A 1,153,433-nucleotide genomic window follows, 5' to 3' on the forward strand; every position below is an offset into this window, starting at 1 on the left:
TCACCACCTGAGCACTTTCTGCAACTCCACATAGTTAAAGGATGCCCTTCCTTAAGGGAAGCCAGGCACTGCTTCCTCAAAAAAGACTCCCCTCTTAGCCCCTCCAGGTCCTCCCTCTGTTACACACTGTGAGCCCCGTGGACTTCTCCTTTGTGCATTTAAGTGAACTGTATTAATAATTTGTGGTTCATTTCTGGAACTCTGCTTCGTGTCTATTTCCTCCATCAGACTTAGGTGGTGAGGTCTGGAACCATTTTAGGGGGATGACAGGGCACCATTCTCTTGCCGCTGAACATAAATAACTCCAGGTCCACCCCATGAAGTGCTTGCTCAGCAATTTACATGCTTCCCATACGTGCATTATGGGGTTGATTAATTTTTAAAATAACCCAGCAGAGTGTGGAAAGTCCAGGACAGCAGAATTCTGTTTCTATTGCTTAGACGCTTTAGAATTGACAGAGTGTTAAGCGTCTTTTGGGCTTTGAGGAAGTGACTCAACAGAGAAAATGTAGGTGATGTTGACTCCATTTTTTGGAGACTCATTCTTTGTGGCTGTTAACTCTTTGTCTGTATTTCTACAGCAAGAGGGGGAAAGGAATAATGCCAGGGTGTGTCAGTATCAGGCAACCATTGTGGGAACTCAGCCATGAGGCTGCTCCCGAAGGGAAGGGAGAGAAGGAGAAGGCATTGGAGCAAGAAGGGTGGTCTGGGCGTGCGGAGGTTCATGGTGGAAGTGGATGGGGGGAGACTCAGAGGTCATGGGTCCTACCTGTGATTCTCTCCAGCTTTGTCTAAGCCCCAGATTTTAAAAAAAATTTTGGCCACACCACGCGGCACACAGCACTTTAGTTCCCCACTGCAGTGGAAACATGGAGTGTTAGCTGCTGGCCTGACAGGGAAATCCCTAAGCACCAGCTATGTTGATCTACTTAGGACTGGTCCAGGGAAGTGGGCTGTTTGTACCCTTCAGCCTCTTCTCCTGTATCATTGCTGTATTGCTTGAATCCTACCCTCTTTTCTGTACTTCTTAGCTTTTGAAATCCTGTTCAAAGTTTTATTGTCTTTTCAGGCAAATAAACCCCTTCCTTCCTTCCTTTTTTTCTCCTCCTTCTTCTTTTGATGCCTAGGTTATGCCCACACATTTTCCTATTTCCCTAGTTATGCCTATTATGACTTGTCATGCTTGTTCATTTTCATGTCTGTTTCCTTGGACGTCAGCTCTTCAGGACAGAGTCAGGTCTTATTCCTCTTCTGACCCAGTACAAGATCAGTGACAAGCACACTGTGTTGCAGCAATGGCTGTGTTTGGAACCAGGGAATAAATGATGACAGGTGTTCTGGGTGGCCTGGGGGTTTGGGACACCACCTTTGATATACAGGTGGTGGACAAGCCTGTGTGCATATTGGGGTGGGGATGACAAAGGCAACATGTGGATAATCAAAGCCAGTTGAGTGGATGTGGTTGGGGAAGCAGGAAGAAAAGGCTTTGAAGCTCTCTGTGACCAGGCTGCTGATGAAATTGGGAAAGACAGGATGAAATTTGCTGGCAGTTAAATCACTACCTGTGATTATTAGTACGTGGTGTGATCAAGTTACCTTTCAGTTAAAAGTGATGGCTGGATAAAGACAACAGAAACTTGCTTGTCCTACTGATAAATTTGGTCCCTTTACTTTGGACAACAGTTTGGTAGGACCTACTCAAATGAACACACATATGCTTTATACCTCAACAATTTCACTCCCCAACGGTAACGCGGACATGTGTGCACCAAAAGTTGTGTGTGAGAATGTTCCCAGTGTCATTGGTCATAATGGTTCTAGACAAGAAGCAGCCTCAATGTCCGTTAATGGTAGAAAGGATAGATTTTGGAAAATTCAGTGATGCAATAAACTCTATATAGCCTTGAAAATCAGTGACATACTGCAGAGTGAAGCAGCATGGATAAATTTCACAAAGATAGGGCAAAAAAAGAAGGCAGACAGAAAAGATACTAGATTGTGAGATTCACCATTTTATAAGCCTTAAGAAAAGGAAAACTTCTGTTAAGGCCAGGTAAGTGCTACATTTGGGGGAAAATTGGGAGGTAGGAATTGAATGAAGGCTTGAAGTGACTTCTGGGTGTGGAAATATTCTGTTTCTTGAACTAAGTAATGGTTGTGTGTGTGTGTGCTCAGTTGTGTCTGTCTCTTTGCGACCCCATGGACTGTAGCCTGCCAGGCTCCTCTGTCCGTGGAATTTCCTAGGCAGGAAAACTGGAATGGGTTGCCATTTCCTATTTCAGGGGGTCTTCCCCACCCAGGGAATGAACTTGAGTCCCTTGGTCTCCTGCATTGGCAATTGGATTCTTTACCATGCACCACACAGAGTCCCACGTGATGGTTATGGGATGTTTTACTTCTTGGTAATTCACTGAAATGCACACACAGGCCTTGCAGTGCCTCCCTCTCCATGTTTAACTGCAAATAAGGAACTTGCTTCAAAAATATAAATAATGTTACATATTTTAAGCTAGGAAAAAGATATATGCCATCCTCAGTTTTCTTAAAATCATTTCTCTGAGAAACCAGTCTTTTGATACTGCTCATAATTTTATTGATGTTTTTTCCCCAAAGTTTTCTTCCTTATTTATTTGCAAATAGATTTTCAAATGACCACTTCACTAGTTTTGTTAAAAAGAGTTCTAATCTGTGTTTCATATTTCATATGTATTTATTACACTGATGCTTCCCTTCTTTCTATGGTTAATTTGGTGCCAAGTCATCCTTCCCCCTACCCCAGCTTTTCTGACTCAATGACATGTGTTCTCCCACATAAATTTTCAGTTGATCAAATCAGTATTTTTCTCTTAAAGGATAAATTTAAATTTTAACTGGAGACTGCATAGAACTATTGATGAAATTGTACCTTCTCATACTTGAGCTCCTCTTCCCCTGACTTATACCATTTCTGGTTCAATTTCTTAAAACATCCAAACTTAACAGCAGCACATACTGAAAAATGTTTGATCAGAGTCAATTAGAGCAGTGTTGCAGAAACAAAGTTATGGTATATTATAGCAAGAGATTGGATCCTATTACACTAAATAATTTGTGTTTTGCCTACAGTGATATCTGCATAAAGCAAATGAGAGGAATTAATGTGGTCTCTAGTTAGCCAAGTCAGCAGTCTTTGAATTTCAAAGTGATTGCAAATCTTGTATTTTAACCAAATGGCTGCATGTATATTGAACTTTCTTTCAAAAAAAAAGAAATTTTAACTTCATAATGATTATCAAAACATCAAAATTTCATTGAATATAATTTATTCAACACTAGAGAGGCAGCATTAGAGGGGCTTCCCTGGTGGCTCAGACGATAGAGTCTGCCTATAATGCAGGACACCTGGGTTCACTCCCTGGGTCAGGAAGATCCCTGGAGGAGGGCATGGCAACCACTCCCGTATTCTTGCCTGGAGAACCCCATGGACAATGCGGCCTGGCAGGCTACAGTCCACAGGGTCGCAAAGAGTTGGACATGACAGAGTGACTAACACTTTCACTTTCAGAGAGGCAGTAGCACAGATAGATGGAAACAGGGGCTCAGGGTCAGACTGCTGGGGTTTGGATACTGGCCCCTGTACCAGCCGAGCGACCACTGGGGAGTCATTTATCCTTTTGGCATATTGAAAAGCAGAGACGTTACTTTGCCAACAAAGGTCCGTCTAGTGAAGGCTATGGTTTTTCCTGTGGTCATGTATGGATGTGAGAGTTGGACTGTGAAGAAGGCTAAGCGCCGAAGAATTGATGCTTTTGAACTGGGGTGTTGGAGAAGATTCTTGAGAGTCCCTTGGACTGCAAGGAGATCCAACCAGTCCATTCTGAAGGAGATCAGCCCTGGGATTTCTTTGGAAGGAATGATGCTAAAGCTGAAACTCCAGTACTTTGGCCACCTCATGCGAAGAGTTGCCTCATTGGAAAAGACTGTGATGCTGCGAGGGATTAGGGGCAGGAGGAGAAGGGGATGACAGAGGGTGAGATGGCTGGATGGCATCACCGACTTTACGGACGTGGGCCTGAGTGAACTCCGGGAGTTGGTGATGGACAGGGAGGCCTGGCGTGCTGTGATTCATGGGGTCGCAAAGAGCCAGACATGACTGAGCAACTGAACTGAACTGAACTGAACTTATCCTTTTGGTAGCTTAGTTTCTTTGTAAAAAAGTAAAGTCATTGTGAAGATACAGAGTTATCCATGTATAGCCTCTATGTCAGGTACACAGTAGGTGCTCAATACATGGTAATTGTTTTGTTGGTTTTCTTGCCGTTGCCACATTTGTGTCGGAGCTGGTGAACTATTATTTAAGACTGAGAGCGACTCAGTTTAAAAATTAATGCAAATATATGGAATCCAGAAAAATGATACTGATGAATTTATTTGCAAAGCAGAAATAAAGATGCAGACACAGAGAACAGATTTGTGGACACAGGGGTGGGAGAGGAGGAGGGTGGGACAAATTGAGAGAAAAGTATTAACATATATACACTATCATGTGAAAAATAGGTAATCAGTGAGAAGTTACTGTACAGCAAAGGGAACTCAGCTCCAGGCTCTGTGATGACCTAGAGGGGTGGGACTGTTGGTGGGGAGATCCAAGAGGGAGGGGATATATGTATACATATAGCTGATTCTCTCTGCTGTACAGCAGAAACTAACACAACATTGTAACACAATTATATTCCAGTTTAAAAAAAATGTAAAGCCATTTGTGTGTGTGTGTGTGCATATGCGCATGCATAGCAAGGGCCCACATGACAACAAAATTCAACTTGAGTGATAGGGAACGTAGAAAAAGAAATGAGTTTCTTTTTGACATATAGCTACTTCCTAGAAAAAGGTCAAATTATTTGGAGCTAATGTTTAAATAAGGGTTTTTAGCCAAAAGAGAGAAATTAGTGTTGGCAAAAGTGACTGCTATTAACTGCTAGGCTGACAGCGTAATAATAGTTGGGGTGACAGGCCCGGCAGAACTAACCCTTACGATTCCCATGGAATGATACCTCGGTAATCAATAATAGTGATTTATCTTTCACCAATTTAGATGAAAAGGTATCACATTAGATATTCCGTTGTGTTTACTCTAGGTACGTGTGAAAGCCTAAGTGCCTCAGAACAGGCCAGCCAGGACTAGAAGAATACCCAGCCAAGCCATAGCCTCAGGAGAAATAGAAGTGTCATTTATGCCACTGAGTTTTTAGTGCCGCTTGTTACAAAGCAGTAGCTGGCTGACACAATCGACTTATCTAAAAAGGCTGAGAAGCTCTGTCTTTAATATTAGGGACAGATTCTCAAGGCCCTTAGTCTTTCCAGTCCCCATTACTAAATGCATGATAACAACCACATCCATGCAAAGCATGTCTTCAGACTCCCCAGGTCGGTCTTCTAGTTGGTCCCTCACTTGAGCCTGATTGGAATTTTATCTGGAGTATGGTATCTCTTGTGGCTCAGCTGGTAAAGAAACCGCCTACAATGCAGGAGACCTGGGTTCAGTCCCTGAGTTGGGAAGATCCCCTGGAGAAGGGAATGGCTACCCACTCCAGTATTCTGGCCTAGAGAATTCCATGGACTGTGTAGTCCATGGGGTCACAAACAGCTGGACACGACTGAGTGACTTTCACTCACTCACATGATGTCTTGGTGATTGACTAGGTATTAGCCTCTCCTGGTATACAATCTGCCTTTACTTTGTAGGCTGACTTCGGTCCTTTCTGCCTCTGAACTCTCAATGTCTGACCTTGTTTTGCCACCCACTTCTGGCTTTTTTAACCCCAGTATCAGTCCTGGAGGCTAAAAGGAGACTGTGCTGTCATCTACACCAGTGGTTCTTATCCGCCGGCACTGTCGTCACCCAGCAGATGTTTGACAACGCCTGGAGATGTCTTTGGTTGTCATCACTGGGGGAGGAGGTTCTACTGACATCTAGTGGACAGACATTATGAGTGCTGTTCAACATTCTGCAGCGTATAGGAGAGCCCCCTGCAACACAGAATTAGCTCATGAAGATACAATGGTGCTGAGATAAAAAACTCTGGTCTAGATCTGTCACAGAGAATCGGTCCCTCAACAGCGAAGTCCCCAACAGCTGCCCTTGGGTGCTCACCTTTCTGTGTCTTCTCATAGCAAGTCTCAGGAGTAAAGGTGCTCACTCTCTGATAAACTATGGTTTATCCAACTGATCCCAAATTCCTCAGAAAGCAGGCGTCTTCCTCAGAGATTATGTGAGAGTCTTTTCATGTTCACAACCCCAGTCTCTGCCTTAATTAGCTCTAGGACATATAACAATACCATGGTTACTCAAGACCAATCTATAGTTTCACAGCCTGGGACCTTCACAAAAATCTTTAAAGAAGTGAAACATTGTTGCTGAACCATGAAAAGACGCTGGGATTCTTGGCCTCTGGAGGAGAAGAATTCAATCCTGGGCCAGAGAGGAGGCTTAATCACTCAGAGCTTTGGTGTAATAAAGTTTTATTAAAGTATAAAGGAGATAGAGGACCCTTCTGACATAGACATCAGAAGGGGGCAAAAAGAGTACCCCCTTGCTAGTGTTAGCAGTGGAGTTATATACTCTCCAATGAATCAAAAGAATGTCTGGAGGTTGTAAAGACCTTACCAGACCTGCTCCCATAATTTACATTTTAAGATAACAGGATTAGCCAGAAGGTTTAATCCAGAGACTGTCCTCAGGCAGGATACATTATTGTTATATAATCCTAAGGAATGTAGAGAAAAGAAAAAAAAAGTTTGTCCTTTCTTCCTCCTTGAGAATTCCAGACCCCTCTCTCCTTGGGGACCTCTAGACTTCTTATCAACCTGCCTGGGAAATGACTCTCTCAGAATATAAACGGCTTTTCCCTTTTGACTATATTTTAAGTGTGACTAAACTTTGCAGCTTGGGCTTGCAAACACAATAGTAGCTTCCTCCAGTGGAGTTCCGGAGCAGGCAATGGCACCCACTCCAGTACTCCTGCCTGGAAAATCCCATGGGTGGAGGAGCCTGGTGGGCTGCCACCCATGTGGTCGCTGAGGGTCGGACACGACTGAGCGACTTCACTTTCACTTTTCACCTTCATGCATTGGAGAAGGAAATGGCAACCCACTCCAGTGTTCTTGCCTGGAGAATCCCAGGGACGGGGGAGCCTGGTGGGCTGCCATCTATGGGGTCGCACAGAGTTGGACACGCCTGAAGTGACTTAGCAGCAGCAGCAGCCAGTGAATTTCAGGTTTGTGGAATCTGAGTTTATTCAGCATGCTTTATGGATTCTTCAGGGGACTAAGGCTTTATCTTCATTGCTGATAAAGAAAAAATGAAACCAAACCTGAAGAGGAGTATCCCTGTCTTGGAAGAAACACATGGACATTCTGGCTATCTGTTTTCCCTCAGGCATAAACAGTAGGCTCCACTGATATGAAGCCTCTGGTCATTTAGCAAAAGAATGCACCAGGCAACATCTTGACCACGTCAAAGAGATGACTCACACAGACAGAGAGAAAGTTGTGGACATTTCTCTGTTCCATTTGACCTTACCACCCCCGGAACTTGTGTTCCTAGTTGACACAATCTAGTTTATATACAGCAATCACATCCTGATCAATCAGAGCAGTTGAACCACAACAGTAGGGGGAGGGTGGGGCTGCTGCTGGAGCCTTATGTGTTGCTTGTTGCCATGGTATCCAGTTTCTGCTCTGAGCATTGAGCACAAAGTTGCTATAGGTCCACCCCAATGACAGCTGGAAAAACAGCCGTAGAAGGGCAGAGAATGAGATGGTTGGATGGCATCACTGACTCGATGGACATGAGTTTGAGTAGGCTCTGGGAGTTGGTGATGGACAGGGAGGCCTGGCATGCTGTGGTCCATGGGATAGCAAAGAGTCGGACACGACTGAGCAACTGAACTGACTGACCAACTGTAGAAGGGCATAGTGAAGACTGGAGCTCCTGAGAATGAACAGCTGGACCCTGAGAGGCAAAATGAAACTTTCAGATGTCACTCGCTATCTCCGTTAACCCCATGGATGGACACGCCCTCTGCTACAGAGTTGCGTGTGTGTCTACTCCAGGCTTTGGACAGGCTGGAGACCTCACGACCTGTGAGGTCAGTCTTACTGATTTTTCTTTTGGTCTCAGACTGCAGTGTGGCTCGTTCCCACACTGTGATTCCTCCAGTCTATTCAACCTTGGGATAATCTGTTCACTATGTGTTTTACTGCATTCATTAAAAAAATCACAAGATTACATTATCCGTCTTGATTTTTGAGGGTTTAAAAAAAATTTTTTTTTGATGCCCTTTAAACTGTGTGCCCCAAGGCCAGAGCCTCACTCACTTTACCCAAGTCTCTCCCTGCTGGTGGAAACCGGAGCACTGCCGCACACTGCCAGGTGAGCCAGCAGGTCAGTGACAATGTGTACAAGCTGCTGTCATGCCTGGAGCCCCACGAGGACTTCAGAGCACAAAAAGATATAGCTGTTACTTCCCTTCTGCATTCCAAATCTCTTGCAAAACGTTCCCTGTGTCCAGCACTAACCCAGGACCACACAGGGACAGGAATCCGGGAAATGTACTTTTAGCTTAGTTTAGTTGACACAGGGCAAAGGCACTGGAACATTCCAACGTGTTGTGTGATTTCATTCCTCTTTGTGAAGGGTGTTGATGAGTACCTCTAGGTTCCAAAAGTTTAGAAGTGCAGTCACAGGATTCTCAGAGGTTTTATGTGTCCTACCCTAACGCAGATGGTGACTGCAGCCATGAAATTAAAAGACGCTTACTCCTTGGAAGAAAAGTTATGACCAACCTAGATAGCATATTCAAAAGCAGAGACATTACTTTGCCAACAAAGGTCTGTCTAGTCAAGGCTATGGGTTTTTCCAGTGGTTATGTATGGATGTGAAAGTTGGACTGTGAAGAAAGCTGAGCATTGAATAATTGAGGATTTTGAACTGTGGTGTTGGAGAAGACTCTTGAGAGTCCCTCTGACTGCAAGAAGATCCAACCAGTCCATTCTAAAGGAGATCAGCCCTGAGATTTCTTTGGAAGGAATGATGCTAAAGCTGAAACTCCAGTACTTTGGCCACCTCATGCGAAGAGTTGACTCATTGGAAAAGACTGTGATGCTGGGAGGGATTGGGGGCAGGAGGAGAAGGGGACGACAGAGGATGAGATGGCTGGATGGCATCACTGACTCGATGGACGTGCTATGCTATGCTAAGTCACTTCAGTCGTGTCTGACTCTGTGCGACCCCATAGATGGCAGCCCACCAGGCTCCCCCGTCCCTGGGATTCTCCAGGCAAGAACACTGGAGTGGGCTGCCATTTCCTTCTCCAGTGCATGAAAGTGAAAAGTGAAAGTGAAGTCGCTCAGTCATGTCTGACTCTTAGCGACCCCATGGATTGCAGCCTAACAGGCTCCTCCATCCATGGGATTTTCCAAGCAAGAGTACTGGAGTGGGATGCCAGAGTGAACTACGGGAGTTGGTGATGGACAGGGAGGCCTGGCATGCTGCAATTCATGGGGTCACAAAAAGTCGAACACGACTGAGTGACTGAACTAAACTGAACTGAACCCTAACGCAGTTACTGCCTTTGAAACCTGTTATGACTAATACTCTTATGGCTATAAACCAAGAAAGATGATGCAGCCACATGACCGAAGTAAAAGTGACCCCAAATTAAAGACAGACAGATAGCTTTGAAAGGCTTGTATTGCCCAAGTGATCAGACAACATAGCTTCTTTGCAAGCATTCTTGGTTCATGTCCAGATGCTGTCAGATTCTATCTAGATGGCCAGTTCTGTTTGATGCCCATGCATGTCAAGTCTCATTAAATAGCTCAAGGCTCTAATGAGCAAAAGCCTTCTGAGGAGAATGGTCAGTTCTCCTGCAACCACACTCCATGGCAGGGTCCCGTGGGCAGGGGGTGCTAGGTGTGGGGTAGAATATCTGATAGGAAATCCTCCACCAAAGTGGAGAAGCATTGAGGAAAGTCAACACCCTGGACTTAACGCCCTGGATGCAGTTCAAGATGAAGCATTTTGTATTGCATCCTACTCTCTGCTGAGTGGCCACAATGCTGCCATGACCGTATTTGTTTTCCGAACCTACAAGTTGGCTGTGAGCCCCCCCAGTGGCTTGTGTTCCCCACACATAGCCATCAACATGATTCCCATACTGGCTTCTGGTTTTCATGGATTGTGCCTCATTCTGAGGGAGGGAAAAAGCAGCCGTGAGTTATAACGTGTCCTCCTCCACTGGTTTCTTCCCCAGTGAGATGTGGATCCATTTTTTCATTAGGAGACAAATGACAGCTAAGTTTAGATTCCATTTCTTTTCTCTAACCTGTGACAAGAAGAACTTGAAAGACATGATATTCTATTGATGTTCTGTTTAGTGGGAGGAAGGAGATACCTTACAGAAAAAAAAAAAAAAAAGAAGAAAAAGAAAGAACAACTTTTATACTTTTATCTCAGTGGGAAATTCATGGTGAGTTCCGATACATTAAGTGGTCCCCAGACAGAAATTTGAAAATACTTCCAGCTGTTTAATTTCAAGCAGCTCTACCGAGAAAGCAAATGCATGTCAGCCATTCACCAGGAGGAGAGCAGTTGATACTCTGACAGAGGCCAGACAGCCCTGAGCTGTCAGAGGGTGACACCAATGATGGGATCAGTTTCTGGATGGACTTCTTAATGGATTTGTCGGGAGACTGCTTATGTGTGCATGTGTGTGTTTTAATATCTGTGGTGACTTGCTATTCAAAAACCACAAAGCATGGGAGTTTGAGATTGGCATATACACACTGGTGAAGTGAAAGTCACTCAGTTGAGTCCAGCTCTTTGCAACCCCGTGGACTGTGGCCCACCAGGCTCCTGTGTCCATGGAATCCTAAGGCAAGAATACTGGAGTGGGTTGCCATTTCCTTCTCCAGGGGATCTTCCCGTCCCAGGGATCAAACCTGGGTCTCTTACATTATAGGCAGATTCTTTACCATCTGAGCCACCAGGGAAGCCCATATACGCTGCTGGTGGTGGTTTCGTTGCTAAGTCATGTCCGCCTCTTTTGCAACCTCATGAACTGTAGCCCACCAGGCTTCTCTAACCATAGGATTTCCCAGGCAAGGATACTGGAGTGGGCTCCCATTTCCTTCTCCAGGGGATTCTTTCCGACCCAGGCACATACACACTGCTGCTGCTGCTGCTGCTAAGTCGCTTCAGTCGTGTCCGTCTCTGTGCGACCCCATAGACAGCAGCCCACCAGGCTCCCCCGTCCCTGGGATTCTCCAGGCAAGAACACTGGAGTGGGTTGCCATTTCCTTCTCCAATGCATGAAAGTGAAAAGTGAAAGGGAAGTCGCTCAGTCATGTCTGACTCTTAGCGACCCCATGGACTATAGCCCACCAGGTTCCTCCGTCCATGGGATCTTCCAGGCAAGAGTACTAGAGTGGGGTGCCATTGCCTTCTCCACATACACACTACTATATGTAGAATAAATAACCAACAAGGACCTACTGTATAGCACAGGGAACTCTGCTCAGTGTTCTGTAATAACCAAACGGGAAAAGAATTTGAGGAAGAATGGATAACACATTACGTATGACTGAACCACTTTGCTGTACACCTGAAACCAACACAACATTGTTAACCAATTTTATTCCAATATAAAATAAAAACTAAAAAACCCCACAAAAGTACGAAGAATTGAAAAGGCGAAAGAGGTTTATTTTGCATATATATTGAATTTTCTTCACAAGGGTAATATTAAGATTTTCTAGTAAGTTGAAACTATTTCTAAAATCTCTTCTATATCAGGAAAGTATCAGTAAAGAGGAGAGGGAAGCCGTCAGTTTACAGTAGGGAACAGTTTGGGGAGGAAACCCAACTGCTTTCCACAAAAATAAGAATGTGCTTCAGAGTTCCACCCTTCTTGAACAGTGGGTTTCAAGACAGTCTAGTTATGAAAACATAAAGAAACCTCGGTGTTCAATACTCGTTTCAGGTGGAGTTTCACATCTGAGTAAATATATTAGAGTCAGGGGCATTTGTGAACTGTGGTTTCATATTCCTGTCTGAGGAGCTGAGCAGAGAGTTGGAGGAAGGATATTAAATGTGTGTTTCTGAAACTCTCTATTCCTTGTGGCACGTGTGGACACATTTGGGAGTAATCTGCATCCTGAAGATTGGTGGTATCTTTGTTCTTTTCTTTACCTGAATAAACACTCTGGGATTGAACACATGTGAGTGCTCAGCCTGCCACGTCTCAGGACAAGGAATATTCTTTATGATCTTTGCAGCTCTACAACCTCCCTCTGTTTTCCCCTCACCTCCTCCTCCTGATGTTTCTTCTGCAGCTGTTGTCACCATCTCTCCCAGTCCCTCCTGGGAAGTTGGATCCGTAACTTTTAAAATTAAGAAAGGTTGTTATAATGTTATGATTTGCATTTTTAGGTTAGCTTTTCCCATCTGCTTTCCATGAAAGATACTTCTGCAAAGCAAATTTGGCCAGGTTTTATCTAATAATATTTTACAAAACCCACCAGGAAAGGCAGTGCTCATTACACATAGAATGGGACAAAGACTGTGCTGGGATGTGATGGATTTCACTTTAGGACTAGCTGGAATGTTCCACATGGCTCCTGTGAAGGCTGGATTTCCTAGCCAAATGTGTAAGAGAACAGCTATGGACTTCAACAGTTATAAGTACAGGAAAAGGAGATGGACAGATCTGGAGTTTTCATTGCAACAGTAGTGATGGTGGTGGTTTAGTTGCTAAGTCATGTCCGATTCTTGCGACCCCATGGTCTGTAGCCTGCCAGGCTCTTCTGTCCATGGAATTTTCCATGGCAAGGATACTTGAATGGGTTGCCATTTCCTCTTAAATTTAACAATAATATAAAGATGCAAATGCAGGAATAATCTCATTACTCTAAACTATACCTTACCATTGCTTCTCAACTTAGCAACGCCAGTGGCTCACCCTTTCAGGACATTGAGTGCATATTTCAGACCCTTGCACACCTTTGGGTTGCCATCCCTTCCCCCCTACTCTCCTCAGAGGTGCGCTTTCTCCAGCAGGTAGCTGGCTGCAGGACTCCCAGGTCCTTTCTCACGAGTGTCTGCTTTTCCCTGGATGCTCAGTCCTTGTAGATGCAGTTGCTTTCTCTACAGGGCCCAGCAGACAGCTGAAGGTGGGGTAATGAGCATTTCTTTTTTTAACTTTTATGATTTCTGTTTTACTTTTTAATTGGATTATAATTGCTTTACAATGTTGTGTTAGTTTCTGTTGCAAGCTGGCAGCACAGGGACTGAATTCAGGTGACAGTCTTACTCAGTGTGCCTGGCACAGAATTGTAAACATATTAATATCTGAACTTGAATGCCTGTCAGTAGGATATCCCCTTTTCGAGTCACCACGTCTTCATTGCTCCTCATTGGCTTCTGCCCCTGCCTCTTGATTTGACCTGCCTGACTCCTAAAGTCATCTGAATTTTGTAATCAAATGGAGAAGGGAAAGGGTGCCTCAGTTCAGTTCAGTTCAGTCCCTCAGTCGTGTCCAACTCTTTACGACCCCATTAATCGCAGCATGCCAGGACTCCCTGTCCATCACCAACTCCCGGAGTTCACTCAGACTCACGTCCATAAAGTCGGTGATGCCATCCACCCATCTCATCCTCTGTCGTCCCCTTCTCCTCCTGCCCCCAATCCCTCCCAGCATCAGAGTCTTCCAATGAGTCAACTCTTAGCATGAGGTGGCCAAAGTACTGGAGTTTCAGCTTTAGCATCATTCCCTCCAAAGAAATCCCAGGGCTGATCTCCTTCAGAATGGACTGGTTGGATCTCCTTGCAGTCCAAGGGACTCTCAAGAGTCTTCTCCAACACCACAGTTCAAAAGCATCAATTCTTCGACGCTCAGCTTTCTTCACAGTCCAACTCTCACATCCATACATGACCACTGGAAAAACTATAGCCTTGACTAGATGGACCTTTGTTGGCAAAGTAATGTCTCTGTTTTACTGCTGCCTAAATTTCAAAATGTGTCCCCCTCCATGAAACCTGTGAAAGCATTGCTGCACATAGTAGGTCTCCTTGCCTTTTGGACTTCACAGCATCAGAGAAGAGCCACTTTCCCCTTAATAGTGCTTCCCTTAGCATGGGAGGAGATGTTTCACAATCATTACTGTACAAATGACAATAAACTCAGGTCTGAAGAACAAGGTTCTTCTGCCTTGAAATTGACTGATTTGTCTTGAAGATGGGAAGCTGATGAAATCACGTCAAATGTAAGATCAATGCATCACCTTTAGAAATCCTACCCTTGACTTGTGCTTAGCTGTTCAGTCATGTCTGACTCTTTGTGACCCCATGGATTGTAGCCCACCAAGCTCATCTGTCCATGGGGATTCTCCAGGCAAGAATACTGGAGTGGGTAGTCTCTCCCTTCTCCAGGGGATCATCCCAACCCAGGAATTGAATGGGGGTCTCCTGCATTGCAGGCAGATTCTTTACCACCTGAGCTTACAGAGACTTAGAAATGGAAGAAAAGAAGTTGAGGGAGAGTGGAGATGGCATCTATGCCCAGGTCTTGACTCCAAGTCTGGGACTTTCACTTCTGTATCAAGAAAGTCCTCTAGTGATGTTGAGCTATGTGCCATGGCTTTCCATGTGCTATGGCTTTTCATGTGCCATGTTGCTCCTTTGTATGGCATTTTTGGAAAAATTTCCATTGGGTCTTCTGCCCATTTTTTAATTGGATTGTTTGTTTTTTGATGTTGAACTGTAGGGAGTGTTTATGTATTTTGACTATTAAACCCTTATTGGTCATATTTGCAAATGCTTTCTCCCATTCTGTAGGCTGTTTTTCATTTTGATGATGGTTCCATTTATTCATTTTTGCTTTTATTTCTTTTGCCTTAAGAGATTAAAAAATATTGCTATGATGAGATATTGCCTCACATTTGTCAAAATGGCTAGCATCAAAAAGACCACAAGTGAGAAATGTTGCCAAGGATGTGAAGGAATGTTGGTGGAAATGAAGTTTTGTGTACAACCTATGTGGAAACAGAATGGAGATTCCTCAAAAACTAAAAGTAGAGCTAACATATGACCCAGTAATTTCACTCATGGGTGCATATCTGAAGAAAACAAAAACACTGATTAGAAAAGATACATGCACTCCAGTGTTCACAGCAATGTTATTTACAATTGCCAAGGTATGGAAGCAACTCATGTTCATTAACATGTGAATGGATATATGTACATCTCTACACACACACACATTGGAATATTACTCAATCATAAACAAGAAAACAAATTCTTCAATTTGCAAAGACCTAGAAAATATTATGCTAGTGAAATAAGTCAGACAGGGAAAAACAAATACTCTATGCTATCACTTATGTGCGGAACCTAAAAAATTTTTTAAAAATGAATGTATATAACAATACAAAAACAGACTCACAGATAAAGAGAACAGCCTAAGGAGGTGCAAGATAGGGGTATGGGATTAAGAAATACAAACTACTGTGTACAAAATAGATAACTTCAACAATATATTGTGAAGTGAAGTGAAAGTTGCTTAGTCAAGTCCGACTCTTCATGACCCCATGGACTACAGCCCACCAGGTTCCTCTGTCCGTGGAATTCTCCAGCCAAGAATAGTGGGCTGGGTTGCCATTTCTCCAGGGAATCTTTCCAATCCAGGGATTGGACCCAGGTCACCCGCATTGCAGGGATTCTTTACCACCTGAGCCACTAGGAATATTGCACAGTGCAGCAAACTATAGCTGCTTTTTGGTAATAAAGCCCACTTTTGGGGCTTCCCTTGTGGCTCAGCTGCTAAAGAATCTGCCTGCAATGTGGGAGACCCTGGATCAATTCCTGGGTCAGGAAGATCCCCTGGAGAAGGGAAAGGCTACCCATTCCAGTATTATGGCCTAGAGAATTCCATGGACTGTATAGTCCATGGGGTCGCAAAGAGTGGGACACAACTGAGTGACTTTCACTTTCACTTTTGGTAATAACTTTAAATGGTGTATAATCTATAAAATTATTGAATCATTATGTTGTAAACCTGAAAGTAATATAATATTGTAAATCAAAATATATACTTCAATTAAACAAAGAGAATTTTCTAGTGTGAGTTCTTGGGAAAATCCAGCTTAACTTTGGACCAAGAAGGAAAATAATTTAAAAAAAGAAAAGAAAAAATAAAATTGTACTGTTGTTATGTCTTGCAGCTTGAAGAAGGTAGCAGAAATGAGATCTCAGTAGGACTTTGAGATTCCACTCTGACCTTGAGGTTCTGACCCAGAGCCTGAAATGGGACCCCAGAGTCTCCCCATGAGAGATGGAGGCTAGGGAGTCAGCAAAGAGAAATAAGTCTAGACTTTTTAGACTTTTATCTAGACTTCTAGATCTTGCAAATTTGTTTAAAGACAACCCCAATGATAGTTTTTCCTGATCAGCCTTATGTTGCCAACATCTTACTTTGCCATATAAAATATTGAAAGCAAAATAAAATAAAACCAGTACCTACTATCTACTAGTTAGTGATAGTATCTAAATGCAAGCTAATACTACTGTCTACTCTCTCTATAATGTTATAAATTAAAGGCCATTTTTTAAGCCAAAAGAAGTAGAATGGGCATAATCTCAAAGTGGGAGCAGTTCCTCTAAAGAAAAATAGTTGACAAATTGATGTTAACAAGATAAGAAAAATAAAGGATATTGTTTAAAATGCTAAATGCAGAGAAACTTTATACAACTTTATGTGGTATATTTTGCCTTTACAACAATTTTTTCAGTTTAGGAAGATATATTTGATGCTGTGAAATAAAGTGACCTTTAATTATCCACCATGTCCCATATGATGCTTTCTGTTTATCACAGTCGATGTTGAAAATTGGATTGGGATGGGGTTTTGATAACATTTCACATATTTGGAATATTTTGTACAATCTGAGAGGAAGATAAAAACAGTCTCTTTTTCCAGTGGCTTCTTTCACTATCCCTGTGCAGTGCGGATAGGAAGCAGGTCAGATGTAAGGTTTGTGTGGGCTCTAAGGAGGTTTTTTGGATTGCCAGTCTGCGGTCCCCTGGGTCCGTCACAAAGAATATACCAGACAAGAACTCCAGCACCCTAGGAAGGATGGTCAGTGGGGGCACAAGTCTGGTACAGTGGGTGATTCCTGGGGGGTTCAGATGTGGGCACCCAGGTTGATGCCAGGATCTCTAGTGGTTAGTTTCAAACTCAGGACAGGTTGCATAACCTCTTGAATTCTTTATTTCCTTTAATGTAAAGTGAAAATCAGAATAGTTCTCCCTTATGGGGCTGCTGTGATGTCTTTGAAGTTCTCAGGACCACCCTTGACATGCCATAAACCTTCAAAAGACGGCTGCAATTATTACTAGATCAGAATGTTATCTCATAAATCCATGATTAATGGAATTAATGGATGATGTAAGGATAACATTATTTTTCATACAAAGTTAAAAGCACATTGTATCTCCTTCCTGACCATTTGCCCAGTCCCCATCTCTTTGAGCGAGAAAAGCTTCATCTAAGTTATTTCATCTGATTGATGACTGTAATTTTTAACTTTATTGCTACTTCTGTCTTGGGTATTCCTTTGGAAAAGGTGTATGGGTTCATTATATATTGCAATTTATTGTCTATAGATTATAAGATAAAGTCAAGCATGTATCTGCTGATACTTTTTAAGTTGACCTGTCTTTATACTTAGAAATGTCTCTTAATAGTAGGCTTCCCTGGTGGCTCAGATGGTAAAGACTCTCTTGCAATGAAGGATCCCTGGGTTGGGAAGATCCCCTGGAGAAGGAAATGGAAACCCATACCAGTAATCTTGCCTGGAGAATTCCATGGACAGAAGTCTGGAAGGCTACAGTCCATGGGTTTGCAAAGAGTCAGGCATGACTGAGCAACTAACACTCACTCAAGGATAACAGGGCACCAGTGAATTTTAGGACTAGGCTTGCTATTTCTTCAAGTCAGTATGTCTGTGTCTGACAGAGAGGGTGAATATCATCTGTTGCCTGCATATATTATTTCCCCCAGCTTAGTTAACAAATAATTTCTTCATGTGCTAAAATTAACTATTTAATTAATCTACCTTAAAAATCTTTGCTGAGTGGCCTGGGGTGGGTGGGATAAATTTGCAGGTTAAATATAGTTTCTAGACATATTGATATTTATTTCCATTTATGTATCATATTTCAATTTTCCATAGAAAATTCCAAAGTTGTCATAAGGGCTTTGGAAAATAAAAAGTGTGAGGGCTACTTGGAAATACTTAATTGAGTATCTAATTACACCTTACTCTTTCTTCTACCCAGAGTGATGGATGGATAGAGATTATAAGAAGGGTTTTGATTTTTGAGTTATTATTATTATTTTTGTGCTGTCTTGAGCAACAGGCTTTCTCAAAGGGGGAAATTACGAGTAGAACTTGTCATAGATGTGATTCTTTCTGTTACTGTGAACTACTTTGGAAAGTCATCCTCCAGTCCAGCTAGTGGTGACAGTCTAGAAAATAAAGTGTTAAAGTGCTGGGTGTGAACTACATTACTATGTCTATTTGCCTATTGCTATTGTTGAGCTCCCTGAATCACACAGAATCTTTTGAGAAAATTGTAGAAAATATTTTCTTTCTTGTTTTTTAAGGCCAAACAACAAGAGGGAGCACAACACCACCCATCAACAGAAAATTGGATTAAAGATTTATTGAGTATGGCCCCACCCATCAGAACAAGACCTAGATTCCCCCACAGCCAGTCCTTACCATCACGAAGCTTCTACAAGCCTCTTATCCTTACCCATCAGAGGGCAGACAGAATGAAAACCACAATCACAGAAAACTAACCAAACTGATCACATGGACCACAACCTTGTATAACAATGAAGCTATGAGCCATGCTGTGTAGGGCCACCTAAGACGGATGGGTCATAGTGGAGAGTTCAGACAAAACATGATCCACTGGAGAAGGGAATGGCAGACCACTTCAGTATTTTTGCCTTGAGAACCCCATGAACAGTATGAAAATGCAAAAGATGTGACACTGAAAGATGAATTGCTCAAGTCAGTAGGTGCCCAATATGCTACTGGAGAAGAGTGGAGAAATAACTCCAGAAGGAATGGAGAGGTTGAGCCAAAGTGAAAACAACGCCCAGTTGTGGATGTGACTGCTGATGGAAGTAAAGTACAATTCTGTAAAGAACAGTATTGTAAAGGAACCTGGAATGTTAGGTCCATGAATCAAGGTAAACTGGAAATGGTCAAACAGGAGATGGCAAGAGTGAACGTTAACATTTTAGGAATCAGTAAACTCAAATGGACTGGAATGGATGAATTTAACTCAGATGACCACTATGTCTACTACTGTGGGCAAGAATCCCTTAGAAGAAATGGAGTAGCCATCGTAGTCAACAAAAGAGTCTGAAATGCAGTGCTTGGGTGAAATCTCAAAAATGACAGAATGGTCTCTGTTAATTTCCAAGGCAAACCATTCAATATCACAGTAATCCAAGTCTGTGCCCCAACCAGTAATGCTGAAAAAGCTGAAGTTGAATAATTCTATGATGACCTATAAGACCTTCTAGAACGAACACCACAAAAAGATGTGTTTTTCATCATAGGTGACTGGAATGCAAAAGTAGAAAGTCAAGAGATACCTGAAATAACAGGCAAATTTGGCCTTGGAATACAAAATGAAGCAGGGCAAAGGCTAACAGAGCTTTGCCAAGAGAATGCACTGGTCATAGCAACACCCTCTTCCAACAACACAAGAGATAACTCTACACATAGATTTCACAAGACAGTCAATACCAAAATCCGATTATATTTTTTGCAGCTGAAAATGGAGAAGCTTTATACAGTCAGCAAAAAAAAAAAAAAAAAAAAAGGACTGGGAGCTGACTGTGGCTCAGATCATGAACTCCTTACTGCAAAATTCAGGCTTAAATTGAAGAAAGTAAGGAAAGCCATTAGACTACTCAGGTGTGACCTAAATCAAATCCCTTATGATTATACAGTGAAAGTGACACATAGATTCAAGGGATTAGATGTGATAGACAGAGTGCCTGAAGAACTATGGATGGAGCTTCATGACAATGTACAGCAGGCAGTGATCAAAACCATCCCCCCAAAAAGAAATGCAAAAAGGCAAAATGGTTGTCTAAGGATGTCTTACAAATAGCTGAGCAAAGAGAAGTGAAGGACAAAGAGGAAAGGAAAGATATACCCATTTGAATTCAGAGTTCCAAAGAATAGCAAGGAGAGATAAGAAAGACTTCCTAAGTGACCAGTGCAAAGAATGGAGAAAAACAATAGAATGGGAAAGACTAGAGATCTGTTCAAGAAAATTAGAGATATCAAGTGAACATTTCACGCAAAGATGGGCTCAATAAAGGACAGAAATGGTATGGACCTAACAGAAGCAGAAAATATTAAGAAGAAGTGGCAAGAATACAAAGAAGAACTGTACAAAAAAGATCTTCACAACCCAGATAATCACGATGGTGTGATCATTCACCTAGAGCCAGACATCCTGGAATGCAAAGTCAAGTGGGCCTTAGGAAGAATCACTACAAACAAAGCTAGTGGAGGTGATGGAATTCCAGTTGAGCTATTTCAAATCCTGAAAGATGAGGCTGTGAAAGTGCTGCACTCAATATGCCAGCAAATTTGGAAAAGCCAGCAGTGGCCACAGAACTGGACAAGGTCAGTTTTCAACCAATCCCAAAGAAAGGCAATATCAAAGAATGTTCAAACTACCACACAATTGCACTCATCTCACATTCTAGCAATGTAATACTCAAAATTCTTCAGCTAGGCTTCAACAGTATGTGAACCGAGAACTTCCAGATACAGCTTGAAGCTGTATTTAGAAAAGGCAGAGGAACCAGAGATCAAGTTTCCAACATAAGTTGGAGTATAAAAAAGGCAAGAGAATGCCAGAAAATCATCTACTTCTGCTTCATTGACTACGCTAAAGCTTTTGTGTGACTCACAACCAACTGTAGAAAATTCTTAAAGAAATGGGAATACCAGACCACCTGACCTGCCTCCTGAGAAATCTGCATGCAGGTCAAGAAGCAACAGTTAAACATGAACATGGAACAGTGGACTGGTTCGAAATCAGGAAAGGTGTACATCAAGGCTGTATATCGTCACCCTGCTATTTAACTTATATACAGAGTACATCATGTGAAATACCAGGCTGGATGAAGGACAAACTGGAATCAAGATTGCCAGGAGATATATCAATAACCTCAGATATGCAGATGACACCACCCTTATGGCAGAAAGTGAAGAGAACCTGAAGAGCCTCTTGATGAAAGTGAAAGAAGAGAGTGAAAAAGCTGGCTTAAAATTCAACATTCAGGAAACAAAGGTCATGGCATCCGGTTCCATCACATCATGGCAAATAGATGGAGAAACAGTGAAAACAGTGAGAGACTTTATTTTTTGGGACTCCAAAATCACTGCAGATGGTGACTGCAGTGACAAAATTAAAAGATGCTTGCTCCTTAGAAGAAATGCTATGATAAACCTCAGTTCAGTTCAGTCACTCAGTTGTGTCTGACTCTTTGCGACCCCATGAATCGCAGCATGCCAGGCCTCCCTGTCCATCACCAACTCCCAGAGTTCACTCAGACTCATGTCCATCGAGTCAGTGATGCCATCCAGCCATCTCATCCTCTGTCGTCCCCTTCTCCTCCTGCCCCCAATCCCTCCCAGCATCACAGTCTTTTCCAATGAGTCAACACTTTGCATGAGGTGGCCAAAGTACTGGAGTTTCAGCTTTAGCATCATTCCCTCCAAAGAACACCCAGGGCTGATCTCCTTCAGAATGGACTGGTTGGATCTCCTTGCAGTCTAAGGGACTCTCAAGAGCCTTCTCCAACACCACAGTCCAAAAGCATCAATTCTTCAATGCTCAGCCTTCTTCACAGTCCAACTCTCACATCCATACATGACCACAGGAAAAACCATAGCCTTCACTAGACGGACCTTTGTTGGCAAAGTAATGTCTCTGCCTTTGAATATGCTATCTAGGTTGGTCATAACTTTCCTTTCAAGGAATAAGCGTCTTTTAATTTCATGGCTGCAGTCACCATCTGAAGTGATTTTGGAGCCCAGAAAAATAAAGTCTGACACTGTTTCCACTGTTTACCCATCTATTTCCCATGAAGTGATGGGACCAGATGCCATGATCTTCGTTTTCTGAATGTTGAGCTTTAAACCAACTTTTTCACTCTCCACTTTCACTTTCATCAAGAGGCTTTTTAGTTCCTCTTCACTTTCTGCCATAAGGGTGGTGTCATCTGCATATGTGAGGTTATTGATATTTCTCCCGACAATCTTGATTCCAGCTTGTGTTTCTTCCAGTTCAGCGTTTCTCATGATGTACTCTGCATATAAGTTAAATAAGAAGGGTGACAATATACAGCCTTGACGTACTCCTTTTCCTATTTGGAACCAGTCTGTTGTTCCATGTCCAGGTCTAACTGTTGCTTCCTGACCTGCATACAGATTTCTCAAGAGGCAGATCAGGTGGTCTGGTATTCCCATCTCTTTCAGAATTTTCCACATTTATTGTGATCCACACAGTCAAAGGCTTTGGCATAGTCAGTAAAGCAGAAATAGATGTTTTTCTGGAACTCTCTTGCTTTTTCCATGATCCAGCAGATGTTGGCAATTTGATCTCTGGTTCCTCTGCCTTTTCTAAAACCAGCTCGAACATCAGGAAGTTCACGGTTCACATATTGCTGAAGCCTGGCTTGGAGAATTTTGAGCATTACTTTACTAGCATGTGAGATGAGTGCAATTGTGTGGTCGTTTGAGCATTCTTTGGCATTGCCTTTCTTTGGGATTGGAATGAAAACTGACTTTTACAGTCCTGTGGCCACTGCTGAGTTTTCCAAATTTGCTGGCATATTGAGTGCAGCACTTTCACAGCATCATCTTTCAGGATTTGAAATAGCTCAACTAGAATTCCATCACCTCCACTAGCTTTGTTCGTAGTGATGCTTTCTAAGGCCCACTTGACTTCACATTCATGATAAACCTAGGCAAAGTATTAAAAAGCATAGACATTACTTTGCTGACAGCATTCTGTTTAGTCAAAGCTATGGTTTTCCCGTTAATCATGTATGGATGTGAGAGCTGGACCATAAAAAAGGCTGAGTCCTGAAGAATTGATGCTTTTGAACTGTGGTGTTGGATAGGACTCTTGAGAGTCCCTTGGATTACAAGGAGATCCAACCAGTCAATCCTAAAGGAAATCAGTCCTGAGTATTCAATGGAAGGACTGATGCTGAAGCTGAAGTTCCAGGACTTTGGCCTCCTGATGCAAAGAACTGACTCATTAGAAAAGACCCTATTGCTGGGAAAGATTGAAGCCAGGAGGAGAAAGACATGACAGAGGATGAGGTGTTTGGATGGCATCACCAACTCGATGGAAATGAGTTTGAGCAAGCTCTAGGAGTTGGTGATGGACAGGGAAGCCTGGCGTGCTGCAGTCCACAGGGTCGCAAAGAGTTGGACATGACTGTGTGACTGAACTGAACTGATAGATATACATATATATAGAAAACTTTATTTGGCTTCCTTGGTTGCACTAGATATAAAGAACCCACCTTCCAACACAGGAGACATAAGTGACATGGATTTGATCTCTGGATTGGGATAATCCCCTGGATGAGGGCATGGCAACCCACTCCAGTATTCTTGCCTGGAGAATCCCAAGGACAGAGGAGCCTGGTAGGTACAGTCCATGGGATCACAAATAGTCAGACACAGCTGAAGGGACTTAGGATGCATGCACATATAACTTGATTATATAATAAAATCTACACTTTTGAAGTCAGCAATGAGTTGAGATTATTTGCAATAACTTTATTCTTATTGATTTTCTATTTCTGCCCTGAGCATCTATCCATATTAGAGATTTACTTTTTGATCATTGTGTTTGTCTAACAGTAGACAAATTACAAGGCTTCACTTGAATTTCCCATTTCCCAGGATGTATTTATTCTATAGTGGGCAGAGAGCATGTCTTGTGTATGTTAAAAAGCCAGGTAACTCGTGCAGCCACTTATCAATAGAATATGCTTGACAGTATTTAAACTGAACAATGGTTATCCTTGGACCGTCCTCCTTTGGGTACGTTTTGAGGCAGAGGAAGAATTTCAGGGGGTACCTTTTCACATGAACAGAGGAAAGTCTGGGGGCAAAACTCCTCCTGTGGACACTATGGGTCTCAGTGAACACGGTTCCCAAGGCATGTCTGAGCAGGTGAAGGAGGACTTGTCTGTAATCGCTCTGGTGAGCTGGGCTGGAGTCTTGTGTCAGTGTTCAGGGATGCAATTGCACCAGGCAGAATGGATACTATGGCATGATTTGAGAGGTGCCAGAAAGTCATTCTCCACACAAACCTGTGACATTGACGATAGGAAGACTTGAGGTTGATATGAGTGTGGTCAGCTTCTGAAATGGCAGTGGTTCACAATTTTATTGACCACCTAGGAAAGGACATGGTCAAGAGATGCTGCCAGAGTGCCTCTCCTCCATCCCCCACTGTAATCATTAAGAATTAATCTGGGGAGGAGCTTTTGCCCTATTGACATCTTTAATTGCTTTCCTGATCGTAATTACCTCCTTTTTAACATTTCTTCTGATCATGCTTTTTCCTCTCATTCCCCTGACGTCTCCTGAAACTTGAATCTGGCTCATGTCACTTGCTCTCATGAAAGGAAGGCCACCTACCAGCATCTCTCCTGAAAGCTAAGAGCAACAGACTTGTCCAGAGCTTTCATCATTCAAACCCATTATCATTCAGCAAAGCTCTAGGAATGCTAGTTATTTTATTTCATTAGATTCTCATGGTAGTTAGGTTTTTGAATGAACTCTATTTAAAGAAAATTAATGCCCTGCATTTTAATTCAGCTTAGTTCCCATGACATTTTATGTTGTGGTTTTCCACAGGCATAGTGACTTTGACACATCTCTCTCTCCCTGCAGGGTGCATTTAATTTTTGCATCCATTCTGTCTTTATGGAGAACACCCCCTGAGCTTTCAAAATGCAGTTTAAGCATCCTCTCCTCCATTTTCTTGGAGATCTGATCACTTCCCCTTTTGAGGGCTCATCCTATGTCTTGATTTTGGTCTGTGTTCACATTTATCATTCTTTATGGTACTTATTTATTTCTTTGTCTGCCATTCTTTACTACTTTACTAGCCTGTAAAGCCCTTGATGATTAGTTCCATGTGTCAACTATCTTCATATCCCTAGTGTCTAGCAGAGTGTATATAGTAGATGCTCAATAAAGACTTGCTGTCTGAATCCAGAAATTGCAAGGATTGTGGGCAGAGAGGAGAAACACTATTTGAAGTAAGGATTAAAAAGATTGAGGGTGTGAACCTGTTCATGGGAGGCAGGGAAAAAGTGAAAAGTGTAGGTGAAGAGGAGGTGCTGTGAGGCAAAGCATTTGGTTTGTTTTTATTAGGAAATGTTGGAATCACCCAGCATTTGTGATAACTCTGATTTATCTGAGAGATAAGTAGGCTATTTAACATCCAGTTTTAGAGCCTAAAAGGAAGATCAAAGACAAAGTTATAAATGTGTGAGGCCTCTGTACATAGGAGGTATTTGAAGCTGTAGGTATGGATAAGAGTGTCCAGCTAGAGAAGATATCTTGAGAAAAGAAGAGGGCCCAGGAATCTAAAGGCATGTGCTTGCAAGATTGTCAAAGGAAAAGAGTAAGAAGTAAGCCCAGTGACAAATGAGCAATAAAATACAAGGTGCAGTCATGTTTCCAGAAAGACGGATGGTCAATAGTGTTAGTGCTACTGAACTATCAAGTGAGAACCCAAGAAATATCTGGTAGAACAATGAATAAATGGCAGGTTGGGTAAAATAAAGAGTACCTCAAGCTTAATCTATCTGAATCTGGATGATTTTTGTTTCTAACTCAATTGGTCTGTGAAGAGGTCTGAGACAAGTGTCAGGGTTTGATGATTCCCTAGAAGGATGTAGGCACATAGTCATACTCATGGTTATGATTAATCATGGAGAAAAAGGATCCTGGTTACAAGTAGAAAAGGAAAAGGCAAATGTGGTGAAATCTGAGGGAAATTAGGTGCAAGCTTTCACGAGTCCTCTCCCTATGTTCTCCTCTAAGAGTTTTATAGTTTCTGGTCTTATGTTTAGATCTTTAACCCATTTTGAGTTTATTTTTGTGTATGGTGTTAGAAAGTGTTCTAGTTTCATTCTTTTACAAGTGGTTGACCAGTTTTTCCAGCACTACTTGTTAAAGAGATTGTCTTTTCTCCATTGTATATTCTTGCCTCCTTTGTCAAAGATAAGGTGTCCATAGATGCGTGGGTTTATCTCTGGGCTTTCTATTTTGTTCCATTGATCTATATTTCTGTCTTTGTGCCAGTACCATACTGTCTTGATCACTGTGGCATTGTAGTAGAGCCTGAGGTCAGGCAGGTTTATTCCTCCAGTTTCATTCTTCTTTCTCAAGATTGCTTTGTCTATTCAAGGTTTTTTGTATTTTTATACAAAGTGTGAAATTATTTGTTCTAGCTCTGTGAAAAATACCGTTGGTAGCTTGATAGGGATTGCATTGAATCTGTAGATTGCTTTGAGTAGTATACTCATTTTCACTATATTGATTCTTCTGATCCATGAACACAGTATATTTCTCCATCTATTAGTGTCCTCTTTTATTTCTTTCACCAGTGTTGTATAGTTTTCTATATATAGGTCTTTTGTTTCTTTAGGTAGATACATTCCTAAGTATTTTATTTTTTTCATTGCAATGGTGAATAGGATTGTTTCCTTAATTTCTCTTTCTTTTTTCTCATTATTAGTGTACAGGAATGCAAGGGATTTCTGTGTGTTGATTTTATATCCTTCAACTTTACTATATTCATTGATTAGCTCTAGTAATTTTCTGGTGGAGTCTTTAGAGGAGAACATAGGCAAAACACTCTCCGACATAAATCACAGCAGGATCCTCTATGACCCACCTCCCAGAATATTGGAAATAAAAGCAAAAATAAACAAATTGGATCTAATTAAAATTAAAAGCTTCTGCACAACAAAGGAAACTCTAAGCAAGGTGAAAAGACAGCTTTCAGAATAGGAGAAAATAATAGCAAATGAAGCAACTGACAAACAATTAATCTCAAAAATACACAAGCAACTCCTACAGCTCAATTCCAGAAAAATAAATGACCCAATCAAAAAATGGGCCAAAAAACTAAATAGACATTTCTCCAAAGAAGACATACAGATGGCTAACAAACACATGAAAAGATGCTCAACATCACTCATTATCAGAGAAATGCAAATCAAAACCACAATGAGGTACCATTTCACGCCAGTCAGAATGGCTGCGATCCAAAAGTCTACAAGCAATAAATGCTGGAGAATGTGTGGAGAAAAGGGAACCCTCTTACAATGTTGGTGGGAATGCAAACTAGTACAGCCACTATGGAGAACAGTGTGGAGATTCCTTAAAAACTGGAAATAGAACTGCCATATGACCCAGCAATCCCACTGCTGGGCATACACACCGAGGAAACCAGAATTGAAAGAAACACATGTACCCCAGTGTTCATTGCAGCACTGTTTGTAATAGCCAGGACATGGAAGCAACCTAGATGTCCATCAGCAGATGAATGGATAAGAAAGCTGTGGTACATATACACAATGGAGTATTACTCAGAATATATTTGAATCAGTTCTAATGAGGTGGATGAAACTGGAGCCTATTATACAGAGTGAAGTAAGCCAGAAAGAAAAACACTAATACAGTATACTAATGCATATATATGGAATTTAGAAAGATGGTAACGATAACCTTGTATGCGAGACAGCAAAAGAGACAGAGATGTATAGAACAGTCTTTTGGACTCTGTGGTGGGTGGGATGATTTGGGAGAATGGCATTGAAACATGTATAATATCATATAAGAAATGAATCGCCAGTCCAGGTTTGATGCAGGATACAGGATGCTTGGGGCTGGTGCACTGGGATGACCCAGAGGGATGGTATGGGGAGGAAGGTGGGAGGGGGGTTCAGGATTGGGAACATGTGTACACCCATGGTAGATTCATGTTGATGTATGGCAAAACCAATACAATATTGTAAAGTAATTAACCTCTAATTAAAATAAATAAATTTAAATAAAAAACCTAAAATTGGAAAATAACTACAGAAATAAATGATATTTATAAATCAATGAAAATAATAAGAAAAATATGTTAAGAAATTCAAAACAATAAATGAAATGAAGAAATTCTCAGAAACATGTACCATTTCAGATCTGGTTCAAGAAATAGACACCCTGGATATTCAAATAAGTTTTAAAGAAATTGAAATAGTTAAAGACCTTCTCTTTCTATATTCATTAACCCCAGTGGGTTTATAAGTGAATGCTCATAAATTTTTGAAGAACAGTTGATGAATACTTTATATATAATCTTCAAAATATAAATAAATAACAGAAAAATAGTTGAAATCTACCATGCTCGTTTCATTATGTTAATGTAATCTTGATTCTAAAACCAGGTCAGAATGTTTATAATTATGGACTCACTTTACCTATTTATGTAGATTTGAAAATCCAGTATATGATATTACCAAGTCAAATGAAATAGTGTAATAAAAATCATATAGTATGAAAAAAAATTAAAAATGAGAAAAAAAACAGTTTAAATGGTAAATTTTATGTTATGTTAAAAAAAAAAAAAGAGTCCTCTCCCAATGTATTCACACAAGATGCACTTAATCCCTGCTAGAAACAGGTTATAGCAACACATGTGAAATGTTGGGAACCAAGGAAGCTCTGGTTTATTAATACCCTGGATTTTTGTTTGGGGCTGATCACATTGGTATCCCCTGTCTGACCCATACTCAAATTCCAGACTCCCAGAAAGAAAGCAGATGTTCAGCATAAACCAATAGTTATTACAAAATGTTTAGACACAGTGAGACATTCTTATCAGTTAATGGAAGGAACCCTCCAGAAATCAAGTTCTCAGACTCCAGCCAAGGGCTAACCTTGAATAACTGTCAGACCTCCTATGTTAACTATTTTCCGCACAGAGTCCTTGTCTAGAATCCCTTGTCTTGGCGAATTACATTATCACCAATTCTCTTTAGCAAGTCAGAAACGTAAGCATTTCCCAAGCCACTTTCCGAGAGATAAGTAGGCTATTCAACATCAACAGCTTTTGACTGACCAAGTGGTTTTGGATACACGGGGAATAGTGAGAAAAGCTGTTACACACATGTGTGCACATATACAAATATATGTTTGAAGGCTTCAAAGAACTACAAAGACTGTAAGAATTTCTGGGTCTAAGATATAGAAAAAATAAGAAATAAAGAGAGGTGTCTGGCATCTAAGGTTGCTTTTGCTCACAAAGCAAATGCAAAATCAGAAAACAAGTGCGGCATCTGAGAAATTAAGATTAGGAGCAAAGCTTTTGGTAGTGTCATCAGGCTGAAAAGTCAAAAATTATAGTGAAGGATCTTTTAAGAAGAAGCTTTATAATTGCTCCAGGTTTTTGGTTATTATACTAAAGGCCTACACCCTCAGAGTAAGGTGAAAGTGAAAACATCCTATTTTCACAAAGACTGAAAACCAAATCCCAACAAGCTCAATCTTAGACAAGAATAAGATGAAATGCCAGGGGAAACATTCAATACACTTGGGAAGTGATAACCTTATTCAAATCTTTCAGTTGTCTATACAATTTTTCATACAGAGTATTTGGTACCCAATTTTTTAAAAAGCCAGGTATACACAAAAGGAAAGACTTGACCCCAAACTAGAGAAAAAAACAGGTAATTTAAGCATACTTTTCGGAGAAGGCAATGGCACCCCACTCCAGTGCTCTTGCCTGGAAAATCCCATGGATGGAGGAGCCTGGTGGGCTGCAGTCCATCGGGTTGCTAAGAGTCAGACACGACTGAGCGACTTCATTTTCACTTCTCACTTTCATGCACTGGAGAAGGAAATGGCAACCCACTCCAGTGTTCTTGCCTGGAGAATCCCAGGGATAGGGGAGCCTGGCGGGCTACCATCTATGGGGTCGCACAGAGTCGGACACGACTGAAGTGACTTAGCAGCAGCAGCAGCAGCATAAGCAACAAGAAATTGGAGTTATTGTACATGAACACTAAATGTCTATAATTAATATTTCAGTAGAGAATTAGAAGCCATAAGATTCAAATTGAAGTCTTGTAATGGAAAAATAAAAATAAATAAAATCGAAATCTCAATTGAGGAGCATACATCAAATTTGAGTGAACTGTAAATTATCTGTAGAAAATATCCAGACTAAAGCACAGAAGGAGGAAAGATGATAAAGAAGAGACATATGAGACACAATGAAAAATAATTGTAGTTCCAGAAAAAGATAAGAAAGAAAATGGACGGAAGCAATATTTGAAGAAATAGTGGTCAAGAATTTTTCAAACTTTGGAAGGACAACACTTCAAAATCTGGGTCTATGAGCCCCAGTGGAATTAATGCAAAGAAAACCAAGCTTTAGACACATCCCTGCACTTTCTGGATACTGAAGACAAAGAGAAATCTTAAAAGCATTCAGAGGTGTTGAAAGGCAGAGGACTTTGAGAAAGCAAAACCAACTACTGACTTCTGAAGGGAAACAATAAGAGTCACAAGACAATTGAGCAGTTTCCCCAAAGTGATGAAAGAAAATAACCTGGTGAACCTAGAATTCTTTACTCAGCAAAATATCCTTTAAGAAATTAAGGTGCAATAAAAACACTTTCAAAGAAGCAAAAATTAAGAATACATTCCAGAAACACATGAAAGGAGTTCTTCAGTCAGGAGGAAAATGATCCCCGATGCAGATACAAAATAGTGAAAGGAAGCCTATCAGAAAATGGAAATGGAGTTGACTATAAAAGCAACAAAAGTAATATATCAAGGTGTTTAACGATATGTGTTAATTACAACCAGGAGAAGAAAAGCACAAGTTCTGGGAGCTGAGTAAATGGAGTTGAAGGGCAGTCATACACAGGTGGAAGCAGTGATAGATTTCTTCTTCCTGGGCTCAGAAATCATTGTGGTTGGTGACTGAAACCATGAAATAAGAGAATGATTGCTTCTTGCCAGGAAAGCTATGACAAACCTAGACAGTGTTTTAACAAGCAAAGACTTCACTTTGCTGACAAGGGCCCATACAGTCAGGGCTATGGTCTTTCTGGTAGTCATGTACAAATGTGAGAGCTGGACAATAAAGAAGGCGGAGCACTGAAGAACTGATGCTTTTGAACTGTGGTCCTAGAGAAGACTCCCTTGCACAGAAGATCAAACTAGTCCATCTTAAAGGAAATCAACCTTGAATACTCTTTGGAAGGACTGATGCTAAAGCTGAAGCTCCAATACTTTGGCCACCTGACGTGAACAGCTGACTCATTGGAAAAAACCCTGTTGCTGGGAAAGATTGAGGGCAGGAGGAGAAGGGATGACGGAGGATGAGATGGTTGGATGGCATCACTGACTCAATGGACATGAACTTGAGCAAACTCTGGGAGATGGTGAAGGACAGGGAAGCCTGTCGTACTGCAGTCCATGGGGTCCAAAGAGTCAGACATGACTTGGTGACTGAACAGCAACTCTGCTGACGTGTCACAGCACGTCCCTGGCTGGTGCCCTTGTGGTCACAGCCCAAACTGGCTCCTTGGTAACAGGCAGTTTGTCATCCTTCTCTTCGTATGTAGCAGGGCCCTCCTGGGGGCCTGAGACCGAAGGTTCCTTCTTCTATGTGTGCCCTGTCACTTCCCATCTTTCTTGAATTGCTCGGTTTCTGGTTCAACAAGGAATGCCTTTCTTATTTACCATTATGTTAGTGGGTTAAATCTTTTAAATGTACTGTAAGTAGGTGATGATGTGAAGGCTATAAGGTAAGCATCTTAACCTTCCATAAAGGGAAAGGGAATTTCTGCTGAAGATTTTCATGAGGTGGGGAAAATAAGCTCCATACTGTTTTCCACAGTGGCCACACCAACTTACATTCTCACCAACAGTATGTGAGGGTTCCTTTTCTTGACACTTTTTATTTTTTTGTCTTTTTGGTCATAGCCATTCTAACAGGTGTGAGGTGATACTGTGTTTTTGATTTTCATTGAGCATATTTTCTAGTACCTATTGGCCATCTGCATGTCATCTTTAGAAAAATGTCTACTCAAATCCTCTGCCCAATTTTTAATTGGATTTTGCTGTCATTGAGTTGGATGAGTTCTTTACAAATTTTGGATATTTACCCGTTGTTGAATATAGGGTTTGCAAATATTTTCTCCCATTCAGTAGGTTTCTTTTGAGATCTTTTTATAATTTTTATTTATTTATACAATTTTTATTTTCTCTAGTTGTGGGGAGCACAGGCTACTCTCTAGCTGCAGTGTGTGGGCTTTTTATTGCAGTATCTTGGCTTCTCTTGTTGCAGAGCACAGGCTCTTAGAGTGTGTAGGTTGAGTAGTTGTGGCATGTGGGTTGAGTAGTTGTGGCTCACGGGTTCTAGAGCACAGGCTCAATAGTTGCAGCACACAGGCTTAGTTGCTCCAAGGCATGTGGAATCTTCCTAGATCAGGGATTAAACTCATGTTTCCTGCATTAGTAGGCAGATTCTTTACCACTGAGCCACCAGGGAAGCCCTCTTTTTTTTGAGATCTTGATTTCAATTAATTTGCATCAATGTTCAGCAGTGGATTGCTGGATTATTTATTTGGTAGTCCTACTTTTAATTTTTAGAGGAACCTCAGTACTGTTTTCCATAGCGGCTGCCCAATTTTGCTTTTAGTGCAATTTTTATAAGCCTCCTTATCCCTTGGAACAGGGAATTCAGTGACAAAATATATGCAAAGAACTTTTCAGTCTGACACCTTGAAGTGCTCTGTAAGAGTTAACTCTCTTCCTCCCTGTTTTTCTACCGATGAAGCTGACAGAGCAAGTTGCCCACAGACTGAAGGTTCTAGCTCTCTGCTTGTGTCAGGCCCGGATCCAACTTAGAGTTTTAATAGCAGCAAAGTTTGGTCTCAACATGCAAACTTTCTCTACTCTTTTAGCTGGGGATGAATGCAGCAAATATAAGACAGTGAGAAATGAGATGAAAAATGGACTCATTTTTTAAACTTAACGTTACTTGTTTTTAGCAAGTAAAATGGACTTGAAGGAGGCCTATTTGCTCCTAATGGATTTGCCAGTCCCTCCTGGTAATCAGATTGCACGCCGCCTGCTCTCCTTTATCATCTGGTAGTCATTTTCGGAGCTAGTGAGACACCACGGGGGACTTGCCTCTGGCAGGCAGTTCTCTGTTTGATTTGCACCATTTGTCCATGTGCATTTTTATGTATTTGAGGAATGCATGTCACATCATCACTGAGCTTGATTCTTTCCATTATGCCTAAGTGTGTGCTAGCTCTGGGGTGAGGACCCCTCATGCCTGGCTGCCCTGGAACGTGGCCCAGCAAGGATGTTGTAGCAAAGCTTCAGACTGCACGAGGGCCAGTGAAGGAGCTGAGATAAGCAGTATTTCCCTGTGCAAGCCCACTGCCTCCCTTTAAGTTCAAGAGGGGAAGAAGGAACCCCTACGTGAGAGTGTAAGATGTGCAACGGTAGCCTGTCTCTTGCCAGATGCATAGTCTTTCTGCTCTGTTCTGAAGCTACACTGGTCCCATCCATTACTGAGAACAAAAGCTTCCTACTGCTACATCTGCAGTCTCATTTTCTTTGTTTGGTGCCAATTGCTTCTGTCTGAGTTGAACTAGGTTAGCCCCAGGCAAAACTTTGGAACAAGTTCATATTCTTCACCACCACAAACCCAAATCATATCTTCCAGCCCTCTGTGAGGATAGCACACCACTTCAGTGGCCAAATACTTCTTTAGCATCTACTCTGTGCCTGTGTTCCAGACCACTGATTGATGTCAGTGATCCAAAGGGAAAAAATCACTACCCTCAGAGAGCTTGGGCTTCCCTGGTGGCTCAGATGGTAAAGTATCTGCCTACAATACAGGAGACCCAGGGTCAATCACTAGATCGGGAAGATCCCCTGGAGGAAGAAATGGCAACCCACTCTAGTATTCTTGCCTGGAGAATTCCATGGACAGAGGAGCCTGGTGGGCTACAGTTCCTGGGGTGGCAAAGACTCAGACATGACTAACACTTTTCAGAGAGTTTATATTCTGACAGTGACCAGGCCCAAATGGAGGCAAACCAAAAGTTCAAATGAGCAGAGCGGGCAGTCAGGGGGGTACGGGTGGTGTGGGCTGGTGTAAGTCTAAAGGGAGAGTGGGATGTGGCTACTTGGAGAAGAACAAACTCCTGCTTTTCTGCCAACATGCCGGAATGTAAACCCTTTGCATCTCAAGAAAAGCTGTAAATCAGAACTTTTAACATGTAAAATCTCTGGTTTCTTAAATATCTGGTTTCTTAAATATTGGTAACTAGCTCAAAATTTTTCAAAATATTATTCTAAATCCCAAACCAGGCAAACAACAAAAAATTCTCAAACAACCAGTTTCTATTGATCACAGTCAGTTTGTGACTTCTGCACAAAAGGTTAAGCAATTAAAATGGGTTTCCCTTGTGGCTCAGCTGGTAAAGAATCTGCCTGCAATGTGGGAGACCTGGGTTCGATCCCTGGGTTGGAAAGATCCCCTAGAGAAGGATAAGGCTACCCACTGCAGTATTCTGGCCTGGAGAATTCCATAGACTATACAGTCCATGGGGTTGCAAAGAATCAGACATGAGTGAACGACTTTCACTTCACTTCGCTTCACTTTTAATTTTATGTGACCAATAGATAAGGGAACATAGTGTTAAGAAGCAGCTGCACAGGTCTCCCTCCTGCTGTAGGAGACATAAGTGACCAATGGCCTGCTTTGTTCACTCCCCTTATTATTCACTCATCATTACACCAAGGCCATCGTTTCTGCAGGTTGCAGCCAGCAGATGACTGGGCACGGCTGGACACCAAAGCACAAGGCAGACTCCTCCAATGGGCAACTTTGGCTCAGGGTTGCCCATGGACTTGGCCAAACTGTTCTTCCTGCAGCTGAGGTTCATGCTCCCCAGTCTTTTTTCCTTCCCTCTCTCATCCCAGAGTAGCAGACCTGCATTGTGATCTCAATTTCTCACTGCCTTCTCCTGCTCCCTCTCCCAATACATCCTTTGCACACCAACCCTTCAGCAGACCCAAAGTAACACAGGGACCAGAAGTTCTGATTGAATAGGAGTATCCTTCCTAATCCTGGTTTCTTAGCTTGTTATTTCCTATTGATGTTTTCCTGGCTTGTCATTCGATGTCTCAAAGGTGCCAAGAGCCCGAGAAGATCAACTTGAGGACAAGGGGATCAGCTGGAATTCCAGTAGGCGGGGAGGAGAGTGGACACACAATGATAAGGTTCTGATGGTGGAGGCAACACAGGCTAAGAGGTTAGCGGAGGCAGGTCTGGACAGCGGGCTGCGGTGATGGGTGGTGTCTTTCCTAGCAGAGGGTGGTGAAAGCCTTTCACAGTAACCATCTTTGGAGCTGGATTTCTCAAAAATTCAACTGAGTGTTTGCTTATTTAGTTAAAGAGCAGATAGTTGCGGCATGTGGGATCTAGTTCCTAAACCAGGAATAAAACCCCAGCCCCTACACCGCCAGCCAGATTTAAAAAAAGCACTTAAACCATGGTTTCTTCTTTTTGCATTTCTTCCTTGGATTTCTTTCCTGTCTGGGGGTGTTACACAATGGGATTGCTGAATTAATATTTTATAACAATGCACATGGTACTTTTAGCTCCTTTATATTGACGTTTTCAATCCATTTCTATTTGTTCTGTTTTTCACTGAATCCTGTGAGAGGTAAGTATCATTGTCCTTGCAGAATCATGACTCAGACTTGGATCCATTCACTCTGGTACTCAAGGGCCGTTGTCCAGACGGTGCAAAGACTGTCGTCGATGCATGTTTGCTGACAGTGACTGGAGTAATGTATATTCAATTCTGTGGGAGAAATAACCAGCTACTGAAGTTTCCAATAGGCAGCTTTCATCCAGTTCCTCAGCACTGCTTTGCCTGTAAGTATGTGACTCAGGACAGAATTGTTTTGAAACCAAAACAATGGGCTCTCCCTAGTCAGTTTCTAACAGATCTGTGACTTGCAGGGAGCAGAATGAAGTAATCAATGGGACACTCTGAGCAAAACCATCTGGGGTCTTATATCAATTTGAAAAAAATGAGCCTTAGAAAGAGTGCTGAATTTTCAGTTCTTAAATGAGGATGAACCCATTCTAAAAGAAAGAAAATGCGATTTGTAAATGAAATACATCCACTGGCGGGCAGAAAGTTCTTGTGGCCTTTTTAATCATGGGGTCGCAAAGAGTCAGACACGACTGAGCGACTGAACTGAACTGAACTTTACTGAAGCTTTTTCTTTCTACAGACTAACATCTCCCACCATTCTGTATCTTTGCTTTTATTTGATCTCTGTCACAGCTTTCTTTCTCGTCTACCTTGTCTAGGTGGTGAATCTGGCTCAGGTTAGAGAGGATTGGAGGTATGTTTTGGGGGCCAAAAGTGGCTTGCCTAAGATTCAGGGTGCTGCTAAGTAGGAGTTTAATAGTCCCTGACAGACAGGAAAAGACCATTATAATGAAAAGGTTCTTGAACTGGTAGGGAATAAGTAAAAAAAAACAAACAAATCATTTAAGAAAAGACTGCTATTGTTCTTGCATCTGACACTTTAAATGCAGCTATTAAACTTGCCTCCTTCTTGGTGACTGGGCCAGGAAAACTAGCAGCTGACACCACTCTGTAAACCCAACTGTGCGAGATATTCTATGGCTTGCGTGCTACCTACTGATTCTTGCTTTCGTTTTTGAAGTCTGAGACTTCCTAGAGACATTTTCTTTCCTCAGTTATGTTTCTTTGTTTTATTGTGAAATACAACGCCTACAGAAAGTGCTTTCAATTTATATGAACTGCTGTTTGACGAACGCTTATAAAGCTAATAACCCTATAACGGCTACCTTGTCGAAGACATAAAGACATACCAGGCTCTAAATTTCTTTCTCAAATCTATTGCTCTCCCAGAGGCTAAACTTTGTCCTGGTAATTTTGATAATAATATCCTTGCTTTTTAAAAGTATTTTTGTCTCTTATAAATGCATCGCTAAACAATAATTATATGCACTATTTTATCCAGAATTTTTAGTTGCTTTCATCTGAAGGTTTATTTCTAATAAACCACATTGGAAATGAAAGTCATTGCTTTCTTTGTTAAGAATAAGATACAGGGACATCCCTGGTGGTCCGTTGGTTAAGCATCTGCCTGCCAAGGCAGGGGACACACGTTTGATCCCTGATCCAAGAAGATCCCACATGTTGCTCAGCAACTAAGCCTGCAAGCTACAACTACTGAGCCTTAGTGCAGCAGCTCCTGAAACCCTGACTCCTAGAGCCTGTGCTCAGCGACAAGAGAAGCCACTGCAATGAGAAGCCCGCACACTGCAGTGAAGAGTAGCCCCCATCACCGCAACCAGAGAAAGCCTGAGCACACCAAGAAGTCAGAGCGGCCCAAAATATAAAATAAATAAAAATTTAAAAACATATAAATCCAACTCTTTCTATTAAAATGAGCACACAGAAAACCAGAAAACAGGTATTTTTTAAAAAAGGAAAAGTTGCCTTGATACTAGTTAGAATACAGGTCTATTAATATCCTTCAGTACTTCTTAGCCAGGGTTCTGGTAGTCAGGCCCTAACATCTGAAAGCATCCTTTGGATGGAATGTAATAACTTCTGTCTCATGCATCCCGTGTGGTACAGCCAGACTCATTATGAAGAGACAATGTGTGAGGATTTGAAAACAAGCCTCTCAACTCCTTTTATATGGGACTGTCACCCCCGGTTGAGTTGGGCTGGATATTTTTCCATAAAGGCGTGAATAGCTCTTTGGAGTAACAAAATCTTACTAAAACTTCAGTTTTGATCATTGAAATTGAACCTCATTTATTTACCTTTCCCTGCTTTTTGTATTTTTATGTTGAATCTAATTTTACAACTTTCCCTATTTGTATCTTAAACTTTGATACTTCCTTTTGGTCCTTTTATTTGGCAATTAATCAGACTTTCTTTTTTATTTTTTAGATAACTGGTTTCTGATTTTCTTTTTATGTCTGCAGTTCAAGTGTGCCCCTAATTCTGTGTCCCTACCTCAAACAGCCTCTATCCCTTATCATAATTCTGGTTGGTGAGCCCCTGATCTCTCTGCTTGAAGAGGAGGATACAGACTGTAATCGGAATGTTGTTTAGTGGGTGTTATAAGTCGGATAGTGCCCTCATCACATTTATATGTTGAAGGCGTCCCTCCCAGTATCTCAGAAGGTGACCTTATTTGGAAACAGGGTTGTTGCAGATGTAACTACTTAAGATGAGATCATACTGAAGCAGGGTGGGTCACTAAGCCAAAATGAGTGCTATCCTTACTGAAAGGGGGCAATTTATGTGCAAAGATGGGCATAAGTGAAGAATGACACATGAACATGAAGACAGAGATCAGGGTGATGTTTCTTTGGCCAAAGAACTCCAGAGATTCCAGCCAGTAGACTTCCAAAAGCCGTAAGAGTGGCACAGTCAGAAGGAGCCAACCCCTCTGACCCCTTGATCGTCAACTTCTAGCCTCCAGAGCTGTGAGACAACAAAGTTCTGTTGTTTAAGTCATTCAATCTATGTTACTTGGTTACAGCAGCTGTAGGAGACTAAAATGGGAGGTTATGAGTTAGATGAAAATGAAGGATGATTAAAAATAGGGAGCATCCTTTTAATTTAGATCGATAGGAATCATGCCCTGCCCTCCTCCAGGGGATTGCCCCAACCCAAGGATTGAACCCAGGTCTCCTGTATTGCAGGCAGATTCTTTTCCAGCTGAGCCAGCAGGGAAGCCCTTAGGAATCAACAGGACCTGGATTTGAAGTTGTTAGAACCTTAGACCTTGTCATCACTCTCATACATGCTTTTTCCTATTGAGACCCTCCATCCTGGATCACTCTGCCTCAATTCTTCTGCCTCAGATACTCTTACATGCCCTTTCCCACTTTGCCAGGAACCACTGTTATCCAAACAAAGTTGCATTCCTACAGAGGGACCTCTAGTTAGAGGACCTAGGAATCTTCAATGATTTCATGTGTATCTAGGGATAAAACCAATTTTCCATTCTGTGATACCAAAGAATACATGAAATGGGAGAGGCAAAGACAGAACTGCTTTGTCCTAACTGCCCTACCATCCCAGGTGCAAAGTGAAAGGATGATTTTTATCCCATATGTTCCAATATCCAAACATTTCTACATTAACTAGCTCAGCTAAAAAAAACTTTGAGACGGTTACCTGGGAGAAGTGTCACGCTCATTCATTGACTGGGAATGATGCCAAGGGGATGAATGAGATATTTCTTTTTCCCATAAGAGGGAAGCCAGAGATAGAAGTGACCAGTTCAAGTCAAGCCAAAGCTGAAAATCGGCATCATTTGTCACCACCGGAGGCTGTACAGGGGTATCAGTGTTGTGGATGGACCTACCAGTCCTCATGGGCTATTTCCTAGCTGTCTCGTTTTAAAGAGGATTTATATTTTGGAGTCTTGCTATAGATTACTTCTGAGACAGATGAAAGGAAACAATTTATAATTGTTTAACATGTGTGCACAGGTCAACTTATCCCACCTCCAAATTATCTGCCTTCTTAGGAATCACAGTTCTTTGGAGATTTATAGAAGGCACTGGGTTTCAATCACAGTATTAAATTCAGTGACCTTCAAGGGAAACAGGGAGCAAATTACAGCTTCCTCAACTTGTACATGCCAGGAGTTGGCCATTCATCCTGCCACCAGACAAATGAACATTGTGCTGCCAGAGAGAGTAGAGAATGAAAAAAAAAAAAAAAAGACGGTGGGCAGAGAAGACGAGTTTGGACACACTTATGATTTACAATTAAGTCATCCAGAGATGCTAAAGTCAAACTCCCGGACTAATTCCGTCTGAGAAACCTGTGGGTTCTGAATACTTTTGAAGCTTTTGAAATGCAAGTAAATAAAATTAGTGGTTAATTTCTTCAAAACTTGTAAACTCTTCCAGAGTCCAGGACTGGACTCAGTATTAAAAATGAACTTGCTTTTTCCTTGCAGAAAAATATTTCGAGCACAACGGTGGTGTGTAGTAGAGATCTATGCTTCCCTCCGTTGTTTAACAAACACAGCATTCCAAGCTGTCACAGCGATACAACCCTTCCACACCAGGTATTTAAACTTCTCACTCGTATTCTTTGTCAATGTCTCTGAGCCACGTTCACGATGGATGCTTAATCCCTAGTAAAGTCTCTGTCCGGAGCTGTCTGGAAACAAGGAATGACTTAAAAGGCAGACAGAAGGTAGACCAGAGGAATTTTATCTACAGAGAAGCACCTGACACACCTAGTGTGACCAGCAAAGCTTGGGATCTTTAAGGCTCCCAGCTTCCACATGTCACAGCACTGAACCAACATTTATAGCCCATTTCTGAGACTGGGCATTGTCCAGGACTTGGACAGCATCGGGGTCCAGCAACCGGGTCACCTGCTGGCTGTTGGACAGTTTTGCCAGATGATCTGCTGTCCATTATGTGACTTCCCCATGCTTCTCTAGCTGTTTGGCACATTTTGCCAATGACTGACTGTGAAGTTCAAGCTGCGCTTCTTGTATCCAAATGAGTCATGGGTACATTAGAGTTTGGAAAGTAAGAGCAAAACCACAAATCCCGGTGGAAGAAATTACTTGTGAGATCTACCGTGCAAGATCAATGCAGTTCCTATTTGTCTTCAGCATCTCAAAAAAGAGATCAGAATTAAAGTGCTTCAGAGTTGCATGTAGTGTTATTTGTCAGTTGCAGGCTTTTAAAATGGTAATGTATGCCAAAGGCCACACTGGCTGCTCCCGCCACTGACTGTGTTGTCTAGCCAGCTCAGGCCATCAGACAATTAAGATAACCCCTGAGTCAATACAGGTTTTCAGCCCGGGTTGGGACATAATTGCCACTAGGTTATCAATAAGGTGGGCATTGAGTGTTTTATTCTTCGCTTGGATCCTATGCTGTTGGAACATGGCTTACAGATATTGGCTCTGATGGGAGGGGTTTAAGCTTTTATTCACCCTTGTGTGTGGAAGCACAGCAAGCCCCAGAGGGGTGTCTGTCATACTGCTGCCTTGCTGGAAGCCCTAGAAGATTGCTCATGGATTTAGCTGCTGCCTAAAACATGTCTTGAATCTGAACTCCACCTGGAACAAGTGACTCTCTCCCTCCCTGTGGGAGTCAGAAGGAAGTCAGTCAAAGGGAGACAGAATGTTTTCTTTCATCTCTTTCTCACCCTCACTTCCTCCTCCAGGTCTGGGCCCCTTGAATTAATGGTTTCTCAAATTAGAATATGAGGGTAATTCCTTTGCAACATCTCAGGCAACCCAGCAATGGGCGTTCGCTGTTTGGATGGGGTGACACTGCGCAGGAGAGACAAATATTGTATCGGGAGCTCCAAGCCGATGTGCACGCTTGTTTTCCCACACACTTATGTTTGTGCCCATCTGTTTGGGAGGCAGGCCTGCGAGGGTGGCACAAGCCAGTTCCAAGAAGGCTCATTTGCCAATGGAGGAGCTGGTTCAGGCGCGCAGCCGGCAGAACGCAGTGTGCACCAACACTTCTGCCAAGAGTACCTTCTGTTTGGCAACACCGCCCGAACAGGGCAGCGTGCTGCTCTGCAATGGGCAACATCTGCCGACGGGAAGCTGGGGGGCGGGGGTGTGCCCCGAATGATCGACCCCGCTGCAGCCTGGCACTCGGCCCCCTCCAGAACAAGCTCACAGCGAAAACCTCATGCAAGCAAGCCAGGTCGAACATCGCTTATTCATTGCGGAAATAGGTATTAAATTCCTGGCGGTGGCTCAGTTGTGTCCGACTTGTGTGACCATGTGGACTGTAGCCCGCGAGGCTACTCTGTCCATGGGATTCTCCGGGCAAGAATACTGCAGTGGGTTGCCACTTCCTTCTCCAATTAAATGCCTACTGTTTGCAAGTCACTGTGCTAGGCGCTCATGGGTCACATAGATGAATTTGACATGGACCCCAGTTTTCAGAGGCAGACACACATGTCAAGAGCTGGTTGACTTAAGAGGAATGCTATAAACACAGAGACATGTGTACCAAAACCACAGAGATCCACCACTAGAGTCCAGAGAGGGGAAGAGGATGCTTAGCTATGGGGCTGGGACACTGGTGTGTGGACTGGGACATGCGGTGGGGGAGGATTTGCACCTGTGGTTGGAGTGGGAAGGACTTCTTGAGGAGGAGCGAACTCTAAGTTCAGGCAGGAGTGAGGGAGTGTAGCGCCCAGCTGGAGTGTGGAGTGAAAAGAGGAGATATGAAAGAGGAGGTGGAAAGATACTCTGAGGACATGACATGGGAGACCAAGACACCAGCTTGAGAGTCTGGCCTTGAAAAGCTGGTCAAGACAGACTATACTGCCTGTGGGTGCAGAGAGAGGGGTCAGGGGAGGTGGGAGCTTGGTTAACTAAGAGACCACAGCAAATATGACTCAGGGAGCTCAAGCTGGGGCTCTGTGACAACCTTAAGGGGTAGGAATGAGGTGGGAGATGGGAGGGGGGTTCAAGAGGGAGGGAACATATGTATACCAATGGCTGATTCATGCTGATATATGGCAGAAACCAACACAACACTGTAAAGCAATTATTCTTCAATTAAAAATAAATAAGAAAAAGAGAGACCACAGCAAGAGTGCTGATCCTCAGTCCCTCAGTGATGAGAGCTATGGTAGGGCTTCATCATTTATCACTTAGCCAGCACTTCTTGGACTTCTTGCTACAAGCTCCTTATGTGGACCATGTCATTTTTGGCCTCTCCACATAGGTGGGGAGATAAATCAAGAGACACTTGAAACGAAATTCAATGAAATAAGGGCAAAGCTACAGGAATTCATGTGAAAATCTGGGAATCCAGAGATGGGGGACACAGAAGCAGCCACATGCCTAAAATGTCACCCGTGAAGCAGGAGACAGCATGACCTTCATGGTGTCTCACGTGTGTCCCAGCAGTGTGACTTCAAATTGCATCACTCTTTTGCCTCTGCTTTTTCATTTGTTGTTGTTGTTCAGTCACTCAGTCCTGTCTGACTCCTTGGGACCCCATGGACTGCAGCACGCCAGGATCCTCTGTCCTTCACTATCTCAAGGACAGAGTTTGTTCAAACTCATAATCGGCCTGCAGTGCAGGAGACTTGGGTTCAATTCCTGGGTCAGGAAGATCCCCTGGGGAAGGAAATGGCAACCCACTGTAGTATTCTTGCCTGGAGAATTCCATGGACAGAGGAGTTTGGCAGGTTACAGTCCATTGGGTCGCAAGAGTCAGACACGACTTAGTGACTAAACCACCACCACTATATTCAATGAGTAGGTGATGCCATCCAACCATCTCATCCTCTGTCATCCCTTTCAGTCCTTTTTCCCTCACTATTTCTCAGCATCATAGTCTTCTCCACTGAGTCGGCTCTTCGCATCAGGTGGCCAAAGGATTGGAGCTTCAGCTTCAGCACCAGCTTCAGTCTTTCCAATGAATACTCAGATTGATTTCCCTTAGGATTGACTGGGTTGATCTCCTTGAAGTTCAAGGGACTCTCATGAGTCTTCTTCAACACCACAATTCAAAAGTATCAATCCTTTGGAACTCAGCCTTCTTTATGGTCCAACTCTCACATCCATACATGACTACTGGAAAGACTATAGCTTTCACTGCATGAAATTTTGTCAGCCATGTGATGTCTCTGCTTGTTAATACATTGTCTAGGTTTCTCATAGCTTTTCTTCTAAGGAGGAAGGATCTTAATTTAATAGGTGCCATCACCATTTGCTGTGATTTTGAAGCCCAAGAATCCTCATTTGTAAAATAGCTCCTCTTTTGTATGATTGTTGTAAAAAATAATTGAGCTAGGGTATGTATAGGGTATAGAAATGTGATTGTCCTCCAGGTTCTGATGAGTAAGTGGTTGTTGTCATTGTGTTATTGTCATTGTGTTGTTGTGGTGGTGGTTGGGGTAGTGATGCAACACACAAACAGGATGGTGTTTCAGTAAGTACTCATTTCTTTCTCTTGGGTCTGAGGGCTGGGGGTGGTTCTGCTGGGATTGACTTGCTTGACTCCAGCTGAGGGTCTGGTTTAAGTCTGATGCCTGCATTTCTGAGGTCCAGACCCCAGGAACACCTCTCATCTGAGACATTACTGCAGAGAGCAGGAACCCTGAGGGCCAGGCCAACCAATGTATGTCACACCCCCTCACATTCCACAACCAAGAGTAACCTCAGTGGGGGAGGGAAAGGCATTCTTTCCATGGAGGTGAAGAGGTGTGTGCATATCTGTGTGTGCATCCTCTGTCACTCAGTTGTGTACACCTCTTTGCACCCTCGTGGACTATAGCATACAAGGCTCCTCTGTCCATGGAATTCTTCAGGCAAGAATACTGAAATGGGTAGTGATTTTCTTCTCCAGGGGATCTTCCTGACCCAGGGATCAAAACTGGGTCTACTGCATTGCATATTCTTTACTTCTGAGATATCACTTGAAGGAATAGAAGATGTCTAGTTTGGAGGAAATAACTTATTATGTTGAGTATTCAAGGCTGTATATTGTCACCGTGCTTATTTAACTTCTATGCAGAGTACATCATGTGAAATGCCGGGCTGGATGAAGCACAAGCTAGAATCAAGATTGCCAGGAGAAATATCAATAATTTCAGATATTCAGAGGACATCACCCTTATGGCAGAAAGTGAAGAGGATCTAAAGAGCCTCTTGATGAAGGTGAAATAGGAGAGTGAAAAAGCTGGCTTAAAACTCAACACTCAAAAAACTAAAATCATGGCATCTGGTCCTCATCACTTCGTGGCAAAATGATGGGGAAACAATGGAAACAGTGAGAGACTTTATTTCCTTGGGCTCCAAAATCAGTGTAGATGGTGACTGCAGCCATGAAATTAAAAGATGTTTGCTCCTTGGAAGAAAAGCTACGACAAACCTAAACAGTGTATTAAAAAGCAGAGGCATTACTTTGCTGGCAAAGATCTGACTAGTCAAAGCTATTGTTTTTCCAGTAGTCATGTGTGGATGTGGAAGTTGGACCATAAAGAAGGCTGAATGCCAAAAAACTATGCTTTTTAGCTGTGGTGTGGAGAAGACTCTTGAGAGTCCCTTAGACTGTAAGGAGATCAAACCAGTCAATCCTAAAGGAAATCAGTCTTGAATATTCATTGAAAGCACTGATGCTGAAGCTGAAACACCAATACTTTGGTCAACTGATGTGAAGAACTGACTCTTTGGAAAAGATCCTGATGCTGGGAAAAATTGAAGGCAGGAGGAGAAGGAGACAACAGAGGATGAAATGATTGGATGGCATCACTGACTCAATGGACATGAGTTTGAGCAAGCTCCGGGAGTTGGTGAAGAACAGGGAAGCCTGGCATGCTGCAGTCCACAGGGTCACAGTGTCAGACATGACTGAGCGACTGTACAACAACAACAAATATATTGCTAACTTTGGGAGTTCATTTTTGACTAAGAGTTACTATAATCTTTTAATTAGTGGAGGAATATTCATATAGAGGGTTTCCCAGGTGGCTCAGTGGTAGAGTCTGCCTGCAAATGCAAGAGATACAAATTTGATCCCTGGGCTGGGCAGATCCTCTGGAGAAGGTAATGGCTACTCCAGCATTCTTGCCTGGAGAATCCCATGGATGGAGGAGGTTGGCCAGCTACAGTCCATGGGGTTGCAAAGAGTCAGACATGACTTAGTGACTGAGCATGCACACATTCATAAGGGACTTAGAAGTGTTCATAAGCTCTTCGTTGAATTATGCAAAATTTATTGTGTTCCAGAATCACCCGGAGGGCTGGTTAAAACGGATTGTTTTGTCCTGCCCCAGAGCTTCTGATTCTGTAGGTCTTGAGTTGGTGCTCAGGGAAGTGGCACATCAAACAGGTTCCTGGGTGATGCTGCTGTTTCTGGTCCAGGAGCCACACATGGAGAACCACTGGTGTGGAGGATGCTGCTGGTGCCCTGCCCAGATGCCCTCCACCCATCCCCATGTGCTCTGAGCAGAATCACACCACATGGCTGTCTCATCTCTAGGGAGCTCCCCTTGGCTAACTGAGCCCTCTGGAAGGTAAAGCACCCCACCCAACAGGAACCCTGACCACCAAAGCCTTACAAATGGCTGATCCTCCTGTCTCAAGATGGAGCCAACTCTTTCTTGTCACTGATTCTCCAAAAACTTCCCTGTGACATTGACTCAAGCTCACTTCTGACTGACAGCACATAATTGTTAGCATTTTCCCCTTGCTGTCCCCTTTTGTCCCCACTCCCTTTCAGGTGATCTCCCTGAAATCACCCCTTTGGTCAATCACAGGGTCAAGAACTTGTATCTCAGTTCTGCTTCTAGTGAAACTGACGTAAGTCCGACGGTCCAGAGCTGGAGGGCCCCATATAAGGAAATCTGTTTGTATCTTGTTCAGGGATTTAGACATTAGGGGTTGAGGACACAGTTTTATGGAAAAGGAAGTAGACAATCCAAAGAATTTTTGTTGAAAAAGAAGAGCTAACATAGATCTACTTGCCATGTGTAACATTTTATATAAGGTTACACGTGGGGCACAGGAGATATACAGGGGCTTCAGTGGTGGGTCAGGAGTAAAGAATCCTACTTACAACTCATGAGACATGGGTTCGCTCCTTAGGTCAGGAAGATCCCCTAGAGGAGGAAATGTCAACCCATTCCAGTATTCTTGCCTGGGAAATCCCATGGACAGAGGATCCTGGTGGGCTACAACCCAAGGGGTTGCAAAAGAGCTGGACATGACTTAATGACTAAAACTACAAAGGAGATGTACAGATATTTCCTGACAGTTGAAATCAAAAGTCTGAATATGACAAAGCTCCTGGTAATAATGGACAATTTGAGAAGATTGCTGTGAGATAAGATCAACTTGGATTTCAGGTTGAGATTTCTGTGTGTTCTGGGGATGTCTGTTAAGGATTTCCTGTAGATATCTGCAGGAAAGAGGGTGAGCTCTCAGCCTAGGCTACAGCTCTGGGAAATATTTTCATACTTTGTAGTAGATCATGGGAGTTAATGAGGTCACTGAGACTTTGAGTAGCAAAGAACAGATGGCCTGGGGCAGAAATTTCGAGGCTGCCTATGGTTATACCCAAGGGAAAAGCGGACTTCAAAGAAAGTGCAGAGAGAGAATCTTAATGGAATTATAGAAAGGATCAGTGGGGCTGGAAAATGGGAGCTCAATTTTGTTTTCAATGTTAACTTTATTTGACGTATGTTGTAATATTGATATGAATTTCTGAGCCCTAGTGTTCATTTCTGTCTTTGTGTGTGTGTGTGTGTGTGTATGTGTGTGTTTAGTGATTGGTTTGTGTGTGAGCTAAGTCACTTCAATCGTGTATGACCCTTTGTGACCCTCTGGACTGTAGCCCACCAGGCTCCTCTGTCCATGGGATTCTCCAGGCAAGAATAGTGGAGTGGGTTGCCATGTCCTCCTCCAGGGGATCGTCCCAACCTGTGTCTGAATTGGTTGGGATCGAACCTGCGTTTCCTACATTGGCAGGTGGGTTCTTTACTACTAGCGCCACCTGGGAAGCCCCAGTGATTGGTTTAGACAAGAGCAAGCATTTTCACCCCCATGCGGCTTCTCACAATGCTAAATAAATATATTCAGAGAAGGTGAGCATTGGACATTTGAGAGAAGATAGGCATGCAGTGATGGGCAGCTGGGGGAAGATTATTTCAAATGGTCTTTATTCTGGCCATTTTATCTTATTCCAAGAGTGGGGAGTGGTGTGTGCCAAAGCAAATCCATAGAAGCAATCCACTGACACTCCAGTGTCAGAGAGGCACCACGACTCTCTGGTGCCTGACTCCGTGACTCAGCAACATGACTCAAGTTTATCTGACATGCATTGTGTGTGCCTTCCAGACTTGTTTGCTTGTCCCCAAGAGACAGGGTCCTATTGATGGAAATAACGTACAGGTATTGATCAATAGGTGCTCAAAGTTTCAGAACCTTGTGAACTTTTGCATACTGTTACTTTCCCCTCGAAGTTTCCATTTTCTTCATTCAAAGCCCTTTTTTGTTCTCTTCACTGGAAGTCTTCGTGGTTCATATAAATTTCATTTAATTGTATTTATATCTCTCCTCCTTTTTTTTTTTTTTTCGCTCTTTTAAAGTATAGTTGATTGCTCCCATTTTCTAGCTCCTTCCTTGCAGTAATTGGTCCCAGAGTGAAACATTACCTTTAAGCTCATGCTAATATATGAATAACATTTTTTCACTTCTTCTTTCAGATTTTATTTAGCATTTGACATTGCCTCTCTTGTTTTTGTTTGGGTTATTTTTGTTTTTGTTCTTGTTTTTGACTGTTTCCCCAGATTATGCCTCTTTTGTTTCTAGGTTATTTATGACTATGTTATCAACAGTCATTAACTCTGTCAGTAAACCAAATTAAAAAACATTAGAGATTACTGTGTATTTTGGGGATGTCTGTGAAGGCATTACCATAATAACCCATAGCTCTTGGAGGGCACTTTACAAGTGTCTTCTCATTTCATCCCTTACTTTTGTCTTTAGTTTAAGCTGCTTTTGCAAACAGCCTTATTTTGCCTGGGCTTCCCAGATGGCGCTAGTGGTAAAGAATCTACCTGCCAATGTAGGAGACACAAGAGACCTGGGGTCTGATTCTTGGGTCAGGAAGACCCCTTAGAGAAGGAAATGGCACCGAACTCCAGTATCCTTGCCTGGGAAATTCCATGGACAGAGGAGCCTGGCGGGCTATTCCATGGGCTTGCAAGAGTCAGACATGACTGAGCACATGCATCTCATCTCTCAATTTTACTTTGGTTTCAGCTTCTATGCTCCCCTTTCTTCTTTTACTCTCCTTATATAATGCTTCACTCTTGTCTGTCACATTTCTGAAGTACTTAAGGCTCAATTTAATTTGAATTAATGCACCATACTTGGTGCCTTACATCTTTTTTGAACTTGACAACTGAGCCACGCTATCTTATCCCTGGAGAGCACTAACATTTCTTCTGCCTTCAATTAGGAGCTTATGCAGAAACTGATTGCACTTGCAACTCATTTATTCAACAAATATTATTAAATCTTTACTACATACAAAGCACAAGGCCAGGTTCTATGGGGGAGATAAAGCAGAATGAACTGAGATTTTTATTTATTAGCACGTATGAATCTGTCAACAAACCTAGTCCCATAATATCCAGTACAAGCCAAATATGGGATCAAGACTTTATGAAGGGTACAAACTCAATGACAATGGAGTGCTGATAAGAAAAAATTGAATAAAATTCATTGAAGGTAATTACTTTTTAGCAATTGATGGAGGAGAAATTTATTCTGCTGATCACTCAAGTCAGCTGAGCCAGATGCACTTACATTTCAACACTGACAGTGATAAGCTGGTAAATGTCCATCAGTGAGTTCTCTGAGGTGGGGGTGGGGGGTAAGCAATTTGTGCCTGTTGTGTGTATACATGGTGTAAATACTTCCAATACAGCTGATTTTAAGCTATCAACCTGATGTTACTGGATGTGAAACTGGAAAAGCATGCACAGAATTGACTCTCCTGAGGCAGTATGAACTGGTTCGATTGCACCAGAATGTAGCCTGGAAATAATTATTAATAGAATATTTTGAATTGTCTTAAAACTTTCCAATAAGAGTTGACTTATTGGAAAAGATCCTGATGCTGGGAAAGATTGAAGACAAAAGGAGAAGAGGGCAGCAGAGGATGAGATGGTTGGATGGCATCACTGACTCAATGGACATGAGTTTGAGCAAACTCTTGGGGACAGTGATAAACAGGGAAACCTGGTGTGCTCTGGTTCATGGGGTCCCAAAGAGTCAGACATGACTTAAGGACTGGACAATGACAACAAAAACTTTCTAAATTCACCATTGGTTCCCTGTAAGGAACATTAGTAAATAGTTGAAAAAAGAAAAAGAATTGCATGTTTTTATGAATTAGAGTCATGAAGAAAGACATATTTCTACAATATTTGATTTATCACTTTACATCCTCAGAAATATGTGTGCTTAGTTGCTCAGTTGTGTCCGACTCTTTGCAATCCCATGAACTGTAGCCTGTCAGGCTCCTCTGTTCATGGGATTCTCCAGATTAGAGTACTAGAGTGGGTAGCCATTCCCTTCTCCAGGGGGTCTTCCAGACCCAGGGGTCAAACCAGGATGTCCTGCATTGCAGGTGGATTCTTTACCATCTAAGCCACCAGTGAAGTATACTGGGCGGAAATAGGGAAAAGAATGAGGCCAGTGGACTTACTATAGGGGCCTTGGGCTTCCAGAAAAATTGATTCAATACTATAATTGCTGATGGCAGGAGTGGGCACTAGGGTTAATTGTTCCCTATGTATCATTAGATAGTGGTGGTTTAATTGCTAAGTCATGTCTGACTCTTGCAACCCCATGGACTGTAACCCACCAGGATCCTCTGTTCATGGGATTTGCCAGACAAGAATACTGGACTGGGTGGCCATTTCCTTCTCCAGGGGATCTTCCTGACCCAGGGATCAAACCTGGGTCCTCTGCACTGCAGGCAGATTCTTTACCAACTGAGCTATGATTGGCCACTAAAAATGAGTATAATTTATTATTGTGAATTCTAAACATTTTACTATATGTTTAACAGTGGAAACAAGCCAGGGTTTCATGTAAAATGTAAAAGCTGTACTATGAATATCTAATGGCAGTTTATTTTGACTTGTATTTCTATATCATATACTTTAATGTGATGGCATTCATGGAGAATATAATATTTATGTGCTCATATTTTTTCAGTTGCTGTTACTTCACTTTTACATTTCCAAGCATCCTCACATACTTCAGTTTTTAAGGATTGATGTAGGTCTGTATGAGTTTAATAATGATAAAGAATCTCAGACATAGAGACAAGCTGACAATGAAGTCCAGTTTGTGTGTGAGGAACAACAAAAAGCCCAGGAAAGCCTGGGATTTAGGAAAGCCTGTTAGCCAGCTGGGGCTGCTATAACAAGATATCATAGGTTGGGTATTTTTGAACAGCAGAAATGTGTTTCTTGCACTTCTGGACACTGGAAAGTCCAAGGTCAAGGTGCCAGCAGATTCAGGTCCTGGTGAGGGCCCTCTTCCTTGTTTGCAAACAGCCACCTCCTTACTGAGTCCCCACAAGGCCTTTCTTTGGTGCATGGATGTGCACAGAGAGACAGATCTCCCTTCATCTTCTTACAAGGGCATTGTATAGTTCTATCATGGGAGCCTGAGCCTTATGACTTAATTTAAAATTAATTGCCTTGAGGTAGAAGATAGAATCCTAGGGACCGGGGAGCCTGGTGGGCTGCTGTCTATGGGGTCGCACAGAGTCAGACACGACTGAAGCAAGATAACAGCAGCAGCAGCAGATAGAATGGTAGAAATAAATGAATCAGAGAGGAAAAAAGAAAAACGAATTAAAATAAATAAGGACAATCTCAGAGACCTCTGGGACAATGTTAAATGCCCAATGTTCGAATCATAGGAGTCCCAGAAGAAGACAAAAAAAAAGACCATGAGAAAATACTTGAGGAGATAATAGTTAAAAACTTCCTAAAATGGGGAAGGAAATAATCACCCAAGTCCAAGAAACCCAGAGAGTCCCAAATAGGATAAACCTAAGGCAAAACACCCCAAGACACATAATAATCAAATTAACAAAGATCAAACACAAAGAACAAATATTAAAAGCAGCAAGGGAAAAACAGCGAATAACACATAAGGGAATTCCCATAAGGATAACAGCTGATCTTTCAATAGAAACTCTTCAGGCCAGGAGGGAATGGCAAGACATACTTAAAGTGATGAAAGAAAATAACCTACATCCCAGATTACTGTACCCAGCAAGGATCTCATTTAAATATGAAGGAGAAATCAAAAGCTTTACAGACAAGCAAAAGCCGAGAGAATTCAGGACCACCAAACCAGCTCTCCAACAAATGCTAAAGGATATTCTCTAGACAGGAAACAAAAAAAGGGTGTATAAACTCGAACCCAAAACAATAAAGTAAATGGCAACTGGATCATACTTATCAATAATTACCTTAAATGTAAATGGGTTGAATGCCCCAACCAAAAGACAAAGACTGGCTGAATGGATACAAAAACAAGACCCCTATATATATTGTCTACAAGAGACCCACCTCAAAAAAGGGGACACATACAGACTGAAAGTGAAGGGCTGGAAAAAGATATTCCATGCAAATAGAGACCAAAAGAAAGCAGGAGTAGCAATACTCATATCAGATAAAATAGACTTCAAAACAAAGACTGTGAAAAGAAACAAAGAAGAACACTACATAATGATCAAAGGATCAATCCAAGAAGATATAACAATTATAAATATATATGCACCCAACATAGAAGCAATACAATATGTAAGACAAATGCTAACAAGTATGAAAGGGGAAATTAACAATAACACAATAATAGTGGGAGACTTTAATACCCCACTCACACCTATGGATAGATCAACTAAACAGAAAATTAACAAGGAAACACAAACTTTAAATGATACAATAGACCAGTTAGACCTAATTGATATCTATAGGACATTTCACCCCAAAACAATGAATTTCACCTTTTTCTCAAGTGCACACGGAACCTTCTTCAGGATAGATCACATCCTGGGCCATAAATCTAGACTTGGTAAATTCAAAAAATTGAAATCATTCCAAGCATCTTTTCTGACCACAATGCAGTAAGATTAGATCTCAATTACAGGAGAAAAACTATTAAAAATTCCAATATATGGAGGCTGAACAACACGCTGCTGAATAACCAACAAATCACAGAAGAAATCAAAAAAGAAATCAAAATATGATAGAAACGAATGAAAATGAAAACACAACAACCCAAAACCTGTGGGACACAGTAAAAACAGTGCTAAGGGGAAAGTTCATAGCAATACAGGCATACCTCAAGAAACAAGAAAAAAGTCAAATAAATAACCTAACTCTACACCTAAAGCAACTAGAAAAGGAAGAAATGAAGAACCCCAGGGTTAGTAGAAGGAAAGAAATCTTAAAAATTAGGGCAGAAATAAATGCAAAAGAAACAAAAGGGACCATAGCAAAAATCAACAAAGCCAAAAGTTGGTTTTTTGAAAGGATAAATAAAATTGACAAACCATTAGCCAGACTCATCAAGAAACAAAGGGAGAAAAATCAAATCAATAAAATTAGACATGAAAATGGAGAGATCACAACAGACAACACAGAAATACAAAGGATCATAAGAGACTACTATCAACAATTATATGCCAATAAAATGGACAACGTGGAAGAAATGGACAAATTCTTAGAAAAGTACAACTTTCCAAAACTGAACCAGGAAGAAATAGAAAATGTTAACAGACCCATCACAAGCACGGAAATTGAAACTGTAATCAGAAATCTTCCAGCAAACAAAAGCCCAGGTCCAGACGGCTTCACAGCTGAATTCTAGCAAAAATTTAGAGAAGAGCTAACACCTACCCTACTCAAACTTCCAGAAAATTGCAGAGGAAGGTAAACTTCCAAACTCATTCTATGAGGCCACTATCACCCTAATACCAAAACCTGACAAAGATGCCACAAAAAAAGAAAACTACAGGCCAATATCACTGATGAACATAGATGCAAAAATCCTTAACAAAATTCTAGCAATCAGAATCCAGCAACACATTAAAAAGATCAAACATTGTGACCAAGTGGGCTTTATTCCAGGTATGCAAGGATTCTTCAATATCTGCAAGTCAATCAACGTAATACACCACATTAACAAATTGAAAAATAAAAGCCATATGATTATCTCAATAGATGCAGAGAAAGCCTTTGACAAAATTCAACATCCATTTATGATAAAAACTCTCCAGAAAGTAGGAATAGAAGGAACATACTTCAACATAATAAAAGCTATATATGATAAACCCACAGCAAACATTATCCTCAATGGTGAGAAATTGAAAGCATTTCCCCTAAAGTCAGGAACAAGACAAGGGTGCCCACTTTCACCACTACTATTCAACATAGTTTTGGAAGTTTTGGTCACGGCAATCAGAGCAGAAAAAGAAATGAAAGGAATCCAAACTGGAAAAGAAGAAGTAAAACTCTCACTGTTTGCAGTTGACATGGTCCTCTACATAGAAAACCCTAAAGACTCCACCAGAAAATTACTAGAGCTAATCAATGAATATAGTAAAGTTGCAGGATATAAAATCAACACACAGAAATCCCTTGCATTCCTATACACTAATTATTAGAAAATAGAAAGAGAAATTAAGGAGACAATTCCATTCACCATTGCAATGAAAAGAATAAAATACTTAGGAATATATCTACCTAAAGAAACAAAAGACCTATATATAGAAAACTATACAACACTGGTGAAAGAAATAAAAGAGGACACTAATAGGTGGAGAAATATACCATGTTCATGGATCGGAAGAATCAATATAGTGAAAATGAGTATACTACCCAAAGCAATTTATAGATTCAGTGCAATCCCTATCAAGCTACCAACAGTATTATTCACAGAGCTAGAACAAATAATTTCACAATTTGTATGGACATACAAAAAAAAACTTGAATAGCCAAAGCAATCTTGAGAAGGAAGAATGGAACTGGAGGAATCAACCTGCCTGACCTCAGGCTCTACTACAATGCCACAGTCATCAAGACAGTATGGTACTGGCACAAAGACAGAAATATCAGAAATATAGATCAATGGAACAAAATAGAAAGCCCAGAGATAAACCCATGCACCTATGGACACCTTATCTTTGACAAAGGAGGTAAGAATATACAATGGAGAAAAGACAATCTCTTTAACAAGTGGTGCTGGGAAAACTGGTCAACCACTTGTAAAAGAATGAAACTAGAACACTTACTAATACTGTACACAAAAATAAACTCAAAATGGATTAACAATCTAAACATAAGACCAGAAACTATAAAACTCCTAGAGGAGACATAGGCAAAACACTCTCCGACATAAATCACAGCAGGATCCTCTATGACCCACCTCCCAGGATATTGGAAATAAAAACAAAAATAAAAAAATGGGACCTAATTAAAATTAAAAGCTTCTGCACAACAAAGGAAACTCTAAGCAAGGTGAAAAGACAGCTTTCAGAATGTGAGAAAATAATAGCAAATGAAGCAACTGACAAAGAACTAATCTCAAAAATATACAAGCAACTCCTACAGCTCAATTTCAGAAAAATAAACGACCCAATCAAAAAATGGGCCAAAGAACTAAATAGACATTTCTCCAAAGAAGACATACAGATGGCTAACAAACACATGAAAAGATGCTCAACATCACTCATTATCAGAGAAATGCAAATCAAAACCACAATGAGGTACCATTTCACGCCAGTCAGAATGGCTGCGATCCAAAAGTCTACAAGCAATAAATGCTGGAGAGGGTGTGGAGAAAAGGGAACCCTCTTACAATGTTGGTGGGAATGCAAACTAGTACAGCCACTATGGAGAACAGTGTGGAGATTCCTTAAAAAACTGGAAATAGAACTGCCATATGACCCAGCAATCCCACTGCTGGGCATACACACTGAGGAAACCAGAATTAAAAGAGACATGTGTACCCTAATGTTCATCGCAGCACTGTTTATAATAGCCAGGACATGGAAGCAACCTAGATGTCCATCAGCAGATGAATGGATAAGAAAGCTGTGGTCCATATACATAATGGAGTATTACTCAGCTGTAAAAAAGAATACATCTGAATCAGTTCTAATGAGGTGGATGAAACTGGAGCCTACTATACAGAGTGAAGTAAACCAGAAAGAAAAACACCAATACAGTATACTAAAGCATATACATGGAATTTAGAAAGATGGTAACAATAACCCTGTATGCGAGACAGCAAAAGAGACACAGATGTATAGAACAGTCTTTTGGACTCTGTGGGAGATGGCGAGGGTGGGATGATTTGGGAGAATGGCATTGAAACATGTATAATATCACATGTGAAACGAATTGCCAGTCCAGGTTTGATGCAGGATACAGGATGCTTGGGGCTGGTGCACTGGGATGACCCAGAGGGATGGTATGGGAAGGGAGGAGGGAGGGGGGTTCAGGATTGGGAACACGTGTACACCCATGGCAGATTCATGTTGATGTATGGCAAAACCAATACAATATTGCAAACTAATTAGCCTCCAATTAAAATAAATAAATTTATATTAAAAAATAAAATTAATTGCCTTCCAAAGACCCCACTTCCAAATGCTATCACATTGGAAAATTATGGCTTCAATATATGAATTATTGGGATTGGAAAGGGAAAGAAAGTGAAAATGTTAGTCACTCAGTGGTGTCCAACTCTTTGTGACCCCATGGACTGCAGCATACCAGGCTTCTCTGTCCTTTACCATCTCCCTGAGTTTTTTTTTAACTCATGTCCATTGAGTCAGTGGTGCTATCCAACAATCTTATCCTCTGTCACCCCTTTCTCCTCCTGCTCTCAATCTTTCTCAGCATCAGGATCTTTTCCAGTGAATCAGCTCTTTGGCATCAGTGGCCAAAGTATGGCCTTCAGCTTCAGCATCAGTCCTTCCAATGAATATTCAGGGTTGAATTTCTTTAAGATTGACTGGTTTGATCTCCTTGCAGTCCAAGGGACTCTCAAGAGTCTTCTCCAACACCACAGTTCAAAGCATCAATTCTTTAGCACTCAGCCTTCCTTATGGTCCAACTCTCACATCTGTACATGACTGCTGGAAAAAACATAGCTTTTGACTACATGGACCTTTGTCAGCAAAGTGATGTCTCTGCTTTTTAGTAAGCTGTCTAGGTTGGTCATAGCTTTTCTTCCAAGGAGCAAATGTCTTTTAATTTCATGGCTGCAGTCATAGACTGCAATTATTTTGGAGCCCAAGAAAATTAAATCTGCCACTGTTTCCATTTTCCCCCATCTATTTGCCATGATATGATGGGACCAGATGCTGTGATCTTAGTTTTCTGAATGCTGAGTTTTAAGCCAGCTTTTTCACTCTCCTATTTCACCTTCATCAAGAGGCTCTTTAGTTCCTCTTTGCTTTCTGCCATTAGGGTGGTATCATCTTATATCTGAAGTTGATATTTCTCCTGGCAATCTGCTTAGTCATCTCATTTGCTGGTAATCACCATTCATCCACAGTCATCACCCTAAGCGATTGGATTTAGAACCCTTCTTGGAAGACAGAAGCTTTGAAATGGTGAGAAGAATTGCTTCTGGTATGATAAGGAGGTGAAAGTTCCTTTTCCCCTAGAAATGTTGTAACAATTAGTACATCTTACTAAATAATCTATATTAAAATAGCCAGTAATTAAGTACTTAATTGTTAAATATTAGAAAGCAAGAGTAATGCTTATAATTTTAGGTTTATAATTTCTGTAACAGACTTTTTTTTTTTTTAACATAAATGTGTTTATCTTTACAACCTCTGATGAAACTGTCCATTAAACCATCTGCTTTTGAATCTTGTGAAACTCTCAATACCTCTGGTGTGAAGCTTGTGAAGAATTTTGTTCATTCATTCTTTATTGACAGTGCAATCGAGCTTTGAGTCAGTTTGCACTTACGGGGTTCTTCAAACACAATTTCTCATGTTTCAGTATAGAAAAACATCTTCCCCATGTTGAAACTGTCCAGGGTGTTCTGATTACAATTTCAAGGAGCTTCATCATTTCACTGAAAGCTTCTCTTCTTTATTTTGTCTCCAGGAAACAAAAAGAGAAACAGACTGGATTTTTATTCATTTATGAGATACGCTTGCTTTTATAAAAGACTAAGGTTTGTCTTTAGTGTGCTTCATTGTTTTATAAAACAGGATTTGTTTTATAGCTGATACTATGTATGAATTATTACCTCTTGCTTTTCACCGGGCAGATTGAGTGTCAGAAATCTGGGGAGCTCAGCCTAAATTACTTTCCTTTTTGCCTGTGAGCACTGAGTTCCCATCATCCTTTCTCACCTCAATTCCCTCCCCCTCTGCTGCTGTAACAAGACCTTTTTACCTGGCGTGTCTCTCTCCTTTGATTTCCATAGGCAAGCACAGTGCCCTGGTTCCCCTGGTGCCTATACAACTCAGATGTCATCACAGCAATGATGACACAGGCCTGTCTGATGCTGACTACATCATGGTCCTGAGTTAAGAATTTGAATTTTAAAGCATTATGTCTGCCAACAACAAATTGTCACTTGCCATCTACTGCTGCAAGAATTAAATCATGGGTTGCTGTAGTTTCAACACCTCCTGAAAAGAGTTCAGGGTGGAGATCAGGAAGAGGCACTCTGTGCTTGGCAGGAAAAACTGGCAGGACAGGACTTCAGACAGTTAGATATTTTCAGGAAAAGATTGTATGAGCCCAATTCTTGAATCTCCTTGTATCTAGAAAGCACTAAAAATTTTCATGGTGACATCTGCTCTTTGTGACTAGCAGTAACCCTCATGAGACTAGCAGCAACCTTCTGCAAAAAAGATGTGCCTGATTGCATGTACTCCCCCTTCACCAAAGTCACATATATACTGATCATCCCCTCCCCTCCCCACACCCCACCCTCCCTGACCTCTTTGGAGCAGTTTCTCAGAGCTATCTAAGATGCTGTCTCCCAGACTAAAGTCCTCATTTTGCCCATAAATAAAACTTAACTCATGACTCTCATATTATCTATTTCTTTTTCATAGGCTTCTATAATAAGCACTCCAACCTTAATGTACATATCCAGTTAATCTGAAACCCAAGTCTTCCAACCTTCCCACTCTCATGGCATTTCAGATTGCTGGTTTAGCCCACTGTTGCTGTTTAAATACCTAGCAAAGAAGACGCTGAAGGTCAGTTTTCTCAACACGGATCATTTCCAGCTCTGAAGATGACCTTAAAGGACTGAGCTTCCTTCACAATGAGATCATCACACCTTACTCCCTTCCTAAAACATTCATATCAAAGAATTCTTTTCCCTGGACTTGCTCTGGGGTGATGCCGGGAAGAGCTGCTCTTTCAGAATGAACTTGTTCAGTATTTAATGCTTTCAGAACTTCTGACTGATTTCATCTTGAGAACTGGGGACATTAAAATCAGAGGCAAATGTCAGTGATGACCCCAAGTTGCTGAAGAACAGAAATCTCTGCTTCTCGAGGTGTCACTTCACATTATTTATGCATAACTGACATACCACAAGTTCTGTTTGCAGCTTTTTCTTTGCATACTTGGGGCTAAAAAATATGGCTGGGAGATGCCTCAGCTGTCACGATTGGTGAGTATCTTTCACTCACCTATAAATACAGTGTTTAGATGAAGCATCTGCATTCCAAAGGACTATTCCAGCCCCCATCTCTAATCTCCCATGCCCTCACATTCTTGTTCCTACACTGGGGATGCTTGCTCCTACTCTGAGTTCTCAGATTTGGTTTCTGGGGAAGAAGCAGGAGCCCACCGACATTTCTGAAGAAAGACAAGGATGGAGCAGGGATGCAGAATGTGAGTGGGACCAAGCAGGGTACCCCAAACTGTCTGGACACTTTTACAGATTCCCAGCCCCCAGCCCCGCACTAGAGAACCAGAATTTTTTACACTGTGCCCAAGTGTCTGTGCTCTTTGAAAGCTCCCTAAACTGATCCTTATCCTCATCCTGATTTTATGCTCCTTTCCTAGGACAAATGTCCTGCATATCACTGATGGACTTGATGGAGATGCTCTCTGATGTAATCAGAAGGAGGAAGCAAGCCTGAGACTTGAAGATATTAGAGAAAAGCGGAAGCCATTAGAGAGACAAACATTGTTTTGCTCAACAGTAAGCAGATGGTCTTGTCCTTCTTTCAATACCTATTTATTGTGCACCTACTTTGTGTTGGGTACTTTTCTTGATGCTGGGGACATTGCAATGAAGAGACAAAATCCCTTCTCTTAAGGAGCTTACAAGCAGCCAATCAACTAATCAACCAACCAACCAAGTAGATTGTTAGTGCCACTTTTATCACATAGAATAACAAATCTAGAAACATTCATCCATACATTCTGATTGATAAATTAGGACCAACTCAGCATTGAACTTTATGCTGCATAGTCTAACACCATTAGAATCCATTGTCATGTACATTCCCCAGGTTTCTGCCAATATAAAAGGGCAACATTTGAAATTCTTCATGAGTACAAGTCATTTTCCTCCTGGTCAGACTTTATACCTTTGGAGCATGCTGTGGTCTAACTCCAGCTATGGGTCCAAGGGCACAAGGGGTATCTGGTAAATGTATTTTATGGAAAGGTTATCACTGACTATCAAGAAAAGACAATTTCCTGATTCGACTACTGACTGTTATCTACGTATGTTCAATATGCAGCCAAAGGGCAGCAAAGAATAATTTTTGCAGTTAGAGGCCCTAGCATTGCTGATGATATACAAAGGATTCTCAACTGGGAATAATTTTGTCCCTTCCCCCCACTGGGGGAGGTGGACATAGGGCGATGCCTGGAGATTTTTCTGGTTGTTCCAGCTGAGTGGGGAGATGCTATTGGTGTCTAGTGGATAGAAGCCAGGGATGCTGGTCAACACTCTACAATGCATACAACCACCCTTCACAATACAGAATTACCCAGGTCAAGCCAGTCAATCTTAAAGGAATTCAACCCTGAATATTTATTGGAAGGACTGATGCTGTAGTTGAAGCTCCAATACTTTGTCTACCTGATGCAAGGAGCTGACTCATTGGAAAAGCCCTTGATGCTGGGAAAGATTGAGGGCAAGAGGAGAAGGGGACAATAGAGGATGAGATGGTTAGATAGCATCAGTGACTCAATGGATAGGAATTTGAGCAAACTCCAGGAGATAGTGAAGGACAGGGAAGCCTGGTGTGCTGCAGTCCATGGGGTCGCAAAGAGTTGGACACAACTTAGTGACTGAATAACAACAAGTTATCCTGAGATCATGACAGTATTTATTGGAAGGACTGATGGTGAAGCTGAATCTCTAATACTTTTGCCAACTGGTACAAAGAGTCGACTCATTGGGAAAGACCCTGATGCTAGGAAATATTGAAGGCAAAAGAATGCAGTGGCAGAGGATGAGATGGTTAGATAGCATCACCAACTCAATGGACATGAATTTGAGCAAACCTTGGGAGATAACGAAGGACAGGGGAGCCTGGAAGGCTGCAGTCCATGGGATCACAAAGAGTCGGACAGGACTTATCGACTGAACAACAACAACAACAACAAATGGCAATAGTGCTAAGGTTGGGAAACTCAAATATAAAGGGATTGAAAGATGATAGAGTTTATTTAATGCTGAAACTTCAAATAACATGCAAAAACCTGATTTCACTGGGGCTCTGATGATGAATTTATTACAGATTCAGTGTCAACTAACATTTATTGGGTTTCTCCTGGATGACTTCCTGTACAATTATCCCAGATGCCTTGGGCTCTAGGCATCACAAGCCTTTTTTTTTTTTTTTTTTAATAAGGAGGGAACAGGCTCTGAGAGGTTCTTGCCTGATGTCAGAGCATCCCTGAGTGGCAGAGCAGGCATTTGAACTCCAGATCTCTGCTTCAGAGGACTGACTCAGCAGGAAACGGCTGTCCTGGTGGCATCATGGGGTCTTTACTTGGCAGGGCTCCTCTTTCATACAGCCCATTGGTCACTTGAGGTCTGGCTGGGTGATGTCATTCATGGCATCAATAGCCTGCTGACAAGTGGCACTGAATTGTTTCCTTTCAAAATTGGTTCTGTTGGTGAATGAATGGGTGACAGCAAGCAATTATTCCTTTCTGTCTTTTGCTTGTGTTCTCTGGTCTTACTCAGAGACACAAAAGAACAGGGTTTCTATAAGCATAAGTGCCAGCGGATGGCTGTGAATGGGTTTGAGCCATGTGACTCGGAGCAAATGCTGAGCAGACCACGTCCAGGTGTTTCTCACAAGAAGCTGTGCCTGCTTGTTTCAATTTATGAATGTGGTGACCACGGGGCTCCTCCTGGCCACAGTGGAACAAGGTTCTGGGAGACCATGGGCTTGGGGTGCAGTCTTGGGGCCCCAAACATCACAAATTCCTTCTGCACACGCTTCCCCTTCACTGGCCTGAATACTGCCCACTGCGGCCCTGTACTGGTTCCTCGAAACCTGCAACTGCCCAGGAAAAGGAAACTTTTCATTTCCTTTGCCATTTAAGAGCCTTGCAAAGCTGGGGTAGGTGTTTCCCTGAGCCGCGGGAGCGTCCCTGGAGCAGACAGGCAATCCATTTCCAACCTATTGCAGGGCAGCTCAGGCATCATAAGAGAGACTTAATCTCTACCGATTAAACATTAAGTGCTTTCTAACATTTAAACGTTAGGCTCATTTTATGATTGTGAAAGCAGCAGTAAAGCAAGAGGGAGAGAAGTTTACTGCATCTTAACGTGTGTGGCAAATTGAATTTCTATCGACAAGAAGAGCTTCTACCCCAGAAGAGCCCTCCAAGTGCCTGGATGGAGAAAGATGGCCAGAGGTTTGTGAGTTAAAAAAAAAAAAAAATCCAGCAATAACATTTATAGAGATGAGGCTGTCAACACTGCCCTTAATACTGCAGGTTAGTTTTGACTGCCATCTTTAGGGTACAGAGGGGAGGGATCACCTTCATCCCTGGGGAGTGTCCAAACAGATGAAACTAGACCAATGTCAATATTTGCAGTGGTTGTATTCACTGTGTTTGGTGTTTTTTTTTTTTTTCCCCTTCACACTATGAGTGTGGAAAATCCCATGGGTGGAGGAGCTTGGTGGGCTGCAGTCCATGGGGTCGCTAGGAGTCAGACACGACTGAGCAACTTCCCTTTCACTTTTCACTTTCATGCATTGGAGAAGGAAATGGCAACCCACTCCAGTGTTCTTGCCTGGAGAATCCCAGGGATGGGGGAGCCTGGTGGGCTGATGTCTATGGGGTCGCACAGAGTTGGACACGACTGAAGTGACTTAGCAGTAGCAGCGTGAATTTTTTTATCCATGTGTTAATTAGCATAAAGGACTAGCATATTCTTTAGCATAAAGAATTCTGTACTCTGGGAATGTTTTTGTATCTTTTTGTGTGTATGTGCAGATTTCTTTTCTGGAATTGCACCTGTCTGCCCAAATATGGGGCTTCCCTGGTGGCTCAGTGGTAACGAATCCACCTGCCAAAGCAGGAGACATGAGTTCAATCCCTGGGTTGGGAAGTTCCCCTGGAGAAGGGCATAGCAACCAACTTCAGTAGTCTTGCCTGGGAAATCCCATGGACAGGGGAGCCTGGCGGGCTACAGTCCATGGGGTTGCAAAGAGTCAGACACAACTGAGTGACTGAGCATATACACACACCAAAAGATGGGACTCACAACATTAGCTGATATTTACTGAAGTTTCTTCGTGGGCAGGGCACTTCTGGTCTGATCACTGTACTCGTGCTAACTCAGGGCTCTCATTCCTCCAAGATGGGTGTTCTGTGCCTCTTTTTTCCAGGAAGAAGGTGGAAAAAAGGGTGTTGAGGATGTGCTGCAAAGTTGGGACTTGATTCAGGACAGTCTGACTGCCGAGTCTACACTCTGAGCACCTGAAATGAGGTCATAAGCTGCTTGATTTTCTTGATTCTTTTCACACATGTGAAGGGACATTGGGTTGCTATGTAATTTGTGAGCTACAGAGCATGGGACCCAAAAAGTGAAAATGGAGATTAGGGTAGAGGTGGGGAGCCAACTAATCTCCATACCAAGCCAAGGACTCACTAACCAGTGTCCTGCTCCCAGCATCACTCACTTTAAGATGTTCTCCTCTCCTGGTTTACTTGTTTGGGGAGTAAAGGTCTTGCCTGATGCCTCAAAGTCTTCTTTAAAAGGAGTCTAGAGCTTTAAGAACAGGATTGGCTTGAAGGAGCTCAATTATCACTCTCAACGGAAGTGTATGCATCTTATATATTAATTCATTTGCTTAAGCCATTTCAAGCTGTGTATTAAACTTTTCCTCACCTGTCAAAACAGCAATTTCATATGAAGCAACCCTATAGATGGGGCTTCCCAGGTGGCACTAGTGGTAACCCACCTGCCAAACCAGGAGATATGAGAGACAAGGGTTCAGTCCCTGAGTTGGGAAGATCCCTTGGAAGAAGGCATGGCAACCCACTCCAGTGTTCTTGTTTGGAGAATCCCCATGGATGAAGGAGCCTGGTAGGCTACAGTCCATGGTGTTACACACAGGTAGACACGACTGAAGTGACTTAGCACAGCACATCACAGCAAACCTATGTATGCTTATCTTTGTATTTATAAATTTGTGTGTGCAAATGCAAAGAAAACATCCTTTAATCACATTTGGTGATTTAGTACAATGATTTTTCTTTTGTGACATCCAGATATTTTTCTTCTTTTATAGATGTTTATTCTCAGTCCTCTTCCCCTCTTTTAGGATAGTGATATTCCTTTTTAGCTGATGTTCACTGTCATCCAGGTCTTTTGTAGGTGTACTTATCCATAGACGTTAGGTCATCCTTCTATTTTTAATCCTTCTTTGTCATTTTACCTTAAGTTAGCCTTTCTCACAACTTACCAAGAATAGTCTTTTATAGTAGATAATACTCTTAGCAATAGTGTTGAAAATTCAAAAGAAGTTACATAACATAGGAAAATATTTTTAGAGCCCTTCAATTATTATATTATCAACACTTTGGCTTATATATCTTTTCGTTTGTTTTTGAAAGGTTGTTGTTGAATCACGCGAATACACCGGGATTCTTGGCCCCCGGAGGAGAAGAATTCAATCCAGGGCCAGAGACGAGGCTTGATCGCTCAGAGCTTTTGTGTAATAAAGTTTTATTAAAGTATAAAGGAGATAGAGAAAGCTTCTGACATAGGCATCAGAAGGGGGTAGAAAGAGTACCCGCTTGCTAGTGTTAACAATGAAGTTATATAATCCAAAGAATATCTGGAGGTTGTAAAGACCTCATCAGACCTATTCCCATAATTTACATTTTAAGATAACACTGTCCTCAGGCAAGATACATCCTTGTAAAGACCAGGTCTACTCCCATAATTAACATTTTAAGATAACAGAAGGTTGAATCCAAAGACTGTCCTTAGGCAGGATACATTATTGGTACATAATCCTAAGGAATGTGGAGAAAGAAAAAAAGTTTGTCCTTTTTCCTCCTTGAGAATTCCAGACCCTTCTCTCCTTGGGGACCCCTAGACTCCCTATCAACCTGCCTAGGAAATGACTCTCTCATTCCCCCCCTTTTCTTTTAGGAGAATTATGTTGCCTAGGGAAAAGGGGCGTTGTTCTCGTTCCATAACTGCTTCGGAGCTGACAAGGGGCGTTGTCCCTAAATTGGTGAGGCAACATATTCTCTTAATCCTCATATTGAGGATATCTGATCCAGGAGCCCCAAATAGTAGTTGGAGGAAGCTACAGCAGTAGCAGGAGTTTGAGCAACCATTTGTAACTTAAAAGCTTTCATGCGGCTAGAAACAATTCCAGTTATACAATTACAGATGCAGGGAGCAAACAGCAAGAACAAAACAACCAGAATTATTGTAATTAAGATAGTTGTCCACCATGGGGAACTAGTTAACGTCTCCCAAAGTGAGGCAATTGAGGCTTCAGGAGTATCCATGGCCCTAATCATCTTGTTCATGTGGTTAGTAAAATGGGTAACATTCGTGCTCATATCAGGTATATATGTACAGCATTGGGTATGAATAATGGCACAAGTTCCTCCTTGTGCAGCTGTCAGAATATCTAGAGCCAATCTGTCTTGTAAAACCACCTTTCTAATTTGTGCTTGTTCAGCATTAAGAGCTGAAATAGCCTTTTGAGAATCTTGTAATGCCTGTTGAGTAAAAGTAGTCAAAGCGTCCACTCGTAACATAACATCTGTAGTTCCCAAAGAGGGAACAAACGCTGCAGCCAAATAATCATACCAATGAAATACAGACCTTGCCCACCGAGTTTTAAGGTGGGGTAAATTAGCAGGCTTTTCTGGAAGCTCTGACAATATAAAGCCGTGAGTAAAGGCTAGACCCAGGGTGCATCTCCCTATCCAACCAGGGGGAAGCCATGCCCATAGGGAAGAGCACATATCCAATAAGTCCCGTTTGGAGCAAGCCAGTGCGACTGAGATATCCAGTCCCAATTCATGCCTGGCCAGACAAAGGGAGAAGCTGAACTGGGATTGGAAAACACGGGAATGATTACATTGCATGTTTCCTGAGACAAATAGCCCAATTGTTTCCAATCATTGTAATTAAGTTGTTGGCTAACTTTTGGGGACAGCTCTGTTTGTTCCCAGCATATAGAGGCAGTAGATATTAAACGTCCTTTTTCAGGAGTTAGCCATATAACCTCTTCCCATGTTTGATAAATGTCAGGTAAAAAACCATTAGATCTAGACCTATTTACCTTATATGTAGCAAAATAGTCATTGAACCGAGACAATGTATAATCAAAATTAAAAGTCATATTATGTCCATAGTTAGAGTACAAAGTGTTGCACCAGTCCATTTTAGGGTTGGTAGATGTCATCAGATGAAGAAGAGGCATCACATGTGATTGTTGTCGAAGGTATTCACAGACTTGGAGAAAGTCTTTTCCTTGAAGTGGGGATGTCCACCACGGGAAGCCTTCCACTGACGAAGAGGGGAGCGCTCCGCAGACCCAGCAGTTAGACTGATTGTGGAATGCAGAATAGGAGTGAGCCCAGAACAGGAAGGCATTGTCTTGAGGATCAAACGGCAGACTCAGGATTTTTGGAGTCAGCAGTAGACTCACATAGATTATCAGGCCCATCTGCTGCCCTTAACTCTAGAGCTCAGGTCAGGGCCACAAGCTCCGCTAACTGAGCACTGGTTCCCTGGGGGAGAGATTTTGCTTCCAAAACCTGTTCAGCAGTCACCACGGCGTAACCTGCTTTACACTTTCCATCCGGAACAAAAGAACTGCCATCTTTAAATATTTCCATGTCAGGATTGTCTAATGGGGTATCCTTTATATCCTCCCGAGCTGCATAGTTTAAAGTTAGGAATTGAGAACAATTGTGATCAGGTGTTTCATTTTCCTTCTCAGGAAGGAAAGTGGCAGGATTTAAATTTCCACAAACTTTAAGCTTAGTTACTGGTCCTTCTAACAACAATGACTGATACTTAAGAAGCCTACTGTCTGTCATCCAAATATTAACCTTAGGATTTAAGATTCCACTCACATCATGAGAAGTCAGTACAGTAAGGTTTAGTCCATTAATTATTTTTAAAGCTTCAGGTGCTAATAAAGCCGCTGCCCCAATTACTCTTAGGCAGTGGGGCCACCCACGTGAAACTACATCTAATTCTCTGCTTAGATAAGCAATAGGTTGCTGGTGAGGCCCTCGGGGTTGTGCCAAAACTCCCAATGCCACACCTTTTCTTTCAGTGACAAACAAATTAAATTCTGACCCTGTGGGCAAGCTCAGAGCTGGAGCTTGCAGGAGAGCAGTCTGAAGAACCTTAAAAGCCTTTTGAGTTTCTGGAGACCAAACCAGTTTGTTGGTTTGGGCCTGCTGAGTTTCAGCTATAAGTTTATATAAAGGCCGGGCAAGTTCCCCGTAACCCAGAATCCAAATGCAACAGTAACCTGTGATTCCCAAAAATCCTCTCAATTGTCTTAAAGTCATAGGTAGGGGATGATTTAGTATAGGTTTAATTCTCTCAGGGCCTATGGCCCTAGTCCCTTCTGATTTGATTAGGCCCAGATATCTAACCGATTGTTGTCAAAGCTGAGCCTTTTCTCTTGATGCCTTGTAACCACAGTCTGCCAGAAAGTTTAAGAAATCTTCTGAGGCTCGCGAACAAGCTTCCTCTGTCTCAGCACAGAGCAAAATATCATCTACATATTGTAACACCACTGCTTCAGAGCTATTAAAGTTTTGTAGATTCCGTGACAAACTTTGTCCGAATAAGTGAGGACTGTCACGAAATCCCTGGGACAAAACTGTCCAGGTTAACTGAGAAGCTGGCTGCGTAGGGTCTTCAAAGGCAAATAGAAATTGGCTTTCTTCCGCCAAAGGCACTGAATAGAAAGCATCCTTTAAATCAATTACTGAGAAATATTTGGCCCATTCAGGAATTTCAGACAATAGGGTATAAGGATTAGGCACCACGGGGTGTAAAGGAACTACAGCCTCATTTATTATTCGTAAATCTTGAACTAGTCTCCATTTACCATTCGATTTCTTTATACCCAAAATAGGAGTGTTGCAAGGACTGTTACAGGGAATTAATAGTCCCTGCTGCTTTAAATTTTCGATGATGGGTTTTAACCCTTCCTTAACTTCAGGTTTCAGTGGATACTGCTTCTTATGTGGAAATACATGTGGGTCTTTGAGCTTAACAACTACAGGAATAGCATTCTGTGCTCGACCCACAGATTTTCCATCAACCCATACTCTAGGACTTACATTTTGTTCAACTAAAGGGAGAGAAAGGGAGGGCTCCATATTCATGAAAACAGAGGCATGGACCTTGCTCAGTATATCCCTTCCCAAAAGGTGTGAGGGAGATTCTGGCACGATCAGAAACTCGTGTGAACACAGCACAGAATCCCAGTTGCAAGATAAAGAATAACTGAAATAATACCTTTTGGCTCATCCAGACAGTCCCATTACGGAAGTGGATCGGGAAGAAAGTGGGCCAGGGGCTTCAGTAAGCACAGAATAAGTTGCCCCAGTATCTAAAAGGAAATCGAGGGATTGGCCCCCCACAACTATTAATATCTGGGGTTCCTCAGGTGTAATTAGGACGGGAGCTTGTGTGGGGACCCCAGGGCACCTTCAGTCCTGATTGTCTTGAGAGTCTGACCCCGGAGACCTATGCCTCTGGGGGCAGTCTCTCTTCCAGTGTGGTCCTTTGCAGACCGGACATGGAGCGTGGGGGTGGGGGGTGGGGGTTGGGGGGGAGAGGCGGCTTAGATGCCTGAGGGCAATCCCGCTTGAGGTGCCCCTCCTTTCCACAGTAATAGCAAGCCCATCCGTTTTCACCTGGGCCCCTGTGGGCATTTTTCTCAGGCCGTTTAAGAACGTTTTTCATAGCCATGGCGAAGGCTTCCGCCTTTTCCTTTGTCTTTTTTTGCCTTTCTTTCTTTTCCTCATATTCCCTACCATAATAGGCTGTCTGAGCCAGTTGTAACAGAGTATCTAAAGACTGATTTCGTCCATACGCCTGTTTTAATAGCTTACGGCGGATATCTGGAGCCGACTGAGTGAGAAATCTATCCTTTAAGATCACTTTTCCCTCTTCACTTTCAGGATCAATCTCAGTGAATCTGCGAAGGCCTTCTCTCAGTCTGTCTAGGAATTTACCAGGAGCTTCTTTCTCCTGTTCTATATCTGCCAATTTGCCATAGTTTAAAGGCTTAGAACGCGCCTGCCTAAGTCCTTCAAGGATACATCTAACAAAATGACTCTGATCCCATCTTCCTTCAGCTGTGTTGTAGTCCCAGTCTGGTTCTATAGTTGGGGCCGCCTGATTCCCAGTGGGGAGGGCCGCTATCTCGTTCTCCCTCTTCCCTACTGATTCATTACCAAGCCACTCATCTCCATAAGCAACCGCTTTTCCCAAAACTCGAGTCTTTGACTCGGGAGTCAGCGTTTATCCCAAGATATACATCACATCCTTCCAAGTGAGGTCATAAAGCAGAGTAACACCTTTAAAAGCTCTAATATATTTTTCTGGGTCCTCTAAATAGTATCTCCCAGATCCTCCTTGATTCTTTGTATTTCTTAATAAGAGAAAGGCTTATTAACTCTCACAGACTGATTATTTCTCCCAGTGGGTGTTTCATAAAGAGGCAACAGCTTGTATGGCTGTTCCTCAGTCTCTCTGGCTGCTCTGCGCATATGATCCCAGGGATAGATTGGAGAAACCTGTTTTTCCTCTTCTCTTTGTCTCCTGTCCTCCATCTCATCTCTTACTTCGATGGTCTGAGTTTCTACTGAAATCAGAGAAGTCTGAGGTCGTACTGAGACAGGAGTTGTTTGGACCTCCATGTGGGCAGTTTGAATCCCAGTTTGGAGTCCCCGGTATGGGGGCGAAGTAAGAGGACAGGAGGGAGCTGAAGGTTTCATGCCCAAATCTATACCCTTAGGACATAAGTCTGGCATATTTCGCAGAGAGAAAAAGGGCAACACATATGCTACTTCTACCCATTTCCCTTGTTCCTTACAGAACCGGTCTAATTGTAGAACAGTATTATATTTAAGAGACCCTCCAACTGGCCACCGTTCGCCATCCTCCAATGGATACCGTGGCCATGCAGTATCACATAGGAAGACCAGGTGTGTCTTCTTTAAGCCCTGGGGATCAAATCTATCCCAGTTTTTCAGGATACAGTTCAAAGGAATGAGGCTGGAGTTGTTAGCTCCCATCTGTAAGAGAGAAAAAAGCGACCAGCGCCATTTTTTCCACCGGAGGCGTCCCTCCCTGCTCTAGATGGGGGTGTAGACAGACGTTACACCAAAAGCTTTTCCTTCCTGGTCGGACTTAGTCTGTCCCTTACTGACGCAGGGGCCGTACTCGTCCCTCCCGGTTCTACCACCGAGATGGGGTGGGGATGTACCGGGGTAGACTTGATAGCATCCCTACTTGACATCCAGCTCTTCACCTTTAACCTTGCTTGCCTCTGATGTCACCCGGGGTGAATCAGAGTAACCTTCCGGAATGCCTCCCAAGCTAAGACTACTAGGGGAAACAGTCACCTGAGTGCCTGTGCACAACCCTGAGTATTTCCTGACCACAATAAGACCGACACGAACATAAAACTGACATGTTCTTTCCAAGCATCACCACACCAGTATAACAGCCTCCTCTGATCCACTAAGACCGGCGTTACCAAAGAAAAAAAACCCATTGCAGTCCCAATCTGAGTAACCTTTAACCTCAGAGATGCTCTGGGAGCTAGAGCTCCATCTAGCTTCTGAACTTTCGATTCCTAGTGAGGCTAGGCGCTTTCTTGACTACCAATCCAAGTTTGGGACCTAAGCCACAGTACACAGTAAGTATAGATCACAAGTCCCTTGAAAGTCTATGATCCAATAGATTAGGTTAGTACTTCTAATTCCCAACGAGTTATGAAATGGTCGAAGAGACCAAAAAGTTTGACCGAGAAAGGAGAGTTCGGTCCACACACTTTGCCCATTTCTGGTCTGTTCCCAAAGGAGACATTGGGTGCCTCTTGGCATTGGCAGGTCGGTGTAACGCCCCGACAGGTTTCTGCCATAAGCCATATGAGATCACCGTGGAACCACAGAGCAGGGCTCCTTACTTGCTTCACGCAGGGCATGCCATTCATTCACACAAGCACATGGTAGAGTTAGTAAAGCACAGCAGAAAACGTATTCGCTAAGAAAACAAAGAACTAAAGCTCCAAGCATCCTTACCTTGTCCTGAAGGATCCCGGACGAGCCCCCAAGATGAAAGGTTGTTGTTGAATCACGCGAATACACCGGGATTCTTGGCCCCCGGAGGAGAAGAATTCAATCCAGGGCCAGAGACGAGGCTTGATCACTCAGAGCTTTTGTGTAATAAAGTTTTATTAAAGTATAAAGGAGATAGAGAAAGCTTCTGACATAGGCATCAGAAGGGGGTAGAAAGAGTACCTGCTTGCTAGTGTTAACAATGAAGTTATATAATCCAAAGAATATCTGGAGGTTGTAAAGACCTCATCAGACCTATTCCCATAATTTACATTTTAAGATAACACTGTCCTCAGGCAAGATACATCCTTGTAAAGACCAGGTCTACTCCCATAATTAACATTTTAAGACAACAGAAGGTTGAATCCAAAGACTGTCCTTAGGCAGGATACATTATTGGTATATAATCCTAAGGAATGTGGAGAAAGAAAAAAAGTTTGTCCTTTCTTCCTCCTTGAGAATTCCAGACCCCTCTCTCCTTGGGGACCCCTAGACTCCCTATCAACCTGCCTAGGAAATGACTCTCTCATTTTCAGTTCAGTTCAGTTGCTCAGTCAAGTCCGACTCTTTGTGACCCCATGGACTGTAGCACGCCAGGCCTCCCTGTCCATCACCAACTCCCAGAGTTTACTGAAACTCATGTCTGCCGAGGACCAGCCCCGGCTGATCCAGGGTATTCGAAGGGGAGACGGCATCGGCGACCTATTCAAATGGTAATTAGAGATATAAAGAGTAATAGAATGAGGATAGCTCAGTAGGAAAATTCAGTGGAGAAAAGAGGCTGAGTAGCTTGGTTTACGCGGAAAATCAATATAACCCGTGACACCAGGTTAGCTCTGACCACGGAGGCCGCAGGCGCCCTCTCGAATAGCGGAAGGTGCCCCACCTTAGACACCTTCTCGAGTGGGTCTTAGAAGCCCAGGCAAATAAGTGGTCACAGAGGATATCCACGCTCCAGATGGAGACTTCAGCCGGAAGTTAAAGGAAAGAATGACATGGGGAGACCAAGCATTGGTGAGCAAGGCTCGTAGCTTTATTTTTAACAGGGGTTTATATACCCTAAGTTACACATAGAGGATAATAGGGGATGCAAAGTCAGCAGTTTTTGATCCTTATCAAAAATCAGGGTTTCTTTCCTGCAAATTTATCGTATACAAATGGTTTAGGTGATTTACATCATCTTCTGGCCAGAAGGCCTACTAACATTTTATGACTCTTGACAAGGACTTATCAACAAAGACTTATTTTCTCTAAGAGTAATTATTTTAAGGTTTGGCGCCATCTTCCAAAGATAAAATTGCATTCCTATAGGGCGGATGTGTAATGGGTTTACAACAAAGGAAAGAATTTATTACCTTAAGGGTCTAAAGTTACTAACACCAAGGCCACTACTTATTTTTTCTACATACCAACTATATTAATTAATACACATTCAAGGATACAATTCAGGGGATGTGAAAACTTGGCAACAAACATTGACTCATCAATGAAATCCTTTACTAGTTTTATTCTGACAGTTTCTAATTCTCTGAGAGGCTCTAAGCTATTTGAATATCTTAAGCTTCCCGTGCCTCTTGAGGCTGGGAGACTGTAAACAATTGTATGCATAGCTGTAGGAGTCCGGGTAAACTTGTCAGGCGAGTTAGAGAGCCATCTGAGGGGTTTGGATTTAAACACTCCTAATTGCCCAGGAACTTTATTAATTGGAGCTGTAAGTTAACTCTTTGACAGAGAGAGCGAGATGGTGGTAGGGGACAGCCCCCAGTAAAGTCAGAGGTGAGAGCACAAAGCAATAAAGTAGGTAGACTCTGGTTTTTTGGGGGGAAAATACTCGAGAATATCCGGGCAGACTCCTGAGGCTCGATCCCGCCTTTGCATATGCTGAGCCTCCTTCCTCATGACCTTCGTCACGAGTGGAATGCCTCACCAGCTCCCTGCACATGTCCATCGAGTCAGTGATGTCATTCAACTATCTCATCCTCTGTCATCCCCTTCTTCTCATGCCTTCAATCTTTCCCAGCATCAGGGTCTTTTCTAATGAGTCAGTTCTTCACATCAGGTGGCCAAAGGGTTGGAGCTTTGCATCAGTCCTTCCAATGAATATTCAGGACTGATTTCCTTTAGGATGGACTGGTTGGATCTCCTTGCAGTCCAAGGGACTCTCAAGAGTCTTCTCCAACACCACAGTTCAAAAGCATCAGTTCTTTGGCACTCAACTTTCTTTATACTCCAACTCTCACATCCATACATGACTACTGGAAAAACCATAGCTTTGACTAGTCAGACCTTTGTTGGCAAAGTAATATCTCTGCTTTTTAATATGCTGTCTAGGTTGGTCATAGCTTTTCTTCCAAGGAGCAAGCAACTCAGTTTTAATTTCATGGCTGCAGTCACCATCTGCACTGATTTTGGAGTCCAAAAAAATAAAGTCAGCCACTGTTTCCCCTGTTTCCCCTGTTTCCCCATCTATTTCCCATGAAGTGATGGGACCAGATGCCATGATCTTCGTTTTCTGAATGTTGAGCTTTAAGCCAACTTTTTCACTCTCCACTTTCACTTTCATCAAGAGGCTCTTTAGTTCCTCTTCACTTTCTGCCATAAGTGTGGTGTCATCTGCATATCTGAGGTTATTGATATTTCTCCTGGCAATCTTGATTCCAGCTTGTGCTTCTTCCAGCCCAGCGTTTCTCATGATGTACTCTGCATAGAAGTTAAATAAACAGGGTGACAATATACAGCCTTGAAGTACTCCTTTCCCAATTTGGAACCAGTCTGTTGTTCCATGTCCAGTTCTAACTGTTGCTTCATGACCTGCATACAGATTTCTCAAGAGGCAGGTCAGGTGGTTTGGCATTCCCACCTCTTTAAGAATTTTCCACAGTTTGTTGTGATCCACACAGCCAAAGGATTTGGCATAGTCAATAAAGCAGAAATAGATATTTTTCTGGAACTTTCTTGCTTTTTCAGTGATCCAGCGGATATTGGCAATTTGATCTCTGGTTCCTCTGCGTTTTCTAAATCCAGGTTGAACATCTGGAAGTTCACGGTTCATGTACTGTTGAAGTCTGGCTTGGAGAATTTTGAGCATCACTTTACTAGAGTGTGAGATGACTGCAATTGTGTGGTAGTTTGAGCATTCTTTGGCATTCCCTTTCTTTGGGATTGGTTGAAAACTGACCTTTTCCAGTCCTGTGGCCACTGCTGTGTTTTCCAAATTTGCTGGCATATTGAGTGCAGCACACTCACAGCATACTCTTTTAGGATTTGAAATAGCTCAACTGGAATTCCATCACCTCTACTAGCTTTGTTTGTAGTGATGGTTCCTATGGCCCACTACACTTTGCATTCAGGATGTCTGGCTCTAGGTGAGTGATCATACCATCGTGATTATCTGGGTCTTGAAGATCTCTTGTATGGTTCTTCTGTGTATTCTTGCCACCTCTTCTTAATATCTTCTGCTTCTGTTAGGTCCATACCATTTCTGTCCTTTATCAAGCCCATCTTTGCATGAAATGTTCCCTTGGTATCTCTAATTTTCTTGAAGAGATCTCTAGTCTTTCCCATTCTGTTGTTTTCCTCTATTTCTTTGCTTTGATCGATGAGGAAGGCTTTCTTATCTGTCCTTGCTATTCTTTGGAGCTCTGCATTCAAATGGGTATTTCTTTCCTTCTCTCCTTTGCCTTTCACTTCTCACCTTTTCATAGCTATTTGTAAGGTCTCCTCAGACAACCATTTTGCATTTTTGCATTTCTTTTTCTTGGGGATGGTCTTGATCCTGGCCTCCTGCACAATGTCACGAACCTCCGTCCAAAGTTCTTCAGGCACTGTGTCTATCGGATCTGATCCCTTTAATCTGTTTCTCACTTCCACTGTATAATCAAAAGGGATTTGATTTAGGTCATACCTGAATGGTCTAGTGGTTTTCCATACTTTCTTCAATTTAAGTCTGAATTTGGAAATAAGGAGTTCATGATCTGAACCACAGTCAGCTCCCGGTTTGTTTTAGCTGACTGTATAGAGCTTCTCTATCTTTGGCTGCAAAGAATATAATCAATCTGATTTTGGTATTGACCATCTGGTGATGTCCATGTGTAGAGTCTTCTCTTGTGTTGTTGGAAGAGGGTGTTTGCTATGACCAGTGCATTCTCTTGGAAAAACTTTATTAGCCTTTGCCCTGCTTCATTCTGTACTCCAAGGCCAAATTTGCCTGTTACTCCAGGTGTTTCTTGACTTCCTACTTTTGCATTCCAGTCCCTTATAATGAAAAGGACACCTTTTTTGGGTGTTAGTTCTAGAAGGTCTTGTAGGTCTTCCTAGAACCATTCAACTTCAGCTTCTTCAGCATTACTGGTCAGGGCATAGACTTGGATTACTGCAATATTGAATGGTTTTCCTTGGAAACAAACAGAGATCATTCTGTCATTTTTGAGATTGCTTCCAAGTACTGCATTTTGGACTCTTCTGTTGACTATGATGGCTACTCCATATCTTCTAAGGGATTCTTGCCCACAGTGGTAGACATAATGGTCATGTGAATTAAATTCACCCATTTCAGTCCATCTTAGTTCGCTGATTCCTAAAATGTTGATGTTCACTCTTGCCATCTCCTGTTTGACCACTTTCAGTTTGCCTTGGTTCATGGACCTAACATTCCAGGTTCCTATGCAATACTGCTCTTTACAGCATCGGACCTTGCTTCTATCACCAGTTACATCCACAACTGAGTGTTGTTTTTGCTTTGGCTCCATCCCTTCATTCTTTTTGGAGTTATTTCTCCACTGACCTCCAGTAGCATATTGGGCACCTACCGACCTGGGGAGTTCCTCTTTCAGTGTCCTATCTTTTTGCCTTTTCATACTGTTCATGGGGTTCTCAAGGCAAGAATACAGAAGTGGTTTGCCTTTCCCCTCTCCAGTGGACCACGGTTTGTCAGAACTCTCCACCATGACATGTTGATCTTGGGTGGCCCTACTCTGCCTGGTTCATAGTTTCATTGAGTTAGACAAGGCTGTGGTCCATGTGATCAGATTGGTTCAGTTCAGTTCAGTTTCTCAGTTGTGTCCGACTCTTTGCGACCCCATGAATTGCAGCACGCCAGGCCTCCCTGTCCATCACCAACTCCCGGAGTTCACTCAGACTCACGTCCATCGAGTCAGTGATGCCATCCAGCCATCTCATCCTCTGTCGTCCCCTTCTCCTCCTGCCCCCAATCCCTCCCAGCATCAGAGTCTTTTCCAGGGAGTCAACTCTTTGCATGAGGTGGCCAAAGTACTGGAGTTACAGCTTTAGTATCATTCCTTCCAAAGAACACTCAGGGCTGATCTCCTTCAGAATGGGCTGGTTGGATCTCCTTGTAGTCCAAGGGACTTTCAAGAGTCTTCTCCAACACCACAGTTCAAAAGCATCAATTCTTCGGTGCTCAGCCTTCTTCACAGTCCAACTCTCACAACCATACATGACTATTGGAAAAACCATAGCCTTGACTAGACAGACCTTTGTTGGCAAAGTAATGTCTCTGCTTTTGAATATGCTGTCTAGGTTGGTCATAACTTTCCTTCCAAGGAATAAGCGTCTTTTAATTTCATGGCTGCAGTCACCATCTGCACTGATTTTGGAGCCCAGAAAAATAAAGTCTGACGCTGTTTCCACTGTTTCCCCATCTATTTCCCATGAAGTGATGGGACCAGATGCCATGATCTTCGTTTTCTGAATGTTGAGCTTTAAGCCAACTTTTTCACTCTCCACTTTCACTTTCATCAAGAGGCTTTTTAGTTCCTCTTCACTTTCTGCCATAAGTGTGGTGTCATCTGCATATCTGAGGTTATTGATATTTCTCCTGGCAATCTTGATTCCAGCTTGTGCTTCTTCCAGCCCAGCGTTTCTCATGATGTACTCTGCATAGAAGTTAAATAAACAGGGTGACAATATACAGCCTTGATGTACTCCTTTTCCTATTTGGAACCAGTCTGTTGTTCCATGTCCACTTCTAACTGTTGCTTCCTGACCTGCATAGAAATTTCTCAAGAGGCAGGTCAGGTGGTCTGGTATTCCAATCTCTTCCAGAATTTTCCACAGTTTGTTGTGATCCACACAGTCAAAGGCATTGGCATAGTCAATAAAGCAGAAATAGATGTTTTTCAGGAACTCTCTTGCTTTTTCTATGATCCAGTGGATGTTGGCAATTTGATCTCTGGTTCCTCTGCCTTTTCTAAAACCAGCTTGAACATCAGGAAGTTCACAGTTCACGTATTGCTGAAGCCTGGCTTGGAGAATTTTGAGCATTACTTTACTAGCGTGTGAGATCAGTGCAATTGTATGGTAGTTTGAGCATTCTTTGGCATTGCCTTTCTTTGGGATTGGAATGAAAACTAAACTTTTCCAGTCCTGTGGCCACTGCTGAGTTTTCCAAATTTGCTTGCATATTGAGTGCAGCACATTCACAGCATCATCTTTCAGGATTTCAAATAGCTCAACTGGAATTCCATCACCTCCACTAGCTTTGTTCGTAGTGAAGCTTTCTAAGGCCCACTTGACTTCACATTCCAGGATGTCTGGCTCTAGGTGAGTGATCATACCATCGTGATTTTCTTGGTCATGAAGATATTTTTTGTACAGTTCTTCTGTGTATTCTTGCCACCTCTTCTTAATATCTTCTGCTTCTGTTAGGTCCATACCATTTCTGTCCTTTATTGAGCCCATATTTGCATGAAATGTTCCCTTGATATCTCTAATTTTCTTGAAGAGATCTCTAGTCTTTCCCATTCTGTTGTTTTCCTCTATTTCTTTGCACTGATCGCTGAAGAAGGCTTTCTTATCTCTTCTTGCTATTCTTTGGAACTCTGCATTCAGATGCTTATATCTTTCCTTTTCTCTTTTGCTTTTCACTTCTCTTCTTTTCACAGCTATTTGTAAGGCCTCCCCAGACAGCCATTTTGCTTTTTTGCATTTCTTTTCCATGGGGATGGTCTTGATCCCTGTCTCCTGTACAATGTCACGAACCTCATTCCATGGTTCATCAGGCACTCTATCTATCAGATCTAATCCCTTAAATCTATTTCTCACTTCCACTGTATAATCATAAGGGATTTGATTTAGGTCATACTTGAATGGTCTAGTGGTTTTCCATACTTTCTTCAATTTAAGTTTGAATTTGGCAATAAGGAGCTCACGATCAATGCAACAGTCAACTCCCAGTCTTGTTTTTCTGACTGTATAGAGCTTCTCCATCTTTGGCTGCTAAGAATATAATCAGTCTGATTTCGGTGTTGACCATCTGGTGATGTCCATGTGTAGAGTTTTTTGTGTTGTTGGAAGAGGGTGTTTGCTATAACCAGTGCATTTTCTTGGGAAAATTCTATTAGTCTTTGCCGTGCTTTATTCTGTATTCCAAGGCCAAATTTGCCTGTTACTCCAGGTGTTTCTTGACTTCTTACTTTTGCATTCCAGTCCCCTATAATGAAAAGGACATCTTTTTTGGGTGTTAGTTCTAAAAGGTCTTGTAGGTCTTCATAGAACCGTTCAACTTCAGCTTCTTCAGCGTTACTGGTTGGGGCATAGACTTGGATTACTGTGATATTGAATGGTTTGCCTTGGAAGTGAACAGAGATCATTCTGTCATTTTTGAGATTGCATCCTAGTACTGCATTTTGGACTCTTTTGTTGGCCATGATGGCTACTCCATTTCTTTTAAGGGATTCCTGCCCACAGTAGTAGATATAATGGTCATCTGAGTTAAATTCACCCATTTCAGTCCATTTGAGTTCGCTGATTCCTAGAATGTTGACGTTCACTCTTGCCATCTCCTGTTTGACCACTTCCAATTTGCCTTGATATATGGACCTCACATTCCAGGTTCCTATGCTATATTGCTCTTTACAGCATCGGACCTTGCTTCTATCACCAGTCACATCCACAACTGTGTATTGTTTTTGCTTTGGCTCCATCCCTTCATTCTTTTTGGAGTTATTTCTCCACTGACCTCCAGTAGCATATTGGGCACCTACTGACCTGGGGAGTTCCTCTTTCAGTATCCTATCATTTTGCCTATTCATACTGTTCATGGGGTTCTCAAGGCAAGAATACTGAAGTGGTTTGCCATTCCCTTCTCCAGTGGACCATATTCTGTCAGACATCCCCACCATGACCCGCCCATCTTGGGTGGCCCCACAGGATATGGCCTAGTTTCATTGAGTTAGACAAGGCTGTGGTCCTGGTGTGATTAGATTGATCAGTTTCCTGTGATTGTGGTTTCAGTGTGTTTGCGCTCTGATGCCCTCTTGCAACACCTACCGTCTTACTTGGGTTTCTCTTACCTTGCAGCCGCTACTCCTTACCTTGGACGAGGGGTATCTCCTCACCGCCACCCCTCCTGACCTTGAATGTGGAGTAGCTCCTCTAGGCCCTCCTGTGCCTGCGCAGCCATGGCTTCTTGGACGTGGAGTTGCTTCTCTCGGCCGCCGCCCCTGATCTCGGACACGGGGTAGCTCCTCTTGGCCGCCGCCCCTCGGGCATGGGGTCCTCCTGGCTTCTGCCCCTGACCTCAGACGTGGGGTAGCTCCTCTCAGCTGCGCTTGTGTGCCGTCGCACCTGCCCGCGCTTGTGCATCGTCACAGTTAGTTTTCTGTGATTGTGGTTTTCAGTCTGTTTGCCCTTTGATGGAGAAGGATGAGAGGCTTATGGAAGGAGAGACTGACTGAGGGGGAAACTGGGTCTTGTTCTGATGGGCAGGTCCATGCTCAGTAAATCTTTAATCCAATTTTCTGTTGATGGGTGGAGCTGTGTTCTCTCCCTGTTATTTACCTGGGACCAAACTACGGTGGAGGTAATGGCGACCTCCTTCGAAAGGTCCCAGGCATGCACTGCCACACTCAATGCCCCTGACCCTGCAGCAGGCCACTGCCGGCCCACGCCTCTGCCAGAGACTCCTGGACACTCACGGGCAAGTCTGGGTCAGTTTCTTGTGAGGTCACTGCTCCTTTCTCCTGGGTCCTGGTGTGCATAAAGTTCTGTTTGTGCCCTCCAAGAGTCTATTTCCCAGTCGTGTGTAAGTTTTGGCAGCTCTATGGTGGGATTAATGGCGACCTCCTCCAAGAGGGCTTATACCATACCCAAGTCTGCTGCGCCCAGAGTCCCTGGCCCTGTGGCAGTCCACTGCTCACCTGTACCTCCATAAGAGACACTCAAGCACGTTCTGTCTCAGTCTCTGTGGAGTTTCTGGGTCCTGGTGCATACAAGGTTTGTTGGAGTCCATTGAGCGTCTCTGGCAGGCATGAGGTTTGATTCTAAAGGTGATTTCACCCCTCCTACCATTTTTCTAGGGCTTCTCCTTTGTCCTTGGATGTGGGGTAACTCCTCAAGTCACTCCAGGTTATTTTAATTCATCTTATTTCAAATTTGCCAGCTTGCATAGAGTCACTTGCTTTGTTGACATGTGATGATCTTGTTGGCTCACTTTACTCTGTTCTCATGTAAGTGATGTGTCCCAGAGCGAAAACCTTTGAATTTCGATGATTAACTTTCTCTTCTGCTTCAAGGAATGCATAATCACCATACATACTAGGGTGAGAGAAAAACTACTCTTCCAGAGTGAAACAGCTGTAGGGACAACCTTGGTCAGGAGCAGATGTTGGCAGAATGGTCAGCCTACTGCTTCCTCAAAAGTCTTGGGTTTTGCTTTAATTAAATCCCTTTTAATAAAGTTTCCAAACATTAGTCTATACCTATTTTCAATCATGAGTCTTAGATTATATTTCAGGACAAGCACAGTTGTCTTTTAAAAATGAGTCACCTCCTAGATTGGGCTCAAACTCATCTCTACTCCTTTCCAGTATGTGCATAAGTACAACATGAGAAAGTCTGGAAGTAAAGGAAGGAAAATGATTTCCATTTATCTTACAGAGAACTGGTACGATGCAAAGAGGTCGATATATGCATAGTTTGGGGCTTCCCTGATGACTCAGTTGCTAAAGAATCTGCCTGCAATGCAGGAGTTGCAAGTTTGATTTCTGGGTTGGGAAGATCCACTGGAGAAGGGAAAGGCTACCCACTCCAGTATTCTGGCCTGGATAGGCCATGGGGTCGCAAAGAGTCTGACTGAGTGATTTTCACTTTCATTTATCCTTATGTTTAACCAACCACAGGGCTATGAGAGTGAGACCCAGAGTAGGTTGTAGATCAGGGGATGAGAACCCAGCTTGAAGATGAACTAGACTTGCTAACAGGTCGAGCTATTATTATCATGTACATAAAAGAATAAATGAAAAAGCTGGTCATGGTGCTGATTGGCTATGTGAAACCATGAAGGGCACGTCAGTTCTCTCAGTCTTATTTTCCATTAAAAATGCATCAGAGTTAAACTAAAATAACTCTAACAGTCTCTTAACAACTTAGTGATCCTATGAGCTCTCTAATATGTCAGAATTTTCTTTGGAAAGTTCTTGAAGAAGGACCTTGAGACCTTTTAAGGAAAGAGTAACAAGTATAATTAAAGAGTTGGTAGGTAAGAGCTGTGAATAAAATGTTTAAAAGGTAAAAATTATTTTGTCTTGGCAGAGAGAAGACAAGAGGTTGATAATAATTTTAAGATAACACAGTAATCTTAGAAAAAAGAAGACTGGCTTGTTTTTCAACCTAGTATGTTATGATTTGAAAAAAATGCAATGTGCTCATTAGAGAGAATTATAAACTCACAAAAGAAGTCACATACACAAAAGCAAAAACATAATTGCATTCTTCAAACTCACCTTTAATCTTTCATTGGATTTTCTTTTAGCATTTTCCTCTGGTTAAAAACATCTAAATAATGTTGCATGTATTCAATTCAGTATCTTGTTATTTTATATTTATATTAAAATGACCTTTTCTAAACATTATTTTTTGTAAACATTTGCATGGCTTCATATTATTCTTTTGTGAGATTATGATACTATTTTTATAGTCATATGATTTTTTTGCTTCTTGTGATAACCCTGTAGGAAACATCTTGCTTAACGTTTAATTCTAGGTTCTCAGTATTTCTCCATAACAAGATATACTCCTGAGCTTCCTGGATCAATGGAAAAGAACAAGTTTGAGGTTGTGGAGAATATTGTTAAACTGCCTTTCAGAAAACTTCTATCAAGTTGCATTCCCCAAAGCTGTGGGTTTTCCATCTCACCAATGTACTCTCCAGCAGTTATAGTTATGTAATTTTATATCATATTTTAATTATATAATTATGTTATAATTAGAGGCTAATTTGATAGAGAAAACTATTACTTGCTTCAATTTTCTCTCTCTCTCTCCCATACACATACATACACACACGAATACTTTTCCATATACTTATTAACAAGGTTCGTTTCTTCTTTTTGTAAATGTCTCTTTATGACCTCTGTCCATTTATTTGTTGATGTCTTAGTGCTTTGGACCAATCACCAGAAACTTAGATTTTCCCAGGGACATGCAAGCATGAGATGATTTTTAAACATCCACCCACGTGCATGGGAATTTATGGAGAAGACTAAAACCTCTGAGTGAATGCAGCCTCAGGAAAAATGCCGCAGCTTAAGCAAGTCACTTGGCTTCTCTATTATCTGTATTCAACTCTGTAAAAGAGGCACCAAATGAGATCATCTCAGTGACCACTAAAATATACTCTTGGGGTAGATGGAGTGAAGAGACCTCGGAGTTGGTGCCTTATTGGTTGGAAATATCAGTGCAAGGTCTCTTTAGCATCACATAGACAGCTCAAGGTCCATTCCAACAAGATTCCAGCAAAGGAATCTTTCAAGAAAGATTCAATAATTTGATACCCAGATGTCTGTTTTTATCTATCTACCTATCCATCATCTATCCATCTTTTTGCCTACCTTTTCTCTCTCTTTATTCAGGACTCTTTGAGCAAGCCTCATCCTCTTAACACCCACTGCTCGCCCCGGCACAGACAAAGCTGTAGGTGTTCTACACCAGCCCTCGTGGCCTCAGCATTTCTGTCACCATCTCTTCTGAAGCTCCTGCTTCTGCTGGTGTACTGCCACTGGTTTCAACTTAGACTTCAACTATACCTCTCTGTCATGATCTCTGAAAGGTCTTCTGATCTGGGTCTTTCTGGAGGGAAGAGATAGTTCCTGCCACTCCAGCATCTGGTGCCTTGGCTAGGGGTTAGCAGCTCAGGTTTCTGCCTTGCCAACAGGGAGCCTAGGCAGAAATTAGTGGGAGGGGTCACTGTTCTTTCTTGCAACTGAAAGCAGAAAAGGAGATATACCTGGATTCTAATTTCAAAAATTACAGTTAATTGGTCACCAAGAGGAGATTTTTATTTTGAATTGCATAAATGATTTTGGAGGATGAGAAACATTTCTGTCTACAACTGTAGAGATAAGATAAAGCCTCAATATCCTGAGACATTCTCAGAAGAATGACTTGGTTGTGTCTGGATCCCTCCATTCTTGTCTTTTTATGTTACCCACTTGCGATGGCATGGCATTTTTTTGTTTGTTTTTAGTAAGAATTATCAGACTTCTAGTTTAATACAGTGACAGCCATTAATGTCTTTGATTATTCAACATTTTTATTTAAGAGCTTTTGCAGAAATTTTAGCCTCGAATTAAACAGTCATTGCTTTGCAGTAATTTTATTTCCCTAGCAGTATGAAACTTTACATTTGCTAGCTTCTCTTTTGACATAAATCCATGTATTTCAAGTTCTCAACACACTTGAGGTTCTTTCTCAATGACTAATTATCACTCCCACTATGCAGAAACACATTTCCTCTGTTTTCGTGACATAGCACTTCTATAATCTTAGCCTCACAGTGAATGTTCCCACAGAGAAGGGTCCATATACCAAATAGATGTAATAAAACTATGCTCTACTAACCTGAAATAATACTAGAGGCTATGTCTTATTTTTGGAGTGTTGTTATTAAGTGTGATGTTTCAAGGTTAATATATCATCTTTCTGATTTACAGCGGTTTGGGAATATGAATATATGATAAAGCATAATTTACTGCATTTAATTAAGAATGGACAGCTGTTTACAATGGTCTGGAATCCAACTGTTATCATTTAGAATGACTTATCTCCCAACCATCTCTACATGACTCTACAAGTTAGACACACGCTTTTTTTTTTTTAGCTTCAAGCATAGAATAATGAGGATATGAATCAAATCAGAAAGTTCCAAAGAACACTAACATTTAAGGGATAATGAGAAGAGGAGACTTCAAAGGCCTTGAGAACTTGGTGGCAGGAAAATCAAGGGGTGTGTTCCATGGAAATGAAAAGGAGAATGTGTCCAAAGGAGGCTGAAGCCAAATGCTGCCTAGAGAACAAGCAAGGTTAAGGCTGAAATGTGTTTCTTAATTAAAAAAAGAGTCAAACTGAGTTTTTAGGTCAAAAGTAGTACATGATCACTGAAAAAATATACAAAATGATGTGTAGCTATAAAAAAATCTTGTGCAGGTTTTTAAAAGATGCTAACTTATGTGTTATACATATTAAATGAAAGCTCTGCTAATTAGTAAAGTTAATTTCACAAGGGTAAGAGATAGTCTTACTTCTTATGTTGTTGTTTAATCACTCAGTAGTGTCCAACTCCTTACGACCTCATGGACTACAGCACAACAGGCTTCTCTGTCCTTCACCATCTCCCAGAGAGGTATTTATGTACACATTTGTAAAAACAGTGGAAGAATAAACAAGAAACCGATGAAATAGTTACCTGTTGAGACATTTCAGTGTCTTCCTTCTTGTATTAACTTTTGAATCATACAAGTATTAGTAATTTTTAAAGCAAATTGAAATAGATATACTTGTATATCAAGTTGGTAACATAACAGAAATAATTTATTTTAATGACAATATATGGTACTAAATGTAAAATTTTAATATCATGAATCTAAAGATAAAAGAGTTATAAAAATTGTAAACTTCATTTCAGTGGTTATATTGAAAGTAAAAGTGAAAGTTGCTCAGTTGTGTCTGACTTTTTGTGACCCTGTAGTCCATGGAATTCTCCAGGCCAGCATACTGAAGTGGGTAGCCTTTCCCATCTCCAGGGGATCTTCCCAACCAGGGATCAAACCGAGGTCTCCCACATCATAGGTGGATATTTTACTGTCTGAGCCACCAGGGAAGCCCAAGAATACTGGAGTGGGTAGCCTATCCCTTCTTCAGCACATCTTCCCTATCCAGGAATCGAATTGGGATCTCCTGCATTGTAGGCAGATTCTTTACCAGCTGAGCTACCAGTAATAATATTAGTATCATCATTTAAAAATTGTCTTGTAACATAAACAGAATTACAGATGTAGAAAACAATCTTATGATTACCAGGGGTAGTGCGGGGGGAGGGATAAATTGGGATTGGGATTGCAATTCACACACTATTATATATAAAATAAATAACTAATAAGAACCTACTGTGCAGCACAGGAAACTCTGTTCAATACTCCTTAATGATCTATATGGGAAAAGAATCTAAACAAGAGTGGCTGTATGTATATGTATAACTGATTTACTGTGCTGTACAGCAGAAGGTAACGCAGCTTTGTAAATCAACTATACTCCAATAAAAATTTTTAAAATAAAATTTATTTTATATATGTTATAAGATAAAGCTGAGAACACAGTAATGGTAAAATTAAATTGAAAATATGTTATTTATTCATAAATTTAAAATTACTTTTTCTATTTCTGACCACAGATATGACCTAGAAACAATATCACCTCATTTGTAAGGAGCATCCCTAAAATCAGATCTTGGCCTTTAATACTATTTGCCCCAGAGGGAATCATGGTGTCTTAGATAAATGACTTATTTCAGGCTGGGAAAGGCACATATTAAGACTGAAACAGCTTTTTATGCCAGAAGTCAAGGAAGATTTTTCAGATTAATTGACAAAAAGACATAGGATTAAGTTAGGAAGTGCTCCCATTGACCAGGCATAATAGTTTGAGCATGAAAGTGATTTTGGTTGATTTCCATAGTTTGTATGTGAAACTGTGTGGGTTTACAATAATAATTTTTTGGAAAGGGTGGAAAAAATTTGCTTCTTCTATGTAAAGAGCACAGTTACACATATAGAGTACATAAACAGATATTCAGAAAACTTACAGTGCTCAAATTTCAGGGTGGGGGCAACTTGGGAAAATTTCTAATATGTCTAAAGAGAGAATGATGATGATAAATGAAAAAAAGTTGGAAGCACTGTGATATACTTCCAAAGTGCCTCCTCTCAAGAAATGTCAAAGTGTTTTATATTTCTACCAACAGAGGGAGACTTGTTTCCTTTCTATTTTTAAGTCCTCTAATTAAAAAAAAAGAAAAGAAAAGAAGCCAAAAACAAAGAAAAACCCCCAAAACCAAAAACTGGGAAATCCATCTTTGTTCAAGTCTTTTCTCTTTTTGTAGTGATGTTTTGCAGTTATTTTTTGAAAAATATAAGTTCCATATCTTTCTTGTTCTATTTTTCCAAGTTCAGATATGTTTTGGGGGTGGTAAAGATGCTTTCATTTTGAGAGAGAAGTCCAGTTTTAGCCTACTCATCTCTGTCTATTTCCTACAGCACCAAAAGCATTTATCCCTCCTTGCAATTGTAATGTTGTCATGGTACCTTTTTTTTGTTGTTGTTGTTGTGGTATCTTGAATCTCTTTGCAACCCTACTCAACCATCTCCCATGTATTATCATGTTATCATGCTCTCGTTTTTTCATCCCAGTTCATTTTTGCCTTATGGATATTGTATGTTGCTGTTGCTGCTAAGTCGCGTCAGTTGTGTCCGACTCTGTGCGACCCCATAGACGGCAGCCCACTAGGCTCCGCCGTCCCTGGGATACTCCAGGCAAGAACACTGTAGTGGGTTGTCATTTCCTTCTCCAATGCATGAAAGTGAAAAGTGAAAGGGAAGTCGCTCAGTCGTGTTTGACTCTTAGCGAGCCCATGGACTGCAGCCCACCAGGCTCCTCCGCCCATGGGATTTTCCAGGCAAGAGTACTGGAGTGGGGTGCCATTGCCTTCTCTGATAGATATTCTATAGATGTTTCCAAATAGCTCGACCTTTCATTCCTTTAAAGTTGTCAAGTCATGGCTGCAAAATTTATCTGTCCAATGCAAAAGGTTCATCTGAGATCTGTGCCTCCATTGATCTTTCAGGTTGAAGTAGTGTTTCCATCGACACTCATCATCACACAACAAAACATCTGTTCCAATAGAGTGCTTGTGAAGAAAGAAGGCAAGTGAGGGTGTTCTTGAATCTTCTCTCTGCCCACTTGTCTGATGAATGGATCGCTCCTTGAATCTACTGTTGGAAGGGGCTGGGGGTGCTGTTGATGTGCAGAGTTCCTGATTGGATTCCCAGTCTCTAAGTCTTTCCCCATGTGTATCTGTTCTCCCTAGAGAGACCCTATCTTATATTCAGAGTCAGTGAAGTATACAGAAAGCTATAATTCTTGACTTGCACTGCTATGAAGACTCTCTCTACATCTGCCCTCATCTGTAAAGCTTTACCCTTGAGATATCACCAACCAGAAAGCACCAAGATTCTGCTAGCATCTTCCTCCTTACTTCCTGCCAAGTTGTTCCCTGGGATTTGTATTTATGTGTAGATATAGGTTCACAGTGGCAGGAGAGCACAGGAATGTTTATGGGAAGTAAAGCCCACTGACTTGCTAGTGTTTCAAGCTTTTCCTGGGATTATGGGCTAAATCATAAGTGTCTTATTTTTGCATTTTACTTATTTTTTTAATTTGTAATTTGTATTGGCATATAGCCAATTACCAGTGTTGTGATAGTTTCAGGTGAACAGTGAAGGGATTCAGCCGTACATATACATGTATCCATTCTTTCTCAAACTTCCTTCTAATCCAGGCTGCCACATAACATTGAGCAGAGTTCCTGTGCTATACAGTAGGTCCTTGCTGGTTATTCATTTTAAATACAACAGTGTATACATGTCTATCCAAACTTCCTAACTATCCCTTCCTCCCATTCTTTCCCCCAGAAACCATAAGTTCATTCTCACAGATTTAGGGAACAGATATTGGTGTCTTGAACACTGTTTATGGGATGAAAAATGTCTTCTTTTAGTCCTCTTATTTTCAGTTTTAGGATGAATTTGTTTTACAAAGTAGAACTTGAGGTTGCCATGAACTGAAATTATCTGAATCAAATTCTTTGTGCTACCTCTGGTTATTTCCTTGTTTTCAGGGCTGTGAGTTTTTGTGCTTCAAGGATATCTAAGAGAGGAGCTGGAATAAGGCAGACACTATTTCAAGCTGCAAATGATATGTGATCTTGGTAACCACCATATGTGGTGGTTCCTTATTACTTTATTAAACTGGTGCACTATAGTTGACTGAACGATTTCCTGCTGCTGACCATGTAACATCTTTGCCAATATCTGCTATCATTATGAACAGTCCTACAACAAGTACCTTTGTTCACAAAACTTTTGATAGGCTGTGAACATAGATAGATGTTTCTGATATAGCAGGGATTTCTTCTTGTCCTGTGGTTTCAGTTTCTCCATCTTCTATTGGATTTCAGCTCCCATCTTTCAGTGTAGAATAGAGATTCTATCTTCCAGTCTTCCTTTCTAGTGATTTCCTTGCCATGCAATTAAGTCTTAATGCATGGGATATGAGTGGAAGTGAAATGTGCAAACTCCAAAAAGTTTCTTTTTTTTTTTTTTATTTTAAATTTTTAAAAGAAAATCCATCCTGAACCCTCATCCCTCCTCCCTCCCCATACCATCCCTCTGGGTCGTCCCAGTGCACCAGTCCCAAGCATCCAGCATCATGCATTGAACCTGGACTGGCATCTCGTTTCATACATGACATTTCACATGTTTCAATGCCATTCTCCCAAATCTTACCACCCTCTCCCTCTCCCACAGAGTCCATAAGCCTGTTCTATACATCAGTGTCTCTTTTGCTGTCTCGTATACAGGGTTATCGTTACCATCTTTCTAAATTCCATATATATGCGTTAGTATACTGTATTGGTGTTTGTCCTTCTGGCTTACTTCACTCTGTATAACAGGCTCCAGTTTCATCCACCTCATTAGAACTGATTCAAATGTATTCTTTTTAATGGCTGAGTAATACTCCATTGTCCAGGCAATACTGGAGTGGGTCGCCATATTCTCCTGCAGGGAATCTTCCCAACCAAGGGATCGAACCTGCATCTCTTGCACTGCAGGCAGATTCTTTACCTGCTGAGCCGTCGGAAAAGCCCTTTCTCCTCCCAGTAGTCCACGCCTTACAAGATGACTCCACGGTTCCTCCCATTGAGAGGTGGAGACTATTTTTCCAGTGCTGAGCTCTGGGCTGGGCTCGTGATTCATTGATTATAAGAATGTGGACGAAGTAGCCTCTGCTTGTTCAGAGGCTCAGCTCAAGAGGCCTTGTAAGCTTTGCTTGTTCACTTGGAAGCCTGTGTAAACACCCCAAGGCTAGCATGCCAGATGAAGAGGGAGATGTAGACGTCATTCCAATACCTCAGCTCACAGGCAGCCAAACTACCTGACCTGTGGCTGAACGTGGGGCAGAGTGAGACCCACTGAGCCTCAGCCCAAATGACTAACCTGCAAGAATCATGAGCTACATAAATGGCTGTCGTTTCAAGCCACTGAATTTGGAGATGGTTAATTTTTCAGCAAAAGCCAGCTGATAGAGGCATCAACATAGGGACAGAATGTGATAAAAGGCTCAGGGTGACTACCAAAGGCACTTCACTGACAGTCTCTTCTTGACATAGCCAGGGTATCTACCTGTACAGTGCAATTTGATTTTAAAAAGTTCTTTGGTGTGGGTAAGAAGGTTGTGGGTAAGATGGTTGTAGAATTCTACAGCCTCTGCTGGTCGTCTTGAGTAACCTGTGTCTATTTCTCACCATCTACTTTTTTTGGCTGGAAGGAGACACAGTGATTATTGGGGAATGTTCCCAAGTAATTCAATCTCCTCCCCTTCCCCTCCCCTCTTTCTCCTCCTCCTTCTTCCTCTTCTTTTCTTTCTTTTTCTCTTCCTCCTCCTTTTTCAGATGCAATTCACATACAATAAAGTTCATTATTTTACATTGCAATGTTCTGTAGTATATTCACAAGGCTGTGTGCTGTATGTGTTCAGTTGCTAAGTTGTGTCTGACTCTTTGTGACCCCATGGACTGCAGCACACCAGGTTTCCCTGTCCTTCACTATACCCCGGAGCTTGCTCAAACTCATGTCCATCGAGTCGGTGATGCCATCCAACCATCTCATCCTCTGTCATCCCCTTCTCCTCCCGCCCTCAGTCTTTCCCAGCATCAGGGTCTTTTCCAATGAGTCAGTTCTTCACATCAGGTGGCCAAAGTATTGGAGCTTCAGCTTTAGCATCAGTCCTTCCAGTGAATATTCAGGGTTGATTTACTTTAGGATGGACTGGTTTGATCTCCTGCTGTCCAAGGGACTCTCAAGAGTCTCAAGTCCAGCACCACAGTTCAAAAGCACTAATTCTTTGATGCCAGCCTTCTTTATCCATATCAGCCTATCTCACATCCACACATGAACGCTTGCAAAACCATAGCTTTGACTACATGGATCTTTGTCAGCAAAGTGATGTCTTTACTTTTTTAATACTCTGTCTGGGTTTGTCGCAAGGTTGTACAGCTATCTAATTCTATAGCATGTCCATGATTTTCAAAAGAAACCCCATGCTCATTACTTCAGTGACTTCTTAAACTTTTCAGTTTGCAGAATTTCCAAGATTATTTTTTTTCTACATTTATTCCTATTGTGCAATCAGGAAATATGTATGTTTGTGAGTCATATAGGGCTTTCAAAAACAGTCAAACTTTTTCAAGAAAAATAGCTGTTTTTTTTTTTTTCAAATAGAAGAAATGTAAAAATAAAAGCAACACAAAAATTCAAAATAGGCAAATGTGAAATAGAACGTAAAATCTACTCTCACTCCCATCTCCGTGGAGACAACTACTGTTTTCAGTTTAAGGTTTAGGTTTCCAGGAGAAGAGGATGTTTTTATAGATATTAATGTTCATCCACACATTCCTTCAACTTGTGATACATGAATTTGAAAGTAATTTTCATCATATTCAACTTAGTTTTGTAGACCTCAGAATCTTATTAAAGACTTTGACTCATATAAAGTGCCATATATAGGGAGATATTTTGTAAGTAATGACATTATTAGTAGCTTTGGAAAAATTAAATATAATATTGAAATGTTTTATTATAAAATATTAACTGTACTTTGCAGAAAATTTAGAGACTACAGTAAATAAAATAAAATGACTTTTAATCAGTTTCACCCTAAATTGCATGCGTGCTCAGTCATTTCAGTTGTGTCCAACTCTTTGCAACCCCATGAACTGCAGCCTGCCAGACTCCTCTGTCCATAGGATTCTCCAGGCAAGAATACTGGAGTGGGTGGCCATGCCCTTCTCCAGGGGATCTTCCTGACTCAGGGAGGGATCCTGCATCTCCTGTGTTGCAGGCAATTTCTTTACTGCTGAGCCACCAGGGAAACCCTTCATCAACTTGGAGTATTTCATCTAAACATTTATTTTGCACATTTTAATTTCAACTGTAAGAATTGTGATAAGCTTGGTAGAAAGCTATATTTAAAATATATAAATTATCAACTATATTATTATTAAAGTCAGGAACTGCTTTGATGTTTCATGGTTCTCATGTTATGTGTGCATGTACCTCTTACCAAAAGCTTGAACAGGCTGAGAGAACTTGATGATTAGAATGCCTCTATAATAATATTGCTTTTTATCACAACTAATAATGAAATGTTTCTCCCTGAGGTAAATTATTTCTGATAAGTATCTCTGATGAATGGTAGCATAGCAGTACCCAGAAGAATGTCTACAGAAAAAAAGCAATAGATTTTTCAATTTATGCTCATCCATGATTCAAAGGCTGCTGTTATTACAGGGATTTTATATTATGCTTTAATTTTGCTTCATTTCTGATCATTGTTTCATATTTATTCCAGTTTTTAAAACCATATTTTAACCAGAGAATGTGTCACATCTTCATTGTCTTTGTTTGAAAGACGAATCAAAAAATCAATTGTAATTGATTATCCAGCATAGTAGTATGTTATTTTATAGGCAGATTCACATTGAATATTATTTAAAAAAAGAATGTTCCAGATGGAGTCAGTCTTAATAACATAGCCATAATTGATCATGTTGAAAAGGGGAAATAATCAAAACAGAGTGTCTGTGACTGCTGATAAATGATAGATCACAAAGTAATCACTCTTTAATGTAAACTCTTAATTTTGTCTTACAATAAAGACATAATCCTTGAGAGAGGAAACTTACATCTTGATAAATTTATCTGTTTTGGCACATAACAGTTAATTCCACAATCACTTCAAAGTGGGTTCCTCTATGTGTTCAGGCTGTTGATAAGCTGAAGCATGCACATATATTTTAAAAAGGATTAAAATGCCCATTTCTGTGATGGTTACATTTCAGGAAAATTAATGGCCTTGAAGAGGGTGACCACTTCTCATATGTGTAATTTCAAAGGAAGAAGAATTACGGAGCCTTGAGGGGAAAAAAAAAAAAAAAAATATATATATATATATAGCTTTGCTTCAGCTTGAGTTTCCTGAAGGGTGAACAATTTTGCAACAAATATAAACCACATTCATTTTGTAGAGTTTACTAGCTAGTTTGCAAATGTAACCTGAAGAGAAGCTAAAAATATATGTGGGCTGTTGAGTATATGTATACTTATACTCATTTTTGCTAAAGTTCTGTTTTTGACAGGGACCAGAATTCAATCAGTGAACAGCATGGACCCCTCGAGTAGTATTTTTGGTAGCTTGCATATGTACAAAAGGAAATCTCTCTTTAAGGATCTGCAGATCTGTAGAGCTTTCTTTCTCCTTTTTGTGAGACATCTTGGCTTTTCACCATTAATAAAAAATATAGGTTGCATATATATATTTAATTGTACATGGATAAGAAAGAGAGATTGGAGGAGGGTGTGGCAACCCACTCCAGTATTCTTGCCTGGAGAATCCCATGGACAGAGGTGCCTGGCAGGTTACAGTCCACAGGGTCGCACAAAGTCAGACAGGACTGAAGCAACTTAATACACACACAAGAAAGAGAGAAGAGAGAAGGAAAAAGATGAAGAGAAAGAGAAGAGAGAGAGTTCACATACATCAGTTATTAATTTGAGCTCCAGATTTCAGACATGGAGATATTTCTCCCTGCTGACATGTTTCTGATCCATACTCTTCTGGTGCATGTGTGCTAAGAAGCTTCAGTTGTGTCTGACTCTTTGCAACCCAGTGGACTGTAGCCCACCAGGCTCCTGTGTTCAGGAGATTCTCCTAGCAAGAATACTTGAGTGGGTTGCCATGCCCTCCTCCAAGGGATCTTTTTGACCTAGGGATCTAACCCGCAGCTCTTATAGCTCCTGCATTGGCAGGCAGATTCTTTACCCACTGCGCACCTGGGAACTTCTGATACTTCCCCTATGTCCTGTAAAGTCTTTGGGTTACACTGTGCAGATTCTCTGGTTGTTACCCCAATCTGCCTTTCGTCTCTCATGTCAAGGAATCTGATGCATGACTTTGATCAGTTATGACCTTCTTTTCCATTCCTTCTTTAAGGGAAGTTTATTTGGAAGGCTTTTAGGAGGCTTAATTACACTTCCTTTTATCCATCTCAAGATAAATAGCATTTCATTTACATCGCCCATGTGTTCACCATTCTGCCGACACGCCAAGCGAGAGGGAGGAGAAACAACTGCATTAAGTTGTATATTTCATGCAAAAATTTCAAAACGTCTTGACAGATTGCAGAAATAAATGCTAAACAATAACAGTGTTTACACTCAGTAATGAGATAATTTATTAGTAAATTAGTGGAACTTTGCTTTCTCTGTTTTGCAAATGAGGAAGCAAAGTCATAGAAAGGGTATTTTCTTTTCCCAAGGTCACACAGTGAGGGCCAAGGAAAGAATTTTTCCATATTTTATCTTCTGCTTAGGGCATGGAGCCACTGAAATTTTGTAAGCAACAATGGATCATAGAGAAGGTAAGTGACATCACTGTTGGATAATTCAAGTATATCCATGTTGCCCTTCATTCTAGAATAAAAATGAGTGTAGGACTGAGTCATTAGTTTCCATTTGTAGACAAATGCTTCAGTGATTTTTAATTTTTATCTAGAATATAAAATGGATTTCTTATTTGAACTGTCAGCTTCAAATTGGCACTTGCCATCTTACTTCTACAAGGATTAAATCACATGCTGTTGTAGTTGCTGATTTTCAACAGCCCCTAAAAGGAATACAGGATTGGGAGCAGAAATGAGGCACTCTGTGCTCTGGGAAAAACCGGCAGGACCGTAGCTAGGTATTTTCAGAGGCCAATTTTATGGCCCCAATACTTGTATCTCGTCATATCTAGAAAAGCGCTAAAGTCCTTTATGGTCCTTAATCTGCTCCTTGTGACTAGCAGAAAGCTTCATGAGACTGCAGGAAACCTCTGGAAAAATCTGTGCTTGATTGCATATAGTCCTTCACCAAAATCACACATATACTGATCTTCCCCTGCCTCTCTGGAGCTGTTTCTCAGCTGTTTCTGTTTCTTGGAGCTATCTGAGGTGCTGTTTCCTGGGCTGCAGTCCTCATTTTGCCCCAAATAAAACCTAACTCACAGCTCTCCTGTCGTGAAATTTTTTCCAAATTCGACCGAACTTTAATAGGATGTCTACATGAAAAAAAGTCTCAGGAACAATGGAATGCACCGTAGGGAAAACTCTGAAACAACCAGTGTTTGATGTTCAAAATTTTTACTCCAGATATTCCAGCTTAGATAAAAGAACATTCTTGCTATGGAGTTTCCTTAAAGTAAGACAAAGTTGAATTAGCGTCTTGTGCTAGTTTGTTTGTTTGTTTGTTTTTTTCTGGCCTTTTCTCTTTTACATCTATTGATTAAGAAAAATCAGGCATCTAGGTATCAATTAACATCAAATCTGCATTTTAATGTCGACATTTTCAAAAGGCCAAAAGTGTCCAGCCAAATCCCATTGTCACTGGATTCTATTTTGAGAAGTCCCTTTAATTTCAAAAGGGATTTTACTTCAAAGCAAAATAGGAGAGAAAGGGTGGGTGACTATTTTGGGAAAGTGCTGTACCTGTAATGATGATGGCTGAGTCACATTCGACTGTACCTGGGTTGAAAAGAAAAGAAGCAGCACACAGTGGCAAGCTTGTCTCCCGGAAAGCGCTTTGTACTTGAAAATCAGATCAGAGTGAAGTAAAGGGAATATTGTGGTTGAGGATATAAAAAGAAAAAATCTTGGGAGACATGTTTTGAGTGAATTGCAAATGGAAAGAGAAGAGAGGTTGGCAATGAAAACCAAGTTTGTTGAAGACATCAGTGAGATCGGAAGTTTAGGAGGCAAGGATGATAAGTCGTGTCCGACTCTTGCGATCCCATGGATTACAGCCTGCCAGGCTCCTCTGTCCATGGGACTCCCCAGGCAAGAATACTGGAGTGGGTTGCCATTTCCTTCTCCAGGGGATCTTCCCAACCCAGGAATCGAACCTGGGTCTCCTGCATTTCAGGTAGATGATATACCAACTGAGCTATGAGGGAAGACCAAGGATGATATGATGTATGTTAAATTCTATAAATACAAAGGATACTGTATAACAATGATGAGATGCCAAGTGTAATTCGTTGGAAGTCACATGTGAATCCGTTTACAGCTAGCCATGGCCCAAATGCAAGATGTATCCCTTAGCATATAGGTTAAGGCGCTGTAACCAACTTTGTGTGTGAAGGCATTATCTTTGCAGTCTCTGTGTGTGCTCAGCTGCTTCAGTCATGTCCAACTCTGTGAGACCCTACGGCCTGTTGCCTGGCAGGCTCTTCTTTCCATGGGATTCTCCAGGCAAGAATACTGGAGTGGATTGCCATGCCTTCCTCGGGGGAACCTTCCCAACCCAGAGATCTATCCTGTGTCTCCTGCGTCTCTTGCATTTGGCAGGTGGGTTCCTTACCACTAGAGCCACCTGGGAAGTCCTATCTTTCCCCTAAGTTGCTAAATCTCGTCTGCAGTTTTGCACTGGCCAATGTGTATTCAAAAAAAATTTTTTTTAAATAACAAAATAATTCTTTAAAAAAAGTTTCCGCCAAAATACTGTGTGAGTTTGTACTACCCTCAAAATGCCATTAAGAGGAAAATGCACTTGAGAACAAACATCTGTTAGCGCGTTTGAAGCTGTGACAGCTCTCAGGATTTAGTACTCACTCTTTGGCAAGAACAAGTCTTCAGTTTCTTTAAAGTTGAGCACAAAATGCAGTGAGATGTTTCTCTCTTTCTTTCTCCTCTTCGTTTTTGACTTAAATGCTTAATTGGGAGAATTATGCCCCTTAACTTAGTAATGCATTGACAGAGTTGCAAATTATTTCAGGAGATTTGTAAAGTTAACATGGTGTAAGAAGACACAGCTGGATTGTTCTAGTAAAAGAAATAATTAGTTCTTTCTGGACTGCCGTACATCTCTCCTTATTGATCTCATTGAAGCAAGGTGCTCTGTGGTGTCAGCCACCAGCTGGTATAAAGAGTGGACCCTCTGTCTGATGATGCCTTCAGTTTTGGCTTTCTTAGCAAATCTTTCTGATTCCATGAATGCCTGGCTGGGTCTTCTCTACTTGCTAAGTGAACTCTCCTTGGAAAATTATCATATCAGATGACTGGACAGAAGTGGTTATCATCTCTATGTATGACATGAATGGGAGTCCAGGAAGGGAAGCGACTGCATTTTGGAAAATTGAGTTACAGTGGTCTCCCATTTTTTTTTAAAGATCTGGAAAAAATATGAGGTAAGACCAATGGTTTTCCGCCTTTATAGCAAGAAGGTGTTTTTCTGTTTTTGCAAAATTCACCATTACATAACTTTCTAGCCTACTTATACTTAGGGGACAGGAAAATAAAATTGGGTTTCCCAATATGTCTCATGAAGGGACTTCATCTTTGGCATTTAAAATTATTTCATTTTTTAATTTCATTTTGATTTTATACTGGAGTATAGTTAATTTACAATGTTGAGTTAGTTCAGGTATATAGAAAAGTGATTCAGTTATACATGTACATTCTCCCCACCTTTCCCCTCTGGTAACAATAAGTTTGGTTTTTGTTGTTGTTGTTTTAATTTTTTTACATTTTAAAGATGCATATTGAAAAGTAATCAGAGTACAGTCTCTAACGGGGATGAAATATATGATGAAAGGGCAGTGCAAAAGCAGCTTAGTATGAGAGGCCCTCTTCACATGATTTTGTTGCATAAGTCATCATGGGTAAGCCATCATCTGAGCGGTTCTCAGCAGGAATGGTGTTTTGGTGGGTTTGGAAAGACAAAAGGGAGTGGAAAGCTAATTCTAGAGAGTCTATTAGGGAATCAAAGAGACCTGGAGATGTGGAGTTGGCTAGACCTGCCGCTGCCCTGGGTTCTGTGGTTTTAGCGAGTTGTTTGACTTTTGCATGCTCAGTTTTCTCATCTGTGAAATGGGAGTTGTTTGACTTTTGCATGCTCAGTTTTCTCATCTGTGAAATGGGAGATGTCCTGTCAGATCCTTGAGATCCTGGCATAGCACCTGTGCCCAGCCAGTCCCTGTGTCGGATCACAAGGGCTGTTGTCTTAAGTCCCCTCTGTGCCCTGGAGAGCTCTCAGTTGCAACTTAGATGCAGTGGTTTATTTGCAAACATTTACATGAGGGTTTTTCTATTTGACTGAAAGAGAAGGAGGGTAGTTGGGGCCATTAGTGTATGGAGGGGTGGGAGGGATGGAGATTAGGATGGAAATTGGGACAGCCAGGAAGCATCTGGGTCCTACTCGGCCAACATTGTGTTGGTCAGAGAGGAAGATGTGGGCAGAGGGCAGGAGCAGCCCTTCCTGAGAGTCCAGGAGATCCTGAGCAGGGAGGATCCGATGCCCCGTGGGCATAGCACAGAAATGTGCAGGGTTGCCTCTGACCCATACAGTGTTTTTGTTCAACTTAGGTGCCTTGATTCTGATTAGGAGAAGGTGCTCCTCCCCTGAGTAGCTATCATTCTACATGGGGCACTGAGCTTAGCATGCAGAGAAGGAATAGGTTTTTACTTATTATCCCTGACCCCTTGTGCAGTCAACAACCTGTGCAACTGCACATGGAGTTTCTAACATCCTAGGCCACTTGGTGGGGCTACCGTTCTACCTGAGGATTCTCCCCAGTAGGTGGGGTGGACTTTCCTAGTTCTTCACTGAGTATATGGGCACAGGACAATGGTGAGGAGCTTGCAGTCCCTGACCCTTTGAAGAGGCGAGAGCTACCCCAAGGGTAATCTGGCTTGCTCACCTTCATCTGTTATCCCCCAGGCAGGGGGCACCTGGTGAAGGTGAGGCAGCTGTTTTGCCTCAGGCAATGAGGTCTGAGTTGGTGCTGTATGCCCCAGGCTGTTGTCCAAAGTGGGTGATGTGGCAACATGGCCCAACTTGGGAGAGGAAGAGGAACCCCCTTGGGTATGAGTGTACCTGCCTAAGAAGACCCCACACTGGCCCTTGGGTTCGACAGCAGACATCCTCATCTGTGAGCTTCCTTGGTGGCTCAGATGGTAAAGAATCTACCTGAAATACAGGAGACTTGAATTCAATCCCTGGGTCGGGAAGATCCCCTGGAGGAGGAAATGGCAACCCACTCCAGCGTTCTTGCTTGGGAAATCCCATGGACAGAGGAGCTTGATGGGCTACAGTCCATGGGGTCACAAAGAGTTGGTCAGGACTGAGCGAATGACACTCACTTTTTCATCTTCATCTGTGGGACACTAGTGAGAAGGAGGGTCTCTCTTGACTGCTAACAGGGTGAGACTGGAGGAGAGGTTCCCTCAGCCATTCATGTGGTCCTGGGCTTGACTTATATCTGCACAGTCCCCTACTGTATAATCTGAAGTGGGCTTCAAACGTGAGTTGATTATTATGAAGTAAGGACCTAGGCTCTTGAGCTGTAGTGGCTGCTCTTCCTGTTGAAATGTGAGTCATTGGTTAACTAGATCTTAACAGCATGAGAGACAGTCAGTACCTCACAGGCTACTGCCCACTTTACAGTTTGGGAACCTGAGTCCCAGAGCAAATCAGTGCCTTGCTTTCAGTAATGCAGCTAATTGTTGCTAGAATCAAGACTAGGACATAGATGTCTTGCCCACCCCCACCCCCCAATTAAGTGTTCCTTCTATAACTTCTTTACAAACATTAGAAAAGAAAAATCCTTCCAAGTCTGGTAGAATTTTTTGTAAGAGCCTTATTGAGGTAGCTTCTTCCTTGGTGACTCAGACAGTAAAGAATCTGTCTGCAATGTGGGAGACCTGGGTTCAGTCCCTGGGTCAGGAAGATCTCCTGGAGAAGGGAATGGAAACCCACTCCAGTATTCTTGCTTGGAGAATCCCATGGACAGAGGAGGCCGACAGGCTGCAGTCTGTGCGGTTGCAAAGAGTTGGACACAACTAAGGAACTTTCACTTTATTGAGGTATCATTTATGCACCATAAAATGCACCTGCTTTAAGTGTGCAATTTTGATTTTTAGTAAATTTACAGACTTGCACAATTGTCCCCACGTCATTTGCCAGTTGACGGACATTTGAATTGCTTTCAGTTTTGCCTATTATTAATGCTGCTGCTATGAACATCCATACACAACTCTTTGTGTGGACATATCAATACAATCTTAAAGTGAATTTGCAGTGTTTCAAAGAGAGTTCATTTTAATTAATTCTGAAAACAGCAGCCTAACAGCATCTCTCCCCTCCCACTCCTGCTCCTAGTCACAGGGTATTAACACAACTGTAACAGGGAGAAGAGCCAGAAACCCATCCGTGACATCACCAACATCATTAGATCATTGCCAACAACCTTTAATAGGCTCTAATTCTTCCTAATACTTGGGATGGGTAGGAGATACATTTTTTTTTTCTATAAAGTAGAATTTTCTGCTATTAATTCATACTTTCTTTTTTTTCCATTCTAAAATGTTTCCCTCCTTCTCAGGAACAGTGAGAATCTTCATCAGAGAAGGCAATCAGTGTGCAAGCTTTGGGCTGTGTTCTCTTCAAAATCCCCTAAGTGTCACAGGACTAACATCTGAGACGTACACCCTTCCTTTACCCTCGGTGCTACTGACATTGAATTCTTTGTGGTGAGGGGGTGTCCTGGGTCTTGTTGGGTGTGTTAGCAGTATTGCAGCCCATTACTCATTGCATGCCAGAAGTAAACCTCCCAGGGGTGACAGCAAAGACTCCAACATCCGCTGTGGGGTGGGGTATAATGATTCCACTGGAAGGGGAGGTTAGGGGAGAGCTCGAGACCACCTCCTTCTCTTTCCCTGGAAGGGCTGAGGGTGGGTGAGCCAGCCAAGCCTCTCCCAGCCCCTGGAGGACCCTGGGGGGCGCTGATGGCTCCAAGACAAGGCAGTCTGTAACTGGATCCATGTTACCCCAGGACTTTCGGAACAACACTAGCTTCATTGTGAAGGGAAGCGGTTTGGGCTGGGAGGAGGATGTTGTGGGAAGCAAGTAGATGAGAGCATGACAGTCTGGAGGGGAAACAGCGTTTCCTTTGACTCTGATGTGAAGTCAAGTGCTGCTTGAGTCAAAACGGCTGCCCACCAGATGGCCACGTCTGTCACTTAGCAAGGAACTTGTGTTCCGTGTCCCTGCAGAAAGGGCAGAGGGACACTTTGATCTTTTGCAGGAAAAAAAAAAAAGAGCAGTTTTCCACATGAAAGGTTTGCCTTTGCACCTTCAAATGATCCTGCCGACTATGAGGTTAGCTTTTAGGACTTCCCTGATAGCTCAGTTGGTAAAGAATCTGCCCACCATGGGGGAGACTCTGGTTCAGTTCCTGGGTTGGAAAGATTCACTGGAGAAGGGATAGGCTACCCACTCCTGTATTCTTGGGCTTCCCTTATGGCTCAGCTGGTAAAGAATCTGCCCGCAATGCGGGAGACCTGGGTTTGATCCCTGGGTCAGGAAGACCCCCTGGCGAAGGGAAAGGCTACCCACTCCAGTATTCTGGCCTGGAGAATTCCCTGGACTGTATAGTTCATGGGGTCCCAAAGAGTGGGACACGAGTGAGTGACTTTCACTTTCAAATGAGACTTTTAAAAGACTTCCGGGCCACTCCCTTGTTTTGGCTTAGAATGGAGCTGTGAATACTTCCTTAGAAGAGGGGGATTTAGTGTTTTTATTTGTAGGACAAGCTATCATCCCAATTTTCAGGGACTGAGAGGTTTCCCAGGGCGCAGGACTTTCAGGATTGACCCCAGGACAGTTGGTCACCTTGCTTGGAAGAGGCGGAAGACCCTGGCTGGCCCTGTCACCTTAAAGAGCCCTCCCCACCCTGAAGCTGCAGATTCTTCTCATGGAGTATGGGTGTGATTCTTGTGTTCCTGCTGGAGCCCCAGGCAGATGAGTAATGGCTCCGAGCAATGAGTCAGTGTGAAGGGCTTCATCCAGAGTGGAGGGTGATGGACGGCTAGCATCCAGGCGCCTACTGCCTGGTCTTGTCCAAGTCAAGTATTATCTTGTATGCTCAGTCCCTTAGTTATGTGTGACTCTGTGTGCCAGGCTCCTCTGTCCAGGGGATTCTCCAGGCAAGACTACTGGAGTGGGTTGCCATGCCTTGCTCCAGGGGGATCCTCCCAACCCCGGGATTAGCCTGTGCCTCTTGCGTCTCCTGCATTGGTAGGCAGATTCTTTACAAATTATCCTACTGTGTTTGGATACTTAACCCATCCTCTTAAACCATCTTCGATGTCTCCATCAGACACACCCCTCGGTTGACTCTCTTGCTGTCAAGTTGATGCTGAGTCTTGAAGAGCAATCTTGAGGTCCTTGGAAGCCCCTGACATCTCTTTTGGGGCTGATATATCCACCTGCCTACAGAGCCAGCTCACTGGGGTCCCACGAGATGGACGGAGGGCAAGGTGTTTGGCAGCGGGTGGAGCTGGGACGTGTCTGGAGTGGTGACCTTCACCTTTCTGACTGGGGGGCCCTTAGAGAGCAGGATGGAAGCTATGGATCCTCTCCGTGTAAGTATTCACATATACATACCGTGGAGAAGGGGATGGTGATCCGCTCCAGTATTCTTGCCTGGAGAATTCCATGGACGGAGAAACTGGTGGGCTGTGGTCCATGGAGTTGCAAAGAGTCAGACAGGACTGGGTGACTAACACACACACACACCACAGGTTCAAGGACTCTCCCGACAGCCAGCCATAGCCCCTTGGGTTCAAGGGTCAGGATAAGGAGACCCTGACCCAGAGCTTGGGTTCTGTGAGCTGGGAAGGGTCCCCACGTGAGGGGGGAAGGGTCCCCACATGAGGGACCCCCAAGAGCATGGGGAAAACCAGAAGGGGAGAAACTTGAAGAGATGCCCTGTTCTGCAAGAAAGTGCTTCTGCGTGGCCCAATGTGCATCCTCTGTGGGGTGGGGGTGACTGGTTAAGCATGAAGGCCTGAAGCGCATATCTACTGAGTCCTGGAGACACTTGCTGAAACACTGTAAGGGATAAGGCAACGAAGGCTTGATGTCAGGGAGCTGAGAATAGGGGGACCCCAGCGTGCTGAGCAGCTGCTCCCTGCCAGATGAGGTGCTGAGCCCTTTCAGTGTTAAAGTGCTTTTATTTTTTGAAGCCATCACTTTTCTTTCCAGCCCTAAGGGGGACAAAATAGTTTTAGCTGTAAAGTTCGAGGACACTTGACAATGATGCTGGTATGGAGTGTATGTGCCTCCAGTTCTCAAGCGGACATAAATAAGAGCCAGATTATACATTACTTCTGGTTGCTGTGTAGAAAACACTGACTGAACAGACAGTGGGCATGCTTTGAGAACCAAAATGCTAGAAATATCATTATTACATTATTATTGAGTGGAAGGTGAAAGGTGGCAACGTAGATACTACTAAGAAATATCATCTTCAATACAGTAGGGGCTTTAACATTTGCTGAATGTTAGGATCACTCTTCAAATGACTATTTAAAAAAAAACAAAACAACTCTACTGATATTTCAAAGCACACTGTGACCCAATTCTGACTCTATTTGAGGTATACAGTAGTTTAGATTTTTTTAAAGGGCATTTTTGTAACCATTTTATCTCAGAAAAAACTACTTAGAATAACTTTGCTTAAATCAGTGCTCATTTTTTAAAGTTGAAAATTAATTTTTTCTCAAGCTCCTATGTTAAAATGATAACTTTTTAAACTAATAAATTTAATAATTTTGGTATAAAATAAAGATGACTGCTCATGCTTATGAAGATTTGTTTAAACAAACGGGATTAAACAAATAGGATTCACCTAAACAACCAATCAAACTTAGAAACTTAATTAAGTTTCCTTAAATATTTTAAAACTCTGCTCTTGATATTTAATATATCTGAAATATTTCATATATTCCACAGGACAGACTTACAACCCAACAAGTAAATTCCTTCTAAGCACTTATCTCATGTTAATATAACAAGTGAATAAATCAAGTTCTATTAAACTATCAAACACTCTTAACAAACATAATCAAATTCTCTTCCTTTCACACTAAAACCACAATTCTATAATCAACTGAAAATTTCAAATCAACCCTCTGGGCCAATATGTCATATGCTGTAATATGCTGAACTCTCATAGATTTTTTTCAACTGATTTAAATGACATGCATTTTTCAAAAATGATGGTAACATAATTCATTCCTAAATTCAATATGCATTCATGCTTGCCTGCTAAGTCGCTTCAGTCGTATCCAACTCTTTGTGACCCTATGGACTATAACCCATCAGGCTCCTCAGTCCATGGGATTCTCCAGGCAAGAATACTTGAGTGGGTTGCCATTTCCTTCTCCAGTGGGTCTTCCCAACCCAAGGATCGAATCCACGTTTCTTATGTCTTCTGTATTAGCAGGTGGGTTCTTTACCATATATGTGGGTTAGATTAACCTCACGATCTTTTAATTTTTTTTCTTCACCTTTCTGTTTACAAAGTTGCTTAACTGTCCCAAGGGAGCTTACCTATCACTAAGGCTCAGTTCTGGAAAGTGGTTCGGGATCCAGGTTATGTTTGTGGAGTCTGGAGCCAGACGGAGGCTCTGGCACTGTGGCCAGAACCATGGGCTCGTAGGTGATAGGAATTCTCAGAGCATCACTTTTCCTGCCTCATGAGATGGTTCATGCTGTCTCTCTCCCGACTTTTGAAAACTTAGCAACCTAATAATTCACAACTCACAATGCCTTGAGTTAAATGGATAAGACTCTGCACCCTTTAAGGGTTGCATTTGATTTCTTTCTTTCTTTTTTTTTTAACAATATACTTAATTTCCCCCCCCCCCATTAGTTTATTTATTTTTGACTGCACTGGATCTTTGTTGCTGTGCAGGCTTTCTTCAGTTGCAGCGAGCAGGGCTGCTCTCTAGCTGTGGAGTGCAGGGGCTCACTGCAGCAGCTTCTCTTGTTGCAGAGCACTCACGCCAGGGCAAGTGGTCTTCAGTTGTTGCACACAGCCGTAAGCTTCCCCCGGCAGGTGGAATCTTCCTGGACCAGGGGTTGAACCTGTGTCCCCTGCATTGATAGGCAGATTCCCAACCGTCAGAGAAGTCCTGCATCCGGTTTCTCTTCTGTTTGGACCACATTCTGCATCCAAAGCCAAAGGGTTCATCACCTCCAGACTGAGGGCTTGGTGCTGTTCTTAACACAGAGCTGCAGCTAATGCCTACCCCATGGAGGCAGGTAGGGTCCTGGGGCTCATTTTATTGTGTCTCCCAAGGGCTGCTTTCTTCTTACGCCCTCTCAAGATAGCACTCCCCTTTTCCATCTGTCCGTAAGGTTTCCCTCTTTGTGGTATTTGGTTTCCTTTGAAGTGATCAAAGCATAGTTTTCTCTTTGTTACTTGAGTTGAAAGAACTACCTCTTTACTGATTATCCCTTAACACCATGGGTAGCATGGAGTTGTTTTGAAAACAAAAATTTCCCAACATGAGTGTTTTATCCCCTTTTATCTTCACTTACTTTATGTAACTCTTAATTTCTAGAATATACCTCAACACATACCCTATTTCCCTTGATCCCCTACCATGCCTCCATAAAACCTACAAAGGAAAAAAAAAAGTGCCTCCATTATTCTGATTAGTGCTTCTTTTTGGGACTTGAGTTGGTTGAATGTGGTCCTTTGCAGCCTCTTAGTTGCCTTCATCCTCAATTTGTAGATGAGCCCAAGGACATTCTCTTTCATGAAGGTGTTCTCTTTTATGTTATGTTATCCCTACCAGCATAGAGAAGAGATCTGAGCTTCTTGCTCTTAAATATTTTTTTTTTTTCTTAACAATTAGACTTTGGATTTTATTTATTTTTGGCTGTGCCACACAGCATCTGAGATCTTAGTTCCCTGACCAGGAACCAGAGGATCCATGGACTCTCTGCCCATGCACTGGGAGCATGGTGTCTTAACTACTGGACAGCCATGAAACTCCCTGGGCTTCTTGCTTTTAACTTTGAGATTGTCTTCATCTTCAAGAGCATGCACTTGGATTTGAGGAAAAATGAACATTTCGATCAGAATTTCACCAATTTAAAGATGAAAAGTGGAAAGGATTACATAGGGGCCTTCATCTTCTTCCTCCCAATGAGACCTATTTTTATCTCCCCAAGTAAAGGTTTGTATATAGATCTTTTTCTTGTTACACACACTGCTTTCCCCACGAGATTAATGATCACTGCCACATTTCCTCCTAAGTTGTCAAGCGGGAGTAGTCATTTGGGAGCTTTCCAAAGATGTAGTATTGACACCTGAGCAGAGAATTATGGGATTGCCAACATTCATACTTACTTTTGAATTTTTTATCCTTTTGGAATAAAAAGTCTGTTGTCAGAAGCTTAGGTGCAAATAATTTTTCCTCTTCAAAAGTCTGCTTGGTTGTTGGGAACATTTGTAACCCAACTAAAGATGGTTAGACATTTCAAAGTTAGGATATATGAAGAAAGTCTTCTTGTTCCAGTAATAATGTCATCCACCCAGGTCTTTATATTTAGAGGCTACCAGCTGGAACAGCAAAGAAGGCAAAGAGTACTACTCCAGTACTCTTGCCAGGAAAATCCCATGGATGGAGGAGCCTGGTAGGCTGCAGTCCATGGGGTAGCAAAGAGTCGGACACGACTGAGCGACTTCACTTTCACTTTTCATTTTCATGCATTGGAGAAGGAAATGGCAACCCACTCCAGTGTTCTTGCCTGGAGAATCCCGGGGATAGGGGAGCCTGGTGGGCTGCCCTCTATGGGGTCGCACAGAGTCGGACACGACTGAAGCGACTTAGCAGCAGCAGCAGCAGCAGCTGGAAAGGATGAGTTCATTATGTATCTATGACCTTGACAACCTAAGAGATTTTAAAATATTGGAAGTTCACCTCTTCCAATATTGAAGAAATATTGAAGTTCATCTCTTCAAAATTATGGTAATATGAATGTCCATGAAGGTATATACGTATATATGTGCATACATATACATGTACGAGCTTTTCTTACATTACACTGCTTTAATCACATGTGAAAGCAAATACTATCAATTTAATATGTATGCACTCACACATATAGTAAAAAACAAGCTTAGATTAACTCAGAAAATATCATAATAACACCAAAATAGTTAAATGTTATTCCAAATATTCTTCCCATTAGTGTTTATTTTCTGATGTAATTTTAGATTTCCTTTACACAGAACCAAATGATGCCATCATAATATGGAAACATAATTTGGGAGTAGAAGAAGAAAAACTAAATTCAGACAAAATGTCCTCTCACAAATGTAAAGTGTGGAGATGAAAATCACCAAAAAGTCCTAGCTGTACTTGAAACCAAATCCCAGTGCCTCAAGGAAGTCAGTTTGAAAACTCTTGATTTTAGGTTGTTTACACGACTGAGCGACTTCACTTCACTTCACTTCACTTCACCCGCATTCAAATGATGCAAGGCAGGAGGCAATCTCTCTTAACTGTAAATAATCAATAACTCTTTAGAGAGGTAAAATACTCCAAGAATAAGTCTTAAAATGTATACAAAAATAACACACTTTTGTTTCTGTGAAAGTGTTAGTTGCTCAGTCATGTCTGACTCTTTGAGACCCCATGGACTGTAGCCCACCAGCCTCCTCTGTCCATAGGATTCTCTGGCCAAGAATACTGGAGTGGGTTGCCATTCTCTTCTCCAGGGGATCTTCCCGACCAAGGAATCAAACCTGGGTCTCCTGAATTGCAGACAAATTCTTTACCATCTGAGCCACCAGGGAAGCAGCACCTTAATAAGTTTCATCCCATAAAAAGCATCTTTGTAAACTCAGAACCCCAGGAAATGTGGACAGAGGCTGGCAAGTGGCAGTTATCATTTTTAAGCCCATTTAACAGCAGAACAGAGGCTCCAGGAGTCAGCAAATCAAACCTAGGGTGCTGGGTGTGCTACTCAGATCCTAACTCCTGTTGGCTCTCAGCACTATACAACATCTTTCTCTTTCCTGCCCCCTAAATTAGAACATATTTATGCAGCGGACCTGAGAGTGATGGTGAGGATTCCTGTGCTCACAGGAGAGCTAGATGGCTCTGCTCATAGTCCACAAACATCTCCCTACAAAAGTAGACCTTCCATTCCCCACTGCATCAGAAACCCCCACCCTTAGTCACCTAGGAGGTATTTAAAAACTCGGATGCCCCAAACCAAGTGAACCTCTGAGGGTGGAGGCTAGGCATTAGTATTTTTTTTTAAAAAAAAAAACATCTCTAGGTGATGTTAATGTGCAGCCGGGGTTGAGATGGGGTTGAGATACCCAATCTGCCCTTGTTATCACACTTCCTCTGATGAATGGAATAACCCTGGGATGTTTCTTCCTCTTATCCCATGTATTGGGGCCCCAGGATGCAGAGAGGAATGGGGAGGGCAGTCCTACTGACCCCATGATCCATGCACATGTGTGTGTGTATGTTCACTCTAGCATAACACACTTCACAACTCTGAGGCCACTGCCACTTATAATGTTACTAGTCACACTTTGTTGAGCACAGGATCACCTGCAGATCCTGTTAATGTTCTGAGGCAGTGGGTCTAGGTTGGGATCCAGCAGTTTTGCATTTCTAGTAACAACCAGCTCCCAGGGGACATCCATTGCTCTTCCCCACAGCTGTACTTTGAGGAGCAAGGCTGCAGAGTATTTAAAGACTGATCAGCAAATCTTATTTTACACACACACACAAATACTATATTTCATCTATCATGAGATTTCAATTTTTCCCACAGTTCAATAAAGGTGCAACAGAAATGAATCTTCCAAACGATGATGTCTTGTGCTTGCTGTGGACCAGGAAACCACAGCTGACATTGCCCTGTGTGGGTCCTGGCTTGGTTCTGGTTGTCACGCTGATGGTGCTTCAGGGAGTCAGGAGTGTGGCTAATAACTACATAGTTGAGTTTATCTGATGATTAAAATATCTCTGAAAATTACCTATTATTTGATATTCAAAGGAAAATGTATCAAAGACATAAAAAGGCATGAAAATAGAGTAGCAGAGTATAAATATGTTAGCAGAGCAAATATGGCTTTATAGTAGAATGGCCAGTCTCTTATCTCTTGCAAAGTGACTGCCAAAAGCTTAAGGGCAGATTATAATATTGGGTCAAGATATTCAGTGCCCCTCATGTGTCCCTCCTTCCTGCATCTGCTGGTGGGAGGAGCTGACTTCATACCCAGTCATGTCACACTTGACTATCTGACTACTTTTAGTCAGTGGCATGTGAGCAGGCTCATGGGTGTATTTCTGAACAGAAGACTCAGGAGCCATAACACCATTCTTCTGCTCCTCTTTCGCTCTGGCATGAGAATGGCATGTCCCTGGGAGGGCCATTCCCTCAGCCTGAGAACCTGTGGAGGTAAGCCACAGCCAACCTGAAAGCATACTGCACCTAGTGAGAACTGAACTTGTGTTGTTGTAAGCCCCTGGGATTTTGGTGGTGGTTGTTACCACAACATTACTTATCCAAAGCTGAATAATAGACAGGGTTAAGAAAAGAAGTTGTTGTTATTCAGTTGCTAAGTCATGTCCAGCTCTTTGTCACCCCATGGACTGCAGCACACCAGGCTCACCTGTGCTCCACTATCTCCTGGATTTTGTTATTCATGTCCATTGAGTTGGTGATGCTATCTAACCAACTCATCCTCTGCTGCCCGCTTCCCCTTTTGCCTTCAATCTTTCCCAGCATCAGGGTCTTTTCCAGTGAGTCAGGTCTTCACTTTAGATGGCCAAAGTACTGGAGCTTCATCTTCAGCATCAGTTCTTCCAAAGAATATTCAGGGTTGATTTTATTTAGACTTGATTGGTTTGATCTCCTTGCTGTCCAAGGGACTCTCAAGAGTCTTCTCCAGCACCACAATTTGAAAGCATCAATTCTAGAAGTAGGTGAAAATCAATTATTACTAAATCTAGACTTTATTTTTTTGGACTCCAAAATCACTGCAGATGGTGATTGCAGCCATGAAATTAAAAGACACTTACTCCTTGGAAGGAAAGTTATGACCAACCTAGATAGCATATTGAAAAGCAGAGACATTACTTTGCCAACAAAGGTCTGTCTAGTCAAGGCTATGGTTTTTCCAGTAGTCATGTATGGATGTGAGAGTTGGACTGTGAAGAAAGCTGAACATTTAAGAATTGATGATTTGAACTGTGGTGTTGGAGAAGACTCTTGAGAGTCTGCAAGGAGATCCAACCAGTCCATTCTGAAGGAGATCAGCCCTGGGATTTCTTTGGAAGGAATGATGCTAAGGCTGAAACTCCAGTACTTTGGCCACCTCATGCGAAGAGTTGACTCATTGGAAAAGACTCTGATGCTGGAAGGGATTGGGGGCAGGAGGAGAAGGGGACGACAGAGGATGAGATGGCTGGATGGCATCACCAACTCGATGGACATGAGTTTGAGTGAATTTCAGGAGTTGGTGATGGACAGGGAGGCCTGGTGTGCTGCAATTCATGGGGTCGCAAAGAGTCGGACATGACTGAGCAACTGAAATGAACTGATGCGGAAGGATTGCATCATGCAGGGCAACCAAAGCAACTGAATGCAGGAGAACTCACCAGATCCCCAAGAATGGAACAAAGGCATTCCAGGTAAGGAGAGAATGGTGTGATCAATTCACGCATCTTATTCACAGAATGTCATTTAGGCATCCTTCTGTAGCTTAATGTACAATTTACTTTTCTCAATCTTTTCAAAATTAAAAGTGTCTTACAATCATGCTGGGGTGCCATGTTTTGTTTGGAAATCTCATCCCATTCACATGCCGAATCACTTGTGTCCATTTCTCAAGCATTTTGAATTGAAAATCTGTGAAAGGATTTGTTCATATCAAGGCAGTTTAAAGAAGAAAAGGACTATGTGTGTGTATATCCCTCGAATAAGAAATGCCTGGTGCCATTTTTTTTAAAGCAAATGTCAAACTGTCCCTAGAGGGAAGACCTAAGGCCTCTCCTGGTTGTCTTGCTTTTGAAGTCAGTACTTTGTATCCAATGCCCTAGAGGAAGCCCTCCCCACTCACCACGTGGTTGATACTCTTTTCTTATTTAGATGAAAGTTCTTCTAAAACAATGGATAAGTTGTCTAGGGGTAAGGGAGGAATCTGGCAAGAGGGTACTGCCTACCAGCTCATTTTCATTGCATTTGCTTCTGAACAGGAAGGGACATTTATCATTATGCAATCATGATACACATAAGAAAACAGATACTCAGGATACACAGATGCCTGCATCAGTATAAGCTCATGAGTTGTTCGTGCATAGCCCTTACTTATGAGTTGGGGGAAATAATTAATCTGAGAGCACACTTCTATTTTTTTCTCTTAATTCTGTCTCTATATTTTGAAGAAAATCTATTTCTCGTTTTGGAACACAAAACATTTTTACTTTTCACTCACAATCTCCACTCTGTATTCTTTTCCAAAATACCCTAATAGCTTCTAATGAGTTAAATTGTGGTTTAGCTGAAATCAACCCACAGGCTACATAAGACCACATTTCTCTTTGAGATAAACAAAAGGTGAGGGGAACTATAATTATATTTCCTTTTGGCTTCCTATCTCTTCCTTTATTCCTTTTTTTTTTTTTTAAAGAGACAAACATCTTAATAGAAGTGCTTCTACTATCATCTACCTGTTGGAAACTCTTTAAATTCCAAGAAATAACTTTTGAGGATTTTCAGGTCAGAGATAAGGGTCAGCCATGCTTGGTGACTGAGAGCAAAGTAACCGGATGCCGGCGGGGATTAATTGAGCCGTATTAGGGACGCACAGCAGAAGTGATGGGATATAGTCCATTTGTATAGCCCCAACTTGACTTGCCCAAGGTGATACAGTCCGTCATCCTTAAGCTGCCTACAGGGTGAGGAGTCAGTTGAAGCTCTGAAAACCCGCTGCTGCATTTGGACGTTGCAAACAGACAATCAGAGCATTCAGGCAGAGAACTCCGGCTTAAGCCTGCAAATTTGGATGGGGCACATGTATACCTACTTATCTGTGTGATCCTTCAGCAAGAAACCAGAAAGTCTCTAGTCTCTGCCAGTTCATCAGCAATATGAAGGGGCTGATAGAGATGATCTCTTGACCCCCAGTGAATGCTGACCACCCCATGGTTCTGCTCCATCCTCACCCTGTGAGGCTGTTGACAGCTCTTAGCAAGCTCGCCTTGTGCCCAGCTCTGCAGAATAGCCTGGAGCCTGCCATGGTAAGCTTGATATGCCTAAAGCATCCACTAGCCAAGTGCTGCTGGTCCAATTGCTGTGATTCTGCAAAGTCTGATCCAGAATGCCTCACGACTGCGAGAAACCCTGGGCAAGAACTTCATCTTTAACAGCACGCGCTGCACTTGGCAGGAGATGTTTGCCCTTGCTTCAGCTCCAGCAGCCTTTGCTCAAGTGCACACAATCTCCAGGGACCTCTCTTTCAGACTTGATGGCTGGTAAGAATTTCTGACAGTGTTTCTTGCGAAGTTGCTGGAAAGGAATAGCCCCGGGGTTGCTTAGCACACAGGAGATGTTCGGTTCTTAATTGTCTGGGAAGATAGTCAAGGAATAAATTACCTGGTTCTGATACTTCTGAAGTGTCACTGCCATTGGGCTACTTCGCTTGGGATAGATGATTGGCAGGTCAGCAAATGTTTGCAGCCGTGTTTCAGGGCATTGCAATCTCCCCAAGGGAAGGCCTTTCATCTGCAGAACCACTTGTAGAAATTGAGTATCTTATATTTCCATCAGGCTGGAAAAAATATCCTGGCTACTAGGATGCTTTTATGTCTCTTGACTTTTTAAAATTTCAGTTTTATTGATGTATAATTGACATATAAAATTGTATTTAAGTATTTAGCTTGTACATCATGATTTGATACATACATACATATATATATATATATATATATGTAGTGAAAAGATTCTGCCCTATAATGTTACTTGGCTTTTTATAATAACGAAAAGAGGGAAATGAAGACTTATTTATAAACACCATATAAAATATAAAACACAACTAATTCTTCTATATTACCCTCCTTTTGCATAATGTTCTTTTTTAAGCTTTTGGGTGTGAACATCTACAAAGCAAATTTTCTCTTAAATGTGTATTACCTGTCAAGACTATACATTTCCCAGTATTATACTTGATAAGTACCGGATACATGCTTCCTAATGCCCTCCTATTTCCTGACTTCATCTCATAATCATTCCTTGTTGGGCCATTTACTGGCCTAGGTGATGGGAACCTAGGGGAGAATCTCTGCTTTTAGGATGTTCATGAGTGTCAGGGGCAGAACCTGCATGAAAACAGATCATTAATGCAACACAGTGCGTTCACACCTTGGGGAACCATAGGGAAGTTACACTGATATAGACCAAGGGTTGAATTGTCAGCAATGATTTAAGGAAAGATTCCTGGAACACTGTGAACACTTGTGAAGCACAGAGGAGAGAAATGATGTGGTTTATGTGGAGAAAGTTCAGCTGCAGCAAGAAAGTGTAGGAAGTAATCGGTGAGGCTAAAGAGCAAAGTGTGGGTCAGATCATAGAAGGCTGCATTGGCACGTGAAGGAGGTTATTTCTCATTCTTCATGTTATCTTATTTCACAAACAGCCCTTCTAGTTTTTTAGCAGTTTTAATCCTTTCCATTTCTTAAACTAAAGATTTAATCCCTTAATCTTCTAGGGAGGCAGGTGTCAACTTCTGCTGCACATTAGAGTCACTTGAAGAGCCTTTCTAGAAACTCAGTGCTTAACTTCTTCCAATACCAATTAAGCGGGATGCAGGCATCAGTACTTTTAAAGCCTTATAGGTGGTTACAGTGTTCAGCCTGAGTTGAGAACCACATTACTATCATCTGTTCAAGGAAGGTCAGAAAGGCAGATTCTAAGCAACACTTACTCACCTTTGAAATTCACATCCCTTCCTAATAGCAATGGTATTTCATCATTTTGTGCTTCAAGGTTTACAGCATCTGTCAAAGTCACAGATAATCTTACAGGTAATTAAAGGAATGGAAATTTCAATAGCATCTTCATCAAAAGCTCTCAAATATCTTCTTAGGAAATATACTCCCAGAAATGGCAGACATACACAGCAACTTTAGATCTGGTAAAGTTTCACAGGTCACCACTCTACTCCCCCAATTCAGTGCCTGAAACCCCAGGTTTCTGCCTCTTGTACCACTTTCTAATGACCTACTGGCCCATGGTGCATGAGCTAATGTTTCTGTTCTGCCTTTGAAACTAGACCCTTGAAGTGTAAACACATCTGGCTCCAAAGTCAAGTCATTGATTCTAAATAAGCAAAGGAGAAATGAAACGGTTCTCTGCAGAGCAGCTGTGTCTCGGATTCCCCAAAATTTCAAAACCTTTTGGCCTGCTTTGTTTCTTTGTATACTTTCAATGGTCACAAAACTTTGGAGGGAGGGTTTGGGAACAACCAAATCTAGATTTTTCTGAGCAAATGAGATCTTCCTGACTCAGAGATCGAACCTGAGTATTCTGCATTGCAGGCAGATTATTTACCATCTGAGCTACCAGGGAAGCCCAAGAATTAGAGAAGGTACATCAAATTTTCTATTTTTTACATAAACAAGACCCTCTCCCGAAGATGCAAATTTACATCATGAGTACCTGTCTTTAAAGGTATGAGCAGAAACCTAGGGGTAAATAGAGGCATATGGAAAGATCCAGGTGTCAACATAGCTCTCCTGGTAGGGGAGTGGGGTGATCGGGGGGAGCTGGGAGGAGAGGGTGGCAGTGGTAAGATCTCATTCAGGTATTGGTATGTGAGCATGGCTTCAAAATGGGATGCATCCATTTTTGTTTCTGTTGAAAAAGATGTAGGTTCTTTAATATGGGAGACTGTTATGGGCTGAACTGTGTCTCCCAGAAAAAAAAAGATATGCATTAGATTATGACCTTATTTGGAAACAGGGTCATTGCAGATATAATCGATTAAATTGAGATGATGTCATCTGAAGTAGAGAGCCTCCCAGGTGGTATTGGTGGTAAAAAACCCACTTGTCAATGCAGGAGACGTTAAGAGACATGGGCTTGATCCCTGGGTCGGGAAGATCTGGTGGAGGGCATGGCTGACTCTAGTATTCTTGCCTGGAGAATCCCATGGATGGAGGAGCTTGGTGGACTATAGTCCATGGGGTCACAAAGAGTTGGACATGACTGAAGTGACTACGTATGCACACCCATGCATGAACACATCTGGTGTAGAAAGTGAAAGTGTAGTCGCTCAGTCGTGTCCGACTCTTTGCGGCCCCATGGACTGTATCCCACCAGGCTCCTCCATCCATGGGATTTTCCAGGCAAGAGTACTGGAGTGGGTTGCCATTTCCTTCTCCAGGAGATCTTCCCAACCCAGGGGTCAAACCTGGGTCTACCGCATTGTAGGCAGACGCTTTACCATCTGAGCCACCAGGGAAGTCTGGTGTAGAGTGGGTCCCTAATCCAGTGCGTCCTTATCTGAAGATGGCCATGTGAAGGCAGACCCACAGAGGGAGCACCACATGAATGATGCTGGCAGGACAAAAGAACACTGAGGACCAGCAACCGTCAGAAGCTGGAGGAGGTGAGGAAGGGTTCCCCCCCATCTTGTTAGAGACTTCGGAGGGTGAACAGCTCTGCCCACACCTTGATTTTGGACTTCTGCCCTCCAGAACTGTGAGAGAATAGATCTCTCTTGTTTATAGTCACAGAGTTTGTGGCACTTTGTTAGAGCAACCCTGGAAAATTCATAGAGACACCATTCTTGATTCTGTTTTATAACCTGACCTTTTTCATTTAACAGAATACAGTGAACATCTTTCCGTGTCATTAAAGTTTCTGCTACAATGTCCAAGATGAAATTTTATTTCTAGTCTGGAGGTATGGCCGAATTTTGTGTCCTGTGAATTGACCTCATAAAGTGAACTGTGGGCCTTTCTACTCCAGTTGAACCTACTCTCAAGGGCAGGTTGGGGTTGGGGGAGGGGGTCTTTTCACCGATGCTTACATAGCAGCCAGGCACCCTGCCTTATTCCAACTGCCTGACTGTTGTCATTTCTTCTTTGCCTGTGCTCTGCGCAGGGCACACTCTAGGCCTTGTACCCGGTGCTGGGAATACCTGCATGTGAGGTGTGTCCTGACTTGTGGACTCTTGGGAGACCTGGGCAGAGTGCCAAGGTCCAGGCCTGGCTCAGGAATGCCAGACCTGCTGGAGACCGCAGGGCCTGGCAGGGGTCTGTGTGCACAGACCTGGGGCTACTCATATCCCCTGGCTCGGGATCTCTCCCTTTCCCAGAGGAACCCCTGAACACCAGAAGTAAGTTTCCTGCTGGTCTGGTTAGATAGATGTTCAGAGTCAAAATTATGTTTATTTATAGAAAATTAGGGCTTCCCAGGTGGCTTGGTGGTAAAGAATCTGCCTTGCCAATGCAGGAGACGTAGGAGATGAAGGTTTGATCCCTGCGTCAGGAAGACCCCCTGGAAGAGGAAATGGCAATGCACTGTTGTATTCTTGCCTGAGAATCCCATGGACAGAGGAGCCTGGGAGGTTACAGTCCATGGGGTTGCAAAGAGTTGGACATGACTAAGCACACACGCATACATAGAGAATTAAGAGTGAATGATGGTAGTAGGCTTCTCTATGGTACGAAATGTTGAGTGTTATTGTTCAGTTGCTCAGTTGTGTCCTGTTCTTTGTGACCGCAGGACTGCAGCCAGGCTTCCCTGCCCTTCACTGTCTCCTGGAATCTGCTCAAACTCATGTCCATTGAGTTGGTAATGCCGTTTCGCCGTCTCATCTTCAGTTGCCCTCTTCTCCTTTTGTCCTCAACCTTTCCCAGCATCAAGGTCTTTTCCAATGAGTTGGCTCTTTGCACCAGGTGGCCAAAGGACTGGAGCTTCAGCTTCAGCATCAGTCCTTCCAATGAATATTCAGGGTTGATTTCCTTTAGGATCAACTAGTTTGGTCTCCTTGCTGCCTGAGGGACTCTCAAGTGTCTTCTCCAGCACCACAGTTTGAAAGCATCAGTTCTTGGGCACTCAGCCTTTTTTATGGTTCAACTCTCACATCTGTACATGACTACTAGAAAAACCATAGCTTTGACTACAAAGCTTCCCTGGTGGCTCAAACAATAAGGAGTCTGCCTGCAGTGCAGGAGACCTGGGTTCGATTCCTGAGTTGGGAAGATCCCCTGGAGGAGGAAATGGCAACCCACTCCAGTATCCTTGCCTGGAGAATTCCATGGACAGAGGAGCCTGGTAGGCTCCAGTCCATGGGATTGCAAAGAGTTGGACACAACTGAGAAACTACCACTTCACTTCACTTTGACTGCAGAATGTTCAGTATCATCGTTTATGCTTATTAACTTATTTAAACCTCACCACCTCCTAATGCCCTTGATACTGTTGTTATTCTCATTTTACTGATGTAAAACTGAAGCACAGAGAGGTAAGGCCACCAGCCTGAGGTCACAGAGCTAACAAGAGGAGAAGCTGGGATTTGAAGGCAGACGGCTTGGCTCCCAGAGACTGGACTGTGACCACCAGATGATACACCCAGAGACCCCCGGAACCTCGGGTGCTCAGCAGGTGCCCTTTCTAAACGTGTCGTGTTCGTCAACTCCTTAACTGCTCACGATTGCTTCTGACATACGAGCTTGTGAACTGAGACGCATCTTGGCTACTGTATATTTCAAAACATTCTGGCCTTTCTCAGAAGATAATATATCGTTTTGGTGTCCATATTTTAAAGCTCTACAAATAGCCAAGAGGGGGAGAAAAAAAAAAAACGAAATAGAACAGTCTTATTTCTTTAAAAATGTATAAAAGACTTTTATTCTGGAGGGAATCAGACCCAGAAAATTATTCAGGAGTTTGAAGTGTGGTCACTCAAATAGGAGGATTGAGAGGTTCAGGTCAGACACGAGGAAGGATTTCCCATGTGGCAGGGCAAGCCCAAAGGTGATTAAGTAGCACCCGACCCCCAGCCCCAGTGGAGTTCAGGTGGACACAGTCTCAGGCCATCTGGTTCCCCAAGGATGGCTCTGGCTGGGGCGTTCCCCAGGACAGGCAGGCCTTGGCATCAGCTAAGCTGACCACATGCTCTAGGAGTAGCTTCTGTTTCCAGGGTCAGTTGAGCCTGCTGATGTTATTTCCTTTCTTAACAGCTAAGGAGTTACAGGCTTCCCTGGTGTCTTGGTGGTAAAGAATCTGCCTGCAATGCAGGAGACTCAGGTTCCATCCCTGGGTTGGAAAGATCCCCTGGAGAAGGGAATGGCAACCCACTCCAGTATTCTTGCCTGGAGAGTTCCTTGGACAGAGGAGCCTGGTGGGCTAAAGCCTGGCACTGGGTCACAAAGAGTTGAACACGACTGAGGGACTAACACACACAAGGAGCTAAAGCAGAATCATTGAGATGATCTTTCCAGTTGCCTGGATGAGACGATTCAAGTGTGAGAGGAGAGACACAGGTCGTAATCACTAGATTCTTTTAGGTGAAGGGGAGCCAGTCTAGGCAGGCCTTTACAGGCCAGATTTGAAAGTTAATGGAGTTCTCAGAAGCCAGTTGAGGGAGGAGAGGGGAAGGCAGTGGGGCTGCAGCGATCTGATGGAGGCGGGAGGCAAGTCCCCTTGCCACAGGAGCTGAAGGCAAACCATGCAAGCACCGGCTGTTTGTCAGCTCCAGCCACACCCACCCAAGAGCCATGATTCTCTCCTCTTGTTCAGAAGTGTCTCTCCTTCCCAGGTGTCCTCACTCAGAGGAGTTCTCCTGGTTCTGATCGCAGTCTGTCAAATGTTACCGAGGTGGCGCTAGTGGCAAAGAACCTGCCTGCCAGTGCAGGAGACAGAAGAGACGCGGATTCCATCCCTGGGTTGGGAAAATCCCCTGGAGAAGAAAATGGTAACCCACTCCAATATTCTTGCCTAGAGAATCCCACAGACAGAGAAGCGTGGTGGGCTGCAGTCTGTAGGGTCTCAAAGAGTCGGACGTGACTGAAGCGACATAACACATTGTAAAATGTTTGCCCTTTTGCCCCATCTGTTTCCAGAGAACCACCACTCTCCCTTCCCCCAAAAGATGTTTTTTATAAGTAGGAATCCTTTTCCTTGACAATGCAACATTTAGTGCCAGCATTAGAAAGCAAAGGAAATGCTATTGCCTTTAAAAGTGTTTTGAAGTCACTGGTGAGACAGATGCAAATTCTAACACATACACCTTTTAGTCTCTGGTTAACATGCTCATGAGTGATGGAAGATAGGTCCCCGATGGCTGGAGGGGGAGCAGCTGGTAGACTTGGGACTCTAAAGGGATGCCTGGCTGGGTTTGGGAAGCCTCTGTTTGACCTGCTCTGAGTCTCAAATTTTCAGATCAGTTTCAGCAAGATCAGGACTTACTGTGCGGGTGAGACCTCCCCCTCAAGATGTCAACCTGGGAGAAATCAGCTTAATATGAACATCTGTTCATTTTTTTTTTTCTTAATTGAAGTATAGTTGCTTTACAATGTTGTATTAATTTCTGCTGTACAATGGACTGAATCAGTTGTACATGTACATTTATCCCCTCTGTTTTGGATTTCCTTCCCATTTAGGTTACCACAGAGCACTGAGAAGACTTCCCTGGGCTGCACAGTAGGTTCTCATCAGTTATCTATTTTATACATCTATTTTATACATAGTAGTGTATACATGTCAACCCCAATCTTCCAATTCATCCCACCCTCCTTCCTCCCCTGGTAACTGCAAAGTTTGCTCTTTCACATCTGTGCTTCTATTTCTGCTTTGCAAATAAGTTCCTCTGTACAGATGGGTCAGTAGGTAAAGAATCCACCTGCCAATGCAGGAGCCACAGGACACGCAGGTTTGATCCCTGGGTTGGGAAGATCCCCTGAAGGAGGGCATAGAAACCCACTCCAGTATTCTTGCCATGGACAGAGGAGCCTGGTGGGCCATAGTCCATGGAGTTGCAAAGAGTTGGACATGACTGAACATGCTGCAGTGTGCAATATACGATGTTGAACATCTGGTTCTGAAGGGGAGAGAGCAGAGTGGGGGCACCTGGAAATAGTACTGTGTTGTAAAAGCAGTGCTCATTTCCAGACCTTCCAGAAACAAGCAAAGTCAGGCCCGCTGCACCTGGGCAAGAAGATAATGAGTTTGTGCCCCTCACAGGAACTGGCCTCCCTTTCATCTCTGAAGACCCTCATTAGACGGAGGAGCTCTGCTGTGGTCTGATTGTCTCCCCCTCAAATTCATACATTGAAATCCTACCCCCCAAGTGGTGCTATTAGGAGATGGGCACTTTGGGAGGTGCTCAAGTCATGAGACTGGAGCCTACAGGAATGGAATTAATGCCGCCTAAAAGTGGGGCACACTTTCCGCCACATGAAGACACAAGGAAAAGTCTTCAACCCGAAAGAGGACCACCCCCCCCCTCCCACCCAACCACACTGGTGCCCTCATCTCAGACATCCAACCTCCAGAACTGTGAGAAGTATATTTTGTGACTTATAGTTTTTGTTGTTTGTTGTTCAGTCTCTCAATCGTCTACAACTCTTTGCGACCCTATGGACTGCAGAGCATCAGTCTTCCCTATCCTTCACTATCTTCTGGAGTTTTCTCAAATTCATGTCCATTGAGTCAGTGATGCTATCCAACCATCTCATCCTCTGTCACCCCTTCTCCTCCTGTTTATAGTGTGGTTGGTAGTGTATTTTGCTTTACCATCCTCAAGGACTAAGACAAGCTCCCAGCGCCCTCCTAAAAACCCATGTCTACCCTGTTCTGGGGACTGTTTAAGGTGCTTGAATGAGAGGTAAGTCCTGGTCCTCACAGAGCTTTTACTCTAATGCAGGAGAGAGATGAGGCCTGATCACACTAAGATATATTCACAAAATGGCTCGTTCCTTCTGCACATGCTGGGCTTCCTGTGTGCATGTGGGAGGCTTTGTGCAAGGAATAGAAAGGCTACATTCTAGGGGAAAGCTAGACCATACAGGTGAAGCGTAAGCCAGACATAGTGAGGAGGCTGTGAACCCAAGGTAGCATCAGAGCAGGATGAGGACAGTCGGAGCCCTGGGGTGGACAGGTGTGCAAGTGGGAACAATGGGCTCAGGAGGCCATGATGAAAATTGAGATGCAAGTAAAGACTTGAAGGAGGTGGGAGTGAGCATGTGGGTATCTGAGGAAGAGAATCCCAAGCAGAGAGAATGTTCTGGAGTCCAGGTCCTGGTATATGCCTGCTATATTTAAGGGCTTTCCTAATAGCTCTTTCCTAATAGCTTTTCCATGGGCTTTCTAGTCCATGGGGTCACAAAGAGACAGACCCAACTGAACGACTTTCACTTTCAGGGGCTGTGTGGTCAGAATGGCCCACACAAAGGGCAGAGCAAAGGGTCTGGTCAGTGAGTGAAAGGGGCAGATCCTGTAGGGCTGGTGGACCATGGTGAGAACTTGGCTTTTGTTCTGAGAGCAAGGTGGAGGTGCAGCGTGGTCCAGAGCAAAGAAATGCAGTGTTCCAGGTTACATAGGAAGAGGCTCACTCGGGTTGCTGTTGAGATTAGGGAACAAGGGCAGAAGCATTTCAGAGGTGATAACAGCATCCAGATCAAAGGTGACAGCTCTGGGGGCCACGGTGGTCACAGACGAGGCTGTAAGAAAGGGAGAGCCAACAAGGTTCGTTTGGCTTGAGGGGTGTGAACGGGAGGATGACTCAGCGGTTTAAGAATGGTGGGCTGGTAAGATGAAGTTACTACCAACTGAAATGGAGAATTTGGCATTAATGCTCGACTTTGAAGTCTGTGTTGGGTCTCCAAGTGGAGATATTGAGCCAGCAAACAGATACACAAGTCTGGGGTTTAGAAAATGGCCTGGCCTAAAAATATGGATTTGGGGTATCATGGCACATGGATGGTTAGTTTTATGTATTCACGTGGTTAAGCTATAGTACCCTGTTTTTTAATCAAACACTAATGTAGGTATAACTATGGAGGTATAGACGAGGTTAGATGTAGATTTGGTCAAATCTATTAACCTTATGGAGATTATGCTCAATAGTGCTAAAGGACTTAAGAGCAAAAACTGAAGTTTGCTACAGGAAAAGATATTCTGCCTCAAAACTGCAGCATCAGCTTCTGTACGAGGGTCAAGTAATTTATTTATTTAGTTTTTTGGTAAGATGAGATGATTGATAGCAGGTTTCTATGGTGATGGGGATGACCTCATAGAAAGAAGGGGAGATTGATAATACAGGAGAGCAGGGGGCCTTGCTAGAGCAATGCCTTTATGTAGGACAGAGGGAATGGGATACACAAGGGGTTGAGCCTGGTTGGAATCATGGGTTTCTCTTGAGCAGTGTTTGTCAAACTTGCACCCACAGTGGAATTCCTCAAGGGCTGGTTCAGACGCAGAGTTCTGTGATGTGGCTTGTGAATCTGCATTTCTCACAAGTTCCCAGAGCCCCTGATGCTGCTGGTCTGGGACAATGCTCTGAGAATCACGGACTTCGGTGAGCAGATGCAGGCAGAATATGTGAACACAGATGCTTAGAAGAAGAGAAACTGGTGGAGAGGATCTGAACATCCTCCTAGGATTTCTTTCAATTTCCTAGTGAAGTAGAAGGCCAAGATACTAGCTGAAAGTGAGGGGTAGAGAGAAGGTTTGCAGAAAAACTGGTGAAACGGTCATTCAGGAGAAAAGGGAAAGTGAGTAAAGCAGGGTTGATAGATCATATGCTTGACGTCACTAAGGGTCCACCTTAGTCACTTCATCATGAATTTCAAGTGAGATTGGTCAGCATGTGCTTTTTTCCAGCTACATCCAATTAATAGAAATGGATTTCAGGGTAGTGGTTTTGCCAAGCAATAATGAAAATGCATGAGAGCGAGACAGTCGAAGATGTTGGCAAAGAAAAACTGCAATGATCCAAGGAATGGGAGCCAAGACAGGAGGGGAAGGAAGGAGGAAAAGTGGACGGGCTGAGGCCACATGGAGAAGAAGAATTCAAGGAACTAAACAAGAGTCCAAAGGCTGGAAGTGTTATCTATGTTGTTCAGTTGCTCAGTTGTGTCCGACTCTTTGTGACCCCATGGACTGGAGCATGCCAGTCTTCCCTGTCCTTCACTATCTCCCAGAGCTTGCTCAAATTCATGTCTATTGAGCCAGTGATGCCATCCAACTATCTCATCCTGTATTGAAATTTCCAAGAATAAAACAGAAGTGAAGTTGGAAGAGTGACATTGACTTAGGAAATCATATCTGCTAGAAATGAGAGGCCGAGTTGGTAGCCTCATGAGGAGGTCATATAATCTGGGGACATGAGATTCCAAGCTGGGAGCTTTCGGGAAGAGAGAGAAGGATGGTGAGTGCCATGAATACAACACAGCATAGCAATGGCATGGTGGGGAGTGGCCAGGACTAAAGCAGAATAGGACAGTCAAGGCAGGTCCCTCTGAGCAGGGGACATCTGGGCTGGGTCTTGTAGAAGCCAGCCCTGTGGGCTGCAGGTAGACCATTCCAGACAGAGAGAGAGCACAGGCTCCTAGTAAGAATGTAATCAGAGTGTGCAGGAAACACAAGGATGAATAGATGGCATGTTAGATGGGACTGAGCCAGGAGCATCCTGGTCTGGCAGCAGATGCAGTCAGAGATGGTGCAGGAGAGAGACCATGCTTGTGGGCCCTGGGAAAGAATGTGGACTTGATTCTAATAAAATGTGGAAACCAGTGCAGGGTGATGTGGGAGCAGGGGAGGGATGCAATCTGTTTATCTCCTGGCTGCTGCCAAGGAAATGGACTGTGAGAGGATGAGAATGGAAGGAGAGAGACCAGTCAGGAGGCCTGGTGAAGACCAGGACTCTGGACGATGGTGCTTCTATGTGTCCCTCAATAATCCCTGGAGGTGGGAAATATTACTTCTCCCATTTTACAACTATGGAATTGGAGGCACAGACTTAACCCAGCTAATGAGGGGCAGAGGAAGGATTCCAACCCTGGTAGTCTGGGTCACCTGAGATTCAGAGGCAGGTGCAATGCTACATCTCTTGAGCAAGAGATTTATGGCTCAGACGTAAGATGAAGTAGGAGAGTTGGTGAGAATAGGCAAGGTCAGGATATATTTTTGAGATGGAACAGGCAGGTACGGATTATACTTGAACTTCAGGGTAAAGAGAGACATGCAGAATGGCTCTGGATTGAGGTCCAGGCGACTGTGTAGGTAAGTGCTTCCACTGGCCGAGATGGGAAGACATATGAATGGAACAAGTTTGGATCAAATAACAAGTTTTGAATATGATAAGGGATGGGTGCCTTATATAAATTTTTATGGATCTATGGAGTAGGGAGGTGGATACACTCACTGAAGCTGTGGAGAGGTTGGGGCCAGAGAGATGGGTTTGGGTGTCACACATGTGTGGGTGGTGTTGAGATCCACGGAAAGGAAGAAACTGCGGGTAGAAGAGAAGGAAGGTGAGGATTGAGTTTGAGGCTCACCAACCTTAGTGTCAATGGAGGATCACAACAAACTGTGTGTGTGGATCACCACAAATTGTAGAAAATTCTTCGAGAGATGGGAATACCAGACCACCTTACCTGACTCCTGAGAAATCTGTACACAGGTCAAGAAGCACCAATTTGAACAGGATGTGGAACAACAGACTGGTTCCAAATTGGTAAAAGAGTACCTCAAGGTTGTATATTGTCACCCTGTCTATTTGATTCCTATGCAGAGTACATCATACAAAATGCCAGGCTGGATGAAGCACAAGCTGGAATCAAGATTGCAGGAGAAATGCCAATAAACTCAGATATGCAGAGGACACCACCCTTATGGCAGAAAGCAAAGAACTAGAGGGCTTCCTGATGAAAGTGAAAGAGGAGAGTGAAAAAGTTGGCTTAAAACATTCAGAAAACTAAGATCAAGGCATCTGGTCTCATCACTTCATAGCAAATATATGGGGAAATAATGGAAACAGTGAGACTTTATTTTTTTGAGCTCCAACATCACTACAAATGGTGACTGCAGTCACGAAATTAAAAGAAGCTTGCTGCCTGGAAGAAAAGCTATGACCAACCTAGACAGCATATTAAAAAGCAGAGACGTTACTTTGCCAACAAAGGTCCGTCTAGTCAAAGCTATGGTTTTTCTAGTAGTCATGTATGAATGTGATAGTTGGACTGTAAAGAAAGCTGAGTGCTGAAGACTTGATGCTTTTGAAATCTGGTGTTGGAGAAGACTCTTGAAAGTCCCTTGGACAGCAAGGAGATCCAACCAGTCCATCCTAAAGGAAATCAGTCCTGAATATTCAATGGAAGGACTGATGCTGAAGTTGAAACTCCAATACTTTGGCCACCTGATTCAAAGAACTGACTCATTGGAAAAGACCCTGATGCTGGGAGGGATTGGGGACAGGAGGAGAAGGGGATGACAGAGGATGAGATGGTTGGATGGCATCACTGACTCAATGGACATGAGTTTGAGTAAACTCCGGGAGTTGGTGATGGACAGGGAAGCCTGCAATCCATGGGGTTGCAAAGAGTCAGACACGACTGAGCGGCTGAACTGAACTGAACCTTAGTATCAGTGGAGGAGATTTTAGTAAGAGACTAGGGACCAGCAGCCAGGGAGGTGGGAGGAAACCAAGTGAGGATTCTATGGGCTCCTGGCTCTGACCACATGGTAAGTAATCACCCCACCCAGGGACTTGCTAACCTTCCCCCCAACCTCCAGCCCCTCCTCCCCCATGCACTTTAACCTCTGCTGGTATTGCATGCTTGTTCAGCTCAGCTCAACTGGTTCTCCGGCTATTGCCTGAATTTGGGAACAGACAAGGAGAGACCCTTGATCTGAATCAGCCCTCCAGGATAGGATTTTCTGGGACAGAAGAGAAACCCAGGCTTGCCCTACCTTGGGAACACCAGTCTGATTTTGTGTTGGGTTGATGGTCGTGTATGGGGCCATGACAGGCTGAAGGATGGATTTGGATCTGTGATCACAGTCTTATCAGGGGTTATGAAACCCATCCAACCAAGGTGGTTCCCAGGATCCTTTAGGGGATTCAGAACCAGCCCGGGTAGGTGTGCAATGTGGGAAATCCTACATCATGGACTGTTTCCTGTTAATCGTTTCACCCCCTGGTGGAAGTTGCTCAGTTGTGTCCGACTCTTTGATACCCCATGGACTGTAGCCCACTTGGGTCCTCTGTCCATGGGATTTTCCAGGCAAGAATACTGGAGTGGGTTGTCATTCCCTTCTCCAGGGAATCTTCCCAACCCAGGGATCAAATCCATGTCTCCTGCATTGCAGGCAGATTCTTTACCATCTGAGCCACCAGGGAAGCCCAATGATCAATAGATGGAGAAAAATGTTCTGACAAAATTCAGTACCCACTTATGATTAAAAAAAAAAAAAAACTCTTCAAAAAGTGGATATAGAAGGAACATACCTCAACGTAATAATGGCCATATTCAACAAACCTTCAGCTAACATTATACTCGATGGTGAAATGCTGAAAGCATTTTATCTAAGGCCAGAATGAGACAAGGGTGTCCACTCTCGCCACTTTTATTCACCATAGTTTTGAAAGTCCTAGCTACAGAAATCAGAGAAGAAAAAGAAATAAGAGGAATCCAAATTGGAAAAGAAGTTAAACTGTCACTGCTTGCAGATGACATGATCCCATACATAGAAAATCCTAAAGACGCTACCAGAAAACTACTAGAACTCATCAATGAATCTGGTAAAGTTGCAGGTTTCAAAATTAATACACAGAAACCTTTTGCATTTCTATACACTAACACCATAATATTAGTAAGAGATTCAAGAAACAATTCCACTTACCACTGCATCAAAAAGAATAAAATATCTTAGGAATAAACCTACCTAAGGAAACAAAAGACCTGTACTTTGAAAACTATAAGATGCTGATGAAAGAAGTCAAAGATGTTCCTCCAGCATCTCTGTTTTGTTTCCTAAGGGAATCCTTAAGAAGGAGGCCTGAAGTCTGTCTTAGTCTTGATCATCAGCCAGCTTCAAATGTAAAATAAAAGTGGTAAAATTAAAGAGTAGAACATTTTTGATGACTCTTCTACAGTTTATACAGAAACTGATTTTAAATCTAAAGTAAGCATGCATAAACATTTATTTAACATTGCCTGGTGGATCAAATGGTAAAGAATCTGCCTGCAATGCAGGAAACCCCAGTTCAGTCCCTGGGTTGGGAGGATCCCCTGGAGAAGGGAATAGCAATTCACTTCAGTATTCTTGTCTGAAGAATTCCATGGACGGAGGAGCCTGGTGAGATACAGTCCATGGGGTCACAAAGAGTCAGACACAGCTGAGCAACTAACACTTATATTAAAAATATCAAACACCTACATAGTCAGGATTATGTACGTTTGTTGAAGGTTTTCCACCAGCAAAATAGAAATATTCCATTAGGTTGCTTTTCTAGATGGATGATAAGGATTTGCTCTAAGAAATGCATTACAAGGTCTGTGACTGTTGCTCTATTCCTTTATAAAGCTTGACTATGTTATTTGGAGATGATGAAGAATAAATCTGAAAGGCCAAGTAGCACTCTGGCTATGAATAACTCAGCCATGTGTGATCACAGAGCACCAGACAACAAGAAATGCAACTCAGATAAAATACTTATAGAATGAAATGGAAAGGTGCTTCTCATTGTCTTAGGCCACCTTTCTGGTGCATGTGACGCGTTGATGCTTTTGTCTTAGGGTAATCTAGTCTCTGTCCTTCTGGGACATGAAAATATAGTTTTAATGATGTGCTGTCAATGTATTCCGGGGGCACTTTGTGAGAACTTGCTGTAGAATCAGGTACTGGCTCGTTTACTCTTGTATTAGGTGTTCCGTTATTTTCATCTCCGTATGTCTGGCTGTGGGGTTTCTTGCTGTCATATGAAGGGGCTCTTCAAAGCTTTCCAGACCATCTGGCATCCAGCGAAGGAAGGGTTGTTTCCTACCAGGCTCGCTGTCCATGGGATTCTCCAGGGAAGAATACTGGAGTGGGCCACCATTTCCTTCTCCAGGGGATCTTCCTGGCCCAGGAATCGAACCCGAGTACCCTGTATCTGCTGCACTGCAGGTGGATTCTTTACTACTAAGCCCCCAGGGAAGCCCTCTACATTTGGAAGCATCTCCCAAATGGTTGTTGTTCAGTGGTTAAGTCGTGTCTGACTTTGTAACTCCATGGACTGCAGCACGCCAGGCTCCCCTGTCCTTAACTATCTCCTGGAGTTTGCTCAAATTCATGTCCATTTAGTCAGTGATGCCATCAGCCCTAAAAACCAACAATGTGGGTGTGATATTCCCATGCTTGTGGAGAAGTAGCAATTGAAATCTGATCTGGAATGGCCTCTTTTTTTTTGATATTTCACTGACTATCTGTATTGTATTTGTGAAGGTTTGACTGGCATTTATTCATACTTGGTACTAGAGTTGTACCTGGCTCTTAACATATATTATTTTAGTTTGATTATTCCAGTCAACTCCATCTCAACTTGGGGACATATATAATTATCTGAGATTCATAAAAAAAATAAATTTGTCTGTGTTGATATAAGAATAAGAGATAGTCAAAGTTCAATGCTATTTTAAACCTCGCAATCAGTACTTAATATATTTTTATTTCAATTAATAACTAATAACTTTTTATTAGTATAAATCTACATGTGCTTACTATTCCCAATTAGTGCTAGTGGTAAAGAACCTGCCTGTTGATGAAGGAGACGCAAGAATGTGGGTTCAATCCCTGGATTAGGAAGATGCCCAGGAGTAGGAAATGGCAACCCAGTCTAGTATTCTTGCCTGGAAAATTCCACGGGCAGAGGAGCCTGGTGGGCTACAGTTCACGGGGCCACAAAGAGTCAGACACAACTGAACACATGCTCATTATAGAGAAAATTTAGTGGTATGAATGACAAAATTAATATAATTTTCTGCCATCCAGAAACAACAACTCCATTTACATGTTAACTTTTAGGTTTTTTTCTAGATGTATATTTGTGTATGTGTGTTATTTTAACATATATGTCTTCATACTATAAATAAAGGTCTTTACATCTACTTTTCATCACTTGATCTTATATTGTGAGCATGTTCCCTATTATTATTTTTTCCCCAGACATGGTTTTTATAAGTAATCTCATGGCTATATCATGATTCATTTATTCTTTCCCTTGCTAGTGGCTGTTCAGGGGGTTGCCCATTTCTTAACTGGATTTTTAAAAGGTGCCATAAACAATTTTATGCATAAATCTTGGTTGAAATCTCTGGCTCTTTTTTTTAAGGTTGGCTTCTAAAACTGAGATCACTGGGTCCTGTGCCATCTGCTCTTGTTTGATACATTGGGAGAAACTGTTTCCCAACAGACCCTTCTCTGAGTTAGGAGGAAGAGGGTGTGAATGACCTGGAGGAAAAAAGTGAAAGTGAAAGTTGCTCTCAGTCGTGTCCAACTCTCTGTGACCCGATGGACAGTCCATGGAATTCTCCAGGCCGGAATACTGGAGTGAGTAGCGTTTCGCTTCTCCAGAGGATCTTCCCAACCTAGGGATCAAACCCAGGTCTCCTGCACTGCAGGCGGATTCTTTACCAACTGAGTCACAAGGGAAGCCCAACAATACTGGAGTGGGTCACCCATCCCTTCTCCAGTGGATCTTCCAAACCCAGGACTTGAACTGGGGTCTCCTGCATTGCAAGCGGATTCTTTACTGACTGAGCCACCAAGGAAGTCTAATTCTTAAATTTGCCTTTTCCCTATAAAAAAATTCTTCCTGGTCCCAATTGATAAGCTAATTGACTCTGAGTCTTAGTTTTGTTGAAGGTGTGAATTTTGTCTCTATAGGTAATATATATTTTATTAATATATCTGTATCTAATACCCATATTTAAATAAGATGTTGGGAGCAGCTCAGTAAGCCTAGTCAGAAATTATTTTAATCTTAAAAACCCCAATCCTACCAGGACCCTTTAATCTGAAGGATATTTTCCAAAGTGAGTTTTGATATTTCTATAGAACTAAATGTTTTCCTAAAAAGCAACAAAGAATGTGGGACAAATATGAGAAGTTCTACCAGGGGAGGAAAAGTAATTGCCATACTTTTAGGAAGATTTCAGATGCATAAATGATTTATAAGCCTTTTCAGAATTAAAGTAAAAAAAATGATGAATTTTGCACTTAAGTTTTCAAAACCTAGCCTTGCTTCTCACAGACTGTCCATCACCCCTTTGCTCCCAGGGCCCCTTCTTATCCTTCTGCATTCTGACTGTTAAAGACATGACCTTTTAATTTATTTTTGAGTAGCATCCCTGTGGAAATCTAGGGAAGATAAAGGCTAGGAGGTCATTTCGATTTTCCTTCCCATCTTTTGTATCTTCTTTTATCCTCCCTAAATTGTCAAGTAATTAGATTCTTGCATTATTTTCCTTTTTGAACTTTCTATGAACATTCACTTTTATTTTCCATATTGTTTTACTAGCTAAACAATGCGCCTCTGGATTGGTGAGCAGCACACAACAGTTCATTTGAAATCGTCTGTTTCGTGTTTATTTCCTACTCCTTTGTTCCTGGCGGAGTCCAATGCGCCATCACTGTGGTTCTGATGGCTCTAATTCTTTGTTGTACCCGGGGCTCCTGGTACTATCCCTCTTCCTGTGATTCCCTTTGTTCTCTGGATTCTCTTTCCTCCCTGCTGCAGAGCAGGGTTTCAGATGTTGTTGCACAGCTGGTGCGTTTATAGACAATCCTTTCTGATTGTTTCCTTTTCTAGATTTTCACTGGGATTCATGGAGTCATAGAATGAATGCTGGCATTGCTGTTTTCTCTCAACATAATATTTCTAACACCCCTTTTTTGTAACTTTCTCAATTCTGCTTCTTCAGTTTATTTCAAATCGTACAAAACTAATTCTCCAAAAGGTTCAGCTTAAACAAGGTTTTGATATGGGCCTTTTTGAGGAAGAGCAAAAGTGAATTTATACTTGTGCCTCAGCAGCTACCTTCTATTATCACAAATCCACAGATATTTTTCTCTGGAGTGGCCATGTATAAAGAGGCTTTCTGGAATATTATCTTTTGTTATCTTGGCGTGTGTTTGTAGAAGAGAATTCCACTGAGAAATGGCAATGGACATGTTTTTTCTTTCTTTTTGAGAGGAATTCCCCGAAGAGAATTCTTTCTGTTTCCAATTTAGGTGAAGCTTCTCATCGCAGAGGAAATATTTCCGGCCTAAGGTTAGAGACAAGGAACTCTTACAAATTGCAAATCATTCCCCATTGCCAGGAGGGTGTTTTTGAAAGAAATACTCTCCCCAAGTGATGCGGTTTGTCACCCTTTCCTTTCTGAACTCTAGCAAGTAGGTGTCAAGTCTAAATTTGCTAGCAGCTTTTGTGCTATCTGTTAAAAATGGGGAATGAAAGGGAAAGATTCAGATCATTGCAAACTTTCACATAGAAACCTAATTTGGAAAAGGGAAAGTTCTCCGGACAGTGTACCAGCTCTTTGTGGTGACATACTTACACACTTATGAGTATATTAACACAAATAGGCTTTGTTGTGGGTAGGGAAAGATGCATCCCTAATTAAATAATTTAGTTTGAAATGCCGTGAAACTTAATGTATTTTTTTTATCCTCTGTGAAACTGATGATACAAACTAGGTTTTAGTTATCATGATAATCCAAGATTGGGGTCCTTTGGCCTTCCTGAAAGATATAAAAGATATCTCGTCTTGTGGCTTTATGTGTAGAAATTCCTTTGAATAGATGTTTTCCTTTTTAGGGTTCCTTTATCTTGTGGGCTATGTAGGTGGGCGTGGGAGCAGTGAGAGTGCTGTATAGGCTGGAGACCCAACCTTGGCTGCTTCAGCTTGCTCAGTAAGGATGTGTTGACTGAAAAAAATACACGCAACCTAAAAGTTGAGAGTTATGCTTTATTTGGCAGAAACTTTTAGGACTTCAAGCTAGGCAGGCAGCATCTCAAGTAATCCTAAGAGAACTGTTTTCACTCATACATAAAATAGTCTCCTTCAGACTCTGAGGAGATGAGGGGGAGGAGACAAGTTAAACAAAAAGATTTGCAACAAAGGGCAGGTAGTCCAAACATCAAAAGATCATCGTTAATTAAAGAAAACTTGGTATTTCAAGTTAAGGAGTTTGTGCTTTTCTGTGTATGGAAAGATGCATGAGTCCGGGCTCGCTGAAATATTCTTTTGATATGCACCTCAGCGGTCCTGGACCAGTATCCTGATTTCTCCTCCTGAGTTTCCTCAGGGCAGCTGGTTGTGGTCGATGGCTGCTGCTGCTGCTGCTGCTGCTAAGTCACTTCAGTCGTGTCCGACTCTGTGCGACCCCGATGGCTGCTAGGTGGTAGGTATTCTATCCTTTCTTGAGCTTCCTCAGGGCTCACTGGCTTATGCTGGAGAGCTGTAATCATCGATGAGTATGACATTCTTGTTCACTGATGTGGTGGGAAATATTCCATTTCTCAGGTGGCAGGAATTTAGACAGGCTATTCTACAATTAGCAAGGTGAGGTTTAAGAAAGGGTACCCACATTTTCATCATGGAAGAGGAGGGTGTGGTGCTTTGGAGAAGCCCTCTGGCTCTTCGAGGGCTCTGAGCATTCAGGAAAATGATCGTGGATTGTGCAAGGCTCATGAAGACCTATATGCACCAAAGACAGTGCCCCTTAAAGTTCTCCAGGCTCCTACCGCTCCTTCTAGCTCCTCCTCTCCAGGGCAGGTAGCTTCAGGATTTGGAAATTTTGTTAGATTTCAGGATTCTGGAAAACCGTTCAGTGGAGCTCCATAAAAAGCTGGGTAAAGTAGGCTTCATGAACAAAAACTATCTGGAGCCAAACTAAATGTCCAGATGTGATCTGAACATTTATGCCTCATTTTATTGCAGTGATTACTGAACTGTTTAGTAACAGGCTAATAATTACTATTACAGTTCTCGTGTTTGATGACACACGTGCACCATCAGAGAGCAGGCGCAGAGACTCATAACTCGCTGAATAACTGAGCCAAGGTGCTAAACATCTATACAAAAGTATTTCAAAAGGCAGATGGAAATTAGAGAAAATGATACATAGCTCTTGTTTAAACTGAATGCATAAGAAAGAAGAAAACTATCAAAATTATTTTGCAAAGGTATTAGCACAATTGCCTCTATCCTTCTGAACCTTTGAAGTAGCATAAAGATTAAATCTTCCATTTTATCATTTGTATAAAGGAAGGATAAATCCCCATTTTCCTTCATTAAGCCATAGAGTTTTGTTTTGTTTTTTTTCTTTCTGTTACTAAATTATAGCCGTCAAGACCATCTTCTTGATTTAGGTCACTTTCTAGTTAATACCTGACTCTTAACTAGAATCCTTACTCTCATCAAACTCCAAGGAAAATTTGAAATGAATATAAAGTAGTTTTAAAAAAGCTCCAGAAGCTATTCTGTAGATTCTATGGAATCTTTTGCATAGACAATCATGTTATCTACAAATAAAGGTTTTCTTTTTCTTCTTCTTTTCCAACCTGTATAACGTTTATTTATTTTTCTTATTGCACTAGTTAGAATTTCTAGTATGGTGTCTAACAGGACTGGTAAAAGAAGATATCTTTCCCCAGCTTATGAGGAAAGCATCTAACTAAAACCCTTCAAGGTCAACAGAGGCAGAACACTCTTAGACATAAACTGCAGCAAGATTCCGGAGAAGGCGATGGCACCCAACTCCAGTACTCTTGCCTGGAAAATCCCATGGACGGAGGAGCCTGGTAGGCTGCAGTCCATGGGCTCTCGAAGAGTCGGACACGACTGAGCCACTTCACTTTCACTTTTCACTTTCATGCATTGGAGGAGGAAATGGCAACCCACTCCAGTGTTCTTGCCTGGAGAATCCCAGGGATGGAGGAGCCTGGTGGGCTGCCGCCTATGGGGTCGCACAGAGTCAGACACGACTGAAGTGACTTAGCAGCAGCAGCAGCAGCAAGATTCTTTTTGACCCACATCCCAGAGTAATGAAAATAAAAACAGAAATAAATAAATGAGTGCTTCCCTCGTGGCTTAGTGGTAAAGAATCTACCTGCCAATGCAGGAGATGAGAGTTTGATCCTTGGGCTGGGAAGATCCCCCAGAGAAGGAAGTGGTAACCCACTTCAGTATTCTTGCCTGGAGAATCCCATGGACAGAGGAGCCTGGGGTTGCAAAGAGTCAGACACAACTTAGTGACTAAACAACACTTTATATTTATAGAAAGAAACTTTCAACGTTTTGTTAATGCTTATATACTATTATTCCTCATCAAAATCTTCATAATATATAAAAGGTGGGGGTTAAAGTAGTTAATTTTCTTCTTGAATATTCTAAAATGTGCCAATTTAGATTAGCCTTCAGATTTTAAGGGCTTGTAGAATATGCACAAAGTGCATACATGCATGCATGCGTGCTAAGCTGTGTCCAACTTTTTGCAACCCTGTGGACTGTAGCCCACCAGGCTCCTCTGTCCATGGGGATTCTCCAGGCAAGAATACTTGAGTGGGTTGCCATGCCCTCCTCCAGGGGATCTTCCCAACCCACGGATTTAATCCACATCTCTTATGTCTCTTGCGTTGGCAGATACGTTCTTTATCACTAGGGCTGCCTGGGAAGCCCATACAAAATGTACTCAAGAATATTTCAATATATTTATAATCAGTTTGTTTACATTATGACAGCAATACTTTGGACTTGCAGATATTGAAAAAATTATTCTAAGTACACAGAAAAGGCATTTTAGACCAAATTGCTGCTGCTGCTGCTAAGTTGCTTCAGTCGTGTTCGACTCTGTGCATCCCCATAGATAGCAGCCCACCAGGCTCCCCCGTCCCACTGGAGAGGGTTGCCATTTCCTTCTCCAATGCATGAAAGTGAAAAGTGAAAGCGAAGTTGCTGTCGTGTCCGACTCTTAGCCACCCCATGGTCTGCAGCCTACCAGGCTTCTCCGTCCATGGGATTCTCCAGGCAAGAGTACTGGAGTGGGTTGCCATTGCCTTATCCTTAGACCAAGTTACTTATTAGTAAAAACAGCACATCAGAAGATTATTAGTTGTGCAAGCACCCCAGGTGAATACAATGCAGTACCCTGCTGACTGTTTACTGAGAACACTACCATTGGCTTTGTACTGGAAAGGCCTTCAGAGGGCATTCATCTTGACCTTTCACTTAATGAATGAGATCCTGGACCTCTAGAGGGGGCAGTGCAGTTAGTCATGGTCTGTGCTGGAAATGGCCCATGATTTCAGCTTCCTTGTATTATACAATGATGTGCTACTCAGGACACTGGTGATCAATGTCCAGCTTGATTATCCAACTAAACTTTGAATGTATTTTAACAATCATAAGTAATGAATAGAAATATACTTACTTTAGAAATTACGAAGAGCATGAGACAGATGTGTTTCATCCACAAGATTAGAAAGTGTCACCACTGTCTGCTTTGATGTCAACAAGGTCAGCACCTACTTGGGAAAGCAGTGCAAAATGATGTGGTCCACCAAGCCAGCTGAATATTCTAGACACAGATGCTTACATATCAGACTTCACTCATTAATTGAAATTCAGAGCAGTCGCTCAGTCCTGTCTGACTCTGCGACCCCATGGATTGCAGCATGCCAGGCTTCCCTGTCCATCACCAACTCCCGGAGTTTGCTCAAATTCATGTCCATCCAGGATGGCAGTGATGCCATCCAACCATCTCATCCTTTGTCATCCCCTTCTCCTCCTCCCTTCAGTCTTTCTGAGCTTCAGGGTCTTTTCCAGTGAGTCAGTTCTTGGCATCAGGTGGACAAACTATTGGAGCTTCAGCTTCAGCATCAGTCCTTGCAATGAATATTCAGGGTTAATTTCGTTTAGAATGGACTGGTTGGATCTCCTTGCAGTCTAAGGGACTCTCAAGGGTCTTCTCCAACACCATAGTTCAACAGCATCAATTCTTTGGCACTCAGCTTTCTTTATGGTCCAACTCTTACATCCATACATGACTACTGGAAAAACCATAGCTTTGACTAGATGGACCTTTGTTGGCAAAGTACTGTCTCTGCTTTTTGATATGCTGTCCTAGGTTGGTCATAGCTTTTCTTCCAAGGCTTTTAATTTCATGGCTGCAGTCACCATCTGCAGTGATTTTAGAGCCCAAGAAAAAAATCTCTCACTGTTTCCCCATCTATTTGCCTTGAAGTAATGGGACCGGATGCCATGATCTTCGGTTTTTTGAATACTGAGTTTTAAGCCAACTTTTCCACTCTCCTCTTTTACTTTCATCAAGAGGCTCTTCAGTTCCTCTTCATTTTCTGCCTTCACAGTGCTGTCATCTTCATACCTGAGGTTATTGATACTTCTCCTGGCAATCTTGATTCCAGCTTGTGCTTCATCCAACCTGACATTTCACATGATGTACTCTGCATAGGAATTAAATAAGCAGGGTGACAAAATATAGCCTTGACGTACTCCTTTCCCAATTTGGAACCAGTTCCTTGTTTCATGTCCGATTCTAACTGTTGCTTCTTGACCTACATGCGGATTTCTCATGAGGCAGGTAAGGTTGTCTGGTATTCCCATCTCTTTAAGAATTTTCTACAGTCTGTTGTGATCCACACGGTCAAAGACTTTGGCATAGTTAATAGAGGAAAATACAGTCTTTCACATGTGCTTATGTTTTTAGGAGAGTTGTGGTTTTATACTTGAAAACTATTATTTACTGACTTGGAGTTCCTACTGAGATGTTAGGACTCATCTGACAGGTTGTCTTGCTGGAGCAGCTCACCTCTTGGGCTCAGCCTGTGTGTTTTTTGTTTTTCTTGGTTTCCGGTCTGAGTTCCAAATGACTGTGGAACTTTAATATTGTTGATGCTCTATTTCATTTTCTTCTTTTCCCCTAATTTTGTGTTTTGTCTTTGTTTCTGGTTCACACAGGTGGTTCACATAGAACCCAATTTACTTCTCATTGGGGTCAGCAATGATTGAAATCTTGGTTCTATCCCCGATGGCTTATTAATTCCTGTAGATGGAAGATAGTGATCTGCTCTCTCTTGGATGACAGACAATGGAGAATTCATATTCTCAGTCTTTTTGTTTGTCTATTTTGAACTCTAATCAACTAAGAATTTCTGGGACAGGCAAAAGCTCTTTGAGATGTAGGCCACAGAGTTTTTGTGGGTCTGTGTTTACTTTTGACCTGAGGCTGATATTGTAGAACTGAAGCTGTAGGTTCTCTACATGTCTTCATGAGTATGTGTCTGTGTGTGTGATTGAGAAAGGCATTTCTCAGGAATTTCCCCTATCACCAGAGGATATTAATGAATTAAGTTGTTATGTCACTTAGAGAAGCTCTCTTTTGATTGTTTATAGAGGTAAATATACACTTATATAAATAAAATATTCCTAATGTTTCCCCAGAGTAATGAAATTGTATTTCTAATAATTAACAGAGTTGCCCTTAAAAATATGTTGCTAGATCAGAAACATTTTAAGGATTCGAGATTGCATAATTATGATAGAATTTTGGCAAATTGGACTAGAGTAATTATTACAGTTTTCAAAAGAATCTATGTTTTTGTCTGATTTATCAGTATTAACTATATATAAGCATGCATGTTATTTTTTAGTTGATTGATTCATGAAGAGAATAGACTGAATTTCCTAAAATTATTCCAGTCTCACGATCAAGTAAGCTAATAATATTCCCACACAAAGTTAAAGATTATGAAAAGTAATTTGCACTCAACTAAATTGAATCATTATTCCAGCAAACTTTTTATATCAGTAGTAATTATGTTTGGTAGTGTGTCAGCTTAAATATAATTTCTAAACTCTTTAGGTAATTTAAAACCTTAAACTAATATTAAATTCAGCTAATTAATGTATAATTCTTGGATGGCTAGATATTTTCTAAGTGATATGGAATCCTGAGATACTAATGTCCAAGTATAATTTGATGCTTCATATTCCTATGCCCTATATCTTTGGGTCATGTTACTGAATGTGTTTGTTTTTGCTACTTAAGGCACAAAAGCAATGAGTGTGGCTGTAGAAAGCTGTCTTAAGTATATTCACAAGCTATGTCATTCTGCTAAAAAGCTGCAGAATGACAGACTGTTTTCAATAATATACTCTCTAGTTTTCTCTGTGAAATAGAAAATTTTCACCTTAGTCAGAATTTATAATTAACATTCGTGGTTGAGACTATGCTACAAGCAATGAGAATGGAGAAATGCAAATAAGTGTGTGCCTTTATTTTCTGAGGAAAAAGGTAGTTTTGTTCTCATATGAGTAAGTTCCTTCCAGAATATGAAAGAGCTTGAAAAAGACAATACCGAAAAATAAATTTTATTAGATTTGGTTTATCATAACTGAATCTGAAAAGAAGGCATAAGTTAAAATTTTAGCTAAGTTGGCTCATTTTTGATGGGTTGGTTGGTTTCATTGGTTCACTGACTAATGCCTTTGTTTACAAGATGAAAGGATATTTTTCTAGCTTTTGCAAAATCTGTATACATAGCAGAGAACCTGTGTCTGCCAGAACAATTTTTTTTTCCGTGCTTCATGTTAACTTTACTATGTCCTTGATTGTTAAAAAGAAAAACCCCAAAGAACAAAGTTTTCTCACTTGTGCAAGAGTTCATGCTCTTTACGAGTTTATTACCCTTTATGTGTAATTCAAAACACTTTGTTGTCAATTTGATTAAATAGGTCACCATGCAGTTGGTTCTCAGACACCAATATGCAGTCAAGATCAAGTGCCCAAAATCTCCTCTGACAGCTGGTTTGATTTTTACCTTACCAAGATCGGATCCTCTATTTAGAAAAAACAAAATAAAAACTTTAGGATATCTTTAATACCTAAAAGGATGTTTGAGATTTCACAAAGGCCCCAGAGCAATCTCCAAGATTTATTTTTTACCTTGTAAAATGAGAAACACTAGAAATAATTAAGTTAGTTTAACGTGCTATATATCTCTTAAATTAGCTCAGTGCTATCGCAAGAGCTACATGGGAAAAGTCATCAAATTAGATGAGACATTTAGCCTTCTCTTGAGTTTGTTGAGGACAAATCTATTAATATAAATATTCCAGACAGTATGTGCCTTCTGAGAAGACTCTGGAGGTTTGTCTTACTCTCAGGGACACGTTGATACAATCCTTATGAAACATTTAGGTATTATCCTCTAGTAGGGAGTTTATTCTCTTGCATAACGATTTTATTGATGATAGTAATTGGGGCTTCCCAGTTGGTGCCCTGGCAAAGAATCCATCTGCCAATGCAGGAGACACAAGGGACCCAGGTTTGATTCCTGGATCAGGAATATCCCCAGGAGGAGGAAATGACAACCCACTCCAGTATTCTTGCCTGGAGAATCCCATGGACAATCTATGGGGTCGTAAATAGTCAGACGTGAATGAATGACTGAGCACGATGACAGTAATCACTAAGTGTTTGTCTTCTAAGGTAATCATTGTCTTATTCTGAGGCTGAAGGCTCTACTATAAGGTACAAGTAGTCATTTTTGCCTTCAGACTTAAATACTGATGGAAAGAATGATAGCAGCTACTTTGATCTATTGACTCTTTCAAGTCAAGGCTCTTGGGTACAGGCTTCTGAACTGACATCACTTAAAGGCTGTCAAATTTTACCACTGGCCTGAGATAGGAGCCCAGGACTCTTAGTCTGAAAGCAGATGGCTTCACGGAACAGGTTGACAACCCACGGTTCAGCAGAAGAGACCAAATAAACAGAGGACAGAGATTCTGTTGTGATTAGTTCCTTGGAATTTTTAAAATATGTGGTTCATGTTCTATTTTTTCATGTTTATGTTTAGAAGTCCTTTTTCTTTCTGAGTCATCACTAACTGTTCGGTAAACTCTGCTTTTGTAAAGTGAAATAAAATATTTTGAAATGATATCTGATTCTCACTCATCCCTCAGAAGTCCCCAATTCTTAATGAGTCTTTTCATGGCATTATAGTTATTTATGTAGATTTTGTGCAAACCTGGGGCTTCCCTGGTAGCTCAGGTGGTAAAGAATCTGCCTGCAACGCTGGAGACTAGGGTTTGATCCCTGGGTCAGGAAGATCTCCTGGAGAAGGGAATGGCAACCCACTCCAGTACTCTTGCCTAGAAAATCCAATGGACAGAGGAGCCTGCTGGGCTACGGTCTATAGGATTGAAAAGAGATGGATGTGACTAAGCGACTAAGCACTGTACCATAGACTTTGGAATTAACCCACCTGACCAATCTTGTGTCTCATCAACAAAAATTCAAAACCTAAAGTGGAAATTATAGGAAGACAGCACTGGACAAGAATTTAACACTGACATCCTAGCTAAGAATCCCTAAATGAAAGTTGTGTCTTCAAGCACTAAAACAGTGTGTGTTAAATGGGAGGCCAGGGGGCTTCCTTTGTGGCTCAGCTGGTAAAGAATCCGCTTGCAATGCAGGAGACCTGGGTTCAATCCCTGGGTTGGGAAGATCCCCTGGAGAAGTGAAAGGCTACCCACTCCAGTATTCTGGCCTGGAGAATCCCACGGTCAGTCCATGGGGTTGCAAATAGTCGGAAACGACTGAACGACTTTCACTTCGCAGAGGCTGTAATACTGAGGACAGAGGCCCTTCGACTGTTTCTTGCCATTGCCAAAAGTTAACCTTGTCTGTCATGACACTAAATATCAAGACACAAGCTCACCTGTCCTAGTGAGACATAGTTCCTCTTTCATGACTGAAGATGTATTCAGCTCCATCCTATATACACTCTGAAAATGCCAAGATGGAAAGTGTTCCTAACTGAATGCAAAGCGTTGTTTTTTTTTTTTTAAAAAGATTGCCAGTTTTTGCTGTATGCCTGTGGGTACTGATCATGCTTTTGAGCCATATTAAGTCTTTTCTGGTTTCATTCGTTTCCTTGGGAAACTACCAACCATAATACTCTGATATCCTAGAATTTCCCAGATTGGTTTCTATGTGCAAATTAAAGTTCGGAGAAATGAAGACTTTGTAAGATTACCTGTAATGTACTGCCAAGTGTTTAATGCACAATTAGTCAAGGACCCAATTAGAATGCAAGTAAAACTGAACCTATGGTTAATTAAAACAACTGGACAGTGAAGCTGAGAGCTGGTGGTTTAGGTACCTTAGGACATTAGGTTAGAAAACTTGGTCCATTAAGAATGGCTCATAATCATTTTAAAGTTTGTTCTTTGGGTAAGAGTTTGTGCAGAACACTTCAGTTCAGTTCAGTTGCTCAGTCATGTCCGACTCTTTACGACCCCATGGACTGCAGCACGCCAGGCCTCCCTGTCCATCAGCCAACTCCCAGAGTTTACTCAAACTCTTGTCCATTGAATTGGTAATGCCATCCAACCATCTCATCCTCTGCTGTCCCCTTCTCCTCCCACCTTCAATCTTTCCCAGTATCAGGGTCTTTTCTAATGAGTCAGTTCTTAGAATCAGGTGGCCAAAGTATTGGAGTTTCAGCTTCAGCATCAGTCCTTCCAATGAATATTCAGGACTGATCTCCTTTAGGATGGGCTGGTTAGATCTCCTGGCAGTCCAAGGGACTCTCAAGGGTCTTCTCCAACACCACAGTTCAAAAGCATCAATTCTTCGGTGCTCAGTTTTCTTTATAGTCCAACTCTCATGTCCATACAAGACTACTAGAAAAACCATAGCTTTGACTAGACGGACCTTTGTTGGCAAAGTAATGTATAAGCTTTTTAATATGCTGTTTAGATTGGTCATAGCTTTTCCTCCAGGGAGCAAACATCTTTTAATTTTGTGGCTTCAGTCACCATCTGCAGTGATTTTGGAGCCCCCCAAAATAAAGTCTGTCACTGTTTTCATTGTTTCTCCACCTATTTGTCATAAAGTGATGGGACTGGATGCCATGATCTTAGTTTTTTGAATGTTGAGTTTTAAGCCAGCTTTTTCACTCTCTTCTTTCACCTTCATCAAGAAGCTCATAAGTTCTTCTTCCCTTTTTGCTATAAGGGTGTTGTCATCTGCATATCTGAGGTTACTGATATTTCTCCTGGCAGTCTTGATTCCAGCTTGTGCTTCATCCAGCCTGGCATTTCACATGATATACTCTGCATATAAGTAAAATAAGCAGGGTGACAATGTAGCCTTGATCCCCAATTTGTAACCAGTCTACTGTTCCATGTCCAGTTCTAAGTGTTGCTTCTTGAACTGCATACAGATTTCTCAGGAGGCAAGTAAGGTGGTCTGGTATTCACATCTCTTTCAGAATTTTCTACAGTTTGTTGTGAAAGGCTTTAATGTAGTCAGTGAAGCTGAAGTAGATGTTTTTCTGGAATTCTTTTACTTTTTCTATGCTCCAACAGATGTTGGCAATTTGATCTCTAGTTCCTCTGCCTTTTCTAAATTCAACTTGAACATCTGGAAGTTCTTTGTTCATGTACTATTGAAGCCTGGCTGGAGAATTTTGAGTATTACTTTGCTAGTGTGTGAGATGAGTGCAATTGTGCAGCAGTGTAAACATTCTTTGGTATTGCCCTTCTTTGGGATTGGAACAAAAGTTAACCTTTTCCAGTCCTAAAGCCACTGCTGAGTTTTCCAACTTTGCTGGCATATTGAGTGCAGCACTTTCACAGCATCATCTTTTAGAATCTGAAATAGCTCAACTGAAATTCCATCACCTCCACTACCTTTGTTAGTAGTGATGCTTCCTAAGGCCCACTTGACTTCACATTCCAGGATGTCTGGCTCTAGGTGAGTGATCACACCATTGTGGTTGTCTGGGTCATTAAGATCTTTTTTGTATAGTTCTTTTCTGTGTTCTTGCCATCTTTTCTTAATTCCTTCTGCTTTTGTTAGGTCCATACTGTTTCTGTCCTTTATTGTGTCCATTTTTGCATGAACTGTGGTGTTGGAGGAGACTCTTGAGAGTCTCTTGAACTGCAAGGAGATCAAACCAGTCAATCCTAAAGGAAATCAGTCCTGAATATTCACTGGAAGGACTGATGCTGAAGCTGAAACTCCAATACTTTGGCCACCTGATGCCAAGAACTGATTCCTTGGAAAAGACCCTGATGCTGGGAAAGATTGAAGGCAGGAGGAGAAGGGGATGACAGAAGATGAGATGGTTGGAAGGCATCACCAACTCAATGCACATGAGTTTGAGCAAGCTCCTGGAGTTGATGATGGACGGGGAAGCCTGGTGTGCTGCAGTCCATGGGATTGCAAATAGTTGGACACGACTGAGTGACTGAACTGACTGAACTGACTTGCATGAAGTGTTCCCTTGGTATCTCTAATTTTCTTGAGGAGATCTCTACTCTTTCCATTCTATTGTTTTCCTCTTTTTCTTTGCATTGATCACTTAGGAAGGCTTTCTTATTTCTCCTTGCTATTGTTTGGAACTGGTCCTAAACTTTTTCTTGAGGGGAGAGGATAAAGGACATTTTGTTGTCTTATGGAACCTGTGAATCCATTCTATAAAAGTAAAATCACACCTCAAATATATTCCAAAATCTGCACAGTTTTAGGAGCTCTCATGATATATCCATCTGCATGCATGCATGTTAAGTTGCTTCAGTTGTGTCCAACTCTTTGTGACCCTGTGGACTGTAGCCCACTGGGCTCCTCTGTCCATGGGATTCTCTAAGCCAGAATACTGCTGTGGCTTGCCATGTCCTTCTCCAGGGGATCTTCCCAACCCAGGGATCGAATCCGAGTCTTTTATGCCTCTTGCATTGGCAGGTGGGTTCTTTATGAGTAGCACTATCTAGGAAGCCCAATATATCCATCTACCCCAAGTTAAAAGGCTCTTGATGTAGTTGTCTCCATTTACATATAAGAAACCAGACCAGAAGTGCTTAAGGACAACCAACCAGTTACTGGGAGAGCAGGATCTGGGGGCCCCTGACTTACACTTCTCTTGTCATCCTGCATGCCGTGGGCACATCTGTTCAGGACTGGGTACTATGCTTACCTCTGTCTAATAGTGTTAATCAATCAGCAGGCAAAGGATTTCAAATATAGCATTGTATTTCTGCACCTTCTGTGGCAGCTGTATAATAGATCTTTTGAAAGCTACTCCACAACATTTTGTATCTGAGGGCACATCCAGTTGATCCTGCAAAAGTCCTGTAATTTGCCTTGCTTGTTCTAAAGAGCTAATGGTTAATCTTCTCTAACCTGGGAGGACACAGCTATCTCCATTTGATTGCCAACTGGGGTTAATTTGGTGATTTGTATTTGATCACTGCTTTTGAAAGTGCTCCAACTGTCTGCAATCACACACAAAAGGAATTGTGATGACATATGTGCTGTTTCTAATGCTGAAAGTGGCAAAGTGACCATTTTTTCTCTAATTAGCAGATAAATCATGTTGAATCGATTGCTGGGCCTCTGTGATAGAGACTTCTGGTCTTTACGAAAATTGGGTTCTCCTTTCTCTGGAGTAATTGAGGAGTTAGACTTATAGTTAAGCAAGGATATAACTAATTCTGGTCAATGATTTCAAGTGGACGTGATGTGGGCCATTTTCAGACCAAACCATGCAGAATCTGAGTAATTGAAGAAAGTTTACTAAAGGAGTGAGTTGGATTTCTCAAGTTTACATAAATATTTTCAAAGGGGGTCGGCTAGGCTTTAAGAAAACAGCAAGGAATTGTGGTACAGTCTGGTCTAGTAACAGTAAGGTGGCATTACCTGGGTTTGGAAAGAGAAGAGGACAGCTATCAGAATGCAGAGAGACAGAGAGAGATAGAAAAGTCCTCAGGAGAGAGATGCAGCCAGGCCAGCATGATCCCACAGAGTGTGAGTGGAGGAATAACGCCTGGAACTCACTTAGCTTCTGCTTCTGTGGTCCACCCCATTGTTCAAATGCAATGAGAACCAGAGGGCAAGATCACACAGATCAGATTCTTGTGATTGAATAGCTGGAGAATGCTGGCGAGGGTTTCTGGATGGGCAAAGGGAGCTGTCCAGCACAGAACTGCTCATTCACTCCCATCCCTGCAGTGGGCACAATGGAGGAGACACAGTTTCACAGCAGCCTGAAAGGCTAAGCCCTGTATGTGGAGGACAGCAGTCCCGGAGGTTTGCTGGCTCCATCAGTAGCTTTGCATGAGCCAGAAATGATCTTGTGTTAAGCCACTGAGATTTCTTTGTTGTACTTGATGAAGACAACTGCTCTGAATAGGCCCTTTGCAGGGGAGGAGATTGGATTTTCTTCTCGTTCATGTGCAAAGATAATAATACCTTCAAAGCCTGGATGGAGGAGTGAAATGCATCTCCGTGTTTCCTTGTGGACTCACTAAGCTTCCTTATCCTATTCAAGATACCAGAAGGGGATTTTGTTACTAGCTCAATCTAACCTCAAGTCTCCCATGAGTCATGTGGTTTAACATTCCTGGTCATTACTTTTGGTCATTTCAGTATCTGGAATATTATGCTTAAAATATGTACATGTCATACATGATCAGTAATTCAAATTTTTTCCAGGGTCAGCCACAGCACTGTGCCAGGGTCAGTTTTTCAGAGTTATCAGTCACCCTTTTGTCCACTTAAACCTTGTAATTTTTTTGAAAACAGACTTCAGTGCTTGGGTCTATACTCCCAGGTGATGGTCAGGCAGAATCATTCCTCAGTGTTGACACTACATTCTACAAAAGCCTCTCTTGTTGTATTGAGATGGCTGTCTCAACTTAATAATGTGTGAACTCATTCTCCTGTTACTTTTTAAAAAGTATTGTCATCCCAGTCTTCCAAGAAAAATGCCAGAGATTAGACTGTGGAAATCTTTAAGGGCCATTTGTTGTTGTTCAGTTGCTCAGTCCTGACTGACTCTTTGCAATCCCATGGACTTCAGCATGCGAGGCTTTCCTGTCCTTCACTATCTCCTGGAGTTTGCTCAAACTCATGGCCATTGAGTTGGTGATGACATCCAACCATCTCGTCCTCTGTCATCCTCTGTCGTCTACTTCTCCTCCTGCCTTCTATCTTTCCCAGCATCAGGATCTATTATAATGAGTTGGCTCTTTGCATCAGGTGGCCAAAGTATTGGAGCTTCAGTTTCAGCATCAGTCTTTTCAATGAATGTCAGGGTTGATTTGCTTTAGGATAGACTGGTTTGATCTCCTTGCAATCCAAGGGACTCTCAAGAGTCTTCTCCAAAACCACAGTTCAAAAGCATCAGTTCTTCAGTGCTCAGTCTTCTCTATGGTCCAACTCTCACATCCATACATGACTACTGGAAAAACCATAGCTTTGACTAGAGGAACCTTTGTTGGTAAAGTAATGTCTCCGTTTTTGAATATGCTGTCTGGGTTTGTCATAGCTTTTCTTCCAAGGAGCAAGCATCTTTTAATTTCATGGCTGCAGTCACCACCTGCAGTGATTTTGGAGCCCAAGAAAATAACGTCTGCCATCGTTTCCATTGTTTCCCCATCTATTTGCCTTGAAGTGATGGGACCAGAAGCCATGATCTTGGTTTTTTGAATGTTGAGTTTTAAGCCAGCATTTTCCACTCTCCTCTTTCACCTTCATCAAGAGGCTATTCAGTCCCTCTTTGCTTTCTGCCATAAGGGTGGTCATCTGAATATCTGAGGCTATTGATATTTCTCCCAGCAATCTCAATTCCAGCTTGTGCTTCATCCAGCCTGGTGTTTTGCATAATGTACTCTGCAAGGGCCATTATTCTGCCTGCAAGTGTCAAAGTGTTAGTATCTCAGTCATGTACAGCTCTTTGCTATTCCATGAACTGGGCCCACCAGGCTTTTCTGTCCATGGGGTTCTCCAAGCAAGAATACTGGAGTGGGTTGCCATTCCCCTCTCCAGGAGATCTTCTGGACCCAGGGATCCAACCTGGGTCTCCTGCATCATAGACAGGCTATTTACCATCTGAGCCACCAGGAAAGCGCATTATTCTGCCTCCCATAGACAAAACTTTCTTTCCTCATGGAGCTCATAACTCAGTGACACCATAAGAGACTCAGCAATTTCTTCATATACATTCACACTTGTAATAAGTAATCCTGATTAAGAAGGTTCATTAACAAGGTTTAATGAACACACTACGTTTTGTTTATGAATTTATGGTTCCCAAAGTTGTGCTCTCATTCAACTAAAAAGAGTAGTCAGGCTTCCTCTCTTGTTTCCCATTCCTATCTCATTTTCTATAGAAACTAAAGAGTATGCCTTTTAATTTCATACCTTCCACATATTTAGGGAATGTTGATGACTTCTGAGCCCAGTATAGGACACTGAGAAGGGAGGACTCTGCAAGAGTATGGAAATTCCAAAGATGTAATTAACACAAACTAAAACAGTTTGACAGTCATATCTTACAGAATCTAAGAAAAGTCAAAGGATGTACTTTCAAGGATCCAGGCTTAATAAGTTCAAAGATGGGAAAAAGAAAGCATGTCATGAGCTGGTCTTGGGCAGAGGGGATGGGAAGAAGGCGTAGGAATTTACAGGCAATTTGGATGAAAATGGTCTGGTATAACATTTTTGTCAAAATATCCAAACAAGAATGATCCAGAATAGTAGGTGATACCAAATTAGATGTATCTTGCTTTAAACTCTGTTATTTAAAAATTGTTTGGGGAAATTATATTCCATTTAGAAAAATATAAAAATGAAAGCACATGTCCTAAACATAAAAATGTGCTAACAAGTTTATGTATTTTTAGATCAGTTCCAAACAGAATATTTTCCCCTCCTCTCCTCCTCATCTCTTGCCCTCAGGAATAATTCACCCGGAAACATCTTTCTAAAGTTCTGTCATGAGAGGGTTTACTTGGTCTAGGGGAGAGAACTTAAGATCCTCTGGAAGCAATGCCAGTTGCATGTCGTGTACAATTTGTGACTGCCTGGGTTCTGTAAGAGATTCATATTATGCAATTTTGTGTTGTATAACCCACATTCATTTATATTTCCAAGACTTACTGGTAATGGCACTAATTATGCAGTTGGCAGACAGGAGTGAAGTGACAGTTATGACGATTTTGTCAACAGTAGGGTGTTTGATTGTAAACTGTTTCCATCGAGAAATCCTCCAACTTAATTTATTTTTTCCATATTGCCAGCAGAAAAGAGTAGCACTGCTTGACTCAGACTGTGAAACTTAGAACTCTCCCGACTTTATTAGCATCCAGAAGGGAGTCCTGGGAGAGAGAAGAGCCAAAGGGAGTTGCTTCTGGCACTACTTAACAGTAAAGACAAACGTCATAGTTAGTAAAGATAATCTGGAACTTTTCCCAAGTACAGTCTCCTTTATGAGCTGTCTGGTTGGAGCAAATGGAAAAGAAATGAGCACTGGCATTCTCTGCATCACTTATTGCTTTCCACATGTCAGCAAATTCGAGTTTGCCCTTCTGAATTGTTCCAGACTGAATCATTTTTGTTGTTGTTGTTTAGTCACTAAGTCATATATGTCTCTTGCTGACCCCATGGACTGACACATAAAAGGCTTCCCTTCACCTTTCCTTTCCCCTCACCCAGAGTTTGTTCAGGTTCATGTCCGTTGAGTTGGTGATGCTATCTACCCATCTCATCCTCTGTCATGCCCTTCTTCTTCTGCCCTCAGTCTTTCCCCGCAGCAGGGTCTTTTCCAGATGAGTCATCTCTTTACATCAGGTGGCCAAAGTATTGGAGCTTCAGCATGAGTCCTTCCAATGAATGTTCAGGGTTGATTTCCTTTAGGAGTGGCTGGTTTAATCTGCTTGCTGTCCAAGGGACTCTCAAGAGTCTTCTCCAGCACCACAATTTGTAAGCATCAATTCTTGTTTATGCTCATAATGTTGCCTAGTCACTCCTCAAATTTGAATTTACCACTCTCTGCTCTGCCCGTTTATGTCACCAACTTCTCCTTTTCAATTCTAATCTAGACATGCATCTCATATTATCTTTTGGGTTTTCTCTTCCCTTGCTAAATAGGGCTTCAGGCTGGTAAAGATTTTCGGCCTTTCTTGTGAATGACGCTAAATTAGTTTCAGCTGAGCCTCACCAAACTGATAACACTACCCAACTCAAATCTTCTCAGCACATGAGGTTGCTAATGCTGTGCATGATGACAGCAGGAAATGGAGTTAAAGTAAGTTTCAGGTATGGAAAAAAAGGGTCCCTGTAGTCAAAGCTATGGTTTTTCCAGTAGTCATGTATGGATGTAAGAGTTGGACCATAAAGAAGTCTGAGTGCCTAAGAATTGATGCTTTCAAACTGTGGTGCTGGAGAAGACTCTTGAGAGACCCTTGGACTGCAAGGAGATCAAACCAGTCAATCCTAAAGGAAATCAACCCTGAATATTCATTGAAAGGACTGATGCTGAAGCTGAAGCCCCAATACTTTGGCCACCTGATGCGAAGAGCCAACTCATTCGAAAAGCCCCTGATGCCAGGAAAGATTGAGGGCAGGAGGAGAAGGGGGCACCAGAGATGAAGACAGTTGGATGGCATCACTGACTCAATGGACATGGGTTTGAGCAAACCCTGGGAGACAGGGAAGGACAGGGAAGCCTGGCATGCTGCAGTCCATGGGGTTGCAAAGAGTCAGACATGACTTAGCAGCTGAGAAACAAATGGGAAAAAAGAACCAAGAATTTTCTTTTGTTAAGAAAACCAGTAGTAAACCTTACCTTGTTTTTCCAGATCTTAGCTGTAGAAGTGAGGAGAACTAAGAAGTTAGGGACAAATTCAAAGATATTTTTTTCCCACCTGAAATATTTGCCCCTCTAAACTTGGATTTTCCTGTATTTGCATGTAGAAAATATTATGTTAGAGAGATAAAATGACTAAATACTTTGTGGGGAGTCCAGTTGTTTTGCTAAAAACTCAGTATGGGTTTTGCATGATGCTTTGGGAGCAGGTATGCAGACGGAAGTTTACCTCTATGGCAGCCAGCTAATGTTTTCAGGAGGGTGACACCCAGCAAATGAGGGAGACATGTGGATGCTCTGTTTCTATGCCTATTCCTTGGAGCTCATGTGTTAACAAACACTGCGAGATTAACAGCTCTCTTATTTGAAATCTTGTTTGTGCTGTTGTCTGTTACATGACAGGAGAGTGAAAGCCTCATTAACAGTGACATTTCCAGTGTAGAGCAGCCTCACCCACAGGAAGGAAGACATCTGAAAAAAAGAGGAGCTCCTGGAGCCAGAAGCTGCCTTCAAGGGTCAGCTGGCTCGTTTCCCTCCCTCCCGCAGTGTGTTCAAGTCCAGTTCGGGCCAGCCTGTTGCCTGGATGTGGGGCAGAGACCTGCCAGATCCAACGTTTCCTGGATATCTCTGAGCTGGTTAAGAACAGATGAGACACAGCAGGTCCCCCGTCTGCTACACCTGCCAATCGACTCGCAGTTCTGCTTTCCAATATACACAAAATAAAGTCCCTCTTTCTTTATGTAAATCTTTCCTTTGGTAATTTTAACGCATTTCATGTCAACGTCCAACATGAATAACACCCGTCATTCTGGGGAGAATGTGGTGTTTTGCTACAGATCAGGAACTTAGTGGGAATCTGCTGGTGACTTTCAGGCACTGGCCTCCATGGGATGCTTTGGAGAGTTATGGACTGGAAATTCACTGGGACAGGAGATAGGGGATGGGTCACATTTGCCGGCTTCCCATGGGCCTTTGGGGAATCTCAGTTTACCTGGATCTCTATCTCTGGTGGGTCAAATGAGGGGTGTAAGGTAGAGTGAAAGTGAAAGTGTTGAGTCACTCAGTTGTATCCGACTCTTTGTGACCATATGGACTGCAGCCTGCCAGGTCCCTCTGTCCATGGGATTCTCCAGGCAAGAATACTGGAGTGGGTTGCCATTCCCTTCTCCAAGGGACCTTCCCAACCCAGGAATCAAACCTAGGTCTCCTGCATTGCAGGCAGAGTCTTTACCATCTGAGCCACTGGGGAAGCCCTGTGTAAGGTAGACGATCTCTGTAACTCCCTTCTGATGGCAAAGTTGTTTGCATCTGTGGATGCTGAGGGACAGGATGATTGTATTCTCTGTGTCCTCTGGGACACCATGTTAGCAGTGGTTTGTAGAATTTTAGTGAAGGGAAAGATAAAATGATCCTACTCAAGTGGCGGAGGCTGGTTGATGAAGAATGGCATGGAAGAGGAAAAATACCTAATTTCCGTTCAGGATTTAATGAGAGGTTGCTCTGGGGCTAAGCTCTGTTTATAAAAAGGCCCACCTGAGACAGATCGTATTGTTAATAAACGTCTTTGAGTTTCTCGGCTGCCACCAGGAAGCATCAAAAGAACTAATTACTCAGATACTTGTTCAATGGTGCTTATCTAAATAACTTAGGAGCTTTTGAGTGAAAACAATAAAAATGCAAATGATTATGGTGCAGTGTAGCATAATAAAGATATTTTTATAATCAGAAACGAAGGAGTCACAAAGCCAAGAGTGTGGACCCGCTAGTGAGGGTTACCTGCTCGAGTTCTGTCAGATTCAAGGCTTGGGGACCTGTAGTAATGGAGGTATCTTTACTTGTTTCTTAGCTTCCGTCTCTTAATCTGTGTGTGTGTGTGTGTGTGCGCGCGCGCTCAGTCTCCAAGTCATGTCCAATGCTTTGTGACCCCATAAACTATAGTCCATCAGGCTCCTCTGTCCACAGAATTTTCCAGGCAAGAATATTGGAGTGGGTTGCCATTTCCTTCTCCAGGGGATCTTCCTGACCCAGGGATCAGACCTGTGTCTCCTGCATTAGCAGGTGGATTCTTTACCACTGAGCCACCTGAGAAGCCCATGGCTCTTAACCTGTACCTGCTGTGAAATAATACTCCAAAAGCTGCCCTTGGGTCTTGGAAGGCAACTGCATGACAAATTCCGATGGACATCACAGGGTGCTAAGAAATTCCACAACTGAGGTGGCTGTCATTCTCCAGTGTAAATTTGTCTAACTATATCCCATTAACTTAATAGTTTTGAAATTCTTAGGGTAGTACTTTAGACAGGAAATAATTGTATCATGGGGCTTCCCTGGTGGCTAAATGCTAAATAATCCATCTGCCAAGGCAGGAGACCTGGGTTCGATCTCTCGGTTGGGAAGATCCCCTGGAGAAGAAAATGGCAACTCACTCCAGTCTTCTTGCCTGGAGAATCCCATGGACAGAGGAGTCTGGTGGGCTACAGTCCATGGGGTTGCAAAGATTTGGACACAACTTAGCAACTAAACAACTGTACCATGGTGCCTCACTAGATTCGCTGAAAAATGATGCATAAAACAGTGCTGTGTAGTAAAGCCCTGAAACTAGAATTGGAAGCTCCAGACTATTTCTGCCTCTGTTACTTATTGACTGGGTCTTTAGCACAAACTGTATAATCTCTTGGGGCTTCATTTTCCCAGCATTTCTATTCACCTACAAATCAGTCCTAAGAAAAAAGTTTGTTGTTGTTGTTCAGTTGCTAAGTTGTGTCCGACCCCTTGTGACCCCAGGGACTGCAGCACTCCGGGCTTCCTGTCCTTCACTGTCTCCCACAGTTTGCTCAAACTCATGTCCATTGAGTCAGTGATGCCATCCAACCATCTCATCCTCTGTCGTCCCCTTCTCCTCCTGCCTTCAATCTTTCCCAGCATCAGGGTCTTTTCCAATGAGTCAGCTCTTCACATCAGGAGCTTCAGCTTCAGCATCAGTGCTTCCAATGAATATTCAGGGTTGATTTCCTTTAGGATGGACTGGCTTGATCTCCTTGCTGTAAAGGGACTTTCAAACTCATTAGATAAGTGAGGAAAATCTTGCATACTAGAACACTCATAATTTATATTAGTGTACTAAAGAACCTGAGTAAATTTGACACAACATTTCCTGAACTTGCTAAACAACGGAACATTTTTGGGTTAAAGTCTATCACTAACGAATGTCCCTGAGGAACATGGGACCAGATGACCTCTGTAATCCTTCCCCACTCCATGAGGAGGTATGTAAGTTGCAATTTCTGCAAATTTGATAAAAGTTACTGAGATATGAATTAAATCCAATAACAAAGTTAACCTGCTTTAAAAAAGACCTTGAATTCTAGAAGGACTCATTTAGTTGCTGTATTTCATGGAATCTAAAATGCCACTGGTTATAAAATGCACCATTATTTTATGTACTTCTAAGGAAAAAAATGCTGCTAGTTAAACTATGACATGGCTTCAGTTATAAGACTCATCCTGATTTAGAGATATCTTAAATTCCCTAAATTCAAGTAGTACTCGTGTATTTAGAATTAGGAGTGCTTTGGCTACTAGGCCTTGAAAGGAGGAGAATGAGAAGGGCATTAGAAAGAGATTTGAAGCATTAAAAGATCTTTATGCTTGAATCTCTCAAATATAATTTTTGCATGAATTACTTTTACCATAACTCTAAGGAATTGTTGGGAAGCATACTTGCCTTTTACGGACTTAAAACAGCTAAGATGTAACAAGACTGGATGTCACCAAGGATGAGAGTGTGAATCCCAGCACTTTTTTCTGGATGCTATTAATAGTATGGGTTTACTTGACTCACCTTTTTATTGTGACTACTTCAAGAATATCATTATTTATTAATCCTTAGTTTTACTAATTCCATTTTCAAGTGAGTGAATCTGGAATCTAGTTTGGGTTTCCCCTGCCCAATAAACAGACCCTCCTGTGGTTGGTGAGGCAAAGTCTCTCCCCTTCTGAGGACTGTGGACACACCCGACCTGCAGGGGGCAGAGGAGACCTTGAGGAGTGAACTGGACCAGGGGATAGGTCTGACCTCTGTTTACTCTGAGAGCATCCACTTCACCAGACAAAGTGACAGAGGGGAAGGACAACTGGATTTGAATGCCTGGGAGTCAGGGGCTTGTGTTGTGTGTCTGTCTGTGTGAGAGAGAGAGTGTGTGTGTGTGTGTGTGTGTGTGTGTGTGTGTGCGCTCAGTCATGTCCAGCTCTTTACGACCTCATGGTCTGTAGCCTGCCAGGCTCCTCTGCACATGGAATTTTCCAGGCAAGAACACTGGACTGGGTTGCTATTTCCTCCTCCAGGGGATCTTCCTGACCCAGGGATTGAACCCACATCTCCTGCCTGTGTCTCCTGCATTGGCATGTGGATTCTTCACCACTTGAGCCACCTGCTCTATAAATAAGCAAACACTGACTAGTGTCCTGGAAGAGGAAGTGCTTGGAAGCAAAGGGACCAGGTTCCATTACTGAGAAAAGTAAAGGCGGTCTTCTGTGTTTCTAATTTCCAGTGAACTTTTTCTGGAACCAGGCAGGCACTGAAGAAAATTTGGGGTTTTTTTCAAAACTGAGTTAAAGCAGAAAAATATGAAGATGTGAGACTGGCTTTTCCAGCAGCTTGTCATGGGAATTACTGGCAGGGCTTATCTCTCTAGTGTAAAAAGAAAAAAATTAAACTCAAACCTTAGCATATGTGCACCCAGGGAGAGAGACACCCAGTGGAATATTTGAGGGCTGTCTGAAGGCCCATCTGCACTGAAGCTCATCCTCTGAGCTTCTCCTGCAGCTGACATTTGGTTTATTAATCATTACCTCGAGTCTGGAAGAGGGCATGGCAACCCACTCCAGTGTTTTTGCCTGGAGAATCCCATGGACAGAGGATCCTGGCAGACTATAGTCTATAGGGTCACGAAGAGTTGGACACAGCTGGGTATGAGCACACATGCACTTTGACACAAGACAAAGACAGTAAACATTAGATTTCAAGGCAAAGTATCAGAAAAGGTATGACTATTATTCCCTGTCACCCCCTTAGCATAAATTGGCTCATCTACCAGGGGGTTGGTCATCCCTTGGGTGCATACCTGCTAAGTTGCTTCAGTCATGCCTTACTCTTTATGACCCCACAGACTGTAGCCCACCAGGCTCCTCTGTCCTTGGGATTCTCCAGGCAAGAATACTGGAGTGGGTTGCCATGCCCTCCTCCGGGGAATCTTCCTGATACAGGGATCGAACCTGTATCTCTTATGTCTTGCCTTCTTCATTGGCAGGCAAGTTCTTTACCACTAATGCCATCTGGGAAGCCCTGGTCATCCATTAGTGCCTTGCAGAAACAGAAATGGAGTCAGTTTAAATAACATAACAATCATTGCAGGATTGGCTAGTGACAGAAACCGTCCACGACTTAGACTAAATAAAAGTGATGCTGTTAGAATAACACTGGTTGGCATTTGGGGACCCAAAGTAAGGAATGTGCTTGGGCCTCAGAAAAGTTTAGAGTCAGGAACTTGAACCCTAGGAGACACCCTCTTCTCTGGTCTCCTCTCTCCCTGTCTGCTTGCCCCACTTCCCTGGTTCATTTATTAGAAAACAGGACCACTACCCGGGTGTCACCTCCCCCAGCCCCCGGTTCCCAGAGACTGGCTTCTTATTTCCAACAGGAGCTCCAGCTCTGGTTGGATCATGTCTCAGCCATGGGCTTAGTAATTCTGAGAATGGAATGGTAATAACTCCCTCCAAAATAGTAAGTTTCTACAAAGTAAAATAATATACTACTAAGTCAGACTCTAAAGAGGAAAAAAAATCCAATCTTGCCCAGAAGGCAGGGGAGAGACAGAGAGAGGGAGAGAGAGAAGGCAGAATATTGAAATGACTTATCTTCTTTTAATAAGCATGAGGGCGGCTGGAGGGTTGTGGGTCTCCCACCAGGTGAGAAAATCTGGATGAGGTAGACGGCCATATGCATGTTCTTGTATGGGTCGTCCCAGGCATGCAAACATCAGGACAAAACAGCTAAGGACTCAGTCATGAGGAGGCAGCCCCACTGCAGAGGGTCTTCTCCACCTTGGAGATGGTCTGAGAGGGGATTGGGAGACTTTGGCTCATAAAGAATGAAGTCAGGAAGGGGAGCAATTGGACTCAAGCAGAGAAAGGCTAATTGAGCCTCTGTCCTTCATAGTTTGGTGTTGCTGTGCTGTGCTCAGCTGTGTCTGACTCCTTGCTAACTTACCCCAGCTAAGTCAACATGGATAACTAATCATTCAGCTGCATGTCCACAGTGTCCTGCCTGTTCAGTTTGTCCATACTGCCATCTGGATGGAACCAGGAAAGGGAATGGCTGCACCTCAACTTCCTGTGCCTATCGTCTTGGGCTGACGACCGGCTCTCTCTCCTACCCTCACCATCACCTCCAGAGGCTGGGTTGCCTGGGGTAAACCAGGGCCCCTGCTTGCTCTCAAGATCATAGGGATAGTGGCTTCTCCAGTTCAACCATTTGCCTATTTGTCAACCATTTGTACGACCCAATCAAAACTTTAGGTCAAAGAAAAAGGTAGAGTTGATGAAACCAACCAGGGTCTGAAAACATATAATGCAAAGAGAGTTCCCCTTCCAACCAGGCCCTCTTGGGACAAGACTTGACAGGAAAGAACTCAAGGCTGAAATAAGAGACTGTTCAAGAGAAGTGTACTGTGGGTTTAGTTACGGATCAGGCTGACTTGGTTTGGATTCCCAGGAGATCCTGAGACAAGGGTTTCCACACAAGTACTTTGACAGCTACTCCAAGTAACAGCATGAAGTGGATTTTACTAGGCACACATGGGAGAAAGGCTGCATCTCCAAGCAAGTTCCCTCTGTGGCCACGTGGAGACAAGCCCACTGGGGGACGGTTTAGAGGGTGCACCTTAAAGTTTCCCACAAGAGGACCAAGGGTACTGGGGTATTTACCCACCACTCCCAATCCAAGGGACACAAATCCTGGATACTCTGGGTCTGCCCCACAGGAGAGCAGATGGGGCTTCTGGTTGACCCTGGAGCAAGATGTGAGCACAGGGGGTATTGACATGGTATTGACATGGGTGTTGATGCATGTGCAATTGTGTCTTTCTGTGGCTTCACCCAGGGATGCTACAGGCAAGTCTTTCCAAGATTTGATTCCACTCATACAAGGTACCAACAGTCAAATTTGTACAGTCAGAAGGTAGGCTGGAGTTGCCAGGGGTCAGGGAGTGGGGAGTGGAGATGGGGTATAGAGAGTTAGCACTCAATGGGGACAGAGTTTCAGCTTAAGAAGGTGAAAAGTTTGGGAGGTGGATGATGGTGAGAGTTGCACGACAATGTGAATGTACTTAGTGCCTCTGGACTGAACAGTTAAATATGGTGAAAATAGGATGTTTTTATATTATGTGACCTTTACCACAATAAAGACATTAGAAATTAATAAAATAAAGTAAACTTAAATTAAAAAGAAGATTGAGGCCTCTCAAGGATGAATTCCAACTTTGCTGTGAGGTGAGGATGAGAAAGAGGGGTGGTAGACAAGGGCACCCCATCAACAGCATCCTATGACTCCTTGGGACAAGGGGTGGGCCATCGGTGATGCTTTAATATGGACTGTGCATTGAGAACAAGGTGAAGCTAGTTAAGATGCAAACATAAAGTGTTATGAAATAACAGAATTAATTTCTCGCTAGCCTAAATAAAAATCTCCAGCCACAGTACTTAGTTTCTGCAAAAATCCCCTGATCATTAAGGAGTTAAGTTAGGGAAACACTTCCTCAGTGGTTGGGGTGTGGGTTGTGGAAGAGGAGGGTCAGGCTTTCAGCTCAGGTTAGTGTCTCATCTATAAACACCAGATAAAGATATGTCATAAAGATATGTGTATCTTTATGACATGTACATCTCCCAGGATTGCTATAGGAATTACAGGGGATTTTACATGCAAAATACACAGTATGGGACTAGGTAAAGAGTACCATGTGTTATCCCTACAGTAAATGATAGATAATAATTAATTGTATTAATGATTATGATTAATGATAGATAATCATTAATTTCATTTGTTCAAGCATCGTGGGATTTTTTGTCTTTTGTAAAAATTAACTTTATTGTATCATGTGTCTATATTGCTATGTATTTTTCTCACACCTTGACAATAAAAAAATCTAAAAATTTTCTGCCCAGTTAATAATCTCAGCAAGCATTATTTTGGTTCAGACACAGGGTAATGAATCGAGATAATAGAATCAGTTTGTTTCAGCAAAATTTATTCCAAAAAAAAGCAATGAAGGGTGGTGGGTGGGGGGGAGCTTCCACTGCTAACATAAAATATCGTAAGATATCAAGTGGTAGATGAAACTTTTGAATAATTTTGTGAGAAAATGATTTCATTAAAATTTAAAATGTCATAATATGCTTTTAACAGGAAAAAAAAAAGCATTACAAGTTTTTGTAGGTTATTTTTTCCCCTTTGCAAGGTGATGATAAGCTGCTTAAACTTTAGATGAAAACCTGAGCTAATTGCTACTTGCAAAATCAAGCAAGCTGGCCTGGGTTTGCCCTGCAGGTGCTATTTCCTGAGTGTAATTCCCTCCTGGTCAGCCTTCCATCCACAAGCCCCAAGTCTCCAATTTTGAGTGGTGAGGTAAGAGCTGCCCTCTGCCAGATTACGAGCTGCGGTGAAATTAAAGGAAAATACTATGGGTTTCTTTCTCCAAAGTCATGTTTGACTATTCTTTAAAGACTTCCCCAGGCCTTCTGTGGGTTCAGATCTGACGACTTAACTGAATCCTGAGTCTTTTCCATTGAGCAGAACCATTGCCTTGCTTGAGTAACTTCACAAATGTTTTCTCTAAAGGGCCAGATAGTAAATGTTTTTGCTCTCTGGGTCATTTGGTCTCTGTCACAAATAGTCAACTCTGCAGTAGTCACACAAAAGCAGCCGAAGACAAAGCCCAAATGAATGGGTGTGATCGAGTTCCAAAAAGCGTTACTCAACCACAGTGGAGATGGGCAGGATTTGGTCTCCTGACTGTAGTGTGCTGACCTTTGAATTATACCATTCATGAAGTCTAGATGCTTCTATCGAGCCATTATTTGGATCTGCGATGGTTATTTCTATCAACCTGGCTGGGCTAGAGCACCCAGTTATTTAATCACACATTAATCTAAGTGCTGCTGTGAAAGGTATTTGGTATGTTTGATATGACATGGCATCTATAGTCCACTGACTGTAAGGAAAGGAGATTATCTCAGTAATGTGGGTGGGCTTCATCCCATCCATTGAAAGCTTTAAAAGGGAAAAACAAAACAAATTATAAGCCTGAGGGCTCCTCTAGGAGAAAAAATTTTGCCTCAATACTGTGATACCAATCTCTGCCTAAATTTCTAAGCGTTTTTTTTTTTTCACCCTGAAGATTCATTCTCCTTTACTGTATTGTTTTCTTTACCTATTTATTGGTTTACTCAACTATCTACCCATCCATCCACCTAGCTATTCATCCAGCCATTCACCTATCCCTTCTTCCAACAATCTTGTCCATCTCAGTAAGCCAGTCCACGGTTATTAAAACCAGAATCCTTGAAGGCAGGCCAGCCTCCTGTTTTTGCCTCTGAAACATATTTCCTTCCCATTGTTCACCTTATTTCCAGGCTCCATCCTGCTTCAAGCCCCTCTGTGGTCGGCACCTCATCAGCTTACCTGCACAGGTGCAGCACACCTGTGGGTGAAGCACATTAGCTAGCACACCTTTATTGATTTTATGAACCTTATTTACTTTTTTGAATTGAACTGCAGTTGATTTACAGTTTTGTGACGATCTCTGCCGTTCAGCACCTTATTTACTTTGTTTACTTTAGTTCCAAAAGATAATCTCATGAAGATGAGACATTGCCTCAATTCCCTCTTATACACAGCCAAGATACACATTTCTTCCCTCAGCCTCCTTGCCAGACTCACTGTGAGACTCAAAGAGAAAGCAGTGGTGGAGAACCCAACTTTGTATGAAACAGCCCAAAGTATAATTTTTCTCTTGGGTCTGTCTGAACCTGCTTTTCATGTCACAGTGAGATTTGGAATCCATGTGACCCCAAATCATATTTTTGTCTTTTGAAAAAGTTCATATCTAAAGATAAAGAAGAATAGCAATCACTACCACTATATCCTATAATTTTTATATTCATATATTATGCAGAACACCTTTAAAAAATAAAGATGAGCTGGTATTTATATGTTTGTGTGTGTGTGTGTGTGTATGTGTGTGTGCGTGCGTGTGTGTGTGTGTGTGTGTGTGCTTAGTTGCTCAGTCATGTCTGACTTTTTGCAACCCTTTGGACTGTAGATTGCCAGCTCTTATGTTCATGGGATTCTCCAGGCAAGAATACCGGAGCAGGTTGCCATTTCCTTTTCCAGAGGGTCTTCCTGACCCAAGGATCAAACCTACATCTCCTGCATTGGCAGACCGATTTTTTACCCACTGATCCATCAGGGAAGCCCATTTATGTTTATGAACTCTTAAATTTCCTCTCCTAGAATTTCCTCTTCTGAATTCTTGCCTCCTTTATCTACGTGTCCACCATTGATATATATTCAGCACGGTTTCGTTGCTCAAAATTGAAGGAAAATGTCCATGGGTATCACCATGAAAAGTGAGAAAAAGAAAAAAAAAACATTATCCCCCTCCTCTTTCAGCAGAGGGGTCACGGATCAGCTCACGTATTGGCAGATAACCTTGTTCTTTCAAGCGACTGGTGGAAGATGGTAGTGTTGTCGTTCCTCAGGATAATAAGGAACTGATCATTAATCACTAACCTTTTAAAATAATTTCTTTAAAAGAACTTTTAATGGTAGATTTTAAAACAACATTCCAAGAAATATGTGTACCTACTCGCTTAGTACTCTCGTTAAACTCACTCACTCAACTCTAGATGTCACCAATCTGGTTCAGAAAGGGCCTTTCATGGGCTTTTGGTTTCTTGAAGCTTCTTCATAACTTCCCAGACATTCTCGACAGGGAGAGAAGGGTGATGGTACATCAATAGGGAATGTTCCTGAGAGTAAGAGATGCCCTTGTTAGGAGCAAAGTGACAACCCAGCTGATCAAGAAGGCGAAAATCAAGACCACTGGAGCATCACCTTCTCCAGGCCGTGGCAGGACCAGGAGGCCAGGCCATTGGGACAGACCCTTACTCTTCAACCACCACCTTGTGATGTCAGAGATGGGGACCTCTTCCTGAGAGCTCTGCCCCTTGAGGACAGAGGGTGAGTCCTTCTTTATTAGACCTCCTTTCCTGCAGTCTGACAGCCACCCACCAAACACACACACACACCCCTGGCAAGTCAGGCCTGTGGGTCCCTCAGACCTACCCTCCGCCCCCCCCAGCTTTATCCCGGAGTGTGGGTTATTGAGGGATTCCTTGGTGGATAAGTGGGTAGAGAATCTGACTCCCAAGAAGGAGACCTGGGTTCAATCCCTGGAAGATCCCCTGGAGAGGAAAATGACAACCTGCTTCAGTATTCCTGCCTGGGAAATCCCAATGGACAGAGGAGCCTGGTGGGCTACAGTCCATGGAGTTGCAAAGGACACAGCTTAGCCATATAAGGCAGGGTGTGAAGGCCAAGCCTGAGGGATAAGGGAGGTGGGTGCCTGTGTGGCACAGTGATGCTCAGCTATCCTTCTCCCTGAACCAAGGGGAGTCTGGCCTGGTCTGTGCCCTGCCTTCTGCTTGGATGAAGGGTCCTCTCCTTGTCCTTAACACCAGGTTACAAACCCCCACTGGGCCTCAATTTCTCTTCAGGAACCTTCCTTTTCATTGTCTCAGGAAGCTTCTGGTTTCCTTCAAGAAGCAAGAGTGTTGAGTCTTTCAAACTCCTAGCCCCCAGATCTTGCTACTCAGGCCCGGGAAAGGATGGAAGTTGGCATAAGCTTTACCTTCAGATGCGCCAGCTCCCCTCCGCTTCCAGCCTTCTGGCCGGGGGTCACCTGGGAATGGCCTTCTCTGTTCCTTAGGCTCCTGGGTCCTGGCAGCTCCCAGTTTGTGTTCACTACTTACCTCCACACAGAAAAGGCCACGCTAGCAGGGCAAGCTACCAAAATTTGGAGTAAATTGGTTTTGCGCAAAACAGACTCCTTAGTTGCTGTTGTTCAGTTGCTAAGCTGTATCCAACTCTTTGCGACCCCATGGACAGCAGCACACCAGTTTTCCCTGTCTTTCAGCATCTCCCCAAGTTTGCTCAAACTCACGTCCATTGAGTTGGTGATGCCATCCAACCATCCCATCCTGTGTCACCCTCTTCTCCTCCTGCCTTCAATCTTTCCCAGAATCAGGGTCTTTCCTTCACAAGACTCCTTAGAGTCCTGCTCTACTTTCTCCCTTGAATATTTGGAAACACAGCACTCAATGGCATTTTTCAGCAGTAACAGTGTCGGGAAAGATGGCCTATTTTGTCTACAAGAACTTGGATTTCAGGTAGTGAAAATTCCATGTAAACAGAATGTTGTATTGGAATTTTGTTCATTTTCTACATAAAAAATAATTGAATTTTTATTAGAGTATAGTTTTTTTATATTCTTTGCAGCCAAAGATGGAGAAGCTCTATACAGTCAGCAAAAACAAGACCGGACGCTGACTGTGGCTCAGACCACAAACTCCTTATTGCCAAATTCAGACTTAAATTGAAGAAAGTAGGGAAAACCACTAGACCATTAAGGTATGACCTAAAGCAAATCCCTTATGATTATACAGTGAAAGTGAGAAATAGATTTAAGGGACTAGATCTGATAGATAGAATGCCTGATTAACTATGGATGGAGGTTCATGACATTGTACAGGAGACAGGGATCAAGATCATCCCCATGGAAAAGAAATGCAAAAAAGCAAAATGGCTGTCTGGGGAGGCCTTACAAATAGCTGTGAATAGAAGAGAAGTGAAAAGCAAAGGAGAAAAGGAAAGATGTAAGCATCTGAATGCAGAGTTCCAAAGCATAGCAAGGAGAGATAAGAAAGCCTTCCTCAGCAATCAATGCAAAGAAATAGAGGAAAACAACAGAATGGGAAAGACTAGAGATCTCTTCAAGAAAATTAGAGATACCAAGGGAACATTTCATGCAAAGATGGGCTCGATAAAGGACAGAAATGGTATGGACCTAACAGAAGCAGAAGATACTAAGAAGAGATGGCAAGAATACACAGAAGACCTGTACAAAAAAGATCTTCACGACCCAGATAATCACGATGGTGTGATCACTCACCTAGAGCCAGACGTCCTGGAATGTGAAGTCAAGTGGGCCTTAGAAAGCATCACTATGAACAAAGCTAGTGGAGGTGATGGAATTCCAGTTGAGTTATTTCAAATCGTGAAAGATGATGCTGTGAAAGTGTTGCACTCAATATGCCAGCAAATTTGGAAAACTCAGCAGTGGCCCCAGGACCGGAAAAGGTCAGTTTTCATTCCAATCCCAAAGAAAGGCAATGCCAAAGAATGCGCAAACTACTGCACAATTGCACTCATCTCACACACTAGCAAAGTAATGCTCAAAATTCTCCAAGCCAGGCTTCAGCAATATGTGAACCGTGAACTTCCTGATGTTCAAGCTGGTTTTAGAAAAGGCAGAGGAACCAGAGATCAAATTGCCAACATCCTCTGGATCATCAAAAAAGCAAGAGAGTTCCAGAAAAACATCTATTTCTGCTTTATTGACTATGCCAAAGCCTTTGACTGTGTGGATCACAATAAACTGTGGGAAATTCCGAAAGAGATGGGAATACCAGACCACCTGACCTGTCTTTTGAGAACCTATATGCAGTTCAGGAAGCAACAGTGAGAACTGGACATGGAACAACAGACTGGTTCCAAATAGGAAATGGAGTACGTCAAGGCTGTATATTGTCACCCTGCTTATTTAACTTCTATGCAGAGTGCATCATGAGAAACACTGGACTGGAAGAAGCACAAGCTGGAATCAAGATGGCCGGGAGAAATATAAATAACCTCAGATATGCAGATGACACCACCCTTATGGCAGAAAGTGAAGAGGAGCTAAAAAGCCTCTTGATGAAAGTGAAAGAGGAGAGTGAAAAAGTTGGCTTAAAGCTCAACATTCAGAAAACTAAGATCATGGCATCTAGTCCCATCACTTCATGGGAAATAGATGGGAAAACAGTGGAAGCAGTGACAGACTTTATTTTTTTGGGCTCCAAAATCACTGCAGATGGTGACTGCAGCCATGAAATTAAAAGATGCTTATTCCTTGGAAGGAAAGTTATGACCAACCTAGATAGCATATTCAAACGCAGAGACATTACTTTGCCAACAAAGGTCCATCTAGTCAAGGCTATGGTTTTTCCAATAGTTATGTATGGATGTGAGAGTTGGACTGTGAAGAAAGCTGAGTGCTGAGGAATTGATGCTTTTGAACTGTGGTGTTGGAGAAGACTCTTGAGAGTCCCTTGGACTGCAAGGAGATCCAACCAGTCCATTCTAAAGGAGATCAGTCCTGGGTGTTCATTGGAAGTACTGATGGTAAAACTGAAACTCCAATACTTTGGACACCTCATGCGAAGAGTTGACTCATTGGAAAAGACTCTGTTGCTGAGAGGGATTGGGGGCAGGAGGAGAAGTGGACGACAGAGGATGAGATGACTGGATGGCATCACTGACTCGATGGAGGTGAGTTTGAGTGAACTCCGGGAGTTGGTGATGGACAGGGAGGCCTGGCGTGCTGGAATTCATGGGGTCGTAAAGAGTCGGACATGACTGAGTGACTGAACTGAACTGAACTGATAGTTTCTTTACAATGTTGTTAGTTTCTGCTGTGCAGTAAATTGAATCAGCCGTACGTACAAACATACCCCCTCTTCCTTGGATTTCCTTCCCATTCAGGTCACACAGGGCATTGAGTAGAGTTCCCTGTGCTATACAGTAGGTTCTTATTAGTTATCTGTTTATATATAACAGTGTATATATGTCAATCCCAATATCCCAATTCTTCCCACCCCTCCCTTTCCCTCTTAGTATCCAATGTTTGTTCTATGCAAATCAATCAATGTGATACACCATTTTAATAAATTGAAGAATAAAAACCATATGATCATCTCAATAGATGCATAAAAAGCTTTTGACAAAATTCAACATCTATTTATGATTAAGAACTCTCCAGAAAGTGGGCATAGAGGGAATCTTCCTTATTTTTTAGATGTTTCATTTATGATATCAAGGAAAGCTGTGCCAAAATCAGATCTGATGTAACTTCATGTGTATATTTCAGGTGACACAGCTGTTCATAGCATGGGGGTAGATTTCAATCTGCACTGTCCTGGTGTGCAAAGATGATATTTTTTGTTTTTCTGTAATTTAACATTTGTGACTCCATTGCATTGGGGTGGTGAAAATGTTTGCCAGCTTGGCTTATCTCAACATGTCTGGGGTTGTATTTAAATTCTAGGAGGATTGTAAGAGGAGATAAGAGAGAGCTTATAACACCCAACACTTGAACGTCTAGAGTCCTCAGCATCTCCTCTAATATCTCTGCATCATCCCCCATCTCTGTACTTCTGGTGACCATGTTACATCTGGACCCAGGATTCGTTCAGCCTCTTCCATGCACCCTGGACCAGAGCAACCCCGTGAGGCTGGGTGGGTGACTTCCAGCATCTGCTGTCCTGCATCTCACTGGGGTCTTACAGCAAGGCACCCTGTACGGGGACTTCTACTCTGGGTCCTTGTCGCTGTTGCTATTTAGTCATTCAGTCCTGTCTGACTCTTTGCCTCCCCATAGACTGTGGCTCGCCAGGCTCCTCTGTCCATGGGGTTTCCCAGGCAAGAATGCTGGAGTGAGTTGCCGTTTCCTTCTCCAGGGGATCTTCCTGACCCAGGGATCGAACCTGTATCGAACCTGGGTCTCCTGCCTTGGCAGGCAGAGTCGTTACCATTGAAACACTGGGCTGCTTGCTTATCCTCTACATGGAGCCAGAAGCAAACCCTCAGCCACTCTGGAATCCTTGTCCTCATGCCTGAGGCTTGGACCAGGGGACGAAGAGGTGCCCCGCTTTGCTCAGAGCCTTCCCAGCATCTTAGCTCTCGTTGCTTTTATGATGATTGTTCTCGCTCCAGTCTGGGGATGTTTATTGTTCCCAGGCAGCAAGTTTGGACAAGCTTTTTAACTTGGAACCTAGGTTTGTAAATCCCAAAGCCTTTAGAGGATTTCTGCTATGACCTTACTTCCCTGAGCTCCTGAATTCTGCTCTTTTTGGTTTCCCTAAGGGTAAAAAGTCCAAGCAAATACAGTAGAGTCATGTCAGTTAATACTGAAATGTTTTATCTGAGACCAAGACTTTCTCTTTTTCATCAGCTCTATTTATTAAATGACCATTTATCGAATGTCTGCTTTCTGATAGAAATGTACTTAGGTCTTATGAGGCATAAGAGTACCTATCTCTTTAAGGTCTAATGATTCAGGAAGGTGACGGAAAAAATGAGCTGCCTCAGGGTGAAAAGCTTGATAATAGGGTGTAGATAAAGCACTTTGGTAGCGCTGGTGAGGTCACCAGAGGCTACTGGAGCACCTGCGCTGTTTCTCGGGTGTCATTTGGAGCTCAGGAATCGCTGTGTCCAGAATGTGAAATGACTGCTTCGCCACTGATGTGAAGCAATTGGGTCATCCTTTCCGAAACGATGGAGCAAGACGATTTGTAGATCCTATTTTAAACATTGAAAATGTGTCCCTCAGCTGCTCACCGTTGACAAGAAAAGCTTCATCCATAGTTGGTACATGAGTGTGGAGACAGGTCTTCTATGGGGAATGGATCACACTGATGAACACTCTCTTATCAAAAGAAAAATTGCTAAATTTTTTTGCTGACCAATTAAGTAAGATACCTTACTGCTTAGCCCCTCTGTTTAGAAGTTCCACTTTTAGATTTGGAAAATCTACAAGAGAGGTCTTACCCAGTGGGCTGTAGGATTCTTTTAACAGGTTGACCCCCTTCTCTCGAGTCCCCCCTCCATCCCTATGAACACCACACGATCAGGTGACTCAGCGACCCACGAGTCCATGTGGTCCTGGATTGGGTAAAATTAATACTATTAGGATGTCTGTACTACACAAAGTCATCAACAGATTCAATGCAATTCCTATCAAAATTCCAGTGGCACTTTTCACAGAAATACAGTCCTAAATTTTATCAATACTAAATCACACCAGCATATCCAAAATGGATCACCCCCACACAATGCCTCCCTGACTCCAGGGCTTAAGGCGTATCTTCTGGGGATTCTGTAAGTCTGAATTTATTGATCTTATCACTGCTCTGGAAGAATTACATTTCAAACAGTAATTTTCTCCCTAAATCTTTAAGTCTTCCGAGAGAAGTTTCTCCAAACCATATACAATTCTTTGCCCAGCGACTAGCCAGGTGGCTGTGCGTGGTACGCACTGAGGATATGGTGGCCCCAAAGCCATCAGAGAACAAGTGCCTGTAAAACTCCCTCAAGGAAGTGTTGGAGAAATGTGGTCATTCTCATACTCCGCCTGGCTTCATGGTATCAGGAACTTGCCAGGTACTACCTGTGTTCTACACAAAGATATAATTTGTATGTATGGTTTACCAGAACTTGCTGAGTCTTGTCAGGAGAGCTGTTTAAGAACAACACAGAGACTACATTTATAGTCCATCCATGATGTGGCAGAATTTAAATATATATATTTTTTCCTTTAGAAATAAATTTGGGAAAAAATTTCTTTTTGCATATAATTTATTTATATTCTATTTTTTTGGCAAGGAAGATAGAAAATGGCTTAAGAAGATACAATATTTCAACATAAAAAAATTTAGAAATATCTAAGAGAAGCATTTTTCAAAAGCCAAATAAAGGAGAAGGTTCTGAAGCTAAAACAGAGCCAGAAGGAGGGTCTCCTAGCAGGTCAGACAGCCTTAGCCGTAGTAGGGAGTGAGCTGCAGGTTTAGTTCTGGCCCCGATGGGGCTAAAAAGAAGACACAAATGAAATCAGATTCAGAGCTGAATTTCAAAGAGGCATAGACTGGTCAAGAAAGTATCTGCTCTCCTGACACTGAGGGAAGAGCTATTTCTCCCTGAAGTCTTCACAGAGAAGGCTTTCTGCAAAAGGAGGAATGTGATTCTCAGTCACAGGCCTGCCAGAGACAGTCTGAGATGTGCCCCAAGTCCACAGGTCAGAGGTCATGAGGTCATCCCAAAGGGACGAAGGAAAACAGAGGTGGATGCTCTGCCCTATTTCAGGGGCACTCTTCTCAGGGTTACTCTCTTGGGTCACTACGCTTTCTTTCTTTATCTCTGAATCCAATATAAAATCTTTTCAGAGCCTTACTTTTCCCCCCAAATGTGTTTTATTTTTCAAATACAATTGCAAGTGATAACGTTTGCATATAAGCAGGGACTGGGGAATTCCGTCTTTCTCATATGTTCTGTTAAAAAGAGTCACGTGGTCGACGTGCACTTGTTGATGTCCAATGGCTAAGTGGTGTACGACTCTTTGCGACCCCATGGACTGCAGCACTCCAGGCTTCCCTGTCCACTATCTCCCAGAGTTTGCTCAAATTCATGTCCAGTGAGTCGGTGATTTCATCCAATCATCTCATCCTCTGCCGCTCCTTCTCCTCCTGCCCTCAATCTTTCTCTGCATCAGGGTCTTTTCCAATGATTTGGATCTTTGCATTAGATGGCCAAAGTATTGGAGCTTCAAGTTCAAGACCAACGAATATTCAGGTCGATTTCCTTTAGGATTGAATGGTTAGATCTCCTCGCAGTCCAAGAGACTCTCAAGAGTCTTCTCCAGCACCACAGTTCGAAAGCATCAATTCTTTGGCACTCAGCCTTCTTTACGGTCCAACTATGTGCACTGCATGTATGTAAAGTAGATAGCTAGTGGGAAGCCGCTGTGTAACACAGGGAGCTCAGCTCAGGGCTCTGTGATGATCTGGGTGGGATGGGGGTTGGGAGGGAGGTACAGGAGAGAGGGGATATATGAACACTTACAGCCAATTCACTTTGCTGTGTAGCAGACACGAACATTGTAAAGCAACTATGTATGCACGCTAAGTTGATTCAGTTGTGTCTGACTCTTTGTGATCCTATGGCTCCTCTGTCCGTGGGATTCTCCAGGCAGGAAAACTGGAATGGGTTGCCATGCCCTCCTCCAGGGGATCTTCCCAACCCAGGGATCAAACCCACATATCATTATGCTTCCTACACCTCCTCCCAAAAAAGTCAGGTGAAGTGAGGATCCCAGGGCACTGACTTGTAGATGTCTCCATGGAGCTCTAGCCCTGACCTATCTGAGGCCAAGGTGCCTACAGAAGATGAAGAAGGTGGCCGATTTTTGACCCCTGGTCTCCTTCAGTTGTCCTGAAGCCACCTGACACTGATCGTACTGAGGGCTGGAATCAGCATGTGTTCCCTGCGGGTGGTCAGGGCATCCCACGCACACATGGATGTCTCTTCACCCTGAGACAGGGAGGGAGAGTCTCTGTCCTGCAGATGCCTGCATTTCTTTTCTTTATAAATTGTCTTTCTTTTTAATGACATAAACCCCAAGGATTTCCCTGGGTGTGGCCCTGCTGGAGAACCCTGGGCAGGTTGGTTGGGCTCCACCCCTGGGAGCCCATCAGGTATGATGGATGGGGTCATCCCTGACAAGTGGGGTCATCCCTGACTTGGGGACCAACAGCTGTGAGAGCAGGCAGAGGTCTCCCCAATGTTCTTAGTGAGGCAGCAGAACTTGTTGGGGCACCCCTAGGGGTTGAGAAACCTAGGCCAGGAGAAGGCAAGGGGATGAGGCAGCAGAACTTGGTGGGGCATCCCTAGGGGTCGAGAAACCTAGGCCAGGAGAAAGCAAGGGGCTGAGACAACAGCACATGCTCTGGGACAAAGCCCAGCTCTAAAACAGTGCTTCCCAACTGGGGGTAATCTTGCTGCCCAAGGGACTTTTGTCAGCAGAGAATTTTTGTGGCCATGACCTCGGGCATCCTACCGGCATGTACTGGCCAGGGGTGTTGCTCATCATCCTACAAAGCACAGGGCAGCCCCACAAATAAGAATTATCCAGCCCAGAATGTTGGCAGCACAGGGTCAGAAACTCTGCTCCAGAAGGAAGCACAGAGGAAACTGGGCCAGCAAGTGGGGGGCACTTACAGCAGAGACATGCAAAGGACAAAGAGCAAGCCGCAGTAGCAGGAGGGGCCCCAAATATCCAAGTTCTTTTTAAAAAATCTTTTTGTTTTGTATTGGGATATAGCCAATTAACAAACAATGTTGTGACAGTTTCAGGTGAACAGCGAAGGGATCAGCCATCAGAGAAACTGGTACCACACACATATGAACCAATGGTGAGTGAGACTGTTAGTCACTCAGTCGTGTCCAACTCTTTGTGACCCCATGGATTGTAGCCCTCCAGGCTCCTCTGTCCATGGGATTCTCCAGGCAAGAGTACTGGAGTGGGGTGCCACGCTCTCCTCCAGGGGATCTTCCTGATCCAGGGATCAAACCTGCATCTCTTATGTCTCCTGCATTGGCAAACAAGTTCTTTACTAGTGGTGCCACCTACTGATATATAATTTTTTTGGCATATATACATATATGGAACAATGGTTTCTACCTCTTTGTACAACTTCCATAGTCACTTACGTATAATATCTGTGATGCCTGGCATTTTTATGTCAAAACTAGTTACAATGTTCCAATTGAAATGTACAATTTATAGCATGTCTATTTTTTCTATCATTTCAATACAGTCAGTAAATCTTTCATGTGTAGTAATGGAGTTGGTTTTAACATAATTACATCTTCTCCTGTGCCATACTTATTTACCATGAGCTACTTCTCTCATACAGTCAAAGCAAGGAGAAGTATTTGATTTGTATATTTTTGACTGTATTTCACACCTGATTTCTTAGGACCCTTATATATCTCTTTTGAATTGTATTAAACATATAGGAACAGATCACTTTTTATCCAAAAAAGAGGAGATATATGTATACCTTTAGCTAATTCGCTTTGCTGTACAGATAAAAACTAATACAACATTGTAGAGCAGCTATACTCCAATAAAAATTTAAAAATAAAAAATATTCAAACTCAGCAGATCCCCAGTGATAGGAGAAAGTGACAAAATCAGAGACTTGACAATGGCAGACTCTCTTGCAAGTGATTTCAGATGCTGCCATTTCCTATCAGAAGTAAGTTGCCTCTTAGAAGATCACATGGAATTACTCAAAGTTCAAAGCCTAGAATGTTTCTCAATTTAGTCTCAATGTTTCTCAGTTTGAAATCACACATTATTTATAATGTCTGTATAGTTTGCAATGATATGTAAGCATTAAACTTTATCTGAAAGTGAAAGTTGCTCAGTCATGTCTGACTCTTTGTGAACTCATGTACCGTACAGTTCATGGAATTCTCTAGGCCAGAATACTAGATTGGGTAGCCTTTCCCTTCTCCAGAGGGTCTTCCCAACCCAGGGATCAAATCCAGGTCTCCTGCAGAGCAGGTAGATTCTTTACCAGCTGAGCCACAAGGGAAGCCATTTATCTAATGACTTCTATTGGGATAGACACAGATTTAGTTCAGACCCACTCTATCTTCCCTGTCTGCATCCTTCCAGTAGAGCTTTGCTACTCACTGTAGTGAATAGTGGGTGATTGTGCTTTACACTGAAGACACAAGTGTGGTAAAGATGCAATCTCTCCTTTGTGAAGTTTAATCACAATTGGAGGAGACGTGTGGAAATCAGCAATTACCTTACCACAGGATAACTTCTGAGAGAGAGCTGTTCACAGAGCATGGACAAGATTCTTCCAAAAATGCTTCAGTTCAGTTCAGTTTAGTCACTCAGTTGTGCCTGACTCTTTGCAACCCCATGAATCGCAGCACGCCAGGCCTCCCTGTCCATCACCAACTCCCGGAGTTCACTGAGACTCATGTCCATCGAGTCAGTGATGCCATCGAGCCATCTCATCCTCTGTCGTCCGGTTCTCCTCCTGCCCCCAATCCCTCCCAGCATCTGAGTCTTTTCCAATGAGTCAACTCTTCGCATGAGGTGGCCAAAGTACTGGAGTTTCAGCTTTAGCATCATTCCTTCCAAAGAACACCCGGGGCTGATCCTTTAGAATGGACTGGTTGGATCTCCTTGCAGTCCAAGGGACTCTCAAGAGTCTTCTCCAACACCACAGTTCAAAGGCATTAATTCTTCGGCGCTCAGCTTTCTTCACACTCCAACTCTCACATCCATACGTGACCACTGGAAAAACCATAGACTTGACTAGACGGAGCTTTGTTGGCAAAGTAATGTCTCTGCTTTTGAATATGCTATCTAGGTTGGTCATAACTTTCCTTCCAAAGGGTAAGCGTATTTTAATTTCATGGCTGCAATCACCATCTGGGTTTTAAAGAATGAGCAGAGTTTGCCAAAAAATCAAAAGTGGTGTGTGGTGAGTGAAAGGATAGAGATATTAGACTTTAAGCAGGAAATGTGCAAGAGTTTTAATGCTAGAGAGAGAACAAGTCATTCAAAGATCCCACTGAGAAGGGATTAAGTACAACAATCCATGTACAATACTTACACAGTACTTTGGTCACCTGATGCAAAGAGACAACTCATTAGAAAAGGCCCTGGTGCTGGGAAATATTGAAGGCAGGAGAAGAAGAGAAGACAGAGGATGAGGTGGTTGGATGGCATCACCGACTGGATGGACATGAGTTTGAACAAGCTCTGGGAGCTGGTGATGGACAGGGAAGCCTGGCATGCTGCAATCCATGGGGTTGCAAAAAGTTGGACACGACTAATCGACTGAACAACAACACTTAGACGCTAAGCACAGTACCTGACAAATAAGACACCTGATAAATGTGGGGTGATGGTTTGGTGTTTACTTGGGATGATGATAATTTTGTTGTTGCTGCTGGTTGTTGTTGGTGGGGATGTTGGTGTCAATTTTGTTGTGATCAGTGGATGCCATGGTGGTCTTGTTGCTGAGAGATATTGTGGGGGTGGTTTTGCTAATTTTGGTGGTGGAGGTGGTCATGATAGCTTTGTCACTGTTGATTTTGTTGTTGGTGGTGCTTGCGTAGCTTTTGGTGCTGCTGCTGCTGATTTTGTTGTTGCTGATTGTGGTGTTGGTGGTGGCTGTGATGGTGAGTTTAAGGAATTGTCCATGGCAGGAGTGATAATAAGAATGATTAGAGTGGCTAGAGTTGAAGTCAGGCTCACCTCTTTAATTTGACTGTCTTCTGTTCATAAAAAGTGTTTTGTTGGGGCTCTGTAACACAAGGGAAAGATGCGTAATGCAGTTTTGTCCCTCAGAGTCCACAGTGACAGCAATGCTCCCCTTGGGAAAAGACCACAATCCCGTAATAATTAGATGCTAAAATACTGGCGCCTTGGAGCTATCGATCTCAGCATCTTTTGACAGAGAAGAGGCACGATCTTCATGGCAACAAGAGAGAATCACTGCAACTATCCCCCAAATTTAAAGCTGTCACTCCATCTGCAAGCTGAACTGGCAAACGTGGAACCCCAGGACGGCAGATGGTGGCAAGCTCCCAAATGCCAGTTTGACCCCTGAAATATCTCTGTGCATGCTCTGATTTCCATCCTGCTCTCCCTCACCTCCATCTGCTTGGGAGGCCTGTTGCCCATCTGAGAACTGGGAACATCTTTATTGTGCAGCAGAGGCTCACCGTGGTGGGGGGCTGTGTGGGGCCATCTCACAGCCTGAGTGACCATCTCTGAGCCAGTGGTGTAGGCATGGCTGAGCCAATGGAAATCGGCTAGGGGTCTCATCTGGAATGGTAAGGGCAGCCATACTCCAAGCATCCATTCTGCAGCCTTGACATCACTGTGGGCTGTGAATATGCTTGCTCACTCACAATGTGTTTTTGATATCGGAGTGCTAGGTGGTATCTCTCTGTAGTAAGCTTAGGCAGTTGTGTGAGGGATTCAGTTCAGCAGAAGATAGCATAGGCAATATGAAGAAAGAAGACAGGACCATAGGTACTGGGTACCCGGGGAAAGAAGGTCAGAACCTAAAGGTTTGCTTTGCAAATCTGAGGCCAACCCATGATGATGAGTCTTCACAGTTTTAGTTTTTTCAGTAGAATCCTGCACAACAGCCACAGCTTAAAAGGCAAGTGCGGTGTATTGGCAAGAAAGCCATCCAATGGGTTTCTCTGTGAAAGTGAAAAGCTCTCAGTTGTGTCTGACTCTTTGCGACCCCATGGACTATACAGTCCGTGGCATTCTTCAGGCCAGAATACTGGAGTGGGTAGCCTTTCCCTTCTGCAGGGGATCTTCCCAACCCAGGGATCGAACCCAGGTCTCCTGCTGAGAGCTGCAATTTCAATCTTTGTGCCTCTTGGAGATTAAACCCAAACTTTCTTATAGCGTTTGGTACAATGAAGATATATCAGTTAGCAATTTGTTGCAGAAAAAATTACACTGGGACTCCCCTGGTGGTCCAGTGGTTAAGAATCTGCCTGCCAATACACGGGATGTGGGTTCAATCCCTGGTTGGGGAACTAAGATCCTACAAGCTGGGGGGCAACCTAGACCACACTCTGCAACTACTGCCCTTGTGCTCTCTAGAGCCTACAGCTCACAACTAGAGGAGCCCTAGAGAAGCCTAGCTCCACATCCAAAGATTCCTGAATGCCTCAACTAGGACCTGATGCAACCACATAAATAACATAGGTAAGACACAGAGATGTGGTGTATACGTAAAAAACGTGTGCTGAATCTACTCCTTGACTGTGTCTTTGGGGGCCTTGGTTCCTCGCTGGTGGTTGGTTAAAGGTCATCATCATTTCCTTGGCCCTTCGGCTCACAAAAGGGCAGCTATTTCAGCAGAGCAAACAAACCAGAAGAGCCAGAGAGAGAGAAAGGGAAAACAGGGGGGAAATTGGTTTTGTACAGCCAGTCTCAGGAATGCCATTTCGCCATCCTTGCTAGACGCTGCTCATTAGAAGCAAGTGATGTCCAGCCCACACACAAGGGGAGGAGACTACACAAAGAGGCTAAAAGCTGTCAAAATTGAGGAACACATCTGTAGTAAATGAGGAAAAAAGAGGGAAAAAAACCCAGTAACACCCAGACTATGATGATAATACTTTTTGTGGAACATTTTTTTTTAAGGTGTTACTTATTCAGTGCCTACTGTGGGTTAGTTAGGACACTATGGGCTTTTAATAGAGTCCTTCATTTCATTCTTACAGAACTCTGTGAGTTTAGGATTGGCTGTATTTTATGGATGAAGAAGTATAGTCTTGAGGCAGTAAGATGACAAAGCTAATTAGCAGGACCAAGGTTGTAACCCAGCCTAACTCCAGAGCCTCTGGCTTTAGCCCCTAGGCTCCACAGCTTCTGGTTTTAGGACATACTCCGATAGGCAATTTTCTTCTGGATCATTTTAAAAAATGCATTTGAAAATGTATGTAGCCTTTGTATCAAACATACCATTCTCAGGAGGACCCTCAGGGAGCCACATGGGATTCCACATTTTGGAAAGCTCCCTTGTTCTTTGCTGGTATATATTGCTCCTTGGTTGTCAGAGAATTTTTGCCAAAGCTTGTTTTATTACTATCGATGTGAGCAGGTTACACATTGGTAGGGAAAACCTCATACTCCGGGTTCTTGCCTAGGACCTCCAGGCAATCAGGGGCAGGGAGAGCAGGGGGAATGGGGAAAAAGGTGGTGGGGGGCAACATACAGAGGTCCCAGTGGAGCCACCCCATCAGGTGTAGGGTCCAGGGCTGCACATACCCAAGGGCACTGGAAATGACAGCAGCAGGAGAAGGGGGGACAGCAGCCCCTCAAGTGCAGTGTGACCAACCCCTGCAGCTCCCCAGAAATGCAAAAATCTTAGAGAATAGAAGATCTGGCTTTCCATCCCAAAGAAAGAAGGCTCTTTTAAAAAAACCCACATTGGATTTCCTTGGTGCCCCAGTGGTTAAGTATCTGCCTGCCAATGCAGGGACCCAGGTTCAATCTCTAGTCAGGGAAGATTCCACATGCCACGGGTCAGCTTAAGCCTGAGCACCACAACTGTAGAGCCTGTGATCTACAAGAGAAGTCAGAGCAATGAGAAGCCCGAGCATTTGCAGCTAGAGAGCAGCCCCTGCTCACTGCAACTAGAGAAAGCCTGCATGCAGCAACCAAATTCCAGTCTAGCCAAAAAAAACCCCAAACCATCCACATAATGGACATTTCAGGTGGACCATTTCTGCCTGCCCACTCCTGACACCTGTACTTACCTATGTCCCCACCAAGAACACTGGTCAGTCCTCTGTGGCCCCTCCCTGGGATACCTGTATGTTTCTGTTGCCATGGTTTCAGTTGCAGCAACCCTCACCAAGAGCCAGTTGAGACAAATGGCTTCATCCTTTTACTTCCAGAGACTTCCAGGTGCCCCCTTCCCTGCGGCCATGCTGCCACTAGTGAGCTCTGGCTGTTCTTAATTCTAAAGGCAGAGCATCCTTCTCAGCCCCTTGACTGAGTTTGGCGCTGTGGTTTTCTTTAGCAAATGGGATATGAGTAGCTAGGACAGTGAGCTGGTTTGGGGCCCAGGGCTGCAGAGACATGACGTATATCTATTTGCTTCCTTGCTTCCTGCCATTGATGTAAGAGCGTGATGTAAGAGCCAACCCACGGCTCCATGGAGGATGAGAAGTATGTGGAGCAGAGGCAGATTAGCCTGCAGCTTAGAGCATAGTCTAAGGGCCTAGATCTGATAGATAGAGTGCCTGATTAACTATGGAATGAGGTTTGTGACATTGTACAGGAGACAGGGATCAAGACCATCCCCATGGAAAAGAAATGCAAAAAAGCAAAATGGCTGTCTGGGGAGGCCTTACAATAGCTGTGAAAAGAAGAGAAGTGAAAAGGAAAGGAGAAAAGGAAAGATATAAACATCTGAATGCAGAGTTCCAAAGAAGAGCAAGAAGAGATAAGAAAGCCTTCTTCAGCGATCAATGCAAAGAAATAGAGGAAAACAACAGAATGGGAAAGACTAGGGATCTCTTCAAGAAAATCAGAGATACCAAAGGAACATTTCATGCAAAGATGGGCTCAATAAAGGACAGAAATGGTATGGACCTAACAGAAGCAGAAGATATTGAGAAGAGATGGCAAGAATACACAGAAGACCTGTACAAAAAAGATCTTCATGACCCAGATAATCAGGATGGTGTGATCACTGACCTAGAGCCAGACATCCTGGAATGTGAAGTCAAGTGGGCCTTGGAAAGCATCACTCAGAACAAAGCTAGTGGAGGTGATGGAATTCCAGTTGAGTTATTTCAAATTGTGAAAGATGATGCTGTGAAAGTGCTGCATTCAATATGCCAGAAAATTTGGAAAACTCAGCAGTGGCCCCAGGACTGGAAAAGGTCAGTGTTCATTCCAATCCCAAAGAAAGGCAATGCCAAAGAATGCTCAAACGACCGCACAATTGCACTCATCTCACATGCTAGGAAAGTAATGCTCAAAATTCTCCAAGCCAGGCTTCAGCAATATGTGAACCGTGAACTCCTGATGTTCAAGCTGGTTTTAGAAAAGGCAGAGGAACCAGAGATCAAGTTGCCAACATCCACTGGATCATGGAAAAAGCAAGAGAGTTCCAGTAAAACATCTATTTCTGCTTTATTGACTATGCCAAAGCCTTTGACTGTGTAGATCACAATAAACTGTGGAAAATTCTGAAAGAGATGGGAATACCAGACCACCTGACCTGCCTCTTGAGAAATTTGTATACAGGTCAGGCAGCAACAGTTAGAACTGGACATGGAACAACAGAATGGTTCCAAATAGGAAAAGGAGTTCGTCAAGGCTGTATATTGTCACCCTGTTTATTTAACTTATATGCAGAGTACATCATGAGAAACGCTGGACTGGAAGAAACACAAGCTGGAATCAAGATTGCTGGGAGAAATATCAATAACCTCAGATATGCAGATGACACCACCCTTATGGCAGAAAGTGAAGAGGAACTAAAAAGCCTTTTGATGAAAGTGAAAGTGGAGAGTGAAAAAGTTGGCTTAAAGCTCAACATTCAGAAAACGAAGATCATGGCATCCGGTCCCATCACTTCATGGGAAATAGATGGGGAAACAGTGGAAACAGTGTCAGACTTTATTTTTCTGGGCTCCAAAATCACTGCAGATGGTGACTGTAGCCATGAAATTAAAAGACGCTTATTCCTTGAAAGGAAAGTTATGACCAACCTAGATAGCATATTCAAAAGCAGAGACATTACTTTGCCAACAAAGGTTCGTCTAGTCAAGGCTATGGTTTTTCCTGTGGTCATGTATGGATGTGAGAGTTGGACTGTGAAGAAGGCTGAGCGCCGAAGAATTGATGCTTTTGAACTGTGGTTTTGGAGAAGACTCTTGAGAGTCCCTTGGACTGCAAGGAGATCCAACCAGTCCATTCTGAAGGAGATAAGCCCTGGGTGTTCTTTGGAAGGAATGATGCTAAAGCTGAAACTCCAGTACTTTGGCCACCTCATGCAAAGAGTTGACTCATTGGAAAAGACTCTGATGCTGGGAGGGATTGGGGGCAGGAGGAGAAGGGGACGACAGAAGATGAGATGGCTGGATGGCATCACTGACTCAATGGACGTGAGTCTGAGTGAACTCCGGGAGTTGGTGATGGACAGGGAGGCCTGGCGTGCTGCGATTCATGGGGTCGCAAAGAGTCAGACACGACTGAGTGACTGATCTGATCTGACCTGAACTGATCGAGAGCATAGTCAGAAAACCTCCAGCAAGACTTGAGATGCTGCCTCTCAGGCTTGAAGTCCTAAAATTTCATGTTGAATAAGGAGACTCAACAACAAAAAAGAAAGAAGATCTCCACCAAGATCAGCCAAACCCTGCCAACTCTCAGACCTATCATAAGAGTAAATACTTTTTGTTGAATGCTACAGTTGGACTATAAAGAAGGCTGAGGGCCAAAGAACTTATGCTTCTTTTGAACTGTTGTGCTGGAGAAGACTCTTGAGAGTCCCTTGGACAGCAAGGAGATCAAACCAGTCAATCCTAAAGGAAATCAACGCTGAATATTCATTGGGAGGAGGACTGATGCTGAAGTTCTGATACTTTGGCCACCAGATGCAAAGAGCCAACTCATTGAAAAAGACCTGGATGCTGAGAAATCTTGAGGGCGAGAGGAGAAGCAGGCAACAGAGGATGAGATGGCTGGATGGCATCACCGACTTAATGGATGAGTTTGACCAAACTCTGGGAGAGGGTAAAGGACAGGGAAGCCTGGTGTGCTGCAGTCTATGGGTTCCAAAGAGTTGGACACAACTAAGCGCCTGAACAACAGTGATCGTGTAGTTGTTTGTTACACAGCAAGAGTTAAATGATACAGTAGGTAAACCAGCTTTGAATGATCAGCCATTTTCTGATTATCCAGTTTGTGGTGTTTGGAACCATGAAAATGAAAGCAGAGAGAACATGCTGAGTTAAAAGAGATCCAAACAAAGAATCTTGGGAAACTCTCACATTTAAGAGCTGAGGGGGAAAAGGAAAGAAAATAAGGCTGGAGTGGGGTGATCATAAAGGTGAGAGGGAATAAATAGAGGGAGGTCATGGAAGTAGTGATTTTTAGGAAGTAAGTAAGGGGCTGAAGGAGCCTAATGCTACCCCTAACCCCAGCAAGATAAGGAATTGAAGAGGACTCCCCTTGGATCTCCTGCTCAGGAATACATGGAGGCCTTTACCAGGAGCAGGTGTCAGAGGAGGAGATGAGAGTGAGGCTCAGGAGTAGTGATTCAAGGGGCAGATGAACAGTGAGGGAGTGGAGATGCAGAAGCATGAGACCATCATTGCTTCTGAAGTTTTCTTTGCAAATAATTTCAAATTTATAAAAGTTGCAGGATTACAGTGGAAATTGGTTGTATGATACAGGGGGCTCAAACCCAGTGTTCTGTGACAACCTAGAGGGGTGGGAAAGAGTGGGAGGTGGAAGAGAGATTCAAGAGGGTGTGGATATACATTTACCTATGGCTGATTCACGGAGAAGGCAATGGCACCCCACTCCAGTGTTCTTGCCTGGAGAATCCCAGGGACAGGGGAGCCTGGTTGGCTGCCATCTATGGGGTTGCACAGAGTCGGACACAACTGAAGTGACTTAGCAGCAGCAGCAGCAGCGTGGCTGATTCATGTTGATATCTGGCTGAAACCGACACAGTATTGTAAAGCAATTATCCTCCAATTAAAAATAAATAAATTTTTTAAAGGTTGCAAAAATATGAATAGTACAAAGCATCCTTATATCCTTAACCCAAATTCATTTTATTTTACCCATTTGCTTTATCACCTTCTGCATGTGTGTATGTACACACACACACACACACATGCATGCATAATTTTTTTCTGAACCATTGGAGAAGAAGTTACATATAACCTGGTCCTCTGCTACTAATAAACACTTCAGTGCACATTTTCTAAGAAGAGAGAGATTTCTTTTATCCCCACATAAAACTACTGATTTTACATTATCAATTTACATTTACGTTGATGTCAAACTTATTAACTAATCTAACGTCCGTATTCTAATTTTGTCGGTTACCCAGGTAATAATGTCTTTTGTGATGTTTTCTTCCCCAGTACAGGGTCAAAGGTATTGCCCTCCATTGTCATGCCTCTTTAACGTTCTTCAGTCTGGAACAGTTCCAAAGCTTTTCTTTATCTTTTACGGCACTGAAGTGTTTGAAGAATACAGCACCCCCTCCACTTTTAAATATTAACAGAACGCTCCTGTTTCTAGGCCGTCTCCCTGTGATTAGGCTGAGGTTCCTTCTCAGCCAGGTTGTTATGGGTGACATGTCCTTCTCAGGTGTCACATCTCAAGGCGCATGGTCTATCTACCTGTTCCACGTGGATAATATTAACTCCGACCACCCGGTCAAGGTGTTGTCTAATTTTTCCACAGACAATTTGCAATTTTCTTTCTTGTAAGAAAGAATCAGTCTGCAGGAGATACTTTAAGACTATCTGGAAAGCCTGCTCCTCAGTGAAATTTTTCTGTTGGTGATGAGGCCACCCATTGGTAGATACTGTCAGACTGTATCGTAACCATGTGGTTGCAAAATGATTTTCCTACTCTACCATCGCTTTATAAGTCAGCCTTCAGCATCCTGCTGTGAATAAGACTTCCCCTCTCCCTCATTCTTTTCTTTTTTTCTTCCTTTCTTTCTTCCTCTCTCTTTCTGTGCTTCAGATATTCAGTTCAGTTGCTCAGTTGTGTCCTACTCTTTGTGACCCCATGGGCTGCTCAAACTCATGTCCATCGAGTTGGTGATGCCATCCAACCATCTCATCCTCTGTCGTCCCCTTCTTCTCCTGCCTCTGATCTTTCCCAGCATCAGGGCCTTTTCTAATGAGTCAGTTCTTTGTATCAGTTTGCAAAAGTACTGAAGCTTCAGCTTCAGAATCAGTCCTCCCAATGAGTATTCAGAACTGATTTCTTTTACAATGGACTGGTTGGATCTCCTTGCAGTCCAAGGGACTCTCAAGAGTCTTCTCCAATACCACAGTTCGAAAGCATCAATTCTTCAGCCTTCAGCTTTCTTTATGGTCCAACTCTCACATCCATAATGACTACTGGAAAAACCATAGCTTTGACTATGTGAACCTTTGCCAGTAAAATAATGTCTCTGCTTTTTAATATGCTGTCTAGGTATGTCATAGCTTTTCTTCCAAGGAGCAGGCAGTTTTTAATACCTTCAAGTATTATGCTCATGATTTTCTGTTTTTTTTTTTTTTTTTCAAAATAGGTTATAACTCATTACTGTACTTAATTACTTTGGTACTCTATATGAATCTGCCTGAAGTGCAGGAGATGTAGGAGATGCAGGTTTGATCCTGGGTTGGAGAGATTCCCTGGCAACCCACACCAGTATTCCTGCCTGGAAAGTCCCATGGACGAGGGAGTCTGGTGTGTTACAGTCCAAACAGTCATAAAGAGTTGGACAAGACTGATCAACTCAGCACATACACATGGTCCATATTAGGACAATTAGAGCCCCTTCAATTGAGCCCTGTGTCGTAGGACAGACCCCAACTTTTTTTAAACGTGTGTGCTTTCTAGAGAAACAAAACAAAATGTTTCAAGTTAATTTTGTACCTACACTGCCACAGACCTGAAACTACCCTTTTCTGTAAGGAGACCTGGTTGCTTGTAGTGGAAAAGAGTGTTAGAGACAAAGATCTGAGCATTAGGTGTGCTCTTTGATACTAGGGTGTCTTTACTTCTTGACTTTTTCAGAGGACAAAACCAATACATAAATGTACATATTTATGTATACATATAAATTCGCATATACACATATACATACGTTCATATATTTATGTGCACATAAGCATGCATATACACATACGCAAACACATTTTTGAAAACATGAGTTCACAGTCACACTAATACTTTTAACTCCAGTCCATTCCCATAAGGTTCTTTCTTGACTTCTTATTTCCCCTATATACATGTCCTTTCTTCCATAGTAAGAACCCTGGCTTCCAAAAATATTAACATATCACTAAATTGCTCAATCCTATAACACATCTAAAATAGTGTCAGAATTGCTTTGTCCATATCACTATGGTAAATAAACCTAATGTTCTATATTTGACTTATTTCACTGTCATGTTGCCTATATTTATTCCTGTTGTCACAAATGATAGAATGTCCTTCCTTTTTTAAGGCTGAATAATATAAATATAGAATACATTTCCTTTATTCATCTATCAGTGAACATGTCAGCTGCGTCCATGTGTTGACTGTTGTGGATAATACTGCGATGAATACGGGCGCGGGGTGGTGGTGGTGCGGATGTCTCTTAGAGATCCTGATTGCCTTGGATATACACCCAGAAATGGGATTGCAGCATCATATTTAAGTTCTAGTTTTAGTATTCTGAGAAAATTCCACCTTGTTTTCTATGTGCTCTGCTGTGCTCAGTCGCTCAGTCACGTCCAACTCTTTGTGACCCCATGGACTGTAGCCTGCCAGGCTCCTCTGTCCATGGGACTCTCCAGGCAAGAATACTGGAGTGGGTTGCCATTTCCTCCTCCAGGGGACCTTCCCAACCAAGGGACTGAACCCAGGTTTCCCACATTGCAGGGGAATTCTTTACCAGCTGAGCTACCAGGGAAGCCCTGCTTTCCACAGTACTGCACAAGTTTCACCAGTATCCAGGGGTTCCCTTTTCTCCACATTCTTGCCAATAGTTGTTTTCTTTTGTCTTTCTGATATTCACCATTCTAACAGTTGTTACTTGATACCTTACTGTGGTTTTTATTCTCATTTCTCTGATAATTAGTGATGCTGAGCCCTTTTTTGTATACCTGTTGGCCATTTGTACGTCTTTTTTGGAGAATTATATTTATTTTCTTTACCTGTTTTTTAAATGAGTTATGGGGGGTTGTGTGTTTTTGTTTTGTTTTGTTGCTATTGAGTCATAGGAGCTTTTTATATATTTTGGATATTAAAATTTTGCTAGATATAAGAATTTGCCTGCCAGTGCAAGAGGCACAAGAGATGCAGGTTTGATCCCTGAGTCTGAAGATTCCCTGGAGTACAAAATGGCAAGCCACTCCAGTATTCTTGCCTGGAAAATTCCATGGACAGAAGAGCCTGACGGGCTACAGTCATCGGGGTTGCAAAGAGTCAGACATGACTGAGCGCACACACAGAAGACTTTTACTATACTCAGGTTAGAGGAGAATTTACCTCTGTTTTCTTCTAGTATGTATACAGGTTTATTTTTTTTTAGCACTTAGATACCGTATCTACTGGGAATTAATTTTTATGTATGGTTTGAGGAATGGATCTAATTTTATTTTTTTCCAAATGACTCATCAATTCTCTCAACATCATTTGTTAAAGAGATTATTGTTATACCTGTGATCTGAGATACCTGTTTGCATGTTTTTCTTAACTATGTATGCCGTTCCAGTATTTTTTCTATTCTTGAGCCTTACCACACTATTTTAATTGTGTAGGAATTGTGTTACATTTCAATATCTGATAGGTTTATTCCTCCCCTAGCCTCCTCCAGCCACTCAGTTCTTCCTTGTTGGTGTTTTCCTAGCTATTCTTTCCTGTTTATTTTCCTAACTCATCTAGCTCCATTAAGAAGCTGCTTAGGATTTTATTGGGATTGCATTACACTTATAAACTGACTTAGGGAGAACTGACATCTGGATAACATTGAGACATCTGAACCGAGAACAAGGGACGTTGTTCTTTCTGTTCAGTTATTCGCAGGACACATTGCTCCCTGTTATTTCCTTCTTTTCCTTCACAGACTCATCTCTCAGAGGTACTATGCCTTTCTACATAGCAGTGTCTCTCCCACAAATAATGCTTCTTTGAGGCTGTCCTTTCTGGTCCCACCCACTTCCAAGCTCCTTTTCCATAGCAGTGCTATGACTCTCCATCTCCTGACTGGTGTTGAGTAATTTTGTACTTATAATTTCACCTCTTCTTTCTGAAGACCATTTCGTCTATACTTCTTGTAAGCCTTCTATCCCTCCTGCTCTTTTTCACACCTCTTTCCAGTCTCCCTTCTCCATCCACAAGCTCTTAGAAACACAGTGTGAGCAGAGGAGCCCCAGTGGAATTTATTTATTTGGCTGTGCTGGGTGGTAACACGAGTGTTCTGCATGGCGGTGTGCGGGCTTCTGTAGTTGTGGCACAACCGATTAGTTGTCCCGTAGCACGTGTGATCTTAGTTCCCTGACCAGGGATGGAACTTGTGTTCCTTACACTGGAAGGTGGATTCTTCACCACTGGACCACCAGGCAAGTCATCACTGGAACTTGGTTTTTTTTTTGGAAAACTATGGTTTTTCCAGTGGTCATGTATGGATGTGAGAGTTGGACTGTGAAGAAGGCTGAGTGCTGAAGAATTGATGCTTTTGAACTGTGGTGTTGGAGAAGACTCTTGAGAGTCCCTTGGACTGCAAGGAGATCCAACCAGTCCATTCTAAAGGAGATCAGCCCTGGGATTTCTTTGGAAGGAATGATGCTAAAGCGGAAACTCCAGTACTTTGGCCACCTCATATGAAGAGTTGACTCATTGGAAAAGACTCTGATGCTGGGAGGGATTGGGGGCAGGAGGAGAAGGGGACGACAGAGGATGAGATGGTTGGATGGCATCACCGACTTGATGCATGTGAGTTTGAGTGAACTCCGGGAGTTGGTGATGGACAGGGAGGCCTGGCGTGCTGCCATTCATGGGGTCACAAAGAGTCGGACACGACTGAGCGACTGAACTGAACTGAACTGAACTGAATAATAACATGATAGTATGGTTCACTGTGACCTCTAAACTCTGAGATACACACACAGGGAACAACCTCATTGTTTTCATATAGTTTTCTTGATGCTTTGGTTCATTTTTAGAGAAGATTCACTGTTAGGTGATTACGGATCTAGGTAGATGAAAAGCTTTATTCTTACCTTCACTGCAAAGCTCCTCCCCACTCCCAGCTCAGGGTCCTGCAGTGGGAAAGGGAGACATAGTCTGCTCCATCCCTCCTCTCCTGCCCCTTCCTTATACTCCTCTCTCCAGGACAGTGGAAGGGGAAAACTGAACGGAAGAAAGTGCCTGATGCTGTAATCCACCTGCCCCCTCTCTGTGATTGGTTCCCCAGAGCTGGGACTTCTTTGAGAGATGGCTCAGTGGTCATCTGAAGCCCCATAGAGGTCTCTGCAAAAATATGAGTGAGTTCTATGGGAGACCTTTTGAAATTCTTCGACTTTTGTTCTGATGTTATTCCCACAGCCTCCTGGTGATGACTCACTAGGCTGCCCAATGGGGTGGTGCTTCCAAAATGCTTGGCTTGGCCAGCATGGGTAGTATCCTTGTCATTCAGGGTGGTCATGAATGATGGTGGTCACACAGGGCCCCAAGAGGGCCTTCTGTCCCTAGCTCTTATACTGCACCGCTTCAGCCAGTCTCTCATCTTCCAAGTTCTCTGGGAGAGAAACAGGAGACGTGTCTGTTGTTGCCTATGACTTCCTACACGAACCCACCCAATTCTAAGAAACACACACCCAGCCCTCCCAGGAGCCACCCTTCTTGTTTCACTCAGCATGCAGGGCATTGGGTCTGATGGGTAGTAAGATGTTGGTCTCTCCCTCCTAAAATATGTATAGTTTCTTCTGATACCTCTTCCTGGAGCTTCCTTTTCCACTCTTTCAAGAGTGCTTCCCTCTCTCCTAGAAGAACAATCCACAGCAATCTCCTCCCTGGTTGGCAAATCTTGTTTGGCTCATCCCATTCAATGAACTCATTTATTCACATATATGTATGTGTGTATGCAGATATTCTTTGAACGTATGTATGGTGTATAGACATATGACATATATATATATAAGTTGCATACTACACACAGAGTGCATATATCATGCTAGACACTCAGTTTCATCCCTAGACTGGCTCTTCTGTCTTTTAATAAATCCAGAAGGAATGTGTTAAGCACTTGACTTTGGAACACAAGGGGCTTTCTCACTCTTTGTTTGAAGCTTCAGCCAGAATCCTGAACCAAAGGGAATGGTGTCAACCATATTCTGTTACAAACACTTTCTACCATTTTTGATCAACTGTTGCATGCCAGTCCCTATTCCAAAGCTTGAACTAATTTTCGTATTGTTCCTGTAAGGTGGTTTTTATTTACCTCCTTTTAGAGTAGGGTACTGGGATTCAGAGAAGCCAAACACCTTGCCCAGGATCACGCATCTGGTGAGGCCAAACCTGGAGCTCCATCTGATTACAGAGCCTGGGTCCTGTTCTTCATCACAGCATCAGATGGTTTGATAGCATCAAATGGGTCTGCTAAACAGAAACAGACTTCATTCTCCCGAAAGTGCTGATTAAAAAGTTCAGTTGGGACATTATGTTTGTTATCATGAACGCTGGTGTGGATAACACCAGGTTCCCTGGAAACCGTGAAGATATTATCTACATCCCATTTACAGACAAAATACCAAGTAAAGGCTGCAGACGACTACCCCTCAGGGAGAAAAGTCAGCCAACCCATCATTAGGGACCAGTTCAAATTTCTGGCTTCTCAGTGAATGCTGATTTTTGACAGAAAGCCACTTGTGCATATGGCATGTTCTGTGTGCAAAGCTCTGTGAGAAAAAGTGAATGTGTGTGCCATTCAAAGAGCAGAGCCAGCCTCACCATTGCTTCTATATGCTGACATGAAGATACTACTCTACTGGCCTTAAGTGAAATCATTTTTAAACAAACAGTTATACTTACAGTAGGGGAGCAAAAGGAATTCTGACTCTGAATTTGTTAATTGTTCTACCCTTTTGTGGACATAAGCCAATGTTTGGTCTTTCGCCGAAATAGATATTTAGCTAAAAAGCATTGGTCAGAAAGATCCATTTCCCCTGTTATTTTAACTCCCTCTCTCCTAACTGTACCTCCCCTCACTGACCTTCCAGCACATTCCCAGCTTTCATGAGCTTTGTACTTCAGTTATTAAATTACAAAAGAAATGGAGCAAAAGGACTGAAATATATTTCTCAGAAATACAGCTGTGCTCGCAATGGGCGTCGCGTGTGAAGTATGTCTCTGAACCCCCTTCTCCTCATCACATTTCAGCAAATAAATCTGACTCTCTGTGGAACAATTTTGGTGTTAGCACAAAGTAATTCAAAACAGTGGGGGGCAGGGGCGACGCATAATTATGACCAGCAGAAGACGCATTTGCAAAAGCTTTGCGTGAAATGATTTAGTTAGGAAAAAAGGCTCTGCCTGAAGCCCAGAAAATCCTTCTGTTTCCTCCTAAATTGTGAAGCTTCGCTCTATTCTATACTGATTTACATGTTAATTCCATAAAACTACTTTTGTCTAAAATCATTCTCTGTTTGTCCTCTTTGGTGATCATGTGTTAGGATTCATCCATTTATATCTTCATTCTCTGGACAGAATAAGAGCCTGTTCCTGTTCTAGTGGCCATGTACAGGAGGTCATTAGAGTCCGATTTGACATGTGGAGGGAGGGGGTACTGCAAAGTGAGTGTCATCAGCGAGGACCACATGTCCCAGGTGGCTTGGCCATGGGAAGCTTCCTGGGCAAGGTTATGGCTGAGCTGAGCCTTAGAGGAGGAGATGGTGATGGCGGGGCCAGGGAGAGGGTGTCCTGGGTGGAAGCGGTGCTGGGACCAAGGATGTGAAAGGCAGAATCAAGAAAGATGAGGAAGGAATGTGTCTTCCTCAGCTCAGGCTGTCATAATAAAACACCACATACTAGGTGGCTTAAACAACAGAAATGTATTTGTCCACAGTGGTGGACGCTGGGTATTGATGGCCAAGGTGCCATCAGGGTTGGTATCTGATGAGGGCTCTCAGCTTGTGTGGCAGACAGTTGCCTTCTTACTGCCCCTCACAAGGACCCTCCTCTGTGTTCCTGTGGAGGGACAGAGGGAAGAAGGGACAGAGAGACAGAGGCAGAAGTGACTCTTCCTCCTCTTATAAGGACACTCATCCCTTCATGAGGGTCTCACCCTTATGACCTCATGTCATTCTAATTACATCACGAAAGCTCCATCTCAAAAGCCATCACACTAAGGGTTAGTGCTTCAACAATATGAATTTTGGGAGACACGAATCAGCCAAAAGTGGTGTGTGTATTAGTTAAATATTCCCGAGAAGCAGAACTATATATGTATGAAAGGGAAGAAATAGGATTGGCTCACAGTGTCATGGGGGTTGGCAAGTCCAAAAATCTGTTGGACAACCCAGCAGGCAGGAAATTCAGATAAAGTTTGATGTTACAGTCTTGAGTCTGAATTCCACACGGCAGGCCAGGTAGGCTGGATACCTGGGCAGGGTTTCTATATTGTTGTCTTGAGGCCAAATTCCTTCTCATTCCAATTTCCTTCTCTTTCCGAAAGCATCAGTCTCTGCCCTTTTGTATAAAGCCCAAACACATTATGGAGAACAGTCTTCATTACTCAAAGTCCACCAATGGAAATGTTAAGAACATCTAAAAAAACCTCCATGGCAACATTTAGACTAGTGTTTGACCAAACAAGTGGGTCCCACGGCCTAGCCAAGTTGACACATAAAGCCTCACGGTGGGTGATGCTTCAAGGAGAAGTGAATGTGATGAACCAGTGGTCTTGGGCTGGATTCCAATGAAGCTGGACTGTGCTAATGAACTACCACTGCCCTGCAGACCTGGGCTCATAAACACAGATGTCTAAGGGGACCAGGCAGGGGAGACGTACAAGTGACTTGAGACCTACTTGTATTCTTACACTTCATTTATATATTAAACACACGGGAACATTCTTTTTTATGAAGGTGTTCTTCCAGCTGCTTTTTCCATAGAGCCCTTTTGATCTATTTTTCCCCCGTTTTGGATAGGACATGGATACACAAGAGTACGTCTCCACCATGCTCCAAATAATGGTACAAGCAGGGATTGTGTGTGTGTGCTAAGCTGTTTCAGTTGTGTCTGACTCTGTGCAACCCCATGGACCATAGCCCCCCAGGTTCCTCTGTCCATGGGGTTCTCCAGGCAAGAATACTGGAGTGGGTTGCTATGCACTCCTCCAGGGGATCTTCCCGACCCAGGGATCGAACCCACATCACTTATGTCTCTTACTTTGTCAGGCGGGTTCTTTACCACTAGTGCCACCTGGGAAGCCCACAAGCAGGGATTTAAAAAAATGGCAACGTCCCTGCCACTGTTGAAGTAGTGATAGTGGAGAACACTCAGTTAATTGGAACTGAATTGAATTTTCAAAGGAAACAGCTGATCCACTGGCTCACCTCCCGGTGCTCTATGGACATGTGGCTCTAGTGTGGCCAGATGTTCTACTGTTTTGACATCTCCCAGTTTGAAATATCAGTTCCAAATCTTTAAATCTGTGAATCCAAATTCATCTGCTGGCAAGACTAAGTCATCTGCTCTGAGGCATGGGGACTACTTACAGGTTTTAGACAGGACAATTTCCCCTTAAGTCAATTCATTACCTATCACGGCACAACAAACAGTTCCTCAAATTAGTGGCTCAAAACAGCAAGTGTTTATTGTCTCACAGTCTCTATGGGTCAGGAATAGGGGAACAGTTTACTTGGATGCTCCTGGCTCAGGGCTTGTCATGAGTTGTTAGTCAAGATGTCAGCTAAGGGCTCAACCGAGGATGGAATCCACTTCCAAACCCACCATGAGCTGTTGGCAGGAAGCCTCAGTCCTCACTGTGTGGACCGCTCCATAGAGCTGCTGCGCATCACCAGAACACGGCTCTTGCCCTTCTCAGAGCAAAGGATGAGAGAACTGAAGATGAAGTCACAGCAGCTTTTGTAATCTGGCCTCAGAAGTGAAATGCCATCAAGTCTGCCATCTTCTATTGGCCACCCAGACCACCCCTGGAGCAGTGTGGGAGAGACTTCACAGGGTGTGAGTAACAGGATGTGTGAGTCACTGGTGGCCATCTTTAAGTACAGCTACCACGTTAAATACTGGGCTAGCATCTACGTAGGGGATAGATTTGAGGTGGGGACCTTTTAGGAGAATACTGAATCAGTAGAATGCTGATGAGGGGAGGGGATATTGCAATTAGAAAAAAGAAAGAGAAAATCATTGAAACCCTGTGACCAATTAGTCAATAATTCATTTCTAATCAAAAAGGAAGTCTGATGATGGGAACTTATGGGAAAATTTTTCTGTCCTGATGAAAAAATTGAAGAATGAAAATGCTCCTATTTCTCTGGCTTCTCCATGAATTCTTGTGCCTTTGAATATAACTGTGTGGAATATGACGCATGGAACTGTTGCAGCCGTTTCGTGACAGTGAGGGGACAAGCGTCATGTTTGAGGTGGTTGAGTGGGAATATGGAGAGATTCTGAGTGATATTGCTGAGTCATTAGTCAGTCATAGATCTTGTTATGTTAACAGTAAATGTCTTACGAATTTAAGCCACCATGAGTTTGCCATTCTGTTATGTGCTGCTAAAAGCATTCCTGACATACAAGAGGAGAGAAAAAGGCATTTCCAGCCTTTTTGGTTTATTTACTTGATTGGTTTAAGGCTAGATGAAATAAAAGCTATGCAAAGCTTTGCTTCATAAATAGTGTAGATGATGGTGATGCTAGATAAAATGAAAAAGATGAGAGGGAGCAGGGTCCAGTCTATTGAAACTGACATGCTTGTGGGACATGCACAGGAGAAAGACCAGCGGGCGATGGTTAAAGGAGAGGCCTGTCTTCATATTCCCGTGTCCATCATGATGCTTACCACATTCTGAGAAAGTCAACAAACAAACGAAGGGAAGGATGCTGAAAGCTTAAAACTGAGTAGCAGACATGGGACTAAATAACAAAGATCGCTTTGCGACAAAACTTCAGTGTAGGTGGTTTGTGACAGGTTCTAGTGAAGCTTTTAATCAATGTGTGTGAAAGTTAGACTGTACAAAAATAGAGACATCACTGTGTATTAAAATGCATTGTTTTAGGAGGATCTGCATTTTCTGTTCCCTCTTTATGTGTATTTCTTTGAATGGTAAGTCTTCTTTGAAGAAAGCAGCGTCTTCATTTTTTTTTTTTTTGCAGAAGAAAACTATGTCAGAGAGATGAAAATTAAGTGAACAAAATTGAATCTGCCATGTGGCACAGCATCTCAAGGATTCTTATTTGAGAACCGAAAGGAAGTGACAGTCTGCACCCAGGCAGGGTCTGTCATCCGTATTACACGCTTGCTCTCATTTGAGTTGAGTAGCCTGAAAGCCTCAAAGGGCCTGTTGGTCAGTTAATTTCATTTGAAGAATATTCTATGGGATTGTCTTTTTCCCTCTTTGGGCTTTGAAGTTTATTTCCATTTTCTAGGCTACCTTCAACTGATGACATATCCTAGTAGGAGCTTGCACTATAAAGACAGAATATTTACGGCTGAGTCCTTTCTGTTCACTCACTTTCCGTAGACACTAGAGATAGAGTGTCAGATGGAGCCCATCTGACCGAGCTCAGCCAGCAGCTCTGGGTGGAAGCAGCCCCAGGCAGAGAGTCACGTATCTGCAATGAGAAGGAGGGAGTAAATAGTGAGGTTTGGGCCAGTGAGTGTCACAGGGAATCTCAGTGAGGTCTTCACAGCTCTGGTACAATAGCTAATCTGAGTTATTTTGTATCACTGCCCCCCAACAATCAGTGCCCTGGTTCTAGAACATTGCACAGTGCCAAAACCCAGGGAAAGCTGGGCTGAGAGTTCCATGGTGGCTGTTGGAGCATCGCTTAGCCCTTGTAAGTGGTCACTTCGGGTGGCGGGCTCTCTGGTCTTCTAAGCCTGAGGGAGGAGGACCAGACATGCCCCACCCTAGCATCCTCTGGGGGTTCTGGTAGCTCAACCTGGGATTCGGGGTGCAATTAGGAGCTCTAGCTCTTCTTCTCAAACTTCTTCTTCCTCCTCTCCCCAACTCTACCACCAGGTGGGGGTTCCTTCCCTAGTCTTTTTTCTTTTTTTAACATTTATTTCTTTGGCTCCATCGGGTCTTAGTTGCAGCACATGGACTCTCTCTAGTTGTGGCAGGCAGCCTTAGTTGCGCTATGTCAAGTGGAATCGTAGTTCCCCGACCACGGAGCAAGCCCGAGTCTCCTGAATTAGAAGGTGGATTCTTAACCAGCCTGAGGCAGGAGATAGATGGACCCTGGGCTGAACAGTTTCCTGCTGAGGAGAGAAACTCCATAAGCAGGATGATGGTAGAAGCTAGGCCCTGTCCAGATAAGAGATAAAAGATCACATATTCCTCATTCTCAAAGTTAAAGAGACCTCCCTGACTACACATGTGCAGAAAGGCTCTTTGGAGCTCAAAAAGGGAAGAGGCGTGACTCCATAGTAAGTGATGTCAACTACCCATAAGCCTCTTTGCTAGAAGCCATCTTGGCTAAGAAAGGAGAACACACACATGGGAGGATTCTGAAATAAACCAAATACGGACTCAGAATCAGGCAAATCAAAATGATTGGTCAAAGGACTCCTGGAAGAAATGCCCCATAAAAGTAATTCAAACTGCCACATAGGTGCGACTCAACAACTCTGAGTCTGCCTGTGTGTCTATCCCACATACTGGACTCTTTTCTCTCCTAATAAACACTTGACTTGTTTTACTACTTTCCATCTTTGTGGGAATTCTTTTCTGCAAAACCAAGAAGCCAGAGCCTCGTCACTGACCACTGGTCTAGTGACTAGGATCGGGTGTCCTCACTGCTGGGACTCGACCTCGGTCTCTGGCCAGGAACTGAAGCCCTGCTTCAAGTCTCTGCAGGCCGAGGCCACCTGAGATCAGCCGGACCACCAAGAAAGTGTCCCCTTCCCTAGTCTTGAGGAAACCCTTCTCTCAAGGATTTGAATATTTTGTCTCTCTTGGAGACAGGCAAGGAGAATTCTTTGGAATTCTCTCTCAGTTTCAGAGCATCTGTAAAGGTCTTGGCATCCTTCTGTCCTTTACCCTGTCACACTCCACCCCAGAGGCAATAAATCAGCAAAGTAACTCATAAGGACCTTGCATGGGAAGACTTGGGGAAAGAGAGAAATTAAAGTGAAGGAAAATACCCACACAAGAGAAAAACAGCATCATTTATTGTCTCAAAATATCCCTTTAATATCAGGGTCTGCCTTCACCAGTCCTGCTCAAGGAAGGTTCAAAATTTCACTGCCTTATTCATAAACCAGGCCTTGCCAAACCTGAAGCCTCCTCCCCACCAGAAGCCAGCATGTGGGACTAGCCTTGGTGCTCCCTGCTGACTTCATCAGCAGCATGGTGAGTTTTGAGCACACAAATATCCTCTGAGCTCTATTTTTCTGCCTGCCCTCCTCAGCTACTCACAGATCCTTGAGTCTGCAGGGCTGTACAACCCAACTTCTGTTTTGGTGTCCAGAAGGGGCACCAGTGGTAAAGAACCAACTTGCCAATGCAGGAGACTTAAGAGACGTGGGTTCAAGCCCTGGGTTGGGAAGATCCCTTGGAGAAGGACATGGCAACCCAGTTCAATATTCTTGCCTGGAGAATCCCATGGACAGAAGAGCCTGGCGGGCTACAGTCCACAGGGTCACAAGGAGTCAGACGTGCTAGGGCAGTTGGTCACCCAAGAGCCCTAGGCTCTCCTGGACTCAGGACTAGGTTGACCAAAATGATGATTATGATTTGGCTTATATATGTTTAGATAAAATCAGTAGGAACAGAATTTCAACTTTAGTTTACTTCTCTGAAGAAGAATGCCTTCTTTTCACTAAATAGTAATTAGAAAAGCAATGTGAGCATACTCACAGGAAATAATTCAAACTAAGCAAAAGAGCACAGTGTGAAAACCAGAAGTCATTCTCCATTCCCATCCCCCATCCTTTTGATCTTCTAGCCGTTAGCCCCCAGGTGCTCTTAAGTTTCTTGATGTAAGTCTATTAACATTCAGTGCATGTAAAAACCTCTTTATACACAGGTATACATGCATTACAAACAATTTCCTCATGTTTTCCTTGGGTAGCTCTATTTTTTTTTTTAGTTTTAATTTTATTTTATTTTTAAATTTTACAATATTGTATTAGTTTTGCCAAATATCGAAATGAATCCGCCACAGGTATACATGTGTTCCCCATCCTGGTAACTCTGTTTTGAAGTTCCATCCTGAAGGACACTTACGTCTGTGCCTGCCTGCTCTGTCACTAAGTCGTCTCACTCTTTGTGACCCCATGGACTGTAACCCTCAACTCCTCTGTCCATGGGATTCTTCAGGCAAGAATACTGGGGCAGACTGCCATTTCCTCCTCCAGAGGATCTCCTGTCTCCTTCATTGGCAGATGGATTCTTTACGACTAAGCAGCCCAAGAACACATACACATTTCTTTAAATTAAGGAAAAAAACTATAGTTTTCTTCCCATCAAAAAGCAACGTCAAACTGGCCACTTGTAGATATTTAGCCTGTGCTTTGTCTTCTGCTACTATGAACAACCTGTAATGAATACATTTGTAAGCAAATTTGTGCACATGGATCTCTGGGATAAATTGCTGGAAGACAATTGGCAATACCAGCAGATACGTCCGTTGTACATTCTGACAGTTTAGAAGCCTGCACAGATACACTGCACCAATTTACTTTTCTGTTAACAATGCATGAGAATGTCTGTTCAAACTCTCTTATCATCTTTGGGTATTATCAAACTTCTTCATCTCCAGCAGTCTGATAGAGGAAAATAATCTATAATTATACTTGCATTATATTAGTCATAAATTAGGCTGAATATCGGTTCACATGTTGGCCTGAATAAACTGATCATGAACTAGCCACTTGCCTGATTTGTGTATGGGGGCCTTTCCAGATGACACTAGTGGTAAAGAACCTGCCTGCCAATGCAGGAGACATAAGAGACACGGGTTCGACCCCTCAGATGGGAAAATCCCCTAGAGAAGGTCATGGCAACCCACTCCATTATTCTTGCCTGGAGAATCCCCATGCACAGAGGAGCCTGGAGGGCAACAGTCCATAGGGTCACAAAGAATTGGACACAACTGAAGCGACTTAGCATGCACATATGTGTTTGTGTGGATTAATTTCTCATATCCATTTCCTCCCTCATCTATACGTTTCTGCCTCTTAAAAAGATCTATAGTTTTAGGATGATTTTATTGGATTTCTTCAACATGAATTGCCTTTTGCTGTTCTTTGAGGGTATTAACTATTTACATTTGAATACTTAAATCTCACTGTAGCTCATGAACAGTCAGCCTGCAGCTCGTGGGATCTATTTCACTTACCAAATTAGATTTATAATATCTGAGTTTTGTTCTCAGTGGAACTGTTGCTGCAGGAACTAAATAAAGAACACGGATCAATAAAAAAAAAAGATACTCTAGGGAGGGGTAGCTTTTTGAGGGAAGAAATGGTGATACAGAAAATTGAGATGAACATAACATAAAACAAAAAGCTAAGGAATTCTTAAGCTCATGGGGTCCAACATGAGGATGCAAATCCAAATTTCATCCTAAGCTTTCTAGTTGTAGGAAGATTGCTACACCTGTTTTTGTCCCATAATTTCTTCATCTGTCCATTAGAGTGTCAATTAATATTTCCTGCTTAACTGAAATATAATGTGCATGCTAAGTCACTTCAGTCATGTCTGACTCTTTGCGGACCCCATGGACTATAGCCCCCAGGCTCTTCTGTCCGTGGGATTCTCCAGACAAGAATACTGAAGTGGGTTGCTGTTTCCTTCTCCAGGTGATCTTCCCTGACCCAGGGGTCAAACCCATATCTCTTATGTCTCCTGCATTGGCTGGTGGGTTCTTTACCACTAGCACCACCTGTGAAGCCCTAAATAGAATGTAGTACACTCAAAAAATTTCTAGACTAGGAATTCAGGGTAAATGACAATTTATATGTTTTTACCACAAACCAGCTTTACAACTTTGACCACTCTAAAACCAGTTTCCATTATTGTCAAGTTGAATCTCTCAGCCCTAAAATCTGGGATCATGTTCTTAGAGCATGAATTTGATCTAGTGGCCAAGACATTCACCTTATAAGAATATGAACACATTTTCTTTCTAATAGTCAGTCATGCCTCATCACCTGCTTGATTGAGCAGCTGTGGGCATAGATGCCGTGTCAGCCAGGCTCTGAGTCCTTACCTAGAAAATGATGGAATTTCCGAATTTCCCAAAATCTTTTGGCTTTCATGTTCTAAGGACAGTTACATGATTTCTTGGTGGCCACTTGGGCCACAGAAGTGACTTTCTTTGGGGCTTCTCAGGTGGCACTAATGGTAAGGAACCCACCTGCCAATGCAGGGGAACTAAGTGTCTTGGGTTTGATCCTTGGGTTGGGAAGATTCCCGGGAGGAGGGCATGGCAACTTACTTCAGTATTCTTGCCTGGAAAATTCCATGGAGAGGGGAGCCTGGCGAGCTATAGTCCTTGAAGTCACAAAGAGTGGGACACAGCTGAAGCAACTTAGCATTTAGGTTCACCCAGTGACTGGCCATCCTAGCTCACCAAGGACCGATCCACCTCATTCCTCACAGATGCTTCTACCGTGTAGGACGAACTTTTGTGTATTTACGGTTGGATCCCTTCTGCCTGGGTGTCCACCCTCTTGTCTCCATGTTATCCTTATTGCTTCCCGCAAATGGATGCTCTCATACCTGCTCTACAACGTGAGGGCTGCCTGGAGTGACTGCCCTTCTATTGGATGCCCAGGTGGACCAGTCTGATGAGCTCCATGTCACCGCTCTAGACTCATTTATTCATTTTTTCCCCCAGTCATCTCTTTGGAGGATGTTGTTCTGAAAATTGTTAGAGTCTATAACCCTAACTCCAGTACTTTAGCCACCTCATGTGAAGAGTTGACTCACTGGAAAAGACTCTGATGCTGGGAGGGATTGGGGGCAGGAGGAGAAGGGGACGACAGAGGATGAGATGGCTGGATGGCATCACCCACTCAATGGATGTGAGTTTGAGTGAACTCCAGGAGATGGTGATGGACAGGGAGGCCTGGCATGCTGCGATTCATGGGGTCACAAAGAGTCAGACACGACTGAGCGACTGAACTGAACTGAACTGAACTGAATGCCTCTACTGAACATTGTCACATGTAAAGCACCCCAGCCACAGAGCAGACATGGCCCCTGATGGAAAGCCAATGTCTCCTCCCCTCCCCCTCTTTTCCCACCTCCCCTCCTCTCTCCCACCTCCCCTCCCCTCTCCCTCCTCCCCTCCCCTCTCCCTCCTCCCCTCCCCTCTCCCTCCTCCCCTCCCCCTCTCCCTCCTCCCCTCCCCTCTCCCTCCTCCCCTCCCCTCTTTTCCCTCCTCCCGTTCCCCTCTTTTCCCTCCTCCCCTTCCCCTCTCTCTCTTCCCCTCCCCTCTCCCTCCTCCCTTCTTTTCCCCCTCCTCCTTCTCCTCCCCTCCCTCTTTTCTCCCTCCTCCCCTCCTCCCTCCCTCCCTCCTCCCCCTCCTCCCCTCCTCCTCCTCCTCTTCTTGACATTTTCTCCACCCAATAAAAACTGTCTTCTACCTGCTGACAGAGAGGGGGTACCCTTAATTCTAGTTTTATGAGTATTCTGGCATTAGAGAATCTCTATTTAACTTTCTCCTAAGGAGACCAATCCAGCCTCCAAGCCTATTGTGTATATAAGGCTAGAGACCATCTAGTGGGGTTTAGCTTTGTTTTTATTTTAAGGCAATGATATTAAAGAAGATATTGCTTAACTGGCCCTTTTCGGGGCTTCTCTTACTGTCCCCTCCTTTTCATCTGATTTTATTTTCCCCTCCTTTCTTGAAACTTTCCTTTCCGTTTCCTTTTTTATGTCACTCTTGGCTCCTCAGCTTTTCTCTCTTGTTTATTCCTCCCCTCTCTGACGCCTCCCTCACTTTTGTTGTCTCTCTTCCTCATTCCACCATCCCTTAAAAATCTGCCTTTCTCCAGTACTTCATCCTTCTCTCATCTCTTCTAGCTTGACAGGATCATTCTGGGTGCTCTCATCTAGGTCAAGTTTTTAAATGACCAGTTGAGGTCAATTCTCTATTTCCATGTAACAAATCACTCCCAAACATAGTGGCTTGAAGCAATAATTATTTATTTCATAGTTCTTCTGATTGGCAATTTAAGCTGGGCTCAGCTGGGTGAGCTTCTGTGTGCTTAACAGTTTCTATTTCATGAGTTTTTGTTTCCAAGAACCTACCACATGGCTTTTACCCTAGGCCTATTGGCATTTGGCCAGACGACTCTTTGTTCTGCATTGTAGGATGTGTAGTAGCATCTCTGTTCTCTACCTGTTCGATGCTGGGGGCAGGCCCCCTCTTCAGTGTGACAACCCCTAATCTCTCCAGACGTTGCAAATGTTCCTTGGGGTTAGGATGGGGGAATTGCCCTTGGTTGAGAAGCACTAACCTATCATAGTACCTAGAAGAGTGAGAGCAAGAAATATACACCAAGAAATTGGTGTATATTTAATAAGGAAATGCAGCTTTTTATTTCCACAGACAGAAAGCTGCCAGAAGTATTTGCAAAGACTTTTGATAGGTCCTTACCAGGAGGAGTATGTCAACATTTAAAGGAAAGAGAAAGGAAACAGTCTTGCAGCTAGCTGGCTGACTTGGAGAAAGTTTTCTTGAGATGGGACACCTAAATTTCATTTTGTTCTACATAAATTGACCTTTAAGCAAGTTTTGTCCCCTGCAAGTCATATTCATTTCATTCTAACAGAGACTTTAGTTATATTAAATTTTAAATCAGTCTGCTCTTAAAAAGACTCTCTTTAATTTTTTAGAAATATTTTATCCTGAATGGTAGCAATGTGACTGCAAGAAAGAAGAGCTATTTGTGTAAATTTGATTTGGGAAATGTTTAATAATCTTTCAAGACATTTGGAACATGTGAAAGCCTGTTGTAATAAGAGTTGGAAAAAATTTTTTCCAATATATGAAGAAACAACTTTACAAAAGTATTTGAAGTTAATCCAAACAGGTACACTCCAAAATTAGTATTTGTCAAATTGTTGTTGGTTCTAATTTTCAGCCTTTAAATTTCCTTCAGTTTATGTCAGTCTACTGATCACTGGTTTCTTGCTTCTCAGAGAAACAGCATCGTTTCCTTTTGTCATTGTGCCAGGTCCTAATCATATGCAATATGAATAAGATATTGAGGAGGACTTCTGAAACACCTAATGTCACCCCATCACATTTATTTTTCTTGTCAGAAAAGTAGTTTGCTCTATGCAATAACTCAAAGTTATTCAGCCTTATCCTAGAAAAGTTGCTGTTCATCTTGCCAGACATACAAAGAGAAGGAATTTCAGTGAAAGAAGAAATCAGGGGAAAAAAGAGATGAATATCGTTACAAGACTATCTAGGTGATACATATTGCAAATGAAGGAGTGACCTCTTTCAACAAGAATTGCATGTGCAGAAATATCATTTGTTTTTACCACTTCTACTTCTGAGAAATTTGTTGGCCAGTGTTGTTCTCCTGTATCAGAAATGCTGAATGGTCCCATAATTCCTTTGAGAAATGTGTTGTAATGCTGGTGTTTTATGTATGTTATGGACTGAATTATGTCCCCTCGTTCACCCAGAATCCACGTGTTGACGTCCTAATCGCTAGTGTTGCAGAATGTGACTATATTTGGAAATAGGGTCTTTAAAGAGATAATTAAGTTAAAATGAGGTGACAGGGGTGTGCCCTAATCCAACAGACCAGTGTCCTTACAAGAAGAAGAAATTAGGATACAGACACGCACAGAGGGACAGCCATGTGAAAATTTAAGGAGAAGACAGCTGTCTATAAGCCAAGGAGGAGGCCCCAGGAGAAACCAACCCAGCTGACATCTTCATCCTAAACTTCTAGCCTCCAGAATTGTGAGAATATAAATTTATGTTGGTGAAGATACTCAGTCTGTTGTACTCTGTTATGGTAGCCTTAGAAAACTCATACACTATATTCTAAGCCTCTTGTTCAGTTGTGTAGTATAGATTCCTTATATTCCTTAGAATGACTCTCCCCACAAACCCAGTCCGTCTTTTTCACTGCTTCCTGATCAACCATTCTGGTTTAAATTAGGGCAAAGATCAAGAAGATCATCTCCATGGAAGTGTGTGTGTGTGTGTGTATATCTATATATCTATATAGATATATATCTCCTTATATCTACGGCTAAACTGTAACTGAATTCTGTATAACCTAAGATCACAATTTTCATTATCTGTTACACTGGCCCTAGACATAGATACATATAATGAGTTTCTCGTCTGGAAACCTCATTTTTTCAAAAATTGTGAACTTGATGAATGATTTAATTTCAATGTTAGGAGACATAATCTGGATTCTGAATCAGAGTCATTTTTAAAATCCACTCACTCAGAATCTTGATGAGAAGACAGCAATGAAAAAGATGGGGGAAAATATCTCACTGAGTTGAGAATTTTACGAATTAGTTTCACTTCCCTGGTGGCTCAGACAGTAAAGAATCTACCTGCAATCCAGGAGATCCAGATTCAGTCCATGGGTCAGGAAGATCCCTTGGAGAAGGAAATGGCAAACTACTCCAGTATTCTTGCCTGGAGAATTCCATGGACAGAGGAGCCTGACAGACTACAGTCTGAAGGGTCACAAAGAGTCGGACACCACTGAGAGACTAACACTGCAACTTTCTTTGTTTAAGCAGAGCAAAGCTCTGCTTTTCACACATTGGATTAGATTAAACTCCAGAATTTCTTTGTGGTTTAAAAGATGCTAAAATAATTTATCAGAGAAATGATAGGCTATCTTTCTTGGAAGAATGTTGAAGAAATAGGCTTAATTATTTTCCATCAAAGATGTGTAGTTGCAGTTCTCCCTTGGGTTGATGATGGCACAGAGACCCTGCTAACTTTATGCTGATACAAGAAAAAAGTGAATTATTAGTTCAAAGATATTATAGGTCTTTTACAAAGTCTTTGTAGAGGGCAAAGTAGTAAAGAATTGGAAACAGCATGTCACAATTAAAAGGATAGAGGCTTGTAGAGAGAAGACAGGGGAGGTGGCTAAGGAGCATCAGGGTTCCATCACGTTGCCCACAAGTATGGCCTAACATCAGAGCACTTGGTTTTCCCATGAGTCATATAGGTCCACAGAGGTAGTATGTTTAGCGACAGACTTGTAGATGCTAGAAAAGACAGTCCCAGAATCCCTGAGATGATGTGAGCTTTGGTGATATTTAGAATCTGTGGCTTTTGATGTGAATCTCTGTTATGATATTTGGTAGTGGCTCAAGGCATTTGGTATAAGTAACGAAACAGGATTGTATCGTTTCAACTCATATAAATCTTCCCCAGAGGAATAAACCATCCTTAGAAGTTGGAAAGCTGCATGAGCTACATACTAATAGGAGCATGAAAGCTTTGGAGGGAACCGATCTGTTTCATGGATATTCAGCTTCATCACTTTGACTTTGGTTCACGGAGTTAATTACACCTCTGATTGGATTTACATCGCAGATCATTTAGTATGTTTATACGAACTAGCTGCTTCTAATCATTATGTTTATTCTATAGTTAGAGGCTGACTGTGAGAACAAGTTTATTTTTATGCGTCTTGGTCTATTCTCACTGACTTCATGGTTTGCCTATATCATTTTCTTTTAAATAGCTTGTTGAGATACAGCTGATATACAAAAGCTGCATATATTTAATGTATACAATTTGATGAGTTTAGACATATGCATATAGCCATGACACCATCACCACAATCAAGGTAATAAACATATCCATCACCTCCAAGAATTTCCTCTTCCCTATTTTTTTTTATAGCACTTCCCTAGTGGTTCATAAAGAATCTGCCTGCAATGCAGGAGACCCGGGTTTAATCCTTGGGTCAGGAAGATCCCCTGGAGAAGGAAATGGCAGCCCACTCCAGTATTCTTGATTCTTGACCATCTTGAATCCCATGGACAGAGGAGCCTGACAGGCTACAGTCCATGGGATGGCAAAGGGTTGGACATGACTAAACAACTAACCCTACAACTGTTACTATTTTTTTTTTTTTTTGGTGATAAGAATACTTAACATTAAATTACTCTCTTAACAAACTTCTAAAGTCTAAAATACAGTATTGTTAACTGTAGGCACTGTTATACCTTAAGGCTGTAGAAATTACTCATCTTGCATACCTGAAAGTTTATACCCAGGAGCAAAAACTTCCTGTTTTCCTCTCCCCCGAGTCCCTGGCAGTCACCATATTACTTGCTGCTGCTCTGAACTGAATTATTTTAGTTACTACCTATTAGTGATTTCATGCAGGAGTTTTCTTTCTGTGTCTGAATCATTTCACTTAGCACAACATCCTCCGGGTTTATCCATGTTGTCTACTGTGACGGGGTTCCCTTATATTTAGATACAGAATAATATGCCAGTGTAAGCATATGTTCTCCATCCATTCTCTTTATCTATGCATTCCTGATGGACACTTGGGTTGTTTCTATATCTTGGCTGTTGTGAATAATGCTGCCTGAGCACAATCTATTCTTTTGTATTGTACCACCTGACATTCCTCTTGAAATCCATCCAGTTGGGTGTTTCACACATGAGGTAAGCTTAGTTTTTAAATAGGAAAGTCTCCCTTATTATAGAACTTGTTTCTTGTAAAAAGAATAACAGGATGTCATTCTATTTTTCACTTTATCTTCTAAAATATGGGCAGCTTCCCAGGTGGTTCAATGGTAAAGAATCCACTTGCCAATGCAAGAGACATAGGAGAGCCAGATTCCATCCTTGGGTCTGGAAGATGACCTGGAATAGGAAGTGGCAACCCACTCCAGTATTCTTGCCTGGAAAATTCTATGAACATAGGAGCCTGGCAGGCTACAGTCAGTGAGGTTGTAAAGAGTCAGACATGACTGAGCACACACACACACAAACACTCACAATAATATATGGAGGGATAGGACAAACAATCTTCAACGCAAACACCGAGCAAGGACATATACAAAGTCATTTTCTTTGAAAACTTAAAAAAAAAATTACATGCTTTCAAGAAATCTATGATGTCTGGCTGTATTTGCATGGGTTTAGTCACTTAACTTTGGTGTTCACAAGAATTATACTAACTACAGAAGATGGAGTTTCCAGAATATTCTGTGCCTTCATAGGTGTAATTACTAAAAACTGGTTGTAGTTAAAATAAAGTCAGCTGATTTTATTCTCAGGTGTGTTTGTGTTTGTGAGAATATCTACCTCCTTCCTTTTATGCTTTCCTGCACATTTTTAAACTTTGAAAGTCAATGGAAAAACTTGTCTAATGTTTACTAAAAACAAATCAAAATACTACAACTTTAGAGAAAGGGAAACAATTTTTATACCACAAACTAAATAGATTAATCAGGACTTTAGGATTTCAATTTTGATGTCATACTGACAACATTTAAGGGTGGTAAAATACATCTTATTTTATAATATTTATGTAGCAATCAAAATAAATATTAATTACTCATTTTAAAACTATTGGCACAGACTATCTAAGCTATTTGTATAATCTTAAAATTCTTTCAAGATATTTTGAATCATGTTTTTCAAGTTTCCAAAAAAATTCTACTGGGATTTTGTTTAGAATTCCATTGGACCCACTCACTAAGGAAAATGGATATATTAAAATATTTATCATGCTTTTATCTGATAACGTGTTGCTCCTTTAGCTTTTTTAAAAATTTTATAAAGTATCATTATCTTTCCTTATGAGGTTATTTCTTGATGCTTTATGTTGGAATACGCTAAGAACAAGCTGTCAGAATACTAAGACATATTTCTGGGGCAAAGGCTAAGACTAATTTTTGCCATCTTTACTGAGTTTTTCCTAATTCTCAGAGGTTTTTAAATTTATTTTTCTTGGACTTTTAAATCTCCTTTTTTGCGCTTGATAATTGTTGTTGTTGTTTTTCAGTCATTAAGTCATGTCTGACTCTTTGCAACCCCATGAACTGCAGCAGGCTTTCTTGTCCTTCACTATCACCCTGAGTTTGCTGAAACTCATGTGCATTGAGTCAGTGATGCCATCCAGCACTTGATAATATGTGCCATGCTTAGTTGCTCAGTTGTGGCCGACTCTTTGTGACCCACTTGATGATGACTTTGCCTTATTCTTCCTCAGTGAGTTCAGTTCAGTTTAGTCACTCAGTCATGTCTGACTCTTTGTGACCCTATGGATTGCAGCATGCCAGGCTTCCCTGTCCATCACCAATTCCTGGAGCTTGCTCAAACTCAGGCCCATTGAGTTGGTGATGTCATCCAACCATTTCATCCTCTGTCATCCCCTTCTCCTCCTGCCTTCAATCTTTCCCAGCATCAGGATCTTTTCTAATGAGACAGTTCTTTGCATCAGGTGGCCAAAGTATTGGAGTTTCAGCTTCAGCATCAGTCCTGCCAATGAATAGTCAGGATTAATTTCCCTTAAGAATGACTGGTTTGATCTCCTTGGTCCAAGGGACTCTCCAGAGTCTTCTCCAACACCACAGTTTGGAAACATCAATTCTTCTGCACTCAGCTTTCTTTATAGTCCAACTCTCACATCCATACATGACCACTGGAAAAACCATAGCTTTGACTAGATGGACCTTTGTTGGCAAAGTAATGTCTCTGCTTTGCAATATGCTGTCTGGATTGGTCATAAATTTTCTTCCAAGGAGCAAGTGTCTTAATTTCATGACTGCAGTTACCATCTGCAGTGATTTTGGAGCCCAAGAAAACAAAGTCTGTCACTGTTCCCATAGTTTCCCCATCTATTTGTCACGAAGTGATGGGAGCTGATGCCATGATCTTAGTTTTTTGAATGTTGAGTTTTAAGCCAAGTTTTTCTCTTTCTTCTTTCACTTTCATCAAGAGTCTCTTTAGTTCTTCTTCACTTTCTGCCATAAGGGTGGTGTCATCTGCATATTTGAGGTTATTGATATTTCTCCCGGCAATCTTGATTCCAGCTTGTGCTTCATCCAGTCTGGCATTTTGCATGATAAATTCAAGGGATTAGATCTGATAGACACAGTGCTTGAAGAACTATGGACAGAGGTACATGACATTGTACAGGAGGCAGTGATCAAGACCATCCCCAAGAAAAAAAATGCAGAAAGTCAAAATGGTTGTCTGAGGAGGCCTTACAAAAAGCTGAGAAAAGAAGAGAAGCCAAAGGCAAAGAAGAAAAGGAAAGATACACCTATTTGAATGCAGCATTCCAAAGAATAGCAAGGAGAGATAAGAAAGCCTTCCTCAGTGATCAATACAAAGAAATAGAGGAAAACAATAGAATGGGAAAGACTAGAGATTTCTTCAAGAAAATTAGAGATATCAATGGGCTCAATAAAGGATAGAAGTGGTATGGACCTAACAGAAGCAGAAGATATTAAGAGATGGCAAGATAACACAGAAGAACTGTACAAAAAAGATGTTCATGACGCAGACAACCATGATGGTGTGATCACTCACCCAGAGCCAGACATCCTGGAAGGCAAAGTCAAATGGGTCTTAGGAAGCATCACTAAAACAAAGCTAGTGCAGGTGATGGAATTCAAGTTGAGCTATTTCAAATCCTTATTCTTCCTAATGGTTATATTTTAATGTTTGTTCCATATCTTATTGCATAAATAAGGCTTTCAGAATTATATAGAATAATAACAGCAATGATTATCTTATTCTTGATTTTAACCAGAATGTGTTAAGTATTTTAATATTAAATGTAGAAGTTGTTCTGGTTTTCCCTGGTGGCTTGAATGGTAAAGAATTTGCCTGCAATCCAGGAGACCTGGGTTTGATTCCTGGGTCAGGAAGATTCCCTGGAGAAGGAAACATCTACCCACTCCAGTATTCTTGCCTGGAGAATTCCATGGACTGAGGAGCCTTGTGGGTTTAGTTCATGGGATTGCAAAGAGCCAGACATGACTGAACGACTAACATGGTGATTAGCTGGTTTGAGACTTGTCATATTATGACAGTATTATTTGTAGTTACCTGAGCTTTTCTTTTTAAATAGCTGATAGTTTTAAAATTCCACAAACTCTTTTTCTTATTGGCAAAAGCAGGATTCTTTATTTTTCATATTGGTTCTCAATGTATAAAATCATATTAACAGATTTCCTAATATTAAACCAGTTTGTGTTAGTGATATCAACTTTCTTTTCTGTGGTGGATACTTTTTTTTTTAACATATAATTGAATTGTATTTAGCATCCATATTTCCAAATGGAATTAGATTTGAATTTTCATTTATTTTGTGGTATATTTGTTACACATAGTCTCATAATCTTCTCCTAGCTTAATAAAACGAACTGAATAGCTTTGTTTATTTTTCTATTCTCTAAATAATTTGCATATTACATGGACTACTTTTTTATTTGAAATTTTGAAGCACTCAAGTATAAAATAGATCTAATGATTTTATGGTAGTGTTTTGTTTTATAGAATACATGTGCATGTATTCTATACACATATACACAATATTTTCTTGGAAATAATCTATTACAAAGCAATCAAACTCCGTTGAAGGATTTTATCTGTGGTATTCTTTGTCCAGCTTTATTGAGATGTAATTGACATATGACATGGTATAAATCATGTTGGTTTGATACATTTATATGATTAGCAACATTATCATCAATTGCCAACGTATAATAATCATCATGTCACATAAATATTATTTTATTTTGTGGTGATAGCATGTAAAACCTATTCTCTTAGCAGCTTTCAAGCATATGATACAGTGTTGTTAACTCTAACCATCATGCTGTGTTTTAGATGCCTAGAACTTATTACCCTTGTAACTGGCAGTTTATACCCTTGAGGAAAATCTCCCCATTTACCCCACCCCCATTCTATGGAACCAACATTCTACCTTCTGTTTTTGTGAGCTTGTCTTTTTTAGATTCCACATGTAAGTGATTCATATGGCATGCTGTCTTTCTCTGTCTGTTTAGTTCAATGCCCTCAAGATCCATTCATGGTATCAGAAACGACAGGATTTCTGTTTTTCTTAAGTTTTACTACCTATGGTAGTAGATATAATGATCATCCAAATTAAAATCGCCCATTCTGATCCATTTTAGTTCACTGATTCCTAAGATGTTGATATTCAATCTTGCCATCTCCTGCTTGACCACATCCAACTCGCCTTGATTCATAGACTTAACACTGCAGGTTCCTATGCAATATTGTTCTTTACAGCATCAGACTACTTTCACCACCAGACACATCCACAACTGAACCTCATTTCTGCTTTGGCCCAGCCACGTCGTTCTTGCTGGAGCTATTGCCCTCTGCTCTTCCCCAGTAGCATACTGGACAGTATCCAACCTGGGGGGCTCATCTTCGGGTGTCACTTCTTTTTGCCTTTTCGTACTGTCCATGGGGCTCTCAAAGCAGGAATACTGAAGTGATTTGCCATTTCCTTCTCCAGTGGACCACGTTTTGTCAGAACTCTCCACAACAACTCGTCCGTCTTGGGTGGCCCTACACGGCATGGCTCATAGCTTCATTGAGTTAGGCAAGCCCCTTCACCAAGACAAGGCTGTGATTCATGAAGGGGAAAGCAATAGTTACATAGGCTATTTTAAAATTTTGGTGTGTTTCCAAAGTTGTTTAACCTCCTATTTTCAAAGGTAAGACTAAAATCTCTCCTTTACCTTGACTTTGCCAGGTAATAGAAAAAAATTGCAAAAGTTCTACTCTTCCCTTGCCTTTAGTAATATATCCTGAGGCTTTTAGAATAAATTAGTCATTAAATTATTATTTTTGATCTTGCATTCGCTTTCTTCTGCACTGTCAGCAGCCCACTTGAATCCATCCATTATATAATTACTTTCCTTTCTACCCCATTATTATGGCTCATGACTTATCTTTAGTGTATATTTTATTTAGTCCACTTAAAAGCTTTTCAGGTAATCTCTTCTTACTTCATCCAGTGTATTTTTCACCAAAGCTTTTCTCTTTGTTATTCCCTCCTTGCTGTCTCTCAGAGGCAATGTCTCCTGGCTTTCTACCTGCTTGGTCTCCTCATGCTCTATTTCCTGAAAGTTTTAGTCACTCAGTCATGTCCGACTCTCAGCAATCCTATGGACTGACTGCAGCCCACCAGGCTCCTCTGTCCATGGAATTCTCCAGGGAAGAATACTGGAATCGGTTGCCATTCCCTTCTCCAGGGGGATCTTCCTAACCCAGTGCTTGAACCTGTGTCTCCTGCATTGCAGGCAGATTCTTTACCATCTGAGCCACTTGGGAAGCCCCCATTTCCTGAATCAGGCTCCAGCTGCTATGGTAAATATTTGACTGAGCCAGGGTCCCTGCTGCATCTTCAAGATGGTGTTCCCCCTCTCATCCTGAAGGGCTTTCTCGCAGGTGCTGTTTGGGTATGAGAATCCTGTGGTCATCGTCAGGTGCAGCCATGGAGACCCACAATTGCTCTAAGTTTAGTCTCTGGTTTCTACATGGCCTTATTCTCCATTCCAGCACCCTCACAGCTTTTTATGTAGTAGGAGGGTTCTGCCAATCTTTACAGCTTCACTATCTAGCGTATAGGCTGATCTTGCTCCACCCTCCTTAGATCACTCTGCAGGGAATATGAGAGACCATCCAAACTTTCCCTTGGCCCAGATTTATCTCAAACCAGTTCCATATGCCTTAGGGTTGATGCAAACTTTTTCCAAATGCTGGAAAGAGGCGAGTCACTGTCAGAGGATAATTGATGCACTTTCAAGTTCCCCTGTATCTTCAAAGGTGTTTTATCGAGGAAGGAACTTAGGCTTTCTCAGGGCTACTGTGAGATGGCAAACTGACACAACAATGACGATGTCATTACCAGTTACAGTAACAGCAGCAGTGACAGAATTGACTTTGTTAAGAGCTTGCTTAAGCAGCAACATGAATTGCTCAGTTGCTTTGTTTAATACACACTGTGTAATAGGGCTTCCCAGGTTGTACTAATGGTAAAGAACCCTCCTGCCAATGCAGGAAATGTAAGAGATGTGGGTTTGATCCCTGGGTTGGGAAGATCCCCTGGAGGAGGGCATGGCAACCCACTCCAGTATTCTTGCCTGGAGAATCCCATGAACAGAGGAGCCTGGAGGGCTACAGTCCATAGCATCCCAAGGAGTTAGGCAGGACTGAAGGGACTTAGCACTCACGCAGCCTGTGTACTAGATAATACTATCCCCTCTTCTTTACAGATGAGGAAAGGGTCACAGGGAGATGAATCAACCCTCTCCCTCAAGCCACAGAGCAGGCAAACAGTGAAGTAAGCAGGTAATCACATCCAGACAAATTAACTCTAAAATCAACCCTACTGACCATGTATTGGAACTAGAAAAGATCTTATTGCTTAGTGTATCCATAGAGCACAAGATTAAAACTCTACAATGTCATGAAATTGAGAAAAGTCCTTTAATTGTGAACTAATGAAGTAATGATAGAAAACTGAAAATTCAGTGAATTCTGGAGAGAGATACTAAAAGGCAAATTTCTGAAAAGACTCCCATAAGGTATTAAAGATCAAAATTAACTTAACTAATCAATATGTGAGAAAGAGTTAAAGAGTAATTGTTTTACTGATTTTCAAGTTTTTACACACCAACCTCTCCAGTGCTTATGCTGAAACTAACATAACTTTCTGCCAAAACATCATCACTTAAAAAACTGGATTTAAAATTAGGTAATAGAAAAAGATGTAAAATTAAGATCAGGCAACATAAACTCATTAGGAAGAAACTGGCTATTTTAATATTTTCCTTTTATAGATTTACAGGTGGCAAGAAGAGCTGATATACTTCAAACACTAAATGACACTTATAAAAATGTTGAAAGACAAAATTAATAAAATTTTTATTTTATAAGTAGGTAACACAATCTCCTCTTCTTATTCTTTTTACCTTTATTTTGGAAGAAAATATTAGTTTCAAGGTCTCAGTTTAGTGGCCCTGAAACTAAAGAAGTCAATTTGAGTTCATGTCTTGTTTGATTTGTAACTACTTAGATTTCCTTTGATCTCAACTTAATTTCTTCCATATTTTTGTGAATTGAAACTTGTTTGATTTTGTTTGTTCCACTTGTTACAGATTGTCATCTGCTTTCTTGTTGTCAACAGCTGCAAACATCTTAGACGCTACACTTAAAAGGGTTGATTTTATGATTCATTTGTGTCTTAATTTTGGCAAAGGGGACCCAATTAGTTGTAAATCTTCCCTTGTGAATTATGATGAAGCCATTTCCCTTTGTGGTAAAACTAGGACTGGAATAGCTTTGTTAAAGAGGATACCTCACAGGAGAAAACATTAAAAGCTAGTAATTTCTTTGATGGAAGAGTAGGGAATCTTGGAGGTGAGGGTTATTGAGTTATCAGAGCTGGTTTAATTCTATCAAAATGTATTACATTTTAAATTGTTCTAGAACATAAGAACAGGCCATGTTATTTAAACTGCTGTGTGACAGCTAACACTATACACACAGAAAATCCAAATGGACCCAAGTGTTGGTTAACTCCTTTTGGAGAAAAAAAAAAAAAAAATTAAAGGCAGTGTAGTAGGCAAACTCAGTTTGGGAACAAAAAGCATTAGAACAGAGATCATGCTATAACTGAGCAAGGGATACAGGTAAGATAAAATTTAAGAAAAGTATTTGTCTCCTTTATTGTGTTTCTCTATTGAAAAATATTTGAGGAAGCTTTGTAAAATGCCTAAAAAGCCAAGTGTTCTAAATAGTCACTGTGCAGTGTATCTATCTGTATTTCTCTCTCTCTCTATATATATATACATGTATATATTTAATTTTTATTTTGTGGACTGAAGGCAGACAGCCATCTCCAATTTATCACCAACTTATGAGTGTTTTGTTCAAGCCCAGGGGCTTGTCCACTGATGGGGAGCAGCCTTTAAAAGCTTTTCTTCTGGAAATAGTTGGGTGGGGAGTGTTGGCATAGGGAGAAAAATTGCTTTTGAATTCAAGTCCCTATGGACAAGAGAAATGATTTACTCTTCCTTTAACATAGGTTTCACACATCCTCAGTGAATATTACCTTTCTTGATAATTAGTTTTAAAAACAAGTGAGAAAATTAGAGTGAAGGGAAAAAAAAAGATGTGGTCAGAATGAGGCTTATGGACAAAAAGGAGAGCTACAAAACCAGCTCTGCGTCACACAGAGCAGAACACACTTTGTCATAGAATTCTTGGTGCCATACGATATAAACACTTGTTCACAAGGGAGGCACTCAGCTTTTTTCAGTCCTCTCATAGTTTCGTGGAGACGATGCCCTGTGACGTCATAAGCTACCGGTCCACTTATAGGTGGGCCACAAATTAGGCAAAAATGCACTTTGGTTCAGTATCCCTTACAGGAGGCAGATGGCAGCAAATCCAGCTGCTGTTCAGTGTGAGGGTCTGAATCAGTCACCATATGTGACCAGGTTCTTTGATAGTCTGGGTCACTTCAAGAATAAAAGCTTAATATTTAGACTCATTGAGTTTTACATGCACTATGTAGCCCCCATAATCGAGTGTGTGGCCAACAAAAGTCCTGAACTTCAGCAGGTCTGACCCAGTGTCCTCCCCCTACCCGCCCACCCCTGCTCCTTTTTAAGAACCACCAATCAGGAGGAAGGGTAGTCTGTGACTCACATGCAGTCTTATGTTTATTTTTCCTCTGACTTGAGGTGTACTGGTAACCCTTGGCTGGAGGCAGGGTCCAAGTATGCTCTGGCTGGTGCCTAGAATACAAGTGTCCTTGACATCAACCAAAGAAGAAACCCAAGCTCTGAGAATTACTGGAGCTGGGCTCAGTGTGACATGGAAGAATCAAGACAAAAGCCCAGGCTCAAGGCCACTGCTCCTCTTCTTGAGGCTGAGAGAATAGCTGAGGACAAAGCCCAGACTGCTTTTTTTTTTTTTTTTAATTGAAGTATTAGTTGATTTACAATGCCGTATTAATTATCGCTGTACAGCAAAGTGATTCAGTTGTACACACACACATATATATAATCCATTCTTTATTATATTCTTTTCTGTTCTAGTTTATCGTCAGCAAGGATGGGCGTGCAGTGCTTTCCGGGTACAATTTGGTGGAACACGTGATGTGAAATCTTTAATTAGCACTGAAAAGTGAAAGTGAAGTCGCTCAGTCATGTCTGACTCTTTGCAACCTGGTAGACTGTAGCCTACCAAGCTCCTCCATCCATGGGATTCTCCAGGCAAGAATACTGGAGTGGGTTGCCATTTCCTTCTCCAGGGGATCTTCCTGACTCAGGGATCAAACCCGGGTCTCCCACACTTCAGGCAGACTCCTTACCTTCTGAGCCACCAGGGAAGCCCTAATTAGCAGTAATGAGTCTCATTCCTTTCAGACAGGGAGCATCCACCAGGTGGCTGAGGGGCCGGTCTTTTGGGAGGGGGCCCTTGAGGAACACCAGTGGCTCTGGTCAGGTGTAGGATGAACAGAAAATAGACACTTGCAGGAACTTTGCTCAGGGTTGGTGGCTGGTGGTTTCAGTTGCTAAGTCGTGTCTGACTCTTGTGACCCCATGGACTGTAGCCCGCAGGCTCCTCTGTCCATGGGATTCTCCAGGCAAGAATACTGGAGTGGGTTTCCATTCCCTTCTCCAGAGGATTTTCCCGACCCAGGAATCAAACCCTGGTCTCTTGCCTTGTAGGCAGATTCTTTGCTGACTGAGCTACAGTTTATCATAGGATACTGAATATAGTTGTCTGTGCTATACAGCAGGGCCTGGGTTTTTGTCCATTCTACACATACTAGTTTGCATCTGCTCACCCCAAACTCCCACTCCACTCCTCTCCAACGCCCTCCCACTGGCAACCACCAGTGTGTTCTCTGAGTCCAAGATTCTGGTCCTGTTTCTTAGATAGGCTCATTTGTGCCTGCTCCAAACCGCAGAGGAAGAATGGCCCATAGGCATCCTCTCTGGCTGTTGTACTGAGGCATTCAAGCTCCAGGTGAAGGGACCATGCGGGCTGCTCTTCACTCCTGTTTAATTCTCCTGGAATGTATCATCTGATCTCTCCATACCTGACTCTCAGCTTAGTTTTTATGGTAGAGATAACTGTGTAGACATTTTTTTTTTAATCTATAAATTGAGTAAGTCCTATTAGGAGAAACAGAGACTAAGAAAAGACCTTAAATAGAGCACTGAAAGAGAAAGTGAAAGTCGCTCAGTCGTGTCTGACTCTTTGTGACCCCATGGATATATACTGTGTGGAATTCTCCAGGCCAGAATACTGGAGTGGGTAGCCTTTCCCTTCTCCAGGGGATCTTCCCAACCCAGGGATCGAACCCAGGTCCCCCACATTGCAGGCGGATTCTTTACCAGCTGAGCCACAAGGGAAGCCCCAAATAGAGCACTAGAGATCCCATTTTGTTTCACCAAGTAATCATCACCAAAGGGCTCCATCTGTCCATCCTGTTCCCTGATTGGAACATTGTCCCACACCTGCTGACTCTAGAATGTGCTTTTGCTTACCTCTTCCATAGTCATGCCAGCATTACTTTCCATTCCCTTTCTGTAATCACCTGTAAAACATACCAAAGGCACCTTGTTCATCCTTCTGGAATCTTCACAGAAGCTTGGAGGCAGCAAGCTCTGCACACAGAGAAGCATTGACAAGCCTCATTCAATTAAAATGTGTGTGTATTCGTTTCCCAAGGCTGTTGGAACAAAGCTACAACAACTGGGGTTCTTACAGCCACTGTGAGGAAATTATTCTCTCACAATTCTAGAAACCTAGAGTGAGAAATCAAGACTCAGCAAGATCTCACTCCCCCTGAAGGCTCTAGGAGAGAATCCTTCCTGCCTCTTCCAGGTCCTGGTGGCTCCAGGTGTTCCTTGGCTTGTGGCTGCATCACTCCTGTCTGTGCCTCCACCAACATCACGTGGCATCTCCTCTGCTTCCTGTGTGTCTGTCTCCTTCTACTTGTCTCTTCCAAAGACATGTGAGAATCTAGGGGCCACCAGCATCTTCCAGGATGAACTCATCTTGAGATCCATAACATAATTACAAATAAGGTCCTGTTCCGGGGCTCCAGAGTTTGGGAAGTGGGCATATCTCTTTAGGGGCCACCATTCAACCCACTGCCATGCACATCACCCTCCCCTCCACAGGACTGGACTATCTCCTGGGTTACGCACATTCCTGGGAAGGATGAAGCCTGGTATTACACGGAGGGGCTTTGGCCTGGTTTTAAAGGATATGAGTTCAGCTATATGGTAGAATGGGTAATGATAAGAATATTGCTTGTTCGTATTTTCATGACTTCCCTTTCATTCCTTGCGTATTGGCACAGAATGGCTTTCTCATGGGGAAAAATCCAATGATGAGGAGGCAAAGGTGTTGGAACTGAAGGCAGTTGCCTCTTCTTTCATGCACTCAGCAACTTCAGCAGGCAGCTCTGCCTTATTCATCTCTTTCTCCACCTTCACTTTAGAATTCAGAAGTAAGACAGTTGGTCAACAGAGGCATCAACACTTTTAATTGAAAATGAAGTCAGACTTGCTTTTTCTCTCTGATAGAAATTAAGGTTGACTTGATTGGGTTGACAATGACTCATCTGACTAATTAGATAATATGAAGGCTATTTTCCACAGAGTTATGTCCTTAATTTTAACGAGAAGAGATTTAAAGCATCTGATAAGATAAAAGCACTGGAGGGCCACCACTTTGTGTCCATCCAGGGCAGCTCCTTGTGCTAGAGTTTTTGCAAATATCGTCCTTTAAGCTGGATGGTGCACAAGCTACATGGTCAGACTCCCAGACCTGGACATTTTATTTTAAAATTATTATGCAATGATATAGTTCACAGAATCTTATTTTCCCAAACGTTTATGAATATATCAACTTAAAGCACTTCTTCAGGAAAGTTATTTGATAACTATTGGCAGAATTTTGGGAGAACATGTATTCTAGAAATTATAAAAACAGTATTAACAGAATAGCAAACTCTTTTACCAGTTAGAAGGGCTCTAATTCTTTACTTTCAACATGAAAAATGTCCTGGTCCTATTATTAAAGATAATTTTTGATGACATATTAATATATAGTTCAGATCCCATAATTTAGACAAATTTCAATGAACTGAGTGAAAATGTTTTAACAAAACTTTTCTATTCCTGTCTACTTACAAACATAGTTTTCAATGTTTGACATTAAATAAGAATACAATTTATGAGGACTCCTGACTCATTCTCTATGTGAGAATTTAAAAAGACCCCACCCACCACTTTAGGAGATGAATTTGTAAAAATACTGTTTCTTGTGAAAAACATCAAAGTTGATATAATGTAGTTTTAATCAATTATTTAGTGTAATATGAAATTATAATAACAAAAGAATTTTTAATATTTGGAAACTCTACACTGAGGAAATTTTAAATGATAATTTATATATATATATATATATATATATATTTCTATCTATTTTTGTTCCAGAGAAGTATGATAGAGTAACTTATAAAAGACTCTCTAGCCTAAAAAATGTGTTAAACTACAATATAAATCTATGGGGAAAGAGCCCAAGGAGCAAAAAGAATGAAAGAAATTTTCCAACTGTTAAAAAAGAGCTTATTACTATATAGATATATTTAAATGGATGATGGTAGGTGTTAACTCCCTATGGCAATAATTTTCAAACTTGAAAACGCATCAGAATCACCTGGATGGTTTATTAAACACTCCTAGAGTTTCAAACTCAGTAGGTCTGGGATGGAACTTACAAAATTGCATTTCTAACATGTTCCTAGGTAATTCTGATACTGCTGGTCCAAGCATACACTTTGAGAAGGATCTCCCCTATCTCAGGGCTTCCCTGGTGGTTCAGACAGTAAAGAATCTACCTGGAATGTGGGAGACCCAGGTTTGATCCCTGGGTCAGAAAGCTTCCCTGGAGAAAGAAATGGCTACCCACTCCAGTATTCTTGCCTGGAGAATCCCATGGACAGAGGAGCCTGCTGGGCTACAGTCCATAGGTTTGCAAAGAGTCAGACAGGGACTAAGTGACTAACACTTTCACTTTAAGTGTCTGGAGTCCATCAGCTAATTGGATGTTTTCACAGGAGAGTTTAATTGAGTAAATGGGCAAAAGTATTAAAGGTCACAGGATAGATAGATAGACAAATGATAGACAGGGCCCTAGCCAGGCCAGAGCAGAGCAATGGAGTAGGTAAAAGTAAGTAAATGGGCAGAAATCAGTCTTCTGTTGAGAATGGTCTGGGAGCAGCTTGCATGCGCCTTAGTTTATTCAAGCTTTTACAGACCCTGTATTCGCAGATGCTGGTGGTGCCCACGCAATGATGGTCAGAGCCATCTTTGCTGAGCACTTTCTCCCAGCACCCAGTCCTAAATGATTGGTGACCAGTACCGAAGCAGCCAGTCCCCAAGCATGAAGCTTATAACATGGGAGAAGCCCTTAACTTCTCTATTTTTTGCCCCGATTTGCCTTCCTGAAGCCACAGTTTTTACGAAGTGGTTACACAGTGGACTTCTGGAACTGGGGGCAATGATAACCTGTGGAACATCTGCTGGGCAAGGGTCTTCACATTCTCAGCATTTCATGGCGGTTGACGTGATTCCCATCATAAAGATTCAGATAATGTGCCTTCCAGAACCCGGGGGACTCACCCCTGGTCCCCGAAGTGTGGGGAGCGGGGCGCCTACCTGACACCAGAGTCTGCCTTCTCTCTCTTCTATTTGCACTGTTCAGCATATATCAGAAATACCTGCATCCACGTGTAAGCGACACCATATGACGTGTAATCTTTAAAAATGGTCCTAATGAACTTACTTGCAAAACAGAATCACAGATATAGAAAACAATGAATTTATTACTACCGAGGAGGAAAGGGGGAAAGGAATAAATTGGGAGATTAGGATTGACACATACACATTACGATACATAAAACAGATAATCAGTAAGAACCTACTGTTTGGCACAGGGAACGGGGCTCAATTCTCTGCAGTGACCTATATGGGAAAAGAAACTAAAAACAAGTGGATACATGTGTGCGTACAGCTAATTCACTTTGCTGTGCAGCAGTAACTAGCCCAGCATTGTAAAACAACTCTACTCCTATAGAAATCAATTTAAAAATCAATACCTGCATTTGGCACACCTACACCCCAGGCTCGTCTCATGTTTATTTAGTCAGAATCTCTGAGGGATATTTGAGAATCTCTATTTTTAAACACAATCCTATTCTTTATAATGTAGACTTCCAGAATTCCTCTATTTCTGAAAAAGACACATTTTCATGTAACCACATAAGACTTCATTTAACCTGCCCAAGTGATAAATCAACCCTCCGTTCATGGAAGAATATTGAAGCTTTCTAAAGGTCACTCCATTAATGGTTTAAAGGGGTCCCAGATTTCTATTGATAGCTAATTAATATCACTTAGCATAGTTATCCAAGCATAGGATGAAAAATTATGTCTTTGTTCTGAGGTTTCGGTTACTCAAATCTCGCAGGCATGGGGCAATGCTTAATATGCTGCTGTATTTTGAAATAAGTCTTTGGTTATTTTTTTCTCTGTGCAGGAGTCTGTTCTCCTGTGGCAGTGACTCCGTGAATTTCTTCCAGGGCCTCTTTTGATAGGACCTTGGTATATCCAGCGTCAAGCTACCCATGAAGTTTCCCGTCGATTCTCATTGATGGATGGGCTCTCACCTTCTGTTCATCAATGCTTCATTCAATTAGAATAAACAGAGCAAATGCTCATTGAAGAAGTACTGCAGGTAAGCCATCTCTGCAGGCACTTCAGAGAGCCATAAAGGAAGATGAGACACCATCTCTGCCTCTTGAAGCTTTAGAGAAAGTGCATGGATGGAGCTGGCAACATGGCAATTTATTGTCATTGGACAACAATTTCTGCCCTGCTCTGTACCTGGCCCTTGGAGATGCTGAGGAGTACGCTGTGGGCGCAGATGACTCTTTGTCAGCTAAAGGGGGTAGACAATACAGAGTAGAAAAAGAAGCTCCATGTTGGGGTCTTTCGAGCTTTAACTGAGCCCAGAGCATGCTTTGCCTGGCACTTTATTCCCCACCACAGCCCGTCAGTTTCATCAAGCAATTCTCACGGGATTCTCACTGGCAGGAGGATCATAAGATAGAACTGCATACAGTCCTGGGCATATACCCAGAGGAAACCATAATTCAAAAGGATACACGCACCTCAGTGTTCATAACAGCATTATTTATAATAGCCAGTATATAGAAACAACATAAATGTCCATCAATAGATGAATGAATAAAGATGTGTTACATATATATGATACAATAGAATATTACTCAGCCATAAATAGGAACAAAATTGGGTCATTTGTGGAGATGTGGATGGACCTAGAGTCTGTCTTACAGAGTGAAGTGAGTCAGAAAGAGAAAAACAAATATCATATATTAACACATATACAAGGAAATTAGAAAAAGGGTATAGATGATCTAATCTGCAAAGTAGAAATAAAGAAACAGACGTAGAAAACAAGTGTATGGATACCAAGGGGGAAACAGAGTGAAGGAAATTGGGAAATTGGGCTTGAGGTGTATACACGATTGCTATGAAGTATAAGCTAATGAAAACTTACTGTAGAGTACAGAGAACTCTACTAAATGGACGGTGGTGAACTGAATGGGAAGGAAGTCAAAAAGGGAGAGGGTATATGTATGTGTATTGTATATGTATGACTGGTTCTGGGAAAGATGAAAGGCTAAGGGAGAAGGGGATGGCAGCAGATGAAGTGGTAAGAGAGCATCACAGACACAGTGGACGTGAATCTGAGCAAACTGCGGGAGACAGTGAAGGACAGGGAAGCCTGGCGTGCTGCAGCCCATGAGGTTACAGAGAGTGGAACACAACTTAGCAACTACACAGCAACAACAGGATTGATTCATTTTGCTGTTTAGAGGAAGCAAAATCAACTTTGTAAAACAACTGTACTTTAATAAAAATTTCTTTTAAAGAAAGAACTGCATCCAGATGCCATTGTCACCTAAAAGTCAAATCTATCCCAAGTAGGTGAAAACTTCCATGTTTCCCCTTTCACTGGTGGCTCATATTACGTCTGGCAATAGTTTAGTATAAGCAACAAAACCGTGGGTAGAATTCTCTGGGGCCTCTGAATATTTATGCTTTTAAGACTCATTTCCAGTGATGTACTGTTATGTCATAACACACTAACTTCTAATAGATCATTAGATACGCTGGGCTCTGTAAACAGACACACCAAAGCAAGTTCCCTTTTTTCTGTGCTTTTTATTTAAAAGAGATCTTAAGTTAATGACTCCTAATAGAGTCCATCATATATTAGTACATATATTTGGATTATATATTAATAACTCAAGTTATCTTTCTGTTGTCTATCCAGGAAACATTACAATTTGAAAATTTTGTTGAATATTTTGCACATTTAAAACAGGCAAAAGGTAACTAGATACTTTTAAAAACATACCATTTGTCACTTTATTTTTTTAAAGTATGTTAGTCGAAAGAGTAATACAGAATATTATCAAACACAGAAAAACACATGGAAAAAAATAAAAATAACCCAATAAACCACTACCAAGATATAATTACTATTAATATGTAGTTTCATTTTCATAGTAATACATATTTTTTAATGAAATTGGAATTTTATGGTATTGCGCTACTTTAAATTCTGCTTTTAAAAATGTAACATTTTGTTAGAAGTATTTCTCGATAAAAAGCAAATTTTCCCAGGCCTACAGTTTCTAGTGCATGGATGCAATGCTATTTGTCTATTTCACCATATGCTGGACCCCTGGGTAATTCCTTCCCTCCTGTTTTCTCCCTGCCTCCCTTGCTCCCTCCTCCCTCCATCCTTCCCTTCGTCCCGCCTCCCCTCCTTTCTTCTTTCCTTCCTCCCTCCCTCCCTCCCCTCCTTCTCTCTTCTTTCCTCCTACTCTTCTAAATAAAATTACATTGAACATCACCCTGCAGGTCTTGTGCATAATTAATTACATGACGAAGCAAAGTCCCAAGGAATTTCTCAGGATGAACGGCCCCCAGGAGAGAGTTCCCCATCTGGTGATCTAGTCTCTGGGAAACGCCTAGAGACAACAGTCAGGACTGCTGGGTCAACATTTTCTTTCCAAGAGTAAGTTTTCTTTTCTTTTTTATTTTTTTTTAAGATTTTTCCCAGTGGCAACAGCTTTGTCTTCCTGATGACACTCTGGCATTCAGGACAGTTATCTGTTTTTGAGGTGCTGATAAATAAAATCTGGGGATTGAAGATTTTAATGAAGAGAAGTATCCCATTACAGTTTAAAAGATATAACCAAAATGGCATTATCTGTGTAAAGTTTGCCACATTACTTCACAATATTTAATTCTGTCTCTAGTACAACACACTATGCTTTTCTTTAAAAATAATTTGTAGAAATAATTAGTCTTCTTCCTTGGCACCATGTAGTGGGAAGTATACTGGAATCTGTCATTTATTGACAGGCATCAGCTCCGCCTACTGGAATGTGTCATTTATTGACAGCTGTCAGCTCCGCCTACTGGTATGCGTCATTTATTGACAGCTGTCAGCTCCGCCTACTGGAATATGTCATTTATTGACAGACGTCAGCTCCGCTTACTGGAATCTGTCATTTATTGAGAGTCATCAGCTCTGGCTGGGTGGTTTGCATGGACACTGTACACAGTCCTGCAAAATCTGATGCTAATGCATAACAACATCTCTAATACGCCCAGACTGCAGCCCAGTTGTTAAATATAGAACTAGTCCCAGTGGGCTTGTGTATCCAGTGTGCTTGATTTCCAAGGGATATTTTGTCCAGTTTCATTTTTATAAGTATATTTATGGTATAACATAATACAATCAACTGAGCTATGAGAGAAGTTTCCCTGGTGGCTCAGACGGTAAAGCGTCTGCCTACAATGCGGGAGACATGGGTTCGATCCCTGGGTTGGGAAGATCCCCTGGAGAAAGAAATGGCAACTCACTCCAGTACCCTTGCCTGGAAAATCCCATGGACAGAGGAGCCTGTTGGGCTCCATGGAGTCGCAAAGAGTTGGACGCGACTGAGCAACTTCACTTTCACTTTCATAATACAACACTGTATAATGTGATACTATAGTAGAGATGACCATAAATACATAAAAGTACCATAAAAATCATATACAATTATTAATTATTATATATTAGCACTTCAAAAGTGTTTTTGCTTGACATATTTTAGTTGAGGTGCTTTCTATGCTTCTATAAAATTGTCTTGTGTGGTCAATTAATCCATTTCAAAGAGCTGAAGTCCACTTTTTTCTTATAATCTCCCCTCTGATTGCTTAAATGGACAAGTGCCCTCTAGGGCTTTCATCAGGAGAGAATAAATATTACCAGCTTGTGTTATCAGCCCCTCTCCCTGTAGATCTGCCTGTGAATTTGACCTTGAGGTCTCTCATACCCTGCTGCAGATCCAGCGTGCCTTTGCTGTCCAGACACATGCAGAGGCCTCGTGGACGTGCCCCGAGAATTCACCCTCCACTCAGCAAGTACAACCTGAGCATGTCTGAGCTGCAGAGCCAATTCTGAACCCTCCAAAGTCTCTGTCGTCCGGGGTCTGGATTTTAGCAGAGGAAGGTGGCGGGGGATGTCCTACCAAAACCTCAGACTCCCTCAGTTCAAACTGAATTTGTTTGGGGCTTTTCCCAGACCTGCTCTTCTCTCCTAGTCCCTGTTTCAGTTTAGGGAACCACCCATCACCTCTTCTTATAATCTTGTAACAAAAATGTGCCACACACTTGGCTGGAAGCTGCCAACCTGACAGTAAAACATACAGACCTTGAGTTGACATTCTGAAAAGATCACAGCAACAGTGGAGGCTGCTGAGGCACGTACATGCAGATCTGTGTTTAGCGGGGAGAAGGGATGAGACAGGAAGCTCCCAGCTCTGCAGTATCAGAGAGCTTTCATTTTACATGTAATCTCCAATCAATTAATCGTGACTGCCTTGAGCTCTGGGTTGAGAAGGCTCCATCTAGGTTGAAGCAAAAGACTGCTGTGATCAATTAGTAATGTCTGCCAGGAGCAGCAGCTGGTGGTGCATGGCCATGAATTCTAAGCATTTGCATCCTATATTTCTAACATCAGTTTCTTTCCGCAAGAACCACAGGAAACCACCCCTGGATGTTTGCCTGAGCATCAGAATGGTTTGTTGAGTTGTGTTTAAAGCCCCTTGTGCCTCAGGAGGACTCGGCTCGCCCAGGGAGATTATATCAGTACCAAACCTTCCAAAAATTGTGACTGTCAAACTGCACTGTGTATTTTTAAATGTACATGACTAGTGAGTATCATTGTTTTAATTTTTTTTTTTTTTTAGGATACCATACACATGGGTCTTAAATCATTGTGTAAAAGGCTTTCCAAAAAGGCTTGGAGGCTTACCGACTATGGTATTCTGCCTGATTAAGGATGATCATAATATGATATTATAATGTTGCATTTTTATAAGCCATATTATGGGCTTCCCTAGTGGCTCAGATAGTAAAGAATCCACTTGCAATGCAGGAGACCTGGGTTCAATCCCTGGGTCAGGAAGATCCCCTGGAGAAGGGAATGGCTACCCATTCCAGTAATCTCGCCTGGAGAACTCCATGGACAAAGGAGCCTGGTGGTCTATATAGTCCACAGGGTCACAAAGAGTCAGATACAACATATATACCATAATACATATTACCCAAAGAGTTTAGGGAAAAACTCAAATTTTGTGAGTTTATGGTGTAAAAGGCAATGAATAAATATTTCAAATGACACAGCTATGAGCCTTGTGGTTTTGTAGTAGACTACATTCATTGCAGCCATGAAATTAAAAGACGCTTACTCCTTGGAAGGAAATTTATGACCAACCTAGATAGCATATTCAAAAGCAGAGACATTACTTTGCCAACAAAGGTCCATCTAGTCAAGGCTATGGTTTTTCCAGTAGTCATGTATCGATGTGAGAGTTGGACTGTGAAGAAAGCTGAGCCCTAAAGAATTGATGCTTTTGAACTGTGGTGTTGAAGACTCTTGAGAGTCCCTTGGACTGCAAGGAGATCCAACCAGTCCATTCTGAAGCAGATCAGCCCTGGGATTTCTTTGGAAGGAATGATGCTAAAGCTGAAACTCCAGTACTTTGGCCACCTCATGCAAAGAGCTGACTCATTGGAAAAGACTCTGATGTTGGGAGGGGTTGGGGGCAGGAGGAGAAGGGGACAACAGAGTATGAGATGGCTGGATGGCATCACCGACTCGATGCACGTGAGTTTGAGTGAACTCTGGGAATTGGTGATGGACAGGGAGGCCTGGCGTGCTGCAATTCATGGGGTCGCAAAGAGTCGGACACGACTGAGCGACTGAACTGAAGTGAACTGATATTCATGGATCTTTGAACATTCCTGGTCTTCTCAAAACTCAGTTTATTATTGTTGGTTGGTTAGAGCACATCCTTATTTTGAATGGATTAAAGATGCCATTTTATGTCATATTAGGTAATTTTCTGGTCAATAGATGCTGGAAGGTAGCCCCTGGAAGAGTGGAACACAATGGCAGTTCCCAGACCCTTCAGTCTGATGTGGCCAGTGGGGGCTGGACCCTGAACCAGGCCTTTCAGAGTACCCTTGGCTCATCTGGAGACTAGAGGAGACAGTTCAGGTCTAGTCAGGTTTACAGCAGAACTGGCCTGAGGTTTCATCCTAAAGGAGGCAAGATTCAACCAAGTCAAGCCCTTCAGACCTCTGAGTGTCAGCTGGATGATCTTTGCCCTGAGATATTCTTTCAATAATATTTTTCATTTTTTTTATAATTTTATTTATTTTTGGCTGTGCTGGGTACTCAATACTGCAGGGGGTTCTCTCTAGTTGCAGGGAGTGTGGGCTACTCCCTGGTTGTGGGGCACGAGTTTCTCATTGCGGGGGCTTCTCTTGTTGCAGAGCATGGGCTCTAGGCCTGCCGACTCCATAGTTGCAGCTCCTGGGCTCTAGAGCACAGGCTCATAGCTGTAGCACACAGGCTCCATTGCTTCATGGCATATGGGATCTTCCTGGACCAGGAATCAAACCTGTGTCTCCTGCATTCTTTACCACTGAGCGAGCAGAGAAGCCCCGCCCTGAGATAATAGCTCATGCATTATATTTCCATTTCCTCTCCCTTAATCCCTGTTTATTCCTTTTTCCCTCTGAATTTTCCACTGTGGGTAGCAGTGTTCACTTCATCAGCATAACCTACTAATTATCCTCTATAAGAGGGAGGGAGCGGTTTTGCTGAGAATTAAAGAGAAGATCCTGAACAAGAAACTCTTGTTTCTGCTCTTTGGACTCTGCCTGGAGAGAAAGCAACACAGATCTGTGCCTCCATGCCTTATGTCTTATAAGAGCAGATCCCCATTCCCCACGGGGAAGCTGGGATAAGCTTTATGTCTGCTTAATTCTGGGTAAGGCATAAAGAAGCTGCCCAGCTGTGGAGCAAAGCCATGATCTCCCAAATCAGCTTCATCAGCAAAAGTAAACTTGATGCTTTGTACATCATCTGCCTGACCCTTTGCCTGTCTGTCAGTTGTTTCTAAATTTTGGCAAGGATAAATGGAGTGTTAGGTATTAACCTATAAAACTTCTATAACTTTCCAATATAGCCTCTCATTTAATGTGTCCTTGAACCAGTCGTTAATTTGGTTCTGAATGTCTCAGATGCAGTGATAATATGGGAGATAAAGAAAAAAAACAACTGAAACATGACCCCTGTCCTCAATGAGTTCATAACTTGGCAAAGATACAGACAGTTTAAAAAATTCAGAGAACCACATGCAAAGAGCTTGGGGAGAACTAAATTCTGGACGCTCAAAGCACTTCCAAATATAATATGGCTACAAATCATCTGGAGATCTTGTTAAAATGTAGATTCTGATTTTGTAGGCACAGGATGAGGTGAGATTCTGCATTTTCAATGAGTTCTCATGTGATGCCTATGCTGTTGATCCGTGGACCACACTGAGTTCAGTTCAGTTCAGTCACTCAGTCGTGTCTGACTCTTTGCCACCCCATGGACTGCAGCACCCCAGGCTTCCCTGTCCTTCACCAACTCCTGGAGCTTGCTCAAACTCATGTCCATCAAGTCAGTGATGCCACCCAACCATCTCATCCTCTGTAATCCCCTTCTCCTTCTGCCTCCAATCTTTCCCAGCATCAAGGTCTTTTCTAATGAGTTAGTTCTTCGCATCAGGTGACCAAAGTTGGTCCATGAACCACACTGAGTAGCAAATAGCAAGCTGATAGAATTTATTGCACTCCTTCGGAGCCAAATGGCACAGACAAAGTGCATCCAATCAATTCATTTTGGGAAGGCCAGGGAAGACTTCTCTGGGGAGGGTACAACTATGCTGAATCATCAAAGATGAACCATTTGTTAGGAAAAATCTGGGGTAATGGATGCTTTGTTGTCATTCTTTGATGGATAAGTCATGTCTGACTCTTTGCAACCCAATGGACTGTCGCTCTCCAGGCTCTTCTGTCCGTGGGGTTTTCCAGGCAAGAATACTAGAGTGAGTTGCCATTTCCATCTCTAGGGGATTTTCCCAGCCCAGGGGTTGAACCCACGTCTCCTGCATTGGTAGGTGAATTCTTTACCATTGAGCCACCTGTAAAGGCCAATGGATGCATGATATCTTTCCAAAGACGTGGAATTGTGGAAAGGAGTGACAGTTTTTTGTTGCTATTGTTTTGAGAAGCCATGAGAAGCTCCCACAAGTGTGAATTGGAGTGTGAGTTGGAAAGGGGAAAAAGTAAGGCTTGGAATTCACTGCTAAGGCTGGAATTTGGATTTACTCCTGCAAGTATAATTAGGGATATTAAAGAACCTAAATGGAATTTTCATGATCTAATTAAAAATTTAATATACTTTTTTAGAACAATTTTAGATTTACAGAAATACTGAGAACATATTACAGAAGATTATCATAGATTTCATTCTCAACCTTTCCCTATTATTAACCTCTCACATTAGTATAGTACATTGTTTACAATTAATTAACCAACATTATTGGTTGGTATTGCATTATTATTTATTAAAATTCATACTTTATTCACATTTCCTTCATTTGCTCCTAATGTTTTGGTGGTGTTGTTCCAAGATCCTATCCAGGATATCACATCAGATTTAGCTGGCGTGTCTTCTTGGATTTCTCTTGGCTCTGGCTGTTGCTGTGTGTGTGTGTGCATGCTTACTCAGTCGTGGATGGTAGCCCCACCAGGCCCCTCTGTGCATGGAATTTTCAAAGCAAGAATACTGGAATGGGTTGCTGTTTCCAACTCCAAGGGATCTTCCCAACCCAGAGATCGAACCCACATCTTCTGCACTGGCAGGCAGGTTCTTCACCACTGCGCCACCTTTCCTGATGACTTTGCCAGTTTTGAGGAGTACTGGTCAGATATTTTGTAGGGTGTCTCCATATTGGGACTTATTTACAATTTTATTCTGATAAAACTGGGATTCTGGATTCTGGGAGAAAGACCACACGGGGAAAGTGCCATTTTCACCCCATGACACGCAGGGTAGATACCAGGAACATGACTGAGAACTGTTGCTGTTCACCTTGGTCCTCTGGCTGAGGGGTATTTGCCAAGTTTCTCTGCGGGAATGTCACTCTTCCCCCACCGAGCTTCCATACTGTGCTTTTTGGAAGGTAGTTGCTATCACTATTCACGTGTGAGGATATGAGTTATGCTCCTCCTCCTTGGGAACATAGTATCCACATAGCTACTTGGAAATACTCTGCATGAAAGATTGGTCTTTTCTTCCCACTTACAAATTTATTCCATCATTTATATCAGTGTGGACTCATGATATTTGTTTTATGCTTCGGATTATGTCTGATGCTATCTTATTACTTTGTTGTTCACATTGTCCAGCTTTGTTTACTGGGAGCTCTTCAAGAGGCACCTGTCATATTGACATAACCCATCACATGGGGTTTTCATTTTGGCACCTTCTTATTATCTGGGACTAAAAGATGCTTCAGGCTTATGTGTATTTTCCCTGCCCCACTTCTAGAACCATTTTTCCAAGGATCCCCGATTCCTTCTGTTGGAAGAATGATATCAGATACCAAGCTGCTAGGGCTATCATTGCTCCTGTGGTGGTGTTTCTTTCTGGCTCTCTCAGCTGATGCAACAAGGAAATAAATGGGTAGATACTAATCTTCAAGTATACTTACATTTATAAATACTCCTGTATGTAACAATTGACATCTGTGTTTGGCTAAACATAAGTTCATACTCGTGTCTTCATCTCTAACCCAGTACCACATACGTCATTCTAGTCTCCTCCTGGGCTTGCCTGTAAATTCTCGGTGGGTTTCCATGCCCTCCTCCAGGGGAGAAGCCTAACTATAGTCCATAGGTTCACAAAGAGTCAGACACAATTGAAGTGACTTAGCATGCAAGCATGCACAGTGAGAAGCCTGCCTTCCACCACTTGCCATTCATTTATTTATTTTTTCAATTCCAGTAATATCAACATTGTTAGCCCACATCCCATGGGAAATAGCTTTATCCACTAGAGTACAATGTCTGTGGGCAGTTTCTTTGGCCTTCAGTTTTAGAGGCTCTGCTCATTTCCAGAGTCACTTAGGTCAGCAGCTTTTCTCCTCACCCCTTTTAATGAGGTTATTGGATATCTCAATATTCCAAATGATGTTTTTAATACTCATACACTAAAGTTCGGAGAAGGCAATGGCACCCCACTCCAGTACTCTTGCCTGGAAAATCCCATGGATGGACGAGCCTGGTAGGCTGCAGTCCATGCTGTTGCAAACAGTCGGACATGGCTGAGCGACTTCACTTTCCCTTTTCACTTTCCTGCATTGGAGAAGGAAATGGCAACCCACTCCAGTGTTCTTGCCTGGAGAATCCCAGGGACGGGGGAGCCTGGTGGGCTGCCGTCTATGGGGTCGCACAGAGTTGGACATGACTGATGCAACTTAGCAGTAGCAGCAGCAGCACACTAAAGTTCATCGTTTGTAAAATTCTATGGATTTTGAGAAAGGTATAACATCATATGTTCACCATTATATTATCATAAAGAATAGTTTTGTTGTCCTAAAAACCTGCTATATTTCATCCACTTATTTACTTCTCTCCCTTTCTCTGAGCTCCTGGCAACCATTGTTTATTTTATAGTCTTTAGAATTATTCATTTGCCAGAATGTCATAGTTGAAATAATACAATATGATCCTTTTTCAGAGTGGCTTCTTTCATTTATTAACATGCATTTTAAATCGCTGCTTGTTCTTTCTTGGTTTGACAGCACCTTTGCTTTTACTGCTGAATAACACTTCCCTGTATGGACGTACCACAGTTGTCCATTCACCTATTGAAGGAATCTTGGTTGCTTCCAACCTTTGGTGATTATCAGTAAAGTTGCTCTAAATATTCACATACAGGTTTTCGTGTGGGCATAAGTTTTCAAGTCAGTTGGGTAAGTGCCTCAGAGCACAGTTGTTGGATCATATGGCAAGATGATGATTAGCATTTAACTTTGTGAGAAACTGCCAATCTCGTTTCCAAAGTGGCAATATTACTTTGCATTCCCATCAGAGATAAAGGAGAGTTCCTATTGTTCTGCACACTTGCCAGAACTCAGTAGTGTTAGTTTTTGGATTTCGGATGTTATGATAAACGTGTAGTGATATCTGCCTGGTTTAATTTACACTCCCCTAATGAGAAATGATATTGAACATCTTTAAAAAGCTTATTTTCCATCCATATATCATCTTTGATGAGGTGTCTGTTCATATCTTTATCCATTTTTTAATTGGGTTGTTCCTTCTGTTATAGTTGAGTTTTAAGAGTTCTTTATATATTTCAGATAACAGTTCTTTATCAAATATGTCTTTTGTAAATATTTCCTTCCAATCCGTGACTTGTCTGTTAATGCTCTTAACCATGTCCTTCATAAACCCCAAATTTTAATTACGATAAAGTCTGATTTATCCATTTTTCTCTCATGTATTATACTGTTGACATTATATCTGAAACTCTCCTGCTAAGCTCAGTATTTTATCCTGTGTTTTCTTTTAGGGTGCCCAATTGTACTGGCATCCTGTGTGGAAAACACTATTCTTTCCCTGATAAGTTGCCTTTGCTCCTTTGTAAAAACCCAGTTAGTGATATTTGCATGGTCCTATTTCTGGGTCCTCCTTACTGTTCTGTGGTCTGTGTATCCATTCTTTCACTGCTCTACCTTGATTCCTATAGCTTTAGAGTAAGTGCTGAAATCAGGTAGGGTCAGCTCTCCAACTTTTTTCTCCTTCAGTATTGTTCTGGACTTTAGCCTTTTCTATGAACTTTGAAATCAATTGGTTTATATCCACTAAACTGGACTGGAAAAGATCAGTTTTCATTCCAATCCCAAAGAAAGGCAATGCCAAAGAATGCTCAAACTACCACACAATTGCACTCATCTCACATGCTAGTAAAGTAATGCTCAAAATTCTCCAAGCCAGGCTTCAGCAATATGTGAACCGTGAACTCCTGATGTTCAAGCTGGTTTTAGAAAAGGCAGAGGAACCAGAGATCAAATTGCCAACATCCGCTGGATCATGGGAAATAGCAAGAGAGTTTCAGAAAAACATCTATTTCTGCTTTATTGACTATGCCAAAGCCTTTGACTGTGTGGATCACAATAAACTGTGGAAAATTCTGAAAGAGATGGGAATACCAGACCACCTGACCTGCCTCTTGAGAAATCTGTATGCAGGTCAGGAAGCTACAGTTAGAACTGGACATGGAACAACAGAATGGTTCCAAATAGGAAAAGGAGTACGTCAAGGTTGTATATTGTCACCCTGCTTATTTAACTTATATGCAGAGTACATCATGAGAAATGCTGGACTGGAAGAAGCACAAGCTGGAATTAAGATTGCTGGGAGAAATATCAATAACCTCAGATATGCAGATGACACCACCCTTATGGCAGAAAGTGAAGAAGAACTAAAAAGCCTCTTGATGAGAATGAAAGAGAGTGAAAAAGTTGGCTTAAAGCTCAACATTCAGAAAACGAAGATCATGGCATCTGGTCCCATCACTTCATGGGAAATAGATGGGGAAACAGTGAAACAGTGTCAGACTTTATTTTTTGGGGCTCCAAAATCATTGCAGATGGTGACTGCAGCCATGAAATTAAAAGATGCTTACTCCTTGGAAGGAAAGTTATGACCAACCTAGATAGCATATTCAGAAACAGAGACATTACTTTGCCAACAAAGGTCCGTCTAGTCAAGGCTATGGTTTTTCCTGTGGTCATGTATGGATGAGAGAGTTGGACTGTGAAGAAAGCTGAGCACCAAAGAATTGATGCTTTTGAACTGTGGTGTTGGAGAAGACTCTTGAGAGTCCCTTGGACTGCAAGGAGATCCAACCAGTCCATTCTGAAGGAGATCAGCCCTGGGATTTCTTTGGAAGGAATGATGCTAAAGCTGACACTCCAGTACTTTGGCCACCTCATGCGAAGGGTTGACCCATTGGAAAAGACTCTGATGTTGGGAGGGATTGGGGGCAGGAGGAGAAGGGGACGACAGAGGATGAGATGGCTGGATGGCATCACTGACTCGATGGATGTGAGTCTGGGTGAACTCCGGGAGTTGGTGATGGACAGGGAGTTCTAGTATGCTGGGATTCATGGGGTCACAAAGAGTCAGACACGACTGAGCGACTGAACTGAAGTAAAATAGCTTTCTGGAATTTTGACTGGGAATGTGCTGGGCAGAGAGGCTGGAGGCAAGGGCAAGCCATGAGCAGTTGCTGGGAGCACAAGTTTCAAATGATGATTTTACACTTCCTGTTAGTGTAGAAAAATTATAAATTAGATAAAAGCATAAACAAACACATAAGTAAAAAAAGAAATCATAGTGCCTACACAATTAAAATTTTCTGTATCTTCTTCCAATCTCTTTTTCCTACATATGTATTTAAATTATTAGTACATTAATTTATTTTTATTAAGCTTAAACTTTTAAAGCAGAGACTATACTCACATCTGTTAAAATGTGTGTTTCCAATTTCTAACATAATGCCAGGCACATGATAGACATGCATTAAATATATATATAGAAAAAAATTTGTTCTAGAAATCAACATTAATGTTTCATGTCTCACAGATTTTTATTTTGGAACATATCAATTAACTACATATAATGACCAGTTTTAATCATTTTTAAAAAAAAATTTGCCTTGAAATTGACTTTTTAATCATGGATAATAGTTATTCCCACTTTGCTTAATTTCATTTGCCTTAAATATTTTCCCATCATTTAATTTTTTAAGCCAAATATTATTTAAGGGCATCTCTTTTTGAATAGCATTTAGTAGAATTTGCTTTGTGATTTTGTGAATCTTTTGTTTTATAACTCACATTTTTATAACAACACATTTATCAACTCACATTTATTATTGTAACTGATATGTTAGTTTTCAGCTTCTGCTTTCTGTAATTTTGCTTCCTGCTCATTTTTGTTGTTGTTCTCTTTCATCTGCTGATCTAGATATTGCTTACATTTTTTCACTCTTTAGTGAGTTGAAGATATCAGTACATTTTTATTCTACTATTATTTAGTGTTAAGATTTTACCAATATATTTATACTGTAAATATGTCAACATGCAAATATAATATATAATTTCACTAGGAAAACTCTGCTTTTTTTCCTAAGCATCAGTGCCAAGAAAAGAATAGTTTTTTTTTTTTTTCTCTCAATCATCTGAAAAATATCAGGTGCTGTTTCACTGATGAAGAATCTTATCCCTGTCAGATATCATCAGTATTAACAAGGATATTTTGTTCGACATTAAGAGCAGTTTCCAGAGCTGTGGTCAGCCAGGGACGTGGCATTTTAGGGCAGATGCAAGCTTTGTAGATACCTTCATATTATACATCACAGCTGACCATGGAGGACATCTGACGCAATGGCAGCTGAAGAAGTGAAAGTCTAGTCACTAGATTGTGTTCAACTCTTTGCGCCCCGTGGACTGTAGCACCCCAGGCTCCTTTGTCCACGGAATTTTCCAGGCAAGAATACTGGAGTGGGTCACCATTCCCTTTTCCAGGGGATCTTCCTGACCCAGGAATCGAATCTGAGTCTCCTGCATCGCACCCAGATTCTTTACTGTCTGAACTACCAGGGAAGCTGCAGTGTCAGCTATATCGCCATAGTTATAACAAGGGTCTTTCAATCACAGGGATTCGTTATGTTGTGATTTTGCTCTCAGTCAGAACAGCTGTTTCAATAAACAAAACTCTCTCCAAATCCTTCTTAAAACGAAACTTTTTTAAGAACAGAAAAATATCTTTTTGCAATTATTTTCCTACTTAATAACCTGCCTGGAAATAAGCAACATAAAAAAAAAAAGTCATGATGTCCAATTTGTATAATTTTCCTGAATCCATTTCAACTCCTCAATTGATTAGTGAGCATCTAATGCATACAAATCATATTCTCTACCCCAAAAGTAGGTTTTGGTACAGATACAGCTTACAGTGTTAGCTGAAAACTAGGGCAGGATTAGATTCACAAGCACTTCAACTTTTAAACAAGTTGTAAACTCTCATGGTGTAATAAAATAAGAAAAATCACTTCTCAACTGCTGTCCTCTTTTGCCTCTTTCTCTCTTGTACATTATGATCATTTCTTTTTATTTATTTAAAATCACTTCTATCATGATTGCCATATGCCAGACAATGTTCTCAGCTTTTACCAATATTAAGTCACTTAATTCTCACAACTCTAGAGGTGGATATTGATATTGCACCCATTCTACAGATGAGGGGACTGAGGATTTGACTTCAGACAGGGCTGCCTACGGTCTGTGATTTTAGACATGACACTCTACCATCTCACCAGCATCCTCAGATTTTACTATTTGTGCTTCCACAGCTCAGGTTTAGGTTATGGTGAGATTAAGAAGGAAGAAGGATATAAGTCAAAAAGAATAAAAACAGATTTGGGTTTACAGCCCTGGTCCGTTCCTTACAACCTGTGAAAAATATGGATAGGCAGAATTTTGGACCTATAAACATTCCAGTTCTAATCCCCAGGACAGAAAATGATGAGATACCACAACCTTGGGTATGTTACCATACACAGCAAGAGGACTTTGAAATGTAATTAAGGTTACTTATCAGTTGATCTTAAAATAGATTTTCCTGGATTATCTAGGAGGGTCCAGTGTAATTTCAGGAGGCCTTAAAAGCAGAGGCAGGAGGGGAAACTGAAGTGATGCAAAGTATGAAGTATTCAAAGTATTCAATATACTGCTGCTGGCATGAAGATGGAGGAGGCTGGGGGTCAAGGGAAGGGGGATCTCAGTCCCACAACGACAAGGAACTGACTTCCGCCAACAATGAACATAAGCTTGGAAGCAGATTCTTCCAAAGAGCCTCCAGAAAGAAACACAGCCAACACCTTGACTTTAACCTTGTAGGATTCTGAACAGAGTAACCAGCCCTGCTGGACTTCTGACCAAAGAGCAGTGGAAAAATAAATCAGTGTTTCAGGCTACTTAGTTTGTGGAACTTTGTTAGACAGCAGTAGCATACTGATACAATGAACTCAGACAAGTTCCTGAATCCTGATGAGTTTGTTTCCTCATCCGTAAAGAGGGGCTCTTGGTAGCTGTGTTTTTTGAAGAATAAATGAAATCACTTCATGACCATCTGGCATAGCACTTGATATTTAGTAAGATGTCAATAAATACGACTACATTCACAGGTATTAAAACAAAATTGTAAGAGTGAAGGGTGAAACAGAGAAACTGAATGAAAAAAGTGGCACTTTAATCGAACTTTGAGAAATAGGCTGAGTTTTGATAGTTAATTCAGATTGAAATTAAACCAGTGAAGAATTGAGAGGAGAAAACTCTACAGCTTACCCAAGTCTATCGCTCGTTGTGCAGAAGTATGAATTTGCATTTTAATAGAGAGAAGAAAATTAACTGAACTCAGACCGTGGCATCTTTTGAAGGGAACTTTCAATCCTGGAGAGTTAAAATAGAAACAAAACAAATGGGAATTCGTATAGAATATATATGGTGGTTTATAGCCCATATGTTCATACAGCCGACTGTCAGGGGAAGGACCAAAACTGGGCTCATTTTTATTTCAACTCTGTACCATTTGCTCTGTATGTGCAAACAAAGCAAAAATGTTTCTGTGCAAAGCACAGGATGCGTGTTCACATCTGTGATTGACACCTGGTGTATGGGGTGTGACAACAGACGCTTTTCAACGGAACCTGAAGGAAGTCTTGTGAAGTGAAATCACTGAGATTTTAAACAGTGGTAATTCAGAGATTATGGTTCTGCTGCCTTGTTGGAAAATGCCAAAAAAATTAAAAAAAAAAAAAAAGATTGAGGAGAGAAGGAAATCCTGAGTGACATGGAGGGCCTTACTAGGTGCCCAGGATTGCCACAGCAAACCATGTAAACGGGGTGGCTTCCAACCCTGGAGATTTCCTCTCCCGTGGTTCTGAAGGTGAGCTGTCTGAAGTCAGAGTGTTGGCAATATTGGTCTCCTGGTGGCTCCAATGGAGAGTATTTCCTCACCCTTCTCCTGGCTTCTGGTGCAGCCGGCAATCCTTGTAGATACATCACCTCAATCTCTGCTTCCAGCTTTACCTGGCCTCTCCTCTTCCCTTCTGTCTCTTATCATATGCTAGTTGTCGGACTTGGGACCCAGCTGAGCAATGCAGAAGAGATCTCATCTCAGAATCCTCAACTTAATTACACTTGCAAAGACTCTTGATCCAAATACTCAGATTCACAAATCCCAGGGGGTAGGACTTGGAAATATTTTTCTGGAGGGTTGGACATTCAAATGATTGAGTTCAGTTCAGTTCAGTCTCTCAGTTGTGTCCAACTCTTTGTGACCCCAGGAATCGCAGCACGCCAGGCCTCCCTGTCCATCACTAATCCCCCGGAGTTCACCCAGACTCATGTCCATCGAGTCGGTGATGCCATCCAGCCATCTCATCCTATGTCGTCCCCTTCTCCTCCTGCCCCCAATCCCTCCCAGCATCAGAGTCTTTTCCAATGAGTCAACTCTTCACATGAGGTGGCCAAAGTACTGTAGTTTCAGCTTTAGCATCATTCCTTCCAAAGAAATCCCAGGGCTGATCTGCTTCAGAATGGACTGGTTGGATCTCCTTGCAGTCCAAGGGACTCTCAAGAGTCTTCTCCAACACCACAGTTCAAAAGCATCAATTCTTTGGTGCTCAGCTTTCTTCACAGTCCAACTCTCACCTCCATACATGACTACTGGAAAAACCATAGCCTTGACTAGACAGACCTTTGTTGGCAAAGTAACGTCTCTGCTTTTGAATATGCTATCTAGTTTGGTCATAACTTTCCTTCCAAGGAGTAAGCGTCTTTTAATTTCATGGCTGCAGTCACAATCTGCAGTGATTTTGGAGCCCAAAAAATAAAGTCTGACACTGCTTCCACTGTTTCCGCATCTATTCCCCACGAAGTGATGGAACCAGATGCCATGATCTTCGTTTTCTGAATGTTGAGCTTTAAGCCAACTTTTTCACTCTCCTCTTTCACTTTCATCAAGAGGCTTTTGAGTTCCTCTTCACTTTCTGCCATAAGGGTGGTGTCATCTGCATATCTGAGGTTATTGATATTTCTCCCTGCAATCTTGATTCCAGCTTGTGCTTCTTCCAGCCCAGGGTTTCTCATGATGTACTCTGCATAGAAGTTAAATAAGCAGGGTGACAATATACAGCCTTGACGTACTCCTTTTCCTATTTGGAACCAGTCTGTTGTTCCATGTCCAGTTCTAACTGTTGCTTCCTGACCTGCATACAGATTTCTCAAGAGGCAGGTCAGGTGGTCCAGTATTCCCATCTCTTCCAGAATTTTCCACAGTTTATTGTGATCCACACAGTCAAAGGCTTTGGCATAGTCAATAAAGCAGAAATAAATGTTTTTCTGGAACTCTTTTGCTTTTTTGATGATCCAGTGGATGTTGGCAATTTGATCTCTGGTTCCTCTGCCTTTTCTAAAACCAGCTTGAACATCTGGAAGTTCACGGTTCATGTATTGCTGAAGCCTAAGGGGACTATTAGCTAGAGAGTCTATGAGGGGCTTCCCTCATAGCTTAGTCACTGAAGAATCTGCCTGCAAAGCAGAAGACCCAGGTTCAATTCCTGGGTTGGGAAGATCCCCTGGAGAAGGAAATAGCAACCCACTTGCCTGGAGAGTTCCATGAACAGAGAAGTATGCCGAGCTACAATCCATGGGGTCACAAGAGTCAGACAGGACTAGTGACTAACCCACCATTAGCTAAAACATGCTGAGAAATAGCATTTGTTGCTGTTGTTCAGTTGCTAAGCCATGTTTGACTCTTTGCAATCCCCTGGACAGAAGTACTCCAGGCTTCTCTATCCTTCACCATCTCCTGAAGTTTGCTCAAACTCATGTTCATTAAGTCAGTGACGACAGCCAACCATCTCATCCTCTGTCATCCCCTTTTCCTCCTGCCTTCAACCTTTCCCAGCATCAGGGTCTTTTCAGATGAGTCAGTTCTTCGCATCAGGTGACCAAAGTATTAGAGTTTCAACTTTAGCATCAGTCCTTCCAGTGGATAATTCAGGACTGATTTCCTTTAGGATTGACTAGCTTGATCTCCTTGCTGTCCAAGGGACTCCCAAGAGTCTTCTCATTTGAAAGCATCATTTCTTGGGCGTTCAGCTTTCTTCATACATGCATGCATGCTAAGTTGCTTCAATTATGTCAGACTCTTCACAAACCCATGGACCATAGCCCTCCAGGCTCCACTGTCCATGGGATTCTCCAGGCAAGAATACTGGAGTGGGTTGCCATACCCTCCTCCAGGGGATCTTCCTGACCCAGGGATTGAACCTCCATCTATGTCTCCTGCATTGGCAGGTAGGTTCCTAATGACACATCTTTATGCAAACACGTTCTTAAATAAATGTGGAATTATATGAGAAAAAAAGAAAGCAAGACCCATGTGGCTAATTTATGTCCAATTTAAGTTAAAAAAATCTCTAATTTGGATTTTAGGTAAATATTAGTATAAGTATTGGAGTTTCAGCTTTAGCATCAGTACTTCCAAAGAACACTTAGGACTGATCTCCTTCAGAATGGACTGGTTGGATCTCCTCGAAGTCCAAGGGACTCTCAAGAGTCTTCTCCAACACCACAGTTCAAAAGCATCAATTCTTCGGTGCTCAGCTTTCTTCACAGTCCAGCTCTTGCATCCATACATGACCACAGGAAAAACCAAAGCCTTGACTAGACGGACCTTTTTTGGTAAAGTAATGTCTCTGCTTTTGAATATGCTATCTAGGTTGGTCATAACTTTCCTTCCAAGGAGTGAGCGTCTTTTAAATTCATGGCTGCAGTCATCATCTGCAGTGATTTTGGAGCCCCCCAAAATAAAGTCTGACACTGTTTCCAGTATAGGCAACCAAAATTCATAAACCTCTCCTCCTACTTCATTACAGACTTGTAAATATTCCAACATGAAAAATAATTTTAAAATTATTAAGAAAAAATAAAATTAAAAAAATATAAATTATTTTCTATCTTTGTTTCAATGTTTTAAAATAATAACCATTACCTGAGTCTAACAATTCCAACTGGTAGTCGTGGTGATTCAATATTATTTGTTTTGCCTTTTGTTAATAGCACATATGTTGTTTGTAGAATCATCTTTATTTAGCAAAGTTTGCATGAGAGCACCTAATAGCTTTGTTATGATTTAATATTTGCCATAATGCTTTGTAATGTAGAATTGTATGCAAACATGAATAGTGGAATTTCACTAGCCAAATCAAGTCACATGATAAGATTTAACTTTATGTGGATGATGGACTGACCAGCCCTCAGAAGGAGAAAGAGCCTGAACATCTGTGAACACCTGAAAGATCACAGCCTGGAATCCCAACCTTTATGTCCAAAGATATTACAAAATGGCAAAACATCTTTTTAGTCAGATTGGGGAGAAAATCCTTCCAAGTCTGATCAAAGGCAGTTGGGTCTTAACAAGTTAATTCCTTTTACATCATTATTTCTGGAAGAAACAAGAGAGAATTAGTTTTCCTATCAAAATTTCTTACAAAAATGACAAAAATACTACCAATTGTGTTGTTTTTCTTTCTTAACTGATATATAGTTACAGGGTATAATTTCCAGAACACTGAGAGAATTCTGGGTACTTCCAAGTATTTGAGATATGTGTGTGGAACTAAGAGATTGATGGGGTGTGTGTGTGTGTGTGCGCGTGCACGCATATATGTTGTGATGCTTAGTCGCATATACGTTTGCTCATATTTGAGCTCTCCTCTTTTAGGTGCATGATGAAGACTTTGCCTCCCACTCCTCTAAGGTCAGGTGAGACCTTATCACTTACTTTGGACAGTGACTGGTTGAGTGATTCCTGTCAGTCTTGGACAGAAGCATCTCATTTCCTACAAGACTCTTCACTGCTATCTTTCCCTTGGCAAGGAAAACCAACCCAGCGGACTCTGGGTGGAGGAAGAAATCCATCATCTCACATTTCCTCATGAGGAATAATGTGGAGAAGAACCCTATGCAGACCACAACGGACATGCAGCATTAGTGAAAATAAACCTTTCAGATTCGAGGGTAATGATAGATTATGAAAATAGCCATAAATTCCTCCATCGTGTTTGCAATGGAATTATTGCTCTTCTCACGAGGGGGTACATTTTCTTTCTCTACCCCCCAAAAGACTGGTCTGAGCGTGTGACTTGCTTTGATCAACCGACTGAGAAGTGACCTTGAAAGAATTGCCAGCAAAGGCCTCTTGAGGCCTCGTAACTTCTGCTCAAACTCCCTGCTGCCTTCAGACCACCCCGTGTAGCCAGCGTCCATAGGGAGGGACCGTATTCAGAGAGAGACGTGGCAGATGGCCAGCATCTGCCTCCAGGCATGAGAATGGGCTTGTCCTGGACCATTCAGCCCTGGATGGGCCGCAGAAGACAACCATGAACTACACGGGGGACCCCAGGCAAAACTCACAGGAGAACTGCCTACTGAGCCCAGTCCAAAGCACTGGCCCACAGGACTGCAAGCGAATACAGCTTTGTTGTCTTGGGTCACTAAGTCTGTGTGACTTGTATGTAGCGACGGATAGCTGATGCAGCTTGCACTAGCTTATCCTGATTAATGTGTGTGTGTGCGTGTAGCTATGTACGTGGTGGTGGATGCATGTGTGCTTGGCCCTTGCAGCCCCACGGACTGAAGCCCAACAGGGTCCTCTGTCCATGTACTACTCCAGGCAAGAATACTAGAGTAGGTTGCCTTTTTCTCCTTCAGGGGATCTTCCTGACCCAGAGATCAAACTCATGTCTTCTGTGTCTCCTGCATTGGCAGGCAGATTCTTTACCACTGAGCCACCTGGGGAAATAGGTAGTTACGCATATGCATGTAATATAACTGTGTGTATATCATATACACATATAGTATCAATGCATGTATATAGCTGTGTGTGTGTGTAGTATAAATCTGTGTATACATTTCATATATACACATGTACTGATGTGTATATGTCAAAATAATTTTTAGCAGCAGACTGGGTTAAGAAGGTGATTCAGTTTTTATTTTATTAACTAAGAAATTCATATGTTCATTGAAATTTCCCTTACTCCTATAAAGATAATCTCAGCAGATGGCTAGATTAGAGGGGTCTTAAAATTTGGACTTGAAGAAATTATCCTCTAATAGTGGATTCTTCCGCGGACAAATGATATTAAAACCAGATTGTGAGGTCAGAAGATCTGTGTCTTTGCTTTTCCGTCTTCATGCTGATGCATCCCAGAATACACTATGCAGTCATTGCCAGACGTGATCGAGACCACCTTCAGGGTCAGGAAAGATAGCATCCATTCTCCTTTTGGAGTTCAGTATTACATCAGTCCTAACTGACACTGCTGTGATTAGTCAAGCCATTTGGGCCAAAACGCAGCATGGAAATCCACTGATGCTTTTAATATAAAAAATTAGTAGAAAAATTATAAAGACCTTTCTAAATTATCTCATCTCAGGAAGAGGGTTGCTTTATGAGACTGAACCAGAGTTCATGCTGCTTAGAGTCTTCAGCTGGAAGAAATACGACTGGTTAAAGTGGAAAGGTTTTAACTAAGAAGGAAACTGACATGAAAACTATGTATTCCTTTTCTATTGCCGCCATAACTATTAATGATGGACAGAAACAACACATATTAAAATTACACACATCTATGATCTTCCAGTTCTGGAGGTCAGAAGGCCAATGTGGGTCTCTCGGGGCCACAATCCAGGAGTTAACTGGTCGAGCCCCACTCTGGAGGCTCTAGGGAAGAACTGTTCCCTTGCTCGTTCAGGTGTTGGCAGGACTCATTTCTTAGAGGTTGTAGAACGAAAGTCCCGTTTCCTTACTGGCTGTCGGCGGGGGCCACCCTTGCGTCCTAGAGGCTTCTCTCAGATCTTTGTACACCGCACATACCTCTGGATCCTTCTCAAGCTCCCATCTCTCTGATGCACACCCCTCCTGTCCTCTTCTACTTTCAGGAACTCAGGTAATTAGATGAAACTTACTCAGATAATCAGGGTGATTTTCCCACCTCCAGGTATGCCCCGTAACCAAATCCGTAAAGTCTATTTTGCCGTGTAAGGAGACATATTCAGGGGTTCCAGGGATCAGGATGTGGACATTGTTGCCAAGGGTGGGATATTACACTGCCCTCCACAGCCTACAGAGAGTCATAGAGGTATTAGAGGTGTGGGTTTAAAGGACCTCATGACCATTGGGTCTCACTTCCCAGGCTGGGCAGTTGGGGAATGCATTATGGGATCTGGGGACCTCAGTGAACGCCAGGGTGTGCTCTGTGCAAGGAAGAATGAAGTCATACGGAGGCCTTGGTTTTTGTCCATTTGTTTAGAAGTATTTCTGACTTTTCCTCAAGTGCCTTTTATCTATTATTAAAAAACATGTTTAACTACCTCATGGCTCACACAGTAAAGAATCTGCCTACAATGCAAGATACCTGGGTTCGATCCCTGTATCAGGAAGATCTCCTGGAGAACGAAATGGCAACCCACTCCAGTATTCCTGCCTGGAGAATCCCACGGACAGAGGAGCCTGGCGGGTTATAATCCATGGGGTCGCAAAGAGTCGGACACGACTGAGTGACTAACACTTTCACTTTTCTCTTCAGGAATTCCTTCATAGATGAATGCTTACTGTTTTCAGTCCCCAGTCTTGAGAGACTTGCTGATGAGCTTGGGGGCTCAGGGTGCATCTGAGTCTTCATTGCAGAGTGAAACCAACCACACAACTTCCGGCAACCTCCTCTCCTGATGCTGTGGGAACTGATTCTGACTCGCTAAGCATAGGTGATTGGAGAGCGTGAACCAGTTCATTTGGAGCCCGTTGTTTGAATTTTGTTCCCAGGCAGGGTGATACAGAAGGGAATCCAGTAGTAAAATGAAAATATTTTATTGGGCCTAATCCCTTATAAAAACGGTCATGTCGTGTGTCTTCTCATCCAGTAGCTTTGGATGGCTGTGCCATGGAGCCATCGCTAGGTATGTGCCCACTCACCCAGTTCTTAGAGGTCAGATAGGCCTGATGGGGTGGGGGGCGGGTCAAATGATGTCCTGTGGTTCCGTCCACTGGCCACCAGCCTGGTAGCTCTCCAGGGAGAAATGGAAGACCTGGGGCAGGAGGAAAGCAGTGGCAAGCTGCTGGCTAATTGTTCTAAGCAGCGGAAGGTTAAGCCTGTGATTGTTATTCAAAGCAGTATGATTGTCCAGTCTCAGAGGGCAGCTGGTCTAGGTCTTGAGTATTAGACGCAATTGTAGAAGTCCAGCTGGGTCCTGGGCAGCCAATCGCACCCACTGCACTCCCCGTGTCTATAGTGAGAGGGATGCTCTGTTTCCTCCAGGGTGGGTTCAGGGACATCCCTCTGTCCCCCTGAGGTGACCACTGGCCTGGATTCACCTGTCCAGTTGGAGAGTCCAGGGACTGGTTTTTTTGGTTTTCATGGAGATCATCAAACTTGGGGGCTTTGAGCCATGCAGGAAAATTAATACCGAGCAGATTTATTAAATCTGAATTTGCCACAGGGGACAGACTTTGCAGGCGTGAGGATGTAGCCAAGGTAACCTGTTCCGGAAAAACAGATGTAGACAGAGAGCAGAGAGAGCATAAGGGCTTGTGGGACGCTGTCTGTAGCCATAGAGTGTCTTCCGTGACTTCTGAAAATGAGGCTCTAGTGACCAGAAGACTGTGTGGTGCTGTTATGGCGGTTTTACCGCAAATGATACCCCCTTGGTTTCGCATTGCTGTAGGCCCCCAGCAGGCTTGTCAGGGCTTATCGACTCATTACTTGCCACCACGAAGTGGAAAAAGTAAGTTTTAAAATTGGATTATCAACCAACTTCGCTACCAATTCCTGCTACATCAATAGGAAGTCACTTGGGGTAAATTAATTTGATCCATGGGTAACTCATCCATTATTGACTGTTTACTAGATTTAATTCCAGAACGTAGCTGGTACACTTTGTTGCAACCCTTCCTGTCTGCAGAGCTGAGCAGCGTGTTGGTCTTAGACCAGCAGCACTGGCGCCGCTGGGGAGCTTGACGGACATGCGCGTTCAGATCAGATCAGATCAGATCAGTCGCTCAGTCGTGTCCGACTCTTTGCGACCCCATGAATCGTAGCACACCAGGCCTCCCTGTCCATCACCAACTCCCGGAGTTCACTCAGACTCATGTCCATCTAGTCAGTGATGCCATCCAGCCATCTCATCCTCTGTCGTCCCCTTCTCCTCCTGCCCCCAATCCCTCCCAGCATCAGAGTCTTTTCCAATGAGTCAACTCTTCGCATGAGGTGGCCAAAGTACTGGAGTTTCAGCTTTAGCATCATTCCTTCCAAAGAAATCCCAGGGCTGATCTGCTTCAGAATGGACTGGTTGGATCTCCTTGCACTCCAAGGGACTCTCAAGAGTCTTCTCCAACACCACAGTTCAAAAGCGTCAATTCTTCGGTGCTCAGCCTTCTTCACAGTCCAACTCTCACATCCATACATGACCACAGGAAAAACCATAACCTTGACTAGACGAAACTTTGTTGGCAAAGTAATGTCTCTGCTTTTGAATATGCTGTCTAGGTTGGTCATAACTTTCCTTCCAAGGAGTAAGCGTCTTTTAATTTCATGCGCGTTACTCCGCCTACTAAATCTGGCTAAGGACGGAGTCCAGGAAATGATTTTCATGAACCTTTCAAATCATTCTTCTTTGCATTAAATGGCTAAGAGGATGGATTCTAGGGCCAGACTGACTGGGTTTATATTTTGCCATTCTTCTGCAGGCTGGTATCCTTGGCAAATTAACCTCTCTGTGACTCAGGTTTCTCATCTGTGAAATGGGCTCACTCAATGGTTCTTACCTCCCAGGGTTGCAGTGGGGGTTAACTGAGTCAGCATAGGTATAGCACATTCTGAACAGCACCTGGTAAATAAGAAGCACATATTAAGTGTTTGCTATTACTATTGCTTTCCTTCCCAGCAGAATGGGCTTCCCAGATGGTGCTAGTTGTAAAGACCCTACCTGACAAGGCAGGAGACATCAGAGACTCCAGTTCAATCCCTGGATCAGGAAGATCCCCTGGAGGAGGGCATGGCAACCCACCCCAGTATTCTTGCCTGGAGAATCGCCATGGACAGAGAAGCCGGCTGAGCTAAGGTCCACAGGGCCGCAAAGAGTGGGACATGACTGAAGTGACTTAGCATGCAGGCACCGGGTGGATAGAAGAAGCACGTGTCTCACTGGCTCCCATTCTCTGAGAGCTCAGAATCTGATTGGTGGTGAATGAAGGCCAGGTGCCCAGATACATACCAGGAAGAATGTTCTGGCATCACCAAGGCTTGGACCACATCATTTAATGTATCTGACCCTGGTTTCCTCACCACCCCAGGCCTGTTGGTTTTTAAGGTCCACTTTTGTCTTTGAAATTTCATTCTTAAACATCTTCCCAGTCTCTTTTCCTTCTGGGGCCATATCAGACACAGTGTAGGCATGTGTTCAAAGTGATCAGAGCAGAGATGTTTGCAGTAGAAGAAATGAAACTTTTAAGAAGAGCGTGGGTCTCAGTCATCTGCTTTTGATTTCAATCCTGAGAGGCTGAACTTCAAGGTGAAGCCCAACAGAGCTTCCAAAACAAATGGTTAATGTTTTCATTCCTTAAAACTACAGAAATAATGTTAGTTGAAATAAAAATTAGAAACCAAATATGAAAAAGGAAAAAATTCACCCATGATTCCATTGTCTTAGAAAATACCAATTAATTTTTTAGATGCACAGTTCTGCAGGTTTGTCTGTATATATATTTTAAATTGAAATTAGATTATAATTCTCTTTTTAACTGGCTTTTAAAACTTAACATACTGTGAATGAGTTTTTAACATTAATAATTGTAGGTTATCATATAAGCACTGTTAATTATGAATAATATTTTATTATAACTCATAGCTTATTTAATTACTCCCTTTAGGTGTTTAAATTTTTTCATGTTATTACCAATAAGCAATGAAATCTCATGTCCCAATATTCATGGAAATTATCTGATAATTTCCTTAGAACACATTTTTAAATGCTGAATTCCTAGATTCAGCCTTTAACATGCAAAGCATTTTAAGGGCTTATATTAAATGTTGGCAAATTACCTTTCTCCCACAAAATTACACCTGTTTATGCTTTCATCGGTAGTGGGTAAAGTGCCATAATTTAAAATTTTGCCAACATTATTTTGCTTCGTTTTAACCCTTCCCAATTTAAAAAGACACACACTCAATGAAGCATTCAAGAAATGTTGATTAAAAACCAGTATGTCCCAGACACTCAGGCTCTAGTATTGTCCTTATAGAACTTATTATCATGACGATTGTCATAAGAAAGATGCACAGCGAGTACGGTGGGGTGAATACTCTGCAAGGGGGCATGTATGGTCCAGTGTTGCAGAGCGGGGCCTTCATCAGAACTGGGAGTCAGGAGCAACTGTCAAAGAAGTGACATCTGAACTGAAGCCTTGAGGGCTCATAGGAGTCATACAGGAGATGCAGGAGATAGGAGTTTGATCCCTGGGTCAGGAAGATCCCCTGAAGAAGGAAATGGCAACCCACTCCAGTATTCTAGCCTGGAGAATTCCATAGACAGAGGAGCCTGGTGGGCTACAGTCCAAAGGGTTGCAAAGAGTCAGACACCACTGAGCGACTGAGCACGCAGACATTGAATTGGGAAATGTTGGTCCTGGAGAAATAATAGAAGCCCAGTGGCAGGAAGAAGCTGGGAAAAGTCAGGGCAAGGCATGCATTTTCTTGATTTATAGACAGGTCAAACATTTTAATACTTATTGGTTATATATGTGTAGCTTTCTCGTGAACTATTTATCATATCTTTTGCTTAAATATCCAAGTGTTGGGTGAATTTTGTTTCTCTAAGAACCTTTACAGAAGCACTTTAACTTTTGGACAATTAAACATTTAAGGTAGTAAATATACTATTACTTCTTTAATAAATTGGCTATAATTTTTATTCATCATTCAGTAAGTTTGTGTGTGTGTGTGTGTGTGTGTGTCTAGCTTTAAGATTCCCTTCTAAAATAAATTATTGGTTCAATCTCATATACATAATGATTTTTTTTCTGATTGTTACATACCTGACCTGCTTCTTGAGAAATCTGTATGCAGGTCAGGAAGCAAGTTAGAACTGGACATGGAATAACATACTGGTTCCAAATAGGAAAAGGAGTACATCAAGGCTGTATATTGTCATCCTGCTTATTTAACTTACATGCAGAGTACATCATGAGAAATGCTGGGCTGGATGAAGCACAAGTTGGAATCAAGATTGCTGGGAGAAATATTAACAACCTCAGATATGCAGATGACACCACCCTTATGGCAGAAAATGAAGAAGAACTAAAGAGCTCTTGATAAAAGTGAAAGAGGACAGTGAAAAAGTTGGCTTAAAGCTCAACGTTCAGAAAACTAAGATCATGGCATCCAATCCCATCACCTCATCACAAATGGATGGGGAAACAGTGGAAACAATGGCAGACTTTATTTTTGGGGGCTCCAAAATCACTGCAAATGGTGACTGCGGCCATGAAATTAAAAGATGCTTACTCTTTGGAAGGAAAGTTATGACCAAACTAGACAGCATATTCAAAAGCAGAGACATTACTTTGCCAACAAAGGTCTGTCTAGTCAAGGTTATGGTTTTTCCAGTGGTCGTGTATGGATGTAAGAGTTGGATTATAAAGAAAGTTGAGTGCAGAAGAATTGATGCTTTTGAACTGTGGTGTTGGAGAAGACTCTTGAGAGTCCCTTGGACTGCAAGGAGATCCAATCAGTCCATCCTAAAGGAAATCAGTCCTGAATATTCATTGGAAGGACTGATGTTGAAGCTGAAATTCCAATACTTTGGCCCACCTGATGTGAAGAGCTGACTCATTTGTAAAGACCCTGATCCTGGGAAAGATTGAAGGCAGGAGAAGGGAACAACAGAGGATGAGATGGTTGGACGGCATCACCAACTCAATGGATATGAGTCTGAGTAAACTCCGGGAGTTGGTGATGGATAGGGAGGCCTGGCGTGCTGCGGTCCATGGGGTCGCAAAGAGTTGGACATGACTGAGCGACTGAACTGAACTGAACTGAACATCTTTTAATACTATGTGTGCTTTTTGATTCTGCTGCTGCTGCTCCTAAGTCGCTTCAGTTGTGTCCGATTCTATGCGACCCTGTAGACGGCAGCCCACCAGGCTCCCCCGTCCCTGGGATTCTCCAGGCAAGAACACTGGAGTGGGTTGCCATTTCCTTTTCCAATGCATGAAAGTGAAAAGGGAAAGTGAAGTTGCTCAGTTGTGTTCGACTCTAGTGACCCCACAGACTGCAGCCCACCAGGCTCCTCCGTCCATGGGATTTTCTAGGCAAAAGTACTGGAGTGGGGTGCCGTTGCCTTCTCTGGCTTTTTGATTCTACAGAAGTTTAAATTAAGCAGTTGTATTTGTCAACCTCTCCTTTCGATATTAACCCCTTCTCTACTTAATAATTGTATGAAGAGATAATTGTCATATGATGAAGTTTGCAGTTTGATGAGTTTTGACAAATCGATGTAGCACATAACCACCACCATGGTATGGATGTGGAATATTTTTCGTATTCCAGAAAGTGCCTTCCTGTTCTGTACTAATCATTTTCTCCATGCACCTCGCCCTGACCTCAGACCACCACAGCTCTGGTTTGTAGCACCAGAGACTCATTTTGCTTGTTCTAGAACTCAAGTAAATACACTCACAGTGTGCACTCTTTCCACCCAACGTGATGTTTGTGATACTCATCCGTGTGATTGCACGGGCAGGAATTTGCTCCTTTTAATTCTAAACAGTAATCATCGCATGACTGCTTATTTCTATGTGTCTCACTGTCGTTTTTCACTTATCCAAATCTCTCTTGGTGGACATCAATTTCTTTCATGTTTTCAGCTGCTATGAAAAAGCTGCGATGGACAGTCTTTGTACAAGTCTTTCTGGGGTATATGCTCTGTTTCTTTTGGTACTTAAAGAGATAGGAGTGAAATTGCTGAATCACTGACAATGTGCCTAACTTTATAATAAGCTGACAGACTGTCTTCCAGGGTAGTCGTATCATTTTCACGCGCACCAACAAGATACGTTGCTCCACATTTTCACCATTTGTTTCATGTTTAATGAATTTCAATTTCTATGAAAATTCTGAGACAACAGGAATCTAACTTTGTGTCTCCCAGGGGCTTAGCCACTTATCTCAGCAACACTCATCAAATAATCCATAATCTCTCCATTGCTTTAAATACCAAAATGGTTTTATATACATGTTTCTTTTTCTGGACTACCTACTTATTCTCTGGTTTTCTGAAGCCAGTGTTGCCTCATTATCGTCACTGTCACTTTGTAACAGGTTTTAATATCTGATAGTGAAAGTCACTCATCTTTGGTCTTCTCTATCCTCATTGTTCCAAAAGGTTTCTTGCTTATATATATATATATATATATATATATATATATACACATATACATTTAAGCTTCCTTGAAGTTTTGAACTATTTCCCTAAAAGTTGGAGTTTTATAAGTCAAGGAGTAATGGAGAGATAGTAAAATTAGGAGATTGTTCCAGTCTTCTGTAAATTTTTGCCCAAGGGAATAACTCAAAATATTATTATGACTTTAGCACTCAATTTTTTTTAATGCTCAGTCTCACTAGCAGTCATCTAAATGCAAAATAAAGCCATCATTTTCATCTGTCAGACTGAGGTTAAATCAAAAGAAAAAAGATAATATTTGTCCAGTAGAAGTGAGGATGAATGGAAATAAATATTTTTACACATTGGTGTTTGGAATGTAAGTAAAGTAAGCATTTTGGGAGAATACTTTGGCAACAACAATAAAATTGTTTAAAGTTCATACGTTTTTTGCTGGTAATTTCATTTCTCAAGATTCCCCCTGTGTACCTCTGACTTCTAGCACCTGGTATTATTGGTGCCAGTCTAGTTTTCATCAGTCCCTTCACCTAACTTTGGAATTCTCTTGGAGCTTCTATTTATCCGGTTCCAAATTTCATGGTGATGTGTCACATTGCAGGGTCTTTTCCCATTCATCCCATTTACGATGCAACAGGCCATTTCAGTTTTGGCCATTTTTACAATGGGAAACTTTCTGTAATTTCCCTGATAATTGCCTTTGCTTTGGTTTTCCTATTCTTCTTTCTGGAACTCCTGTAAGATAGAGGTTGGCCACCTTTTCTTTTAATTTTCATTTAATGTTGGAATATAGTTGATGTACAATGTGGCATTAGTTTCAGGTATACAGGGAAGTGGTTTACTTATACATATACATACACATATATCTGGGTTTCCCTGGTGGCTCAGACGGTAAAGAATATGCCTGCAATGCGGGAGACCTGGGTTCAATTCCTGGGTTGGAAAGATTCCCCTGGAGGAGGGCATGGCAACCCCCTCCAGTATTCTTGCCTGGAGAATTCCGTGGACAGAGGAGCCTGGCAGGCTACAGTCCGTGGGGTCACAAAGAGTCAGACACAACTGAGTGACTTTTACTTCACTAAACATATATCTATCCTTTTTCAGATTCTTTTCCCTTATAAGCTATTACAGAGTACTGAGTAGAATTCCCTGTGTTCTACAGTAGGTTCCTGTTGATTATCTGTTGTGTATAGCACTGTGTATATGGGTATGATAAAATACTATTTTTAAAAGAAGCTTTAGGTGTTGTTTCTACACAACAAATGTAGGAAGGATTTTTGGTTTTGTTTTGAATTTCACACCAAATTGAACTTCAGGAGTCCTTTTAACTAGAACTTTGGGCACTATGGAAATTCCTATGGAAAGTAATTTTAAAAGTTCTCAATTTCCTGGAATCTATTTTTGGAGGGGAATTTACATTTCTTGTTAATTTGCTTCAGATACAGGCAAAGACAGTGAAGCCTGGCATGCTGCAGTCCATAGGGTTGCACAAAGTCAGACACGGCCTAGTGACTGAACAACAACGACAAGGTTACAATACTCTCGCACAAACAGAACCGTCCAGCTGAGCTGTCAGGCCCACACTTCACTGAGCGTCGCCCACTGATGAAGCAAGTTGTTATCTGGAGGTCACTGAGTAACCACAAAGCTAACTGCACCCTGACTTCATGCTCAGAAGTCACCATGCAACCTTGAAGCTTGGTTTGGGGTGAAAGAGTGGTTGTGTTTCACATCAAGGAAAGAACAGTGGACTTTGAATATTTAGGAATAGTTTTAACTGGGGGACTGATTTCCACAGATAATGAATAAAATTTCAGACAGTAATTGATGCAGTCATATGTTGTTTCTTTTCTTCATATGCGGTGGATATTAAGATCCCAGGAAATCCAAATAGAAAAAAAGAGTTAGTGAGGATGCAGAGAAATCAAAACCCTTGTGCTGGGGGGAATTGGGTGCAGCTGCCATGGAGAACAGTCTGGCAATTCTTCAAAAACTGAAAAATAGAACCAACCATATGATCCAGCAATTCCATTTCTGGGTATATATACCCCCAAAGAATGGAAAGTGAGGACAAGGAAAGATATCTGTACATTCAGGTGTACAGCAGTATTATTCACAATGGCTAAATGGTGGAAGCAACAGAGGAAGAGATAAACAAAATGTGGTCTGTACACACAACAGCCTTAAACAGGAAGACAACTCTGACACATGTTACAATAAGCCTGGAAGAAGACATTCTGCTTTGTGAAATATGCTACTTAAAGAAGACAAATACTACATGATTCCACTCAGATGAAGAACATAGAGACAGAAAGTGGTTGCTAGGGCTGAACCAGGGATGGGAAGTTTAGTGGGTGCAAAGTTTCCGTTTTGCAAGACGAAAAGAGTTGTGACGATGGATGGTGGTGATGGTTGCACAAAAATATGAACATCCTTAGGACCACCAAACTATACGCTTAAAAAAGGTTAAGATGATAACTTGTATATTATCTATATTTTAGCACACTTTAAATAAATCCTTTTTTTAGAAGTCAGTAAAACATAAAAAGATCCTAGGAATTCCAGATTCTAAAAAACCTTTCAGGGTCATTGTATTAGTTATGTTAACTGGAAAACAGACAGTCCCCCACATTTGGATGGTGCAATGCAACAAAGGCTTATTCATTACTCATATTTCCACCCATTGTGGGTCTGAAGGGGGCAGACAGCAGTGGGGGTAATCGCCCCATGCAGTCATTCAGGGAACCCCATCTTGGCTTCATGTTACCCCACCTTCCTTTGGCTTTTTGGAGTTCTCTGTATTCAGCCAGGGAAAGAGGGTGAGGATAGCCTTGGGCAGTTTTTACAGGCCAGACCTCAGAGGGGCCCACATCCATCCTGGTCATATTCCACTGGCCTGAACTCCTTCACAGGGAGACCCCTCACCTGAGGGACACTGGGAAATGTAGGCCAGTTGTCTGTCAGAGGAAGCGGGCGAAGGGGAGCAGGAAGGGGTCTCAGACATTCATGGGAACTGCAGGTCTCTGCTACAGACATTGTGCAGGACATAGCAATATGATAAGAAGATCAGGAACAAGCCTAGCTGTCAGAATTTTGTAGGAAAGATATTTCTTATGGGAAACAGAGAGATACTCTGTCTACATGATCTGCCCCACCTCACTGCCTTAGCATGATAATGCAGTCATGTGACTGTACAGATAGTTATTTCAATTAAGCCACATTTTGATATGAAGATCAGTTGCTTCTGCAACTGACCTTAAAACTTTCTCCTGACAGTCAAGTGGAGTGACTATTCTGCTAGTCACTACTAGGATCAGAGCAGGTTCATAGAAAGGATGGTCCAGAAACTTGATCGGCACCACAGGTACAGATGGGAATATGGAAACTCAGTAACTAGAGAACCCCACTGCTGTGTTCTAGACAAATTTCCCATCTGTAGTGTAAGCTCTGATTGTGGTCCATTCCATTTTTGTAATACAAGTGCCTGACTTAAGCAACCCCTTCAAAGAAGGCTGATTGGAATAAACACAATCACAGCCATAGGACTAGATATAAATCAGATGTAAATCCTCATTCTGAGGCTCCTTTGTTTTAGAGAGACAGGTTGATCTAGATAACTGGTTATTGGGGCTACTTCCCCACCCCCTTTCTGTTCTTTAAATTCCCTCCCTTATCTTTTAAATTCCCCCAAAATAATGAGCCCATGAAACCCTAGACCCCTACCCTCAACCCCAATAAAAGCAGAACCTCAAGTTCATGTGCTTTATCTCTGTCTCCTTTGACCCTATTATGTGGTCCCAGGTGTATTGTGTGATTTCCAGGTCTTGTAAGTAATTTGTTGTCGTTGTCCAGTCACCAAGTTGTGTCTGACTCTTTGCAACCCCAGGGACTGCAGCATGCCAGGCCTCCCTATCCATCACCATCTCCCAGCGTTTGCCCAAGTTCATGTCCATCGAATGGGTGATGCCATCCAACCACCTCATCCTCTGTCACCCTCTTCTCCTTCTGCCTTCAGTCTTTCCCAACATCAGGGTCTTTTCCAGTGAGTGAGCTGTCTGCATTAGGTGGCCAAAGGATTAGAGCTTCAGCTTGTAGGTAACAAAGCCTCTATTTTTTCAAAAGTACCCTGATGGTTGTTGCTGAAGGATGTCTTGCAGTCATAAGAACCACAAGGGCGGATCTTACCCAACGTTGGTCATCAGTCAGCTGAGGCTAGCTTCATCACCACCCTAGATGGAGCTGAGATGGAGGGGAGTGGATGAGGGCTGAGGGAGGTTGCTGAGCCCCAGCCAGAGCTTCAGTGGAGCCTAAGTTGACTCCTGGCCTCTGGAGTATTCTTAATTCCCAAATCCTCACCAGGGCTGCTTAAGAAAGACCTGTGTTTGACAATGAGGTACCATTTCACACCAGTCAGAATGGATGTGATCCAAAAGTCTACAAACAATAAATGCTGGAGAGGGTGAGGAGAAAAGGGAACCCTCTTACACTGTTGGAGGGAATGCAAACTAGTACAGCCACTATGGAGAACAATGTGGAGATTCCTTAAAAAACTGGACATAGAACTGCCATATGACCCAGCAATCCCACTGCTGGGCATACACACTGAGGAAACCAGAATTGAAAGAGGCACATGTATCCCAATGTTCATCACAGCACTGTTTATAATAGCCAGGACATGGAAGCAACCTAGATGTCCATCAGCAGATGAATGGATAAGAAAGCTGTGGTACATATACACAGTGGAGTATTACTCAGCCATTAAAAAGAATACATTTGAATCAGTTCTGATAAGGTGGATGAAACTGGAGCCTATTATACAGAATGAAGTAACTCAGAAAGATAAACACCAATACAGTATAGTAATGCATATATATGGAATTTAGAAAGATGGCAATGATGACCCTATATGCGAGACAGCAAAAGAGACACAGATGTAAAGAACAGTCTTTTGGACTCTGTAGGAGAAGGGGAGGGTGGGATGATTTGCGAGGGTAGCATAGACATGTGTATAGTATCATATGTGAAGTGGATCACCAGTCCATGTTCGATGCATGAGACAGGGTGCTCAGGGCTGGTGCACTGGGATGACCCGGAGGGATGGGAGGGGAGGGAGGTGGGAGGGAGGTTCTGGATGGGGAACACATGTACACCCATGGCGGATTCATGTCAATGTATGGCAAAAACCACTACAATATTGTAAAGTAATTAGCCTCCAATTAAAATAAATTAATTAATTAACAAAAAAGAAAGAAAGACCTGTGTTTGAGGCAGGAGGTAGATACCACCCCCTCCCAAGAGTAAAGCAATTGGAGATTCATTCTCTATCAATGGAAACTTCAAGAAGAGAATAGCAGAGCAATTAAGGGAGGAGACTGGGCCCTGCCTAGACCTCCTATTTCTTGTTCCCAAAGTCAGAAAACTTCCCTACCACACATGCATAGAAAAGCTCCTTCTAAATCCAAGGGTAGCAATGTCAAGGAATGCTCTACCCATATGCCTCTTTGGTAGAATCCATCTTGGCTCAGAGATGCCAGTGCACACATGAGGATCCTGAGATATACCTCATGTGGACTGTGAATCAGGCAAATTGAAGTGATTGGCCAAAGGATACCCAGAAGAAATGCCCAATAAAAATAATTCAACCTGACTTGCAGGCACAGCTCGGGGTCTGGCCCTCTGAGTCTGCCTGGGAGCCTATCACACGTACTGTAGTATTTTTCCTCTTAATAAATACTTTACTGGCTTCACTACTTTCTGTCTTCATGGAAAATCTTTTCTGCAAAGCCTGAGGGCCAGGACCCTTGTCACTGTCCGCTGGTCTAGAGGCTTGGATCTGGTGCTTCCATGGCCTCGGCGGGTCTCTGGCTGGGAACCCAAGTCCTGGTCTAAGCGATTGCAGGCTGAAGCCACCCGAAGTCATGTCTACACAGAGTTGAGCTATACTCACTCAGATGGAAGGAGCTGTAAATTCACCTGTACTTATACATATATTCACAGAATTTTGGGTTTGTGTCATAAACTTTAAAAACTGGAAATCTTTAATACCTGTAACAGATTTCTCCATTAAATATGCCTCCATTAAGATGAAAAGTCTTCACAAATGTGAATCACTTTCCAGTTTATCTTGTTTATCAGGTCAGAATTTAGCATGTTGGGGGATTTTGAGCAACATGTTATGGAATCACTTCCCATTTTTTTTTCTGGAAATTTTCACTTCCTGTTTCAGAATTGGCTTTCTTTCTCCAAACCAAGACCTTATTCTCTTTCATACCAGTACCTGTATGAATAATTATTTAAAACAGAAGACTCTGCACAGATTTCTGTTAATTAAATTAAATAGCTATGTTGAGGATCAATTCAGAGATGTATGTATGAAACTCAACAAAAACCCATGCAAAACCAGAAGCATAAAGTTGCCATATCCCAACAAGGTTAATCTGGAGCTTCACAGAGGAACCAGGCAATGCTGTAGAAATGCCTGGATCCATCCACTCTACACAGCCAAGAGTACAGGGGAAACGCACTGCACGCATGCCATTGTCATTTTGCTTTTTCCCGCATTTCATGTCCAGTGTTTCCAGGAGCATACACTGTTGTTGATTTTTTTTCCTTTAAATCCAATTTCTTTCACTTGAAAAAATGGTTCCTATGATGAAGCAGTCATAAATACAGTCCAGCATGTACATAATAAGATGATAATTCTTTAGCTGTGTTATGGCAGGTTTTTTTTTTTTTTCTATCAACTTAGAAAATACAAAATTACTTACAGATGTAACCTTTATTTGTAGATCTTGGGTAAGGATTGCCTCTGTCTAAAACTCATTCTTGAAAATCGCTAAATGTCTTTTATACCTCTATCACTAATTTTATTTTTAATATGAAAATTTTCAGCGCCAATCTCAGACTGTACAACTCTTGTCCATTTGGGCTGTAAACTTCTTATAATTAAGTTTGCTTTTTAGTTGCGTATTTATATGCAGACTCTTATACCTTGTTTAAAACAGGCATATTTGTTAAGTATTCTGTTTTAGGTAGAAAAAAATGATGCCGATTTTTTTTTAAATGCAGACTTTTCTCCACTCCAGTATTCTTGCCTGGAGAAGTCCATGGACAAGCCTAGTGGGCTACAGTCCGTGGGGTCACAAAGAGCTGGACACGACTAAGTGACTAACTTTCACTTTTTTTCCAAAATGAGGGATGTTGGCTGTTCTGTTGGTCATGAATCTAATTTTAATGAAATTTTCCTTTGCTTGAAGATATTGACACGAGTGGATGCAGTTTGCATATTTTGACCTCTTCAATCACAAAAACAAAACAGATGTAAATGTGGCCCCACTTTTAACACGCTTTTGCATAATGCAGAATAGCTCGCTTGAACACGCGTGTGCATGTTTGTGTTTCATTAAAACTCTGTATTTGAGAGAGAACTTGCCTTAGGACATGTGACCACTGACTTTTGATTGAATTATAGGAAATTGGGGAAATGGCAGTTGGAAAATTTACATTCCAGAGAGGTATCAGCCAAGAGCATTTTGGAAAGATACCATGTAGCTTGATTTTCCTTGAGATGCCACAACCTTGGAGTCAGTGAGCTTGTGCACAGATGTTTTGCAAATACTCCCAACTCTTGTTATCTGTTATACTTCTCTGCTTAACATTTGTTGTTGATGTTGGCCTCCAAAAGAAAATATTGGCAAGTAACTTATTTCAAATGTGTTGTGAACAGTTTTTGTTCATTTGTTTCTTTTAAATTCATTTTATTGAATTATGGATTCATAATGTGTTAATTTCTGCTATACAGCAGAGTGATGCAGTTATATGCATATATATTCTTTTTCATATTCTTTTCCATTATGGTTTATCACAGAATATTGAATATGATTCCCTGGGCTAATCAGTCGGACTTTGTTGTTTATACATCCTAGAGGTAACAGTGAATATTCATTACAAGGACTGATGCTGAAGCTGAAGCTGAAGCTCCAATACTTTGGCCCCCTGATGCGAATAGCTGACTCATTGGGAAAGACGCTGATGCTGGGAAAGACTGACGGCAGGAGGCAACAGAGGCAGAGATGGTTGGATGGCATTATCGACTCAATGGACTTGAGTTTGAGCAAACTCTGGGAGATGGTGAAGGACAGGGAATCCTGGTGTGCATGGGGTCACAAAGAGTCAGATAGGAATTAGTGACTGAACAACAACAATAGGTAACAGTTTATCCATTCTATAGGTAACAGTTTGCATCTGTTAATCCCACATTCCCTGTCTATCCCTCCCCTACCCACCCCCCCTTTGACAACTACAAGGCTGTTCTCTGTCTATGAGTCTGTTTCTACGAACAGTTTTTTGAGTAGATATATTAACTGTTGTTCCAGACATTGCTAATGATGTACATGAATAAATGCATCACACAGTAGGGGCCCAGGAAGTACTTGTTCAATGGACAAATCAATAAGTGCAATGTCAAAGATCTGAGTGTGCAAGATGCTTGGTTGTGCTTTGTAGTTCAGTTGCTAAATCATTTCCTAGTCTTTTCGACCTTGCGGACTGCAACATGCCACGCTCCTCTGTTCTACACTGTCTCCTGGAATTTGCTCAAATTCATGTTCATTGAGTCGGTGATGCTTTCCAACCATCTCATCCTCTGCACCCAACTTCTTCTTTTGCTTTCAATCTTTCCCAGTATCAGGGTATTTTCAAATGAGTCAGTTCTTTTCATCAGGTGGCCAAAGTATTGGAGCTTCAGCTTCAGCATCATCCTTCCAATGAATATTCAAGGTTGATTTCCTTTAGAATTGACAATTTGATCTTGTAATCCAAGGGACTCTCAAGAGTCTTCTTCAGCATCACAATTCAAAAGCATCAATTCTTTTGAATTCATCAAGCCTTCATCAAGGGTCAACTCTCACATCCATACATGGCTACTGGAAAAACCACAGCTTTGACTATATGGACCTTTGTTGACAAAGTGATATCTCTGCTTTTCACTATGCTATCTAGCTTTGTCATAGCTTTTCTTCCAAGGGCCAAGGATCTTTTAAATTTCATGGCTACAGTCACCATCTGAAGTGATTCTGGAGCCCAAGAGAATAAAATCTGTCACTGTGATTGGTACATCTGTTAAATGATGCTGCAGACTTAAGTGAGCTTTCAGTTGACACTGCTTTGGTCAAGTCCATTTTTGATGATGACCCTCAGAATTAAAGAGGTGATTCTAGCTCTCTTTTAGCAATGAGAAATTGTGGACCTCACAACAAGCTCAGTATCTGAACCACAAGATAAAAATGTTTTAAGTCAGAGTCTGGAGTGAGCAGTTGGAGAAGGGGTTCCCAGAGGAGAAAAGATGGAGAGGAGGGCCTTCAAGAATGGATTATTGCTGATGCTGCTCCCTCCCTCTACGTGAGTGGATGGCCTTGCTAGGACTGAATTGGTTTTGAGGTCCGAATGTCCGCATAGATGTCACTGGGCACAGATCGTTAGTATAGATTCTTCCTACACGATGCTGCCAGTCTCTAGCAAAAAAAAAAAAAAAGGCAGAGAGATCAAAAGAAATTGAGGTCTTCATTTTAGCAGGACCCTACTCTGCACAGAAGGTGTCATTCCTCACTTCTGGGTCCTCAGTAGTAGTGATTATGGAGACCTAGCGAAGGTAGGTGGCCTCTCTTTCTGACTGGGACCTCCATATAACCTTATAGATTATGTAGTTCTGGCCTCTTCGCATCACACTTGAACCCCCTTGAAATGGTGAGGAATAAAGCAGGTCGTCTCTAGTAGATCTGATAGATTATTTGGGTTGGGGAGGCCACAAAATAAGCTTCATAAATCAGTTTTAAAAGTGGTTGGAAGCTAAAATGTGCTCCTCTGGTAGCTCATCTGGTAAAGAATCCACCTGCAATGCAGGAGACCCCAGTTCAATTCCGGGGTCAGGAAGATCCCCCTGTAGAAGGGATAGGCTACCTACTCCAGGATTCTTGGGTTTCCCTGATGTCTCAGACAGTAAAGAATCCACCTGCAATGTGGAAGACCTGGGTTTGATCCCTGAATTGGGAAGATTCCCTGGAGGAGGGCATGGCAACCCACTCCAGTATTCTTGCCTGGAGAATAGCCATGGACAGAGGAGACTGGCAGGCTCCATAGGGTCACAGAGTCTGGCAAGACTGAGTGACTAAGCACAACACAGCACAGAAACTAAAGTGAGGTCTGAATATCTGTTCCTGGCAAACTGGGTCAACAAATGAGATTTGACCTGCGTAAATTAACTGCTCATATAATTAAGATCATGTTTTTCTCTCATGTGTTGTGTTATTCTCTGCTCCTCCCCTGTGCCTTGACACTGTGTATCCATGATCATATTTATGCTCTCTTTCTCCATTTAAGAGCAAAGCATGATGCATTGTGAATATCTCTGAGGACAATTACTTCTGGAGTATGTTTGATCCTTATCCCGTTTTTTATAACCAAAATTGCTTTATTCATTATTGCATGAATTCTTAGGAGGAAGTAAATCTTGTAAATCACTGTGTTGTCATAACTACAAAAAAAATGGGACACCTAAACCTAACAAAAACCCAACTCCCAATTGCATAATTGTGAGCATTACCCAAATCTCCTCTAACAGTAGAATCTATGATTATCTAAAATGTGTTTCATGTCAGGCAGGAAGAGGAAATTTTAAAAATTGGTATTACCAATTTAACTTTAATAAGACAACATTCAGACTGGTGGGTAATTGAAGAAGGATAGTATTTCATAAAATGAAAATTCTCTATCCACATTTATTATGTATGTAGGGAGTCTCAAATGTACACGGATAAATATTAATGACTACAGAAAATTATAATGAAATGTTGGCTTTGGGTTTCCATTTCTAATGCATTATCTTTGCAATTTATATTGGACCAATTGTACTCTAGGAATGGCTGAGGAGCCCTGAGTACCATTGTTGAATTTTCTTTTTTTTTTTTTTCACATTTTGAGAAAAGATTGCAAATCCCTGTGTCTATACTTTGCAGCTCACATTAGTGGGCTACAGGTACATATATGTGGGGTTTCCACATCTCTCCCTAGAAACATGGTCCGTAGGCATGCCTTGGGAGATCATAGGTACCGTGTCCTATGCACCAATGTTCCACCCATCAATGGTGGTGGTGGTTTAGTCACTAAGTCATGTCCGACTCTTGTGACCCCATGGACTATAGCCCAATAGGCTCTTCTCTCCAGGCAAGAATACTGGAGTAGGTTGCCACTTCCTTCTCCAAGGGATCTTTCTGACCCAGGAATCGAACCTGGGTCTCCTGCATTGCAGGTAGATTCTTTACTGACTGACCCATGAAGGAAGCCTTACCAGTGTCCCACCATTATCTATCCCATGAAGGTTTCATCAGCCATAACTAGGTAAAATACACCCACAGCATCCACTCTTCTAGAATACATCTGAATATTTCCCTGAAAAAGTTACGGAGAATTGCACTTCTTTTCTGGTATTCTGCTTTCTCTTTCTTGATAAAATTCTTTTCTAGGATTCTTCTTTCTCCTTCTTGATAAAATAAGAAGTTGGTGAAAAATAGCACTAATATCTTTTGCAGATCTGATGTGACGTGGTTCTGTTTTAAGTTTATTGTATTGAATCCAGACAGTCAAGTTAATGTTTTTCTCACTTCCTCCGTGTCACAGATCTCATCCTTCATCCCTCATTTGTACCACAAATATTCACAAAAGATGGATGCTGGTCAATGGTAAGTAGAAGGAATAACACTCTCTGCCAGAGGAAAAACGTTACAAGGATGACATAATACTAAAGTTTGGCTAGCAACTCCTTTCTATGTAATACACCACATTAACAAATTGAAAAATAAAAGCCATATGATTATCTCAATAGATGCAGAGAAAGCCTTTGACAAAATTCAACATCCATTTATGATAAAAGCTCTCCAGAAAGCAGGAATAGAAGGAACATACCTCAACATTATAAAGGCTATATATGACAAATCCACAGCAAACATTATCCTCAATGGTGAAAAATTGAAAGCATTTCCCTTAAAGTCAGGAACAAGACAAGGGTGCCCACTTTCACCACTACTATTCAACATAGTTTTGGAAGTTTTGGCCACAGCAATAAGAGCAGAAAAAGAAATAAAAGGAATCCAGATTGGAAAAGAAAAAGTAAAACTCTCACTGTTTGCAGATGACATGATCCTCTACATAGAAAACCCTAAAGACTCCACCAGAAAATTACTAGAGCTAATCAATGAATATAGTAAAGTTGCAGGATATAAAATAAATGCACAGAAATCCCTTGCATTCCTAGACACTAATAATGAGAAAATAGAAAGAGAAATTAAGGAAACAATCCCATTCACCACCATTGCAATGAAAAGAATAAAATACTTAGGAATATATCTACCTAAAGAAATTAAAGACCTATATGTAGAAAACTATAAAACACTGGTGAAAGAAATAAAAAAGGACACTAATAGATGGAGAAATATACCATGTTCATGGATCGGAAGAATCAATATAGTGAAAATGAGTATACTACCCAAAGCAATCTATAGATTCAGTGCAATCCCTATCAAGCTATCAACGGTATTTTTCACAGAGCTAGAACAAATAATTTCACAGTTTGTACGGAAATACAAAACACCTCGAATAGCCAAAGCAATCTTGAGAAAGAAGAATGGAACTGGAGGAATCAGCCTGCCTGACTTCAGGCTCTACTACAAAGTCGCAGTCATCAAGACAGTATGGTACTGGCACAAAGACAGAAATATAGATCAATGGAACAAAATAGAAAGCCCAGAGATAAACCCATACACCTATGGACACCTTATCTTTGACAAAGGAGGCAAGAATATACAATGGAGAAAAGACAATCTCTTTAACAAGTGGTGCTGGGAAAACTGGTCAACCACTTGTAAAAGAATGAAACTAGAACACTTTCTAACACCATACACAAAAACAAACTCAAAATGGATTAAAGATCTAAACATAAGACCAGAAACTATAAAACTCTTAGAGGAGAAACACTCTCTGACATAAATCACAGCAGGATCCTCTATGACCCACCTCCCAGAATACCAGAAATAAAAGCAAAAATAAACAAATGGGATCTAATTAAAATTAAAAAGCTTCTGCACAACAAAAGAAACTATAAGAAAGGTGAAAAGACAGCCTTAAGAATGGGAGAAAATAATAGCAAATGAAGCAACCGACAAACAACTAATCTCAAAAATATACAAGCAACTCCTGCAGCTCAATTCCAGAAAAATAAATGACCCAATCAAAAAATGGGCCAAAGAACTAAATAGACATTTCTCCAAAGAAGACATACAGATGGATAACAAGCACATGAAAAGATGCTCAACATCACTCATTATCAGAGAAATGCAAATCAAAACCACAATGAGGTACCATTTCACGCCAGTCAGAATGGCTGCGATCCAAAAGTCTACAAACAATAAATGCTGGAGAGGGTGTGGAGAAAAGGGAACCCTCTTACATTGTTGGTGGGAATGCAAATGAGTACAGCCACTATGGAGAACAGTGTGGAGTTTCCTTAAAAAACTGGAAATAGATCTGCCATATGACCCAGCAATCCCACTGCTGGGCATACACACTGAGGAAACCAGAATTGAAAGAGGCACATGTATCCCAATGTTCATCACAGCACTGTTTATAATAGCAAGGACATGGAAGCAACCTAGATGTCCATCAGCAGATGAATGGATAAGAAAGCTGTGGTACCTATACACAATGGAGTATTACTCAGCCATTAAAAAGAATACATTTGAATCTGTTCTAATGAGGTGGATGAAACTGGAGCCTATTATACAGAGTGAAGTAAGCCAGAAAAAAAAAAAAAAACACCAATACAGTATACTAATGCATATATATAGAATTTAGAAAGATGGTAATGATAACCCTGTATGCGAGACAGCAAAAGAGACACAGATATATAGAACAGTCTTTTGGACTCTGTGGGAGAGGGAGAGGGTGGGATGATTCGGGAGAATGGCATTGAAACATGTATAATATCATATAATAAATGAATCTACAGTTCAAGTTCAATGCAGGATACAGGATGCTTGGGGCTGGTGCACTCAGATGACCCAGAGTGATGGTATGGGGAGGGAGGTGGGAGGAGGGTTCAGGATTGGGAACGCATGTTCACCCATGGCAGATTCATGTTGATGTATGGCAAAACCAATACAATATTGTAAAGTAAAAAAAAATAAATAAAGCTGAGACGGTTCATTTTTTCCCCCCATTGTTCTCTCAGCAGATGTTTTTAGAGTATCACTGCATATATCCACACATATATGTCTCTTTTTGGATGCTGGGGGTTGGATAAGAGTCCCCAAACCACATGAGGTGGGAGACCATGAAACCTGCTCCCAGTCACCAGGGAAATAAAGCAAGAAACAACCATCTTGGTCTTCTGTAAGTTGATAAAATTATATCTGCAGAATCCTGTTTGGAGGGGGAGAAGGAGAAACAAGCTTTCATGTGTGAAAACCCGGAATGCCCTTTCCTACCATCTCATTGTAATTCCTAAGTAAAATCCTTTCTTTGTGGGGCAGGAAAAAGAGTCCCAGGTACGAGGTTAAAAGGGAACCATTCAAGATGGTACCAGGGCAGAAATGATGCTATGGGTTTTGAGACCACACATCCACTATCTTCATCCTTGTGTCCAGTCTGATGAATGCAACCAACATATATGTCAAAGCATATTATAAAGTCCACTGAACATCCTTTAGACAAACTATAGCCATTTGGCATACTGTGCCACTGGCAGTCTATACAGCATGGAGTGTATAAAACTTCTAATGTCCATATGCTAACCTCAAGCTTTGCAAACTCTTCCTATATGTGTTTTGTGTGTGTGTACTCAGTAGTATCTGACTCTTTGTGACCCCGTGGACTGTAGCCCGCCAGGCTCCTCTGTCTGTGGGATTTCCCAGGCAAGAATACTGGGGTGGGTTGCCATTTCCTACTTCAGAGGATTTTCCTGACCCAGGGATCAAACCTGTGTCTCCTGCATTGGCAGGTAGATTCTTTACCACCGAGCCACTAGAAACTCTTCCTATAATACAGAAAAACTCTGAGCTGTTTAAGTGAATTTGTGATGAGAAGAAAGCATTAAATGTATAGGGAAACCCCAGAAAAGAATACCATAACTTTTCTAAACAAATTTCCTATGAACATATTTGAAGAAACTGTGAATCTAGTTGAATACAGCACTCAACTCTAATTTAGAGATCACAGGTTTGGGCTCTAGTAGTATCACTGAATGACTAGCTATAGGAAAGTCACTTCTCTGGCTCCAATTCCTAAATGTGAAAAATGAAAAGCACATTTCTTCTTTTCTATATAGCCCGCAGCTATTATATTATAGTACACCCAGTGTGCGAAAAAACCTAGCTCAAGCTTGCTTCAGCAAAATCTGGAAATGTAAAGGTTCATTTAAATATCAAAGCCAATGGTATATAAGGGCTGACTCTGGGTGCTGACAAGTTCTGAGCACTGGTCTTGCTCTCTCTTCTCTGAGCACTGATGTTGTTGCATAGAATCCATTCTCAGGCAGGTTCAGGTCCCCCCTCATGGTGGCAAGATGGCTGCCAGCAGCTTCTGACAAGCATCCCATCTCTGATGGAAAAGCTCATTTTGCCCAGCCTGCTATACAAAAAATTCTGGGATTATTTCTGACTTGGTGAATTTGGACCTTATACTCATCCCTGAACAGATCTCCACTGTTCAGATGTGTGGTTACGTTAACTGTTACACTTGGTCAAATGTTTCTTCCTCGGTTCAGAAATGAGGACAGCCCAAAACAAGAGACACAAACAAGGATGGAGTGTGTGTGTCTGTGGGGCGGCGGGAGTAGGGGCGCGGGCGGGGGTTAGTGATTCTTCCAAAGAAAGTCAGGGTAAAGAGGAGGGAATGAATACCAGAAAGGCCAGAAATGGCAGTTGTTCAACCTTCAAGCCTAAACCACTGAAAGACATTTTCACTGTGACAAGCTTTAACATGGGAGGTAGTGATGGTGAATGTTTAAAGACAGACACAGGTAGCAGTTAATATCAGATCTTGGTCCATATTTGGAAATCCTACTTTTAAACGACATGTCTTTGGGCAATTTCCAATCCTCTGTGTACATCAATTTAATACTCTGTAAAGTGGAGATAATATTGATTTCACACAGTTGTCAAGAAGGCAAATTGATACCATGTCTGTCAATTGTTAAGCATTTTAAGTGCTAAATAACTGGTAAGGATTGTGCCCTTTCCCAAAAGCCTCTGGCCTCAAATTCTTTCATTGTGAATGCTTTCCATTCCCCAAGAAACACATAACTCCCATGCAATTTAAAGTGCTCTGGTGCATAGAAAATAAGAGAAGCTTAACAACTTTTTGATAAATCTAGCATAACATGGATAATCAAATTGATCAAATATAGCACTAGAAAAATCTCCAGACCAATCTTCTTTGTGAATAAAAGAGTGATACTTCTAAATTAAACAACACATAGAATAAGCCCTATATAATGAGATTAGGCTCTCCCATGACTTGGCAGGGTCAATTTCAAAGATGCAAGTGTTAACTCATGTACTTTGTTCCTATCATGCTTATTTCCCCAGAGAGATGGCATTGGAAAGGACAGTTGGGATGATGTGAGTGCACAAAATAGTTTCTTATCTACAGAGCTCAGACACTCCACTTGCCAACCTCTTTACTACATAATCTTGTCCAACCTCATGGACACTCAAGTAAATTCCAAGTGCATATTTCTAGCCCTTGTGGTTCCCCTCAAACCCCAAATTTATCAGTAACTGTTTAGTGACATTTCTTCCTGGAGCAGGCACCTCTGACCAAAAATAGAGCTCTTTTAACTTTCCTCCAATCTTTTCTTGAAAAATGGCACCATCGCTCACCAGTGGGGTGTGTCAACCACTCTGAAAGTGTTCTTAATTTCTCTCTTTCCCTCACTCCCCCTGCCAAAGCCATCTGAAATTCCTGCTGAGGTTTCAAATCACCAAAGTAATGTCAACAGACATTTCTTTCCACCTTCTTCCACCAAGCTGATTTGGGGAACAGCATCCCTTGCCTAGGGCTTCCCAGATGGTGTTAGTGGTGAAGAACCTGCCTGCCAATGCAGGAGATGTAAGAGACAAAGGTTTGATCGATCCCTGGATCAGGAAGATCCCCTGGAGGAGGCCATGGCAATCTACATGGTGATACATGGCAACTCCAGCATTCTTGTCTGGAGAATCCCACAGACAGAGAATGTTGCAGTCCATAGGGTTGCAAAGAGTCAGACATGACTGAAGTGACTTAGCACTCACACATGCATCCCTTTTCTAATGGACCTCAACAGCCTTCAGACTGGTCTTTCTGCTCCTACTCTAGGTCTTTCCTGACCCACAAGGCTGTCTTCCAGAGTAAAATCTTTTCTTTTCTTTTTTTTTCAAGCAGTCAGCATAAATATTTTCGAACGTAGATCTCATTATGAGAAAACCCTTCCCTCCCTGCCAGAACACATTTTGTTGTTGTTGTTCAGTTGCTCAGTCATGTCTGACTCTTTGTGACCCCATGGACTGCAGCATGCCAGGCTTCCCTGTCCTTCTCTGTCTTGCAGAGTTTGCTTGAATTTGGTCATGCTATCTAACCATCTCATCTTCTGCCTACTGCTTCTCCTTTTGCCTTCAGTTTCTGCCTGCATCAGAATCCTTTCCAATGAGTACGCTCTTCACATCAGGTGGCCAAAGTACTGGAGCTTCAGCATCAGTCCTTCTAATGAATATTCAGGGGTTGATTTCCTTTGGGATCAACTGATTGATCTCCTTGCTGTCCAAGGGACTCTCAAGAATCTTCTCCAGAACCAGAATTCAAAAGCATCAATTCTCCTCTGACCATGGGATTTCCCAGGAAAGAATACAGAGTGGGTTGCCATTTCCTTCTCCAGGGGATCTTTCCAACTCAGGGATCAAACCTACATCTCCTGCATTGGCAGGCAGATTCTTTACCACTGAGCCCCCAGGGAAACGCCCACAAACACATAAACTCACATAAACTTTGAACTGGTTTCCCATCACAGTGAGGATGTAACCTAGTCCTTACCATGACCTGAAGCTCTCTCTGACCGGGCCATGCCTGCTCCTCTGTTCTCTCCCTGGGCCCTTTGCTTTGCTCATGTTGTTCCAGGCATGGCAAAGTTTAGATCTTTGTTTTTCCTGAAATACTTCAAACTCTTTCTTTGATTCAAGGAGGCACTGCTTTCTCCTGCCCTCTCCCCTGGGATGTTCATCTCCTCAGTGTCCATAGATTCCATCTCCTTCAGTTCTCTTTGCAGTTATCACCTCCTCCTGGAGGAGTCTACTTTTCCTGACCACTCTCCCTAAAAGTGCACCTATGTTAACAGAAAGTACTTATTTCTTTAATTGCTCAGTTCTCATCTTCCCCACTAAAATGTAATGTCCAAGATGGCAGAGACTTTGTCTGTCTTGCTCATTGCAACACACTTCATGCTTAGACTGGTACTTAGTTCATGATACACAATACATGTGGAGACACATAGAGAGAAAGCAGGAGAGAGGAAGGGAGAAGGGGGGTGAGAGTCAAGAAAGGATTTGAAATTCCCCAGCTCGGTTCAGAGCTGAAGACAAAACTGTGAGAACCAACTCAAGTGATGTAAGTGCCTCCCCTTTCTCATTGTAACTAACAAGGGATACTTGCTTGTAAAGCACTTTGAGTTCTTACATGTAAGACTTAAATTCAATGCATTACACGACTCCATTATTCTATTTGGTACAATGAGAGTAAATTTCACAACACTGAGAAGAGTGAGGAAAAGCACAGAAATATATTACCAGGATAAATAGAACAAAGAAGGGACAAGCATTGGGGAGTGACCTGAATATTAAAGATGAAAATTTTAGTTGAAAAGATCAACTGCAAATTCAAGTAGAAAGAAGCAAATGAATGGACTGAAAGAATTATTAGTCTGAAAGGGTCTGGAGGTTTTCAACCAAAATGTGAATTTTAGATTGAATAAATTCCACTTGGGCTTGGAATAAATTCCAAGGGCTGAATTATTCTACAGGGAAGATTCAGAAAGGATATCTGCCTTGGTTTTCCCAGAGTCTGTATTTTTCTTATTTGAACAATCTTATTAAATATACAATAATGTTGCTACAGATGCACCTTCCTTAAAGCAGGGATTGGTCCCCAGGAATTGTTCGCTTGGTAATGAAGTGGGAAGATCCACTTGGGAAAGGTATTAAAACTATGGCTCACTTTCACGATGGCGCTAATCCCAAAATAAATGTCCGTGGTCTGTTGAAAAGCAGAAAGATGATCATCACAGCCTCCTACCTGGTGAGAAGCTTGCCAATGTCAATCTAACAGCATGTGAAAAAAAAAAAATCACACTTTGTTTGGAGGGACTGAGTGATTTGAATATAAATAAGCAACCCTTTCCGCCTGTCAGTTACCTCAAGAATATTTAGTATTGTCTCTTTTAATGACTGCTCATTACCAATGAGTGCCAGTGAGCAGATTTAATCAGGGTAATGTGGGGTAATCATTATGTGAATTTCTCCATATCAGGATTTGTTCTATCTGTTCCGAGCCATTTGTCCATGTAAAACTGTCACCATTCTGAGCTGATGACTGACAGGTGAGGCCAGGCTTGTTCATTTGTCATCTCAGAGTCAGAAATTCTCCGATGTGTCCTTCTCACTAAAACAAATGGCTTCAAAGACACAAAGCAGTTCTATATTCAGAACCGTTTTCCTCTGTTTGGCTTGTTGCGTGGCTCATTAAAATACTTAGCTCACCCTCACTTAACATAAGAGCGCGATCAACATCCATGGTTATCTTGATGGATGTGGTGGAGTCTAAGGTGGGGGGAGATGCTGGACCAGGCAACCCTGGAGGTCTTCCCATCAGTACTGAGATGCAGTCACCTCCAGGGCTGAATGAGTATCAGTTTCTCCACAGCCACAGGAAGGCTGGGTGCCCAGGGCAGACGTCTCTTATTCTGCCATCCTTCGATGGAATCCAGTTCACGTCCCAAGCGAGTTGATGTGCCTTCAACAGTTTTGTGTTTGTTCACTGAAGAGACTGGTGGTGGCAATTATTGAATGAAAAAATAATGTAGCTTAAGCCTCATGAATTTTTATTTTTTACTCCATGGGATTCCAGCACCAGAAGACCTGTTCTACATGAAATAGTTTTCTATGAAGAATTACTGCTGCTCCCCAAGCTAGTTCTCACAAAAGTCATCATAGAATATTTGAGACCCAAATACCTCCTCCAGATGCTTGAATTCAAAAGACAAACAAGCATGTTAATAAGTAGAATAGGGCAAAGTTATTTCCTTAAAGGCTTTGGTGTTCCAGGCATTATCTCTGCTAGTTCAAGTGCCATGTAGGAAAAACTATATTGTGATTCTAGACTCAGAACAGAATTTTTTTCTCTCTTTAATGTTACCATGACTTTTTTGTGATACTGAAGTGTGCAGACCATGCTGAAAGGCTCAGGAGGTCAATGTCATGGCTAAACTGGGGCGACAAGGAAGAGGCATGAGCTGGCTTTTCCTCTGACCTGATGCCTTTAGGAACAGAGAGCTGGAAAACGAAAGCTCTCTTTCTGTGATTTTGTAATATTTTTTCCACTTTCCTTTGCTATGAAAACCCTCTGTAATGGAGTTTGGTTCTTGATGCGAGTAGACTCATTGGAGAAAACCCTGATACTGTGAAAGATTGCAAGCAAGAGCAGAAGGGCTCAGCAGAGGATGGGATGGTTGGATAACATCACTGAGTCAATGGACATGAGTTTGAGCAAATTTCGGGAGATAATGAAGGACAGGGAAGCCTGGCATGCTACAGTCCATGGGGTTGCAGAGAGTCGGACACAACTTAGTGACTGAAAGACAACTATCTAAAAAGATTTTACTTTGGTGTTTGCATGCTCAGTCGTATCTGACTCTTTGCAACCCCATGGACTGTAGCCCACCAGACTCCGCTGTCCATGGGATTTCCCAGGCAAAAATACTTGAGTGGGTAGCCATTTCCTCCTCCAGGGGAAAGTACCATCTGCCAAACAGGGAAAAGGCAAATGCATTCTGGGGATGAGAAGAAAATCCAGACATGCCCTCCCTAGAGCAGAGTCTGCAGGATCCAGGCAAGGACCCAATATTTGCAGGCAGTGACAGGCACAATGATGGAGGTTTGATAGAGAAACCATGGCAGCCGTAGTCTCTTGTTTCACAGGTGGATGCCCTCCCGTTTTCACTTTTCCAGCCTGCAGAATGTGAAATCGGAAAGTTTTTTTTTTTTTTCTCTTTCCACATAGGAGAGAAGAAGGCTTATTCTCAACGTCATGCTTGAATCTGGATCAGTTTTGATAGGGCCCACTCGTGAACTTCCGTGGTGGCTCAGATGATAATGAATCTGCCTGAAGTACAGGAGACGCAGATTTGAGTCCTCAGTGGGGAAGATCATCTGGAGAAGGGAATGGCTACCCATTCCAATATTCTTGCCTGGAGAATTCCATGGACAGAGGAGTCTGGTGGGCTACAGTCCATAGGGTTGCAAAGAGTCAGACATGACTGAGTGACTTTCACTTTCTTTCACTTCACTCATGAACTGCCTCCCTCAACACCTCATTGAAGATGCTCCTGGCTGTTTCCTACATTGCACTGAAGTTGTGACACAAAGAACAAAGTAGAGATACTGTGTGTCTACATGACGCAGTTCAGTTCAGTTGCTCAGTCTTCCATGGCTTCCCTGTCCATCACCAACTCCCGGAGTTTACTCAAACTCATGTCCACTGAGTCAGTGATGCCATCCAACCATCCCATCCTCTGTCATCCCCTTCTCCTTTTGTCTTCAATCTTTCCAAGCATCAGGGGTTTTCCAATGAGTTAGTTCTTCACATCAGGTGGCCAAAGTATTGGAGTTTCAGCTTCAGCATCAGTCCTTCCAATGAATATTCAGGACTGTTTCCTTTAGGATGGACTGGTTGGTTCTCCTTGTAGTCCAAGGGACTCTCAAGGGTCTTATCCAACACCAAAGTTCAAAAGCATCAATTCTTCGGCACTCAGCTTTCTTTATAGTCCAACTCTCACATCCATACATGACCACTGGAAAAACTATAGCCTTGACTAGACGGACCTTTGTTGACAAAGTAATGTCTCTGCTTTTTAATATGCTGTGTAGGTTGGTCAGAACTTTCCTTCCAAGCAGTAAGCATCTTTTAATTTCATGGGTGCAATCACCATCTGCAGTCATTTTGGAGCCCAAGAAAATAAAGTCTCTCATGGTTTCCATTTTTTCCCCATCTATTTGCCATGAAGTGATGGGACCAGATGCCATGATCTTAGTTTTCTGAATGTTGAGTTTTAAGCCAACTTTTTTTAAAAATATAAATTTATTTATTTTAATTGGAGGCAAATTACATTACAATATTGTATTGGTTTTGCCATACATCAACATGAATCCGCCACAGGTATACAAGTGTTCCCCCTCCTGAACCATCCTCCCTCCTCCCTCCCCATATCATCCCTCTGGGTCATCCCAGTGCACCAGCCCCAAGCATCCTGTATCCTGCATCAAACCTGGACTGGCAATTCATGTCACATATGTTATTATACATGTTTCAATGCCATTCTCCCAAATCATCCCACCCTCGCCCTCTCCCACAGAGTCCAAAAGACTGTTCTATACATCTGTGTCTCTTTTGCTGTCTCGCATACAGGGTTATCATTACCATCTTTCTAAATTCCATATATATGCGTTAGTATACTGTATTGGTATTTTTCTTCCTGGCTTACTTCACTCTGTATAATAGGCTCCAGTTTCATCCACCTCATTAGAACTGATTCAAATGTATTCTTTTTAATGGCTGAGTAATACTCCATTGTGTAAATGTACCACAGCTTTCTTATCCATTCATCTGCTGATGGACATCTAGGTTGCTTCCATGTCCTGGCTATTATAAACAGTGCTGTGATGAACATTGGGGTACACATGTCTCTTTCAATTCTGGTTTCCTCGGTGTGTATTGCTGTGGGATTGCTGTGTCACAAGGCAGTTCTATTTCCAGTTTTTTAAGGAATCTCCACACTGTTCTCCATAGTGGCTGTACTTGTTTGCATTCCCACCAACAGTGTAAGAGGGTTCCCTTTTCTCCACACCCTCTCCAGCATTTGTTGCTTGTAGACTTTTGGATAGCAGGCATTCTGACCGGTGTGAAATGGTACCTCATTGTGGTTTTGATTTGCATTTCTCTGATAATGAGTGATGTTGAGCATCTTTTCATATGTTTGTTAGCCATCTGTATGTCTTCTTTGGAGAAATGTCTATTTAATTCTTTGGCCCATTTTTTGATTGGGTCATTTATTTTTCTGGAATTGAGCTGCAGGAGTTGCTTACATATTTTTGAGATTAGTTGTTTGTCAGTTGCTTCAATTGCTATTATTTTCTCTACATGGAAAACCTTAAAGACTCCACCAGAAAATTACTAGAGCTAATCAATGAGTATAGTAAAGTTGCAGGATATAAAATCAACACACAGAAATCCCTTGCATTCCTATACACTAATAATGAGAAAATAGAAAGAGAAATTAAGGAAACAATTCCATTCACCATTGCAATGAGAATAAAATATTTAGGAATATATCTACTTAAAGAAACTAAAGACCTATATATATAAAATTATACAACACTGGTGAAAGAAATCAAAGAGGACACTAATAGATGGAGAAATATACCATGTTCATGGATTGGAAAAATCAATATAGTGAAAATGAGTATACTAGCCAAAGCAAACTATAGATTCAGTACAATCCCTATCATGCTACCAATGGTATTTTTCACAGAGCTAGAACAAATAATTTCACAATTTGTATGGAAATACAAAAAACCTTGAATAGCCAAAGCAATCTTGAGAAAGAAAAATGGAACTGGAGGAATCAACCTGCCTGACTTCAGGCTCTACTTCAAAGCCACAGTCATCAAGACTAAGTATGGTACTGGCACAAAGACAGAAATATAGATCAATGGAACAAAATAGAAAGCCCAGAGATAAATCCACGCACCTATGGACACCTTATCTTTGACAAAGGAGGCAAGAATATACAATGGATTAAAGACAATCTCTTTAACAAGTGATGCTGGGAAAACTGGTCAACCACTTGTAAAAGAATGAAACTAGAACACTTTCTAACACCATACACAAAAATAAACTCAAAATGGAATAAAGATCTAAATGTAAGACCAGAAACTATAAAACTCCTAGAGGAGACATAGGCAAAACACTCTCCGACATAAATCATAGCAGGATCCTCTATAACCCACCTCCCAGAATACTGGAAATAAAAGCAAAAATAAACAAATTGGACCTAATTAAAATTAAAAGCTTCTGCACAACAAAGGAAACTATGAGCAAGGTGAAGACAACCTTCGGAATGGGAGAAAATAATAGCAAATTAAGCCAACTTTTTCACTCTCCTCTTTCACTTTCATCAAGAGGCTCTTTAGTTCTTCTTCACTTTCTGCCATAAAGGTGGTGTCATCTGCATATCTGAGGTTATTGATATTTCTCCCGGCAATCTTGATTCCAGCTTGTGCTTCATCCAGGCCAGCGTTTCTCATAATATACTCTGCGTATAAGTTAAATAAGCAGGGTCACAATATACAGCCTTGACGTACTCCTTTCCCGATTTGGAACCAGTCTCCTGTTCTATGTCCAGTTCTAAGTGTTGCTTCTTGACCTGCATACAGATTTATCAAAAGGCAGATCAGGTGGTCCAGTATTCCCATCTCTTTCAGAATTTTCCACAGTTTGTTGTGATCCACACAGTCAAAGGCTTTGGCATAGTCAATAAAGGAGAAGTAGATGTTTTTCTGGAACTCTCTTGTTTTTTCGATGATTCAGTAGATGTTGGCAATTTGATCTCTGGTTCTTCTGCCTTTTCTAAATCCAGCTTGAAGTTCATGGTTCACATACTGTTGAAGCCTTATTTGGAGAATTTTGAGCATTACTTTGCTAGTGTGTGAGATGAGTGCAATTGTGCAGTAGTTTGAACATTCTTTGGCATTGCCTTTCTTTGGGATTCGAATGAAAACTGACCTTTTCCAGTCCTGTGGCCACTGCTGAGTTTTCCAAATTTGGAAACAGATACTGCATATTCAGAGAAGAATCATAAGATAACCTAAGTCCCTACTTTCAACATGAAGGATTTCATATGGATTGCCTTCCACCTTTCTAAATTGTGAGCTTCACCCTAAGAGCCTTTTAGGACACCTTCAGGCAAAGTACAACCCATGGCCATAGGGACACATGCTTCAGGGGAGGCTCTGCTGGGTCCACTGTGATTAACTGCTAGGTTGGAAAAGCTTCATTCCACAAAGGCTTAATAGATCACTCTCCACTTTGTGCTCTGGTGATTAATTGCCCAAATAATGAATTTAGTTTTATGTCACATTCTACAAGGTGGCTTGCTCTGCCTTTAGTTTTCAAGTGCCTTGAGGACAGAAACTATTGTATCCACCTTTGTCCCCACAGGAGTAAGACAGTGATGTTCAGTGGAGGGGTGATTTTGCCACTCAGGGAACACTCAGCAAAGTCCAGAATCATTTTTTGTTGTAGCAGCTTGGGCAGGGGGTGCCCTGCTGGCATCTGATGCTTAGAAGCTGAGAGACTTGCTACACTACCCAGGATGGCACTGCCACACCCATCAAATATCCAGCCCTGAATGTTAACAGTATCAAGGTTGAGTGCAACCGCTCACGCAGAATACACTTTAATAATTGCTCATTTACTTTTGCCAAAAATAATCCATTAGAGAGTTAAAACAACAAATCAAATCATGTGCTCTTTTATCATTACATTTCCCCTGGAACAATCAGCTCATGTCATAAAATTCTCACAGTCTTGGAAAACTAATGGAAAAAATTTTGAGCCCTTTATTATACTGAAGATGTTTGGTGACTGATGAGAATGGTGCTGAAGGATTCTCTATTACCTTCCTTTCAGCTTTTGACCTACTGTGTACACGGATGTGTAAGCCTACTTACCTTGCCATTATAGTTTGTCATGCTCTGTGTTTTATAACATATGATTTATCTCATTACTGTTTTATATTTTAGGTGGCATTAAGTTGTTCAGTAACTGCATAATGAAGAACTGCTACTTAGGAGTCTCACGTTGCTGATTGTACTATGTCATTATACCACAAATGATTTTTTTGTTTGTTTTTAAAAAGAGTTTTCTGTAAAGAATGCCTTGCAAGTATTAAATAGAATCACACCTATAGGCATAACTAAATAATTCATGGTAGAGATGAGGATTGAGAAGCTTCCACTGCTCAGGTACTGGAGAAGACCTTCTCCAGCCCTGGAGGTGTCTGGTTCCACCATTTGTTTATGATGAAGCTGAAAGCCAAATAGACCAGGGAAATGCAAATGCCATCATTAAGAGGCAAATCATTGCTCAAGTATCTCTTTCTTATTTGACTGCCTTGGGACTAAATTGAGGAAACAGTGATAGAAACAAGTGTCTGCCACATTCCTACCTCATTTCTTTTGTTGTTAAGAGCTGTGTTCTCTAAAGGAATTTTTGTTGAAGGATAAAGAAAACTCAAATAATCCAAACTGTTTGAACATCCATAGCTACATCATTTTTTAAAGTAAGTGATTCTTTTTTTCTTCTCAGAATGCTGGAGTCTCACCTTGTTAGCCACCTTGTTTTGGCAGTGGTACACCTTCTCTTGGGGATTTTAGTAAATGGCATCATTGTGATTGTGAACAGTACTGACTTCATCAAGCAGAGAAAGTTGATCCCACTGGATCTCCTTGTTTCCTGCTTGGCGATTTCCAGGATGGGAATTCAGCTGGTCTTCTTCTACACTAACCTGGCTCTTCTTTCCTTGATCAAATTCCCTCAATTTACTGAGACGCTTGTAGTTTTCACATTTGTAAATGATTTGGGACTTTGGTTTGCCACCTGGCTCAGTGTCTACTACTGCACCAAGATTGCTACCATCGCTCACCCGCTCTCGTTCTGGTTGAAGATGAAGATCTCCAAGTTGGTTCCTTGGCTGATTCTTGTGTCCCTGCTGTATGCATGGAGTACTTCTGCTATGCATGTCAAATATAAGTGGGTATTTTATGGAGAAGACTTCCTGGGCCTTTTCTTCCCAAATGTAACAACTCACATCAAAGTAACCCCTACCTTACAGTTTGCCTTTCTGTTTGCTGAGTTTGCATTGCCATTGTTCATCTTCCTGATTTCTTCTCTGCCCTTGATATTTTCCTTGGGAAGACATGCCTGGCAGGTGAGAAACACATGGACAGGCCCCAGAAACCCTCACACACGTGCGTACATCAGGGCCTTTCTCTCCATCCTGTCCTTCTTGGCCCTCTATCTCTGCCACTACCTGATCATTGCTTTGATCTTTTTTCAAATTTTTAACCTCAGAAGCTTTCTATTTCTGTTCTGCACCTTCGTGGTTGGTTCATACCACTCCGTCCACTCTATTACTTTAATTTTAGGAAACCCGAAAATGAAACAAAATGCAAAGGCATTGCTCCTCCTCAGAAAGTGAGGTCAGTGAGAGATAACTTTGATGCAGTATAAGAATCGGCAGTTCGGTGAATTAACAGAAGCTGCTCAGCCTCCCTCAGCCAGACAAAGTTTATTCACAAATTTACGAAGCATCATCTAAAGACTATTTGTTCAACTTGAGATATTTTTGTGGATGCTTTCCTTTTTCAAAGGGTTACACTGATTTTCAAAGGGAAAAATGTATTGCTGGATTACGTCAATGTCAGTATCCCTGCCAGGTGTTACCTCATTGGAGAAGCCTGGGTATGTGGTACAGAGATTTTTCTGTATTATTTCTTATACGCATGCATGCTAAGTCGTTTAAGTCATGTCCAACTCTTTGCAACCCTATGGACTATAGCCCACCAGGCTCCAATGTCCATGGGATTCTCCAGGCAAGAATACTAGAATGGGTTGCCATGCCCTCCTCCAGGGGATCTTCCCTACCCAGAAATCGAATTCACATCTCTTATGTCTCCTATATTGGCAGGCGGGTTCTTTACTGCTAGTGCCATCTGGGAGACGCTTTTAATATTTCTTATGAGTGCTTACAAATCTGCAGTTATCTCAAAATAAAAAGCTTAAAGAAAAAGGGAAGCACCTGCTGGAACTTGTGATGGCAGAAGGGTGCATGAATGTCCTGAGGACCCTGTGTGTCTAATGCTGGTTTTAGATGATTTATCCTGACTGAAAGCATTGATTGCTCGTTCCTTATCTATCTGGATATTATTTCTGCACTTTTTTTTAGAGTCACAGACAACAACCATATTTTCCTCATCAGGTCAGAGAGTAAGCCAAGGACAGGCTGGATTTCTCTGGCCCTGTAAGTAGGTTCACCTACTCCATGCTGCCAAGAACCTAGGTGCCATGGTGACATGATAAAAAGGCAGACAGGTGCAAGAGGAAGAGGAAACAAGGGCTGAACTCTCACTTTCCATTTCACCTAATTGGACACACTGAACAGACAATAGCTTGCAAAGATATTTCATTTTGCACTTGTGTGCTCAGCTTTGGGGCCCTTTCACCTGATGATGGCAATGTGGAACTCCTACCACACTGAATGTCTTCCCAATGAGGCAGCATCAGTAGGTGGGTGGGCTGGGGCCTTCTCCATCTGCTTGAAGTCACAGATGCGGTTTTGAACTAGCTGATGATGTCAGATGCTAAGATATATGTATATATTCCTAAAACACCTTCAGAACCCTTTTTTTCCCCCCCAGTGGAAGCAAAAGATGTTCCTTATTTTGGCCAGCTTGCAGCTTACTTGTAATGATAAAAAATGTGTTAGGTTTGGATTTGCCAGTCATCAACAACATGGATTCAAATGTTGATTTATAAACCTAAGATATATAGATCTCTTTGTACTAAACTGAGGTCTTCACTTCAGAAGATCCTTGGATGTCGGAAAGCTCTGAGGTTACTCTTGCCTACGGAGGAAGGAGCAAAGCAACAAACTTTGTCTTCTTGGAATTTCCTTTCCCCAAGTCCCAGTGGGTGGGAAGGTTTATAGCTAACTGTGTATACAGGTGGCCAGCTCTGGAAAGAGCTGTTGTGCCCTGGAGATGACAATCACTCCTTCCTTTGGAGGGGACAGTGAGGAATCACATTTTCTGGACATGTCAAGTTCAGATGCCTTCTCCTGGAAATATGGTGAGAAAAGCAGAAGAGATTTCAAATATTTGGGGGGATGGGAAATCTGTAAGTATACAAGTCTCGTGTGATTGTTTTACTCATTCAATTTCATGCAAATCTTGCTTTAATAATGCTGGTTAATGAGATGAATATGAAGGTATGATTGTATGCTTAAAAGTTACCAAGAGTTATAAAAAAAAAAAAAAACAGATAATGCATGCTAATGTAAACTCTTCCAGAAACAGGTTCTCAGTCTACTTTCCTAGAAATGTTGCCTAGCTCTCACGTTGATGGAGATTGTGAAGGACACTAATTGCCCCATCACCGGTTGAAGCAAAACAGACTCAGTCTTTTGGTTGTTTGGAGCTGCCTTTACGTGGACAAAGTGTTCTAGTCCTGCTCACATTGCATGGGATTAGCCTCTGTCATGGTATGGCATCGTCCTCTACCCAATCCCTGAGATGGGGCTAGACACGGTCACCCCAAGAGACTTGCTGTGGGAGCACATGCCCATGGGTCAGGCCAGAGGACTGCTGACCACACAGGACAAGGCGCTGTCCACTCTTCCTCCACGTCCTGTGTTTCACCTGCTCAGTCAGTAGCAGAGGAGATGGGCAGCAAGACAGACTCTTACAATGAGGCCGGGGGCAGCAAGAGCATTCCATTCCATCTCAGAGAGAGGTCGGATGAGCACCCCCAAACCAGGAGACACATGTTGCCACATTGCCACCCATTCTCCATTCAGAGGTTGACCAGTTCGGTGCCCAAGCTTCAGGGATTCTCCATGGTTTCAGTGACCACAAGACAGTGACTCCAACCAAGAAGACTAAATCTGTGTGCTTATATCAACAGTTTTCTCAAAATACAAATGTTTTAACAATTTGGATATGAGGAAATAAACACAACAGTTCTAAAGCTCTCCCAGAGTAAGAATATCTTTTAAATCCTCAGTCACTAATTCAAATGTAGTAACTGCATGTAGTTAGAAAAATCCAGACCCAGAAGTGGAAGGAAGACATTAAATTTAATGTGTACTCATCTTCATTAGGGCTTCCCAGGTGGCACCAGTTGTAAAGAATCTGCCTGTTAATAAGGAGATGTAAGAGATGTGGGTTTGATCCCTGGGTTGGGAAGATCCCCTGAAGAAGGAAATAGATGGCAACCCATTCCAACATTCTTACCTGGAAAATTTCGTGAACAGAGGAATCTGGCAGGCTACAGTCCGCAGGGTGTCAAAGAGTCAGACACAGGTGACAGATTGACACACACATTTCTTCAGGCTAAGGACCACCCATTCTGCACGCTTTAGACAGTTTCAACATTATGCCCCATTGCATGCTTAAGTACAGTCATTCATGTCAAACTGTGCTGTGATTTTAGGCTTGGGAAACACGATTTCCGTAGCTTTAGGGCATGTAGACCTACATCTCTTGGGGCAAGAGGAGGGATAGGTAGACATATCCGAGAAAGAAAGAAACTAAACAGATTATCCAAACCAGCATTGGCAATCAGTGGGATAGCAGATGCTGCAGACAGATGGAGCCCATATTGGAGAAAAATCCAAATGGCGGGGGCAGGAGACCCACCTGTTTCAACAGGGTCTTGCTACGGTATGAATTTGGAATCAAGTTAGTGACTGTGTTAGTATCAACGATATCAGCAGTGCATGCGCTTAGTTGCTCAGTCACGTCCGACTCTTTGTGACCCTTTGGACTGTAATCTGCCAGGCTCCTCTGTCCATGGGATTTTTCAAGCAAGAATACTGGAATGGGCAGCCATACCCTTCTCCAAGGGATCTTCCCAACCCAGAGAGCGAACTCACATCTCCTGCATTGCAGGTGGATTCCTTATCCTCTGAGCCACTGGGGAAGCCCCAATGTCCAAGGTATATTCCTTTTAAAAGAATTATTCTTTTGCCACCTATTGATTGTCAACTGTCATCTGAAACCTTTATGCCAGGAAAAAGGTAGAGGCTGAGAAAATCGGTCCCAAAGAACTCAGAAGATTAAGCTTTAGGGGAAGAGTCAACATAAATGCAGATCTCACGCTGGCCTTTGCTTCACTGCCCTCTTACATAAGCGAGCATGTTTCTCTGTCTCCTTGTAATTAGACCACTCGATGCAACACTCCATACCTTTGTGAGAAGAAATAGCGATTGCTTTTGACATTTGGCTTCACATTTGTGACATCTGGATCTACTTAATCGTTCTGCTTGGGGGTCAGGTTGGTGATTTTATCCTGTAGTTTAAAACATTCAGATCAACACATCGTGGGTTTCCGTTTTTCTCTCTGGTGCTCTATTTATTTCTATTTTAAATGTTTGTCCACAAGATCATCTGTGTAACTCAGTTTAGAATAAAATTATCTACTGAAACTTCTGAAAACATGTCGGCTTTAAAAGTGAAGACTTAGGGGTGGAAGAAACTGGAAGGTTAGGACTTACAGGTATACACCATTGATACTATGTATGAAATTGGTAACTGTTGAGAACTTACTGCATGCACAGAGAACTCTACTTACTGCACTCTGGTGACCTGAATGGGAAGGAAGTCCAAAAGGGAGGGCATATGTGTATACACTGGGGATTCCCTGGTGGCTTAGAGGCTAAAGCGTCTGCCTGCAATGCAGGAGACCTGGCTTCGATCCGAGACCCAGGTTTGACCCCTGCGTCAGGAAGATCCCCTGGAGAAGGAAATGGCAACCCACTCCAGTACTCTTGCCTGGAAAATCCATGGACGGAGGAGCCTGGTGGGCTACAGTCCATGGAGTCACTAACTGAGCAACTGAGTGGACACGACTGAGCGACTTCACTTATGGCTGATTCATCCTGTTGTACAGTAGAAACTAATACAATATTGTAAAGCAATGATAGACCAATAAAAATTGCTGTAAAAAAGAAATAAAAAATAAAAATTATGCCTGAGGATTCATTTTATTTCAATCTCAACATTCCTGAGGAAAACAACACATTTCAACTCTTTCTCAATTGTTGAGGTTGGTGTGAATGTTCTTAAGTGTAATCTTGAGTTTTTGTTAAACAAACTCTCTCCTTTCTACAGATGTGTTTAAGTAATATAATATAAACACAGGCTAATGTGTAACTGGGCACAATTTGAATTTAGAGTATCAAAGTCCCGGTAGCTATACTGGGCTCAGCACTTGGAAAACATCTCTGAATGACCTAGATTCCAGAACCAGTGGGAACACTTCAGATTCTTCTGAAGATAAGCAGATGGAAAAGGATGGGATACAAAGTAAGTGAGCTAAGATACTGTATTACTAAATAGATGGAAGGTCCTCTGGCCATGAGTTCACTCATTTGGACAGCAAATGCTGTGCTTGTGACTGAAGATTGTGAACTTTACTTCACTTGAGGTGGAGCTAGTGGTAAAGAACCCGCCTGCCAATGCAGGAGACATAAGAGACACAGGTTCGATCCCTGGGTCTGGAAGATCTCCTGGAGAAGGAAATGGCAACCCACTCCAGTATTCTAGCCTGGAGAATCCTAGGGACTGTGAAGTCTAGTGGGCTACAATCCATGGTGTCACAAAGAGTTGGACATGACTGAAGCAACAGCATGCACTTCACTTGAAACCCAGGAAACTGGCTTCCAGAAAGCTCTACCAGATATAGTCAAAAAGCTTGGTTTCATGATAAATATTCTCTAGCATACGCATCACTGCACGTCTGCTGTAATAGTTGAAATTCTTGAGACAAGGACTTGTGCCTTTGATCACGGAGGCATGATGTCCTTCATAACTGTGGTTGGAGATGGATGTGGTGAATCAGCTCTGTGGGAGGAGAGAGGAAGTCTTGAGCATAATATTCTAGACAGGGAGGCTCAAAAGATTTGTGTCATACCTTGTAGAGATCAGAAGCCAGTCCATACGCTGTCCTCCAAAGCCAGTCTCCTGATCTCAGTTCTTGCTAGGACTCTACCTGCTTACCTGAGTCTTTTAAGCCACATCTGTGCAATGCAGTAAGCACAGTACTGAGCTGAGACTCTATTCCTTGATCTATAAAATGGGGATGATAATGACAGATGACATGTACTTAACAGAGTTCCAGGTACCTAACTGCGAGCACTAATGAAAGCAACTCCCAAGTAAAGGAAGTGAAAATTGCTCAGTGGTATCTGGCTCTTTGCAAACCCCAGGGACTGTACAGTCCAGGCCAGAATACTGGCGTGGGTAGCTGTTTCCTTCTCCAGGGGACCTTCCCAACCCAGGGATTGAACCAAGGTCTCCCACATTGCAGGTGGATTCTTTACAAGCTGAGCCACCAGGGAAGCCCAAGAATACTGAAGTGGGTAGCTGATCCATTCTCCAGCGGATCTTCCCGACCCAGGAATCAAACCAGGGTCTCTTGTATTGGAGGTGCATTCTTTACCAGCTGAGCTACCACAGAACCCTCACCCCCCCAAGTAAAGGCGCTGATATAAATATGGTTACCAGAAGTCTCCAACAGCACTGTGGGGGCAAGGGCATTGGTAAGGATCATCCTGAATAACAGAGGGTCATATTACAGGCTGATTTGGATTCTATGAGCTAGGTAAGTTGATGAGCCTGAATCTCACACATCCCCATCTTTGAAATGGGCACATGGTTCATTCCAGGTCTAATGACCTATGTTGATGAGCCAGTGGAATCCACACCAGGCTGCTGCCAGTGTTGTTTTTCTGTTGTTGTTAAATCGTATGAAACTCCTTAAATGGAATCATTTTTGACCTGCCAAGATGTCAGTTTGGTAAGCTTAGCCCCCAGTAACAAACCAAACAATCATAGAGTTTGTAGGAGGACACATTCCAGACAAAGTAAACAGTGTGTGTAGAGGGATCTGGCAGAGAAAAGAAATACAGACACAGGGAAGTAAAAGAGTTAAAGGAGGAATGAAGGGTGTATCAGACTGCTTTGCTACAGTATCATGGTGGTGGTTTAATTGCTAAGTCGTGTCCAACTCTTTGCTACCCCATGCACTGTAGTCCACCAGGCTCCTCTCTCCATGGAACTTTCCAGGCAAGAATACTAGGGTGAGTTGCCATTTCCTTTTCCAATGGATCTTTCTGATCCAGAGATCCAAACTGCAACTCCTGTATTTTAGGCAGTCTCCTTCATTGCAGGCAGATTCTTTTACTGCAGAATCACTAGGGATTCCCACTGGGGCCAACAACTCAGTCCTTGAGTCATGAGTTCATTCTCACACACGTTGCCTGACACCTGTGAATTTACAAGAGTCTTGTTGCTACTCCAAGTCCCGAAGGAGCAGCACCTATTTGGCTTGGTAAATTTTATGTTATGTATGTGTTACTGCAATAAACAGATGCTACCAGAAAAGGAAAGAGGCAGGGGCTGGGGGGGGATGGTTTTTTAATTTAATTTTTATTTCATATTGGAATATAGCTGATTTACAATGTTGCATTACTTTCAAGTGTGAAACTGAAAGTCACTCAGTTCAGTTCAGTTCAGTCACTCAGTTGTGTCCAACTTCACGACGCCATGAATCACAGCACGCCAGGCCTCCCTGTCCATCACCAACTCCCAGAGTTCACTCAGACTCACGTCCATCAAGTCGGTGATGCCATCCAGCCACCTCATCCTCTGTCGTCCCCTTCTCCTCCTGCCCCCAATCCCTCCCAGCATCAGAGTCTTTTCCAATGAGTCAACTCTTCGCATGAGGTGGCCAAAGTACTGGAGTTTCAGCCTTAGCATCATTCCTTCCAAAGAAATCCCAGGGCTGATCTCCTTCAGAATGGACTGGTTGAATCTCCTTGCAGTCCATGGGACTCTCAGGAGTCTTCTCCAACACCACAGTTCAAAAGCATCAATTCTTCAGTGCTCAGCCTTCTTCACAGTCCAACTCTCACATCCATACATGACCACAGGAAAAACCATAGCCTTGACTAGACAGACCTTTGTTGGCAAAGTAATGTCTCTGCTTTTGAATATGCTGTCTGGTTTGGTCATAACTTTCCTTCCAAGGAGTAAGCGTCTTTTAATTTCATGGCTGCAGTCACCATCTGCAGTGATTTTGGAGCCCAGAAAAATAAAGTCTGACACTGTTTCCACTGTTTCCCCATCTATTTCCCATGAGGTGATCGGACCGGATGTCATAATCTTCATTTTCTGAATGTTGAGCTTTAAGCCAACTTTTTCACTCTCCACTTTCACTTTCATCAAGAGGCTTTTGAGTTCCTCTTCACTTTCTGCCATAAGGGTGGTGTCATCTGCATATCTGAGGTTATTGAGATTTCTGCCGGCAATCTTGATTTCAGCTTGTGTTTCTTCCAGTCCAGAGTTTCTCATGATAAGTTAAATAAGCAGGGTGATAATATACAGCCTTGACGTACTCCTTTTCCTATTTGGAACCAGTCTGTTGTTCCATGTCCAGTTCTAACTGTTGCTTCCTGACCTGCATACAGATTTCTCAAGAGGCAGGTCAGGTGGTCTGGTATTCCCATCTCTTTCAGAATTTTCCACAGTTTATTGTGATCCACACAGTCAAAGGCTTTGGCATAGTCAACAAAGCAGAAATAGATGTTTTTCTGGAACTCTCTTGCTTTTTCCATGATCCAGTGGATGTTGGCAACTTGATCTCTGGTTCCTCTGCCTTTTCTAAAACCAGCTTGAATGTCAGGGAGTTCATGGTTCACGTATTGCTGAAGCCTGGCTTGGAGAATTTTGAGCATTACTTTACTAGCATGTGAGATGAGTGCAATTGTTGTGTCCAACTGTTTGCAACCTCGTGGGCTATACAGTTCATGGAATTCTCCAGGCTAGAATACTGGAGTGGGCAGCCTTTCCCTTCTCCAGGGGAATCTTACCAACCCAGGGACCAAACCCAGGTCTCCCACTTTGCAGGGGGATTCTTTACAAGCTGAGCACAAGGGAAGCCCAAGAATACTGGAGTGGGTAGCCTATCCCTTCTCCAGTGGATCTTCCCAACCCAGGAATTGAACCAAGGTCTCCTGCATTGCAGGTGGATTCTTTACCAACTGAGCTCTGAGGGAAGCCTTTCAAGTGTACAGCAAAGTAATTAAATTATATGTATATCCATCTTTTTCATTTTCTTTTCCCCTATAGGTTATTACAGAACATTGAGTAGAGCTCCCTGTGCTATACAGTAGGTTCTTACTGATTATTTTATATTACAGTAGTGTATATATGGGAGAAGGCAATAGCACCCCACTCCAGTACTCTTGCCTGGAAAATCCCATGGATGGAGGAGCCTGGTAGGCTGCAGTCCATGGGGTCTCTAAGAGTCAGACACGACTTCACTTTCACTTTTCACTTTCATGCATTGGAAAAGGAAATGGCAACCCACTCCAGTATTCTTGCCTGGAGAATCCCAGGGACGCTGAAGCCTGGTGGGCTGCCGTCTATGGGGTCACACAGAGTCGGACACAACTGAAGCGACGCAGCAGCAGCAGCAGCAGCAGTGTATATATGTATATCCTGAACTCCCAATGTGTTGTTGTATATGGTTCATGGGCAAAACAAGTCACAGGTAATATTCCATGGTGAATTAATTCACCTCTTGTTCTTGTTCAGTAGCTAAGTCGTGTCCAGCTCTTTGTGACCCTGTGGACTGCAGTATGCCAGGCTACTCTGTCTTCCACTATCTCCTAGAGTTTGCTCAAATTCATGTCCATTGAGTAGGTGATGAGTTGGTGAATTAACTCACTGTTAAATCCTAAATCAGCCTTCCCCATTAGAATCAGCTTGCATTTCAGTGAACAGATAAATATTGCAAACCCAGATACTTTTAGAATCTTAATAGATAATTACCATTCAAACACAAGCTTCTGCTCCTCCAAGTACACAGGCTTTTGCACGCCATTGACCCTAAGAATGTGCAGTGGCTGTTTAGAATAAAGAGAGAAGAATCGAGTCTTCTGATATCATCTTTAAAAAGCTCATCTCGAGGATCAAACCCAAATAAACCTTGTAAAATTCTTTCTGTTTTTCCTTTCTTTCTTTCTTTTAATGGGCAGAAAATGCTTGGGGCCAATTGTCAGGGGCCAATTCTTACCCCTCAGGATACTGAAGTTGTATTTGACTGTCTGGAGTAGAGAATTTTAAAGGCTACTTCAGTCACTGGTAGCTAATTCGGAGAGAACAAACTGTTCTCTCTGAACAGACATACGGATGACACGCTTCCAGAACCTTCAAAATAAAAACACTTCCCCGGAGAGAACCAGTGTCGATCAAGTGAGCCTTGAAGGGCGTAAGCTGAGAGTGCATCTTGGGGATCGTTGACCTTGTCCAGTTGTGAGTGTGACCAGAGTTTAGTTCAGCCAGCTCAGCTGGCTGATTCCAGTTTGAAAATGTAGTCCTTGTCTTTCTTTCCCTCCTTTGTGCTCTGTAGCCCTCCAGCTTGCTGCCCCTGCAGATCACAGCTGCTTCATCATCCCTTCCACCCAGATCTGCTGGAATGTGCTTATCAGTTACAGGCAGAGTGCCACTCCTAAAGCATTCCCCAAGGGATCCCAAGTATGAATAGCTCTCGGTCTCCCTGTTTTTACAGGAAGAGAATGAACGGACCTCTTGTGAAATAACTCTCCAATGTGTTCTCTTCGAGGCTTTAAATCATGCTGGAGAGAACAAAAATAAAATAAAGCAAAGCAGGGAAGACAAGCTGGCTTAGACTAACTGAGAAAGGAGCCTTGGGCCCAGGGACTGAGCCTTTTGTTGTTGTTCAGACGCTGAGTCGTGTCTGACTCTGCTACCCCATGGACTGTAGCACACCAGCTCCTCTGTGCTCCACTGTCTCCCAGAATTTGGGAGATATTCATGTCCATTAAGTCGGTGATGCTATCTAACCATCTGATCCTCTCCCACTCCCGTCTTATTTTGCCTTCAACCTTCCCCAGCATCAGGGGCTTTTCCCATAAGTCGGCTATTCACATCAGATGGTCAAAGTATTGGAGCTTCAGCTTCAGCATCATTCCTTCCAATGAATATATAGGGTTGATTTCCTTTAGGATGGACTGGTCTGGTCTCCTTGCAGTCCAAGAGACTCTCAAGAGTCCTCCAGCATGACAATTCAAAGGCGTCAATTCTTTGGTGGTCAGCCTTCTCTATGGTCCAACTCACACGTCCATACATGATTACTGGAAATTATGTAATAACGACTTACAAATAATAAAGAAGAAAATTATCCTGAATTTGCATCCTAATAAACCAGCCATTTGGATCTGTCCATGTTCCCATTAAATTCTGGGAATCTTATTATCATCATGGCAAAGATATATTTTTATAAATTTCATTTCCCTTAATAAGTATTTTCTTGCTGATCACTTTAATGATGACAGAATATCCCCTTGGCTGGCATATAACACAGTGCCTGGAAATGGAGGTAATCAATACATATTTGTTGAAAAGATGAATGAATGTATTTAATTTATCTACATCAAAGGTCCATCTAGTCAAAGCTATGGTTTTTCCCATATGTATGGATGTGGGAGTTGGACTATAAAGAAAGCTGAGTGCCGAAGAATTGCTACTTTTGAACTGTAGTGTGGGAGAAGACTCTTGAGTGTCCCTTGGACTACAAGGAGATCCAACCAGTCCATCCTAAAGGAAATCAGTCCTCAGCATTCGTTGGAAGGACTGATATTGAGGCTGAAACTCCAATATTTTGGCCACCTGATATGAAGAACTGACTCATTGGGAAAGACCCTGATGCTGGGAAAGATTGAAGGAAAGATTGAAGAGGATGACATGGTTGACTGGCATCACCAACTTAATGGACGTGAGTTTGGGTAAACTCCAGGAGTTGGTGTAGGACAGGGAGACCTGGAGTGCCATCCACGAGGTCGCAAAGATTGAAGAGGATGACATGGTTGACTGGCATCACCAACTTAATGGACGTGAGTTTGAGTAAACTCCAGGAGTTGGTGTAGGACAGGGAGACCTGGAGTGCCATCCACGAGGTCGCAAAGAGTTGGACACGACCGAGAGACTGAACTGAACATCCTTATTTGGACGCGTTGAGTGTGCTTCCATTTTTATGACAATAAATAATGTCTAATGGCCCTTATTTTTCCTATTTTTTGTGCGATTTTGTCAGGAAAGGTTCTTAGAAATAGGGTTCCTATGTCAGTGATTATTAAAAACACCAACAAATTCCTTTTTAAGGAGATTGTGGAGATTCACTGGATTGTCAACCATCAATGCACAAAATTGCTAGGTTGTTTATCATTTTCTAATTTCCTAGGTGCAGAGAGAGATTTCCATTGGCAAATCTCTCTTTTTTTAAATAATTACTGAACAGCTTTTGGGCTTCATCTTCATTTTAGAAGCCTTGTCTTATGGTCTGACACAAAACCTGATCAACTTTGAAGGTTTCTCAAGAAACCTTGTTTCCAGTGAGCTGGAGATGTTCAAAGTGAATGCCCAGCACCAGATCTATCCAGCAAAGAGGACAGGTTTGAGTCACTGGATGGTCTCTAACCACCCCCAGCACAGAGCCTGGCCCATGGTAGCTGTCACTGTGTTCTGTGCTGTCACTTAACTCTTCCAAGGCTGAGGCCAAAGGCTCCGGGCGGCTCCCGGCTGGCAGGGAACGCTTTCAGGCAGGCTGTGTACGGAAGACTGAGGTCCTTACTGACAGTCCTCCCCAAAGCCCTCCTGGGGTTGGAACCACCTAGGGCTTCCCGTGAGCTGGTCTGTCTCTACATGGTCACAAAGGTTATGGTGCTGGTGGTTAAGAATTCACCTGCCAAATGCAGGAGATGCTGGAGATGTGAGTTCGAACCCTGGGTTGAAAAGATCCCCTGGAGAAGGAAATGGCAACCCACTCCAGTATTCTTGCCCAGAAAATTCCATGAACACTGGAGCCTGGGGATCCACAGTCCTTGGGCTCACAAAGATTCGGACACGACTGAGTGAGCGACACTACTACACTACACCTTGATGTGGACGGCGGTTTCACTTTCACCCTCACTTTCCACATTCAGGAACAGGGCCCTCAGGAATGTTGTTTTCCCAGGATGCTTCAGCCACGAGGACCCAGACTGGGGTGATTTGACTCCACAGCCTGGGCTCAGAGGGCCTGCCCTGCCTTGGGACACCTTGGGCTGGGTGTGAATCCTTCAAAGTCTCACCAGGAATGAAGTTTACCCAGAAGGAAGGTCACAGGTGTGTTAAATGATTATACTTTTTCTTCTTTCTTCTTTTAGAAATTAATGTTGAAAAAATAATATTGAATCAATCAAATTAATGAGTCAAATCAATAATTAAAATTGAATCAATAATTATAATCAATAATAATAATCACTTTCAACATGAAAATGACAACGATGGTAATAATGATGGGCACTAATGGTCCTGATTTAGTATTTTAAAAACCTGTTATTGACCTCACTACAAATGAAGGGACTGAGCCTTGGAGATGGAGTGGCTGGTGCAGCCAGGACTGCCATAGTTGTAGTAGTAATAGTGTTAGTTGCTCAGTTGTGTCCAACTCTTTGCAACTCCACAGACTGTGGCCCACCAGGCTCCTCTGTCCATAGGATTCTCCAAGCAAGAAGACTGGAGTAGATTGCCATTCCCTTCTCCAGGGGATCTTCCCAACCTAAGGATCGAACCCAGGTCTCCTGCATTACAGGCAGATTCTTTACCGTCTGAGCTACAGGGAAGGACTCTCATGATGTCTCCTGACTCACCTGCCCGAGAGACAGGACAGTAACTTTGGCCCTAGAGGGGAGCTGAGGGCGGGATGCTCAGCAGTGGGTGTGGTGCACACAGCTATGGACGCTGGAGGAGACGGATGGAGGAGACGGCAAGCAGAAGCCACATGCACAAGATGGCGCAGAGGTCAGCAGAGAGGCTGGTACCTGGGCTCAGGGGAAACCTTGCTTCACAGGAGATGGGGGGCAGGGGAAGGGGCGGTGGGCCATATGTCAATGAACATTTTTATAATTGAAAAGTAATGCATGACTATGTTGCTACTTATGCAATTAAATAATAGAGCTCAGTGCTCTATTAACATCAACTTCCAGAGAAAACTCGGAACTGTGTCCTTTGAACCAGATTCAAATTCTGTCTGTTTTTGTCTTTGTTTCCCCTGGACAGAGTCTCCCTTGTTTCCGGTTTCAAACCACGATTTATGGCCTCTGAGAAACAGCTGTTGTGGCCCAGAGTGAGGACATCGCCGTGGTGTAGGTAGGGGCTTCATCAATTAATGGGTGCAGAATTCAGTGACATTGGGACAGAAGTCTCAAGAGCAAAGTTCTATATGAATTCAGACATCTACACGTCAATAGCCTCTCCTTCTGTTTGTAGTTCCTCTTAAGGAGGACGCTGTCCGTAAAGTTCATGTAAGATCGTCTGATGCTCTGCGTGGGTTTTAGGGAGCAGAGTCCAAATAGGGGTGACAAGGCCAGATGCCCCTCTTACACAGCATCGGCTGTCTGCTTCCGGTCACTGGGGGTGCAGACAAGCCTCTGCAGAGAGTTCAAGGGTGTCTGCACCGTCATTCATTGCTTCTTTAGATGCCTGGAGGGAGAGGTCAAGTTAAGCAGGCAGGCTGTCCAGCCAGCAGTGTTAATGCTCTTCACCTCCTTCCTGAGAAGCCATGTGTGGTCACTCTCAGAGATGGGGACAGCCTTGCTCCCCCAGGAGGGACAGTGCCTTATCAGATGGGAGCTCGTGGAGACCTCCCTGCAAACAGTGACCCGGTGATTGCTCTCTGTAGACTCAGGCGAGCAGGAGGGAACATTCACAAGGAATGTTAGTATAACAGCATGGAGCCGCAGTGTAACAGGGTGGCTTTGTTTCATTTTTTTGTTTTTCTCACCAGAATGCTAGTGGGACCAAGACAGACAGCTGGGTTAACATCTGAATATAAGTCTTTACCAACAGACAGAGAAATTGCATTCTGATAGAACTGGGGGTGGGAGAGGTCTTTTAGAGCAGAAACTTAAAGGCAAAAAAAATCACAAATCTGATGACAGAAACGTTTCAAATAACTGTACAGAAAAAAAAAAAAAAAAACCTCAAAGGTAATTACGAGAACATTGAGAAACCATCACAGCTTATACAACAGAATTAATATAAACACAGCAAGAATTCTCAAAAGCAACAAAAAAAGATTAAGTGTGCCCAACAGAATCGGCAAAAGATAAGAAGTGGGTGATTCAACAAAGGTTAGAAAGTACAGGAGAAATTTGCAACCAATATGCAAACTGGACCATCAACTAGGTAGAACCACAGTATAGCTGGCAGGTGGACAAAGATGGAAAAGAATGCAGTGGCCAGAGCTGGTGATCCTGGGTGTGGAGGGTGTGGTGTGCAGGCAGGTTTGGAATCAGCATAGAGGTTTTTGAGAGCCATTGGTCAATGTGCCTTGATACTGGAAACTTTGAATACTGTGACCTGGCAATTCCACATCTAGATACTTAGTATCAAGAAACAATAAATACTCCAAACAAAAATTTAGAAAGCTTCATGACATGGTTTTCTATGAAGGCAAATATGTGGAAAACTCTAAATGACCAGAAGAGAATTTAAATAAACCCCAGTTGAGCTCTACAATGAAATATTCTTGGATCTATTACGAATACTTATGTTGACCTACACTTATAGACATGAAGAGGTTTATAAAACAGTAAATGCAAAAAAATTGATTATAAGACAATGTATATGATTTTATGTGAAATATGTTAAGTATGCTTATACAAACTTATACATAAATATATAGAAATATTAGAATGATATAAATCAAAACATTATTCAATATTATTCTCCTTGGACAACAAGGAGATCAAACCAATCAATCTCAAAGGAAATTAACCCTGAATATTCATTGGAAGGACTGATGCTGAAGCTGAAGCTCCAATACTTCGGCCACCTGATGCAAAGAGTTGACTCATTGGAAAAGACTCTGATGCTGGAAAATTTGAGGGCATAATGGAAGATGAGATGGTTGGATGGCATCACCGATTCAATGTACATGAGCAAACTGTGGAAGATGGTGAAGGACAGGGAAGCCAGGCATGCTGCAGTCCATGGGGTTGCAAAGTCAGATAAGACTTAGTGACTGAACAACAATAATTATTCAGTAGCTATCTCTAAATTTGTGCTTCCCTAATAGCTCAGTTGGTAAAGAATTCACCTGCAATGCAGGAGACCCTGGTTCAATTCCTGGGTTGGGAAGATTAGCTGGGGAAGGGATAGGCTACCCACTCCAGTATTCTTAGACTTGCCTTGTGGCTCAGCTGGTAAAGAATCTGCCTGCAGTGTGGGAGACCTGGGTTTGATCCCTGGGTTGGGAAGATCCCTGGAGAAGGGAAAGCCTACCCACTCCCATATTCTAGCCTGGAGAATCCCATGGACTGTAAAGTCCATGGGGTCGCAAAGAGTCGACTGAGTGACTTTTACTCGCTCATCTCTATATTTACACATTAGAATGATTTTATTCCTTCTTCTCTTGTCTGTAGCTCCTAAGATTTTCACAAGTAGCATGTAATGTTTGTATAACCAACTAATAATAAAAACAAAATAACAAAAATGAAAAGAGGCCCTCTGACAATTGAGCAGCCTTTTCGCTACCTGCTCTGATTCTTGGCACTTGTCCCAGGTGGATATTTCTTCCTGACTTCTCACTCTCTGCCTTGCATCAAAGCTGAGCCTTGGTCTGAATCCCCCGGACTCCCCTGCAACTCTTTCTCCGTCATTTTTATCAGGCCTGTTTACTCCTGCCCAGCTGTTACCCACGGGATCCAGCTCCTTCAGGCTTTTGGTATCACACCAGGAACAAGTTCCCAGAAGCAGAATTGAAAGCAAAGGAGGTCTGTGGACACCTGCGGCTGCTTTAAAATATGTAAATCTGGTTTATCGGTCTGCTACTCAAAACCCTCTATTGTCTCACCTTCATGTTCAGAATTAAAACCATACTTTCCCTCTCATTTATTTATAAGAGCACATGAACTCTGAGCCCTAGCTTCTCACTGATTTTTCCCTCTCTCTTTACTTTACCTGGTCTGCATGGGACCCAGTGGCCTCTATGCCATTCTAGTTAATGAGTCAAGTCCGTTTCCACCCCAGGGTCTTTACACTTCCTTCACTCAGCCCAGAAAAATGCACAGTCTGTGCCTCTCTTCCTCACTTATTCAGGTCTCTACTAGAGTGTCACCTTCGTGAAGAAGGCTTTCCTGGCCGTCTAACTGTGAAATGAAAATATCTCCTGCCATATCAATAAACAAGGAAGGTCACAGCCATCAGCGATTTCTGGCCTCCAGATGTGAATGAGGGCTCCCAAAAGTGCCATGCTGCCAGCCCCTACAGACATTGCTGAGGAGCTGGGGGAATGCAAGAAGCAGCCATCTGCCACCCCTTAAGGTGAGCAAGGAAACAGGATTTGACCCCAGATAGCTGAGATGCATATAAAAGGAATGAATTCAGTGAGCCCAGAGGCTTGCATCTTCCCATACATAGAATGCTAAGTTCCTTAACTTGATTCCTGATCTTTGATGTTCACACTGCCTTCTCCCTTTGTTACATTGCATACAGCCTGACTCCCCCTGCTGCCTCCTTGAAGCAGTCTCTCAGAACCGAGGTGCCCTCTCTCAGGCCACAGTCCTCATTTTGCTCCAAATAAAACTTCACTCACAACTCTCAAGTTGTGCATGCTGTTTAGTGAACATAATCTCACACAGAACCTTCTCCATCGTCTTGTTTCCCTGACTTATCTTTATTTTTCCTCAAAGCGCCTCAGACACCCTCTGATGACAAAATATGCCTGAAGTTGTCCCTTGTTTGTTTATTCCTCTTCTGCCTACAACAAAAGCTGCAGGATGGGGACATTTTGGCTTGTTCTTTGCTGTATCAAAAATTTCTAAAAAAAAAAAAATTACTAGTTCATATTTATCAGTGGAAAGAAAGAGAGGGAACAATGGTAGAAATTAATGAGCTAGAAGACAAAGAAACAAAATCAGAAAAGCAAAAGCTGTTTTTAGAAAATAGAAAATAAACTACTGACAAAGCAGATTAAACTTCCAGAAAGAGGAAGACACAAAGAAATTATATTAGTGATGACAAAGGAAGCAAAACAGATGAAAAGTTTTAAAAATTGTGAGAGACTCCCCTGGTGGACTTCATGACAATAAATGGAAAAGTGCACTAAAGTGGGGGTGCTGCTTCTTGAAGCCCCTTGAAGGCCACCTGTACACAGTGGGGACAGAACCAGCCCAGGTGCCGTGGGGGTTGAAGCTTACATAGCATATGATGATGACGCTTGAGAAAAATCACACAAATTTATATACTAAAAAGCAAATAGCACAAGCATCGTAACATCCAGAAAAATCATATGACATCGTTATTATTAGTCCTTGCAGTAACGGACTTTCTGCCACACGTCTGCAAGGCTCACTTCTCTGGTTTTTCCCTGCACACTTTTATTGCCTCCTCCTAGGACAATAATTTAGCAATATCATTTTCTGTAGAGAGAACAGAAAGCTAATTCCATCTTTCCTCCAGCAAGGCTTACAGAAATTTGTTTTTTATTATTGATAGTTTGGAAAAGCCTCTCTATGTGCCACGTCTCGTAATTGGCAATGTCACAATGGTGACTGTCTGTGCAGTCTCTTGCTCAGCGGGTCCTCCCAGCGGAAATAGGGAGGGATGCAGAATCAAAGGAAGCTTTGAGGGACTTTGGGTCTTTCCTGGAGGTGGGGGTGTTGTAGCCACACATTCTGGGAAACAAACTCACTCAGAAGGACAATGCAGATAGTGGAGTGCAGTTTATTACACTGGTGGGCCCAAGGCAGAGTCTCCTTTTAGCCAAGGATCCTGACTAGTTTTTGTGAAAACCTTATATACCCTAAGTGTACGTGCCCAAACCCACCTCACTGAATTCCCTGAAACTAGTCTGAACAGAGGAAAATAAAGATACAATCAAAGTTAACCCACGATTCATATGCCTTAAACCTAGGTAGTTGAGAGTGGACAATTATCAATAGACCTGTCATCATACCCCAATAAGCATAATAGAATGTATGATTCTATTTGGTTACATGGATAATTAGGGTACTCTTTTAGGCAATGGAGAGTCTAGGTACAAGCCCTGGGGCTCTTCCATCTGGAGGGCCTGGTTTTCCAGTTGGTATGCTGTTTCCATAAATACTGGGCATACAGCTCAAAGTCCACAGTCCAGCCCAAGATGGAGTCCTGCTTTCAGGATGGAGCCTGTTCTGTCTGTTTCCCCCTTTAGGGGTGGATGTGGGATCACGTCAGGGCCTCAGAGTCCACAGCCTTCATCTGCCAGGCTCTCTGGATCAGGACTCCTGCAGTTCCTGCCTCAGTGGCAGGTCTAGCCTCCCAAGCCCTGGTCTGTTTCCCTTCTGAGTCTCCAGGCTACAGCAGGGCTGGTCCACTGCAAGCAGCGGACAGAGCAGCACCTTCAGTTCCCTCTCCTTGAGGTCAAGGGTAGAGTCAGGATGCTCCATGAACCCACAAAGGACTGGGACCACAGGATAGAACACAGTGGCAATTTTTTGTCCTTTCCTATAGCCTCAATGAGTACAGCACAAAGGTGACCCTAGCCTGGGGCAGTGCTCCATGCATCTGGCCAGCAGCTGCTGAGCCTGCACCTCTGGAGGACAGCAAGCTAGTGTAAGCTTCACTCTTTCCATGGCAAGCCCGCTGCTGAGCAGGAGCCAACCTGGGAGAAGGTGGGAATATCTCGAAAGCCTGCAGAGGGGCAGAGGGACTGCTGGGGGGAGGGGGGAGGACTTACTGCCATGGTGATGCTTCCCAGCATTCTCCTACTTTATCTCAAGTTCCTGTCCTGGTCCTTCCGCATTTCTGCCAAGTCCTCATACTGGCCATCAATTCCTTCCCACTCCTTGTAGCCTAGACAAGAATTCTCACCTTGCTTTTATACCTGACATTTCATTATTTTTTTTCTATATGTTTTATGTCTTTTTTATTCCTCTGTTTCTCTATTACTTCTGTTTTTTTTTTATGTCAGATACATATATTCCAGTGTACCATTACAATTCTCTTTTCATTTCTTTAACTATATATATTTGAAGTTATTTTCATAGTGGTTGCCCTGGGGATGATAATTAATGTCTTATTGTGTAATAATCTACATCAGATTATATCAGTTTAATTTCAGTATTCTGCAAAGACTTTGTCCTTATATGATTCTATTTCCTCCCACTCTGGTGCTTTTTTATTGTCACAAATTACATCTTTGTACACTGTATGCCCATCAACACAGATTTATAATTACTTCCTGAAGCTGTTGTCTTTTAAATTAGAAAGGAGGAAAAAAGTTACAAAACAAACACTTGTTTATACTGTCTTTTATACTGACCTATGTTCTTATCTTTATTGATGCTTTTGATTTCTTTATGTGGATTCAAGTTACTGTCCAGTGTCCCTTCATTTCAGCCTGAAAGATTCCCTTTGCTATTTCTTGTAGAGTAGTTCTGTTAAGAGACAAATTATCTCAATTTTTTAAAGATGTGGGATGCTATTTATTTATCCTTCATTTCTGAAGGATAGTTTTGCAGATACAGAATTTATGGTTGATAGTTTTTTCTTTCAGTGCTTTGAATATGTCATGCCCTAGATATACGGTCTCCATGGTTTCTGATGAGTCAGCCATTGTACAAAAGCTGTCCCTTCTCTCTTGCTGCTTTCAAGATTCTCCCTGAGTCTGTGGCTTTTGACAGTTTGATGATGATGTGTATGTGTGGATCTCTTGAGTTTATTTATTTGGAATTCATTGAGCTAATTGGAGGAAGAGATTGTTTTTCATCAAACTTGAGAGGTTTTCAGCCATTATTTATTCAAATATTCTTTCTGTCTCTTCCTTTCTCTCCACTACTTCTGAGACTCCCATTATTCATATGTTGAGACTTTTGCTTGTGCTCTACAGGTCTCTGAGGCTGTGTTCATTTTTTTTTCTGTTTCTCAGAATTGATCATCTCAATGAACTGTTTTCAAGTTCATTTAGTGTTTCTTCTGCCTTTTCGAGTCTACCGTTGAGACTGGCCATGGATTTTTCATATTAGTTATTGTACTTTTCAACTGCAGAGTTTCCATATGATTTTTAATTATTTCCATTTCTTTATAGGTATTCTCTATTTGATGAGATCTCTTATTTTTCTTTTGTTCTTTAGACACATTGTTTTTTTTTTGTTTTTTTTTTTTTACCACTTTGGTTATATTTGAATACCTTATTTAAAGTTTTTGTCCAGTAAATCAAATGTTTGATCTTCCTCAGAGACAGTCTCTATTGATTGCTTACACATTGTCCACTTGCTATATAGAGACCATGCTTTCCTGTTTATTTGAATGTCCCATAATTTTCTGTAGGAAATCAGAATTTTAAAATAATATAATATAGTAATTCTGAGGGCTTCCAGGGTAGCTCAGTTGATAAAGAATCTGCCTGCAATGCAGGACACCCTGGTTCAATTTCTGGGTCAGGAAGTTCTTCTGGAGAAGGGATAGGCTACCCACTCCAGGATTCTCAGGCTTCCCTGGTGGCTCAGATGGTAAAAATAAAAAAATCCACCCACAATGTGGGAGACCTGGGTTCGATCCCTGAGTTGGGACGATCCCCTGGAGGAGGACATGGCTACCCTCTCCAGTATTCTTGACTGGAGAATCCCCATGGACAGAGGAACTTGGAGGGCTACAGTTCATGGGGTCACAAAGAGTTGGACATGACTGAGCGACTAAGCATGGCACAGCACAGCACAGTAATTCTAAACCTCTCCCCACCTCTGTTCCACCCTGGATTATTGTTATCATTGCTGTTCATCTGGTGACTTTTCTGAACTAATTCTACAAAGTCTGTATCTTCTTCTTATGTGGCCACTGCACTCTCTATTCAGTTAGCTTGGTGGTCTGCTAGTGATTAGACAGAGGTTTCCTTAAAGGCCTGGGCATCAATACCTCCCAGTTTTTGCAAAGGGGCTGCATATGTGTGTTAAGGAGCTCCTTCAACTCAGTGTTGCCTTTGCCTTCCTTTCCTGCTTGCACAGAGCTTCAAGGTCAGCTAAAGCTGAGAGCTTAGAACCTTCACAAAGCTCTCCTGAGTAAGCTCACAGCCCAGGATATATGCACAGTCTTCCTAGATTCCCAGGAATATGTCAGAGCTTTTCTAATCCCCTTCAGATTTCTCTTTCTCCAGCTTTTCCTTTTAAGCTTGTTGCTTAGCCTGGTGTTTGTCAAAACTGTTATCCATCACCCCGGGCAGCTACAAAGTTAAACATGTCTCTAAAATTGTTTTCAACAAGCACCCCTTGGGGAGAAGTCTTTTTGCACTGCACAAGCTCTAATTCAAGTCAAATGCAGATAACCCTGCAAGTGAGATCATCCAGGGAACCCTGAGATAGTTTAAACAGTGACAGTTATCTGGGATTGGGTCTTTGCAAAGAGTTCCAGCTCCATTCTGTTACCTCTAGTGGCTGCCAGGTTGCAACAGAAAAACAGGCTTTCATTTTACAAGGTTCTTATAGATCTGGAGACCAGGGAGTGGGACTAGGGCAAGTTGAATGCCAGGACTTCACTGGTAGTCCAGTGGTTAGGACTCCATGTTTTAACTGTGGGGGTGCAGGTTCCATCACTGGTCAGGGAACTAAGATTCCACATGCCCTGTGGTGTGGCAACCCCCCTCCCCCAACAAATGCAATGAAGCTCGTTGGTCTTACTGAGATTTAGCTAGTTGTTCTCTAACAAATGCCCCTCTGATTACACCATGCCTTTGGTTAATTTTCCAGAGTTCTGAAAATATCAAGTCTGACAACATTTACCAGTTGTCTCATTGCTCTTATGGAGAATTTTTGGTTTGGAAAAAAAGAATTTTCTGCCTTTTTCACTGATGTCATTCAACTTTATTTTGATGAATGAAATATCTTAATCATGCTGTTTTTGTATAACCCCAGTCTGACCTGACAGATCTGTTCATGAAGGAATTTGACTGATTCTTGGTACTTATTTGTCCCTCTAGGACCACGTTTCACTGTCCTATAACATGGGTTTAGTTCAGTTCATAACATGGGTGCCCCCTTAAAATGTATATTTATTGATGATTCAAACTAGTGTGTCTAATAGCACCCTTAATATTTGTATAAGGAGGTTTCATAGTGAAATATTATTTCAATATTATTACTTCAAATAAGGTCACAACCAGTTAAGTGAACATCACCTGTGAGCTGGTTCGATGCAAATTCTCAGGCCCTAATCTGATCTATTAAATCATAAACTGGGGGTGGAGCCCAGGTAACTTTTAACAAATAGTGTTGTACTGTTTATTAAAGTTTAAGAAGCGCTGAAAAAGAGAAAAGCTAGATATTTTACACCAATTAAATATTCTAATCACCTGAGTAGTCGTTTATTCCCCTATCTTCACTAAACTGAGTTATGTTAGATGAGTTACTTATTCTCATCTATAGGCTTTAGATCCAAACCTATAAAATGATGGAGTTAATATATAAACAAAGCGATGAGGAGTTCATTTTGTTTTGGTTTTTATATGTTATCTGAATCCCCACTCTTGCTTAGAAGTACCTTCTCTTCTTAATAATTATTTTTTTAAACAGCATAACTTCTGTATTGTATTATATCATTAAATGGACTGTACCTTTATTCAATCTAGAAATAATTTTTAAATTTTGTATAGATGCATATATAATTTTTTTCTTTTATAAAATATAGGCTATTTGTTCTCACATCATTTATCATATATTAAAAACCCAAGTGCTTCCAGTTTGGTTTCTGGAGTGTGTTCTGTTTTGCTCATCAATCTGTCTATTCCTGTGCCGGTATTCCCAAACTATATTGTTTTGATTAGGGCAGTTTTAACATATGTTCAAATATCTGGAAAATAGTCCGTTATAATTTCTTTTCTGAACTATTCTCAGAAATGATCAAGTTTATTATTTATATGAAATGGATAGTCAATTTGTCTAATTTAAGAAGCTGGATCAGAATACAAAATCAACTATTAGGATGCCAATCGGAGTTGTATTAATTTCACACACTGATTGGAAACACGCTCATAGCATTCCCATTTGGGGATATGTCATGTCTTCATTTACTGAAGCTTCCTTTTGTGTCCTCTGTAAAATATTAATACTAAAATACATATTCTAAATCTTATAACTGCCTTGAAAATTTACTTCAGTCGTTTTGAAGTGTTTGTAGTTGTCGTGAATGGAATCTTTTCCCATTTCAATTTCTGAATGGTTATTACTAGTACAGAGAAAGACTGTTAGGTTTTTCAAATATTTATGTCGCATATGGTGATATCTTCATATGTTGGTGTTTTAAAAAATTGGCTCTAAGACGTCTTCTCTTAGTTAAGACTCCTGAATTTTCTGGATATAGATTCACATTAGCTGCAAAAAGTGATGCTGTTTTCACCTCTTCCCTAATATTTACACCAGTACTTGGTTCTGTCTTATTGCATTAGCAACTGCTGCTGCTGCTTAATCACTTCAGTCGTGTCCAACTGTGTGTGACCCTATGGACTGCAGCCTGCCAGATTCCTCTGTCCATGGGATTTTCCAGGTTGGGTTGCCATGCCCTCCTCCAGAGGATCATCTCCACCCACGGATCAAACCCAGGTCTTCCGCATTGCAGGCAGATTCTTTACGGCTGAGCCACCAGGGAGGCCCATTACATTAACTAATTCTCTTAAATGAGTCTGAATTTTAGTGGGCGATTCTCTGACTGTTCTGTTTCCAAGTGCAGTAGGAGAAAGCATGTAGGATTTTACTATTTAATATTAATGCTTGATAATAATTTCTAGTATCATTTTAAAAATCTTTTTAAAAAGTTTTTGTTATATCTGAGGAACTGTTGTTTTATTTTAAGTATTTAATCACAAAATTTTCTTTTTGATTATATTTTTCTCAGGATATGATGATATAAATTTTTACTCAAATTTGTATTAATATAATTAATAATATTTATAGCTTCCTTAAAGTTGAACCATTTCAGTGAGTCTGGAATAAAACTTTTGTAAAATGGGTATAGAAGAAGATGCCATAAATAAAATTAAAGATGAGTGGGAGGCTTAGAGAAATTATTTTCAATTCAATGCATACAAATTGCATATTATATAACATAAATGTTATGTATTTACAATACATAGATAACATATACGTTGTATATTTTATATATTTAGAATACATAATCTGATGTTATCTCTATTAATAGAAAACAGACAAAGGGTATAAATAGACAAAACAAAGATTAAACAATACAAAGACCAGTAAATATATGAAAATATACTTAATCTCACTAATGATTTTTAAAATGTATATTATAATGAGATGCAGTTTTGCCTTTCAAAATGGCATCATTTAAAAACATTTAAAAAGACTAACAGCATCAAGTGTTAGACCAAAGGTAGGAAAGAGATTTCTTCATGCATCTGTAGTGGGAGTACAAATTAGCATAGTCTTTGAAAATATAATTCATATATTAAATATTTTAATATGTATCTATGATAATTCAGCAATCTTACTGCTAGGAATCTATGCAAAAACTCTACTGGGTGAGTTGGTAAACATAACTATTTCTGTTTTCACTGCTATATTGTATATAAGAATTAAAAATAGGAAAATCTCTCCAACTTAAATTGATAGGAAACTCGATAAGCAAATTATGGTGTAGGAGCCAGTACCAGGGAACATGATGGCTGTTGGCAAGAAAGGAGGGGTCTAAGCTAACTGGGATCGTACAATGAGTGTGTACCTTGTTGTTCAGTCATGTCTGACTCTTTGTGACCACGTGTACTGAAGCCCACCAGTCTTCTCTGTCCATGGGATTTCCCAGGCAAGAATCCTGGAGTGGGTTGCCATTTCCTATTCCAGAGAATGAGATTGAGTCCACATCTCCTGCATCTCCACATTGGCAGGTGCCACCTGAGAAGCCCAGTGTGTACAGTAGACTTCCACTTTCCAATGAAAGTACACTGTTGCTTACATATATATAGATTCTGGGGAGATGTTTTTACAGGGCAAGGATAGCCAGGATCAGACGTTAGCAGTTACCAGTAACAATAACTAACTATGGTGGATTCAGCAGAAAAGAGTGGACCAAGGAGCAAGTGATATTCTCGAGACATCTGAGAAATAAGCTCCCCACTTCCAGGAACTGGGTCCCAAACCACGGACATGACAGTGACCGTGGGACCTCTGCTGTCACTAAGCCTGGGATGCTGTGGTGTGCACTGCCTCCTGGCTTGACCAAAGAGGCTGCTGCCCCATGTCCCAGGGCCCTTGTGCTCCAGGCACCGGGTAGGCAAGTGCACAGCCCTGCAGGAGCCAAATGCCTCCACCAAAAGTGGATTCCATTGAAGCCTCTTTTCTCAGGCTGCTCCTTCCCAGAGCAGGGCTTGTATGTGAGAATCAGGGTGGTGGGACTTGGAAACATGTGGGGCCCAGCTTCTAAGAGCTGGGACCCCAAGTCCTCTGGGTTCTTCCTTAGGTACGTGAGACTCAAACAGCTAGAACTTCCCAGACATCCCAAGAGTGTTCAGATTTGCTGTGAAGCCAGAAAACGCAACATGTCCAAAAGAGAAAGGATCCTAATTAATCTAGACAGTGGTCATCTCTGGAGGGTAGAATCAGAGGAGCGGCTGAAGCTGGAACTCTGTGACAGAATTCCAGGGATGTCAGTCACATTGGGCTGGAACTTCAACATGGAAACACTTCTTCTGGGTGGAAGGATGTGTGTGTGTGTGAGTGTGTATGTGAGTGTGCGTGTGTGTGAAATATATATATATGCAATGGAGTTATTTTAAATTATTTGTGCCTTTCATTATTTTTCATATTCAAAGCTAAAAATATATTAAATAAGCTATTTGAGATCAGACCTGTCAATCCTAAAAGAAACCAACCCTGAATATTCATTGGAAGGACAGATGCTGAGGCTGACAATACTTTGGCCACCTAATATGAGGAGCCCACCCATTGGAAAAGACCCTGGTGCTGGGAAAAATGGAATGCAAAAGAAGAAAGGGTGGTGAGGATAATATGGTTAGGTAGCATCACCAACTCAATGAATGGGAATTTGAGCAAACTCCCAGAGATAGTGGAGGGCAGAAAAGCCTGGTGTGCTGCAATCCATGATGTCAAGAGTTGGACATGACTTAGGAAGTGAACGACAACAACAAAGGGCCCTTTGAATACTATAACTTTTTGATACTAAAATAAAAATCATGCTTAAAGCATGATAAATTTGAGGATTAAAGCTTTTAATATCTCTATATTTCAGATCACTGTGAGCAAAATATAACTGGGAGTCTTCAAGTTCAGCAACAGTCTTTGCAAAACACCAGGTCCTGGATGGATTTAAATGGCTTGCATTGGCCAATGAGCGGACATGTGACAGAATCCATTCTGGGATTTCATGCTCTTTCTATTTCTTTTTCTATTTTCTATTTCTTTCTGTTCCAGTGTACTATGGTGATGGCCTGTGAGAACAATGGTGGGACTACATCTTTTCTTAATTCTTTCTAATTATGAAAATCCCCGGTGGCTTCTTACCCCACAAAAGATGGAATTCTGATTCCTTAAAGAGCCCCACACACCTGGCCACAGACTGAGTCTGTCACTTCCCTTGTTATTTCCCTAGCCCCACGGACCTCTTATTTCTGGAGCTTGCCAACTGCATTGTCACCAGAGGTTCTTTGCACAGTCTCTTTTCCTGGAACGTTCCCTCCTCCCCTGACCCCAGGATCTCCACAGTGACCCACTTCTTCATTCCATTCCACTATTGTTGAAAGACCTCCTGCTCAGGGAGGCTTATATAACACTGGATAGAAAGCCCTATTCCCAACCCCATTCTCCAGCCCTCACTTGTATTACAGCAGGGTCACCTAATTCTCTGCTGGAACGTTAGCTCCATGAGGGAGGAGATGGCTATGGTCTGAGTTTTGAGTCTCCATCAAACTCGTCATATTGAAATCCTAACCCTCTGAGATGATGGTAGGAGGTGGGGCCTTTGGGAGGCGCTTAGGTCATGAGGGTGAAGTCCTCAGGAATGGGATTAGTGCCCTTATAAAAGAACCTCCATAGGGATCCCCAGCCCCATTGATTAATACTGTGTGAGGACAGTATTATACAGAAGTATATACAAGAAGTAAATACAGACAGTATATACAAGAAGGAGCCAGATGTGAACCAGGAGGAGGGCTCTCATCAGAACTTGTTCACGCTGGTGCTTTGATCGTGGACACCCCGGCCTCTGGAACTGTGAGAAATAATCTTTTTTTGTTTATAAGGCACCCAGTCTGTGGTGTTTTCTTACGGCAGCCTGGAGAATGCCCAGTTCACTCCCAGTATCGACCAAGTCGCTACACATCACAGAGCATCAGTAAACAGTGACTGAAGGGCTGACCCGTGGCATTGGTTAAGGTGACCAGCAGCTGGTTTGAAGTATTGAATAGACTTTCTTCCTTTGTAGTTCTTTTGCAGGCTTCTTTCTCCTGAAATCCATTTCCTGTTGAACTGCTGTCAACCAAAAACACAGAGGGCTGATTTCAGTACCAGTGAATGACAAACTCTCTTATTCACACCCACCTCTTTCATTGAGCTCCCAGTCCCCATGTCCTCACCCCATTCATGAATTCGCTGAGGACAACCAGACACGCGCCTCATCCTACATGCTCTGAGCATCTTCGCACAGAATTGCTGGTGGCTCCAAATCTTTTTATCAGCCTACTTGGGATCAGCTTGTCCACTGACATTGTGCCAATAGCCCTTAATAGTTCCCAATGATCCTGCTGTTTGGCCTACACTTTTCATTGCAATTCATTTCTGAATGCACCAGTCCTCAGATCAGCAACAAAGAAAGATCCAGACTTCATCTGTTTTATTTTCTCCCAACTGAATCCTTTTTATGAATGTCCATTCAATTTATATGCATTTCAGTATCTGAAAACCATTAATAAATTCAACAGAAAGTGTAATCATAGTTTTCTTACAGAGAAATTGCTCATGGGCTCACAGACCTCTTCCTGACCACACCAAGACTTCTGGCTAAGAAAACACCCTAAACTTTTCCAGCTTTGATTGCAACAAAAATCCCCAAATATTTGTGTTTCTTTGTCTGTGTCCCATGTAACAGAAAATGTGTAGGCTGCTCAAAAAAACATATCCTGAGTCACTGTTGGATTATACCACTGTGTCAATATTAGCCCACAGGCTGGCATTCCATCTTGTTTAAAGTGACCTCTTTGATTACAAAATCGAATGTCTTATTGTACCTTCACCTTTTGATGCCATCTGCTACAAGCCTCTGCAGTTCCATCAAGCATGAAAAATAAAGGTGAACTTTGTTTCCATTACTCATACCGCACTAGACACAGGGTGGAACACTGCAGGAGAAATGAGAAACAAGAATCTATGCCACAAAGAATCTGTGGTCAGGGGGATCATGAGTAGAGGTGGATGACACGGTTTATACCAGAGCATCAAGGGGAAGCATTTCTGCAGGACAGAACTTTAAAAAAGAAAGAGAAGGACAGTGCTCGGTTTTCCCTGCCAGTGACAGGAGCACTGAGGTGGAAAATAGGAAACCAGGGAAAACCCATCCATTTGTTGTGGAGTGAATAGTAGGATGAGAAGATGAAGGGACAAAGAAAATGGGATATCTTGTAAGTGGACGGGTTCTACTCTGACAAGCATCTAGGTAAAGGGGAAGGAAAAGACAACCTACCTCTCCATTCTCCTTTAGGAATTCAACAGCTTTTCTAGGGCATACATTGGGCAAAGGGGTGCATGAAACCGATGTCAACCCAGAGGGGAGCAGTAGCCCATCAGGACAAAGCAAGGCAGATTCAGGTGTTGTTCGGCCTTATCATTGGGTGCTATTTGTTTTTATTGTTGTTATTGTTCAGTCTCCAAGTCATGTCCAACTCTTTGCAACCCCATGGACTGCCGCATGCCAGGTTCCTCTGTCCTTCGCTATCTCCCAGAGTTCACTCAAACTCATGTCCATTGAGTCGGTGATGCTATCTAACCACTTCCTTCTCTGTTTCCCCCATCTCCTTTTCCCTTCAATCTTCCCCAGCATCAGAGTTTTTCCAATGAGTCAGCTCTTCATATCAGATGGGCAAAGTATTGGAGCTTCAGCTTCAGCATCAGTCATCCAATAAATATTCAGGGTTGATTTTCTTTAGGACTTCCTGCCTTGATCTTGCAGTCCAAGGGACTCTCAGGAGTCTTCTCCAGCACCACAGTTCAAAAGAATCAATCCTTTGATACACAACCTTCTTTATGGTCCAACTCTAACATCTGTACATGACTACTGGAAAAACCATAGCTTTAACTATATGGATCTTTGTTGGCAAAATGATGTCTGCTTTTTAATATGCTGTCTAGGTTTGTCATAACTTTCCTTCCAAGGAGCAAGTGTCTTTTAATTTCATAGCTGCAGTCATCATTCACAGTGATTTTGGAACCCAAGAAAATAAAATCTGTCACCACTTTCCCTTTTCTCCCTTCTATTTGCATGAAGTGATGGGACTGGATGCCGTGATCTTAGTTTTTTGAACGTTGAGTTTTAAGCCAGCTTTTTCACTCACCTCTTCCACCCTCATTAAGAGGCTCTTTGGCTCCTCTTTGCTTTCTGCCATAAAAGTGGTATCATCTGCCTATCTGAGGTTGTTATTTTTCCCGGCAATCTTGATTCCAGCTTGTGATTCATCCAGCCCAACATTTCACATGATGTACTCTGCATAGAAGTTTAAAAAGCATGGTGACAATATACACCCTTGATGTACTCCTTTCCCAATTTTGAACAACAGTTCCATGTCTGGTTATAACTGTTGCTTCCTGACCTTCACATAGGTTTCTCAGGAGACAGGTAAGGTGGTCTGGTATTCCCATCTCTTTAAGAATTTTTCACAGTTTGTTGTTATTAAGGCAAGGATACTCTGCCTAGGAAAAGACTTCAAACACCAACTCTAGTCTGCAACAGTTAGAAGTTCCTGGTGGTGATAATTTTGAGTTCAGAGCTCAGAGTAGTGAACAGCTCTTCTTTTGGGACTCTCCAGCATCTGCCCTCTTTTCTTATGCCTAGACCTTACCTGCTGTGGTGGATGCTATTTTTGGTGGTTGATCTGGAAGTCCATCCAGGGCCAGCACTCCCAGCTCCTGGGAGCTTTTGCTGCTAAAGATTCACTGATTTTCCCACTTTTCAGAGCTTCCATACCTGGACTCTGTATTGGTTCTTAGAGAAGCCACAGCAGAGTATCAGAGACTGGGTGACTTAAACAATAGAGATTTATTTCTCATGGTTCTTGTTAAGGCTATAAATCCAAGGTGAAGGTACTGGCAGCATTGGTTTCTTCTGAGGCCTCTCCCCATGACTTGCAGATGGCCACCTTCTTTCTGTGTCCTCACGTGGTTTTTCCCGTGTCCTAATCTCTCCTTCTTATAGGGACACCAGTAATATTGAATTAAGACTGGTGCGTGTGAGCTCATTTGACCTTAATTACCTCTTCAAAGGCCCCATCTCCAAAAGCAGTCATGTTCTGAGGTCCTAGGAATTAGGATTTTAACACATGAATTTGTAGGAAACACAATTCAGCCCCTGGAAGTCTTTCCTTTCTTTCCGCCTTTCCCCCCTTTTTTCTTTCTCTTTTCTTTCTGTGTTTCTTCCTTTCTTTCCAGAAAATTCTATTTAAAGCTATTTGGGGTCTTGTCATTAACAGCCTCTGAATATTTGACCTCCCTAGAGAGATTCCTGGCTCTTATACCTGCAGCTGGAAGAACTGTTCTAATAATACTCTGACCATTTTCCCCAGAAAGGAGCATCCTTCTCAAAGTCCACTTAAGATGTGGCCAAGGAGGAATGTGACACAGACAGTGAAGGGCCCCCCGCCCCACCCTAAGAGCAGAGCAGAAGTCAGGGAGGAGAGGATGAGGGAGCCCCTCGAGGTTGCAGAACCAGCAAGTCCAAGAGCTCATTCCATCCCCCTGTTCTCATCCTGCGAAGGGTGATGACACATGCCACCAAGAAGGGACCACCTGTGTTATTACTACTCACTCCTTTCCTGAATGAGAGCCACTGTTGTTCAGTCTCTAAGTTGTGTCCAATTCTTTGTGACCCTTTATATTGCAGCACACCAGGCTTCCCTGTCCTTCACTATCTCCTGGAGTTTGCTCAAACTTATGTCCATTGAGTTAGTGATGTCATCCAACCATGTCATCCTCTGTCATCCCCTTCTCCTGTCTTCAACCTTTCCCAGCAGCAAGGTCTTTTCCAATGAGTTGGCTCTTCACATCAGGTGGCTAATGTATTGGAGCTTCAGCATCCGTCCTTGCAGTGAATAAGTGCTGTAGATGAGTAAAAAGTAGAGACCCAGGACAAACCCATCTCCTGTAGTCTTCCATGGCAGTTCAGCAATTTCTTACATGTTGAAGATAGCATCACAGACTCATTAGGCTGAATATGACCCTCAAAGATGCCGTGTCCTAACTTCTGGTGGAGAAGGCAATGGCACCCCACTCCAATACTCTTGCCTGGAAAATCCCATGGACAGAGGAGCCTGGTAGGCTGCAGTCCATGAGGTCGCTAGGAGTCAGACACGACTGAGCGACTTCACTTTCACTTTTCACTTTCATGCATTGGAGAAGGAAATGGCAACCCACTCCAGTGTTCTTGCCCGGAGAATCCCAGGGACGGGGGAGCCTGGTGGGCTGCCGTCTCTGGGGTCGCACAGAGTCGGACACGACTGAAACGACTTAGCAGCAGCAGCAGCAACTTCTGGTATCTGTGATTATGTTACTTCACCTGACAAAAAGGACTTTGCTGATGTGGTTAAGTTAAGGATTTTACTGGGGAGATTATCTTGGACTATCTAGTGGGCCCAATGTAATCATAGGATTCTTACAAGGGGGATATCGGGATGAGGAGAGTCAAAGAAGACGTGACAATAGAAGCAGAGATCAGAGAGCAGGGACGATGCTGTCCTGCTGGCTTTGAAGACAGAAGAAGGGGCCACAAGCCAAGGACTGCAGGGGTCTCTAGAAGGAAAGGGGCCAAGTCTCCTGTCTGGGCCCCTGATGAAACACAGCTCTACCAAACCCTTGATTTTAGCCCAGTGAGTCTGATTCAGGGCTTCTTAGCTCACAGTGTGAGATAATCCACTTATGTGGTTTTAAGTCACGCTTGTGGTCGTTTGTTACAGCAGCCATGAGAAGCTCATGCAATATGTAAAGGACTGATGTGTGTTACAGTGCTTCACTCCAGGAAACTCACGTGAGTTTCTGTCATCCTAGAAATATAGAATCGCACCTCATATTTAAATCTAGAACTGAACTGGCTAGAACTGGGATGATAGGGAAAGGTATCCATCCATCCCAGGATCTTACCAGTACCCTTGAGGATGTAAGTGATGCAGAAAATTTATAAGGGATCTCCTGATGTCAGGCTCTGACAAGAACAGCTGCGATGGTCATCGTTTAAACCCACATTCCAAGCTAACAGTTCAGGGATCATCATGTTATTTGGTAAAGAGCCAGATATTGAATACTCCAGACTTTGTGGTCTCTGACACAACTACTCAACTCTGCTCTGGTAGTGTGAAAGCTGCCGTACATCGAACAGAAGCAAAAGGGACACGGTCACACACCAGCAAAACCCTGTTTACAGAAACAGGCTGCAGCCTGGAGGTAGTCACAGTCTGCAGACTTTTCCTTGGGATGCTCAAAGGTCGGCAAACTTCCACTCCCTTGTGACAAATCTGGTGACTTGGATCTTCCATGCAAACTCAAAGGGCACAGCTCTTAGGGGTCAGTCTCCAACCCATCAGGTTTTCCAGGGGGCTCAGTCATAAAGAATCCACCTGCCAATGCAGGAGATGCGTGTTCAATCCCTGGGAAGATCCCCTGGAGGAGGAAATAGCAACCCACTCCAGTATTCTTGTCTGGAAAATCCCATGGCCTGGTGGGTTAGTCTATGGTGTTACAAAAGAGTCAGACACGACTTAGCTACTAAATAACAGCAGCAATTTCAAGCCATCACAAAATACCTGAATAGGAGTCCTTCAGCTGAGATGATCCCTTGAGGCCAGGTGTCCCCAGCAGAACTTCTGATCAATACCCTGAGCCCCAGTGATTCCTGCTGTAAGGGTTGGTCCAGTCTCCTGTCCCTGTGCTTTTCCACGTCTCTTCTGCAAGGATCCATCTCTTTTCCTCCCAGACCCCCTTTTTTCATTTGAGAACAGAAACGGAAAGAAGATTCTTTTCCTTCCACAACCACAGGAAAAATATTAACGCTCTGCATCGAGTTGTCCTGCACTTCATATTGTTTATAGCCCGTTGGATGTATGTGCAGACTTCAGTGGATGGCTCAGTAGACCCTAGGTTGTTTTGTTCTATGTGAACATCATTATTCATCCGTCCTTCTGCGCCTTAAAAAGTCACAGATAGCACTGCAGATAAACATCTAGACATCATGCAATGTTATTGAAAACAGTCCAGGTTCTAACGGCCAGCCATGGGAGGCCGGGCGACCAGCTTTCCTTATATAACAGCCCATTAACCAGGTTTATTCCCATCTGGGTGTCCCATTCAGGCTGCCCCTGACCTTTCTGTAGCTGTCTGCTCTCCTCCACAGGTCCTGTGTCTGATTTAGGACTCCCCTCGGTTCCTGGTCCAGGAATGATTGCATTTGTGCACTTGAACAAAGCTGAAGTGAATAGGCTTATCCTGAGGAGACAAAGTGAGTGTCCTGGGTTTCGGCCACCTGCCTTTCCTTCCGTCAAGTCAAAACAAAACAAGCTCTTCAGGGCTTAGTAAATACACATCTATTCTTTGGCTTCTCAGCTCTCACTAAGCTGATATCACTTTCAGCACTTGGACAAATGTTTCCGATTGCTGAGTGTCGAACTTAATTATATGAAAGAAAATGTTTAATGGGTTCATCTTGAACAAAGTGGTGCACTTAATGGCAATTTTAAGAATATTTTTATTCAACAAAGCTTCTTATGTGAAAGAAGTGAATTTATAGCCTCAGAAGAAAAATTTTAGCAAAGATTATAGAAATGGCAAAGTATGCTATTTTCTTCCCGTTTTGTTCTCTTGCTGTTCAACCTTCCTTCACCCACCCACACTTACTGGAGAAGAGTCTTTTGCCTACTGACAGGCTAGCTTACCTCCCCTGGCAAGAGCTTAGGAATCAACAGGAGGGGAACAAAGGCATCTGGAAATCACAGGTAGGCTAATCATCAAATCGTATTTCTTGACTTTGCATCCAGAAGCAGGGGAAGCACTGTGCCAAGGCAGGTATAAGCTGAATGGACGGGAAAACTGCAGAGACCCACAGTGGAGGCAAATTAATCCACTGACTAAGAAAACAAGTCAGCAATTGCTTCTTCTACATGTTGCAAAATGAGAGTTCAAAGGGATATGATGTGAGCAGGAGAAGATTTTCTTACATAATATGAGACACTCTGTTTCATTTAACATATCTGGAGAATTTGAAGACTCAGGTGTTTGAAACTGGGAAGGATGAACCATCTTGTTTTCTTTCCCAGTCCTCCAATTTTATATCATTTTTGAAAATGAAATCAGAACAGAACAGTGTGATGTGTTATGATGACATTGCTGATTAACTTTTGTCAGTTATTCCTTTAACCTAAAAAGACAGATATATGAGAAATAAGTATTGACTGTCCTACAGAAAATACTAAAAGTAACTCTCATGCTTATTTTCATTAAGAAATAGCCCATAGGCTTCACTTCTTCCAGGAATTTAGGAATTGCACTCTGCTGAAGGCATGGATACTCATCAATTTAACATATGTCATCCCAACATTAACTGGACGCTGTAAAAAGGAAGGGACACTAGGGATAATGACACTCATTCCTTACAAGGCATCCACCTCGTCCCCTAATAACGTGACACATCACCTAAGGCGTCCCAATTTAAATAGCACCATTAATCTTTAACTCCAAAGCATCCTTTTTTTCCTGTAAGAATGTGCTCTGTTTTCTTCATAATGTGGGCATCATGGGCAATAAGATAACTTATTTCCATCATATGGGAAGCAGGCAACTTTCTGGAACACTGCTGTACTTGCCTTCATGGAAACAGCCTTTTTTTTCTTTTTTTGCCAAAGACAAGTGCAAAATAGTTTGCTCTTTGTTGCAATGTGTGTGCATGCTCAGTCGCTAAGTCTTGTCCAAACTCTTTACAACCCCATGGACTGTGTAGCGCACCCAGCTTCTCTGTCCATGGGATTCTCCAGGCCAGAATACTGGAGTGGGTAGCCTTTCCCTTCTCCAGGGGATCTTCCTGACCTAGGGATTGAACCCAGGTCTCTTGCATTGCAGGTGGATTCTTCACCATCTGAACCACCAGGGAAGCCCCTTGTTGCAATGTAGATGTCTACAAAGTGTTCCTGAAAAAAAAGTAAAGAATTGTGAGACAAATTTAATAAATCCGAATGCCAATTTAAAATACAGCTTAGTTCCAAGTATGTACTGAAAAGGGAGAAGATGGACAGGAGAGAGGAAGCAAAATGGAAAAATGAGAGAAAGAGAAAGAGAAATCCACAAAATGAAAAGTGGGAATTAAATAGAAGGAGAGAAGCAGGTGTCAGGCCACTCAAACTGCAACAAATATCCTTTAACAACACAGTTCTGGAGGCTAAGAAGTCCATCCTCCAGGCCCTGGCAGATCTGGTGTCTGGTGAGGTTCTGAGTTCTGAGGCTTCATAGCCAGCCAACTTCTCGCTGCATCCTCACATGAGAGGGAGTTCTGGGTCCTCTTTTATCAGGGCACTAACTCTTTTCATCAGGGCCCCACTGTTATGACCTAATCACTTCCTAAAGACTCCACACCCAAATATCATCACACTGAGAATGAACTTTCAATGTACAAACTCTGGAGAGACACGAGCCTTTGGTCTAGAGCAAGACACAAAGGCAGTGGTGGGAAGTAGGCAAGGCAAGCAGAGAAGAAATGGAGAGAAGCCAGAGCAGGGAGGGAGGAGGAGAGCCGGGGAGCACAGGGAAGGAGTGTAAGGAGAGACAGGGAGAAGGCAGTGGGGCTGTCCTGCCAGGTGCCCTGCTTGCCCTGCCCCCTCCCCCACCCCAGCAGTCATCTTTGGAGTAAGTTACACCAGGCTGTCACAAGGCACCAAACACTGATTTCCACAGAGAGTTTTTATCCAGCGAATATTCACGGTGAATCTTCCTGGGCAGGCTGTGTTCTAGGAGCTGGAATACATCAGTGAGGTTTATATATTTGTGAGGTTCAGTTCAGTTTGGTTCAGTCACTCAGTCGTGACTCTTCGTGACCCTGTGGACTGCAGCACGCCAGGCCTCCCTGTACATCACCAACTCCTGGAGTTTACCCAAACTCATGTCCATTGAATTGGTGATGCCATCCAACCATCTCATCCTCTGTCCTTTGTGAGGTTACCCTACTGAAAAGCACGCTTTGTTTTCATTATAAAATTCTAGAGTTTATGTTTTAAAGAAGGATTATTTTACCCCAGATTACTTGAGCCTTTGCATTCATAGGAATGATTAAGGGTTTAAAGCTGTAGTTTAGAACTTTTGAAAAGTCTGCATTTTTGGTATGAATTAAAAGCCTGTTTCATATTTGAAAGCAGCCAGATGTGTTTAGGATTTGATGAGGAGTTTGCATGGGTAGGGGTGGGGAGAGGGAGCTGAGGAATAGGATGAAATTATTTCATGAACCTAAAGGTTACCTTTGAGAAGGCGCTCATTTCATTGTCTTGGCTCTTTTTTTGCCTCTGAAATCAAATCCACATGTCTCCTTTGTCCAATCGAGTCTCAGAAAGCTGAGTTCTTGGCACTGTTATGCAGGAAATTAAGAGAACTTTCAGGTTAAATAAAGGAATGAAGTTCAGTTCTTACTTTTGTAACTGCTCTTATCAAAATGTCAAGCTTCTCAATTCTGAAAGGCATCATCCTTGGCATACCCCCCTACTTGTGACGGATGAGATTGCAAGCGAGTTGTTACACAAGGAGCCGTTGCACAGTACATCAACGTAGACACTTTCTCTGATTTAACTGTGTCTGTGGCAGGTCACTCTGAGGCCGTCCCTCTGGGGCTGGTGTAGGGCCAGGGTAACAGTTCTGTGGGGAGGATGGAGTCATCCCAGAGACCCCTAGATGGAGCAGAACTTGGGAGAGTGGGACTTCCAAAGGAAAAGCCCTTATGACTACCTGTCTTCATGTTCAAGAAATTATTTTGGTAAAAAGTACTGTTTGATAAAATCATTTGGCAACAGATATTCATTTTCTGTGGGAAGGGAGATTGCTTTGAACTATTAGGCATATTTAATTTTAGTGAGTGAAATTCTGGAACTGGATCGAGGTGATGGTTGATACAACATTGTGGATGATCTCAATACCACTGAACTGTAGACTTAAAATGGTCAATTCTATGGGATTGACATATACACACTTATTGTTCAGTCATTAAGTCATGTCCTACTCTTTATGACCCCATGGACTGCAGCACGCCAGGCTTCCCTGTCCTTCAATATCTCCCAGAGTTTGCTCAAACTCATGTCCATTGAATCGGTGATGCCATCCAACCATCTCATTCTCTGTTACACCCTTCTCCTTCTGCCCTCAATCTTTCCCAGCATCGGGGTCTTTTCAATACATATGCTACTATATATAAAATAGATAATTAATAAGGACCTACTATATAGCACAGGGAACTCTACTCAATACTCTGTAATGGTCTTTATGGGAAAAGAGTGGATATATGTATATGAATAACTGATCCACTTTGCTGTACACCTGAAACTGACATAGCATTGTAAATCAATTATATGCCAATAAAAAGCAAGTTAATAAAATTGTCAATTCTGTGCTGTTGCTGTTGTTAAGTCACTAAGTCGAGTCCATCTCTTTCATGACCCCATGAACTATATGTAGCCCACCAAGTTCCTCTGTCCATGGGATTTCCCAGACAAGAATACTGGAGTGGGCTGCCATTTCCTTCTCCACAATTCTATGTTACCTATATCTTATCACAGTAAAAAATTAGTTGGTTGAGTTTACTATAAAACAAGTTTCAAGGAATAATTAGGCATCAATATAATAAATCAATGGGAGGAATGAAATGACATTCACTAAATTTGAAACAATGTTCTTACAGGCTCATAATTTAGTATGATTTGATAATAAAGAAAGTTCATAGTGGACATAAATTTCTTCTATCCATAGCTTCCGAGTTTGTCTTCAGATGTGGGAATATTAAAACAAAGAAACAAAAGTGACCAAAAAATCCAGAGCTACTCATTTTATCAGGAACTAAGAAGCAAGAAACCAGGCTCCTATGAGATAAATCACACCACTTGGCATATAATCACTTTGTTTAGGAAATACTACATTCAGAGGGAATGATATCTGGTAAGAAAAGCATCTTTTTAATCTTATCAGAAACAGCTCTGCACCTGGCGTTTGGAGCCAGCGTCTTCTCCCTTCATTAGAGGCTGAGCTTCAAAGCCTGAAAGGACTCCGTGTGAGGAGAAGCAAAGCTGTTTACCATCATTTTTCTCCCTTTTCAAGCTGAGCTGTGTGAGTATTGAAAAGTAGCTCTATCAGATCCCCAGGCAGAAAGAGGGTTTCTAAAAAGTGCAAAAACTTACCTTTATGGCAAAATAATTCACCCGATAAAATTAACAACTTATACCGAGCCCCTATCTTTCTGCAGTATACAATTCATTTTTATTTCGTTTTCTTTTAAACTTTATGGAACTGCAGAGACCATGCATATGCTCAGCCAACTTCTCCAGTAAAGAAGAGGTTGACTTATTATTTAAGGATCAAAGCCTTAGTACATTTCTAAATTTGATCTCGGGGAAGGGATGGATCCAGAATTTAAATCAATGGTACTTGTACTTACAGGATCCGAACACCTCACAACCTCCTTAGACACTGAAACGTAGAGTCAGCCCCTTCTAATGTTTAATCTAAGGTGACTCTGCTATTAAAGAAACAATTTCTTTTTGTCTCCTCTCTAGGAAGAATGAGGAAATCTATTTACATATTATCAGTCCCTCTACTTAGGGTCTGATGACTATGTCCTTCTGTTCCTTATCAGTAAACTAATAAATATAGAACCTTTCAGATCCCCATAAAGAGATTATCTCTCAACATTTTGATGACATGATCTTTTCTATTTAGGCGTTCTTTAGGGTAATCCATTGAGCAAACAGAACAAATTGTCACTAACTTATTGCTGATCATGCAGGAGCCCCACTGATCAAGCAGAGTTAATACACATACCATTGTCTGGATGGAATGTTAGTCAATATGACTACAATCGCCCATTGAGGACCAGGATTGATTCTGGTGACCTGGCTGACTCAGGTGGGCCCTCCCCTTCATTACAGAAAGTGCTTCTCTTTCAAAATTACACCTGGAAAGAAAAATAGGTAATGATTACCAGCATCCTTGGTTCCTCCAAAGATCCCTCCATGGGAGAATGGGTCAGCACCCACACTTATTCAGTGCCCGTCTCTGTGGAGGACAGAGCGTCCTTGAAGGGGGTACCATATGACTTGCCTTTGCCAGTGAAATATGAGTGTGTTTGGATGGATGCTTTAAGAGCCAGCCCCTGCTCCCTTTTTCCTCCTCTGAGATGATGAAAGCAGGAAGCCCCTGCAAGCCTGGGTCCCTGAGTGATTTAAGATGAGAAGAGCCTAAAACACAGAGTGCGAGCAAGAAATAGACTTTGTTATCGAGCCATTGAGATTTTTGTACACCATTATCCACTCCATCCTGTCTGATACCTCACCAATCACAGCTAGAATTTTTTTTAATTTAATTTGTATTTTATGTTAAAGTTTAGTTGACTTATAATGTTGTATTAGTTTTCAGTTGTACGGCAAAAGTGATTCAGTTATACATGCACATATATCCATTCTTTTTCAGAATCTTTTTCCATATGGGCTATTATGGAACACTGAGTAGATTTTTCTGTGCTGTATACTAGGTCCTTGTTGATTATCTATTTTATATATAGTAGTGTGTACATGTTAATCCCATACTCCTAGTTTATCCCTCCTCCCTTTGGTAACCACTTCCCCAGTGGCTCAGGAGGTAAAGAATCTGTCTGCAGCACAGGAGACAGAGGAGATGCAGGTTCAATCCCTGAATTAGGAAGATCCCCTGATGGAGAAAAATGGCAATGCACTCTAGTATTCTTTCCTGAAAAATCCCATGGACAGAGAAGCTTGGTGGGCTACAGTCCAAAGGTTCAAAAAGAATCGGATGTGGCTGAGCGACTACACTTTGGTAACCATTAAGTTTGTTTTCAAAGTCTATGAGTCTGTTTCTGTTTGATAAATACATTTGCATCATTTTTTTAAGATTCCACATATAAGTGATATCATATGATATCTGTCTTTCTTTGTCTGAACAACTGGAAACATTGATGAGTTTGTCTCCTCAAATTCCCAGTGGAACAGTAGTGATCATCAGTCATGTTCAAATTCAGTTGGTATCAACAGCTCTTTGATACCTGATGCTGGGAAAAAGACCCTGATGCTGGGAAAGACTGAAGGCAGGAGGAGAAGGGGATGACCGAGGATGAGATGGTTGGATGGCATTGCCGACTCGATGGACATGAGTTTCAGCAAGGTGTGGGAGATGGTGAGACAGGAAAGCCTGGCATGCTGCAGTCCATGGGGTTGCAAAGAATCAGACATGACTGAGCGACTAAACTGAATGGAACGGAGTAGCTCTTTGAGATCTATCGAGTCAATAGAATGAAGAACTGGAGTATCTGGGATCCACAGAGTTGACAATACCTACAGATACAAAGCAGCGGATTTGTGGGAAGCAAACAGGGATAAAGAGGTTTAATAGATGTCTCATTTTAGGAGACAATAAAGAAATTGCAAAGCAGAGTGGGACAGAGGGCATCCAAAATTGTCTTGGGTGGGACACAGCTAGAATGCTGCAAGAAGTCCTAGAGCAGAAATGTTGTTCTGAACTCACCGAAATACAATGTGGAACCGCATTAGCCAAGGTTCTCCAGAGAAACAGAAAACGGAACCAAGAGGATACAGATAGAGATTTTTTATTGGAGTATAATTGCTTTACAGTGTTGTGTTAGTTTCTGCTGTACAATGAAGTGAATCAGCCATACATATACACATATCCCGTCTCTCTTGAGTCTCCCTTCCACTCTCTCTTTCCATCCCTCTAGGTCATCACAGAGCCCTGGGCTGAGCTCCCTCTGCTACACAGCAGGCTCCCACTAGCTCTTCAGTTGACACATGGTAGTGTATGTACATCTACCTTGAACCCTCAGCTCATGCCACCCTCTCCTTCTCCACCCACCTACTGTGTCCACATGTCCAATCTCTGTGCCTGTGTCTCTATTCTTGCCCTGTGAATGTGTACATGTGTACCATTTTACTAGATTCCACATATATGTGTTAGTAGACAGCATTTGTTTCCCCTTTCTGACTTCTCTCTAGGTCCATTCACATCTCTGCAAAGGACCCAATTTCATTCCTTTTGATGGCTGAATAACATTCAATTCTGTATATGTACCACATCTTCTTTACCCACTCATCTGTCCATGGACATTTATAAATAATTAGATCATGTAATTATAAAGGCTGACAAATCCACAATCTGCTATCTGCAATGAAAGCTGGTCCTGTAGCTCCAGTCTGAATCCAAAGGCTGGAGAACCAAGAGAATTGATGGTGTAAGTCCCAGTTTGAGGGCAGGAGAAGACCAATGTCCCAGCCCAAGCCATAAGGCAGAGCATTCTCCCCTCCTCTGCCTTTCTGTTCTATTCAGGACCTCAACAGATGAGATGATGCCCATTCTCACCGCCAAGGGCAGTCTCCATGATTCAGTTTACTATTCGAATGCTAATCTCTTCCAGAAATACAAACAAACTCAGAAATAATGTTAAACTAAAAACCCGAACATCCCAAGACCCAGACAAACTGGCATGTAAAATGAATCATCACAGGGACCTTAGGTCTGGTGTTAATGAAATTGGGTGTGCATGTGTGCATGTATGTCTTCATTCATGCTGCAAATTAGAGGGTAAACTATTAACTGAGGCACAGTATACATCCAGGAATACACACAAATCATAAGGATACAGATCAGTGAGTTTTCACAAAATAAACACACCATGTATCTAGTACACCATGTAACATGAGAATTCCTCTCATGTCTCCTTCCTCCTATTCAAGAGTAATTACTTTCTAGATTTCAAAAACAGATGACTTTTTTATGGTTAAGTAATATTTCATTTTATATATGTACCATGTCTTTTCTATTCATTCACCTATCATTGGACATTTAGGTTGCTTCCATGTCCTGGCTCTCATAAATAGTGCTTCAGTGAACATTGGGGTACATGTGTCCTTTTGAATTATGCTTTTCTCAGAGTATATGCCTAGTAATGGGACTACTGGATCATATGGTAGCTCTATTTTTAGTTTTTAAAGAACCTCCATACTGTACTCCATGGGGGCTGTACCAATTTACTTTCCCACCAACAGTGCAAGTAGGTTCCTTTTCTCCACACCCTCTCCAGCATTGATTGATTGTAGATTCTTTAATGATGGCAATTCTGAGCAGTGACATCTCATTGTAGTTTTGATTTCCATTTCTCTAATAATATGGAAAACTTGGCAGTGGCCACAGGACTGGAAAAAGTCTTCATTCCAATGCCAAAGAAGGGCAATGCCAAAGAATGTTCAAACCTACTGCACAATTACGCTCATTTCACATGCTAGTAAAGTAATGCTCAAAATTCACCAAGCTAGGCTTCAACAATACATGAACCAAGAACTTCCAGATGTTCAAGCTGTATTTAGAAAAGGCAGAGGAACCAGAGATCAAATTGCCTAGATCATACGAAAAGCAAAAGAATTCCAGAAGAACATCTACTTCTGCTTCACTGACCACAGTAAAGCCTTTGACTATGTCAGTTCAGTTCAGTTCAGTTGTTCAGTTGCTCAGTCATCTCTGACTCTTTGGGATCCCATGGACTGCAGCATGTCAGGCTTCTCTGTCCATCACCAACTCCTGGAGTTTGCTCAAACTCATGTCCATCGAGTTGCTAATGCCATCCAACCATATCATCCTCTGTCATCCCCTTCTCTCTGGCCATCAATCTTGCTCAGCATCAGGGTCTTTTCCAAGGAGCCAGTTCTTTACATCAGGTGGCTAAAGTATTGGAGTTTCAGCTTTAGCATCAGCCCTTACAATGAATATTCAGGACTTCCAATGAATATCCTTCAGGACTGACTGGTTTGATATCCTTGTAGTCCAAGGGACTCTTGAGAGTCTTCTCCAACACCACAGTTCAAAAGCATCAGTTTTTCAGTGCTCAATTTTCTTTATGGTCCAACTCTCACATCCATACATGACTACTGGAAAAACCACAGCTCTGACTAGATGGACCTTTGTTGGCAAAGTAATGTCACTGCTTTTCAATATGCTGTCTAGGTTGGGCATAGCTTTTCTTCCAAGGAGCAAGTGACTTTCAATTTCATGGCTGCAATCACCTTTTGCAGTGAATTTGGAGCCCCCAAGAATAAAGTCTCTCACTGTTTCCATTGTTTCCCCATCTATTTGCCATGAACTGATGGGACCGGATGCCATGATCTTAGTTTTCTTAATGCTGAGTTCTAAACCAGCTTTTAAACTCTGCTCTTTCACTTTCATTAAGAGGCTCTTTAGTTCTTTGCTTTCTGCTATACGCATGGTGTCATCTGCATATCTGAGGTTATTGATGTTTCTCCTGGCAATCCTGATTCCAGCTTGTGCTTCATCCTGCCCAGCATTTCACATGATGTATGCTGCATATAAGCTAAATAAGCAGGGTGACAATATATAGCCTTGACATACTCCTTTCCTGATTTGGAACCAGTCTGTAATTTCATGTCCAGTTCTAACTGTTGATTCTTGACCTGCATACAGATTTCTTAGGAGGCAGATAAGTTGGTCTGGCATTTCCATTTCTTTAAGTACCTCCCGTTTTTTGACTGTGTGGATCACAACAAACTAAAAGGTTGCTGGTGCAAGTTGTGTGTTATGCCGGGATTCGTGACCTCCAGAGGAGAGGATTTCAATCCGGGATCAGAGATGAGCCTTGACTACTTGGAGAATTTTGTGTAGCAAAATTTTATTCAAGTATAATAGAGATAAGGAAAACTTCTGACATAGACATCAGAAGGGGACAGAAAGAGTGCCTCCTTGGTAGTTTTTTAGCCAGGCATTTTATGTCTGTTAGAAAGCTATTAATCAAATAAGAGAGACACCTCAAGGCTGGTGGAGTTTCAGCAGGCCCCTCTCCCACAATAGACAGGATGGCAGGAGGTGTGTTATCCAGCCATAAAACAATTGACAGGAATACTGGTTTGTTGAGCCATTATCAGCCCAAGGTTTGAGAAAATAAAAAAAGTTAGTCTTAGGTGGAAGCATTTTGAAGAAAGGCAAATTCGAAAGCAAATACATAGTTTCATTAACATAGCCCAAGAAAAACATTTCCATAAGAAAAAAACACATTGGTTAGCTCAAGTCAGGATCTCTGCCACTTGCAGTTTATTTCCTCCTGCCACTTGGGCACCTCTGGCCTTCCTGACTGTTACCTTCTCAAAACTGGAAAATTCATCAAGAGATGGGAATACCAGACCACCTTACCTGCCTCCTGAGAAACCTGCATGCAGGTCAAGAAGCAACAGTGAGAACCAGACATAAAACAATGAACTGGTTCCAAATTGGGAAAGGAGGACGTCAAAGCTGCATATTGTTACCCTGCTTATTTAACTTACATGCAGAGTACATCATGAGAAATGCTGGGCTGGAACAAATACAAGCTGGAATCAAGATTGCCAAGAGAAATATCAATAACCTCAGATATGCAGATGAAACCACCCTTATGGAAGAAAGCTAAGAGGAACTAAAGAGCTTCTTGATGAAGGTGAAAGAGGAGAGTGAAAAAGTTGGCTTAAAACTCAACATTCAAAAAACGAAGATCATGGCATCTGGTCCCATCACTTCATGGCAAATAGATGGGGAAACAATGGAAACAGTGACAGATTTTGCTTTCTTGGACTCCAAGATCACTGCAATGGTGACTGCAGCCATGAAATTAAAAGATGCTTGCTCCTTGGAAGAAAAGCTATGCCCAACGTAGACAGCATATTAAAAAGCAGAGACATTACTTTATTATTTTACTGCATGTATTTATATCTGTACTCCATCTGTAATTGATTTCTGGGTTTGGTGTGATGCAGGGATTAAGAATTATTTTTTCCATATAGATATCCAGCTGGAACAGCGCCATCAGTCAAAAAGGCCATCTTTTCTCTTGACTAGCAGTGTCACTTTTGGTCACATTCAGGGTGACTGCCTAAGTGTGGGTCTAGTGTCTAGACTTTCCATTCTGATGCCTTGATCTACTCATCCAACCACGCACTGTATTAACTGCCATAATTTTATAACCACAAAACACACTGCATTTAAAAAAACAGTTATTATTATTATTTGGCTGCACTGTAGTCCTGAATATTCATTGGAAGGAGTGATGCGGAAGCTGAAACTCCAATACTTTGGCCACCTGATGGGAAGACCTGACTCATTAGAAAAGACCCTGATACTGGGAAAGATTGAAGGCAGGAAGAGAAGAAGATGGCAGAGTATGAGATGGTTGGATGGAAACACCAACTGGTGTTGGACATGAGTTTGAGCAAGCTCTGGGAGTTGATGATGGACAGAGAAAGAGGAGAGTGAAAAAGTTGGCTTAAAGCTCAACATTCAGAAAATGAAGATCATGGCATCTGGTCCCATCACTTCATGGCAAATAGATGGGGAAACAGTGGAAACAGTGGCTGACTTTATTTTTCTGGGCTCCAAAGTCACTGCAGATGGTGATTGCAGCCATGAAATTAAAAGAAGCTTACTCCTTGGAAGGAAAATTATGACCAAACTAGACAGCATATTAAAAAGCAGAGACATTACTTTGTCACCAAAGTCCATCTAGTCAAGGCTATCGTTTTTCCAGTAGTCATGTATGGATGTGAGAGTTAGACTATAAATGAAGCTGAATGCTGAAGATGCTTTTGAACTGTGGTGTTGGAGAAGACTCTTGAGAGTCCCTTGGACTGCAAGGAGATCCAACCAGTCCATCCTAAAGGAGATTGGTCCTGGGTGTTCATTGGAAGGACTGATTTTGAAGCTGAAACTCCAATACTTTGGCCACCTGATGCAAAGAGCTGACTCATTTGAAAAGACCCTGATGCTGGGAAAGATTGAGGGCAGGAAGAGCAGGGGACAACAGAAGATGAGATGGTTGGATGGCATCACTGACTCAATGGACATGAGTTTGGGTAAATTCCGGAAGTTGGTGATGGACAGAGAGGCCTGGCGTGCTGCAGTCCATGAGGTTGCAAAGAGTCGGACACAACTGAGCAACTAAGCTGAGTTAGGTCCTCACTGTGGTGCATGGGCGTGTTTCTCTGGTTGCGGCACACACTCTTCTCTTGTTGCAGATCACAGGCTCCAGAGTGTTCCAGCTCAGCACTTGCAGCTCACAGACTTCGTTGCCCTGCTGCATGTGGTATCTTAGTTCCCTGACCAGAGATTGAACCCACATCACCTGCATTGGAAAGTAGATTTTTAACCACCAGGCCACCAGAGAAGCCCTCATATTGCACTTTTAAGGTGTTTTCTTAACACAAATTCATAAGAAAAGAAGCAGTGGTTCAAATGATATGGATCATATTCTGGAAGCTCTTGCCTTATACAGTCGAATGCCTTCCAAAGGTGTCACATCTTCAAATAGTGCACATAATTATTATTTTACTTCTTTGGCCTTAATTTTGCCAAGTTTTAGTTCTTGCATTAAAAAAGATTGCACCCAACTCTCGTGATATTGACAACCACCACTTAGGCCATTACACTTCAGGTGCTGTGCTAACATTTGTCTCAAAAGATCTGCAGGATTGGTTATATGCTTCCCATTTCCCATGTTAGGAAACCAAGGCTCTGGAAGGTCACCTGACTCTTTCAAGTCAGGGCAGCAAGTGCCAGAGATGCAAGTCCAGTCTCTAACCCCCTCTCTCCAGAGCTGAGTCCTTCCTTCCCTCACTCTGCTAGTACTTTAACTTGCAAATCTTTCATAACAAGGTGGGTGGAATTGCTTTCTCTTTGTGGGCAGAGGTGTCCCAGTCCCCACTCCTGATGTCTTTAATCCTTATACCCTTCTCAGAAGGAATGACAGTTAACAAGGCTTCTTCCTGGCTGGGGGAACCCTGCATATTTGATCTTTCACCCAAAACAAAGACTGGAGTAATGTCCTTTGCATGGATGCCCCTTCCACAGGGGCCAGTGGTTTACGGAAATTAGTTAAGCAGTTTCAGAAAATGTATTAGTGGTTACATTGCCACTCCTCATGCATAGGTGAGAGAGAAAGATGTGTGAGCGCCAGATTTTAAGCGTAAACAGAAGACATGAAGAGGACGGGAGCTGCAAAGGCTTCTAGGAGTAACCTTGATGCCCGTGCTGGTTGACCTTGGAGGGAATTCTCAACAGACAGCATTTGAAGAAGGAGGCCAGCAGAATGAGCTGGGAGGTGATGTGTGGGTTTCTCACCTTAGAAACAGGCTTCAAACCAACATGCGGACCAGATTCTTCATCAAACACACATGTATCTCTTTCTCTCACACACGTGCACCCACAAATCTCTCCCCATTTCTCCCCTACATACTGAAAGGTCAGATCTTTGCCAGTATGCTAAAAGGAATTTGGCTAAAGAAGGCTCCAGTTCCTTCCACAGCCCCTAACCATGTGCCTTGTTCCGAGCTGAGCTGGGGGAGGAGGGAGAAGGATGGAATGGGTGCCTCTCTCACCAGCTGGTTTTTTAAGTTCAGTTCAGTCGCTCAGTTGTGTCCAACTCTGTGAACCCATGGACTGCAGCACAACAGGCCTCCCTGTCCATCACCAACTCCTAGAGCTTGCTCAAACTCATGTCCATCGAGTCAGTGATGCCATCCAACCATCTCATCCTCTGTCCTCCCCTTCTCCTCCTGCCTTCAATCTTTCTCAGGATCAGGGTCTTTTCAAATGAGTCAGTTCCATCAGGTGGCCAAAGGATTGGAGCTTCAGCTTTAGCATCAGCCCTTCCAATGAATATTCAGGACTGTTTTCCTTTAGGATTGACTGGTTGGTTCTCCTTGCTGTTCAAGGGACTCTCAAGAGTCTTCTCCAACATCACAGTTCAAAAGCATCTATTCTTCAGCATTCAGCTTTCTTTATGGTCCAACTCTCACATCCATACAAGACTGCTGGAAAAACTATAGCCTTGACTAGATGGATGTTTGTTGGCAAAGTAATGTCTCTGCTTTTTAATATGCTGTCTAGGTTGGTCATAGCTTTTCTTCCAAGGAGCAAGTGTCTTAATTTCATGGCTGCAGTCACCATCTGCTGTTTTAAGTAATGACCAGGTATTTGAAGGTGTCCCCCAGCAAAATTAATGTCATTTGTAGCAGCAGAGTGTGATGTGTAGCTAGAAATAGGGAAAGAATGGGGCTTAGATCTGGGAAGGACAATATTTGGATAAGAGCAGAACTCAAGGACTCTTCTACTGTATTTTTGTGTGATGTGTTTGTGTGTGCTTAATCACTCAGTTGTGTCTGACTCTCTGTGGCTCCATGGACTGTAGCTCGCCAGGCTCCTCTGTCCATGGGGTTTTTCCAGGCAAGAATATTGGAGTGGGTTACCGTTTCCTTCTCCAGGGGATCTTCCTGACCAGGGATCGAACTCACATCTCCTGCCTTGGCAGCCAGATTCTTTACCACTCAGTCACCTGAGACTGAGGATAGTGCTTTTCTCAGAACCATATTGTTAACCCTTGAGTCCCTGAGATATGCCAACCTGCCGCGGGACAGCAAAGAAAGCCAAGGCACCCAGGGGCTCCTCCCGCTCCAAGACAAGGCACCCAGGGGCTCCTCCTGCTCCAAGACAAGGCAGCCAGGGGCTCCTCCTGCTCCAAGACAGCAGAGCTCCCATGTTCCTGACACCTGACACCTGACACTCACATCTGCGGATGAGCAAAGGCAGAAGCTGGGGGCTGCTAGGGAGGGTGGCTGTCTAGGGAGCCTGCTGAGTCCTGCATGCCAAACTGAAGCTCCACGAATGCAGGGACGGGTGATGCTCTGATCAAGGGGGCAGAACTAAGCCAAGGGCACAGGAGAATCCCTGCTTCCCTCATACAGGGTCCTGTGTCCCCAGCACCAGCCACGGGTGCTTTTACATTTCCTTTATTTTTTTTTCCACTTATTTTCTAATAATGATTTTATTTTATTATTTCTTCTTTTTATTAAAATATATTTGATTTACAATGTTGTGTTAGTTTCTGGTATACAGCAAAGTGGTTTATATATATATATATATATATCTTCTCAAATTATACTGTATGGTTGATGTTACTAATATAGATATCCTCAAATTATGTAGAATTCATATAGATCTGATATGCCCTGATAAAATGTGGTCAATTATAATTCTAGTTATCATGTTAAAGGGTTACAAGTCATAGCAATGACCAGGCTACATTGTCAGTTGCAGTTTAACCAGATTTTAAACATGCCTGGGTTGGGAAGATCTCCTGGAGAAGGGCATGGCAACCCACTCCAGTATTCTTGCCTGGGAAATCCCATGGACAGAGGAGCCTGGTGGGCTACAGTCCATGGGGTTGCAAAGAGTCGGACACGATTAAGCAACTTGAGTAGAGTTCCCTGTGCTATAGAGTCAGCCCTTGTTGGATATCTACTTTATATAGAGTAGTGTGTCCATGTTACTTCCATCTTTACATTTTCTTTAAATGTCCACAGGATAAAGATGTTCCTCCAAGCAAGCTGGAAGAGAGACACAGAGGCTCCATCTGGGCTTGATGAGACTTTGAGCTAATTATGGGACTCCAGTTTTTATGTTATTACTTATTTGTTTTACAGAAACTGGAAGGAGGGAGTTCTTGTTTAGGCAAGAACATAAAATCCTGTCTCCTGCCTGGCACATGCCTCCTGCTTCCACTGAGACAACTTCTAAGCAAAAAGAAATAACCTTTTGGATATTTGATGACATTGAAGCCTTGTTGCAGTCTCATGCATTAAGTTCTTTAACCTTCATAGCCCTGAAAGGCAGATATTGTTTCCATTTTGCAGATGAGGAAACTGAGGCTCAGAGGGAGTATTTGCTGATGATTGAAAAAAAAAAAAAGTAGATAGTAAAGGTAAAATTTACTCCAGGTCTGTCCAGCTACAAAGTCAATGATATAAGGTAATATTAATTTTGGTCTCAAATATAATAATGGTCCTCAGGACATAATTTTTGTTAACTCTGTTGTATTTTTATTGAATTGACCCTGTCATGGCTCAGCAGTAAAGAATCCACCTGCCAATGAAGGAGATGCAAGAGATGGGACTTTGAACTGTGAGTCAGGAAGATTCCCTGGATTAGGAAATGGCAAGTCACTCCATTATTCCTGTCTGGAAGATTCCATGGACAGAAGATCCTGGTGGGCTACAGTCAATGGGGTCACAAAAGAGCTGGATACAACTGAGGGACTGAGCACATGTATTTTTACTAACATTTTATGACTTCTTTCACAATTCTGCACGATTCTGTACGATTCTGCACATGGTACTTATCACACTCCTTCACTTATTTTTCACAAGCCTTTTAAAGGGTTGATTTTCCCATTCTGGACATGTAGTATAAGTTTTTAGTGAACCAAAAACTTCTTAGTGGACTTGTTTATTTTGACATGAGTAGTTTTATCTCTGAATTCCATAGTAAAAGAGCAACTGACCATCTCACCGTATGCTTCAGTGTGGCAGGAAATCATTCAGAAGGAAAAGAAACAACTCCTTGGACACATTTGTGTGGCAGACAAGAATGCCTGTCTTGTTCCAGAAATAGATAATCCCGGGTGTTCCTCATTCAGAGCTCCCTCTAGATCTAAGACTTGGCATTGAACTTCCCAGAGCTTTGGTTGAATTCTCTTCGTGCAGAGAAACTTGCTTCCTCATGCCTTGGCTGCAAGTGGCTGTAAATGGGTTTCATATCATTTGAGTCTATCAGAATCCACACAATTCCTCGAGTTTTGAAGCTGCTGCTTCTGCAGTTCCTCAGATGTCTAGAGTGAGGAAGGCATGCCAAGAAAGCATTCCAAATGCATCAGCTACATGAACTATGCTTGGCTGGGTGAGAGGCGTTACCTACGCAGGGAAATTAGGAGAAGCAGTACTCAGAAGGTGAGGAGCTAAGGGTTTTCATGGTAGATTCCACAATTAATACTTCCCATCTTTAAGGGGCAGTTATCACATGGAAGTAGCTAAGCTTTGGAGAAAGTAGCTGTAAAACCAAAGACTTTAAGTAACTAGCGTGTGGCCACACAAATCAATGCTAGGAGCTGAGAATAGAAGCCAGCCTTCCGACCTCTTGTCTGAGACTCTATCCATCATCCCTGTCTCCCTGAGACTAAAATACACCCTTCCCTTTAGAAAAAAGTGAAACCAGTGTGACCCAGTGGAACTGAGTGTTGTTACTGTAATTGTCATAGCAACAAGATTTAGAGTTCAAAATCTAAGCTTTGGTTTTACATTTTGGGAGGACACTGGGGAGATTGTGGTAAGAAACCTCTCTCCAAATAAATAAATAAAGTTTAATTTTTCTATGACTTGAATCCAAATGCCGATATAGAAAGCTTTAGTGTTTGGAGCTTTAGAACTTCCATGTGAGGAAATAGAGTTTTTTTCTCATAGACTTGCTTTTTTTTTTTTTTTGCTGTTTTTCTTTTTTAACAAAATTAGAATCCTATTTTTATTCTATAGTTATCTTTATAGCATTCAAAGTTCTTTAGAATACTTGATGAGTCAATATATAATTAGTATATTTTATAGGATTTCAAATAATTTCTGGGGCTTCCCAAATAGCTCAGTGGTAAAGAATCCGCCTGCCAATGTAAGAGACACAGCAGACGCAGGTTCAATCTCTGGGTCGGGAAGATCCCCTGGAGGAGGAAATGGTAACCACTCCGGTATTCTTGCCTGGAGAATCCCATGGACAGAGGAGCCTGGCAGGGTACAGTCTATAGAATGGAAAAGAGAGGAACATGACTGAGCAACTGAGCAAACACACATGAAAAGAATTTCCAGTTGGGAAGTAGTTCTAAATATCATCATAATGAATAGGCAAATGTTCTTCACTTATTTTGTTTCTAGGGTTACATGACTGATTTTACAAAATCAAATTATTCCCCAAAAGTAGCCCGTAATGAAAATGCGTTATGTGTTAAGAGGTTATAATTATATGCAGCAGAAATCCCAGTTGCTCCTCAGTTCAGACTCCTCCTTTCTCTAAATTTTTTTTCTAATCTTTTGCAACTAAGCCAAATGACTGCTTACTCACATTAATCAAAGCTAAATATGGCCATTTGTTTTGGTCAAAGAAATGTAAGTCAGAGTGTTTTGTGCAAGTCACAGGAAGTGTCTCTAAAGGGATGAGGACCACTTTCTTCCTCCCTGGACCACGGTGGTGATGGCTGGAGCTCTGGCATCCAGTTGGGATCCTGAGGTCCTGAGACATATGCTGGGGATAGCAGAGGTGTTGGCTGGACAAATTCTGTGTCCTGAAGACTTAGGGGAGCAGGTTCATAGATGTTCTTGCTGTTGCCTCTGGACTGCTTGTACAAGGCAAGAAAAGTAACATATCTAATTGGGTTTTCTGTCTCACATAGCAGAACTTAGTCCCAACTGATATAAGTGATGCAAAATGGTATTATTATTATTTGGATTATTCTATCAAAATTTAACTTTCTAGGATCAACAGAGGGAAACAACCCATTTGGTCTTTTCTACTTCTAATTCCTTCCATTCAGATCATAGACAGTGACAAATTTCCCCATACTATGCCTGACATTCACACCAGCCTCTGTCGGGAACATTTCCTCTTGGCATGGGTAAGAGGAATTTGCAGTCCTCTCTGCAGACAGCAAACGGCCTTTGATGACAAGGATGTATTCCTAATAAGCTGGTTGTCCAGAAAGTGTGGGGACGGCCAGCTACTTCATCAAGGTGCAATCTCCAGTCTGTGAAGTGCCCTGAGGAAGGCACCTTGGTACAATTAATTTATGATCATTACTGACCTGGGGTTTAGAACAACCACAGAACAGCCGCCTAATGGGTGTAGGCGACTTGCTGTGAGCACAGGCCTGATGCCCTTGTCTGCTTCATCAGTGATGTGTGCCCAGTGTACATTCCCAGAACGGGGCTGGGGGAAGCCCAGTGCTGGTTAAATAGTCATGTTAACCAGCCCTTTAATAGCTGACTGTTTTGCAGAAATGCAGGCAGCTGTCTTGATCAGATAATTTTCGGAGTAACTTAATACTGCGTCTCTCATACACGTGCTTCATCTTGTGTGTTGAGGCCCGGCTGTGACCTGACCTGGGGCAGAGGGGGAGGTGGCGGCCCAGGTATGGACAACTGTTATTAACCTCTCAGGTGCTCTTTGAGTCAGGATCTCACATGACTGATGTGGACCGCTGGGCACAGACACGCCATCCTCCCCCATGTTGAAAGTTCAGATCTGCAGCAAGGCTGGTTTTCACTGTCAGCACAATTTAAGAGGAAGAAATCTAAAGGCAAGTAGCCTTTCAGGTGGTTTTTGGAACAATACGAGTAAGCAGCAAATAGGCAAATATTTGCATTTCTTTCGAAATGTGAAAACTTCTCTGATTTCAGAAAGTTTTTTAGGACACAAATATCCTTTATCAACAATTCTACTTAAGTATATGATCTCTGCATGAACCTCAATATGCATTTATACCCAATGCTCTAGATGTCAACAATTTACATAGCAAAATGTGCATTTATATATGTTACAAATACAAATATTAACCTTGTTTATCTTCATTTTATTAGCATTAAGCCATCAACTTAAAAGTGCAGTCTCTAACAACTTTGATTTAAATAGTGAGAGACTGCTATTCTCATTCCGTGATCAGGTTCTCCAATTTTTAAATCTGAAAGATTACTACTAATCTTTCTACTTCATTTTCATTGTGGCTTAAGGGTTTTATGAGAAATATTTACTATCTCTTTTTCAATCCTCAAATGATTATTTAATTGAATCTTCTTCTCTTCCACCTTGTTTTACATGATTTAGCAAGTGAAGTGCTGGTTCTCTCCAAAAGCGCTTGCTCCCAAAATAAGGAGGCCAATTATTTGCTGGTTCCAAATCTACTAAGTTTGGGAAAGTTGCCAAGTCGTGCATTCTTCGCATGTGCTATGTCGTAACCTTAGCACGTTGCAAATCAGATATCCTCATTCAGCTACACCTCTGGGGAATCCGCTCACACATCGTTTTCAATGTGTTTGGTTGTTTCTGCTGACTTATAAATGTTCCGAAGAAAAAGAGTCTGGCTTCTGTAGAAGACAGTTATAAAATGGATAACTAACCAGCGGGGGAGGTTTCTGAATCAGTTTCAAAGAAGAGGACAAAGGGTCAATTGCCAGTCCAGGCTGAAGAGTCTTGGTGCCGCAAAATAAGAAGAGCAGAAAGAATTAGAAGGGACAGAGAGAGACCTTGGAGTGAAATGGACTTGGCATTGGAAGCAATGGGAGCATCGAGAAGGTCTGTGATGTCTTGGAAAGGAGGAAGGATAATAGCAAAGTGTAAAGAAAAAATACTTTGGTCAAGCTTACATCTAGTAAGCATTATTCGTTATTTAGGCACACTTCGGTTGTTAGTAAAGCTGTTATTTCTTTTAAATGTGTGCTCTTGTTGGACTGTGCTGCTTTTAACAAGAGCGTCGACTTTGATGGATCCACATTTTATCTTCTTAATGAGAGGGATTGTGAGCTCTTTGACAGATGACCAGGGAAATCAAACTGGTAGCTTCTTCATTCAGTGATTCAACAAAGTTAATTGAGCAGTATGCATTTTTATATCCATATATTTACCTGTGAGTGATTTCCATCAATAGTCATCTTTGCATTGCTTTGGGTAACTAATACAGTATTTGGTTGCTTTATAAAGATCTGTGAATTGTATCAAGTTTTTGTATGGAAAAAAGTGCAAGTTCATCTATAACCCCCTCTCATTTGAGAAATGCCCACCATTTGGGTTGGCCAGCACGGATGGTGGTTCTCTAAAATGCAGGCTGCATTTGTAGTGTTCCTAATCTCACCTGCCCAAGTTCAAATTTAGACATCATGGTCTATTATTAGCTGTGTGACTCAGGAAGCTTACTTAATCTCTCTGGGCCTCAGTTTCTTCATCTACAAAATGGGGATAATTCTACACATACATAATAAAGGTGAGACATTGGAACAGTGAAAATGGCAAGTTTCTACCTTTGGGTGTAAAACAAAATGCTTGAAATTACAAAAACATAGGGAACAGAAGGCTATTTCCTCAACTCATGGGAGCATACAACTTAGTATGGCAGCAAGGAAGGATACAAAATTATGAGGAATGGTATCTTTGAATGTATAATGACATCTATCAGGTTATAGGGAACCTGTGAATGGTGTTCCTATAGCCTGATAGACATCATTATACATTCAAAGATACCATTCCTCATAATTTTGTATCCTTTCTTGCTGTGAATGGTGTTATTAGTTATAGTTTTTTAGACAAAACCTACAGAGGATTTCAGGGACTTCCCTGGTGGCTCAGATAGTAAAGTGTCTGCCTACAGTGTGGGAGACCCGAGTTCAATCCCTGGGTTGGGAAGATCCCCTGAAGAAGGAAATAGCTACCCACTCCAGTATTCTTGCCTGGAAAATCCCATGGACAGAGGAACCTGCTAGGCTATAGTCCATGGGGTCGCAAAGAGTCAGACGACTGAGTGACTTCACTTCACTCACAATGGAGGATTTCAGCTGGGTTTTAAACTACATATCCACAATCTCAATCCTGTATCCACAATTCTAAAATTCAAAATTCTTCAGGAACCATGTTATTCATAACTCATGTGGCTACGAGAAACGACCTAGTAAACTTTTTAGTGAAAACTTGGCCTGAATTGATGTGAGGCTATTTATGATCATGATTACCCACACTGTGACTATTTCTGGATTTCTCTATACTGATATATATGCTATCTTAGTGCAGTGCAAGGAGGGACCCCAAAACTTATGGCTGAAAGCAACAGTCGCCATTTATAGCTTTTTCTTTTTAAAAAATACTTTATTTTTAATTGAAGGATAATTGCTTTACAATGTTGTGTGGGTTTCTGCCATCCATCATAATGAATCAGCCATAGGTATACATATGTCCCCTCCCTCTTAAACCTCCCTCCCACCTCCCACTGCATCCCGCCCATCTAGGTTGTCACAGAGCCCTGGTTCGAGTTCCCTGAGTCATACAGCAAATGCTCACGGCTATTTTACATATAGTAATGCAACTTTTTCCATCCATCCCACCTTCTCCTCCCCTCATTCCCTGTGTCCATATTTCTGTTCTCTGTGTCCACATCTCCACCACTGTCCTGCAAATAGGTTCATCAGAACCCTCTTTCTAGATTCCATATACATGTGTTAAAATACAATATTTGTTTTCTCATTCTGACTTACTTCACTCCGTATAATAGGCTCTAGGCTCACCTACCTCATTAGCACCAAATCAAATGCTTCCTTTTACGGCTGAGTAATATTCCATCATATATATGTACCACAGTTTCTTTATCCACTCATCTGTTGATGGGCTTCTAGGTTGCATCCATGTCCTAGCTATCATAAATAGTGCTGCAATGAACATTTGGGTACATGTGTCCTTTTCAATTATGGCTTTCTCGGGGTATATGCCCAGTAGTGGGACTGTTGGGTCATATGGTAGTGTGATTCCTAGCTTTTTAAGGAATCCCCACACGGTCTTCCATTGTGGCTGTATCTGTTTGCACTCCCACTGACCACGTAGGAGGATTCTCTTTTCTCCAGTCTCCCTCCAGCATTTATGTTTGTAGATTTCTTGATAATGGGCGATTCTGACCAGTGTCAGGTGAACAGTCGCCATTTATTATCTCTCGTCGTTCTGTGGGTTGATGGGTTTTCAACAGGGTGGTTCTTCTCCTCTACTTGGTGTCAGCTGGGGCCTTGAGCTGAGATAGCTCAGGGCCCCTTCACCACCTTCTCCTTGTGGCTCATCTGGGCTTCCTCAGCACAGCAGCTGAATTTTGAGAGGACGAACCCCAAGATGTTTGAAGAAAAGCTGCAGCTTTTGCTCAAGGCTCAGGCTCAGAGTTTGGGGTGTCACTTACACTGCCTTCTAGTGGCCAAAACCAACTACACTCCAGCCCAGATTCAAGGACAAGGACAGTAGACTATACCTTTCAAGGGACATGCACACATTGGGAGATTGGGATGGACATATACCCACTTTTGCTGTTCAGTCACTAAGTCGTGTCAGACTTTTGGTGATCCCATGAACTGCAGCACACCAGGCTCCTTTGTCCTACACTATCTCCTGCAGTTTGCTTAAATTGATGTCCATCAAGTCAGTGATGCTATCTAACCCTCTCTGTTGTCCCCTTCTCCTCCTGCCCACAAATTTTCCTAGCATCAGAGTCTTTTTCAATGAGTCAGCACTTTACATCATGTGACCAGAGTATTGGAGCTTCAGCTTCAACATCAGTCCTTCCAATGAATATTGAGGGTTGATTCCCTTTCGGATGGACTGGTTGGATTCCCTTGCAGTCCAAGGGACTCTCCAGAGTCTTCTCCAGTACCACAATTCGAAAGCATCAATTCTTCAGCACTCAGCTTTCTTTATGATCAAACTCTCACATCCTTACGGTTTTTCCAGTGGTCATGTGTGGATGTGAGAGTTGGACCATATACACACTTTTAAAATGGATAACTAATAACAAGCTACTCTATAGCACAGGGAACTCTACTCTCTAATGACTGCTGTGGGAAAAGAACCTTAAAAAAGAGTGGGTATATGTATAACTAACTCACTTTGCTGTACAGCAGAAACTAACACAACATTGTAAATCAACTATACTCCAATAAACATTGACTTAAAAGAAGAGAACTGGTAACCACCCTTAATCCACCACGGGATGTTATGTACTCTATGATACAGGTACTCTGTACCTTTGTAAAGCCACAGCTCCAGCCCCAGGGACTTTGGGTAGAGATGAGAAGATTCGCACATGCTCCAACTCTGTGCTCTTGGCCCAACCCGTTGCATGCTGATACAGAAGTGTACCAACACCAGGACTGGCATCTTCAAATATTTTTCCCAACAGAATGCTGAATGTGTGAATGTTTCCCTTCACACATGTTTGAGTTAATATCCAAAATGCCTTATCATAAATTTAAATACTTACAAGGTTATAATTTCAAATGTTCTGTCCACACTGGAAACTTAGAGTAAAACCCTAATATTTTCTCCTTGAGATTCTATGGAATCTCAATCACAAAGTGATATGATCTCTACCACCAACTATTTTTAATACTATGGGAACAAACTCTTACAGGAGAACTTTTACTTTATTTCTTTTTCTCATTAAATTTGCATTTCCATTTTACTTCTCTACAATATAAATATGGGTCTATATTTAAATTTAATTTTCTAAAATATCATGTGATACTTTAAATACCCTGCTATACATTTTGAATAATTACTTCTGGATTTAGTTATCATTCCAGTAATTACTATTGCATAATGGAACAAAAATGAAAATGTCTCACAAACTTTGATAATTGTAAGAAAGAACATAAGATTTTATTGAAAAAATGCATCATAAGCAAAATGGGTGATTTTTTTTTCTTTCTTTTTCTTTTCTTTTTTGTTCTTTTCCTCTTTTAGCTCATATGTCTCTGGGTGAATATTACCTATTGCTGAAATGAAAAATGATTCAGTGTCAATTCTATTCCTATTTTACACTTTTATAAATTTAAGTACTTAGCAAATTCATCCATATAAATAGAAGAAAATTGTTATAACAATGTTGCACAATTCTTTGAACTCTTCCAAGCTACACTGAAGAAATCATATTACAATTTATTATCAAAAATTACTTTTAATGTCCTATGGGCTGATAACTCAATTAAACTCTCCTTTAATTTGGTTGAAAAAAATTGGAAACCAATCTGACTTATTATCAAGTCATTAGTATGGAAAAATTTCCCCTTTTCTTGAGGTGTGCATCTCTGAGACAGCTACTTTGGGAAGATAAAGAAACAGGCAGGGAGTGCTCTTGTTCAATAAATTGACTGTTTGCCCTTTAGAAAGGTAAGGAACTGCTGGGTCCCCTCAGTGAGCACCAGAAGTAATTGGAGTTGGGGAAGGGGAGAGTGTGGTCTTTGAAGTTGTGAGTCAGGGTTCCCCACCAGGAAAGCCAGCTCAGTTTTTCCACTTTCACAGACAGGACACTGCTTGGAGAATGGCTCCTTGACTGACCAATAAACCAGAGCATTTTGAGAAAATGAACAACACGTTAGAGAGAAGCGTGGAGAATCAGTTAACATGATTTATTTCCCTTTGGAAAATCCTTAACAAATTTACATTAACAATTATAGATAAGTAAATATTTTACACTGGCAGAAGCATGATGGATTCCAAATTCCTTCTGAGGGAATAAGTTGCTGGCATCAGCAGATTTAGTAATTTCATGGTGTCTGAGAAAAGGAGTGTGTGATTCCCATGCCACTAAGTTTGTCCTCAAGCCCAAACCATGAGTATAGACTGAAACTCTCCAAGTGGGCCCAGTCATATTATTAGATGAGCCTCAATTGGCGAGTGCTTATGCAACAGGCTTTGAGAACTGGGATACAAACTATTTGTATGGAAAGATGGAGTCAGATTATGAATAATTCAGTGCCACGTGCAGACGTTATTGCTTGAATTTCAAAATAGAGTTGAAGTAACATTGACATAAGAAGGTCAGTGTTTATAAATGTAAGGAAGAAAAGCATGAAATATGTTACACCACCAGGAGATTGTGGCAGAAAAACCAGCTATAAACCCAAACCTGTGTTCGTTCTTCCACAATATAGATACATATTTGGCAGATGGTTGTCCAACTTAGGACAACTTCAGCTCAGCCTTCTATCCAGGTCTGGCCATGAACCACTTCTCTCCACTGAGATATGAGTAGAAGTGAGGTATATCACGTTGTCACTGGGGTAATTAGGAAGCAGAGGAGCCCTGTCCACTATCTTTTTGCATTTCTACTGGTTGAAAGGGTTTTTCAGGTGGTTCTGCAGTAAAGAATCCACCTGCCAATGTTGGAAACACAGGAGACATGAGTTCAGTCCCTGGGTCAGGAAGATACCCTGGAGGAGGGCATGGCAACCCACTCTAGTATTCTTGCCTGGAGAATTCCATGGACAGAGGAGTATGGTGGGCTACAGTCCCCAGGGCCACAAAGAGTCAAACATGACTTAGCATCTAAAACAGCTGGTTGAAAACAATGTTTGAGGGGCCCACTACAGCACCAGGAACAGTGGAGCCACAATGTGGAAAGTGGTAGGGCCTTTGATTCACAAGTTAGGGGAAAATTGCCTACTCACCAGGAATTACTCATTGGACAGTAACGCAAGCAAGAAAAAAAAAAATTGTTTTAACCCAATTGCAAGGTTTGTTATAGTACTGTGCTAATAAAACAGAGACACAGATTGAAAATATATATAAATCAAAAACCACTTAAGTAAATTAATGGATGGTAGAGTGACATTTTATATTTAAGGAAATGTAGTGTTTAGAATTAAGGACTTCCCTGGTGGCTCAGATGGTTAAGAATCCACCTGCAATGCAGGAGATCCTAGTTCAATCCCTGGGTCAGGAAGATCCCCTGGAGGAGGGCATGGCTATCTACTCCAGTATTCTTGCCTTGAGAATTTCATGGGAAGAGAAGTCTGATGGGCTATAGTCCATGGGGTCAGAGTCGGGCATGACTGAATGACTAACACTATATTTAAGAAAACATAAGGTACATGTGTGGTTATATTTTCCTATTGACTGGGAGAGTCCAAAGTGCCTCTTTTATTGCCAGAACTCCACTCAACCATGTGCATTTTCCTGCAATTAAAAATACTGAAAACTTGCACAAGTAAACTATGGACTTTTTTTTTTTTTTATCACATTATGGATAATTCTTTGGGAAATATTGTCACTCCAAGATGTGTCAAACAAACGAAAATAGCAGCATGTCACATTATTAAAATGATTCAGAGTTAGCAGCAAAGTCAGAGTGATGGCAGAGAGTGAGACGAGCAGTTGTTCTGGCCGTGGCATCTGTTAACTGCACTTGGGTACCATTGCCGCTGGCAATGTGTCGGCATCCACAATTGGCAGAGGAAGAGCCTGCCGGGCCGTAGCCGCCACCCATCCGTCTTCATTCAGCCTCCCTCCTAAAGGCCAAGGTTATTGATGCTCTAACAAGCGCACTGACAGGCTTTATCAAACTTCTGTTTAGAGCCCACTGATCACAGGAGGGCAGCAGATTTGCTGGCAATTTATACAAATGACACTGAATATGTGAGTTTGAATACTGATTTTTTTTAAAAAAGGGATCTGTTGAGTCTTCATATTTTTATCTGGGGTAAAAAAGAGAGGAAAAGGACAAAATACCAGTGTCATTTCTGCTCTAAAATTAACTTATACAAAAGAGGAGAAAAAATAAGTCACATTTGAATCCATTATGGGTGGACATCCCATTCTAAATTTACAGATACCCAGCTAAAAGAGCTTCTGAACTTTGCTTCATCTTTGAAGAGGTCAGTTTTGATAATTTCTGAGAAAAGCACACATGGCACACATTACAGTTATGCAGAGAACACGTTCTAACTGCTAAGAAAGTAAGTAAATAAGTAAAGTCGCTCAGTCATGTCTGACTCTTGGCAACCCCATGGACGGTAGCCTACCAGGTTCCTCTGTTCATGGGGTTTTCCAGGCAAGAGTGCTGAAGTGGGTTGCCATTTCCTTCTCCATCTAATTGCTAGGGTACTCCTAAATTCAAAAACATTAAGACTTCTAATAATGTGGTTTAGAAATGGAATATTTCCTGCCATATTGGTAAACAAAAGATCTCACAGTTGTCATTGATTGCAGCCCTCCAGTGTTAACCAGTGAGCCCTGAGGAAACTCAGGAAGGAAAAGAATACCTGCCATCTAGCAGCCATCAGACTGCAGTGACTCCCTATGGTGAGCACCAAGGAAGCTAGGGATGTGAAAACACAGGATACTGGCTGCAGATAGCCGAGGTGTCTATCAGAGGAAAAGTTTCACTGAGCCCAGACTCTTGTGTCCTCCCACACATAGAAAAGCACTAAATTCTTTACCTTGAGATATCTGGTTTTCTTTCATCAACAATAACCTTTTGATGTTCAGACTACCTGCTCTTCATTAAAAAATTTTTACATTAACCTGGCTCCCCTTCCCTTGTCTCCTTGGAGCAGTTGTCTCAGTATTACTTTAGATGCTGTTTCCTAGGCTTCTTGCTGTTGTTGTTTAGTCGCTAAGTCATATCCATCTCTTCTGTGGCCTCTTTAGGCTGCTCTGTCCGTGGGATTTTCCAGGCAAGAATACTGGAGCAGGTGGCCATTTCCTTCTGCAGGAGATCTTTCCAACTCAGGGATCAAACCTGGGTCTCCTGCATTGGCAGGCAGGTTCTTTACCAGTGAGCCACCTGGGAAGCCCCTCCTGGGCTTGAAGCCCTAAACATTCTTACCGAATGAAACATAGCCCTCAACTTTTAGGTTGTATGTATGTTTTAAGTCAACATAATGATTATAGGCAAACAATAGTTGAGCAGGGAACATCTTCACTTCAGTCCAGTTTGCAGTTTGTGGTCCAGATGTGTTGTTTACCTGCTGCCAGCCCTTCATCTTCAGATTCTTTAAACTTTAATTGACAAAACCTTTTGGCCACTGTGCGTGATGCTTCATAGGCAGAGAGCATTGCTTTCCTCTCCTTATGGGAATCATCAGCTGAACAAAGAGCTCAGTTGTTCCAGAATCCATCCATCAGTTTTCGGAATTTGCTGTAGAAACTACCCTTGAAACTCTGGCTTATTTTTCACTCACCTTTGTTGTCCTTGGTGGGTCAGTTTCGGGTATCTTCTTTCCTGTCCCAGAGCTGGAGGAATGGCCCCTGGTGGGGACATGCCATGGGCGTGGCTACAGGAGAAGAACCAGAGAGATGGGGCAGACACCCAGAGGCTCTTGGAGGTCTTGCTTAGCCATAGCCTACATAGTGTCAGCTCACACCTGTCAGCCACAGCAAGTCACACAGAAGACTTGGTAGTAGGTGCAGAGGAAGACATTCCTCTATAGTAAGAAGGGGCCGATGGCTGACAACACAAGCTATCCCAGTGTACTCTCTCGATCACCCACCTCGGCACACAACAGACATCACCCTGTTGCGGAGGAAAATATCCACTAGACCCCTTTCAATCAAAGATTCTCCATCAGGTCTCATCTGGAGACACGTGAACAAGAGTAACAACAAAAACAAACAAATAGCCAAGAAGTTATCTTAGAAGAAAAAGGATACAGTAATCACTCTATTTGCAAAGAAGTGGGGGCACACGTCAGTCACGTCTCCTCCCCCCGGGGTAGTGTCCTGTGATTCTTGAATTCTTTATTAGAGTTACTGATAGAGTTGCTATGTTGGAATTTTACCATAGTTTCCTCTCAATGCTACTGAAATACACAAGGTTCCTTAGCAAGTGTTCCAACCATCTAAGAAAATCCCTGAGTTTGACTGGGATGTTTCCCCAGCTCTGGCTGAGTAGGGTGTGTAGAATATTTTCTTCTCTTGCTAACCGAAGTGAAGTGTTAGTTGCTCAGCTGCATCTGACTCTTTGAGACCCCATGGACTGTAGCCTGCCAGGCTCCTCTGTCCATGGAGTTCTCCAGGCAAGAATACTGGAGTGGGTTGCGTTCCCTTCTCCAGGGGATCTTCCTGACCCAGCGATCGAGCTGCGGCCTCCTGCATTGCAGGCAGATTCTTTACCATCTGAGCCACAGGTAGGCCTTCTCTTGCTAAGTTATGACCAATTCAGAAGCCTGAAGATTGATGTATCATGTATGGCACCCATTTATCTAATCAGGTAACCATATACGTCTGGGCTAAAACTCGTGCTCATTTCCAGACAGTGATTAATGAGTTTTTGCTTTTTGTTTTAACATGTTTATGTGTCAACGGTTGGCATGATAATCCTCGGTGTGCCTCCTTTTTCATTCTGTATGAAGACTGAGGTATGGCCTTGTCCTTAATCCACAGAGATGGCTGGAAAAAGGGGAAAAATGAGCCAGGGCAGGGGATGAAAGACTGCAGGCTTTCCTCAGGGCTGGAGCAAATCTGAACTCCAGAATTGGGACCATCCACTGGAGAGACTGACATGTACAGGGTGCTGGTGATGCTGGGTTGGATCAGATGAACTCACTTCATTTCCTCTTCTCCTTTATCCAACTTCATTTTACTCTCTTAGCTTGCTCCAGTAAGCATCCGCGAGAAGGTCCATAAATCAGACTTAATCGTGAATCAGAACCTAAAGACTAAAGAAACGCAGGGGGTTCAGTCCCATGAAGTGTAAGTTGAACTTACCCCGGTGGATCATGTGGGCAGAGATACAGCAGCATGGGGGGATCCTGGAAGAAGCTTTTATTTATTCATTTCTGCAGTGTTGGGTCTTTGCTGTGGGAGGGCTGCTGTCTGGTTGCAGTGCTTGGACTTCTTGTTCCGGGGGCTTCTCTTGATTAGGCGGATGGGCCCTAGAGTGCAAAAACTCCGTCAGTTGCTGCATACGGGCTTAGTTGCCCCCTCTGCATGTGGAATCTTCTCAGACCAGGGGTCAAACCTGTGTCCCCTGTATCAACAGGCAGATTCGAAACCCCTGGACCACCAGAGAAGTCCCCTGGAAGGAACACTTCATTTAGCTCTTCCCTCTGGTGGCTCAGATGGTAAAGCATCTGGCTGCAACGTGGGAGACCCAGGTTCTATCCCTGGGTTGGGAAGATCTCCTGGAGAAGGAAATGGCAACCCACTCCAGTACTCTTGCCTGGAAAATCCCATGGATGGAGGAGCCTGGTAGGCTACAGTCCATGGGGTTCCAAGAGTCAGACATGACTGTGCGACTTCACTTCCACTTTTTTTCTATTTCTGAAGCTCAATAAACGTGGACACTAGAAGAAAGATGGATTGACAGGAGACATTTCATCCATTCACCTGAAATGAGATCCAAAGTCTGTGCTTTCCAATTAGACTCAGGTGATGTGTGCTGGTGCTGATGGAACCTGGGAAAAAGATGTTTTCCCTTTAACAGCCCTCCTCTTTCCCACACCCTCCCCCATTATTCCACAAGTACCCTGGTCCCTCCAGACCATCCAGGAGTCTCAGGTTCCCTGGAGGAATAAATTCTCTTACAGCCAATCATGCTCCCACTTTAACAATCAGAGTGAGAGCTGCTTGAGCATCTTGCGTTAAAGTCACACCACCGTGCCTGATGACTGCTTTTGTGAAATCAGCTCTCACAGTACCGCCTGCTCTTCTGCCCAGTAACACTCCAACTTGTGCTGTTTCCGGTTTTCAACTTTAAAGATGACATTCCCACCCTTCCTGGCTTTGTGAGTCTTTCTGCCATCTGGGGCCCAAAGCAGTAAAACGCTGACATGACGTTAATGTTAAATACTGTTCAACCCTTGCAATGTTTACATTTCAAAGCGGACCACAGGGAGAGGCAGGACCAGGCCCCACCAGTGTAATTTAAGACTCTTAAGACTCGTACTCAAGGGGAGACTCGCTGTTCTGGGTCAGGGGCTTTTGCGGGGCTTCCCTGGTGCCTCAGACAGTAAACAATCTGCCTGCAATGCAGGAGACCTGGGTTCGATCCCTGGGTCAGTAAGATCCCCTGGAGAAGGAAATGGCAACCCGCTCCAGTAATCTTGCCTGGAGTATCCCATGGACAGAGGATCCTGGTGGGCCCCAGTCCATGGGGAAGCACAGAGTCGGATATGACTGACTGACTAACACTCTCATTCAGAGCTTTTTATTAGACCCTATATTTATCCATCCATCCACTCATTCAAAAACAAATACCATGGAGCACCAAATATCAGCTTGGTGGTGTTTTCAGAACAAAACAGATGAAAATGTCCTTATGGAGCTTATCTTCTGGTGAAAATATTATTTTACTAATAAAAACGGAAAGTACAGCTTGTTATAAAGTGATGCGTGCCCTGGGGGTGGGGTGAGGATGGAGGAACTAGGTGTGTGCCCGTGTGCTCAGTCGCTCGTGTCTGACCCTCTGTGACCCCATGGCCTGTAGCCCACCAGGCTTCTCTGTCCAGGGGATTCTCCAGGCAAGAATACTGGAGTGGGTAGCCATTTCCTACTCCAGGGGATCTTCCTGACCCAGGGATCAAACCCGGGTCTCCTGCATTGGCAGGCAGGTTCTTTACCTCTGAGCCACCTGGGAAGTGAGTCCACAGTGTATGAGGGGTGTGACATTTTAAATGGACCGATCAGGTGGGCATCACTGAGAAGCTAACATGTGGACAAATGCTTGGAGGAGGTGAGAGCATGGAATAAAAAGTCTGACCATTTTTGATGTGGGGCTGCTGGTAGCTGGCAAGCCCACCACTGCTGTTCCCTCCCCTTCTGCCCCACATGTGGGCAAAGTGTTGGTGCCCTGGGAAGCCCACCCTCACAGCCCTGATCCTGCTGGAAGGGGCTGTACAAGCTGGCAGTCACACAGCCACCGTTGGGTTAATGCTCTGCTGGCCACATCTTGAGATTCTTAATCATTCTTGAACCCGAGGCCCTAAATTTTCATTTGCACTTCATCCTGCAAATGATATTGGTAGTCCTGTCTCCCCCATCTGAATCAGAGCTTGAAGGAGTTCTAATATTAGATTCAAACCTGGCCTTTTCTTATCAAACGTGTCACTTTTTAACTTTTTCGAGATCCTTGTAATGTTAACTTTTGAAAAAACTGTAGATTCACATGCAGTTATAAGAAAATCTCCAAAAAGATACCAGACATGCTTTACTTGGTTTTTTCCTAACTGGTAACATCTTGCATTAAAAGTATCTTTTTTTTTTCCAGTGTGAGGATTGAGCATCTTTTCTGTAACAGCTTTTTGGTTATAATTTTTTTTTAATTTTAATTTTTTTAACTTTACAATACTGTATTGGTTTTGCCATATATCAACATGCATCCACCACAGGTATACACGTGTTCCCCATCCTGAACCCCCCTTCCTCCCCGTACCATCCCTCTGGGTCATCCCAGTGCACCTGCTTTCATTGATTCACATGGTTAAATCCAGTGGGCGTTTCTCTGTTTAACTGGCCTCTCAGCAGCATCGATGGAGCAGGAAATGGCAATCCCCTCCAGTATTCTTGCCTGGAAAATTCCATGGACAGAGGGGCCTGTATGCTGCAGTCCATGGGGTCCAAAGAGCTGGACACGACTGATGGACTGATCACACAGCAGCGTGTATGGATTTGATTTCTGTCTTTTCCTGGACCTGGCTTCCAGGACACTGAGCCATCTGGGCTTCCTCCTGTCTCATTGGGCGTTCCGGAGTCCTTTGCTGGTTCCGCCTCCCCCAACTCTGAATTCTGAGTTCTGGGGTTCACTCTGTGCGCTTTGGTCTTCATGCATCCCTGCAACCCTCTTCTTAGCCTGTCCAGTCACATCTGAACTGAAGACTCCCTAACTGATTTCAGACTTGACATCCCCACTGCCTGCCCAGGAATACTTTGTATCATCACTTTGCACCAAGACAATCTCATTCTTTAAACCAAGATTAAAAGCAATACAATATATTAGAAAGAGGATACAGATTATTTTAAGGAGTAATTGCTTGATTCGTTGGCTAATTGTTGCCCAAGAATTGGTAACATCTCTCTGCATTTGTTTCTAGGTTACATTTTATTTTATCCTTTGAAAAAATTCAGGAATAATTTGAGATGCATATTTATTTTACTCCAACATGAACTATGTATTTTAAAATTGGACTTTCTGTTTTTACATTATTTCCAGTCATCTGTAGCCTTTAACATTTGAATTAAAATTTATTTTGAAACACCTAGCAAGTCTAATCAATGTATAAAATGTTGTAAAAGTTTTTTTTTTTTTCTTTTCAGGCTTATTCCTTTAAACTGAAGGCAGGTGGAAACTGTTCTTTTATATATATGTATATATATATATATATATATATGAAAGCCCATTTATTTTATATATATATATATATATATATATGTATAAGAAAGCCGATTTCAATGTCAATATTCCAACCTGACTTTCTAAGCTGATAGTTTAGATTAGTGGGAAGGCATTATTCTAAAAATACTAATTAAAAACCAACCAAACTGTGCTCCTGTGAAAGTGCCGCTCAGACCCCCTGTAGCTCTGCCCAGCATCACTGCTTATGTGGGGCAGCCAGCTAACGAGAACGTCTAATCAATCAGGAGAAAGATTTTTCCAGTAAATGAGGAACAGATACAACTGAAGTAGGTTAAGCCTGTTGCAAGTGCTTTCTATGAAAGCAAAGAGCTGTTAAATACTGGCACTTTCATCTGGTTGAACTTCACATGTGCGGGCACCTCAGTAGGAAGAGCGATGAAACTGCTAACTAGCAGAGCAACTCAGAAAGAGATGGTTCAGAACAAATGAAAACTAAAAAGAAACAGCAGTGGAGACACAGACATAGAGAACAGACTTACGGACACGGGCAAGGGGTGGGGAGGAAGGAGAGGGTGAGATGAATGGAGAGAGCAGCGTGGAAGCCTGTACACTGCCATGTGCAAAATAGGGAGCCAATGGAAACTCGCTGTGTGACTCAAGGAACTCACACCGGGGCTCTGTGACAACCAAGAGGGTGGGGAGGGATGGGAGGTGGGAGGGACTACAGGAGGGAGGGGCATGTGTACACCTGTGACTGAGTCACGTTGATATGTGGCAGGGATCACACCAATACTGTAACGCAAGCATCCTTCAATTAAAAATAAATCTAAAAAATAAGAACAAGTGAAAAAGAAAGAAAGGAAAAAAAAGAAATGTGAAACAAGAGTCTTCAATAATGAGGAGCAACTCAGGGAGCCCCAGCTGTGAGTGGGGCCTCTCCAAGCCCAGAGCCCACGTGATCCCCAAGGATCGTCCTTGCAGTGGGCAGTGACCAGGAAGGGCCAGCCCTGGTCAGAGGAACACAGAGCCATCCTCCCTGTGAGTACCTCTCCAGACACGTGCAGCAGGGGAACTGGGAGTGAAATCTCTAGAGGCATGGAAACCCCACTGATCACAACTATATAATCGTAATGATAGCTTTTATTGTCCTTTCCACTGACAATGAATATAACCCGTGTTCACTGTGAAAAATGGAGAAAATGGAGAAATTCATGATGGGGAAAGCCACAATCACTCATGTGTCTACAGACTTCTAGGTGTCACCAATACTTGTATAAATACAAAATTAGGACTATATATTTTACATATTGCCTTACAACCTGTGTATTTCTCTATGTCATTGCATAATTAGGTTGTAAATAATTTTCATAAGAATGTCATAAGCTTTTTTGCATGAGTTGAAATAGGCTTTGAGAAGAAAGTGAGATTCAAATGCACTAGCTATGTAACGGATGAAAAACATGGATTTGCTTATACTTCTTTTGTGATATATTTCAGTTATTTCTTTTTATTGTGTATACTAGTGCTGCAGTGACAATCTCTGTCCCCAACTTTTTTTGCCTTTTGCTTCCTTTATTTTTTTCACTGTGTTAATTTTTTAATAGAAGGATAATTGCTTTAGAGAATTTTGTTGCTTTCTGTCAGACCTCAACATGAATCAGCCAGAGGTATACATATATCCCCTCCCTTTTGAATCTCCCTTCCATCTGCCTCCCCACCCCACCCCTCTAGATTGATTCAGAGCCCCTGTTTGAGTTTCCTGAGCCACACAGCAAATTCCCGTTGACTATCTACTGTATATATGGTAACACAAGTAAATTTTGTCTCTAACTTTCATAAATCTCTTATTTCTTTAAATTAATTTGGAGGAAAATGGAGTGTTCATTTTAAAAGCTCTTGCTAAATATTTCCCTTCATAACATTTATATACATTTACATGATCATCAGTCAGAAAATAAGAGGGTAAAACATATAATCTTTGTCAATTTGGTAGATGAAAATGATACCTCATTGTCATTTAATTTTTCAGCAAAATTAATATATATGTTTAATATTTATTGGATTGGCCAAAACATTCATTCAAGTTTTTCCATTACATCTCATGGAAAAACCCGAATGAACGTTTTTAGTTTGGTTCAATCATTCAGTCCTGTCCAACTCTTTGCGACACCATGGACTGCAGCATACCAGACTTCCCTGGCCATCACCAACTCTGGGCAAACTCATGTCCATTGAGTTGGTGATGCCATCCAGCCATCTTATCCTCTGTCATCCCCTTCTCCTCCTGCCTTCACTCTTGCCCTGATGCTGTCAGGGTCTTTTTCAAGGAGTCAGTTCTTCGCATCAGGTGGCCAAAGTATTGGAGATTTAGCTTCAGCATCAGTCCCTCCAATGAATATTCAGGACTGATTTCCTTTAGGATTGACTGGTTTGATCTCTTTGCAGTCCAAGGGACTCTCAAGAGTCTTTTCCAACACCACAGTTGAAAAGCATCAGTTCTTCAGTGCTCAGCTTTGTGTATGGTCCAACTCTCACATCCATACATTACTACTGGAAAAACCATAGCCTTGACTAGACAGAACTTTGTTGGTAAAGTAATGTCTCTGCTTTTTAATATGCTGTCTAGGTTGGTCATAGAATTTTGGCCAACCCATTATTTTCTTGCTCCTTTTACGAATTATCCTTCACTCATATTTTATTTGGGAATTTCTTTTTTATGCACTCTATATATTTAGCATCACCTAGACAGATGGTTCAAATCTTGGCAGTATAAAATCCCTTTTGCTTTAGGGACCCAATCAATTACAGGAGCTTAGTGTCCCCCATGCTGATTGCCAGGAATCAGCTCATTGCAAAGCTTTCACTGTGTATTACTTCTGGGAGACCCCCGTGTAGTTCCACCACATGCTAATAAGCCTGTGATAAGCTAATAGCTAGTGACTTGCCATCACTTCCTGCTCTCTGACTGCCTCTGTCCATCTTGGTATGGCTCCCATATGTCCATGTGTACCATCAAAATGCCATATCAGGAAGCCATACAGCTGCCATCAATGATCAGGAATACTCTTAGGAGTAAACAGAGAAACTGTGTTCCCTAGGGTTAGAAAACAGTAGTGCCAATCCTGTAACCTCTGTGGATGGCTGTCCTTAGGATGCAAGAGCTTGCCAGGCTTCAGTGAGAAGATGAGTAGCCTGCAAAGAAGAGCTAGAGCCACTGTCCATATCCAGGAGCATCTGGACCCAGCTCAGGGAGCCAGATGTGCCCTGATACACAAAGACACTAAGCCTTTGTCTGTGACAAATGTTGCAAATATTTTCTTTTTTGTCGTTGTTTTTCAGTCACTAAGCTCTTTCCAATTCTTTGCAACCCCATGGACTGCAGCAAGCCAGGCTTCCCTGTCCTTCAATTCAGATTCATGTCCATTGAGTCGATGCCACACAACCATCTCATCCTCTGTCATTCCCTTCTCCTCCTGCCCTCAATCTTTCCATCATCAGGGTCTTTTCCAATGAGTCAGCTCTTCACATCATGTGGCCAAAGTATTGGAGCTTCAGCTTCAGCATCAGTCCTTCCAATGAATATTCAGGGTCGATTTCCTTTAGGATTGAGTGGTTTGATCTCCTTGCAGTCCAGGAGACTCTCAAGAGCCTTTTCCAGCACCACAATTCCAAGGCATCAGTTCTCTGGTGCTCAGACTTCTTTATGACCCAAATCTCACATCCATACATGACTACTGGAAAAACCATAGCTTTGACTAGATGGACCTTTGTCAGCAAAGTGATGTCTTTGCATTTTAACACACTGTCTAGGTTTGTCATAGCTTTCCTTCCAAGGAGCAAATTCAAATTCATGTCTATCAAGTCGATGATGTTACCCAACCATCTCATCCTCTGCTGCTGCCTTCTCCTTTGGCCTTCAATCTTTCCCAGCATCAGGGTCTTTTCCAATGAGTCAGCTCTTTGGATCAGGTGGCCAAAGTATTGTAGCTTTGGCTTCAGCCACAGTCCTAACAAGCGTACTAAGGCTTTGTCTGTGACAAATGTTGCAAATATTTTCTCTCAGTTCTGTTGTAACTTATTTTTTCTTTATTTTAAATTTCTGTTGCAATTTATTGGGTTGAAGCACCTAAATTCTTCTGCCTGAACTGAAATGAGGAGCTGATTTCTTTTTATGGAAGCATGGTCCACTAGGTATTCTGAAACTCCTCCCACTGCAGAACACCAGGAAAGTCTGGATAAAAATAAACCCAACTGCTTCAAAATGCAGAGCTGTGCTCACAACAAAGCAAGGAAACTCCCAAGGGTTAAAAATAAAGAGAGAATAGAAATTCACCTGGTTATTTTGTGGGCACCAGGGCAGGAAGCAGGTGAGGCTCACCTATCCTGATGAGCAACAGCCAGGGGGGTTAGAGTTCAAGGCCTTAGGGCATGCAGGAGGATGTGAAGACATTTCTTCCCCTTCTTCCCTCCCAAAAGGCCTTGATTGGCTATATCAAGGGAAACTGTAGGAAAGGGAAATCTGAAAGGGAAGGTGAAGCATTCACTCATCAGCAAAGAGATAATCAGTGATTTCTCCTGGGCTCATGGTGAGAAAAACTCTTCTCTTAAAAATAATAACCCTGAGATTTATTTCATGAAGGTTTGGAGTTTGATTTTATTATGCATGAGATCCCCAAAGGAGAAAATTAGCAACAACAGAAACAGCCGCAGTCTGATATCACTCCTGGGATTTCTAAAACTTTCTACAAGGGACATATTTTAATTCAGGACACTCAGGGTTTTCATAGCTAAAGACCCACTGAGCACAAACTCACAATCTAAATTTAAAAAATCACAAAAGAACAATCTATAATACCATGTGCACAAGTCAGCAGAAAATATAGATTCAGAACCTAGAAAAATAGGATACTGAGGACAAAATTAGCATACTTGGGATGACTAATGCCACAAGAGAAAGCAGAAAGTAAGCTCAATATTGTTACAAAAAGACCATGTACATTCTAATAATGAAAACCATGCCTGTTGGAAATAAAAGCTTCAGGGGCAAGTTAAAATAAGGAGTTAAGCCGGATGTATTCAAAATGAGAACTTTGAGCAGTTACTAAACATGTGTTCACTTGATTTAATATCATTTCCCACAGAAGAAGTGCCTGTCCCAGCATCACCCAAGGAGGATGCCTCCTCTCTGGGAACAGAGGGAAGATCAAATTACAGTGGAGGAGATGACCCTAACACTTCACATAAGGAGTTTCCTACAATTCCCTCATTGGCAGTATAGACAATACTCTAGAGAAGAGAGACTTAGAGGTTAAAAAAAAATTATAGTTGTCCTGCAATTATAGCTATAAACTAATTGCAGGTTGTTTTATAAATATTTATGTTGCACATTAAAAAAGATTCCATAATGTGGCAGAGGCCACTCAAGTTCCACAGTATCAACTTCCTTTCCTTCTCAAGCAATAAAAACCTTGAGTTTTGTCTGGGCACTAAGCCATGCTGAAAAATGAGTTTATTCTTGAGATATAATTCTGAATAATAGGATTGCACAGAAATGATGTGTGAAATCTCCAGGGATGTAGCATCCTCGTTCTGCCTCCTCACGGGTGGTAAGAAATGTTGGGTCATGAAGACCAGAGAATTAACAAGGCACGATGCGGAGACCAGGAGAAAGGGGCCTGGGGTTGGTAACCTTGTGGAACAGACACAGCAGGTCAGATTGTATGCGAGAAAGAAGTCGACATCTAAATCGTCCCACGTTTGGATGAATCTATAGAGCAGAATTCTATTCCTGGAAGCGCAAGTTTGCCTTTGTTAGAACCTTAAATTGATGTCATTGTCTTAGAGGAAACATTCTGATAGCAGGTGGCAAAGACACAGATCATGGCGGCAGGAAAGCTAGTGAAGCTTGTGCGCTGATGAGACATCCGGCGACACTGTCTTCTGCAGGATCCCGGTTGCAGAACACATGCCGTCACTGCCATCACCACCATTCAGGGAAATGATCAGAAAATCCAGGATGCCGGTGTGTCCTGGCAGCTGCTTGAGATGTTAGAGAGACCAATTAAGACAAGAGCCATCAGACGTTAAGCAAAACTGGAAGGACCTCAGCTCTGCCATGCCACATTCTGTCTTGAAGAAGACACTCACTTATTTGTAGACAACTGGGTTGACTAAGGGTCCTCCTGGGACTTTGTAAGGCTGATAAATACAGCCTCTACCCCAAACTGAGACCGTGAGCAGAGGCAGCTCAGAGAAGGCTGCAAGGGCAAGAGATCATAGGTTGTTCTCATGCTCCTTAAATAAGGCATTTCCTGTTAGGTACCACTAATGGTAAAGAACCTCCCTACCAATGCAGGAGACCTAACAGATATGGGTCCAATCCCTGGCTCGGGAAGATCCCTAGAGGAGGAAATGCCAACCCACTCCAGTATTCTTTCCTGTAGAATGCTACGGGCAGAGGAGGCTGGAGGGCTACAGCCCATAGGATCGCAAAGAGTCGAACGTGACTGAAGCAACTTAGCATGCAGCATGCATGTCAGACAATGGGAGACCAGAACAAGGGAATTTCCTTATGTTGTTTAGTCACTTAGTTGTGTCTGACTCTTTGAGACCCCATGGACTGTAGTCCACAAGGCTCCTCTGTCCATGGGATTCTCTAGGCTAGAATACTGAAGTCGGTTGCCATTTCCTTCTCCAGGGGATCTTCCGGACCCAGGGATCAAACCTGTGTCTCTTGCATTAGCAGGCAGATTCTTAACCAACTGTGCCACCTTGGAAGCTTCTTTCCTTAAGACACCCTCAAAGTAGTCACCATTTATTTGAAAAGATTTTTGGCAGAGCACAGAGGTAAGGAAATAAAAATACTGAATTTCAAGGTTGAAAAAGGTGTTGTCAAGGCAGTCACAAGACGATCCTGCATACGTAAGTGATCATTGACCCACTGTCAACCTGCTGGGGGCTGGGCTCGCCCCAGCTGGATAGCACAGGCTAAGAGACCAGCAAGGCTCTCCCAGGAAACAAAGCCATGGAAGACACGGACCAGGATCTCCTTCCAGAGACCTATGCCCAGTGCGGCCAGACAAAGGGACCAAGGTGCTGACTCCACTACCTGGCCAGGAACTCTTCAGAGGGATTTGCTTACTAGTAACAAACAGCTTTCCTCCCTTATGGCAGAAAGTGAAGAGGAACTAAAGCGTCTCGATGAAGGCAAAAGAGGAAAGTAAAAAAGCTGGCTTAACACACAACATTCAAAAATCTAAGATAATGGCATCCGGTTCCATCACTTCATGGCAAATAGATGGGGAAGCAACGGAAACAGTGACAGATTTTATTTTCTTGGGCTCCAAAATCACTGCAGATGGTGACTGCATCCATGAAATGAAAAGATGCTTGATCCTTGGAAGAAAAGCTATGACAAACCTGGATAGCACATTAAAAAGTAGAGACATTACTTTACTGACAAAGGTCCACATAATCAAAGCTATGGTTTTTCCAGTCATGTATGGATGTGAGAGTTGGAACACAAAGAAGGCTGAGTGCCAAAGAACTGATGCTTTTGAACTGTGGTGTTGGAGAAGACTCTTGAGAGTCCTTTGGATTGCAAAAAGATCAAACCAGTCCGTCCTAAAGGAAATCAATCCTGAATACTCATTGGAAGAACTGATGCTGAAGCTCCAACACTTTGGCCTCCTGATGTGAAGAGCCGACTTACTGGAAAAGACCCTGATGCTGGGAAAGATTGAAGGCAGGAGTAGAAGGGGAGGACAGAGGATGAGATGGTTGGATGGCATCACCGACTCAATGGACATGAGTTTGAGCAAGCTCCGGGAGACAGTGAAGGACAGGGAAGCCTGGTGTGCTGCAGTCCATGGGATCAAGAAGAGTCAGACGTGACCGAGCAACTGAACAGCAACAACAAAGAACCAGTAGCTTCTGCTTGCCTTCCATTGAGAGATTTTTTTTCTCATTGAAGTTTTCTGTTTCTACTTTACCATTGCACACTAAATGCAATGGATGGGTAGAAATTTATCTTTTAATTTATACTTGCTAGACTGAGGGGCCCACGCCTGGACCTGGTGGAGGCAGCACATGTTTGGAGGCAAAAGTGAAGTGAAAGAGAAAGTCGCTTAGTTGTGTCTGACTCTTTGTGACCCCATGGACTATACAGTCCATGGAATTCTCCAGGCCAGAATACTAGAGTTGGTAGCCTTTCCCTTCTCCAGGGGATCTTCCCAACCCAGGGATAGAACTCAGGTCTCCCGCACTGCAGGAAGATTCTTTACCAGCTGAGCCACAAGGGAAGCCCAAGAATATTTGGAGGTGAGCACAGTGACAATATGGGATCACCCGCCTAGGGTAGGGGTTGAGTGTATCCTCACATGACAAGATGAATGTGTGTGTGTGCTGAATCGCTTCAGTTGTGTTTGACTCTTCACGGCTCCATGGACTGTAGCCCACCAGGCTCCTCTGTCCATGGAGATTCTCCAGGCAAGAATACTGGAGTGGGTTGCTGTGCCCTCCTCCAGGGGATCTTCCCAACCCAGGGATCAAACACACATCTTTTGCATCTCCTGAACTGGTAGGTGGGTTCTTTTACCACTAGCACCACCTGGAAATCCTGAGAAGTTGATTAGACATAGATGTTTGGATGGCCAGAAAGCCCAACAAGGCAAAACTAAGACAAAAAGCAAGAGTCATTGTTGCATCAAGAGTATATAATTCCATACACTATATAGCTTGGCACATGGATCCCCAGATGTTACGAAGTTCCAGCCAAGGTCATGTGTGTGTGGGCTCCAGGGCATGTCCCCATGGGAAAGAGTATGCCTTCCCTTTCTCTTCCCCTCCTTTGTTTCATGGCTAGATTTTTGGGGTGATGGTTAACCATGCTGGTTCATGAAGACATAGGAAGCCCACCAGGGATGGGCCTGGAGAGGAACCAGGTCCCAAGAGGAATTTAGGAAGCACTGTATCATCGCCCTGACTTTTCCTTTGCCTCCAGTGTTTAAGCCCCTGTTGTTTTGGGTCTCTGTCACTGGAACTCAATTAAATCCTCATTACCACACGTGGCTAGGTTCTTTCTTGAATAATTCTTTCATGGTGTTTGTACAATGTGTTGTTGACAGATCCAAATAAACTATGAAATATCTGAAAATGGAGGACTAAGTTCAAATGGAGAGCCAAACAATCATTATGGACGTGTGTGAGCCTGTGCCTATACACATCCATTGGAAGGTGAAGCAGCGAGGGGTAACTACAGCCCTTTTCCTGTGAGGAATTAATGGGAAGAGTGGAGCACAGGGGCAGGGCAGTGGGGACTGGTTTGTGGGCCAGGCGGCTGAGCATCAGATGTCGCTGTGTCCCCAGCTGGCTCTGTGAATCCGAGAGGGACACATAATCACTCCAGCCCTCAGTGTCTTCGACTGTGTGATGAAGTTCAAGATCAACGATCTCGAAAATCCCTTTTGGCTCTCAAATCTTATCTTGACATTAACAAAGTCATATTAATTTTGCAGTTGCCTAATCTGCAATTATACATTCTCGCCTTCAACTCCATCTGTTTGCCGACCTCGCGAATGGCAGCCATTAAACAGGGAACAAAAATGCTTAGAAGTGAAGTTTGCCGCTTTTGTTATGAAATAAAATGAAAGTGCTGAGCATGTTCTGTCAGTTCAAATTAACATTTGGGTGCAGGAAGACCATGATGCTTGTGTGCCAAAGACTGGGAGCAATCTCTTCACTCTGCTGCGTTCAGTTGTTTTTCTCCCCCCAGAATTGCTGAGGGGTGGAGAGGGAGAAAGAAAAGTCATGCTTTGAAACCAAAGGAGAAGCTTTTTCCTTTTAATTAAAATATCAGGGTGGCCAAAAAGTTAGTTCGAGTAGGTGCTTAAGCTGTTACGAAAAACTGGAATGAACACACTCCTTTGTGGCCAACACACTATTTCAGAGAACATCTAGATTTCCCACCTGTTTTTCTAAATAAAGGGAACTGGGAGACCCTGATGCCCCTAAGGTTTGGCCAGGGCACTGAAATCTGTAAGTGATTTGCTCCTTGTCATACTTATCTGGCTACTTACCCAGAGGGAGAGTCACCTGGGCAGGTACGCTGTGCTCGAGTTATTTCTAGACAGGTCCAGTCAGCCTCATCCCAGTCTTGGAGCTATAAGATCTGTTGCTGCCTAGATTGCTAATGCCTTTTGTGAAATAAATAACCTACAACTCTTTGGTCTCCAATCTCCAAGGACTACCTCGATAGGCAAAGGCTTCTTATGGAGAATCACAACTCAGAGCAAGCTACATCTTTTGTGACTTGGACAAAACTCAGGACTTGTCTTAAAATGTAGATTTTCCTTAAATTTGCAAAGTGGGCAAAATGAGCTCGTCCACCACACACATGACGTCCTCACACTAGGGCCTGCTACGCACTGACTTTGAGCAGTTTATCCAAGTCCTCAGGATTTTTGTCACATTCACTAGGGCCTGCTACGCTCTGACTTTGAGCAGTTTATCCAAATCCTTAGGATTTTTGTCACATTAAAAAATTGCTGGCAATAATCTAACGCAGCACTGGACTCACTCATTTTGCTTTCACTCTACAAGAAAATAGTTTCAAACTCCTTGTAACATGAGCCACTACGCTGGGTACTGTGAATACCAAGAAGATAAAATCTGGTTCAGATTTGAAGAGCTGATGTTCCTGAAAACAAAATTCCTGAGAATAAAGACTGCAAGGGGAAGGAGTTGATAGCGGTTTAGTCATAAGAATGGTAAGATTTTACGGCAAATCTGATTTACCCACAGAAGATAACATGAAGGCTGTGTGATGCTAAGATTCCTGTAGGCTATCATTCTCAAGGGGTGGTACCCAGACCCACAGCATCAGTATCACCTGGAAACAGATTAAAGATGCCGTCTTGGACTTCACCCAGGACCTACTGAATAAGACACTTGGAAGGGTGTTGAACACCAGTTTGATTTTTAACAAATTATCCCAATGATTCTGAGGCATGTTCAAATTTGAGCACCCCTGGGATCAACCACCTGGGAGCCAAAGATGGGTCTCCATTTGCTTTTGTAGATGATATGCTGTAATCCAGTTGCTAAATTGTGCCCCACCCTTTGCAACTCAAAGAACTGTCGCACACCAGGCTTCCTTGTCCTTCATTACTTCCTGGAGTTTGCTCAAACTCAATGTCCATTGAGTTGGTGATGCCATCCAACCATCTCATCCTCTATTTCCACCCTTCTCCACTTGCTCTCAAATTTCCCAGCATCAGGGTCTTTTCCAACAAGTAGACTCTTCACATCAGGTGGCTGAAGGAATTGGAGCTTCAGCTTCAGCATCAGTCCTTCCAATGAATATTCAGTGTTGACTTTCTTTAGGACTGCCTGGTTTGATCTTCTTGCTGTTCAAGGGACTCTCAAGTGTCTTCTCCAGCACCACAATTCGAAAGCATCAATTCGTTGGTGCTCAGCCTTCTTTATGGTCCACTTCTCACATCAGTACCTGACTTACTGAAAAAAACCCATAACTTTGACTATATGGACCTTTGTTGACAAAGCAATGTCTCTACTTTTTAATAAGTGTTCAGTTCAGTTCAGTCACTCAGTGGTGTCCGACTCTTTGCGACCCCATGAACCGCAGTACTCCAGGCCTCCCTGTCCATCACCAACTCCCGGAGTCCACCCAAACCCATGTCCATCGAGTCGGTGATGCCATCCAACCATCTCATCCTCTGTCGTGCCCTTCTCCTCCTGCTCTCAATCTTTCCCAGCATCACAGTCTTTTCAAATGAGTCAGTTCTTCATATCATGTGGCCAAAGTACTGGAGTTTCAGCTTCAACATCAGTCCTTCCAATGCACACCCAGGACTGATCTCCTTTAACATGGACTGGTTGGATCTCCTTGCAGTCCAAGGGACTCTCAAGAGTCTTCTCCAACACCACAGTTCAAAAGCATCAATTCTTTAGTGCTCAGCCTTCTTTATAGTCCAACTCTCACATCCATATATGACTACTGGAAAAACCATAGCCTTGACTAGACGGACCTTTGTTGGCAAAGTAATGTCTCTGCTTTTTAATATGTTGTCCAGGTTGGTAATAACTTTTCTTCCAAGGAGCAAGCATCTTTTAATTTCATGGCTGCAATCACCATCTGCAGTGATTTTGGTGCCCAGAAAAATAAAGTCAGCCACTGTGTCCACTGTTTCCCCATCTATTTGCCATGAAGTGATGGGACCAGATGCCATGATCTTAGTTTTCTGAATGTTAAGCTTTAAGCCAACTTTTTCACTCTCCTCTTTCACTTTCATCAAGAGGCTCTTTAGTTCCTCTTCACTTTCTGCCATAAGGGTGGTGTCATCTGTATATCTGAGGTTGTTGATATTTCTCCCGGCAATCTTGATTCCAGCTTGTGATTCCTCCAGCCCAGCGTTTCTCATGATGTACTCTGCATAGAAGTTAAATAAACAGGGTGACAATATACAGCCTTGATGTACTCCATTTCCTATTTGGAACCAGTCTGTTGTTCCATGTCCAGTTCTAACTGTTGCTTCCTGACCTGCATACAGGTTTCTCAAGAGGCAGGACAGGTGGTCTGGTACTCCCATCTCTTTCAGAATTTTCCACAGTTTATTGTGATCCACACAGTCAAAGGCATAGTCAATAAAGCAGAAATAGATGCTTTTCTGGAACTCTCTTGCTTTTTCGATGATCCAGTAGATGTTGGCAATTTGATCTCTGGTTCCTCTGCCTTTTCTAAAATGAGCTTGAACATCAGGAAGTTCACGGTTAATGTGTTGCTGAAGCCTGGCTTGGAGAATTTTAAGCATTACTTTACTAGCATGTGAGATGAATGTAATTGTGCTGTAGTTTGAGCATTCTTTGGCATTGCCTTTCTTTGGGATTGGAATGAAAACTGACCTTTTCCAGTCCTGTGGCCACTGCTGAGTCTTCCAAATCTGCTGGCATATTGAGTGCAGCACTTTTACAGTGTCATCTTTCAGGATTTGAAATATGTCAACTGGAATTCCATCACCTCCACTAGCTTTGTTCATAGTGATGCTTCCTAAGGCCCAATTGACTTCACATTCCAGGATGTCTGGCTCTAGGTGAGTGATCACACCATGGTGATTATCTGGGTTGTGAAGATCTTTTTTGTACAGTTCTTCTGTGTATTCTTTTCACCTCTTATTAATATCTTCTGCTTCTGTTAGATCCATGCACAAGGCTCTGGGGAACAGAAGAGAAGGCAGGCAATCCTGCCTACTCAGGGGAGCTGCAGGAGCTCGGTGGAGGCTGGCAGGGGTGGTATCATTTTCCAGGAGCAAGGTACCTGCAGGCCATTTCCTACCCACCCTAGAGCCTGACGTGTCTCCCTGTGGTGAGCAGGCATGATATCATCTCCTGGGGGGCAGGGAAAGGTGAAATGAATATTATTTCAGCTCATGTGCTTGTGTGATTAAAGAATCATGTCTGTGCTGGTTGAGCTGAGAAGTTAGGCTAGAGGGAGGGTAAACAAGGGTCAGAGGGATCTTGGTGCTACTCAGAGGGGAATCCTGTCTCATTTCATGTCCCTAAGAAGTTGCTTTCACTCATGCACAAAGCTGCAAAATCTGATCCTCATGGAAAAGTATGTATATGTGTTTGTGTGAGAGACAGAGACCGAGAGAGATAAGACAGAGGCTTCCATAATATAAGCAATCTCTAAAGTAATAATCAAGGCAACAAACATTTTGCAGGATATATTGTAGATGAGCCAAAATATTTTATAGTTGATATTTTAATGATATTTTAATGAATCTTTTGGGCAAGCTGAGCAAATATTAAGAATCTGCTCTGATTATATAAGATTCTAAACAGAAAAACATGTTCTTGATACAGTTTAGTATGGAAGAAATTGCTACACAGGCTGCTCAGTGCAAGAATTCTAGAAGCTTAGGGATGGACAGAAAAACACTCCCAATAGAGGCACTCCAGCCTTTGTTCTAAAGGATCATTTCTTCCTCAGGACAATCAGAACCACTCATGCTTTAGAGATAGGTGAGCTTTTGTACTGGCAATAACCCAAGTCAGTACAGATTGTGTTTCAGACTCACCCAGGGAGATTTTTCAAAAATCACAGGTCTGGACTCAGCCCCTAGAGACTTATTCACTGGGTTGATGGTCAGCCTGGGCTTGTGCTTGTTTGCAGACTTCTCGGTTATTTCTCATTAGTCACATGGGTTAAGGGTGGTGATGACCAGTTCTTTCTAGAAGAGATACTGGAGATTAATATCAAATTCCATTGTATATGGTTATTCAGGTTTACTGTGTTGAAACTTGCTTGAGAAGTTTAGTGGAAAAAGGATGGCATTTGGGGGCCAACCATTCTGGGTTCCTCTGGCTATTAGTCTGTGAGTGTCTTCTTAGAGGTTCATTCTCACTGGACCACATTTTCAAACCCTGTAAAATGCAGAAGATGGTGCCCTTTCCTCATGGCTGTTGTCTGCCGACCCGCCTGTGTCACCTTGCCTCATTCACTGAGGACTCCTCTGGGGGATTCAACATCTACACTGATCACACATGTAAGATGCTGACCTTCTGTTCTACGACCCATCTGTCATCCCCCTGCCTTCAACAACCACTAATTTTTCCACCTGGGCTCCCCATTGCCATGGAAACACCATGATGCAATGCATGCCCTCATTCTACTCTTCCCCCACAACTTCTTCTGCTTCCCTTTCAAGGGGACCCCTTGACACGATTCCTTAACTGTATCTTGTCCTCCAGTCCATGGACACCGTGACTTTTGTCTGCATGTCCTCCTTAGTTGGCTTCCATTGCAGGACCATGCTTAAAGCCACTTCCTTGTAAACATATTCAGTTTTCCTGCTTTTCCCTTTTTCTATTGCTTGGGGAAACTGTTTCCTGGTCAGATCCAATTGTTGGCCTTCCTCATACCAGTGCCTGAGCTGCTGAACTTTGCAGGACAAAATCCCACTGGCCTGGGGATGGGGTTCCGTTAGGATGACGACCACCGGCTTCGGTTGTCTTTCAAGGCAGCATGGAGATCCCAGCAAGTGTGTCTTCCTGATTTCCAAGATGCCGATTTCACAGCTTCTCTTTTCTAAACTTCATACCCTCTTTCTCCCCGCAACCCGAACCTGCCATCATACTTCATTAGGAAAACAAAAGTTATCAGAAGGACAGGCCTGCATGTGTACAACAAAACTTCCACTCCTGCTGTGTCTGCTCTCTCCCTGGACCTCTCTACTATGACAATGCGGAGACAAACTCCGGCTCTCTCCAAACAAATTCTATTGTCTCTTGTCTTTCCAAGACCTTCATTCCTGGGGCTATCTTGTTTCATCTACTGCATAGGCAATTTCTCTCTGGCTATGAAGGTATTTCAATCAATATATAAACACGCTTCGAATGACCCACTTTAAAAAAATAGCCCTCTGTGCTCATCTCTCTCCAGCTGCTACCAGCCCTTTTGTTCCTCTCCAGGACAAAACTGCTCTAATGAGCTCTCTTTGCCTACTTTCTACACTTCCTTACTTCCCATTAACCTTCTTTATTGAATGATGAAATCTTCTGAGCATACAGAAAAAGATAGTAATCTAATGAACACCCACCCAACCAGCTTTATATAATTTTAACCTTTCTCCTTGGAAGAAAAGTTATGACCAACCTAGACAGCATATTGAAAAGCAGAGACATTACTTTGCCAACAAAGGTCCGTCTAGTCAAGGCTATGGTTTTCCTGTGGTCATGTATGGATGTGAGAATTGGACTGTGAAGAAAGTTGAGTGCTGAAGAATTGATGCTTTTGAACTGTGGTGTTGGGTAAGACTCTTGAGAGTCCCTTGGACTGCAAGGAGATCCAACCAGTCCATTCTAAAGGAGATCAGCCCTGGGTGTTCTTTGGAAGGAATGATCTAAAGCTGAAACTCCAGTACTTTGGCCACCTCATGTGAAGAGTTGACTCATTGAAAAAGAGTCTGCTGCTGGGAGGGATTGGGGGCAGGAGGAGAAGGGGACGACAGAGGATGAGATGGCTGGATGGCATCACTGACTTGATGGACATGAGTTTGAGTGAACTCTGGGAGTTGGTGATGGATGGGGAGGCCTGGTGTGCTGTGATTCATGGGGTCGCAAAGAGTCGGACATGACTGAGCGACTGAACTGAACCTTTCTCAATATTTGCCTTGTTTCTTATTTTCTTGAATCTCTGAAAACGGATTCACAGGTAAACACAGTGTCCTGTGTTTATCTTTCCACCATCATGCATTTCATCAGAAGCGTAGTGCTGAGCATTTCTGCTGCTATTATACATACTGTGTATGGATCCATACATTATACAGATATTTGGGGTTTGAATACTTTATATAACCTAGCAGTATGTGGCCTGTTCTCTGCAACTTTGCCAACTGGGCTGCACAGAATGTACGTTTTCAGCTTTATAAGAGTGGCCAAAATGCTTTCCCAAGTGATTGCACCAATTTACACCTCTAGAGTTCCCCTTGTCAACATGTGGTAACAGTTGGTATTGCCAGACTTTTTCATTATTGCCAGTCTGATCCGTTTTCCATGGTGCCATGTTGCTTTAAATAAATTTCCATAATTGTTAAGGAGGTCATTAGTCTACTCTTAGGTTTATTGGTCGGTGAGCTTCCTGTTTCATTTGCACACTTTTCCTTTGCTTCCTCTTTCTCCATTGGATGGTTAGGAGTTAGAGAATATGTATATTCTGTCTACCATCTTTCGTCATTTGTATGAACGGAAAATCCTCCCAGGCTGTGGCTTGCTTTTAAGTTGTATTTTGTCATTCGGAAGTTCCAAACTTTAACGTTGTTTGCGGTATTGACTTTTTTTTTTCTTTAAGGCTGATATTTGTATCTTATTTTGAAAACTGCCTTCTCTACCCAGAGGTCATATAGATAGATACATGTTTTCCTAAACGTGTTAATGTTTTGTTTCTCAGTTTGGCTTTAATCTACTTTGAAGTTATTGGTATGAATGGCTTGAGGGAAGTATCTGATTCGGTGTTTTTTGCATCAAAGCGGTCAATTGTCTTAAACACACTTGAGCCCTACCTCTGCCCAGGGAGCCCCTTGGTCACAGTCATGGATGGTATATGTTGGGTCTGTTTATGGGCCCTCTGTTTCACTGTTCTCTTGGTCTCTCCCTGTGACAATGCATCAATGCCCTAACTCTTACAACTTTATGAACAGGATTGGTAGTTTACAATCTCACCTGCTATGTTCATTTTTTACATAAATTTCTTAACCACTCCTAAATGTTTGCTCTTGCCTTGGGAGATCCATTGTAAGGTCTACCCAAGTTCCATACAGCCAGCCTCATTGGAACTCCACTGTATTTAAGGATAAATTTGGGGAGCATGGACATTTTGAAACAAATATATCATGTTGAAGATATTATTACTGAATCATTCTACTTATAAATGTGATATAGAATTACTTTATTTAGGACTTCTTTGGGTGCTAAGTCACTTCAGTAGTGTTCAATTCTGTGCGATCCCATGGACTGTAGCCCACCAGGCTCCTGGGTCCATGGGATTCTCCAGGCAAGAATACTGGAGTGGATTGCCATTTCCTTCTCCATAGGACTTCTTTAGGACTCTTAAATTTAGTTTTATAAGTTTTCCACAAAGGTCCAACATATCGTTTGCTGACATTATTCTTAAGTAACAAATCAATGATTTTGATTATTGTTATCTTTTCTAAATTATATTTTCTCATATTTGCTGCGGGCTTATGGGAACACAAATGATTTGTGTGTTGAGATTCTATCTAGCAACCTTGCAGAACTTTCCTTTCATTCTAATTATTTATCTGCAGATGTTTTTAAGTGGTTTTACTGGAGACACTTGTACAGTCTGCAATTTAAAGTTTGTTCCTCTCTTTTCAACCACTGTTTCTGTATTGAATAGAAGTGTTGATATGTGCACACTTGTCTTGAGCTTCTCTTTCAAGTAAATAGTTCTAACTTTTCACAACGAAGTGTCAAGTATTTTGCTAATTTTTTTTTGTAGACAGTCTATTAGGTTAGGTAAATTCCTTTTTGTTACTAATCTAATAGCTAACAGGTTTTGTGCTTTTTTTAAATGAAAATACATGTTGGATTTTATCAAAGCATATTATGTGGTTACTGAAATTGTTACCCCATCCAAGGTCACTCTACTATCGTCTTTCCTGCCATCCACAGGTGGACATGATTCTGAATAAAGGTCCTTTGGCTTAACAGTCAGGCAAAGGGGCAGGATTCTCTGAGGCAGGTTATTTTTCACCTCATGCGAAGTTGACTCATTGGAAAAGACTCTGATGCTGGGAGGGATTGGGGGCAGGAGGAGAAGTGGACGACAGAGGATGAGATGGCTGGATGGCATCATGGACTCAATGGACGTGAGTTTGAGTGAACTCCGGGAGTTGGTGATGGACAGGGAGGCTTGGTGTGCTGCAATTCATGGGGTTGCAAAGAGTTAGACATGTCTGAGCGACTGAACTGAACTGAACTGATAATAACAAAAGCAATGGAAAGCAAGTCAAAGAAAATAGTTCGAGCATGGAGTCAGAATTGGCTTTTCCCAGCAATAAAATGATCATATGGTTTTTCTTTTTTATTTAGTTGCTGCTGTCGCTTCAGTCGTGTCTGACTCTGTGCAACCCCATAGACGGCAGCCCACCAGGCTCTGCCATCCCTGGGATTCTCCAGGCAAGAACACTGGAGTGGGTTGCCATTTCCTTCTCCAATGCATGAAAGTGAAAAGGGAAAGTGAAGTCGCTCAGTCCTGTCCGACTCTTCACTACCCCAGGGACTGTAGCCTATCAGGCTCCTCCATCCATGGGATTTTCCAGGCAAGAGTACTGGAGTGGGTTGTCATTTCCTTCTCCATTTAGTTGCTGAGGTGATTTATATTAGTATATTTTCTAATGATAAAACATTCTTGAATTTGGGGGGGGTTGGGCTACAATTTTCATATTCACCAGGATGACTTTCACAGAATGGGGTAAATTATGCCTTGAATATTCAGTAGAGTTCTCCTGTTTGCTCATCTTGTCGACGTGTATACTGATTCAGTTTCTTTAATGGTCATAAGTGTTATTGGATTTTCATTTCTTCTTTAGTTTTCTAAAGCCAAATTTCCCTAGTGAGTTATATAACTTTTCAGAGGTTTGTCTGTTTTGTTAATCTTTTATGATTTTTTTAACAGCTTTGGAATTTCCCATTCTCTCCACTGTATCTTTACAGCGTATTTCATTCAAATGTGATATTAATTACATAATTTCCCTTGCTTTGTTCCTTTTCTGGGTTTTTGAGTTAGATACCTAGCTTGTTAATTTCAGTCTTTCTTAAGAGTTCTCATCACAAAGAAGTAATTTTTTCTATTTCCTTAATTTTGTTATCTGTATGAAATGATGCATGTTTACTAAACTTATTGGGAAAATCTTTTTATGATACAAGTGAAATCATTATGCTGTACCCCTTAAACTTATATAGTGCTGCAGGTCAATTACATCTCAATGAAGTTGGAAAAAAGACTTTTACTACTTCCTTCTTAATATAAATACTTAAGGCTAAATTTCCCTGTAAATATAACTTTAACTAAATCACATTTTATATGTTGAATCTTCATACAACATGTAAGTTTCTCTGATTTCCATTATTCCTTCTTTGTCACATTATTAAAAATATGGCTTAAAACCAACAAATGTGAGGTTTTCTAAATTCTTTTTTAAATTATTAATTTGTAACCCAGTTATAACTAATTATTCAGAATTGAGGCTTGCTTTGTGGCCCCAGACTTAATTTTTGTAATTCTTGGATAAGTGTTTGATATATCCATACCATATCAGAATAACCTTGATAATTGCTTTTCTCAGAATATTTAAATTCATACTATTTTTCCCCTTGTGAATTCATCAATTAGTGAGAGAAATGTGCACTATCAATAACTGGGGATTTGTCAATTTTCCTTACAATTCTGATTTTTACTTTTATATTTTGAAACTCTTTTGTTAGTTGTATATGTATTTCTATTTCCTAATGAACTGAACTTTTTTTTAGATGGTGAATATTTTTACCAAAAAAGATTTTAATCTAAAAATTTGTTTCTAATATTAGTATTTGTAAACTAGCTTTATTCTGATTGACGTTTGTCTGGTGTGTACTTTTCCCGTTGTTGCTCTGAGCTTTATGATATAATTAGATTTTATGTATTTACTTAATTTCTTCTAGGTTTTCTCTTGCACAATTTTTTTCTTTCCATTTGTCTGATTGACCAAGCTGTCTTTATTTCATCTTTTTTCCTCTTTACTGTTTCAGAAGATTGTGTCTGTGGCTATTCTTTTGCAATTACTATCTTTGATATTTTAACAAGTGTTAACTTCTAAAGTTAAACATTTCTGCTTTTTTCCTGGAATCTCTCTTCCCCCATTTTTTTGTTACTCATTTCTCATCCTTCCAAAGTTAGCCCAAAGGCCACCTCCTCAACGATGCCTGTTCTGACTCTCCAGACTAAATCAGACACCCCTAAACTTGTCTTTCATAGCACTTACCAGGGCTTATGCCAACATACTTGTGAAATCAGTCATTGACCCCTACCTTCCTTAATTCCTGTAAGGGCTGTAATGCCTGAAAAGGTAGGCATTGGCTGTGCTGCTCTCTATTCTCCTCTTAAGGTGTAGCCCAGTGCCAGAACATGCCAGGCAACAAACTACCTTGAAGGCAGGAAGGCAACGGTGGGAGGGAGAGAAGGCGGCGTGGGTGGTGATGCTGAGATGAACCCACAGGGATGCTGACTCTGGGAGAGTCTCACACTTCCGTCAATTAGGAATCCTATTCTCCTGCGAAAACCAGAACAGAGACAATGATGGACAAAAATGGGAAATTCACTTCTTTTTCATGTTATGAAGTCTGGAGGCAGAAGTCCTGGCTTAATAAGGGGGTGCCATAAAGTCAAGAAGGACTCAGGCATTTTTTTCTCCTCCACCTCTATTATCCTTGCCAGCTGCATGCTAAGTTGCTTCAGTCATTTTTGATTCTTTGTGACCCTGTGGACTACATCCTGCCAGGCTCCTCTGTCCATGGGATTCTCCAGGCAAGAATACCGGACTGGGTTGCCATTCCTGTCTCCAGGGGATCTTCCTGACCCAGGGGTCAAACTCTGGTCTCCTGCATTACTGATGGATTCTTTTATCGTCTGAGCCACCAGGGACACCCTTACTATCCTTAGCTCATGGCTTAGATCCTGAGATTATGAGTCCAAGATGGTAGCTGGAATTTCAACCATTACAATCAAGTTCCAGGCAGGAATCTGGAAGTGGGAGGGAAGGGCAAGAAAGAGCATGCCCAGTTAGTTGTTGCCTCTCTGAGGAAGCCTTTCTTGGAATTTCATGGACTTATATCTTATTCATCATGGCTAAGTGCCATGGTCAAACCTACATGCAAGAAAAAAAATATTTTTTCAAAGCCAGGACGATTGCAACTTAAATATAATTGGGGGGGTGTCCTGTGTTATTAAGGCTGATGGGAGTGGGGGTGGTGTTTGTAGGTGATCACTGCGGTACAGTGATGTAGGCTAGGGGTGACAGGGAGACCGTAAGAGGGGGGAAAGAAACTGACATTCTCAATTAAGGCAACACCACGGGAACAGAAAGGAGGGTCTGAAATGAGATTTGACAGACGGTGCGACGGGGTTCTTAACAGCTCATCTTCTCACTGCATTGCTCCAGGAAACACTTTGCCTATTGGTTTAATTTCACTTAGTAGAGAGGCTTTTCACTGAACTCAAGGTCACTATGAGTTGATCTCCCTGGTAAATACTGGAATAAACGAAGACTAATTCGTGTTTCTAAATACATGTAGGATGGGTACTCTCTTGGAAAATGTTTTTCCAAATGTACTTATTTCCTCTCAAAGCTCTATTTCCAAAGACAGATGAATATAGAGGACAATGATTAATAAGTACAAACATAATTTTTTTTTTAAAGTATAGTCATTCTTTGTGTATAGATACTCAACATATATGTAAGGTTCAATGTCAGAAAATGACACACAGGAGTGCTTTATCTCCACGTTGCAAACAATTTGCATTTCCTCTAGGTAGTCCCAAAATATTTGAAATTTTGCATTTTTTTTCCCTTTCCCTATATGATACTTATAAAAAGATGACTTGAGGTATTTTGAGCACACTGATTTTATTTTAAGGAAACTGGGATGCTAGAAAAATACATATATCTAGACATTTAACCATCAACACCAGGAAAAATACTTTCATATTTCTAGAATACTTTGTTCTTCTCGACACACAGTTGAAGTAAAAACACATCTTTTATTAATAGGCCCTTATTAAAAGTGAGATTAATTGTGAAATTAATTTTCCTAAATAAAAAATAAGGGAGCATTTCTTACTAAATATGCGCTCGGGTTGCTGTACCCTTGAGTTCTTGCTAAGGTTCTTGGTGGGTAGGATTTAGGCAGGCTGCTCCTTCGAATGTGGCTGTGAGGGGTGGGAAGGTGGTTTTCACCTGTGAAGTGAGCTTAAGAGAGATCACAGGTGAGTCGAGTTCACTTGGATGGAGCAAGGGCCACGTTGCTCTGTGCTGACCTGCACTAAACAACCTGCAGTGGCAAAGCACGTTCCCTTGACCAGACACGGAAAGCTCAGGGCAGTGCCTGGATACAGCGGGGTGGAAACTGAGACACAGGGAAGGGGCCAGGATGGAGTGTTCAATGCACAGACTGGCAGAGCCCTGGTGCCTACCTGGTGGGCCAGGTCCTCCCATTTAAGGTCCAGGAACCTGCACTTTGTCCCACGCTCATTCTCAGACGTGCCATAACTATTCTTTCTATTCTGTCCTAGTTCTGGAGCGGCTTTTTAAAATAAAGCTGGTCTGCTTACCTCTGCCAGGGGAGTGGGCTGCTGCACTAAAAGGGGAGTGAGCGTTTCTTGGGTTTAAAAAAAAAAGAAAGAAAAAAAAAAGCTAAAGATTTTCTGGTGAAGCTCAAGGGATGTGATTAGGAGCTGATGGCTCCCTGAGCTTTCCTTTCTCGGTGATTCAGTCACCTGTAACTGTAATTGTGAGTCTTCCAAATATTTAAAATTGCTGAACAAAAAACAGCACCAGGTAACTTTAGTGATGCATAAAACTCCGTTTTTCTCAATGTTTGGCCATTTTAAGACCAAAAAAAAAAAAAAAAAAACCAAACTTATGGGGTTGATCAGATGATCTAGTCATTTTTTCAATTTCTCAATGCCATGGATCTAAAAGAAGCAAAATGGAGTGAAAAGAGAACACTTGTGGTTGGTGACTGTAACATGTTCCCTATTCATCAGTAGGAAAATCCAGTTATGATGGAAACGTCTAGAACCACAATTTCTATGCTGAGGTGTTTCATGATCTGGATACAATCTCATTGCATTGTTAGGATCACAGACAGCAAGGTTTCCTGTTAAGGTCACTTATGACCCACAGCAGCATGGCAGTCTCCTCTGGGTGATGTTCTCTGCCACCCTCTCCTGGCTCCTTTCAGCTGAGGTGGCAGTTTAACCATGAGGCTGAAATTCAAACACAAGGGAGGAAGGTAAAGACAATACAAAATCAGTTATTTGTTTCAAATATATAAGAGACTCCTCACATTTCCACCCAGAAACTGAGGTGAATCAGGAAATGGATGGCGTTTTTCAAATCACATGAATCAGCGCCCCAGAATTCATCATTTTCACCAAGTGTTTGGTTGGTCTTTTCATTCCTTTATATTATGGCTCACCTAATACAGTTTAAAATCACTGCAGATGGTGATTGCAGCCATGAAATTAAAAGACGCTTACTCCTTGGAAGGAAAGTTATGACCAACCTAGATAGCATATTCAAAAGCAGAGACATTACTTTGCCAACAAAGGTCTGTCTAGTCAAGGCTATGGTTTTTCCAGTGGTCAGGTATGGATGTGAGAGTTGGACTGTGAAGAAAGCTGAGTGCCGAAAAATTGATGCTTTTGAACTGTGGTGTGGGAGAAGACTCTTGAGAGTCCCTGGGGCTGCAAGGAAATCCAACCAGTCCATTCTGAAGGAGATCAGCCCTGGGTGTTCATTGGAAGGACTGATGCTAAAGCTGAAACTCTAGTACTTTGGCCACCTCATGTGAAGAGTTGACTCATTGGAAAAGATCCTGATGCTGGGAGGGATTGGGGGCAGGAGGAGAAGGGGACCACAGAGGGTGAGATGGTTGGATGGCATCACCGACTCGATGGACATGAGTTTGAGTGAACTCCGGGAGTTGGTGATGGACAGGGAGGCCTGGCGTGCTGCAGTTCATGGGGTCGCAGAGTCGGACACAACTCAGCAACTGAACTGAACTGAATACAGTTTAGGGAGAGCTTCAATTTTATGTTTAAAAGAAGATAACTAAACACTTTCATTTTGAAATGATTCCCTCTAGTTTTGACTGTGATGAGAAGCAGCTTAATGTCACATGGGCTTCAGCTAAGACTTATCCAAGAAAAAAAAAAACCAAATTCAGAAATTGCATTTGGGAAAAGAACACACCTGTGGATTCTTTTAAATGAGTTTTGTTGTAGAGAGCCTACTTTCGTGCAGGGCCTCAGGTGAATATTTCAGTTGTACCAGTTTCTTTTTCTGTTAATATTTACAAAGGATGTATGTGCCATCAGGTTTGTTTAAGCTCCTGACAAGACTATAGCTCAGAAAAGTTCAAGAACTTTCTCCAAGTTGCAAGGTAAATTATGACTTCAGTTTAGTTCCATTTAGCTTTAAAGGTACATCTGAAATTATTATTTGGTTTCTCCCGTTCCTCATTTTTATTATTCATTTATTTATAATTCATTATCACTAAAAGTACATATTTTAACAACCCTTTGGTGTAGTCTGTAAGTACCTGTCAAACTGACCACCCCCCCCCGCCCCCCCGCCGGGACACCACACACACACACACACACACACACACACACACACGGGCTTCCACACACACACACACACACACACACACGGGCTTCCACACACACACACACACACACGGGCTTCCACACACACACACACACACACACACACACGGGCTTCCACACACACACACACACACACACACACACGGGCTTCCACACACACACACACACACACACACACACACACGGGCTTCCACACACACACACACACACACACACACACGGGCTTCCACACACACACACACACACACACACACACACACACGGGCTTCCACACACACACACACACACACACACACGGGCTTCCACACACACACACACACACACACACACACACACACGGGCTTCCACACACACACACACACACACACACACACGGGCTTCCACACACACACACACACACACACACACACACGGGCTTCCACACACACACACACACACACACACACACGGGCTTCCACACACACACACACACACACACACACACACGGGCTTCCCTAGTTGCTCAGTCAGTAAAGAATCTGCCTGCCATGCAGGAGACCCGGGTTCAGTTCCTGGATTGGGCAGATCTCCTGAAGAAGGGAATGGCTACCCAGTATTCTTGCCTGGAGGATCCCATGGAGAGCCTGGTGGGCTACAGTCCATGGGGTCTCAAAGAGTCGGAAACAACTGAGTGGATAACACTTCACTCCTTCCACAGACACATAAAGGTACATAATTTATCGAGTTAAATGTTATCGGCCCTCTTTGGGTGATACTTCTTTCTCCCTGCTTAGCCCTCTATATGCTGAGATTTATTTATTTTTTTTATTTTTTAATGCCTTTAACTGTAGTGTTGAGGGGCAAAGGACAAGGAGCAGATAAACACGTCGGATTCTAGTTTCTGTCTCCCTCTGCCCCCGCAGCTGGAGGATCCAAGGTCCACAGAGCCACCCTTGGCTGGTGAGGCTGGGTTCTCCTTCCCCCTCCCTCTGGCCAGGAACAAAGAAGCCTGGCTTGACCTTGGCCAGCCTCCGCCCTCCCCAGGAAGCACTCCTGGGTCTCCCTGCCACGTTGGCAGGAGAATTGGAATGTCGGGAATGGAGCTGGTGCCCCATGTGCCCAGCACAGAAGGAGACCTGTTAGGCTTTTCCTGAAGGCCCCAGGAGTCCAGCAGCTGCCAGGCACCTGGCTGAGTGCCCCCGGCACAACCCCGGGGCAGAAAGCATCTCAGACACCCGCCCAGCTACTGATATTTCCTCCGGACATCTTAAGGAAATCCGAGTGAGGCCCTGAGTTGTATCTCCAACCGCTCCATCACCGACCCTACAGAGAGACTGGAGATTTGAGGCTGGGCTGGGCTTCCACGGAAACCCGTGGGATTGCTTTCATTTAATTCTTCTATTAAAAAAAAAATTTCTAGAAAATAAAGATAAATGAATGTCAGTTTGTTTTTCTGTTGTCGTCCTCCTAGATCTATGTGGCTACTGCGGGAGCCGTGACACTTCCAGCCAGCCATGGGTTCTTTGTCTTTACAGATGAACGCAGGGGCACAGTTCGCAGCCCATGGGGCCACCTGGCCATTGTCACTGCAGTACAAGGGTCACGGTGGGGCATTCATGAAATTTCTCACCCCAGGGAAGCTTGAAAGCCATGCTCTGAAGCCCAGTTGGAGAGAAAAGGGCCCAGAGAGGCTGTCCCCCACCCCCATCCAGAAAGGTCAGGCGCAGCCCTTCAGCGTTCCCTCCCAAAGTTTTGCAACCAAGTACCAACACACTTTTTTTCCCCCAACAAATTCCAGAGTCTTGAAAGGTATTCTGCTTTTCAACTACGAATCTTTTTCGCCTGAGTACTCGCTCAATAAAGGCGAAAGAACCGTTCGAAGTGCAACAAGTAACATTTGCCCCATAACTGGACGAGAAGACTGTCCATCTGGGACATTATCCTCTCTTAACACGCAGCCCGGCCACTCGGGGATCCCCTGACCTGCCTCCCTGGTTCGCCGGATTTGTCCGCTTCTCTAATTCAACGCTGCAAAAATTGACCCCATCTAGCCGGGAGGCGCACCACCCCTCCCCGACCCCCTCCACACGCTCCTCCAAGAACCCACAGCAACTTCCCTCGGTCTTTGGCAAAGTCTCAAGCGCTGAGCACACGAGAGGAACAAAATCACACACTCGGAGTCCAGAGGATCCCCGCGGCCCCTGCCCACCCCCACCCCCCATCCCCCGGCCGGATTAGCCGGGGAGTGGGGGCCGCGCACGTACCTGGAACTGAGGTCGCTGGAGTGGACGCGCCACGTCCCGGGGCTCGGCCCGCGCCGCCTGCGGCCCTTTATACCCCCCCTCAACCCCAACCCCCAGCAGCCACGTCGGAGCGGCGGGACAGGGGACAGGGGGCGGGGGAGCGACCGAAAGTTGCGAGGCGGGGGAGGGGGGCTCCCTGAAAGTCAACGCTCGGGCGCGCTCGCCCTGGGCGGGCAGGAGTGGGGGCCTCCCCGGAGTCCAGGGGGCGCCCCGGGAGAAGAGGAGGGGGTCCAGTCCCGGGAAGGGGCGGTGTCGGGGGAGGGGCCCGGGAGGTCAGGCGCGGGGTGGGGCGCTCGGGTTTCACCCGCGCCGGGAGGGGCAGGAGGCGGGGCGGAGGCGGGCGGGGAAGGGGGCGGGGCCAACCGGGCAGGGGCGGGGTTAGGGGCTGGCTGGGGGCGGGGCGAACCGGCCCCCAGCTCCCCACCCCGGCTCCCCGCGCTGCTCTACTAGCCGGGAAGGCAGCGCCGGCGGCGGCTGCTCTGCTTGCGCTGCCTCCCGCGCGCTTTGCTCCCGCTGCGGGTGGGCTCCGCAGCACCCTGCCGTCCGCGGCCCCGAGCCCAGCGGCGGCCCCCACCACCCTACACCTCCTTTCGGCGGGGGGACGCCCCGGTCCTTGTGGCTCATCCCAAGGGCTCCCCTCTCCCCACTCCACCCGGCGACTTCCCTGCGGAGCTGGCTGGAGCACCCAACTTTGCCTCCTCGTCCGTCGTCCCCGCTGGGCGCGAACCTGCTCACCTCAGGTCCGGCCGTGAGCCCGGGGACGGTGCGCCTTGGGCTCGAGCCGGCGCACCCCCGCTCCAGCCCGGAGCTCAGCGAGTTGGGGGTAACTCTAGGGAAGTGGTGGGGGGCGGCGGCGGCTGCTGCCTGGACTTCCCTCGCGGGCGCTGAAGAAGACCCTCGCAGCCGCTCTTGACCCCCAGGGCGCCGGATGACTGGCATGGGGAACGCGCCTTGCACCTGGTGAGCGACCCCCCCACCCCACCCCGCACCCCGCCCGGTCCCCGCGTGGTCGTAGCTGCAGCCGCGAGCCAGCCGCGTTGAGGGCCAGGACTCGGGGGCGGCAGTTGTCGGCGCGTGGGTCGTGTGGATCTCGGGAAGGTCGCTCTGCAGGCTCGTGGGACACAGTCCGGGGGTTGCACTTGCTGGATCGGACTACCCAATGCGGGGGGGGGCACCCACTGTTGAGCAGGTTCGCTGGCTGGAAGTTTGAGTCTCCGCCTTTGCCGAGGTCTGAGCGTGCAGAGGGAAAGAGGGGTAGCTACCCGGTGGGCCCCCGGGCGCGGGGAGAGAGGGCACCCCTCCAAACGCCTCCTTAAGGTGCGCAGCGGAGGTCGCTGCACGCACCCGGCGCGTGTCCGGGCTCGCGGCGTAAGGAGCTGAGGGCAGGGTCCCGGTGGCCGTCACTTCGCAGTGCCTGCCTGGGGCAAGGTTTTCTGGTCGAGTGACCTGGGCTCTGCGGCGCCCGCGAGAAACCAGGAGGCGGTCGACCCGGGCTTAACTCCTCCGAGCGCTGTTGATAAGCAGGGAGGGAGACCGAGGCTGGCTGCCGCCCCGATCGCCGCGGCCGGGGAGGTGTAGACGCCCCGGGAGCCGCCGGCCCGATGGGCTGGCTGCAACCAGGCCAGTCCCATTCCGCGGGCATCTCTCCCGCCGCCCCACCACTTCGCATCCCCTCCTGGCTCAGGATTTTGGGTTTGAGAGGCGGATCCGGGCGCCGAAGGGAGGATGCGCGTGGGACCCGCGGCCGAAGAGGGGTCTCCCGGGATCGCTCGCCGCCGTGGCGCCCGGTGCCAGGCCTAGCGTGGTCAGATTCCGGCTCCCCGGGCTTTGGCGGGAAGCTCGTTCACCTCCTCGTCCTCCTCTCGCTTTGTACCTGGATGCGGCTGGCTGTTTAGAGTTGGGGTTGAACTTTTCCTGCACTTGCGGCGTCCTGGGGACCCCCGGTAGGGGGCGCCGAGAGCGAGCGCTGGAAGAGGGCCTGAGGATGCTGGCTGGCTAGGAAGGCTTCCTCTGTGCCCGGTGAGTTGGTGGGGTCCGGGTGAGCAAAGCACAGGACCAGGCGGATCTTGCCATCATTTCCTAGAGGCGGAGGGTGGCGCGGTAGGTGATCTGTCGACCAGGGAGGGAGCTGTCAGCCTTGTTAGAAGGGATAGGAAAGGTGGTCAACAGACTCAGGTCCTTTAAATAGAAAGACTCCTTCCAGAGTTAAACGCATCCCTGTAAACTCTTCCTGTTTGTGCGTCTGCCTTCCTCCCCCCGACCTTTGTATTCACCCAGAAAGAAATGGGAATCAGGTGAAGAGAATGTGAGTTATGTTTAATATTGACATGAAGTTCTCCTCCAGGAGCAGATTAGTGAAAACGCCAGGAGTTACAAATGATTGTTACATCATTTTTTTTTAAATTAAGGTTTATGTTGAATCTTGTTTTTAAGAAAAGCAATTGTATGTCACAATCAGCTTATCCGGAAGAGCCCTGATGGCCAAGTTTGCAATCAACAGATATGTTATTAATTACAGAATTAGTCTTTCCTAAGGAGACCCAGAAAGACAAAATCAGACTTTACCAGGGAAGATTTTAACACCTAATTAGGATTGCTAAATTAATTGCTGGTTAATGCCACTTCCATTATTGAAGAGAGGGCAGAGTTTATCCTGCACTATTTTGAGTGACCAGTTCACACTTTCAGTTCAAGCAGATAATAGCTTAACTTGTGTACCATTTAAATAACTTTTCCTCTATGTCTGTGTTTACCCCAGAGGAAACAGGGATTTTGTACACCCAAAGATTTTTTTCCTTGTTTGTCTTAAATGAAAATAGCGATCTGACGTGCAACTGCTTGGGCCACTTGAAACAGATTTCTTTTTCCTTAAGTTTCTTTCTTGCAGAAACTTTGCCATGATATAGCAGCTCATCCATGGTGCTACATTAGTCATGCTAATTCTCTACATACTCATGGAACCCTTGGGGTGATGAGCTGGTACCCGCTTTTACATGCTTTTACATACTTTGCTTAACAGGGAGAAGATGGATGATACTAATCATTTTATGTCTTTTACAAATTGCACTAACTTAATCGGTTGTTTTAATGTCAAGCAGCTGTGAGATTCCTGCTGCGAGCAAAGCCTTTGGTCTCCTGGGTGGTAAAGCTTGTTTTTGTCCAAAAGAAGTTTTGGGGATGTTCAAAACTTGATAAAAATAAACCTGTGCTTTTCACTGCCGGTCTCCTTTTAAAATGATTCTTCTCCATTTCTGGATAGGATGAAACAAAGAAATGTGTAGTGTAGTGGCTGTTACAAGATGTTGGCCAGTGCATGATAAATAGGTGCATATTCCCATAAACTTTTGCTTAAGTTTTAGAGTTTGTAGACCTTCTGAATCCCCAGCCACGGCTTTGCAGCAAGAAATCTTGTTCACATTAGAAGTGTTAAAACCCACAGACTCTTCTATGTGTTATATGCTAATTGCTCAAAATGAGAGATGCCAGCTCCTTGGGACTCTTTCCTTTGCTCCTGATACTAGAGAGAACTGCTTAGCCGAACCATTACATAGTTTTTATTAACTTAGTGATTATTTTTAATGATTCCAAATGTTATTCACATTGTTATTATAAAGTCACTGAAATGGAGGCGTTCCTTCTGATACACATACCAGAAAGTGGGGGAGGGGAAATTCCCCTCCTTCATTAAATGTCCAGCAGAGGTCTAAAGGAATTCCATTATATAAACAAGTAATCAACTCCAGAGTTAACTAAGAGTAGGATCTAATCCATAAGAAGAGGTTTGGATCACAAATCCTACAGTTTGTGAGACAGAACAAGTTAATTAGTTTATACTATGTCAGAGTCAAGGAATCCATTTTTGGAGTACTCTGTGTACAAGTGTTTGAGCAAAGTTCCACATCCTGCAATAAATCCTCCATAATTCTTGATTCTAAAATTGTACTATATTTGTGTTTTAAAATGCTTCTGAACTTGTTGCTATAGTTACACAGACAAGTTGCTTAGCGTATAATTATAACACCAAGGTGACACATTTTTACATTTGGAGTGAAATAATTTTTAAAAGGTAAGCTACAGTGTCTAACAAATTTCAGTTACACCCAAGTGCAAGCGTGTGTGTGGACCCTTGTCCATTTCTGCCCACCCGCATCTTTGTACATTTATACAGAGAAAGTCAACTCTTTTCTTGAGTCTTAAGATGAGAACAAGTAAGCACTTTGAAGTTGTTTGTACTTGTCTTTGTGTACTGTTGTTAACATAGACATTTTCACATATGTTCCTGGCAGCCTTTTAAAATTGAGATGCAGAAGTTTTGTTGAAAATTACTGGTTTTTATCACTCTGTTTGCTGCCTTGTAGAAATGATCAGTCGTAGATAGGTGGCAACCTGAGGTTTCTAATTCCTGCACATATTGGTAGCATCTTAAAGATTAAATTCAACAAGTGAGGAGTGGCTAGCTCGTTGGGAAGCTGTTTGAAGAAGCAGCTTTTATTGTGCTTGATAAAGATGTCACTGACTTCTGTGATGAATTTATCAGGTACTGGTTATCCAGATTACACAGAATCAATTTCTAACGGCAAGAAACGAGGAGAAAAATTAAAGCAAACTGGAATATATATAGACAAACTTGTTTTGATTCAGAATTTATACCAAACAGAACAAAGCAAATGAAAACTTGATCCAAGAGAAGGTCCAGTATAACAATTAAGTTATTGTTATGTACTGGTATTGACACAACTAATCTTTTTCATCTAAAGGTTCTAGATCTAGGGGTACTTGGCTCTGAATTTCACAGAGTATTCTGAAGCAACTTCAAAGCCAAGCAATAAGTCCCTGGGGCATGACATTTAAAATAGGATTAGCCCAATGGTGGGCTCAAGGAAACAGAAAATTTTCTCAAAGGAATTGCTGTTGTCTTTTTCTTTACCTTCTTTTATTGTCCAAGATTAATGGCTGTTTGACAAGAGCGAAGTTGAGCACTTTACTTCTCTTTCCTAAGTTTTAAAATGAATTAGTGTGGTACTGTTGCATTTGGAAAAAATGAAATCATTCCATTCTTTACTCTTTTTTTCCCCCTACATACACTCGAATTGGTTTCCTGATTAATATTGAAGAACACTAAATTTTTAAAAGAGTAAATTTTTAGAGGATAATTTCTTTGCTTTCTGGAAGGCCATGAACTCACTAATCTTTATCTTCCCATCTATCATTCTTTACTTGTCACCATCTCTCTGGGAAATCAGCTACCCTAGGGTTCATATAGAATGATGAGGAGGTACATATTGGAACAATTTTATTTTATGTTGCATTTTTATGTCCATTTGCGAGTAGATCACATTACTGCAATAGGTAATTCAATTACAGATATGTATGATAAATAACCAGGAGATGGATGCTATCAGAAGGCAATTCTCCTGGAGAAAATAATACTGTATTTGCTGAAATGTGAAATTAAGTTCTAGGCAAGTGACAGTCAAGATTGAGCATGGCCAAATTGTTCACAGGAAAAAGAGCCTCTTTCAGTCAGTTCAGATTCACCCAACATTTGGCAATGATACATGATATGCCTATGCAAAGAAAAAGCAGAGTCAAAGAAAAGAAAAGAAAGCAATAAGAAAAATTCTGCTAAGCTGTGTCCTGTGAATTGTCTGCAGAAACATAGAATGATTAGTGCCTGGCTGTTAACTTCCCGGAACGGATGTGTTCCTCACCAACTGACCCCCAATACAATTCCTTACAAAGAGCTTCCCTTTCTGTAAAGAAAACTGGAGATGTGACCTGTCTCAGGGAGCTGAACTCAGTCAGCCACCAAGGATGCAGCTGCCTGCTGCCAGGACTTCGCCGGGACCTGGTGCCAAGCAAGCGTCCCGGATGGAGGCCAGGGACATTTATGGCTGGACATGCTGCAGCCAAATGGGCTTTAGCATCACAACTGGCTGCTGTGATTTCCTTTAGCAATTACAGGGCCCAGATTTAGATCTGCTGTAAAACTTTACCGATTGTAAAGCTGAGAACATTGTTTGTGACTGGCACGGCATAAAGCAAACATAATCCCTTGGGATGCTAACCTCCCTTTGTTCAACGGACATTGCCATGAAGCCATTGTTCGTGCCAGTTGACGTGCAAGTCGGGACGGGAGAAGTTGCTTCTGAGACACCCCTCAAGTCAGTTCCTCGGTGTGTGCTAGCTGTGAACTTGACTTTGGGAGACTTAGTTCTGGGAAAGCTGGGAGGAATAGTTACCAGGAGCCTAGGCTCTGATAGATTGCTTGATTAACTGGGCAGGGCACTTAGGATGGCAGCGGAGAGGTCCCCAGGGGACAACACGCCCGCTGGGCTGGAGCAATGTTGGTGGTTCCAGGCCATCTGGTGAGGGGTGGTGAAGGCAGGCCCCAAGTTTGGGCCTGGAGGACAGGTCAAGGGGACAGTCTTGATGCAATGAGAAAAGCAAGCCAGCCAGACTGGCTGCCCGCCAGGTGTGGGTACCATCCTGGCAGGTGGCTGCTGCTAACGTGCAGGAAGAGCCAGGGGGCCTGGGCCCTGCAGCGGGTTGGAATCTGTTCCTGGTTGGGGGGATGAGTGCCTGAGCTCATCCAAGCACCCTGTGTGATCCTGGCCCCGCCGACGTGACTCAGTCCCACCACTGTCTCCTCTTCCTGACCTCAGCCCCTTTGGCCTCTTCATGTTCTCTTCCTTCTGCTCGGAAAGCTCCCCGCCACTCCCCCCCCCCCCGCCCCACCCCCCACAGCTCATGGCTTCCAGATCTGGCCTCTCGGAGGGCTTTCACTCAAGTGTCCCATCTTCAGAAAGGCATCTTCACATCATACTAGTTAGGACACCATCCCTTCCCTCTTTCCTCTCTTCCTCAGCCTCTTTTTCTCTTTGTAGCTTTTTGCTCCAACCCAACATACTGTATTGGCTTAAAGTCTTTGACCAACTTTGGAGCTTCAGAGCAAGACAATACTGCCCCTAGTGAATCCGTGTTTAGAAGAGCGCCTGGCACACAGGCTGCCCTGGGTTCAGGTATGTGGTGAGTGAATGAATGGGAAAATGCTTTTATGTGGTATGTAAATAGTGCAGTCTGCGATACAGTGTCCTGGATAAAAGCTATGGGTTAAAACTTTGGGGGCCAACTGTGGAAGCTAAAAACTAGGTGGAGAAAAGTGTTTCGGATGCTCCCAAACTGATTTATTGACATCGTCTTGAAATACAGATGTCTTTGTGAGCCAAGGACCGTGAGCTTCATATTTCCTATACAGGGCTGTTTGCCCAGTTGTAAATGCTTGTTCAATGAATCCGTGACCTTGCTGAACTGGGAAATTAGCATAAAACACTTTGTGTGTATTCTAATAGTTTATGTATATTAAAACATAAAAAAGTGTAATTCAGGGCTGTTTATTTACTGAGAATAGCAGCCCTTGCCTCTGCCACCCACAGGCAGAAAAATTCCAGGCACTGTATTGTATCCTCATGACATTTTCACACATTACAGAGACTTTTCGAAATTCCAGAAAAAGTTTAGAACTGTGGAAGCCTTTCTTCTTGTATTGCTGAGATGAGGCCCATGAGCCCTGTCATTTAGTTGGATTTATAGATTTAATAAGCTGAAACAGATGAGTGGATAAACAGAGTGTGGTCCAGCCATACAATGGGCTACTATTCGGCAATCAAATGAATGAACTCTTGATATGGGCCGCACTGAGTGTGAACTTTAAAAGATTATGCTTTGTGAAAGAAGTCAGTCCCCAAAGACCGTGTGTCGTGATTCCTTTTATGTGAAATGTCTAGAACAGGTAAACCTGTGAAGACAGAAAGCAGATCTGAAGTTATCTGGGATTGGGGCTGGGGATTGGAAGAAACTGCTAATGGGCAGCTGGGGTTTTTCAGGGAGATGGAAATATTCTAAAACTGGATAATGGGGACAGGCACACAACATGTGCATTTACTAAAAATCATCGAATTGTACACAAATGGTATGTAATCTATGCCTCAGTGAAGTTGTGTAGTTCCAACTTGCTGCTGCTAAGTCACTTCAGTCGTGTCCGACTCTGTGCGACCTCATAGATGGCAGCCCACCAGCCTGCCCCGCCCCGGGATTCTCCAGGCAAGAACACTTAGCACCGAAGAAATCCAAAACCTCAAAATGCAAGAGGTACATAAGATAGTGACAATAATTTATAATGTTCTGAGTGGTTACAATGTACCAAAACATTTTATCCACTTAAAAGAGAAAAGAGCTCTGGGGCATACTCTCTAAAGAGTTCTTTGAACCACCCATGGCCTAAACAAATCCTGGTGTGTTTCCTGGGAATTGTGTCTGTATTTCCAGGATTTTCACAAAGCCCAGTGCTGATGCCACCGGATGCTGGGTGAGCAGCATCTCTTTGATCCCCAGGCATTTCCTGGGAAGTATATCAGAGCTGTGATCTCTGTCCTGAAAACAAGCAAACCCAGGTTGTTTCCAGATGAGACCCGGAACCAAGTCAAATCAATTAAACTCATCTGACCCCTGGGCCACTCGGTGTTTGCTGCACACCAGTTTCCAGTTGTCTACTGAGGATACTTCTCTTTTGCCAGTTTTAAAAATGTTTATGGTGTTATTTATTATTATTATTTTTGGCTGTACTGGGTTTTCATTGTAGTGCACAGGCTTCTCATTGAGGTGACTTCTCTTGTTGGGGTGTACAGGCTCCGGGCACGTGGGCTTCAGTTCAGTTCAGTCACTCAGTCGTGTCCGACTCTTTGCAACCCCGTGGACTGCAGCACGCCACGTTGTCCTGTCCATCACCAGCTCCTGGAGCCTACTCAAACCCATGCCCATTGAGTCAGTGATGCCATCCAACCATCTCATCCTCTGTCGTCCCCTTCTCCTCCTGCCTTCAATCTTTCCCAGCATCAGGGTCTTTTCCAGTGAGTCATTCTTCACATCAGGTGGCCAAAGTATTGGCCACAATCACAGGAAACTAATCAAACTGATCAGATGGACCACAGGCTTGTCTGACTCAATGAAACTATGAGCCATGCCGGGTAGGGCCACCCAAGACAGATGGGTCATGGTGGAGAGTTCTGACAAAACGTGATCCACGGGAGTGGCAAACCGCTTCAGTATTCTTGCCTTGAGAACCCCATGAACAGTATGAAAAGGGCTTCAGTAGCTGTGACTCATGGGCCCTAAAGAATGGGCTCAGTAGCTGGGGCTCACGGGCTTAGCTGCTTCATAACATGTGGAATCCTCCAGGACTGGAGATCTAACCCGTGTACCCTGTGTTGGCAAGTAGATTCCTTTCCACAGTGCCACCAGGGAAATCCTCTTCTGCTAGTTTTATTGGTACATGGGCATCGCTCTGGGTGGCGGTGGGGGGGTGGAGAATCTTGGAAAACACACCATCTCCTGGTCTCATTAGAACTGCAGGGTCTGGAACTCCAGAGTGTGGCTCTGCTCACCGTAGAACACTGCTTTCCTGGGATGGGGCAGAGTGCGTGGTACCTGCTTCTGTATCCTTGTTCACCTAGCAGAGCATCTGCTTCTGCTGGTGAGGTTATTCTAACAGCCAGAGCTGGTGGTGGGATGCAGGTTTTTGAATGCTCAGAGCCCAAACATTTAAACTGGAGAGGGCCCTTTTTCCCCATTAGAAGAGTCATTAGAATCATTTCTGGCTCTTTCCTTTCTGCTTTGACATATTCTGCAGTTAAAGCACAAGCTGAGATTCAGTTATGGGCAGAGGTACATATGAATTGCCTGTAATTTCCTTGCTCTTCAACTATTGTCTCTGGATGGGAGTGTCTTTAGCTCTTTCCTCTTGTTTATGGCAACTTCCATCTGTTTAGTGCCTGAGAATCCTCTCTGCCTCCTGCCTCAGGGCTGGCTTGGCTCTCTCTTGGGCACCTTACCCTCCCCACACCAGTTGGTTTCCACATGGTGACTTTCCGTGGGAGTGTTTACTTTGACAAAGACGGTCCCGGCTCCAGATACACTGGGCAGGAGATGGGGGCTTTCAGGGCTCATATGCCTCTTTATATTAGTGGTGAAGTATTGCTCTCCAGTCCTGGGATGGTTTGGGCAGGTGTTTGCAAAGAACGTCTAATTTCTTCAGCCCTTGTAGTGGTCATATGCAGAAATTGAGATGGACAAGAGTTTTAAATATTGACCTCTTACCAGTGTAATTTCTGACTCGCTCATTCTGAGTTTGCCTCCTCCCGAACTGGCAGCCTAACTTACACACAAATTAAGAGTAAAATGTATAAAATGACCATGTTTTTCTGTTACCAACCCTAAATTATTACTCACCCTTGGTAAGTAGTAAGGAGTTCTTTATGAGATTGCATTAATATTTCCTTCTGCTTATTAGGTGGCAAAGGAGTGGGTGACATTTATTTTTTGATGTCACTTTTGGTGGCTTTAATTGGTCAATAAAGTACTGTTTAGGTGGGTACTTTTGGTGGTGGTTTTCTTTCATTTGCAATGAGCTAATGTTCTCCATATTTTAAGGGTAACTAGTTAAGCATTCAATTAAAGAGATCGACTGGTTACATGATGAGAGAAATTTCCATCTTGCCAGGACAGAGACTTAGTTTGGAAACACAAGGAATAAGAAAATGATGCCATTTTTCTCTTGTTTTAAGACCTCCTTTTGGAAGCATTGTTGATTTGTATTGGATCTGAGAACTGGAGTTGATTGTAATTAAAGCAAGATGTAGTGTTACATACAGAATTCTGTGAAGACATTGCCCCAAGTGGGAAAAATGTATTAGACCATTAGTTTTGATGATTTGTTTTATTTTTTCCTAACCATTTCTTTTTCTGAAAAGCGTCCAGATGCTAAGATCAAATACTCATTTTGGACAGTCTAGCGTGTACTGGATCCTACCTTTGTTGGGTGGTTGGATGACAGGGAAGAGCCTGGAACGTTCACTTCACAGCCTGGAACGTTGCTACTGCAATCCCTTGTATCTGCTGACACCTCCTCCTGCTGTCCTTGTTCTGAAGTGTAAACTTGAAGGGTTTTTGACAATATGTCAGGGAAAGAAAACTTCTTTAATGTTTGAGCTAGAAGTTAAAGTCGGGCATTTTATTTATTAAGTTTAATATTTCTGGGCTTTAAGTAGAGAAGAGAGATCATGTTTGACGGAGCTGGGGTCCAGGCTGCAGATGAAACTTTGCCCGAGGTAAGGTGACCAGATGTCCAATGTGGAAAGGAGCTTGCTGGACAGTGGTTTCTTGTTCTTTCTGATGAATGAAAGAACTGCTGCTCCTCCAGTATCCTCTGATAATCTTTTTATCTGCTCCACCCCCACCCCCCCAATCACAGGGATTCTTCTGCGGTCCCTCCTTATCCTGACCTTTCTGTGGTCAATTTCTCTGCTAACCCAGCTGCCTTTTTAGTAATGCATTTCTCCTTCACCATGAAGTTCTGAGCTGAGCTCGAAACTTCTGATTGGCCCTAAGTTTCTAACAAGGCCCAGCTCACTCTCTGGCCCTCCCCTCCTGTGTTTCAGCCCCTGCCCCAGTGGGAAGGGAGCTGGCCAGGCTTTGTCCAGACAGTGGCAACTTCAGTGCCTGGCTCTAAGCTCTGGGGATTCCGAGCCGCAGCTGGATGACGTAATATCAGAGGTGTCATTGATGGGCATCCCTCATAGCTCAGTCTGTAAAGAATCTGCCTGCCATGCAGGAGACCCGGGTTCGATTCATGGGTTGGCAAGATCCCCTGGAGAAGGAAATGGCAACCCGTGCCAGTATTCTCACCTGGAGAATCCCATGGAGAGAGGAGCCTGATGGGCTGAAGTCCATGGGGTTGCAAGATTTGGACACGACTTAGCCACTAAACCATCACCACCACCATCATCGATGGACATGCTCTTTTGCTCAGCCTTGTTCCTGGGCTGGTTCATGTTGGCTCATGAGGTCAGTCCTTCTCTAGGTCAGTTATAAGTGTGACGGGAATATGGTGGTGATTTAGTTCCCTGCCTTTAGTTTCACGTCTGATGGTGCTCTCGAGCTGGGAAAGGCAGGCATCAGCTTATTAGGCGAGAGAAGCCCTTGTGAGAAGGCAGTGGGGACTTCTCCACCCCTCAGCCTTTCGTCTTGATGGTGGAGGTCGGAAGCCTTGGAGCTATGCTTCTCAAGGTCCTCCTTCCTTTCCACACGGAACTCTCACTTCCTTGGCCCCTGGTCACAAAGTTGGTGCCAGGAAAAGTGGGGATACCTGAACCTAGGTGTTTGAGGCGACAGTCCTTCCCACTCTGCCTGTCTACCCCTACTTCCTTTACAATGTACATCTGAAACCAGTGCAAATGCCTTCTGTGAATGGAATTTGTGCGGTGGTTGGGGGTGGGGCTGGTGGGGTGGAGACAGGAGGGCCCAGGAGCCCCGCACGTCCAAGCAGTGGCTTGTTGGCTGTCAAGGCTTTCCAAGCCGACTCCCAAGTCAGGCCTGGAGCCAAATTTACTTTCCGTCTGTCAGCTGTGATGGAATTCCTAGGTCCTATCCCCAGCTTGTGAAAAGAAATCATTCGGGGAACTGCAAGCTGGCAAGTAAGTATTGCAAAGGTTCATTCACTCGAAAGCTGATGCCTACAAATGTTATTTAACTTTGAACAGTTTCTCTGGGCCCACCTGCTGGGGTTCCATCTCCCTGGAACCTGGTTTGTGTTGGTGCAGAGGAAAGCCCTTGGGGAAGGGCAATGGTGGGCATTTTAGTAGACATGCCCCAGAGATGGTACCGGCCGAAGGACTTTCTGGATGTCTCCACCTTGCTCATCCCTGATCCAGGCGTTGTTCAGTAAGGTCCATTTCTTTCGAACTCCATGGAGTAAATAACAGTGCTTGGAATTCAGATGCTGAAACTCTAAAACCCAGTTAGGACTGTAGAGTCCGGTTTCACAGTCGTCAGACCTCCTGTCAATTCAGATACCTTGAAGACACTTTTAAAAAGAGTGTCTGTCAGTGAATTAATTGCTTTTTGAAGGAGGATCAAGAAAGTCAATGCTTTCAACTTGGACCATGGCTACAGGGGAGACCGATTTGCTAACCTGGGGAGGAGTGACACCCCTTACGGCTTTGATTAGGAAGAAGAGCACTTCCCAGTGTCTACAGAGTATTTAAAAAAGACTTCTTTTTCTCATATAATGAAAATAATATCAGAAGATCAAGCACTCCAGGTACAATTTATTTGTACAGTTGATTTATAAAATTCATTTTTCTCTTTCTGACTCACTTTACTCTGTATGACAGTTTCTAGGTCCACCCATACCTTTATAAATGACCTGGTTTCATTTTTTTGTGTGTGTGTGTGTGGCGAGTATTCTGTTGTATATATGTCCCACATCTTCTTTACCCATCTGGTGATGGACATTTAGGTTGCTTCCTTGTCCTGGCTGTTGTGAATAGCACTTCAGTGAATGATGGGGTACATGTGTCTTTTTGAATTATGATTTTTCTCAGGGTACATGCCCAGTCATGGGATTGCTGAATCATATGGCAGCTCTATTTTAGGTTTTGTAAGGAACCTCCATACTGCTGTCCATAGTGGCTATACCAACCTACATTCCCATCAACAGTGTAGGAAGGTTCCCTTTTCTCTACACCTGCTCCAGCATTTATTGTTTGGAGACTTTTTGATGATGGTCATGCTGACCAGTGCAAGGTGATACCTCATATAGGCCCTGAAAAATGAAAGTGAAGTCACTCAGTCATGTCTGACTCTTGGTGACCCCATGGACTGCAGCCTACCAGGTTCCTCCACCCATGGGATTTTCCAGGAAGGAGTACTGGAGTGGGTTGCCGTTTCCTTCTCCAGGGGATCTGCCCAACCTAGGAATCGAACCTGGGTCTCCCGCATTGCAGGCAGATGCTTTACCATCTGAGCCACCAGGGTAGACAATATATGCACTGCTAAGTCGCTTCAGTCGTGTCCGACTCTGTGCAACCCCATAGACGGCAGCCCATCAGGCTCCCCCGTCCCTGGGATTTTCCAGGCAAGAACACTGGAGTGGGTTGCCATTTCCTTCAACAAATACATGCACTGCTGCTGCTGCTAAGTCGCTTCAGTCGTGTCTAACTCTGTGCGACCCCATAGATGGCAGCCCACCAGGCTCCCCTGTCCCTGGGATTCTCCAGGCAAGAACACTGGAGTGGGTTGCCATTTCCTTCTCCAATGCATGAAAGTGAAAAGTGAAAGTGAAGTCGCTCAGTCATGTCCGACTCTATCGACCCCATGGACTGCAGCCTACCAGGCCCCTCCGTCCATGGGATTTTCTGGGCAAAAGTACTGGAGTGGGGTGCCATTGCCTTCTCCAATATATGCACTACTATGTGTAAAATAGATAGCTAGTCGGGAGCTTCTGTATAGTGCAGGGAACTGAGCTTGATGTTTGGCAATGACCTAGAAGGGTAAAATCAAGGGGTGGGAGAGAAGATCAGGAGGGAGGGGACATGTTTACCTATAGCTGATTCACTTCATTTGTTGTATGGCAGAAACTAACACAACATTGTAAAGGAATTATTCTCCTATAGAAAAGAACTATATTAGATTTCTTTGTTCAGGTTTGTAGATGGGAGTAGTATGAGCTTTGGAGTGACTTTGGGAAAGAACAGGCCAGATAAATATGCTTCATTTGATCTCTGGGATCCTGAGTACTTTGGTAATCTTTCAGAAAAAATCGCCGTTTTTCTTTTTGCAGTCAATGACTTGGCTGTTTTACATTAAGAGGGAAGACAGTGTCGTGACCTCTCAGCTAGTGAGTGGATTAGAGGGGAGACTCAGCCAGGTGCACGTCTCATGCCATGCTTTTCCTAAATTTCACCCAGATCTTTGTCCTCTACCAAAACGCTCACCTCCGTTGGTGCGTTGGTTTGGGGTCCACATGATGAAGGGACACAGAATGGAAAAGGTTGCCCAGTCTGCCCCTTGGAGTGGGTCCACTGAGGTTGTGCCCATAAAACGAGGCTATGAGCTCACCCCCAGTGGTGTGTCCCTTAGAGTCTCTTTAACTACTGGTGGTAGTGTGTGGACTTTAATCCAACTTTTGGATCTGTCGCTAAATGCCTTTCAATGGGCTTTTAATTTTTTGTTTTTAGATGAAAAGTGTATGTTCCCAGAAGAACTGGCTTTGGGGCCCAGATTTTCTGCCTGGAGGTTGTTGGAGACAGGGCTAAGTGGGAAGAATAAAAATCGTGATTGGAGGCTTGGCAAAAATCATTGCTGGAGGCTTGACAAAAATCATCATTAGGAGGCTCAGACAAAGGGCACAATTAGTGCATGGCTGAGGCTGGGCACTGATGTGGGTGGCCCTCAGGGCCAAGTGCCCTTTGTGGTTCTGCAATTGCACTTTTGAGCGAACAACCAGTCTAATTAAGCCATGAAAACTAGTCTAAAGCAGGTTAGGGAAGAATGCCTGCTTGAAGGAGTATGGGAACCCTCGTGTTTATCTCTGTTACTCTTCAGGGGAGTGCTACCCTTTCTATTTTCTTTTCTTTTTTCTACTGGAGTATAGTTGATTAACAAGGTGTTAGTTTCAGGTGTACAGCGAAGTACAGTTAAACATATACATGTATCTCTTCTTTTTCAAATTCTTCTTTTCTCATTTACGTCATTACAGAATACTGAGCAGGGTTCTCTGTGCCATAGGGCTTCCCTGGGGACTAGGATGGTAAAGCATCTGCCTGCAATGTGGGAGACCTGGTTTCAATCCCTGGGTTGGGAAGATCCCCTGGAGAAGGGAATGGAGTCCACTCCAGTATTCTTGCCTGGAGAATCCCATGGACAGAGGAGCCTGGTGGCTACAGTCCCTGGGGTCGCAAAGAGTCGGATGTTACTGAGCATGAGATTTTAAAAAGCCCCCTGTGAAGCAGAACATCAGCGCCAGCCAGGTTCATTCCTGTATCTTTCCTCTATGTAGGAAGAAAACGATTTGTAGCCGTATTTCTGTCAAAGAGTTAGGCATAAACTTTAAAGAATTGGTTGAAAGCAAAAGGAATTCATATAAAGACATAACTAGAGGTATACTTGAAACAAAATATGCATGTTTGAAATATTTGACTTTTCTGAGCAATCGGGAGGTTGTTAGCTGTTTCCCTTTCCCACTTCAACTTTCAAATGATTAATGGGATTTGTTTAATTAAATGTTCCACATTTACCTGGAGTGGAGGCCCAGGGAGTGTTCTGAAAATAGTATCAATTGTTTTCTATTGATCTACAATATGCAGTATGGCTTGCTTATCTTGAGAGAAAAGACATTCAGTTTTATATTAATAATCTTTTTCAGATTATTTAACAGTTAGTTCAAAGATGAAAAATCTATTTAAAACATCCTCTGGACCTCCTGAAAAATTCCCTGTCATGAAATACTCCTTTACTGCATTCCAGAGGAAGAAGCTAGTTTTAAAAAGAGAAGCACACTTCTGTGGCTACCACAGTAGGTTGAAATGTGCCGATGGGTAGCTAGGCTATTTTTAGCAAGTTCCAACATATCCTGTGGTGGCTGATGTCCAATCGTCCAAAATTAGTCATGGGATCTTGGCCACCACAATGTCTGGGACTCAGCCGATCAGCATGCTCAACATCTTTGAATTGTCAGCCTAAAGCTACCACTAGGATTGATTGCTTTGGTCAAACAATACATCATTCTTTGCAGAAAACAAAAGGATTACCTCTCCTAGTGAGCTAAAAGATCAGAAGCCTTGGAATTAAAGGCTAGGCAAGGTAGGTACTGAATAAAATTGGGAACACATTCAGACTTTTGGAAGATGACAGTCTTGGTGATGAAGACAGTGAAATGCCTAACAGGGACATTTTTATTTTATTCTGTTGGTGGGGGCATGAAAAAAAAACAGCTGAGTTTTTTTTCCTCTTCTGCTTTGTTTACATAAAAAGAAGGTCAAAGGAGAAGGTTGTTGGGGACCCTCAAGGCAGAAAAAGCTTGGTCTTCCATCTGTAGAAAAAAGGGGGGATACAGTTACCTTCTGGAAAAGGTCTTTTCTTACACATGGTGCCCCCAATCATTCTAGAGACAGATGACCAATTCACTTTGAAAGAATTGTATTTACGTTTCCCCATGCCTAGAGAAATGCTTCCTTGTTAAATACACACCCAGATACAATTATCCTTTGCTGTGTTCATTGATTACTTTTTTTCCCAAAGGTTTTTCTGTTTGCTTGTAAAGTAATCCATAGTTGACAGAGGATGGGCTAATTTTTAATAGCTTTATTCTGACAAATCCTTTCTGTTGTCTTAATTTAAACTGACATGGCAAATGGGAGGTGGATTTGATTCCAAGGAAGGAAACGCACTTGGTTGGAGCACACTGTCTTATATGTTGGCTATCGACTGCCTTCTAATTGATATAACCGTTCCATAGGATTCCAGAATTTAGAGGACACAGTTGAAACTGTCCACTGCGTCTCTCTGTCTGCAAGCAGGGCCTGTTCTGAACCCTCGTGGACAAATCGTGATCTGTTACGTTCTTAAAGAGGGAGGTACCTTGGGGCTTCTGTTGTAACTCGGTCCATTGGTTTCACTGTGGTCCAACTCCAGAGGAGCACTGGGTGAAGGGTGACATTTGGTCATCCAGCAAGTGTTTTCCAGAAACTTCTCTCTGTCTGACGCTGGGTCCTGATCTGGGAATACAGTGAGTGTAGGACAGAAGGGTTTCTGTTCTCTTGGTCCTGGTTTTCCAGTTGGGTATTCCTTGCCCTTGCAAGGCTGCCAGTTTTCTCTGATGTTCTTTAAGAAAACTTGCAGGATGCTCCAAATGCTATTAAAACCCTGAGGATTGCCTAGAACCTCTAGCCAGGATTGGGTGACTGTGGGTGCTTGGCGTGGGAACATTTGGAACAGCATGCTCTGGTCTCCACACCCTGGCAGAGCTTCCTTCCTTACGGGCTAGAGGGACCTGAGGGGGTTTGGAAGATGCTCTCCTAACACAAACACCTGGTTGGTACTCATTCCAGGGCCCTGGGGAGGACCCTCCACCTGGGGTGCAGAGGTGCACCCATCATCACACATGTAGCCTGGACACGTGCCTTCTGATGTTCTCTGGGAGCAGAGAGGGCCTGACACCCAAAAATGCCTTCAGGATGACTAAGGGAAAGATGGAACTGCCCATGGTCTTACCTTTAGGACCTTAGGGAAGTCTGCAGGCATCTCTGTGGGATGGCTCAGAGATCTTCCTCATCAGAGCTGGAGGTCGAATGATTAGCTCTGTGTGTGATTTGGATAAAGGGGTTTATGTCACTGGCTTCAAACGTGGGACAGATTTCTTGGTGGTTTTCTTAGAGACAGAAATCACATAATCCACCTTCATTGCAGGGCTGTCATTTCCAGTGTCTAGTGCACTCTGCAGTCAGGATAAGAAGGGAACCTGACCTTTCTTGAAATAGAAGAGCCTCAGGATGTGGAGAGGGCAATTGACACTGGAGCAGAGTTAGATAACTAAGCTGCCTAAGACCCACTCCTGCCCAGCCTTCCTGGGGATGCTCGCACCCTCTGCCTGTCTCTCTCTCTGATTTCCTAGCCCCTTAGCATAGCATCCGGGTTTATGCAAACTCCATCAAAGAGGGATCCCAGCCTGTTGGTCAAGATCCCTAGCTAGACAGTGGTCACTGGAGAGCATCAATTTCTCTCTTCCACAAGCCTTCTTCCCTGTATCCCAGGAGTTCCCTTTCTCTGAGTCGAGCCATCATCAGTGGTTCTCAGACGTCAGAATGCCAGTGACTATTTAAGTCATTCAGGTTTTGTGCCAGCATGCTCCATCCACCAGTTCTCATTGCAGAGGTGTTTGTGACCCAGGAGAATGAACTCACTCACTTCTATTTTCTTTCTTTTGTCTTTTACAGAACCCTGAAAGAGCAGCACCTTGAGTGGGGATAAATATGGGCCGATATCTCAGAAATAAAAAAAGAGACTATTATAAAGGAGCCCTTTTCTCCCCACCCCCCACCCCAGGATGTTGTTTAAGACTTAAAGAGTTTATCAATGATGTGTGTTGTTTCCTTTTGGATGGTTCCTTTGGATAAAGGTGTTGATTGTAAAATTATCCATCAAATTATATGCAGCTGTGAAAGCCTCCAAACGTAAAAAAATGTGGCTGTTGGTCTAAATGGGAGTATCTGAGCTCTCCTTGGATCACCTATGATGCTGTGTGAACATGACTTTTTATTTACACATGTGGTGGGGACTTCCCTGGTGGTCCTGTGGTTAAGAATTCGCCTGCCAGTTCAGGGGACACAGGTTCAATCCCTGGTCTGGGAAGATCCCACATGCCGCAGAGCAACTACTGAACCTGTCTCCTAGAGCCTGTGCTCTGCAACAGGAGAAGCCACCACAATGAGAAGCCGCACACCACAGCTAGACAAAGCCAGAGGGCACCAACGAAGACCCAGTGCAGCCAAAAATAATAAATTAGAAAAAATTCACATAGTCTGTCTTTCATGGTGTAGCCCAACACAGCAAAGAATCACCAACTTGCTTTTGATATAATATCCAGAAACAGTCTCATTTAAGAGAAGCACAAGCTGGAATCAATATTGCCAGGAGAAATATAAGTAATCTCAGACACGCAGATGACACCACCCTTATGGCAGAAAGTGAAGAGGAACTAAAGAGCCTCTTGATGAAAGTGAAAGAGGAGAGTGAAAAAGTTGGCTTAAAGCTCAACATTCAGAAAACAAAGATCATGGCATCTGGTCCCATCACTTCATGGGAAATAGATGGGGAAAACAGTGGAAACAGTGGACTTTATTTTTTGGGGCTCCAAAATGACTGCAGATGGTGACTGCAGCCATGAAATTAAAAGACACTTGCTCCTTGGAAGAAAAGCTACAACAAACCTAGACAGCATTTTAAAAAGCAGACACTGGGATGACCCAGAGGGATGGTATGGGAAGGGAGGAGGGTGAGGGGTTCAGGATGGGGAACACATGTACACCCATGGCAGATTCATGTTGATGTATGGTAAAACCAATACAATATTGTAAAGTAATTAGCCTCCAATTAAAATAAATGAATTTATATTAAAAGAAAAAAGCAGAGACATTACTTTGCCAACAAAGGTCCCTCTAGTCAAAGATATGGCTTTTCCAGTAGTCATGTATGGATGTGAGAGTTGGACTATAAAGAAAGCTGAGTGCTGAGGAACTGATGCTTTTGAACTGTGGTGTTGGAGAAGACTCTTGAGAGTCCCTTGGAAAGCAAGGAGATCAAGCCAGGCAGTGCTCAAGGAAATCAGTCTTGAATATTCATTGGAAGGGCTGATGCTGAAGCTGAAAGTCCAATACTTTGGCCACCTGATGCAAAGAGCTGACTCTTTGGAAAAGAACCTGATGCTGGGAAAGATTGAGCACAGGAGGAGAAGGGGATGACAGAGGATGAGATTGTTGGATGGCATCACCAACTCAGTGGGCATGAGTTTGGGTAAACTCCTGGAGTTGGTGATGGACAGGGAGGCCTGGCATGCTGTGGTCCATGGGGTCGCAAAGAGTCGGACATGACTGAGTGACTGAACTGAACTCAAGAGAGCTAGAGAATACGGGGGTCCAGAACAGCAAGTGGGGCTTCTGAGCAAAAGCCCCCAGCATGTCTCTCTGCCCCGCTAATCTTTTGACTTTGCCTTCTCCTCGGAGGTCACACTGGCCACTGAGCCTTTTGGAAACTATGTGGAGTCTGTTTGAACATGACACCTTTTGGGTTTTATGGTGGTTTAGTTTCAGATAACTACTCTGAAGGCCACCCTTCCACATGATCCCAGGGAAAGTATAAAACACTTAAGAGTCTGTGTAGTAAAGTAGCAGAAAGAGAAGTTAGCCATGCATCAGGTTGCCCTGAAAGGACTTTAAAACAATTAAAAACAAATTTTTTTGCCCTCACCGAGTAGCATGTGGAATCTTAGCTCCCCAACCAGAGATCAAACTTGTACCCTCACATTGGAAGTGTGGCATCTTCACCCCTGGACTGCAAAGGAAGACTGCCCCCCCCCGCCGCCCCCCACCCAGAGAAATTTGGTTTCACAATCCCCCTGCCTTGCTTGGTGAAGAATTTCAACAGAATGAATGAATAACTGAAAGTCAGGTTTAGAGTTACTTGCAAAGGTATCCATGGAATTTTATAAGGATCTGAATACCAAGAGGAGGCTGGGGTTTGAACACGAGTTATCAGTTTAATGTGAAAAAACAGTTCTAACTCCAGGTCAGTAAATACCTTAATCACATTGTCAGAGGCCTATACATCAAACTCTGAAACGTTCTTGGCATAAAAAGCTTGCATGTTTTATTTTGTTCTAATTGAAGTTTATTACTGGTAGCTTTGGTTCAGTAGCTTCACCATGAAATGGAGGCCTCAGTCCTGAAGCCCTTGGAAGGAAACCGTGTTGCTGGTTGGGGAGCAGGCCGAGGAAGTGGGCCCTCTCAGCTGCCTCCCGGGGCTGGCCAAGTGGCTTCCTGACCTCTCAGCGAGGTGTTGACAAGCCTGGCCACCGGAGAGGACACGTGGGGCTGTTTACCACAGTGATACGGGTGGAGGAGATGTGAGGGAAGGCTGGCACCCCGACTCGGGCAGCTTCGCACCCAAGGCCTGGCCGCCGTCCCTGGATGGATCCTCAGACCGTGATATAGCTGACAGCTGGTTGTGCTTTCAGAACTGGAAGGCAGACTGATGGTGAGAGCCAGAACCGTGTGCATAGAGCTCTACAACAAGCCTCAGAGCTCCAAATAAGCTGCCCTTCTGCCTCTTCCTGGATTTTCTGGAAGCATCAAGACCTGCAAATATAATTGCCATATCTTACAAATTACCTAATGACAACAACAGCAAAAATAAACCCGTGGGATTCCATCAAAGGCTTCTGCACAGCAAAGGAAACCATCAATGCAATGAAACAGACACCTGTGGCATGGGAGGAAATATATTTGCAAATCATATATCTGATGAGGGGATAGTATCCAAAATATATAAAGAACACATGTGACTCAATAGCACAAAGCTAAGTAATCCAACTTAAAAAGTGGATCTGAATAGATGTCTTTCTAAGGAAGACATACAGATGGCCCGCGTGAAAAGATGCTCAAGATCACTAAGCATCAGGGAAATACAAATATAAATAAAAATGAGATAATACCTCATATCCATTAAAATAGCTAGTATCAAAATGACAGGAAATAACAAGTGCTGGTGAGGATGTGGAGAAAAGGGAACTCTTGTGTAGGGGATGTATGTAGCCATTATGAGAAACGGTATGGAGAGTCCTCAGAAATTTAAAAATAGAACTATCATTTGATCTAGGTATCCCATTTCTGGGTAGTTATCTGCGGGAAAGGAAAGCCCTAATTTGAAAAGATACCCACACCCCCACATTTATAGCAGCACTGTTTACAGTAGCCAAGACATGGAAACAAGCTAAATGTTCATTGCTGGATGGATGTGTAAAGAAGATGTGGTGTACACACACACATACACGGATATGTTTCAGCCACAAAAAAGGAAATCCTGCCATTCAAGACAACATGGATGGCCCTTGAGGACATTATGCTAAGTGAAATAATTCAGATAAAGATATATACCAAATGATGCACTTATATGTGGATTCTTAAAACAGACGAACGAACATTACAACACCAAAACTCACAGGGACCAGATTGTTGTTTGCCAGAGGTGGGGTATGCGGATGGACAAAACTGGTGAAAAGTTTCACAAGGTACAAACTACTAGTTTTTTAAAGAAAGAAAAACACTGCCTATCATAAAAGCTTTCCAGACCTCTGGAGCTGGGTCTTCCTGAAATTTCCTAGAGGTGCCTGACTCGCAGGTCACATTATGTTTCTGCCTGGGAATTTAGGCAAACAATGTAGTGTTCTTATTTCTGGTTCTCGGCTCTCTTACCCTTTTACCTTTCTCAAAAGAAAATTCATTACATTAGGCTTGACATATATACTTACCATGTATAAAGTAGACAGCTAGTGGGAAACTGCTGTATATAGTGCAGGGAGCTCAGCTTGGTGTTCTGTGAAGACCTAGGCGGGTGGGATGGGGGAGGAGGGAGGTTCAGGAGGAAGGAGATGTATGTGTGTACATATAGCTGATTGACTTTGTTGTACAGCAGAAACTAATACAGCATTGTAAAGCAACTATACCCCAATAAGTTAAAAAAGAAAATACATTAAATCAATAAACCCATTTGTTTCCATGACCTATTTAGTGAAAATGAAAGTAAAAGTCGCTCAGTTGTGTCTGACTCTTCGTGACCCCGTGGACTACACAGTCCGTGGTATTCTCTCGGCCAGAACACCGGAGTGGGTAACCTTTCCCCTGGGTTGGGGATTTTCCCAACTCAGGGATCGAACCCAGGTCTCCCACACTGCAGGCAGATTCTTTAGCAGCTGAGCCACAAGGGAAGCCCAAGAATACTGGCATAGGTAGCCTTTCCCTTCTCCAGCAGATCTTCCTGACCCAGGAATTGAACCGGGGTCTCCTGCATCGCAGGCAGATTCTTTACCAACTGAGCTCTCAGGGAAGCCCTATGACCTATCTGCTGTGTAGCAAATAGTCTGGCCATTTAGTGGTTGAAGACAATACTTGGTTATTCTCTTTCACAGTCCTTTGGGTGGGCTGGGTGTTTCTCCTGGGTCTCTACTACAGTTGTGGTCATGTGGCCACTGGGGCGAGTGGTCCAGCCTCATAAGAGACTTTGCAGAGTGGGATGCTTCAGATGGTTTCACTTGGACACGGCCTCTCTCGTCTTATAGGAAGGCATGGGTTTCAAGAGGCAGAAAACCCAAGTTTTCAGGGCATTTAGAGGCTGTGCCCAGAATCAAGTATTGAATATTCCCACTGTATTCTAATGCTCAGGGCAAGTCCTAGAGCTTGCCCAGATTCAGGGGGTTGGAGAAATAGCATGCTTACTGATGGGCAAGTGCCGAGGTTTTTGCAGAAGATGGTGTGTGTGAGGGAGGGTGTGCCAAGACCATCTGTGGAGAAGTACCATCTGCCACTCCACTCCTCATCATGTTCAGTGTATGAGAGCTGACAAAGTACATGCATAATCATTTGCTTAAGTCAATCATCCCCGAATTTGTTTCTGTAAAGACAGGATTGGGAAGCCAGCACATAGTCCTTTAGCAAATATGATATGCAGTGTCCAACTTGCAAATTACAAAATGGGTGATCCTTTTCACCAAAATGGATTTTTTTTTTACTCCATGAGGAAGATCAGTTACAGGATTCCTTCAAGAATCAAGATCTTCTAAAACTTTTCACTGTCAGTTATGAGACGCAGTGATTATGAGAGTGGGTTTTGGATGAAGATGGCTAGGTTTGTAACTCAGTTCTGCTGCTAAGGAGCCAAGAGAACTTGAGGGATATACTTAATCCCTCCATGCCTCAGTTTCCTCAAGTCATGTTTGGGTGTGAGATTTAGACCATAAAGAAGGCTGAGTGCCAAAGAATTGATGCTTTTGAATTGTGGTGCTAGAGAAGACTCTTTAGAGTCCCTTGAGTATCAGGGAGATCAAACCAGTCCATCTTAAAGAAAATCAACTCTGAATATTCATTGGAAGGACTGATGCTAAAGCTGAAACTCTAATACTTTGGCCACCTAATATGAAAAGCCAACTCATTGGAAAAGACCCTGTTGCTGGGGAAGATTGAAGGCAGAAGGAGAAGGGAGCAGCAGAGGATGAGATGGTTGAATAGCATCACTGGCTAGATGAACATGAGTTTGGGCAAGCTCTGGGAGATGGTGAAGGACAGAGAAGCCTGATGTGCTGCAGTCCATGGGGTTGCAAAGAGTTGGACATGATTTAGCAGCTGAACAACAACAAAATGATGAGTTGTTCTTACCTCCCAGGGACCTTTGTGAACATTCGTGACTGTTGATGCAGGTAACTTGCCTGCTCCATTGTGATCACTTTTTATCTTAGCAGGTATTACTCTTGTGATGATTCGATGAATAGAAATTCTCTCAACAGGCAATGATGTGGGTTAACACCTTCCTCTACTCAACAGCGTGTCGCACTGTGCACTTGGCTCAGCCCCTCTGTTAGGTCAGCTGCACAGGGAGTGCCCACACAGAGCGGAGGAAGGAAGGAAGGAAGGAAGGAAGGTGGGAGGAAAAATGCGGAAATGGCCAGTACGAAAATAAAAATGGTTGTAGTGGAAATTGTTGCCGTACTTTCCATCAAAGCAGGTATCTCTGGACCTGAAGAAAAAAAAAAGGAAAGGTTGGTGATGTCTTAGCCTTTTGCTCTGGTATCTTCTGCTGGCTGCTGCAGATCCTGTCTGACCCTTGTTCAGGCTCTGGAAGGTTCATCTGTGTGGATCATATCACGAAGGCTGGCCAGCTCTCTGCTTCTGCCTGGCCTCCCCTGGTGGGAGCCCTGGGGAAGTGGGGGAAAGGGGGCTTGTACCCCAAGAGGTCTCCATGAGCCAGCTGCAACTTTCCTTCCACCCAAGGCCTCAACGCCATCAGGGACCCCCACATAACCCTTCTGTGGGGGTGGTGGGGTGGGTTCTTGGACTGGGAAATGCTCCCTCCTGCCAGGACAGCAGGCCTGGGGACAGTAGCTGAGCCGGCTGTGTCTGGCCCTGACTCTGAACCATGCCTTGCGTTTCCCTCCCCAGCTTCTCAGGTGGGTGTCACTGCTACCCCAGTACCCCAGGTGGTTGTTGTTTAGTCTTTAAGTCGTGTCCAACTCTTTTGCGACCCCAGAGCCTGTAGCTCACCAGTCTCCTCTGTCTATGGGATTCTCCAGGCAATAAAACTGAAGTGGGTTCCTGTTTCATTCTCCAGGGGGTCTTCCTGACCCAGAGATCGAACCTGGGTCTCCTGCATTGCAGGCAGATTCTTTACCACTGAGCTGCCAGCGAAGCCTGTATGTGGGTAGTCATCTGTTATCTGTCATCACATGAAGCTCACGTGAAGTCACGTGAAACACTTGGGGTGAAGCAGATCACGTGACCAGAAATATGACTGTGCGTTGATCAGACCCGACTCCTGGCTGCTTAGTCATCCCACTTCACCGGCCCCTGATGGGGCTGGAACCAGGGGCCTGGACTGGCAGCCTGAAGCCCAGTGTCCAGCCACTGGTGGCTCTTGAGAAAGAAATCATCGCTGTTAAGGGTTCGCAGCAATTCCCTTAGAAATCGGGAGCAGTTGTGTTATACATCCAGCTCTCAAAGCTGAAAGATTCTTATTTTCCATGCTGAAGTCTTTGCTGGGCACCGGACAGCTGGTTTATATAATGAAAGGCACCCCTGTGTGCTGTGAATTAGTTTTGATAAAATCTGTAAACTGTTTTACCCTGGACAGTCCTCATAAATGGGGTCTAAGATACATTTAATTTCAGGCATATAAACATGCAATAGCTGTTTACTTTCTGGCTCATACACACACGTCCTACTTGTCTTTCTGGCAGAATCCTCAACTTCAGTGTCTGTTACTAACAGGGTTTAATGTGCTTTTGGGAAAGAGGGCTGTTCTGACTCAGACCGATTTCCCTCTTCCTTTCATCATTTTCATATCTCTGGGGAGCTTTTGGTAGCAAGAACTTGGCAATTCTTTGTGCAGGAGAAATACAGGCTTTAGAGCAGGTCACTGTTGTTGCTCAGTTGCTCAGTTGTGCCTGACTCTTTGCAACCCCATGGACTGCAGCACACCAGGCTCCTCTGTCCGTCTCTATCTCCCAGAGTTTGTTCAAATTCATATCCATTGAGTCGGGGATGCTGTCTAACCATCTCATCCGCTGCTGCCCTGATGCTGGGAACTATTGAAGGCAAAAGGAGAAGAGGGCGGCATAGTGTGAGAGGATAACAGGTCATATTTCAACAGGTCATATTTTGGATGAGATGTGTGGCTTATTAACGAGGAAAAAATTGCTCCTTTTCATTACTTTTTGATTTGATAGCTCAAAGAGGTTCCCAGTTGTTTAAAATGCCCCATAATTCTTGAAAATATAATTACTGCAAACATTGGAATAATTATTCTTCATGATATAATCCAAATAATATAATTTTTGCTCTGGATTGAATTATTTCACATCTATAGGACTTATTTCCCTAACGTAACATATCATACCTTTGTCCTGCCTCTGTGGATTCCTGCTTAAAGAAAACAGATACCGTTTCTCTATCTGGTGTTCAGGGAATGTTGACATCTCTGAAAACCTTGCCAAACTCGCCTCATGCTGTTTCCACTTCGCCCTAGGGAGGGCTGAGCCGAGACAGTACCTGGAAGCCAGTGGAGGGGCATTTGTGGTTGTCCCAGCGGCCGTGGGTGCCCCGGGCGTTTCGGTTCCTAGAGTCAGCACAGCCATTGTCATCTAGTGATGGCCTCCCTTGTGTCCTTTCCCCTTCCGGTTCAGAATCCGGGTCTTCCTCAAGACCCAGCTCAAGACTGGGCTCTCAGGGAATACGTTTATATTCATCTTACCTGTTTCTAAACTTCTGTCGTCCTTGCTGACTCTGCCAGTCGTTTCATCTGTTAGGTTAAGCAAACTTGCCAAAGTTTTCTTCCAAAGGGCCAGTTGGCAAATGCTTTACATTTTGGGGATCACCTGATCTCTATCATGACTGCTTGGTTCTGCTGTTGAAGCATAAAAGCAGCCATTTTGCAGCAGCAAAGGAGTGGGCCTGGCTGGGTTTCAATAAAACTTTATTTATACAAACAGGCTGCATTTCAATAAAACCATACAGACAGGCTGTGGTTCAGATCTGATCCATGGGCTGCAATTTTTTATCCCTGGCTTAAACCACTTTTTTATAAGTTTGAGCCATTGGCTTCCCCAGTGGCTCAGATGGTTAAGAATCTGCCTGCAGTGTGGGAGACTTGAGTTCGATCCCTAGGTTGGGAAGATCCCCTGGAGAAGGAAATGGCAACCCGCTCCAGTATTCTTGCCTGGGAAATCCCATGGACAGAGGAGCCTGGTGGGCTACAATCCATGAGGTTGAAAAGAGTTGGATATGACTTAACGACTAACACTTAAACCATATGAAATAGCAATTTTTGTAGTTCAAAAAAGGTCAACTATTGGCAATTTCATAGGAGTCCAGCTAATATATTGTATACTTGGTTGTAAATCTCATTATCATTTGAATGTCTCATTTCTACTCCAAATACATCTGATTCTTTCTCAGCCTCCTGGGTTTTTTCTTTTTTTTTTAGTCTCCGTGATGTCCAAGTCAAAGCCTGAACTATTTTGGTCATGCAACAAGTACATATTTAGTTCATGACTGATATGCAGAAGCCTAAATTCAAAATGCCTTCACTGGAAGAAAATTGATAACTTATTAGATATTCTTTTGGTTACCCTTAAATTTTTTGTTTATAATTGCTTTAGTAGTGGTTGAAATTTGTTAAGCCTTTATGCTATGATCAAAGGGATTTTCATAATTGTTGTTACTATCTCTTTATTTTCTAGTGTGACCAAACCACGCCTGATGGCTTACAACATGAGAAATCCATTCTCTCACAGATTTGGGGCTGGAAGTCTGAGATCAGATATCAGCAGGCTTGGTTCTTTCTGAGGCTTCAATGGATAATCTGGCTCATGCATCCTTCCTAGCTTCCTGGGCGTGGTTGCTTGCAGTCCTTGCTGTGTCTCAGCTGGTAGACCCATTTCCCTAAGCCCTTCCTCAGTCGTCACGTGGAGTTCACCCTGTGTGTATTCCACTGTCTCTTATGAGGACACCAGTGGTGGAATTAGGGCCCAGCCTCATCCAGAAAGATCTCATTTTTAAAAATAATTTAATTTTTTTATTGGAGTATAGTTGCTTTACAATGTTGTGTTAGTTTTTGCTGTCCAGCAAAGTGAATTGTCTGTATGTTTATATATATCCTATTTCTTTTTTAAATTTCCTTTCCATGTAGGTTGCCAAAGAACACTGAATAGAGTTCCTTGTGCTAGACAGTAAGTTCTCATTATTTATCAATTTTATGTGTTTGTGCATGCTAAGTTGCTTCAGTTCAGTTCAGTTCAGTCCAGTCTCTCAGTCGTGTCCGACTCTTTGCGACCTCATGAATTGCAGCACACTAGGCCTTCCTGTCCATCACCAACTCTCAGAGTTCAGCCAAACTCAGGTCCATTGAGTCGGTGATGCCATCCAGCCATCTCATCCTCTGTTGTTGCCTTCTCCTCCTGCTCCCAATCCCTCACAGCATCAGGGTCTTTTCTAATGAATCAACTCTTCGCATCAGGTGGCCAAATTATTGGCGTTTCAGCTTCAGCATCAGTCCTTCCAATGAACACCCAGTACTGATCTCCTTTAGGAGGGACTGGTTGGATCTCCTTGCAGTCCAAGGGACTCTCAAGAGTCTTCTCCAACACCACAGTTCAAAAGCATCAATTCTTTGGGGCTCAGCTTTCTTTCTAGTCCAACTCTCACATCCATACATGACCACAGGAAAAACCATAGCCTTGACTAGACAGACCTTTGTTGGCAAAGTAATGTCTCTGCTTTTTAATATGCTGTCTAGGTTGGTCATAACTTTCCTTCCAAGGAGTAAGTGTCTTTTAATTTCATGGCTGCAGTCACCATCTGCAGTGATTTTGGTGCCCAGAAAAATAAAGTCTGACACTGTGTCCACTATTTCCCCATCTATTTGCCATGAAGTGATGGGACCAGATGCCATGATCTTAGTTTTCTGAATGTTGAGCTTTAAGCCAACTTTTTCACTCTCCACTTTTACTTTCATCAAGAGGCTTTTGAGTTCCTCTTCACTTTCTGCCATAAGGGTGGTGTCATCTGCATATCTGAGGTTATTGATATTTCTCCTGGAAATCTTGATTCCAGTTTGTGCTTCTTCCAGCCCAGCGTTTCTCATGATGTACTCTGCATATAAGTTAAATAGGCAGGGTGACAATATACAGCCTTGACATACTCCTTTTCCTATTTGGAACCAGTCTGTTGTTCCATGTCCAGTTCTAACTGTTGCTTCCTGACCTGCATATAGGTTTCTCAAGAGGCAGATCAGGTGGTCTGGTATTCCCATCTCTTTCAGAATTTTCCACAGTGTATTGTGATGCACACAGTCAAAGGCTTTGGCATAGTCAATAAAGCAGAAATAGATGTTTTTCTGGAACTCTCTTGCTTTTTCCATGATCCAGCGGATGTTGGCAATTTGATCTCTGGTTCTTCTGCCTTTTCTAAACTTGAACATCAGGAAGTTCACGGTTCACGTATTGCTGAAGCCTGGCTTGGAGAATTTTGAGCATTACTTTACTAGCGTGTGAGATGAGTACAATGGTGCGGTAGTTTAAGCATTCTTTGGCATTGCCTTTCTTTGAGATTGGAATGAAAACTGACCTTTTCCAGTCCTGTGGCCACTGCTGAGTTTTCCAAATTTGCAGACATACTGAGTGCAGCACTTTCACAGCATCATCTTTCAGGGGCTTCCCTCGTGGCTCAGATGGTAAAGAATCTGCCTGCAATGTGAGAGACCTGGGTTCGATCTCTGGGTCAGGAAGATCCCCTGGAGAAGGTAATGACTACCCACACCAGTATTCTTGCCTGGAGAATTCCGTAAACAGAGGCTACAGTCCATGGGATCACTAAGAGTTGGACATGACTGAGCGACTAAGTTGCTTCAGTCATGTCCAATTCTTTGTGTTCTTATGGACTGTAGCCCACTAGGCTCCTCTGTTCATGGGATTAGCTAAGCAAGAATACTGGAGTGGGTTGCCATGCCCTCCTCCAGAGGATCTGCCTGACCCAGGGATCAGACGCACATCTCTTATGTCCCGTGTGTTGGCGGCAAGTTCTTTACCACTAGAGCCACCTGGGATGCCCCTCTGTATTTTGTACATGGTATCAGTAGTGTGTGTATGTCAATCCCAGTCTCCCAGCTCATCCCACCTTCCCTTTCCTGCTTGGTATCCATATGTTTGTTCTCTTCATCTGTATCTCTATTTCTGCTTGGCAACTAAGATCATCTGTATCAATCTTTCTGGATTCCATATTATATGTGTTAATATATGATACTTGTTTTTCTCTGGAAAGACCTCATCTTAATGTAACTGTCTACATCTGCAGACACCTTATTTCTGTATCACATGCCATTTGGAAGCTCTTTGGAGACATGAACGTGGAGGGGCAGTATTCCATTCTCCACCCCAGGATGCCCTCTGTGAGGGAGTGATGTAGGGTTCCTGGTGGTGGAGATGACACCCTGATGGCATCCTGATGTTTGCACTGCCTCAGGTTAACAGAAAATTTTCTGGCTCTTGGGATGGTCCTGAGTTACCCACCTTGAGCCGCAAATGGAGAGTTCTGTTTTTGAGCACTTAATGAACATTTGCCAATTTTAACTTGTCTGAGAGCTACTTCTTCCAGATCAACTGCTTACAAAAGAGAGAAATCATGCAGGAGACAATTGTGATGCCATAATGATGATTGATAATTGATAATTTGCTGCTGAGACACTGACTTACATCACCTTCCCTTTGGTCCCTCTTTATATCTTTTTATGTTTTTGTGTGATAATATGGAGGTACTAATGGTTTTGATTTCTTAGCTTTTATAAACCATATGTACTATATAGAGTGGTTACAGTTACAGCTGAGATTTGAGAAGTATGCTGTGAAATTTTCTCTTTATCAATGTTTACAGTTCCTGAAATTTCTATGGGAGCCATCAGCATGATTAGGTTTCTCATTACAGAAATTTAAAGCACTTTCTACTAAGGGAGGTGATGATACAAGAGCTCACTGCTCTAATGGGACCACGATAAGATCGGACTCTGGAGATAGAGACAATATTTAAACATTTTAAAAAACCCACCATTGCCAATGTGCCATATTTAGTTCTACTCAAATCTCATTGTCCTTTGTGGAGGCTCAGTTTGATCGTTACATAGTTCTCTTATGTATGTGTCAGCTTTGATTTTATTTTTCTCTTGACTGGAAGAGTTAGTTCCTGTTTTCTATAAATAAAGGACAGATTTCTTCCGCTTCTTCTTCTTGTTGTTCAGTCGCTAAGTTGTGTCCTTCTCTTTGTGACCTCATGGACTGCAGCACACCAGGCTTCCTTTTCCTTCACTATCTCCCAGAGTTTGCTCAAATCTTGTCCATTGAGTTGGTGATGCCATCCAACCTTCTCATCCTCTGTGGTCCCCTTCTCTTTATACCCTCAAACTTTCTCAGCCTCAGGGTCTTTTCCAATGAGTTGGCTCTTCGCATCAGGTGGCCAAAGTATTGGAGCTTCAACTTCAGCATCAGTCCTACTAATAAATATTCAGTGTTGATATTCTTTAGGATTGACTGGTTTGACCTCCTTGCAGTCCAAGGGACTCTCAAAAGTCTTATCCAGCACCACAGTTTGAAAGCATCAGTTCCTTGGCACTCAGCCTCCTTTATGGTCCAACTCTCACATCTGTACATGACTATTGGAAAAACCATAGCTTTGACTATATGGACATTTGTTGACAAAGTGATGTCTTTGCTTTTTAATACACTGTCTAGATTCATCATAGCTTTCTTTCCAAGGAGCAAATGGTTTTTAATTCATGTGTGCAGTCACCATCTGGGGTGATTTTGGAGCCCAAGAAAATAAAGTCTGTCATTGCTTCTACCTTTCCCCCTTCTATTTGCCATGAAGAGATGGGACTGGTTGCCATGGTCTTAGTTTTTTGAATGTTGAGTTTTAAGCCAGCTTTTTCACTCTCCTCTTTCATCTTCATCAAGAGGTTCTTTATTTCCTTTTCACTATCTGCTGTTAGAGTGCTATCATCTGCATATCTGAGGTTGTTGATATTTCTCCTGGCAATCTTGATTCCAGCTTGTAATTCATCCAGCCTGGCATTTCACATGATGTACTCTGCATATAAGTTAAATAAACAGAGTGACAATATATACCCTGGTCATATTCCTTTACCAATTTTGAGCTGTTCAGTTTTTCAAACCAGTCAGTAAGGTTCTAACTGTCGCTTCTTGACCTGAATACAGGTTTCTCAGGAGGCAGGTATGGTGGTGTGGTATTCCCATCTTTTCAAGAACTTTTCAGTTTGTTGTGATCCACACAATCAAAGGCTTTCGTTTCGTCAATGAAGCAGAAGTAGTTTTGTTTTTTTTGGAATTCCCTTGCTTTCTCTATGATCATCAAAATGTTGGGAGAATGGATCTTCTTTAGATTAGCTTCTAATAGATTTTAAATACTCTTTTATTAGCTGTATAAATCAAATCACCTTGTCATTTACTAATTGCTTTATTTTGTAAAACTGCTTTTATCTTTATTTTACTTAAACTCAAAATATGCATGTGCATATTAGTTTGAAAAAGAAAAATATTACTTTCAATCCATTGTTTAAATAGTGTTAAAAGCAGCTGCATGGTCCTGACTACATAAAAGACTGTGTGAACTCAATTTCAGTGGAAAGCCGATTTGATCAACAACTGTGATCAAGTTTCACAATTAAAATGTACAAGAGAGGCTAAATTATGTTAAGGCTGGTGTTGGAGACCAAATCTAAGAGATTTCACTTTCTCCTAAATATTAATTTCATAGTTATGCTAATCCTCAGAGGCTTAGCTTTTCAGGTTAAAATTGCTCATTTTGGAAGCCCAGAAATGAAAACCATTCAGGAGAGTGAAGCATCACCCCTTTATTCTGCCTTGGCCCCTGTCCTTTCCTCGTTTTCTCTCATACACATCAGCTGGCTGCTGCTTAGGCATGGGATCCTTTAGTACGTTAGCCTGATCTTGCTGTACTCCCTGCAAGTTGTCAGCACCCTTGACTGATCAGTGGACGCAGGCACTGTGTCTGGCTGTGAGGGTGACAGAGGAGGACGAGGTGAGGTCCCTGAGAAGGTGTAGTCCAGGCAGATGGGGGCCTCTTATACGTAGGAGCTGACTTGAGCCCATGCTCTGGACCCTAGAGAAGGTGCAGGAAGGACTTGGAGACAGGTCTGACAACAGCACTACTTGAACTTTACCTCTGACCTATGTGAATATCAAGCAGACATTCCTACTGGTGACCTCCTCCTTCAAAGAGGCCAGCCCCCCTCCCTGGAGTTATGACAACCATGGAAACATCAGAGGCACCCTGTGGATACATTAGGGAGGCACTGACAGACATTGTTGGTGCAGGGGAGCTTGGAGCCCAGAGAAGGCAAGAAAGTACTTGAGTTGAAGAGTGTTCTCGAAAGACCTCAAGGACTCTTAAGAGGAAAAGAGGTTTTCCTTGTCATTTGTGCCCCAGAGGAAAGAAGTAGGGCCAATGGCGGAGAAATAAGTTAATAATTTAGAATCATAAAGGAACATTTGGCGTTGGCTGGCTTGGAGAGTTCAAACAGATTTGATAAACCATTCAGCAAGAACATGCAGAGAGGTGTTAAGTCCTGAGCAATCTGCTCCAAAGTTGGTACAGATCTGTCATTTTTGTTTCAGTTCGTTTCCAGAATCATGATTTCTAGACAGAGAGCCTCTGTATATTTTTTAACAAAATAAACTTTTAAATACATTTTTAGGATCATTTTAGATGTACAGAAGAGTGACAAGATAGTATAGAGTTTCCCTGTACTGTCTAACATTAGAATGTGACATTGGTCACCAGGAAAAAACAGCTCTGATGCATTATCGGATTATTATTACCTAAAGCCGGTACTCTACTCGAACTTCCTCAATTTTCCCCTAAATTGCTTTCTCCTGGGGTCATGTTCCAGAATCCCATCCAGGATCCCGCATTTTCTAGTTATTTGTCATGTCTTCTTAGATTCTCTGTGGCTGTGACAGTTTCCCAGACTTGTCTGTGTTTGTGATCACCTTGACAGCTTTGAGTAGTACTGGTCAGGTAGTTTGTAGACTGTCTCTCAGTTTGGGTTTGTCTGATTTTTTTACTTTCTTCTTTTCTGGGCTACACTGCAGTTTGGGTTTTGAGGGGAGGACCACAGTGGTGACATGTCATCCTTGTGAGTACCAAGGGTCCGGCCATCAGCAGGACTTGTCACTCGTGATGTTGACCTTGAGGACCTTGCCGAGATGGTATAAAATATGGGGTAATATATAAATCCAGAGGATCTGGAGGGGCCCAGGGCCCTGAGTGAGCTCTGTCCTGTGGTCCACTTCCTGCTCTCATGTCCTGGACGCTTGTGTCTGTCCTTCCCTTTGTGCTCGTCCTGTCTTCTCATGTCAGAGGCCGTCTCAGCATCCCTTCTCAGGCACCTGCTCCCGTCTCAGCCACTTGCCCCCCACCATGCTCCTGTTACCTCCACGAGGCTCATCACCACCAGCATCCTGCGTGGGCTGTATGTCTGCCTGGTGGATGTCTCCTCCCTGGAGGGCAGGCCCTGGAGGGTGAAGGGTGTGCTTCCTTCACTGTACCCTCGGCCCCTGTGACAGTGTCTGGCACATAGTAGGTGCTCAGAAAATATGGGAAGAGTAAACAAGCAAATGAACAGATGATTTGTCAAAAGAACGGTCATAGCCTTTAGCTCACACTCCTGTACACCTAAGGATACAGTTTGGGGTGAATAAAGCCTGAAACGTGGCCATGGTGATGGCCCTTCTCTGGTACCACTGGTAGGGATCACTTGGCTTTTTGCTGCCCACTTTTCTCACCAATGTATATTCTGAGCAGTGTGGGCTTCAGTGATCCTCTTTTTCTCCGGTGCTTTTCTCCATGTAGGTCTGAACTTTGGCTACTGCATGTGTTGTGGCAATATTTGCAGAAGCACACAGTCTAGGAGTATTGAAATGGGCTTCAATCAAGGAAATGCATCAGAATCGATCAGAAACATACACTAACGCAGAAGGAAGAGGGTAATGTAATTGATATGGTCGATCCTGGAATAAACGATGCTTTAGCATGTAATTATCACGTGATAGGAGGCACTGAAGTGCAATCCTATTTACATGTGCATGTGCTCAGTCATAGAGAAGGCAATGGCACCCCACTCCAGTACTCTTGCCTGGAAAATCCCATGGGTGAAGGAGCCTGGTGGGCTGCCATCTATGGGGTCGCACAGAGTCGGACACGACTGAAGTGACTTAGCAGCAGCAGCAGCAGTGCTCAGTCATGTACTTCTCTTTGAGACCCCATGCACTGTAGCCCACCAGGTTCCTCTGTCCATGGGATTCTCCAGGCAAGGATACTGGAGTGGGTTGCCATTTCCTACTCCAGGGGATCTTCCTGACCCAGGGATCGGTCTCCTGCATTGGCAGGCAGATTCTTTACCACTGCGCCACCTGGGAAGCCAACAGCCCTGTTTACAGGCCAGAAAAACCAGCCCATGGTGGTCTCATCATGGTATTAGCTGTCTTAGGGCTCTGCTGGTTTCAGCACTTATTTGTGTGGATTTTACGATAGTTTGCTGTTCTGGCTTCAGTACATGCACGGTGATTGGAAACCTATCTAAGGCATTTTCCCTCCCACTAAGGCATAGAGCGCTCAGTAACCAGCCTCTCAAAGGCTTCTTTCAGTGTTAATTATGTGGTTAGAGAAAACAAATGAGCAAATTAGAGAATTAGCACCGAATTAAAAGGACGCTGGGATGGCCACAGCAGCTAGTTCAGGTTGCTTTCCCGTTTGGGTGGTGGAAAGCTTTTTCTCACTTTGTGAGTTGAACCCTGAGTTGAACAATGGAAAGTTCAGGGTATTGTTCTATTTTCATGCCACGTAAAAAACAGCTTTAAATTAAAGTGTTTTTTTGGCACAATCCATCAAAAGCATTCTAGGCACATAGTAGAATCAAATATGTAATTTTTAAATGTTTTAGAGCTCTTTTTAGATTTCAGTTGAAAATGGGGCACATCACAGCCAAGCAGGCTTTGCAAACCATGTTAGTGTTTATTTGCACACTCTGCCTGTAGGTAATAACACAGCGGTGATTAGCAAAGGCGTGTTTTGCTGAGAAAGGAGGAAAATCAAACACAAACACACAAAAGGAGGCACAAACTCACATAAACATTCTCAGGAGGATGGAACTCAATATCATATTGACATCTTTATAGTATGCCACAGTTCATTCATTGAGCCCAGACAGTGGGAATTCAGAGAGCAGGTGCCCAAAGTCTGCCTTCATTTATCCAGCCCCCAAAATAGTTTCTGCTCTGATGTGGAATGAAAACAGTAAGTGAAGGATAAGCATGTCATTCTGGTCCGTAAATGCATCCTTGAGACCCTTGTTTACAATTTTTTAAAACTCCTTTCAGTTGGGATTCATCCTTTTCTCATTTTCTTAGTGGAGTGGCCATTTTCTCCTGGTGAGGATCCGTCAGGCATCAGACAGTTCACACATTGATTTGAAAAGGGAGAAGGTAATATCTGATCTGAAAGTGAGGAAGAAAGTGCATCAGACAGATAAATGGGAGGATCTATAGAAATCCACAGGGGACCCGCTTATGGAGGTGGAGTTGGATGGATGGGTATCTCCAGGCAGTAGGTAAGTTGACGTTAACATTGAAATGTTCCTTCTTCATTATTGCTGTGTAAATAATGTGTAATTTTAGACTGATCCTTCCATAGGACATCTATAGAGGACCAATTTAGTAAACATATAATGGGCCGGATCCTTGTGATCATTTTTCTTCCTCAGGTGTAGATTAGACACATTAGAAGTTACCGTAATTTCTTAAATCTTGAAAATTGGTGAGATGTCGTGCTACTTACGTTTAACAGTTAATTCACCTTCAAAACAATATACCTTTCACCTAAAGAATGAGCGAGCTGAATCAGGTAAGGGCCCATTTTAATCTTTAGAATCCATGGAAATCTAGATTTAAACTGAGTCACAGTGGCTCAGAAAGTAAAGAATCTGCCTGTAATGCAGGAGACCCAGGTTCGTTCCCTGGGTTTGGAGGATCCCCTGGAGGAGGGCATGGCAACTCACTCTAGTATTCTTGTTGGGAAATTCCATGGACAGAGAAGCCTGGCAGGCTACAGGCCATAGGGTCACACAGAGTCAAACACGACTGCAGCGACTTAGCCCTGCATGCATGCACACCTAAATAACCCAAGTGTAAAAATACGTAATTCAACAATTCCACAGCAAACCAAACAACCTGTGAAAGTGCTTAAGTAAAACATTTGTGTGACTGTCTTCTGTATGTTGGGCTATCTGGAGAAAATATCCATGGATTTGCCCACAGTTAATTTTTTGTGAAAGAAATAGAGTTGCTCTGCCTTTTGTAAATTGCAAGTCATTTTTGAAGTTTTTGTCTGGTTGCCACAGTTACGGCTGGTGTTTCTCTTTCATGGGATGATGCAAATCATCGCTTGGCTTGACCTCTCTCACCTGTTGTTACCATAAACCCTGACCAGAAAGGGAAAAACTCCTTTGTGTCAGTTTGCTTGCTTTTTGTGTGTTCTGAGCCTGCAAATGTGAGTTGCCGTGCTAACAGGCAATCAGATGGGAGGCAGTCAGTGAGTCAACTCCTTGGTAAGCTGCAGTCCCTCGATTTATTGGTGATAATATTTTCTTCATAATGAGCTGGGAGATAACCTTTGTAAACTTTAATGATGCACAAAAACTGACTGTTTCACTGAATAACCATATTAAAACTCATCCTGTTAGCCAAGGAATTCCAAGACATTGCTGGGCTAGCTTCATTAACTAGAGAAATTAATTACAGACAAAAGTTTAAAAAAGTAAACTGCACGTGACATTATTTGGTCTAGATTGCACTCCTGGTATTTATTCCACTGCTTCACCTTCTCAAAGTTACATACAGAGCGTCTGGGGATTATGTAAAAATGCAGACCCTGGTCCAGAGTTTCGGGATGGGCCTGGGATGATGCATTTCTCACAAGCTCCGGGATAATACTGATGCCACTGGTATTGAGCCCTCAGTCTCAGGAGCCATAATTATGCTACGTCAGTCTCCAGAGCCCTGAAAAGCCTCCCAGTAAATTCTTTTTCCTCCGCCACAGACATGGAGTGAACAGACCAGGCAAAATTGTCACTGAATCTCACTGTTCTTTATTTAAGAAAAAAATGTGATTATCCACAGGCATCACACAATTTGTTTTTCCATTGGTCTTTGGTTATTTGAAATGTGACAACACTGATAGACTCTTCTCCCCATCTGTCTAGCTAGATCTTGGAGGTTTTTCTTTTTTGTGCTTGATTATTATTTTTTTAATTGTACTATGCCCCCAAAGCCCAAAGTCATGGATATTCCTGTTTTAATGTCATTGAAAAGTAAGCAAATAATCAGGAACTGACATGACTGACCTTTTTCTCTATTTCCTTATAAAGAAGCTGATGTGGGAATAATAGCAGGCTTTGCTAAGACTGCGGGCTTCTTCTCAGGTCAGTGGTACTTGTGTTGTTCCCGTGGGGATATCATGCAGATTTCAGAGTCTAGTGGGGGGTGTGTTCCTTCATCGAGGGTGTCTGTGGATCTGAGCCCCACAGTGCCTTGCAGGGTGTCCCCTGTAATTCACGAGGTACCATTCCAGCGTGGCCCCAGACTGCCTGGTCACAGCTTCTCCAGGTGAGTGGCCAGGGCAGCTAGACCTGCTCCTCAACAGCTGGAGTGTCAAGGGCTTCCCCGCTGTGGGCTCCAGGATGCTTCGATGAGGCAGCATCTTTGGGACCAGTCGGTCAACCATTCAGTACATGGAAGATGGTACACTACATCCTGCTTTTTCCCACTGGGTTTTCTTTTTGTCGGGGGAAGACTCTTTGGTTCACACAAAAGTGAAGGCAGTTTTCTGAATTTTTGAAATGTGCATCATGTGGACTATAAGCTGTGTGACTGAGTGTGGGGGAAGATCACTGTGAGAGCCTTTAGACACTGTGGGCAGGAGGGATCTGTTTCTCTAAAGATTCTAAGCAGGTCCTCCCTCTCTCAAGCGGTGCTTCTGAATCCTCACCCATGGAGGACATTCGGGTCTCCTGCCATTAACAAGATAACTCCTGCTCTTCATAAGTGACCCATTAGGCACGTGGTGTGTGTATGCATGCATGTGAGCATGTGTGTATCTCTGTGTATGGTATGCATTTGCACATATATGTGAATTTGCATGTCCATGTGAGTGTATGAGTGCATTTATGCTGCATGAGTGTGTATCTGTGTATCTCTGTTTACAGATATGAGCATATGTATGTATATCTTTGTGTGTGCATGCATGTTTATGTGGTATGTACAATTATTTATGTATGCATGTGGTGTATGTTTTTATGTGGTGTGTGCATCTGTGTGTATTTGGTGTATTTATGAGTATATGTGTGTACATATGTGTGGTATCTCTGTGTGTCTGTGTGTGTGTATTAATGTGTGTGTCTGGGTGGTGTGTGCATGTGTGTAGGTGTGTGAGTGGGGTGCATGTATGTCTGTGTGTATGAGTGTGTGTGTGTGATATGTATGTTGTGTGGAGTGTGTATATGTGTATGTGCTGTGTGTGTGTGTCTGTGTGTGAACTTGTGCCTCCTCACAGGCAGGGCTGGAGTTGAGTCCAGCAGGGCCCTCTCTTCAGTGCCTTGCATGATACTTTATACTCAGTAGGTGTACAGAATATTTCTTTGGCTAAATTGAATTGAATGCATAAGTACTGTCTGATGCAATAAAAAGTGATTGTTTTCAGACTGAATTCACAAATCTTCAACAACTCTGGTTAAGAAAGGAGCAAGTGAATTAATAAGAGAGCAGTTTCCTGTCACTGGTTTGTCTATGAGACATCACTCTGCATCTGATGGAGTGATGTCTGAATATTTATTTATTTATTTTGGATCTCAAATATCCCATGATCATATTCGGATGATTATATTTTTCTCTTATATCCCATGATGGTAATGTTTTTGGGCAGTGGATTTATCGATTACCTAACAGCACAAGCTAATGTTAAATTAATACACCTTTATTTTTTTAACATAAGGCATAGAAATTACTGAATAGGGCCATTTTCTAAATGGGTTTTGACTGCTATTATAAGCATATGATTTGAATATGGGAGCAAAACATTTTGAGGAATCTGACTTGAACTTTCCACATCTGCCAGAATGAAGGAAGCATAGATCCTATCCTGTAATCTTTCTCCAAGAGTTTCATAATATACAGGGTTTGCTGCTGCTGCTGCTAAGTCACTTCAGTCGTGTCCGACTCTGTGCGACCCCAGAGATGGCAGCCCACCAGGCTCCCCTGTCCCTGGGATTCTCCAGGCAAGAACACTGGAGTGGGTTGCCATTTCCTTCTCTAATGCATGAAAGTGAAAAGTGAAAGGGAAGTCGCTCAGTCGTGTCCAACTCTTAGTGACCCCATGGACTGCAGCCCACCAGGCTCCTCCATCCATGGGATTTTCCAGGCAAGAGTACTGGAGTGGGGTGCCATTGCCTTCTCCGATACAGGGTTTAAGTTGGAGTAGAAATGAAACTAATCAAGATTCCAAAAAGCTGATTATTCTGAAGGAATCTTAAGAAGGCATGTATTCATTTGGGAAGATGATTAGGAAATAATTTGGAGGGATGATACTGAGAGGTGAATATACAGTGCTGTGGTAGGCAGGATGGAGACCCCAAAGATGTCCCTCTGCTAACCCCTAGGCCTTCGGAATGTTACCTGACCTGGCAGAAGGAACCTGCATGTGTGCTCAGTCATGTCTGACTCTTTGTGACCCCATGGGTTGTGGCCCGTCAGACCACTCTGTCCATGGGATTCTCCAGGCAATTATACTGGACTGGGTTGCTGTTTCCTCCTCCAGGTGATCTTCCTGACCCAGGGATTGAACCTGAGTCTCCTGCATCTCCTGCACTGGTAGGCTGATTCTTTACCACTGCACCACCTGGAAATCCCAAAGGAACATGAGAGATGTGATTAAGTTAAGGGTCTTGAGATGAGAGGTTATCCTGAGTGTTCATTTGTGAGTTCTGAATGTAACCCCCAGAGTTCCAAAGAATAGCAAGGAGAGATAAGAAAGCCTTCCTCAGCGATCAATGCAAAGAAATAGAGGAAAACAATAGAATGGGAAAGACTAGAGATCTCTTCAAGAAAATTAGAGATACCAAGGGAACATTTCATGCAAAGATGGGCTCAATAAAGACAGAAATGGTATGGACCTAACAGAAGCAGAAGATACTAAGAAGAGGTGGCAAGAATACACAGAAGACCTGTACAAAAAAGATCTTCACAACCCAGATAATCATGAAGGTGTGATCACTTCCACTCACCTAGAGCTGGACATCCTGGAATGTGAAATCAGGTGGGCCTTAGGAAGCATCACTATGAACAAAGCTAGTGGAGGCGATGGAATTCCAGTTGAGCTATTTCAAATTCTAAAAGATGATGCTGTGAAACTTCTGCACTCAATATGTCAGCAAATTTGGAAAACTCAGCAGTGGCCACAGGACTGGAAAATGTCAGTTTTCATTCCAATCCAAAAGAAAGGCAATGACAAAGAATGCTCAAACTACTGCACAAATGCACTCATCTCATAGGCTAATTCTCAAAATTCTCCAAGCCAGGCTTCAGCAATATGTGAACTGTGAACTTCCACATGTTCAGGCTGGTTTTAGAAAAGGCAGAGGAACCAGAGATCAAATTGCCAACATCTGCTGGATCGTCGAAAAAGCAAGAGAGTTCCAGAAAAACATCTGTTTCTGCTTTATTGACTATGCCAAAGCCTTTGACTGTGTGGATCACAATAAACTGTGGAAAATTCTGAAAGAGATGGGAATACCAGACCACCTGACCTGCCTCTTGAGAAACCTGTATACAGGTCAGGAAGCAACAGTTAGAACTGGACATGGAACAACAGACTGGTTCCAAATAGGAAAAGGAGTGCATCAAGGCCGTATATTGTCACCCTGCTTATTTTACTTATATGCAGAGTACAGCATGAGAAACACTGGGCTGGAGGAAGCACAAGCTGGAATCAAGATTGCCGGGAGAAATATCAATAACCTCGGACATGCAGATGACACCACCCTTATGGAAGAAAGTGAAGAAGAACTAAAGAGCTTCTTGATTAAAGTGAAAGAGGAGAGTGAAAAAGTTGGCTTAAAGCTCAACATTCAGAAAATGAAGATCATGGCATCTGGTCCTATCACTTCATGGCAAATAGATGGGGAAACAGTGGACACAGTGGCTGACTTTATTTTTCTGGGTTCCAAAATCACTGTGGATGGTGATTGCAGCCATGAAATTAAAAGACGCTTACTTCTTGGAAGGAAAGTTATGACCAACCTAGATAGCATATTGAAAAGCAGAGACATTATTTTGTCAACAAAGGTCTGTCTAGTCAAGGCTATGGTTTTTCCACTGGTTATGTATGGATATGAGAGTTGGACTATAAAGAAAGCTCTGCATAGAAGAATTGATGCTTTTGAACTGTGGTGTTGGAAAAGACTCTTGAGAGTCCCTTGGACCGCAAGGAGATCCAACCAGTCCATTCTAAAGGAGATCAGTCCTGGGTGTTCTTTGGAAGGACTGATGCTAAAGCTGAAACTCCAATACTTTGGCCACCTCACGCGAAGAGCTGATTCATTAGAAAAGACCCTGATGCTGGGAGGGATTGGGGGCAGGAGGAGAAGGGGATGACAGAGGATGAGGTGGGTGGATGGCATCACTGACACAATAGACATGAGTTTGGGTGGACTCTGGGAGTTGGCGATGGACAGGGAGGCCAGGCATGCTGCAATTCATGGGGTCTCAAAGAGTCAGACATGACTGAGCAACTGAACTGAACTGAATGTAACCCCAGGAATCTTCATAAAGGGGAAGTGGATGGATCTTTGCTACATGGGGAGAGGACAGGAGGATGTGAAGTTGGAGCATAGAGAGATTTGAAGATGCTTTGCTATTGCTTTAAAGATGGAAGGGACGACCGGTGCCAAGCTAGAGTGCAGCTCTAGAAGCTGGAAAAGACAAGGAAGAACTGCTGTCTATAGCCTTGATCGTGGCCTTGCTGAAGTCTTGGTTTCACCCCAGGGAAACCCATTTCAGATGTGTGACCACCAGAAATGCTAGGGAATAAATTCACATTGTTTTAAGCCACCAAGCTTATCATGATTTTTTCCATAGGAAATTAATATGTCATTTCACTATCTAATTAGGAAGCATTTCTGGCTCAGATGGTAAAGCGTCTGCTTACAATGCGGGAGACCTGGGGTTTGATCCCTGGGTCAGGAAGATTCTCTGGAGAAGGAAATGGCAACCCACTCCAGTACTCTTGCCTGGAAAATCCCATGAATGGAGGAGCATGGTAGGCTACATTTCATGGGGTTGCAAAGAGTTGGATACAACTGAGTAATTTCACTTTTGTCCAAGGGCACTGAGTTTTTGGAAGATAAAATTAATATTCCAATTATAATGACCCTATGTGAAACCATAGTAGGTATAGTGATTGGAATAAGGGGAGAATGAAAGCGCAAAAATTCAGAAGGTGACTCTGGGGTGTAGATTGGGAAAGCTTCGGATGCAGACAGAATGGGTGATTCTTCCGTTTCTTGGCATTTGATGGCGCAGCTGTGTGCTGGGCCACGTGATGGCACAGCTCCGAGCTGCGTCTTGTGCAAGGGGCTGCTCTGCCACACTCGCGCAGTCAGAGACGGTGAATTCTGCTGAGCGTGTGAGGCCCCTTTCTTCCCGTTCTTTCCCCTCTTCTTCTCTCTCTGCTCCCTTCAGACACATGTGTTGCCAGTGGCCAATATTTCCTTGGAAGACTACTTATTGATTAACACATTTTAGGAAGAAAAAAATTTTTTAAGTACTTTGATGAAACCCAGAGGATTTGATACCTGGTGGCTCAGATGGTAAAGTATCTGCTTATAATGTGGGAGACCCAGGTTCAATCCCTGGGTCAGGAAGATCCTCTGGAGAAGGATATGGCAACCCACTCCAGTACTGTTGCCGAATATCCCATGAACAGAGGAGCCTGGTAGGCTACAGTCCATGGGGTCGCAAAGAGTTGGACATGACTGAGTGACTAAACTTTCAAACTTTGGATGAGATGCAGAGAGACGGTTCCCTCTGGATTATTTTCCCCCCCATAAGGATAGTCAAGTTCTCCAGCTTAATCACATTATAGGAATGAATCAGTAATGTCCTTAAATTTTACCAAAATACACCTTAACCCCACATACCTGTGATATTTCTTTTTAAGTTCTTCAGATCCATAATTTATTCTCCTAAAATATTCTAGTGGGAGAATTCACATTGACAACCCATAACACACTTTCTTCCTCACTTTGCATATTTTTCTTTTGCATCTTGTTTTGATGAAATAAGGCAGACAGTTTTTCCTCCTTGGACTTGGCTTCGTTTTGCTTTCCGTTTTCATTAACGCTTCTCTTGCTTTGGCACACGGCACTATTTGGTTGATGGCACTCTAGGAAAAATGCTTAATTACTGAAAAACTTTGACTGCAATTCAGGAAGAACATGCAGGGCAGCATATTTGTTCAGGTTAAGTTTATGTGATTTTTCAAAAATAGATAAGAAATAATCTGCTGCTAAGCCAAATGGGCACTTTCATTGAAAGCATTTGGTTGTGAGCAGAGCAGAGAGAGATGGGATCTAACACATGAATTTAAAATACCTTAAATGGAGAAGCAAGATGCATTGCTGTGCTCCTGCTGGCAGCAGACCAGGTTCTTCTTGAGGTCTGTCCCTGGTGCCAGAATACGGTCCACAGCAGCAGAATTGAACATGAGGGTCGAGGTCTAAATCCACTCTCTGTGCATGGAGATTGCTCAGTTACTATGAACACTTAATTTTGAAAGTGAAAGAAAATAAGTCTTGATTCTGAGTTAGAAGACCAGGATTTCTACTGGCCTTCATCACTGCCTACCCACATATCTCTAGATGAGTCCCTTCAAGGCAAGAACCTCTCTTTCTTCATTTGCAAAATAGCAGTATGCATTGTCTGGGAGATATTGAAGGGCAGGGAAGCCTGGTGTGCTTCAACTCATGGGGTGACAGAGTCGGGCACAACTTAGCCACTGAACCACAAAAATATGCCCCTTGCTTCCTACTCCAGATTCTTGGGAATGTCTACAGGCTGCTAAATGTAAACACTTTGTACAGGAGACCTAAGAGTCATGGGTTCAATCACAGGGTGGGGAAGATCCCCTGGAGAAGGGAATGGCAACCCACTCCAGTTATTCTTGCCTGGGGAAATCCCATGGACAGAGGAGCCTGGCAGGCTACAGTCCATGAGTTTGCAAAGATTTGGACATGACTGAAGCAACTTAATACAAAACCTTTGTGAAATGTAATTTTATGTATTAATAAAAAGAAATGTCATGATGAAGGTGTTTTGAACACGGCTGAAGTAGAAGGCAGGTCAACTCTGTGTGTACACTTGGGGTGCAAGTGTTAACAATTGAGTCTGCTCCCATGCTGTGAAGCAACAGAGGTGGATCTAGGCTGTTTCAGCTCTGCTCTCTTCTGGGTCTGACAGTTGTGACTTCTAACCGTTGATGTCAGGAGCCTAATACTGATGAATACTCCCCTGCCTTCATTCATGCCCATACTCATATAAAGGATGCCTCTTGATTCCCCACTGTTCATCCCTGGCTAAGAGAGAGAGAGATGTTTGTGCAAGAAGAACAGAGGGGTGAGATGTCACACTTTGAGGATGGTACTATTTACATTTATGTTATTATTTATCTTAATTTCCCTTTAAATCATTTTTTCCTGGTCTCTACACAGTAATTCAGCTTTGTTTTTAGACTGTATTTTGGGCCTATATACCAAATAACTCAGGCTGGAGCATTTGCAGGTTGGAGGGTCTTTTGAGAGAGTTGGTGCCTTTGATTTCTTCCATCAGGGTGATCGTCTCCAGTGTATCAGAGGTACTTTTTCTTGTATTCACAGAATCTGGGATGAAATTCAGAGAGTTTTCAATGTTGGAGAGTTTTCATTCTTGTGGTTGCCTCCTGAGTTATCTAGATGAAAACATTAGACTCTGTTGTAAAAAGGATGTATCTCCTTGACTTAGTGTCAACTGAGAATAGGACAGGGTCTAATTCTGTATCACCACCAATAATGTAGTTTAGAGGAACTTCATTCTATCTCTGTGTTCATGGCATCTCTTTGACGAGATGCACTCTTGCCTAGCTGTGGAAGGACTGTGTTGCATGGTGGGAAATTCAGCTATAAAGTTCATCACCCCAAGAGTTGAGTAATCTATTATAATTACTCATTGTACATGAATTCCATAAGGGTTTGGATGAGCTCATGAATTAAAAAGCTAGTAATGGCTCCTGAGATTATTCAGAATATTTCCTTTTTTTTTTTTTCTCATAAACTTTCCTTTCAGAATATTTCTAACCCTGCAGATTGATACCAAGAAAGGCAGGACTTGATACTCATGGCCACAGAATGAGCAATGAAACTTGAATGACTTAACAAGAACTTCTAATTGTGTGTTTGTTGGAATTGGCATTCTAGTTTGAATGGATCAGGATTCTGTTCATTGCAGCAGTTTTTATTTGTTTTTTTGTTTGTGTAATGATTGTCACCAAAAATATTTTCCAAACTTGTTTAACTCAGTTCCTTGGATTGCTGAGATTATACTTTAAAATGTTTCTTTTCTGAAGGAATGGAAAGAGAATCTTAGGTTGAAATTCTTGTTGGGAGGTAAATGGAAAGAGTTCTATTATATACCAATACATATAGAATATTGTTAACTTTGCATTAACTTGGGAAAAGGGTCCAAAATATAAGGTTTTTAAAGAACCTACGGTTTTACTTATTTCAGCCATTAACTGTAAATAGAACAGGATTAACAAAGGATACCTTAAAAATTATCCTTTCACCCAGAGAAGAGGCTTCTTTGCTAACTAAAAATAGTACTATTTTGTGATGGTGTATAAATGAGCTCTTACAAAAAACCTGAAAAATCCAGATTATGAAACCTGTTATTTACCTCCCATAGTTTGTGCTTACTAATTTAGGAATAAAACATCACCTTTGAATCATACATAATTACCGTCTTATAGGTTAACATTTGTCAAATATCAGAGATTTTATGTGATCAGGTTCACTTTAATTCTCCCAACCAAGTAACAAACATTTATTATGTTATTACCACCCACCAGAATACTGGCAGCCTGTAAGTCCTTGGGGGAACCCTTTGTTGAAAGAATAAACGAGATAGTAAGTGAATGGAAGCCTGAATGTGTGAGTCTGTATGAGTTGGGGACTCAGCATTGTGCCAGGAACCATGGGGCTAAAGTGGCATGTCTTCCAGTCTTAGGACTTTTTCTTTCATTTCTGGCTTTTAATTCCAGGTGCCATGAAGTTACTTTTTCCTGTCACCCTGGCCTATCACAGAGGGTCCTTCCGTGGACATCTTTCCTGAAATATCCAATGACCATCCCCATGAGAAATCCACCGCTTCTTCTCTACATTTTTTCCCCCTTCCTCATTCGTATCACTATTTAAAACCATATACTTCAGCTTATATATTGGTTTTCTCTTGTTTTTTTCCAGTAAGGTCCATGATTGAATGCACCTGGTCTTACTAAGTAATATATCTCCAGTTCCCAGAACAGTGAGTGGTAAATGATGGATACTCAGTAAATAGATAGCAGTATTAAAAAGTAGAAACATCACTTTGCTAACAGAGGTTCATCTAGTCCAAGCTATGATTTTTCCAGTAGTCATGTACAGATGTGAGAGTTAGACCATAAAGAAGGCTGATAGTCGAAGAATTGATGCTTTCAAATTGTGGTGCTGGAGAAGACTCTTGAGAATCCCTTGGACTGCAAGGAGATCAAAGTAGTCAATCCTAAAGGAAATCAGCCCTGGGATTTCTTTGGAAGGACTGATGCTGAAGCTGAAGCTCCGATACTTTGGCCACCTGATGTGAAGGAATGATTCACTGGAAAAGATCCTGATGCTGGGAAAGATTGAAGGCAGGAGGAGAAGGGGACAGCAGAGGATGAGATGGTTGGATGGCATCATGATCCAACCATGTCATGTCATGACTCAATGGAATGAATTTGAGCAAACTCTAGGAGATAGAGGAGGACAGAGGAGCCTGGTGTGCTGCAGTCCATGGGGTCACAGACTTGGACATGACTTAGTGACTAAACAATGAAAATAACAACTCACTATAAATATTTTGTAAGTGAAGGAAGGAATCATTTGAAGAGATACTATCTAGTGAAATGATCTGGTTTGCACATTTTTTTCCCCCAGAAACTGAGCTTTAAGATGAAACTCTGAGACTTCTGCAGAATTTAGAATATTAGAATGATAACACCCCTGAGGATGGGCTGAGACCACAGTACTGTAGGGTACCTGGGGCTCTGGAGCCAATATCCTTTCATCCAGCATTTTGCTGTTGTTGTTGTTGAGTGCCCACTAAGTGCCAGGCCATGATTACTTAGTGCATCTTGGACGGAAGGTAAAAGTGGGCTTCCCAAGCCCTGTCCCCACATTCTGTTTCTCATGTCCTCACCCCAGTCATCACCTGCCTCCTCCTTTTAGTAATACAGCTCTGGAGAGCGCTCGTGGGCTTCCCCTTGTGCCCACTCTGGTGTGCACGTGCATGTGCTAAATCGCTTCAGTCCTGTCCGACTCTGTGATTCCACGGACTGTAGCCCTCCAGGCTCCTCTGTCCATGGGATTCTCTAAACATGAATATTGGAGTGGGTTGCCATGCCCTCCTCCAGGGGATCTTCCTGACCCAGGAATCGAACTGGCATCTCTTACATCTCCTGTGTTGGTAAGAGGGTTCTTTACCACTAGCGCCACCTGAGAAGCCCATTTACTCTGATACCTTGTGCTTGATCTGAATGGGTCAGTGTTGCAGCTTCCTTGGCCTCTCTTCTCTTTCAGAGGCATGGATTTCATTGTCAAGTGTTGTTTTTCCTGCTGGACCCATAAGGGTTCTGATAAGCATCCTCTAGGGTTGTCAGTAGGAGAAGGCGATGGCACCCCACTCCAGTATTCTTGCCTGGAGATTTGCATGGACAGAGGAGCCTGGTGGGCTACAGTCCATGGGGTCGCAAAGAGTTGGACACGACTGAGTGACTAACATTGCATCAGATATGGAAGCCAGGGAATAAGGAAAGACCTCAGGAGTGCATCCTGAACAAAGTAATAAGCCTCTGTAACCATGTGTAAACTTATGTAGAAGGCGGGGAAAAGCAAGTTTGACAAGAGAGTCGATTTATTCTGAAGAAGGTGATTAAGGCATGTGTGGAAACACACAGTGATGGCATCTAGATAAACCATCAGCAAGAAGTCCTACTGCGTCAGATGGCATTTTCTTTCCAAGACTGCTCACATTCCTTCTCTCCAAGGAACTAGTTAACATGTAAATCTGCCCCAGATATTCTGGGATGAATTTAACCTGAAAGTGACTTGCAGATAATGAAGACAAAGATCTGCAGGTCTGGGGCCATGGTAAAAACTCAACCTCTCCAAAGCATGTGCTCCTTTATTATGGCAATAAAACATAATTAGATCTAATTGTCATGGAGTGCAACCACGTAATTTCTATCAGTATTTCATTTCTGGTAAAGCGATAGATACCTCTGCCACCTAACTAATTTCATCTTGTTTAACGAGAGTGGATGTTTTTCTATGAGGAATTGACACCCATTTCATTCTGTTATTGGTTGTAGCCAGCTTTTAACAAATACTCTGTAACTGGTTAATTTTAAAGGGTGTTTTGGCACAAGCTTGTGCTTCAGAGAAGTTGAGGTGGTGGGCTCCCTGTGAGAAACGTGGTGGTCTTGGGATGGCTTGTGGGTGGGAGGCAGGTCTTCAGGGTCATAGTGTGCTCTTGGGAGTTGAAGCTGGTTGTGTTCTGGGACCTCACCTCTGGGATCTGAGTTTCAGGTGGCCGTTGGCCTTGGCTTTTCAGCACTTTGTTGTGGTGGATTTCATCACCTTCTCACTATTTCTACTCACCGTCTTTGCTCTCAAGTTCATAGGGGGCTCAACAAAGCTGCGCAGGAATTCCCCATCCCCATCAGCTTCTTATCCCTTGTTCTGATGCTCCTGAAGACCCAGGGTCTGTCCTTTTGACCCTGCCCATGAGGATGCACTTCACTGTACATCACTATGGCTTCTTCCTTAAATAGGACCCTCCACAGTCTTGTTTCCAAAAACTGAACCTTATATAAGATTGTCTAATGATAGCTCTTTGCAGCCCAAACCAAAAGTTGAAAAAAAAAAGGCCTTTTATATTGACATTAGGTTAAAAAATAATTTTAGAGTTAAGCGTCAGTTCTATTTAATGAACTTAAAACCTTCAGTATGTATGAATACATTTTATAGCAGTTAAACGGAGACATGAACAAACCAAGAAGTCAGATAATTTTAGCAGCTCCTAAGCAATGGTTTGAAGTTAATACATGTAACCTGCTAAGAGTGTCCCCATTACAGCTAATATAAAATTAAACTTTTACAACTAAATTGGCCCCTGTCTAATGCTGAATCAATCTTTAAATGATTCCAAAAGGAAGCCTGAATTATCTGATTCCTTCTCTGCTTTCATCTGTCTGCAGCCGTCATGTAAATTATTCTGGGTGGATGTGTTAATTAATTGTACCTGAAAGATTCCCATGAGGTTGAGACCCACCTCCATAGCCCAAGGTGCCTTTGGGGGCATTAATTTCATCTGGCTCTGATCGTGGTGAATGTGGAGAAGAGCTGCTTGCATGACAGTTAATCTACCTGGATACATTTCTCACTGCTCACTTTGAGACTCTTCTTTTCACTGATCCCTGAAATTATAAACCTGGAAGTCAAAAACAATGGATAAATAACATGCTCCCCACTTATGAGCCTGCACTGTGTCTTCTTGCTGCAGTTAGAAGAGAGATCACAGTCTTAGCTTTAGGAATCTGGTCTTCTCGGGGAAAGACGCCAGCGGAGATGTACTGGGTGCCATGGGCCATGGGCCATGGGCCATGGGCCAATGCTCTGCCTCCCTGGGTCTTCGGACCTCAAGGGCTGGGATCAGCTGGGCGTGGGCACTGACTTTCTGGCAGCTCTAACCTTCTGTAAGAGGGAGATTAAGCAGCTGTCCTCCCAGTGCTTCAGGGGAGTTAAACAGACTACAGTAGGCTTAACTGCTTCCATCATGTCATTGGAAAGTTCTGACAACCTGTGGACCTGTCCCCAAGGAAAAGATGAGCCTGCCACCTTTTTTTACAGACCATTTCTTGTTCCCCCAACAACGAAGCTGTATCTGAGATCTCCCACTAGTAATTAGCGAAAATCACTGATGAAGTGAGGCCATAATTTGAAAGTTTGAGTCATAGACATGTGAAATATAATTTAAAAATTCTACTAAATGGATTTCTTCATTGGGTAAACTAAGCCCAATTGGGCTGTCTGTTGAAATCAAGATGCTTGTGCCTTCTGTGAGCTATTAAGATGAGAGCTGGATCCAGGAAAGGAGGAGGAAATTGGGCATCGCATCGATGCTGAGTCCCCTCCATGTGAAATTGCTCAGTCATTATTATAGTCATCCTTGATGTTTCTGGAACTCTTTTCCTCCAAGTTATTTCATATTTCTGCCAAGACATAAGATATATAATGAAGCAAAATTAGGCTTTTAATTCTCCAGCATTCTGAATTTTGTTGCAATATTTGGTCAGGAGAAATAACTGGGTGGTGAATTTTGATTTCTATCAAAAATGCAGTTATTGGGATTCTGCAGATGGTTGGGCATCAGACTGTTTGCTAGACCAAGCACAGGGGCCTTATGGAAACAGGGCAATGTCTGAGCCTTTGGAGGAGGTGACAGACTGAGAAGTGAAGATAGGATGAAAAAAAAAGCCAGTCTCAGCCTTCAGTTGGCACCATGGCGTAATCCCCTGATGTCATTGGTAGCAACATGGCATCTCAGCTCAGGACTCACCAATGACAGAGATTCCTGTGGCATGGCCCTTGACCTGTTTTTATCCTTATTGGCTACTTTCTTTCTTGCGCCCGTGATCATCCATATGCACACCCTTATCCCTGAGCTGCCAGGTGGTGTGCTGGCTCCTGCCTTCCTTCAGGAAGGGTTCTGCCCCAGTATCAGCTGCTCTGTGAAAAAGTTGGCTTAAAGCTCAACATTCAGAAAACGAAGATCGTGGCATCTGGTCCCATCACTTCATGGGAAATAGATGGGGAAACAGTGGAAACAGTGTCAGACTTTATTTTTGGGGCTCCAAAATCACTGCAGATGGTGACTGCAGCCATGAAATTAAAAGACACTTACTCCTTGGAAGGAAAGTTATGACCAACCTAGATAGCATATTCAAAAGCAGAGACGTTACTTTGCCAACAAAGGTTCGTCTAGTCAAGGCTTTGGTTTTTCCAGTGGTCATGTATGGATGTGAGAGTTGGACTGTGAAGAAAGTTGAGCGCCGAAGAATTGATGCTTTTGAACTGTGGTGTTGGAGAAGACTCTTGATAGTCCCTTGGACTGCAAGGAGATCCAACCAGTCTATTCTGAAGGAGATCAGCCCTGGGATTTCTTTGGAAAGAATGATGATGAAGCTGAAAATCCAGTACTTTGGCCACCTGATGTGAAGAGTTGACTCATTGGAAAAGACTCGGATGCTGGGAGGGATTGGGGGCAGGAGGAGAAGGGGACAACAGAGGATGAGATGGCTGGATGGCATCACTGACTCGATGGACGTGAGTCTGAGTGAACTCCGGGAGTTGGTGATGGACAGGGAGGCCTGGCGTGCTGCGATTCATGGGGTTGCAAAGAGTTGGACATGACTGAACAACTGAACTGAACTGAACTGGGGCAGCTCCACTGACCGCTCCATCTGTGGTTCTATCCAGCATCACTGTCTGTCCCTCCTCACATCCTGTCCTTCCTAGCACCTTTCATCACCCGCCATTGCATCATGTATCTATGGATGCAAAAGTTTATTCTCTGTCCCCTCGTGTGCATCCACCTTCTGTGAGAAAGGGGACTTTGTCCTGTTCCCTGTGCCTCTCTGGGGCTGGAAGACATTTCTGGAAAACAGTAGGTGCTCCAACATTTGTAAAATGAGGGAGGACTCTATTTGAAAGAATTCATATTTTTTTAAATGGAAACTATAAAAATATGCATTTGCATTTTCTTGAATTAATAACATTAACATAGAGAAGATTTGCAATTCATAATGTAACCGGTTAACATCATTTAAGAGTCAGATGTGTGTGTACACACTCTCGCTCAGTCACTCAGTCCTGTCCAACTCTTCGTGACCCCATGAACTGTAGCTGCCAGGTTTCTGTATGCAGCAGGTGGTAACGAACCGCCTACCAATGCAGGAGACAGAAGAGACGCGGGTTCCTTCCTGGGTCGGGCAGATCCCCTGGAGCAGTGCATGGCAGCCCACTCCAGTATCCTTGCCTGGAGAATCCCATGGACAGAGGAGCCTGGTGGGCTACAGTCCACGAGGTCGCAAAGAGTTGGACACAACTGAGCACACACACACAGTCCTGCAGGTGGAAGGGATTATAAAAATGTTTTGAATACTCTCTTTCTTCCTCATCTCTTTTTGTTTGTTTAAACACTGGAGAGGCCAGAGGCTGTGCTTCCTGTACTGTCATCTCTATTCCAGGGATGCATGCATTCTCTGTACTGTCATTATTTGGACACATACAGTATGCAAAGCACGGTGCAAGATGATCAAGGAGACGTCCTCTCTGGAGGAAAACTACTCTGAGATCCTGGTTGAATCAGGGCTTAGGATTCCAGCATCCCTTTGGGAAAATGTCCAGGAAATCAGAGAATGAAGCAAGCTCTGTCCACTCCCCAGGCTCTCCTCCCTGTTCTCTCTCCTCCACATTCCCTCTGTATTTCATGACAGAGTCGCCTCTGTTGTCCCAGGCAGCTTGTCCCCTGATGGCTGTGAGACTGAGCTTTTCCTCTCCTTGAAGTTGGGGGCCACAGTGCTGGGGGCCTCCCGCCATGATCTGGGGCTCTGATGTCGCTGGGAACGTGCCAGGTGACAAGCTCAGCACGTGTTTCCTGGCGCAGGAGGAGGCTGGCTGACCCTCGAGGAAGCCTGTGGAAACTCTGTAAGCTTGAGACGCAGGATGTATCGAGAACCGCTGGGAGGGAGTCCAGGCCAGCTCTCTGCTATTTCTGGCTTGAGGTTTGCTGTCCCTTCTGTCCGCCTGGATGTCATGTGGCTGTCTCAGGTCCTTCAATCATGTGAGCTCAGGAATGTGCAGACAGAGCCGGCATTCTTACTCTGGGCCAGCTGGTGCCTCTGACATGCACGTGTATGGATGAGAATGAATCCTCAGGTGTAAGCACTGGTTAGTCCCTGTTGCAGAGGGCTGGGTGCCTCTGCTTTTGTTTGCGTGAGTGCTCACTCAGTCCTGTCTGCCTTTTTGCAACTCCATTGATTCTAACTCTCCAGGCTCCTCTGTGCATGGGATCTCCCTGGCAAGAATACTGGAGTGGGCTGCCACTTCCTCCTCCAGGGGATCCTCCTGACCCAGGGATCAAATCCCAGTCTCTTGCATTTCATACATTGGCAGGCAGATTCTTTACCACTGGTGTCACTTCTGCTTTTATGGAAGTGCCAGCTAGGTATGGAAATGTTTCCTGGTCTCCACGTTAACAGCTACAGAGCAATAAACTCTGCCCTCCAGGAAGAACCATCCGAGCTGCACCCAGAGACTTGCTCTTTCCCTCAGTTCTTAACTCAGACCCTTCGGATGCCTCTGCCGTATTGCCATTGTTATTTTAAAAATGACATTTTTAAGAAATTTTTAATTGGCGCGTAGTCGATGTCCTATATGTTATATGTGTATAATATATTGATTCATGCTTTTAAAGGCTACATTTCATTTATAGTCATAACACACTGGATCCGTTCCCTGTGTTGTGCAGTATCTTATACACAGTAGTTTGTAACTCTTCTAAGGGTAGAGAGTGAGTTTGCACAAAAGGCTCACAATCAGGTGTTTGTCTGTTTTAGTATCAGTGGTAGCTTTGATTGTTTTCAATATTGTCCTTATGCTATGAAAAAATGCACGTACCTGAGTTCCATCTTATGTATGGGAATTATTACAAAACCATCTAGAAATTGAACAGGTTGCCTTTTCTATACCTAGACTCCAGAGCTTTTAAAGTTTCTCCTTTTGTAACAGTTTGCGAAATATTCAGCTGTGTGTTCCTGTAAACCTGACTTAGAGCAGATGAGCCAGCTAAAGTGAAAATGAAAGTGAAAGTCACTCAGTCCTATCCAACTCTTTGCGACCCCATGGACTATACAGTCCATGGACTTCTCCAGGCTAGAATACTGGAGTGGATAGCCTTTCCCTTCTTCAGGGGATCTTTCCAATCCAGGGATCGAACCCAGGTTTCCTGCATTGTAGGCAGATTTTTTACCAGCTGCACCACCTGGGGAGCCCTACCATTTCCTGGAGAGCTCTTTTTTTTTTTTTTTGCCTATAAATGATCATTTATTAATCTTTTTGGAGGCCTGGGGAAGCTCTTTATAAACAGTTAGGTGCCTAGACTACACCCACACCAATTAAATCCAAATCTCTGGGGGCCCTGGCAGCAGCATTTTAAAAAAATCTCCCCAGGTGATTCCAAAGCACAGCCCAAGTTGAGAACCACTGTGTAAACATATGTGGATTTTCATTTCTGTAGTGTATTGATTCCAGCAGGTTAGAGATTAAACTGTGTTAGCAACCCTTTTGACACAGTTATATGAAACTGCTAATGTATTTGTGAGTCAAGTGTATTTTAATTGGAAAAAAGCTGTCATAGAATATTGCTAATTAATTTTCTTCCATGGTCTTTGTATGACAGCATTAAAATATCAAGAAAATCATAGTAAGATATTTCAGCTTCACAGAGTGGCTATTAAATAAGTGTCTAGGTTTTTTTCGTAAGGACAAGGATAGTTAATTTTTTCACTAGGGGATTAATTTAGCTTGATCTTTAATGAACAGTTTAGCTTCTGAAGATACTGATGAATTAGTCTTATGGAGTAAAGGCCCAGCTTAGAAGGGATGTGTTGGCAAGCTCCAAGAAGTCAGTGAGAGATGCATAAGGGAGAAACTAGATCTGGCAAGATTTCCCTCTTCTGAAACAGATAGCATGGATGGGGCCAGGCACAGACCACAGTCTGGAGTTACATAAGCAGGACTGCCTGAGTTAGCAAATATTTTAGTGTTAGTATATCCCAAGTGTTGCATGGGATCTATTGGGTTGACCAAAATGTTTGTTCAGGTTTTTCTGTCAGAACCTAGATTGCTGATCACCTATCTTTTACTCTAAAGACAATTGAAATATGCATATGTGCTTGTGTGAGTATGTGTGTGTATTCAGTTCAGTTCAGTTCAGTCGCTCAGTCGTGTCCGACTCTTTGCGACCCCATGAATCGCAGCACGCCAGGCCTCCCTGTCCATCACCAACTCCCGGAGTTCACTCAGACTCATGTCCATCAAGTCAGTGATGCCATCCAGCCGTCTCATCCTCTGTCATCCCCTTCTTCTTCTGCCCCCAATCCCTTCCAGCATCAGAGTCTTTTCCAATGAGTCAACTCTTCGCATGAGGTGGCCAAAGTACTGGAGTTTCAGCTTTGGCATCATTCCTTCCAAAGAAATCCCAGGGCTGATCTCCTTCAGAATGTGTATAAAAGACTATGTGTGTGTATAAAAGACTCTATTAAGTATATATACATTTTTTGTTGTTCAGTCATTCAGTCATGTCTGACTCTTTGCAACCCCATGGACTGCAGCACACCAGGCTTCCCTGTCCTTCACCATCTCCTGGAGCTTGCTCAAACTCATGTCCATTGAGTCAGTGATGCCCTCCAACCATCTCATCCTCTGTTACCCCATTCTCCTGCCTTCAATCTTTACCAGCATCAGGGTCTTTTCCAATGAATTGACTCTTCACATCAGGTGGCCAGAGTATTGCAGCTTCAGCTTCAGCATCAGTCCTTCCAATGAATACACACAGACACACATAAATATAGACATTCATTCATTCATTCATTCAAGTGGTTTTCTGTTTGGAAACCTGAACGAACTTTTTGGCCAACCCAATAGTTATACTAACAAGACGTTGTTTGTTATTTACCTGAAATGCAAATTAAATTGGGTGTCCTGGATTTTCTCTGGCACTCCATCTTCACAGCATCTCTGTGTGGCATTTTTCCTCCATCCGCTTGGATGAGTGCAATACAGTCCCGGAGGTGCAGGGATGATATCTGGACCAATTGGGAGAAAATGAGTGTTCTGAGTAGGGTAACAAGGCAAGCTTTGATTAGAATGCACACACACACATCAAGTGCCAGCGTGAGTAAAACCTTTGAAAGGTTTGGAGTTTTGCCACACAGCTCTGCACGTGTGTCTTAGGCACAGACGTTTTCTTGTCATTGGGAAAGATGATCGCTTCTGAGGCCTCATGGGGATGACAGCTACCCACTGTCACGATGGGTATGTGGCGACTTTAAGAAGGATGGAGTCTGAAGCGTGTGTTGCGTTTAATAATGCATGATAATAAAACAAGACGGACTGGAGGATTAATCAAAACTTTGTCAACTGGTGCTGAATTGACTCAGTGATTTGCATCGGGCTCTGTGTGGTCGGCCTGTTGACAATAACTTACTCAAAAACAATGGCTTTGGAATTCCTCCTTAATTGCATATGTTGTGCTGTAGGGTGATACACAAGATATTAAAATATGAGTAACAGATGGATGCCGGTAATGGAGCTTCACATCGCATATATTTTCTCCTGATTGTTTTCTATTGACTTATATTCCTATTCCTGTAAAATAGAGCTTTTCTTTTTCAGGACAGCACTGATTTCACCCTTTTTTCCCCTTTCCTACACTTTCTGATCTCTGTTTCTTCTTGTCCCCTTCCTGTGGGATAGAAGAGCCTCTGTACCCTGGATTTTGGAGTTTGGTTTTTGTTATTAGTGGGTAGAAGTTGATGATACATAACCAGGTTGAGATACTTGAGGGATTTTCATATATTGATGACTGTGGTTTTGTTATTTATCTGCCATGGCTGTAGTTCCCTTATCCTTAGTGATAACAGAAGATTAAAATACTGAAGAATTAAAGTGTCCATTTCTTGACTGTGAGAAAAGAAGTCAGTCCATTATTTAGAGAGCCTAATGTATATAAGGGTTTCCCAGGTGGCTCACTGGTAAAGAATCCACCTGCCAGTATAGGAGCCAGAGGAGATGGGGGTTTGATCCTGGGGTCATGAAGATCCCCCGGGGGAAGAAATGGCAACCCACTCCAGTAATACGTGCTTGGAAAATGCCATGGACAGAGGAGCCTGGTGGGCTATAGTCCACAGGGTCACAAAAGAGTTGGACACAACTTAGTGGCTAAATAACAGCAACAATTGTACGTAAGGTGTTAACTAATATTCAGAGACAAAGCGGGTGTTTCTCTGACTTTAATAGCTTGCAGTTTAATGGGAGGAGAAGAAAACATATATCCAGATAATTAGATCAATGAGGCATTCTTCCTGTTCCACAGGCAAGCTTTCTTTGTGCCATTACTAATGGTGTAATTCCTGTGATTTTTGCAGTGCGTTCATTGCCAAATACATCCATTCCTTTTGGCATTTGTTGGCTTTTTTAAATATGGGAAAATTAACTCAGGTGGGGATAGAAAGAGAATAAAGAAGCCACCATAAACTAGTTGAGGCTTTTCCTTAAAATCGTTGTTTTGCTTGCTCCATAAAGGTTTGTCAGGCTTTAGGAGTAGTAATGCTTGGTATTCCTGTGAAGTCTCCTGGTGGTGGTGGGCACAGGTAGGGGGCAGCCATCCCTTTTGATGATCAATGCTCCCACCTTCCTGGGTCCACCAGGTGGCACCACAGAAACACCAGCATCCTTGCACCCTTGGGAGCCAGTGGGACCTTTCTGCGCTTGTACTTACACCCACTGCTTCGTGTTTACTCATTGGGTTGTGGTATTAGCATAATTGCTGCACACATATCTTGTCATTACGTTCCTTTAGCTTGCAGTAACTAATACATCTGTTTGATAGAGCGAATTCTGTAACTGTTAATCCTATACACAAAACAAATACAGAACAAAAACATAGGCAAACTGCACTACACCCAGCCCAGCTCCAACCACGCTAAACATCACCTTTTGTGTTATGTTTCAGTCTTGAGTCATAATGGCCCCAGGCACGATATGTTTCTTGGGTCAGAGTTGGTTCTTGTCATACTTGGATGGCATACCCGTGGGAACTGAGCAGCTACAGACAATGCCTGTTGAAGATTTTCTGATCTGAGGCTCGTCTACTTTACATGCTACTTTGCTCCCTGGTGCCATATTGTGGGCTGAGAAACAGACACTGTGGACCCCTCCTCTCCCTAATGGCCCCGCCTCCGAGACAAAATGCCTTTTGTGTTAGAATCCGCCCAGGAGTCTGAGCGGGTTGAAGAATAACCGCAACTCTGCCTTTTAAAACAATGTCATAGCTTCCAGAAATTTGTTTTACAGTTTTTAAAATTTATTTTTGAACTAAAATTAAATACGGCAGAGTTCAGTGTAATTCTCTCCAAAGAGCTGGGTGGAGGGTGAACTGAAAGTCGTTTTCCTTTCTGGTGGCATTGCTGTATTTTAGACCTTGCATGTTTATTTATGATAATGATGCTCTCAGCTGGATTGTTGTAATTGTGCTGTGATTCTAGAAACTCTCTTTTGAATATAGGTAACAAACACATCTTTGAGGGCTTCCCTGGTGGCTCAGGTGTTAAAGAACCTGCCTGCAGTGCAGGAGACCCAGATTCAACCCCTGGGTCAGGCAGATCCCCTGGAGAAGGGAATGGCAACCCACTCCAGTATTCTTGCCTGGAAAAGTCCCATGGACAGAGGAGCCTGGCAGACTACAGTCCATGGGGCCACAAAGAGTTGGACACAATGGAGTGACTAACAAATGCTCATACACACACATGCATCTTTGAGTGTGGGCTCTGAATTTCTACTCTGTGGGTAGTGATTGAACCCAATTTCAGGAAATGATTTCTCAGTTCTAGATGAATGGATAAGACATTTCATCAGGGGTAATTTTGGGTAAGTGTCGTAAGATTCCTTGGTTGACAGCAGAGAGCTTGGGAACACCTGAAACCTCTTTCTGAGCATTTCCCATCTGACAGGTTTCAAAGGGAAATGAAAGGACAGAAGCCAAGGCCAAGGCCAGGTACAGGAGAGCTTCCTGCCCCTGTGCCCAGTCCCAGCTTAGTCGCCATCTTCTGTCCTACCCATGCTTCATTTCCTCTCCTAACAGTGGAAACAGTGGCAGACTTTATTTTTCTGGGCTCCAAAATCACTGCAGATGGTGATTGCAGCCATGAAATTAACAGATGCTTACTCCTTGGAAGGAAAGTTATAACCAACCTAGATAGCATATTAAAAAGCAGAGACATTACTTTGCCAACAAAGGTCCAACTAGTCAAGGCTATGGTTTTTCCAGTGGTCATGTATGGATGTGAGAGTTGGACTGTGAAGAAAGCTGAGCGCCGAAGAATTGATGCTTTTGAACTGTGGTGTTGGAGAAGACTCTTGAGAGTCCCTTGGACTGCAAGGAGATCCAACCAGTCCATTCTAAAGGAGATCAGTCCTGGGTGTTCTTTGGAAGGAATGATGCTAAAGCTGAAACTCCAGTACTTTGGCCACCTCATGCGAAGAGTTGACTCATTGGAAAAGACTCTGAATCTGGGAGGGCTTGGGGGCAGGAGGAGAAGGGGATGACAGAGGATAAGATGGCTGGATGGCATCACTGACTCGATAGACATGAGTTTGAGTGAACTCTGGGAGCTGGTGATGGACAGGGAGGCCTGGCGTGCTGTGATTCCTGGGGTCGCAAAGAGTCGGACACAACTGAGTGACTGAACTGAACTGAACTGAACTCGTCATTCCCATCCGAAGCAAGGACATATTTGTTGTTAGAATAGGAACTTGGTCCTCAAGCAACCAAAGCTTCCTTCTTCACCCTTTTCCCTGCAAACTTCTGCCTCAATCTGGACCCCTTCTCTGTTGCAGAAAGGCCAATCTGGGTGAAAGAAAACCCAGCCTATACATATATATATAAACAAACAAACAAATATGGGAGTGCAGAGGCCAACCAACCTGTAGGTTCCCAGTGTCCAGGACTCTCAGGCTTCAGGGCTGATGCCTGGCTTCTCAGGCTGCCATAAGAACAGGGAAGATACTGGTGTTCACCTTAGTTCCTGGGACATGGAGCCAGAGAAAGCTGCTGGCCTGCCCAGCTCTGGAGTGCCTGTTGCTTCCACTTCCTGCCTCCCTCATCTCCTTACCTCTCTGACCCAGTGGAAAAGAAATCCTTTGCTAGAGCTCAGTGACATGTCTGCTCCCTGGAACACACCTGTTGAAAACACACTTGAACTTGAGCAGATCAGAAAGGATGACTGGGAGGAGCCTGGAGCATCCTAGGACAGCATCTTTCATCTTTGGCCAGCTTCTTTCTTGTCCTGAGTGAAGAGTTGGCCAAGGGACCCATGATAGCCCATTGCACATGTAAGGTGACCATGACTCTCTGATGATAGCAGAACGTGATAAATGGTTCTCCCCAATTCTGGATAGTCAAAGCTATTCAGCTTTTCCAGTAGTCATGTATGGATGTGAGAGTTGGACCACAAAGAAGGCTGAGCACTGAAGAATTGATGCTTTCAAACTGTGGTGCTGGAGAAGACTCTTGAGAGTCCCTTGGACAGCAAGGAGATCAAACTTATCAATCCTAAAGGAATAGAATCCTGAATATACACTGGACGGACTGATGCTGAAGTTGAAGCTCCAATATTTTGACCACCTGATGTGAAGAACTGACTCACTGGAAAAGGTGCTGATGCTGGGAAAGACTGAAGGCAGGAGGAGAAGGAGGCACAACAGAGGATGAGATGGTTGGATGGCATCATAAACTCAATGGACATGAGTTTGAGCAAACTCTGGGAGATAATAAAGGACAGGGAAGCCTGGTGTGCTGCAGTTCAGGGGATTACAAAGAGTTGGACATGACTTAGTAACTGAACAACAACAGTAACAAGCTATCTTAGCTACACAAATTTGTGGTAATTTCAATAGAAAAATGTTTTTAGACAATAGAAACATATAAAGGGTGTGGGAATAATCTGCAATTACTCAGTAATTTAAAGATAGGTGTTACTGTTCAGTTGAGGAGAATAAAGGGATGGCTCTTTGAATATTGAGGAGAAGAAAGGGATGCTTCATTGGCTTACCTAGTGGCTCAGATGGTAGAGAATCTGCCTGCAATGCAGGAGACCCAGGTTCGATCTCTGGGTTGGGAAAATGTCCAGGAGAAGGGAATGGCTACTCACTGCAGTATTCTTGCTTGGAGAATTCCATGGATAGAGGGACAGTCCATGGAGCACCCATGGGGTCATGAAGAGTTGGATATGACTGAGTGACTAACACTTCGCTCTTTCATTGACTATTACAGGCTACCTTCATTTGGAGTCTAAATTGTATTAACTTGCAAGTGATTTACAGGGTTAGATGAACTGTGCTGGTGCAGGGAGGGTTCCCTTGGCCTCTGTGCAGTTAACTTGGGATGGTGGCTTTGTGTCCATCACTGTACCCAGCTCTGCCTCCATCACATCCCAGTGGTCCACACACAGAATTGAGTGGTGTCTGTTTCTGAACACCAGCCAGGAGACAAACAAGAGGCCACCGTGGGATGGGAAAGTGGGATGGACATGGGAAGCAGACAGTTTCAGCAAGAAATTAACAAAGGCAAAAGGGCTTCCCTGGTGACTCAGACCGTAGAGTCTGCCTGCAATACAAGAGACCCAGGTTCCATCCCTGGGTTGGGAAGATCCCCTGGAGTAGGAAATGGCAACCCACTCCACTATTCTTGTCTGGGAGAATTCCATGGATAGAGGATTCTGATGGGCTACAGGCCATGGGCTCACAAAGAATCAGACCTCACTGAAAGACTGACACACACAAGTAAGTAAGGCAAGTCAACCCAGTGGTGAGGGGCAGCGGCTTCACAGAGAGGCTCCTGTTGTCAGCGCTTGTGTCCTGTGGGACTCGGATCAAAACCCTGACTTCTCATATTCTTCTTTGATGAAGTGCGGACAAGAATTTATATTTCCTGCATGAATCTGAACCATGCCCATAGTGCTCAGATGCCTCCTGTCTGGAAGTGCTGGCTGGATATTAGCAGATCCCGTCTTTATTGGTAACCTCCCTTCAGACATTTGCCACCAGAGTAGCTTTTATAGACAAAGGTGCTGGTGGTGATGGTGGGGCAACATACAGAAGTAGCATTGACATCTCCAACAGTCATCTTCAAACTGGTCATCAGTGGTCTGACCAGTGTCATCTTGATTGTTCTAGGTACAGTTTATCTTCAGTTCCAGGTCCATTTGTTCCCTTTTCTTTGTGGCCGGTTCTCAGAATTGTCCTGGGTACTGTCTGGTCATCATGTAGTTAACTTTTCCACCTGGTGTTTTGGTATCTATAAGACAGCTCACAGGATATAGCTCAGAATATTATCTGTAGCCCTTGAGAAAGAACTGAAGGCCTTTTACTGTGCTTAATGACTGCATTACTACTATTATTTGGTCTTCTTTGACTGTTTCCCTCTGTTTCCACATTTTTCACTTCTGTGATTGAACTTATGCTTTGACTTCAGTTTTCCGCAGACAAAAGGCAGGCAGAGGACATGAAGCAAGGGGTCAAGGACCACAGGGTCCTGCTCTGTTTCAGTATGAACAACGATGATGCTTTTCTTGAGAGATTGTTGTTGTTTGGTCACTCAGTCATGTCTGACTTTCTGCAATGCCGTGGACTCTGGCCTGCTAGTCTTCTCTCTCCGTGGGATTCTCCAGGCAAGAACACTGGAGTAGATGGTCATTTGCTTCTCCAAGGGATCTTCCTGGCCTGGGGTTTGAACCTGCATCTCCTGTGTTGGCAACTGGCATTAAATATCCACCGGTCGGTTCCCATTAGGAACTCATCATTTTCCATTAAGTGTGAACGCTGATTGTCTCTGTATCCTAACTGACTAGTTCCAAGTGTTTCAGAGAGAAATACCATGTCCCTGTGAGTCCCTAATACAAGAAGCTAAAAGGAGATAGGAAAATGGTACCATGTAATGTTCTTTTTAATAAAGCGTTGCATTTGGAAGCCCATACCAGATTAACTAATTTAAAAGACAAATATTGGATTCATGCGCCAGGCTATTTTAGGGCCTTTTTATTCATGCATATTAAAACATAAATGAGCAGTGATTATCTCAGATAGGCTGCTCAGAATATTGTCCTTCCTGGAAACTGGTAGCAGAGGGTGCATGGGCTTTATTGGCTTTAAAAATGTTCTCAGGGACTCATCTGTAAATTAGGAAAATGAATACTTTAAAAAGGGGCTTCTCTGGTGGTGCTCATGGTAAAGAACCTGCCTGGCAATGCAGGAGACAAACTGGGGTTGGATCTTGGGGTTGGGAATATCCCTTGGAGAAGGGAATGGCAACCTACTCCAGTATTCTTGCCTGGAGAATCCCATGGAAAGAGGAGGCTGGTGGGATGCCTTCCATAGCGTCGCAAAGAAGCAGACACGACTGAAGCAACTTAGCAGGCACGCATGCATGCACATAGTTAAAAAAAGTGAAGAATCAAAGACGTTCAAAGAATTCAGCGTTCTTCAGGCTAGTTACCAATTGCCTCAAGATAGTGATTTAGGTTGACTACTGGCAAGGAGGAAACTCTGGAAAATAGTGAAGGACAGGCCAGGACCATGGGGTCACAGAGTCAGATAACTGAACAACAGCAACTGGTGGGGAGGTTGTTGTATTGACTAGGCAGAGCATATGCTTCAAATTGCAATAGCTAGGTTTTGCTTCTTTTAAAAGTGGTCCCATATTGGTGATGTCAGATGGTCCCGCACATGCAGGGAGAGTAGTAATAAGACTGCTAGTCTTCTTCTGACCCTAGTGGTGATAGGGAGGAGGTATCTGTCGGCTGTGAAGGAGGTGCCAGCAAGCTCACCCCAACCTGGGAAAGGCACCCCCCTGCCCCCCACCCCCACTGGAGCTTCTGCAGGTGAGCACACAGCTGTGGTCCTGATGGGAGCAGTTATTTTGTTGTTGTTGAGTTGATAAGTTGTGCCCAACTCTCTGCAACCCCATGGACTGTAGCCCACCAGGCTCCTCTGTCCATGGGATTCTCCAGGCAAGAATACTGGGATGGGTGGCCATGCCCTCCTCCACTGATGTGATGTAAGCAGAATGATGACTGAATGCTTTCCTTTAACTAATGAGACACTTTTCTTCTGCACTTTACAGTGTACACACATGTCCTACTTTTACCCTGAGGACTGAGTCTCAGGCAGGTAAAACCATCAGTAAATCCTCAGAAGAACATTTGTAGCTTGAACTTATACTGTAGCTTTTGAACTGGCATGTTGGAAATTTTAAAATCAGAAATAATGATTCCATTTGAGTCTTCAAGTAACAAATCACATATCTTCTGTGCATTAAATTGAAGAGCAGAGATACATTCAGAAATATAAAGAAAATTACCTTTGAAGTTTACTTCTTTGTTCTTCTAAGTAGAGCTTAGGGAAGAAGGATAGATTGCCGTACTGGAAGAATGGAGAGTAACACTCAGAGAGACTGATGTATTTACTATCATTCACTGCCCATTTTTAAATGTCAAAATACTTTGCCAAGAACTGCTAAAAAAAAAACACAATAGATGAATATCCTTTGACTGTCCTGGCTGGGGATGCCCAGTGGGCCTCTCCTCAGCCTTATGCAGGCTTCCTGTTGAGCTGTCCCATCCTGGAAGTGACACTGATGGGCTTGTTACTCAACCATGTCAACTCCTTCACTGTGAGCTTAGTCTAGTTCCCTCGTATATTCCAGCATTTGCTACTGGGCCAGACACTTAGTAGGGAATCACTAAGTATGTATTGAATAGTGGAACACATAGATTCTGTTTCTAGACATGGTCCTTACTGCAGGTGAAGGAAGAGTGAGACTTCTTGCTTTAGGAAATCGTGAAGGTCAGGGCAGTAGAGGAGTCCATAGTGTCAGCTTCTCCCACCCGGAATATTTCTAGCTTTGGCTCATTGACTTGCTGTCCTGTGAGACGGTTTCACGCGGAGTGCTCGTATTTGCTCTTGGGTGAAGCTGTTACTGAGACCCTCTCCTTGAACATGCCTGCCTGCTGACTCCTAGTGATGGCGGTTTAATCACTGCCACTGGGTAATGAATTATCTCATCACGACCCCAGTGTACTGGATTAGGACCAAAGGTGTTGCAGCCCCATGGTTCAGAAGGAACACAGATTTTTGCTTTACCTGAAATAATGACAGTCTCAAAGGAAATGAAAAAGAATTTCAGCACTTTGAAGTATTCTAGAACTGCTTTGATTTTGAAGTAGGTTCATGCTTCCCTGGTGGCTCAGATGATAAAGAATCCACCTGCAATACGGGAGACCTGGGTTTGATCCCTGGGTTGGGAAGATCCCTTGGAGAAGGGAACAGTTACCCACTCCAGTATTCTGGCCTGGAGAATTCCATGCACAGAGGAGCCTGACAGGCTATAGTCCTTGGAAGAGTCAGACACGACTGAAGGACTTTTATATGCTCATAAGTACAAATGTTGTTCTTTTCCTGAAATTCCTAATTTTCATTTTGGAATGAATATTTTTATATACAGTCAGTTCGCAAGAGTTTTTAAGGTAAAAACTGCCTAAACGAGCATTTATTATTATTTCTTAGAGAGGAGAATGGGACTATTTTAAGTAGATACTTTGGGAAGCGTAAGTTTTTGTATATGAGCTGATGCAACTCATATTTGCCAGTCTCTAGGACAAAATACTTGTTCAGGAAATAGATCTTGCACAGTGCCTAAGGAGGTTTAAGGAAAGTTTGCAAACTCTAAAGTGTTATGCAAATATTGGGTTGGGGGAGAGAAGGGGAATTGGCAGAAGCTGACTCTGAGAGACCTAGTAATCAGAGAAAATCAGAGGCCTGAGGCATGGAGCAGGGTGATGAGAAGGCTTCTCAGGGGAGCGTGATGAGCAGGCTGGTTGGAGAAGCACTGAATCAGTGTGTCTGCCACATCCATTCTGTTCTGATCAAGGGTCCAGGCTTTGGCAACTTACTTGGGAAGCAGGAAGACTGTACATAATAGCACACCACTTTCGTTATATACCTTGCCAGTTTTAGAGTGAATATTATATATATGTACTGCCTTGAAGTTCTATTTCTATAGTTGTCTTGAGTCTGAGAGTTAAAAGATTAACTTCTTGATATCCTCTCATCTCTTTCTCAGCGTCCATGAGTAAGTACTTTGAGGTCAGGGACTATCCTTTACATTTCTTTTATTATTATTCCTATAACACTTGAGCTATTATGCAAAAGGAAGGAGCTCTGTGTATCATTGCTGATTTAATTTGGTTTTATTAAAAGAAGGATAGTTAAATTCAGTCTTTGTGGAGGACATATGTAAGTACAGATTCAAACAAAAACATGATCCATTCATTAAAAACAGTATGCTTTTTCTTTTTTATTGACGTATTGTTTTACAGTGGTGTGTTAGTTTTGGCTGTATAGCAAACTGAATCAGCTGTATGTGTATATATATCCCCTCTTTTTTGGATGTCATTCCTTTTTGGGTCACCACAGAGTATTGAGCAAAATTCCCTGTGCTATACAGTAGGTCCTCATTCAGTTCAGTTCAGTTCAGTTGCTCAGTCGTGTCCGACTCTTTGGGACCCCATTGACTGCAGCACGCCAGGCCTCCCTGTCCATCACCAACTCCTGGAGTTCACTCAAACTCATGTCCGTTGAGTCGGTGATGCCATCCAACCATCTCACCCTCTGTCATCCCCTTCTCCTCCTGCCTTTGATCTTTCCCAGCATCAGGGTCTTTTCAAATGAGTTAGTTCATTATCTATTAATATTTTACACATAGTATCAATAGTGTATATATGTTAATCCCAATCTCCTGGTCTACCCCTCTCTCCTCTTGGTATCCATATATTTATTCTCCATGTCTGTGTCTCTATAAAAATGTATTTTTAAACTTTAACTAAAAATAGGCAGAATATTTAGCACACATTAGAAACAGATGCTAATTCCAAGTTTGTGTTGACCCTACATCTGTTACCTTGAACCTCAGTGCACTGAGAGATAGGATCAGAGAATTTGTTGGTTCGCTGCTAGAAAATGCTCATTTCTCTAAAGGTCAGTGCTGAGCTGCTGCTGGCACGTGTGTCACTTCATGAGGAGCTGGCCTTTTGCTGACGTTCATCCAAGACATCATCAGGTTACACTTTTCATCTTCGTTTCCTAGGAGTTACGGACACGGCGGCATGGGAAGAGGGCCTTGCAAAGACTCAGCACACGTTTCTGAGAAGAGAAATACAGCGATGTGAACCTAACTTGACACATTTGTAGTTGGGAGGAAAGTAACGTGAATCCCACCATCGAGGACTGTCAGGCCTAATGAGATTTTTCTCTTCTTGTTCCCTTCTTCTGAGGCTTTCAGTTCTGTTTTATAAACAGACTGCACTGACATTCTCCCCAAAGAAATAACTATCTTCATAATTAATTATCAGTTACCACGGCATCATTCTAGAAGAATCTTGCAATAATCAAATGGGGCACATACCATGTGGGTAAGACAGAGGGAAGCTGTTTTGAAAAATGGTAAATTTTTTGAACAAATGTTAGTAGTGGTGATGACAGTATGCTTCTTAACATTTGCTTTATGTGTACACATATTTTATATATAGATATATTTATACACACGTGTGTGAGAACTAAGTCACTTCAGTTGTGTCCGACTCTTTGCTACTCCATGGACTGTAGACCACCAGGTTCCTCTGTACGTGAAATTCTCCATCCAGGCAAGAATACTGGAATGGGTTGCAATGCCCTCTTCCAGGGAATCTGCCTGACGCAGGGATCAAAACCCATGTCTCCTGCGGCACCTGCATAGCAGGCAGACTCTTTACTGTTGAGGCACCATGGAAGCCTGTATTTATGGGCCTCCCCGGGGGTGCTAGTGGTAAAGAACTCCCCTCCCAATGCAGGAGACCCCAGAGACGCAGATTGGATCCTTGGGTTGGGAAGATCCCCTGGAGGAGGGCGTGGAAATCCATTCCAGCATTCTTCCCTAGAGAATCCCATGGACAGAGGAGTGGTCTGTAGGGTCACCAAGAGTTGGACATGTCTGAAGTGATTTAGCACACAAGCATATATATATATAATATATATATATTATATATAGATATATTTATGTGAAAGTCACTCAGTCATGTCTGACTCTTTGTGACCCCGTGGTCTATACAGCCCATGGAATTCTCTAGGCCAGAATACTGGAGTGGGTAGCCTTTCCCTTCTCCAGGGGATCTTCCCAACCCAGGGATCGAACCCAGGTCTCCCGCATTGCAGGCGGATACTTTACCATCTGAACCACAATGTAAGCCCAGATATATTTATACATAGACTTTATATTCAAGCAGTTTTGGGTGAACAGCAGAATTACTTGGAAAGCACAGCAATTTGTCATATATTCCCTCACCCCCTTATATACCTACAACCTCCCCTGCCATCAACATCCCCTACCAGAGGGGTACGCTTGTTACACCGTGAACCTACCTTAATGCATCATAAACACTTGAAGTCCATGGTTTATGTTAGGGTTCACTCTGGGTTTACTTCCTATGGGTTTGGGCAGATGTGTAATGGTGTGTATCCATCATTGACATACCATGTGGAGTAGTTACTGTGCCTTAACAAATCTTCTGAGCTCCATTGTTCATCCTCCCCTCCTGCTTAACGCCTGGCATCCATGGATCTTCTATCTCCACAGTTTAACCACTTCCACGTTTCATATAGTGAGGCTCACACGGAATGTAGCCTTTGCAAAGTAGATTCTTTCACTTATGGGAGATGCATTTAAATATGTATTTAAGGTTCTTCTGAGTCTTTTTGGTTTGTTAACTCATTTCCTTTTAGCCCTGAATAACATTTCACTGTCTGGATGGATGTTAGTTTATTTATCCAGTCGCCTACTAAGGGGTGTCTTGGTTCCTCCTGTGTTTTGGTTAGGATAGATAAGACAGTCTGCTTTTAAAGGGAGTCTCTTTTATGCTATTTTCTTTTAAGTAAAGCTTTCTGTAAAAATGAAAAGCAAGTAGAATTTGGATGTTGCAGATACCAAGGCGATAGCGAGGAGGAGCCTGGGTATTCAGGGTGCTGAGGACCATTGGGTCATCTGGTGTCTGGTTCCCTTGTGTTCATCTCTTATCCAAACTGCAGTAGGCCTGGCACCTGGTTTTCCTGTTCAGATGGTTAGTGAGGTCTCTTTAGGATTTCCCAAGAATTTAACAGTGTAATGATTGCACAAACACATTATATTATCGAGATGGGCCTTTGAATCTTGGCTTGTAAATCAACTTCCCATTTGTATGAATTTTAGCAAGTTTCTTCATTTTCCTGAGCCTAAGTTTTCTCCTCCAGAAAAGATGTCAGTACTGCCTTCTCGGTGATGTGTATGGAAAGTCTGGTGCACAAGAAGTGGTCAACGCGAGATTGCTGTTCTCCGTGGAGAACAGTCTGTGGAGAAAAGTCTTGTCACTTTCCAGCTTATTGTAACATGTAATTCTTATGTTGTTTATTGTCTTTTTTGCACACCATACGAGCAGATCTGTTTATCTGACTTGTACTTATGGAGCTCCAGTGCCTAGGAAAGTATCTGATACACTTCATAAGTAGCTGTTGAGTGACTACAAGAACTTTCCAAAAGAACTGATGGGACTTTATCAAAGTTGCGCTGTGCCTTTTGTCTATATTCCAGAATGACTGACCACAGATTCGCCAAGAAAGAGTGCAGATGTCCATAAACTGAGGGCCACTATTGGCAAATCAATTAATTGTATGTGTAGTTTCTTCTCTAATAAATATATTGAATAAAGATCTCAATTCGTGATTGTAGGACTAACCAATTTATCTATCTATAAGAAGTTAAGGTACTTTTGTCCTTTTAACATGTCCATCATATGTTCTGATGGACAACATATCAGTGACAATAAAATTTTTTTCCTCCCTTTTGTATTTACTTTTGTCTTTCTTTTCATTTTTTCCTTCTAGTTTAAAGTTACTTTTTTGGCAGTGGCAATTTAAGGTGATCGGATTAAAATGAAACATGAAAGTTGTTAGAAATCTGAACCTGGCTTTAATTAAGAGAAGTTGCCACTGTTTATTTCCTGTTCATAAACTTTTGCAGGGCTTCCCTGGTGCCTCAGTAAAGAGCCTTTTTTTCCCAGTAAAGAGCCTGTCTGCCAATGCAGGAGACTCGGGTTTGATCCCTGGGTTGGGAAGATCCCCTGGAGTAGGAAACGGCAACCCACTGCAGTATTTCTTGCCTGGAAAATTCCATGGACAGATGAGCCTGGCAGGCTATCGTCCATGGAGTCTCAGAGTCAGAAGTGACTGAGCACAAGCATGAAACTTTTACTTCCTTAAATGTTTTACCTGTATTTCCATCTGTCCATGTTGTTGAATTGTGTAGACAATCTAGGTTGTTGTTGTTTAGTCACTAAGTCTTGTCTGACTCTTTGAGACTCCATGAACTACAGCCCACCAGGCTTCTCTGTCCTTGGGACTTCCCAGTCAAGAATACTGGAGTGGTTTGCCATTTCTGTCTCCAGGGGATATTCCCGACCCAGGGATTGAAACCACACCACCTGCATTGTCAGGCAGCTTCTTTACCACTGAGCCACCTGGGAAGCCCTGTACAACCTAGGTCTGTTCAGTTCAGTTCAGTTGCTCAGTCATGTCTGACTCTTTGCAATGCCATGAACCACAGCATGCCAGGCCTCCCTGTCCATCACCAACTCCCGGAGTCCACCCAAACCCATGTCCATCGAGTTGGTGACGCCATCCAACCATCTCATCCTCTGCCGTCTCCTTCTCCTCCTGCCCTCAATCTTTCCCAGTATTTCCCACTTTTCAAATGAGTCAGCTCTTCTCATCAGGTGGCCAAAGTATTGGGAGTTTCAGCTTCAAAATCAGTCCTTCCAATGAACACCTAGGACTGATCTCCTTTAGGATGGACTGGTTGGATCTCCTTGCAGTCCAAGGGACTCTCAAGGGTCTTCTCCAACACCACAGTTCAAAAGCATCAATTCTTTGGCACTCAGTTTTCTTTCTAGTCCAATTCTCACATCCATACATGACCACTGGAAAAACCATAGCCTTGACTAGATGAACCTTTGTTGGCAAAGTAATGTCCCTGCTTTTTAATATGCTGTCTAGGTTGGTCATAACTTTCCTTCCAAGGAGCAAGCGTCTTTTAATTTCATGGCTGCAGTCACCATCTGCAGTGATTTTGGAGCCCCAAAAATAAAGTCTGACACTGTTTCCACTGTTTCCCCATCTATTTGCCATGAAGTGATGGGACCGGTTGCCATGATCTTCGTTTTCTGAATGTTGAGCTTTAAGCCAACTTTTTCACTCTCCTCTTTCACTTTCATCAAGAAGCTTTTGAGTTCCTCTTCACTTTCTGCCATAAGGGTGGTGTCATCTGCATATCTGAGGTTACTGATATTTCTCCTGGCAATCTTGATTCCAGCTTGTGCTTCCTCCAGCCCAGCGTTTCTCATGATGTACTCTGCATATAAGTAAAATAAGCAGGGTGACAATATACAGCCTTGATGTTCTCCTTTTCCTATTTGGAACCAGTCTGTTGTTCCATGTCCAGTTCTAACTCTTGCTTCCTGACCTGCATACAGGTTTCTCAAGAGGCAGGTCAGGTGGTCTGGTATTCCCATCTCTTTCAGAATTTTCCAGTTTATTGTGATCCACACAGTCAAAGGCTTTGGCATAGTCAATAAAGCAGAAATAGATGTTTTTCTGGAACTCTCTTGCTTTTTCCATGATCCAGCGGATGTTGGCAATTTGATCTCTGGTTCCTCTGCCTTTTCCAAAACCAGCTTGAACATGTGGAAGTTCACGGTTCACATATTGCTGAAGCCTGGCCTGGAGAATTTTAATCATTACTTTACTAGTGTGTAAGATGAGTGCAATTGTGTGGTACATCAGTATAAAAAAAGCCCTATATGTAGGTAGAGTAGCTACTATGGCCAGATCCTGGGGATGAGCCTCAAGCAAGGTGAGATAGTCCCATTTCTCAGGTTGGGTAAACTGAGGCAAAAGGATGTATGAAGAAGGAGCACCTTCTGTCCAAGGGTGAAGTTGAGGACATCATGAGTGATATACAGGCCAAGGGAAGTGGATGCTTAAGGAGGGCTGCCTGTGGAGGGTTTGGGCCAGGACACTCCTATTTTCTTTCCTGGGGATCTGGCAGCTGGTCTGCCAGTGCTGGCTTACACGCCACTCCGTGAGGCTGAAGAGGAACACACAGGGTTTCTGCCATAATCTCTTAGTGGGTCCAGGAGAGGACTTTGTGGAAGGGCAGGCGGTGTGTGGAAGTGGGGACAGTGTGAGCCTTTGTGTAAGAAGGACTGACACTTGCCAGGTCTGAGAGATAAGTTGAAAAAAAGAAGTTGTGTTCAAGGCTTGTGTGAGATGGGGGTGATACTCAAGGATGCTTGTGTAGCAACCACAGCCCCACCCCTGCTGCTTGTAAGTCTTCCTAGGCAGGCTCTCCCCACGGAGTGGTGGGAGAGTGGCCACTTTCTCCTGGCAGATGTGGGAATAGACAAGAGCATCTGAGCTTCGAGGGTGCTTATTTTAGCACCAGTTCAACTGGCATGCCGGAGAAGGCAATGGGAACCCACTCCAGTACTCTTGCCTGGAAAATCCCATGGACGGAGGAGCCTGGAAGGCTGTAGTCCATGGAGTCACTAGGAGTTGGACACGACTGAGCGACTTCACTTTCACTTTTCACTTTCATGCATTGGAGAAGGAAATGGATGGCAACCCACTCCAGTATTCTTGCGTGGAGAATCCCAGGGACAGCGGAGCCTGGTGGCCTGCCGTGTATGGGACCGCACAGAGTCGGACATGACTGAAGCGACTTAGAAGCAGCAATTGGCATGCAGTTACCCTCCGAATCAGAGCCTATGAGTACAATAACTGAAAAGAAAGAAAGAAAAGAAAGTGAAGTTAATAGGTCATGTCTGACTCTTTGCGGTCCCATGGACTGAAGTCCGCCAGGCTCCTCCGTCCATGGAATTCTCCAGGCTAGAACACTGGAGTGGGTTGACATTTCCTTCTACAGGGGAATCTTCCTGACCCAGGGATCGAAACCGGGTCTCCTGCACTGTAGACAGACTCCTTACTGTCTGGGCCACCAGGGGAGTCTCAGTTACTGATTGCCACCCTGAAGGAGGAATACATTTATTTATTTTATTTATTATATATTCACTTTAGTAGTGTTTTTGAAGTAAAATGCTGATGGCCAAAGCATAATTTTAGTGTACCGTTATTTTCACAGTTTTTTTTTTCCCTAATACAGAGAGATTAATGATAGGTCACTCGAAAAAAGACAATGATCTTCTATTTTTCCATCTTACTGACTTCTCAGAATCTTACTTACAGTCTGCAACATCTGCAATGTCAGGCTGGGGTTGTGCTCAAACAGAAGTTGTGTCAATTTAAATAAGATGTATTGTGCTCGCCTTTTGTTCCCCGCTGCATGAGGCCTTTGGTGAATCCAAATTGGGCCTTTTTAATGTTCTAAGATTGCAGACATGGCTCTTTTTTAGCAAATGAGCAGAGGAAAGTTGGCAATCCTATTTGTTGGGAGCATTTGTTTTGAAGAAATCAGCTCAGACACTTTACATATGTTTGATTATCTCACCTATGCATTCTCACCAAGGAATTCAATTTGTCTGGGGGAGCAGATGAGACTTGTTCCTGTCTCTAATGGTGGTTTTCTCATATATTTCATTTCAAATGGCCTGTACCGATTGGCTCACTCGTGTATCTTTTCCTTGATCACGTAACGAGGAGAAAAGTGCCAAGGACAGCGTGGAGCCATTGGTGAGGGGAAGTGCTGCCAACTGAAATGCAGCATTACTTAGCTAAAAATCGGGAGTCTTGAGTGGTGCTTGAAGGCAGCGTTTTGAGAGCAGATCCTCACTTGGGTAGCCTCTTAGAAGTTTGTGATGAGTCGTAATGGATGATAATGTTAGAAAAACCACATCCGTCCATGTGCAGAGTTGTTATCGCTGTTCCCATTTGGAGCTGTTGTCATCATCCTGTTAGCGCTACTTCAAGGGCACTTTCATTTCTTAAGTGTTAAATACCTACTTTACTTCTTCATTCGCTTTGAATTATTTGGACCACACTAACTGAAGTGTGGTTTTTCTCAAAATTTCTTATAGTCAGAATGAATATGATACATTCATAACTTAATCCCACGATATCTAGCGCATTCTATCTGCTTGTGGTAAAGTACGTTTACCGCCAGCCCCACTGGGCTCCTGGCTGCTTTCTGAATGGCAGCTTCTTGATCCCTGTACAGCCTTGAGCCCAACAGAGGGCTGGTCTTCTATGAGGGCCCATGGGGATGTGTTTTATGGAAAGGCTGATATTTAGTTCTGTTTTGCACAGTTCTAGTTAGCATCACTGACTCAATGGACATGCATCTGAGCAAATTCCAGGAGATAGAGAAGAACAAGCAAGCCTGGCTTGCTTCACTCCACGGGGTGGAAAAAAGCCGGACATGACTTAGCAACTGAACAGCAACAACAAGTTAGAGTTAGAGAAACGCTTGTATTTTGGACCAAGCATTGCACCTGCCATTTAGGAAGAACCTTTAAATAGATTTTATGAAAAAGCTAACATTTTGTTCTCTTTTGAATAATTTTCGTTAGAGTGAAGGGCTCCCATTGTTGTTAGTTGCATCCTGCATTCAAATCTAGCTTCTTTTTTCTACCTGGGGCAAAGCGCTGAAGGACACTCCTTGGATGCGATGTCTGTCTGTGTCACCTCCCGTTTGGACCTGGGGAAAGCCTGTAAGAATATGGTGTGTGAGCCCCACCAAGGATTTTGGGTTGTTCAAAGAATGCTGATAGTTGTAAAACCGTTAAGCAGTTTTTCACTGGAGCTAAATGCAAAACAAGTAACAACCGGAAAGCAAACTGATCAAACCAAACAAGTAGCAAACATTTTGAGAAGATGCCCTGGAGGAGGGCCTGGCAACCCACTCCAGTATTCTTGCCTGGAGAGTCCCATGGACAGAGGAGCCTGGTGGGTTACAGTCCGTGGGGTCGCGAGGAGTCGGACACAACTGAAACAACTTAGCCGCAGCAGTGAACATTTCAGGTGTTTTTGCGAACAAAGTTATGTTGACTTAAAACCCAATAGAACACAGGAAGAGAGTTCTTACCAAAATTTATTCACTTCAGAAGGAACCTCATAGATTTCTAACACTTACCCCAATTTTTGACCTGATGCTAAATTTTGAATAGATTTAAATATCTTTCTGTTTCCAGAAAAGACTCTATAATGGGCATATTTTATTTGAGGATATAAAAAATATTTGCTGTCAATGCTTGAGATCTGTGGACACGCAAGCAGTGTGTTAGAGAGCTGAATCAGCTTAGGAATTAACTCGAGGACACAACCTTCTGTGGGTGTGTGGCAGGCACATACCACATACAGATGCTAGTATCAGCGGACACAGGGTTGAGACTAGTCACTGATTTTCCTGACTTGAGAGCAGTAATGAAAAATACGATCACAAATAGTAGGAATAGTGGCATTGGAATGTGTGTGCTCAGTCACTCAGTCATGTCTGATACTTTGCGGCCCCATGGACTGTTGTCCACAAGGCTCTTCTGTCCATGGGATTTCCCAGGCAAGAATACTGGAGTGGGTTGCCATTTCCTTCTACAGGAGATCTTCCTGACCCAGGGACTGAACTCCTGTCTCTTGCGCCTCGTGCCTTGGCAGGCAGATTCTTTACCGCTGAGCCTTCTGGGAAGCCCTGGTGATAGAGTATGGCAGGTCAAAGTGGACTTTCACAACAAATTTTCCTGTAAAAGGTGGTGCATTTAGCATCTGGAGCTGCTTTCTTTGTAAGTGGAACTTATATATTGTTTAATACTCAGCGGGGCCATCTGGAAGTGGGGCTTTCCAGCTTCATCTCAGTTCACCTGCAGATGGAGATGCCCATCTAGACAGACTGTGTGTTTCCAAAGAGGGAGCAGAGAGAGAATGATTCAAGCTCAGGTGGGGATGGAGTAGCCTCACAGGTGAACACAGATACAGCACATGTTCCCCATGCTGTGTGTGCTGCGCTAAATCACTTCAGTCATGTCCGACTCTTTGCGACCCCATGGACTGTAGCCCCCAGGTCCTATGTCCACGGGATTCTCCAGGCGAGAATACTGGAGTGGGTTTCTGCGCCCTCCTCCAGGGGATCTTCAGAATCCAGGGATCAAACCTGTATCTCTTATGTCTCCTGCATTGGCAGGTGGGTTCTTTACCACTAGTGCCAGTTGGGAAGTCCTGAAAGAATGTAAGCATTGAGAGAAATGTGGGAGAAGGTAACTCTTCTTTACCCATTGAAGTGGGAAAAGGATACTGGCTTTCCCAGTGTGATTTAATGCTGTATTTTTTTTTTAATGCTGTATTTTGATGACATTTTAAGCAATGCAATTCTAGAGTAGGAAATGGCAACCCACTCCAGTATTCTTGCCTGGAGACTCCCATGGACAGAGGAGCCTGGCAGGCTGTAGTCCATGGGATTGCAAAGAGTTGGACACAACTGAGCGCTGAGCACAAGCAATCCAATTAGATAGAAAAGGAGATAAGAAAATATGAACGTTGAAGCAGAGAATGTAAAATTATTCTTCATTATCTTGAGAAACCTATATGCAGGTCAGGAAGCAACAGTTAGAACTGGACATGGAACAACAATTTAGTTCCAAATAGGAAAAGGAGTACATCAAGGCTGTATATTGTCACTCTGGTTATTTAACTTATATGCAGAGTACATCATAAGAAATGCTGGGCTGGAAGAAGCACAAGCTGGAATTAAGATTGCCGGGAGAAATATCAGTAACCTCAGATATGCAGATGACACCACCCTTATGGCAGAAAGTGAAGAGGAACTAAAGAGCCTCTTGATGAAAGTGAAAGAGGAGAGTGAAAAAGTTGGCTTAAAGCTCAACATTCAGAAAACTAAGATCATGGCATCTGGTCCCATCACTTCATGGCAAATAGATGGGGAAACAGTGTCAGACTTTATTTTTTGGGCTCCAAAATCACTGCAGATGGTGATTGCAGCCATGAAATTAAAAGACGCTTACTCCTTGGAAGGAAAGTTATGACCAACCTAGCAACCTAGATAGCATATTCAAAAGCAGAGACATTACTTTGCAAACAAAGGTCTGTCTAGTAAAGGCTATGGTTTTTCCAGTGGTCACGTATGGATGTGAGAGTTGGACTGTGAAGAAAGCTGAGCGCCGAAGAATTGATGCTTTAGAACTGTGGTGTTGGAGAAGACTCTTGAGTCCCTTGGACTGCAAGGAGATCCAACCAGTCCATTCTGAAGGGGATCAGTCCTGGGTGTTCATTGGAAGGACTAATGTTGAAGCTGAAACTCCAGTACTTTGGCCACCTCATGCGAAGAGTTGACTCATTGGAAAGGACTCTGATGCTGGGAGGGATTGGGGGCAGGAGGAGAAGGGGATGACAGAGGATGAGATGGCTGGATGGCATCATGGACTCGATGGACATGAGTTTGAGTGAACTCCAGGAGTTGGTGATGGACAGGGAGGCCTGGCATGCTGTGGTTCATGGGGTCACAAAGAGTTGGACACTACTGAGCGACTGAACTGGACTGAACTGAACTGAACTATACTGAATGTTGTTTGTTGGCCCTCAAAACACAAGATAATCAGCTACAAGTTTTTGGAGGAAATGAGTTCAGTCAGGTTACAAATTATGAAATAAATGTGTAAAAGTCAATGATTTTCTATTTACCAGCAATAAATGATGAATATATAACAACATAATGTGACCCCATTCATGATACCAGCACAACTACAGAATAGATAAGAATTAAATGAACGTATAGGACCCACATAGCTCTTTGGTGATTCCTGGTGTTGATGTTGCTTTTCCTGAGGTTCTGGGTCATTAGGTCATCCTGTGAGCCTGGAATCTTCCATCTGTGGTTGCTGTTTGGCTTTCCGTGCTTGCAGTCCATTGACTGAAGATGAAGGGTTTGGGTATACAGCAGGGTTTTTGTTTTCTTGTGCCTCCTGGGTGTCAGCAGTCACTCCGGGTACCTCCCTCTCTCTTTGGTCTAAGTGCTGGGGGACCATCCCAGGAGCAGTTGCTTCTGCTGCTTCACCCAGGGTGAGCGTGGTGGGCAGCATTGTTTAGAGGTTCTGAAGGGGGTCCCCCAACTAATCTGCAAGGCCTTCGTTCTCTTGCTTATCACTGCGTGTGTTGCTTCTGACCTTGGAGTAGCCCCAGAGGCACCGTGGTGTTTCCTGGCAGTCTTCTTAGGTCCTATTGGAGATTACGAGTTCCTCTGTTCATGTGAGCTGATTTCCTTTCTATCTCAAGATTCTGGGCTTGGATGGCGCTTTCTTTTCATCGTTTGGCACTTTCACGATCATTGTCATTTAAGCGCACATGTCCCTTTTGTCATTTCCAGAGTCCCAGAGTGGGAAGAAGAGGCAGGTAGCCAGGATCAGGACCCTGAACTATGCACGGTTTCCCACAGCTTTCCCTGGGTAGGATTGCCAGATAAAACACAGGGTGCCCATTTGAATTTGAGCTTCAGATAAACAATGCGTAATTGTGTTGGTATAAATCTGCCCTGTACTTACCCTAAAAAAAGTATCCACTGTTTATCTGAAATTTACATTTAACCTAAAAAAAACTGTGTGTTGTTTATTTTCTTTTCAATTCCAATTCAGCTGCACATACTGTATTTTTATTTGCTAAATCTGCTGAGCCTACCCACGGGTGTCTGGTGAACAGAAGCTGCACTGACTCTAGAGGAACGTGTGTGATGGAGGGTAGGAGGGGGAAGAGGTAGTGACACATACTTTAGGGAGCTGAAGGAGGGCCCCCTCTAGAGCTCTGGCAGTGCAGTCCCTTTAAATACATTTACTTTGAGAACTGGACCAAATTAAATGGTAGTTGAACCAAGACTGACTTGCTTTCTCAGTCCCATTCTCGAGGGTTCTACCCTTATGACCTAATCAATTTCACCTCCTAACCCCGTCACGTTTGAATTCAGGAGAGACACAAACCTTTTATTTTCTTGGGCTCCAAAATCACTGTGGATGGTGACTGCAACCAGGAAATTAACAGACACTTGCTCCTTGGAAGAAAAACTATGACCAACCTAGACAGCATATTAAAAGGCAAAGACATTACTTTGCCGACAAAGGTCCGTCTAGTCAAGGCTATGGTTTTTCCAGTAGTCATGTATGGATGTGAGAGTTGCACTATAAAAAAGCTGAGCACCGAAGAATTGATGCTTTTAAACTGTGGTGTTGGAGAAGACTCTTGAGAGTCCCTTGGACAGCATATAGATCAAATCAGTCAATCCTAAAAGAAATAGCCCTGAATGTTCACTGGAAGGACTGAGGCTGAAGCTGAAGCTCCAGTAGTTTGGCTAGCTAATTTGAAGAACTGACTTATTTTAAAAGACCCTGATGCTGAGAAAGATTGAGAGGAGGAGAAGAAAGGGGTGACAGAAGATGAGATGGTTGGATGGCATCACCAACTCAATGGACATGAGTTTGAGCAAACCCCAGGAGACAGTGATGCCCAGGGAAGCCTGGTGAGCTGCAGTCCTTGGGGTTGCAAAGAGTCAGACAGGACTTAATGACTGAACAGCAACAACAACAACAGCAACAGCAGCAAATCTTCAGACCCTAGCAAAAATTAAGCATACGAATATTCCAGATAATAATTAAGTGTGAATAAATGAATTTCTAACAATGAATATACTGATATAATGATAAATAGCACTTCAAATGGGAGACCCTGTAGTCTCTTGAGTTATTTATACCACTTTGCTTGAAATGTAAAATACTTCTTCTGTTGTTTTATTAAAATGCACTCTTTAATTACAGTTTTTTTTAGTTTCCACTTAGCATCATTAACTTCAAAGATGTTAAATGTTGACTGTGACAGCTAGCTAACTAGCTGTTTGCTTACAGCCTCCTGATAACATGCTAAATAAGAACAAGTGTGTTAAAACAAAGAGATCACATGAGAAATTTTAATATTTTTCTGACTGTGGGAGGCCAATGAAGTAATGTTAGTGGATAATTATTATTGAAGTATTTGTCAAATGATTCTAAGAGCTATAAACACAGCTTTCACTTTCATTTATCAGGAGAACATGGAGGACATGCTTTGCCTTAATCTCTGGAAGAAAATTCTTTATAAAATTTCCTGTATTTTAATGGTTTCAGGTTCAAAATCTATTTGTTTTTCCTCTACAAAATTTGTGGGTATCAGAAATTCAGTTTCGCCTTTTTTATTTTTCTCAGGGGACAACATTTTGAGTTAATTTTCCCTGGGACCCCTGCATTGCAGAATGATTCTATGAATAAAGAACTAGCTTCCAACGAGTTGTCACATTTAGAGTCATATTATTTTCTGTCTGTTCAATGTCTGTTGGCTGCACTGTCTCCGTCAGGTGGAAAGGAGTGCTTGACCTGGACATTATCTATATCTTTAATAGGTTTTCTATTCTTTGTCTCATCCCTCACAGCTGCTTGCTTTCCCCCTACCCTCTAAATCTTAGAATATTCATTTTTTAAATGCACTCACTGGGGCTTCCCTGGTGGTGTAGCACTTGAGACTGCCTTCCAGTGCAGGGGGTACAGGTTCGATCCTTGATCAGGGAGCTAATATTCCACATGCTTCATAAGCGAAAAACCAGAACATAAAACGAGGCAATAATGTAACAAATTCAATAAAGATTTTAAAAATGGCCCTTATTGAAAAATTAAAAAAGAAACAAACAAAAAACTGCCCTCATTTTGTGATTTACGCTTTTCAGTCTTTGGGTCTAATTTACTTTTCTCCCCAGAATCTTCTGATACGTAAGACTTTCAGAGCTTGGCTAGTACATACCAGGGCAAGGGGAAACCAGCATATAAAACAGAAATACCATTCAGAATTCTTATTGCAGCGTTTTCAGCTGACTTTATTTAAATGGTTAGTAATCTACTCTCTTGTGCCTATACATTCTTTCTGTTCGGCCACATTTGTTTTTGATACATCATATTAAGTCCATATGAGTGATGTGCAATTTTAAAATGTGCTCTGAGCTTTGTTCGGAATTTTGTAATAGATGGTATATTTGTTGTACTCAGATTCATCACCTTCCTTCTGTTTCCCTTATAGTTTGGCTTGTCACTCACTCCAGTAAACAGAACTGAAAACCAGGGCCTGGGTTTCCAGGTAGTTTATGAGGATAAATATATAAATCCTTGCCTTATTGAGAAACTGAGAGAAGAGTGAGAAGGGAGAAAGAGAGGAGGAGGAGATTAGGGAAGTAAATGATAAGGGGGCCAGAAGGGGGAGAACTGGGGAAGAGAGAGTTGGAGAGATCGAGAGGTATGTGGACAGAGACAGAGAAAGAAAAATGGAGAAGAGATGGAGGGAGCCCCTCAAAGAGAGAGAACAAAGTGAGAGAGAAGGAAAGGAGAGAGAAAGAGGTGATGGAGGGAGAGCTAACGGCAACCAGCAAGTCTCAGAGTAATGAGGTGATAATCTTTGCTCTGTGGGTGCCATCAACAACAAGTCTGGGCATAACTAAAGTGCATCTGAATCCAAATCAGTGCCTTGATAATTTCCCGCCATATTTAATGCAGTAGGGTCACAACAGGAAGAAAATGAACAGCCCTTTGAGGTTTGGATTTAATTTAGTCTGTACTCTTCATGAATTTTTAAATTTCTAAGAATTTCATAATTGCAAATGGAGAAAAGGAAGCTCCATTCAATGTCCTAGAATACATGATCAGTAAAGCCCAGTTCTGTCAATGTTAAAGGCCCAGATAGAGCAAATCCCCACCCGTGGGAAACAGGTTTCAGGGTCCCTACTTGGTTTCCAATTCCCCTTCAGTTCTTACTTCCTTTGCTGGTGGTGGGCTGCACTGGTCCATCCTCTCACTCCCTGAGAACCTACTGTGTGTGTCTCTTCCCATCCCCATGTCCAGTGATCTCCTGTGGGTAGCTTGAAGTAGGCCCCAGAGGGAGCATTTACACCATGGAAATTGACAAGTGCTAATGATCGTGATCCCCAGGAAATTAGGAAACACAGACCAACATGCCTCTGGGTGCCCCTTGTTCCTTTCAGTGACCAGTATGTGTATCACTTGTTACTGGGCACCCACAAGAGGCTGTTTCCCCTCCTACCTCCCTCCCACTCAGAATGCTGACCTCTAAGGATGCCCACTCTAGACAGTGAGTATCTTACGGATATCTTGATTTTTCTCTCTTCTTCAATCAAAATTTATTTGTCCCGAGTTCCATTCTTATGGGCTTCCTTGGTGGCTCAGACAGTAAAGAATCTGCCTGCAATGCAGGAGACCCAGATTTGATCCTTGGGTTGGGAAGATTCCCTGGAGAAGGGAATGGCTACCCACTCTGGTATTATTGCCTAGAGAATTCCTTGCCTGGAGAATCCCCTGGACAGAGGAGCCTGGTGGGCTACTGCTCTATATTAGGAGGCCTCTGATTCCCTTGATACAAGGCCTTACCACTGCATGGAATAATTAATAGACTATTGCTTCTAGGTGCCACATTAAAAAACATGACAAAGACCTTCTGGGTCTTCTGGAGTCAGACAAACCCATCACTTGAATGGAGGCAATGGGAGGTCTCATCAGCTCTGAGATACACTTCAGTGTCATCCGAATCTACCTGTGTGTACCCCTGACCTTGGACAACACAACCAAAAGCACATTAAAGGACAGAAGAAAATATTTGCGTGAAAGTGAAAGTGTTCATCACTCAGTCCTGTCTGACTCTTTGCAACCCCACGGACTGTAGCCCACCAGGCTCCTCCATCCATGGGATTTTCCAGGCAAGAATACTGGAGTGGGTTGCCATTTCCTTCTCCAGGGGATCTTCCTGATGCAGGGATTGAACCTGGGTCTCCTGCATTACAGGCAGACTCTTTACCATCTGAGACACCGGGAAGCCCCATATTTGCATAGACCAAGATAATTTGGGGGTCAGTGCAATTTCATGAGAAGCTGAGATCCTATGTTTTGTTTATCAAATCATCAGTTCAGTCTCAGGGAAACAGAAACGTTTGGAGATATGATTTCCATTTTGTGCTTTCGTGAGGGCCATTCGACTGACCCCGTATGTCCGTGAAGGCTAAAATAGATGTCTCTGTGCATTTCAAATCTTTGTCTAGAGGTTTGTAGGGCCATGCTGTTTGTTTAGTCAGTCAGTTCAGTGGCTCAGTTGTGTCTCCCCCATGTGAGGGAGGAGACACATACCTCCCCCAGTGAAGCTCCCAGGTTCCACCCCATCTCTACTGCAGTTTGATACAAAATGGAAACAGACTCACAGACTTAGAAAACAGACTTAAGGTTACCAAAGGGGAAAGGTGGTGGTTGTCCTTGTTCAGTTGCTCAGTTGTGTCTGACTCTTTGAGACCCCATGGGCTGCAGCACGCCAGGCTTCCCTGTCCTTCACTAGCACCTGGAGCTTGCTCAGACTCATGTCCATCGAGTTGGTGATGCCATACAACCATCTCATCCTCTGTTGTCCCCTTCTCCTCCTGCCTTCATCAGCATCTTTTCCAAAGAGTCAGTTCTTCTCATCAGGTGGCCAAAATATTGGAGTTTCAGCTTCAGCATCAATCCCTCCAATGAATATTCAGAACTGATTTCTTTTAGGATTGACTGGTTGGATCTCCTTGCAGTCCAAGGGACTCTCAAGAGTCTTCTCCAACACCACAGTTCAAAAGCATCAGTTCATTGGTGCTCAGCTTTCTTTATAGTCCAACTCTCAAGACAAGGATACTGAAGTGGTTTGCCATTCCATTCTCCAGTGGACCATGTTTTGTCAGAACTCTCCACCATGACCCGTTCATCTTGGGTGGCCCTACATAGCATGGCTCATAGTTTCATTGAGTTATATAGGACTGTGGTCCATGTGATCAGTTTGGTTAGTTTTCTGTGATTGCATTTGTTTAGAGAGGAGGGCATCTCCTTATTGGAATTTTGTCAGTGGCCTTCCAGGGAACAACTCGTCTATCTTAGCATCTAACGTTCCTTGTGCCTCTGAGCTTATAGGCACCTGTCCTTATAATTAAATCTGGCCTTTGAACAAGTGAGTGGGACCAAAAAAAAAAAGCAGGGGAGGGAAAAGACAGTGAGAGGGAAAAGAAACTGAAGTATAGACTATAAATAGAGACAAAGCAACATACAAAAAAAAAAAAAAAAAGGAAGATGAAATTTATAACAGTTTAAGCAGAAATCTCTTGAATGTCCAATGGTTTGTCCCAGTCAACAGAACCATGTCGGTTTAGATAGTCTTTTTAGTGGTGGCATTTCCCCACCCCCCAGTTTGGCCATCACAGCCTATGGAGCTCAGAGATGACTCCTGATTGACAGGACACATTGTGACCTGGACCAAAATAACCCCTTTCCCCGCAAAAGAAGTCTACATCCTATGGTTCCCATTCCCTAAATTGAGGGCAAGGAGTAAACAGAATGGTCCTGCATCTATGACACCTGACATGTGTTTATACCACGTTTTCCAGTCTCAGTGGTTAAGATGGGATCACTCGTCACGAATGGTCATCAACCGTGCTTGTCCAGGTGTCAGTGCATCTACATTTTACCTGGTGGGGTCCCTCCCCACCTTGCCCTGGGCTGAGGATGGAAAGTGAGACGGGGCTGGGGCGGGAAGGCTGTGGCCCAGGCTTCTGATTTACATGCCTCTCCCACGCCTCTCTGTTCTCTGTGAGGCGGCTAAGTTATGAGTCTGCGGCTCTCCTGTGCTGGTTTTTTTCCCTCCTCCACAGGCTGGAGGACCACTTATGCCTCACATCTTCCAGCTCGAAAGGCAATGAGCACAGATTTGTGATGTACAATTTTCCTGATTAATTGAAGAATACACAGGGCTTATTCCCACTCACAAGAGCAGGGTTGCCACCAAAAATGAAGCTAATTGGCTAAATAAATAACCTGGAGGTTTTATAGCCTGCAGCCTTTTGCTTTATTGAATTATTAATGCTGTGTCCCCCCTCCAAATCAGCAGTAGCTAATGACTGATTTGCCTGAGGCAGTTAATATTCTCCAAACAGTTGTAAATAGCCCTGATGACTTACTTCACTAACGTTGAGCTTATCTTATTGGCTCGGCTCTCAAAACGGCCCTGAATTCAGGAACGTAGGAAAAATTAAGCAAGTTGTAACATTGCATTAAAAAAAAATAAACAGAGTGAAGTAAGCCAGAAAGAAAAACACCAATACAGTATACTAACGCATATATATGGAATTTAGAAAGATGGTAACAATAACCCTGTATATGAGACAGCAAAAGAGACACTGATGTATAGAACAGTCTTTTGGACTCTGTGGGAGAGGGAGAGGGTGGGATGATTTGGGAGAATGGCATTGAAACATGTATAATATCATATATGAAACGAGTCACCAGTCCAGGTTTGATGCACAATACTGGATGCTTGGGGCTGGTGCACTGGGACGACCCAGAGGGATGGTATGGGGAGGGAGGAGGGAGGAGGGTTCAGGATGGGGAACACGTGTATACCTGTGGTGGATTCATGTTGATATATGGCAAAACCAATACAATATTTTAAAGTTAAAAAATAAAATATTAAAAAAAAACCATACACACATTTGGCTGATTTCCCTCTGTTTAAAGCAATGGTTCTTAACTGGAGGGCTCATTTTGACTCCCAAGGGACATTTAAATGGCCATGTCTGGAGATGGTTGGAGTTGTCACAACTTGGGGTATGTGCACCAGGCGTGTCCAGGTGGAAGCCAGGAATGCTAAGAAAGGCACAGCACAGTTCCTCACGATGCAGAATTATCCAGATCCAGGTGCTTCAGTTTTGTGGTTGAGATTCGTTGGTCTAAACAGATTCTTACGGTATTTTGGTAGCAGCAGTTATATATACTCAGGTACCAGGCTTGGGGAGGGTAACAATGTGAGTGGGCATGAACATCGTTTGCCCTGCGTGGTCTGTCGGAGCTCCATCCGTGGAGGTGGGCTAGTGGGAGATTAGGCCATGCCTGGCATGACTCTTCACCTAGAGATGGATAGATTGTAGTCAAGATTCTTGGTGGGGATGGAGAGCAGATAGTCCTCTTGTTCTGTATTCCTGTGTGAAGTGAGAAATAATGCCCCAGGAGGGATTTTATAGCTTAACAAGAAAATCCTGTCTCATACAGCCAACAGTGGCCACTTTGTTTTCTTACTTTATTCAGTTAAAGTTCAGACACTGTACACAGTATTTCTACATGGTTGATGTCGTTGAGGCCCAGGAACGGTGAGCCGTGTGCCCCGCTCACGGCTGACAAGTGGCGGGTCCATGCCCATCCCGCGTCTCTGCTGTGTCTTCTCTTCCAATCCCTTGGGGAGAGAAATGCTGTTATCTTCAAATGACAGCAGGCATTTTTGTCTTAGTCAAAGTTATGGTAAGGAATGATGAGGGATATATCAGCTGAAATGACATGCATGCAGTTAAAAATGAACCAGGCGTGTTGTCTGGAAGCTTGGGTAAGTTAAGGATGAGTTGAGCCAACTCAGCTCAAGGGGCAGAGCGTAGGTGGTTCGGAGGATTGCAGTCTTGACTCGCACAGCCTCCTGCCCACGGGGCTGTTAGTCTTCCAACATCCCCCTCCAGCGCTTAGTCTCTCGCTTGGCAAGGAGGCGTCGGATCATCTTTATTAGTCAGAAAAGAAATATAAGAGGCAGTGAATAGTATGAAAAGCTGACTAGCCTCAGTCATCATCAAGGATATTTAAACCATCAACTGATTTTCACCTATCAAATTGACAAAAATGTTTTTAAACAATAGAAATCCCAGGGTATGCAAAGGCTGATGTCAATGTAATACACTAGGCTGTTTAGAACATATCTATCAACATTAATGGACCAGGCACTAACACATCTAGGAATTTATCCTGTGTTTATGTTCAACTAATTGTGCAATAGTGGAGGATATTTACTGATCTCTTCTTTTAATGGGAGAAAAACCTAAGTGTCCACAAGAAGGGATATTTATAAGTGGTTTATAAAGTATGGATTCATACCTAGACTTTAAGAAGATTGGGGCATATCTGTTTTTGCAAAATAGCAATGTATCTATGATATGTTGAGTGAAAGAAATGTTATAAAATCACATGTGTAAATCCTTTTGTGTGCACAAAAATACGTGGCAAGTGAAAGAATATACACCAATCTGTTCTCAGTGGCTACCTCTGTAGGATGAATTGGATTGAGGCGGGGAGAGGATTTTTCCACTTTATATAATTTTATACTTTTACAAATGAGTACCATATTAGGGCTAGCAGGGTAAAGAACCCACCTGCCAATTCAGGAGACATAAGAGATGCAGGTTTGATCGCTGGCTTGGGAAGATCCCCTGGAGGAGGGCAGGGCAACCCACTCCAGAATTTTTACCTAGGAAATCCCATGGACAGAGGAGCCCATGGGCTACAGTCCATAGGGTCTCAAAGAGTTGACCGTGACTGAAGTGACTTAGCATGCACCATTTATTAGTGTAAAATAGAAAACCTTTTAAACCAAAAGCACTTATTGAGCACTGCCAGGTACTCTGCTAACACTGATGGCCACATGTGAACGAAAAACTTTTTTCCTGCTATCAAGTAGCTTCCAGTCAAACTTTACAAAATACTTATTGGCCAAATTAAACCCATTTTCTATTTTTGGGGCCCTTAGTAACTTTGCTGCTCAGGACAGTTAGGTTAAAATAGAAATAGTGTCATTTGGTACTGTGCAAGCGAGTGATATTTTGCATATTTCTGAAATGGTTTTTTGAATCATTATGACATAGGAATTAAATGTTATTTTAAAAGCTGCGTTTTCATCGAAACGTATTCTATGTGTGTCTCAATCAGAAATGCTCACGTTGGAAAGCAGATTATGTAGTGGGCAGTGGGACTGGGATTGCTGAGCAGGATGCATGCATGTCTTTCTTTTTAAAGTGTGTTGTTGTTGCTGTTTAGTTGCTAAGTCATCTCTGATGCTTTTCAACCCTGTGGAATGCAGCATGCTAGGCTCCTCTGTCTTTCATTACATCCCAGAGTTTGCTCAAATTTATGTCCACTGAGTTGGTGATGCCATCCAACCATCTCATCCTCTGTCATCCCCTTCTCCTCCTGCCTTCAATCTTTCTCAGCATCAGGGTCTTTTCCACTGAGTCAGATCTTCCCATCAGGTGACCAGACTACTGGAGCTTCAGCTTCAGCACCAGTCCTTCCAATGAATATTTACGGTTGGTTTCTTTCTTTAGCGATCAATGCAAAGAAATAGAGGAAAACAACAGAATGGGAAAGACTAGGGATCTCTTCAAGAAAATCAGAGATACCAAAGGAACATTTCATGCAAAGATGAGCTCGATAAAGGACAGAAATGGTATGGACCTAACAGAATCAGAAGATATTAAGAAGAGATGGCAAGAATACACAGAAGAACTGTACAAAAAAGATCTTCACGACCCAGATAATCATGATGGTGTGATCACTGACCTAGAGCCAGACATCCTGGAATGTGAAGTCAAGTGGGCCTTAGAAAGCATCACTATGAACAAAGCTAGTGGAGGTGATGGAATTCCAATGGAGTTATTCCAAATCCTGAAAGATGATGCTGTGAAAGTGTTGCACTCAATATGCCAGCAAATTTGGAGAACTCAGCAGTGGCCACAGGACTGGAAAAGGTCAGTTTTCATTCCAATCCCAAAGAAAGGCAATGCCAAAGAATGCTCAAACTACCACACAATTGCACTCATCTCACACGCTAGTAAAGTAATGCTCAAAATTCTCCAAGACAGGCTTCAGCAATATGTGAACCGTGAAATTCCTGATGTTCAAGCTGGCTTTAGAAAAGGCAGAGGAACCAGAGATCAAATTGCCAACATCTGCTGTATCATAGAAAAAGCAAGAGAGTTCCAGAAAAACATCTATCTCTGCTTTATTGACTATGCCAAAGCCTTTGACTGTGTGGATCACAATAAACTGTGGAAAATTCTGAAAGAGATGGGAATACCAGACCACCTGATCTGCCTCTTGAGAAATTTGTATGCAGGTCAGGAAGCAACAGTTAGAACTGGACATGGAACAACAGACTGGTTCCAAATAGGAAAAGGAGTTTGTCAAGGCTGTATATTGTCACCCTGTTTAGTTAACTTATATGCAGAGTACATTATGAGAAATGCTGGACTGGAAGAAGCACAAACTGGAAACAAGATTGCCGGGAGAAATATCAATAACCTCAGATATGCAGATGACACCACCTTTGTGGCAGAAAGTGAAGAGGAACTAAAAAGCATCTTGATGAAAGTGAAAGTGGAGAGTGAAAAAGTTGGCTTAAAGCTCAACATTCAGAAAACGAAGATCATGGCATCCAGTCCCATCACTTCATGGCAAATAGATGGGGAAACAGTGGAAACAGTGTCAGACTTTATTTTTCTGGGCTCCAAAATCACTACAGATGGTGACTGTAACCCTGAAATTAAAAGACGCTTGCTCCTTGGAAGGAAAGTTATGACCAACCTAGATAGCATATTCAAAAGCAGAGACATTACTTTGCCAACAAAGGTTCATCTAGTCAAGGCTATGGTTTTTCCAGTGGTCATGTATGGATGTGAGAGTTGGACTGTGAAGAAGGCTGAGTGCCGAAGAATTGATGCTTTAGAACTGTGGTGTTGGAGAAGACTCTTGAGAGTCCCCTGGACTGCAAGGAGATCCAACCAGTCCACTCTGAAGGAGATCAGCCCTGGGATTTCTTTGGGAGGAATGATGCTAAAGCTGAAACTCCAGTACTTTGGCCACCTCATGCAAAGAGCTGACTCATTGGAAAAGACTCTGATGCTGGGAGGGATTGAGGGCAGGAGGAGAAGGGGATGACAGAGGATGAGATGGCTGGATGGCATCACTGACTCGATGGACATGAGTCTGGGTGAACTCCGGGAGTTGCTGATGGACAGGGAGGCCTGGCGTGCTGCGATTCATGGGGTCGCAAAGAGTCGGACATGACTGAGCGACTGATCTGATCTGATCTGATCTTTTAGGATGGACTGGTTGAATCTCCTTGCAGTTCAAGGGACTCTGGAGTCTTCTCCAGCACCACAGTTCAAAGGCATCAATTCTTTGGCGCTCAGCCTTCTGTATGGTCCAATTCTCACATCCATACATGACTACTAGAAAAACCATAACTTTGACTATATAGACCTTTGTTAGCAAAGTGATGTCTTTGCTTTTTAATACGCTGTCTATATTTGTCATTAACTTCCTTTGTAGCTCAGTGGTAAAAAATCCACTTGCAGTGTAGGGACACAGGTTTGAACCCTGGATTAGGAAGATCCCCTGGAGAAGGGAATGGCAACCCACTCTAGTATTCTTCCCTGGGAAATCTCATGGATAGAGGAGCCTGGCAAGCTAAAGTCCATGGGTCACAAAAGAGTTGGATATGACTGAGCGAATAAGCAACAAATGTTTGTAATAGCTTTTCTTCCAAGGAGCAAGCGTTTTTTAATTTCATGACTGCAGTCACCATCCACAATGATTTAGGAGCCCAAGAAAATAAAACCTGTCACTGCTTCCACTTTTTCTCAGTCTACCTGCCATGAAGTGATGGGACTAGATGCCATGATCTTAGTTTTTTGAGTGCTGAATTTTAAAGTCTAATGTTGGACTTTTAAAGTCTAGTTGAGGAAATAGAAAACATAGAAGGAAACAAAGAGTTGAATACATCATAAATATTGAAGTAAAGGATGTGGAGTAAATGGACACACTGGATTTTGACAGGGCTCTTCACAAGAGCCTCTCCATGGAGAGGACATTTGAAAGTAGACAAGAAGAATGAGAAAGAAATCAACTGCATAAGCAGTGGGGAGATTTCCATGTATGAAATCACGGAGATACAAAAAGATCTCTTATGGACCAGCAATTCCACTCCTGGGCATATGTCTGAAAAAATGAAAATGAGTTCAAAAGCATGTATACACCCAATGTTCATAACAGCATTATTTGCAGTTTCCAAGGTATGGAAGCAACCCAAGTGTCCATCACCAGATAGATGGATAAAGAAGTACTGTATATACACAACTGAATACTACTCAGCCATAAAATAGAATGAAATTTTGCCATCAGCAGCAACATGGATGGACTCAGAAGGCATTAGGCTGAGTGAATTAGGTCAGAAAAAGGCAAATTACTGTTATGGTGTTCTATCATACGTCATATAAATGACATCACTTATAAGTGAAATCTCAAAGCTACAACAAACTATTGAATAAAACAAAAAGGAAGCAGGTTCATGGACACAGAGAACAAACTAGTCGTTACCAGTGAGAAGAAGGAAAGGGGGGGCAATATAGGGATAGAGGGGAAAGGGTTATAATGAGATTATATGAGATCAAGTGGTGAAACTTTGAAAATTATAAAGCACAGTAGAATTTAAAGAATCTCTCATTCAATTAAAGCGAAGGCATCCAGTGGCCTATGAGAGTTGATGAAGGTGGATTGGTGTGGCCAGGGTGAAGGAAGGACAGGCAGACAGAGGCCAGATGGTGGGTGACAAGTGGCCTTAATGCTGCACGACTGCTGTGCAGAGTGGAGTAGACCTTTGTACCCTGTGTTGGAAACGATCCTGAGATGACAGGCAAAATCCATTTACCTTTGAGGCAGAAGATTAACTCCATGGCGCCTTGCACATGGGTGGGTACTCCTCTCCTAATTACTCAGTGAATGCCTAAACCTCTAAAACCTGTAGAGACTCTTACAGATGAAATTTCAGGATGTCCTTGAAACAAAGTGAAGGTGCTTCTCAGATGTGCCTGTTTATTCCTTGGTCTTTTTCAAGCCAGACTCCCGTTTCCTGCTGGGAAGCTCTGTGCTCACCTTTGACTTACATCTGTCACAGCTGGTGTCCCCTTGTGTCTGGCTGCTCCCCCTGAACCCCACTAACTGGCAGATGCTTTGGTTTAAGCCTGCCCTCGGGCTCAGCTTTCCTCTGCACACCGCGTTCAAACGGGTGTGCGACTTGAGAGACTCTGACTCAGTAGAAAGTCATTTCTGCTCATGGAGAAATCTGTCAGATCAGATCCAGCCGTGACGGACTGAACTCTTCACCTCTTAGAAGGCCTCTTCATTCTCAACATCTGCAGCTTCTAGTAGTACCTCCTTTATCACATCATCCACCATTTTTCTAGTATGTAAACTCTTTGTCCTAGGTAGATAGATGGATAGATGTAGGTATAGGTTATTGTTTGGAGGCAGCTGACTATAGTAAATGTCTTGCATGCTCCATAACAAGCAGTCGCACCAGCATCTTTGGACTCCTTGGGGTCACTGATGGTGTCACTCTGGTGACCCTGTCTCTTGATTCCTGACCCCCAACTCTGCTATTCCAGCTTCCAGCATCTAGACTCCTGCCCTGCTGATCGGAGCCCAGCCCAGGAGAGCACCTGGGGTCTCCCGTCCTTGGCTGTGGCTTCCCCAGGACCCGTGTGCAGACTCTCACGTGCTTCGTCTGCACCAGCTGGCCACTCACCAGGATCCTTGTGCTGACTCACCCCTGGCCATCCCACCCCTGTCTCCTGACTTGTTTCGTTCTCTCTTCCTTTCATCCTTTCCCCCTCTTTCCTCTTCTTGTCCTTTTTTCCCCTTTCTTCTCTCTTCTCTCCCTTTAACATACTGCACCCTAGCTTTGGCCAAAATTTCAAGGTCGGATCCCCTGGCCCTACTTGGCTGTTTCCTTTGGGTGGGTTCACTTGGTCTTGGCTCCCGAGTCCCCTTGTGTCTGGTCTGATCTGCTGGAGTCAGAACACAGCACAGCACCTGTGCTGGTCTTTACTGGGCTTACTGGTCAGTCAGTGGTCCTCGTTTTTACTACTCGTTGCCATATTCTGTCAATAGGTTGTGCTAATTAAAGCTGTATTATTCAGTATAAACTGCTGCTTGCAAATAGTTTAAGTTCTTTTTTTCAGTTATTTTAAATCATTCACTTGACTAGGTGATCTGGTAGGTCCTTCTCTGCTGATTTTTTTTTTTTTTTAATAATTTTTCCTGAAGGCACAGACCCCAGCTTCAGCCCGTCCTTAGGAGCCACATGGATGCCTGGTTCTCCATTTTCCTTATCAACATAGATCAGAGTAGACATTCTGGATCAAGTTCAGAGTAACAGCCAAACTCTTGCAAGACCCTTCTGTGCTGATGTGTATCATTCTTGTTAACCATGGCAACAAACAGGAAGAAAACCAAGAAAGAAAATGTAAATTAAAATATGGATCAAATAAATGGCCAGCAGCAAAGAAACAGTTAAATAATGTTGCATAAATAATATGAATATTGTGCAGTTGTTAAAAATCCTGCACTTAAAAGGTTTCACTTTATATACCTGGAAATATATTTTATGTATATCTTTTCAGTAACTATAAATCTTATATAAATGCATGTATTATGTATGCATTACATATATTATTATAATATAAAATAATATAATATTTGTTGTTGTTCAGATTCTTAGCTAAGTTGTGTCTGACTCTTTGCAACCCCATGGACTGCAGCATGCCAGGCTTCCCTGTCCTTCACTATCTCCCTGAGTTTGCTCAAACTCATGTCCATTGAGTCAGTGATAATAATATATAATATAATATACACTATATTATAATAAGTATATTATGTATATTATTATGTATGTATTATATACATACATGTATGTATATATAATACATATATTTCTAAGATAAAAGACTGTTAAAAATACAGCAAAATGATAATAGTGATTATTGTTTGGTGGTCAGATTAAGAAGGATTTTTTCTTTTTTATATTTTTATAAATGTTCTGCAATGAATATATGCAGATCACACAGTGAAGAAAAGGCATATGAAAACATTAAGAATGTATCTGGAAGTGAACAAAAATTATTATTATACAGTTTTTCTCCTCTACTTCACCCCATCATCTCCCAACCCTCCTATCCCCTTTGGGATCTGTTGTTTTAGACTGTTCCTTTGGCACTTGCCCCAGACCGAGATAAGGATTATCTCTGTGTCTATAGAAAATACAGGAAAACGTACAGTACAGCCTCAAGAGAGCTGATTCTATTTTTTGAACACAGAGCAGGAACTTTCCATTTTATATCTTATTCGTGAAGCATAGAGTTGATTCCCACAGTCATGTAATGCTATTAGGAGGTGCCATAGAAGACCAAAAATCAAAACAAAAAACTTGCAGAGCACTGTATGATGTCTTTTCTATGCTCAAAAATGTCAAGAGCAGATACAAGAAAAACAAAAGCAAAAACAAATCCAAACACTGCCAAGCTTTTGGAGAGAAAGCAGAAGGGAAATTACCCCAAAGACAGATGCTTTTAGAAAGCATGACTGGCTGTGTTTTTGAGAGACCAAAGCAAGAGTTTTTATAGCTTTTTAAAAAAAAAATTAATAATTGTAGAGTCCCATTCCTAATAATTAAGATTAGATCTTATACTGTAAAGAATATTTTACAGCATTTTACTAAGAGCAACAAGTTGTGACTTTTTCTGCTTTTATGTATTTTTTCCTTCAAGCAAAATTGGAAATAAAAATGTACCACAGAGCATTTAATTTTGAGTAAATGAGTTTCCTTGTAACTGTATCGTTCAGTGAGGTCATTAATGAATCTGGTTAAAATGAATATACACAGACTTACTGGTTGACGAAACTGTTAGTAGCTACAGTTATTCAACATATTACATGTAACTTGTAAAACTGAGTGATTTGGATAATTTACCAAATCTCTTTTGCTTCTTCTATTCGAACCCCAAACTGGTTGCTTTAACAGCAATCTTTTTGAGTTTTCTGAAGTCAATAGTTAGTTTAGTTAGTTCTAAATCTGGAACTGAAGCTTTTCCTATGTTGCCTGGTGGTTATGGATTGGAGGACAGAGACCACACTACTCTCTCCCTGATACAGAAACCTCTGGAAAGTGGGCTGTGCATACCTAGTTCCAGCAACTCTGTTGTATATCACTGTGCAGCCTCCCCTGAATAGATCTGCCTCTAGGCTCTTGGCTGGGCAGTGCTGCCTGGAGACCCACAGCCCTGCAGGAACCTAAGGAAGCAGCCCGGTTGGCTTTAGACCCCATCACCCATTCAACCTCAAGGGACTTACATCACCCTTTGTGTCGACTTACAGCTGTGATTGCTAGAGGTGAGGGAATTGTGTTCTCCCATCTCCTGACTTCCAGGGGGTTGTACAGAAGCCATTCCCACCGAGTCCTGGGCAAAGTTCTCACCTCCAGCTTTTCATTGCCCTGAAGCAGCCTTTGACCTCAGTCACCTACCCTAATTGAGAAAGTCCTCAATCAGAATTACTATCATTAATGTTTTGATCAAAAGCTGGGACCATTTTTTCCAATTATTCTGATCAAGTCTGACAAATTACTCAGAATAGTATCAGCATCAATTTGATGGGTCAAGTTACAGTAACAAAGTACTCTTGAATCTCCATTAGCTAACGTCTGCTTCATGTTCTGTGTGCATCTGGGGTTGGCAGAGAGTCTGCTCCCCCAGTCCTCACTCTGGGGTGAGGGGCTGGCTAACTTCCAGGGCTGCTGTAACCTAGATTGTTGGTGATCACTGTGATGCAGGAAGGACTATTCATTGGAAGGACTGATGCTGAAGCTGAAGCTCCAGGACTTTGGCCACCTTATGTGAAGAGCTGACTCAGTGGAAAAGACCCTGATGCTAGGAAAGATTGAGGGCAGGAGGAGAAAGGGGTGGCAGAGGATGAGATGGTTAGATAGCATCACCAACTCAGTGGATGTGGATTTGAGCAAACTTCGGGAGATAGTGAAGGACAGGGTAGCCTGGCGTGCTGCAGTCCATGGGGTTGCAAAGAGTCAGACATGACTTAGCAACTGATCAACAACAACAACAGTGGACCCCTGTCTCCTAAAGGCTTCTACCCGGGGGGATTCTGGTCCCTTCCACTTATATCAGCCAGAGAAATTACACGTCTATCACCTACTTCCAAGAGGTGGAGAGGTAGGAATCTACCGTGTGCTGAGCGGAGAATGTGAGAAGACAGGTGAACAGCTTTCATGGTTACGTAATACCTGCAGTTAGTGTTTTTTGTTTTTTATGTGTCACGCGTCTTCACCTTGACCTTTGCATGTTATCTTTGCATATTATCTCATTTACTTCTCACAGCAGATTGGAACTGTGATGATCTTCATTTCACACACAGGCTTACAGAGGGTGTGTAAGAGCCCAAGGCTGCCCAGTGAACTGAGTTAGACTGAGTTGATTAATGGAATCTAATCTTGTCCGTTACCCTGGAGCCATCACCCGTGGCCTGAGGTTGCTGCAGAATCCTCCAGAATCCAGTGTTGAGGCCAACACTGCAGGGATAAGAAACTTGCCATTCCTGGAGCTTCTCTAGCTGTGCCTGCCTGGGTAATGCAGCCCAGGGAAATCCCATCACATTCTGAGGGTAGAGATTGCAGCATGTCAAAGCTAGGTCACGTCTATCGCCTTCTGAGTCAGATACCCGTGTTCCATCCTCATCACCTCATTTGCCGTAGTAGGAATTCTTATTAGAGACCATTTCTTGAGCATTTACCATGCTTTTGGCACTAGGATAATCCCTCTGCGTGTACCGTCTCCTTAATTCTTCCTCATTCATTTATAAATGAGGAGTAGCTGGCATGCCCAAAGTCACACATGTTTTAAGTTGCAGAGTTGGTACTAAAACCCACAGTAGTCTGACTCAAAGCTTGCCTTTGAAAGGCTTTGTGCCTTAGGGTTTAATTAAAAGTACTCCATGAGAAAATAACATTGAAATGTGTATATTACTGTGTGTAAAATAGATAGCCAGTGGGAGTTTGATGTATGAATTAGGGAACCCAAAGCTGGTGCTCTGTGACAACCTGGGGAGGTGGGGTGGGGAGGGAGGTGGGAGGGTGGTCCTGCGGGGAGGGGATACTTGTCTGCCTGTGGCAGATTCATGTTCATGTATGGCAGAGGCCATCACAGTATTGTAAAGTAATTATCTTCCAATTAAGTAAATAACATTTTTTTTAAAGCACTCCACATACCCAGGGTTCTTATAGAGTGCTCCTTTAATACACACCTCCTGGGGGTTCATTGCAGAATAAAGGGTGCTTTGGATCTAGGATTGAAAACTTTTCTGCCATGAGTACTTGAAGAAGAGGATGGACAATAGCCAGGATCAAAAAGGCTGCTTACACCACCTACTCAGGGTCCCTTAACTTTCCGAATTAGACGTGGGTGGGATGGACCAGACAGCCAGGCCTGCCATCTTGGCTCCATCATGCCGCGTCCAAGTTAGAGAATCTCTGTGAGCCTCATTATTCTCAAGTGTCAAATGGGGACACCTTCCTTGCAAGGGTCTTTTATGTGAATTGTTTTCCATAGTCACTTAATGAATGGTGGTGAATTTGGGGGGAATGAAGAGATGTTCATTTTTCCCCGCTAGGCTGGCAGCCCTCATTAGCCATCCCAAACAGGCATTTTGTCTGTAAAACTGATATTTGCTTTAAATATGGCTTTATGCCAAATGTTCTAGCCATGATTGCAACCCGTTACCACTCTTAAGCCCCACCTCTAGAGGAATTTTAAAGACGTCAGAAAAGTTCACCTCTTAAAGCAGGTGAAAGTGGAAATGGATACAACATGCTGGAGAATAGCGTGGTGGTATATATGAAGAGCTTTGAATTTGTGTGAATCCTTTGATTCCGTGATTCATCTTCTACAAATTGCCACTGAGGAAATGATCAGAAATTTTTATGAGAAACGTTTATCTAATATATAAATGTTTATCTAATGATAGCACTAATTGGAAGCCACCAAAATAGCCAGTATTGAGGATTGGCTAAAAAATGGATAATACCATTTGATGGATTGTTATGTAGCCATTTATTACATATTTTTGAATAATATTCCAGGATTTGATAAAAGTAAAGTAACCCCCATTTTACCTAACAGAAATGTATTTACATGCATAAAAACTGATAGGTAGAACATGCCCCCAAGTGTTACCAGAGATCATTCATAATCCACCAATAAGAGATCCCTCATTACTCTTACTTTCTTTTTACTTCTTTGTATTTTCCAAAAATTCTCACAATATAGATAACTATTAAGAAAAATACTATAATTTATTTAAAGGAAGATTGTTAAAAAACAAAGAAAACACCACTAAACATTGTTCAGCACGTGCATGCTAAGTCTCTTCAGTCGTGTCCAACTCTTTGAGGTTCCAGGCAACAATGCTGTAGTGGGTTGCCATGCCCTCCTGCAGGGGATCTTCCCGACCCAGGGATTGAACCCGTGTCTCTTATGCCTCCTGCATTAGCAGGCAACCACTATTGCCACCTGGGAAGCCCAAGCATTATTTAGTACTCATGCCTAAACTTTTCAGGCTGCCAGGGGAAGCAGTAGCACGTAGAGGCCACCGTTAGGGAGGAGGCCGGGTGATGCGAGTCCAGCTCCAGATGAGATTCATCAAAGTCATACATTCTATATCCTGATACTGGGCAAGTCTGCCAGCATCTCAAGTCAGACATTTCTCATTTGGCAAAATTACTGTCATTTACTGTTATTAAAGCTTCAACAAAAAACAATGTCTGCTTCCTTTATTTTAAATAAAATCTAATCACCAGTTCCATTCTGAGTAATGAGAGACTCCTTAGCTGACCCTCCCAGCATGAGTCAGTAGAGCTGGGCAGCATGTTGTTCTGAAGCTGGACTTGGCCATCCGGACTCCAGTGATGCTCACCTTCCTATGACCCTGTGTAGAGCTCCTTACCTCTCTCTGCTACTGCTGCTACTGCTAAGTCGCTTCAGTCATGTCTGACTCTGTGTGACCCCATAGACGGCAGCCCACCAGGCTTCCCTGTCCCTGGGATTCTCCAGGCAAGAATACCAGAGTGGGTTGCCATTTCCTTTACCTCTCTCTGCTCTCCCTAAAATGGGAATAATGAATCCTGTTTGCTTCCCCAGCTCAGTGGGGGTGTTGTAAGGATTAGCACGACTTTGTCAGGAAGAGGATTTTGAAGTTTTAGTGCCCCGAATGGTGTGATTACTAATAAACCCGTCACACTTTCATCTGCAGTGTTCCCCTATTTGTAGCATTTGGTAATTCTGCACAAGGAACCAGCCTCCTGCAGGTATGGCGCTGGGCCCACACTGGGCCAGAACGGGCTCAGTCCTGCCTTGGCCGCTCCACCCACCCTAGCCCCCACCTCCAGGCACAGAGCTGCTGGGACCTGCCTCATCTTGCCCTGCCTTCAAGGCTTCTCGGGCTTATTTTCCAAATTCGGTCGAGGTAGAAAGTCTCCTATGCTGACAGTCATCTAGGCCGTGCCAGAAAACAAAGATGCTTTTCCTCCAAGTCTACTTTATGGGCTGCAGAGTTCTGCAGAGTAGCCTGGCCAAGTGTAACCTTGGAATTCTCCAGCGAGTGCCCCAAAGCTACCACCGTGGAAGTGGAAGATCCTCAAAGTCATAATCTGGAATGAAGTTAGCGTCCAGCTGGACTCAGGACAGTTCATGCAGGTCACCTCCCTCTTCCTGGCTCCGGTTTCCTTTTGTTTATATGGCTCATGAGATGAAAAGTGTAGACACATTGTGCCTGGGGAAGAGAGTTGATGTGGGCATTGCTTGTGAGGGTGCCTCGCCTTCTGTCTGCTGGTTCAGTCTCAACAGTGAAACTCCTCTCAGCACGGGGATTGCCAAGCCTCTTTCTCCTTTTTTGCCACATCTGCCCGCTCCTGTGATAAATCAGAAACACACCGATCTGAAAACCCAGGCTCCCTCATGGCCTTGCCTTTGAAGAGTATTTTAGAAATGTCTGTCGGGAACGGATGCCAAGTATTTAATTCTGCGTGGGAAGAGGAAGAATGAGAAAAATCAGCCAACTACTCAGGTGAAACCAATCCCAGATCATTAACTCTGAAATATTTATGATACACATTGAAAATAATAACTTTAGAGTAAACATGAGGACAGATTGTATTAACTTCACGATTCTTCGGTAATTGGATTTCCTTATCTTTCTATATAAATACGTTTACCTAGTTTTTGAAACCAGAAATCTCCAAACTAAGTGTTTTTAAAGCAATCTCAGAATCACTCTAAAATTTTTTTTTTTCACTCCCTTTTTCTGTTGTTGTTGTTCCATTGCCAAGTCATGTCTGACTCTTTGAGACCCCGTGGACCGCAGCATGCCAGGCTTCCCTGTCCTTCACCATCTCCTGTAGTTTTCCCAAGTAGTTCATGTCCATTGAATTGGTGATGCCATCCAACCGGGTCATCCTCTGTCTCCCTCTTCTCCTCCTGCCTTCAATCTTTCCCAGCATCAGGGTCTTTTCCAGTGAGTGGGCTGTTTGCATCAGGTGGCCAAACTGCATCAGCCTCAGCATCAGTCCTTCCAGTGAGTATTCAGAGTTGATTTCCTTCAGGATCAACTGGTTTTTTTATCTTGCAGTCCAAGGGACTCTCAAGAGTCTTCTCCAGCACCACAGTTCAAAAGCATCAATTCTTGGGTGCTCTGTCTTCTTTATGGCCGCTCTCACATCTGTACATGACTACTGGAAAGACCATAGCCTTGACTATATGGACCCTTGTCAGAAAAACTGACTCATAGTGAACTCCGTCCCTGAATATTCTAGCCCTTCTTTTCTGTTCTTTTCCTCCATTTTGATAGATTGAGGCTTCATTCTTTTACTGGCCTCATGACTCCTCTTTTTAAATACTTTTAGTGGCTTAATCCTTGTTTGCTGATGATCTCCCAGTGGTAACCAATTACCTCTATATACAGCCACTCAGATCTGGGTACCCCCAGCTCTGAGACCTCACTGAACTCCCATCCCTCTTGATATAAGATAAGAAACAAATTTCCGTATATAAAAGTCCTTCAGTAATGCCAAAGGAAAATTGTACTGAAGAAGTTAGACTTTAGGTCAGGAAGATTTTATGCAAGGATATGGCAGTAGGGGTCAAGAGAGCTATATCAGAGGAGAGAGATTGAACTCAATCTTACCGATGTGAAAAGTGGAAGAATTTATAGGCACTGGGGTGAGCTAATGTAAAAGTACTGGAGGGCGCTTGAGGTGGCTGGCTTTTGCCAAGAGGCCACCTGTGTTTGCTAATTGACACCCAGTAGTTAAGCTCCAGCCCTCCCCCAGAGACTAGGGGCACCCTATCTTCCTTACTGATCACATTTCAAAAAGATGGCTCCTGGGTCCTTGAGATAAACAACCGTGGGTTGTAAAACTGGCAAGAGCCTGTGAGAAGATTTATATCTCAAAGGGGCAGAGAAAGACTCGACACCTGTAGGTGTTCTAAAGTAAATGTCCTAAGAAAAGAGAAGTCAGGGGCCCAGAGTCAGGAAGAAACGTACCTGAAGTTTAGCTAAGCAGAGGGGGAGCTTGAAGGCCTTCCTGGTCCACAGCGGAGCATCGCTTCACCTGTAACCTCCTCTCCAGACTTCCTGCCTGGAGGAGTTTGGAGGCACTTCCTTGCCTCCTTCCTTCCCTACACGGAAGCCACGTGGAACTTCCAAGTGAAGTTTTGTTTTTGCCTCTCCACGTTACTGCCCTTCTTCATGCTTCCAGAACCTGTTGGGTGTCACCTTGGCACACCAGACAGTGACTAGGACCCAAAATAGGGTAATTAAATATCTTCATGCAGACAGCCCACTGGACTGAAACTGATTATATTAACTTAGCTCCTCCTGGGTGATTGAAACATTCTGTCCTGATGAGTGATGAGTATATTTCACTCACTTGTTTCAAGATTGATACCTGGAGGCTTTGGGGAAAACCAGATTTCAGCTCTTGGAAAAGTGAGTATTTGATGTTAGATTCTGATTTTAACCTGAAAATCAAGGAAATTCACGAATAAGTAGAAAGTTTCCTAGGAATCACTGGGTAACCTGTTAAGATGGAGACTCTGAGGCCCCACCTGTAGAGGTTTGATTGAGTGGGTCTGGGGTGGGCCTGGGACCCTGCATTTGATTGAGTGGGTCTGGGACAAGTCTGGGACCCTGCATTCTGATGTGTCGTTAGTGATGCTGCTGATAAGCTAGAACCCAGCAGTGACTGCATGCCATCCACCCTTTGAGTGCATTCTGGATGATGGAATTGGGGCTCCTAAAACTGATGATGCAATGAGAGATTTGGGGTGATGCTAGGAGGTTTGTGGAAGATGGACTCCCACCCCCACTATTCCACAGAGTCATGGTGCAGCAAACCTCGAGTCATGGGTGGTTGCAGACCAGGAGTGGGACTTGCTGCCAGCATCCCTTTGAACGGAGACCTGAGTCCGCTAGACGTCAGGATCTTGTCTGGTGTTGAGGTTACCACGCAGTGAGCAATCATTTGTGGGCACCTGTGGCACATCCCCACCTTTGGTCCCCACTTCCACCTGGAGCAGGTGGTGATGGTCGGCCGGCTTCAGCACTGGGGCTGAGAGAGGATGGCAGTGGCGGCATCATGTCCTCGGGGCCAGCTCCCCCAGTGAGGCTCCCAGCTTCAACCCCATCTCTACTGCAATTTGATACAAAACAGAAACAGACTCACAGACTTAGAGAAAACAGACTTATGGTTACCAAAGGGGAAAGGTGGTGGTTGTCCTTGTTCAGTATCTGGCTCTTGGTGACTCCATGGACTGCAGCCCACCAGGCTCCTGGTGCAACTAACACTTTCACTTCACTTCACACGGAGAAACAATCTGAAAAGCCATATGTGTGTGTATATAAAAACTGAACCACTTGGCTGTACACTTAAAACTAACACGACATTGTAAATCAACTATACTTCAATAAATAAATGGGAATTTGACTAAAGGAACACACACAAAAAACCTTCTAGTTTTTAAAAAACATATCGAATGCTAGAATTTGAAAAATATGAAATGTTGTTAAAGTTATTTTCAGGTGATTGAGAAGAAGTACAGGAGTATAGCAAACAATTTAAATGGTAGAAAAATGTAAACAAGATCCCTCTCCCCAGAGACCAGCATGATTAAGTCTCAGGTTTTTCTCCAGAAGTTTCCTAAGCAGATGGAACTATATGCAGACTCTGAAATGGGAACTGAGGTGTGGTTCTGACTTTGGCTTTTTTTCATGTGACTCTGTCCCAAAGATCACTCCATGGTGGCAGCAGGTAGACTTACCACATCCTCTTCAGCGCCTGCAATCGAAAGGGACACCATCCCATGGATCTCGCCCTGCGATTCTCAGCCAGGGACAGTTTGCTCCCTGTGCTAGTCACTCAGTTGTGTCCAACTCTTTGTGACCCCATGAACTGTAGCCCTCCAGGATCCTCTGTCCATGGGATTCTCCAGGCAAGATTACTGGAGTGGGTTGCCATTCTCTTCTCCAGAAGATCTTCCTGACTCAGGGATTGAAGACTGGTCTCCTGCATTGCAAGCAGAGCCTTTATTGTGTGAGCTACAGGGAAGTTCCTATAGGAACATCTTTCAATGTCTAAGGACAGTTTTGTTTTCACAACTCAGGGGGCAGTGCTGAGTGCCACTGGCCTTTAGAGAGTAGAGACCAGGGATGCTTTTGGTCACCCTGCTTACATGTGTTAGCTACCATGATGGAGAATTAGCTTTAGCTGTCTGCTTCCCAGGTGGCTCAGTGGTAAAGAGTCTGCCAGTGCAGGAGACACAGAAGACTTGGGTTTGATCCCTGGGTTGGGGAGATCCCCTGGAGTAGGAAAATGGCATGAACACAGAACACCTGTTATGTTAGGGCTTCCCAGATGGCTTAGTGGAAAAGAATCTACCTGCCAATGCACCAGAGGCAGGAGATATGGGTCCCATCCGTGGGTCGGGAAGATCCCCTGGAGGAGGAAATGGTAACCGTTCCAGAATTCTTGCCTGGAAAATTACATGGACAGAGAGGAGCCTGGTGGGCTATAGTCCATATGGTTGAAAACACAACTGAGCACACGCATACATGCGTACGCAAATGTCTGTACATCCCGTGTGGAGGAAACCTGCTCTAGCATCACTGATTTTAAGATTCCTCAGGATGTTCCTTCAGAGTGTGGCTTACCAACCAGTAACAACAGCCTAGATAGCATTTCCCCAAAGTCACAAAATATAGCCAGCGAAAACACTTCCGGTGGTGAGGTCCACAGTTGTGTGGGGAACGTGTTCCAGTCTGGGGTTGACTGTTGCATCTGTTGGTTTGGAACGACTCTGGTGGTGTCACCGCATACTATGTGAATATTAAATGTAACTTGCCATTTCCTATTGCATGGCTCTGCTGGAGGAGAGCTCCCTGCTTGGGGACAGAGGAAGGTAGCATTGGCAGCGGAGGCCTTGGTGGCTTGCAGCACCTGCCAAACCTATAATTTCTCAGGCAAAATGAGAGTACCCATTTTTAGCCCCAGATTTTTGTATGCTTTAGATTCTGGCTGGTTTATTTTTGTCCCAGCTCCACTGTGTTTATTTCATACTCAGGAGAAAGGATGTTTTCTTTATAGAATTATTGCAACTAAGCTTAAGGAAAAAAAAGTAACTAATTTGCTAGGAAAATCATGCTTAATTATTAATAATACTGTCCAAAGCGCTTGTCCTTCCCAGAGGCTACTGATGCCTGTGGCTGTTTGGGCGACACTTTGTATCTGTGTGTGGCTTTGTTTTCTTCTGGACCTCGAGCACCTCTGTCAAGTGCAGTTTCAGCACCAAATCTCCCTTCTCTTTTTAATCCTTTCAGTGAGCTCAGTAATGGTTGTGTCAGAAGTCTGCTTTGCACTTGAAGATCCTTTGCCTGTTTTGTTTCAGATCATGTCTTTCCCAAATAAGACTTTTTTGTTTAAAATAAATTGAGTGTTCTCCATATTATGATTCTTTTTGAGAGCTTAGATATAAGTGAAAAGCGAAAGGGAAGCATCGTGTCCGACTCTTTGCGACCACATGGACTGTAGCCTAGCAGGCTCCTCCGTCCATGGGGTTTTCCAGGCAAGACTACTGGAGTGGGGTGCCATTCCCTTCTCCAGGGGATCTTCCAGACCCAGGGATTGAACCTGGGTCACCCACGTTGCAGGCAGATGCCTTACTGTCTGGGCCACCAGGGAAGCTGTTTAGATATAAAGTGCATCCTTATTTTTTGGAAGACTTGCTATACATTTAGTTCAAGTTTGGGATACAGATACTCCTAGCACTAGAGTGGGGAGGGAGTCAAGTTTGGTCTTTAAGCCAAGATCATATGCAACAACACAACCATCATAATGATGAAAATATATAGGGGACGATAAAGACCTTCGTGTGTGTGTTCTTTTCTTTTCTATTTTTTTAGTTAAAAATTTTTATTGAGGTATCATTGATTTACAATGTTGTATTAGTTTCTGGTATACAGCAAAGTGATACAGTATTAGATATATGATGTGTGCACAATATTATGTATTTGCTGTTGTTCAGTCTCTCAGGTGTATTATATATAGAGACATAGATATTCTTTTTTGAATTCTTTCCCTTTATAGATTATTATAAGATATTAAATATAGTTTCCTGTGTTATAAACTAGGACCTTGTGGTTTATCTATTTTATATATAGTAATGTGTATCTCTTAATCCCAAACTCCTAATTTGTCCCTCCCTCCTTGCCCCCTTTCCCCTTGGGTAACCATAAGTTCTCTATGTCTGTGAATCTATTTGTTTTGTGAATAAGTTAGTCTATTTATGTCATTTTTTGCGATTCTACAAATAAGTGATATCATATGCTATTTGTCTTTGACTTCCTTCACTTAGTCTGATGTCCATACTACGTCCATACTCCATGTCCATCCATGTCGCCGCACACGGCATTATTCCATGCTTTTCTTACGGCCGAGAAACATTCCATTGTATGTACATAGCACCTCCTCTTTATCCATTCATCTGTCAGTGGACACTTACGTTGCTTACATGTTTTGGGTGTTGTCAATAGTGCTGCTATGAATGTTGGGTTCAGAGTTTGCTCTGAATTTATGCCCGAGAGTGGGATTGCTGGATCATATGGTAGCTCTATTTTTAGTTTTTTAAGGAACCTCCAGACGGTTCTCTGTCATGGCTTTACCAACCCAAATTCCCACCAACAGTGCAGGAGGGTGCTCTTTTCTTCACACCCTCTCCAGCATTTATGTTTGTGGACTTTTTGATCATGGCCGTTCGGACTAGTGTGAGTTAACCGTACGTGTAGTTATGATTTTCGTTGGAGTTATGATTTTCATTTCTCTAATAATTAGTGATGTGAATCATCTCTTCATCTATATGTCTTCTTTAGAAACGTGTCTGTGGAGGTCTTCTGTCCCAGAGCTTTTCGGTTGGTTGGTTGTTTTGCTTTTTGGCCATGCCGCATGGCTTGTGGGATCTTGGTTCCCTGACCAGGAATTGAACTCAGGCCCAAGGCAATGAAAGTGCTGAGTCCTAATCACTGGACAGCCAGAGAATTCCCTGCGCTAGAGCTTTTAAAATCATTTCTGTGTTAGGAAATCTCTATGCTGAATGGATGCTAAAGCCTGTTACTAAGAAAATAAGCATTTCCAAAAATGATATAAATTGCATTGAGATTCACTGTTTGGTTTACTTTGCTGTCTTTGGGGTTTGGTCCAAAAAGACCCATGTGCTACTTGTTCGGCAAGGCTTAAGGGACATCTAAGACAGCAAACAGAGTTAATAATTGAAGTCTTACTCTCTATAAGAATAGCAGCATAGATAATAGATAACCAAGCAAATTTAAGTCCTAAGGCCACAAATTATCTAAAATTTTTCAAAACAGTATGACAAAGGCTTATCATTTTATAAGTAGATGAGTACATGGCTTTAATATAGTATTTATTTTCATTTGATTGTATTGTAGACTTTCAATGACAGGAGAGGAATGAATTCTATGAAATAAAGAATTCCATAATTTCCGGGAGCTATAGAATGTAAACCTGGGACATTTGGTTCTGTTTCAAATTGGTAAACATGTCAAGATGCAGGAAACATTTCCCACTTTTCATCCCAAATGAAGACGTGAGTGAAAATATCTAACTTTGAGTAAGTAGCAAAATTTTCCTACTTGAATAGCATGTTATATTTTATTCTGTTCAGTTCAGTTGCTCAGTCGTATCTGACTCTTTGTGACCCCATGGACTGCAGCACGCCAGGCTTCCCTGTCCATCACCAACTCCTGGAGCTTGCTCAAACTCATGTCCATCTAGTTGGTGATGCCATTCAATCGCCTCATCCTCAGTCTTCCCCTTCTCCTCCTGCCTTCAATCTTTCCCACATCAAGGTCTTTTTGAATGAGTCAATTCTTCACATCAGGTGACCAAACTATTGGAGTTTCAGCTTCAGCATCAGTCCTTCCAATGAATATTCAGGACTGATTTCCTTTAGGATTGACTAGTTGGATCTCTTTGCTGTCCAAGGGACTCTCAAGTGTTGGACTTCTCCAACACCACAGCTCAAAAGCATCAATTCTTCAGTTCTCAGCTTTCTTTATGGTCCAACTTTCACATCCACACATGACTACTGGAAAAACCATAGCTTTGACTAGATGGACCTTTGTTGGCAAAGTAATGTCTCTGCTTTTTAATTGGCTGTCCAAGTTGGTCATAGCTCTTCTTCCAAGGAGCAAGCATCTTTTAAGATGATATTTTATCATATGTACTAAAAGATGATATTTTATTACATGCATTTTATACTCTTTTAACAGAACATAGACAGAAATAATGTATTTAAGCAAAGCAATCATGAGGTTAAATTAACTCATAAACATGCTTAGAAAAATATTTTCATGCATAACTGCTGTGGACTCAGTTATGTATCTGCCAAGATTGTATATTGATGTCCTTATTCTGAATGTGATAGTGTTTGCAGATGGAGCCTTTGGGAGGTAATTAGGATTAGATGAAGCTGTAAGGGTGGCCACTCGTGAGGGGGTTAGGGCCTTGTAAGAAGAGACATCATCAAGTTGCTTCTGTCTCTATACCATCTGAGGCCACAGTACGAAGGTGACCATCTGTCTTTAAGTTGGAAAGAGGGCCCTCACCAGGGAACTGAATTGGCTGACATGTTGATTTTGGATTTCTAGTTATGACCAACCTAGATAGCATATTCAAAAGCAGAGACATTACTTTACCAACAAAGGTTCATCTAGTCAAGGCTATGGTTTTTCCTGTGGTCATGTATGGATGTGAGAGTTGGACTGTGAAGAAGGCTGAGTGCAGAAGAATTGATGCTTTTGAACTGTGGTGTTGGAGAAGACTCTTGAGAGTCCCTTGGACTGCAAGGAGATCCAACCAGTCCATTCTGAAGGAGATCAGCCCTGGGATTTCTTTGGAAGGAATGATGCTAAAGCTGAAACTTCAGTACTTTGGCCACCTCATGAGAAGAGTTGACTCATTGGAAAAGACTCTGATGCTGGGAGGGATTGGCGGCAAGAGGAGAAGGGGACGACAGAGGATGAGATGGCTGGATGGCATCACTGACTCAATAGACGTGAGTCTGAGTGAACTCCGGGAGTTGGTGATGGACAGGGAGGCCTGGTGTGCTGCGATTCATGAGGTCTCAAAGATTCGGACACGACTGAGCGACTGATCTGATCTGATCTGATCTGATCCTCTATAACTATAAGAAACTAATCGTTTTTAATATTTTATTTATTGACTTCCTATTGAAATTAAAGCTAATTTACAATGTTGTATTAATTACTGGTGTACAGCAAAGTGACTCAGTTATACATACATATATATGTGTGTACATTAAAAAATTCTTTTTCATCCTGGTTTATCATAGGATATTGAATATAGTTCTCTGAGCTGTACAGTAGGAACTTGTGGTTTATCAGTCTTATATATAACAGCTTACATCTGCTAACCTCAACCTCTCACTCCATCTCTCTCCCCCTTGGCACCCACCTGTCTGTTCTTCTCGAAGTGTGTGATTCTGTTTCTGTTTAATAGATAGCCTCCTTTGTGTCATATTTTAGATTCCACATATAAATGATATTTTATGGTATTTTTTTTTGACTTCACTTTTGTATGATAATCTCTAGTTGCATCCATATTGCTGCAAATGGCATTATTTCATTGTTTTTATGGCCAAGTAGCATTCCATCATATTTATGTACCACATCGTTATTCATTCATTTGTCACTGGACATTGATGTGGTTTCCGTGTCTTGGCTATTGTGAATAGAGTTGAACATTGCAGGGCCTGTATCTCTGAATTATAGTTTTGTCTGAATATATGGCCAGGAGTTGGATTGCTGGATCATATGGTAATTCTATTTTTCGTTTTCTATTCTATCTGTTTCAATACATCCTGCAGACTAAATATCCCTCACAAATGTGAAACAGTCTACATGACACAACTTAGCAATACCTTCCTCATGCTGTTCAGACAATCAGATCCTTTACTTAGACTACTGTTAACATCAATCACAATGTCTTAGAGTGCATTTCAGGAACACATTAAACAAACTATCAGAATTTTGAAAATAAACTTTGAAAGTAGTAGATGTGGCATGTTATGGTAATCATGGGTCATTTTAAAGGTGAACATGGTTACTTTTTCATAGATCAGTTAAAAGTGAACTTGGTTCTCACGGATCCATTGTTGGTAACTAATGGTCAAATGTTGCTGTTGTGATTGTATACAACTTTATTTGTATTATTAGAGTAAGGTCTTGCTATCTTTAGAATGACTGTGGAGTAGTGATTGCAAAATGAGAGTCACCTATCCATAATGCTTGATTTTGTGCTGTAGTTAAAAATAATCTTATTAAAATCAGCTAATTAAAAATACATATTTGTAGTTTATGATAGAGCAGTTCAAATGAATATTGTTCTATGTATGCTTCAGTCCAGTTCAGTTCAGTCGCTCAGTCATGTCTGACTCTTTGCGACCCCATGAATCACAGCACGCCAGGCCTCCCTGTCCATCACCAACTCCTGGAGATCACTCAGACTCACGTCCATTGAGTCAGTGATGCCATCCAGCCATCGCATCCTCTGTCATTCCCTTCTCCTCCTGCCCCCAATCCCTCCCAGCATCAGAGTCTTTTCCAATGAGTCAACTCTTCTCATGAGGTGGCCAAAGTACTGGAGTTTCAGCTTTAGCATCATTCCTTCCAAAGAAATCCCAGGGCTGATCTCCTTCAGAATGGACTGGTTGGATCTCCTTGCAGTCCAAGGGACTCTCAAGAGTCTTCTCCAACACCACAGTTCAAAAGCATCAATTCTTCGGCGGTCAGCCTTTTTCACAGTCCAACTCTCACATCCATACATGACCACAGGAAAAACCATAGCCTTGACTAGACAGACCTATGTTGGCAAAGTAATGTCTCTGCTTTTGAATATGCTATCTAGGTTGGTCATAACTTTCCTTCCAAGGAGTAAGCGTCTTTTAATTTCATGGCTGCGGTCAAAATCTGCAGTAATTTTGGAGCCCCCAAAAATAAAGTCTGACACTGTTTCCACTGTTTCCCCATCTATTTGCCATGAAGTGATGGGACTGGATGCCATGATCTTCGTTTTCTGAATGTTGAGCTTTAAGCCAACTTTTTCACTCTCCACTTTCACTTTCATCAAGAGGCTTTTGAGTTCCTCTTCACTTTCTGCCATAAGGGTGGTGTCATCTGCATATCTGAGATTATTGATATTTCTCCCGGCAATCTTGATTCCAGCTTGTGCTTCTTCCAGTCCAGCGTTTCTCATAATGTACTCTGCATACAAGTTAAATAAGCAGGGTGACAATATACAGCCTTGACGTACTCCTTTTCCTACTTGGAACCAGTCTGTTTTTCCATGTCCAGTTCTAACTGTTGCTTCCTGACCTGCATACAAATTTCTCAAGAGGCAAGTCAGGTGGTCTGGTATTCCCATCTCTTTCAGAATTTTCCACAGTTTATTGTGATCCACACAGTCAAAGGCTTTGGCATAGTCAATAAAGCAGAAATAGATGTTTTTCTGGAACTCTCTTGCTTTTTCCAGGATTGAGGGGATGTTAGCAATTTGATCTCTGGTTCCTCTGCCTTTTCTAAAACCAGCTTGAACATCAGGAAGTTCAGGGTTCACATATTGCTGAAGCCTGGCTTCGGGAATTTTGAGCATTACTTTACTAGCATGTGAAATGAGTGCAATTGTGTGGTAGTTTAAGCATTCTTTGGCATTGCCTTTCTTTGGGATTGGAATGAAAACTGACCTTTTCCAGGCCTGTGGCCACTGCTGAGTTCTCCAAATTTGCTGGCATATTGAGTGCAGCACTTTCACAGCATCCTCTTTCAGGATTTGAAATAACTCCACTGGAATTCCATCACCTCCACTAGCTTTGTTCGTAGTGATGCTTTCTAAGGCCCACTTGACTTCACATTCCAGGATGTCTGGCTCTAGGTCAGTGATCACACCATCGTGATTATCAGGGTCGTGAAGATCTTTTTTGTACAGTTCTTCTGTGTCTTCTGTTCTTGCCATCTCTTCTTAATATCTTCTGCTTCTGTTAGGTCCATACCATTTCTCTTCTTTGTAGCCCATCTTTGCATGAAATGTTCCCTTGGTATCTCTAATTTTCTTGAAGAGATCTTTAGTCTTTCCCATTCTGTTGTTTTCCTCTATTTCTTTGCATTGATCGCTGAAGAAGGTTTTCTTATCTCTTCTTGCTATTCTTTGGAACTCTGCATTCAGATGCTTATATCTTTCCTTTTCTCCTTTGCTTTTCACTTCTCTTCTTTTCACAGCTATTTGTAAGGCCTCCCCAGACAGCCATTTTGCTTTTTTGCATTTTTTTTCCATGGGGATGGTCTTTATCCCTGTCTCCTGTACAATGTCACAAACCTCATTCCATAGTTCATCAGGCACTCTATCTATCAGATCTAGTCCCTTAAATCTATTTCTCACTTCCACTGTATAATCATAAGGGATTTGATTTAGGTCATACCTGAATGGTCTAGTGGTTTTCCCTACTTCCTTCAATTTAAGTCTGAATTTGGCAGTAAGGAGTTCATGGTCTGAGCCACAGTCAGCTCCTGGTCTTGTTTTTGCTGACTGTATAGAGCTTCTCCATCTTTGGCTGCAAAGAATATAATCAATCTGATTTCGGTGTTGACCATCTGGTGATGTCCATGTATAGAGTCTTCTCTTGTGTTGTTGGAAGTGGGTGTTTGTTATGACTGATGCATTTTGTTGGCAAAATTCTATTAGTCTTTGCCCTGCTTCATTCCATATTCCAAGGCCAAATTTGCGTGTTACTCCAGGTGTTTCTTGACTTCTTACTTTTGCATTCCAGTCCCCTATAATGAAAAGGACATATTTTTGGGGTGTTAGTTCTAAAAGGTCTTGTAGGTCTTTATAGAACCGTTCAACTTCAGCTTCTTCAGCGTTACTGGTTGGGGCATAGACTTGGATTACTGTGATATTGAATGGTTTGCCTTGGAAACGAACAGAGATCATTCTGTCGTTTTTGAGATTGCATCCAAGTGAACTGCTCTATCATAAACTACAAATATTTATTTTTAATTAGCTGATTTTAATAAGATTATTTTTAACTACAGTACAAAATCAAGCATTGTGGATAGCTGACTCTCATTTTCCAATCACTACTCCACAGTCATTCTAAAGATAGCAAGACCTTACTCTAATAAGACAAATAAAGTTGTATACAATCACAACAGCAACATTTGACCATTAGTTACTAATAATGGATCCATGAGAACCAAGTTCACTTTTAACTGACCTGTGAAAAAGCTTATTTTAAATAAAAGTGCTTGTGTTATTCTAATGGTCTATATCATTTATCTACTAGCATATTAAAATAATGTAACAAATTCTTAGCAGCTTGAAAGAACACATCTGTTATCTTACTGTTTCTGGAGCTGCGTGTTGCTTTCCTGGCTTCTCTGCAATGCTACCATCAAGGGCAGTTGACCAGTGTTGGGATATCATCTGAAAGCTTGCCTGAGGAAGGGTCTGCTTCTTGGTCCATTTCCTAATAGTTCACTTCGCACCAGGGGCTTCCTTCAGCACTAGAGGCTGCCCAGAACTCCCTGCCATATGGGCTTCTCCAGCTTGTCTGTTTGCTCTCTCAAAGCCAGCTAGCAAGACAGAAACTCCAGGAAAGCAGGTGCTGTAATCTAATGTAAGAGTCATGTAATCACTCATATTTTCTTACCTTTCTTGTGTTCTGTTGGTAGAAGCAAGTCACATGTCCCAGCTATCTTCACGCAGGCAGATCTTGCAAGGCAGGTAGCCTGGGAGCTGTCTTAGAGTCTTCCTGAAACTTTCTGGGAGACATTTCCAACTTTTAATGAAAGCAATATAATCATGAGAAATTAAAAAAATAGATATTAACCTTATAATATCATATAAAATGCACTATGTATTTCATCATTGCCTCCAGCATTGATTAGAATTGATTTGTCCATATAGTCAAGGCTGGTTTTTCCAGGAGTCATGTATGGATGTGAGAGTTGGTCCATAAAGAGGGCTGAGTGCCAAAGAATTGATGCTTTCAAATTGTGCTGGAGAAAACTCTTGAGAGTCCCTTGGAGTGCAGTGAGATCAAACCAGTCAATTCTAAAGGAAATCAACCTTGAATATTCATTGGAAGGACTGTTGGCTGAAGCTGAAGCCCCAGTCCTTTGGCCACCTGATGCAAAGAGCTGACTCATTGAAAAGGACTGATTCTGGGAAAGATTGAAGGCAAAAGGAAAAAGGGGCGGCAGAGGATGAGATGCTTAGATGGCATCACTGACTCAATACACGTGAATTTAAACAAACTCTGGGAGATAGTGAAGGATAGAGGAGCCTGGCATGCTGCAGTCCATGGGGTCACTAAGAGTCAGTCAGTATAGACTGAACAACAATTGAGTAAAAATGTTTCTTGTCCATATTTTGTTTTTCAAAATAGATGAAATTAAGAGCTTAGTCTTCTAAGACTCCCTGAATCAGTTTTCATCCAACATAGCCTGCCTTCTCCTAAATGAAGCCGAAGGTAGCTTGTGACAGATTTAAAGGATGTCAGTACTGATACTAATCTGATTATAAAATGTATACCCCTTTGAAACTCCCTGTTTGAGCCTTTCTGCTTCTTACACCTGCCTGTTAGCTCTCGTATCAAAGTCACTCAGTCATGTCTGACTCTTTGCAACCCCATAGACTGTATAGCCTGCCAGGCTTCTCTGTCTATAGAATCCTCAAGGCAAAAATACTGGAGTGGAGCCATTCCCTTCTCCAGGGAATCTTCCCAACCCAGGGGTCAAACCCAGGTCTCCTGTATTGCTGGTGGATTCGTTACCGTCTGAGCCACCAGGGAGCGTCCCCTATGTACTGATGCTCAGACATGGTCCTTGGAGTTGGCACTGCTGCCCATGGAAGACGCTTCTTGTGATATATTTCCCAGCAAAATGGACAACCAGCTCTCTGGGGACACTGTGGACATCCTGGAGTCTGCTAGTGCACCCTGGAGCGTATCCTGGAGTCTCAACTTGTGGGCTCATTGTGCAGCCCCAGAGCAGTCCACATCTGCCTTCTAGGGATCGATGGGTGATCTGTTACCTGCCTGAATCTACATGCTGGACCACATGTGGATGGGTGTCTGCAGTCTGTGTTTTATTAACTGGCTTGCTTCTGATGGGCCTACACAGTAGAGCAGCTGAGCGTCTGAGCAAAGTACATCGTAGGCAAATGCTCCTCCTAGTTTCAGGGACATAATGCAGGTTTACAATTTCTACATCATCCTGAAACATTGCAAAAGATCGAAGGATTGATCTGACCAGTTTTAGAAGGCCTTGAAGATATAGAACAAAGCTACTATCACCAGGGAAAAAAACAAGACCTGTATGTCATCAGCTGTCTGGACCTTTCCACATGGTAATGCCTGTATGCTTGTCCCATTCTCACTTGAAAGGAGAAGCACTGATTTTTAATGTTCCCTTCTTCTTTTGTATTTTATATCAAAAACTTGTCCTATGACCCTTTCAAAACATGTCATCCTTCTATTCAGTTGACCAAAAAGTTCATTTAGGATTTTCTGTAAAATGTTATGGAGAAATCTGAAAGAAGTTTGGCCAACCAAGTATATTAGAGGATATCAGATGGCTGTTTCTTATTTATTTATTTTTTTTCTGGAAAAGTTGCCAGGAGAAAAAAGTGTCATGGTAAAATGTCATGGTAGGCATAGAATGAGTCTTCACAGTTGTAGAACACAGAGGAAGAACAAAATGCCCAGACAGCTAGATTTTCTAGACCTGAAACTGGCCTTAAAGAAACTAATGTAAACATATCACTTCATTTGGTAGATGAAACAGCAGAGCCGAGAAAGGTCAAGTGGTAGACACTGCCTCATAGAACAGATGGACCCTGGCTTTTATAAACAGTGCTGCTATGAACACTGAGGGTACGTGGGTCTTTTTCAATGAACCTATTTGCAGGGAAGGAAAGGAGACACGGAGGTAGAGAGTAGACTTGTGGACACAGTAGGGGAGGGAGAAGGTGGGATGAATGGAGACAGGAACATCAATCAGCGTGCGTCCGGATCGGGTACAAGACGGATCAGTGGTGAGAAGCTGCTGTGTAGCCCAGGGAGTCCAGTCTGGTGCTCTGTGATGACCTGGAGGGGTGGGATGGGGCAACAGGGGGGAAGCTGGGGACGGAGTGGGTGTATACATAATCATGGCTGATTTGTGGTGTTGTATGGCAGAAACCAACACAATATTGTAAAAATGAAAGAAAAAAATGATGAACCCCAATCCTCTAGACTTTTTCCCTTTGTCCTAATGATAGAAATAGTGAGCACCAGCTTTGAGTTAGGAAGCTGGCACGCATAGTTTTGAAAGCTCATGCCCTTCCTTTAACCTGATGCTATTGTATGGGAAACCACTCAGGAAAGTTAAAAAGCAAAACAAAAAGCCACGTTCCTGCTAAGCAGGTAGAAAGTAGTGTCAGCCTTTGAACTTGAGGAGGGTGCCGCTTCTGGTCCATCAGGGAGCCTTTGCCCAACTTTTCTTAAAGCAGATGGAGCAGGTTGTAGATTCAGTCAGGCACAGCCATTCAACCATTATGCATGGTGGTGTCTTATTATTATTATTGTGTTTTTTTAAAAACAACTCGGAAATTTCTGGGCCACAGTTTGTACTTTCAGGAATTGAACTTAGAATCAGCAGGTTTTTAGCACAAACAGGGAGACCAATTATTTTCCCAAAGCTCTGAAATAGAGGCATAGTTGGGCTAATTTGTTAGGATTGATTCAGAAAATTTAGGGGGTAACAGTATTAAGACTCTGGAAGCTTTCAGCGTCCTGGGGGCTTTGAGGCATGTTCAAGACGAAGGATGTTTCCATGGGGAGATGAAAGGCCAGTTGGGTCTCTTTGTAGAATAGCCTGCCTTTGTAGAATAGCCTGAACAGGCTTCTTCTGAGGGTTTCTCTGTTTGATCCTGTTCTCCTTCAGTGAGGCAGGCCTCTCTGTTGTCATTTAAACACCTCATTGAAAGGCAGTTCTAAATGGTTTTAAAAATGAGGTCTGGTGAGGTCCAAAACTCCTTGAAGTTCCCCCAGCGCTGGGTTTTCCCCATGGCTTTGAATCACAGTGTTTATTTTTAAAGCCTTTTGTGGTTCGACCCTTCTGGTTTGTTATTGCAGCTGGACCCACTTAGTCCTCGCCCGGCTCCTCCAGCCCGTTTGTGGTTTGGGGTACCATTTGGCCGCCCTAGGACTGGGCTGAGGGCTCAGGAGGCCAAGACCACGGCCACATCTGTTTTCTGTTAGCTCCCAAAGTCACAGGTGTCCCTAATTGGGCTCTGCTCTCTCACCAGAAATGGCTCTCTTTTCTTCTCCCCTCTCTGTGTTCTCCTTACATTGCCTTGAAAATAGGGGGTTTCATTTTCTTGTTTTGTTATGTTTTGGTCTCGGCTTCCAATTACTCCCTTTTCTTCCCCAGGCAAATCCCGACTCTCACCTTCACCCAGATCCCCAATGCTTGTCTTTACAGAAGGAGTTGTTTTCAGTGGATTGTAGAAGAGAGATTAAACTTCCCAGGAAGGCCTAGTGCGGCCAGGACACGTGTTTCTCTCCCTGGCACAGCCAAGGACAGAGCAGCTCTTTGTTGAGTTGGGTAACAAGGAGCTCAAACCCTGCTGAAAGATGAAGCTGATGAGTGGAAACCTCTTCAGGGAACCCAGAAAGATTTACTTTAATTAGAATTTATGCCCCAGTCTAAGGCCTGCAACTGCCGTCTTCTTGGAAATGAAAAGCTGACTGCTGCTGAAACTGGCAGGCCAAGGCTTGGTTCTTTCTACACACCTACTTTGGTTGTCCTCAGATTCTTTTGATCACATTCTTCCCTCAGTGCTTTCTGTGTTTGAGTTTCTCTAGATAATGTGTACATACCCTTCTGACTCACTCACATTCTAGAAGGGTCTTCTGAAAGTTTTAGTCCAATATTGACTATTTCTCTGCTTTTCAGCTCTGAATTTTGGTAGTGCTCAAGCCTTCCTTTCATGTTGCCACTGGATCTTTTTAAAACTCAGTTAACATCTATACGCATGTCCTTATTTTAGCATGTAGTATTTGGAGAGATCAGGGAATTTTTAGAACCAGCTTTGGCTGGAAAGCCAGATGGAATAGTCATTTTAAAAATTCTCACAATTTCTTATTACAAGATTGCTTGATCCCAATTTGAAACCCGTTTCCTGTCCTGGCCCGTTCATGTTGGCACACTGACTCCCAGTCTCAAGGACTAAGCCCACGATATGCTAACTAACCAGGGAACTCCTTGAGAGGTGTGGTTAGTTTGCAATAACCACAGCCTCAGGTATGGGCGAGATATAGTCCTGTCTGAGGCTGGTGAAATAAAAATTCAGGTGTCTGACTCATATCTATAATTCTTAGGTTTGAGTTATTTATAGGTCATTCTGATTTTCTCTATGAATGCATTTGTGGAATGGACCGACATATTTTTGTGATCATTGTTGAAAGTACCCTTTCTGAACTTGGGAAATGGTATATGCATCATTTTATTATGAGCCATTTCTGTTACTTTTGGTCTCTTTCTATTGACAATTCCCAGTGTAGAGGTGAAGGTGGGGAAAGATGCTCAGTGTTCTTTTTTTCCCTCATTATAAAAGGAAGTCAATCATTCCAAAAGGTGGTAATTATAATTCTTAATACTGTAATAAAAGGGGAGGGGTGTCTAGAGGCAAAAGCCTGTAAAACCATAAAGAAACACGCAAGTAATGGCTTTGGGCCTTTTTATTTCATGGCCTTTATGGATTGCCTTGCCTGCTTTGTTTTTTTGATGTTAAAGGTCTCAATGTACTTTGTAGCGTGGTGACAGTTGAATTAAGATGGTCATGGACTAGGAGACCAAAACAGAAACTGTACTCTCTGTTCTGTACCAGCTTAACTTTTTCTCCTTTACATGTTGAGCAGCAAGAAAATACTCCCCTGTTTGATGTACCACGGATGAGAATATGTCAGAGGGCCAGCATGACGTGTTTGGAAGTTCAAGTTAATAGCCTCGGCTGTCAGGACTCTCTTATCTCAAGTGTAATGAGGCACAATCAACTCTTTAGACTGTAATCATACCTTAAATCAAGGGAGCAAGGATCACTGTCTGCTGTGGAAGATGGGGATCTGGTTCACATTATGCACTGAGAGCTATGAGGGGCCCTGCCAGCCAAAGCCGGAGCCACCATGCGGCAAGCAAATGACCTTGGCCACCGGCCCGTCATCCCTGGTGCCCTGAATTTTCCAGATGTCTGTTTCTGAGGGGTCTAACTGTCACTCCAGGATGACTTCAGAAAGATTAGTGCCAGACAGTCAGGCACCGGGGTCTCCCACAGTTTGCTGCCAGCACCATGAGTTCTGGGCTCCTTGGAAGCTAGAGGGCTGGTAGTTGGCTTCTTGGGAGCAATCAGGTAGCTTGTGTCTCTGGAGTTCCTATTGTCTGACCCCTCATCTCCCTGTCGAGGTGGCCCCTTCTCTGTGTGACATGCTCATGCCGTCCTGCCGCCCACCTGCATGTCAGCCAGTGCCTGACATTCCTGAGGACAGCTGGGACTTGGTGAGGGGGGTCAGGCTGTTGCTCGTGACCTTCAATATTTAGTCCATCCTCCTGGAGTATGGGTTTCCCTGATGGCTCAGTAGTACAGAAGAATCAATACAATGCAGGAGACTCGGGTTCAATCTCTGCGTCGAGGAGATCCCTTGGAGGAGGTAATGGGAACCCACTCCAGTATTCTTGCCTAAAAAATCCCATGGACAGAGGAACCTGGCGGGCTACAGTCCATGGGGTTGCAAAGAGTTGGACATGACTGAGCACACAGCACAACTCATGGTACTCACGACATGTAAGTTCATTGGGAACCCTCAATTAGTCGGTTTCTAAATCCTTGTTTCTGGGGCACACATAGGGTTAGGTTCCTGTGAGCCTCTGGTCACAAAGTCTTCATCAACTTCTGAATAAAGAACATTTTATTCATATTTCTTTGAAATCACCTTATTTAACATATAATTGATTCCTTACCTTTGAACTTAAAGCCAACAGAACATTTTGCGTTTACAAATAAATGTTAGCCAGTAGGCATAGAATTCGCAAATGCAGAATCTGTAAATGTGGAGTCAAGAAAGAGCAGAGCATTGACTCCATTTTCTTCTTCTTTCATGAATATCAGTTACTATAGGAAAGAAGACATGTCTGCATTTGTCCAACTCCATTTGTACTCTGAATCTTATAGGTACGAAGGAGATGTTTAAGCTCCTCTCAGGAAGCAGGATTCTTTGTGCATCCCTATGTCCTTGGCAGTGGCCATATCACTGGTGGAAAACTTCCCAACCTCTGAAGCAGCTCTCAGACATTCCTGCTTCCTGATGGAATTAGACCTCTTTGGAAGCTTTCCTGCCGGTCCTGACGCCCGTGTTTTTTCTGAACATGAGTGCTTCTGCTTTGACCTGGAGAAGAACAGTGGTTTTAGAGCTTTAGTGATCAACAGCACCCTGAACTAACAAGCTGGGTGAGGTCACACTGGGCATGTCTCCCTAGCAAGTAACAACAAAGGTTAGTTTGCATCTCGTTTCTCTTTGTAAATTTGGCTTCGGGAGAGTTGCCGGGAAGGTAAAGGAAGTTTCCCTTCTGGTTAAGGGATGTGGGCTGATTTCTGGGAGCCCATTGTGATTCTTCGAACAGGACTCTGAAGCTTCCTTCTGAAACACAGTGCCAACCTCCATGCCTTGTTGGGAGCCATAGAGGTCCAGGCTGGAATAATCTGGGGGGGGATGCTCTTCTGCTTGTGGGATCGTGTATCAGCATGTGGGATGGATTGCTGGCTGAGATGCCATAGAGGTTTCTCCCTGAGCACTAACATCTGTTGACAAGCCAAGGACAGTTATGAAATTCCCGCCCAGCATCTTGCTCTGGGAAGTGTGAGGCTCCTCCATTAGCTATGTGTCTGTCTGTCACAGCAAATTGAAACCAAGGAGGAGGGGCTCCCTCTGGTGATCTCAGCAGGAATGCAGACCGTCTCCTGAGCAGTGCCAATTCCCCAAGTGAAGGTCCTTGAGGGAGGGATGCTCACGTCATTGTAGCTTCTCTGCCTGTCCTTTCTTTAAAGGTCTGTTGTAGCCCTAAGGAGCACAGTAGGGCCTGAAGGGCTGGCAGATGGAAAAGATAGTGGTGGGAAAGGTGAAACAGGGAGTCAGGGGAAGAGTGTGTTTCTATTGACAGTTGATCCTTTGATGACAGATGGACTAGGTGTAGGACTGAAACCGTTCAATTATTCAGATTTCTGCTATGATTATTTTCTTCATTCTATGAGGACTTCCCTGGTGGCTCAGGGGTAAATAATCCACCTGGAATGCAGGAGATCCAGGCTCAATCCCTGGGTTGGAAAGATCCCCTGGAGAAGGGCATGGCAACCCACCCCAGTATTGTTGCCTGGAGAATCCCATGGACAGAGGAGGCTGGAGGGCTACAGTCCATGAGGTCACAAAGAGTAGGACACAATTGAATGACGATCACTTTTGCTTTCTTTTCACCATACAGTTCAGATAAAACCAACCTCGTTTTTTGGTGTCCAAGTAACCAACCTCGTTGCTTGGTGTCCACACCTTGTCAGGTGCCTTGTCTCAGAAGCAGAGTTCCCGTCTGCCATCCTTGGCCAGGTGAAGACAACAATGATGGGATCATTGGCCTCTCCCAAGGTCCATAGTGGAGGGAAATCATGAGACCTGGGCCTTTCTCATCTCAGGATGGTTATGAACAATTTGCATCTGTTTAGCCTCTGTTAAAACACCCTATGTCCCCCAGAATATGAAACTGCTGCTGCTGCTGCTGTCTTTTCAGTCGTGTCCGACTCTGTGCAACCCCATAGACGGCAGCCCACCAGGCTTCCCCGTCCCTGGGATTCTCCAGGCAAGAACACTGGAGTGGGTTGCCATTTCCTTCTCCAATACAGGAAAGTGAAAAGTGAAAGGGAAGTCACTTAGTCATGTCTGACTCTTTGCGATCCCATGGGCTGCAGCCTACCAGGCTCCTCCATCCATGGGATTTTCCAGGCAAGAGTACTGGAGTGGGGTGCCATTGCCTTCTCCGAATATGAAACTAAGAGAGACCTAATGTGAAGAGGGTGAGGAGTTCATCGAGTAAGGCGGATAAAGACCGTGCCATTACATCAGGTTATGGTTTGACACTTTACTTAGGAGTCTTTGAGACAAGCAGCTATCACCGACATTTCAGGCCACTGTTCTGATTTATGGCTTCTTTTTAACAATATTTGGAAAGGGAGTTTGACTTGAGAAATTGTCAGCAATGCACAGCCTGCCCCGTCTTCCCAGTGCTATCTGAAACATGTGACAAAGTAAACGGCCAGCAGAGCAAGGTGTTTTGTTCTAAGAATAATAATGGGTCTTATCACCTCTCCCCACAATGCTATCAGCTTTCCATGTGATTGAGGGGTTCTGTTTATGGTTTAATTTCCCTAATGTTCACAGTGATGCCTGCATTGATAGGACAGTCCTTAATTAGATCATAGTTCCTCTGATGAAACATGTGAGGAGAGAGAGAGAGAGAGACAGATTTTGCACGAGCACTGTGCTGAGGTGCTGGCTGTCTGCTGGTCCAAGAGAAGGGACCTGATATGACAAGAATGTCTTATTTTAAAACCTGAGCATATAGTTTGGAAAAAAATCCCAAAGCAAAGACAGGTCTGTGTTCTGTTGTCACTTGATTTTATTTTCTGTATCACTGTTTCGTCATCTTCACTAGAGTCATACAGACTTTTCTTTAAAGCTGGATTCGGTTGTTGGGCTTATTACTCTCATGGAATAGCATCACTTCCATAAGCCTGAAAAGTGATTGATGGGAATTGTGAATATGAATGGAGTCAAAAAATGTAACACTGAGATTAAAATGCACATTGTAAATTCAAGCATAAAATGTCCCTAAGAACAGATTGATTTTTCTGGTGCTATGTTGTCAAAGATGCTTTTAAGTTTTCAGCTGGGTAAAGCATGTCATAATTTCATGTTCAAGGTGGCCAGAGCATGTCCATGTTTTCTAAAGATCAAATCAGTCAATATTAAAGGAAATCTGTCCTTAATATTTATTGTAAGGACTGATGCTGAAACTGAAGCTCCAATATTTTGGTCACTTGATGCGAAGAACTGACTCATTAGAATAAGACCCTCATGCTGGGAAAGCTTGAAGGCAGGAGGAGAAGGGGACGACAGAGGATGAGATGGTTGACAGGCATCACCGACTTGATGGACATGAGTTTGAGCAAGCTCCAGGAGTTGGTGATGGACAGGGAAGCCTGGTGTGCTGCAGTCCACGGGGTCTCAAAGAGTCGGACATGACCAAGTGACTGAACTGAACCTGAATTGACATGGAAAACTAAGAGGGTGAAAGAGAGCTGCTGAAAACTTTCTTACTCTGCAAGGAGATCAAACCAGTCAATCCTAAAGGAAATCAGTCTTGAATATTCATTGGAAGGTCTGATGCTGAAGTTGAAGCTCCAATACTTTGGCCACCTGATGCAAAGAGCTGACTCATTGGAAAAGACCCTGATGCTGGGAAAGATTGAGGGTAAGAGGAGAAGGGGGCGACAGAGGATGAGATGATTGGATGGAATCACTGACTCATTGGACATGAGTTTGGGCAGACTCTAAGAGATAGTGGAGGACAGGGGAGCCTGCTGTGCTGCAGTCCATGGGGTCTCAAAGAGTTGGACAGAACTTAGCCACTGAACAACAACAACATTCTGCAATTAACTGGAGAGAAGGGTCAAACCAGCTGAAGTTCAAGTGCATTCAGGACAGTGCCTGGGTGAAGGGGCCTGAAGCTCTGATGATAGAAATGAAGTCCAAGAACTTTGATCTTGTTTTAATTAATCATTGAAGACTTGCTACATAGGAAACATTCCAGTCTAAATGAGCATCATTAGTTCAGAACTTGGAGTAATTTTTCTTTGGAAGTTCAACTGATGGCTGTGGAAAGTGGGTTACCTAAGGGAATTATCAGTATGAACATTCCACGTATAAAGATAATGTTTATATCATTTAAGGAAGGGCATTTTCCTGGCTCTCACTGATGGTCCCTTGTTCGACCTTGTTCTCTTGTCTGGCTTCTGTTCCTGTGAGCAGCTGTCCCTTCGCGGGGATATCTCTGAGTATCTAGAGAGATTTTGTCGGGTGTGGAGGCAACTCCCTCCGGGAGTCTGCAGAAGGACCCTTGTGTATGTTTTAGTCAGCTTAATAGACAAGGACAGAGCCATTTTGGCTTCTTTGCCCTGAGAAGTCTAGGATAAAGTCTGGATTTTACAATTGCTTGAACAGGATGTAAAAAAGGGGGACTGAGATCTGTATGAGTAGCATCAGAAAGGTGTCTCCTTCTAAAGAAAGGTGGAAGGAGGACTTTATTTTGAGCAGAGATGGGATCAAGGCATGCCTCAAGCCTCTGGTCCAGGAAGGCGTGACTCCCTTCCCACAGGACTTTCTCTCCCGCACAGTTACCACCCACCAGCTCCTACCTGGGCACCTGCTCGACGCCTGGCAACAGACCTGGAGGACAGCATCTCAGTCCCCCCAAGGTTTGATTTTCTCTGTTTTTCTGGATGATTTTGACTGATACCAGATTGGATAATGTGATGTTAAGAGGGAAAAGTGTCTCCAGAAGCTGACTTTAGGATTATGCCCTCTGGGTCCACGGGTGCGTTATCATTTACACAAACTTGGAAGTAGAGTGGAGGAAACCTCATGAAATGTTTGCCTGGGCTCTGGGACTCAGAGTTGAATAGGACAGAATGATAGCCCTTGATAGAGGAAGCAGACAAATTCCAGAGGGTGATATGAGATAACTGGAGGCAGGCACTGGGTGTCCTGCTCACAGAGAACAGGGGACTACATCCCATGGGGACACATGTGGATTTCAGAGAGCCTGGCAGGATGCAGCAACAGCGCTTAGAACGACTGGCTTGAGTGATGAGGTCAAGCCAACAAGATAGAATTGGAAAGGGTGAGAAATACAGAGGTCTGGATTTAGATTCATAAATATACTTCATAGGTACCACAAGGAGGGCAGGTACTGTCTCAGCAGCTAGTAAAATCAAAAGAAAAAAAAAAAAAAAAAACCAATGCCCATGGTCAGTTTCATACTTACCGTCCAATAGAGGAGGGGTTTGTCTTGAGATTTTATGAAAGTGAAAGTGAAGTCGCTCAGTCATGTCTGACTCTTTTTGACCCCATGGACAGTAGCCTACCAAGCTCCGCCATCCATGGGATTTTCCAAGAATACTGGAGTGGGCTGCCATTTCCTTCTCCAGGGGATCTTCCTGACCCAGGGATCGAACCCAGGTCTCCTGCAATGCAGACAGACGCTTTACCTTCTGAGCCACCAGGAAAAGGAAACCCAAACCCAGCCCATGGTTGGGACAGAGAAAAGGGACAGGGGAATAGCCACGGGGTGGTTTGTATGTGTTAGGCATGGCCTGGATCACGCTCTCTGTGCTGGCAGAGCTTGTCAGTGGAAAATAACGGAATACAATTTTGTAAAATACCATCTGCCTTTTAAACTGGTCTTGTTTTCTTTATGCTTCGTCCAGCGAAGCAGGGCTTGTATTGAATGCAGTGGGGAGTGATGGATTGTGTCTTCTTTAATCATCAGTAAGCTCAGAAATTTCCCAATTATTCAGCATCCCTCCCCCAGGTCTGATAGTTTGGTTCATGATGCTCAAGGATGAGGAAAGGGATATAGGTAGACGGGGGCCCTTAAGTCAAGGTCCTGGGTTGACATTTCGAAGGGTGCCTGTTGCAGAGAGAATGGAGGAAGCATCTTTGATTCATACAAAAAGGGTGTCTTTTTACAGCAGGTTTGCATCAGGACACGCCCGACCTTCTGGTTATGTTTAGCAAGTCCGATTTGATCAGATCTTGTCCTTGCTGGAGGCTGCAGGATGGGCAGAAAGGCTTCATGACTAATCGAAGGCAGCTGACACGGTTGTTTTTAAACGTTAGTGAAACTGCGTTGGTTCTTCCTGGGGAGGAAGTTTCAGTACAGTTCGTGCTGAAACGGGTGGCATGACTCATTGCCAAACGCAAAGAAAAGAAAATCTTTTTATTCCCCCACATGTGTACACACTCTAAACACAGCCGGGTTTACAGGAAGGTAAGACACCATCTGGTTCAATGCGTAGTAGCCTATTTCTTATTTTTATCACTGATTTATACTGAGAGGATGACAAATAGAACAGAAGTAGGTTTGGGTTATACAACACACCCAGCGATTCATATGGTGTTAAGCCTGCTGTTGTCTCAAAAGCAAGAAACAAATGCATCTCTGAGAAACTTCACCTGTTGCCGGAACAAAGAGACGAGTCTTGGAGCCCACCTTTGACAGTGGAAGACCCGATAGGTCACTGGGACTGATTTCAACAGGTTTTAAATGCCCATTTATTCTTCATGCCTTTGGAGAAATGAAAGGATTTCACTGCACTTGCTGGGTTTAAGCCAAAAAACAAGAGCATAGTTTCACTTTTAATTCAAAACACAATTTGTCCCAGATCACTGTTATCTCATGTAAAACAGCAGCATTAAAGTCTGGACACATATTAATAAAATAAATGAAGGTATTGAGAAGCTAGAACTGACACAGCCCAGCATGCATATTGAATTGGCTTGTGTGGGTTTGTTCTAATCCGATTGGGACATCTTTCCATTTCTCTACTGAATTGGTGAGAGAGCATCCTTTGTAGCTAGAGACTTCTAAAAAGCTTCTATCTGTTCGTTTTTTCAGAAAATAGTTTTCTGAGTGATTTATCCCATTGCCATTTCACTAACAATTCGCTGTGATTTTCACAGTCTGCCGTCTTTCCAGGCACAAATTCCGTCTTCTCCTTCATGCACATGCTTGAGACCTTTGCCTTAGTTCAGCTTCCTCCTGGGAAGGTTTTGGGGCCAGTTGTGAATTTAATCTGTGATAGACAGTGCCCTCTTCCTAAGGAATGACCAAAGAGCTAGTTTAAGAACCCAAACCTATCCTGTTTGCTTTAATGGGAAGTAACAGCAATAGTTTAATTTTTTAGCCTTAAATCTTGATCTTAGAATTGAATCTCAAATTTCAATCTCGAGTTGGATCTTGAGTCCCTTTTGTGTGTGCGAGCAACTGCTTACAGGGCAAGTCTTGTTGAATGTGTTGTTCTGAATAAATAGGAATTGAGAGACCACATTTTTCCAAAAGCCTCAGACATCCTTCTCTTTCTGGGTCCTGAGATTCTAGTCTACAAAGGACAGATCAATTTAGCTGTCAAAATGAAAGCCGAGAGGCCAATTGCCCATGCAAATTAAACACTTGTGCAAGTGCTTCAAAATTGCCTGCCTGAAAAGTGAGGCTGCCCTTTGAAAATTTGGCACATGGTGGCAGAAAGAAGAAAGTAGCCCCTATTCAGGGACATTGGCATCCTTAGAGAGCTGATCTTAGAAATTGCTCATTTTGAGCAGTCGCTTAGTTTTGGGCAACATTTTTGCTTGACTAAGGATGTCATTTTTGCCCTCTCTTTCCCTTTCTTCCCATGCCTCCTGGAAGCTCAGAACACATCTCATCATCAGGTGTAGGAACAGAGGCATAGGAAGTGTTTCTTTATGCTGGCTTTGTTTCAGTTACTGAGGCAGTGTATTTGTTCTAGGGTCAGCAGTTCCTACCAGCTTTAAATATTCACCAAAGGATGATCTACCGGAAGCCAAAATGAAAACCAGTCAGGTTTCTTTTTTCCCAAATGTTGTTAGGATTAGTCAACACTTTGAGAAATGAAATATCCAATTTCCGCCTTCTGTCTTCTATAGGTCTCAGCTGTGTCTAATATTTGTAAACCATCACATTCCACGGTGACAACTATCTGATGGAGAGAGGAGCCTTGTGGTGGATCCGGGTGTGAAGGCTCTGACAGGATGCTTATATTGGTTTCTTGTGCATCTTACTCCTTGGGTGTCACTTTCAGAAGTGCCTTCTATTCTGTTCCAGGAGGTAGGGTTTACCTCTGCTGGTCTCAGGGCTAGATGATTGTGTCATGAAATAACCAAGACGTGAGGTCCTGTGTTCCCACCTGAGGACCCACTGTCCTTGAAGCTTCAGCCATTGCTAGGGCGGAAGGTCTCCCGGTGTTCCTACTCTGGCCCAAAGACAGCCAGAGATTTAAAGAAGCAAAACTGTGACGTTCGTTACTTGTCTTTTCTAAATGTAGGTGAGATAATTATGAAAGAGGTTTTTTTTTACTAAATGGTCTTGATCAAGAAATGGCATTATTTGTACGAAAACAAATTGGCTGGTTACTAAAGAAATTGTTTCTGATTTGGGGGAAGCCAGAGGGTGAATTCCTTGAGGACAGGACCCTTCCACGTGACTAGGGAGTTGCGTGTGTCCCTCAACTTTGATGCAGCAAAGTGTCTGATTGGCCATGTAGAGTGATGTGGGAAGTAAGGCAGAGCATCTATTTGCTCCTCAGTCTCCCACCCGGCACCCATTCTCTGGTTTCCTTCCTTGTTTTCCTCGACAAACTTGAGCACCAGGCCAGCTTCCCGTCTGTGATCCTCGCTGCCCTCTGGTCCTGCTTCCCAGTCTTAGCAGAGCTGCTTTCAGCTTCCAGGCCTTGACTCGTTCATTCGATAGTAGTACCTCCCTTTCGTCCCATTTCACAGCATTTGGTGAATTGTGTAGCAGACAAATCTTGTGTGAGCTCTTGAGAACAGAATCTTGCTTTATCTACTAACCACCCGCCATGCAAGGCCAGAGCGGGACGTTGTGTGTGGTGGTTCGGGATGTCTCTCAATGAAGCTGTGAAATTCTCGGAACTTGGGAATCCCTAGCCCAGCCGCTTACAGGTTTTCTGAGCTTGCACCTGTGGTGCTTCTTTCCATGACTCCGATAAACATCCTTACGACACCAGGCGGTCCTGCCCATTGTCACCTTATTTCCTGTAATTTTACTGTGGTTACTCTGGTGCTATTTCTAAATGGAGCTCTTTAGATTGGCCTGAAATTTTAATTTCTCTCTTGTATCTTTAGGATACAAAACCACTGCTCGGCTGACCTTTTGGTTCTAGGAAAACATTTCAATCCACCTTTTTTTCCTCACTCTAAGCCACATGGGGAAGTTTGCATATTTTAGCAGAAAATCGTGTTCTCAAGGGTGTGCTCCTATATGCTCAGTTGCTCAGTTGTGTCCGACTCTTTGCAACCCAATGGACTGTACCCCACCAGACTCCTCTGTCCATGGAATTTTCCAGGTAAGAATACCGGAGTGGGTTGCCATTTCCTTCTCTAGGCGGTTCTTCCAGGTCCAGGAATTGAACCCGCATCTCCTACGTTGACAAGTAGATTCTTTACCACTGAGCCATCTGGGAGGCTTCTGATGGATACTTAGTGCTAATTGATGTTTAAATTGTACACATGTACTTTAATTTAGAGATGATTTTATGAACTTGGGAAGGTGGCTACAGGTACCACTTCTAGGATAGGTTTCTTCTTTGTGAATCAGAGTGTGACAGGGGTCACCCTGCATGTGTGCTCACATTGGCAGCTTTTTCCATGGCCAGGCCCTAATTAAGAATCATGAGGCAGAGCACTTAGGAGCTGTTTCTACTATAGTTGATTTTCAGCTAAAGGAAAATATGGAATTGAGTCAAATGGAGACATTTGTGTTTTAATAAAACATAAGCAATTTCTTATTTAATGAGTCATTATAATAAATAACCACTTAAAAATACTCCAACTTCAGTCTGAAATGACCCTCTGAGACTTTGTAGCTTCTTTACCTTTGGAATTGTTTCTCAGTTTTCTAGAAAATATGTCAGTGAGTTAGTTTATACGTCAGCTAATTTATGACCTCACTGAGGGAGGAGAGCGCAGCATCCAGGCCTACAGGGGCTGACATCGGTGACTTTAGCTTAGCCTATTCAAGGTCACTGCTTTGTTGCTGTGGTTTCCAAGCCTGCGCCTACACTGCTCGGCACACGTGGGTGTCCTGTGCGATGGTGTATATTCCTTTACAGCAGCAGTCCTCAACCTTTTCATCACCAAGGACTGGTTTCATGGAAGACAGTTTTTCCATGGACCAGGGGTGGAGGGGGATGGTTTTGGGATGATTCAAGCACAGTCAGGTTCGTGCTCCTACGAGAATCTAATGCCACTGTTGATATGACAGGAGGCAGAACTCAGACAGTAATGCAAGTGATGGAGAGCCGATGTAAATATAGATGAAACTTCATGTACTCACCTCCTGTTCTGCAGCCTGGTTCAATATTGGTCCATGGCACAGGGGTTGAGGACTCCTGCTTTAGAGGGTGGCACACCTATCCAGGCAAGGGTTGACCCTCCAGAGTAGGAGGTCCTGATGGTGTCTGTGTGGCTATCATGGGCTAGAGTGGTAAAATGTCTTTTTCACTGTTGATGTAACTGCAAGCATAGTTAAAACCTTTCAGGGCGTGTGTCCCGAATCCTGATATTGGAACTAGTTTCTTGTTTAGATTTCAGATTCTAAAGGGCATTCTATTGTCCCCCAAGACTGTGTGAACTCTGTCTGGGCATTCTGTCCCTTGAGTGTTGCCTTTTCACAAGGAAGGGCCTCGCTTTTAGGTCTGAGGTTGAGCCTGGCACGTCTGGCTGTCCAGGATGCAGGCTGTCCCCACCTGGATTCAGCAGGAAAGTTCACCTCCTGCAGTATTTGTTGTGTGGTCCTGTCAACAATTCTGGATTCTTTCAATGTCCTATTTGGCCTCCATCATTTTTGCCTTTTAAGAGGATAGCTGTTCTCTGTAGGTGTGACCCTTGAATGTCTTAGCTAAGGGGCTACATCAGCTAATTTATGATCTCACTGAGGGAGGATGGGAGAACTCAGCCTTCAGACCTAATTATCACTCTCTCATTTTTAACTTAATTCTGACACATGGGAATCTTTAAGAATTGCTGGACGTTCATGGCAGTAACCAGTGGGCCTATCCAACTGTATCAGTTAAATTTTGATTAAGAGATAACCAAATGGAAAGAAATTTTCATACTAACTGTAAAATAGATCAAGAGAGGAAGTTACTGTATTCAAGTTGTTTAGTCAAGAAGTCCCAGCTAACACATTTGTTGCCCCACCCAAAGGAGATATTACTGGTGTTATGAGAAAGGAATTGGCCACTCCTAGGAATTTTTCCTGGGCCGAGTATGCCTTCTTACCTTGGGGAGAGCTCCCTTCCTCCCTTTTTGGCCTTGAAGATTTACAGCTGCCTCTCCTCCTTTCCAAAGGATGAAGTCACAGACTTTCAAAGGCTCAGCTGGGACCTCAAGGATCAGCGATGCCGCAGTGCAGGAGTGCACCTGGGCTGTGGGCGCCTTCCGGGGCAATTCTGAATATTTTACTTTGGATTGCCCCCTCCCTTCCCATGAAGATGCCTAATGGAGGCAGAGAGCCTCATGGAAAGACATTGTCACCTAGCCATTGTCCTCTGGCCTCTGAACCTCAGGACTTTCAAATGGCATTTCAACAGATAGAAAACTATATAAATTTCCAGATGCTGTAATCCAGTTGTCCTTCTGCAGGCAGATGGCCTTTAGATAATCACTAAGTAGACGGTGTGGGAATCATTGCATAGGGGGACAGCCAGAATGTTTCAGAATGTTCTGGAAGCTTCTTCTCCCCCTGTTCTTGTCATTATTCTCAGCTGCTGCCCAAGCGTTCATGCTGGGATAGGCATGTTCAGTCACTCAGTCATGTCTGACTCCTTGCCCCGCCATGGACTGTAGCCCACCAGCCTCCTCTGTTCATGGAATTTTCCAGGCAAGAATACTGGAATGGGTTGCTATTCACTACTGCAGGGGATCTTCCCGACCCAGGAATCGAACCTGCGTCTTTTGTGTCTCCTGCATTGGCAGGCGGATTCTTTACCACTTTGCCACCTGGGAAACCCTGGGATAGGCAACCTCAGTGTGTTTGAGGTTTGCAGCCAGAAGCTATGGACTGTGTGAGTAGAAGGAAACTTGGACAACAGGACAAGCACGAGCCCCAAAATGTAGTAGCTGAAGTAGGAGACATCCTTAACTAGTAACGGAGAAATTTCTTTTTTGAATAAGAAATGGAAAGTAACGCATTTCTTTAATTTCTGTTGTACATGGTTCTGCGGAAGCTCGTGCTTCGCAGTCATCTTTCATCACATATGTGTTAAGCTTTTAGGATTTTCTTTATATTTGTTTTAGTAATGTGAATTGTTTTTATGGTTTACAATTTCCTTTAAAAAGAGCTTCATATTTTGCATCAAATAAATTAATATGTAAATAAAAACACAAGTTCTGAATCTAGTATAGTTTATTGTATACCTTCTGACTTCATCTCCTATTTTTGAAATGCATTACTTAAGGTACTATGCATTTCCAAAAACAGAATGAAAGACCCATCATAAAATGGGCAAATTCACACAATTGGAATTTGATGCTCAAACTACTTAAGGTAACTTAAACAGGTGTGCAATGGTCCTTTTGGTTGTTTTTTGAGATTTGTTTTCCTGTATTAATGATATCTGAATTTTTGTTTCTCCTTTTCTGAGGAAAGGAGCCCATTGGTATGGGATAAAAGGCTAGGGCTGTCACGTTGTGATTTCCAAGCTGCTCTGTGCTAAGCCTTACATTGTCAATGCAGCTGGTTGTGCAGGGGATTCATGGAACTTTCTAGAATCGATCAGCAATGACCATGGCCGCTTTTCAAATGGGTTAATATAATCTCTGTTTTTCCCCCCTTGTCTTTGTTGAAGCATTGGTGTGTGAGAGTTGCTGAACCACCCGAGTGGCTGTGGATCCTTCGTGTGATACATGGTCGAGGACACGCTCCACCCCTTTCCTCCTTGGTAAGTTGGACACTCAAATGGGAAATGAAGAAGCCAATGATTTCATAGATTGAGAATCATGATGGATGTGAGCATCACTTATCTCAGCTGTCCAGAAAGGCAGTGAAAGAATGAGCAGGCTTCCAGAGAGAAACTGAAAGCACAGAGAAGTGAAGCAATGGACTCAAGAGCTCACCAGTGATCAGAGGCAGGGCTGTAATGTGAACTCATGTTCTTAACCTTAATCCAGTACTACCTCTTAGCACTAAGCATGCCTCCTGAGAATAAGGACAGACACGATTTTATTCTGTTCTGGAAATACTTAGATCTTCAAAGCTCATGTTAAATAACAAGAAATCAATTTTTTGAACAGCAGGCTATACCAGGAGATAGTAAACTTTTTCTGAAACGGGTGAGAGAGGAAACATTTCAGGATTCGTTGGCCATGTCATCTCTATCATGTCATCATCATCATTATTTTGTATCAGCTCAGCTCTGTGTTATAGCCTAAAGCAGCCACAGATGATATATATAAATTTACAAATACAGACGTCAAGCTGAGCTGGACTTGTTCCACATGACTGTAGTTTATTGAACCTTGGTCTACACGCAGTGCTCCAAGATCCCAGTGTAGAGAGTGAGAGTGTTTTAGTGGCCAGTAGGTATGAGTCCCTTAACAAAATTTATCTTGGATGCTCAGAAGTTAATCATAAGCCACTTTGAACAGTCTACTGTAACTGCAAAAATCTACTTCTTGGCTGCATTTGGTGTTCAGTGCTTATCACAGTCAGTATGCCCTGAGTGTATTAGTCTGAGTCCAAACACCTAGACTACAGCTTCGCTCCAGAAGGGCCTGATCAAGATGGTACTAGTAATCAATGTCTAGCTCATTTACCCGGAGAAGGCAATGGCAGCCCACTCCAGTACTCTTGCCTGGAAAATCCCAGGGATGGAGGAGCCTGGTAGGCTGCAGTCCATGGGTTACTAAGGGTTGGTTACACTGAGCGACTTCACTTTCTCTTTTCACTTTCACGCATTGGAGAAGGAAATGGCAACCCACTCCAGTGTTCTTGCCTGGAGAATCCCAGGGACGGGAGAGCCTGGTGGGCTGCCGTCTATGGGGTTGCAAAGAGTCGGACACGACTGAAGCAACTTAGCAGCAGCAGCAGCAGCAACAGCTCATTTACCAAATAAGCTCAGACAGCGTTTCCTATTTTGGTCTACATATGATTTCTAAACGGGACATGTTTATTTGGTAGCCGTATACCTGTTGCTGTGCTTCCCAGGTGGCTCAGTGGTAAGGAATCCTCTTCCCAGTGCAGGAGACACAGGAGACCTGGGTTCAGTTCCTGGTCGGGAAGGTCCTCTGGAATAGAATTGGCACCCCACTGTGCCTGGAAATTTCCATGTTCAGAGGAGCCTGGCAGGTTACAGTCCATGTGGTGGGAAAGAGTCGGATACGACTGAGTGACTGAGCATACATGCTGCTACGTACATACTCCTAACATGTATACCTTATACATATTAGGGCAATCATGCAATTATCTTGGGGGCTCTCTTATAATTACATTGTACAGAAGTATTCTGGTATCAAATCTTCACCTTTTATTCTGAACAAAAGCAGATGTTTACAAGACAAGTGTGAACAAGATTGACATACTTAAATCATGGGGTAATATGGCAACCCTCTTTGCCACATACATCAGATGTGGTGGGGTTTCGATTTTTTAAAATTTTTTCTTGTGAAAGGATATATCTGACAGTTCAAGGCCTGCTAGACTCTCTACCTTACTGCTTATCATCTAACAAGAAGGATAAAGGAAAACCAGTTAATTTGTGTTTCCTGAAGGAGTTTAAGTGGGGACCTGTTCTAGTTGTTCATTCCTTCATTCACAGAAGTAAGTAATTGTAGCAAGCATGTGAGCCTGATGTTGTATAATTTTTGAGGATATACATTTTTCCAGAGCCACTGGTCTCTCGGTACTTCTACAAGTAATGGAAAAGTGTTCTTTACTTTAATAGCAATGATATGAAAAGTAAAATTTAGATTATAAAAGTATTGGAGAGCTAGGTGTGGTACCTTATTAATCGGAAAAATCAGGTTGCAAAATAATATACTTAATATAATTGCATTCATCTTAAAAACACACTCATACTATTTCTGCATCCAAGTGCCTGTGTGTTACAAAGTCTGTTAGATCACACCTTGATATATACCAGACTCTAAACAGGTCATCTCTGGGGTCAAGGTGTTGGCCCTTTATGAACCAAATGTGTATGTGTGTGTGTGTGTGTGTGTGTGTGTGTGCGTGTGTGCTTATATGCACACGCTCAGTCCTGTCTGACTCTTTGCAACCCATGGATTCTAGCCCTCCAGGTTCCTCTGTCCATGGAATTTTCTAGGTAAGAATACTGGGGTGGGTTGCCATTTCCTTCTCCAGGGGATCTTCCCCCAGCCCAGGGGCCAAACCCATGTTTCTTGCAACCCCTGCATTGGCAGGCTAGTTCTTTACCAGCTGAGCTACTGGGGGAGATTATAAACCATATAGTCACGATCTAAAACTTTCTGAAGAATGTTGTATTTTTGCAGCTCAAAAATATGAAAAGAAGATTAAAGTAGAGAAAGCTGATTATGGAAATTATGTAAAAGAAGGGGAATATTCACCCACAGTGCCTCCGTCAAAGACAGTCACTGTTGTCATTTAATACAGTCTTTTGTGAGTGTTGTACAGAGTGGGAACACCACTAGACGTAAAATTAACATGCTGCTTTTTCACTTCTTATAATGTATATTTTTTATGCTATATACAAATGATAATGACATATCAGAGTCTGACACGACTGAGCGACTGAACTGAACTGAATAGCATATCATGTAATTGAAAATATATTGTTAATATATTTTATTTGAATGAATCATAATAGTCTATCATGCATATGTAATTTACTGCATATTTTTTAAAAATTGGGGTATAGTTGCTTTAGAATGTTGTATTCGTTTCTGCTGTACAGTGAGGTGAATCAGCCATATGTACACACGTGTCCCCTCCCTCTTGGACCCCCTCCTCTCACCATCTAGGTCATCACAGAGCACTGGGCTGAGCTGCCGTGTTGTGCAGAGGCTTCCCACAGCGATTTTCCATGTGCTAGTGTAAATGTCAGTACTAGCATCATAGCTCATCCCACCCACCTTCCCCGACTGTGTCCACATCTTCATTCTCTAAGTCTGTGTTTCTTTTACTGCCCTGCAGATACGTTCATTGGTTCCATTTTTCTAGATTCCACATACTTGCATTAACATACGATGTTTGTTTTTCTCTTTCTGACTTCTTTGCTGGAGATATGTATTATTTTCAGGTAACAAAAATCACAGACAGTGTGAAAGGATCATGACAAGGGGAGTGTAGCAGACTCCTGAACCTCACTGCTACTCGCTGTTGTTTGCTTTTACAGCCCACACTCACTACCTTGTGAAGAGTAGAAATTTGGAGCATAAGGTAGACGCTTCATAAACAATAGCAGCTATTATTATGAAGGTTTTCTTTTAATTGAAGATGAATTCATTATGCCAGAATAGCTGTAGTTGATTTACTCTTTCAGAGTCAGTGCATTTTAATAAGATTGTCAGTCGGCTTTGCAGAAGTATTTGAGATATTTTTATTTCACTAAAAATATGTTACAGAATTTGTTTTGCTAAAGCTTTAATATCATCATCATCATCATTAATTTTTTAAATCAATTCGATAGTTTTGCCTCCTTTTATATACTCTATTGTTTGCTCATTATATTATTTGGTAGGTTTTTAAATTTTTTGTGTGATAGCTGTTTTTTGAGAAGGGGAGAAGAGCAGGAAAGAAAGAAAGTAGAGGAGAGGAAGGGAACTTACTTGTGAAAGAATCATTAGTTCTTGTTTTATACTCATTTAGCTGTTGAGATTCCATGTTTTTTTAACAGATACTTGCAGAATTTATTTTTAAGAATATTAACCCTTTGTTGTCTTTCTCCCTGGTATATTAGCTTGTTAACTTTATCCTTTTAAATTCAAAGTTTATTTTAGTATCACCAGATAGTTCCTTCATATTTATTTCAATCAGTGCTTAGAAACTTAATACATTTTTTTCCTTTGCTTTCTTCTGATATTATTAAAAATAATCAACTCTTTCATTCAGGGAAGTGTTCACTTATGTAAGAATAGCTATCTCTTATTTTGTAATTCTTCCCATAGTTTTATTCTGCCTCTCTTTTAACTCCCTGACAAAAATTATCCCACACATTTAATCTGAGGAGTATGTTCAGACAATCAAAATATTTGTGGGAATGAGAGATCTCAAGGAAATATTGCTTCATCCTACAAATAGAGACCAGGTTTACAGCCAGACAACTGGAATTCTTTCATTCTTTAACTTTCCTTTTTTAGCTTGGGGAAGGGTAACTTTGGCCTTTTATCTATTTTTTTAAACAACAGTATTTCCTATCTTTTTATTCAGTAGAACTTAACTCATTATGTTGAGCGTTATTAAGTCATATGTTAGCATTTTTCCTCTAGTTTCATTTTTGGATGTAACTTTTGATTTTCACCAAAATAGTCTGTGGTGTGTCTGAAAGACCAAGGCAGGACTGGTGGAATCTTGTATGTATTGGTTGATGTCTTCGCTTGTTTAGAGTACTCACCTAAAATATTAATTAATTGTTAATTATCATGTGCTTACGAGGACGGTTTCATAATTGTGTAAGTTCCAAAAAATAGAGAATTAGCTAGATTTCGGTTTCGAGATGGAGATGGAGTTGAACCCCAGTTGGAAATGTTGAACCCCAGTTCAAGTCTCCATGTTTCCTTAGTTTTCCACATTTCTTGGCTGGTAAATCCTGAGTTCTGCTGTCAGTGTTTCAGTTGGGGCTGCTGTGCTGAGAGGAATTCCATTTTATGGTATTTGCAGCACATCTCTATGTATATTATTGACACAAGGTACATCCCTTGTTTAAACATGCTGAGTGCTTGCCTTTGGGGATCAAGATTCAGCCTGTCAGTCTCAATAATGGCTGGAATACTAAAGCCGTGGCCTCCGCATCTCATTATCTGTGCCCATTGTCCAGGCAGCGATCTGGAAAGGCCCCGTGCAGAACTGATCTGTTTTGTCATATCCTGATCCACGTAAGTCAGCTTCACTGATGGCAGAGCTGTGTGTTTCCACTGTTCAGGGTCGAAGGCATCAGAATGGGGAAACCCTGCTTTCTCTCCTGTTCTCTTCCCTGTTGGGATTTTGGCCTTTGAAACTTGTTTGTTTGGGTGAGCTTCTGCACGTTATGTTATTGTCGCGGCTCTGTGACTACTATAAATGTTTGTGAGTCACAAATGTGTGATGAAGTTCAGAATCCTTTTCTCCCTGGGAATGGACCATGTGTTCTGTTCATTCTCAGGCACCCATTAGAGGGGCTGATATCTGTGTATGGGGTTAATTGCTTGGGTTTGAAGGTTTACATGTGCCTGTGAGTACACTGCCCCTTGATTAAACTGTGTGTGAGATCTTTTCTGGCAGAACTCTCTTAAGGGCATAAAAATGACCCTGTGTTTGGATTTTTGGATTTCATGGACTTAAGATTTTCCTGCTTGTGGTCTGCAGATCACAGTACTGGAGAGGCTTCCATAGCTGCAGGGTCGCAAAGCTAATCAGCTCATGTTTTCTCTACTGGAGCCTTTCATGTGGTTTGCATGAGTGTTTGTGTCTCTTTTAGCCTCCCAGGCCACAAAGGGAGCAGAGTCATTTTGTTTCGTTTGCTTTTGCCTCAAGCTTGGGCAGTAACCACTCTTGGTTAAACCAAAGCCAAGGTTGGAAAGACGGTCAGTAGATTCTGGGAAGTAAATACCATCATATTTTCATATAATAGTGTCTAAAAATAGTGAACAGATCTTCCATTTCCAGTGCTGAGGAATTAGGTGGGTGCATCCAAGCTGTTTATCGTTGTTGAGAATTTTTTTTTTTTTTTGGTAGGGGGCGGGAGATGACTGCCTTGCTCGCAGCTCAGTGATCATATACCTTTGAGAACGGTTCTTCCTGTTTCCACAGAAAGTCACCTCCTTTCTACAGTGATTGTTTGAAGGTGAGGCACCTTCGCAATTTGGCCAATCACACGACCCACCCGTTGGCCACTCTGATTGATTCTTCTTGAGACCAAGACTCCAACTTGGGCATGAATATCCCATTCTTTCTTTCCTACTCTAAGACAGTACTTAAACAGTTTTTCCCTTTCTCTCCTGCATCATCAGTTTTATTTTCCCCTCTCTGATGGATCTTTCCAATAGGAAAGCAAACATCTACCATTAAAAAAAAAAGTGACCTGTTGATCTGAATTTCCACTCCAACTATGAGCCCATTCTCTTCTTCTCTTTACAGAAAAACTGCTTGAAAGCATTTGTTTGTATTTATTATCCTTAATTCCTGTGTTTCCACTTCCTTTTGAACCCACTTGGACCACTGAGTCCTTCCATCAGTCCTGCCTCTTTAAGATTACCTGTCACCACCATGTTACCAAATCCAGGGGTTGATGTTGTCAGCATCACCCCTGCAGTCAAGGTCAGCAGCGTTCCTACAGTGTAATCCATCCCTCTCAGCTCCTTGAAGCACTTGCTCCATCTGGTTTCAGGACACTGCCGTTCTCTGGAGTGACTCCCACATCTCTGGCCATTTACCTCAACTGCCTGACTCCCTGCCCGACAGCCATTGGAGTCTTGCGGGGTCCTGCAGTGCCTTGACCTTCCCTTCTTCCCTGACCATCCCCACCATTTGTATAGTTTCTGCTGTCCCCAAAATGTAAGCTCCATGAGGTCAGGGATTTTTGCCAATTTTGATCACTGCTCCATCTTCAGGCATAGAGAATGACCTGAGACATAAAAGCTGCCAATAATTATTTGTTGGATGGATGGCTGGATGATTTTCAAAACTAGGTCAGAGAAACCTAATTTTAGTTTGGACACAGAACTGGAAGTACATGAGATTGTCTGTAAGAGGAAGGAATGGGCTTATTCAACCTCTGTATCCAACCAAAGTTTAGGGTATTTGGTGTAATTTTCCCAGCAGGTGGGTACATGTTCATTAAGTCTCAGTTCATATGTCACCTCTTCTACCTAAGCCTTATCGTCCTTATTCATGGCCAGATAAATGATGCAGCACCGCCACATTCCTAGGCCTGTCCCCATAATGGCAGTTTAAAATTGGGCTCATTATACTGTTCCCTGTAGACATGTAGTCCTTTCCTTTTCAGACCAGGAAGCCCTTGACTTGATTGTGTTTATTTTCCTAATCCTTAACACACAATAAGCACTGAATATGTACATGTTATTTAGTGGAGTGATTCTGACTGAAATTTTTTAGAACATGATTTAATAATCCTTAAGAGTGTGATAATGGTGTGCTCCTCTGGCCTTCTGATCATGCTCTGTTTGATTTAAGATGTTTATTTCATGATTTTACAATAATTAAATAGATTTTCAGTAGCCATATAGACTGCCCCCAAATTGTCCAGCTGTGGCCATTTACCGTTTCCACAAATAATTTTTGCTGTTTCTGTATAAGGGTACCTCATTCATAGTGCATCTTAGAGAGGAAAGAGTGCACGAGCCTCTCTAAGTGTGTTTCTCGCTCAGAGTGGTCTGTGAGTTGTGAGCATACCTGAAAGGGGCGTGGGCAGTAGTCCGTCAGCACATAGTCCACGACCACGCTGTAAGATCAGAAGGCAGTTCCTTCCTGCCTTTAACATTTCTAACACAGAGTACTTGGACCCACTGCCAAGGTCACAGTGGAATCTCATCAGTTTCATCTTCAAGAAGTACGTATCATTAAATGTAAGAATGGCACTGTGCAGCATGGCTGAGCCAAGCTCAGAACCCTGAAGTTGTGTTTCCTGTGAGGTAGTTACCAGGGATGTACATGCTCAAAATCAGCCCTGTGTGCCTCACAGAGTCCCTGCCACGCTGGGACCATAAACCTCTGGATCAGTAGAATAGTCTGTCTATAGATAGATGGATAGAGAGATAGGTATATTCATAGATATATGCAGGCTTCCCTGGTGGCTCAGTGGTAGAGAATCCGCCCGCCCATGAAGTAGACGTGGGTTCAATCCCTGGGCTGGGAAGATCCCCCTAAGGAGGAAATGGCCACCATCCAGCATTCTTGCCTGGAAAATCCCATGAACAGAGGAGCCTGGCAGGCTGCAGTCCATATGGGATCACAAACAGTCGGACACAACTTAGCGGCTAAACATCACCACTGTCACCACCACCACCATTCATAGATATATGGGTTTGTAGATAGAGATACAGATGAAATAAACGTAAATATGCATATAGACAGAGAAAGCACTAGCACTGAGATCATGAAAGTCACTAAAGCAGGAGTAGCCAGTGAAAGAAGTGTCACTGAAACATTGAACCAAATGGACTTCCTGGTGGTCCAGTGGCCTTAAGGCTCCATGCTCCCAATGCAGGGGGCCTGGGTTCGATCCCTGATCAGAGAACACATACCATATGCCTCAGCTAAGACCTGGTGAAGCCAAATAAGTAAATAAAAATAAGTATTTAAAAATAAAACAGTGTACTAAAGCCCAGCTTTTTGGCTTAATTATAAGTTTCTGGTAAATTGATTGATAGCTACTGAATGATCCACAACCATGAAGTGCCTTTTAGATAAATAATCTTTAATTGACTTGGGGCTACAAGTATGTGCATATTCCTTGTTGCTGTTGTTTGATCACTAAGTCGTGTATGACTCTTTGCCATCCCATTTTCTGTAGCCCGCCAGGCTCTTCTGTTCATGGGGTTTCCCAGGCAAGAATACTGGAGTGGGTTGCCATTTCCTTCTCCAGGGGATCTTCCTGACCCAGGAATCAAACCTGCATCTCCTGAATTGCAGGTGAATTCTTTCCCACTGAGGCACCAGGGAAGCCCTACACATATGTATACACAAAAATGTTTTTCACTGAAAGTTGCAGACAGCTGGCCACCATTGTTATCACTCATCCCTGAACACAGATGCAAGTTCTGAGCTATGAACAGCAGTAGGATGCATCCACAGGCCAGGCACACAGTAGGACCCAAAGATGAAGGAACATCAGTGAAGTAATGAGTGACCACATGTTGCCCATATAAGTGCTCATTCTGAAATATCTTCACTGAAGCAAGCGTATTTTTAGTAGGCAAATCTAACTAAATCCCAACTAACTATGACTTCTTTTTTTGATTTCCCCTGCTAAATTTGATAAGCCGTTGTATGCTAGATTGATCATTCCACTGCCATGGTTATAGGAGCTGATCACATTTGTTGCAGCTTTCTATTTTTTTCACTTTTGCATCACCAACTCGATGGACATGAGTGTGAGCAAGCTCTGAGAGTTGGTGATGGACAGGAAAGCCTGGCTTGTTGCAGTTCATGTGGCTGCAAAGAGTCAGACACGACTGATCGACTGAACTGACTGATCCTCTTCTCTGTTGCTGCTGCTGCTAAGTCGTGTCAGTCATGTCCAACTGTGTGTGACCCCATAGATGGCAGCCCCTCAGGCTCCCCCATCCCTGGTATTCTCCAGGCAAGAACACTGGAGTGGGTTGCCATTTCCTTCTCCAATGCATGAAAGTGAAAAGTGAAAGTGAAGTCACTCAGTCGTGTCCAACTCGTCGCAACCCCATGGACTGCAGCCTACCAGTCTCCTCTTTCCATGGGATTTTCCAAGCAAGAGTACTGGAGTGGGCTGCCATTGCCTTCTCTGGATGCTCTTCTCAGATTAGTCCATAATCCAGATGTAATAGGGATTTTGTCAAGTTCTTAGAAATTTTTTTTCTGGGATGTTATATTAATAGCAAGAATAAGAAAAATGAATTGTGGTGGTCTGACTTTTGTTCTGTGGTTATAACGTTAAGTATTATGTATATTCTAACTTTGACGGTTATTTTCTGGTTCAAGTTATGTCTTTATGGAAGAGGATTTACAGAGTCATTGCAAAAAGTTGGACATGACTGAATGACTCACACTTTACTTTTTTGTTTTCTTAAGCAAATTCTGGCTGGTCAGGTATACCTACAACTAATATTTCTAAGCACAGGTTCATGGTTTGTGAATGCGTTCTTGATTTAGAATAGGTTCTTCTTTTTATCTGAGCGCAGCTCAGATCTCCTTATGTTGAAAGCAAGGAGTGTAAATATTCTGGGTCACCTCCACCTGCCTGTAGGTTTGGGTCTGAAGGACTTGGATCTGTTCACCAGTGGAAGTCATTAAACAGCCCCTTGTAATGTGGCAATGATAATAGACTTTCGATAGAGGTTGTTAACATTTCTTCTTTTGGAACTTTTTATAAACCACTGATAATAACAGCTTAGTAATGATTAATATTAGTGGTTCTAGTTACTTGAGCACACCGTACATCCCAGGCACTGGTGTAACTGCTTTATTTATATCATGTCATCTTCTCAGCAGCCATACAAAGCAGGTCCTAACATTATCCCCAGTTTAGAGATGAGTAAACCAAAACATGGATAGTTAAGAAATTTGCCAGCGTAATTCAGAGGTTACCCACATGCCAACCTCAGTGGATGATATACAACTTCTGAATTCAGATTCAAGATGTGTTTCACCCCCTTTATCTTTTAAAGGTCACCAAGGGAATTCCAGGGCAGAACATTCCTTATCCTAAATGTTATTGCAAAATAAAGCTGCTATAGGTTTCTGCAAACAGTGTCTTGGTTTTATTTCCCTGAGCCAGCAAGTATGTTGAGGGTTGGAACCCACTTTCAGTGTGTAATTTCCTTGTAGAAAACACATGATTGGTGGTTAATCTCAAGCAAAGTCCCTCATGGACGAACATCTGTATAAACACACGGTACCTCTGAAGCATCTCTTCCTGGACACGCGAGTCATCAAGGACTAGCGGGCATCCCGATTCATGTCAGATTAGAAATTGTGTTTCTATTATCGTTGTAACAGACTAACCACTTTTCTTGAAAATTGTGAAGAAAGTGACAGGGAAGAGATCACCTATGTCCAGCTGTCCCCTCTCTTTATTAATTTTTTAATTATTTTTTTAAATTTATTTATTATTTTATTTTATTTTTTAACTTTACAATATTGTATTGGTTTTGCCATATATCAACATGAATTCACAATACACGTGTTCCCCATCCTGAACCCTCCTCCCTCCTCCCTCCCCTTACCATCCCTCTGGGTCTTCCCAGTACACCAGCCCCAAGCATCCATTATCATTCATCGAACCTGTACTGGCGACTCATTTCATATATGATATTATACATGTTTCAATGCCACTCTCCCAAATCATCTCACCGTCTCCCTCTCCCACAGAGTCCAAAAGACTGTTCTATACATCAGTGTCTCTTTTGCTGTCTCGTATACAGGTGTCCCCTCTCTTTAAATAGATATTTACTGAGTACATACAGGGTAGGAGCCTCTTATGTATTGGAAATATACTGACAAACAAGAAGGCTCCCAGTTCTCATGAAGCAGATGTTTTAGGAGACAGTTAGATTATAAACAATTATTGCATCACACCTGATGTGAAGAGCCCACTCATTGGAAGAGACCCTGATGCTGAGAAAGATTGAAGACAATTGGAGAAGAGGGTGGCAGAGGATGAGATGGTTGGATAGCATCCCCGACTCAAGGGACATGAATTTGAGCATACTCGAGGAGACAGTGAAGGACAGGGAAGCCTGGTGTGCTGCAGTTCATGGGGTCGCAAAGAGTTGGACACGATTTAGTGACTGAACAACAACAAATAGAAAAGTAACGGATAGTGGTAAGGACGATGCAGAACTTGCAGATAGGGTCGTGTGGTAGGCAGTGAAGAGGGGGCAACTTTGGGCACTCGTGTGTGTAGTGTGGAAGGGGAGAGTGGTGTGACTTCAGATCAAGAGATGGGCAAGAGTTAGAGTGTGTAGGTCTCTGTGATAGGACAGGAAACCTGGTTATTTATAATGGGCACTGGGAAGCCTTTGTTGAAACAGTGGTGGTGCAGGATTTGTTTGCATTTTTAAATTGTCGTTTAAATTTTCATGGTTGCCATTAGGGAAGTGGATGATTGAATAGCAAGAGGGGAGGGAGGAAGACCGATTAGAAGGCCATCACAGGTGACCGGATGAGGCATGATGGTGGTACTGACTAGGGTGCTGGTGGAGGTGGAGGAAACCGGATGGATTTGGCATATTTTTAGAAGCAAGGTGAATGATACTCTGATGGCTTGGCCACTAGGGGAGAGGGGAAGAAAAACTAAGAGTCCTGTTTAGCTTTGGGCTTGAATGAGTTGGTGGATGGACCATTGAGTGAGACAGAAATTCTGCATAAGTGTAGGTTTTGGAAGGAAGAGCAAGAAGTCTCCTAGGACCATGTACATTTTGAGGTGAAACCTTTCATTTCTCACTCAGTTGGCCAGAATAGGCAGTCATGTATGTGAGTCTGGATATTTGGGAATGACTGGGGCTAAAGATCAGTGTTTCAGAGTCACCTCTGTATTTGACAGTAAAGTCCAAGGACTCTCCCCCAGGAGAGACCAGAGAGAGGAAAAGAGCACCTTGGACATGACTGTGGGTGCTGGAACGTTTGAGTAGGGTGTGAGCATCTGTTGGAGAGTGCTTCATAACATTCCGCTTGATATAGTAGTGCTTTTATATTTCAGAAGTGATGGAAAAAGTGACAAGAAGTCCCAAAGGTCATTCTTGCCTTGAGGGATTTCATTCAACATATGGTTTGTGTATGTGCACATGCTCAGCCACGTCCCTCTCTTTGCGACCTCATGGACTTTCGCCTGCCAGGCTCCTCTGTCTGTTAAATTTTCCAGGCAAGAATCCTGGAGTGGGTTTTCATTTCCTTCCCCAAGGGATCTTCTCCACCCAGGAATCGAACCTGTGTCTCCTGTGTCTTCTGAATTGGCAAACAGATTCTTTACCACTGAGCCACCTGGGAATCCTTCATTCAACATGTTAGCAGCAAAATTCTCCTCTGTTGTAATAGAAAATGCCATTCTGGTTATGGAAAATGGGGTCATATTCTTACAAAAGTATAATATTCCCTCCATGTCTGTAGGGGATTGGTTCTGGGACCTCCTGGAGACCAAAATCCAAGGATGCTCAGATTCTTTTCAGTAAGTCCCCGACATGCAAACCGTTAAGTTGTGAACTTTCAAATACATTGTGTGTCCAATCATGTAAGTTATTTCATATGTCTGGTGTAATTTTTGAGGTACTGTATTGTAAGATTAAAAATGTTCTCTTTATTTTTTGTGTTTGTTTTTCAATGTATTATTTAAGTGAAAAGCATTATAAACCTATTGTAGTACAGCACTGTACTGTATAGCCAGTTGTGTTAGTTGGGTACCTAGGCTAACTTTGTTGGACTTATGAAAAAATTGAACTCACGAACTCGGTCTTGGAATGGACTTCGTTCATATGTAGGGGACTTACTGTATATTAAGTGGTGGAGTACCATAGTCGGTCCTTGGTTTCTCTAAGCTGATCTGTGGTTGGTTGAGTTGCAGATGCAGAAACTGGGGATGTGAGGGATGACTGTATGTGAAGCAATATGATTAATTTTCAGCATTCATTTTGCTTTTTTTCTTTCAATCAGCAGTTCTACTGTTTCAGTTAACTCACTGTTTCTCAAAAGCAGTCTCTTCCCAGTTGAGTCTTAGAAGGCACTGGGCAAGGTATTTTTAACAATCCACCCATTTTGCTTTGGGCTTTCCTTGTGGCTCAGCTGGTAAAGAATCTGCCTGCTATGCAGGAGACCTGGGTTCGATTCCTGGGTTGGGAAGATGCCCTGGAGAAGGAAATGGCAACCCACTCCAGTATTCTTGCCTGGAGAATCCCATGGACAGAGGAGCCTGGTGGGCTACTGTTCACGGGGTCGCAAGGGTCAGACATGACTGAGGGACTTTCACTTCGCCTCAGTTTTCTTTCTTACCGACATGCTACTTTCTGGCATTAAAATTTTGCACTGCTGTTTCCTCTTCCCTCACTGTGTTCATTTAATTACTATAATTACATATATATTTCCAGGAAACTTGAGCTAGTGAAAGTTCAGTATTTAAGAGATCTGGGGAATGCTTCTGCCAATGCATTTCTCAATGTCAGTTCTGGCAGCCGTCTGCATCCTTGTTGATTGAACGAATCTCTATGAATGTTTGCAATGTGCTAGGTAAGAGACGGTGACACGCTGTTAATAATAATGTAGCGGACAATGATGAGGGCTAGAGAGCCCACAGTGTTTGATTCCCTGCAAGGATTCTTCTAATTAACCCCACTTGCTTTGTTAATAGCTTTCATAAGAGGATCAGAGATATAAAGCTCAGGATGTCACCAGAATGTTATCAGTGGTTTAGAACTTGATTTCTATCAAGGAGAAGTGCATTTGGCCAATTAACGTAAACTTAAGGACTCTCATTTCTCCTAGAAACTGAAAATAACATTCAGCACTGGCCATTAAGATTCCCTGAGACAGTTGTATTCTGCTTTAAGCCAGGATACAGAGCTGTATGTTGGAAAGTAATGCGTTTCAGCATCTAGAATCCGTAGAGAGACTTGTGAAAAGGACACACATAATTTGTAAGGCATAGTGATCAAGCACTTGTTAAAACTGATGAACTGAACTAAAGAATGTCATTTTCCACCCAGTGAGTTGTTTCATAGGTAAAATGCCAACATAGAAAGTAGTTTATAAATCACCCAGAAGATCTTATTTTTAAGGAAAAACTTTATTGAGGTAAGATTGATCTGTAAGAAGTTAAACGTACTTTGTGCATGGATCTTAATGAATTTGGGGATAACAATACAGCTGTGAAACCATCATTGCCATCAAGACTGTCGCTGCCCAAAGTTTCCTCTTGTCTACTTTGTTCTTATTAATGTTTTAAAATTAGTTTTTATTGGAGTATAGTTGAGTTACAATGTTGTGTTAGATTCGGGTGTATAGCAAAGGGAATCAGTTATACATATATGCATGTCTACTGTTTTTTAGATTCCTTTCCCTTATAGGTCATCACAGAGTATTGAGTAGAGTTTCATGCTATACAGTGGGTCCTTATCAGTCATCTGTTTAATCTGTAGTAATATGTACATGTCCTTCCCAATTATTTTGGTAAAATACTTAACCTAAGATCAACCCTTTTAGCAAATTTAAGCTTGCAATATGGTCTTGTTATTATCAATAGACTCCATGATGTAAAATATATCTCATTTTTAAAATTCACCTTATTTCTAGAGATTGGGGCTCATCTCTCAAGAATGCCATTTGAACAAGTCAGTCTGGGGGTTATTAGTCAACCTTCAGCACCCTCAGTTTCAAGGAGTCTGAATTTTAAAGTTATGTGACTTCTCTTCTCTGATGTATGGTTGTGTCTCTTCTTCCCTTTCTAAAATTTATTTTTATTTAAAAAGTTCTACAGTGCTTTACAGTTTTCAAAAGTGTTACACACGTAGTAGCGTGTGATTCCATAATAACCTTTGTTTAAATCCCCTGCCCCTGTACTGCTCCTTCCCCCGGCCACTCCCCACCAGTAACCACTAGTTTGTTCTCTACGTCTGTGAGTCTGCGGCTTTTTGTGTTATTCACTAGTTGGTTGTAATTTTTAGATTCCATGTGTGGGTGACATCAGACAGTATTTGTCTTTATCTGACTTATAAATGTCTCTTCTTAACTGAATGATGTGAATGAAGCTCGCTGAGGACAGTAAAATATGAAACTGGGATTTGCCTGGACTGATCAGGGCTTTGAATGATTGCTGGAAGACTGAGACTCAGAGATCACATCACTTGGAATTATATTATCACTTTGCAGTGGATCTAGCCTGTCACATTAGGTTACTGAGGTGAGAGGCGATTCCATTATCCTTTTTAAGACTAGTTTTATTGAACCATTTGGGGATTAGAAAAACTCCATAGCATCTTTAATGTTGATACCAGTGTCAGTCTGATAAAAATTGGACAAGATTCAAAACCCCAAGAACACTGAAAGATGCTCACGAGAATCAGGTAAAATGATAAATATATTTTTCTCACTCTTTACCACCTAACAATTTTGAGCTTCCTGATGCTAGAGACAGTTTCTCAACTAAGCATATGATGTATTTATTCTGGTAAAAAAAAAAAAATCCACTTTGCACAGCACAGAGTAGTATTTGTAGCTGAAAAGTCCCAAACAATCTGCCCAGATTCAAGAATTACGGAGAGTGCTGCATTTAGTAACATCTACCCAGGGGTCAGGAAGGACCAGCCACGTTGTCAACTGTGTGGGTCATCATGTTCTTCTCAACCAGGGAAAGGGAAAAATGACGTTTGTGCTAAGGGTGAAGAATGCATTTTTGGACATGTAGTTTTATTTATACTGGATCCTTTCCAAGTTTATGTTCAGTGGGTTTTTGAGTCTTAATTTTAGCAGTGGCAGGCTGGGAATTTTCTGCTGATTTCCTCCTCGTTTTTTGGTGGCAGAAGGGCTAGAATGTAATTTGGCTGTCATTTAAAAAACAATCTGTGCCACAGACAATGTATACAATCTAACAAGTTGAGTATCAGATACAGACAATATTTGTAATGCATGTGATGGACCTATGGTTAGTATCTCTATGTACAAGTAGCTATATACTGATAAGAAAAATTCAAGCAGCCCACAGGGAAATGGGCAAAGATATGAGTAGATAGTTCACATATGAGTAACTTCTGCTGTCCAGTAAGTAGATGACATAATGTTCCATCTACTTCCAACTCTCAAAGGAACACAAAACACTGCTGGTGGTAAGGACGCTAATGAAAGAGGACTCTCACCCATTCCTGGTGGAAATGTGAATTGCTTGTATTTGGGGGAAAGCAGTCTGACTTCCCATTAAAAATATACGTAGTTTTTGACCCAGCATTACCACTTCTGGGAATATAGAGTATAAAAATAAAAACACAATATTTCTCTTTCTCTGTCTGATTTCAACCTGGATGGGAGGGGAATTTGGGGGATAATGGATACATGTGTATGTATGGCTGAGTTGCTTTGCTGTGCACCTGAAACTTTGCTATGCTTCTAAAACTTTATCACAGTATTGTTAATTGGCTATTTTGTTGTTCAGTCGCTCAGTCGTGTCCAACTCTTTGTGACCCTCTGGGCTGCAGCACGCCAGGCTTCCCTGTCCATCACCAACTCCCAGAGTTTGCTCAAACTCATGTCCATTGAGTCAATTATGCCATCCAACCATCTCATCCTCTGTCGTGCCCTTCTCCTGCCTTCAATCTTTCCCAGCATCAGGGTCTTTTCAAATGAGTCAGTTCTTCACATCTGGTGGCCAAATTATCACAGCTTCAGCTTCAGCATCAGTCCTTCTAATGCGTATTCAGGGTTGATTTCCTTTAGGATTCACTGGTTTGATCTCCTTTCAGTCTAAGGAATTCTCAAGAGTCTTCTGCAACACCACGGTTCCAAAGCATCAGTTGTTTAATGTTCAGCCTTCTTTATGGTCCAGCTCTCACATCCATACATGACTACTGGAAAAACCATAGCTTTGACTATATGGAACTTTGTTGGCCAAGTAATGTCTCTATGTTTTAATACACTGTCCAGGTTTGTTATAGCTTTTCTTCCAAGGAGCAAGCGTCTTTTAATTTCATGGCTGTAGTCACCATCTGCAGTGATTTTGGAGCCCAAGAAAATGAAGTCTGTCACTGTTTCCATTGTTTCCCCATCTATTTGCCATGAAGTGATGGGACCAGATGCCATGATCTTCGTTTTTGGAATGTTGAGTTTTAAGCCAGCTTTTTCACTCTCCTCTTTCACCTTTATCAAGAGGCTCTTTAGTTCCTCTTTGCTTTCTGCCATAAGGGTGGTGTCATCTACATATCTGACGTTATTGATATTTCTCCTGACAATCTTGATTCCAGCTTGTGCTTCATCCATCCCAGCATTTCACATGATGTACTCTGCATATAAGTTAAATAAGCAGTGTGACAATATACAGCCTTGACATACGCCTTTCCTGATTTGGAACCAGTCCGTTGTTCCATGTTCAGTTCTAACTGTTGCTTCTTCAGTTGCGTACAAGTTTCACAGGAGGCAGATAAGGTCATCTGTTTTTCTGATCTCTTAAGAATTTCCCACAGTTTGTTGTGATCTACATGGTCAAAGGCTTTCGTGTAGTCAATGAAGCCAAAGTACATTTTTTTCTGGAATTCTCTTGCTTTTTCTATGATCCAGCAGATGTTGGAAACATCAATTGGTTATACTCCAATATGAAATAGAATGTTTGAAACAGTAAAAGCACAAGCATACATATATAAGGGTATGTGTATTAGGTGTTTATTGTAGCATTGTTTTCAGTGCTCTCCTCCTTGTGACAAACTATAAATACGACCCCAAATGTTGAATATATATCAGTAGATTTTAGATTATGTATCAAATTATACGAATGCCTCGGATATGATGCAGCCATTTATAAAAACTAATTTATATCACTCTTGGTTAACTTGGAGAGATTTGCATAATCTGTGAGGAAGGTAGATCTCATTTCATAAAGCAGAAAGACCCTCATCCCCCAAGTCTGTGTACCTGTGTTGCTGAGTGATACGTGAACATGGGGACAGATCCCGAGTCCGTCATCACCTGGTCCCTGATGACCCTCAGCTCACAGGTCCAGGTTTATCTTGTGATCGTGATTCAACACCACCTCCATCTGGTTCCTAAATGAGGCACATAGTCTGGCCAAGATGTGTTCTATTTTTCCATTTGTTGTTGTTTGGTCGCTAAGTTGTATCCAGCTTTTGCAACTCCATGAATGTAGCCCTCCAGGCTCCTCTATCCTTGGGATTCTCCAGGCAAGAATACTGGAGGGGTTTGCCATTTCCTTCTCCAGAGGATCTTCTTGACCCAGGGATTGAATCTGTGTCTCCCCACTGTAGGTGGATTCTTTACCACTGAGCCTCTGGGGAACCCATTTTTCCTTTCCTTTGTCGTAAATGGTTGAGATGCTCCTTAGCCACCTGAACTCCTCTCTGCAACAGGAAATGTCAAGTAGAATAAACCCTGTCACTCATCCTTGTCAACATCAGGAGCATAGTTAGGACAAGTTTACTGCTTTCTGTGGATGAAGACATAGATATCAGAGTTCCCTATCTTCTGGATCTTTCCATTTAATGTGCTCTCAGTATTTCTCATCCAGAGAGGGAAGGTATCACATGCAGACAGTAAAAGAATGCTCTTGTTGGACACCAGGGATTTCGAGCAAACAACAAGGCTTTGACTGGAGTCACGAGAGGGTGTCTGATCATTGTGGGCTGAAGCCAAATGCTGCTCTTACTGAGGCAAAGTTAAACTGGTTCAGTCATGTCTGACTCTTTGCGACACTGTGGACTGTAGCCTGCCAGGTACCTCTGTCCATGGAATCTTCCAGGCAAGAATACTGGAGTGGGTTGCCATTTCCACACTGAGACAAAGAGCCTGGAAGTGGAGTCTGTGCCCTGATTTTGCTCCATCTTTCATGTAAAAGGTGTTTTACTGTCTAAAAGGTGTTTTAGACTGAGTGGTGGTGTCCCTCTGAAGTTCAAATGTTAAATTTCTGATCCCCAGTGTGATGATGTCAGGAATGCGGCATTTGAGAAGTGATTGCATCGTGAGGATGGACCCTCAGGAATGGGATTAGTGCCCTTAGAGGAGCACAGGAGATTGCTTCCCCCTCCCTGCTTCTTTTCCCATCTGCCGCTTTTACTGTGAGTATGAGAGTGCAGCAGAAGACTGGCCTATGAACCAGGAAGAGGGTTCTTGCCAGACACCAAATCTGCTAGCATCCTGGATTTGGACTTCTAGACTCCAAAACTGTGAAAATAGATCTTTACTCCTAAAGCCACCCAGTCTTTAAAAATAAAGTAAAACAACAAACCCACCCATTCTATGGTAATTTGTTGTGGCAGTCCTAGCCCACTGACATTGGAGGGATTTAATAAATGCTAAAATGAATTTATCTAACAGAATGACTGATAGGCAAAGGATGTGTGGATCTAAGGGTCTGTGGACTTCTTCACAGCACAGAAGTGAAGAAAAATGTCTCCAGAGACAGAAATGCAGTTATGGAGTCAGATGGGTTGAACCTTTATAATTCTCCTTGTTCCCGACAAATAGGAATTTGTCTATTCCTATTTAGCAGGTTATAGGTAGTGCCAAGGAATAGCTGGGATCAAATGATATGGGTACTTGAGAAGAAAAATGCACAAACTGAGATCCCATCCAGGACTTAAATAAATGTAGATTTATGTGAGAGGTGAAAAAATGTTTTGGCAAAGCAGATGATGTACAGAAGTAGAAATGATAAGTATACTCTGCATATGCAGTCCAATGGAATCAAATATTTGATTAGAAGCTGAAGTTTATGACATTAACAAAGTATTCTTTGAAAAACAATTGTTCATGAATTGTGTCCAGCTGGTTTTTTATTATTCTAGTGTAACTTCTTTGGGGGTAAAATCATAAAAGCAGCAGCGTTTTAATATAGCAGAGAGTTGAACTCTTTCTATAAATTGCTTCTCTTATTTTTTACATGGCAAAATAAAGAAAGGACCTGTATAGGATATAAAAGATAATTAGAAAGCTGTCCAATGACTGGAAAAGTCTTCCGACTTTAGCAGCTGAGAAAAGTTCCCGTGGTATGGAGTTCCCAGGTCTGTAACTGACAGCTTGCAAGCTATGGAGAATAGTGGTTATATGCAGGGGATAAGGAACTTTCCTCGTGGTTCAGGAACTGTGAGCAAATGGTAATGCTTTCATCGCAATCATCGAAGGGGGAGGGGTTCAGATCATTATGTCTGGTACTGGTCTTTTCTCCCTACAGGGCATAATGCTCTCTAAATTGCAGTTCCCCCGCCCACCCCTCTCCCCAGTCTGGGAGCAGTTTCTCAATCTTGACACTATTTGGAGGTGGATATTTTCTTTCTTGGGGGCCTTTCTCGTACATTATGGGAAATATATCAGCACCCCCAGCTTCAGTTCACTGTATGCCAGGAGCGTCCCCGACTGTGACAGCCCAAATTGTCTCCAGACATGGCCCACTGTTCCCAGGCAGAGGGACTAAAATCACCCTTGATTTGGAGCTATTGGTCTGAATGCACTCTCTCAAATTAAAAACAGGACAGCTATGAGTCTTGAAAACATCGTGTGTCTTCTTTGTATAGCCGTACATCTGTGAAGGCCAGGGCTTGGACTCGATACATCGCGATTTTCATGTTGTCTTTGACAGGTTTCCTGACCTTGTGCCGACAGCTTCCATCCCCTGCGTGGGTGAGACAGCCCTGCAGTGGGAGGGAGGCAGGCAGGACCCTTAGTTCCAGGGTCTGCTCTCCCCTCCCTGGGGACTCTGCGGGGGCCTGCCTGGATCTCATTGCTGGGCAGTGTGGGGCCAAGTCTTATGATGAATAATGACTCGGGGGCTTATTCTGTAATTACCAGTGATCACAAATGGGCTAGAGTGGACCAAGTCGGCCACAGTTAACCCCTACCTTTCCTGACTGCTCACATCTACAAATCTCAACACTCTCTCCCTTCATTTATGGATTTTAGAGTGAAAGGGTAGAACAAATATAATTCAACCACCTGGCTGAAGTTTGAAGTACTTCAGAGTGAGTTTTTTCTAAGAGTTTTGAGAGTTAATCTATGGTCTGGTGACCCCTTACCATCGTTTCATTTGCCTCCCTTGTTTTAACTGACAACCGCCCAAAAGAACGCAATGATCAGAGTAAAATGTAAAACTGGAAAGATCAAGAGAGATCTTTTGATGGTACCCCTAAGACCCATGGACTGACGCTGAAACTGAAGCTCTAGTACTTTGGCCGCCTGATGTGAAGGGCCAACTCATTGGAAAAGACCTTGACGCTGAGAAAGATTGAGGGTAGGAGGAGAAGGGGATAAGAGAGGATGAGATGGTTGGATGGCGTTATTGACTCAATGGATATGAGTTTGAGCAAACTCTGGGAGATAGTAAAGGACAGGGAAGCCTGAAGTGCTACAGTCCAAGGGGTTGCGAAGAGTCTGACATGACTGAGTAACTAAACAACAACTAAGACCCATGGATTTTATGGAGTTGGGACAGGGTAAAGCTGTCTTGGGAGAATGCAAATTTTTAAAAAATTTATTATTGTTTTGCTCAACTTTTTCAACCGTGTTACCAAGAACGTTGTCTAGTCATGGAAAATGTCACAGCCTGTGTCTTTGCACTAAATCACAGACCCAATGCTGACCCCAGTGCTGCAGAGCATCATGCACATTTTGGAAACTCTTTGCAATAGAGTGAAGCCATAAAGCAGTGAGTGCCTTATAACGATGCAGGCAGTGGTTATTGTGATTTGATAGGTGTTCAGCATGGCCTCTGTGACATACATTTTCCATTTTATTTAAAGGAAAATTCCACCCAATTTGCTGGGACCCACCATCTGGAAGCACTTTTTCTCTGTACTGCCTTTTGACACCTTGCCAATTGAAAGAAAAGAAAAAAGAGGATGAAAAATTATAAAAATACTGATTTTAAAGGAATGTTAAAAGAAATGCTAATTTTTCATCTTCTAACACAGGCACTAAGTTTAAGTAAGTTCCTTTAAGTCCTCTTTGGTATTCCTCCTCTGATGTGTGTGACAGTGTTTAGATTCCTCTCCTTCTCTTGCTGACATTTTGCATCTGCAGGGCCCAGGATATCTCACAGGTGTCTGTGTTCAGTGGTCATCTTTACTTTACTAGGCGGGAGAGCTCCATCTTACCACCGAGGAGTCCTAGGCACTAAGTGATCAAGCTCCTCTGACCCTTGCAGCTGCTTCTGCACGGGCCAAAGAGCTGTTTTTTGGTTTTTGTTTTTTTTTTTCCCTTCTTTAATGAAATTTTGCTTAAAGAAAACAGTTTCCTGAAACTGCATCTTAAAAGTAAATACTGGTTGTAAGCAGTTATTGGAGAAGGCAATGGCACCCTACTCCAGTACTCTTGCCTGGAAAATCCCATGGACGGAGGAGCCTGGTGGGCTGCAGTCCATGGGGTCGAGAAGAGTTGGACACGACTGAGCGACTTCACTTTCACTTTTCACGTTCATGCATTGGAGAAGGAAATGGCAACCCACTCCAGTGTTCTTGCTTTGAGAATCCCAGGGACGGGGGAGCCTAGTGGGCTGCTGTCTATGGGGTCGCACAGAGTCAGACACAACTGAAGTGACTTACAGTGAGCAGTTATTGGATATTTATGTTTTTATATACTTATTTAACAAATTGTTGAATTTATTTAAGCAGAGTCGTTACATGCTTGGAAAATCTGCCAGAAGGCTTCTCAACATGCCATGTGATTTCTAATGATCTGAAATGATATAACATTCATTAAACAGTTTTATAGGAAATCTCATATTTACAGAAGACCTGCAATGTGTCAGGCATGGTAGTAGAAGTTTTCTGTATGTTTCGTCAGTCATGATAAAAGTCAGTCATAAAACCCCGAATGGTAGAGGGTTTTATTCCCATTTAATAGATAAAACTGAGACATGGAGGTTTTAATTTCCCTAGTGTAGAATCATGAAAGTAGATTCATTCTGAGATCTTCTAACTTAAAAACCTTTGATCCGATTTTGGGAAATATTCTCCTTTCACTTGTGACTGATAACCTGTGTTGGGTGTTTTCTTCTCATCAGTATATGGGAAGGTTTTGCTAAGGTTTCTGCATGACTTTTTTGTATCATTTGTGTGAAACTTTCTAGTAAAGATTGTGGCCAATTTTTTTGTTATGATTAGTAGACTGTAAAAGCATCATTCATATTTCCATCTTAATATTTATGCAGAATTCATGATACTTAGAGCACTGAATGTAAATTTACACTATCAAATCTAGTCAGAGGGACTTTTTTATTTTATGCCTATTTGAAGAGAATATATTGTCTAGGCAGCAGCAAAAACTGGAGAAAAGCTCTCATTTTAGATGAAAGTAATTTTTTTCTTACTCACAGGGAGCTGTGAGATCTTGAACACAACTGAGTAGAGTTTTCCATATCTTATGCTTCATTTACTATAAATTAAATTAATGCTGTAAAATGGTATTCTTTAAAGTCTCAAATATTATTGCAATGAAATATGCTTACAATAAAGTCTATTTGTGCGTATAATATGTGTTTTCCTAAAATAATTAAGTAGTAAATTTTTAATTCACAGTGACAAGAGAATTGGGTATCCTTTTAGTTAAACAAAAAATACAGTAGATGATAATTTTGAATCAGATGCTACTAGATAGGAAAAAAAAGAGATGCTGTCTCTTAATGTCTTGGACAAGTTTTACTTTATAAAGTTGAGTTTTACTTTACCTATTTGGGGACACATCTTGCTTGTCTTCAGTGAAATTCATTTAAAGGGGAAGTAATAAAGTGTAGGGCTTCCCTGGTGGCTCAGTGGTAAAGAATCTGCCTGCCAAGGCAGGAGACGCAGGTTTTGTTCCTGGGTCAGGAAGATTCCCTGAGAAGGAAATGGCCACCCACTACAGTATTTTTTGCCTGGGAAATCCCATGGACAGAGGAGCCTGGCGGGCTACAGTCCTTAGGGTCAAAAAGAGCTGGACATGACTGAAGCGACTTATCACACACACGTGTAGCTAATCTCCTCTATAGTCTCATCTGTGCTTTCACATTTGCTCTCATAGGCGGTATATGTTTACATGATGCCCTTCTCCTTCCCTGGAGGACTGTACTAATGATTTAAAAAGAGTTTTTTACCCACTCTCCAGTCATTGGATAATTTTATTTGTCATTCCCCTGGGGGTGTTGCCTGCCATTCTCAAAGTTCTTTTGATTCGGATTCCGAGTTGCCCAACACCTCGCTGCCTGACCTCATGACTCTTAGGTGGGGATGCAGATTTTGTTTTACCTCCTGCCACAGATAATTCCACTATATTTCACGTGGTGGATTATATGGGATGGTAGACACTGTGGATGAAATACCAGAGACTGCTGCTGGAAGGATGGGTATATGAATACAGTGCTTTGGTCATGAAATGTCCTTATACAGAAAAAATATTAACAATGGAGACTGTTAAGTTTTGAAAATGATAGTAACATGGTAGAGGAATCAATAAAATCAGGTCATAGTTCCTTGCTTTATATGACACTTAATGTGAAAATTTAAGGAATGTTCTTAGTCAGTCAAGATAGCCATTCCAAAGGTAAGTCATTTTCATATAGGATAATCTGGGGAGTGGCTGATTGTATTTCATTTTCTTTTTTTTTTTCCGTTTTTTTTTTATTTTATTTTTAAACTTTACATAATTGTATTAGTTTTGCCAAATATCAAAATGAATCCATCACAGGTATACATGTGCTCCCCATCCTGAACCCTCCTCCCTCCTCCATACCATCCCTCTGGGTCGTCCCAGTGCACTAGCCCCAAGCATCCAGTATCGTGCATTGAACCTGGACTGGCATCTCGTTTCATTTTCATAGACATAGTTCTCTAGCTTAATTGGAATAGGCAACAAAAATAAAGAAAGACAAAGCAATCCATGACAAGATTGAATTTCCACCCCATATTTACTGGGATAGGACACTTCCTTCTTGAAGGAGATGGTCTTTTAATTTCAGGGACCACCTTGCATGGGTTTGACTAAGACCCTGTGTTTCATTCTAAATAAAGTTCTAGTCACAGGGCCCCCCATGTGTTACATTGGTAAAGAATCTGCCTACCAATGCAGGAGATGCAGGAGACTCTGGTTTGATCCCTGGGTCAGGAAGATCCCCTGGAGGAGGAAGTGGCAACCCACTCCACTATTTGTGCCTGGGAAATCCCTTGAACAGAGAGGAGTCTGGTGCGCTATAGTCCATGGAGTCTCAAACAATCAGACATGATTGAGCAGCTGAACAGGCACATACAATATTATTTGAGCTTTTCTCCTTTAAGTTATAATATGTAGCATTTTCTAATCATAGTTGCATATTTAGTGTAAGTCTTTCAACTTGTTGCGTGCTAGATTATTTCATTTCATTCTTCCTCTGTTCCTTCCTTGTGATAGTTGGAGGCACAGTTTAGTTCTCTGAGTTGGGGATGAGCCATCTTTCTGGCAGTGGGTGGAATGTGGTAATGATGTGACTTGCCTATCAGTCTGTGGGTGACTTAAGGGAAGTGCCCAGTTTATTGTAGTCGGGGATTAGTAAACATGAGACTTTATTTTTTGGGGGGCTCCAAAATCACTGCAGATGGTGACTGTAGCCATGAAATTAAAAGACTCTTGCTCCTTGGAAGAAAGTTTTGACCAACCTAGACAGCATATTAAAAAGCAGAGACATTACTTTGCCAACAAAGTTCTGTCTAGTCAAAGCTGTGGTTTTTCCAGTGGTCATGTATGGATGTGAGAGTTGGACTATAAAGAAAGCTGAGCCCCGAAGAACTGACACTTTTGAACTGTGGTATTGGAGAAGACTCTTGACAGTCCCTTGGACTGCAAGGAGATCCAACAAACCCATACTAAAGGAAATCAGTCTTGAATATCGGGAGGACTGATGCTGAAGATGAAGCTGCGATAATTTGGCCACCTGATGTGAAGAACTGACTCATTTGAAAAGACCCTGATGCTGGGAAACATTGAAGGCAGGAGGAGAAGGGGACAGCAGAGGATGAGATGGTTGGATGACATCATTGACTCAATGCACTTGAGTTTGAGTAGACTCCAGGAGTTGGTGATGGACAGGGGGGCCTGGCATGCTGCAGTCCATGGGGTCACAAAGATTTGGACATGACTAAGCAACTGAACTGAACTGAACTGAAACATGAGAACGGGAACTTTTATCAGGGTGCTGGTAGGGTTGCACTTTTCGTTTTCACTTGATGTTTGTTGGACATGGGATAGAGATGCTTGGCTCCTGCAGTGGATGAAATCAGAGGATAACCATGAGCCTCCCAGGTGGCTCAGATAGTAAAGAACCCACTTGCAATGCCGGAAACCCAGGTTTGATCCCTGGGTGGGGAAGATCCCCTGGAGGGGAATGGCTAACCACTCCAGTATTCTTGTCTTGAGAATTCCATGGACACAGGAGCCTGGCAGGCTACAGTCCATGGGATCACTAAGAGTCGGATACTACTGAGTGACCAACACTTACTAACTATGGCGTAGACAAGGCACAGAGTACAAATGGATGACCAAGATTCGTCTCTTACTTGACTGCTCTAATCCAGGGGCTGAACTAAGTGTCCAATTAAAATTGATTAAACTCCAGAGCTCCACGGGATAGTCAGCAGCATAGCAGAGAACATGCCAGAGACATGCTACTTTATTTCTTCCCTTCCAGTGTGCAGCCCTTTGACGCTGTTTTTTTGGCTGGGCTGGAACAGCTAACTTCAGTGTGCGTGAAACTTGAGAATAATTTTTGGAGAGGTGCTATGAGCTATTTTGTTTATGGTTACCCAGTGTATACTGTTTTCAAAGTATCACAGGATAAAACAAGAAATGACTTTTATGAAGGAAGAAAAAAAAAAAAAGAAGTCCAGATGGAAATTGTCGTTTGCTATATGCTGAAATAAATATAGTGAGTAGGTACAGAACACTCTATTGTGGAAATGTAAGCAGCTTGTATGCCTTTTTATTGTTTTCCTTACTTGCAGATTGTTTTATTTACTTATTTATAATCTGAGAAAAGAGTAGCCTGGATCCTTTGCAAGATTAAAGACCAATGAAATGGAAATCCTCATCCTGGGGTGATTGGCAGCTGACTTTCCTAGGAAACCAGACATGAAAACAGCTGCTGGGAAATGGAACAAAATGCTTTGAAAAGGTGGATAAAGAAAGGCCATCCGTCTCTGGAGCCCATGTAATGTCAGAAAAATATTTATTAGTTGCACATACGATATTTCTAGTAAGAACTTAATATCTCACTGGAGTTCTTTATTATTATTTTTTACATTCTTAAAAAATAGACTGACACCACTATAGGATTTCTTTTGTCCTCTTATAGGTATAGATAGATGCTTATCTCTTATTTATACACTTTCCTTTCTTTAATAAAAACAAATGAAAGAGGCTGGAAAATAAGACCTCTAGCACTAACCTTTAATGACCAGTTTCTAAAAATGAAAATTTCTTATAGTAAAATAAAAGCTATAAGGTTTTGTTTTCTATTTAATTATTATTTTTACAGGAAGATACACAATATTTTTAATTAAGATTGCATCATGTCTCATATAGGAAAGAAAACCTCTAAGTAAAGCATGTAGGATCACACTTCATCTCAGGAAAAAACCAGAGAGCAGTGGGGAGGTCTTCCTCATTTGTTAAAACCACAGTGTTTCTGGAAGTCTTTTGTTTCCACCTGGAGACTGGGTTTGAGCAGCTGCATGAATGAAGGATGGTGCCATCCTGGATCTGAGGCTATCTCAGGCCTCTGTCTGAGGCACTTTTGCTCCGTGGCCAGGTGTGTTGCATCATTTCTCAACACCTCCTCCAGGGCAGGGGGGAGGAGTAGTTTTCTGCAGGGGAGGAACTTAGTCATGGAAAGGTATAAGATGTGAAGGTCTCAAGGTCAACCCTTAAATCAATTACGGGCTGTTGCCCAGGAGCCTCTGTCTCCTCCACACTCAGGTAAGGGACTCTTCCAGGTGTGGAGTGGGCAGGAGAACTTTGGGCTGGGAGTGTGCGCTGGATATTGATGGGTGGACAGACAGACAGAGGACCTAGGTTTAAGTTCTTGCTCAGCTATAAACTCAGACCCCCAAAGTCTTTGTTACAGTTTCTCCCTGGCTAACTCTGCTGGTGACTTGGTGGCCCAGCTTTGCCTGCAAAGGGCTTTGGACCCGAATAGATGAGAGGGCCGGCCCAGATCCTAGATTTTTCACTAGAATACTTGACCCCGAAGACTTAGAAAAGAAGACATGTTTGGGTGAGTGGTTATCTTTGCCTTTTCTGCTGAATTGTTTTCACGTGTCTGTAGTCACGTCTCCAAACTGATCAATGATAAAGTGCACTTTTATGGATCTGTTGATTAGCCAGGGTACCCAGGGATAATTGAAGGGCGACTGGTTGGCACCAGGACACCTCTGTTCTAGTTTCAGCTCTGTTGTCAACTAGCTCTGTGGTTCTCTGGCCAAAGACTTTCCCTCTAGGGGCCTCAGTTTTCATATCTGTGAAAAGAGAAGGTTGAAGTAAAATCAATGGTTTCTAAACTGTTTAAATTGACCCCAGATTTCCTCCAGAGTGCTCTGTGGTGTGGGGTTGAGTCTCTTGAAAATAGGGTTCTGTTGTTAGAAAAAAATTGAAAAGCAGCAGGTCAAAGGTTTTTACAGTTCTGTATGTACCTATGACACTTATGTAGGAAGTGTTACTTATACATTTATGAAAAGTATACATATTAAATAAAGTATGACATAAAATTAGCTTTGGAACTATCTTCATTTAGAGTGGCTCCAAAGTGGAGTGGTTTAGAATCCCTAGAGAGACTGCTTCCTGAGTTTGAGTCTCAGCTCTGCCATTTACTGTGACCTTAGGCATGTGTTTTAGTGCCTCAATTTCCTCACCAGTGAAAAGATGACGGTAACTTTTGGCGATGACAGTGTTGGTGTGGAGTCACTCTGATGGGGGATGTTGATGATGGGAAGGCTGTGCACGTGTGATCTCAAGGAGCATAAGGGAAATTCTTGTGTCTTTTTCTCAATTTTGCTGTGAAACTAAAGCTGTTTTAAGAATATGAGTTAATATATTAATTATAATTAATATATGTAGAATTAATATAAAGTTTATTAATTTAAAAAGAAGATAATGCTGATAGTCATGGTTTCATTGAGTTGTTATGGGGCAAGATCATGATAACTGTAGAATATTAAGAACAGTGCCTGGCATCTATTAAGTACTTTTTAAGAGTTAAATAAGTGAGTGCTCATCCACTAGAAAACTTGTTTTGTAACATGGAGAGAATTTCTGCAATTCATTGAACAGTTTTAGTCTTTTCTGTGTCCAGTGTCTTTTCACTTTGGCTTCATAGGTTGGTAAGCTAACCGTTTGTATGGAGTGGATGTTGTAGGTCAAGAGAACAACTTGAGCCAGTTTTGGAAATGTAGAAGTTCCAGAAGTGGAAAAGTCTAGTGTAGGTAAGAAGTGTGGGAAGCTGGGAAAATTGAGTGTGCTTCTGTCCAAGAAGAGGGTTGCTTGTGCTGGAGCCCGATGCAGGGTCATAGGATTCCTTGCTGTAGAAATGATACCTTCCAGCTAATGGTAGTGCTGATCAAGGCGGTCGTGGTGATGATGGTCACAGTGCTGATGCTGACGGGGGTGGTGATGGCGAGGGGGACGTGTTCTTGGTGGTGATGTTAGTGGTGGCGGTGGTGATGATGGTGGCGGTGGTGATGATAGTAGTGGTGGGGGTGCTGGTGGTGCTGGTGGTGGGGGTGCGGGTGGTGGGGATGGTGTTGGTGGCGGTTGCTGTGGTAGTGGTGGTGGTGGTGATGATGGTGGTGGTGGTGGTGATGATGGTGGCGGTGCTCGTGGTGGTGATGATGGTGGTGGTGGTGGTGATGATGGTGGCGGTGCTCGTGGTGCTGGTGCTGGTGGTGGGGGTGCGGGTGGTGGGGATGGTGTTGGTGGTGGGGATGGTGTTGGTGGTGGGGATGGTGTTGGTGGCGGTTGCTGTGGTAGTGGCAGTAGTGAAGGTGATGATGGCGGCGGCGGTGGTGATGGTGGTGGGACAGGACAGAAGACTCAGTTCCTCTTTATCTTACATAACCGTGGTGCTGTCCCTGTGCAGAGCTTAAAAGCATCTGGAAATTCCATGCCAACTGCTAAGCAAAGGCTCAGGCAAAAGCACTGCTTAGCTGCAGAGAGAGAAGAGAAGAGAAGTGGGGGGGTAGTCAGTAAACCGTCTTTATTCTTTTTCTTCACGGCTGACCCCTGTGAAGGGCGTGGAGCCTCTTCCACAGGTGCATACTTGACTTGTAATTCCATTACCATCTGCGGAGCAAAACCAAAGTTGTCAAGTAGCTGAGGGATCAAAGTCCACTTCCTTTGGACATTCAGAGTTTTTGTTCATGTTTTTGCAGTGGATTATATGTAGGCTTTGCTTACAAATTTTGACAGTATTCATTTCATTTACCAAACTATTCTATCCCTGTTACTGTGGTAACAAGCACATTTATCTGGCTTCCATTATGTAACTATTTTGTGAAACCCACGTTTCATTGTGGTGAAATTGTGTGTTGTAGGGACTCAGGAAACAGTTTTGATTAATATGTGTAGCGCATTCTATTTACAGGATCCTACTGGCATAGTAAGTAGACAAGAAAATTGAAGTATGAAGAAAAGATGGAAATGTTCCCTTTTTATGTTTAGTTCTTTTGTTCTGTCATAACTCAGACACTTCTTTGAAATTATAACTTTGTATATAGCAGTGATTCTCAGGGAGAGGGAGGGTGAATTGCACCTCCACTCACCTGCCCAAACCAGGGATGTTTGTCAATATCTAGAGATATTTGGGGCTTCCCTGGTGGCTCAATGATAAAGAATCTGCCTGCCAATGCAGGAGATGCAGCTTCCATCCCTGGGTTGGGAAGATCCCCTGAAAAAGAAATGGCAACCCACTCCAGCATTCTTGCCTAGAAAGTTCCATGGACAGAGGAGCCTGTTAAGCTAGAGTCCATGGGGTCACAAAAAAGCTGGACATGACTGAGCAACTAAACAACAACACCAGTAAGAGACATTTTGATTGTCAAGATTATTATCTTATTGTTGTTCAGTTGCTCAGTTGTGTCCAACTCTCTGACCCCATGGACTGCAGCACGCCAGGCTTCCTTGTCCTTCACTATCTCCCAGAGCTTGCTCAAACTCATGTCCATTGAGTCAGTGATGCCAGCCACCCTTCTCATCCTCTGTCATTCCTTTCTTCCCTTGCCTTCAAATCTCTCGCAGCATCAGGGTCTTTGTTGAGTCAGCTCTTCCTATCAGGTTGTCAAAGTATTGGAGCTTCAGTTTCAGCATCAGTCCTTCCGATGAATACTCAGGACTGATTTCCTTTCAGATGGATTGGTTTGCGCTCCCTGCTGTCCAAGGACTCTCAAAAGTCTTCTCTAACACCACAGTTCAGAAGCATCAGTTCTTTGGTGTTCAGCCTTCTTTATGGTCCAACTCCCACATCCATACATGACAGCTGGAAAAACCAGAGCTTTGAGTATTCAGACCTTGTCAGCAAAGTAACGTCTTTTCTTACTCTTACTTTTATTACCTTGAGCTCCTGGCATCTCCGTGGTGAAGGTGAGCAGTACTGCTAAACACCCTCCAGTGCTCAGACAGCACCTCCAGAACCCCACCCCCATCCAAATGCCAGTAATACTGAGATTAAAAAACTCTGGTATGCAATGTTTATTCTATGAAAACTTTGATAGACCCATATTTTTCATTCTAGAATATCTTCTTTTCCATTTTCCAAATTTTATGACAATGAACACCTAATCTTTACTTAAAGACCTGTTTGGAATCTGTGTACCATAAAAAGTTTTCTTCCATTTGACTAATTTCTTTATATCTTGTCTGTCTGTCCTCTAGATATGAGGACACTCATAGCTAACACTATCTAACACTTAAACAATTCCGGTTTAAGTGTTAACCCTATAAATATTTTCTTTATGCTTTTTCAAATGATTTTTTTTTATCAATTCTTAGTAGTCAAATTATGCTTATGTTTATCCTCCCCAAATTTGGTTTTAAGCTCTGGTGTAAAGTTCTTTGAATTGTTTGCAAAATGTACTGCTATATAGTCTCTACATGTCCAACACATATTTAATGTTTAAATTTGGTGCCTTAAGCATCTGTATAAATCAAAATATTATTTTTTAAAATTGTATTCATTTATTTTTGGCTGCACTGGGTCTTCATTGCTGCACAGGCTTTTCTCTAGTTGCAGCAAATGGGGGCCACTCTTCATTGCAGTGTGTGGGCTCCTCATTATGGTGGCTTCTCTGGTGGAGTATGAGCTCTAGGGCGCAAGGGCTTAATAGCTGCAGCTCACAGATTTCCGAAGTTGTGGCTTATGGGCTTAGTTGCTCCGTGGCATGTGGGATCTTCTGGACGAGGGATCGAACCATGCCCCCTATGATGGCAGGCGGACTCTTCACCACTGAGCCACCAGCGAAACCCAACATATTACTTTTGATATCTATAATTCCTTTCATTGAAAACAAACAAAAAAATAAGTGTTTCTCCTTTTACCCCCAAAGGAGAAGTATTTTAAAGTCTCACTGGATTTGGACATCAACTGAATATAATTTGGTTCTTATCTGAGGATATATTTTTAGCTTCCTACTTTTAGAGGCTTCATTATTATATTTATTTTTAATAAATCTAGGGTAGAGTCTTTATGAGACTATTCTCACTGGACAACCTTTTTAAAACCCATGTTATGCTCTCTTTTTGATATTATAAATAGGTATCCATGACTTTGCTAAACTTAATGATGAGGAAGCAATTGACATCAGGAAGACGTATCTATATGGACAATTCCTGCTTGAGACAGAGATGATTTGATAGTGTCATTTTAATTATGTTCTGTTAGTTTGATTTCTAACAAATTCTTTTTCCCATATCCATTTATCTGACTAGTTAAACCAGGGGACATGTCTTAGCTCCTTGATGGGGAATTAGAAACTCAGTCTTAATATTTTCCTGATGAGTAAAGAGAGACCCCAGGAGTTCACCATTTTTGGTTATTTCTGCTGGCCTATTGGTTCCTGTGGGCTTTTCTGGTGGCTCAGATGATAAAGAATCTGACTGCAATGCCGGAGACCCGGGTTCAATCCCTGGGTTGGGACGATCCCCTGGAGGAGGGCATGGCAGCCCACTCCAGTATTCTTGCCTGGAGGATTCCATGGACAGTGGAGACTGGTGGGCTGTGGTCCATGGGGTCACAGGTCAGACACGACTGGGCATCATGGGTTCCTGTCTCCTGCTGGCCTGTCATGTGAGCATGTAAGTTGCAGACAGTGTGTGATTACAGGAGCTGCATCGGGGCCCCTCTGACAGACATTGTCTGTCCACATGCCTCCCAGTTGATCTGTTCAACAGTAAGGAGTGATGGGTGATATGGAAGAGAATCTAGAATATTCAGAGCCCCCTTGTTAAAGGCCATGCAAACTAATTCATGATTACTGACCCTTAGCTGGGCAGCAGGCACCCTGGTGACCTCTTGTACATATTAGCTCATTTGAGTGAGTGAAGTCGCTCAGTCGTGTCTGACTCTTTGAGACCCCATGAACTGTAGCCCCCCAGGCTCCTCTGTCCATGGAATTGTCTAGGCAAGAGTACTGGAGTGGGTTTCCATGTCCTTCTCCAGGAGATGTTCCCGACCCAGGGATTGAACCCAGGTCTCCCGCATTGCAGGCAGATGCTTCAACGTCTGAGCCACCAGGGAAGCCCTTGCAATTGCCCGGTGAGGTGAGCACGGATATCCTTATTTTGCCTTACAGAGCTGGCATAACTGAGGTTCTGTGTTTGGTTCAGGGCTGCCCAGCTCCAGCACTGTATTCTCACTGTGTCTCTCCAGTAGAACTTCATTGGCTTTATACATTATATATCATTCTACTTAATGAGAATGAAGGGCAGTGATCAGGTTTGGAAGGAATACTTTCCTGGGCCTTCAGACACTCACCTTTAAATATGACTTAAAATGTCCATGGGGTTGCAAGAGTTGGACCCGAGTTAGTGACTATACCACCACCACGATGGCTTAAAATTAAGAAAGGTGCTGTCGTATAAATGGAAGGGCTGACCTGCCTTGAGTTAGAAACATCATGGCCCCTGGATAATAGGGAAAGTTTTTATGAGAGCACACAGGATGGTTCACAATGTCGGATTCCTGCAGAAACTTGGGTCTCTGTTGAGACCGTTTATCTGGGAAGACATTTTTAAGTGTTACTTAAATTCTCTGAAGGGACCGAAATGCCATAACAAGCAGGGCATTGAGAACACCTTGCTTTTTTTCTGACGTGTGCAAACAGAGCCTCCAAGGACGTTCCTGAGTTGGCTGCCTGGGCCTGTTGTTTCAGGGTGGGAAAAAACAATGAACATCTTGATTAGCCTTCTGTAACCCTAGAAGTTGCGTCCAAAACACATGGCTCCTTATTAAATCAGGGAGAGAACATGCCCGAGAACTAGTTCCTTTCTTTTCACCCTTTCTCTGGGTGGCTGGATAATCCCTTCTGGAATCTAATGCCTGTTGGAAAGAGGGAGAGGGTGAAGCAAGGTCATCGCTTGTTGGTTTACAGTGGGGATTCCAGTATCCCCCTTCCCGGAGTCAACCTCAGAGGTCACCTGAGAGGGTCCCCCTGCAAGGCCTCAGTGTTTGTCCATTCATTTGTGGTGATTTTCACTCTGTGATCTCAAGAACCAGCTATGAGAGGTTAGTCTAATCATGAGTTCTTCCTAATAGGGGGAAGTTATTTGTCTTGAAATTTTGTGCCAGTGGGACACGGAAACGATCCTTTATCAGAGGAAACTCTAATCACTCATCACTGCAAATACACATTTCAAGATGATTTGATTAAATATGGAATCTAGTGATACAGTGTTGGAGATTTCGGGCTGTTACTAAATCCTATAAGTGGTTTAGCTTTGGGTTAGAAATTTGTCACTCGTATTAGGAAGTAATGGGTACCTAAGCTACAATTTTAGTCCTGTTTTTCTCATATGTGTGTGTGTGGGTGTGTGTGTGTGTGTGTGTGTGTGTGTATACATATGGCCCCTGGATGATAAGGAAGATTTTTGTGAGAGCATGCAGGATGGCCTGCAATGTGGGATTCCTGCAGAATCTTGGATCTTTGGTGAGACTGTTTCTCTGTGAAGCCATTTCTAAGTATTACTCAAATTCTCTGAAGGGACCAAAATGCAGTAACAAGCAGGGCATAGAGAACCTACTTTGTTTCCTGATGTGTGCAAACAGAGTCTCACAAGTATATATATATATATATATATACATACACACACACACACACACTATATACACAAACAGTATATATACACAAATGCTATTTTTGATTGGAGAATCCCATGGACAGAGGAGCCTGGTGGGCTACAGTCCATGGAGGTGACAAAGAATCAGATACAACTGAGCAACTAACACTTTCACTTTTATATTTATATTTATATATATATATATATATATATATATATATATATATGTTGTTATTGTTCAGTAATTCAGTCATGTCTGACTCTTTTTGACCCCATGAACTATGCCAGGATTTCTTGTCCTTCACCATCTCCCAGAGCTGGCTCAAATTCATGTTCATTGAGTCATTGATGCCATCCAACCATCTCATCCTCCTTCGTTCCCTTCTCCTGCCTTCAGTCTTTCCCGGCATCAGGGTCTTTGACAATGAGTCAGCTCTTTACATCAGGTGGCCAAAGTATTGGAGCTTCAGCATCAGTCTTTCCAATGAATATTCAGGACTGATTTCCTTTAGGATTAACTGGTTTGATCTCCTTGCAATCCAAGGGACTCTTAAGAGTCTTGTCCAATACCACAGTTCAAAAGCATCAATTCTTTGGCGCTCAGCCTTCATTATGGTCCAACTCTCACATCCATACATGACTACTGGAAAAACCATAGCTTTGACTGTACAGACCTTTGTTGACAAAGTAATGACTCTGCTTTTTAATATGCTGTCTAAGTTGGTCATAGCTTTTCTTCCAAGGAGCAAGCATCTTTTAATTTCATGATTGCAGTCACCATCCTCAGAGATTTTGGAGCCCAAGAAAATAAAGGCTGTCACTGTTTCCATTGTTTCCCCACCTATTTGCCATGAAGTGATGAGACCAGATGCCATGATCTTCGTTTTTTGAATGTTGAGTTTTAAGCCAGCTTTTTCACTCTCCTCTCTCTATCAGATAGTTTAGACAGATCTGATTTCCTTTAGGATTGACTGTTTTGATCTTCTTGCAGTCCAAGGGACTCTCAAGAATCTTCCCCTATATCACAGTTCAAAAGCATCAATTCTTTGGTGCTCAGCTTTCTTTATATTTATGACTTTGATTAGAAGAAAAAAAATTCATTGATGTTCCTGCTTAGTTTAACCTCGTGACAGGCAGCTAAATGAAAACATGTATCACCATGGTTAAGGGAAATACGACCACCCTGGGTTTCATGGTTGAGGAAATTAACATAAAGGCCATATACATGTCTTCTAAGGAGTATTCACAGTAAGACACAGAACCTGTCTTAGAACTTGGATGTAAATGCCATGTACCACTTTTACTGTGTTTCCAATAGCAGAGAGGAGAGCTGTGTGTGTAAAGTTTCTGTTACTCTTTTCTCTCATCCTTTTCTTCTGTTTTATTAAGTTGTTTGTTTCAAAAGCTTAAGCCTCTGAGCACTAATAGGGAACACTCAGTGAAAAAGATTGACCCATTTTTCAACAGAGTATGATATGGCTTGAAATGAGGTGTTCCCGTTTTCATTACAATGTGACAGCAGATGTGTGTTAATCATTGCATGCTAGTCAGGGTGAGATGATGCATGTAAAGAATTCAATATTATAATCTTCACAGCAACCCACGGGGGAAAGTACAGTTAATATCCACATTTCATAATGAGGCAGTTGAGCTTTAGAGAGGTTGCATAACTTGCCCAGAGTCACTCAGCCAGCATGGGGCAGGAACTGGAAGCCCGATCCAGAAGCTGGGCTTACCAGCCATGCCTGCACCTCTTCATTTATCTCATAAACACTGTCTGGGTCTAAATAGTGTTTAGTATCTAAGTTCTCTATTGTGATAAAAAAAAGAGGTCTACTAATAAGACGATCTCTGCCCATGGCCTGTTGCGGTATGCATGAAGAATTATATCCCTTTGCAAGTGGAAGGATAAAGGCTATATGCAGTGGCTTTTGAGTGCAAGGTTGAAGGAAGATCTCATTCTCGTGGGGGAAAAGAGTGGGTGAATCACCACACTTTTGCAGATACATCTGTGGTTGGTCTTCACATGATAGGAGGAGTTGTAGATGGAAAGTTGTGGTTGGAAGAAAGTGTTCTAAGCGTAAAGAGGGAAAGGGATGTGTAGGTATGAACATGCTGGTGTCTCAAGAATGCTAAATCACATGTGGTGCCTGGTGGAAGGTGAGGCAAGAGTTTGGAATAAGATAGTGTTGTGTCTTGCCAGCCATGCTCAGGGACTGTCCACAGGATCAAGTGCAGAGGGTCGGGACAGGCGTGTTTAAGCCATGTTGAGAATGTTGTTGTTGTTCAGTCGCTAAGTTGTGTCCAACTCTTTGTGACCCCATGGACTGCAGCGCGCCAGACTTCCCCGTCCTTCACTATTTCCTGGAGTTTGCTCAAATTCACGTCCATGAGTCAGTGATGCTATCTAACCATCTCATCTGCAGCTGCCTTCTTCTGTTTTTGCCTTCAATATTTCCCAGCATCAGGGTCTTTTTCTAAGAGGTCAGTTCTTCACATCAGGTGGCCAGACTGTTGGATCTTCAGCTTCAGCATCAGTCCTTCCAATGAATATTTAGGGTTGGCTTCCTTTTGGATTGACTAGTTTGATCTCCCTGCAGTCCAGTGGACTCTCAAGACTCTTCTTCAGCACCACAATTTGAAAGCATCAGTTCTTCAGTGCTCAGCCTTCTTTATGGATGGAAGAAAAAGAGAAAACCAGTCATGATTCAACCAGAACAGTGGCTGGGGCAGGGAGAGAAGGGCATTCAACGTGGACCATCAATACATGCCTGATGTTGTTTTGGGAACATTAAAAGCATGAGCTTATCTGTTCCCCACACAAACCATGACAATTCAATGGCCCTAGTGTTTTAGATGAGAAAAGAAAGTTGGCCAAGGTTAGGAAACTTCCAGTGTTCTCAAGCTAGAAGTTAGAATGAATTCAAACTCATAGCTGTCTGATTCCAGAAGTCGTTGGAGAGACCTGTGGAATAATTCAATTTGCATGGTGGAATTGGAAATAAAGTTGTAGCATCTCTTCTGAAACTGAGGGTGAGGTTGAAACATGCCACTTCTAAAAATTCCAGAGAAGTGTTGACAGATGAGATAAGATATCAGAGTCCTTTGTTGCTGTGTGATTGTATGTTTACATGGAACTAATTAGTCCTTGGCTGTGAGCAAAGTTACTTTATTTATTAACTGTAAGATTGGGGGTGTTTTGTGGCTCCTTCTTCATGAGTCTTGACATTCAGTGAAAAGAGTGGACCAAAAGAAATGGATTGAGACAGCTGAGTCCGTGTGTGTGTGTGTGTGTGTGTGTGTGTGTGTGTGTTAGTTGCTCAGTCATGTTGGACTCTGTCACTCCATGGACTGAAGCTCACCAGGCTCCTCTGTCTATGGTATTCTCCAGGCAAGAATACTGGAGTGGATAGTCATTCCCTTCCCCGGGGGATCTTCCTAACCTAGGGATTGAACCCGAGTCTCTCACATTGCAGGCAGATTGTTTGCCATGTGAGTCACCAGGGATGCCCACGTTTTAAGCATGTGGGTTACCCCAAATAAAGATAACGATTTTCCTAGCTGTAGACCGGTGCGGAGGACTGTCTGGCAGTCCATATGTGGGGCCTGCTTGAACTGGAGCAGGCCTGCCTTTAATTTATCAGGGCTGCTGAAGGCAGTGCTGGCCTGCTCAGAGGCAGAGTTCTAGAGGGAATGGTTACAGGAAAAGAAGCAGCTGTGTGTTAGGGCTGAGTTGTGCTTAGCTAACAACCCTGGGCTCCTCGTCCTTGGAATTTCTTCAAAAAACTCTTTTGCAGGGTGGATCCTGTCCTGAAAATCCCCCCATGGGTTAAGAATCTTGCTCGGTGGTCCAGGAATTGATTTGTAAAGATACGCTGGCTAGAGATTTATAGAGGATTGTGATTAGGGGAAAACAAAACTCGTTTACGGTCTGCAATGCTAATTTGACCATCACAGCACTCATTACCCCCTGCTGTGGGGACAGTGGAGCAGGCGGGTGAGACTGATGTTTAAAGGCTGAGAAGCGGACCAGGGACTGCTGATTCGAGCCATCGTGCAAGTGTTGGGTGACGGAGGCTTCACCGAACTGTGGTCCTTAGGGGAGTTCTCAGACCCCACAGGAGCAAACATTCTTTTCGGCTGACATGGAGCACTAGATTCTTAGTCTTCTAAGCATTATGTAAACACAGTTTAAGTGACATGTCCAGGTACATGGACACAGTATTTGCAGATGCCACCAGCCACCTTTATGCCCATTAGTTCTTCCATTTATTCTCCTTTTTGGAGAAAGAGCAATCCGGGAAAAACCCACCTTAGCTCTCTGACTGAACTGCTTTCACTTTGGAAACACAATGGGAAAAGAATAGGAAGTTCTATTAAAATATGTTTGGGTGAAGGAAGCATGGGCATGGTCTCTGGGGATTGTCCAGGCGTGTGCACGACACACTGGGGATGTCAGCTTGGAGCCAGGCCTACGCTAATACTACTAGTAAGTAATAGAATATAAGTAATATAAATGAGGAGGTAATTTCTGATGATGGATAATATAAATTATAAAGTAATTTATTACTTTAAATAGTGAGAGATATTTAAATTTTTTGCAGAGTTAGTTGTTTTGTGACTATGTAGGTGGCAGCAAGCTATCTGGATAATCAGTGCATTTCAACCTAAAAATGTGCTTTGGGTTCAAACTGTTGAGCAACAATGTCAAGTTCAGATTAGGTTTTGTATAGCTCTTTTACTTTTTTATTTACCATAACTCATCCACCAATGCTTCGCATGTATGTCAGCATAAGGGGAACCTAGCGGATGAAAAGCTCCATATATAAAGAACTCTCTTCTTACTTTTGGGGTCCCCACCATCACTGCTGGGGTGTCTCAGGTGACTCTGTGGTAAAGCATATCCCTGCCAATGCAGGAGATGCGAGTTCGATCCCTGGGTTGGGAAGATCCCTGGAATGGGAAATGGTAATCCATTCCAGTATTCTTGCCTGGAAAACTCCATGGACAGAAGAACCTGGTGAGCTACAGTCCATGGGGTTGCAGAGAGTTCAACACAACTGAGCGCCCAGCCTGTGGGGCATTCCACATTTTCTTTTTCCAGTCAACTATGTTCTAAAGGAGATCAGCCCTGGGATTTCTTTGGAAGGAATGATGCTAAAGCTGAAACTCCAGTACTGTGCCCACCTCATGCAAAGAGTTGACTCATTGGAAAAGACTCTGATGCTGGGAGGGATTGGGGGCAGGAGGAGAAGGGGACGACAAAGGATGAGATGGCTGGATGGCATCACTGACTTGATGGACATGAGTCTGAGTGAACTCCGAGAGTTGGTGATGGACAGGGAGGCCTGGCGTGCTGCGATTCATGGGGTCGAAAAGAGTCGGACATGACTGAGTGACTGATCTGATCTGATGTGATAGACTTCCAGATTGTCTCCTCATTTGGGACTGTTACGTATGGTTCTCTTATCACCATTCATGTACACGTTTTGGTGTAGATTATGGTATAATTTTTCTTAGGCACATACCCAGCAGTGGAAATGTTGACTCACTGGCATTCATTTTTACAGAGAGACAAATAGTTGAGCTGTTGTTGTTCATTGTTCAGTCTCTAAGTTGGGTCTGACTCTTTGTGACCCCATGGACTGCAACACGCCAGGCTTCCCTGTTTTTTGCCGTCTCCCAGAGTTTGCTCAAACTCATGTCCATTGAGTCGGGGATGCCATCCTGCCATCTCATCCTCTTCTCGTTTTGCCTTCAATCTTTCCCAATATCAAGGTCTTTTCTGATGAGTCAGCCTTTTGCATCAAGTGGCCAAAGTATTGGAGCTTCAGCTTCAGCACCAGTCCTTCCAATGAATATTCAAGGTTGATTTCCTTTAGGATGGACTGGTTTGCTCTCCTGGCTGTCCAAGAGACTTCTCAAGTCTTCTCCAGCACCATAATTGAAAAGCATCAATCCTTAGATGCTTAGTCTTCTTTATGTTCCAGCTTTCACCTCCATACATGACTTCTGGAAAAATACTTTAGTACCATATCCTATTTGAAATGTAATACACACTTTACACATTTTTAAATGTGAGGCTTTCTGCAGTGGGGTCTGTTATTACTGTGGCTGCAAAATGATCAGCCTACCTAAAGCAGTAAATCAGACCACTGGCGACACAGAATTGTATGGTGTGTTTTCAGTCAAATCCATGTGATTCAGGTTCTGGCACCAGTCCTTTCTAGACTGCTGATAACCTGCAGCCAGAAGACTGAATTCTCTGAGTCATAGTATCTTGACTGGATAAAACTCAGGTCAGTGATCTGCAAGCTCTCAGTTTTCTCCAACGATTTTCTTGTCATTACATGCAGAAAGTGGTAACATTTTGTGGGTTTGTTTGGTAGCTTTTCAGTCTCCAAGTTGTGTCTGACTCTTAGAGTGGTGACTTTTCGCCTGGAGGCTGAAGCGATTGGTCCCTGGCACACCTGGATTGCAGCACCCGACTCCAGTACTCTTACCTGGAAAATCCCATGAACGGAGGAGCCTGGTGGGCTGCCGTCTATGGGGTCGCACAGAGTCGGACACGACTGAAGTGACTTAGCAGCAGCAGCAGCATCTTAAGTCAACTGGGCTGCTTAGCTGGGCCTCTTAGCTGCTAGGAAATTGTTTTCTCAACGTGTCTGCACTTTTGCCTTTTCCTATAACCTCTTGTGTTCTAATCTCCGAGAATCACCATTAACCACGAGAGAAAAATATTGGACAATAAGCTTTTGAAGGGTTATGGTCTTGCTGTATTTTATTTTCAGTATGGCATGTGGGAGAGACTCACAAGATGAATGAAGAGTCTGGCGATGTGGTCTTACACTCTAGCTCTGAATTCCATTTAGGAAGTTATGGATGAGCGCCACGAGCACCCTTCACGTGATCTCCCGTTTGATGCCACACTACTGTCATAGCTTTCCTAGGCTTCGGAGCATCATCCTGTTTTTCTTGCTTTGTTTTTTCTATGCTGGCTTCGGCTCAGATGGTAAAGAATCCACCAGGAGAGAGACCTGGGTTTGATCCCTGAGTTGGGAAGATCCCCTGCAGAAGGGAATAGCTACCCACTCCAGTATTCTTGCCTGGAGAATTCCACGGACAGAGGAGCCTGGCAAGCTACAGTCCATGGAGTCACAAAGAGTCAGACACGACTGAGTGACTGGAATTTGCATCCAATTTACTGGCCGACTCAGAGCCCAGGCTCCCAGCGTTTGTATGTTTACATGTCAGTATGAGACCATCTGTGTGTGTGCACGCACATGGCTTGCATTTGTGGGTGTGCTGTGTGTACTTGTTTATATTGCCTGGAACAGAGTTTAGTTTGCTGCCCATACACTTAATATTGTATCTTCAGTATTTCTCATGTCCTTAAAATTTCTCTTAAAAACAATAGCCTCTCTTTCTGATGTTCTGTATTATATTTACATAGAACCATTTCCGTTTCTCTAAACGGAAGTTTCCATATCATGGTTGTAATCAATGTATTATAATCAGACCGGAAGGAATATACCTCGATGTGAATATGTGGTGACTTATCTGATCAGTGTCTTCAGGGAAGGTCCTTCAGATGAAAGCACCAAGACAAAGCATATGAATACTTTCAAGTCCCTTAAAATGTTTCTGGGGGAATTCCTTTGTGTTCCAGTGGTTGGGACTTGACTCTTTCACTGCTGAGGGCTCGGGTTCAGTCCCTGGTGGGGGACCTATTAATAAGAACCTATAACCCACACAGCATGGCCAAAAAATAAATTAAATGTGTCTTTTAAAAAATTTTCTCTCTGTGTATGTGTGCTGGTGTATCAAAGAAAATAGTTTTTTTTTCAAGTGGTTATAGCTACTGCCAAGTGCCTCATTATTTGTTTTTCAAAAAGACAATCATTAAACAATACTGAATAGTGCAAGGTGGAAACAAACTTTTCTTTCAGGCTTCTTAAATAGGTAACTTTCTTCTGGGCGTGCGTGCTAAGTCACTTCAGTTGTGTCCAGCTCTTTGTGACCCTATGGATTGTAGCCTACCAGGCTCCTTTGTCCATGGGATTCTCCAGGCAAGAATACTGGAGTGGGTTGCCATGCTCTCTTCCAGGGCATCTTCCTGACCTAGAGATCGAACCCACATCTCTTATGTCTCCTGCATTTGCAGGGAGGGTCTTGACCATTAGCGCCATCTGGGAAGCCCAAGCTTTCTTCCATAACTTGCCTCATTCCCTGCAATGTTATCTCCTTGGGCAGTGAGCTGCTGTTTGTGGTCCTGCAGCTGTAATCAGAGAGAACTGTTTGAATTTTCCGGAATAGCGAAATTAACCATAACATTTTGCTGCACCTATGTATGGTATTACAGAAAGCACATCACTTTCATGTAGGCATTCAACCAGAAACACAGTCTACTGCTTATCGACAAAACAAACAGGTGTGCTAACTTTCCTGGGTGATTTCACAGTGGGTGCTATTTACCAAGCTAAAGGGGCAACTTTGAGGACAAAACACAGGAATGCCATGTCAAATTTGGAAAACATTTGTCAAGCCTGTGGGCCTGATCATTTCTTTTCTGTCTAAGCAGAGGGCTTTGCATATTACACCTTATTGTCTGGGCTAATAAGACCAATCCCATCTTCTTAGGTTCGAGTGAAGGTTTCCTTTTTCCCCCGGGTAAAATGAGTATAGTAAGGAAAAGCCTTGGAGGTCCCAGTTGCAGAGATGTCTGTCACTGACTCAGTTTACACTTGCATGTACTGTATTTTTATCATAAGTGTTCTTCACCTGATTTTATTTTATTTTACATTTTACATTTTATTTTATTTTTAAACTTTACATAATTGTATTAGTTTTGCCAAATATCAAAATGAATCCGCCACAGGTATACATGTGTTCCCCATCCTGAATGAGAATAGTTGGAGTTTCCTGTTGTGTTTGGAAAATTCTTATGGGAAGTTGGCATCTGCTCGGTCAATATTTTTACCTTCTCATCATCCTCTCTTTAAACTTGCCTTGCTTCTGTCCTGCCCTCAGCTCCTGTTCTCCCATCGTTTTGTATCTCTTATACCCAGTGAGTCAGCCTGAACTGAATCTACAGATGGAACTTAGCCCCAGTCTCATTAGCAAATCCAGAAAACTAATCTCACCCTGCTCACTTATCTTAAAACTAAATATTAATATTTTGTACTTACTCTAAGTTACAAACTAAGTCAATGCTTGTTGAAAATTCAAACAATACAGAAGAATAGTCTCATCTCTTTAGAGTCTGTATATATGCATTAATATACGATATTTGTTTTGCTCTTTCTGAGTTACTTCACTCTGTATAATAGGCTCAGGTCCATCCATCTCATTAGAACTGACTTACAGGACAACAGTGGAGATGCAGACATGGAGAACAGACTTGTGAACACATGGGGGAAAGAGAGGGTGGGATGAACTGAGAGAGTAACTTGGAAAAACACCCATTATCATATCTAATAGATAACCAGTGGGAATTTGCTGTATGACACAGGGAACTCAAACCTGGTACTCTGTGATAACCTGGAGGGGTGGAATGGAGTAAGAGGTGGGAACAAGGTTTAAGAGGGAGAGGATATGTGTATCAGTTCAGTTCAGTTCAGTCGCTCAGTCGTATCCAACTTTGCGACCCCATGAATCACAGCATGCCAGGCCTCCCTGTCCATCACCAACTCCCAGAGTTCACTCAGACTCACGTCCATTGAGTCAGTGATGCCATCCAGCCATCTCATCCTCTGTCGTCCCCTTTGCAGTCCAAGGGACTCTCAAAGAGTCTTCTTCAACACCACAGTTCAAAAGCATCAATTCTTAGGTGCTCAGTCTTCTTCACAGTCCAAATCTCACACCCATACATGATCACAGGAAAAACCATAGCCTTGACTAGACGAACCTTTGTTGGAAAAGTAACGTCTCTGCTTTTCAATATGCTATCTAGGTTGGACATAACTTTCCTTCCAAGGAGTAAGCGTATTTTAATTTCATGGCTGCCGTCACCATATGCAGTGATTTTGGAGCCCCAAAAATAAAGTCTGACACTGTTTCCACTGTTTCCCCATCTATTTGCCATGAAGTGATGGGACCGGATGCCATGATCTTCGTTTTCTGAATGTTGAGCTTAAAGCCAACTTTTTCACTCTCCTCTTTCACTTTCATCAAGATGCTTTTTAGTTCCTCTTCACTTTCTGCCATAAGGGTGGTGTCATCTGCATATCTGAGGTTATTGATATTTCTCCCGGCAATCTTGATTCCAGCTTGTGTTTCTTCCAGTCCAGCGTTTCTCATGATATACTCTGCATATAAGTTAAATAAACAGGGTGACAATATACAGCCTTGACGTACCCCTTTTCCTATTTGGAAACAGTCTGTTGTTCCATGTCCAGTTCTAACTGTTGCTTCCTGACCTGCATACAGATTTCTCAAGAGGCAGGTCAGGTGGTCTGGTATTCCCATCTCTTTCAGAATTTTCCACAGTTTATTGTGATCCACACGGTCAAAAGCTTTGGCATAGTCAATAAAGCAGAAATAGATGTTTTTTCTGGAACTCTCTTGCTTTTTCCATGATCCAGAGGATGTTGGCAACTTGATCTCTGGTTCCTCTGCCTTTTCTAAAACCAGCTTGAGTATCAGGAAGTTCACGGTTCATGTATTGCTGAAGCCTGGCTTGGAGAATTTTGAGCATTACTTTACTAGCGTGTGAGATGGGATATGTGTATACCTATGGCTAATTCATGCTGATGCGTGTCAGAAACCAGCACAATCTCGTAAAGCAATTATCCTCCAATTAAAAAGAAATAAATTCCAAAATATAGACAAATATAAATTACCCTCCACTTCTTAGGAGTAATCAAAGTTTTCTTTCACCCAGAAACATACAAGCATAAAAATCATCTGGCTTATTTCAGTCAAGAATGGAATCCTACTCCTTTTTCTGTCTGTATAGATAAGTAAATGTCTACACTTTATTTTTTCAGCATCATTATTGGATTTTTGTGTCTGTGTGTAGAGTTTTGCTACTTTGGTTTTACAGGCTGTGTACTATTTAATAGTATGGATGTGCCATGATTTATTTGATTTCGTTATAAAAGTAACTTTGGTCTTTTCACTTCTAGCAGATAAATGTGTTTGCTACCCCCATTCTCAGAAAATTCTACCCTGAGGTTTTTCTTCTATTTCTCCGACAAAATGTGATCATTCTAGCTCGTTTATACAATTCCCAGGCTTCCAAAACTCATCTGTTCCTCAGCCTCCTCTTATATTAGCTGGATATCCTTTCCACTGTTTGTAAGTGATTGGTTGTTCCTTTCCTTCAACAAAGATTAGGTCATGTCTAAGTGCAAAAAATACATGTTTGGGGCTTTGAGGGGCTATGTGGGCATCCCTGATGGCTCAGTTGGTAAAGAATCTACCTGCAATGCAGGAGGCCCTGGTTCAATTCCTGGGTTGGGAAGATCCCCTGGAGAAGGGATGGGCTATCCACTCCAGGCTTCTTGGGCTTCCCTGGTGGCTCAGCTGGTTAAGCATCTACCTGCAATGCAGGAGACCTGGGTTCGATGCCTGAGTTGGGGAGATCCCATGGAGAAGGGAAAGGCCACCCAGTCCAGTATTTTGACCTGGAGAATTCCATGGACCTGACAGCCCATGGGGTCTCTAAAGAGTCAGGCATGACTGAGCGACTTTCACTTTCACTTTGAGGGGCTGTAGTGTTGTGTGTGGCACAAGGTCTCATGGGTGGCCCTGCCACACAGCAGAAGAAGCCAGATTATAAGCTGAGCTGAGCTGATGGCCATGCAGACAGTTGCTTCCCAAGGAGGCCTGGTGGAGGGCCCTTGCTTCTCGCTGGGGAAATGGTAATGGACATAAGGGAACTCGTGAGTGATATGGACCTCAGAGGAGGCATGGGGTTCTAACAGAGACACAGAAGAGACCGTTTCTGTCCATGCAGAGGGTGGGAGTGGAAAAGCAGGGAAGTGGATGGGGCTGAAGAGGATTAGTGGGTCTAATTATTCAAGTGGCTTGATCATGGGGAGGCGATGAAGTAGTGAAATTCCTCCATTGTTCTCTCAATGTTTCCTAACTTCCACATTAGCACCACTGTGAAGTTTCTGTTTACACTGCCTTCCTTGTTTTTAAAACACATTTTTCATGTCTTATTCACATTTTTAAGCTGTTTTACAGCATATTTCTACAATTCTTATTATCTTTTTGTAATTGTATAATTGATTTACAGTATTGTGCTTAAATATTGTTTTAACAAATTCAAATTATCCTTTAATTTTATATATTTTTTAATAGATATAAGTCACTTCAGTTGTGTCCGACTTTTTGCAACCCTACAGATTGTAGCCCGCCAGGCTCCTCTGTCCATGGGATTCTCCGGACAAGAATATTGGAGTGGGTAGCCATTCCCTTTTCCAGGGGATCTTCCTGACTCAGGGATCGGACCTGCATTGGCAAGGTGGTTCTTTACCACGAGTGCCACCTGGGAATCTCAAATATTGATTTACTGTATTGTATATTATTCTTGACGTTTTCTCTCACCATGATGTTTCTAATATTTGTTTACATTGCATGCAGCTGGTGCCCATCCATTTTCCCCATGATATAACATACCATAAGCTTTCCCATTCTCTCAGTGGACACCTCTGTTATTTCTTGTTTTTTGCTATTATGAAAAATGCTGCTGTGAATGTTCTTTTACATGCTTCCTGGGGAGATGTGGAATTTTCCTAAGGCCGAGGCCGCCCACCATCACAGCTCTTTTTAAACCATGAACTGATTTTATCATCCCTTTGTAGGAAGACACTAATTTGGTAGCTGGAGGGTTTTTTTTTTTTTTTACCCTGCAAATTTTAAGAAGTGTTTTAAAAATAACCCTTATTTGTTTATTAAAACTTTTTGCTGCTTCTTATTTGCTAGGGAGTTATCTATGCTCTTTCAAATTAACTCCTGTGATCTTAAGCCATGGCTTTTTTCTCCATTTGACAGATAATGGATCCTGAGGCATAAGGGTATTGTTAGAGCTAAGTGAAACCCAGGCAGTCTAGGTCCAGAGTCTGTGTGCCTAAGCATCTCTGAATGGCTACCTATCTCAAGCCAACAGTGGTGGGCAGGTGGGTCACTGGGACTTGGAGGCTGAGGGGGACCATAGGTACTTCTTGCTTTTCTCCTGGCATGAGCAAGCAAGCAGGCATCCTGCAATTCTGCTGAAGTGTCGCAGTTGAAGAGTGTTCGTTGTGTTGTGTGTGTGTGCTCAGTGGCTCAGCTGTGTCTGACTCTTTGTAACCCCATGGACTGTAGATCACCAGGTTCCTCTGTCCATGGAGTTTCCCAGGCAAGAATACTGGAGTGGGTTGCCGTTTCCATCTCCAGGAGATCTCCCTGGACCAGGGATTGAACCAATGTCTCCTGAGCCTCCTGCATTGGCAGGCAAAGTCTTTACCACTAGCGCCACCTGGGAATGGCTTGCCAAACTGATGCAATCTGTCACTGCTTTTCCTGGACTTGAATTTAGGAATTCTTCTTATTGTGTTTCCATTAACACATCCACTGTCACATCTTTTTTAATATTTAGAAAATGTAGAATTTAAAACACTTGGGGATTACTTTAAACCACGGAGACCTTTATTATAATGTCCTCAATGACCTTTCCATATTTCAGGCTAATGAAGTGAGGAATAAAACACCATATGTTCACAGCACATCTGCATGCCCCAGCATTGTATAACGCGCTATTTGCTCCATGCTTTTGTGCCATCTAATTCACGGGCTTTGCTGACTTCTTCTGCTGAAATCTCACCTAATAGACTGATTGCTTGTGAGGAAACTTGTAGTTTTCCATAGAAATGCTTCTGAAACTTATGATAAGCACCACTCAGAGACATTGGCAGAAAGCATTCAAGCCTTGACAGTGATTTTTTTTCCATCACTTAGCTGAAGGCTGTCTTGGTTTCTTTCCTTTCTAGGACCTTGTCAGTCAGTCGATAATATTTAATATCATACTTTCTTCTGGACCCTGGGAACATCCACTGAGCGTGACCGAGGCTCATTCCTCCAGCTCTGATATTCTTATGGATTAAGCAGGCCATAAACACATACATCAGTGGAGTGGTTTCATGTAATTTTAAGTGGCTTAAGAAGAGAACAGGGCAGAATCTGCTAGACAGTGAGAGGCCATGTCAGCCTGCCAGGTTGGGACTCATTTCTGAGGAGGTGAGGTTGAAAGAAGCCTGAGGCATGAGAATGGTTTGAAACAACCTGGAGAAATGACCTCTGGACCTAAGGAGTGGCAAGTGGCATCTGAAAGCTGATGAGCTCAGTGGGCAAAAATACCACAGAGATGAGTGTGTGCCTGTGTGTACCTGGGTGTGTGTGCATGGGTGTGTGTGGTCCCAGAATGGTGCCTAGGAGTGCTGGGGAAGGTGCAGAAGTGGGTGGGGTCAGTCCTTTAAAAACATGCAGATATTTTATTATAATTGTGCCTTTTGTCCATCTTCATTGAGGTACAATTGATAAATAAAAATTGCATATATTTACAGCATACAGTGGGGCTTCCCAGCTGGTGCTAGTGGTAAAGAACCCACCTTCCAGGGCAGGAAGCTTAAGAGGTACCGGTTCAATCCTGGAGAAGGGCATGGCAACCCACTCCAGTATTCTTACTGGAAAAATCCCACGGACACAAGAACCTGGTGGGCCATAGTCCATAGGATCAATAAGAGTCGGACACGACTGAAGCAACTTAGCACAGCACATAACACAGCACACAAAGGGATTTTTGTTTTTGTTTTCTTAAAGAGCAGATAGGATGGAAATTTTATTGGACGATTATCTAAACAATTTTATGAAACTTTGTAACTTTGATAACAACACCTAAAAGCCTAAAAAAAGTAATACGCAATTTTACTTACGGAATAGGATCAAAAATCACAAGTGACGTAAGATCTTAATGAAGCAAGTGAATCAGTTATCTTAAAATGACCTAACTGGGAAGGAAATCTAAAAAACAGGGAATATATATATATATACATAGAGAGAGAGAGAGAGAGAGAGCTGACTCACTTTCCTGTACATTCAGTTCAATTCAGTTCAGTCGCTCAGTCATGTGTGACTCTTTGCGACCCCATGAATCGCAGCACGCCAGGCCTCCCTGTCCATCACCAACTCCCGGAGTTCACTCAAACTTACGTCCATCGAGTCCATGATGCCATCCAGCCATCTCATCCTCTGTCATCCCCTTCTCCTGCCCCCAACCCCTCCCAGCATCAGAGTCTTTTCCAGTGAGTCAACTTTTCGCATGAGGTGGCCAAAGTACTGGAGTTTCAGCTTTAGCATCGTTCCTTTCAAAGAAATCCCAGGGCTGATCTCCTTCAGAATGGACTGGTTGGATCTCCTTGCAGTCCAAGGGACTCTCAAAGAGTCTTCTCCAACACCACAGTTCAAAAGCATCAATTCTTCAGCGCTCAGCTTTCTTCACAGTCCAACTCTCGCATCCATATATGACCACTGGAAAAACCATAGCCTTGACTAATGGACCTTTGTTGGCAAAGTAATGTCTCTGCTTTTCAATATGCTATCTGCTGCTGCTAAGTCACTTCATTCGTGTCCGACTCTGTGCGACTCTATAGACGGCAGCCTACCAGGCTCTGCTGTCCCTGGGATTCTCCAGGCAAGAACAGTGGAGTGGGTTGCCATTTCCTTCTCCAATGCGTGAAAGTGAAAAGTGAAAGTGAGGTCAGTTGGTCATAACTTTTCTTCCAAGGAGTAAGCATCTTTTAATTTCATGGCTGCAGTCACCATCTGCAGTGATTAACAAAACAATATAAAGCAACTATACTCCAATAAAAGTTTTAAAAAATGACCAAATAAAATGATTTCATTATATTTGGGCTTGTAATACAAAGGCCCTCCAATATCAGGAATTCGTATAAACATACCATATCATTAGGTCAGTGCGATGTGATGTGTTGATGTATATACACACACTGTGAAATGATTGTCACAGTCAAGCTGCTGAACACACCCACCCTTCGTCTGTCACCTGCGTGTGCCCGTGTAATGAGGATGTTTAAGATCTAATCTGTTAGTGCATGTCAAGCACACAGTGTGTATTGTTGACCAGGTCACCATGCTGTCCATTAAATGTCTAGAACATTTTCATCCCATGTAACTGAGCCTTTGTCCTCCTTCTGGTTTCTCCCACTCCCCAACTGCTGGCAGCCAGTTCTACTCTCTGCTTCTATGAGTTTGACATTTTCAGTCTCTTTATAAAGATTACTCTGGCCGCAGTGTAGATAATAGACTTCTGTGGAGGGAGTTCAAGAGAGAAAAGCCTTAAGACTCTGATGAGAGAGGGTCTGCTGGGTGCAGGTGGGAGAAGAAACAGCTTCACATGGGATTGCAGCCTTTGAGGGGAGAGGGGGCCAGGCATGTGATCCATTGTTGTTATTGTTCAGCCACTGTCGTGTCCCACTCTTTTGTGACCCCATGGACTCCTTGCAGCACGCTAGGCTCCCCTGTCCTTCACTGTCTTCTGGTGTTTGCTCAAATTAATGTCTGTTGAGTCGGTGATTCTATCTAACCACCTTATCCTCTGCCCCTCTTCTCCTTTTGCCTTCAGTCTTTTGCAGCATCAAGGTCTTTTCCAATGAGTCAGCTGTTTGCACCAGGTGGCCAGAGTCTGGAGCTTCAGCATCAGTGTGAAGTGTGAGCCATAGGATAGGGTTTGTTGATGGGTCAGAGTATCACATGGGGAAATTAGAGACACCAAAATGACTCTGGTTATGACGGGGAGGACTCAGGGAGGAAGCAGATTTGGGGGACAGTGGCAGCTAGGGGTGTGTTAGGTCCTTGTTTGATTGGAGGTAATTCTTTGCACTCAAGAAGGAATGAAGAGAAGATGGAAGTTGCAGTTTCAGGGTCAAGGTGGAGCTGAGACATCAATTGATATTCCCCACCTGACGGTTGCTCTTCCACATCTTGGGCTCCCAGGAGGATGTGTAGACGGTGGGAAGAGAATGACAGAAGATTGCTAAAGCCATCTCATAGTTGTGCTCAGGCTGGTGCATGTTCATCACTGGCTAGGTTAAATTCTGGTCCAGGAAATCTCTGACTTCAGGGTCACTGAATGATGGTGCCAGTTAGCAAAATTTCTATCTGCAAGGAAACACATATTCAAGCCCAATATGAAGTCAGTTGGTAGAAGTAGAGCACCTGCTTATTTTTTCAGCCAGATGATACATGTGTCTAGCAGGGCTCCAATCTCTAGTCAATAAACGCTTATTGTATACACAGGGGTAGTATCTTCAGTGTAGTGAGATGACCATGGATTTGGAACCAGGGATGCACCTGTTAACATTGTTAGCTCTTCTGTTTATCTGCAGGACCTCCTTGAGTCTTGTCTCTATGTCTGTAGAATACGAAAGACGGCTCATGCTTATTTTATAGGCTTGTTTCAGGAAAACAAGAAGTGTATTGATGCTGTACGTAACCACATAACCTTCTGTGCAGTTTCTTAGATTTTATCACTCTGATGGTGGAATCTTTGATTTTGATATTATATGTCTCAGTGTTATTTTCTTGTGATGAGAACTTTTACAGTTTGGCCTCTTGTGTGCTCAGTCACTCAGTCCTGTCCAACTCTTTTCAAACCCGTGGACTATAGCCTGCCGGGCTCCTCTGACCATGGAATATTTCAAGCAAGAATACTGGAGTGGGTTGCCATTTCCTCCTCCAGGGGATCTTCCCAAACTAAGGATCAAACATGAGTCTCCTGCATCTCTTGCATTAATAGGCAGATGCTTTTCCACAGTGCCACCTGGGAAGCCTCATTCACTCTTTTAGCAAATTGCAAAGATGCAATGCAATATTAACTACAGTTATTACTTATTTTAGTAAGGATTGCTTATTCTTGTTTTTGAATAACTGCCCCCAAATAGTAATTAGTACTCATGAGGTTTGTCTTTTTTGTTCTTAGACCAAAGAGTGTGACAGATTTGAACTCCAACGAAAAAGCTTTGACATATTGGTCCATTGGACTTAATGTGCCTGCATGCTAAGTCGTGTCTGACTCTTTGTGACCCCGTGAACTGTAGCCCACCAGGCTCCTCTGTCTGTGGAATTTTCCAGGCAAGAGTACTGGAGTGGGTTGCCTTGCCCTTCTGCAGGGGATCTTGCCAACCCAGGGATCAAACCCAGGTCTCCTGCATTGCAGGCAGTTTCTTTACCATCTGAACCACTGGGGAAGTCCCATTGGACCTAATAGGTATCATTAGATGTCACACACAGGGCCATTCCCAACTGAAATCTGAAAACAGTAATCAGCGGCCTTTTCACGAAACCCAAATTGTTAGTAGTCTATTATATGTAAATTGATCTGTTACAATCTCCTGCGTGTGTGCTCAGTTACGTCTGACTCTTAATGACCCCATGGACTGTAGCCCACCAGGTTTTTCTGTCGATGGAATTTCCCAGGCTAGAATACTGGAGTGGGTTGCCGTTCCCTCTTTCAGGGGATCTTCCCAACCCAGGGATTGAACCCTTGTCTCCTGGAAGTCTCCTACATTGCAGGCAGATTCTTTACTGCTGAGCCACTGGGGAAGCCCCAAATTTATCTGATGCTATTTCAAGTTATTTGTATTTTCACCCTACAACAATGAATTTGATGAATTTACTTCTGCTGTGAGTTGTAATTTCTTCCTTTTTCATCCTATGATTTTTTTCCAAGCGGTTGCAGCGAATTATGGTGCGCTAGAATAACTTATGCAAACCCCTCAGGGGTCACAGACTTCCGTTATATCTTCCATGTGCTTTCATGTTTCCAGGCCCAGTGAGACTTCCTCTTTTTAGCTGGTCTGCCTATAGTAATCCCTTCATCCCTTTGACCATTAATTGGAAAATTATGACATTTAGAAAGGACATTTCTCAAAACCGTGGGAATCCTTGTATTTGGACCAGATGTTAAGAGAATTTTAATAGAGGAATAAAACATCTGTGACAGTGACTAGCAGAGTTATAGAAGGAAAGGGAACAAGAATTGCATTTTAATGGGAGCATCAATATTGATAAGAAGGTAGAGAGGTATGTGTGAGTGTGCACTGTTTCTGTCTACTGACTCATTTCTCATGAGATAATTTTTTTTTGCATGTATTGTACCTTCTGTATTGTCCAGAGGCTAAGATTGTCACAGCCTTATTTTCGAATGAAGCACGTACACGGGTAATTGTAATTCAGGGTGACAAATAGAAATGAGTGTTGATGTGTAGGGGCCCCATGGGGGTAGAGGAAAGTGGGAAAGAATCAGAGAAAGTTGTTACTCAGAGATGAAGCTTAAAAACTGGAACTGGAGGCAAGAAAATCTGTCAAAAAATGGCTAATATTGTAGAGGAGAGAAATAGAGAGGGGTTTAGGGTAGGGAGGGGTTGTTGCTGTTAAGTCGTTCAGTCGTGTCCGACTCTTTGCCACCCGAGGGACTGCAGCATGCCAGGCTCCTCTGTCCATCACCATCTCCCGGAGTTCGCTCAAACTCATGTCCATTGAGTCAGTGATGCCACCCAACCATCTCGTCTTCTGTCGTCCCCTTCTCTTCCCGTCTTCAATCTTTCCCAACATCAGGGTCTTTTCCAGTGGGCTGGGGGAGAGTTGTCAGAACACAGTGACAAAATGACAGAGGAGCTTTGGGAAGATGAAGGAGGGGAGACAAGGTGAGTCCTTGGATTATGAGTTGAATGTCAGAGTAGATGGGGAGCAACGATAAGAGAAAGTAGACATAAAGGATACAGTTGGTAAGGCAGACAAGGAAGTCACCCTCAGATGGGGTCCTTCTGTCTGATTTATGTGAAGAGGTCTATTTTTGGAAGAGGTCTATTTTGATTTATAGATCTGGATTATGTATGGAGGTCTCACAGAGCATTATAGACTTGGAAGTCACCCACTTTTAGGAACTATATCAAGTCATTGAGTTTGAAGAGATGGGCCACTGAGAGTGTGTAGACTGAGAAGAAATGAATGTTCAGGAGAGGCTGAGTTACACCTTCATTTAAAGGGAAGAGTGGGGAATAAGGGTTCTGAATGCAGTAGAGCACTGGGAGATTGGCATGGTTAGGGAAGCCAGGGAGGAGAGGGTTTGGGGAGACATTTAAGAGCAGAGGTCATGAGCACAGTTGCTATGGTGATAGATGCCCATGGCATAAGCTCATCAGCCTTGGCAATCACAAGGTGGTCAGTGATGCTGAGCAGAGTAGAGATGTTGGAGAGCATTCTTTTCTTCCTGCCACTATTGCGTGCTTTGCATGTCACCATCGACATCGCACCTTCTGGTTGACGAGAGACAAAGTGGCGCTCCGCCTCCTGCCTATCTTACCTAAAAATGAACAGGACTGTGAATAGTAATTGTCACACTAAGAGTCATTTATAACGTGATTATTTTGTTCTGCCCATAAGAGTTTCCTGCCTTGAGGGAACTTCTCTGGATAAATCCCTTAGTAATTGTAAATATATTAATAGTTACGTTGTCTTGTGGGACCATTACTTTTTTTTTCTTTTTTAGAAAGAGTTCCTGTTGGTGTAGCTAGCACAGAAGTACATTGAATGAACGTTCACTTAGTTTTAAAACCTGCTGACAGATAAAATTAATATTGCCTTTGTGTAAATAATAATTTTATCTAATGGACTTCATTTATTTTTATGATCCCTCCAGGCGATCTGGAACTAAACAAGGAGAAAAAGGCAAAAGTCTAATAACAATTCCCTTTGAAGAGAGATATAAAATAAGGTCAGTGGAGCCAAACCATTATTGAAATGTATAAAATAGTTTAATGTTTGCTTTTCCCCATTTTATACCATGAGGTCATTTTATATAGCCATAAAATTCCATCTCATCTCAGATATGGTGAAAATCTGTGAGTAAGAAAGTCAGTTTCTTGCTCAGCTACCTGAAGGTGCCATTCAGAAGGGGTTCCGTATTTGAGGGCGGTCAGGGTTTTCATTAAGACACTCCTAAAAATGTTGCACTAATTCATTTGTGTACAACACTTTTGGCTGAAATTTGGCAGTCATGGTACATGGGTTAAAACAATGTAAAGAGGATTCAATTTTTATAAAAATGTACCTAAAAATTGAAGATGCAATATGCCTGGTGAACATCCTGATTTCCTTTATAGACTCAGTACCGTAATAAGAAAACTTTAATTTTGCTTTATTTCCCAAAGAATACAATGTTTGGTTATTGTTTTTGGAGAAGAATAGAGGAATCTATTTTCTTGGACACTTTGCATTAAGTTTATTGTTTTATTGCTTCTTCACTTAATGGCATTTCCTCCTCAGTACCTAGAATGTCTGATGTTATGAGGAAAGACCCCAAATTCATTCAACAGGTTCCTTCCAGCCCTGAATACACCCAATGGGCTTGGATGGCCCCTGACCTTTATTCCCCCTTCTTGAACTTGAACCCTTTAGAAGTCACAGCTTCTTCCTCCATTCAGAGGGATTCCTCCTTTTCCTGTGGCTCATAAGATTTGCTCTTACTTCTAGGATAACTGAGTATTTATCAAAAGGTGGATTTTGAGTTGCTTTGATTACTCACACCTGTGAGCTGGAAGTGCCCAGACTGTGCCCTCTTCACTTTGCGCCTGTGTCACAGGGCTCTCCCTTGCCCACAGGTGTCATCCTTCAATGACTGGCTGGATTAGTGACGACCCCTGTTTCCAGACCATGAGTTCATCTGTTATGCTTTAGTCTCGAGACAGAACTGTGTTTCTGGGTGTGATTTGAGTCATTTGAACTTGTGGCCCTGTGTGTGGTCTCCCCAGTGTGAGCAGGAAGGTAGGGGCACCAGGCAAAGGGCCAGGGGGTTTTGCTCCTGTTGAACGTGGCCTGCCCCTGTTTGCTCCTTCTTACCTTAACCTGTAAGATCTGTTCAGTCCATCTGAGTTTTTGCTTTCTCTGCTGCAAAGTAATGAGATGACTTCAAGTGTCCCTTCCATCTCTCAAATTCATGAGTTTTTGAGACACTTCCCATATCCCGTGTGCCAAGGGACTGAATAAACCGCCTGATGAGGGTGCTTGCTCTGTGGCGAGGGGTGGGTGAGCTCTCCATGCTAAATAAGACATCAGTTATGTGGTTTCTGATTCATTCAGACAGCCAGTTCAGCTTGTTGGAACATCTAACTTGGGGCTGTCACTATGTCCTCAGCCCATAGCTTGTTTGTGATAAAAAAAGAGAGAAGTCAAAATTTAGAAACCTAGAAGGTTATGACTTTCCATAGACCCCTTGATGAGGAGGTAGAGACTGTTCATGATTCATCAGGGTTTACCACAGGGGATCTGCCACCTTGGCCGGAGTAGGCGGCTGCTGTGTGTACAGAAGGTGGAGGCCAGCCCTGACCGTGGGTAGTGGGAGCCTCAGGACACACGTGGGGCCGAGGCATCAGTGGATATGCAGATGCTTGTGCAAGGCTTACCGGAAGGACCGTGGCTGGGTTGCTGGAGGGGCCAAAGGGAAGCCTTGCTGCTGGCAGCGGTGGCGGTGGAATTGGGAGGAGATGCGTCGTTGGTGAAAGGGCAAGGGGTTGTCTTGGGAAAGCAGCGGGAAGATCTTGCGAGGGTTTCAGTGGTGCTGGGCTGTTTACCTGGCAGCTGCTGGTGGTGCAACAGCCTCCAGGATGCCACGTTTGGCTGTGCCACGGTGTGCAGGTGTAAGGCTCTGTGGTCTGTTCCAAGGGTAGGCTGGTTTCTTCAGTGGTTCTGCTGCTTTTGCTTTGGGCTGGGGCTTTAGTCCCTGGGGGAGCGGCTCACCTGATCCCATGGAGGAGGGCCACGAGATGCTTGGAAAGATGAGGGTAACACAGACCTTTCGGAAGAGCTGGCCATCCCCGTCTTCCAAACGCTGTCATGTTTCCGATGGTACCAAAGACCATAACTTTTTACAATTAAGATGCACATGCAGAGCATCTTCCCAAGGGTCGTTGTGCTCCTGCGAGGGTGGAGCTCAGCCTGCTGGTCCTCTCCAAGCCTCTCATTCGTCAGTTCTCTCACCTGGCTTCATCCTCTCAGAGATGGTGGTCCTGAAGCCATCAGGTAGGAGCTGGGCTGGCAGGGTTTCCACAGGCTCTCAACACCAGTGAACCTGGCTACTTCTAACCTAAGACTCAGAAAAAAACCAGCCGCTGCTGAAAAGAGGTACATGAAGCTTATTTTGGATCTGTTTTTACTAATAACTAGTGAGACTTTTGTTCCCGAAGCAAAACTTCTTGTGTAGCTTTCATTCTTTTGATTTTTCTTCTGACAGCAGTAATTTTTTTTTTTTTTTTTTTTTACTAAAAGCAACAGTTATTTTCTGTTCCCCAAAGCCTATTCATTTGCAGTGTGGGTGTGAATGGGAAATGTTATTTATTGCACAAACACACATATACAGAGTTTTGCTTCTTTAGATCGAGCTTATAGAGGGCTCCTCCCTCCCACATCAGGAAACTGAAAAGAAGGCTTGAGGCATTTTGAAGAAGCTGCAACGAAAATGATTTGATTGCACAGCCCAAACAGGCTCTCTGTAATAAATCTTCCTATTGACAAAATCACTTGCTTAGTATCAACTCACCAAACATACTTTTAATTTTCCAGAGATAATAGGATGGAATTCGAACAACTTTTCCTGAAATTGATCCTTTGAAAATTCTTTCCTCATGTATTTCCCCAATGGAGCTAAATAGTTATATTTAAAGTGACTTTCATTTTTCTTGAAATTTTCCGGAAATGATTCAATACAAATTCACTTGGATGATTTTATAAGCATATTTTGAAGTAATCTTTCTTTTTTTTTTTTGTTTCATACATGATATTATACATGTTTCAATGCCATTCTCCCAAATCTCCCCACCCTCTCCCTCTCCCACAGAGCCTCTTTCAAGTGATGATAGATTCTTTTATTTCTAAAGAGGGAGAGGTGTTTTGACACATTCAAATCGAGATTATCAACCAGGACAATTTGATAAAGTCTGGAGGCAATTTTCAATGGCACAGATAGTGAGTGGGACGCTACTGGTTACTGGGTGGTAGTGGGTAGAGAGAGGCCGGGGTGGTGCCAAATGCACAGAACAGCTCCCAGAACAAAGAACTGCCTGGATCTAAACATCAATATGTCCGAGAAGGAGCACTGAACTTGCTGACATAAAGATGCTTCTCCCCACCCCATGGTAGTCCACTAAGAAGCAAAAGTCCAGGATGGAAGGACCTGATGTTTATATGAGCCCACTTAGAGTAAAAGGCCATTCAAGGAGTTAGTTTTGATGGTAGGATGCTCAGAAAACCCTGATCTAAATGACGACTCTGCATGTCCCTCCCTGGCACCTTACCAGGATGACTGTTTATAGTGCCTTTATTTTAGGGAAAAAAAGGTAAGATGTTATAGTCTGAAAATTATAAACTTCTAAAAATCACCTGTTCTCATTAAATGTGCTTCCCTTAGCCTAACACGGCAAACCTGTAATTTCATCTCCTCCCCATCAAACCACGGGTCTCTCCCATTTTAGCTACTCTTTTCACTTGACACGGCATTTCCTTCTCTAATCATCACTTCCAAAATCCCAGGGAGGGGACGGATCGGGCATTTGTGTTATTTTTCTTCACCTTTCCTTCGGGAGGCAGCGACGTCAGGACTGAGACAGGAATGCATGGCTGTCGTGAACGTGAGACAGTCGCAGTTGGCGGTTGTCTGTGTGGCTTGTTCCACATAACAGAGTGGGTTCTGGGTTGCCTTGGATCTGACACACGAAAAGCGATCTGCAAGAGAAAGAATTTGCTTTTAGCCTTAAGGGGACGTGAGCTCAGTCTCAGAGGTCGAGGTGGCCGTGTTCCCATCCATCTCCGTGATGGATGCTGTTCAGAGGGAGTTGGTGTGTCCGAGATACAGCTCTGGGCACCTGGTGGGTGCTGGGCGTGGATGTCAGTGCTTGCTGTCCTGCCTGTCACAAAGCCAGCTAGCGCTTGTTGAGCTACAGTGTTACTTTCATTAGCTTTCCTATATATTTTTTTAATCATCACCATTTTTTTTTTGATGTGGGGCAGTGATAATCTAGCTGCAACCTTTCCCGAGAGGGTTGGTGAGGGTGCTCTGCATCTCCTTGCTCTGAACAGAACAGAATTACACCCGAACACCTCTGACAGGTGTTATTCTTTTTAAAAATTTAATTTCTTATTTTGTATTGGAGTAGAGTTGGGTAAAGAATCTGCCTGCCAATGCAGGTGACGTGGGTTCGATCCCTGGTGGGAAAGATGCTCTGAAGAAGGAAATGGCAACCCACTCCAGTATTCTTGCCTGGAGAATTCCTTGGACAGAGGAGCCTGGAGGGCTAGTCCGTGGGGTTGCAAAAGAGTCTGACACAACCTAGTGACTAAACAAACAACAGCAAAGGATGGATTTATAATGTTGTGTTAGTTTCATGTGCATAACACAGTAATTTATTTCTAGATATACATACATTCATTCTTTTTCAGATTATTTTCCCATGTAAGTTATTACAGAATATCGAGTAGAGTTTGCTGTGCTGTACAGTAAGCAGGTCCTTTTTGATTATCTGTTTTATATATAATAGTGCCTTTGTGTTAATCCCAAACTCCTATTAAGATACGTCATTTGGTGAAACGTCATAAGCCTCAGGTCACAGGGACCCCAGGATTCCCTGTGGGTCCCTGTATTCACCTATAAGCTGGCATTCTAGAGGAGTCTCCAGTTTTGCAGACTGTGACCCCACTTCCAAGGGTGAAATTAATCATACTTTTAATTTTATAATCCACTATAACCATGCTTTTAATTTTATAATCCCTTTGATTCTTTTCATAACCACCTTTTCTGCTGCTGCTGCTGCTAAGTCGCTTCAGTTGAGTCTGACTCTGTGCAACCCCATAGACGGCAGCCCACCAGGATCCCCCGTCCCTGGTATTCTCCAGGCAAGAACACCGGAGTGGGTTGCCATTTCCTTCTCCAATGCATGAAAGTGAAAAGTGAAAGTGAAGTCGCTCAGTCATGTCCGACTCTTCGCGACTCCATGGACTGCAGCCTACCAGGCTCCTCCGTCCATGGGATTTTCCAGGCAAGAGTACTGGAGTGGGGTGCCATTGCCTTCTTGGAACCACCCTCTCTACTGGAACCATAATCCTTTGGCACCTCTGTTTTTCTGGGTCTTATTCTACCTCTCCTTCTTGAATCTACATTCTCATCTCTGCGCCCCACTCCTCAGTGACTGGGACTCCATTGTCCGTGACAATGTGCTGTCTCTGGGCAGGGGCCATGCCCCACTGGATGGAGGTGCCTCTGGACCCCAGTTTTTCTCTGCATTCCTTCCTCCACCTTTCTTGCTCACAGACTCTCCCTCCCATGGACACCATTCTCTTGCCTCTTCATGATTTGCAGCCCCTTCATCTGTTTCTCTGTCTAATTTGCACATTTCTAACCCCGGGAACATTGAGTCAACAGGAATCAGAAGGTGGAGACTGTGAAAGACGACGTACCCTCCACTTCATGCTTTCTCCATCTTTATATCTCATATATTGAGATATCATCTCTGTCTCATCACTATCTTGATATCTTACTGTATATTTATGAACACACCCCCTTTTTAAAGAAGAAGCCCCTTTCTTCCTCTCATAACCACCCTCTCTTTGCTCCCCTGATGGCTTAACTGGTAAAGAATCTGCCTGCAATGTGGGAGACCTGGGTTCGATCCCTGGGTTTGGAAGATCCCCTGGAGAAGGGACAGGCTACCCACTCCAGTATTCTTTGGCTTCCCCTGTGGCTCAGCTGGTAAAGAATTCGCTTGCAGTGCAGGAGATCTGGGTTCAATCGCTGGGTTGGGAAGATCCGCTGGAGAAGGTAATGGCTTCACTCCAGTATTCTGGCCTGGAGAATCCCATGGACTATACAGTCCCTTACCATATATTCATGAACACACCCTGTTTTTAAAGATGAAACCCTTTTCTTCTTTTTCACAAGCACCTCCTCTTCTGGAACCTTAGTCCTTTGTCTCCTGTTTTTCTGGGTCTTATACTACCTCTCCCTCTAAAATCTGCATTCTCGTCTCCACTCCCCACTCCTCAGAAAAGGAGACATACTTAATGATCATTTTTTTCTGTATCCTAAAATTTTCAGAACTTTGATCTCTTAGTGCTTATCTGACTTCATCGAATTTTCTGGGGTCACCTAACATTCAAGGTACCACACATATCCTGTCCCTCTTTTGCTTCATCCATTTCCTTCTTGGCTCCTTGCGTCATGGATTCTGTCTCCTGTTTTTCTGAAACTGACTCCAAAATTGACCACTGACTGTTCTTTGACTAAATACAGCCAGCGGTCTTCACTCTGCCTCATCAGGGTACAGCTGATGAGGTTTTAACGTGTGTTATATCTGTCCTCCCAGCAGCTTAATTTGGCCCCCGTGGTGCTATATTTGTGAGATGCTCTGAGTTTCTTCTGTTATTTTTGTGTGGTTACTTTTCTTTAACAACTTCTAAATAAATACTTCTCTTTAGCCAATTTTTCCCCGTCTCATGTTTCATGAGTCTGAACCACACCCATGATTTTAACCATTCTAAATATTATATGCTGTCTCTGATTCTTTTTTTTTTTTTTTCTTTTCTGAGCATCCGCCATGGATTTTCCACAGTCTGCTGCATTTCCTTAAATGTTCTCTTAGCATCTTAAACCCAACACGCACCAAACCAAATGATCATATCCTCCTCTAAAACGTCTTCTGTTGTTTTTCATATTTGGAAAAAAAAACGGCCTCACTGTCCTCAAAGGGACTTACATCCTTTGAGTCCGTCTGTGCTTTTGCTTTCTGTTCCTCCACATTTAACAGATTGGAACAATGGCCATTTATGAGGAAGTTGGGCCAGGCTCCACTAACTGATACCTGTGCCCTTGGGACACTTACTGGAGTCACTCAGTGGGTTTCATTCACGTGTCAGGCATCTTGGTGGGGCTGACCGGGAACCCGGACTATGTGGGAGATGATGCTAGGAGGACCTGTATGTGGTCTCTCTGGCTTGGCGGTTTCAGGGGCATTAAACTTCTGACCCCGTGTCTCAGTGCCCCAGAGGATGTGATCAAAGAGACAGGAAGTGGAAACTGCCAGTCTTTAAGGGTGAGAGCTTGGAAGCTGGGGTGTCATCACTTCTATTATATTCCGCCAAGCAGAGCAGTCAGAGAGCCAACCCAGATTCAGGGTTGCAGGGAAGGGACGCAGATCCAGCTTTCAGTGGGAGGCAGGTTGAAGAATCTATGACATCTTTAATTTTCTGGACTTCCCCTTACCCGTTACATGGCGTGTTTACTGGGTTTGTCTTAATTTCTGTTGACACTGAAGCCCCCTGAAATCACAGATCCACTTATTCCTCTTCTGGACAATTGCCATAGCTTCAATTTAACTTCTCCACTTTTATGCTCTTTTTTATCCAATTTCCTGTGTGCACTCTGGAGAGAATGATCTTGTTAACATTACTTCTAATGTTAATATACTGTGGTAGGTTATTGTTATGAAAATAGAGACCTCAGAACTTAGTATCATTCACCTTCCAAATCTTAACCCAACCTGCTCTCTAAGCTGCTTCTCCCTTCTCCTTTCTACATCCTCTGGGGTCCAGATCGAGTATAGTAAACTGTTCCCAGCACGTATAGCCTGATCCTTCCTCTTACCCCATCCAGTGCGTCTTTTCATCCTCTTCTGGATTACTTCCGGAAATCTCTGTCTGTTGAAATCCTCTTTATCCTCTACAATTAAACTCAAATATGAAGTCCTCCTTGGGCCCATCCTTGATTCCCCTAAATAGCAGCGTGCTCTCTCCCCTAACTCTCACAGCACCCCAGCTTCTTTTTATGGTTTTCCAACAGCTTGGATTATCGTTATTTTTATAAGCCTATCTTATTTTAAAGCTTATTAATCTTTTAAATTATGCATGCTCTTTAAAGTCTCTCAGCTCCCAGCGCAGTAATTTCATTTCACCCAGTAGGTGCTCCGCTTAGGTTTTATTTGATTCACACTTGAGCGCTAGCCAGAAAGTTTGCAGCCAGGTCACCAGTAAGTTTCAAAGGATAAACTCACTCACTGTGGATGCGTTTTAAGAGCTGGGGGCATGATGTTAATCAGGTTATTAGGAAAGGGCAATGCTCATGGCCCTATTTAATAGGGGCTTTTGTATTTTGAAAAGGGAAGGGGAGGAATTCAGAGGGCTTCCACATACAGGTCTGTGTCTGCACAGGGAGGTAAGAATGGTGTTCCAAGGGAAAAACCAAACGATGATCAAAAGTCTTAAAGTGCATTGTTCAGGGGTGACGATGACAACTCGACAGAGCTTAAGCGTGAATATTTTCCCTTTTATAATGGATGGGTTATCTCATAAAGTCATTGGGAGGAACAGAGGTCTGGATTCAGATATATATATATATATATAAATGCTAAGTCGCTTCAGTTGTGTCCAACTCTGTGACTCCATGGACTGTAGCCCACCAGGCACCTCCGTCCATGGGATGCTCCAGGCAAGAATACTGGAGTGGGTTGCTATTTCCTTCTCTAGGGGATCTTCCCAACCCAGGGATGGAAGCCGTGTCTCTTATGTCTCCTGCTTTGACAGGTGGGTTCTTTACCACTAGCACCACCCGGGAAGCCTGTGTGTATTTATATATATATATATATACATTTCTGAAATATCTTCCAGAAAAAGGGATGTTTTTCTAAGTACTCCAAGCCTCTCTCTTTTTTTAAGTAGAGTGCTGAGGCTTTACCAAAAGGCCAACTACTGAAAACCTGAGCCCATGTTCATGAACTTGTTCTCTTCTGTGTGTTTTAGGCACTTTCCACACATGACGGGACCACGAGCTTCTGGTTAGACAAGTGCCCGGAGCTGACGGTCTCCTGCCCATCATGAAGGGACCCTGCGTCATCGCGTGGCTGTTCTCAAGCCTGGGGTGGTGGAGACTCGCCCAGCTAGAGACAGATGCGTCTCTGTGCCAGAGAGCAGAGCACCCAGTCATTTCCTATAAAGGTGAGAGTCAGGCACGCTTGCATTGCAAAGGCACCATTGAAGTGCAAGTCTCATGCTTAGGATAGCAGCAGTTATCACTCTGTTATTCTGTGACTTTAGTTTAAAATCAGAGCAAAAATACGAAATCCCCCATCGCGAATATTTTGTATTTTGAAACTGAGAAGAATTCAAGCTCAGAATTATCACAGATAGAAAATCCCATCGTTGAGGCCACGTTTACTTGACAGGTGCTGTCAGCCCCCTAGGCATGTGAACCAGGGGAGAAAAATGTGGCCCATAGAAATAACAACATACCAAGCAAAACAAAAAATTCTTCACTTCAGCATTTCTCAACAAAGCCCGAGTCCTTTCACACAGCGTATGCCTTTGTCTTTACCTGGCATTGCATGGCAGACAGAATTCTTTTGCTGTCTCAAATATCTCCACAGATCTGCAGGGTCAACTGATTACTATGTGTACATGTTCTTTTATTATTTAATTCATCAAAAGTTTTTAGAGTTCTTTACCCCTCCACACTTATCGGCATTCAAGATGAAAAGTAAACTAGTCTTTGTGTCTGTCTTCAAGGAAATCACACTTATATCATGAAGCCAAGTATGATCAGACATTGTATTTTAATAATTCATCCACTAGTTTTTTATTTTTTACTATTTTGTAACTTTTGTATCACAAAAATTTTAAAATACATACAAAATTAGAATCTGTTCTAAAGTCTAAGGAACACTCAACCCTTGGATTTATTCATTCATGGCCCGTCTTTTTTCTTTTAAATCCCCACCCATGCTCCACCTACATTCACCAAATTATTTTGAAACGAATTCAAGAAATCATATAATTTTGTCATGACAGTTCAGTTCTTGAATATCAAAGATGAGGAATTCATACTACTGTAATCACACCAGAACAATCAAAAGCCCAAACATAAACCAATGCCATAAAACTAGCAACCGTCATGGGAGTGCTGCAAGACCCCTGATGGCCTCAGGAGTGCTCGCTCCCTGCTTTGTTAACGGTTGTGTTGAGGCAGGAATGGAATGCCGTTCGTACACTGCGGCTGGTTGGTGTATCTCTCGAGTCTCCTCGTCTCTCGCTGTGTTGTGTTGTTTTTGTTGCTCCACTTGCAAGTTCATTTTTAAAGAAACCTAGGTTCACTGTCCTGGAGAGTTTCCACAGTGCTTCCCATTGGTGTCATTGAGATGTTCTGTCCCCAGTGCTTCTCTAAACTAGGAGTGATAATGAGAGGCCACTCGGATTCAGGTATGCAGCTTTTTGTCTCTACTGTGTCAAGGATGGTGCCCTGTCCTTCACTGGGCTATGAAATAATCAGTCACTGATGATCATTCATTCATTCATTCATCTAAATCTGCTGACTCATTCATGGGTGCAAAACTAGGAGTCTTACCTTTTCCTACACTTCCTTCACTTAATGGCTAAGTTACTTGTACATAAAGTAACTTTCACTCCTTAACTATTTGAATTTCCTAAGGGTGCATCTGACATAGGAAAGGCAGAGTGGATGCTTATTTTTCTTTCCTGTGCCATTTTTTATACAGTCCAGTTAGTTGGTTCTCTAACATTATCCAAAGGGGACAAATAAAATGTTCTGTTTGCTTTTTTTAGAGTTATTTTTAATATATGGATTTCAATATTTGATATATTTCAATTAATTGCAGCATTTATTCTTGTAGATGGTGCAAGGATCACATTTCAAGCTTAGGGGCGGGGACGCTCCTGAGGTTGCCTCCTGAGTTTTTCTGAGACAACTCGAGTGGCCTTTGATGGCTTCGTTATTCTCTGGGATAACAAGGTGCCTTTCACTCCTCTTATCCATTTCCTTCCATTGACCTGAGAAGCAGTCATTTTTATGTGATTGGAGCATAGGAGTGGCCAAAGAGAGGTCTTGTCAGTGTGCAGAGCTAAGGAAAGCGTTCTCCACAGCACACTTTGGTTCTGGATGCTTCTAGTTCATCTCGAGGACTCTAGGGATCTCTTCTGGACTCTTCCACCCTATGTCTCTGTCTTTCTCTGCTGTGCACAGACTCCTGTCTCTGCAGGTCAATGTAATTATTCCTCTGTCTTTTCCTGCAATACACACTCAGTTGTTTCAGAATAATGGCTGTGTGCAACTCTAGTCCTTGTTGACTACAGAAAACCCTTTTGTGTGATTTTTCTTTTATAGTCATCAGGGTGTGAATTGCACTAGATAATCGAAGCCAAATTACTGCTTTGAAATTGAAGGAATTTCAGTTTGTATGGTTGGGCCATCAACTCGAAACATAGTTAATTTCACTTTTGGTTTTTGAGATTTTTCAAAATTGACATAATTCTGTAATATTTTAAAGCCCAATTAAAGAGGGTGTTTGGAGAAACTGACTTCACTCTGTTTTCCTTACCTTGTTCCTCCTTTCTCCTTTTAGCTCACCTTTTACTTAGAGTTTATGATTTTTGTTTCTTTTTTAATATAAATAAAGTTCCATACACACACATATACATGTACAAATATATTCATACCCTCTTTTCTTAAAAAGTAGCATGTATACAAAAAATTCTCTCTATCGAGCATTTTTTCACATCAGGATATGCCCTGGAGTCCATGCCTCAGTAACATGGATTTATGTCACTTCTCATAGTCACATGGCTCTCATCTATGGAATGAGCTCCAGTCTATTCAACAACTCCTTACTGGGGGATGTGATCATGTATAGTGTTACAATGCACAGTACCTCCTGGAATAATCTTTTGGTATTTTTTGCAAGTGTGCTATTGGTAGAGATGCCTGGAATTGGGGTTGCTGGATCAAAGGGTGAATGCACCTGTGGTTTTGCTAGGTCTTGCCTGATTCCCTTTCATGAGGGTTGTGCCATCTTACATTCTCCTTGCTCTTGGTATGAGTGTTTGTTTCCTACCAACCTTTCCAGCGGAGCACACTGTTAGGCTTTGGCTTTTGGGACAACCCCAGAGTTCATCAAAGTCTTCCCAGGTGGCTCAGTGGTAAAGAACCTGCTTACCAACGCAAGAGACATGGCTTCAGTCCCTGGGTCGGGAAGATCCCCTGGAGGAGGAAATGGCAATCCACTCCAGTATTCTGCCTGGAAAATTCCACGGACAGAGAAGCATAGCAGAGACTACAGTCCACAGGGTCACAATAAGTCAGATGTGACTGAGCTACTGAGTACACGTGAGTGCATAGTGCATCAGTGGCAGTCAGCATACTTTCAAACTGCATTTTTAAAAGGACCTGTGGACACAGTGGGGGAGAGAGGGTAGGAAGAATTGAGGAAACAACATTGACATATATACTCTTCATGCATGCTAAGTTGCTTCAGCCGTGTCAGACTCTGAGTGCTCCCCCCGCCTCAGGCCCTTATGTCCATGGGATACCAAGAGCAGGTTGCTATGCCCTCTTCCAGGGCACCTTCCTGACCCAGGGATTGAACCTGCCATCTCCTGCATTGGGAGGCAGGTTCTTTACCACTAGTGCCACCTGGGAAGCCCTGTATACTCATGTGTGAAATAGGTAAGTAGTGGTAAGCTGCATTATAACAGGGAGCCCAGCCTGGTGTCTTGTGATGACCTAGAGGGGTGGGATGGGAGGGGTGAAGCAAGCTCAAAAGGGTGGGATATGTGTGTGTATATGTAGATATCTACATATACACATGTAGATATATGCATTTACACATACATACGTATATATAATTATGACTCATTCGCATTATTGTATGGCAAAAACCATCATACTGTAAAGCAATTATCCTCCAATTAATCAATCAATTAAAAAACATTTGGAGTGGATATTCAGGTGCCTATTATGTACCGGAGTCTGTGCTAAATATCAAGGAGACAGAGGTAAAAAACACAGTTCCTGTTAAGGGTTTAGAATGTCTTAAGGAATACAGACCAAAAGGGCCGTTGTGTAATGTTCTATTAAGGGTCCTCACAGAGGTGTCTTTGCCATGTGCGTGGGAGTCCAGGGAAAAGCTGTCTGAACCAGCAGCCTGGGCTGCAGAGAAGTGCTTGAGCAGAGGAGTGGCTGAGGACGCTTTCTAGGATGCTGCAGGACCAGAGCTGAGTCCCAGATGACTGTGAGAATGTGTTTACGAGTCTCACGCAGGGAGCCCAGTAGGTTTTGGCAAGTGACAAGACCAGTGAGCCATGAAATCTGTTTAGATCATGGAGAGGAGGTGGAGGAAGATGAGACTTAGAGGGAAGATTTAATAATGTAGGGCCTCAGAAGGCATCTCTGGAAGGCCCCCTCTCTCTGCAAAGGCTCAGCATGGAAGGTGGAGAACGGGCAGTGGAAAGAGCCTACCCTGGGGCTGCTGCTGTGACCAAAGGGAGCCATGAAGAGGGCAGGAGGGCCTGAGCTGTGGGATGGGTAGCAGAATGTGAAGAACTGGGTGGATTCTGGAAATCTGCAGAAGAGGTTGTTGATGTTTTCAAGGAGGGACCAGGAGTGCGAGCCCCAAGTTCTTGGCTGTTGATTCCAGATGGAGTAAAGAAGGGAAGTCTAAAATGGTGAGATGAGGTTGAGAAATCTGAGTTCCTAACTGCCATCAGATGGAATTAACGAGCTGAGAGCTGGAGTCATGGGTACCAGGGAAGGAGAGGTTTTTCAAGAGGGAAGTGGCCATCAGAGTATCTGGGCCAGAAGGTAGGGTGACAGACTCACCCTGATTTCCCCCAGGCTCTTTTGGGGTGTAGCGCTGAAAGCTCCTAGAGACATCGGGAAGGTCCGCTGGGGGAGGGCATGGCCACCCACTCTTGACTGGAGAATCCCATGGACACAGGAGCCTGGTGGGCTGTGGTCCATAGCATCATAAAGAGTTGAACACGACTGAAATGACTTAGCACCTGCACTGAAAACTCTACTGTATTTTCAGAAAACTGGAACAGATGGCTACCCTCCTAGAAACTGTCAGCAATGGTGTATTCATTTCCCAGTGTTGCTGTAACCAGATACTATAAACTAGATGATTTAAAACAACAACAGCGTGGTCTCTTATAGTTCTGGAGGCTGGAAGTCCAAAAACAAGATGTCAGCAGAGCTGTGCTCTCTTTGAAGGCTCCATGGAAGACTTCTTCTTTTCCACATCCTAGCTTCTGGTGCTTGTCAGCAATCTCCTGTGTTCTTTGGCTTGTGGACTCATCACTGCAGTCTCTGAGTCTGTAGTCACATGGCATTTTCTCTGTGTAGATGTTTTTGTCTTCTCTTCTTTTTATAAAAATAGGAGCCCTGTTGAATTTAGGGCCCACCCTAACCCAGCATGACTAAATCTGAATTAATTACATCAAGATTGTATGTCCAAATAAAATCATAATCATCACAGGTTCATGAGGTTACGACTTCAGCATATCTTTTGGGTGGACATATTCAGTTCAATTCAGTTGTTCAGGCACGTCCAACTCTTTCTGACCCCATGGACTACAGCACACGAGGCTTTCCTGTCCATCACCAACTCCCAGAGCTTGCTCAAACTCATATCCATCAAGTCGGTGATGCCATCCAACCACCTCATCCTCTGCCATCCCCTTCTCCTCCTGCCTTCAATCTTTCCCCCATCAGGGTCTTTACAAGTGAGTCAGTTCTTCACGTCAGGTGGCCAAAGTATTGGAATTTCAGCTTCAGCATCAGCATCGGCATCAGTCCTTCCTATGAATATTCAGGACTGATTTCCTTGAGGATTGACTGGTTGGATCTCCTTGCAGTCCAAGGGACTCTCAAGAGTCTTCTCCAACACCACAGTTCAAAAGCATCAGTTCTTCGGTGCTCAGCTTTCTTTATAGTCCAACTCTCACATCCATATATGACTACTGGAATAATCATAGCTTTGACTAGACAGACATTTGTTGGCAAAATAATATCTCTGCTTTTTAATATGCTGTCTAAGTTGGTCATAGCTTTTCTTCCAAGGAGCAAGCGTCTTTTAATTTCATAGTTGCAGTCACCATCTGCAGTGATTTTGGAGCAAAAAAAAAAAAAAAGTAAAGTCAGTCACTGTTTCCATTGTTTCCCCATCTATTTGCCATGAAGTGATGGGACTGGATGCTATGCTCTTAGTTTTCTGAATCTTGAGTTTTAAGCCAGCTTTTTCACTCTCCTCTTTCACTTTCATCAGGAGGCTCTTTAGTTCCTCTTCGATTTCTGCCATAAGGGTGGTGTCATGTGTGGTGTCACCTACAGGACATATTCAGCCTTTAGCAAACGACATTTATCAGTGCAGCTTCAGAGCAGTGATGGGGATGAAACTACATGGTAATGAACAGAGGGATGTGTGTGAGTTGAAGGAATAGATGTAAAAATAGAGAATTATTGTTTCAAGTAGGCAGGGACATGAGGATAGGGAATAGCTTTTAAGAGAGCATTACTTAATCCTCTTTAAATGGTGATGGGGAAGAGAGAAAAGACAGGGGGAGGGAATTGACTAGGCAGAGCCCCCAGGGCTGTAGGAGGGGACAGGATACGGGGCACAGGTGAGGGATTAGCTCCCAGGAAGCAGACCCAACCCCCAGGGAGCCCAGGGGAGGGAGACCGGGGGACCCAGGATGCAGGGCAGTCAGCAGGAGGGGGTTGCCTAGGACTCCATCTTCCCTGAGGAGGAGCAGGCAGGCCTTGGGCCAGGAGGATGGGGCTTTAGGAAGGAAGTGCCGTTCTTAAGACAGGATAAGACTGTTGATCAAGAACAGACACAGAAGATTCCCCATGACTGTTCAGAGCCCAGTCGGTCCTTGAAATGGCTCCTTTTATAGCTGAGCAGGTGGCCACAGCTATGTCCCCTAAACACTTCTCTGTGCTCTCTACAAACAGTCTGAGAGAGTATAACAAAGCATGGATGAGAGAGCAATAAAGGCAGGACTGGGTCACCTTGATACTTAAGATCTTGATATTTGGGGTATATTTCAAATTTCACCATTTAGTTTTATACATTGGGGTCATTTTGCACGAGATTCTACTCAAGAAGAGTCTACAGGAACATTTCATTACAGCTAAGCACGTTTCATCAACGTCTTGATTCGATTTTCCTAGCTAAGCAGAAGATGCTGGCAGGATCTTGGTAAAATATTTGCCACTCCAGGCTCCTCTTCTCTTGTGGAGTTCATTGCTTAAGAAGCCCTAACAGCTTGCTGTGTCTGCACGGTTGCTCCCTTGACTGCATGGTCTAGAATATTTACCCCGATCATGCAGTGGCTGCTAAAACACCCTGACACATGACAGACGCTTCACACTTACGTCCTTGTTGATTGCTTAAATATCTGTTCCACTAAAGAGGGGGAAAATAGTGACCCTTCAAGACAACATGTTTCTCAGCATGCTTACTGAGTCTCATAACCATCTTCCAAATGAGTTTTAAATGTTTAATGTCCACTTAAGGGGATAGTGCCACATTCTGCTTTTGTTTGTTTATTGATTAAAGTTTACCCAGCAGGCTGGCTGTTTAGAGAGCCTGAGCCAGTTATAGGAATTAGAGCAGTTTCACAGGATGCACAGGGAAAAACCCCCGCTGGAGTGAGCCATGCTGGACTCATGCTTACTTGGACTTGCAACTTTAATGTTATGACTAATTTGGAGGCCTATCTTCAGTGTCTTAGCTGACAGCACTTAGTATTTTCTTAAAAATTTTATTTGAAGTGTAGTTGATTTACAAGATTGTGTTAATTTTGGCTATACCACAGAGTGTTTCAGTTATGCGTATATACATACATTCCTCTTCATATTCTTTTCCATTATGGTTTATTACAGGCTGTTGAATATAATTCCCTGTGCTCTACAGTACCTTGCTGTTTATCCGTTTTATATGTGATAGTTGACTGCTGCTGCTGCTGCTGCTGCTGCTAAGTCGTTTCAGTCATGTCTGACTCTGTGCAACCCCATAGACGGCAGCCCACCAGGCTCCCCCATCCCTGGGATTCTCCAGGCAAGAACACTGGAGTGGGTTGCCATTTCCTTCTCCAATGCATGAAAGTAAAAAGTGAAAGTGAAGTTGCTCAGTCATGTCCGACTCTTGGCGACCCCATGGACAGCAGCCTGCCAGGCTCCTCTGTCCATGGATTTTCCAGGCAAGAGTACTAGAATGGGGTGCCATTGCCTTCTCTGAGTTGACATCTGCTACCCCCAAATTCCCAACTTGTCCAATCCCTCCCCTCCCCGCCCCCTTGGGAACTGCAGTGTCTGTTCTCTGTGAGTCTGTTTCCGTTTCATCAATAAATGTTCATTTGTGTTGTATTTTAGATTCTACGTATAAGTGGTATCATATGGCATTTGTCTTTCTCTTTCTGACTTACTTTGCTTAGTTTGATCATCTCTAGGTTCATCCATGTTTTTGCCATGTATGATGGCTCCATACCTGTCTCAGGACTCCATACCTATCTCTCGGCCTCATGAACATCCCAGGACCATAGACATTTTCCACGAGGCTCCTTTTTCTCTCTGGGTTTTGGCTGTCTGGTGTCTAATGCCCCAGACAGGCATACAGTTTCATGATCCTGGCTGGATTCTATCTCTTCTCTTAGGATCTAGGATGCTCATTACCACACAAGGGGCCGTTGCAGGTAATTTCCAGAGTCCCTGTCAGATTTCAGAGTCTTTAAGCATGTAAACCTTGATTAAAATTGCCTCCAGTATTTCTCCCTGTTCTCCTAGTCTTATACTTGCCATTTGACCTTTATGAGTTATAATTGTGCATAATTGCATGACAGTGGCCCACTTTCTCCAAGGAAGAATTGGGAAAATTTATTTTAATTAAAATAGATTGCATAAAATTCATTTTAATATTTTCATGTGAATCTAATTAAAATATAGCAAGATACCACTTAGCATTGAAAATTGTCTTGAACTCAGTGCTTTTGTTTGTGAAAATAAAAATTTACATAAATCAATTGTGATTCTCTTTAGTTTCATAGCAGGTTATGAGTTATCCTCCTTTGAGTTTACTTATGGGGGAGAAATGTTTCCTATAGACCTCTATTATAAAAAGTCCTTTGACCTATCAATAATTTAACTCGTGTTATCATGCAAATGACTGAATATTTCTCATAGTGTAATCGCAAAGTCACATGGAGAAAATATTTGAACCTATTTGCAAGTGAAGCAACTAAGGTATACACTCACTGCCTGTTTTATGCATTGCTGCTGTTCAGTCGCTAAGTCCTGTCCAACTCTGCGACTCCGTGGACTCAGGACACCCTCAGGCACCCCTGTCCACTGTCTCCCGGAGTTTGCTCAAATTCATGCCCACTGAGTTGGTGATGTCATTCAACCATCTCATCTTCTGCTGTTCCCTTCTCCTCCTGCTGTCAACCTTTCCCAGCATCAGCGTCTTTTCTAATAAGTTGACTCTTCTCATCAGGTGGCCAAAGTATGGGAGCTCCAGCTTCAGCATCATCCTTCCAATGACTATTCAGGGTTTTACACATTTAAGAACTGCATTTGCTAATACATTTTTTACTCTAAAGTGTGTTGTTAGTTTGCTCTCTGAAAAAATGGAATATTAAAAAATGTCACTTTTCAACTCTATAACTTAGGTATGTAATGATCATTCATGAGTGCATAGAGGTGTTAGAAAATGCAGTCATTATAAAACCATTCTGCATTATTCTTTGGGTGAAATTGCTCCAATACCTAGCTTCTACTTTCATACTGTTATTGATCTTTGACTGATGAAAGCTTTTGAGGGTCTCTGTTATATGTTTTTTTATAAACAGTGATTAAGTTCTGATGAAAATAATTTGAGTTTTGAGAATGATCAATAACTTTTGTATTACTTTTGTGTTCTAGGGCCACTAATGAAATAATGTGTAAGACATCTATATTTTATCTTGAGATAACCAATTTTTGATTGATTTTTCTTAGTGGGGAAATAGTTTTTATTACTCTAAGATTGCAAATGTAAAACTTTATAAGTTAAGTAGTTCAGTGCGATTGCATTAAATTTGTGGATAAGATTTTGTGAAGTTATTATCAGGACTCTAATTTAAAATAGTCATTTCGTTTAGCCTCAAAGATTATGTTTTATTTTATTTTTGTTCAAGCATGTTATAGGCTTTCTAAGCCTTAAGTGGGCAATTGATCCATTTCTCACAGTGAAGGTAGATAAAAATCTTATCCTTATTTTACCTATGAAAAACAGTTGGAGATTAAATGTAGAGTGGACAAATTTTTAATTAAGCAATATTTTTCTTGGATTTATAACTCCCTGTCATCTTCTAATATCAAGGCAAAGTAAGCATCCATGCTCACGTTTGAGGAGACCCAGATTCTGCCTACTTCTGCAGACAACAGTGCTGAAATTTTTCTGTATTCATATAATAAAGACTACACCAAGGTTTCCAAATCTTAGTTAGTTTGTGTACTAACCTAATCAGCATCTTAACCTTTTATTTTCCTGAAGCTTTTTAAAGAGGAGTTTGTTTGTTTGTTTTTAATTGCGATATAGTTGCTTTACGATGTTGTGTTTATCTCTGTTGTTCAATGAAGTGCGTCAGCTGTATGTACACATATAACCCCTCCCTCTTGGACCTCCTCTCCACCCCGTCTCGCTCCTCTAGGTCACCACAGAGCCCCAGGCGGCACTCCTTGTGCTATATAGCAGGTTCCCACTAGCTAGCTATCTTACGCATAGCAGCGCACAGAGGTCAATCCCAGTCTCCCTTCATCCCAGCCCCGCCCCATGTGCAGACGTCCATTCCCTACATCTGTGTCTCTTTTCCTACCAGCGGAGTTATTTTTTAATTTCTCTTTTACATTTCCACTTCCAGCCTGTGAGTCAGGGATGGACTTCAGAAAACCTAAGCACATGCGTCAGATGGTTCAATGTCCACCTGCTCTAATCAGCAGCAGGTGACAATGTATGCTAACACGCCCAAGGGGATAGATCCCTCCAGTCTGCAAGATGGCAACGTTGTCCTAATACTCTCTGACCATTCCCGCCTTGAAAGCCCCTCTGGCCTTTGTGTTAGGCAGACTGCACACCCTATTAAATAAAATCAGTGAAACGAGACCCTGATGCCCTGAATGCCTGGGCTGGCAGAGGGCTCCTGGCAGCTCTCAGAACGTGATTAACGACTGTCATCCTCATTTGTATTTTTGTGCCCTGGGTCCCCTCGCCTCATCACACAGAGTGCTTTAGCTTCTGCTTGTTTGAAGATAAAAGCAGAGGTCCAGTTTATGAATTATGCAATCAGTCTTTACTGAGTGCATATGATGTGCTAGACATGTTTCCACAATGAGGTTTCCCCAGTAAACAGAATGGTGGAAATCTCAGAGTTTACATTATGTTAGGGGAGACAGACAATAATAAGATGATACAATATAGACCTGCTGGTTCATATGGTAAAGAATCTGTAACTCGGGAGACCCAAGTTTGATCCCTGGGTCTCCTGGGAAGATCCCCTGAAGAAGGGAATAGCAACCCACTCCAGTATTCTTGCCTGGAGAATCCCATGGACAGAGGAGCCTGGCAGGCTACACTCCATGGGGTTGCAAAGAGTCGGACAGGACTGAATGACTAACATACACACACACACACACACACACACACACAATATAAACCAGTCTGTGTAGTACTATGGGCTGAGTAAAAACATAAAGTAAGGAATGGGTTAAGTAGATCTTGCAATTTACACTAGGGTAACCAGGTGTGCCTGGAATTTACCTGTTGGCTCCAGCCCCATACCTGCCCCTTAAATTTCACCTTGTACAACTGATGAGGGAGTCAGTGAAATTCCTCGGGCTCCTGACTCAGCCGGGTTCTTGTTAGAATGTGTGATGGGGACGAACCAGCTGTTGCTGGGGAGGCTGCTGCAGGAAGATGGAGAATCACGTTCATGCCTCCGCAGGGTGGCTGAGGACTGGAGTGATTCTGAGTCCTCAGCCAGGGAGCAGGCGGCCACAGCTTGAGTCACAGCTGCTGGAGAAGGGCACAGCAGCAGAAACAGGCGTGTGGGTCCAGCCCAGCTTGCTAGCAGCTGCTCATCTCTGTGTCATGCATTCTTTCTCTTAGCTCTCCCAGGCTGCATCCTTCATTCTTGTACCTTATCTTCCTATATCTGTACGACCAACTCTCTATGTTACGTGTTGTCTGAGCTACCTAGGGTGGTTTCTGTCTTCCTATTGACTGTGGCTCGTATAGAATAACCTGTTGAGTCAAGACTTAAAGGTAGGGAGCAAGTGACAGGGATAATGGAGGAGATTGTTCCAGCAAGAGGGAAGAAGAAATTCACAGGCCCTGGGGTGGGAGGGTATTTGGCAGGTGTGACTAAGAGCAGGGAGGCCAGTGTGACTAGAATGGAAGGAGGGATGGAGATGAGATTAGAAGGATAATGGGGGGAAAAGGTCCTGTAAGGCCTTTAAGAGTTCGACCTTTATTTTGAGTGAAGTGAGGAGTCGGGCTTCCCAGGTAGCGCTAGTGGTAAAGAACCCACCTGCCAATGCCGGAGACGTAAGAGACTCTGGTTAGATCTCTGGGTCAGGAAGATCTCCTGGAGGAGCGCACGGCAACCCACTCCAGTATTCTTGCCTGGAGAATCCCATGAACATAGGAGCCTGGTGGGCGACAGTCCATGGGGTCACAAAGAGTCAGACACGACTGAAGTGACTTAGCACACATGCAGGCACGAGGAGCCACTGGAAGGCCTTGAGCAGAGGAATGGGGTAGTGAGGACCAAATATGACTTAAAGTGTCACCCTGGCTGCTGTGCTGAGGACAGACTGCCTTGCAAGTGAGTGCGTGGGGCAGGACAGAGGGAGCATTTTGGGAGCTGGAGGGTGATCCAGGCTGGGGATGGTGGTAGCTTGGATGAAAGTGTTGGCAGCAGTCCCCAGGGAGTGGTGGCCACATTCTGGCTAGAGTGTGTTTGGCTGTCATGTCCAAAGTGTTTCCTTTTAAGTTGTATATATGAGAGAAAGAGAAAGACAAGCCTGACTCTTGAGATTTTGGCTTGGGCAGTTGGGCAGGGTGAAAGTGGTATTTACTAACATGGGAAAGATTTTAAAAGAGTGTAGCCCTTGGAAGGAGTTTCAGAGGCTCAATTTTGGACATTTGAAGTGTGAGATGATTGTTTAGCATCCAAGTGAAAATGTCAAGTAGTCAGTTGCATATACAAGTTTGGAGTTCTGGGGAGCAATTTTTGAAGATTCAACAAAGCATAGCAATTTGGGAACTAGCAGTGAGGAAGGGACAACAAATCTGAATATTTAGTCTTTATGAATTTTATCTGGATTTTAATGTTTCTCACTGTATAATGCAAAAGTATGTTGAGAAGTTATAATTTGGGAGTTACAGGGAAAATTTCAAATCATTGTGTGGATAGTTCCACCCAGATTCAAACATTTTCTGAATTAAAATAATAGACTAAAATAAAGCATGATTCATTTAAAGTTAGGACTCACCTGAATGCTTTTATTTCTTACTTCCAAAGAGTCAGCCCTACTTTAAAAAAGCATATTTACAAAAGAAAAGCTTAAGCATGGAAACCATACACTTTCCATTTCATAGTGGGGGAAAATATCTTAGCTGATAAATCCATGGATTAATTAATCAATTAATCCAAGGAATAAATACGTAACAACATTTTGGGGACTATAAATGCAAACCAATGAAAAATATATGAATGTTTGAATTCTTTCAAGATAGAGTTTTTAACCATAATAACTAATACTAATTTTGAAAATTGTTATGAATCAACAGAGAGCTTCTGTCTTCTATGCTTCTTATTTGACCAAGATTTGGTAAACATGATTTTTAAGTTGAAAAATGATATAGGGGACTTTACTATCTGGTCATGATGAGAAAAAGGGATTTGATTTACCTTCATGATTTAAACAAGAAAACCAGACAGAATGTTAACAAGTACAGTTTTCAGACAGTGGACAACAGGCAGAGGATGGAGTAGGATTATTTCTTAGGGAAAGTAAATAAACGAGATGGGTCCTATGATTGCCTCAGCTCGCTGAAAGTAGTTTCTAAGACTTAGCACAGTGATGGAGAATCCAAACATAGATCAGCATAAAGTAAGTCTCAATATATTAAAAAGGATTAAAATCATGGCTGTGTAATCAATGAGCACATCAGAGTCAAACTAAAAATCAGTAGCAGAATGGTATATAGAAAATTATGTTGGAATTTAAGCAATATATTTCTAAATGGCTCATAGATCAGATAGAAAATCCAAGGGGAATTCTGAAATATGGCAATAAAAGCCCAACTTATCCAAATTTATTGTATATGATTAAAGCAGAGCTTGGTAGAGGGAGATTTAGATCATTATTTGCTTATATTAGGGATGGATAAAGTCTACAAAAAATAAAATTAAACTTATAGTAAACAGAAGAAAGAAGAAAATGGAGATGACTATAAATCATTATGAGTGAAAATAAAAAAATAATGAAGATCAATGAAATTAAAACTTAGTTCTTTAACAACACCGGTAATGTCAATAAGCCTCTAACTAGATTGATAGGAACAAGAGAGAGATATGTTCATTAATATTAAGAATGAATGAGGAGATATCAGTACTGAACCTACAGTTTAAAAAGAGCAATAGCAATGAATTTGACAGCTTAGATGAAATGGGTAAATTCTTTGAAGATAAGCAGTCTATTCAAGTTCACTTAAGAAAAGTCAGATAAACTAAATTCTGTTTCCATTAAAGGAATGGAATGGAGGGCACGGGAAAGAATTTACTGCAAATATTTCATGAGAAATATTTTATGTCACAATTGAGGCAGTGGTGATAGAGTTTATACATTTGTTAAAAGTCATTGAATTTAAAACGCTAAATGTTACTGTGCCTAAATTATATCTTATTGTTGTTCAGTCGTTAAGTCGTGTCTGACTCTTTGCAACCCCATGACTACACTATGCCAGGCTCCCTGTCCTTCACTGTCTCCAGGAGTTTTCTCAAATTTATGTCCATTGAACCAGCGATGCAATCTAACCATTTCATTCTCTGCTGTCCCCTTCTTCTCTTGCCCTCAACCTTTCCCAGCATAAGTGTCTTTTCCAGTGAGTCAGCTCTTTGCATCAGGCAGCCAAAGTTTGGGAGTTTCAGTTTCAGCATCAGTCCTTCCAATAAATATTCAGGGTTGATTTTCTTTAGGATTGAATGGTTTGTCTCTTTGTCTTATTTTACTTTTTAATTGTTTAAATTTTTATTATTTTTATTTAATTATTTTAATTGGGGGATAATTACTTTATAATATTGTGATGGTTTTTGCTGCACATCAATATGAATCAGCCATGGGTGCACATATGTCCCCTGAACACCCCACCTCCCTCCCTCCCCACCCCATCCCACTGCGTTGTCCCAGAGCACCAGCTTTGAGTGCCCTACTTCATGCATCGAACTTGCATTGGTCGTCTGTTTTGCATATGGTAATATACATATTTCAGTGCTATTCTCTCAAATCATCCCACCCTCGCCCTCTCCCACAGAGTCCAAAAATCTGTTCTTTACATCTATGTCTCTTGCTGCCTTGCATATAGGATAGTCATTACCATCTTTCTAAATTCCATATATATATGGTAATATACAGTATTGGTGTTTCTCTTTCTAACTTACTTTACTCTCTATAGGCTTCCCTCATAACTAAATTGATAAAGAATCTGCCTGCAATGCAGGAGACCTGGGTTTGATCCCTGAGTTGAGAAGATCCTCTGGAGAAGGAAGTGGCAAGCGCTTCCAGTATTCTTGCCTGGAGAATCTCATGGACAGAGGAGCCTGGCAGGCTGCAGTCTATGGGGTTGCAAGAGTCAGACACAGCTTAGTGACTAAACCACCAACACTCTATTTAATAGGCTCCAGTTTCCTCATTAGAACTGACTCCAATGCATTCCTTTTTATAGCTGAGTAATACTCCATTGTGTATATGTACCACAACTTCCTTCTCCCTCATCTGCTGATGGCCATCTAGGTTGCTTCCCTGGAAGCAGTGTTCATTCAGTGCTGCAATGAACATTGGGGTACGTGTGTCTCTTTCAATTTGGTTTCCTCAGTGTGTGTGCCTAGCAGTGGGATTACTGGTTCATATGGTAGTTCTATTTCCAGTTTTTTAGGGACTTTCCACTGTTTTCCATACTGGCTGTACCAGTTTGCAGTCCTACCAACAGTGTCAGAGGATGCCCTTTTATCCACACCCTCTCCAGCATTTGTTTGTGGACTTTTTGATGGTGGCCGTTCTGACTGGTGTGAGATGATACAGTACTGTTTGTTTTGATTTGCGTTTCTCTGATGGTGAATGATACTGAGCATCTTTTCGTGTGTTTATCAGCCATCTGTGTGTCTTCTTTGGAGAAACGTCTGTTTAGTTCTTTTGCCCACTTTTTGATTAGGACTGACTGGTTTGATCTCCTTGCTGTCCAAGGGACTCTCAAGAGTCTTCTCCCACACCACAGTTCAAAAGCATCAGTTCTTCTGCGCTCAATCCTCTTTGCTTGTGCAACTGAAAGAATTAATTTTTAAATTTATTTAATTTTAATTCCCTAAAATTAAAGTATGAATAGTCATCTATTCCTGGTGACTGCCATGTTGGATAGCACAGATATGGACCTTTGGCTTCTAGGACTACATAATAAACACTGGCATAGGCTGCCATTCTTGAGAGGCTACGCAAAGACACTTGTATCCTGGCATCTTCTCAGAGTCAGTTTTTTGGAAAGCATCCTGGTTCATGTTTTAAGAAAACTGGGCTAGGAAAAGAAAGCAGTGTAATTGTTATAATTCTGCTGTGGACTGTGTCTCTGGTGAAAAGGAAATCTCTTGTTGCCTTTCCTTTTGATCTCAATTTCTGTAAATTGAAAATCCGTATATTGGATTATTCTATCAAAGGCCTCACCATAGTGATGATTCAATTGCTCTTCAAACTAGGATAATGAGGTAGTCCAGACAATATTGGGACATTCATTATCTCTCTTTTTATAATATTTATTTATTTATTTATGGCTGTGTTGGGTCTTTGTTGCTTGCTGCATGGACATTTCTCTAGTAGCAGAGAATGGGGGCCACTCTCCAACTGTGGTGTGTGGGCCTCCCATAGCGGTGGCTTCTCTTGTTGAGGACCACTGCCTTCAGGACACGTGGGCTCAATAGCTGTGGCTCCTGGGCTCTAGAGCACAGGCTCGGTAGCCGTGGCACATGGGTTTAGCTGCCCTGTGGCATGTGGGATCTGCCTTGACCAAGGATCAAAACCATGTCACCCTCACTGGCATGAGGATTCTTTACCACTAAACCACTAGAAAAGCTCCATTCCTTATCTCTTTCAGAAACTCTATCCAGTCTTATTCTTCAAATAATAATAATATAAAATTCTATAAGAGCAAACTAGAATTTGAGATTTCTATTGACATTGTTGATACTGACATTTTTATCACAAATGTTTAGTAGGGAAAATGAATGTATTTCATATATATACAATGGTTTGACCTTTCAATTTTTCACACATTTCCTCAATTAATTAACGTATTGAAGTGGAATCATATTTCACTTTAGACTAAGCACTTTTTCTATCTAGAAACAAACAACTCAGAGATGAAATAGTGTATATTTAAAGTCACTAATGCAGTGAAATTTGAAAACTCATACTCTTAAAGCTCACTGGCTATTAAGCTTACAACATCAATTAAAAATATCTTGGCTTCAAGTAACAGACAGCTGACCTAATAGTGGTTTAAATTGTAAGTATATTTATTGCTCTTTAACTCAACTTAAAGAATTAGGGATCCAAGCTCAAAGACCAAAGTTCTGTCATTTTGTTCAGTCATCATCATGGAATTGGCCTTTGCTTTTTGTTTTTATTTCATGTTTGGATGGTTCTTGGCAGCGTTCAGAGGCAGGCAACAGCAGGAGAATGGGGGATAACCAACTTTTTGACTCATCTGTTTCGTATCAGAAATCAACAAAAAATGCAAAATCTTTCATGGGAGCCATGTGCAGAATTGTTTATATGCAAGTGGCCAGAGCCATGTCACATGGCAGCCTCAAGTTGTAAAGAGAAAGGAAGTGCCTGGAAAAATGGAATGGGAAAAGTCATGAATTAATCCCTGAGTCTAGTAGGCCTGGGAGTGTGGTGAGATGAGGAAGTCACCTTGGATGCATATTTAAGAGGCACCAAAAAATTCAGAAATTAAGACAAGCTAATGCAGTATTTTGGAGAAGGCAATGGCACCCCACTCTAGTACTCTTGCCTGGAATATCCCATGGATGGCGGAGGCTGGTAGGCTGTAGTCCATGGGGTCGCTAAGAATTGGACACGACTGAGTGACTTCCTTTTGACTTTTCACTTTCACGCATTGGAGAAGGAAACGGCAATCCACTCCAGTGTTCTTGCCTGGAGAATCCCAGGGACGGGGGAGCCTGGTGGGCTTCCGTCTATGGGGTCGCACAGAATCAGACATGACTGAAGCGACTTAGCAGCAGCAGCAGCAGCAGCAATGCAGTATTTAAAACTCAATATGTATGACAAAAAAATCCATGATGAACAAACTGTTCAGATTTTAAATAGTCAAGATCAGTACAGTCTCCTTCCAGACTCTGTGGAGATCCAACATCTTTATTTAAAATATTGAAAAAAATATTGAAAGTTTATTCTTCATGAGCTTTTTTGTGTTAATTTACACATTTAAAAGGGGCTTCCCAGGTGGTGCTAGTGGTAAAGAACCTGCCTGCCAATGCAGCAGGCATAAGAGATGCAGGTTTGATCCCTGGGTCGGGAAGGTCCCCTACAGGAGGACATGGCCACCCACTCCAGTATTCTTGCCTGGGGAATCCTATGGACAGAGGAGCCTGGAGGGCTACAGTCCAGGGGGTCACAAAGAGGTGGACATGGCTGAAGGGACTTATTAGCGTGCATGCACATCTTTGAAAATACTGCATTAAAGTATTATCTTGATTGCTGAGTATTTTGGCACCTTCTTAAATTTCACCCTCTAGGTGAGGAGCTCACTTGCTCCTCTTGTCCCACCTCTTGCTGCTCTACAATATTGGGTTCCATTAGCAAGGAGGAACACGGGCAGCTTACAGCGTTTGCCTCCAGAGCTTTGTCATCAGTTCCTATGCATCTGTCCCATGAGTAAATCCTTATATAAGCTTCGTGGAATATTTTATATTCTAAAACCCTGGTTGATAAACAACGTGTGTACCCTCTCTTGTATTTATTTCTGAACAGGGAGCAGTACTCACTTCTCTTTCTGATTGAAGCCTGGACTAGACATTCTCTTGATAGATAACAGAAAAATTCCCCCAGCAGACTGTTTCCAACCAAATCTGAGATACTGTGAAGTAGAGCAAGAATTTCTCTCTCTCTCTGTTTTTTTTTTTTTCTCATACTTTAAGAGAAATATTCTTGAATGACTTGAGACTTCAAGGATGATTCATGAAAAGGTTGAGAGAACAGAAAGCTGTGTTGGTGCTTTTTCGTGTCTCTTGAAGTGGACAGTAGGAATCTGACTATCTTTGAATGACTAACCATGTTTTCAAAGACCTCATGAGTCTTGGCAATTACAATTATTCAGTGTGAAAGGCGGTAAAAAAGAATTCACCCTTCCTGCTTCCCAGGTGGCTCAGTGGTAGGGAATATTTCTGCCAGTTCAGGAGATGCAGGAGACACGGGTTTGATTCCTGGATGGGGAGGATCTCCTGAAGGAGGAAACGGCAACCCACTCCGGTATTCTTGCCTGGAGCATCCTATCGACAGAGGAGACAAGTGGGCTCCAGTCCATGGGATCTCAAAAAAAGCCAGATAGGACCTAAAGATGTGTGTGCCTATGTAGACACACACATAATATTAATCTCACTCCATCTTTGGTGTGATTAACTCTTAGGTGATACTGATAAGCTTTATCTGAAATCCCCTAAGCCTTTTTTCCCCTCAAGGAGCAAGATAAAAGAAAGACATCCATCTTTCATTGGGAAAGCTTTAACATTCTATCAGGTTTTTCCTTATAAATACAAGTAACCCTCCTACGATGATAATTTCATAGAAGAATATTTCATCTAGACCTGTGAAGCCTGTCTAATATAGATGTGTAGTAGGAATTTCATGCAAGGCTATAAAAGAAGTTTGTGTTAGGGTCAAATGTATTATTCACACCATTTATAAGACATAAATTCTTCAGTCTCAAAGGTGTCTGCACAAAATTGCTCAGTGTCTTCTCTGATTTAATTCAGCTTTGAAAGCTCTTGAGGGCAATGTTTGGAATTTAGGGGGAGAAGAGGGAAGAACATATGGAAATAATACATTTACATAGTTGGTTGTTAAAGATGCCTGCTATGAGAAAATTTAAAGTACACGGCAGTGAAAGAACAAGTAGGAAGATTATAGTGAGCTTGGCATGTGTTTACCATTACTGTTCTTGTTTAAGACTTCCCCTTCTCCCTGAGCCAAACCTGAACACCCCTGGTTGTTTAAGCAACCAATGAAATACTGTGTTTTTCCCGGCTACATTCTGCTTCACACCCTGCCTATTTCCATGTGCTTATTTTTTTTCTGGTCACTTGAAATGCCTTTTTATTTTATTTTACTTTTTTTTTTTTGGTTCAGCCATCCCACTGCATGCATTAAAAATTGTTTTCCTTGCGACTGAGCAACCGACCCACTGCAGGTCTGTAGCTCTTGGCGAGGACCATATAGCTGCTGCCTAGCAGGGAGGCGGAGGTGAGAGTATGGTTAGATAATATTCCATCTGTGACATGTTTTGTAATTGTCAAATGCGCTAGATTTCTTCTACGTCTATACCTATGTGAAGCCTCCGTTGATATCGCCAAGAATTTCACACTCCGTGTGAGAGAAAGATGTCTCCCAAAGGATGTGTAATTCTGTTATGTAGCAACAGCTCTTGTGAAGACTTTAAGCCAAGCAAAAACATTTGCTGGAGCTAGAGCCACTTTCCAGACAATCCCACCGGGTGACCTTTGAGAACTTCTCTCTTCCCAGCAATTTGCTTTTGACCTGTTCTGCCCTGCGTCGTCGTAGTGACCTCCCTCTTCTACTGCGGTAGGTGGGGGTAACGACTAGCTGTCCTTAGGTCCAGAACCGGCACAGGACTGAATCTGGCTACTGCTGCTTATTTTTATCATCTGTAGAGCATGAAGGGACCAGTGAGCTCCTAGAGGACAGCAACTGTCTTCAGAGGGAGTAAAACAGAAATGAAGCTATCGGCACTTGGCAGTGATTTCCTAGGTGCTATATTTGTTCATGTGTAGATTAGAAGGACTCGTGCCTTTTATAGTCTGAGACCCGATTCCTCCGGCCAGATAACCACACAGACAGTGATGGACCTAACGGGATTATAAGGTCTCATGAAAAATCCTATGCTAATGAAATGTACTATGGAGTTCTGAGATCTTTAATGAGTGGGTTTCCCAACCATATTAAAAGAGATAAAAATGCAAAACAAACAAAAATAAATCAGATTCATTCACAAATCACGTGCCTACATGACCAGGAAGTCATTGAGGGATCCTTTTGAGTACTCCCATTCAGCTGAGGTGCTGAATGTTTTCTGGGCAGCCGTGATTTCTTCTCTAAGCATTTACAGATGGTTTTGCACATCAAAATTAAGATTTGAGCAACTATACTTCAATAAAAAAAATAAATAAAATGGGAAAAAAACCCTAAAACAGAATTTTGTAAAATAAACAACAGAAAATACCTCAAAGATCATTGCCTATTTAAAAAAATACTCAGCAAGTGAAGTTTTAAAAAAAATGAATGACTTTCTAGCACATATCAGTTTCATACACACATATCATTTTGACCAGACTGGTGGCTGAAATAAAAAAGACTTATAAAACTGTTAAAAAAAAGATTAAGATTTGAGTTTGAGATGAAAATTTTCCTACTTTAATGTCACCTCCTAACCACTGAATTCATCTTACATTTGGTGTTTATGGGGGACCAAATAAAGAGTTTAGAATGTGTGTGGGCTGAGCCCCAAAGCATGCGGCCCAGAGATTAATTTTGTGTTCCCTTGGGTTTTTATGTTCTGTTTTGGAGGGGGATATAATTAATGGTTAAATGAGATTTACCTTAGTAATTTAAACTCTATTTAAAAAGCAGATGTTAAATAAAAAGTAGGGACTTAAAATTGTATAGCTCTTCCCTGCAGATTTAAAGTGTGAATATTTATCAGCATGAAAACGTTAGAAATAATTATCTCTGTTCATTTTGGGGTAATAGTCTTAGTTCCTGAGAAATTATGTGAAAACATAAAGAAGACAGGTCTTATTTAAGATTTCCAGCAAAACAGTAAACTGGGTTGACGGGAGAGATCCCTCACCTTAGTATAATGGTATTAAAAAATACAGAGGTGCTCCGAAAGCAAAGAAAGGAAAGTCTTGGCAAACAGGTATCAAACATAAGAGTCAGGTCTGGAATCCTCAGTAGGAATCCAGGTTGAAAGGCCTTAGAGGCTGGGGTTTTAAACCATGCTTAGGGATGCGTGTGGTGGGCTTCCTGATGGACAGGAGGAATAGAAACTCAGCCTCCTCTGCAAAGTTAATACAAGCCACAAGTGGAAGTTCAAAAGAAGTAACCTCTTAGGAAGCAGGGGGAGGGACGCTGGCTGTGGGTGTAACAGGCTCTTGAAGGAGAAATTCAAGCACCACACCTGCTTTATGGGAATCCCTGGTAAAGAATGGACCTGCCATGCAGGACAATAAAGAGACGAGGGTTCGATCCCTGGGTCGGGAAGATCCCCTGGAGGAGGGCATGGCAACCCACTCCAGTATTCTTGCCTGGAGAATCCCATGCACAGAGGAGCCTGGTGGGCTACAGTCCATGGGGTCACAAAGAGTTGGACATGGTAAAAACGACTTAGCATGTAGCATGTATTGTAGATGCAAACCTACGCTATCCTTGTGAGGAAGGAGCCTCAAACGGAGACATTGGCAGTTAAAGTGAAAGTGAAAAAGTGAAGTCGCTCAGTTGTGTCCGACGCTTTGCGACCCCATGGACTGCAGCCCACCAGGCTCCTCCATCCATGGGATTTTCAAGGCAAGAGTACTGGAGTGGGGTGCCATTGGCAGTTAAGAGAACACCAGATCTCGGACTCTGAGACTGCCCCCTAGTGTTCTGCTCTCTAGACATGCCTTCACCTTTCTTGGATCCTGGGTTTCTGCAGGACTCACTCTTGCTGAGGGTGAAAGTGAGGTGGAAGTGAAAGTCGCTCAGTCACGTCCGACTCTTTGTGACCCCATGGACTGTACGGCCCATGGAATTCTCCAGGCCAGAATACTGGAGTGGGTAACCTTTCCCTTCTCCAGGGGATCTTCCCAACCCAGATCTCCAACAGTGCAGGAGGATTCTTCACCAGCTGAGCCACCAGGGAAGCCCAAAAATACTGGAGTGGGTAGGCTATCCCTTCTCCATTGGATCTTCCCAACCCAGGAATAAAACCAGGGTCTCCTGCATTGCAGGTGGATTCTTTACCAACTGAGCTATCAGGGAAGCCCACTCTTGCTGAAGATGAGCTTAAACAATACATAACACTGAGACCATAAATAACCCCAAGAGAGTCAGAAGACACAGGCAGTGCAGAAGAAACATCTCCTTGACCCATATAATAAATAACTCCTGACAGATTTTAAGGTATATAAGAGATACATAAGTAGAATCAGAATGTCCAGAGCATAAAGCCAGAGCATGGATATGACAGAAAACAGATGTAGCAAAGAAGAGTGTCGTGAATTGGAAAAAGAATCTCTGAAGAGATCTGTGCAAATGTAGTACATAGAGAAGGATAGATTAATCTATATTTGAATTCAGAGTTGGGGAGTCATTCAAAGATTTATCCAGAAATTATAACACAGAATAAATATATGACTCAGTCATCAGTTAGTTCAGTTGCTCAGTTGTGTCCAACTCTTTGTGACCCCATGGACTGCAGCACACCAGGCTACATTATAGGAAAAAAAAGTCTCTATAGTCTAATTTTCATCCCTTTCCCTCCTTTCTCTTTAAAAAGAGCCATATATGTATTTTCAATAAGGAAAGTATGTGATTCTGCACAGACTTGGGTTTTAGAGAGTGAGCTTTCTGTTTTATTCATTATTGTACCCCAAACAAAAACTTCACAGATGGTGGAGAGAATGACTTCATGTTTAATTATTTGCTTTCAAAAAGCTTACTTTCTCCAATAGGATGAAGAAGATAAAAAATAGATGTTTAAAACATAAATCTTAGACTGAGAAAATGATAAAATAAAAAATATTCATCGTTTTGTGTCTTGCTCTTCTTTGCCTTTTAGTTCTTAGAATTCTAGTTTCCGTAGACGAATAATGTAGATAATAATATCTGCTTCAGGATTTTTCAAGAGTCATGAATGTATATTGTAAAATAACTGTCTTTTTGCTCGGCTTACTGTGCAATCAGTATGTACTGTTATGGGTGTTATTATTTTCATGGCAATTTTATTATATTTATCACCTGAAATAAAGTTTCTCAAGAGTGTGTTCTAAGGCTTCGTTTCTTTTGGTAGCTATTGTCTTGTTATAAAGATCCAGTTTAGTGTAGTTGTTTAGTTGCTAAGTGGTATCCAACTCTTTGCAGCCCCATGGACTGTAGCCTGTCAGGCAGGCTCCTTTGTCCATGGGATTTCCCAGGCAGGAATACTGGAATGTGTTGCCATTTCTTCTCCAGGGATTGAATCCGTATCACCTGCATTGGCATGCAGATTCTTTACCACTGAGCCACCAGGGAAGCCCCAAAGAGCAAGGTATGGGATTATTAAAAAAAAAAAATATATATATATATATATATATATATATATATATATGGGGAATACTGTTGAGATAGTTCTTTCCTGGGTCTCTGTCTCTTAATCTAACCTCTCATTATAGTTTCCTTTATTTTCTTAATATACATATTTTGAAAAACACCTTTATTTAGTTTTAGCCTACTAAAATGTTGTATCTTGGGAATTCCCTGGCAGGCCAGTGGTTGACTCCGCGTTTCCACTGCAGGGGGATCGGTTCCATCCTTGGCTGGGGAATAAGATCCTGCAAGTTGTGCAGCCAAGAACGGAAATTTTGTCTCTTTTGAAATATATTCAGTCTGTCAAATTTCTTAAAATCTCGCTCACTGTATTCTCTGAGGGTTGCTAACAGAATCAAAACCCCATCCCTGTAGATACCACCCTAGACATTATCTTCAAGGGTTTGTTCCCATGCTTGATGCTAACTTCTGATCAGACGGGATACGATACCCACTACAGTGGCGGGGGGAGGGGCGGACTTCCCTGGTGGCTCAGATGATCAAGAATCCACCTGCAATGTGGGAAACCTGGGTTTGATCCTTCGATCGGGAAGGTCCCCCTGGAGAAGAAAATGGCAACCCACCCCAGAATTCTTGCCTGGAGAATCCGATGGACAGAGGAGCCTGGTGGGCTGCAGTCCATGGGGTCACAAAGAGTTGGGCACAACTGAGTGACTTTCCCTCCCTCCCTCACAGAGGGGGACAGTGGCTCATTTGGGGAGCATGTCATTAAACTGCCTGAAGCGTGCAAAGGCCATTGCCGAGAGATGATGTCATAGCTGAAATTCTTGTTTATCTTGAACTTAAAAACTCAACAAGAATAATCTCCTGTTATTTGCCTATCATATGAAGAGAACAAAAATTCTAAAATCTGTTCTCTGTTATTGTCCTGTTAGAACAAGAATTCTAAAATCTGTTACTGTCCTGTGATAGACCTCAGGGCGATCAATCCCAAAAGCTTGTCAGAGGAATAACTTTCTTATCACAGTCTTGCATTCCAGATCATTCTGCCTCCTCCACCCTAGTGGTTCATACGAAACTGGGTGGATGTTTTGCCCTCCAAGTGTAACTTTTTCCATGGTTTTAATTTTTTTCCCTCGCCCTCAAGAAAGTGACTAACTTACGCTAACGTGGGTGTTTCAGTGCTCAACAAGCCAGCACCATGTGTTGTCACATGTAGACGGAGCAAGCTGGAACTGATGAATTTCTGAATTTTTTAAAGCAAAGGGCAAAACTGGTGTACACGAATCATTATTACAATCATGAAAGTTCTGGTGTGTCCTCTCTGAGAGCAAGGAATCATTTTGGATTCCATGCATGTCAACTTGTCATCAGTTCAGCTTTGATCTAAATTGATATTTGGAACTTCCCTCTCTGGCCACTTCATTATTGAGGCATGTTGCAAAGGGAATCTATTGTAGGGAAGCACTGCTGATAATCATGGCAGGTGATGAAGAGCATGGAGAACAGTAGTCTCGAATTCTGACAATGCCTTGCAACCCAACAGCTAGTATTTATTGAGTCTTTTATGTACAACATGGTTTTTAGTCTTACAGTTCTATAACATGGCAATGTCTGTACCCTTTTATCTAGCCCAGGAAGCAGGCTAAGAGAAGTGAAGGAACTTGCCCACGAACCCATGGTGCATATACAACTGAGCAGGGACCCTGGCCAATGGGGATGCAAAGGTCAGGCTCTAAAATTCTGCAGTCCTTAGCCTTGGTGGGAAGGGACTTGTTCCATGCTGCTGCAACCTTATATGCCTGTCTTGGTTTGTGTGTGTGTCTAGGGAAGGGTTGGTTTGGGGTTCCCCTGAGGACCTGGTTGTTTGGGGACCCATGCTCCCTCTTAGTCAAAATGTGTATGCTCCCCTTCCTCAGGTTAACAGAAGTTTCTCATCACCCTGCTGACAGCCAGATTTACAAGGGACTCTCAACCTGTGCTTTGCTGAAAAATTTTTTAGCAAGCCGGGGTGGGGTAGGGGGAAAATGGGGGGAAGAGATGGTTAAGAAGTTGGGATGGCCATGTACACACAGCTATATTTAAAAATGGATCACCAACAAGGACCTGCTGTCTAGCACAGAGAACTCTGCGTGACGTGGCAGACCGGAGGGGAGGGGCTTGGGGGAGAATGGATACATGCCTGTGTGTGGCTTTGTCCCTTTGCTGTGCACCTGAAAATATCACAACGTCGTTCGTCGGCTGAACTCCAATACAAAACAAAAAGGGCTTTAGAAATGTTTAAGGCAAGAATATTTCATTATGTATCTCGTGCCTAAATAAGGAACTGCTTTGATAGATTCCTGGGGTCTTTATTATACTTTAGAGGGACAGCCCATGCATCTGGAGCTGAAAGAACTTGTCTATATCCACAGCTTTGTCTTCTATTCCAGACTGACTGTTTGCATCACAGAGTGGCTACTTAAGGACTCGTATTCATTTATTCGTGTTTGTGTTCATTCACTCACTTATTCACTGGACCAGCATCCACTCATTCATTACATACACTTTCCTCCAGTGGATGGCTGCTTTGCGCCAGCCTTTGTGTTAGGCACTGGGAATACAGGAAGCGGGGGGACAGTTGTGAGCTGAACACCGGGTCACGGGTTCTGATGGGGCAAAGTTTGTGTCATGTGTGCCTGTGGGAGGCGTCTTTCCTCTTGTCTTGGGAGACTCAGGGAGGCTTTCCCGAGGAGCTGCCATCACAGCTGGCACCTGCAAACAGGTAACAGAGCTCCAGGTGAGGATAGGGAGGTGAGGTCCGGAGAGACACTGGACCCCAAAAGTGTTTGATACAGCTAGATCCAGGGTGCACCTTGGATGGCAGAGGGGATGAGTGGGAGAAGACCCAGGTCAGTCCCATCTAAGGCTGTTGATGGGGGGGTCACAGGCAGAGGAAACTGCAGGACCAGAGCACCGAAGGAGCAACTCTCAGCATAGCCATGGGAGCCATGGCCAGAAGTAAGGCCATGACAGGGAGAACAAAAGATATGCATTGAAGAAGTGGGAGCAATGGGATTTGGTGCGGGGGTGCGGGTGGAGGGTGCGGGTGATCACTGCAGTGTATTTCAGGGTAATTGACTGCCTTCAGTTTAATTAAAACCTGACGATTTAGATTTTAAAACCTAAAACCTACATTTTAAGTTGAGTTTCAGCACTGGAAAAGGCATTCTCATAATTCTTGTCTCCATAACATTAGTTAAATAACTTTGGTCTAAGATGTGGCCTAGAAGTGTTTCTATAAATATTCATTGATATTAATATTATATTATGAGACCCGGAGATAAAGAATGTTTGCCTTATAAATTTGTTTTAATTTTTATTGAAGTACAGTTGATCTACAAGGTTGTGTTAGCTTCTGCTGTACAGCAAAGTGAATCATATACATTTATATATACATATACTCACTCATTTTTAGATTCTTCCCTGGTGGCTCAGATGGTACAGAGTCTGCCTGCAGTGCCGGAGACCTGGGTTCGATTCCTGGGTCGGGAAGATCCCCTGGAGAAGGAAATGGCAACCCACTCCAGTATTCTTGCCTGGAGAATCCCATGGACAGAGGAGCCTGGTGGGCTACAGTCCACGGGGTCACAAAGAGTCAGACAGGACTGCGGGACTTCACTTCACTTCCATATAGTTCATTGCACTGTTGAGTAGAGTTCTCCCTGCTATTCAGTAGGTCCTTATTAGTCATCTATTTTATGTATCAGCTGTTGTTGCTGTTGTTGTTTTAGTATCTTAAGTTGTGTCTGACCCTCTTGGGACCCCATGGACTGTAGCCCAGCAGGCTCCTCTGTCCATGGGCTTCTCCAGGCAAGAATACTGGAATGGGGTTGCCATTTCCATCTCTAGGAGATCTTCCTGACCCAGGGATCGAACCTGGGTCTCCTGCACCAGCAGGTGGATTCTCTACCGTCTGAGCCACCAGTAGCGTGTGTGTGTCAGCCCCATCTCCCAGTCCATCCCTCCTTCCCTTTCCCCCTTGGAAACCATGAGTTTGTTTTCTGTGTCGGTGACCCTATTGCTGTTTTGTAAATAAATTCATTTGATTCACTTTTTTTTAGATTCCCCACATAAATGATATCTTATGATGTCTGTCTTTCTCTGTCCGACTTCACTTAGGATGATACGTGTCCATGCATGTTGGTGCAAATGGTGTTATTATGGATTTATAAATCAGATTCGGATGTCCCTCTCATCTTCACACTGGGCTTCAGATGACTTCTCTCTGTGTCTCCTCTAGTACAAGTACTGACACAGTCAGAGGAGAGGTTTCACTGGGGCTTTTTGTCTTTGTGTCACCAATTCAGTGGTGGCTCCTTGGGTCATGGTACCACTCTCTCCTAATCCTCTTAATAGACTCAACATGTGGAAAGAGACATATTTATTCCTAGCATTTATAGAGATAATGTCAGGATCCCTTATGCTTGGGCATCTTTAATGCAGTAGTGTTTACATTTTGGGAAGAATAAAAATAGAAATGTTTATAACTGGTGGGGAAATTTAGAAAAGAACTAATGCAGGCTGGAATCATCGGCTTGGTCGGTCCCGCTTGTGAAAACAATTCTGGCTAATTATAGCCCTTTCAGAAGGACAGCGTCATTATACCGACCATATGCAATTAACTTGACTTCTCTTTCTCTCTCCATGAAAGTAGAATGCTCTACAGTTTCCTCCTTACATTTTCCCAAGCAAAGACTACTTTTTTTTTTTTTTTTTTTTTAATGGATACAGTCCAGCATTGGTCTTTTCTTCAGGAGTTCTAAAATCTCTGTATGGCATTAAATTTAATAGGTCCAGTATATCAAAGATAGAATTATAATTATGAAAAGTCAGTTAAAAGGAGGGTGAATAGGAGAATGAAATGAGATTTTTAATGACTTGCCAGCAGTTGTAATTAATGAGATGCAGATTTGACCACGCATGTGACCTTCAGGTAGGAAACGGACGAAGCCTGGTGTGAACGGGCCCAGGAAGGGGGAACGTTTTTCAGTAGAAAAAAGACGGTGCGTCTTGCCAGTTTCTGATGCCCCTTCTTTCAGGGTGTTTTTTTTCTTGAAGTCAGGCTCATTGGTGAGGACAGGAGGCAAGTTGATGATTATTTCAAATGCGTGGTGCATCCGTGCAAGAGACAAAGCGGGCTGGGCGATGGAGCCCCTGGAAGAGGTTTGGTAGCTAAACAGGGGCTTCGGTAACCGATGGGCCACTTGCCATCTTGCTCAAAGTGGGAAGCAGCTTTTCGTGACAATGTTAATTCGTGAGTCTGATCCACTCCAGTATCTCTTTTACACAGTGAGTTTCTTTGAAAGCTTGTTGCAAACACAGAGAGAATAAAGCTTGCTGGCTTCCATGCCCAAGGCTCAACTTCCTCGCACACCAAGTGGGTTCCTGAGGCTATAAAAATTGTTTTTGCCTGATTAAACTTAGATCCCTTTGAACTCTGTGGGGGTTCTTTTCCTCTTGCACTTTCTTGTAACTGTGCAAAAAAAAATTGTTTTTTTTGGTCTGATTTGGAATCCAAAGAGCCTTCAAGTCAGCCCACCCCACCTCCTTCATCCTCTCCTGAAAGCATAAAAATTTGTAGTTGCTATAACATCTGTTATATTCCATACCCCGAGGCTAAGACAGGCAGAACTAAACTTTCTTCACACACACACACACGTGCGTGCACACACATGCACACAAAGACACAGGATGGGTTGACTGGAAGGCAGAAACAAATCAGAACAAAGTCTAGTAAATGGTTCAAAAAGAATGAGAGTTACCCATCTTATTACCACCTAAACAGTTTCTGTCTTTCAAGGGGGCCCATGGAGGGCAAATGCATCTTCAGGGAGGCTGGGAACCTACCTGGACCTGTAAGCCTTCACTTCTGGAGAAAAGGGAGGAGGCAAGTTGGAATTTATATTTATGGCGCTAGAAACAGCATCTAATTAAGAGGCGCTTAAAAGCACATGTGTGTGACTTTGTTCTGTATTTTCCAAGTCTCCTGTAAATGTGTTGGCATATTTTCATAATTTAGGAAATAAAAAAGAGAAAAAAATAAAGCATCAGAGAAAGAAGAAGCACATATGTAGATAATGGCTTATTGGTTTCAGGGAGGGGGTTTAAGTGGTCAAATGAATTGTGAAATAAACAGAGTCATGGTGGTGAGATTTGAAACTCTACAGTGAACGACAGGAGTTGGAGATGACCGTGGGCGGGGGGCCCAGCAGGACCCTGTGAATTCCTTCATTCATTCTTGTCTGCATCTGTTTGTCCCTTTGATCAACATTCTACAAGTTGTTTTGCTGACTTTCAGTGTGGAGACCTGCTTGCTTCTTGTTCTGACTTGCTTCCTTGAATATCCCTGTTGAGAACCATATCAAATACCACATCTGTGTTCATTTCTCTCTCTTAAGTTCAGCCACCCCGATCTTCAGCACAGCCCTGTGCCTGCCCACTTGTATGGATACAGGGATTTTTAGAGGAAATCTCTACTTAGATTTCCAGACTCCAAAATAAACCCATTTTATTTCTGGTGTCTCCTATTTCAGAATTGCTCCCCATCGACTGAGTTGCTCTCAGGGAAAACTTGGGTATCAGCCTTAATTCCTCACATTTCCTTCTTTCCCCAGTCAGCTCGAAGCCCTTCTTCATTCACCCTTTCCCTCTGGCTCCTCTGGACTGCTGAGACACAGCCTACTTGTATTCTAAATCCCTTGGCATCCTCCTTCATATTGTAAACATCAGTTCAGTTCAGTTCAGTCGCTCAGTCGTGTCCGACTCTTTGCGACCCCATGAATTGCAGCACGCCAGGCCTCCCTGTCCATCAGCAACTCCCAGAGTTCACTCAGACTCACATCCATCGAGTCAGTGATGCCATCCAGCCATCTCATCCTCTGTCGTCCCCTTCTCCTCCTGCCACCAATCCCTCCCAGCATCAGAGTCTTTTCCAGTGAGTCAACTCTTCATATGAGGTGGCCAAAGTACTGGAGTTGAAATTAAACGACGCTTACTGTAACCATAGACACCTTTAAAAGTGCAAAGTTGGGACTTCCCTAATGCTCCAGTGGTTAGGTCTTTGCATGTCCAGTGCCTCCACTGCAGGGGGTGCAGGTTCGATCCCCGGGGATCAAACAAAGCTGGGGAACTTAGTTCTAACTAACTTAGTCCCCAAGTAACTTAGCTGGGGAACTAAGATCTCACATGCTGTGCCCCACGGGGTGGGTTGGAAGCAAAGTAGCTCCCGCTTCTCCCTCCATCCTCACCCCCTTCCCTCACACCTTGGCTTCCTTGGGCCATAGGGGTTGGCAAGCCATAAGCCCCAGCCAGGTCTGGTCCACCTCCAGTGATGTGAATGTCCTTTTATTGGAACCTAGTTGCACTCAATCACTTGTACTTGTCTTTATTGATAAGAGTCGAGTTGCGTAGCTGTGACAGGACCACATGGCCTGCAAAGCCTAAATATTCTCTGGCCCTTTATAGCAAGAATTTCCCCATCACTCCTGTAGAATTTGACTGAAACTTGTCACCTTGCCCTGCAGGGTCTCTGTGTGAACTGGCCCTGCCTCCCTCAGGTCTCTCCTGGCCTCAGCTCTCAGGACACGCCTGCCTTGGCTGTGGTGCTCACTGACCCCTGGCCCATGCCTGCCTTGGGGCCTCTCACAAGGCAGCTCCCTCTCCTGGAGTCCTCTTCTGCCAGCTCTCTTTGACTTCTTTGTCATTCAGGTCTCAGCCTGGGTTGTTGTTGTTGTTGTTGTTTTTTTTTTAACATTTTATTTTGCTTTGGACTAAGCTCCAATACTTTGGCCGCCTGATGCAAACAGCTAACTCATTGGAAAAGATCCTGATGCTGGGAGAGATTGAGGGCAGGAGGAGAAGGAGGTGACAGAGAAAAAGATGGTTGGATGGCAGCACCGATTCAATAGACATGACCTTGGGCACAGTTCGGGAGATGGTGAAGGACTGGGGAGCCGGGCATGCTACTGTCCATGGGGTCGCAAAGAGTAGATCCTGACTTAGTGACTGCACAACAACACAGCTGACTGACGATGTTGTGATCGTTTCAGGTGGATGGCAAAGGGACTCAGCCACACGTATAGGTGTTTCCACTCTCCCCCAAGGCCCCCTCCATGCCGGCCGCCACACAGCATCGAGCACGGTTCCCTGTGCCGTACAGGAGGTCCTTAGTCATCATCCATGTAAAATGTAGCAGCATGTACATGTCAGGTCTCAGCTTAGATGTCAGCTCAGCAAAGTGGCCTTCCCTCTGAACTCTGCATAATGGAGCTCCAAGCTGCACCCTAAAAATCATCCTTTTAAATTACATCCTAGCACTTATTATTAATGTTTCTGATTCTGACCTCCACACTAGCATGTATGTCTAATGAGAGGGAGACCCGCTCTGTCTGTTATCCTTTGGTGTCTCCAGTTCCTAGAGCAGGGCCAGGTGCTGAGGTGCTAAGTGTCTGCCAGATGGAAGCTGCTGTGTGCCTGGGGATGAACGGTCCAGGGAGGAAAGTTGAACAGGATGGAGCAAGGGAGCAGAGTTGACCACAAGGAACACTGTGAAAACCGGGCAAAGAGTGGGGAGGAAGGGGTTCTGAAATGATTGGAGATACATCAGAAAATGAGAGTGTGAGCTTATCAAGAAAAAAAAAAATCTGTGTCTCTATCCTGCCCTGGAAATAGGTTCATCTGTATCATTTTTCTAGATTCCACATATATGTGTTAGCATATGATCTTTGTCCCTTTTCTGTTATTGACTTACGGGGAGGTGGGATGAATTGGGTGATTAGGACTGACATGTATACACCACCATGTGTAAAATAGACAGCTAGTGGGGAGCTGCTTTATAGCGTGTGGAGCTCAGCTCCATGCCCTTGATGACCTAGAGGGGTCAGATGCGGGGACGGGAAGGGAAGCTCAGGAGGGAGGGCACATATGCATACACATAACTGACTTACCTTGTCCTATGGCAGAAACTAACACAACATTTTAAAGTGATTGTAGTCCAATAAAAAATTAAGACAAGTTTGGAAAGGTGACTGTGACACTGGATTCACAGCTCCGTCTGAGGAACTCAGAGCTCCAGCTCCAGGTTTGCCCACACTGGCTTGGTTACCTGCTGGCAATGAGAACTGCCCTTAGAAAAGCGTATGGTTCCTGTCAGGTTAGTGGCAGAAGTGAAAACAACCACAGCATCACCAACATAAACCGAGTGGACGAAACAAAGGGAAAGAGAGCATTTATCCTCCCTGATTTCCTCTGACTGTGCAGGGCTCGTGAACCGTTCTGTGGAGGTGGGTGATTTGAGGGTGCAGACTGCCGAGTTCTCTGGGGGACCCCGGGCCAGGCTGAAACCCACCTATGCTGGAAATAAAAACCAGCAAATGTCAGCTTTTGTTTTGCATTTAAAACTTTTTTTTTTTCAGTCTAACATCTTGAGTGTTTGACTTGGGGCCGCTGGTCCCAAAGTAAGCCTAAGAGTGAGGCCTGTAAGTTTTCTGGAACTGTAGATAACATCAGCTAATAGGCCATGCTAGGAATTGCAAAAGGTTTATTTATCTTATGGAGGAAGTGGAAGTATAGTAATTAGCTGGGGTTTTGGAGTTATTTTGTGTGACTGTGCATGGAACACTCAGCTTTTGTTCATGAGGAGAATAATGATCTTCTGTGTGCCATTTTTGCTTTAGTTGAAACATATTAATGGATAAATGAAACTAATAGAATAAAATATTCTGGAAATGCTATTACTCATGGATGCTAACTGTTATAGAGCAAATGGTGTAGGGTAGTTGATTACTCCAGATTTCTCATCATTAAAATACGGCATTTGAGTAGAGATATCTAGAAATTCTTTCTTACTTAAAGGTTGTGTATTATCATTGTGTCTGTTGTTAAAGAATTATACTTAGTGTGTTTAATTATCTGTAGTACTTATTTATGGAGTTCTTATTAGTTTATGATCTTCCAGGGCAGAGCTTGGAATGTTGATATAAAAGAGTAAGTACTAAATATCTTCCCTGGTGGCTCAGTGATAAAGAATTCACCAGCTAATGCAGGAGATGCAGGTTTCATCCCTGAGTCAGAAAAATCTGTGGAGAAGAAAATGTCAATCCACTCCAGTATTCTTGCCTGGAGAATGCCACAGATAGAGGGGCCTGGTGGGCTATAGTCTAAGGGGTAGCAAAGAGTCACACATGACTGAGAGCGAGAAGATATTCACACAGTAAATATCTTAGACCTTCAGTTCAGTTCATTTCAGTCACTCAGTCGTGTCTGACTCTGCGACCCCATGGACTGCATCATGCCAGGCTTCCCTGTCCATCAGCAACTCCCAGAGCTTGCTCAAACTCATGTCCATCGAATCGGTGATACCATCCAACCATCTCATCCTCTGTCATCCCCTTCTCCTCCTGCCTTCAATATTTCCCTGCATCAGAATCTTTTCCAGTGAGTCAGTTCTTCAAATCAGGTGGCCAAGATATTGGAGTTTCAGCTTCAGCGTCAGTCCTTCCAATGAATAATCAGGACTAATTTCCTTGAGGATTGACTGGTTTGATCTCCTTGCAGTCAAAGGGGCTTGAAGAGTCTTCTCTAACACCACAGCTCAAAAGCATCAATTTTTTGGTGCTCAGCCTTCTTTATTGTCCAACTCTCACATCCATACATGACCACTGGAAAAACCATAGCCTTGACTAGACGGACCTTTGTCTGCAAAGTAATGTCTTTGCTTTTTAATAGGCTATCTAGGTTGGTCACAGCTTTTCTTCCAAGGAGCAAGCATCTTTTAATTTAATGGCTGCAGTCACCATCTGCAGTGCTTTTGGAGCCTAAGAAAATAGAGTATCTCACTGCTTCCATTGTTTCCCCATCCATTTGCCATGAAGTGATGGGACCAGATGCCATGGTCTTCGTCCTTTGAATGCTGAGTTTTAAGCCATCTTTTTCACTCTCCTCTTTCACTTTCATCAAGAGGCTCTTTAGTTCCTCTTCACTTTCTGCCATAAGGGTGGTATCATCTACATATCTGAGGTTATTGATATTTCTCCCAGCAGTCTTAATTCCAACTTGTGCTTCATCCAGCCCAGCAGTTCATATGATGTACTCTGCATGTAAGTTATAAGTTAAATAGCTTACATGAATTCTTTTAAGTTAAAGATGACAGAGTAGAAGGACATGCACCTATCTTCTCCTGTGGGAACTCCAAAATTGCAACTCACTGCTGAACAACCATTGGCAGGAGAAGGTTGGGTCCCACCAAAAAAAGATACCATGTGTCCAAGAGCAAAGGAGAAGCCCTAGCAAGATAGTAGGAGGCGGAAAATCACATTTAGAGTCAAACCCCATACCTGCCAGAGATGCTTGGAGGGCTCAAACAAAATCTTGTGCACACCAGGACCCAGAGACCCCACAGAGACTGAGCCAGACCTGGAGAGTGTCTCCTGCAGAGGTCCTTGTCAGCAGTGGCCTGCTGCAGGGGCAGGGGCTCTGGGTGAAGCTCATTACAGAACTTACACAGGACTGGGGAAACAGACTCTTGGAGGGCACAAACAAAACCATGTGTGCACCAGGACCCAGGAGAAAGGAGCAGTGACCACACAAGAGACTGACCCAGACTTGCCTGTGAGTGTCCAGGAGTCTCTGGTGGAGGCCTGGGTCGGCGATGGACTGCTGCAGGGTTGGGGACACTGAGTGCATCAGTGCATGCACAGAACGTTTTGAAGGAGGTCGCCATTATCTTCCTAGACCTTGGCAGTCTGTATTCAGCTTGGCCAGTGTAGCCCAAATGCTGCCCTAGAATATATGTAAATGTATGCTGTGTTTCATAAAATCTTTACAAAATAATCAATGGGTCCAGGGTGGTGCATGACTCATCATTTTGCTGATCCCTGTTATAGACCCTGTGCCTGCATGAGTGCTAAGTCACTTCAGTCGTGTTCAACTTTTTGTGACCCCCTGTACCGTCATCCACCAGCCTCCTCTGTCCATGGGATTCTCTAGGCAAGAATACTGGAATGGGTAGCCATTCCCTTCTCCAGGAAATCTTTCTGACCCAGGGCTTGAACCTGGGTCTCCAGCATTGCAGACGACTTCTTTACTGTCTGAGCCATCAGGGAAGCCCATTCTAGAGCCTAGGTACCAACAAATTTTACTCTGTAAATAGTAACAGTAGCATTTTGAGATAAATGCACAACATTATTTGCATATGAACTTATTCATATATAAAACAAGTAAAAGAATGGTACAGTATAATTCATTTGTGCCTCTGAAACATTATCACCAGCCAAGCAGTATTATACAGGTGATATCTAGTGAGCCAGAGGAACAGAGAATGGTTAGTGAGGGTTTTTAAGGAAGGATTCAGGTAGATTCTGGGGTTGTACTGGGCATTAAAATGCTCAGCTTTATATTCAGTGTGGTTATCATTTTCAAATGCATATTCATTTGAGGCCTGTTGTGCTACTTACTAGAACACAAATATTAGTAAATTTGCACCCTACTCGTAAGTGGCTTCCAGGCTGTTTTATTTGCTAGGCATCAAGGAATCGTTCAGAAAAGGTTGAGTCACGTTAGCAAAGTGGGGAAATGAGAGTGAGCTCAGCGAAGAGCTGGTTGTGGTGCAACCGGGTGTGTGTGTGGCGGGGGTTTTGGGGAAAAACGGAAAAGAAGTGAAGGGCAGGTGTGTTTGAGAGGGGCTGACAGCCAGCAAAGGCAGTTCACTGTGGCCCATGGAAACTCATAGACAGATAATGCCAATGCATGCAGAGGGCAGGCTTGCCCCTTGACACTGGACGACCTTCCAAAGGCTGTTGGTGGAAGTTCACAGGGACATCATCAACTAAGAATGTGTCCTCCAAACGTGTGTGGGAATTCCTGACTCTGAATCTGACTTTCTCTCTTCTTTTCATCCCTTCTGAAAGATCCCTCTTTCAAAATGCAAAACAGTTGCATTTTGGCTTTCTTTATTTTATATTGATGTTAATTATTGAATAGGACAATGAGAACTCTAATGGAATGTCAGCTCATTTTTGTTAATCTATTATCTTGTTGGTTTCTCTGGAAAAATCCAAGATCGAAGTCTCTAAGCACAGAGGTTTTTGTAGTAGGTTGGGAAACAAAAAATAAAGACAAAACAAAACAAAAACCAGGGCAGGGAGCTGTAAAATATATCAAGAAAATCACAGTGAAATGTACTGATTATACCTGTACCTGTTTTCAGCCATAGCATAATCACAACTCAGATAAAGAATTTTGTGAGCTTGATCCTAAGAATGAATTGCCCCTCTGGAAATGCTGTAGACTGGCCACCCAAGATTTTTACCTATTGAAAGAAACTGGGATCTCTTTTTAGATGAGCATGTTAAATAATCCTCTGATAAAGTGAGAGACTGATTTCTGTGTATTTCTGACTCACCTAAACCAATCTGTCTGTATTCGAATAATACCTTTCTAAGAATATTTATATGAGTTTTATTATTTTATTTATTGTGAATATCATCACAAGGAGGTAACCTCTCAGTTAGGGGTCCCCAAAATGACCCTTGGTTTAATGATTTCACTAGGAAGATTCACAGAACTCAATAAAGTTATTATAGTTATTGGGTTAGCCAAAAAGTTCTTTTGGGTTTTTCTGTGTCATCTTACAGAAAATCCTGAATGAACTTTTTGGCCAACTCAATATGATTTATTACAATAAAAAAGGATACACTTAAAAATTAGCAAAGGTAGAAGGTACATAGAACACAGTCCAGGAGAAGCCAGGTGCAAGATTTTTGTCTTCTCGCAGTAGAATCCTCTGGACAACACTCAATCTCTTAGCAAGATGTGTGACAAAAATGCACGAAGTAGTGCCAACCAGAGAATCTCACTTGAGCTTTGGTGTCCTGGGGACATTTATGACTCAGTCAGTAGGCATGGAACACGCATGTGGCTGATCTTAGCTATTTAGTTTCCAGTCCCCGTGGAGGTCAGACTGATACATTGCGGTCAAAGGTCTCCACCATCAATCAAGGCTCTCAGGTATACTGAGTCACCCAGATCAGGCAGGTTATGCCAAGGTCTTAGAGACTATCTCCCAGGAACTGGTCAAGGGTCAGACTATTCTTCGGAAAATGCAAGCTTCGAATGCCCCAGACCTGCGGAGTCAACCTGTTACTGAAAAACCTCTCAATGGATTAGTAGATTCCTGGCAAAGGGTGTTACTTTTTCAGTTGGTTTTGAATGGTTCTTCGAGTGTTTCTAAATTTGGCAGGGCTCTTACACCCTGAGCAGGTAGAATGTGATTTACGTGAAAGTGAATATAGTTCTAAGTGGCAGCAAAGCTGGTGTCAGGTATGTTGCCTGATCCTCAGGGTGTTGTCAAAAGATTTGATAGAGTCGTCCTCATAGTAAAATTGTGAGATGGATTAAAACCCAGCTCAGACGGTAAAGAACCTGCCTGCAATGTGGGATGCCTAGGTTGGATCCTTGGGTCAGGATGATCCCCTGGAATACAAAATGGCAGCCCACTCCAGTATTCTTGCCTGGAGACTTCCATGGACCCAGGAGCCTGGCAGTCTACAGTCCTTGGGGTGGAGAGGAGTCAGACACGACTGAGCAACTTAACACTTGACTACCTAGCGTGGTGATGGTGGGAACTGATAATTCTTGAGATCCTCCCATGCTTTAGGTACTCTTCGGGCTGTGTCCTGGGAATTAATTTACATATTCTTCTCAACCCAAACTATTCTGTTACTTCCCTGTTTTACAGTTAGTTTAACGGGGGGTTGGGGGTGGGAAGCAACTAGTGGTAGCCTCACAGTACTACTGATAAAAACTTTTGCATCTGAGATTCAAACCCAAGTCAACCAAAGTCCAAGAACCATGTTACTTTCATTAATGATTAGGTGGCCAGAGCCAGTCTCTGATTCAGTTGCAGTGTTAGTGCCATTTGGTTCTGAGAAGATCCAAAACTTCCTTTCCAGCAATGGAGGTAATAGAAAAATAACTCGACCTTACCATGGAGGCTATTTTTCTAATACCTTGGATGTGTATTGTCCAATAATTAGCCACGTTTGGCTACCAAGCAGTTGAAATGTGGTTAGTCTAAACTGAGACAAGCAGTAGGTAGTGCAAGATACACACTGACTTTCGGACACTTAGAACATACATATGAAATGAAAATATCTCCCAAATTATTATTTTGATAATATGTTGAAATGATATCGTGGCTATATGATTAAATAAACTGTATTGTTGAAACTTAATTTTATCTGCTTCCTAACATTTTTTAATGTCACTACTGGAAAATTTAACATTACCTGTGTAGGTTGCTATATATTTTCATTGGACAGTGCTGCCTTGGGGCATTTATTATCACACTTCCTGTGGGAGCTGCAAGCATTTCTCTCTTTCGGCATAACTATCTTGTGTAGACATCTCACAGTTTACACTGAATCATAAATGTCTTGAGGGCAGAGATCTCTCTAATGTGGAACTTTGCATCTAAGCCTGTATATACCTACAGTATGTTCCTCAGTGTAGACAGTACTCAAGAAGTACTAGTTGACTACATAAATACAGAATATTCTTTAGAAGATTATTTTATGCAAGAATATTCTTATTGTTGAGAAGAAAATTGCAGCCCACTCCACTTTTCTTGCCTGGGAAATCCCATGGACAGAAGAGCCTAGCAGGTTTTACTCCATGGGGTTGCAAAGAGTCGGACCTGACTTAGTGACTAAACAACAGCAATTCTTATTATTATACATGTGTACTAAGTCCCTTCAGTCGTGTCTGACTGTTTGCAACCCCATGGACTGTAGCCCACCAGACTCTCTGTCCATGGAATTCTCTAGGCAAGAATACTAGAGTGGGTTGCCTTGCCCTTCTTCAGGGGATCTTCCCAACTCAGGGATCAAACCTATGTCTCTTAGGTCTCCTGAACTGGCAGGCAGGTCCTTTACCACTAATACCACCTAGGAAGCCCACCTTACTATTATTATACATATCTTCATAATCCTTAACTGTAAAGTTCCTAGAAAAAGCTGGGTCTGTCTTGGACATCAACCTAGTTCTAATGAACAGATAGAATCAGTGCTTGCTCAGAGAGCACCCTGGGACTTTTTCAAATGTCTTCAAGCGAGGAGACTTCCTGGCCCATCCCTGCCTTGTCTCCTGAGTTGTTAGAACTTGGCTTCTTCCCCCGAATCCTGCGGTCTGTGGAGGCAGAGGTTTAGATGAGAACACGTGCTTTTTCCAAATAGCAAGGAGCCTGAGAAGAAACTGAACATGAATTGTCAGCGAGTGATATTAACTTCAGGAAATGATTTGTTTTCTTAAAGCCAAAGTCTGTCAATGCCTGAATATGTGGCAGAACAAAGTGTAAGAGCATTTTAAAACCAAACACCCTAAGATTCTGAGAAATTCCTGAGGCTGTTTTCTGTAATCTCTGTAGTTTCCCAGTGGCAAGTGGCTTTATTTGTACCTGTCAGACTTCTGGTCATGACTGCTGACACGTCAGCGCATGGCTGACTCGCAGAGAGCCTGTTGAATAGAAATTGTTCATTGTTACACTTTTCATCATATTAAGATCATTTGTAATTCTAAAGTTGTAAATCTGAAGGAAATTACTTTTGAATGTCCTCTGGCGCAACATTAAGATTTTGCAATTAGATTTTATAGCCTACAGTCATATGTTGCAGGTCACAAGGCAAAATTAAGACCTTCTGCACCCGGAAAGCTTCCTGTGGATGAGGCAGGGTGTTTATAAGCCAAGCCAAGTTCAGGGCGGGACAGTCTCAGCACAAACCTCGCAGCCAGAAAGACAAAGGCAGTCACAGTCCAAGAATTTGAGGGTCTCGCTTAGTTTACATATGAATTTACATAATCTTGTAGCTAAAAAAAAAATCTGCCTTGATGGATGGATGAATAGAAATTGCTTCTTGTGTGAGGTATCCAGCAGTAAAACCTGCCCCTGATTAGCTTGGTTCTTATTCTGAACTCACCAGCATTTATTGCTTCAGATGGTTCAGTGAAACAGGAGGTTTCCAGATCTTAAAAGTCCTAAACAAAAGAGAAGGCAATGCCCCCTGCCAGGCGGATTATGAACCTAGCTTACTGACAGCTTTCTAGAAGCTTCTCTTCATACCTTGCCAGATGTGTCTCAGGGGACCCTTGAACAACTCAAGAATTTGTGGGCGCAGAGAAGCCTGGCTCTCACCTAGCATTGACATTGGATCCTGAGACTGAAAAAGTGTTTTGGCCAGAAAATCATGCAAATGAATGAAAAGTAGGGAACGCGGTGGATATCACAAATCCTACCCTTCATTAAACAAGGAAGTACATTTTATTTGGTTATGGAATGGTAGTTAACCCCACTGAAATTTTGTTTCCTAAGATTTTTCTTAAAATAGGTACTCAGGATAAATATCAAACTCATTTAATTAGTTCCCTGTTACCCTGCAATACCCTGATGTGAAGAGCTGATTCATTAGAAAAGACTCTGATGCTGGGAAAGATTGACGGCAGGAGAAGTGGGTAACAGAGGATGAGATGGTTGGATGGCATCACCAACTCGATGGACATGAGTTTGAGCAAGCTCTGGGAGATGGTGAAGGACAGGGAAGCCTGGCATGCTGCAGTCCATGGGGGTCACAAAGAGTCAGATACAACTGAACGACTGAACAAGAACAGCATACCCTGCAATTATCTAACTCTGAGCAATGCTGTCTCTGTAAGTCATACCAGAAGTCCATCTAGAAGTGAGGTACGCCCTCAGCAAACTCTGGCCAGCATTTATCTAACAGCCACCCCCGGATGCTGGTGGTCTGCTTCTGCCCTTCTTGGAGCAATGCATTCTTTCCTATAATTTAACTGGTTTGTGGTTATTATTTAATGTCTATTTATGTTGTGAATATCTCTTGTACATGGATTCCAGGCTATAAAACATAGCCTAATTTGAGACTTGTGGTTTTCGAATTGTGTTTAACGACACCCAAATCAGAACAGTTAAAGAAAAGTAAACTATCATAGCTTTTTAGTTTCTTAGAAATCCACCAAGCAGGCTGTGCAAGGTGAAGGAGTGGACTTTAGAAGAAACTAATTCCAGAGCACAGATATTTTGCATGACTTGCACTTTGTAGATTTTTTTCTATCATGAACCAGTTATTATGTCATTGCAAAGAAACGTATGAAGAGACTTGATAGAATACCAGACTCAAGGCGCACAGATATGCAGCTGAAAGCAAAAAGAATCTAGCAAAACAATATTAACATTTTAAAATGCTGTTTTATCAATTTACATTCCTACCAATAGTGCAAGAGGGTTCCCTGTTCTCCATACCCTTTCCAGCATTTATTGTCTGTAGATTTTTTTTTTAATGATGGCCATACTGACTGATCTGAGGTGATACCTTATTGCAGTTTAATTTGCATTTCTCTAATAATTAGTGATGTTGAGCATCTTTTCATGTGTTTGTTGGCCATCTGTATGTCTTCTTTGGAGAAATGTCTGTTTAGGTCTTCTGCCCACTTTCTGATTGTTTTTTTGATCCTGAGTTGCATGAGCTAATTGGCATATATACACTATTGATACTATGCATAACATAGGTAACTAATGAGAGCCTGCTGTACAGCACAGGAAACTACTCCGTGCTCTGTGGTGACCTGAATGGGAAGGAAATCCAAAAAGAGGGGATGTATGTATATGCACTGCTGATTCATTTTGCTGTGCAGTGGAAAGAACACAACACTGTAAAGCAACTATACTCCAATAAAAATTAATTTTAAAAAGTTTAATAAATTGCATTGTACCTGTGGCGGATTCATTTTGATATTTGGAAAAACTAATACAATTATGTAAAGTTTAAAAATAAAATAAAATTAAAAAAATAATAAATAAATAAATAAATAAATTGCATGCATACTCATTTGTGTCCAACTCTTTGCATCCCTATGGACTGTAGCTCTCCAGGCCCCTCTGTCCACAGGATTTTCTAGGCGAGACTACTGGAGTGGGTTGCCATTTCATCCTCTAGGGGATCTCCAGACCCAGTGATCTAACCCATATCTACTGTGACTCTTGGGTTGGCCAGAGGATTCTTTACTACTGAGACACCTGGGAAACCTCAACAAATAAATACAAATAAAATTTTAAAAAATTGCTGTCTTTTATGTGTTTAGTTCAGTTCAGTTCAGTCGCTCAGTTGTGTCCAACTGTTTGTGACCCCATGAATCGCAGCACGCCAGGCCTCCCTGTGCATCACCAACTCCCGGAGTTCACCCAGACTCACGTCCATCAAGTCAGTGATGCCATCCAGCCATCTCATCCTCTGTCGTACCCTTCTCCTCCTGCCCTCAATCCCTCCCAGCATCACAGTCTTTTCCAATGAGTCAACTCTTCGCATGAGGTGGCCAAAGTACTGGAGTTTCAGCTTTAGCATCATTCCTTCCAAAGAAATCCCAGAACTGATCTCCTTCAGAATGGACTGGTTGGATCTCCTTGCAGTCCAAGGGACTCTCAAGAGTCTTCTCCAACACCACAGTTCAAAGGCATCAATTGTTTGGTGCTAAGCCTTTTTCACAGTGCAACTCTCACATCCATACATGACCACAGGAAAAACCATAGCCTTGACTAGACGGACCTTTGTTGGCAAAGTAATGTCTCTGCTTTTGAATATTCTATCTAGGTTGGTCATAACTTTCCTTCCAAGGAGTAAACGTCTTTTAATTTCATGGCTGCAATCACCATCTGCAGTGATTTAAAGCCCAGAAAAATAAAGTCTGACACTGTTTCCACTGTTTCCCCATCTATTTCTCATGAAGTGATGGGACCAGATGCCATGATCTTCGTTTTCTGAATGTTGAGCTTTAAGCCAACTTTTCACTCTCCACTTTCACTTTCATCAAGAGGCTTTTGAGTTCCTCTTCACTTTCTGCCATAAGGGTGGTGTCATCTGCATATCTGAGGTTATTGATATTTCTCCCGGCAATCTTGATTCCAGCTTGTGTTTCTTCCAGTCCAGCGTTTAGTGTAAATAAAAGATACTTTGTCTTTTTTCAAAAAATTGGATTGTTTTTCTTTTACTGATATAAAATATTTTAATTTATCTAATAGGATATTATTGAATATTTTGGTTTTATTTTTTTTAGAAAAGTTTGCATCAATGGAACACTTTGGTTGTTTCCTATAGCAAGATCTTGAAACCATTAGTTTCTTCACTGTGGTATTCAGTGTGTAGTATACATGTGTGTATGTGTATATATTTTTATACCTCTTCATATATACTTATGCAAATACATATGTGCACACACTTATGTGTATATATGAATGAACTTATGGATGCCTGTATCTGGATATAAATACATACAGCTATATATATGTATCTGTATCTAGATATATATGTAAATATATATTGATTATATATGCATTATATATCTGTGTACGTATATATGAATGATAGACATATGGAAATACACATTCACATGAATCTGCTAATACGTGTTTGAATATAAAATATATATCTAAATCTGCTGCTGCTAAGTTGCTTCAGTTATGTCCGACTCTGTGTGACCCCATAGATGGCAGCCCACCAGGCTCCGCCATCCCTGGGATTCTCCAGGCAAGAACACTGGAGTGTGTTGTCATTTCCCTCTCCAATGCATGAAAGTGAAGTCACTCAGTCGTGTCCGACTCTTCCCAACTCCATGGACTACAGCCCACCAGGCTCCTCTGTCCATGGAATTTCTCAGGCAAGAGTACTGGAGTGGGGTGCCATTGCTTTCTCCTACCTAAATCTAGACATCGATATTTTGGTCCCTTAAAATGTGACTATTTGGAAAGCTTTATGTGCTCAGATAAGTCCATGGTTTTCCAGTGCATGGTTTTCCATTTGGATGTCCTTCTGTTGTGATGGAGAAGAATATATATATATGTATTTGTAAAGGAGATACAGGACTTGGTGTTTCCACTTGGCCACTCATTGCCTGTTACTCTGGAATCATGTTACTTCTTTGCCCTGAGTTTTATCAAGTATAAAATAAGGGCAGTATGAATTGTAGGACAGTCAATATCATGTCCTACTATAATTACTTTGATTCTGGGTCGTAGTTATTTTTAAAATAATTGAGGTCTATACATTTGGAGAAACAAAATTAACTGGACATTTTCCAGCCTTTCTACAAAGCTAAAGTAAAGCATAGCATGTTTGCACGTGTAAGTTAGCTGCTGTAACCATCACCTGCCTTGGAAATACCATGATGAAGGAGATACATGTTGCACTGTTGGGATCTTCTTCCCCTGGACACCTGGTTACTGTGGGGGCGCTGGCTTTTTTCTGCTTTCTTCTGTGACCTTCCATGATGCTCTGCCCTGCCTGCCAGGCAGCCTGCACTGGATCCTTCACATCCCCCATCAGAAGACCACCACCAATTCCCACCTTTCCAACTTTTCTCTCTTTTGGTGGGTGGTGACCATGTTTCCACTAAATTAATCCACTCAGATAGATTACTAGGTGCTAAGGATTAATGTACTTTATATGCGTTCTTTGGAAAATTGATTTTTAATTTGGACCTTATGGAAATATTACCTTAGTCTGTCTTAGGTTTAAACTCCAATTAAACTCCTTCCCACTGTGTTGCATTTGGCAAGATGTTTTATTTGTCAAAATCTCAGAGATTTTTATTTAAAAAATTATTTCTACCACAATGATTATAGCCTTATAGGATTATGAACACTAAATGTAATAAAAAGCTTTTAACATGTAAAAGCATCTAGGATAGTTCAAACACGGAAAATATAGATAGTTAAAAAAAAAGTATAAATAAGAGACATCAGTTATTCTGATTCACAAACATTTATGGTTGTGAATTTGCATGTTTCCTCCCAGATGACAGGTATTTTTTTTTTTTTTTTTTTGATCTGCTGCTGAACAACCACATGAGACTTGGGGGCTGAAATCTGTGATAATCACTTGAAGAATTTCAGACAGGACTCAGGTCTCAAAAGCCTGAGTGTATCTTATTCAGGGAGAAGAGGGTGAACCAGGGCTTGGAGCTGCCATCAAACTGGTCCCTGAAGTGATAGTTCTGCGTTGCCTTCTTCTGAATGATTGTTTGGTGAAACAGGCCTGGAAAGGCAGATGAGAAAGGGGTTGGAGAAAAATGGAGACAGAGGAGTAAACCGCCCAAACCTGCCATGCTGTTCTTCTAGGGCTTTTTAAAATTCCACTCCTCCGTTTTCCAATCATATTTTGAGCTCAGATTGCATTTGATAGAATGGTTCATGTAATGCATTGAAGATGAAAATGAAGTCAATGGCAGGGTGACGCAGGCCAACTTCAGAGAGGAATAGGTGCCTTTGAAGTAGGATGGCTCTTTCACAGCCTGGGAGAAGGTCAGACAGGGAGAGCCTCCACACGCTAAGCTCAGAGTCCGCCCTGCCTTTTGCCCCGCTGGTCCTGCCCAGAGATGTGCCCTTTGAGGAAGGTGAGGACCTCGCTCCTGCACATTTGAGACAGTGTCCTAAACCCCCATATCAGAGTCGAGGGGCTTAGTCTGCTGAGAAATCGAAACCATGGCTTCCGCCCTGCCTTTTCAATCCAGAATGTTCTTTATCCTGTAAAGCAGTAAATAGTTGGTGACATTTTCTCTCCCCCTGCCTTATTTATATCACAACCCTTGAATCATAAAACCTCGAGGTGGCACTAGTGGTAAAGGATCTGCCTGCCAATGCAGGAGACACAAGAGACAGGGGTTCGATGCTTGGGTGGGAAGATCTCCTGGAGAAGGAAATGGTAACCAGCTCCAGTATTCTTGGGTGGCAAAATCCATGGACAGAGGAGCCTGGTGGGCTAGAGTCCATGGGGCTGCAAAGAATAGGACATGACTGAGCACGCAGCACAGGGAAAATGGTGAATGCTTTTTCCTGTAGATCTTAACATACAGATCATCGTTATTAGTAATGACAACAGTAAATACAATTAGGGTGACGTGAAGTGAAAGTCGCTCAGTCGTGTCCAACTCTTTGTGACCCCATGAACTATACAGTCCATGGATTTCTCCAGGCCAGAATACTGGTGTGGGTACCCTTTCCCTTCTCCATGGACTTCTCCAGGCCAGAATATTGGTGTGGGTACCCTTTCCCTTCTCCAGGGGATCTTCTCAACCCAGGGATTGAACCCAGGTCTCCTGCCTTGCAGGCAGATTCTTTACCAGCTGAGCCACAAGGGAAGCCCAAGAATACTGGAGTGTGTAGCCTATCGCTTCTCCAGTGGATCTTCCTGTCGCAGGTATTGGAACCAGGGTCTCCTACATTGCAGGTGGATTCTTTACCAGCTGTGCTATCAGGGAAGCCCAACAATAAGTGTAGTATTTATTAAACATAGTGGGGGCAGTTTTCGCTTAATAGCATAAAGCAATGGGAGAGCTTCCCAACCCAGGCGTAGAACCTGGGTCTCCTGCATTGCAGGCAGATTCTTTACCTTTTGAGCCACCAGGAAGCCCAAAGCAATGGTGATACACTCATTTTCAAAGTGCAGAGGTCTTTGCTTTTTCTTTCTTCCTGTTATTTTCCACATGCGTCACATAGGAAGCTACATTCCAGGTGCACTGTAGTTTGAGTCGAGTGTGGTGCTAAAAACCATAGCTGCAACACTAGAAGCTGAACAGCACTCGTGTTGATCTCAGCAAGACTCGGTTTGCTCACCTGTAATAGGGTGGGTGGAGAAATACAAGACTTAATGCATGCGAAGTGCATAGAATAGCACCTAGCAGGTGGCATATACTATGTAAATGTTAGCCCCTTTTGTTAGCTACTTTACAAGTCATCATGTTATTAGCAGTACTAGATATAGTATAAAACCAACATATAACTTGTTAGAATTGGAAACAGTAGGCCTTGATTTGCTCTTTTTGTTTCAGGATATGTGTGTTGCTACCTGTGCCTTTCAACAATTTTTAGCCACCATCCCCCAGACCCATCCAGTTTAGCCTGTGACTCAGTTTCCAATATTGTTTCAAGTTTCCCAAAGAAGTTTTACCATCCTGCTTTCCTAGTTGCTTAATTGACTAAGGTTTGAAGGAATGAAGACTGAAACTCAGGCTACCCAGAGCCACTCTCCTTCTCAGTGCTTGCCCACAAATCAGCTTGATCTGCAGACTGCAGACAGTCTAATCTGAAGCCTTCAGCCCATGGAGGAGCCAGGGGGTCTGATATTTGGACTGATTGTCAGGTTTTGGACAAGTGCTGTTCTTCAACAGCAGAGTCTCCTGTGATTCTTACTTATCGGGCTCTAAAAGGCTTTGTTAACATACAGCCATCAGTAACTTGGACAACTTTAGAACTTTTGGTTTTAAAAAAAAATTAACTTTTACTCCTTTTTCTTTTCCCTTTTTTTTTTTTTGGTGGGGATGGGGTGGTGATGAGGATGCCAACAAAGGTTCATCTGGTCAAGGCTGTGGTTTTTCCAGTGTCATGTACGGATGTGAGAGCTGGACCAGAAAGAAGGCTGAGCACCGAAAGATCGATGCTTTTGAACTGTGGTATTGGAGAAGACTCTTGAGAGTCCCTTGGACTGCAAGGAGATCCAACCAGTCCATCCTAAAGGAGATCAGTCCTGAGTGTTCATTGGAAGGACTGATGCGGAAGCCGAAGCTCCAATTCTTTGGCCACCTGATGCAAAGAGTTGGAAAAGACCCTAATGCTGGCAAAGATTGAAGACGGGAGAAGAAGGGGACAGAGGATGAAATGGTTGGATGACATCACCGACTCGATGGATACGAGTTTGAGCAAGCTCCGGGAGTTGGTGATGGACAGGGAGGCCTGGTGTGCTGCAGTCCATGGGGTTGCAAAGAGCTGGACACGACTGAGTGACCTCAGATATGCAGATGACACCACCCTTATGGCAGAAAGTGAAGAGGAACTAAAAAACCTCTTGAGGAAAGTGAAAGTGGAGAGTGAAAAAGTTGGCTTAAAGCTCAACATTCAGAAAACGAAGATCATGGCATCTGGTCCCATGACTTCATGGGAAATAGATGGGGAAACAGTGGAAACAGTGTCAGACTTTATTGTTGGAGGCTCCAAAATCACCACTGCAGCCATGAAATTAAAAGATGCTTACTTCTTGGGAGGAAAGTTATGACCAACCTAGACAGCATATTCAAAAGCAGAGACATTACTTTGCCAACAAAGGTCCATCTAGTCAAGGCTATGGTTTTTCCTGTGGTCATGTATGGATGTGAGAGTTGGACTGTGAAGAAGGCTGAGCGCCCAAGAATTGATGCTTTTGAACTGTGGTGTTGGGTAAGACTCTTGAGAGTCCCTTGGACTGCAAGGAGATCCAACCAGTCCATTCTGAAGGAGATCAGTTCTGGGTGTTCTTTGGAAGGAATGATGCTGAAGCTGAAACTCCAGTACTTTGGGCACCACATGTGAAGAGTTGACTCATTGGAAAAGACTCTGATGCTGGGAGGGATTGGGGGCAGGAGGAGAAGGGGACGACAGAGGATGAGATGACTGGATGGCATCACTGACTCGATGGACATAAGTCTGAGTGAACTCTGGGAGTTGGTGGTGGACAGGGAGGCCTGGCATGCTGCGATTCCTGGGGTCGCAAAGAGTCGGACACGACTGAGAGACTGAACTGAACTGAACTGAGTGACTGAACTGACTAACTGAGGAATGAGGAAAGATACACTTGGACAGAGTTAAAGTAGGGAATTTATGTCTGCCAATTGTTTAGACCAAATTTAGTAATACTGGTACATGTTCATGAAAGGAATCATTTTTTGAAGCTGGCTACTTTTAAAAATTGAATCAGTATACTTCTGCTAGACTGTTTTTTGAACTATATGTGGGTGCCCATATAGTATTAAGAGAAGGCAAATATGAATCATCACAGCTAATTCTGCAGCAGAAAGTCACTGCCAGAGGCCATATTTCAACAATCATGTTTGTGTAATGAATGAATTAGCTAAGATGATTAATATCAAATATTAAAAAATATGTAAAATATTCAATTTGTGTTTATAGATTTTTATGGCACTACTTGACTTTCAAACAGTGGTCACATTGGCTGTGATATTTAAGTTCCATTTCATCCTGTGGGTCTTTCAGCAAGATCAGAAGAAAGGGATGGTGCAGGGGGGAAGCTCATTATTTGGGGAAGTGAGATACGTTAAGAAAGTTGGTGTTCCTGTGGGTGATGTCTCCCCCGGCGCCCACGTTCTGTGTGCCGCCCTCATCACCTCACTCTCCTTGGCCTTTCTTTGGTATCCAGTGAGCTTGTTCACCACCGCCTGCCCTGGTGATCTCTCCTCCCCTGCCTGACTTGACTTTGTTCTCTCATACCTCTTCTTATGCATCCATAACTCTTCATTTTCTGTGTCCTTAGAAAGCAGCATTGATGAATTTTTCATGTTACTGTGAAAATCCATTATTGTGGTAAACTCTGCTAGTAGATTTTCTGATGTCATGTCTCCAGAATAAACCCTATACCATATGAATTTGTGTGTGTGTGTGTGTGTGTGTGTCCATATCTCTGTGTGCCATATGCTAATCCAAGTATTTCCTTAGGAATATGTTCAGCCCAGTTCTTAAATGAGAGTTGACCATGCTTTTCATTTCTTCATAATGCCCGTTCAACCTCAGTATCAAATTTATCAAGATCATTATAGCCTCCTAACTGCAGAGAGAAGAGAAGCTTTATCTCTTTGTTTAATCTCCAAAATAATTTGTATGAAATTGGTCTTATAGGTTCCTTAAGCAGTTGGCAATACTTGCTTGTAAAACCAAGCCTGCAGCTCTTTTTAACAAATTGCACTTTGGAGTTTATTATTTGGGTGTTTGAAACGGTAATCACAAAAGATTATAAAGGAAATGTGTTTTAAAATATTTTTTTAAATGCGAGGAGTATGCATATTCATATAGGAAGAGGTGAAGGGACCTGGCAACATTGGAGATAAGAGATGATAAAAGAAGTAATCTAGGGAAGGGATTGAAGAAAAAGCGATGGTGTTGAAATAAAGTTGGAGGGACTGGTCTTTGTAAAGGAGGATGGAACACCATGATTCTGATTTCATAGAGGAAGTTGAAAGGGTGGGTATTGATGCAGGCATTTTTTTCAGCTGGAGAGATGGACTGGGGCAGGAACCCATCAAGGCCCTCATGGCAACCAGTAGAGTAGAAGGCCATGCCTTATGCAAATTCAAGATATTCCGACCTGGAAGAACACACAGGGAAATCAGAAAACAAGGGAATGTATGTATTGTCCACCTTTGATCCAGTGTTAACTGTAAAAATATACAGTTTTAATGGGTGAGTTCACTAGACATTTAAACAAGGTGAATTGAATAATATTGAAAGAATGCTATGATGTGAACTCATTTTCCCCTCTTGACATGGTCCTTTTTATTTACTTGAGGTTACTTTAGGAAGTAATGTAAGCACTTTCCTGTTTCAGCATAGGTACCGAAGCCTGAAATATGTCTCTTCATCATATTCCTTTGGCTACTGTCTTCTGATTCTTCTCAGTGAAAAGAAAGGTGAATATGTGATAGACCAGTTGACTGATTTTCTTCCCCCATCTTTTCATAGCTTTCTCTCCATTTATGTTGCTCATGTTTCCCCTCCTGGGACAGAAGAGTCGGCTCTTGGCCTTCTGCTCTCCCCTCACACCACCTAGTCACCCTCAGTGCCTTGGATGTGGCATGTATGCCCAGCTTTGGCAGCTGTGAGTTTGGGAGGATGAAGCCTTAGACCTGCTCTCAGGACCGTAGTCCTGGCAGGACTTCCTGGTCCTGGGTTTTCTATCTGTAGGATGAGCCTCTGGAACTAAAACAACTGTTTGGACACTTCTAGGTCTTAGAGATGCTTAGCAATGACTGGCTCTGAAGTCAGTGTCACTGGAAATTTTTCATGAGTGACATTCTACATGGTTGTCCCTGAAGCAGTGATCTTTCTCTAAAACCAGTCTTACCCTGGACATCTATGTCTCACTCATCATATTCTCCTCTTCATTGAATCTCAGAACTGTCTTTCTTTTCATTAACTCATTCCCTTTGACCTCTTCAATTAGTTATCTGGCCAACCAGACTCTCGCATCACATCCTCGCTGCATTTCACAGCCAATGCCTAAATCGAATCATTTTTAGTTTGTAAAGCTGATATTCTTGCCCCCATTCGGTCCTCTTTTCTGCCTGTCGATGCCCCTTTTGTATTCCTAAGATATGTGCTTTGTGTGTCAAGTGCTTGCTTGCAACCCTCTCAGCTATCACAGGTGAGGCCAACTCGCATGAGGTGGCCAAAGTACTGGAGTTTCAGCTTTAGCATCACACCTTCCAAAGAGCACCCAGGGCTGATCTCCTTTATTTATTTATTTTTTTAATGTCTATTTTCTTTTTTTTATTTTAATTGGAGGCTAATTACTTTACAATATTGTATTGGTTTTGCCATACATCAACATGAATCCACCACGGGTGTACACATGTTCCCAATCCTGAACCCCCCCTTCCACCTCCCTCCCTATACCGTCCTTCTGGGTCATCCCAGTGTACCAGCCCCAAGCATCCTGTATCCTGCATCTGATCTCCTTTAGAATGGACTGGTTGGATCTCCTTGCAGTCCAAAGGACTCTCAGGAGTCTTCTCCAACACCACAGTTCAAAAGCATCAGTTCTTTGGCGCTCAGCCTTCTTCACAGTCCAACTCTCACATCCATACATGACCACAGGAAAAACCATAGCCTTGACTAGACGAACTTTTTTTGGCAAAGTAATGTCTCTGCTTTTGAATATGCTGTCTAGGTTGGTCATAACTTTCCTTCCAAGAAGTAAGCGTCTTTTAATTTCATGGGTGAAATCACCATCTGCAGTGATTTTGGAGCCTCCAAAAATAAAGTCTGACACTGTTTCCATTATTTCCCCATCTATTTCCCATGAAGTGATGGGACCAGATGCCATGATCTTCGTTTTCTGAATGTTGAGCTTTAAGCCAACTTTTTCACTCTCCTCTTTCACTTTCATCAAGGGGCTTTTGAGTTCCTCTTCACTTTCTGCCATAAGGGTGGTGTCATCTGCATATCTGAGGTTATTGCTGTTTCTCCCAGAAATCTTGATTACAGCTTGTGCTTCTTCCAGCCCAGCGTTTTTCATGATGTACCCTGCATAGAAGTAAGCAGGGTGACAATATACTGCCTTGACATACTCCTTAAAAACTCCTAAAACAGACTATTTATTGACAGCTTTTTATAGCTCTAGGACCTTGTACTTATTTTGCTTCAAATACGTATTTTTAAATAATTGACTTGCCTATAAAATGATAAATCTTATATAAAATACTAAAAAGGATCAAGATACAGTATACATTAAAATTTCAAAAACTAAATAGAGATTTCTGCATAACTCCACCTTGGTTTGCTTTAAGTAGACTAGAAATTTCAGTTCATTTCATTGCCCCCTGCCACCCCCTGCCAATAACTGATATTAGGGAAATGCTATATTTGTTTCACAAAACGATCCCTTGAAAATAATCTACCTCCTTCATGTCAACAAAGGCCTTTCTACGGGACATGTCTAGGGACAGGGGCATATTTCCGTATTAGATCTGTTTTAGCATCTGTTTTTGTGGAATGAGATAATTTCTGTGCAGCACAGTTTTTTCTCAAACCAATAGCTGTGTTGATTTGCCTGTTTTCATGCCCCTGTTTCACCAGAGTGAAACCACTCAGAATATTAAAGCCAAGGAAAAATACAATCAGATCCAGTGGTTAATTGTCAAGGAGAATGATCAGGTTCCGCACAACTGGCAGGCAAGTCCCCGAAGGCTTTTTTGGTGAAAGAAACCAGCTAATGAAAGTTGCAAAAACGGCTCAGAAAGCCGAGTTCTCGCCCTTTTCCAGTACTGTCATGTTATAATAATTCTAGGCTGGAGGTCGCTTCATAGGAGTTAACAGAGCTTGTTAAAAAAAAAAAAAAAGCAAAAAACCAGTCTGTAAGGAGTGGCTGTTTTCTGATTTTCCATAGAAAAAATGTAAATGAGGTCAGGAGTTACAGTGAATTTCTCATCCAGAAAGGACTGAATGCGTTTAACTAATCGCGGGGCTTGCATAGAAACTCACAGGCCTGGGAAATGGAATGTCCACGTCGGAAGAAGGCAAATAGTGCTCCTGTGTTTGTCCTGGTTCCAGATGGGACTGTTGTGATTTCTCTACTTCTGTGGCCCCTACCCACCAGGCTGCACAGGAAGTGGCCTTGTTTGTATTCGGTATTCCTCTGATAAGTCCTGTGAGTGTTGTGTTATCATCTGCCCGGCCCAGATCCTGTGGGAACACGCACGTCTGGCTTGTAAATCACAGCCCAGCCTTGGCGTCTTGCTCCCTTTTTATTGGGTGGCTGTCCTCTGTGTTTTACACGTTCTCAGTGTGGATTTTGTGACATCCTGACGGAAACGTCCAGTGGCCTCCAAGCCATCCATCAGGGGACCTTCAAATCCTCTCTGAAATGTAATGTTTGCTACCTCATGTGCATTCTCTGTGGGTCCCCGGAGGGGGTAAAAAAAATTATTCATTTTTATCTTCTTATTTATTTATTTTTCCTATTTAGAAATTGGCCCCTGGTTGCGGGAGTTCAGAGCGAAGAATGCTGTGGATTTCTCGCAGTTAACATTTGATCCAGGACAGAAAGAACTTGTTGTAGGAGCAAGGTGAGAGACCTGACATTTTGCCCTTGCAGATATTTTCGACTTCATTTTACATCTCTGCAGTTACGTGAGCATCCCTGCTGGAGTTGATGAGTGCTAAGTAATAGTTCATCTCAGAATGAAGTTTCATGTAAGAGTGTCATGAACATGCTACTTCTTTTTTTTTTTTTTTGAACATGCTACTTCTAATAGGAGGACTGCTACTCTTTATACCCATGTGCTGGGAGCTGTTCTAACATGAATTATTTCAGTATTTTTTTCCTCCTATGACACCTGAGAGGTAGGTATTATCACCATCCCTGTGTCAGAGATGAGGAAATTGAGGCAGAATTGGATAATATGTTATCCCATGGACAAATTTTTACGTCTAATAACAAATGGTCCCTGCTTTCAGACCCAGACAGTTTGCTCCAAACAGCATGTTCTTATTTCTCAATTCAGCACAGTTCTTGAGAACAGGAGACCTTGATGTCCATTCCCACATCTGTTGCTATCTTTCTTTGTGACCTCTGTTATGCTGTTTGCCAGTCAATTGAGCATTCAAGGGAGTTGCTGTTGTTCATTTCTTTTAAAGAGCCCATGTTTCTGAGTCCAGGTCAGTGCCTGACCTTCCAGTTGGGCGGTGTGGCCACTGGAACCCAATCAGAACAGATCTAGTCTTGTGTTCCTAACATTCGCCATGACTTCCTCAGAAAACGTGCATCCTCCATGACTTCAAATCACCTATCCTGCCAGTATGTTTTAAGACTGGTGGAGATAAAATATTTTCTATTCATCTCTTAGGAGAAATGATGTAATAACGTGAAGAGGTAATTTGTGGATTTGAACTCTTCTGGCAGCCAAGGAAAGTACTATGGGCAGAAGAGTGAGTGCACGTTATCTTCTTTGGCCAAATTTACTAGATGATGAAACATACCTTTCATAGCAAGAGAGGTTGTGGAATTTCTACCTGAGTGAAGCTAAATCTGGCTTAGGCTCTGAGCACCCTGGACGGACACTGAACATTTTCTAGAATCACTACATTTGCTCTCAGATGTTAAGAAGACCTTGTGCATCCACTTAACACTTGAAGACTTGAGATGTATGGTTGTCGCTTAAGTGAATAGACAGAGTTGGCTTAGTTCCTGGCACTTAGTGGGTCATTGGCATCTCTTTCAGTGTTTATTGAATGGACAGTGGATTTGGGAGGGCTTACTTGGGGCTTTTACTGCCTTTAGGCCACTGGGACTGCAATAGGGGTTTCTGATGCTGACTTTCATCAAATTCCATCATTGGGAGCCTTGGCCATACAGTGCAGGCCTCTGGAATTTCTCTTCCTTTTGCATACCATGGCCAAAGTCATCTTTTACAAATACCCATCTCAGTCACTCCTCCTGGAGCACTTACAACTTGTTTGCCTTCATGTAGGTTGCAGAAATACTGTTCAATCCAGGGATCATCTGTTAGCTCTTTGGTGTGGCCTGTCGGAACTTCTGGCTTGTGGTCCTGCACGCCAGAGAGACACACACATCATTTTTATTCTTACATAGTTCAGGCATGTGGAATTATTTATGTTGCCCACAACTAGAAAATGTTCATTCTCTTGCCTCTGGGACTTGATACCCTTTTGTGCTTTCCTGGAATATTAGCCTGCCACCCACCACCATTCCAGGTCATCCATTGGGTGAACCCCTGCTCCTTGCAGGGATCTGGCTCAAGGGCCCCCCTTTGGGCCTGAGCTGCCGTGTTCCCTGCCCTGCATGGTTCTGCTAGCACACCTGCCACCGGCCTTCCTTACTGCCCTTACTGTATTACTGCTTGTCATGTTTCAACTCTCCCCTTCCCCGTTGTCAGATAGTGAAGTACTGCGTGGTAGAGGATGTGTCTGCCTTTTTTCCCCTAAGCTTTAAACTTCTTATATTGAGGTACAGCTGTTTAGAGCTTCCCTGGTGGCTCAGACGGTAAAGCGTCTGCCTGCATCCCAGGTTCAATCTCTGGGTCAGGAAGATCCCCTGGAGAAGGAAATGGCAACCCACTCCAGTACTCTAGCCTGGAAAATTGCATGGACAGAGGAGCCTCGCAGGCTACAGTCCATGGGGTCGCAAAGAGTCGGACACAACTGAGCCAACTAATTAATTAATTATTATAGCTGGTTAATAAAATGTTGTGATAGATTCAGGTGAATAGCGAAGGCACTCAGCCATTCATATACAGGTATCCATTCTCCCCCAAACTCCCCTCGCATCCAGACTGGCATGTGATACTGAGCAGAGTTCCGTGTGCTATACAGGAGGTCTTTGTCAGTTATCCACTTTAAACAGCAGTGTGCTCATGACCTGATGTTTCTTTTCTTTGTTTCTCTAAGATGTAGCACAGCTTCTCTTTGGCTAGAAGTTCAAAGATTTCTGTTGATTTGTTGTCTATATTTCCTGGATTTGACTTGTATATGTGCCCCTCTGCATTTGGTAGGACACTTAGGAAAAGAGAGTGGGGTTGTAGCGCATTTATTTGGATGCCTACATTTGGGCAAGGATACAATGAGCAGCAGTCTCTAAACCACAGAGTTAATCCTTAGGGCAAAGGGACTCTCACCCTCAGCCAAGGGGAAGAGGTTCCTGGCTGGGGTAGCAGGTGCAAATATGACCCCAACCGGTGTTGCAGAGTCCTGCACCTCTCATTCCACTCCAACTGACTTTGGAAATAGTGTTCTTGTGAACTTGGCTGAAAAGACTCTCCATTGTTTCTGGAGGTCCTTCACGCTACAGGGACAGGGCTGCGTCACATACCTGCCGACACTCTGCAGGTGGTAGGCTTTTGGTCAAGGACACAGATTCTCCTAATGGGGATGTGAGAAGCCCCTGAGAAAACTAAGATTTGAAAGAGACATCACCATTGTTATGTCCTGGCTTCAGACAACACCTGAGAATTGTTCCCGGGGAACTCCTGTTCCTGATGTCTCCATCCCAGTATGGGTGGAGGGATCGATCCCATTATTGCTTGAGCTCTCCATCAGGGCCTGCCTGAAGGTTTCCTACTCAGTGTCCTTGAAAATCTCCATTCTGACCTTTGAGGTCTCCATCCTAGAGTTTCTCAAGATCTCCATCCATCTCCCCTCAACACAGTCCCAGCCCAGATGTGGGAGGGATTGGACTACCCACTGAGTCACCCTGGCATATACTATGGCATAATGACCAGGAGCAATAGCATTGCCAGACTTAGCACATAGAAGTCCCATATGTGCAGTTAAACTTGAATTGCAGATGAGCACCCCTAGGAGCATGGGCTGTATTTTCTATTCTAGAGCAGGATATAATGCATCGTGATTACTCGATGGGAAAGAGGGAGTAGGTAGACTTGCTTAACTGCGTGACCTTGAGCCCATTTGAGAGTCTAATTTTCTTCTCTTTAAAATTGATATATTTATTTCTATCCCTTTCAGCTGTTGTGAGGATTAGGTGAAATAATCCAGGAAAAGTGATTGTCACAGAAACAGGCATCCTGTAAGCCCACAGTGGTGGGGAAGCTGTGTGGGTATATGTGGGCTTTGGCATATGTGTGCATCTGCATTTCGGGCAGATATCACTGTGTGTGGAGAATAGCAATTTTACCTAAGATACACATGGTGAGATTAGGCTCAGAAAGTTTAAGTGGGCATGTGAGCCAGTTATAAAATTTAAAAATAACCCAGCCCTCAGATTCCTGTTTGGGAGGGCCTGATCTAGCAAAAAAGGTTTAGGTAGCAGGTGTATATTTCAGAAATCTTTAGTTGTTTGAATACGTAAGTGGTGAAAAACTACAATGATAGTCTTTTTATTTTTTTCATAATTAGTACTAGGCATTGTAAAGCCATTGGTGGTTTATTGGGTGGTTATTATTATTAATTATTATTGTTGGGTTGTTTCACTTTATACCAGTGGTACTTTATGTTCCTGAAACTGAATTCAGTTAAACGTTCTTTGCGTTCCTTGCAAAAAATTCTCTTGTTTGCAAAACAAAAACAAAAAGGAAAACAAGCAAAATCAATTAAAAAACTACTTCTCTTTAGTGATTTGTGGCTATGTGGTACCAGAGGTAGTTGCATCTGAATTCATGCATTTTCTGGAAGGATCCTTAAATTTATCATTTCCAAGATGCACATTATCTTTCATATTATTTTAAAAGCATTGATACTCATATCCTATTTTACCCATGCCTCTTTAAAAATTAATAATGTTTGTATTTTCAGTGATGAGATTCAGGTACTTTCATTTTAGAGAAAGTAGAAAATACTGTAAAGCATAAAGAAAAAACACAATTTCAGAAATAATCAGTTAACCTTTTCAGTTATTTCCCCACAGTATTTCATTTCTATTTGTTTATATGTTGGGACAATATTTTATGGATGGTTTGTATATGTTTTGCTAAAAAAGACCTACTAAAACCAGTTTCCATTGTGTGTGTGTGTGTGTGTGTGTGTGTGTGTGTGTGTATTCCTTTACTTGTGTGTACATATACATGGGCTTCCCAGGTGGCACTAGTGGTAAAGAACCCACTGCCACTGCAGGAGACTTAAGGGACGCAGGTTCGATCCCTGGGTCAGGAAGATCCCCTGGAGAAGGGCATGGCGACCCACTCCAGCATTGCCTGGAGAATTCCATGAACAGAGAGGAGCCTTGCAGGCTACAGTCCATGGGGTCGCAAGGAGTTGGACGTGACTGAAGCGACTTAGCACACGTGCACATATACATACATATACGTATATATGTGTATATGTGTGTGTGAAAATTTCAAATGAAAGGCTACGTTAGAGGCTTAGAGGTTTTTGCATGGATAATTATAAAAGTAATGATAATAATTCACAGTAATAATATTTCACAAAGTTGGTTCAATTTCCAGTTTCACTGTGTATAGGATTGTAACAGTAGATCAAAGTGAGAGTAACGACATTTTCTTCTCCCAATGAATCTGTCTTTAGTGTTTCGGGTTAGTGTATGGATAGCTAGTGATTCTGTGTTGAATTCAAGTGTTATTCCAAGTGGCAACTAACTTGATCTATGCACCAAAAGGTGTTTGACAATAATTAGAGTGTTTACAAATTAGCCATATTTTTGTAAAGTGTAAAGCCATACAATAAATGGTAAGAAAAAAAGAGTTTTTTCATCGTCAGAGAGAAGATTAGCGTCTTTCAGCTTTTGTTTGTTTCTTGGTCTTTCATTCATTTTCTTCCTATAACTTGTTTTCTGATTATCTTCCTCTTCTCTAATAAGCTTCAGTGTAATAGAAACCTATCACTAAAGAGCACAGTCTTGCAATCTATGATATTTTGGTAAGAACACTCATCTCTGAGCTCTTACACAAGCACTTGTGAGTCCAGGAGGCCCACACCTGCCAGTGATTGAGAGGACGGCCTTGAAGCCCATAGACCCGATACTAGGTCAGGTGAAAAATCATAACTGATGACAAACATAAGATTTATGTATGTCTTGGAAAATTTTTAATTTCATTTCTAAAATTTTAAAATTGCATCACACAATGGGAACTTCATAAAAATATTAATTGAAAGGCTAATGGGGTTGCATGGGTTTCCTTGCCCACCTGATTCAACATGGGTACCAGCCGAGAGTTGTGAATGTGCATTGTATAGAGTCCTCTGACTTACCATTATGATCAATGGACTAGTTCCATATATTGAAAGATATTTCTGTACCTATCTGTGTGAAAAATAGTACAGATTTCAAATCAGCATGTTTTCTACCAAAAACAAAGCTAAAATCTACCTGCTTTCAAGGCAGAGCTTGGGCTTTCTTACCGTCACAGAAAACTGGTCTTGAAACATTTGTGTATTATTTTAAACCATTGTTTTGCCCATGATTTGAATCTACAAAGACAAAAAAAAAAAAAAGATTAACTTGCTTTTTGTTATGCTGGTACTGAATTTGCTTTAAGTGTTCCAAGCATACAGTGTCATAAGATCACATTAAATGAATGGGCAGGCATCTACTCAGTGTAAATGCCTCCTTTCAAAACGATTTTGCTGTTGATTCGAAACAAGTGGAGCTAAATTTTGAAGTCGTGTGTCACCTTTGAAATTTGACCAATATAATGCTCTCCTTTTTTGATGGCTATAATTCCTATTTTTATTTCAAAGTTTACCTTGGAGTTAATCTGTTGGAAGCAGTCTATAATTAAAAGAAAACCTGGAGACTTTTATGAGATCAGCAGTTCTCCTTCCAGTAGCCACAACTTCTTTCCATTTTCCAGTTTATACAATTAAAGGTAACTCATGCTGAGTGGAGTAAAATTAGCAATTAGGAGTGAATCCAAAAAGCAGTAAACGCCCATTGTGCAAAGAAATCCCTGGTAATGATGATGTTGACATAGTATTTATATTAATTATGACTTCCTATCACCAGGAAGACAGCTGGTGATGAACGGAGGGATGGAGCTTTCATTCCTGCTCTTCATTTTTATCCCACCCCAGCGGGATTTTTTTTTTAACTGTATTTTAAGATTTAAATATTTCCTTTTTCCTGTTGGCTCTTGCTACATAGGTGTGTTTTCCTCTTAAGATTCTCTTTGCTTATCTTCCTTCTTCTCGCCTTTCTTTCAACAGACCTGTTTGATTAATTAACCTACTCCATGTTTTTTTTTTTTTAAATCTGTTATTTTTCTTCTTGCTTTGTTACATTTTTTCCAGTATTTACCAAACATCCGTGTACCTAAATATCACTTGAGATAGTCATTCAAAATGAAATTTCCTCTGCCCCTTCTCCCAGCTCATCTGAACCAGGGGCCTGGAGTGTGGTCCCAGAATGTGAGCTTTTAACCGACAGCTAGTCTGCAGACACTCCTGTGGGAAGGACCATCCAACCATTGTGCTCCTTTGGCTGTTTTATTAAAAAAACAAACAAAAAAATCTCTGCATTTTTCTTTCTGCTGGAGGTAGGGCAAAGAAGAATAAACCTAGCAGAATAGTTCCTTATTTAGTTAATATACTCTTCCCATTTCCCATATTCCCTGAATGATAAAAATTAACCAGCCTTTGAGTGTATGTGTGTGTTACAAGTCTTGAGTGTTGAGAGTTTCTCTTAGTCAGTCCCACATGGGTTCCATCAGAATTTATTAGTTCACATTGTTGCTCTTCATTCATCGAATATTTATAGAACCTACTTTGTGCCAAGAAGTATCTTAGGCAAGGGGAAATGAAGATGCAGCAGAGTGTCTACCTGGTAAAGACTTTAGATCCTAGGGCATAGGTTGGCAAGCTAAGGTCCTTGGGTTGGCCTCTTACTTTTGTAAATAAAGTTTTATTGGCATGCAGCCACACCCATTCATTTGCACATCGCTTATGGCTGCTTTCCAGCTTTCACTGAAGAGATGAGTAGTTTCCACAGGGCCACAAAGGTGAAGTGTTTGCTAATTAGCCCATGAAGTATTTTCCTGAGTCCTGGCCTGATGAGTATGGGGAACAGGAATGGTTATGTTCTCCAGGGAGGTCTGAATAAAGAGGCTTGAAAACACCAAGAGGAAAGAAAGGTGAAATGGGTGTACTGAGATGTTGCTTTTTCAGTTGGCCTTAAAGGTCTTCCAGAGGATCATAGAACAGGGAACTCACATGCTGAGGAGGCTGACAGGAGCTCACTTTGACTGGACCTGTTAGTGACTGAGAGGAGGGGTAGGCATAGGTGAGGCTGGGGCTTTAGATTATGGAGGAGTGGGGATTTCATCCTGTAAACCTGTGTTTTCAATTGCGGCAGTCAGTAGGGTGACCGGTCTGAGAAAGCTCTCAAGAATGCTGATAGCCAGGCCTCTCCTCAGAACATTTGAATTAGACTTTCTAAAAGTAATGTTGGAATTTTGATTTAATCAAGCTTCTGGTAATCTGCTGGCCTGGCAGACTTGGCAGAACTATGCTAAAGACTATAGAAGCTCAGGATACTTCTAAAGCTGCATATTTATAAGTTCTTATTTGTACTAGAAAGATTCTTCCACTATACTGTGTGCAGAATGCACTAGAGTTTGGAGGTACAGATGGGGATCTGAGTCAAGTGACAGTAGAGAGAATTTAAACTTAGTCAGTGATAGTGCAAATGGAGATAAGTCAGATTTGAGACATTTTTGAGTTGATGGTGATTGACGGCCAATCGTGATAGGTGGCTGAGAACAAGGATCTAAGATAAGATTTGGGATTGTGGTTTGAAACTGTGGCTTGTTGTAATACCGTCAGCTGGAATTGAGCATTTGAGAAATGAATTAGAGTTCTTCTATTATGTGAGATATTTGAAAAAGATCTCAGGTTTTACTAACTCTGAGATAACCCAGAAAAGTAGTATATATGGAGATAATTTGAAGAGTGAATATTCCTAGGAAAGCATAGGTTAAAGGAATCATAAAATAATACAGTTGGTAGTTTTTCAAGGAAAAATGATCTCTATTAATTGAAAAATGGAAAGGAACAAATCAAATACCCAGTGGACCAGAAAAGCAGAAGTCATGAGTTAAATTTAGAGCAATAAATCATGATCTTTAATCTTCAAAGCACTTAGAAATTTGCACATAATGTTTAGAACATAATAAAATTTAAATTGGGCTTACCTGGTGGCTCCATTGGTAAAGAATCCATCAGCAATGCGGGAGACCTGAGTTCAATTCCTGGATTGGGAAGACCCCCTGGAGGAAGGCATGAGAGCCCACTCCAGTATTCTTTCCTGGAGTATCCTCATGCACAGAGGAGCCTAGTGGGCTATGGTCCATGGGGTCGCAAAGAGTCAGACATGACTGAGAGACCAGGAACAAAATTTAAACTACTAATATTTTGTTGATAGTATTGATTAATAACTTTGTCCCTAAATATGCTTATGGGAAAAAGATTTTCCTGATTTCATATCTCTGGAATTTATTAACCACTGAAAATCCATCTCTGTTATTTGATTCTACTTGCAAAATAGTAAGAGGTTTCCATCTACTTCTGTGCCTTTTAATATTGGTATTTAAATATATAAGAGTACTATTAATGTGGTTTAATTTTAGTTTTGATGCATTCTTTAGAACTTTTTTAATAGTAATCAAGACTTTCAATGGGTTTGAAATGGACTTTTTTAGGATAGGTAATGAGATAAACCAGTATAATTTTGGGAGAGTGAGTACTAGACACATATGGTATTATAACAATATAATAGTAATAGTTAAATCAGAATTACTTATAATATTCTATAGCCAAAAGTACATGTATTTATTATTTTTCAAAGAGTGTTGGAAAAATTCTGACCGAAGAGGTAGCTCATAATCTGATGGTATTATACATTTGTCACCATATTGCAAAATATATTAGCAAAGTGAAAAAAAGTCAGATCACAGTTTTTTTAAAAACTGTGATCTAAATGTGATCCCACTATTTATAAATTGGTAATATTAAAGCTGAATTAGACTCCCAAAACTTATGAGAAAAGTACATTGAAAAGATATTTTTGGAGTGGTTAAAGTAACAGAATATAAAAGCTCCTGAAATTTGTTTAGAATCAATCAGCATAATGAAAATCTTAGGAATAGCAATTATAGATAGGTTGGTGAACTACGTGAGTTGGTTATCCTGAAATCAAATCTTCATATTCTTAAAATTTTGATGTAATTGAAATATTAAATATTTACATGTAGATAATTAAAATAACTTTCTGAAAACACTTTGTGCTTTAAGAGATATAGATACTACTTTTCTTTAGCTTCAAAGTCACACATTTATTATATTTTAATCTTTAAGTCTGTCTCTGCAACTATAAATCCAGGTGTCATGTAAGAAGTCACAGCATCAGCCTCTAAGCCAGTGGAATATTGACAAGAGTTAGGATGGAATCGTGCATTAATGGGAAATCACAGAACAGGTGAAGCCGACTTAGGTATAGGTGAGACTAGCTTCACTCTCAGATTTACCCAAATGGTCCCAGTTTATGTGCAGTGGGTATTTTGTTTTCAGGTTGTTTCATCATCAGCAGTGGTCTGAACTTTAATAGACAGCAAACATGGTGATGCTAGTGGTAAAGAACCCGCCAGCCAGTGCAGAAGATGTAAGAGATGTGGCTTCGATCCCTGGGCCGAGATCTTCTGGAGGAGGGCATAGCAGCGCACTCCAATATTCTTGCCTGGAGAATCCCATGGACGGGGAGCCTGGTGGGCTTCAGTCCATGGTGTCACACAGAGTAGGACACGACTGAAGCGACTTAGCACGCACGTGTACTTTTCTATCACTGTTGTTTAAACTGTTTTTTTTTTAAAATATAATTTCCTTGCTTTTCTGTAAGTAAATTAAGATTTGCTTGATTTTCGTAGTGCTAAGTACAAGTCTACCTTTCTTAATTATTCAGTCTTCTGCTCCTCAGTTATAAGCAAGCCTCTAACCTAAATGCTCAATAAGAACCTGAAATTATTTCCTTTGATTTTATAACTATATTCATCAGAGACCAATTGAGTTATTCTAAGCGAATGTCATTTTAAAACACCTGTGTCTTTCATAATTAATGGAGGTCAGAGTTAAGTTTTATGGTGTCTCTAGATAAAATGAATCATTTAGTTAATATGCTCATGAAGGCTCAACCTTTTCTTTAATGCTGGCTGAATTTTATTACTTTACATGAAGACACAAATGAACTTCGTCTATTAAGGCCCTGGCTGCTCCCTCAGAGAATATATTGTTGTGCTTAGTGATTTGTTTCTAATAGGCCACTGGGGTATGTGATGGGAGGTGGGAATGAGTTATTCATTCCTATAATCCGTCAGAAAGAAATACACTCTGGTCAAGAGGGAGACCATACACTCAGACATGTAGTGGGGGAAGGATGGAGGAGCTTAGGAACTGTCAGTCTGTGTCTGTCAAATTCGATGGCTTTGTGATTTGAATTATTCAGTTTACTGGGTCTATGTATTCCTCATCTATCACTCTCAGAAGTAATACAGTTATTACATTTGAATGCACATGTCAAATTTTATTCCATACCTTTGATAAAGAGTAAGTTCAAACCAAGGGAAAAAATCCCATAGTTTTATTGGCTACGGCTGTAAAATTGAACCTTTACAGCCTTATTAAACCCTTGCTTTGTACTTCTGTAATGAGAGGTGGGACATGGCAATAGAGACCAGCTCCCCTAAGCTATGTAACTAATATGCTCTTAGAATTCAATCTCTTAACCTCCTGCAGCACTGCCTTCTCCCTGCAGAATGACGATATTCCTCATTACTACCTATTTACATCGAGGGGTGTTAGGAAGATTAATGAGGCCACTTAAATGCTTTGGGTTGCTCAAAGCACTGCCCGAATAGAGAATCTGACCTTATGTGAAACATTTGGTTAGTATTCCCTGCTGGCTGGGAGCCAGAAGCATTATTCCTTCTTGCTGGAAACGTTGGTAGCCTTTCTCTTGAACCTCACATACATTGTTTTCCCTTCTCTGCATGCTCTCAGTTGTGAGATAAAGTGATTGCCTCTTCCATAAAGCCCTGGAGAGCAGCCTCTTGCAGGGGACCATAGATCTTACTTTAGAGCCTGAGTGACCCAACATCTGGGAGTATCCATTTTTATATTCCCTTTAGAAGATTTTCTTTCTTTTTGTAACCTTTAGCTTCATAGGTCATTCACCTGAACTGTGATGGATCAAGCTGTCATAGGAGATTTCTGGTCCCTCACGTTGCTAGCTGTACTGGAATTTTTCCAACAGCGGAGAAACACACTTGGAATTATACTTGGAACCAAATAGTTTGATGAAAGTGTTTTGAGAATGGTAGAATCCACACTATGTTTTTGTCAGAGTCAGGTTCCAGGGAGGTGATTAGGGAATTCCACACGTTTTTCATGTATATTTCATCTTTTACAATTTTTAAAAAAATTGTTGAAAATCAAGATAGATAAAGTGAACACTAAAATGTTTAATACTATGTATTTCTAATATGGAAAGGTCTAGCAAGGCATTAAATTGTCCATGGGTTTCTGTAGACATCGTCATGTATTAAACAAATATTTGAAAACATTTGCCAACTCTTTCTCACAAAAATCAAACAAGTTAAAAAAAAAAGGCAACAAAAATGCAACCAGCCAACCAACACAAAAAGAGACCATAATTAAGACTTTGAGGCTATTCAAAATTATAGATAATTCTGATAATGCCAAATTAAAAAATGTTCAAATCAACTTAGTCAACTGACTTTATGATTAACAGGTATTACATATAAGTAAACTGTTGAATACATTTTCTTACCTCTTTTGTATGCTGAAATTTCATTTAAGATTATTGAAGTATGGTATTCAGTTGCAGATAATAAAAATACACCTGAAAAGTGTTAGGAATTTATTGAACTATGTCATAATAACAATTATTTCATTAGATGGTCATATGATTATCCAACTCTGTTGCTCATGTTTTATCTCTAAAAAAGATCACAATCTTTTAGGAATCTGTGTTAAGCAAATTGACAGATTGTATAGTTTTGCTCTCTCATTTCACAAAGGATGGAACTGGGGCACTCTTAAAATAAGTATGGTTAGGCAGTTTCAGGAATAATTCATGTGAAATTAAGAGGGAGACGAGTCACCATGTAATGAGTCATACCTGTGAGATTAACATTTTCTCTTAATGGGGAGACATATGTCCCAGGCAGATCACAGTCCCAGAGGTGAAACTCATTTACCTACAACTGAAAGCATGTCACGAGTAGTGCCAAGACTGGAATTATCTCAGAAACATTTGTAAATGTACCTGTGGATGAACAATGAGGACATGGAATAACTGTACTGTAAGAATGACTCCTCTGTATGTGCGTGTTTGCTGTCAGTTAAATTGGAAAGAGGACACTGCATGACTGATTGGTGAGGCTGTTTGGCACAAAGGCGTTCAGTTCAGTTCAGTTGCTCAGTCGTGTCCGACTCTTTGCAACCCCATGAATTGCCGCACGCCGGGCCTCCCTGTCCGTCACCAACTCCTGGAGTTCACCCAAACTCATGTCCATCAAGTCAGTGATGCCATCCAGGCATCTCATCCTCTGTCATCCCCTTTGCTCCTGCCCCCAATCCCTCCCAGCATCAGAGTCTTTTCCAATGGGTCAACTCTTCGCATGAGGTGGCCGAAGTATTGGAGTTTCAGCTTTAGCATCATTCCTTCCAAAGAACACCCAGGACTGATCTCCTTCAGAATGAACTGGTGGGATCTCCTTGCAGTCCAAGGGACTCTCAATACCACAGTTCAAAAGCATCAATTCTTTGGCACTCAGCTTTCTTCACAGTCCAACTCTCACATCCATACATGACCGCTGGAAAAACCATAGCCTTGACTAGACAGACCTTTGTTGGCAAAGTAATGTCCCTGCTTTTTAACATGTTATCTAGATTGGTCATAACTTTCCTTCCAAGGAGTAAGCGTCTTTTAATTTCATGGCTGCAGTCACCATCTGCAGTGATTTTGGAGCCCAAAAAAATAAAGTCTGACACTGTTTCCACTGTTTCCCTATCTATTTCCCATGAAGTGATGGGACCAGATGCCATGATCTTTGTTTTTTGAATGTTGAGCTTTAAGCCAACTATTTCACTCTCCTCTTTCACTTTCATCAAGAGGCTTTTGAGTTCCTCTTCACTTTCTGCCGTAAGGGTGGTGTCATCTGCATATCTGAGGTTATTGATATTTCTCCCTTGATTCCAGCTTGTGCTTCTTCCAGACCAGCATTTCTCATGATGTACTCTGCATAGAAGTTAAATAAGCAGGGTGACAATATACAGCCTTGATGTACTCCTTTTCCTATTTGGAACCAGTCTGTTGTTCCATGTCCAGTTCTAACTGTTGCTTCCTGACCTGCATATAGGTTTCTCAAGAGGCAGGTCAGGTGGTCTGGTATTCCCATCTCTTTCAGAATTTTCCACAGTTTATTGTGATCCACACAGTCAAAGGCTTTGGCATAGTCAATAAAGCAGAAATAGATGTTTTTCTGGAGGGACAGCAAAGTGAGGAGTCCTGTTTCTAATCATAGGTGTTTCTCTGAATCCTAATAATCTTGGACAAATCACACTGCACCCCTTACTTTGCAGAAATGTCCAGAAAAAAATCGAGGGGGTATATATTCTCTAATGACAACCCAGCTCCACCATTCTTGGACTTTATGATTTTTTTTTTTAGGTCAAAACTGCAGATTCATGTTGATGTATGGAAAAACCAATACAATATTGTAAAGTAATTAGCCTCTAATTAAAATAAATAAATTTAAATTAGAAAAAAAAAACTTGAGAATTGGTTTAAAAAAAATCACTATTTGCGTCTTGTAACCCAGAAAATATCAAAGGAAAAGTTCAGATTTTTGGTGCTTTACTTCATTAAGGTTTGAGGCATGGTGATACTAATGATGGTGATGGTATCTCATACTTTCCTAGTAAGCCTGCCCCTCTTCTCTGTCCTGTCTTTTCACCTGTGCCGTACTGATTGATTACTGATGAGATGCTTGTGAGGGCACCATAGTTCTCAGTTATCTCGGGAAGGAAGAGCAAATGGTTGAAATCCACTGGTAAGCCCGTTGAACACTGCTGAGACGTGCAGCAGACGTGGCCAGTGGAGCTGGATTTGACTGCAGAGATGCAGACTGAGAGTGTGCCGTGTTTGCCATCATCGATCAATGTCTTCCTACCTTGGTCCATTTGAGCTGCTATTAATGAAACACCACAGACTGGGTAGCTTATCAATAACAGAGATTTATGTCTCACAGTTCTGGGGGTTGGCAGTCCAAGATCAGTATACCAGCCCTGTGGGGTTCTTGTAAGGGTCCTCTTCTAGTTTGCAGACAGCTGACTTTTCACTATGTCCTCACATGGTGGAAGGGGGAGGCAGCTCTCTGGAGCTGCTTTGGTCAGGGCACTAATCCCATCCATGAGGGCCCCACCCTCATGACCAAATCTCCCCACCTCTTAGTACCATCACCTTTGAGGGTTGGATTTCAACGTATGAATTTTGGGGAGACACACACATTCAGACCATAACATTTCCCCCATGAACAACACCTGAAACGGCACCCGGGGTTTTCAGAGAGAACACTCACACGTCCTTCAACCCTCACCACGAGGAGAAAGACGACCGTGAACTTTACTGTCCAGTTTTCCTATTCATCGCTCTACGGAGCACCACGGACACCACCACCCTCTTTCCTCAATGGTATGACGCCTTCCAGCTCTTCCTTAGTGTATGAACGGCCTTTCTAGAAAGTTCTCAGAGACAACCCTGTAGTGTGGGTGCCCATCCTTGTATGTGTGTATGTGTGTGGGATAGAGGAGGAAAAGAAAGAGAGAGAGAAAGAGGTGGCCTTGCAATATCATCAAAGCTCTCAGGAAATTCACTGAGGAAGAATACAAATGGCTTCTTTATTGGGAACATTTGCAGGAAAAAAATTTTTTTTTTCTTAAAAGAGCCAGTGAGCTTGAAAGAGTGTGACCACTGGGTCCCAGAACAATGACCAGATAAACAATATTGTCTTCTTTTCCAAAAGCCCAGTGGTGCCACCACCATCCCCCTCTGACAACAATCCCATCACCAGAACACAGAGATAATCGCACCTGCCTATGCTGAAACCTGCCTTTGCTGGAAGGCAGAAATGCTCTTTCCTTCTCCATACAATGGAGAAAATGCTGAGAATTTCAACGTGTCTGGAAATGTTAATATTTTCCATAAACTACCTAGAAGGAGTTACTGGTAATTAAGTGCTGCTCAGACACCATTCTGTTTCCCTTTGATTTAAACCTCAAAGCAATATCAGCAAGTAGATCGGACTATTATCTCCAAGTTATAGATGAAGAGTTGGAAGCACAGCGTGCCCAACTTCCCTCCCCATGTAGTTTGGTGACAGAACTTTGGCCTTTGCACAAGTATCCTCGGCAACACTGTGTCCTGTCCTGGAGGGGCAGTGACTTCTGGTGACTTCCTGCATCCAGAAAGCCATGATGAACCCAGCCTGGGGGTGGGGAACCCTGGTGCTCACAAGGGGCTGTGAGTGCGTCATGGCCAGTAACTGCCTCTGGTGCCTCTTGTAAGCCCCTCATCTGAAGGATTCATCTCTGGGTAGGTAAGAAAGTGAAAGTAAAGTCAGTAACTCATGTCCGACTCTTTGGGACCGCAAAGACTGTAGCCTACCAGGCTCCTCCATCCATGGGACTTTCCAGGCAAGAGTACTGGGGTGGGTTGCCACTTCCTTCTCCAGGGGATCTTCCTGACCCAGGGATCAAACCTGGGTCTCCTGCATTGCAGGCAGACGCTTTACCGTCTGAAACACCAGGGATGCCCTGGGTAGGTATAGATTTCTAATTTCTCCTAGAAGCACTGTTTCACATCAGGTGAGACCTTGGCAGCTCTTTGTGTACTAGCCAGACTTCAGTGGTGCCTCCCTTGGCAGCCTGACTACACTCCTCCATACCTGCACTGAATTCATCTTCCTTTCCCTGCAGGAAGATGTTTTCTGTTGGAGATCTTGCCTGTCCATGGTGCTGGACTACGTAGAAGTAGTCCAGCTTCCACATTCCCTCTTCAAAGGCATCCTCAGTTCTGTGTAGTAATAGTGTTAGTTGTTCAGTTGTATCCAACTCTTTGCAATCCCATGAACTGTAGTCCACCAGGCTCCTCTCTCCATGGAATTCTCCAGGCAAGAATACTGGAGTGGGTTGCCATTCCCTTCTCCAGAGGATCTTCCTGACCCAGTGATTACACCCAGGTCTCCTGCACTGCAGGCAGATTCTTTACTAGCTGAGCCACCAGGGAAGTCTTCTGTAGACAGCTATGATTTGACTGTAAGAAAAGAGATGGGGAGTGTTCCCTCAATGACTCTGTGGTGGAGGTGCCATGTATCATGCACTTTATTGAGCTGGCCAAAATGGAGAAACCTGAATAAATTTTTTGGCCACCTCCATATTTCAGGGGCTGAATTGGAGGCACTGAATGACCATAGTGAGCATGCCATTGTAGTGATGGGAGAAGCGATTTTCAACATACAGGGTGGCGGCAGCTTTCCCGTGGAGCGGGGACACACTGTGAGAAACCTGAGTGCCCCAGGGGCAGGGGCTGGTCCTCCTGAGACCACCCGGAAAGTGGACTAAGTCCCCTTCTTCCCCCAGCAGTGTCCACCTACCTGTTTCTGGAGCTGGAACCTTCCCTGTTGTTTGTGCCTGGCATCTGCATCCCCACCATAGGGATGTTTCTTGGTTCTCTCAGGGCTGTGCCCATGGCCTGTTGTGTCTGTCCGTCGTCACCTCTTTTGGGACAGCGTGCTCACTTCGAACATCTGCCTACCTCCACAAGAGAGTGAAAATCATTTACATTTGTTTCTTGCTCGTGTTGGGAGAATTGGTATTTTCTTAGTATTTTCTTACCTTTGACTGTCCCACTATAACAGTATCCTCAGCTTCTCGGAGATCCCTCCCTGCACACATGCATTCTTGAGGTCTGCTCTCCACTCTGTGTCAATTTCTCCCTGCCATCACAGTTCACCCCTGGGCTGACTTTCCCATCCATCCGTCTCTGGGGTGCTGCTTCTGCTGCCCCAGCTTCTCATCTGCATGATGTTAAGATGTTCTTTCATGACTTAAGTTGGAGATCAATCCATTGTTTCTAAATGCTGCAGCAATATGATCCAAAGTCTTATGCGGCCATATCTCCATTTTCCCCTTTGCTCTGCTGATATCTCTTGCATATTTCATTGTTCTTCCTCTTTATTGTTCAAAGCTGATCATTTCCTTTTCTCTGATTCCCTGTTTCATGCTTAGGCAGCCAGAGCGGACCCTTTCAAACCCTTAATGGCAGATAGACAAGCTCATGCTTCTGAAATTATCACTCACAGAATCCCTCTCCAGAGAGGTAGAGAGCTATAATACTCAGACCATTGGTGAATTCAAAACCTGGATGTATTTTAATTATAAAACATGGTGAATACAGGTGACCTATCAGGATGAAGACTCACGAAGAGTGGTTTTGTATAGTCTTGCTGAACTTAAACTTAGTTTCGGAATTGAATACCCACGTCCTTTCATCTGAATGGAATTCCATGAATTCAGAGAGCTTGTTAGTAATTTAGACTTACCTTAGTTTCTACCTCCTTATTCCTTAGCTTTCTCGCCAATCTCAAATGTGTGTTTCTGTTGACTTATTGAATGTCTCTTTGAAATCTGAGTTCCAAGGAAAACTGTTACAGTCTTAATAGGAGATTGCTTTGGAAGCCAAAAATCGTTGTTTCTGTTTTTTTTTTTTTTTTTACTTGTTCTCATATTGTTTTATGAACTGCAATTTTTTTAGATCTATTAAAAATGAAACTGTTCTCTTCTTGTATTTTGTAGAAACTACCTCTTCAGGTTACAGCTGGAGGATTTGTCTCTGATCCAGGTAGGTGCAATTTATTTTTCCTGAGCTTTTGTTTTCCATCTTAATTAGCTCTGTGTTTAAGGGGATGAAGACAGATGTACGTGAAGGCGTAAGTCAAGTCAGAGGAGGTGTTCCTTTCCTCAGAAGGTCAGATGTACGTGAAGGCGTAAGTCAAGTCAGAGGAGGTGTTCCTTTCCTCAGAAGGTCAGGCCACAGACCTCTTGGTTGACCTGTTAGATAGGAGTCCTCGCCTGCTTTAATTCCCAACCAGCCCTCTTCCTTCTGAGCAGCCTCTTTTCCTTTCATGGAATCATCCTGACTTACTCTACATCAAACGAGAGCTAATTCAAGGGATATTATTTCCTCAATGTAAGGGAATGACCTTTCCCCCCTAGTTAATCATTGATTATTCAGTTTGATTCATCCAGCCATCATATTATCAAAATCAGCTCCCTTAGAAAAACATCTCTGTTTCTTCTTTATTATTTGCAATTAAAAACATACAAGTATATGGCTTAAAACCACATATGATGAAGAATTAGTGGTGATAGATAAAAATGCAGTTTACCTACTTTCTTTCTTTCTTTTTTTTTTTTTTTTTTTTGTGGTTTGGAGGAGGAGCCTGAAATGCTTAAGTCTGAAGAGTGTATATTTTAGGGGCAGATCTGAATAATAAAGACCCTTTCAGTCTTTAGCAGTCTCTTGGAGAAGGATAGGGTTGTGGCATAAATATCTCCTCTACCAAGATTCTGGAACTCCCCGTGAAGCACAGAACCCTTGGGCTGTATATAGTTGGGAAAAATTCTTTAACCACCCTCATGTACTGGAGTTTTAAGAAGTGATTGGCAAGAAATTCATGTTATTTTCTTCTCTTTGTGCTGCTGGTATTTGTGAACATTCAGGAAACTTTAGAGTTAGGATTTAATATGAGATTTAAGTTTTATTTACCAGTACCTTAACATAAGCCAACCCCTACAAGAAAACTAATATCGGTAAACACTTTAAAGACCCATAGAGCTGGGTTTGTTATCTAGTTTCATGACTCCCAGCAATTGTAGACTTCTTCATCTGGAGAATAGCCACAAAACAATACCCATTGTCATTGCTGGAATTAAATAAAGTAGTGCATGCACAAGGGGTAAGGCATAGTCATTTTGTAACAAATGTTAATTGCTATTGTTTTTTGAAAGTGATGACAACAAATAATAACTTTTAAAATCATTTCATCACAGTGGACAATGAATCATCTCTCTACTGCAATTTGATGTATAACTAAAATCTTTGAGTTGATCATTAATGAAATTATGAATGTATTAATAAGAAATCAGAATGATCAGCAGTTTAACCAAAATAGTATATGATTTTAAATCATCTTTTATAAAATACGTACATTATTCAATAGATAGGGTTATTCTCATTTTGATTCTCATGGTATAATGTATTATTTGGCATGTTGTATGTGCTGAAAAAGTGAAATGTGTAGATCTGTGTGTGTACAGATATATATGTTTCCGTATATATATTTGTTGATTTCCTAGTTCCCTAGCACCCTTGGCTAAGAAGGTCTAGAAGTATTGTCATTCCAACAGCAATGAACACACTGAACAATACCTAGTACTTGGTTTCTAAATATAATTATCCATTAAGAAGAGACAGGGCTTCTTAGAGAAGTAACTGATTATAGAATTTTGGCAGAAAAAGTCCCAGGTAAGCCTGGAAGACTTTCTTGTTTCAGAAATTAAAGGATTATTCAAAGAATGATGAGAGCAGGTCAGAAGGATCTAAGAGCCAGCTTGATGTAGACTCACTGAAGAAATCTGGGACAGTTTGATTATTAAAATAATGATAGAATCAGATTATAGCACACTGAATTAACTAAGAATCCATGAGTAAATACTAACATAAAAATACACAAATGAGTAAACAAATGAGACAAAGGGACTGCTTATCCTTATGCTAAAATACCAACTAAGAAATAGTGAATGAATGATTTAATCAGGAAATTATCATTTGGCAATGATCACATGAAAAACTTGATTCAGGCAAAAATGATCAATGGATGCTAAATTTATGAGAGACTTTGATGGTTACCAGCTAGTGAAGGTGCTTTCCCTAGTAATGGGACACAGAGTTAGTGTAAGCCTCCTGATTGCTGCTGCTGCTGCTGCTACGTCGTTTCAGTCGTGTCCGACTCTGTGCGACCCCATAGACGGCAGCCCACCAGGGTCCCCCGTCCCTGGGATTCTCCAGGCAAGAACACTGGAGTGGGCTGCCATTTCCTTCTCCAATGCATGAAAGTGAAAAGTGAAAGTGAAGTCACTCAGTCATGTCTGACTCTTCGCAACCCCATGGACTGCAACCTACCAGGCTCCTCCGTCCATGGGATTTTCCAGGCAAGAGTACTAGAGTGAGGTGTCATCACCTTCTCCGAAGCTTCCTGATTAGATGCACGGAAAAGGCCACAGCAAGATTTCCATATTACAGTCAAAAATTATAACCAGCTTCATCACGAGGGACCGTCACACAAACCAAACATGAAGTCCATTCTACAGAATGCTGATCTCTACTCTTCAAAAATCACCATCACCAAGGCACAACGAGCAAGAAGAGCTATTCCATCCTAAAGAGAAAAAATACATATGTCACACAAATGAAACACTTGATTAAAATTGCATCGTGGAGCAGGAAATAAGTTTTTTCTTGCTATAAAGGACAGTACTGGGACAACTGGTGAAATTTTAATGTCTGGGTAGAAGATGGTAGGAATGTATTAATATTAATGTCCTGACTTTGATAACTGTAATGTGGTTATGAAGGAGAATGTCTTTGTTCTTTGGACAAACCTTCTGAGATAAGTAAAGGTGAAGTTTCATTTCTGAAACATATTCTGATTTAAAAAATTACCATATGTATATATATATATATATATATTACATTACTGTTGCTTAGACACTAAGTTGTGTCCAACTCTTCTGCTACCCCATGGACTGAAGTCCGCCAAGTTCCTCTGCCCATGAGATTCTCCAGGCAAGAATGCTGGAGTGGGTTGCCATTTCCTCCTCCAGGAGAATCTTCCCAACCCAGGGATTGAACCCATGTCTCCTGCATTGGCAGGCAGATTCCTTACCACTGAGTTACCACAGAAGCCCATATATGGTGTATATACATGTATGTGTTTCTGTCTATATATGTTCACACATACATGCATGCATGTAGAGAAAAAGAATCATAAAACAAATGTGATAAAACATCAATGGGTAAGCTCTAGAAATCTTGGTGAAAGATTTATGAGAGTCCATTGGGCATTTCTTACAAAAAAAATCCACATAATTTTGAAAGAAATAATGCAAAAAATAAGGAGACGCATTTGTCGTTACCATGTGTATGATGTTATTTTAGGGACAAGGGAACTAACTGTACTTTCCCCATTTTTGCTTCTCATTGTCATGACTGAGTTTTGGTGGAAATCAGGTTGAGGTTATTGATGAAATAAGCATTTTTATAGAGGTTTGGAAAATTCATCAGCGTCACCACCTGGCAAGAGAGAGCACGGTCTGCTGACACAGGGTCCGGCAGGAAGGCAGGGACTTCCTTTGTGGAGGCTTTGACGACACAGCCCTCATCACAGATGTCAGACATGGCACTGTGGTCAGTACACACAGGGCGACCCTCCTCTCTCACGTTCTGTGGGTGTATATGGTACTCAGCTTACTGCAGCTTGGAGGCTTCTCTCTGGAAATTTTCACGCAGACTTTTTTTCTTACATGTCTGCAGTTAAGTTGTCCTTTTGATTTCTATGAATATTTTATTTCAACTTAAATGACTATTTCCAAGCGTATCAATGGGCTTCCCTGGTTGGCTCAGTGGTAGAGAATCCACCTGCCAATGCAGGAGACATGGGTTAGATCCCTGGGCTGAAAGATCCCCTGGAGAAGGAAATGACAACTCACTCCAGTTTCTTGCCTGGAGAATCCCATGGACAGAGGAGCCTGGTGGGTTATAGTCCATGGGCTTGCAAAAAGTTGGAGACAACTGAGGGACTAAAAAGCAACAAGGGTAACAAAGAAGACTTGGCACGCTGATGAAGAAAGAGTTATAGTGCCCAGGAGAGACACAATGTGATCCTCATGGACAGTGTAAGGTTATCTGATAGTCACACTGAAACAAGTAATATGAAGCACTATTTTTAATTGAGGTGTAGTTGTAGAATATATGTCAAGTGAACAACATATTGATACACAGCTCACAATTTTTAAAGGTTATATTCCATTTATAGTTATTATAAAATACTGAATATATTACCTGTGTTGTACAATATATCTTTGTAGCTTATTTATTTTAAACATAGTAGTCGGTACCTCTGAATCCCTTTGGGGGGAAATTATTTTTAATAATATATTTTACTTAACTCATTATATCCCAAATATTAACATTTGAACATGCAGTGATTACAAAAAATAATGAGCTACATTTATTTATTTTAATTGTATTAAGTCTTCAAACTCTGGTATGTGTTTCCCTCCTAGAGAATATATGGATTTGAAATAGCCACCATGCAAGAATGGAAAAGCTCTTTCTGCCCAGTTGGACTGTGCCCTTTGAGATCACAAGGAGCAGTAGCATTTACGACTTCCATGCCTTCAGTTATGTTATAGAAATAGTATTTCCTCCAGGAACCACCTGGATTAATTGAATATTTTAGGCTATAAATTTTCTCCTTTCCTCTCTCTTCAAGAAAATAATTGCTTGAATGCTTGAATTAAGAAAATAATTGCTTAAATGTGAGAAAATGAGGGAACAGAGCCCAGAAAGGAAAAGCAATTTGCAAAAACAGTGGAGAGCATCAAGGCTGAGAATCAGTGACATTCCTTATTTAACACTAGGCAAAGCTTCATTTGATCTGGCTCCTCCCTGCCTGATAGGCGGGTCCACTTCTGGTTGGCAGATGTCTTGGGATGTTTCCTTGGGTCTTGGAATTACAGGTTGCTGAAAACTTCCCAGACTGGGGGCCACTTCCCAACTCTCAGCATCTACTCAGGTCCTCTTTCTCATGAACAATTTTAATCCCTTCTCAGTCTAGAAGATGCCAACCCTTGGGTCTCACTGTAACTGTCACCTCTTTGTAACCCACCTTGAGTCTGTTTGGGCTGATACTCCTGGAATGTGTTTCATAACCTCAGCTTTTATTCTTGATGATTTCCTCTTGTCTCAGATTGAAATTCTGTCTGTGTTCTGTGGAGCATTTGATTTCTTTGTGTCTTCAGGATTATATGAAAGTCGATCATTATATGTAGTCATCTGGCAGGTGATAGACTGGAGACGAATGTCTGTGAAAGTCTGCATCCCTTGATACTTGATAATATATTCACTCTGCAACTTTTTAAGACTTTATCATTAACAGGACATGGGTGAACTTCATATTTTTGTCCTTAAATTCAAGAGAAGGAAAGTAATGACATCCAGGGACTAGAGAAGTGCAGAATGCCTGCTGAAAGTCATGCTGAAATGCACATGTTCATGCTCCCACCCTACAGGAAAATTCTAGGACAGTATAATTAATTCCTGACTCCGACCCATTCCTTTCTTTTTACGTGCCAGCCACCTGGCTGCTCCATCTTACTCTGCACTTTTCTTCTTCCCCAAATTCTTCTGCTTAAATGCTGTTTTCAGATCAGTAATGAGAAAGCAGACATTGAACAAGGTTCCTTTCTTGAATTTCTATCTAGTGATTTTCACAGAGTTCCAGAGCCTCCCTCTGAATTCCTGATCCCTGAACTCAATGCGCTCATGTGTGTTCTGCAGCCAGCAGTTTCCAGCCCCCCCACCCCACCACAGTAGCACTGTGAACACCCTTGGTGCATCCTCCCATCTCCCCTTCCCCACACCAGGGTGGTCCACACACAATGACTAGCTGGTCCCAGCACAGTGACTTGACGGTCCAAACTTTTGTTGTTTAATGAGGGTTCCCACTCTTGTTCCTGCCCAAGGGGTGAGGGATGGGTTGAAGATGCAATGCTGGTACATTCCCAGAAATCAGAGCCTGTTATCCATCCACCATGGTCGGGCTTCATGGTTCAGCTTGTGGAAATGTGTGGAAATCCACAAGTGAGAAAAATGGACTTTTGTAAAGTGGCTTCAGGATGAGAGAATGAACTGTGAGGTCAGGCTGCCTGATAAGCCTGATCCTGACTGCAGTCTGGAACTGGCATCAGCAGAACCTGAATCAGAGTTCTTTTTCCCCTTTTTTCTCTAACAAAGTCAAGACACCACTAGTGGGGTTTCTAAAGCAGCCAAAGTTTGAGCAAGGATTGGGTTGGGACTCAATTACTATTACTCCCAGTGAACATTATCTGTTTGAGGTAAATCTCTTAGCATCACTGCAAAAATATTCACCTATAAATATACCATGAGCTAGAGTGGCTGTATCTGGAATATTTGTTGTGATTTTCAAATATGCATATCTTAAAGTATCAAAGCGAAAGACCCAGAGGAAACAAAATCTGTTTTTCATCAATGACTGGAGAATCAGATATTCATGTGACATCATTTATAAGGTCTTTCTGCCAGCAGCCTGTGATAAATCTCCTTGCAGCTCACCGTGTGCTGAAATGTAGCCTTTGCATCTTGGAAACCAGTCATGTTCAGGCACAGGGATGGAGGGCATGGAATTTCCCATCAGGCGTCTCTCCCACTTCTTGTCATAATAACAGATCCAACTCTTCAGCATCACTTTTTATTTCTTGCCTTGATCACAGCAGTTATTTTCTAAGAACAAAGCTTTCTGGAAAATGTAAAAACACAGCTGGCCTCAAGAGGAATTGACGGCGTTTGCCCATCTGGGGTTGTGCCTGGGATGGCCCGAGGTAGATGTGCATTGAGCAACCTCCTATGAACACTGAGAGACCGCAGCTCATTTAACCTCGATGTCTTCCTAACGTACTTTGGGGAAATAGCTCAAAATCCATTTTTGTATTGCTTTGTTACTGAGGGAAAGGAATTCACAGCCTGTTTCTCACTCAAAACTGCTGGAATAAGCACAAAAAATTGAAATCTGTGTTCCAATTTGCCACCTGCCTCGCTCTGGTTTCTAAATTGAAAACTATTAAGTCTCTGACGACCTGGTCAATATTGGTAGAGAATTCGCTCCAAAGTTAAGGTAAATGTTAACTTTGTTTCTTGTATATTTAGGTTTGGGGAATTGCGTTTCAACTCCAGTCAATTTCTAAGCCAGTATTTCTCAATTAGGGGCAGTTTTACTGCTGGGAACATCAGGTTGTTACCACTGGAGGGAAAGGTGCTTGTGGCATCTAGTGGGTTAAGACCAGAGATGCTGCTAAACTTTCTGCAGTGCGCAGGACAGCCCCTCACTGCTCAACCAAGAATGCTCTGGCTCTAACTGCTAATAGCACCGAGGCTGGAAACTCTAGGTTAAGTGATCACTGCCTTGGCTTCTGTGTGTTTTGAGGAAGCCACTTTTCAAGTCTGCAATGTTAACATTATTGGATTAAATCTAGAAGATCAGCGCCTGGGGAATTTTCCTCTTCAGAGTCTTTCATATATTTAACCAAACACATGCATGAGCCCTTGGTGGCATTTCTAAAGAAGCTGCTGTGGTTCTTGGGTTTAAATTGCTTCCTTTTATTAATATGAAATTAAATTTAAAAACAAATTGAGTCAATTTATAATATCAAAACCCTCTCTGATGGGTCATAACAATTTGATACAACTACCCTCTGTTGGAATTCTTCTGTATAATTTAAAGAATGATGTTTTAATTAATCATTTAGAATAACTATTCAAGTAAGATATTCACATTGATCGATGTTTTCAGTCTTGTCTTGTATTTATATTGGACAAGGAAGACTGGTCTCCCGTGTGGTCCCTAAAAATCGTGATTCTAAATTTTCTTTCTTTTCTGCCTTCCTTTGTCAAATATGTTCTTAAAATCATACTGCTGTAGAAGTGACTGGGATTTTAGTGATTAAAGCACTTAGAGATCTTTATGATACATTTTGACAGCTCTGAAAATGAAGACTTGCCGATAGTGGTTAGGGTTTTATGGGAACATGGCCATGCCCATTTATTTGCATTGTCCAGCTCATGATTATCCTTAATAAATCTTATTGACACACAAACACACCCACTCTTTTGGATGTTTTCTACGGCTTCTAGATCAACTGGGTTGACCAGTTGTATCAGATACTGTCTAGGCTACAAAGCTAAAGTATTTATTATCTGATCCATTAAAGAAGTTTGTCACCTATTATGGTACCAAACAGGTGGTACAGATATCCATTAAGTGTTTCCTAAATGAGTGAGTGAACACAGTATGATGTACTGTTGTTCTTTGTTTTTGCTTTTTTTTTTTTCCCCCCAGACATTGTGCAGTTGATGTGTTTATTTTGACTTCTTGGCCAATAATTTTCATGGTCCTCCCTAGACTGTGACCTGTAGATTCGCAACCCCAAGTGTCTCCATTTGTCCCCAGATTCTTGTCTCTTCCTTCCACTCCCTTGGTAAACGTTTCCCATCAAGAGATGTTTTATCTACCCATTTATCCAAACACTTTACTCTCCTTTTCTCATAAGTTCCTGGAGGATTTATAGTTTCTGGTGTGTATTTTGTATAAAGTGAAGTGAAATCACTCAGTCGTATCTGACTCTCTGAGACCCCATGGGATTCTCTAGAATACTGGAGTGGGTAGCCTTTACCTTCTCCAGGAATATTCCCAACCCAGGGATCAAACCGAGGTCTTTCGCATTGCAGGCAGATTCTTTACCAGTCAATAAGGACTAAGGTTTTACCAGTTTCACAGAAAAGAGTCACATTGAGTTCATGCTATTAACAAACAGCTAGTGTATAAGCTCCTAGTGTATAAGCACAAATCAGAAGTTTCTTACTTACATGATGACTGTCCAGGGCAGCAGCTGTGGGGACTCTGTTCTCTGCTGCCATCCAGGAGCCCAGGGGCTTCTGCTTGTGGTACCTTCAGGGCAGAAAGGGTAGAGGATGCTGCAGAGAAGATCTGCATGGCCCATGCCAGGAAGTGGCATGCCCCCTTCTGCCCAGTGGCCACTACGTCACACAGCCTCAACCAACTTCAAGGAGGCTGGGATTATAATTTATCCATGTTCCCAGAAAGAAGCCAAAAACTGAGACCTTTGGACATTGCCAGGCATTAGCATTTTCTCCCAGAAGGTGCTAGGAAAACAAGATTAGCACCTAGGACTATGCTTCACTGATACTGTTTTCTGCCCCTACCCCCCACCATTCCAGCCATTCTGATTTGCTACTGTACACACAGATTTATCCGTGCCTCCAACATTTCTGTAACTAACAAAGCAGGGATATGTTGAACCAACCATTTAAACTCTTCAGACCTCAATTTTCTTGATGGTGCATTTGGAGAAGAGAGCTGGGGAGAAGAGTAGGCTGGATCGTCCCTGCAGTCCCTTTCAGCATTAAAATCTTAACGTGTGCCGTCCTGGTGCTGATTCTTCCTTCTGTCACTGCTTAAGTGACTCCCGGATTCCTCCTTCTTTAAAGAAAACTTGCCTGTAATGGGAAACCTGGCACTGTTCTTATTTGATGTTACCTTAATGACTTAATGTCATGAGTTAATGATGATAACCACAGCAGCAGGAATAGCAGACCATGTTCACTGTGCCTTTCCTCCGTACTCAGCTCTTCACATGCATCATCAGCTCAGTTTTGTTTTCCCAGTACCACTATGGTGTAGTAGATATTATTGTCAGTATTTTGCAGAGGAAGAGTTGAATCTTGGAGAGTTTATGTGGTTTAGCTAGGATGACCCAGCTGGTATATACCAGAACTACCGTTTGGATCTGGGTACATTGGGCTCCAGGCTTCCGAGGTAGCTCAGTAGATAAAGAACCCATCAGCAGTTCAAGAGTTGTAGGAAATGTGGGTTTGATCCCTGGGTCAGGAAGATCCTCTGGAGGAGGACATAGCGACCCACTCCAGTATTTTTGCCTGGAGAATTCCATGGACAGAGGAGCCTGGTGGGCTACAGTCCATGGGGTCAGAGAGCCGGACACAAGTGAAGTGACTGAGCGTGCGTGCATGCACATTGGGTCCCAGATGACCGTCTCTTAATCACTGAAACACTATTGTACTCATTACAATGTGAGTAATGTTGCACCACCTGTGGGTGAGCACTGGCCTACAGTAGACATAATTGTTCATTTATAATTATAATTTTTACGTGGATTTAAGCCGAGTTCCCTGAAAGTCTGAGACAAGGATCCATATGCCTGTGCTTTATTGAGGTTATGTTCTCAGCACTTGGAGGGATGAGGTATATGGCAGATAAAGAAACAAGACAAGCCTTTGCTCTCAGCTGGGGCCCAGCATCAGCCTGATTCCAGGGGAATTCCAAAGTATGGATGAAATCTCAGTGTGTCCCCTTTGAACCAAGGGTTTGATGATTTATGCAACTACCACCTTGTCCTTCAGTCTTTAGCAACAGGTTTTTAAGTTGGGTCAGGCGGGTGGTGGAGGTTAATCTCCTGACAGAGTGGCTCTCATCAGCCGAAAGCAGTTCTCCAGAGATGCGGGTAGCCTGAGTCAGAAGCTGTCAACACTGCCAGCAGCCAGAGGAAGGTTCTCTGGCCTATGAGGAGAGCTGGAGGGGGTGCCAGAGCACTAAGTGTAGAATGCATCACTCGGTATTTTAGGTATCTTACTTCAGCTTCTTCTGATGTTCTAGACCCTGACTATACTGACACTGGTCTCCATCACCAAGGAAGCAAAATTTTTTTATATCCCTGAAAAAAATGTAGTACATACTTGATTATTGAATGCATTCTGTTGTGTTGTACATGCCGTGCTTTTTAATAATTCTCATATCCACTTCCAAACTTATGTTTCACTTGCAGCCTCAAAAACTAAATTGAAGATGCATGAATATTTTTCTTAGTCATGTGGATCATTTAGTTTCATGAAATGAGGTCAGGAAGTTTATGTAAGTCAATAGCAAACACTGTCTGGCAATCACAGGCTGCAGACAAATGGATGGGCCCATTTTGTTTATCTAAAATGCATTTCTATTTCTATTTCAGAAGTGGCCCCAGTACCTGACATAGCTATTGAATGATAAGCATGCTCAGAATTCTCTGACCTGCTTTCTTTTTCCTAATTTTGAGTGTCTCTCCCAAAAAGCTGACCCAAACAGATAAACTAATGTACCAGTAAAAGCCTTTGTTTCAAATTTAAGTAGTGAGTTTTTTATTTAGGTGAGAGATTATACATTCTGGAAGCTGAAGTCTCTTAGTTTCCTAGGAGCCAAAGAAAAATAGCAAGGGAGAATGGTAGATGAAAAAATGTGTCACTTTGGCCCACCATTTTTTGGATTGAATGGACTCAAATTCTTGGTGATTCTTTCACATGTGAGTGATTTGTCATCCTGCATTTGTTCAGTAACTGGGATGAAGTTGAGAAAGTAGCTGTGGATTGAGCTGTAATGGGCTCTACCTTGATTTAATATATGCCCATCAAACTCTCATTTTGCTGCTCTCACATAGAGTCTATATTTTAGAGTCTATATAATACTTCTTCATTAGGTTACAATATTTAATCTATTTGCAGCATTTCTTACTAACCTGGAGACTACTCATCCTCTTTCAAAGTATAGATTATGATATCTGTTAAGATTTTATGTGGGCTGATTGTACAGTTTAACGCTTGAGGTTCAACCCTACTGAACCCTATTCATGTTTTGGGAGCGGTCACTCATTGATTACGTTTTCCAGAAGGGAGAGAGGCAAGGTGCCCTATTATAATTCCTATTAGAAGCAGTCTATTTAATGAGAAAATGAGTATAACTATGTATGGAATGTGTTAATATTTACAGGGCAAAGATCTTCTAAAGTCTTTTGCTGAAAAATTTTAATTATCATTTTAATAAAGGAATATTGAACTCAAAAGTAGTCTTAAAGTATAGCCACCCGTTTCTGGTTTAAGAAGGTAGAGAGAACCCATGTAGTGATCTTCCATCCTTCAAAACATAGCATTTAAATGAAGGTAAAAGTACATAAATTCATAAATTCAAAGAATTCTAGAAATGCAAGCTTTTTTCGAGAAACAAAATTTTGGAAATTTGGAAAAATATAAGAACAGAGAAAACTGCAGTACAAAACATGATAAAAACTAATTTCTTCAGATGAATCAGTAATAATCCAAGGTATATAAGATAGTAAAGAAATTGCAAATATTATAAACAGTGAAAATCAAGAAAATATTGTAGTTATTCAGTGAGAAATAAGACTGAACACTCAGGATCATTTCAGTCCTTTTCTGGCATATGACCTTGAGAGTGTAAGATGTGTATTTTTAATGTTACAAGCCTGCAAGAACTAGTAAAATGAGAGCGAAGATAAAACTATCAGAGTTTTAGGAAGAGGCAAGCCTCTGGTAGATGAGTACTGCTCAGAAAGAGAAACCAGCAGATATTTTAGCAAAGAGAAGTGTAGTCACAAATTAGAGACCTAACAGACCAAGTAGACTTTAAAATAAAGACTATTACAATAGACAAAGAAGGACACAATGTAATGATCAAGGGATCAGTTCAAGAAAAAGATATATCAATTGCAAATATATATGTGCCCAGTATAGGAGCACCATGATATATAAGGCAATGTTAACAAACATAAAAGGAGACGTTGACAGTTAACACAATTAACACAATAATAGTGGGGGACTTTAACATCCCACTTACATCAATGGGCAGGTCATTTAGACAGAAGATCAATAGAAAGCATAGACCTTAAATGACACATTAGACCAGATGGACTTAATTGATATTTATAGAGCATTCCATCTAAAAGCAGCAGAATACTCATTCTTTTCAAGTGCATCTGGAACATTCTCCAGGATAGATCACATGCTGGGCCTCAGTAAATTTAAGAAAATTGAAATCACATCAAACTTCCTTTTCGAGCACATTGCTACAGGGTACAAATCAACCACACACACACACACACACACACACACACACAAAGATGCAAACAATACAAACATGAAGTCTACACTTAACAACACTTAACAAACATGAAGTCTACATGCTACTTAACAAGCAATGGATCACTGAAGAATAGGTTATGAGATAAAAGCACTCATAAATAGGATTAGTCACCTTATAAATGAGACCCCAGAGAGATCCCTTTCCTCTTCTATCATGTGAGGTTACAATACCATCTATGAACCAGGAATCTTGCCTTCACTGAACACCTAATCTACCAGCACCTTATCTTGGACTTCTCAGCTCGTAGAACTGTGAGAAATAGATTCCTGTTCTTTATAAGCACCCAGTCATTGATATTTTGTTATACTAGTCCAAGCTAAGAAAAGAGGTAACCATTGTTACCTCCAAGAAGAATAAAATTGTTTTGAGAAGCATATCTTACTCCATGGCACGTCTGCGAATGTGTGTGAGTACACATCTGTGATGCTGTCATGGTCATGAATATGTAAACATTGGGTATCAAAACAGAATTATAACAAACCCACAATGAGGAAGGGGAGATGGAAGGATGTGTGTGTGTAGATGGGGAAGAGGGATAAGTTGGGGAAAAAAGGCACTAAATGATATTTTTAGCTGAAGCAATCAAAACAGCAATGAAACCATATTATTTTGAGATTTGGAGATAAACGCCAAAATAGACCAGTGAAACAGCTGGAAGTTCTTCTGTAAAACAAATAGTTTATCAACCACAAAATAGAGGGCTTTCTTCAGGATTCTGTGCTAAGCCTGGTGGATGTCTTTATAAATTAAGTACTTGTTTAACTTTAGTTTAAAAAAAATAACATAAGGAAAGATACTCTATCCATAAAGCATGAAAAGGCTGCCATGGAAAAGAGAAAACCATTATCAAGAAAGAATTCAGAGAATTAAAAATATAATGTCTCATATAGACAATTCATCAAAAATATATTAAAAAGTCCCATAAAAATGCCTTTAAGAAGAAAGTAGGTATTTTTATCTAAGTCACAAGATTAATAACAGTTGGAAAGTAATTATATGATGATTGTTTTTATCAAGAGGAAAAGCAGAAATGCTGTTAGAAATTTGATAGGAAAACAAAGATCACATCAGTCGCTCAATAGTGTCTGACTCTGCGACCCCATGAATCGCAGCACGCCAGGCCTCCCTGTCCATCACCAACTCCCAGAGTTGACTCAGACTCACGTCCATCAAGTCAGTGATGCCATCCAGCCATCTCATCCTCTGTCGTCCCCTTCTCCTCCTGCCCCCAATCCCTCCCAGCATCAGGGTCTTTTCCAGTGAATCAACTCTTCACATGAGGTGGCCAAAGTACTGGAGTTTCAGCTTTAGCATCAGTCCTTCCAAAGAAATCCCAGGGCTGATCTCCTTCAGAATGGACTGGTTGGATCTCCTTGCTGTCCAAGGGACTCAAGAGTCTTCTCCAACACCACAGTTCAAAAGCATCAATTCTTTGGCGTTCAGCTTTCTTCACAGTCCAACTCTCACATCCATACATGACCACAGGAAAAACCATAGCCTTGTTACAAGAATGTACTCCAGATATAAAACATACTTTTTGAAAGTGGGATATAAGCAAAATTTAAAAATGAATAAAACATATAACAAATATAAAACATTTAAAAATATAAAACAAATTTTTCTAAAAACAGGAATATATATATACCAAATAAAATCAAATAAGATTTTTAGTATGAAGAACTGAAAGCAACAAATATGGATGTACATAAGACTGCAGTCTTTATTTGGGTGTAATTTCTAGGATTTATTTTAATTAATGGCATGATCAATTTTCAATATTTATCTTTCCCCAAAAAGTGATTTATCTTTTATGAATGGGATTTTTGCTTGATAAATGATCATCATCTGTCTTCTGTATTTCTTTGAGAATCAAGCTAAAAACAAGCTTAGATTTTAAAGTTGGATCCATTTCAAAATATTTTTATAGGATTTGTTAAAATTTATAATTGTGAAGAACAACTTTTTAAAAACTTGTTTCTTCTGATTATTAAATAACTGATCCAAGTTTTACTACTTGGAAAAATAAATATGTTCTGTAAAGAACTATATGGTTAAAAAATAGACAGCAACCTTAATGACCTCATCATAAACATGTTTACAACATTTTTTTCTAAATATATTCCTTTTAGGAATATTTTAGCAGTTTACATGTATGGTGAAGAAATATGAAATTTAGACATTCCTTCAATTTGATTTCAAATTATTTTTCTGCTTTATATTGAGTTTATATGTTGCATCTGAAATAAATTAACTAGTACTCATCTGTATGTGGTGGGTGATTTGGATTCTCCTTTTTGTTCTTTACTGTAATTTTCATAATTGTATGCCATATATATATATATATATATATACATACACACACATTATTTCTAGTATCATCAAAAGCTAATAAATTTAAAGAGACTCTTGAAGGAAGAGAAATCTGATTTCAACACTTCTTTCCATATTGTAGTTAGTTTCCTGTTGTTTGTTGTTTAGTTGCCAAGTTGTGTCTGACTCTTTTGTGACCCTGTGGGCTGTAGCCCACCACGATCCTTTCTCCATGGGGTTTCCCAGGCAAGAAAACTGGAGGGGGTTGCCATTTCCTTCTCCAGGGGATCTTCCCCACCCAGGGATCAAACCCATGTCTCCTGCATTGGCAGGTGGATTCTTTTTTTTTTTTTTTTTTAAACTTTACATATTGTATTAGTTTTGCCAAATATCGAAATGAATCCGCCACAGGTATACATTTGTGCCCCATCCTGAACCCTCCTCCCTCCTCCCTCCCCATACCATCCCTCTGGGTCGTCCCAGTGCACCAGCCCCAAGCATCCAGTATCTTGCATTGAACCTGGACTGGCAACTCGTTTCATACATGATATTATACATGTTTCAATGCCATTCTCCTAAATCTTCCCACCCTCTCCCTCTCCCAAAGAGTCCATAAGACTGTTCTATACATCAGTGTCTCTTTTGCTGTCTCGTATACAGGGTTATTGTGACCATCTTTCTAAATTCCATATATATGCGTTAGTATACTGTATTGGTGTTTTTCTTTCTGGCTTACTTCACTCTGTATAATAGGCTCCAGTTTCATCCACCTCATTAGAACTGATTCAAATGTTTTCTTTTTAATGGCTGAGTAATACTCCATTGTGTATATGTACCATAGCTTTCTTATCCATTCATCTGCTGATGGGCATCTAGGTTGCTTCCATGTCCTGGCTATTATAAACAGTGCTGCGATGAACACTGGAGTACATGTGTCTCTTTCCCTTCTGGTTTCCTCAGTGTGTATGCCCAGCAGTGGGATTGCTGGATCATAAGGCAGTTCTATTTCCAGTTTTTTAAGAAATCTCCACACTGTTCTCCATAGTTACTGTACTAGTTTGGGTGTGGAGAAAAGGGAACCCTCTTACACTGTTGGTGGATTCTTTACTACTTAGCCAGTTAGATTCTTGGTGGAGGGCATGGCTACCCACTCCAGTATTCTTACCTGGAGAACCCATGGACAGAGGAGCCTCATGGGCTATAGTCCATGGGTTCACAAAGAGTCGGACAGCACACAGCACATCTCTTCCTCTCAGCATAAACTTAGCAGGAGAGTCAGAGAAGAAATGCTGAGAGAATGGGTAAGTGTCTTCTTTCCCACCCTCAATAAGCTTCCCTCCAGGGCTGGCACATGATTTCAGATTTCTCACCTGGGCACCAGCTACTTCTGCCTCACTTCTAAAGCTTTGTCTTTGTCTAGATGCTAGCTGATGTCACTGTCACAGCAGCTGGGCTGTCTGTGGTCCGGGATGGTGCCCTGATGACCATTGCAAATCTGCTCTGAGCAACAGCCCAGGGCATAAAAATGAGAGTGAAATTAAATGCTGTTTCTACCACTATCTGTTTCTTAGTCTGACCAAACACCAGGTTTGAGATTCCATTTGACTACTTTGGTGGTTCAAATACATGCAGTGGACCCTGGAACAATATGGGTTTGAAATGTACAGGTTCACTTACGTGTGGGTTCTTTTCTTCAGTAAATATGTGCGGCAGTACTACATGATTGAATCCGAGGATACAGAAGCATGAATACAGAGGGTCAACTGTAACGTTATCTCATGATTTTTGACTACACAGAAGTCTGTGCTTCACCCCTCACATTGTTGAAAGGTTCATGCTAATGACTTCCTAGTATCTTGAGAATTAACATCAGGAGGGTTAACTAAAAGCTCACATTTTCACCCATACGGGTCATCTGTCACTGTCTTGCTTGTTGATTTTTTCTTCTGGGATTATCAGAACCTACTCTCTGTGATTCTGGCAGTATTGCCAGTGACATGGTGTGGCAGGTTGAAAAACTGCCCCCTCAGAAGATCCCCATGACCTAATCTTTGAAACCTGTGAATGTTAACTGATCGTGACCAAAAAAATGCAGTAAAATTAAAAATCTTGAAATGGGTAGGTTACCTTGAATTATATGGATAAGCCATAAATAATAAATCAATTCTGAATATTCACTGGAAGGATAGTTGCTGAAGCTCCAATATTTTGGACACATGATGTGAAGAGCAGACTCACTGGAAAAGACCCTGATGCTGGGAAAGATTAGAGGCAAAAGGAGAAGTGGGCAGCAGAGGATGAGATGTTTAGCTAGCATCACTGAATGAATGGACATGAATTTGAGCAAACTCTGAGAGATAGTGGAAGACAGAGGAACCAAGTGTGATGCAGTCCATGGTGTCACAGAGTCAGATATGACTTAGTGACTGAACCACCACAACAACAAAGCCTTAAATGCATTCATAACTGTCCTTTGAAGAGTGAGGCGAAGGGATATTTGACACACACCTGCAGAGAAGAAATTCATATGGAGATAGAGCAGAGGGAGACTGGAAGAGGTTGGCCTTGAAGACTGATGTGGCCAATCTTTAGACTTAAACTAGTCGGTGAGATTTTATCACTTGTCACAGTGATAGTGACAAGTTCTAAGGGCTTGGTTAAAATGATTTTAATTTTATCTGATGTTAATGTTAAAACTTCTCAAGGTAGATTATAATGCCAGTGTATACTTAATTGAGACTCCTGAGGCTTATGAATTTACTGCCTATAATTTGTCTATGCTTTGAGAAAAGAGACTCTCTTTAGAGCACTGGGTCTAAAGTGTGATTTGGGTCACAAAGTGTGATTTGGTTCTGTTTGTAATAAACATTACCATTGGTTGAGGGAGACAATTAGCTCTGAGAAACACACTTGGCTCATAAATGCAGATCTCAAAGAACTCATTTGAAAGTCACATTTAAACCAGGTGTGTGTGTGTGTGTATGTTAGTTGCTTAGTCATGACTCTTTGCAATCTCATGAACTATAGCCCACCAGGTTCCTCTGCCCTTGGGGATTCTCCAGATAAGAGTACTGGAGTGGGTTGCCATTTCCTTCTCTAGGGGATCTTCCTGACCCAGGGATCAAACCCAGGTCTCCTGCATTGCAGGCAGATTTTTTACCATCTGAGCCACCAGGGAAGCCCTAAATCCAGGTATTTCTGTCCTTTAGAAAGAACACAAGTTAAATCTGAACCAACTATAAGGAAAGCTGAGTGCTAAAGAATTGATGCTTTTGAACTGTGGTGTTGGAGAAGACTCTTGAGAGTCCCTTGGAATGCAAGGAGATCCAACCAGTCCATCCTAAAGGAAATCAGTCCTGAATATTCATTGGAAGACTGATGCTGAAGCTGAAACTCCAATACTTTAGCCACCTGATGTGAAGACCTGACTCACTGGAAAAGGCCCTGTGCTGGAAAGATTGAAGGCTGGAGGAGAGGGGCCGAAGAGAATGAGATGGCTGGATGGCATCACGGATGCGATGGACATAAGTTTGAGCAAGTTTTGGAAGTTGGTGATGGACAGGGAGGCCTGGCGTGCTGCAGTCCATGGGTTGCAGAGTCAGACATGACTGAGCGACTGAACTGAACTGACTGATCCTTTGTGTGGTTTATTCATTTCCTAAGGCTGCTGTAACAAATTACCACAGATTTAGTGGATTAAAACATGAGCTATTTGTTCCCTCACAGTCCTGGAGGCCAGTAGTCTGAAATCCAGATGCCAGCAGGACCATACTCTCCCCGGAGCTCTGGGGGATGATCCTTCCTGCCTCTTCTTGCTTCTGGTGGCTCCAGGTGTTCCTGGGCTTGTTGGCACATCACTCCAGTCTCTCCCTCATCTTCATATGGTCCTCTCCGTGAGTCAGAGTGACAAATCTCCCTCGCCTTTCCGGTATAAGGATACCTGCCATTGGATTAAGGATCCATCAGATAATCTAGAGTGATCTCATCTTGAGATCCCTTAACTAGATTTGCAAAATCATTTCTCCAAATAAGGTCACATTCGCAGCTTCTAGGTAGTCATATGTCTTTTGCGAGACCACCATTCAACCCAGTGTGGATGGTGTTCAAGGGGGCTTCAGAAGACATCTTGAGTTTCTATATTTTTGTTTCAAAGAGATCCCACCCATCCATGGTTCTCTGAGGCTTCTTCTCTGGCTGTAGCTGCAAAAACTTTTTAAAAAAGACTCTTCCTTTTTTCCCCCTCTCTCAGGATTTCTTTCTTTTTTTTTTAATTTTATTTTATTTTTAAACTTTACAATATTGTATTGGTTTTGCCAAATATAGAAATGAATCCGCCACAGATATACATGTGTTCCCCATCCTGAACCCTCCTCCCTCCTCCCTCCCCATACCATCCCTCTGGGTCGTCCCAGTGCACCAGCCCCAAGCATCCAGTATTGTGCATCGAACCTGGACTGGCGACTCGTTTCATATATGATATTATACGTATTTCAATGCCATTCTACCAAATCATCCCACTCTCTCCTTCTCCCACAGAGTCCAAAAGACTGTTCTATACATCAGTGTCTCTTTTGCTGTTTCGTATACAGGGTTATTGTGACCATATTTCTAAATTCCATATATATGCGTTAGTATACTGTATTGGTGTTTTTCTTTCTGGCTTACTTCACTCTGTATAATAGGCTCCAGTTTCATCCACCTCATTAGAACTGATTCAAATGTATTCTTTTTAATGGCTGAGTAATACTCCATTGTGTATATGTACCACAGCTCTCTTATCCATTCATCTGCTGATGGACATCTAGGTTGCTTCCATGTCCTGGCTATTATAAACAGTGCTGCGATGAACATTGGGGTACACATGTCATCTAATGCCTCCATACCTACACTGAAACCAAGCACCACACAAGGGCCAACAAGTTCCAGGGCAAGACATATCTCAGGATTTCTTAGCCTCAGCATTCTTGACATTTAGATCAGATGATTCTCTGGGGTGGGGGTGATCTGTCCTGTGCCCAGTAGGATGTGGGATGGAGGCGGCAGCCTGAGTTTTGTGCCCTCGATACTAGTGGCACCTTGCCTTCTGGTTGCAACACCAAAACTGTCCCCAGATGTCGCCAAATACCCCCTGGGGGGTGGGGGAGGCAAAGTCATTCCCATTTGAGAAGATACTCTGTCTCCATATCCCTGGATGATGATGATAAATGTTTTCAACAGAAAGGTGAATAGATAAGAGAACAGGAAATTGGAGGGCTCAGAGGCAAATGTCAGTTCTGCTTTTCCTGTTCTTGAAGTGGAGGGAATGGATCTTCTCTGGAGAAACAAACGGACTATGGAAACCTGCCCTCCCGACCCTTTTCTGGCGTGGTCATACCTTGCAGGTACAAGGACGTCAGTGGCGGCACAGAGCTTATTTGTCCTAACGCCCCTCCCACTGATATCCTGGAGAACGGCTCTGAAGATGGTCATGACTGGGCTTGCTCTGCGACCCCACCAGATGCTAGACGGTCTCCCCACATCCCCAGGGCAGCTATGGAAGCTCAGCATCCCTAAGTGCCTTTGGATACAGTAGCGGGGAATCGAGAGGATGGGATTGCAGCTTTCTTTCTGTTTATCTTCTGTTTCAGTACCATAATATAGCAGGGTTAAAGCCTTGGGAGCTTACAGTTCTTGAGCTGGGGTCCTGAAGGGTTTCAGGAGCACTCCTCCTGCTGTATTTCAGCTGCATTAGGACATCATGGTCCAGCTGCATAAGGGAAAAAGGAAATGTGAAGCATAGCGCTTCCCTGCTACTTGGAATAATCACTGTCCAGGGTTTCTTGTAAATATTGTTTGATTCTTTAAAGTTCAAATAGGAGGGCAGAGAAAGGTGTTACACATCGGGGGCTGCCTTCCCAAAACCTGTTCAGATGACAGGTGTTGATAAATGATGAAATCCTGCCTAAGGCTGTGCCTAAGGAGATGCTTAAAGTTGGCATCTAAGCCCCACTCTGCCAGGATGGATTTGGGTTGCTGGAGACACTCTTCTTCCCAGTTCCCCCTGCACTGCCCTCCGTCTCTGGTCCATCAGTCAGTGCCCAGCCTGAGATAGGGAGCTGATAAAAATGCAAAGTCAGCTCCAAGAAAGTCCCTAGGACAAGATGTACATCAATGAGTCATTCCCAGCTTTCCAGCTTCCGGCACGTTGACCTGATCTCCAGCTCGACTCAGACCTCTCCCCTGTGTCTCCAGGTGCTGTTCTCCTGTTCAGACCCTATACTTCTGTCTGTGTGTGCTCAATCGCTCAGTCATGTCTGATGCTTTGTGACCCTTTGGACTGTAGCCCACCAGGTTCCTCTGTGCCTAGAATTTCCTAGGCAAGAATACTGGAATGGGTTGCCATTTCCTCCTCCAGGATCTTCCTGACCCGGGGATGGAACCAGCATCTCTTGGATCTCCTGCATTAGTAGGTGGATTCTTTACCACTGCTTCACCTGGGCAGCTATTATTTTAATTGTCCCATCCATGCCAACAGTTTCTTCATAACACTCCTGTTGCTGTTCTAATTTGCTCTCCTCCAGCCCATCAGAACTAGACTAGATGGACAGGTGATCTCCAAGGGCCTGTTCAGCTCTGAGATTCTGAATGTTGCATGTGTCAGTTGCTTTGGCTCCTCCTTCAGAAGAGTTAAGCTCACCATCAATGTTTAATTAATATTGAGGGTGCAGCAAATACAGCTCACTCTGTGCCTTTAATGGCCAGTTGATTGTGAGCTTGGTTTATCAAGCCTGTCCAAATGGCTAACTGAAGAGATCCCAAGCTCCTAACAGCTCCATCAAGCAAGTATTTACTTAGGCTGATGGCCTCCATTCAACAGTGGGCAGAGCCAAAGACTTGGAGTGTTCATTGCTAAAATGTTATGATAATGGTTTGGAAATCGTACAATGGGACCATTTTGAAGTGTTTGAATCTTACCATGCTTTTTCACTAAAGATGTCACTCTGTATATTTGCCTGCATGTGCCTGTTGATTTCTATCCAACTCTTTGTGACTCCATGGGCTGTAGCTCTCCAGGCCTCTCTGTCTATGGAATTTTTCAGTCAAGAATATTGGAGTGGGTAACCATTCCTTTCTCCAAGACATCTTCCCAACCCAGGGATCAAACCCAATTCTTCTGAATTGGCAGGTAGATTCTTTACCACTGAGCCAACCGGGAAGCCCTTATATATTTAAAGTTGTGAAAGGATCAGCTACTACCACAATCTTGAAAAAGGAGCTTCATCACAGATATTTTCCTTTAAAAACCTGGTTGAAAATTCTATGCCAAACAGAGAACAAAATTCATATTTAATATCCTTTGGAAAGTGAAATCATTACAGCAATAGAAAATTAAACTGTGTAAATATTTGTTATTATTTATATATTTTTGGTTGTTTGAGAGAACTGGTAAAAAACCTTTCAAAGAAAAGACTGGATCACGATGCTCTGATTCTAACCATCTGTGTTAGCCTTCTAGGAATGCTGTAACAGAGTGACACAAAGTGAGTGGCTTCAAGCAGCAGAAATATATTCCCTCACAGGTCCTGAGGCCAAAACTCTGAAACCAAGGTGTCAGCAGGGCCGTGCTCTCTCTGAAGGTGCCAGGGGAGGGTCCTTTTTTTCCTCTTCCAGCTTCAGGTGTTTTCCACCAGTCCTTGGCATCCTGGCTTGTAAATGCATACCCTAGTCTCGTGGCCGCCTTCTCCCTATTTGTTGTCACATCAGCTTCACTCTGTATTTATTTGTCTCAGTGTCCAAATTTCTCCTTTTCTAAAGGACATTGGTCATACTGGATTAGAGCCCCTCCTAATGAAAGTGAAAAGTGAAAGTTGCTCAGTCCTGTCCAATGCTTTGTGGCCCCATGGACTGTAGCCCGCAAGGCTCCTCTGTCCATGGGATTCTTCAGGCAAGAACACTGGAGTGGGTTGCCATTCCCTTCTCTAGGGGTTCTCTATGACCCAGGGACAGAACCTGGGTCTCCCCTCATCTAACTCGGTTACCTCTAGAAAAATGTTATTTCCTATTGACATCATATTCTGAGGGATTAGAAATTAGGATTTCAACCTGTCATTTATGGGAGGGACACAATTCAAACTTTAACACTGTCAATATCATTTTCAACAATCGAAGAACATTCTGATCACCTAAGTTCATATCTATGTATTTAATTCTGCACACATGTGTGAGCAAGTAAATCAACACCCCCCTTCTTCCACCCTCTGTGGAATAGTTTAGTTGATGGTATGAAATTTAGAAAAAAAAAGTATTTTTTGCTAAGTTGAATTTATCAATTTTCAACATTTGGCTGATAATTAATTTTTTTTGGAGAGGATACTTGACTTACAATGTATGCTAATTTCTGCTGCAGCAAAGTGACTCAGTTACGCCACCTTGCTTCCCATCTTTTTCCTCAACCCTTTTTTGTTTCCTCCTAATGAAGCACCCACTTTCCCTGATGGTGCAGTGGTAAAGAACCTGCCCACCAATACATGAGAGAGAGGAGAGGTGGGTTTGATCCCTGGGTCGGGAAGATCCCCTAGAGGAGGGCATGGCAACTCACTCTCATATTCTTGCCTGGGAAATCCCATGGACAGAGGACCCTGGTGGGCTATAGTCCATGGGGCTGCAAAAGAGTTGGACAAAGAGATTAAACAACAAAATTGATCATCCAGGGATGCTGGCTGTCTTCTCTGAAATTTAACTGTTGTTCTCTGCCCATCGTGAATCACTTCCTTTGTCTTATCTTCCGGAGGGAGATGCTGAAGCTTCTGCTGTAACTCAGTGAAAGCTCCTTGAGGAAAGGAGAGTGCCTTTACACCTTTTTTTTAGCCCATACAATTTTGAGCATGGTGACTGACATACCGAATGTACTCTGTCTTTCCCTCCCCTTTCCTCTTTTCTCTGCCCAATACTGGTGCTTTCCATACTAATCCTGAAATTTAAAAATTATAAGATATTGCAAAGGTATTGGGAGAAGGCAATGGCACCCCACTCCAGTACTGTTGCCCGGAAAATCCCATGGATGGAGGAGCCTGGTAGGCTGCAGTCCATGGGGTCGCTAAGAGTCAGACACAACTGAGCGACTTCACTTTCACTTTCCACTTTCATGCATTGGAGAAGGAAATGGCAACCCACTCCAGTGTTCTTGCCTGGAGAATCCCATGGACGGAGAAGCCTGTTAGGCTGCAGTCCATGGGGTCGCACAGAGTCGGACACGACTGAAGCGACTTAGCAGCAGCAGCAGCAACAAAGGTATTATTTCCTAAGTTAGTTCTGAAATTTAAAAGTCATCAAGTATTCCATCTGACCAGGTTACTTTCTATATGATGTTTTACATTTAAATTTGTTTTTTTTTTTTCAATTTTATTTTATTTTTAAACTTTACATAATTGTATTAGTTTTGCCAAATATCAAAATGAATCCACCACAGGTATACATGTGTTCCCCATCCTGAACCCTCCTCCCTCCTCCCTCCCCATACCATCCCTCTGGGTGGTCCCAGTGCACTAGCCCCAAGTTTTGGAGACTTTCTAAAATGCTGATTTCCTTTTCTAATTAGAAAAAACAAGTTACCAAATTAATCTTGAGCACCAAAGCTATAAAATGTAAAAATAAAAAATTTCAGGCATTATAAAAATCTGACCAAGCACATAATAATATGATGCCTTTTGGCAACTTAGTATAAAATGGAATTACACATAACCATAAATGTAAATATGTTCCCTGAGTCACAAAAGAATGTATAATATATTTACCTTGGTAAATAGAGATTTTACATTGATGGTTTTTTTATTAGCCTTGAGTGTGTGAATAAGAGTATAGTTCTAATAATAGGTGACTCCCCCCACCCCCGCAACCAGGAAATCATAATAGCCTTTTTCATTTGAAGCATGATTGAAGCAAATATATGTGATCTTAAACTCATTGCTCTTAAGTTTACTTTTTATAAAAAAAGAAAATGAATGATCCAGGAGCAGTAAACTTGAGTAGATAATATATGCTTGAAGTAAATTGAAAATGAGAATAGGGTGATTCAAACAAAACTTTTGAGTGTACATGCCATGTATGCAATAAGTAAATTGCTAATGAAATTATTTAATGTCTTACTGTAATATTTTTGTCTCCTTATAAATTTCAGGATTTTTTCTTAATTAGCTCATAAGTCAGATTTCAAGCCCTAATTTTTTTTTTTTTCCCCACAGCATTGGAAGTGGGATTGAACTCTGCCAGAAAAGGCAGATTCATTGTTAATAAGTACCTTTGTGGAAATTTGCCATTTTTCACAAAGAACATCTAGGTCTCTGTTTTCATGGAACATGTGTATTTCATAGTTATAGAAAATGTCACATCCTCTATATGCAGCCTGATGCTTGGAGAGCCCTGTATAAATACATCATGTTTAAGCTTTTGTAGAAAGAAAACTGTTTTACCAGTTTCTGACAAATTCCAGTTTATCATAGCAGTTTAAATATAGCCAGTATATATGAAGAGTCCTCTAAGACATGATAAGCTTATAAATGGAGGTATAGATAGTATATTAATTACATGTTTCACTCACTGATAACCTTTTCCTGACCTTCTAAAATGACTGTTTTTGTTTTATACCATATTCCTTTCCTCATGTGGGATTCAATTCTGTATTTCCTTGTTCCCATTACACACCCCCTTTTAAATTAACATGGCAGCATTTGAACTTTTAAGTCCTTAATTATCATTCACCACATAAAAATGCCCTTTAGCTGATAAGTAATAATCTGTTTGCTCTGCTGGTTGATCACAGATTTATTTGACAAATAGAAGCTGTATTTTCTGCTCATTCTACCTAAGACTGTTGAGTGCTATTTGGATGAGGACAGTTATTTCTAGTCAGATTTTCGGAGATATGTTATTGTTCAGTCAGTAAGTTGTGTCTGATTCTTTGTGACCCCACGAACTGCAGCACACCAGGCTTCCCTGTCCTTTACTCCCTCCCAGAGCTTGCTCAAACTCGTGTCCATTGAGTCAGTGATGCCATCCAACCATCTCATCCTCTGTCACCCCCTTCTCTTCCTGTTCTCAATCTTTCCCAGCATCAAGATGTACAATGTCATTTTCTGAAGATATTTAGCAATAGAAGAAATTTAATTTCCCTGAATCTTACTTATATAATGGTGATCTTAGCCTATATATATATATATATATATATATATATGTATATGTATATATCCATCTGTGTGCTAAGAACTCAGCATGTATTGAATCTGATAGCCACCATCTTTATTGTGACTTTGCATTCAAGGAAAATGTGTCCATATCACATCTGTAACCTTGGTGGACTCCAGATTCGATCTCCGACCTGCTGGCTGTAGCATACGTTTGCAACCTTCTAACGTAAATTCTGAAGAGCAGGATGGGGAAACAGTGACCCCTCTTCCTCTCCTCTCCACTGTTCATCCCTTTCCCTTTTAACTTCCACATACCACCTTCATGAACCACTGGAAAATTCCATCAAGTCTACCATCCAAGCTCTTACTGGGAAATTATTTGGTCTCTTATCTCTCTCTTTGTTCACTTAATTCCAGCTCACAAAGGTTCATTTATTTCTTTGCAATGCCTTTTCCACTAGAATGCGTGTTTCAAATGCGAGTTAGGACAAGAGGCTTAATGATTTTTTAACCCAGTAGTTCTCAGATCTGTTAGATCATCAGATTCTCTTAGCTGGACTTTTAAAGGTGGAAATCCCCAAATCCCTCCCATGTCTAGTGAATAAGCATGGAGAGTCATTGGAATTCCTGCCTTAACAGGAACTTTGAGAAAGGAAAGCAAAGATGTCAGTCAAGCTTTGTGGGAGTGGATCCAAGCATGGGCTCTGAAAATAGTCCCTCTAAGCCTAGAAGTGCTGGAGATCTGTCAGGAGAGTGGAATTACAGAGGCTGGAGGTTGGATGGGTTGAGGAAATGGAGGGTGGGACGTTCTGCTTTGACATTAGTGAACTTGGGTTCCCTGGCCGTCCAGTGGGCCTTTGAAAAGGCAGTTTAAAGTCTTAGTGGGTGTAAAGATGGAGGAGGAAAACAGCACGTGAAAGTGAGAGAGGGAAAATGAATGAGCGGATGAATGAATGAATGATGAACCAGGTAGATCTTGGAGTGGGGCTAGATTGTTGGCTCATGAGGAAGCCAGTTCCGCCTTGCATCCTCAGTGTAGAGGAAGAGGCCGTGGTCTGCTCTGTGGATGAGGTGTTAGGACTCCAGTATCCATGGACTAAGCAAATATCAGGTACAGGGTTTGGAGCTCTGAGGGGTTAAGCAGGTAAGCTGGTCTGTGGATCTGTGAAGAGAGTTTTGCCAAGGTGTCTAGACAGCATCAAGTATTGGGATATGCCAGGCAGAGAGTTTGGCACTTAATAACAGGACAAAGGCATGATGTTAGTCCTTGTGTGAGTAGCAGCAGGAGGAATCCAGGAGAGAATGGAGGGATGGGTTTCAGCGTCCGTCTCATGGTGTCTGGCAGGACTGTGACTTTCTGAGCCCAAGGCAAGGATCACTGCCCAGTTTGTGGGCAACTTGCTGATGTGATGGAGAATGTCTCATGGGTGTGTCTGGTTCCCCAAAGGGATGCGGGTTGCATGTGCTGAGGCTTATTCCAGGTGTCATGCCTCCAAAGAGTCATGCCTCTCCCAGCTCTCAAAGGTTGAACAGCGACAGTGGAGCTGAACCAGATGATGGTTAGGTGGTCGCCGCATCAGAGATGTGTGGTGACCAGCCCACGTGCCATCTTTTGAAGACAAGATTTGGGGGTAATCCACTGCTCTGTCTGATCTGAGTTTCTACCCCCCGTTTCATTTTCTTGTCTCTCTTCTCCCTTCAATTATATGATTAATTAAAAGCCAACATTTTTTTTCCAACCACTTACACCTCTGTTGGCAGGTGAAAAGGGATATCAGGTGATAAGTTAGAGGGGGTGAAATATATAGACCGTGATTTGCAGAAGAAGAAACCACTTACTCTTCATTTCTTTTGAGAGAAAAGTATAGAGATAGCACACTAATTGATACAGAGGTAACATAGACATCAATAACATTCATCTTTTTATAGACTTCTGTACCTTAATATCAAGTACTAATTTGAGTTAGCAGTTTCTTAATTCTGAATTCCAGGTATCACATGGCTAAATTAGGAATATGGCAGAGAAAGAGTTGATCTAAATAAATCTAAATTTGGAGGAGAAGGTGAGGAAAAACTGAAAATAAAGAAGTTAGATGAGCAAATGCTACAGGAGAGGAAGACACAGAAGAAAAATGCTACAGGTGTAAGCTGTGACAAACTGAGGTTAGGAACAGTGTAGAATTGAATGATATGTCACACTAGTAAAGTACTGCTCAAAATTCTCCAAGCCAGGCTTCAGCAGTATGTGAACCACGAACTTCCTGATGTTCAAGCTGGTTTTAGAAAAGGCAGAGGAACCAGAGATCAAACTGCCAACATCCGCTGGATCATGGACAAAGCAAGAGAGTTCCAGAAAAACATCTATTTCTGCTTTATTGACTATGCCAAAGCCTTTGACTGTGTGGATCACAATCAACTGTGGAAAATTCTGAAAGAGATGGGAATACCAGACCACCTGACCTGCCTCTTGAGAAATTTGTATGCAGGTCAGGAAGCAACAGTTAGAACTGGACATGGAACAACAGACTGGTTCCAAATAGGAAAAGGAGTTCGTCAAGGCTGTATATTGTCACCCTGTTTATTTAACTTATATGCAGAGTATGTCATGAGAAACGCTGGACTGGAAGAAACACAAGCTGGAATCAAGATTGCCAGGAGAAATATCAATAACCTCAGATATGCAGATGACACCACCCTTATGGCAGAAAGTGAAGAGGAACTCAAAAGCCTCTTGATGAAAGTGAAAGAGGAGAGTGAAAAAGTTGGCTTAAAGCTCAACATTCAGAAAACAAAGATCATGGCATCCGGTCCCATCACTTCATGGCAAATAGATGGGGAAACAGTGGAAACAGTGTCAGACTTTATTTTTCTGGGCTCCAAAATCACTGCAGTTGGTGACTGCAGCCATGAAATTAAAAGACACTTGCTCTTTGGAAGGAAAGTTATGACCAACCTAGATAGCATATTGAAAAGCAGAGACATTACTTTGCGAACAAAGGTTCATCTAGTCAAGGCTATGGTTTTTCCTGTGGTCATGTATGGATGTGAGAGTTGGACTGTGAAGAAGGCTGAGCGCTGAAGAAATGATGCTTTTGAACTGTGGTGTTGGAGAAGACCCTTGAGCATCCCTTGTACTGCAAGAAGATCCAACCAGTCCATTCTGAAGGAGATCAGCCCTGGGATTTCTTTGGAAGGAATGATGCTAAAGCTGAAACTCCAGTACTTTGGACACCTCATGTGAAGAGTTGACTCACTGGAAAAGACTCTGATGCTGGGAGAGATTGGGGGCAGGAGGAGAAGTGGACGACAGAGGATGAGATGGCTGGATGGCATCACTGACCCGATGGACGTGAGTCTGAGTGAACTCCGGGAGTTGGTGATGGACAGGGAGGCCTGGCGTGCTGCGATTCATGGGGTCGCAAAGAGTCGGACACGACTGAGCGACTGATCTGATCTGATTAGATTTATTACTGTTATTGCAGAAAAGCAGCAGTTGCCCATATAGTGAATATAAAACAGCTGGCTGTCAGCACTGCACCTTCAAAAATTCAAGTCTGTGTTTCTCTTGCAATAACTTTCTCTTGCAGTTTAAAAGTTGAGAGTTATTTTTCATATGCCTCTTGGTACAGGGATGGACAGGATGACTTCATAAATCCTTAAGAAGTCAAAGACCTTGAATAAAGACTTTTTTTTAGAAGGAAGCAATTATCTGGACTGCTTTGAATCTCTCATTTCAGATCTTCCAGGAACAGAAATTACGAGGTCAATAGGGTTGACAAATAGATATAAGGTGCTGACTATTTGCACTGTGTTCTGTCAGTGAAGAAAGGCACAAGGGAACTCAGCAGAAGCTTCTGTTGTATTTAACAAGATAAGATTTGTGCTCCTGAAGACTCAATGGTAATAGTGACAGTGCTGTCCCAGGTCCTTTGTGATTAAGCGCTGGCGTGTGACAGCAGACTGGCCAGGGGAACTTGGGGCAGGAAGACGGGATCACTGATCACAGACCAGAAGGTCAGGGAAGGGCAGCTCAGGGCACAGCTCAAATCACGTTTCATACCAGAGTTTCTTGCCTATTGGTGTCTTGGGCTGGATAATCCTTTTTCATGGCAGGGGTGTAGGGTGGGAGGCTATCTAAGCATGTTAGTGCCATTTCTCCCAAACAATGACAATCAAAATGTCCCCAGACAATTCCATGGAGCCAAAGGGGGTCAAAATAGCACCCTGATTGAGAGCCACTGGTCGATACTAACACCCGTTGCTTAGGTTTTAAACTTTCCCACATATGAGCAATTAAATATTATATTACTTAGGATACTGAAATAGATATAGTTTTCATGCTAGTTTTTGTTTAACAAAGTACATAAAAATTATTTAAACTTACAAGCAATTCTATTTCATCTTCCCATAAATTCAGCAAAGTTTAGTTAGTAGCCTTTTCATCTACAACTTCCACGTTAATAACTAGAAGGCAGTAAATAGGAGTTTTGGAAAATGCTTTCTGAGTTTGTCCTGTCTCTGTGTGTGGACAAATTGCTTAAACTCACTGTGTCTCAGCTTCCTCTTGGGACTAATCCTCATGCCTTCCTGCAGACTTTTATGGTGAGTGTGGCTAACACTGTGGGAGCTGCCTGGCTCATCAGGAACCCTGAATGGGTGTCATTGTTATTTTCCTGTTTTAATCACGAACTTCACAAATTGAGTGTGTTCTAGTAACAGCTGTATTTTAAGATCAAGACCATAAAGGGGCTGGGAAACACAGAATTTATTTGTCAATTTCTGGCTATAGGCATTTGCTAAGGGAGAAGGAGTCTTACATATTTGCATATGTGTCAAATCACCTTGCTTTTAATGTTTGACATCTGCTTAATATCATAGTAATCCAAGTCTATGCCCCAATCAGTAACGCTGAAGAAGCTGAAGTTGAATGGGTCTGTGAAGACCTACAAGACCTTTTAGAACTAACACCCAAAAAAGATGTCCTTTTCATTATAGGGGACTGAAATGCAAAAGTAGGAAGTCAAGAAACACCTGGAGTAATAGGCAAATTTGGCCTTGGAATACAGAATAAATCAGGGCAAAGGCTAATAGAGTTTTGCATGAGAATGCACTGGTCATAGCCAACACCCTCTTCCAACAACACAAGAGAAGACTCTACACATGGACATCACCAGATGGTCAACACCGAAATCAGACTGATTATATTCTTTGCAGCCAAAGATGGAGAAACTCTATACAGTCAACAAAAACAAGACCAGGACCTGACTATGGCTCAGATCATGAGCTCCTTATTGCCAAATTCAGACTTAAATTGAAGAAAGTAGGGAAAACCATTAGATCATTCAGGTATGACCTAAATTAAATCCCTTATGATTATACAGTGGAAGTGAGAAATAGATTTAAGGGACTAGATCTGATAGATTGAATGCCTGATGAACTATGAACTGAGGTTTGTGACATTCTACAGGAGACATGGATCAAGACCATCCCCATGGAAAAGAAATGCAAAAAAGCAAAATGGCTGTCTGGGGAGGCCTTACAAATAGCTGTGAAAAGAAGAGAAGCGAAAAGCAAAGGAGAAAAGGAAAGATATAAGCATCTGAATGTAGAGTTCCAAAGAATAGCAAGGGGAGATAAGAAAGCCTCCTCAGCAATCAATGCAAAGAAATAGAGGAAAACAACAGAATGGGGAAGACTAGAGATCTTGTCAAGAAAATTAGAGATACCAAGGGAATATTTCATGCAAAGATGGGCTCAATAAAGGACAAAAATGGTATGGACCTAACAGAAGCAGAAGATATTAAGAAGAGGTGGCAAGAATACACAGAAGAACTGTACAAAAAAGATCTTCATGACCAAGATAATCACAATGGTATGATCACTGACCTAGAGCCAGACATCCTGGAATGTGAAGTCAAGTGGGCCTTAGAAAGCATCACTACAAACAAAGCTAGTGGAGGTGATGGAATTCCAGTTGAGCTATTTCAAATCTTGAAAGATGATGCTGTGAAAGTGCTGCACTCAATATGCCAGCAAATTTGGAAAACTCAGCAGTGGCCACATGACGGGAAAAGGTCATTTTTCATTCCAATCCCAAAGAAAGGCAATGCCAAAGAATGCTCAAACTACTGCACAATTGCACTCATCTCACACGCTAGTAAAGTAATGCTCAAAATTCTCCAAGCCAGGCTTCAGCAACATGTGAACTGTGATCAGAGTTCAAGCTGGTTTTAGAAGAGGCAGAGGAACCAGAGATCAAAGTGCTAACATCCGCTGGATCATGGAAAAAGCAAGATAGTTCCAGAAAAACATCTATTTCTGCTTTATTGACTATGCCAAAGCCTTTGACTGTGTGGATCACAATAAACTGTGGAAAATTCTGAAAGAGATGGGAATACCAGACGACCTGACTTGCCTCTTGAGAAACCTATATGCAGGTCAGGAAGCAACAGTTAGAACTGGACATGGAACAACAGACTGGTTCCAAATGGGAAAAGGAGTATGTCAAGGCTGTATATTGTCACCCTGCTTATTTAACTTATATGCAGAGTATGTAATGAGAAACGCTGGGCTGGAAGAAACACAAGCTGGAATCAAGATTGCCGGGAGAAATATCAGTAACCTCAGATAAGCAGATGACACCACCCTTATGGCAGAAAGTGAAGAGGAACTCAAAAGCCTCTTGATGAAAGTGAAGGAGGAGGGTGAAAAAGTTGGCTTAAAGCTCAACATTCAGAAAACGAAGATCATGGCATTTGGTCCTATCACTTCATGGGAAATAGATGGGGAAACAGTGGAAACAGTGTCAGACTTATTTTTGGAGGCTCCAAAATCACTGCAGGTGGTGATTGCAGCCATGAAATTAAAAGATGCTTACTCCTTGGAAGAAAAGTTATGACCAATCTCGATAGCATATTGAAAAGCAGAGACATTACTTTGTCAACAAAGCTCCATCTAGTCAAGGCTATGGTTTTTCCTGTGGTCATGTATGGATGTGAGAGTTGGACTGTGAAGAAAGCTGAGCGCCGAAGAAATGATGCTTTTGAACTGTGGTATTGGAGAAGACTCCTAAGAGTCCCTTGGACTGCAAGGAGATCCAACCAGTCCATTCTGAAGGAGATCAATCCTGAGTGTTCTTTGGAGGGAAAAATGCTAAAGCTGAAACTCCAGTACTTTGGCCACCTCATGCGAAGAGTGGACTCACTGGAAAAGACTCTGATGCTGGGAGGGATTGGGGGCAGGAGAAGGTGACAACAGAGGATGAGATGGCTGGATGGCATCACTGACTTGATGGACGTGAGTCTGAGTGAACTCCGGGAGTTGGTGTTGGACAGGGAGGCCTGGCGTGCTGTGATTCATGGGGTCTCGAAGAGTGGGACACGACTGAGCAACTGAACTGAACTGAAGTGCTGGGAAAAACTGAAGGCAGGAGGAGAAGGGGATGACAGAGGATGAGATGTTTGGATGGCATCACTGACTCCATGGACATGAGTCTGAGTAAACTCCAGGAGTTGGTGATGGACAGGGTGGCCTGGCGTGCTGCAGTCCATGGGGTCGCAAAGAGTTGGACACGACTGAGCGACTGAACTGAACTGAAGTGCCACTACTGTCCCTGCCCCAGTTCTGGTTCTGCTCAGCTGGGCAAGGGGAGCCAGGGTGAATGGTCAGATGGGCATGAGAGTGCTGACCCCTGGGGAGGTTGGGCTTGACATGCCCACCTGTGAGGATCAGGGCAGTGTCCCTTCAAGAGCTGAAGTTGTGGTAGAGCGGTTACTCCTTGCTTCCACTGGCTACTGATTGCTGCCTGAGCCCACACCACAACTTAGTGTTTCAAAACAACTGTTTCATTTTGCTCACAGTTTTGTGAATCAGGCAATTCTGAAAACCTTAGTTGGGGAGTTGATGTGTGACCAGCATAGCTTCAAATGGAGGCAGCTGGAGCCAGAAGTTCCTTTTACAATCAGGTTGCTGCCACTGCTGCTAAGTCGCTTCAGTCGTGTCCAACTCTTAGTGACCCTGTGGATTGCAGCCTGCCAGGCTCTCCATCCATGGGATTTTCCAGGCAGGAGTACTGGAGTGGGGTGCCATTGCCTTCTCAGTCAAGCAGGTTGATCAGCCACTATGTCTGCATTTCTTTGCTTCTTGGGTCACCCCTCTCCTTCTCTCCTCCCCGCCTCCTCTTTCTTCCTCTTCTCTTTCTCTCCCTGCCCTTCTTCTCCTCCTCTGCCTTCCTGTTCTTCTTCATTTTCTTCCTTCCCTCCCCTCCCCTTCTCCCTCCTTCTTTGTCCTCCACTTTCTCACCCTTCCCATCTCACTCAGCCACCATCATCTCATCCCTGGGGGTCTCTCCCTCTGCTCTCAGGACAATCCTGTGTCTTACCTGGCTGCTGGCTTCACGAGGCAGGAAGCTGAGTGATGGAGCCAGCCAAGGCTGAGCAGGGAGCTGGCAGGGTCAGGGCACCTCTGTCCTGTTCTGTTGGTCGAACAGTCACAGGCCTTGGGATGCTGAGAGGTGGAGAACTAGACTCAGTTCTGGGCGGGGGGTCTGCAGCTCAGGTTGCAGAACAACTTGTTTTGGAGAGGGGAGCACTCTGGAGCCATCCAAGGGGCTCACACTCCGCCCTTCCTGAATTCCTTTAAGTCTTGGGTCCTGGGATTCCACCTCCCATGGATTCTGACCCCCAGGGACCAAGGATCTTGATTTTTAACAAACACCTGAGTTGAGTCTGATGTAGGGAGTCTAGAATTGAATGCTAGTGATATCAAAAATCATGGGAAAAAGTACTCAAATTTATTTCTACTATTTTTATGTAAAACTCAGCAACGTGACCTTTACTAATAATATACAAGTCTGTGCTGTGCCTTCTCTTTTTCAACCTGTCAGTTGCCAACAGAAGTCAAGGTCAATTTCTGGGGTCCCTGCGGAAACTGTGGGCAAATGGGGAAGGATTTTGGTTTACAAGTGCCAGTAAAGTGGATTTTTGTATCATGTTATCTACGTGGTAGGATCTTCATAATGTTTTGTAATGAAGTGTGGAGGGACCATTACTTTATTCTGTAGAGAAGTACCATTAGTATTTAGTGGCAACAGACTTTTAAAATTGTCATATTAATATGTTAAAAAGTAATTAAACTTAGCATATATATACACATATATATGAAGTGTGTCTATCTATCATCTACATATCTGTCCATTCATCTATGTATCTCCCCATCTATCTATTCATTCTTTCTAAGAGAAGAGGTCCAAATTTGCTGAACTTCCTGTGACTTTTAATAGTGTGATAAATAGGTGCTTTGGGGAAAAAATATGATCTTCATTTTAAGAATGAGTGAAACAAAGTCTATTTTTTAAAAAACTAATACAATGGAAAAGTCTTTTTTTAATCAAATGCTTTAATTCTATCCATCCTTACATGAATTTGTGGTTGAAAATGAAAATATCACCACAATAATGGCCTTATCCATACTGGATATTTGGAAATGTAGAAAATTATTTTCTAAGCATTCTTATCTGCACTTTTAATTTTACTGTAAAACTTCCCACTGGAGGATTTCAGTGTGTTTTTTGCTCATTTTAAACTCCTTATGAGTTTTCAAGCAGAGATTTTGACATCAGTAAAGTTGGAAATATTCTAGGAAAGTTTCAACAAAAAATCAGCTAATCAGAAGATTGGTTTGAAAGAAGTCAAAATTTAGTAAGAATGCTCAAAGGGGCAGTTGGATTTACATGTCTGTTTGAGATGTATACTTTGGTTCTAACAATTTTAAACTGAAAGTCAAAATAAACTGAATGTGAAAACAATCTCTAAACAAAATTTTGAATCACTGTATCATAAATCTTTATTCCAAGATTTTAAAAAACTTGTTCAATTAAAATATAAAATAACTTTATTCTATTTTCTATATTTATTTCTATATATATGTCTAATTTATTTCTGTATTTCTTTATTGTATATTTATGTAATTCTTTTGAAGTATAATGAAAATTTACATATATGTATGCGTAGTTCTATGTGTGTAATATATAAATGATGAAATATACATTCAATTCAGTCACTCAGTCATGTTCCACTCTTTGTGACCCCATGGACTGCAGCATGCCAGGCCTCCCTGTCCATCACCAACTCCCGGAGTTTGCTCAAACTCATGTCCATCGTGTCGGTAATGCTATCCAACCACCTCATCCTCTGTTGTCCCCTCCTCCTCCCGCCTTAAATCTTTGCCAGCATCGGGTCTTTTCTAAGAAGTCATTTCTTTGCATCAGGTGGCCAAAGCATTGGAGCTTCAGCTTTAGCATCAGTCCTTCCAATGAATATTCAGGACTGATTTCCTTTAGGATTGATTGCTTTGATCTCCTTGCAGTCCAAGAGACTCTCAAGAGTCTTCTCCAACACCACAGTTCAAAAGCATCAGTTCTTCAGTGCTCAGCTTTCTTTATGGTCCAATTCTCACATCCATACATGACTACTGGAAAAAACAGCTTTGACTAGACAGACCGTTGTTGGCAAAGTAATTTCTCTGCTTTTTAATATGCTGTCTAGGTTGGTCATTACTTTTCTTCCAAGAAGGTTGGTCACAGCTTTTCTTCCAAGGAGCAAGTGTCTTAATTTCATGGCTGTAAGTCACCATCTGCAGTGATTTTGGAGCTCAATGAAATATACATTGGTAGAGAAGAAATGGGAGAAGGCAATGGCACCCCACTCAAGTACTCTTGCTTGGAAAATCCCATAGATGGAGGAGCCTGATGGGCTACAGTCCATGGGGTCGCTAAGAGTTGGACACGACTGAGCGACTTCACTTTCACTTTTCACTTTCATGCATTGGAGAAGGAAATGGCAACCCACTCCAGTGTTCTTGCCTAGAGAATCCCAGGGACAGGGGAGCCTGGTGGGCTGCCGTCTATGGGGTCGCACAGAGTCAGACACGACTGAAGCAACTTAGTAGCAGCAGCAGCAGAGAGGAAATGCCAAAAGTCTTACTGATGAGAATGAACAAAACATTTTAGGAAATACTAATAGAGTCATATTAAAGGATACTTTGTGAACACCACATACTGGTCTCCAGTAAGCTTAAACAATTGATTATAATATTAATGCATATAATATTCTCTCTCCAGCAAAAAGCTGTTTAATTTAAAATTAGTTTTTAGATGACAAAATCTTTGTTTGAAATGTCCTCTGCTTTCTTATTTGTTTTGTCATTTCTACTTTTTTCAAATATCACATGATATTAAGTAGCTGTAGTTTAAAACTTTTAAATTCCCTTTCCAGGTTGGTTGTAATCTTATCAAGACTACTTTTTGGTTCCAGCCATTTCATCATGGAATGAATTTTTGGTAAAATTGTTTTTAAGTTTAATGGTGGTAAAAAGAATCACTCTTATTCTTGATTTTAGAAATGGCATTTCATTTGTGATACTATATTTGCTAGAAACACAACCACCACTGAGAATGGCTTCATATTTATTTTCTCCTGTTTCATCAGCCTTGAAAGGACATGCGTCTTCTCTTGTGCCTCCTGGTACACTTTTCCCTTCTCCATGAGGCCCTGCTTCAGGGACCACCTCTCTACTCCTGTGCCTTCAAGTTTCTGATTGGTTAGAAACGGGGCCAGTGGAGAAGTCACACAAAACTTTGGTGGAGAAGTCAGGGAGGCCAGGGTTATCGTCCACATAAGATCACCTCAGGCTGGCTGTGGTTCTAGACCAAAGGTCAGCTCTCCGAGGACTCAGATCACAGAGCTCTGTACCACCTCGCTCTCTCTTTATGTTCCCAGTCTTCTCTGATTTTGTCTGTCTGACCCCCTGGTAGCCACTGGGGACTCTTCTGTTGCCTTCTACCTGCTCACATTTTAATTTATAGTCCTTTTATTAAGCTTCCTCAAATTATCTTATGATGTCACATATTTCTTATAGGAACTTTGATTTATAAAATATCCTATAAAGGTATTTTTTTTTAATTTTAGAGTTTGGAAGTATTGTAACAGCATATGTAATATAGTAGATATGCCACTGTTTTAAATTTGTCCTATATTTGTTGCTTGTTCTCTCTGTCCATCAATGGTTTTGCAGAGAGATTTTAAGAATTTACATTTTCAATTGAGTTTGGTTGAATATGATGGCATTTAAGTTTTTTAAGTTAGGAGTGGAGGAGAAAAGAACTTCAAAGTGCTTTGCCATATTTGACCAGAATAAGAGTTTGCTCCGGAGAAGGCGATGGCACCCCACTCCAGTACTCTTGCCTGGAAAATCCCATGGACGGAGGAGGCTGGTAGGCTGCAGTCCATGGGGTCGCTAAGAGTTGGATACGACTGAGCGGCTTCCTTTCACTTTTTCACTTTCATACACTGGAGAAGGAAATGGCAACCCACTCCATTGTTCCTGCCTGGAGAACCCCAGGGGCAGGAGAGCCTGGTGGGCTGACATCTATGGGGTCACACAGAGTCGGACACGACTGAAGTGACTTAGCAGTAGCAAAAGTTTGCTCATTTTTTTTTCTGTAAAGGATCAGATAATGAGTTTTGAAGCTTTTGCAGGCCATGTGATCTCTGTTACAACTAATCAGCTTTTCCATTTGTGTTACAAAACCAGGCACAGGCAGTATGTAAATGAATAGAAATGGTTGTATAAATAAAACTTTATTGATAACAATAGGTAGTGAGCCAGATTGGCCTGCTTGCTATGGTTTGCTAGTTTCTGTACTAGGAACACAGTGTTGGGAAATGGATATAATTTATTTCAAAAGCATAGAATTTTTGAAGCTATATAAATTATAAATCTTCACAATGGATGAAATTATACAATCTTTGCCATTTAAATTATCATTTAAATTCTATTTAAGGATAACTTCTAGTTATAGTTGTCTGAAAATAATTATAGGATATAAAGAAATACTTGGCTATAAAAACTACATATTTATGAAGAGAACTTGAGTGTCTAGTCTGTTTGAATTGAATAATATTTAGTGCATTGTGTGAAGCCTAAAAATAGCACTTGATACTTTTGCTGACTCTGAACCACTTAACAGATATTTAATTAACCATAGCAAGTGTGGATACAGATGGCATTTTTCAGATCATGCTGATATTTGAGTTAAATATAAAAATGAATGTCCTTATTCATTTTCTGCATGGGTGCATGTGTGTTTGTGCATGCATGCACTAATGTATTAGTTCCTGGTCTTCAGCACTGCTGATCACTCTGGAGTGTGTGCTGTCCCCTCCATTGCATAGGGTGCACGCAGAACAAAAGCAGTGGGCTGAAATGGGTTTGCATGTTTTGACTGCAGCTAAAGAAAGAAAATGGAGAAGGAAATGGAAACCCACTCCTGTATTCTTGCCTGAGAAACCCCATGGACAGAGAAGCCTGGTGGGCTACAGTCCACTGGGTCACAAAAGAGTCAGGCATGACTCAGTGATTAAACAACAATAAAAAAGCAGGGGAATGTGTGCAAATATTGAAGTCAATGAGTTGCCAGAGTGCGGGAGGGCCTGGGCCCAGACAGATCACAAGAGACTCGCATGTACCTCGTCACAGATTGTTTCCATCTCTGCTGACTGGCTTTACTTCAGATATTGGCAGACATCAATATTAATTGTGTGTGTGTGTGTGTGTGTGTGAGAGAGAGAGAGAGAGAGAGGAGAGAGATAGGAGGTTGAATATGAACATTTGAATAAATGTTTAATAAATGGGGATTGAAGGTGGAGGACTAAGGAATATCTTATTTGTAGTGGAATGGGTTAACTGTCCATGCCTGGTCCAGTCAGCTATGACCAGGAAGCAGATTGCACCTGTCTTTTGGGCTCACTCTTTGAAGGGGTATTTCCCTGGCACTGGACTTGGTGAGCTGAGAAGACCACCAGTATCTGTCTGGTTGCCCAAAGCAGTATCTGAGAATTTCAAATCAGGCTGCAAGGAAGGATGCTGACTCTTTTTAACATATAGTACTGGGAGGTAGAGAAGAGATTGGGAATGGGCATCAGAGTATATGAAAAAGAAAGCTATCAATCGAATGGTAGGAAGAAACTAATCATATATATATATGATTATATATATATATATATATGCTGCCAAGTCGCTTCAGTCGTGTCCAACTCTGTGCCACCCCATAGACGGCAGCCCACCAAGCTCCTCTGTCCCTGGGATTCTCCAGGCAGGAATACTGAAGTGGGTTGCCAGTTCCTTCTCCAATACATGCATGCATGCTAAGTCGCTTCAGTCGAGTCTGACTCTGTGCAACCCCCACGGACAGCAGCCCACCAGGCTCCTCTGTCCATGGAATTCTCCAGGCAAGAATACTGGAGTGGGTTGCCATTTCCTTCTCCATACGTGTATATATATACATGTACATATATTATAATTATATATATATAATTGTATATTATATGTATATATAATTTAAATAGCTCTTAATAGTTGTAACTATTAGAAAGTTTGATTTCATGCTGATCCAATCAGATAAGGGTAAGCCACCTACATGTAACACACAGGTACGTTTTCAAATGTAGCTTCGTGGGACACCTCTTTGTAATTTCTTTTTAATATAATGTTACAAATAGAATTGAATTGCCTTTATTTAGCATCTGTATTTGATCAAGAAGCTGGAATAAATCTCTAGTATATTCTTGGGAGCTTCCTACAAAGAGATGAAAACCATTTGGTGCAGCTCTCTAGAAAAGCTTGGCCTCCCAAGTTCGTACCTCCTGCTTCAGTTTCCGTGGGCACATCCCTATGTTTGGATAGTATTTCTTTCACTCCCCATGAACAGAGCGTCAGGGTCACGTTCATCCCAGGGTACCACCTCCAATGGGGGAGAAGGTAGATCCCTGTGGGGCTGTGCTCCTCCCCTGTGCACCCGAGATGAGCCCTTCATGCCTCAGAGGGCATCCCTTGCCCACTCAGGACCGCCGTTTGGCAGAGAAATGGATCTGGCAACCGGAAACAGCTGTTCTGGAAACCTGTGAGCTGATGTTTCAGGTCGGCCTAGAGAAGAACCAGGCCTGGCTGCTTTTGAGTCTCATGAATCATGGCTTTAATGGGGCGACCACAGTTTGAGTTAAACGATGTGTTTAATTTGGACGTTAGTATGTTGAGAGACTTAGGAGTTCCTTGTTAATCCCCTGTTTCTTTGGAGAGGAAGAGCTCAAGGCATTTTTGGCCTTTCACGCCAACTCACACAGGCCGCTAGCTTGGCTGGCTTTCAGCTTAATGACTGATACTCAGGATCCCCTCCAAGATGAGTTGCAGTCTCCAGCCCTACACGATGGAAGGAGATTAGCTGCATCCTGAAATGCAGGCACTTAGTGGGCAGGATTATTGTCTAACAAATTGTTGTTGTTCCATGGTTCAGTCCTGTCCAGTGCTTTGTGACCCCATGGACTGCAGCACACCAGCACTTCCCTGTCCCTCACCATCTCCCAGAATTTGCTCAATCTTATCTATGAGCCACAGTTAAGAAAATATTTATCCTCCATGCCCCAGCCCCAAACTAGAATTCTATTTTAATTAGTAGGCCTATGTCTTTAAAATTTACTCAATTATTATTGCTATAGTTTGAATTGCATTGATTTTTAAAGCTGTAGATCTGTTTTCCCCCCTTGTTACATAAGTACCTGCATAATATAGGAGATTTTGCCTCTTGGCCCACAAAGCCTAAAATACTTACTGTTGAGCCTTTATAGCAGTTGGTAACAAGAGATGCTCAAAATTCTTACTAGAGTGGGAGGCTTCTTCGACAGTGGATGGAAGGCTAAGGAGGCCTGTGATGAGGTATAAGTGCTTCTAATTAAAAGGAGGGGGTTTGGGAACTGTTGGGGGCATGAGGAATTTAGCGCAGAACTGTAGATGTTTCTTCCTGCCTTCCTCTCCTTTGGTGTTATTATTAGAATAGAATTATTAGAGAATGTGAGCTGTCCTGCTGGGCTGGCTACCCCAGACTGACAAGACTATCTAGCTGGCCAAGGGGGAGCCCTCTCCCCTTCCTGAGGCTAGGCTGTGAGGAGTGACCCCTCCCTCCCCCAGTGCTGGAGCAGAACTATAATTGAAGCAATGTGTGGTGCATTGGCACAAGGAGAGCTATTTATTAAAGCATATCCGTTCTGCAGCGGTAGACTGCTTCCAGCTGAAAACTGCAAGAACAAGGAAGGAGGCTGTTCTTCCTTTCACATAAAAGCCCCCTAGGTTCACACTAGCCCGTGATGGGGAGTCTGTTCCATTTGTGATTTTCTCAAAATGTGACCCTAAGAAAGAGTTCTTGAGTTAGAAAATAAAGGAAAATCATGCCATCGCTAGCAATTGTTAGTAATAATTGATAAATTGTGTCTAATTTGAGCCAATCCAATCCGTCATAAAAAAAAGAATGGAAATCATTGACTTGGGCATTCATTGCTAACTCCCATAGGGCCACTTTCTCTACATAATTCATTCAGTATGTGTCTACATTGATACTTTTCAAGCAGGCAAATCTAGGTCTGAGTTTGCATTATGAAAATGAAGGTCTTTGGCTTTCTTCTTGTCACAATCCGTTTCTTTCAGAATCCTATATTAGCTCCCGTTTTACGGTGTAGTGAAATTGATTACACTGCTAGGTGTTCGTTACAGCATGCTTTCATGTGGAATTGCAGTGTTCAGTCAGGAAAACGCTTTGATACAAAAATCGTCATATACATACTTTTAATAAAACTATGGATTGTTTACATTAAGATGCATAATAATTAACTCCATGCACCTACGTTCTGTGGTAGATACTTTGATGATGAAAGTGAGGTGAAGTCTGGGCACTCTTTGAGGTGGTAAGGAGCTGGGGGAACCACCTGGGGGCCGTCACTGGAGAGAGAGGGGTATACCTAAGGTAACAGTGAGCATATTCAGGGCAGTCACAACTTACTAATTTGCCTGTGTTGGGGAATTCAGTTAAAGATGAGTTGGCAAGTGTAAACTGGCAATGCAGCCAGTTTTCCCAGGGAAGGAGTATGCTGGAGAAAAGCTCAGGTGGCTCCCAGCATTCTATTTTGTCCTTTTATACAGTTCATGAGGTTCTCACAGCAAGTACACTGGGGTGGTTTGCCATTCCCTCCTCCCGCAGATCACATTTTCTCAGAACTCTGCACTAGGACTCATCCATCTTGGGTGGCCCTAAACGGCATGGCTCATAGCTTCACTGCCTTACAGAAGCCCTTCTCCATGACAGGACAGTGATCCTTGAAGCGGATGGCTGGATGACATCACTGATGCAATGGACGTGAACTTTGGCAAACTTCGGGAGATGGTGAGGAACAGGAAGGCCTGGCATGATGTAGTTCAGATCAGATCAGATCAGATCAGTCGCTCAGTCGTGTCCGACTCTGCGACCCCATGAATCGCAGCACGCCAGGCCTCCCTGTCCATCACCAACTCCCGGAGTTCACTCAGACTCACGTCCATCGAGTCAGTGATGCCATCCAGCCATCTCATCCTCTGTCGTCCCCTTCTCCTCCTGCCCCCAATCCCACCCAGCATCAGAGTCTTTTCCAGTGAGTCAACTCTTCACATGAGGTGGCCAAAGTACTGGAGTTTCAGCTTTAGCATCAGTCCTTCCAATGAACACCCAGGGCTGATCTCCTTTAGAATGGACTGGTTGGATCTCCTTGCAGTCCAAGGGACTCTCAAGAGTCTTCTCCAACACCACAGTTCAAAAGCATCAATTCTTCGGCACTCAACCTTCTTCACAGTCCAACTCTCACATCCATACATGACCACTGGAAAAACCATAGCCTTGACTAGACGAACCTTTGTGGCAAAGTAATGTCTCTGCTTTTGAACATGCTATCTAGGTTGGTCATAACTTTCCTCCCAAGGAGTAAGCGTCTTTTAGTTTCATGGCTGCAGTCACCATCTGCAGTGATTTTGGAGCCCAGAAAAATAAAGTCTGACACTGTTTCCACATCTATTTCCCATGAAGTGATGGGACCGGATGCCATGATCTTCGTTTTCTGAATGTTGAGCTTTAAGCCAACTTTTTCACTCTCCACTTTCACTTTCGTCAAGAGGCTTTTGAGTTCCTCTTCACTTTCTGCCATAAGGGTGGTGTTATCTGCATATCTGAGGTTATTGATATTTCTCCCTGCAATCTTGATTCCAGCTTGTGTTTCTTCCAGTCCAGCGTTTCTCATGATGTACTCTGCACATAGGTTAAATAAACAGGGTGATGTAGTTCATGGGGTCGCAAAGAATTGGGTACAACTAGGTGATTGAACAACCACAACAACCTGTCATTCTGCCCCCTGGTGGACAAGTGGAGCATTGTTACCATCTCAGGATTCACTTTCATGAGTTCCTTGGTAGCTCAGATGGTAAAGAATCTGCCTGCAATGTAGGAGACCTAGGTTTGATCCTTGGGTCATCCCCTGGAGTAGCAAATGGCAACCCACTCCAATATTCTTGCCTTGAAAATTCCATGGACAGAGGAGCCTGGTAGGCTATAGTCCATGGGACTGCAAAGAGTCAGACATGACTGAGCAACTAACACACTTCCATGATCAGGTCGCCTTGTGTGGTAAAGGGATTTTGCATATGTTATTAACACTGATGAGTAGAGTGTAAGCCAATCAAAAAGAGACATTATCCTAGTGGACTTGAGCTAACTATATAAGCCCTTAAGAGGGACTCCAAAATAGTGCCAGAGGCTCTGCTGTTGACCTTGAAGAAGCAAACTTCCATGTCATGGAGAGAGCCACTCGGCGAAGATTCATAAGCAGCTCCTAGGAGCAGAGAGTCTCAGTCCCACAACCACAGGAACTGAACTTTGCCACAGTCATTGAATTTGAAAGAGAATCCTGAGCCTTAAGCAGGATCTTGGTGCCAGCTGACACTTCGACTACAGGCTGGTGAGATCATAAGCAGAGCTAAGCCACATCTGGATGTCTAACCCTCAAGAACCATGAACTGTTAAGTGGGTATTGCTTTAAGCCTCCAAGTTTATGACAGCTTGTTAGAAAGCAATAGAAAACTAAAACACGAGTGCATACATTTTCTATTGCTTTCCCTATTTAATAACAAGTTGTCATAAACTTAGTGGCTTAAAACAATGTAAATTTTTCATCTTACCCTTCCTGGATGTCAGAAGTTCAAAATGGGTAAAACCAAGGTCTTGACATGGCTGTGTTCCTTCTGGAGGCTGTAGGAGATAGTCTTTTTTCCTTTCCATTTCTAGCTTCTAAAGGATGCCTGCATTCCATGGCTCCTGGCCCTCTTCATCTTTAAAAGCAGTGATGTTATCACTCTGGCCTCCGCTCTATCCATTATATCTCTTTTCCTGTCTCCAATGCTTCTGCATCCTTCTTTCACTTATACGGACTGTTGTGGTAATATTGGGCTCACTAGATAATCAGACATAATCTCCCCAGTTCAGGGTCAACTGATTAGCAACCTAATTCTGTCTGCAGCCTAACCCTGCCCCCTTTGCTATGTAATCTAATATATTCTCAGGTTCCAAAGATTAGGACATATGCATCTTTATTCTGCCTACTATTGGGAATTCAAGTTTTATGTTGTGCAGTGGGAATGCATATGTGTGACAGAGTGGAATATGTATTTCAAAAAGACCATTCCAGTGGAATGGCAGGGAGCCCAGTTGGAAATTTGTTTGTCTGTCTGGCCAGGTTATGACTGCCAGAAAGCAGGTAATGCCTCAGTGTACCCTTGGTGCTTGAGATTACACTAGTTCTAGAAATACTAGTCAATTAATTTAGTGGATTTAACTATAGATAAATGTTGGGTAGTATAGATTTTCCTTAAGTCCATTTCACAAGGAAGGAGAGTGTGTCATTTTGTACATGTGTGTCCCTTTGATTGAAAGTTGTGGGAACTTGCAGTTACTCCATTTCTAGTCACTGCCTTTAGGGTATTTGGGTCCCCTTCACTTGACTTACTGAAAACTCCAGGGACAAATCCATGATTCAGTGTCCACAGGCCTCACTGTTTATTCTGACCTCTTGTTCCAACCTGAATATTCTCTTTGCTTCATTTTTCTTTCTGTACTTTCCTCTATTGGTTCGGTCTTCATTATTTTATTTGTATTCATTATTTTTTTTAAAGTGTGTTTGACATTAATCTATTTGCTCCAGTTAATGAACCTTGTTTGAACTGAATTCTGATGATCTTGTGGTTGAGTGGGAAAAAAAATGAGACATGAACCATCACTCAATTTTCTTAAGAGACTCCAGTATTCTGAGAGGTTAGGTGACCTGAAAAATGTCAAACAGCTGTCTTCGTCCCTCTCAGGGACACCGGAATTTCTTGATCTCTTTTAATCAGGTTTCTTGGCTCTATTAACCTTACTGTTGAGAAATAGTTGTAAGAATTCAGTATTTCTCAATATCTCTCCATAGCCTTGTCAATCAATGCATCAGTTTAAAAAAATCAATAAATAATATGGGTATGAAGTTTACTTTTCCTATGAATTAGGGTTCCTCAACTTTGCTGCAGTAGATATTTTGGGTGGATAACTCTGCATTATGCGACTGTCCTAAGCTCCTAAGCCTTCGTTATGTGATGCTTAACAACATCCCTGACCTCCACCCACTGATGCCAGCATAACCCCCCAGCCCCTGCCCAGTTTAATAACCAAAAACAACTCCAGCCATTGCCAAATGTCCCTTGGTGGGGGGAGCGGCAAATTCATCCCCAGTTGAGACCATTGGGAAAACGTATTTGACTAGGAGCTGTTGGCTGGATTAAATTAGGTGTTTGAATGAGGTGTTTTAATTCCAGTAGAGCAGCATTCTGTGCTAGAGGGGAAATGAAAATTTTATTCTAATAGAAGTAAATAGGCCATTATCAAAGTATCGTAATTGTCTGTGGCTTTTTTATTTTGTTAGTTTTACTAAATCTACATGATAAAGATAGATTCAAAGATCATTAAATGTTAGAGATTAAATTGTGAGGATAATCCATATTTATGCAGTAATAGTAATATATTTGATGTTCTCATCTATAAAATGGGGATGAGGGCACCTGCCTCCTAGGGTTATTTTGAAGTTGATATAAGGCTTACAAAGTGGCTTTCATTTTGCTTAGAAGCTCTCAATCCATGTTAACTAATATTATCAGTAAGGAATCAGGTTAACGAAGAGACTCTTTAAATTATGTAAACACAGACAACACCCACATATAATTATATCTTTATTTTTAAAAACAGCTCTACAATTCCTAATATCTTCTTCCTCAGTGGAAATTGAAGATAAAACACAGTTGCATCCCCTTGTCTTGGAGAAATCTCCTCTGTATCAGACTAAAGTGAGTCCTGGTTGATGGTATCCTGTGGTTCATTGAGGGCCAAGCCAGGAGAACTCAGGCAGACCTGAGGAAGTGTTTCAGAGCGAAGGTTGCCTATATGACCAGCCAGGACTTGTTCCTGTCCTCTTACACTTTCTCCTCTGGCCAGAGTTTCAAAACATGGTCTTTACTTTTCCAGGTTGACTTATGAAGTCTTACTGCTCACGTGTCTGGGAATGTACTTCTGCATACTTCAGTAAAGTTATTGTGTTTGGGTGTAGAGTCCCCCAGCTTCCATGGTTCTGCAGGAGAATTCATAGGACTCCACAGGCCATCACGTTCACAGCTGTGGTTTCTTATGGTGGAGGATACACAGCCAAGTCCAAGAAAGGAAAAGACCCCAGGGGAAAGTCCAGGGCAAACTAGGGATGAGCTACGACAGTCCTCTTCCAGGGGAGCCACACAGGATGGACTTCATTTGTGACAGAACCAGAAACATTTGTGACAGCAACACCTGTGAAGCGCTGTCCACCAGGGAAGTTCACTGAACTCAATGCACGGGAGTCATGAGGGCTGGTCACATAGGCACCCTCTGCCCGGGACCTACTAAACTTCCAGACTCCTTGAAGAAAAGCGTGTTTCAGCATAAACCATCTCATTATAGAAACAGTTTAGGCCCAGTCAACCATTCTTAGAGAAGGATAGAAACCCTTCTGAAATCCAGCCTCCCAGATACTGGCTGAAGGCCACTGTTGCAAGCAGGTCCTTCTGGGGATCATGGTCTCATGTCTGCTAAACAGACTCCTTTCTGTACAGTTATTCAAAGGGAAGTGGAGTTCATTGTCATGAGGAATTTAATTTAATAGCGCTGGATCCCTGAGCCAGAAGAGACCCTTAGAACCACCCCTTACTTTGTGCTGGTATAGATTTATTATTTTTTAATGCTGCGTATGTAAAAGAAGTAGAAAATACATGTTGAGAGATTCTATACACATTTATAGAAACCTTAAGATCATGTTTCATCATATGGAATCTTGTATTTTATATTTTATGCTTCTTTTGTTGGTATTAGATGAATAATTGTATGTAGCATATTTGCTTTCTTTTTTAGTGGAAATATAAAGGTATTTTCATGGATATTACCTCCTTTGAACTCTCTATCACTGATTTTGGTAACTAAAGCATTTTCTTCCCATATTTCTAGGTGAACAAACTAGCTTAGGTTAGACAATTTGCTCAAAGTTGTATAGCTAATTAAAAAAAACAGTCCTTGTAACGTAGAATTCCACTCAATGTTATGTGGCAGCCTGAATGGGAGGGGAGATTGGGGGATAATGAATATATGTATATGTATGAGTCCCTTCGCTGTTCAACTGAAACTGTCTGAACATTGTTAATCGGCTATACTCCAATACAAAACAAAAAGGTTTAAAAAAAAGTCCCCATGTTCCTCTATGAACTCCGGAGCTTTCTCTAGTGTCTTGTTACTGACTCAGTTAAGAGTCCCACCTGCAACAGAGTAGGTTGTTATTAGCATTAATATTTATTTGTATTGCTTTCATGCGTACTGAAGCGAGTATTAACCTTTCCCTTCTATGTCATCCAGCTGGCTAGCCCCTTTCCTCCAACTGCTAACAAAGTGTCTCCACGTGGGGACGGGGATTCCATTCTAGGCAGCCTGTTGCCAGTGAGGACTTTAGGTGGTCCCACGGCATAACAGATTTGAGACATGAGGTTCTCAACTCTTCACCTGATGAGTTTTTTCTCAGTACAATTCCCTCCCCACCTGACTTTGTGTGATGAGTCCAAGGGATGCATTTTGGGTAGTTCCTGTAGTCTAATGATCTGATCTTACAGTCTAGAGGGAGAAAAAAAATGTGCTTTTGCTTAGCTTCTCAGAAGATAATTATATGATGCAGTGTATACCTTACTAGCTTATTTATCATGAAATTGTCATTGTTTCTGAAACAAATTGAAATATACCTACTTCAAAAATAATTTAGTATGTTTAAAACAGATATAAATATAATTTATCCCCAAATTATTAAGCAATTACAAATCAAACGGTTGGTGCTGATTATCTATATACAAGGTAGCATTTTAAAAATTTATGATAAATTGCAGCAATCTGTTGAAGTGTTGAGGGTGATTATTTATAAAGTGTGATGTAAATGAAATTTGCCACAGTGGAAGGAAAATAAATTCCTTATTAACATGCAATTATCTCTTTCCCTCACTTCTAGCATTAATATGCCCTACCACTACATCAACTCTTACTGCTCAGGGACGATAATATTTACTAAGGTGGCATTTTTAGTTCCATCATCATCACAATTTTTTAAATCCCAGGTCAATGCCATCAGCTTACACACAAATTCTGAACTTTAATGCAAAAATGACAAGTAATAAGCTTTATATTTCTTTCTCGGAGAGTTCCATGACCTCATTTTCTGTGTTTGCCTCAATGAATGGGTGGTCTTATCATTTTTATTGAATCAGCTTTCCAGAAGAAATTGTTGTATACATCCTCCCCACACAGAAAATGTTTTGCAAGTTCATTCTCTAGATGTCCAACTTTGTCTGGCTCAGTAATTTTATCAGTGACTCAGATTAGGATTTAAAGGCTGTGCTAAAAATATTTGTGTAGTCTCAAATGAATAAGTTGATTGACAGTTTTAGGGTCCGTGGGTGTTTAATAGATGAAATCTTCCAAAATAATATTTTCAAGGGCAAATATTAAGCTGTACAATTGAAGCTAAACCCACCACCAATTAAAAAAAAAAAACAAGAACCAACCATGTTAATCAAGAATGGGAAATACCAGAGATTTTTCAGGAAACACAAATCAACAGAATTTACATGGCTCTTAAAAAAAAAAAAAAGCAGTCATGTTTGTCAGTAATCAGTGTACAGTATTATGATATGGAATGTGTAACCTTAGCTTTTTCCCAACAAATCCTATCATGTATGAGGAATCATACATGTTTTTGGATGCCATACCATTTAAAAATCTTTTACACTTAGACAAAAGTAAAGAGAATAGTATTATGAAACTATGCATTAAGCAGTCAGTTAAACAATTTATCCACGTATTTTGCAAATCTCATTTCATCTATTTCCTTACCCACTTATTTCCATCCACCACTTCTTGTTGTTTAGTTGCTAAATCATGTCTGACTCCTCTGTGACCCCATGGACTGTGGCCCATTAAGCTCCTCTGCCCATGGGGTTTCCCAGGCAAGAATACTGGAGCCAGTTGCCATTTCTTTCTCCCAAGGGATCATCCCGACCCAGGGATCAAACATGTATCTACTGCCACTGAACCACGTGGGAATCCCACATCCACCCCGAGCCACAAATTATTCTGAAGCAGACCTCAGACAACATGTCATATCATCTTCCAACATTTTAGTTGAATTCAATACTTTGAAGTTACAGTCAGAAAGTAGAGAGAGGAAAGAGAGCAGAATAATGAGAGAAATCAGATACCATATTATCCGAGAAATTGGAAGAACTTGAGTATAGTTGTCTAGAGAGTAGAAGATGCAGGAGGACGATTTAGGAGTCCATAAACAAGAAAGGGACAATAATGTGGAAGAAGGTTAAGAATTTATCTTTGTGTCTCCAGGGCATAGAACCAGAAGTAATGGGTAAAAGCTATGGGGTGATGGATGTCAGCTCAGTTAAAGAAAGAACTTTCTACAGCCAAGTGGGCTGAAGATTCGATGGCCTGTCACAAGAAATTGATGTTTTGAACCAATAGGATTTATCAAGTGGACAGAGCAACAGCTTAGCAGCATGAAAAAGAGGGGCAGGTAGGTGGGATTTAGAAGAGATTTGAAGTCATCTAGCTCTCTCCAAACCCAAGATCCTATGAAGTATTACTGTTGGATTCTCAGCTCATCCTTATGAGATCAGAATCTAGTATTTTCTGAATATGAAAGCCAGGAAAGAGCTTTTCCCTACTGCTTATAGTGTGGGCACATAGGGTGGTGGAAAGACCCTAGTGCCTTGAGCCAGCAAACTAGCAGCTCACCTTGATCCTGCCACTTGCTCACTGGGCTTAATGAGATATTTACCCTCAACCAGAACCTCAGCCTCCTAATCTATAAAGTGGGCTTTTTGAGGAGTTTTCTGAGACTTTAACAAGGGACCATCGTTTAAGTCTCTTTCTTATATTTTTTTTCTTTTTTTTATTATATATATATATATATATATTTTTTATTCCTTTATTTCTCATGTGTTCCCCATCCTGAACCCTCCTCCCTCCTCCCTCCCCATACCATCCCTCTGGGTCTGTACTCAATTGGTTGCTTGATATTTAGTGTTTAAACTTACTGTTCAAATGTTCAGAGCCTCTCAAATCTTCCATGTTAATATTGCTTTGATATGGTGGGAATTGTGTTAATTCATTTAGTAGTGTGATCTGAGGATACAATGATCGCTACACAGGGTCCATTCAGAAGGAGGCTAGAAACTGCCTTCTTTGCCCCGATGGTGAAAGAGATTCCCTACCCATTGAGGTTATGAGGGTGGCTGAACACAGGTGGTGGGCCGGTGGTGGGCATTTTGCAATGAATAGAATCATCTTCATCACTCTCAGAGAAAGAAGGGCATTTTCAGTTTAACCATGCCCATGTCCTTCTGTCGAAAGAGAGTAGTTGCAATAATTTCATTGCTATAATCATCCTACATTTTTTTTTCTCACAGGGTGGGAAGAGATTGCTTTAAAGATAAAATATTGTTTCCTAGTACTGTCTTAAGGGATCTGATGAAAGTTTCCACTGTAGCCTAAAATTACATTAAATAAAAGGGCTTATTCAACCAAGCATTGCATCATTACATTGACAGAGACTTTGTGACCATGAAATAGTCATTCATGGAGCCCTAGCCCTCTAGAGATTGTCACAAATAACAAGGTATCCCCCAAATTATATGTTTCTGTTCACCCTCTTTATTAACAGTATTTATGAGTAGAGGCTTGCCAATAGATTCTATTTATAAGATACCTAGAAAGTACAGAAACCCCCTCATGCTTTGGAGTGTGCCCCTGTGAGCTCTGACATTCTGCTATCTGAAACATCACAACACAAAACTGTGGACAAGACTGTTCTCTACTTGCACACATCAACCTGTGTCCAGAGACTTGAAGGATCCATTGTTTTCTCAGATGCCCTCAGGGCAGAGGTAAAGCCAGCAATATTCAGAGTTTACACAGTGAGAAACGGAGCTCTGATGTCCTTTGCTCACCAGCAGGTTGGGGAATGTAAGATAAGTGGCTTTCTTGGTGATGGTGGGAGAAACTGTGGGAGAGGCTTGGAAGGAGGGGTTGCTGTGGGGCCAGGAATGTTAAAACTTAGCAATTCCTCTTTGGTCTTCCTCCACAAAGCACTGCCCTTCTCCTTCACACATTTTTGAGATTCATGAAATCACTGCATGCCAGCAGAGTGCCTCACATTCCCTGCGAGCGCGTGGTGGGGAGCAGACCAGGGCTCCCTGCTCCTGTGTCTGGAGCCCAGACTTTCAGTGTGGAAGGTCAGAGGAAGCTGAGAGGACCGGTACCAGGACTTGGTTTAGCCTCTCCCTGGAGGTGATGAGTGTTTTCATTGCCGCCTTTTGCCCTGATGGGGAAGGTGATCCCCTGCTACCGGGGTTAGGAAGATGACTGAACGCAGGGCACCCACCCAGGACAGAGGAGGTGATCACAGTGTGTGAGTCACCAATACTCACAGCCGGGGTGGGAGGACACGGACCACCAGGCAGGGCCACCAGGGGAACAGAGTGGGCAACCGGGGGCTGTGGGATGCAGACTTTGCAGGATCAAAGGGCAGAGTGCCCCTGGCTCCCACGAGAGCATGTGATGGGAACACGTCCTCATCATGTGGCTGTGTGAATAACCACATGGGATGGCTGTGACCCAGGGATTAGCAGGAGCAGGGCCTCATCCTGTGACAAGAAGAGTCGTTTGGCTAAGGGACCTCATCCATGGGAGCAGAGCAGGAAGGAAACTTGCAGTCACACCATTCAAGACCCTTTAGGTTTCCCCTAGATTTGGAGGCTGGAGAAGGCAATGGCAGCCCACTCCAGTACTCTTGCCTGGAAACTCCCATGGATGGAGGAGCCTTGTGGGCTACAGTCCATGGGATCGCTAAGAGTCAGACACAACTGAGCAACTTCGTTTTCACGTTTCACTTTCATGCACTGGAGAAGGAAATGACAACCCACTCCAGTCTTCTTGCCTGGAGAATCCCAGGGACGGGGGAGCCTGGTGGGCTGCAGAGTCGGACACGACTGAAGCCACTTACCAGCAGCAGATTTGGAGGCAGCACACAGAGGTAGACCTTCATTTCAGGACTTCCGTTACTTTGCTTGAAACTAAAAAAAGGGAAAAAAAGGCACTTCTTGGCAGTCCCGGTGGACCACTCACTCACTGTTTCACTCAATTCGTATATTACTACTCTTCCCCTACTTTTCTATTCCTAAATATTAAAGTGTGTATACATTACGGTGAGAGTCCCAAGAGTCAGATTAGAAGGAATTTTAGATCAAAGACATTCTTATTCACCTTTCAGGGGCTCCAAGTAAGGGATAAATGTCTTTGTAGATAAAGACACTTGATTCTCGGCCACAGGCCACCCTCCCTCGCTTCACTTCCTTCCATCCTCAAGGCAGCAAATGTTGGAAACATCACAGGTTAGGCAGCCATGGAGGTTCTTGGTTAAAGAGCTGTTGTTGTTATTGAAAAGGAAGGTAGCTTGTTTGTCCTCAAGTAGGTTATATGAAAAGAATCTGCCTGCAGTGTGGGAGACCTGGGTTCAGTCCCTGGGTCGGGAAGATCCCCTGGAGGAGGGCATGGCAACCCACTCCAGTATTCTTGCCTGGCAAACCCCCTGGACAGGGGAGCCTGGTGGGCTACAGTCCATGGGGTCACAAAGACATGACTGAGTGACTAAGCACAGCACAGCACAGGTTATACAAAATCAGAAAACTAGACATGTGCTTCTTTTTTGAGTTTCCATCTCTGTCTTCAGGGTCCACTGATGAAACACTGAACGTTACTCTCAGGTGAAGTCAGAGGGAGTGTGTAAATGTGAGGGTGTCCCACTGCTGATCAATGTGAAATCTCAAAACTGAGGACCAGAGGATAGTTTCTACTCAAGTCATTTCATTTGACATCAGTTTTTAACTTGCAGGCAGGCATGCATGCATGCTAAGTCACTTCCGTCGTATCCAACTCTGTGCGACCCTATGGATGGCAGCCCACCAGGCTCCTCTGTCCCTGGGATTCTCCAGGCAAGAATACTGGAGTGGATTGCCATTTTCTTCTCCAATGCATGTATTTAACTTTCTTCCTTATAAAACAGTGGCCACATTTTAACTTCAGATGCTTATTCTAGTACCTTGCTCTTGAATTTGCTTTGAACATTACTTTTTTTAAAATTATGTTTTTTCTTGGAGGCTAGGTGGTTTAATGCTTTCCAACTTCCTTTTCCTCTTTATCACTGTCAGCTTCCAATTCACCCCTTTCCCCTCTACTTCCTTCCTGGCTTCTCTTCCCTCCTTTCTTGCCCCTGGTTCTTTCTATCATCTTTATCCTCAGGCACAAGTCCTGTTCCTCTTAGCTTATAGGAATGTGTTGGGCAAATGTGAAATGTTCTTAAATAGGAAATAATAGACTTAAACTAAAACTTAAGTGATCTATTTCGAGTGTATGTTTTATTCTCTTCCAAACTTACAACTAATTCCCCAAAATAGACTTGAAGTTTGTTTACATCTTTCATTACTGGCCCATATTTCCTAAAAAGAAACTAGGCACACAGCCACCATTTGAGAGTTTCCAATCCTAAAATTAGTTTAAAGACAATAAAAGTGGACTTACAAGCGAAATTCATCTCTTGCCAGTCTCTGCAGGGGAGGTGGGGAGAGATGAGGTGAGTGCTTGTTTGAGAAAAGAGAAATGACCACAGCTCTTGAAGTTGTTTTAGCAGTGTTTGTGCACAGTAAAACAAACAAACAAACAAAAAAAAACAGACACCCAAGTGAATGAGGGGAAACCCAGGCTAAGAGGGACATCTTTTAGAGCAGCTCATGGTTAAAAACCCAAGTGTTATTAATAAGAATAACTTGATTTTTACCATGTAAGCATGATGAGAATCTAGGACATGTCATAGGAATTAAAGACCGTGTTCTCGTATGTTTCACAAGAAGCTAAACTCTAGTCATACATAAAGGTTAAATGGCAGGATGCACGTGTTCTAGTGACTTCAATGACCCTGGAGGACAGGGTGCAAAAGCAGGACAGTTTTATTCCTTTTATTGTCTGACCTGTGGCTACTCACAACACTTCTGACATCAAATGAGGGGTGTTTTCCTTAGACCAACAGTTCTGCTACTCTCTTGACACCAACTGGGTATCCTACAATTCAGTTCCTACAGCTAACTTCCTGGAGTTCACCAGACCCAACAGGTGAAGGACTCAGTGCCAATCAACTGATTGTGTTGCAGAAAGTCCAGATTATCATCTGTATTCTGACCAATTGGCTATAAATCGGGCTTCCCACCTCCCCCTCCTCAGATTCAATAATATGCTACAGCAGCTCACAAAACTCAAGGAATCACTTTATCTTTATTCATTTACCAGTTTATTACAAAGGATGAAACTCAGACAGCCAAATGAAAGAGAGGTGCATATCTAGGTAATAATTGGGTGGAGGTATACATGAAAGAGCGTCCATGGTCTTTCTCAACTCACATTCCTCCCAGCATCTTAAAGTGTTCACCAACCTCAACCAGGAAACTTTCTGAACCCCATCACTTAGGTATTTGGGGAAGGTTTCATTATATCAGCATGGATGGATGAATACATCTTTGGGTGTTGATTTAACTCAGTCTCTAGCCCCTCTCCCCTTCCAGCAGGAAAGACTGTAAGTTCCAGTCCTATGATCATAGAGCTACTGCCCCTTGGGCATCAGGCTACATCCTGAAGCCCTCAGTTCAGTTCAGTTGCTCAGTCATGTCCGACTCTTTGTGACCTCATGGACTGCCACACACCAGGCTTCCCTGTCCATCACCAACTCCCAGAGCTTGCTCAAACTCATGTCCATTGAGTTGGTGATGCCATCCAACCATCTCATCCTCAGTCGTCCCCTTCTCCTCCCACATTCAATCTTTCCCAGCATTAGGGTCTTTTCCAATGAGTCAGTTCTTTGCATCAGGTGGCCAAAGTATTGGAGCTTCAGCTTCAGCATCAGTCCTTCCAATGAACACCCAGGACTGATCTCCTTTAGGATGGACTGGTTGGATCTTTTTGAGGTCCAAGGGACTCTCAAGAGTCTTCTCCAACACCACAGTTCAAAAGCATCAATTCTTTAGTGCTCAGCCTTCTTTATGGTCCAGCTCTCACATCCATATGTGTGTGTGTGTGTGTGTTATTTGCTCAGTCGTGTCCAACCCTTAACCCATGGACCCATGAGGCTCCTCTGTCCATGGGATTTCCAGGCAAGAATACTGGAGTGGGTTGCCATTTTCTCCTTCAGGGGATCCATACATGGAAAAGCCATAGCTTTGACTAAATGAACCTTGGTTGGCAAAATAATGTATGTGCTTGAAGCCACCATAGGGGTCATCAAGAGTCACCTCATTAGCATAAACTCAGGAGTGACTGAAAGTAGCTTCTTAATGAACAGCAAAAGATATTCCTGTCACTTGGGGAAATTCCAAGGGTTTTAGAAATGTCTCAGGAGCTGAGGGTGAGAAGGACAGGACAAAGATCAAATATACATTTCTCCTTGTATCACACACTGATAGCTAATTTTTATAAATGCCTCAAGGCATTGCGCTGTTTGTTGCAGTTCTCTCCAAATGTTGCAAGAAGCAAGTATAAATATTCTGAATAGATTTTTGGGGGGGCAGACAGCTTTATTTTTTTTTCTACTGACTGAATAGATTTAGCTTTTCAAATCATTTTGAATTCTTTAAGCATTTACTTGAAATTTTATTTTCACATCTCCCTCAAAGCAAAGGACAATTTCTTGTCAACACACATGGAAAGATGTGTTACTATAACCTTTTAAGAAAAGCAAGCTGTTGCCTGGTAGCTGTGTGCACATATCCCTCCCACGATAGCTGTATTCCAAGTTAAAGAGAGATAGCTGAAGGATTAGAGGTGGATTCACATGGATGCTTCTTTAAATTATTAAATTCTCCTAGTTTAATTAAGGCTCTGTATTAAATGCCATTCTTAAGTTCTTGTGGGAATCATGAACTCCTTCGTCAACGACATCTTCGAGTGCATCGCTGGTGAGGCATCGCGCCTGGCGCATTACAATAAGCGCTGGACTATCACATCCAGAGAGATCCAGACCGCCCTGTGCTTGCTGCTACCTGGGGAGGTGGCCAAGCACGCCATGTCCGAGGGCACTAAGGCTGTCACCAAGTATACCAGCTCCAAGTAAATATAATATGCCTAGCTGCTGTTAACGGAGAAGGCAATGGCACTCCACTCCAGTACTCTTGCCAGGAAAATCCCATGGACGGAAGGCCTGGTGGGCCATGGGGTCGCTAAGAGTCAGACACGACTGAGCGACTTCACTTTCACTTTCACTTTAAGTTCTTGTTAGTACTAACTGAACTTGAATCTGCTAGCCTGACTCACAGTAACCCAGTCTATTTTTAAAATTTCTATTATTTTTTTTATTATGAAAGTATTTTACAGGAGACTTAGAAAATACAGAATTAGGTTATATATAATTTTATTGTTTATTACACTTATTTTTAAATAGAAAAAGTTTTTAGTTGGAGTTTCAATATCAAACTCTTAAAAAATAATAAAATGAATACTCAGAGAAATGGAAGGATGTGGTAGACTTGAAAAGCACTGTGAACCAATTCAACAAAGTGAAGATTTATACAATTTTTACCCAACAGTATGATATAAATTCTGTTCAAGTTTCCATAGACTATAAACCAGGAGATACTGAAACTTATCAAGGGACATTACACAAGGTGCAAAAATTTCATGGTCTAAACATATTGAAATCATACAGAGTCTGTTCCCTTAATCACTGTGGAATTATGTTAGAAATCAACATCAAAAGGTCAATCTATTGACACCAGGTGGTGGTGAAGGAAAGTACAGTGTTTATCACAGGGCATCAAACGAGAACAGGCAGCTGATGCTCAAAAGATCTGAACTCCTTGATGGTTTTCTGGGGAGGGTTTTTAAAGGCAACGTTTGGGGTGAGGGTTGCAGTTCTTGGACCTTCTTCTCGCTGGTTACTGGCGCGATAACAGGGTCATGTTTCTGGAATCTTAGTCATTCTTCTGACTGCAGCCAGTTTGACTCTACATGTCTGAGGTCAGTGTGCCGCCACCCTCCTCTACCTGGATGAAGGGCTTAGTTTCTGCAGAACGAGTCCAAGATATGCATCACATGGTTGTATACAGCCTGTGAGGAGGAACTAAATGTACGAAAACCAGCTCCAAAGATTCTGCACCACCATGAAAGTTTTTGAGGCACGAATCCTCTGGGAAGGGGTCAGAGTCTTTGTCAACTTCGACTGAGTGCAGACTTTTTTCTGATTGGTCAGTGGTGAGGTAATAGGGCGGTGCTCTGGGGATCTTGTCCTCAGCCTGAAATTACCTTCCTCCATCTGGGTGGGGGTCTTAGTGCCTGCAGAAGAACTCCAAGGTGTTGCAAGGAGAAATTATAATCAGTTTTTTGTTTTTTTTTAGATTCATACAGAGTCTGGGTCCCTAATATAAACCACACATTTTGAGTTGGAACTGTCTCTTTTGATGAACATTTTTAGGTGTGACATAGAAGCTTTTATTTCATTTGGTTTGCCTTCAAGTGAAATTTGATTTGGTATGAAGAAAGATTATATATGTATTATACATAGTCTCCCAGATATGCTGAGCTTTACTTTTTCCCCATATAATAATGCAGTAGTAGTACGTGTACCAAGAATCCTATTGGAAGCAAAAGGTGAGCTGAATTTTGTCCATCGAACATTCTGAATGTCACGTGACAGGTGGCTATGAAAAAATAATAGAAATGACTGCTAAGAAGTGTTCTCTGTGTTTTGTTTTGTACTTTTGTTTTTTTTACCTTGCAAAGGAGTTATGTTCTGGATTGTTGCCAGATGCAAAACTCTTTAAGGCCAGGTGGTAACAGCCACCACTCTGGTTATGTGACAATGGACAATATATCTATAAGGATGAGAATGAGCTTGCCAATGCCTGATGAAGACAGGAGATCCCAGGCCAGACTACTACTGACGTACTTTGCCCTTGAGTTTGTAGAGAGCTCCCATATTCATCTCTTCATACCTTACAACAATCCTGTGAAACAAGAAAAACAGAGATTACTCTTCCCTTTATACAAAAGTTCAGCATGCTTTGCCCAGACTTGACACTCATTTTACACCAATGGTCTTAAAGTTAAGTTCACCTGATAACAAATGTTAATAAGGTTATTTTGCCTTAAAATTGTTACCTTTTGTTCAGAAAGTTTCTAAAGGCAAAATCGTTGTGCCTTCTTGTAATCCTAGATTTTTTCTTTCAATATTTTATTTTCGGGATGTCATATGTGGCAAGCAGACTTCTAAGTGTGGGGAGTAAAGGAGCAAGCCAGAACGAAGGACTTTCTTCTCTTAGAAGTTGGATAATAGTTGGACTCCATACTTAAGAAAAGTATTAGAGAGTGAAATGCAGTGATACAATGGGCAATGTCTCTGGGTCTCCTGTAGATAGGTGGTTGGAAAAAGCCCACCCTTACAAAGTCAGGTTTGAGCTTATGTCTGAAAGATGTGGAGTCAGGCAGAGGTGAGGGAAAGAGGTTCTGGAAAGAGAGACCAACAGATCCAAAGGACCAGAACAGACCTTGGTGGGCCAAAGGAATATAAAGAAGTTACTGGTTCCTATTAGTCAAGGGGCAGAGGGATGGTATCAAGTAATCAGGGAAACAGATGGTGGTAAAATCTCACAAGGTTTTCTGAACAAGGCTGAGGATGCTGGCTATTATTTTAAGGACAATATCAAGCCACCAGAAGATATTCAACTAATTTTCACATTGAAAAACATACTTTTGTTGAAGTGTAGATAAATGGTTGTCGTTGTTTAATTGCTAAGTCATGTCCATCTCTTTGTGATCCCATGGACTGTTAGCATGACAGGTTTCCCTGTCCTTCATTATCTCCCAGAGTTTGACCAAACTCATGCCCATTGTGTCAGTGATGCCATCCAACCATTTCATCCTCTTCCACCTCTTTCTCCTTTTGCCTTCAATATTTCACAGCATCAGAGTCTTTTCCACTGAGTTGACTCTTCACATCAGGTGGCCAGAGTATTGGAGCTTCAGCTTCAGCAGCAGTACTTCCAAAGAGTATTCAGGGTTGGGTGGATTGAGATCTTTTTCTGCTTGTCACAGTCGATTGGATTTGTTGGTGGCTTAGAAGTTCGCAATGAGGAAATGAGAGGAATCCAGGATGCTTCATATACTTTTTACCCAAGCGACTGGCTGGGTGGTGATGGGGAAAACCTGAGGGGAGGGGAAGCAAGTTGAGACACACTGAAGAAGACCAGACATGGTGATTTGGATGCATTCAGCTGGAGACCCTTTTTGATTATTCCAGGGGATATATTCCGAGAGTTAAAAATATGAATCGTTGATAGCAATGGAAAAGAATGGAGGGACTGTGTATTAGTGGCTTTTATCATCATGGGACCAGATCATAGTCCCCAGGAAGGAAAGGTTGAGAGGAAAGACAAGAGCCCCAGACAGATGGCAGAGGCAGGCCAGCATTTGGAGGGAACACAGAGGAGGAAGAATTGCTAGAGGAGGCTGAGAAGGAGCAGCTAGTGAGTGGAGAAGAAAACCTGAAGAGTGTGAGCTGTAGAACATGGGGAGAAGGCGGCTCTTGCAGGAAGGAGAGGTCGATTTGCTAATGCTTTTGAGAAATCATTAGCAAAACGCTTAGATAACCAGATGCTGTGCTGGGTGCTTCACTCTATTGTCCGGGACAACAAACTGTGCTCAGTTCTCTTGACCTTAATGTCACTGTGCTGCAGGTGTGAGTCTTCGTGTTCCACTGAATCATCTCACACTCTGAACATACAAGGGTTTTGATTTATCCTTACTTATAACAGTAATATGACCAGCAACTGAGCACGGACCCTGCATGTTAACCAGCATGTAGAATGTTGATTTATGATTGTGTGAGCCGTTGTGACTTCTTATTCCATTCCCTTCCCAGAAAAGAACAAAAGCCAAATCAAAATGTCTGAGCCACTCTTAAATCACTGTATCCCCTTAGTTCCCAAGCAAAGACAATTTAAGTCTTGAAATAAAATTTTTTTTTCCCTTTACCTCCAATCTAGCTTCTTTCTGGAACAATGGAGTACTTTTTCATACCACCAGCACCATTTGATAAAGAACTAGCATACCAGTGCAGGAGACATTAGAGGCGTGGGTTTTATCCCTGGGTCTGGAAAATCCCCTAGAGAAGGAAATGCCAACCCACTCTGGTATTCTTGCCTGGGAAATACTATGGACAGAGGAGCCTGGCAAGCTACAGTCCATGGAGTCGCAAAGAGTCGGACATGCCTAAAGCAACTTAGCACACATATACCTCAAGCTGACCTCAGGGAACAGACTTGAAACTTTCTGTCCAGAGCACTTAAGGCCTTTGGAAGTTTCTGTCTCCATTAATAAAGCCTGTACTGATATTGGGTTGGCCAAAAAGTTCAGTTGGATTTTTCCTAAGATGGTAGGAAAAAAACAAAATCAAGTTTTTGCCAATCCAACACAGTCTACTCATTTCTATCACTGATTCTGTCTTATTCAGTTCAGTTCAGTCACTCAGTTGTGTCCGACTCTTTGGGACCGCATGAATCACAGCACGCCAGGCCTCCCTGTCCATCACCAACTTCCAGAGCTTGCTCAAACTCATGTCCATTGAGTCAGTGATGCCATCCAACCATCTAGTCCTCTGTCGTCCCCTTCTCTTCCTGCCTTCAATCTTTCCCAACATCAGGGTCTTTTCAAACGAGTCAGTTCTCTGCATCAGGTGGCCAAAATATTGGAGTTTCACACTTCTTGAATTTGGCTTCTTTGCTTTATCCTCTATGGGCTTAAAATAGGTAATGTTCTCTTATGAATTATTTTCTATTTGCTCATTTGTTCAATCCTTTTCCCCCAGTCCATTTCTGGACTGTTTATCCAATGCTGCTTGAAACCTAGCTCCTTCCATGTTTCCTGACCTTGGGCGGGTGTTTGTAATGCACTATGGCTCAGTTTCCCCTGACTCATACTGAGATGCATGTCTTAATATAGGTAAACTAGTGTATGATTTTTATACTAAATCCTTTCAATATAGGCATTCCTGTTTTCAAACCACATCATATAAGAAGCTTCATGGTCTGACCTTTTCTCTCTTTCCATCATCAAAGCCTGCTGGTCTCCTCAGCATCTCCCAGGGCCTTCACTCATAGAGCATTCTTGCAGTTTCCTAGACAGGAGATGCCTTTTCTCTTCTCACGGACCTTATGCATGCTGTTGCCTCTTTCCAGGGAGCAACCGCTCCTTTCATTTACTGGAAGAACCTCCACGTTTCCTCCAGCCCTGCTCAGACGGAAGCTTGGCTAAGCATCTTAGTGTGACTCATCATCACCTCTACCCAAGGTGTTCCTTTCTGCATGCTTGCCTGTGTATACTTTTACTTCCCACATTGTATTACAATCACACCTTTTCTGTCACCTCTCCTGGGCTCAGAATTCCTAAAATGCAGGAGGGTTTGGATAGGAGCCCAACTGTATCCCAGATTCTGTCGCAGAGTAGAAGCTCAGAAAATGAAACAAAGTTTGCAAGTTGTAAACTGAGTTGTGTGGAAATATGACTAGTTAGTTAGCATTGCCTGTTTTGTTTTTTCTTCGGCACTGAGCCAATTATAAAGGATTGAGGGTAACACACAGTTTCTATTCATGTTTCTGGTTTTGTGAGTTCATCAACATTTAACACGGCTGAGCCTCAGCGACAGTTGTTAGGCATCAGGAGAGAAAGTTCACTTAGCCATTTTAGAACGATTATGCAATGATAATTTTGATTCTCACTAATATTATGGCAACATAGAAGCTATTTTCCTAAAGTTAAAAGTTTCTGTCCCTGAGACTCATCATTGTTTAAAGGAAAAGCAAGAATTGGCAGATATTCCCTAGGGAGGACATTTTCTAGAAATGCCAAGGGTTGGATGTCTAGAAAAGGTGACATTCTGAGGTTTTGTAGGCCACGTTTGGACTCGCCACATCCATTTTTTTAAATAGATTCAATTAAAATTGGGTAATTAAGCATTGTATGTTGGTCAAATCACTCTGATTGTATATTAGCATGAACACAAATCTAACCAATTACAAATGACATTTGTCAAACCACCATAGAAGGTAAACCAATCAAAATGATTATAAATAGACTGGGAATGTCTTTGAATATGCAAAGAAAAATGATGAATGCGCTTGGCTGGAGATAGTTCTCAAAACCAGAAATCATTTCTAAATTAAAAGGCAATTAAATGTCTCATAATTACTATTTGGATGTATGTGCATGTGGCTTGATTTTCTCAGCTACAATAATCCTAAGAAAATAATTAAGAGACCTAATTATCCATCATCATAATCCATTAAGCCTGTTGCCCTTGGGTGAGAGTACATATAGATGTGTATGGGAAAAAGTGATCCTATTTGGAAAAACAAGCAAGAAAAAAGTAAGAAAAAACAGCTTCTCTTAATTGTTCAGCCTAATCAGACCTGTAGGCCTCAGGAAATGAGGAGGATAACTCTAGGAGCATCACTTGTTTTAGAGACATTAGAGCTCTTTTAGGGTATGATTGGGCTGGTTGTTGCTCAGTGGCTAAGTCATGTCCAACTCTTTGCAACCCCATGAACTGCAGCACACCAGGCTTCCATGTCCATCACTATCTCTTAGAGCTTGCTCAAATTCATGTCCATTGAGTTGGTGATGCTATCCAACCATCTTATCCTCTGCTGCCCCCTTCTCTTGCCTTCAATCACAGCATCAGGATCTTTTCCAGTGAGTCGACTGCATCAGGTGGCCAGAGTATTGGAACTTCAGCTTCAGCAACAATCCTTTTAATGAATATTCAGAAAATACTAAATTGAAAAGTAGTGCTTTTTTACAGCCTGTGTAATTGCTTCCAGAGCATGGTTGGTTTCTCTCTGTAATGGTGGCACTGTTGACAGCTTGAGGACAATTTAGGAAGACTCAGAAGGGCTCTGTTGGATCATAGAAAAAGCAAGAGAATTCCAGAAAAGCATCTGCTTCATTGACTAAAGCCTTTGACTGCATGGATCATAACAAAATGGAAAATTCTTCAAGAGACAGTAACACCTTACCTGCCTCCTGAAAAATCTGTATGCGGGTCAAGAAGCAACAGTTAGAACCAGACATGGAAAAACAGACTGGTTCCAAATTGGGAAAGGAGTATGTCAAGGCTGTGTATTGTCACCCTGCTTATTTAACTTACATGCAGAGTACATCATGCAAAATGCTGGGCTGCAAGAAGCACAAGCTGGAATCAAGATTGCCGGGAGAAATATCAATAACCTCACATATGCAAATGACACCACCCTTATTGCAGAAAGTGAAGAGGAACTCAAAAGCCTCTTGATGAAAGTGAAAGAGGAGAGTGAAAAAGTTGGCTTAAAGCTCAACATTCAGAAAACGAAGATCATGGCATCCGATCCCATCACTGCATGGCAAATAGATGGGGAAACAGTGTCAGACTTTATTTTCTTGGGCTCCAAAATCACTGCAGATGGTGACTGCAGCCATGAAATTAAAAGATGCTTGCTCCTTGGAAGAAAAGCTATGACAAACTTAGACAGCATATTAAAAAGCAGAGAGATTACTTTGCCAAAAAGATCTGTCTAATCAAAGCTATGGTTTTTCCAGTCATCATGTATGGATGTGAGACTTGTACCATAAAGAAACCTGAGTGCCAAACAATTGATGCTTTTTAACTGTGGTGTTGGAGAAGACTCTTGAGAGTCTCTTGGACTGCAAGGAGATCCAACCAGTCAGTCCTAAAGGAAATCAGTTCTGATGAAGCTGAAGCTCCAATACTTTGGCCACCTGATGCGAAGAACTGACTCCTTAGAAAAGACCCTGAAGCTGGGAAAGATTGAAGGCAGAAGGAGAAGGGGACAACAGAGGATGAGATGGTTGGATGGCATCACTGTCTCAATGGACCTGAGTTTGAGTCAGCTCCATGAGTTGGTGATGGACAGGGAAGCCTGGCATGCTGCAGTCCATGAGGTCACAAAGAGTTGGACACAACTGAGTGACTGAACTGCACTGAAGGGCTGGGTCCTTTGGTAAGAGGACAGCAAGTGGAAACTTGAGACTCTGGACCCAGGGAAGAGTCACATTCTAGGAGAGACCAGTTAGGCTGGCTCCCAGCAAGTTTAAGAACCCAGCAGTGCCCCGGGCCCCATGGTACCGCCTCATTTTCTTTCTCAGGTTTGATATGGCTTCTTCAATGGTCCTGCACACTCCTGTGGGCTTCCCTGCTCTGTGCTGAAGGAGGAGGAGGTTGCCCCCCATATTCTATGTGAGAAGGTGGGGACCCATCTTTCGCTGCACTGAGAACTTGGAACCTTACACTCTCACGCTGGAATTTTGTGTTTTCCTGGCTGTGCCCCTGTAATGGATGGGTCTGTCATACCCTGTTCAGGACAGTGAGGGGTCGGTTGACCTGGGTGCTTATCAGCTTCCATGATATTTCTGTGGGAGAACTTTTACTTTATTCCCTTAAATTCAACATGTAAATTCACTTTGGGGATATAACCTGGTGGGAATTACCTGTATGTAGTTTAATCATGTTTCCCTAGCTGTTTGCTGCCAGAAGATGGGATTATATACACACTTACCCACTCATGTATGTGCTACACCTTCCCTTTGCTATCATTTCAAGTGAGTTTGGTAATTCAGCAGAATTGCAGAGTGATGGACTGTTCTCAATTAAATTTACCCCTGCATTCTCCGTGCCTTTTCAGAGCACCAGTGGGAAGGTTTTGGGGGTGCTTGCCAACATGTTCAAATGAATGAATGTGCCCAGTATGGAATCAGCACTGAATCTATTAATGGTTTTATCAAAAGTTCAGTAAAGACAAAGTGAACAGGCATCACCTCTTCAGCCAAATTGTTTTCTTAATTTTTTTTTCCTGTAAAAGTCACATGATATGAAGCACATTATTTTAACCACATGTCACTATACAGTCCAGCGACACTGAGCACCACTTGGTTGTGCAACTCTCACCATCATCTGTCTCCCAGATTCCTCACCTTTCACCTGAACTGAAACTCGGTCCCCATGAAACACCACCTCCCCTCCCTACCCTCTACCCTGCAAGCCCTGGCATCAACCAATGTAATTCAACCAAATCATTTTATTTTCCATTTCCCCCCAAGAGTCTTTTTGCTTTTTTATTATGAAGAGAACATGATGCATTTCATCTCCTCTGACAAGCTGAAAGCAAGTGAACGCCATCTTTGTGTAGGACTCTGGGGAGGCAGGAAGGAGCCAGGAATCTGGGAGGTCCCAGAGCCCACACACTAGAAGTGGGGGCCATAGCACACAGGCCGACATCAGAGAGGCTGAAGCCAGGTGGCCTGAGTTCAAATCCCAGGTCATGTGCTGAGCAGCTTGGCAATCTTGGGGAAGTTATTTACCTTTCTAACAGCTGTGTAGGATGGATTTAATGCTAGTAGCTGCTTCGTGTGGCTGTTGGTGAAGACAAAATTTGTAGCGATGTGCGGAAGGACACCAGACATCATCCCCAGCAGGAATCGAGAATGTTTTCCCTGGTATGTCTTTCTGACGTCTATTTTAGGGGTGCTTTACTGCCGCATACTATCTAGTTTCTGGTTTCTGCGGCTGTATTGCTCCTCTGCCTGTCAGCTATGCTTGGAACAATGTGTCAACTCCAGATTGACTGACAGCTTTCTGCATATTATGTTCGTCTGTTGGATCTGGTTGAACTCACTACACTGATTCAAAAGGCAGGCAGTAATAAATTCAGAGTCAAAACTTGAAAAGTCACAGTCAGACCCAAAGTGTTCCCTAAAAATGGCATTAAATTTCCTCTGTTAATGTTAAGAATGACAGTAATTGAACCCCTGTACCTGAAACTCCAGCCTGAATTCTGAATTTGGCTTATTTAGAAGCGAGTAGATATTCATTTTTAATAGCATGTTCTTTCTCAGAAATTTCCATATAGGTGAAAATCTAAAAGGAATGTGCCTAACCAATGTGAAAAGCTTCGTTCTTTCTACGGTATTTTCGTTATTTTTTTCCACTTAAAAATCTCAACTTCGTGAGCTTTGTTAGATTATGTTTTTCCTCATTTTTAATTCCCATTTATGTCACATTTCTTCTATATTATCCTATTTGCTTGTCTCAGGACATAGAATTCCAAGCACACAAGTCATTACTGTGTGACTTTGAAAAAGAAGTTCTTTTACTGAACTGCCTTCAGTGTTAGTGATATCTTTCACCTGATGAATATGGTTTGCTTCTTTGCTTATTGTGGTGTTTTCTTGAGTTAGTTTCAAAAACCCAGAATATTGTTACCAATGAGCCAAAATACTTTTGTTTCAAGAGTGTGATGATCAGAACATATGAATTTGTTTTTTTGCCAACTCCTCTGCTGTTTTTGATAGTAGATGGATCATCCCATTATATTTTCCTGCAAACCGCATGGCAAAGGTAGCTTAATTTTTCTGAAGTTACCTATGGAGTGAGAGAAGGCAGTCCAGAATTGTGCCCAGTGCTTAGTTCCCACCCAGCCAGAGGAGTGGGCGTGATCTGTTTCATCTTAAAGATTGGGCAGACTTGAGCTGCTGATGGGTGATCAGTTGTCTGGCCAGGTGGGCGAGTGCCTCCCTCCCAGGCATCTACTTTTTAAGCTGGACGTGCTTGTCCCACTGCGAGGTGGCTGGGCACTCATCCCTTCTTTATCCACTGGCCCTGTGTGTTTCAGGCCCTCAGCATCTGCTGGTTGCCTGAAGTGCCCTCTGTGTCTGTCTCCAGTTCATCTGCTACACTCCTTTCCAGGCTCCCAGAGAGAGCTTTCTCAGTTATTGACCTCACCGTGCCAACATCTGGGTTAACATCGTATCGGTGGCTTTTTGTAATTTGGAGGGAAAAAAATTGAGCTCCTTGGCATGGTTTGTGAGCCCTATCTTGAGCTACACACCAACCTAGAAAGCCACATTCCTCTCTATTCCCCACCCCAGTGACCTGGGTCCTCACACAGACACACTTTCTTCCCATTCTAGGCCTTTGTAATGGCCGATTCATTCTCCTTTCATGACTACCCACCCTCCACTGCCAGTCCCTCACCATTAAGCTCAAGCCTTGCTGCCCTGAGAAATTCCCTTGACTCGTCCCTAAGCCAGGTCTCTTCCGTGCCCCCAAACCACTGCAAGCATCCCCCCGGGCAGCATTTGCAAAGCAGGGTCTGCCTGTTTCCTCTCTGCAGGGACCAACTCAGATGTCCAACACAAGCACAGAGATGAATTTGTTCACCTGATGATGTTAAAATCATGTGTGTGTTTGCATGTGACTAATTCATGTGTATTATGCCTGTATTCATGTTTCCTGTGGTTGCTGTGACAAATTGACATAAACTTGGTGACTTGTAGCAATAGAAATGTATTTTCTCACAGTTGTAGAGGTCAGGAGTCCGAAATGATTTTTATGGGGCTAAAATTAAATCTCCCAGGCTGTGCTCTCTCCGGAGGTTCAGGGGAGAATCACTTCTTTGCCATTTCTAGATGCTGCTGGCAGCGTGCCTCCAGTCCCGGCCTCGCGGCCACATTGCCTGTTCCCGGATCTGTGTTATGTTTCCCTCTACCTCTCTCATAAGGAAGCATATGACTGTATTTAGGGCCCACTTGAATAATACAGGGTAATTTCCTCATCTCAAGATCCTTAATTTAATCACATCTGTAAAGTTCTTTTTTGCCCTACAAGGTAGCACTCATTGGTTCCAGGGAATAGTGTGTGAATATCTTTTGTGGGGGGCCATTATTCAAATCCACCAACCATGCTCTACCTCTACATACACACAAAATAGTGTTTCTGGATGCTACTCAGCGCCATAGAGATAGAAATCAAATTCCTTCACACAAAATTAGGTAAAGTTGCAACACTTGGCAATTAGTTGCCAATTCGGCTAATTATATAGGTAAAGACCAACTAAGAATGGATGGAAAGGGGTGAGGGGAAACAGTGATGTTTATTTCAATCTATTGTAAAACTGTAACAACAATATCGATTTTCAATCAAAATATCTTCAGTTCAGTTCAGTTCAGTCGCTCAGTCGTGTCTGACTCTTTGCGACCCCATGAATTGCAGCACGCCAGGCCTCCCTGTCCATCACCAATTCCCGGAGTTCACTCAAACTCATGTCCATTGAGTCAGTGATGCCATCCAGCCATCTCATCTTCTGTTGTCCCCTTCTCCTCCTGCCCCCAATCCCTCCCAGCATCGGAGACTTTTCCAATGAGTCAACTCTTCCCATGAGGTGGCCGAAGTATTGGAGCTTCAGCTTTAGCATCAGTCCTTCCAATGAACACCCAGGACTGATCTCCTTTAGAATAGACTGGTTGGATCTCCTTGCAGTCCAAGAGACTCTCAAGAGTCTTCTCCAACACCACAGTTCAAAAGCATCAATTCTTCGGCACTCAGCCTTCTTCACAGTCCAACTCTCACATCCATACATGACCACTGGAAGAACCATTGCCTTGACTAGACGGACCTTTGTTGGCAAAGTAATGTCTCTGCTTTTCAACATGCCATCTAGGTTGGTCATAACTTTCCTTCCAAGGAGTAAGCATCTTTTAATTTCATGGCTGCAATCACCATCTGCAGTGATTTTGGAGCCCCCCAAAATAAAGTCTGACACTGTTTCCGCTGTTTCCCCATCTATTTCCCATGAAGTGATGGGCCCAGATGCCATGATCTTAGTTTTCTGAATGCTGAGGTTTAAGCCAACTTTTCTACTGTCCTCTTTCACTTTCTCTTCACTTTCTGCCATAAGGGTGGTGTCATCTGCATATCTGAGGTTACTGATATTTCTCCCGGCAATCTTCATTCCAGCTTGTGCTTCTTCCAGCCCAGGGTTTCTCATGATGTATTCTGCTGCTGCTGCTGCTAAGTTGCTTCTGTTGTGTCCGACTCTGTGTGACCCCATAGACGGCAGCCCACCAGGCTCCTCCGTCCCTGGGATTCTCCAGGCAAGAAGACAGGAGTAGGTTGCCATTTCCTTCTCCAATGCATAAAAGTTAAAAGTAAAAGTGAAGTCGCTCAGTCATGTCTGACTCTTAGTGACCCCATGGACTGCAGCCTACCAGGCTCCTCTGCCCATGGGATTTTCCAGGCAAGAGTACTGGAGTGGGGTGCCATTGCCTTCTCCGCATGATATACTCTGCATAGAAGTTAAATAAGCAGGGTGACAATATACAGCCTTGACGTACTCCTTTTCCTATTTGGAACCAGCCTCTTGTTCATGTCCAGTTATAACTGTTGCTTCCTGACCTGCATATAGTTTTCTTAAGAGGCAGGTCAGGTGGTCTTGTATTCCCATGTCTTTAAGAATTTTCAACAGTTTATTGTGATCCACACAGTCAAAGGCTTTGGCATAGTCAATAAAGCAGAAATAGATGTTTTTCTGGAACTCTCTTGCTTTTTCCATGATCCAGCAGATGTTGGCAATTTAATCTCTGGTTCCTCTGCCTTTTCTAAAACCAGATTGGACATCTGGAAGTTCACGGTTCACTTATTGCTGAAGCCTGGCTTGGAGAATTTTGAGCATTATTTTACTAGCATATGAGATTAGTGCAATTGTGCAGTAGTTTGAGCATTCTTTGGCGTTGCCTTTCTTTGGGATTGGCATGAAAACTGACCTTTTCCAGTCCTGTGGCCACTGCTGAGTTTTCCAAATTTGCTGGCATATTGAGTGCAGCAGTTTCACAGCATCATCTTCCAGGATTTGAAATAGCTCCACTAGAATCCCATCACCTCCACTAGCTTTGTTCATAGTGATGCTTTCTAAGGCCCACTTGACTTCACATTACAGGATGTCTGGCTCTAGGTGAATGATCACACCTTCGTGATTATCTTGGTTGTGAAGATCTTTTTTATACAGTTCTTCTGTGTATTCTTGCCTCCTCTTCTTAATATCTTCTACTTCTGTTAGGGCCATACCATTTCTGTCCTTTATTGAGCCCATCTTTGCATGAAATGTTCCCTTGGTATCTCTAATTTTCTTAAAGAGATCTCTAGTCTTTCCCATTCTGTTGTTTTCTTCTATTTCTTTGCACTGATTGCTGAGGAAGGCTTTTTTTATCTCTCCTTGCTAGTCTTTGGAACTCTACATTCAGATGCTTATATCTTTCCTTTTCTCCTTTGCTTTTCATTTCTCTTCTTTTCACAGCTATTTGTAAGGCGTCCCCAGACAGCCATTTTGCTTTTTTGTGTTTCTTTTCCATGGGGATGGTCTTGATCCCTATCTCCTGTAGAATGTCAGGAACCTCCGTCCATAGTTCATAAGGCACTCTATCAGATCTAGTCCCTTAAATCTATTTCTCACTTCCACTGTATAATCATAAGGAATTTGATTTAGGTCATACCTGAATGGTCTAGTGGTTTTCCCTACTTTCTTCAATTTAAGTCTGAATTTGGCAGTCGGGAGTTCATGATCTGAGCCACAGTCAGCTCCCGGTCTTGTTCTTTCTGACTGTATAGAGCTTCTCCATCTTTGGCTGTAAAGAATATAATCAATCTGATCTTAGCCATTGCATATATCACAGAACCACCAGTTCTCATTCTCATACTTGAAACGCTTTCAGACTTGTTTACAAGGTAGAGTTCTTTCTCATCAAAGATTGAGTAATAGTTATAATATTCCCTTGGCACATAAATAAACTGATTATACTATAGAAAAGAGACAAATTCATAATGAAATAAATGGTGAAAACACACATTCCTGTTGAATGCTAAATTATTTGCTGGCTTTAGTAAGTTCAAGCAGGTATTCATAAAATTATGAGCTTCAGTAACTGGGAAATGAATATATCGATAATGCTCATTTAGTTCTCTTTTAACATTGTGATAATATTATAAATAATATTTCTTGAACAGAAATTACACATCCTGTTACACATTTTATGTAAAATAAGAGAGAAATGTAACTGCCCCAATATATATCAGAAAACAAATTTAATGTTTGTTTCTCTCAGCTGCAAACTAAAATTTATGAAACTAAGGCTGAATAAGAGTCCTAAAAAGGATTTTCCATATATTTTGTGATCTGACAAATAGATCAATATGTTTTGCAGTTGAAATAAATTCAATCTTTGTAGTGGTAGGGTGCATCTCAGGAAGCAAGGGTTTATAACGTGAACAATAAATAAATTCTGAGTGGTTCAGTGAGTATAGAATAATTCCCCAGTAAGCATCCATAATCTGGGCTTTATAAGTACTTCAGTGAATTCTAGTGCACTCATTCTAACTTAGAACCATGGAGAAAAGGAGTCGAGTACAACGTATTATTTGTTTTTGTGAAGCTAGTTTCAGAAAAAAATAGAAAATATTGATGGAAAAAGTAGAAACAAACATGCATGTATTTACATTTATGCTGAGTGTTATGGTCACAGTTTCTCTAGAATGCATTCATTACGATATAGCCAGAATATACAGTAATAGGACCGAAACTGATGAACCCAATAAAAGTGACTTTATGCTTTAAGCAAGAGAAACCGAATATATAGGATCACAAATAAATCTTGAAAACACACACAAAATATTTTTTTGACCTCAGCAGAATACAACTAAGTTAAACAAAGAATCTCTATCTCTTCGCATTCATGCTATGGTTGCTAGAGTATTTTTCTATATCTCATTTTGCCTCAAAATTAATACCTTGGCCCTTCATACTGGTTCTTCACTGTGAGATGGGATCCCTTCTAAACTCCTTCACTGTGATATGCAGTCTCTTTGAAACTCTTTAACTGCATTCCTAAATGAAGTCTTGTTCTATGGCTGGGAAACTCATTCCTGTAGTGGGGCCAGAATTGTTTCTGTTATTTTCCCCAAGGATCTGAAATGTGACTGTCAGTAGTCAAGCGCTCTGTGTAAGCAGGCTTTGGTCAAAGCCCTAGTACAAATTTAGCCTTGTGGAGACATTTCCAGGACAACATTCTTTATGCAAAGTTGCTTATCCTTCCAGTTGACTGAGGTCCAACAGAGCATTCCGTGTCAATTTGCTGCCTTTTTTTAAAAAAAAAACATTTTTGCAAGACCTCTTGTCATTGCTCTGTGAAGTCTTCAAGTTGTGTTAAGAAGCTCACCTTGGTCTGATATTTCTCATGACTACATAATCAATTTATTCCTTTCAGGGTACTTCTTTGCATGAATAGAATAAATGTTACATCAGCTAGAATGCCTACTTTTAATTTGATTGTGTTATATCTGTTTCATTTCTAATGAATGTCACCATTTTTGTTGAACATTACAAATATCATGATGTTTGAATTGCCCCATCTGTGTGATGGAAGATGTAATCGTATGCTTGAAAATATGGCATTTGAAGCAATACTTTTCAGGCATTTGGGATATATGCAGTTAAGGAGCTGGTCCTTGAGAAGTCAGTCCACTCTGAAGTCAACATTTTTATCCCATGCTTGATTTACTTTGTATTGGATTCTTTATATACAAATACTTCAGCAAGTTTATATATAAAAATAGTCATTTCTCCATAATTACAATTTTACCCCTACATTTAGGCTGATGAATTGGACAGTATGCCATTTTTCAAACCAATCTCTCTTGGATCCATGAAAATAACTTCTTTGAAACCAAGAGCAGCTGTGCTTGCTAGCTTACCTTCCAGCAACATTTTCACTGATGGCAACATTTTGGAAATATAAAAGTTGTTTGATGCCTCAGTGTCTGACAGTCATAATTCTAAATATTCTACCAGATTTTATAATGTCCTTGATATTGACCTCGTTCCTAATCAGCAAAATCATCTAGAAAGGGCTCATTCATGTTCAGGAGTAGAATGGGGTTATTAGAACTCACCTTCCATTACATTTTCTCCAAATTCTATCTAATTCCAAGCATTTTGTTTAAGATTTTTTTGGTTGTGGACTATTTTTAAAGTCTTTATTGAGTTTGTTACAATATTCCTTCGGTTTCATGTTTTGGTTTTTTGGCTGAGAGGCATGTGGGATCTTAGTTCCCTGACAGGGATTGAACCCACACCTCCTGCATTGGAAGACAAAGCCTTAACCACTGGACCACCAGGCAAGTCCCTCCACACTTTACATTGCTCATCAAAGATGCTTGGTTCCTTAGAACCAAATATGCTTCCTAGAGTCCCAGAATTCTAGAGGTGCTAAGGGATTTTAGGCATTGCATATATTTTAATTCTATTAATAAAAATTCTATTAATAAAAAATTAATTCTATTAATAAAAAATTCTATTAATAAAAAATTAGTTACATTGATGTATACCATATATAAAAATTTAAGGCATTGGCAACCCTCAGTGACATAAATTTTATTGCTATGATTACCCAGATAAGCTGGTTTATTGTACAGCAGGGAATAAACTGTCTGCTGTCATTTGAGATTTTACTCCAAATTAACTTATTCAAAGGTGAACTTATTTAATACTACTTAATTGGTATGAATCAGTATTATTTCAGTAATCAAAACAAAACATTGAACTGATTGAATACTGAGTGTGTTATGACTCAGGGTCACTTGAGGTCACCTTTTTTTTTTTTAATGATTTAATGCTATCATCTTGATTATATTTATAACGTGAATTTAGTAAATACCACTTTTGTATTCTTTTATATGAGATCATTTGAAAAGACCCTGATACTGGGAAAGACTGAGGGCAGGAGGAGAATGGGATGACAGAGGATGAGATGGTTGGATGGCATCACCAACTCGATGGACATGAGTTTGGGTAAACTCCGGGAGTTGGTGATGCACTGGGAGGCCTGGCGTGCTGCAGTCCATGGGGTCGCAGAGAGTCAGACACGACTGAGTGACTGAACTGAACTGAACTGATAGATTATAGGGCTTCCCTGATGGCTCAGAGGTAAAGAATCTGCCTCCCAATGCAGGAGATGCAGGTTCTATCCCTAGCTTGAGAAGATCCCCTGGAGAAGGAAATAAATGACAACCTACTCCAGGATTCTTGCCTGGAGAATCCCATGGACAGAGGAGCCTGACAGCAGGCTATAATCCATGGGGTCACAGAGTTGGATGAGACTTAGTGACTAAACAACAACATGTGAGATTTTACATAAGACTTGACTTAAGGAGGTGAAAGCACACACACACACACATGCACAAATGCAGAAGAAATGTAGACATCTGTACTCTAGTGCAGGGGTCCCCAACTCTTGGGCCAAGGACCAGTACCTGTCCGTGGTCTGTTAGCAACTCGACCACACAGCAGATCATAAGCAAGTGGTGGGTGAGCAAGCAAAGCTCCATCTGTATTTGTGGCTGCTCCCCATATCGCTCATGTTACCACCTAAGCTCTGCTTCCTGTCAGGTCAGTGGCAGCATAGTAAATGGATGTGCTGGAGTGAACCCCTAACTGTCCCCCACCCCAGTCTGCAGAAAATGATCTACCATGAAGCCAGCCCCAGCCTAAAAGCCTGGGGACCCTGCTCTGGTGGATTCTGCACTCACCTTGATGTGTCTCTTCCCAGTGTCAGGGGAGGGTTTGGAAGAAACACTGTTGTGGTGCATGGGCCACAGGTGCGCAGGGTATGGTACCAAAGCCTCACGTGTCCCTTCCACTTGGGGGGCACCATCAGGGTACCTGGAGCTGCTTCCAGGTTGCACGCATAGAGCTTCCTCAGCCTACTCATATATGCAGAAGGCGGGCTCTTGAACAAACTTCTTGTGTGTGAAGCAGTGTTCCAGGTGCTGAGGACATAGAAGTGAACCGAGAGGATGAGACGCCTACCCAAGTGGGAGTCACCTTCCAGGGGGGCTGAGAACACCTGTTGCTGTTTCCATGCATGACCATACAGGCCCCACGAGGAGGTAACCCTTGAGCAGAGATGAGCCAGAGGCATAGGCATTAGCCAGGAGGGTGTCCCAGAAAGTGGGACGAGCCGGTACACAAGCCACAGGAAACACATCTGCCTTGTCTGAGGATCATCACAGGAGATGAGGGTGATAGGGGCCAGGAAAGCAGAGAGAAGGTAAGTGGCTCGATCTGGTAGACCCTTCCAGATGGCTTTAACTTTTACTCCAGGTAAATGAAGGACCCCTGGAAGGCTGTGGCAGAGGGGGGATGGGATCTCAACATCCGTTTTAAAAGCACAAATCATTGTTGTCTCAAGAGCAGACTGTTATGATATTCGAGATGTGTTGTTGTTGTTGTTCATTCGCTTAGTTGTGCCCAACTCTTTGTGACCCCATGGACTGCAGCATGCCAGGCTTCCCTGTCCTTCACCAGTATTCCAGAGTTTGCTCAAACACATGCCCATCAAGTCAGTGATGCCAACCAGCCATCTCGTCCTCTGTCGCCCCCTTCTCCTCCTGCCCTCAATCTTGCCTAGTATCAGAGTCTTTTTCCAGTGAGTTGGTTCTTTGCATTAAGTGGCCAAAGTATTGGCGCTTCAGCATCCATCCTTCCAATGAATATTCAGGGTTGATTTCCTTTAGGATTGACTAGTTTGATCTCCTTGCAGTTCAAGGGACTCTCAAGAGTCTTCTCCAGCACTACAGTTTGAAAGCATCAGTTCTTCAGTTCTCAGCCTTGTTTGTAGTCCAACTCTCACATCCACACATGACTACTGGAAAAACCATAGCTTTGACTAGACAGATCTTTGTTGGCAAAGTGACTACTCTGCTCTTTAATACCCTGGCTAGGTTAATCATAGCTTTTCTTCCAAGGAGCAAGTGTCTTTTAATTTCATGGCTGCAGTCACGATCTCCAGTGGTTTTGGAGCCCAAGAAAATAAGATGTGTAATGTCACAAAATCAACCTCAGTTTTTATATCATACCCTGGCTATGCAGTTGTAACTGTAGAGTTTCATTAGATGAATCATGCCTCCTTTAAAATCAATGCTAGGACCATGAGTGGGCCCAGAGGCTTAAAAAATGAATGCATTCCATGACAGAGCAATCGATGACTTGTATGATTAATTAATGTTTGCTGAATGGCTACAGCTCCAAATTTAGGTGTACACACATTTCTAGCTTTAAGTGTACAGTTGTTTGGTTTTTTTCCTTTTTTTTTTTTTTAAATTATGGGCTTTCATGGTGGCTCAGATAGTAAAGAATCTGCCTGCAATTCGGGAGACCTGGGTTCGGTCCCTCGGTTGGGAAGATCCCCTGGAGAAGGGAAAGGTTACCCACTCTACTATTCTTGCCTGGAGAATCCCATGGCCAGAGGAACCTAGCAGGCTACAGTCCATGGGGTTGCAAAGTCAGACACAACTGAGCGGCTTTCACTTCACTTCACTTTCTAAATTAAGGGAAAAAAGAAAACCCTGATAGGCAGTAATGAAGGTCAGTTGTGGTCAATGACTAAATCGTGTCCAACTCTTTGCAATCCCATGGACTGTAGCCTGTCCACCAAGCTCCTCTGTCCTTGGGATTTCTCAAGCAAGAACGCTGAAGTGGATTACAATTTCCTCCTCCAATGAAGGTCAGTTACTTTGACAATTTCAAAGTGAAGGGAGAGTGGATTAGAGCCCAGACTTCCTCCAAGCTACCAAATTTGAATCCTGGTGTCCCACTTACTCTCTCTGTGGTTTTGCAAAGTGCCTTAACCACTGTCCTCATCCAGAATATAACCTTAATGGTATTTTCCAATCTATAAAATTATAGAGAGGCATATATGTGAGATAAATGTATAGAAAGCATGTGGCACTGTGATTAGTGTGTAACCAAAGTTTCTGAACTGTGGTGTTGGAGAAGACTCTTGAGAGTCCCTTGGACTGCAAGGAGATCCAACCAGTCCACCCTAAAGGAGATCAGTCCTAAGTGTTCGCTGTAAGGACTGATGTTGAAGCTGAGGCTCCAATACTTTGGCCACCTGATGCAAAGAGCTGACTCTTTGGAAAAGACCCTGATGCTGGAAAGATTGAAGGCGGGAGGAGAAGGGGACGATGGAGGATGAAATGGTTGGATGGCATCACCGACTCGAGTTTGAGTCATCTCCGGGAGCTGGTGATGGACAGGGTGGCCTGGCTTGCTGTGGTCCATGGGGTTGCAAAGAGTCAGACACGACTGAGCACCTGAACTGAACTGACTGAAAGTTTTATAAACTGTTATCCACGCTTTGGTAAGATCTGGCTAATTTGCAGCAGAACAGTGTCCCTCATTAACATGCTGTCAGTTGTCGGTTTCAGGGCTTCTTATGTCGTGATGTCAGGCTATCTGTGCTGTGAGGAATGGGGTCCCTCCAAAATTCATCCTCAACTCGATTCTCAGAATGTGACCTTTTTAGCAAACAGAGTGTTTGCAGGTGTAATTCGTTAAGATAATGGATTGAATGGGCCCTAATTCGAATACCAATGTTTTCTTAAGAAGTGCATTTGGACAGAGATACACGGGGAAGGACTGTATGACGACAGGTGCAAGGACTAGAGTGATGCTTCCAGGAGCCAACGAAGGTCAGGGATGGCCAGCAGTCACCAGAGGCGGGGGAGCCCAGAAAGAAGCAATCTGGCTGATTTCTGACCTACCCCCTGGGAACTGTGAGAAAATAGATTTGTATTGTTTAAAGCCACCCAGTTTGCGGTGCTCTGTTACATCAGTCCTAGGAATCTCATATGTTGTCTGCTCAATTAAGAAGAACAGCCCTGAATTTAAAAAGCCCAATTATAAAACAAAAGCCCCAGTGAGCATTTGACAAATTGGGAGCTCCACTGGCCAGTGATCAAAGGAAGTTTGACTTGGTATTATTTTGTGGAAGAAAATCTTGGGCTTTGATATATAAGGATTTAAACAATCATTATAACACGCTTGTACGGGACTCTCTGAGGTTCAGATGTTTCTCTAATGTTGGATGACTTCAGTTTTGTAAGAATCAAAAAACAGTAGTTAGAAAATATGATGAACTTCCCCTTCCAATTCGCTGATTTGGAAACCGCCAGTAAGAATAAAGTGGGCTTGCCTACATTTGCCATAGACGTAAATGTAGGTGTACAGCCAACTGACTCTAAAAGTGAATGAATACACTTAATATCCACTGAGGAGTAGAGACACGGAGGCAGACTGGACAAATCCTTTCAAAGTGACTCAGCCCTTTTCCGCTTTATGTCTTGCAGTGCACACCTTAACATCTCAAGGGTCCCCAGTCTCCTAGTTCAGGGATCAAACCCGGGCCCCCTGCAATGGAAGTGCAGAGTCCTAACCACTGAACTGCCAGGGAATTCCCAACTGCCACTTGTTTTGAACCTATCAAGTGTGACCCCTAAAATAATTATCGAAGCTGCCTTTGCCCAAGGATAACTAGATTGACGCTTGACTCAGGTCGCATAAAAATCACAACTGTTTCGAATTCCAACTCGTTTGCATTTTGCTTCTCTTTTGAACACACATACAATCTCACAGTCCCTGGCAATTTGTTTATAATCATCATGACAATTTAACATTCTCCAGCATTTCAGAGAAATCCATGACATAATAATATGAATGCAAACATATTTTTAAAAAAAGCCCTCAGGTGGTTGTTAATTTTTGGCACTGTGTAATTAAACTAGTTTTTTTTTTTCATGTTATCTTTTGCCAGTATCTAATTAGCAAAGCCATCTGCTGAAAGAGTGTTGGCCCATCTGCCTAGAATGTTGTTCTCTTCATTTTTATGAAAAGTATCTGCCTTTGCTGGTCGCTGTCTAATTAACTTCTCTGTCTGCAGAATGTGATAATACACAGCTTTGTTTATATACTTCCACGAACTGTGGATTTATATGTATGTAACTCGTCCATAAAAGGAGCCAATCTTTTTTTTCTTTCTCACGTCCTATTTACTTCAGAGATCACAGTTCTGTTTATCCTAACCTGAACATGTGTGTGTATGTGTGCATGACAGGGAAAAGCGTACTGTATCATGAAACCGTAAATGCTTTGACACACACAGGATTTCTGCAGGTATAACGTGATTTTTGGTAAACCTGCTCTCTCTGAAAGTTCCGTCACTTCCTGAAAGTTAAAGATGTTGTGAGTTTCAGTGTACCACTGGACTCTGAGATGAACATGCTTCTGTAACAGCGAAAATGACTTTGGATGCATTCTCAGATTTAGCCTGATGCTGTCTAGGCTGACAGAAGTCACTTACATTTTATTGTAAATTAATGTCTGTGTGAATATTATCTCTGTGTGTGTGTTTCCTTATTTCGCTCATTATCTATTGGTGTCTTGTCCTTGGTCGGTAGTTAATGAATATTAAATGAGAGAGTGGTAAATGTGTGTGCATAAAGCACCACTTCTGTACATTGTTGAATAGCACAGATAGTATTTCTAACTATTTACAGTTGTGTCACAAACCGGAATCTTTCTGTCTTTTAGGCTGTAGATATTTCAAACTCATTGCCTTTGGATATCCAGGTAACCATATTATCACTGCAGCATGTCTGCTGTTGAAAAATATAATGAAGACTAAATACAGAATAGAGCCAAACATTAAGATATCTTTTCTCTGCCACGTCTTATGCGACAGAAAAAGACAAGAGATGACAGAAATTAAAGAAGTAAAAGAAACAGAGACGGAAAATATGATCACAAGTGTTGCATTGAGGTCTGAAATGTAGAATGTCTTAGCCTTTGTGGTGACTGTCATAAAGACAGGTTTGCCTGGGTAAAAAGTGTCTTAAAATGCAAGTCAACCAGAAAGATGGCTTCGTAAATCATAGTGGAATTTGTTCCAAAATTATGAAAGAATTTCATTCTGCACAATAAATCTTATTGAATAAAGAAAAGTTGTGACCAGGCTAAAACATAATCTACTTCAAGCAGAATAACTGAGAAACTTTGAAAAAATCTGATACTGGAGAGTCCCACTGAAATTCAGATTTCTCCCCAGTGAAAGTGTCTTTATCCATTGCTGCCACCTGGTCGTATAGGTAAAGTCTAGTTTGCTGAATGAACAAAAAATAAGGGGCTCATCTGGAACACCCAATTTTAGGCCAATCCGGAAAAGATACATTTCCCTACTCCATTCTTTTTCGAATTCTGGGATATCCAATCACATGTGTTCAACTGTACAAAAGATAGTTCAGCTCTCTTCTTAATATAATTTCCCTTTATCCTGTCTTCTAGTCAGGGTGAAAGTGAATCAAGAGAATAGCTACATAATCACAGTATTTAATTCTGGATTTGAATATTATTGGAAACTTGATATACTGTAATAAAAATGCCACAGGAAAGCAATTTAGCTACTTTTAATAACCGTCTTCAGGAAAATCTGTCAGTTTTTTTCTGTTTTCTGTTGGTCTAATAAACTTACGTGAACAATTGCTCTTCCTGGGTAAACTGGATAAGGTAGTGATATATGCTCAAGAACTGTCACGGTTTTTTTTCCTATCACTATCCCCTTCCAATCCTTGGCCAGTGTTTATCTTGAAAATGCAAAGGCTACTTGGATGTTAGGCAAACATGGGAAGCTGAGTGTTTGCCATTTCAGCAGAAGGATTTGAATTTTGATGGCATTTGATAAATATTCTTCCGGTAGCTCCGGCACTAACTGCTTCTTTCAGCTCTTAAGTTTACTGAAGAGCGCAGTACTGTTGAACCTTCAACAAATTCACTAGACCAGTGAGAGCCACTAGGAATGCCCCATTATCGAAAACAGTTCACTGAATAATTTGCCCAGCAATTATGCAACAGAAATTCCTCTTTGTGATATATAACTAAGTCCCCTTGGTGATATAAAATCCAAGTTGTATCGGGGTCTACTTTGCTAAAGACTGTATCATACTGTGGGCTTGCCTGGTGCCTCTAGTGGTGAAGAACCTGCTTGCCAGTGCAGGAGACACAAGTTTGACCCTGGGTTGGGAAGATCCCCTGAAGAAGGAAATGGCAACCTACTTCAGTATTCTTGCCTGTGAAATATCAGGGACAGAAGGAGTCTGGAGGGCTATAGTCTATGGAGTCACAAAAGAGTCATATAACTTAGGGATTAAGCAACAACTGTAATATCATAGTGTATCATTTCATTTTTGAGTTTGAGTTAGGGTGAAGGCGGGGCTTCCCTGGTGGCTCAGATGGTGAAGAATCTACCTGCAGTGCAGGAGACCCAGGTTTGATCCCTGGGTCAGGAATATCCCCTGGAGAAGGGAACAGCAACTCACTCCAGTATTCTTGGCTGGAGAATCCCATGGACACAGTCCATGGGGTGGCAAAGACTCAGACATGACTGAGCAACTAAACACATAGACATGCCCTCACCTTAGGAAGTGTGAAGACACGGGTGTCTTTATTTCAACGAAAACAACAGGATGCGCTTTTATACAGAGGTCTGCTAAAGGGACACTCCACTCAGAACTGCAGCAATGCACTTGTTTTATCTGTGCTTCCTGGAGATATATAATTATGCAACTGTACGTGAAGCTCTTGTCTCTTCTCTGAGGTGTCACCACTTCTCATAAAAGGATCTGTCTCTAGTGTGAAACTCAAGTCATTTGTTTGCATTAGATGCTAATTAGCTCTAACCTTCTTGGTGCCATTAAGCATTATGAACAGGAAAACATCACAGGAAGAAAGAACCAATTCTTTCATCAGATGTTGACACGGACAGAAATCTCTAAGTCTGCGCAGGGGAAAACAGTTGTAATATTGTTTCTGTTTGAAAGGCCCTGAAGTGGTTCTCTCTAGAACACTTTTCTTGTGGATTCATATTTGATAAGCAAGATAGGATTTGGAAAATGTGGTGTTTTATGTTTTAATCTCTTATGTAACATTCTTTGGAGAACAGTAGATGTTAGATAATGGTGTTGATGTGACTTTTGTTATTTTCCTCAGTTTAGAAGAGTTAGGAAAAAAAAAACATTCTTTTTAGAAGTAAGAGTGAAGCCTTTATTCTCTTGCATAATATTTAACATTAGAATTTTTTCACTTAGTTTATTATGTAGCAGTAATCCAAACTAAAAACACATTGTCCCTCACCTCAATTTTTTTTTTCTGGTAATGATTCATCTGGTTCTTCAGAACTCTTGAATTCTTCAGAAATCCAACTGTAACAGGAAAATAGGATAAAATTGTGATGACAGACAGACAGAATAAAGGAAACATTTTGGCCCTATGAAAGTGCACATTCCATAAAACAGTAGAAAATATAAATACTGCAGACGCTTAAATCTGTTCAAAATATGATTCCCAGTCTCAACATACCAGCCGTTAAAGCTTGCAGGCATCATTTCTCCTGTGAAGTAAGTGTACATTATGTTGACTAATCACAGGTCCACTTGTGAGTTAGCATCAGATGTCAAAGGATGCATGTCAAATTGATCAGCGTGAGTTAGATCTAGAAAGTGAGGGAAGAAATGTAGAAGCTGTAGCTCTCAGTATTTAGCGGGAGCTAATGAGAGTATGGAAATGAGTGGCTCTGGGAGGAAGTAGTAGCTGGGCTTTGCATGAGCTGCTTATTTTATTGACTATTCATCATCTATATGTGTGTTTGGGGAGTAGGGACACATGCAGTCAACCTCGCTTCATTATCTATGAATATTGATAAATGACAGACTATTCAAATAAGATGTACACATCTAAATGAGGATTTAGATCAGTTTGTTTCAAGGCTTCTGTTCTCAGCATCTTCAGAATCTATTCTGTGATGCACTGAAGTGAATGTTTCTGTCATCAGTGTGTCAGAGTCACCAACTCATAGCATGTGCCTGTCTTATGGTGACACTTGAAATATCACATTATTGCTGCATGAATGAAAATACTGAGTCCTTTAAAATGCTTCCCTTTGAAAGCTCAGTGTAAGCCCACATGACAGGAAGACATGCATTTTGTGTACACTTTGTTAGTATGAAAATGTTAGGTGCCATGGCCTCTCTGTGTTACCTCTTCTGGGTACTGATGCCTTATTATTTATTTTCCTTTTATTCAGTCAAAGTCCTAATAGTTGCTGTCATATTGGTGTTTCCTACAGGCTGCGGAATGGGAGTGTGATGAAGCAACCAAGAAGGCCTGTTACAGCAAAGGCAAGTCCCAGGTAAGGAGGACGCTGTTATGGGCGTGTCATCACTGACTTGGAGGCCGGTATATAGAACATTTCAATATGAAGGTTATTCCTGATTATGATGCCATGGAAACTGGAAAATGAAGCAAGGTTCAAAATATACACGCAGGAAATTCTCAAGGTTCTACCGTTCAAAAGTAAGATGAACAATAATCAGTTGTTAGGATTCAGAACATAGCAGATCTAATTTGCCCTCCCAATCATTAGAATGAGACATGAAATTAATTGATTATGATGTTATTTAGAAAAATATGGACCTGAATTTTGAAAATACTATTTTAATTCCCCCTAATCATTGCTTATGGGCTTCCTGGATGGCTCAGTGGTTCAAAGAATCTGCCTGCAATACAAGAGATACAGGTTTGATCTCTGGGTTGGAAAGGTTCCCTGGAGGAGCAAATGGCAACCCATTCCATTATTCTTGCCTGGAAAATTCCACAGACAGTGGAGTCTGTGAGGCTACGGTCCTTGGAGTCACAAAGAGTTGGACACAACTGAGCAAATGAGCACAGCACAGCAATCATATCTTGCAGCTCACTCCAGGAAGTGATTATATAATAAATCTAATTATTAGATCAAAAGTTTTAATAATGCATCTTAACATATCTTTAAAATATGTTTAACATATTTTAAAATATAGAGCCTTCCCTAGTAGCTCAGATAGTAAAGCATCTGCCTGCAATGCAAGAGACATTGGTTTGATCCTTGGGTTGGGAAGATCCCCTGGAGAAGGGAATGGCAACCCACTCCAGTATTCTTGCCTGGAGAATCCCAGGCACAGAGTAGCCTGGCGGGGTATAGTCCAAGGGGTCGCAAAGAGTCAGACATGACTGAGTGACTAACACACACATCTTTAAAATGAGCTCTCTCTCTCTGTCTGTCTCCGAATGAATATCTACATCCTTAAGTTCCCAAGGAAAGATTATCGCTAAGGTTGGAGATACATTTCTTGAATTCCTGTGCACATCACACGTCTTGCTGTTCAGTCACTCTGTCATGACCCCACAGACCACAGCATGCCAGGCTTCCCTGTCCTTCACTATCTCCCGGAGTTTGCCTGAACTCATGTCCATTGAGTTGGTGATGCCATCCAACCATCTCATCCTCTGTCATGCCCTTCTCCTCCTGCCTCCAATCTTGCCCAGCATCAGGGTCTTTTCTAAAGAGTTGGCTCTTTGCCTCAGGTGGCCAAAGTAGTGGAATTTCAGCTTCAGCATCAGACCTTCTAATGAATATTCAGGGTTGATTTCCTTGAGGATTGACTGGTTTGATCTCCTTGCTGTCCAAGGGACTCTCAAGAGTCTTCTCCAGCACCACAGTTCAAAAACATTAATTCTTCAATCTACCTTCACACAACTGGTCGGCTCAGTAAGAGGTCTGAGTCCTTTTTTCAAGGAATTTTATATTTCAAGAATATCACACTGGATCATCCTGAAGGAATTCTTCTGCAGCTGGTCCATAAGCTCATGATGTTTCATTCTGTTGAAAGAAAGTGAAGTCTCTCAGCCGTGTCCAACTCTTTGCAACCCCATGGACTGTAGCCTGCCAGGTTCCTCTGTCTGTGGGATTTCCCAGGCAAGAGTACTGGAGTGGGTTGCCATTCCCCTCTCCAGGGGATCTTCCTGACCCAGGGATCGAACCCGGCTCTCCAGCATTGCAGGCAGACTCCTTACCATTTGAACCACCAGGGATCATTCTGTTAGTAATCATCTTACTTTATTGGAATGTGGGCCTTTCTGATGTGAATCACACTTGGGGTTACAGAAGAAGCAGACACACAGCGGCAGAGAGGGCTTCCTGTGCAAAGTGTGGTCCCAAGGCCAAGAGCTTGGGGGATATACAGCAAATGAAGAGAGGGCGCTGGTGAAGTATCCTCACACCACCTGTGTTTGTCCAAGACTGTTCTATTCTTTATTTTATCCAGTTTCATCCCCTGTTTCTTTGTCTTTTAAATCAGCAGTTCTGAGAGACATACATGGAGGCAGGTCTCAGCACACTGAGGAAAGAGCTAGAAACAAGGAAGAGGAGGAAGAAAATGCCATCCTAGCTAGAGAAACACTTGGAGACATTAATAAAAAAGCAAAAGTTGCTGAAGGCTATTTACTGAAAGTTATTTAACCTCAAAAATTCCTCTGAGATAAGTCATCAGAGACACAGATGATTTAAAGGTAGCACCAAGTTCCAAAGGATCAGAATAGCGTCTCTTAAAATTCCCCCCAAAATAAATGAATCAGAACATATTAAATTTTTTTACCTCTATAAGAAATACAGTGGAATTTGTATACATTATGTATAAAGATTTTGAAAAGGGGCTTCCTATATGCTTTTCCTCTCCTCCCTCTAACACTTACGTGTTCGATGGGTGGATTCCTGCACTTTTGCTCCTTGTTCCTTGGCACACAAGGAGTTCTTCAAGGAAGACCCTCTGGACTGAGCAGTGAAAAGGGTGGAATCAGATCAGCTTGGGTGTGAGGCCTGGAAACATGACTTTCTTCCTTCTAGTAAGATCCACTGATGGGAAACGCTGACTGCTCTGGCCAAGGTTCTCAGGCCAATGCTGTCCTTTTGTCTGGTGACACTGGTGACCCCAGGGAACTTGGGCTTTTTTCTCCCTCTTCAGTTCAGTTCAGTCACTCAGTCGTGTACAACTCTTTGCGACCCCATGGACTGCAGCACGCCAGGCCTCCCTGTCCATCACCAACTCCCGAAGCTTACCCAAACTCATGTACATTGAGTCGGTGATGCCATCCAACTGTCTCATCCTCTGTCATCCCCTTCTCCCGCCTTCAGCCTTTCCCAGCATCAGGGTCTTTTTAAATGAGTCAGCTCTTCACATTGGGTGGCCAAAATATTGGAGCTTCAGTTTCAACATGAACACTCAGGACTGATTTCCTTTAGGATGGACTGGTTGGATCTCCTTGCAGTCCAAGGGACTCTCAAGAGTCTTCTCCAACACCACAGTTCAAAACCATCAATTCTTCGGTGCTCAGCTTTCTTTGTGGTCCAGCTCTCACATCCATATGTGACCACTGGAAAAACCTTTCACTTGTCCTCTTTTCCCTCTTTATTGTCTTGTCTTCATCTTCCTCTAGGACTTTGGATCTTTGTCCTCCTCTTCCTGCTTACTGGGGCTATGATACACCCATGAGCAGCACTAGTCAGTTTTGGGAAACCTAGCCAAAAATCCTATTGACACCTGCCTGTCCTAAGGCTTGTCTGAGAATATGTGTAGTTGGTAGCCCTGGGTCTGGGGGTGGCTGTGCCCTCTTCCACCTCTAGAGCTCCATCCTAACCCTTCCCCACCTCCTTGCTATCATTCCACCCTCCCTCCCTCACCCATCTCCCTGGACTTGTGTGTCCCCTGTCGGTGGGCATTCTTGCCTCACCTGTCCCACAATACCCTCCATCTCCAGCATACACCACTGCATCGCTTCTCAGTAGCTGTTTGTATTTCCTGGTCAGTCTGCATGTTAATTACCCAGCCCCCCAACTCCTCAACTGGGAGCTGGGCCAGTGGATTCATGTTGATCCCAGCCTGTGGTGGCTGTTCAACTTCACTCCACTATGGAGTGAACAAACGCAGGACCCTTCATCTGGGCTCTGCTCTCAGCATTCCTGATGTTGGGGCTGGATCACTCCCCGCTGTGAAGTCTGTCCTGTTATTGGTGCATGTTTAATAGGGTCTTGGCCTCTATGTGCTGGATGCTGGTAATTCCTCTCACCCATCAGGACAACCAAAAATAACCAAAAATGTCTCCAGACATTGCCAGACTATGACTCGGTTGAAAATTCTGGCTGTAATTACCCAAGATGGGAAATATATTGACAACTTTTACATTGTCTGTGTTAGATTTTACTCTCCCTAAGAGTCCTTTCGTATTTCATATCAATCTTACTTATGTATTCATTTCATGGACTTTAAAAAAATCACAGTTAATCCTCTTCGTCTCTGTGGACTTCAGTCTCCTACGTGTTACAGGAGAATATTCGATTACTTAATCTAGCCAAGATTCCTCCTGCTTATAGTCTATGAGTCTTTAATTTTAAAACAATCTTGTGGTAACCTTATACTAGTAGATTATTACTCTTCGGGGTGCAGAGTCGCTTCTACTGAATCAAAATTGGCCCATATTTTGCCTTAAGCTGTGATCATTGGTTGTTTGGTGCTTAGAAATTAAGCAAGTAAAAGCCAGAGAACACACTGCAAAGACCGTCTTTCGTGCTCATTAGGAGTATACTTTTGATTCACAGAAGGAGTGAATCATTATTATACGTAATTGAGGCTTGCTGATACACAGAAAGAAAACGAGCAAAACAAACGTTTTCAAAGGAAATCATACCTTTACGTTCCACATGTTTCTGGTTTTAATCGGCTAAGAACAATGGCAAAGCTCAGTAATTAGAAACTGATTCAAACTGCGTTTGTGGATGGAGGTTTTTTTTTTTTTTAAGATGACTATAAGACAGATGAAGATGAGTTTCAAAGTGCCAACACTGTGGGAAAGAGAAACTACATGTTCTTTTAGGCTGCATGAAGTATGCTGATAAACTCACAGACGAGTTTTGAGCAACCTGAGCTTGGTTGTAATAGAATTCGGTTTTGTAGCAGAACTGTGTGCGGTGAAGTTCCCTGGCACAAAATGATAGAATTAGGAAGCGGAGAACCTAGACCATGCTGCTGGGCTGGTCCAAGGGCAGGGAGAGCAGAGGGACCTCCCGGGCTCTTCGTTTTTTTCCCATGAGTTCCTTTCTCTTATTTAGCCTCCCAGTTGCTTTCTTAAAGACCTGAGCCCTGCTCTTGGAACCCAGAAGGGGAGGAAATAACCCACTCCCCAGGGCTAGTCTCTGAATTCGAAGGTCACACACCCCTAGTTTCCCTGTGCTGACGCTTTCAGAGCCCAGATCAGAAAACGCTTCCATCGAGTTCCTTTGACTAAAATATAACATCTATTTGGGGGAGCGCAGTGGAATTTGGATTTTCTTAGTCGCCCAGGGCTTAGAAATAGGAATTCAATTATCTTTTGGTTGGTGCTATAGTAATATGAAAATTTTACACACAGATTGACAGTTTCCCCTCTCCCTGAAATAAAAAAGAATAAGGCAAAATGTGACATCTCAAAAATGAGAAAAATGCCAGCCATTTTGAGTGAACTCATTTTTTCCTACCCTAAGGGAAAAAAAAAGAAAGTGGTCTGTGCGTCTCCACATAATGCATTTTACTGTAGCAACAGGAATGTGGAGCATGGGTGAGGGGGCTGTGGCTGTGGGGGTCGTACCATCCATGCCCACTCTGTTCCCTGGGTAGAACATTCCTCCCCAGACTGCAGGGGTGGGAAGAGAGAGGACGCATTTCCTCAAGATTCCCGGTGCAGTTGGGATCAGCCTGAGCATCATTTCATGTGCAGCCCTTTAAAGTGACCATTTAGGGACTCGGGGTCAAGAAAACATCGCCAGATCTTTGATTTGGGCCTGTTTAGCAGAGAAGGGTGGGTGGAGACTGCCAGTTCTTCGTGAGCTTTGAATTCAGTTCCACTTAAACTTTTCCAGCTCCCTTGGGAGAAAGGGGGTGACTTGGCCTGAAAGGATCTTAAACATTCCATCTACGAGAAAGGGAGGGTGAACTCTTATGTTGTTTGTGGGTTCAAAACAGTTTTCTAATAAAATCTGTTGTTGTTCATTATTTTTGAAACCCCATTATAGAATCTGGCTTCTAGAACTATTTAAATGTGTTTGACACAAATATTATTTTAAACGTAAATAGTCAGTTCACTTGTAATCCAACAAGAGCTCTTTGTCTGCTTGGGGTCATTATGTCTAAACCAAAGTCCTTCCCACCGTGACCTTTAACAGCTTTACAAAGGAAACACAGCCGATTATTAAGGGAATAAAAGAGTTCCTTTATGCACGTATTATACTTTATAATTTTTGAAAGCTTCTTGTTTGTGATCTCATCTCAGTATTTTAAACACCAAGTTCCTAGAATGATTCTGCTGGTCAGTGGGAGAGTTTGGATTAGAATCCAGTGTTCTGTGCATTGTTCTCCTGCTGGATCCTATAGTTCTGCTTCCTGGTTGTCAGATTCTGCTCCTAAACAGGTTAACTCCAGAGAAGAAAAAGGAACCACCATCCTGCCTGGGAACCTGGTGATGTAGGGGGTAAACAACACTTTCATCCAAAGTGCCAATATTTAGAAACCTGTGAGTTAATCAGTGAAGGTGGTACTCTACAGTACTGCTTTTATTCTGTACTCTTTATTCTTAATTGTTCCAAGCATGGAAGATTCTTTCAGATTGGATGCTAACAACCTGTGCAGGTCACACACACCAAGTTTTGGTTTATAAATACATCGAAAACAACTTTTTTTTTTTAAATGAGAAACTGGGGAAAATCTAAGCAAAACAGAATGTAAAAAAAGAAAAAACAAAGAAATGGAGGAGCTGACTAGGGACACGTGGGCACACACTGCCCTTCCCAGCCAGCAGTGCCTTCCGGGACGAGCGGGTATTCTCAAGGGGCCTGACTACCAGAACATACTTTTTACTAATTGAGATAATTTGGTATCTTCTCTCATATATTTTTCCAAGATTTTTTTTGTGTGTGTGGGTAACTGGTTGGATGACTTGTCCCTCTGCTCTGACATGTGTCAGCATGTGAATTATCACATCCCCAGCCATCTTTCTGGTTCTCCATCAAGTCTGTGATGGACCTTCAAGATGGTTTTGACCCGCAGCCTTCTTTACACTTTGTCTTTCTTTGGGGAGATGAAGATAAATACCACATGTGGTATCTTGATTGTTTCTCTTCCCATAATCAGTGAGAGACCCTTGCTTTTCTTCAGTGCGTCTGTAGGACTCAGCCATGAGACCACCTCTTTCAACAGGAATGATTCTCTTCTAATAACTCAGCCTTGCCCCCAAGTTCCCTGTGATGTGACTGTCTCTAGCTTATTTCTACCTGCGTCAGTCTCCTGCTTAGGAAAACCAAAAAATGTTTCTCTTACATTTTGACCCAATTCTTAAAAGAGGTCTAAAAGCAGCAGCAGAAACAAACTCCCACCCCTAAGTCTCTGCGCCGTTTGTAATCTTCTCTCATTCATTGTTACAGCATCACCGCTGGGTCTGTTCTGTCCGCTCCGGCCATCCAGAGCACTCTGAGCCCTGTGTTCCCCGAGATGTCTCTCTGGAGCCCCCTCATTTATGCGGTTAGGGCTGGTGTTCCCACCATGGCCGTGATCCTCTCTCTGTGCCCCTCTGCTTTCCACAGCTGCACACCCTCCTCTGTGTTCTCGGAGCCAAAGCTCCCAGAGCCTGGGAAAGGAGACCGATGCGCCTTTTTGAAGTCTGGTTTTGTTCTTTCTCTTTAGAACTCATCTTCCCTTTCCCCAGCTATAAAAACAAAGCAGAGCAGAACAAAACAAGCCTCCGCATCTGATGTACCTTTTTCAGTTCAGTTCAGTCCCTCAGTCGTGTCTGACTCTTTGTGACCCCATGGACTGCAGCACGCCAGGCCTCCCTGTCCATCACCAACTCCCTGAGTTTGCTCAAACTCGTGTCCATTGAGTTGGTGATGCCATCCAACCATCTCATCCTCTGTTATGCAGTTTGTTTTTAATGTATTTATTTATTTTAATTGGAGGATAATTGCTTTACAATATTGTGATGATTTCTGCCATGCATCATTATAAATCAGCCATAGGCATACATGTGTCCCCTCCCTCCTGAACCTCCTCTGCCACCTCCCTCCCCATCCTATCCCTAAGGCTGTCACCGAGCACCAGCTTTTGTCTTCTGTTTACACTCATTTCTGAATTCTTCTAATAGTTAACGTCCATCGTTTATTCTCTCCTTTTTTTCCTCAAAGTACTTCAGATTAGCAGCCAATGCTAATTGGTTACTATTATTGGTAATAGTAATATTAGGTTGGAGTAGGAAATGGCAACCCACTCCAGTATTGTTGCCTGGAAAAGTCTATGGACAGAGGAGCCTGGCAGGCTACAGTCTATGGGGTTGCAAAGAGTTGCCACAGCTGAGCAGCTGAGCACAAACAAGGGCCCACCTTAATCCAGGTTGATCTCATCTCAAAATCCACAATCATCCTGGAGAAGGAAATGGCAACCCACTCCAATACTTGTGCCTGGAAAATCCCATGGAAGGAGAAGCCTGGTAGGCCACAGGCCATCAGGTCCAAAAGAGTCGAACACGCCTGAGCGACTTCACTTTCACTCTCAGTAATATTAGGTAAATTATCTACCTTTGCTATTTCACTTTATGTTTAGAAAGCAAATTCAAGTGTTTTAGCTCATCTTACATCCACAGCTAGGCCATGCTGCAGGCTGCGTTCCGACAAACCAATGTTTCTTGGAGACTGAGGTTCTGTTTCATTGAAGAGAGCATCTCTGCGCCATTTAATCCAGATCCTCCTGACTGGGGAAGCCTGTGAGTCAAACCAGTGTGTCGGCACGCAGCGTCTTCTAGGTCCCGGTGTCCGGTCAGTCCCCACATCCTGTCCATTTGCTGGAGCCTGGCTTTGCCCTCTCACACCTCGCACAGTGGTCCAGGCACAGAATGAGGAGGGACGAATTATGGACGTGGTTTCCTTACCTGTCTGCAGTCTCCTGCCTTCGCTTGCATCCACATGGCTTCCTGATTGGTCCTTCAGTAACAAACATCAGATCAGGTCAAAACCACATGCAGTGAAAATATAAACTGGCCCCTTCACGTTCTGAATAAAAAGTATGCTCACACTCACTGGCCAGACACACCTGGTCCCTGCCTGGCATCCCAGCTCGTGCGGTGCCTCCTCTGTTCCCAGTGAAAGCACCCTGCTTTCTCCAGCACAGTCCATTCTTCATTTTGAAAATGTCTTTTCCCTCCTTCTCTCGCAAAAATCCTGCAAGTGCCAAGTGGCACCAAATCCTACTCTTCCTTTGACACTGACCTTAGGTGTCACCTCCTCCAGGAAGCCTTCCTGTACCTCCTCCCTCCCCCTCCCCTCCCCTCTAGAATTAGCACTATGCTGTTCTCCTGTGCTTCCTTAATAGAGCGTGTGGACAACTCCATGTATTTTAATTTTGTGCCAAGGGCCTCCATGCAGGCTTCCCTGGTGGCTCAGATGGTAAAGAGTCTGCCTGCAATGCAAGAGACCTGGGTTCGATCCCTGGGTATGGAAGATCCCCTGGAGAAGGGAATAGCAACCCACTCCACTATTCTTGCCTGGGGAATTCCATAGACCAAGGAGCCTGGTGGACTACAGTACCTGGGGTCACAAAGAGCTGGACATGACTGAGCAAATTCCACACACAAAGACCTAGATTGTGACTTCTTCCCCAGTCTCTACCATAGAGTATCTCATCAGTAAATTCTTGCTGGCTGAATGAAGAGCTTTGTAGCTGAATGTTCCTGTACTACTTTGACCATGCCCCAGATATATATGTATGTTTTGCAACCATAAAAAATATTCACTCCCTTAGCATGGGCTTTCATCCCTCATTGTTTACTTGCTATAGTTGTATTTTACTTTTTCATGAAAAAAATCAAAACTGTTTACAGATTCTTGCCGTACACAAAGCAGTTTAAGAACTTCATCTAAAACTCGCTTTGGTTGTAATCAGAGCTTCACTTGTGACTCTCGTCTTTGGAGAGTATTCACCATGGTTTTTGAAGCTCCTGGGAAAGTTTCCTAAACTGCTGTCTCATGAGGCACTCAAGTAGTTTCCTTTATTTATTTTCCTACCATACGTCAAAGGCAATTTAGAGTTTGCACTGTTATCAGATACAACACAAAATGAAACCACATTCATCAAAAGAAGACACATGCTTTGAGATTTTAACTGAACATGTATTAATCTTCACAAATATCCTCTGTTGAGCAAGTGTACAGACGAAGGTAAACTATTTAAGATTTTTGTTGTTATTTTTTCGTCAGTATCTGAGAGGAGGTGGTATGTTGGGTTAGTAGTGGTCCGTTAACTTTTAATTTATTAAACAGACGAGACATCTTTGTATTCACCTTCCTCTTGAGCTCAGGCCTCTTAATCCCTTTTCTCGTGTTTTTTTGTTGTTGTTTGCCTTTGTTTTTCAGGAGGAATGTCAGAACTACATTCGGGTACTGTTGGTGGGTGGTGACCGGTTATTCACGTGTGGGACCAACGCTTTCACGCCTGTCTGCACGAACCGCACGGTATGGCTGCATGTGGAGTTTTGATAGATTTTAATGCCAGGAAAACCCAAACAGCCTATTAAAACACCACTTTTAAAATGTATTGCTGTTCTCCAAGGAGCTGCATTTTAATTCAAAGCATGTTTTGTCAAACTGAATAAAGACTTGATGTATTTTTTTATTACACGTTATGTAATAAGCTTGTTTAATTAAATTTAAATATTCTTTCAAGCTATTTCTACCAGCTTTTTTCTCAACAGTGACCCTAAAGATAATCCTAAACATATTCTTTTTTTCTTACCCTGCTTCATTGCAGAGATAGTGTTAAGTATTAAAATGACCTAAAATCACAATCCAAACAAAGAAAATGCAATTTAGAAATTGGATAAGAAGCATGTTGAAAAATTAAAGCAACCTTGGAGAAGGAAATGGCAACCCACTCCAGTGTTCTTGCCTGGAGAATCCCAGGGACGGGGAGCCTGGTGGGCTGCCGTCTATGGGGTCACACAGGGTTGGACGCGACTGAAGCGGCTTAGCAGCAGCAGCAGCAACAAAGAAATGGACCCCTAGGAAAAATAAAGTTATTAGCGACCCTCTTTCTCTTTCTTTTAACCCGTCATTATGAACAGGGTACTTTTCTGTATCCAGGTCTCATTCCTATAGAATTGCAGGGTTCTCAGAGCACACATGTAATCTTCCTAATTTGGGATATTCATTTGCTTTTCCTCAGGGAACAAGAAATGATAAAGAAATATCATTATATTAATTTCCTGGTTACACAATTTCTCTCAAAGGCTGAATTAATCTTCCTCTTTTCCTATTCATTATTTTCAAGTTAACATTCAGTTATTGGAAATAAAGAGAGGAGGATGATGATGATAAGAAGTGATGCTCACAGAGACAGCCCTAGGTATTGTGGCCTGTCCTACACACCTTACAACAACCCAGTCACTTCACCCTCACATCTACCCGGCCTGGTGGTTATCCTTTGGGTCATCGTTTTGTAAAAGAAGACTCTAAGGTTTAAAGAATTTAAGTAGCTTACCTGGGTCTACAAGCGTGATAAGGGCTTCCCTCGTAACTCAGATGGTAACGAATCTGCCTGCAGTGGGGGAGACCCGGGTTCAATCCCTGGGTTGGGAAGATCCGATGGAGAAGGAAATGGCAACCCACCCTAGTATTCTTGCTTAGAGAATCCCATGGACAGAGGAGCCTGGCGGGCTACAGTACATGGGGTCGCAAAGAGTTGGATATGACTGAGTGACTAAGCACACACGTGTAAAAAGCAGGCAGGGCATCTGAGCCGCTGCCTGACTCCTGTGCTCTCTTAGCTCTCAGGTGTGAGCAGAGAAGAATAGAGTGGAGATCCCCTCCTCCAGCCACCCAGACGACTTTCCTCATTCGGTGATGGTTCAGCTTCTCAAATGCAGGAGTCCTACGGGTGGACTGCAGATCACTAAGTTGCCTCTCGGAACACTAAGATCTAAAGCCTTGGAAATTTGAGCTCCGTGGTTGCTAAATGTCCACCCATCCTTACCCATGAACACAGTCTGGGCTAGTCACACCACTTTAATCCACTTTTGTGGATAAACCTGTACCTAACTTCTATAAACAGTGAGGTTGAGTTTTGTAATGTAAGTGGGCAAACTTGCATTGCCTTGTGTGTTATAAGTAGAAGTCATAAATGATAGTCTTCCTCTGTCTTTGGTGAGTATCCAACAGCCTGGGGTTCATTCTCACGGGATGATGAGAGATTAATTGCCAGATTCTCTGATGGTCCCCACAGCATATTACTCTCATCGAATATGTGGACGTCTGGCCCATGCTATGAGCCCCAGAGAGTTTATTGTATGTGCTTCATTTGCAAGTTGGGCAGATCTGATCCATTAACAGTATTAAAGGGGTTTCATGGGGGGGGATCACTGACTTTTCTCTCTTGTCCTCACTTCTAGTTGAGTAACCTGACGGAGATCCATGACCAGATCAGTGGCATGGCACGCTGCCCCTACAGCCCCCAGCACAACTCCACAGCCCTGCTCACAGCCGGCGGGGAGCTTTATGCTGCCACGGCCATGGATTTCCCGGGACGCGATCCCGCCATTTACCGAAGCCTGGGCATCTTGCCCCCGCTCCGCACCGCACAGTACAACTCCAAGTGGCTCAACGGTGAGTCTTACCCTCCCACCCGGCTTCCCATCTCACTGGTCTCTGATGCCCTCTTCCTTGGTGCTCAGAAGCAAGCTGTCACAGTTTTCAAAATAAAATGATTTCCTCCTTTTCTAAAGGAATCAAAATGTAATTTGTTTTGTTCTTGGATGTAGAAAGCCATCAGAGGGCTCATTTCCAATTAGGAAGAGAAACGATCCTCTCAACACTGTAGGACATGGTTAACATAGAGCTAATGCTGATATAAGCGTTCCTCAAACTTAAGCTGCTTTCTCATATTATTGTTTGAAGTTCAGGAAATCTGATGTCATGTCACTTATGTCTGTAGACTCATGTGCAATCTTTCTTGACTTCACTGTATCCCTAAAAAGTGAAGTTTCTAGCATTGCATGACATTTTCAGAGGACTGTGTAAAAGAATGTGTTTGGCTCTGCTGCTGCTGCTGCTAAGTCGCTTCAGTCGTGTCCGACTCTGTGCAACCCCAGAGACGGCAGCCCACCAGGCTCCCCCGTCCCTGGGATTCTCCAGGCAAGAACACTGGAGTTGGTCGCCATTTCCTTCTCTAATGCATGAAAGTGAAAAGTCAAAGTGAAGTCACTCAGTCGTGTCCGACTCTTAGCGACCTCATGGACTGCAGCCTACCAGGCTCCTCTGTCCATGGGATTTTCCAGGCAAGAGTACTGGAGTGGGTTACCATTAGCTTGACAATGTTTTTAATTAAATTTTTTATTTTATATTGGAGTGTAGTTGATTTACAGTGTTGAGTTAGCTTCAGGTATAGAAGAAAGTAATTCAGTCACACATATACATATATCCATTTTTTTTCAGATTCTTTTCCCATATGGTTTATTACAGGATACTGACTAGAGTTCCCTGTGCTATACAGTAGGTCCTAGTTGAGTATCTAGTTTACAGATGTGTGTGTGTGTGTGTGTGTGTGCTCAGTTGCTCAGTCTTGTATGACTCCTTGCTACCCCATGGACTGTATGTAGCCCTCCAGGCTTCTCTGTCCATAGCATTTGCCAGGAAAGAACCCTGGAGTGGGTAGCTATTTCCTTCTCCAGGGGATCTTCCCATCCCAGGGATTGAACCCCGGTCTCCTGCACTGTAGGCAGATTCTGAAATGAGTGGCCATATCCTCTTTCAGGGGATTTTATAGATAGTAGTGTCTGTATGTTAATCCCAAACTCCTAATTTATCCCTCCTTCTACCTTTCTCCTTTGGTAACCATAAATTTGTTTTCGAAGTCTGTGAGTCTGTTTCTGTTTGGGGAATAAGTTCATTTATATCATTTTTTTTTTTTAGATTCCACAGGTAAGGTAACCAAATTTTTTTTAAAGGTATCAAGTCTTAAAGCCAGGAGGTCAGGGTAGGTGTCATTGGAGTTGCTCACTTCAGTGGCTCGGGAATTAACAAGCCCCCAAGTCCTGTCACTGCTGTCTCTGTCTGTCAGGTTGGTCCACAGGCTGGCTGTGCTTATAGGTGCAAACTCACAACTACAGTTCCAGGTACTGCACTCAGATATCACGATATCCAGGGGAGAACCACATCCCTTGTGTCCTTTTTTAAAGACATAAGAAACTGCCAGATTTCCTTCAGTCCTGGGCTAGAACTTGGTCACTTGCTCACTAAACGAGGGGAAAGTAATTCCAGCATCCCAAATTGAAGTTAAAGTTGGCCATGTACTGAGACGTGCCAGCTGAAATCCAACCCTCTGAATATGCGTGCACTCATGTGTGAATATGGTGAAACACATACATGCACACACACTAGCAAACACAATCTTGTGTATAGATACATGCACCATATGTAATCCTTTCCCTCAAGCCTTTGTTTGATGGTTTGCATAAAGATGAGCTCTTATAACTGTCCTTATAACGTTTACTGTTCTGAGCTTTCACGTTCTACAAAGTTGTACTGACTTCCACCAATAAAAGCTCATGATGTAGATTAAAGTTTCTAGACCTCAGCACTACTGGTGTTCAGGGCCAGATAATTCTTTGCTGGGGCGGGTGGGGGGTTGTCCTGGTTATTGTAGGATGGTCAGCTACATCCCTGGCTTATACCACTTAGATACATTAGCATGACCCACCCCCTGCAGCGTGACAACAAAACATTTGTTCAGAAACTTGCAAATATTCCTCAGGAAAAATATTGCCTGTTATTGAGAAATTTTGGTTTAGAATGATCATGTATGCTATTTAGGTGTATGGGGGTTCCCCAGTGGTCTGGTGGGTAAATCATTAAATCTGCCTGCAATGCAGGAGACTGGGGTTCAATCCCTGGGTCAGGACAATCCCCTGGAGAAGTAAATGGCAACCCACTCCAATATTCTTGCCTGGAGAATCCCATGGACAGAGGAGCCTGGTGGCTTACAGTCCAAAGGGTTGCAAAGAGTTGGACATGATTGAGAAACTAAGCATAGCACAGGTACATATATAACATGAGCGTTTTGTAAAATAATACAATCAAACCAGCCATCACAGTTTGCCTTTAAAATACTCCTTTTTAGACAAAAGCATATCCTCACCCAGTTTCTTCAGCAAATAGAATGGCTCCATGTGCTTCCAAAGGGCAACGTGAATTGCTTTCCCAAACTGAAGCAGTAACCAGCTTCCCTGTATTAACACTATTTCTGTTGAACTGGTTTCAGCTGAACCTTTTGACTCTACAGATGGTCTTCTTTCTGCTCTACACATCCATCTGTGTAGCTTAAAGTTCTTTCTTTTCGTTTGTTGATTTTTCCTGTCCAAGTAAAATTCCAGTTAAAAATCAAAATAAGTTCTTCCGCAACCACAAATATTGCATTTAGACTTTGCTGCAAGCAAAGTAAAAAGTAATTAGGAGCACAGTGTCTTTCTTTTCCCAGAAGTGACACCCTGAAGAATATCTTGGAAAAATCATTCAAATTATAGCATGAGTTATAAGCACGGTTTCTTTGTATGTATTTCTAGGCGGATCAGGAACTCTGATTCTGCTAACCCTCTGGGTGGAATCTCTTCCATCTGAGAGTCAGGTGAGGGCCTAAGTAAGGACAGTCACTGTAGGCATGCGTGTCCTAAATCATAGATGACGCTATAAAACTATGGACATTGCAAATCGGCCCAAATAAATATAGTGAAGCCGCCGCTTGGCTCGCAGGGTCATCATAGCCCCCATGGCACTGAATGGCCTGCCTTCCTCAGAGAGTGATGCCCTGCCCCACTGGGAGGCCCCCACTTCTGGGCAGAGAGCCCTGAGGGCCCCAGGCTGCTGTGTGTGCAGTGGTCATTCTCTCTCTGAGTTCTCTTGGGGCACTTTGTTCTGCTGAACTCTGAGATATCGTTTCTACCTCTGGTTGGCTCTGGTTTTCTGCTCTGATTGCTCCTCCATCCAGCATGGATTCTGGTCTCTGACCCCCAGTTAGCTCTGCATCCATGGCCCCGCGGAGCCTGGACATTTATTCTCACTGACCTAGCTGGAGTCCACACTTGGCATCTGTTTGCACTTAGACCCGACGCTCTGTCTCTTTTCCTTCTGCCAAGTGCTGGAGTAATTTTCTTCCGTTACTGGAAGTTATTGCCTTACCTATCGTCCCTTCTTTTTTGCCATATCCTTAACTTTCTCACACTCTGATGATAATTGCTTGTGCATGTGCTCTGCGGCTTCAGTTGTGTCCAACTCTTTGCAACCCTATTGTGTGATATTAGTGACTTAGCAGCAGCAGCAGCAGGGACTCATTAAATGATGCTCTTATGTTCTAAGTTTTCAACTGATGGAGGATTAGGCACAGGGGTTAATAAATGACCATTAGAGAGCTGGATTTGTTTGTGATAGAGCTGAGCAAATGTACTGGAAACTCTCAGAGCTGGTACCTTAAGAAGATGCAGACCATGAGCTGCTGAATGAAGAGGAGCAGCCTTCCATGTGGGGTTGGCAGGCAGCTTCCACAGCATCAGGCTCCCATCTGGGGAAATAAAAACCCAACGTTTTAATTGAAGATGCAGTTTCCATAAACTCATTCAAAGGAAGTACAATCACAAGGTGTATTACTTGCAGATCCCAGAACCCAGGCACCAGGAGCTGGGAAAGGGCAGCCCTCCACCCCAGGTCACCCCAGGAGCCAGAAAGCAGGGTAACACGCACATGTGAACTGACAGAGTCCTTTGGGCAGAGGTCATTTAAAATGATCACAGAGCCCTTTTCTTGGGCTCAGTGATCATTTTAAAAGGTAAGTGGTGGAGACTTTGGAGGTGGAAATACCTGCCAGTCAATCAGTACTCACCCCTCAGGGAGCCGAATTGTCTCAGTTCTCAATTTCCTCATCTGCCAACTGGAGATAACTAGTCACTGGACCTGGAAGTTCTGATAATAAAATGAGACCATGTAGAGAAGGCAGTGGCACCCCACTCCAGTACTCTTGCCTGGAAAATCCCATGGGTGGAGGAGCCTGGTGGTTTGCAGTCCATGGGGTCGCTAAGAGTCAGACACGACTGAGCGACTTCACTTTGACTTTTCACTTTCATGCATTGGAGAAGGAAATGGCAACCCACTCCAGTGTTCTTGCCTGGAGAATCCCAGGGACGGGGGAGCCTGGTGGGCTGCCGTCTATGGGGTCTCACAGAGTCGGACCTGACTGAAGCGACTTAGCAGCAGTGGCAGCATCAGAGATAATAAATATTAGTAGCAAATAGCTGATTATAAATAGATGTAATGACTATGAACTCCCCAATGCCTGATTCAATATCTGACTTTAGAGCCGGAGAGTAAATACTTGTTGGCTGATTGCACCTGGGGCTGTGGTTCCTGATTGCTGACACCTACCAGCCTCCTGTCTCCTGTCTCTCCTGACTCTGACCATCTGCCTCTGAGCTTTCCCTGCTCCTCTCTGGGCTGGCCTCTCCTGGCCGTCCTGTCTTGCTGCAGCCACATCCAAGTCCCCCAGGTACATTCCTGTCACTGCCCAATCCGTGGTACCCCCAGGGGTCAACAAGACCCAAGGTCCCTGGGAGGCCATCACTCAGCTAACAGCTGCTCACATATTATGATAGGCAGAGCTCTGGTCTTTGTTTTGGACATTTTCACACTTTTTTTTTTTTTTTGGCTAACATTTCTCTGTTGAGGAAGGGAAATTTTATCAGCAGGGGAGGTGTGGAGGCTGGTACCTCTGAACCATGGTCAGCAGAATTTCTGATTTCAGATCCACTGTTGTGATTAAATTCTCTGTAGGATAATTTGCCTGTCCACAGAGGGAGTATCTTTCCATGACTGGATTAATTAAGTCATAGAGGGGACATGCATAGGGTGACCAGTACAGCAGTCACATACATTTTTCATTTGCCTCTGCCAGTCCTGTGCCAGGCGTCTTCCTTCTCAGCCTCCTGCCAAGCAACAGCCGGATACCAACCAACTCCATCTCCTCAGGCCACACCGTCAGTGGCAGTTTGGACCATGGGGGTGTTTGTTTCATTTCTTTCCTAGCATTGCTGGAACAAAGTACCACAGACTGGGTAGCTGAAAACAGAAATGTGTCTTCTGAGAGTTATGAGGGTGAGAAGTCCAAGACCAAGTTGTTGGCAGCCCATGCTCTTTATGAAGACTCCGGGGAGGACCCTTCCCCACCTCTTTAGTTCTCAGCTTCCCTGGGCTTGTGGCAGCATCACTCCAGGCTTTGCCTCTGTTTATGTGGCTTCGCCCCATGGCCCCGAGTCCTCATTTGGCCGTCTTCATTTCTTCATATGAGAACACCAATCGTATTGGATGTGAAAGTGAAAGCCGCTCAGTCGTGCCAGACTCTTTGCAAACCTGTGGACCATACAGTCCATGGAATTCTCCAGGCCAGAATCCTGGAGTGGGTAGCCTTTCCCTTCTCCAAGAGATCTTCCCCAACCCAGGGATCAAACCCAGGTCTCCAGCATTGCAGGCAGATTCTTTACCAGCTGAGCCACAAGGGAAACCCAAGAATACTGGAGTGGGTAGCCTTTCTCTTCTCCAGTGGATCTTCCTGACCCAGGGATCAAACCAGGGTCTCCTGCGTTGCAGGTGGATTCTTTACCAACTGAGCTATCAGGGAAGTCTATTGGATTAGGGGCCTACCTCATTCCAGTATGGCTTCACCTGTACTAATTATATCAGTCATGACCTTATTTCTAAATAAGATCACATTTATAGATACCAGCATATCTTTGGGCGGAGCTGGGGGTGGGGAGGAGAAGGCAATGGCACCCCACTCCAGTACTCTCGCCTGGAAAATCCCATGGGCGGAGAAGCCTGGTAGGCTGTAGTCCATGGGGTCGCTAAGAGTCGGACACGACTGAGCGACTTCACTTTCACTTTTCACTTTCCTGCATTGGAGAAAGAAATGGCAACCCACTCCAGTGTTCTTGCCTGGAGAATCCCAGGGATGGGGGAGCCTGGTGGGCTGCCGTCTATGGGGTCGTGCAGAGTTGGACACGACTGAAGTGACTTAGCAGCAGCAGCAGCGGGGGCAGAGGTGGGGATACAATGCAACCCCTAACAGTGCCCTAAACAGGAAATACTCAAATGTTGAAATCTTAAACTTTGGCGTTCCATTTTCCAGTGACACTCTATTTCTGTGCGGCCACTAAACCCTCTGGGCACTCAGTGCCCCCATCTCAGCAGTATCCTCCTCACTCTTGGCAAACAACGTTGCCTTCTTGTTCCCAGTGGGCATCAGAAGTCATCGAGGAGGGCTCAGGGGACAGTCCTCTTTGCCCAGGGCCGAGCTGGCCTGCACCTCTCTCCTCCTTCCGTGCTCCAGAGCACTGGTGAGGAGAGTCTGTCCACTTAAGCCTCTGCTTTATCCGCTGTGCATCTGTCCTCCAGCCTACGTCTCTGGGGAAGGAGTCCCTCTCTCCTAGGCAGCATTCTGATGTGGATTTCATCTCGCATATTCTCTCTCTGAATTATTCCCTCAATGGGCTGTAGAGAAACCCTGGCAACAATGAGCACTCACCCTCAGGTCAAAAGAAGTGCAAAGGATGCTCTTCAGGATGTGGGAACATGTAGAGAGAACATGAAAAGTCATGACCCTTCAGTGACCCCAGTCTCTGTGCTTCGGGGGCCCTCTTCTAGGCAAAGGGTGGCATCAAGATGACCAGGGTGATGTCCTGCCAGCCTACAGAAAGCCCTTATGAAGGACCTGTGAAGCCTCTGATCTTCCCCATTGTTCTTGTTCAGTCACTCAGTCATGTCTGACTCTTTGTGACCCATGGACTGCAGCCCGCCAGGCTTCCGGGTCCTTCACTATCTCCTGGAGCTTTCTCTAACTCATGTCCATTGAGTCGCTGATGCATCCAACCATCTCATCCTCTCCTGTCCCCTTCTCCTCCTGCCTTCAGTCTTTCCAGGCATCAGAGTCTCTTCCAGTGAGTTGGCTCTTCATATCAAAGGACTGCAGCTTCAGCATCAGTCCTTCCAGTGACTATTCAGGGCTGATTTCCTTTAGGATGGACTGGTTGGATCTCCTTGCTGCCCCTCCCAGACATCCCTTCCTGGTATAGTTTCAACAACCTGCGCTGAGCAAGCTAAGTGCCCTGAGTCTAATACCAGAGTTCCAGGCAGGAGTCTTATGTCTTCTGACACCACCAACACTAAGAGTGTCCACCAATGGGTAGCCTCCCACCTGCACCTTTGCAAGACCTGCGTGGTGGCCGCGCCATCGGCTGTCAGCAGGGGCTGACGAAGAGAGGAGAGCAAGGCTGGCTGTGGCACCTTCCTGGAGTTTCCTCTTTCCTCCCTGTGTTATCTGGCTTTTCCTGCTCTTCAGCCCTGAGTCCTCTCCTCTGCACACATGCCTTCTAGGTGCCCTTTCAGGAGGAGCATGCAACTCCCTGCATGCGACTGCCCTCCTCAATGGACTCCTTCCCACACACTGTTTACACTGTTCTGACTTCCCCTGAGTTTTGCCTTTTCCCTAATTCCTATTATTCTGTAGCTCCAGTCAGTTGTAGTTTCCCTGAGAATTGGTGGGTCCCTTTCATTCCTTCCCCATGGTCGATGTTCAGGATTGTATTCACCCCACAACACTGGAGTTCGTGGTCCTTCTCCTGCTCAAGACCCTCTTGAGTCCCCGTTTCAGCTGCAGAGAAGGTGGAGACGCCATTGGCCAGCCTCCACTGCCTGACTGTCCTCCTCCTGCCCACCCCTTGCTCCTTCTGCTTTAACCTCTTATATGCTGCACTCTGGCCCTGGCCCTTCCTCTCTGCCGGGGATCAGCATTGTCTGTGAAGGGCCAGAGAGGAAATACTTTATCGTTTGCATCCATATGGCCTTTATTGCAGCTTTTCAATGCTGCCATTGAAGCATGAGAGCAGACATGGCCATTGTGTACATCTATGCTGTATGACTGCAGCCATGAAATTAAAAGACATTTACTCCTTGGAAGGAAAGCTATGACCAACCTAGACCACATATTAAAAAGCACAGACATTACTTTGACAACAAAGGTCCATCTAGTAAAGGCTATGGTTTTTCCAGTGGTCATGTATGGATGTGAGAATTGGACTATAAAGAAAGCTGAGCACTGAAGAATTGATGCTTTTGAACTGTGGTGTTGGAGAAGACTCCTGAGAGTCCCTTGGAATGCAAGGAGATCCAACCAGTCCATCCTAAAGGAGATCAGTCCTGAGTGTTCACTGTAAGGACTGATGTTGAAGCTGAGACTCCAATACTTTGGCCACCCGATGCGAAGAGCTGACTCATTTGAAAAGATCCTGATTCTGGGAAAGATTGAGGGCAGGAGGAGAAGGGGATGACAGAGGATGAGATAGTTGAATAGCATCACCGACTCAGTGGACATGTGTTTGGTTAGGCTCCGGCAGTTGGTGATGGATAAGGAGGCCTGGCGTGCTGCAGTTCATGGGGTCGCAAATAGTCAGACACGACTGAGCAACTGAACTGAACTGAACACTGTATGCTCACAAAACTTTATTTATAACCAATGGGTAGGTCTAGGCTGCGGTCTATAGGGTGCTGACCCCTGTACTATCTGGAGAACTCTTTGCCTCAGACAGTCCATGTGGGCAATGGCTTTATTTCTATCTAGTCTTTGCTCTGATGTGCCTTCTCAATGGGACCTTGGCCCTGACCATCTTATTTGACATGACGCCCCTGCTTCATCTGGGGCTTCTCTGGTGGCTCAGATGGTAAAGGATCAGCCTGCACTGCAGGAGACCTGGGTTTGATCCCTGGGTCAAGAAGATCCCCTGGAGAAGGGAATGGCTGCCCACTCCTGTATTCTTGCCTGGAGAAACCCATGGACAGAGCCTGGCGGGCTACAGTCCAGGGGTCATAAAGTGTCAGACAAGACTGAGTGATTAATGCTTTCTCCTTCCCTCCTCCATCCAGCCCTCTTGATTCCCTTAGCTGTGTTCAACTTTGATCCTCCTTTAGTACTTGTCTCCTGTCCTCTGCTGGAATGAAGCTTCTCCAGGGGCCATTCTTATTTCCTTTGGCCACTGATGTATCCCAGATCTTTCAGCGTTAATGGGCTCATAGGAAGCACCCAATACATCACTTTTTAATAAATGAGTTAGTAGATTAGTAGTTTACATCTTTGTTTCCTCATCCATGAGTGTATGAATTCCTTGAGGGCAGCATTTAGATGGGATCAATTTCTGTGCACTCAGCATTTCATGTACTGCCTGAAATACAGTTGAGACTCCATCCATATTTGTTGAATGAGTTGGAGATAAGCACATTTCATAAGCAGCAGAAATATGAATTTTGTTGTTAACAAAGGGAACATGTCATTGTTAGTTGTAACCCAGAATTTAAAACATAGAGATTTGTATATTTGAAATGGGTGCAGGTCCGGACATTTAAAGAATCTTCCTTTACCACCTATTTCAACTCCCACTTTTAGCCATTATGTATTTCATCAGTTATCAAAGGCAGCATGATCGATTGGATAATGCTCTGGCAGAATTTGAAGCATTGAGTTATATGTTTGGTCGTATAAGTTTCAAAATCAGATTTTTCTCTCTGTGCCAAAATCACTCTTAAAGCAAATTTATGTGTTTAGTGCATTAAAATACTAGTCATTAATAACCCTTATTAAATGATTACTGTAAAGCAGGATAATAAATGTTTCATAGTCGATGCTTAAAATAGAGAAGCTGTAAAACTTGCCTTTAAGAAACTGGTAATCAAATCGGGGAAATAGTCAACCCATGAAAGGGGGGGAAATAGCATATCCAAATTAATGTTGTACAAATTGAGTTTGTGGGTTCTGAGGGAACTGCTTGCTTGCACATGGACTGAAACCTCGGAGAGAACGTGAAAAAAGAATCCATCAGTGAGCTTTATGAACTCAACATGAACATCTCACAGGGCATAATCTCACTGGGATGCAGCACCCTGCTGCTTGGAGACAGCATCTGTCTCTCTCTTGGGTTCTCCCACAATTTCTGCAGCTCCCCCATTCTCTGAGAGTCCAGCCTTGACCTCACTGTGAAGGAAAACACACTTGAAATCCATAGAGTCGTTTTTATGAGCTATTGTGTTTCTAGTTTAGAAAACTGTTTCTGTAACCATCACAAGCTCTCCTGGTTTGAAATACTTTATTGATGTTACCCACATTTAAATAGACTCTTTGAGGTCTTTAAAATACAATGATTAACCTCCTACTAATTAAAGATAATTTACTTGGAGAGAGAAAAATCCTTTCTGTGCTTAGCTCTAAGGGGGAATTGTTTCTGCTTATCATGAAGACAGGTGCTTTGTGGAGCTTGGCACTTCTTCCCGGGAGCAGACACCACTTCTTGGGGATGCAGACGTGGCTGGGATAGGGTGATCCTGTTGGGTTCCATCCTGGGGACAGTGAGATCACTTTTGGCACAATCTATAGACTGCAAGGAGATCCAACCAGTCCATTCTGAAGGAGATCAGCCCTGGGATTTCTTTGGAAGAAATTATACTAAAGCTGAAACCAGTACTTTGACCACCTCATGCGAAGAGTTGACTCATTGGAAAAGACTCTGATGCTGGGAGGGATTGGGGGCAGGAGGAGAAGGGGACGACAGAGGATGAGATGGCTGGATGACATCACTGACTCGATGGACATGAGTCTGAGTGAACTCCGGGAGTTGGTGATGGACAGGGAGGCCTGGCGTGCTGCAATTCATGGGGTCGCAAAGAGTCGGACATGACTGAGCGATTGATCTGATCTGATCTGATAGACTGCAGTCCCCAAAGGTGTAAATCTTCTGAGTTAGGCTCTCCCTGTACAGACGAGATTTGCTAAAGCGGAAAATTCATGAGTAGAACCAGAGTTCACAGAACAAGCAAAGCAAAGACAAGTAGGGCCTGAACATGGAGTCTGTTTGTTTTAGGAGATCTGTAGTGTTTATCAAGGAAAATAAGCTCGGTAAAACCCAGAACAAAAGACATTGATGTATATAGTCTGAAGCCTAGTTTTGTCATTTTATCAGACAGCATCTGGGCAAATGCTTAAAAGGGGTGTCCTTATGAACAATGGACCCTGTTCAGCAGTGCAGCTGAAAGACTAAACCCTGACCACTGACTCAAGAAGTTTAAACTTGTTAGGGTGATGGCATGTGGACTTAGAGCTTGGGAGCAAAGTCATGTGACATGAGACACAGCATGACCAAATGCCATTTTCTAGTTTTCCGGCTTAATCAAGCCAATCAGAAGGCATTGTGGGCAGATGGTCTACCTTGAGGGGGATGCATGTATCTTGGAAATAGTGTTGTAAATCAATTCTGATTATCTTTATAAAGTCAGAAAAGAGTTTAAATAAATGGCCTCCCTGCATATCATCTGCCGGTCTGTGTACCTGCTGGAGTCTCTGATACATCCAATTATTATTCCATGCACAAGGAGTGGTGACGCTGACTATTTATAACTTGCCAGGTAGATGGGAGGCTCCATTTATGTGTCTTCTGGAAATCTCTGCACAAAACCCCCCCACCACAAGGGAGATGGCACTGTCTCCATTTAGACATGAGCAAGCTGGGTCAGAGGAATCAGCCTCCTGAACCAGGGCCTCATGGCTGATGCATGTGTAAGCTAGTAATTGAAGACAGATCCTCCTCCTTCTATAGGCTCCCAGCCTCCCCTTTGGATAATTGACTTCTTGGGAAACACCACCATCATGAGCTGCCCCCATCTCTCTCCAGATGTCCAGATTTTTATGCACAAGCTGCCATGGTAGAGTGATATGGAGACAGTGGACATAGTGGCTGGTGTTTTCTGGATTGGTGAAAACTTGAGAAAGGAGGCAGAATGAGCTGGGGTTATTAAACCCAAGGCAGAAAAGTCTGTATGATTATTTAGCACACCCCTTTATGCATGCAGAAGTCTGGTAGGTGACAGGAAGGAACCAATTGTTGTGGTTGCTGCTGCTGCTAAGTCACTTCAGTCATGTCCAACCCTGTGCGACCCCATAGACGGCAGCCCACCAGGCTCCCCCGTCCCTGGGATTCTCCAGGCAAGAACACTGGAGTGGGTTGCCATTTCCTTCTCCAATGCGTGAAAGTGAAAGTGAAAGTGAAGTCACTCAGTTGTGTCTGACTTTTAGCGACCCCATGGACTGCAGCCCACCAGGCTCCTCCGTCCATGGGATTTTCCAGGCAAGAGTACTGGAGTGGGGTGCCATTGCCTTCTCCGATTCTTGTGATACTCTCTAAAAATAGTGGTGTGTTCTGTCCTGGTCCTTGAGCACTGAGTTCCTGAAAGTTGGGCAATCACAGAATCCCTTCAGGCGAATGTTGCAGGCTCTCTACTTGGCAATAAGGCATTTTTTCACCAAACTCAAGTTTGGCCACTTGCCCCTAAAGAATCCAATCCTGAGAGAGACAGGTGTTGAGTGAAAGGAAAGATAGCTTTATCGAGGAAGTCAGCAGTCCTGGGGAGAAGGTGGACTCATGTCCCAAAGAACCAACTCTCCACTCCCCATGTCTTGCTTGGAGATTTTATAGGAAAAAGAGGAGGAGAAGGTTGCCGTGTATATGGTCAGCTCAAGGACCTTCTGCTGACTGGTGGGTGTTGAGGTAAGCTGTAGTCAACATCATTGACCTTCTGGTTCCAACCGGTCTGGGGTCTCTGTGCTTGTGGGCAGCATACAGTTAACTTCTCCCATTTGGCAGGGGTTTCAGCATCTGCAAGACAGCTCAGAGGATATATCTGAGAATATTATCTCTAGCCCTGGAAGAGGAACTAAAGGTCTTTGACTTTGCCTTAATGTCATGTATGGATGTGAGAGTTGGACTGTGAAGAAAGCTGAGCACCGAAGAATGGATGCTTTTGAACTGTGGTGTTGGAGAAGACTCTTGAAAGTCCCTTGGACTGCAAGGAGATCCAACCAGTCCATTCTGAAGGAGATCAGCCTTGAGATTTCTTTGGAAGGAATGATGCTAAAGCTGAAACTCCAGTACTTTGGCCACCTCATGCGAAGAGTTGACTCATTGGAAAAGACTCTGATGCTGGGAGGGATGGGGGGCAGGAGGAGAAGGGGACGACAGAGGATGAGATGGCTGGATGGCATCACTGACTCGATGGACGTGAGTCTGAGTGAACTCTGGGAGTTGGTGATGGACAGGGAGGCCTGGCATGCTGCAATTCATGGGGTCGCAAAGAGTCGGACACGACTGAGTGACTGATCTGATCTGATAAATATGAATATATGTAAATGATGATCTATAGTTTGATGATTAGCAACCAAGTGATAGGCACATGGCAGGCATCACCCTTGACTTTTCACAATGATACTGTTGTTGTTGTTCAGGGTGCTAAGTCATGTCCAACAAAATAATACTAAGTATCGGGTATTGTTATCACCATTCTAGGTGGCTCAGGGGGTAAAGAATCTTCCTGCAATGCAGGAGATGCAGGCAGATGAGAGTTTGATCCCCAGGTTGGGAAGATCCCTGGAGGAGGGCATGGCAACCCACTCCAGTATTCTTGCCTGGAGAATCCCATGGACAGAGGAGCCTGGTGGGCTACAGGCCAGAGGGTCACAAGGAATCAGACACGACTGAAGCGACTGAGCACACATTCTAAATGGGGGAAACTGAGAACTTGTGCTGTTACATAATCTGGCCAATTCTTACTGCCAGTAGGTGGAAGTATTGAGCCATGTATACATACACCTCAATCCTATACATATGCATGTAACACACTCAAAACATACACACACAAACATGTATATCTATCCATCTATCTGTATCTACTGATCTATCGATCCATCTACCTAGTCTTTTCCTAGAAATCTTAAGGAAAGAATTTTAGTATGTCAATGTCTTTTAAACCACTTTTTACTTAATTAAATTTTAGTTTAATTATCCAATCTTAATAAACACATAGATGAAGTTAGCTTCACTTTGGAACCCTCTGCTGCACATTTCCATGTAGCTGTGATAGGGAAACAATCTTCAAAAGAAAGAGAGGACCTGAAAATCTAGGAATATGCACAGAAGTTATTTAGGTGGTAACTGATATCAAAAAATTATAGAACTGAAACCTCTGTCTCACTGAATGTCATGTCTAAATATTGTTTCCATTAGCTCCTTTATTTTTGTGAAATGGCTGGCTATTTTAAGAACTCAACCTGGCTTTATTTATGTTTCTCAAAGTCTGATCACCTTTAATATATGCATGTTTGATTACTCATTTTCATTATGTGAAGTTCTACTTGTTGTTGTTCAGTCACTAAGTTGTGTCCGACTCTTTGCGGCCCCATGGACTTCAGCATGCCTGGCTCCTCTTTCTCCCACTATCTCTGGGAATTTGCTCAAATCAATGTCCATTGAGTCAGCGATGCTATCTAACCATCTCCCTCTGTCATCCCCTTCTCCTCTTGCCCTCAATCTTTCCCAGCATCAGGGTCTTTTCCAATGAGTCGACTCTGCATCAGGTGGCCAAAGTATTGGAGCTTCAGCCTCAGCATCAGTCTTTCCAATGAATATTCAGAATTGATTTCCTTAGAGTTGAGTGGCTTGATCTCCCTGCATCCAAGGGATTCTCAAGAGTCTTCTCCAGCATCACAATTCAAAAACATCAATTCTTCAGAAGGTCTACTAAATACAAATTATTCACAAGGAAAGCAAAAGGAAATCATGAAATAAAAATTGTAGCCTTCATTTATTGGGAGGGTATTTTGTATCAGCCTTTTTCTTTCCTAGGCTGAATAGTTGTTCAGGATGAAGGAACATTCTGGATGTCAGTTGTTCAGCCCAGGGTTTTAAGCCTGCTAGATATTTTCTAGTCTGCCTTTCCCTTTGATTGCAAAAAAATTAAAACTTTGATAGATTTTTATTCTCGTAAGATTTTTATAGAGTTGGAAAATCAGAATTCCTCCCTATCTTTAATGTCCATTCTCATCGGTTTAGACAAATATTTCTATATCAAGAGCCTCTCAGTGGTCCAGTCAGTCATTAGATTGGACCACTGAGCCTGGTGCCCCTCCAGACTGGTGCAATAGGCTATGGAGCAGAGAGAAGACCAAGTGGAAGGATCCATCTGGCAGTTTAGAGTTTGGTTGTACATGGTCAGAAACCCCTCAAAAATATTGATGCTTTTGCCCTTCTTACAACTCAAGTTTATTTATATTGCTTGGGTCCCTACTCAGTGTTCACATCTTCATGACCACTATTATGTCAGTAAATGTACAAAATAAAAGTGCTTATATCATGAAACATAATTCCTCTTTTAACAAATTTGGAGAATACTCTGTAATCTGTTACTCGATATGTTTTACAAACATGAGGGGGAAAAACAGCTTCTCCATGCATATATTTGATAATAAGCTGACAAATACTTGTGTCTGTTCTTATTCTGAATTAGCAAAACTACTATTCATTTGTAGCTTGATAATGATGACGAATAAAAGACCTGTCTTTCATGCACCCACATTCACTGTAGACAGGAAGGCCACTGACTGATTTCTCACTTTTTCAGTTCACTCAGGAGTGAAAGATACTAGCTTATGGTGAATCACATTTTAACAAGAGACAGGACTTAAATAATGGAAGCGAAACAATATGCATTTTATTATACCGCCAGGTGAGATTCAAGTACTGCCTACCTCCAGATTTCTATCTCTAAAGGCAACAGCTCCTTGGCTTTCTATTTAACAGCTATCACTGCTTTTCCACTATTTTGGCAAAGGAACAGGATGTTGGCTGAGTTTTAAAAGGCTCTGGAACTTCCTGATATGACAGCAGGTCACCCATCGGAACCCATCATCCCCCTGAAGGGATGTGAGGCTGCAGGATGTGTTTCCAACTGTAGCTTAGCTCCTTGACTAAAATATCTGTAAGATGTGGTGGGTTAGAGAAACACATGACAACGTTGTTGTTTTTGTCATTCAGTTGCTAAGTCATGTCTGACTCTCTGCAGCCCCACAAACTGTAGCCCACCAGGCTCCTCTGTCCTCCACTATCTCCCCAGGTTTGCTCAAGTTCACGTCCAGTACTGCATTCCAGGTACAAATTCTTCCCTTGTTTTCCCAGTAGGAAAGAAATCTATTTGCACATTTCTATATAAAAAGCTCTATGTCACCCTATCATAAAATGGGTTAGAGTGGTGTGGAGAGACATCGGAGGTTCTCCAGGGAAAGAGGAACCCATGGGCAAGTCTGCTAGGCCTGACTCAGTACTCCTCTTTTATGAGAAATCTGGGTGAGACTGTTCAGTGGGGTGGACGATGAGCATGGATAGATGCTCTCATGATCCCTGGTGCATGTGCCCGTGCTCTGGTGGACGTCACTGGAAGCATCTTCTCCAGAATTGAGGCAAATGCTTCCCACACTATTCTTGTTTAATGAGCTCTGGGATTCTTGACTCCTTCCTCCAACTTTTCTTTCTGTGGCATCCTTGATGTCTCTGATAGCTGCAGAGTAAAGATTTATTGGAGCATCCCTCTTCCCCTCTGGTCTGTTCTCAGACCCTCCTCGTCTTGGTCCTGAGTAAAACCCAGCCACCACTGTGGTTTCTGAAACATTGCCTGGAGTTCCAAGACCTGTTCTTCAATGTTGTTGAAGTAACTGTTCTCTCGCAGCCCGTTATGTTTTCAGTGAAGTGTAATGGTCCATGTATAGGCTTTGTGGTCAGACCATCTAGACTCAGGACATAACCTCCTCTTGGATGCTGGTTGTGTGAACTTGGTCGGGTTCCTCTGGGCTGTAGTGTCTTCATCTATGAAACTGGATGGGTAACACAAGCATTTCCTTCTATGATTCCTGGGAGTTTCCTGAGCTTCTGAAAGAGAAGCACCTAGCCTGGAGCCTTATACAAGAGTTTAGCACTCAATAGAGATTTTAGAGTTTTTAATCTCAATAGAGATTGGGCTTCCCTGGTGGCTCAGATGGTAAAGAATCCTCCTTCAATTCAGGAGGCCTGGGTTTGAGCCCTGGGTTGGGAAGATCCCCTGGAGAAGGGAAAGGCTACCCACTCCAGTATTCTGGCCTGGAGAATTCCATGGACTGTGTAGTCCACCGGGTTGCAAAGAGTTGAACACAACTGAGTGACTTTCACTTCACTTCGGAGATTTTTTAAATTACAGACCAACTTTGAGCCGGAAGACACCAAGGCAAATCTTTTTTATGTTCTCAGCTCCTTGATTTCCTGCTCAAGGCTTCCTGGATCCTACAGATATTTCCTATGTGGTTTTCATGCTGTGTCTCCCTGAGTTACTGGCAGAAGTAGGTAGTCGTGAGGGTGCTTGATAAAGCTTGTGGACTCTGTCTCACGCCTCATCCACCCATGCTGGGAGCTATAGCTAGACACACCTACGTCTTCCTTCCATTTCTTCATTTTCCATAAGGTCTGTTGGTGATGAAGGTGGTTTTTTGTTTGTCTTCATTTCACTGAGCAAACTGCAGTCTGGTTATATGAGCCTGGGTGCAGAACCCGCTCTGCAGAGATTTAACCTTCTCTTCAGAATTAGGCATACAGGTGAATATTATCTTTAGAAACTCAATAGAGTCTTATAAATTGTTTCATATATTTGCTTTAGGGGGTCTGCTTCAGTGAGTAATTCTTCTTGGGAGACAGTGAACACGGATTCTAAACTCCCCAACTATTATGCTTTTCTTTTCAAAAACACATTCCAGGGTATTAAAGCAGACTGTACAGTAAATATGTCTGACTTCCATCTCATATGTTTTAATGCAAACTAGGGTGTTTTTTACAATATCTGTTTCGAGTTAAAGCAAGTGATCAGCCACTATGTTTAACAGTTGATAAATTAAAATCAATTCTTATTGAAATCTCTATTTTTAATACTTTAGTACACATAAAACTATTTAAGAACAATATCATGAGCTAAAGAGAGAAGCACATGACATATACAATGTATAGTAGAATATTTTTACATTTTTAGACTGTGAGAAAGTGAGGGTGTTAGTTGTTTAGTCGTTTCCAACCCTGCGACCCATGGACTGTAGCCCAATTCCTCTGTCTGTGGAATTCTCCAGGCCAGAATCCTGGAGTGGGTTGCCATTCTCTTCTCCAGGGGATCTTCCCAACCCAGGGATCCAGCCCCGGGCTATGGCATTGCAGGTAGATTCTTTACCCTCTGAGCCACCAGGGAAGCTGTGAAGTTGAATGAATTTGAAACATTTTGTGATGACATCAACTCTTGATTGAAATTCAGTCGAATTTGGTTGAAAGCTGGTAGCACCTTTCAGGACAGAATAGTACTCAGCACCCTCTTCATGTCAGTCTTGGAATCAGCGTCTGTATTTCAGATCCTGAGTGAGTGAGTGAGTGAAGTCACTCAGTCGTGTCCGACTCTTTGCGGCCCCATGAACTGTAGCCTACCAGGTTCCTCCATCCATGGGATTTTCCAGGCAAGAATACTGGAGTGGGTTGCCATTTCCTTCTCCAGGAGATCTTCCCGATCCAGGGATTGAACCTGGGTCTCCCGCATTATAGACAGATGCTTTACCGTCTGAGCCACCAGGGAAGTCCTATTTCAGATCTTAGGTGAGCCCAAACCAGGCCTAATGCTTAACATTAATGGATCATCTTGTAGCCAAATCTGTTTTTAGTTGCCCTGCTGATAACATGTCTGTTGGTACAACATGATTGGATCTGACAAAGCACAAGGCCAATTTAATTGTCGTCCAAAGCCAATTGTCCCTGAAATATGCCCTGTGGATACAGTCGTGTGTATTTTTCCATTAATTTTGAAGGATATTTTCCTATTATCTTAATTGCACCATAAATTAAGGCACTTGCTGATTGAGTAGAAAACTCTCAGCAACGGAGAAAAGCATAAGAATCAAACCTGGTTATTAGAGTTTTTAAAAGATAAGTGTTAGGGCACAGCTGTGTCTGACAGCCGCTTCCCACCTAGTGCTAGTGGTAAAGAATCTGCCTGCCAGTGCAGGAGACTTAAGAGACGTTGGTTCGATCCCTGGGTTGGGAAGATCCTCTGCAGAAGAAAATGGCAACCTGCTCCAGTATTCTAGCCTGAGAAATCCTTGGACAGAAGAGCCTGGCTTGCTACAGTCCATGGGGTTGCACAGAGTCACACACGACTGAGGTGACTTAGCATGTCATGGCATGGTGTCTGAAATGGTATCATCTTTATTATCAATAGACTCAAACAGCAAGTCATGAAGATAATGCTTTCAGTGCTGTATACAAAGTTCTGTTGACAATCTATAATAAATTCCTAAATGCCTAATGAGTGTGGTGATTAAGTAAAGGTTTGCAATAATTTGTCATTTCTAAGTCCATAATTTTGATCTAATCCTGAGATCAGAAAGGCAGTGACTCCATCTCAATACCCTCTCCTTCTCTAAATGAATTCCCCAGAAATAAGAAAGTAAGAATTATCACATTTTGTAGTCACCATAGTAACAGGAATGGCTAAAGCTGATTCAGGACACTAACCTTATAGTTTCAGTTTCCACAAATGAAAAACATTTTTAAAGTCCTTACTGAAAGCACATAATTTATGCCAAAGTCATACTCGAGTATGTAAGTAAAATCAAAGAATATTGTTTTCTTCTACACAAAGTGAAAGGGAAGTCGCTCAGTCGTGTCCGACTCTTTGTGACTCCATGGACTGCAGCCTACCAGGCTTCTCCATCCATGGGGTTTTCCAAGCAAGAGTACTGTAGTGTGGTGCCATTGCCTTCTACACAAACATGATATTAATGCAATACCTCCATATTCTGAGTCACATTTCATGTTTTTAGTATTTTTCTCCCACTTTTTTCCCCAAATTCATATAGCTTTTATTATGGTATATTATAGTAATTGTTCTATTTTATTATTATTGCTGAGAATCTCTGTGTCTAATTTTTTTCTTTCTTTTTTTTTTTAACCTTTATTGTTTTACAATAGGTCCTTGTTGGCCATCTATTTTAAATATAGCGTCGTGTACATGTCAGTCCCAAACTCCCAATCAATCCCTCCCTATCCCTTCCCTTCCAATAGCCATAAGTTCATTCTCTAAGTCTGTGAGTCTGTTTCTGTTCTGTAAATAAGTTCATCTCCCACTGTTTCTGAAGGTTATTAAGCATATACAAATAAAGTACTGTCTCTGGCTTTAAAGTGTGTTGCAAATTTTTGCTGCTGATTTTTGATGGTATTAATGTTATGTACCTATCGAAAAGTTGTGTGTGTGTTAGTCACTCAGTCATGCCGAACTCTTTGTGACCCCATGGACTGAACCTTCCGGGCTCCTCTGTCCATGGGTTTTCCCAAGCAAGAACACTGGAGTAGGTTGCTATTTCCTACTCCAGGAGATCTTCCCAACCCAGGGATCAAACCTGGGTTTCCTACATTGCAGGCAGATTCTTTACCATCTGAGCCATCAGGGAAGCCTCATTATGTACCTAAGTGCTATATTAACTCGGGATGCTTATGTGTGGAATCACACTGGCTATTTCCTGTCACTTAGAACTCATGTGAGCTTCCCTAGTGGCTCAGACAGTAAAGAATCCCCTGCCAATGCAGGAGACCTGAGTTTGACCCCTGGGCTGGGAAGATACCCTGAAGAAGGAAATGGCAACCCACTCCAGTATTCTTGCCTGGAACATCCCATGGACAGAGGAGCCTGGTGGGCCGCAGTCCATGGAGTTGCAAAGAGTCAGACACGACTCAACAGCTAAATACCAGAACTCACGCACCAGGTTCCACCAGTGGTGTAGATCATTACGGTGCTCTTTGGGCCTTGTGTTCCTTCTATAAGAACACAGTGTTAGCCACACAAAATCAAGTCTCCTTGGAATAAATACTGAGCAGGCAAGATACAAAGGAGTAGCTTGTGGATGTTTAGGCTTTTCTTCTCTCTTGCTTTTATTTTAATCATCTTTTTATTTTACATTGGAGCATAGTTTTGAGGATTCCCTCATGGCTCAGTAGGTAAAGAAATTACCTGCAATGGACCACCTGTAATGCAGGGGACTCTGATTCAATCCCTGAGTCCAGAGCATCCTCTCGAGAAGTGTATGGCAACCCATTCCAGCATTATCTGGGAAATCCCTTGGACAGAGGAGCTTGGTGGGTGATAGTTCATGGGGGTTGTGAAGAGTCAGACACAACTGAGCCGCCAAACCACCACCACCATGGTTGATTTACAGTCCTATGTTAGTTTCAGGTATACAGCAAAGTGATTCAGTGATACACGTGTCTCTTTCTTTTTCACATTCTTCCCCGGGTTAGGTTGTCACATAATGTTGAGCAGTTTGCTGTGCTGTCCAGTGGGCTGAGCCTTTTCTTCTTTCCTGTTGTTTCTAGAACCAAACTTCGTGTCCTCTTACGACATCGGAAATTTCACCTACTTCTTCTTCCGAGAAAATGCCGTGGAGCACGACTGTGGGAAGACCGTGTTCTCCCGAGCTGCCCGCGTGTGTAAGAATGACATCGGGGGCCGCTTCCTGCTGGAGGACACGTGGACCACGTTCATGAAGGCTCGCCTCAACTGCTCCCGCCCGGGTGAGGTGCCTTTCTACTACCATGAACTCCAGGGCACCTTCTTCCTGCCCGAGCTGGATCTGATCTACGGCATCTTCACCACCAATGTGTACGTAACTGCAAATCGTTCTTGCCCTGCTCTTCCGCTCCTTGTGAATGATTCTACTGTTCTCTGCCCTTTGAGCTTTGCAAGTTGCTTTAACAGAGATGTTTCTTCTTTCTCTGGGCTAACAGCCAAAAAAAAAAATTTGAGTATGAATTCAGTGCTACTGAAAGGGATGTGATTTCTGAGATGGGTCTTAGGAATATAAAGCTGCTCAGAAAGTTTTGCTCTATCCTTCTGTTATGGTAGCTTCAAATTATTCTCTGTAAATTTTTCCTTCTGATTTACTAGTGTGTTCTGGGCATGTTCTGAAATGCTAGAATATATTAGATGTCTTTTTTTTTTTAATTTATTTTTAACTGGTGGTTAATTGCTTTACATTGTGTTGGTTTCTTCTGCTGTGCCACAACATGAATCAGCCAGTTATATATGTGTCCCCTCCCTCCCCATCTTACCGCTCTGGGTCTTCTTTTTTTACCCTATACATAAGTCATGCATCTTTGCATAATGAAACCAGTGTTGTCTGGAGAATCTGATCTTTGTGATAACATAACTTTTAACTGAACTGCACATATAGGAAGAGCGCATAAGTAGGCTTACCCTATTTTATTAGATGAATAACTTAGACATTTCTAAAAGAATGATTCTACTTTTAAAGTATTTTGGGGAAAAATACAGTGTTTTATTTCTTGCAGGGAGATACTCTTCCTTGAGAACTGACACTATTTGGACTAAGTACAGGATGTACAGTTTCCTGACTCGCATTCACTCTGGTGGAGTGTGGTGGGACCCCACACTTAATTCCCTTCCTTAGCTGAGGTGCTCAGACTCCATGAGATGAAACCCACCACAAGGAATTACAGAGACTCAAGCTCCACTTTCCTCTACCTTCGCAGTGGGCATGATGGTTCTGCAGGGTGATTTCTGCTTTGCATCACCTTTGAAACCTCTCATCTGGTGACCTAATGGTTTGGACAAAAGCCAGATATCTGTGTCCAGGGTAAAGGAGCAGAGTCAGGATGAGTTGAGAATGCCAATCATGGAGGTGCGATGGCCAAGTGTACAGGTCTGTCCCAGATCACGAGACCAAGAGATTGGTCACTGGGACAGTCGGTCAGTCTATGATGTCTCATTAGCTTCCCAAGTCTTGTTGACTTCTGTTTTCGTGTCCTCTGCATCCAAATGGTGCATGCTCAGTCACTCAATAGTGTCTGACTTTTTGCGACCCCATGGACTGTAGTCATGAATGCAGGCTCCTCTATCCCTGGGATTTTCCAGGCAAGAATACTGGAGTGACTTGCCCCTTCTTCCTCCAGGGGATTTTCCTGACCCAGGAATCAAACCCAGGTCTCCTGTGTCTCTTGCATTGGCAGTGGGATTCTTTACCACTGAACCACTTGGGAAGGCTGCCCACGAATTGCATTTCTGAAGAATCACATCATCTGCATCTTACTTCCTTGTTACTCTTCCCTCACGTTTTTCCTGCTGAGCTTAAGTGTTAACATTTGCTTTCAAACAAGTTTGTTCCTGAGGAGTCTTCTGTCTGATGTAAAGTTAGAAAAACAAGACTAAAATGGATGACTCGCTACTCACCCCCACCCCACCAGGACCATCTTTGTTGTAAATCTGGTTTTCAACCCCAGAGGTTATTTTCTCTCCTTGATAAGTTTCTTTGGGGGAAAAAGAAAATCAATGTATAGCTTCTGAAGTTGATTTGCTTTCCAAAACCTTATTTAAGAAATAGTGTAAGCTGCACAAGATGAATGTTCACTGGCTCTGTTAACATCAATTTTACACACAATGGAGCTTGGCTTACCCAGACGTTCATTCCCCTGGCTGCGGGCAAAAGGGAACAATTTAAAAAGTGGTGGAAGTTCTGTGTCTGGGCCATTCCAGGAGGGTGAGTGGTCTATTTAGATACTTGCAAAGATAGGTTTCAGACTATTCCAGAATATTTGCTTAGTGTTGAAGATGCTCATCATGTTGGAAATCTGATACAGAGACCTTATACTAACAGGAAGAGAATCACTAGACCTTCCACATCTCTCTCCAGTACTTATTCTCAGTAGGTCTTGGGAACTGCTTTCTGACCTATCTGTTGCAAATCCCGGCAGACGTCTCACCTCTGCTCCCTCTCCTGTCTCAGCCTTGCTCTTACTGCCTCAGGAGATGACTGCATTCTTCGCAAGACATACTCGAAATGGAGAGAAAATGACCGTTTGAGGTACCGGTTGTGTCCTGTCTCTGAACCGATGGCTAAAACTGCCCTAGCTAAGCTTTCCAGTGCTTAGGCTCATAGGTTTGTTTGGTCTCCAGCACTGGGGAATAGGGATAAAGTTCAGTGTTCCAACTCATTCTGTCCCTAGTTGTTCAGTTTCTAAGTCATGTCTGGCTCTCTGTGAGCCCATAGACTGCAACACACCAGGCTTCCTTGTCCTTCACCATCTCCCAGAGTTTGTTCAAACTCATGTCTGTTGAGTTGGCAATGTCATCCAACCTTCTCATCCTCTGTCGCCCCCTTCTCATTCTGCTGTTAATCTTTCCCAGCATCAGGGTCTTTTTTAATGAGTCGACTCTTTGCATCAGGTGGCCAAAGTATTGGAGCTTCAACTTCAGCACCAGTCCTTCCAATGAATATTCCTGAATATTCAGGAATATCATTCAGTCCTTCCTGAATATTCATTCAGGGTTGATTTCCTATAGGATGGACTGGTGGGATCTCCTTGCTGTCCAAGGAGCTCTCAAGAGTCTTCTCCAGCTAGAGCTCAGTGATTTTCTCAACCCTGGGGCATGGATTGGGCTGCAGGAAATAGTACATTCCTGCAACAGAGTCTCTGAAGAGATTTGCCTGGTTTTTTTCTTCCCCTGGAATCTAAAAATGCTGGCTTTCAGATAATGTAGTTGTGGGAGTAGGGGAGGGTTAACGTTTTGATTTTTCTTCTTTTGTTAAGAGACAAGGAGCTAAGAGGAACGCCTCTACTTTTCTTCTAGTGGCTTCCAGCAGATTCTAAGTTCCCCTATTGTTGGGCTCACCTGGGGGGAGGGAGGGGGTGCAGCCACTCTTACACGCCTAGGCTCTGAACAGGGAAAGAAATGAAACAGAACATTAGATACAGCAGTATTATCCATGACAGAGGCCAGCTTGCAACATGTGGTTGAAGGTCTATTAGCCAAATGGATATATCATTGTAGACGCCAGCTTTCAGCAGACTTGTCCACAAGGCCATGGTAGACCAGACCTGGGCTGACCACCACTGCCTGCAGGGACCAACGGGGGAAGGTGAATGTGCAATTCTGGCTGGCAGACCCATCCCAGGAAGAGTGGGTGAAGAGCTGCTGGGGGTGGTCACTCGGGTCCTTCCTCCTCACCCTTCTTAGTTTGCAGCAAGTTAAACGATAGAGGAAAGGCAGGAAAGTGCGTGTGTGTGTGTGTGTGTGTGTGTGTGTGTGTGTGTGCGTTGTATGCACAGAACACATAACCTGTACCAATGGGGCTCTGCTTTCCAGGAGGTGGGAAGAAGTGTCTACCAACACGTGTCAGGGATACTCAGAATGACAGCCCCTGGGGCATCCAGTTTGACATCAGAGACCCCACCCAGTGCCCTTCAGAGTGAGTGAATGCAGTGAACTGGGAAATGGATGCAGGCAGGTGGGGGATAAGTGTCTTCCCTTCCCAAGAAAGAGCCATAGCAATGGGGTCAAAGGCAGGAGCACCAGGGCCCCCTGCAGTTCAGTTCAGTTCAGTCGGTCAGTCGTGTCTGACTCTTTGTGACCCCATGAACTGCAGCACACCAGGCCTCCCTGTCCATCACCAACTCCTGGAGTTCACTCAGACTCACGTCCATTGAGTCAGCGATGCCATCCAGCCATCTCATCCTCTGTCGTCCCCTTCTCCTCCTGCCCCCAATCCCTCCCAGCATCAGAGTCTTTTCCAATGAGTCAACTCTTCGCATGAGGTGGCCAAAGTACTGGAGTTTCAGCTTTAGCATCAGTCCTTCCAAAGAAATCCCAGGGCTGATCTCCTTCAGAATGGACTGGTTGGATCTCCTTGCAGTCCAAGGGACTCTCAAGAGTCTTCTCCAACACCACAGTTCAAAAGCATCAATTCTTCTGCGCTCAGCCTTCTTCACAGTCCAACTCTCGCATCCATACGTGACCACAGGAAAAACCATAGCCTTGACTAGATGAACCTTTGTTGGCAAAGTAATGTCTCTTCTTTTGAATATGCTATCTAGGTTGGTTCTGGTTTCTTTCCCCTCAGCCTGTGATGTGGACTCAGGCACCTCCCTGTACCTTTGTCCGTATGTCTGTGAAGTCAGGCTGGCCTCAGGAACTAGAGTTTCCCTGTGATCAACAAGAAGGTCCCTGTCAGGCACTTAGCAGAGGGCTTGGAGAAGTGAGCCCCTCGCTGTCGCTGTGCCAGGACTGAGGAGTGGTCACCTGGTCCCCGGGTGGTATCCCTCCTGGGGGTCCGGCTGCCGTCCTCATTCTAACATACTTGTCTTGTTCTTGCTGAAGTCCACTCACACGTCCAAAGGCTAATTCTACCTTAGACATTTTTGACTTATCTTCTTGTTTTCCAAGGGTAATATGCAAAGAGTAAAATTAGTAATGAGTTCACATTTATTGTTTATCATTTTATCCGCCAGAAGTGGGGGTGAGTCTTCCCTCCAGACTCTCTTCTCTGGGGCTTCCAGAGGGAACAGGTATACCTGCTCTCAAGCCTCCAACCTTCCACGGGGTGTCTTTTGTTACTCTCCACACAGAGCTGTCACCAAGAATTCAAAATTTCCATTTTGGTGCCAACCTACCTGGAGGTTCAGTCCAACTCCCCCATTTAGTAGCTGGGTGATTTGGAGCAGTTGTCTCAACCTCATTTGGTCAGTGAATGTCCCCTCCCTTAAGAAGCTTAGATGAGTTGGAGTTTGTCGATATCTACCACCTATTTGTGTTTTTCAGATGAACCAAGGATAAAGTAGACATTCACATTTTATAGTTTCTTGCTTTTTCTTTGCCTTAGGAAATACAGTTGATAAGTAGACATACTATTGGCTAATAGCATAAACATGAAATTTTAAAACCATAGCTGAGCTCATAATGTAGATTTACTTAACCAAAAAAAAAAAAAATATTGCTTTTTTCTACTTAGTAAAAGGGCCTTGGACTCCGAGAGCCTCGCATTGACAGCCTTCAGTCCTGCAAAGACTGAATTCTGAATTAAAGCTTCAAGAGGTCCTATGTCAGTGCTCTGCCAAATATTTGTCTTTGACCCTTTGACTTTAAAATACTTTTCACATATACATGTACATATACGCGAAGGATCTCTAACAGGCACTTGTTGCAAAATGCTTTCAGTTGTTTATTTTTAAAAGATGACAAATACTCACAACTATTTGGGGCTTTTACAGACAGAAGCAGCAGCAGCTCACCCCACTGCCAGCTAAAGTGCCCAGATTAGAGTGTGGGGAGAGAACCTTGCCAGGTGATGGGAGGCCCATGCCCTGGAGGAGGAACTCTGTTTCCTCCAGGAATTTTATTTATTTATTTTTTCCTCCAGGAATTTTAAAGGTATAACATACAGCTCCTCAAAAGCTTCTATCATTTCTGCCCCAGCTGGGTGCGGACTCCATCCTGTCCATGGGATTACAAGCAACATAACTGCTAAATACTGTTGTTTCTAGAATGAAATGTTGGAGGAAAAAAAAAAAACCCAGAGGAGCACCATCACTGCTTCAGCCTCATCTGTAGGGTGTTTATTCCTGCTGATCTTGAGTGTTCCCCTAGAAGGTGTTTCCTGGGCACCAAGAATCTGTCGTGGGGAGCAGAGCTCACCTTCGAGGGTGCTCTCTGACCCGTCTTCTCCTCTTTCTTCCTCACCTCCCCAGGAACAGCATCGCCGCCTCGGCCGTGTGCGTCTTCAACCTCAGCGCCATCTCTCAGGCCTTTAACGGGCCCTTCAAGTACCAGGAGAACTCTCGGTCCGCCTGGCTGCCGTATCCCAACCCCAACCCCAACTTCCAGGTAATTCCGGGGACAAAGGACCACTCCTTCAGTCATTCCCGCTGCTCACCCAGATAGCAGGCAGAAACCTTGTGCAGACAGACAGGCTGGGGCCACTGAAACCCTGGTGCTCGCACAGTGCAGCTGTGAGCTGCCCCACCCCCAACCCCCTGTGGGACAGTCCCTCACTCAGCTTGTCTCATGTAAATAGACCACGGCCTTTTGTGTCCTGAGGCGCCCGGCCTTCAAAGGGTCTTTTGTCAGCTGGGACGCCTGAGCTTGGACTGCAAAAGGCCAGCACAATGCAGCAGGTTGGGAATCCAGCTTCAATTAGTACTAATGATGGTGGGCTCTGTGTCCCCAGGAGCTCTGACTCCTAATGAATGATGCTGTAATGAACGTGGTCCAGGACACAGAGCAGTGGGGATGCACAAACAGAATTGAGCTCTAATTGGGTATGCGGTGAGATTTCCTGTTGGGGTGAATGGGATGTGATGGGGCGGCTGTGGAGAAAACAGGAGCAGATGGAGGCCATTTGTGTATAAGGCACCAAATGCCGCGTGTTCAAGCTGTCAGGGGCTCTGACATCATCTGCTCTCATCTACCCATGTTGAGAGGGAGCTGAAACCAAAAGGGACGAAAGCCTCTACTGTTTAGGCGGTCAGCAGGTGTGTTAGTCAGCTCCGGCTGCTGTAACAAAATGCCACAGACTGGAAATTTCTTTTCTCACAATTCTGGAGGCTAAAGTCCATGATCAAGGTTCTGGCCCATTCAGTTTCTAGAGTGTACTCCCTTCCTAGTTTGTAGATGGCCAGCTTCTCACCATGTCCTCATGTGGCTTTTCCTAGGTGAGCATGAAGTGACACTAACCCTATGAGATCAGGCCGCACCCTTATGACCTCATTTAACCTCAGTCACTTCCTTAGCGGCTCCAGCTCCTAATACAGCCACTTTGAGGGTTAGGATTTCAACATATGAATTTTAGGGAGACTCAGACATTCATGCGTACCAGCAGATTTCCCTGGAGCTCCTTTCTTCTGAGAAGAACTGTCTTAGGATCTTCACCATCATCATTGTGGGTGTAATTTTTAGGAATGCCAAGTTCCAGACACTGGGCTCAATGCTTCTATGTATCTTGCCACCTTCTGGCAACTGTGCGATGATTGGTAACAGCTCCCTCTGACAGAGAAGGGTGTTGAGCCTCAGAGTATGTCATCAGGACAAGGATACGGGCCCCTTAGTGGCTGAGCTGGGCTCTCAGGCCCAGTCCTCAGATTCAGAGCCTCAACCTCTTCCAACCAGAGGAACTTTAGTCTTCATACCTAGTCAGTGTTAGACTCAAGTTGTGTATTCAGACCTCCAAATTCTGGTTGGTTTGTCAACCCAACACATAAAACCTCTGGCTTTTGAGAAAACTGAGAATGTGGAAAAGTTCAATTATTTTACATTTTACTTGTACTTTGACAAGAATCATTCAATTCTAATTGTTTTGAAATTTTTTTATAAAGATCATGACACTGAGAATAGAGATGGGCTTACATGTCCACTTTACCATTCACTGCTTTACTTGGGAAAATGATATAGCATCCCATAACAAGGCGGACTGGAGAAGGCAATGGCAACCCACTCCAGTACTCTTGCCTGGAAAATCCCATGGGCGGAGGAGCCTGGCAGGCCGAAGTCCATGGGGTCACTAAGAGTTGGACACGACTGAGGAACTTCACTTTCACTTTTCACTTTCATGCATTGAAGAAGGCAATGGCAACCCACTCCAGTGTCCTTGCATGGAGAATCCCAGGGATGGGGGAGCCTGGTGGGCTGCCGTCTATGGAGTTGCACAGAGTCTGGCAGGACTGAAGCAACTTAGCAGCAGCAGCAACAGCAACAGGGGGAACTATTTAAGGGTTATTTGTTTGTATCGACTTTGTCATATTTTCTCATCTCAGCAGCTCTGTAAAGTGGGTGTCATTAGCCCCACTTGTAAGTCAGGAAACTGAATGATCAAGTTTATAGTTGTTATTCAAGTCTCCCTACTAAGAAAGTTCAGTACTAGACAAAGAAATGCAGGCAAGCAAACAGTTTAGTGGGAACCAGACATGAAGTCGTCAGGTTTCCTGATGACATACATGATTTATGTAATTAGTAACTGAACACGGACTCCCTGTGCCTCATTGTTGAGTCTCTGCATTTAAATCCCACCCATATCCCTGGATCCTGGGGTGATGTAGCTGTTTAAGAAGGCCCTCTGGAAAACCATGAAGGTGAAATATATCATTTCCTTTCAGAAAGTCCATGGTAAAATCCTAAAGTTTAAAAAAATTTTCAAAGATGCTCACGGTATTTTAGGGTTCTTTTAATGTCTTGATATTTCAACTGCACGCGTCTTCACAGTGAACAGTGACTTAATAAACTCTGTGATGCCTTACCACCTCTGGGCAGTGGATAGCTTTTAGCCCCTTTGTCTGGATACATTTGTAGCACAAAGCAAATCCCCTCATTTCCTGAGGCCACAGGCATCTGGTTTTATAATGCCAGTGTCACACTAAAGGGCTTACTCACATTTATGAGACGAAGTCGGGCCGTGTGGTGTAATGAATGAAGCCTGCAGAACGTGGTGTGCATTTCAGGCAGGGAGCCTACTCCACTGAGCTTGTCTTCCTTGGGTGGTATTTAAGATTTGCATAGGACTAAAGTTTAGATTATGGTGATTCTTTGCATAAGTCCTGATATACATGAGTATCGAATATTTTCTTTTGGTTTACCATGTTTGATAACCATGCTAACTTAAGGCAACCTGACTGACTTTTAAGGAACCACACACACTGGCATGGGGGGGGGTGGGATATGTTGTGAATTAAGGGTCCATCCACTAACTGTGTATAAAGGGCCTTATATTTGCAAAAACCAATGGTTACATGCAGTTAGATATTTTAAATTATTGTTTGCCTACTAAGATTTGGAATTTTATGCAGTGCATATGTACTAGAAGGCTTCCTTGGTAGCTCAGACAGTAAAGAATCCACCTGCATTGCAGGAGATGGGTTTGATCCCTGGGTTGGGAACATCCCCTGGAGAAGGGGATGGCAACCCACTCTGGTATTATTGTCTGGAGAACCCCATGGACAGAGAAGCTGGACCGGCTACAGTCCATGGGGTGACAGAGAGTTAGACACCACTGAGCAACTAAGCACGAGTGTACTAGAAATAGCTAATTAATTAGAAGATCAGATACATGACTCAGATTCAAGAAGAATGGGGTAGGCTGCACAATGCCTAATTTTGCAAGATTTGATACAAAATTCTCTATTGAAGATAGTAACAAAATGTAACACTATTAATTTTTATCAGTTGCAATCTAGAAACCACCGCAGGTGGTGCTATGATAGTCGTCCCTGTTAGAGCTGCAGTCCCCAAAGCCACGTAGACTCTGGGCCTCACTAGGAAAAGCTTCAGTCACTTACAGAAAGCATTGTCCAGACCCAGTGGTACAGCTGCACTGGGACAGACTCTAGAAATTTCTGTGCAGTTTTGATTACCAGCAACCAAATTGATGGAGCCGAAATGGATAACAGACCCTCAAAAGTGGTCGAGCAGATGAGCAGGCCACTGCTGGAGGACCAGATGATGGGACCTGGCCAAGTCATCAGCATCCTTCAGTACTCCATTGGCATTTACAACAAAACAGGAGGAAGGGTACCATCAAAGTCAAGCACTCTCCGCGTGTGCCTCGGTGATCGTGGACGTACCTACCAAGGGCCGGCAGGCTAGGGCTAGGATGGATCTGTCATCCTTGGAAAAAATAAACAAGAATGCAAATATTATTGTTTTAAGAATTAGTAGAAGTATAGATGTATTACTCTCAGAGGTGTTAGCAAGACAAAGACTATGGATTGTAAGCCGCAGGAGGACGATGGCTGTGTTTTTACTATTTTTAATGTTTTCCTCTTGCTCAGAGTCCCTGGGGTGTCACACCAACACTGCAGGAGCCCCATGTGTAAGGCATGGTGAGAGAATTTGCAGCCCGTTAGAGAGCTAGGTGGATTACTTATGATCCAATAAATATATGGTATAAATTTAAATAGAATTCAAAATATTTGAAAAAGAATCCTCGGGTGAGATTTTCATTATAAGTTGGCTAGAAAACCAAGACACTGTATAGTTTCAACCAGTTCTTGGCTAATGATACTGCTGATCGATTCCAACCTCTGCCTTTTTCCCCCCTCACCACAAAGCAGCTTTTTTCCCTCCAACACCAAGCCAGATGTCCAACAATTCAACTCAATTCTGACACTGTTTACCCAGAGATAGCATCAGATCTCATGGTTGATAGACTTGGTCCTGCAAGACTCTCCCCTTGACCCTCGCTTCCAACACCAGTCTCCAGTCCAGGTTGTCACACTTGCTTCCGACCTGGGCTATAGGTGGATCCCCTCCTTAGGTTTGTTAATCATCTAGAGAGGCTCATAGAACTCAAACATTTTACTTGTGAGAGTGTCGTTGTTGTTCAATCACTAAGTCATGTCCAACTCTTTGTGACTTCATGGACTGCAGCACACCAGGCTCACCTGTCCTTCTCCATTTCCTGGACTTTGCTCAAATTCGTGTCCATTGAGCCAGTGATGCCATCCAACCGTTTCATCCTCTGCCGCCCCCTTCTTCTCCTACCTTCAATCTATCCCAGCATCAGGGTCTTTTCCAATGAGTTGGCTCTTCCCATCAGATGGTCAAAACATTGGAGCTTCAGTGTCAGTCCTTCCAATAAATATTCAGGATTGATTTCCTTTAGGATTGACTGGTTTGATCTCCTTGCAGTCCAAGGGACTCACAAGAGTCTTCTTCAACACCACAGTTTGAAAGCATCAATTCTTCAGCACTCAGCCTTCTTTATGGTCCAACTCTCAGGTCTATACATGACTACTGGAAAAACCGTAGCTTTGACTATATGGACCTTTATCTGCAAGTGATATCTCCACTTGTTAATACATTGTCTAGATTTGTCATAGCTTTCCCTCCAAGAAGCAGGCATCTTTTGATTTCAGGCAATCACTGTCTGCAGTGATTTGGGAGTCCAAGAAAATAAGCTTTCTTGTAAAGGACATAGCTCAGGAACATTCAGATGGAAGAGGTGCACAGGGAGAGTAGGGAAAGGTTTGAGTAAAGAGCATGGAGCTCTTTCTGAGCTGAGCATGCTTGCTGAATCTCCACGTGGTCACCAACCTGGAGGGTCTGAACGCTCCATCCTTTGGGGCTTTATGAGTGTTTTTCACTTAAGCAGGTTGATTAAATCATCTGGCCATTGGTGATGGATTCAACCTCCAGCATCTTTCTCCTTCCTGGAGTTCAGTGCAGTGGGACCAAAAGTTCCAACCCTCTGACCACAGGGATGGCAGCTCTGGCAGGCAGCATTCCCACCCTTCAGTGAGGTCCAGAGGTCACCTCAGTGACTTAACAAAAGACGCCTTTATTGTTCTCTTCACTTAGGAAGTGTCAGGGGTTTTAGGAGCTCTGTGACAGAACAGGGATGAAAACTAACTATACGTTTCTTATTACAAATCGCAGTATCACAGTGAAAATTCAGGTTGCAGCCTAGGGTTAGGGTAGCCATCATGAAAAAGACAGGTGGCAGTGGGGGGTTCCATTCTGCAGCCCCAGCACCGCCCACCCCCCGCCCCGCCCCCAGGTCTTGGAGTCTCCCAGGTCCCCAGACTCCTCAACAGCAGCCAGAGGTCCTCAGTTTCATATTATGCCTCCCGGGTTTTATGATGTCAATTTTAAAAGCACTGTGTGGAGAAAACAAAACCTGGATGGAAAACTCCATCCCCCAGGCAGACTGCTCCTTGCCTCCTGTGACTTAAGAATTGCTGCTGATTTCAGGAAGAGAAAACAGCCAGACCTGGCCACTGTCAGAACTAGAACTCGCCTGGACAGACTTCAGACCGTTTTGTGACACTGTTGTTAACGGGCAGTGTCTCTGCCCTCCACGTGTCATTGTTAAATATGGTAATTATATAAAATCCCCTGGCTCTGCACCCCCTGCCCCAGCACAACTGCTGTGTGTTCACTCGTTGATTCCTTCCTCCTTCACTTATTCATTCCTTCCCTCTGGCCCCTGCAGCTCAATGGACCATAGAATTGCTGCCCTGCTGTGAGGCAGACCCATGGACCATTTATACCATTGTTTGAATGGCTTCTCTGTGCCAGGCGCACGGCCTGGCTCCTTGGCGTTTACAAGCCTCACAGCAGACTTCTGAAGGGAGCAGAAGTGTTTTTGAGCCACTTTATAGATAAAGAGACAAGGACTGCTAGGCAGGGACTCACCTGAGGCCGCATGGTCCCTGGGCCACAGAACTGACCCTTCACCTTCACCCGACCCTTCCGCCACCTGGTACCAGGGGCACCTCTGCAAAGATGCAGCATTTAAACTAAGCTTTGGACTGGTCTTGGCATCCATTTTGCTCCAAGATTCTTTAAATATACCATCAGCCTATCCTTTGGGGGCATGTAGGCTATTTTATCAAGTGCTACAAAAATATCCTCAATTTTTCACAAGCCATTTCCATCATCTACTTTTGCACCTCTAACCTATTATAAAACCACGTATTAGAAACGACATGTTATAAAGGTTGTTTTTCAGATGGAATGGACAGGGAAATTCATTTCCATCAACCCTGCCTCTATGAAGTTCTGCCGGGGATCAGCCTTTATTGGACCTAGGATTTAAAGTTTATGAAAGAAACGAGAAATCGTGGTGATAATTTTCTGATTCTGTACGCTGCCCTGGGAAAGCTTGGCTTGCTTTCCCACCCCTCTTTTAACCTCGTCCCTGTCCAAAACCATCCTCCACGACACCTGCCAGCCTTTGCACAGTGCAGCTCTGAATTTAATTCTCCGCAGTTTCCAGGCTTGGATTTTTTTTTTTTTTCCCTGCTTTAGTCCCAGAGTCCTCTGCATGGTATTTCTACCTGAAAAGTCCACTTCTTTCCTTCCTGTTTCCTTCTGGTTTCTTCCTTTTCTCTCTCTTCATCACCTTCCTCTCTCACATCCTTTAGTTCCTTATGCCCCCCTATTCTTAAAAATTCATCATTGTCAGGGAGGAAGAAAGTTTCCTCTGCCCTTCTAGCTTCTTCCAACCAGTCCAAGAATTAAATTGGCATGAGACAGGTTAACACGAGAAAATCCAGCACAAGTTTAATAACACATACACAGGAGAGGGACCCAGGAAAACTGAGTAACTCCCCCTGATGGCAGAAACCCTCACCTTAAATACCATCTTCAGCTAAAGATAAAAGAGCATGTTGCTGGTACTGGTTTGAGACTTCAAAGAGGAGGAAGGCAATTGACCTGCACATAGAAAAGCAAATGTTTGGTAAACAAGAGTTTGCTGGGCCTGCAGAGACTGTTGGACACAGAGTGGGCTCTGGTCTCTGGGCCCTGCTGAGTTTTCCCCACTACAGTCTGCCCTTATTCAGTGCAGACATCTCTGGAAATAGCTCTATTCCAGGAACAGGCCATCTATCTAAATTTTGTAAGCGTTTAGGGGAAGGTCACAGTTTCTTCTTGAGTCCTTTGGGCCTCCGTTGTTTTCTGCTCTGAAAATCGTTCACATGCCAGAGAGATGTTTGGGGTGGCAAGCTTTGCTGCCCTGCACCATGTTTTTATTCGATGCTTGACTCTAACCAGAGTTTTTGTTTCTTTTGGCTTGGGTTAGATAATAAGCACATGATAATAAGGCAAACAGAGTGTTTCGTTCGTGGAATTCTCCAGGCAGCAGTACTGGAGTGGGTAGCCGTTCCCTCCTCCAGGGGATCTTCCTGACCCAGGGATCAAACCTAGGTCTCCCATACTGCAGGCAGATTCTTTACCATCAGAGCCACCAGGGAAGCCCAGATAATAAGGGCACAATAATACAGCTAACGTAGTGTTGTGTAGCTTATGTGAAAGACAGCAGAACAGTATTGCATAGTTTGCAGATTAAAATGACCTAAATCTATCTCTGTAGAATCCATGTCTTGCTTATAGACCTGCCATCCCAAAGAAAGCTAGTAAATCTGCGTCATGCATTTGATGGCTGAATTTTCCACCTGGGAATCTGATGTGTCTGGCAGATTGGACAGTGTGCATTTAGCCAGACAACTCCCTAGGGGACTCTAGAGGTGACGAGGAGATGTTATGCATATGCTATTCAAATTAGCAGTGACTCCTACTTCATGTTTTTTAAACTTCTGATCATTGATTTACTTTTACTTTTTATTTTACACTGGAGTATAGTTGATTTACAGTGTTGTGATAGTTTCAGTTATACAGCAGAGTGATTCAGCTATACAATGCAAGGCAATGTGTTTGCATGCTCAGTCATATCCAACTCTTTGTGACCCCATGGGTGTCCTCTGTCCATGTGATTTCCCAGGCCACAATACTGGAATGGGCTGCCATTTCCTTCTGAAGGGTATCTTCCTGACCCAGGGATTGAACCCGAGGCAGACCACTGAGATAGCAGGGAAGCCTGCTCAGTTATTCTTATACATAGATCTACTCTTTTTCAAATTCTTCTCCCATTTAGGTTGTTACGTAATACTGAGCAGATTTCTCTCTGGTCTACAGTAGGTCCTTGTTGGTTATCCATTCTAAGTATAGCAGGATATACATGTCGATTCCCAACTCCCAAGCTATCCCCTCCTCACCCTTCCCCTGGTAACCATAAGTTCCTTCTCTAAGTCTGTGGGTCTGTTTCTGCTTTGTTGATGTCACTTCATTTTGTTCTGATCATTCATTTAGGATGAGAGTTGAGAAGACTCCCCAAATACGATGAGCTCAGGTCTAAACTGGGAAAGACACCAAGAATGGGGGCAGTAAGGGGACTGGAGAAGGGGGCACATTGGCACCAGCAGATGTTCAGATTGCCAGTCGCCCCCCCAGCCAGGCTGGCTGGAGCGGCCCTGGGTGTGCAGGTGGCCGGGCCTGGTAACAGCCTCTCTCCCTCTGCAGTGCGGCACCGTGGACCAGGGTGTGTACATGAACCTCACGGAGAGGAACCTGCAGGACGCGCAGAAGTTCATCCTGATGCACGAAGTGGTGCAGCCGGTGAGCCCCGTGCCCGCCTTCATGGAGGACAGCAGCCGCTTCTCCCACGTGGCCGTGGATGTGGTGCAGGCCCGGGACGCCCTCGTCCACATCATCTACCTGGCCACAGGTAGGAGCCCGCCCTCCTCTGCTGAGTGTTCTGTCGGCTTCTGATTTCGTGTGTGACCTCGGTGCCATGCTTTGGGCCTGCCTTCTTTCCTCCAAGCATCAAAGTGCTGTCTTATCTTCATCACCCTTTTTGAAGTAATTTAATCATCTGTTTTCAGTCTATTAGTTATAACTCTAATTGGAAAAGCAGTTCCTAATTTCTCTCTTTTTAATTTTATTGAAGTATAGCATCAATTTTAGCTGTATAGCAAAGTGATTCACTTATGCGTGCATCTGTGTATTATTCTTTTTCGTATTCTTTTCCATCATGGTTTATGACGGGATATTGAATGTAGTTCCCGGTGCTCTACAGCAGGACCTTGTTGTTTATCCATCCTATACCTACTAGTTTGCATCTGTTAATCCCAAACTCCTAGTCCTTCCTTCCCCTATTCTCCTTGCAACTATGTCTGTTTTCTGTGTGAGCCCATTTCTGTCTTGTAAATTCTGTTTCATTTCATTTGTGTTGTGTTTTAGATTCCACCTAACTCTCTGTCTGTGTCTGTGTTAGTTGCTTAGTTGTGTCTAACTCTTTGTGATCTCATGGACTATAGCTCATCAGGTTCCTCTGTCCATGGGATTCTCCAGCCAAGAATACTGGAGTGGGTTGCCATTTCCTTCTCCAGGGGATCTTCATGACCCAGGGATCAAACCCCGGTCCCCTGCATTGCAGGCAGATTCTTTAACATCTGAGCTATAAGGGAAGACCTATAAGTGGTATCATATGGTATTTGTCTTTCTCTGTCTGACCTGCTTTGCTTAGTATGATCATTTCTAGGTCCATCCTGGTTTGGGGTTCTAATTCCAATCATGATAGATGACAAGCCATTCAGCAAATACATCCTCTAGAGACTAACTTTTCTTTTCTACAGACCTGGTTCTCTTGCTTTTGATATAATCTACTGCTTATTGATAAATTCATTCATAGTAGAGCAAGATGTTACTAATGCCAATCACAGGATGGGCTCTGGGAGAAGACGCCATACATAGAACTCTTCTGTAGTTTCCATGACACACTAGTCAGGTTGTTTGTTAAACTCAAGGGGAAGTGGGGATTGCCGTAGATGAAGGCCCCTTCCAGCAGAGAAATGGCCATGAATACAGAAAGAGCCCTGCTCCCGACCTTGCTCAGGGCCTAAGGGCAGACATGCAGAGTTCTCCTAGCATCTGGATACATGGATAGTATTTAAGTTGTTTAGACTAGCTGGGTGATTCTAACTTTAGGGACTCTTAAATTATAAATTTCATGTCTCAACCAGGTTCTGGGTCTTTTCATTTATCTCTTCTAGCACTGCTGAATACATTTTGAAGGTGCTATCTTCTTTTGCAAGTTTTAATTCAGAATACAATTTAGCTTTAAAAGGATGTCATTTGAAATGATCCAGCAGATAGCTTTCTTCTTTATTTTCAAGGCATTGAAACGTACAAATAGAATATTAGAAGGAATATCCAAAAATGCCAGCCTGTTTTAACTAAACCTGCTAAGAGCTGAACCATTTCTGACAAGTAGGGATATCGAAGATGGCAGAATTGGACTTTTAGAATTCAGAAGGCTGATGTTTATGTGGGCTTTTATTTATAGTGTGGATGGGCCTCCCAGGTGGTACTAGTGGTAAAGAACTCACCTGCCAATGCAGACGAATCAGAAAAGCAAGGTTTGATCCCTGGGTTGGGAAGATTCCCCTAGAGAAGGGCATGGCGACCCACTCCAGTATTCTTGCCTGGAGAATCCCACAGACAGAGGAGCCTGGCGGGCTACAGCCCATAGAGTTGCCAGGAGTCAGACATGATTGAAGTAACTTAGCATGCACACAGCCAATAGATGACATCAAGGCAAACCTTGGATACATTTGATGGTAGAGCTGATACTGAGCAGACATGGCAGGACCTTACTGTCCATATGCTGTACATCATCCAGACATTAAGAAGGACTCAGCTGATACAGGGCTTCCCTGGTAGCTCACCTGCAATGCAGGAGACCGTGGTTCGATTCCTGGGTCGGGGAGATCTGCTGGAGAAGGGATAATCTCCCCAGTCCAGTATTCTTGGGCTTCCCTTGTGGCTCAGCTGGTAAAGAATCCACCTGCAATGTGGAAGACCTGGGTTCAGTCCCTGGGTTGGGAAGATCCCTAGAGGAGGGCATGGCAACCCACTCTAATGTTCTTGCCTGGAGAATCCCCATGGACAGAGGAGCCTGGTGGGCTATACAGTCCATGGGGTCACCAAGAGTCAGACATGACTGAGGGACTAAGCACAGCACAGCTGATACAGCATTGGCATAATTACCATTCACAGCCAGTGAATATGAAGCTGAACTACTTCCTAACTCGCTAGTAGGGTCAGTTGGGTATTTTGGGTTTAGCAATCAGATTTGGTAATTTTTCTTCCTTTACCTGGGGTTTACTTGAATAAGCACAAATTGGAGAAACCCTGCCCGTGGTCATTTGAAAGTCGGTTACTTCTATTTCTCAGTACTATCTAAAAATCAAAGTGAAATAGGCCTTTGTTAATTGTGCAGCTCATGGTGCTTCTTGCAGCTCGAATGATATTGTCCCTGCTGGCCAGCACTGCACTGAGACCAACAGCTTTTCCTGTACACCTTCTGGGGCTGAATCTTTGCTACTCCCATCTTTGTCTTATCCAAAATCTAGCCAGGGTGAGACACATTCTCTGGCTCATGACTGTGAGGATATTTTGCAGATCTTCTCAGAACAGGAGGCAACATGGCCATGTTGCCTTTAGAATATTTAAGAGTGGTGTTTTATGAATGACTGAGTCTTACAACCAAACAGCTGCTGAGTTCCTCTCTCCAAGGACAGAATGAGCATCATGTTGACCATCCGTGGATTCTGGGCATCTTGATTTTGGGAACCCCCGTCTTTTCGGGCCTGTGTCCTCCCTCTGTGACATGCCTTTGCTAGCTCTGTGTATCTTCCTGCCCCTCATGTGAGGCTATCTTTCTTGCTCTTAGCTATGGCTGTTCTCATTCTCTGTTCCAACCCTGCAAATACCATTCTGTTTCAGAGTTTCTACTGTCCTCTCTAGGGAGAAATGTATTGCTTTTTCTGACTGGGCCTCAATTCCAATATCTACAGATTTGCTCCTCCAACATGCTGTCACTCTTGTTAAAATGTGTGTATGTGCTCAGGTGCTCAGTCATGTCTGACTCTTTGTGACCCCATAGACTGTAGCCCACCAGAGTCCTCTGTAGCCCACCAGGCTCCTCTGTCCATGGGACTTTCCAGGCAAGAATACTGGAGTGGGTTGCCATTTCCGTCTCCAGGGGAATCTTCCTGACTCAGGGATCGAACCTGGGTCTCCTGCATTAGCAGGTGGATTCTTTACCACTGAGCCACCTGGGAAGCCCCTTGTTCAGGTACCACATTCTATAATGCTGAGCCCTCTGCCACCTCTGCTAACCATTTATTTTATTTTTTCCATGACTGTTTATTCCCTTAATTCAAGCCCTTATTTCTGGGGCACTGTTTTGGAATACTGTTTGTTCAGTGAGGGCATGGATAAGACTCACCTGGAGGACAGGTGAAATGCAGGTTCCTGAGCCCAACCACATGAGATCTTGATTCAGTACAGAGATGGGGGTGTTTTTACTAGGTTCCCAGGTCAACTCAATGCCAGGCATTTCTGGTCCATACTTAAGAAGTGCCCTTCTACAGGAAATAGTGATGATTACTGACTTAGACTCGCTTCTCTATAATGAATGTACTTTGCTTATCTCTGTGCTTGGGCTCTGATAACATTGAGATTGATTTCTAATTGTTCATGATGCAGATATAAAATCTGTTACTTGATGTGAACATTACAGACATTTTCACAGCTCATCTCACTTGCTGGTATTATTTGCTAATCAGGGGAGCTACCAGGGCTTCCCTTATAGCACAGTTGGTAAAGAATCTGCCTGCAGTGCAGGAGACCCCAGTTTGATCCCCGAATCAGGAAGATCCACTGGAGAAGGGATAGGCTACCCACTCCAGTATTCTTGGGTTTCCCCTGTGGCTCAGCTGGTAAAGAATCTGCCTGCAATGCAGGAGACCTAAGTTTGATCCCTGGGTTGGGAAGATCCCCTGGAGAAGGGAAAGGCCACCCACTTCAGTATTCTGGCCTGGAGAATTCCATGGACTGCATAGTCCTTGGGGTCACATTGTGTCCCATGGGGACACGACTGAGCGACTTTCACTTTTAGTAAAGCAGATGTGACTTGACTTGAAAGAAAATGTTTTAAAATGAATCAAGCTAATACAGAATGATTAAAATATACCAGGCTAGGAAATAGAAATCATATTGATAGGACTTGGTGGTCTGGGCTGGACAGGCAAAGATACCTGGAATGACTTCCCTGAGATAAAGGAAGAATAGAGTCTGTACATTTCAAATTACATCATTCTTGAGCAATATTAACTCAGAATAAATGAACACTGAATGTAGTCAGGTTAAGATTTTAAATTACAATAATAAAGAAATATTCAGGTGCTCAGGAGAAAAAAAAATCTACAAGTGGAAAAATAAAGGTGGTTCTAGAATACTCTCTGACTGCATAAATCTGTGAAATGTAGTCTGAAATATTCTGAGAAAAAGAAAATATGAATCAAGAGTATTATATTCAATTAGAAATGAAGAAAACAGACAGACATTCCTCAAAATGAAAATCTCAAGCAATAGAATAAACACCAGGAGTGTCTTCTACAAGCACAAAACAAGACTAATTACTGGCTGGATTCAGCCAAACAAATTATGGAGGAGTTTTGAAAAGAAAAAAAGAAAAATAAAGCAAAACAATGGAGCACTTAAGACTAGATTTCAAGTAAAGCAATATATGTAAAAATTGGAAGAAAGTTGAATGTGACTCAAGAGTTTTCATTCTAGGCTAATCTTTCCTTCAAAGATAAAGGTACATAGAAAATTTAGGAATATAGCATCTATGGTTTCTTACTTTTGAAACAGAAAACTGTGTTTTGTAGTCAAAGAAGAAAATTAGAACAGAAATGTCAGGAAAGAAGTCATAGAAAAGGGATGGCTGGTGAGCTAAGGATGTGTTTTCATTTTGGATGAAAGAAAAATTAGGGAGTCCTATAGAACATGAGGACTTCCCTGGTGGCTCAGCGGTAGAGAGTCCAAATTCAGCCAATGGAGGAGACACAGGTTCAGTCCCTGGGTCGGGCAGATCCTCTGGAGAAAGATATAGGAACTCACTCCAGTACTCTAGCCTGGGAAATCCCATGGACAGAGAAGCCTGGTGGGCTACAGTCCATGGGGTCACAGAGTCAGACATCATTTAAAAACTAAACCACAATAGAACATGAAGGCCTCTGCGAGTTGATGGAACACCCTGTGCACAGAAAACTTAGAGAAGGGCCGTGAGGGTCCATCACTGGGGATGGTGACTGCAGCCATGAAATTAAAAGACGCTTACTCCTTGGAAGAAAAGCTACGACCAACCTAGACAGCACATTAAAAAGCAGAGACGTTACTTTGCCAACAAAGGTCCGTCTAGTCAAAGTTATGGTTTTTCCAGTGGTCATGTATGGATGTGAGAGTTGGACTATAAAGAAAGCAGAGCACTGAAGAATTGATGCTTTTGAACTGTGGTGTTGGAGAAGACTCTTGAGAGTCCCTGGACTACAAGGAGATCCACCAGTCCATCTTAAAAGAAATCAGTCCTGAATGTACTTTGGAAGGACTGATGTTGAAGCTGAAACTGCAATACTTTGGCCACCTGATGCAAAGAGCTGACTACTTGGTAAAGACCCTGATGCTGGGAAAGATTGAAGGCAGGAGGAGAAGGGGATGATGGAGGATGAGATGGTTGGATGGCATTGCCGACTCGATGGACATGAGTTTGAGTAAACTCTGGGAGTTGGTGATGGACAGGGAAGCCTGGCGTGCTGTAGTCCATGGGGTCACAAAGAGTCGGACATGACTGAGTGACTGATCTGAACTGAACTAAGCCCGTCCTCAGATTTTCTTGGGCTTCCTTTCCCTGGATCCTCAGCCATTTGCTCCATCCCAGGTGCCACCTGGGCTGATAGATGCCTGGGCAAGACGATGCGCTTTTTCCCACTGATGCTGATCAGCTTGTGGCCAGGCCCTCCTGCCACTTCTGGACATGGATGGGACATCACACTGCTTGCCTGGAATGTGGATTCTCAAGCAGATGCTAAACAATCTGGAAGACGCAACCTGAAAGTTCAGGGGAATGAACTTCCAGTAAGGTGAACGTTGATGGACAAGAGGCATGATATGGAAAGGAACCACTAATAAATTTCCTTTCTCTTTTTTTCCTCCAATGGCCAGTGGGTTCTTCACATAACCAAGCAGATGTCTCAGCGTACAGGGGTGGCCCACAGTGACCCCTCACTTGGCATTAACCCCTACCTTTCCTGCTCAAACTTGTCCCTCACTCACACGTCCTGGGGTTGCACCCCTAATAATGCATCAGCTCTTAATTCTTGCTTCATGTTCAGCTTTCTAGGCAATCACACTAAGGAATTCTTCAACCATGTAGAGTTGCCTGACTGTAAACAAAGGCAGGGATAGATGATATAGGCTCAATAGACCAGATTAAGACTTTAATCTGAGTACAACAATAATAATACAACAAAACTTTGTAAAAAGAGGAAATTATATGCATCAATAGATGTTTTCAAAATCATTGAGTAAGTTGGAAAAAAAAAAAAAGACTAGTGTCCATAGTACCTGAAGAATGGATTGGAGAGTAGTAGCAAGGGCAGAAACAGGATAGAACTTATTTTTTACAACATCAGTATGATTTTAAGGCACGACCTGCTGGTTATATAAGAACAAACAGGCAGTGTAGTGACATGTCATTCAGTGAAACTGTGTAATGAAGACTAGTCTGCGGTCAAGGCTGTTTCAGTCATAAACAAGATGGGTGTGGTGGCCTTGGCCGGCAGACAGGCAGTGGCGGTGTAGACTGAAGCATGTGCTCTCAGCCGGGCTATACAGCTCCCAAGGAAGCAAACATCAGTTCTTAAGAGACAAAACCCTTATTTTGATGTGTAAGGAACAGATAGGGGGAGAAGGGGACAACAGAGGACTAGATGGTCGGATGGAATCACTGACTCGATGGGCATGAGTTTGAATAAGCTCCAGGAGTTGGTGATGGACAGGGAGGCCTGGCGTGCTGTGGTCCATGGGGTCACAAAGAGTCAGACACGACTGAGCGACTGAACTGAACGGATGATACATGCATCACATAAACAAATACACTATCTTTAGTGAAAATTTCATGGACATGAGGACAATTACAGAAAAAGAAGTAAGATAGTCTCCTTGCCAGAGTGATCATTTTAAAAAGTTTGAGAAACATTGCTGTTGGGTGTTTTCATGGAGGGAACAGAAGTAAATAGATTCAGTGTATGTTATGTTCTGGAGGTATGTTTGGGTGAGGTAAGGGGTCATATCAAAGAGTGTCTTAATTTTCTTGCGAGGCGGCAGTTGAAGCTGACAATCTTTTGACAGCATTTTCTGAGAAGGGAAGAAGTTGAAGCTTTGGTGTCAAACTCCCTGAGTAAACAAAAGGGACTTTCTGTCCTCAAGAAGCCTATCTTTCAGAAACAGATACAAACAATAAAACAAATAGCTACATTAAGTGTTAGATGGGGAAAAAATAAAGCAATAAGAAGGAATGGAGGAGGGGAAGGTTTCAGTGTCCCTTCTAAGGGTAATGCGTGAGATCCATCATGTATAATGATTTCCAAGAGGGAAAAAAAACTGGAATTCTACTTTCCAGAACTCCAGTTTGGGGAAATAAATGAGTTTGAATATTTTCAGTAGAGACTAGACCCCTTGAATGCGGGTTTCATAAAGTTGCTAACCCCTGCTGGGAATCATCTCCCTGAGAAGGAAAATGGAGCTGCAGAAAGAGTCACTAAATGGGTGACATTCTGATGCTCACGTGGGGCTGGGGTCAAACCAACCAGAGGGAAGAGAAAGGAGATTCCCCAGTGTAGATGGGAGAACAGACTCACGAGTCCACGTGGCTTTTCCACAAGGACCATGGAGAAAATATCACCAATGATTCCATTCTGTTTTCCCTCTTTTCTTTTCCAAATATATTTTTAATACAAAACAGGCATTTTTTTAAAAATTGTCACTTGCTATTAACAATGCTTAAAATCCAGAAATCAGTAATATTTCCAAAATGAATTCACAGAGAAAAAACAAAGAAATAAAAAATGTTCTAGAAACTTCTGTAATGATCATCACCTAGCTCAACCCCGCTCTTGACTTATTTCCCTGAATATAGTTTCTTCCAGAACCTAATTATCCAGTTTTTCAGCTCCCTTTCTAAAGAGAGGAAGACAAGACTGCTGAGTAAAGGAGGGGCCTCAGTATTCCCTGGGACTAAAGTACACAGGACTTAAGACCCCAGGCAGATCTTTTCAAGCACCAAAATTTAAGTAATACATTTAATGCTGCCATTACTAACAATTATCTCCCTTAATATTTATAAGGAATTTGAAACTACTTAAGTTTCACAGGCAAGCATCAATCTGTGAAAATCCTATGTTGAAAAGATTTTTTACAGTCACTCCAAATTCTCTCCCTCTCAGTGGAAGCTGGAAATCCCAATCTAATCCAGGTTTGCTCTGTATGTGCCCATTTATGTAAGGGCTTCCTCTAGGCTGAAAGGGAGCATTACGTCATTTGGGTGCTTGATAAAATTTTATGAATTTTCAGTTTAATGATAAAATACCTGTAGTGAATAGCAATAATGTAGGAAAATGCCAGTTTCCTGGTGTCACGGGCTCAGTTGTGTTCCCTGCAAAACTGGCTCAGAATGTGAACTTATCTGGAAAGAGTCCTTGCACATGTCATTGTGATGTCTTGTGTGCTGTGCTCAGTCGTGTCCGACTCTTTGCAACTCCATAGTCTGTGGCCCACCAGACTCCTCTGTCCATGGGATTCTCCAGGCAAGAATGTTGGGATGGGTTGCCATTCCCTTCTCCAGGGATCTTCCTGATCCAGGGATCGACGCTGGGTCTCCTGCATTGCAGGCAGATTCTACCACTGAGCTACCTGGGAAGTCCTATACCGGAGTAGGGTGGACTCTTAATCCAACGTGACTGGCATTCTTATAAGAAGAGGAGAAAGACACACATGGGAGAATGGCATGTGACAAATTAGCAGAGATTGGAGTGATGTGACTGAGCCAGGGAACACCAGTGATGGACACCCAGCACCAAAGGCTGGGGAGATACCAGGAAGGATTTTATTCTGAGTCTCCAGGGAGCGTGGCCCTGCCAATACCTTGATTTCAGACTTCTGGGCTCCAGAATAGCGGGATGAGAAATTTCTGCTGCTGTAAGCCACTTAGAATGCGATATTCTATTGTAGCTGCCCCAGGACACTAATTCACCTGGGTATACTTTTCCACTTTGCACCTGATGTTGCAGCCAAATTTTAAGTGCTAACCTCTCCCCTGACATTCCTCAAATGTCCTCAATGCGACGAACAAAATTAGTGTTTTAGTATTACTTTATGTCAGGCCCAATTAAAATGAAAAGTCTACTGTTGAATACAATTTAATGTATGCCAAACCACTTAAAATGGTATAACAACTTTACTAATTATAAGAACATTACTGCTTGCTTTTTAATGTGTTTTGTTTTTAAACATGTTTTCTGAATAATTTTTGTACTTTAGGCCTAGTTCCCCAACCGCAAAATAATCTGAATTATATGCTAATTAGTAAATATCACAATTTAGTCCAAATTGATGCAATCCACTTCTGTCTTTATGGGAGACCCAATTTTCATTTTTTTCTCTGCTTTCTCTCTCCTACCTTTCTTTGGTTCTGACCCATGTAAGTCTTTCATTCTTTCTCTTTCATATTTCACGAGATCAGTTTTGATTGAAAGTTGCCCCAGGAAGTAAATTGTTACAGTCGGTGGACAACACAAACTGTTTCTCTTTACCTCATCTTTTCATATAGATCCTGTCTGGTGCACATTTTTGGTGTAACTCCTTTAGAAATCAGGACAGATACTGGAGGTTAACGATGATAGTTCTCCCATTCCCAGTCTTGCTGTTCTCCTATTTATACAAAACTCTTGAAGCCTATTATTGTTTCTGTGTGACATGACATCATAACTCCAAAGAGGTTTTAGTAATACCCACCAAATATCCCAAGTTTCCTTGTTCTGTGAATCAGAGAGCTCCACTTCTGCAGAGAAATATTCAAACCACTTGCTCTGCAAACTTCATAAGGCAAGTCTAACGTAGATCACCAGTTATTAGAATGCATAATTTAAGGTATGTTTTTTGTAGATACCTTTATCCTGGAAATTCCATTATGAGAAGACTCACTTCTCTGCTAATTTGATTATGAACCTGCAAGTTTTATTATAAAAGGATTTCTGTAGCTGATCTTAAAAACAAACATTCCCAGAGGTAATAGGACTCCCAATTAAATGGCTACACCATCCTCATTCATTTTGTCATCTGGAGCTAAATACATTGTACAGTTATTACCAACACTTGTTAATGGCTCCTATTTATAGAAACTTGGTTAAAAGGGTTTTTGTCCAAATATATATTGTTACAAGGGATTTTATCTAAATCCTATATATGGGGTCACAAAGAGTCATACACTACTTAATGACTGAACAACAACAAATGTATATAAGGGCTTCCCTGGTGGCTCAGCGGTCAGAGTCTGCCTGCAATGCAGGGGACATGGGTTCCATCCCTGGGTCAGGAAGATCCCTTGGAGGAGGGCACCAACCCAGTCCAGTATTCTTGCTTGGAGAATCCCATGGACAGAGGAGCCCAGCCAGCTACAGTCCACAGGGTTGCAGAGAGTCGGACATGACTAAAACAAATGAGCAATCACATACGTATATAATATCTTATATATGCATATTAATATATATATATATATATATAATCTTAGCAGTTTAATACGAAATACATGTATTATCTTACAGCTTCCGTGGGTCAGGAGACTGGGCTTGGCTGGGTTTTCTGCTCAGGCTCTCACCAGGCTGTGTCAAGATGTGAGGTAGGGCTGTAGTCTCCTCTGAAGGCTGGACTGGTGAAGAATCCACATATGGGTTCATTCAGGTTGCTGGCAAAAGTCAGGTCCTTCTGGCTGTGTGACTGGGGTCCCCAGGGTTTTGATGGCTCTTGGCAGAAACCATCTCATGTCCTGCAGGCGGCCTGCAGCTGCTCCCCACCCAGTCTTTTCCATCCACCTGCAAAGAGCCATCTTCTCAGGAAAGGTCCTATCTTTTAAGGGTTTTCACCTGATCAGACCAGGCCCACAAAAGATAATCCCATTCTAACCCCAAATCAACTTATTTGGGATCTTAATCACATCTGCAGAATCCCTTTGCTGTTGCCATACAAGGTCAGCTAATCACAGGAGTGATATATCATCATCAAAGCTTGGACCACTCAAGGAGAGGCACATATATATAATACATGTAATTGTGGGGCCACCTCAGAAATTTGGGGGCTTCTCGAGGAGGAGAAGGGGACGACAGAGGATGAGATGGCTGGATGGCATCACTGACTCGATGGACGTGAGTCTCAGTGAACTCCAGGAGTTGGTGATGGACAGGGAGACCTGGCGTGCTGCGATTCATGGGGTCGCAAAGAGTTGGACACGACTGAGCGACTGATCTGATCTGATCTGATCTGATGGCTCAGCTGGTAAGGAATCTGCCTGCAATGCAGGAGACCCCAGTTCGATTCCTAGGTTGGAAAGATCCCCTGGAGAAGGGATAGGCTACCCTCTCCAGTATTCCTGCCTGGAGAATCCCCGTGGAAGAGGAGCCTGGTAGGCTACAGTCCATGGGGTTGCAAAGAGTTGGACATGATGGAGCGACTAAACACTTAAAAATTTTCTGCTGTAGGAAGTTTCTTGAAGCCTCCACCCACACCTGCTACCCACTCCTACCAAACAAACAGATAAAAAAGCCTCTTAATGTACGTTTCGATTTTGAAAATTTAAAACTAAGTACAAAATGTTTCCAGTCCTGCAGTTATTAGGGCCGTTCATATTTAAAAGGCAAAAACCTGTGGCTCTAGTCTGGGCTGGCCCAGTTACATCGATTATTTGTTCTCCACCTGGTTGTCTAGCCCGGACTAAAGTGCTCATAGCAGAATGAAGTCATTTTTCATTGGCTCCGATGCTCCATGAGCTAATGTCTGCACTGGGAAAAAAAAATCAATAATGTAGAAGTGGAAGTCTGGGGGAAAATGCCGTGTATTTATGGCATTTCACAGATAATTCCCTCACAAGCTAAAAACAAATAAACAAAATATCTTACAACATTAAAAATGCAAGGGCCATCCCCATGTCTGCCTTCTCTCTCTCTCCTTCCTTTCTCTGGACTGTGACCTTGAGGAGCGGTGCTTTCCTGACTGTGGGGATGAACACATAGCCTGTCAGGAACATTTTTCTGACATCACCCTACAGGCAGGGAGGGGACTGCACAAATCTCCCAGGGGTTGCTTCCTCTCTGACACCCAGGTATTCCAGGACCAGTGGGGAGCTGTCTGGATTCCCACAGTAAGAAACTGTCCAATACTCAGTTGGCATGGACCTCTGTGAACACACAGAATCAGAATGAGGCTTTGTCATTCATTAGGAAATGCGAGAATCCACCTCCCAATGCAGGAGATGCAGGTTCCATCTCTGGGTCAGGAAGATCCCCTGAAGAAGGAAACAGCAACTTACTCCAGTATTCTTGCCTGGGAAATCCCATGGACAAAGGAGCATGGTGGGCTACAGTGCATGGGGTTGCAGAGTCGGACACGACTTATTAACTAAACAATAACACCAAGACAGTGCAAGGGACAGACTCAGGACTCCCTCACCCTGCATGTTGCTGATGGGCAATAAAATAATTGTAATATTGCTGTCAACTGGCCCACCGTCATCATTCTCTAACCCATTAAATCAGAAAGCAAGATTCTTCTTAGTACCATAAAATCTGGAATAATTTGATTCTGTTTATGATGTGTTAACAAATTGAATCTTTGCACTAGAAAAACTCAGATTTCACTCTTGCCCTGTGAAAGGAATGTTGTCCCTGGAGCAAATGTTTCTAAAATGATTTCATCTCAACACAGGACGTGGTAACATAGGCTTTGCAAAGTGTTGGGTTGCTTGGGCCACAGTGGACCTGCATCTGATGTCTAGCAGCAAATTATATCTAGGATTGTTTACATCTTGGCTTTAACCATCTGCCTTTTTCATTCCTTGTCTAAGCACTTTCTGCCATCCTTGCTGGCTTGTATATATGATCCTTACCTAACAATAATGACCAACCGTTACTGAGCAGATTTAGGCCATGACCTCCAGGTAATTAAATTCTAAAGCAGACAGCAGTGCACACAGAAGGGCCAGGAAGGTATAAGTGCAGTCTTCACTGCATGATGAAATATCATTAGCAATGACATTACATGTGGCCTTTTTTTCCAGAAGTTGTTACACAGCAGAGTGACTGGAGGAAAAAACTCCCTATCATTTCTTTGCAAATAAACCTTTGCAGAAGAGATGGGGGTAAAGAAATCCCTTAGCACAGAAGGAAGAGGTTTGACAGACCTGATAAGAGAGTGCCAAGGTGTAGTGGGTGACGTGCACCTATTAATACTGTAGTTTCCACCTGGAGCCCATTAGAGGAAGTGGTGAATTAACCCAGGTGGGAGGAATTAATCCTTCCGCCAGGATGCCTGCAGAAAATTGTAATTGGTGTAAACAGCTTGATGGTAGTGTGATTATCGACAGGGCACATCTATAAACTTGCGCGGGTGTGGGAAACCGTATTTGTCTTTTGCAGAGATGTCAACATCAAAATTTCTTTTAACTTATTTCTTGCAAAAAAAAATTGCCTAATCCTACAGTGTGATTAAAAACCCATCCAATTATTTGTTGGTTTATGATATTTTCACCTACTTTTCCTTACTGAAATATTGAAATAGTCAAATCGATGTTTCCTGAACAGAATATTTTATGGTCTTTAAACAGAATTCTCTTTCCAAAAAGATGCTGCAGAGGTTCTTGTCAAGGAACCATACAATTCTCATAGTATTAAGAACAAGATAATGTTTTAAGGCAATGCCCCTCTGAGCAAATGCTGTTCCTACTTGGTCCTATCTGATTTACATGTTGGGTAAATAAGTATTTCCTCGGAGATGCTGAAGGCATGACTTGTGCTAATGAGACCTTGTAGTATATGGAGAATCAAGGCAGCCCAAACTTACCTCCTAAAGTCAAGAATATCTGAAATTATAATTATATATGTACGAAGTTGCTCCCATAGATGAAAAAGAAATGAACACTGAAGTTGATTCCAATTGTGCATTGGCTGATAGTAAAAGCCAAATCAGTGCTGAATGAATGGACAGATGAAACCAAGGAGTCATCTGTCTATCTGTCCAGCCAGCCATCCTTGCAGTCATCCAGCTCATTGTCATTATGTTAACTAAACCCAAATGTGAAAGAAAGAAGAAAAAAGCTCTGAGCTTTTTCACCATTTAAGAGCATTCAATGCAAATTAATTAACTTTTTGACCAAGTGAATAATTAGCATCACTTTTTGGATTTCTGAAGGCTACAAAAGCTTACCTCTATATGAAGCTATTAAAGCATTTTGAGATTAAAACAATGTTCAGAGGGCAGTTCTTGTTATCTATTTTTAGTCTAATCTTGCACTCCAACTGAGTACAATGAAACTGATTAAATATGTAATTTTTTATTTGAAGAATTAAACTTGAGTAGAGAGAAAGGACAAGAAAATTTGTTCAAGATAGATGATTGTTTTCTTTAACAAGAAAATATGTGTTAAGCATTATCATGTGAGGCTAAAATATTGAGAATTATCTAAAATTACTACAAGTTCCTTATTAGAATCTTAAGAACAGTAGAAGTTGGTTTTTACACCAAGAACAATATGAGGTTTTATGACCCTTAATTTCCATGTATTTGTGTTGAGAAATGGAATGTGGAAGTCACTCAGTCGTGTCTGACTCTTTGCGACCCCACAGCCTGTACAGTCCGTGGAATTCTCCAGGCCAGAATAATGGAGTGGGTAGCTGTTCCTTTCTCCAGGGCATCTTCCCAACCCAAGGATCAAACCCAGGTCTCCCACACTGCAGGCGGATTCTTTACCAGCTGAGCCACAAGGGAAGCCCAAGAATACTAGAGTGGGTAGTCTATCCCTTCTCCAGGGTATCTTCCTGACCCAGGAATCGAACCAGGGTCTCCTGCATTGCAGGCGGATTCTTTACCAACTGAGCTACCATGTTTCCTGCCATATCAGTAAACAAGGATATCACAATCATCAATGATTTCAGTCTTCCAAATGTGAAGTTCTGAGCTGTCAGGACACCCAGGAAGGAGAGGAATACTTGCCCTCTGAGAGTCATCAGGCTGCAGCCACTCCCTAGAGTGAGCACTGAGGAACTCAGGATGTGAAAAAACCCAGGATACTGGCCCCAGATAGCTGAGATGCATATGAAAGGATTGATTTCAGTGAGCCCAGACTCTTGAATCTTCCCATACATAGAAAAGAACTAAATTCCTTACCTTGAAATGTCTGGTTTTCTTTAATTCACAAAATACTTTGGATGTTCAGACTGCCTGCCCTTTGTTGCAAATTTCTATGTAACCTGACTCCTCGCTGCCATCCCCAGCATTCTCAGAGCAGTTCTCTCAGGGTTATTGAAATGCTGTTTCCCAGGCATGAAGTCCTAACAAGTCCCACCAAATAAAACATAACTCTCAACTTTTAGGGTGTGACAATTTTTGTCGACAGCGTTAATGATAAAAATGTCAGTAATTGTCTAACTATTCAAAATATAAAAAAAAAAAAAGATCCTCACTTATAGTATTTAGAGTGATATTAAAATCTAATTATCAGTGTAGGCATTTCATGTAGATACTCATTGATATACTCAATTAATTTTTAAAATCTGAGCTTGACCGTAGCAAAAGAACACTGGTTCAAAGTGAAAGCCCTATCTGCAGAGATGTTGACTTGTCCTTGGTAAACTGGTTATTTCAAAGGCCATCTTCACAACACACTATTGCTCTGAGTTCAACTATATAAATTATATATTATATATATAATTATAAATTATAAATTATACTGCTTACAAAATATTGGCATTTTCTGTTTAAATTGTGGGCAGCATTAATTTCTCGCCACACAGACCGGATAACGGTCAGTTGTCTTGATCTTCATTGAATTGCTGACTTGGGAAGAGCCACCTGCAGCTTGTCTTCAGGACCTTCTAACTTTCAGGGTTGGGGTTCCTTAACCTGCACCTCTGGGTTCCTCAGGTTCTGGAGCCTCCCTGCCTTGAGCTCCAGGTATGCCAGGAGGCCACTGGCCCAGTGAAGCTCATCTTGCCCTGGCTCGGCTCTGACTTATCATCCAGTTCAGTGACTTGACATCCTATCTCATGGCCTGTGATCCAGTCTTCTCTCCAGTGTCCGGGTTGTGTCCTATCTTCTCTGGCATATCCCTATCCCAGGAATCAGGGCCATTCCTGTGCCCTGCAGTTGGTGCCTACTCCCTCTTGCTCCATCTCCAGACACCCTCCTGTTTCCTTCTCCGTTCAGTCTCCTGCTGTATGACTTGGACCCTCACTTTGGCCTTCATGGTTGGAGGATGTACAGCTAGTATTGAGACCCAGCTGCCCCTTAGCCATTTAAATCCTAGTTAGGGAAAACCAGTGAATTTTGTTAGGACTCACTGGCATCCATGAAAGGTTTAAGAGACACGTGGGAAATGAGCCTTGAGGCCAACAGGCTGAGGGCCCTGGGCTCTGCATCCTTAGTGTGGGGCCTGTGTAGTGGCTGAACATCCCAGCTCTTCATCTCATTAATGAGCCACGATGCAGAGCTGTTTTGTGCACACAAACATTTAATAACACATATCACACCTGCACAGTGGAAACCCGCTGGGGCTTTCCTATCCCTTGAATCTTTGGTTCTTATTTCAGACTCCCAATTTCATGGCCTTGGAAGTCCTCAGCTCTCTCCACGATTTCCACTAATGAATTCTGAGCTTATGCTCAGGAAGTCCTATGTACTCTCAGGCAGACCGTGCTTCTCACGCTGTCAGACACACACTCAGCTCCCTCACCAGATTGTGTTTAAAAAAGAACAAGGCCCGGCAAGCCTTGAGTGAGTTTACAGACAACGCTGTGAGAAGTTCGATGGTCATGGGGAAGTTTTACTGGCAGCTTCTGGCCATCTCCCAGCCTCCCCTCTCCCACCCTTGATCTGTCACTCTTCCTCTCCAACCCTTATCTCCCGTGGAACCTTCTTCCCTTGACCACCCCCCCCCCCGCCCCCCGCCCACATCCAGATCTAGAGCCTGGATAACAGGAAAGTGTGTAAGCTCGCATCTCAAGCTCAGTCCAGGGCACTCCCCAAAGAATAACTGGTTCTGTCCCAGAGGAATGTTAGGGAATAGCAGTGTATATATTAATCACTTACTTACTACATACTTATAAACTGCTTACTAATTATTGCTTACTACATACTTATGATGCCTTTTGTTTTTAATACTTATAATGTAATATATTTGCCTCTAAATCAGCTTCCTATCGTGTAACTGCATGCGTGTAATGGCCTGGGGTGCATGTGGTATTTCCTGGTGGTGTTAGTGGTAAAGAACCTGGCTGCCAATGTGGGAAACATAAGAGACACAAGTTCAATCCCTGGGTCGAGAAGATCCCCTGGAGGAGGACATGTCAACCCACTCCAGTATTCTTGCCTGGAGAATCCCGTGGACAGAGGAGCCTGGCAGACTACAGTCCATAGGATCACAAAGAGTCAGACACGACTGAAGCGAAATAGCATGCACACACACATGTGGTATAAGAGATAGGTCTGCCCATCTGCCTAAAGTGGTAAATTTGCCAAGGTCAAGAATTACATTCTATATAGTAGTTTTCCATTTTTAAGAAGTTTTTTGAGGGGAAGGGTTAATTGTAGACTACTATTTTAGATAGATATTTTAGGTGTAAAGAATAATAACATGGTCTAATCAGTTTCCCTGAGAGCTCAGTTGGTAAAGAATCTGCCTGCAATGCAGGAGATGCCAGTTAGATTCCTGGGTCAGGAAGATCTGCTGGAGCAGGGATAGGCTACCCACTTCAGTATTCTTGGGCTTCCCTGGTGGCTCAGCTGGTAAAGAATCAGCCCACAATGCGGGAGATCTGGGTTTGATCCCTGGGTTGGGAAGATCCCTTGGAGAAGGGAAAGGCTATCCACTCCATTATTCTGGCCTGGAGAATTCCACAGACTGTATAGTCCATGGGGTCACAAAGAGTTGGACCCAATTGAGCCACTTTCACTTTCTTTGACTTTCACTTTCAAATCAGTTTACCCTCCAGCCAAGTCACACAGCAGAACTGCACCAGTGTTCTGGGGGCCTCCCTCTTTACCCCACCTCAAGCCATGAACTCTTCCCCAAGTATCCACAGTCCTGAGTTTTGTTTTTATTATTGCCTTCCTTTCTTTGATAATTTCACTATATTTTATTCCCGAGATGGCATTGCTTAGTTTCATATGGTTTGAACTTTCAGTAAGTGTGTTTATGTATATTCTCCTAAGACTGTCTTTTTAAAATTTTGTTCAGCATTTTTTTAAATTAATGATTCATCCATGTTTGTGCACATAACTAAAATCCCTTCGTCTTTGCCACTCTGCAGTTTTCCAGTTTGCCTAAACTGAAGGTAATATTGAGGATTGATATTTGGGTGGCTTCCAGTCTTCTGTTGTTGTAAGTGGTGCTGCTCTTGGGTTGGCCAAAAGGTTTGTTTGGGTTTTTCCAATGTGTCACCCTTGTAAGGAACAGTTAATCCTACACATCTATGAGCCGGAGTCCCCCATCCTCCCCACTTTGATTGGACACCCCTCCCCAACTTGCCCTACTTTCCTTTTCTGCCTGGTGAATGCTTGCTCATCTTTCAAGGTACAGTTGAAGAGTGTAGGCTTCCCCTTCCCCACCCTCTCCTCAAAGACTGGTTAAGGATTTCTTCCTGTACATCTAGGGGCACAGAGACTTGGGAACAATGGTCTGGCTTGGGAGGGTCAGAAAGTGGGTGGAAGCTGGCTCCTGAAAGACAGGGGGATGCTTTCCTAGTGGAGAACGTTTGGAAAAACCTTCCTAGAAGAAGACCCTGGATATAGAAAACCTGCAGATATAGAAAGGCATGCACTGTTCCGAAGGTGAAAAAAACTGCATTCACTGGCGTTACAGGCAGAGAGGCAGGAAAGTGAAAGAAAATGTTAGTTGCTCAGTCATGTCTGACACTTTGCAACCCCAGACTGTAGCCCACCAGGCTCCTCCATCCATGGAATTCTCCAGGTAAGATTACTAGAGTGGGTTGCCATGCCCTCCTCCAAGGGATCTTTCTGACTCAGGGATCAAACCTGGGTCTCCTGCATTGCAGGCAGATTCTTTATCATCTGAGCCACCAGGGAAGCCCTGAGAGAAAAGATCAAATGAAAACATTGAATAATTGAAAAATTTATCCTAATGAATGGAAAGGGATTTAGATGCATGAACAGATTTGCACCAAAGGGGAGATAACAGTGCAGTTTGGGGATACTGAGTTCCAGTTTCCTGGGGTAGGTCTGATGGTCGGTTAGAAGTCCTTTTTTAAAGAGAAAGGTTTGGGTCAGTAATGGAGGGCTCAGATTGGCTTTGACTCCATAGGAATGGGTGAGATCATGCCTGAAAAAAGCTTGTGAAAAGTCCAGCTACTCAACAGCTGGGACTATCAGCCACTAGTTCGTAATTAGTGCAATGCAGTGATTCAGAAAAACGACAAAATAATTGTCTTACTCCATTGAATAGAGAGCTCTTTTTTTCCCCCTCTAAATTAATGTTGCACAAGTACAAAAGTGCTTTGCATAGATCTGTTCAGCCACCTCAGTTCATACCTAATGGGATCAGAGGCGGGACTGATTTTACCACTGGGGGTGAGAGGGTTGTTTAGACTCCGTGTTCCTGCCTGGTGACTGTCAATGAAGAGCTGGCAACCTGGCCAACTGGGTCGTTGTTTGGTAATTTAGATACAATAAATCTAAGGCAAGTAATTACCTTCTAGAAACTTGAATCGCCACCTTAGCAGAATGATGGGAGAAAGAAGCTGTGGGGTAGGATGGGAGCTTAGAAAAGATACCCAGAGGACTCTATTAATTGCACTTTCACTTCCAATGGAATATGGTTTTTATTCACAGGATGCTCCAGTGGTAAATTTCCTGTAAGCATCAGCTTATGATGTAGAGTACTTAGAGGAATGTTTTGTTTCATTTTGGTTTTCAGAAAGGCAGTGGAGGTTGTTAAAAAAAAAAAAAAAAAAAAAACCATCATCTATTCCTCTCTTTTATGTGAGGCCAGTACTGACAGATGTAGGGTGCTTGTTCATTTTAGACAAAACTTGAGGAGGGCTTATAATCTATAAGCTAAAAATAGCAATAAAGTAATAACAGTGAATTATTATATAACATACCCTGCCTGCCAGGCACTGTCCAAGACTTCTGTGTAGATAAGCTCCCTACGTGGCCCCTGGTCTGTGAGCTGGGTCCCAGGGTGTAGGAGACACAGAGGTCAGTGAGCTGGAGACAGGAGCCTAACCTGGGCCCTCAGGCTCCAGGGTCCACACACTGGACCAGGTGCTCTGCTTGAGCACCTACTGGGTGTCAGGCACAGACACTGGTGAGTCTCCAGTGAATAGGTCAGACTGTGTCCACCAACAAAGACTGCCTGGAATTTACATGCTGAGGGTGACAATAGCTATATATCTGTATCTATATATCTATATCTATATCTATATATATTTTTTTTGCCCAGACCGTGTGGCTTGCAGGATTTTAGTTCCCTAACCAGGGATGACGGAGAAGGCAATGGCACCCCACTCCAGTACTCCTGCCTGCAAAATCCCATGGACGGAGGAGCCTGGTAGGCAGCAGTCCATGGGGTCGCTGAGGGTCGGACATGACTGAGCGACTTCACTTTCACTTTTTGCTTTCATGCATTGGAGAAGGAAATGGCAACCCACTCCAGTGTTCTTGCCTGGAGAATCCCAGGGATGGCAGAGCCTGGTGGGCTGCCGTCTATGGGTCACACAGAGTCGGACACGACTGAAGCGACTTAGCAGCAGCAGCAACCAGGGGTGAAACTCAGACCACAGCAGTGAAAGTGCCAAGTCCTAACCACTGGACAGCCAGGAAACTCCCTCGATACGGTTTAAAGTAATACTTTGCGATAAAAGAATGTTACATATAATTTATGACTGGGATGGCTAAGCTGGCTTACATGTCCTTTTTATTTTTTTGAGAAAAAATAAGCCATTAGTTGAATCTGATAAACTGAGTTAATTAAAATCTCCTTTTCAGGCATACACCAGCCAAGAAAGCCTGTTTTTGTTTTTTTTTTTTTTTTCCTCCTAATTCCCCTTCACTATATAAATGTGATACTGAGCTCCCAGTGCCAAGACCAATTTAATTCATTTGCTCAATTATGGGTTAAAAGAAAGACCTTTGGAAACATATTCGCTGTCTGCTACTTGGGACTAACAACCAGCTGAATTGATGAACTTTGTATAATGATCTGTTGCCATGGCAACATGCTGCCCAGTGAGTGGAAGAGGGCACTTTGTCATTACCTCACAGATAGTGCTCCGAACAGCAACAGATGCAAGTACAAAGGGCTTCCTTTTAGTCTGCAGTCACTCTGGGTCGATGAGATAAACAATAAAAATGTCTCTTGGATACAGCAGCAGAGAATCAGAGTCAAATGCACAATTGGAAATAAAGCAATTTTGCTTCCCTGATTAGTGGCCTTGGTGTCTGCACTGAATCTCCAGCCCCATCACAGACGACCATCATCAGGATGGCCACCTAACTGGCTCACATGTTGAATTTCTATACTGGATTCAGCACACGGCAAGTTGAACATCCCTTTAAAATACAGCAGAACTTAGAAAAGTAGTTAAAGGAGAATGGAATCAAGATTTAAAAGATTTAACCATCCAAGACTTTGCAATAATACTGCATTTTTGTCATACAGTTCCCTGGAATATTTGTCTCTGTTTCATGGTATGACTTCTTTCCTTTCTTAAAACAAAAATTTATATGTGTAGAGTATGCTACAGGTCCACCCTCCTAAGTGTTCTATTGAAACTTAGAGGAGATATATATTTATTCTGTGTTTTGGAAGTGCTTCTGGCTGCTATACTCAAAAAGAATTTTTAATTTCTCTGAACCTTTCTTTGTTGTTTAGGGTTCTCAAGTTCATTAGACTTGAAGCTGCTATAAACATGAGACATGATGTTGTTGTTTAGTTATTAAGTCATGTCCAACTCTGTGACTCAGTGGACTGTAGCCCACCAGGCTCTTCTGTCCGTGGGATTCTCCAGGCAAGAATACTGGAGTGGGTTGCCATTTCCTTCTCCAGGGGATCTTCCTGACCCAGGAAACAAACCTATGTTTCCATGTCTCCTGCATTGACAGGCAGATTCTTTACCACTGAGCCTCCTGGAAAGCCCAAAACATAAGACATGACTTTCCCTTCAAATATTGTTTTATTGTTGAAGTTTTAATGAATTGCAGAAGGCTGTCTGATTATATATAAGTATGAAAAATAAAACATTTTTATTTATAGCAGTAGTAAATGTTATACTCAGCTGATCATATTTTTTTTCCTTTCCTATTTCTTCCTTCTTCCTTTCTGCTGTCCCTCTTTCAAAAAAAAAAAGTTCATGAACTTTTGAAATTTCTGTGATAATCCTCCAAAAAGAAATTCATTATAGTCAATGACCTTTTCCTTAAATACTGGAAAAGCTTTTTCCTGAGGATTCATTTAGTTCTAATTGTCTCCCAAAGATCACTAGGGTCATTAACATAAAGGTTGTGAGCAGGGCTTCAGCTATTTGAATTATTTTATAATGTTTATCAAAGTGCATCAGTTTTTCAGAATACTACATGTTCTGTGTCATTTCTTGCTGCTTTTCTAGCCCAGGATCATATGTATAGGGGATTAAATTAAACATATGACAATATTTGATAATACCATACTATTACTAATATGAGTCATGTTGTAAACCATACAAGGTAAAAAGAAAATTGTCTAACATAGTTTATAATGTCTTTGCATTAGAATTTGAGTCATAATAGCTTAGGGAAATGTGGAAAAATAATTTTCAACCTAGTTTTGAAATTGCTTTCAGCAAATTATTTGGGTGACAAAATCTTCCTACTCTAGACATGGAGTCCATCTGCTAGTCTTCTCAAACTGCCTTAACAAAGATAATGGAGTACTGCAGATTGGGAGATATAACCACAGAAGTCTACTTCTCATGGCTCTGGAGGCTAGACGTTTGAGATTAAGGTGTTGGCAGGGTTTATTTCTTCAGAGGCCTCTCCCCTTGGCTTGTAGTCAAGTATCTTCCAGATGTATCCTCCCATGTGGATGCAGAAGTCTGCATCTTAATTCCTCTTCTTAAAGAACACCAGACACACGAGATTGGGCTTCCAGCTGTCTCTAGTGGTTAAGAATCTACTTGCCAGGGCAGGAGATGTAAGAAAAGCTGGTTCCATCTGGAGGAGGACATGGCCACCCACTCCAGTATTCTTGCCTGGAGAATCCCATGGACAGAAGAGCCTGGCAGGCTGCAGTCCATGGGGTCACAAAGAGTTGGACTCGACTGAATGACTTAGCATGCACACAGCATGCACGTTAGACTTAGGAATCACACATATGATTCATTTTACATTAATTATCTCTTTAAGAGCCCTTTCTTAGGACTTCAACTGGTGGTCTGGTGGTTAAGAATCTGCCTTGCAAGGCAGGGGTCACAGTTTGATCCCTGGTTGGGGAACTAAGATCCTACATTCTTGGAGTAGCTAAGCCCTCATACCACAACTAGAGAGTTTGTGTGTAGCAATGAAACATCCCACAGGACACAGCAAAGATCCTACATGAGGCAACTAAGACCCAATGCAGCGAAATAAATAGTTTAAAAAAAAAAAAAACCCTTTTCCCAAATATTCTGAGGTATTAGGAATTAAGACTTAAACATAAGAATATTCAAGGGATACAATCCAGCCCAAAATAACCCATATTTTATTGTATGGTATCAGTTCAGTCACTCAGTCATGTCCAAATCTTTGCAATCCCATGGACTGCAGCAAGCCAGGTTTCCTTGTCCATCACCAACTCCCGGAGCTTGCTAAAACTCATGTCCGTTGAGTCGGTGATGTCATCCAACCATCTCATCCTCTCTTGTCTCCTTCTCCTCCTGCCTTCAATCTTTCCCAGAATCAGAGTCTTTTCCAATGAGTCAGTTCTTCCCATCAGGTGGCCAAAGTGTTGGAGCTTCAGCTTCAGCATCAATCCTTCTAATGAATATTCAGAACTGATTTCCTTTAGGCTGGACTGGTTGGATCTCCTTGCAGTCCAAGGGACTCTCAAGAGCCTTCTCCAACACCACAGTTCAAAAGCATCAATTCTTATGCTCAGCTTTCTTTATGGTCCAACTCTTACATCCATACATGACTACTGGAAAAACCATAGCTTTGACTAGATGGACCTTTGTTGGCAAAGTAACGTCTCTGCTTTTTAATATGCTGCTTGGGTTGTGGCTCAGCTGGTAAAGAGTCCGCCTGCAATGTGGGAGACCTGGGTTCGATCCCTGGTTTGGGAAGATCCCCTGGAAAAGGGAAACACTTCTCATGCCAGTATTCTGGCCTGGAGAATTCCATGGACTGTATAGTCCATGGGGTTGCAAAGAATCAGACACAACTGAGTGACTTTCAGTCAATTACTTACTGGGTTTGTCATAGCTTTTCTTCCAAGGAGCAAGTGTCCTTTAATTGCATGGCTGCAGTGATTTTGGGGCCCAAGAAAATGAAGTCTGTCACTGTTTCTATTGTTTCCTCTATTTGCCATAAAGTGATGGGACAGGATGCTGCAATCTTCGTTTTTTGAATGTTGAGTTTTAAGCCAGCTTTTTCACTCTCCTCTTTCACTTTCATCAAGAAGCTCTTTAGTTCCTCTTCGCTTTCTGCCATTAGGGTGGTGTCATCTGCATATTATACGATATACTTCACAGCAAATGAGAGATTTCTGTATTTGACCATCCCTATCAAGATGCAGAATAGGATATTGTTTAAACTATTGAATTGATGTTAATTAGGAAGCTGAACTTTGAAATTTAGAAAAGACCTGCTCTTTTCTTCCAGAGTAAAAAATATAGTTAATTTTCAATCACTTATAACTGAATTATGTGTATTAGAGTTTATATTACACAGAGCTTACATTACATAAAGAAATTAGTGGTTTAAAAATCATACCTTTATTATAAAATATTTTGTTTAAACCAACATTTTATATCCTTAAAACTTCTTTAAAAAAATAACTGAAATAGAATACCCTAGTCATTTTTCTTTTCTTTTTTTCCCCCTTTAGCCACACTGCATGCAGGGTCTTAGTTCCCCGACCAAGAATTAAACCCGTACTCACTGCTGTGGAAGCACTGAGTCTTAACCTCTGAACCACCAGGGAAGTCCTTAGGCAATATTTCTGTCAGTTTATTCTCTTGTTTGCTTCCTGAGCTCATGGAAATGAGAGTCTCTAGCCTGGTAGAGAAGTTAGATCTATCCTGGGCTTGGCACCATTTACACATTGGTTGTTTGTGCAGGGAATTCTGTGATAAGCATGTCCACGAATCATAGCTTAATCCGTATCTTGAATAATAACTGCTACTTAATACCCTTAGTATCAGACTACCTAATCTTTTGACATGGAGGCCTGGCGTGCTGTGGTTCACGGGGTGGCAAAGAGTTGGACACGACTGAGCGATTGAACTGAACTGAACTGAATCTTTTGAGAAACTTGTCAGCTATAGTATTCTGGATTCATCATTGTAAGGATTGCATATTATAGTTTCCATACTTTCAAAATGAAAAGACCATCAAAAATTTAGAAACAAGCACTTGATTGATACACAGAGGACCTACATTTAGATTCTAGAATCTGACCTTAGGGACTCAGTTTTTCTGGGTTTTGCTTTTCTTACCTACAAAATGCAAAATATTGTTGTAGGTCCTTTCCAACTCAAATACCCTATGACTATCTGAAATTTTAGCTTAGAAAACATAGTGATGGTAGATGATTTGCCTTTAGGGTGGCCAGACCAATGGAATTTCTTGTATTCTCCCTCAAGGATTTACCTTGGCTTTACAAAACTGACTGAATAAGAAAACAAGGGATTCTATAGTTTTCTGTCCATCAAGTTTTACATCTGCTCTTCTTTCTTTGTTAGCATATATTTTTGTATAAATATATCAGTGGCTTTTTCTTATTTACACTACCTTTAATATGTTGATTATTCAGGCTGTGGGTGATGAAAAGTCATGTCGCCCTCACCATTTCTATTTGGGAGGGCAGTAAGGGTCATTGGTTTTCTCAGAAAGATAATAAAAAAGATTCACTCCAGAAGTGTAGGGAAAAGCTTGCATATGTGTGCTAAATTACTTCAGTTGTGTCTGACTCTTTGCGACCCTGGGGACCGAAGCCCACCAGGCTCCTCTGTCCATGGGATTCTTCAGGCCAGAATAGGTTGCCATGCCCTCCTCCAGAGGGTCTTCCCAACCCAAGGATCCAACTCATGTCTCCTGAGGTTCCTGCATTGCGGGTGGATTCTTTACCACTGAGCCACTGAGGAATGCCAGGCATAAGACTAACCTCTAATTAAAGGAAAACTCTACAAAACATAAAAGCAAAAACAGAAAGAATCTTCTTTCAGTTCAGTTCAGTTCAGTCGCTCAGTCATGTCCAATTCTTTACAAACCCCATGGACTGCAGCACGCCAGGCCTCCCTGTCCATCACCAACTCCCAGAGTTGACTCAAACTCATACCCATTTACTTTCACTTTTCACTTTCATGCACTGGAGAAGGAAATGGCAACCCACTCCAGTGTTCTTGCCTGGAGAATCCCAGGGACGGGAGCCTGGTGGGCTGCTGTCTATGGGGTCACACAGAGATGGACACGACTGACGTGACTTAGCAGCAGCAGCAGCATATCCATTGAGTCAGTGATGCCATCCAACCATCTCATCCTCTGTCGTCCCCTTCTCCTCCTGCCTTCAATCTTTCCCAGCATCAGAGTCTTTTCAAATGAGTCAGTTCTTCCCATCAGTTGGCCAAAGTATACATTGGGGTAAATCAAAATAAGTAATTAAATTCAACTCACCTGCTAATCTTTTTTTAAATGTGGCTACTTAAAAAAAATTAATTACATGGATTGTTCTATATTTCCATTGAATGATGCTGGTCTGGACTTACTCTGTGAGCTTCCACCTCCAGGCATCCATGCTCGATGGTTTGTTGGGGATTCTAGGCATCATTGCTTCCTTGGGTCCCACATGCCAGTCACTTTGTTCCCATGAAATGTTTTAGGAATGTGTCCTGGCAGCTTTCGTGACTACCACATTCTGCTCTCACTGAAATCAATTTTTTATTTTTTTCTGCAGAAAAACACATGCATGCTTGTTTACTTGGTTTTGTTCTCGATTCTCATATTGTTCCTCTAAGGTTATTTGGCAGCTTATTAGCTGTAGGAGCTGCACAGATTTTCCTGTGGGTTGGAGGTTGTGGACCACACTTCAGTGTCTCATGGATCATTTCCTGTGGTTGGAATTGGGTGAGGGTTGGGGATATGTAAGGATTTCTCATGCCCTTTTCAAGTAGCACTCCAGTCTTCTGATAAGTATTATGTAAATATTTCTTCCCCAGCAGTCACTTTTAAAACGGATTTCTTGCTGTGTCACGTGTCCATGTTCTAACTTAGAAAACCATCTCATTTATGATTTTTGCTTTTTCCTTTGGTCATTTTCCTAATGGCTCAGAATGGCTCAACTTCAATGGAGGTTGAAACGATTATCTCTCTTATTGCGATAATCCAATTTTGCCTGTGTTTTCCACTTGCTATCAGCTGCGCCTCTGGTCTTCCATGACTTTGTTAGTCACCAGTAAAAATCAATATTAGGAATTATTGGGACCTGCAGTCTGATGCTGTGTGCCCAGGAGAGTTCTCATATCACTGGTGAGCACTTCCCTGAAGCCCTTCATTTGTTCAAGGTCAGTCTGGTGAGGATACCTTCCTTGCACGGTTCTTGTTTGTGGGGCAGAGGGCTGGGGGCAGGGGTCCTTTGCTCTTATTCCCAGAAATACTGCCCTTTAAGTGTGCATACAACTTCTGTTCATCCACAGACAGGTGTTTGATCTGGCTCAGTGTGCCTCCCTCTTTAAATAGATGGTGTAAGGGCATACAGCTGTCACTCACTCTGTTTGCCTGTCTATGCCTGGGTTGTGGTACCCAGGGAAGGGATGTCATCCTGATGGCGAGTAGAGTCTGGTGCTTTCTGAAGCCGATGCCCCTGCATGTCGTCCATGTGGGCGGCTTCCAATGGATCAGGAGATTGCCTGCCTTCTTGCTGCCTCCCAACTGGTTATGTTTCATGACTTGTGGAAGACTTCATGGAATAAAAACAGTATTGCAAACAATCTCGACAAAACTGCCCTTTCCTAGGTGTCACTCACACTAGCTTTTTATTTAATGCTGCTTTGGGGCCCTTTGTTGCATTTATCTCATTCATTAGCATTGACTTGAACTTCCATTTTATGTCTGACTTCTTTATAGGACTTTGAAAGACCAGTTCATAGGAAATATATATCAGATCTTCTATTCTTGGACACTCAGTTTTCTCATCCCTCAAGTGAGAATACTCATTCACATATTTTTTACATTCTCATCAGCTTGCTGTGATAATCAAATGAGATGTGGATATAATGAGGTTTTATTTATATAATAAAATACAGGATGCCTACTTTAATTTGAACTTCAGATAAACCATGAATAGCATTGAATTGGACATACTAATACTAAAAAATGTTAATGGTTTAGCTAAAATTCAAATTTAAGTGGGCATCCTTTCTTTAGTCTGCCCACTCCCTAGAACATAAGCATGCTTCCTGTTCTGCTGAAATTAGCAAATATAAGTTCTGCAGTACATTATGTACATTGTCATGTAATTACAGCTATTCATGTCTTTCAAATAACAACCATACTATTAACTTCCATCAGTCTTAAAAATCTTGCAGCAGCTCTATCTCCTTCATAATGAATAGCTGTAGTTTTTCAATTTGAGCGTGAAACTGTAAATATATGACTCTGAAATTTGTTTCCATAACATAATTAGTAGTTCATATTTTCACAAAAAGGTGAATTATTATGAGAATTTGGGCCAAAACAGTGTCACCCTATTGTCCTGCTCTCGGCACCGATTCTTCACTTTCTCTGAACCACTTTCTCCTCATTGTCTCTCTGGGGAAGTGATCTGTGATTGACAGGAAGTGCCAATTTTCTCTTTTCTTTCTGATCTCAAAACGGTAAAGACTGATGGAGATGCTTTTCTGTATTTCTAGCTTTTTTTTTTTACCTTCAGCTGACTTTGATTAGAGTATTGAGTTTCAGGAGTATGGAAGGTGTGTATGGTTATATTTTTCTGCGGCAAATTTTTAGAGCTGGTATTTTCTCAGCTGAAACCAATTAAAATGATTTTCTTCACTCCTGTTTAGTTTATGATGCTTTCAGAGGAAATATTTTGGAAATGGTGGAGGATTATTTCTTGTTTCACCTTCACACTGACTGATATCATATTTCTTACTAAAAGTTGTGATTCGACAGCATTAATCAGGAGTCTTTTTGGCAAATGTGCAAGTGACATGACATCCCTGTAACGTTTGCCTTCTGTCCCTGCCTTTCTGTCTCTCTACTTTCCTTCCTTGCCTAACTCACTTGTTCAGTCTCTCATCCAGCGCGTGTTCAGTAATCTGCACAGGCCACGGTAATGGCCACTCTGCAGACATCAGAGAACAACACTGACAGCGTCTGCCCTCTTGGAGCCTCATCGTGTCAAGCGTAGACGCCATGAAACAAGTAAATCAGTCATTAAACCCTGGAAATATTATAACACAAAGTAACAAAAAACACAAGCACCCTGAGGCTCCTCCACAGTCACCCTAGTGCCAAAAGAGCAGGGAGCTCCATGAGGCGCCTCACGTGACAGATGCTCAGGGTGAAGATGACCCGGCAGAGGTATAGAGGGTGATGAGGATTAAAAAATACTCACTATGTAAAAACTGAGAGGCATGTCTTACTCAGTGGGAGTTTTTAGGACTTCAAGCCAGGAAGCCAGCATCTCAAATAACCCGAGAGAACTGCTTAGAGGAGGGGAGAGGAGGGGCCATGTTATATAGAAGTCTTGCAAACAAAGGGCAGATAGTCTGAATGTCAAATGTATTTTTTTTTTTTTTGTAAATTAAAGAAAACGAGGTATCCCAAGTTTAAGGAATTTAGCACTTTTCTATGTATGGGAAGACAAAGAGTCTGGGCTCACTGAAATCATCTCTTTGATATGCACCTCAGCATTTTCACTTCCTCAGCTTCCTTTCCTCTCAACTCAGCACGGGGAGTGGCTACAGGCTAGATGGCAGGTTTTCTTCTTCCAGAGTTCCCTCAGGGCTGCAATCACTGATGACGGTGGCGTCCTTGTTTACTGATACGGCAGGAAATATTCTCAATAGCAAGCACCTAAATCGACACTACGGTGCCATTCTCTAAAGTGCTGAGTCCTATAGTTTTGTTAGATCCCTGGATCGAACAAATCCCTGGATTTGTTAGTCAGCTGGAAAGTAGATACAAGGTGTGCAGAAATATACACTGAGAAATTTTGGTCAATGATGGTTAGTTCATTTAAATCAAATTTTTAAAGATCTTTTAAAATTTGTTTTTCCTGCACAGTTGCTTAAGAATCCAAAGTGTGTATGAGCATATGGATGTTTGCATGATTACTGATTTGGTTTCACAGAGTAATCTGTCAGCAAAATAAATAGTAATCAGCCAGTCGTCTTTGTTCACCTGTTGAATAGGATTCAATTCTCTCACCCTTGGCTCCTGTGAAAATAGTGTGTTGTTGCTGTTCAGTTGCTAAGTCACGTCCGGCTTTTTGAGACCCCATGGATCTGCAGCAACCAGGCTTCCCTGTCCTTTGCTGTCTCCCAGAGTTTGCTCATGGAGAAGGCAATGGCAACCCACTCCAGTACTCTTGCCTGGAAAATCCCACAGACGGAGGAGCCTGGTAGGCTGCAGTCCATGGAGTCGCTAAGAGTCAGACACAACTGAGCGACTTCACTTTAACTTTTCACTTTCATGCATTGGAGGAGGTAGAAATGGCAACCCACTCCAGTCTTCTTGCCTGGAGAATCCCAGGGAAGATGGTGCCTGGTGGGCTGCCATCTATGGGGTCACACAGAGTCGGACACGACTGAAGCGACTTAGCAGCAGCAGCAGCAGCAGCAGCAGCAGCAGAGTTTGCTCAAACTTATGTCCATTGAGTCAGTGATGTCTTTCAACTCTCTCATCCTCTCTCGGCCCCTTCTCCTCCTGTTCTTTAGTCTTTCTCAGCATCAGGGTCTTTTCCAGTGAGTTGGCTCCTCGCATCAAGTGGACAAAGTAGAGTTTCATCCTCAGCTCTTCCAACGAATACGCATGGTTGCTTTCCTCTAGGATTGACTGCCTTGATCTCCTTGCTATCCAAGGGACTCTGAAGAGTCTTCTCCAGCACCACAGTTTGAAAGCATCAATTTTTCAGTGCTGGTAATAGTCAAAACATGACAGTTATTCAGCTGGACTCCCGCCTATTCTGCTGCTCCCCAACTATACTCCTGCATTGCTCTAAAATGTTCAATTTTATCTCAAGAGTCTTTTTTTAAATGTTTATTGGAGTATAGTTGATTTGCAGTGTTGTGTTAGCTTCAGGTATACAGCAAACTGAATCAGTTGTACATATACATGTATCCACTCTTAGATTCTTTCCCCATGTGGACCATTACAGAGTATTGAGTAGAGTTCCCTGTGCTATATAGCAGGTTCTTATTAGTTATCTATTTTATCCATCAGATCAGATCAGTAGCTCAGTCGTGTCTGACTCTTTGCGGCCCCATGAATTGCAGCACCCCAGGCTTCCCTGTCCATCACCAACTCCCAGAGTTCACCCAGACTCACGTCCATCGAGTCAGTGATGCCATCCAGCCATCTCATCCTCTGTCGTCCCCTTCTCCTCCTGCCCCCAATCCCTCCCAGCATCAGAGTCTTTTCCAATGAGTCAACTCTTTGCATGAGGTGACCAAAGTACTGGAGTTTCAGCTTTAGCATCATTCCTTCCAAAGAAATCCCAGGGCCGATCTCCTTCAGAATGGACTGGTTGGATCTCCTTGCAGTCCAAGGGACTCTCAAGAGTCTTCTCCAACACCACAGTTCAAAAGCATCAATTCTTCGGCGATCAGCCTTCTTCACAGGCCAACTCTCACATCCATACATGACCACAGGAAAAACCATAGCCTTGACTAGACGAAACTTTGTTGGCAAAGTAATGTCTCTGCTTTTCAATATGCTATCTAGCTTGGTCATAACTTTCCTTCCAAGGAGTAAGCGTCTTTTAATTTCATGGCTGCAGTCACCATCTGCAGTGATTTTGGAGCCCAGAAAAATAAAGTCTGACACTGTTTCCACTGTTTCCGCATCTATTTCCCATGAAGTGATAGGACCAGATGCCATGATCTTTGTTTTGTGAATGTTGAGCTTTAAGCCAACTTTTTCACTCTCCACTTTCACCTTCATCAAGAGGCTTTTGAGTTCCTCTTCACTTTCTGCCATAAGGGTGGTGTCATCTGCATAGCTGAGGTTATTGATATTTCTCCCGGCAATCTTGATTCCAGTTTGTGTTTCTTCCAGTCCAGCATTTCTCATGATGGACTCGGCATAGAAGTTAAATAAACAGGGTGACAATATACAGCCTTGATGTACTCCTTTTCCTATTTGGAACAAGTCTGTTGTTCCATGTCCAGTTCTAACTGTTGCTTCCTGGCCTGCATATAGGTTTCTCAAGAGGCAGATCAATTGGTCTGGTATTCCCATCTCTTTCAGAATTTTCTACAGTTTATTGTGATCCACACAGTCAAAGGCTTTGGCGTAGTCAATAAAGCAAAAATAGATGTTTTTCTGGAGCTCCCTTGCTTTTTCATGATCCAGCGGATGTTGGCAATTTGATCTCTGGTTCCTCTGCCTTTTCTAAAACCAGCTTGAACATCAGGAAGTTCACGGTTCACATATTGCTGAAGCCTGGCTTGGAGACTTTTGAGCATTACTTTACTAGCATGTGAGATGAGTGCAATTGTGCGGTAGTTTGAGCATTCTTTGGCATTGCCTTTCTTTGGGATTGGAATGAAAACTGACCTTTTCCAGTCCTGTGGCCACTGCTGAGTTTTCCAAATTTGCTGGCATATTGAATGCAGCACTTTCACAGCATCATCTTTCAGGATTTGGGATAGCTCAACTGGAATTCCATCACCTCCACTAGCTTTGTTCATAGTGATGCTTTCTAAGGCCCACTTGACTTCACATTCCAGGATGTCTGGCTCTAGGTCAGTGATCACACCATCCTGATTATCTGGGTCATGAAGATCTTTTTTGTACAGTTCTTCTGTGTATTCTTACCATCTCTTCTTAATATCTTCTGCTTCTGTTAGGTCCATACCATTTCTGTCCTTTATCGAGCCCATCTCTGCATGAAATGATCCTTTGGTATCTCTGATTTTCATGAAGAGATCTCTAGTCTTTCCCATTCTGTTGTTTTCCTCTATTTCTTTGCATTGATCACTGAAGAAGTCTTTCTTATCTCTTCTTGCTATTCTTTGGAACTCTGCATTCAGCTGCTTATATCTTTCCTTTTCTCCTTTGCTTTTCATTTCTCTTCTTTTCACAGCTATTTGTAAGGCCTCCCCAGACAGCCATTTTGCTTTTTTGCATTTCTTTTCCATGGGGATGGTCTTGATCCCTGTCTCCTGTACAATGTCAGGAACCTCATTCCATAGCTCATCAGGCACTCTATCTATCAGATCTAGGCCCTTAAATCTATTTCTCACTTCCACTGTATAATCATAAGGGATTTGATTTAGGTCATACCTGAATGGTCTAGTGGTTTTCCCTACTTTCTTCAATTTAAGTCTGAATTTGGCAATAAGGAGTTCATGGTCTGAGCCGCAGTCAGCTCCTGGTCTTGTTTTTGCTGACTGTATAGAGCTTCTCCATCTTTGGCTGCAAAGAATATAATCAATCTGATTTCGGTGTTGACCATCTGGTGATGTCCATGTGTAGAGTCTTCTCTTGTGTTGTTGGAAGAGGGTGTTTGTTATGACCAGTGCATTTTCTTGGCAAAACTCTATTAGTCTTTGCCCTGCTTCATTCCGTATTCCAAGGCCAAATTTGCCTGTTACTTCAGGTGTTTCTTGACTTCCTACTTTTGCATTCCAGTCCCCTATAATGAAAATAGTAGTGTATATATTCCCAGGTGGCACTAGAGATAAAGAACCCATCTGGCAATGCAGGAGATGTAAGAGATGCAGGTTTGATCCCTGGGTCGAGAAGATCCCCAGAAGAAGGACATGGCAACTGACTCTATTATTCTTGCCTGGAGAATTGCATGAACAGAGGAGCCTAGTGGGCTACAGTCCATAGAGCCCCAAAGAATTGGACCCAACTAAAGCACCCTAGCACGCACACATGCACACACACACATGGGCACTCTATATTCCCAAGAGTCTTACTTAAGCCTCATCAGAGCCTTGCTGTTCACTGGATAGTGGCAGGCCTGGCTCTTATCTTTAGTGTCAAACCTTGTTTGGTTGTCAGGGTTTCCTGAAGGGCAGCAGGGGCTCCCTGCCTGTTGCTGGTCCACAGGAAGCCTGGCAGTTCCATCTGCCGGTGGATGCTGAAGTCAACTTCCGTGAAGCTCCCACTTTGTTTGCACCACTGCCCTGATGCTCTGCTCAACTTTGTTCCGTTGCATCATACAGGCAGGAAGACCTGAACCTCACTGGGTTGAACTTCCCACCAGCTGGGAACTGAGGTCTCCAAGTCAAAATTAGATTGACTTATATAATAAATACATACAGATTTTCTTCCACACTGAAGTCTGATTATTTATTAAAATGCTGCCTTGCTACATCATCTGCCCCCTGATCTCTCCATCCCCATACTTTGCTGTGTGTTCACAAACACACTCTTCCCTTAAACACAAGTGTGTGTATGCATGTTAAGGCACTTCAGTCATGTCTGACTCTTTGCAACCCTATGCACTGTAGCCCGCCAGGCTCCTCTGTCCATGGGATTCTCCTTATTTTTAATCTTCCCAGCATCCATAGCAATTCTATTTGTGCTTGAGCTTTCTCAAAATTTACATGTTTTACCAACTAACCTAAAATAAAATTGAGCAATGATTTAATGATACTGAATATATTATTATATGCAAAATTAAATAGACTATTACATACATAATACTTATAACAGCTCATAATCAATGAATGATCACTGGACATGTTTCAGATACATATTCCTTAATGAACTCAGGATAACATATATCCACTTTGTACATCCTCCTTCTGTAAAGACTCTCCTAGGAATGGAAAACTGGAAAGGTAATTTCTGTCCAAATCTTCTGAGATTAGCAGATCGATCAGAGGCCTTGAAGCCAAAGGTTGTGGATTCCACTTCCTCTTTAAGAAGACTTCGTAGCCTCATCTGTGTTGATAGAGTGAGAACTGTGATGTTTTGAACCTAAGTTCCCTTGGGTTTTCTTCAGCCAGGGTGATCTGAGGAGCTTGCCAGCTGCTCTCAGAGGTGCTTCAGGAGGGTTGGATCCATGCCCTGGATTGGCAGACTGGCTAGAGGGGGTGGGGTTTCACATCCATGCACCACAGACAACATCCTATGTTTCAAGTCTGTGTCCCGACCTGGGGGTTTGACGGTGCCGTGCCCCTTACTGGCTGGGAGGACCCTCCTCTGTGTCCCTCACAGCCGCTCCAGGGGGATCTGTTGGTTCACGTGACCCCGGCCCTCTTGTCCTGGGGCAGCACTTAAGACCAAAATGCGTGTAAACACGTGATGAGCAGAAAATATGGAGGAGGGAGGGGGATGGGTCGAAATGGATGTTCAGTAGGATGGGAAAGAAGAATCCATGGAGCTGAGACCCAGGAGAGCATCCCAGAGAACAAGTCTGAGAGAGGGAGTGTGTGTGTGTCTAGATGCAGACACAGAGACGGAGATACTTTCAGGACAGGAAGGAAGCAGAAGCCTCCTTGGCCGCCTGCATATCTGCAGCTGTCTGTCAGATGGGGTCCACTGTGTTGGGCAGCAGAGTCAGCTCCTCTGTCTGATACCGAGAATCCAGCCCCTCTCACCTGGTGTTCTCCATGGGATGGTGCAAAGCTGGCTGCTTTGGACCACGGTAAGCTCTGATGTGGGCTTCCCTGGTGGCTCAGACGGTAAAGCATCTGTCTGCAGTGCAGGAGACCAGGGTTCGATCCCTGCGTTGGGAATATCCCCTGGAGAAGGGACTGACAACCCACTCCAGTACTCTTGCCTGGAAAATCCCATGGACGGAGGATCCTGGTGGGATACACTCCACAGGGTTGCAAAGAGTTGGACATGACTAAGCGACTTCACTTTCTTTTTTTCTTTCAAGCTCTGCCATGCTCTGGGTCTCTGGACCTGTGTGGGAACCAGGCAGCTGGTAGCCAAGTGGTCCTCATCCCGGTTTTATTTCGCTTGTGCTGAGAGCTGTCAAAATACTGGTGCCTGGCCCCACGTCCAGTGTGGCTCACTGAACACCTCCAGGGTGGGTCTCCTGGCATTTGTCCAAGCTCCTCAGATGGCCCTATGTGCAGCCCACCTGGAGAAGCCTGGTGGCTTAGCTGGTGAGTGACGGTGAGACTGCTGACCTCACTTTTCTGCTTTCCCTGTTGCCTCCGCAGATTATGGCACCATTAAGAAGGTGCGGGCGCCCCTGACCCAGACCTCCGGCGGCTGTGTGCTGGAAGAGATGGAGCTCTTCCCTGAGAGGCGACCCGAGCCCGTCAGGAGCCTGCGGATCCTGCACAGCCAGAGCGTCCTGTTCGCGGGCCTGCGAGAGCACGTGGCCAAGATCCCGCTGAAGAGGTGCCAGTTCTACCGCTCACGCAGGTAGGGCAGCCCCGGGGAGGGGGGCCCATCCCACGTGCTGGTGCCCCTTGTAGACACCCCGCCCAGGGAGAGGGTTCAGGAGCCCTGAGGACGGATGGGGACCAGAGCATCCTTGTGTGTCCTGCATCCCAGGATGCAGACTTCTGATACACGCCAGCTTGCTATGCCAACCATAATACATCAGCATCCCTGGAAGAAGAACCCCTGTATGACATCTGTAAGCAGATGTTAGGATTGAAGTGAATTGTTCAGTGAGTTTGGAGAAGGAAATGGCAACCCACTCCAGTATTCTTTCGTGGAGAATCCTGTGGAGAGAGGAGACTGGTAGGCTGCAGTCCAAAGGGTCACAGAGTCAGACATGACTGAAATGACTGAGCACGCCCGCAGCACTGAATGATAATGCTGATATTTGGTCTTCCTGAATTAATCTGGCACAAGTTATATATATATATATTGACCTGGTCACTAACGTATTTTAAACCTCTCTTTCTTATCTATGTGTGTTGTGTGTTCAGTTGCTTAGTTGTCTCTGACTCTTTGCAACCCCATGGACTATAGCCCACCAGTCTCCTCTGTCCCTTGGGAATACTGGAGTGGGTTGCCGTTCTCTCCTATAGGGGATCTTCCCAACCCAGGGATCAAAACCCACATCTCCCATGGCTCCTACATTGGCAGGTGGATTCTTTACCACTGAGCCACCTAGCAAGCCCGCCTTTCTTATCTAACACATACTAATTGCTGTAGAATCTAACTGAATAATATATATTGTGCAAGATTTAAAGCACTCTGCAAAGTCAGTATTCTTACATAGAAAAAGATTCTTATATTTAATGACAATCATGACAATATTGCTTTATAGATGGTTTTAGACAGCACAGTATATAATAAAATTCCTCTTTTGGTATCAGAGTGTTGAGAAACAAATAACATTAGGGCCCTCCCAACTAATAACAATGCTCTTGTGATTGCTGAAAACAAATAGTGATATTGATTAACAACTATCTTTTATGTAACAGCTTTTCCCTAAATGTAACCAATGGCTGCTTGTAGTTTGTTCTGCTTTGTGTTTCCCGCAGTGCTGGCCCAGGGCAGAAATTGTTCTGGCCCAGTTCTTGATAGCTCAGTGGTTGACCGGGAAGGCTGGGGTCTTGCCTGTGGGAGTGTCACAAGTTCAGTGAACCTGAAAGGTCACCAGTCTTCCAGCTCCAGGCCAGGAAGCTCTGGGGATGTGACAGAGGACATCACACAAGAAGTCAGACCCGAGCCAAACACAGGTGTTCCTGCTGCCAGAATGGATGTTAGCGCCTTGCAAAAAGTTTTAGCTGCTCAGTTGTGTCCGACTGTTTGTGACTAATGGACTATAGCCCTCCAGGCTCCTCTGTCCATAGAATTCTTAGGCAAGAATAACGGAGTGAGTTGCCATTTCCTTCTGCAGGGGATTTTCCCAACCCAGGGGTCTAACCCAGGTCTCCTGCGTTGCAGGCAGAGCAGGAGGCAATTCCCCTTTTCTCTGGCGCTCTGTTAGCTCAGCAACGTGTAGATGCCGCTTAGGCAACTAGATCCTGAATCAGGTCAAGCAAGGCAGGCATCATCTGCACGCCTCTCATCTCCTAGGCAACTGCACTTGCAGCTCAGTCATGAATCCACAGGCACCAGCAGCCTCCAGGCACAGCTGCCCAGGAGGAGTTGACAGTCTCCCCTGTTCCTTTCAGGAGAATAAGCCTCTTGTCTGTCTGTAGCAGGCTTCTGGGAGGACAGAATTTTACAGTTCTATCCAGAGCTGAATCTGCCTGCTGTTTTCTTGTCCACTTGCTCAGGGAAAAGCAGTGAGAGATGATATTTATTGTAAACTGATAGACTGTGATCCTCTGTGTACTCACAACAGACTGGGTTAGTTTGTATTTGACCCTTAAATGCTCCATTTGAGGAAAGAAAATCTAAAGATTTCAACCCAAGAGTTTCTCTGAATTTATTCCAAAGTTTTTTTGTCATCTTCCTCTCATAGAAAGACAAGAAATCCTCTCTTAACATTCCCGGGAGAAAAAAAAGAATCAATTTTTAAGGAACTGATAGCTACATGACCAGACTTTTATAAATTATGGAGAAAGATAGTGTGTTTTTTCTAGACAAAAGCAATTTTAATTTTCAAGAAATATGCCTAAAGAAACACGCTGTAGAGGAATAGGATACTAATTGTTAAATATACTATTTTTTAAAAAAATAAATTTATTTATTTTTAACTGAAGGAGAATTGCTTTGCAGTATTGTGTTGGTTATGGCCAAACATCAACATGAATCAGCCATAGTTATACCTATGTCCCCTCACTCTTATTTTTTTCTTTTTTTTAATTTTTATTTTACATTGGACGATAATTTGTTGACAATGTTGTGTTAGTCTTAGGTGTACAACAAAGCAATTCAGCTATACATATATTTATTTTTTTCAAGTATTTTCCTATTTAGGTTATTACAGAATATTGAGCAGAGTTCCCTGTGCTATACAGTTTATCCTTGTTGGTTATCTATTTTAAAGATAGTAGTGTGTATATTGGAGAAGGCAATGGCACCCCACTCCAGTACTCTTGCCTGGAAAATCCCACGGACGGAGAAGCCTGGTGGGCTGCAGTCCATGGGGTCATTAAGAGTCGGACACAACTGAGCGACTTCACTTTCACTTTTCACTTTCATGCATTGGAGAAGGAAATGGCAACCCACTCCAGTGTTCTTGCCTGGAGAATCCCAGGGATGGGGGAGCCTGGTGGGCTGCTGTCTATGGGGTCGCACAGAGACACGACTAAAGCGACTTAGCAGCAGCAGCAGCAGTGTGTATATGTCAGTCCCAAACTCCCAACTTATCCCCTCAACCACCTTTCCCCTTTGGTAACCACAAGTTTGTTTTCTAAGTCTGTGAATCTGTTTCTGTTTTGTAAATAAGTTCACTTGTATAATTTTTGTTGAATTCCACATATAAGCAACACTATGACATTTGTCTTTCTCTGCCTGACATTTCACTTAGTATGGTAATCTCTCCATCCATCTTGTTGTAAATGGCATTTCATTTGTGTTAATGTGAAAGTGAAAGTAAAAGTCGTGCAGTCGTGTCCAGCTGTTTTCGATCCCATGGACCGTAGCCAGCCAGGCTCCTCTGTCCATGGAATTCTCCAGCAGAAATATTGGAGTGGGTAGCCATTTCCTTCTCCAGGGGATCTTCCCAGGAGATCGAACCCAGGTCACCCACATTGCAGGCAGATTCTTTACCATCTGAGCCACCATTTCATTTGTTTTAGTGGTTGAGTGATATCCCATTTTATATATGTCCCACGTGTTCTTTATCTATTTTTCTGTCAATGAACATTTAGATTACGTCTCTGACATTGCTATTGTAAACAGTGCTGCAGTGAGTATGTGCGTGCATATTTTCGAGCCATGATTTTCTCTGGAAATATGCCCAGGAGTGGAATTGCTGGACCATACAGAGCTCCATTTTTAGTTTTAAGGAAGCTCCACACTGCTTTCCACAGTGGCAGCACCAATTTACATTCCCACGAGCAGCTTAGGAGAATTCCCTTTTCTTCATACCTTTTCCAACATTTATTGTTTATAGACTTTTTGATGATGGTATTTCTGACTCGTGTGAGGTGTTATTTTCGTTTTGATTTTTATTTCTCTCATAGTTAGCAGTGTTGAACATTTTTCATGTGCCTTTTGGCCATCTGTGTGTCTTCTTTGGGTAAATATATATTTATGTCTTCTGCCCATTTTTTAACTGGGTTGTTTGTGTTTTCTTTATGTTGAGTTTCATGAGCTATTTGTAAATTTTGGAGATTAATCCTCTGTGGGTTACTTTGTTTGCAAACATTCTCTCCCATTCTGAGGGTTGTCTTTTCATTTTGTTTATGGTTTCCTTGGCTGTGCAAAAGCTTTTGAATTTCATTAGGTCCCATTTGTTTTAATTTTCCTTTTTATTTCCATTTTTGTAGGAGATGGATCAAAAAAGATATTGCTGCAATTTATGTCAGAGTGTTCTGCCTGTGTTTTCCCTCTAAGAATTTTATAGGATAGTCTTCCATTTAGATCTTTAATCTATTTTAAGTTAATTTTTGGGTATGGTATTAGAACAGGTGTCCCCACCTTTTTTGGCACCAGACACCAGTTTGGTGGGAGACGACTTTTCCGCAGATGAGAATGCAGGTGGTGTCAGGGTAATTCAAGCCCACTACATTTATTGTGCGCTTATTTCTATGACTACACCTCAGATCATCAGGTATTAGATCCTGGAGGTTGAGTGCTCCTGTGTTAGACAATGTTCTAATTTCGTTCTTTTACATGTAGCTGTCTGGTTTTCCTAGCACCACTTATTGAAGAGACTGTCTTTTCTCCATTGTATTGTCTTGCCGCCTTTGTTATAGATTAATTGCCCACAGGTGTGTGGGCTCATTTCCGGGCTTTCTGACTTGTTCCATTGATCCATATGTACATTGTTTGTGCCAGTGCCATACTCTTTGGATGACCATAACTTTGTAGTATAGCCTGATGTCAGGGAGCCTGATTCCTGCAGCTCTGATTTTATTCCTCAGTATTGCTTTGCTTATTTAGGGTTTTTTGTGTCTGTACAAATTTTTAAATATTTTGTTCTAGGCCTATAACAAATGCCATTGGTAATTTGATAGGGACTGCTTCCCAGGTGGTCCTAGTGGTGGAGAACCAGCCTGCCAGTGCAGGAGACACAGGAGACAATTTGATAGGGACTGCTTCCCAGGTGGTCCTAGTGGTGGAGAACCAGCCTGCCAGTGCAGGAGACACAGGAGACAGGGGTTCAGTCCCTGGGTGGAGAAGATCCCCCAGAGGAGGACATGGCAATCTGCTCCAGTATCCTTGCCGGGAGAATCCCATGGACAGAGGAGCCTGGGCAGCTATAGCCCATAGGGACAAAGAGACGTACAAGACTGCAGTGACTTAGCACACGTTGAGTCTGTAGATTGCCTTGGGTAGTATAGTCATTTTGACAATATTGACTCTTCCAATCTAAGAGCATGGTATATCTTTCCATCTGTTTGTGTTATGTTTGATTTCTTTCATCTTGTCTTATGGCTTTTGGAGTACGGGTTTTTGCCTCCTTTGGTAGGTTTATTCCTAGGCTAGGTCTTTTATCCTTTTTGCTGTGAAGGTAAATGAGATTGTTTCTTTAATTTCTCTTTCTGATCTTTTATTGCAGGATACAAACTTAATACACAGAAATCTATTGCATTTTTCTTTACACTAACAATATTAATTATGCTTTTTATAATAGAATAAGTAATTTTGTTATCAGAAAATCAATTTTATGAGTAAATTTTGAAGTGTTTAAGAAGAGAAATTGAGCTTAACTAAATTACCTCCTTCAGAATCATACTCACATTGTTCATTTTGTTAATATCTGTTTTTCAGAGGCAAGGCAGTTTGATATCTGATGCAATGCTTAGAAATTATAACACCTGATACGGTTTTCCAAGATTCTTCTATGTCTGCCACTATGCTGGATCTTATCCCCACTTTCCTTAATCACAGCACCCTGACAGTAAAGTCAAACAGCATCTCCAATTTTCAGATAAAGAAATGGTAGCTGGGATTTCTGGTGCCCTGCCCGAGGTCACATAGCTCTTGCATTCGAAACCCAGGTTCGGAGCTGAACTCTCTTGCCCCCAAGGCCCAGACTTTATTTTTGGTTCTCTCTGCTCCTCCTGGTACAAAGAATATGTCATACTCAGTCATCCGATTTCAGCAGGGATGGACCATTTGATGGCATTTTCCATGGAGTTGCTGAGAGCTAGAATTAGTACCAGGACAGGCTGAACTCAGTCTATTGACAAGTACCCCCAGCTTCCTCCCATTAGTCCTTTCTTTATTATGACTGCCACCAGGCTGGGTTAAGGAGACCAAAAGGAGGTTTTATACTGCTGGGCTACTGTAAAATGAGTCTTTATCCTCCAGCTGTTCTAGAGGTGACCCTGGACCCAGGAGAGGCCAAAATAATGTGCACGCCTGTGCCATCCATGCTGTGCACACATTGTAACTTGGGGCCGACGGCATGATGTTTTTAACTTCCCATAACTGTTTTCCTCAGAACGTTATTTTGAAAGAACAATATCTTAAAAATATATTTTGGTCAAGTTTGACCTCAAAAAAATGAGCAGAAAGATCTTGTTTTAATTTTAGTCTTTTTTTTTTTTTTCTGCACAACCCATTTAAGAAATAGCATGGAAAAATAATGCAAATAATAAAGCAGCTGATCAGAATGGGGGATGACTTCTGAGGATGTAGAGTGGGAGAGAAAGGTTACTTTTCCTGTGTGCCCTTCATACTCCAAGACTTATTTACCACACACATGTGTTAGTTTCATGAAATGAATCATATTTGCTGAATTCTAAGGAACATGTGTGTTTAGGAAGAGCTGGATGTGGGTACAGCCTGTGAAGGGCTTCCCTGGTGGTGCTAGTGGTAAACAATCTGCCTGCCAGTGCAGGAAACTTAACAGACGAGGGTTCAACTTGTGAGTCAGGAAGACCCCCTAGAGGAGGGTAAGGCAACTCACTCCAGTGTTCTTGCCTGGAGAATCTCACGGACAGAGGAGCCTGGTGGGCTATGGCCCGCTGGGTCTCAAAGAGTCAGACAGGACTGAAGCAACTTAGCATATATGCACAGCCTGTGAAATGGAGTGTAGGTAAGCTGATGTCATCCTCACATGAGGCTGGTGCACGGTCAGGGGCTCCCAGCATGAAAGTGGTTCAAGGTCTTCATAGGGATGCACAGGATGAAGCAGCCAAGAATAGCCATTAACTTAATTCCTGCTGATACAAATACCAAGGTAAAGTCATAACCAGCCACTTGCAAAAGAAGAGACTGGCCAAGGATTGATAGTGTTCTCATCTCCCTGCTTTAGGAAGAAAGGAATGACCACAGGACTCAGACTATAACCATCACATCCAGGAATCAAGCTGTTATCCCCTGCCTCCCACCTCCAAGGAAATTGTGTGACCTTCCAGTTAATTCAGCTGAATGAAACTCCCCAGGTCTAAAGAAAAGAAACCCTGGGGAAGTGGAGTGGTAGGGCTTTTGACTTAGACTTTAAAGTCATTTTAAGGTTGTGCATTAATTAGATCAGTGGGTTGGCACATGTCCTCTGTAAAGAACTGGATAGAAGATGCTTCAGGCTTCCCAGGCTGTAGGGTCTCTGTTGCCACTTCTCTACTCCATCCTTGCAGCATGGAAGCAGCCTCAGATCATAATGAGTGGGTGTGGTTGTATGTCAGCAAGGCACACAGATTCATCAGGCAGAGAAACAATTTACTTTTAGAGTCAGATTTACATAGTTCAGTATTTACATAGACAATGAAAGTAAGAACAGAAAATGTATCAGCTACCCAAGTTCCTTGGGCTTCCCTGGTGTCTCAGCAGGTAAAAAAACCACCTGCCAATGCAGGAGACATAGGAGATGTGGGTTTGATCCCTGAGTCAGGAAGATTCTCTGAAATAAAGGAAATGGCAACCCACTCTAGTATTCTTGCCTGGGAAATCCCATGGACAGAGGAGCCTGGTTATCTAAAGCTCATGGAGTCACAGAGTCGGACACGACTTAATAACTGAGCTGCCAGGCAACAGCAATCCAGGGCCCTTATCCCACAGATGACACCAAAACAAAACAACCCAGGGTCCTTATCTCACAGCTGATAACCCACAGAAGAACTTGGGCCCCACATGGCTGAGGAACTGGGTACGTGCTACAGTTTTATGCCTCCAACTGTACTCTAGTAGGGGTGAGAGTAGGGGGCAGAAACCCTTATGCCTCATTAGAACTCGGGAGGCAATGAGAAACTATCTCATGAAACCCTGCCTGGAGCACAGCGAGGTGGAAGGAAATCAGCTTTGTAGCAGGCGCTCATAATCCTCGCATGTGCGTGATTGGAGCGTCCCGGGGCACTCCACCTAAGCTTAGGTCAGCTGTGGTTAAGCTTTGCCTGACATGGAGATGTGACAGTCACCAGGATACTGGGGCCAAGAATCTGCCTCCCCTGTGTTTCAGTGAGACTTCAGGGAGTAGGCTGGATTAGGACCACGGGCTGTCATTTGCTGATTCCTGACTTAGATTATTGTCGTATATGCCTTTCGAATGAGCCAACGTGCCTTGCATCATTATATACACTAACATTTAAAATTGGGTGTTAAATTACATCCATTAAGTATTAAATTACATAATTTAACTCTAAACCCAGTTAATATTTTCTACTCTTCAGACACTCATCAAGTTTTTATTTTTTATTTGACACCCACCACAATTATGAGCTAAGATAAACCTATTAGGCTGTAGAGTCAACATTTCACAGATGAGGAATTGGATCGGAATCAGAGAGAGATTGTATAAAGACTCATCAGTCACAGAACAGAAACTGGAATTCTGAGTATGGGCTGCCAGGGGAGGCTTCCTTCTGCCCTTGAGAACATGAACTCCAAAGGCTGGCACTGTCTTTCTAGGCTCCCTGTAGCCTTCAGCATGTGCCTGGCCAGAGACAGGCTCAGTAAATACTTACCAAATTAACAAATGGATACTCTGCCTCTCTCCTTTCTACTACTTTTCTTCATGACCTTAAAAAGAAAAAAAAAAAAAACCCTCAATTCTTGAGAAACTGTAAAGCTTTCTTTAAAGAAAAGTATGCATGCATGAGTGATAAGCTGCTTCAGTTGTGTCTGACTCTGAGCCACGCTATGGACTGTAGTCCAGCAGCCTCTGCTATCCATGGGATTCTCCTGACCCATGGGATCAAATCCACGTCTTACATCTCCTGCATTGTTAGACAGGTTCTTTACCACTAGCACCACCTGGAAAGTCCACAGAAAAGTGTAGCAGCAATGTAAAACATTACCCAAAGGACTGGAAGCCCTTAGTCCTTAGGTATTTGTTTTATTTTTGCCTTGTTATAAAAAAACTATTTGGAGAGAGAAGAAAAGCTGAGAACTGGAAGAACCCCAGCCTATATATAACATAAGAGACATCTCTTTTAAATTTTGCTTATACAACTGGAGGGAAAGAGGAAACCATTAAGAAAAAACTTTAACTCCCTTTTTAAATGGATGTCTAGTTATTCCATTCAAATAACTACATTTCAAATTCTAGTTAGCCTGTAATTAAAAAAACATTAACACCTCATGAAGACAATTAATATCAAAATTAAGTTACTGCAGGATGTATATTATTTGAAAGAACAAAGTTTTAAGAGGTGGAGTTAATAATTGGCACCTTTATTAATGAAATATTCTCTAAAAAAATCATTTGCCTGATGAGACAAGCACAGTAAATAGAGAGAAATTGCAGAATCCCCAAAAAGTCCCCCAGTAAGACAAACTTAACCACTCAGTTATGAATCATATAAACATCAAAAGGATGTTTTGACAAGTACCCATTTTACAAAATAAATATTCTCCCTTTATTTTATTTTTTTAAATTTAAATTTATTTTAATTGGAGGCTAATTACTTTACAATATTGTATTAGTTTTGCAATACATCAACATGAATCCTCCATGGGTGTACACGTGCTCCCCATCCTGAACCCCCCTCCCACCTCCCTCCCCGTACCATCCCTCTGGGTCATCCCAGTGCACCAGCCCCAAGCATCCTGTATCCTGCATCGAACCTGGACTGGCGATTCATTTCTTATATGATATACGTGTTTCAATGCCATTCTCCCAAATCATCCCACCCTCTCCCTCTCCCACAGAGTCCAAAAGACTGTTCTATACATCTGTGTCTCTTTTGCTGTCTCAAAAAACTTGCTGCTGTTCAGTTGCTAAGTCGTGTCCAACTCTTTGGGACCCCATGGACTGAAGCACGCCAGGCTTCCCTGTCCTTCAGTCTCCTGGAGTTTGCTCAAGCTCATGTCCATCAAGTTGGTGATGCCACTCAACCATCTCGTCCTCTGTCATCCCCTTCTCCTCATGCCTTCCATCTTTCCCAGCATCAGAGTCTTTTCCAATGAGTCGGCTCTTTGCATCAGGTGGCTAAAGGATTGGAGCTTCAGCTTCCGCATCAGTGCTTCCAATGAATATTCAGGACTGATTTCCTTTAGGATGGACTGGTTTGATCTCCCTCCTGTCCAAGAGACTCTCAAGAGTCTTCTAAATCTCAGTGTCTTGAGCTTTTATTGGCACTGGCTTTGGTGTAGCCTCTACAGACTGTGGGATTTCCTTAGTTAATTCACTCATAGTATATTTATTGAACCTCGAGGGTACCAACCACCAAGCTAGGTTCTGTGTATATGATAACAGATGACACATCCTTACCCTGTCTTCCTGGGCTCAGAATCTAATAAGAAATTCTGACATAAATAAAATCTCCCAAATATCTCTTCTGGACTCAAACCAGAGGACCTTGGACTTACTTTAGACTTCATCCCAAAATTGATTTATCATTAAAGTCTGATCCTAGACTCCACTACGACCTAATCTCCAAGCCTGCTGTTCCTTTCCAGTTATTTTTTAAGCTATGTCTGAATCACAACCAGTGCTCTAATCTTAAATTTCCAATAATAAGGGAATTAATTACCAAGTTATGTATACTGACTTGGTGGAGTATTCCCTCAGTGGATTATTCTTAAATCATTAAATGGTAACTGTGAAGACATGTATATGATACGATCTTAACTGAAAAAAATAAGCTGACATTATGTGTTTGCCGTCATTAACACTGTTTAGAAAATAGAACGAAAAGTATATATGTCCACATGATATTTACAACTGTAAAATACATGCCAACATGCTGATTACAACCCTGTAAGAGTGGGTTGGAGGTGGGCCTGAACTGGAACACAGTGTCTTCCGGCAGAGTCATTAAGTCACACACCCAAGGCAGGGTGGATAAGGAACAGACAAAGCATGCATAGAACATGAACATGGATGAATTAAACCAGTAAATTAAGAAATATGTCATACTACTCTTCAGTAGTATTCAGAGGAAATGGGGTTTATGTGAAGAAGGACGCTTACAATTTGGGAGGAATTCTCTATTCTAAAAGGAATTCTCTGTTCTAAGGAAAAGAATGTCAAATACTAACAAAAAAAAATTCTCGAGTTAATCACAGAATCTTAGAAGGTCTCATGAAGTGAGGGAGTTCAGTGTGCAGTAGGATCATGGTACATCCACCTTTGACAATGATGTAGACATATATTTGATCCAGGTAGAAAATGAAAGCAAAGAAAACATATGAGTGTCATCTTGCAGAGATGCTATGGGCTGCCCCCACAACCTTAGAATTATGAGTACACTTTTTTCCTTCTCTTCTTTTGCCAAATGTGTTAAAGTAATCATATTGTCATTACAATGGAGAATAAGTTTCTAAGAACAAGAAACTGCAAAGAATTTTCCACAAGTCAAATCCGCTAGTACAAGTTCTTAGCTTTCCTTAGTCACCCAATAGTTTTGGGGTTTCACTCTCTGGTTGGTTTCCTAAATGAGTATGTTACTGTCTTATAAGTGGCAGTCTGGGTTCCAAATAGTCATCTTGGATAGAGTTTTAAAATCAGTGTAATTACCAACCCTTTGTACCTCATTCGTATTGAGAGGCACAACTAAAGGATTCACACTGCAAGGTTTCATTATTTACTGTCCACTCCACTGGCCTCCTGTTTTTGAGCTTGCAGATTGAAAGCTATGTAACGAACTCTATTCCACCACTCCTTCAAACTGGGGTGCTGGAGAAGACTTCTGAAAGTCCCTTGGACAGCAGGGAGATCAAACCAGTCAATTTTAAGGGAAATCAACCCTGAATATTCATTGGAAGGACTGATGCTGAAGCTGAAGCTCCAGTATTTTGGTGTGAACAGCCGACTCATTGGAAAAGTCCCTGATGCTAGAAAAGATTGAGGGCAGAAGGAGAAGAGGGCATCAGAGGATGAGAAGGCTGGATGGCATCACTGATGTAATGGGCATGAACTTGGGCAAACTTCGGGAGAGGGTGAGGGACAGGGAGGCCAGGCGTGCTGCAGTCTATGGGGTCGCAAAGAGTCAGACATGACTGGGTGACTGAACAACAACAGTGCTCTATGGGTAAGTTTGGGCTGCAGCAAGCTTATAGGCAACACCGGATTTTTGCATCTGAGTTATTCTCAGCAGAAACACCTTGGCTTTTATTCCCTGAGTCCCCGTAAGATTGTATTTGCAGCCTGGTCCAATGAATTAGTGATTCTTAAGGAAGTCATCATCCCTCTGTCAGCACAAAGCAGCTCCCATATGGAAAGACCGTGAGCTCTGGATGCAGGTGGATCTGGATAAGACTTTAGCTTGATGTGTGATTGTGAGCAAGTGACTCAGTGTGTTAAGTGTTAGTCGCTGAGTCATGTCTGACTCTTGGGACCCCATGGACTGTAGCCCACCAGCCTCCTCTGTCCATGGCATTCTCCAGGCAAGAATACAGGAATGGAATTCTGTTCCCTTCTCTCGGGGATCTCCCCGATCCAAGGATCGAACTCAGGTCTTCTGCATTGCAGGCAGATTCTTTACCATCTTAGCCACCAGGAAAATGAAAAGACAGAGACCATATAATGGGTCTGACAAATAAAAAGAATTCAGTATGAGATGCTCCTCTCCTTTCCTGCCTGAGTATTATATTCAGTTCACCTAGGTCCTGAGGAGCCAGGGCTGCTGTTATACACGTGTTTTGCCTTCTTTGTCCAGATAAGCTTCACTTGCCTCTGGACCAAACAGAGGGCACACTGAGCTGTCAGAAATTTGTTCTTGCACCTTTAAACAACTTCACATTGTCTGAGATGTAGGGGACCCATCAGGCTAGATTCTGCTCCTTGCATTCAGTTATTTACCTAGCTCTAGTCTGTTTGAGCAAAGGGATTTTCTACCACGACCACACTCTGTTTGTAGGTGAGTGATGTCAGCATGGTCCCATCTAATAGGCAGGTGCATCTGCCAGTGGAAATTCAGTAATCCCCTGTTTCAGGTGAGTGGGTACCTGTCGTTACAAGAGGGGCTGAGGTTCAGACACCAATGGAGGCTGACCGGTGCCAGGTGTGAGGAAGGTCAAGTGCTTATCTTTGGTGCTGTCACCAGGCCCTTCCCAGTGGTTGGGGAGGGTAACAGAGAATCCAGAGGCAACATGGGCACCATACTTGCCTCCACTATTCTGCTGAGATGGGTGGATGTCCTTCCTGGGATGGACTGTGCTAACACCTTGGCTCAAGCCTCATTCACTCAGTCATGGGCAAACTATTGAGTGAATTGTAAGAAGCCAACATAATATTTTCCTCCCCAGTCTGGACTTACTTTCCTGTAGGGTTTTGTGTAAAAATTAAAATATGTGACTTGACACTTACATTCTTCAGGTGCTACTGTTGACCCTTTGACCCCTCCTGTGTCCTCTGATTCTGCCCACTAAACCCTCATGCACAGAAGGATTTCTCTTGATTAAACATGAGGGGGGCAAAAAGTAATTGTGTCTGCATTGTTTTCCTTGATTGGCCAGGCAGAAGAGGGGATTGGAACCTGTAGCTACCTCTTTTGTACAGAGTAGAGAGGATAGGATACCAAAGTGTAGACTTTTCCCTGAAAGAAGACTCCAGTGATGCTCTTCTTTTTCTCCTGGCGCAGGACGCAGCATTTTCCGGTCACTTGGAAATTCCTTCAACAGCCCTGAGCTGGGAAGGGCCCATGTTTGCCCTCTGGGCCCCTTTTGTCCCTAAGTACAAAACTGGATAGCCCGCCTTCCCTGGAGAGCTTCACTTTCAAAGGGCAGAATGACCTTTCCAGAAAATCATTGTGTTTGGACAAGAGAAAAGTCCCCAATGACTGAGGTCCACCCAGAGGCCAAGATAAACAGCTCAGTAATCTATGTGGGAAAACTGGATAAGACGGGACTCTCTGTATCACATCAGAAACCAAAATTGATCACAACTGCTCAATTTCCAGGAAGCATTTTTGCTTTGCTTATTTCAGACCCCCCACTTTTTTCACTATTTGTTTAAACTATTAATTTTCCCATAATGCCTCACTGCAAAATTTATATCAGTCTAGCTCAGTTTTAAAACAAAATTTTCAGGAAAACCTGAGTGTTCTATCTCCCTACTAAGATTTTAACTAAAAACCATTTGCTTACTATTTCCAGCAGTGCAAATCAGTTATTTTGAACTTGATGATAAAAGCAAATTGAAATGTGAAAAATCCTCATTTTATTTAATCAATGTAATTTAATGATAAGCCAATAGTGAATAGTTTTTAATATATTGAATGTTAGTGACTAATTGATATTCTAGTTCATTAACTTTCTCTACAAATCATAGCCTTCAAAATGCTGTGCATCATGAGTGTGGACACATATTTTTATTGATAATTATGTCTTCTGTTTACTTGGCATGTGTCCTAACTTTAAAAAAAATGCTGTTTCCAATGTACTTGTATCTCAGTTCTTCTTGGGAATTACAAATTAATCTCCTAGTAGATGTCATATACATCCAATACACCACAGACAAATTCCTCATGCTTAAGCAAAGCACTGTTTTAATTGCATCACTACACTTCTCTGGAACCTTGAGGAAACTTCAGCCCATCCAAGGTGCTTGGCTTACCTCCCTGATCATGCCATGGGCATGTGACTCCATGTTGTCCTTCCCAGGGCCATAATGACCAGGGATGTTCTTCTTACTCAGCTAATCCCCAGCTTCATTCAAAGGCCAACTTCCTGGAACTCATCTGGGCCACAGCTCTCTCTGACTCCAGTAGCTCCGGTTGTCTGGACGTCTTAGTTAACAGTCATCAACTCTGGTGTCAAGCAACGATCATGACCATGGTCTTCCTCCTTCACTGGGCTGCAAGTTCATTCCTGGTTCTTGTGCCTTCAAACCACGGCACTGTGCAAGCATATGCAGGTAGTTAAAAAGTCATTATAAATCGACCCAAATGTGTAGCTGAAATACCTAAAGGAACACATCCTGGTGTGACACATGCCCTTATTAAATAAAGACCCCAAGGTATTCACAGAGTTAGTATTTTTGGAATACAATGTTTTCAGATGCTCTCAAAAATCAACCGCATATATTAATTTGTAATTATGTTTAGAGGTTAAGGATGAAGGGGCTTCCCAGGTGGCACCAGTGGTAAAGAATCCGCCTGCCAGTGCAAGAGAACAAGAGACACGATTTCAATCCCTAGGTTAGGAAGATCCCCTGGAGTAGGCAATGGCAACCCACTCCACTATTCTTGCCTAGAAAATTCTATGGACAGAGGAGTCTGCCAGGCTATGTAGTTCATGGGGTTGCAAAGAGTTGGACACAACTGAGGATGCATGCATGCATTAAGTAGAACAGCTATGTACATCACATCTCAAAATACTTTGTTCTGTTTGGTTGCTTTTTTTTTCTTAACTACATGATGTATTTAATCCTCAGAACAACCCAGTGAGGTGAGCATTATCATTCCAGTTTTATAGAAGAGGAAACAGGGGGAAAACAATATGCTCCAATTAGATTTACCAGTTGAGGAGTTTGCGGATGTCTTAGAATGCATTTTTCAGAAAGTGAAAGTGTTAGTTGCTCAGTTGTGTCCATCTCTTTAGGACCTAATAGATTTTAAATCACCAGGCTCCTCTGTCCATGGGATTCTCCAGGCAAGTGTTGGAGTGGGTATCATTTCCTCCTCTAGGGGGTCTTCCCAACCTGGGGATCCAACCTGGGCCTCCTGCATTGAAGGCAGTTTCTTTACCATCTGAGCCAGGAGGGAAGCCCTTCTTCAAAAGGGTTACTGTCTCATTGGAATGTCTCCATCTTATTTTTAGTAGTGTAATGCTTTTAATGCAGCTCAAAGTAAAAACAGATTCTGAAGTATATGGTGACTTAGTGATTAAGAATAAGGCACCTGAGATTGTCTTAGAAATTAAGGCACTATCATTCATGAACAGATAAATTATTCTCTCTCTCACTATCATCCTCATGATAATACAAATAAATAGCGATATTTGACATGTGATTGATTCTTGCATAGAATTTGGGAAACACCTTAAAAGATGCATGCAGCATTTACAAGGAAACCTAAGTCCTTGGGGAGGGAGGCTGGAGCGCTCAGCAGATTCTACACACCAAGCTTCTTCCAAAACCCCGCATCCGTTTACTGGGTGTTCCTTTAGACCCTCAAGCTCTCTCCCAGCTGGTTTTGCTGCCTCATTCTGATCTCCCTGCTAAAATGTTCTATTTTCCCTGAAAAGTATCATGTCGATCACTCTAGTCATCTTATTGGCCCCATCTTAAATGCCTCTCTCTGCATACTTCCTCATCCCCTTTTCATTTTTTTTTTTTTTTTTTTTACTTTGCAACTGGCTGTTGTTGTAGTTGTTTCAAGTTTATTTCCTTCACTAAGAAGTGAGTTCTTTGGTACACTGACTGTCTCTTTTGTTTGCCTGGTACACCCATCACTTTCAAGGTCAGTTCACAGCAGGTGCTAAGCATGTGATGAAGAAATGAATGATGGGAACACTTCTGATGTTCCATGTTTCATGAATAAATTTTGTTGATACAGCAAAAATTCCTAATATCAAAAATAAGTTGACATAATGGCAGTTAGTGTGATGGAAACAAGCCAGATGAAGTCATCGATACTTAATCTAATACACAAGAGGATGATATTCAGTATTTAGCACCAGCTTTCCAGATATACAGTAGAAAGATTTTGATGAATATGCCTTTTTTTTCTATTACTTAACAAATAGCATAATTGTAAACTTTAAAAAGTAAAGGAAGAGTTTATATAAATTTTAGATAAATTTCCTGTAAAAAGGAAAGTAGTTTATCCTTCTAGAATTAAGGCCTACCTCTAAAAATATAAATTTGCTCTAAAATACGCTTTTCAATAAATGTGTTTTCAAATTAAATCTTGGATTCTGACCAACATTTTTTTCTGAATTCATATACTTTCAGATGCCAGAGCAATAAGTCAGCTGAAAATAATCTAAAGTTCTTAACAAAATAAGAGAAAAAAATATTATTGAAAAGATTCATCACAGAAAGAAACACATTTTCATGGCGGAATAAAGAAAAGCCACTTCCACAATGGCTGCATTGGTAGGGAGTCTGTGATTTCGACACGACCTCCTTCAGAGACCCACCTTCCAAAAATAAGAAGTCATTACTAGTTTTCCTTAAGGTGTTATTTAGAATATTGGTAGAGATCATTAGACTGTTCCTTGTGGTATGAAATACTTACTGTGAGGAAAACATGTTTATATATAAATGGTATTTTTAATGAATGGGCTCTTATGATTATAGAGAAGTTTTAGTGTTTTAAGTGTCATTTTAAGAAACTGCAAAACCATCAGTGGTATCAGAAGAAAGTGATGTTACTATAAGCTGCTTTTCGTATAAAGCAGCTTAACTATTCCTTGTAACCCTGTGGCATTGCTTCAGTTCTACCGGCAACTTTGCAAGGGGAAGTCTCAGGCAAAATTAGGGGCTTGGTGAAATTTCCTTCTTTTTGGAAGGTGAAGTTTGTCTCATGGTCATGTTGCTTTAATTAAAAAAAAAAAAAAGCATGAAATCAAATCCAGGCTTCTCGAATAATTCTCGAAGCCCTTTTTTCCCACCGATGGGAAAACAGAATCAAACACGTAGTAGATCCCGCCATGTGATGTACGCTGAGCATCCGGCAGGGATGTTTCAGTAGGAGTAGGGGCTGGGCCTGCCTGACCCAGTCAGCACACTGGGATCAGAGAAGGTGAAACTTAAGAACAAGATGGCAAGCAGCCAACCAGGCTTTCCCAAGTAAGGTACCTCTTAAGCTGCAGGCAGTCAAATAACTTTCTTGCCTTGCTTCTCAACTCAAAGTGTTGGTTGTTCAGTTGTGTCCTACTCTTTGCAACCCCATGGACTGTAACCTGCCAGGGTCCTCTGTCCATGGAATTCTCCCATCAAGAAGACTGGAGTGGGCAGCCATTCCCTTCTCCAGGGGATCTTTCTGACCCAGGGAGCAAAACCAGGTCTCCAGCCTTGTAGGCAGATTCTTTTCCTCTGAGCCACCAGGGAATCTTCCCTATAAAAACTGCTTCTTAGCTCCTTTGCTCAAAGAAACTCTTGAATGGTTTAATTTTGTTGCTGCTGTTGTTCAGTCACTCAGTTGTGTCCTGCTGTTTGTAACCCATGGACTGTAGCCCGCCAGGCTCCTCTGTGCATGGAATTTCCCAGGCAAGAATACTTGAATGGGTTGCCATTTCCTATTCTAGGGAATCTTCCCAACCCAGAGATTGAACCTGTGTCTCCTCCACAGGCAGGCATGTTGTTTACCACTGAGCCACCAGGGAAGTCCCCCGAAAAGTTTAAAAGGCCTCAGTTTATCTTTTAACAGCTACAGGGCACTTATCAAAAAGCCCCAGTGAGGTTATGGGGAAGGTAACTGTTTGACACTCCTTTCCACCCCAGCCTGCTCCTGCAGTGAGAACCACCAGTTTTAACCCTTTGAACTTTGTCTGGTTAATAAGCAGTAATTACATAGTAACTTAACCAGCCATATTTTCCTCTATTGCTTGATTTATTGCCTTTGGATTATCATCCCCAACTGTGGAACTTGGACTTCTCCTTTTGTCTTTGTCTCCATTCTATTCTTTGATTATTCTTTTCCCTTTTAAAATGAGACTAAGTGGAGTAGCTAATGGGGGTAGTGTATTTAAAGCTTTTATGAGGTTTAAATGAGGAGATAGAGGTCAAGTTTCTAGAACAGCACTCTATTCAAGGTTAGCATATTTGATTTGTTAATAAGGGGTTTTTAATATCATTAATATTAATGACATTATTATTTAGACTACCTCCCTGGCCCCATGTTTGATGATTAAGTAAGAATTTGTAGTCCTGCTCTCAGCAAACTGGTAGCTCGATAGCATCTTCAGTCTCTTATTGTTGTTGTTGCTCAGTTGCTATGTTGTGCTCAACTCTTTGAGACGCCATGGACTGCAGCCTGCTGGACTTCCCTGTCCTTCACCATCTCCTGGAGCTTGCTCAAACTCATGTCCATTGAGTCAGTGATGTCATCTAACCATCTCATCCTCTGTCGTCCCCTTCTCTTCCCGCCTTCAATCTGTCCCAGATTCAGGGTCTTTTCACATCAGGTGGCCGAAGTGTTGGAGGTGGCCATAGTCTCTTGTGAGCTCTGTCCTAACTTGGTAGACCTTGTCACTCCCAGGCTGTATTCGCTGCCTTTGCTCACTACCGTGTCCTTCGTCCCTGACCTCCTGGCTCTTAAGAGAAAGTGTCCAATGGGCTGCTTGTCTGTGGGAGCATTTTCTATACCATTCTGGCCCTCTCACTGTCCTCTGTCTGCTTCCTCCCTCCCCACATCTCCTGGATTTTTTAACTTTTATTTTGGGCCACACCCCATGGCTTATAGGATCTTAGTTCCCCTGCCAGGACCAAATCTGTGCCTCCTGTTCTGGAAGCACAGAACCCTAACCACTGGGCTTCCAGGGAATTCCCAGCCTTCTATGGTATCTGTTGCTGTTGTTGTTGGCCAGAAATCTTTATCTAATCATCCCTATTTTGTATATGAACTCTTTCACTGAGACAGAGTTAGAATAAAGTATCTACTGTCTACAGTATTTATGATACAGTATATTGAATATTATAGACAGGGCTATACTAAACCACTATTAAATGGAAAATTTTAATACATTTTTAAAGTCTGCTACTCAAAAGGAAGACTTATTTATTTTATTATATTTGAACCAGTCGTGTTACAGGTTTGGGTGTGTATTTGTTTGTCCTTGGGCAAATTTTAGAAATTTTCAGTGTCTCTTTTTTCTTATCAGTAACAACCTTCCTCATTAGAAGTCTTCCCTGGTGGCTCAGAGGTTAAAGCATCTGCCTGCAATGTGGGAGACCTGGGTTCAATCCCTGGGTCGGGAAGATCCCCTGGAGAAGGAAATGGCAACCCACTCCAGTATTCTTGCCTGGAGAATCCCATGGATGGAGGAGCCTGGTAGGCTGCAGTCCATGGGGTCGCAAAGAGTCAGACAGGACTGAGCGACTTCACTTTCACTTCCTCATTAGAGTTGTTTAAATGGTTAAATTATGTAATAATCTTATAGATCACAGTCTGTTTAACCAATAATATCTGTCATTAAGTGGGTGAGGATGACGTAGTGATGATGGTGGTGGTAGTGATAATGATTATGATGATAAATAAAGCAAAAATATTAATACCTTCCTATAAAAGCTGTTAGTGTATCAATGATGCAATAATTTTACTTATCACAAATAATGCCTATTATTCATGGGATGATGTTGGTTGTGGTGGCGGTGGAGGTGGTAACTAGTATTCTTGAGCAAAAGTCTGACTTTAGATCATTCATAACACCTAAAGTCACCATGTTAGCACCGATAGTCATTTTCTATATCTTAGAAAAAAATAGACATTTCAACTAAAATTAATTTGTTTAATTTTAATTAGATACTTACTGGTGTATGCAGTTAGCTATGTTCTCTAACGTGCAGACGGAAGCTTTTGTTTCACATAACTAGCTCCTACATCAAGTCCTAAGGGTTAACTCTTAGCTTACCTCTTTTGTTCTAGATTAACCTGCCTTTCTGATGACCCTTTGGTGTGTGTTTTCAGTGCCTGCATTGGGGCCCAGGACCCGTACTGTGGCTGGGACCTGGTGATGAAGAAATGCACGAGCCTGGAGGAGAGCCTGAGCATGACGCAGTGGGAGCAGAGCATCGCGACCTGTCCTGTGAGTGTCCGGGTCCCCAGCTCTGGAAGCACCGTCCCTGGGACCCCAGCGGTCCTAGCCCACGGTCCTAACCCACCCTTCTGTGGCATACATTCCTTTTCCTATGAGAACCTTCCTCATAAATCTGGTCTGTGCTTTCTTAACTCATTCAGCTCTTCCTGCACCAAGCCACACAGGATGCTGCCATGACTTGCTGTCCACTTTGAAAAGAAATATCTTAAGAGAAGTGGCTTTGCTGGTGGCTCAAGGATCTGCCTGCCAGCACTATTTACAATAGCTAGGACATGGAAGCAACCTAGATGTCCATCAACAGATGAATGGATAAAGAAGCTGTGGTACACATATATCATGGAATATTACTCAGCCATAAAAAGGAATGCATTTGAGTCAGTTCTAATGAGGTGAATGAACCTAGAGCCTATTATACAGAGTAAAGCAAGTGAAGCAAGCAAAAAGAGAAAAACAATTATCATATATTAACACATACCTAAGAAATCTAGAGGACTTCCCTGTAGCTCAAACGGTTAAGAATCTGTCTGCAATGCAAGAGACCCGGGTTCAATCTCTGCATTGGGAAGACCTTCTAGAGAAGGGAATGGCAATCCTCTCCAGTATTCTTGCCTGGTGAATCCCATAGACAGAGGAGCCTGGTGGGCTACAGTCCGTGGGGCATAAAAAGTCAGACACGACTGAGTGAATAACACTACTATTATGGAATCTAAAAGATGGTTCTGATGAACCTGTTTGCAGGGAAGCAGTGGAAATGCAGTCCTAGGGAACAGACTTGTGGACACAGTCAGGGGAAGGAGAGGGTGGGGCGAGCTGACAGAGTAGCATGGAAACATATACATTTCCATATGGAAAATCCTTAGCCAGTGGGAATTTGCTGTACGACCCAGGGAGCCCAAACTCGGTTCTCTGTGACAACCTAGAGGGGTGGGATGGGCTGGAAAGTGGGAGGGAGGTTCAAGAGGGAGGGGACATCTGTATACCTGTGGCTGATTCATGGGGATGTGTGGCAAAAACCAACACAACATTGTAAAGCAATTATCCTCCAATTAAATATACCTAAATTTCAGGGGAAAAAAAGAGAAAATAATCCACCTGCTAATGCAGGAGACATAGGAGATGAGAGTTTGATCCCTGGGTCAGGAAGAATCCCTGGAGCAGGAGAAGGCAACCACTCCAGTATTCTTGCCTGGAAAATTCCACAAACAGGGGAGACTCGCAGGCTACAGTCCATGGGATTGCAAAGAGCTGGACATGACTGAACACACACACACACACACACACACACACACACACACGTATGATCTTAAGAGAAAATAGTGCTGGTTTGCAAGTGGGATCTAACATCTCTGTTAATTCTTGGATTTTTTTGTCTCCAGAGTTTGGTGTGGACTATTTTGCCCTTTGTAGCATTAATATCAATAAAATAGTATCTTCCACACCCATCCATATCTCCTGGGAGCTATAATTCCAGAAGCGGGGAAACAGAGCTTTTAAACAAACTAAAGGATAGTGTGATGGAACCCCATGTGGCACAGTGTCTTCTCTACTGAGCAGGGTCAGGGGATTCCTGGGAGAAGCAGCCTAAAGTGCACTCCCCCAGGGAACCCTGCGGAATGTGAGAAGCTCCAGTCCATTCACAGTCAGACTCTGAACCCAAGGACGCAGATCCCACTCTTGCCTTGGCCGTTGTGTTGATCTGGGTCCTCACTTGCACGATCCGGCCTTTCTTCTCCTTTGTCTTCAGTGCTGTCAGTTAAGTCATCCCAAGTTCTGTTTTTCTGTCCTTGGAGAATATGAGCAACAACTATTAACTTCAGCACATTTAGGATTTAGGTACGTCCCTTGGCCATCACCTCACTGCCCATGTGCATTCTTATCAGCCCTGGCCTTTCTCACCCTGCAAGACAGATGAGAAAGGAGGGACACCGTCCCTTATGCTAAATCCGTGATGGTCCTTCTGTTCCAAACAGCCGGAGACATTGGAACAGTCTGTCCATTTCCTATCAAGGAAGCTGCTTTTTGCATTATCTAAGCATGTGTCACAAAGGCTGTCCTTCAGTTTGTAAGTGAGACAAGCAGGCAGAGTGACTGGAGGAAGGTAAGGTGATTAAACCGGGGTCATTCCCCAATTGTTGGCACAAAGTGTAGGCTTTTCCCTCTAAAGGAGGGTGCCTCACCGCATCCAGGCTCTCAGCAAAGCCATGAAGGGGGTGGGCTGAGCTGCCAGTCCTTTTTGTTCTTTAGCTCCGGATCTCTGAATTTAGGGGCCAACACATCTGCAGTGTCTTGTCTTTGAAACCGGTTCAAACATGCCACTGTCTGTGTGAAGTCCTTTCTTCTGTCTGAACCACACTGTACAAGCACAGGGGTATCCCCTTTAAATTCTTTGCAGCTAAAGAAAACACAAAGTGTGCTATGTGACATGTAGCTTTAAAAGTTCAGACATTCACTTTAGAAGAATCAGCGCATCTTCTTGCAGAAGTTTGACCTTACTGTTTTAATGCTTAAAAGGGGGACAGAAGGTAACAGCAGTTCTTCTTAAGCAATAAAGTCATGGTCCAGGGCTCAAGGGTGTTTCAGTGGCTATCTGCGACATGCTTAATTACATAATGCGAAATACACACTCGCCCACTTAGTTTGTAACAAGTACATGTGTATGTTTCTATGGTCAGAAAATGAAGGTGACCAGATATTTAAGAAGCGACTGGAGGGTTATCACTAAAGTTGCTTCTTTCTGCTGAGAGGACAGCTTCTGATACAAACTCAGGAAAGGTCAGGAGGTGATGTGGACCTACCCTGGTTTCAGAGCTGCCCCTCCACCACCTCTTTTTGGAAAATGTGGCTGAGATGTGATCTCTGATTCACTGTCCCTAAAACACACTTAAGAGGGTTTTTTTTTTTTCCCCCTGATTTGAGGTGATTTCATTACACACAACCATCTCTCCCATCTCATTCAATGTAATTGGTTATTTACCAAGATACACTTTTGATAAGAATATGCAAAGCATCCAACAACAGACAATAAATTGTATCACTTCGAGCAAAGCTAAGGAAAGAAAAGGGTGTATTTTTCTGATTTAATGTACGTTGCCAGGCAGAATTTGGGAAATCCTATATTACCCAACTCTTGTTTTAATTAATTATACATATCTTTCAAAAAATCTCTTAGAAAGAAATGAGCTAGATGAAATGATTAGCATTGATGTAGATCAGGCTTAGAGAAGTATTTTTAAAAGCAATTAAAATGTAATATATATTATTATTTTTAATTTTTGACTGAAATGAAAGAAAAGTTTGACTTTATGGACCAGAGTAAAGACAGAGACCTATTTTCCACTCAAAGTTCCCTATTTAAAAATGTTTATGGATTTCTCTTATCCAGGAGACAGGACACTAGTTAATTGACATATTGATTAATGTTCTTTTTGCTTATATTATTGTAATGTAAGCATTTTACTCAGTATAAAAGATTTCAAATACTAAAGTTAGATCTAAATTTATATACCTAGAGTGATTCAAGTAATATATATGTCCTAACTTGCAATGTTGCTTAACAAGGGTGAAAGTGAAAGTGTTAGTCACTCAGTTGTGTCTGAATCTTTACTACTGCATGGATTGCAGCCCTCCAGGTTCCTCTGTCCCTGGAATTCTCCAGGCAAGAATACTGGAGTGGGTAGCCATTCCCTTCTCCAGGGGATCTTCCTGACCCAGGGATCAAACGAGTCTTCTGCATTGGCAGGCAGATTCTTTAATCTGAGCTACCAAGGAAATCCACCTGGGCTTGATTTATGTGTGAATGTCATCCACACTCTGTGTGGTGTGTATGTGCATGCTAAGTCACTTCAGTCGTGTCTAACTCTTTGCGATCCTATGGACTGTAGCCTGCCAGTCTCTTCTGTCCGTGGGGTTCACCAAGCAAGAATACTGTCTGGACACGTGGTTATTAGCACACTATGTCATACAATGAGTCTCTTTTTCAAAATACATGCTGCAGTGATTAACAAAATAAAGTATACCAAATAAGCACCTAAATGTATTAAAATAACAGATTCTTCCCTGGCTACTGTGTGATTAACATCTTTGAGTGAAAGGAGACATTAGCAATGATTAAGCCTAGAGCTCTTTATTTAGACATCAGACACCGTAAACCACAGACTAAAAATTTTACACAGGATTCTGAAACTACATTGGGAAATAAATCTGGACTTAAGTCCAATACTTCTGAGATTCTGCAGATCAGTGCCATTCCCAGCTGGCAGCATCTCCCAAAGCAGTGGCTGATTGGTAGACTAAGTGATTGGTGACCCACTTGTCATCCACATGTTATGTTCAGATAGCCAGACAGATATTACTGAAATCTACTGTGAAAGAAGGAAAAGGGAATTAAGGTTACGTAGGACTCTGTTTCTAAGAAAACACTGAAGTGTCCTTAAGGTTAGAGTTTGTTGTTATTCAGTCACTAAGTTGTCCTACTCTTTGCGATCCCATGGACTGCAGCACACTAGGATTCCCTGTCCTTCTCTATCTCCTGGAGCTTCCTCAAACTCACGTTCATTGGGTCAGTGATGCCATCCAACCATCTCATCCTCTGCCACCCCCTTCCCCTCCTGCCCTCAGTCTTTCCCAGCATCAGGTGGCCAAAGTATTAGAGCTTCAGCTTCAGCATCTGCCCTCAGTCCTTCCAAAGAATATTCAGGGTTGATTTCTTTTAGGATGTACTGGTTCAATCTCCTTGCAGCCCAAGGGAGGATCAAGAGTCTTCTCCAACACCACAGTTTGAAGTATGGTCAGAATAGGAGTTGCATTTTTTTTTTTTTTTATCCTGGTGGAACAGTAGGTTACAGGGAACTTAGAAACGGGGATGTTTGCTCTCAGGAAATATCTGCCTTCGTCCCTTCACTCATTTGTGTAGGATCCCGTGAATCACTCAGAGTCCAGAGGATCAGGCAGGTTTCTCCTCTCCCTTTTGACCACATCTTATAGAAAGAACCAGGTGTGGCAAGTGGGTATAAAGCCTTGGGTATGGATAAGAAAGGACAGAGTCATCATTGTGGCAGCTGGAGATGAGCAACCAGCCAGGTCAGAGGAAATGGAAACAGTTAATGCTAAACTTCCCTGGTGGCTCAGTCAGTAAAGAATCTGCCTGCAATGTAGCAGACCTGGGTTCAATCCCTGGGTCAGGAAGATCCTCTGGAGAAGAAAATGACAACCCACTCCAGTATTCTTGCCTAGAGAATTCCATGGCCAGAGGAGCCTGGTGGACTACAGTCCATGGGGTTGCAAAGAGTTGGACACAACTTAGCAACTAAACCACCAGCAGTGGTTACTCTTGCCTGTTGTATTTGGAGGCATGACAGTGCAGAGATAAAACTGACTTGGATATATATGTATTTTTAATATTTATTTATTTGGCTATGCTGGATCTTAGTTGCAAGTTATGGGATCTAGTTCCCTGACCACGGATCAAACCTAGGGCCCCTGCATTGGGAGCTTGGATTCTTAGCCACCAGACCACAGGAAAGTCACCTGGATTTTCACAAAATATGGTTTCACCTTTGTTTTGAAACTGTGACACACAAGTACAGTTTGTTTTACAAGTTACTCATGTTAGTTGCTAAGTCGTGTCTGACTCTGCTCAGTCATGTCACAGTTTGTTTGCTCCAAAGGAATTAATTCTCTCCTCCATGGAGTTCTGTTCCCCCCATGTGGATAAAGAGTCCTGAATCCCCCAGAATCAACCAGGGCAGGAACTTGTGAGCAAGATGGTGGGAGCAGCAGACGGCAGAGGATAAAGCAAAGCATGTAACTTACATGTAACCTCATCTCTTCGTTTATCGTATTTTCTAAGAAACGCACAGTTTCCCCATGTTAAATTCAGGAGGTTTGGACTCTATGCCTTCTGTCCATTTGCAAAGGGGAAATTCCTTCTGCGGGCTGGGTGATCTGAAGTCTGGGTCCCGTGAGTCTCAAATCTTGGGACTCACTACCTCCTGGGAAGAGCCCCTTGTCAGATTTGAGCTGACATGATGTGGTTCCACCTGCCCTGGACTAGGCTCCATGGGTCAAGGGACCATCAAGGGCCCTCCCTTAGGGCTCTCAGCATCCCACGTCACAGAGCACCCACATCATAGGGCGTCCACACACCCCTCCCACCCTCTGTTCTGACCCTTCTAGAAGCTGAAGCTTCTAGCTCAGGTCTCAGCTTTGCTTCCTCTGGGCCACCTCCTCCCGTCCCAGGGACAGCAGCCTGGTGCCCACACATGTGGCAGTATCCTTCCCCTCTGTCATCACTCAGGCTGCCCTCTGCCTCCACAGCCCCAGCAGACCCCTTTGCCCAGACGCCCCATCATCACCATCCCTCCAGACCCCACCAGCTTGCTGGAAGCCCCCCATCTCCTCGTTCACACCCCCTACTCTGAGCTGTATCATTGGATTTATTTGCAGTAATTATTATGGGTCCAGCTCCTCCATGCCGGCTCATAAACTCTGGGAGGGTGGACACAATACGGATTTGACTGGCATGTGCTTAACAACTAGGACATATCTGGTTGCTTAATAGGTACTCTTTTAATTTGTAAACTAAATGTCAGTTTGAAATGACTTTTTTAGACCAAGCCAGATCTTAAATAAAACTAGTTGACCAATCTTTCAATGTTTTAAGGAACATAAAAATGCAAGAGTTGTACATGTGTGAGTTTTAACTTCAGTTCTTTTTTTCATTTTGTTTTCTTTTTTCAATTAATTTTTACTGGAGTATAGTGTTAGCTTCCAGTGTACAATGAAGTGAATCAGATATACATATACATATATATATATGTATATATATACATTCATTTTTCGGATTCTTTTCCAATATAGATCATCACAAACTACTGAGCGGAGTTCCCTGTGCTATAAAATAGGTCCTTATAAGTTATCTTTTTTATATTATTAGTGTGTCTATATCAACCCCAATCTCCCAATTTATCCCTCCCCCACGTCCCCTCCCCCTCTAAACATAAGTATGTTTTCTGCGTCTGTGACTCTGCGTCTATTTTGTAAATAGGTTCATTTGTGCCATTATTTTTTAAGATTCCACATATAAGTGACATCACGAGAAAGGGACAGAAGAAAAGAAAGAGGAGAAGGAGGGAAAGGGGAGTATGCAAATGTCTTGTCACTCAGGGATGGCAGGACCTTCTACTCACGTGAGAAACCCAGAGAACAAGAAGAATTGGATATTCAGTCAGTCAGTCAGTTCAGTCGCTCAGTTGTGTCCGACTCTCTGCAGCCCCATGGACTGTGGCACGCCAGGCCTCCCTGTCCATCACCAACTCCCAGAGTCTACTCAAACTCATGTCCACTGTGTCGGTGATGCCATCCAACCATCTCATCCTCTGTCATCCCCTTCTCCTCCCACCTTCAATCTTTCTCAGCATCAGGGTCTTTTCCAGTGAGTCAGTTCTTTGAATCAGGTGGCCAAAGTATTAGAGTTTCAGCTTCAGCATCTTTCCTTCCAGTGAATATTCAGGACTGATTTCCTTCAGAATTGACTGGTTGGATCTCCTTGCAGTCCAAGGGACTCTCAAGAGTCTTCTCCAGCAGCATAATTCAAAAGGATCGATTCTTCAGCGCTCAGCTTTCTTTATAGTCCAACTCTCACATCCATACATGACTACTAAAAAAAAATAGCTTTGACTAGATGGACCTTTGTTGGTAAAGTACTGTCTCTCCTTTTTAATATGTTATCTAGGTTGGTCATAATTTTTCTTCCAAGGAGAAAGCATCTATTAATTTCATTGCTGCAGTCACCATCTGCAGTGATTTTTAGAGCCCCCCAAATAAAAATGTCTATCACTCTTTCCATTGTTTCCCCACCTATTTGCCATGAAGTGATGGGACCCGATACCATAATCTTAGTTTTCTGAATGTTGAGTTTTAAGCCAACTTTTTCACTCTCCTCTTTAACTTTCATCAAGGGGCTCTTTAGTTCTTCTTTGCTTTCTGCCATAAGGAAGGGTGGTGTCATCTGTATATTTGAGGTTATTGATATTTCTCCTGGCAATCTTGATTCCAGCTTGTGCTTCGTCCAGCCCAGCATTTCACATGATATACTCTGCATATAAGTTAAATAAACAGGGTGATAATATACAGTCTTGATGTACCCCTTTCCCAATTAGTAACCAGGCTGTTTTTTCAGTTCTAACTGTTGCTTCCTGACCTGCATACAAATTTCTCAAGAGGCAGGTCAGGTGCTCTGGTATTCCCATCTCTTTCAGAATTTTCCAAAGTTTGTTGTGATCCACAGTCAAAGGCTTTGGGATAGTCAGTAAAGCAGAAGTAGATATTTTTCTGGAACTCTCTTGCTTTTTCCATGATCCAGCAGATGTTGGCAATTTGATCTTGGTTCCTCTGCCTTTTCTAAATCCAGCTTGAACATCTGAAAGTTCACGGTTCATGTACTGTTGAAGCCTGGCTTGGAGAATTTTGAGCATTACTTTGCTAGCGTGTGAGATGAGGGCAATTGTGAGGTAGTTTGACATTCTTTGGCATTGCCTTTCTTTGGGATTGGAATGAAAATTGACCTTTTCCAGTCCTGTGGCCACTGCTGAGTTTTCCAGATTTGCTGGCATATTGAGTGCAGCACTTTCACAGCATCATCTTTAAGGATTTGAAATAACTCAACTGGAATTCCATCACCTTCACTAGCTTTGTTTGTAGTGATGCTTCCTAAGGCCAACTTGAGTTCACATTCCAGGATGTCTGACTATAGGTGAGTGATCACACCATCATGATCATCTGGGTCATGAAGATCTTTTTTATACAGTTCTTCTGTGTATTCTTGCCACCTCTTCTTAATATCTTCTGCTTCTGTTAGGTCCCTACCATTTCTGTCCTTATTGTGCTCATCTTTGCATGAAAGTTTCCCTTGGTATTTAATTAGAGTAATGCTAATTTTCTTGACGAGATCTCTAGTCTTTCCCATTCTATTGTTTTCCTCTATTTCTTTGCACTGATCACTGAGGAAGGCTTTCTTATCTCTCCTTGCTATTCTTTGGAACTCTGCATTCAGATGAATATATTTTTCCTTTTCTCCTTTGCCTTTAGCTTCAATAGCTACAGCCTATTCTGTTCCATTCTGTTCTGGCATGTTTAGAAGAGGAGAGAGGATGTCCTTTATTCTTGATTCCTAAAAGTGAAAGTGAAGTCACTCAGTCATATCTGACTCTTTGCGACCCCATGGACTGTAGCCTACCAGACTCCTCCATCCATGGGATTTTCCAGGCAAGAGTACTGCAGTGGGTTGCCATTTCCTTCTCCAGGGGATCTTCCTGACCCAGAGATCAAACCCAGGTCTCCTACATTGTAGGCAGATGCTTTTCTATCTAAGCCACAGGAAAGTCCTAAATTTGATTCCTAAAATTTTACTTAAACTTATACTTACTCATAATAAGTTTTACATGGCTTCCTCACAAATAAAAGATTTTTTTTTTTTTTATGAAAAACAACAGCAACAAGAAGAACTAGACTTTTGGATTCTGTGGGAGAAGGCGAGGGTGGGATGATTTGAGAGAATAGCATTGTCATATGTATATTATCATATGTGAAATAGATCGCCAGTCCAGGTTCGATGCATGAGCCAGGGCGCTCAGGGCTGGTGCACTGGGATGACCCAAAGGGATAGGATGGGGAGGGAGGTTGGGAGAGGAGTTCAGGATGGGGAACACATGTACACCCATGGCTGATTCATGTCAATGTATGGCAAAACCCACTACAATACTGTAAAGTAATTAGCCTCCAATTAACATAAATAAATTTAAAAAAAAGAACTAGAGTAGACAACCCTGCCATGGTTTGACTGACAGGTAATTAGCACCTTCCTCTCCCCCTCCTCCTTCCGTCTGTTCCCTCCTCCCCTCCACCTCCTTCCTCCCCCTCCCCTCCTCCACTTCATCCTTGTCTCCACCCGTGGCCTCTACTGCTTTCCTTCGAAATACTTCCCCTTCCTCTCTTTTTGATTGCAATATGAGATATTCCAAAGAAGCTCTGATGGTCTTGTGGGAGATCTCATTTTTTTCTCTTATTATGTTTGCAGCCTTAACCCTTTCTGACATCCTTGCCTATGTCTGCTTCCTAGGTGAGGAATCTCACCGTGGATGGGCACTTTGGCGCGTGGTCTCCGTGGACACCCTGCACGCACACGGACGGCAGCGCCGTGGGATCCTGCCTCTGTCGCACCCGCTCCTGCGACAGCCCGGCCCCCCAGTGTGGTGGCTGGCAGTGCCAGGGCCCCCGCATGGAGATCGCGAACTGCTCCAGGTGTGTCCCTCCTGACACTTGGGCTTAAACGCAAGTGTAAACCCAGCTTGTCCAGGCGTTTGGGAAATCACTTCCGATAAATGCCTTCCCTATTCAAGAGAAAGGTCACAAAAAGATAGAGAGATTGACCACTTAAAAATGACATGATCTGTGGGGGGAGATTTTAAATTAAAAACCTAATTTGCAATACACTTATATACCTATGCATCCTGTACATAGATGTGTTATAACTGAATCGCTGTGCTATATAACTAAAACTAACATGATATTGTAAATCAGCTATAACTCAATTTAAAAAATTAAAAATCAGATTCTAAGCCTCTTTATGTTCATTGTTAGACTGGGAAAAGTGTTTTGAGTATGCAAAATGTTAGAATAAAGAAAAGCATACAGTTTCTGAATGTTAAATTAGACTCTGCCCATCAATTTTTTAAATGTGAAGGTGACTATCAAATCTCTGTGGTATTTAAATTCCATTCACACATTCAAATAGTGATGTAACAGAAATGTCTGCAACATTTGAAGCTTTTGGTGAAAAGAGAATTCAGTGACAACTTGCAAGTATATGAAGGGTATCTAGTTTACCACCATTCTTTTAGAGGGCAGGGGAGTAGCTTGCTATGGAGACAGAACATCCAAAACCACACTGTCCAAGTATAAACACTGTGCTTGGCAGCTGGCCCATTGCAGGTACCTGTGTGGACATGCGAGCTTTAGTTGTTACCCTAGACCAGTCCTTTACAGATTCAGGAATATCGACTCTAGGGGCCATTTCTGAAACTACCAAAGCTATCCTACCCTGATGCTTACACTCAGAGGACCTTGCTTCTTAAAATGCATATTTCAATATCTTGATGCTCCATCATGTCTGACTCTTTGTGACCCAAGGGACTGAAGCCCACCAGGCTCCTCTGACCATGGGATTTTCCAGGCAAGAATACTGGAGTGGGCTGCCATTTCCCTCTCCAGGGGATCTTCCTGACTCAGGAATCAAACCCACATCTCCTGCTTTGGCAGATAGATTCTTTACCACTGTGCCATCTGGGAAGCCCCTCTAAAAGTGCATATGGCTTTCCAAATCCACATGAGAGTGTCACTTACTGGTATATGAGCTATTAGCGATAATTTTTGGTTGACGACTTAAGGGGGATCCAAGAATGCATGAGTTGATACACTGTGCCTGCATCTCTGTCCTTGCCTGACTCGGGGATCGTGTCTCTCATGGTAACGGAAGAGAATGCTCAGCTGCCAGGAGCATCCTGTCTGCTTGATGCGGACCTCTCATGAGTGCACATTTCAGTGTGCCCGAGGGATAGGAAGCTAGGATTCCATCATTGGCAAAAACAGGCCATGATGCAGTTTTATGGGTGTCACCAGATTTGATCTTCATCCTTATGAACCACCTCACTGCAGGGTCAAGAGGGAGGAACCATAGCACTCAGTTACTTCTATCCACTGGAAGCCCCTGGTGCTGTCAAAGGAAAGAGACAGTGGTGAGAAGCCAAGTGAACAAGGCCAGTTTGCAGCAAATATTTGGTTTTCTAGCAGCAAGGGCTTATTAGTTTACATATTCCTTTGAAGTTATCTGCCAAAACTATGGTAATCTGACATCAGAAATTGTTTTTAATGCCCTTTATCAGTTGATAACTTGTTTATGTTGGCCTCACTCAGTTTTGTTGGAAGCAGAAAAGTGGAAACCACCTAACTTGCAAACTGATTTTTTTTTTTTTTGGCACAGTCACTGATGTCAAGTACTTCCTCAATTAGTGCAAAGTACATCAGAAAGCCTTTACAAAGACTGATCTAATGACTCTAAGTTAAACCCCTTCTTCATTTATCTTTGTTATTGTTTAACTTAATATACTCAGAAAGTGTTGGGGAATTCAAAATATTGCTAATTCAATACATTTGGCAAATATAATATCTTTGATTAAATGCTCTTATATCACATCATTTAAATTTGTCATTATCTTGGAGCTACAGATTAAGGGCATTCAATTTATGGAAATAAATCCACAGTATAAGGTAATTAGCTAAGCCAGACTCTATTATCAAACTGGGGCCAAGTCAGACTTCCTATCAATCATGAAAATCTGGTTTAATTTTATAATTAAAGTGAACACATGAATGTCTACACCCCTTCTGAATTCTAATTCTTTGGGAAGGAGGAAGGAACGGAGAGAGACAGAACTCGAACTAGCTCAGTAGTAAGGTAGAATGTCAAGGAAGGCTTGGAGCTTTGACAGAGTTTTTGTCATCTAAATAAGTCTGCAGCTTCCAATGATGGCTCCGTATACCTTTTTTAATGGGACTTTTTTTCTAGGAGCAAAACCTGCGTCCGTCCTGGTTGGTCAGGACGACCACTCTGACAGTGAGATTGTGTGCAGAAGTATGGAGAGGGTTCTGAGCATCTCCAGGGGGGATGAGGGGAAGGCAGGAAGCTGGGTGTGCTGTGCTGTAGGCCCCATAAAGACCGCAGCTGTTCACAAGGGGAGCTCTGTAGCGGCAGAACCCTTGACGGTGTTAGATTCTCTCACCTGAGAGTTATAACCGCCGATACCCTCACCATCTGGAGAAAGGCAGACAGACCCCAGAGTCTACCACTATGTTCTCTGACAGAAGCCAAGCCCTTACCCAGAAAGCTCTGCGCTGCATTCCGAGCGGGCTTCCCAGGTGGCGCCAGTAGTAAAGAACCTGCCTGCTAGTACTGGAGACGTGAGAGACACAGGTTCAATCCCTGGGTGGGGAAGATGCCCTGGAGGAGGGCATGGCAACCCACTCCAGTGTTCTTGCCTAGAGACTCCCCATGGGCAGAGGATCCTGGCGGGCTACAGTCCATGGGGTCACAGAGAGGCAGAGAGGGCTGAAATAACTTAGCAGGAATGCTCAGAACAGCTGAAGGGAAGCGCAGCTAATATCCGCTGCTGAGTAACCTGGAGGAGGCTCACACGGTGTCAGCCATGAGTAGGTTTTCTGTCATCTGTGTATTGTTTTGTTGTTGGCTCATTTTTTTTTTTACAACCATAGTCACTTTTCTCCTCCCTTCCCTGCACCATGTATAGTGCTGTGGCCACAGTAATATGTTCCTTTTTTTAAAAAACTGGAGTATAGTTGCTTTACAGTGTTATATTAGTTTCTACTGTACAACAAAGTGTATTAGTTATACATATACGGATATCTTCTCGTTTTTGGATTTCCTTCCCATTTAGGTCACCACAGAGCATCAAGTAGAGTCCCCTGTGCTATACAGTAGGTTCTCATTAGTCATCTGTTTTATACAGAGTATCACCGGGTTTGATTCCTCAGTTGAGAATATCCTCTGGAGTAAGAAATGGCAACCCACTCAAGTATTCTTGCCTGGAAAATCCCCTGGACAGAAGAGCCTCGTGGGTTATAATCAAAGCATTCGTAAGGAGTCAGACATGATTGAGCATCACAGATATACACACAAGATCAGCAGTGTGCACATGTCAGTCCCGGTCTCCCAATCAATATGTTATATTTTAAACAAACACCAGGACACTTGAAACTAACACAATATTGTGAATCATCCATACTGCAATAAAAAAGACATAAAAAATTTAAAAAGCAAGAAGCACCGGGAAAGCTTCTCAGATCAGTGTCCACACTCACCCTCCTCACTTATTGTACGACTTATTTTTCCTAAGTGTTATCTTCTTTCCAAGAGCCAATTTAGAATGCAGAGACCTCTGTGCAAGTGGTCTGTGACATCACTCACACTGACAATCGTGTTGGGGGACCACGCTGTATGGCAACCCAGGGCCTGAGGACACTGCCTGCCCAAGAAGGGAAGGGCAGTCAGATAAGGAAAGGCAGGCTGCAAGGGCAGATTTTGCCCTCTCTTCACCATCTCCATAGGCCAGCTCAGATGCTCCACACAGTCAAAAAGGAGCCCATGAAGGCTACAGAGATTAGACTGTTTGCGTTATTTCAGAAAACAAGAGCATCTCAACATTGCGTGTTGCATTATTTCTATAAAACTAAGGTGGTTTCCACTGATGCCTGGCAGAAACTTCATAAAAAGCTGTAGAACTGTTATTGTTGGAAGGCTACAGTCAATGAGTAGTACTCTATTTTATATTGTTTAATGGAAAAAAGGACTATCACAGACATTCTTGTGACTTTATTGATGCCTGCTCAGCTCTGGCTCTAGTTTTGGAATGCCATTCACTAAAAGGAGCTGTGATACAATTAGTGGTTATTTTAAGACTAAAAATCAAATATTAGTAAACAAACCTGCTTCAGTGATGTTTTAAATGCATTAAGTGGATTGTTTTCAACTGACTTAATAAAAAAAATGATCCATCTGCTGATATATGCTGACTTAATGCTACTCTGGGCTTCCTTGGTGGCCCTGTTGGTAAAGAATCTGCCAGCAATGCAGGAGACCCAGGTTCTATTCCTGGGTCAGGAAGATACCCTGGAGGAGGGCATGGCAACCCACTCCAGTCTTCTTGCCTGGAGAATCCCATGGACAGAGGAGCCTGGTGGGCTACAGGCCATGGGGTCACAGAGTCAGATGCAACTGAGTGACTAACGCTCTCACTTTCAATGCTGCTTCTTTGGTTGCCTGCTGCTATGGCTGCCTCTAAAGAGCACTTTGAGGTATGCAAACCCAGCACCATAAAATAGTCATGTATGTGGACAATGCAGTCATTAATCTCCTAACGTACTATATTCCTATGATTTAAAATACCTACTGCCCTGTATACAACAGGTTCCATAGATTGAGAGTAGATTACATCATAAGGTGTCATGTTTGTTAAAAGATTTAGGCGATTAAGAATTTCCAAGCAATTTTGGGAGCAGTATTTCTTGCATTATCTAAATATTTTTTATATAAAAGCTTAAAATTTTTCTTTTTATTTATGTTGAAATTTATTTTACTTATGTTTATTTCTATTTTTATGTTTATTTTATTTATGTTTTCATTTTATTTATGTTGAAATTACATTACTTGTATACTTTTTAAAATTGTGTGAGGAATGACATGTAAGATACTAATTGTAGAAACAGCTTCAGAAATCTGTCTTATTTTGTGTTATTTTGGTTAAATTATTATGAAGCAGCTTTGTTATATCATACATTGAGGTATCACTTTATTTTGATTTTGATTATTTTTAAGTTTCAGAAAATAAAGTAGGGAAATATGAAATATGCTAAGAATTTTCTCAGAGGAGCTTTCATTTGAAATAGTGTTAGAAATTATGTATGTAGTGTGCTGTTTATACCTTGAGCTTCAATGGTATAGCTGTGCACCTGCATGCTTTTAAAGGAATGTATAAAGTAAAATAAGAATTATTTCAGTGGAAATATAAATACCATAGATAAGAGTAACAGTATTTAGAAATGCATATGTGAATAGAGAAATAGAGAAAAAATTCTACATGCAGTTAACTATATGGGAGTTTGGACTCTGGTTTTAACATATATTTTATTAATAATACTTAAATTTAAAAAAATTCCTATAGTTTATTTTTAAATAGCAGGGATAAAATACTAAGGGAGATATTTAAATTATAAATATTCTACAAACAGACATTTTAAGGAAAAAAAATACAATGTTAAACAAAAATTTTTCTCTGGCTGTTACTAGCAGCTTATTGTATAACCCACTTTTATAAAAGTGTTTTTTATATTTTAATATATCTGCCTTATTTTATACATGTTAAAGTAACATAAATAAAGATATACACAATTGGCACTTCCTATTTATACGCTAGTAAAGTAATGCTTAAAATTCTCCAAGCCAGGCTTCAGCAATATGTGAACTGTGAACTTCCTGATGTTCAAGCTGGTTTTAGAAAAGGCAGAGGAACCAGAGATCAAATTGCCAACATCCGCTGGATCATGGAAAAAGCAAGAGAGTTCCAGAAAAACATCTATTTCTGCTTTATTGACTATGCCAAAGCCTTTGACTGTGTGGATCACAATAAATTGTGGAAAATTCTGAAAGACATGGGAATATCAGACCACCTGATCTGCCTCTTGAGAAATTTGTATGCAGGTCAGGAAGCAACAGTTACAACTGGACACGGAACAATAGACTGGTTCCAAATAGGAAAAGGAATATGTCAAGGCTGTATATTGTCACCCTGTTTATTTAACTTATATGCAGAGACACTGGACTGGAAGAAACACAAACTGGAATCAAGATTGCCGGGAGAAATATCAATAACCTCAGATATGCAGATGACACCACCCTTATGGCAGAAAGTGAAGAGGAACTCAAAAGCCTCTTGATGAAAGTAAAAGTGGAGAGTGAAAAAGTTGGCTTAAAGCTCAACATTCAGAAAACGAAGATCATGGCATCCGGTCCCATCACTTCATGGGAAATAGATGGGGAAACAGTGGAAACAGTGTCAGACTTTATTTTTGGAGGCTCCAAAATCACTGCAGATGGTGACTGCAGCCATGAAATTAAAAAACGCTTACTCTTTGGAAGGAAAGTTATGACCAACCTAGATAACATATTCAAAAGCAGAGACATTACTTTGCCAACAAAGGTTCATCTAGTCAAGGCTATGGTTTTTCCTGTGGTCATGTATGGATGTGAGAGTTGGACTGTGAAGAAGGCTGAGCGCTGGAGAATTGATGCTTTTGAACTGTGGTGTTGGAGAAGACTCTTGAGAGTCCCTTGGACTGCAAGGAGATCCAACCAGTCCATTCTGAAGGAGATCAGCCCTAGGATTTCTTTGGAAGGAATGATGCTAAAGCTGAAACTCCAGTACTTTGGCCACCTCATGTGAAGAGTTGACTCATTGGAAAAGACTCTGATGCTGGGAGGAATTAGGGGCAAGAGGAGAAGGGGACGACAGAGGATGAGATGACTGGATGGCATGACTGACTCAATGGACATGAGTCTAAGTGAACTCTGGGAGTTGGTGATGGACAGGGAGGCCTGGCGTGCTGTGATTCATGGGGTCGCAGAGTGGGACACAACTGAGCGACTGGTCTGATCTGATTATAGTCTATATCTTTGTCAGATTATTAGAAAATAGCCAAGAATCTGAATTTAAAATATCCTTTCTTCATTTTTAATAAAGCTTGTTTTATAACTTTGGACATTATGGTACTCTTTATCAACACGAATGCCATCAAGAGAGTTACTGATTGTCACTGCCATTAATAGATTTTAAAGGAAACATTTAGATGATTATTTGATTCAATGTGCCCTTTTCCTAGATTATAACTGATACAGTACAAATCAAATAAAATTATAAAGGCCAAAGGTTCAGGGATGCATCTCTAATTGCTTGTCAAAAAACAAAAATGGCATTATTTTTCATTAGCTTAACGTTTTCACCATTAAGCTTTCTTGTTTCTAATTAGCCCGTTTTTAAGTTATTTGCAAGTACATGTAAAACTTGACTCTCAAGTTTTCTTTTTTGACTCGAAAATCGGGTTCGGGGGCGGGGACAGATTTCATAGTAGCTGTGGTTCCCGAGACAGTACATTTCATTGATTCCCAGGCCTCCTTGCTCCCATAGCCTTCGTAGCCCGCGGTCAGTGGTCCCCGTGTGGGGAACCCCCGTTCGAGCTTGGGGGTTGGTGCAGATAGAAGTTGGGCCTCGGGCAAGTTGACCCCAGTGACCCTGTTGCTTCTTCCCCCAGGAACGGAGGCTGGACCCCCTGGACCTCGTGGTCTCCCTGCAGCACCACGTGTGGGATCGGCTTCCAGGTGCGGCAGCGGTCCTGCAGCAACCCCACCCCGCGGCACGGGGGCCGGGTGTGCGTCGGGCAGAACCGCGAGGAGAGGTGGGTACCTACCCTCTGCGCCTCCGGGTTGCCACCCTCCTGCTTCCTGTCATCCCGGTGCGGTCGGTTTCCCTGCGGTTTCAGTTTCTGGATCCAGCTCAGCTTGTCTGTGGCATCCTTTTCTGTTGAGCTGAATGACCTCTTTTCTTTCATCCTTTAATTTCGACCAAAGCTTGGGGTGGACAGCATCACTGGTGGGGGCACCGTGGAGCCTGCAGGGTTCACTCAGCCCAGCGGCTCTTGAGGGATGAGAGACACGGGGACAGCGGGCATCTCTTTGCTGGGCTCCCCAGAGACGAAGCAAGTGAGTCTGCTGGGGAGTGACTGCTCTTATTAAAATTCTGCTAGACTGGTCTCACACCTCCAGTTCCAAATAGGGCCTGAGCTGGTCCTGGGTCCAGATGGTGTTGATCAGAAGAGGTAAGTTTTCCATCACGACTGAATTAAGCACTGGCACCAGGTGAGAGCCATAGTGAGTATTTTGGCTATAATTACAACTACACACTTGTCTATTAATAGGACCCCTCAGTGAACCTGCAGGACAACCCAGAGGGAGGGTTCCTTTTCCATGTGTATTTTAAGCTTTCAGCACGTCCATGGGACATTTCAGTTCAGTCTCGCATTTAACAACTTGTTGCTCTTTGTAGACTCAAACATTTGGTTTTGGCCTTATAAATCTGCAGTTGTGATAACTGGTTCTTCCTTCCATATTTAAAGTACACCCTCGTTTATGGTTTTGGGAGAAAATCCAGGTAGGTGAATTCCACGTCACCTTTGTGAGTCTTAACTCTCTACACTCACATCAGTTTATGTTCTTGGTCCATGAGAAGCAAATTGGCTTTCAGTACTTTTTAATTAAATTGTATCCTGTGAAATGACTTCAGTGGGTGCCTCGTAAAAATACCTATGCAGTTATTGGCTTATGTGATTAATATTTATACAGACAAAGCCAACAGGCTTAGTGGGTAGGTAATTCTCCATCAGATATTTATTACAACCTGAAATTAACTGGAGAGAATCGTTTTCTTCTCTCTTCATTGTGTTCCTAAATCACCAATTAAGATTGCATTCTTTTGACTCAGAGAAAAATGAAGGATGATTTTTACAAGGCAAAGTTGGTTGTTTTTGAAGTAGTACCCTGTGACAGTCTAACACAAGCCTGTCATTTCCAATCTGACACCAGTTGATAAGTGGGAAAGTCGATTATGGGAAAGATGTCTTCCAGCATTAGAAGGTTTTAAATTGGCTAGAAGTTTTAAATGCTGCATGTTGTCACATAATAGAGCCCATTCAGGTAAAGTGACCTCTATCCACCCCTAGAATCACAGCACCTCCACAAACCTCACACCTGTTATCACCTTTCCCAAGCTGAGCACACAGGAAGGAAGAAGCTGGTTAATTGTGTGGTTAACATCTATATATGTTCTGTATCCATTTACAAGTGTTCATAAAGCTTCATTTTCAGAAAAAGATCAGGATGGTTAATGTGTTTGGGGAACTTTCGTTTAAAGTGTTCTTATTTTAAAGAAGAAACACTTTTGGACTAGATGAGTATTTGCTTGAGGAGGGAACTTGAACTAAGTAATAGACATGTGGATGATAAGAACAGGGCCTGTATCCCCAGGGAATCTCCCTTTGAAACAGCCTTTCTTAGGGGGTGATTGAGAAGTTAATGAAAGCTAGAAAAAACAAATGCATGGCATCTCTTTCTTGGCAAAGAACTCTTGGCACTAAGAACTCTTTCTTGGCACTAAGAACTCTTCACTAGCAAAGAGTTCTTAGTGTCTTTGTCAGGTTATGTGGGAAGTCTCTCTACCTAAGTAATATAAAGAAATACCATCCTAATTTTGACAAAAGACATATTTGAGAACTGAACTTAAGATTAAAGGAGACCCTGATCTTCATGGGAAGGTATGAAAGAACAAGGGCTAGACATATACACTCATTAATAAGGTCACATCATGCTTATTTAAACACCATCAAACCTAAAAATGAGATACGATGAGATGAGATGGTTGCATGGAATCACTGATGCAATGGGCATGAACTTGGGCAAGCTCTGGGAGATGGTGAGGGACAGGAAAGCCTGGCATCCTGCAGTCCATGGGGTCACAAAGAGTCAGACAGACACAACTTGGTAACTGAACAACAACAAACCTAAAAAACTCCTGAGTGGCCACAAATGAATAAATTGACTCTCCCAGTAAGGTCCCTAAATTAATGCTAAGTGACTTTTTATTTGTGATCAAATCTCCAATATGTGAAAAATTCAATGAGAACATTATTGCAACAGAAACCTCAAAAATGTTCACATTGATTTTTGTCTAAATAATGGATAAAGAAAATATCCAATTTCTGTTCTAGATGTACTTTAAAAGGCATGGGCATTTGTTTATCTGTTCCAAAATTTTTGGAAAATTATTTTCTTGAGTAGAAGTATTGATTCCCAGAGAGGCTGCCCACAAGGATGAAGCAGTGGACCCGTGTAAATATTATTGAAATGCGAATATCCTTGTCTGTATTCACTTTCTCCTGCTGTGTAACAACAGTTCTGCAAACTTACTGACTTAAAACAACACACAGTTATCACCTCTCGGTGGACTAGGAGTTCCGTTATGATTCACCTGGGTTCTCTGCTCGGCCAGAGCTGTGGTCTCATCTGAGGCTCACCTGGGGAAGGATTTACTTCCAAGTTCATGTGGTTGTTATTGGCATTCATTTCCATCAAACTGGGTACCTTGGTTGCTCACTCATTGTCAGTCTGAAACTGTCCTCAATTTTTTGACAAACAAGCCTTCCCAATGTGGTCACTTGCGTCCTCAAATCCAGCAAGGAAGAGAATCTCCTTGCAAAATGAACATTTCTGTCTTATGCAATATCATCACAAAGGTGACATACCCACACCTTGCCATAGTTTATTGGTTAGAAGAAAGTCACAGACCTAGTGCTCAATCAAGAGGAAAGATATGTACATCATACACAAACGTATGCATTGCAAAGGATGTGCACATCAAGAGGCAGGAATCGTTGGGCTCAACGTAGAGTTTATCTGCCATCAATGATGACCTGTCCTTATCACATACAACATCCAATTCACCCCATCTCCAGTTTCCTCCCAGTTTTATACCATTCAGTCATTTCCCCAAATCTGGAACCTTATTCAAATCAGACTCAAAGTGAATGAGTCTCCCTGGGTGTAGTTCATTTCAGCCTGTCCATCTTAAAGTGTGAGGCAAGTTATCTGGCCACCAACACACTCAGCGGACACATGGTGGGGCAGGCAGAGGATAATAGCTATGGTTACTTCTGTTCAAAAAGGGGGAAATGGAAGGTACAAAGAAATTTCCGTAAAAATTCTGAGATCTATGCAGATAAGTGTATGGAGTTGCTTGATGAAGTTGCAAAGCTTGGGGGTGATTCTCCACAGTTCTTAGCTCTGCTCTCATGTCTGTTTCCTGCTTGACCCTTCCTTTTCCATGAAAGGTAGCATGTGTCTGCAGCTGGTTAGTTTAATGAGCCTGCTTCCTGCCAGTGGAAGTTTGGGTTTCCAACAGCCTCATTTCATTTGTACTTTCTCCATATATTCAGTCTCAGCTGGTGATCTTTTTGCTGAAGTCAACTTCAGAAGCCTGCCATGAATTTCCTTGGGCTTTGCTCCACTAAACAGTCTACACCCACAGATCTTTCTGAGACAGGCCTTCTCTAGCTGGGGCTTCTGCTAAGACAGCTGAGGGACAACACCCTCCAGCTTTCTTGTGATTGAGAAGATCTGTGACTCTTGTTCTTTAACTTCTGAAAGGACTCCTTGTGGGACTGAACACTACTCTGATCTTTTGATGCTCCTGAGGTTTTAACAAAAGGTTGTACAGTCACAACTTCAGTTTTTTACTCTTTGCCAGCCATTCCTAGTGGTGCTCAGAAGCTGCCTCTTCATTTTAGTAACTTTTGCCATCAGGAGAGGCCAAGAATTTCCTTTCTGTTTAATATTATTTCCCTCAATTTCTTTTTCTGCTGCCCCAATGGCTCAGTGGTAAAGGATCCACCTGCAATGCAGGAAACATAGAAGACATGGGTTTGATCCCTGATTTATAAAGATCTCCTGGAGAGGGGAATGGCAACCCACTCCAGTATTCTTGCCTTGGACACTACTGAAGAGACTGAAGATGCATGCACATATATATGTACACACACACACACACATTTGTAACATAAAGGGAAGGGAAGTCGCTCAGTCGTGTCTGAATATTTGCGATACCATGGGCTGTGGCCTACCAGGCTCCTCCGTCCATGGAATTTTCCAGGCAAGAATACCAGAGTGAGTTTCCATTTCCTCCATCTCCAGGGGATCTTCCCGACCCAGCGATCAAACTTGGGTCTCCCGCATTGCAGGCAGACGCTTTACCATCTGAGCTACCAGGGAAGCCTGTAACATAAAATTGTCATTTAACCATTTTTAAGAGTTTGACTTAGGAATATTATTACATTTAACTATTGAGCAACCATAACACCATTTCCAAAACTTCTGCATCCCCCAAAACAAGAACTCTGGAACCAATAGTTGATAAATCTGCCTAATAGAAGATTTAAGTAAGTATTGAGTAAGTAGAATCATATAATCTTTTCTAGTTTGTATCTCACTTATTTCACTTAGCATATCATTTACAAAGTTCATCTTGTAGCATGTATCAGAACTTCATTGCATTTCAGGTTGAATAATATTCTTCTGTAATATTATACTAACAGTTTATTCAAAGGGATTAATTTTCTCTACCATGATTCTCAAAATTCTACTTGCTTCTACTCAGTTTCTAGTCCTGAAGCCTCTCTGATATTTTTAGATCCTTCTTAAAGTAGCTCCATGTGTCTAAGTATCAAGATCTGTTCTAGTTGTCATTCATAAAAATCTTACCGCAGACTTAGCTGCCTAAAACACCACGTGCTTTATTGGCTCACAGTGTCTCTGGAGTCGTGGCCTGGACGGAGCTTAGCTGGACCCTTTGCTTCAGCATCACTCAAGGGTGCACCAAGGTATAGACTGGCCATAGTCTCATCTGAGGCTCCTTTGGCAAGGGGAGGGGTCTGCTTCCTAGATTTCTCCTGTGTTGTTGGACTGAAGCTGTTTTCCAGAAACTACTCTAAACTCCTTGCCTCTGGGACTTTCACATCTGATTGCTTACTTCTTCAGAGCCAGCAAGACGAAGGAACTTCTTGAAAGAAGGATAATACAGGGTTAGGTAGCATATCATGGAAATGACAATCTGTCATCTTTGCCATATTCTGTTGATTAGAAGCAAGTCACAGGTCCCACCCACACAGAGTGGGAAGGAATTACACAAGATGTGAATTCCAGGAAGTGAGGCTCATGGAGACCACGCTAGTGTCTTTCAGTTGTGTTATCAAAGTAAAGAGACCCAGCCACCAATCGGGGTTTATGATATGATTTTTCTGTCTGCACAGGCAAGTTTGCTTAATCCCATGATGAGCCAAAGTGATGCTCTTTGCAAATCATTATCACTACTCTTTCCTAATGGATCCCTTAGCTTCTTCTTGGGGAAAAAATAATATTGTGGAGAACTCAATACTTGTACAGTTTCTCTGGTGCCACAGAAGATTCCATTCTCCCAGTGTGGCCCAGAAAAGCAATGATCACTTAAGAGTAAATCAAGGAGAAAACAGTTCTCACAGGGCTCTGATTGGTTCAGGCTAACAGGTTTCGTGAGAAACCAACATGGGTGGAACCAGAACAGAACACAATTTGTAGCATGAAGAAATAGGACAAGGGAAAATGATACAGTTTTGAAAATCTAGTCCATGCAGGATTATGGAAGATAGTTCTCTTCACAGAGATTATGTCTGTGGGAAAATGGATAATTTATGGAGAAATAGCGCCAGGCTATTAATTCATTCTGAAATGCAAAATGAGAATGAGCAGTCATGGGAAAAATGAAAATCTTAATTTTTAATGCATCGTGAAATGCATCTGTGACCATCGGTGCTCTAACAGGCTGGGGGTCCGAGAGAGCCAATAAGATTTCAGAACTGTTCAGCTTGTCCTTTGGTAAAAGCCAGCCATGTATAAAGGACTCAGTAATGAAGAGAAAATGGCTGATATATTGTGTATCTATTTTATCCGTAAATTAATAAAAATCCTTGCACGCCCAGAGTCACAGAGGTAACTAAGTTTGTGTGTGCTCAGTCGCTATGTCTGACTCTTCGCGACCCTGCGGACTGCAGCCTGCCAGGCTCCTCTGTCCATGGGATTGTCCAGGCAAGAATGCTGGAGTGGGTTAGATGCCCACTGTTGTTCACGACCAAGTCTGTAATTTAAGAAGAGACACGTCTCTCTGGCACGTGTTTGTTGGGTGACGGAGTAAGAAAGGCAGAGGGGCAGTGCTCTCTTGACACTGCAGAGAATCCAGAGCTAGGAGCTTGTAAGGGCTCAGCATCTGAGCAGACTCCCCCAAGGTGAATTTTTGAGTGAAACCTAGACATAAATGACAGACTAGCCCGGCGATGTCTAGTGCTCTCTGACTTCTCTTGCAGAGGACACCAGTTACATTATCTGGTGTGCCTTTTGTCATAGAACTACTATAGAAGAAGAAAGAGAAGAAAAGCACATTGTTGACCACCTAAAAATGCAGCCAGGGGTATAATTTATAACATGGATAGAAAGTTCTAGGCTACACACAGTTATCAGGTTCTCCTGTGGCAGACTTTCAGCTGTAATAAACGTAATAAACATCATGCTCAGAGGGGAGCATGATGTAGACAGAGATGAGAAAGGATACGTGCATTCTGATTTGCTTTCCTTTTGGTAAGTGGTAGCTCCACTGCTATGCTTTTTATTAAAAAGTCAAGGGTTTTATGAGTACTATAAATAAGATTTTCCTTTGCCCGCTCTACTCTTAATGTGGGTTTGTTTTTGGTTTAGAAAGCTGAAGTTAGTGTTAAGGAGTTGAGGAATTCCAGACCCTTTACATGTTGACAACATCACTTTGGAAACTGGGGATGGTCTTCTGTCCACATTGAGAAAGGCTACGCATGGATATTTTTAATTTACTGCTAAGAATTCTGATGTTTTGAGTATTCTTGACTTACTTCTTCCAAACACCTTCTCAAAACAAATGTCAGTTTCCTAGTAGAACAATCATTGCACTGACATGGATGTTAATAGTCACTGAGGAGTCAGGATGCTTTGCTTTACGTCTTGTAACTGCACATTTGCAAAGGTCTCGCGCTTTTCATCTATTATATCCTCAGTTTTGTTTTCAAGGTCATACTCTGTTAATTAGAAGCCTCCTTCCCCTTCCCTCCCACATGTAAGACTGTCTGGAGTCCTGAGCTGTGAGACTCAGGACCCTGGAAGACTGTCTTATGAAGAAGAGCGAGAACTCTTTAGTTTCACTGCCTACTCTTTCATGAGAAGATTTAGAGGCGAAACCGTTTTCCCAATTAGTCCCCGACTCCCCCTATGCTGTGAAATATCAGCCCTCTCTCCCTAGAAGTAAGCACGCCACCCACTTTCATTGGAGAGGCTGACTTTAGACTCTACAGTTTATTTATTCATTTGTCTTGATGTCCACACAGCTGCCATCTTGTTCCCCCTCTACCACGGATCTCTTGCCATGACCATCGTATTTGTCCAACTTGGGGTCTCTCTGCCTCAGATTGTTCCAAACATGCCCTCTTGGCTGGCATCTGCTCCGTCACCTCCTCCTAATCCACTTTTGGGAACTCAGCACCACCTCCATGCAAGCATGGAGAACTCTGCTCCTCTCAGGGGTCCAGTACCATCAGGATGAGGCACCAACTCCTGCAGCCAAGTCTTCACTCCAACTCTGACAGTACTCATTTTTTCTCTGAGATTTCCTTGGTTCCTCCACTCTATCTGTATAAAGACAGATCATTCCACTCTCCTCGACTTTTTCTATTCACTTCTCTTTAAGCACTTTTTAACCACAGTCTTCCCATTCCTGTTGTTCAGTTGCTAGGTCATGTCCAACTCTTTGTGACCCCATGGAGGGCACCCTGGTTCCCCTGTCATTCACTATCTCCTGGAGTTTGCTCAGATTCATGTCCATTGAGTCGGTGATGCTATCTAACCATCCTTTACCGCCTTCTTCTCCTTTTGCCTTCAATCTTTCCCAACATCAGGATCTTATCCAGTGAGTCAGCTCTGCATCAGGTGGCCAAAATTATTAAAGCTTCAGCTATAGCATCAGTCCCTCAAGTGAATACTCAGGGTCAATTTCCTTTAGGATGGGCTGGTTTGACCTCCTTGCAATACAAGGGACTCTCAACAGTCTTCTCCAGCACAATTCAAAAGCATCAGTTCTTCGGTGCTCATCCTTCTTTCTGGTCCAGCTCTCACATCCCTACATGACTACTGGGAAGACCCACTCCTGCTTTCCATTCTTTCCCAGAACGCCCAGTGATGCTCTCTGTGCTTCATCCTGTGGACTCCCTTCGGCTTGGCCTGACTTTCTGCTTTTCATGCTTGTATATATTCCTGCATCTACCATATTCCTTAAATGTCCTTCATTTGATGGAAAAACAGTTGAGTCATATCAGCATTTGCTGTCAGGAAACTATGCTGCCCAAACTACCTTTCTTACTTTTCTGGAAATCAGCTCCTTACCTCTGTTTTTTGCTCATTATGACAGTGTTTTTCTTACTATGGAGAACAGTATGGAGGTTCCTTAAAAATAGATAAACAACAAGGACCTATTATATAGCACAGAGAATTAAATTCTATATCTTGTAATAAAGTATAATGGGAAAGAATCTGAAAAGAATATATATATATATATATATATATATATATACACATACTGAAACACTGCTATACACCAGAAACTAACACAACATTGTAAATTAACTGTATTTCAGTTAAAAAGTCTGTTCTGTCCTGCACACCCTGGGCTTGTGTCTGTTTCCCTTAGTGCAACTCAGGTTGGACACACCTGAGATAGGGAAGCTCCCTTGATGAAGAGGAATAGCATCTTCTTACCTGTGAGCCGTAAACCCGTGCATTGCCAGCTTGTTTCCTTCTTATTCTTTGCTTTTCTCACTTCATTTTTATCTCACTTGTAGTATGAAAGACTGAGGAGAAATTTGACATATCTAAGCCTAAGGACGGCTTTGTATATTTGGCTAAGAATTGGTAATATGAATATACACACAGACACATAGTCAGTCACTAAAACAAAAGACTGGTTGTCAACAGTAATTCACCTCTTTTTGGATAACAGGTGCTCATCGAAATTAAGGTTGTGGGACATCATTCTGGGAGAGTCTACAAATAAATTTAAAAATACAGTAACCTAGGCAGTGTGTGGCTGGAAGCTTCATACTAAAATTAGACTAACTTTTCTATAAGGTATGTTACTAGGATTACAGGCCTTACTTGATTCAAGGATGAGAAATGAATCCCAAACACAATTTGCTGACTTAGTATTCATAACCTACTTTATCTTTCAGTGTTTATGTTTCGAAGATAAATGCCCTACTTAGGTATTTTGTGTGTGTTCTCGTTTTTCCGAGCGTCTGTTTGAAGGGCTCTGTTTGTTTGTTTCTCCTCTAATTGGCTGCACAGGAAGCTCCATCCTGCATCGTGAGTCTAGCATCTTGCGTTGTCTCCCGCACATCCCATTGTCTGTGCTCACACAGCATGGCCAGCGCCGCATCCGCCTCCTTCCCTGTGCGACCACTCGGAACACTGAAGCGCCCCTCCACGCGGAGCATGCGCATGGGTTCAACATCCGGTGCAGGGACGGAGAGTGGACAGGCCCGCGGCCTCACGTGACACTAAACGGCTGCTTTTCCCCTTCTTGGTTTCCCCGTTACAGATACTGCAATGAGCACCTGCTGTGCCCGCCACACGTCTTCTGGACAGGATGGGGACCCTGGGAACGGTGCACAGCCCAGTGTGGGGGTGGCATTCAAGCTCGCCGCAGAACCTGCGAGAACGGGCCTGACTGTGCAGGCTGTAACGTGGTGAGTAGTCCTCATCCCCAGCCCGCCGTCTAGAGCTGGGAGACCAGAGTCATCCAACACTGGGTGCTCTGCAAACACTGAATGCTACACTCGCAAAAGATGTTTTGCAAACACAGGTGCTCTGCAGAGACTAGGTGGTCTCACTGACTAGATATACAACGAACAGGAGCTTCTCAGTAGACACTTGATGTTCTGCAAACCTAAAATGCTCTGGAAACTTGATGTGCTGGAAACTTGATGCTGTGAATCTAGTGCCTATTCAGGTAGTAGATGCTGTGAATCATGTCTTTCTGGCCAAGGAGAATGTCTGGAGGAAATACTTGGAATTAAGAGTATCCTGAAGGCTGATTGGAGGAAATCTTCCCATATGGGATAAGCTGCCCCAGGAGTTTTCCAGTTCTTGTCTCTGAGCTAGTACAAAAACTTCAGCCTGCTTAACTCTGGATGCTGTATTTGGTTTGGGAAATGGGATAAAATCATCAAACTGAGCCCACACTAAGTTATTAATGTAACATGTGGACAAACCTTAGACGCTGAAGATTCACCAACTTTATGGGGCCGTTATCAGAGCACATTTGGTGCCAATTTTAAGGGCATCAGAGACAACTTCTGGTTTTCTTTGTCTTATGCCTCAGTGGGTCCTGTTTCTCCTAACACTTTGGTCTGTCAGAATTCCACTTGTGCGAAGGTCTGATGTTGCTCTTCCTGTGCCATCTGTCAGAATGATTGAGCACCTAAGTCTGTGGGGCTTTGGCTTCATTTGCTTGCCCCCAGCGCAAACATTGCAGAGTGACTGTAGAGACAGTAGGGATGCCTTGGTGGGGAGGTTCAGCATGAGAAGGTCTGGTTGGGCATGCTTCCTTGCTGATCTTCCAGTTGGTCTTTGCAGTAATTTTGTAACCTTGGCTCATGACACATAGAAGGTTTTTGTGCTGCTGTACAGTTTGTTTTAGTGAGACCTAAAAACCACACAGTTCAGATAGTCTTGGGAAATTTGGAGAGGGGAAGAGGGTTATGAGATGCTTTGTCAGATATTATACCCAACCCAAGGAGATTTTGTTATTGGGATTTGCAATTAGATTTGTTCCCCTTTGCACTGGCAAAGATATTGCAGTAGCTTTAGCAGAATCTATTACTGATTATAGAAGCACTTCTTTCCAGGTCAGCCTGAACTAACTCAACCATGGAATATCTTAGTGTTCAGTTTGCTGCTACTGCTGCTAAGTCGCTTCAGTCGTGTCCGACTCTGTGCGACCCCAGAGACGGCAGCCCACCAGGCTCCCCCGTCCCTGGGATTCTCCAGGGAAGAACACTGGAGTGGGTTGCCATTTCCTTCTCCAGTGCATGAAAGTGAAAAGTGAAAGTGAAGTCTCTCAGTTGTGTCTGACTCTTAGCCACCCTATGGACTGCAGCCTACCAGGCTCCTCTGTCCATAGGATTTTCCAGGCAAGAATACTGGAGTGGGGTGCCATTGCCGTCTCTGAGTGTTCAGTTTAGGATGATGTAATTATTGATAATTCAGATACTGAGATTTAAAATTATTTATGAAAATGTGACAGGTAAATCTGTGATCATTTAGAAGGTCTAGGAAACTGTTCAAATGTGGTAGGTTTGTCCTTTCTAAAATATATCAGTCCTGATCCAGATGGTTTGGCGTCTATCACTCGGGTCTCCACTCTCAAGTCAAAATTTGTCTCCTCTGCTGGTAAACCATAGGGACGGATGACCTGAGTGGAATTGCACTTTAGTTTGTAAACTTTGCACTACAAAGAACTCATAAACCATTTCAAGTCATTAATTTTCTTATTGCAAACTTACTTAAATTATTACATATAAAAAATTTAATGAAAGAAAAGTGTAGCCTGTCTCCTGTGCAGTCACTGGACTGTGTGTGTGTGTCTGTGTGTGTGTGTGTCTGTGTGTGTGTGTGTGAGATACATGTGATTATATGTGTAAAACTTGAATGTCTTCCTAAAATGCTCATGTATTTGTTTTCTTTGTGTCTAAATTTGCAGAATTTGGTTTATGGAAACTGTAACATCAGTTTTCAAATTTAGAGGAATATCAGGAGCATCTCTAAGGAGTTTAGTATAAGTTTTTAGGTATTTTAGTCTAGTTTTCTTTTTCTTCCCCTCCGTAGTTAAACTACTGGCCGTGTAATTCCTGGAGGTATTATTACGGCACACTGGAGCATTCTGTTCTTTATAGTAGAGGCACAACTTTTATTTTTTTCCCACATTTTTTTTCCTATTTATTCCACTTTCTGTCTCTTAGCGAAATGAAGGAGAGGCTTGGTTTCTTTGGCTTGCTTAGAAAACGTATCCTATCAGTTCAATTCCTAAGATGCTTATTTAAAAATAATAGCTATTTAGGTAAAGTGACATGTTGATCATATTCTAGCTGCAGTTTAGACATCTTTGGCCACAATGTATGTTTGTTTTTGATGTTTAGTCTTCTATTGAGATGGTGGCACACAGCATTGTAAATTGACCATACTCTATTATAAAATAAAAATTAAATATTGAAACAAGAGAATTAAAAAAAATACAAGGATATTTTAAATTGGTAAAAAAAAAAAAAAGATGTGGCTGTAAGTATAGGTAATTTGTTGATTTTGGAGTCACACATTTTGTTATCTGCATGCCCGTGTCTGGCTGGATGACATCAGGTGATATTTCTGAATCTCTGGCTCCTCTTCTGAGAAGAGGGTGATCTTTCATCCCTCCCAGAGCCACGGTGAGTATCAAGTGCAGTGATGCCCGTGACCTCCTTCCAGAAAGTCTCAGCTTCCTTGTGAGTTCTCTTCCCTACTTTCACTTCTTTGTTATTCCTGGTCTTCAGCTGCTCCTTTGAGTTCAAGCTTGTTAAAAATTATTTATACTAATGAAATGTTATTCACACAGTAAAGGACAGACTCGTGAAAAGTATAAGAACTTAAATTTCATAAGCACAACAGCAGCCAGTAGAAAAAGTGTTGCATTCAAGTTCAAGAATGAATAGGATATAAAAGACTTGAGAATCTTTTCTTGCTCTGCCATTTTTAACTTGAAATTTCCCCAAAAATATTTCCCATGTTTCACCTGTGATATTCATATGTCCTTGTCTTTGAATAAATCTCCAAGCCTTTATTTAAATCTCAGTAAGAGATGGTCATGGAAAAGACTCTGATGCTGGGAGGGATTGGGGGCAGGAGGAAAAGGGGACGACAGAGGATGAGATGGCTGGATGGCATCACCGACTCAATGGACGTGAGTTTGAGTGAATTCTGGGAGATGGTGATGGACAGGGAGGCCTGGCATGCTGCGATTCATGGGGTCTCAAAGAGTCGGACACGACTAAGCGACTGAACTGAACAAAACTGAACTGAAGAGATGGTCAGTCAAGAATCCTCATTGAGAACCATTAGTTTTTTTCTGTGAATCTCAGCTCTTAAAGTTCTAAATGTTGGTATCTCTTCACAATCCTGATTTTATATTTTTTTATTGTTGTTAAATATGAAGAAGTGGGCTTGCTGGGATCGGATGGTAGTTTTAGTTTTTATTGTTTGAGGAATCTCTGTGGTGTTTCACATAGTGGCTGCACCATTTTGCATCCCCATCTATAGCATGCAAGGGTTTCAATTTCTTTATATCCAAAAGAATTGAAACCAAGATCTTTAAAAGCTCTCTGAAGCACTATTCACAGTAGGCAGGATGTAGAAGCAACCTAAATGTCCATCTACAGATGACAGGATAAAGAACAGGATATACATAAAATGGAATAGCATTTAGCCTTTAAAAAGGAGGAAATTCTGTCATATGGAACAACATGGACCTTGAGGACATTATGCTAAGTGAAACTGTCCATTCACAGGAAGACAAATAGCATGTGATTCCACTTATAAGGAGGTATCTGAAACAGTCAGATACTTGGGATCAAAGACTGCAGTGGTGTTTGCCAGGGGCTGGGTGGAGAGGGAGATGGGAAGATAAAGTTTTAGTTAAGCAAGATGGACAAGTTCTAGAGGTATGCTACAACACTGTGCCTACGGTCAACAATACAGTACTGAACACTTAAAAATCTGTAAGAGGGTCGCTCACATGTTAAATCTTTATCATGTTTACCATGATAAAATAGCATAATAAAAAACAAAGATAAAAGTAAGTTCCAGATGTCAAAGGCTTGGGGGCCCCGAGCCTTGGGTTGTTTGGGGAGCTCACTGACACATGCAGAGGGAGGGCCTGGCTCTTTTACAGCCAGTTAATTTTGTGACCCCGAGGTCTGCCCACTGTCCTCTGGGCCTCTGTCTCAAAGCTAGCTAGAGGCCATGTGTGCTGGCCCTGAAATCACTGATGCTCTGATCCTGATACCCCTTTCCTGGACCTTGGGGACACATGTGTCCTTCCCTGGTGGCTGAATCCTCTGATGAGTTTGGAATGAGATACAACAGGACACTTAATGGACAAACTCCTCCCACTTCTAAGTAAGCCGCTCTAGAACCCATATGAGCCCTGGGTCCCACTTCTAAGTAAGCTGCTCTAGAACCCGTATGAGCGCTGGGTTCCGCAGCTAAGTAAGCCGCTCTAGAACCCATATAAGTTGCTCTAGAACCCAAATGATCCCTGGGTCCCACTTCTAAGTAAGCTGCTCTAGAACTCATATGAGTGCTACATATGAGCAAAGGGTCCTGCTTCTGAGTAAGCTGCTCTAGAACCCGTATAAGCTGCTCTAGAATCCATATGAGCACTGGATCCCACTTCTGAGTAAGCTGCTCTAGCCGCTCTGGAACTTGTATGAGCACTGGGTCCCACTTCTGAGTAAGCTGCTCTAGAACCCGTATAAGCTGCTCTAGAATCCATATGAGCGCTGGGTCCCACTTCTGCGTAAGCTGCTTTAGCCACTCTAGAACTTGTATGAGCACCGGGCCCTGCTTCTGAGTAAGCTGCTGTAGAACCCATATGAGTGCTGGGTTTCTCTGGTCCTTGCTGCTCTTCCACAGCTCCCTTCACACCTGTGGGCTCCCAGAGCATGTGGGGAAGGCACAGGTGACAGGTGAGGAAGCTAGTGTCACACCCCAGCTCTGCCTGTAAGTACGCAGGGCGCTTGGGGCCCTGTTCCATGTCTCCAGTCAGCATCCTTGAATGCAATCCCCTGGCTGTCTGGGAGGATGCACAGAATGTATGAGACATATGTTTATATATCATTGCTCAGTAACAAACCCAACAAGGCAAACTGAAATAGAAAATGTCACCATCATTATTGAAGCTTCCCAGGTGGCGCTAGTGGTAAAGAATCTACCTGCAATGCCAGAGACCACGGTTCAATCCCTGGGTCAATCACTGGAGGGGGAAATGGCAGTCCAGTCCAGTATTCTTGCCTGGAGAATTCCATGGACAGTGGAGCCTGGTGGGCTACAGTTCATGGGGCCACAAAGAGGCGAACATGACTGAAGATCCACCCACTGTCATCATTATTGGCATCAAGTCATAGTCTTGGGGACAAATCTTCTATTCTTGAATAATATACCATTAGCAACTCACATTTTATGTTTTTCTATTTAAAATTACTTTTATATTCATATTTGTATAATTTATAATTTGTATTTGTGTAAATATAGAAATTTATATTAAATGTAAGTTATTTATGTTACATGAGGTTGGCACATGTGTTCAGTTGCTCAGTCATGTCCAGCTTTTTGCGACTCCAGGGACTGTAGCCCACCAGACTCCTCTGTCCATAGGATTCTCCAGGCAAGATTACTGGAGTGGGTTGCCATTTCCTTTTCCAGGGGATCTTTCCAACCCAGAGATCAAATCCTGGTCTCCTGCATTGCAGGCGGATTGTGTATCAACTAAGCTACCAAGGAAGCCCGAGGTTGACATATGGGTTTCACTTTTAACCTCTTTCAATAATAGCTGATAACCATAATGATACTTGTTAGATCAAGTCTTACAAATCCTAACTTACTGCATAATGTCACACAAATTATTGAAATGAGGTGATGATTAGACATACTCGAGTTGTTATCTAGTCAGGTTATGATAGACTGAAATCCTGTGTCATTTAACAAAGCTCTCATAGTAAACCTGGATAGCAGTAGTAAAAATAAAAGTCACTCAGTCGTGTCCGACTCTTTGTGACCCAATGGACTGAGTAGTCCATGGAATTCTCCAGGCCAGAATACTGGAGTGGTAGCCTTTCCCTTCTCCAGGGGATCTTCCCCACCCAGGGATCGAACCCAGGTCTCCTGCATTGCAGGCGGATTCTTGACCAGCTGAGCCACAAGGGAAACCCACAAGGGACAGCAGTAGAAACCAGGGGAAACGATGCTCTTTACTGAGCACCTGCTGAGAGCTGGATGCAGTCTATCGGCCTCTTGTTCTATGCAACCACTCTGTAAATGTGACTCAACTACACCAGTGCTTATGGATGAAGCCTAGTGAAACAGCCCAGGGGTTAAACTGCCCGAGGGTACTGTGCCTGTCCCTAGAGGAGGAGGGCAGAAGTGTCTCCATTCCAGTATCTCCTCCTCTTCTACTTGCAGGAAGATGGGCTGAGAGAAAATCAGTGTCTGTTCCAGGTCTCCTGCCGGGATTTAAGCCTAGATCACAGCAGTGCCTTGGAACTGTGAGGATATAGTTATATTACTTAATTAGATCATTTTAGAATAGGCACTTTGGGCTCAATTATATTTGGCATATTTTTACTTCATTTCTAACCTTGTTTTTCTTGTTGTTCAGTTTCTCAGCCGTGTCTGACTTTGCAACCCTATGGACTGCAGCATGCCAGGCTTCCCTGTCCTTCACCATCTCCCAGAGCTTGCTCAAACTCATGTCCATTGAGTTGGTGATGCCATCCAACAATCTTGTCCTCTGTCATCCCCTTCTTCTCCTGCCTTCAATCTTTCCCAGCATCACGGTTTTTAAGTCAGCTCTTCACAACAGGTAGCCAAAGTATTGGAGCTTCAGCTTCAGCATCAGTCCTTCCAGTGAATATTCAGGACTGATTCCCTTTAGGATGGACTGGTTTGATCTCCTTGCAGTCCAAGGGACTCTCAAGAGTCTTCTCCAACACCACAGTTCCAAAGCATCAATTCTGCAGCACTTAGCCTTCTTTATAGTCCAACTCTCACATCCATACATGACTACTGGGAAAACCATAGCTTTGATTATATGGACCTTTGGCAGAGTAATGCCTCTGCTTTTTAATATGCTGTCTAGGTTGGTCATAGCTTTTCTTCCAAGGATCAAGTGTCTTTTAATTTCATGGCTGCAATCACCATCCGCAGTGATTTTGGAAAATAAAGCCTGTCACTGTTTCCATTGTTTCCCCATCTATTTGCCATGGGACAGGATGCCATAATCATTTTTTGAATGTTGAGTTATAAGCCAACTTTTTCACTCTCCTCTTTCACTTTCATCAAGAGGCTCTTTAGTTATTCACTTTCTTCCATAAGGGTGGTATTATCTGCATATCTGAAGTTATTGATATTTCTCTCAGCAATCTTGATTCCAGCTTGTGCTTCATCCAGCCCATCATTTTGCATGATGTACTCTGCATAGAAGTTATATAAGCAGAGTCGCAATATACAGCCTTGACGTACTCCTTTCCCAATTTGGAACCAGTCTGTTGTTCCATGTTCGGTTCTAACTTGCTTACTGACCTATGTACAGATTTCTCAGGAGGCAGGTCAGGTGGTCTGGTATTCCCATCTGTTTCAGAATTTTCCACTGTTTGTTGTGATCCACAAAGTCAAGGGCTTTAGTGTAGTCAATGAAGCAGAAGTATATGTTTTATCTAGAATTTTTTTGCTTTTTCTATGATCCAGCAGATGTTGACAGTTCGATCTCTCTATCCTCTGCCTTTTCTAAATCCAGTTTGAACATCTGGAAGTTCTCAGTTCATGTACTGTTCAAGTGTAATGTGGTGAATTTTGAGCATTACTGTACTAGTGTGTGAGATGAGTGCAATTATGCGGTAGTTTGCACATTCTTTGGCATTGTCATTCTTTGGGATTGGAATGAAAACTGACCTTTTCCAGTCCTGTGGCCACTGCTGAGTTTTCCAGATTTGCTGGCATATTGAGTGCAGCACTTTCACAGCATCATCTTTTAGGATTTGAAATAGCTCAACTGGAATTCCGTCACCTCTGCTAGCTTTGTTTTTCCTGATGCTTCCTAAGGCCCACTTGACTTCCCACTCCAAGATATTTGGCTCTAGGTGAGTGATCACACCAATAACCATCAAGGTAATCATTACATTAAGTTTTACAAATCATAACTTACTGCGTAATATCAAATGAAATGTTGGAACTATAACCAAGCAACCTGGAGTTTTATTTAGGTGTGTTATGATAGACTGAAATTCTGTGTTCCCTAATCAAATAATTCAGTTTTATTGAGCTCCTACTGGGTGTGATGCATTGTTCTGTTCTCACTGTGTCCCTTCTAGGCAGTTTTCATTAGTACCTCCATGTGGAGATGGGGAAACTCAACTTGAGAAAGATTAATGAACTTGGCCAGTACCCTGCTGTAGTGGGTAACTGGGCCAGCATTTGAGAACTGGTTCTTTGGGTACAAATAGAATACACTGATGCAACTGCCTTTGCACATTTTTTTGCTTAATGTTAAGTGATAAATGATAAGACCTTATTTTTCTTTACTCTTATGAAGTACAAATTGTACCTCAAAAAAAAAGAAGACCTTTTTTTTTTTTTTTGTCTTTCCATAACCCTCCCCTAGTTCATTAGCTTCCTTGATGTCCATAATATTGCAGTCATATCCTTTCGCCAGCCCCCAGGATGAGAGTTCCATGTAGAGATTCTCATGAGCATGGAAATGAATGGAAGGTGAACTCATAACCCAAATCTTACTTCTGTGTTTTGGCTGAAAATTGAAACATACAAAAGGAAGAAAGACAGGGCTTCCATGGTAGTGCAGTGGATAAGAATCAGCCTACCAATGCAAGAGACATAGGTTTGATCCCTGGTCCAGGATCATCCTACCTGTTTCCTACCTGTTGGTAAGCAACTAAGCCCATGCACCACAGCTACTGAGCCTGAGCCCTAGATCCCACCAGCTGCAACTACTGAAGCCCGTGCGCCCAGAACCTGCACTCCGCAGCAAGAGGAGCTCCTGCCATAAGGAGCCCACACATTGCAATGAAGAGCAGCTGCCACTCACTGCAAGTAGAGAAAGCCTGAGGGCAGCAGCAAGGACCCAGCAGAGGCAAAATCAATACATAAGTTTCTTTAAAAACACCAAGGAAGGCATAAAATATTACAGTATATATAGAGTTGCTTCTTAAATTCATGTAATTCCGAATTCCCTCAAAGGTTTAGCAGAAGAATAAAGCTAAAGACAGTGTCACATACACTAAGATAATTCAAAAACAAAAACAGTCTTAGTCCTGCCAGCACTATATTTATTACTGAAATATCACACCCAGTGTAAAGCAGTTGACAAAAGCCATGATTTCAGATATCAGCAGGGAGTAGAGGAGGGAGATCTATTTTCTAGATACAAAAGAACTGGACCACAGAAGGCCCTGAAAGGTCAGGAATAAAGACATCAAAATCAATACAAGCTGTCAAAAGGGCTTCTGGGAGGGTTAATCAGAGTTGATATAACACATTGGAAATTGTTTGAATCGAGTAATGGCACCTGTATAGTTAAAGCTATGGTTTTTCCAGTAGTCATGTACGAATGTGAGTTGGACCACAAAGAAGACTGAGCGCTGAAGAATTGATACTTTCGAATAGTAGTGGTGGAGAAGACGCTTGCAAGTCTCTTGGACTGCAAGAAGGTCAAACCAGTCAATCCTAAAGAAAGTCAATCCTGAATATTCACTGGACAGACTGATGCTGAAAGTGAAGCTTCAATACTTTGGCCATCTGATGCAAAGATCCGACTCACTGGAAAAGACCCTAAGGCTGGGAAAAATTGAGGGTAAGAATAGAAGGGGGTGACAGAGGATAAGATGGTTAGATAGTATCACTGATTCAGTGGACATTAGTCTGAACAAACTTTGGGAGATAATGAAGGACAGAGAAGCCCGGTGTGCTGAAGTACATGGAGTGGCACAGAGTTGGATCAACTTAGTGACTGAACAACAAATGTCATCGTGGATACATTTAGAAACAAGTAAGACCTGGCAATTGGCAGTTTAAATAGATCGCACTGTATGAAAATAATAACAATATTACAAAATAACTGGGTTTTGTGTAGTACATTGGATTTCTCAACATACTTTGGGAAAGGTTATCTCATATGTTCCTGATTTTCCAAATAAGAAAATCACGGCTCAGGGAAAATCATTTGTGTACGCAAAACCCCGAAGTTGACAGAGTAAGACCTTGGGTGCAGGTCTTCTCGCCTTAAGATGCTGGAAAGTCCAGGATGCTGTGGCCTCCTCAGAAGATACTGGGGTAAGAACTAATCATTCTACAGGAGGTAGTAACCCCACCCACAAATTAACAACCACAAGTTAATAACCCCATCCACAAAGTAATAACCCTGCCCACGAAGCTGGATTAATTTCCTTCTATATTGATAAAGTTATTTTTAGTCCACCCGTGCCCCCTGTGCCTGACAATTTTTTTAGTGCTAAAATACCTTTCCTTGTGGCTCAGAAGGTAAGGAATCTACTTGCAGTGTTGGAGACCTGGGTTCGATCCCTGGGTTGGAAAGATCCCCTGGAGAAGGGAAAGGCTACGCACTCCAGTATTCTGGCCTGGAGAATTCCATGGACAGAGGAGCCTGTCAGGCTACAGTTCAGGGGCTCACATAGAGTCAGAAACGACTGAGCAACTTTCACTGCTTTCAAAATATCTTTAAGAGGTGACACTAGTAATAAAGAATCTGCCTACCATTGCAGGAGATGCAAGATACATGGTTTCAATTCCTGGGTTGGGAAGATCCTCTGGAGAAGGAAATGGCAACCCACTCCAGTATTCTTGCTTGGAGAATCCCATGGACAGAGGAGCCTGGTGGGCTACTGTCCGTGGGGTCGCAAAGAGTCAGACACGGCTGAGCACGCACACATCCTACCACACATCCCTTCAAGAGAATAACGACCTCCTTGCAGGGGCACCCACTTCTCCTCAGATGGGGCAGCTCGCACCTCCTTTCTGCAGAAAATAGGAAGGACACCTTAGCTGGGAGAGAAGGAAGTTTTTAAACCTGAAAAGTAGTCTGCGTCCTGGTGTGTGTCGGCCAGTTTCCTTTGCACTCCTGTTTCGCATTTCCTCACTTAGAAAGGTGATTTTCTAGGGCTCCGTGGTCCTGCTGTGGAGAACAGGAACTTTCCTCTGAGGAGGGGCAAGCACGTTTTCTCTTGGTCCTGTTGTTTTTGTTTGCTTTTGTTATCGTTTGGACGATGTAAGCCCAGCATATGCTAGACAGAGGCTCTTGCATGTTGCCAGTTTACACTAAGCTGTGTTGTTCAAAGGGTTATTATTTCACTTCTACCAAAATCCACTTCTGCACGTTTGTCTATTTCCCCAGCAATACCTTGAAGGCTCGGTCACAAACGCTGGCCCGCCATCTGTGCTGCTTACTCGGGCTTTTCACTGAGCTGCAGGAAGCTCCTGTCTAGTCTCTCAGCAATGTCTGATTCGTTTGCAACCCCATGGACTGTAGCCCGCCCGGCTCTTCTGTCCATGGGATTTCCAAGGCAAGAATACTGGAGTGGGTTGACATTTCTTCCTACAGAACATCTTTTCAATCCAGGGATTGAACCCCAGTCTCCTGTGTCTCCTGCACTGTCAGGCAGATTCTTTACCACTGAGCCACCAGGGAAGCCTGAAAGCTCTGCTTACGTTAATAAGTCAGTCAGTGGCCCTTCTGGGTTAAATACAACTAGCTTTATCCATTGTTTATGAAGATCAGATCAGATCAGTCGCTCAGTCGTGTCCGACTCTTTGCGACCCCATGAATTGCAGCACGCCAGGCCTCCCTGTCCATCACCAACTCCCGGAGTTCATTGAGACTCATGTCCATCGAGTCGGTAATGCCATCCAGCCATCTCATCCTCTGTCGTCCCCTTCTCCTCCTGCCCCCAATCCCTCCCAGCATCAGAGTCTTTTCCAATGAGTCAACTCTTCGCATGAGGTGGCCAAACTACTGGAGTTTCAGCTTTAACATCATTCCTTCCAAAGAAATCCCAGGGCTGATCTCCTTCAGAATGGACTGGTTGGATCTCCTTGCAGTCCCTTTTCATAATTCTAAAAAGGCTGTTCTCTGAAATACAATTTAATAAAATTAAGTGCAAATCAAATAGTTGATTCTTACTCAATGGAAACATTGAAAATTTTTTATAAATAAAAATAATATATGTACATTTCATCACCATCACTTGCCCACTGCACTGTGCTTGTAAAATGCTTTCACTTGTACTTCTACGTATTATTCTGTGAGGGGAATGATGGATCTCTCTAGCTGAAACTAGATATTACACCTTCCTAAGCATGGGAATGCAAAATTGGCTTTGTTTTGTTATTTGAGATCTCAGTGAAAAGCTTGCATATATGAAAGATTGTCAGCTTAAAAATGCCAGAATTTGTTGAAAGAGGCTTGAATATTTTTAAAAAGTTAATATCAGTACATGCAGTCAAGTGGTACAGCAGATAACTGAAAACATGTAAGCATTCTGAAATTTAGAACTGGAAGTGTGGCCATCAAGTCTAAGAATGATGTACGATGCAGATGGAAAGAAAAGAAAATGATGGATTACAGGACTTAATCCATCAAAAGCCTGCCTCTAGAACATACGAATTATGCTACCATCTCTGGAAACTAATTGATATGGAGATCTGGACTAGTTCACAAAAGTGTTTTCGTTACAGTGTTGGAAGAGGCTGTTGCCCAGATTTCTTTGGCTTTACAGAAAATTGGGGTTGTTTCTGCCTGTAACAATTCAAATAGAGTGATTGCAACATTAATTGAAAAAGAAACACTTTGCTGAAGATTTTCTGTTGTAAAAATGACTTTAGTGACACATACACACACACACAGGCTCTTTCTTTACAGGTTGCTAATACATTCCATGATAAAGATTTTCCAATACCTGATTTTAAAATACCTGAAATTAACTTATGGAAACAGAAACAGTATTCTCAGCCATAACAATTGCCACTCAATGACCATGAGTTTAAAAATCTTTTGTAGACCTACACAAATACACAGTACACAAATAAGAAACATATTCTAAAGATGTTAGTAAATACTCAACTAGAGGAATCGAACCCATGCCCCCTGCAATGGAAGCGTGGAGTTTAAACCACTGGACCACCAAGCAGGTCCCCCAGGCTCCTGTTTCAAATGATGCCAGAGTTTTAACTGCTGCAAATGAGTAATGAAATGTGACTTTGTAAATTTAAAGCCTTAGTAGAAGTTCCTATAACAACAGTCAGGGAATATTCTTTTCCAAATGCATCTTCAGTCTTTGATCATTGGCCTGCTGACACTTTTGGTTAATCGTGGATTATGCGTAGGTGCTTTATTTGACTTGATGTCTCTGCCACACTGGGCATTTATTTCTAGTTAATTACTGTAGCTCACCTTGTTTCCTTGTAGTCGCACCAGGCGCTTGCCACTGCAATTAAAGAGAATGGTCTCTTGGCGTCTGAACAGGCTTTGATTGTTCCTAGTTTTTAAAAAAGCAATTTAGCTGTCCCATCAAATTGGCCTTTAAATGATGCTGTCATTTGGAGATGAGGACTTCCTGTCCTCTGTATGCAGTTCGTAACGAGGATGTGCTGTTGCCTTAGGGTCCTTCCCTCTCCCTGTGTTGTTCACAATGTACTTTAGTACCAGTGTTGATTTAGCACGAGTAGTGTGTTGTAGAAATAGTTCACACGTATACTAGGGCAACCAAAGAGTTTTTAACACAAGTTGTGGTCATATTGATACTTGTCATTTGGCTTTACTGGTGGCAAACAGTTTTCCCTTTTAGGGGAAGTAACATAAGTGTTTAATTATATCAACAGTATGATTTAATTGGTGTTTTGCCTAAGATTTGCATTTCCCCTTTTTTTTTTATTATTTCATCTGAATGCCTCCAATGGAATTATTGAACATGTATAATTTCAGTTGTTAGAACAATGTGCATACATAATAATTTTCAAAGCAACTTGTAATTAAGTAAAGAAGGAACTAACAGATGTTGGAACATGAAAAAAATGGTTTTAAAACATTAAATATTTTTCCCAGATGCCATGGTTTCTTTCTTCCCAAGTGTTATCCTTTTATTAATCCTTGAATTTTCGAAGAACAAGAGCCTAGCTCAGAACTCTTCAATGTGAATACAAGCAAGAGGCTGCTGCTACATTTTGATTTTTTTGGTTAATATTTCTGAGTAGAAATGCAAGGTTCTATTTAGAAGCCTTCAACATTGGGCAGAAAAAATTTTTTAAAGCTGAACGGTTTTGCTCTGTGGTCTGAGGATGTGCTGAAATCGCACACGTTCTTAGAACAGTTGTCTGTTCATTTTACTACTTGGCATTTTTTTTTTTCCAAGATCCCTTTGATTTGCAGAATCTCACGAGGTTCTGGTTTGAAAGAAGTAGTTGCAGGAAAGGCTGTTGAAGACGGAGTTGGCTTGCACTGTGTCACGTTCTTGCGTTATTATATAAGCCAAGCTGCGTGAGAAAGCAGAATCCTCCACATTAGTATTTGGCATCTTGCTTCTATCATGATGGGGAAGGTTTTCCACATCTGTTCCAGTCTATCCTAGTCCCGTGAAATTGCCCAGTTTGCAGCTATTAAAAAGCAGTCTTCCAAGGAACCCGAGTGTCATCATGCTGGGAGAAAGAAACGGCAGTGGCTGAAAAAAGGAAGCTGTGGAATCTACCTTATAAAATCATTCAGGCTCCCTCAAAGCATGTGAGCCGTCGCCTCTCAAAGAGAGAGACAAAAATAGCAGGGGCAAACGGATGGAATCCAGATCTTAGGAGGAGCCCTCTGATGTTAGCCTGGCGGTTATGAAGCTGATGTAATTGATTTCCTTCTCTTATCTTCTTGTCACGGCTAATAGCTTTTAGGGATAAGCTCTGACATCCAAAAGCGAAGGGTGGAAGGGAGCTTGACCTGTTACATGAGTCATCTTTGATAATTCATTTCTCAAACATTTGGTGTGATCTCATATGTAATTGTTAATTTCTTAACAGTTTCACATGCAAAAGGAAAGAAGGCTCTCAGTGACTTGAGTTATGGATCCATGTCTTCCATTCTATCCTCCATAGACTTTTCAGATCTTTTCATCTGTATATCTAGTCAACCAAAAATGCCAGACATGTGCTGTGTGTAAAGAACTGTAGGAGGTACTGTGGAAAATGAAGATACTCAGTGCATACAAGAAAACTATCCATGGGAGAAAACATAAATCTAATGGGCAGATTATAAGGAAGAAGTGAGGCATGCCAGAAAGCAATGAGGTCAGAGGAGGGGGCTGTTACTTCTGACTGGATGGGTCCATGGCCCCAGAGGTGTGGCCAGGGTTTGGCCAGGTTGAAGTGGGAATGAGAGCTTCCCTGTAAAAGTAGCATAAAGGAAGTCTGTGGATCAGAGGGGTGGGGAACACCCTGGGAGCCACTGTTGCTGTTGAGATCGCTAAGTTGTATCCGACTCTTTGCGACCCCATGGACTGCAGCATGCCAGGCTTCCCTGTCCTTCAGCGTCACTGGCACAGCCTGAGGTTGTTGTCAAGGAATATGAAGTGAAGTCGCTTAGTCGTGTCCAACTCTCTGCGACCCTGTGGGCTGTAGCCTACCAGGCTCCTCCGTCCACAGGATTTCCCAGGCTAGAATACTGGAGTGGGTTGCCATTTCCTCCTCCAGGGGATCCTCCCAACCGGGAATCAAACCCGAGTCTCCCGCACTGTAGGCAGATGCTTTACCATCTAGGCCACCAGGGAAGTCATCAAGGAATATGGCAAGATGTAATATGGAAAACAAGGTGTTTCAATTCCTGAAAGGCCTTGAACATTAGGCTGAGGTGTGGCATAGCCATTTAACTCTCACTCACTCACTATTGCAGCTATGTAACTGGGGCTACTATAACTTTGTTGTTGTTGTTGTTTTTAACTTTTTGGCCACACCTCACAGCCCTAGGAAAATTTTCTTGTGTTAATATTTCCACAGTATAACTCCATGAGTGATTTCAAACATATAAGCTACATCCTGGTTTCAGTTATTTTTCTTGATAGACACCCCCCCCCCAACAACCAAAAGCATCCTGATTTTACTACCTAAAAGAAAGTATCTAATTGTCAACATGAACATAACATTTTGAAAGCAGATCTGTGTAGGTGCAGAGTCCTTATTCTAAAATCTGCTATTTTCCCACCATCATAATTTCAACTTTCATAGGTACTTCTAAACCAAAAAAAAAACCATAAAAACATAAAGTCAATGTTGCCCCCAAATATGTCATGTAAACTTGGGTTTAGTCCAATTTCAAAGGGGAAAGTTCCATCACATTAATATGAGATAAATTAATTTCTTTTTACACATGGTTTAAATTCCCTTGGGTGATGCTTTTATTTCTATTTATTTATTTGTCTTCATCGGGTCTTAGTTGTGGCCTACAGGGTCTTTGTTGCATCATGAAGAATACTTTTTTGTGCCAGATGGATTCTCACTGTGGCCCTTGAGCTCAGTGGTTGCAGTACACGGGCTTAGTTACTCTGAGACATGTGGGATCTTAGTTCTTTGACCAAGGTCGAAGCCATGTCCCTTGCATTTCACAGTGGATTGTTAACCACTGGACAACCAGGGAAGTTTCTTTTAAACTTATTAATACCCAAAAAAGATGATATTTTAAGATTTTTAGGAAATGGCAACCCTCTCCAGTTGCCTGGAGAATCCCATGGACAGAGGAGCCTGGCAGGCTATAGTCCATAGGGTCACAAGGAGTCAGACACGACTAAGGTAACTTAGCACAAAGTCTAGGACAATATCTGTCTTATTTGGGATTGTATCCTCGTACCTAGCAGAATGTATAGCAGTGAATAAATGAAACTAGTTATTAATTTTATGTATTAATCTGTTAAAGATGATGGCAATTTGGATGAAGTGATTATACTCATGCATTATATTGGTTTTGTCTAGTCTTTGTTTCTTTCTTACAGTTTCTTATGAAGGAACGTATTTTGTGATCAGTCTTCTTCACCCATACTCTTCATACCCCGATGGAACTAGTTTTTGTTCACATTTAATTTTTCTTTCCATGGTATTCGCTTATGAACTTTTCATTTCTTGTTCATATTCTTAAAGTATTTCAAATTCTTTCTAATTAACTTTACAAGGCTGCTCCAAACAAATGAAATTCTGCACTGAAAACCAGCATGCCTGCAGTAAAAGCGTGTGAAGTTCATTAAAATTGGTTTTGATATTAGATTAGACTTGGCGGTGACCTTCCAAGACCTTATCAGACCCCCATAGGCAAGACTTGAGTACATATAACTAATGCAGAGCTCCCAATTAGAAAAGAAGATGTGAATTTAATATTTTAAAGCTGCATGGATTCCAGGATTTGAGCTCTCCTTTGTAAATAAGAAATTAAATGTAATGGCCCTGAGCCCTTTGCAGACCATCAGCCTGCCTGTTAGTCAAACATTGTCTTATCTCCTTGGTGCATTTCATGAGCGCAGCCAACGTGGAGTCCAGCTCTGTTCCCTCAACAGTGAGTCTTGAAGAGCCATGAGTGTGAACCACAGCCAGGGATGCAGGCTGGGTGGGATGTGAATCTGGGTAGGTGGCTGTCCTTGACACTGAGGAGCTCTCAGCCTAGGAGGAGAGATACTAATACTAACGACCCCATAACATCAGCTTCTGGTACACAGTGCTGTATTGGAGATAAGCTACATGTGTCCAAAAGTTGGGAGGAGTCAGGCTGGTAGTTTTAAGCCCCCTCTATATGGGATGGGTTTTTCTGGACAAGCCCCACCTCACTATTTTAGCAGAAGTCAGTTCAGTTCAGTTGCTCAGTCGTGTCTGACTCTTTGCGACCCCATGGACTGCAGCACGCCAGGCCTCCCTGTCCATCACCAACTCCTGGAGTCTACTCAAACACATCTCCATGAGTCGGTGATGCCATCCAACCTTTTCATCCTCTGTCGTTCCCTTCTCCTGCCTTCAATCTTTCCCAGCATCAGGGTCTTTTCAAATGAGTCAGTTCTTCACATCAGGTGGCCAAAGGACTGGAGTTTTTGCTTCAGTATCAGTCCTTCCAATGAACACCCAGGACTGATCTCCTTTAGGATAGACTGGTTGGATCTCCTTGCAGTCCAAGGGACTCTCAAGACTCATCTCCAACACTACAATTCAAAATCATCAATTCTTCCGTGCTCAACTTTCCTTATAGTTCTATTTTCACATCCATACATGACCACTGGAAAAACCATAGCCTTGACGAGATAGACCTTTGTTGGCAAAGTAATGTCTCTGCTTTTGAATATGCTGTCTAGGTTGGTCATAACTTTCCTTCCAAGGAGCAAGTGTCTTACTTTCATGGCTGCAGTCACCATCTGCAGTGATTTTGGAGCCCCCCAAAATAAAGTCTGACACTGTTTCCACTGTTTCCCCATCTATTTGCCATGAAGCTATGGGACCAGATGCCATGATCTTAGTTTCTGAATGTTGAGCTTTAAACCAACTTTTTCACTCTCCTCTTTCATCAAGAGACTCTTTATCTCTTCTTCACTTTCTACCATAAGGGTGGTGTCATCTGCATCTGAGGTTATTGATATTTCTTCCGGCAATCTTGATTCCAGCTTGTGCTTCATCCAGCCCTGCGTTACTCATGATGTACTCTGCATATAAGTTAAATAAGCAGGGTGAAAATATACAGCCTTGATGTTCTCCTTTTATTTTAGTGGTACTGAGAGTTAGACATGAAACAGAAGGCTAGTGGGAAGCTGCTGGCCATCACAGGGGGCCCAGCTCAGTGCTCTGTGACGACCTAGAGGGATGGGATAGCCAGGGGGGAGGGAGGTCCAAGAGGGCGGGGACACATGTATACACATAGGGACTCACTGTTGTACAGGAGAAAGGAAGGCAACATTGTAAAGCAATTATCCTCCAATAAAAAGATACAAATGGTGTCCCCCCCCCCATTGCTTTGCTCTAGCAAACCAACTGTCAGAGATTGACTGAGGTGCTGACATTTCCCTGAGGATGTGTGTGTGTGTGGGGGGGGTGGCTTGCCTCTAGCACCCTCCCAGTGCTTTCTGAAGAGCTCCCGCTGATTACCCGGCTGAACAGAGACTGGCCTGTGCACCTCCAGTGCGTTTATCATGTTTTTCCACGCACTGCAAATCTTGAAACAGACGAGTCCTTTAGCCTGCAAAGCCATTAAACTGGAAATGCAAATACTTCTGGCCCACTGGAATTAATTTTATATTTTGTAAAACCCGATTCCTTGGACTGCTGAGGTGTCACTCCACGTGCGTGTTCTTCGTGAGGGTTTGACACCCTTTTTCTTGGGAGCACGTGTCTTAAATGATCTCATATTTCTTGTGCTCTCTGTCTTGTCTGTCACACTCGGCCCTCACAGATTATAATATTCTTAGAGGAGACCCAGGACTCAAAATAAAGAGAGGAACCTGACCGGAGGAAATCCCACTTTGTCCTGATACAAAGTGTCAATTATTAGAATTCTGACTATTCTCTTACCTGAATCTTGTCAAAAAATAATTAGTGGAAATGGTAACTTTTTCCCCCCAGAAGTCATTGCTCCTTATTCTTTAACAGAAGTTGCAGTTTCCCTTGTTGCTTTTAGGCTGATACTTGTGTAGGGGAAGCCTCGGAGTAGAAGCAGCTATGAGTTGATTACACATTTATCGGGTTTTGCCTCATTTGAAAGGAATCTGAATTAAGTTTCAGCATTTGTCCTCAAGTTAAAAAAAGATGAGGGACTAGTGTTATCAAAGACAGGTTTACAAGCTGGCACTTTGTGGGTGTTTTATTTACGTCTCAGTGGAAGACAGAACTGTGCTCGTCTGAGTTTTAGGTTGTCAGTCATATCCTTGTAACTGTACCAGGCTGAAATCATGGGTGAGCCTGATTTCCAGAAAGCTGAGTGATGCTTTTTTTATGGTGCACTCCACTAGAGAGGGGCGGTATCCCAGGAGGCTTGGGGACGCCTTGCTGTGAACACCATGAGATTCCAAGAACCCAAGTGCAGATGCCCTGCCTCTGTTGGCTCAGCCCTATATCCTCAGCACCTTCTGGATACCTGGAGCAAGGTAGCTGCTCAGTAAACTGTGTGAAAGTTCCTGGTAAAATTCAAATGAAGGAAGAATCATCACAAATTTAAACCAGCAGCAGAGATCACACATTCCCTCATGAAGTGAACAATCCTTATTTTTCAAGAAGAGTCAGGTCTTCATCATTTTAAGTTGCATTTGTATCTTTCTCCCTTACTTAAATGTTTGTGTGCCTTTTCTTGTGGCAGCATCACTGTGAAGGGGAGCATATGAGAAGTCAGAGCCAGTGTTGCTAGCTCATAGAGATGGCAGCAGGGATTCTGAGCAGTTGAGAAGTTGGGATCCTTTGTTTCAAAGTGAGAAGCTCTTCCAGCAAGTTCTCCCAAGATAAGGTATCCAGCAGTTGAGCTGCAGGAAGGGGGACCCCTTCCAGGGCCCGAGAGTGGGCTCTTGTCTAACATTGGAAAGAGACTTCACTGGGGAGGGGCACCCAGTGGAGAGCAATAGGGTGAGGGAGCCCAGGAGGACTGCTCTGCCACGTGGCTCGTGCTCTCGGGTTTTATGGTGATGGGATTAGTTTCCGGGTTGTCCTTGGCCAAGCATCCTGACTCAGGGTCCTTCCTGGTGGCACACGCATTGCTCAGTCAAGGTGGATGCCAGCGAGGAGGATTCCGGGAGGTGGTCCAACAAGTAGCATCTCCTTTAGATGTTTTTCTGACTTCTGGTTGGTGGTGGCTTATTAATTCCGTGTTACCAGGACCTCCTTTCATAAAATAACTCACACAAATGGTTACTGTGGTGCCTGGGCAGGGTGGGTGATTTCAGTCAGCATGTTACCCCTAACCGTTGAGTTGCTTGGTAAATGCCTTTGGCCTTGAGGGTTAGGAATGGGTGAGCCCCAGAGCCACTGCTCACCTATAAGGTACCTTTTTGTGAAGTAGTACCTGTTTCCCCTCCTGAGGGTCCTAACACCACAAGCTCAGAGCTCAGCAGGCAGCCAGCATGTTTTTATGCCCTTTCATCCGAGGACAGAGCCCTTCTGCCAACACTCATGGTTTAGGAAAACAGTCAGGCTGAATTCCAGCCCTCACAATTCCCTCTGCCAGGGGCTTCTGTGCAATGTACATATTGTACAACCTTATACAATGTTAATTCATCAGACTTTTATGTATAAATATAAATTATACATAGATAAATAATTGCATTTCACTTATATGTTCATATTTATGACATTTATAATGATCAAGTAGAGAACCTTGTAAATAATAAATTTGACATTAGTAAGATTTGAAAAGAAAAACAATGTTAGAGTTATCCCAATGCAGAACAAATGTTTGATAAAATTTAACATTCGTAATAGTTTTTTTAAAAGTCAACAAACAAAGCGTGGATGGGAGCTGTTTTAACCTTATGAGGATACCTTCTAAAATGATACAGCAAACACCATCGTACATAGTGGTGAAAGGTTAGATGCTTTTCAATTGAATTCAAAGACAAGCCATGGATTCCTGCCAGCACTGCTAATGTTCAGTATTGTTCTGGACCTCATGGTCAATTCAACACAAGAAGGCAAAGAAATAATACTTGTTAGGTCAAGAATGGGAGTGATTTTTCCCAAGGAATGCTTCCAGCTCACTTACCGTGCCTTACTAGTTAATAACCAGTCAATAGCTGTAGGGTAACATTCATTTATTGTGTATGGCTAATGGTGCCATGTTGAGCCTGGGCAGGTGGCATTGGGATCATAGCAAGTGCCCAACTGGACCACTCCTGGCCCCAACCCACTTGAACTATGGCCACTTGATCTTTGTGTATTCTCTGTTGATTGAAAGGTTATTCAGTGCTTTTAAAGATTTTGAGGACCATTGAGGAAAAGCTGTCAAAGCACAGGTGCGAAGGCTGGTTTTCTGATGCATGGACCCCATTAGTGACATGTTTGTCAGAGGAAGGGCCGGGGGGTCTTCTGCTCTTTGATAGGTAGCAAGTGTCCAGTGTGGGGCTGAAAATTCTTCTCCTTTGTGACAGGAGCAAGTGTCCAGTGCTGAGCTAGAAATGGAGCACGAAAACCAGGTAGCCCGTGTCTTCAAAATGAAAGGAGACAGGTCCTTTGGCAACGCATCTTTGTCTGTTGTCTTCTGGGTGCTATGGTGGCATGAAGGAGGGGGTGGTATTTGCGGGTAAATGTAGGAGAGTCCCATATTACAGGAAAGACAGTGGCAACAAAGACAGAGAGGCCTGAAGCCATGGCATGCCTTCACGGGTCCCTAAGACAGTGCCACCTGGTTCAAATACAGGGTGTGGGATGGGAGGGGAGGAGCCAGTGCAGTGGATCTCATTTTCTGAATCTGGAAAGTTGAGTACTTTGGGTTTTGTTCTACTGGTCACCCCAGCTTCTCAGGTGGCTCAGTGGTAAAGAATATACCTGCCAATACAGGAGACACGGGTTCGATTCCTGGGTCAGGCAGATCGCCTGGAGGAGAGCGTAGCAACCCACTCCAGTATTCTTGCCTGGGAAATCCCGTGGACGCAGGAGCCTGGTGGGCTACAGCCCATGGGGTCACAAAGAGTCAGACACGACTGAAGCGATTTAGCACACATGCACGCAGGATGACTACAGACATCCAAATTTTCTCTTATAACGTGACAGAAGAAAATTTAGTTTTCTTCTTTTAGATTATTCCTCGGTGTTAGAGGTTGTTTGGCTTTATTATACCATGAAAGAACGTAGCAGTCAGGAGAGTGAGATGTGAGGTTTTTTTTCAAACAAGAGTTTACACAGGCAGGCAGGAATGATACCAGCAGCTAGAAGCCTGCTACTGCTAAGTCACTTCAGTCGTGTCCGACTCTGTGTGACCCCATAGATGGCAGCCCACTAGGCTCCCCCGTCCCTGGGATTCTCCAGGCAAGCACACTGGAGTGGGTTGCCATTTCCTTCTCCAATGCATGAAAGTGAAAAGGGAAAGTGAAGTCACTCAGTGGTGTCCGACCCTCAGCGACCCCATGGACTGCAGCCTTCCAGGCTCCTCCATCTATGGGATTTTCCACTGGAGTGGGGTGCCATTGCCTTCTCCGCTAGAAGCCTAATTATATGTTAATATATATAATACACAGTTATATATAAAATATATATATATATAATTTAACAAAATTATCATAAAAGTCATATTCAAGGCAGCTCCATGGGAAGAGAGTTTGAATGGTGGGGTGGCAGCCTCAAAAAACCCTGGCTAATTAGTGTTAATTGCATTTCTGTGACCCCATGTTGTTGCGGTTATTTAGTTGCTATGTGCGAGCGTGTTAAGTCGCTTCATCCTTTATTTTTCTTATTCCATATACTTTTATTTGTAGGAAAATTAAGCAATTTAGAGCTACTTCAGTCAGATTTTGGTAGGGCAGGCCTTTTTATTCAGCCACCTTATGAATTTTTTTGCCTAAATTAGTAGAAATTGAAGCATGAATTCAAGCAGTTGATAGTCTTGCTTAAATTTTACATTTCTTAGAAAAGAAAAAAATGAATTTCAAAATCATTCACAGAGCAACTGTGAATTCTACAGAACTTAGTACCGAATTCTAAATATTTTAATGGGACATTTTTTATTGTCCTGAAAGATAGCTTTCCATAAGAAACCCAAGAAACACTCCTCCTTTATTAAAGGAACCTTCTAGAACAAGAGATTTGTAGCCACATTTATTAGTTCTGTAATCTTCATATGGGGGTTTCCCAGGTGGCTCAGTGGTAAAGAATCCCTTGCCAATGCTGGAGTCGGGACGATTCCCTGGAGAAGGGAAAGGCTACCCACTGCGGTATTTCTGCCTGGAGAATTCCGTGGACAAAGTAGCCTTGCGGGTAGTCCATAGGTCACAGAGTCGGACACGACTGAGCGACTAACACTTTTACTTTTACAAAATCTAAAGAATGTATAGCACGTGTGCTGTCACTTCAGTCATGTCTGACTCTTTGCAACCCTATGGACTGTAGCCTGCCAGGATCCTCTATCCATGGGATTCTCTAGGCAAGAATACTGGAGTGGGTAGCCATTCCCTTCTCCAGGGGATCTTCCTGACCCAGGGATCAAACCCTCATCTCTTATGTCTCCTGCGTTAGCAGGCGGATTCTTTACCACTAGTGCAGCCCGGGAAGCCCATGTATAGCATTGGTTCAGTTGCTCAGTCCTGTCATGATAAATAAATATCTTTGCCAAAAATATGGATTTGGTACAAGTTTATCAACTTAATAATTTAATCACCATATTGTATATTAAAGATGTATAGATTTTCAAATTATATTTAACTAGATGAAAATCCGTAATGCAGATCAGTCCTCAAAAGTTCATTTGGACAATTATTTTTTATCACAAACTTCTATAGCCATATGTTAAGTATATTAAAGGCCAGAACTGTTTAGCTTACAAGTTTGGGGTTAACCTCGTGAATATCCTAATTCTACTACAGTCCTCACTGATAGGAAAAGAACGACATCATTGCTGGTGGCCATTGTCAGACTGGGTTTAGGAAGCAGGTGTGTTCAAAGGTTTTTCTGTCCAGCCTTGTGGCACAGACTCCAGGTGCTCGCCAGGCCTGGCTGTTCTCTTTGATACGTGCTCCAAGCAGTTGAATGGTCCATTGTCCAGAATATCCCATTAAGGAGGGGAGAAAGAGGACCATGAGAAGTGGGTGCACAGGACCTCCCGTACAGTGTGTGCACACGCGCTGTTGCTCAGGCGTGTCTGACCTTTTGCCCTTCCCTGGACTATAACTTATCAGGCTCTCCCATCCACAGGATTTCCCAGGCAAGAATGTTGGAGTGGGTTGCCATTTTCTATGCCAGGGCATCTTCCCCACCCAGGGATCAAACCCACGTCTCCTGTGTCTCCGGCACTGGCAGGTGGATGCTTTAGTGCTGAGCCATCTGGGAAGCCCCTGCGGTGGCCAAAAACTCAGTTTACAGAAAAAAATATAAGCAGACATGAGAAATATGTTTAGGCTATGACAAAAGAACAACAACCACACATTAATAGTATTGTCAGCAATAAGTAAATTTAATTGTAACTCCAAGACATCAATAAGCCGTTAAACTATTATTAGGAATAAATTCTTAGGAATAAATCCATCAAGAGCAGTCTTAGACACATATTGTGTTATGATGTTGTTGGTTCATTTAGACAGAATGAATATTCACTATTGTGATCGTTTATTTGAGAAAAATGTTAGGGAAGCCGTTATTTATTTATATTACTGCACGGAGACTGTGATTTTACCAAGAAAGCGCAATGCCTTTTTCCTAGAGTTGAAATGCATCTCCTTTGCTGTGAGATTGGTGGTCTCTTGTTGCTGTAGCTCCCGGCTTTGAGAGGAAAGTTAGTAGAATAATGATGTTCCCAGGGTACCACCCAGGCCTTGGAATGATGCTTGGCCATCAGTTGTGACCACAGTCCTGGGCAGGCTACCCTCTCACTTTCCTCTTTTCACCAAACCTACTGCTGGAACCCTGTGCATACATTTATAAAACTGGGGCAAAACAAATTTTATCTTCAAGAAAAAATATGAACACATACCCAGCACTTTTGACAACTTATATTTTAACCTGTGGGCTTCCCTGGTGGCTCAGTGGTAGAGTCCCCCTGAAAAGCAGGAGATCCTAGTTTGATCCCTGGGTTGGGGAGATCCCCTGAGAAGGAAATGGCAACCCACTTCAGTATTCTTTCCTGGAAAATCCCATGGACAGAGAAGCCTGGCAGGCTATAGTCCATGGAGTCTCAGAAAGTCAGACATGACTTCATAGCAAAACAGCAGCATTTTAACCTGTTGGCCGTTTATTTTCTGTAATCAAAACTTTAAACTTTTTTAAGGTGGATGAGAGTGCACTGGGGTTTTCTTTTGCTTTGTATTAGCAGTGACTTTGTACAACAACATAATCATTGGTACAGAGCTTAAGGAAAAACATATCCTTGAGCAAGATGAGTTGCTTTGTTGTGTAATCATTAGCTCTGGGCTTAAAGAAAAAAATGTTTTATGTGACTAAGATGCAGGAATGCAGGGGGAAAAAAAGTTTGTCCTTTTCTCCTCCTGGAGGTCCCTGATCTCCTTATCAACCTACCTAAGAATTAACTCTTTCAGCATCTTGCATAACAAATGGTCTCCAACACTAATTATTGGGCTAAGTATGGATGGAGGAGCAGATGAATTGATGGGTAACAAGATACTTCTATTTTCATGACTATGTTTATCACTGAAAATGCTATTTGAACAATATTACTTTGACATTTAATTTCAAAAACACAGTTGTTTAAATTTAGGTATTTAGGACATTGTCCATAATGTCTGACAGGAAATACTCATGAGGTAATAGAGACCTAGTTAATCTGAATTATAAGAAGAAAGTCATTTAAAGAACCTTATTTGAGGACCATAATTTCCTAGAATAAATTGGCCAAAAAAAAGAGCAAAAAAAAAGTTGGTTACTTGTGCTTTAAATTATAAGCAAAGGTATTGATAAAATATACATGTTTTTCATTTCCCAGACCCATTAAATGATAGAATCTAAGCTTAGAGAACTAAAAAAAATACACAAAGTTCCAGATATTTCCACACTGGTGAAAGGAAATGACTGAAGAACTTGGATCTTAGTGAAAGTTCCAAATGCATCATTCATGTTGTAGGAATTTTAGGTTAAATAAATGTTCCTACTACTCTCTTTTAGGACATGACATCTTAACTAACTGTTTAAGGAATTTGAACTTATTAAAAGCCAGTTTCATATAAACTCATAACAAATTTCAGAGGTAATTATCTACTGGATGATCACATTACGGAGGGAGTGAAATGATAATACATGTAAACTTGGATGCAAGTCAAATTTAAACATATTTTGCCAGTTAGGTAAATCCGTTCTCGTGTGTGTAACTCTGCTGGGATCTTTATGGGTTGCTGCGACCATCTACAGTTTCTTGGACAGAGGATGATTTCTCAAGATTGCTAGTGACCAACTTTGAAGAAACCCTAATATTTTCGTGTTCCGCATCCCATCTTCATTTCCAGGCTTCTGTGCAGACCAGAGATGCTCCATGTACCAGGATCTTTGCTAATCTCTGTGAACACCTTATCTTGTTAACACTCCTCAGTCATTATGATGTATTCCTTTATATGCAGGAAGAGAAGTCTGAGGTGCTAGGTTAAGGTTAAGACCATGTGGGAATACCTGGTTATTATATGGGGCCATGAACTTGGAAGTGAATGAAGTGCCTCCTGCATAGCAAGCAGATTCTTTACCACTGAGCCACTAGGGAAGCTATATATATATATATATGAATTCCCCTTGCTCTATATCAGAAACTAACAGCACGTTGTAAACCAACTATACTTAAAAAAAAACCAAAAAACTGTATCTTTTAAATCCTGGTTAATTTTGGCAGAAGACAGGTGACTTACACACAACTTCAAAACTCTGGGGATACACCCCTATCTCCAGTTCTGAATCAGTGAAGTTGATTATGGAATCAGTCATTTGAGGAGAAGTCTGCTCTCTCCTTTCGAGAACTCCTTTGATTGCAGGTAGCATCCTCTCTGACTGCATCTGCTAAGACGCCCTCTACCCAGTTCTGCTTCCTGAATACCTCTGAGAAAAAAAGCTGCCAGTTCAGCTTTGGTCTGTCCTGGCTTAATGAAACCCGTTTAACTTTGTTGAACCCAGAGCTTTTCTGTACCAACAACAGATGCTTTTCCCAGTAGTGCCATGAGCATCCCACAGAGACACATTTTAGGAAAAGCTCTTTCATGGAGGGAATGGGGCTTCATCTTAAATTCTGTTCAAGACCTTAAAGCAAAAGCATTTACCCAACATGTTTACTCAAACACAATAAACTGAAATCTACAGCTTTAATGGAACTGATGAGTTTGAAATATAATTTGATGATCACCACATGTCTATTCTGTCATTATTCTATGAAACTGAATTCAAAAAAATTAACTCTGGATGTTATCAGGCACTTTTAATAAAACAAATTGTAACAACCAACCCCAACGTGATAGATAACATGCAGATTCTCATTAACACCTTGAATTTCCTATGTAATATTAATGACAAGTAATGGTCATTTTTTTTCTTTGAAATTCCTAATTTATCCCTCCCCTAACCCTGTTCCCTTTTGATAACCATAAATTGGTTTTCTATGTCTATGAGTCTGTTTCTGTTTTGTAAATGAGTTCATTTGTATCTTGCAAGTAATACTTCCATATGCAAGTAATACCGTATGTTAATTGTCTTTCTTTCTCTGATTTACTTCACTTATATGATAATCTCTAGGTCCATCCATGTTGCTGCAAATGGTATTATTTTTTTTATTGCTAAATAGTATTCCACTGTACATATGCATATTGGTGTATATGAATATTGATGTGTATGTGTGTATATGTACATGCATACATACCACACTCTTTATCCACTCATCTATATCATTCATGCTATACGATCCAGAAATCCCTTCCTGAGCATATATCTGGAGAAAAATCTATTTGAAGAGATACATGCACCCATGTGTTAACAGCTCTATTTACGATAACCAAGGCTCAGAGACAACCTGAAAGTCCATCGACAGATGAGTGATTTTACAGATTTTCTTTTAACTTTTAACTAAAACTTTCTTATAAGAGAATATCAGAGGACTCTCATAGCAGGGACAATGAGGTTTCCGTGAAGGAAAGTTCATTGCCACTAGGCGACCAGAATAAGGGGTAAAGGAGGCAGCAGATAAGACAATCCAGCTTAATTTGAATCATCTACTAAGTTGAATCCCTGGACTGTTGAAAGGAAATCAGGATCATGGAATAGATTCCCTTTTATATATAAATACCAAATAAATAAATATTTACATAGGAATGTATTTGTTTTCTGGGGCTTCCCAGGTGGCTCAGTGACAAAGAATCTGTCTGCCAGTACAGGAGAGGCAAGAGATGTACGTTCAATCCTTGGGTTGGGAAGATTGCTTTGAGTAGGAAATGACAACCCACTCCAGTATTCTTGCCTGGAAAATCCCATGGATAGAGCAGCCTGGCAGGGTACAGTCCATGGGGTCACAAAGAGTCAGACATGACTGAGTGACTGAACATGCACATATTGGTTTTCTATTGCTATGTAATCAGTCAGTTGAGTTCAGTCGTTCTGTCATCTCTGACTCTTTGCAGCCCCATGTGCTGCAGCACACCAGCCTTCCCTGTCCATTGCCAACTCCCAGAGTTTATTCAAACTCATGTCCATCAAGTCAGTGATGCCATCCAACCATCTCATCCTCTGTCATCCCCTTCTCCTGCCTTCAGTCTTTCCCAGCATCAGGGTCTTTTCCAGTGAGTCAGTTTGCATCAGGTGGCCAAAGTATTGGAGTTTCAGCTTCAGCATCAGTCCTTCCAATGAATATTCAGGACTGATTTCCTTTAGGACAGACTGGTTTGCTCTCCTTGCAATCCAAGGGACTCTCAAGAGTCTTCTCTAATACCACAGTTCAAAAGCATCAATTCTTTGGTGCTCAGCTTTCTTTATAGTCCAACTCTCACATCCACACATGACCACTGGAAAAAACATAATCAGCACAAACTTAGTGGCTTAAAACATCATGCATTTATGGTTTCCCAGATCTGTGGTTCAGATGACTGGACCCAGTGGAAGCAGTTCTTCTGCTCAGTGTTTCACAGGCTGGAATCAAGGTGTTGACCAGAGCTGCAAACTTCTCTGAGGCTCATGATCCTCTTAGGAACCCTGTGGTTGTTGGCAGAACTCAGGTCCTTAAAGTCTGGGAACTGAGGGTCTCAGTTTCTTCTGACTGTGGGTAGGAGGATATTGTCCTTTCCTGTGGGCTGCCCCCAGGTCCTGGCCACGTGGTCCACTCACAGCGGGGCACTAACCTTCGCAAAACCAACAGGAGCCTCTCTCTTTGGTCCCCTGTGGGGAGGTCTCAGATAAGGAGGAGCCTCACTGTGCTGTCAGCTTCAGAAGTCCATCCACACTCGCAGGGAGGGGACTACACAGGGCATGATATCCAGGTGGTGGGGCTTTTGAGGGTATCTGAGAATTCTGCCCACCGCAGTCTGCAGGTGGATCCTTAATGTCAGAGCTCCCTTGAGATCACAGCTGTGCCATAAGCAAGGAATTAGGGGACAGGTGACTAATGGCAAACAGACCAGCTGCTGCCTGGGACCAAAGAGGACCACTCAGCCCTCCATCCCTGACGAAAGGCAGAAGAACCTGATATCTTTTAAAGATGTCTTTTGGAATTTTGCCAATTGAATAAACAAATAGAAGATATTACAACTCTGTTTTAATCTAAGTTTCTTTAGCTGCAAAAGCAGAATAAAGAAAAAAACAAAAGTATCCAAATTATCTAAAAGAAGACAATGGTATTAAGTTATTTTGCAGTCAGTGGTCAAGTAGAAAAGAGTTACATGTATTTATAAGCAGCATCTGACTCCCATTTATTTTTAGTACGTTTCTCAAAAGATCAGAACCATTTGTTATAGGGATTTATATGTGTGTATGTGTGTGTGTGTGTATATATATATATATATATACATATATATATATATATATATATAATAAATGTTTATGTATCCAATACAGACTAATAACCACATGTTGGTAAAATACTAACAGTTGCCTAGGCTGCTAAGTAACAGCTTTTAATATTAATACAATACACTTATTTTTTTAAACTAGGGTTTACCCAAACCATGAGTATGGTTTTAACCTGTGTCTTCATGACTTACGGGCTTCCCTGATAGTTCAGTTGGTAAAGAATCCGCCTGCAATGCAGGAGACCTGGGTTCAATCCCTGAATTTGGGAAGATCTCCTGGAGAAGGAAAAGGCTACCCACTCCAGTATTCTTGCCTGGAGAATTCCATGGATGTTGCAGAAGTCCATGGGGTTGCAGAGTCAGACACGACTAAGCAACTTTCACTTTCATGACTTACAATCATTCCCTTACTCGTTTTTTTTAAGAAGTAGAGCCACTTCAGTGCACACAAGTGTGACTCTATGAATATATCCATAACATCCACATCTTATGTTTATAGGGAAGATTTCTTTCCTTTAATCATGTTTTTCTATTGTATATGTATGGTGAGATTCACACACACACACACGGTCATATTCTAGTAAGAAAGCAGATGATTTGCTTTTCTTACTTAAAAGAATCCAGGGCAACTACCATCATGTATTACTGTAAAAGCAATGCCCCATGAGTTCGTCATAAACTTAAATAATAGAGCCTCATTTTGGTTTGTGTTATTTACTCTGGTTCTTCCAAAATTCCTCTAAGAACTCTTAAAATATGTACAAATACTCCAAAGCAAGTATATTACAGTGAAGCATTTTTTCCTTTAAAAATGGAGGAATGGCAGTAATGGGTGGACTTTTTTGCTCAAGGTCACCCATTTCCATCATCCGTCTGAGAAGGAAACACTCTTCCTAATGACAGCCTCTCACTCCTAACTAAAAGTGGTTTCTCCTCTTGTTGCAAGGTGTTTGCCTAAAAAAAAAAAGAATTCTTGATGTTCACTCTCAGAGACTAAGAATTTAAGGGCTTGATAGTGAAAGAATAAAGCAAATAAATGGATCTTCTCATGTGAGATGTAAGTTTATAGTGGACCACAAATCACAGCCCCTAGAATAAAAGAGATTTCCAGCAACAGCACTCATTTCCTTATTCTCTGGGGCTTTCTACAGTGTTATAAACAGGAATGCCTAAAATTATGTGTGAGGAAGAAAGCCAGCTACCTTTTTATAGATACGCACACGTATATAATCTAACAAAACACACAGGCACACACATCTCTTTTTTAGTGCAAAGGCACAAGAATATTTTGCTGCTTTTCTGCACCTGGAAAAATGCAGGTTGACTGCTTGCTGAAAGTAAATGCACCCATTTGAAAGTCCCCGAGATGTTGATCTCAATCTGTTCCCCCTTTGGAGCCAGCGGTACTGCCAGTGCTTCACTCAAATGGAAGGAAGCTGTTTCAACCCCAGGATTTACCCTAAAAAAGCTTGCAGGCTTGGGGGACCCCTAGGAAAAAATGATCAAAGACTTATGAACGTGGCATAAGAGGGGAGTGTGGCTGCTCAGAGGAGGTCTGCTGAAGTGCAGGCAGTTATTGTAATAGAACAGTGGGATTTCTTTTAAGTTAATTTATTTATTTTAATTGGAGGCTAACTACTTTACAATATTGTAGTGGCTTTCGCCATACATTGACGCAAATCTGCCATGGGTGTACACATGTCCCTTATCCTCAACCCCTCCCCCCCACCTCCCTCCCCTGGGGTAGGGACTGTTTTTTTTTACATTTTAACAATACTTTTTAAATTTTTATTTATTTTATTTATTTTAATTAGAGGCTAATTACTTTACAATATTGTATTGGTTTTGCCATACATCAACATGATATATGTAGTCGTGGCTGAGGGGTTAAGGCGATGGACTAGAACAACACTTTTTTTAATGGAGTATAATTGCTTTGCAATGTCATGCTAGTTTCTGCTGTACAGCAGAGTGAATCAGCTCCAGGCATCCATATATCCCTTTCCTCTCATGCCTCCCTCCCCTCACCATCCCACCCATCTCGGTCATCAGTGAGTACCAAGCTGAGCTCCTTGTGCCATAGAGCAGGTTCTCACTAGTGATCTACTGCAAGGAGATCCAACCAGTCCATCCTCAAGGAGATCAGTCCTGGGTGTTCATTGGAAGGACTGATGCTGAAGCTGAAACTCCAGTACTTTGGCCACCTCATGCGAAGAGTTGACTCATTGGAAAAGACCCTGAGGCTGGGAGGAATTGGGGGCAGGAGGAGAAGGGGATGACAGAGGATGAGATGGCTGGATGGCATCACTGACTCAGTGGACGTGAGTTTGAGTGAACTCGGGGAGTTGGTGATGGACAGGGAGGCCTGGCGTGCTGTGATTCATGGGGTCACAAAGAGTCGGACACGGCTGAGCTACAGAACTGAACTGAACTGAACTGAAAGTGTCAAATCTGCTTTTCCAGTTCTTCCAACCCTCCCGTTCTCCTCTGTGTCTACAAGTCCATTCTCTGCCTCTTCATCTCTATTCCTGCCCTGTAAATAGGTTCACGAATACCGTTTTTCTAGATTCCACATCTATGAGTTAATATATTAATACAATATTTGTTTTGTTTTTTTTCCCGTTCTGACTTACTTCACTCTGTATGACAGTCTCTAGGTCCAGTCACAACTGCAAATGACCTAATTTCATCTTTTTTTATGGCTGAGCAGTTTTCCATTATATATATATATATATATATATACATATATATATATGTATATATATGTATCACATCTTCTTTACCTATTTATCTGTCAGTGGACATCTATGTTGCAAACATGTCCTGGCTATTGTAAATAGTTTTATTATAATAAATTGTAAATAGAAAAGCATGTCCTGGCAATGAACATTGGTATACCCATGTTGTCTTTTTTAATTATGATTTTCTGCTTGCTGGGTCATATGGTATTTCTATCTTTAGTTTTTTAAGGGCTGTCCATACTCTTCTCCATAGTGGTTCTATCAATGGATTTTATACTTAAAAATATTCACTCTTTTTGTTCCAATATTGCTTTTACATTTTAAAGAATATTTCTATGTTATGTCAGGGGGCCATTAATGACTCATAATAGTAATGGAAATAAATCAGGAATATTCTTTAAAATCTCTAACTCATCCTCCTCTCTTCAGACTGGCTGTTGGTCACGTTTATGTTGTTCAGTCACTCAGTCGTGTCTGATATCAAATCTTTCCCTTTCTATGAACCATATTCAATTGTGTATTGTTGTTTAGTTGGTAAGTTGTATTCCACTCTTTTGCAACACTATGGACTGTAGCCCTCCCAGCTCCGTTGTCCATGGGATTTCCCAGGCAAGAATACTGGAGTGGGTTACCATTTCCTTCTCCAGGAGATCTCCCAACCCAGGGATCAAACCTGAATCTCCTGCCTCTCCTGCATCGGCAGGTGGGTACCACTGAGCCACCTGGGAAGCCCTCAAATGTATGTACTGAATATTTATTTTGGGTCAGCAGACTAAATCAAAAGCAAGACAGTGGATATCCAAAATGTGTTTGTTAAGTGCTTTGAGATCATCTTGTATAACCTCTCCCTTGACATTTTTTGGATGCGTTCTGCTATAGGCTGAATTCTTGTGCCCTGCCTCTGCCCTCCCCCACCCCAATCCGTGTGTTGAAGACCTAATGCTGAAGATGATGGTATTAGGAGATGGAGCCTTCAGGACATGATTAGACTATAAGAGTGGAGCCCCCATGAGTGGGATTCGTGTCCTTATGAAAGAGGCCCCAGAGATACAGGGATATCTGTAACTCAGAAGAGGACCCTCACCTGGCCGTGCAGACAGACACCCAGCTTCCAGAATGGTGGGAAATAAATTCCTGTGGTTTACAAACCTCCCAGTCTCTGGGAGGACTGAGACATGTTCTAGGATTTGCTGAGGATTGTTCTATCAGAAGATTATTCTAGCATTAAGTTAGAAGGTGGGCATCCCAGGTGGCACTAGTGGTAAAAAACTGCCCGCCAATGCAGGAGATTCAGGAGACGTGGGTTCAAATCCTAAATCCTGAATCAGGAAGATCCCCTGGAGAAGGAAATGGCAACCCACACCAGTATTCTTGCCTGGAAAATTCCATGGACATAGGAGCCTGGCAGTCTACAGTCCGTGGGGCTGCAAAGAGTCAGACATGACTGAGCACAAGTTCACACAGAAGTTAGAAGGTGGCCTTTGGGCTGAGTTCTCCTTCTACCAAGCCATCTTGCAGCACACAAACTTCTCCAAACCCCAAGGAAGATAATAACTCCTTCGTGTTCAAAGACCCCTATCAGCATGGAAATGCACTGCAGCTAAAGAAACTGACAGCAAAAGAGACACTGATGTATAGATCAGGCTTATGGACTCTGTGGGAGAGGGAGAGGGTGGGGAGATTTGGGAGAATGGCATTTAAACATGTATAATATCATGTATGAAACGAGTCGCCAGTCCAGGTTCGATGCGCGATACTGGATGCTTGGAGCTGGTGCACTGGGACGACCCAGAGGGAGGGTATGGGGAGGGAGGAGGGAGGAGGGTTCAGGATGGGGAACACAGGTATACCTGTGGTGGATTCATTTCGATATTTGGCAAAAGTAATACAATATTGTAAAGTTTAAAATTAAAAATAAAAGAAGCTGTAAGAGAAATAAGGTTATAAAAGCATGCAGTTCATTCATGTGTACATAGTAGCTATAACAAGCAGTTGCTACATTGGCTGATTGTATGATAGAAAATAACGTTTTTCAGGCATAAGTGATGATGGGCAAAATTGGGCTTGATGATGCACATGGGTATCCCAGTGTTCATTGCCAGGACATGTAAGCAACATAGATGTCCACTGGGCTAGATGACTTACAATGTTGTGTTAGTTTCTGCTGTACAACAATGTGAATTAGCTATATGTAGACATATGTCCCCTCTCACTGGGACCCCCCTCCCGCCTCCTATCCCACCCTGCTAGGTCAGCACAGAGCACAGAGCTGAGCTCCCTGTGCTAGACAACAGCTTCCCACAGCTTAGATTTACTTTTTAGCTTGTTGATATGGTGAGTTGCATGGATCCAATTTTAAATGTTAATGCAAACTTACACCCCTGACATAATTCCTACCTATGAAATATTAGCCTTTGTGTATAGTTGAGAATTTTGTTTCTTAAAACCCTGTTAAGCACTTTTGTATCTCAGCTAATGGGGAATATTCACTTGTAAGTTTGTTTCCTTCTAATGTCTTTATCTGGTTTTTATATCAAATTAGAGTTGACGTTGTGTACAGTTGACTTTATATCTCGTCTGTGTATCTTCCATGTTTCTACTTAATATATTAGTTTCTTCTAGCTCCTTGAACGTATGCAATACAGTTATAATAACAGTTTTAAATATCAGCCACAGATATTAAAAAATAGAATCACAAATTCTGTCACGTATGTCATTTCTGTGCCAATTTCAGTTGACTTACGTTTCTTCTCATAATAGGTTCTGTTATTTGCTTTTATTATTTTTTCAGAAGCTTCTTTGCATATCTGGTAATTTTAGACCAGATGTAAGATATTGTAACCTTTTCCTTGTTCATCAGATAATACTGAATTCCCCCAAATATGCTAGACCTCTCCTTTGGGACAAGATCAAGTTATGTGCAATTAGTTTGATCTTTTTGGTTTTTGCTTATAAGCTTTGTTAGTTGAGATCGGAACAGAGTTCAGTCTGGAGTGATTTTTCTGCAGTGTGGAGACAAGACCCTTCTTGGTACCCTAACTGATGCTAGGAGAGTTACGGAGTTTTTCAGAATGGCTCTTAGGAGCGAGCACCATTCCCAACCTCATGTCCGTGACAAGTACTGCTCTTTCTGATCTTTTCAGATGGGTCTTTCGCCACCAATGTGCAGTTTCTTCATACATGTTTGTGGGTTTCTGCTATTCTAAATACTTGAGGGAGAAGCTGTGCATAACCAGAATTTGCTTGTCTTGTAGGCCTCTCCTTTGGAGAACTCCAGCACCTTTGGGTTCCTCCAGTTTCCAGCTCTGTCTCCCTGAACACTAGCCTGTGCCTGGCCTGGGTTTTTCCTTCCTCCACCCCCACCTAGAAACCTTCTTAGGGTTGTAGGCTTGGTCAGTTGTGGGACTCACTTCATGTTTCCCAAAATTGGCAACCAGTATCCTTCTTCGCTTGATGTCCAATGTCTTAAGACCTGTTGTTTTATGTATTTTAAGTTATTTTTGGTGAAAGAGTTAATCCTATTTCTGTTACGTCATCTTAGTTGGACACAGAAGTGATTCTGCAGCATTATAACTTTGGATACACTGTCTCCCTTTCCTTCTCTTCCTTGCTGTGACCTCTAAATTAACTTCCAGGATTCCCTGTCAATCTTGGCTCTGTTTCCACAAGCTCCTGGGGTCACAGATATGCTTCTGTGCATGTGCTTTGGTGCTTTGGACCTTTGAAAGCACAATTGCATTCCTTTCTTGTTTCTCTTATGCAGAATGGCTTTCTGTTTCTGTGTGTGACATGCTAAGTTACTGAAAGAAAACTTGATAAATGCATGTAGAAAGCATGAGTGTTCCATGATGAGACGATATTTATATATTCAGTTATTGATGAAATCACTTTAAGGGTAATTTTCTTATTTTGTGCCAAACATGTGGTATCAATTTTTTTTTCTTGGATTGTCACCATCTCTCTATTTTACTTTCAACCTGTGGAATATAAGACACCTTCATTTTCTCAGTGGAAAAGTCAATAACAAAATAGAGCACCCCCACTTGACCATCTAATTTTTTCCCAAATTTATACAAATTCCACCAGAACGGACTTTCTTGTGAATCAATCAGTATGATTTGTCCATTCACCAAAAATAATATTGTTGGCCTTAAGATTGATAGTGTAAAATAAATATGACAAATGTCTTGCTCTTGACAAATTTCCAGTCTATTAATGAAGGCTGAATTATACATATACAATTAAATGTCAGTGAAATACATGCTTTAATTCTATGAAACAGGCCTGACGTGCCATGGCCTGAATTAGAAAAAAAGATGATGAAGATGGGGAGGAGAGAATGAACCCAGGAGGCTATATATATGTGTGTGTGTGTGTGTACATATATATGTGTGTGTGTGTGTGTGTGTGTGTGTGTATAGGACTTGGCCCAGAGGTGAGGGGGAACAGGAAGTGCCACCCAAGTCTCTGGATCAAACTTTAAATGCCCGGTTGTGTTCCTGTTGACTGGGACAGAGAGGACACAGACAACACACTGGAAGAACTGCTGAAAATTGCTGTAGTAATCGTGCGTGTTTTGTTCTTTTTGTCTTTATTTTTATTTTTTCCAGCTTTATTGAGATTTAACTGACACATAACATTGTGTATATATTTAAAGTGTACAGTGTGTTGATTTGATGCATTTATAAATTGCAGAATGGTCACCAGCATAGCATTAGTTAGTCTGCACCTCCGTCCTGTCACGTAATCACCATTTCTTTGCTATGGTGAGAACACTGAAGACCTGCTCTGTTAGCATCATTCAAGTGCGTGATACAGTATTATTAGCTATAATCATCAAGCGGTACATCAGATCCCAAACCTACTAATCTTATAAGTGGACATTTGTACCCTTTGACCAATATTTCCCCATTTCCCCCAACCAGGAAGTTCCTTGGTAACTTCCACGCTACTTTGTGTGTCTCTGAGTTTGTCATTTTTAGATTCCATGTATAAGTGAGATCATGCAGAATGTCTTTCTCTACCTCTCTTATTTCACTTAGCATAATGCCCTCAAGGTCCAATCAAGTTATTCAAATGGGAGGATTTCCTTCTTTCTTGTGGCTGAATAGTATTTGTGTGTGTGTGTGTGTGGACATCTTTATCCATTAACTTGTTATTAGACACCTAGGTTTCCATATCTTGGCTAATGTGAATAATGCTGCAATGGACACGGGAGTGTAGATATCTCTATGAGATCCTGACTTTAATTCCTTTGGATATATAGCAGCAATATCAATATAGAGTTTGATTTAGTCGCAATTATTATCTTAGCTTTTCCATGAGAATATTAAGAATCCTATGTGGCAGGTAATAATACTTATTTCCCTGAAATCACTTTTAAAACAAATTCTTTCTTTAACATTAAATGTAATGTTGTTCCGCGTCCATTCAAATTTGGACTTGTTTGGATTGTCACGGTCTCTCCATTTTACTTATAGCATCAATTCCTCGGAAAATTGGAGCTCACGGGCACAGTGAAGCCATACAACGACTCACCATTGAATTGAGTCACTTTATAATTTTGGTTATTAATATAAAACAGGTCAGTCATACCATTTCTCAGGATTTAATAAATTTGATATTTTAAATGAATGCATCACCATCAGATCTTAAAAAGCAGTTGAAAGGAGAGGTCCCGAAACTCTGTTGGGTTTTGAGCAGTGATGAGTTAATGGGAGACAAGGAGACACAGTTTGCTATCAGAGGTTCAGGTCTAACGGCTCCGAACTGTTCTTCTTCACCGTCGAGTTGTGCCCACCTCTGGGATGATTTCACCCCCACTCCCTGCTGAGCCTGTTAGCAGTACACGGAGGCAAACTCAGGTTTTAAAATATGTTCTCTACTCATCTGTTTCAAAACCAAAGCTTCGTCTCCACAGAAGAGGTGAAATTTCTGGTGCAAGGAAACTCAGAATTATTGGACTTTATACGTTTTTTTTTCTTGAGACACGGGATCTTAGGTTTGCGGGTGATGCCAAATGTGTTAATGCTAAGAGCAGGGGTCCATGAGCAGCATGTGCTTTAAGTCCATCTTGGCAAGGAGCCCGTGGGCACTTGCCCAGCCAGGCTGGCACAGAGTGAGGAAAGGAATGCGCATGGAATTTCAGTCTGGGGCTGGCAGTATCCCACACTGTGGGCCTGGATGGTTGGAGACAAGGTCGAAGGCATTCCTATCCCGTGGTCTCCATTTCAAGTGAAAAAAGCACAAACATGTTCTGTCTAGTACTTCACACGATTAGGTTTATTTCACCCATTAGAGCTTTTTTTTTTTTTTTTTTTCATTTAAAAAGCAGCATCCAAAAGATGCCATAATAAAAGATGCTATAAGCAAAGGAAATGAAGTCATCTCTCTTCCAGTGTGTGTTTCTGTGGAGATGGGGGCCATCCATGTGGGATGGGGAAGGGATGCAGTAGATATTAAAGTAGGAAAGCAGTGATTACATATTTTCTGTTAAAAGCCTGCAAAGTCACAAAATGAAGAACCTTTGATTATGGTTCTTTGTATAAAATTTTAAAAGATGGACACTGAGTAGAGAAAACTAATTAAATAATTAGAATTGTGACAAAATAAACATTTAAATAGGCTTCCAGTTAAAGCTTCTGGCCTGAATGCACATGGCTACTTTCTGCCCTACCAGACTTCATTTATACAGTATTACTAATACTTTATTTTCAAAGCATACACCAGGCAACACAGTTCTTACTGTGTCCAAATATCTGATGAGGAGGGGGGACGAATGCATGACAAGTTCATAGAGACTAGAAAACCATCCCCACAAAACAGGAGAGCCCTTGCCTCGGGCCAGGAAGGGACTGGCCACAAGACAGAAATTAATCAGTTTTCCACAACAGTCACCTATGGGTAGTGTTCATCTAGCAACGAGTGTAAACACTGGATTTTGATCTAAGCAAAAGTTCAGCGTGACTGCATTGAGATGACAGGAGGTGAGAAAGCTGCATCAATGTTGGAGTCATGGAATGAGAAAGAAAGAAAGTGAAGTCACTCAGTCGGGTATGACTCTTTGAGACCCCATGAATGGTAGCCTACCACGCTCCTCCATCCATGGGATTTTCCAGGCAAGAGTACTGGAGTGGGCTGCCATTTCCTTCTCTAATGCAGAGTGAGGGTAAGGAATAAAAATTGAAATCCTTTTCCCATGGTACATGGTTAATAGATGATGCCTGTTACTGGAAAATTCTCGTTGTTAGCTTTAAGGGATAAACATCTAGATATTCAACTGAAAGAGATGGAGGAAAGGACAGAATTTTTGTTGTTCTTGAGTCACTAAGTCGTGTCTTTTTGTGACCCTGTGTACTGCAGCACTCCAGGCTTCCCTGTCCTTTACTATCTCCCAGAGTTTGCTCAAACTCATATACATTGAGTCAGTGATGCCATCCAGCCATCTCATACTCTGTCATCCCCTTCTCCTCCTGCCTTCAATCTTTCCCAGGATCAGGGTCTTTTCCAGTGAGTCACCTCTTCACAAAGTATTGGAAATTCAGCTTCAGCATCTGTCCTTCCAGTGAATATTCAGGACTGATTTCCTTTAGGATGGACTGGCTGGATCTTCTTGCAGTCCAAGGGAGTCTTAAGAGTCTCTCCAACACCGCAGTTCAAAAGCATCAATTCTTCAGCTCTCAGCTTTCTTTATAGTCCAACTCGGACATCCATACATGACTAGTGGAAAAACCATAGCTTTGACTAGATGGACCTTTGTTAGCAGTTATGTCTCTGCTTTTTAATATACTGTCTAGGTTAGTCATAGCTTTTCTTCCAAGGAGCAAACACTCTTTAATTTCAGATGGCTGCAGTCACCATCTGCAGTGATTTGGGAGCCTAAGAAATTTAAATCTGTCGCTGTTTCCATTGTTTCCCCATCTATTTGCTATGACATGATGGGCCTGGATGCCATGTTTATTATGAAAAATTTACTATCTCTCATAATAAATGTTAGAAAGCTACTTTACTCCCATTTGATATGTATTTTTAAAATTAATAAAATTGTTTTAAAAATGTGGCCATCATTGAGTGTGTTGCATGGTGTAGGTCTTCTCTCTAATGAAACATCCTTTGCTGTCAAAAGGAGGACTTGGGATCTAGTGCTGTGTTCAAGGTCAAACTCTGCACCCCTTAGGTTTGGTCTTGTTTTTGGAGACATAGTGCTTAAAGTTCTTGTCAAATAATTAGACCTAGACGTATGGTCCTAAACTGCACCACCCACAGCTGCATGGCCCACTTGCCTGGGTCCTCCGACCTTTGCTTGTTGGAGGAGGCACCTGGTGTGAGGAAAGGGAGCTGAGACTGAGAAAAACCATTACCTTGTGGAAATTTCTTATAGACTAAAAGTTATCATGTATTGTGTTATCAACTGGATAACTACCTTTCTAACACTTTGAATCTGTGATCCAGAGCTTAAGCTATTCATAAATCTCAAATCAAACACATTATCATCCTAAAAACAAATATATTGGTTCCATCATTTTAATTAACTATAATCTTAAAAAACAAAAACAGCTAAACCTATCAGAATAAACAGCATTTTCAGTGATTATTAAGTGAAAGGAAGATGATTTGGGGGATCACCATTTTTGCTGCTGTGCTCAGTTGCTTCAGTTGTGTCTGACCCTGTGTGACCCTGTGGACTGTAGCCCGCCAGACCTCTCTTTCCATGGCATTCTCTAGGCAAGAATACTGGAGTGGGTTGCTGTTTCCTTCTCCAGGGGATCTTCCCGACCAAGGGATCGAACCCACACCTCTTATGTCTCGTGCATTGGCAGACAAGTTCTTTATTATGAGCACTGCCTGGGAAGCCCTTTCACCATCTTTATTCGCTTTCAGTAAATGTAATTATAGGTACCATTTTTATTCGCATACAATAACATTTATTGTCTCATTCTCATTGTTGATGGGGAAACTGTGCATATTCCTTTGCAGTTAACTTCTCTTAGATGCCTAATTTGACCCAAAAAATGTGCTTTTAACTTTGTAGAGTGGCTGGTGGGTCTCAGGACCTGAAGTTTAAAGAATCCTGTCTTTCACCTAAGCAAGGAAGCACTAGGCTCTGTTTCTGCAGTATGATAAGTGCATGTCATGCATTTTCTCTCCCAGGAGTACCAGCCTTGTAACACCAACCCATGCCCTGAGCTGAAAAAGACCACGCCCTGGACTCCCTGGACGCCCGTCAACATCTCTGACAATGGGGGTCACTACGAGCAGCGATTTCGGTACACGTGCAAAGCCCGTCTGCCTGATCCAAACTTGCTGGAAGTGGGAAGACAGAGAATTGAGATGCGGTACTGCTCTAGTGATGGAACCAGTGGCTGCTCCACCGACGGTGAGTCAGCGACTCCATAGGGACTGACCTGCTTCCAGGGACAGGCATTCTGTCTCCTCTCCAAGTTCATAGAATCGTTGGGGGGGGGTGGATTTTTCCTGTTCATTATGGCTTAGCCATGTTTATAACAATGATCTCTCTACATCAGAACTGACTTTATAGCGAACTGGTGGGAAAGACTCTTACTATAAATATTCAGTTGCATGTTGGGGTGGTTCCCTGACTCCATCCCTCAAAATAGCACCATATTTATAATGAGTTCAGAAAAGTTTATGGGAGATTCATTTAGTATCAGAATATATACTGAAGAAACCTCTGCATTCTTCCATCACCACTTTTATTCACACACAATTATATATATTTATCATTGTTGATGTCAGAGACTGTACAGATCCCTTTGCAGTTGGCACTGAAATTTAACCTGCAAATAAAGCTTTTCCTTTTTTTACTCCCCAAATGGGACAAAGACAAAGGAAGTGCATATCTGTGTTTATATCTATGAAAGAATCTTTCTGCTAAAAAAGGCAGTATGTGAGAATCCTTTAATACTCTTTGAAACTGCTTTGCCCCTTATAATTGTATAAATCCCTTCAATGCCATATGACTTATGTAGGGAGAGCACTAAGGTAGATGGGATGATCCACTCTCTGCCGGGTTCTGCCACTGAATGGTCACCTCCCGCCACTAACGCCACTCCTGCCTGTACCCAGCGGGCAACTCACTAGCTCCCTCTGGGGCTCAGGTGTCTCAACTACAGAAAAGGAAGTGAGGTTGGCCATCCCAAAGAGATTCATTTCTGCTTCTGCCTTCATCTCTCCGCTAATGCTCATCTGATTTAAGAAAATCAGTGCAATGTTAAAAAGAAAATAAGATGGTTCTTGAAGCAAGATGATGAGAACAGTAGAGTCATATCTTACACTGGGCCTGCCTGAACATTTCTTACACTTTTTCATTTACGATTCTGTTATTCTCCCAATGTGACTGTGGTAGAGAATACACAGTCACCATCAACATCATTTATAGGTTCAGAGTGTTTGGCCTTGACGGACCACAGAGCTGATGAGTCACCATGTTGGGCTTGCCATGGGTGGGATAAGCTTATGGAGGCGCCATGAGTCTGCTCCTGCTTTGTCACAGGGCTGCACTCACAAGGAGCGGCTCTGAGTGAGGGTCACCAGCTACCTGTAGGTCTCAGATCTCCATTCCTCCTCCTGGAGCTGCCAGCCTGGATGCGTTGGGGCTCAAAAGTTGCCCTCAAGAGCCACTCCCAGTCATATTTCCACTGACATTAACTGTCTCCTGACCTCAAACTATTCTGTTCCCTGTAGTTCAGCAGCTATACAAGTTGTTCATTGTTTCTTGGTGGGGAAGGGGGCAGGAAGTCTACCATAGTGAAGTATTTTATTTGAATAAATATACACTTTAAGTCAAATGAATAAAAACTACCTACCTAAAAAAATCAAGCAACATGATATGCATTCTGATTCATTATAAAATCCTACTTTAGTGAGAAATAAAGATAGGTGATGGAATACCAAGAAATAGATAACTGAAGACCCATTTTAGATATCTACATACCACAAGGGATGGTCTTATGATCTCAAGGTAGGGTTCTGAGATAAAATACAAAATGTGCAATTTAATATGAATTTCAGATATTTTTCAAAAATTACTTTAGTATAAGTATATTCTATGTGCTTCCCTGGTGGCTCAGATGGTAAAGAATTTGTCTGCCATGCAGAAGACCTGGGTTTGATCCCTGGGTTGGGAAGATCCCCTGGAGAAAGGAATGGCAACCCACTCCAGTATTCTTGCCTGGAGAAGTCCATGGACAGAGGAGCCTGGTGAGCTATAGTCCATGGGATTGCAAAGACTTGGACATGACGGAGCAACTAACACACACATGTTCCATGTGTCTTTTTTTAAGATAGGTATATCCCATGCATATTTAGATACATATTTATACTAAAATATTATTTGTTATTTATCTGAAACTAATATTTAACTGGGCTTCCTGTATTTTATTCACTAAATCTGACAACCCTGTCTTCAATTCAGTCACGTATTCCTTTATTTCAGAGAAGGCTGTGGACTTAATTCTTATGACATCAAAGATAAAAAAGAGAAAATGAATGACATTGTTTCTTTATTCTCTTTTCTGAACATATATTTTTTTAATCCTTCCTTTCTCATATATATATAAAACCAACATTAACATTCATTTTTAATGATAATAATATAAGCTAAGGAAAATTTTGATATCCATTTTAAAAAGACATCTTACCTTTCCTCTAAAAGTATATTGTGGGCATAGTTTTAAAAATACTTCATCCTTCTGTGTCTTAGTGGCTTCAAGTTCTAATTACCAGCCACGCATCTTGGTATTGATACCCTGAGAATACAGAATTGGACTTGTTTGGCTCCTATCACACAAAACAAGGCTAAATTGTGTGTTCTGTATTGATTAACCACAAAGGACTGTCTCATCAGAGAAATAGGTTTCTCATCCATTTTCTCTGAAGAGCACCCCACATAGGTTTCTGAGCCACAGATTTTAAGTAAGCAACCAAGAAGCCTAGAACCATCCATACTTGTCTGCCTCCTCACACCCAGAACCTCATGGCATACTTTGAGAGTTTTTTGTTAAAACCCATGTCACCCTGCTTCCATTTGAGAAAATGACTATTTCTTAATATTTTAAGGCAGTAGACATGTTCATCAAAATAATCATAAATTGCACAAGGGCAATTTGTTGCAGAATTCCCAATGGAAGTGAGAAGGCTGTATTTTCTTTGAAAGAAGTTTCTCAGAACAATAAATGATCTATTACCAAAAAAAAAAAAAAGAACTCTGTTATTGTACAAGGACTTTGCCACATTCACAAATCGAGGTCTTATTTGCACTATTATTTAATAGCAACTGTGGAGATAGAAGACTTGAATTATAGGAGATTATCAGGCAAACTGCAATTTTATTTTTATTTCGTTTTTCGCTTCTGCAGTGTAAAAATTGTTCCACGGATACTTGAGAATGTAGTTGCAGAGGCAGAGCAGAGAGTGGCTGCAGAATGAGAGTTAGTTTGGACTCTGGTTACTCTAAGAGCTCCTGACTAAATCACACTTGGGCCATTTCCTTGGCAGGCCTGTCGGGCGATTTCCTGCGGGCAGGGAGATACTCCGCCCACACCGTCAACGGGGCGTGGTCGGCCTGGACGTCGTGGTCACAGTGCAGCCGAGACTGCAGCCGGGGCATCCGGAACCGGAAGCGTGTCTGCAACAACCCGGAGCCCAAGTTCGGGGGCATGCCTTGCTTGGGCCCGTCCCTGGAATACCAGGAATGCAACATCTTGCCCTGCCCAGGTGAGCAGTTCCCGAAATCTGGAAAAACTGAAACATCAAGGTCTTGGAAGACCTTCTCATCCGTCTTCCCTGGCTTTATGTTTGAGGTATAACTTGTGATAGATAGGTAGATACAGACACAGGTGTGGATGGAGGTGTAGATACAAAAATTGTGGACTTCCCGGGTGGCTCTAGTGGTAAAGAACCCACCTGCCAATGCAGGAGACATAAGAGATGCTGATTAATCCCAGGGTCAGTAAGAGCCTCTGGAGGAGGTCATGGAAACCCACTCCAGTGTTCTTGTCTGGAGAATCCCATAGACAGAGGAGCCTGGTGGGCTACAGTCCATAGGGTTACAAGAGTAGGACACAACTGAAGTGACATCGCATGCACACACACATAGATATAGGTGTAAACATAGACACAGATGTAGATAGAGATATAGGTGTAGCTATAGATACAGATTTCCTTGGAGGAAGGCATGGCAATCCACTCCAGTATTCTTCCTGGAAAATCCCATGGACAGAGGAGCCTGGCGGGCTACAGTCCATGGGGTCTCAAGAGTCAGACATGACTGAAGTGGCTTAGCACAGCACAGCATAGACATAGGTTAGATACATAGACGTTGATGTGGAAGTAGATGCAGGTGTAGACGCAGACATAGATGTAAGTATACATATCAGTTTAGATACATGGATGTAGAGATGATCTTCCAACTTCCTTGCTATAAAGACAAATATAACCTAGACCAGATTATGTTCATCTGTTTCTGCTGCTGTTAAAGAAACCAGAACATACTCAGAGCCCCTCTGAGGGATGGTGGGCCCAGGCACTGCACCTCAGGAGAAGTGGGCTGGGTTTCGTTGTCTGGAGAGACGTGTCCTGTCCTTGACACGGGAGGCTGGCCCCTCCCAGCCTGTGATGGGCCCAACCCCCCAGAACTGGCCTCCCTTCATACCACAGAGCCTTCACCAGAGTGACAGTTAACAGGGCTAGCCCCCATGGGGCCTGCCAAGCCCGCCCCCAGGTGCCCTCAGCTGACAGGTGTCCACCTCCTCCTGAGTCCAGTCTTCTAAACGTGCAGCGCCTCTCCGGCAGGCCCACTGGAGGTGCGCTGTCAGAGTCTCCTCCCTGAGTCCACAAGTTCCCGCACAAGCGCAGGGTCAATAAATGAGCTGCAAGGGCCCCACGCAGGGTGTTGTGCACTGACACAGCTCCAAAGGCTCTCTGTCGTCTTTGATGCTCTGATCATCTCTGCCTTCTTCCTGCCCTGGCTCTGAGTGCAGCTGTGTCACTTTGATCGCTTCCTCTGGCCTTCCCACGTCAGAGCAGCTTTCATTTAACCCCATGCTGCATGGCCATCCTGCGCGCTGGGCTCTGGGGTTTTGTATCCTGCCTTCGACTTTGTCAGAGTGACCACCCAAGGAGGGTGACCATCTCACTCCTGACCATGCCCTCAGCTCCCAGTGAGCCTGGCACACGCTCCAAATAGCTCCAGTGATGGTTGTTGAAGGATATGAAAATAAGCAGTTTGTTACTTGATCTTCCTTTTTTTAATTCATTCAGTTCTTCAGCAGACATTTTTGATAACCCACTCTGCATTATTTACTCAATATAAAAAGGCTCGGGCTTTCCTGGTAGCTCAGCTGGTAAAGAATGCCCCTGCAATGCAGGAGACCTGGATTTGATCCCTGGGTTGGGAAGATCCCCTGGAGGAGGGATGGGCTACCCACTCCAGTCTTCTTGGGCTTTCCTGGTGGCTCAGACAGTAAAGAATCGCCCTGCAGTGCAGGAGGCCTCAGTTGCATCCCTGGGTTGGCAAGATCCCCTGGAGGAGAGCATGGTAACCCACTCCAGTATTCTTGCCTGGAAAATCCCCATGGACAGAGGAACCTGGCAGGCTACAACCCATGGAGTCGCAAAGAGTCGGACACGACTGAGGGACTAATCACAGCACAGCACAGAGAAAGACTCAGTGACCTGGTCCAGGTTGGAAAGGAACTTAAGAATTTAGTGAGGAGGCATCCTGTGAACAATGACAGCCTAGTAGGTCACCAGCTGTTCCGTTGATGACAAGACGCGGTGGCTACCTCAGCCAGGGACCCACTGAGCTGGAATCAGGGCAGCTGTACCGAGCAGGCTGCCCCTGGGCTGAGTCCTCAGGGCCACATGCGAGTAGGCCATATAGACAAGCAGGGGTGGGAAATAAGGGGTCGTGCTAAGTATGGTGCACAGGGTTTTTAAAGGCACAGAAGCCTGCATCTGTAGCATCTTTTTCAGTTGGTTAAAAAAAATTTTTTCTGGATTCCTTAAGCCAGGAACTGGCTTGCAACAGTACTTAGACAGCATCTGTTAGATGGACAGATGGATGGATGATGAGCGAATTGTGGGCGGATGATGGATGGATGGATGATGAGAAGATGGTGGGCGGATAGTTGGGTGGGTGAATAAACATGTACATTAAACTTAATATACAGTCCCTAGCTTTGTAGTGGGGGCTCCTAGTCATGTTCCTGCTCCTCCCGCTACTTTGCACTTCCTAGACTATCTCTGCCTAAATTTCTCCAGCCTCAGGAGACTCTTCCCTCCAAACTACCCAGCTTTCTTGGCTGAGCCATGCTGAGGGGCTGGGAAAGGTCATGTCTTTCCCACAGCCCCAGTGTGGAGAGTCAAAGGGCTCTTCCTCCCCCGAGGGGCCAAGAGGGAACCCGAGGGGCCACATGATTAGATTAGCATCTGTGCTGTAAAGAGAGGCCAGGAGGCAGCATGAGAAAGTCAGGACCCCTCGCCCACGCCACCTCCCCGGACTCCAGACACAAGCCCTGGCTGCCATCGGCAGAATGTGCAGACTCCTGCAGATTCTTGGGTGCTGCCCAGGCCCTCAGGTGCTAGGCTGGGGTCCGTCTCAGATACGTCCCATCATTGTGACCTAGTGGCTGCTTTTATTTTTGTGGATCTGCTGGTCAAGCCAACACTATGTATACATAACATTGTTGTATTGCAATAGCTCTTTGGAAAGCCAAGATTCCCTAGAGGGCTGTGAAAACATTCAGAGTGGCCCTCTTACTTTCCACTTGGGAGGGTACAAGTTCAGGGGCTAAGTGGGGCGAATGCTGATTCTCTCTCCCGCCTCCTAGAAAATTCCTGACACAACACGCAGGATTGAAAGAGCTTGTAGCTTTGCATGCTGAGCTGCTCAGCTGGCTATGGGCTATTTTTGCCTCAACTAGGACTCTTCCCTTTCTATGAATTTACTCCTCCTCCATCCTCTTGGGTCCACAAAGGGGTGCTGTATTTTATTTTAAAATGAGTTTTCTCATTATGGGCTTCCTTGGTGGCTCAGGGGTAATCCACCTGCCAGTTCAGGAGATGTGGCTTTGATCCCTGGGTTGAGAAGATCCCCCAGAGAAAGAAATGGCAACCCATTCCAGTATTCTTGCCTGGGAAATCCCATGGACAGAGGAGCCTGGCGGGCTACAGTCCATGGGGTCAGACATGACTTAGCCACTAAATAACCACAGTGTTCTGTCTATAACATATATTAGGCGCCTGTGGTGTGCTAAGAACACTTATTGCTTCTCTGTCCGTGAAATCCTGAAGTCCACACTTTGTTCAGTAAACTGCAAGGAACACAAAGGGAGCCTAAGACTTTGGTTTTGTCCTGTGTGGTTGGCAGCAGTGAGCGGTAGCTGGAGCTTCACCTGAACAGCTACAGAACCAGGTTCATGGTCAGCCCCAGAGGCTGGATTTTGTTCTACAGACATACACTCGTTCCTTGATCACCCTTACGCTTGCATCTTCCATGCTTAGAAGTATTTCCTGGAAGAATTGAGAGGAACTGAGGAAGCATGGGGAGGAATGTGGAAGACCCCATATGCCCTCCTGTGATGGCCCATGGTGTGCCCGACGCGTTCCCGCGGTGCAGACCCTGGGCAGCCCCACCAGCTCGGTCAGATGTGGGTTTCAGAAGTGCTGTGGTTTTCTGCCCCTTCCCAGTGGATGGCATGTGGTCTTGCTGGTCCTCCTGGTCCACGTGCTCGGCAACGTGTGGAGGGGGACACTACATGAGGACACGCTCGTGCACAAACCCAGCCCCCGCCTACGGAGGTGACATCTGCCTGGGACTGCACACAGAGGAGGCGCTCTGCAACACGCAGCCCTGCCCCGGTAAGCAGCCCCTCCCTGCCCAGCGCAGAGGACAGGGCGATTTTGGCCTTCCCCTTGGTAAAGACTGCCCTCAATGCAGGAGATCCCGGTTTGATCCCTGGGTCAGGAAGATCTGCTGGAGAAGGGAGAGGCTACCCACTCCAGTTTTCTTGGGCTTCCCTTGTGGCTCAGCAGGAATCCGCCTGCAGTGCGGGAGACCTGGGTTAGATCCCTGGGTTGGGAAGATCCCCTGGAGAAGGGAACTCCAGTATTCTGGCCTGGAGAATTCCATGGACTATACAGTCCATGGGGTGCAAAGAGTCGGACACGACTGAGCGGCTTTCACTTTCACTTTTCGCTCTGTTGGCGGAATGGTGAAATTGACAGAAGTGTGTCTCAGGAAGACTAAAAGAGGGGACACAGTGGTGCCACGGTGTTGCCCGTGAAGTGACTTCATAACACGTTGTTCTGCTAATACGATGGACTCATTCTCACCGTGCCACGGTTGCAGAACTAGCAACAGAAACTGGTGATGACCAAGCATTCTTATAGTATCGAAGCTGGTAATGGGTACTGAGGGGCTTCCCCTCTGGCTCAGTGGTAAAGAATCCACCTGCCAGTGCAGGAGATGTGGGTTCAATCCCTGGGTCGGGAAGATCCCTGGAGAAGGAAATAGCACCCACTCGAATATTCTTGCCTGGGAAATCCCATGGATGGAGGAGCTTGGCAGGCTACAGACCATAAGGTCACAAAGAGTCATACATGACTGAGTGACTGAGCAGGCAGGCAAGGAATGCGAACTGACATTTTGTTGCTGAGAATCAGGGTGGGAATCAGAGAGCCTTTATGGAGTGGCTTCACGGGAATCCCCCCCCAGGGCCGTAGGCGTGGGTTCCGGGCTCCAAGGCTGGGCGGCCGAGGTGCCCAGTGGACACCCTGCAGAGCCTTCCCCATCCAAGAGTAGTTCACTTTTCTAACATAGAGGGACCACTTGGAGTGAAAATGAGACACTCTCCTCTGAATCTGACTTAAACTTTGAAACACACTAACGTGTGTGTGTGTGTGTGTTTTTAACTAGCTCCAGAATATTTTCCATGCAGGTTTCCTGTATATTGAGAAGTGTTTAGAAAGTGTATTCTCAGTCAGTCCAAAAGCAGTTACTTTACACATTTCTCAGAAAATACTGTACCCTTTACAATCGATCAAAACACAAGTTTGGTTTCCAGATTTTCCCTGAACTGCAAAGAGGATACTTACATTTAAAAAGGAAGAAAAAAGTAAAGTGTGTACTAACAATATTTTTATATTATTAATATTTCAGAAATATTATTGAGAGTTCATTTTTTTTAAACTCCTCACTTAAAATGTGTATTAATCCTCTCTTTTCACACATCTGTGTACCTGGGCAAATTTAACAAATCCTAGGGAATCTCCTCCTCTGGGGTAAAGTGACCTTAGCTGGCTCATCTTTTGACCTTGACCCAGACTTGTTCATGGATCTTTGGTGCTTCAGGCACAGTAAACACGGGATAGAACGAATTCTACCTCAAGTGCCGCCTGCCAGTGGTGTACTGACTCTGCAGGGCTGTTTTCATAACAGAAAAGAAAGTATTAGTATGTGTAGTAGCTTGAACCCCCTTCAGCAGCCAAGACTTTCTCATTAACGTCAGTTCTCTTGCCTGGGTGCTGAGACCTGTAGAAATTCTCCAGGGACGTATGTGAGTGTGAATGATCCTACAGGATAGTGTCTAACATTACTTTAGAGCATTAAAATAATGTGTGTTTTAGAAAGTGTACTCTAAGCACATTATTTCTAATCAAAGGTATATGAGTTCTTTGATTCATGCTCCAGTGTGTTTTATTTACCGAACTTGGTCATGAGATATGAGTCTATCTTATTTGTAAACTATAAATATCGTATGCAAACTCAATGTCGGTAAGCTGCCAGGCTTCCAGGTTGGTGGATGTTAATGGTCTTGTTGCCTCATCTCGTCTCCTCGGGCTCCTGCAGAGAGCTGGTCGGAGTGGTCAGAGTGGTCTGAGTGTGACGTGGCTGGAGTCCAGGTCCGTGTACGCCAGTGCGTCCTTCTGTTCCCCGTGGGCAGCCAGTGTTCCGGAAACACCACAGAAAGCCGGCCCTGCATTTTTGATTCCAACTTCATTCCAGGTAAGGGGGCAGAGATGCTTATTAGTGTGAACAAAATCACTTCTAATGTTTCAGGAGGAAATGATTCATGGGTAGGAGTTTTAACTGCTCTTTGAGGTTCTGTTTGGTAAAACAAGAGATCATTCAATCAGTTCTTATGGTTTCAAGGTGGTTATGAATTTGTGGGAGTTCCCAGGTGGTGTAGTGGTAAAGAACCCATCTGCCAATGCAAGAGATATAAGAGATGCAGGTTCTATCCCTGGGTCGGGAAGATCCCCTGGAGGAGGGCATGACAACCCACTCCACTTTTCTTGCCTGGCAAATCCCATGGACAGATGAGCCTGGCAGGCTACAGTCCACAGGGTTGCAAAGAGTAGGACACAGCTGAAGTGATGTAGCATGCACACACACATAGATATAGATGTAGACGTAGATATGGATGTAGGCGTAGATGTAGATATGGATGCAGGTGTAGACATAGATGTGGATACAGGTGTAGATGCAGATGCATGCATGCATATAGAGTAGACATAGATATAGATGTAGACATAGATATAGATGTGAGAGTTGGATGTAAGATACAGATGTATAGATAGGGTGTAGACATAGATGGGACTTCCCAGGTGATGCCAGTGGTAAAGAACCTGCCTGCCAATGCAGGAAACATAAGAAGTGGTAAAGAACCCACTCCAGTACTCTTGCCTGGAAAATCCCATGGGTGGAGGAGCCTGGTAGGCTGCAGTCCATGGGGTCGCTCAGTCGGTCCGACTCTTCAAGACCCCATGGACCATAGCCTACCAGGCTCCTCCACCCATGGGATTTTCCAGGCAAGAGTACTCCAGTGCGTGAAAGTGAAAAGTGAAAATGAAGTTGCTCAGTCGTGTCCGACTCTTAGCGACCCTATGGACCACAGCCTACCAGGCTCTTCCATCCATGGGATTTTCCAGGCAAGAGTACAGGAGTGGGGTGCATTGCCTTCTCCGGAAGCGACTTAGCAGCAGGAGACATAAGAGATGCTGATTAATCCCTGGATCTGGAAGGTCCTCTGGAGGGCATGGCGTAGATATAGACAGAGATACAGGTGTAGACACTAATGCAGGTATAGACATAGATACAGATGTAGATAGAGGTATAGGTGTAGATATAGATACAGGTTTCCCTGGAGGAGGGCATGGCAACCCACTTCACTGTTCTTGCCTGGAGAATCCCATGGACAGAGGAGCACAGTGGGCTACAGTCCTTGGGGTCGCAAAGAGACAAAACCGAAGCAACTTAGCAGGCATGCACACATGCATGGATTTGTGGGTAATGCAGTTGGAGACTTGAATTTAGGCCATGAGTTTTAAGATTTTTTAAGCACAATATCTTCTACAATTTATTGACTATAACACAGTTTGTTCAAAAAATGAAAATAGATTTTTTTTTTTTAAATATTAGATTAAGTGCTTTGGCCATGCTGTGCATATTTGTTTGCACAGAGAAAAGAGGACCGTTCTTTTCATGTAATCTTAGTATATTTGGGAAAATGGAAACCGATCCTTATTCTCGTCTTAGAGAAGAGGTTGGCTGGCCCTTTGGCTACAGTCCTTTCCATGTGAAATCAATGTCTGGTTAATAGTGATAGCTTATCACCCATCACATGCTCACCCAGGCACCGGCTGTTGTTCAGTCACTCAACTGTCTGATTCTTTGCGACCCCATGGACCGCAGTACAGTGGGCCCCCCTGTCCTCCACTGTCTTCCAGAGTTCACCCAAGTTCATGTCCATTGAGGTGGTGATACCATCTAAACACCAAACCAAAAGGCATGAGCTAGATACTTACAAAATATTTCACATATTTCTACCATGTCCCTTAGGACTCTGACATGGACCAAAAGCAGAGAGTAACCTCTTAAAAGGTTGCAATAGAGAATACCTTGTTTTCCCCTAAAGGAAAATGTAGTCGTGTTTTAGAGAAAGTTACCTTAGGCCTCCTAAGGCACCTCAATCTTCCACTGTCTAGAACTGCAGGAGTGTTTATTATTGTTTCCTTTTCAACCATAGACATATTTTTAATTCTTGCTATTGAATGAAAAATCAGGAGCATTTCTGGACTCCTGAAATGGTGTGTATCCTTGGGAGTTAAACATTTAGGTGGATCTCTCCTTTTATTGGCATCCTACTAGTGGGTTTCACATAAGCATGGAAGACAGCATGAATGAGCTCTGAGTAGGAAAATTATTTGTTGAGGCAATTTCTTTTGAGCTCTAGTGGAATGGTCTCCTCCCCAGGGAATGTGACAACACTGGTTTTGATGAGACAAAAGATCTGAGGCAGAAACCAGGGAGGCAGAGGCTGCAGTGTTCCACAGCGAGCAGAATACATTGTAACAGAAAATCTGCACAAACTCCACCCTTGTTTTGAAACAAGTGCCCTGATTTCAGTCTGGGAGACCATAGTATTCTCTGTTGCTGTAATGAATCTCACTCCTTTGCAATCAAGATGACCTTGACCAGATGCATCTCAGGTTGGCTAAAACAAATAATTGTGTTTTTTAAAAAAAAATTGATTACGCTTTTCGAAACATTGACTCACGTAAAACTCAAAATCATTAGACACTTTGTAAATGAATCATTAATGTGATCTTCCTTCCCTTCATACATTGTGATTGAATCTTTTTTTCCAGAAGTGTCTGTGGCCAGATCCAGCAGCATAGAAGAGAAAAGATGTGGGGGTGAGTTCTGCTTTTTAATTAATTCCTAGTGCATTTCTGATATTTTCCAGTTGTTTCTAATCTCATATGTTTCATGTGATGTTTCTGCTATTGACCAAGAAAAACAGATTAGAGGAACTCCTCGATCTAAACACATTTTATTTTGGCAGTGAAAATGCAAAGGAGTCCATATTTGATGTCTGCATCAGTGATTCTTACATTGGGTCCTTAGATCAGCACCATCAGTATCATGTGGGAACTTGATAGAAATGCAGGTTTTCAGGCCCCTTTCAATCTACAGAATCAGAACCCCACTGAGAGGGGTCCGGCTCTGCGGTTTAATAAGCCCCTCAGGTGTTTTTGGTGGATGTAAGCTGTATGATCCAGTGATTCTGGTATTAGCTACAGTTAGATTTCCCACGAGTAAAACAGAATGCAACCATTTTGTTTATATTTATAGTGTAAATCCATGACAGCCAGCCTCAGATCTCCAAAAGGCTGAAGCAATAAAATGATACAGTTTTATTATGGGCGAAAGGTTAGACATATCTCTAGAGATATTTTTCAAACTTCCAGCAACCCTGAATGATAGAAATCGCATTCCTTGGGTCAAATCCATGATGCTTTTGGACTTTCCCGTCTAGTTCTATCCTGTCTGGACTGGAGGGGCTGGCTGTCCACTGATCAGAGTCCAGCCGCTGTCCAGCTGCTGTGTGGAGCCAGTACCCAAACACAGGACCAGTGTCTTCCTGTGTGTACGTGCTGACCAGTCCTAGCATAATCTATTACAGCTGGGAGTCCCAGACAGCTCAGGTCAAAGGTCTTGGGTCTCTCACACTCAGAAAGAAGCTGGATTTTCAGAGGTGTGTTTTGGGGATGTACTTGCGTTATTAAATACACTGATAAAGTCTGTCTACACTGTTACATTCTGTTTACTCAGCCATCTGTTAATCCATTTGTTTTCAGTCGTGTTTACTGAGCACCCACTCTGTTCCAGTTTTGTGAGGGGTGCATACAGTGGGGACTCTAATAGCTCCAACTCATCTGGAAAGAAATGACATATCCCAGGAGAGCCCTGTGCCTGAGAAGGGTGAAGTCTCAAGTCTGATGTGGGTCAATTCACTGAGTTCACAGACTAGCGACCACTGCCTTGGGATCTGGGCTTCCCCAGTGACTCAGCGGTAGAGAAGCCTCTTGTAATGCAGGAGACACAGGAGACTGGGGTTCGATCCCTGGGTCAGGAAGAGCCCCTGGAGGAGGGCATGGCAATCCACTCCAGTATTCTTGCCTGGAGAATCCCATGGACAGAGGAGCCTGGCGGGCTACAGTCCATAGGGTTGCAAAGAGTCAAACATGACTGAAGCAACTGAGCACGCACACACCTTGGGATCCAGCTGCAAGATGAATGTGGGTTGGTTCACAGAAGAATAATTGGCACCTTAGTATTTTTGGATCAGTCACTATATGCTCAACACTGTATCAGATGACAGAGGTTTCCTATTTCATCCCTGCAAAGTTTGTTCCTGTGGGTGCCGCAGCCCACGGTTCTTTTTGTAAAACCCTTGGCAATAGAGAAGGATTCGGAAGTCAGCGTTTTTCAGGGTATAGACGGCTGATACTGGGCATATACAGTATGACATCCCCGAGGATCTGGGGACCACACTCCATAGTAACCAGTCTCTTTAAAGACCTTGCCATGGAATATGGGTGAAGGGAAGCGGCTAATGAATGCTCCTCCTGGCATTTCTGGTCAGTTCTGCAGCAAATGGTCTGGTCGGGTCAGGTCGGGCTTCGCTGCCAGATGAGTGGTGAAAAATCATTTGTGTTCAGAGACTGGTTTTGGGAATTGTAGAGAAGGCATAGCAGCCAGAGCTTTTATCTGCATTTTATAAACAGAGAGACGGTCAGAGAGAAGAGGTTCACAGGAAGTCGAAGTGGAGCTGGGTCTAGATCCAGACGGTGGGATCCCAGTGTGAGTGTTAAGCCCGGAGCACCTTGGGTTTCCAAGATGGCTTAGTGATAAAGAATCTGCCTGCCAAAGCAGGAGATGTCAGTTCAATCCCTGGGTCAGGAAGATCCCCTAGAGAAGGAATTGGCAACCCACTGCAGTAATCTTGCCTGAGAAATTTCTTGGGCAGAGGAGCCTGATGGGTTATAGTCTGTGCAGTCACAAAGAGTCAGACATGACTTAGCAACTAAACAACAATCACCACAAGAAAAGAGTCCTGGTGCTGAGTGTCCCACGGGAAGGTGTCTGGGGTCTGCAGCCATAGCATCTCTGTCCAGGCAGCACTCTTAGACAATACCCAGGGTCCCCAGAGTGGCAGAGATTATAGAGAGTGTCCCCATCCTGAGGGATTTCAAGGCAGAATCTGGGTGCAGCCAGCTGATGCTTCTGCAGCATGACTGACCCTGCAGGTGTAACACAAATTCACAAGCCACTTTCCTCAGCTGGCCTTCTCAGGGTAAGGTATGGGAGTCCTGCCAAGACCTTGAACATCCAGGAGGACATGACACAGAAGGCCCTTTTGTCTCTCTTACTCTCTTTAGTCGCTCAGTCGTGTCCAACTCTTGCAACCCCATGGACTGTAGCCTCTGTGGAGTGGGTTGCCATTTCCTTCTCCAGGGGATCTTCCCAACCCAGGAATCGAACCTGGGTCTCCTGCATTGCAAGCAGATTCTTTACCAACTGAGCTAGGAGGGACAGAAGGCCCACTTCCATCCTAAGACTCAGCATTTGTGTGTTTGAGCCAGTTCTGCCATATGCTGCACCAAATCAAACCTCAAGGTGCTATTGATTCAGTCATAGAAACTTTAATCACAGTCTTCAAAACTCATTGTTTTGGTCTTAGGCTGCTGACACTGGCACAGCAGAGCAGGTGGGTAAGTGGTCATGTGTGCAGGCGTGCTCCAGATGGTCAATCGTGTCTGACTCTTTGTGACTCTGTGGACTCTAGCCCTCCAGGCTCCTCTGTCCATGGGATTTCCCAGGCAAGAATAGTGGGGGAGATTACCATTCCCTTCTCCAAGGGATCTTCCTGACCCAGGGATTGAATCCGAGTCTCCTGCATTACAGGCCAATTCTTTACAGTCTGAGCCCCCGGGGAAGCCCTGGGGGTAAGAGGTCAGATGGGGCTAATTGTAGGTGACAAGTAAAAAGCGTTACCTAGCAAGGAGTTTTGAGGACGTTGAGGGGACTTCACAGATAACTTTTTTCAGCTTATTGAAAAATCAGTCAAACTTTACACAGATAATTGGCCAGTTGAGCCCACTGGGTAATTGGTCTCTGTTCCAAATTTACTGAACCAAAACAATAGCAAAAAAGCATATTCAAAGCAAAGTGCCACACTAAGCAGATTCAAGAGATTTAATAGGAACAATTTTTCACTTACACAGAAAAAAATGTAGGCCTCTTGAAAGGTTCTGACTTTGAGAGCTATTTTTAGTTGCATGAGACCCAGAGACTATACGATCATCCTAGGGATGTCAGCTGGCCCAGCCTTCCCCAGGCACCTGCAGGAATGATTCACTTGACTAATGACAAAGTCTCTGCATATGGAGAGAGTCATACATCTTCCCCTGTTATAATATAATATGTTACTACTACAGCAGAAGTACTTTTATAAATTTTAAAGTACTGTATTGCCAAAAAAAGAAAAAGCTAACCATCATCTGAGCCTTTGGCAAGTCATAAGTTTTTGCAATAGTAACATCAAAGATCACTGATCACAGATTACCATAATAGATTATAACAGTAATAAAAAAAAAGTTTGAACTATTGCAAAAATTGCTAAAATGTGACACAGAGACACGTGGTGAGCAAATGCTGCTGGAAAAATGGTGCCAATGGACTTGCTAGACAGACAGTCCCCACCAGTCTTCCATGTGTGAAAAGCACAGAATCTGCAGCTGTGCTCTGTCTGCACCATCAGAACCCAGAGCGGCTGTGCCGTGCGTGCTCCCCTCTCACCCTCACTGGCCTTTGTTTACAAGCCGCTGCGTATTTAAGGCTCACCTCCAACCTCTTGTCTGTGTCTTGCCTGTTGTATGGGTCTTGTTCTCTGAATATGCCCACAGGAAGGGCTCCTGTGAACAGTGTTCTCCAAGTTGTGACACTGAGACAACAGATTATTCTCCTTATACTTGAGAGTCAGTTTTGCTGGATATAAAGAATAAAATACCTAGGAATAAATGTACATAAGAAGGCAAAAGATCCATACTCAGAAAACTGTAAGACACTAGTAAAAGACAAACAAATGACACGAACAGATGGAGAGATGTACCATGTTCTTAAATGGGAAAAATCAATATTGTGAAAATGACTATTGTTACCTAAAGGAAACTACAGATTCAGTGAAATCCCTATCAAATTACTAATGGCATTTTTCACAGAATTATAACCAAATTATTTTACAATTTATATGAAAACACAGAAGACCCCAACTAGCCAAAGCAAGTTTGAAAAAGAAAAACAGAGCTGGAGGAATCAGGAGCCCTGACTTCAGGCTATATTACAAAGCTACAGTAATCAGTACAGTATGGTACTGGCACAAAAACAAAACTATAGCTCAATGGATTAGGATAGAAAACCCAGAGAAAAACACCTGCTTCTACAGTGACCTAATCTGTGACAGAGGAGACAAGGATATACAATGGAAAAAAGACAGTCTCTTCAATGAGTGGTGCTGGGACAACTGGACAGCCACGCATAAAAGAATGAAGTTAGAACACTCCCTAACACCTACACAAAAACAAACTCAAAATGGATTGAAGACGTAAACGTAAGACTGGACGCTCTGAAACTATTGGAGGAAAATATAGGCAGCAGAAGTGCTTTTATCCCCACATGGCCTTGACCCTGGAGGGTCTAAATGGCTATAAAGCATTGAGAAATGACAAGTGTGGAGTCCACGCTTGCTTACCTTGAGGGTGGCTTTAGGGTTAGAGTAGAAGCTTCTAATGGTTGCTAGTAGAATGGCCCTTACATACTTAATTCTACTGTCCCAGATTCAGCCCTAAAGGCTTTAGACAAAATCAGAAAACGCCACAGATTTATTTATTCCTTTCACTTTGTTAAACCAGTGACCAAATAATCAAGAAGTGAAAAATTGAGGTGGATGTCAGGGAATGGGTGGAACTGTGGAATGTTCTAGTATCATCCTCCTGGATTATCCAGCCTCAGGTGCTGAAGGCACTGGAGGCCTCTATTAGGAATCATCAGTTTAGAATTTCAGTGGGAGTGGCAGTACATTGGTTATAGCTCACAGAGGACAGAGGAAGAGGCTGCCCTTCTACACCATCTTCATCTACCTTGGGGTGCAAATCCAGTTCCTAGGGCCCCAGAGCCCCAGAATATGGTGTCCAGGAGCAGCAAAGGGGCACAGCTTAGAGGGAGAAGCTTAGAGGGTTTAGAGATGGGTGAAGGATGCTCCACCTGTGCTCTGGATTCCAGGTGAGGCAAAGGCAGCCCTCAGAGTCCTTGGGAAGGAGCCCAGGTGATTAAAGAACAAATATGCCAGGACCTGCTGGGTACAGGGAACAGACTCACAGGTCTTCTCTCCCTGGGGACCTCCCCATGTGGCCCAGTCTTCTCGTCCAGCATCCACAGTGGTACCCAGCAGGCATCTTCAGTGGTCCCATTTGAGTGCAGAGTGGGCAGTGAGAGAGAGGAAGGGTGACACTTGGCATCTGGTGATGCATGAAGGGGACATCTGGGAGAAAAGCTAGATCCTCAGAAGCGCCCTGTGCAATGGAGACACAAGGCCAGTAACCCTCAGGCAACTGGTGAGCCATACATTGCCAAGACAGCAGAAAAGCATTGAGGTCATACTTTGCTTTACCTGAATTTCAGTAATTTCAGCTTCACGGGCACAGCTCAGATGTCATCTTTATTTCCTAAAAGGCTTAAAATTTTGATTGTCGAGTGTTTTACCAACACACAGTGAATATCTTATTTTTAATTTTGTTGTTCTTTCTCAGACATTAAGCAGGCCTTGCTATGCCACTTTGATACCACTCAAACCAATCCTATATTAGAGACATAAGGCCCTATCAGTTCATTTTTTCAATATTTTGTATTTATAACTCAAAATAACTTGAAATGTTATTAAGTAGGAAAAAAACATTGTATAAAAGAGGGTCATTTCATGACCATTAAAAGATCATATTTCTTTGATACAAATCCTTTGTTTCTTTGGAGTAAAGCATTTTACTTATAAGGTCTCCAAAATACAAAGTGAGTGAAAAAAATGGTACCTGGGTGACATTTACAACAGACACACACAGCATGTGAGTGTGCCTTGTGTCTCCAAAACATAGTACAGAAGTGGTGACAGTCGTTTCCTCTTGGAAATTAAAAAAATTAAAAAGACTTATTCTTGTCTACCCTTATGCACTTTCTAATGTTATACAATATGTGCATATTCATATTCCAAAAATGTAGTGGAAACATCAAGAATGATGCAATCAGAGCACAGTTTTAAACAATATGAAGCGATAAAGGAGAGGGGAAGTGGTCAGGCTTGCAGGTGAGTGGGGATGGGAAGCAGTGAGATGCATCCTCGCTTTGTTCCCGGGACACAGACAGGCTGTGTGCTGGGGCCCTCAGTCCCTTCAGGAGCATGGAAAACGTGCTCCCTAGGAACCCCAGGAACCACAGATCATGCCGCACTTGAGACAGAAGGACTTTCTTGTTCAAGCCTTTAAAGAGAAAAAATGTCTCTGCTAGGGTGTGTGGGGACGTCCAAAAGACTGGTTATAATCCATAAAAGCATTGACATAAACTACACTGGTCAATGCGGAGAAGTGTTTTGGTAGCAGTGACATTTTATATTATTAAAGATTTTTTTTTCATGGTCCACATAAAAAAAAAGGCTTTATTGAATTTGTTATGATACTGTTTCTGTCTTGTATCTTGTTTCTGTTTTTTTTTTTTTTTGGGGGGGGGCGGGCAACAAGACACGTAGGATCTTAGCTCCCTGACCAGGGATCAAACCCACAGCGCCCCCCTTAGAAGGCAGAGTCTTAACTGCAAACCACCGGGGATGTCCCTGGGACACTTCAAAGGAGGGTCTGATGATTTCCTGGTTTTGGAAGGAATGTGGTGCTTTCCCCTTGCATCCTTCTCTTTTCCTCTGAGCCCACTGTGCTGGGGAGGAGTGTGTCCCTTTCCCGGTGGCCTCACTGTGGCTCTTGTCTCCCCAGAGTTCAACTTGTTCCACATGATTGCCGTGGGGCTCAGCAGCTCCATCCTAGGCTGCCTTCTCACGCTGCTCGTCTACACCTACTGCCAGCGGTACCAGCAACAATCCCACGACGCCACCGTGATCCACCCTGTCGCACCCGCCCCTCTCAACACCAGCATAACCAACCACATTAACAAACTGGACAAGTACGACTCGGTGGAGGCCATCAAGGTAAGGATCAGCAGCCACTGCTGTGGCCAGGTATGCCAAGGAGGCAGGTGTTATCCTGGGGGCTGTCGGCAAAACTCAGTGGTGGTGATTCAGGTCATGGGGTGAGGGGCAAGGTGAATGACGTCTCTTATTTTTTCCGTTAATTTTTATTTGGCATATTGAAAGAGAGTTGATTAGCAGTGTTGTGTTAATTTCAGGTGCACAGCAAAGTGATTCTGTTACATGTACATTTGGTTTCTGATTCTTTCCCATTATAGGTTGTTACAAGATATTGACTATGTTCCCCTGTGCTGCTTCCATGGTGGCTCAGACGGTAAAATCGTCTGTCTGCAGTGCTGGAGACCCGGGTTCAGTCCCTGGGTCGGGAAGATCCCCTGGAGAAGGAAATGGCAACCCACTCCAGTACTCTTGCCTGGAAAATTCCATGGACTGAGGAACCTCACAGGCTACAGTCCGTGGGGTCTCAAAGAGTCTGACTTTGCTTTCACTTTTCACTTTGCTTTCACAAGATATTGAATATATTTCCCTGTGCTGCACAGTAAATCCTTGCTGTTTAGTTTGTGTATGATGATATATATCTATTAATCCCATACTCCTAATTTATCCCATGCCCACCTTTCCCATTTGGAAACCATAAGTTTATTTTCTATGTTTCTGCTTTGTAAATAAGTTCATTTGTATTATTTTTTAGAGTCCACATATAATTGATATCATACGATATTTGTCTTTGTCCGGCGTACTTCACTTAGTATGATCCTGTCTAGGTCTCTCCATGTTGCTGCAAATGCCATCATTTCATTAAGCTACCTGAATTTTGACATTCCTGTGAAGTTCATGGTTCCCCTTAATAGTCCTTAGGGAGTATGTTGATGCCCTGTCTCTCTGCTGTGATGGTTTCATTCAAAATCCAGTTTCTTTCCCACATGGAAAACGGAGTTTCTTCAGCCCTCACAGCTTCAGCTAGTTGGAGGCTCTTATGTCCCAGGATCTGCAGGGGCCTCTCTCATTCCTCTCATCACCATGGGGCCCCCACATGCATAGAGACAGAGCTGGATCCAGCAGCCATCAGCACGTTATATTGATCCATGATAGAGCCAGGAAATGAAGCCCCAAGAATTAATAACACACCCCACACACCTTCTCAGAACCAAGCCCCCAGAGGAGGAGGAACATGTGTTCCCAGGAGCAAGAATCTTCAAGGAGAAACCTCCAGTAGCCAAGAAGGGAGCCCTTCTCCGTGTGATCCCAACCCATCAGCTCACCTGTGATCAGTTGCTTCAAGTATCTGAAGATCATTTAGCTGGTCTCCTCTTCTCACTGAAGATCCAGGAGCCACTTAATCTGAAATCTTGCTGCTCTGAAGGCAAAGTACCGCTGTCCAGGCTCTAATGAGTCTTTCTAGAACTTTCTTATGACTCCTTGGCCAGATAAATCCTGGATGTTTGGGCTCTGCCACCTACCTAACATCTTTTATTTTGAGCCTCTCATAATTTACCCTCTGCTTGGGATAGTTCAACAAAAGTACGGGTATGTAAAGTGAAGTGAAAATTGCTCAGTCGTGTCTGGCTGTTTGCAACTCCATGGACTGTAGCCAGCCAGGCCCCTCTGTCCATGGGATTCTTCAGGCAAGAATACTGGAGTGGTAAGCCATTCCCTTCTTCAGGGGATCTTCTGACCCAGGGATTGAACCTGGGTCTCCTGCATTGCAGGCAGATTCTTTATCATCTCAACCACCAGGGAGGCCCCAGAGTATGGGTAACTATTCTCTTAGTGAGAAGGAGCTTTTGTGTCAGAAATGGCTGCAGTAGAAACCACCACCACCACAGTCACCTTCCCACAAGTGTAGAAAATGAGAAATTAAGAATCTCAGGCATTTATGTAAATGTGTTCCTTCAAAATCTTTTATCAATGTACCATGACAATCCAAAAGCTGCTTATACAGCTACTCAGTTACAAGTGGTAATACTCAAAGTGCTCGTGAATTTGAAATCACTAGAGTCTTAGGTTTCCTGGAGGTTTCAATTTAGGTGTTCTAACTCTTGGAAATTTTCAGACTAAAGTTCAAAAGTAGACTTTCTGAGTAAAGCTCAAAAATAATCTGGACTGAAAAATCTACCGACCTCATCCTAGTTATGAGGCAAGTCCTCAACGAGGAAAATGATGTGCAGAAGCGTGTAAGTGAGAAAAGACATTTGAAAACAATGAAGGCTTAGGGGAGAGCTCACATACACACACAGCAGATTTTTGAACAACACTGCCCTTCTTGGGTCCACTTATTTGCAGATTTTTTTCAGTATTACTACCGTACTCCACGATAGGAAGTTGGTTGAATCCAGGTGCAGCACTGTGGGTCCGGGCAGACCTCAGACGTGGAAGAACCACACGTATGGAGGGTGGATATAACTTATATTCAGATTTTCAGCTTCGAGGAGGGTCGGTGCCCCGAACACCTATGTTGTTCCAGGGTCAACTATAATCATCTCCTGTTATATTCTCTTTCTGAAATACTGCTTACTGAGTACTCGTAAATCTTCTATCTTATATTTTACAGGCGTTTAACAAAAACAACTTGATCCTAGAGGAAAGAAACAAATACTTCAACCCACATCTCACCGGGAAGACCTATTCTAACGCCTACTTTACAGATCTCAATAACTATGATGAGTACTAAGAGCTCTTCTATTTTTGGCTTCATGTAATTCCCCCAGTTCCTTAAGGCCTGTGCTCCGTGACTGCCCATGTCTCCAAGCCTTCAGAGATGGAGTCTGGATACATCTCAAGTGCATTTCAAGCCACTAGTGTCCCATTGCTGCCGAAGAGAAACGTTCTCAAAAGCAACAAAAATCTAAACATGACTGTGAAAATCTGGTCTACAATTCTTGATGATTGTCTTTAATGAGCCATGGTGTGCAGTTTTATTTTGTTTTTATTATGTTCAGTCCACTTTTCGAATAAGTTGGTTGCTTTTTTTGAGCTTTTTCATAACTGTACCACCCACATTGGAAGCAGTCTTTAGAAATATGAACAATCTTCTTGACTCTGAGCATAAATCTTAATGGTGATTTAATTCAAGAAAGCAGGCACTTTATATGAGAGCCTCCCCACCTCCACATGCTTTATAGTATTGATAAAATGGAGAATATGAATGTGGCCATGCAAGGACTCACCATTGTGGTGATCTCCATCTTCTCATTCTGGATGGTCCTGTGTGTGTTTGGCTTGGAACGTTCTCTCCTGAGGACGCCCGGGGATTCAGCCTGGCTGGCATCTGTGGAGGTGCGGGTACGCGATGTGAGGTCTCCACCCTCAGCCTTGCTGCCATTGCTGTGGTGTTCCCAGGGGAAGTGAGTGTAAAGAACAGAGGGACAGACGGGATGAAGGGTGAATGTGTTCTGCAGCTTGCCGGGAAGCTCACCTTATTCTGCCTTGTGGATTTCATGGCAGTTCAGGGAGCTCTTTGCCACGCGGTCAAGGGAGCCTGCCTGTCTGGGCCGTAGTAACATTCTAAAGAACCACTCTGTAAAATAACCACTTGTTTAGCATTTGTATAATAGATTGTGCACCTGCCCTCTCTCTGCAAAGAAAAATTTTGAGCATTCATGATGCCAATTGAAGAAAGTATTGAAAGAACTGAAATATAATTGAAAACAACTTTTTTTTTTTCATGCTACAGAAGGCATTGGATGAACTGACACTTAATGAAAAGCAACTTTCTATTTTCCATCTCCCTGATAGAACTAACGTATGGACACCAGCCCCTACTAAGAGCATTAACGATGTGTAAAGCTGGCTTTCTGCAGCGTGTTGCTGTGCATACTGAAGTGCTCCCCAAGTTCCAAGCTGTCATTTGCTGCCTCCAGGTCAGGTCAGGAGGTGGTATTTAGCTTGGGTGCCTTTTGTTTTTTTATCTCAGTGCTGCCTTCCCACCCACCTACTCCCATCTCTCCCTGCATGGGGCAACAACATTTCAGAAGAAGTACCCTGAGAAATCAGGGTATCTGGAAGTTAAGGCTTTCATTGATCCCTGTGGTTCTGAGCTTCAATCATTCATAAGCATTTCAGAGTTATGATACTGTTCAGTGTGGTCCCCAGAAGGAAAAAAAAGGATAAATTACTCACAAAAGAAAGATACATAATATATGGCAGTTGGTTGAATAATTTTTGAAAGTAACAAGAAGATTGAAACTATCCATTGGATGCCTCTGGGTGTCATGATAAAGGCCTGGATGGACATTAAAACATACTCTTATTGATCAATGAACCTTCAGATCTGTGAAAATCTACAGTATGGGCATCGAGGGACACATGTATGTTTTAGCATACATGTATTCACCCTTTCCTATCTAAAGAAATTCGAAATTTTTATGCTTCGTAATGAATGTTGTTGAGTTCAAAACATTCTCATGTACCCAAATTTTCTGAAATGGCTCTACTAAAATAAAATCTAAATTGCAGCTGGGCTCTGGGAGGTCTGATAGATTTCAAGTGAATGATGTTCTGGGTCTTCCCAGTGGGGAGTTCATGCTGTGTCTCCCATATTCCCTTGAATGCTGTGTGAGATTGCTGTGTCTGAAGTCCACACTTGGTTTTCTAATTGTCCTTGGGTTGTGTTTTCCTTGGTTGCTTCACCCTGTCTCATCACTGTTCTGGAAGACAGATGTCCGCATCGTGAAGCACATTTAACAGTTTTATGAATTCCAACCCCCACAATGTTTTCTAAGCTTAAAAGATCATTCTCTTTCCCCTAGGATGGACGATACTGACATTTCAAATAAAAAAAGCATCACTGGACTTGATGGGAAATGTTCTCTAAATGACTTCAAAGTTGGTCATTAATTAGTCTCACACACTAAGGAAAGCACCCTCCCCCGCAACAGGCTTTTCATGTTGTTGATCGCATAAAGCTTTATGATGATCACCGCAAAGAAATTCATTCGTTTTTGTTCTCTGGCATTCTATTCAAAACAAAAATGTTCTGCTCTCTCTCTCCTCTCTCTCTCCCCTTCCCTCCCATCCCTTCCTCCCTCCATCCCTCCCTCTTAATAGAATATGGATTGGTTTTGAAATAGTTTTAGCTATAATCTAAGAATTTTAACCAGCCATGGAATAACTTTTGTTTTCCCGTTACCATAGGGCTACTGCTCACGTGTCTGCCTCCCCTCTGTACCCTTCATTAAGCCCCCACGTGGTGGCTTTCATGGTAAAGCCTCTCACTTCTGCTGGAGACTTCCAACAGCAGCTCTTTGTAAGGGGGATGGTAGAGATTCCTGCCAACACCTGTCACATTTTAAATTTCTGTGTAACTTCTTCATTATCCAACCTCCTTCCTTTCTTTTTCTATCTTTTTCTTTCTTTCATTCTTCCTTTCCTTTTGTCTTTTTTTTTTTTTCTGAAACAGGCAGCACAAATAAAAACTAATAACAGTTTAATTTCTAGGGTTGCTTCTAGATATAGTTGAAGTTTGGCTGGTTCTCATTAGGAAACGGGCTTCAGTCTCACACTGAAATTCTTTGGAATCTGATTCCCAGTGTTGGGTGCTTTGTCTAGATTAGACTAGTCACTGGCTAACACCAACCCGCACTGCCCCAGGCTCCCTGCTCACAGCATAGCAGGTGGCCTCTCAGAGTAGCTCTGCAGATAATGGCTCTGATCACACTGAGGGATTTGTCTCCCTGGACGACCTCAACTCTGGATTCTGGAGACGCAGACTCAGGCTGTGCTGCATGAAGACCCAGGTTCCCTGGACTCGGGCTTTTTCTTCCCCGATTGCCTGACTTGCTCTAGGCCTGCTTCTGTGCTGGTGCCCCTGGGACTTACCGGGGGATCTGAACCTTCCTGCTCTTTCAGGGACGTGTCACTAAGCCTGTCGATTCCGACTAGAATTGGCAGTAATCCTGGGGAAAAAGATGGCTCCCTGTGTGTGTGGAGGGTGGACAGAGAGCCTAAAGGAACTGAGAGGGGTAAGTGGTGAGCAGATGTGAGGGCTCCTATGTGGAGAAGGCTCTGTGCCCAGGGATGGTCAGCCCACGGGGTCAGCGAGAGCCAGGGGTCTGGCCCCTTGACTCATGAGTGATGTCAAAGAGAAAGGAAGTGAATTTGGGAGAAAGTGGTCTTGTGAAGAAGGGACTCTGGTCCCTCGCAGCCCAGGGCTATGGATGATCCCAGGTGGAGACTGTGATCATCTCACACAGTCCTGTGTGTGATCCCTGCATCTTCCGGGATCAACTGCCCAGAGTGCAGGTGAAGGTGCCTCTGTTTCCTCATTTATCTGCAAAGGGTGAATTCATGGGCATCAAAGCCTGTGTGGTCAGAGTTCGCACAGGAATCCTTCAGAATTTAGAGAGTTAGTGAGTCAGATGCCTTCAGAGTTACGGACAAATTTTCAGCCCAGGGGCTTCCTGAAAGGATGTGTTAGTGTAACTGCAAATCAAAGGAGATTTTTTTTTTTTTTAGTGTACAAAGTCTGCGCTCAGTTAGTCATTTTGTGTAAACACTCCCTTAATGCACATTGGAGGTGCAGCCGTGATGGTGTTTGCATTTACAAATATCCTGATGTTCCTTTTTGACATTTATGAATATTTCTCCAGCACTGTCAAACCACTTTCAGCATTGACTTTGCCCCAAGGTCATCAACTTTCTTTAGCCCTAGGATGTCTTTTATATTTCAGTGGAATTTTCTTGTGTGTGGCATTTCGTGATAACTACACCGAATTCAGTCTTTCTATTTTCACAAGGTGACTCTGGGGCATCTATCCAGAGGCAACAAGTATCAGGGGTGAATGCCGTGCACAGAGTCTGCCTCTAGGCATATGTTCTCCACGTGGCAGGGCTGCACATAAATCCCACAACTCCAATAATCATTGTCTGTGAAGGCAGGGAATTCAACAGAAACAAACAAACACACTTAAATCTATTCATATTCAAACTGTTTTCCTGCTCTTATTTTTAAGCCGATACAAAATGGAGTTCACAGATCTCATTGGCTATGCCCAGCATATTCATTTCGTCTACTGTCTCTTATTTCATGGTAATTTATGTTGACATGGTGATTCGTGTTGACAAGGCTTTACCAAGATTGAATACTTCTGATTACCTACCTTTTTAACTATTGTCAGACCCTAGAAAGCTTCTCTGATCAATGAGTGTGAAGTGGGACAACACAGTAACATTCATTTTGGCCTGAGAAATGTACAAAAGGGAATGCCAAATATTTCACAGCAAATTGCCATCTAAGATAAAATATACGGAGACCAGTGGCCATAGTGGAATTTATTTGTTATTCTTTCCTATTGTCATTAATAATAATTGATTTAAATATATCGTAACTCTACAAATACAGAACCAATGCATTCTATTTTGATAACCTGATAAAACACAAAATAATGTATTGCTTTCATCCTTGCTTGTTTTTTCTTTTGAAATTGAAAAGTAATGAGCAAGATATAAAGTTGGACTATTGGCAGAGATTTTTATCAAAATGACTATTCCATTCTCTTTTTTATGGATTTATGTTAAAGATGCATTATAGATATTTTTGGAGCAGATGGATCAAAGTGGGAGTTTTGTAATGGTCATATATTGCATCATCAAAAATTTAGTACATGTTTCAGAAACATTAGGAATGGAGACCTTTTCTCTTTTGAAAATATGGGTTCACGTTGCAAAATGTCTAACAGCATTATCAAAACCAAAATCAGAGCCTGACATGAATGTACTATTCCCAATGAAAGTTGTCTCATGTAGTATTTTTAAAAGATTGTATTAGTCCTGCCGAAGAAAAACAAAGCGTTCAAGCTTCTTACCCACTGTATGTGTGTGTGTGTGCACTTGGTTGATCATTTATGTGTGACCTTCCATGACCCTGTGGACTATATAGCCCACCAGAATCCTCTGTCCTTGGAATTTCCTAGGCAAGAATATTGGAGTGGGTTGCCATTTCCTTCTCCAGCGGATTTTCCTTCCTATATCTCTTGTGTCTCATCTCCTGCATTACCAGGCAGATTCTTTACCGCCACACCACCTGGGAAGCCCCTTATTACCCATTACCCAAAACCATTTCTCATTCCACCAAACTTGCTTCACGTTGTTGACATGACAACAGTAGCTAGTCAAAGGTATTGTAACACCTGAAAGGAGAAAAATTGAAATGGAAAATCACTGTATAGCATTTCTTAAACAAACATGTTGGATGGGCAACAAAATTCATTCCACCTCTTCCATATCAGTCAGAAATCTTAGGCCAGCCATTCAAAGATGATCCTGTTCTTTCTCAGCTTTTTGGCAACTTAATGCCAAAAATGGCCCAAATGTTAGATGTTTAAAATGGTCCCCACATTAGATAAATACAAGCTGGAAAGCAAAATCTGGATTCCAGAAGACCCAAACTATCATCACTAAGAAAGAGCCTTGTTAGTAAGTGCAGGTAGCTTAATTTCCTGTAAAAAGTCGCCAGTGCCTTGTTTCAGATGATGATTTATCATTTTATCTGGATATTTGTTCAAAGCAGAAGACTGATTGGCTGTACTCTAATGAAAATCACTCATATGCCTCTTTGATCTCAGGAAAAGAACAAGAAGCACAGCATCGTCAGGTGTGAATTCTGCCCCCACTGGGGCTGTGGTGCCGGAGTGGGGTGGCATGATGTATTCAGAATTTAGGTGAGCCCAGCCTTCCAGAAACTGTCATCACTTTAATTTTACATCTTTCAAAAATACTTGAGAGTTTGTTCTGTAGAAGGAATGTCAATGGGATGCCTGTAGAAGTTAAAGGATCTTGTTACTGGCCCTCTTCAGTCAAGTCTCTATAGCTACAGGAAAATCAGATGGAAGCTGGTGATGCTTGGCAGATCTGGTGAGTGGAGTGACAACCACATAGAATACTGCCCACTGTTTGTTTGAAGTCAGTGTCAAAACTGCTTCGTAAGTTCACAAAGTTTTCTTCCTTAATTTGAATCAGGTGTTTTCTCTGTTAAATTTGATTCATTCTCTCCCCTCAACCCATACTGTGACTGTTGGCCAAAATCAAACTTGAATTTCTGCACTTTGAAAGAAAGCACAGTAGGAACCTTCAACACAAGCCCCTACATACACCACCAAAATTCTACACTGTTTGCAAAGAAAGTGCACAAAATTGGTCCAATGTAAGATTCTTCAAAAGTATGTAATTAAAATTGTGTGTTATGCCATTCACAACTTTTGAATATGTTATGAAATGTTAAATGCCTCATTCCTTGTTAATTTGCTGTTGCTGTTTTTGTGATACAAAATAAACTTATTTGGGATTGTTTTTTCTTTTTTTTATTGAAATTTCTTGGAAGTCATGTTGAGCCTTTGGTAAACTTACAGAAAGTTACTGATCTTGAAATTCATGTGTAAGAGACAATATATATTTATCATAATGGACCCTTTTTAGAATGAGGTAGCACTGTCTGCCCTTCACTGGAGTGAGAAAAATGGAACTTCAGTTGTCTTGTTGGAATACTTGTGGATTTCTGGACATTCCCCTCATGACTGTTGGGTGTATATACTACACTGCTTTTCATTCCTTACATTATACTTTCAAGGTTTCATTGGAAACCTGGTTGCTAGAAATGTGCAATCCAGATTTCCAGTGATCTTCACTTTCATCTTTTCTGTTCATCAGTTCACTGGTTTTGAAAAGAGTCCAGCATGACTGAAGTGACTCAGCACGCACACAATTTTAGAAAAAGGAAATGGCAACCCACCCCAGTATTCTCACCTGGAGAATCCCATGGGCATAGGAACCTGGTGGGCTACCATGCATTGGGTTGCAAAGAGTAGAACAAGACTGAAGCAACTTAACACACGCACCCGATTCACTGTTCTTAACTGCTTGCTGGAGAGCTGTTCAGGTCTAAATCTAAGAAAGTTGTCCAAGACACCAGATAATGCTGTTTTCAAAGTCAGTTTAAAATACCGGCTGTGCAGCGCAGGTAGGGAGCCCATTGCCCACTGTCCTGGATTAGTGATGGATGTTCAGGGGCAAAGAGCACAGGGGTCATGCAGCCAGTCAGCAGACACCAACTCCTGCCAGCTCCCAGCCTCAACACTGAGGAAAACAAGCATGTCTACAAGGTAAAATGAGTTGGTACCCCAGAAGTGCAAGTGTCCTGCTCGCTCACTGCTCTTGGCGGATTGCCAAGTGCTAGAACCCAAACCTTTGCATCTTTTATAAACAACTCATGAAGGATGATCCCGGGTCCTGCCAACATTCCCCCAATTTTCCTTCCACAGCAGACCCCTCCTCATCTCTATCTGCCAACATTTGTGGGAAAAAATAAGAGAATCCTGATATGTACAGTAAAAGTTGTATTATATTTTTTGTACTTAGGTTTTTATGTAAACAGTTTGTCTCATTCCATTGTAAGTTAGCCTTGAAATAAACCCTACTGTTTAGGAAACAATTTAGTGGCATTTTTCTTTGTGGAGCCTCAGTGGCCCCTTTGTCTCCAGATGTGCTGAGGTGTGATCACCACTTAAAGGAAAGTGTTTCACTGGAGGGAGACTGCAGACAACTTCCGGGGGAAACGCCACAACACGTTCCTGAGTGTGTTGCCATGGCCTCTTGTGTGGAGGCCAAGACAGGACTAACCAGTCTCCTGATGATTCTGTGATGTGGTAAACAACTTTTACAGATATCTCAGTGGGCAACAAGAAATTCGTCCCGAGGAAAATCAATCAGGTTTTTAATTTACAAGGAGTTGATATCCTGTATTGGCAATGATCAATTTATTTTTCTATGAAGCTCATGTTCTCTACAGCACATCAAATTCCACTCTTTCTTGCATAAGATAAGGTTTTTCTATAGTGAACACTAACAATTAGTAAACCCGAACATAGCTAGAAGATGCCTGAAAGTCATATTTCAGTATTCATGATCCCATTAAATCGCTCTCTCTCTCTCCATAGGATGAGATGGTTGGATAGGATCACTGGTTCAAGGAATATGAAATTGGGCAAACTCTGGAAGGTTGTGAGGGACGGGGAAGCCTGGTGTGATGCAGTCCATGGGGTCACAAAGAGTCAGACATGACTTGGCCACTGAACAGCTTTCTCTCTCTCTCTCTCTCTCTCTCTCTCTCTCTCTATATATATATATATATATACACGCATATATATGTTGTCAGTTGGTTTAGTTACTAAGTCATGTCAGACTCTTTGCAACCCCATGGACTATAGCCTTCTAGGCTCCTCTGTCCATGGGATTTCCCCACCAAATGTACTGGAGTGGGTTACCATTTCCTTCTCCAAGGGATCTTCCTGACCCAGGATGGAATCTAAGTCTCTTGGATCACAGGAAGATTTTGTCCTGACTGAGCTATATATATATATATATATATATATATATATATATATATATATAGACACTCATTCATTCAACATTCAGAAAACAGATCAGAAACTCATTCAAAGAAAACTAAGATCACCTATGGTCACCTTACCTTTGACAAAGGAGGCAAGAATATACAATGGAGAAAAGACAATCTCTATAACAAGTGGTGTTGGGAAAACTGGCCAACCACTTGTAAAAGAATGAAACTAGAACACTTTCTAACACCATACACAAAAATAAATTCAAAATGAATCAAAGATCTAAATGTAAGACCAGAAACTATAAAAACTCCTAGAGGAAAACATAGTCAAAACACTCTCTGACATAAATCATAGCAGGATCCTCTATGACCCACCTCTCAGAGTAATGGAAATAAAAGCAAAAATAAAGAAATGGGACCTAATTAAACTTGAAAGCTTTTGCACAGCGAAGGAAACTATAAGCAAGGTGAAAAGACAGCCTTCAGAATGGGAGAAAATAATAGCAAATGAGGCAACTGATAAAGAATTAATCTCAAAAATATACAAGCAACTCTTTCAGCTCAATTCCAGAAAAATAAGCGACCCAATCAAAAAATGGGCCAAAGAACTAAACAGATATTTCTCCAAAGAAGACATACAGATGGCTAACAAACACATGAAAAGATGCTCAACATCACTCATCATCAGAGAAATGCAAATCAAAACCACAATGAGGTACCAACACACACCAGTCAGAATGGCTGCTATCAAAAAGTCTACAAACAATAAATGCTGGAGAGGGTGTGGGAAAAAAGGAACCCTCTTACATTTTGGTGGGAATGCAAACTGGTATATCCACTATAGAGAACAGTGTGGAGATTCCTTTAAAAACTGGACATAGCACTGCCATACAGCCCAGCAACCCCACTGCTGGGCATACACACTGAGGAAACCAGAATTGAAAGAGACACATGTACTCCGATGTTCATCGCAGCACTGTTTACAATAGCCAGGACATGGAAACAACCTAGATGTCCATCGACAGACGAATGGATAAGAAAGCTGTGGTACATATACACAATGGAATATTACTCAGCTATTAAAAAGAATGCATTTGAATCAGTTCTAATGAGGTGGATGAAACTGGAGCCTATTATACAGAGCAAAGTAAGTCAGAAAGAAAAACACCAATATAGTATATTAAAACATATATATGGAATTTAGAAAGATGGTAATGATAACCCTATATACAAGACAGCAAAAGAGACACAGACGTAAAGAACATACTTTTGGACTCTGTGGAAGAAGGCGAGGGTGGATGATTTGAGAGAATAGCATCAAAACATGTATATTACCATATGTGAAATAGATCACCAGTCCAGGTTCGATGCATGAGACAGGGTGCTCAGGGCTGGTGCACTGGGATGACCCTGAGGGATGGGATGGGGAGGGACGTGGGAGGGGGCTTCAGGATGGGGGACACATGTACACCCATGGCTGATTCATGTCAATGTATGGCAAAAACCACTACAATATTTTTAAGTAATTAGTCTCCAATTAAAAAAAAAATACACACCACTACATATAAAACAGATAAATAACAAGAATTTAGTGTATAGCACATGCACTTATATTTAATATCTTATAATAACCTATAATGGAAAGTAATCTGAATAAGAGTGTGTATGTATATAAATATGTATATTTATATAAATCTAAATCACTTTGCTCTACACCTAAAATTAACACAGTATTGTAAATCAACTACAGTTCAATTTTTTTTAAAAATCCCAGCACAATAAACTTTTCTGGCCCAAAATAGAAAAAACAAATCATAAATCTGTTGGGTCTATGTGTAATAGTTACATAATATCATCCATTTATGGGGCCCATTGTTAGCTTCATTAGCTGCTCTCTGCTTTGGATAAAGCTTACTGGACTTGTTGGTTCAGTCTGGAAACAAAATTCCACTGATGCTGCTGCTGCTGCTGCTAAAGTAAAGCAATTAAAACAAAAGGCAAGAATATAGAAAGGCATGGCTAACTGAAGACAACACTCATAATACACTGTTAATAAAGTATTTTCCCAAATCATAAGTTTTTCCAGTTATCTCTGTCCATGTTCTGAAAGTAAGTCTGCAGCCGAATTTCCTAGTAGAATACTAATTTCAGGTCTTCAGTAAATCCTACTGCACAATGCTTTAATTTAAAAGTATCCATTTTCATACCATATTTTGTGGACAAGTCAACCATATTTTTGGTATGTAAAAAAATACATAATCATTTACCAATTGTTAAAAAAACTGACTAATAAATTTTGGATAAAGTTTAAAAAAATAAAAGAAAACTAAGATCAGAAGACTCATTCAACATTCAGAATACTAAGATCATGGCATCCGGTCGCATCACTTCATGGCAAATAGATGGGGAACAATGGAAGCAGTGAGAGACTTTATTTCTTTTGGGCTTCAAAATCTCTGCAGATGGTGACTGTAGCCATGAAATTAAAAGACACTTGTTCCTTGGAAAGAAAGTTATGACCAACCTAGACAGCATATTAAAAAGCATAGACATTACTTTACCAACAAAGATCCATCTTGTCAAGGCTATGGTTTTTCCAGTAGTCATGTATGGATGTGAGAGTTGGACTATAAAGAAAGCTGAGCACTAAAGAATGCTTTTGAACTGTGCTGCTGGAGAAGACTCTTGAGAATCCCTTGGACTGAAAAGGGATCCAACCAGTTAATCCTAAAGGAAATCAGTCCTGAATATACATTGGAAGGACTGATGTTGAAGCTGAAACTCCAATACTTTGGCCACCTTATGCGAAGAACTGACTCACTGGAAAAGACCCTGATGCTGGGAAAAGTTGAAGGCAGGAGGAGAAGGGGATGACAGAGGATGAGATGGTTAGATAGTATCACCAACTCGATGGACATGAGTTTGAGCAAGTTCCAGGAGTTGGTGATGGATAGGCAAGCCTGGTGTGCTGCGGTCCATGGGGTCGCAAAAAGATGGGCATGACTGATTGACTGAATTGAACTGATGCACACTCATATATATATATATCTAAACATATATTGTGTGCTGCTGCTGCTGCTGCTAAGTCTCTTCAGTCGTGTCTGACTCTGTGTGACCCCATAGACAGCAGCCACTGGGCTCCTCCATCCCTGGGATTATCCAGGCAAGAACATTGGAATGGGTTGCCATTTCCTTCTCCAATGCATGCATGCAAGCTAAGTCAGTTCAGTTGTGTCTGACTCTGTGCTACACTATGGACAGCAGCTCACCAGGCTCCTCCACCCACAGGATTCTCTAGGCAAGAAGATTGGAGTGGGTTGCCACCTCTTTCTCCATATATGTGTATAATTCCCCATATATAATTTTCAATTGACCAGAAGGCTCATTTAATATGGAAGCAAAAAACAACAAAATATACAAAAATATAAACTAATGAAGCATGCTGTAATGATTAACTAACTTTAACTCCAACTAATGAAATATAAATCTGTCTTTACCCAGATGTTTCAGGCTGACTTGCACAGTTTATAGACTTCTCTTCGATTGGAAGGTTGGGGGTCTTTTAATGCTAAAAGTGCAGAAGAATTTCCTGCAGCTTCTTGGGGAGATTTATCTTTTCATGATTTAGCAGGTTGACAATCCAAGAGATTATCAACTTTGGCTGCATATTGATATTATCTGGGGAGCTGTTTTTTAAACATCACCCAATTTGAGTTTGGATACTTCCTGAGTATCTGTATTATATCTTAAAACACCACCAAAGAACCTACATTTGACTGTTAGAAAGTGAGTGGAATAAATGTGGCACTAGTGTTCTTCCTTGTGATTTTTTTTTTCAGAATCTTTGTATTTACAGTGATATATTATAATAGGGGGCTACTCTGCTGGCTCAGCTTACAATAAAGAACCTGCCTGCCAATGCAGGAGATACAAGAGATGCAGGCTTGATCGCTGTGTCAGGAAGATGCCCTGGAGAAGGAAATGGCAAACCACTCCAAAATTCTTGCCTAGAAACTCCCATGGACAGAAGAGCCTGGCAAGCTACGGTCTATGGGGTTGCAGAGTTAAACGCAACTGAACACACACACACACACACACACACACACACACACACACACCACACTCATTCTAATGTTTAAACATTCTCATCTAATATTCATGTATCCACTTCCTCTTTTTTGAATCTACTTCATTTATTCTTAAAAAGTAAAATTAACATATGATTTAAAATCCCTCTCTGGATGTATTTGAAATACACAATGTAAATTTCAATTTAAAGTGTATCCTCGAGCCCAGCTTATGAAAAATAACAGGAATGATTGAATGTATTGACTGCACAATTGTAGGAAATTAATGTAAGAAGAAATTGTCCTTAAAATAACACTTGAAACTATATTATTTTCTGGAATTATACTTGTTTATATTTGGTTTACTTCTTTACAGGAGTTTGCTTATAAAATCAAACAGGAATGTCAGAAATGGCTTTTCTCTCATTAATCGACTTGGCGTACGTTTTTCTTGGGAGTATTCGAAGCTCTCACCTCACCCCTGTGATCACAGTCAGAACCAGAACTGAAAGCAACAAGAACACGTTTAATAAACATCTGATGGTGCGGGGTAGTGCGGAGCTCCTAAGACCAGCTACTAAAAAATAACAGAGGAAACCCTGTTATTTTTCAAAAGGTAACCCTTGGTGAAATGATCCCTGGTACAAACCTCCGAAACTGCAAAAGTTCATCTTCAGTTTGAAAAACCACTATTAATGTTTGGAAAATGAGTCTCACCTTAGAATACAGAGAAAAGTTTGCTGGACGAAGGTTTTCCAGTCTTCATGTATGTGAGCTCCGTGATATTTGTCAGGTACTTTCCATGGCCTTTGCCAGAAGGTCAATTCTTCATCCCAGTGGTGGTTCTGAAAGCAGCTCTTTGTTCCCTTTCCTGTTTGCCCTTTTTTGCTCCCCTCTAATCTTAAAAGAATCTAATTATGGGAATGAGATCACTAAGCAACTGAAACTAACTCCTGATTTATGCTGTCCTGCATGCACGCCATGCCTTATCTAACCTGTTGATTCTTTTCCTACATTAAAAAGAAGACTAGCTCTCTGCCCCCGTAGCCCCTCTAAGCAATCCTGCAGACAGATCACATGGACAGGATAATATCTGAAGAGAGAGTCCGTCGGTCTGCACACAATGGAGACAGAACCCACCCTCTTTCCCCAGTGCCTCACTGAGATCTACCCCTCTTCTCCCATTTTTTTTTTTTTTCCCTTTGAAAACTGTCATGGCCAAGCAGAATCTTTGGAGCTGGTCTCTGGATACGAGTCCACCTTCCCCCCAGATTGCCTGGTTTTCTTTTCTTTTCTTTTTTTTTTTAAATTTCTTATTTATTGTATCACAGCTACTTGCTACCTGTAAATTTCTTTTTGTTGTTGTTCTTTTTTTAATTGGAGGCTAATTACTTTACAATATTGTATTGGTTTTGCCATACATGGACATGAATCAGCCATGGGTGTACACGTGTTCCCCATCCTGAACCCCCCTCCCGCCTCCCTCCCCACCCCATCCTTCAGTGTCATCCCAGTGCACCAGCCCTGAGCACCCTGTCTCATGCATCGAACCTGGACTGGCGATCTTGATGAAAGCACTTTTCCTTTCTATGACACCGGCCTCTCAAATGGTTGGCCAGTGAGCAGTGAGCAGCTGACCTGGGTTCGGTTACAGGTTCATGGATCATCTTTCCTGAAGCCAGCCACTCCCACACTCAAGTGCTGTGCAGAGCCCTGTCTATGGGTCTCTTTTTCGTCAGGGTCTGTCCCTCTGCCACCTCAGCCCTGCTGTACTTCCTGTTTCTTGATGTGAAAGTGTTAGTTGCTCAGTCATGTCCAATTCTGCGACCCCATGAACTGTGGCCCATCAAGCTCCTCTGTCCATGGGATTCTCCAGGCAAGAATACTGGAGTGGGTTGCCATTTCCTTCTCCAGGGGATCTTCCAAACTTGGAGATCAAACCCAGATCTGCATCGCAGGCAGATCCTTCACCATCTGAGCCACCAGGGAAGCCCTGTTTCCTGATAGTAGATACCTGTTACAAGAGTTACAGTTGTGCCCCTTCTGAGGCTGGTGCCCCCTGGTAGCCAGGCCTCATGGTCCCTGAGAGAAGCCTGGTGGGGGCAGCAACAAGGCGCCAGGACATGCCCATCAGGAGGAGAGGTGGGCAGTTGGCCAGTGGGTGTGTTCACGTGCACACACTCACAGATCGGCACCGCAGCTGGAAAGTCCCCGTCCTGAACCTAGGAGGCGCTTGCATTTCCTGAACGGACAAGGGGACACACACGTGCTCAAGTACATGTGACAGCTGCCACGCTTCCCTTCTGAACTTGGAGAAACACTTGCCATGGGCTTCCAGTCATTCTAGCTTAACCCTTTGTGGCACATGCATTGTGTAGCACATACTCAGGATAGATCCCACTTTAAAGCACCTGAAGCTTATCTAATTTGGGTGTCTTTGAGAGGAGAGGAATACGTGATTCACACTGTGAAGTATGAAAATCAGTGTTTATTCAGACTTAGAAAATAAATCTCTACAAACGAAAACAATTTTTAAATTATGGGAGAAACTACATATATAATAATTCAAAAAAAAAATAACAGATTGTGTGTGTTAACTACCAGACAAAAACTATGCTATTGCAAAAATAGAAGATAATTATTAAACCAGGCTGATTTATCTTTATCAATAACACCGTGTTGTATGTAGCCATATGTGGAATTACAGAGTTTCTGTCAAAATTTGGAACACTTATTTCAACTTTTATTCTCATATAAGCTAAGAGACAAGGATGATTACTTATGTAGAGCAGCTGATGGCCTTGTGTTTCCAAATCTTCTTTCCCCTCCACCATTCCCAGACTTGTGCACTGCAGGACAGCCCCTCTGAAGCCACATATTCATGTCAACACAGGGGTGATATGACAGACAGGTTAAGTGCTGCCGTATTGACAGCAAGATGCCTGCAGTAACGTCACTTTACAGAGAGGTGATCACATACCACTTACATGCTCTTCCTGAAGCCCAACTGAATGTATCCCCATCTCAGTTTCTGCATAGAACCTCCCAGAATCGTCTACAGCCATTCCAACCCCACCCAGTACAAGGGGAAATGTGTGGGGAGGGGAATCAGAATGGAAATAGAAAAGAGTCTGGGGACTTCCCTGGCAGTCCAGTGGTTAAGACTTCACCTCCCAATGCAGGGGATTTGGGTTCGATCCCTGATCAAGGAACTGAGATCCCACATGCCTGGTGGTTATAAAATGAAAGTATAAAACAGAGGCAATATTGTGTCAAATTCAATAAAGACTTTTTTAAAAACATTAAAAAATTAAAAGGAAGGAATCTGACCTGTGGTTGAATTCTCCACCTGATCACATTTTAGAAAATCACTCAGATTTTATTTAAAGCCTCACAAGACACACACAAGTGAGGGGACGAAGCACGTGCTCCAACACCTCCGTGTACTCCATCTCTGGGCCACTAGGCACCAGGTCTGGGTTGGAAGATGGGAAAAGGTGTTGACAAGACAGCTGCGTCTTTGGCTCCCTGACGACAGGGAGCTGGTGCTGGGCTGGCTTCCAACAAAGGCTCTACCCTTATGGCTGTGACCTTGGGGCTGATCACTGGTCTGTGTCTCAGTTTCTCATCTGTAAACGGAGATAACAAGAGCATCCACCTAAATATACCTCGTCTTATTGCATTCCATAGTTTTGCATTTTATTACAAACTGAAGGTGTGCGGCAACCCTGCATAGAGCAAGTCTATTGGTGTCGTATTTCCAATAGCATTTGTTCACTTGCTGCCTTTGTGTCACATTTGGTGTTTCTCAACAATATTTCAAAGGCTTCCCTGGTGGCTCAAATGGTCAAGTCTGCTTATAATGTAGGAGACCTGAGTTCAATCCCTGGGTCAGGAAGATCCCCTGAAGAAGGAAATGGCAACCCACTCCAGTATTCTTGACTGGAAAATCCCATGGACGGAGGAGCCTACAGTCCATGGGGTCGTGAAGAGTCGGACACAACTGAGCAACTAACACACATCACCAGCTTACACTTCACTGAAAGCATGGGTGATGGTTAACATTTTTTAGCTATAAAGTATTTTTTGACTCAATATCATGGTAATCGAAATCTGCCCCAACCACTTATTCCGAAGAAGCTGAAGTTGAATGGTTCTACGATGACCTACAAGACCTTCTAGAACTAACGCCAAAAAAAAGATGTCCTTTTCATCATAGGGGACTGGAATGCAAAAGCAGGAAGTCAAAAGAGATACATGGAGTAACAGGCAAGTTTGGCCTTGGAGTACAAAATGAAGCAGAGCAAAGGCTAACAGAGTTTTGCCAAGAGAATGCACTGGTCATAGCAAACACCCTCTTCCAACAGCACAGGAGACGACTCTACACATGGACATCATCAGATGGTCAGCACCAAAATCAGGTTGATTATACTCTTTGCAGCCAAAGAAGGAGAACCTCTGCACAGTCAGCAAAAACAAGACCTGGAGCTGACCGTGGCTCAGATCATGAACTCCTTATTGCCAAGTTCAGACTTAAATTGAAGAAATTAGGGAAAACCACTAGACTGTTCAAATCAAATCCTTTATGATTATACAGTGGAAGAGACAAATAGATTCAAGGGATTAGATCTGATAGACAGAGTGGGTGAAGAACTATGGACAGAGGTTCATGACACTGTACAGGAGGCAGTGATCAAAACCATCCCTAAGATAAAGAAATGAAAAAAAGCAAAATGCAAAAAAGGCCTCCTGTCTGCGGAGGCCTTACAAATAGCTGTGAAAAGAAGAGAAGTGAAAAACAAAGGAGAAAAAGAAAGATGTATCCATCTGAATGCAGAATTCCAAAGAATAGTAAGGAGAGACAAGAAAGCCTTCCTAAGTTATCAGTGCAAAGAAAGTAGAGGAAAACAATAGAATGGGAAAGACTAGAGATCTCTTCAAGAAAATTAGAGATACCAAGGGAACATTTCATGCAAAGATGGACACAATGAAGGACAGAAATGGTATGGACCTAATAGAAGCAGAAGATATTAAGACAAGGTGGCAAGAATACACAGAAGAACTATACAAAAAAGATCTTCATGAACCAGATAACCACTATGGTGTGATCACTCACCTAAAGCCAGACATCCTGGAGTTTGAAGTCGAGTGGACCTTAGGAAGAATCACTACGAACAAAGCTAGTGGAGGTGATGGAATTCCAGCTGAGCTATTTCAAATCCTAAAATATGATGCTGTGAAAGTGCTGCACTCAATATGCCAGCTAATTAAAAAAACTTGGCAGTGTCTGCAGGACTGGAAAAGGTCAGTTTTCATTCCAATCCCAAAGAAAGGCAATGCCAAAGAATGTTCAAGCTACCACATGATTGCATTCATCTCACACGAAAGCAAAGTAATGCTCAAAATTCCCCAAGCCAGGCTTCAGCAATATGTGAACCGAGAACTCCCAGATGTTCAAGCTGGATTTAGAAAAGGCAGAGGAACAAGAAATCAAGTTGCCAACATCCGCTGGATCATAGAAAAAGCAAGAGATTTCCAGAAAAACATTTACTTCTGCTTTATTGAATACTCCAAAACCTTTGACTGTGTGGATCACAACAAACTGTGGAGAAATCTTAAAGAGATGGGAATAGCAGACCACCTTTCCTGCCTCCTGAGAAATCTGTATGCAGGTCAAGAAGCAACAATTTAGAACTGGACATAGGAAAATAGACTGGTTCCAAATTGGGAAAGGGGTATATCAAGGCTGTATATTGTCACCCTGTTTATTTAACTTATATACAGAGTACATCATGTGAAATGCTGTGCTGCATGAAGCACAAGCTGGAATCAATACTTCCGGGAGAAATATCAATAACCTTAGATATGCAGATGACACCACCCTTATGGCAAAAAGCAAAGAGAAACTAAAGTGCCTCTTGATGAAAGTGAAAGAGGAGAGTGAAAAAGCTGGCTTAAAACTGAATATTCAAAAAACGAAGATCATAGTACCTGGTCCCATCACTTCATGGCAAATAGATGGGGAAACAGTGGAAACAGTGAAAAACTTTGTTTTATTGGGCTCCAAAATCACTGTAGATGGTGACTGCAGCCATGAAATTAAAAGATGCTTGCTCCTTGGAAGAGAAGCTATGACAAACCTAGACAGCATATTAAAAAGCAGAGATATTACTTTGCTGTCAAAGGTCCATCCAGTCAAAGCTATGGTTTTTCCACTAGTCATGTATGGATGTGAGAGTTGAACTAAAAAGAAAGCTGAGTGCCAAAGAATTGATGCTTTCGAATTGTGGTGCTGGAGAAGACCCTTGAGAGTCCCTTGGAATGCAAGGATTTTGAACCAGTCAATCCTACAGAAATCAGTCCTGAATAGTCTTTGGAAGGACTGATGCTCAGGCTGAAGCTCCAATACTTTGGCCATCTGATGCAAAGAACTGACTCATTAGAAAAGGCCCTGATGGTGGGAAAGATTGAAGGCAGGAGAAGGGGATGACAGAGGATGAGGTGGTTGCACGGCATCACTGAAGCAATGGACATGAGTTTGAGTGAGCTCTGGGAATTGGTGATGGACAGAGAGGCCTGGCATGCTGTAGTCCATGGGGTAGCAAACAGTCAGACACACCTGAGCAACTGAGCGGAACTGTTTTTTCAATTAAGGTAGACATTTTTTTAGACACAATGCTCTCACACACTTAATAGACTGTAGTACAGTAGACACATAACTTTTACATGCACTGAGAAACCAGAAGAAGAAAAAAAAAAAATCACGTGACTGGCTTTATTTCAATATTCACCTTATTCCAGTGGTCTGGAATCGAATCCACACTATCTCCAAGGTCTGCCTATACTGAAAGGTCCTTTAGATGATTCATCTAAAGGATGAATCTTTAGATTCATCTATCTTAACTCATAGCAAAGGGCCTGGCCACATACAAGGTGCTGAACAAGTATGCCTTTGCTATTATTCCTTTTATTGTGAATGGAAGAACAATGTGAACAATATTTAAATATGATCCTTTATTGAACACTCCTTGTGAAAACTGGGATGTTAGTCAATTAAAAAAAGAAAAAAACAAACAAACAAACTCCACAACACTTTAAGAGAGGAAATGTGCTTTCAGGTCAAGTGATTATCAGAACAGATACGTATAAACGTAGTTTTCCCAGGTGCCACATATATGTGTTAATATACAATATTTGTTTTTCTCTTTGTGACTCACTTCACTCTGTATGACAGTCTCTAGGTCCATCTACATCTCTAAAAATGACCTAATTTCATTCCTTTTTTATGGCTACATAACATACATATTTCATCTTCCTTAGAAATACAGACACATATGTAGTGGACAAACATATAAACACTAAAAGGAGAAAGGAAGTGGTGGGAGGAATTGGGAGCCTGGGCCTGGCGTGCATATATGTATACATGTATATATACTATTGATTGGAGAAGGCAATGGCACCCCACTAGAGTACTCTTGCCTGGAAAATCCCATGGACAGAGGAGCCTGGTGCGCTGCAGTCCATGGGGTCACTGAGGGTCGGACACGACTGAGCAACTTCACTTTCACGCACTGGAGAAGGAAATGGCAACCCACTCCAGTGTTCTTGCCTGGAGAATTCCAGGGACAGGGGAGCCTGGTGGGCTGCCATCTATGGGGTCACACAGAGTTGGACACCACTGAAGTGACTTAGCAGCATACTATTGATACTATGCATAAAAAGGATAACTCGTGAGAACCTACTGACTAGCTTGGAGAGCTCTCCTCAGTGCTCTGTGCTGACCTAAACAGGAAGGATATCCAAAAAAGAGGGGATCTATGTACACATATGGGAGAAGGCAATGGCACCCCAGTCCAGTACTCTTGCCTCGAAAATCCCATGGACGGAGGAGCCTGGTAGGCTGCAGTCCACGGGGTCGCTGGGAGTTGGACACGGCTGAGCGACTTCACTTTCACTTTTCACTTTCATGCATTGGAGGAGGAAATGGCAACCCACTCCAGTGTTCTTGCCTGGAGAATCCCAAGGACAGCAGGGCCTGGTGGGCTGCTGTCTATGGGGTCGCACAGAGTCGGACACGACTGAAAAGACTTAGCAGCAGCAGCAGTATGTACACATACAGCTGATTCACATTGCTGTACACTGGGAACTAACACAACACTGTAGAGTAACTATACTCCCATAAAAATTTAAAAACTAAAAGGAACAGCTATGCGTCCATTGCAGGGAAAGAGGGAATCAAGCTGGTCCGATATGTATTTTGGGGACTATTCCAGGGCCTGCAAAACAGAGGCAAGTAATGATTATCCATGATAGAGGTGCTGATGGGGAGGAACACTTAGACCCTCAATGGCTCTGTTCTGTAGAGCAGCCTGTATCCTCTCCTTACCATGTAATGGAAGGACTGGCTCAGACAGGTGATATTCTTACAGCTCTCAGGAATGAAGGGTTTCTGTGTGTTTATGGCAACATTCTCATAATTAGTATGGATCATGTAAACAGAGAATGTGAGATATTTGAGTTTGTTCAAGAGTTATGGTAAAAGATTGGGCTTCCCTGGTGGCTCTGTGGGGAAGAATCTGTCTGCCGATGCAAGAAACACGGGTTCGATCCCTGGTCCAGGAAGATCCCATATGCTGTGGAGCAATTAAGCCCGAGCATCACGACTATGGTGCCTGTGTTCTAGAGCCTGAGAGCCGCAACTACTGAGTCCACGTGCTGCAACTGCTGACGTCTGAGCACCCTGGAGCCTGTGCTCCACACCAGAGGCCACACTGCAACTAGAGAAAAGCCCACACAGCAACAAAAACCCAGCAGAGTCAATACATAAATAAAATTATTTAAAAAATTATGGAAAAGACAGATTTTCTGTGCTTAGTAGTTGAGGTTTCTAGGTACCTTGGGCTCCTTGACCTTGAGATAACCAGAGAAAGCAACAAGTTTTTAAAAGGCAGGTGCTTTTTCCTGTTTTATTTGTTTCCATCCTATTTTTCTTTTTGTCAAGAGGCATGATGATGGGAAGCCCTGAGGGGTGAAAACAAGAAAAATCCAACCTCTGAACTTTGCTTCCGAAAATGGAGACCAGTGTCATCATGACTCCACAAGGGCCCGCTTGAGAACTAGAGAAAAACCTGCTGGTGGAAACATGCTTTATGACCTGGATATTTAACATTCTCTCTTTTGATCTTTGGGTTTGATTTTTCGCTGCTCCATATTTTTCGAAAGTTTTGTGGAAACTGGGATTTGGAGAAGTTGTAAAACATACCAAAATTCAGACAGCATGGGTCCTGGAATTTCCCCGAAGTATTTCCCTGGGTGCAGGGGGCTGTAGGTAAGAAGAAATATATGAGCAAGGAGAGTCAGCTGCGGGGTGGGGGCGGGGGAGGGGGGGCTTGCCAGGTGGCTCAGTGGTAAAGAATCTGCCTGCAAAGTAGGAGAACCTGGATTTGATTCCTGGGTCGGGAAGATCCCCTGGAGAAGGGGCTGGCAACCCAGTCCAGTATTCTTGCCTGGGAAACCCCATGGACAGAGGAGCCTGTTGGGGTAGAGTCCATGGAGTCGCAGAGTCAGACACAACTTGGCGACTAAACAACAAGAAAGTTGTCTGGAATGGAACCTTGCAAGTTGCATCCACAGCAGGATTCTGAAGCTATTTGCTGGAGTCTTACCTGCACATACTCACATAAATATCAAGTAGCCTTGGACAAATTCTAGTGTTTGAGAGCAGTGGAAAAAGAAAAGTTTGTAGAAAGCAAATGTGAACATGTCTTTTTTAGCTGTGGTGATTCAGTCCAACAGGAGAGACACCTACGAAGCAATCAAAAGTCCAGACATTTGAAAGCAGGTGACTGCTCACTGCCCTGACCACCTTGTCCCCGAGGACAGAGCCAGATTCAGACCCAGTTTGATGACCTAGTGCAGTGCCTGCTTTGAGTGGCAGAGCACTTGTCCAATCTGGCTGAGGCATCTGATGGAGGGGACCTTGTCATGTGAGGACCAGGGCCTGAGATTCTTTGAAAGGAGGTGGGAGAACCCACCACAGCTGGTTGCAGGAGATCAGTGTAGGAAAGAGGGTAAAACCCCAATCCTGTGTAAAGGAAAGGGCTGAGTGGTTGCTTTGATTGGGACAGAATAGCATTTTTGAAATGACTTAGTTTGCATTTCTTCTCCCAGTCACCCTGTTTGTTTCTTTTCTTTGTCTCCTCTGCCTTTTGAACTCGGGCTGGGCTGTGGTTTCTGTTGTTCCAGCCAAGGTGTGAATGAGCAGCAAGTGACCAGAAGCAGTCAGGTCCTCCTTACGCCCAATGTGACCAGGTGACACAGAAGTCCCTGCACTCTCCTGGTGTAGACGGAGAACTACAGGGCCCAGACCTGCCGTGGTGAGAAATGCTGTTGTTCAGTCGCTCAGTCACTCAGTCGTGTCCTACTCTTTGCAACCCCATGGACCACAGCACGCCAGGCCTCCCTGTCCATCACCAACTCCCCAAGTTTGCTCAAACTCATGTCCATTGACTCGGTGATGCCGTCCAAACATCTCATTCTCTGTCATCCCCTTCTCCTGCCTTCAATCTTTCCCAGCATCAGGGTCTTTTCCAATGAGTTGGCTCTGAAGGAATCCTTGGGCCTAGAAAAGAAAACAACGGTCTCAAATGCCCTTGCTGAATCATCTAACTTTGGGGAAAACAAAACCGAACTGATGCTCCAGGATGGTTGAATCTACCTGGGACTTATCACCCCCTGCCCAGGGGACTTATCACCACCTGCCCAAAACCTCCCACCCCCTGTTCAACTACAAATGCCATCTCAACTACAGATTACCCAAAACGTCCCACCTGACTAACGTTTCTCTTTTCATTTTCACAAACCTCCCTTTAAATATGAAGCCTCCCTGATCCCTCTAGCTCTCAGCCTGGTTGCTAGGCTGACTGTCGCCCCTCCTTGCCTGAATAAAGGTAACCTACCTATGGTGAGGTCGTCTCTCCTTCTTTTCTGCCTCGGCCTGAACTATACCTTACAGGCTCTTCACATCAGATGGCCAAGGTATTAGAGCTTCAGTTTCAGCAGCAGTCCTTCCAATGAGTATTCATGGTTGATTTCCTTCAGGATTGACTCGTTTGATCTCTTTGCTGTCCAAGCAAATGTCAACCTACTTACAGCAGCTGAATCTAAATACAAACCTACTCCTTCGTAGATGCAGGAACCTACTATGAGGAACCTACTTCCTCATAGGAAGATGCCTCCTTGCAAAGGCAAATCTTTGTCTAAAATTGCAGAAAATGGGAGTCTGTGAAGCTGAGACAACTCTGTTGGTTCCTGGTTAGCCAGCCCACTCTGTGGGGTCTTCTTGGGGCAGGACCAGGTAAAGAGCTGTCCAGAGTGGAAGGGATGAGTCTACTGTGCATGGCCCGGGTGCCTGGAAGGGGAAGAGGCCTCGGGCTCTGCGGGGAAGTTGTCTGCACCAGGAAGGAGGAAGGGAGACTCCTGAGAGCCTGGGCACGTGGCACTTTCCCCAAAGGCAGGGACGGAGCAGAGGATGGGCAGGTGTGATGACCAGCAGAGCACAGAGTATTGGTCGTGGAGGGAGGTGAGGAAGCTTGGGTCAGGGTGCACTGAGGCCTGGAGGAAAGAAAAGAGTTCGACATGACGGAGCGTTTCTGTGGAGCAAGGTGAGAGGAGGGGGGACAAGTTAGATCTGGAGGAGCCCCCACAAAGGGCTCTGGAAACCATCAAAGACAAGCAGCTCTTACTCCCCTGGAGGAGTGGCCTTAATTTCTTTTCTATTAAAGTTCTTTCTTTTTAAAATAAAATGTGTGCAAAACACAATTGCATAGAACAGTTAACGGTAGAGCTGGGTGAGGCATGGAGACACTTGTTAATCCCAGGCTATTCCCCATGCCTGGGGCTGCTTCAGTTCAGTTCAGTTCAGTCACTTAGTCCTGTCCAACTCTTTGTGACCCCATGGACTACAGCACGCCAGGCCTCCCTGTCCATCACCAACTCCCGGAGTTTACTCAGACTTATTCCATGGAGTCAGTGATGCCATCCAACCGTCTCATCCTCTGTCGTCCCCTTCTCCTCTCACCTTCAGTGGCTGGTACTGTCCAAACCCCCAACCACAGGCTGCTCTGGAAAGAACAGTGCCCAGAAGTCATCACTGGGAAGATGGCCCTTCCATAGACCTGGAGGCAATCAACGCAGCACAACCAGGTGAAAAGTGCTTTGTGATCTAGAGTCATCGCTGGGAGGATGGTCCTTCCATAGACCTGGAGGCAGTAAACACAGCACAACTAGATGAGCTCTGTTACCTGGATTAAGAGAAAGAAGGAGAGATGATGGGTGTGTTGGCAGCAGGAAAGGCCCGCATGGCAGAGACTGGGCTTTTGATGAGAATGGGCCCTCTGTCCTTGGCAGTCACCAAAGGTCAGATTCCCAGACCTGAGACCAGGATGCAGGGTGAGCTCTCCATGCTTAGAAAATAGCCAACTGTCCTATTTTTCTCAAAATGCACCACTGTGAACTTGACAGTGTGGTCAGGCTCTTTTCTGGAAGCTTTTCAGAAAACGAGTTTCAACAGTGTAATAAAATTAAACTGGGGCCTAGGTAACAACAGATCCTATTGTTGAACAGTCTACATTTGGGTCCTTTGTGAGACAATGAGATGTTACCCAGCCCAGGTGAAAATGCCCTTTGAATCCGTCTCTAGTATCTGAGGGGTGGAAGCTCCCTCACTTTGCCCGGTTTAATGTGGCTAATGGAAAGAAAAGGATTAGATGCTCAGAGACAAAGGGCAGGAAGGGATTAGGGAAAATACCCGGGCATGTCTCAGTCCTACATCTCTACTGCCAAAACAGGGCATTGTTATTTACAAAACGCTGACAGCCTGAAACAAAAGCGAGTTAACTCCTGTAGATCACAAATGAGAGAATGTGCCCAACGTTTGCCTTGTTTTGAGAGGACAGTCATTGCATTTGCTCCACTACATTGGATCCTCCCTTTAATGATTATACATGTTTTGAAGAGGGAAGTAATTTCTCCTGGAAAAGTTGGTCTGGTCTGTATTGCTCTCGTATCACTTGTAAATTACTGTGACCAGGGTTCAACAAGTCCCCTATTTCTAAGCTGCCCGCTCTGCACATATTCAAAGAGTGTGTTCTAGGGAAATAAAATACATTTACAGAAATAGCAACGATACTTAAGGGGTTCCCATCCAGAAAAGCTCTATCATAAATGCTTAGCATCCCTTAAGGTAAAGGTTTTGGTAAAACAGAAGATTGTGCAAAGTAGGCTTGAGGTGATAGGCATGCTTGTAAGAGATGTAGGGGCACATGGAAACCACGTGATGTTAAAGGGAACCAGTCCCATCACTTCAAGGCAAATAGATGAGAGAACAATGGAAACAGTGACATTTTATTTTCTTGGACTCCAAAATCACTGCAGACGGGGACTGCAGCCATGGATTAAAAGACGCTTGCTTCTTGGAAGAACAGCTGTGACAAACCTAGACAGTGTATTAAAAAGCAAAGACATCACTTTGCCTACAAATATCCCTATAGGCAAAAGTATGGTTTTCCGATGGTTATGCACAAATGTGAGAAGTGAGCCATAAAGAAGGCTGAGCACCAAAGAACTGAGGCTTTGGCACAGTTGCAAAGCTTCAGTGTTGGAGAAGACTCCTGAGAGTCCCTTGACAGCAAGGAGATCAAACCAATCAATCCTACAGAAAATCAACCCTGGATATTCTTTGAAAGGATTGATGCTGAACCTGAAGCTCCAATACTTTTTTTTTTTTTTGCTGTTTCAAATGTTTATTGTTTAAACAAGAAGTAAATTCATAATCATAAAATTTGAAAAAATTAAAAATTTAAGAAAGACTAGTGAAAAATTTCCTTATACTCATCTCTACAAACTGTTCAGCTCCTAATCCCTCCACCTCCCCACGCAAACCTCAGCAAAGCAAGTAACTACTGTTACTTCTTCTGTCATTTATACACACACACACACACACACGAATGAGTGCTAAGTTGTGAAGCTCCAATACTTTGGCCACGAGATGTTAAAAGCAGACTCACTGGAAAAGACCCTGATACTGGGAAAGATTGCGGGCAGGAGGAGAAGGGGATAACAGAGGTTGAGATGATTGGATGGCATCGTTGACACAATGGACACGATTTTGAGCAAATTCTAGGAGACAGTGAAGGACAGGGAAGCCTGGTGTGCTGCAATCCATGGACTCACAAAGAGTCGTACAAGACTGAGAGACTGAAAAAGAACAATAGGGTCAGAAACTGGGAAGTCAGTTCCACCCAGGGGGTTAAGGATGAATACCCTGTGCTCACTACTGAGGAATCCCAGGCCTTTGTCGAGCTGGGATTCTGAGCTGTTGTTGGAAGAGAGTAGCCCATGACAATGAAGAAACCACAGGCTGCGTGATGTGCAAAAATCTTCTGTAGAAATAAATGTTGAAAGTTAGCCTAAAACGATAAAATTTCTGCTCATATGCACTCTGACAAATTTATAAGCAAATCTTGAAAAGGTCAAGGCAATCAAAATAACATAATTGATCATCAGAACAGGTCCCAACACTATACAGAAATTAAAAAGTTCAACATTAAACCACACAAATTTTCAATTTTCAGCATCCATTAACCAAATACCAAGCATGCAAAGAAGAAACTATGACACTAATATTTGCATGCAAAATCCATAGCTGCTTTGTTCATGGCAGCAAAATGGTAAAAACAGCCCAAATGTCCAGCAACTGGTGAATGATAAATTGTGGTATATTCATAAAATGGAATTCTGCTTAGTAATGAAATGGAATAAACTGCTGATACACACCAACATAAATGAACTCAAGAGCATGATATTAAGTGGAACAAGCCATACACACAAAAACATTACGTGAACTATGAGTCCATTGATGTGAAATTCTAGTAAAGCCAAAAAATCATAGTAACAGAAAACAGATTTTACTTTTATTGAAGTATAGTTGATTTACAATATTATATTTGTTCCAGGTGTACAGCATAATGATTCAATATTTTTACAGATCATGCTCCATTAAAACTTATGACAAAATCATGGCTATAATTTCCTGTGCGGTACAATATATCCCTGTTGCTTCAGAAAACAGATTTGGGGTTGTCTGGGGCAGGAGTGGGAAAGGAGTACATTCTTTGCCAGTGAGCCTGAGAGACATTTTAGGGGTGATACAAATGACCATTTGGCTAGAAGAGCTTCACAGGGGACTCAGATGGTAAAGAATCCACCTGCCAATGCAGGAGACGGGGAGCTTCAATCCCTGGGTCAGGAAGATCCCCTGGAGAGGGAAATGGCAACCCACTCCAGTATTCTTGCCTGGAAAATCCCATGGACAGAGGAGCCTGGCAGGCTACAGTCCATGGAGTCTTAAAGACACAACTTAGCAACTAAACAGCAATAACATGGCTAGAAGAATGTATATATTTGTAAACAATTATCAAAGTTTACCTTATATTTTATTTTGTGTATTTTACATATTTCAGTAATGCTGATGAAAAAATAATTTAGTCTAGAAAAAGATAAAATTTTGTGAACCTAAATGTAAAGTCTCATTGTGAATTCTCCACATCTGGGAGCAATGTGTTTCCCTAAAATATATCCCACATAAGGTAAGGAAAGAATATGACCACATAAGAGAAGATTCTTGAGAGATATTCAGACACTGCCATCAAGTGATGACCATTCAGGGTATTTCTAGTTTGGGGCTACTTTAAATCTTATAAAAAGTTTTGAAAACAAATATGCTTAAGATGTTGGAAAAAATAAGAGAAAGATTAGAATTTGTAAGGCAAGAATAAGGCATGACTCACAAAGGAAATGGAAATTTAGAAATTCATCAAAATCCTGAAAAAAAAACTATAATCATTGAAAAATATCTCAGAAGAAGGATAAATGGTGAATTAGATGTTACAGATGGAAAGACAGTAATTGGAAGTTAAAACTCAAGAATTAAGACAAAATGATCCACAGATATGAAATACAAAATAGAAGTTAAAAGTCAAGACAAAAACAATGAGAAAATTTAATTTAAAACAAGGTACAGATTTCATCTAAAGCTGAAGTAGAGAAGAGAGAAATATGTGTGTGGTAACTGACCTAGAGCCAGACATCCTGGAATGTGAAGTCAAATGGGCCTTAGAAAGCATCACTATGAACAAAGCTAGTGGAGGTGATGGAATTTCAGTTGAGCTATTCCAAATCCTGAAAGATGATGCTGTGAAAGTGCTGCACTCAATATGCCAGCAAATTTGGAAAACTCAGCAGTGGCCACAGGACTGGAAAAGGTCAGTTTTCATTCCAATCCCAAAGAAAGGCAATGCCAAAGAATGCTCAAACTACCGCACAATTGCACTCATCTCACATGCAGTAAAGTAATGCTCAAAATTCTCCAAGCCAGGCTTCAGCAATATGTGAACCGTGAACTTCCTGATGTTCAAGCTGGTTTTAGAAAAGGCAGAGGAACCAGATATCAAATTGCCAACATTCACTGAATCATGGAAAAAGCAAGACAGTTCCAGAAAAGCATCTATTTCTGCTTTATTGACTATGCCAAAGCCTTTGACTGTGTGGATCACAATAAATTGTGGAAAATTCTGAAAGAGATGGGAATACCAGACCACCTGACCTGCCTCTTGAGAAATTTGTATGCAGGTCAGGAAGCAACAGTTAGAACTGGACATGGGACAACAGACTGGTTCCAAATAGGAAAAAGAGTTCATCAAGGCTGTATATTGTCACCCTGTTTATTTAACTTTTATGCCGAGTACATCATGAGAAATGCTGGACTAGAAGAAACACAAGCTGGAATCAAGATTGCCGGGAGAAATATCAATAACCTCAGATATGCAGATGACACCACCCTTATGGCAGAAAGTGAAGAGGAACTCAAAAGCCTCTTGATGAAAGTGAAAGTGGAGAGTGAAAAAGTTGGCTTAAAGCTCAACATTCATAAAATGAAGATCATGGCATCCGGTCCCATCACTTCATGGGAGATAGATGGGGAAACAGTGGAAACAGTGTCAGACTTTATTTTTCTGGGCTCCAAAATCACTACAGATGGTGACTGCAGCCATGAAATTAAAAGACGCTTACTCCTTGGAAGGAAAGTTATGACCAACCTAGACAGCATATTCAAAAGCAGAGACATTACTTTGCCAACAAAGTTTTGTCTAGTCAAGGCTATGGTTTTTCCTGTGGTCATGTGTGGATGTGAGAGTTGGACTGTGAAGAAGGCTGAGCACCAAAGAATTGATGCTTTTGAACTGTGGTGTTGGAGAAGACTCTTGAGAGTCCCTTGGACTGCAAGGAGATCCAACCAGTCCATTCTGAAGGAGATCAGTCCTGGGATTTTTTTGGAAGGAATGATGCTAAAGCTGAAACTCCAGTACTTTGGCCACCTCATGAGAAGAGTTGACTGATTGGAAAAGACTCTGATGCTGGGAGGGATTGGGGGCAGGAGAAGAAGGGGACGACAGAGGATGAGATGGCTGGATGGCATCACTGACCCGATGGACGTGAGTCTGGGTGAACTCCGGGAGTTGGTGATGGACAGGGAGGCCTGGCGTGCTGTGATTCATGGGGTGGCAAAGAGTCGGACACGACTGAGCGACTGATCTGATCTGATCTGAAGGTGCTTCAGTTGTGTCTGACTCTTTGTGACCCCATGGACTGTAGCCAAGCAGGCTCCTCTGTCCAGGGGATTAGTCAGGAAAGAATACTGAGCGGGTTGCCATGCCTTCCTCCCGGGGATCTTCCTGACACAGGGACTGAACCCACATCTCTTAGGTCTCTGCATTGGCAGGCAGACTCTTTACCACTAGCGCCACCTGGGAACCCCAGAAAAATACAGTAGGAAGCACTGCTGGGAATCTGGCTTAGACTTAATGCAGTGGATTGAAGTAAAAGTACTAGACACTCAGGGAAAGAAAAGAGGAAAAGATTACGGGGAAAATATCCAAGACACATCTCAATTTCCCAGCATTCTATAAATCAACAAAACAAATGACATATTCTGGAACAACAGTTGGTCAGAGGGCTTACTGTCCACAAAAGATCAGTGTTCCCTCATTGTAGGTAGAGCTGTTCCTTGGAGGGGGCCATGCAGAGAGGGGATGTATTTCCCTATCCTAGGGTCTTTAGGTGAATCAGGTGAGGATTCTGACCAATGGGCTGTGAGTCCAAGAAAAGGATACCCATCATTCCCAGACTCTGTTCTGACTGGAGGTGCCCCCCAGGCCTTGGAAGCTGTGTGCCGGATAAGGCCTTGGCACTGCTGCTGGGGACCCCCAAAAGAGTCAGGCTAGTTGAGATTCCTTCATATTGCTGCTTTATCAATAGTTCATTCCTTGCCAACAAGCTCTTACAGTGTCTGAGCCATTTTCCCATTTGAAATCTTTCCCTTTGATCAGTTGCTGCTGCTAAGTCGCTTCAGTCGTGTCCAACTCTGTGTGACCCCAGAGAAGGCACCCACCAGGCTCCGCAGTCCCTGGGATTCTCCAGGCTAGAACACTGGAGTGGGTTGCCATTTCCTTCTCCAATGCATGAAAGTGAAAAGTGAAAGTTAAGTCACTCAGTCGTGTCCGACTCTAGGGATCCCATGGACTGCAGCCTAGCAGGCTCCTCCGTCCATGGGATTTTCCAGGCAAGAGGACTGGAGTGGGGCGCCATTGCCTTCTCCGTTTGATCAGTTAGCTTACACTAAATGTCACCAAGACACGGTTGCAGGAACCAGTACTGGAGAAACCAAGCACCGCACTCGGAGAGTTGGAGAACTCAGGTTTACTACACTGGCGGGCCCTGAGGACTTAAGCTCTGAGCCCCGAACAAGGAGGTTACAGAGTTCTTATAGACAGACTATAGTGCGCAACACTAACTGCTAAGGCTGGTTTAAACGGAGGGGTTTCGCGCTCGGGAACAGGGGTCAGCATGGGGAGGGGAAGGCCTGACCTTTACCCAGACAGGCATGATTAAGCAGTTTTGCAGGAGCCTGGCGATTGCAAAGAGTAGGACAAGGGTGAGTGAGATAAGCTCTAGTTCCTACTATTGTAAGTCCCTACTTTCTGAGACTACATGACTTATGTGATCCAGACTTTGCAAGGCGCAAGCTGAGTTACAGAGGCAGAATGAGTAGAAGGTTATATAAAATTTTAACGTTTCCTCTTCAACAGCATGTAACAGGTTTCTACCATTCTATACAAATAAGCTTCCTCTTTCAGGCATTTTATCCCTTTGATCTTTTACAAAGATAATTGTAATATTTCTCAAGACTTTTTGTTCAGTCAGTTCCTTCTGCTATATCATTAGAGATAAATGATGTAAAAATGGCTCTTATTCGCAAGAAAATCTTGAACTAATACCATGTATGTTTTTCCTGCATTTTCTAAGAATTCACTAGAAAATATATGTTATTTCTTAAAAAGACAGAGATTCTGTGTTATGGCTTTGAAATACTCAGGGTCACAGAGCCTAGAAAGAATTTCAGTACATTTAATGTCAAGCCTCTCTGAAAAGTCATTGTTGGGTTCATGGAAAGTATGCATTGACGAGAAATGGAAAACTTAAGGTCCCAGCATTCTCTAAGAAGATAAGATACATTAGGTACTTTCAAGGAGAAAAATCTTCTGAAGACAGAAGCCATGATTTGAGGTTTCAGAAACTTCAGTCACCAACCTTTACAGAGGCTAATACATCTCATCATATTTCGACTTGCCATTGTCTATGAAGGTATCATGGCACCTACTTGTATGTCTCATTGCACTTCAACCTGGAAAGATACAAATGATTCTAAGTCACAGATTTAAGGGAGGAGAAGGTTCTGACACCTATATGCATAATAGAAGCGTACTAAAATGATGACAACGTTAAGGCAATAATAGCAACATTTATGACATTCATTCAGCAGTCATACTAAAATGTGCCTGAGTAAATATGAACATATTGAGAAGTACATTTGACAGAGGGTTGGACTGCAAGGAAATCAAACCAGTCAGTCCTAAAGGAAATAAACTCAATATTCTTTGGAAGGACTGATGCTGAAGCTGAAGCTCAAATACTTTGGTCATTTGATGCAAAGAACTGACTCTTTAGAAAAGATCCTCATGCTCGGAAAGTTGAAGGCAGGAGGAGAAGAGGGCAACAGAGGATGAGTTATTTAAAAAGCACCACCAATTCAGTGGATTTCAATTTGCACAAACTCTAAGAGATAGTGGAGGACAGAGGAAGTGGGTGTGATGCAGTCCATGGGGTCGCAGAGTCAGACATGACTGAGCAACTGAACAATGACAACAGCAAATTTTGAAGAAAGATCGTCATACTTGCAATCAGATTCAGCCTCATTCCTTAATCAATTATTGTAATATATGCATGCCAAACAGTACAGCTTCTCCAGAGAAAAATTGATCATTGTCTCATAATTTTATATGTGTGTGTGTGTGTATGTGTGTGTGTGTTACATATATGACCTAATGATTGCACTCCTCCAGAGGTTAATTGTATATTCGCACAAATACTTGTGCGTGAATGTTTGGACTGCATGCTTGCTCAGTCATGTCTGACTCTGCGACCCCATGGACTGTAGCCCGCCAGACTCCTCTGTCAGTGGGATTTTCGAGGCAAGAATACTGGAGTGGGTTACCATTTCTTTCTCCGGGGATCTTCCCAATCTAGGGATCAAACCCATATCTCCTGGACTGGCAGGCAGATTCTTTAGCACTGTGCCACTGGCACAGGAATGTTTATAGAACCTCTATTCAGAGTGTTTCTACTCTTCTTATCAAGGGGTCTTTGCCTTCCAGGAACTCCAAGTGTTATCTGTACTCCAGACAGGAAGAAGTAAGAGAGGGAGGGAAGAGTGGTCCTGCTGTGGAGCAGAACAAAGCTCCTAAGAACTGCGGGAAGATAGCCATGCCATCTCGTTTGGTTAAGCCATCAGGAGGGAGAGGTTGGAAAGTGTCCTTCTTTACCTGGTACACTGCAATTCTAAACAAAGGGAAGATTCTCTTGAGAAGAAAGGCAGGGTTGTGAACATGTGGATTAAAAGCAGTACACTTGTCATCTGGAGATGACTGCTATCACTTAATGTTCCTTTTATTGGAAACAATGTGAGAAAGATTCCTCCTGTCAATGCAGGAGACTCAAGAGACATGGGTTCCACTCCAGGAAGATCGCCTGGAGTAGGAAATGGCCACCCACTCCAATCTTCTTGCCTGGGAAATTCCATGGACAGAGAAGCCTGGTGGGCTACAGTCCATGGGGTCATAAAGAGTTGTACATGACTGGGCGACTGAGCAGGCATGCACAGGAATATTTTTATAAGTACAGACAAATATTATTCAACCCATTTTTCCTGTCTTAACATTGTACAGTAATTTGTTCCAGGAAACAAGCTGCTTGCTTCTCAATCATATTAAATGGCTCCTTCATTCATCCCCCTGTCAGGAATGTACAATCTCTGTTTGCGGGATGTTAGGTGGTTTCCAAGTGTTCCAAGTCATCATAACAAGGCTGTGATGACTATCTTTGTAAATATATCTTGGGATATTTCTTGTAAATGAAATTACTGAGTCAAAGTTAGGCACGGATTTGAGGCTTTTGATTTGATTATGAAATTGCCCTTTAGAAAAGCTTCTATATTTCTATCCTGTTTCCAAGTACCTTCGCTAGGTATAAGGGGGTTATGTTTTAAATTAATCTTTGGTGACCTCTTTTTGAAATTGTGAAGGGTGCTAAGAGGATGCAGAACCTTAATTAGGAGACGCTGAGGTCCATTTGTATGAAAGGCATGTTGCTGTTGTTCAGTCCCTCAGTCATGTCTGACTTCGTGACACTATGGAACGCAGCACGCCAGGCTTCCCTGTCCTTCTCTTATCTTCCAGAGCTTGCTCAAACTTACGTCTATTGAGTTGGTGCTGCTGTCTAACCATCTCATCCTCTGTTGTCCCCTTCTCCTCCTGTCTTCAATCTTTCCCAGCATCAGGGGCTTTTCCAATGAGTCAGCTCTTCACATCAGGTTGGGCAAAGGATTGGACCTTCAAGCCATCTCAACTGGAAGATGACAGAAACTGTACCTGGGACAGAGAAGTATTGCATAAAATAATTATGTAGTTTGCAGTCTTTGGGTTACCAGCTCCCTACCATGTTAGTGATGGAGCATCACCAGTTTTTTGCCCTAAGAAGTGCCCTTCTTCCACTCTAGTGATTTTTGGAAGACCTTAAACGGTTCACAGCTTCCCCATGTACCCCCACACATAATCCTATACCCTTTTCCTCCTCTCTTGGCAACCCTGCCATCCATTGTCCCACAAACTCTGCCCGAAAAGCCCCTCTGTTGTCTCAGTCTTCTAAAGGACTCTAAACAGTCCAGGCAGGTCTTGGAGCTGCTGGGCCTTCAGGCTGCAGGCTGATGGGGGCAGAGGCTGGGAGGAAGGAGGGTCTCCCCCAAGTAGGTGCTTTATTTTGCGACTCTAGACACAAGGTCAGCGGCTCAACATTCCAAGTGACCAAGTTCTTCAGGCTGGTCAATGGTCTGGAGCATTTGAATCCTCTTTGTTTGGGAGTTTTAAATCTGCTCCAGGGACTTCAGTGAGCAGGTGCCCCTTGCCCTTGAAACTTTTCTTCTTCTCATTTTAGTCTCTCTTCCTCAAAATGTCCCCTCTCTCCTCCCATTTTCAAAATCAAACACTTTGGATGTGAATGGAATGAAACAATCCTACTGAGGGGCTGAGAGGGGCCTTAACTTCAGGTGCATTGGCTTTGATGCCTCCAGGAATTCCTTAGACACCCTGGGCAAGGACTCAGACCAATGAGTTTGCTTGGCACAGAAGCAAAGTTAAACACAGTGAACTTGCAATGGACGGAATTGATTTTAAATAAAAGAAGGGAGGTGGCCGGGGTTGCTATTTCACTTGAAGCTCTCTGGAGGTGTAATAAATCCCAGTGAATAGCAAGCAGCAATGATGAGATGCAAAGTGCAGCTGAATGGTTAAGAGATGGAGTTCCCTCCCCCTCCCCTTCTTCCTTTCTTCTTTTTACTAGTGTTGTGATTTTGACAATTTTACTTAACATCTGTGAGTCTCCGTTTCCCTATCCTAGAAGATGAAGATGAAAGTATAACTTGAATCATAATGTCAAGGACTTCCTTGGTGGCTCAGCAGTAAAGAATCTGCCTGCAATGCAGGTGACGTGGGTTCGATCCCTGGGTCAGGAAGATCCCCTAGAGAAAAAAATGGCAACCCACTCCAGTATTCTTGCCTGGAGAACCCCATGGAGAAAGGAGCCTGGAGGGTGACAGTCCATGGGGTCACAAAAGAGTTCGATGCTAATTGGTGACTAAACCAGTCAACATGATGTCGTTAGTGGTGTTCAGTTCAGTTCAGTCGCTCAGTCATGTCTGACTCTTTGCAACCCCATGAATTGCAGCACGCCAGGCCTCCCTGTCCATCACCGTCTCCTGGAGTTCACTCAGACTCACGTCCATCGAGTTGGTGATGCCATCCAGCCATCCCATCCTCTGTCGTCCCCTTTTCCTCCTGCCCCCAATCCCTCCCAGAATCAGAGTCTTTTCCAATGAGTCAACTCTTCGCATGAGGTCGCCAAAGTATTGGAGTTTCAGCTTTAGCATCATTCCTTCCAAAGAACACCCAGGACTGATCTCCTTCAGAATGGACTGGTTGAATCTCCTTGCAGTCCAAGAGACTCTCAAGAGTCTTCTCTAACACCACAGTTCAAAAGCATCAATTCTTTGGCACTCAGCTTTCTTCACAGTCCAACTCTCACATCCATACGTGACCACTGGAAAAACCATAGCCTTCACTAGATGGACCTTTGTTGGCAAAGTAATGTCTCTGCTTTTCAATATGCTATCTAGGTTGGTCATAATTTTCCTTCCAAGGAATAAGCGTCTTTTAATTTCATGGCTGCAATCACCATCTGCAGTGATTTTGGAGCCCCCAAAAATAAAGTTTGACACTGTTTCCCCATCTACTTGCCATGAAGTGATGGGACCAGATGCCATGATCTTCGTTTTCTGAATGTTGAGCTTTAAGCCAACTTTTTCACTCTCCTCTTTCACTTTCATCAAGAGGCTTTTGAGTTCCTCCTCACTTTCTGCCATAAGGGTGGTGTCATCTGCATATCTGAGGTTATTCATATTTCTCCCGGCAATCTTGATTCCAGCTTGTGCATCTTCCAGTCCAGCATTCCTCATGATGTACTCTGCATAGAAGTTAAATAAGCAGGGTGACAATATGCAGCCTTGACGTACTCCTTTTCCTATTTGGAACCAGGCTGTTGTTCCATGTCCAGTTCTAACTGTTGCTTCCTGACCTGCATATAGGTTTCTCCAGAGGCAGGTCAGGTGGTCTGGTATTCAGTGAGAATTAAATGAGTTCATTTAAAAAGAGACCTGGATTTCCTAGATGTTAGCTATTATTTCTTCTGCCAATTAATACTCACTGATGGTGCAATGGACTGAGCTTAGTGTTGTGTTTTTTTGGAGGAAGTGTTTTGGTAAGAAAGCCACTTCAGCTTGTGCGTGAGAAGGACTCCAGAGACACACTCAGAGGGAGGGGTTTGGAATTCTCTGGGAGAGATGCAGGAAGGGAAAGGGGAGCCTGAGACCCAGTCGGTGAGAGCAGAGTTCAGCTGGAAAAATCTTCCGGAGCTGAACGTGAGGGAAAGGGACTTAGATTCTTAAATTGTTTGTTTAAGGAATTTACTAGAAAACCACTGCTCCAGTCTTAGTTTGATTCAGAGACACAGGTCAAAATGTATTTGGTGACCAGTGAGTGTGTTTGCTTTGGGCTCCACGTTGAGTCAGCGGAGCATGTTGCCAGCCCGGGATCAAAGGGCAAACAGAGTAGAGACAGGATTTAGGGGAAAATAGGGAGCCTGGATGGAGAAGGCAATGGCACCCCACTCCAGTACTCTTGCCTGGAAAATCCCATGGAGGGAGGAGCCTTGTAGTCTGCAGTCCATGGGGTCGCTAAGAGTCGGATACAACCGAGCGACTTCACTTTCACTTTCATGCATTGGAGAAGGAAATGGCAACCCACTCCAGTGTTCTTGTCTGGAGAATCCCAGGGACAGGGGGGCCTGGTGGGCTTCTGTCTATGGGGTCACACAGAGTCAGACACGACTGAAGTGACTTAGCAGCAGCAGCAGCAGGAAGCCTGGATTTCTCCATGACAGATAGATTTCATTAGGGTGCTGCCTCTGATTGAGGACACTTGAGAGTCATGAATGCAGTGTTCTGAGAGCTCTGTGAAATCAGCCTTACGAAAAAAAAATAAGATTGTTACAGAAGGAAACAAAATGCTAGCAGCATGTCTGAAAGAACTGGGTTCCTCTGCAGTTATAATTCCCCCACCAAACAAAAAATCTTTTCCTAATATTAAATAATATCAAACAATTTTATTGTGCCAATAAATCATACATGTATTCAATCACCAAACCTCTCGTATACACACTTTATGCCAGGTATCCTGTCAAGTGCTGGGAGACCCTGATTAATATGACAGTGCCTCTGTTCACCTTGAGGCCACACTGAGCAGCTCTTCAGGGGAGAAGCAATATAATGTGGTCAGTATACAGGCCTCGTGGGAAGCTGATGTTCGTGTTGCCCTTGGAAGGGGAGAAGGATTCTGCCAGAAGTGAAGAGCAGCACAGCTGGCCGACCAGGTCTTCTCCGCTTACTCCTGAAGACCCGTTCTCCTCCCATCTCCACTGTTCTGAGCCTTTACTTACAGCTTCAATTGGTTCCTTTGTCCTCCAGCTCCCATCTGAACTTGTGGAACAAGTGGTTCTAGGAGCAGATCCCAGCTTGGGAGGAGAAGAAATCTTGGATATTTACTCCTGGCTCCCTGCCTACTGGACCAGGGGTGGACAGTAACTGTGGTCTTTCACTAAAGGGCGTTGCTTCCTATGGGTGACTCTTTTCAGTAGCTTCAGCTCTCTTTGGGTTCTGGAAACATCTCTCTCCCCTCGACACGCACCTAAGGTTCGTCATACTTGTGCACGTGCCTGTTCACTCAGTCCTGTCCGACTCTTGCAACCTCTCGGACTATAGCCCGCCAGGCTCCTCCAGGGGATTTTTAAGGCAAGAATCCTGGAGTGGGTTGCCATTCCTCCTCCAGGGGATCTTCCTGACCCAGGGGTTGAACCCAAGTCTCTTGCATTAGCAAGCAGATTCCTTACCGCTGAGCCATCTGGGAAGCCCCTGGTCACAGTCTTACAGTTTCTAAATTTGGGGTGGTATAAAGTCATTTTGGTTTGCTTTAACCTTGTTCATATCATTAACAATATCGTATTTGAGTGCCTTTTTTCTTGCTGGGAGGGCTTCCCTGGTAGCTCAGACAGTAAAGCGTCTGCCTACAATGCGGGAGACCCAGGTTTGATCCCTGGGTTGGGAAGATCTCCTGGAGAAGGAAATGGCAACCCACTCCAGTACTCTTGCTTGGAAAATCCCTTGGACTGAGGAGCCTGGTAGGCTACAGTCCATGGGGTCGCAAAGAGTTGGACATGACTGAGCGACTTCACTTCACTTCACTTTCTTCCTGGGAAACCTACAGATACAGCAAGTATTGGGTTGGCCAAAAATTTCACTCTTTAGTTCAAATTTTTTTCCACGAGATGTTATGGAAAAGCCTGAATGAACATTTTGACCAACCCAATACATATCATGTCTCTGAAATATACAATTTACACACAGTAGAGGTGGTTGGTTTTCTCAGAGAGGCATGGCCTGTGATAACATTAATCATAAAGTCCCAATCATGCTTAGCTTTGCACTTGATATCAAGCATAATTTGGGTCTCAAAAAAAGTAAACCTGGAATAAACTAGGGATTTTTTAATATAATGTCTTTTTACTTCTATTCAAACTCTGCATTTTCTATTCTGTCTACAGCTTTAAGAATAACTTATCCTCAATTTTTAATTAGCCAAACTGTTGTGATAGAGTTTGAGGGAAGACTATATTTAAGCATATTCTCTAAGGAGTAATGCAATTTAAAAACAGCTCATTAGCTACAAGAATGTTAACTAGGATATTAAAGGAACATTTGAAATTATTAAGTGATTTTACTATCTCTTAAATTATGCCAATACAGAAGAGCCAATGCATTTGTTCCTATATCACATAATCAGTTATTATGAATCGCTTAAAGATCAGGGAAAACTGATCATTATTAAAATTGATATTAACTTCGAGTAACATTTGAGGAAATGTTTTAATGATCATATTGCTTTTATGACAAGAAATACTGCATTAGTAGGTTTCAGTTTGTACACCATATGAATGATTCTTAATCCTTCCATACTATGGGAAAAATGAAATTTTATGTGCTTTCTATTGTGAGATCATCTCTTTTGAATTCTGCATTTTTACATTATGAAAGCTGCTATGGCTCTGCAAACAACACATGGGTTAAAATCAAGGAGTGCTTAAACCAAATTGTTGGATGATTCTCCCTTGACTTCTTACTCCCTTTCTTTGTAAAATATAGTTTTCTGATCTGCAGAAGTTTGAATAAGTTGTTGTTTAGTCACTAAGTTTTATCTGACTCTTTTGTGACCCCATGGACTGTAGCCCACAATCCCACTGTAGCCCATGGGATTTCCCAGGCAAGAATACTGGAGTGGAGTTTCCTTCTCCAGGGGATCTTCCAGACCCAGGGATCAAACCCAGGTCTCCTGTTTGGCAGGTGGATGCTTTACCACTGAATCACCAGGGAAGTCCTTTGAATAAGTTATCCATCTATAATTTGTGTGTATTGGGAGAATAAGAAGGGGATGTATGGGTGTTGTATATTCTCATCAGATTCAAAAAGAGATAGTTATTCTAGGAAAATGTCTGGGACCTATTGCACTTTGTGCTCAGTCCTGTCCAACTCTTTTGACATTTCCATGCCACAATCCTGGAGTGGGTTGCCATTTCCTTCTTCAGAAGATCTTTCTGACACAAGGATCGAACCTGTATCTCCTGAATTGGCAGGCGGATTCTTTACCACTAGCGTGACCTGGGAAACCCCATGTGCAATCATCATCTTGTATGTAAGTTTGATTGTTTTCTCTCATTCATATAAATTCAGACAAAGGTGTATACACAAGTGTAGAGGTTAGATAAGTTCTGAACTCACAAAGTAAGATGCAGACTTCAGAGCAAGACAAGATGTCAAAAGGGACTAGTGGCTGACAGGCTACTGACCTGAACATTTGCGGAAGGTAGGACTGTTCTGAGAAACTTCTGAGAAACATCTATTTTCTTGTTTCTCTTAAGGGAAACAGGCAAATGCTTCTGAACTTTCTGTAATAAAGTTGATGTCTTTTTTTTTTTTTTTAAACAACCAAAGCTTTTCCTTTGGGGAAGTTTGAAAGATTTGATGGAATGTAGTAGCAGTAGTGTGAGTTGTTCTGTCATATCTGACTCTCTGCCAGCTCCTGGATGGTAGCCCATCAGGCTCCTCTGTCTATGTAATGCTCCAGGCAAGAATATTGGAGTGGGTTGCTGGAGTCTTCCCCACCCAGGAATTGAACCAGGGTCTCCCCTATCGTAGGCAGATTCTTTACCAACTGAACTACGTGGTAAGCCCTTGATGGAATGTTGCTGCTGCTGCTAAGTCGCTTCAGTCGTGTCCGACTCTGTGTGACCCCATAGACGGCAGCCCAACAGGCTCCCCCGTCCCTGGGATTCTCCAGGCAAGAACACTGGAGTGGGTTGCCATTTCCTTCTCCAATGCATGAAAGTGAAAAGTGAAAGTGAAGTCGCTCAGTTGTGTCTGACTCTTTGTGACCCCATGGACTGCAGCCTACCAGGCTCCTCTGTGCATGGGATTTTCCAGGCAAGAGTACTGGAGTGGGGTGCCATCGCCTTCTCCATTGATGGAATGTATCCACCATCAAATGATGGAATGTACCCACCATTTCATTTGTTCAGGCTTCCCTAGTCGCACAGGTGGTAAAGAATCTGCCTGCAATGCATGAAAACCTGGGTTTTATCCCTGGATTGGGAAGATCCCCTGGTGAAAGGAATGGCTACCCACTCCAGTAGTCATGCCTTGAGAATCCCATGGACAGAGGAGCCTGACTGGTTACAGTCCATTGGGTCACAAAGAGTCAGACATGACTGAGTGACTAACACTTCACTTTCATCCACCAGTGTGCAGACATGTACTTTATGTTGCTGTTCAATCACTCAGATGTGTCCAACTGTGACCCCATGGACTGTCACTCGCCAGGCTTCCCTGTCCAAAACTATCTCCCAGAGCTTGCTCAAACTCATGATTATTGAGTAGATGATGCCATCCAATGATCTTATCCTCTGTTGTCCCCTTTTCCTCCCGCCCTCAATCTTTCCCAGCATCAGGGTCTTTTCCATTAAGTCAGTTCTTTGCATCAGGTGGCCAAAGTATTGGAGTTTCAGCTTCAGCATCAGTCATTCCAATGCACATTCAGGGTTGATTTCCTTTAGGATGAACTGGTTGGATCTCCTTGCAGTTCAAGGGACTCTCAAGAGTCTTCTCCAACACCACAGTGTGAAAGCATCAATTCCTCAGCGCTCAGCTTTCTTTATGGTCCAACTCTCACATCCATACATGACTACAGGAAAAACCATAGCTTTGAGTAGATGGACCCTTCTTGGTAAAGTGATGTCTCTGATTTTGAATATGCTATCTAGGTTTTTCATAGCTTTTCTTCCAAGGAATAATCATCTTTTAATTTCATGGCTGAAGTCACTGTCTGCAGTGATTTTTGAGCCCAAGAAAATAAAGTCTGCCACTGTTTCCATTGCTTCCCCATCTATTTGCCACGAAGTGATGGGACCAGGTGCCATGATCTTCCTTTTCTGAATGTTGAGTTTTAAGCCAACTTTTTCACTTTCCTCTTTCACCTCATCAATAGGCTCTTTGGTTCCTCTTCACCTTCTGCCATTAAGGTGGTGATATCTGCATATCTGAGGTTATTGATATTTCTACCAGCAATCTTGATTCTAGCTTGATCTTCAATCAGCCTGGCATTTCTCATGATGTACTCTGCATATAAGTTAATAAGGTGACAATATACTGCCTGGACATATTCCTTTCCCTATTTTGAACCAGTCCATTATTCCATGTCTGGTTCTAAAGTATTGCCTCTTGACCTGCATACAGATTTCTCAGCAGGCGGATAAGGTGGTCTGGTATTCCCATCTCTTTAAGAATTTTCACACAGTTTGTTGTGATTCACACAGCAAAGGCTTTAGCTTAGTCAATGAAACAGAAGTAGATGTTTTTCTGGAATTTCTCTTGCTTTTTCTATGATCCCATACATGTTGGCAATTTGATCTCTGGTTCCTCTGCCTTTTCTAAAACCAGCTTGAACATCTGGAAGTTCTCAGTTCACATTTTGTTGAAGACTGGCTTGGAGAATTTTGAGCATCACTTTGCTAGTGTGTGAAATGGGTGCAATTGTGCAGTAGTTTGCATATCCTTTGTCATTGGCTTTCCTTAGGATTGGAATGAAAACTGACATTTTCCACTCATGTAGCCCTTGCTGACTTTTCCAAATTTTCTGGCATATTGAGTGCAGCACTTCCACAGCTTTCACATTTTAGGATTTGAAATAGCTCAACTGGAATTCCATCACCTCCACTAGCTTTGTTCATAGCGATGCTTCCTAAAGCCCACTTGACTTCACACTCCAGGATGTCTGGCTCTAGGTGAGTGATCACACCATCATGGTTATCTGGGTCATTAAGACCTTTTTTGTACAGTTCTTCTGTGTATTCTTGCCACCTCTTCTTAATATCTTCTGCTTCTGTTAGGGAAGAAAGTAGGGAGAACCATTAGGCCATTCAGGAATAACCTAGATCAAATTCCTTATGTGTTTTATAATCCCTTGTATTAATTTTCTACATATTTGAAAAAAAACAACTATTTTGCTATTAAAAACTACCATTATCAATGTGATTTTTTTTTCAGATTTTCAAAGAAGTTGGCCACCACCCAAAGAAGTTGAACTTTTTTACATGCCAAAGTCAAAGAAAGCTATGCTTGTAGGAAGAATCTGTCCAAGCAGGTCAGGGAATTGATTTCATATGGGTTTCTGAGAAGTGGGTAATTAAGAGACTGGTGGGCTTTGACAGGTAGAAATGTGTAAGCATTTGTTTTATCATCTGGGTAATCCATACGTAAATGCTAGCGTAGCGTGTATATGCTGGTGACTGGCTTGGTTTCAAAACAGTGGTTGCTAACACGTTTATGCTGCCATTAGGTGCACTTTTAGGAGTGTGGCTTGTCTCTGGTTTCTTGTGCTCAGTCATTCAGTCGTGTCAAACTCTTTGTGTTTCTGTAAACTGTAGCCCATTGGACACCTTTGTCCATGGGATTTCCCAGGCAACAAAGGGAATTGATAGCCATTTCCTCCTCCAGGGGGTCTTCCTGATCCAGGGATCAAACTCACATTTCCTTCACTGGCAGGTGGATACTTTACCTCTGAGCCACCTGGGAAGCTCACCTGTCACTGACTGACTGGCTTTAAAAGTGATTCATGGAGCTTACTTTTATTTAATCCATCAGACATGATTAATTCGGGTTCTTTGTCGTTTCTTGTTATGGTCACAGGACCACCCACGTTTTTCTGAAAGTCAGGGAACTCTTCTTCAAAATCTGCTTTTTTGATCATCCTTTATCCAAAGTTTCAGCCCAAAGTGATGACTGTCTTCAATGTTGAATTTTCACATATAGTTTGATTTATAGTTTGTGTGTCTGATTTAGAGTCTGAGATCTCATTTATACTTGTGACTCAATATTTCATTCTGTATATGTCTTTGAGTCTTTATTGGATAATTTGATGTAACATAGCATTTCTTATTCTCTATTTTTATAATCCTAAATGCTTTGATCTTCTGTCATTTTACAGTAATATATATGATTTCAGAAGTTGGAGTCTCTTTGAGGATTTGATTTGTAGTATTATTACAGGAGAAACATTGTGAACAATCATTAAAGAGAAAATATGTTGAGGATCAGATCAAATCAATCATAATGGTGAATTGTGGTTTTTATATAAGTAAAATCATAGTCACTCTGTCTTGGATCTTTATCAGTCTACCACTTGTTAAGGTTAATTAATGATTAGAATATCCTTGATAAAGATGTATATTTGAAGCATTAATTGTAGTTATGGCCATTTTTGAGTTTTTCTAAAAACTGGAAAGGTATAATATGTCTGACAATTCTTAAATTGTTTGTCTTAGCAATAGATTGTGAAATCTGAATTTTAAAGTGTGGGTTGGAGTTTGTCTATAATACAACAATAGACTTAGGCAAGTTTTTAGTATTATTAAAGTCAAAAATTTAAAATATGAACTGGTAAAAATATTGCCAAAAGAAGGATGACCAAAAATATGGCCAAAAGTATGCAAAAGGAGAATGAAATGGCAACCCACTCCAGTATTCTTGCCTGGAGAATTCCATGGACAGAGGAGCCTGGCAGGCTACAGTCCATGGACCAGCAAAGAGTTGGACATGACTGAGCGACTAACACCATACAAAGGGAAATGTGACTATCAGTGGCTCCAAAGATGTCCAGAAATCTTGTCCTTATGGTCTTGTGCAGAAGCTGCTGATTTCATAAACTGCTTGTTCTGAGAATCATATATCATCACTCAGCTTCCATGGACCATCTGCTTCCAGAATTCCTTGGAGAATGATAGTTTGAGATCTCCAATTGCTGTGATTTTTCCATTTTTTTGTCATTTGAGAAGGGGTGAAGAAGCATTTAAAGATTGCTTTCTTGCAATTTCATCACTATCACAGTGGTCATGAGACAGGGTACAGTCATTCCCAGTGATATGGGAAGACAGGCTTTCTTTGATATCTGTTTTATAACCTCAAACCATCTAGTTTTTGTCACTTAGGGGCTGATGATTGGTGAAGAAAAATATCTTGTGCAATTTCATGATCGGACTGAGAATACTGAGTTCTTCTTCTGCAATATTGAACTGTATCAGCTGTAAAGTGTAGGAAGTGAGCACCGGTGATGTATTTTTCTGTAACCTAGGCCTGCCAGTGACCACCCCAGAGAAGGAAAATATATACATTCCTGTGAGCTGTTAAAACTGAAGTTAGGATCTTAGGCCCTGAGATTTCAAAGGTGTCTGCTAGTTTAAATAATTTTAGTTTCAATATTCTATTTTGCTTCCAGGGCTTCCATGGTGGCTCAGACAGTAAAGAATCTGCTTGCAATGCAGATTGCAGATGGAACCTGGGTTCCATCCCTGGGTTGGGAAGATCCCTTGGAGAAAGTAGTGGCTACCCACCCCAGTATTCCTGCCTAGAGAATTCCATGGACAGAGGAGCCTGGTGGGCTACAGTCCATGGGGTCAAAAAGAGTTAGATGCCATTGAGCATGGAGGCTTGCAGGTTATGAGGGCAGAGGACAGAGAATCTTATGAGGACAGAGAATTTTGCAATTGAGAAAGCCTTAACTAAATCACAAATAAGTTTCCCAATAAAATATGTTTTTCATCATTGTAGGTTGTTATAACTCTCTAACTAGAAAACACAAAATAATATTCTCTTTAAAATTCACTGTGAGTACTAAGGCTTTAAAATAAAAGGAAGGATTATTTCAACATCTCTAAGCAAATAATTGTATTGTGACTAGTCCATATCTACAGCACATAGAGGAAGACACTCATCTAACATCCACTTGGAAAAGCTTGAAAGATCTTTTTAAATTATGATTTAATCAGTGTTCCGTCTTTACAGTTTCCCCCTGAATTTATCTTTCTGTTCTTTAGAAGTCCTTTAGTCAGAACAGAGAGTCTAGTATGAAGGTGTGCCAAATTTTTCCCTCTAGCTTACTTTTTTTCCTTTTCACTGTGGGCCTCTACCCTTACGAGGGTAGGTTTGGGGGATAGTATCTAGAGGTCAAGTCGTTCCTATATTTTGGGCCATGTTCACAGGGGTGCCTCAAGAATTTAAGAACACTCTTTTTTCCATAGCATCCTGGAATTAAGAACTATTCCAAAAGCTGTGAGGGTATATATTTACCATTTTAAATTTTTATTATATTTTGTTGGAATGCAATAATGTGTTAGTTTCTGCTGTGCAACATTGTAAATCAGCCATATATATACATACATATGCTAAATCACTTCAGTCGTGTCTGACTCTGTGCGACCCCATAGACAGCAGCCCACCAGGCTCCCCCATCCCTGGGATTCTCCAGGCAAGAACACTGGAGTGGGTTGCCATTTCCTTCTCCAATATAGGCACATATATCCCCTCCCTATTGAGCCTCCCTACCTCCCACCCTCCCATCCCACCGCTCTAGGTCATCACAGAGCACCAAGCTAAGCTCCCTGTGCTATATAGCAGCTTCCCACTAGCTAGCAATTTTATACACAGTAATGTATATAAAAATTATTTTTACCATTCATCACAATGGGTAGGATGTCAGAAAGAAGAGATGGATGCAGGCATGCATGGATATGTACAGATAGATAACTTGTTCACATTTAATTTAAATGAAATAAAAACCTTTCACCTCTTATAACAAAGTGAAAGTGAAAGGCGTTCAGTCGTGTTCGACTCTTTGCCACCCCATGGACTGTAGCCTGCCAGGCTCCTCTGTCTGTGGGATTTTCCAGGCAAGAATACTGGAGTGGGTTGCCATTTCCTTCTCCAGGGGATCTTCCTGACCTAGGGATCGAACCCAGGTCTCTAGCACTGCAGACAGACGCTTTACTGTCTGAGCCACCAGGGAAGCATACAACCAAAACACTGTCAAAAAATGCATTCACAGGTCTATTCCAGAAACTATTTGATCCCTCAGCTCGCGCTGCTTTGGGACACACTCCACTCTTTTGCATGATATAAGAATAAATCTGAGGACCTTGGCATCGATAAATTATCTGGAGAAGAATAGAAGTCCTGGGGTGTTGTTTGCCTTTGTTTCCTCATCCACAAGCTTCTCCATCACAGGAAACTGGCTGCACACATCTTGTTTTAACACTCTGCCTAGATAGGTTCATCCTTTACAGTCACACGACTCTTGGGCATCTGATAGAACTCAAGATGACCTGTGTTTATCTCTAAGCTTTCTAAGGAACAAAGTGCCACAGCTTGCATTGGCTTTGGAGATAGTCTGGTCACAGCCCCATCACTCCACCCCCGAGGAAACTGAGGCAGGAGGAAACCATGACTTTCCCGGTCCCAGGTCTCACTGGGGGTAGTCAGGGCTGGGACTAACTCTTCTCACATCCAGTGTCCTGGGATGATGTCTCCTGCGTGTGTGTCCATCCGAACACCTGTTGTAGCAGCCTCTGTGGGAGGGTCTAACGCAAGCAGCCTCCCTCCCATCAGGGCCCCTCAGCCCGCACCCCTGTTCAGCCAGGCAGAGGACATGCAGCACTCTGAGACTCATGAAACAACAGACACGCGTTTGTCAGATCCGTGCACGGCACGGTCCTCACTCTTATCTAGCTGCCTGCAGACAAGACTGATCTTCCAGCTGGATTAAACAGATGTATCAACACACCTGTCTTCTTAGGTCATGGGCAAGGTCGTGGAGATTTGCTGCACTTGGTATGGGTTTGGGATAATAGACAGAACCAGGAGTGCTGAAGCAGAGATTCCATTAATAAAGGCCAGTAGACTGAGCCAAGTGTATTTTATCAAAAAAGCAGAGAATAAATCTGTGGAGCACAATTGTATATTGTGATAAGTAAAACTAACAGCATTTTTTCCATGTTCTGGAAAAAAATACACAACGGAGCTGTTCACAGGCTGCTACTGTCCAGCTGATGATGGAGATGAGGATTAAACCATCTGTGAGGATCCTGAAAGTAATTCTTCCACATTCAAGAAGCCCCTGTGTAGAAGGGACCTCAGGGGAAATGGTGACGGGGGGGTATTTGGGATTGGCGGTGATCACAGACTCTGCCCTCCAGAGACTCACACTTTATTCTTTATGTAATAACACCAGGGAGACATCAATAAGTTCCAAAAGAGTGGTTAAAAAGTGATAGCTGAGTTCAGAGGAGGGGTAGCCAGCTTCCCACTGGGATGTGTAGAAGGAAAGAGGAGAGATCATTTCTTCATGTCTTTTGACTTTGCCAAAGTATTTAGTATGAGTAGCTTATTAGAAAAAGCTGACTTATTAGAAGGGGCTAACCTTGTGCTCTCTGCAACTCAAGGAGGAAGAAAGTTTCGACTATGCATTCCAGTTTCAAACATGAGGTCATCTCATGTCTAGAAAGTCATTGCTTCACTCAAATGTAGCCACTCCTCATTGGTAAATGAGGATCTCAAAAGAAATCTTGTGTGAGACTGTGAATTAGAATACTTTGAAATAAACGAACATTGAATTCTTAAAATTAGGGAGTATGGTTTAATAGATTTAAGAGATTTAAAGATTTTAAAATCTTATACTGGATTTTAAAACAACATCTTGAATTTGGCTTCTTTCATCATTAACCGTAAGCAATCTTTTCCCCAAGCTTTGCCCGTCTCCACCCCATTTCCATTATAGATGCCCATCGTGTTAGATGCAAAGACTAACATGGCTACAGAATTTAGAAAATGGGAGAATTAACTGAAGAACAGACACAAGGCTGCTTTAGCCTTCAGATTATTTTCTGTCTTTTATATCTCTTTTTTTGTCTCTTTTATACTCTGTATTTTTATGAATGCAAGTATTTTCATCTTATCATGTCTTTCTCATCTAATGTGTCTAATGTAAGACACAGCAGGTCTTCTCTAAAAGCTAGATTTAAAATTGATATAAATAATAAGTATGTGACTCAATCAGTTAATAGAATATGTTTCCACTTTAATAACAGACCATTCAATGTGTTGAAATCCTGTTACGAGGATTCCAACTCCACATATTTGAGCTTTACTGAACTCGTAGGCGAAGGATTGGTTACAGCTGCTCTAACTCAGCTCATGGCAGGCACAGGGGACTGAATGGCCCATGATGTGCTGAGTAGCAGACAGTGGCCTCTGTTGGTAAACAAGGTGGCAGGTCATCATGATAGTTTAAGCATCTAGATTTTTCCTATAGCTGAAGGAAAATGAAAAAGGAGAGAAGAAAACAAATCTAAAAATATAAAAGGTGGGAGAAAAGTTGAGTTTGACTCTCAGGAGGGTAGAACTTCATAACTATGAACTGGGTAACTGATGGGAAGAACACTTGTGTCCACACGGAAAATATAATCATTCGCAGTAGGAAGGACACTGTTAGGCATTAGAGAAAACTTATTTGGGGGAATTAAATGTCCAGGTTTCATTAACACCAAGGGCATCTTGACTCTCACTCCATCTTCATCACCCTGATTAGACACCCCAGGTGTTCAGCCAGATCTTATTTTATATCACCATCTCTAGTAAATTAAGATACAGTGAAATTCAGTTGTCTACAGTAGAACCCATGTGAACTACAATTTCAGCACAGCACTGGAATTTACTCCCTGAAGTCTGCTCTGAAAGAGTCTGTGTCTCACATTACAGTCTATGGAAAAGCATAATTGGTGTGAGTGACAACATCAAATCCTTGTGATATGTGAAGTCAGTGGATTTGAGAGAAATCGAAAGAAAATACTAAAAAGATCCAGCCATGAGTAGCATCTGACAAGTAACCACAGTAATTGCTCTTTGCGTTACTATTTAGATGACTGCATTGACAATATTGACTTCAGGAAAAATTGCGAAATGACTCCAAAAATAGTCATTTATTCAGAGAATAGTGGAGGTGATGGAATTCCAGTTGAGCTGTTTCAAATCCTAAAAGATGATGCTGTGAAAGTGCTGCACTCAGTATGCCGGCAAATTTGGAAAACTCAGCAATGGCCACAGGACTGGAAAAGGTCAGTTTTCATTACAATCCCAAAGAAAGGCAATGCCAAAGAATGCTCAAACTACCACACAATTGCACTCATCTCACACGCAGTAAAGTAATGCTCAAAATTCTCCAAGCCAGGCTTCAGCAATACATGAACTGTGAACTTCCAAATGTTCAACCTGGTTTTAGAAAAGGCAGAGGAACCAGAGGTCAGATTGCCAACATCCGCTGGATCATCAAAAAAGCAAGAGAGTTCCAGAAAAACATCTATTTCTGCTTATATTGACTATGCCAAAGCCTTTGACTGTGTGGATCACAATAAACTGTGGAAAATTCTGAAAGAGATGGGAATACCAGACCGCCTGACCTGCCTCTTGAGAAACCTATATGCAGGTCAGGAAGCAACAGTTAGAACTGGACATGGAACAACAGACTGGTTCCAAATAGGAAAAGGAGTATGTCAAGGCTGTATATTGCCATCCTGCTTAATAAACTTATGTGCAGAGTACATCATAAGAAACGCTGGGCTGGAAGAAGCACAAGCTGGAATCAAGATTGCCGGGAGAAATATGAATAACCTCAGATATGCAGATGACACCACCCTTATGGCAGAAAGTGAAGAGGAACTAAAAAGCCTCTTGATGAAAGTGAAAGAGGAGAGTGAAAAAGTTGGCTTAAAGCTCAACATTCAGAAAACGAAGATCATGGCATCTGGTCCCATCACATCATGGGAAATAGATAGGGAAACAGTGGAAACAGTGTCAGACTTTATTTTTCTGGGCTCCAAAATCACTGCAGATGGTGACTGCAGCCATGAAATTAAAAGATGCTTACTCCTTGGAAGGAAAATTATGACCAACCTAGATAGCATATTGAAAAGCAGAGACATTACTTTGTCAAAAAAGGTCCATCTAGTGAAGGCTATGGTTTTTCCAGTGGTCATGTATGGATGTGAGAGTTGGACTGTGAAGAAAGCTGAGTGCCAAAGAATTGATGCTTTTGAAGTGTGGTGTTGGAGAAGACTCTTGAGAGTCCCATGGACTGCAAGGAGATCCAACCAGTCCATTCTAAAGGAGATCAGTCCTGGGTGTTCTATGGAAGAAATGATGCTGAAGCTGAAACTCCAGTACTTTGGCCACCTCATGCGAAGAGTTGACTCATTGGAAAAGACTCTGATGCTGGGAGGGATTAGGGGCAGGAAGGAAAGGGGACGACAGAGGATGGGACGGCTGGATGGCATCACCAACTCGATGGACGTGAGTTTGAGTGAACTCCTGGAGTTGGTGATGGACAGGGAGGCCTGGCGTGCTGCGATTCATGAAGTCACAAAGAGTCGGACACGACTGAGCAACTGAACTGAACTGAAATTATATATAAACAGCTAAATTATGAATGGTTACTAAAGCTAGGTAACAGATACCCTAAAACTCAGCAGGGCAAAGCAAACATTCCTTATGATCAGAGATTCTGTGGGTCTGCAGCTTAAACAGGTAACCTCAGAAACCAATGGTCTCTACCCCACAGCATCCAGGTCCTCGTGTGGAAGGCCCAGAAGTTAGAGTCATCTGAGGATTCATTCTCTCATTGTTGGCTGCATGATGCTGGCTTTGAGCTGGGGGCCTGGAATTTGACTGCAGGTAAAATTCTTTGTGTGGGGCAGCTTGGACTTCCTTACAATATGGCAGGTGGGTTCACAGGGCATGTTCAACTTCTGCTTATGAGAAAAAAACCCTCAGACTTAGACCTCACTTAATATAGGAAGTCATTTTATGGTCAGCAACAAGGGGGCTGAGCTCAACTGCTGTTTCTCTGAGCAAATTAAATGTGAGCCTCCACTTGTCGCTCAGTCGTGTCCTGCTCTTTGCGACCCCCTGGGTTGCAGCACGCCAGGCTTCCCTGTCCATCACTATCTCCCAGACTTTGCTCAGATTCATATCCATTGAGTCGGTGATGCTATCTAACCATTTTATCCTCTGCCACTCTCTTCTCTTTTTGCCTTCAATCTTTCCCAGCGTCAGGGTCTTCACATCACATGGCCAAAGTACTGGAGCTTCGGCATCAGTCCTTCCAATGAATATTCAGGGTCGATTTCCTTTAGGATTGACTGGTTTGATCTCTTTGCTGTCCAAGGGACTCTCAAGAATCTTCTCCAGCACCACAGTTCAAAAGCACTCAGCCTTCAATTAGCACTCAGCCTTCTTTATGGTCCAACTCTCACATCCATACATGACTATTGGAAAAACCATAGCTTTGACTATATGGACCTTTGTCAGCAAAGTTAATATGCTTTCTAATATACTGTCTAGGTTTGTCATAGGTTTCCTTTCAAGGAACAAATATCTTTTAATTTCATGGCTGCAGTCACAACCCACAGTGATTTTGGAGCCTAAGGAAATAAAATCTGTCACTGCTTCCACTTTTCCCCATCTATTTACCATGAAGTGATGGAACTGTATGCCATGATGTTAGTTTTTTGAATATTGAGTTTTAAGCTAGTTTTTTCACCCTGTTCTTTCATCCTCATACAAAGGTTCTTTAATTCCTCATCACTTTCTGCCATTAGAGTGGTATCATCTGCATATCTGAGTCTTCACTGATTTCATCTAATTCTAGAATATGTAGAGGTCTAAATATTTGGCTTCTTTCTGTAGATATATCCAAGGATACATTACCTTAAGTATACCTGTGGCGGATTCATTTTGATATTTGGCAAAACTAATATAATATTAGTAAAGTTTAAAAATAAAATAAAATTAAAAAAAATTTTAACCTATAGTGGAGTGTGTGTGCACGCTTCTACTTTTTCTTTTTTAGTGGCGGGAAGAGTTCTTTGGGAATATTCTGCTCTTTTGACTAGAAATCTAATCTTATTAGAAATAATGATTCACTTTTGGAATGGAGAGGCAAGGAAACTTTGAAGAGAACCTGAAAAATATCCTCAAGGGTTGATTAAATCGTCAAGGTAATTTCTTCCTCCTGTTGTTATATGAATATATGTACAGATTAAAGGACTAGAAGATTCAGTAATACTTTATTAGCAAAACTCTTTTATTGAGTAAATTGAAGAATAGCATTATTAATGTTTTAAAGTGTTGGCAAATTCATGTTTGTGACTTCTCAAGTGGCACAGTGGTAAAGAATCTGCCTGCTAATGCAGGAGACACAAGAGACATAGATTTGATTCCTGGTTTTGGAAGATCCCCTGGCATAGGAAATGACAACCCAACCCAGTATTCTTGCCTGAAATATTCCATGGACAGAGGAGCCCGGTGAGCTATGTCCATGGTAGTCACAAAGAGTGAGACACAACTGAGAGACAGAACTTCAGTTCAGATCAGTCGCTCAGCCGTGTCCGACTCTTTGCGACCCCATGAATCGCAGCACGCCAGGCCTCCCTGTCCATCACCATCTCCAGGAGTTCACTCAGACTCACATCCATCGAGTCGGTGATGCCATCCAGCCATCTCATCCTCTGTCGTCCCCTTTTCCTCCTGCCCCAATCCCTCCCAGCATCAGAGTCTTTTCCAATGAGTCAACTCTTCGCATGAGGTGGCCAAAGTACTGGAGTTTCAGCTTTAGCATCATTCCTTCCAAAGAAATCCCAGGGCTGATCTCCTTTAGAGTGGACTGGTTGGATCTCCTTGCAGTCCAAGGGACTCTCAAGGGACAGAACTTACACACACCCAGTTGATTTTTAGGTTTTGGATATTGGATATTTAATAGCACAATGGTGCAGATTAAAGATTTGGGCTTCTTTGCAGCCCATAAATGAGAAGTAATAATAGCCCACTGTATCATAAATATTAATCCACATGTTCATTCTAAAAACTTATGTTCTTTTCACTTTTATGCATAGGTTAATAAAATAGCCACATATACACATATAAACACTTTCCATTACATATTCAATCTCTTTAGAGCAAATGAAAAACCAGGTTATTTTAGTGTCTACATTGCATTTGCAGTTTAGTTGAATTCAATTTTAATAGTTATAGCCAATTAGTGAAGGCTAAATATCATGAGTCAAGTTTCAAGAAAGAGAAGATAAACTGAGAAGTAGCAAGAACCTCATGTTAATAGGCAAAATGTTTATTTTTAATTTGGGGAAACTAATTTATACTAGATCACAATGAATTTTGCCAAAAGAAGTAAGTAAAAAGTAATGACCCATTCTGTTCAGTTGTTGTCTTTGTTCTCAGCAGTGAACAAAGCAGCAGGAGGAGAGCAAGTAAAAGACATCTAAATGACTCTGGAATAGAGCGTATTCCATGCGGTATAACTTGTATAATTTCAAATAATCTTTAATGGGCTCATTGTCACATGAATGAATGATTAATAGATACAGCATGAATGAAGGGGAGTAATGCCCAGAAGCCAGCCTAGTTATTGCAAAAGTTAACTGGGTATTATTTTGTTTTTTTCAATGTTTAGTTTTACTTAACTTCTTATAATGAGGGGTAGAGGAATAACATGTTAGGAAAATCAACCAAAGGAATTCTTTTATCATAAGTGATAACAATAATAATGTATTTATCAGTTGATTAAAACTCCAAGCCAAGTGATAAATAATTTCCAAGACAGAATTGGTAAGTATAGATTGAGGGCAGAGAACTTCTCTATCATGTTCACTAGTGTACTTCCATCTCTCAGGATGATTCTTGATACCTAATAGTCATGTTAAAAAATTACATTTAATGTGCTAATCAATTGATTTGTGGAAGGATGCTGAAATGCAGGATTATAGTCCAGTACTGATACTAACAGTACCTTGGAAGAAAAGCTATCACAAACCTAGACTGCATATTCAAAAGCAGAGATGTTACTTGGCTGACAAAGGTCCATCTAGTCAAAGTTATGGTTTTTCCAGTAGTCATGTATGGATGTGAGAGTTGGACTATAAAGAAAGCTGAGCACAAAAGAATTGATGCTTTTGAACTGTGGTGTTGGAGAAGACTCTTCAGAGTCCCTTGGACTCAAGGAGTTCAAACTCCTTTAGGAGTTCATCCTAAAGGAAATCAGTTCTGAATATTCATTGGAAGGACTGATGTTGAAGCTGAAACTCCAATACTTTGGCCACCTGATGTGAAGAACTGACTCATTTGAAAAGACCTTGATGCTGGGAAAGATTGAAGGCAGGAGGAGAAGGGGACGTCAGAGGATGAGATGGTTGGATGGCATCACCGACTCAATGGACATGATTTTGAGCAAGCTCTGGGAGTTGGTGATGGACAGGGAGGCCTGGCATGCTGCAGTCCATGGGGTTGCAAAGAGTCAGACATGGCTGAATGACTGAAATGAACTGAACTGAACTGATACTAACAAGGTGTTTAACTTTGTAAACTTACTGAGTTTTCTGGGGCTGGTTCCCAACAGATGAAAAGAGATCAGATGACCCCCAGGCACTTTTAAGCTCTTATGGAGTAAAATTAATGAAGCAACTAGAAAATCTGGCCTAGAGGTAAATGGAGCCATGATACAATCTTTGACAGGGATAGGTTACCTCCTCTGCTCGTTCTTACACAGCATGGCAAATGAGCAGCAGAATCACCAAAGCTTGGAAAAATTGTTCATCGGCATCTCCCTACATGTCATATAACTTCAAAGTTAAAGCAAACTCACCAAACTAGGAAAACAAAACTGCTTTCCCTTGTCTTTCCACTGTTTCACTCTCAGGCTATTCTTGTCCATCACTCTAATAATAAAGGATAACATTAACTGATGAGGGCTTGAAGTACGGACCATTGAACCGTGGAACTGTGAAAATAAAAGGAGCGCATTGTGAGCACTTCATGGCAGAAGGCTTTGCCTACTTGTATGTGCCAGAAAGCCCAGTAGTTACAGCTGTGTGCTTTGTTTGTTTTCATTTTTTTCTTTTAATTCATTAATATTTTAGAAGAGAAGGAGGTCTCCATTTATTGCCTTTTCTCTCTTGAGTATGCATTCACGTGTTCTCCTTTGTAGTCTGGTAATTTTGGATTGTATCTTGGGTGTGACTGAGACATCATAAAATTCTGATGTTCTGAATGTTCAGAATTCAGAATCTTGACATGTTCCTCTGAAAAGTCCTGATTTAGTTTCTTTGTTTTATTTAACTCAAACTCCCTACCCTGTCTCCATAGAAATGGCAGTAGCTAAGGTCTCAGTGCAGGTCCTTTCTCCTGAGATGAACTTAGCTTAGTTTACACGTAGGACTACATACACATAGTAGGACTACATACACATATGTAGGACTACAGCGTCGGTCAGACACGTGGGTGGCTTACACACAGAATCTGGGGCTCTTGCACTGGGTTGTGTTAGTCGCTCAGTCTTTTCTGACTCTTTGCAACCCCATTGACTGCAGCCACCTTGCTCCTCTGTCCTTAGAACTCTCCAGGCAAGAATACTGGACTGAGTTGCCATTTCCTTCTTCAAGGGATCTTCCCGGCCCAGGGATCAAACCCGGGTCTCCTACTTGGCAGGCAGATTCTTTACCGTCTGAGCCACCAGGGAAACCCCAATATCAGGATTTCCTTTCTCTCTTTCTAGCTTCCGTATTTACTTTGAACTCTGTCATTTCATTTCTCAAGTCAATAAGACCTGGTGTTTCTATCTGGGTCTTAGACATCCAGCATGGCCCTGACTGAAGCCTGGCTCAGCTACAAACTGGAAGAATGGGAACTCATAGAGTCCTCTTCTCTTATTGCGGAGAAGGCAATGGCACCCCACTCCAGTACTCTTGCCTGGAAAACCACATGGAGGGAGGAGCCTGGTAGGCTGCAGTCCACGGGGTTGCGAAGAGTTGGACACGACTGAGTGACTTTATTTTCAATTTTCACTTTCATGCATTGGAGAAGGAAATGGCAACCCACTCCAGTGTTCTTGCCTAGAGAATCCCAGGGACGGGGGAGCCTGGTGGGCTGCTGTCTATAGGGTTGCACAGAGTCAGACACGACTGAAGCGACTTAGCAGCAACAGCAGCTTTTCTTATTGGTGTTTCTACTAAGTGTCCCTGGGTCTTTTGACCATTCACAAGCTGATTAGCTAAGATGTGAATTGAAGCAACTAGTTTTCCTGTATGTCAACTAAGTACACAGGGCCTACACTTTTTCTATCTCAGTGATTTTTTTTAAAATTAGCACCTCTTACCAAAATGCTGTTCACTTTATCTCTTAACTCTTTATACCCCTCACTCACATGCTTAACGAGGGGAACACTTGGAATTAAAGATGAGTTGAAGCTGGCTGCTGCTAAGTTGCTTCAGTCCTGTCTGACTCTGTGCAACTCCCTGGTGGACTGCAGCCCACCAGGCTCCTCTGTCCATGGGATTCTCCAGGCAAGAGTACTGGAGTGGGTTGCCATTGCCTTCTCCCACAAGCTACAGAATGAGCCTCTAATATTTTTCATCCACACTGGGTCACTTCTGAGAGTTAAGGAATGTTATTAAAGGATGACCAATATAAATGGCAATGTCTTTGATAATTGTACCTATTAGGCTTATTTCTAGTTCTCCACTGTATTAGTTTCCACAGTTGCCACAACCAAGGATGGACCACAACCTGAGTGGCTTTAAAACAACAGAAATTTATTGTCTCAAAGTTTTGGAGGCTAGAAGTCTGAATTTAAGGTGTTGGCGGGGACATGTTCTCTCTGAAAACTGTAGGGTGATCCTCCTTTGCCTCTTCCCAGATTTGGTTGTTTTCTGGGATTCCGGCACTCCTTGAATTGTAAACGCTTCAATCCAATCCTCCAGCTTCACAGGACACTGTCCCTGCATCCCAGCCTTCACATGGACATCTTCTGATACAATCCTATCTCTTTTTATGTCTCCTTTTTCCATTTACAATAGAAAATTGATGTAAATTCAATGTCAACACAAGGTTCTGCTGCGGTAAGGAACAGACAACCAAAGGCAGCTAAAGTAAAAGTCCAGCATTCTCAGGATGACAGCTGGGCATTCACCCCAGGGAGGAGGGGGCCCTCCCCAGAGGACAGGACCAAGAGAGAAGCAGTTGGAAGCAAGATGGAACCAACAGAAGCATGGGATCACTGGACCAGGTGGAAAACACCACTGAGAAGTATTTGGAGAAAGTGGGAAGAACTGGTGAGGGTTACATAGAAATCTATGGAAGTGAAAGAGCAGAATAGCTATTAATTATAGGAAAAATAACTCTATATTTAAAGAAAGGGGAACCAGGAATACATACTTCAAAATTCATTGCAACACTATTTACAATAGCCAGGACATGGAAGCAACCTAGATGTCCATCGATGGATGAATGGATAAAGAAATTGTGGTACATATGTATAATGCAATATTACTTAGCCAGATAGAGGAACAGAGGTGAATGAACCTAGAGCATGTCATACAGAGTGAAATATGTCAAAAAGAGAAAAGTAAATATCATATACTAACACATATATATGGAGTCTAGAAAACTGGTACCAATGACCCTGTTTGCAGGGCAGGAATAAAGATGCAGTCGTAGAGAACAGACTTAGTGTACAGAGCGGGGAACAGAGGTGGTGGGATGAACTGAGAGAGTAGCACTGAAAGAAACACGTTACAATATGTCAAACAGCCAGTGGGAAGCTGCTGTGTAACGCAGGGAGCTCAACCAGCCCCATGCTCTGTGACAACCTAGACGTATGGGATGGGGCCGGGGGCGGGAGTGAGGTTCGCCTGGTAGAGGCATATGGATACTTATGGCTGATTCATGTGATTGTGTGGGAGAAACCAATACAACATTGAAAAGCAATTATCCTCTAATTAAAAACTTTTAAAAATCATTGAAAAGGCGAAGGGAGCCTAATCAAACTACACCACTTAGCTAAGCAGAAAACAATAGTTACTGGTCATAGTAATGCAAGCTTGCAATCTGATGTCACCAACAGTTTGGCATAAAGTTTATGCAAGGAGAGGGGGGAAGAAGCATGTATACTGGAAGTCTAAGAACCAAATCCCGATCTCCATAACAGAAAATAATAAAGTCTAACACTGGTAAGTCAGAGCAAAAATAATAAAAATGAAAAAATAAAAATTACTCCTTTCAAAACAGGATTCTGAAAGGTAGCTACTTTATTATCATTAAAGTTCCCCAGTGATCACGATAAATCCCAATTGCCAGCTTACATTTATATTGTACCTTAATAGACTCCAACGCTGGTAAATACATTTTCCAGTCATTTTAAATTCATTACCAGGATATTCTACAGTTTAAACAAAGATGAATTACAGAAGCTCTTAACCTTATCTTTCTCAGTAAACATGCTACAGAATAGATTCAAATGCTCAAGTAGTTTGCATGAGTGGACCTTTGGTTTTGCATCCCTAGTTTTTCATTTACTACAACTGCAGGTTGTTCACATCAGGTAGGAACAAAAGGCTTTAATCTCTGAAAAACTGAGAAGTCTATACGAACAACAGCATTCAACAGTGCATCTATTTAGAGTATTAGAGTGAGTGAGTGAAGTCACTCAGTCATGTCCGACTCTTTGCAACCCCATGGACTGTAGCCTACCAGGCTCCTCTGTCCATGGGATTTTCCAGGCAATAGTCCTGGAGTGGGTTGCCATTTCCTTCTCCAATTTAGAGTATTAAAGTGGCCCAATTTTTATTCCACTACTGCTCAGTGTAGTAGTCCTCAGTATAAAAGTGTAATTTTATTACTTCATTCCCCTAGTTTGCCTTTTCAATCTTGTAAAAGTATATCCATTTACAACCTACTTATTTGGTGCATTCACAGTTGTACCTCAAAGTCTGAATCTTCTTCACTATTTGTGCTTTTAGCCAAGTATTAAATAAGCACTTTTCTCACTTGATTTTATTGCTGACCTCAAACATAGAGTCATAAACCCTTGCCCACTAGGGCAATCTCAGTTGTGGAGTGCTTTCCTTTGGTCAGTCTAGAGTGAATTACAAAAGTGGATTTGAATGCCTGTGGTAGTGTGTGTGTGTGTGTGTGTGTGTGTGTAGATACAGTCCTCTTCATCTTGTATTTTTATTTATGTATTTGATGTAGCATTGACTAAGGGCTTCTCTAGTGGCTCAGTGGTAAAGAAACCACCTGAAATGTAGGAGACACAGGTTCAATTCTTGTGTCAGGAAGATCCCTGGAGAAGGAAATGGCAACCTACTCCAGTATTCTTGCCTGGGAAATCCCATGGACAGAGGAACCTGGTGGGCTATGGTCCATGGGGTCACAAAAGAGTCAGACATGACTTAGCAACTAAACAACAACAAGCATTGATATATATCACAAATTCCATACCTTCAGTGCTTTACTTCTAACTTTGCACACCCTACGCGGTGCTCACCACCACCGTTTCATTCTCCGTCCGTCACCAGACATTGACCAGCTTTACTCTTTTCCCCCTTTCCTCCTCCGTCTCCCTATGTGTTCTTTTTTTGTTTGGTTTGTTCATCTATTTGTTTTTCCATGTGTTTGTTTATTGGTTTTTCCTAGTCCACACGTGAGTGAATTCTCATGGCCTTTGTCTCTCCCCCTGACTTACTTCACTTAGCCCAATGCCCTCAAGGTCCACCTGTGCTGTTGCAAATAGCAACATTTCATGTTTCCTGGCTGAGTAGCATCTCATTTTATATATATTCTGCATCTTCTTTATCCCAGAAATAAACCCACACACATATAGACAATTTATGACAAAAGAGCGAAAAGAACAGTCAGTGCTGAAAGACCAGCCTCTTAATCAATAAATGGTGTTGGGAAAACTGGAAAGCCACATGTAAAAAAAGAGAAAAGAAACTAGATCATTATCTCAGACGATACACCAAGACTGACTCAAAAGGGATTTGACTTGAACATAAGAAACCATAAAACTCCTGGAAGACAGCGTAGGCAGTGCACTCTGACGTGAATCTTAGCAATATCTTTCTAGATCTGTCTCCTCAGGCAAGGAAAAGAAAAACAAAAAAATAAGCAAATGGGATTATATCAAACTAAAAAGCTTCTGCACAGTGAGAGAAACCATCAACAGAACCAAAAGACAGCCTACCAGATGGGTGAAGATGTGTGCAAGTGTGTCTTCATATTTTCAGAGAAATTACACATTCAGGTTACCTGCCTGGCCCTGTGGACACTGAGTTTAAGCGCCTGCTACAATAGTAGATTGAAACATTTTAGAGCAAAGATCCCCACTCAGTTGGAGGATTTTCTGCAACTATGCAAGTCATGCCTCCAAGCAGAGGTGGAATTAGTGACCTTTGTTTCAAGATCCTTCTTAGTTTAAATCCCAGGAGGGATTGAAGAAATCTGGGAGGCAGGGTGCACAGAGGTGCAGAGCTTGGCTCTGGGCTCAACTGGACTCTGATCACTGCCCTCACCACTCACTCTGTGTACTTTGGACACTGTACATGAACTGTTGAAAACTCAGATCCTTTCTCTGCAAAATCAGAAATTGTGATGGTGTTATTACTGGGTTCAGTTGCAGGTGAAATTGCATATACATAGTAGTAGTCCCTTGATATTACCAATAAAATAGCAAAAATAACCATATTACTGGTTTATTAGATAAAATATAAGAAGAATTAAGATGAGTAAGTAATTAAGGTCCCAGAAAGCAAAGTTCCAAATAGAGTTATATTAATACCGCACAATTTATGTTTTCTATTTTGTTTAATTTTATTATGATTATACTGAAAACCTCTTCCAAAATCTTTTTTTTTTTTTTCTTTCTCCAGAGATGATTGTCCTAGTCAATTGTTGACGAGACTTAGGTCTGGTTACATCTTTAGCTTACTGGCTTGCGGTGCTGGCTAACTTTCCAGTGGATTTGTGTTTCTCTTCTAAGACCTCAGGGTCAGACTTGCTAAGCTGCTGTCTGAGAAGGGGCCACAGGAGGGAAAAATGACTTTTGCAGCAGACAGGCCCTATCTGCTGCCTCCCCTCTGATCTTTCAGGCTTGTGATAATAGCTGGAATAAATTGGTTCCATCTTCTTGAATAAATTCCATACAAAGCTCCACAGATTTCTGGACTGAGTCCCTTTTGATTGTGAAAGCGGGTACAAATGGATTCTTTTTAATTCATTCCAGTACTTGTATGTGTTAAATTTTACTGTCTATGCCTATGTTTTTGGCTGGTTTTCCTCTTAGCCATTTTTTTTTTTAATGAAAAAAAAAAAAAGAGTATCTTTTTTTATGCTTTAGCAATCTCTTGGATCCTATGTGCTTTTCCAAAGATAATCCTTGGAGACTCTACAACTATATCTTTATAGCCACAGTTGTTCACAGACTCACACACAAAAATTCACTGGGGGCTCACTGAGGTTCCTCAAGTGTCACATTTAAAGGAAACCCCCATTCACACACTTGAGATGATTCCCACGCGTAATTCTGTCCATTCTGAATGTGGCTATTTTTACCTTTATCACAGCCATCTTCCAACTCAAAAACAATCTGTGTGACCCCTGATTAGCCACGTGACTCCCCACCTTGGGAAAGAAGGTCAAAGATCAAGGTGCTTATCATGTCAGATCAGATCAGATCAGTTGCTCAGTCGTGTCCGACTCTTTGCGACCCCATGAACCACAGCACGCCAGGCCTCCCTGTCCATCACCAACTCCCAGAGTTCACTCAGACTCATGTCCATCGAGTCAGTGATGCCATCCAGCCATCTCATCCTCTGTCGTCCCCTTCTCCTCCTGCCCCCAATCCCTTCCAGCATCAGAGTCTTTTCCAATGAGTCAACTCTTCGCATGAGGTGGCCAAAGTACTGGAGTTTCAGCTTTAGCATCATTCCCTCCAAAGAAATCCCAGGGCTGATCTCCTTCAGAATGGACTGGTTGGATCTCCTTGCGGTCCAAGGGACTCTCAAGAGTCTTCTCCAACACCACAGTTCAAAAGCATCAATTCTTTGGTGCTCAGCCTTCTTCACAGTCCAACTCTCACATCCATACATGACCACAGGAAAAACCATAGCCTTGACTAGACGAACCTTTGTTGGCAAAGTAATGTCTCTGCTTTTCAATATGCTATCTAGGTTGGTCATAACTTTCCTTCCAAGGAGTAAGCATCTTTTAATTTCATGGCTGCAGTCACCATCTACAGTGATTTTGGAGCCCAGAAAAATAAAGTCTGACACTGTTTCCACTGTTTCCCCGTGTATCTCCCACGAAGTGGTGGGACCAGATGCCATGATCTTTGTTTTCTCAATGTTGAGCTTTAAGCCAACTTTTTCACTCTCCACTTTCACTTTCATCAAGAGGCTTTTGAGTTCCTCTTCACTTTCTGCCATAAGGGTGGTGTCATCTGCATATCTGAGGTTATTGATATTTCTCCCGGCAATCTTGATTCCAGTTTGTGTTTCTTCCAGTCCAGCGTTTCTCATGATGTACTCTGCATATAAGTTAAATAAACAGGGTAACAACATACAGCCTTGATGAACTCCTTTTCCTATTTGGAACCAGTCTGTTGTTCCATGTCCAGTTCTAACTGTTGCTTCCTGATCTGCATACAAATTTCTCAAGAGGCAGGTCAGGTGGTCTGGTATTCCCATCTCTTTCAGAATTTTCCACAATTTATTGTGATCCACACAGTCAAAGGCTTTGGCATAGTCAATAAAGCAGAAATAGATGTTTTTCTGGAACTCTCTTGCTTTTTCTATGATCCACCAGATGTTGGCAATTTGATCTCTGGTTCCTCTGCCTTTTCTAAAACCAGCTTAAACATCAGGAAGTTCACGGTTCACATATTGCTGAAGCATATCATGTAATCTAGTACATAAACCTTTTCTCCTTCTTGGAGCCCAAAGGAAAGCAAGAGAAAACAAAACAAATTATTAAATGTTCTTTTAATAATTGGTTTGAATAGTGTCAATTTAAGATTGATCATTTTTTGCCAGTGATTTAAATGGTTCTTAATAATCTGCTACAGAACTAGGCAGAAGTAGAAAAAAAACAGACTGTAAATTAGCTGTTACTTTTGGATTTGGGAGGTGCTAAGTGGTAGCAGAGGCTGGTCAATGGGAGAGAATGCCCTGCTCAGAAAGAGAAGTTATGGGACCTGCTGAACTGAGATGATTAAGAGGAATTTAAACATTCCCTTATTTAGCCAGATTTAAAATTCTGGGATGCAAGGACAATCATTTTGGAAAATAGTTGAGGAATAAAGAACTCCGCATATATTTCTAGATGTATAAATTCACTTGTCCTCAATTTATGCTACTGAATTACTTTATGAAGAATAAATGTGGCTTTGTGCATATGGAATACAGTCAGATCAGATCAGTCGCTCAGTTGTGTCCGACTCTTTGTGACCCCATGAATCGCAGCATGCCAGGCCTCCCTATCCATCACCAACTCCCGGAGTTCACTCAGACTCATGTCCATCAAGTCAGTATGGTCAATATATATCATATAATCAGATAGTTTTCTTGGAAACATGGCCAATGAGTTCTAGAAATTATAAAGATTTAAAAATGAATATTTTAAAGAGAGAATAAATTGGTTGATTTTAATGTGACTGCATGAAAAAAGCATACTGAGAAAAGAGAGTTTATTTTCACAGAGGGGTAGAAATGAGGCAGAGGGTTTTGTGGTGGGCTAAGTGAGAAGGAAAATGCTTCCTTCAGGATGCTGTTGTCATAGTAGTGGTTGGAGATGACATAGATGACCTCTGACCCTCATATGAGGACCACCACAGGGAAGAAGGTAATGGGAATCATCACAGATCGAAACTTGACTTATTCTCCTGATGCAAAACAGTTTAACGGGATCTGAGCATATCAACTATTCTACTGAGAACCTCAATTTTCTTTTTTTGGCAAAGAACCCCAAAATGAGGAGCTATGAAGAGAAAGTGAGAAGATTCATATTCTATATAAAAAGAGTACAAGTCCATTTTTCTAAACCATGACTTCAAAATTGCACACACAGGCCCTTTCAGGGACAGTCCTCTCATGACCAGAAGCTGCGTGTTGGTGTATTTGTGCACGTTTTATTTTTTTGTGACTTGTTGTCCCCACCACCACCCCCGACAGGGGATGCCTCGTGTATGCTGAAGGGAGAGCCCTCAGAAGGAAATGTGTATAGTGGTTATTATTTGGCAACTGGGGAAGAAAAGATGCTTATTAAGTGTAGTTGAAAAGATTCTACCCCAACAGAAACCCAACTCACAGTAGCCTGATGTAAACTGAGAATTTAATGGCTCCCAGAGCAGAGATCCAGTTCAGGCATGGCTGGATGAAGAGGTTCTAACCTGATCAGCAGGCACCTGCATTTCTTCATTTCTCCTCTCCCCTGCCTTTTGGATGGGCATGTACACACACATGTGTGCACAGGTGCACACACACACACACCACACAAAGGAATTTTTATGCATCCTATTGGTTCTGTTTCTCTGAAGAACTGTGAATAATACAGAGCTGTAGACAAGAGGGTTTGGATCAGCAGGAGATCTGCCTCATCCATGGTACATGTGTACCACGGGGTTTCCACAAGGCTTAGGTGAGACCCTACAGATGAAGACCCAGCATAGCACCTGCTGCAGGGTCAGTAACAAAAAAAGAATCGAACTTAGTTCCCAGCACATTCAGATAAATTCTTGCATTTATATAACCATCACTGGCCTTCCTGGGGTCATCAGTGTCCTGTGGAAGAATTAGACACTATTCTGATTTCAGAGCTTCAGGAAAGCACACTCTGTCCTGATGAACATGGTATCAAGGGGAATAGTGACATGGTATCTGAAGCCCCATGCAGGAGTGAGCCTTCATTGTGGTTACGTCATTCTCCCTCTCCTGGAGAGAGACCCTGCTCTCCAGGGTCAGCCCCTGCCTTTCTCCCACCCACTCTCCTCCCAGGACACCCAGCACTAGCAGCCTCAGCAGCTGCACTAGAGCCTTCTCCAGGGGCTCATCTGACCATCCCGTGAGCACTGCCACTCACTAGTCAGACAGGGTTTGATGACTCCCTACTGGATCACAGCTCCGTCTTAGACCACAAATAGATGAGTCTACGTATCTCTAAGGCATAACTATATAATTGTATAGATATACCCTAACCATAGCAGGAGCTGTAGAAGACACTGTATTTAGTCCACCCACACTTATTACCACTCTTCTTCCATTTCTAAGGAAACAGTTTTTTAAAAATATATTTATTGATTTATTTGGCTGCACTGGTTCTTAGTTGTATCATGTGGGATCTAGTTCCCAGACCAGGGATCAAATCCAGGCTCCCCACATTGGGAGCACAGTCTTAGCCACTGGACCACCAGGGAAGCCCCCTAAGGAAACCCTTTATGTTGGTTGGGCAGCCATGTGTCCAGCTGAAAATCTCAGTTTTCCAGGCTGCCTTCTAGCTAGTGGTGCCCATGTGACACACAGTTCTGCCCAATAAGAAATTGTGGGTGGGGTTTCTGGAGAAGCTGCTTTTTTCTTAATAAAAAGTATCAGACTCAGCTGGCACATTCTTTTTGCCCTTTTCCCCTTTCTCTTTTGCTACCTGAAATAGAAATGTGATGCCTAGAGGCACAGCAACCATTCTGTGAACATGAGGATGAAAGTCATTCATTAAGGGTCTCAGAACAGGAAGGGAGGAGGAATTTGGTTCAGAGGTTCAGTTTGGAGATGCTCTTTCCATTCAGAATGCTTACCTCTAGCTTTCTGGTGCCTATGGAAAAAATGGAATGAGTTTACCACTTTATTCAATTTTATATCACTTGCAGTTGAAAGAAACTGTGATATAAGTTACATAGGATGAGGAAAAGTAGAATGCCAGACATCTTAACAATCATCATGGAAAACGACAACTAAATGTGACCACAGGCACTTAGTGGAAGATAAAATAGGAAGAAACACAGAACTTGATAAATATAGTCATTTTCTACTCATTTACCCTCTAACTTACCCCAGTTACATTTAACCTTTCATACTTCGATATTTTACACACACATTCATCCATATATTCATCTTATTTTAAATCTCCAAAATAGTCTCAACATGTTTTACTGGTCATTTTGGCTACAAGATTGGTAAAAAGGAAAGAGATGTTGGGAGAAAATGTAAAATTTTCTTCAAAATCTAAGAAGTAACGATGCGCCAAAATTAGGAAGACTGAGCATTCTTAGTCATTATCTTTACTGTCACGTGGTTAGACTGCATGACTTTCTATTTTGTCCTCTTAACAGAAAATTGCAAGGATCAGTGAACATTCATAACTGAGGCATGAAATGAAGGCCATTTTTACCTGAATTATCTATTTTGGCAATTATCATCTTTGACAGTCACTGCATGATGACAAAATTTCTTCCTCAATTTGATCTTAGATAATCAGACTTCATGAGAAGAAATATGAATTGATCAGTATGAATATACACTGTTATAAATGTTTAATAGCTTAACTCATCAACCAAATCCTTTATCACTGTTCTGTGTGCTACAAAACTGTAGGAACTAATCAGAGTGGCTTCTGTATGCGAAAGAGCTAAGCACTTTTTACCATTCCAAAGGCAACACGAATCAGACATGAATGCTCTTTTGCCAGTTTGGCCTTTCCTTTTTAACTCTAAGAATTATGTGCGGGGCTTGAGAGGGTAGAACGTAGAGGTGCATTGTGGCGGAATATATTTCTCTCTGTTTTACCCTTGGAATTGCAATCGCAAACCAATGTTCTGGGGATTTGAAACAAATATTTCTTCCCCCGCCCCACAAATTGCAGGTGACATTCGCCTCACTGAAACAAGCTCTCTTGGCAGATCATAATTGCAAACATAAGCTTAGATGTCTTGATTGCTCATACTGGGTTTTCTCTTTCCATCTTCTGGTACAGAAAGGAGTCTCAGGTACTTACATGATTTCTGATTCTCCAAGATGCTTTCTTCCTCCAAACACCCAGTGTGCAATCAGTGGAATCCCTTCCTCTCCGGGAGTCTCTGAAACCCTGTGTATGGGGGCCTGCATCAGAGGCAGACCCAGGGGATGGGGGCATTTACTTGTCGTCTGGAGAGCCGTGAGCCCTGGTGTGTGTCAGGCCAGGGCCATGTGCCGGTGAGCAGGGACTGAGCCACGGACTGTGAGAGGGTGGAGCCTTGGCCCTAGATGGGACGTGAGGGAATGCGGGTACCAGCAGGCAGGTCCAACCCTGCCTTAGCAGAGCTCCAGGTGAGACCTGTCAGCCAGGAGGCTGAGGGACTGGGATTGGGCCTGATGGATTTGTGATCACGGCCAACGCCTGGAGAGCCCGGGATAAAGGGAAGGCCAGGCTGAGGCCTGCCTCTCGCCCGCTAATAAAACATGCAGTGAGTGCGGTGAGTGGTCATATGTGGAGGGTGGTCACATCAGTGATTTTAGGCTCTAAGGATCATTGGCTGGCTTCTTAGCTATCGTTAAAATTCTAACCTGGAATCAGAGGTGCCCGGAGTAGAAGTATTTTCTGAGGCTCTGGGATGCTCTGTTGCTCAGTTCTATATGGGAATATGATGCCTTCTGGGACATTTGGGCTGGAATGTTGGATGAAAGACAGATTTTTCTCAGCCTGAATTGAGTGGGGGTGGAGCCAGGACTTCTAGGAAAATCCGAAGGCAAGTCAGAGTGAATTGGGGTCTGTACGTCCTTTAGGGGAGGACTTGGAGGGGAAAAGATCTCGTCTGAAAAAGGGTCCATCTGGGCATGGAGGGCTTTCAACCAGGTACTGAGGTGCTTACATTCCATCTTTCCAGGGTAGATTCACTGAATTATTAGTATCTTTATTTTTTTTATATAATGAAAGATTCTTTCAATTCTACAGTGCTTTACAATTTACAAAAGCTTCACATATGTAATTTCATATAATCCCACAATAATACCTTTTTTCCTACCTCTGTATTGCTCCTTCCCCTTATTTCTCCCCATTGATAAACACTAAAGACTGCCTGTGTGCTGTCATGTCCAATTCTTTGTGAGCCCATGGACTATAGCCTGCCTCTGTCCATGGAATTCTCCAGGCAAGAATACTGGAGTGGGTTGCCATTGCCTTCTCTGACTCAGGGATCAAACCCAGGTCTCCCATATTGCAGGCAGATTCTTCACTGTCTGAGCCACCTAAATTACTTTCTAAATCTGTGAGTCTAGGGGCAACCTAAGTAAATGTCCACCAACAGCTGAATGGATAACAGTGTGGTATGTATACATATACAGTGAACTACTACTCAGCCTTAAAAAGAATGGAGTTTCGCCACTTGCAGCATCATGGATGCGCTTGGAAGACACTAGGCTAAGTGAAATAAGTCAGGCGAAGATGTGCTGTGTGGTTTCACTTATATACGGGCTCTGAAAAGCATCACTAGTAAATAAAACAAACAAAAAAGAATTATTATTATCTTGCAAAGTTCGGAAAGGAATGAATACTTTCTATGGTATCCTAAACCTACTCTTATTCTTTGGAATATGTGGAGAATGACAGTGCCAAAGTCAAGGCCTGGGGAGACTTACCAGCTCACTCTGTGCAACTGAGCTTGGGGGGAATCTTTGCAGGTACCAAGTCTGGAAAGGTTGGATGCATCTTCCAGCAAAGGGTGGAGAGCTGGGATGAGAGCAGCCCAGGGAACCACATGGTATCAATCTGAGAAGAGCTGAAAACCATCTCTTGCTTAATCCAGATTTCTGCCTATTATTGTTTTTTAGGACTTAGACTATATATTTGTAAAGAAAGAGTGAGAGTCGCTCAGTCGTGTCCGACTCTTTGTGACCCCATGAACTAAAGTCCATGGAATTCTCCAGGCCAGAATACTGGAGTGGGTAGTCTTTCCCTTCTCCAGGGGATCTTCCCAACCCAGAGATCAAACCCAGGTCTCCCACACTGCAGGCGGATTCTTTCCCAGCTGAGTCACAAGGGAAGCCCAAGAACACTGGAGTTTGTAGCCTATCCCTTCTCCAGCAGATCTTCCCGACCCAGGGATCAAACTGGTGTCTCCTGCACTGCATGTGGATTCTTTACCAACTGAGCTATCAGGGAAGCCCCTTTTTTTGGATGCGAGCAAAGAAAGATACCCCATGTCCAAGGGCAGAGGAGAACCCCTAGCAAAATGGGAGGAGGGGCAAAATCGCAATTAGAATCAAACCCCATGCCCGCCAGAGACACTCGGAGGGCTCAAACAAAACCTTGTGCACACCTGGACCCAGCAGAAAGGAGCAGTGACCCTACAAAAGACTGGCCCAGACTTGCCCGTGAGTGTCCAGGAGTCTCTGGCGGAGGCGTGGGTCGGTGGTGGCCTGCTGCAGGGTCAGGGGCCCTGAGTGTGGCAGTGCATGCATGGGACCTTTTGAAGGAGGTCACCATTATCTTCATTACCTCCACCATAGTCTGAATTCAGGTCAAACAACAGGAGGGAACACAGCCCAGCGCATCAATAGAAACTTGGATTAAAGTTTTACTGAGCATGGCCCTGCCCATCAGAACATGACCTAGTTCCCCCCACAGTCAGTCTCTCCCATCAGGAAGCTTCCATCAACCTCTTACCCTTATCTATCAAAGGGCAGACAGATTGAAAACCACAATCACAGAAAACTAATCAAACTGATCACCTACTACAGCCTTGTCTAACTCAGTGAACCCATGAGTCATGCTGTGTAGGGCCACCCAAGATGGATGGAGAGTTCTGACAACATGCAGTCCGCTGGAGAAGGGAATGGCCGACCACTTCAGTATTCTTGCCCTGAGAACCCTAAGAACAGTATGAAAAGGCAAAAAAATAGGACAATGAAAGATGAGCTCTCTGCGTGGGTAGGTGCCCAATCTGCTACTGGAGAAGAGTGTACCCACCCCCACCCCCCGTCATCTATTATTGCCCACTACTCAGCCCAGGAGGAAGAGCCGAGAGACATTCATCAAAATGACAGATACACCCAAGGGGCGAGATTAGAAGCACCTCTCAGTTCACTATAAAGTCAGACTACAATCTTCTTGGCTTGAAGACTCGCTAAAATCAATAACTCCGAGCTTCATTAAAAAGCAATATAGTGTTTGTTCTAGAATGAACTAGTAATACACTCAAGGTTCTTCTTCAATCTGAGAAAGACATAATTCATTGGCCCTATTCTGTCTACTCAGCCCCAAAGTTGGGTCTACCATGGTGCTGATATTTTATTAATGACAGTTTGTGATTTGTGATTTTCTACCAGATCCTCAGATAATTTAATTTGATTGTATTAAATATATATATACATATATATATTCACACACATAATATATAGCAGACAAAATATAGTTTGGGTGTATCCTATAGATGAAAAACTTATTCAAAAGAATCATATCAAGTTTTAAGGTGTTTGCAAACCAATAAGAAATAGATAGTAAAAGGAAATCAGATAAAATGCAAACCCCTCCAAGGGTCAATATACAAGGGCCAAGAGCTATGCGAAGAAAGATTCTAGTCTTATTGAAATTCAAAAACATGAAATACCATTTCTCACTCATCACATTTGCCAAGACAAAAAAATGAAAATATTCCAATGTTGTCAAATCCAGCCTTCTCATGCACTTCCAGTAGAATTATAAACGAATACAGCATTCTCAGAGATAATCGCCTAAGTATTTCAAAAGCCTTAGCAATGTGCCTGGCATTTGTTTGTCTATGAAACACAGCAGGATTCCATGCTGAGTAGCTGGTGAACCAGAAAGGCCGTGTGTCTTCCCATCTCCATGGTGTTCCTTCCTAGATTGCTGGCTCCAACGACTGTGTAGAACATGGGGCCACAGGGAAAGGAGCACCGAGTGTGGGGCGGGAGGAGGTACGAAGCATTCGTTGGTCCAGCCACACAGAGTCACTAGGGCCTTTATACACAGTAGTCCGAACTCCATACTGGGAGAAATGAGAGCCTTGATGGAGTTGGAGAGTCGTGGTGAAGAAGGGCAGAGAACGAATGAGGCAAATTTTCAGTAAGTTTTTGGTGGAAAATGAGGGGAATGGGGGTAACTGGAGGAATATATAGAGCCAAAGGCATTTTTTAAACATAGGAGATTCTTGATCATGTTATTTATCTATATTAAAGGATAGCTGATTTGCAATATTGTGCTAATTTCTGCTGTACAGCAAAGTTATTCAGTTATGATTCAGTTGTACATGTGTGTATACATTCTTTTGAAATACTCTTTTTCATCATGTTGTTTAACATGGGATATTGAATATAGGCTTCTGTGCTCAACAGTAGGATCTTGCTGTTTATCCATGCTGTATTTTAATAGTTTCCATCAGCTAATCCCAACCTCCTTCTCCGTGACTGTACTGTATTTAACACGCTATGTGTCTTGAGACTATGCTATGCTAAGTCACTTCAGTCGTGTCTGACTCTGTGCGACCCCATAGACAGCAGCCCACCAGGCTCCCCCGTCCCTGGGATTCTCCAGGCAAGAACACTGGAGTGGGTTGCCATTTCCTTCTCCAATGCATGAAAGTGAAAAGGGAAAGTGAAGTCGCTCAGTCGTGTCCAACTCTTTGCGACCCCATGGACTGCAGCCCACCAGGCTCCTCCATCCATGGGATTTTCCAAGCAAGAGAACTGGAGTGGGGTGCCATTGAGACTATAGCAGATACTAAATAAAAGTTAACAGTTATTTGTAACTTAATCATCAGTAATGCTGCCGCAACCAGGGGAAGGTTCAATCCCTGGTTGAGACACCATTACTTCTTTAAAACTGGAGTATACTTGATTTACAATGTTGTGTTCTTGAGCATTTCCAAATACTGACGAGGAGATTAAAAGGTGAGGTTGAATATAGAGCAGAAAGAAGATAATTGCTAGATCAGGACTGCTGAGAATTGAGAGGGGGGCTATGTGGATGAATCCACTGGGTATCTGGTGCAAGAGCTGGCTAAATTCAGGAGCACCTTCTCCCAAGGACACAAGGGGAGAAAAATGTTGAACAAAGTGAAAGCAATTGTGTGGAATTAGTGCTAAAAATCTGATATATAGTAGGTAATGGTTTAATTTCCAAAGATGTTAGAAAGAAGAGTTCCTGTATAAGTGAGATTTAGGAGAAGGGAAATGTTTGGAAATAAGCCATAGAGAATGGGAAACTGAATTAGCTATAGTTTAAAGACTCAAATACATTGGATAAGAATACATTCTTATTCCATTCTGGGATGTTTACTTTAATCTAAAGATACCTTCTTCTTCACATTCGCCATCTACACTGTAAAACAAACTATGTAAGTTCACAGAGTTTGAGTAATGACTTTGAAGATAGAAAGCAAATCTGCTCAGAATATGATATAGCTTCTGTGTCTATTGATTATGCCTATTCCCATATACTATTTCTATAGGGATCTGGTAGAGTCTGATTTCTATCCTGACTCATAAAGCCCAGGGATTTCATAAGACAAATAGATAAGAGATCACAAAATGAACAGAAGACCGAAATGCACAATCATATTGTTCAGGCCCTAATTTTGATTTGGAGGAAAAGCTTTTCAGTCATTTTGATTCCACATCATTCCATACTAAAAAGTAGCAGAGAGAAAGATATTGACAAGAATAAAGAAAAGTTAACTTTAGATACTTTGGCCACCTGATGCAAAGAGCTGAATCATTGGGAAAGATCCTAATGCTAAGAAAGATTGAGGGCAGGAGGGGAAGGGGGCGACAGAGGATGAGATGGCCTTAATCATATTTTCCCTCAATTTTAGACTATTTGCTTTTGACTTGTCTTTTGGCTTAATTATCCTTTCTTCAGCTCTCAATATCCTGTTATCAAACAATCTTAATTACACTTAGAGCATATTTAATTTTATATTTTCCATTAGATTTACTTCTATTGCTTAAATTTCCTTATTGATGATCTCCATTTGCCATCTAATTTCGTGATCACATTTATACATGTGTGTACAATTTAAAGTTTGTGTCTGATAAAATTAACTAAAATGTCTGAATTCCCCATGGGTCTGGGTCTGTTTTTTTTTTTTTTGCTTGTTTTCTATCACTTGGTCTTATATCCTGGTGTGTTGAGTGATTTTCAAATTTAATGTCAAAACGTACATTTAAAAACTTGTAACGATCATTTGTTACGATAAATGATAAAGTTTGTTATCATCCTTAGAGATTTATTTTTACTTCTGACAAGCAGGTCATTCATCACTAAGCACTAAATGCCTCTTGAGGTTTTGTGAACTAAAAGTTTGGAACCAGTAGCTCAGAACAAATCATAAATTGAAATTGACCAGGGATTAATTAATAAGAGGCTGAACTTCATTATTCTTAAATAACTTTATTATTATTCTTAAAGAGTTGGTGCATTTCACTTTGTTCTTACAGCATGTAGACCTTCAGGATTTCCTGGGTTAAACACCAGGCATTCTCTTCTTGCTGAGACCCGAACTCCCTTTTCCGTCTCTCTAATGCTTTGAGACTTCTGGAAATCCTGCTCAACTTCCTCACCTCTCAACTCTGTCTGTCTGATTGGTTTCTGAACCAGTGGGAATTACTCTTCTAATTTACAAATAGTTTGAGGGAAAAAAAAAAATTGTGTTTCATGGTGAATATGCTTCTCTGCACTTCTTTTATCTCTGGGATCCTGGCTTCTCCTATCTTGCTGCTGCTGCTAAGTCGCTTCAGTCGTGTCCGACTCTGTGTGACCCCATAGATGGCAGCCCACCAGGCTCCCCCGTCCCTGGGATTCTCCAGGCAAGAACACTGGAGTGGGTTGCCATTTCCTTCTCCAATGCATGAAAGTGAAAGGGGAAAGTGAAGTCGCTCAGCCGTGTCCGACTCTAGCGACTCCACGGACTGCAGCCTACCAGGCTCCTCTGTCCATGGGGTTTTCTAGGCAAAAGTACTGGAGTGGGGTGCCATTGCCTTCTCCTCTCCTATCTTGGCAGTTCTTCAAAGCCTTCAAACAGATAATTCCCTTTTATTGTTTCAGTGTTTCTAGCAGTTCTTGGTGGGCCGGTTGGAGTGCAACAAAGTAATCTACAAACATCAGAAGAATGCAAATCCACTGATAACTTGTTAGAAACCTAGCTAAGCCAACACAAAGTAATATAATGAAAGTAGGCACTTATTATTTAGATAAATTTTTGATTTTCATGTACCTTTATCCTTAAACCAATAGAATTTACATAACCCCCTCTCTCAAAGTACTGTGAGCCAGTGGACTGTAAGGAGCAGCAATGAGGTTCAGGTTTCTAGACAGACCAGAGCATCTTGGCTTGAATCTCTCTCCCTCATATTCAAGCTTCAAGGTCTTTGGGCAATGGCACAACACTCCTGTCTGTTATTTTTCATCTGTGAAAGAGAGCCAAAAACCAGTCTGCCTTACGGCACTGCCATGTGGATAAAGTAACAGTGAGAGACTGATATGAAGTCTATATCAACACTCTAGAACTGTGCAAAGAGGGTTTATAACTTTCATTTGTATTTTTAACAGATTTTTCTCTTTAGGAGAAGACAAACTACACACACTGTCTTGTTATAATAATGACGTTCAATATAGAGGACAGAACTCTGAAGAGAAACAAACTTAGATTTATTTCCTGGGTAATTTAATATTATCTATGGAACCAAGCCAACGCAACATGCCCTAGTGTTTGAAATTACATGGAATGTAAGGGCTCAGAGGGAAGATAAATGCTTTTGGCATCACTGATCCTAAGCAAGTGGCTTAGAGTTCACTGCTGGTACTGCTTCCCAGGTGGTGCTCATGGTAAAGGACCCATTTGCCAGTGCAGGAGACTGGTGAGAGACACGGGTTCTATCTCTGGGCAAAGAAGGTTCTGCGGAGAAGGGCATGGCAACCCACTCCAGTGTTCTTGCCTGGAGAATCACATGAACAGAGGAGCCTGGCAGACTACAGTCCAGGGGATTGCAAAGAGCTGGACATGACTGAAGACATTTAGGACACACGCATGCATGACCAAACTGAAACATCTAAGAGAAGCAGAGATAATTTATTCTCCAATTCTTTCTTTGCTAAAATTGCCCCTCCTGAAGGGCGAGGTGTCACAACCAAGTCATGAACTGAAGCTCTTGGGAATTTAGAAATCTTCCTCCCTGTATGATCAGGGGGCTTCTTGAGATTCCTGCTGTGCCAGAAACCAGTAATCTCCATGAAGTTGATCCTTAATTATTTACTGCTTTGGGCACAATTCAAAATCTCAAGACTTATGAAGCTGGTATAAAACTTGATCGCTGTTGCTGCTACTATCGATGTATTGGTATTCCATGTGAATTGGCAGATAGGCAGCATCTTCAGTGGTAGCAAATAGCAGGTGTTGTTCTCCTGTTATTGATGCCATAGAGCAAACTGTACATTACTTTTATGAGTCCCTGGCTGAATGAAAGATGCATTACAGAAAGAATTATTCACTAGATATGAGGAAAAAGGAAGGAGTATATTGAAATATTTGCTCTGAGAAAATCGGCAAGAGGGTGAATAGTTTCAGACAGCTTAAGCACCTCGTGTGGAAGAACTTACTCCATATTCCTGCCCTGCCCCGCTCCCCAGAAGGGAGAGCCAAGAGTGCAGGCAAAGCTGGGGGGGGGGGGGACCATTGAGTCCTTGTTAATAATGCAGAGAAGGTCATCAGCTTAAATGTGGTGATGACGAAAACCTGAAGACGTTTATCTCAGATGCTAGCTGGCTGGCCAGTTGATTGTAAAATTGCATGTTGATTTATGTGTGTGATTTTTGTATCTATAGTGAAACGTCCCTTTTCCTCACTCCATTCCTTGGCAAACCAGTCATAATGCTGTTATTATTGTATCAAAATTACATAGAAATATCGCCCTAAGTACATCTATTTTTAAAATGGTTGGGAAAACCTGCCATATCTTGTAATGTTCTTGCTATAAAAGCAAGTTTTTAAAAAAGACAATAGGATAAAAATACAAATAGAAGTGTGAGTAATCCAGTTGCTGAATGCTTAATATATTGAAAAACTTAACAGAAATATGTCTCTATAAAAATATATGTTGGGAAACGAGAAAAAAATGGAAGTGGCAAATGAATATGTATGGTAATACTTCTGAAGTATAATCACGGAAACTTATAATGGTAAAAATCATTACTATAGAATTATGATAGTAAACATTCAATTTTGTAATAGATGAAACAAGGATATGAGTAAAATAATTGCCAAGTATCACTCAGCATCACCCAGTACTTTAATTGCTTTTTGACAAGTTACTAGAATATCTCCTTTTTTTTCTATGAGAAAAATTGTGAGTTGTGTAACATCTTAAATTATATTTGCAAATAATTTTCCAAAGCCATGAGTCAAACAAAGCCTTCTTTCTGGAAGATGCATGCTACCCCTTCCTACTAATACTGTTGCCTTTTGCCACACAGGGAGATGGCAATGCAGCCTGGCTATTAAAACCTAAGCAAACCTACCTGACCATCCCGACCACAAGATACAGCCCAGCTCCACCCATCTCCTTCCCTTCCCCCGGGTCCAGTCTTCCCACCTCTCATCCCAGTGCACAGGGGGCTGTTTCCTCAGGTTCACTCCATTCAGGGCGTTCTTGTCAGGACTCAGCATGTACATCCATTGCTCTAACAGCCCTGTAAGGTACTGGTGTACTCCAACATTAAAAACAAGGAAACTGGCGGTTGGCCCCACGTGTTCAAGTCACAGAACGGCTTTGGGCAGAGCCAGGACTCAGACGTAGGTACCTGTTATCACAGCATTAGAGCTTTCATCTGCCATGATGCCTGTGTCTCACTGAGTCCCCGCATGACTCGGTGAGAACTGGTTTTCTTCAGGCAGGCTTTACAGTGCACTGCTTCAGCCATGTTTGTGTTAAAGAGGCTTCATATTACTGATAAAAGTACTGGTTTTACCCCCTCACTAAAGTGCTGGATTGAAGTAAGAAAATTGTTGCTCTTCTGGTAGGCCTGACCACGATTCATGTCCCACTGACCCTCTTCAGTTTCCCTGAAACAGTTCATTACCTCGGTTTTCCAATTATATCTCCTTCTTATTGTTTCAGAACCACTCTATACTCTCAAAGAATTAAGGAGTGTTCCAAATGAGCTTTTGTTTATGAGTTTTCCATCTGTCGATATAGAGCACAAGTCAGATTGTTAATATGACCATCAAAGTCATAAGAAACGTTTTAAAAGTATCAGGAAGCTATCCAGTTCACAGTAGCTGACATAAGTTTTCCAAAATTCTAGTTTTCACTTGAAAGCTCAAATTTTGTCATTGGAAACAGGTTTTGTCAGCTGTTCTCTTTGAAGAAAATGCCTCACTTTATTCATTTTTAAGAGAGTATCTGCCAAATATCTATATTTGAAAAGCCATGGTTGGTCTGTCAGTTACTTTTTCAGATATAAAAGGTGTTCTGTGGAAAAATAGCTAGTGTTGTTTGTAACTGAAATAATCACACAATCAGTTTTTCCTGAGATAACCATTACATCCCACTTTAACACCCAAAATATTTTTTTAAAAGGATGTATACTAAAGGGTTGAGATTTAATAATAATAATTTTTACTGCTTCATCTAGGACATTCTTAAGTATAACCCTTTTTGAAATAAAATGCGTTGATTTTGTTTTATGGGAGTGTGTAGTAGGGAGGACGACCACGCCTGCTGGTACAGTTTCCTGCCACGACTCTGATTCACGTGCCAGAAGTTTTAACCACCACTGCTTCTGCATCAATAGCAAAAACATCAACATTCTTTTCTGAGATAAAGCAGGAGTTTAAAAGTTATTCAATAGTTCAAATATTTCAACACCACTTCAGGTTTGTGTTAAATATTCACGCACTGGCTTCTACTGTACAGCAAAACGAATCACCCATGCGAATACATACATCCCCGCCCTTTTGGGTAAAGCGACTGTGCTGTCACTGTTCAGTTGCTCAGTCGTGTCTGACCCTTTGTGATCCCATGGACTGCAGCACTCCAGGCTTCCCTGTTCACTATTTCCCAGGTTTGCTCAGATTCATGTCCAGTGAGTTGGTGATGTCATCCAACCATCTCATCCTCTGTCGATCCCTTCTCCTCCCGCCTTCAATTCTTCCCAGCATCAGGGTCTTTTCCAGTGAGTCAGCTCTTCACATCAGGTGGCCAAAGGATTGGACCTTCAGCTTCAGTATCAGTCCTTCTAATGAATATTCAGGACTGATTTCCTTTAGGATTGACTGGTTTGATCTCCTTGCAGTCCAAGGGACTCTCAAGAGTCTTCTCCAGCACCACAATACAAAAGCATCAATTCTTTGACACTCAGCCTTCCTTACGGTCCAACTGTCACATCCATACCTAACTACTGGAAAAACCATAGCTTGGACTAGACAGACCTTTGTCAGCAAAGTAGTGTCTCTGTTTTTTAATACACTGTCTAGGTTTTTCATAGCTTTTCTTCCAAGGTGCAAGCGTCTTTTAATTTCATGGCTTCAGTCACTGTCCACAGTGACAAAAAAAGTAATTTTAAAAAACTTAAAAAAATAAGATGTTGAGAAAAAAAAAAATCCAGGTACCGGGAAGTCTTTTTTAAACAACTATTTGGTGTTCCCATTGGACCAATGTAGCAAGTGCTCTCACATCTAGAAGTTTAGTTATGTGTAAGGCAAAGTGCAATTCTGTCACTTAGATATTGACTCAGTCTTTGTGTTTGTAGCAAAATCTGTGAATCAACAAGTTACTGAATCCTGGGAAAGCAACACTGGATCATGCTGCATTTGTACCCAGCAGGCGTTCAGCCGTGGGTGTCTCAGCTGCTCTATGGTCCCCCAGACAATACAACGCAGAGATTTACCCTGGAGGATGCTTCCTGGCTTTCTCATTTCTGGTGTGAAACTCTTTAACAGTCTGTGTGTCTTAAAGAGCTATGCTTCATATAGTCAATTCTTTTTTCTTTAGTCTTTGAATGATTAGTCTCAAAATGATGTCTGTCACCCTAATGTTTTTCAAAATGTTCTATTACATAAGATTCAATATAGTTAATTGTTAACGTCGATGAAGACAGGAAAAATTGTCTTCGTCGCCTTTTAGTTTTCATATATAGTTTTACCCAGTTTCTTTGGAGTAGAGTCTTTTCTCTCATGATTCGGAGAACTCTGACATGGCAGTCTGATTTATGAAGCATTTTAAAATATAGACAGTGCCAGTATAGTTTGAAAAAGTATTATAATACATTCATAGGCCAATGATAAAAGCTCAAAACAAGAAAAATGTAAATAATCTCATATTTTAAAATTACACATTGTCAAATTCTAAAATAAGCAATAATATAAATAAAAATTTTAAATTTAGAAATATTTCCTATAAAATATGAAAATGTATTGCAAAAGAAGCAAAATATTGCATTTACCTCTTTTTAGTGTTTCTGCAGTGGCACCCTACTCCAGTACTCTTGCCTGGAAAATCCCATGGATGGAGGAGCCTGGTAGGCTGGAGTCCATGGGGTCACTAAGAGTTAGACACGGCTGAGCGATTTCACTTTCACGTTTCACTTTCATGCATTGGAGCAGGAAATGGCAACCCACTCCAGTGTTCTTGCCTGGAGAATCCCAGGGACAGGGAAGCCTGGTGGGCTGCCATCTATGGGGTCACACAGAGTTGGACATGACTGAAGCGACTTAGCAGCAGCAGCAGCTTATGATTAAGGAAAATTTTCAACTATAAAATAGCTATCTATTGATTAATACTGAGCTTGAAAATTTAGCAGAAGATATAACTGGATGTAAGAGTATTGAGAACAAGTGAGTTAATTTTTGAAAATGCACGTATTTATATTTGTATACTAAATATGAAAAAAAAAGTCGCTCAGTTGTGTCTGACTCTTTGCAACCCCATGGACTGAAGCCAGCCAGGCTCTGTCCATGAGATCTCCAAAGCAAGAATACTGAAGTGGATTGCCATTCCCGAAGGCATGTTTGAAAAAAACATTCATGACCCAAACCAGCCATGTATTTTTGTACATATACAAGGACTACATTTAATTTAGAACTGCATTTAATTTACTTTCCCAACCAACACTCATCTGCCTCACACAGGAGCATTGCATGACCCACACTAAAAAACATTTATAAGCTTCTGCTTCAATAACCATTGACCCTGCTGAAAGTATGATGCAATATGAGTAAGACAGGGCATCATGTGAGCCTGGCAGGCCACAGGCCACAAGGTTGCTAAGAGTTGGACACAACTTAGTGACTAAGCATGCTGAGCTGAGCTGAGGACATCACATGTTGGTCTGATTCTGGGATCTGGTGGGGTGCAGCTGAGGAAGCCCTCAACTTCATTTGATGATCTAGTCCCATTTAATTTCTTCTCCTCCCGTGTCATTTTTCTCTATTCATTAAACTCACACTATATCACTTTCCAGGTTGCTTGGAATAACTGAGACTCTTTAACACACATGTAGTGTCTACCAAGAAACACTCACTTTGCAGAAAATTCTTCCTAGATGGCAGGGGTGTCCTGCCAATCATCACCGTGATTTTTGATCCCATTGTATTAAGTCAAATCTCAAGCTCGCTGCTCTTCCTTGTTGCTGAGTCCTGCTATTCTTTCATTGGTAAATCCTGGAGATTAAATGAAACACTCATGTAAAAGCCTCAGCATGATACCTGGAACATGGCAGAAATGCACTTTTAATGCACAGTGATGACCTCTTTTTTCTGCTAATGCAAGTTTACTGCCCTCATATCGCCATGGAGTCAGCACGATCTCTTCATGTTTTCTACAGAAGACATTACATCTGTTATGTGTCATGTTGCTGCCCTGAATTACCTGCATCTGATCTTTGTTACCTGGTATCAGACACCTTAGATTATTAATACTATTTAAGTATATCAACTTCAATGTCACACATCCTACTACACTGCATTCAAAATTTATATTAAGTTAGAAGTGTCACCTCTCCAAAATTGCAGTACTAACTCACTCAAAAGATTTTTTAAAAAACATTTATGTTATATTATCCAAATTGTCTAGTTCTTTTTTTATACATTTATGACAAATGTTCCCAAAGAAAGCAACTGAAATGCATTTAAATTAAGAATTCAATTGTAAATGTTTGATAATAATATATGGATGAGATCATTACTTGCCAATTTTGATCTGTAAACCATTCTGAGGCAGAGTATCAACCTCAGTCCAGATTCTGATTGCATCTTACTAAACCAGGACTTCTGAATTGGCTAAGATACAAATCATTATATTCTTGGTCTAAAAGACTTGCATTGCTGCTAACAAATGCATGCTCTGTAGAAGAAAATTTCAACTTGAAAATAACTTTTCCTCTAATAGTATCCTCTTTTGCAACATCCAAAATAAATTTAGTTGTTTTATGATACATGTTGAAATGAATATCATTAAATTGACCAATTTTCTGTTCCATTTTCTGTAGTTTCAGATTCACTAAATGAGTATTTCTTTTGTTCCTTTCCAACAATGCATAAGAATCTGTGCAGTAAAGATCTACCCTCATACCAGCCAAGAGACGTTTTGGCAAAGGCTACGGCAGCCATATGGTGGAGGAGGCAGCATTTTACTAGGTGAATGGTTTGATTGAGAGGCATTTCATCAAACCTTCCCCTCCAGTGGGCCACCTGTCAGTTCATTCTGAGTCTCAGGGGAGGGGTATTCCCCAGGTGGTTCTGAATCCATGGTTGGCTCCAAGTTACTGAGGAGAAAAATGAAAGATTCCTTGACAGGAAGAAAGGAAAAAAAATTTTTTTTAACTCTACAAAAGAGATACTATCCCCAAGCACAAGCTTTGTGAATCTACAGAGCAATTTCCCGGCCACCCTGCCCTTCTGCCTCTCACATCCAGGGGACTGGGTGCCTGGAAGTGGATGGGTCCCCTCCTTTGCCAGGGAGATACAAGGTCTTCCAGAAGATCTAGTTCGTTCCTAGGCAACCAGAAACAGCATGCACTGTCTGTGTGACTATAAGAACATTACTTATCCCTCCCGACTTCTTTTTTAGACTTAAAAAAATATTATTTTTAATGGACTGTAAATAGTTTACAATGTTGCATTAGTTTCTGCTGTTCAACAAAGTTTATCAGCTATAAGTTACATATATTCCTTCCTTCTTGGAACTCCCTCCCATGTGTCGTGATATAGATGGGCCTAGAGACCATATTCAAAAGCAGAGACAGTACTTTGCCAGCAAAGGTCCATCTAGTCAAGGCTATGGTTTTTCCTGTGGTCACGTATGGATGTGAGAGTTGGACTGTGAAGAAAGCTGAGCACCGAAGAATTGATGCTTTTGAACTGTGGTGTTGGAGAAGACTCTTGAGAGTCCCTTGGACTGCAAGGAGATCCAACCAGTCCATTCTGAAGGAGATCAGCCCTGGGATTTCTTTGGAAGGAATGATGCTGAAGCTGAAACTCCAGTACTTTGGCCACCTCATGCGAAGAGTTGACTCATTGGAAAAGACTCTGATGCTGGGAGGGATTGGGGGTTAGGAGGAGAAGGGGACGACAGAGGATGAGATGGCTGGATGGCATCCCTGACTCAATGGACGTGAGTCTGAGTGAACTCTGGGAGTTGGTGATGGACAGGGAGGCCTGGCGTGCTGTGGTTCATGGGGTCGCAAAGAGTCGGACATGACTGAGCGACTGATCTGATCTGATCTGAGAGTCTATCATGGACCTAGAGTCTATCATGGAGAAGGCAATGGCACCCCACTTCAGCACTCTTACCTGGAAAATCCCATGGACGGAGGAGCCTGGTAGGCTGCAGTCCATGGGGTCGCAAAGAGTCAGACACGACTGAGCAACTTCACTTTCACTTTTCACTTTCATGCATTGGAGAAGGAAATGGCAACCCACTCCAGTGTTCTTGGCTGGAGAATCCCAGGGACGGGGGAGCCTCGTGGGCTGCCGTCTATGGGGTCGCAGAGTCGGACATGACTGAAGCGACTTAGCAGCAGCAGCAGCATAGTCTATCATACAAATTGAAGGGGGTCAGAGACAGAATCAGAGAAGGCAACGGCACCCCACTCCAGTACTCTTGCCTGGAAAATCCCATGGATGGAGGAGCCTGGTAGGCTGGGTCCATGGGGTCGAGAAGCGTCAGACACGACTGAACGACTTCACTTTCACTTTTCACTTTTATGCATTGGAGAAGGATATGGGAACCCACTCCAGTGTTCTTGCCTGGAGAATCCCAGGGACGAGGGAGCCTGGTGGGCTGCCGTCTATGGGGTCACACAGAGTCGGACACGACCGAAGTGACTTAGCAGCAGCAGTAGCAGAGAAAGAATAACAAATTTTGTACATTAACGCATATACATGGGATCTAGGGGAAAAAATGGTACAGGTGAACCTATTTCCAGGGCAGGAATAGAGACACAGACATAGAGAACAGACATACGGACATAGAGGGAAACGGGGAGGGTGGGCTGAACTGGGAGTGTAGGGTTGACATATATATACTACTGTTTGTGTGGTAGATCGCTAGGGAGCACATGGAGCTCAGCTCGGGGCTCTGTGATGACTAACTTCTTCATGGGAGGAAGGATCAGCTCACTCAGTCCTGTTGGGGAAGTTTAATGGGAACGTGGAAATGTCTAGTGATTTCAGCTCTTTCCATTTCCTCCCTTGATCCTCTGCCTCATTTTCTGCTGCCTCCGTTGGGAGAGGTGGCAAGTGCCTGTCTTTCACTCTCTCAGCAAACCCGGGGAAGGGCATCTCTAATGGTGCTCCATGTGCTTTGTCCTACTCAGAAGAAAGCAGCGTTTAGGCAAAACATGGAAACTGGAAGTTTTTTCATGGCAGATTCAGTCTGGCAGGCTACAGTCCTTGGGGTTGCTAAGAGTTGGACATGACTAAGTGACTTCACTTTACTTTCCTTCACCTTTTGACACCTCCTCTGCTAGGACAGAGGATTCTGTGCAGCCCAGCTGCCTGCACTTCAGAGAATGTGTGTCTAGGGAGGCACAGAGGGAAGAAAACCCAGATCCAGGATCCACAAGACACTGCCTGTGAATTCTCCTCTAATCCTTACTACCATGCTATGACTGCAAGGAGATCAAACCAATGCATCCTAAAGGAACTCCATCCTGAGTGTTCACTGGAAGGACTGATACTGAAGCTGAAGCTCCAATACTTTGGCCACCTGATATGAAGAGCTGATTCATTAGAAAAGACCCTGATGCTGGGAAAGAGTGAAGGCAGGAGGAGAAGGGGATGACAGAGGACAGGATGGTGGATGGCATCGCCGACTTGATGGACATGAGTTTGAGCAAGGCCTGGGAGTTGGTGATGGACAGGGAGGCCTGGCGCACTGCAGTCCATGAAGTTACAAAGAGTCAGATACGACTGAGGGACCGAACAACAACAACCATGCTATGAAGGACGGTACTGTGATCCCCATGCCATAGATGAAGCCATATAAGTTTGGGGAGTTAAATGGCTCTCAATCTCTGCAGTAACTTCACTCTACTTCAGGGAAAATAGACGGCATCTGAGCAGCAGAAAAACACGAGCAGCACTGCTTATCTGTGGGTTCCCCGTCTCCTGCCTCATGGGCACTGTCACAGCAGGTAAATCAACAGAAGCACATAATTATGGTGCTCCTGTCATCCTAGCATGGCATGGAGGAAGTCCTGCTGAACACAGCGAGCTGGATGCGATAAGAAGGGTTAAAATCTGGAATCATGTGTGATCTTTTCAGTTGCAAAAACTGAATTGAATCACTCTGTTCTAGAAGCCTCTGTCATTTCTTGATGGTTTCCCTGAGAGTCTAGATATTAATGTATATGGCTGTGTGCCTTATTCCTACCCAAACCCACACAGATTACATTTGACTCATTAATGATTGATTTAAGGAGATTGGAAAGGAAAAAGCCACACTTCATCCCACTATCTTATTTGATTTAAATGTGAATTCCAAAAGGCCAGAACTCGACTAACGTAGCAACGCCTTGCTCTGTGCGACTTTGAGCAGCTGACACCCTGAAAACCTATCCCCTAGGCAATTTTTAATTTAAAAACATTGTGGGAAGTTCAGCTTCCTGATAGACCTTTGTGTTTCTCTAGTAGGTCAAAGCTCTCACGCATTTTTCATGTAAATTATTCAATCTGAACTCTCAGTAAATACAGTTGATAGCAAGGGCAGCTGTTTTATTTGTGTTGCATTAAGTAAAGACAATAAGGCTCTTGAAAGGAAATGTCTTTTTCTAGGGTCATGCAGCCAATAATTTTTCAAGCTGGATTTAAAGTACTGGTTAATATATTTTTTTCCTACTAAAGTATGATGTATAGACTAGGTAATGTAATTAAAATTAAGAGTAAGCTGTTTGCTTTTTAATTATTATGTTTCTTAGTTCCCTAGAGGAATCATGTCACTAATTCAAATATAAACTAAAAGAAACCAAGTTGTACCGCATGAACTATAGAAAGGATAATGTAGCGTTTTCAGCTTCCACTGTTTTTGGAAACCTATTTGCTGTCAGGGCGGACAGTTGGGGGATCTCGCTTGGACCAGAAAGTGTCTGCTCTGTGTCCGGCTTCCCCGAGAGCCTTGGAACGAGTCATCTGATGACGTGCTCCCCTAGTGGACAATCCTTGTCATTGCACGAGGTAGTCAGCACACGCCACCTGCAGGACTCTGTCCGAAGTGCTTCAGGTGTGCTCATCATTTGCTTCTCGCAACAAATTCATGACCCAAGTACAGTGTCACTTCATTTTTCGAGACAGGGGTATAAGACTTCTCAAGATTATGGAACTTACAAGTCGCAAGAGTAGTGAGGGAAACAGTTTTAAATCAGGTGTTCTGGACCCCCAGCCACCCGTTTAACTTTAGTGCTTCCTGGACTTGCCTTCACAATTAGATGGACACTAGGCGTGTCCAATGAGATGGACTGGAGGCAGACCCAGTGCAATGAGACGGTTGCGGTGGGCGGGAGAGGACCTCAAGGGAGAGCAGGTGGAAAACTGAGCTGCTAAGGTGTGGAGAGGACAAGTGAGCAGAGAGTGTGCGACCGAGGGAGAAGAAACAGGACAGAAACCAGGCTGGAGGCGGTAACCCCCAGTGATTGGAAGATGATAGAGCTGATTCTGGAAAGAGCAGATGATTGATTAGAAGAAAAGCTGAAGGCAAGGTAGAAATCAAACTGAAGCCAAACAGAGAACACATTGGAGCCCTAGATCAAGCAGATGTTAGTTTTTGAAGCTTGTGAGTAGAGAAGGCAGTGAACACAAATAGCAATTGCGTACCTGCTGTGAGATGGCCATGGTACTGGGTATTCTAATATCTCATTTAAATCTCATAAATCTTAAGATTGGTAAGTTGATCTGCATTTTACAGAACAGAAAACTGAGGCTAGGAATGTAGTGTATTTTGAGCCACTTTGTTGTTTGATTCCCTGCACTGCTGGAAGTTTAGAGATTTCATCTGTAACTTTGTGAAGTTGTGTATTAGTTCAATAACTTCATTAAACATTTGACCAAATGAGAATCGACAAATAGGGAAGCAGAATTTTAAACACATTTTTCAATGAATTTTGCTGGTATGCAATTTGAAACAGGCCTATATAAATGCCAAGTTCTTTCATTTCCTCTTACTTCTGTAGGGGAGTTCTTCTGGCCAGCTTCCAAATGGAATGCATTTAAATCACAGCTACTGGCTGACTGTTAATAGTGATTCAAGGGAAGGGACTGGTGACCCAAATTTTATTCTAGAATTAATCCAAAGTTGTCTGAAAACTTACCTTCCTGTAATGAATCAGATCAAGATGAAAGCATGATAAATTTAACTATAATTGACTTTGTGTGGGCATTGCCATTCATTCATCAAGTCCCATGGAATAATGTTTCTTATATACTTGAATGCGAAGACTGAGGAAGGACCAAGACATGGATAATTACAAGGCAAATTGATCTCTGGGAAAAGGTCTCTAGCTTAAACTTCCCAGACTTAATCCACTAGGCCATTCTCTTTATCACTGTACACATACTTAGATAAGACCTGGTTCTCTGGGCTTGGAAGCTGTAAAGGAGAAACCCTGTCCTAATTGCTTAGTAAGAAAGTAGGAAGGCTCTGGGGAATGCCTCCCTGGAAGGTTGGGGTGTTTCTGGCTTTGCTGCTGATGGATGTCCTGACTCAGTAGAGCTTCGGGGCCCCAGGCTTTCTGTCTCTCCAGACTCTGGTACATAGCACAGCTTCTGCCAGGACTCATTTCCTGAAAGTGGGATCTCTAGGACCTGGGGCTACAGGATTTCCTCATTTATATCTGGAGATGGAAAAGACTTCTCCTGGGCATTCCCCAGAAGACTGACAGTAGCGTCTTCCGAAACTGGTGGCAAACCTCTATTTGTACTTCATTGGTCCAGAGGGTGCCATGTTTCCACTCCTGATCCAAATATTGGCAATAAAGATGGATTGATTGACATGAACTATTCAGGATCGCATCTGCAAATGAGGGTGAGAGACAGAATTAATATTTTTTATAGATTTGGAACAAAATCAGGGCAATGGAAGGAGCTGTATTTAGTGAGAGATTTTTCACACTTTGTTTTATTTCTGTAAGCTTGATTTCCTTAGATTTTAAAAATATGTATAATAGTTGATTTAAAATATTTTTCATTATCTGGGTTTCCCAGAGGATGGATTCTATTGATTGCTGTTTCTCTGTGTGAATGGGTAATATTCTATAACATTTTTTTTAAGTTAAAAATAAGACATTTCAAATATTTTGGCACTCCAGAAATCCATTTCTCACCCCACTCCAAGGTTTTTTGTTGCTATGTGTGTAGCGGTTTGTTTGTTTAGTGACTTTTTAAAATCAATTTCTGTAAAGTCTGTATCTTTGAGGTATCTACTTGATTAGTTTAGTGATCAGCTAGAGATTGTAAAGAGATTTCTCTAATTTCCTAGGACCTCTGGTTCTTCCAAGGGATACCAATCAAATCAGATAATGATGCCTATTTGGGAATGAGGCTGTGAGAGGTTTCCAGTCCTGTGCGACTCCCTCTGCTCTGGGAAGTTGGGCTGTTATTTTCCAGGGCTGTGGAGCTGGGCAGCAGGAGATGTGACTAGATGAATTGAAATGCTGCAAAGCTCACTGTTCTTACTGAGCTTTAGCTCTTTTTCTTGACTAAATGTGCGCCAGTTTGCTGCCAGCTATTAGTTGATTTTCAGAGATTTGAAAAAGTTGATTCTGACAACGGTTGCCAATTTTTTCATTGCTTTTATGGAGAGGCAGATGTGAGGAAGTCTTCCACCCTGCCACGCTTGCAGACATAACCCCCTCTGATTTTATGCCTCTGTTTCTTCACACATGCCATGCTCTTGCATGCATCCAAAAGGAACAGTGAAACTGAACTAACTAGTAAAAGGGGTAAAGAGAATTTTAGGGAACACAAGATGAGAGATGCAAACAGTAACCACTGAATCTGGGACTAAGGGAAGGATCAAAGGGAATCATTTAGTTGGAAGAACCCACCTACACAACATCCAGAGCTGAGACTCAGACCTTGTTGGAAAGGATGCATACCTCACCCACTCTCTCCTTTTGCCAATAACTTGCCCATAAAATAAAAATGGAAAGAAAGGAAAAACCAAATTTATATCTACAAATAGTATAAATATATATCAAATGTTAGGAAATATTTCCTTGAGGCTGGGAAAGATTGAAGGCAAAAGGAGAAGGGGGCATCAGAGGAGGTGAGGGCTAGATAGCATCACCAACTCAGTACACATGAATCTGAGCAAAATGCAGGAGATAGTGGAGGACAGGGAAGCCTGGTGTGCTCCATCCAGGGGGGTTGCAAAGAGTCAGACACAACTCAGGGACTGAACAAAATGGGAAATATGCAAATATATGATAATCCTCATTTGAAAAATTGGTCACAGGACTGTAATTGATTATCTCTGGCTTTTTCCTTCCACAAACATTTCACGTTTCTCCTCAGCCATCCCCTGGAGAAGGGAAAGGCTACCCACTCCAGTATTCTGGCCTGGAGAATTCCATGGAGTGTATAGTCCAAGGGGTTGCAAAGAGTTGGACACAACTGAGTGACTTTCACATAAACTGGTCAGGGGTCCTCAGCCGGTAGAGTGATTCAAGCTTTCATTCCTGTATAGTGCTGATACTCAGGAGTTCTGTTATTTTGATTACTGTACTTTTCCATTAATTTTTACTCTTGGGCATGGACAGTTAAGCATTAAACCAAAGCATCCCTTTGGGCTCTAGAGACAGTCTTCCCTGTCTGCTCTTGTGCGGGGCTCAAGATGACATCTTGATGATATCAAGATGATTATCCTGATGATAATAAAGATCAATCATTCTCCTCAGGGAAGTAGCCCTTTTCTTTCTGTTGGTTCAGTGGCATAAGAAAGCCAATATGTCAGAATTGGGTATCTCATTTTCCATTACAGTGAGCTATTGCTGTATGCCTTCATGCAAACATCACCCTTTGGAAATAAGACCCCCAAACCAGGAGAGCTCAATGCATCTGGAACAGAAAGCAAAACTTTTGTGAGTTGCTTGTTGCTGCTGCTGCTGCTGCTAAGTCACTTCAGTTATGTCTGACTCTGTGCAACCCCATAGATGGCAGCCCACCAGGCTCCTCCATCCCTGGGATTCTCCAGGCAATAATACTGGAGTGGGTTGCCATTTCCTTCTCCAGCGCATGCATGCACGCTAAGTTGCTTCAGTCATGTCCAACTCTGTGTGACCCTATGGACAGCAGCGCACCAGGCTCCTCTGTCCACAGGATTCTCTAGGCAAGAATACTGGAGTGGGTTGGCATTTTCCTCTCCCGAGTTGCTTGTTAGGGATAATATTAAGAGAAGATGTATCAACTTTTAACCTTTGATCCTCAGGCTCATGCTTTCTGGCTATGGGGGAGAAAGCAGCATATAATGATCTCTGATTCAAAGAATAAAGTGTACCTACAACACAGAACACCACTCTGTTTCTGGGTATTGTGTTACTGCTGCTATAACTGAGTTCCCAGTAAGCCCTTCTACCCTTCGTTCTGACCACTGCTTCCAGGTGGGTGAAAGTGTGATAACAACTGTCCTGTCCTTGGATATAAGCCCCTTGCAGTGCTTGCTGCTGTGAAGGGAGTTCCTGGTCAAAATCATTGCTGTGTGGAAACCATGATAATAGATATTAGGAGTATACAGATGGTGGTGCAAGCAAGGCAAATTCATATCCAGAATGTGTCTATTCCAGTGAGATGTTTGCATAGCTAGGCATTTATAGATAATTTTTAGAAATATGGAGATAAATACTCTTTAATTTGTTTTCCCCCTGAACATTGTTCATGAATGTGTTCCATGGAACAGTCTGCTAGGTATTCCTCCCCATCATGCTAAGTGACTCCACAGCTTCCATGTCATGAAAGTAAAATCCCAATTTGTGTGAAGTTAGGTAATTTCCATGGAGGAGGCAATGGCACCCCACTGCAGTACTCTTGCCTGGAAAATCCCATGGATGGAGGAACCTGGTAGGCTGCAGTCCATGGGGTTGCTAGGAGTTGGACATGACAGAGCGACTTCATTTTCACTTTCATGCATTGGATAAGGAAATGGCAACCCACTCCAGTGTTCTTGCCTGGAGAATCCCAGGGATGGGGGGCCTGGTGGGCTGCCATCTATGGGGTCACAGAGAGTCGGACATGACTGAAACGACTTAGCAGCAGCAGGTCATTTCCAAGAGTCATTATTACAAACAAGACTGAGATGACTATTTTTATAAGTATCCCTTAAGAACATTGGCTAAAAAAAATGCTCAACCTAAAAGTTGAGAGTTATGTTTTATTAGGGGCAACTTTTAGGTCTTCAAATTTTTAGAGTCAGCATCTCAAATAATCCTGAGAAAACTGGTTTGAAGAGCAGGGGTGTAGGAAGCCAGGATATATAGGAACTTTACAACAAAGAGCAGGTGGTCTGCACATCAAAAGGTCATTGTTAATTAAAGAAAACCAGATATCTCAAGTTAAGGAATTTAGCTCCTTTTCTATGTATGGGAAGATGCAAGTGTCTGGGATTACTGAAACTATTCTTTCCAAATGTACCTCAGCTGTCTGGGGCCAGTTTCCTGTAGTTTCTCATCCTGAGTTTTCTAGGGGCTCACCATAGGGAGTGGCTGCAGTCTGATGGTTGCTAGATGGCAGGTATTCTTTCCATCCTGAGTTCCCTCAGGGCTCATCAGCTCAGCAACAGAGGTGACTGCAATTCCTGATTACTGTGACAATCTTTGTTTACTGATACGCCAGGAAATAGTTAATTTCTCGATATTTCCCCTAAAAAACGTTACTGGACCAAAGTCAGGCATTTATTTGAGGGAGGCTTTTTATTTGATTGCTAAATTTCTCTCTGTGAAGGTTATCCTGATACATATTTCCACCTTATTTCCAGGTATCTTCACTAGTTCTAGGAGAATCATCTTTCCCCCCACCCACCCCAATTTTAGTCAGTTTCAGGAGTGGAATCTTTCTGGAATTAAGAACATGAATGTATTTAATTAAAAGAAAGTGAAGCCTGCTGTATAAATGGTATAAACTACATCAACCAAGAGATCATGGGAACTGTTCCTGGGAACAGTGACATGGCTATGAGAAATGATGATGTGATCAGTAGCAATTGCACTGATAAATCCTTTCTGTGTTGGTGATGGAGTACTAATCCTTACCCACCATGAGTCCTCCAGTTATTTCTGGAAATTCTTAGAGGTTCATGTCCCCACGTGTCCCCATGAACACACAAGGCTGCCCCTTTGTCCTCCTCTCTGTGGAAGTTCTCATGCGCTCACGAGTTCTGACAACAAAGTGCCTGGAGGACCCCCTTGCTGCCCCAGCTTCATGAGAACACTGAATACCCACGGCAGGTCTCTGAGCATCCAGACATCTAGGCAGGTTGTGGTGGGCAGAGGCTAAGAGGGAGAGGGATTTGCCCTGGAACTCAGAGGAGACCTTAAAGGACAGAGGGGAAAGAAAGTTCTCCAAGTGGGACAGTAATACTGTAGCTACCAGTTTTTCAATTGTTACCTGTTTACTGTGCAGACTCATTTGTAAACCAGGCTTGAAACTTTACATTCTCAGTCAACCAATCATAAGGAATTCCCCTAAGAAGCTGTAGGAATGAACTGAGGAAAAGGAAACAATGCAACAGAATGATATAGATTCTGAGCCACCTGCTCCTGGAACAAAACTGTTGTGAACATTTGTTGCAGAAAATCATAGCAACTCATTAATGAAAATGATGTAGAATACTCTGAAGTCTTGAAAAGAAAGAAGCCAAAAATCTCCACATCAATGAAAAAGTGAGTTAAAGTAAATCTTCTTTGAAAGCTAATTATCCAAATAAATTCAACTATTAAGATAAAAACAGTACATTTGTGAATGGAAGGAAGGAAATCTATACTCCCTTCAGGATATGGAACCGGTTCTTTCCTTCTGTGCTGTCACTGGTGCTGGCAACTCATGTGACCCGGGACACTTGCAGGGAGGTTGGTTCTCCCTCAGGGGAGAAGGACTGTTATGGATCAGAGGACTGCAGTGCAATTAAATATGAAATGCTCATCTCTTTGCACAGGCTTCTCAGGCAGAACCTGCCCTTCAGCACCAGGTCACAGAAGGTGGAAAAACTTCATCTCAATATCCTCCTAGTTCAGAGAATCAGCAGCATCACAACACCAGCAACAATCATCCTGGTAGACAGTCAAACTCAAGCACCAGGCTAGGAAAAAATACAATTTCATAAATATTAAAATTGGAAAAATATACAGGGAGACAAAGAAAAAATGTAGAGAAACTCAGCATAGAGAAACTCAACATAGAGAATTTCTATCTTTTCTTCTTTCTAAAGGGTTATGATTTTATTGGAGAAGCAAAGTGATGTAGTCAAGCTCTGTCCTTTGTAATACAGGCTATCAAGAAGAGGAACTAAAAAATCTCTTAATAAAGGTGAAGGAAGAGAGTGAAAAAGCTGGCTTAAAATTCAACATTCAAAAAACTAAGGTTATGGCATGTGGCCACATCACTTCATGGCAAATAGAAGGGGGAAAAGTAGAAACAGAGACAGATTTTATTTTCTTGGGCTCCAAAATCACTGCAGATGGTGACTGCAGCCATGAAATTAAAAGACACTTACTCCTTGGAAGGAAAGCTGTGAAAAACCTAGACAGCATATTAAAACACAGAGACATCACTTTACTGACAAAGATCTGTGTAGTCAAAGCTGTGATTTTTCCAGTAGTCATGTACAGATGTGAGAGTTGGACCATAAAGAAACCTGAGCACTGAAGAACTGATGCCTTCAAACACTGGTGCTGGAGAAGACTCTTGAGAGTCCCTTGGGCTACAAGAAGATCAAACCAGTCCATCCTAAAGGAAATAAGTCCTGAATATTCATTGGAGGGACTGATGCTGAAGCTGAAGCTCCAATCCTTTGGCCATCTGATATAAAGAGCTGACTCACTAGAAAAGACCATGATGATAGGAAAGATTGAAGGCAAAAGGAGAAGGGAGTGGCCAAGAATGAGATAATTAGATAGCATCACAAGCTCAATGGAAATGAATCTGAGAAAACTCTGGGAGGCAGTGGAGGATGCAGGAGCTTGTCGTGATGTAGTCCATGAAGTTGCAAAGAGTTGGACGTGACTTAGAGACTGAACAACAAGAGCAGCAAATCCAGAAGCTGAATGTTTGATATCTCCAGTTCAGGAAGTTCTTGGAAGTATCCCAGTTTTCTGTGCAGATGGTGCAGAATAAGTGCTGAAATCTTCCAGGGAAGAGCCGTTCAGATCCTCCCTTGAATAGCTTTTCAAGGATTACATCTTGTGACCCCACTTTGGTTTCCTTGCTCTGCTTGTGGCTGGTATAGGAACTGCATCTGAATTCTCCTACGGTTAAGAGTTTCAATTTTTGTAGATGGCCTGAGATGCATGTAACTATTGATTACACTTATATACATTACATTATCTCCAGATTTTTAAGTCATGGAAATACTATCCAGCTGGTTTTCTCATTAGTCATATATAATTAGCCATCTGTGTTTTTGTTCCTTTTTATTGCTATTTAATCTTCCCTACCAATGAATTTGTTATGTGTTCCCCCCATCTTGGTAAAGACAATATCTAAGGATTTAAAGTACATGAAATTGTATTCAGGATCCCTATTACCAATGTCATTGTTTGTCTATAAGTTAAGGTAACTGTGTATTTAACACAACTGACTTTTCTCAAGTCCTCAACTTCAAATGCTGTGTGTATGCTATTAATATGTCAATCATGTTGTTCTAGGACAGAAAGCACTTGATGTTCTAAAATATCATTCAGAGTCCATTAGCTCAAAGTTCACAGTACTTAGGCATGCTGTGCAGAACATAACCTTTAAAAGCTTCTGTGAAAAAAAAGAAGGTCCTGAAAAAAATAATAATGCAAATAAAGAACATTTTCTCCAAGTTAATAATGACATCATACAAATATTCCTGGCCTTGCTTTAGTAGTATCTCAGATTCCAACATGGAAGTGTAACATGAAATAGAATGTAAGTGCCTGATAATGATGTCAAAAACTTGACCTCTGTGCACTGGTGCTGAATCAAATCTTGCAGAAAGAGTTTTGGGTGAAGTAGAAAAGAATAGCTTTGTTGCTTTGCCAGGTTTATAGCAACAGTTCAAGGTCAGGTTTGCTGATAATATATAGGGTGAGTGCAAGGCCTGCACTGTTTTAATCTGATCTCAGGTTTTCTCTTGATGAACTTCTCTGGTTCCTTTAATCTGGCCTCAGGTTGTCTTCCCTGGAATGAAGAATTTTAACTCCATTTGTTGGGGCGTTTGGCTCTGTAAAGAGCTCAGAGATATTGCTATGTGCTCCCTTGAGATGGAACTATCGCTTCTTGTCTCCCCCTCCCTTGTCTCTGTATCCTCTCCCTTCTTTGATTAACGGCTGCTCACATCTACCCTTTGGAACTTAAGGAAGATCATGAAGGCTACATTCTATTCCCTACAAGTAAGAAATGGAGGACACAGAAATGCTTCTCTGACCAACAGCCCTGCAGGGTCTTGCTCGGTTTCAATAGGGACAAAAAACAAATGTTTCCAATAATTTATCATATTCTAGGCATTTTGCTAGGTCTTGGAAATGCAATGATGAATATCATGGTGTCCTTAATTTTGAAGAGATCATATTCTAGAAGGAAAAATGTATTTTGTATTCACTTATGATAAGAAAGGGTTTCCCTGGTGGTTCACTGATAAAGAATCTGCCTGCCAGTGTAGGAGACTCAATCTTTGGGTCAGGAAGCTCCCTTGGAGAAGGAAATGGCTACCCACTCCAGTATTTTTTCCTGGGAAATCCCATGGAAAAAAGAGCCTGGATGGCTATAGTCCATGGGGTTGCAAAGAAGTTGGACATGACTTAGCAACTAAGAAACGTCAAAAGTTTTAAGAAAATCTATAGTAGGAATGTTAATAAAGTGCTGCTAAGCTGCTAAGTCGCTTCAGTTGTGCATGACTCTGTGTGACCCCATAGACGGCAGCCCATCAGGCTCCACCGCCCCTGGGATTTTCCAGGCAAGAACACTGGAGTAGGTTGCCATTTCCTTCTCCAAATAATAAAGTGCTACATTTATGTAAAGAAATATATGGATTAAATGGATATATGGAGAAATGATGGATAAAAAGACCTCACAAGAGATACTTGGGTTGGGTCTCTAAAAATAGCTAAAGATTTAAAAGGAACACCAGAAGATATTACTTAAAGGTTTCTTAGACAGAAGGGTGTATGTAGACATGCATGGCGTGCTCAGATGAAGGTAAGATATTGTGAGGGCAAGCAGGAGAGGACACATGCGGAGAACAGAGAAAGAAAGCCTATGAATACAGGGTTCAGTTACTGGTAATATTGCTTGGTTGGAAGCTCCAAAATAATTGTAAGATTCCCCATTTTATACTCTGCATTTAATAAAGAGCCACCTTAGCATTTTAGGCAGAAGGGCAATGTCTCCAGTTTCACTTTGGTGATAAATATCTGGCAGCTGTTTGGAGGTGGACGGGAAGCAAACACAGTGGCCTGGAAGAGGTGATCAGGTTCGAAACCCACCTGGGGAGGAGTGAAGATGGAAAGATGCAAGAGAGGTTTTGGAGGTAGAGGGATTGGGGGCCAAGATGGGGGGAAGAATGATTGAAGACTTCAGTGTTACAACTTGAAAAGCTGAGTGGTGAGTAAGAAGGATATTTGCAGATAAGGAGAGACCTGGGTGTCTTTGGGAAATGATAAGCTTTAGGTGCTGGAGGAAAGTCAGAGTCAGGAGATGAACTGGGGTACCAATTGTCCGTCCTTATCACCAGTTGCTATAGCCACCATCTGAAGCTGCATGAGGATATCCAGGAAAGGATTAAATCAGGAACCTGGAGAGTCAGGGGCAGGGCTTGGGAGAGAGCCTTTGAGTGAGGGGCCAGCCACAGCAGTGAAGCCTCAGCAAAAGTCCCAAACAAATCCAGAGAGGACTCAAACAATGAGGAGGGAAGTGAGGTCATGACGGAATTAAAGGTTTTGATGTCATGGCTGAAGGAGATGGGGAATCGTGAGGACTGAAATAATATTTTTTTAACTTATGTTAGGGCTTCCCAGGTGGCTCAGATGGTAAAGTGTCTGCCTGCAATGCGGGAGACCCAGGTTCAATCCCTGGGTCAGGAAGATCCCCTGGAGAAGGAAATGGCAGCCCACTCCAGTACTCTTGCCTGGAAAATTCCGTGGATGGAGGAGCCTGGTAGGCTACAGTCTATGGGGTCACAAAGAGCTGGACACAACTGAGTGACTTCACTTTTCTTTTCTCAGAGATCAAAGGAAATAGCTGAACATGGAGGAGACATGGAAGCCAGGTGGCTGTGCGATGAGTTCTTCATGAAGGATGATGAAGTCTCACCTTTGAAACAATGGCTTAAATGGCTTGGGTATGAATGCAAAGGGAGGTGAAGCCAGATGGGAATCCAGGATCAGAAATGCTTCGAAAAGTAGACAGGCCAAAGAAAATAGTATGGAGAGAGATCAAGAGAAAATTGCTTTTGATATAGGAAATAGGTGATTTTAATAACCGTGGTTCCCCTCTGAGCAAGGGAGATCATGGTAATAGACAGATCTGAGTAGACAGATTCCCTAGGAATTCATAAAAGAGTGCTGGGGGTGCCAGGCAGAGGACATGGAATAGGGAAAGCCTCCAGGCCATGCCTATTCTGACATGTCAGAGGAAGTCCTTTAGCAATGGTGGTCACGGGATGGGGCCTGTAGCAAGGCATGGGGTGCATTCATAGTGGAGTGGCTGGAGAAAGTGTCTGATGAGCTTGGAGGGTAATCATAGATCCTAAAATGCCTTCAATATTTGACTTTTAGAAAAAGTAAGGACATTGAGGGACTTGAAGTTTTTTTTATGATTTTTATTATAAGAAGGATATTCTGACAGTGTTAAGTTGACAGTGCTTAGGGATTCTCAGAGAGCTGGAAGAGAAGAGGAAGAGATGGATTAATAGATGAATAAAGGAGATCGGCTCTCGTCAATGTGAGTGGGTCTCATCTAATCCCTTGAAGGACTCAAACAGAACAAAAATGTGGAGGAGGGACTTTCTCTGGTGGTCCAGTGGTAGCAAATCTGCCTTGCAATGCAGGGAATGTGGGTTAGATCCCTGGTCAAGGAACTAAGATCCCGTGGATCTATACCGTGGAGCGACTAAGCCTGTGGACCACTACTGAGCCCACGCACCGCAAGTCGACAGTCCATGAGCTGCAGCAAAAAGACCCTGTGTGACACAGGGAAGATCCGATGCGCTGCAGCCAAGACTAGATGCAGCCAAGTGAGCAAATAAACAGCATTAAAATAGATAACCAGTAAGGACCTAGCTGAATAGAAAACAAAAATGGTGGAGGAAGGATTAATCTCTCTCCTCTTGAGCTAGGATGTCAATTTTGCCCTGCCCTTGGAATCAGCAGAACTCTTGGTTTCATACACACACACACACTCACAAACTCACACACACTCACACTCAAACTCACACTCACACTTCTCAAACCTTTGGCCTCAGACTGAATTACACCCCTGGCTTTCTTTGTTCTTCAGGCTGTCTATGGCATATCTTATCCTCCACAATCACATAAGCCAATTCTCATAAAAAAATCTCCTCTTGCATATCTATGTTTCCTGTTTGTTATGTTACTCTGGAGACCTCTGATTTATAAAGAGAGTAGTCAGAAAGCAGGAATAACAGGGAGGTTCAGGTGAGGGATAAAAGAGATTCAAACTAGGCAATGATGCTGATAAATAAGAGGGGGTGGTGATGAGAGATGCTTAGGAGGAAGAAGCCACAACTATGGTGATTACTCTGGGGTTATGGTGGTTCCAGTGCCTAACTGTGGTGAATTATTTAATTTGGAATTATAATAACATTGATATAGTGTTGCAAATTTACTTAAAATAATGAAAATATTCTTGTTTTGTCTACCTATTACTACATAATAAACCAAATAAACCAATAAACCAATAAACTCCAAAACTTAAAATAAAAAATTGGGTAGAACCCATGTGAAGTGCTGAAGCCAGGAGAGCAGTTAACTGTATCTTGTCTTCTAATCTGTGTAGGGCAGAAAAGGGTTGGGGGTTGCTGGTCATGTTTATCTCCAGCTGGGTTTTGGTTTCCTAGGACGTTCATTCTGTGAAAATTCATTGATGGGAACACTTGAGCAATTTTTGTATATTGCATTCCAACAAAACAGCTATTAAAAAATAATTGTTGCGTATGTTCTAAAATTTCTGTTCACACACCCTAATAAGAAAATTGGTTAATTGTATCCTCACTAAGAACTCTCTCTAATTAGGAAATTTAGCCTCTATTCCCTTTTCTCAACATAAATATTCACCACCTATTGAATTTTGGACTTCCCAGGTGGCACGAGTGGTAAAGAACCTGCCGGCCAATGTAGGAGACGTGTCATCCCCTGAGACACAGGGAAGATCCCCTGGAGTGAGAAAGGGCACCCCACTCCAGTAATCTTGCCTGGAGAATCCCATGGACAGAGGAGCTTCGCGGGCTACAGTCCACAAGGTCACAAAGAGTTGGACACGACTGAGGGACCAAGCACACTTATTAAATTTTGCTTATAACTTTTTCCTAAAAGTGGAAATTATTTTATGCTAAAGGTAAGTCTTTCTAGCAGATTACTTTTGAATCATCTCCTCTAATCATATTGGATATTTTGAGGTTCAAAGCAAGCATTCTCTGGTAGAGTACCTTATGGCATTAATAGTCTTGAAACTTATTTCAAACAATACTTAAGTGTCTGTGGTAGAGATAGCTTCCTGGTCACCAAGGACTCATGTATCTCTTCCATAATGTAGCTATTTTTGCTGACCCCTTTTTATCTGAATGGGGTCACTGACTTCTAGTAAATTGGATGTGGGCTGATGTAATTTATGTTCTTCCAGCTCTGACCCTTACAGACATCCAGACAGACCATCCAATCCCTCTGTCCTCCCATCAGCTGGGAGGTCATCAATGCAGGTGGCCTGGGGACCCATGCGTCTCACATGGCTGAGCTTCTGTTGGCATGGACTCTGGAATGCCTGCACAAAGCGGAGCACATCCATTGTACTTTTCAGGAGCATGAGATCAGTTTTCTTGCTGAGTCACTGGGATTTCAGGTTCATCTATTCTTCCTCTGAATATTTTGCTTGTCTTACTTGAAATGGTTGTAAATTGCTTGCATGGAATATTTTATCCTGTCTCCTTGAAGAACTTTTGGTTTACACAGCCCAGTACTCCCACACTCTACACTAGGCCAGTTAAACAATCTGTCCCTGAGTCAGTCATTCCATCTGCAGTAATATTCATATTTATCTAATTAGTCAGAAGTCCTTTATTATCTTGCCTTGTAAGGGGAACAAATAAACCCACTTGTGTGGACAGAGCCTCAGGGGGGTTCAGATTTCAGTCTTCCTTAATTTGCTGCTACTTTGTGTATTTCTTTTTTTTATTATTTAATTGGAGAAAAAATTGCTTTACAATGCTGTGTTGGTTTCTGGCATATGACAACATGAGTCAGTCATAACTTTACGTATATACCTCTTCTCTCTTGAGCCTGCCTCCCCTCCCCTCTTCCCATCCATCTAGGTCTTCATAGAGCACCAGGCCAGGCATATTTCTTTTGAATATAATAGGATCAGTTATGGGCTTCCCTGGTGGCTCAGTTGGTAAAGAATCTACCTGCAATGCTGACGATCCAGGTTCTATCCCTGGATGGGGAAGATCCCCTGCAGAAGGGAATGGCAACCCACTCCTGTATTCTTGCCTGGAGAATTCCATGGACAGAGGAGCCTGGTGGTCTATGGTCCATGGGGTCAATAAGAGTAGGACACAGCTGAGTGACTAGCACACACACACACACACACAGAGCATCAGTTAAAGGTAGACAGTTGATGGGCATCAATTCTCAGGGAACTAGCCTCCATGTGGTTCCATGATTCAGGGTGATCCTGGTGATTAAACACCTGCCAGCACATACAACGGGCACACGGGACGCCTGTGTTAAATGATGTCTGCTGCTGTGGGAGAGTCTGTGGCTGCCGTAACAAAGACTGCAGGGCGCTCCAGGAGGCAAGCTGCTTGAAAAGTCAGAGAGTCATTGCTATGCCTTTCAGCAGATCTCCACACCTGAGTGGTGGGTCCTTTTATGAATGGGAGATAATTTTATTTCCCTTATTGTTATATTGGATCCCGTGTGAACACTGAGCTGTGTGATAAAACAAACCCCGCCTTTCCTGATCCCAATTTGTTTTAGACCTATCTGAAAGAAGAAACATTCCTACAGGACAGTTCCGACGTTTAATTTTGTATTTTCTCTCATCAACATATCACAATTGAGTTCAGTTCAGTCACTCAGTCTTGTCCAACTCTTTGTGACCCCATGGACTGCAGCATGCCAGGCCTCCCTGTCCATCACCAACTCCCGGATCTTACTCAAACTCATGTGCACTGAGTCGGTGATGCCATCCAACCATCTCATCCTCTGTCGTCCTCTCTTCCTCCCACCTTCAATCTTTCCCAGCATCAGGGTCTTGTCCAATAAATTGGTTCTTCACATCAGGTGGCCAAAGTATTGCAGCTTCAGCTTCAGTCCTTCCAATGAATGTTCAGGACTGATTTCCTTTAGGATGGACTGGTTTGATCTCCTTGCTGTCCAAAGGACTCTCAAGAGTCTTCTCCAACATCACAGTTCAAAAGCATCAATTCTTCAGCACTCAGCTTTTATAGTTCAACTCTCATATCCATACATGACTGCTGGAAAAGCCATAGCTTTTACTAGGCAGAATTTTGTCAGCAAAGTAATGTCTTCACTTTTTAATATGCTGTCTAGGTTTAATTTAATGGCTGCAGTCAGCATATGAAGTGATTTTGGAGCCCCCCAAAATAAAGTCTCTCACTGTTTCCATTGTTTCCCCATCTATTTGCCATGAAGTGATGGGACCTGTTGCCATGATCTTAGTTTTCTGAATGTTGAGTTTTAAGCCAACTTTTTCACTCTCCTCTTTCACTTTCAACAAGCGGCTCTTTAATTATTCTTCACTTCCTGCCATAAGGGTGGTGTTATCTGCATATCTGAGGTTATTGATATTTCTCCCGGCAATCTTGATTCCAGCCTGTGCTTCATCCAGCCCAGCATTTCTCATGAGGTACTCTGCATATAAGTTAAATAATCAGGGTGACAATATACAGCCTTGATGTACTCCTTTCCTGATTTAGAACCAGTCTGTTGTTCCATGTCCAGTTCTCACTGTTGTTTCTTGACCTGAGTACAGATTTCTCAGGAGGCAGGTCAGGTGGTCTGGTATTCCCATCTATTTATGAATTTTCCACAGTTAGTTGTGAAATAAAGTTTGATGGAAGTAAGGTCCAATGCTGTTAAGAGCAATATTGCATAGGAACCTGGAATGTGAGGTCCATAAATCAAGGCAAATTGGAAGTGCTCAGACAGGAGACCACATAGTGAACATTGACATTTTAGGAATTAGCGAACTACAATAAACTGGAATGGGGAATGTAACTCAGATGACCAGTATATCTACTACTGTGGGCAAGAATCCCTTAGAAGAAATGGAGTAGCCATCATAGTCAACAAAAGAGTCCAAAATGCAGTGCTTGGTTGCAATCTCAAAAACAACAGAATGATCTCTGTTCGTTTCCAAGGCAAAACATTCAATATCACCGTAATTCAAGTCTACGGAGAAGAAAATGGCACCCTACTCCAGTATTCTTGCCTGGAAAATCCCATGGGCAGAGGAGCCTGGTAGACTGCAGTCCATGGGGTCGCTAAGAGTCGGACACGACTGAGTGACTGAACTGAACTGAATATTTGGTTTTGCTTTTCTTTTTTTTCGTTTTTAAGTAGAGTTAAAATTTTACAAATTTTATTGATTTAGCTAGATTCTAAAATCTAGCTTTTGGTTCTGCCATTTTTGTCTACTGGCTCTGCTTTCTGTTTCATCGTTTCCACTCTTTATTTTTTACTTCAGTATTTTGTGCTTCCCTGATATCTCAGCTGGTAAAGAATCTATTTGCACTGCAGGATACACCATTTTGATTCCCGGGTCAGGAGGATCCACTGGAGAAGGGATAGGCTACCCATGCCAACATTCTTGGACTTCCCTGGTGGTTCAAGTTGTAAAGAATCCACCTGCAATGTGGGGTACCTGGGTTTGATCCCTGGGTTGTGAAGATCCCCTGGAGAAGGGAATGGCTACCCACTCCAGTATTCTGGCCTGGAGAATTCTATGGACTGTATAGTCCATGGGGTCACAAAGAGTCGGACATACTGAGCGATTTTCACTTTCACTTTTTTCATACTTATTTTGTTTCAATTTGCTCTTTTACTGTCTTCTTAAGGTGAAATTTAAATAATTGAAGGTGTCATTGATTGTCAACTTTTTACTTTTAATGTACCTTCTGATATTGTTAGGTTTATGTGTACTAATGTACTTCCTATTTGAATCTGTCAACTAATAATTGGCACTTGCCACCTACTTCTACAAGGATTAAATCATGTGCTGCAGCAGCTGCTGACCTTAAAAAGCCCCCAAAAGCAGTTCAGGGTGGAGAGCAGAAATGAGGCACTCTGTGCTCGGTGAATATTTGACAGAATAGGTTTTCAGATAGTTAGATCTTTTCAGGAGCTCATTTTATGAGCCCTGATTCTTGTGTTTCCCCATATCCAGAAAAGCACTAAAATCCTTTACGGTGACAACTGTTCCTTGTGACTAGCCAAGGTTCACGAGACTAGTAGAAACCTTCTGGAAAGGATGTGCTTGCTTGCATATTTTCTCCCTTCACTGAAATCACATATATACTGACCTTTCCCCCTTGCCTCTTTGGAGCAGTTTCTCAGCGTTATCTGAGGCACTGTCTTCCAGGCTACAGTCTTCATTTTGCCCCAAATAAAATATAACCTGCAACTCTCACATTGCATATATTTTTAAACTTGACATATTGCATATTAATGTTTCATTTTTTTGCTTTTCCTTATTTTTTTTGAGAGTGATTTTTAATACTTGATTTTTGTCTTCAATTTTGGAATATTTACTGAATCTGGTTCATTTATTTATTTTTAACAATTGCTCTAAGATTTACAATTTACATATATTGTCATGGACTACTTCTAAATTATGCCATTTCAAGTACAGTGTGAGAGCTGTGCAGTACTTACGTTCATTTCCTTCATTCCAGTCTAAATGCTAGCGGTTTTACACATTTTACCTCTACATATGTTATTAACTTCAAAACATATTGTTTTTATTTTTCATTTAAACAAGTGGTTTTCGAAGAACAGCCTAAGGTCTCCTGTGATCCATAAGATCCTTCAGATCACCCATGAGTTTAAAATCATTTTCATGTTGATGAAACAGTGTTTGCTTTCTAAATTTTTACTCTGTCATAAAAAAGAATTTTCAAATTGCTGTATTATGTATTATATTACAACAAAATGAATGAAAAATCAGATATTATACTTTAGCTGTCTTTATTTAAGTATAAAAGAGATTTGAAAAATAAAAAATAATGTCTTTTGGAAGATGTAGTTATTTTTTCTTATTTGTTGTTGTTCAGTCATGCACTCCTGTCTGACTGTGACCCCATGGACTATAGCACACCAGGCTTCCCTGTCCTTCACCATCTCCTGGAGCTTGCTCAAACTTGTTTCCATTGAGTTCGTGATGCCATCCAACCATCTTGTCCTCTGTCATCCCCTTTTCCTGCCTTCAATCTTTATTTTTTTAATGAAAAATTTTTTATTTTATAGTGGAGCATATTTGATTACCAATGCTGTGTTAGTTTCAGGTATACAACAAAGTGATTCAGTTATATATAAACATGTATTTTGCATGGTTAATTATTAATACTTTAAAGCAAGTTAATAAGCAAATATTTAAAATATTTATTAATGAAGATATGTTCTTATTTTAGTTTCTTATATGACAAAGTATTGGTAGATATTACAATAGTTTCTGTGGTCCTCAATAATTTTTAAGACTGTAAAGTTCATCTGAAATAAAACATTTTATCTCAGAATTGATTCCTTAAAATTTTTCAGAATTGACTATTGAAACTAAAAAGGACCCTATGGGAGCCTCCAAGGTACAAATCCTTTTAATGTTCTCATTTCTTGTTTCTAGAAAAAAAGCTTCAGCCCCCTAAAACTTCCCTGAATATCAAAGGACAAATTCAAACAGTTGCTGATTAGAAAAGTTAGGAAATGCAGAAACAAAGCAGAAGCAATGGTAAACCAATAATGCAGAATCTTGGTTCCTCCTCAAGGAATATACATAACAATACCTTAGAGGTTTTTTTTTTTTTTTTTTTGCTGCAACTTTGGCATCACTGACTCGATGGACGTGAGTCTGAGTGAACTTCGGAAGTTGGTGATGGACAGGGAGGCCTGGCGTGCTGCGATTCATGGGGTCGCAAAGAGTCAGACACGACTGAGAGACTGATCTGATCTGATCTGATCTGAAGGGCTCCCCTGGTGGCCCCCAGTGTCTCAGATGGTAAAGAATCTTCTTGCAAAGCAGGAGACTTGGGTTTGATCCCTGGGTTGGAAAGATCCCCTGGAGCAGGGATTGCAACCCACTCCAGTATTCTTGCCTGGAGAATCCCCATGGACAAAGGAGCCTGGTGGGGTTTCAGTCCATGGGATCACAAGGAGTCAGACACGACAGAGCACCTGCCAGGCTCCTCTGTCTGTGGGATTCCCCAGGCAAGAATACTAGAGTGGGTTGCCATGTCCTCCTCCAGGGGATCTTCTGAATCCACGGATTGAACCTGCATCTCTCATGCCTAACCTGTGTTGGCAGGCAGGTTCTTTTCAGGCTGAGCACAGGAGTCCTGGAGCAACTTCCTATAACCTCACCACCAATCATAAACTCTGCAAACAGTGGAAGATAACAAAGACTCTGACGCCTCCTGAAATGATGAGCTACAATTAATTTCCCCCTTTGAAAACGCTCATGGTTCAGTAGAATCTTGGGGAGTTGGTTCTTACACTCGAGCCCACCTTCTCCCCAGGTTGCCAGCCTCCTGAATAAGGCAACGTTTCCATTCCTACCAACATTCTTCTCTCAGGTACTGGCTTTCAAGTGGTGAGCAGCCAAATCTGAGTTCAGGAACACAAATTCTCTTTAAAATAAATATTTAGAAATCTCTTATTTGCCGATGTATTTATCATTTCCAGTGCTCTTCATTACTTACGTAGATGCATGTTTCCATGGAGTATTACTACTCTTCAACCTGAAGACATTTCTTTAACAGAGTTATAGACAAGGTCTGTTTGCAAAGAAAAAAGTTGTCTCTATTTTTGTTTGATTAAGCAACCCTTCATTTTGCCTTTAGGAGGAAAATTTAGCTAGATATGTTTCTAGACGGTCATCTCCCCTCTAGTAATTCATGGTATTCATTGTGTCACGCTCCCCTAGTTCTCTTCAAGCTGCTAGGAAAGGTTAGTTGAGAAGGTTAAAGTGAACTGCATGTTAAGAAAAAAAGGCAATTGAAATAAGAAGATTGACAAAAGTATTAACTCTGCATTTAATTCAGTTTTAAAACTGCCCTTTTTACCCATTCATGTTCCATCGTGAAAAGCTAAAGTATTTCATATTGAGTTGCATTATGAAGTTTATAATTTTCATCTAACCTCAAATCTTTAAAATCTTTGCTCACTCATTCAAAGATATTTTTCAGTTGAATTAAAATTTTTACCTTTGGTCAATGGTATCACACGTTTTTGAGAAAAATATAAAAAAGCAGTTGGATGACCTTTCCAGTCACCCCCTCCACCATGCTCAGCACTTATTCTCCTAAAGTGATATCAGAAAGCCTTCCTAGAAAATGACAGCTCTTTACAGAATGTCACATTATTATTATATAGTTGGCATTTGAACACAGGTATTTTCTTTAAGACTTTAAAAGAGACTGATCTTTTCTCCTTAGATACTTACAACGTTGGCCCTGTTCAATGCAAACTACAGAACTTTCAGAAGAAAAAAAGCACAAATCCGTGTGTCAAAAGAGGAGGAGTGGCACCAGTGATTACCATCAAATACTAGCCCCAGATTTTGAGAAACAGTGAATAAAACGCTTTTAAAATAAATGAATATTTAATAAACTTTATACATGCACTGTGCTGCTAAGTCACTTGAGTCGTGTCCAACTCTGTGTGACCCCATAGACGGCAGCCCACCAGGCTCCCCTGTCCCTGGGATTCTCCAGGCAAGAACACTGGAGTGGGTTCCAATGTATGAACATGAAAAGTGAAAGTGAAATCGCTCAGTCGTGTCGGACTCTTAGCAACCGCATGGACTGCAGCCTTCCAGGCTCCTCCATCCATGGGATTTTCCAGGCAAGAGTTCTGGAGTTGGGTGCCATTGCCTTCTCCATACATATACTGTACTAGGAGCTTAAGGCTCTACTATTAGAGGAAGCAATGCTTTGAAGGGGAGGTGGATTGCTGAGGCATCCACTTCAAGGCACTCATGTTGAAAAAATACATTGCCTCAGTTCAGTTCAGTTCAGTCATTCAGTCATGTCTGACTCTGCTACCCCATGGGCTGCAGCACGCCAGGCCTCCCTGTCCATCTCCAACTCCCAGAGTTTACTCAAACTCATGTCCATTGAGTCATCAATGCCATCCAACCATCTCATCCTCTGCCGTCCCCTTCTCCTCCTGCCTTCAATCTTTTCCAGCATCAGGATCTTTTCAAATGAGTCAGTTCTTTGCATCAGGTGGCTAATGTTTCAGCTTCAGCATCAGTCCTTCCAATGAATATTCACGACTGATTTCCCTGCTATTCAACTAAAAAAGGAGTCAACTATGATGTTCCACCTATGACGTTCTCCTTTTAGGAAGCCCTGTGTGACCTGCTTGCTTGCTTTATTTACTTTCTCTGGGCTTTAATTTTTACTCTTAGATTAAAATCCACCAATGAAGAGTGAACCTGTAAAATGCTAGTCACCCCACCCTTGATTCCAATAAAGGCAGGAGCTGAGGTCTCCCCGTCTCCACTTCACTGTGTGACTGTAGGTGTGCTGTGTACCCTGTAGGACTTGTGAGTAGGAAGTTTGCTATTTGAAGCTTTCCTGGTGCTTGTTGCTGAGGAGCAACTTATAGTAATAGCAAGATGCACAAGGGCTGGTGCAGCCATGACATCGGCTCTGATGGGGAAATACCTGTGGGGACAGCCACAGGTAGTAAGTGCCCAGGTGAGTGCCCAGTCATTCCTAGCAGAAAGCATCATTGTCATAGGCTGAGACTGACCCGGAAGCTCACTGCAGGCTCTGCTGTCTGGACAGATGCACTTAACCGAGTGCACAGACATCCCAGTCCTACAGGGCTTCTCGCCACTCAAGAATCTTCACCTTGAACTCCTGCCTGCACCCCTAGGCCTTCTCCCTGCCTTAATCCAAGTCCTACTCCGTCTTTAGGGCTCAACCTAAAGTCCTTATCCTCAGTGAAACCTTCCAGTAGACTCAGAGGGAATCGACGCTGTTTTCTCTGCATTACAAGGATAACTTTATATCAGTTTAGCAGCATCTTAGTGGGTGGCTGACTTGTTTGTGCTCCTCTGGAACTGTGCCAAGGGGTTGCTTTCAGATTCTGCTAATGAACCAAGTCTCTTTGCCTGATGTGCAGCAAGACAAACAGAGAACACAGAGGTTCACAGCTAAGAAAGAGTTTTTTTACAATGCAACCAAGTGAGGACATGGGAGGGCCAAGTCTCAGATCTGCCTCCCCAGAGGTGAGGGGCCTGGGATGTTTATGGGGTAAGCATGTCAATCTCAAGTTTGGGGAAAGGTTATTGGAGGTGAGGACAAGGGGAGGCAGCTAGAGTTTTGCACAGATGCATGTCAGTTACACGCATGTGCATGTTCAAAATGGAAACGCATAGCGTGACCTGAGGGGAGAGTTTTTGAGTCCTCTGATGTCAAGAAGCCATTCGTCAGACACCTGCATAGGCCTCGTTTTAGGGTCGGTGGTCCCAACCAGACCTAGCTGTCTGACACAGGACAGGAGCTGACTCCAATTCCTGTAAAACAATTGGGCTGCATGAAGCTGGGAAGGTATGTGATTAAAGAGAAAAAAAGAAAAAAGAAGCTTAATCAATGAAGGTAGTATATGAGCAAAGGACTTTTAACAAGCTGTTCCCACTTCTGTTGCTAAGACAGGGTTAAGAATCCCTTCTAGCTCTCAGCTTCTGGTAACTCTAGGGGACATGGTTCTAATCCCATTAGTTCTTGCTGCAGGTAGAACGTGGGATTTCCTGGGAAATCTTACAAGCCGAGAGGCAGAAGAGCACATGGACCCCTGAACTCTCACCGTTTCACACCTCGTCTGCCCCAACCAGTGACCTACCTGTCAGTGTAGAGCGTCCCTGTCTTCTGTTGATTCACCTTTAGCGTCTGGGAGAAAGGGACACGTGTGACTGTCACCAATGGACAGTCCCTCGTTTGAGAACTTCCTTTCTAGGAAGGGCGAGCAGTGGCTGGTATCAGCCTACTTGTCTGTTGAAATAACACTGACTTGGTAAGTTTCCTGTCTGCTGAACCCCCAAAGATATGAAAGTGAGACTGGTAGTCGCTCAATTGTGTCTGACTGTTTGCAACTCCAAGGACTGTACCCTGCCAGCCTCCACTGTCCATGAAATTCTCCAGGTAAGAATACAGAGTGGGTAGCCATTCCCTTCTCCAAGGGACCTTCCCAACCCAGGGATGGAACCCAAGTCTCCCACATTGCAGGCAGATTCTTTACTCTTTACCCAGGCCCCCAAAGAAACAAGAATATAAATCTCAAGGGCCACCCAGATTTGCTACCTTGAAAACCAAGTGTTGGCCTTGTTCATTTTTATATCCTCAGTTCTAGCACTGATGCACACAGTAAATACCCATGATGAACTGGTGGACATCAGTATCCAAAAGTCATTACATTCTGCTGCTACATTCTCTGGACAGGAGATCTCTGCATGCAAAACAGTACATAAGCTATCATTTGAGGGCTGCAAGAAACCTCTGACATAAGCTTTCATCAGAATGTTCCAACACATTCCCGTTTGAATAACCACTCAGTGGATAGAGTCATCAGATCATCCACCACAGGGGTGAGACCCCACCATCAGCTGTCCTCAGGGTGAGAACTAGCCCTGGCACTTCAGCCTTCCATGTCTGGCCAGTATCCCCTCGTTGGCTCCCCCAGCCCCTCTGTATTGCACATTATTGCCTCAAAATTAATAGCCTCAGTGCTTGCCATCCGTTATTTTATGTTGAATTCATTCCTGAAAGCTTTGGGAATATTCAACATAGATGATTTTTCTTCAGCTAGACCATGTATTTCCACAAAGCAAGCACACACTGCTGAGTGGTTGAAAAACAGAGATGCACTTCCAACTATCAGACAAGTTATGGACCTGCTTTGACTCTGGCAGGTAACAGTATTTTAGCATCTTCAGCACAGGAAGGAGAACAGTTTTGCTGTACAGTTTTGTGCTGCTGCTGTTGTTATTCTAAAATTCAAGAGCTGTTTTCTATTTCACTGCCTTATGTTGGAATGCATGAATGAAGAACAAAGATACAAGGAAATGTGTTTTATAGTGACAGGAACGCAGGGCAAAGTACATGGGAGACTTCAAACTCAAATTAGTTCATCACAGTATCAGTCAGGAGGAGAGCCTGAATTCCACCTTCCCAACCAGTGATTTATTCATTGCAATATCTGAGATTTGGCAAATAAATCACTGATATTTAATTAGGAATAATTCCTTCTGTCTCCATCTTAGTTTACTTATCTCTTTTGTATTTTCACAGCCTCAGGTGGAAGTTCCTTTTAGAGAACAAAGTTCTCCATTAGTAATATGTCTTCATTAGCAAACAGCTGTGCTAAACGAACCTTGATATTTCAATTTTTCATGTAATTTTGTGCATATGATCTCAGCTGAATGCCATCTACCCAGTTCATTGCCACAAGTGTAAGCTAATAATATTTCAGGTATGAAATGTTAAACACAATCAGATTAAATCTCAAAAAGGGAAATTTACTTCCTCTGAAGTTTCTCTTACAAATTCTGTAGCATTTGATGTCCAAATCATCAAGTATTAAATGGCAAAAAAGCTCCTGCTGCTTCACTGGTGGCTGTCACTTAGAGTCAAAATTCTTAAATTTTCAGCTTCAGAATCAGAAATCTCTGGATCACACTAACCTCTCCAAGTTACACTGGCCAAATCCAAGAAATTGACAATGAAGTAATAAACATGTTTAATCGGGCTTCCCAAGTGGTGCTAGTGGTAAAGAACCCTCCTGCCAGTGCAGGAGACATGAGATACTTGGGTTTGATCCCTGGGTCGGGAAAATCTCCTGGAGGAGGGCGTGGCAACCCATTCTAGTATTCTTGCCTGGATAATCCCACAGATAGAAGAGCCTAGCAGGCTACAGTCCATATGGTCACAGAGTCAGACATGACTGAAGAGTCTTAGCACACACCTAGCTACCATACATGAAAAATGGCCTCTTTTTTGGTAAGTTAGAGAGGTTACTCCATTAGGATCAACATGATCATTACCCATTTGACTAAGTCATTCTCAGTGGGGCAGCAAGAATTTAAAAAGTCCTCAAGAAGCTTTCAGAAGTTGAGATATATTGTATCAATTAGAAAAAAATAAATGTGCTACAGTAACAAATATCCCTAACGTCTCAGTGGTCTAATAGTTAAGGTTTGTCTCTGGTTTTCACAATGTGGACTGGAAAAGATGTTTTGCCCCAGGATTATTATTCCATCATCACACTAACAAAGCTTCCTCTCAGCTCAAGTTGCCATCATGAATGGGGGCATGATAAATCATGCCTTGGTTGTTGAAGTTTTTGCTCTGCGGTCATGTATTTCGCCTCCATTCACTCTTCAATGGCCAAGACAACTCAAGCGCCAGCTCACTTTTGAACAGAGAAGTGAAGTTCTGGCTTGACATGTGCAAAACAAAGTGGAAAGACACCTGTTTGTAAACATCTCTAATGCCTGCGACACAGTTAAGCTGTTGGTAGAAATGCAGGTTGAGAGGGAACTTCTTGGTAACACAGTTTAACCCCTTCAGTTCACAAGTTGAAAAACCATGATTGGTGGAGGCTGACTTTAGGTGTCAGCCCTCAGCTGGCCTCAAGTTTCCTAGTGAAGTCATTCATTCTTGGGTCTGTAACATAAAGTTACAGGAACAGAAAGGGTGTTAGGACTCTATATTTAACATCCCATCAAGCCCAGACAACTTTGTGCTTATTGATAGCTAATTGGAACCCTGGACAGTATATGTGAACAGATTTGCCTTATCATTATTATTTTTTAATCAGTCTTCAGACCAAGACTCAGAAGAGAAAAAGAATCTTTAGAAGAATGTTGCCTGAGACCCAATCCCCACCTGGCATGATTATCAGGGATATATATTTCTAGCTGAACATTTTTATCATTCCAACATCCACACCTAACCACAGAATAAACAAAACTTAATCTCCAGGTGGGGCACTGGTACAGGAATAGTTTATTCCAGTAAGAATTTTAATTGTGTAGATTCCCAAACTGGCTTTGTGTTGTGTCCACCCATGGGCCCCAGGCGAAATGCAACAGTTGTCCTTAATTGTCACAGGTGCGCCACAAGTGAGAGGTGGGTGAGAGTCCTGGTACCTGAGCCCCACGCTCGCTGGCTTCAGGGGTCACACGTATCAGTGCTCTTGGGTCACGTGCATTCCTCTCCAGAACTGAACAATAGTGGTCTTCCTTGGTTGACAAACTGAAAAGAAAGCATTGCTTTTCAAATACATTTTTCCTGTAATGTTATTTACCCTTTTATAAACAAAAAGCTTAAACTACTCAAACAGATAAGGCTGCTCTCATAAAAGTTCTCTGAGTGTGCTAATGGTTCCCAATGACTACCTTCAAAACAGACCTTCAAAGGCAAAATCAAAATATTGGGCGTTTGTTCAAACTGATCAGTTACTGCTGTGACCTCTTCTAGGCTAAAGTCCAAATGAAAAAATGAAAAAGTGCAGGGCAGAGCCTCTGTCCAGGCATGACAGAGCGAGGCTCGCTGACCTCACTTACCATCTGACTATGCCATTATCTCTAACGAGTGAGTGGCTGCCCAGGTTCAGACAAGCCAGCGGCCGTCAGGCAGCCATTTGTTTCCATGCCGATAACACCATATATCAGGCTCCATGAAACTGCTGTCTCTTAAATGCCAGGAAGGGTTGAGCACCTGGACACCAGTGTCACTGGGATGGGGGCCAGTGGCAACAGATGGAACAAGGTCCAAGCTGCCAGCTGGATTGAGACCAGTGACCCTTGGGCAGCAGGGAAAGCTGCAGGTGAGCTGGAGTCAGAAGTTGGTGTCTGTGCAGGGAGAATCTACACACTCAGGGGTGTGGTTCCCGCGTCAGCTTTGTCACCCAAAAGATGAGGGGCCATGACCTCTGAAGAGGGTGGACAAGGTTGTCCCTGGCTGCCCTGGGCTCTTGGCCTTCAGTTGGAACACTAAAACTTTTCCTGGAATGTTCTTGGTGTCCGGGACGTCTTTGGTCATTCTTGAATCAGACTTCAACAGGGGCTTTGGGGAGAACAGACAGATTATAAGACAAATCCATGCCATGAGTTTGAGTTCTGTGGTTGATGCTCTTTCTTCAAAAATCATGGCATGTGAAGCAAAGAAAATGCCATGTTAGGAATTTGGGGGTGCCCTGATCCATCTTTAGAGCCTTGGGTGAGGTCAGATGACAGGGAATAAATAAAGAGACGTGAAGGAAGGTGAGGTCTTCCCCTTGTTACCCTTGCAGACGAGCAACATCCTGTGCAGCCTCCATCCCAGTGAGAAGAGGAGATGGCAGGGCCTGGGAAGTAAACAAAGGGGAGGGGAGGGTGGGGGTAAAGAATGAAAAATGTGGGAATGGATCAGCAAGGGAACTGAGGGAGGGAATGAACAGAGGGACACTAGGTGGGACGAGTTGGGATGGGGCGGGTTGGGAGGGACTGCTGGGACCAGGGAGGGGGCACTTGAGCATGAAAAGCAAGTTCAGAGCCCCAGATTGGAGGATTGCAGGATAAACTCTGTTCTCTTGCCACTTAGACCTGCAAAGAGTTGACCTTTGGAAAAAATGGGGAGAAGACACTCAGATCATACGTCTGTTGAATGATGTGGTCTTTTGTTAGAACCAATTACAATTTGAGCTCAGTCTACTTATTTGGCACCCACTACTCCCATTCACATGCCCTGAAATTCCAAGCCAAGCTAAAAACTGATGTGAAGTGAAGTGAAAAGTGAAGTCGCTCAGTGGTGTCCAACTCTTTCAACCCCATGGACTGTAGCCCACCAAGCTCCTCCATCTATGGAGTTTTCCAGGTGAGAATACTGGAGTGGGTTGCCATTTCCTTCTCCAGGGGATCTTCCCGATGATTTCTATTAAAATGATGAAAATCTGAAACAAGGACAACACCAAATGCCGGTGAGGGTGTGCAGCAACAGAAACTCTCATTTATTGCTGGTGGGAGGGCAAAATGGTCCAGTCACCTTGGAAGACAGATTGCTGGTTTCATATAGCACTAAATGTCCTTTTACCTTATGATCCAGCAACATCTTCCTTGGTATTTACCCAAATCAGCTGAAATCTTATACCCATAAAAACACCCACACACGATGTTCATAGCATCTTTATCCATAATTGCCCCAAACTGGAAATAGTCACTATACCCATAAGTAGGTGAATGAATAAACTGTGGCAGTCAGACAAATGAATGTTATTGAGCACTTAAAAGAAACAAGATATTAAGAAGAGACACGGTGGAAACTTAAATGCATATTACCCCATGAAATAAACCAATCTGAAAAGGTTATATACTGTTAGATTCCAACCATATGACATTCTGAAAAAGGCAAAATCATGAAGACAAGTAATAAGCAATGGTTGTCAGGTACTGAAGGACGGGTGATGAATACCCAGAGCACAGAGGATTTTTAGGGCAGTGAAACTCTTCTCTATGATGCTATAATGATGAACATGTGTTTAAATCCATAGAATGTACAGCACCATGAGTGGATCCTAATGTGAATCATGGTGATAATGACCTGTCAGTGCAGAGTCATCTGTTATAACAAATGGACCACTCTGGGGGAGGATGTTGATGATGGGAAAGCTGTCATATATGAGGCCAGGAGGTATATGGGAAATTTCTGTACATTTTCTTGATGTTGCTTTGGACTTACAAGTGCTCTAAAAACTAAAATAAGTTTAAAACATTTGTGATTTTTTTAAATGAGCCATGAGACTTTTTCTGGTACAACTTTATTTTGTCTGGCCTTGGTGCTGTTGCTGTTCAGCCCCTAAGTCATGCCCTACTCTTTGTGATCCCATGGACTGCAGCACACCAGGCTTCACTACCCTTCACTATCTCCTGGAGTTTGCTCAAACTCATGTCCATTGAGTTGGTGATGCCATCAAACCCTCTCACCCTCTGTTGTTCCCTTCTCCTCCTGCCCTCAATCTTTCCCAGCATCAGGGTGTTTTCCAGTGAGTTGACTCAGGTGATCAAAGGATTGGAGCTTCAGCTTCAGCATCAGTCCTTCCACAGTTTGAAAGCATCAGTTATCTGGTGCTCAGCCTTAATTACATGGCTGCAGTCCCCAGCCACAGTGATTTTGGAGCCCAACAAAATAAAATCTGTCACTGTTTCTACTTTTTTCTCCATCTGTTTGACAAGTGATAGGACTGGATGCCATGATCTTAGTTTTTTGAATGTTGAGTTTTAAGCCAGCTTTTTCATGCTCCTCTTTCACCTTCTTCAAGAGGCTCTTTAGCTTCTCTTTGCTTTCTGCCATTAGACTGGTATCATCTGCGTATCTGGACTTTCTTGGTGGTTCAGACAGTAAAGACTCTGCCTGCAATGCAAGAGACCTGGGTTTGAGCCCTGGGTCAGGACAATCCCCTGGAGAAGTAAATGGCAACCCAATCCAGTATTCTTGCCTGGAGAATCCCATGGACAGAGAAGCCTGGCGGGCTACAGTCCATAGGGTTGCAAAGAGTTGAACATGACTGAACGACGAACACACACATCTGATATCTGAGGGTGCTGATATTTCTCCCGGCACTATCAATTTACTATGCATATTATTATGTGAGGCTTCACCCTTTAAAAAAGTTCTGGGCCCCTCCATGAAATGAACTTCTAGAGCAGCCTATTTGTACCAGCCTTGTGACATGTATTCAGATGATCTTGCATTTGCATCAACCATTCATATCTAGATCACATCTTATTTTAATTCAGGAATATGTTCTACTTTTTACTCCTAGCTATTATCAGGAGTGTGGTTTGTAGGACTAAAAGATCTACTGCTATAGAAGTTATTCAATTTGCCTGTATTCAACTATAAGGGAGGCCAGCTTCTGATCCCTGGTGCTAACTCCTAAACAAATAACTGGATGTGTGTTGCTTCCCCGTCATTGGGTGATCCTCTGTCCAGCTCCTTGCCAAAGCCCTCACTCAGTGATACTCAGTCCCCCTATTAGGTCACCAGCATTCTCATAATTACACTACCTTTTCTTTTGCAGTAACTCTTTCTCAAGAAAGATCTAGCAAGCTTATTCATACTAAACTGTAATTGGCCAGTTGACTGATAAATCATCCCATAATCTGGGACTAAAGTGATATTTCCAAGTAAAAGGAGCTAAGAACCTTAAATCATTAATTTTCAAAATGGGACTCACATATGTCAGGACAGGAAGCTGCAAGATAAAGATGAGAAACTTCAAAGTAAAATTAATTTTCCTTGAAGGCGGGTTATACAAAATATTACTTCTCTGAAAAAGATAAATGTAATAAGTGGTACATGGTAAAAATTCACACGGTATTTACAGGCGAAACATGGGGGTTCAGTCTGAATCTCATTTTCTCTAAAGGTACACTTCAGAGTGCAGTTGTTTAAGTGGTAAAGAATCTGACTGACAATGCAGGAGACTCGGGTCATGAAGATCCCCTGGAGAAGAGAATGGCAACCCACTCCAGTATTCTTGCCTGGAAAATCCCATGGATGGAGGAACCTGGTGGGCTACAATCCATGGGGTCACAAAGAGTCTGATATGATTGAGTGACTAACACTTTCACTTTCAAAGCTATACTTTCCCCCGGTATTTCAGTGGTCTCATTATTTTCTCTGCCCTGAGATTTAGGTCGAGAGGAAGATTTTAAGAAGTGTTGCTGTAAGACAGAGAAATTGCTTCCTTGCAGAACCTGATTCTTGAAGAGTCAGGTTAAGAGCATATGTTTTAACAGGTAAGATGAAAATGGAGATTCTGAGTAACATTGGGTCATAAACAGTCAACCTTATCCTCACAGGGAACACTGAGATGTGCAAGAATCACTCTTGACTAATGACTGTGCTATGACAGCACACAGGAGGGAAAGATTAATTTTTTGCAAACCCTGGAAGAAATCAGGACCACCTTCCAGAAGCTCTATGTTTTAGGGTTCAAGGTGTCTCCTCGTGGCTGTTACAGTCGAATAATAATCCTGCCTGCAAGGAAACAGGTGTTTGAAGGAGAAATCTTGATTAATGACAGCATCCGGAAAAGTCTGTGGCATCACATCAACTGTGCCTTTGCCAAAATGGAGATGAGATGCATCTGGTGAGTCACCACAGCTTAAAAACCGAGAGAAAAACAGGGACACGTGGTGGTTTAGTGCTAGCAAGTGCTTCCTATAAATAGGCAGGCGAAAAATAAAGGAGTCAGAAGAAAGCTTCACTTCACTGCTGCAGGTTCCTCCTCTTGTGTTGCCTTCTGGGAAAGGTACGAGAGAAGAACAGAATGTTGGCTAACCTTCTACAGCAGGTTTTTACAATATTCCAGCTCAGAGTGTGTTGGTTTCCTATATGTGTCTGTTTTAGTTGCATCAGTTGTGTTTGACTCTTTGCAACCCCATGGACTGTAGCCCACCAGGCTCCTCTGTCCATGGAATTCTCCAGGCAGGAATACAGGAGTAAGTTGCCATTCCCTTCTCCAGGAGATCTTCCCAACCCAGGGATCGAACCTGGGTATCCCAGAATTGCAGCCAAATTCTTTCCAATCTAAGTCACCCTTACTCTAAAGCTTCCATGTAGGATCCTTTAGATATCTGTGCTGCCATTCCAGCTGTGAGGGCACCCTTCTCCTTTGAAGGGGTTCAGGCAGCAAGACCCTGAAAGGTGATGGATTTACACTCTAGCTTCTAATTGCCTTCAGTCTCTGTGACTTTTAACATATAGTATTCTGCTTGATTTTCTGACCCATCAAGAAGCTGATTCTCATGAGAGAACAGTTGTCTAAGCAGAAGAGAACTCATGGATTTTTCTCCATTCAGGGCCCAACTGTGGTGTGGAGAAGACTCTTGAGAGCCCCTTAAAGAGTCCCCAAGGAGATCAAACCAGTCAATCCTAAAGGAAATCAACTCTGAATATTCAGTGACAGGATTGATGCTGAAGCTGAAGCTCCAATACTGATAGGAAGAGCGAACTCATAGAAAGAGACCCTGATGCTGGGAAAGACTGAGGGCAGGAGGAGAAGGGGGTGACAGAGGATGAGGTGGTTGGACGGCACCACCGACTCAGCGGACGTGCAAAAGGCAAAGGCAAGGCACTCGCTCAGTCGTGTCCGACTCTTTGACCCCGTGGACTGTAGCCCACCAGGCTCCTCTGTCGTGGGATTCTCCAGGCAAGAGTGCAGGAGTGGGTTGCCATTTCCTTCTCCAGGAGATCTTCCCAACCCAGGGATTGAACCTGGGTCCCCTGCATTGCAGGCAGATGCTTTACCGTTTGTCAGAGCAAACTCTGGGAGATAGTGAAGGACAGGGAAGCCTGGCGTGCTGCAGTCGTTTTGGTGGCAAAGAGTCAGACATGACTGAGAGACTAAGCAACAACAGCAGGGCCCAAGACAGCCCTGCTCCATATCCAACATTTTCTGAAGTGAATCTAGACTCCATCCTTAAGAAAGCATTTTGCTAATAGTCATGCAATAGTCTCCACTACCCATGATCATTTCCTGTTGCAAATTCTGGGGCAGACAAAACTGAGAGACTCCTTAGCCCCCAGGAGCCTGGTTGGCAGTTCTGTATGGGATAGAGGGGGCGGCATCCACAGGAAATGATCACAAGAGGGGTCCTTCCACTTGCTTGGGTGCAGGGAAAGCTAGAAGATGCAGGAAGAACTGGACTCAAGAGTTTCTGAGCTGTCTTACTTGTTCTGCCCCAAAGCATCCCTGTGGTATAGTTAAAGGCATGGGGAAGCAGGAATGGAATGGGATGTGAGGTTTAGAGTTCAGAGTAACCCATGGAAATGACTATTCTTCAGAGTTGTTTGAATGAGGGAGCTAAGATCAGGGGGTTGCTAGCAACAGGTGATGTTTCTGTATCCAGTAAAGATGAAATCAAGATTGCTGGGAGAAATATCAATAACCTCAGATATGCAGATGACACCACCCTTATGGCAGAAAGCAAAGAAGAACTAAAGAGCTTCTTGTTAAAAGTGAAAGAGGAGAGTGAAAAGGTTGGCTTAAAACTCAACATTCAGAAAACTAAGATCATGGCATCAGGTCCCATCACTTCATGGCAAATAGATGGGGAAACAGTGGAAATAGTGACAGACTTTATTTTGGGGGGCCTCCAAAGTCACTGCAGATGGTGATTGCAGCCATGAAATTAAAAGAGGCTTGCTCCTTGGAAGATAAGTTATGACCAAACTAGACAGCATATTAAAAAGCTTTTTACTTTTTAATTTAATTTACTTTGCCAACAAAGGTGCATCTAGTCAAAGCTATGGTTTTTCCAGTAGTCATGTATGGATGTGAGAGTTGGACTATAAAGAAGGCTGAGCACCAAAGAATTGATGCTTTTGAACTGTGGTGTTGGAGAAGACTCATGAGAGTCCCTTGGACTGCAAGGAGATCCAACCAGTTCATCCTAAAGGAAATGAGTTCAGAATATTCATTGGAAGGACTGATACCGAAGCTGAAACTCCAATACTTTGGCCACTTGATGCGAAGAACTGACTCATTGGAAAAGACACTGATTCTGGGAACGATTGAAGCCAGGAGGAGAAGGGGACAACAGAGGATGAGATGGTTGGATGGCATCACCAACTCAATGGACGTGAGTTTGAGTAAACTCCAGGAGTTGGTGATGGACAGGGAGGCCTGGCGTGCTGCAGTCCATGGGGTCGCAAAGAGTCAGACAAGACTGAGCAACTGAACTGACTGAACTGAAAGAAGTTGTTGGCGTTTCCAGGACTCCCAACTAGGTGTGAACCCCATCCTGCATCTGAAAAGGAAAAGGAACTGAAGGGGTGAGGAGGAAGCTAGGAGACTGCGTGGACTGAGGAGCCTGATCACGTGGCTTGTGCAGCCAGCAGCTTACAAGTAGGATCAGCTCATCTTAGAGTCTTAAGACGTTCACGTCTTCCCTGAAAACTGCAGGTAAAGGCCCCCAAAGCAGCTGTTTTTCCAGGTTAATAATGGGGTAGGAATGAATTAAAAACATTTGAGTTTGGAGGTTGGCTAGAAGATGCAGAATTCCATTTCCTAAGTCCTACTGGATGAAGGGAGATACATCAACTGTAAAGTTTTGTTGCCATGAAAAATCACAACACTTAAACTTTTTCTCAAGTTATTTTCTTGGGGACACTTGGCAATCTGTGGAGGGGATGGTCATGTTCTTGGTTCAGGGCAGAGTACTCTGTAAGAGAAAGACACCAGCAGAGAGTGTAGGCTGTAGGGACCGACTTCATGGGGACCCCATCTTGAAGGAGGCTGCTTTTCTCCACGAGGCATTTGCTGAGTGTTGGGATGGCAAAGAAAGGTAAGCAGCAGGACTGCCTCCTCTTGGTGTCCAGGAAATCAAGTCCCCCTAGAGCAAGGGTCTGCAGCTACAGAAGAGCAGAGCCCACAGGCTCCAGATGATGGAGACCAGAGGAAGACTGGGTGTCACTAAAGCCGCTACCAGGTGGGACCCTCTCCAGTTCCTCACTGAACTGAAATCAGTTTCTCATCACACCTGCTTTACAGAAGAGGGATACTCGTCTCTGGGAAAACAAACAAAAACAACTCATAAATCCCAGAGCCTATAGTATTTTCTACAAAACTGACAACAAATAATGTTACCAGACATCGTATATTGCTATAAATTATTATTAATTCCCCTGGTAGATCTATGGTGAATCCAGTGGGTTTTGTTGATGTTGTTGCTTTTATTTATTTATTTATTTTGTTGAAAATTACAAGTATGTTCTCAGTTGTCTACGTAAATGCAAAGGATGGAGAACACAAAATTACCTTGAATAAGATTCACCAGCTTCCACATCTTAGGATAAAGCTATGTAAGGGATGTTTGATGAAATTCAGCATCATTTGTGATTTTAAACAATTATCAAGTAAAGAAGAAATAAAAAATGCATTTTATTACCTGATAAAGATCAGCTATCAGAGACCTACAGCAAATGCAGTGCTTTTTAGAGATACTTAAATAGCTGGGAAAGACTGAAGGCAAAAGGAGAAGAAGGTGGCAGAGATTAGATGGTTAGATAGCATCACCAACTCAATGGACATGAATTTGAGCAAACTCTGGGAAACAGTGAAGGACAGGGAAGCCAGGTGTGCTGTCGCAGAGTCAGAGTTGCCAAGAGTCAGACACGGCTTATCAACTGAACAACAACAAATAGCTATTCTATTAAGCAAAGGAGCAAGACAAAGTCATTTTCTCTTCCCTTATTATTCAATGAGTGTTCAGTGCAGGTACACCTTCTGCACAACGATGCACGGAAGATTCTCTCAATTCAGGTATATGAGGAAAACAAGTAAGTGCTATGGGAGTTGCGAAGAAAAAAAAGACAGCTTTTTTTTTTTTTTTTTTTACTGTAGATGCATGGTCTACACAGACAATTTGCTGGGAAGGTACTACATCAATCAGATTAGAATGAATTATGCTGCAGAACACCCAGATTCAGAAGTCTAACAGAGGAAGCCTTCTTTCTTGCTGACTCGGTGTCCACTGTGTCTCCAGACTGACTGCCCTTCACATCCCCTTGTAACAACCTTCCTGCCGACAGAGACCCCGCTGTCCTGCAGCCTCCATGTGTCACCGGAGGCATCCTTCTTTGTGGTGAGTTTGCTATAGGATTCGAAGGGGAATGGGATACTGATTTTTAAATGCTGACATCTAGAAATCATAAACATAATTTTTGCAGACATCTTGCTGATCAAATCAAGACACCTGTCCACATCTAACCTCAAGGTGTGGGTAGTTTAATCCTTCCAAGGATCTAGAGGAGAGAATGAAAGTATGAGTAAATAGAAAAAAGTCTACTACAATCACCTAGAAATAAAACAATGAAGAAGATGGACATAACATATGGAGAAAACTGTGAAATATTATTTGAAAAAAAATAATAATGTAATGGAATACTATGGGAATAATCAAAGCAAAATATTAATTCTATCTAAAATAATGTATAAATTTAATAAATTCTAATCAAACTCCTAAGATTTTAAAAATTAAATTGGATGAGCGAAGCATATATTTCTTGAAGAATTCTCATTTAAAATATCTTTTAGTATTTCTTTTTTATAAACAAATGATTGATAAAATAATGCAATATACAATAAAGCTAATTTTTAAATTCCTGTGAAAGAATAAAAACTTAAGAATCGAAGGAAAAAATGGAGTAGTAATGATTGACTTAATCAAGATAACATGATTTGTCATAAAATAATAATTATACCATTTTTAAGTTTTCTTCATGGAAGATAAATAAGTTTAAATAATGGGGAAACAAGAAATAGAAATATGAATATGAGACCTAGTAAAAGCAGATATATTGGGGGAAATGAGAAAAAATTGTTTTTTTTTTTTTAGAAATGTAACTGAATAAGTGGAGAAATATACTAAATTTTAGATAAACATGTAAATGTGAAAGCAACATTTGAAATGTTTAGATAAACATATAAAATATCTGTGGTCTTGTAATACAGAATAATTTTTATACAGGAGACAAAAGGCTATGTAAAGAAAAGACTGACTGCATTAAAATGTAAAACTTCTGTATGAATTCTATGTGACATTAAACCTTATAAAAGTCAAAACAGAGTAGAAGAAAATACTTATATTGTTTATTGCAAAAGATTGTTATTCAGGATATATGATATCATTACAAATCAATAAAATAAGGCAAAGCTTCTTGTTAGAGAAGAATATCAAAGGATGCAAGCAAAGAAATCAAGGTAGAACACAAAAGCCTTAATTAAACATGAAATGATTTGCAATTGCACTAATAATGAAAACAGATTCAACAATAGATGATAGTCTCTTGCAAAGAGATTCTAGCTTCAATGTAGACCAATAAGAAGTAAGAATTATGATTTACTATTAGTGATTATATAAATAAGCATAAGGGGCTTCCAGGTGGCACAGTGGTAAAAAAGCCACCTGCCAATGCAGGAGATGCAAGAGATGCCGACTCAATCCCTGGGTCAAGAAGATCGCCTGGAGAAGGAAATGGCAACCCACTCCAGCATTTCTGCCTGGAGAATTCCATGGACAGAGGAGCCTGGAGTGCTACAGTCCATGGGGTTGCAAAGAGCTGGGCACAACTGAGTCACTGAGCACACAAACAAATAAACTTAAACACTTCGGGGAATTACTTAGTTTCATGCAAAAGAAGAAGGTGTATTTGTTTCATGATCCCACAATTTCATTTTTATGCAGAGACCAAAGATAAAATGAATCACACATTTACAAAGATATATGTACATGCATGTTAAAAGTAGTCTTACTTTAAATAACTTTTAATCAAAGATTCTGATGATAAAGGGAACAGAAAAACACAAAAAAGTGTAAAACATCAAATATTTGTGAGCTATTAGGGGAAGCTACTGAAGTGACTTAATGGGAAATTTGAACAAAGTGAATACTATATAGCTATAAGGATGTACTGCTGCTGCAGCTAAGTCGCTTCAGTCATGTCCGACTCTGTGCGACCCCATAGACGGCAGCCCACCAGGCTTCCCCGTCCCTGGGATTCTCCAGGCAAGAACACTGGAGTGGGTTGCCATTTCCTTCTCCAATGCATGAAAGTGAAAAGTGAAAGCGAAGTCGCTCAGTCGTGTCTGACTCTTAGCGACCCCATGGACTGCAGCCCACCAGGCTCCCTCGTCCCTGGGATTCTCCAGGCAAGAACACTGGAGTGGGTTGTACTAAGATTTTGCTAATAGTAATAATAGTGCTGCATTCTTATCTGTGAAAGATTCTTGACTGAAGAATTTACAGGTAAAATGACACGATGTCAGGGATTTGCATTGTACTTTAACAGGAAGTTAGAGAGTACAAATTAAATAAGACTGACCAACTAATGATTTCTAACTGCTAGCAACAGCCAAAAATTATGTGTGTATGCATCCATATGTATTAATATATGTGAATATGTGAATGAATATATAACTGTATATTTCACTGTTTAGGGGAAAAATACATGTGTGTGTATACACACGTGCATTTTAAATACTCTTTATTTGTGGGAGTATCTTCATCGACACTCACAAAACACACATATTATCTACGTATTTATCCATCTACCTATCCATATGGATGCTTTACTGAAGAAAAGATAAAACTTAATAATAGTAACATTGTATGTATGAAATTACCAGTATAAATATATTGCTGGTGGGAAAGTAAATTCATGCAATTATTCTAAGATATTATTTAACAGTAATCAAGAGTTTAAAAATCATTATCGTTTTGAATTTAGTAATCCTACTCTATGCATTTATGATGGAGAATTAATTAGAAGTCATGTCAAGTTTTATGCAGAATGTTTTTGATTATACTACTATTAATAGATTAAAGATAAAAATAATTACTGTTCATTAGAAAAAGATTGACATAAATTACGTGATGTCTGTGCTCAGTCACTCAGTCGTGTCTGACTCTTTGTGACCCCTTGAACTCTAGTGCCCTGGGCCCCTCTGTCCATGAGATTTTCTAGGCAAGAATACTGAAAAGGGTTGCCATTTCCTTCTCTAAAATTATGCGATGACAGGCACTAAAATGTCTCTTTAGTGGCGTAAGAGAAGATTTACATAAATGGAAACACATTATCCTTTTGAAGGAGGTGATTCAATAATCTCACTATGTATATTACTTTGAACTGTTCTGTGTGACTAACAAAATTCCAAAGTGTAAGTAGTGGAATATACTTTAAAATGATAAGTTATTCTAAAACTATAATACATAAGTACATATATTATCTAAGGTATCAGAAAGATAAATTAACTTGGCTACAGTAACAAGTGACACCCACATCTCATTGATTAGAACAACAAATGTTTATTCTTCGCTCAGATCATTATAGATTCTTGCTTTGCATGATTGTAATTTTCATGCCAAAGTCAGCCTGCTGAGACTTCAACTTTCTAGAACAGTCTTAGATAACAAACCAGAGAAAAAAGAATATCAGATGAAGGGCACACTGATGCTTTTTTTCCCCCCTCTTAATTTGATACTAATTTTCGTTATTTAATTTTTATTTATCTACTTATTTTGGCTGCATTGGGGCATGTGGGATCTTAGTTCCCTAACCAGGAATAGAACCTGCACTCCCTGCATTGGAAGCACAGAGTCTTAACCCTAATTTTTACTTTTCGTTTGGCACACTGACTCATACTAATGTCTGGAATTGTCGTGTCAGTTTCAATCTCGTTTGATTGATCAAAGCAAGTAATATTGCTGTGGGTCAGCTCAGAATATTCAGGAAGAATAATTCTCCTGAGGAAGGGCAATGGTAACTGCTACACAATTTTAGTCTGCAGAAAGATGAACAGAGGAGCTAAACCTCCTAGACAGAAAATAAGTAACTTATTTAGAGCAAAAATATATGCATATATAATGTCACCTAACAATATTTATGTTTGTACAAATATGAATGAAAATATCAAATATAAATATTTATACATGAATTATATGTTATGCATAACATATGCATAACATATCAAACATATACAGAATCATATTTACATATTATTTTATATATAACATACTATGCAACTTATATATAATTAAAATATAAATTGCTAAGTCACTTTAGTCGTGTCCGACTCTGTGCAACCCCATAGACGGCAGCCCACCAGGCTCCCCCGTCCCTGGGATTCTCCAGGCAAGAACACTGGAGTGGGTTTCCATTTCCTTCTCCAATACATGAAAGTGAAAAGTGAAAGTGAAGTCGCTCAGTCGTGTCTGACTCTCAGTGACCCCATGGACTGCAGCCCACTAGGCTCCTCTGCCCATGGGATTTTCCAGGCAAGACTACTGGAGTGGGGTGCCATTGCCTTCTCCAAAATATAAATTAAATGCCTAAATTTTATAGGTTAAGTATATTTATATAAATATTTAAATTATAATTATTTATAATGATATTGCATATTAATACACTCTATATTATAATATTTATATCATAAACCACAATATATTATATGACATATAATACAAAGTAATACATACTATGTATATTCATTATATTATGTATTGTGTTATTTTGCATATTAAACATTTATTATAATATTTATCATTAAATATATAAATTAGTAAATATCTGTTATTTTAAAATAAATGTATAAATATTGAATTTATCCAATCTGAAGAACAGAGATAACTAGAATGAAAAAGAATGAGAAAAAAAGAAACCCAGTGAATAGCTTAAGGGAACTTATAGATAATATTGAATTATCCAGTGTCCATGTAATTGTTCCTCAGGAAAAAGAAATATGTAAAATTGGAGTAGAAAAAATATTTGAAGACATAATTGCTAAAACCTTTCAATATCTGCAGAAAAAATGTGTTTACATATGCAAGAATCTCAGTAGGACACAAGCAAAGTAAGTATTAAAAGACTCATACTACACATACCATAGTCAAAATGCTATGAACCAAAATCAAAAAAGAAAACCAAAGAAACGTGGGAACAGCCAGAGTGGGGAGAAAAGAAGAAACATTACGAAAAGGCATTTAAGGATAAGAATTACTGCTGATTTTACAGATATATTATACTTTTAAAGTACTAAATATTAAAAAATAAAAATGTATCAGCCGAAAGTATCCTCCAAAGCTGAGAGGAAATCAGGATAGCTTCATGTTAACAGAAGCTGAGACAATCTGCACAGCAGGAAATGCTGAGTAGGGTCAGTCCTTCAGGCTGAAGGTCCTGAGACCAGTTGGAAAACTTGATCATTTACTGTGGGCACAGTAAATGATAAATGGATGATTAACTATAAAAAGTGTGTTCTTTTATCTTTATTTAATTTACTAGAAACCTAACTTTTGAAGGAACACTATAGAGTAGGATTTACGATATATTTAGAGGTAAATGATGTGACAGAAACAGCATTTGTTCATAATCCTAGGAGGTGGGTACTTTATTATCCCTTTTTCACAGAAGGAAGAACAGGAACACCCTGGGTTAAATGGTTTACTTAAAAATCACATAACAGATAAGAAGGGTGGAGATGAGAATCTGACATACAACCTTGCACTATTTATTACTTTTATCACCGCTCTCATTTGTTAGTGATTTATGGCAACTGCGTGATTAAACCCTCACATTATATTCATATGGTAAACACAAAACTGTCAACATATTAAATGTTACTTAGGGCATTTAATATAATATTTCAGTTGGTTATATTTCTATAGCATTATCTATGGAAAGGAGTGATACTTGTCTTGTTTCATTAAATGTTTTCAATCCTTCAGACCTCTTCAAAATTCACTAAGATTTCACTGTAATGTCTGTTCCAGCTTGAATTTCATCCTCAGAAACCACTCAAGCAAAGAGAATCCTATAAGCCATGGAAGTCTTTGATGTGAAATATATATCTACTTTTGCAAATCATAGGCAGTTATTCCTCATGATAATAACTCACTGGACCAAACAAACACGAAAAGGAACGTTTGCTTCTAAGTATATCATTAGCGGCTTTATGGCAGTCAGTGACCAATTCATATTATAAGAAATATAGAAAATGACTCTTTAATTCATAATATCTACATCCAAAGAAGAGCTTAAAGGTATTACATAAATCCAAGTCCTTAGACAATTTTTAAATATGTGTCTTTGAAAGTGGAACCTTTTTAGATTTAAGGAGCACTTGGAGTGTGTACAGAGATTCCATATTCCTCACACCATTTCTCCTATTATTTATGTCTCACATTAGTGTATTACATTTGTTACACAATAAACCAATGTTGATACATTACAAGTCTATAGTTTATTCAGATTTCCTGAAGTTTTACCTAATGTTCCCTTTTGATTCTGGGATACACTGAACCAATCACATCGCAATTATTAACAAGTCATCTCTTCTTAAGGCTCTGCTTGGCTATGACAGTTACTCAGACTTTCCTTGCTTTTGTTGACCTTGACAGTCCCGAGGAGCATTGATCCCTTACACTGTAGGATTCCCCTCTGTAAGGCTGAGTCTGATATGTTTCCCACCCAGGGGTTTTTAGTTTTGAGAGGAAGACCATAGAAATAAAGTGCGGTTTTCCTCACATCATGTTGAAGGTACATACTGTCAACATGACTAATCACTAAGGCTGTTGCTGCTGCTGCTGCTGCTGCTGCTAAGTCGCTTCAGTCGTGTCCGACTCTGTGCGACCCCAGAGACGGCAGCCCACCAGGCTCCCCTGTCCCTGGGATTCTCCAGGCAAGAACACTGGAGTGGGTTGCCATTTCCTTCTCCAATGCCTGAAAGTGAAAAGTGAAAGGGAAGTCGCTCAGTTGTGTCCGATTCTTAGTGACCCCATGGACTGCAGCCTACCAGGCTCCTCTGTCCATGGGATTTTCCAGGCAAGAGTACTGGAGTGGGGTGCCATTGCCTTCTCCGACTAAGGGTGTTAGCTTTGATCAATTGACTGAAGTACTTTTGTCAAGCTTCTTTACCATGAAGTTACTCTTTTTACCCCTTTCAGGGTTATACTTTTAGAAAGCAGCTGCTATATGCAGCCCACACATAAGTCATGGGAAGATACACTTTACTTCTTTGATAGGGGGGGGTGAGTCTTTTAAACATTTGGCTCTTCTGGATTTCTGGAGAATGAAAATTTGCTGGGCAAATTCGAACAAGCAAAAACACATGGAAGAAATAATTTATATGTAATAAAATTACACACATATATGGGCTTCTCTGATAGCTCAGTTGGTAAGGAATCCACCTGCAATGCAGGAGACTCCAGTTTGATTCCTGGGTTGGGAAAATCTGCTGGAGAAGGGGTAGGCTACCCACTCCAGTGTTCTTGGGCTTCTCTTGTGGCTCAACTGGTAAAGAATCCGCCTGCAATGTGGGAGACCTGGGTTCAATCCCTGGAGAAGGGAAGATTCCCTGGAGAAGGGAAAGGCTACCCACTCCAGTGTTCTGGCCTGGAGAATTCCATGGACTATACAGGAAAGAGTTGGACAGAACTGAACAACTTTCAGTTTCACTTTCACATGGGCTTCTCAGGTAGCACTAGTGATAAAGAATCCATTTGTTCAGTGCAGGAGATGCAAAACACTCAGATTTGATCACTGGATTAAGAAGATCCCCTAGAGGAGGAAATGGGATCTTACTCCAGAATTCTTGCCTGGAGAATCCTATGGACAGAGGGGGTTGGTGGGCTACAGTCCATGGTGTCATAAAGAGCTGGACATGACTGAATATCTGAGCCTAGCATGTAAAATATAAATCAATACCTACTACTTCATCCAATTTAAAAACATCTGCTTTTTAAAAGGCAATATTTAATTCAGTTCAGTTACTGAGTCATGTCCAACTCTTTGAGATCCCATGGACTGCATCACGCCAGGCTTCCCTGTTCATCAACAACTCCTGGAGCTTGCTCAAACTCATGTCCATTGAGTTGGTGATGCCATCCAACCATCTCATTCTCTTTCATCCCCTTCTCGTCCTGCCTTCAATCTTTCCCAATATCAGGGTATTTTCTAATGAGTCAGTTCTTCACATCAGGTGGCCAAAGTATTGAGCTTCAGCTTCAACATCAGTCCTTCCAATGAACATTCAGGACTGATTTCCTTTAAGATTGACTGATTTCATCTCCTTGCTGTCCAAGAGACTCTCAAGAGTTTTTTCCAACATCACAGTTCAAAAGCACCAATTCTTTGGTGCTCAGATTTCTTTATGGTCCAACTCTTGCATCCGTACATGACTATTGGAAAAGCCATAGCTTTGACTAGACGGACCTTTGTCAGCAAAGTAATTTCTCTGCTTTTTAGTATGTTGTCTAGGTTGGCCATAGCTTTTCTTCCAAGGAGCAAGCATCTTTTAATTTCATGGGTGCAGTCACCATCTGAAGTGATTTTGGAGCCCAAGAAAATAAAATCTCTAACTGTTTCCATTGTTTCCCCATCTATTTGCCATGAAGTGATGGGACTGGATGCCATGATCTTTGTTTTTTTGAATGTTGAGATTTAAGCCAGCTTTTTCACTCTCCTCTTTCCCTTTCATCAGTTCAGTTCAGTTCAGTTGCTCAGTCGTGTCTGACTCTTTGCGACCCCATGAATCGCAGCACGCCAGGCCTCCCTGTCCATCACCAACTCCCGGAGTTCACCCAGACTCACGTCCAACAAGTCAGTGATGCCATCAGCCATCTCATCCTCTGTCGTCCCCTTCTCCTCTTGCCCCCAATCCCTCCCAGCATCAGAGTCTTTTCCAATGAGTCAACTCTTCACATGAGGTGGCCAAAGTACTGGAGTTTCAGCTTTAGCATCATTCCTTCCAAAGAAATCCCAGGGCTGATCTCCTTCAGAATGGACTGGTTGGATCTCCTTGCAGTCCAAGGGACTCTCAAGAGTCTTCTCCAACACCACAGTTCAAAAGCATCAATTCTTCAGCGCTCAGCCCTTTCATCAAGAGACTCTTTATCTCCTCTTTGCTTTCTGCCAGAAGGGTGGTGTCATCTGTGTATCCGCAATTATTGATATTTCTCCCAATATTAAAAGCACTAAAACAGACACTAAAGAAGATTGGAAGAAAATATATACAAGTCACATATTTCCTTCTCCAGGAGATCTTCCCATCCCAGGGTTTGAACCCGTGTCTCTTTGGTTTCCTGTATTGTCCAGCAGATTCTTAATTGCTGAGCCACCAGCGAAGCCCATTAGTGAACAAAGAAAGGCAAATTAAAACCATAATGAAATGCACTACACACCAATTAGAATGGCTAAAAATTTAGCCCACAAAACAGTGCTGTTCGCGATGCAGAGTAACTGGAGCTCTCATATACTCCTGAGGGACACATAGACTGGCACAACCGTTTGAAAGAGAGCTAGCGTTCACCTATCATGTATCTTGGGATTCCCTGTTGCTCAGTGGTAAAGAATCCACCTGCAACGTAGGAGACCCTGGTTCAATTCTGGGTTGAAAAGATACCCTGCAGAAGGGATAGGCTTCCCACTCCAGTATTCTTGGGCTTCTCTGATGCCTCAGATGGTAAAGAATCTGTCTCCAATGCGGGAGACCTGGTTTTGATCCCTGGGTTGGGAAGATCCCCTGGAGGAGGGCATGGAAACCCACTCCAGTATGCTTGCCTGGAGAAACCCCACAGAAAGAGGAGCCTCTTGGGCTACAGTTCAAGGGGTCACAAAGCACAGGACATGACTGAGTGAATAAGCACAGCACAGCACATCATGTATCCTGGGGCTTCCTGGTGGCTCAGTTGCAAAGATCTGCCTGCAACGCAGGAGAAGAGGGTTTGATCCCTGGAGAAGGAAACGGAAACCCATTCCAGTATTCTTGTCTGGGACATCCCATAGACAAGTGGAGCCTGGCAGGCTATGGTCAGCCAAAAACTGGAAACAAATGATATGTCTATGAACATCTGCACATCAAAGGAAACTATCAGCAAGGTGAAAAGACAGCCTTCAGAATGGGAGAAAATAATAGCAAATGAAGCAACTGACAAACAACTAATCTCAAAAATATACAAGCAACTCCTCCAGCTCAACTCCAGAAAAATAAATGACCCAATCAAAAAATGGGCAAAGAACTAAATAGACATTTCTCCAAAGAATACATACAGATGGCTAACAAACACATGAAAAGATGCTCAACATCACTCATTATCAGAGAAATGCAAATCAAGACCACTATGAGGTACCATTTCACACCAGTCAGAATGGCTGCGATCCAAAAGTCTACAAATAATAAATGTTGGAGAGGGTGTGGAGGAAAGGGAACCCTCTTACACTGTTGGTGGGAATGCAAACTAGTACAGCCACTATGGAGAACAGTGTGGAGATTCCTTTAAAAACTGGAAATAGAACTGCCTTATGATCCAGCAATCCCACTGCTGGGCATACACACCCTGCTTATTTAACTTCTACGCAGAGTACAAATGCTGGGCTGGATGAAGCTCAAGCTGGAAACCGTATTGCTGGGAGAAATATCGACAACCTCAGATATGCAGATGACAACACCCTTATGGCAGAAAATGAAAAAGAACTAAAGAGTCTCTTGATGAATGTGAAAGAGGAGAGTGAAAAAGTTGGCTTAAAGATCAACATTCAGAAAACTTAGATTATGGCATCTGGTTCCATCACTTTATGGCAAATAGATGGGGATGGAAACAGTGGCAAACTTTATTTTTGGGGGCTCCAAAATCACTACAGATGCTGACTGCAGCCATGAAATTAAAAGACACTTACTCCTTGGCAGGAAATTTATGACCAACCTAGACAGCATATTAAAAACCAGAGACATTACTTTGCCAACAGATTTGTCTAGTTAAGGCTATGGTTTTTCCAGGAGTCATGTATGGATGTGAAAGTTGAGCTATAAAGAAAGCTGAGTGCTGAAGAATTGATGCTTCTGAACTGTGGTGTTGGAGAAGACTCTTGAGAGTCCCTTGGACTGCAAGGAGATCCAACCAGTCCATCCTAAAGGAGATCAGTCCTGAGTGTTCATTGGAAGGACTGATGTTGAAGATGAAACTCCAATACTTTGGCCACCTGATGTGAAGAGCTGACTCATTTGAAAATACCCTAATGCTGGAAAAGATTGAAGGCAGGAGGAGAAGGGGACGACAGAAGATGAGATGGTTGGATGGTATCAACAACTCAATGGACCTGAGTTTGGGTAAACTCCAGGAGTTGGTGATGGACAGGGAGGCCTGGGGTGCTGCAGTCCCAGGGTCGCAAAGAGTCAGACACTACTAAGAGACTGAACTGAACTGATGAACAGGTGAATGACTAAACAAAGTTTAGTATTAAATAAATCTATACCATAAAATATTGGGAATATTACTCAAAAATTAAAGAGGATGGTGCTGTAGTGATACATACAACATTAATAAATCATAAACTACCATGATTGAAAGAAGTATATTCTCTCTGTGTGTAATTGTCTATCATCTACTTATATGTAATTATAGAAAATTCAGAAAGTAGATTGGTGCATGTCTGGGGATGGAAGGCAGACACTGAAAGGAGGAAGAAATTTCAGAAGGGCTCGAGGATTCCTTAGAGTTGATGAATATGTTCACCATCTTGACTGTGGTAATAGTTATGTTTTTTGCACATATTTTATGGTTTCTATTTATGGCTTACTGTATGTCAATCATACCTCAATAAATCCTTTTTAAAGCTCCAGCACATATATACTTTAAAATGCAAAAGTAAGTCATCTTTCTTTAACTTTTTCCCTATAGTATAGTTTTCATGCATTAAAATATCTCTATGATGGATTCGTAATGAAATCCAGAGTTGATTGCTTGAATTGCTCACAACTATTTTGTTAGTTTTTTTCCCTTTATCTCTCAAGTTTAACTTTCAATTAGTCTTAATTTACGATGGATCCCTAATTGTTCAGTGTCCTGTTCAGTGAATCACAGGGTTTAATCTAGTGAAACCTGCAGATGTTACGTTTTGCTTTGTCATCACTCATGATAATTGACTAATGTTAGTGGCAATCTATTAAACAATGGGCCATTATCAAAAGTCTTTGGTTATAAGTTTCTTTAATGTAGTGACTAAAAGTTAAAATTCCCACACTAGAAATCCACATCCATAAGTGGAATCACATAAAAGAACCAGCTCATTTCAAAATATTTTATATAGTTTGTAATAAAGATTTATACTCCCATGCCTTAACAGTAAGCTTGGACACTGGAAAAATGATTAAATAAGACTAGTCTCAGGTGAAACTATGGCAATGACTGATTCTCAAACTTTCCTGAATATATTGACTACTCTGAATTGTTTGGGTAGCATGAACTCTCCTCACTTTATTTGAATTTCCGAACTCACAGATTTAGGTTACAATTTAATTTAGTATGTCTGATTGATATGTTATAATTTTGACAATGTTCTTTCCTGAATAACACTAATGAAAGAGAAAATTAAAAACTACGCACTCAGTTATTTGCATTTTTAAGAAGCATCAATTTTTTTATATCGACTCAACTTTATAATAGTTTTAGATTTCAAAAAAGTTGTAAAAGTAGTTTGGAGAGTTCTATATACTTTACATTCTTTCCTCTATAGATTTTTCTTTATTGAAGTGCAGTTGATTTAGAACATTACCATTAGTTTTCAGTATGACATAGTGTCTGGATGGTCTATAAAATACACTCCATTTGAAGTTGTTACATAATGCTGGCTATATTCCCTGTGCTATAAAATGTATCCTTCTATCTTTGTAACTTATTTTATACATAGTGGTTTGTAACTTTTAATCCACTAAACCTAGTTTTCCCTCCCCTCCATCCCTCTCTCGACTGGTAACCACTTATTGATTCCCTATATCTGTGAGTATGTTTCTGTTTTGTTACCTATTTATTTATTTATATTTTAAAATATTATATATATATATATATATATATATACACACACATTATTTGTTTTATTTTTTGGATTCTACGTGTAAATGACAGCATGGATTATTTGTCTGCCCCTAAATGAATACTTTCCCTTAGCATATACCTTCCAGGTTCATCCATGTTTGCAAAAGGCAAAATTTCATTCTTTTCTTTATGGCTGAGTAATGTGCAATTGCATGTGTGTGTGTGTGTGTATGTGTATGTGTGTGCATGTGTGAGTGTGTGTATCTCACATCTTGTTTGTAAATTCATCTGTTGATGGACACTTAAGCTGCTTCCTGATCTTGGCTATCATAAATAATACAGCCATAAAACGGGTGCATGTAGATGTGTTTAGGTTTTTTAATCCTTCAATCACTCAATGTTTCTTGATTTGGATTATTTAGTCTGTTGACATTAAAAGGGATTATCGATAGCATGCATTTACGGAATTGCCATTTTGCTGCTTTTTTGCGGGGGGAGTTTTGTTTTGTTTCTTAGTTATTCTTAGTTCTTTTCTTCTCTTAACGTCTTGCTTTGTGATTTGTCGATTTTCTTTAGTGCTATGCTGGAGTTCGGTTCTGGAAAGTTTTTGTGTTATGTATTGTAGGTTTTTCATTTGTGGTCACCACAGGGTTCGTATGTGTTGACCTGTAACTATGTCTACTTATTTTAAACTTACAATCATTTAAATTCAAACACTTTCTAAAGTACATTTTTTTACTCCCTGCCTCTACGTTTTGTGTTTTTGATGTCACATTTTATATCTTCATGTCTCAGCCTTAAGGGTTTATTTATTGCAATTATACTTAATTTCATAATTCTTGTCTTTTAATCACACTGGCTTTGTAGGTGGTTGGTCCACATCCTTCACATGTCCTTCACTATTGGAATTTTTCCTTTCCTATGAATTCTTCCTTCTCACGTGTTTTCTTTTCCCCTTAAAGAAAGCACTTTAGTGTTTTTAGTGAAACCACTTTAGCATGTGTGGGCTCTCTGGGTAGCAGAGCCCTTCTTCCAGACTGCAGGTTGTGTTCAGTGAGAGCTGCTCTGCATGTGGCTGCACCTCCTCGTGCCTGTGGGAGTCTGGAGCTCAGGCTCCTCTCCCTTCACCATCTCTCCTCCCACCCTCCCCCGTCAGCATCTTGTGTTCTGTGGAGTATTTGTCACAACCAGTGATCCAGTCTTGATCACCAGTGCCAATTGAACTGTATATTTTATTATACTTTATTTGGATTATCTTAGCTGTACCCTATTCTCCTTTTTCTGTTCCAGGAGTTCATCCAGGATAAAACACTGGATTCATTTATCATTTCTTCTTATAAAACAAGCTCTTGATACTTTTGAGACAAACTTCCTCCGTGAATTCAAAACATTGTCCTGGATTGGTTCAGTGGAAGTACACTAGTCAGGAGCTTTGCAATGCAAATATCTGGCTACTTTATTATGCTAGTATGTTACTATAATAATAGTTTGTACAGAATCATGAAATCTTAGAGACTGTATAAGAAATCACCCGGTCTAATGCCCATCCCAAATCATACATGTGAAATATGTTGCTCCATCTATGTTCAATATGTTAGTCCATGTACTGTATTCTAAAGCATCACAAAACAGACAGCTTTTCCCTTCCAACCACAGATCCCTTTAAACCTGCGATGTTGCCCCCTGAAATTCTTCTCTAACCTCTGCTATGAGTGGACTGTCACTCGCAGTAACTGGCCCACTCTCTTGAGGCTTCCAGACCCATTCTGATGTCCTGTTGATCCTCTTCTGGGTACTGTAGTTGTTACAAATCCTCTTTCATATGGCAGAGTTGTGCTCCAGGTACATTCTAATTTCACCTCTTCAGCTCATGTCTCCACAAGAACCTACATTTATGCTTAGAACAAAGGATGTAGATCCCAATAGGGAATTTCTCAGCACTTATACTGAGTTTATTAGACACATTCAGGTTCATAGCCAAGATGCTATGATGAACAGTTTCATAGTCTTTCTTAGAAATAGCTTACTGAAACTCTGACAATTAATCTTGTTTTAAAACCCTGAGTGCATTGTTCAATGCAGTAATGAACTTTATATATCGTCAACTAAATTCACGTGCAAAGAGAAATCATATGTGAAAATAAAGATCAATCAAATGAGAAAATCAAAAGCTACTTATACAGAGCTTGCCAGAGTAAGGGAGTCAGTTACCATCACTTGCATTTCAGCAGAGACTCGAAGGCAGGCAGATGAATGGGGAATTCTATTTTGGAAAACCAAGAGACAGTGTTTGGTGTGCTCTGATTGGAATTTGTTGGTGTAGGGAGGCTGGAGGTGAGCTAACTAGAACTGAGGTCTCCAATGTGATTGCTTAGGAGTACATTGGTTACAGGTTACTCTGGTTAGTCCTAGATTAAAAGTGGGGATAAAAATTAGGGAGGCTGCCAGTTGTTAACCAAGTCCTGGTTCTTTCTGACCAATCATTATAAGGATTATTGATGAGGTTCCAGGATTATTCACGAAAGATAGTAATCTGACTTCCTACAAGTCTGACACAGAAAGCAAGCTGGCTTCCTGGGCCCTTTATGTGGATAATGGTTTGGTTTCCTGGGCCGGTCACTGAAAATTGTGGATCAGGGTTCTATTTTCATACACAGTCTAACACTGTCCATTTGTATACTCAATCTCTCACACAATTGATTCCCAAAAATCTTTTTGTGCCCTTTTAGAATTATGCTCATACGAATAATGGAGATTTGTCTGGCTCCCTAGTGACACCCAGATGCTGAGGTGATCCGCACGACATCACTCACAATCTGTGATTCTTCAAGGTTTGGTCTGTGCTGCAATATTTCATAAAAGATATGGGTATCAGCTTAGATTGCATTTGGCTTTCAAATCAAATGAAATATTGTGTTTGGTGGTACACAGATAAGTCTACAAAATAACAAATTTAAATGTATTTCTGCTCTGGGAAATATTCAGTGAACTGGAAAAAAAAAAAAGCAATACATAATGTAGTCAGTTTTAAAATAGGTCTTGTTATATGGCTTCTCTGGTCCTTTCAGCAGAGCACACATTTGTTTCCTGTATGATAAATCAAATTAACACAAAAACATGGACTTTGGTCTCCTCCAGCTGTGAGAAGGCAAGGCTTGATGGACAGAACATCTAAGACAGTCAAACAGAAGATGCATAAAAGTGAATTGCCGTCAGAGTAAACACACAGGAGATAATAAATATTTATTTAAAAGTCACATTTCTGTCTTTTTAATGAGAAATGACTGTGGGGTCCTTCCTTCCCCAGCTGGCACCATAGAAACATAACCTTGTTGGAGTCAGTAATTATTTGTTTACACTCTTCTCCTGCGATTGAACCCGAACTCCTCAGAGGCAGAAACCTCTTTTTGTTTTCGTTGTTGTTGCTGCTGGTTTTGCTATCATTTATCCCTTTCCACACACTTCCAATCCCTCTCCTGCAGAAACAAAGGAGAATTTCTGATTCACGGAAGGTGCTGGTAAATGTTTGTTCAGCAAATAGGTGCAGAGAAATGAATGGATGAACAACTTTTTTTCTTTCTCAGGCTTGTTCAAAATGCCAGGAAAGCATTTTGCATTCCAGGGCTGTTTTGCCCTTGATATACCCTTGTTGAGAATTTTATGTATTTAATACTTCAGATATTTGTTTAACACTAAATTCAAGAAATGATAATGGTTGAAATATGATACCCAAATTGAAACATGAGTGTATATGTCTCATTAGGGCTTGTTACTGACCTTTGTCCATGAGTAATTTATCAGTGAGGGTTTAAACAGGACAAAGGGAATCATTTTGTCTATTTAAAACCACTACAATTTGTAATTAGCCTCCAATTAAAATAAATAAATTAATTTACAAAAAAAAGAGGAGATGTAAACAATGCTGTTTATACATGTGACGGGGAAATTGAGAGTCCGAACGAGCCTGTGAGGCCACCCAGGCCTGGGCCACACACGACGGGACTCCATTCCCCTGCAGATTGGAGGCTCAGAGGAAGGAGGCAGTGTCCAGAGCCCAGGGTTGGGGTCCCCCAGTGGCAGGGCTAGGGCAGAATCCTGTCTGGATCCACAGAGGACACTCAGCTGCTGACAAAGTCTCCAGCAATGACAGATTTCTCCCTTCCCTTCTCCCTCCCATTTCCCTCTAGAGCCTCGTATTGGCAGGATCCTACCAGAGCAAAGCTATCTTGGGAGAACGAGAGACATAGTCTGCTTGGGCTTCCCCAGTGGTAAAGAATCTACCTACCAATGCAAGAGATGAGGTTTGATTCCTGGGTCAGGAAGACTCCCTGGAGGAGGAAATGGCAACTCGCTCCAGTGTTCTTGCCTGGCAAATCCCCTGGACAGAGGAGCCTGGCAGGCTACAGTCCATGGGGTTGCAAAAGAGCCGGACATGACTGAACAACTGAGCGTACATACACAGATACACTAGAAAGTAGGGAGGAGAAGGATGGAGAAAGCAATAAAGACCAATAGGTCCAGAAGTAGGACCTGTTGGAGATGGTGGTGGTAATGGTGACTGTCTCCGAGTCCATTCCCAGATAGTTGGTTGTGATCAAGTTATGAACTCATTTGAAGAAATCCATTCTGGTGGGAGTTTCCTGACCTAATAATCAGAAAAGATTGATTCGAACTCTCTTTCAGAAACTGGGGACATCTGAACACATCCCCCAGATCTCTCCAAATTTCCATCAAGGTCTACATTTCCTTGTCTTTGTTGTCAACATATTACCTCTGTGAACTTGATTATCTCTTGTCTGTTTTAAGATGGTCCTTACTTAATGCCCTGGTGTCCTTCCAGTAGTCATGTATGGATGTGAGAGTTGGACTGTAAAGAAAGCTGAGCACTGAAGAATTGATGCTTTTGAACTGTGGTGTTGGAGAAGACTCTTGAGAGTCCCTTGGACTGCAAGGAGATCCAACCAGTTCACCCTAAAGGAGATCAGTCCTGTGTGTTCACTGGAAGGACTGATGCTTGAGCTGAAACTCCAATATTTTGGCCACCTAATGCGAAGAGCTGACTAATTTGAAAAGAGCCTGATGCTGAGAAAGATTGAGGTCAGGAGGAGAAGGGGATGACAGAGGATGAGGTGGTTGGATGGCATCACCGACTCAATGGACATGAGTTTGAGTGAACTCCGGGAGTTGGTGATGGACAGGGAAGCCTGATGTGGTGCAGTCCACGGGGTCGCAAAGAGTCGGACACCACTGAGCAACTGAACTGAATTGAACTGAATCCTTCCAGACCCAATAAATAATCCCTTCTGCTTTTTTCTCTCTGCCAAAGGCAATTGCTAAATTTGGCCAGAATTCTCTCCTGAAACACTGGGAGGGCTCAATCCTGCATGAATTGAAACATACAATGACTGTGTCTCCTTTCAGTTATCTTGACACTGACATCTCTCCCTAACTCTTCTTTACCAAATGAAATCCTAGCTTGTTATTTTACCCACTCTTTTCTCTTCTTCCCTACTCCTGTGTTAATCCCTCACTCTTTGTCCTGGAAAGTAACTGGACATTCACAGTTCTTGTTTATGTCAAGCATTTAACTCAACCCAGCTTCCATCGATAAACTCAGCTTTACAACCACCTCATAGCATTCTGTAGATTAATAAGAACTCTTCTGTTATAGCCCCTTCCCCATGGAAAACAGAAGTGATTTTAAACAATTAATAAAATGTTATTAACAAAACCGCCCCGGACCCACAAGTTGTAGAGGAGAAGTAGAGTGTGTTTAGGGATAGAAAATGAGATTTGGTTTTAGAATTTTAAATTTCAACTGCCTTAGGACATTTTAATGAAACTGTTCTGTATGCAGCTTGGAGATGTGTATTTAAGCATCAGAAAAAAGTCAAAATGCTGAAAGATGTTTAAAAGTTGTCAGTGGTAGCTAAAGACATAGGGATGGATAGTGTGATCTGTAAATGATGCAGAGATGGAGAAGAAATTTGGCCTCATACTGGACTTCTGAGTAACACTGGGAAAGGGGAGAGAGTGGAGGAGGAGGGGAAGTTGTGAGACATGAGCTATGAAGAAATGTTGTTGTAAAGATCTCAGAAGAAGACAATGCTTGTGGAAGACCAAAAAGCCCCCAGAAGATATTTTAGCAGACAATTTAAAAAATACCCTTTATATGAAAAAAAAAACCAAAACCCCAACATTGGATGTGATGTGCAAGTTATAGGTCACTGTTGACCTTGGCAAATGCAATTTCCAGAAAATAACAAATAAATTGATTTTAAGGAAATAGCAGAGTTTGGGACTTGGCCAACGAATGAGAGTTAAGGAAGTAAGTACAGTGGTGCTAGATGGTTCTTTATTTAGTTTTTTCTTTTATTACTTTTTTATATCTTTTGGTCATGCCACATGGGATGGGGGTCTTAGCTCCTTGACCAGGGATTGAACCCTCAGCCCCTCCTTTGGCAGCATGAAGTCTTAACCAATGAGTCACAAGAGAAGTCCCTAGATGGTTCTTTCTAGGGGTTTGGAAGAAAAGGGAATGATAGAGATAGGTTAGCTGCATGAGAGGAAGACATGATGAGAAGACTGAGGAAATATTTCTTTCAGAGATAATGACTAACAGACACTTGTTGTTGCTCAGTCACTCAGTCGTGTCCCACTCTTTGTGACCCTATGGACTGCAGCACTCCAGGCTTCCCTGTCCTTCTCCTGGAGCTTGCTCAAACTCACATCCATTGACTCAGTGAGGCCACCCAACCATCTTGTCCTCTGTCGTCCCCTTCTCCTCCTGCCTTCAATCTTTCCCTGCACCAGGATCTCTTCTAATGAGCAACTCTTTGCATCAGGTATTGGAGCTTCAATTTCAGCATCAGTCCTTCCAATGAATATTCAGGACTGATTTCCTTTAGGATTGACTGGTTGGATCTCCTTGCAGTCCAAGGGACTCTCAAGAATCTTCACCAACACCACAGTTCAAAAGCATCAATTCTTTGGCACTCAGCCTTCTTTATGGTCCAACTCTCACATTCCTGCATGACTACTGGAAAAACCATAGCTTTGACTAGATGGACCTTGGCATGGACCTTGGCAATGAAATGTCTCTGCTTTTTATATGCTGCCTAGGTTTGTCATAAGTTTTCTTCCAAGGAGTAAACGTCTTTTAATTTCATGGTTGCAGTCACCATCTGCAGTGACTTTTGGAGACACTACTGTATGTTCTGACACGACTGTGTGCAGTGGACACTAATGTATGCTAAAGGAAAGGTGCAACCAGAGGGGAGAAAGACATGACAGAAGTCATGCTTCATTGTGCAAAGGAGAATAAAGTCGTAAGTGCTAGGAGAAGAACTGACCCTCATCAGGAGGCAATGCCATTCTCATTGTCTATGAGGATCCCATGCAGAAATAGCTGGGATGCAAGGTCTTTAAAACCTCAGGTAGTTGACTCCTACTTCTGCAAGGATCTGAAGATGAGCAGGGCAAATCAAGCAAATGTATAATTTATCGCTTTATTCCTTGATCTAGGATCGTAGCATGGAACACTTGTACCCGGTGGACCAGTCTGGACTGAGTGTGAAACTTGTCCTGATGTGATGAAGCCATGACATGTAGGTTGTACCTGAGCTCATGGCTTTCACGGGGAGATGAATTCTCTCACCCATCCTGGCAGATAATGGGGACCACTTGAGGCTTCTGGTGAGGAGAGTTTATTGAAAAGAAACAGAGAAGACTTTTGACACAGACATCAGAAGGAGGTGAAAGAGAATACCTGGATCGTTAACTTGAGCAGAACATTGTATGTTTTGATTAGTTACTAGCAATGGATCAGAAGACTATCTCAAGGTTGTAAAAGTTCTCCTAGAAGCTCTCCCACACACAGCATACATCTTGAGATAACATTGGTACAAGATTAGCCAGAAGGAAAGGGTTCCTGTTAAGAAGAAGAAAGGTGTCCTCAAGCAGGATACTTTGTTGTTACATAATCATTAGCACAGGACCTAAGGAAAAATATGTCCTCAGGGAAGATACATTTTTGCTCTATAGTCATTAACACAGAGCCTAAGGAAAAATATATTCTTGAGCAAGATAGATTGTTGTTTATAGGCAAAGAATGTATACCTCCTTCTTAAGGGGCCTTGGACTCCTTGCCAACTTGCCTAAAGTTAACTCTATCAGGTATTAGTTGCGCAAACTTGGTTCTGAACAGTACAGGATAACAAAATGAATAGCAAAAACACTTGCCTCTAGCATCTTTCACACATCTATTTACCCGCCTCCATTTCATCCTCCATAGATGTGCACTTCAGTAGGGAGGATAATGAGATGCTTACTTTCTCAAGTCTTATGTAGCTGGTCAAAGACTCACATCCACCCCCTACACTTCCGGATTCTTTCCTGTCCATTCTAAAGTTTCAGGTGTTGGTCTTGTGCAGATGTAGCCTGCTTTAGCTGATAACTGAACATATAAAAACCCAAAGACTGTTCAAGTTGGCCAGCCCAAGAGAAAAGGGTTGACTATGACATGAGCAAGGAGGAAGTACAGCATGCAAAAGAAGAAAAATCAAAGGGGAAGAAGGTCCCAAGAAGAAAGATTCTCAAAGGGATGTGCCAAGTGGATTTCACAGTTTTATCTATTCATTTTTAAATTTACTTTATTATTCATGTTTTCTGGCCATGCCATGTGGCATGTGGGATCTTAGGTCCCTGGCCCAGGGATCGAACGCATGCTCCCTGCATAGGGAGGGCAGAGTCTTAACCACTGGACCACCAGGGAAGTTTCGGGTTCTACAGTTTTAATCTTTATGCTGACAGCTCTACTGACTGCACTGTTATATCACCACAGTGACCTTGACTTTGAATCTTATCCTGGTTATTCTAGATGAAGAAGTCAGTGTGGCACTAGGAACAGTGAATGGGAACTGAGAGAACAGAGTCATGAGGTAAACTTTTATCCTGTTCATTCATTCTTAATCGATTGCAGCAATGCTTATTCAAGACACAGTATGTGCTTATCCTTGGCCTGGTACTGAGAATACTCATGAAATAATTGGCTCTGTGTTCTGGCACAGGGTCCAGTCTGATGGCAGAGGCAGTTAAAAATTAATTTATAACAAAATGTGAAGTATTAAGGTAATGGCTTGACTGTATGTATTTACAGACTTCCCAGGCGGTGCTAGTGGTAAAGAATGTGCCCGCCAGTGTAGGAGACGTAAGAGCCACAGGTTCATTCCCTGGGTTGCAAAGATCTCCTGGAGTAAGGAATGGCAACCCACTCCAGTATTCTTGCCTGGAGAATCCCATGGACAGAGGAGCCTGGTGGGCTACAGTCCACGGGGTCACAAAGAATTGGACATGACTTAGCATGTACCCACACATATGTGCTTACGCCAGCCTTGGGAGGTCAAGGATGGCTTTCCGGAGAAAGTCACGTCTAATAAGAGGACTGATAAACCCACAAAGGTGAAAAGCCAGTACAGTTTAATCAGGCCAGCAGAGGAGAGCAGGGTGCAGGTGAGAGAACGTAAAGGTCCAGAGGATGGGCACTGGGGACCTGACTCAGTCTAAAGAAAGGAGGGCTGGAGCCCAGACTCTAGAAGCGGCTGTGTTAAGCAGAGGCTCGACTTTGTCTTGGGGCAAAGGGATGTCCTTGAATTGATCTGCATGCTTAGATGAGTCTCTCTCGGTCAGCTGGGGTAGAGATTGAAGGAAACAGATTAGTTACCAGATACCTATTCAGGAGGACAGGTGAGAGGGCATTCACCAAGGTAGTGTCTAAGAAAGTACAGAAAGGTAAACACATTTCAGCCATATTAAGAAGGTAAAATTAACAGAGGGACTCTGGGGAGAGAAAACTTGGTGTCTTAGTCCATTCAGATGCTATAATAAAAATGCCATGTACTGGGTAGCCAGAGCAACAGAAATTTATTTCTCACAGTTTGAAGATGGGGAAGTCCAAAGATGAAGACACTGGCAGATTTGGTGTGTGATGAGGGCTGCTTCCTGGTTTGTAGATGGCCATCTCTCTGAGTTGTCTTGTGGCAGAAAGCCACGTGTTCTCTGGGGGAACAGGGAGTTCTCTGGAGTCTCTCTTATGAGGACACTAATCCCATTTAGAGGACTCCACAGTCAGGACCTAATCACTTCTCAAACGCCCCACCTCCTACTCCATCAGTTCAGTTCAGTTCCGTCGCTCAGTTGTGTCTAACTCTTTGCGACCCCATGGACTGCAACACGCCAGGCCTCCCTATCCATCACCAACTCCCACAGCTTACTCAAACTCATGTCCATTGAGTCAGTGATGCCATCCAACCATCTCATCCTCTATCATCCCCTTCTCCTCCTGCCTTCAATTTTTCCCAGCATCAGGGTCTTTTCAAATGAGTCAGTTCTTCACATCAGATAGCCAAAGTTTTGGAGTTTCAGCTTCAGCATCCGTCCTTCCAATGAATATTCAGGACTGAGTTCCTTTAGGATGGACTGGTTGGATCTTCTTGCAGTCCAAGGGACTCTCAAGAGTCTTCTCCAACACCACAGTTCAAAAGCATCACACAGGGGATTAGACTTTAGCATAGCAATTTTGGAGAGACAAACATTCAGTCTGTAGCATCTGGCTACAACTTAGTTGCATTTGCAAGCATTTGGTTGAAAAGACACCGTTATCCATGTACAGGATATGTTGATTTCTATCAAAATGAATGCAGAAAGATTAAGTGGAGTGGCACTGTGGTATAACTGTAACCAGTCAGATGTTAACATATGAATAAACATCAAGAACACCATGATTGACTAAATATACATTTGGCTCAGAGTGGCAATTTTTATATTAACTCACATTTATGAAGCATCTGCTAAGTGTTTCACATAGCTGATCTCCCATTCCTGAATCTACATAATGAACTGTGCCTTCATTTACATATGAAGAGATGAAATCCGGTGAGAATCAGGAAGCTTGCCCACCTAGGGTGGCTGGTCTGAGTCAAGGTCAGGGGTGTCTCACCCCAGAGAATCAACTTAACCTTGAGTCTTCATCCCAAGAGGGGTGCTCATTTGTGTGATTCCCGGCTTCTCCTCATGGCGCCCAGGGAAGAGCTGAGGCCAGTGGGGACCCCTGGAAGTGCGAGCTGGGCGACACAGGCTGCCCTGCCCTTCCTCTCTGGGGGCACTTGCCTGACCCAGCGAGTCTGCCTGCAGGTGCTGCCTTTGGCTTGAGTGGAGTGGGGAGGCTGGCCTGTTCCCAGGTTCACTGAGCCTCTTCCCGCTCCAGAATCCGGTGTCTCCTGCTAGCGTTTATCAGGTCGGGTGATGATGCTTCATGAGACATCTGCTCATTGACTCCCTGGCAGATGCGGAGCCCCGGTGGGGCCAGGCAGGGGAGCTCGGGGGCATAGAGGTTGTATTGGACGATTGATCTCCTCATCACCCACTCCCTGTTGTGAGGAGACTGAACAGTCTCTGCCAGGACCATGTCCTCGTGTATTCTCACTCCTGTGAGTGAGGCTGGAGTCACACACCAGCGTGTCCTCCGAGGACACGCGGACAGCTCAGGTGCCAAAGCCAAGTGCCTTAGCTTTCACCGGTGAATATTCTGTCTCAACTTTGCCTGAATCTATTGAATTCCTTTCAAAACATTAAGGGCAATTTGCAGAACATTTTTACAAATGCTATTGGAAATGCTATGAAATCAAGACATCAATGTACAGTATTTGCTCAAGGCAGGTTTCCCCATATTTAATGTTTCCTCTGTGTCATTTTATTCTCAGTCTTCCTTTTTATGTAACCTTCAATGCTGTAATTTTCTCTTTGCAGAAAGCCTTTGCCTTCACTAAGCAATGCATGAGAAGAAATTGAATTCAATTTATTTTGCTCTGAATTTCTTATGTTAGAAATTTTCCATGGCAAATGAGCTGAAATCAGCCTTTTATTTTGAACAGAAATTGCAAGCTGTTGTTTAAAAAAGAATTTACTTTTTAAAAAAGATAGAACATAATGAGTCCAGGTAATGTGGTGACCTGAATTTCAGTGTTTTGTTTAGAAGCTTGGACAGATATGATCAGAAGTTTTCTCCTGTGACAAATTATTAGAACAACAAAAAAATCATTCAGGCTTTTAAGTGTTTTTGTTTATTTTCTCTGTGACCTGAGAAAAGCTGAAGGTTGCCCTTGAAATGCAGCTGGACTGGGTGCTTTTTCATTCCTTTAGTTGTTTTGGAATGAATGTTTCTGAAGCATCAGGTATTTTTTTTTAGCATCTAGCCCTTGCTTTGCAACCATGCATTCACTGTGAGGCCACAGTGAAATATGTTTCTTAGAAATCAACCCATTTTGTAATTTGAAAGTTATATGTTTGACTGTAGTAAATATGTATGCAAAAGGTTTATGCCCTTAAAAATAATGTGGATTCCTCTAAAGATAGATAAAATGGAAACTATAATCATTTGAGTTTTCCCCTATTAATTCACATTGTCCCTAGTAACAATCGTAGTGTTTAGGTTGAGAGAGAAGGTACTACGTTATGTAAAAGCCCTAAAATAGTTCACTGTACTATAGGAGGGAAAGCATAGTAGAGGAGAGGAAGATCTGTTTCATGTTTATTGAACAGTTTCATTTCCTAGTGAAATTGTCTTTAAGTTTTGCTAGGAACTTCCCTGGTTGTCCAGTGGTTAAGACTCAGCTCTTCCAAAGCAGGAAGCACAAGCTAGACCTCTGCTTTGGGAATTAAGACCCCCACATCCTGCACAGTGTGCCAAAGAAAAATAAGCTTTACTTTTAACTTAGAAAATAATTGATAATCATTAAAACAAAAAATGACAAGAACAACAATCAAAAAACAGCAGAAAGAAGAAAGTAATGAATTATCAGAAGTTGAAATATTCAATACAGATAAAAATTCAGTGACCTTTATTTCATAGCTTTAATATGCATACTTCATATATACATATGCTATATATAATATTTTACATATAATGTAAATACAAGTTATGTGTGCATGTGCGGTAGGAGAAATATGTATGAAGCCAATATGAGGCATAAATCCTTACCAATATACTTGAACAATATATTTAAGTATTAAGTAATTCCAAATAGTTTAAATTCAAAATTCTAATTTTATCTCAAAAAATCAGATAGTTCTATGGGGATAATTCTTAAATTTTCTGTATTATTTGAAAACAGTACCTAAGATAGAAAAACTAATGGCCCCAGAGAGATGTCCGGTTTCCAATCTTTGAAACCTGTAAATTTTTCCCATTATATCTTGTTCATATGGCTCAGAGTTGTATTTCTTTTGCTTATCTCATGCTCTTGGGTTTTATAATATGTCTATAATTACACAATGAGAATAATGTTTCCCTGTTATCTGTCATATAGAGCTATAAATATTGAAAATGTTGATCAGGTTTTAAAGAAAGTTATCCTGTTTGCAAAGAAACAATAAGGGTGCATCTTATAAAATCCTGTCGCCACCTGATGCAAAGTGCTGACTCATTAGGAAAGACCTTGATACTGGGAAAGACTGAAGGCAGGAGGAGAAGTGGACGACAGAGGATGAAATGGTTAGATGGCATCACTGACTCAACAGACAGGATTTTGAGCAAGCTCCGGGAGGTGGTGAAGGGCAGGGAAGCCTGGCCTGCTGCAGTCCATGTGGGTCACAAAGAGTTGGGCACAACTGAGCAACTGAACGACAATGACAACACCAAAGCTAAAAATGAAATTTATTTAATACAGAGCAGGCTTCCCTGGGGGCTCAGCAGTAAACAATCTGCCTCAATGCAAGAGCCTCAAAAAGACACTGGTTCAATCCCTGAGTTGCAAAGATCCCCTGGAGGAGGGCATGGCAACCCACTCCAGTATTCTTGTCTGGAGCATCCCATGGACAGAGGACCCTGGTGGGCCACAGTCCACTGGGTCGCAAAAAGTCAGACATGACAGAAGTGACTTAGCAGGCAGGCAGGCAATACAAACCATAGTCACATTCTCTTTTTATTTGATTTTGAAAAAGTCTACTCTGCCCAGTAATTTTAGGGATTTCAATTTAGCTTTAAAAATTTGGATGTATTTACTCAATGAATTTTAGAATACTGTATTAGTTTTGGAAAACTGTAAGAAATGCTTTGTTCATGCGTACATTCCTATGTAAAAGTCCTGTGTATGCTTTTAATGATGAAAGAAATATGCTTTTTTTTTTTTTTTAAAGAGGGCATTTACCAGATCTAATTAAATTTCTGGACCTTATGATGTGGTGGGTCTTCTGGATTATCCAGACAGGCACGGTCAGATCACGTGAGCCCACAGAAGCAGAGAACTTTTTTCAGCTGAGGCAAAATAGAATGTCCAAGAGATTGGAAGCCTGAGAGGGATTTGACATTGACTTTGAAGATGCAGGCTATCACAAGTCAAGGAATTCAGATGTCCTCTAGAAGCTGAGAGTGATGTCCAGGCAGAAGCTAGCAAAATGGGGACCTCGATGCAGCCACCACCTGGTACTGAATTCTGCCAACAGCCATCAAGAGCCTAGGAGAGGATGCCCCACAGCCTCCATCAAGGAGCACAGCTCTGCTGACACCTTGACTTCAGTCGTGAGAGGGCAGGAGCAAGAACATCTGCCAAGCTGCCTGGATTTTCATCCTACAGAATTGTCAGATAATAAATTTGCTGTTTTAAGCCTCTATGTTTGTAGTAATTTGTCATGGCAGCAACTGTAAAATGAATTCAGTACCTGTATTTATTTTATTCTTTATATCTTTCAAAGCAAATGGAACATCCAGGCAGTGTGGTTTACTTTCTACTAAGCAATCTTACATTCTTGATTAAACCATGCGCCGCAAGAAGGTATGTCTGGGAGCAGCAAAGTTGCCTCACCGGCCACAGTTTCTCTGGTATACTCCCACAACCTGCAAATTCAGCTACTTATTTCAGGACATGGAAAGCCCATATCAAGTTGTCCATAATAATATGGAGACCCATGAATATAAAACTAAAATGATTTTGGTACACTTATGACAATATGAGAAATATTCTTATTTTTCAGTTCAGTTCAGTTGCTCAGTCGTGTCTGACTCTTTGCGACCCCATGGACTATAGCATGCCAGGCCTCCCTGTCCATCACCAACTCCCAGAGTTTATTCAAACTCATGTCCATTGAGTTGGTGATGCCATCCAACCATCTCATCCTCTGTCGTCCCCTTCTCCTCTCACCTTCAATCTTTCCCAACATCAGGGAGTTTTCAAATGAGTCAACTCTTTGCATCAGGTGGCCAAAGTATTGAAGTTTCAGCTTCAACATCAGTTCTTCCAACGAACATTCAAGACTTATCTCCTTTAGAATGGACTGGTTGGATCTCCTTGCAGTCCAAGAGACTCTCAAGAGTCTTCTCCAACACCACAGTTCAAAAGCATCAATTCTTCTGCTCAGCTTTCTTTATAGTCCAACTCTCACATCCATACGTGACCACTGGAAAATCCTTATTTTTGGATGCAGCCTTTTTTAGTGTCCAGTTCTAGGAGTTTAATATCTAACTCAAAATAGATTGCTTTGCTTTTCTTCAGTGTGTCTCTGCTCTTAACGTCTAAACTGATACGTGCATATGAATGCAATCTTTCTTCTTTGCTTCATGTAGCTAAGCCCTGTATTGATAAAGTAACATAGTACAGTGCTTGCATTTTCCATACACTTCCCCCGACTAAAAAAAAATCTTTTCAACTATGCCAAGAGGTACATTTTAAAATTTGTCCCTGGCATTCACTAAAAGCACTTCACTTCTTTTAAACTCCATGGCTCCCAAATATACCACTTTGGAAGTCTGACTTTCTTTTCCTTTAACCTAAACATCACATTGACCTTTAAGCTTCAGTATCTGCTCAGAACCAACAACCTGGCTTGTCGTCAATGAGTAATAGATGAAAGGAGCTTAAAGCTGAGGCACTCGTATCCAGCTTCACTGAAGGAGATGCCTTTCTCAGTAGATGCAAGGCCTGGTCACCATACAGCAATACGTACAGGAGTTTTCATCATCTCAATAGAGTGACCTGGTAGTGAAAAATACTCTAGTGCTAAGTGTCGAATAATGATTTTGTCACCCTTGTTTCTCTCTCAATTCTGTGTAGCACATGCCTAACCGTGGGGACCACTGGGGTGCCCTCTGAGACTGAAGGAAACCAGAGCACGTCCACAGATACTGGTGTAGACAGATTAAGACAGGCCCAGCACAGGTGACCCAAATAATTTTCCAGAATGTCACTACTGTGTGAAACTTCAGTCTTCCCCCACTTCTTCAATCAAGAGGTTTTAAAAATCCTTCTGGGTCTCTATTTTATGTCAGTAAGGAGAGCTCAGGCAAGAGTCCCTGCTCAGGTGCTGCTCTTCTCGGAAATGAAAACATCTTGGCTTCTTAAAATGTTAGAAATGATACAGAAATGTCTTTCTCAGCATTAGCAGGAATTTTCTTTGGCTCTGGGTTGTACCTTAAAACCATGGAGGTCATAAAAATGAAAACCCATAAAGAAACAAATCAGAAGGAATATTCTTCCAGTGGTTTAGTCGCTAAGTCGTGTCCAACTCTTTTGCAACGCCATGGACTGTAGCCCTCGGGGGTTCCTTTTCCTATGGAATTCTCCAGGCAAGAATACTGGAATGGGTTGCCATTTCCTCCTCCAGAGGATCTTCTCCACCTAGGGACTGAACCTGAATTTCCTCCATTTACAGACGGATTCTTTTACCATTGAGCCACCAGGGAAGCCCCTATTTTTCTAGTAGGATCAGCTATATCAATATGTATGACACTTATACCCATATGAATAGATAAAGGGAAGACATTATTTGCATTTTCAGAAAAGAAAAAGCAGTGATAACAGAGTGGGGTCACATTCTCTGGGAACACTGAGACTCCGATCACCTCTGCTTTTTCTTTATGTAGGTCATCTCCTGACACCATGGCTGCAGTGGCCACCATATGCAGCTGCAGAATGGACCCAAGACCAAGGTCAGGGGAAGGCTGAAATGTCTCTACCCCTGTTCGCCTGGAGCTGATGTTCAGCATCACCAACATAGAAACTCCCTTGTATGGAGGAGGTACCACTGACAGCTCTTAGTTTGTGCTTCAAAATCTGTAGTAAATATAGACTTTTCTAATGGGATCTTTGATACCCTTAGAATAAGGCACGTTTTCTCAAACTATTATTAAATATATCTATATCAATTTTAATATTTCAGAATCGGAATCACACATCAAGCTGTAGAAGCTGAAGACAAAGCCTTGGGTCTTGATTCCCAGCCCCAGGATCTCATCCATGGGACATTCCACCAGTCTGTTATTTTTCTTTGCTCTCGTGTCTTTGCCTTCTTTCTCAGGGAATGCGTTTCCCTCTTCTGGAGATGTCCTGGATTGAAAAAAGTTGTTTAGGAGTTGAGAGCTGACAACACTTGTTTTCTCAGAGAGATTTGACAGAAGAGGAGGCTGTGATGGGGGTTTCCCTTTGCTCCCCACAGGTGCTTCAACACCTGTGAGAGGAAGACTTTCCCCTGAAGGGGAGGGACGTTCTGTCTGCAAGGGAAGCTAGTGCAGCCGCATCCTACAGTTAGGACTTTCCAATAAGCTCTCAGTGCCCAATTATAGGCGTTCCTTCAGGGCAACACAGAAACACAAATCCATAAATTTTTCCAGCTTCTGCTCATTTTGTCACCTAAGTTGCTTCAGCAGGTGTATGGAAGCAGAATCTAAAATGAATGGGCCTTTTCAAGATCGTTTCTTGTTGAAAATTACTGCCCAGAAGTGATCAGTATCATATGTTCTGAAAGCATGAAGGGAAGACAGGCTGAAAACAGACGGGAGCAGGAGACCAGGCCTGCCCAAGGGAATGATGGGCTTTCTCTCCATTGATGCTGCCAGCCTACACCTAGACTGAGAGCTGCCCAAGGTGAAGGGGCCAATGGGCCAGGACAAGAATGTGCACTGGGGCACTGTATCTAGAGGGGTCCCAGTTTTCATCTTACAGGGTTTCCACATCACTTTTCCAGGCTCCCTGGGCCTGTGGTTCAGCAAGATGTGTGTGCACGAGTTAGGGGAAATGCCAGGGTCCATGTTTTCCCTGGAAAGTGCTTAAGACTCTCTCCATGTCCCTTCTCACCACATTTCCCCAATCCTACAGAACACACCAGCACACAGCCCTTTCACACACACCTTCTCTCATTCACTCACTCACAGACACACAAATACATTCGCATACTCTCATACACACTCATACTTATTTGTACAGTCACAACTACAACCTCAGTTCACTCACAGTTCACTCACATCCACAAACACAAAACACCCACACTCACAAACTCCTTTACACTCATGCACGCTCTCTTACATTCATCATGCACTCAACAATACCCATGTGCTCACAATCACATTTTTAAGCATAGAGTACAAACATACATATTATCACAGGCGTTTTCCACCCCACTTCTCTCTCTCTCACACCTGACCCCATGCACACCCCCCATTCCACACACACACACACACACACACACACACACACACACACACACATGTTCTGCAAATTCACCAGCCTTGGGTCTCAGCCCAGCTGGTATGGGACCCGCCCTGTCAGACATGGTTGGACGTGGAAGGAGGCTGAGACCCCCCTTCTCTTCCTTGGCCCCACGGTCCCTGAGTGTCCCTTCTTCTGGTTCAGGAGCAGCAAGAGCTGCAGACCACGTGCCCCCTCTGCACGGCTCCACACCAGCGCTGAGACGGGCGTTTGCTGGAACACCCGGGCATGAGAGGCTGGTGTGATTCAGTCTCCTGTCAGCCTTCAGCTTTAAGCTTCATGGATCCTGCCCAGGAAAGAAAAATGCTGTGCGGTTGGGAGCACAGCCCTCCCTCCAGGTCCTCTGAAAAGAGTCCCGTTCTTGGAGAAATGCTGTCATTTCAGCCGACCTAGGGAAAAGCCAGGCACAGGGCCCGGGAAGCTGAGGTCTTCAGGAATGAGGTGCCCTGCCGTCAGGACCCCAAGCTGCCCCCTTGGGGCAGTCAGGGCACGTCTCGCCTCCCCTCATCCTTGCCTTTCCCCTCACAGGTCCCTGTGGGGTGGGGGGCTGCAGAGCCAGCCCCTTGCTCCTCCCGGTTTACTGGCCTATGGTTCTCAGCCTGAAAGGAGCACTCTGGTTGTCCTTGACATCCGAGTCCTCTCCCCCATGGTCTGATAACTGCTTAGTGTTGCCCTTCTCTGTGAAGTGGGGTCTCTCTCTAGACCTTTGCCCGGGGATTTGAGTGACAGTCACCCTGAGCTCACACAGAGGAACTAGTGGAAAAGAAAGAAAAAACAGCAGAGGGCAGCTTAAACTCTAGAGGTCAAGCAAAAGCAACACAGGGCAAAAGCCATGAGGGTTAAGAGGTGGATACACATGCTCAAGTGGCTGCCTCGAGGGAGTTGGCCACAGTTCATCACGAGAAGCTCTTCTGTTGGAATTGTCGGTGGGTGTTATGATAACACACCCTGATGCGGTGTATCCCATGTAAAATCAGCAACTGACCAAAGGCCCTGCGGGGTTGGCATCCTTTGTTTCAACAAATAGGACAGCATTTCCAACTAAAAGAAATTGAAGAACACCATCACCAGCTGGGAAATTTTGAGAAGATTCAACCCCCAGAACCTCACTTGTTCTCATCTGTGTAGCTCACAGAGTTCTGAGATAATGAAACGTAATATCGGACATGACTGTGGCTGTGGGAAAATCACATCTTGTGTGGAGCGTTTGTCACGTTTTTATTACAGTCTCAGATTTGGGGGTATCATTTAGACATCTTCCTTTCTGAGTTGAGTCCTATCATTGTCTCAGGGTTTAATGACCTCTCAGAAGCGTGCCAAAGCAGGTAGTAGGACTTTAATCTGTCCTGCTCATATGAGGAGCTCCTATTTCACTGACCTCCCACAAGCTGCCCTGAGGGACACCTGGGGACTCTCCTCCTGAATCACAGGTGCCTTGTGGGTGTGGGCTCTCTGACAGCCATGGACCCAAATGATGTCTGATTGTGAGTGTCAGTCAGAGGTCTTCCTTTTTTCTAATAAACCTTAAGCATTAATTACCTTTAATATATCAATGAATGTAATCAAAGATATTGTGCTTCTGTCCCTTCATGACTGTGGGGCTGCTTGAGGACCCAGGCTATACGGTATCACCTCTGTTATCATGACTTTCGGGCACAGATCAGGCTTTAACGACACATATGGAATAAGTGAATGATGAAGGAATGGAGTCAACACTAATCTGCTTATGCTTTATGGTCATTCATGGTCTCATCTAAATGCCACAGAAGGTCAGAGATCTGCTGGTTCAAAGCCTGTGTTTTGTCTTAAGGAGGATGAACTCCAAATGGACAGAGTTGGCAACACAGCTGTAAAACTACAAGGTTATAGACACAAGTCCTAAAGCCCCCAGGGCAGGGCTCTCCTGCCACTGCATTCTTCTGTTAACCCTGGGAATCTGGGGAGACTTACTAAACATGAAATAAGGAGAAAAAGCGCCTGGATTGTGAACCAACCAGGAACAGTGCCGAGTGTGTTCCCTAAGAGTCTCGCACGGCTGCTGTGAACGGTCCTTGTGTTGACTCAGTCAACTCAGAGCCAGACTTACATTTGTTCCTGAGGCTTCTGTGTCCTGAGAGGTGGGGTTGTGCCTGAATGTGCATTCTCACTACCATTTCACTAACGTGTTTGGGGCCCCTGGGTGAGGCATGAGGGTGACTGGACCCTGAAGGCATTAGGACCCCACACACCCTTCCCTGGAGGTGACGCAGAGCTCCCTTGCCCAACACAAGAGGACTCTGTGAGTAATGAGCAATGAGCCCCGTTGCTGCCCTGCCCTGCCTCTGGCTGCTCTCCTGTCCCCCAGGTGGAGATGAGCTGCTCACCTCGAATATCCACACCTGTCTGTTAAACTGCTCCAAGACGCAGTCAGTTTATAAACATCACTCTCTCCAGACTTCTAGAAGTGGGAAAAGACAAAAAGCTTAAATACAGGGCACATGCATAGCCTGACAACTTTGCGTCTGCAAATCCACGTTGAGTCCCATCCCCTGAAAACCCGTCCATAGACCAGCCGTCCTCACGCGCTTGTACCTTCTGTGTATGCACAGCATCCTTCTCGTCCTGGTGCTTGTTGCTGTGTCTCCCTGGGTCTCCAGTGGTCCAGCGGGTGGCAAAGTTGCTCTCCTCCACAGACACAGACTTCACTGGCGACGTTTGGGCTGGGTGGGTCTCTCCATGGCTGAGACTACCCCCAATCCCCGAGCATTTAAGCCCTCCTTGTTTGGGGGCCTCGGGCTTTGCTGGCTTTTCTCCAGAATTTGGAATCACTCCTGGTGCTCACGGAGATTCTCCTTCCACAGATTCCAATCACATGGGCATTTTTCTTTCCTGGCTTAAACTCTCATGTGGGGTTGCAGCCTCTATGCTTCTGTACTGCTGAAGACAAACCAGTTTGTCACGAGGTTGTTCTTGGGCTCCAAAATCACTGTGGATGGTGACTGCAGCCATAAAATTAAAAGATGCTTGCTCATTGGGAAAAAAAAAAAAACAAACCTAGACAGCATATTAAAAAGCAGAGACTTCACTTTGCTGACAGAAGTCCTTCTAGTCAAAGCTGTGGTTTTTCCAGTGGCTATGGATGGATGGTCAATTGAATCATAAGAACAGCTGAACACTGAAGAATTGATGCTTTTGAACTGTGGTGCTGCAGAAGACTCTTGAGAGTCCCTTGGACAGAAAGGAGATCAAACCAGTGATTCCCAAAGGAAATCAACCCCAAAGGAAATCAATCATCAGGAGGGACGATGCTGAAGCTGAAGCTCCAATCCTTTGGCACCTGATGTGAAGAGGTGACTCACTGGAGAAGACCCTGATGCTGGGAAAGATTGAAGGCAGGAGGAGAAGGGGACGACAGAGGATGAGATAGTGGGATGGCATCACCGACTCAATGGACATGAGTTTGAGCAACTCCGGGAGAGGGTGAAGGACAGGGAAGCCTGGTGTGCTGCAGTCCATGGTGTCGCAAAGAGTCAGGTACGACTGAGCAACTGAACAACAAGTTAAAAAAGATGGTACTTTTAAAGTATTTTTGGAATTTTTTTTCTTTAAATTGAGATTCAACTTCTGTAATCATGAGGATTTAGATAGCTACCGAGTACAACACAAAAGCCCTGGGGCTTTGGGGGTTTCTGAAGTGATTCTCGTGTCCATTAACCTCTAAAGGATGAAGAAAATGAGGAGAAACAGATCCATCCATTGCAGATAATTTGTACCAGGCAGCACACGTTACAGCATCTTGACACGACATCCTCCTGATCGATGATAGAGGCAAGTGACATTTCTGGTTTACAGATAAATCAGTTACCAGCTTCCTTGACTGCTGGGACTATTCAAGAATCTGAAGGATTCTAATCACTGGGCTGGTCCCTCATTTCCTGGCAGTAAATAGCCATTCCTGACACTTTTATCAAGTAAACTTAACCTATGGACTCCAAGAGATATTCCCATTATTTAATCCTTTTGTGAGAGCAAGAAATAGCAATGTTCAGTAACCTATCTTACTCTCTGTTTCCTCCCAAAATATTAAGAAATATTAAATGGTAATAAATGAGTTTCCTCTTTAGTTAAACTGGCTTCCTCTGTGGAATCCGCTCAATAAGATATCACAGCATGGATCTACCGTGTAGCATGCATCCCTTTCATTCAAAAGAACTGGGCTGAAAAGCTGTACTTCCTTCATCATCACATCTTCTTTGCTCCACTAGCCTCCAGTAGATGAAAGGCAATCAAACCAGTCCATCCTACATGAAATCAACCCTGAATATTCATTGGAAGGACTGATGCTGAAGCTGAAGCTCCAATAATTCTGCCACCTATTGCAAAGAGCCAACTCACTGGAAAAGAGCCTGATGCTGGGGACGATTGAAGACAGGAGGAGAAGGGGGCAACAGAGGATGAGATGGTTGGATAGCATCACTGACTCAGTGGGCATGAGTTTGAGTAAATTCTGAGAGAGAGTGAAGGACAGGGAAGCCTGGCATGCTGCAGTTCACGGGTTGCAATGAGTCAAACACAAGCTAGTGATTGAACAACAAGCTAGTTTACCAGATGGCCTTGATGAACCATGCCTGCTGGTGTTCATCCCCCTTGGGTAGTCTTCTCTCGCATTAGTTCAAGCTGACCCTGTGTAACCAAGAGAATGCAGTGTTAGTGATGCTGATTCCTGAGACTAAGTTACAAGAAACCTAAATGACATTATGAAACTTCTGCATATTTCCTCACATCACCTGCTCTGGTGTGATTCAGGTGCCATGCATGATGCTTGAACTCTTGAAACCACTGTACATGCAAGGATTCCAAGATTGTTTAACAAATGGAAAGAGATGCTTGGTCTACCCCCAACTTTTCCACCCATTTTGCATCCAGCACCAATGGCAGGCATGTAGTGAAGAAGACTTCAGACATCTCCAGACTCAGCCCTGACCTCCCTCAATGGATGGGGACCCTAAGATGCAGAGGCTCAGATGACTCATCAATTGCCACAGCTGTGAGAGATAGCAAACAATTGTTTTAATCCAGTTAGTTGTTACTCTGCAATAGATATCCAGAACTTCATAATTGATTGACCAGGGGAAATAAACATCTGAGGATTCACAGAATTGCCTTGAGTTTGGTTCGATGAAAGAACCAACTGAGTTCATCCACACAACTCCCATCCTTTTGGTAAATGGCCTATACTAAAATATAGTAAATGGCTTTTTAGTAAATGGTCTATATTAAAATTAGTAGTTTTGGCAACTGATTTATCTATCTATCTATATATAGTACAATTTCTAAAGTGAACTATAACACAATATGGTCTTTGCAGCTGTCATATAGACTTCTTTGAAATCTCGATATTCTGAAAGGCATTGAAAACAGAACACAGATACTCTATTTGGTGCAGAATTTGTTGAATACTCTGTTTGAATTTTCTGTTGGCCTCTTGCAAGTTGTGTTGTCTTATAAATTCAGAGCTGTTCTTTGCCTCTTTGGAGAGTGTAAAACCATTTCTTGAAGAGTTTCTACAGAATGCTACTTTTAGTCAAGTTCATATGACTCATATACAAGGGAAAAAGGCTGTTTTGAGACTCTCATCTTAGAATCATAGCATTTAATGCCCAAAAGAAACATGGAAATAGTCCAATCCAACAACACAAGCACACTTGATCCTCTAATCCATTTTGTGTGCTCTAAGGGGAATGTTCTTTTAGATTCTGAAGTAAATTTAATCATGCCTTGCCCTTAATAAAAACTTCCAATGGTTTTTCTCAGTGCTTGTAGGATAAAAAGTACAAAGTCCTTAATACATGCATGATATCTCTGCATGGTTCCATAACATATCTATTATTAAATAAAAACATTGGACCAATTCCATATTCTAATGGAAAAAACATCTGACAGCCTACAAAAATAATTGTAGATGAATTAAAAATGCAAATATAATGAAATTCTCTCATCTCTCCCATTTTCTCTTTCATGTTTGCTTTCTGATTTTAGCCAGTAATTTCAGAGTAGAAATAAAACCCATTTTACTGATGGGCTCTATTTTCCCAAGAGGGCTGGCTCACTTTCTATTACATGTAGAACTTTTCCTTATGCTACATCCCACATGTGTTTAATTGGGTGCCTTTTGCATGATGTTGATGGTTTTTTCACCAAAGACTGAGACATCGGATGTGCAGGCCCACTGAATTCTCATCATTCTTGTCCATGTACCAGTAATTCACATTCACGGAAAGCTGGTATCAGACTTGGATGGGGTCCATGGGGGACGTCAGTGTAGAAAAGAAATGTTCTTATGATTCATCTCATCCAGAAAGTAGTGAAAGAGAGGCTTTGATATCTCAGAAAAATTACTGTATTTTGTTGCCTAAGGTAGTTACCTTCATGCCAAAGTGACTCCTTAAAGCTTAAAAGGTTGACATTTGTTGCTCATGGAGTTTAATGCGAGAGTAGCATTGCCACACTTCAGGCAACGCTGCACCCTGACTGTCATATCTGATGCTTTTAATCATCCTTCACCCCTTGTCAAGGTCCATTTCTCTCATGCTAGCTTCTGTTTCAAACACCCCTGGGAATCCTGGCTGATATTTCACTTTGGTGGACTTGCTGGGTTGAGGTCCTCACTTTTTCTCATCATCGCTGGACCAAACTCAATGCAGAGATCTGCTCGTGCCCAAGTGTGATATGGCGGCATGGTGGGAGCCTGACCATTATGTTCCCCATCCAGCTCCCGATGCAGAATCCACAGCCTCACACAGTTTAATGCAAATGTTCCACAACAAAACTGAGCATCAAACAGGAGTTTCACAAGACTGAATTACTAAGGACATGCCATCAGCATTGACCTGCATGGAGAAAGTGGATGTTTAAAAATTCTGAACAGTGCACAGCACTTTGATTTAAAACCCTCATCTCTCTTTGCTTCTGATTTTTAATCTCTTCATCTTCTGTTTGATTCTGAGAACCTGCACTGGCATCTCTGCTCCTTCTTAGAGGAGGTGATGACTCCTGGCTGGTGCTCTGTACACACCCGACTGCCAGGAGTTAAGGCACACAGGGTGGCTCCCTCCACGTGGGTGTTCATAGATGTCCTCAGTGGAACCTGAGGAAAAAGGCTGTTTTGAGACTCTCGTCTTAGAATCATAGCATTTAATGCCCAAATGAAACATGGAAAGAGTCCAGTCCAACAACACAAGCATACCTGATCCTCTAATCCATTTTGTATGCTTTTCACCTTAATAACCATGGAACAAAGGCATAACCCTTCATTCATTTCGGCTGAGAACTAATCATGTCAAATTTCTCTTGATATTATTTCCTCAACCAATTTTATTCAACTCCTACTGTAGCTCTGTGAATCGGGACTGTAATCTGGGTTTATAGTATTAAAATCACTGCAGATGGTGACTGCAGCCATGAAATTAAAAGATGTTTCCTCCTTGAAAGAAAAGTTATGACCAACCTAGACAACATATTCAAAAGCAGAGATATTACTTTATCAACAAAGGTCTGTCTAGTCAAAGCTGTGGTTTTCCCAGTAGTCATGTATAGATGTGAGAGTTGGACTACAAAGAAAGCTGAGTGCCAAAGAATTGATGCTTTTGAACTATGGTGTTGGAGAAGACTCTTGAGAGTCTCTTGGACAGCAAGGAGATCACACCAGTTCATCCTATAGGAAATCAGTCCTGAATATTCATTGGAAGAACTGATGCTGAAGCCACCTGATGCAAAGAACTGATTCATTGGAAAAAACTGTGATGCTGGGAAAGATTGAATGAGGAGAAGGGGACAACAGAGGATGAGATGGCTGGGTGGCATCACCGACTTGATGGACATGAGTTTGAGTAAACTCCGGGAGTTGGTGATGGACAGGGAGGCCTGGTGTGCTGCGATTCATGGGGTCGCAAAGAGTTGGACACGACTGAGTGACTGAACTGAACTGAACTGACTGAAACAGCTAGTTTTTTTTAAAAATCCCAAGCAGGAAAACAGGGTGGGCTTTGCTAACAAATAAGTCTATGTGGATTTAACAGAAGCAGTAGGTAGTTCCTAAATTTACTATACCTTACCTGTCTGTGTTAGCACATCTTAGAGGGGAGTCTCTATAAATCTGCTATAGGGAGATACTCTTGTATTATATTAAAGTACCATTTAACTTGGGTTTCTTGAGAGTTGCTTCTCTCACCTCATATCTTTGGGTTTAACATGGGTAATCTGGGGAAGCATCTGCTGTCAGTGATAGGGGTGGAGCTCTCATAATTTCATAATTCACATGAGCCAGAACTTCCTTCGGGACACAGTGGTAAAGAATCTACCTGCTAATGCAGGAGACACAAGAGACGTAGGTTCGATATTTAGGTCAGGAAGATCCCCTGGAGGAAGAAATGGTAACCTGCTCCAGTATTCTTGCCTGGGAATTTCCATGGATGGAGGAAACTGGTGGGCTGCCGTCCACGGGATCCCAAAGAGTCAGGCATGACTGAGTGAGTACGCACACACATGACCAAGGTTATATTTGTGTCTTCATGTGTTTCGGGGACATGTCTATTCCACAGAACTTTCTTTTTCCTGATCCATGGGTGCTAGCTAATCAGACTGGTAAGACAGATTGGTAAGACATCTACACTGGCAACTTCAGATTGGTAAGACATCTATGAATTGTAATCTGATGTGAGGTGTTCACAAGCCATTTATTACTAGTTAGGGTGGCTTAATGATGCCTCACTGTTTATTTTGCATCAAAGTAGGTGGACTGTTATCTTTGGAACCTAGCCTCTGTCGCTTGCATTCTAAGACTCCTTCATGAGAGGATAATAAAGGGTTTGTGTGGAACCCAGCACAGACTCTGATGGTGTCAGAAAATAGATAGGGCTGGAGTTTCATCGATTAAAGTCTTCTCTGAACATCCGCTATGCCCCGGGAGACAGAGATGGAAAACTCAGACCCTGTGCTCTAGGAGTTCACTGCCCAGTGGTACGGAACAATGGAGATGCAGTGTGATAATTACTAACAGCCACTATGACAGTGACTGAGCAGGCTTTCGTATAGAACCTCCAGCCCACTCCAGGGAGGGTCAGCAAGGTGTCTTGGAGAAAGTGAGACCTGAACTTGGTGTTGGGAAACAATAGGGATAAACTAAGCGAACCAAACAGAAAGGAATGAGCCAAATTGAGCTGCGGAGAAAGGTGCGTAGGGGCCGCATGGACTTCTGGTGACTCAGATGGTAAAGAATCCACGTGCAACATAGGAGACCTGGGTTTGATCCTTGGGTTGGGAAAATCCCTTGGAGAAGGAAATGTCTACCCACTCCAATATTCTTGCCTGGAGAGTTGCATAGACAGAGGAGCCTGGCGGGCTACAGCCCATGGGGTCACCACTGAGCAACTATCACTTTCACTTTCACTTTCATAGGGATCAAATAACACCTTAGCAACAGTCAGGGAAGCAAAAAACGACCATACCTTGGAAATGGTGAAACGTAAAAGATTTGTCGTTTGTACTTATGGGGTAAGAGATACATTTTCATTCCACCCCAAGCTTATCTCAGTAATCCAATCTCAGGAAGGCCTTACACTTATTCACTCCTTTCCTCCAGACTGCTGCTTCCAGGCACCCAAGAAATAGAATTTTATTTCCTTAGGGCCAAAAGGAAATCTTTGGCTTCTAAAGGGCAGTTTCGATACATCTCTCAATCCTCATTATGTAAATATTTGAAAGTTTTAGTCACTCGGTCATGTCCGACTCCTTGCAACCCCATGGACTGTATAGTCCACCAGGACACTCTGTCCATGGAGTTCTCCAGGCAAGAGTACTGGAGTGGGTTGCCATTTCCTTCTCCAGGGGATCTGAAAGAAGAGTCTACAGAGAGAGGTCACTGTGGTTTAGAAAAGGCATTGATTCAGCACTTGCTTCCATTTCTGATTCCAGCCGGGTCCTGCTGCTAGCTCATGGAGGGCATTCTGTACCAAACAAATAACTTCTTCCTTGTTTCCGAGAAGGAGAGATTTGGATCATATTGTGTATCTAGGCATCTTTCTGTCCTCCTTGTACATCTAAGCCAATGTTTGTCTGTTTTTTTAAAATGTGGAGCACTTCTAGAATTTGCATGTCATCTTCACTTAGAGGAAATGCTAATTCTTTGTATCATTTCAGCTTTAGTGTACATGCTTCTGAAGCAAGCACTCTAAGCCAATGTTTTTGACTGCTTATGTTTTCCTCTAAATTTTCCCTTTTCAGGTAAATGTCAGGACCTGTAATTACCATGGGAAAAATCCATTTACTGGTTCTAACTCTATGCCCACTATTATTATTATTGCTATGCCCTCCTCCAGGGGATCTTCCCAACTCAGGGAATGAACCTGCGTCTCTTATGTCTCCTGCACTGGCAAATTTGCTAAACTAATGGAGACTCTGGTAAAACTCAGTGAATATAATTTTATCAGTTGAAATTTTAATGTTACCAAATAGGTCAAATCAAGAGGTCATATGTAGGCATAAATGACCTTTCGATTAGGCCTTAGTTGAGCCGGGTCCCTGAGAAGGTGAATGTGATGGTGGCCTGGCTAGAGGCCGTGCTTTCTCCCTCGTTGCTCCAGGTGCTTAAAGCTATTTATCTTGGATGGCCGGCGTGTGCTAGTCCCACAGCACAGAGTGTTTCAGCATTTTCGTCAGCATTTTCTAAGCTCCTGCAACGCTAGTGTCATAAATTCCAGCTCTTATTTCTTTTGTGTGAACTTGTGATTAGGAAGTCAACATCTCCCCTTTTTAAAAAGCAAAGAAAGAGTCTGCAAAGAGGTATAATTAAGAATGGTCAGGTGGTCACATGAAATACATCTGCCAGAAGCAAAACTGCCCAAATTGCAGATCCATGAATGGTCAGAATTCCCACAGGTGACATTCTAGAACATTCAGTGCCATGTGTCTCAATAAAATTTGACTCTCTCTGATGGGTCCATTTTTTTCTTGCAAAGAATTAGGGTGTTTGAGTAACACTGTGTGACCTTTGGAGGAAGGTAGGATAGGGACACAGGAGTGAAAGAGCAGGCAGCTCACCAGACCCAATTGAGTTTTAATCGTGTTTCATCTCAGTACATTGTGTGTCAGTGTGAACCTCCCTAAAGCCTTTCTGGAAGCACATTCTGCATGGATCAATCAAATGCATGTCAATCAGCAAGTGAAGTTGCTACTCTCTGTGTCTTGTTTGAACCTGATATTTTTGTGATATGAACTATTTAAATTAATGACTGAAGTGTAAATAACTTCAAACTATCCTCAGGAAAAAGCATATATAAATAGGAAACATTCAAATTGTGTGAACAATTAGTTCTGTAATTAATCAGTGGGGGAAAATAACTCAGGATGAGTTTTCTAGATTGGTAAAAAAACTCAGCTGCAAAGCAGGAGACGGAGGAGATGGAGGTTCTGTTCCTGGCTTGGGAAGATCCCTTGGAAGAGAACAGGGCAACCCACTCCAGTATTCTTGCCTGGGAAATCCCATGGACAGAGGAGCCTGGCAGGCTATAGTCCACTGGGTCTCAAAGAGTGGGACATGACTTAGTGACTAAGCACTGAAACACGTATAAATGATAACTCCTGAAAAAGTACATATTGGAGATCCAAAGAAATATTTGGTACAGTAGTACATGATTTTCTACAGAACCTTTTTTAACTACAAAGCGATTTTAGTTTACCGAAGGCAATGACAACCCACTCCACTACTCTTGCCTGGAAAATCCCATGGACAGAGGAGCCTGGTAGGCTGCAGTCCATGGGGTCGCTAGGAGTCAGGCACGACTGAGTGAATTCACTTTCACTTTTCACTTTCATGCATTGGAGAAGGAAATGGCAACCCACTCCAGTGTTCTTGCCTGGAGAATCCCAGGGACGGGGGAGCCTGGTGGGCTGCCGTCTATGGGGTCGCACAGAGTCGGACACAACTGAAGTGACTTAGCAGCAGCAGCAGCAGCAGTATATTTTGAAGTCCTATTGTTAGTAAGACATTATATCTTCAATCAAAATGAAAATAATATTAAATGCAGGCAGGTATCTTAATAAAAGTCTTGATATACATAAAGAAACTTCAATTTTTCTATTGAATATTAAACAGTATTTATATATTTTGTAGTCATTTCATAAAAGAGCAGCAAAAGCAGAATGATAATTTTATGTTTTATATGCTTTAGTGAAACAATGTTTTGGAGTATAAAATTTTGCAGTTTTAATAATAAAAGAAATTTGTACCCTGAAAGTTTTATATTATGATTGAGAAGTGATCTAATAACTACTTTTTCCTCTTAATTTTATTTATTTACTTGAACTTTTAATTTTGTATTGGGGTACAGCCGATGAACAATGCTATGATAGTTTCAGGTAAACAGTGGAGGGACTCAGCCATATACAAACATGCATCCATTCTCCCCCAAGCCCCTCTCACATCCAGGCTGTCCCAGAACAGTGAGCAGAGTTCCATACAGTAGGTCCTTGTTAGTTATCCATCTTAAATATAGCAGTGTGTCCATGTTCTTCCCAAACTTTCTAACTATGCCCTCCCCTCGCCAACTGTAAATCGGTTCTCTGTGAGTTTCTTTCTGTCTTGTAAGTTCATTTCTATAATTTCTTTCAAATTCCACACATAAGGGATGTCATATGACATATCACCTTCTCTGTCTGACTTACTTCACTGAGCATGACAATCTCTTGGTCTGTCCATGTTGTGGTAAATGGCATTGTGTCATTTGTTTTCATGGATAAGTAATATTCAACTGTATAAATGTAAAACATCTTTAGCCATTCCTCTTGTCGATGGACATTTAGGCTGCTTCTATGTTAACTTTAGAAAAAGCTTTAAGTCAATTCACTTTTAGATTTCTCAGTGTTTTCATATTTTAAAAAGTCTTTATTTTTCTGGATGATGCAAACAAATACCTTAAGGCATCATTTCATATTTATTCACTATATGAAGGATCAAATGGAGGAGCTTGAATAGAAATCATTAATCGTGTATAGTTGGTTACACAGTTCAGTTCAGTTCAGTCCAGTCATTCAGTCATGTCTGACTCTTTGCGACCCCATGAATCGCAGCATGCCAGGCTGCCTTGTCCATCACCAACTCCCAGAGTTTACTCAAACTCATGTCCATCGAGTTGGTGATGCCATCCAACCATCTCATCCTCTGTCATCCCCTTCTCCTCCTGCCCCCAATCCCTCCCAGCATCAGAGTTTGCCAGTGAGTCAACTCTTCACATGAGGTCGCCAAAGTATTGGAGTTTCAGCTTCAGCATCAGTCCTTCCAATGAACACCCAGCACTGATCTCCTTTAGAATGGACTGGTTGGATCTCTTTGCAGTCCAAGGGACTCTCAAGAGTCTTCTCCAACACCACAGTTCAAAAGCATCAATTCTTTGGTGTTCAGCTTTCTTCACAGTCCAACTCTCAGATCCATACATGACCACAGGAAAAACCATAGCCTTGACTAGCCGGACCTTTGTTGGCAAAGTAATGTCTCTGCTTTTGAATATGCTATCTAGGTTGGTCATAACTTTCCTTCCAAGGAGGAAGTGTCTTTTAATTTCATGGCTGCAATCACCATCTGCAGTGATTTTGGAGCCCAGAAAAATAAAGTCTGATACTGTTTCCACTATTTCCCCATCTATTTCCCATGAAGTGATGGGACCGGATGCCATGATCTTCGTTTTCTGAATGTTGAGCTTTAAGCCAACTTTTTCACTCTCCACTTTCACTTTCATCAAGAGGCTTTTCAGTTCCTCTTCACTTTCTGCCATAAGGGTGGTGTCATCTGCATATCTGAGGTTATTGATATTTCTCCCGGCAATCTTGATTCCAGCTTGTGCTTCTTCCAGCCCAGCCTTTCTCATGATGTACTCTGCATAGAAGTTAAATAAGCAGAGTGACAATATACAGCCTTGACGTGCTCCTTTTCCTATTTGGAACCAGTCTGTTGTTCCATGTCCAGTTCTAACTGTAGCTTCCTGACCTGCATATAGGTTTCTCAAGAGGCAGATCAGGTGGTCTGGTATTCCCATCTCTTTCAGAATTTTCCACAGTTTATTGTGATCCACACAGTCAAAGGCTTTGGCATAGTCAATAAAGCAGAAATTGATGTTTTTCTGGAACTCTCTTGCTTTTTCCATGATCCAGCAGATGTTGGCAATTTGATCTCTGGTTCCTCTGCCTTTTCTAAAACCAGCTTAAACATCTGTAAGTTCATGGTTCACATATTGCTGAAGTCTGGCTTGGAGAATTTTGAGCATTACTTTACTAGCGTGTGAGTTGAGTGCAATTGTGCGGTAGTTGGAGCAACTGGATATAGTTGACATCAATTGACTACTTCCTCCAATAACCGCAGAAGACCCAGCTGGCTAGAATTTATAGGACTGAGAATCAGAGAGGAAAAAGAACTGTAGAGAGAAAGAAATCTGGAGGTTTTCAAAGGGTCTTGATCTGCAGATGTTCACAGAGTTTGTTTCACAGAATACTCAGGAGTGTGTATGTGTAAGGAAGTCCTCAAGTCTGGGGGAGGAAACAACCAAAAGTATCGGAATAGCATGTGTTGCCATGACCAGATTTCAAACTCTCCTAATTCACAGGGATTCAATTATGCTCAAAGGGTCCTGCCTTCATAGCGAGGAAACTTAAGTCTACACTGAGCACTGCCTTGGTGGTGGGGTGTAGTCACTCAGTTGTGTCTGACTCTTGCGACCTTATGGACTGTTAACCTGCCAGGCTCCTGTGTCCGTGGGAATAACAGGGACCATGAATAGAAGTAATCGGGACCGTGAATTCAGGAGTACTGCTCTTGGGAAAGAATTAAAAATCTTTTCTCTGGTTTTCTTGAGAGGTAGTGATTGATAGAAAACAATTCAGAAGTTCCTGGGGAAGCTTCCCTGACCCAGGGGGATAGAACCCATGTCTCCTGCATTGCAGGCAGATTCTTTACCATCTTAGCCACCAGGGAAGCTCAGTGATAGAAGACAATTCAGGAATTATGAGACTAAGAGGGAAGACATCTTTGAAGTGGATGTTCCAGGAAAGTTAATTTTCACTGGAAATCACTACTGTGTGAGTAGAAAAGTCTGGGTGTTAAGAGTGAAGGCTGGGTTTAAAAAGCCAGGCTGTCTGGGTTCATCCGTGGCTCACGCTTGTCCTACCACCTTGGGCAAGTTTCTTTGCTATTTGATGCTTTGATTTCCTTGCATGTAAAACAGCAATGACTGAGTCACTTATTGCATAGTTATTGGAGGAATACAATGAGATTATGTTTATTCTCTTGTATGAGGTCTCCAGGCATCTTAGTTTTACTCTGCTGGAAGGAATAAGGACTGTGCTCAATCACATCTGACTCTTTGTGACCTCAGGGACTATAGTCCAACAGGCGCCTCTGTCTGTGGAATTTCCCTGGTAAGAATACTGGCATTTCCTCCTCCAGGGGATCTTCCCCACCCAGGGACTGAACCCACACCTCTTGCATCTCCTGCATTGGCAGGCAGATTCTTTACCACTGCACCTCCTGGGAAGCCCTGTGATTCTATATTAAATATTCAAAATTTTATTGTTATTTTAAATATGTTCTGTCAAAAAAAATCAAATATCAGATTATCTGGAATTAAGTTTCTGATATGCATATATTAATATATATTTATTATCCATATTTATCAGAAAAACAATAACCAATGTATAATAGATACCTCTACTTGATGAAATTTGTCAGTAATTATCAATATTGTATGCACATTATGATTAGGGAAAATTTTTTAGAAAATGTTTATGCTTGAGCCCCATTTTCAGAAGTTCTTAGTAGATTGGAAATCTGGGAGAAACTGGCAGGTTGAGAAGCACAGATTTATCTGAGTCAAGATTTCGCAAAGCCTCAGAAACAACATAGTGAATATTGCATGTCATGAATTCTTTTAAAGAAAAATATTTTATGTAAATAGTTATTAGCTACAGTATGCCACACATTATTTCTCTGAGATAAAATGTATTTACATTTTTTTATAATTTGAAAGTCAAAAGAATTTGTCATCTTTCTAAAAAATACAAACCATTTACTGTATATATGTATATACACACATGATATTTCCAAGTATTAATTTAGTTCATTTGCTCAGTCATGTCCGACTCTTTGTGGCCCCATGGACTGCAGCATGCCAGGCTTCCCTGTCCATCACCAACTCCCGGAGCTTGCTCAAACTCATGTCCATCAACTCAGTGATGCCATCCAACCATCTCATCCTCTGTCGTCTCCTTCTCCTGCCTTCAATCTTTCTCAGCATAAGGGTCTTTTTCAATGAGTCAGTTCTTCACATCAGGTGGCCAAAGTATGGGAGTTTTACCTTCAGCATCAGTCCTTCCAATGAATATTCAGGACTGATTTCCTTTAGAATGTGGACAAATCAGAGAGTTGTTACATTCAAATTCCATCGACTAAACGTGTCACAGGATAGAAGAATGGTTATTATTATATCAATGCAGAAACACTATGATAATGTACAGACTTATTTCCAAAAACTTCCTGAAGAGGACTGAAAATAGTGTGTGTTATTTCTGGATAGTGCAAAAAATACACTTCTTTTTGTATTCTGCATGGTAATAGTTTTTATAACCATGAATTTTATTATCATAAAGCACTTTAAGAATCAGTGAAGAACAAAACAATTAGGAATGTTTTAAACTTTTAATCATGTATTAAATTAATTTTCTATGTGATTGCTTGTGCAAAATGAGGAATTCAATGGAAAAAAATTATTTCAAGTTGAAATAAATAAAATTGTTTCTTTTTTTAATTTGTCTTTTCTTCAATTTATACTTACCTTCATTCCTGATACAATTGCCATCCTTTTTTTTCCAGCAGTAGTCCCTCACTCTATGTGCTTTTAAAGAGTGCAGATCCATTTTCCAAAAAAGAACATACTTGGAATGATCACTATGTTTTTTTCAGAAGTAAATTTAGATAAACAGAAGTCAATTCTGCTCACAAGGTTATCATCGCACTCTGATGCAACTTTGTTATTAGGGAATTAATCAATTTGCTCTTCCTTTATGATCCTTCTTGAAGCAAATTCTTTTTAATACCCTTAGCGGTAAAATATTCTTTTTTTTTTCCTAAAAAGTAAACCACCATGAGGATTTCTTCTTCAGGTAATAGCAGAGTAGCTCATATTGGACTAACTCCTCATCAGATAATATTAAATAATTGAGAAACAAACAGACAAACAAAACAAGTCCAAAGGAACTAAAAAGCACCCACAGCAGGTAGGAGGAAAGTTGTCATGGCAAAAGATGCCCACACTGTGTAACTTGCCCAGGTTGTGGCTCGGTGCCTGGTGGCAGGCCCTGGATGTTCCCACATGCAGTGGCTAAATTTCTGGTAAATATCAGAAGTTTTACTGGATTCAGAATCAGAGTGAAATAGGGAGAGACCACAGCAGTTGGAATGTGATGGAGAAAATTCTATGGAAAATAAAGCCAAAGGAGGGGAACAAATTCTGTCCAATCTGTCCAGATTATTGGCTTTCCCCTTAACCATGCTTCTATAGAACAGGCTCCAAGTAACCCAGAAAGTGTTAATTGACTCGACGTATGTGAGCTTCTGACAACTGTAGGGAAGACAGAATTTGGAGGCTGAGTTCAGATGAGATGTTAATTGACTCGACGTATGTGAGCTTCTGACAACTGTAGGGAAGACAGAATTTGGAGGCTGAGTTCAGATGAGATAAAAATGAAAGGAAAAAAACCAAATACTATAGCATTGTATCTGGAATTTATGTGATATGAATATATAATACACATGATACTATAGTATAAAACTTTAGGCATGGTGAATGGAAACTTTTTACTATTTCTATATATTTATATTTTATAAGTGGTGCAATATTAATTCTAATTAGGTTGTGAAGAATCAAAGATACATGCTGTAATCCCCAAAACAGTTACTACCAAGTATATTGCAAAGATGTATGGGGGAAAAAGCAGTGGATACCCATAACTGTGGATCAGGTACCCCAATGTAAAGCCTAAAACTATAAAATTTCTAGAAGAAAATCTTGATGACCTTGGGGTAAAAGTTTTAATATAGAACACAATATGGAAGAATCATAAAAGAAAGAAGGGATTGCAAATTAAAGTCACATTGAAATAATACTGAATACTTAGAAGAATTACCTCTTTTCCTCCTCAGAAAAAAAAAAAAAAGACAAAACTAATGCTGGCATCTTTGCATTATCAATCAGTCAGTCAGTTCAGTCGCTCAGTCGTGTCCAACTCTTTGAGACCCCATGAATCGCAGCACACCAAGCCTCCCTGTCCACCACCAACTCCCGGAGTTCACTCAGACTCACGTCCTTCGAGTCAGTGATGCCATCCAGCCATCTCATCCTCTGTCGTCCCCTTCTCCTCCTGCCCTCAACCCCTCCCAGCATCACAGTCTTTTCCAATGAGTCAACTCTTCACATGAGGTGGCCAAAGTACTGGAGTTTCAGCTTTAGCATCATTACTTCTGTATAATTGTTTTGGGGATTACAGTGTATATCTTTGATTCTTCACAGTCTAATTAGAATTAATATTGTACTACTTATAAAATATTAATATCTAGAAACAGTAAGTTTCCATTTACCATGCCCCAATTTTTATACTTTGGTAGTCATGTGTATTATATATTCATATCACATAAATTCCAAAATATAGTTCACCTCAACATATGTGAGATGAAAAAATTATTTTTTGGAAAAAAATTTTCAGTTGGATTAATCATAGATGATAAGCCCACTGATGTCTTAAAGTTCCAATACTTCTGTTCTGGGATATTTCTTCCATTAGTATTAATACCCTGGAAAATAGGAGAAACAAGGTATGGACCACAGAGAATCAGCTAAGTATGAGGTTTCAAAAAATACTTTTTCATTTTATCTTATGTATGTTGAGGTGAAATATATTTTAAATTAAATGGTATCAGTATTAATAGGTTTTTGCTACATAACAAGGCATTCTTCTTCATTTATTCTCAGAAACTAGAGGCTCGTTATACCTCATTTGTGTATGAGTAACAGATACACATAATTTAGGATTCACAAAATATAAAAGGATATACAATGAAGTGTGATTTGTTACAGTTACCTTTTATGGATATAATCTCTTTACTGAGAATATTCAGGTTGCCTCCCATGCTTTGTATTACAAGCACCGTTTCACTGAGACTCTTTGTAAATATACCATTTTACATGTGTGCAAGAAGATTGACAGAATGTTAGATACAGAATTGATAAAGGCTGTATGCACTTACAATCCTGACATGTACCTTCAAATTACCTTCCGTAGAGGTTGTACCAATTTGCATTCTGATGAGCAATGTATAAAAGACTGGCTTAATTTGGAAAAAACAACAACAACACTTTTTTTGATCTTCCACAGCAAGATTTTTAGTTATTCTCCACTGCAGGCAGATTGCAGCAACCTCAATCTGGGTAGTGACAACTTCCACCTCCTGTAGTGTATATGGAGATGCTGTGGGGATACTTTAGGCCAATCCCGAAGTGACAGTTTTGAAATTCTTGAGTACATCCTATGATTCAAGGCCCTGTGCCCCCACCATCATGGTATTGGGGAGTTTTCCCTGGCCTGTTATTATCTCAGCTGTAAGCTGATATTTGAACCTTTTTGCAGGAGACCCATGCACACTGAAGTGTGAGTGGAGTATAAACAAAAGAAGGTCAGAGAACGTTGACCTAGGACAGTAGTCTCTGTTGTCAATGCCTGGAGAGGGTTTTATTTGACACAATTTGGGGAGGGGGTGATGTGGGTTATGCTGGTAGCATCTACTGTTTAGAGGCCAAGATGCTGCTAAACATCCTACAAGGTAGCACCTCAAAACAAAGAGTGATCTAGCCCCAAATGCCAACAGTTCCAGGTTGAGAAGTCCTGGCACACACACACACAAACAGTGTTAAAAGTGGTGCTTCACAAAGAAGGAACTAGAGTTGCTACCAATGGTTGGAGATTAAGAGTAAGGAAAGTGAACTTTGGCTTCTCCTTTTTTACAGTATATACTTCCATTTGTTGCACAAGATTAATAAATGGCACAGTGTCATCTTACTTCCAAACATAATGCATACCATACTCCCAAAGCCACATGATAATTTTGAGTCAAGTGAAAAAAAATTATTAGTACATATCGTAGTCACCAAGTATTTTTTCTGCATAATTAACTGTTAAAGGCATAAACAATTTAATTATTAATACATTTCCCCATCACAGTGAGTTGTACAACTTTTGAAATTTCTTTTGGCTAACAGCTTGATATTTACTTTTCTTCATAGTTTTGAGGGTTTATTTCCCAGTTTCAGTAGGTCAGGATACTCTCCTGTTTAGTCTTTAATTATCATCATATCTGCAGACTGAGTTGCTAAGGTAACAAGATAAAGACTCCAACAGGGGAAAGGTGAAGACCGAGTTGATTCTGTTTTGTTGCCAATACAGTGAGAGCTGAATTAACCTTGAAAAATAAAGCAGAGCTTCAACAGATCAGTCCTGGGTCTGTTTAACATATTTACACAAAGGGCATAAAGAATGACTGCAAATACCCTTCCCCTATATTGTAAGACACTATCCAGAATGGTGCTTCCCACACTTCAAGCAAAGATCATGGTCCCTCAGTAACCTCTTCCAGGTCCTGTCTTATGTTTGTTTCCTGAGATTAGCAACACAGACAGCTTCGAATCCACCTGCCATGTGGGAGACCTGAGCTCAATCCCTGGGATGGGAAGACCCTCTGGAGAAAGAAATGGCAACCCACTCCACTATTTTTGCCTGGGAAATCCCATGGACAGAGGAGCCTGGTGGGCTATAATCCATGAGGCTGCAAGAGTTGGATATGACTGAGCGACTAAAGCACCACCATTTAAAAAAAAATCTGAACATGTTGCACAGTATATGATTTCATGAAATGAAATTCTGGAAAGGTCAAAACTATGGAGACAGTCATGAGATCAATGGATGCAGAGTTTAAGGGTTGGAGATGAGGAACAGATAAGAAGAGCACAGAGGACGTTTAGGTCAGAGAAAATATTTTGTGCAATATTATAATGATGGATACATATCATAAATTTGCTCAAACCTATAGAATGCAAACAAGAGAGTAAAACATGAGCACTGGGCAATTATGATGTGTCAACATATTTTCATTAGCTGTAACAAATGTTTTATGCTGGAGAGGATGTTGATAATGGGAGGGGGTGGTTATGAGTATGTGAGGATGGGTATATTTGGGGAATCTCTGTCCTTTCCCCTAGTTTTACCTTGAATTTTATACTGCTCTAAAAAGTGTCCTAATGTTAAAAAGTCATAATAGAACTAGGCCCAAACAAAAGCAAATTATGATTTGAGAAATGGTGAAAATAAATTGATAAGAAAAAAAATAAAAACTTACTGAGGTGATGGATCTGTTCGTTAGCTTGATTGTGTTGATCATTTCTCACTTTATACATATACCAAAAATCAGGTTGTATGTCTTTAGTGAAAGTTGCTTAGTCATGTCTGACTGTACAGTCCATGGAGTTCTCCAGGCCAGAATATTGGAGTGGGTAACCGTTCCCTTCTCCAGGGGATCTTCCCAACCCAGGAATCGAACCCAGGTCTCCCACATTGTAGGTGGATTCTTTACCAGCTGAGCCACCAGGAAAGCCCAAGAACACTGGAGTGGGTAGCCTATCCTTTCTCCAGTGGATCTTCCTGACTCAGGTACTGAACCAGTTTCTCCTGAATAACAGGTAGATTCTTTACCAACTGAGCTACCAGGGAAGTGCTGTATGTCTTAAATATATACAATTCCTATGTGTTAATTATACCTCAACAAATCTGAAAAATTACCAAAAATATATGTCCTTTAAAGTTCTTCAGTGAAGATTGACTGATGGTGAAATTTTTCAGTTTTTGATGACCTGAAATAAAATGACCTTCATTAATGAAGTGATGTTGCTCCATATACACTTTTAGGATGAGATCTATTTTCCCTAGCACTCTGGGGACATAGTTTTCTGTCTTTTATTTTCGTGCCTGAGTAGCCATTCCTTATATTATTTCATTAAATCATTCTTCTATTCTCTTTTTGTCCTAAGAATGTTCTCTATTTTTCGTTTTGTTTGTATTTTTTACCATAGTATGAAAAAATACATTTTCTGTTAAAAAATCATTTTTAAGCAATCCCCATTAATTATGTCACAGATTATTGGCAGAGGCTGTGATTCCTGGTAGATTGATGTAGTCTATCCTTGTGAAAAATTCTCAGCCGTTTTCTGTTTGAAAATTGCTTCTCTGATGTTGTTTTCTTTCTTCCTGGTATCCTGATTATTCACATGTGAGACTTTTCTAATCTCCTCCATGGATTTTCATCTCTTGTGACCCAGGGTATTTTCTAAAGGTGGTGCAAAATGTTCTCCTATGATGTGACCTTGACATTCAGCTCGTCTGGTAGTGGGATGTATGTATGCTCCATCCTTTTGAAGTTGGCTGGATCTTTGTGACTGTCTCATCCAACAGAGAATAGTAGATGTGATGCTGGCTGACTTCCAAGGCGAGGTCATAACAAAGGCACACTTCTTCAGAACACTAGCTCTCAGAGCCAACCCACCACAACTTGAGGAACCCAAATATGTCCTCTCATATTCTGGGGTGCACAGATAAAACCACATGTGTAGATGTCATATGGAATTGTTCTGTCAGCCCAATTTGAGTACAAGTTGATAGCCAGTATTACCCACCAACCATGTAAGTCAAGATGCCCCCAGATGATTTCAGCCACCAGCTAAAGCCACACCAGTTTTGAGTCTTCCTAGGTGGATGAGTGTGGTCATAAGGCATGAACTTCCAATTATTAGATAAAAATGATTAATGTAGTTAACACTGCTATATGTTATATATGAAATTTGTTGAGTCAATCCTAAATGTCCTTATTGCAAGGAAAACATTTGTTTCTTTTTCTTTTAATTTTATATCTATATGAGATGGTAAATGTTCACTAAACTATCGTGATCATCATTTCAACATGCATGTAAGTCAAATCATTGGGCTGTATACTTTAAACTTATACAGTACTATATATCATTTATATCTTAATAAAGCTGGAAGAAAAAATTAGTGTATTTTTTTCAATTCATTCAAAATCTAATTGTGAAGTATTCAATTTGCCATATTGTTAGGAGTATAAGTCCAAGGAAATCATTAATTATAGATGTAGAGATAATCATAGTTATGTACAGGTATATTTCATACAAAACCTCAAATCTGAGTGTCATTTAGTATGGCTTTCCTCTTTACATGAACAAAGAACATGTAGGATTTTCAAATGCACTTAGCAATGACAAATTAGAGTTCAATAGTTTGTCTATGTAGATTAGAAAAGAATAAGCATTTTAATCAATACAAAGGGCAGAAGGCTAAAAGTTTGAAAGTCCATAAATTAGAAATTTGATATCAGCATTACTCTTTAATGAGTTCTGATTCCTTTCTCATGAATTTCTAATTGTACTTTTAAGATAAGTTTAATTGGATAATAAAAAATGGATTATAAAACTTGCTTCAAATGTTCCTCTAGTTCACAGTTTAGAACAAACACCTTAGAGTTGGGAAGTTATCGATGATTATCTGCCTCACACAGAAGCATTAGATAAGTCTCTTAAATTATTCATATATTTTACAAGTAAAGTGTTAACTCTGCATCTTAGTATGTAAGGTATTAAATGGTCCTTTAACATTTCAATACTATGGGAGATTAGAGGCCTTAATACTGCTGCTTTGGGATATGTTCACTCTGTTATTATTTAAAATACTGTTCTGTCCATTAGCTGTAGTTCTGAAAAGTTCGGGATGTTTTCTACCCAAGATAATAAGAAATAAATCCTGAATTTCATAGTTAGATTTCTTTAGCCCGTCTCAGCTTCCCAGAACCACTTTCAAAGGAGAATTATATTGCACTTATATTTAAAGATTGCACACAACTTCTAGGATAAATTTGAAGATGGAATTCAAGCTGTAAGAACTAAATCCTTTCCTTCCAGAAATCACCAATAAAACTAGTTTCCTTTTTTTTTTAAGATACAAAACATAGAGAGTGAAAAAGCTGGCTTAAAACTCAACATTCAAAAAATGAAGATCATGACATCCAGTCCCATCACTTCATGGCAAATAGATGGAGAAGCAAAGGAAACCATGACAGATTTTATTATCTTGGGCTCCAAAATCACTGCAGATAGTGACTGCAGCCATGAAATTAAATGACAGTTGCTCCTTGGAAGAAAAGCTATGACGAACCTAGACAGCATATTAAAAAGCAGAGATATTACTTTGCCATCAAAGGTACTTCTAGTCAAAGCTATGGTTTTTCCAGCAGTCATGTAAGGATGCGAGCTTTGGACCATAAAGAAGGCTGAGCACTGAAAAACTGGTGCTTTTGAATTGGTTCTGGAGAAGACTCTTGAGAGTCCCTTGGACTGCAAGGAGATCCAACCAGTCAAACCTAAAGGAGATCAGTCCTGAATATTCATTGGAAGGACTGATGTTTAAGCTCCAATACTTTGGCCACCTGATGTGAAGAACTGACTCACTGGAAAAGACCCTGATGCTGGGAAAGATTGAGGGCAGGAGAAGAAGGGGATGACAGAGGACTAGATGGTTGGATCACATCACTGACTCAGTGGACATGAGTTTGAGCAAACACCAGGAGACAGTGAAGGAAAGTGCAGCCTGGCGTCCTGCAGTCCGTGGGGTCACAGAGAGTTTGACACGACTGAGCAACTGAACAACAACAACGAAACACGGGAGAGGCCACAATAGCTGTGGGGTTTAGAACTGGAAGGAGATGCTGAAGACAGACCTGGGTCACCTGAGGCCTCCAGGTGGTGCTGTGATTTTGAGGAGAGCGTATGTACTCTAGAGTGGTGTAGAGAAAGCCTGGAAACCTCAGTTTGCTCAGTTTATATGGCAGATTCTTCAAAGGCCTAGGAAACGGTGCAATCGAGTATCTCAGGGCATGGGATCAACAGGCTAAAATTAGGAAAGTGAAAGGAAATGTTTTGATAAATAGTATTCTATAAAAAAAAAGTCTTCTCAGGTGGCTTATTGGTAAGTAATTCACCTGTCAATGCAGGAGACACAGGTGATGCAAGTTCAAAACCTGTGTCAGGAAGATCTCCTGGAGGAGGAAACAGCAACCCATTCCAGTATTCTTGCCGAGAAATTCTCATGGACAGAGGAGCCTGGCAGGCTACAGTCCTTGGGTCACGGAGAGTTGGATGGGACTGAGCGCGCGCTCTCTCTCTCTCTCTCTCTCTCACACACACACACACACACACATCCTATAAAATACTCCCATGCCAAGCTTCACCATTTTAAGAGAAAAAAATGACTTCTGAAGTCAAAGAACAGATGAGAGAGAGACAGGATAATGTAAAAATATAAGAAATGCCATATTGATTTGCTGCTGTTGTTAAAAACAGACATAAAGAAATATGTTCATGTAAGGAAAGAATTAAACAATGATATGGTGAAAATCTGCTTGTGATGTGGGAGACCCCAGTTTGATTCCTGGGTTGGGAAGATGATCCCCTGGAGAAAGGCATGGCAACCCACTCCAGTATTCTTTCCTGGAGAATCCCCATGGACAGAGGAGCCTGGTGGGGTTGCAAAGAGTCAGACATGACTGAGCAACTAAGCACACACACTGGTTCCATGAAGAGACTTAATTATCTGCATGAATCCACATGGAAATTGATCACACAAAGAAGTCACAAAGGAAATCATTATTTCATTGCTGCTACTCACTTTTACTCACCTGGATATAGGTACAAATAGAGAAAACATTTTTAAAAATTCAAAGTGCAATCATGCTAATGTGAGAAAAATTCAATGAAAACATTTTCAGATTTTAATCAATAGAGACAGAAGGCTTTAAATGTTATTATTTTTCTTTCAGTGCCTAAAAAACCACATTGGTTTAAATATTAATAACTGAAAGGAGTTAAGTTTTTTTTCCATAAGTTTTCCAAATAACATTTATTGCTGGCTTGAAGGTTGCTAGAGAAATTTTAGACCAAAAGCCATTTTCTTGTGATTAAGAACAAAAGTTTAGCATGAAAATGACTCCTCAAACATAGCTGATTGTATTTTATAGATCTTTCATGCATTTGAGTGGCAAAATGCAGACAAAAAATTAAACCAGAAACAGTAAAGGAAGAAAATGGACAATTTTATTATAAGATGAATGTTTTCTAATTCTAACATAGAAGTTAAGATTTGCTTGTTGGCACATTTAAACTCATTTCTACCTTTATGTTCCAGAAGTGACATATACATTTCTCTGATAATAAATAATAAATTCCAATCAACTGAAAAATTAACAGTCTCTTATGTGCAATGTTCCCAGGTGATTAGTGTCCCTGTTTCTTCATATTCTTTAATAATATGATTTTTCTCAGTGATATTACATATGGAACTAGCAGGGGCCTAGTATCATATTTGATTGCATAAATGTACAAAATGTTTTTATCAGTTTCTTGTCGGAAGGCATATCAGTCAGTTCAGTTGCTCGGTCATGTCCAACTCTTTGTGACCCCATGGATTGCAGCATGCTGGGCTTCCCTGTCCATTGCCAACTCCCAGGGCTTGCTCAAAATCATGTCCATCAAGTTGGTGATACCACCCAGTCATCTTTCCCTCTGTTTTCCCTGTTTTTAATTTTTGCTGTGCATCAGAGCAAAAGTTATTGCAATGAAATAATTTTGGAGCAAATCTGAGTACTTTTTCTATTTGGTGACTAGAAGTATAATTTTTGAGTCAAGGGGTAGGTGCATTTTTATATTGTATTAATATTCATCTTATAATGTTTGTCTCACTTGCTGCCTCGACCTTACCAAAACCCTCCGGAAGTAAGCATTATAGTGGTCTCAGTGTGTGTGGAGGCGGTGGAGGGGGGTCAGATGAAACAAACAAATTAAAAAAGGGAAGCCAGTCAGAAGTCACAAAACTCTTTCTAAAGAAAGTGTAATGCATTTAGTAAATTGAAGCACTTTCTATATGGGTGAAGCCCAGAGGAAACAAGGGGCACTGTGGTAAGGGGTGAGGCTGGAAAAGATAAAAGGGTTGAGCAGATTGCAGATTCCTTCTTGCAACATCATAATAGTGGACTTCACTCCGAAGTCTAAGGGGAGACTTTGCAGGATTCTGTACTGCAAGGGACATGATCAAATGTGTGCTTTGGGAATATCACCATGACAACAGTGTGAACAGCATTTGGATGGGTAGCAGTGAATGCAAGGAGTCTGCTGCCATGAGAATTTATGAGGGATGTAAATTAACTACAGGAGAAGGGGACTGAGAATTGGACAGACCTAAGGAATTTTATTTCTAAAGAGGAGAACGGGATGACAGAGGATGAGATGGTTGGATGGCATCATTGACTCAAAGGACACGAGTTTGAGCAAACTCAGGGAGATAGTGATGGACAGAGAAGCCTGGTGGTGCTACAGTTCTTGGGGGCACAAAGAGTCGGACATGACTTAGCAACTGAACAACAGTGACAACAAGGAATTTCAGAGGGAACACCTACCAACACCAGATTACATCTGTTAGAGGAAAAGACCTACGCTATGAATTCGTGGAACGCATTGGTTGTCCAGTTGCTCAGTCATGACAGGTTCTTTGGGGGACCCCATGGACTGCAGCATGCCAGGCTTCCCTGTCCTTCACTATCTCCTGGAGTTTGTTCAAACTCATGTTCATTGAGTCAATGATGCCATCCAAACATCTCATCCTCTGTTGCCCCCTTATCCTGCTGCCCTCAATCTAAAACACATAAATGAATATAAATTAAGGTGATTTCAAGACTCTGAGCTTTGGGTGGTTTACTGCACAGCAGTGAAACCTGAGATTTTAGAATTGCTACAAAATGGGCCAGATTAGCTCACTCTTCCTCTCCTGTTGTCATGCAGAGCAAAGCACTTAGGTTAACAGTTTCACCAGCAGCTACGGAGGAGGAAGAAAAGAATTCCTATGTGAGGAAGACAACTGAAACCAAGGATGGAGGAAGAGATGCCAAGTGCATAGAACAGATGCTGTTCATCTAGTGAAGAGCTGGAAACAAAGAGGCTTGAGGACCAAGTCTTATACCCCACCAGTGCTTAAGTGGTGGAGGCAAAACCCTGGAATAAAATAGAGGAGATACAATGAATGGGCTCAGAGAATGAGGTTCCGAGGTTGGTTAGCAAGCAGAGAGGAAAGTGTTAGTCTTTTAGTCATGTCCAGCTCCTTATGACACCATGAGCTGCAGCCCACCAGGATCTTCTGCCCATGGAATTCTCCAGGCAAGAATACATAAGTGGGTCACCATTTCCCCCTCCAGGGGATCTTTGCAACCCAGGGATTGAACCCAGGTTTCCTGCATTGCATGCTGATTCTTTACCCTCTGAGCCACTGTGGAAGTCTGGGCTCAGAGAACACAGATCCTGAAAGAGAAAAAGAGAGCATCGGTTCCTTAGATTGTGTAGAGCAGTATGTCCGCATCAGGACAGGGCTGTGACTCATTCCTTTCCTATTGCTCCATAGTAAGAATACGTTAAAATGAGAAGTGAGAAGCTGGAGATGGTACTCATACTTGCTGCTGCTGCTGCTAAGTAGCTTCAGTCGTGTCTGACTCTGTGAGACCCCATAGATGGCAGACCACCAGGCTCCCCTGTCACTGGGATTCTCCAGGCAAGAACAATGGGGTGGGTTGCCATTTCCCTCTCCAGTGCATGAAAGTGAAAAGTGAAAGTGAAGCTCAGTTGTGTCTGACTCTTAGCGACCCCATGGACTGCAGCCTACCAGGCTCCTCCGTCCATGGGATTTATAAATTTATATTAAAAAAAAAAGAGTATTGGAGTGGGGTGCTATTGCCTTCTCCAACTCATACTTGAATACTGCCTAAATTCCTAATGTACCATCAGTAACTTGGTGGACCGAGTGGAATCAAATGCTGTTCCTTAAAGAATTGTGCCCATAAAATCTGAAAAACATCATCTAGGGCATCTTTAGTATATTAAAAAAAAAAAAAACTTTATTTTCAGGCTCTGTGCACACCCTAAAATGTAGTAAACAATAAAAATGACTTCAATAAATTGCTTAGCTCAAAAGTGAGAGAAACACTGGGGCCCAGGACTGCTGGAGAACTCAAGCTGAATCCCTAGCAGCTTAAGGTAATACAGGTACTGAAGAGGGAGGCATATAGATCTAAACGTATATCCTATGGAGACAGAGTTTCCATGGGATGGGAGTTTCCTCACCTTGACATGACCCAAGAAGGGGAAATAGAGCTGACTTTGGCACAGAACCAGGATTCTTTTGATGCTGCTAGTTTAAATATGTAAGGAAAATGACCCAGGACTGTCATAAGAGGTTACTTTTTTCCTGTGCCCCAGAGTAAGAGAGCTGATACCCTCTGAAAGTTTAAGCATCATGAAGGCAGGGTATTTGCCTCTTTGGTTCATTACTATAACCATCACTGGGAGCAGTGTCTCATATATCGTTGGTGCCTAGTTAATAGTTGTTGAAATATGGACAATTATATATTGAGTTCTTGAACTGTCACATCAGGGTGTGAAGTTTGAGTTTGCATTATCTGCATGGGTCAGCAATCCCAACCTGAGACAGTTCAGTTCAGTTCAGTCACTCAGTCATGTCTGACTCTTTGCAACCCCATGGACTGCAGCATGCCAGGCCTCCCTGTCCTTCACCAACTTTACTCAAGCTCATTAGTCAGTGATGCCATCCAACCATCTTATCCTCTGTCATCCCCTTCTCCTCCTGCCTTCAGTCTTTCCCAATATCATGGTCTTTTCCGATGAATCAGTTCTTCACATCAGGTGGCCAAAATATTGGAGCTTCAGCTTCAGCATCAGTCCTTCCAATTAACATTCAGAACTAATTTCTTTTAGGATTGACTGGTTTGATCTCCTTGCAGATCAAAAGCATCAATTCTTTGGTGCTCAGCTTTCTTTATAGTCCAACTCTCACATTCATACATGACTACTGGAAAAACCACCACTTTGACTAGATAGACCTGTGTGGGCAAAGTCTTTACAAAATGGCCTGGACTGATGAAACCAGAAACTTCAAAAGAGTCAAGGTAGAACCTGTCTGACCTGTTCACTTCCATGGGCACACCCTAGTAAAATTCTTCACCACTAAAACCGCATAAAGAATGTAAGGAGAGAGATGTAATTTGGAACAGAAGACCTGAACCACAATATGTTCCTTTGGGGAAAATTGTTAGGTTTTGTGTTGTATAAACTAGTTTAAAAGCCAATAAGTATCAATAAATGGGCAGTGAAAGGCAAAGATAGTAAACTTGGGACTGGATGAGGAAATGTAGTCATAGAAAGTAAGGGCATGAAATTTGTATGAGGGTTATGGACAATCTGCAACAGAAGAGAAAAGAGCACAAAGAAAGTAATTACTAACTGGCCACACGGGAAAATGAGAACAGTCTTGCTTCATGGCTCCTATTTTTGTTGTTGTTAGTGAGAAGTAGGAGTCTTCTTTGAGAGTTAGTTAAGAGGGGAAATCTGGTAATTCTATTACCAGTCATTCAACATGACTGGCACTTCCTATTTATTACCTCTAATCCTTACAGCAACCTTGCAGGATAGATGTTATTACCTCTATTTCATAAGTGAAGGATCTCAAGATCTTAGAAGCTCTGGTATTTATTTAGCCAGGTCAGATAAAGAGTGGAGGTAGAATTCAAATACTTATTCTTGTCAATGAATTCTTCTGTCCCCTTGGCATTCACTTTGGAGAGGAGCAGCGGGTGGAAATAATCATCACAGGAGGAAGAGAAAAGAGCTCGATGGGATACACAGTATCCGTGGTGAAGCCCTGGTGGGCCCATCAATTAAAGCCCACTTTGCAGTAGCTCCATCTATATGATTCTGAATTCCTCTCCACCCACCCAGACCCTGCCTTGGGCTGCTCAGCTCCTAGGGAAAGGTGGCAGATGAGATTCGGTTGAGAAATCACGGTCAGGGTTTTGGATAAAAGTTGAAGTGGAAAGGCAAGGGAAAAGGACTCACCAGTTTTGGTAAGGGCACTGAGTGTGCTGCTTTGTGAAGGTCAGCAACGACTCTGTCACCACTATTGCAGTACTGACGGGGTGCACACCACGCCGCAGTTACATAAATCAAGGGAACGATCTGTTTATATTTTGTTCTATCATCCTAAATTTCCAGATATATTGTTAAAATGACAACATTGGAAAAAAAAGTTACATTTTTTGCATAACTGAAAGTCAACAAAATAGTAAAACAGTGGAAATCAGCTACCATTGCCTACATCTAAGTATTCTATTAGTAGATTGTTTGGACATTGTTTAGATAAGTGATAACCTGAACACAAAATTACTATGCTTTCATAGTCAAGATTTTCACACCAATTTTGTGTGACACAAATTCACTTTTTATTGTATTGATATTCATAATCTAAAAGACTAAAAGGAAAATTAATTGTATTTGAAGTATGCAGAGTTGAATTTATTTTCCTCAAACATCTGAATTAAAGAAAATGTGAAAAAGTTAAGCATTAAGAATTACATATTAAGATTAGAAGGGAATATGAGCATAGTTATTGAACATCTTTTATGTCAAATTATTTAATGATGCCAAATTTTTATTTAAATTTAAAGACAATTTAATTAAATGGTAGGAAATATTTTAAATAATTAAACCATTTCCTATTCTAGCATTCTATATCCATTTAATTACATAATACAAACAGCTTGCAATTAGAGTCTACACATTTGTTTTAGACTCTACACATTCAAGATTATTTTAGACCAAATGTACTTAAGATTTAAAACTAGTTTTCAAAATGTCCTTCAACCATCACATGGAAAGTGTAATAACATGACAATTTATGAATGCCCTCTGTGAAAACTCAAGGCTCCTTATTGCATCTATTCTGAGTCCAAATCCCTTGCTTGACCTACTGCGCTCTGCAGGTCTTATTTTATTTACCTCTCCAGAATCATCTCACATCGCTACACACCCTCACTTCTACCCACTTTATGTTTCTTCTTATGCTTCATGTGACTCTTGTCCACTACTCTGCCATCAAGTCCAGCACAACTATCCATTAAGAAAAGTAAGTCTATGAATTCTTCAGGTATGTAATGAGCCCCAATGGTACCAGGAATGCAGAGATGGAGCTTGGACACTAGAATACTGGAGTTTGCCTCCTGGTGGAGCAGATAGAAAGGCTAGTGGAGTGGATGAGTCTCAGAGGCTTGTGGAATGTGAGGTGGGCACCTTAAGTGGGTTCCTTCTGGCAAAATCTACTTGAGGGAATGCCCACGAGCAGCAGGTCATGGAGGAGTCAGTTGGGGTTTGCCAACAAAAGGAGGAAAGCACAATTGGGAGGTCGATGGGTCATCTGTTGGGGGTTGGGGCAAAGACAGTAGAGAGGTGATCTTATTCATCATTGGGCTTCTAGAATCTTTCTGATGATATCTCTATAACAGTGGGAGCTGAATGGCAGTATGGACTCCCCCAGGTCCCTGATTATATAACCTTAACAGCCCTTAAGGTTAATGGGCTTCCCTTTACAGTTTCATTTCATGTCTCATAAATTTTTGTGAACATGCATTCTGCTTTTTAAGCATTCCCAAGAATGTGTTATTTCAACTAAAAATGACGATCTTAACTTGTAAGTTTAAGTGTCTAATGTTTTCCCCAAAATTTTGAGATAAATCAGTGCTCCAGCATAGTAAACCATGTTTATCCTGAGACTGCTGACTACTTGATTATTTTCTTGGGCTTGGATCCCAGTTGGGTGCCAATGTTTTCAGTACCCACCTTTTCCTTTCTCCTCCATCACCACCCAAACTCTGGCAACATGCTAATTGTATGTACCAACTGGGGTGTGAGTGCAGCAGAATCAATTTGATAAATGGTTTGTTATTCTGACTGAACTAACTCTTCACTTTCTATGGCCAAGTAAAGGAATATCTATTTAAATTACTTCTTAATTCTACAATAAAACAGATACTGCAGCCTATCTGCAAATATGCTCCTGTTTTTCCAATCAGACCCCTGCCTTTGAGAAGGAAATCCCCACAGATGAAGAGGAGAGAAGTCTAATCTTCTTTTGATGAAGCAGGCGCAGTAATCTCCATGCAGAGCCCAACAGGAAAAACGGCCGTGATTCATGGAGGGTGATGCACTTAGTGACAATTTTTAACAATACATGACAAATCAGGTTGCAAATCCTGAGATAATGCTTCTACATCCAAAGCAGAAGGAAAATATTAGGTATCTCACAGTACCTAGCTGCCAGTGGTCACAGCGGTATTTTGATTCAAAGATTATGAAAATTACTCATTACTGCCTACTCAAGTGATACAGTGAAAAGAAATGAGACACTTGGATGACTCTTGAGTATCTTTTGGGCTCTTTCTTCCAGCATTCATTTATTTAAAAAAATCAAAACCTTCAAAACCTTTGTTGAATATCTGCTTTATGTCAAGTGTGAGGTACTAGGGAATTAATCTGTTTAAATAATATTTGAATTTCTAGGTGTTGGGCACTGTCTGACTTGATCAAAGTGAACAGAGCCACTTTCCATGGACCTTATTTACATTTGGGAGAGGCAGCTTATATACAACAAACAAATTAACAAGAATAATGCCTGTAATTATAGTAACAGTAAGAGTGCCGATAGAGTTATGTGATGGAGAGGGGACAGACAAAATTTCTCTGAAGAGTGACATTTAAACTGCATTTGAGTGACAGGAAGGACTCAGTTACAAAGAGATCAAGGAGGGATAATGGTTATTCCCAAGGTTCTACACATGGGCTCTTTGGGGAGGCTGAGGACCAAAAAGAAGACTTTCGTGCCAGATTGCAGTGGGTGAAGTGGGGAGAGGTGTGGCTGGAGAGTGAAGAAACGGTGGAACCAGACCTGCAGATCCTCCGTGAGCCAGAGTCTGACATTTACCCTGAATCTGATAAGTATTCATTAGGAGATTTGTAAACAGCAAAGTGATAGGATCAGATTTGCATTTTTAAAAGATCATGAGTGGTGCATGGAAAACGGAATATGGAATGTAGGAGGGAAAGAACGGATGCTCAGGCGAAGATGATGATCACGTGAAAAGTGGCCGCAGAAGTGGGGCGACGTGGAAGGACTCAGGGTGTATATGTATTGGAAACAGTGTCAACTGGAACTCGTCCTGGATAAATTTGGGGAATGAGGAGGGAGGGAAAGTGAAATCAACAAGAACTCCCCACTTTTGCTTGACTTCAGCCCTACCCTCGGCCCTGCACACACAGATACCTCCTTCTTCCGTTAGCTGCTAATACCAAAAATTCAGTTGCCCTGGCCGACACTTCAGTCATCCTTATTTCTTCTCTTTCCTGCACGTCTCATATCTAGCAGCTCTGCATGAAAAATGTTCAGTCATCCATCCACTTCTTCTGACATTTCAAGTGCTAATTGTGTGGTCCAGACCAATATCATGTGGCTCCTGGCTCTCCTTTATAGCATCCTAGAATCTTTCTGCTCCTCTCTGCTTGCCTTCCTCCAACGCATTGTCAACACAAGAAGAAGGATTACCTTCTTAAAATGTAAATGAAGAATGACAGGCCACTATAATTTTATATTACAAGTTGAACCAAAACCAACTTCTTTGCAAGGTCTGAAAAGGTTCACAATATCACGCCTCCATCAACCTTCATGAAAATTTGAATGTCATCCTCCTGCTTGTCATTACCTGTCAGAAGTGTTTGTCCTTTTCTGTCTTAAATCCTCCCAAGGTTTTCCTGCCTTCAGGCTTTTTCACTTGTATTCCTTCCAATGGAACTTCCCTGGTGGCTCAGATGGTAAAGTGTCTACCTACAATGCAGGAGACCTGGGTTCGATCCCTGGGTCAGGAAAATACCCTGGAGAAGGAAATGGCAACCCATGCTAGTATTCTTGCCTGGAAAGATCCCATGGATGGAGGAGCTACAGTCCATGGGATCACAAAGAGTCAGACATGACTGGCCGGCTTCAGGTCACTTCATTCCAATGAGATACTCTTGCACCAAATATCCACAGTATGTCTTCTTTCATGACTCGTATTACAACTCAAATTCTCTACTCTCTCATTCAGTTCAGTTCAGTTGCTCAGTCGTGTCTGATCTCCACAACCCCATGGACTGCAGCACACAAGGCTTCCCTGTCCATCATCAACTCCTGGAGTTTGCTCAAACTCATGTCCATTGAGTCAGTGATGCCATCCAACCATCTCATCCTCTGTCATCCCCTTCTCCTCCCACCTTCAATCTTTCCCAGCATCAGGGTCTTTTCCGATGAGTCAGTTCCTCACAACAGGTGGCCAAAGTATTGGAGTTTCAGCTTCAACATCAGTCCTTCCAATGAATATTCAGGATTGATCTCCTTTAGGATGGATTGCTTGAATCTCCTTGCATTCCAAGGGACTCTCAAGAGTCTTCTACAACAGCACAGTTCAAAAGCATCAATTCTTCGGCACTCAGACTTCTTTATAGTCCAACTCTCACATCCATACTTGACAACTGGATTCCATCCCCTCCATTAGCTTTTTTCATAGTGACCCTTAAGCCCACTTGACTTCACATTACACTCAAGGTGAGTGAGCAAAGCATCGTGGTTACCTGAGTCATGAAGTTCTTTTTTATATACTCCTTCTGTGTATTCTTGTCACCTCTTCTTACTATCTTCTGCATCTATTGCTGCTAAGTCACTTCAGTCATGTCCAACTCTGTGACCCCATAAACAGCAGCCCACCAGGCTCCACCATCCCTGGGATTCTCCAGGCACGAATACTGAAGTGGGTTGCCATTACCTTCTCCTTCTGCTTCTGTTAGGTCTATACAATTTCTGTTCTATATTTGCCTATCTTTGCATGAAATATTCCCTTGGTATATCTAATTTTCTTGAAGAGATCTCTAGTCTTTCCCATTCTACTTTTTTCCTCTATTTCTTTAAATTGATCACTGAGGAAGGCTTTCTTATTTCTCCTTTCTATTCTTTGAAACTCTGCATTCAAATGGGTAGATCTTTCCTTTTCTCCTTTGCCTTTCACTTCTCTTCTTTTCTCAGCTATTTCTAAGGCCTCCTCAGGCAACCATTTTGCCTTTTTGCATTTCTTCTCCTTGGGGATGGTCTTGATCACTGCCTCCTGTACAGTGTCACAAACCTCTGTCCATAGTTCTTCAGGCACTCTATTAGATCTAATCCCTTGAATCTATTCATCACTTCCACTATATAATCATAAAGGATTTGATTTAGATCATACCTGAATGGTCTAGTGATTTTCCCTGCTTTCTTCGATTTAAGTCTGAATTTGGCAATAAGTAGTTCAAGATCTGAGCCACAGTCAGCTCCTGATCTTGTTTTTGCTAACTGTCTAGAGATTCTCTATCTTTGGCTTCAAATAATATAATCAATTTTATTTCAGTAGTGACCATCTGGTGATGTCCATGTGTAGAGTCTTCTCTTGTGTTGTTGGAAGAGGATGTTTGCTATGACCAGTGTGTTCTTTTGGCAAAACTCTGTTAGCCTTTGCCCTGCTTCATTTTGTATTCCAAGGCCAAATTTGCCTGTTACTCCAGCTATCTCTTGACTTCCTACTTTTACATTCCAGTCCCCTATAATGAAAAGGACATCTTTTCTGGGTGTTAGTTCTAGAGGTCTTGTAGGTCTTCATAGAACCATTCAACTTCAGCTTCCTCAGCATTACAGGTTGGGGCATTGACTTGGATTACTATGATATTGAATGGTTTGCCTTGGAAACAGAGATCATTCTGTTCTTTTTGAGATTCCACCCAAGTACGGCATTTTGGACTCCTGTTGACTGTGAGGCCTACTTAATTTCTTTTAAGGGATTCTGACCCTCAGTAGTAGACATAATGATCATCTGAATTAAATTCACCTATTCCAGTCCATTTTAGTTCACTGATTCCTAAAATGTTGATGTTCACTCTTGCCATCTCCTGTTTGACCACTTCCAATTTACCTTGATTCATGGACCTAACATTCCAGGTTCTTAAGCAATATTGTTCTTTGTGGCATCGGACTTTACTTCCATCAGCAGTCACATCCACAACAGGGTGTTGTTTTCACTTTGGCTCTGTCTCTTCATTCTTTCTGTAGTTATTCCTCAAGTCTTCTCCAGTAGTATTTTGGGCATCTATAGACCTGGGGAGTTCATCTTTCAGTGTCACATCTTTATGCTTTTCATACTGTTCATGGGGTTCTCAAGGCAAGAATACTGAAGTGGTTTGCCATTCCCTTCTCCAATGGACCACATTTTGTCAGAACTCTCCAGCATGACCTGTCCATCTTAGGTGGCCTTACATGGCATGGCTCATAGTTTCATTGAGTTAAACAAGGCTGTGGTCCATGCGATTGGTTTGATTAGCTTTCTGTGACTGTGGTTTTCAGTCTGTCTGCCCCTGTTGGATAAGGATAAGAGGCTTATGGAAGCTTCCTGATGGAAGAGACTGACTGTGGGGAAACTGGGTCTTGTTGTGATGGGTGGAGCTGTGCTCAGTAAATCTTTAACCCAATTTTCTGTTAATGGGAGGGGCTGTGTTCCCTCCCTGTTGCTTGACCTGAGACCAAACTATGGTGAAGGCAAGATGGTGGAGTAGAAGGATGTGCACTCATCTTCTCCTGCAAGAACTCCAAAATTACAACTTGCTGCTGAACAACCATCAACAGGAGAAAGTTGGATTCAGCCAAAAAAAGACACCCCATGTCCAAGGGTAAAGGATAAGCCCCCGCAAGATGGTAGGAGGGACAAAATCATGTCTAGAATCAAACCCCATACCTGCCAGAGATGCTCAGAGGGCTCAAACAAAACCTTGGTTGTACCAGGACCAAGAGACCCCACAGAGACTGAGCCAGACCTGCCTTTGAGTGTTTGAGTGTTATCTCCTGCAGAGGTACGGGTCAGCAGTGGCCTGCCACAGGGACAGGGTCTCTGGATGCAGCAGCCCTGGGTCACATAACTTGTGGCATAAGCCCTCTTGGAGGAGGTCACCATTAATCGCACCATAGAGCCGCTGAACAGATGACCCACAAGCTGCAGAACAATTATATCAAATAAATTCTCACATTGTTAAGAAAATTCTAGGCCCACAACAGTTTTCATAACCTGGGAATCTGGCAAAGGAACTGAGAACCCCCAGGGAGTTTGAGTTTGGAGGCCAGTGGGATTTGATTATAGAACTTGCACAGGACTGGGGAAACAGACTTCTGGAGGGCACAAACAAAATTTTGTGCACACCAGGACCCAGGAGAAAGGAGTAGTGACCCCACAAGAGACTGACCTAGACTTGCCTATGAGTGTCCAGGAGTCTCTGGTGGAGGTGTGGGTCAGCTATGGACTGCTGCAGGGTTGGGGGCACTGAGTGCGGCAGTGAGTGCACGGGACATTTTGAAGGAGGTTGCCACTCTGTCAAGGAGCTTCCCAAATAACCCAGTGGAAATATTTTCCTCTGTCTTTACATATTCTGATTGCTGATGGGAGGTGACTCTTAGGGCCCCTATTCTTTGCTCTAAGAAGGAGCTGATCTCTATTAACTTTCCCATTAATAACTCTATGCATAGTGTTGCAATACATGGATAGTATCCCTTAAATGATCAGAGGGATTTAATCACTTTTATCTGGGATGGTGACTTCCCTGGGCTGTGGGTTTGATTCTTGGCCAGGGATCTAATATCCCACATGATTTTTGACCAAAGAACCAAAACATAAAGCAGAAGCAATATTGTAACAGATTCAATAAAGTTTTTTAAAAGGGGCTACATTAAAAAGAAATCTAAAAAATAAAAATAAAAAATAAAAACACAAAATGATGAGGGCTTAAAGAGGTAACAAAATACACCTAGAAAGAAGTGGTGACTAAGAGCCATCTGCAATCTGGTGATAGGAATGACTTAGGGAGGAAGAGGAGGGAAAAAAGTGAATATTAATACCAGTTTCTAAACTAAGAGACTCGAAAATATCATTTGGAGAAAGGAGTTGGAGAAATAAAAATTTTTAAAAAATTGTGCAATTTGCCTCTAACACACAGCCCATCTCTTCTTCTTGAGTAATAATTCAGGAAAAGATAGTTGAGAAGACCAAGAGTTCCTAGCAGTTGAATTAAAGCCCTGGTGCCTAACTTGTGAAATATAGTTTCCTGATCTTATCTAATCTTGAGCTGATAAACTAAGTCCTTTAATGTAGATTTTATTCCTCCATAGATATTGCAGGGTGATGACTGTTCTTATTTTATTTTATTTTTTTCTTGGCAGCTTGACTATCATGTGTTGGACATGAATGAAATGACCAAGGTTGTACTTCAGGAGTAATGGGACACCTTCATCAGGGTTTTCCAGATGGGTGGTAGAGGGGCTTAGACTCTGGGGTCAGAGGCATTGTGGTTTGGGTTCTGCCCTGTCCACTCTTAGCTGAGTGATAGAAGTGTTGCTTAGCCTCACAAAACCTTAGCTTATCTGTGGTCAGAGGCAGATGATAAAGCTCCTTCTCAGGACTGGGGTGAGAGTTTGATGAGGGATCATACTCAAAGAGCCTTTCACTTCTGGTACATTGTTGTTGCTCAGTCGCTCAGTCGTGTCCAACTCTTTGCGATCCCATGGACTACAATGCCAGGCTTCCCTGTCTTTCACCATCTGCTGGAATTTACTCAAACTCACGTCCATTAAGTCAGTGATAAGAACTAATTTAATGCCATATTCCCTTTCCTTTTGGGGAAACCCTACCTCCTAGTTACTCCAGGCCATGGATTGCCAGAAGATTGCTGACATTTCCTCACCTCCCTACTACATTCTTCACAACCACAGTGCAAATGGGTGGACCCCTCTCTTTGGAACACACGGCACCTGACATTCATCAGGAGCTTGGAGGTGCTGGGTGCCAACATCATGGACAGGTGAGTGCTGACATTGCATCCTGGTCCTTCTGTGAGCCTCATGTGGATCCTGGCAGGGCAGGCTCATCTTTTGTCCTGTGGAACTGGAATCCATGTCTGGTTGTTATACACTGGCCTCTTTATCAACCTTTGCTCAGCGTGAACTGCAGAGTGTAGTAACGACTCTCTTACACTATATGTCAGGAATTCTCTGCTGGGTATTAGTGCCCTTGCAAAGTCTGTGTTGTTTTCTGCAGGTGGCAGATGTAGGGGCATTAACTGCCTCTCATAGCTCCTCTGAAAGGATTGGGCATGTGCCTGGTAGAGGCTTCCTTTGGGAGAAGCCCCAACTGGAGCCTGCAGCATCTGTATCCTTGCTCCCTTGGGGGACAGAGCTGACCTCATGACGGCCTTCACTCTCCCCACTCCCCAACAGCCTGATGAGATTTAAGCAGTTTGCCCTTCATGGCATCTCTACCTAGGCTGAGTTTCCAAGAATTCTGATTCCAATCAAGATGTGCAAATTGCCCTTTTTGTTTTTTAAAGGTGGAATTTTAGCTGAAGCTCTCAATGGATTCCTTTGTTTGGTGGTTCTTTTTTGATGACTTCCAGTGACTGGGAGTGAGTGGCAGTTTGCAGACTGATTATTTGGATGTTTTTAATAAGTTTTCATCACATGTGATTTACTTTTCATGCTGGTGTGAAACCTCTGGTTATTAAACTTCTGCAAATTAGCCTAGATAACACATCAGTCGCATAAAAAGAAAAATCATGGGCTTCAGAATCAGTCACAACAATGGCTAATTAACTCTGCGTTCATGTTCTGAATAGAAGTTGTGAAGTTACAAGTCTCAGGAGACTCAGGCAGCAGATATGGTCCATGGCATCATCACTTTGGATTTTTTCTCTCTTTCTCTAAGTCATCAGGCTAACAGTAGCTCAGACAGCACCTGCTAATAGAAGGAGATGCACTGGGCTTCCCTTGGGCTGGTCCAGAGGCCACCTGCTGTGCTCCTGCTGGGGATGCTCTGGGGAGGTGTGTTGGGCCCAATAAGCTCCAGACCAGATGCTCAGTGTCAGAGAATGATCGAGGTGCAAATCAATGATAAATTAGCGAGAGGAGCTCATGCTTCACAGCCCTCTGATTTTGATGTTCTGCTTGGGACCACTGCAGCAGGCAGTGCTTCCAAATTAAGCAAAAGGAAAACCTCCCTCACTCACACAGTGCAACATGTTTTCTGTTCTCCAGGCAGTTTCTGAACAAGGTCCAGAGACATTCAGCATAGCTTGGTAGGAGAAGAGAGACATTTTAAAGACATTGTCATGCTTCCTCTCTCTTCTGCCATTGAGTCTAACAAACTCAATGGATTGGGGTGACTTTATTATTCTTTTTGCTTCAATGAACATGCATGTGTGTGCATACTAAGTTGCTTCAGTTGTGTCTGACTCATTGTGAACCCATGGACTGTAGCCCTCCAGGCTCCCTGTCCATGAGATTCTCCAAGCAAGAATACTGGAGTGGGTTGCCATTCCCTTCTCCAAGGGATCTTCCCAACCCAGGGATCAAAGCCATGTCTCTTATGTCTCCTTCTTTGGCAGGTAGGTTCTTTACCATTAGCACCACCTGGGAAACCCTCAGTGAACATGTCTTATCTATTACTTTATTACTTTATAATAACCTATTATAACAGAAAACAAAGTCGAAGTAATGGGAAATATGGAAACTTTCCTTGTATTTAACATTTCCCAAGTTCTAGTACATTTATAGGGGGGATAGAATATGATTGTGGGGAAGGAATCTGTAGAAAACACATGAAATGGACTTTGGCAACTCCCTAAATTAATAGCGTCAAAGTGATTAAACAGCCACATAGACTCACTAGCCAAGGTCAGAAACATCCTTTCTCACCATTCTGCAGGATAACCACCCGGAGGGTTCCCAGGCAAAGAAAAATCCCCTCTACTCACCCTACCCAACTGAATCACTAACAGAACTGCTTTGCTTATAAATCAGGAAAAACGCATGAAGTTCACAACCTACTCAACTTTTTCAGAAATAATTTGCTCAAATCTGCCAAAAACAATAAAATAGACACAGAGGAGAGTGACTTCTGGTTCAGTTTAATGGATAGAAGCAGTGCTCCGGCTGAGCACCTTAATGTGTCACCCCTGCTGGCCCCCAACCCACATACTGCCCCTCCAGGAAAACCAAGGGGCAGCCCCCAGATGATGTCATCAGGACCATGTGAACTTCAGGGGAAAAGAGAATGTGCAGGACACTCTTCACTGCTTCCTCCTGGTAACTCTTTCCTCTCCCAGCCCTGGAGGCTGCAGACACAGACATAGCATCACGGACAGAGAATCATGGAGAGATTAAACCTCATACAGGAGGCATGTTGGCTGCAATTGTTCACAATCCCAATCCTCGCTTTGTTTTCTCATTTCAAATGGGGGGCTATGATGGTGGATTTAAATGTTGATTTAATGTTTAAGTCTGGGATTTCCCTGGTGGTTCAGTGGTTAAGACTCTGCACTTCCACTACAGGGGACACAGGTTCCATCCCTGGTTGGGGAACTAAGAACCAACATCCTGCATACTGCTCAGTGAAGTAAAAAAAAAAAAATTAAGATTAAAAAAAATCAAGTCATATAAAGTGACTAAGGCATAGAAAGTAGTATTTCTGCATCCCATATGTAAGATTTTAATGCTTAACAGAGGGGTGAGTTCCTACTGTTTTCTAACAAGATTATTAGGTTTATCTAGTCTCTGACTGAGTTCCAAAATAAATTTAAATAGTGTTCAGAGAAACAGGGGTTTCTCAGGTGGTGCTAGTGGTAAAGAACCCAGCTGCCAATGCAGGAGATGTAAGAGACTCAAGTTTAATCCCTAGGTCAGGAAGATCCTCTGGAGAAGGGGATGGCAACCCACTCCAGCATTCTTGCCTGGGAAATCCCATGGACAGGAGAGCCTGACGGGCTCACAGGGTTGCAAAGAACCAGGCACAACTGAAGTGACTTAGCAATCATGCACACAGAGAAACAGATGTGTGTGACCCACTGCACGTCATTGAGAAAGCAAGCTTTTGAGACACACAGATCTGAGTTATAATCGTAGCCTTGTCTGTTACATTTGAATGACTAAGCACAGAATTAATAATTTTATTCCTCTGTAAAAAATGAAAATATTCAGTATTGAGATTGCAAGTTTGTGGTGAGGATTAAGTGTAATTATCCAAGTGAAGCGTTTTGCACAGTGCTTGGTAAATACCAAGATTGCTAATGTCAGTAACTTTAGAGAATTTTTTCAGTCATTTCATGAAGTAAAAACAACACCAGGTGTTACTTTGCACCAAATAAGCATGCTGCATTTCTTCAAACACCAAGGGCAGCTATTTCATCTCAGTAAGGGACTCTGAAGAAAGCTGAGTGCCGAAGAATTGATGCTTTTGAACTGTGGTGTTGGAGAAAACTCTTGAGAGTCCCTTGGACTGCAAGGAGATCCAACCAGTCCATTCTAAAGGAAATCAGTCCTGGGTGTTCTTTGGAAGCAATGATGCTAAAGCTGAAACTCCAGTACCTTGGCCACTTCATGCGAAGAGTTGACTCATTGGAAAAGACTCTGATGCTGGGAGGGATTGGGGGCAGGAGGAGAAGGGGAAGACAGAGGATGGCTGGATGGCATCCCTGACTTGATGGAGGTAACTTTGAGTGAACTCTGGGAGTTGGTGATGGACAGGGAGGCCTGGCGTGCTGCAATTCATGGGGTCGCAAAGAGTCAGACATGACTGAGTGACTGAACTGAACTGAACTGAAGGGACTCCATGCCTTTGAAAGCCGGCTTCACGACTACTAGCAATTTTGTTACCAAGTCCAGGCTTGCTCTGCTCATTATACCACAGGCCAATAAATCCAAGAGATCCAAAGTATGGAGACCAGGTGTTGAGGAAGGAATACACTTTATTCGGAAAGCCGAGAATGTGGCAGAATGATGTCCCCAAATAGCCATTTTATGGGGTCTGCACATCAGGTTCTTTTATTGAACAGGGTTGGGGGATTGGTGAGGAAGCAAGCAAAGTGAACTTAATCTTGCAAATATCTCCTAGAATCTCAAGCCTCGGGGTGTGTGCATGCTAAGTCACTTCAATGTCTGACTCTTTGAGACCCTGTGTACTGTAGCCAGCCAGGTTCCTCTGTCCATAGGATTTCCCAGGCAAGAATACCAGAGTGGGTTGTCATTTCCTTCTCCAGGGCCTCTTACTGATCCAGGGATCAAACTCGTGTCTCTTATGTCTCCTGCATTGGCAGGCATGTTCTTTACCACTTAGTACCAGTAGAGGAGGAGGAGGGGATGTGTCAATCGGGGAGGGGATGTGTCAGTTTCTTCCTTTCTGTGGTGGTCCACAGGTGGACAGAATCCTGAACAAAAGCAGGTGGCTTAACATCCAGGCAGAGGGGCAGTTACCTGAGGCAGGCCATTAGGTATAAACAGTATCCTGTGAGTGAACAACAGCGACTGAGAAGCAAAGGTTAAAATGTGACTGGCCAAAATTTTGGCATTCTTTGCCCACCCAAGCTGAATGAAAAATACAAAGACAGAATTCGGAGGAAACAGAAAGGTGGCTTTAATTCTCAACCAGCAGAGAGGGGAACCAGTAGGCTCAAACCTCAAGAACTGTGCCCCAGATGAGGGATTGTAGTCAACGGTCAGTGATGAGAAACAAAGGTGTTAGGATCTTATTTTCTCCTGAAGAGGAAAAGCTAAAATTTTACATAACCTCCTGCTCTTCCTGACTCTGTAACTCGGCTTGCTCCTTGCAAAGTCTGGATCACGTAGGTTACATAGGCTCAGAAAATGGGGTCTTACAATACTAGGGAATAGAGCTTATCTCACTCACCCTTGTCCTGCTCTTTGCCCTGCCCCTGCAAACCTGCTTAATCATGCCTACGCATGTAAAGGTCAGGCACCCTCCTCCCCATCTTGACCACTGTTTCTGCGCGTGAAACCCTTTAGTTTTAACCAGCCTATTAACAGCTAGTGTTGCCCACTATCGTCAGTCTATAAAAACTCTGTAACCCCTTTGTTTGGGGCTCTGAGCTTTGAATGTTAACTCCTCTGGGCCCACTAGAGTAATAAACCTGAATTCTCAAACTCTCCTTGTTTGGTGCTTGGTTTCTTGATTACTGGTTTCTGCAACACTTCCTCTTGCACTGTTTCAAAAACAGTCATAGGCTGTTGTCTATAATCCAGAAATTGAGTCCGGCAGTCTGGTGGCTCTGTGACCTTCTTCCTGATATGCAAAAAGAGAAGAACTACAGGACAAGATGGTTGGATGACATTGCCAACTCAATGAACATGAATTTAAGTGAGTTCCGGGAGATGGTGAAGGACAGGGAAGCCTGGCCTATTGCAGTCCACAGGGCGGCAGAGTCAGACATGACTGAGCGACTGAACAACAAGGGGAAGAGTGTTGTAAAGGTGAGCACTAGATACAGGATGCATTTGGCATAGAGTCAAAGGATAATTCATTGGAGGGACTGAAGCTGAAGCTCCAATACTTTGGCCACTTGATGCAAACACCTTATTCATTGGAAAAGACCCTGATGGTGAGAAAGATTGAAGGCATGAGGAGAAGTGGGTGACAGAAGATGAGATAGTTGGATGACATCACCGACTCATCGGACAAGAGTCTGAGCAAACTCCCGGAGATAGTGAAGGACAAGGAAGCCTGGCGTGCTGTAATCCACGGGGTCACAAAGAGTTGGACTGAACAAAAGCAAAAACAATATCAAAGGATAACATGTGCATAATGTAGCACATGAAAAGTTAGGGAGCAGAAAAGCAAACTTGTTACAGATTATAGATTAGAAATAGTTGAAGTTAAAGCTAGGAATATTCTGGCCTGCTCACTGTTCTCTTTATCTTCTCAAGAAAGGGAAAGAAAATCTTATTCCTCTTGTTTTCTTTTCACTGCAACAGAAGTAACAGATCCAACATGGAGTCAGAATTGGCTCTTTCCTAAAACAGTCTGAAGCTCTTTTCAGCTCTTTCAGTTTTCAAGAAACACATGGTGAAGAGTTCGTTCAATATTAATTAGATCTCCTATACAGGAGTCAGGATCCTACTAAGGCAAACCTTCCAATAGGTACAGGCTAAGTCACTTCAGTCATGTCTGACTCTTTGTGACCTTATGGACTGTAGCCTGCCAGGCTCCTCTGTCTGTGGGATTGTCCAGGCAAGAATACTGGAGTGGGTTGCCATGCCCTCCTCCACAAATACATTTTCTGCTAAAATGTTGGAAAACATTTCTGGGAAGTGAAAATCTTCCTTTAAACAAAAACTATTAGAACTCAGTTCACAGAGTCACAAAGAGTAGAACACAACCTGAGCATGTAATGAATTATAATAATCAATTTGGGCTTCCCTAATGGCTCGAACCATATAGAATCTGCCTGCAATGCAGGAGATGCAAGAGACACAGGTTCAATTCTTGGGTCAGGAAGACCTCCAGGAGGAGGAAATGGTAACCAACTCCAGTATCTTGCCTGTAGAATTCTATGGACAGAGGGACCGGGTGGGCTACAGTCCATGGGGTCTCAAGTGTTGGACATGACTGAACACATGATAGATTATTGTCAGAACTGAAATAAGTTTTAGAAGTCAGCTTTTAAAGGCTTATGTTTTAATTAGAATACAGTAAAATGTACTCTTTTGGGAATATGTTTATGAGTTTTGACAAATGCATAGTGTAATTGTGGTAGGAAGAGGGAGGCCCCCCTACAGGGCCCCAAGAGCGGGCTCTTGTCTAACACTCAGAAAAGAATTGTCCGAGGAGACACGTGCTGACAAAGCAAGAGATTTTATTGGGAAAGGAGACCCGCGTGGAGAGCAGTAGGGTAAGGGAACCCAGGAGAACTGCTCTGCCGCATGGCTTGCAATGTCGGGTTTTATGGTGATGGGTTTAGTTTCCAGGTGGTCTTTGGCCAATCATTCTAATTCAGAGTCTTTCCTGGTGGTGCACGCATCACTCAGCCAAGATGGATGCTAGCGAGAGGGATTCTGGGAAGTGGACAGACACGCGGTGTCTCCTTTCGACCTTTCCCGGACTCTTCTGGTTGGTGGTGGCTTATTAATTTAGTATTCCTTATCAGGATCTCCTGTCATAAAACAACTCATGCAAATGGTTACTATGGTGCCTGGCCAGGGTGGGCGGTTTCAATCAGTGTGCTTCCCCTAACATAATTACCATGAAAGTTTCTAGTGGGATAATCCCCAAAGGCAAATCCCTAATAAATGGCATATGAGACATTTTATTGATGGATGATCTTCCTCTCAATATTAATGTTTCCTATTATTTATCCAGAAGAAAAGAAAACAAGATGATTCGTGATGATTTTGCGAAAGAGGAGAGGATAAGAAAGCAGCCACATTAGTAGCATCCTTAGAACTACAAATCCTTGCAATGTTTTCAGTGGTTGCAAATGCTTGAATATGGAATATGCAGAGCACATTGTTCCAAGTGCCAAGCCTTTGGTCCCCAAATTCCCAACAGCCAGGTCCTCCAGCCACAGAATAAACGAATATAATGAGGCCACGTGGAGCTCATTTAGCCAATGCCACCTGAGGCACAGATCCCATCTCTTCACACACTGTTCAGACTTTGATTGAAGAGCCTTGGATACACTTCCTCAAAGAGTAACCAAGCCTTGGATACACTTCTCAAAGAGTAACCAATTCAATTCTGATCAGCTCAAAATTTCCAAAAGCTGACCTTCTTGCAAATTCCTCCAGTAGTTTTCAGGTTTGTCTTTGGAATCAGAGTAGTCTGCCCTAACCTTTCATAAACTGAATATTTCCAGTCTCTTTTGTCGTTGTTGTTACTAAGTCATACAGTTGTGTCCAGCTCTTTGTGACCCCATGGACTACAGCACGCCAGGCCTGCCTGTCCCTTAACAACTCCCGAAGGTTGCCCAATTTCATGTCTATTGCATCAGTGTGCCATCCAGGCATCTCATCCTCTGACACCCTCTTCTCCTTCTGCCCTCAATCTTTCCCAGCATCGGGGACTTTTCCAACGAATCAGCTCTTCACATCAGGTAACCAAAATACTGGAGCTTCAGCATCGGTCCTTCCAATGAGAATTCAGAGTTGATTTTCATTAAGACTGACTGGTTTGACCTCCTTGCTGTCCAAGGGACTCTCAAGCATCTTCTACAGCACCACAGTTTGAAGTCTCTTTTATTTCATATTATATGAGATCAGCCATACATTTTTCAACTGCAAGAAGAAGATATGAGGAGGGCTAAATGATATTTGTATTCACTCATAGATTGAATTTAAAAACAGGAACCCTGTGTATCAGGAACCTAAATCTTTTAAAACAGGTGGCAAACATGCTACTCTTGGCTTGGAAGGAGACTCTGTTTTTATTTTACTAAGAAGTAAGTATGCTGTCTGTCACTATCTCCCAAAGATCTTTGCTATACAAGCTTCCATAGAAAGAATAAAATTATTTATAACATGTGTTCACATGACTCTCAGAAATTGGAAAATGCATGGGGGATTGTCTCCCAACACTTTGGTTTAATTCTCATGCCAAAATGGATTTAAACTGATCAAATGACATGTATTTATTTACTCAACCTCCAAGTAGCATTTTTTTTTTGCTTTAGTCATATTCTGTTTTTTCTGTTCACATCTCAGAGAATTGAGAGTAAAAATATGAAATATTTTATTTGCATTAAAAGCATAAAGATTCGTGCTTTCTCAATACCAGTTAGATTTTATTGTTCAATTTTAGTATAATATTTTATTTTTCAATGTTGGTATTAACAGGTTTTGATTTTAGTATTCAGAAGAGTGGGTAAAGCAAGGCATTTATTCTGGACTCCAAGAAGAGGTAAATTGCTTAGTATTTCTGGATTATACGTCAAAGTTCTGGAAACAAGGGTGACATAGATGTGTATAGAACAGATATCCCAAACTTGATTAATGTTTTTCTTTAAAGTTGAAATAAGACAGCAACAACATGCAGTCCCACTTTGCAAAATACTAACTGAAGTACCAGGTCTTATTCTATGAAACTATCCTTCAACACAGATTATAAATTTAAAACAATACACACACACAAAAACCCCAGGACACTCAATGAGATAAAAACACAACATGATAAAGATTTTATAGAATTCTTGTATCTGAGAAGATGCCTTGGGTCCACAGGAACATATGAGTCACTATGATACTGATTTATAATAAATATGTTTTTAATCTTTGTCCCTATTCCTGGCACAGAGCTCCTAAAATCCTTGGAATTTGTATTTATAAGAAATACCTTTCAACCACAGCTGGGTTTATGTCAATGAGATGACTTTTGGAAAACACTTTAAGATGGTTACTGAGGAATCAACCATGTGATTGGAGGATTGGAATTTTCAGCCCCTCTCCCTTGACCTCCAGGAACAGAAAATGGTCTAGAGATTTATTTGGTCATACTTACATAATGAAACCTCCATAAAGACACAAAAGGATGGGATTCAGAGAGCTTCTAGGTTGGGGAACACATGGATGTTCCTGTAGAATGGGACACTTGGAGAAGTGGGGGCTCCACAGGCTTCCCCGATATCTTGCCCTGTGTGTCTCTTCCATCTGGCTGTTCCTGAGTTAAGCCCTTTTATAATAAATTTATAACCTCAGAAGTAAAATATTTCTCTGAATATTCCCAGTTCTGTGAGTTTCTCTAGCACATTAACTGAACCATGGATGAGACTGTGGGGACCTCCAAATAGTTGGTCAGAAGTCCAGATAACAACCTGGCCTTCCGATCAGGGATTGATGTGGAGATCAGTCTTGTAGGACTGAACCCTTGAAATGAACCATGGAATCTGATACTGTCTTCAGGTAGATCGTGTCAGAATTGAGTCATAGGATATCCAGCTGGTGAGAAGAGTTGCGTCATGTGGAGGGAAAACCGACACATCAGAACTCAATGCAGAATTATAGTCAGAATGTGAGAAGGTCTAGAGAGTGTTACTCATTTTTTGCCTGACTCTTTGCAACCCCATACACTGTAGCCCTCCAGGCTCCTCTGTCCATGGGATTCTCCAGGCAAGACTACTGGAGTGGGTTGCCATTTCTTTCTCCAGGGGATCTTCCCAACCCAGGGGCTGAACCTGGGTATTCTGCATTGCAGGCAGATTCTTTACCACACCAGGGAAGCCCAGTGGTAAAGAATTTTAGCCATAACTTGAGAAGGCCTAGAAAAAAAGGAGTTCAAAAGTATTTCTTAAATAAACTGTGGAGTAATCTTGACTATACCAAAGACTAATTTGTATAGCCTTTAACGGATAGATTGCCTCTTTAATGTAGAGAAAAGTATAATAGAAGGAAGGTTGCGAACAGCACATTAAACTTTAAATCAGTACGTCTCACACTGTGCATTCTGATTCTGGCCTACTCATTTGCACGAGCCCAAATCTGAGCTTATTGTTTTTATTGTTTTAAAAGAAATGCCACTCAAAAATAGAAATCAAAGAACTGACTCAAGGGAATCACTCAGCATCCTGCCACTCAGATCCTTTTGTTACTGAGATCACAGGATGAATGGGTGATGAAAGTTTTTAGAATTTCAAAATTATCATTCTGCAATAGCAAATAACTCACATTCTAGGCAAAATATGGGTTATCTGAAGTTGTTTTATTTCAAAATATCTCCAGCTCATTCCATTAACGTTTGCTTCCCAGTGGTAGTTGGCAAAGATTCTGATCAGCGCTTCTCTGTGCAGGGTGAAAATGAGGTGTTGCTAAGTTTCACACAGCAAGGGAGGGATGAGACGATGATTGAATTAGTTCTCCATCACCCACCCATGGCCCAGGGCCTGCCTGAGAGTCTCCAGAAGTCTGAACATTCTCAGAATGTCATGTATGAAGTTAGGGAAATCAATTATCCATTTATACCTCTCAGCCTCTGTATTCTAAGCTCAGAGAGGAAACCTGTTGTGATCCATTTACCTTGGGAATGAATGTTCCTCCCAATCCTGTCCTGGTTGTCATGGTATCCAGAGCTCATGGCAGCATCCGGATAGGCAGTATTCTGCTCTGTTTTCCCCAAATGCTGCACTTGGGACAAAGTAATAGCTTATTTTCTGACTGACACCTGGAAACCTATTTATGATTTATTCTCCCACAACTCATCTTCTGCAAGAGCCTGTCATTATTGACAGGGTGGTATTTGCCTTAGATACCTCAAGTGACTCACTCCAGCTACATCCTCCTAGGGACCCCCTAGGGCCCAGGTTATTACACGCCATTTTTCTTTGAGGGCCTTTTAGCCCACACTATATTGGAAATGTAAATAATCCTCCAAAGGACACTGACATCTATTTTGAGAGCTTCTTCAGAGCTCAGAAATTGAGGGAATAATCCAGAGGAAAAAAAATTTCCTGTGGAATTAGATTTCCAGCCCAGGTTTCAGTCTACAGGTTCTGTCAATTATTCAGCGTCTACTGAGCTTCTACCATGTGAATAAAACTAGTAGGAAGGTCTGTGATCATTCCTTATCATCCATGCATCATTAAGTTCTGGATGAGCTTCCCTGGTAGCTCAGTGTTAGTAAAGAATCCATCTGCAAAGCATGAGACCCGGATTCCATCACTGAGTCAATAAGACCCCCTAGAGAAAACAGTGGCAGCCCATTCTAGTATTCTTGTCTGGAGAATTCCATGGACAGAGGAGCCCGGCAGGCTACAGTCCATGCATGCGTGCTGCATGGTAAGTTCCTTCAGTTATGTCCAGCTCTTTGCAACCCTATGGCCTATAGCCTTATGGCCTATAGTCCAGCTCCTCTGTTGGATTTTCCAGGCAAGAATACTAGAGTGGGTTGCCATCTCCTCCTCCTGCAGGTCTTCCTGACCAGGGAGTGAACCTGCATCTCCTACAATGCAGGCAGATTCTTTGCTGCTGAGCCATCAGGGAAGCCCTTGTTGTGGTGTAATTGATTCACAATAAACTATACGTATTTAAAGCACACAAGTCAGTTAACCTGATGTACATATACACTTGCAAAAGCAACCACAACCAAAGTGGTAACATAGCCATTACTTCCAAAAGTTGTCTCCTTCTCCTTCTTGTGTTTAGCTTTTGTTTTATTTTTATTGTGGTAACAGTCAATGTGAGATCTACTTTCCTTATAGCAAGAAAAAAAAGAAAAGAAAAAAAAATTTCAATGCACAGTATTGTTGAACAGGCACAATATTGTATATCAAGTCTCCAGACTTTATTCATCTTATGTAAGATAGCATTAATTGAATCACTATGATAATTTGTTTAATATGTTCACCAATCTGTGAAAAAAGCAGAACCAATACCACTCACTCACCTACTAACCTGAACTGTTGTCTTATGTTATGACCCAGGAAACCCTGAGTCACCAACTAAGGATGGAGAGGGGCTGAAACTGAAAGGAGGCTGATAGACAAAATCATTTAGATACTGGCTGATAATTACACTTCACAGGTGGCTCAGCGGTAAAGAATCATCTGCCAATGCAGGAGACGTGTGTTTGATTCCTGGGTCAGAAAGATTCCCTGGAGAAGGAAATGGCAACCCATTCCAGTATTCCTGCTTGGGGAAATCCCATGGACAAATGAGCCAGGCAGGCTACAGTCGATGGGGTGGACTGTAGGTTACCCAGGAAACCCTGAGTCACCAACTAAGGATGGAGTGGGGCTGAAACTGAAAGGAGGCTGATAGTTAGACAAAATCATTTAGATATTGGCTGATAATTAGACTCAATCTCTCTCTCTCACACACACACACAGACACACACACACGTCTTTGTCATTTGAGGTTGGGAAGACATCCCCAGTGTTGGTCTGTCAGTGAACACAGGCTGAGCCACCCTGGAGTAGCCTACTTGAGGGCATGCATGTCCTTATGGCACCAGACCTGCAAGTGGGGAACCCAGTTACACTCCCTGTCTATCTGCCTGAGCACCAAGATCAGCAGGGGGAAATTATCTTATTGTCTTTATGCTGGTAATGAATAAACAATCACAGCTCTGTAGATACACGGATGTCAATATCTGTCGTACAATTCAACAACTTCCTGATTGAGATCACACATTGATACGTACAACTGAGTGAACCAAAAAACGTGTGGTTTGCAGCTAACGGGAAATAATAACAGAAAGCAAAAAAATAGGAAATTACTCTTCTGAAAGCATCTCCACAAAAGTAAATTACTTAACTTTATTATGTTCCATATTCCTTTCTTTCATCCCGTCTCTGTCCCTAACCCCCTGATTTGCTGTTTTTTTTTTTTTCCAGTCACTTGAAGACTAATTTCTTTCCATATAAAGAGCTAGCAAATTTGGAGAGTTTAATATCCACCCCAGGATTTTGCTTTCTCTTCTGTTATCTTTCCAGCAGCTTGAGACAGAATCTCCCTCTGAAGTCATTTAGGCAGCTGGCCCCATCAGTTTCCTTCTTACCATCTGCAGTCAAGACCCTCATCTCATTCGAATACAGCAGCACAAGTAATACCCATTGATGAAACAGTTCCTCCCTTCAGCATATGGTGAGCTCTTCTTCATTATCAAGGGATGCTTCCAAACTCTTCTTGGAACAAATTTCTCTTCATGTTTCCTGAACTAAATAGTACTATAGTTCTCTCCCTAAGTAAACCATGTACCACTACAACGATGTTTCCAGACAGTATGAGGCATTTTCCCTGATGTTTCTCATTTGCAGTTAGTGTCTACATATTCTGCAGGATCATTAAATATTCTCATTCCATTTCGTGGTCTTTTCAGAAGTGATTTCCCAATCACTTCTCAGAATTCGATACTGGGACCTGAAACAGACATCCTCATGTATACCTACTCCTAAATGCTACGGTTTCTTCAGTAGCCATGTACAGATGTGAGAGTTGAACCATAAAGAAGGCTGAGCACCAAAGAATTGATGCTTTCAAACTGTGGCCCTGGAGAAGACTCTTGAGAGTCCCTTGAACTGCAAGGAGGTCAAAGCAGTCAATCCTAAAGAAATCAACCCTGAGTATTCATTGGAAGGACTCTTGCTGAAGCTGAATCTCTAAACTTTGGCCACCAGATTTGAAGAGCCAACTCACTGGAAAAGACTGTGACACTGGGAAAGACTGAAGGCAAAAGGAGAAAGGGATGACAGAGGATGAGATGGTTAGATAGCATCACCCTTTCAATGGACATGAATTTGAGCAAACTCTGGCAGATAGTGGAGGACAGAGGAGTCTGGCATTCTGCAGTCCATGGGGTCTCAAAGAGTTGGGCATGACATAGCAGGTGAACAAGAACAATGACCACACACTGATCCCTCCTGGTTCAGCACTCCACAAAGAAGACCCCTCATGGGGTTATCAGCCCTTCTGGTGCAATTCCCTGAGACATGGGCACTTCTCTACAGGTGCACTAGAAGAAACCCCTGGGAAAAGAGAAGGAGCAACAAGAATTAGATATATTGTGAATGCTCACTGTTGCACATGGTGAATTCTCTGAGTGTGTTGCATGCTCAGTTGTGTCCCAAGTCTTTGCAACCCCATGGACTGTAGCCTGCTATACTCCTCTGCCCATAGAATTTTCCAGTCAAGAATCCTAGAGTGGGTTGCCATCTCTTCCTTCAGGGATCTTCCCAACACAGTGATTGAACCTGCATCTCCTGCATCCCCTGCATTGGCAGGTGGATATTTTTTTTTTTTTTTTACCACTGAGTCTTCTGGGAAGCCCAGTGAATTCTTTATGGTTATGTTAAACAGAACAGTATTTCAGAGAGGAAATACTTAACTTTAAGGAAACGCCAATGAAATGTCAACACAAGAGCACATTCCATCAATCCATGCAGTTATTCTAATATTAAAATAAACGATTTAATGGGTGTACTGACTTTACAAGAGCACTTCTCCACAGAAGCACTGACTTGGGCACAAGAATTGCTTTGGGTTTGCCTGACTTCATTGCATTGATGATACAAACCTTTCAAGTACATCATCAACTCCTTGTATCCTCTTCCTAGAATGGGTAGCAGGCAACCCCAGCTCCATATCTCTGCCTTCCTTCCCTCCTTTGTGTTTGCTAGACTCTCCAAGGCAAGTAATTAATCATCACCCAGTCTTTTCCTCATTTGTAAAATAGGAAAAACAATAAATTCAGTCTTATGAGAATTTAATTAGATAGTTTATTGAAAATACATATGGAAGATTGATAATCATAAACTCAATAATTTTAATTTTCATTTTCTTTTATTTGGTGTCTTCCTCATCCTCTTATTTTCTTCTCAGTCTTTAAAATTTATTTTCCCTTGCCTATGGCTCCCCTCTGGTTCCCCTCCACTTCCCTCCACCTCTACATCATTCTCTCTCCCCAGGTTTCTTTCTTTCCTTAGGACTCTACTCTATCAGCCATTTGAAATTCACATACTGATAAGAGCATTTTAGCACTGCTAAATTTGAATATTGAGACCATCATTCTAATTTTGGAGTAGAAACTAGGAAGGTACACATGTAAAGTTAAACCCTAGAGCTACTGATAGAGCTATTTGCATTCTAAGGGGAGGGGGAAAGACAGCTTTCTTCTGCAATACAAAGCAGTAAAGAAAAGGCTTCCCAGTGTTGGCTGTACATCAAAATTGATAGACAGTGTTTGAAAAACCTTTTGTCCAGTACACACCAGAGTAAAAAGAGTCTCTCGGTGAAGGGTCCAAGAAGAGGTAGATATACCGGAAAAGTCAACATATAGCTATTACCATCATATAGCTATTGACCATATCACAGATGGTCAATACTGCAATCAGATTGATTATATTCTTTGCAGCCAAAGATGGAGAACCTCTATACAGTCAGCAAAAACAAGACCAGGAGCTGACTATGGCTCAGATCATGAAATTCTTACTGCAAAATTCAGACTTAAATTGAAGGTAAGGAAAATCACTAAACCATTCAGGTATGACCTAAATCAAATCCCTTATGACTATACAGTGGAAGTGACAAATAGATTCAAGGGATTAGATCTGCTACAGTGCCTGATGAACTATGGACAGAGGTTCGTGACATTGTATGGGAGGCAGTGATGAAGACCATTCCCAAGGAAAAGAAATGCAAAAAGGCAAAATGGTTGTCTGAGGAAGCCTTAGAAATAGCTGAGAAAAGAAGAGAAACTAAAGGCAAAAAAGAAAAGGAAAAATATACTCATTTGAATGAAGAGTGCCAAAGAATAGCAAGGAGAGATGAGAAAGCCTTCCTCAGTGATCAGTGCAAAGAGACAGAGGAAAACGATAGAACGGAAAAGTCTAGAGATCTCTTCAAGAAAATTAGAGATACCAAGGGAATATTTCATGCAAGGATAGGTACAATAAAGGACAGAAATGATATGGACCTAAAAGAAACAGAAGATATTAAAAAGAGGTGGCAAGCAGACATAGAAGAACTATACAAAAAATATCTTTATGAACCAGATAACCACAATGGTATGATCACTCACCTAGAGCCAGACATCCTGGAATTTGAAGTCAAGTGGGCCTTAGGAAACATCACTATGAACAAAGCTAATGGAGGTGATGGGATTCCAGTTGAGCTCTTTCAAATCCTAAAAGATGATGCTGCGAAAGTGTTGCACTCAACATGCCAGCAAATTTGGAAAACTTAGCAGTGGCCACAGGACTGGAAAGGTCAATTTTCACTCCAATCCCAAAGGAAGGCAATGTCAAAGAATGTTCAAACTACCACACAATTGCACTCATATCACACACTAGCAAACTAATGCTCAAAATTCTCCAAGCCAGACTTCAACAGTACGTGAACCATGAACTTTCAAATGTTCAAGCTGGATTTACAAAAGGCAAAGGGACCAGAGATCAGATTGCTAACATCTGTTTGATCATCAAGAAAGCAAGAGAGTTCCAGTAAAACATCTACCTCTGGTTTCTTGACTATGCCAAAGCCTTTGACTGTGTGGATCACAATAAACTGTGGAAAATTCCAAAAGAGATGGGAATACCAGACCACCTGACCTGCCTCTTGAGAAATCTGTATTCAGGTCAAGAAGCAACTGTTAGAAGTGGACATGGAACAACAGATTGGTTCCAAATTGGGAAAGGAGTACCTAAAGGCTGTATATTGTCACACTGCTTATTTAACTTCTATGCAGAATACATCATGTGAAATGTCAGGTTGGATGAAGCACAAGCTGGAATCAAGATTGCCAAGAGAAGTGTCAATAACATCAGATATGCAGATGACACCACACTTATGGCATAAAGCAAAGAACTAAAGAGTCTCTTGATGAAAGTTAAAGAGGAAAGTGAAAAAGTTGGCTTAAAACTCAACATTCAGAAAAATAAGATCATGGGAATGAGATCTGGTCCCATCACTTCATGGCAAATAGATGGGGAAACAGTGGAAACAGTGAGAGACTTTGTTTTTTGGGGCTCTAAAATCACGGCAGATAGTGATTACAGCCATGAAATTAAAAGACAATTGCTCCTTGGAATAAAAGCTATGACCAACTTAGACAGCATATTAAAAAGCAGAGACATTACTTTACCAACAAAGGTGTGTCTAGTCAAAGATAATGTTTTTCCAGTAGTCATGTGTGGATGTGAGATTTGGATTATAAAGAAAGCTGAGCACTGAAGAATTGATGCTTTTGCACTGTGGTGTTGGAGAAGACTCTTGAGAGTTCCTTGGACTGCAAGGAGATCAAACCAGTCCATCCTAAAGGGAATCAGTCCTGAATATTCATTTGAAGGACTGATGCTGAAGCTGAAGCACCAATACCTTGGCCACCTGATGCAAAGAATTGACTCATTGGAAAAGACCCTGATGCTGGGAAAGATTGAAGGCAGGAGGAGAAAGAGATGACAGAGGATGAGATGGTTGGATGGCATCACTGACTGGATGGACATGAGTTTGAGCAAGCTCCAGGAGTTGGTGATGGACAGGGAAGGCTGGCATGCTGTAGACCATGGGGTCACAAAGAGTCGTCTATGACTGAGCTTAACAACATAAACCAGCCTCAAACTATTTATAAGATTGTAAACAAATTTGAAAAACTCAGCAGTGGCCACAGGACTGGAAAAGGTCAGTTTTCATTCCAATCCCAAAGAAAGGCAATGCCAAAGAATGCTCAAACTACCACACAATTATACTCATCTCACATGCTAGTAAAGTAATGCTCAAAATTCTCCAAGCCAGGCTTCAGCAATACATGAACCGTGAACTTCCAGATGTTCAAGCTGGTTTTAGAAAAGGCAGAAGAACCAGAGATCAAATTGCCAACTTCTGCTGGATCATCGAAAAAGCAAGAATTCCAGAAAAACATCTATTTCTGCTTTATTGACTATGCCAAAGCCTTTGACTGTGTGGATCATAATAAACTGTGGAAAATTCTGAAAGAGATGGAAATACCAGACCACCTGACCTGCCTCTTGAGAAACCTATATGCAGTTCAGGAAGCAACAGTTAGAACTGGACATGAAACAACAGACTGGTTCCAAATAGGAAAAGGAGTACGTCAAGGCTGTATATTGTCACCCTGCTTATTTAACTTCTATGCAGAGTACATCATGAGAAACGCTGGGCTAGAAGAAGCACAAGCTGGAATCAAGATTGCCGGGAGAAATATCAATAACCTCAGATATACAGATGACACCACCCTTGTGGCAGAAAGTGAGGAGGAACTAAAGAGCCTCTTGATGAAAGTGAAAGTGGAGAGTGAAAAAGTTGGCTTAAAGCTCAACATTTAGAAAACAAAGATCATGGCATCTGGTCCCATCACTTCATGGGAAATAGATGGGGAAACAGTAGAAACAGTGTCAGACTTTATTTTTGGGGGCTCCAAAATCACTGCAGTTGGTGACTGCAGCCATGAAATTAAAAGATGCCTACTCCTTGGAAGGAAAGTTATGACCAACCTAGATAGCATATTCAAAAGCAGAGACATTACTTTGCCAACAAAGGTCCATCTAGTCAAGGCTATGGTTTTTCCTGTGGTCATGTATGGATGTGAGAGTTGGACTGTGAAGAAAGCTGAGTGCTGAAGAATTGATGCTTTCGAACTGTGGTGTTGGAGAAGACTCTTGAGAGTCCCTTGGACTGCAAGGAGATACAACCAGTCCATCCTAAAGGAGATCAGTCCTGGGTGTTCTTTGGAGGGAATGATGCTAAAGCTGAAACTCCAGTACTTTGGCTACCTCATGCGAAGAGTTGACTCATTGGAAAAGACTCTGATGCTGGGAGGGATTGGGGGCAGGAAGAGAAGGGGACGACAGAGGATGAGATGGCTGGATGGCATCACCAACTTGATGGATGTGAGTTTGAGTGAACTCCGGGAGATGGTGATGGACAGGAACATCCATCCCCTCGGACACGACTGAGTGACTGAACTGAACTGAACTGAAGAAAGACTTTTATGATTCTCATGCAGATTAGAATTTGGAAAACACTAATTTAAAGTGACACTTTGTAGAACACCTTCTATAAATGATCATGTGATTTAACACACTTAAGTATTATGAAATAAGCTGTTACTATTTTTAAATGATAAACTTTTTGATGCTTGGAAAGATTGAGGGCAGGACGAGTAGGGGGCAGCAGAGGATGAAATCATTGGATGGCAACACTGACTTAATGAACCTGAGTTTGAGCAAACTCCAGGAGATAATGAAGGTCAGGGGAATCAAGAGTATGTTAGTTCATGGGATTGCAAAGAGATGGACAAGACTTAGTGACTCAACAACAACAGTAAAGTTTCAAAGATAGTATAGAGATTTTCTGTATACTGCAACTCTACTTTGCATATTCCTAACATTGCATTCAGTTCAGTTCAGTTGCTCACTCTTGTCCTACTTTTTGTGATCCCATGGATTGCAGCACACCAGGCTTCCCTGTCCATCACCAACTCCTGGAGCTTGCTCAAACTCACGTCCATCCAGTCAGTGATGCCATTCAGCCATCTCATCCTGTTGTCCCCTTCTTCTCCTGCCTTCAATATTTCCCAGAATCAGGGTCTTTTCCAGTGAGTCAGTTCTTCACATCAGGTGGCCAAGGTATTGGAGCTTCAGCTTCAGCATCAGTCCTTCCAATGAATATTTAGGACTGATTCCCTTTAAATTTACTGGTTGGTGCTCCTTGCAATGCAAGGGACTCTCAAGAGTCTTCTCCAACACCACAGTTCAAAAGCATCAATTCTTCAGCGCTCAGCTTCTTCATAGTCCAACTCTCACATCCATACATGACTACTGGAAAAACATTATCTTTGACTAGACAGACCTTCATTGGTAAAGTAATGTCTCTGCTTTTTAATATGCTATCTAGATTGGTCGTAACTTTTCTTCCAAGGAGGAAGCGTCTTTTGATTTCATGGCTGCAATCACCATCTGCAGTGATTTTGGAGCCCAAGAAAATAAGGTCTGTCACTGTTTCCATTGTTTCTCCATCTATTTGCCATGGAGTGATGGGACCGGATGCCGTGATCTTAGTTTTTTGAATACTGCATATGTTAGTACAATACATTCATCCCAACTAATAAACCAACACTAATAGGTTATTCTTCACTCAGTTTGTTTCTTGCAGTTGTTTCCATTTATTTTGGCTTTTTCTTAGTTTTTATCCAATGTCTTCTCTGTCCCAGGATTCCATCAAGCATACCACATTACAATTAGCCATCATATTTCATATCGTTTCTTGGTTGTGACAGTTTCTGGGAATTTCTGGGTTTTTTGATGACCTTGGCAATACTGAGTAGCACTGGTCCAGTAGAGTATCCCACAGTTTGGGTTTGTCAGACATTTTTGCGTGTGTGTGTATGTGTGATTAGACAGAGTTTATGGATTATTGAAACAAAGATTCACAGAGGAAAAAAGCCATTCTCATCATATATCAAGGTCATATAATGTCAATATGATCTGTGGCTGTTGGTGACCTTATTCAACTGGCTGAGCTAGAGTTTGTCAGATTTCTTTTCTGTAAAGTTACTCTTTTATCTCCTCTTTCCCTCCTGTAGTCTTTGAAGGCCACTATGTGAAGCTCACATCTAAGGAGTGGGGAGTAAACTCCACTTGAAGGAAGGCAGAGAATCAAAATAATTGATTTGGATTTTTCCTGCATATGAAACTTTTCTCTTTCCCCTATTCGTTTATTTTTCAGTCATTTATTTCCTTTAATCCATACTCATGGATATTATTTGTGTTATAATCTATTACTTCTTTATTAATTTTGTTGCCCAGATTGTTCAAGCTTTGATTATTGGTTATTTCAGTTGGCTCCTGTGTCAAGTTGACTGTATGTTTTCTCTTCTATTCTTTTCTTTTTTCCTTTGAGCACTTGGTTTATGGCACCACAAGATGTGCCTCTTCTCAGAGATGTCTTTTATTTACTTTCTTCCTGTATTTTCAGTTTGGGCCTGTAGTTTCCAAGAACACAGCAGATATCATACATCATTGAAAAGATTCCTCAAGGAATGGATGTGCATGGCATCTACAAATGTCAGTGGACAGCAGCAACAGAAGAAAAAAATATCAAAAAAAAAAAAGGAACAAATGTAATAACTCAAAGAGTACCACAGAATGGAATGCCTCAGCCTGGCACTCAAAGGTCCTTAAATTGCTTTTGCATCATGAATTATTCAGTATGTGTTGTCTGTCTGAACATCTCTGAGGCTCCCAAGCTTAAGATGTCTGATAGCTTCTACTAAAAACCCATGCATACATGCACACATTCATTTAATGAAAAAGGAAAATGATGAAAATTTTTGGAAAAGTAACCGTTAGAAATTTGTAACAGAAAAATGTATTTTTTTGGGAGAATAATATGTCTATATTGAACAACCTATTCACTAGGCATGCCAGAGTTACAAACTCTTATCAGATAATATGACAATGCCTGAAATCTGGCAAGAATATTAGAGTGGTAGCCATTCCCTTCTCCAGGGGATCTTCCCAACCCAGGGATCAAACCCGGGTTTCCTGCACTGCAGGTGGATTCTTTACCGTCTGGGCCACCAGGGAAGCCCTGAAATCTCTAACACTCTACACATAAGATTTGCTGTTCGATGGAAGGGTAGCATGTACCCCAGTGTCTACTTACTTTGTATCTTAAAATGCATTTTTCTAAGTTAACCTTTAGCTGAAGGTGAAGTCAGATAAGAAAACATATTCTATTGAGGCCAAGCTCAAAGTCCATGAAGTCTAATGCACTGCACAGTACTCATGATCTCTCTGGATGAACTAAACATAACTTATAAAGCAAAATTCCTAGGATCCTATGAGAAAATGCAGTTTAGGAAATACACGTGACACATTTTAAATCACAAATCATGGCCCATCTTATGTATTCTGTAATTTATGAAAGTATATATACTTATGCAAATTTGTCACATATCCTTTAATATTTAAGTTTTCTTCTTTCAAAAAATTTAAATATCATTCCAACTTAGCTCACTACATTCACTTTGTGCATATTATACAAGAGTTTCATACTATGACTATCAAGATTATTAGATTAATCATGTGACTAGTATATAATAGTCAAGTGGTATGGCAAGTAATTAAACATTTTATTTTAATAAAGAAAACATTGTTTTTGATGATTTTGTCCCTAAATAAATCGAGCTCATTATCTTACCTTTACATTTTAACCTCAGGGGAAATTAAAAAGTTGACAATGTGAGGTGACTGCTTTTGCTTTTAACCTTGGTAGAGCTGTGTGTCCACCAGTCAGCACATTGACGAGCTGACAATGTCTCTGTAGGCTGAGAGGCAGGACTTTCTTTTCTTTGATAAATTACTTAACTTGCTCTTTTCTCTGTCCTGTCACAGAAACTTGTTTCTTGTGTCCTTTGGAAAAAAAAATATTTAAACTTTGTTCTTTTTCTCTTATCTTTACCTCAGGAATATTTAATGTGCAAGAGCACAGTGTTACAATTAGCTGGGTGGAAAGGGCATTGGGAAAGTCAGAATAAAGAGAGGAAAAAGGAGACAGAGAGGAGAAGGTAGGAGAGAGAGAGACAGACAGAAGGATTTCTATTTACTCTAAACAGATTGTTAATAATGGTGTTAGAGATCAGTGCACTAATAAATAACAAAGCATAGACTTCCTAATGAAAAACACCAAGCTTTTAAAATAAGGCTTAAGCTTTCAAGACATAAGATACATCCTCTGCCTTTAATAGCAATCTCTACAGCTAGAAACCAATGACAATACGCATTTTAATAATGAGACAAATTGTTTCTATTAGTATTATAAGCATATTCTCCTTGGCAAGTCTAACAGCAAAGATAGAATGTACAAGATTTTTAATGTTTCTGTTCATGTGGGTCTTTTTCTTTGATCACACTCTTCTAGAAACCAAAGAGTAAAGAATCTATACTTTAGAAATATGATTTGAGTCTTGTTTCCAAAGGAAGGGAGATGAAAGGAAATACCATGCTCTTAGAAAGCAGCGTTCAAGGCTCTGTGGGTAAAATAAAATACGGTGCAATTTGTGGGATGGTGATGAGTGGAAATGACAGTAGAGTTTGTAACACGCTCACTTTCATGTCGATTCTCCAACCTGGCAGGAACAAGCTGATGAAGAGTCTGAGAAGAATTGTAGGGATTGTATTTACCACTTACCTGAGAATAAGCAGTTATTAGAACATGAAAACTATCAGAAATATCTGATAAAAAAAAACAGAATTGAGAATATGCAAAATGACTCCCTAAACCCATATGTATGTAGGAACATCCTCTTGTGTTTGTGTAAATTTGCACATGTATGTACAAGTAGATACTTTTAATTACACTGTTAGTAGGAGTTTAGTCGCTATGTCACATCTGACTCTTGAGACCCTTTGGACTGTAGCCCACCAGGCTCCTCTGTCCATGGGATTCTCAAGGCAAGAATCCTGGAGTGGGTTCCCATTTCCTTCTCCAGTGGATCTTCCCAACCCAGGAATCGAGCCCAGATCTCCTGCATTGCAGGCAGATTCTTTACCAACTGAGCTATGAGGGAAGCCCAATTACACTGCTACAGACAGAAAACATCACAATTGTGAAAGTGGTAAACAGTGGTTTCTCTCAGGAGAGGGCATTGAATGTGATGCTTTTTTTTCCCCCCTATGTGTTCTATATTTTAAAATTGTATATCATATAACAATACTGTTTCTATAAATGACAAAGTAGAATTGTATTGTTTTCTTTGCTTTTTCATTGATTCATTTACTTGTAATTTCAGGCACATGAATAACAGCACCATTCAAATACAAACTAGGAAGTGTGACTGATTATTTAAAGTTAAAATTGAATTAAGAAATGGGACATCCTTTTAAATTGACCTGTCAACAGGTTATCAAGGATGATTCTCTTTGATTATAAGCTGTGAGGATGAAAATGATCTGGTATATTTAATTTTAAAGTCTTAACAATGATAACCACTGAAAGCTTCAATTAAACTGGTTTGGAACCATAATACATTCATTGAAAAATTAAAGCATATTATGGCATTAGCTCTGTATTTGAGAAGGTACAGTAGCAATGTGTTATGGATAACAAAGTGTTTCTAGAAGAGGCATATTGAACCAAGCCCTCCATCAAATAGAAGCAGTAATTGGCATCTTTGGGTAACAATGTTTATTTTTTGGTCAGTTAGTTGTTAGTGTAAAAACATCCCACACACCTGGAAAGCCAAATTGCTTCTTCAATTTGTGTAAACTGTTTTGAATTTAATCTTTTGCAATGAAATTACAGTGAACTTTTAAATGAAGATAACACATTTTTAAAAACTCAGATTTAAAAAGTCCACTATCATAAAATTAACTTCCTACTTAATGTCTCATGCTAAAAATAATCTGAATGGAATCTGGCTGTGAAATTGCAGAAATGTAACAGCAAAACTTAATTATTTAGGTTGTTGAACTAGTATTAACCAAAAAAAAATTCAGTATCTCTAAACTAAATGATAACTAATAAAAAATCACTTCCAGGCACTGATTTGTGATCACTGAGTGTCTCTTCTGCAAGTTTATGTAAATAAGTAACTTCTAATAGGGTCTAATGGGGTTTCTCCCAATTTTTGAATATATAATAAAGGTCTAAATTCCAGATATTGTGTCTAAAACACTCACAAGTGCATATTACTAGGGTGAGAGTATAGCAAGTGAAGCAACAGTTTTAACTAATCTGACAGAATCTTGATGTTTTCTGGAATCTCTGACTAGTGAACAGAACAGAAAGTTCAGATGAACTTCCCTTACCTCTTCATTCCAAACTCTTTATCTAACTATGAACCAGTCCCCGTCCTCTATGACCTGGAAATTTTCCATTTGCAAAATAAGTTGAGAAAGAAAATAAACTATTTAGAGTTGGAATATATAGGAGCTAAAAGATTATAGAGAAGAGACAAAGGTGAAATTATCTTTTCATTATTATTTAGTAAGCATTTAGGAGATTATGAGTTAAGGTTAGTATATAAGATGCTCTTGAACTGTGGTGTCGGAGAACATTCTCAAGAGTCCCTTGGACAGGAAGGAGATCAAACCAGTGATTCTTAAAGGAAATCAGCCCTGAATAGTCACTGGAAGGACTGATGCTGAAGCTGAAGCTCCAATGCTTTGGACACCTGATGCCAAGAGCCGACTCATTGGAAAAGACCCTGATGCTGGGAAAGACTGAGGGCAGGAGGAGAAGGGGACAATAGAGGGTGGCTGATTTGAGCAAGCTCTGGGGGATGGTGAAGGACAGGGAAGCTTGGCATGCTGTGGTCTATGGGGTCATAAAGTCAGAGACTCAAAGAGTTGTACACGACTGAGCAACTGAACAACAATAATAACAGAAATGTATTTTACTGATCCACCTAAAAATATATTAAAGGCTAGCAAAAGAGACACTGATGTATAGAACAGTCTTTTGGACTCTGTGGGAGAGGGAGAGGGTGGGATTATTTGGGAGAATAGCATTGAAACATGTATAATATCATATATGAAACGAGTCGCCAGTCCAGGTTCTATGCACAATACTGGATGCTTGGGGCTTGTGCACTAGGACGACCCAGAGGGATGGTATTGGGAGGGCGGAGGGAGGAGGGTTCAGGATGGGGAACACGTGTATACCTGTGGTGGATTCATGTTGATATATGGCAAAACCAATACAATATTGTAAAGTTAAAAAATAAAATAAAAATTAAAAAAAAATAAAGGCTAGTTGCTTTTCAGATAAGACGGAAATATATATATCAGGGTTAGGGATGTTTATTCAGTGTCCTTCTAGAATTTTTACAGAAATATCTAATTTAGTCCACATACAAACTTCATGCAATGGATATAATTTTCACCATTTTGCGGGCAAGAAAACAAGATGGGAGAAGCCAAGATGCTTGGCCAATATCACACAACTCATGAGAGATTCATCAGGATCAGAACTGTGTTTCTATAACTGACATTAAATGGTGCTTTTCTATTGCACCTCAGGGAATGAAATCCAAACCCTTGAGAGGATGAATGGTTGCCTTCCAGTCTCAGTTACTCTGTTAAAACTGTTGTATCATTTGCTTTTATCTCAATGATCAGTTAAAGGTTTTGCTTTGGCTTCATATTGGCTGGCTGTGCATCAACACCTCTCCCACTAAGCCAGTTGGCACAGGAGAAGATTCCACGGCAATAAATGCTTTCCCAGCTTGGCTTTGAGCTTCAGAAATATATTACAAAGGCTTTAAACTAATATTTTCTAAAGTACATTTGAAGAACAGATTTATAATTACACACATTAATGAGAGACAGAAAGAGTGTCCTACATTTATGATGCAGTTGTTAAGTATTTTCACTGTGTGTATGGACAGTTGATCCTTTGAAGCACTGATGCCTTACCAGAGAATCAGTTTACCTTTTTGCCTAAAACTCTCTTCTTCATAA

General features: G+C 42.4%; 1 protein-coding gene and 2 non-coding genes across 5 annotated transcripts; 1 reads left to right on the forward strand and 2 right to left on the reverse strand.

The window, feature by feature from the left end:
- Positions 1-368,651: 368,651 nt before the first annotated feature.
- LOC133233867 (small nucleolar RNA SNORD123) lies at positions 368,652-368,721 on the reverse strand. Its single transcript, XR_009731911.1, has one exon. It is a non-coding gene; the product is annotated as a small nucleolar RNA SNORD123 (small nucleolar RNA).
- Positions 368,722-373,110: 4,389 nt separating this feature from the next.
- On the forward strand, positions 373,111-938,747 carry SEMA5A (semaphorin 5A). Of its 3 annotated transcripts, XM_061393884.1 has the most exons (24): positions 373,111-373,198; positions 506,504-506,596; positions 563,207-563,281; positions 572,344-572,538; positions 627,844-627,943; positions 646,230-646,275; positions 731,246-731,308; positions 741,416-741,514; positions 743,446-743,659; positions 765,376-765,661; positions 771,541-771,676; positions 780,641-780,845; positions 817,834-818,041; positions 838,660-838,777; positions 848,907-849,088; positions 856,724-856,867; positions 866,716-866,863; positions 909,499-909,724; positions 912,865-913,083; positions 917,059-917,229; positions 919,220-919,375; positions 922,021-922,068; positions 929,251-929,462; positions 932,014-938,747. In XM_061393884.1, exons 4-24 carry the CDS (start codon positions 572,418-572,420, stop codon positions 932,131-932,133), a joined length of 3,222 nt encoding a protein of 1,073 aa, XP_061249868.1. In that variant the 5' UTR covers positions 373,111-373,198; positions 506,504-506,596; positions 563,207-563,281; positions 572,344-572,417; the 3' UTR covers positions 932,134-938,747. The 3 variants fall into 3 exon arrangements, 2 of the variants coding, with proteins under 2 accessions (XP_061249868.1, XP_061249867.1); XR_009731836.1 differs by lacking the exons at positions 563,207-563,281; positions 932,014-938,747 and adding an exon at positions 923,014-923,160 and having other exon boundaries at positions 929,251-929,396; XM_061393883.1 differs by lacking the exon at positions 563,207-563,281.
- Positions 938,748-1,096,632: 157,885 nt separating this feature from the next.
- LOC133233860 (U6 spliceosomal RNA) lies at positions 1,096,633-1,096,737 on the reverse strand. Its single transcript, XR_009731905.1, has one exon. It is a non-coding gene; the product is annotated as a U6 spliceosomal RNA (small nuclear RNA).
- Between the last annotated feature and the right edge of the window lie 56,696 nt (positions 1,096,738-1,153,433).

Source organism: Bos javanicus, chromosome 20 (assembly GCF_032452875.1).
Source record: "Bos javanicus breed banteng chromosome 20, ARS-OSU_banteng_1.0, whole genome shotgun sequence".
Lineage (NCBI taxonomy): Eukaryota > Metazoa > Chordata > Mammalia > Artiodactyla > Bovidae > Bos > Bos javanicus.

Bases quoted from the DNA above. Each gene is read 5' to 3' on its own strand.
- SEMA5A (XM_061393884.1), top strand. From the start codon at position 572,418: ATGAAGGGACCCTGCGTCATCGCGTGGCTGTTCTCAAGCCTGGGGTGG. The intron at 838,778-848,906 runs GTGAGTGTCCGG...TCTGCTTCCTAG, and splicing joins AGAGCATCGCGACCTGTCCT to GTGAGGAATCTCACCGTGGA. The intron at 866,864-909,498 runs GTGAGTAGTCCT...TTTCTCTCCCAG, and splicing joins ACTGTGCAGGCTGTAACGTG to GAGTACCAGCCTTGTAACAC.